Source organism: Ranitomeya variabilis, chromosome 2 (genome assembly GCF_051348905.1).
Source record: "Ranitomeya variabilis isolate aRanVar5 chromosome 2, aRanVar5.hap1, whole genome shotgun sequence".
Classification (NCBI taxonomy): domain Eukaryota; kingdom Metazoa; phylum Chordata; class Amphibia; order Anura; family Dendrobatidae; genus Ranitomeya; species Ranitomeya variabilis.
In genome coordinates, this window is record NC_135233.1 from 108,930,947 (window position 1) to 110,084,379 (window position 1,153,433).

The 1,153,433-nt window shown below is 43.5% G+C and overlaps 5 protein-coding genes and 3 long non-coding RNA genes across 17 annotated transcripts; 4 read left to right on the plus strand and 4 right to left on the minus strand.

Annotated features, from left to right (window-relative positions):
- Positions 1 to 1,943: 1,943 nt before the first annotated feature.
- LOC143804570 (uncharacterized) lies at positions 1,944 to 29,992 on the plus strand. Of its 3 annotated transcripts, none has more exons than XM_077282799.1 (7): positions 1,944 to 2,134; positions 7,899 to 8,016; positions 8,850 to 8,929; positions 11,589 to 11,750; positions 15,192 to 15,353; positions 18,280 to 18,391; positions 29,008 to 29,992. In XM_077282799.1, exons 1-7 carry the CDS (start codon positions 1,981 to 1,983, stop codon positions 29,135 to 29,137), a joined length of 918 nt encoding a protein of 305 aa, XP_077138914.1. In that variant the 5' UTR covers positions 1,944 to 1,980; the 3' UTR covers positions 29,138 to 29,992. The 3 variants fall into 3 exon arrangements, with proteins under 3 accessions (XP_077138914.1, XP_077138915.1, XP_077138916.1); XM_077282800.1 differs by lacking the exon at positions 29,008 to 29,992 and adding an exon at positions 19,353 to 19,797; XM_077282801.1 differs by lacking the exon at positions 11,589 to 11,750.
- A 25,245-nt stretch (positions 29,993 to 55,237) lies between these two features.
- Positions 55,238 to 254,494, minus strand: RIN2 (Ras and Rab interactor 2). Of its 6 annotated transcripts, none has more exons than XM_077282804.1 (12): positions 254,357 to 254,494; positions 167,249 to 167,341; positions 138,608 to 138,726; positions 110,475 to 110,661; positions 100,350 to 100,461; positions 94,131 to 94,203; positions 82,929 to 83,020; positions 73,979 to 75,076; positions 62,448 to 62,753; positions 60,093 to 60,224; positions 57,127 to 57,290; positions 55,238 to 56,917 (listed from the first exon to the last, which is right to left on the minus strand). In XM_077282804.1, exons 2-12 carry the CDS (start codon positions 167,294 to 167,296, stop codon positions 56,585 to 56,587), a joined length of 2,664 nt encoding a protein of 887 aa, XP_077138919.1. In that variant the 5' UTR covers positions 167,297 to 167,341; positions 254,357 to 254,494; the 3' UTR covers positions 55,238 to 56,584. The 6 variants fall into 6 exon arrangements, with proteins under 6 accessions (XP_077138919.1, XP_077138920.1, XP_077138923.1 ...); XM_077282805.1 differs by having other exon boundaries at positions 55,239 to 56,917; positions 138,608 to 138,708; XM_077282808.1 differs by lacking the exon at positions 138,608 to 138,726 and having other exon boundaries at positions 55,239 to 56,917.
- LOC143804573 (uncharacterized) lies at positions 77,418 to 148,810 on the plus strand. Its single transcript, XR_013221057.1, has 3 exons — positions 77,418 to 77,457; positions 106,483 to 106,606; positions 148,494 to 148,810. It is a non-coding gene; the product is annotated as an uncharacterized LOC143804573 (long non-coding RNA).
- Positions 186,479 to 189,187, plus strand: LOC143804571 (uncharacterized). Its single transcript, XM_077282802.1, has 6 exons — positions 186,479 to 186,564; positions 186,654 to 186,728; positions 186,836 to 186,922; positions 187,023 to 187,236; positions 187,330 to 187,489; positions 187,601 to 189,187. The coding sequence occupies exons 1-6, from the start codon at positions 186,520 to 186,522 to the stop codon at positions 188,616 to 188,618; spliced, it is 1,599 nt and encodes a 532-aa protein (XP_077138917.1). The 5' UTR covers positions 186,479 to 186,519; the 3' UTR covers positions 188,619 to 189,187.
- A 41,516-nt stretch (positions 254,495 to 296,010) lies between the features above and the next one.
- LOC143809156 (uncharacterized) lies at positions 296,011 to 298,739 on the minus strand. Of its 3 annotated transcripts, none has more exons than XR_013222107.1 (3): positions 297,829 to 298,739; positions 296,604 to 296,824; positions 296,011 to 296,321 (listed from the first exon to the last, which is right to left on the minus strand). XR_013222107.1 is itself a non-coding variant. In XM_077292296.1 (2 exons), exons 1-2 carry the CDS (start codon positions 298,533 to 298,535, stop codon positions 296,282 to 296,284), a joined length of 747 nt encoding a protein of 248 aa, XP_077148411.1. In that variant the 5' UTR covers positions 298,536 to 298,739; the 3' UTR covers positions 296,011 to 296,281. The 3 variants fall into 3 exon arrangements, 1 of the variants encoding a protein (XP_077148411.1); XR_013222106.1 differs by having other exon boundaries at positions 296,596 to 296,824; XM_077292296.1 differs by lacking the exon at positions 296,604 to 296,824.
- Positions 298,740 to 326,691: 27,952 nt separating this feature from the next.
- Positions 326,692 to 817,499, minus strand: SLC24A3 (solute carrier family 24 member 3). The gene is made up of 17 exons (XM_077282811.1): positions 816,853 to 817,499; positions 708,196 to 708,348; positions 527,911 to 527,987; positions 469,643 to 469,717; positions 453,878 to 453,962; positions 448,813 to 448,916; positions 413,432 to 413,506; positions 391,269 to 391,294; positions 391,107 to 391,160; positions 387,640 to 387,773; positions 385,128 to 385,288; positions 381,243 to 381,510; positions 378,119 to 378,285; positions 376,300 to 376,414; positions 370,344 to 370,456; positions 330,764 to 330,829; positions 326,692 to 328,400 (listed from the first exon to the last, which is right to left on the minus strand). The coding sequence occupies exons 1-17, from the start codon at positions 817,037 to 817,039 to the stop codon at positions 328,248 to 328,250; spliced, it is 2,013 nt and encodes a 670-aa protein (XP_077138926.1). The 5' UTR covers positions 817,040 to 817,499; the 3' UTR covers positions 326,692 to 328,247.
- Positions 445,000 to 474,170, plus strand: LOC143804576 (uncharacterized). Its single transcript, XR_013221059.1, has 3 exons — positions 445,000 to 445,074; positions 469,663 to 469,766; positions 474,034 to 474,170. It is a non-coding gene; the product is annotated as an uncharacterized LOC143804576 (long non-coding RNA).
- Positions 660,385 to 693,035, minus strand: LOC143804574 (uncharacterized). The gene is made up of 3 exons (XR_013221058.1): positions 692,663 to 693,035; positions 661,583 to 661,729; positions 660,385 to 660,423 (listed from the first exon to the last, which is right to left on the minus strand). It is a non-coding gene; the product is annotated as an uncharacterized LOC143804574 (long non-coding RNA).
- Positions 817,500 to 1,153,433: the final 335,934 nt, after the last annotated feature.

A 1,153,433-nucleotide genomic window follows, 5' to 3' on the forward strand; every position in this document is an offset into this window, starting at 1 on the left:
TGTGGACGCAAGAAAACTGTCACTAATCATCAATGTCTGTCCTAGCATCATTCAGCAAGAGCCCACAGGGTAGCACTCGCTGCATGTCATTGGAGAGTGGCATCATTCAAACATCCCTTCTGCGGATATTAGCTACTCACAAATGGCACCCTTACAAAATCCAGCTGCTGCAACATCTCAACGAGGATGACCCAGATCGGCGCGCTGAATTTGCAGAATGGGCAAAAAAAAAATTGGAACAGGACCCTCAATTTACACAGAACATTATATTCAGTGATGAGGCAATCTTTTTTGTGAATGGTGAAGTTAACAAACAAAACCATCGCTATTGGTCTGACACTAACCCACAGTGCATGTATGCTTCCAATAATGTTGTAACACAAATTATACTATAGAGTCTGCCTATGGGGGTGCTGCCTTATAGTACAGGGTCTGCCTATGGGGTGCTGTTTTATAGTACAAGGTTTGCCTATGGGGGTGCTGCCTTTGTGCTATAGAGTCTGCCTATGGGGGGTGCATTATACAATATAGAGTAGGCCTATGGGAAGTGCATTATACTATATTAAGGACTATCTGGTGCATTATACGATCTAAGGGGCCATCATACAGTGTGGAGATTACAGTGAGGGGCCGTCACACAGTGTGGAGATTACAGTGAGGGACCATCATACAGTGTGGGGATTACAGTGAAGGGGCCATAACACAGTGTGGAGATTACAGTGAGGAGGCCATCATACAGTGTTGGAACCATCAAACAGTTTGGGGGTTACTAAGGGGTCAGTATACTATGTGGGTGGTACTATACAATGAGTGGGCCTTATACTGTGTACTGTCTCCTCCATATATCTCTGAACTAATCTCCCGATATCTTCCCTCACGTAATCTCCGGTCCTCCCAAGACCTCCTTGTCTCCTCCACACTTATTCGCTCCTCATCCAATCGCCTCCAAGACTTCTCCCGAATATCTCCCATCCTCTGGAATTCTCTGCAGCAACACGTCAGACTATCAACCACATTCGGATCCTTCAGACGGAACCTGAAAACCCATCTCTTCAGGAAAGCCTACAGCCTGCACTGACCCCGCTGCCTCCTCATCACTACCGAAGCTACCGCCTCACCAACACCGGAGCTCGTGCAACCCTCAACCTACTGTCTCTTTCCTCATAATCCTGTAGAATGTAAGCCCGCAAGGGCAGGGTCCTCACCCTTCTGTATCAGTCTGTCATTGTTAGTTTGTTTACTGTAAATGATATCTGTAATTTGTATGTAACCTATTCTCATGTACAGCACCATGGAATCAATGGTGCTATATAAATAAATAATAATAATAATAATAATAATAAATAATACTGTGTATAAGAGCTGTACAGGGGGAGACTGGGGACATTATTAAATGTAAAGTGGGCACTTATGGTTATAGGGGAACTCAGGTTACTGTGACTATGAAAGGGGCACACAGGGCATTATTACTTTCTAGGGGGCAAAATAAGGGCTAGACAACCCCTTTAATAGTATTGAACACAGTGTACCAATACTACCACATACAAGAAACAAATTAAAAAAATAATAATGTCCCTTTATGTGCCCCTAATATATTAATCATTTCCTCCTATGTGACCCATATACAGTAATATTGTCCCCTTCTCTGGCCCCCATATAGTAATAATGTCCCACTTTGCTGCCCCATTACAATAATATTGGCCCCCATACAGTCATAATATGCTCTAACACGGCTTGGTCCTTATACACTAATATTATATTAATCATATATAGATTGATGGAGCTGCTCCATGTTTAGTGGTTGCAGTTATCTGACCCATTGTGACATCACTCGTGTTCCGCTCCTTGTGATGTCACATAGAGATCTCCATTGTGACATCACGGAATGTGTGGTTATAAGGCAGCGACGCTGCAGGAAGAGGCTTTGTCTGAAGAAGCTCACTGTGGATTACACATTAAGCGATATTTCTTCAGGCTGAAATGTTCTTTCGATTTCTTTTAATCGTGAGTGTGCTATTAGCACGTATGGAAGACGTGTCTGCCAACATGCGCCGCCTTGATTCCTGGCCAAACCATATGGCGCCTGTCAACATCAACTGCCAAGATTCCTGGCTAAAGTATCCCAGCTGGGATTGTAAGTACTTTTCCAAATATTCACATATTATGGGGTAAACACCATTAGGCTGGGTGACGGCTTATTTTTGTGCCCTGAGTTCACATTTTTACTGATACCATTTTGGGGTCCAGTCAATGTTTTGATCGCCTTTTATTGCAATGTTGCGGCTGCCAAAACATTTTATTCTGGCGATTTCGATTTTTAATCATTTCTTCCTATGTGACCCATATACAGTAATTTTGTCCCCTTATCTGGCCCTCATATAGTAATAATGTCCCCTATGCTGTCCCCATACATTAATATTGGCCCCTATATGGCACTCATCTGGTAAACCTGTCCCCCATGTGTTCATCATGAGTTAATACTGTCACCCTATGTTGCCCAGTAATAGTAATGTCTCCCTGTGCCCCAACACATGAATAATGTCTCTCTATGCGGCCCCCATACATTCATAATACCCTGTAACGCGGCTTGGTCCTTATACATTAATATTATATTAATCACATATAGATTGATGGAGCTGCTCCATGTTTAGTGGTTGCAGTTATCTGACCCATTGTGACATCACTCGTGTTCCGCTCCTCATGTTCCGCACATCATAATGTCACATTGAGATCTCCATTGACAAATGCAGCGATAACAAGTGTATTTAGAATTATTTTTTAAAATGTTTAATTTTTAATGAACTTTTTTCATTTTTTACTGTATTTTTACTGTACTTAACCCCTTCACCCCCGGAGCTTTTTCCGTTTTTCCGTTTTCGTTTTTCGCTCCCCTCCTTCCCAGAGCCATAACTTTTTTATTTTTCCGTCAATTTGGCCATGTGAGGGCTTATTTTTTGCGGGACGAGTTGTACTTTTGAACGACATCATTGGTTTTAGCATGTCGTGTACTAGAAAACGGGAAAAAAATTCCAAGTGCAGTGAAATTGCAAAAAAAGTGCAATCCCACACTTGTTTTTTGCTTGCCTATTTTGCTAGGTTCACTAAATGCTAAAACTGACCTGCCATTATGATTCTCCAGGTCACTACGAGTTCATAGACACCTAACATGACTAGGTTATTTTTCACCTAAGTGGTGAAAAAAAATTCCAAACTTTGCAAAAAACAAAACAAAACAAAATTGCGCCATTTTCCGATACTCGTAGCGTCTCCATTTTTCGTGATCTGGGGTCAGGTGAGGGCTTATTTTTTGCGTGCCGAGCTGGCGTTTTTAATGATAGCATTTTGGTGTAGATACGTTCTTTTGATCGCCCGTTATTGCATTTTAATGCAATGTCGTGGCGACCAAAAAAACGTAAATCTGGCGTTTCGAATTTTTTTCTCATTACGCCATTTAGCGATCAGGTTAATGCTTTTTTTTAATTGATAGATCGGGCGATTCTGAACGCGGCGATACCAAATATGTGTAGGTTTTTGTTTTTTTTTATTGATTTATTTTGATTGGGGCGAAAGGGGGGTGATTTAAACTTTTATGTTTTTTTTATTTTTTTCACATTTTTAAAAACTTTTTTTTTTTACTTTTGCCATGCTTCTATAGCCTCCATGGGAGGCTAGAAGCAGGCACAGCCCGATCGGCTCTGCTACATAACAGCGATCATCAGATCGCTGTTATGTAGCTAAAATGCAGGTGTGCTGTGAGCGCCGACCACAGGGGGGCGCTCACAGCCACCGGCAATCAGTAACCATAGAGGTCTCAAGGACCTCTATGGTTACAATGGAGGAGCATCGCCGACCCCCGATCATGTGACAGGGGTCGGCGATGCGCTCATATCCGGCCGCACGGCCGGATGCGGTAGTTAAATGCCGCTGTCTGCGTTTGACAGCGGCATTTAACTAGTTAATAGCGGCGGGTGATCGCGATTTCACCCGCCGCTATTGCGCGCACATGTCAGCTGTAAAAAACAGCTGACATGTCGCGACTTTGATGTGCGCTCACCGCCGGAGCGCACATCAAAGCGGGGGTCCCGACATGTGACGTACTATACCGTCACATGTCGGGAAGGGGTTAATAGTCCTCTTTAGGGACTTGAAGCTGTGATTGGTTGATTGTGCTATACATAACTGTGCATAAACACTGCTATGTATAGCTAAAGCCATGTTCTCCTATGAACGCCAGCTACAGGCTGACTTTCACAAGAGGATCCGCACAACAAGCATGGCATCTTCAGCAGACCCTCGGCTGTCATGGCAACCCATCGTCACCCCCCAACATGTCACGGGTACGCCGATCAGCTTCTCATATGACCCCCCGCGGCACGTGTTAAATGCAAATGTCAGAGATTCATAGCGGCATTAAACAGGTTAACACCCATCGGTGGAGCTCTACTCCACCCGCAACTGTTAAAATCACATGAATCAGACATTATCTTCCAGGAGACATGCAGGCTTGACATTAGAACGGCATTATACACAAGGACACAACCTTTGACGTACATGTACGTCAAACGTCATGAAGGATCTAATGCTAAATACATGACCAGGACTGATACAAGTGTTTAGTCAAATAATATATAGATAAGACATAGAAGTGTAATACTGCAGGCTGGATACAATAACTTCTATAGACATGTAACAGAAGGGAGGTATAGGAAATACCTAATTTTGCCACAAAAAAACTGAGAAAACTTAATAACTCGAGTATAAGCTTAGGGTGGAAAATGCAGCAGCTACCGGTAAATGTCAATAATAAAAATAGATACCAATAAAAGTAAAATTAATTGAGACATCAGTAGGTTAAGTGTTTTTGAATAGCCATATTGAATCAGGAGCCCCATACAATGCTCCATACAGTTTATGATGGGCCCCATAAGATGCTCCATATTAAAATATGCCCCATGTAATGCTGCACAAATGCGAATTATGACCCCATAAGATGCTCCATAGAGACATTTGCCCCATATAATGCTGCACAAATGCTGATTATGGCCCCATAAGATGCTCCATACAGACATTTGCCCCATATAATGCTGCACAAATGCTGATTATGGCCCCATAAGATGCTCCATACAAACATTTGCCCCATATAATGCTGTACAAATGCTGATTATGGCCTCATAAGATGCTCCATAGAGACATTTGCCCCATATGCTGTTGCTGCGATAAAAATAAAAGTCACATAGTCACCTCTCATCGCTCAGGCCCCCGGCACTTGCTATATTCACCTGTCCGCGTTCCACCGTCGGCGCCGCCGTGTCTTCCGCGTCCTCAGCACTGACTGCTCAGGCACACTAATCGCGTCATCGTGCCCTCTGACCTGAGCGTCACTGCAGAGGACGCGGAAGGCGGAGCGGCGGTGATGGTGGAACGTGGGACAGGTGAATATCGCACACTGCGTTATACTCACCTGCTCCTGGCACGGTCCCTGGTTCCCCGGCGTCGGCAGCTTCTTCCTGTAGTGAGCGGACACATGGTACCACTCATTACAGTAATGAATATGTGGCTCCACCCCTATGGGAGTGGAGTCGGGTCCATATTAATTACTGTAATGAGCGGTACCATTAATTTGAAGTAAACCCGATGTTCTGTAGCCAATGTGCCTTCCTAATAAATGCTGCAATTAGACTCCACTCCTGGATCAATCCCTCTTCTCCAGTAATCTAGAGCAGATATCTAGTAATATTATCTATTTATGGAAAAGCCTCCAGATGTCTTTTTTTCCTCTAGACACACAGGCCTTTTTTGATATGTTTACATACCTGGATATAGAAAGATAGATCCGGGGCCTAACGATCAAGGTCACAGTGAGTGCGACCAGGCCTGGGTAGGTGGGCCCTGCAGACATACATTGAGCTGAAATTCACTGCAGCACAAATATTCACCGAGTGGCGCATGCTAGCAATGTCATGCGCTTCCCGTCACTGGCTCGCTAAAGTCAGCTGCCGACTTCTGCTCCGGCTATGGAAGAAGATGTCACAAGTAGTGGGAGTGGGGGAAGTTGAATAGAATCATTTCATTTTTTTACTTTTGCTGTAGAACAGGGACATTATTACTGTAAAAATATACCGAGATGGGGGATATATATAACTGGAAGGAGCCAAGAATGGGGGGGCATTATACCAGGAAAGGGTCCAGGATGGAGGACATTATACCAGGAAGAGGCAAAGGAATGAGGACATTATACTGGGAAAGGGAGACATTATACCGAGGAAATTATACTGGGAAAGGGAGACTATACCAGGATGTAGGACATTATACCTAGAAGGGGCCAAGGATAAAGACTTTATATCAAGATGGTAGATATTATTACTGAATGAGGTCCAGGATAGGGAACATTATTACAGGAAGGGGCCAGGATGGGTGATATTATTATATGAAGGGCCAGAATTGGGGACTTTATTACAGGATGGGGACATTGTACATGAGGGGGCAAACACGTATGTCTTCACAGGATCTGGATTGCTGCAAGAGACCATACATCTGACAAATATGCAGGTGGGGACCCAGGTCAAATTTTTCATCGTGACACATCGGTCTCTACCTAAGCAACTGGATAGATCTCTATATTGTCCATTATATCTATTGTATATTAATATGGCATCATCCCTGAGACATAATTTTGCAAACTAAAGCCCCACAGTCCAATAGAAAATTGAATAGAGTCACAGATTTCTCTTCTGCAGATTGAGCAGCGCTCAGGTTTTGAGCTGTGTATAACCCCACCACAGCTTTGTGTTTACATTGTATATTGACAAAAAGCGGCTAATCAGTGCTGGAGGCCTGGCTGAACTAAAGGCCCCATCTCACATAGTGAGATCGCTAGCGAGATCGCTGCTGAGTCACAAGTTTTGTGACGCAACAGCGACCTCAGTAGCGATCTCGCTATGTGTGACACGTACCAGCAACCCGGCCCCTGCTGTGAGATCGCTGGTCGTGTCGGAATGGCCTGGACCTTTTTTTGGTCGTTGAGGTCCCGCTGACATCGCTGAATCGGTGTGTGTGACACGGATTCAGCGATGTCTTCGCTGGTAACAAGGGTAAACATCGGGTTACTAAGCGCAGGGCCGCGCTTAGTAACCCGATGTTTACCCTGGTTACCATCGTAAATGTAAAAAAAAACAAACACTACATACTCACCATCTGATGTCCGTCAGGTCCCTTGCCGTCCGCTTCCTGCTCTGACTGACTGCCGGCCGTACAGTGAGAGCAGAGCACAGCAGTGACGTCACTGCTGTGCTGTGATCTCACTGTACGGCGGCACTCAGTCAGAGCAGGAAGTAGACGGCAAGGGACCTGACGGACATCAGATGGTGAGTATGTAGTGTTTGTTTTTTTTGGTAACCAGGGTAAACATCGGGTTACTAAGCGCGGCCCTGCGCTTAGTAACCCGATGTTTACCCTGGTTACCCGGGTGCTGCAGGGGGACTTCGGCATCGTTGAAGACAGTTTCAACGATGCCGAAGTCGTTCCCCTGATCGTTGGTCACTGGAGAGAGCTGTCTGTGTGACAGCTTCCCAGCGACCACACAACGACTTACCAACGATCACGGCCAGATCGTATCGCTGCTCGTGATCGTTGGTAAATCGTTTTGTGAGACGGGGGCTTAGGAGGCGCAAGGCCAGTTGTCCTGTAGTGATGATCAATTGCTGGTAAAACAGTGATTCTATTGAAACAGTCCAGTAATTGACACATCGGTATAATATAGGTCTATGCTTCTACATTATGGCTGTCTCAGATAACATGGCAAAAGCCTGGTGACAGATTCCCTTTGATAATAATGGCATAGTGTATTACAGACAAGTTATTGAATATATATAATATACATATTATTTCTTCTTTTTCAGTGGATTGTATTGTTCCTGCAAAGATCCCGTGGAATGAATTCATAATTTATGGTGTACTTCTCATCACCGTAATCCTCTTTAGAATATTCATTGGATTCATCTATGACATCATATGGAGGTGAGTATTGTAAAGGATGATTTATATTGTACATGAGAGTCTGTAAAAAAAATGACATCTTTATTACAGATGAGAGGCTCTGACAAAATTCAGCCAAATCATGCAGGTTTGATTTAGAGATTCGATTCACAGCAAAATTATTCTTCACACATTGATTGTTCCTTATTATGCTCTGGGGTCTCCCCAGTCCCAGATCATAATAAATGGAGGAAAGAAGAAAATAAAGTTCATGCATCACCAAGCCCCTCTCCGGAAGCCCCACTGCTCTCTGCCCGCAGCTCCCGCACAATGTTGGCTCTTGGTTGGGGCTTACATGAGCAAAGACCTTTCAGGGCCCACTTGTAGCCAACGTTCCAATCCAAAGGGAACACTTGGCCAGAGGCGCGGTACAATGATAGTGTGGAAAACTGGCCATCGAGAATAAAGCAGCAGAAGTCGGTCAGAGAGGAGAGCTAAACTTTTTGCCAGCGCTCTACTGTTCCGCAAGCTGGAGGCTGCAGCTAGCTTCCACTTTGTCTTATTTGCATGGAGTGAATTACAATCTCCAAAATTCTGAGTTTTGTAAATATGAGCAAAATTAAATTCCACTCACATAAATCCACTCATGGCTAATCTTCATTATTACCTTACAATCCAGTATGATCCACACATATTGAACTTTCATGTACATGAAAAATGGTTGATAAATACCAAAATGTTACTTATTGCCAATGTTTCTACAGAATGTAAGAGACAAATGAATGAAGAAACATAAGAGTCTATATTTCATTCTGCAGAATACAGATATGTTACTCTGTAATTCACAATATACCTTATATTTTACTGTTTTAAAGACATCTGACAAAGGATAAATCCGGGAGAGATGATGGATCTGATGAAGACTACTACAGAGTGACTACTGCTAAACCTCTTGGTAAGTACAGCCTAACCAATCTGACACTAAAGCAGTTCTCCAGGATAAGAAAAACAGGGCTGCCATAAAAAGAACAAAAAAAAACCCCCTATGCTTTCAAACTCTTCAGCTTGTTCCTGGTATTGCAGCTCTGTACCATTCCCGTCACTGGAGCGGAGCTACAATACCAGGCACAACCTGTACACAGGGGTGCTCTTATTTTTCAAACAAACCAACTACATTTTTCTAACCCTGGACAAGACTATAAAATCTATATGCCAATAGTTATTGTTTTGCTTTTTTATAACTTGGTAACAGCTTTATGACGTCAATGATTTACTCTGGGGACATTTGATACGTAATTAATAGAACATCTTTTTCTAAATGGTCTCTTAACCCTTTCGTGCCAGAGCCTTTTTTCGCCTTCATAACCAGGCCAATATTGAAAGTTTTAACGGATCCCACCAATTCTGAGACAGTTTTTTCAATACATATTGTACTCCATTACAGTAGTAAAATTTGTTCAGTATAAATTGGGTTTATGTCTGAAAATATCGGAAAATTTTGCAGTTTTTAATTTTTTTATTTTATGTCCTTAAACCAGAGTGTTGTCACACAAAATAGTTAATAAATAACATTTCCCACATGTCTAGCTATCATCAGCACAATTTTTGAAACATAATTTTTTTTCTTAGGAAGTTAAAGGGGTTAAAAGTTGATCAGCAATAGCATTTTTCTCATTTTTCCAACTAAACTTGCAAAAACAATTTTGTTAGGGACCACTTCACATTTGAAGTTACTTTGAGGAGCATTTAATACAGAAAATACCCAAAAGTGACATGATTCTAAAAACTCCACCCCTCAAAGTGCTCAAAACCAAAGTTTTTGGTATTCCAAAGTCTGACTGCTCTAACTGTAAAGAACCCTTTCCTAATTAGCTGCAGTTATCGTCTTTCTTCCATCGGTAATGAGTGCCCCCTAGTCCTAAGTATGGTCCTTGTAAGGAATTAGTCATGTGCTAAACCTTTGTATTGTCCACGCATATATTTATATACACTCACCGGCCACTTTATTAGGTACACCATGCTAGTAACGGGTTGGACCCCCTTTTGCCTTCAGAACTGCCTCAATTCTTCGTGGCATAGATTCAACAAGGTGCTGGAAGCATTCCTCAGAGATTTTGGTCCATATTGACATGATGGCATCACACAGTTGCCGCAGATTTGTCGGCTGCACATCCCAAAGATGCTCCATACAAGGCAGGATGGATCCATGCTTTCATGTTGTTTACGCCAAATTCTGACCCTACCATCCGAATGTCGCAGCAGAAATCGAGACTCATCAGACCAAGCAACGTTTTTCCAATCTTCTACTGTCCAATTTCGATGAGCTTGTACAAATTGTAGCCTCAGTTTCCTGTTCTTAGCTGAAAGGAGTGGTACCCGGTGTGGTCTTCTGCTGCTGTAGCCCATCTGCCTCAAAGTTCGACGCACTGTGCGTTCAGAGATGCTCTTAGGCCTACCCTGGTTGTAACGGGTGGCGATTTGAGTCACTGTTGCCTTTCTATCAGCTCGAACCAGTCTGCCCATTCTCCTCTGACCTCTGGCATCAACAAGGCATTTCCGCCCACAGAACTGCCGCTCACTGGATTTTTTTTCATTTTCGGACCATTCTCTGTAAACCCTAGAGATGGTTGTGCGTGAAAATCCCAGTAGATCAGCAGTTTCTGAAATACTCAGACCAGCCCTTCTGGCACCAACAACCATGCCACGTTCAAAGGCACTCAAATCACCTTTCTTCCCCATACTGATGCTCGGTTTGAACTGCAGGAGATTGTCTTGACCATGTCTACATGCCTAAATGCACTGAGTTGCCGCCATGTGATTGGCTGATTAGAAATTAAGTGTTAACAAGAAGTTGGACAGGTGTACCTAATAAAGTGGCCGGTGAGTGTATATTAATGAGATCTCATGTAAGAAGCCCAACTTTTTCATCTCTCATCATATGAGAGGCCTTCCATCCCATGTAATAGTCTAATTTCCCACCTTCCAACTGACTCTAATTTCTGAATATCCTTTTTTAAATGTGCAGCCTAAAACTAGATCCCATATTCTAGATGTGGCCAGCATCACAGAGGGAAAAGAAGTACACCCCCACTGAAAACTCTCTGACAAATCCCACTCTGGTTTCACAAAAGTTCCCTTGTAACGACAAGTATTTTAATTATTAAAGGCTACTTAACTGAGGCAAATTTTTTAAAATGTTTTATTCCACTTCACTGCCCATATTACGTCATGTGTCCAGTTCAACAAGAAACATTTATGATGAACAGTCTTCATTACAGAGAACCTGTCATCAAGAAAATACAGTTTAAAATGCAGGTTCCATATTAGAGAGCTGAGGAAGCGGAGTACATTGAGATATAGTTTTGTGAGGAAAGATTCAGTAAAACCCATTTTTTAATCCCTTCACGACATTGAGGTTTTCCCTTTTTGCGTTTCTGTTTTTTCTCCCCTTCTGAAAACATATTAGAAACGCTATGAAAAGAAAAACAACCTTGTAAAAATCGTCTCTTAAAGGATCTTGTCGGTAAAAGATCTGTAGACGTAGAGGTAATAATCTATGGGAAACAGAGAAGTGTTTATTATCAAAATACTGATTTCTGTGGTTTCTGTTACAGGAAAACATGAGCATAAGCTAAATATTGGAAAGCATGAAGCTCCTCGCAGACCCTGGGCTGAAAAAAGTGACAAGCTGAAAAACATCAGAATCATTCCCGGTCGGGTTGGTAATGCAATCATCAGATTCAAGTCACATGAGAACGCGATCTTCAACTCTGACAGTAAGTACTCAGGACTTTTATGACAAATTTAGTGGAAAACACCCTTATAAAAAAAAGTCTCTTCAAGGAAAATATCAGTGAATAAACCCTAGACATAGAGGTAACTCTAGTGGTTTGGTCCATCTTTTTTTATACATCACTGCACCAATTAGAGGTTATAACATTTATATGATGTTTATTTTATATATTTATCTCACTTACAGTGGGGAATATAAGTATTTGATGCAATGACAAGTACATTTCAACTGTGAGAGACAGACTCCTACAATGTGATTTTTTGGATTTAGTTTATGATTTTTGCATCATTGATTTGCATTTTATTGCATGAAATAAGTATTTGATCACCTACCAATAGTGTTGAGCGATACCTTCCGATACTCAAAGGTATCGGTATCGGATGGTATCGGCTGATATCCGAAAAATATCGGATATCGCCGATACCGATACACGATACCAATGCAAGTCAATGGGACACAAGTATCGGAAGGTATCCTAGATGGTTCCCAGCGTCTGAAGGAGAGGAAACTCTCCTTCAGGCCCTGGGATCCATATTCATGTGTAAAATAAAGAATAAAAATAAAAGATAGGGATATACTCACCCTCGGACGGGCCCTGGAGCTTAGCGCTCTAACCGGCAGCCTCCGTTCCTAAGAATGAGGGCGTGAAGGACCTTCGATGAAGTCGCGGCTCACGCGACCAATCACAAGCCGCGATTTTCCCAAAAGCCACTTCTCATCGTGGCGTGGCCCCCCAAACCACACAGCCATTTGTCAACCATAGATTGCAAATTTAAATTAAAAATATCCAAACTGATGTCCGATAAATTAACCAGATCTTTCTTAAAGAGACCGGGTAAAAAACCTTCAAGATCATCATGCCGAAAAGAAAAACATTAACCAATGGCAAAAATTTATTCAAACTTCTATTCACTCTTTCCCGATTTTTATCCAAAGAAGGAAAACTTATTCTCAGACCATAAAAGTCTAGGAATGATCTCGGAAAAAACAAAACCAATAGAAGGAAATGCCTGTTTGAGACTGCAAATATCCGATCTCATAAAAGCCAACAAATCCAAGGTTTTTATTTTACCAAGATCATTCTCGGACAAATGAAAAATAACTAAATCTAGAAAAGGAAAAAGATTAAAACATTTTTTAAACTCAAATGAGAAGTTGGACCATCTCATGCCACGAATACTGTGCCAAAAGATTTGGACGTCAAACGTATTAAATGATAGGTTCTCTGAATAACATCTTTGACTGGCCCTCTTCTCAGCCCAAAAAATAAACGAATGTCAATGATCCATCCTATAATTGGACCTAAAAAGTAAATGAATAATTAATAATCATAAAGCTTATGACGAACATAAATTTTGAATCTGTTAGAATCCCATCTACCCAATTGCTTAATCAATGTAATCATCAAAACCAGCCCTAGATGCTTTGGTGGCAGCGCCAATTCTGAAAAAATGAGAAGTAATCTTTAGATGTTCAATTCTTAAAAAACAAACATTTTTTTAAAACAGCATTGAATTGAAAGATTGTAACAGGGGTATTATCCATGTGGATAAATTGAGCACCATCGATATTTGGTCTCCTTTGAAGCCAATGTTTCATGATGGCTACTGGACAGATCGCTGGATCAGAAAAAAAGTTGATTTTCAAACTGGACCGGACCCCCTGCCCATTTGATCTGTTTTGGATTTCCTGACGAATAAAGTGATATGATATATGAATCATGCACTTTCAAATCTGAAATTAATAGACCTGAAGGCTCAGATTTTTTAGAGGACACAAGTTCACCAACTCGTAAAAAATGACAAAACAAATGCTGCATAAAACAATAAACTTTCATCCGAATTACTACAAACATTTGACAGTGATACACACAGGTCTTTTAATAACTGAAAGGATATAGGGCGCCTGGAATCAGGTTTAAAGTTGGACCTTTTCAGGCCTTTTAAAAACGGTTTCACTGGGAAAAAAAACAGTTAGTGGAGCACTACCCATTAATTTAAGAAAAAATGAGACCCCCTGCAAGAGCTTTCGCTATTGCTGAATAAGAAAAACCTATTTCAGCTAATGACTCTGCAAATTTTAAGCCAGAGAAAGCATTAGAAACTGTTGAGCTGAAATGATGAAGCACGCAAAAATTCACCCATTTTAACCATGTGGCAGAATAATCGGCCCATGATCTTTCCGACAGGGAATTCCTAATAAGTAAGGTATCAGATTGGAATTATGTACCAGATCGACTGTGGGCAGGCAGTTGGTTCCAAATCCGCGTTGGGCACCTGTTGGCGAAAAATTGACCACTCATGCTTACAAAGAGAAATAGTAGCCAACTCCCATTTGCTTTTACCTAAGTTTGCTTTAATCCAAATATTACATTTTAAGCATATTAAAACCAAATGCCTCAAAATCCTTGAAGCCCATTTATTTTTTGAAGACAGAGTATTGATGGAAAAAATTACTCCTTGATCCATTGAAAGAACAATAATTCTAGAATTTAGAATCAGAGAATCCCATATGTAGAGTCCTAAAAAAAATGAAAAACGTTCCAAGACCATCCTGTTATCGGCAAATTGAGTTTCAACCCAATTAATTGGCCATTGATGGGAACACCAATTAGAAGCAAACATAATTCCGAAGCTGTAACAACAAAAGGAAAAGAATCAGCAGAAATAAAGGCAGATTGCCAGCAAGATTTCCCGTTAAAATTTGAAAGAAATGTGAGCCATATTTTAACATCTTCTTTCAAATCAGAGGAAACTCGAATATGAGATGTAGGAGATGTCAAACCCTTAGTTGCATCATATAATCGTCTAGAAAAAACTCGCCCTATAGGGATAATCAGCAGGGCAAAATTCAGCAATCCCAATAGAGATTGAAGTTCTTTCAGCGTCACCATTTTTAATCAAAAAATTGGATAAGGCATTATATAGCTTAAGAATTTTATCGCCAGGCAACCTAGATTCCATTTTAACAAAATCTAGCGTAATACCCAAAAATTATATTGAATTTGTTGGAAAAACTGTTTTCTCGTGTGCGATTGGCACACCAAAATTATCACACATTTTAAGGAAATTATTTAGTGCCTCTAAGCAATCCGGAGACGCCAGGGGACCGACAAAAAGAAAATCGCCTAAATAATGTAAAATATTAATATTGGAAAAACTGGATTCCAATACCCAATGCAAAAATGATGAAAAACTTTCAAAATAAAAAAAGGACAGGGAAAAAACCATGGGTAAGCATGCAAGCTGCGTTTTTGTTTGCTTCGTGCGTTGCGGCGCTGACGCTGCGGCGCACAACGCAAATGTGAACGTAGCCTTAAAGAATCTTGTCGGTAAAAGATCCGTAGACGTAGAGGTAATAATCTATGGGAAACATAGAGAAGTGTTTATTATCAAAATACTGATTTCTGTGGTTTCTGTTACAGGAAAACATGAGAATAAGCTAAATATTGGATATCATGAAGCTCCTCGCGGACCCTGGGCTGAAAAAAGGGACAAGCTCAAAAACATCAGAATCCCTCCCGGTCGGGTTAGAGATACGCTCGCCAATTTCAGGGCATATCAGAACGCGATCGTCAACTCTGACAGTAAGTACTCAGGACTTTTATGACAAATTTAATGGGAAAATGCCTTTATAAAAAAAGTCTCTTAAAGGAAAATGTCAGTGAATAAACCCTAGACATAGAGGTAACTCTAGTGGTTTGGTCCATCTTTTTTATTCATCACTGTACCAGTTAGAGGTTATAACATTTATATGATGTTTATTTTATATATTTATCTCACTTACAGTGGGGAATATAAGTATTTGATGCAATGCCAATTTTGCAGGTTTTCCCAACTACATCGAATGGAGAGGTCTGTAATTATTATCATAGGTACATTTCAACTGCTGTGAGAGACAGAATCTTACAATGTGATTTTCTAGATTTAGTTTATGATTTTCACATCATTGATTTGCATTTTATTGCATGAAATAAGTATTTGATCACCTACCAACCAGCAAGAATTCTGGCTCTCGGAGAACTGTTAGTTTTTCTTTAAGAATTTCTCCTACTCTACACTCATTACCTGTATTACTTGCACCTGTTTGAACTTGTTATCTGTATAAAAGACACCTGTCCACACACTCAATCAATCACATTCCAACCTCTCCACCATTGCCGAAACTTGGCAGATCTGGAGAAGATCTGTATGGAGGAGTGGGCCAACATCCCTGCTGCAGTGTGTGCAAACTTGGGAAAGAACTACTACATATGACCTCTGTAATTGCAAATAAAGGTTTCTGCAGAAAATATTAAGTTCTGTTCTTCTATTGTATCAAATACTTATTTCATACAATAAAATGCTAATTAATTATGCAAAAATCATACAATGTGATTTTCTGGATTTTTTTAAGATTCTCTCTCTCACGGTTGAAGTTTACTTACAATAAAAATTACAGAACTCTCCATTCTTTGCATGTGGGTAAACTTGCAGAATTGGCAGTGTGTCAAATACTTATTTTCCCCACTGTATGTAGCGCCATTATTTCCACAACGTTTTACTTACATTGTTATTACTGTCCCCATTGGGGCTTACAATCAAAATCCCCCCTCAGTATGTCTTTGGAGTGTGGGAGGAACCCGGAGGAAACCCACACAAACTCCTTGCAAATGTTGTCCTTAGTGAGATTTTAACCTAATTTCAATATTCTACATTACGGGAAAGCATGAGGGCAAAACAAATATTGTGACTGATGTCGCTCCTCACGGACCCATGGCGGAAAAGAGAGAAATCCTCAAAAACACCATGATCATACAGGTCCTGTATGACCATGCACCCTCGCACGTACCCACAGCCTATGAAGTGACGTCCTTAATCCATGTAATGGCGAAATTAAGGACTTTTATTGTAACACGATTTGGTGAGTGCCGCATCTTCCTCTTTCCCTGGTGTACGCATTTTTCAAAGACTATATATATGATGTCGAGCACCACAAGAAGCGTGTTGAACACCACCTGCTGAGTAACAATCGGACTAATTATAGTTTTGGTCGTTTGATCTATACTGTTGTATCTGGTGCCATTCTTCTTGCTTTTTTCTTTTTTGAATTTTTTTTTTTTTTACCATGTTCACTAAATGCTAAAACTGACCTGCCATTATGATTCTCCAGCTCATTATGAGTTCTCTTACACCAAATATGTCTAGGTTCTTTTTATTTACGGTAAGTGGTGAGAAAAAAATCGAAAGTTTGTAAAAAAAAGAAAAAAACCAATGGCACCATTTTCCTAGACACGTAATGTCCAATTTTTAGGATCTTGGGCTGGGTTAGGGCTTATTTTTTGCGCACCAAGCTGACGTTTTTATTGATGCCATATTGGTGCAGATACGATCTTTTGATTGCCTGTTATTGCAATGTTGCGGAGACCAAAGAAACTTAATTCTGAAATTTTTATTTTATTTTTTTTTCTCTCGTTACACCGGTTACTGATCAGATTAATTATTTTTATATTTTGATAGCTCGGGCGTTTCTGAATGCTTTGATACCAAATATGTGTCTATTTAATTTTTTTTGTTTTATCACTTTATTTTGAATGGGGCAAAAGCGAGTGATTTGAATTTTTATTTTTTTAATTCTCTTCATGTTTTTAAAAACATTTGTTTCCACTTTTTACTTGTTCCAATACTCTATTTAGGAGACTTGAAGCTGCAATCATCTGTTCGCTTCAGCCCTGCTGCCTGTAGCAGAAATGATCATTTACTATGAGCGCTGGGCTTAGGGTGGCGCTCATAGCAGATCAGCAATGACAACCACAGGGGTCTCTTGCAGACCCCGGGTTGTCATGCTATCCCATTGGCACCTCGTATTTATGTGACGGGCACGACGATGGGTGAGATTAGTGACGCGCTTCTGCCGTGAATATGATAAATGCAGCCGTTTTGTAAATTGACAGCAGCATTTAACAGGTTAACAGCTATGGGTGGATCATGATTACACTCACGGCTGTTAGGGGCACAGGACAGCTGATCAGATCAGCTCTCATGTGCCTAAAAACATGAGGGTTCAGAATAGTAGCCTGCATGTAATGCAGAGCACAAACTATGACGTGTATATATGTCACAAGTCATGTAGGAGTTAATCATTTAAACTTCTGCTCTTTCTGGGATTTGTGGTCCAGTGGGCAGTCCTATCCGTGGTTGACAGCTACCTCTGTATACATACATGGACAAAGAAATGTGTCAGTTAGTGATAGTACCGCCAACTGGTCCGAAAATCCAAGAAAAAGCAAAGGAAACAATGATTAAAACACAGGTAATACTGAATGTTTTCTCACACAACTACATTATATATGAATCTACTCATCCCCCAGATCTATTATATGATGTCTGCAGATAGAACAGTGTTTTCATGGTGACAGTTTCCCCTTAAGTCATTTCCTAGTATGCTGGGGGTCTCCAATCCCAGGATGGCTGTAGAGTAGAATCAATGTTCTTTTCATGATCAACTAGTCTCACTAACATTGTATTTTACAGAACATCAAGAGGACAAAAAACATGTTCCACCTTCTCTGCTTATTTTTCTTAAAGCATCTGAACGTCCTACTGGCTTCTCGGAAGATGAAGCCCGTCCCAGCCAAAACCGACAGTAAGTTCTTAAGACTTAAATATATGTTTAATGATATACAGTAGGTTATGTTCTAGCATTAACAAGCAGTGGGATAACTAGTTAGAAATTGATCACTTGAGACCTTAATGTTGATAGCGATATTTTTATTTGTGCAAGCTAAAGCTTCACACTGGGAGCCAAAACCGGTCTTTGTATGGAGTCTAGCTGGTACCAGCAACATATTATTATTATTTATTCATATAGCACCATTGATTCCATGGTGATGTACATGAGAAGGGGTTATACACAAATTACAGCTATCACTTACAGTAAGCAAAGTAACAGTGACAGAGTGATACAGAGGGGAGTTTCCATACTGGTTCTGTTAATGTTTCTAAAATCCATTTCCTTTCAATAAGAGACTAATCGATAATCTAGTAGTCAATCTGTCAGAGGATGGCCTGTAAGGCTAGGATCAGTTCATTGCCTGTAAAGACTGTAATATAATGTAAGAAGCCTCTTCAGAGAGGCAGAGGACATGAACAGTAGTGCCATCTATTCCAAGTAGCAATCTTAAAAGTCAATATCGACTTTTTAAAAAAATCTTGCCACATAACTTAGGAAAAGAAGCCAAAGCAGAAATTCCCATTGCAGATATGTGTTTCGGGGTGTTTGCTTCTCATCAGTGTAAAGCAGGAGATCTGATTTTCCTGCATGAGAGACGTCTGACATGGGGTTTAAGAGTTTAGTTTTCTTCGTGTAGACAATTCTTCCCTGGGAATTTGAGAGAGTTCACGTCCTCTTCCTCTCTGAAGAGGCTATTTACTTATTCAGATTCCCTGGGAAGCATTGCATTTCCTTTAAGTCTCCACAAGCAATATAATCTGGAAATAATGAATGACATATAAACGTTTCCAGCTGTCTTGCTCATTAAAATCCGTCTCCATATCCATATAGTCATCTTTACTGTTTTGCTAACATTGTGACATTTATTTTGCAGGTGAGGCAGGGCGGGGTCTCGCTGTGAACCCACAAAGAACATGGGATCCAGCTGGAGACGACTTTACATCAGCACTGGATGACATTACTGGACATTCTACACCACTGGATACGACATTACTAGACATTCAGCAGCTAGACGCACTCACAAAACGAGTGAGTTTCCTACTGCAGAACGAGGCAGATTCCGGGCTCGGTCTCTGTTCTCCACCCCTGGACACGACATTACTGGACATTCAGCAGCAAGCAGCTAGATACACTCACTGAATAAGTGAGTTTCCTACTGCAGAACGAGGCAGATTCCGGGCTCGGTCTCTGTTCTCCACCCCTGGACACGACATTACTGGACATTCAGCAGCAAGCAGCTAGATGCACTTACTGAATAAGTGAGTTTCCTACTGCAGACCGAGGCAGATTCCAGACTTGGTCTCTGTTCTCCACCCCTGGATGTACCATTACTGGACATTCAGCAGCAAGCAGCTAGATGCACTTACTGAATAAGTGAGTTTCCTACTGCAGAACGAGGCAGATTCCGGGCTCGGTCTCTGTTCTCCACCCCTGGATGTACCATTACTGGACATTCAGCAGCAAGCAGCTAGATGCACTTACTGAATAAGTGAGTTTCCTACTGCAGAACGAGGCAGATTCCAGACTTGGTCTCTGTCCTCCACCCCTGGATGTACCATTACGGGACATTCAGCAGCAAGCAGCTAGATGCACTTACTGAATAAGTGAGTTTCCTACTGCAGAACGAGGCAGATTCCAGACTTGGTCTCTGTTCTCCACCCCTGGATGTACCATTACTGGACATTCAGCAGCAAGCAGCTAGATGCACTTACTGAATAAGTGAGTTTCCTACTGCAGAACGAGGCAGATTCCAGACTTGGTTTCTGTTCTCCACCACTGGATATAACATTACTGGACATTCAGCAGCAAGCAGCTAGATGCACTCACTGAATAAGTGAGTTTCCTACTGCAGAACGAGGCAGATTCCAGACTTGGTCTCTGTTCTCCACCCCTGGATACGACATTACTGGACATTCAGCAGCAAGCAGCTAGATGCACTTACTGAATAAGTGAGTTTCCTACTGCAGAACGAGGCAGATTCCAGACTTGGTCTCTGTTCTCCACCCCTGGATGTACCATTACTGGACATTCAGCAGCAAGCAGCTAGATGCACTTACTGAATAAGTGAGTTTCCTACTGCAGAACGAGGCAGATTCCGGGCTCGGTCTCTGTTCTCCACCCCTGGATGTACCATTACTGGACATTCAGCAGCAAGCAGCTAGATGCACTTACTGAATAAGTGAGTTTCCTACTGCAGAACGAGGCAGATTCCAGACTTGGTCTCTGTCCTCCACCCCTGGATGTACCATTACGGGACATTCAGCAGCAAGCAGCTAGATGCACTTACTGAATAAGTGAGTTTCCTACTGCAGAACGAGGCAGATTCCAGACTTGGTCTCTGTTCTCCACCCCTGGATGTACCATTACTGGACATTCAGCAGCAAGCAGCTAGATGCACTTACTGAATAAGTGAGTTTCCTACTGCAGAACGAGGCAGATTCCAGACTTGGTTTCTGTTCTCCACCACTGGATATAACATTACTGGACATTCAGCAGCAAGCAGCTAGATGCACTCACTGAATAAGTGAGTTTCCTACTGCAGAACGAGGCAGATTCCAGACTTGGTCTCTGTTCTCCACCCCTGGATACGACATTACTGGACATTCAGCAGCAAGCAGCTAGATGCACTTACTGAATAAGTGAGTTTCCTACTGCAGAACGAGGCAGATTCCAGACTTGGTCTCTGTTCTCCACCCCTGGATGTACCATTACTGGACATTCAGCAGCAAGCAGCTAGATGCACTCACTGAATAAGTGAGTTTCCTACTGCAGAACGAGGCAGATTCCAGACTTGGTCTCTGTCCTCCACCCCTGGATGTAACATTACTGGACATTCAGCAGCAAGCAGCTAGATGCACTTACTGAATAAGTGAGTTTCCTACTGCAGAACGAGGCAGATTCCGGGCTCGGTCTCTGTTCTCCACCACTGGATATAACATTACGGGACATTCAGCAGCAAGCAGCTAGATGCACTTACTGAATAAGTGAGTTTCCTACTGCAGAACGAGGCAGATTCCAGACTTGGTCTCTGTTCTCTACCCCTGGATGTACCATTACTGGACATTCAGCAGCAAGCAGCTAGATGCACTCACTGAATAAGTGAGTGTCCTACTGCAGATCGAGGCAGATTCCAGACTTGGTCTCTGTTCTCCACCCCTGGATGTACCATTACTGGACATTCAGCAGCAAGCAGCTAGATGCACTTACTGAATAAGTGAGTTTCCTACTGCAGAACGAGGCAGATTCCAGACTTGGTCTCTGTTCTCCACCACTGGATATGACATTACTGGACATTCAGCAGCTAGACGCACTCACTGAATAAGTGAGTTTTCTACTGCACAATAAGGCAGATTCCGGGCTCGGTCTCTGTTGTCAGCAATGAACACCCAATGCCTAAGTGAAAGGCAGTCCTTCAGCCATGGTTTGCTAGAGAGATTTCCTCCACTGGGGGTTTTCCTTTCCTGACTGCTGAAGGTTGACTCTTCGTGAGTCAAAGGCCCCTTGTCATCATCATCATATGGGCAGCACGGTGGCGCAGTGGTTAGCACAGCAGCCTTGCAGCGCTGGAGTCCTGGGGATCAAACCCCACCAAGGACAACATCTGCAAAGAGTTTGTATGTTCTCTCCGTGTTTGCGTGGGTTTCCTCCGGGTTCTCCGGTTTCCTCCCACATTCCAAAGACATACTGATAGGGAATTTAGATTGTGAGTGCTATATAAAAATAAAGATTATTATCATCAGAGCCACATGTTAAACGTTTATTGCCTTGGCTTCTATGAGAACTTTTACATTAAACATCTAGAATAAAGTTAATAAAGAAGTTAGTGAATAATATGTAGCAGTGTATCTGAGCCTCTATGGATCTTTATAACACAGATTATACATTGCATTGTGAGGAAGGATTATTTCCTATAGTCATTGAACACCTGGCTGCTTATAAGCATATTTCCTTACAAAGATATAAATTGGGGTACATTTGTGTTGTTTTAAAAAATGAAGATGATTAAAGAAGATTTAAACGTGACACACAAAATGTGGAACTGGTTGTATATCAGTCTAGGTGGCATTATATACTTCAGTGTTGCTAGAACATAAATTGCACAGTATTCAAAGAGTAACTGTCATTTTAATTTTAAGTTTGTTAATCAATAATACTAATGAAAATGCAATATATATTATCAGAGAATTGTGCTTCTTCCTCTGGACTGACCTTTCAATCTCATTTCAATCAAAATTCTATCAAATCTGTATTCAGTTGTAAAGGGGAGGAAAATGGAAGATGCATTCAGTCAACATTGCACAGCACCTGCAAGTAAATGCCACCATCTGCTGGCTGCACTGTATAGGCAGGAACTGAAGGACGGAGAGAGTGTTCCCTAGATGAAATAATTTGAGGGGGACACCGGGTCAAGTGACATCTGTGACACAGTTGCTAACTATAAAAGGCCAGGACTGTGAAGCACAAGTCAGGGCAAAAGGACGGGCTCGTGGAAGATATTGTGCTCATTGTACCTTAGAGCGGTCTGATCCTGGGGACGTCTCGACTATGTAGTTCAAGCACCAAAGACTGACTTTTTAGGTAAAGCATTGAAGACCGACTTCACAGATCAAGCCATAAAAGTCAGATGTTGATCGGCGGCCAGAGAAAAACACCTGTCATTCCTAAAAGAAGACCCTGAGTGAACTGAGATGTTACTTCCAGTTTAGACATATGGTACAGGTTGTGAGCAGGGGGTTATAACTCTGGAACGCTTCAACGGATCCTGATGATTCTGACATTGTTTTCTCATGACATATTGTACGTCATGATAGTGGTAAAATTTCTTTGATATTACCTGCGTTTATTTGTGAACAAACGGAAATGTGGCGAAAATTTTGAAAATTTTGCAATTTTCCAACTTTGAATTTTTATGTCCTTAAATCACAGAGATATGTCACACAAAATACTTAATAAGTAACATTTCCCACATGTCTACTTTACATCAGCACAATTTTGGAACCAACATTTTTTTTTTTTGTTAGGGAGTTATAAGGGTTAAAAGGTGACCAGCAATTTCTCATTTTTACAACACCATTTTTTTAGGGATCACGTCACATTTGAAGTCACTTTGAGGGGTCTTTATCATAGAAAATACCCAAGTGTGACACCATTCTAAAAACTGCACATCTCAAGCTACTCAAAACTACATTTAAGAAGTTTTTTAACCCTTCAAGTGTTTCACAGGAATTTTTGGAATGTTTAAAAAAATGAACATTTAACTTTTTTTCACAAAAAACTTACTTCAGCTCCAATTTGTTTTATTTTACCAAGTGTAACAGGAGAAATTGGACCCCAACAGTTGTTGTGCAATTTGTCCTGAATACGCTGATATCCTATATGTGGGGTTAAACCACAGTTTGGGCGAATGGCAGAGCTCGGAAGGGAAGAAGTGCCATTTGACTTTTCAATGCAAAATTAACTGGAATTGAGATGGGATGCAATGTCGCGTTTGGAGAGCCCCTGATGTGCCTAAACATTGAAACCCCCCACAAGTGACACCATTTTGGAAAGTAGACCTCCTAAGGAACTTATCTAGATGTGTGGTGAGCACTTTGAACCACCAAGTGCTTCACAGAAGTTTATAATTTAGAGCCGTAAAAATAAAAAATCACATTTTTTCACAAAAATCTTTTTGCCCCCAATTTTATATTTTCCCAAGGGTAACAAAAGAAACATGACCCTAAAAGTTGTTGTGCAATTTGTCCTGAGTGCGCTGATACCCCATATGTGGGAGTAAACTTATCTAGATGTCTTGTGAAAACTTTGAACCTCCAAGTGTTTCAATACAGTTTATAACGCAAAGCCGTGAAAATAAAAATTATTTTTTTTTCCACAAAAATTATTTTTTAGCCCCCAGTTTTGTATTTTCCCAAGGGTAACAGGAGAAATTGGACCCCAAAAGTTGTCCAATTTGTCCTGAGTACGCTGATACCCCATATGTTGGGGTAAACCCCTGTTTGGGCGCATGGGTGAGCTCGGAAAGGAAGGAGCACTGTTTTACTTTTTCAATGCAGAATTGGCTGGAATTGAGATCGGACGCCATGTAGCATTTGGAGAGCCCCTGATGTGCCTAAACAGTGGAAACCCCCAATTCTAACTGAAACCCTAACCCAAACACACCCCTAACCCTAATCCCAACCATAACACTAACCACACCCCTAACCCTAATTCCAACCCTAATACCAACCATAAATGTAATCCAAACACTAACTTTAGCCCCAACCCTGACTTAAGCCCCAACCCTAACCCTAACTTTAGCCCCAACCCTAACTCGAACCCTAACCCTAACTTTAGCCCCAACCCTAACTCTAATTTTAGCCCCAACCCTAACCCCAACCCTAACTTTAGCCCCAACCCTAATCCTAACCCCAAACCTAACTTTAACCACAACCCTAACCCTAACTTTAGCCCCAACCCTAACCCCAACCCTAACTTTAGCTCCAACTCTAACCCTAATCGTAAAATGGAAATAAATACATTTTTTAAACATTTATTATTTTTCCCTAACTAAGGCGGTGATGAAGGGGGGTTTGATTTACTTTTATAGCGGGTTTTTTAGCGGATTTTTATGATTGGCAGCCGTAACACACTAAAAGACGCTTTTTATTGCAAAAAATAGTTTTTGCGTCTCCACATTTTGAGAACTATAATTTTTCCATATTTTGGTCCACAGAGTCATTTGAGGTCTTGTTTTTTGTGGGACGAATTGACGCTTTTATTGGTAACATTTTCGGGCACGGGAGATTTTTTGATCGCTTTTTTTTCCGATTTTTGTGAGGTAGAATGAACAAAAAGGAGCTATTCATGAATTTCTTTTGGGGAGGCGTTTATACCGTTCCGTGTTTGGTAAAATTAATAAAGCAGTTTTATTCTTCAGATCAGTACGATTACAGCGATACTTCATTTATATTATTTTTTATGTTTTGGCGCTTTTATATGATAAAAACTATTTTATATAAAAAATAATTATTTTTGCATCACTTTATTCTGAGGACTATAACTTTTTCATTTTTTCATTGATGATGCTGTGTGGTGGCTCGTTTTTTGCAGGACAAGATGACGTTTTCAGCGGTACCATGGTTATTTATATCCGTCTTTTTGGTCGCGTGTTATTCCACTTTTAGTTTGGCGGTATGATAATAAAGCGTCGTTTTTTTTATCGGTGTTCACTGAAGGGGTTAACTAGTGGGACAGTTTTATAGGTCAGGTCATTACGGACGCGGCGATACTAAATATGTGTACTTTTCTTTATTTATTTAGATAAAGAAACGTATTTATTGGAACAATATATATTTTTTTTCTTTATTTAGGGATTTTTTTATACACATGTAAATATATATATTTTTTAACTTTTTTACATTGCCCCAGGGGGGGCATTATGCTATAGTGTCAGATCGCGGATCTGACACTTTGCAGTGCTCTGTGTCAGATCAGCGATCACACAGGCACTGCAGGAGGCTTGCAGGCGCCTGCTCTGAGCAGGCGCTTGCAAGCCACCTCCCTGCAGGACCCGGAGGACCCCAAGTGGCCATTTTGGATCTGGGCCTGCAGGGAGGAGGTAGGAGACCCTCGGAGCATCACGATCACATCGCGTTGCTCCAAGGGTCTCAGAGAATCACGCAGGGAGCCCCCTCCCTGTACGCTGCTTCCCTGTGCCGCCGGAACGCTGCGATCATCTTTGCTCGCAGTGTGCTGGGTGTTAATGTGCCAGGAGAGGTCCGTGACCGCTCCTGGAACATAGTGCCGGATGTCAGCTGCGATAGTCAGCTGACACCCGGCCCTGATCGGTCGCGCTCCCCCCGTGAGGGTGGCTGATCAGTGATGACGTACTATCCCGTCGGTTGTCATACGGGTCCATACCACCTCGACGGAATAGTACGTCATATGTCAGAAAGGGGTTAATCACTGGTGTTTGTGCAGTGTGGCGGTCATTGTTGCTGTGGTGTTGTGCTTGTGGGATGTTGTGCCCTGCAGTCATGGGGACTCAGCCTCGCAGCATGGGTGCTGTCAGGCACCAGGGCGCCCACCATGGTGATATATCGTCGCTGCGATGATGGTTTGAACACCATGCTGCACTTTTTAGTTTAGGGACCAACTGAGAGGTTCACTGTGACATGGTAGTGGGCTTCATAAAGTCTGATCAGAATGTTAAACTAAGAACCTCATGTTCAGTTTTGTAAATCTATGCCTAGCGTAATTAAATGAACGTATGATTTTTGGATGTGTGGTGTATGTCTTTTTTTTCTACAGTTTTGGCACTCACATATTTAGGACTTGCGACCTAGTAGGAAATATCGGTGAACCCTATCCATTAGGGCCAGTGTAACATTCAAAGGTGCTTAAAGAGAATTCAGTGGTGACAGGGCTAGTATTGAGAGTGACGCACGTTAACCTCTTCATGACATACTGCAGGAGCCTGCCATGTACAGTGGGTACACAAAGTATTCAGACCCTTTTAAATTTTTCACTCTTTCTTTCATTGCAGCCATTTGGTAAATTCAAAAAAGTTATTTTTTTTCTCATTAATGTACACTCTGCACCCCATCTTAATGGAAAAAAACAGAAATGTAGAAATGTTGGCAAATTTATTAAAAAAGAAAAACCGAAATATCACATGGTTATAAGTGTTCAGACCTTTTGCTCAGACACTCATATTTAAGTCAGATGCTGTCCATTTCCTTGTGATCCTCCTTGAGATGATTCTACTCCTTCATTGGAGTAGAGCTGTGTTTAATTAAACTGATACGACTCAATTTGTGAGACCAAATGAGAATTATGAGGTCAAAGGAACTGGCCAAGGAGCTCAGAGATAGAATTGTGGCAAGTCAAAGATCTGACAAAGGTTACAAAAGAATTTCTGCAGTACTCAAAGCTCCTAAGAGCACAGTGGCCTCCATAATCCTTAAATGGAAAAATCCTTAAATAAAAGAAGTTTGGGACCACCAGAAGTCTTCCTAGACCTGGCCGTCCAGCCAAACTGAGCAATCGTGGGAGAAGAGCCTTGGTGAGAGAGGTAAAGAAGAACCCCAAGATCACTGTGGTTGTGCTCCAGAGATGCAGTAGGGAGATGGAAGAAAGTTCCACAAAGTCAACTATCACTGCAGCCCTCCACCAGTCGGGCCTTTATTGCAGAGTGACCCAACGGAAGCCTCTCCTCATTGCAAAACATTTGAAAGCCTGCATAGAGTTTGCTAAAACGCACATGAAGGACTCCCAGACTATGAGAAATAAGATTCTCTGGTGCAAGATGGTGCACCACCACATTATGGGTGTCAGGTCTGAGCATTCCTACATGAACAGTTTCCTGGAAAGCGGATTGGTCGTCCTGGGTCAGTTGAATGGCCACCAAGGTCTCCCGATCTGACCCCCTTAGACTTTTATCTTTGGGGTCATCTGAAGGCAATTGTCTATGCTGTGAAAATACGAGATGTGCAGCATCTGAAACAATCGATACTGGAAGCCTGTGCTAGCATTTCTTCTGCAGTGTTGCTATCTTTATTACTTGTAAATAACTAATGAAAGAATAAAGTTACGTTAAAACCAAGCATACCATTGTTTTTCTTGTGAAATTCTCAACAAGTTTGATATAGCACAGCCCCCTCAGTATATCACACAGCCCACGCAGTATATCACACTGCCCATGTAGTATATAGCACAGCCCTCGCAGTATTTCACACAGCCAACGCAGTATATCACACTGCCCATGTAGTATATAGCACAGCCCTCGCAGTATATCACACAGCCCTCGCAGTATATCGCACAGCCCCCGCAGTATATCACGCAGCCCACGCAGTATTTAGCAGTGTGGGCACCATATCCCTGTTAAAAAAAAATAATTAAAGTAAAAAATAGTGATATACTCACCCACCGGGATCCACCGAAGCTCTGGCGATGCGCGCGCGGCTGCCGCCATCTTCCGTTCCCAGGATGCATTGCAAAATTACCCAGAAGACTTAGTGGTCTCGCGACTACGGAGGGCGAGAATAGTATGTTTTTGTTTTTTTTAATTATTTTTAACATTACATTTTTTCACTATTGATGCTGCATAGGCAGCATCAATAGTAAAAAGTTGGGAACACACAGGGTTAATAGCAGCGGTAACAGAGCGCGTTACCCACGGCATAACGTGGTCTGTTACCGCTGCCATTAACCCTGTGTGAGCGCTGACTGGAGGGGAGTATGGAGCGGGCGCCGGGCACTGACTGCGGGGAGTGACTGCGGCACTATGAACGGTATTGTCTTGCGCTGGCTCTCTGGGCCCGTATAGCTTGCTGTTTGGCTTCCAGGTACCGTTCATAGTGCCGCATTTGGCACATAATAATTTTTTATGGGGACGACATTGCTATATAACAACCCGTAGCCAGGTCTATATGCATATGGTGATCCTTTCAGTAACATATAGGGGTGTGTGCCTACGCGTCTGTTGTGTTGTCAATATGTGGGATCAACAGCAGCGATGCTTTATTCATGTTGTCACATTTCTATTTCAGGTATTCACCCTGCACTTTTGTCTCTAGTACTTTGATTCCACGTCTTGCAAAATCACCTTTTATTCAATATCCTTCGGGGTGGCTAGGCTGTATTATAGACCGACAGTCCTTCTATAGGACCTGTGATTAATACCTTACAGTGTTCCCATTATTTTCCTTATACATGTTTCACAGTGCATATTGTCCTTTTTTGAAGTTCACGACTCACTGGGCACCAGTCCGGATCGGTTCAGACCGCCACAACTGTCATCTTTCACATAACATGTGATGTATTTTATCCTGAGCAGATCATATCATGTTTTGTTTTGTAGGTATTCAATGTGCATCATGTTTCTTTTTTGCTAAAAAATCTTCATGTTGTTTTTGTATATGTATTTCAGTACATCAAAAGTGTTTCTGATGAAGGTCTTGTGATTAGACCGAAAACGTTTAAACATTTGAACTGGATGCACAAAATAAACGAAATATTCAAATTCATCTTGCATAAAAACTTCTGAGTGCCAAGTGATTTATTGCTATTGACTGACGGGCTGGAAACCTGACTTGTGCACCTCCAAGGAGCCTTGAGTGCCGTGGCTACTAGTTCTAGACGATTCATTTGAGGGCAGTGACAGAAGCTGTGGGGTGGTGAAGGTGTCACTCACCTTTGCTTCTATCACTTTCCCATGATGTCATCTCGTTTCAGAGAAAAAACAACAGTATCAGAAGCAGGGACTGTGGCGTCAACTGAAGATGTAGGTGGTAAGAAGTGTGGCTGCAGCTACTGAAGATACGGGTTACAGGGACAGAACTGCTGATGAACTAGAGTATGAAAGAGGTTGAGATGAGTGACCGTAACGTTGTCTTCTAATGATGTCCAGTTTTAGGTGGGTGATAAAACTGAGTACTAAGAGCAAAGCGGTCCTCCTCTGATGTCCTGTTTGAGACTTTCCTCAAATTAAACATCACAGGAAAAAAAAAACTATATATTGTAGGAAATGGCAGAATAGGGAGAATGACGCAAAATCATTGATCAAAATTACAATCTGATTGTTGTAATGACAGATGTTCTGCGCCTGCCTTACTACAGAAGGAAGCAGTTGCTATGTCACCGCTAGTTGAGCCCATTGAAGCGCAGCTGCGTGAGATGGCCATTGTTCTCTATTTTTCTCCCTGCCCTCCACTTTGCCAATCTTTCTTCCAATGAACTGGAAATAAAGGATTTATGAATCACATACCCGGTGAGTGCCGCTTTTCACATTTTTTTTCGAGATGCATGATTCGAAATTGTAATGTGAGCACCACAGATAGACGTGATGGACGGCACATTGCTCTGCAAGAGAGCGTTTTGAAGACTATTCGTATCACCACATGCTGGGATTGGTGCCTTATCAGAATGACTTTGTAATCTTTTCTGAACAATCAGCATTTTATTTATTCATCTATGCACTGCCAGAAGTTATGAGACCATGAGGCTGCAAATTCCTCAGTATCTCCGCCCACCTCGCTTGACTGACAGTCTGCAACTGAAATCTTCATAAAGCCGCAGTCTCCAGAGCACAAAAAATAGCCTGTCTTCCAGGAGAACTTTCAGTGTGTAACCACAATCTGCTGCAATAACCAAGCTGACCAAGAGTAACGCTGCACATGTACATTAGGTCTATAGAACAACATGGTAGATTAGCTCAGACTTCAGGAAAGTCTTCCCTGTCAGTCACATTGTAGGCAGCAGAAGGAAGGAAATTAAATTACTGATGAAGTGTAAGAATACTGAACCACTCTCTTAAAATTATTTACATATTTGCTAGGAAAACAGGAAAAATAGTTTTTTGAAGGACGAAAGAGGTCTACTGTAGAAACATTCCCATGTGCACTGTGAGGATTGTTTAATGAATGTGACGCTATGGTGACCTTCAGTGATCATGGTTGTTCTACAGTAGTGCCAGATATGTGCCAGATATCTCTGGCCTCCCCTCTAGCACCACTCCAATCCATCCTACACTCTGCTGCCCGACTAATCCACCTGACTCCCCATGATTCCCCAGCCTCTCCTCTCTGTCAAGCCCTTTACTGGCTTCCTATTGTCCAGAGGCTCCAGTTCAAAACACTAACTATGACATACAAAGCCATCCACCACCTGTCTCCTCCATACATCTGTGACATGGTCTCCCGGTACTTACCCACACGCAACTGTCGATCCTCTCAAGATCTCCTTCTACTCCCCTCTTATCTCTTCTTCCCACAACCGCATACAAGACTTCTCCCGTGCTTCCCCCATACTCTGGAACTCTCTACCCAAACACATCAGACTCTCGCCTACCACGGAAACCTTCAAAAAGAACCTGAAGACCCACCTCTTCCGACAAGCCTACAACCTGCAGTGATCCTTAGTCTGCTGACTGCCGCATGACCAGCTCTACCCTCTCCTAGTATCTCCTCACCCATTACCGGTAGACTGTGAGCCCTCGCGGGCAGGGTCCTCTCTCCTTCTGTACTTGTATGTGCCTTGTTTTGCTCATGTTTATTGTGCTTGTCTATATTTGCCCCTTTCAGGTGTAAAGCACCATGGAATAAATGGCGCTATAAAAATGTACAATAATAATAATAATAATAATAAAGAACACCAGATGCCTATGGTATTTTTTCAAGAAAGAAATAAATTATTTTTTCTATCCATTTTGAAACTTTTGTAATATTTACACCTTTTTTCAATCAATGTGACCATCAACTGACCTTACTACTGATTTCAGCTGCGGTTGATCATGCATTGTAGTAGTAATGTAGCACAGCATGCTGCATATTGCCATGACCCGCCAAGGATCATTTAAATAGAGGAATGAGACCGGGCTAACAGAGAAAGTTCTGCTTGTTAGTAGCTCTTCATTTTAGTAGAAAAGGGGAAAATGCAGATAAATATCAATGCAGATGATAAGACACGAAAAAGAAAAATCTAATGTACAAGAAGCAGGGGCCCGCGTAACTACAATAGCTGCAGGGGTTGCAAGTACACCCAGTCCCTGGAGCATAGAGAGCCCAAAAGGCCCTCAGGCCTATATAAAAAAGACCAATACTAAAAGACTTGCAGTAATTGGGGGGCCCGATGGGGCTTCAACATTGGGGCCCATGAGCGTCAAGTTATACCACTGACAAGAAGTCCATGCCCCCTGTATATTTTAACTATCATCTATCATTTCAACAAATTTGTATTGGCAGTGCCATTGAAGGATTTAACAGCACAGACTACACAGTGGTGGAGCAGGGAGAGGTAAGTATTGCAAGTGGTAGAGCACTGTTCGAGCTGGAGGGGAACACTCTCTCGTGGGTGACGGCACTGGCACAGGGTCCCTCATAGCACAATGAAGTGTCTCTGACGGTGGTGGTGCACAACCAACGTCAAACACACCGTCGTAATATGAGAGGCCCTGTGCCAGTACTGCCGCCCACGAGAGAGTGTTCCCCCCAGCTCGAACAGTGCTCTACCACTTGCAATACTTACCTCTCCCTGCTCCACCACCGTGTAGTCTGTGCTGTTAAATCCTTCAATGGCACTGCCAATACAAATTTGTTGAAATGATAGATGATAGTTAAAATATACAGGGGCCCTGGCCTCCATTTAGACCAGTTAATACTTTGCGCCTACTACCACTGTCTGCTACTCAGCAGAGGAGCCCACCCCTGTACCTAGCTAGGCCACCTGTTTAGTTATGAACAATATTTTGGCAGACATTTAGCCCACTTTATTATTTGGGCCTACTAACTGTGTCTGCCACTCCTTACAGTTGTCCTCCGCTGAACAAAGCAATGCCGTCTGTTTAGTCCTGTTACCAATTTTGAACTGCATTTAGCCCACTTCATTATTTGGGCCTACTAACTGTGTCTGCCACTCCTTACAGTTGTCCTCTGCTGAACAAAGCAATGCCTCCTGTTTTAGTTATGTTACCATTTTTGAACTGCATTTAGGCCACTTTATTATTTGGGCCTACTAACTGTGTCTGCCACTCCTTACAGTTGTCCTCCGCTGAACAAAGCAATGTGTTTAGTCCTGTTACCAATTTTGATCTGCATTTAGCCCACTTCATTATTTGGGCCTACTAACTGTGTCTGCCACTCCTTACAGTTGTCCTCCGCTGAACAAAGCAATGCCGCCTGTTTAGTCCTGTTAACAATTTTGAACTGCATTTAGGCCACTTTATTATTTGGGCCTACTAACTGTGTCTGCCACTCCTTACAGTTGTCCTCCGCTGAACAAAGTAATGCCGCCTGTTTAGTCGTTACCAATTTTGAACTGCACTTAGCCCACTTCATTATTTGGGCCTACTAACTGTGTCTGCCACTCCTTACAGTTGTCCTCTGCTGAACAAAGCAATGCCTCCTGTTTAGTCTTGTTACCAATTTTGATCTGCATTTAGCCCACTTCATTATTTGGGCCTACTAACTGTGTCTGCCACTCCTTACAGTTGCCCTCCGCTGAACAAAGCAATGCCACCTGTTTAGTCCTGTTACCACATTTGAACTGCATTTAGCCCACTTTATTATTTGGGCCTATATCTGTGTTTCCTCCTCATCCTGCCCATTGCCCAGCCACTGCTAGATGAGTCTGCTGGTACATTGACCCAGACCACTACATTCCCCTTGTACTCTACACAGCCAGAATCTGACCCTGCTGAAAGTCAGGTTCCCCTTCCCGCATACTATACCACCTTACACGGGGACAAAGAGGAAGGTGCAGATGAAAGTGCAGGTTCCTTCATCAGGTGGGGGGGCATACTCGGCGACGTCACTGGTACAGGGCCCCTCATAGTACGCAAAAGTGTCTCTGCCGGTGGGAGGCGCCACCTACCGTCAAACACACCGCCGTACTATGAGGGGCCCTGTGCCAGTGCCAATGCCAACGAGTGGGCCACCCCTGCTTGCTCAGGATCACAGAACTTGCAAAGTTGAAATACTTACCTCTCCCTGCTCCACCGCCGTGACGTATTCCGTGTTTCCTGGGCCCACGAAAATCTTGAGCCAGCCCTACTACCCCACAACTTTAGCCAAATGACCCCCAGTTTTCAATGCCTAACTATTATTATAAAGTAAATTAAGATTGACAAGCTTCAGTAATAAGAATTGATGTTTTTTGGCATTAAAATGGGCACTGTAGGTGTTTTCCTGTCCTCCACTCACTGCCGACTTTGATTCCCCATTGACTTGCATTGGGTTTCGTGTTTTAGTCGGCCCCCGACTTTTCGCAATAATCGGCCGATTTTACCCAACCCGACTTTTCACAAAGTCGGGTTTCGCGAAACCCAACTCGATCCTAAAAAAGTAAAAGTCGCTCAACTCTACTGTCTACTCCTTCGTACAAATTGAGCAGGAAGAGGAAGCCAGGGATCAGCTGCAGCCTGGACCTCCTCTTCATGTTCGATTTGTCAGAAGGCAGGGACAGTGACACCAGCGCTAAATGGGCACCGGGGTCACGTGTCACAACACAGCATCAGAGCCCCGGGGACAGCAAGTGCCGACCCCACAGGAATGGTGCCGGCAAGGGAGTTGAGGCTTTATTATTTTAGCGGGGCCAAACATTTTGATCAAGAAGGGGTTATCCCAGTAGTGGACAACCCATTTAAGACCACGTTCACATATTCAGTAATTGGTCAGCATTTTACATCACTATTTGGAAGTCAAAATCAGTAGTGAGTGATAAATGCAGAAGTTATGATGTGTTGTTATTATACTTTTCCTGATTGTTCCACTCCTGGTTTTGGCTTACAAATACTGAGGTAAAAAACTGACTAAATGCTGAATGTGTGAACGTGGCCTTATACTACATATTGCTATCAGCTATAAATTCACAAAATATTGTTACACTTTAGTCGCAGCATGACTATGAGTACAAGACGTCTACAGATTGCAAACAGCAGTGCACTTATAATAATAACACTGTCCAAACAAAAATATAATTCAATCCAAATACACTGCTCAAAAAAATAAAGGGAACACTAAAATCCCACATCCTAGATATCACTGAATGAAATATTTCAGTTGCAAATCTTTATTCACTACATAGTAAAATGTGTTGAGAACAATAAAACATAAAACTTATCAATGTAAATCAAAAAGAATATCCCATGGAGGTCTGGATTTGGAATGATACTCAAAATCAAAGTGGAAAATCAAATTACAGGCTGATCCAACTTCAGTGGAAATGCCTCAAGACAAGGAGATGATGTTCTGTTGTGTGTGTGGCCTCCATGTGCCTGTATGATCTCCCTACAATGCCTGGGCATGCTCCTGATGAGGCAGCGGATGGTCTCCTGAGGGATCTCCTCCCAGACCTGGACTAAAGCATCCGCCAACTCCTGGACAGTCTGTGGTGCAATGTGACGTTGGTGGATGGTGCGAGACATATTGTCCCAGATGTGTTCAATCAGATTCAGGTCTGGGGAATGGGCGGGCCAGTCCATAGCTTCAATGCATTCATCTTGCAGCAACTGTTAACACACTCCAGCCACATGAGGTCTGTCATTGTCCTGCATTAGGAGGAACCCAGGGCTAACCGCACCAGCATATGGTCTCACAAGGGGTCTGAGGATCTCATCTCGGTACCTAATGGCAGTCAGGCTACCTCTGGTGAGCACATGTGGGGCTGTGCGGCCCTCCAAAGAAATGCCACCACACACCATTATTGACCCACTGCCAAACCAGTCATGCTGAAGGATGTTGCAGGCAGCAGATCGCTCTCCACGGCGTCTCCAGACTCTGTCACGTCTGTCACATGTGCTCAGTGTGAACCTGCTTTCATCTGTGAAGAGCACAGGGTGCCATTGGTGAATTTGCCAATCCTGATGTTCTGTGGCAAATGCCAAGCATCCTGCACGGTGTTGGGCTGTGAGCAGTACCCCCATCTGTGGATGTTGGGCACTCAGACCATCCTCATGGAGTCGGTTTCTAACCGTTTGTGTAGACACATGCATATCTGTGGCCTGCTGGAGGTCATTTTGCAGGGTTCTGGCACTGCTCCTCCTTGCACAAAGGCTGAGGTAGCGGTCCTGCTGCTGGGTTGCTGCCCTCCTATGGCCCCCTCCACATCTCCTGGTGTTCTGGCCTGTCTCCTGGTAGTGCCTCCAGCCTCTGGACACTACGCTGACAGACACAACAAACCTTCTTGCCACAGCTCGCATTGATGTGCCATCCTGGATGAGCTGCACTACCTGAGCCACTTGTGTGGGTTGTAGCTTCCGTATCATGCTACCACAAGTGTGAAAGCACAGCCAACATTCGAAAGTGACCAAAACATCAGCCAGAAAGCATTGGTACTGAGATGTGGTCTGTGGTCCCCACCTGCAGAACCTCTCCTTTATTGAGGGTGTCTTGATAATTGCCATTAATTTCCATCTGCTGTCTATTCCATTTGTACAACAGCATGTGAAATTGATTGTCAAACAGTGTTGCTTCCTAAGTGGACAGCTTGATTTCACAGAAGTTTGAATTATTTGGAGTTATATTCTGTTGTTTAACCCCTTTCTGACATTAGACGTACTATCCCGTCGAGGTGGGGTGGGCCTGTGTGACCACCGACGGGATAGTACGTCATGCGCGATCGGCCGCGCTCATGGGGGGAGCGCGGCCGATCGCGGCCGGGTGTCAGCTGCATATCGCAGCTGACATCCGGCACTATGTGCCAGGAGCGGTCACGGACCGCCCCCGGCACATTAACCCCCGGCACACCGCGATCAAACATGATCGCGGTGTACCGGCGGTATAGGGAAGCATCGCGCAGGGAGGGGGCTCCCTGCGGGCTTCCCTGAGACCCCCACAGCAACGCGATGTGATCGCGTTGCTCCAAGGGTCTCCTACCTCCCTCCTCGCCGCAGGTCCCGGATCCAAGATGGCCGCGGCATCCGGGTCCTGCAGGGAGGGAGGTGGCTTACCGAGTGCCTGCTCAGAGCAAGCGCTTGGTAAGCCTGCAGTCCTGCACAGCAGATCGCCGATCTGACAGAGTGCTGTGCACACTGTCAGATCACCGATCTGTAATGTCCCCCCCTGGGACAAAGTAAAAAAGTAAAAAAAAAATTCTCCACATGTGTGTAAAAAAAAAAAAAAAAATCCTAAATAAAGAAAAAAAAAATTTGTTATTATTCCCATAAATACATTTCTTTAGCTAAATAAAATAAAACAAACAATAAAAGTACACATATTTAGTATCGCCGCGTCTGTAACGACCCAACCTATAAAACTGCCCCACTAGTTAACCCCTTCAGTGAACACCGTAAGAAAAAAAAAAAAAAAACGAGGCAAAAAAACAACGCTTTATTATCATACCGCCGAACAAAAAGTGGAATAACACGCGATCAAAAAGACAGATAGAAATAGCCATGGTACCGCTGAAAACGTCATCTTGTCCCGCAAAAAACGAGCCGCCATACAGCATCAGCAGCAAAAAAATAAAAAAGTTATAGTCCTGAGAATAAAGCGATACCAAAATAATTATTTTTTCTATAAAATAGTTTTTATCGTATAAAAGCACCAAAACATAAAAAAATGATATAAATGAGATATCGCTGTAATCGTACTGACCCGACGAATAAAACTGCTTTATCAATTTTACCAAACGCGGAACGGTATAAACGCCTCCCCCAAAAGAATTTCATGAATAGCTGGTTTTTGATCACTGCCTCACAAAAATCGGAATAAAAAGCGATCAAAAAATGTCACGTGCCCGAAATTGTTACCAATAAAAACGTCAACTCGTCCCGCAAAAAACAAGACCTCACATGACTCTGTGGACCAAAATATGGAAAAATTATAGCTCTCAAAATGTGGTAACGCAAAAAATATTTTTTGCAATAAAAAGCGTCTTTCAGTGTGTGACGGCTGCCAATCATAAAAATCCGTTAAAAAACCCGCTATAAAAGTAAATCAAACCCCCCTTCATCACCCCCTTAGTTAGGGAAAAATAAAAAAATAAGAAAATGTATTTATTTCCATTTTCCCATTAGGGTTAGGGCTTGGGTTAGGGCTTGGGTTAGGGCTAGGGTTAGGGTTAGGGTTGGGGCTAGGGTTAGGGCTAGGGTTGGGGCTAGAGTTAGGGCTAGTGTTACGGCTAGTGTTAGGGCTAGTGTTAGGGCTAGGGTTATTGCTAGTGTTAAGGCTAGTGTTAGGGCTAGGGTTATTGCTAGGGTTAGGGCTAGGGTTATTGCTAGGGTTAGTGCTAGGGCTAGGGTTATTGCTAGGGTTAGGGCTAGGGTTATTGCTAGGGTTAGGGCTAGGGTTAAGGCTACAGTTAGGGTTAGGGTTTGGATTACATTTACGGTTGGGAATAGGGTTGGGATTAGGGTTAGGGGTGTGTCAGGGTTAGGGGTGTGGTTAGGGTTACCGTTTGGATTAGGGTAAGGGGTGTGTTTGGATTAGGGTTTCAGTTATAATTGGGGGGTTTCCATTGTTTAGGCATATCAGGGGCTCTCCAAATGGGACATGGCATCCGATCTCAATTCCAGCCAATTCTGCGTTGAAAAAGGAAAACAGTGCTCCTTCCCTTCAGAGCTCTCCCGTGTGCCCAAACAGGGGTTTACCCCAACATATGGGGTATCGGCGTACTCAGGACAAATTGGACATCATCTTTTGGGGTCCAATTTCTCCTGCTACCCTTGGGAAATACAAAACTGGGGGCCAAAAAATAAGTTTTGTTGAAAAAAAAATATTTTTTATTTTCACGGCTCTGCGTTGTAAACTGTAGTGAAACACTTGGGGGTTCAAAGTTCTCACAACACATCTAGATAAGTTCCTTGGGGGGTCTAGTTTCCAATATGGGGTCACTTGTGGGGGGTTTGTACTGTTTGGGTACATCAGGGGCTCTGCAAATGCAATGTGACGCCTGCAGACCAATCCATTTAAGTCTGCATTCCAAATGGTGCTCCTTCCCTTCCGAGCTCTGTCATGCGCCCAAACAGTGGTTCCTCCCCACATATGGGGTATCAGCGTACTCAGGACAAATTGGATAACAACTTTTGGAGTCCAATTTATCCTGATACCCTTGTGAAAATACAAAACTGGGGGCTAAATATAATTTTTGTGAAAAAAAAAAGGAATTTTTATTTTCACGGCTCTGCGTTATAAACTGTAGTGAAACACTTGGGGGTTCAAAGTTCTCACAACACATCTAGATAAGTTCCTTGGGGGGTCTAGTTTCCAATATGGGGTCACTTGTGGGGGGTTTGTACTGTTTGGGTACATCAGGGGCTCTTCAAATGCAACGTGACGCATGCAGACCAATTCATTTAAGTCTGCATTCCAAATGGCGCTCCTTCCCTTCCGAGCTCTGTCATGCGCCCAAACAGTGGTTCCCCCCCACATATGGGGTATCAGCGTACTCAGAACAAATTGGATAACAACTTGTAGGGTCCAATTTATCCTGATACCCTTGTGAAAATACAAAACTGGGGGCTAAATATCATTTTTGTGAAAAAAAAAGGAATTTTTATTTTCACGGCTCTGCGTTATAAACTGTAGTGAAACACTTGGGGGTTCAAAGTTCTCACAACACATCTAGATAAGTTCCTTGGGGGGTCTAGTTTCCAATATGGGGTCACTTGTGGGGGGTTTGTACTGTTTGGGTACATCAGGGGCTCTGCAAATGCAACATGACGCCTGCAGACCAATCCATTTTAGTCTGCATTCCAAATGGCGCTCCTTCCCTTCCGAGCTCTGTCATGCGCCCAAACAGTCGTTCCCCCCCCACATATGGGGTATCAGCGTACTCAGGACAAATTGGACAACAACTTTTGGGGTCCAATTTATCCTGATACCCTTGTGAAAATACAAAACTGTGGGCTAAAAAAATCATTTTTGTGAAAAAAAAAAAAGAATTTTTATTTTCACGGCTCTGCGTTATAAACTGTAGTGAAACACTTGGGGGTTCAAAGTTCTCAAAACACATCTCGATAAGTTCCTTAGGGGGTCTACTTTCCAAAATGGTGTCAATTGTGGGGGTTTTTAATGTTTAGGCACATCAGGGGCTCTCCAAACGCAACATGGCATCCCATCTTAATTACAGTCAATTTTGCATTGAAAAGTAAAATAGCGCTCCTTCCCTTCCGAGCTCTGCTATGCGCCCAAACAGCGGTTTACCCCCACATATGGGGTATCGCCGTACTCAGGACAAATTGCACAACAACTTTTGTGGTCTAATTTCTTCTCTTACCCTTAGGGAAATAAAAAAATGGGGGCGAAAAGATCATTTTTGTGAAATATATGATTTTTTATTTTTACGGCTCTGCATTATAAACTTCTGTGAAGCACTTGTTGGGTAAAAGTGCTCAACACACATCTAGATAAGTTCCTCAAGGGGTCTACTTTCCAAAATGGTGTCACTTGTGGGGGGTTTAAATGTTTAGGCACATCAGGGGCTCTCCAAACGCAACATGGCGTCCCATCTCAATTCCAGTGAATTTTGCATTGAAAAGTCAAATGGCGCTCCTTCCCTTCCGAGCTCTGCCCTGCACCCAAACAATGGTTTACTCCCACATATGGGGTATCAGCGTACTCAGGACAAATTGCACAACAATTTTTGGGGTCCAATTTCTTCTCCTACCCTTGGGAAAATAAAAAATTGGGGGCAAAAATATCATTTTTGTGAAAAAATATGATTTTTTATTTTTACGGCTCTGCATTATAAACTTCTGTGAAGCACTTGTTGGGTCAAAGTGCTCAACACACATCTAGATAAGTTCCTTAAGGGGTCTACTTTCCAAAATGGTGTCACTTGTGGGGGGTTTAAATGTTTAGGCACATCAGGGGCTCTCCAAACGCAACATGGCGTCCCATCTCAATTCCAGTCAATTTTGCATTGAAAAGTCAAATGGCGCTCCTTCCCTTCCGAGCTCTGCCCTGCGCCCAAACAATGGTTTACACCCACATATTGGGTATCAGCGTACTCAGGACAAATTGCACAACAATTTTTGGGGTCCGATTTCTTCTCCTACCCTTGGGAAAATAAAAAATTGGGGGCAAAAAGATCATTTTTGTGAAAAAATATGATTTTTTTATTTTTACGGCTCTGCTTTATAAACTTCTGTGAAGCACTTGTTGGGTCAAAGTGCTCAACACACATCTAGATAAGTTCCTTAAGGGGTCTACTTTCCAAAATGGTGTCACTTGTGGGGGGTTTAAATGTTTAGGCACATCAGGGGCTCTCCAAACACAACAAGGCGTCCCATCTCAATTCCAGTCAATTTTGCATTGAAAAGTCAAATGGCGCTCCTTCCCTTCCGAGCTCTGCCCTGCGCCCAAACAATGGTTTACACCCACATATTGGGTATCAGCGTACTCAGGACAAATTGTACAACAACTTTTGGGGTCTATTTTCCCCTGTTACCCTTGGTAAAATAAAACAAATTGGAGCTGAAATAAATTTTGTGTGAAAAAAAGTTAAATGTTCATTTTTATTTAAACATTCCAAAAATTCCTGTGAAAGACCTGAAGGGTTAATAAACTTCTTGAAAGTGGTTTTGAGTACCTTGAGGGGTGCAGTTTTTAGAATGGTGTCACACTTGGGTATTTTCTATCATATAGACCCCTCAAAATGACTTCAAATGTGATGTGGTACCTAAAAAAAAATGGTGTTGTAAAAATGAGAAATTGCTGGTCAACTTTTAACCCTTATAACTCACAAAATTCACAAAAAAAATTTTTGGTTCCAAAATTGTGCTGATGTAAAGTACACATGTGGGAAATGTTACTTATTAAGTATTTTGCGTGACATATGTCTGTGATTTAAGGGCATAAAAATTCAAAGTTGGTAATTTTCAAAATTTTCGCCAAATATTCGTTTTTTTCACAAATAAACGCAAGTTATATCGAATAAATTTTACCACTATCATGAAGTACAATATGTCACAAGAAAATAATGTCAGAATCGCCAAGATCCGTTGAAGCGTTCCAGAGTTATAACCTCATAAAGGGACAGTGGTCAGAATTGTAAAAATTGTCCCGGTCATTAACGTGCAAACCACCCTTGGGGGTGAAGGGGTTAAGGCTTCTTTCACACTTCTGTCTTCCAAATCTGCACAGGATCCGTCAAGACGTTGAAATGACGGATCCTGTGCAGATTGTGGAAAACGTGTGCACTGGGCCCATCTTTCTGACGGACCCGTCGAGGCTATGTGCACCTGTTGTGTATGTGTTTTCGCAGCGGTTTTCCGCTGCGAAAACGAATACACAACACAAACCAGGTTAAAAAAAATAAAAAATCGCAGTATTCTCACCTACCGTCGTCCCGCACAGCGATGCTCCCGACACCTAGCGTTCCTAGTAATACATTGTGAAATCTCGCGAGAAGTATTACTAGGAACGCTAGGTGTCGGGAGCATCGCTGCGCGGGACGACGGTAGGTGAGAATACTGCGATTTTTTATTTTTTAAATTATTTTTATCATTATATCGTGTTACTATTGATGCTGCATAGGCAGCATCAATAGTAAAACGAGAAAGAGAGCGAGCGAGAGAGAATTTCCCTGAAGGGAAATTCTTCCAAGCATGCTCAGTTTGAAAAGACGGGACCCGTCGCTGGATTCCTGCTTTTCACAGGCAGCGACGCATTCTGCGCCCATAGGCTTCCATTGTAGCCAGTGACGGGCAGCGTAGGATGCGTCGCTGACCGATTTTCCGACGTGCAGAAAAAACGTTCCTCTGAACTTTTTCTCTGCCCGACGGACTTTTTTTTTTTACGCAGGATCCAGTGCACGACGGATGAAACGGATGGCCATCCGTCACAATCCATCGCTAATACAAGTATATGAGAAAATGCGGGATCCTGCATTCTCAAAAATCGACGGATTGTGACGGGAGCTGAAAGACGGAAAAATGAAAGAGGCCTAAGTGTTCCCTTTATTTATTTGAGCAGTGTATATTAGTCAGTAATACATTTCCCATGCAGGGCCAAATAATAGTGCAGCAAGTCTTAAAAATGTGCCAATAAAGAATGGACAAAAATAGCTGCACACTAATTACAGTAAAAAGTATTGACACCCCCGCAATTTTGTCAGATAATACTCAGTTTCTTCCTGAAAATGATTGCAAACATAAATTCTTTGGTATTATTATCTTTATTTAATTTGTCTTAAATGAAAAAACACAAAAAGAATTGTCCTAAAGCCAAATTGGATATAATTCCACACCAAACATAAAAAAGGGGGTGGACAAAAGTATTGTCACTGTTCGAAAAATCATGTGATGCTTCTCTAATTTGTGTCATTAACAGCACCTGTAACTTACCTGTGGCACCTAACAGGTGTTGGCAATAACTAAATCACACCTGCAGCCAGTTGACATGGATTAAAGTTGACTCAACCTCTGTCCTGTGTCCTTGTGTGTACCACATTGAGCATGGAGAAAAGAAAGAAGACCAAAGAACTGTCTGAGGACTTGAGAAACCAAATTGTAAGGAAGCATGAGCAATCTCAAGGCTACAAGTCCATCTCCAAAGACCTGAATGTTCCTGTGTCTACCGTGCGCTGTGTCATCAAGAAGTTTAAAGCCCATGGCACTGTGGCTAACCTCCCTAGATGTGGACGGAAAAGAAAAATTGAGAAAAGATTTCAACGCAAGATTGTGCGGATGTTGGATAAAGAACCTCGACTAACATCCAAACAAGTTCAAGCTGCCCTGCAGTCCGAGGGTACAACAGTGTCAACCCGGACTATGCGTCTGAATGAAAAGGGACTGTATGGTAGGAGACCCAGGAAGACCCCACTTCTTACCCCGAGACATAAAAAAGCCAGGCTGGAGTTTGACAAAACTTACCTGAAAAAGCCTAAAACGTTTTGGAAGAATGTTCTCTGGTCAGATGAGACAAAAGTAGAGCTTTTTGGGCAAAGGCATCAACATAGAGTTTACATGAAAAAAAAGAGGCATTCAAAGAAAAGAACACGGTCCCTACAGTCAAACATGACGGAGGTTCCCTGATGTTTTGGGGTTGCTTTGCTGCCTCTGGCATCAGACTGCTTGACCATGTGATTGGCATTATGAAGTCTGAAGACTACCAACAAATTTTGCAGCATAATGTAGGGCCCAGTGTGAGAAAGCTGGGTCTCCCTCAGAGGTCATGGGTCTTCCAGCAGGACAATGACCCAAAACACATTTCAAAAAGCACTAGAAAATGGTTTGAGAGAAAGCACTGGAGACTTCTAAGGTCGCCAGCAATGAGTCCAGACCTGAATCCCATAGAACACCTGTGGAGAGATCTTAAAATGGCAGTTTGGAGAAGGCACCCTTCAAATATCAGGGACCTGGAGCAGTTTGCCAAAGAAGAGTGGTCTAAAATTCCAGCAGAGCATTGTAAGAAACTCATTGATGGTTACCAGAAGCGGTTGGTCGCAGTTATTTTGGCTAAAGGTTGTGCAACCAAGTATTAGGCTTAGGGTGCCAATACTTTTGTCTGGCCCATTTTTGGAGTTTTGTGTGAAATGATCAATGTTTTGCTTTTTGCTTCATTCTCTTTTGTGTTTTTTCATTTAGGACAAATTAAATGAAGATAATAATACAAAGAATTTGTGTTTGCAATCATTTTCAGGAAGAAACTGAGTATTATCTGACAGAATTGCAGGGGTGTCAATACTTTTGGCCATGACTGTACTTGCTCATGTTAATTTGCTTACTTATGGATATAGCACCTAGGTGCTTTTTATATGTTTACACTACTTATGCTGTCAACAAATTGTTTGACTGTTTGTTATTGTCATACTTTTCCTTCCCCCATCTTATCCTCCCCCCTCCTTTTCCTCCATCTCCTACCCACCTTTTAACTAACCTGTTTTAGTTGAAAAATCCAATAAATCTTTTGAAAAGGAAAAGAAGTGCAGAATTTTCGGCACAAAATCCGCATCTCGTGGCAGAATCCGCAGGCGCGGATTTGCCGGTTTTTATGCAGATTTTGTGCAGCTTTTATGTGGAATTGATACGGATTTTATGCGGTTTTTGCCACTGCGGATTTTTACCATGGAGGGGTGCAGAAACGCTGCAGATCCGCACAAAAGAAGTGACATGCACTTCTTTGAAATCCGCTGCAATTCCGCACTGATTTTTCCGCACCGTCTGCAGAGCTTTTTTTTTTATCCCATTGAATAACATTGTACTGTACATCACAGTGCGGATCTGCAGCGTTTCTGCACAGAAAAATCCACAGCGGATCCGCAGCAAATCCGTATCGTGTGCACATACCCTTAAAGATGACCTGTTATATTATTTTATTTCCACTGTTCCACTGACTCATTTATTGCTTTTTTTTCTCTTTTAAATCCGCTATACAGCTCCAGAGATGTGGGCCTTTTTATTTAGTGCAAATTTTTAAGGTCTTTACCGATGAGTATGGCAGAGACATTTGGCACATTAGCCTGAAGACATGTCCCCAGAGATTCCTGTGAGCAATGCCATTTTGGTAAAGACCATAAAAATTAGCGCTGAATATAACGGCCCATAGCTCAGGAACTGTATGGCGGTATAAAAAAAATGGAATACTTGTTAGCAGCGGGAATAAAATCAGATGAAAGACTGACAACCTCTGTCCCGGTGACACGTCTTATTTAATAGCTATAGGATTGATTTTGGAGATAGCAAGTATGGCGACAGGTCAGTGCCCTCAGTTTCCAGGGGCTCCCAAATATAGGAACCTGAAGTGCAAACCTGACCCGCACGGTATTATTTAGTGCTGTATGGGGGTATAAGTTGAGAGTCGAATTGTGAAATCCGTAGTAACCATGTGTTATTCTCTGGGCTCCTAAGTATTACTGGAATACGGCATTTTTATTTAAGCACCATATAGAAATATTTAGTAGGCTTTCTATGGCAATAACATATGGCACTATATGGCGATATTATCTGGGATATAAAACCCCCAAAAACCTGTCTGAAATAACAAACAGAGGGCTCTGACTATTTGTTGCCTATTTTTTTTTTTTAAATAAAACCTGTTTTGCATGGATTTTATAATATAATAATTTCATGATATCGGCACAATGAAACCATTACTCTGTGGTCAGTTCAGTCTAGGTTTTTCATGTTGCCATCTTGGGGCCAAGCAATAATTTTTTACTTTTTGGAGAATGGAAAGTGGATATAATTCAATTAGCACTTCTAGAATATGCAATAAGTTTGTTTTTCCCCTGCCGCAGTATACTCGCCAACATAAACTATACTAGTGATAAATATTCATTCACCCGTGACAGAGATTTCTAAGAATTCTGGCATGTACGCCGGCATACAAATACTTGAAGAAACAACATCTGACCTGAATTTGAGTATTGGTAACAGACCAGTATTTGTGATCCGATGATGTATTAAATGTCCCATTGGAGAAATGCCTAATCTTTAAAGCAGCTCTGCCAACATATTTCATAATACTGTGTACATTATTTAATAGATTTATAGACCTGATGAGACTGGTTTATTTACTAAAAAATCAATGACAGAATGTCTGTATGATCCGGATATTAAGATGAGTCCAGTTAAGGAATGAGAGCGCTCATGAGTCGGTGTATGCAGTCTCCACCCAGCCTCACTGACAATTGCAGCTTGTACTGAGCAGCGTGAGAGCTCAGCAGCAGGGAGGGACACTGAAAAGATGTCAATCAAGGTAAGTAGGCGAAGGAGTTAAACTTTCATAAAAGATTACCATTCTGACATGGGTTAATCAGCTAAATACAGCATCCTTATCAAGTGTAAGAAATCTGTTCAACAATGTTTGCAGTTTACATTGTGAAATCTAGTAACAAATTTGATCTAATAGTTAAAAAGTTATTAAAAAACAAACAAAAAACAACACATTATCCTCCATCTGCAGGGTAGGGGATCATTCACTGATTGCTGGTGAATGATCTCAAGACCGGGACTCTGGCTCAGTCGCATTCTGAATGAATGGTGGCTCAGTGGTTAGCACTGCAGCCTTGCAGCACTGGGGTCCTGGGGTCCAATCCCACCAAGGACAACATCTGCAAGGCGTTTGCATGTTCTCCCCGTGTTTGCGTGTGTTTCCTCCGGATTCTCTGGTTCCTCTCACACTCCTAAGACATACTGATAGGGAGTTTAGGAAAACATACCGGAACCAAAGAAGTACAAAATACATATTCCTAAATCAAGGGAACTCTCAAAAATTCAATCGAAAATCTATAGAGACCACAGAGAGTTTTAAATACCTAACGATAATATGGATACACTGCGGAGTGTACTTAGTTATTAATTAATCAACAAAGACAAATTCTGTAAAGTTACAAACTATATTAATGCCAAAAATCCAAACAACCCACGTGCAGAATAAAGAATTGAATCCATACTAGAAGTCAATTTATACGTCACACTAACAACGACTAATATGTATTTTTCCTGGGAAATTGTGCAACATTAAACAACATATGGACTTATTTATTCTGTTTTGTTGGATTTTTCTTATCTATGACATGTTTTTAGCATTATCTATCTTGCCCTTCCTGTTGCCCATAACCATTATGGCCATATATGTATCATATATCAGGTTCATTACGGTACTTTTCTACTACCGTGGGTAGCGTGTGCAGGCGGTCCTTCACTCAGTCTGCGTCTCAGATGGCATCTTCACGGGGCGGTGTGTAGTATTGACGTCAGATGGAACACTTGTTCCTTATACTCACCGCCTCCGTGATGCCGGATGTGACGTTCTGGACTGTTTGGAGCTCCGTCCCCCACACGCTCGTCAGACGCGGCCGGATGTGATTTTTCATTGTAACTATTGGCTGCTGGCAATTATCGTGGGATATTTAACATGGCGCTTGAGACATAATATGCACTGCCCCCGAGAAAGCAACAGCGAAACGCGCGTCGGAGCACCTGCGCACTGGTTGGGCATCAGTATGGGTAAGATGATTTGATGTTACTACTTTTAATGCATCATTAGCTGGGCTATTATTTTATGGCCATAGTTACATGACATTATATGTCTGGCCAATAGATTTTGCCTGGCATTACATAATTATTGTCTTTTGCCCTGCTTCTTTGTGGCCCTTCGTGGTACCTCAGTACATGCCCTTATATACTTGTTCATATGTTGCGCACTATGCACTTTATTAATGAATGGCATTTTGTTTTGCATGTCCGGAGTTCCCTCATATGTTCACACTAGACTGTGGCCCGATTCTAATGCATCGGGTATTCTAGAATATGCATGTCCCCGTAGTATATGGACAATGATGATTCCAGAATTCGCAGCAGACTGTGCCCGTCGCTGATTGGTCGAGGCAACCTTTATGACATCATTGTCGCCATGGCAACCATTATGACATCTACGTCGATACTGTGCCCATCGCTGATTGGTCGAGGCGAGTTCGCGGCAGACTGTGCCCGTCGCTGATTGGTCGAGGCAACCTTTATGACATCATCGTTGCCATGCTGTGCCCGTCGCTGATTGGTCGAGGCCTGGCGGGCTCGACCAATCAGAGACGCGGGATTTCCAGGACAGACAGACAGAAAGACAGACAGACAGACAGACGGAAAAACCCTTAGACAATTATATATATAGATTATATGCCTTCCATTGCTCTCATGGTTACATTGCTGCCCACTTGTTCTTTTAATATAAATTGACTTCTAATATAGATTCAATTCTTTATTCTGCACCTGGGTTGTTTGGATTTTTGGCATTAATATAGTTTGTAACTTTACAGAATTTGTCTTTGTTGATTAATTAATAACTAAGTACACTCTGCAGTGTATCCATATTATTGTTTTGTATTGGTATTTAAAACTCTCTGTGGTCTCTATGCATTTTTCTTTGATAAGGAATTTAGATTGTGAGCCCCAATGGGGACAGTGCCGATAATGTATGTAAAGTGCTGCGGAATAAGATAGTGCTATATAAGTAATGCAAAACAAATAAATAGAATGAACCCTAGATGCACATGTCCGACCTCAGCTTCAGTCATTATCAATGCGCTTGCTGGAATAAGCCAAGTACTGTGCTAAGCTTTCTTCAGCAGTCCCATAGGTAATCAATGGAGTGGAGATCAACCATGCGTATTCTATGGATAGGAGATAGTCGCTGAGCTCCATGATTGGCTGCAGCAGTGATGTGAGCTGTTGACAGAAGCAGCAGTGGGCAGCCGGCGCTGAAGCGGGGGAGTATGAGAACTATCGTCATTTGTTATTTTACAATATAAGAATCGTTTAGGCTTAAATGGCTATACTAACGGTCTGTGTGTTGTCTGCATAACTTTAAAAAAAAAACTAAAACAGAACTTAAGTCTAGTTGGTTCACTTTCCCAATGGTCTTTCCACTTTTAGTAGAGAAGTGCGTTGTGCCTCTGTGGCTATTTCACACTCACTTGTATGTTAATATTGCATCAGGAACCATGTGCTGGTGAATGGTCACAGAACAGGGGAATGGTGCCAACCTAAGCGGACACCCTCTGGATGTCACATGATGCTTAGAGAAAGTTTTTTTTCTTTTTCATTAAAGGCAATTATTAACTTGTCACATACCTTTCTCCAAATCAGCCTCAAATTGTAAAAGGTGTGACATACAGTCATGGCTGAAAGTGTTGCCACCCTTGGAATTAGTCCTGAAAATGAAGTATTTCGCCCAGGAAATTATTACAATTACATATGTTTTGTTATACATGTTTATTTCCTTTGTGTGTATTGGAAAAAAAACACACACAAAAATCAGAAATATGGGCAAATTGGACATAATTTCACACAACCCCCCCCCCCCCCCCCAAAAAAAAAAAAATGGTCCAGACAAAATTGTTGGCACATTTCCAAAGTTGTGGTTAACAACTTTGTTTCAAGCATGTGATGCTCGTTCAAGTTCACCTGCAGCAAGTAACAGGTGTAGGCAATATGAAAATCACACCTGAAACCAGATAAAAAGTGGAGAAGTTGCCTCAATCTTTGCATTGTGTGTCCAAGTGTGCCACACTAAGAATGGAGAACAGAAAGAGAAGAGAACCGTCTGAGGACTTGAGAACCAAAATTATTGAACAATAACAACAATCTCAAGGTTACAAGTCCATCTCCAGAGATCTTGCTGTTCTTTTGTCCACGGTGTGCAACATAATCAAGAAGTTTAGGGCAGCATGGTGGCTCAGTGGTTAGCACTGCAACCTTGCAGCGCTGGTATCCAGGGTTCAAATCCCCCAAAGGACAACATCTGCAAGGAGTTTGTATGTTCTCCCCGTGTTTTCGTGGGTTTCCTTTGGGTTCTCCGGTTTCCTCCCACATTCCTAAGACATACTGATAGGGAATTTAGATTGTGAGCTCCATCGGGGACAGTGATGATAATGTGAGCAAACTGTAAAGCGCTGCGGAATATGTTAGCGCTATATAAAGATTATAATTAAGTTTACAACCCATGGCACTGTAGCTAATGTCCCTATATGTGGACAGCAGAGAAAAATTAAGGTAAGATTGCAACTCAAGATAATTTTCTGGGAGAAATACTTCATTTTCTGGAACAATTTTAAGGGTTTCAACACTTTCGGCCATCACTGTACAAGTGGATGTTCATCATTACTAGTGGTGAGCGAATAGCATTATGCTCGGGTGATCTCCGAGTATTTTGTAGTGCTCGGACATTTAGTTTTCCTCGCCTCAGCAGCATGATTTACGGCTGCTGGACAGCCTGAATACATGTGGGAATTCCCTAACAAACAGGCATTCCTCACATTTTCAGCCTGGCTAGCAGCTGTAAATCATGCAGCTGTGGTGACGAAAACTAAATGTCCGAGCACTACAAAATAACCCTGATGTCACCGGAGCATGCTCGGGGAGACCGGAGCACAATGCTACTCGCTCATCACTAATCATTACCAAGAAAAGTTATTATATATAGATAATAGATACACTCCTTGACATAAGTTGTGTCGCTTATCCATGTTATGTAAATAAAAGCTTATAACCTGACGTTAAATTCATCCATTGGTTGTATAAATTATTCTTTGAGGAGGCATGTAAGACTGCATTCTTTGCTATTCCTGATGACTTCATTAATAAATTGTATGAATCATTGTTGAACCGCATGGATGCAATCCTTCAAGCTCATGGTAGTCACACAAAATATTAAATATGACTCTAATAGCACCACAACTTCATTCACCAATGTTATGCAACATATATTTGTATTTTACATTAATTATTTGTTTGAATATCCCATTACTTTCTGTGGGCGACAAAACTCTTGTCTTGCCAAAATCTGACCATTCTGTGTCCATTAACTGATCAATATTTCTGCATTGATGCCAATTTATTTTCTTAACCTAAACCACATTTCGGAGGGTTTCAGCTTTCAAAAGAATAATTTATACAACGAATGGATGAATTTAACGTCAGGTTATAAGCTTTTATTTACATAAAATGGATAAGCGACATAACTTCTTTCAGGGAGTGTAGATAGATAGATAGATATATAGATAGATAGATAGTGGTACTTGGCCCATCTTTCAATGAAGCCAAGGGGCTTTAAACTCCCTATCCGTGTTTCTAAATGTAAAACATAAGACCTCAGATTTTATCAAACCACATAACCATTTATTATGTGCAAAATACATACATTTCACAATACAAATAAATCCAGAGAAGACTAATGTACTAAGATGACCTTAAAAGAGCACATCGCCTTGTTCCGGCATACAGAATGAAAAAAACATTTCTTGTGTTTTTTTGCATTTTAATACATTTTTTGTTCCTTATTTTTTTAAAAACATTTTATTTTTAAAAGCAACCTACATAAAATGAAATAACTTTAAATAATTAGTGTTTACTTTCATGAAGTCATATATATAAGTATCTTGTACAACCTAACAGAATCACGGGGTTTGTACCTGCAAACCCAATTCAAGATTTCTCTCCATGACTCTGCCATTGTCTGGGCCAGCAGACTCGTACAGTACTGTTACATCGCAATATTACATCACCAATGCCATTCACTACGTTCTAGTGCTCGTCTCTACTCTCATCTGTCCAGTACATCCTAATACCTGGTCACTGCTGGCAATAAAGGACTTTGGTTGGGGAATTAAAGCAGATATATTCAGATTTTTTTCCTCCAAATTTCATTGCTACTGACTATTGCTGGTGCCTCTTCACTTTAGGAAGTTTTCTAGTTATGTGTGTATACCTTATTTATTATAAAATAAAAATATAAAACAATTCCTTAAACACTTGGTGCTTCGATGCCTCCATTTTAGCTGTTAGTGACCATAATCATTCTTGTTACAGTAAGCAGGCTCCGCTACAAATAACAGGATATTTTCAATCTTTGACATCAAGCAACGATCTTCAAAACTATATACTATATACTCAAAGTGTTCTAGACTGATTTTACTACACAGTTACACAAAGCTGGATAACCTCCTACACCTTTAATGCAGTGGTAGATATTCATTTTAGTCTTTTTTTAGTTCCTAAAACTGCAAGGTAAATCTCAATATACAGTATATACACACATGGTCTGGGTGTACTCATGTATGTAACTATTAGAATGATGGTTCACAATCTTAAAAAACTGTATTAACTTCTCACCGAAATATCACTTTTTAATAATGGCCCTCCTAATATAACCCTAATATCAATACAGTACGTATAACTTATGGTGGCTTGTTTCCATCTTTCCATATATTATCACTTTATCTACTATGAAGAGTTAGCCAGACTTGAAAAACGTCAGATATTTTTTTTTATGCCCAAGCTACTATTTTAATCAAGTTACAATACATAATTTTTTTCCTTTTAATTCACTTGGATTGGAAAACCTTTTTTCATTTCTTTGAACACATATTATCATACTTGGCTTTACAGCCTGACGTGTTCCATAACTTTAAACTGAAATCCACTCGAAAAAGTGGAAGTTTTTCATAAAGGCAACATGAGGAATGCAAACTAATATTTCATTTTAGATGGCGTCACTACTTATACAGGACCAGTCACTTGTCATAAATATAGACTGTATTTTCTTTACCTGGGGTAAATGCAGTTGTTTTCCTGAATCTGGGGTTGTTTTGTTCCTGCGTCTATATTCCTGGGATATGGCCCCTCTTCTCTGTAAGTAAATCTAGTTTTAATAACCAACTGTGTGTGATCCTCAAATCTTCTCTCTAGAAGTCTCCATGAGAATCACACTCACTTAGCTAATATGACTACATTTATATAAAAAAGGAGCCAAATTTCAGTAACAGAGAGGCACAGGAACAAAAGAAAAATAATGCCAAGTTACAGAGAACAGCAACATTTATACCAAGTAAAACAATTACATATTTATGCCAAGTGACGAGTCCTCCTTACATTCAGGTTCATCCATTAGTCCAGTAAACCATACATTAGAACTATTGATTGGAATATCTGCCCACTTTATGGGGGATGCAACGGGTTGCAAAAGAGGGTCACATTTGTTTCTAGAAACAGCATCACTTCATGAACACTGAGTAGTACTGCAGCTCAGCGTCACTGACTTAGATAAAGCCTAGCTGTTATACCAGACAATCCCCATGGATGAGAATAAAGGCCCCGTACACATCAGACTAATGTTGGCAGAACCTGCTGATATCCATGGATCGGCCAACACTGTAATGTGTATGGAGGCGTTGGCCACTTATAATCGGGGAAGATGTTGATAGAACATGTCCAACTTCAGACCGCCGATCGCTTTGTTTCTCCAGGATTGAGCCACAATGACTCCTGGTGGCTTTCTCACAAAGAACGCAGGCCTGATGAGCGCTCCTGTGTTTGGGAGAGACGGCCAAGATGACTGTCGGCCGAATGATCGTCTGAAGCATCGTTCGGTCGATAGCTGGATTAAGGCCAATCTTTTCTTTTTTTTTTTTACAATCTCATAAAACCGAGGGGTTGAAAGATCTGGAGCTTTGGAGACAAACTGAGGAAATGCAACCTACCACCTGGCAGCTTTACTTATATTTAATGGCCTGTGATGCTGCCGCAAAAGTGAAGGGTATGGAAGGGAATAGCTTACTGTGGGAAGGCCAAAGCATGGTATTACTGGTACGACACCAATAATACATATTCAGTTCACAGCTGAGATGATTTACTGTCTTAAAACTGGATTGTCCGCTTTCACCTGATCAACACCCCATGAGTATATTAGGATAAATGAGAAACATTGCATTAACACTTATTTTAGTAAGTTAGTCTTCTTCATAATGAGCTATTGGAGCGATACCTCTGACTTCCGCCAAATCAGCTCATACACAACCATCACTTCATTTACCAGTCGTATTTCACTTGCACGTAATCCCTCTGGAATATCTTCCCGGCAGCAGACGGGCCGCAATCTGTAACAGACTCCTACTGGCAGCCGAGACACAAGGAAGATGCAAAACTCACGTACATGAAACCCTTCATACACCTTAATAAAGGGACCACTGCCCATGACGGCTCGTGTTATATACCCATTACAACATATAGATGTGATGCTCTAGAGCCAGCAAGAGATAACATGTTCTAATATATTAAATGTTAACTACACATGCACATTAGCGCTTAGACCTAAAATACACAGTTTTCCTGAAACTGTCATATGAATTTCTAAGGAATATATCTAAAATGAAAAACTATAGAACTTTTTTTTTTATATTTTATATTAAGCTAGTAATCATACTGTGATGCGCTGCATCTAACAGTGTAGTCACACCACCGCTGGTGACAATGAGATACTTCCAGCAATGTTATACTCATTTTAGTGAGAACTGTATAAATCTTACTCCACATTAAAGTCGTGTTGGGCTGTTGTACAATAATACAGTTTTTATGCCGGTGTCTGAAAAGAACACTACAAGTAAAACACATATACATCCTGTTATGCCTGGTGCAGGGCTGAGGGTTTCGCAGGGCATGTATGTGCTTCGTCAGGGGATGCGCCGTCCATAACACAGTGTAGCAGTGACTCTTACACCTAACGTGATACTGACATCATATTATACCCATTGATTTTAAGCAATGGCAACACAACTGATTGTTCTTAAGAATATATATATATATATCTATATAATCTAGTACCATGGGAAGGGATTCCAGAAGCCCATCTGTTTTAGTAGATGTGACACCTACTTGCCAACTGTCCCCCAATACCAATGGCGCTTAAAAAGTAATGAAATGTAAAAACGTTTCCTTCCATGAGCGGCTGTTCATTTAACCATATTGGGCACAACTCATTATGGGGAATATGGTCTCCCATAGGTTCCTAATATATATACATATATATATATATATATATATATATATATATATACATATATATATATATATATATATATATATATATATATATATATATATATGAACTTATATTGCATGATCTACATTACGCCTCTGTAATAGCACAGTATGCTGTGGTGTTCGGTACAGTAAAAGAAAGGTATACAGACATGCCATATATATGGACTAAACAGAGGCCATTTGGACACTTTTGGCCTCAGTCAGGTGAACAGACACCTATAGATACAATGGACACATGAACAAGTAGCTTTCATAGCATATTAAGAACATCCCAAGCACAAGCTCTTTTTAGAAACATTTAAGGAGTTCATGGAGATGGCCCCATGCCGCTCACTATTTTGGTGTTTTTAGGGCACCGCCATCCTACCTCTACCGGTCACCATTTTCGTATATACATTATATTCACCGTTTATTGAAATATGACACTAAGAAGTATGTGTGATGTGTCAGATAAGAATATTAAAATATTTCAGATTTAGATTAACCGTCTACAGACATTATGATTGCTTCCATGTAATAGTGGTATGAGAAATCCTCTTGGCTTTGAATAATGTGCCATTGGTACTAAAGTGGATGCCGATGAGCGTTTCGCCATCTTATCTCCCAGTCGGAGCTGTAACCAGAGAGGCTTACATGGGATTGGAAGTGTCTGTATAAACCTTAATAACTAGTACTGCCTAGTGACATCACCAGTGATGCACGTGATCCAATTTACTAGTTCTTATTGACGTCTACGTTGGAAAATAGAAGTTAAAGTAAGTCACGCACACTATAATAGCTGCTTATAAAATAAGGAGTCACTGTCATAGAAAATATATACATCATACAAAAGACTCCACTGCGATATTATATTACAAAATAACAGTACAGCTGAGGACACGGCCTTGTTCCTCGGGACATTTACATGTATGAGAGGAGTTGTTGTGTGTATTTAATGGACAAACCCAAATTTCAGTGCCAACTAATTCTTTTGAACAAGACCATCCTCTTTCTATTCGCTTTTCTCCAGGACTGTAAAAAAAACCCGTTTAATAAAAATGGAAATATATACAGGCACAATGCTTCCGTCATTCCATAGACTACGGCAACATCACAGATGCAGAGAGACCATTCACTAAGGTCTTGAATATTGCCCGGCGCTCAACAAGTCCAACACTCCAAGCCTTTGTCAAAGCCCAGTGACATACTCGGTCCAGGATACTTGAATATTGAAAATCTACTTCCATCGAGATCTTCACGTGACCACATTTCGGCTACTAGAATACACTGCTTAAGTGTTCAGCAGCAGACAACGCCCAACAGAGCTAGAGTCCCCCTCTATAGGCCCAACCGAGTGCAAATCTAACCGTCGTGGAACTGACATACAGCTTCTAAAAATCGGCATCATCGTCATCGTCTTCATCATTGTCATAGCTGATGATCCCTTGGAGATCGTTATTGATGCGCTTGTACACAAAATGAAAGACTTGGAGGTTGGGTCGACTGTGCAGCTCGGCTTTGATTTTCTGGGGGTAGGTGTCCTCGCTCAGCTGCTGCCAGGTGTCTTCAATATAAAGGAACAGGCCGTAATTTTCTGGATCCTTTACGTTAAACCTCAGGGCACACATCTGGCACAGGTCTTCGGTGGTGGTATAGGGCTTAACAATAAGCGTCTTCCCAGTACATCCGCTGTCCACCTCCTGCAGGGCCACCCTCAGGTAGTTCTGTAAAACAGCACATGGATAATGACAATTACAAGAAATCACACTCATAATAACTTAATTTGGAATCATTCTTCTAAAAACAATTACTATGAGGAGTGATGGGCATTTATGACATGGTGGTGGATATGTCAGCCCTCTCTGAAATTCTACAAAGTTATCATTGGTTTATTGTTAAGATACATAAAGGACATGGTCTGCCAGGGTCATACCTGAAAGTCGTCAATGGTTGGAATGGTCCTATTTGCAGTCCTCCTCTTGTGCCATTGTTTTAATGTATCTCTGGTCTCAGAATTTAGTAATCGTGCTGCTTGTTCCTCCTGGAAATTCTTTATCAGGGATAGAGCTCCATACGCACTTGTCAGGTAGTAGCCTCCTAGAAGCAAATTGATACAGAAGTCACGTTAGAGATGTAAATTCACAGCCACATTGTCAGCTTGTAAAAGAATGTCACACTATGTATGTTACAAACTCATAATGAGCTCTTATTTACACAAGCCTTCTTAGATAAGACTTTACAACTTTTTCTGCTCCCCTGTTTCTAGGGGTTTCCTGGTCCCAACTTGTAATAAAAGTCCTTTGAGATAATGTGGTGAGATCTCCAGTGATCTGCTGCAATCGGTGGGAAAACTGGAAGGCAAATTTTTTATTTCACTGCAGCGTCACCACAAGGACAAGCATTACACATTTTCTATCAAATAATATAAGGCAAGTCTGGTCCTCCGGATTAAGGACTCATTCACATGTCAGTGATTTTTCTTGTTTTCAAAAAACAATCCAAGTTTCATAAGTGTTTTTGATCAGAGTGTCATCAGAGTTTGGTCAGTGTGTTGGATTTTACCAACAGAGTTTGGTCAGTGTGTTGGATTTTACCAACAGAGTTTGGTCAGTGTGTTGGATTTTACCAACAGAGTTTGGTCAGTGTGTCGGATTTTACCAACAGAGTTTGATCAGTGTGTTGGATTTTACCAACAGAATTTGGTCAGTGTGTCGGATTTTACCAACAGAGATTGGTCAGAGTTCATCAATTTTTCTCAGATAAAAAGAAAAAAATTGATGGAGGTTTCCCAATATTCTCATATCAGACAGCTGGTGAAAACCAGACATCACATGGATGTCATCCAAGTGCTGTTGGATTTTTTCATGGATCCATAGACTTGCATTGGCGAGTTTGACTCAACAATCGGATCAATATTAGACAAGTCTCCATGATTTTGTATGGCCGCTCGGACTGATGAAAAAGTCAGACCCCTGAACTACGCCATAGACTATCATGGGTATGAGTGATGTCTGTGAAAAAACACGCATAGTGCCAATATGAGAAAAACTGATATGTGAATGAACCCTACGAGACACTCTTGGTCACAACTCTCCACTTCAGCGTAGAAAACTTCAGATCCTTCTATTTCAACTCCCTAACAAGTGCCCCTGAAAATGGGTTTCCCAAACTGGACACCCCCTTTCTTTTCTGAAGTGCAGAGCAGTATGGGATGAAACCATCCTGTCCTGTTGTACCCAAAGCAGGTGATGTATGTATGTATGTATGTGGAAATAATTCACCTTTAATATTCCATGAGATCATAGGTGGGGTCAGCAAAACTGGTCCTACTAATAAGCAGCACTGCCTGCTTTCTACATTAGGCTACGTTCACATTTGCGGTCGGCGCCGCAGCGTCGCCGCATGCGTCATGCGCCCCTATATTTAACATGGGGGCGCATGGACATGCGTCGCACTTGCGTTTTGCGCCGCATGCGTCCCTGCGGCGCCCGCGTCCGGGCGCAGAGGACGCAGCAAGTTGCATTTTTGCTGCGTCCAAAATCAATCAAAAAAAGACGCATGCGGCGCAAAACGCAGCGTTGTGCATGCGTTTTGCTGCGTTTTTGTTTGCGTTGTGCGTTGCGGCGCCGACGCTGCGGCGCACAACGCAAATGTGAACGTAGCCTTACTGCTGCATTGCTGTCACCGAGCTCGTAGGTGTGGAAATCACCATGTCACATCACCATGTTATCTCAGCCCAGATACTAGGATAGGCCATAAATGGTAAAATTCTGAAAAAGCGTCTGTAAATCTAGTAGGAGAAGACAACACAGCACCGGCCTATTGGGACACATTAATAAAAAAGTGTCTTTTTGCCAATAGTTTATCACTGGTGGAAAGGACAGTTTTTATCACACGTGCCATATTCATAAGAAAAGCTGTGGCTGTTTTATTCCATATCTTTCTTGTTCTGACGAGCTATAGGTTTCTTGATCTATACTTGTGCCTAATGTCACTTTCCCCATGGCAGGGACTCTTTTTGCTATGGCTTTGATTAGACGCGTCCAGGAAGCAGGAGGAGCCCATCGGGTTATCTCAGACATACAACTACTCCGCAGCATGGAACAAGTTACTAGGACCTGACCATAATGACATCGGAATTCTGCAATGGAAAAACCATGCTGTACAAAAAGTATCACTGGCAGAGGAAAAACTGGTGCAGCACATTATTCCTCTGCCGGAAACTGGTGGAGACCAATAATAACATGATATATTATTATGACTATAACTAAACCACATTCTTAAATTTCATTTACACATTACACGGCATTTGGATGTAAAGTGACTTCACTCTTTATAAAGTACCAGATATCACACAGAGACTTCTGCATGACTCCATTCTTTCCCCATGCAGAAATGACCTCAGGAGAAATACATGGATACCTTTTAAAGGTTTGTTAGGCTATCCCTGCATGTGTTGTGGCTGTCAAACAACTGTAAGACGAATATATTTTTCGAGCACGCCAGAGTCACTCGGATAACACCTGAGCATGCCCAGATAACACCTTATCCGATCACGTTCGCGCGTCACTAATTGTGAGCCCCAATGGGGACAGCGATGACGATATCTGTAAAGTGCTATGGAATAAGATGGCGCTATGCAAGGAAGAATAATTCATAAATAATTTGACCAGGAAAAATAACCAAATCGACGAATGCATTGAATTGGAAGTAATTATATATATATATATATATATATATATATATATATATATATATATATATATATATACAAAAAGTTTAGCTACTCTTTATACAGTAGGTCGTTTTCTGATAACACATTCCTTTTTTAATATATGGTTATTATTATTACAGTCACGATTATTCTTTGTCCACCCTTACAGAACAGCCGTACTTTACCTTCTCCGTGTAGCAGAGTTGGGTCCAGCAGCTCCATCATATATTCAATTTCAGTGTCAATTTCGACCATGTCGCAGTGAGCGATGACGTAAGTCAGTACTGGCAAAAAGTCATCTGCGCCATACATCCTCCCTGCCAGGGACACAGAAACCAAGGATTACTACTTATAGAAGCGAAGACAATGGCACAGGAGTAGGATCTATAGTTTTACCAAAGTATATATATATATATATATATATATATATATATATATATATATATATACACACACACACACACCGTATACACTCGAGTATAAGTCGAGATTTTCAGCCCATTTTTTTTTAGGCTGAAAGTGCCCCTCTCGGCTTATACTTAAGTCATTGTCCCACGGGGTCGACAGGGGAGGGGGAGCGGCAGCTGTGTAATAATACTCACCTGCTCCCGGCGCGGTCTCTGCACGTCCCTGCTTCTCAGATGGTCTCGGCGCAGGCAGCTTGTTCCTGTGTTCAGCGGTCACGTGGTACCGCTCATTGAAGTAATGAATATGGATGCGACTCCACTCCCATAGCGCATATTCATTACTTTAATGAGCTGTACCATGTGATCACAGAACACAGGAACAAGCTGCCGGAGACCATCGGAGAAGCAGGGACTTGCAGAGACTGCGCCGGGAGGGTGAATATAAAGGGTGAGGGTGAGCCATGCGACATTCACCTGTCCCCGTTCCACCGTCGGGCTCCGTCTTCCGCGTCCTCTGGCTGTGACGTTCAGGTCAGAGGGCGCAATGACGTGTTTAGTGTGCGCTCTCTGCCTGAAGAGTCACTGCAGAGACCCGGAAGACACAGCGGCGCGCGGCGGTAGAACGGGGACAGGTGAATATCGCAAGTGCCGGTGTCCTGAACCAGTGGCGACTCCCGCACCTGGCCCCCCATAGCGCGCCGGTGTCCCCACCTGCTCAGGACCCCGACGCCTCTCCCCCAGCGACGAGAGGTGAGTATGTCATTTTATTTTTTTTTAAATTGCAGCAGCAGCAGCAGTATACGGGGCATATTATTCTATGAATCTTCTTATGGGGCCATCAACCTTTATGGAGCAGCATATGGGGCATATTATTCTATAGAGCATCTTATGGGGCCATCAACCTTTATGGAACAGCATATGGGGCATATTATTCTATGGAGCATCATATGGGGCCCATCATCAACCTTTATGGAGCAGCATATGGGGTTATATTATTTTATGGAGCATCTTATGGGGCCATCATTAACCTTTTATGCAGCATTAAATGGGGCATATTATTCTATGGAGCATCTTATGGGGCCATAATTAACCTTTTATGCAGCATTATACGGGGCATATTTTAATATGGAGCATCACGTGGGGCCATTATTAACCTTTGTGCAGCATTACATGGGGCATATTTTGTAGGGAGCATCTTATGGGGCCATCATTAACCTTTATGGAGCATTATATGAGGCATATTTTTGTATGGAGCATCTTATGGGGCCATAATTAACCTTTTATGCAGCATTATACGGGGCATATTTTAATATGGAGCATCACGTGGGGCCATTATTAACCTTTGTGCAGCATTACATGGGGCATATTTTGTAGGGAGCATCTTATGGGGTCATCATTAACCTTTATGGAGCATCTTTTGGGGCCCATCATGAACTTTATGGAGCATTACATGGGGTGTATTTTGTATGGAGCATTATATGGGGCTCCTGCTTCAATATTGATACTCACTAACATTTTTTGTGGCAAAATTAGGGGTCTCAGCTTATACTTGGGTCGGCTTATACTCGAGTATATACGGTATATACACAATATTTATATTTATTAGTGCCTTCTAACTAGTTCTTCCTGAAAAAATGTTACTACTAGCACCTCTATTATAGTAATGTGATCCAGTGCTGCAAAGTTAATTTAACCCTTTCTGACTTTAGGTTGGACCTGGGGCCTCACCCACACGTCCTTATTATGGCACCTCAACAACCTCCAAGTTCTGGGCAGCCATATGACAGTGCCCATAGAGGTGATGGGGCCGAACTGTACACCTGTCTGTGTCTGATTTCATACATGGTGTGCCCCATTGGATATAGTATGGTTGAGGCTCTATAGCCTTACCGTGGAGTCAGTGTGGCGACAGACTCTGCCGAGTGCATCATCCCCAGTACAGAAGAATATTTCTAATAAAACATGCCGTCCTCAGCAGATCAGCTGATTAACTCTGCCTGGGGACGACCAGATCAGGCCATCAGCCATAAGGGAAGCAAGGAAATATTAATGTCTGAGGAATTTCCTTCTTGCGCCTGTTTTACTTATCAACCCTACTAACGGGAAATAGGATCCAGTGAGGGAGATCTGTACCTGAGTTATTCTCCATACACGTGTAAATGAGCTTGCAGACTCTCAGTAACAGCATCACTTTCTTCTCTGGAGAATACATTTTCTGCATGGTAGAGAACTTGAATCTGATCTTTTCCACATCTACCGCCTCTGGCGTAGGGGTCAAAACCCCAAGTTCCTGAGGAGTCCTCTTCCTAACAAGCAAAAGGTTTTCCTTCAGCTGGCTCCAGGATCCATCTACTGTGCGGAAGTTCTTCAGCATGTTTTCTATATGGCCTTTAAGGGGCTTTAAGATACATTTGTGCATGGCTTTCTCCAGGACGGCATCTGAAAAAGTAATTGAAGCTGATCAATGATAATGAGAGAAACAGAGGCAAAATCAAAACTGAATATACAGAATCAAAGGAGCCTATGGGAATTACCAATATTCAAGACACTGATGACATCACGACATTTATCTATATCTATTTATCTATATCTATATCTATCTCTATCATCACTTTTGCAAGATACAATGTCAAAAACATTTCTCTTCCACCTTTGCACATGTCCAGCAGCCAAACCAGCTCTGTATCTGCATGATATTCTACTCTCCACAGAAAGTGTCCTAAATAGCTAAATCTGGTAACGCAACCCTCCCTTACATCATCTAACAACATGGCATGCTTCCAATATTAACACTCCAGAGGGAATGCTAGTACAGCTGTCATATCGGCTATCGGGAGTAATACCGGCCATCGGGAGTAATACCGGCCATCGGGAGTACTACCGGCCATCAGCAGTACTACCGGCCATCAGCAGTACTACCAGCCATCGGGAGTACTACCGGCCATCAGCAGTACTACCGGCCATCAGCAGTACTACCAGCCATCGGGAGTAATACCGGCCATCAGCAGTACTACCGGCCATCGGGAGTACTACCGGCCATCAGCAGTACTACCAGCCATCGGGAGTAATACCGGCCATCGGGAGTAATACCAGCCATCAGCAGTACTACCGGCCATCGGGAGTACTACCGGCCATCAGCAGTACTACCAGCCATCGGGAGTAATACCGGCCATCGGGAGTAATACCAGCCATCAGCAGTACTACCAGCCATCGGGAGTACTACCGGCCATCAGCAGTACTACCAGCCATTGGGAGTAATACCGGCCATCGGGAGTAATACCAGCCATCAGCAGTACTACCGGCCATCGGGAGTACTACCGGCCATCAGCAGTACTACCGGCCATAGGGAGTAATACCGGCCATCAGCAGTACTACCGGCCATTGGGAGTACTACCGGCCATCGGGAGTACTACTAGCCGGCCTTCTTGTGGATTATTTTTATTTATGGACATAAGCCAGCATTTGATGCCATTGATTAAACAGTGTGGTCTCCCCTGAACCCCAATTTTCAGCTTTTTGGTAGACATGATTCACATAACTAGTTGAGTAACTGCAAACATATTTCTATCATCATCTTGTTTTGGATTTGTGAATGAAGCAATTTATGTGCTGGCAAGATACAAACAATATAACCTTGAAGACTTCAGTTCAGAGGCCTGTAAAATAGGGTTTTTTTCATATTTTTTTTTAAATGTTGAATTTAAAAAAAAATGAAAAAGGGAACCAGGCAAAGAAGAAAAAAATACATATGAACATCCATTGCAGTACAGTTTGAAACCCAACACCCCCCCAAAAAAAGTCTCCTTCCTCCTTTATCCTGCAGCAACCAACATGTTCGAGTCCCCGCGGATGCATGTCTCACGGCTGTTAGACAGCCACCATACATGCAGGGATGGCCTGTTTATTAGACATGCAGCTGCGGGGACTCGAACATATTATTCCAACACACCGTAGACGCTGGGAGCACCTGAGTATGGTCGGATAACGCCTTATCCAAGCACGTTCGCTCATCACTAACCGCCTTACATGGCTTGTAGCTGGATGTCCACTCTGGCTTATAGGGTCCTGAGGGGAAGCCTTCTACGACAACCCCTTGCAGTAATATACCGTTTACAGACATCGACTTTTCTAATTGTTATTAAATAGTGTGCTACAAGGCAACATTGCTAACCACTTAGCCGACACTGTCAACATTTAACCATTGAGCCGCGACTGTCAACACAACCACTGAGACACCATTGGCAACATTTAACCACTGAGCCACAGCTGTCTCAACATTACAGGTGACTCATTTGTGGCTTTAGACAATGATTACATACCATAAATGCATGATAACAAGCCGTAATGTAACTTCTATTTGACAGACCCTATCATACAAACATTGTTAATAGTCTTGACCCCCACTGAGTTGCATTGAGATGACCCCCAGATCGTGTGCCCGGCTCATTTAAAGACGGCACTATGAATAGGTCCTGAGACTAAAGGCCCCGTCACACATAGCGACGCTGCAGCGATACAGACAACGATGCTGATCGCTGCAGCGTCGCTGTTTAGTCGCTGTGTGGTCGCTGGGGAGCTGTCACACAGACCGCTCTCCAGCGACCAACGATGCCGAGGTCCCCGGGTAACCAGGGTAAACATCGGGTTGCTAAGCGCAGGGCCGTGCTTAGTAACCCGATGTTTACCCTGGTTACCAGTGTAAAATAACAAACACTACATACTCACCTTCGCGTCCCCCGCCGTCCGCTTCCTGCACTGACTGAGCGCCGGCCCTTAACAGCAGAGCGGTGACGTCACCGCTGTGATCTGCTTTCACTTTACGGCCGGCAGTCAGTCAGTGCGGGAAGCGGACGGCAAGGGACCTGACGGACACCGTTATGTGAGTATGTACTGTTTTTTTTTTTTTACATTTACGATGGTAACCAGGGTAAACATCGGGTTACTAAGCGCGGCCCTGCGCTTAGTAACCCGATGTTTACCCTGGTTACCAGTGAAGACATCGCTGAATCCGTGTCACACACACCGATTCAGCGATGTCAGCGGGACCTCAACGACCAAAAAAAGGTCCAGGCCATTCCGACACGACCAGCGATCTCACAGCAGGGGCCTGATCGCTGGTACGTGTCAAACATAGCGAGATCGCTACTGAGGTCGCTGTTGCGTCACAAAACTTGTGACTCAGCAGCGATCTCGCTAGCGATCTCGCTATGTGAGACGGGGCCTTTAGCAATGCTCTGTGGCACTAACAGATAAGCAATACAGAAGGAAACGCTCTATCTCTGCATTCCTGGTGACGCGTGCACTACTCAGCTAGGATTATTCCGAAAATACACTCAGAATTACAATGTGGACTGTTCTGATTTCCCAAGAACTGCTGGTGATAAGTGACCGCATCCAATCAATCAGTTATACTAATGAGCCGGCCTGAGAAATGCGCGTCCGATTTACACGCTGCGGTTCGGCATGTAATTGCTTGTTCAGCTAAATGGTTTAAATTGGTTGCGACTCAATGTCTTAGTGCCCGTTATAAAGGAAACAGTGCGAATATCTGCTAGAGATGAATTATTTACCCTTTCTTCAAATGATGGCACTGAATTAACAGACAATAAAGCTGATAAAGCACAAAGGTGTAAGTAAGTAATATGGTGTTGGGGCCAACAATGGATTTAGCACAAGCGTTGAGTAATTTTTACAGCTTTATTAAGACAGTGTCTCCGTGTTTTATACTACTATGTGCCAATTTCTTGGTTAGTGGCATGTTAGATTCCAACATGTCTGACCCTATTGTTCCCGGGAGATCAGTGGCCACCAGAGATGTCTGGCAACAGCCGATTCCCTTTTCCATATTCAGAAGACAGGCACACTTGGCCGCACCGGTCTTGTATGTGTAGGTGGTGAGGAATGCTGTGGACAGCATTACTAAGTGTATGGGAGGGTTAGGACATAGTAGACGACTGGTGTCTGAATATTAGATTTATTTATTAGTTATGTTCCCATCCTTTCAGAAGAGGACATGTATATTTATCACACCCAGTAACATTCAGGCCCAGTGCCTACTCCCTCTCGGTATGTTATACACAAGGAGGAATTACAATATCTTCCACAGCAACTGAATAACAATGATATCACCGAACACGGAGATCTTTTATGGAGCAGCATTAGCATTAAATACACTGCGCAGAAATCGTCTGTCTTTTCACTATTGTTCTACAATGTCATAAATTATGCTGGCCATTGTGACTTATTTATTCCAACCCGGAATCAGGGTTTACAATGCACAAGACAAGATGAACTACAAAGATACTGTCCATGCTCTTTCCTTCAAGGGTTCTGGTATGACCGAAGGCAAGAATAGGAGAGTGTGCGACAGTATTCCTGCTCACAAATATACCCAAACCAGGTTGGAAACCTGACAGGCTCCATCATTTGTCAATGGGATCCTTCGGGATTTATTAGGATCTGTTTGAAAATTGATCTATTCTAGATATCATTGCTCGGATATGTAGGTAAATCTTACATTAGTGTGAGCAGATTATCAGGGACATAGATCTAAAAGATGAACATGGTTCCTGATATACATTATATATAAGCCGGCTAACCTGCCAATTTAGGCAGCAGATTAGCTGATGTCTATGGGCCTCCTGGCTTCTCTGACAGATGCTGTTGGGATAGAGAAGCATCCAGCATGTTGGAACATCAACTACCGATCCTTTTTGTATTCAGGGGAGTTAAGTTACTTCCAGAGGTGACTAGCGTTCCTGTTTATGGGGTAGAAGCAGCCTGCGAAACGAGCATTGGCCAACAGCTTACTCATGTGTATAGCCACCTCAACCTCTGTAGAGATTATATCGATAGCCAAGTATTTGCCCAACAACTAACGAGTGTATGGCCACCTTTACCTCTGTAGAGATTATATGGATAGCCACATATTTGGCCACGTGTATGGACACCTCAACCTCTGTAGAGATTATATCGATAGCCACGTATTTGGCCAACAGCTAACTCATGTGTATGGTCACCTCAATGTCTGTAGAGATTATATCGATAGCCAGGTATTTGGCCAACAGCTAACTCATGTGTATGGCCACCTCAACCTCTGTAGAGATTATATCAATAGCTAGGTTTTTGGCCAAAAGCTAATTCATGTGTATGGACACCTCAAACTCTGTAGAGATTATATGGATAGCCACGTATTTGGCCAACAACTAACATGTGTATGGACACCTCAACCTCTGTAGAGATTATATCGATAGCCAGGTATTTGGCCAACAGCTAACTCATGTGTTTGGCCACCTCAACCTCTGTAGAGATTATATCAATAGCTACGTATTTGGCCAACAGCTAACTCATGTGTATGGTCACCTCAATGTCTGTAGAGATTATATCGATAGCCACGTATTTGGCCAACAGCTAACTCATGTGTATGGCCACCTCAACCTCTGTAGAGATTATATCGATAGCCAGGTATTTGGCCAACAGCTAACTCATGTGTATGGCCACCTCAACCTCTGTAGAGATTATATCAATAGCTAGGTTTTTGGCCAAAAGCTAATTCATGTGTATGGCCACCTCAACCTCTGTAGAGATTATATCAATTGCCACGTACTTGGCCAACAACTAACATGTGTATGGACACCTCAACCTCTGTAGAGATTATATCGATAGCCAGGTATTTGGCCAACAGCTAACTCATGTGTTTGGCCACCTCAACCTCTGTAGAGATTATATCAATAGCTACGTATTTGGCCAACAGCTAACTCATGTGTATGGCCACCTCAACCTCTGTAGAGATTATATCGATAGCCAGGTATTTGGCCAACAGCTAACTCATGTGTATGGCCACCTCAACCTCTGTAGAGATTATATCAATAGCTAGGTTTTTGGCCAAAAGCTAATTCATGTGTATGGACACCTCAAACTCTGTAGAGATTATATGGATAGCCACGTATTTGGCCATGTGTATGGCCACCTCAACCTCTGTAGAGATTATATCAATTGCCACGTACTTGGCCAACAACTAACATGTGTATGGACACCTCAACCTCTGTAGAGATTATATCGATAGCCAGGTATTTGGCCAACAGCTAACTCATGTGTTTGGCCACCTCAACCTCTGTAGAGATTATATCAATAGCTACGTATTTGGCCAACAGCTAATTCATGTGTATGGCCACCTCAACCTCTGTAGAGATTATATTGATAGCCACGTATTTGGCCAACAGCTAACTAATGTGTATGGCCACCTCAACCTCTGTAGAGCTTGATTAATTGGAAAGCCACATATTTGGCCATATACAATGTAAACAGCTACATGCAGCTTCAGCACTGAAGATCTCTGATACCGCAGTTTTCATGTAACCCTAACCACACAAGAACTTTCCTGGAATCTGATTACCTCACCTGCAATACTTTAGGAGGACAACTAAGGGTCTCAGGTTATAAATAGTAACTACAAGGTATTATGTAGTCACATGCAGCTCCTGTAATGCTGACTAGCACAATGGCTTCCTATTAAGCTATTCTGCTGCCAAAACCACATGAGTTTCAAGCTTTAGTCACAAGTTTCTGTCTGGATGATTGAGCAATGCCGCTTTGTAATGCAGACACACAGATGATGCTCAGCAGGTTTCAGCACAAAAGCAAACATTGGATTTCACTCCTGGCTATACTTAATATTGGATTATATGGGCTGATGGGAAGTAACACAACATATGAACTAATAGGACTGTACACTCTGTACCAGAAGACTTTACCACAGTGACAGATAGCACTGGGCCGTACACACTGATAGCGTCCTAATACAAAATCCTGTCTGCAGTGCTAAGTTCTCATGACATAATCCTGGGCCAGTGGCAGACCCACACAGTAACACCAGTGGTCAGACTGACCACGATGATTACATATAATTTGGCCAAACACTCGTTGCCTAATAGCTTTCTTTCCCGACTCCATAGACATGCATGCTCAGCAATCAGTGGGAAGGGAGAGTATGCTGCTGCCAAACATCTCTGGCGGCAACTGATCTGTAGAACAATGGATCGGACATGTTAAAATCAAACTGCTCGATTCTTCTCTATCCCAAACAATTCTACGGGGGTTTGAAGTCCCTTGTATGTATTAGATTGTTGTCTGGTAGTGGCAAAAATCATCAGGTCCGGCCTTATTGATTTAATGTGTACGACCAGCTTTAGTAGTACTGGGACATCCATAGTATCTCCAGCTGCCAAAGAGGAGGGTACTACACATGTGGCATCCATACATTGTACATCATGTTGCTTTATATAGTATTCTATACTGTAGACGCTTATACACCAAAAATATATTACGAAGAAGAGTCACCAGCGGAAAAAACAGTAGTCACAATGCAATAACTTATATACTACAATGGAGGACGTCTCATGCTTAGTGTGCTGTGGCCCCAGGACATGAAAACCGGTCTGGTTTCTAGGACTCGTGGGTGGATAGATTAGGCAACAGTTCAGCTGAGACTCACGTAATAAATATGTTTTGTTGACAATGGTTAGGAAAGCATTGACTCTCTCAGGGAAAGGTTCCGACACTAAGTAAACACAGTTGGTAATTTTAGCAATTCCCAGAAAATATTATGTCATCCATGAGTTTTACTACATAGAGTTCCATCTCTATACAGACACAATATGTATGTAGCACAATGTATTAATCTATGTTATCAGCACTCAAACAGAATACAGACTACTGTAAATAGGGCAACTATCAAGGTGACAGAATTTACAATTTCCTTCGGCTTTAAAGTAGTTGTCTCAAGTTAATAAGTGAATAAAACTGATAAGTTTTTGTAAAAACAAGCAACTTTGCAAATTTACCCCATTTTGCAAAAATGGAAGGCTTTCTAACGTTATAGCGTACAGATTGTTCCTTAGGTTTCCGGCCACCTCTGCAGTCACAGGCTGGTTGGTAACCTAGGAAAGGAGCACGCTTTATGCTCTATATCCTGCTCGCACCGCTCTGAAACTGGCCAGACCGCTGGATCCGAACAGATTCAGTCCTCCTGTGCTGCCTCCATGCTGGATAGGAAAAGCTTCCTGGGAGAGTTCGAAACAGCAGCGCTCCTATGACGCCAGTCTGAAGGGTCAATCTTCAGAAGCGCAAGCAGGAAGCCGGAGGTGGTGCGTTACTGAAGACTCATCTTGAGAAAACCCCTTTAGAGTTTGTACCTGATCACTCCTACCGGTAAAGGGCAATAGTAATATGCTAAGATTCTTATTTCCCAATCCTCTACTAATTAATATAATTCAAAAGGTGGAGTGTTAATTTTAGTTCAAGAGATTTATATCTATTTATGACTTGGAACACACCCATTACAAGTACAGTCACATATAGAACATCTGTTATGGATAGTGATGGGTGAACACAAACGGTAAAGTTCGGCATCTGTGCCAAACACCTAACGTTTGGGTTCGGCACTCCGAACATTGGGTGTTTCCCATGCTGTCATCTGCATCACAGCGTGAGAAACATCGACGGCTCTGATCAGCGGTAAGGTCATTACCGCTGGTCAGAGTGCCAGCAGCTGTAACCGGCAGTAAAAAGATTACCTCCAGTCGGTCACAGAGGCGTCAGCTGATGAGAGAGTACTACTCCTATCAGCCTACGCCTGCTGCTGCAAATAACAGCGAGAGCAGGCGCGGCTGATGGGAGTATTCATCTGCTGGCGCTTGCACTATAAATAAATAATTTAAAAAAAAATGATGTTGGGGTCTTTCTATTTTTGATAACCAGCATGGCAAAACTGACAGCTGTGGGCTGGTTATCAAGAATAAAAGGGTCCCTACGCTGTTTTTTTTTAATTATTTAAATAAGTAATTAAAAAAACGGTGTGGGGCCACCCCATTTTTTGACAACCAGCCTAGCTAAAGCAGATAGCTGGGGGATGGTATTCCCAAGCTGGTAAGGGGCCATGGATATAGCCTTTCTCCCAGCCCAAAAATAGCAGCCCGCAACCGACCCATAAAAGGCACATCTATTCTGGCGGTGGCAAGCAGGGTTCATATTTGTTGGGTTGGGTCACATTTATATTTTCAGGTGACATCAAGCCCAGCAGTTAGTAATGGAGAGGCATCTACAAGACGCCTATCCATTACTAACCCCATAGTCATACTATCAGTAAAAACACCCAGAATAAAGTTCTTTATTTGAAATAAAAATACATACTATTTTGCAAATATTTTTAAAAATAACAAGCACAGTTATACCCATTCCATTGAAGCCATCGTCTCCAGTAAAAAAAACCTGAAAATAATAAACAATAAAAATACTCATCTAACGCCCATTCCATTAAAGCCCTGGTCTCCTGTAAATAAACAAAAATAAAAAACAACAATATCCCTCACCTGTCCGACATAATGTCCCACTCCATAATCCATGTTTGCTATAATTGCTTTTCAACCGTGATGGTGCAAACATGCAGTGGTGATGTCATTGAGCTTACTGCGGGTCACTGAAGCTGCATTCCCAGCTCACTTCACTGTGAGTTGGGCCGATGAACTGCGGTGACCTCAATGAGATCACCGCTAGCACCATGAGAAAAAGTTTCATGTGGTGCAGTGCTGAACTCAGTGAGTTCACTGTAAGAAATTTTTCACGCTTAACTGCGGTGAAGTCACTGCAGCAACTGCCGGCCATAGGTTGATGGAAGTAGTACTCTCTCATCAGCCGGTGCCTCTGTGACCGGAGGTGAACTTTTTATAGCTGGTCACAGCTGCTGGCTCACGCGATGACAGTGTGGGAACCGCAGTTCTCTGACCGGCGGTACTGTTTGTACCGCCGATCAGAGGCAGTGTTTGAACAATGGATGTTTGGGCCCCCCCATTCATTTCAAGCAGCATTAGCATTTGTAAAATGGTTCATCCAAACAAGTAGGATCTTTGGATGGCACATCGAAATATTACAAAATGCCACAATTTCGTATGTGAAGACAAAGGAAATTTGTGGAGTTATTTCTCACTGCTGATTATTGAAAATGTCAATTGCCAGAAATTTATTAGACATGCGGTTTTATTTGACACGTTTTGAAGTATAATACACTTCTTCCTCAGGAAAAACCATACATGATCAGGCAGAAGTGTATTCTTCGAAACGCGTCGAAATGTGGATCCGCAGCACGTGAAAAACATTCCAAAAAGCATAAATTCTATGGATCATGTTAGCCTAATCTGCTATTTTTTATTTACGTCGACCCTATTTGTGTAATTTTCTTTCCAGCCATTCCTATGATGTTCTATGAGAATCCCTCTGCTACCAACAAAACATTTCAGAAGTATACAAGAACAAAATGTATCATCACACATCATAGACAATAACCCTGAGCTACAGAAAAAAAATTTTGATCCTGAAACTTTGCTAGTGATGCATAAATGAAATCATATCTATAACTTCAAGGCCGATCCTATCGTTCCTTTCTGCTCATGTTGAACAGGACATTGGCTCTTGCTTAGTAATACATCCATAGTTATTAGCACATTTCATTTTCTGATTCCTTCCTTATAATCAGTGGAGTAACCTGAAGCTTGTGGGCCCCAAATGCAAAATCTCCAATAGGGCCCCAAACCAACGGAGGTCTTTTAACAGTAATAGTCTTTTCATATGGGCCAAAGGACCTTTCGGACCTCCCTATAATACAGGGGCCTTGTGACAGATCCTGCACCTATTATATAGTTCCGTCCCTGCTTATGATATAAAATGATACCAACATTGTAAATGACACATCAACTACCCCATATAAAAGGTAAATAACACACTAGATCGGGGGGCGCCAATGGTATCCACCGGATTACTCCCATCTCTTAAGTTATGGTGGGGGGATCCTTGGCACGTTATGGGTATGTAGCACGGCACACAATCCTTCTGGAGTAGGGTTATGTTTTGCAGAAGCACTAAATCTGGCATAGAAAGAGTTAAGTCATATGAAGACAAGCGGAGACCAGCAAAATAATAATCTAATTAGTATTGCTGGTGCCAAGCCTGGGAAGGTTATTTTCTCAGTTTTCATTTGCACTTGAATATGTGAATTGAAAGCAGTGAGTAGCTTGGCAAGAAACCTCCCTGGCACCAGCCGAGGAAAAAGGGGAAGAGCTAAGCAGAAGAAATTCCTAAGTGCAGCCAAGGGGTGCTGGTCCTGGCAGACATTAACCTCTGAATTGCAGATCTCTATTACATTAGAATATATATATCTAGGATTCCATATACAAGTTGTGGGTATAAGACCTTGAATATCTGTGAAACACATCACTTGTGACTGACACAAGGAAGCTATTGATAAAACTCCCAAGACAGATGCATTAGACATGCTGCAAGTGGTTTTTGTTACCGAATCCCTTTCATGTTCTCACCCCCCACCCTCGGCCCCACGTCCATATTACTTATGCTGAGCATTTAACGGATAAACAAAAACATCTGAAGGAACATCTCCTAGCATGCATGTAGAATTTGGGACGTATCATCTAGGCTACACATTGTGTGACACATTGATTGAATTCACCGCATCTGATATGGATCCTTGAGCCTCAGTCCTAACATATATGAAGAAATTGCAGGAGTGAGTAATTGGTGCCAGAACATGGCCACAATACGGGTTCTTATGCAATACAGGCATTGTGTTTTATCATGAAATAACTGATGTTTCTTACCGATTTGATCCTCTGGAATCAGGGATTCAATTGGAGGGTCCAGTTCTGAGCTCTGGGCCAAGTAGTTCTTAACTTGTGTCATAAATTGTCGTATGGTGTGCAGCATATCTGTGCTGGAGACGTGGCAGTCCTTATTCTCCTGCAGAAAACTGATGTAATCCTGTACGAGACACCCAAAATACGTACACTTGTCCCGAGACATGGCAACTATCTTCTTAATCATCTTCTTCTCTGGTGTCACCAAGGAACTGAAAACTCCGCTCATTTTGCGCAGGTGACTTTTCACAATTTTGGAGATTCCCAGAGACGTACCCCTTTTATTTTTGGACTTTACTGGTGGCGCGATGCTCTCCTGATCACTTTCTTCTTCACAATCCTCCAAGCTGTCACCTTCATAAAATGCGGGCACCATGCGGTCATACTCATAAGAGTCCGATGATGATGTAGAGATGCTCATATCACTCAGGCGCTGGATGCGTAAGGTGCCCTGCATAGGGGAATTGCTGATCTGGTTCACATTCATGTTCTGCATTGGTTTCTGGGGTGGTGATTCTTCAGGTTGAGAGTCAAAAGAAGATGTACAGGAGCTATTAAGTGATGGGGTCTGGTCGTTGTTTTGCCACCTGTTAATGGTAGCCTGTCTCTTCAAGCGAGGAGGGGGGACAGGAGCAGCAGTTTTAGAAGAGTCCAAGTTCCCGTGCCTTGTATTAATAAGTGTTTCTGGCATGCTTGGCTCTGACTGTACAGCTCTGGACAGCTGAAAGTTTGTGCGACGACTGTTAATAGTAGGGGGTGGGGGCCTGGGAGGTGGGGATCTCGCCCTCTCTAGGCCATTTGCTTCTAGGGTTCTTGTGCTGTCCCTCTTCAAGCTTCCCTCGGAGTCTTGGCTGTGCACTTTTAAGAAGAGAGGATTAATGAAACACAGAGCTCCGTTGGTCTGGCTACATTCCAGTTCTGAGGGCGTTCTGGTGCGGAGAGAATGCACTCCATTTATAAGAGGTAGATGATGTGACTGCCTCTTGACACTGCCTTGGGGGAGAGGCTTGGGAGAAGGTGGAGGATATTTTGGTCTGATGTTTGCAGAAGATTTCCAAAAGTCTTAAAAGAAAAAAAAAAGAATCACAAAACAACAATCATTGTGTGAAAGGAACATGTGCACAAATATGTATCTGGTACTAAATTAGTAGAATCCATAACTTTCACAAGTTTACAAGAAAATTAATCTAATCTATTACAGATGACACACGATCATCAGGGTGGCACAACAACATCGGAAAGTCAGTCAGTGCGGATTAGTCATTATGGCAATATTTCACACTCCTAAACAGCAATAGCACAAAAAGAGGATTCAGAGATCCTCTGAAAAATTCAGAAAAACAGCAAAAAGGCAGAGATGCTTACCTGCCTAGGCCTCCAAACAAATGCACTATCAGGATTGCAGTGGACCCATGTGGTTAAGATGGCGGCAACATAGATGCAGAATTACCGATGAGGCAACCACTCACAACCTACCAAACTAATGGAACAGCGCCACATGCAAGTCATTTATGTGCAGTAATGTGCCAGGCAGCCACCCTCTCCATTAGTTTGGTAGGTTGTGCCTTTGTTTGGAGGCCTAGACAGGTAAGCATCTCTGCCTTTTTGCTGTTTTTTCAATATTTCACACTACAAACTCACAGAGAAGGGAAGAGCAGACATTCATACTATGTAGTATCAGGATCTGTCACTGGATTATATTATTTAGTATCAGGACTTTCAGGTGGTGACATTATCTAATTTCAGGACCTATTGTGTAGTATCAGGACCTGTAGATGGGCCACATTGTGCAGTATCAGGACCTTTAGATGCGTCACATTATGCAGTATCAGGACCTTTAGATGCGTCACATTGTGTAGTATCAGGACCTGTAGATGGGTCACATTGTGCAGTATCAGGACCTGTAGATGGGCCACATTGTGCAGTATCAGGACCTGTAGATGGGTCACATTGTGTAATATCAGGACCTGTAGATGGGTCACATTGTGCAGTATCAGGACCTTTAGATGCGTCACATTGTGTAGTATCAGGACCTGTAGATGCGTCACATTGTGCAGTATCAGGACCTTTAGATGCGTCACATTGTGCAGTATCAAGACCTGTAGATGGGTCACATTGTGCAGTATCAGGACCTGTAGATGGGTCACATTGTGTAATATCAGGACCTGTAGATGGGTCACATTGTGCAGTATCAGGACCTTTAGATGCGTCACATTGTGTAGTATCAGGACCTGTAGATGCGTCACATTGTGCAGTATCAGGACCTGTAGATGCGTCACATTGTGCAGTATCAGGACCTTTAGATGGGTCACATTGTGCAGTATCAGGACCTGTAGATGGGTCACATTGTGCAGTATCAGGACCTGTAGATGCGTCACATTGTGTAGTATCAGGACCTTTAGATGCATCACATTGTGCAGTATCAGGACCTGTAGATGGGCCACATTGTGTAATATCAGGACCTGTAGATGCGTCACATTGTGCAGTATCAGGACCTGTAGATGGGCCACATTGTGCAGTATCAGGACCTGTAGATGCGTCACATTGTGCAGTATCAGGACCTTTAGATGCATCACATTGTGCAGTTTCAGGGCCTGTAGATGCGTCACATTGTGCAGTATCAGGACCTGTAGATGCGTCACATTATGTAGTATCAAGACTTGTTATTGGGTCACACTGTGCAGTATCAGGACCTTTAGAAGGTCACATTGTGCAGTATCAAGACCTGTAGATGGGTCACATTGTGCAGTATCAAGACCTGTAGATGGGTCACATTGTGTAGTATCGGGACCTGTAGATGCGTCACATTATGCAGTATCAGGACCTGTAGATGGGTCACATTGTGTAGTATCAGGACCTGTAGATGGGTCACATTGTGCAGTATCAGGACCTGTAGATGGGTCACATATGCAGTATAAGGACTTGTATATGGGTCACATTGTGCAGTATCAAGACCTGTCATTGGGTCAGTCACAAAAATTAACAAACAATCCATAATACACGTGATCCAGGTATTATAGACATACCATTATGGAGATTCCTATATATTTTACATGTAATAACATTTTATTTCATCATTTTAACACATGTGTAGTCATGCAACTAAGTGACTTTTCTGCACTAGTAGTATGTACTATTTCATCATTTCACTATAACCTAGAGCGATCCTAGATATTCAGATAGTACCAGTGACTTTAGCTTTGCAGGTAAAGTGATGTGACTTCATGTCTTGGAGGCACACATCGTGTCACACCTTATTTACAATGAAAGTCATTGTTGAAAAAATCTTAATAAACACAATTTTTCATTGACGTACATGGGAAATTCCCTTGGGTTTTTTTCAGTTAAACTCTCAGAATATATTATCACCAACAAACCAACTAGAAGAAAGCCGGCATCGAAGTGAGAAAGAAAACTTGGGCTACCCATTCCTGGACGTAAAGGTAGAGACATTGAAAACTATAAACTGTGCATCGGACTTCTTTGAGACAGATGTTTTTTTACACTTTCTTATAATTAAAACTGATAACATGATTCTGGATGGGCTGGTTCTGGCTCCTTCCTGGTCAAGTCTAGGTTAAATTAGTCCGCCTCTCTCTGGTTCTGGGGCGGCTAATTAATGCTGGTAGTTCCTGGGTTCTGAGTCGGTTATTCTTTAGTCTACTCGGTTTGAGATAGCTGACCCAGGTTATTCCTCTGTAATCGTTGTGCGTGTGTGCCTTGCTGTGTATGACCCAGGTTGTCCCAACTACTGCCCGTTTTCTGCTTGGTACTTCTCTGTCTGTACTGGCTTTCTGACCCCTTGGCTTGTCTCTGACTAATCTGCTGTTTTGCCCCTTGGTACCTCGCTCCTGTCTGGCTCCCGACCCTTGGCTTGTCCTTTGACTACGTCTCTGTCTTAGTACTCCGTGTCCTGCTTTTTTTTGGTAGACCCTCCGTTCTCACGCGGTAGCTCTGCCCCCATCGTCCCTGCAGTTATCACGTGATCTGCCTAGTTCAGGTCCTGTGTGCACTGCGTGCCTCATTCCTCCCTCTCCCTGCGATCCCGCTAGCGCCCCCTTATGCTGCCTCTCTACAACACCAGGCAGCGTCATTCCAACTGACAGTCATCACCACGTAGGATCTAGTCTCTCCTAGACGGTCGTCTCCAAAATATTACATGCTCAGCAGACTATGTGTGCAACAGCAGCTAATACTTTCAGTTATCTGGGGTGGCTAAGGGCTGATGTCCTTAGCATGAAAGGGGGGCCAATATCGATGGCCCCTTCTCAGGCTATTAATATCAGCCCACAGCTGTCTGTTTATCCTTTGCTGGTTAGAATTTATAGGGGGACCTTAGATCATTTTTTTTCTAGGGTCCCCCTAAACCAATCAGTAAAGGCTAAGTGAACAGCTGTGAGATATTATTAGCCTGGGAACCTTTTGGGATATTGTCTCCTTTCTCAGATTATTAAAATAAACCCACAGTTGTGGGCTTTCCCTCTGCTGGTTATGAAAATTATGCGGGAACCCACGCCTTATTTATTTTACACACCTGTACACAGCTGGTGCTGAATACAACTCCCATCACTGTTGCATGGTCGTGCTTATCGCAGGGAGACCAAGCGACAATGATCCGAGCTGTCTTCAGCACCCGGTAACAGTGTGAACAGTACCGCTTTTTCCCAGGCGCCAATACATGACATACAGATGTAATCCACGTATCATCCTGTATTGCTAATAAAAAACTGACATGTCAGAGTGTTTTGCCCATGGACATACGGTTTGTGGAAACACACTCACATGTGCACTGACCCATTCATTTGAATGGGTCTACGTGTGTACAGTGCCATGCGAAAGTATTCGGCCCCCTGGAACTTTTCAACCTTTTCCCACATATCATGCTTCAAACATAAAGATACCAAATGTAATTTTTTTGTGAAGAATCAACAAGTGGAACACAATTGTGAAGTTGAACGAAATTTATTGGTTATTTTAAATTTTTGTGGAAATTCAAAAACTGAAAAGTGGGGCGTGCAATATTATTCGGCCCCTTTAACTTAATACTTTGTTGCGCCACCTTTTGCTGCGATTACAGCTGCAAGTCGCTTGGGGTATGCCTCTATCAGTTTTGTACATTGAGAGACTGAAATTCTTGCCCATTCTTCCTTGGCAAACAGCTCAAGCTCAGTGAGGTTTGATGGAGATCATTTGTGAACAGCAGTTTTCAGCTCTTTCCACAGATTCTCGATTGGATTGAGGTCTGGACTTCGACTTGGCCATTCTAACACCTGGATACATTTATTTGTGAACCATTCCATTGTAGATTTTGCTTTATGTTTGGGATCATTGTCCTGTTGGAAGACAAACCTCCATCCCAGTTTCAGGTCTTTTGCAGACTCCCAACAGGTTTTCTTCAAGAATGGTCCTGAATTTCACTCCATCCATCTTCCCATCAATTTTAACCATCTTCCCTGTCCCTGCTGAAGAAAAGCAGGCCCAAACCATGATGCTACCACCACCATGTTTGACAGTGGGGATGGTGTGTTCAGGGTGATGAGCTGTGTTGCCTTTACACCAAACATATAGTTTGGCATTGTTGCCAAAAAGTTTGATTTTGGTTTCATCTGACCAGAGCACCTTCTTCCACATGTTTGGTGTGTCTCCCAGGTGGCTTGTTGCAAACTTTAAACAACACTTTTTATGGATATCTTTGAAAAATGGCTTTCTTCTTGCCACTCTTCCATAAACGCCAGATTTGTGCAGTGTACGGCTGATTGTTGTCCTATTGACAGACTATCCCACCTCAGCTGTAGATCTCTGCAGTTCATCCAGAGTGATCATGGGTCCATTGGCTGCATCTCTGATCAGTCTTCTCCTAGTTTGAGATTAAACTTTAGAGGGACGGCCGGGTCTTGGTAGATTTGCAGTGGTACGATACTCCTTCCATTTCAACATGATCGCTTGCACAGTTCTCCTTGGGATGTTTAAAGTTTTGGAAATCACTTTGTATCCAAATCTGGCTTTAAACTTCTCCACAACAGTATCACGGACCTGCCTGTTGTGTTCCTTGGTATTCGTGCTGCTCTCTGTGCTTCAAACAGAACCCTGAGACTATCACAGAGCAGGTGCATTTATACGGAGACTTGATTACACACAGGTGATTATATTTTTCATCATTAGGCATTTAGGACAACATTGGATCATTCCGAGATCCACAATTAACTTCTGGAGTGAGTTTGCTGCACTGAAAGTAAAGAGGCTGAATAATATTGCACGCCACACTTTTCAGTTTTTGATTTTCCACAAAAATTTAAAATTTCATTCAGCTTCACAATTGTGTTCCACTTGTTATTGATTGTTCACCAAAAATTTACATTTGGTATCTTTGTTTGAAGCATGATATGTAGGAAAAGGTTGAAAAGTTCCAGGGGGCCGAATACTTTCGCAAGGCACTGTAAGTGTCTGCGGTATGTGTGAATACTGTCGCCACACGTATTGAAGACATTGACGTGTGAACGGGGCCTTAAGGAGATATTCTTCTCTAGAATCAATGGTTCTATTAGAGAATACCTCTGTAATGCTGGACTCTGATAAAGCATGGCACATCTGCACTTCTATATGCCTGCACATACTATGGGTGCTGGATTATGCCTGTGTACATCCAGGAGTTTGTAGGGAGCGCTAATACACTAGTGATCATAATACCTTAGATTGCACGCACATCACATTAGCACAATCTACAAATTACATATGCCAGGGACTATTACTATAGAGTGAATGCATACATACCAGACCAAGAACAGCTTTTATTAAGGCTCACTCACATTGATGTATAATACGGAGGAGTGCAATGAGAGAAAATCTTGCATTGCACTCTGACCAGTGTTATTCAATGAGGCAGAGAAGATCTGCGAATTTCTCATGCCGATTTGGGATGAGTAAAACATCACAGCATGCTAAGATTGGCAGCGTATGTCACATGGCACACACCCATTCAAATCAATGGGGCGATCAAAACATCAGACTGCACTTGGATGCCATCTTGGATGACAGCTTTCGGCAGAGGTTGAGCCGAGTGTCATTAGCACATCGCATCCGATGCTATACGCTAATGTGACCCCGGCCTAAGTAACATTTCAGGACAAGCGTATCGTCCTGGAAAGGAACAGAGAAAAGTACTTTGCAGGGCAGGCAAGGCAAAAGAAAGCTGAAAGCTCCTGTTTTTTCCAGCCTCAGCCCAGATCATCAGCTGCTTTTCCCCCCTCTCTCTGTGCCTGTAAACACACAGCTGCATGCGTGTGGATTGCAAGACTAGGAATTTAGTATAGTGCGTGGTCAGAAAGAAAAAAAAACATGCTGTGTGCTTTCATAGATTATAACCATGAGTAACAGGAAACTCTGCTAAGAAATCAAACATATGTCTGGCCTACTTGTAGGAGGCCCAAGACTGATGTAGAAGAGGAAAGACGAGAGCACTCAAATGTTTATCACATGCAGGCCAAGTAGGTTGTCAGAAAATCTGCTTTTTGTAAGTTTCTAAAGTTAGCTTCAGTATGGATATAGTTCCAGTTACAGAAAAGAAACTACAAATTATTAGTGAAGGAAGTAAAAACTGCATAGCTCTCCGTGCTACAATGTTTCTGGAACCCACCACTCACTTCTATGGTGGACCTGTCTAGTCTTACACAAGATTGATCTTCCTACACAGCGTTCATTCATCAAGTCGCCATGGCTTGAAGTCAAGCTGAAGGCCCCTAATAATAATAAATAATATAGTTTATTTATTACAGTGTTCTGCCTTATTACACATTTTACAAATTGGTGAGGTTTGATGTCCTGAGACTTCCACCGATCACTCAAGAAAGTGCACTGATGGGTGCTGTTCAGCGCCGCCTATTCAAGGGAATGGTGAGTGCAATAACACTGATTGCTAGAAGCATGAAAGAAAAACAGATAACATACAGATGGAAAAAATGGACATATGGACAACAAACTAATGAAAAATGGAGGAACCACACAGATCTAAAATGTTCAGCTATGAGAAAATAATAGTGTGAATTTGGTTTAGCTTGGCTTTTGAAGTGAGCTGCACGGCCAGGTACACACACAATGTATGGCGCTGTGCCGGGGTAAGCTTCATACTTAGCATTAACCGAAAAGTTACAATAATACAGTTAGAGGTGAACGCTGAAAGGGATAAAAGTCTGGTGGACTGGGTCTGTCCTGACCCACGCCCTGCTAGCTGAGGCAGGGGACTGATGGAGATTTGGTCACCCATATACTAGACTCTCTGCTTTCACATCTATAAGAGTTACAGAAAGTGCCGTTATTCAAAATATCTTAGTTTTAACATTAGGTGATAACTTGTTTTAATTGGAAAACCATTGTAAGAAATTCATAGTTAAACATTGACCGACTTGTAGATGTGATTTGTTTGCTTAGGTACCCAGGTCTAAGGGCTTGTTTTTATGCTGCTCAACCGGCCAATTGGCTACATAGAAGCCAATCAGTGGCCGTTTAATAGGCCGGATGCCTTCTCATGTGCGCAGATAGATCACAATAGCACATCCTATTTACACATGGGTATGTGCCGCTTAGAACGCGGGAACGAGGATTCTATAGCAAACTTTAAAAGTAATTTCTCTTGGCAGCCATGTTTTTGCTTGTTCGCTGAGTGATTGGCAGCCTACAAGACACTGGGCGATTATCAGAAAACTCGATCACAGAAATCACGCAGTGTAAATGCGCCCTAAGCTTAGGTCTCATACACATGGCATAGGTACTGTGCAGCAGAACTAAGGAGTTGGCAAAAACGCCTCGTGTCTCCATCACGTCCTGCCTTGAGTCATGTGCATCCCCATGAGTGTCCTCGTACAGCTCCGTACAGCATGGGACCTTACAGTGGGGAATAATAATGAATAAATTCACTCACCGATCCCCAGTTGAGAAATATCTTCAAGTTCAGCATCTGATTTGGCTTTGGCAATGGCGTGAGGCAACTTCAAAGTAAAGGGAAGGACATCCCTGGGGGGTAAAGACAAGTAAAATGGAGCATTACTACATATATTTTGAGCTTTTGTTTCATACAGCCACTTTACTGATCATGTGTTTATACAGTTTACACATGTGAATAGGTATTTAGTAGATGGGCCCAATAGATGGGCATGAATGAGGTTCACACTAGTGCAGTTTTGGTGTTTAACATTTTTGAGAAAGAAAATAGGACCAGCAGTGTGCAATGTACATACAATGCTGATCAGTGTTTCCTAAATTTGGTTAAGGGCTCTAATTTCTCACAAAAAAAAATGTCATACAATACTGTGACATGTCGGCTAAAGCCGTAACAGGCTGCAAAACACATCACAAGTTCTCGGTGGCCACAAATACCGTAGATACCTATGGTCCAAACATTCATGACAGAGTATCGCAAAAACCCATTCTATTTTTCTTTTTTAAAGCTTGCAAAGTTGTCCACATGCAACATAAATAAAAAAGGAAATATCTGTACAACATGCAGAATATACGAAGAACACCCATTGCGTGCACATACTGCCATGCATTGTTGTGTAGTACACAGGCACAGAACCAGGTAAAGTCATAAAACTGTAACATAGAGCCAACAAGCACCTACATAAGGCTATACGTGTGCCCACATATTGGCCAACAGCGCCCAGAGAATGCCTGCCCCCTTGACTAAATGTCACCAAAGTGCATACAAATGTTGCACCATAATTATGCATTGTGTGAACATCGTCAAAATTGTACATACAGTGGCATATAAAAGTTTGGGCACCCCTGGTCAAAATTACTGTTATTGTGAACAGTTAAGCAAGTTGAAGATGAAATGATCTCCAAAAGACCTAAAGTTAAAAAATGACTCATTTCCTTGGTATTTTAGGCAACAACAAAAAAATCATCTTTTACAATTTAAAAACTATAATAAAGAAATTTGGCCAATGCAAAAGTTAGTTTTCTATTTTGCAAGTATCGCAGCTTGTATACACTTTTTGTAGCCAGCCAGGAATCTTTCAATTCTTGTTTGAGGGATTTTTAGCCATTCTTCCCTGGAAACTTCTTCCAGTTTTGTGAGATTCCGGGGTTGTGTTGCATGCACTGCTATTTTGAGGTATAGACACAGATTTTCAATGATGTTCATATCAGGGGACTGTGAGGGCCATTGTAAAACCTCCAGCTTGCGCCTTTTGAGGTAGACTAATGTGCATTTTGAGGTGTGTTTAGAATCATTATCCATTTGTAGAAGCCATCCTCTTTTCAATTTCAGCTTTTTTACTGATGGTGTTATGTTAGTATCAAGAATTTGTTGGAATTTCATTGAATCTATTCTTCCCTCTACCCATTAAATGTTCCCCGTGCCATTGGCTGAAACACAACTCCAAAGCATGATTGATCCACCCCAATGCTTAATGGTTGGCAAGATGTTCTTTTCCTGATATTTTGTGCACTTTTTTCTCCACATATACTTTTGATCATTGTGGCCAAACAGTACTATTTTAGCCTCATCGGTCCACAGGACTTACTTCCAAAATGCATCAAGCTTGTTTAGATGTTCTTTTTCATACTTCTGATGCTGAATTTTATGATGAGGACACAGGAGAGGATTTCTTCTGATGACTCTTCCACAAAGGCCATATTTGTGCAGGTGTCTCTGAACAGTAGAACAATGAAGTAGAACTAAATCTTTTTGAAAGTCTTTTGCAGTCAAGCGGGGGTTGTGATTTGCCTCTCTAGCAATCATATGAGCAGCTCTCATTGAAATTTTGCTTAGTCTTCCAGACCTTATCTTGACCTCCACTGTTCCTGTTAGCTGCCATTTCTTAATTTACATTTCAAACTGAGTAAAGAGAAACTTAAAAACGCTTTGCCATCTTCTTATAGCCTTCTTCTGCTTTGTGGGCCTCCATCATTTTCATTTTCAGAGTGCTAGGCAGCTACTTAGAAGAACCCACAGCTGCTGTTTTTTGGCAGAAGGTTAGAGGAGGCTGGGTTTTTATGAAGCTGGGAAAATTTAATCACCTGTCCTTTCCTAATGATGAAAGTGAACAAGCCATAACCCTAACAGTCTCATTAAGGTCTGAAACCTTGGTAAGTTATCTGAGCACACATGTCATGATTAACTTTAGGCCTTTTAGAGATCATTTCATCTTCAACTTGCTAAACTGTTCACAATACCAGTCATTTTGACCAGGGGTGCCCAAACTTTAACATGCCACTGTAGCTGTCAAAGAGCTTTCGATACAGATCTGGATAGATCATTATTACGGCTATGGGAATTCAGTTGTAAATACTTGTTATTTAGGAAAATTTCTATTTCCAGAGGAAACGTTTTTGCTACTTGAATACAACACAGCAACAAATGAGGAGCAAGAAGCGAACCATAACCAAACTGCAAAAACTACTGTAAAATCTGCTTGAAAATACCAGCATTTTCAGTGAATTGGTGGGCTTCTTATACAGAATCAGATATCCCTAGAAAAATAATATAACATCACGATACAGTGGACTTCAATGCTCCAGTGTCCACATTCAATTAAGACAGAAATCCATAGCAAAACCGCAATAAATCCGTGACTAACGCGACACTCAGCAGTTTAATTAAAACTTCCACTGAAATACTTCCAGTAACGCTTTCCAAGAATGACTTCTTTATTAAAACCATGATGGCAATCACTTTAAAAATGGGGAAAAAAAATCAAGATTTATTTGCATGGAGATTTTGCACCCATAGAGTGAACTTAGCCTTTTAGCGGTCTTTGCACATGGAGAGTAGATTGCACAGGTTTATGCATGGCTGCACATAGGAGATGTTTAAAATATAAAATATATCATCCAACCTAAGACAACATGTGGAACTTAGTAGTTTTATGTATACTAAATAACGATGTGCGATAATAAGTTTATAAGCGCCTTATCCCTCAGTTATTGGCACGCATATACATTTCAGTAAAGCTTCATGGCTGCATTATGTCATTTCTCAATAAACACTGAGGTCAAGTAAGACGGAGCAAGCGCTGCGTGCTTCCAAAATGCTTTTTCTACCTACAGTACCAAGTCCTGCTTATACACAGCATGAAACGAAAAGTTTATTTGAGGTTACTTAGGATGTGCCGTCCAAAAACATTATTGTATAGAGGAGCCTGGAAGCAGTCCAAGAGGTTGGAACAAATGTGCATGAATGAAGAGTTTCTGAGGTCACATCTTAGTGTCAGGGAACTTGGTCACAAAGAGGAACTCTTCATACTGCTGGGGATATTTAGGATAACAATGATCTGATCCTGATAAATATCTCCGTTATATTCCGCACCGTAGAGAGATATCAGCAACCATTGCATGTTACATATGGAGGACACAAGAGACATTGATGTTGTAGCCTCTACGAATATACTTTTCCCTGTATGAGTTGCTCAAACATAAGCAGGCAGACACATCAGAAAAACAACATGCCCTCACAATAGTTTAGGTTTCTCACAGTGTGAGATGTAAGGACACAGTTCTGATCTGGTCTAACCTCCTGCATGATTAGGAATTGCTGGGAGGTTAGAGCACACAGATGGTACAGCACAGCTGAGTTTAGCAATGTCACATTACAAATCGTTCTATTAGCTCTCCTCTCATAGCATTGGCAGCTCTGCTGTACTGCCCCTCTCCCCACTCTGCCTTACCAGAGATAAATCACAACACGTTGTGCACAGACGTTGTGCTCAAATCAACTGATAAAAGTGTTTCTAATGTGACACTCCTAAACTCAGCTATGCTGCCCCTTCCTGCACCGGAACCCTATCTGAAAATTGTGAGTCATCTGTGCTTTTTAGTCATGCAGGAGGTTAGACCAGGAGATCAGGGCTGTCTGTCATTATACATCTCACACTCTGAAAATCCTAAACTATTGTTATTTTTCTGCTTTGTTGTTGCCCGCTTATGTTAAGGTACCGTCACACTCAGCGACGCTGCAGCGATATAGACAACGAGCCGATCGCTGCAGTGTCGCTGTTTAGGTCGCTGTAGAGACGTCAAACACTGCAGCTCCAGAACGATGCAGGAGTGATCCTGTGACGTAACGGCGACTCACTTATCGTTCTCACAGGTCGTTAGCTCCATGTTTAACATTGCTGACATCGTTGCTTTTGCTGTCAAACACGACGATACACACCGACCTGACGACCAAATAAAGTTCTGGACTTCTAGCTCCAACCAGCGATATCACAGTGGGATCCAGATCGCTGCTGCGTGTCAAACACAACGAGATCGCTATCCAGGACGCTGCAACGTCACGGATCGTTGTTGTTCTCGTTGTAAAGTTGTTTAGTGTGAAGGTACCTTTAAGAATCAAAAATGGAAAAGCAATACCGGCGGCACCATGTGAAAATTATTTAGCAACACCCACTTGGATTTACTGAAAATTAACTCAATTAAGGGCCAAAAACTTTGATGTTTTATTCTGCTCTGCAGCCACTATTATATTGTATGTACAGTTCAACATGAAAAAAATTGGTGAAAGGTCGTCTTTAAGAAGGTTTTTCTAATTGTCTAATTTCTAGCTAGAGGCCCAACTCCCCCAAAACAGAATCGCAAAGCGTCAATGTTATGTCAAAAAACCCAGAGCTCCCTGATGGCACTCACTGCTGCCATCTTTGTGCTCCTGCCACAGACTTGAGGTCAGCAATGTTGGCGCTGGGTCTTCCAGGGCTTGCATGATATTGTCATGCCACGTTTGTCCCCATCAACCAATCTATGGCCTCTTTTGGGCTGCGGCACTCTTACTTTCCACAAATGAATGCCAGACAAGAGGAATAGGGGAGAGCGCAGTAGCCCAATAGTGGATGATGATTGGCTGCAGGGCTCACTTGGCATAACAATGCAAACCTGGCGTCAACATTCCTGAAGTGAATCCAGTGCAGGAGGTATATTATTTTACTTTGTCTAGGTAGTGGACAACCCCTTTAAGTATAGCAATATATACAGTTTAAGTGATCAATCAAACCCTAGGAAATCTAAAAGATGAAATGAAATGAAGTAAAATTTAAGATAAAATGAAAATCTGAGAGTCCCATGATGTAGGGTGAGAGGCCTTGATTCCAGTTGTCTGTCACTTAGGCTACTTTCACACTAGCGTTGTTGGCTGTACCTCGCAATGCATCGTTTAGGAGAAAAATCGCATCCTGCAAAGTTGTCTGCAAGATGAGTTTTTTCCCCTAGACTAACATTAGCGACGCATTGCGACGTATGGCCACACGTCGCAACGGTTGTGTCGTGTTTTGGCGGACCGTCGGCACAAAAAAAGTTTCATGTAACTTTTTTTGAGCGTCGTGCCCGCCATTTTTAACCGCGCATGCGCAGCCGGAACTCCGCCCCCTCCTCCCCGGACCTTACAATGGGGCAGCGGAAGCGTTGTGAGACTGCTTCCGCTGCCCACGTCGGGCATTATTTTCACAACGCGCGTCGGCACGTCGGGCCGACGCATAGCGACGGCCCTGTGCCGACGCTAGTGTGAAAGCAGCATTACTGGGCTGCTTCCTGCAAATTTTATTAAATCAGTGTTTTATCTGCTGCAGATCTAGCAGAACTCTGAATACTGAGCTCTGTGTAACCCCGCCCACACCACTGATTGGCAGCTTTCTTCCTATGCACAATGTGCACAGAAAGCAGCCAATCAGTGGTGAGAGAGTGGATGTTATACTGAGCTCATGAATATGTAGGACTGCTTGGCAACAGGTTTACTAGTCCTCTCGTGATATAATCTGTTTATAAAACAGTGATTTTATCAAAACTACAGTAACCAGTCCACTAAGTGACGCATCACTGGAATCAGGGTCTCTGCCTCTACAACATGCTGCTCTTTAATTGGGTGGAAAAAACCTAGTGATAGATTCCTTTAAATTCTTAGGCTACGTTCTCACAATGAGCTTTTGATGTTACAGATTTTCAGCAATCATTAACCCTTTTCTGACCTTGGACGGGATAGTATGTCCGAGGTCATATCCCCTGCTTTGAAGTGGGCTCCGGTGGTGAGCCCGCATCAAAGCCGGGACATGTCAGCTGTTTTGTACAGCCGACATGTGCCCGCAATAGCGGAGGGTGGAATCGCGATCCACCCGCCACTATTAACTAGTTAAATGCCGCTACCAAACACTGACAGCGGCATTTAACTAGCTCTTCCGGCCATTGGGCCAGAAATAAGCGCATCGCTGACCCCCGTCACGTGATCGGGGGTCAGCGATGTGTCGGCATGACAACCAGAGGTCTATTGAAGACCTCTATGGTTGCTGATGCCGGCTTGCTGTGAGCGCCACCCTGTGGTCGGCACTCATAGCAAGCCTGTAACTCAGCTACATAGGGGCAATATGAGCATCGCTCCTATGTAGCAGAGCCGATCAGGCTATGCCAGCTTCTAGCCTCCCATGGAGGCTATTGAAGCATGGCAAAAGTAAAAAAAAAAATGTTTTAAAAAATATGAAAAAAAATATAAAAGTTTAAATCACCCCCCTTTTGCCCCATTCAAAAATAAACCTACACATATTTGGTATCGCCGCGTTCAGAATCACCCGATCTATCAATTGAAAAAAGATTAACCTGATCGCTAATCGGCGTAGCAAGCAAAAAATTAGATACACCAGAATTATTGGTCGCGCGACATTGCATTAAAATGCATTCACGGGCGATCAAATGAACGTATCTGCCCCAAAATGGCATCATTCAAAAGGCTAACTCAGCACGCAAAACATAAGCCCTCACCCAAACCCAGATCACGAAAAATGGAGAAGCTACGGGTATCGGAAAATTGCGCAAATTTTTTTTTTAGTTTGGAATTTGTTTTACCACTTAGATAAAAAATAACCTAGACATGTTTGCATTTTTGGTATCTATGAACTCGTAATGACCTGGAGAATGATGATAGCAGGTCAGTTTTAGCATTTAGTGAACCTAGCAAAAAAGCCAAACAAAAAACAAGTGTGGGATTGCAGTTTTTTTGCAATTTCACAGCACTTGGAATTTTTTTCCCGTTTTCTAGTACACGACATGCTAAAACCAATGATGTAATTCAAAAGAATAACTCGTCCCGCAAAAAATAAGCCCTCACATGGCCATACTGACGGAAAACTAAAAAAGTTATGGCTCTGGGAAGGAGGGGGGCAAAAAACGAAAACGCAAAATCGAAAAAAGCTGGGGTCATGAAGGGGTTAAGTAAAATAGGTTACCTTTTTAAAAAATAAAAAAAAAGCAGAGTAAAAAAAAAACTCATCATGGGAACGTAGCCTTATTATTAATGCATTGAAAGAAAAAAAATGTTATATGTATGAATGAAAAAAAGAAGGTTTGTAATACAAGGTGCAGTGAGTTCACAGCGTGATTCATTGTTCCGTCGGAATGCTACGCGCCATGACCGAGCTTCCTGGGTGCAGGAAAAGTCCCTTGTGAGGTGGAAACTTGGATCACATTTCCACCTCTGATGGCACGAACCCGTCATTAGCCGTCTCGGCCTAATGAACACAAGGGAGCATCGGGGGCAGATGACCCCATGTCACTTCCTTTCATAGGAGCTGATATTATTACATCTTTCCTTGGTCTACAGCCCAGACCAGCATTATCCTCTTGCGGCCGACCACGTGTGCTCATCGCAGCCATTCCTGAACAGCAGATTCCAGTCCAAGCTCATAATAAAGCTTTTACTTTACAGTATAAGCCTCAGATTGTTATCACAGCACATAAACTTACTAAGAATGAACAATAACATAAACAGCAGATATCAAATGGAGCACTGGGCAAACATCACAATAAACAGCCAATTCATCAAAATAAGCTCTAACTGAGCCATTAAATACTGCGGCCTTTATGGTCCTATTACCCGATAGTGAGGGAACTTTTCACACTAGATAACAAATGGCACTAGCACTTTACTACATTGTTCTTTTTCTATCTTTGAGGTTACATCACAGCTAGGAGACCATTCATACACAGATTCCTCCCCAGTTCTGCTGACTGCTCTTGGAAACACAAAGCACAAATACCCACACAGGACCCATGGAGCATCCAACTACTGATTTTTCAAGTTGAACTTGTCACAGGCTGTAATAGGCGCTGCAGAGCAAAATACAATGTTATTTATTTTATTTCACCTCTCCATTGTGGAGATATTGGCAATCAAATTAACTGTCATCTAAACAGTTAATTTTTTTAAAGACTAAGTGGGCGTTACCAGAGAGATTTCACTGGGGGCGTGTACTTCTCCCTCTTTCTGATGCTGACCAATTATAAGCCCCCACAATAGCTCAGAACAGGCTGCAGACATGAATTCACCACCAGTCTGCTCTCCTCAGTACAATGTGATGACAGGTGCTGGAGCACAGCAGATCTGAGTGTGATGAACTGACTGCTTTCATTTCTCATCTCTGGCAATCAGTTTGGAGGGAGGGGCAGAACAGGAGTGCTGAGTCTCATTACAAACACTTTAAAAAAGTTTTTTTAAAAAAAAAAATACAAAATATGAAATATACTGTATTTGCTAGGCTATCAAGCATTAAATTAAGATGGAGGTGTGAAATGGTGTAAAAGCTTGGCTTAGGCTGGTCATACACTTTAGATAACTTGTTTGATTGACAGCCATTCCACCCACCCCTTTCCTTCACACAGATGAATCTCAGTTCTTCCGGGTTATATCTTCAGGAGGGCTGGTCTTGTTGTAGATCCTATATCTTAGTGACTAGTGACTTTTGTGACCACCAGGAGGAAGGAGTGTGTCGACCATCTTTTGCTGAAACTGAGGTGTCACACACCCCCCTGGGCCATGCCACCTCTTTCCACCCACCAATCCTCATTTTGAATGATTATAATGCAGCCTAACACTGTATGCTTTAAAGAGAAGTTATCAGAAAATGAACTATTATTTAAATTAGGTTCTTGTGCTAAATATATATTTTTCAAATATTTTTTGGAAATTGTTTTTCATATCACAATCTGCATTAAAAATAAAAATGAGAAATCTTGCAATTTTCACACTGGCCTCTGGGGGTCAACTGTGAAATTGCATGTTGCGATTGGTGCATCGTGTGACAGGTGTTACCGGTCATTGTAATCTCGCCTCTGATGATGAGCTTGCTGAAAGCTATTTCTGAAAAGACAGGAAGTCTAAAAAAGTCCCAGCAGGCACTGTGAAAAGCGCAAGTTTACAAGTGTGTTTTTTTTTTCTAACAAAAATTGTGATCTAAAAAAAACAAACAATTGGCAATTATTTTTTTTTTAATTTTGTAACACCAAAAAAAAATCAGATTTAAACAATAGAACTTTATGTCATGATCATGAAATGGGTAGTTATATAAAATTTACTGGGCTTATTCAGAGAAGGAAATTGGGCCTAAAGTTGGATGTGGGCTCTCGGGTAAAATGTGAACACTTTGGCCATATTTTTGCATTGAACTATGTGTATTTTTCTCAGATATTAGTAAAATTAATGCTAAAGCTAAATGAGAAATCTAGTGCTGTATAATACATAGAACATGCACAAAACACTCCCAACGGGGCTCTCCAACAAGAGACTTGTTGACAACAGATGATTTCAATGGAGGAAGTTGCAGGCAGGCACACATTTCCACTGCAGTGGCCTGTAGAGGGGATCTGTGGTATTACATGGCCGCCATTTAAACGCATGGCCACCCTTGTACTACAAGAACGGATCAAGTCCTCCATAACTTATCTTACAGAGTAGTCCTCCTTTCCATCCTTTTAGATTAGAAATACTAAGTGTATTGTCTTCAAAATGAAAAGTAGCTGTCTTCTATATATATATATATATATATATATATATATATATATATATATATATATATATATATATATATATATATATATATATATAAATAAATGTCTAAGGTCCATTTACATCTGTTTGTAACGGAAATCCTGCGTCGCTGATTGGTCGCGCCAGGCCGGCCGCGACCAATCAGCGACAGGCTTTACTATTCGCGCCAGGCCGGCCGCGACCAATCAGCGACAGGCTTTACTATTCATGCTGCCTATGCAGCATCAATAGTAAAAAGATATAATGTTAAAAATAATTAAAAAAAAAAAAAAAAATCATGCTATTCTTACCTTCCGGCGGCCCCCGAAGGCTTCCCCATCCTCGCGATGCTCTCGGCAGCTCCGTTCCCAGTAATGCTTTGCGAAATGACCCCAGATGACGTAGGATCACGCAAGACTGCCACGTCATCACAGGTTATTGCAGCAAAGCATCACCGAGAACGGACCTGGCGAGAGCGTCACTAACTCCTGGGCTGGATCCGGGGGCCGCCGTAAGGCGAGTATATAACTATTTTTTATTTTAATTATTTTTTTTTTTAACAGGGATATGGTGCCCACACTGCTATATACTGCGTGGGCTGTGCTATATACTTCGTGGGCTGTGCTATATACTACGTGGGCTGTGTTATATACTCCGTGGCTGTGCTATATACTACGTGGCAGCTATATACTACGTGGCTGTGCTATACACTATATGCACTGTGCTATATACTACGTGGATTGTGCTATATACTACGTGACTGTGCTATATACTACGTGGACTGTACTATATACTACGTGGATTGTGCTATATACTACATGGACTGTGCTATATACTACGTGGACTGTGCTATATACTATGTGGGCTGTTATATGCTACGTGGCTGTGCTATATGGCTGTGTTATATACTACGTGGCTGTGCTATATGCTACGTGGGCTGTGTTGTATACTACGTGGACTGTGCTATATACTATGTGGGCTGTTATATGCTACGTGGCTGTGCTATATGGCTGTGTTATATACTACGTGGCTGTGCTATATGCTACGTGGGCTGTGTTGTATACTACGTGGCTGTGCGATATGCTACGTGGGCTGTTATATGCTACGTGGCTGTGCTATATGCTACGTGGGCTGTGTTATATGGTACATGGGCTGTGCTATATGCTATGTGGGCTGTGCTATATGCTACGTTTACTGAACAAGTTCTGTCATACATATTCTAGAATACCCGATGCGTAAGAATTGGGCCACCATCTAGTATTACAATAAATGAGACAAAATGGACTTGTTTGCCATGTATGTGGGTGTCTGAATATACCATAGGTAGACTCAAATGTTTCTTACCTGCTGATGCAGTAAAAAGCGACAAGCCTAAAAACATCCGCAAAGCTGATTCCAGATCCTTCCAAGGAAAAAGCTGGGGAGACAAAAGATAATGGACACCATATAAGACCACAAACAAGATGAGGTTAAATCAGATCCTGGTGTTTTTCCGCAGAGAGTAAGCAGTAATGTTTTGCAACTATCAAACAAAGCAGTGTTCTCTTAATTGAAAACAACTGTGCAGCGCGCATTTCTTTGCCAACAGAGTAATTCTGCTAAATATAAGGAGCCCGGAATTTATGTCCCTTTTCCTCATTCCTGGAACATTCACTCATCCTTGAAAAATGGGTCAAAACAGATCAGAGTTGCACAATGAAGAAGTTAGAAAACAAAACAAAGGGCTCACATGATCCTCAATTCAGTCTGACTGAGTCCATACAAAGTGGTGCTGGCAGAGGTCTGCAGTAGTATTGGGGCCACTTCACAAAGGATGTTTACTGGTTTGGCCACGGCAGACAGATGTGCCATATTAGCACATGGGAGGTTAGGAAATTTGCATTTAGACATCTAAATTTTTTCCGTTCTCTTGTTGTGTGGAAACCACTCTATCCTATTTCTTCATTAATTTCAATGGCAAAAAAAACTCAATCCAGATCATAACAAAAATAGATGTAAAAAGAAAAAAATAATCAAATATATTTATGCATAAGAATGCTCGCTCCATGCTCTCTCAGCTCAATCGAGTCTGATGGATCTTAGCATACAACATCATCCGATAATACACAGTACTGCATCTACAGGTCATACAAAGGGTTTAATCTCTACCATGGAAAGTGTCTACTTGCAAATGTGAAAAGATATGGGGCAGCACGGTGGCTCAGTGGTTAGCACTATGGCTTTACAGTGCTGGGGTCCACCGTTCAATCCCACCAAGGACAACATCTACAATGAGTTTGTATGTTCTCCGTGGGTTTCCTACAAGTTCTCAGGTTTCCTCCCACACTCCAAAGACATACTGATAGGGAATCTAGATAGTAACGAGACAGTGCCAATAATGCCTGTAAAGCGCTGTGGAATAGTGGATACTAATGGGGACAGCGATGATAATGTCTGTAAAGCGCTGAGGAATAGCGGATACTAATGGGCACAGCGATGATAATGACTGTAAAGCGCTGTGGAATAGAGGATACTAATGAGAACAGCGATGATAATGTCTGTAAAGCGCTGAGGAATAGCGGATACTAATGGGCACAGCGATGATAATGACTGTAAAGCGCTGTGGAATAGCGCATACTAATGGGCACAGCGATGATAATGACTGTAAAGCGCTGGGAAATAGTGGATACTAATGGGGACAGCGATGATAATGTCTGTAAAACGCTGTGGAATAGCGGATACTAATGGGCACAGCGATGATAATGACTGTAAAGCGCTGGGAAATAGTGGATACTAATGGGGACAGCGATGATAATGTCTGTAAAGCGCTGTGGAATAGCGGATACTAATGGGCACAGCGATGATAATGACTGTAAAGCGCTGGGAAATAGTGGATACTAATGGGGACAGCGATGATAATGTCTGTAAAACGCTGTGGAATAGCGGATACTAATGGGGACAGCGATGATGTCTGTATAGCGCTGTGGAATAGCGGATACTAATGGGGACAGCGATGATAATGTCTGTAAAGCTCTGGGAATAGTGGATATTAATGGGGACAGGGATGATAATGTCTGTAAAGCGCTGGGAATAGTGGATATTAATGGGGACAGCGATGATAATGTCTGTAAAGCTCTTGCAATAGTGGATACTAATGGGGACAGCGATGTAAAGCGCTGTGGAATAGTGGATACTAATGGGGACAGCGATAATAATGTCTGTAAAGCGCTGTGGAATAGTGGATACTAATGGGGACAGCAATGATAATGTCTGTAAAGCGCTGGGGAATTAATGGTGCTATATAAGTGGCTGGATACTGCAGGGCTGCAAACAAATCTTCTAATTAGAGATAGACTATTTCCGATGCTATCCCTTAATTGTTAGTCCTCTTTCTCTACCTTTGATTAATTTTATACTCTGTTATTTTGTAACTTCTCTGAAAATGAAAGTGGTCTTCTCTGGAATGTTGGGATTTGGGTTTAGGGTGTGCTAGGGTGCTGAAGTTGTGATACTTTGTCTATGTTTTATACTATGGAATTATGTAATTCATTTTATTTGAATGACAGAAAGTCTGTATTTGGAGTTTTTCAATAAAAGTGATTTGATTTAAAAAAAGAATACTCGTTCGCGATAATTCGACTTTGTACGCATGTCAACATATTTGTCTGATGAAAGGATTATTTATGCAGCCTACAAATCATTGCTGATGGCAGCCCATCACTCTGTGTTAGCACGGATTGCCTGATGACAATATGCATGAGGTATGGGGAATTATCATATTAGAGCCCATGGGGGTCTGAAAATCAAAAAGAAGATATTCACCTAACGGACCCCAACTCTACCTCCACACTCCTCGCTTCAACCAGTCAGTGGAAACTGACTGGCTACAGCACTGACACTGATCTGGAAGAGACAGTGTTCTAGGTCCATCTCTGGAATAATACTGCTATAGCCAATGAGTGGCTGCAATGCTCACGTTACATTCCCCAGCTGGACAACACGGTTCCAGTACATACCTGGGTTTTGTCTATGTTTTTCACCACTATGGGCAATTTATCAAATTAAAACCGAGTAACCAACCCTTTTTAACAATCATTTTGTCCCTTTATAATTTGTGTCATCCTGTGAGAAATGGGCCTTTATAAAAGTTGGGGCCCAAGTTTTGGTTTTCACAAAATTTGTTGCTGTGGTTTTTGTAGTGACAAATTACATTAAAGAAGCCTTCCCATTAACCTTTTTCCCTTAAACATGTGTATATGTGTATGTATATTAACATGATCACTACAGCTACATACCATGTTTAGGAAAAAAGTGCATGGCAGGACTTCTTTAACTCTAGATTGTTATGAAGAGTGATCACATGACATGCAAAAAATTGCAGTCATTCCTTGCTATAAAAATTAAATTACGGTAATCACAAAAATCCCATTTCCACTGACTTTCAGGCCAGCTACTAAATTACCTGCTTATATAATTTCAGCGATCTTCTTGTTAGTTCAGGGGAAAGTGTTAACAAGTACAAGGCAGCAGATATCACTCTGTCATGCTGATTAATTTATAGGAGCAGACTGGTTGCTTTACAAGGGGGCTGGTGATAGAAATCATTATCTTCTTTGTTAACCATGTTACCTCTAAGGAAATACATGCAGTCATCAGAGCTTTGCATCAAAAGGACTTTACAGGCAAGGACATTGCTGCTTGTAAGATTATCAGATCATCAACGACTTCAAAGAGGGAGGTTTAATTTACTGTGAAGAAGGCTTCAAAGTGCAAAGAAAGTACAGCAAGTGCAAGAACTGTCTACTAATGAGAAGTTATCAATTGTGCAGAGCTTGCTGAGGAATGGCAGCAGGCAGGTGTCATTGTATCTGCATGCACAGTGAGACAAAAGCTTTTGGGAGCAGTCTGGTATCAAGAATAACTCATACATATCCTCCGGTCCCGGCTCAGAATCCAGCGAATCCCTGCAGCGTACAGTGTGTGCGCAGTGGGGGGAATCATAAGTCTGCAGTCACACAGAGTGACACACAGAGTGACTGCAGACTTATCGATTTGGTCCGGACAACCCCTTTAAGCTGACAAATATTACATATCGCTTGCATAATCCATGGGTTGTACAAAAGTATTGAAGCTGCTTTATGTTGACGGAAAACAAAACCTTATATGATCTCACAGTGTCAGTCAGATAGGTACAATGCAAACTACAGTACATCAGTGTGTAGGCACCATTGTTATTTTACACTGTCCATACATTACTCTAGCCGGGGCACGTAAACCTAAGAATCACGGGTTTACTATGCCAGGTTTAGACATTCGCTGATGACTGTTCAACATTTAATTGTGTTTGGACAAAACCTAAAAGACACATCAGAGCAAATCTCATCTGAGGCATGCTCGGAGGCGGAACAACTGCTCTCGGCATAAAGAGTCAGACAGAAAAAGATGCCAGACAGTGAAAACCACACCCAACCTGTGCCAGCAAGGCTTAGTAAGAAAACTATTAATACTACGTTCACATATGCATAGTATTCTCTGCTGCACATTCAGGGTCAAAGGCACAAAACACGATACTTACACATTAGGAGAGAAAAGCTGTAAAAGTTAGCGATTTGGGATACTAATTACCAGGACGCGATGGCAACAGCTTTCATTAAAGGAAATCTGTCACCAGGTTTTACTATCTATTCTGAGAGCAGCATAATGTAGAGACAGAGACCCTGATTACAGCAATCTGTCACTTATTGGGTTGCTTTTTGCAGTGTTGATAAAATCACTGTTTTGTCAGCAGGACATTATCACTAAAGGACTAGTAAACCTACTGCCAGGTAGTCCTCTATATTCATGAGCTCTGCATAATCCCACCCCCACCACTGATTGGCAGCTACACAGAAATCTACCAATCAGTGGTGAGGGCGGGGTTATACACAGCTCAGCATTTAGAGCAGTGCTAGATCTGCTGCAGATAAAACAGTGATTGTATCAAACCTGCAACACTCAGCTAATTAACTGAAACATCGCTGGAATCAAGGTCTCTGTCCCTACAGTATGCTGCCCTCAGATGGGGTAGCAAAAACCTGGTTATAAATTCCCTTTAATATACCCATTATATAACTGTTCAGATTCACTCTTTACATGAAAAGGAATCTCAAAACATGGTTCTGCTTTGAAGACTCCATTAATGCAATTGTGCCTTATTGTACATATCAAATATGGTGCCACTAAAAGCAATGGCACCAATGTTCTTACCAGTACATGGCTGTATGGTCCCTATATGTACCAGAAGATCAGCCATGCCTCCCATCTCCTCCGCATTATTCTGTGTTTGACTATGAGACAACTGGCTGCACCAGGATCCTCCCCCCAATGCCTAATCTGCAGTACAGCACAGATCAAACCATGCCCCTATGTCAAGCCTCTCCTCCTGAATCATTCCCCAGCAGAAAATGGAACAGATCATAAAGGAATGTTTTCAGCTGAAGCAGATTTTTAACAGCAGACTAACACACATTGTGAGCAACTCCTTTTTATCATTTCTTGTGTGTATTACTTAGTTATGTACTTTTAACTGTGTGTTACATGTTTGGTGAAGAAAGCAGAGAACCCTGCCTCAACCATGGCGCAAAAATCTACTATGGTCTTATTTTATGCCTTATAACTTGTCATATACAAGTCTCCAGCATTTCAAGGGAACCTCTTGGATCATTTTGCCCCAATATACCACACCCATTGCCGAATAAGTAATGTAATGTGCATCCCCAACATGTTTCTGTAACGCTAAACGTCCGAGTATAACAGTTAAAAAACACTATTAAGTGTTTTCTATGTAAATGGATGGCACTGTATATTGGCTCAGTCATGCTCCTCTACCCGGTACTGACAGCCGCCACAGATTGATGGACTGGACTCCCCAACTGATGCCGCTCTTTGAGGAAATCCCGGCCTTGCGCGGTAACAGCCAGCTCCCCAGGTAAGAGCATTGAAGCTGGACAGAAAATGAAGCTGGGTGTACGGCTTCCACAACACGTGAAGATAGAAAATGAAGCTTGCCCGTAGAGATGTCAACGCTCAGGCAATGGATGTCCTCGGAGAGTGGCATAACATCAGGGCAATCCATAAATTGTGATGGGTGTAACTACTAGGAGGAGGGTTACTGAGACAATATCCTGTGCCACTCACACTACTAATAGCCAGGGATTTACATAGAAGGTGACTAATGAGTAAGAGTTGTTTCATCCATATATACTGGAACGTTTAGCTTTACAGAGATATGTTAGAAAAGCACAGCACATGGCTTATACGGCAATGGCGGCAGGTTAGTGAGGCACAATGGTGTGACAGGTTCCCTTTAAACGCTGCATTTGTGATACTAAAAGTTTTTAGAAAATCAACCAGTTTCAGTTTTTATGTTATGTTATGACACAGATTAAATATTTCATAGGTTTATATGTTTTTTCTCACTGTCCTAATTTGTAGAAAACTGATGACTCGTAAAAACATGCGGCATAACAAATAAAGAAAAGTTTGGATTAAAAAAACCCCATTAGTAATTGATAATTAGGAGGATAAATTAAAGGTTTCACTTACTGTATGAACTTTCCCTAATCACAAATTCTTGGAACCAAGACCCAAACTCTTCTGGAACCCGAAGTGAGATCACTTTCTTCTGGAGAGCTGAAGATTTCCGCACCAAAAAGGTCTGTAATGTACAATTACAAATGAAAAGATGTCAAACATCGAATATTCTGTAGATGTCTTAAAACTATTATTGAGAGACCGATGTGCATACTATTCTTTTACTCTACTTCCTTTCTCTGTCCTTCCTGACATCGGATCTTCAGCTCTTAGGATAAATACAACTACAGGGTGGGCCATGTATATGGATACACCTAAATAAAATGGGAATGGTTGGTGATATCAACTTCCTGTTTGTGGCACATTAGTATATGGGAGGGGGAAAACTTTTCAAGATGGGTGGTGACCATGGCGGACATTTTGAAGTCGGCCATTTTTGATCCAACTGTATTTTTCCATGGCGGACATGTTGAAGTCGGCCATTTTGGATCCAACATTATTTTTTCCAATGGGAAGAGGGTCATGTGACACATCAAACTTATTGAAATTTCACAAGAAAAACAATGGTGTGCTTGGTTTTAACGTAACTTTATTCTTTCATGAGTTATTTACAAGTTTCTCTTTTTTTACAGCAATTGACACTTGAGGAGCAGATAGAAATTGTGTTGATGTCTGGTGAACGCAGTACCCGCGTCATTGCAGCAGATTTCAATGCAAGACACCCTACGCAAGAAAACGGTCACCATTCCCATGTTATTTAGGTGTATCCATATAAATGGCCCAACCAAAAAGTTTGCCTCATCACTGAACATAATGTTCTGTGTAAACTGAGAGTCCTGTTCCAATTTTTGTTTTGCCCATTCTTCAAATTCAGAGAGCCGATCTGGGTCACCAACCATTCCCATTTCATTTAGGTGTATCCATATACCGTGTGGTGGAAGCAGGCCCCACGCGTATCGCTGACGAAGCTGCTGCGGCAGCGATACGCGTGGGGCCTGCTTCCACCACACTCCTCCATTTCTGGGCTATTCTGCCCGTCTCCCCGGTTCATTCATAGGGAGTCTATTTACTGGCTACTTTTGGACTTCTGCCTCATATTTTTCTGCATCATATTTTTCTGCAGCACATTTCAGGATCCATCTTATCCATGCACAGGTTGTATCCACAGGGTTGATGTATTTCATTGTCACCTTTACTTCAGGGGACTATATGTATGGGTCACCCTCTTGGGCTATTTGCTCTTCATACCTGGGATAGTGGGTATATACATAGTGCTGGTGTTGTCATATATATGGATTGCCATTCATTTTCAATGCATATGCAGGACAATATTTATAGGTGTTATGAGGAGTTTCTATCGTTTGGAGTGTGGTTTTTTCGTACTAATTCATGTACCATGTTTTAAATGTTTTTATGTGTATATCTTTTGAGGTGCAATAAAGGTGTTATATATATTTTCTATATTGATTGTGGTTGTGCATACTATACTAGTCTACCTTTTTCTCTTTGGTTTCATATGTCCATATACCGTATATACTCAAGTATAAGCCGAGATTTTCAGAGGGCGCGATGACGTATTAGTATGCGCGCCGCCCTCTGCTTGAACAGTCAGTGCGGAGAGATGGGACGCTGAGGAGCAGCAACGAGAGGTGAGTATGTCATTTTTTTTTTTTATTGCAGCAGCATTATATGTGGCACATTGTTATATGGAGCGTCTATGGGGCCATAATGAACTGCATGGAGAATTATATGGGGCATATTTTTATATGGAGCATCTATGGGACCATAATGAACTGTATGGAGCATTATATGGGGCGTATTTGTATATGGAGCATCTATGGAGCCATAATGAACTGTATGGAGCATTATATGGGGCATATTTGTATATGGAGCATCTATGGAGCCATAATGAACTGTATGGAGCATTATATGGGGCATCTATGGGACCATAATGAACTGTATGGAGCATTATATGGGGCATATTTGTATATGGAGCATCTATGGGGCCATAATGAACTGTATGGAGCATTATATGGGGCATCTATGGGACCATAATGAACTGTATGGAGCATTATATGGGGCGTATTTGTATATGGAGCATCTATGGAGCCATAATGAACTGTATGGAGCATTATATGGGCATATTTGTATATGGAGCATCTATGGGGCCATAATGAACTGTATGTAGCATTATATGGGGCATATTTGTATATGGAGCATCTATGGGGCCATAATGAACTGTATGGAGCATTATAGGGGGCATATTTGTATATGGAGCATCTATGGGGCCATAATGAACTGTATGGAGCATTATATGAGGCATATTTGTATATGGAGCATATTATGGGGCCATAATGAACTGCATGGAGCATTATATGTGGTACACTTGTATATGGAGCATCTTATGGGGCCATAATGAACTGTATGGAGCATTATATGGGGCATATTTGTATATGGATCATCTTATGGGGCCATAATGAACTGCATGGAGCATTATATGGGGCATATTTGTATATGGATCATCTTATGGGGCCATAATGAACTGCATGGAGCATTATTTGTGGCACATTTGTATATGGAGCATTATATAGGGTGTATTTTAATATGGAGCATCTTGTGGGGCCCATCATGAACTGTATGGAGCATTGTATGGGGCTCCTGATTCAATATGGATATTCAAAAACACTTAACCTACTGATGTCTCAATTAATTTTACTTTTATTGGTATCTATTTTTATTTTTGACATTTACCGGTAGCTACTGCATTTCCCACCCTAGGCTTATACTCGAGTCATTAAGTTTTCCCAGTTTTTTGGGGCAAAATTAGGGGGGTGGCTTATACTCGGGTCGGCTTATACTCGAGTATATAAGGTAATTACATTTTTACCACAAAAATTTAGTGTTAGCCCCAGATTTTACATTTTCACAAGGGTAAATGGGTAAAGATGGCATCAAAATTTCTCACTCAATTTCTGCTGAACTTAGAAATACCTCATATGTGACTGTGCAGTACTGTTATACAGTAAATGGCCCACCCTGTATTTTCTATCCATAATTAAACGGATATTCCCATTTGCAAGATCCTATCCCGATAAGTAGTAGGTGTAATAATAATAATATTGGCAAATACCTCCAATTAGAAATGCAGTATAGTTTTTCTGATTTGCTATGTCTCTTTCCTCATGTGCAGACATTACAGGACTTTAGGTATCCATAGTTACGACCACTAGCAAGTAGCTGTGACTATATAGGTGGTCGTAACCATGGATACGCAAGGTCCTGCAAATGAGGAAAGAGACAGTGAATCAGAAAAACTATACTACATTTCTAATTGGAGGTGTATACGAATATTGTAATCATTACACCTACTATATATTGGGTTAGCATCTTGGACATGGGAATACCCCTTTAAGCGTCGCACAGGTGCAAAAGATTCAGATAACGATGACATTTGGCAATATGTTGGGCTTAGAGAAGAGTTAAGGAATGACACATTAGGGTCATGACATAATGTTACTGGCGGACCAGCACCAATATCACTATCAAACATATTATAAGTTTATACAAAAAACAGCTTACTTAAAGGGAACCTGTCACCAGGTTTGACAGATACGAGCTACGGCCAACCCCTTTCAGGGCTTATCTACAGCATTCTATATTTCTGTATATAAGCCCCCGATCCGACCTCTAAGAGAAGAAAAATAACTTTTATTATACTTACCTGGGGGGCGGTCTGGTCCGATGGGTGTCACAGGTCCTGATCCGGCACCTCCCATCTTCTTGTGATGCCGCCCTCCTGCTTGCTTCATCTGCGTCATCCACACAGTCTCCCCGGCATCGCGCTCCTGCGCAGGCGTATTTGTCTGCCCTGTTGAGGGAAGAGAAAAGTACTGCAGTGCGTAGGTGCTGGGAAAGGTCAGAGAGGCCCAGCGTCTGCCACACTGCAGTACTTTGCTCTTCCCTCAACAGGACAGATAAGTACGCCTGCGCAGGAGCGCGATGCCGGGGAGACTGTGTGGATGACGAAGGGATGCGTCATCCACATGAAGTGGGAACACGGGGATCGTAAGAAGATGCGTGGTGCTGGACCAAGAAGAGCGACACCCCTTGGACCGGACCGCCCCACAGGTGAGAATAATAAAAAAAAATTTCAGGTCATATCGGGCTTATATACAGCAATATAGAATGCTGTAGATAATCCCTGAAAGGGGGTGGCCGTAGCTCTTATCGGCCAAACCTGGTGACAAGTTCCCTTTAAAGTAAAGAAGTTAGTCATCCTACATTTTGCATCCTTGATATCTGAAAGGTCACCAACAAATGTCGGGAGCACGATAAGGTTCACAACCCCCCACTGTGAGGCTAATCATAGAAGCCATGAGCTTTTACCATACTTTCTGCACATACTTACACTTAGGTATCTAAAAAATAAAATGCCCTTATTTCCTCCATATAAAGGATTGTAATATTAGTGACTTAAGCGTGGCTTCCGGCTGTCACTTAAAGTTGAATGTGGTTCAGAAGTTCTAAAAGGATTGGTATCTCTACTATATCTCATAGACAGAGTTTGGATTCTAGTTTGTACAAGAGTCATCATATTAATACATCAATGCAGAAATACCAGGAAAACACCCGCTGATAAAGTTGCTTTTTCCATACAGTCATGTACACTTGTGACTGTTGAGGCTGGAGCACCGCCAGACAGCTAGCTTGTGCATGCAAGATAAAGCAGCGCACGTACCGCAGTGACCCACATGCCAACATGTCTATTCACTACTGCAACAATTGGCATAGTTCTAGTTTATAATGAATCTGTCACCAGGTTTTACAGTATAAACTGCATTTACCATCAAACAGAATGTGTGGACTTCAAATACACCAGGCTGGTGTATTTACCTTGGAAATCCATGTCAGAACAGTTCTGAAAGTTTAACTTAATCTCTGCCACCTAGCCTGGTTGACAGCTCTACAATGTCCCTCCTCCCTGCTGCTGCGGAGATCTCACACTGCTCAGGACAAGATGCATTTGTCAGTCAGGCTGGGTGAGCAGAGACTGAATACACTCAGAGTTATGAGAGGTTTCATTCTGTACTCATCCTAAAATCAGGATTGCATTACCATTCTGATATGGATTTTTACAGTATTTACACCAGCATCCTCAGGTCTACTAGACTTATCCATAGAGATGAAGTTTGTGTTCCGGTCGGGTGAGGGATGGTCGTGTCCCGGTGGTGGCTATCAGGGGATCTGACACCCTGTGTAAAATTGGAATATTAATTCCACTTTTGAAAAATCAGAATACGAATAATCAGGACTTTGAGCGGCTGGACTTTTGCTGGGGAAATCAGAATACAGCTGATTCGAATCATCCATGGCGAGGATTTGATTATTATTTTATTATATGGGACCCAAGACTGATTTATTTTTATCTTCATGTTTATATTTTACTTTGTTATTTTACTTACAAATGTTTAACATTAGGTGTTAACTTTTTGCACACATATCCAATACAATCACATTTATCACTACCCCTGCGGGGTCATTATGAGCCACCGAATTTATTCATCTACTTATTGGACTAATAAAGTCTTTCATTTTGTATTATAATTTCACTATTAGTTATTCTCATATTATTAGTTGTCCATATTCACATTAATATCACTAGCTCAGCACCAGTATTTTCTCCCTTCACCCCTCTTATTTTTTCCTTAGTCTTTTTCTTTATAATATACACTCCAATTAGTCCATTTCTCATAAATTGCACTACAGCACTTTTTACAGCACATAGCACTTTGGCGATTTAGCACTTATGGTTTCGTCTGTACAGTCCCTTTTTAGCAAACCCATATGGAGTTTCATACATTAATATATCATTACCAATGGGAGCGGTGCGCATGCGCTGATCACAGACTTGGTTGGGTTATAGCGATGTGCCTACGTCATCTTACTAGATGACCTGGCTCTCCCACCCATGTGACCGCGAACTGTTCCCCTATTGGTGGCACGAGTCTGACTGAACGACGCATGCGCCGATGCACTCCATACCTCGCACTTGCTTTTGCATTACATCAGCACAGCGGGGATATTACTGCACCGGCGCACGCATCACTAATTAAGGAACTGCTTTTTCTTTTCCTTTTTCACATAGATCCCCTCGTCCTATCAGCACCGTAGCCCTCAGTATTTAAACCGGCATGCCCCCCAGAAGAAGCATAGCGAAACGCGCGTCGGGGCAGAGGGACGCCGGGGGATTTCCACGTGGCCAAAATCAGGTACATTATGCCATTTCGGTACTAACCAATTTAGGCAATGTTATTATATTGGTGCAGCTAATATGTGTATACAGTGGTAGCATTAGACTTATTAAGGAACATGACATTTGTCTCAGTTATCCACTTGCTGACAAGCACATCAGTATAGCCATTACTAAAATAGGCACATGATGTATTTTTAAGGATTTGTTCCCAATATTTAATTCATATTGTATGGATTACACACACTCAAGAACTGTTTTTTAGTACACTTTGCACTTTATACAAATTTATATATTGTCTTACTTCTACCTCATTTGTGGTCATTGAATTGGAACACCCCATGGCATTTATCGTAGTTCCCTCTTTCATTGGATCTAGCACTATTTCAATTTGCATGTTTTTTAATTGTCTAATCAATAAAAATTATATTTTAATCTTAAAGTACCACGTTTTGGGATCATTTTCTACTTTGGGTCGAGAACATAGTGAATTATCTATGCAATGTATAGAGTTTGCGAACTCTGAAATCTGGTGACAGATCAGATTTAAACTTAAAGAAAATCTTCCATGGAAGGGCGCTCAGTGCTATGTGACATTCACAGGATGGAGCAAGTCCTAGTCAAGCAAGGAACATAGAGATGAACCTTTTTACAGAAATACTGTAGAGAAATGCAGAGACACAAAGCACATAACAAAAGGTTTGTTTTATACCTGACACTTAGGGTGCAGTCAGACACCTGTATAAATCGGACCGAGGTTGGATCACAAAGCACGGACTCACCGGTGATTGTCCCGAGCGTGAGAGCGTCATATATTTCTCTACAGGTCGGGAGAGCCATGGCCAGCCGAGCACTGCGGTCTGATTTATACGGCGGTCTGACTGCCCCCTTACGGCCATAACAGTAAGTAGGTAACATTGATATGTTTTAGGAATTACCTGTGGGTATGGGAAAAGCTCAGTATACTCCTGATTAAATGAATAATAATGGAGCAAAACTTCTATCAAAAGGGTGGAAATTTCCTTGAGAGAAGAAATGTATGGCAGGAGTCCAGCCCAATCCAGAGCGCTCCAGGAGTAACGCGAGCCAAGCTCAATTCTACCCTCAACAGCTCAGCACAACTTCAGCCCACAACATCCATCCTCACAGGTTCGACCGAAGTTCACAAACAGGATCACCTTCTATGCCGAGGTCTCCGGGACTCTGGGCACGTTGGGAAGGTGCAGAGCCTCCGGGGAGACCCTTGCTTCTCTTATAAATAGAGCAGCCAGCTGATATTGTGCGTGCAGTGCAACGGCTGCAGCTGTCCAGGGCCGAAAATGTCATAAAGTCCATCCAGAGGGAATTCTCACTTTTAATAATGTTCCATTGTATTCTCCAAATTGCTAACATTCGCAAGTAGCAGGTGCAGAACCACAGAAGTTGGCTCTAGGAGGCGGCATATATGCTTAGCACAGAAACTGAACACGCTTCAACTGGAACAGAATACTCCGAAAACTCTTCAAAAGAGCAGAGAACTCCTCTATCCACACCGAGCTGTCTGTGATATGTTCCATCAGATTCTATGTACAATGGCTATCTCCTTTATCTCTTAAAGAGGACCTTCCAGCATACTTTTCATGTTGAACTGGACAGACGATGCAATAGTTACTGCAAAGTGGAATAAAATGTTTTTCTTTATAAATTTACCTCTCCATTGTGGAGATATGAGCAATCAAAGCATTAGGTACCTAATGAGTCAATTTTTTTTTAAGTCTAACTGGGTGTTATAGACACTTGATTCCAGCTCACCCAGTTGCTCTATGCTCATCCACCTGGGCCTCAGACACCAACCTCGCCCTGGCCTCACATCAAGGAAAATAGAAAAAATTGGAGTCCGGCTCAACAGGACTGGATTTTCCGTTTCTTTTTCAAAAGAAAATATAGTGCATATACTGTATGACTCATGAGTAAGAATGCCTAGTGTAGTCGAAACGCGTCGACTGGGCCATGTCGACCATGTACATTTTTCTTTTGTATGCACTATATTTTCTTTTGAAAAATAAAAAAATCCAGTCCTGTTGAGCCGGACTCCAATTTTTTCTATTTTCCTAAGTGGGTGTTATCATACAGTTTTCACTGGTGACGTGTACGTCTTCCCCTTGTATGATGTTGACCAATCATAAGCAGGCAACAACCCTCAAAGCAAAAAAGAAGAACACGGCCCCATCATAGCTGAGAGCCGGTTTCTCAGTGTGTTAGAAAGAAGTGTGATTACTGACCCACTCTATAATCAGGAGAGCTGATAGAAGAGTTTGAAATGTGACACAGCTAAACTCAGCTGTACTGCTCCTCCCCACACTGACTCATGCAGGCTAGACCAGGAGATCAGGGCTGTATTAAATCTCACACACTGAGAACGCTGTTGTGAGCTACAATGTGAAAGTGTTCTTTCCTTTGAATTTTGCTGTCCGCTTATGACTGGTCATCATACAGGGAGAAGAAGTACATGCCCCCAGTGAAAACTATCTAATAAGTCCACTTTGACTTACCGAAAATTAACTCATTACGACCAAATACTTTGATTGATATTATCTGCACAACAAAAAAGCAAAAAAAAACAATTTTATTATTTACCACTATTACAACCTATCAAATAAAGTTGCACTCTGTAACGCTATAGCATGTAAATATGGAAACCTATCCTAATGTGATTCCTCTGACCGGGCACTGCACTTATCAGCCCGTGGTGGTTTTAATCACAGCAGGATCCTACCTACCTATATAAATGTAGGCAATAAGCCCAGGAGAGGAATCACGTTAGGATAGGTTCCCAGCAAAAGAGGATCGCCTTGTCACTGGCTGCTGGGCATGCATGAATTGGCCAATTTATGCTCTAAGTGTCTTTTAATATTTTCTACAGCAGTAATGCAATGCACATGTCATATATTCCATGTTATAGCGCTACAGAGTGCAGCTTTATTTATTGGTTATGTATGGAGATGGCTACTCTTAGTATGCACCTGTATTGAAAGTGACGATCAGGCTTTTGATATTTATATAACTATTACCTCCTTTGTCCAGTTCAACATAAAAAATGTGGTAAAAGGTCCGGTTTGAGCACTTAAATGCTTTAAACCAGTCTTCTTGATTGCTCTACTCCTGGTATTTTATCAATGCACAGACTAGACTTCATGTTCCCACTATGAACAAGCTACATTTTGTATATCAGACTGGATTGCCATGTGGCTGCTTAGAGAACCCTAGGGGAACAAGGCCTACACTAAACAGCTTGCTGATGCACTCGATATGTTTTCCTGCTTTTGCCCCTAGGGGCCCCTATAAGCTCTTTACAGGTCCTTCTGAAATTAATACTAGTTGTATAAATCCACGTGCTGTTAGCTCCCCCTAGTGGTGCCAGCACACTGCCGAAAACCTATATATCACTCACACCCTTGTTTAGGAAAGCAAGAGATGTTTGCAATTGCTCTCTGTATCAGGCTAATAAAGCTCCAAGCACCTTTCAGATATATTATAAGATTAATCAACTCCCTTTTTAGGAAGTAAATCATAATGGTGGACATTATATAAGAAGTCCGGAAGTCTATCTAGCCATCAGTCACACATCACTCCCTTTCTTGGCCTGCAGAGGAGATCATTTTGGCAGAGTTCTTAGGAGGAAATAGATCCCATTTTTGTTTTGTTATGGTCGCTGATGATTTGTGAATACCCCCATCTCCATATACAGTGTTACAATCATGGGTCTGAACGTGGCACAAGAAAAGCTCTTCCCAGATGAATAAGAAGCCATTTGTAATAATAAATGTGATGATAAACCTCCTCATTGTGTCTCTAAGAGGTCTATAGTATAAGGATGATCAGCAGAATTACCATGGACCTGCACGTACCCCAGGAGGCTGATCTTGGAGGACGTCTTGGACCTTGTCATCGCTCAGACCAAGTTGAAGCCACACGGGATGAGTGTGGAGAAGTTTATCCAAGATGCTGGGCTTGTAGGCAACGCTTTCATACCCTGAGTCCCGGAGGAAAGCTTTCTTTTCGACCAGTACGTTCTTCTCCATCTCCTTTTCAATGCTGTGTAAAGAAATAGCACACATTCAAGTTTGTCTCTGGGGTTCTTCTTCTATGACTATTACACCCAGGTTTGTATTCCTGACTCCCCATCTAATCTAACCAGGGTGGGGTTCATCACAATGTATTACTGCAGGTCCGATGCCAGACAGAAAAAGGACTTGGCATTGGAGCAAATTCTGCGGTTTCCTACATTTGATCTGGACTTGATCTGCTGTCAGTTGGTGTTTTAATATTTTGGCAATGGAGAGCACGCTTTATTCCATCATTTTAGCTGAGTCCTTGACATTAATGTGCAGCAATGAGTTATTGGTTTGTAATGTCGGATTCACCCTGCTTGTGGTCCGGGCAGCACTAATCAGGTCTAAGGTTCGTTTTCATGGTCTTTAATGGATTTAGCTTTTACCCCTTTACCCCAGACTATTTGCATATGCGCCCAGTAAGCCTAATGTGTTCTTTATAGATGAATGTTTTATTTGGGTGTTGTTGTCTGAACAAGTGCACATTCCAGAGCACTGCCAAGATGTGATACCATAAGAGTGGGTGAGTGTCCTTAAAATAGGGAAAACATCCGCAGGCAGGAATCAGACAGAAAGGATTGAATCTTGTGCAGAAGCTGCCAACCCGGCTGCACAGAGCGCACTCACGGCTTGGCAGGCAATAACTTATCCGGCTGTCTACCTCCACCTAGTGGACACACTGATCATCTCCCTTGTGGAAATGGAATCATTTAAACTTTGTGTTTTTGCAAGTAAACTTTTGCACATCATCCATTTTTAAAAGATCACTGTGATTAAGGGCCAGTTAAGCCCTTCATGACACAACAATTTTCTATTTTTGTTTTTTGTTCCCCTTCTTCCAAGAGCCATAACGTGTTTTTTTATTTAAGGGTGGTTTTAGGCGGGAAAAGTTGCCGTTTTGAATGACACTGTTCACTTTACAATGTAAAAACTTCAAGTAGGGTAAATTATTGAAGAAAAAAAACAATTCCACCATTATTTTTTGGGTGTTTTTAAGGCATTCATTATATGGTAAAATGACCTGGCATTATGATTCTTCAGGTTAGTATGACTTTGTGGCTACCAAGCTACAAAACTTAAAAGTTTTTTAATTTTAATTTAGCGGTAAAAAACACTATGTAGAACTTTGTAAAAAAAAAATAAAAATGTGGGCTTGTGTCAGCATTTTCTAAGATGCCTTTAATTTTAAATAAATGGAGCTGCGTGTGAGTTTATTTTGTACATGCTGAGCTGACATTTTTATCAATAGCAGTTTGGGGTACACACGATGTTTTGATCACTTTTTATTGCATTCTTAGTGGAAGTGTGGCAACCAAAAACAGCAATTCTGGTGTATCAATTTTTATTTATTTTTGGAGTATAATTTTATATTTGGATAAATTGGACTTTTATGTACATGACAAATGATACCAAATATGCTTATTTTATTATTTTGTAACTGAGAAAAGAGGTGATTTAAATGATTATTTAAACTTTTTTTTATTCCTTGCAGGGGACTTGAGCCTATGATTATACTATACTCTGCATTATTTCAGCATTTGGTCAAATTACGCATCAGCAATCTCACCCTTTACGCTACTGTCAGTGACTGACAACTGCATTTAAATGATCTAAACAGCAGCAATCCGAGGTCGCTCCGATGCGGGCTTTGTAGCACAGCGTACATCAACCAGGTACGGTGCAGGCTCTGCTACTGAGCCTGCTAAATACACCCCCTATGCCAAGATGCACACTTACATTATGTGAATTAAAAGTGACTAATCTGATTTGATAGATAATGTGATACATAGGCAATCTGCAAATCACTTTGAAACTACCACAACTTAAACTTTTTTGACTCCTAAGTAGTGGCTACTAAAGGTATATGCAGACGACGTCTTCGAGACAGCTGCGTACTTGACAATTTTTTCAAGCAAAAGACACTTCAGGATCAGTGGCAGTTTTTTCCTGAAGCATCTTTTGCAGCTTCTTTTCGGTTGTCTTTTTGCATCTTTTCGGTTGTCTTTTTTTCCTGCTTCTGCAGATTTCCAGCTCATGGCAGAAACCTTAGGCTATTGGCTGGAGCTAGAAATTAAAGAAAAGTAAGTTCCAGCACCTATGGTGCTTGCAGAATGCTGAGGAGCAACCAACCATTCAAAAATAATGGCTGATTAGTTACAGAGCATCAGAATTGGAACAGTTGTTGAATATATTAGACGTGTATATGCACTAAAAGAAATTTTAATTGTTGGAGACGAGCAACAGGACTATTTTTTACAGGACAGGTGTACATTAAATAATGTTTAATGTCTTTCCAGAGGAGTCATTAGGCCTATTCCTGGTCTTTACCAATCCAATAAGTCTAGTATAGAAGTGGCATAAGAGCTTATTCACAAGTCAGTAATTGGTCAGTATTTTGCAGCAGTGTTTGTACGCCAAAATTCCTGGTTTTGGCATAAATATACTGAGGAAATACTGATCAGAAATACTGATGTGAATAAAGCCTAAATGGCAGCCTGCATTCTGCCATCAGACTCATGGAGTTCTGTTCGGAAATCTCATATCATAACATGTTTTTCTCTATTAGGCTACGTTCACATTTGCGTTGTGCGCCGCAGCGTCGTCGCCGCAACAAAACGCATGCGTCGTGCGGCCCTATCTTTAACATTGGGGCCGCATGGCGCCGCATGTACATGCGTTGTCATGCGTTTTGGTGCGTTGTACGCCGCATGCGGCGTTAGGGCGCACCTGTCAGGGCGCGGCAAACGCAACATGTTGCATTTTTTGGGCGGCGCAGACTTTTTAAAAAACGCATGCGTCGTGTTTGCGTCGTGTTTGCGTCGTCAATGCGCCTTTTTTCCCATTAACTTGTATTGACAACGCAGACGACGCAAGTAGTTGCGTCGTGGTGCGTTGTACGACGCATGCGTTTTCCAATAAAAAATGCAAAACATTGTCTAGACTTTGGGGGGGATGAAGAATGACTCAATGCAAAAAAAAACGCATGCGGCGCAAAACGCTGCGTTTTTTGTTCAAAACGCAACTGCGTTTTTGTGTGCGTTGTGCGTTGCGGCGACGACGCTGCGGCGCACAACGCAAATGTGAACGTAGCCATATCCATTTTTTCTTGCTTCTAAAGGACAATATTCAGAATAATAAATATGAACTGTATGAACTTGCAACATATATTTAAATCCCTAATAAGGGCAGTCTCACACGTCCAGATAAGTCCGGAACCGGAAAAAAACGGTACCGGAATTATCCGTGTCCGTGTGCCCCTGCGTTTCTGTGGCACATCAGTGTGGCACACGTGTGCCCACTGGGTACCACACGCACCGTGCAGGAGACAGCGCTAAAGTTTAGCGCTGTCCCCTGCATCGTGCTGAAGCCGCGATTCATATATTCTGTGCAGCAGCGTTTGCTGTAAAGAAGATATGAATACCGGTAATCCATTTTTTTAGTGGTATTTCGTGTTTAAAATAAAGCTCCATGTCCCCACCCCCTGTGCGCCCCCCCGCTGTTCTGAAAATACTCACCCGGCTCCCTCGTTGGCTGTCGCTGCTTCCTGTCCTGGCCGCACCTTCTACTGTATGCGGTCAAGTGGGGCCGCCGATTACAGTCATGAATATGCGGCTCCACCTCCCATAGGTGCACACAGTGCGTTTTTTATGTGTTTTCGCGGCGTTTTTTTCCACCCGGAAATGGTCCAAAGATGCAATGGAATCCTTATGCAAGGTAATTCAATGACAATCCTTAAGTGTTGTGCACATGATCAGTAAATTTCCGTGCGTATTTGCAGTGCGTTTTTTCTGCAGCATGTCAATTGTTTTTGCGTTTCTGCAGCATTTCCGCCCCCACTTACTCCAATTGAGTCAGTCAAATCCGCAGCAAAAACAAAGGTATAAAAATGTTTGCGGATTTGCTGAGCTTTTGTTTTGCGTTTTACCGTCTTTCTATGGTGCTTCCCACTGTCATCAGCTCCGGCACTGTCACTTACAGCACCACTGCGTGAGAATTTTTCCCACGCATCAGTGGTGCCATAAGGGATATCACTGGAGCTGATCAGCTGATGAACTCCGGTGACCTCTCTCACGGCAGCTCAGTGATACACTGCGGAGCGATTACCTCCTGTCAGTGTATCGCCGGCTGTCTTTGAGAGCAGTCACATCACTGATCTGACTGCTCTCAAAGTGATCAGGATCATCGTGGCGCATTATGGATTATCTTCTCAGTGGACAGGTGAGGAATTTTGTGGTTTACTATTTTATTTTTGTTGCAGGACTCGTTGGCTTCGGTGGATTAAGCGTCCGGTGAATATGGTTTAATTAAGATTATTAAAGGAGTCTGTGTCATTATTTCATATAAAGGACTTTAACCTGGGTGTATATGCTTTTATACAATTTCACTATGAGGTTACTAATGGATATTTATCTTATAGACACCTCTCCATTACTAACCTGTGGGCTTGATGTCACCTGACAATACAAAGGTGACATCAATCCCACAATATGAACCCCACTTGCCACCGCTACAGGGCAAGTGGGAAGAGTGAGGCTAAGCACCAAATATGGCGCATCTTATAGATGCGCCATTTCTGGAGTGGCTGAGAGCTGATGTTTTTAGTCTGGGAGTAAAGGCTAAGTTTACAGCTGTGAGCTAATATTAATAGCCTGGGAAGCCCCATTGGTATTACCCACTTCCCAGGCTATAAACATCTGCCCCCAGCCATTGGCTTTCCCTCTGCTGGTTATTAAAATTACGCGGGAGCACAGGCAATTTTTTTTTTCTTTAAAATTAACAGTTGCTGTCTGGATACAGCCTATGTATGTTCCTTCTGTTAAGGCTCCTACATAGGCTGGTGACAAAGTGTGTAGATTTGTGTATATTTGTGTGTTTGTGTTTACTTATCAGCTTAGTAATGAGGGTGTTGGGCTGACACCTTTTCAATACTGATCATGAGCACATACCCCAAGGGCTCCCTCACAGGGGCGTATACATTGGAGGAGTGCTATCCAATGTTTTATCGGATAGCACTTGAACCAATGTTATAATATGGAGTAGTGCAGATTTGCTATTTTTTTCCCATGCCGAATCACCATGAGAAAAAAAATATCACAACATACTGCGAGTGTCTCTGCAACTTGGAGTACAAGCACCCACACAACTCTATGGGTGAGTGTGAAACATCGGACTGCACTCGGATGTCATGTGAGTACAGTCCCATTCACAAGGACACAGACAATTGAGATTGAGAAATGATGTCGTTCATCTTCTCCATACCTGTGATACAAATGTCTTATGCAAGAGATTGTGATTACAGTAAAATGTCGAGTGTCATTTCTGTAATCGAGTCAATTATCTCACATTAGAGAACTATTGCTCTTATGACCCTGGTATAAGCGGCAGAGTAAAACAAAGAGACACAGGCACACAGACTGTTCCTGCATTGAAGTAGAGTTTTATCTAATCAGAGCTGGATTCTCAGCTACACAGCACAGTACTGCTTTATAAGAGTTCATATTGATGCCTCTTGTGAACATGTGCTACATTGATACAGAGAAGGATGCATGTCTATGAGTGCTATGTGTGGGGAACAGAATTAGCAGCTAGTTTCCAGCTGCTCTGAGACAACTACAAATTAAGAGATAGAGCCTGCAGAGGGGGGGGGGGGGGGAAGTGCAGGCTGCAAGGTATGTAATTGTTAGAAATTGTTCTACTTTTCACATACATACACGACAGCTTGTTCTGAACAAACACCTTACATGACAGGGGTGCTTTAAGTAATGATTTGAATTTACTGTATTATCGTTTTGTTTTTTTTTGCTACATTGCTTTTTCATAGAAATGTGTTCCCTATATATTATCTGTGTGTAAGGAAGATGAAAATGGCAGATGAAAGCACATATCACTGCAGAATCAGACTGCACTGGGTTTGTTTGTTGTCTGTTACCATAGAGACACATGGGTCTACATAGGAGCTGTAGGAACAAATTGCAAGGAGCACCTCTCTCCTCCTCCCCTCTCCATAGAATCTTAAGAGCACCAACTGTCATCTCCTATCTCACTAATGTTGCCTGACAGATAATGTCTCCTGATTTTCCGGATCCTTTTGTACTATATCTCTCACATAGAACAATGGAGCTCTTGACAAAGCCGAGCATTCATGTGTATAGGTGAGAGATAGAGGATCTTTCATCTGAAAGGGATCTGATGTGTATGGGAACAAAGTTAACAGTCCGACAGTTATCTGTTCCCCTCTTCGGTGATCCCAGGCATATGACACAATGACTTTTCTTCATGTTATCACCCTCCCACTACAGTACAGCCATACTAATAAGTGAGGATATGTTCACTATGCAGTCACTTTCATGGGAAGGGGTTTCTATTCCCCTGAATATATCAGAAGTACTGAATGCATTCCCAAGTGTGCAGAACATCACAAAATGACAAAAACAAACCTCCTCATCTCTAATTTGAGGTTGGGATTCCATTCAGTTAGCAGCGGAAAAGATCTGAGAATAGAAGCGGCCGGGCTGTGGCACCGCGAGTCCCTGCAAGCAGGATATTATATGTGTTTAGTGTCTTCCCACTTCTGGTTCCCATTCGCAGAGTATAGGATGTCATAAAGCTCCACTGCAGTGCCCGATGGATGCACAGGAGGATTAGACTGACCATGTCTACTAAACATACACAAACAGCCACACCAAGGTACTGTGCAGGAAGGAAACCGGAATCTCTGCCATGAAATATCCCAGATAGTCTATTCCACATCCAGAGGTTTGGAAAACCCCTTAAATCCAGTATTTAAGCAGATTCCGAAGGTGTACTGAATGCTCGATACCAATTAGGAAAGTCCCGCTATTCTGTCCTCGTTATCTGACACGTTTCCTGCCACTTACGTGAAGTGTACATATGGGAGGCATTTACCGTATAGAAGCCCTTGTATGAGGACTTGTATACACTGACATGTCCTGTACACTGCGCTCTGTGACGTGGAGCGTCACCATTGTGTCTGTAGAACGCTTCCTTTATCCCACAGACTGGCACATCCTGTATAACTTTACAATTAGAAATATGCAGCTTTGGCGACACAACTTCTGGGGAAAGAATTAGAACATCAGTGAGAATCTGGGAAACACATTAGAATGGAAAGCTCCGCTCTCACGTCATCGCCAGCTGGCCCGACCACAGCGACATGAAACCTGATTTTATGTATGGTAACGACGACGGCATGCCAGCTTCAAGCTATTGGTGGTTGGCGCTATAAAATGGATTTTTCTTAAAGTAGAAGGAGCCCAACAGCACTTTAAATATAAGTATTAACTTACCTCCATTGAGTATGAAAGACAGGAAGGGTTGCAAAAGTAGGTTGCCATTACCAGTGTCATTCACTGTAATGCTATGACCCGAGGCACAGCCAAAACAGAGGTACATGGGGTCCCTACTGCGCTGTACATGGGGTCCCTACTGCACTGTACATGGGGTCCCTACTGCGCTGTACATGGGGTCCCTACTGCGCTGTACATGGGGTCCCTACTGCGCCTTTGCCTGCTGTGATACTATTCTGAGTTGTGCACAGACTTTTTTGTCCCCTTTTGACAAACTTCCAACTATATATACACTGCTCAAAAAAATAAAGTATTAAAAAAATATAACTCCAAATAAATCAAACTTCTGTGAAATCAAACTGTCCACTTAGGAAGCAACACTGTTTGACAATCAATTTCACATGCTGTTGTGCAAATGGAATAGACAACAGATGGAAATTATTGGCAATTATCAAGACACTCAATAAAGGAGTGGTTCTGCAGGTGGGGACCACAGACCACATCTCAGTACCAATGCTTTCTGGCTGATGTTTTGGTCACTTTTGAATGTTGGTTGTGCTTTCTCACTCGTGGTAGCATGAGACGGGCTCTACAACTCACACAAGTGGCTCAGGTAGTGCAGCTCATCCAGGATGGCACATCAATGCGAACTGTGGCAAGAAGGTTTGCTGTGTGTCAGCGTAGTGTCCAGAGGCTGAAGGCGCTACCAAGAGACAGGCCAGTACAGGAGACGTGGAAGGGGCCATAGGAGGGCAACAACCCAGCAGCAGGACAGCTACCTCCGCCTTTGTGCAAGGAGGAACACGAGGAACACTGCCAGAGCCCTGCAAAATTACCTCCAGCAGGCCACAAATGTGCATGTGTCTGCACAAACTGTTAGAAACCAACTCCATGAGGACGGTCTGAGTGCCCGACGTCCACAGATGGGGGTTGTGCTCACAGCCCAACACCGTGCAGGATGCTTGGCATTTGCCACAGAACACCAGGATTGGCAAATTCACCACTAGCGCCCTGTGCTCTTCACAGATGAAAGCAGGCTCACACTGAGCACATGTGACAGACGTGACAGAGTCTGGAGACGCCGTGGAGAGAGATCTGCTGCCTGCAACATCCTTCAGCATGACCGGTTTGGCAGTGGGTCAGTAATGGTGTGGGGGTGGCATTTCTTTGGAGGGCCGCACAGCCCTCCATGTGCTCACCAGAGGTAGCCTGACTGCCATTAGGTACCGAGATGAGATCCTCACCCCTTGTGAGACCATATGCTGGTGCGGTTGGCCCTGGGTTCCTCCTAATGACCTCATGTGGCTGGATTGTGTCAGCAGTTCCTGCAAGATGAAGGATTGGAAGCTATGGACTGGCCTGCCCGTTCCCCAGACCTGAATCCGATTGAACACTTCTGGGACATCATGTCTCGCACCATCCACCGTCACTTTGCACCACAGACTGTCCAGGAGTTGGCAGATGCTTTAGTCCAGGTCTGGAAGGAGAGCCCTCAGGAGACCATCCACCACCTCATTTATTTTTTTGAGCAGTCATAGTTATTTATATTTTATATAATGTGAGAAAGCACCAAGAGCTATCATACATTTTTGGGAAGAATTTGTTAATTTCCCTTAAATATCTATGGCTGGAAAAAAGTTATTCCCATTGAACAGGATATCCCACAGGATATGCCTGTCCCACCTTATCAATTTTGGAACTCACAGACAGGTAAATGGACAGATCCACGCATGTGCAGCCAACTCCCAGTGGTGAAAAATGTGGCCCTGAGATAGATGCTGCCTCTAGGCCTGGGACCTATCAATCATTTCTGGCATATCCTTTGGACATGCCATAAAAATCCCGGGTATTCCTCTTTACTGGTCCATCAGAATTTATGGATGGGTACTTTAATCCTAGGAAGGACATGCATCAGTTTCTGAACTAAAGAAATATAAAGTTGTTCCCCACAATAACCATATAATATACGTATATGTTATATTTGTATATACAGTTGGGTCCAGAAATATTTGGACGGTGATATAAGTTTTGGCATTATAGCTGTTTTCTCAAACATATGCAAGATACAGTAATATAACCAGCTTTAATTTGAGGTTATTCACATCCTAATTGGAGAAAGGGTTTAGGAATTACAGCTCTTTAATATGTAGCTGCCTCTTTTTCAGGGGAACAAAAGTAATTGGACAATTGGTAATTGGACCTCTTTAATGGACTGAATGGGCTATTCCCTCATAAATCCATCAATTTAGAAGGTAAAAGTTTTGGAGCTGATTCCAGGTGTGTCATTTGCATTTGAAAGTTGCTGCTCTTAATCTACAACATGTGGATCTCAGTGGAAGAGAAACAGACCAGCAATTGGCTGAAAAAAAGAAGAGATCCATCAGAGAGGTCGCAGAAATCTTAGGAGTGGCCAAATCAACAGTTTGGTACATTCTGCAAAAGAAAGAGCTCACTGGTGAACTTGAAAAGGTCTGGATGTCCACAAAAGACAACAGTGATGGATGGTTGCATAATCCTTCCCATGGTGAAGAAAAACACATTCACCAGCCCTGCACACCACATCCACTAGTGGAGGCAGTGTGATGGTATGGGCGTACATGGCTTCCAATGGCACTGGGTGACTAGTGTATATTGATGATGTGACTGAAGACAGAAGCAGCCGGATGAATTCTGATGTGCACAGGGCGATACTTTGATGACATTTAACAAAATGCAACAAGGTTGATTGGACGACGCTTCACAGTACAGATGGACAATGACCCAAAACATACTGCAAAAGCTACCCAGGAGATATTAAGGCAAAGAAGGAGAATATTCTGCAATGGCCGAGTCAGTCACCAGATCTCAACCCCAGTGAGCAGCATTTTGCATACTTAAGACAAAACTTGAGTCAGAAAGACCCACAAACAAACAACAACAGAAGGCAGCAGCAGCAGTAAAGGCAAAGTATCTCATAGGAAGAAACCCAGCATTTGATGACATACATGGCTTCCAGACTTCATGCAGTCATTGCCTGCAAATGATTCTCTACAAAGTGTTACAAATGAACATTTAATTTATAGTAAAGTTAATTTGTCCAATTACTTCTGAGTCCCTGAAATGAGGAGGCTTTGTAGAAACATGGTTGTAATTCCTAAACATAGGATATTTTTGTTGAACCCCTTTAATTACCGTAATCCTGAAAATCTAGACTTCAATTACATATTGTTTCATCTTAAAATTTCCATTCTGGGAATACAATGGAAACATGATTAATACATGTTACTCTGTAATGTTGCACAGTTGCTGCAGAAGCTCTTTTGAGGTCACTAACTGACAAGGAGTTGCCCCTTCCTAATAAAGAGGTTCTGCAGAGGTTGTGTATGCTTTTGGACACACATGGACTGTATGATGTACATTACAGTAGATCTAAGCAGGCATTAAAGATAAGACAAGAGTAAGTAAATGCTTCTCTATTTTATGACCTCTTTACCCTAACATATCATCAGATGACAGTGATACAACCAGCGACAGTGTCATGAAGCCATCCTCTATCCGCCTAGACTGAGATAGTTACACCTACTATAAACCACACATGTATTTTTCCCATGTCTGTCTCATCAGTCTCCTATTCCTATTATTTACATGTTCAACGACCTACGTTGCACTTTGCTCTCTTATGTCATAGGAAATCAATAACTACATTTTTTCCACTTTACACACAGGAAAATGACCTGAACAGGCTAAACAAAGCTACAAAGTGACCAATGTTCAGATATTGAGGTTACAACAAGCTGCTTGGAGGCTCCTATATAAATTAGACTAAAGGGCACCCCAGACAAAGCAGTTGCGAAACGTGTGTGTGTGTTGGGTGAATATCACACTACTGTAGCATTTATTTCCTTCATTAACTCTTTGCAGGGCATTATAGTTTCTATCTTACCACTTTTTTGGTATTCAAAGTTAGACCACTCATCTATTACTTTTCAATTTGATACTTAGTCTGTACTTTTTGTGCGGTTTATCTGCATTTTTATGGGTTCTGCACCATATAGCTATTTTGTATGGGATCCCCTGTTGGCTCACTCATTAGCCAGTGTTTTATGTTCCTATTATGTTGGATATTTACACACCTTTTAAAGGGAATCTGCAATTTGATTCATGGTGCCCAAACTACAGGCAGAATGAATCTGAGCATGGCGTAATTGTCCCTGTAATGTGACATTTCAGAGAAAACATAGTTTGAAGAGGACTATAAGGAGGGACCTGACTAGTCTGGCATAACCTCTTGCCGACGTCTCCCCACACTGCTCTAGTTGATTGACAGGTCCCTACCTATGTATACAGTAGTAGTATAACAGAGACCTGGCAATCAATCAGAGCAACGCTGGAAGAAGCCGACCGGGGACTAGTCAGGTCCCTCCTTATAGTCCCTGGCTGACTTCTCAAAAAAACGCTCTAGTTGATTGACAGGTCCCTGCCATGTGTATACATAGAGACCACTGTCAATCAATTCATGGGGAGTAGGGGGCCGCAACGTTCCAGAGAAAGACATAACTAATGGCAATTGTGCAGCTCGACTCTATTCATGGAGCCAACAGGTTGGGCAACAGGAATCAAATGTCAGGCTCCCGTTAACCTATATTCAATCAAAGTTATTATCTAGTTTTTGTTATTTTGCTCCTGCACGGTTGCTGATCTGTTCTTGTACATTTGGATTACTTATTTTGTGACAGGTCACCGTCTTTTCTTTGGTTTTACATTACACTAAGGTCATGCTGGAGCTACTGATATCAGCGTGATCGGCCAACTTTCTAATACATACGGGGGTCTCCCAAGTCTCCACCAACAGATGATTTCAGGGTAAAAGGATCCGACCTGTGGAAATTCAGTGGCATATACTGTCACTGTCCTAAGGAGTAAAGCCCCACCAGAAAAATAATACAGCAGCTCTCCCATAGAGAAAGCCAAGTAGAGCGGTCCTGTATATGGGAAGTTGGGAAAGCTGTTGTTCCGCCAACAGCTGGCTAATGTGTATGGGGTCTTTACATGCACTGTTTATTTGATATTATCTGAAGATATGATCAGTTAGGCTATGTTTCCACGGTCAGGAAACCTTCAGGATTTGATGTGGATTGGACGCTGCGTACAGCTGCAGCGTCCAGATGTTACATCATAGTGGAGGGGATTTTATGAAATCCTGTCTCCACTATGTGTGCAGGGCCGCATCCAGCGGCCCTGCGTATCCGGACATGCGGCGCATCTTTCCAGACCGCAGCATGTCTATTTATCTTGCGGAGATGCTCTGTCTCCACAAGATAAATAACCCAGTCCATAAATACGATGCGGTGATTCCGGATGTGTTCAATGAACACATGTGGAATCACCGTGCTTACAACAGGGGGCGGCACTTTGGGCGGAGTGGGGTATCCGCTGCATCCAAAGTGCAGGGAATCCTGAACGTGGAGACACAGCCTTAGAAGCAAACTAAAAAAATGAAAATATAATCCGATGGTTTATTGTTTTGATATTCTGTTTTTGATTAATCATGGTCTACCAGATGCTGGATTGCCAATGGTGACAACAATGTATAGGAGCCATTAAAGTTCCTCTACATTTTGTCACCCAACTCTTCATACTTGCATTGCTATGCAGAGTTACGTCACTCTGGCTCCCTGCCTCTTCTTAGTTATATGTAATAATATTCAGAGAATTCTGCTTAGCAATTCTCATAGTTGCATAAGACGTGAAGAATCTGATCTACTAACTGTGGTTATAACAAATTATACACAGCCTCATACTGCAGCAGAACCTCACTTCTCTCATTTTCCCATCACGCCTCTCATTTTCCCACTCACATCTGTAATTTTCCCGCTCACATCTCCCCTCACACTTCTCATTTTGACCTCACATCTGTCATTTTCTGATCACTCCACTATTTTCCCCTCACTCCTCTCATTTTCCACTCACACTTATTCACTTTCACCTCACACCTCTCATTTACACCTCACACCTCTCATATTCCCCTCACTCCACTATTTTCCCATCATTCCAGTATTTTCCCCTCACTCCTCTCATTTTCCCCTCACACCTGCACAGCAACTTCCTGTTATGAGCATAGCGGTGTAATCCATGAGGCTCCTCCCTTTCCCTTGACATCATGCCTCACAGGAGCGACTCCATTTTAGACATGACGGAGCTAGATGTGGCCTGTGTCTGCCGCGCACTGATACTCTGAAGGAGGTGGCTCTGATTGTAGCTCGCAGTGGCTAGAACATTGCAGTCGGTGAGTTTTGCATCGTGGCTTTCGAAGTGAATGTGTCTCCACCCTTCTGCACCCATGGGCTGTGTGGATGGGGCTTTGCGTGTGGAGTGGGTGGGGCTATGTGTAGTGAGCGGGGCTTGATACACACACGTATACATACAGTCAGCTTTATATATATACAAGCTTTGTTATACTGAGAATGTCCTTTGTTTCCTATATTAACAAATCAGAGCTCAGATTAATTAACTGTAGCAAAATAGAAGCTGAGCTGTGATTGGTTGCTATTGGCAGCCTGATAAATCCCCAGCCAACAGGAAGCCCTCCCCCCCTGGCAGTATATATTAGCTCACACATACACATAATAGACAGGTCATGTGACTGACAGCTGCCGTATTTCCTATATGGTACATTTGTTGCTTTTGTAGTTTGTCTGCTTATTAATCAGATTTTTATTTTTGAAGGATAATACCAGACTTGTGTGTGTTTTAGGGCGAGTTTCATGTGTCACGTTGTGTCTGTTGAGTTGCTTGTGGTGACATGCATGTAGCGACTTTTGTGAGATCAGTTTTGTGTGGCGACATGCGTGTAGCAACTTTTTGTGTGTCGAGTTGCATGTGACAAGTCAGTGTAGCAAGTTGTGTGCAGCAAGTTTTGCGCATGGCGAGTTTTGCATGTGGCGAGTTTTATGTGTGGTGCGTTTTGAGTATGTGCAAATTTGTGGCAATTTTTCCGCGTGTGCAAGTTTTGCGTGTGGCGAGTTTCCCATGAAAGGAGTTTTGCACGTGAGCCTAGTTTTGCATGTGGCGAGATTTGCGCGTGGCGAGTTTTGAGTGGCGACTTTTGTGTTTCGACTTTTATGTGGCGAGGTTGGTGTATGTGTGGTGAAATGTGTGCTGAGGGTGGTATATGTGTTCAAGCACGTGGTAGTGTGTGGCGCATTTTGTGTGTGTGTTCATATCCCCGTGTGTGGTGAGTATCCCATGTCGGGGCCCCACCTTAGCAACTGTACGGTATATACTCTTTGGCGCCATCGCTCTCACTCTTTAAGTCCCCCTTGTTCACATCTGGCAGCTGTCAATTTGCCTCCAACACGTTTCCTTTCAGTTTTTCCCCATTATGTAGATAGGGGCAAAATTGTTTCGTGAATTGGAACGCGCAGGGTTAAAATTTCGCCTCACAACATAGCCTATGACGCTCTCGGGGTCCAGACATGTGACTGTGCAAAATTTTGTGGCTGTAGCTGCGACGATGCAGATGCCAATCCTGGACATATACACATACATACACACACATTCAGCTTTATATATTAGATATTCAGAGAATTCTGCTTAGCAATTCTAGTAGAAGTTGCATAAGATCTGAAGAATAAGCTAATTTCTTAAAAAAAAAGAAGAGCCATACCTGTCAAATGTAATGAAATGTAATGCAATCCATGCAGTACCAGATGCAACCCTGTGACAGGTGTGGCGCTCTCTCAACAAGACAGAAAGCAGCAATGTTTTTCTGATTCTAATACAGAGTGGTTAAAGGGTCCAAACGTAAATAAAGTAAGGCCCGGATTCCTAAACTTGGTAGCCACAAGACTTGCGGGCCCGTGGTATGTGGCTCAAAGTTGTCTGGCAATTGGGTATGTTTACACCAGGTCTAGCAAACAGCTATGAAGAGTGAGACTATAGATGGTGACTTAAGCAGCCTGCACTGAAGAGCACATCGGGATGTACATATACTGGCAGGGGGGAGATAGGCTGACACCGCCAGCCAGAAGGGGTGCCATACGGTGTGGGTGAAAACCCAGTAGGGGAAAGGTGGGATCCCTTGAATGTAAGTGTATTGTCTATAAGGGAGGCAGTATGATTTCTGTGGGTAAGCTTTGGCTACTATTATACTGGTAATATTGGGTTAGGGGATCACCACTATGGGTGGAGGCATCTTGATGTGGCATGCGATCATCTCTCAGATCTGAATGTGGCTCCCAGGGTAGAAAGGTTGGGGACCACTTCAGTAATAAGGCATCCAGGGGCTAAACAGGTCAACATAGAAGAAGTCAATCCAATACATCGTATCAGAGTAGTATGCTGTATACAATGTGTGATGGCAGCGCTGGTCATCAAACAGGCCGGGGGGCGCGCAGACCACCCAGTAACAGCCAGCTGCCGGTGGTGTCAGCTACCAGTGACTGGCGCAGAAGAAGGGACATGTAACCAAACTCTGGTATTGTATATCCCCTGCATTTGTGTCTGGTCCTGATACATTTACAGGGAGAACCTACAAGTGTACACTCATATTGGTACACTAAGCCTCAGAACACATACTGTATATGTATATATATGCTGACATTTTTTCAAAGAATTTTTGGAATGCACTCTGGGGATGGGATTTTTGACAGCTGTCAGAATAGCCCCGAGTCATTGAGTCACGGCTTTTTTCTAAGCATCTATCTACGTAAGACAATGCTACGTAAATCATGGGTCTGCGATATACTGACAATCCTACCAGTAGCAGAAGATGCTACGTGTCCCTAAAACATTCCGGCCCCGATTCTTCATCTGTGGGGGAGTTTAAGTCACTTTTCTTTTTTTCTTGTAGTATTAGTTGCTGTTTTTGGCGCCATTTCTCCAAATTCACCAAAATGGACAACATGATTCATAAATTTGTCTCAAAGTCAAAAATTGGCCTTTCTCTTGTCTTGAACTGCTAATGGGGCTTTGTACCCTGAAATTCACCAACTAGGGATTGGAGTGAAATTACGCCAAAGTTTGCGACTTTTTGAAAAGTTACAATTGATGAATCAAGTGAAAACATCTGGAATTGCTAGACTCGGTCACAAAATGGGAAAACACACAAAATTAGACAAAAAAAGGTGCAAAGGCAATGATGCATCCTGGCCATGGATTGTGGAGGAGTAAATATGGAGGACAACAAAGAGATTTCGATTTTCAGGTTTGGTTTTCATGGTGTTCGTATCTCTGCTGTTCTTATCGTTTGGTCCAGGCTTAATATACTCTGCTGCATTACATACCTGAAAATGAAACCATACTGAAAAGTAAAGATATAAGGCTCCAGGCCTCCACACCCTTCCTGTCTCCTCTCTCCTGCTGCTCAGTGTTAAAACAAAGGAAACAAGGAAAAGCGGCCAAATCCAGGGAAACTGAACAGTGTAGAGAATAGGTGATCATTAATGTATAATACCGTATCGACTGAATAATTGGCCGCATTTCTGAAGTCTGGCTGCTCCTGCCCTGATAGTTTCCAATGATCACAGTTCACATGTTAGTGAGTTACCCAGGCTCATTAGGCTTTTCATACAGCATAAGGAAAGCAGCCTAATGTGAGCAGCACTTGCTCTCATATTGCCGTACATGTACCAACTGCAGCACAATCGGCATGTGAGCCCCTGATAAAGCTGTAACATTAGGTGGTACCCACTGAGATTAGTAAGCAGCCATGTACCGTACAGATGAGCCCGGAGGAGAGGCTCGCTTTCTCAGGACTTTCTGCAGATGGTGCAGCCGGGCGTCTCGTGGTCTGGGCACGCACTGTACATGTCTGCTACAGCCATTGTTTCTGTGGCTCCCAAATCTACTAAACCTTTCCTGTAATGTGAGTGCTGATTGCAGTAGTAGCCATGCAGCTCAGGTACCTGGACTAAACATGGAAGCCTGGAAAAAGTCGAGACTCATCCTCCATCCAGATTTCTACAGTTTGCATGCAGAATTCACTGGGATAGTGCATGGGAGAGGGCTGCCTGACTGTATTGTATTTCCTTTTCACTGCATTTACTTTACTTTAATATACAGCTCTGGCAAAAAATAAGAGACCACTGCAAAATGTTCAGTTTGTCTGATTTTTCTCTTTATAGGTATATTTTTGAGTAAAATGTAAATTTATTCTATAAACTACTGACAACATGTCTCTGAAGCTCCAAGCAATACATTTTGTATTTTTTTCTGAAAAGGAGAAATGGTCAAAATTAAAATCCACAGTGCTTTCAGACCTCAAATAATGCAAAGAAAACAAGTTCATAATCATTTAGAAACAACAATACTAATGTTTTAACTCAGAAAGAGTTGTTCAGAAATCAATATTTTGAGGAATAACCATGATTTTTAATCACAGCTTTCATGCGTCTTGGCATGCTTTCCACCAGTCTTTCACACTGCTTCTGCGCCAAAATGTAAGCAGTTCTTCTTTGTTTGATGGCTTGTGACTATCCATCATCTTCTTGATTACATTCCAGAGGTTTTCAATGGGGTTCACGTCTGGAGATTGGGCTGCCTGTGAAAGGGTTTTGATGTGGTGGTCTCTTAATTTTTGCCAGAGCTGTATATTGGGCTTCATGCATACTACAGGGTTACTCCGAGCTGGGGGTTACTCTATGCAGGCATTGAAAGCCATATGGCTACTCTGTACAGCCTCAGAGCCACATGGCTACTCTGTACAGCCATTCGGAGCCACGGGGCTACTCTGTACAGCAAATCGGAGCCACGGGGCTACTCTGTACAGCCATTCGGAGCCACGGGGCTACTCTGTACAGCCATTCGGAGCCACGGGGCTACTCTGTACAGCCATTCGGAGCCACGAGGCTACTCTGTACAGCCATTCGGAGCCACGGGGCTACTCTGTACAGCCAATCGGAGCCACGGGGCTACTCTGTACAGCAAATCGGAGCCACGGGGCTACTCTGTACAGCCATTCAGAGCCACGGGGCTACTCTGTACAGTCATTCAGAGCCACGGGGCTACTCTGTACAGCCATTCGGAGCCACGGGGCTACTCTGTATAGCCATTCGGAGCCACGGGGCTACTCTGTGCAGCCATTCGGAGCCACGGGGCTACTCAGTACAGCCATTTGGAGCCACGGGGCTACTCTGTACAGCCATTTGGAGCCACGGGGCTACTCTGTACAGCCATTCGGAGCCACGGGGCTACTCTGTACAGCCATTCTGAACCATGGGGCTACTCTGTACAGCCATTCGGAGCCATGGGGCTACTCTGTACAGCCATTCGTGCCACGGGGCTACTCTGTACAGCCATTCGTGCCACGGGGCTACTCTGTACAGCCATTTGTGCCGCGGGGCTGCTCTGTACTGCCATTCGTGCCACAGGGCTGCTCTGTACAGCCATTCGGAGCCACGGGGCTACTCTGTACAGGTTCTGTGCGCACATCTCTGGCACATACATGAAGCATTACTGTAAATGTAACATTTTTTTGTAGCGTTTGACAAACCTCACACAATAAAAGTGTAATCTATGACCCAAAAGTGAGGTGTGATAAATGGTATCTTGACATCTGAAGAAGGTAAACTCTGTGCTTGTGCTTTCCTACATAACAGTCAGTATATGGCTGAGGTCAGCACTGGGAATATATACTATGTGCATCACTTGTCTCAAACTTACTTTACTTTTTAAAGGGAGAAACATTTAGGAGTAGTGCGACATACGAGCTGTGCCCTGTAACCCAGAATCATGTGCTCGCAGACAGCAAATATGTCCGCCTGTATATCTTCCACAGGGGCAATCGCCCAGCTCTCTTTGAATAAAATGTATATATTGTGTTATACCTGGTGCAGGGCCTGATGGATGGTCCATGATAATGGGATTCAAAAAACACCAAGAAGAGGAAATCCCCGTGATTGCACGGCCCCCTCAGTCCTCAGCATAAGATAATGTATTGGTTTTGACTAAAGTGCTCTTTTAAACATTTGTTGCCATCTTGGCATTCATGAGCATTATCCAGGACCCCCGTACTTCCAATAAGTAAGGGTCTGGTGGGTGGAACGTCACCTATCACACATCTTGCAGAGATGCCATACGAGCGCGAGATAAGAGTACCCCGTTCAGATTATATATTGGGACAACACAGATAACAAGCCTATAAGTCTGTACCCAAAGATATACAGTGGGTGAGGAAAGCATTCAGACCCCTTTAAACTTTTTCTCATTAATGTTCACAATGCACCCCATCTTGACTGAAAAAACAGAAATGTAGAAATTTTTGCATATTTAATAAAAAATAAAAAAGGAAATATCACATGGCTGCAATGAAACAGAGTGAAAAATGTGAAGGGGTCTGAATACTTTCCGTACCTATACATAAGTCATTATTTTTATATTTCGGAGGAACGATTTCCAAATCTTTCCAAGGCTCCTTGCACACATTTATCACACATGCTCTATCACTGATGGATCACATACCCATTATTATTTATAAGGCCACTTTTTTAAGGACTGTGCGTATGTGGAAAAAAAAACCTTCCTGGAAAATGAACACGTTTGTTTTTTATCCCAGTCACCATGGCCGTGGAGTTGGAGGTCTGGCTTACCCACTCCACAGCCCTGATGGTCACAGATGAATTCGAACTCTGCAACTCTTAAAGCCATGAAAAACACAGGCAGCTCCCTGATGGCATCCTCTTGCATCCCAGTGCTGTCTGTTTCTCACTGCGAGAAGCTTGAGAAACATCAGATTTTTACTGCATATGAGAAAATTGGATGGAGCACTGATAAAAATACTGAAACTGATCAAGAAAACTGACCAAACACTGATGAAAATCTGACTAAAAAAATAATTCAGGTTTTCATATATGGAGAAAAAAACAGATGTGTGAAACCGACTTAAATGGTCTGAAAACTTATCCCCTGCAGTAAACAGGCTAAAAATAATTGAATCTTCCTTTTCTCTTACATTTTTTTGCTCCAAAACAAATGTGATACCTGATCTAAGGTTAACGAGTGTTTTCTGCTCGAATGTCTAATAAAAAACCCTCTAAAGATATATGATTAAGACAGTGATGGGAACCCGTCCCCCCACTTAAAACTTTTTAGAACCTGTTTGTTAGGCAATCCCTGCATGTGTTGTGGCTGTCGAATAACCACGAGACATGCAGCGGCGGGGACGCGGACATATTATTAGGGCACGCCAAAGACACTCGGTTAGCACCTGAACATGCTCAGATAACACCTTATCCAAGCACGTTCGCTCATCACTAGCAGGGAGTGTAAAAACATACAAAATACACGCTAGCAAGCAGAAAAAGCAATACAAACTCTGAGATCCAATACTACTCCATCTGAGCAACAAACATGGATAAATAGTAATACTCACAGTGGTGGGAATCTGGTTAATCCATGCTTTCACTTGTATATTAAATAGGTGTAGCCTTGCCCAATGCACAAACCGAACAGCCAACAAGCAAAGAAAGCAGCGCACCAATGGTAATTATAGACCACAAGATGCAGAACAACCCTGGAGGACGTTTCACCTAGAGCTTCACCAGGAGGATGCTACAGGCGAAACGTATGTCAGGGTTGTGCGGCATTTGTGGCCTGTATTTACTGTAATTGCAGCACTGCTTTCTATGCTTATTGGCTACTTCATGAATACTTTGGGGCATTGCTACTCACTTTGCTGGGTTTTACGTCAAAGTGCCCTTCTATGCTTTACCTGTGTCAGTGTAGATTAATTACATATTCACTGAGTATTACTTCTTATCCATGTTGTTTGTAGGTCATGATTTGTGTGGATGTTCCCTTTATTATCGTGATCCATATAAAAAAACAAACGTGAATAATAATTATATAAAGTATCTATTTTACATTTACTATTGCACGGTCTGCAATAGAGGTTGGAGTTTATCGCTTACTTTTGGACCAAATTTTTTACATCAAAATGTAGGCGAACATTGGTACATATAAAGTAATAATAATATTAAAGGGAATCTGTCAGTAGGCTCATCCCTCCTAAGCCGTCTATATGGGCATGTAGGTTATAGGAAGCTGAATACAATTATACTTTTATATCTGTAATCCGATGTTTTATTCCTGGAAAATCAACATTTTTCGTATATGTAAATGAGCTGATAAGATCTATGGGCGGGACACTGATCTCCTGAGAATCTATCTCCAAGGTTATTATAAATGACAGGGAAGAGTTACCAGTGTGAGACATGTAATGACTGACAGGCTGCTCTCTTGATCTACATGTCTCACACTGGTAACTCTTCCCTTTCATTTATAATAGTCTCTGGAGGCAGATTCTCAGGGAGATCAGTGTCTGGCCCATAGATCTTATCAGGTCATTTACATATTAAGAAAAACATGGATCTCTCTGGAATAAAACATTTGAGTGCAGATATCAAGGCGTCATTTTATTCCATTTCCTATGACCTGTGTGCCCATATTGATGGTTTAGGAGGAGGGCTGATACTGCAGATAGAGTCCCTTTAAGTAGTAATAGATCTAAAACTAAATGCAACAATTTGTGCCATTTTCTGCCAGTGGGCTGACAATAGTAAGATGAAGGAAAGGTGCCTTCTTACTGTTGTGTCAGGGACCTCTCTGTGTTTGCACATAATACTTAACTACTGGCATGCTGAAGGGAATCTGTGCGTCCTAACGACCGTGCCAGTAACTAGCACATGTGCCCAGCGAGATCCTGTGTACTCGGTAAATAATCATTAACAGTTAGTCATCAGCGCATTTTCCATGTGCTCAGCAGCCTTTAGTAAATTCTCATATTTCCCAAGAAATAAGAATTCTGGAGCTTGGGTACAGGAACTGTGCCATGTGCCGCTCCTCTGTTATTCCTCTTGGAAATATATTAATAAACCGCCACGGTATTTCCATTGTGAGAAGGGTGTATCCCGGCACCATCTTACACTGTCAGCATGGATTAAATATTATTAGACTGAGCCAACTGGTAACACCGAGTTATGAATTAATTAGGAATTAGAAATTAATTAGGAACGTTAGAGGAAAAGTACAGCGTTATACAACTCTATTAAATGGATGGTGCCCAGGAACTAAAATAGGTACTACCCCAATGATTAGGAATCGGTGACCCACTACAATGCTTGATGGTGCTACTTTGGCCGTGACATGGGTTACGAGGCCGGAGATCACTCTATGCTCTGGTAATACCACGGGATAATGCAGATGAATGGGGTCTTATTGTGAAAGAAAGAAATGACGTCTCCAAAACAAATCTGTAGATGTGGAGCTTCCTAAATAAATAGGGCACCATGGTAAGAGCTGTGTCACCGGTACGATTCAGATTATTGACTCTCCTCATGCCAGAGCCACAGAGACTGCTTGAGCTACACTCGCTCTAGACAATCATGGCTCCTATAACTACAGAAGTGACAGAATAATATTTGCCATGAAAACATTGTAAGCAGTTATATTAGTGATGACAGCTCAGGCACAGTCCTCACTACTAGCGTTATACATTCTGCCTTCTGTTTTTCTCATCTAAAATTCGGAATGGATCACAGAGGGAACAAAGAAAAGATGTCCAAATTTTTCAATTGGGAAGATTTTCCTTGCGCTCTCGTCTGGAAACCATATTTGTTTTTGGTAGGAAAAAAAAAGGGAAGGGGAATGAATCCCTGTGATGCTAATGAAAAATAGACCTTGGATAAGAATTAGTGACTTCACAAAAGATCCGGATGTGATAGATAATGGGTCATGTATGTAGATTGTAAGCTCTTATGGGCAGGGTTTTCATTTTTGCTTTAATTATTGTATTATCTTTAACATTGTTACTTATGACTTGTATATGAATGTTGAATTGTAAATATGATGGCACTATATAAATAAAGATGATTATTATTATTAGTTGTATGATCGCGTCTGCTATTAATTACTTCTGTTGGGATACAATCGTTTTATGACATTACCTGATTCGTCTTTTAACCATGTTCAGATGTAATGTAACAAGCTACTAAATTGATTCTGGTAGATGTCTTTGGGCCCCCATACACATTAATGTGCATGGGGGGCACCATCCGACTGATGGTGGGGAGAGAAGTCAACAGCACATGTCTAAGTTTGGACTGCATATCACATTGTTCCTCTGGAAAAAAGCCGCTGGTCAACATGTAAGTCAGTGGATTATAATGTCACTGGTGATCACTGTATTACCTGTACAATATCTTATTCCTTCTATGTGGTATTATTCGGTCACGATGTGGTGGTGATATGTGGTCTGGTCATGGTGTGACAGCATTTGTCCCTTGTATGTGGCATTATATGGTCTCTATGTGGTGATAATATGTGGTCTGGTCATGGTGTGGCGGCATTTGTTCCCTGTACATGGTATTATTCGGTCACTATGTGGTGGTAATATGTGGTCTGATCATGGTGTGGTGGTATTTGTTCCTTGTACATTGTATTATTCGGTCACTATGCGGTGGTAATATGTGGTCCAGCCATGGTGTGACGGCATTTGTCCCTTGTATGTGGTATTATTGGTGATTTTAAAAAAATCTATGTGATATATTCCCTTAACCCCTTCCCGACATGTGACGGTATAGTACGTCACATGTCGGGACCCCCGCTTTGATGTGCGCTCCGGCGGTGAGCGCACATCAAAGTCGCGACATGTCAGCTGTTTTTTACAGCTGACATGTGCGCGCAATAGCGGCGGGTGAAATCGCGATCACCCGCCGCTATTAACTAGTTAAATGCCGCTGTCAAACTCAGACAGCGGCATTTAACTACCGCATCCGGCCGTGCGGCCGGATATGAGCGCATCGCCGACCCCCGTCACATGATCGGGGGTCGGCGATGTGTCAGGAAGGTAACCATAGAGGTCCTTGAGACCTCTATGGTTACTGATTGCCGGTGGCTGTGAGCGCCCCCCTGTGGTCGGCGCTCACAGCACACCTGCAAATCTGCTGTGTAGCAGCGATCTTATGATCACTGCTGCATAGCAGAGCCGATCGGGTTGTGCCTGCTTCTAGCCTCCCATGGAGGCTATAGAAGCATGGCAAAAGTAAAAAAAAAAAGTTTTTAAAAATGTGAAAAAAATAAAAAAAATATAAAAGTTTAAATCACCCCCCTTTCGCCCCAATCAAAATAAATCAATAAAAAAAAAACCCAACCTACACATATTTGGTATCGCCGCGTTCAGAATCGCCCGATCTATCAATAAAAAAAAAGCATTAACCTGATCGCTAAATGGCGTAATGAGAAAAAAAATCGAAACGCCAGATTTACGTTTTTTTGGTCGCCACGACATTGCATTAAAATGCAATAACGGGCGATCAAAAGAACGTATCTACACCAAAATGCTATCATTAAAAACGCCAGCTCGGCACGCAAAAAATAAGCCCTCACCTGACCCCAGATCACGAAAAATGGAGACGCTACGAGTATCGGAAAATGGCGCAATTTTGTTTTGTTTTGTTTTTTGCAAAGTTTGGAATTTTTTTTCACCACTTAGGTGAAAAATAACCTAGTCATGTTAGGTGTCTATAAACTCGTAGTGACCTGGAGAATCATAATGGCAGGTCAGTTTTAGCATTTAGTGAACCTAGCAAAATAGGCAAGCAAAAAACAAGTGTGGGATTGCACTTTTTTTGCAATTTCACTGCACTTGGAATTTTTTTCCCGTTTTCTAGTACACGACATGCTAAAACCAATGATGTCGTTCAAAAGTACAACTCGTCCCGCAAAAAATAAGCCCTCACATGGCCAAATTGACGGAAAAATAAAAAAGTTATGGCTCTGGGAAGGAGGGTAGCGAAAAACGAAAATGGAAAAACGGAAAAAGCTCCGGGGGTGAAGGGGTTAAAGAAAAACAAACAAAAATAAACCTAAAATAGTATGGGATATTTTAAGAAATGTCTAACAGGTTAGAGCAGAGTTGTTGTGTTGGCTTAAAAAATCTTTTGACCAAAACAAAAGCTGCTGGCTATGTATGTGATCTGGTGTTTGATGGAAACTGTTAGTATGTGATTCGTGAGGACGTGGTGCAGAATGGGGGCTTTTACAAGAGTGGGCAGTGGGACTGTGGAAGGTTCGATGGGAGGAGGCAGAGCAGGGGTGGAGCCTGGGTAGAGTCTCAATGGGGGCCGAACATTTTGGCTGTTGGGGCTCTGAAATTCCTGGTGGCAGCCCTGTTGCAACCCATCAGCACACTGCAATTGCTGTGTGCGAATGAATGGGAGGGTGATGGGTGTACCGGAATGGAATGCTTCAGGGATTGCGCATCTTAGATGCGAATGTCATAGATCGCCAGACACATTTTAGGGATCAACAACAGCGACTGAAGTTCGCCTCCAATTGCTGCTGTTACAGGCAGATGCCAGCAGTATAGCACAGCTGGCATCACCGGAGTATGGTACAGGTTCAGCTCATTCAATATACTTAGACCCAATATGCATTGTACATGCAAGGTATATGTTGTCAAGGGGTTAATCTAATATGTATGGGAACCTTTAAGTAACAACTTGATCTTATATTATAGAGAATGTGATAAATAGGCATACTGAAAATCACAGTCTTTAAAAATTATGTTGACTTACCCATGAAAATCACTCCAAAGTGTCAACCAGTAGGTGTTTCCCTGTCTGTTGTCAAGTGTGTAGTCCACCTCTAGCAGCAGATACACCACAATAAATTAGAGTATGTGGAAGTGGGTGTTTATTTCTCTATTTTCACTGCTTTCCTGTCAAACTCCATACAGGAACCAGATAAAGTTCGGGCCACAGCAGTAGGCGCATAGTATGCTGGGAAGTAAGGAAAGGAAGTTCCAGTACCTATAGTGCTGGCACATACTGACAAAGAGGAACTTCTGCCTCAGAAAGAGTGCATGTCAAAATACAGTAAATTTTGAATGTGGACAGTTCCAGGATATATTAGATTGGTAGGTGCAACAAAGCAGTTTTAAATTCTGGGGATGAAAGTTGAAAGACTGCTTTTCTCTAGGCTTTGTGTACATTTGTAAGTATTTTTTATGTATACAAATGTATCATTATTGATCTTTCCACCACAAGATATACTGTATATTAACGGTATTTAATATTATAAAATAAAGTAAGACCACACATATAGAAACAACTCACAATTACCATAATTGCCATACGCAAATTGTCTCTTCAGAGAGGAAGAGGACTAGAACTCTAGTGCCACCAATTGGAAGTAGCAATCCTAACAGTCAATGTCGACCCTTTAACGAGCCTTGTCACATGACTTAGGGTAAAAGCCAAACCTGAATCCCAATTTGCAGACACGGTGTTTCGGAGCACTGCCCCTCATCAGTGCAAAGTATGAGATATGGTCTGGCTGAGCTGCCATAGATATGAGACTAACTTCAGGCAAAATGTGCTATTTTCACCCAGCTGAAATCTCCTATCTATGACCTGCGTTAGGTCAATAACCAGCATTACGGGTCAGTGCGTATACAGTCATAAGGAGACGGCGCTACACATCCAGCTAACGGGATCTATGTCTTGTGTAATACAATCAACTCAGGAAATTCTGTCAAGTCAAATGTTTCTAAAATTGAAATGTTACGAAATCACAGCCCACAACTAGGGAATGGAGGTTTTAAGCTTACTTGATCTTATTCACATTTTTAACTTTTTGAATATATATTGTTATTATAAGACCAGGGAATATGAGGTGGTGATATTATGGATTCCGGTCTCACATTGTACAGTTATCGGAGATACTAAAAGTGTGTTGTTATATGTATCAACAGGAAATCAGCTCAAAAGGAAGAAATAAAACAATATTTAGTCTAAAAAAAACCTTATCATCTTAGCATATTATATGTACATTGCATGTAAAAAAGGAAAACACCTAACCAAGGAGATAAAAAGTTGAATATGAGACTACATTTGTAATATATATATATATATATATATATATATATATATATATATATATATATATATATAATAGTTTACAGATTTAGTAACATATTCAATATGTACACGCGAGTGTATATATATATAATTTCCCTTTAGTCCCCTCCTGTTGTACTTCTGAGTGTGCCTAAAATTTTGGTGCTTCCTTGGCGCCACAGTGTGACTTTTGGCGCCAAAGGTTGCTAAAAAATGTTAAAAAGAAAGCCCATTTTTGACTTTGCTACAAATTCATGAATCATGTAGATCACAAAACAAAACAAAAATGATACATTGAGGCCAGTATCTGTAGAGAGATAGCTATATATATATATGTATATATATATATATATATATATATATATATATAGATAGATAGATAGATCTACATATGTATGTGTGTGTATATATAAATATAGAAATATTCACTGACGACTTTCCTAATTAGTGGTAGGGCACATTTATAAATATATATACCGTACTTGATGCCGTCCATGTGTCTATGTATCAGTGTGTGACTGTTATTCCCCCTGGGGTCAGGATCTGATAGGTAGGAGTACCTGTGTTCTGTGTACAGCACCATGGCATATGTTGGTGTGAGAGATCTATTGACATACTGTATATTCCAGTGTAGAGATCACTGACCGCTACCGCCAGTGTGATATCTATATAACAGTGCCGTCATGTGTAAAAGCAAAGGACAACCCGTCCCGAGCCCCGGCTCTCGCAGTCCTGCACACAGCCTCACCTCAAGCACTCGATCAGCTCCTCTTCATGACGGACGCTGAATTCAGTCTGCACCATCTCCTGTTTCAATTCTCCAATCTCTGTGGCGATGGTGTCAATGAGCTGAGGAAGGACAAAACACTGACGTGAGAGGTTGGAGGGGCGTGCCGTGCACTCGAACTTCAGCAGGTTTAGTCACTTCATTGTGAAGCGGCAGTCGTGATTGTAAACCCGCACGCCCTGAACTTCCCCGAGTCCACGAGAAGCTGAATCAGAGGAGGACGATGCGGCACAGCACTGGGCATACACGCTGCCTCTCCCTCTACTAACAGCCACATGTATGACCAGCGCTGGCAATAACACACCACACAAAGGTAGAAATAAATGTCCGCCAGCACCATGGCATGATTATACATTATTATTATTATTATTATTATTATTATTGAGGGCATGTAAACACTACAAGTAAAGCAATCAAAGTGCTGGAATTCACCTGCAAAAAATACTCACAATTTAGAAAATTCAGTTGAGAAAATTGTCAGATTCTTCCAATATTTGATTATTAAGAGCTGGGAAATAATTGTCCTTGTATGATTTCTGGCCAAATTTAAAAAAAAAAAACCTCAGCCTTAAACCAGTTTCGCATGTGTGTTTTACGTCACCATGTTGAGCTTTCGGTGAATTTTTGATGTTGCAGATTTTCTGCACCATTTCGGCTCCCATTAAGTAAAATAGGTCACTTGTATTTCTTCGAAAATATGTAGCTCAAAAAACTCATCAATCTCTCATCATGGGAGGGTAGCCATACAGTCTGAGCATGGACCGCAATGTACGGACGGACTGCGGCTCTTCTCCTGACTTGAAACCAACACTCATAGGCCAGGGCAGGCCGTACATTGTGGTGTGAACTCACACCGTCAAACAGGTGTAAAACCTGCTGTAAAAAGGGTTGTCCTACAAACAAAGTACATTTTAATAGATGGATCTTGGAAGCATAATAATAATAAGCTTCACAATTGAATGTGTTAAAAAATGTTTATGTTGAACTCACTTTGGGGAAATTTGGGCTTACTGGACAGATTGCTAGAGCTGTTATGGCGTTGTACTCCAACCCCTGTGCGTCGGTTCGCTCGGCGGGTTTTAGCTCTCGGACGTTCCCTATTCGTAATGGTACGCGTCAGGGCTGCCCCCTTTCACCGATTATCTTCGCTTTGGTTATGGAACCCCTGGCCGCGAGAGTTAGACAGTCGTCGGATATAAAGGGAATTGTGGTGGGGGGGTCGGAACATAAAATCGGTCTTTATGCCGACGATGTAGTATTAACTTGCACTTCACCCCTAACCTCGTTGAATGCCATTACTTCTATTCTAACTGAATTTTCAGCGGTTTCGTATTATAAGCTTAATTTGACAAAATCCACTATTTTCCCTTTGTTTCTTCCAACCTCCCTTCAGGTCCAGATTCAATCGAAATATGCGTTCATTTGGGCCCCCCTGGGATTCACATACTTGGGCATCAAGATAACTAGGTTAGACAACATAGTCCGTGCGAACTGTGAGGAAACCCTTACAGAGGTCAGAAGAGGTATGGATCAGTTATCGAGTGCGACTCTATCATGGATGGCTCGTATTCAAACTGCGAAAATGTTATTTCTACCTAAAATTATGTACCTCTTCCGTTGCCTTCCCCTTTTTATTCCCTCGAAATTTATCTCTGCTTTCCAATCGCTGATTGATAGGTTCGTTTGGAACAAGAAACCGCATAGGGTCAAGCGTCGGATTATGTGTTTACCGTACTCATTGGGAGGTCTGGGTGTCCCGGCGGTTCAATCTTATTATAAAGCGGCGATCCTTGAGCCCCTTAAAATATGGTGGGAAGGGGGTTCACGTCTACCCTGGTTTCTTATCGAATCTCACTTTGCCCCCCAAAATTCGTTAAAATTGCTCTTGGAACTCCAGTTTCTCCGGATTCCCCTTGTGGGCAGGTGTCTCCGCTCTGTCAGGACTGCTACAAAACTGTGGTCGCTGCTCATTCCCTCTCTACTGGGGTTCATGCATGATCATGTCTCTCTAAGGGCTCTGGAATATGCCATTGGACACATATCTCTCTCCTCTTGGAGGAGGCGCGGGGTGCTTCGGGTGGCGGACCTATTCGGCTCAGATGGCCTTCTGTCATTTGAGGTGCTTTCGGGGAGGTTCTCCCTGACCGCCTCTGACTTTTTTCAATACTTCCAACTCCGTAGTTTCCTCAAGTCTCGTCCCTCATTCGGGGCCCCCCCGCCTTTGACAGAGGACTTGGTCCATAGATTTTTTAGACCTTCCACTATACTGTCCCATGGCATTTCCATTATTTACAAAGCCCTCCTATCCTGTGGCGTTGCTGACAAATTTCAATTCATGACCTCCTGGGAGTCCTCGTTGGGTTTTGAGGCTTCCCTGGAAGACTGGCGGTTTGCAATGATACATCCCGCTAAGTTCTCTTCATGCATTGGCCACTTGGAACAGGTAAAAAAGATACAATTACATTGGTATATTACTCCGTCCCGTCTGGCGAGGTTCTCCCCATCTTCCTCCCCCCTCTGTTGGAAGGGTTGTGGTGCTGTGGGGTCGGCTTCCCATGTCTGGTGGTCATGTCCGCGGGTTCGGGCTTTTTGGCGTGAGGTGGAGGCACTGATTTCTGAGCTGACGTGTCTCCCCCTTCTGCTGAGTGGGCAGCTTGCGGTTCTGGGTATTTCTCTCATCGACCTCCCCTCCTCTCTCCGGCCCGTAATCTCTAATGTTCTTGTGGCCGCCAGACAATGTATTGCAAAGTACTGGAAGTCCCCGGCCCTCCCCTCCAGAGCCGAGTTGATTGCGAAAATTGAACTGCATTTCTGTTATGAGGTGATTATGGCGCAGGATCTATCGCGGAGGTCCAGGGTTCTTTCGTGGTGGGACCCATGGATCTCCTCCACACACATATCTCAGTCGGCACTTGCCCTCATCTAGCATTTTAATTTAAAATTTTGTTTTTCATTTAAAGTTTAAAGTTTTATGCAAGGCCTCGCGTCTACTATTGTCGCTCGTCATGACTGACTCTATTATTGTGGATTTTATGTGTTTTGCTTTGTCTACATTATGGTCCTATTGTATTATGTACTGGGGTTTTTGTTGCCCTCCTTTCCTTGTTCTCTCCCCCTCCCTTACTCCTCTCCCCCTCCTGATGTTTCTTTTTGAAATGTTGTTTGATATACAATCTTTCAATAAAAATCTATTGGTTTAAAAAAAAAAATGTTTATGTGTTGAGACAATCTTATTAAATAATCTTACAAGACCTATTGGTGTACTTTGTTCATAGGACAACCTCTTTAAAGTAAAGCTTGACACCTGATAAACTCAGCATCATATTGTTAGATTGTCATATAAGTACTGTAATAGTTTTCTTTTAGAAATAATGACATTCTTATCTACAATCCATTTCTGGTATAGCAGCTGCTGTAAAGGAGAAGTCAGAGATTGGAGAAAATTCAGACAAAGGTAAACATGTAAAATAACAAAGTAAGGACATCCACAGTGATGGTCTGGAGCCCAAAAATAAACACTATCGTGGAGCAGTGGAGAGATGATACCGGAGTATTTCTAACTTTACCTTTATTTTGTCTGATCTCAGACAACCCCGTAAGTGAATAGCTGCAATCCCAAATACAGCCCAAGGACTAGCGTGGAAACCAGACCTGGCAAACAAACCACTTACCCAATGATACACAATATAAAGCACCCCGATTACTGCAATAGCTTTCATATTTTTGTCATCATGCTAAGAAATGACCATACCAACAGGAATTATCCCAGAGTTATTCTAATGATCTTGAGAAATAGTAAAATACCTTTTCAAGGTCAAATAGACCTTAGCAATGTAATAATTAACCTGTACCATAAACAGAGACTGCAGCGCATACACAGCTACATCATCTGCACAGGAGCACAGCGAGCGTCTGCGCTGCTCCATGTACAGGTTTTATTATACCGCTTTACACAAGGCACCTCGGAAAGGCACCTGCAAACGGAAAGTGAACAAGAAACAACACAAATGATTGCATCTAATAAACTGAAGATCGTAACATAATGTAATAGCGTCCAATACAGAAGAACAATAAGTATGAAACTCAAAATAAACTAATAAAACTGTAAGTTTCTACCTGTGCCCATTGGAAAAAAATACCACATTTTCCCAGTTAGGTAGCTGCAATAAATGAATAAAAGAATTAGCATTTTCTCCTATCCAGAAATAGTATCACTTCTGCTCATAGATTGTTAGATGTTACATTTCAGCCATTTTTATCTAAATAGGGATGGGCTGCAATACAAAATGCCTCCTGTAAAGAAGAGTGTCGCTGTTGAGCACAATCTAATACAAGCCAGCACCTTCCATTATGCCATATACCAGATGGAGGTTCACCCACTAAAGAGTATTCATCTGTTACTGATTCGGCACCCCAAATGAAACTGTGCCCAGTGATACTGTAAGCAACACAGCCTACCGTAAGTGTTTTTTCCCCAAATTGGTGGGTTTAGTAGCCCCTTCTCTGTGCTCTTATTATTCCTTGAATATTCCTATTTATTTCAAAATTTATCATATTTAATGGCTATACTTGTGTAACCCTAGTCGGTGGTCTGCCATATGTCACATCTCATCTGGTAGATAGGCATAGTACAGACACCAGGCCCGACTCATCAAGGACGGCATTGTTCACGAAGGTCTTGATGAGGGGACGTGCTAGAGTCAGATGTTCCTGATTCATGAAGAGGTGCATGGTTCTTTACAGAGTGAATCCTGAGCATCTGACGAGTGGCATGAGCCTCTGTGCGTTACGCCACAAATCTCAATCCAGTCAACTTGGCATAGGGAACGCCACATCTCATCATGAATTAGACAAGCTGTGGCATCACGCCCCCCGGCAGTGCACCTGTCCTGCTCCAACTCCACCCCTTGTGAAGGACCTTAGAGAAACTGACGTGAAAACGCCAAAGGTTGCAAAATTACTCACCTAAATTTTGCGACTTTTCAAAGTAGTCTGGTGCAGAAATGAACCAAGTTACTGAGTTCAAATCCCACCAAGGACATCATTTGCAAGGAGTTTGTATGTTCTCACTGTGTTATGACTGAGCCCTAATGCATGGGGATGAACAAACCAGGGGAAATGTTAAACCCACACACCACAGGTTCGTATACAGACTAGACAAATCCCTAACTTGCCCCTGATTTGTCCCTGCCTGACCACAGAGGTTGTCACCCTAAAATTACGCAATGGCGCCCCCACTCAACATCGGCTGACCCTGACCCCCAAAACAACAGAACAAAGTGCACACAGAGGGTGAGACACAGGGCTAAAGACGTGTTCACACAGTCATACATGAAAGACGGATGAATGTAACAAAATGGGAAGAGTGCTGGAAAGTGGAACACACAAACAAACCGCAGGAAGAGCAATACAGAAAACCTCAGCAAGCTTATCCTTGACTGGGGAGCTGGGACTCCAAACATCCATCTACCTTGGAATATAGCCACCAAAGACTGCATGTGCATGATAAGCATAAATAGCCCCTACCAAGATGTGATAGGACAAACCAAATGAGGATGTGGAAACATCTGCACAGAAGCAATACAGCAAAGACAAGAGCAGCAGTTGGACAGAGACAATACAGGCTGTGGTCCAACAGAGAGGGAAACCAACCCACAGCCAGAGATCACCGGATTGAGACCCGAAGTTGAGCCATGATACCCGGCCTTTGCATGGATTTCCTACAGTTTCCTATCACAGTCCAAAGATGTACTGATATGGAATTTACATCCTGAGCCCCAATGGGCAATATGTTGGTGCTGTGCTGGCAAGTATAATCTAATAATAAGTTTGCTATTTATCACAGATTTATCAAAGTCTCAAAAGGTTTTTCCACCTAAAAACACAATAATTTGTAAAAATTGGTAAAAATTGCAATGAACTAACTCACAAGTATCTGTCATGTCGGACGCTGTTCAGACCAGGTCGTCCGACAGACAGCGGTAATTCCGCTTTTGACCACTATTTGCTCATTGGCGTCTGCTAGATTTTATCTAGCTGTTCCGGGGTTAATTTACCTAATCCTTGGATTGGAAGCTGGGCCACGCCCACTGCCTTTAAATAGTTCTCCTGATCTTTGGGCGTCGCCGATTATAGCTTCTGTCTTGTGCGTTGTTATCTCGGTCTGGTGAGGAGAGCTGGTGGTTGGAGATTCGTTGCTGGTGGTGTATTTTCCTTTGTCTTATTTACTCCTTCCTATATTTGTATTTATTTTGCCCTGCACATTTATAGTGTATTCCTGAGTGACTGCGGCGTGGTGTATATTTTCCTTTATCCTTGTCTGTGCTAACTGTGGGTATTGGGGAATAACATCTTCACTGGGTGGTGGGCGGAGGTTTCAGCCTAGGGCTGAGCTCAGGAGACAGGGTGAGGTTCGAGGCCTGGACATGCACACCATCAGTGTAAACTCCAGGTAGAGGGTCAGTCAGGATTTCCCTAATCTGAGGGAAACTGCAGGGGCCCGGGTTATTAGCTCTCGCTCACCTAGTCTCTCCCTGACAGTATCATTTGTTTTGTGCAGTAATATTTCATCTGTGGCAGACAGACACTTCTTAACCTTATGTTTACATATAACATGAACCATGAACTGATGAACACAGATTAGAGCTTCCTGAATTTTGGTATTCTTTTCTCGTTCCCTTTTCCAAGGTAATTTCCTGACGTAAAATACTAGGAACTCAACTCGGAGATATCTAGAAAGTATGAATGAGTTCAACGGAAAAAAATTTACTACCCTTCTTATACAGAGAAAAGTCCCATAAATATGTTGCATAAGTGAACCGGTCATAGTATTTCAGGTCCTAGTAAAGGTAACTGTTCTAATGATGCACACAGCGCCACTCCTGGGCTATTACTAGGTACCACAATAACTTTCTAGGTGGCCCAGGATGATTGCACTGGATCCTCCAGGATTCTCTTAGTTTGACGCTGGTTAGACTGGTGTGCAGAGTGTCCTGAAGCAGGATTTTCAGGTTGTGGCCCCAGATTAGTCATGGTTCAGTGGAAGCAGCATTGGTGGAGCAGTGTTGTGGGCAGGAATGGAGCTAAGGGTCATCATCAAAAGATTAGTCAACACCCTGACAAGTGAGAGGAAGAACTAGAAGTATCAGTTACACATTCAAGAGATAAAGTAGGAGGAAGGTCAAGCTCAAAACCAATGCTGGGATCAGGATCAACACTTCATCACAAGAACTTCAGGCACAAAAGGATGAACCTCGCACATAAGGCAAAGCATGGCAGATAAATGCATCTACGATATAAGATGCCAGGACGATTCACCTATAACATGGCAGAAAAATTAATCTTTTAGTATGCGGTCAGACTTGACATTATCTTTGGACTCCACATACCTTAGCAATAAGGACCCTTTCACACATCAGTTTTTTGCCATCAGTCGCAATCTGTCGGCTCGACGGATCAGTCACAGATTGCAAAAAAAACTGATGCAACGGATCCGTTTTTTCGACGGATCTGACTAGGGGGGCTGGCTAAAGGATCCTAAAAAAATCGGAGCAAGCTCAGTTAAAAAAAACGGAATCCATTGCCGGATTCCGTCGTTTGACGGATCCGGCGCCTATAGGCTTCCATCTAACAAACGACGGACAGTGACGGATAAGTGGCTGTCCGTTTTTTCGACGGAGACAAAAAACGTTACTTTGTCTGTCGTCTCCGGCTGCCGGATCCACAATTTTCGATGGATCCGGCGAATGATAGATGAAACGTGAGGCCATCCGTCGCAATCCATCGCTAATACAAGTCTATGAGAAAAAAACAGATCCGGCGGCATCAGTCGCTGGATCTGTTCTTTTCAAAATTCGACGGATTGCGAATGAGAGCAAAAAAGTGAAGTGTGAAAGGGGCCTGAGACATTACAGAGAATATACAGCTGCTAGTCTATGGCCTGAACTAGCAAGGCCATGGGGAAAAGCAGAAACTGGAACGGGAGATGCCACCAGGAGCCACGACAACTCACCTGAACGTGGCACAGAAACTAGGCAAAATTTTGTTTTAGTTAATTTTGTGAGCAATTTGAAAAGCTGTCTGGATATCTTGCAAAAATGTTATTACATGTAATAAGAGCTAGATTGGTGATGACGGGTTGTTGATCCAGGGCATCTTCTGATTGCTAGATTTGGCACAGACAAGTAATTTATGTCTCTTAATGTCTCAAGAGGGTTGCTTTGCCTGCCTCTGGAGCAACGCTACAGAATAATGGGATTAACTAGATAAATTTGCAGCCTTATTAGGTATGTAAATCACTGGAGAAAGCTTGTGAAGAGGATTACTCTACAAAGGATGATGGATGATTTCAGCTCTGAACCCTTCAGAGTTTTAAAAGTCGCTATCTATAATGCGTGCTCAGAATACAAGATACTTATCTAAATTTGCCTCAAGTATTTGCTGATAACGTGCTACATTCATCTTTTCTTCAACTTTGACCAAGTTTCCTGTGCCTTTGTAGCTCACACATCCCCAAAACATCAGCGATCCACCTCCGTGCTTTATAGTAGGAATAGTGTTCCTTTCATCATAGGCCTTGTTGACCTCTTTCCAAATGTAACGTTTATGGTTGTGGCCAAAAAGTTAAATTTTGGTCTCATCACTCCAAATTACCTTGTTTCAGAAGTTTTGAGGCTTGTCTCTGTGCTGTTTTGCTTATTGTAGCCGAGATACTTTGTGGCATTTGCGCTCATCAGCCCGGAAGCTGCGCATGGGATGTACTTGGACGTTTCAACATGACGATTCAAAACACAAGGCCAAGTCAACCTGTCATTGGCTACAGCAGAACAAAGTGAAGGTTCTGGAGTGGCCATCTCAGTCTTCTGACCTCAATATCATTGAGCCACTCTGGGGAGTGGGGAGATCTCAAGAGCGCAGTTCATGCTAGACAACCCAGGAATTTACAGGAACTGGAGTTTTTTGCCAAGAAGAGTGGACAGCTTTACCATTTGAGAAAATAAAGAACCTCATCCGCAACTACCACAAAAGACTTCAAGCTGTCATTGATGTTAGAGGGGGCAATACAGGGTATTAAGAAATGGGGTATGTAAACTTTTGATCAGGGTCATTTGGATGTTTTGGGTTGCCATTATGATTTAAAAAGAGAAAACACAGAAGTTTGACAATAAATGTCTTCACCCATGAGTGGAGAAAAAGTTTTGGTGTTATCATTCATATTCTCTGAAAAAAGGCCAAGAAAGCAAAAATTCTGCCGGGGTATGTAAATTGTTTAGCACAACTGTAGAAACATAGCAAGGCATGAGAACCCGGGTTCTCCAGCTTCAGGAGTAATCCAGGGGACAGGGATAGACAAGGGCGCTCCTAGTTCTAGGAACGTGGTTAGCATCTAAAGTCAAAACACCTTTGTGATATCATAACTCTTCAGACTCTTGGGGTCACAAAAAGAACAGTATGACCCAGAAGTGACTTTTACAATTTAAGTCTAGGAGCATCAGAAAGAGCATCTATAGAGTGAGATGGATAGTCTGAAGAGCGGTGACATTACTCAGAAGAGGAGCGGAATGGCGCTGCATATAAAAGAAGATAGTGGTAGGTGAGTATATTAACGCACACACACTACTATACATACACATATACAGATTTTAAAAAAAAGTTCATGAAAGGGCTTCTTTAAAACAATGTATTTGCAAAGATACTCAACTTTTAATATTTGCTAGAAAGTATTGATCTGTTTCAAAAGAAAGTGGGATAGATTCCCATGAAAGCCTCCTATGAAGTTAGATTTACAGTATCTGGCTGAGCACAGCACTTTATCTTTTATGTCACGCTTTTTTTTTGTGTCCCTTAGGATTTTCCATGATGTGATGCCCTTTACTTTTATGTCATGGCTGTCTTTCCTAAGGAGTGTGATTTGCCGTGTGGCCGTCATCATTCTTCAACTAACGCTCCTACTAAGGGACGTCCAATCTTCCACTACTGCCTTATATGATAACTTTCTTGCTATTTGTGTAAGAGGTTCTTATAAAACATTCTGAGACATGGTGGAGTTCTGCTTTACATCCTTCCTGCTGCTTCCTGCTACTGTACAGATAAGTCTTTGGAAACAATCCAAATGACAAAAAAAAGAACATAATAAAAGTGGATGAATCAGCTCTGCTGCTTTCTTAAAATAATGAACGGATACAAAAACAAATGTTGCCAAAAGAAATTCTAAAGGAAACAGATATCAAAATCTACTTGTCAAAGAGAACACATAAGAAAAGCTACTTCCAAATTTAGCCTCTGGCCCAATGACACCAATATTAATGAAGAAATGCTATAATATAAAGTAACAGAATGGATCGTTCAATGACCATACAAGCTGGCTGAGTGCTATCCGTCATTTTTGATGGATTGGACTCGTTCCCATGTTATTCAATTAAGCTGTGCACATGTCCAATTTTTTTCCCACAGACCGAGTGGTTTGAGGAAAAAAATCACAGCATGTACAATTTGCCTCTAATCAGATCACATTCAGCCATTGAAGTCATTGGGTCTGTGGAAAACATCAGACCGCACTTGGAGGACATGCAAGTACGAAGCAATTTTCACGGCCAAAGTAAAAAGAGAAGATGGAGAAACTTTTTTAACTCTTCACATCCCAGAAAATTATATCCCACTCTGATCAAACTCTTATCGAAGTTTGATCAGAGTGTAATTAGCACAATGGGGACGATTTTCTTGACTGAGAGAAAAACAGTTGTGTGGCCGTAGCCTTGACTCCTGCATTGAGCAGAGGGTTGGACATGATGACTCTGGAGGTCTCTTCCAACTCTGAGATTCTAGGATTCTAACAGGTCTTTAGACTCCAAAGTAACATCATCTCAGTAAAGTACAGGTAATGATGATTACCTCCATACTTTATATTATATGTCTGTATCTTCATTATCATGTAATCGATAAGCTAATTCTTATGCAAATGAGCTTGCAAGTGCTGGGGCTCGACCTGCTCTTTCTCTGGAGTCCCTCTTTTTTTCTCCTTCTAGCACTGGCCTCCAGCCAGTGATTGACAGGTCACTCTTCTCCATGATCTGCTCCCACAACCTACATCTCCCATTGCACTGTCATTCTCGGAAGGCTGTGCATGCGCATTAACGTCCTAATAACATTGTAAGAGCTGTGCTATCCATCTACAGAGGTGCTACCCCTGGAAATGAGTGCGCCTGCACAAGATATCGAGTGGGAGAGCAGGTCACAGAGAAGAGTAACTTGACAATCACTGACAAAAGGCCGCTGCAGGGTGGAAGGAGAGAGCCATAGAGCTGGCAGTGCAGGCCAAGCCCTTCCACTTGCCAGCCCATTTGCATAAGAATTTGCCAAAGGATTAGAAGTTAACGGAGACAGGGACTTACAATATAAATATATGGAGATAATCATCATTACAAGTACGTTACCCCTTGGAACCCGGTCAGACAACTCATATCCAGACAAACCAGAGTTCTCACTTTGCACTGACGAGGGGCAGTACCCCAAAGCACAGTGTCAGCAAATTGAGATTCTGGTTTGGCTTTTATCCTAAGTCATGTGACAAGGCTCGGGTCGATATTGACTTTTAGGATTGCTACTTCCAATAGGTGGTACTAGAGTTCTAGCCCTTCTTCCTTTCTGAAGAGACAATTTGCATAGGTACTTTACTGTGAGGACTTTACTTTGGGGTCTAAACTCCTGCTGACAGGCTCCCTTTATAATGTGGAAAGAGGATCAGGAGATTCCCATATGTATAAGATAGTTATCCAATCTTATGGGATAGACTGACTTTTATCTAACCAGTATGGCCAGCGTTATAACTAATATTATGACCGTGTACCAAAGACCAGCTCACCACTAGTATAGTAAAGACTTTCAGGTTGCTCAGACATCTGCCTGAGTCTACAGCTTTTCTATCCTAAATATACAAAAAGTCCATATAAAACTGTTTGAACATACATTCATGATATTTTTGCAGTGTAAATGGACCTGAGTGTTATCTTCCCTTTTATCAAAGTGGTTCATGCCGGATAATAAATCTGGTTCATTTCAATCATGTCTATGTTTGCACTCGTTGACTTACTTTGCGTCAAAAATTTCAGATAAAACTTTGACATTGTTTTTAATAGTTAATAAAAGTGACTCCAATGTATGTACACATAGGAGTGTAAGTCCCTGAGGATGGGGTCACGTGTGATTGCACTCTATGTGGAATATGTCGGAAATAGATAAAAACAGGAAATAGATACTTAAATGAATAAGTACAGCCCAGCTCCATGTATCTGGGGACAGAAGTCATGCTCACACTATTTAGTGCAGCAACCTAATATCTTAGTTTCTTAGCCTGCACTTACATCCTATAAGGCACATTTTTATCGGACTACGATGTTTAGACTTTTTGGCCTTTAGTATCCTGTTTGCCTATGTCAGCGGTCCCAACCTTTCTTACCGTAAGAGCCTCATCCAGCTCTGGGTAGCGACATCCAGTTCTCCCACTCTCTCCCAGTAGTTGCACCCAGAGCCCCCCATTGCTGGGATAGTGATAGCCAAAGCTTCACCCTGAAAGCACACAGACCTTGTGCCGCCCTGCCTTATAAATAGCATACCTACATCCAGGTGTTCCAACCTTACTCCCATTCAGTATTTTTTCATCAAGCACTCTCGCTACATTATTGCGTCCAGCTTTAACCCCTCAGTGACAGACAATTTTGACTTTAATGACCAAGCCAATTTTTACAATTCTGACCACTGTCACTTTATGTGGTTATAGCTCTGGAACACTTCAACGGATCCCACTGATTCTGAGGTTGTTTTTTGTGACATATTGTACTTCATGTTAGTGTCAAAATTTCTTTGACATGACTTGCGTTTATTTATGAAAAAAATGGAAATTTGGCAAAAATTTAGAAAATTTAGCAATTTTCAAACTTTTAATTTTTGTACCCTTAAATCAGTGAGTTATGCCACACAAAATAATTCATAAATAACATTCCCAACATGTCTACTTTACATTAGCACAATTTTGGAAACATAATTTTTTTTTTGTTAGGACGTTATAAGGGTTAAAATTTGACCAGCGATTTCTCATTTTTCCAATAAAAATTTACAAAAAGGGTATCAGGAGAAAATGGACCACAAAATTTGTTGTGCTATTTCTCCGGAGTATGCCGATACCCCGTGTCTTCAAGGAAGATGATGCGGAGGGTTAGGGGACGGAGCAGGAGGGTCTGGGGATGCCAGAGGTACAGGGGGGAGGCTCGGGGGACCCCAATTCTCTCTCCTCTGGTATGCTACTTCATATCAGAGAAGATAGAAATGAATGGAAAATCTGACTTTTTTTTTATTACCATTATTCGGTGAATAACAGCAATGACGTGACTGAGGACGTTAAAAACCGACCCGAATTATGTTCTCCGATGAGGGACCCCGGAGATTTTCCGACGCTGTGAGGGCCCTATACAATTATTTCTCAGCGCCTTTAAAAAGCGCCGATGAGGAATTAGGCCCCTTAACTGCTGTCGTTAAAAGGCGTATCGGCCGTCGTTCAGGCCATGCGAATGTACGTGGACGCCTCCGCATGCGTCGTTTTGACGCTACGCCGAACGCAACATGTTGCATTTTGTTGCGGTCGGCGCAGCGTCAAAAATATGCATGCGGAGGCGTCCGTATGCATTCGCATGGCCTGCCTACCCAATGTTAAAGTAGGTACACAGGACGCATGCCGATGTAGGCGGAGCTGAATGTAAGAGGTGTGGCAGTGGGCGGGGCTTAATGGAGGAACTACGCAGCCCTCCGCAGCTCTGCCCAACTCACAGCCCTTTTACAATCAATGGTAACAAGTCAATCATCATACAGGTACCGTACATTTTTTAGGAAGGTTAACAAATTAGAATGTGGACACTGAATAACACATCCAGCTGTACCCTGGCAGTCTGAAGTTCATTCTCCTGGCTTTATCCTCAATAATGTTGTAATTAAATATAAAGGGCATGTCGCACAAGAAAAATTCTCATTTCTAAACTATGAAAAACATTAACCTTTAAAATAGAAATATTCCAAAATGCACCTGTGTCTAGATAACGCTGTTACATACTTGGCAAGGCGTCCCCTGTGTTCTCAAGCTTCCCTCTCAGTATATGCATCTTAGGAGTCCAGTGCCGATGAGAAGAAGCTGCTTTTAGTTTAATATTTTTTTACTGTCTGGTTACACCATAACAGGAATAGTGTACAAGAAAGTAAAACAACGATTTCACCAATCTTTTTTCGAGTTGATCTGGACTTATGATGTGATCGTAACTGCAGTGCGGAATAAAACTTTTTTTTTTTATATTGCATTTCTATTGCAGAAGTATTACGAATCAAATACTTGGCACCTAATGAGTTAACTTTAGTTAAGTCCATGCAGGTGTTATTAGATCGTTTTCACTGGGCGCGTGTACTTCTGCATCCTGTATGATGCTGGCCAATCATAAGCAGGTAGCAACATAGACATGCAGAAGGACCTGTGACAATGTCAACAAGGTCTGATCAGGTCCTGCCAGCTGGAGTGCACAGTCTAAATAAGCATGGAACATATATCACACAGCACAGAAGTGTGGAAATATTGGAAATATTAACTGGAGCTATTAGCTCCATACTTCTTTGCTGTGAAATATATCTTCAGTGCTTATTTAGGCTGCTCACTGTGGCTGGCAGAACCTGTGGACCATGTGACCCTGATGACATCATTACAGGTTCTTCTGCACTTCTATGATGATGCCGGTCTATGATTGGTCAGCATCATACAGAGAGAAGAAGCACACGCCCCCAATGAGAGCTCCGATAACTTGAGTTAAGTCCAAATGGATGTTAACTCATTAGGTGCCAAATATTTGATTGCGAATATCTTCACAACTAAGAGGCAAAAACCCCAAAAACGTTTTATTCCGCTCTGCAGGCACTATTACATCGTGTGTCCACTTCAACATTAACAATTTGGTCCTCTTTTAGTTGTCGTTCTAAAAAGAATCACAAGAACACAAGGTGGTACTATACCAATTATGTAACAGTAGCATATAAATACAATGACATTGTTTAAAAGTGTACAATAAACAAAAAACATTTGTGTGATGAAACGGACATATAAATTTAAATCACAGAACTGGGTAAAAAGAAAATAATAATAATAATACTGATAAATTATTAAATAATTGCTTACTGGAAATGTCTCTGAAATCCCCACTGTTAATTAAAGAAGCCAAGTTTACACAAATAACCAGAATGAAGTCTTTGTGCGACGTTGAGTTTGGCATGTTGTCTGTCTTGTTTTGCTACCTTTATATCCTTCTTGGCTTCTAATCCATAAATCTAAAGCAAATGACTTTTTGTTACGTAACTGTTTGCCTGATGCACTTTCTTTGCCAAATACAGACACCAAATTTCCAGGGGAAAATTATCAGCAGTGGGCAATTCCCTGTTAAAAGAAAAATCAGAAGACTGTTCCCTAAGCTTTAGACATTCTCTTTCCACATGCCCTTGGTTCTGTGTGCTTAATCTTTATATCCTTGGTTTAACATATAAACCTGGAATAAATGATGCCCACAATGGGGAATATTAGGACTTTCATCTATGGCAGAGTTTAAATCTGCAATACTGTGCTCCACCTCTGGGGGCACTACCATATATGCGCATTACAAGCCTAATTCCACAAAAGTTGGGAAGCCGCGTGAAAAGCTAAAGAATACAACAATGTAATGATTTGGAAATCTCTTATTGCCATATTCCATTCACAACAGAATATGGAACACAGATCAGAAGTGGAAAGTTAGACATTTTTCCATTTCATTTGAAGAAATAAACTCATTTACAAATTAATGGCAAAAACACATCTCAGAAAAGTTGGGCCTGAGCCATGTCTACCATTGTGTAGCATTACGGCTTTTTTTTTTACAACAGTCTGTAAGTGTCTGGGAAATAAAGAGACCGATTGCTGGAGTTTGAGAAAGGACTGTTGTCCCATTCCTGTCTGATGTCGGTTTCTTGCTGTTTTTGTTTCATCATGATGTTTCTATTGGTGAAAGTTCTGGACTGCAGGCGGCTAATTCATCACCCGATCTCTTCTCCTGTGGAGCCATGCTGTAGTGATGGATGCAGTATTGTCTTGCTGAAATATACACGGTTTTCCCGGCACTAGATGTTGTCTGGATGGGATCACGTTATTCTAAAACCTCCAGATAATGCGGAGCATTGATAGAGCCTTTCCAGATGTGTAATGTGCCCATGCCACGGGCACTAATGCATCCCATGCCACTGGAGATGCAGACTTCTGACCTGTGTGCTGATAACAAGCTGGATGGTCCCTTTCTTTTGAGTCTGCAGTACACGGAGTTTGTGATTTCCACAAAGAATTTTACAGTTTGATTCATCTGACTACAGAACAATTTTCCATTTTGTCTCAGTCCATTTTAAAAGAGCTTTGGCCCAGAGAGAACGGAAGCGTTTCCGGATTATGTGGATATACCACTTCTTCTTTACATGATAGAGCTTTAACATGCATTTGTGGATTGCATGGTGAATTGTGTGCACAGACAATGATTTCTAGAAGTTTTCTCGAACCCAGGAAAATTTCACCATCGATGTCTTAGGACCGGTAGATCATGAGCATTCAATATTGAGCACAACCTTGTGCACATAGATATATGAGAATCTCTGTATCTTTTGATAATATGTACTTTAGATGAGGAGATAGTCAAACTCTTTTCACTTGTATGTAGAGGAACATTTTACTGACATTTTTCCACATTTGTAGATGCAGTTATTCACAGATTGGTGAACCTCTGACCATCTTTGCTTTTTAGAGACTCTGCCTCTCTAACATGCTCTTTTTATACAGTCATGTGACTTAACTGCAAGTTGACCCTCCAGCTCTTTTTCATTACTACCACTCACTTTTCCAACCTTTTGGAAACCTTAACCTGACTTTTTTTTATACATGAAATGAGCTGCTCACATCAGTTTCTTAAAGGGAATCTGTCACCTACTTTTTTGTATATAAGCTTCAGCCACCGCTATCAGGGGCTTATCTACAGCATTCTGTAATGCTGTAGATAAGCCCCCGATGTATCCTGAAAGAAAAACAAGTTAGATTATACTCACCTTGGGGGACGGTCCGGTCCGATGGGCGTTGCAGTCCGGCGCCTCCCATCTTCATGCGATGACGTCCTCTTTCTTGCTTCCTGTTGCGGCTCCTGCGCAGGCGTACTTTATCTGTCCTGTTGAGGGCAGAGCAAAGTACTGCAGTGCGCAGGAGGCGGGAAAGGTCAGAGAGGCCCAGCACCTGCACACTGCAGTACTTTGCGCTGCCCTCAACAGAACAGACAAAGTACACCTGCGCCGGAGCCGCGACAGGAAGCAAGGAAGAGGACGTCATTACATGAAGATGGGAGGCACCGGACCCGGACCTGCGAAGCCCATCGGATCAGACCGCACCGGACCACTCCCCACAGGTGAGTATAATATAACCTGTTTTTCTTATCTTTCAGGATACATCGGGGGCTTATCTGCAGCATTACAGAGTGCTGTAGATAAGCCCCTGATGGCGGTGGCCGCAGTTTATATATGAAAAAGTAGGTGACAGATTCCCTTTAACAAATTACTGTTTTCAAATGAAATGGAAAAAAAGTCGTCTGATCTGTGTTGTCTTGTGAATAAAATATGGTTATAGGAGATTTCTAAATCATTGAATTCTTGTTTTCTTTAAATTAAATTTTTCACAATGTCCCAATCTTTTTGGAAATGGGGTTGTATATAAATAACAGCCCAATGATTTAATGACAACCTGTCTCCTCCAGAAACACTATTTACATGAAATTATAGTGGTAATCTGCAGATAAATATAATTTAAATCCTGTTTATCAGGCTTACTAAAGCAGCAGCTACAAGGAGAAAATGAAGTTTTATTCTCCCTGCAGCCGCTCGCTTCCAATCATCGGGGCGGTGCAGGGAGCTGTAACCATCACACAGTGAGCCCTGTTATCACTGACCCTGCAGCTGGATTCTCATGCTTTTCTGCAGGGTGTGTGCAGAGCACCTGTTCTTTATAACATTTTTTAGGACCATAACATAATAGCTGATAGAAGGAACTTTTCCTGCATTTCATTACAATATAAATCTGTCTTCCAGACCTCCAGAGTTTGCCATCCCGTTCTACCCAGATAGTTTCCCTTTAAAAAGAGATAATTACCATTCTGGGCACAGGATGTATTACAAGTGTCTCTGAACTTGATACGAGCAGGCAACACATGCAGAGCTCAACATAAGCACCCCCTGTGCACAGCGCTGTCCTTAGATGATCTGATGAACTTAGCGGCAGTGCTCAAAGCATTTCTCTGCATTTCCCTAATATTGAAGCTGAGAAACCTTCAAGCAAAATGCTTGAGAACTGAAACGCTGCAAATAATCCTGCAGGAAGTGATTAGATAAAATCTGGTTTTATTCAAGGAAATAGGCCTAAGCTGCAATACCAGACATGGCCTATGGGTAACAGTGGTGGTGATTCTGGAAAAAAGGACTGAAGACGTTGTGACTATCTCCATTTCAAAGGAATCTATAGATGAAGAGCCCAGCAAAAAGCTGCCCAGACTTGTAAAATAAGAGGTCAGTGGTAGGTGGCACGTATCAAAGTAACAACCACATGAATTGCCATGGAAAAGGTTTCCCAGCCCGACATTGCCCAGAGAATCTCATTATCTCTACCTATGTGTCTTCTTCTCATAGCGACTTCTCGTGCCATATGTTCCCCACGAACTGTGTATCCTGACATCCACCTATCATATCACCCAGCACCACACAATTACATTCGCCTACTCCATAGAACTCACCTAACTGAGGACACTTCCACATCACTGTAAAAATCTGTGTTTTGATGAAGGCCCATGTCTTGGGGCCGAAATGTCACTGAATTGCTGCTTGGATTGCCTAATAAAAATACCGCTGTATGTTTCATATTTTACCCATCTATCATAGCTAGCAGTAATATTTTCACATTAGGGATACAGTACCCATACTGTTGGATCAGACATGATGGACTCACTTCTCAGGCCCATCAGTCTTGGGCACCCATAATCCTTTCGCCAGTTTACCAGTTCTCCTTCTTTGGACACTTTTGGTAGTTACTAACCCCTGCATATCAGGAACATCCCAAAAGACTTGTCATTATGGATTTGATCTGACCCAGTTCTCCAGACATTAAACTATGGTCAGAGTGTCTCAGATCTTTACGCAACACTATTTTTTCAGCTTCCAACACCTCAATTTCAAGAACTCACTGTTCACTTGCTGCCTAAGGGTACCGTCACACATTGAAATTTTCATCGCTGCGACGGCACGATTCGTGACGTCGCAGCGTCGTATAATCATCGCTCCAGCGTCGTAGACTGCGGTCACACGTTGCAATCACGGCGCTGGAGCGATGCCGAAGTCCCCGGGTAACCAGGGTAAACATCGGGTAACTAAGCGCAGGGCCGCGCTTAGTAACCCGATGTTTACCCTGGTTACCAGCGTAAATGTAAAAAAACAAACCGTACATGCTCACCCGTCGGTGTCCTTCAGGTCCTTTGCCGTCTGCTTCCTGCTCTGAGTGCAGCCGTACAGTGAGAGCAGAGCGCAGCACCGCTGTGATCTGCTCTCACTTTCCGGCCGGCACTCAGAGCAGGAAGCAGACGGCAAGGGACCTGAAGGACACCGACGGGTGAGCATGTACGGTTTGTTTTTTTACGTTTACGCTTGTAACCAGGGTAAACATCGGGTTACTAAGCGCGGCCCTGCGCTTAGTTACCCGATGTTTACCCTGGTTACAAGCGAAGACATCGCTGGATCGCTGTCACACACAACGATCCAGCGATGTCAGCGGGTGATCAAGCGACGAAAGAAAGTTCCAAACGATGTGCTACGACGTACGATTCTCAGCAGGGTGTCTGATCGCAGTAGCGTGTCAGACACAGCGATATCGTAACGATATCGCTAGAACGTCACGAATCGTACCGTCGTAGCGATGGAAATTTCAATGTGTGACAGTACCCTAAGATATCCTGCCCCTTCACAGTGCCATTTGTAACCAGATAATAAATGTTATCCACTTTACCTGTCAGTGGTGACAATATTAGGGCAGATTGAGATTGATTACATATCATGGTACATAGGCACTTTTTACTCAAAGGGGTTTTCCCAAATACAAAAGTAAATTTTAATCAACAGATCTTGGAATAATTACTAGTTCCACAATTAGATGTGATTAAATAAAATGTTCCTGTGCTGAGATAATCTTATACATGTGTCCCTGCTGTGTGCTGTGTAATGGCCGTGTCTGACCGTGCAGGAACATGGTCTAATCATACCACAGCTCCTGGAAAGGGGAGGAAGCAAAAGAGTATACAGACATGACAGCATGTGATCACAGCTGATTCTTTCTGTGAGGTAAAACATTGTTTAGAAACAGGAAGGAAAATGTTTTACCTCACAGGAAGAATCAGCTGTGATCCCATTCTGTAATGTCTGTATTGTCAGGACTCTGAACATTTTTTACCTTTTGTGCATTACTGCCCTTTTCCAAGATGGCATCTTTGGTCTCATGTGCACTGTGTCTCCTGCTATAAAACTCCACCCCAGCCTTCAGTCTGTGCTAGAGTATTCTGCCTTGCATCCAGCTCCTGACCTCTGATTACTCCCTGGCTATACACCTGCTCCTGTGAACCTGTGTGGTGATCCTGCTACTCTGCTCTGAGTTCTTGCTGCATACACCAGTTTCCAGTAATCCTCCTTCATCTGCTGCTCGTGTTTTCTTCCATCTGCATTTGCTGGTCATGTAAGCTGTTGCTGCTTTGCAATAACCTGAGACTATTAACCAGGCCTCCCTGGTTGAGCTAAGATATGATTTGAACTGCCCAATAAGCATATCTATCTGTGCCTGGACTAAGACAAGGATTTATTCGTGTCAAGCATCCTCAAGAATAACTGTGCTTCATAGACTTTCTGCTTGATTGCATTTTCCTCTGAAGTTTCCTATAGACTGCTAAACGGCGTTTATTATTTGCACCAAGTGTTGTGGACTTGAGTTTCTCTCTGCACCTGTTTGAATCACCGTGTGATAATATAGACTTTACCACTTATAAAACTGTGTCCTGTAGTTGTCTTGTTCCACGCAAAGAGTCTCCTGAGTTATCCCCTATAATTATTACATGTATACTCTTTTGCTTCCTCCTCTGCCCAGGAGCTGTGGTATGAACAGACCATGTTCCTGTACGGTCAGACACAGCCATTACACAGTGCACAGCAGGGGCACATTTATAAGATTATCTCAGCACAGGGACATTTTAGTTAAACACATCCAATTGTGGAACTTATTATTATTCCAAGATCTATTGATTAAAATGAACTTTTGTCTGTGAGAAAACACCTTTAAATTATTATATTGATTACACGATCATAAATATTTATATCCGAAATACTTCCAATCAATGCCAGATACCCCCATCATGCAATACCGGAAAAATCACTAAATCCCCTTCTATACATGATGGCATCTTGTACAACTTGTTTACCTTTCTGGAAGGGCACGTCATTGTCATCTACATTCTTAGCTTCTTACCTGTGAACTCTGGGGATGTCTGTACCTAGAATGTACGTACCAGCAGACACGTCGATGTCATCTTCCTATGCTGAAAATGACATCAGTCCTACAGTCAGAATGAAAATGCTGCAGACACAAAAGAATTCCCCAGTTGGAAGTAACTTTGCATAATGGATGTGGTTTTTTGGTTGTTACAGATAATATAGGGGTAATTTGTACTGGAAACGTGATTAAAATCTGTGGTCAGATAAACAGAGAGCAAAATCTTTTTGAGTTATGAACGTTTTCCTAAATTAGATATAAAAGTTACAAAAGGATTATAATCTGATGACAAGGGGGAATAGTAACTGTGTCCCATTTATTATTTATCACATATTTATTATAACTTATTGGGGTCCTGGCTTTATGGGTCAACACATAGGAACACAGGGGTCTCCCCCTTTGGAGGATTCAACCCATTTGTATTCTTTGAATGGCCGCTATGTAGCACTAAAGAAGCCATGGCAGGAGGAATACCTCCTCACTTCCAGCTTTCACTAGCTCTCTGCAGAGGGTGAAAGTAGCGGACAGGGGGAATTAGATGATCAGCCAAGTTTTGACAAGGGTTGTCCAGCGCTTTTTTTTTTTTTAAATCTGAACCCATTGTGGGCCAAAAAATGATTGGCTGCAGCAGTCACAGCCCTCTGCGAAGAAATAGGAAACGATTTACTGGGGCAGTGTTTTGGAAGAGCAGTTGGAAAAAAGTAGATACGGTAAATATATAAAATATATAATATAATAATAGAAAAGTATATAATTTTCATATAGTTTTAAACAATCTTGCATCCAGTTGTAAAAAAAATGTGGAAAATAACTTGGGGCACTACATATAAAATCACCAGATTTCACAGTATGAACTGCACACATTATCAGATAGATCGTTTGGGCTTGAGGAGGCTTCTGTACTTCCTTTGAAAATCCGCTTAGAAACTACTGTATAATGCTTTCCATAAGTTTTCCTGCTTGATATTGAAATGAGAATTTTATGGGTACAGCTTTAGTACCAAGATTATGAAGCCAATTTCAGTTGGATTTACAAAGTAAGTACACTAGCCTCATCAGGTATGAGAGAACTATTTAGCGATGTGGGCCTTTTTGCATTGTGAAATCTGAAGAAAATATATTTTAGTAATAAAATCCACTTCCACTTCCACTTAACTGGAAAATCAGCCCTAAGCCGCCTGCATTCAATTCACTTTGTCCCTCTTGTTTAACACTTTGAATCTACTTGCTCATTCTGCTTTGTGTAATCACTCAACCTATATTAGTATTTTAAAAACAAATACAAAAAAAACAGAAAACCAAAAAAATTCTTATCCACGAATTGTGCAATACTCAAGGGATTTATAAAAATATATTTTAGCCACGTAAAATTGAAGGAAACTGATACAGTAATCATTACCTCAAAAGGACCGCACTAAATGTTGCTACACGTGATAGTAAATGATAGTTCAATTGAGGTACAAACCAGAGAGCCTCATATAATCAAATGTATAGATGTAAGCAATGTAGGTGATGAAATACAGTCCATACCCCGAGGTACGGATGATGGCTCCTCTGACAAAGCTAGAAGCGAAACGTGCGTCAGGGTGGGTTTGTATAGGTAAGCCAGAATCAATACCACTGAGTATGTACTGTATTACAATATGTTGGCCTCTTTCTGTTTTTCATTACTTCTTTGTCTGCATTGATTATTTTGGGCAATCTGGTTTTTCCCTCTTGTGAGCATCTGTCTTCACTGCTGTGATAGAAATTGAGCGATCATTTCATATCCTGTATATTAATAATTAGTGATTCATTTCCATACCCATTTACCACCCATATAGTCACAGTTAGTTAGCTGTTAGTGGTCGTAACCATGGATACCCAAGCTACTGCAATGCCCTGCACATGGGGTAAGCGACATAGTGAATCAGAAGAACTATACTAGATTTCTAATTGGAGGTATTTGCTAATATTATTATTATTATCACACCCAGTGTCGGACTGGAGAGACAAGGGCACACCAGTAATCAATTCCAGGGCTCCATTTTTCAGCACACAAATTTATTTAACAATGAACTGGGCAGATTGGGAAATTAATAAGATGCCGCCTCTGTCTACATGTAGTGAATCAAGTGTATAGTGCCAATGACTGCTCATGTAGGAGGGTGGTGGCCGGCCGGTGGATACTCCTGTTCTCCTTTGGGCCAGTCCGGCCCTGGTCACACCTACTACATATTGGGACAGGATCTTGGGCATGGAAATACCCCTGTAATGCAGTGCTGGGTGGGCACCGATTTTCCTTCTGGAGAAGTAATTGGTATAGGGAATCTTACACGAGACTTATCTCCACACTGAGGCCTGATCTATGGTGGACTCATCTATGGAGGGTTTCTACCACCGGCAGCGTTACTAAAAATTGATAGAGAATATGTGTGATAAATACCTAATCAATTACGGGCCACACAAATCTGTAAGAAGCTTTTCATATAGGAAGAAAGGGCGCATAGACTTCATTCACATACCTGCACTGTCGCCACTTTTCTGCTTTCTTCATATGGACAGGCACTGGAGAAAGAGCTGGATCACACCGTACCCCCATCATCCACACCAGGAACACACCCTACTGTTAGATGAATATTTACAGAATTTCCACATTTTCTGACCTGGCACAGCATAAATTGCAGGGTTTGTAGAAAAATGTAAAATTGGCAATGGTTTACACTATGCAAAATTCATTTAATAAGGGAGCGCTCCACCAGAGAGCCGGCTCCCCGGCCAAGCTCACAAGTCCGCATGTGGTTCTGCTTAGCACATCACAGCGGCAGGAGGAAAAGCTCAGGAGCCTCCAAGTGCAACTTGGAAAGTCTGAGGGAAAATTGTATCTGACCGAAATAGCAGGTGCTTGTAGAAAGGAATGGTGAAATGAGGATCCTTGTCCCCTAATAGTCCTTATATATGGGTTATAAAGTGGCGCATCTCCTCCACCACAATGACAACAGATGACACAACATAGCAGTAATCATGGCAGCAGATGTATTCTGTTCCTTCCGACACTACTAAAATGGCTGATAACAGAGACAATCAAATCCAACAGCATATCATCATCTGTGCATGATGGCACTTAGGGGCCTGCTAATACTCTCATCACTATTACACATCCTATTCTTTTTATGCTCAAATTCAGATTTTTCCAAAGCTAAAATCCATTAATCTAATAGCATAGGAAATGTTATCCCTTTATGATGAGTGGGAGTCTCATCTCTGGGCCCCCACAGATCCAGAGAACGATCCCCCACCGTGCACGGATCTGCTGAACAGCTACGTGGCCGAAGTGCCACTGACAAATGATAAAGCCCCTTAAGGCTTAGTTCAGACTTTGATTTTTTTTATTCTGTTTCCTAGATCTGATCTTACCTTTTTGTCCCATCAGTGCTTTATCTGTTTTTCTTTTATGCAACAAAAAAAAAATCCAAGTTTCTATTTCCCATCAATGTTCACACAGAATTTTTGGAAGTGTTTTTTGGTGCGAATTCTGGGCCAAACTTGACATTAAAAAATGCTTTGAATCTGCTTGCAATCAGATTCCCATTCATTTGAATGAGAAAATGTTTTTAGTACTTGTTAGAAAGTAACATAATGTCAATTCTTTAGCGCATTTTGCATGAGTAAATCGTAGCAAACTACACATTTATGCTTTTTTGGGGCGAGAGTTTTGCAGTAGAAATGTGCAAAACACAATCTGTTCCTGCACCTTATCATCAAAGGCGCAATGAAAACTAAGCTGAAGAAAAACATATAAAAAAAACCCTTTCAAAACAGTAAAAAGAAAGTGTGTTATGTTATGTGTCATGCCTTAATATCTTTTTTTTAGGTGTGGATTTTTCAGCAAGAAAATCATCCTCATCATAAAACTTAGTGTGAACATACCCTAGAAAATAGAAAGCCATCGGATGAAAGAAAACAAATGGCATCCGTGTGCTCTCCGTTTTTTCACAAATCCGCTGACCTGCTCTGGCGAGTTTAATCCATAACGTGGATCAATAACGGTTATGTCTCAGTCTGCAAAAAAGCATGGACGTGTGTAGCGCCCCATAGATTATAATGGAGGCACGTTCTATCCACGAAAAACACTGGTGGGAGACATAGAAAACACATGGATGCCTAATGTGGCCCAATTCTCCGCTTCGGTGGTCGGGGTCCCAGAGGTAAAACCCCCCAATCATAAACTGACAGCAAGTCAAAGTGATATCCCATCCTTTTTGTATTGAGATGGGGAAGGTCCAAGTGATTTGAGACCCCGGCTGCTATGTGGATGCTGTCCCACAGCTTTGTGCTGAATCATTTAAAGGGATATTTGAGTCTTCATAAATTATCACATGGATTTTTAGATCGGAGTGTGTCCATGCCAATCGCCAGGACAAGGCTTCTCCCCTGGCCACAAGAAAGGGGCACGGAGCAGTTGAATGGGGCGGCTGCAGCTCTGTGCAGAGATGAGCAGCCGGTCCTGGCTGCAGTCTGGTGGCCAGGGGAAACCGAAAACTTGTGACTGTGCTCCCCCAGCACTGGGACCCCACTACCATTAAACAACTAGAACTAGAGATTAGTGAATATGTTCGGAAAATGATCGCCGAATCCGAACGTGCCATATTTGTGCCAATTTTACGTTTGATGATCGTTTCTGAAAATATTCGCTCATCTGCACTCCCATTGACTCCAGTGGTGTTTGGCTATGTTTGGTGAATATTGCAAATACGGCAATCATTATCCGAACCGAATGTTGAAATATTCGCTCATCTCTAATTAGAACCTTTCCAGTGGAGAAATGATCATCTTTGTTTTGTACCCCAGCTGAGAGTAAATGTCCACATTGCACTACAAGTCCTATGCATAGACATAGATGTAAGAGAGAACATCCAGGCTGCCTGCAGCCACCACTAGAGGGCGCTCACTGAATACTTTATTTTAACATTGAGCTCAATGATGCAATGCAGTGTTCTGCAGACAGCCTGAGAGTTATGGTTTACCTCTATGTCTATGCACTGGGGTTGGATGTAGAGCAGGAAATTAATAAGTACAGGATTTTCAATATTTTGAGTCACAACTATGATAATCAGAGGCAGTCATTCACTTTAAAGGGCCACTGTCACCCCCCTCCAGCCATTATAAACTAAAAGAGCCACCTTGTGCAGCAGTAATGCTGCAGTCTAACAAGGTGGCTCTTTTAGTTTTTGATTCCGCAGTCAGGCACCCTGCATCTGACCTATGACGGACAATGAAGACTGCGCCTGTCCCAGGCAGGCACGCACAGCGCAGGCGCCGGATTTAAGAAGAAACAGCGCGAAGGGGGCGGCGACCACATCCCCAGAAGAGAAGAGTGACGGCCGTTGGGAGATTCACAGAGGAGGCTTCAGACCTGCCTCCAGGTCTAAGGACAGGTATTTAGGGCAAATTTTAAAACGCTTTATTGAGGGAATAACGGAATCAAAAACTAAAAGAGCCACCTTGTTAGACTGCAGCATTACTGCTGCACAAGGTGGCTCTTTTAGTTTATAACGGCTGGAGGGAGTGACAGTGGCCCTTTAAGGATTGGGAGACTTGACCATCCTTTAACCACATTCATCTAATCTTAGTTTTTAATTTTTTCTCCATATTACTCAGATTTTTTGGGATGAGGGATCCATTTTGAAAAGGATCCAAATGAATAGCACTGACTTACAGACCACCAGTTCTGGTGACTTTAAATGGAATCGGTCAGCAGGCTCTGTTATTAAATCTGAGAGCAGCATGATGTAGAGGCAGAGAGCCTGATTCCAGCCTGATTCCTGGTGCAGGTTTGATAAAATCCCTGTTTTCTCTGCTGTAGATGTAGCAGTGGTGATTAGGCTGAGCTGTGCATAACTCCGCCCACACCTCTGATTGGCAGCTTCCTGTGTACACTGTGCATTGTCAGCAAGCTGACAATCAGTGGTGGGGTTACACCGATCAGCCTGACTGCTGTGCATGTGACGCCTAGTCCTGCAGTGATGATCTCCTGCTGATAAATCACTGATTGTATTGAAAGTACAGTGCAGCCTAATAAATGGCACATCTCTGGAATCAGGTTCTCTGACCCTACATTATTCTGCTCTCAGATTAAATAGCAAAAAACCTACTGACCGAGTCCTTTTAAGAGCCCTGCTCTTGCTGTCAAGACAGAGAAATGCTAGCAGAGCGCATTATCGCATCAGTGTGAAGATTTATTGCATCTTAAGCACATAATATTAATTTCTTTTTCAGCCTGTAGTAATATTTTCAGGAGCTTCTCGCCCCAAAAAAGCTATTGCAGCGATTCGATGTAGCAGAGCTGAATGAGTTAATTAACTCTTTGGAACAGAAGTGTGTCTCAAATTAGCAATCTGAGCTCATATAATAAATGTGCCCCGATTGCAGTCCCATGCAAACAAAAACAACACACGGATGTGTATTTCCTCCGCTTTCTTGGCTGGCGATATCCCGAGGTGAGTGGACCATCTCAGCACATGAGCCACTAGGAAAGAGGTAAGAACGGCGTCCTCGGTACCGTGAGCTGTCCCAAAATACACATTCAGCTTTCCTACATGTAACTTACCGTCCTCTACATCTGTCCATTGTATGACGCCTGTTCCAGAGGATATACTGTAACAATGCAGAACTACATCCTGACATACACACGTCCAGACAGGATTCATCACAGATGTAGCAGAGCTGAGCTTACCAGACACTGCGCTGAATGATCTGTGACCTTACATGGGGCTGCAGGTGTCTCACTCAGAGAGGTGTCATGGTGCATGACACAGCTCTGCTACATCTGCACGCAAACAATTCTCTCTTTTATTTCTTCACCACGGAAACTTAGAAAATCAAATCGATCCTGATGGACTCTTAGGTTTACACATAAATCCTCTGAAAACATCCGATCCTGGAAATCTAAAAACATAAAAGTCCTTTACCTTAAAGTAGCTCTGTCTGTCCTCCGGCGGACGCACTGCCATTGTCATCTGGGAAGCCTTGCGCTGGACGGCCTCTGTGTTTTCCCAGCTTCTCTGAGAGGAAGGACATGGTAATGGTTAGGGCAGTCTGTCGGAAATTCCTCTGCAAGCCACAGAATCAGTCACAACACACAGTCTGCCAAATGCCCGGCTATTCCCTGCACAGCCCAGCTCCGAGGAGAAGGAAAGGAGGTGGGGATGGGATGATCCCATCACTGAGAGCACTGGTCAGTCACTGTCCTATGTATTTCTCCATTACAGCCACGCTCCAGCCTCATCGCGTGGATGAAAGCAGATTCCAGTAAGGGAAATAAGTGGTTAATGCAAACTGAAGGATGGGCTTTCACAACCCTACTAAGGTGGAAAAGCCACGAGTGTCTCCGCCACATGGACCGGCTAACGACTGACAGCGCACCTTACTAAGGATGTACAAGCCAGCACTACTGTAACCGGTCAGTGGGGTCTGAAGGTGCAAAACCTTCTCCATGAGAGAATCGGAGAACACTGTGAGGAAAAGATGGAAAACTACATTTCTCCATCTTCCCTATTCTGTGAGTCTGTGGAAATCAGACTGCACTCAGATGTCATCCGAGTGCAGTCTGATGTTTTTACGGCACCCATAGACTTAAATGGGAGAGTGGCATCCGATTTCATAGTGAAATTGCAGCATGCCGAGATTTTTTTATTCGGGTAGTGAAAAAAATCGGTCATCAGCACTGCCCCAATGAATATCATTGGTCTGAGTGCTATACGATAGAAAAATAGGATAGCACTCGTCTGATGTATACAGCGCTGTGAGGGAGCCCTTAAAGAGAATCTGTCATCTATAGTTTCTATTTCTGCAAATACGTGAATTCTTTGTGAAACAACAAGTGCTACACTTCTGCACTGTGCTACACTTCTGCGCTGTGCTACACTTCTGCGCTGTGCTACACTTCTGCTCTGTGCTACACTTCTGCACTGTGCTACACTTCTGCACTGTGCTACACTTCTGCGCCGTGCTACACTTCTGCGCCGTGCTACACTTCTGTGCTGTGCTACACTTCTGCACTGCGATACACTTCTGCACTGCGATACACTTCTGCACTGCGATACACTTCTGCACTGCGATACACTTCTGCACCGTGCTACACTTCTGCACCGTGCTACACTTCTGCACTGCGCTACACTTCTGCACTGCGCTACACTTCTGCACTGTGCTACACTTCCGCACCGTGCTACACTTCCGCACTGTGCTACACTTCGGCGCTGTGCTACACTTCTGCACTGTGCTACACTTGTGCACTGTGCTACACTTCTGCACTGTGCCGCTCTTCCCTTATTCCTCATACAAATGTACACATTCACCAGGCGTTACCAGCGGGGGGGTGTCCCTCCAAGGACCAATCAGTGCTGATGGCTCTGACCTAGGGAATGTTAACACCCAGATAATAAATTATTCATAATTTTCCAGGAGAAATAACATAGGGACAGAACAATGCAGAGCTGTAAGAAAAGTATCTCTTTAAGGAAAAAAAAATCCCGAGAAGTATTTACTAAACGAAACATTTTAAGGCTATGTTCTCATGTCCAATATCATCTGGTAGAACAGACCCAGTAACAAAGTGTTGACTTATAAGTCATGCAAACACAACTTTTTTTGTCCAGTTAAAAAAAACAACTAATTTTAACTAAATCTGTTTTTTTTTTTTAACATTGAATTCTATGGAAAATGGATATAGTCACCTATTTTGTCCCTTTTGTAACTGATGAAATAAGGGAAAAAATACTGATCCTTTTCAAATAAAAGAAAAACGGATGGCTATTTAACGGATCGGATCCATTTTTCCATAGACTTCAATGTAAAAAAAAAAAAAAAGGATCCAGTTGAATTAAGTTTTCTTTAGCTGCATAACTTTTTTTGTCAATGGATTGCTGCGTTCTAACAGATGATTACTGGATATGTGATCAAGGCCTAAGGCTATGTGCACACGTTGCGGATTTGACGCTGCGGATTCGTAGCAGTTTTCCATCACGTTTACAGTACCATGTAAACCTATGGAAAACAAAATCCGCAGTGCAAATGCTGCAGAAAAAAACACGCGGAAACGCAGCGCTGTACTTTCCACAGCATGTCAATTCTTTGTGCGGATTCCGCAGCGGTTTACACCTGCTCCTCAATAGAAATCCGCAGGTGTAAAACCGCATTTGGAATCCGCACAAAAACCTCAGTAAATCTGCGGCAAATCCGCGGGTAATGCGCAGTGCGGTTTACCTGCGGATTTTGCAAAAACAGTGCGGAAAAATCCGCACACCAGTCTGCAACGTGTGCACATAGCCTAAGAGAGGTGACAGGTCTTCTTCACCCACTTCATGACAAGTAACATCGGGTGTGTTCTAAGGATTGTGCTCAGGAGCGGAGCCCACTGCACACAGGGTGGGTGCCAACTGTCTTAGGTGGCCTTCACATGTCCGTATTGGCAGTATGAGTGTCATCTGTTTTTTTCACGGATACCACATGTACCTATTATAATCTATGTGTGTCTGCATGGTGTGTGTCGGTGCAAACCACACGGAGACATAACCACTTTTTACCAGCAGCACGGATGACAAGGGCCTGTGAAAGTCCATGGGTCCATGTAAAACACACAGCACATGGATGTCCTCCCTGTGTCATCTGTGTGTGTTGTACATGATTAACATTGTAAAGTATAGGAGAAGCTTTGAAATTGATTTTTCTTAAGACATTCTGAGAAAAATTGAATAGCACATGGATGGCACACTGACCCAAAACACTGATGACACCGGAACCATTATCTTTTCCGGTACCGGTGTAATACAGATGTGTGAAGGGTACCTTACACAATTGGCACCAATCTCTAAATGCAGCGACTGGAGCTAGCTCAGATTGCGGTTTCTACACTGGCCAAGAAAGGGTTAATACATTGAACTATCTGCAGGCTGTGAAAATAGTGTGGGTATTTTTTAATAACTCCTAATTACACTGTATTTGGGAGTTGTTATTGAGTTGGATGCAGCACAGATGTCCGTCTTATGATTTGGGAAGGAAAGACGACACGTGCAAGCCGTGCAGCTGCCTAGGGACTCGATGGGATAGGGGAGGCCACCACGACTTTCAACTACCCTGCAATTCCTACTCTCTATTAGGCATCATTCAGCTGTCCGTTTTTCATGTACATGTCTTGGTTGTGTTTTTCTAAGTCAGAACTCTTATTATAATCTACAGGGCTGCTCCCATGTCGGTGCATTTCTGTGGATCGTGTGTCGCAAAAAAAAAATTACAGAATCACATCTCCGCTTTTTATCCAAGTCACAGAGCAGAATTACTCAGGTTCTGTGAAAAAGCGCTGGCAGCACGCTCTGCCGTCTGTGTTTTGTCTGCTTTTAGCATTGTGATGAGCAGAAGCTTTGCAAGAATTCTTTTCTTTTTTGGCATATGAGAAAATCACCGCCGAAACATGGATGGTAAAAACTGACACACTGACCAACAACTAATCCAGACTGCTGATGCACAGGATAAATATTAGGCTGACTTCATAGCGCCCGCTATTTGATGGATTAGTAGACAGATATAAAGAGGTGCCCCATAATTACTTCTTGCCCATCTCTAGATTTGGGCAGTCAGCAGTTCTCCTATTGCTGTAGGGAATATTGCACTTTGGATTAGAGAATCAGCCATTTCCTTCCAGCTGTTACAAGTGTATTGTAGGAAGGCAGGACTCAAAAATTGGCCTCTTTATTACCCTGAAGCACAGCGGTGCACAGAACCCTGCCCTGCGCACATTACTTAATGTAACACGCCTAGACCTCAGTTGTAGAAAACACCCCCTAATGTAAACTGTGGCCAAGGCTTTGTTTGACTCTGCAGAATGTTAAGAATTCCCCCCTAAAGTCACTCTGACCTGGGCAAGATCTCATCCCATGTCCTTGCATTAAGTTACAGAACGCACGGCACCTGGTAGATCCTGAGAAGCAATGAAAGCGGACAAAGGCGTAAGAGCATACACCTAGCTAAGGTGCCCACCTCCCGCGGTGTAATAAGCTAGAGAAGGAAGATTAGCAAAAAGTCACACAAGTTCACAAATGAACTCATTCGGAAGAAAGCCAAGATATTCTGGTAGAGCAGAGTCATATGTTCTTATCCATGAAGTTATGTAATCAACTTCAAAATTCCAACCATAGCATTAATCTTTTGGAAAGTGCAAGTTCCAGTGAAGTGTAACATGAGAAGGTCTGTTCTGTGTCTACTGTTACCAACAAGAACGATGAATAGAAGGAAATAAAGAAGCCAGAAGGGAAAGGTGAGGTCGGCACCGCACAGTGCCCATTGAGAGCAGACGTGCCCATACACTTTAGATAGGAGTTGAACACTTCTTTGGCCAAGATTACCCCTCCTGACCCCTCCATGAATCTTTTGCGATTCAAAAGGTCCTTGTAGATGGTTGGCAGGTTCAACTGAAATTAGCGACGTTGGCCAACCACTATCCAATGTATGAGGGCCATAAACTTTTGACTAATGTTTGACGCAACTTCTCCATTTTTTAGTAGACTTTGGGATAAATAAATAAAAAGGATCAGGCTTGTTAACGGGAACCTGTTAGCTGTTTTTCCCGCTATAAGAAGTGGCCACCGCCTTTCAGGGCTTAGCTACAGCATTCTATAATGCTGTAGATAAGCCCTCGATCCGACCTGCAAGAGAAGAAAAATACGTTTTATTATACTCACCCGGGGAAAGCGGTCCGGTCCGATGGGTGTCGCAGGTCTGGGTCCTATGTCCCGCAAGTATTTCGCTGTGTTGTGGGACATAGTGTGCGGGGCGCATGTGCAGTAATGCTTTTCAGCTTTGACCGCAGTTGGGCAAAGCATACTGCGCGTGAGTGACCGAAGATTGCATTGCGCACGTGCCAACTATAGAGCGCAAGTACTCTAATTCACTAACATATTGCGGACAACAGGGACGGACGGGGTGGAGAAATGAAGATGAAACGCCGCCCATCAGACAGGTAAAAACACATTTAAATATCCCGCCAATTTGAGGTGACAGAGTCCCTTTAAAGCTGCATGGCCACCTTATAGGGATTACGCTTTATGAATGGATTTAAGGAGGTGAAAAAAAATTGATACTCTTCTCCAGACTGTTTTTCCATACTCAGAGCTGTGTCCCATGATGGACGCTGATTGGCTGCAGCGCTCTCGGGATATTCTAGCCAGATGTTGATGCCGGCAGACCTTCAGAGAACTCATTGCTGAGCACAAAGGAGTGACGCTGGTCTGGAGAGTATGAATTCTTTTCACCTGGGTGCACCCATCAATAATGAATTCCTGGCATCAGAGGAAAGCAGGGCTGTGTAGTCGGAGTCAAAATAGTGGCGTCTGTGTCCATTTTGGTGGAGTCGGAGTTGGTGTAAAATGGACCGACTCCAACTCCATACACTGCTCAAAAAAATAAAGGGAACACTTAAACAACAGAATATAACTCCAAGTAAATCAAACTTCTGTGAAATCAAACTGTCCACTTAGGAAGCAACACTGTTTAACAATCAATTTCACATGCTGTTGTGCAAGTGGAATAGACAACAGATGGAAATTATTGGCAATTATCAAGACACCCTCAATAAAGGAGTGGTTCTGCAGGTGGGGACCACAGACCACATCTTAGTACCAATGCTTTCTGGCTGCTGTTTTGGTCACTTTTGAATGTTGTTTGTGCTTTCACACTCATGATAGCATAAGACAGACTCTACAACCCACACAAGTGGCTCAGGTAGTGCAGCTCATCCAGGATGGCACATCAATGCGAGCTGTGGCAAGAAGGTTTGCTGTGTCTGTCAGCGTAGTGTCCAGAGGCTGGAGGTGCTACCAGGAGACAGGCCAGTACACCAGGAGATGTGGAGGGGGCCGTAGGAAGGCAACAACTCAGCAGCAGGACCGCTACGTCAGCCTTTGTGCAAGGAGGAACAGGAGGAGTACTGCCAGAGCCCTGCAAAATGACCTCCAGCAGGCCACAAATCTGCAAGTGTCTGCACAAACAGTTAGAAACTGACTCCCTGAGGATGGTGTGAGTGCCCGACATCCACAGATGGGAGTTGTGCTCACAGCCCAACACCGTGCAGGATGTTTGGCATTTGCCACAGAACACCAGGATTGGCAAACTCACCACTGGCACCCTGTGCTCTTCACAGATGAAAGCAGGTTCACCCTGAGCAAATGTGACAGACGTGACAGAGTCTGGAGATGCCGTGGAGAGCGATCTGCTGCCTGCAACATCCTTCAGCATGACTGGTTTGGCAGTGGGTCAGTAATGGTGTGGGGTGGCATTTCTTTGGAGTGATGCACAGCCCTCCATGTGCTTGCCAGAGGTAGCCTGACTGCCATTAGGCACCGAGAAGAGATCTTCAGACCCCTTGTGAGACCATATGCTGGTTCGGTTGGCCCTGGGTTTCTCCTAATGCAGGACAATGCCAGACCTCATGTGGCTGGAGTGTGTCAGCAGTTCCTGCAAGATGAAGACATTGAAGCTATGGACTGGCCCGCCCGTTCCCCAGACCTGAATCCGATTGAACACATCTGGGACATCATGTCTCACACCATCCACCAACGTCACGTTGCCCCACAGACTGTCCAGGAGTTGGCGGATGCTTTAGTCCAGGTCTGGGAGGAGATCCCTCAGGTGACCATCCGCCGCCTCATCGGGAGCATGCCCAGGCGTTGTAGGGAGGTCATACAGGCATGTGGAGGCAACACACTACAGAACATCATCTCCTTGTCTTCAGGCATTTCCACTGAAGTTGGACCAGCCTGTAATTTGATTTTCCACTTTGATTTTGAGTATAATTCCAAATCCAGACCTCCATGGGATATTCATTTTGATTTACATTGATCATTTTTATGTTTTATTGTTCTCACACATTTCACCATGTAATGAATAAAGATTTGCAACTTAAATATTTTTGTGTTCCCTTTATTTTTTTGAGCAGTGTATATATAATACATTGGGTACAGTATTACAATGCTGTATATGATGTTAATGTTTTCATAATAATTTAGGAAAGTTATGAAATGTCCTATAAATGTCTGTTCTGTTCCTGATCTAAGGATCTCGGCTGTTAGTGGAGATGAATCTGAGCTGCACTTTATGTACATGCTCAGTAGTGTCCAGGGCTGTGGGGTTGGGAAAAGTCAGGGAAACTGAGGAGTAGGAGTTGGAGGTTTATATTACCGACTGCACAGCCCTGGACTGGGAAATCTGTAGAATAGATTACACTAATCAGTGTGAGAAGACCCTTTGAAATGAGAAGACCCTTACAATTCTACAGATATCAGTAAAAGCGAGTGTGATGTTTAGTGGTACACATATATTGCTCATGATAAGGCTGGATTTACAATTCATGATAGTGACCATTTAATGGCTAAGTACGTGCCAATTGGTGGTCGTTTAATACTCGTTCTGTGCATACAGGATATCTGCAGCACATCACTTGTTTACACAGGATGATGTGCTGCAGAGAATGATGCTTTTTAAGCTTGCTTGTTTACAAAGGCCGATAATCGGGAAATGAGCGTTTCTAGGATCCTAATTCTCATACTTGAAAAAACCTTAAAGAAGCACTCCTCCTCCCATCAAAATGTGTATCCCCTTAATATATTGCAATCAGCATGTTATTAGAACTGTGTACTTAAAATGTCTAATTTTGACCTTCTTAATCATGTGATTAAAAACTGAGTAGTTGAATCCTTCTAAGCTGAATGTAGAAACAGGAGGTCAATTTTGTCTGCTCAAGTCATGAGTCACTGCAAAAGTCTATGGTGGGAAGAGGAGGGAGCAGCTGGGTCAGATAGTTGAAGAGGGGAATGATAAATGTAGGAACAAGAGACTTCCTGTTTCTACATAGAGCAGAGAAAATAGAAGAATTAACTGGGTAGAAAGGAAAAATGAGCAATTGTAAGTACACAGTGCTGTATATAATGATTGCAATATATTAAGATGATAAAAACTTTGAAGAGAGTGCTTCTTTAAGAATGTTAAAATTACATGGCCATATATAGCTGAGTAATATACTCTATTGATCCTGTTTAATGCAACTTTGCTTCACTGTATGTCAGTCAAAACATTAAAGGAAGGAAGCCTAGTGCTTCCGAAACGCGCGTCGGGGAGGGCTGAGGTCCACACGTGCTTGGTTCACATACCTCTGGGTAGGTAACGCTGACATGCGGTCACTATACTCTAGCTATACTGCGCATTTGCGCTTGTGATATGTTTTTAGCATATGCGGTTACCATACTTTAGCTATATTGCGCATTTGCGCTTGTGATGTGTTCGCAGCATATGTGGTCCCTCATCTGTGATGTGTTTTTTCACCACCTACTTCTGTCATGCCCCTGTTTTGTACTTTGGTATATGTGGTTTTAAACAATAAAGATATTCTGATTTTTCATTAGTTTGTGCTATTCATGGACTTTTTCCACCAATTTGTTTGTGGTTCTATTAGTGTTTTTCGGTGGGTCCGGATTTGTCCCATGATTTGGGTGTGAATGCCTTCTATTTACTACACTGGTAGTTATTTTATGGTACCATGTGGCATTCCTCCCATTGTGTGCGTTTATCTGTTTATTATGGGTCAGATAGTTGAAGAGGGGAATGATAAATGTAGGAACAAGAGACTTCCTGTTTCTACATAGAGCAGAGAAAATAGAAGAATTAACTGGGTAGAAAGGAAAAATGAGCAATTGTAAGTACACAGTGCTGTATATAATGATTGCAATATATTAAGATGATAAAAACTTTGAAGAGAGTGCTTCTTTAAGAATGTTAAAATTACATGGCCATATATAGCTGAGTAATATACTCTATTGATCCTGTTTAATGCAACTTTGCTTCACTGTATGTCAGTCAAAACATTAAAGGACCACTACTAGGACAACCCCTTCTTAAACCAAATGTTAGGCCCGGATAAAATAATAAAGCATAAACTCATGCCATTCACGCGTTGTCGGCACTCGTTCTCCCTGGGGCTGGAATGCGGTGTTGTGACATGTGACGCCATCGCCCAATCAGCACTGGCATCACTGTCTCCGCCTTCGGACAAACTCAACAATGGAGAGGAAGCCAGGGATCAGCAGTAGCCGAAGGCGGAGGCAGTGATGCCAGCCACCATTACATCCTGTGTTCACTTGAACAAAAATTTATGAAATATTCTCTTTCTATGTGATATTCTGGCATAGGGACTGGGTGCAAAGGGTTCCTGAGATATAGGAGCACTGGATACCACACTAAAATAGTTTTCAAGATAAGATCCTTGACACAAGGTAAGATTTGACCTCCGGCTACACTAAGGGTACCTTCACACTTAGCGACGCTGCAGCGATACAGACAACGATGCCGATCGCTGCAGCGTCGCTGTTTGGTCGCTGGAGAGCTGTCACACAGACCGCTCTCCAGCGACCAACGATGCCGAGGTCCCCGGGTAACCAGGGTAAACATCGGGTTGCTAAGCGCAGGGCCGCAAAATTTGTTGTGCTATTTCTCCTGAGTACGCTGATACCCCACATGTGGGGAAAAGCCACTGTTTGGGAGCACGGCATAGCTCAGAAGGGAGGGAGCACCGTTTGCATTTTTGAACACAAAATTGGCTGGAATCAATGGCAGCGCCATGTCACGGTTGGAGACCCCCTGATGCACTTAAACAGTGGAAACCCGCCAATTCTAACTCCAACCCTAACACAGCCCTAATCCCAGCCCTAACCCCAACACACCCCTAACCCTAATACCAACCCTAACCATAACCCTAACCACAACCATAACCCCAACACCACAAGCCTAACTCCAACACAACCCTGACCCCAACACAACCCTAGCCCCAACCCTAACCCAACCCCAACCCTAGCTCTAACCCTATCCCCAGCCCCATAACCCTAGCTATAACCCCAACTATAGCCTCAACCATAACCCAACACTAATCCTAGCTATAACCCCAACCATAACCCTAGCCCCAACCCTAACCCTAGCTATAACTCGAACCCTAACCCTAGCGGAAATTTTTTTTTTAAATATATTATTTTTACCTAAAGGGGTGATAAAGGGGGGTTTGATTTACTATTTTTTTTTATTTTGATCACTGTGATCAAAATTAACCATTAGGAGAAAACTCCTATTGCTGCCGGAAGCCGTACGGTAGATCTCGTGGGCGTCTTCTTTTACCTGGAAGAAGACACTGAGGGCCGGGGGACACAGCCAGGGGGACATCACAAGTACAGGGGGGCTCGGGGAATCCCATTTCTCTCTCCTCTGATGTGCTAGATCATATCAGTGGAGAGAAATAAATGGGAAACGGGACTTTTTTTTGCGGTCGCCGTTATTCCGTAAACAACGGTGATCGCAACACTGGGGTCAGTAAAAACAAAACTGAATCATGTTCTCTGGGGTTTCGGATACCACTGGTAGCCAAGACCCCAGAGATTTTCTGACGCTGGGAGGAGATATAACCTTATTTCTCAGCACCGTTAAAAAGAGGCGCTGATGAAAAAGTACCCTTAACTGCCGAAGTATCGATGGTCGTTAAGCCTCTTAAGGACTCCTCTGGTTTTGGCTTATCTCCCCGGTCAGCAAAAGAATAGGCTGCTCAAACTCAACATGCCTGATCCTTCTTTCCATCAACATCTCCTGACATGGGAGAGAAAGCAAGACCCCATACATTCTGAATGTTCAACCAGAAGGTCAAAAAGATTACCAAAGTCAAATCTATTGTGCATGGCAGCTTCAGGGATTTCAATGTCTTAAATACAGAAAGACATCCCTGATCTAAGGAGACACTGTAATTCTGTAATTGTCCACATCTGTTTATTTCGGCAAAGGTTTTAAAGGGTTATAGGATTATGTCATTCTAATTACCATAGAAAATAAAGTTACTGGAACTCATTTACTTTTTTTCCGATTATACACGTTAATTGTATTAAATAACATTTTGATTACAGAATAAGATTGTGATCTCTTGTGGTGAGAGGGTTAATACGATTCCGAACTATACACTGCACCCCTCCTGAACTCCTACAGCCTACTTCCTGCATAGACCAGAAGACGAGACGTTTTCTCATCCAATACATTGAATTAATGAGGGCAGTGATGAAAGGTAATAACAGAACCATAGCACCTCGAGCAACACAAATCGCCACAAAACCAGAAATGACAAATCCTGCTGCCCAGAGACATTAGCTAAGACATTAATGCATAATTGCATTTAATGCTACAGTGAATAATGTGATACTTAAGGGGAAAACATCTGCACTTATTATATCTCATACAGGCCAGCAAGTTGAAGAAATTGGATTTCTTCAAAGAAACACTAAATATAGAAATTTTTCAGCAATCCTTTATTAACCTTAGCAATAACCCTTTAATTGCAATGTGACACATATAAAATCAATGGAAATTATATGTTGTAAAAACAAGCAATTGTACTATGTACTTGTTATTAACAATCCTGTCTGTTTCCAAGAACAGAGACATTTTTCATTGTGTTGTTTGACAGCCACCTCTGCAGCAGCAAGTTGCTGATCAGGTGCAGCGCTTACAAACCCTTTCCAGTAGAGCTTGTAAATGCTGCTCTGAGTCTGTAGACGATCACTGGAGTGCACTTTTAGCTCCAGATCCTGGCCAGGTGTTGTGCGCTCCCCCAATACTGTACAGGTAAAGCTGCTTCATATAGCACCATTGGAGACTGCACAGCTATGGACAGCAGCACAGCCACACTGCTGGTCCGAATCTTCAGTCTAGCAGCGCCATTACCCCGGGCGAGTAGGACACCAATGTGCTCCTTGCCAAAGGGAACAAGACCATCCTTTCATAAATGAGCACCATTCAGGTATCTTTTATGTGTCCCAGGAGATCACAAACACTCATACTCTTATGTGCCATCTTTTGCCTGGCTGTAAGGGTAAGTTCACACAGGGCGTTTTTGCTGCGTTTTTTTTTTTTTTTGCTGCTTTTTTTATGCTCATTTTCTGCTGCTTTTTACAGTACCAGCAAAGCCTTTGAGATTTCAGAAATCTCATGCACACACATTGGGTTTTTGTTTGATCAGTATTTTGTACTTTGCTGCTGCTTTTTGGACATAGAGCATGGCACTTCTTTCAGCGTTTTTGCTGCGTTTTTTCAGCGTTTTTCACCCATTGACTTGAATGGGTGTTGAAAAACGCTGCAAAACCGCAGGTATCATATTTGCTGCTGAAAATTCAAGAACATTAGTATGGACAAAGAGAAAAAAAAACGCACCAAAAACGCACCTAAACCTGCATTTTTGATGCAGCTTCTTTCCTGCCAAGAAGATCAGGTTTTGCTGCAGAAAAAAAAGCAGCAAAAACGCCCTGTGTGAACTTACCCTTAGACAAATGGCTGCAGTAGAAGCCACCCTCATGGCTCTGTCTGCTGTAGGACACACACAAAGATTGTTAGACCCCACCCCATTGGCCAAGTTCTGCTTCTTAACCATCTACTTGCTGAAAAGAGAAGAGACAGCAGGATATTAGCCCCTGTGTGCTGGGAACATACTAATTTCCTCTTCTTCCTATATGTAATGTAGTTTTTCTGATATAAAGGAGGAATGAAAGCCTTGCCATGTCACCTTTATAACCACTTTATCATCTGTAAAGTTAAAATAGCCTTAAGATTGGTGGTTGGGCTTAAAGTCCTCATACAGATTAGATAAAAGTCAACTGAACCTAGTGATCTTGGTGGGATTGGCAGGCCGATCGATGCATACGAGAGTCTCTCAACATTCCTCCAACACGGCATGTCAGAAAAGACAAGGATCCGAACAAGTGAAAGATTTTGGAGGAATTACATGCCAGATTTTGCCATTTCTCTTTAAGCTAGATAATCCAGTCTCACTAGCCTCATATGTCCAACACTAGCCAGAGGCAAAGAAAGTGCCGACAGAGCTCGAGGCACAGACATAGGAGAGGGTATAAGAGACGGTATAAAGAGTAATAGAGATCTGGATTTGTTACGAGCCATATGATCAGGTTCCTCACAGTTTTCCATGGTTCATATGGTGATTAATTCACAGCCTACACCACATAAGAAAGTAATATTACAGGTCCACTCCCAGTATAAATCCTCTCACTAATAAAAAAAAAGCAGCAAAGAAATGACAAGAGACTAAAGAAGTGGGAATGATTCCGGATGTGAGGGGCTGTCCAGTTTCCTTGTGGGTACAGCTGCACTAACACAAAGCCGCACTTCAGCTGCTGGGTTATCAAACGCTGGCAGCGAATCACAGTTTTTAATGTTTTTGACTGGGGGCCTTCAGAAAAGAAGTTCATAAAAAATGTTCTTCAAAGCGCCTCTGCGTTCAATTTTCCCAATGTTGGACTAACACAAGACTTTCTATACGGCGAGGTGGTATTTGCCAAGTAGCAGCCTTGGTAGTGAGAGTAGGCTAACACGTGGACGAGCAGACATGGATAATCTTATTCTATAAGAGCATCAGTGGTAAGAATTATATAGAGAATGCAGTATTCCCTATCTGGGAAAATGAGGGGGTGTAATAATAACAGGAGGTGCGGAGGTCACAGTCTCACCTGGACCAGGAGCCTGCGGGGAACAACGGTCCCTCTGTAAATATACTATATGTACTAAGGGGAACAACGGTCCCTCTGTAAATATACTATATGTACTAAGGGGAACAACGGTCCTCTGTAAATATACTATATGTACTAAGGGGAACAACGGTCCTCTGTAAATATACTATATGTACTAAGGGGAACAACGGTCCCTCTGTAAATATACTATATGTACTAAGGGGAACAACGGTCCCTCTGTAAATATACTATATGTACTAAGGGGAACAACGGTCCCTCTGTAAATATACTATATGTACTAAGGGGAACAACGGTCCCTCTGTAAATATACTATATGTACTAAAGGGAACAACAGTCCCTCTGTAAATATACTATATGTACTAAGGAGAACAACGGTCCCTCTGTAAATATACTATATGTACTAAGGGGAACAACGGTCCCTCTGTAAATATACTATATGTACTAAGGGGAACAACGGTCCCTCTGTAAATATACTATATGTACTAAGGGGAACAACGGTCCCTCTGTAAATATACTATATGTACTAAGGGGAACAACGGTCCCTCTGTAAATATACTATATGTACTAAGGGGAACAACGGTCCCTCTGTAAATATACTATATGTACTAAGGAGAACAACGGTCCCTCTGTAAATATACTATATGCACTAAGGGGAACAACGGTCCCTCTGTAAATATACTATATGTACTAAAGGGAACAACGGTCCCTCTGTAAATATACTATATGTACTAAAGGGAACAACGGTCCCTCTGTAAATATACTATATGTACTAAGGGGAACAACGGTCCCTCTGTAAATATACTATATGTACTAAAGGGAACAACGGTCCCTCTGTAAATATACTATATGTACTAAGGGGAACAACGGTCCCTCTGTAAATATACTATATGTACTAAAGGGAACAACGGTCCCTCTGTAAATATACTATATGTACTAAGGGGAACAACGGTCCCTCTGTAAATATACTATATGTACTAAGGAGAACAACGGTCCCTCTGTAAATATACTATATGCACTAAGGGGAACAACGGTCCCTCTGTAAATATACTATATGTACTAAAGGGAACAACGGTCCCTCTGTAAATATACTATATGTACTAAAGGGAACAACGGTCCCTCTGTAAATATACTATATGTACTAAGGGGAACAACGGTCCCTCTGTAAATATACTATATGTACTAAAGGGAACAACGGTCCCTCTGTAAATATACTATATGTACTAAGGGGAACAACGGTCCCTCTGTAAATATACTATATGTACTAAGGGGAACAACGGTCCTTCTATAAATATACTATATGTACTAAGGAGAACAACGGTCCCTCTGTAAATATACTATATGTACTAAGGGGAACAACGGTCCCTCTGTAAATATACTATATGTACTAAGGGGAACAACGGTCCTTCTATAAATATACTATATGTACTAAGGAGAACAACGGTCCTTCTGTAAATATACTATATGTACTAAGGGGAACAACGGTCCTTCTGTAAATATACTATATGTACTAAGGGGAACAACGGTCCCTCTGTAAATATACTATATGTACTAAGGGGAACAACGGTCCCTCTGTAAATATACTATATGTACTAAGGGGAACAACGGTCCCTCTGTAAATATACTATATGTACTAAAGGGAACAACGGTCCTTCTGTAAATATACTATATGTACTAAGGGGAACAATGGTCCCTCTGTAAATATACTATATGTACTAAGGGGAACAACGGTCCTCTGTAAATATACTATATGTACTAAGGGGAACAACGGTCCCTCTGTAAATATACTATATGTACTAAGGGGAACAACGGTCCCTCTGTAAATATACTATATGTACTAAGGGGAACAACGGTCCCTCTGTAAATATACTATATGTACTAAGGGGAACAACGGTCCTCTGTAAATATACTATATGTACTAAGGGGAACAACGGTCCCTCTGTAAATATACTATATGTACTAAGGGGAACAACGGTCCTCTCTAAATATACTATATGTACTAAGGGGAACAACGGTCCTTCTGTAAATATACTATATGTACTAAGGGGAACAACGGTCCCTCTGTAAATATACTATATGTACTAAAGGGAACAACGGTCCCTCTGTAAATATACTATATGTACTAAAGGGAACAACGGTCCCTCTGTAAATATACTATATGTACTAAGGGGAACAATGGTCCTTCTGTAAATATACTATATGTACTAAAGGGATCAACGGTCCCTCTGTAAATATACTATATGTACTAAGGGGAACAACGGTCCTTCTGTAAATATACTATATGTACTAAGGGGAACAACGGTCCTTCTGTAAATATACTATATGTACTAAGGGAACAACGGTCCTTCTGTAAATATACTATATGTACTAAAGGGATCAACGGTCCCTCTGTAAATATACTATATGTACTAAGGGGAACAACGGTCCTTCTGTAAATATACTATATGTACTAAGGGGAACAACGGTTCGGCTACTTTCACACTAGCGTTAACTGCATTACGTTTCAAAACGTCTTTTTTCAGAAAAAACGCATCCAGCAAAACTTTTTGCTGGATGCGTTTTTTTCCCATAGACTTGTATTGGCGACGTATGGCGACGGATTGGCATACGTCGTGTACGTTTTACGACGGATGCGTCGAAATTTGGCGACACGTCGTCTCAAAAAAACGTAGATTGTAACGTTTTTTGTCTCCGCCTAAAAAACGTGTCGCGACGCATCCTGCGGCATACGTCGTTGGCTGCAATGGAAGCCTATGAGCGACGGATGCGTCGGGACACGTCGTACGACGCAATGCAGCGCTGCAATACGTTTTTTTTACACTGAGCATGCTCAGAAGAAGTATTTTGTTGCCAATTGGTCAGACACCCCCAAATCTATATAAACCTGGCCTGGGCCTTGAACCCCACATATGCCAGCAAGACACAGAGAAGCAAAGAAGCCTGCCAGCAAGAGCCAGCCTGCCACAAGACCCCAGCCAAGCACAAGACCCCAGCCAGCCTGTCACAAGACTGCAGCCAGCCTGCCACAAGACTCCAGCCATCCTGCCACAAGACTCCAGCCATCCTGCCACAAGACTCCAGACATCCTGCTACAAGACTCCAGCCACCATAGCCAGTGTGAGTATTGCAATTTTAGTGTGCATCTGTGTGCCTGTGCATTTCTGTGTGTATGAGGTACTACTGACTACAGCAAGAGCTTAAAACCTGAAGAGAACCTGAGGCCTGCCATCGTCCTGCACCAGCCAGTGCCATGCTAGAGTCCAGATCCACCATGATGCCAGCCACTGTGAAGACCTGCTGCTTCAGCCAAAGGATTGTCAGCCTTTTGTATGTGTGTGTGTGTATGCGTCTTCTGATTGGTTTCACCTTTCTGCCTTTGTTGTACATATGTGTATTTGCATAAAGCTATGTGCGTGCATGTGTATGTGTGCATTTTTGGACGGCTGTGTGCTTTTGTACCATGTGCCTGCACCATATTATGCCTTTGCCAATTTTATGCCTGTTCATGTGGGAGGGTATGTGTCCATGTGCAGGATTGCATCAGGATGTGGTCAGGATTTTCCATCAGTATTTGTACGCCAAAACCAGGAGTGGGTGATAAAAGCAAAAGTGTGCCTGTTTTCGTATTATACTTTACCTAATTTTTACACTCCTGGTTTTGGCTTACAAATACTGATGGGAAATCCTGCCCAAATTCTGATGCGATCCTGAATGTGGACACATACCATGCATGTTTTTTGGGTACGTCTTGTTGATGGCATGTGCATTTGTCCATGCTGTATAATTGGTTATTTGCCTTTTTCTGATGTATTGACTGTATAGTGGTCTGTGCAGCATGTGGTTTAAATTTTTTTTTTTTTTTTTTTTTTTTTTTTTAAATCTGATGTGTTTTTTAAAAAAGTCTAGCGGTGTGCAGCTTGTGGTTTGAATGTGTGAGTGTGGGGTTTTTCTATTTAATAAAAGTGTTGAATTTTTTTTTATTACAGTTATAACCATTTGCAGTTGAAGTACTTGTATTTAAAATAAAGAGCATGTCAGCTCCTTGTGATTTTTTAAAAAAAAAGTGCAAAAAAAAAATTATAATAAAATGTTTATTAAAAAAATGTCCGTAGTATTATTTCATAAAGGTAAATTTAAAACTGGTGTATGTACCAATGGTTACACATGCAATACAGGGTTGGTTGAGGGCTCATTTTTTTTAATAAAGGTTAACCTGTAAAGTATTTTTTTTTTTTTTTGGGGGGGGGAGAGGTTATTTATTTTAAATAAAATGTGTCAAATATATTTTTTCATGGTGTTAACATTAAAAAATTTTGTTTTTTGGGACATGGAAATGAATGGTATAACGTGCAACTTTTTGGGGGGGTTTTGGTGTTCACCTGTATGAACATTTCTGACATCATTTTAGTAGGGTGTTTATCATTGAACATTACCTAGTTCAGGGGGTGGTCTAACTATAGATCCATTATACATATAACAGATAAACCAGGACCGCAGCCGCTGCCCACCAGGACACAGCCGCTGCCCACCAGGACCACAGCTAAAGAGCTAGAAGTAAGTTTTGAAGACCCCAATCTGCTACTTCAATGTGTCGAGCAGATTGCAAGTGTGTCTTTAACTTACAGAACCACCAGGACACAGCCGCTGCCCACCAGGACACAGCCGCTGCCCACCAGGACACAGCCGCTGCCCACCAGGACCACAGCTAAAGAGCTAGAAGTAAGTTTTGAAGACCCCAATCTGCTACTTCAATGTGTCGAGCAGATTGCAAGTGTGTCTTTAACTTACAGAACCACCAGGACACAGCCGCTGCCCACCAGGACACAGCCGCTGCCCACCAGGACACAGCCACTGCCCACCAGGACACAGCCGCTGCCCACCAGGACCACAGCTAAAGAGCTAGAAGTAAGTTTTGAAGACCCCAATCTGCTACTTCAATGTGTCGAGCAGATTGCAAGTGTGTCTTTAACTTACAGAACCACCAGGACACAGCCGCTGCCCACCAGGACACAGCCGCTGCCCACCAGGACACAGCCACTGCCCACCAGGACACAGCCGCTGCCCACCAGGACCACAGCTAAAGAGCTAGAAGTAAGTTTTGAAGACCCCAATCTGCTACTTCAATGTATCGAGCAGATTGCAAGTGTGTCTTTAACTTACAGAACCACCAGGACACAGCCGCTGCCCACCAGGACACAGCCGCTGCCCACCAGGACACAGCCACTGCCCACCAGGACACAGCCGCTGCCCACCAGGACCACAGCTAAAGAGCTAGAAGTAAGTTTTGAAGACCCCAATCTGCTACTTCAATGTGTCGAGCAGATTGCAAGTGTGTCTCTAACTTACAGAACCACCAGGACACAGCCGCTGCCCACCAGGACACAGCCGCTGCCCACCAGGACACAGCCACTGCCCACCAGGACACAGCCGCTGCCCACCAGGACCACAGCTAAAGAGCTAGAAGTAAGTTTTGAAGACCCCAATCTGCTACTTCAATGTGTCGAGCAGATTGCAAGTGTGTCTTTAACTTACAGAACCACCAGGACACAGCCGCTGCCCACCAGGACACAGCCGCTGCCCACCAGGACACAGCCGCTGCCCACCAGGACACAGCCACTGCCCACCAGGACCACAAAACGATGTCCTCTTCTGACAGCCCTCCTCCACAGCAACAGCGTGTATCGGTAAGTTAACACAAAATTTTTTTTTTTTTTTAAATTTCTTTAAATTAAATTTTTATGGATAACTACATGCATACATTATGTTTCAACAGGAAGCTGAATCAGATGAGGAGCTGTCAGAAGGGGGCGAGACGGGTGGAGAGATGCAAGTGGAGGAGGAACCAAGTGTAAGTAGTGGTGAAACAGTTGCTTCGCACATCACACTGCACCATACACAAAACAGATTACTAAACACCTGCCTACCTTAACTGAGAATTTGTTTCCTTCATTTCAGGCTGCTGCTGCTGCTCCTGCTGCTGCCGCTGAAGGCTCTCCCAGACAGTCCCAGAGTCGGCGGACTCGTCGCCACGGTCGGCCATCAGTGAGTTTTTTTTTTGGGGGGGAGGGGGATTCTATTGGTACTTTAGTATTTCAGTGTACTAATTTGTTTGTTTTCCTTTTTTTTTTTTTTTTTGACACAGGCTTCACAGCGTGCTCCCGCAGAAGAGGAGGATGATGATGATGACATTGACATCGATTGTCTCATCGAGGAGGTTCGCGAGCGGGAGCCGCTGTGGAACATGGCTGACCGCAGGCATGCTGATACCGGTGTCACCCGTCGGCTCTGGGACGAAGTGTGTCGCAACCTGTTTCCAAGGCGGGAGAGCCTTCATCCTCAGCAGCAGAGCAAACTAGGTAAGTATTCACTTTCCAGTGATGTTTTGAGCTGACTGTAATGTATTGCATTTACCAATTTTTGGTTTTTTCTTTTGATTCTTGTCTTCACAGTTGGAAAGATTAGGAAGCGGTGGCGGTCACTGAGGGATCGCTTTAAGAGGGAATTCAATGATGAGATGAAGGCCCCGAGTGGCTCTGCAGGAAGGAAGAGGAGCAAATATAAATATGGCCAGGCCCTCTCCTTCCTGAGGCGAACAATGCTAAGCAGAGTGTAAGTATTCTACAGCCCACTAATAACCATGTTAACCTGTCTACTTAGTTTGCTTTCAGTCAGGGCTTTTTCATTCCAATGTATTAATTTCATTTGTTTTTTCTTTCACAGCACCTTCTCCAGCCACCGGGCGCCTGCATCTTCCTCTGCGCCCTCTGGAGCGATCCCTCCTGAGTCCGCCACTGAGGGCCACGTCGGTAGGCCCCACACCTCTGTCCCCTCCTCTGACCCCTCTGTCCTCTCCTCTGACCCCTCTGTCCCCTCCACTTCATCCGCCCCAAGCAGTGGAGCATTATTGCAGGCTTCATTGCTCGCATCTGATGCTGAACAGTTAGCGTTCCCTTTACCCCACCCCTCTGATCCTGCCACCTCGACACCACCATTAGGTTCGTGGCGGCAGCGCCAGAGGGGTCAGGAAAGGAGCTATGCTCCTGAGTTCTTACACCTGAATGCATCCTTCCAAGGCTCTTTCAAAATTTTGGGAGAGCAAGTGACTGCTGGTTTCAACATGGTGCAATCACGCATCAGTGAAACAAGCCAGGAAACCAGCAGTCGCTTGGATAGGCTGCATTCAGCTGTAAGTCCCGATCCGGCCAACCTTTTTTTCCAATCCATGCTCATGAGCATGGAGAAGCTTTCTTTTGAGCAACAGATGCGGGTAATGAATACCTGCCATAATGCTGCACTGCAGGCCATTAATGAATCGACCCACACACCTCACCGCACCTCCACTCCAATTCCACACCAGGCCCCATTTTCACACCATACCCCCCATTACCAAACCCAGCCCCAATACCCACACCAGCAGCATTACCAAACCCAGCTCCAATCCCCACACCAGCACCATTACCAAACCCCACGCCACTCCCACTACCCTACCCAGTCACAATACCCGACCCAGTCCCCACAACAATCCCGGCCCCTAGACCAAATTACTTCCCCAATGTTTTCCTTACTGAACTTTTCTCTTCCACCTACCCCAACACCACCCCCCTCTGGTCAGCCTCTTGGTTTAACCCCCACTTCCACTGCACCCCAAACAAGTAGGGTTTCCCCACCTATCGACGTGGTCCAACCTTCCGGCACATCCTCCTCTCATATCTCCACCCAACACTTTGAAAATTTGTAAAGTGTGTAAATAAGATTCTAAAAAATGTTCTAATTTTTCTATAAAAATGTTGGAAAATATATATATATTTTTTTTGCAAAACAAAAAAAAAAAAAAAAAAAAAGAGTTAAAATAAAATTCGGATTACAATTCTACTCTTTGTGTGTGTGTGGATTTATTAAGGTAATATAATAAAAAAAGGTTTAATAAAAACAAACACCAGACATGTAAAGGGTATAACATAATGGTTTTACTAGCAAGAAAACCACGCTTTTGGGCCTTTTTTTTGGGGGGGGGGGCAGAAACACTTTTTTTACATAACCAAAACACATGGGAAACAGGTTACACATGGGAAACAGGTTACACAATCATGTCTTGCCACGGGATCCGCCCGACAGGTGAGACAAAATAATCGGCAAACTGGTCCCTCATCCTTGTAACTGAACTTGTAGAGCGAACCGAGCTGCTGCGGTAGTCCCACAAGGTGGTCTCCAACTCTTCATCATCCAAAGAAACGGGCTCCTTTGACAGGACAAAGTTGTGGAGCACCACACAGGCTTTAACTACCTCGTCTATAGTTGTTGTTTTCAGCTTGATAGCCGTCAGCAGAACTCGCCACTTCGCCGTCAATATGCCAAAGGAACACTCCACTACTCTTCGTGCTCTAGTAAGCCGGTAATTAAAGACCCGCTTGGTATGGTTTAAGTTCCGGCTACTGTACGGTTTCAGTAGGTGCAGCGACAGTTGAAAGGCTTCATCACCTACAAAGACATATTCCAGGGCTGGGTCATTTGTTCCTGGCAGTGGTCTGGCTGGCGGGAAATCGTAGCTCTCTCCATAAAGGCAACGACCCATCGGAGAGTTTTTAAACACTTGCGAATCGTTGGACCGTCCATACGCTCCAATGTCCACGGCAAGGAACCTGCAGTTGGCGTCTGCAATAGCCATAAGGACGATGGAGAAATACTTCTTATAATTATAATACTCCGATCCTGTTCCTGCCGGTTTCGCAATCCTTATGTGTTTCCCGTCAACTGCACCCACACAATTAGGGAAATTGCAAATTTGCTGAAACTCTTCAGCACTTCGCAACCAGATTTCCGTGGATGGTTGGGGGATATACTCTGGTTGCAAAGTGGTCCAAACAGCCCGACATGTGTCCTTCACTATTCCAGAGATAGTTGAAATGCCCAGCCTGAACTGATAATGGAGCGAAGTCATAGATTCACCCGTAGCTAGGAAACTTTATAAAAAAAAAAAAAAAAAAAATGTTAAAAATTGTTTGTCTGTGCAATTTTTTATAATATGGCACTGTTAATTTTTTTTAAAATGACAGGAGACCCAATAAAACCAGCATGAATCCGGTGTAAAAAAACAGTGGAATGTCCGCCAAGAAAACCCAAATTACATGCTGCAGAAAATAGTGCGCAATATGTCAGCGCAGTATTGTCTGCAGCATGTAATATAACATTCAAAATGACCAATGACAGGAAAAAAGCAGTTGCATGTCATCAAACCCAAAAAACCCAAAAAAAAAAAAACTGCAGAAAATGCAACGCAATATTTCAGCGCAGTATTTTCTGCAGTCTGTTATCTAACATTCAATATGAGCAATGACATTTAAATAAAGCAGTTGAATGTCCGCCAAGAAAACACAAACTACATGCTGCAGAAAATAGTGCGCAATATGTCAGCGCAGTATTGTCTGCAGCATGTAATATAACATTCAAAATGACCAATGACAGGAAAAAAGCAGTTGCATGTCATCAAACCCAAAAAAACCAAAAAAAAAAAAAACTGCAGAAAATGCAACGCAATATTTCAGCACAGTATTTTCTGCAGTCTGTTAACATTCAATATCAGCAATGACATTTAAATAAAGCAGTTGAATGTCCGCCAAGAAAACCAAAACTACATGCTGCAGAAAATAGTGCGCAATATGCCAGCGCAGTATTTTCTGCAGCATGTAATATAACATTCAATATCAGCAATGAAATAAAAAAAAGAGGCTTACCGCAGGGTCACCATCAGCCGCTCCGCCGGTGTGATGGCAAGCCTCATCCTTGTATCCTGTCTTCGGATGACATCCTCCAGTTTTGCAAGCAAAAAATCAAAATGTTCAATCCTCATCCGCACGTAGTTGTGGAATTTGTGAGGATTGTGCCGCAACTCCAGGTACAGAGTGGACTGGACACCCCGGGTCATCCGTAGTTGATTAATCGGATGAATCCACATTCGTCTTCGTCTCCGTTGCTGCAGAAGCATCCTACGCCTTTCCGCTGCCGCCTCCTTCTCCCGCACTATGATATCCAGGCGATTTGTCTCAAAGATAACGTCGGTAACCAAACTAGCAATCCTCCCAAGAACACCTTCCATCGCTGCCACAAAACTAAAACCCACAAAGATGGGCTGTAAATACAGTACTATATAGTTTTTCAAATTTTCCAGTAGCCAATCAAATTTTGGGAGCCTCCCCTTTTAAAAACGGATCCGTCGGAAAAACGGATACAACGGATGGTAAAACGGATACAACGTATGCAACGCATCCAGTATTTTCGACGGAAACGTTTAGCGGATTTGCGACGGATCCGTCGAAATGCTGGATGCGTGGCATACGTTTGTCACCGTTTTTCAATTTTTTGACGCATCCGTTTTTTCGGCAAAAAAACGGATTTGCGACGTAATGCAGTAAACGCTAGTGTGAAACTAGCCTTCTTCTGTAAATATACTATATGTACTAAAGGGATCAACGGTCCTTCTGTAAATATACTATATGTACTAAGGGGAACAACGGTCCTTCTGTAAATATACTATATGTACTAAGGGGAACAACGGTCCTTCTGTAAATATACTATATGTACTAAAGGGATCAACGGTCCCTCTGTAAATATACTATATGTACTAAGGGGAACAACGGTCCTTCTGTAAATATACTATATGTACTAAGGGGAACAACGGTTCTTCTGTAAATATACTATATGTACTAAAGGGATCAACGGTCCTTCTGTAAATATACTATATGTACTAAGGGGAACAACGGTCCTTCTGTAAATATACTATATGTACTAAAGGGATCAACGGTCCCTCTGTAAATATACTACAGTTATATGAAAAAGTTTGGGCACCCCTATTAATCTTAAGCTTAATGTTTTATAAAAATAGTTTTTTTTGCAACAGCTATTTCAGTTTCATATATCTAATAACTGTTGGACACAGTAATGTTTCTGCCTTGAAATGAGGTTTATTGTACTGACAGAAAACGTGCAATCTGCATTCAAACAAAATTTGACAGGTGCATAAGTATGGGCACCCTTATCATTTTCTTGTTTTAAATACTCCTACCTACTTTTTACTGACTTACTAAAGCACTTTTTTTGGTTTTGTAACCTCATTGAGCCGTGAACTTCATAGCTAGGTGTATGCTATCATGAGAAAAGCTACTTAAAATGGCCACTTGCAAGTTGTTCTCCTGTTTGAATCTCCTCTGAAGAGTGGCATCATGGGCTCCTCAAAACAACTGTCAAATGATCTGAAAACAAAGATTATTCAACATAGTTGTTCAGAGGAAGGATACAAAAAGCTGTCTCAGAGATTTAACCTGTCAAATTCCACTGTGAGGAATATAGTAAGGAAATGGAAGAACACAGGTACAGTTCTTGTTAAGGCCAGAAGTGGCAGGCCAAGAAAAACATCAGAAAGGCAGAGAAGAAGAATGGTGAGATCAGTCAAGGACAATCCTCAGACCACCTCCAGAGAGCTGCAGCATCAACTTGCTGCAGATGGTGTCACTCTGCATTGGTCAACTATACAACGCACTTTGCACAAGGAGAAGCTGTATGGGAGAGTGATGCGAAAGAAGCCGCTTCTGCAAGCACGCCACAAACAGTCGGCTGAGGTATGCAAAAGCACATTTGGAGAAGCCAATTTCTTTTTGGAAGAAGGTCCTGTGGACTGATGAAACCAAGATTGAGTTGTTTGGTCATGCAAAAAGGCGTTATGCATGGCGGCCAAAAAGCACAGCATTCCAAGAAAAACACTTGCTACCCACAATAAAATTTGGTGGAGGTTCCATCATGCTTTGGGGCTGTGTGGCCAATGCCAGCACCGGCAATCTTGTTAAAGTTGAGGGACGCATGGATTCCTCTCAGTATCAGCAGATTCTTGACAAGAATGTTCATGAATGAGTGACAAAGTTGAAGTTATGCAGGGGATGGATCTTTCAGCAAGACAATGATCCAAAACACCGCTCCAAATCTACTCAGGCATTCATGCAGAGGAACAATTACACTGTTCTGGAATGGCCATCCCAGTCCCCAGACCTGAATATCATTGAACATCTGTGGGATCATTTGAAGAGGGCTGTCCATGCTCAGCGACCATCAAACTTAACTGAACTGGAATTGTTTTGTAAAGAGGAATGGTCAAAAATACCTTCATCCAGGATCCAGGAACTCATTAAAAGCTACAGGAAGCGACTAGAGGCTGTTATTTTTGCAAAAGGAGGATCTAATAAATATTAATGTCACTTTTCTGGTGAGGTGCCCATACTTATGCACCTGTCAAATTTTGTTTGAATGCAGATTGCACATTTTCTGTTAGTACAATAAACCTCATTTCAAGGCAGAAACATTACTGTGTCCAACAGTTATTAGATATATGAAACTGAAATAGCTGTTGCAAAAAAAACTATTTTTATAAAACATTAAGCTTAAGATTAATAGGGGTGCCCAAACTTTTTCATATAACTGTATATGTACTAAGGGGAACAACGGTCCCTCTGTAAATATACTATATGTACTAAGGGGAACAACGGTCCCTCTGTAAATATACTATATGTACTAAAGGGATCAACGGTCCCCCTGTAAATATACTATATGTACTAAAGGGAACAACGGTCCCTCTGTAAATATACTATATGTACTAAGGGGAACAAGGGTCCCTCTGTAAATATACTATATGTACTAAGGGGAACAACGGTCCCTCTGTAAATATACTATATGTACTAAGGGGAACAACGGTCCCTCTGTAAATATACTATATGTACTAAGGGGAACAACGGTCCCTCTGTAAATATGCTATATGTACTAAGGAGAACGGTCCCTCTGTAAATATACTATATGTACTAAAGGGATCAACGGTCCCTCTGTAAATATACTATATGTACTAAAGGGAACAACGGTCCTTCTGTAAATATACTATATGTACTAAGGAGAACAACGGTCCTTCTGTAAATATACTATATGTACTAAGGGGAACAACGGTCCCTCTGTAAATATACTATATGTACTAAGGAGAACAACGGTCCCTCTGTAAATATACTATATGTACTAAGGAGAACAACGGTCCCTCTGTAAATATAATATATGTACTAAGGAGAACAACGGTCCTTCTGTAAATATACTATATGTACTAAGAGGAACAACGGTCCCTCTGTAAATATACTATATGTACTAAGGGGAACAACTGTCCCTCTGTAAATATACTATATGTACTAAGGGGAACAACGGTCCCTCTGTAAATATACTATATGTACTAAGGAGAACAACGGTCCTTCTGTAAATATACTATATGTGCTAAGGAGAACAACGGTCCCTCTGTAAATATACTATATGTACTAAGGGGAACAACGGTCCCTCTGTAAATATACTATATGTACTAAGGAGAACAATGGTCCTTCTGTAAATATACTATATGTACTAAGGGGAACAACGGTCCTCTGTAAATATACTATATGTACTAAGGGGAACAACAGTCCTCTCTAAATATACTATATGTACTAAGGGGAACAACCGTCCCTCTGTAAATATACTATATGTGCTACAGTATAAAACCAATTACAAAACAAATGTCATCACCATGGCTCATAGTCAATGAATAAGCACAGACTCGGAGGCACGTGAGCTACCTTTTTGTACTACACGGACCAAGGCCACTCCTTGTTTAACCTACCAGTGCATTGCCAGTACTAGTTATACCTTTATTGCCTGAGCTGCCATAACAGATAACAACAAAGGTAGAAAGTTAATGATGAAATGTTCACGTCCAACTATGTTATCAATGTTTCCTATGTTCTGTGACTCCCGGAGAATGCTACAAAAGTCTGCTGTATGGCTGCGTCCCTATCCCATGTGGACTGGTGTGCACATGCAATGCCCCTTTAAGTGTTCTTGCACACAACAGTAAATAAATCAGACGAGTGCTATCCGTGGTTTAGCACTTGTACCAATGTTATTGTATAGGGCTGTGAGCCAAAAATTGGAACCATGAAAAACAAAATCAGACCGCACTCGGATGACGTTCGAGTGCAGTCTGATTTTCAAGGACTGACTGAATGGAGAAGGTGGAGAAACTTTTTTTCCACCTCTGAGAAAATTAGATCGCAATCTAATCATACTCTGATCAAAGTTTGATTGCCACAATTGGACCGGATTGAGAGAATTTAGCTGTCAGCACCTGCCTTTAGGGTGAGCCTTCCATTCTAAACTATCATATATGTAAGATTTACTTATTTGGATGACAGCTTCATGTGTACTGTAACGAGGAGGGGTCAGTGGGTTTTCTTTTGTGTGGACACGACCGAGTATCCTAAAATCCAACATGCCTCGTGACACTTGCCATTAGTGAGCAGTTAGCGTGCCTCTAAGTCGCACATTTTTTTCTCGAGTAAAAGCTTTGATGAATCAGCCCCACAGACTGTACATAGGGGAAAACTAATATTCTAAGCTCAGAGTAAAAAACAAATCTCCTTCCAATACTGCAGTTAATCCATTAGAAATACTAAAGTGGATGAGTCCGGAGGCAACAAAAAACTAAATCTAATCAGAGCTGTAACAAACAGTCTAGTATGCAATGCAACATCTGGCAATGATGGATGGTATGCTTACTAGCTTGCCAGATACATACAATAGCATGCCTTAGATTTAAAAACTATTTGGTTTCCAGTCTAGAACTCTTAAATGCCATTAATGTTACTATATAAAGTATATTACAATAGTAAAAGAAATCAATACAGCAACATACTATATATATACAGAATATATACTGTATGAAGGTAGCTGGACAAGTCCTGGATGGCAGGTATGTGTCACCGAGGTGCCTGGCCTCGGTAATCTAAGTCCCGGAAAAGAGTGCTCGGGTAACAATAAGTTACTGAGAGGATTTCTAAAGGGCCCAAATTGTTGAGTCTGTGTTTTAGGAGTGGCCAGAAAAGTTGGATGGGACTGGCCGTTCCCATACCTCCATATTTAAAGCAACTGAGCTGCGTCAGTGTGGTGTGTGTGGGAAGCTGCAAGTGTATTTCAATGGGTGACCCCCTACTACCAAGCGGACTGTTTACTACTTCTTATTTTATACCTTTTGTGATGGAAAAATACTTTTTTGTTTTTGTGAGTCATGACTGTTTATGGACTATCAATAAACCGCTCACTATTTGACCACAAGAACCGGATTCCTGTTTGAGCACTATCATCTACCAACCAGACAGCTGCACCCCTACAATTCATACATTTAAATTATCTTTGAATTTGGCACATCATACTCCAGTGAGCCCTTCATGAAGGTGCGCAACATCATTGTTTCCATATGTGTTCCTTAATTAAAGGAGTTGAGCAAAAATATCCAGTGAAACGTTTAGGAATTGCTTCCATTTTCTACAAAGCCTCCTCATTTCAGGGGCTCAAAGTAATTGGACAAATTACATTTATCATAAATAAAATGTTCATTTTTAATATTTTGCAGATAATCTTTTGCAGGCAATGACTGCCTGAAGTCTGGAAGCCATGGATGTCACTAAATGTTGAGTTTCCTCCTTTGTGATGCTTTGTCAGGCCTTTACTGCAGCTGACTTCAGTTGTTGCTTGTTTGTGAGTCTTTTAAGGGGAATCAGTCACCAGAAAAAATACTATTAACCTGCATATATGGGGTTAATCGGCACGTTAATAGCATTATTAACCTGCCAGAATCATTGATCTCAATTACTTTGCTTCTCATTTATTCCATAATTTCTGTGGCTCTTGACATGATATCTAGCTTTTGAGAAACTTTTGGTCTACTTCACTTTTTCAGGCAGGTCCTATTTAGCGTATATACTCTTGAATAAGCCAAGTTTTTCAGCACATTTTTGTGTGCTGAAAACTCCCCCCTCGGCTTATACACAAGTCATTGTCCCAGAAAGACGGCGGGGGAGGGGGAGCGGCGGAACAGGCAGGAGCTGTCAGCTGCAGCTAAAGCCGATGCTGGCAGTGAATATTCATTTCTCTTATAGCGCACAGTTACAGCCACAGCCGCCGGCTTCCTGCACACGTCCTACATACTTTCCCTGTGCGCCCTCACTGCATCTTGTTACGGCCGGCGCCAGCAGCTCTTCCAGCAATTTATTGTCAAACTACTGGGTTTTCTCTTTTTAAATCATAATGACAACCCAAAACATCCAAATGACCCTGATCAAAAGTTTGCATACCCCATTTTTTAATACCCTGTATTGCCCCCTCTAACATTAACGACAGCTTGAAGTATTTTGTGGTAGTTGTGGATGAGGTTCTTTATTTTCTCAGACGGTAAAGCTGCCCACTCTTCTTGGCCAATGCCTCCAGTTCCTGTAAATCCCTGGGCTGTCTAGCATGAACTGCGCGCTTGAAATCTCCCCAGAGTGGCTCAATGATATTGAGGTCAAGAGACGGAGATGGCCACTCCAGAACCTTCACTTTGTTCTGCTATAGCCAATGACAGGTCAACTTGGCCTTATGTTTTGGATTGTTGTCATGTTGGAACGTCCAAGTAGGTCCAGACTGATGAGTGCAAATTTGCCCCCAGTATTTGCTGATAACGTGCTACATTCATCTCTCCTTCAACTTTGACTAAGTTTCCTGTGCCTTTGTAGCTCACACATCCCCAAAACATCAACGATCCACCTCTGTGCTTTACAGTAGGAATGGTGTTCCTTTCATCATAGGCCTTGTTGACCTCTCTCCAAATTTAACATTTATGGTTGTAGCCAGAAAGTTCAATTTTGGTCTCATCGCTCCAAATTACCTTGTTCCAGAAGTTTTGAGGCTTCTCTCTCTGCTGTTTTGCGTATTGTAGGCAACATACTTTGCGGCATTTGCTCAGTAATGGCTTTCTTCTGGTGACTCGACCATGCAGCCCATTTTTCTTCAAGTGCATCCTTATTGTGCATCTTGAAACAGCCACACCGCTAGTTTTCAGAGAGTCCAGTGTTTCAGCTGATGTTATTTGTGGGTTTTTCTTTGCATCCTGAACAATTTTCCTGACAGTTGCGGATGACATTTTTGTTGGTCTACCTGACCATGGTTTTGTTTTTACAGAGCCCCTGATTTTCCATTTGTTAATCACAGTTGAACGCTGCTGACTGGCATTATCAATTCCTTGGATATCTTTTTGGATATCTTTCCTGTTTTTTACAGTTCATCTACCTTTACTTGTAGATCTGTTGAAAATTCTTTTGCTTTCACCATGACTCACAATCCAGAAATGTCAGTGGCTGGATGACAGATGCAAGAGTTTGCCTGGATCCCAGAAACTCACTCAGCTTTTATGCACACACACTGATTACAAGCAAACAGGTCACAGGTGAGGATGTTAAATTTAGTAGCCATTCAACCCATTTGTGTCAACTACTGTGCATGTTATCAGGCCAAAATCACCAGGGTATGTGAACTTCTGACCAGGGTCATTCGGATGTTTTGGGTTGTCATTATGATTTTAAAAAAGAAAACACAGTAGATTGACAATAAGTGGCTTCACCTAACCGCTAGCCATGAGTGGAGAAATTGGTTTGGTGTTATGATTCATATTCTCTGAAACAAAGCCAAGAAAGCAATATATATATATATACATACACACACACAGTACAGACCAAAAGTTTGGACACACCTTCTCATTTAAAGATTTTTCTGTATTTTCATGACTATGAAAATTGTACATTCACACTGAAGGCATCAAAACAATGAATTAACACATGTGGAATTATATACTTAACAGAAAAATGTGAAACTGAAAATATGTCTTATATTCTAGGTTCTTCAAAGTAGCCACCTTTTGCTTTGGTGACTGCTTTGCACACTCTTGGCATTCTCTTTATGAGCTTCAAGAGGTAGTCACCGGAAATGGTCTTCCAACAATCTTGAAGGAGTTCCCAGAGGTGCTTAGCACTTGTTGGCCCTTTTGCCTTCACTCTGCGGTCCAGCTCACCCCAAACCATCTCGATTGGGTTCAGGTCTGGTGACTGTGGAGGCCAGGTCATCTGGCGTAGCACTCCATCACTCTCCTTTTTGGTCAAATAGCCCTTACACAGTATGGAGGTGTGTTTGGGGTCATTGTCCTGTTGAACAATAAATGATGGTCCAACTAAACGCAAACCGGATGGAATAGCATGCCGCTGCAAGATGCTGTGGTAGCCATGCTGGTTCAGTATGCCTTCAATTTTGAATAAATCCCCAACAATGTCACCAGTAAAGCACCCCCACACCATCACACCTCCTCCTCTATGCTTCACGGTGGGAACGACGCATGTAGAGTCCATCCGTTCACCTTTGCTGCGTCGCACAAAGACACGGTGGTTGGAACCAAAGATCTTAATTTTGGACTCATGAGACCAAAGCACAGATTTCCACTGGTCTAATGTCCATTCCTTGTGTTCTTTAGCCCAAACAAGTCTCTTCTGCTTGTTGCCTGTCCTTAGCAGTGGTTTCCTAGCAGCTATTTTACCATGAAGGCCTGCTGCACAAAGTCTCCTATTAACAGTTGTTGTAGAGATGTGTCTGCTGCTAGAACTCTGTGGCATTGACCTGGTCTCTAATCTGAGCTGCTGTTAACCTGAGATTTCTGAGGCTGGTGACTCGGATAAACTTATCCTCAGAAGCAGAGGTGACTCTCGGTCTTCCTTTCCTGGGGCAGTCCTCATGTGAGCCAGTTTCTTTGTAGCGCTTGATGGTTTTTGCCACTGCACTTGGGGACACTTTCAAAGTTTTCCAAATTTTTCAGACTGACTGACCTTCATTTCTTAAAGTAATGATGGCCACTCGTTTTTCTTTACTTAGCTGCTTTTTTCTTGCCATAATACAAATTCTAACAGTCTATTCAGTAGAACTATCAGCTGTGTATCCAGCAGACTTCTGCACAACACAACTGATGGTCCCAACCCCATTTATAAGGCAAGAAATCCCACTTATTAAACCTGACATGGCACACCTGTGAAGTGAAAACCATTCCCGGTGACTACCTCTTGAAGCTCATCAAGAGAATGCCAAGAGTGTGCAAAGCAGTCATCAAAGCAAAAGGTGGCTACTTTGAAGAACCTAGAATATAAGACATATTTTCAGTTGTTTCACACTTTTTTGTTAAGTATATAATTCCACATGTGTTAATTCATAGTTTTGATGCCTTCAGTGTGAATGTACAATTTTCATAGTCATCAAAATACAGAAAAATCTTTAAATGAGGAGTGTCCAAACTTTTGGTCTGTACTGTACATAATTTTCTTATTTTAATAACAAAAAATGGAAAATGGAAAAAGATAAGTACCGTAGATATACAGCCGAAAATGAGGAAGACTTAAAGCTGTAGGAAAACCCCAGAGAAAACCTTCAGACTTCTGAATAAATGTGTCAGTTTCCTCCATCTGCTATAAGTAGCAGACTGAATACATGTTTGTTGCAAAAACATACCAAGATTGCAAAAGTTGGTGATCCTCCAGTTGCTCATCTCGTCAAGTGGCACAGAGGAGGCAATATGGCCACAGTATCCCCGTGCAGAAATTTAGAAAAACGAAAGATTGAAAAGTTTTTACTTCATTTTTAAGTTTTACTTAGAATATTTTTCAGATTTTGAGGTTTCTGGAGGAGATCCATGAAGACATTGTGTCCTCAATGTAGTTCTCCCTGTGTTTGCGTGGGTTTCCTCCAGGTTCTCCGGTTTCCTCCCACATTCCAAAGACATACTGATAGGGAGTTTAGAGTGTGAGCCCCATTGGGGACAGCGATGATAATGTGTGCAACCTGTAAAGCGCTGCGGAATATGCTAGAGCTATATAAAAAAATAAAGAAAGAAAGAAAAGATAAAGTCTGAAGGCGGGGAAGGTGATGCCAGAGCTGATTCGTCACACGTCACGGCAACAGCACCGGAACCCTGAGATTGTAGGAACGGTGCCGATATGGGAGGTGAGTATAAGGTTTATTGTTTTATGGGGGCAAAACATTTTGATCCAGAAGAGGTTGTCCTAGTAGTGGACAACAAATTTAATAAAAAACTTGGAGCATTTTCTGTGCAGAAAACATCTACTATATAATTGTCTAAGGGTCACTTCCATCTTTCTGTCTGTCCTTCTGTCTGTCTGTCTTTCTTTCTGTCTGTCACGGATATTCATTGGTCGCGGCCTCTGTCTGTCATGGAATCCAAGTCGCTGATTGGTCTCGCCAGCTGCCTGTCATGGCTGCCGTGACCAATCAGCGACTGCCACAGTCCGATTAGTCCCTCCCTACTCCCCTGCAGTCAATGCCCGCTCCATACTCCCCTGTTGTGAATTCTGCTCTTGGGCTCCCTCCGGTGGTTATAAGTGGTAGCGCTGCTGTCTTTGGATCGCAGCATTCATCAGGTGTGTCCACTTATTGCAATTCTGACTGGGCTATTTAGTCTTGCTTGACCCTTTAGTTAGTGCCAGTTGTCCATTGTTTCCTGGAGGATTCACTTCCCTGCCTGGTCTCTCTTGCTTGCTGTTCATTTCAACAAAGATAAGTTCTGGCTTTGTTTTTTGCAGTCCACATGCTGTGGGCCTGATCGTTCAAGTTGTTTTCCATGTTTTGTCTTGTCCAGCTTGGTCTGTATAAGGATTTGTTCAGCCAAGCTGGTATCTCTGGAGATGCAGATATACCCTCCATGCCTTTAGTTAGATGTGGAGATTTTGTATTTTCTGTGGTGGATATTTTCTAGTGTTTTAATACTGACCGCATAGTACTCTGTCCTATCCTTTCTATTTAGCTAGAAGTGGCCTCCTTTGCTAAATTCTGATTTCAGTCTGCGTATGTTATTTCCCTCTCCTCTCACAGTCAATATTTGTGGGGCCTGTCTATCCTTTGGGGATTTTCTCTGAGGCAAGATAGTTTTCCCTTTTCTATCTCTAGGGGTAATTAGTCCTCCGGCTGTGTCGAGATGTCTAGGGAGTGATAGGTACATTCCACGGCTACTTCTAGTTGCGTTGTTAAGTTCAGGGTCTGCGGTCAGTACAGGTACCACCTTCTCCAGAGTACGTCTCATGCTGCTCCTAGGCCACCAGATCATAACACTCCCCGCAGTCACCGCTCACACAGGGTTAATGCCAGCGGTAACTCACTCCATTACTGCTGCTATTAACCCAGTGTGACCAAGTTTTTACTATTGATGCTGCCTATGCAGCGTCAATAGTAAAAACATCTAATGTTAAAAATAATTAAAAAAATAAAAAATCATTATATACTCACCTTCCGCCGCCTTTCCCGCTCCTCGTGACGCTCCAGTGACCGCTCAATGCAAGCGGCAGGTTCCAGTGGCAAGGATGGTATGTGAGAAGGACCTGCCATGACGTCACTGTCATGTGACCGCGACGTCATCACAGGTCCTGCGCGCCTGCGCGAGAAGGACCTGCCATGATGTCACGGTCATGTGACCGCAACGTCATCACACCCTGGGCCCGGAAGCTGCCGCCTGCACCGCACACAGGCGACAGAACTACAAGGGGCCCTCGGAAGGTGAGTATATGTTTATTTTTTAACCTGTGACATACGTGGCTGGGCAATATACTACGTAGCTGGGCAATATACTACGTGACTGGCCAATATACTACGTGGCTGGGCAATATACTACGTTGCTCTGTGCTGTATACTACGTCACTGGGCAATATACTACTTAACTGTGCAATATACTACGTGGCTGTGCAATATACTACGTGGACTGTGCAATATACTACGTGGACATGCATATTCTAGAATACCCGACGCGTTAGAATCGGGCCACCATCTAGTGTAATTTATATTTATATTCAACCACTAAAGGTACCTTCACACTAAACGATATTGCTAGCGATCCGTGACGTTGCAGCGTCCTGGCTAGCGATATCGTTTAGTTTGACACGCAGCAGCGATCAGGATCCTGCTGTGATATCGCTGGTCGTTGCTGAAAGTTCAGAACTTTATTTGGTCGTCAGATCGCCGTGTATCGTTGTGTTTGACAGCAAAAGCAACGATACCAGCGATGTTTTACAATGGTAACCAGGGTAAATATCGGGTTACTAAGCGCAGGGCCGCGCTTAGTAACCCGATGTTTACCCTGGTTACCAGCGTAAAATGTAAAAAACAAACAGTACATACTCACATTCGCGTCCCCCGGCGTCCGCTTCCTGCACTGACTGAGCGCCGGCCATAAAGTGAAAGCACAGCACAGCGGTGACGTCACCGCTCTGCTGTTAGGGCCGGCACTCACAGTCAGTGCAGGAAGCGGACGCCAGGGGACGCGAAGGTGAGTATGTAGTGTTTGTTTTTTTACATTTTACACTGGTAACCAGGGTAAACATCGGGTTACTAAGCGCGGCCCTGCGCTTAGCAACCCGATGTTACCCAGGGACCTCGGCATCGTTGGTCTCTGGAGAGCTGTCTGTGTGACAGCTCTCCAGCGACCAAACAGCGACGCTGCAGCGATCGGCATCGTTGTCTGTATCGCTGCAGCGTCGCTTAGTGTCACGGTACCTTAAGATAAAATCACTTCAGTGACAAGTGCCGTATACAAAAAAGCTTCCAGAAATAAACCTGATGTCCACAGAAATCTTAGGCACTCTCTGCGTTTTGTTTAGTGCTAAAGTCATGGCACTCTTCTGTATCCGTCGTACACCTGATATAAATGGTGCCCAATGGACCACAAAGACTTAAAATGGGATCTGTCGTTCCGAAGGGAAAAAGAAAGCTGCATACCGCACTATTCTTACTGTCAGAATTAACAATGGAGCCTTCAAAGTAAATGTGATCACAGCTTGAAAATAAGCAAATAAGTGACCATGACAGCTAATCACCCACACTCAGAGGATCACGTCACATCATCAAGCTAATTTATATACAGAGAACAACAGACTGGAAAGAAGAGTTTATGAAGAAGTCAGTATGGTTCTGAATATGGAGCAAGCAGTAGTATAGCTGTATAAGCACGTGTCCCCCAATATACAGTGGCTTGCAAAAGTATTCACTCCCTTGGCTTTTGACCTATTTGCTTAAATATATTTGTAATCCGATTTGTGTGTGATGCATCAGCACTAAATAGTCTAAGTTGCTGAAGTGAGGTGAGAAAAATATAGGCATAAATTAAATTTATGGGATCAAGTAACTAAAACTTGTTATGTGCATATGTATTCACCCCTTTTGCTATGAAGACCATAAACATTTCTGGTGCAAGCAATTACCCTCATAAATGACATGCTCAGTGACAGGGAGTCCCCCTGTGTGCTATCTAAGTGTCACATGGTCTGTCAGTATATACACTTTACCTTTTCCGAAAGGCCACAGAGGCTGCAACACCATTAAGCAAGAGGCACCACTAACCAAACACCATGAAGACCAAGGAGATCTCCAAACAAGTCAGTGACAAAGTTGTTGAGAAGTACAAGTCAGGGTTGGGTTATAAAAATAAAAAAATCCCAATCTCTGCTGATCCCCGGAGCACCATCAAATCCACTATCATCAAGAATATGGAACCACAAGAAACCTGCCAAGAGAGGGCCGCCCACCAAACCTCTCAGCCCGGGCAAGGAGGGCATTAATCAAAGAGCAGGACAGAGACCAAAAATAACCCTGAAGGAGCTGCAGAGTTCCCAAGCAGAGACTGGAATATCTGTCCATACAACCACAATAAGGCCGGCCTCACACTGGGCGTAAGACAATACGCCACGTATTATACGTCCGTACTACGGCCGTAATACGGAGAAATGTTCCCAAAATATTGATCCGTAGTCAGGGTGTGTCAGCGTATTTTGCGCATGGCATCCTCCGTATGTAATCCGTATGGCATCCGTACTGCCAGATTTTCGCGCAGGCTTGCAAAACCGACATCTAATGGATTTATGTGCTCAAATGTTCGGGAAAACATATATACAGTATATATATATATATATATATATATGTCATTGAGACACATATATACATATTCTGTATTTAGATTTCATTCAGCGCGATATGTGTTAAAAGCCGGTAATTCAATTGCCGGCTTCTCATTTCTCCTGCACAAACCCGACAGGATATGAGACATCCACCAGAGGGCGCCTCACCGCGACTGAAGGAAATGTAGGTCAATGACCTACATTTCATTCATTCGCTGGGGAATTACAAGCACGGAGCACAGCTGCATTTAGCAGGGCTCCTGCCTGTAATATTAGTTAACCCCTTCAGATGGATTACTTCGTGGGACGAGACGGTTCACCAGAAGGTATGTATCTTGTGCGTTTATTATTTTTCCAAGCGAGGGTGTTCCTGATGGATTGAGAGAACAATAAATTATTACAACAACCGCTGTGTTTATTTCATTAAAATACTTTTAAATCATGTGTGTGTGTGTGTTTTTTAACCCTTTCGTACTATTGGATTAATAATGGATAGGTGACATAATTGACGCCTCTCCATTATTAATCTGGCTTAATGTCACCTTACAATAGCAAGGTGGCATTAACCCTTCATTACCCCATATCCCACCGCTACAGGGAGTGGGAAGAGAGTGGCCAAGTGCCAGAATAGGCGCATCTTCCAGATGTGCCTTTTCTGGGGTGGCTGGGGGCAGATGTTTTTAGCCACGGGGGGGCCAATAACCATGGACCCTCTCCTGGCTATTAATATCTGCCCTCAGTCACTGGCTTTACCATTCTGGCGGAGAAAATTGCGCGGGAGCCCACGCCAATTTTTTCTGCCATTTAACCCTTTATTTCAGCAGCTACAGCGCTGAAATTTTGCACATACACACTACTAACATTAGTAGTGTGGAATATGCAAAAAAAAAGGGGATATGAGATGGTTTACTGTATGTAAACCATGTCTCATATCCTGTCGGGTTTGTGCAGGAGAAATGAAAAGCCGGCAATTGAATTACCGACTTTTCACTAACACCGCTGCGTATTTCTCGCAAGTCACACTGCTGGTCCGTGTGGAATCCGTAGTTTTCTCGCCCCCATAGACTTTCATTGGCGATTTTTTTGTGCAATACGGTGACAAACGCAGCATGCTGCGATTTTGTACGGCCGTAGAAAGCCGTATAATACTGAACCGTAATATACGGCTAATAGGAGCAGCCCCATTGAGAATAATTGTGCCGTTTATTTTGCGAGTTTTACGCACGTAGTTTATGCGCTCATACGTCCGTAAAACTCGCTAGTGTGAGGCCGGCCTAAGACATACACTCCACAGAGTTGGCCTTTATGGAAGAGTGGGCAGAAAAAAAACTTTACAAAAATTGTAAGGCTCGTTTTGAGTTCAACAGAAGACAAATGGAAGACTTGTCAAATGTATGGAGAAAGGTGATGTAGTCAGATGAGACAAAAATTGAACCATTTGGCCACCAAAGTAAATGCTATATCTGGCACAAAACCATCACAGCCCATCACCCCAAGAACATCATCACCACAGGAAAACATGGTGGCGACAGCATCATGCTGTGGGTACATTTTTCGGCAGCAAGGACAGGGAAAATGGTCCGAGTTGAGGGGAAGATGGATGGTGTGAAATACAGGGATATTCTTGAACAAAACCTGTTTCAGCCTGTCAGTGATTTGAGACTGGGACGGAGGATCACCTTCCAACAAGACAATGACCCAAACCATACTGCTAAAGCAACACTCGGGCTGGTTTAAGGGGAAATGTGTAAACGTTTTGGAGAGGCCCAGTCAAAGCCCAGACCTGAATCCAATTGAGAATCTGTGGTCAGACTTGAAGATTGCTGCTCACCAGAGGAAACCATCTAACTTGAAGGAGCTGTAGCAGTTTTACCTTGAGGAATGGGCAAAATTCCCAGTGGCAAGATGTGGAAAGCTCAGAGACTTATCTAAAGTGACTTGCAGCTGTGATCACCGCAAAAGCAGGCTCAAAATAGTACTGACTTTAGGGGGTGAACAGTTATGCACACTGAAGTTATCAGTTATTATGTACTATTTGTTGTTTGCTTCGCAATAAAAAGAAAAACAAATACTCATGAACTGATGTAAACCCTAAAAAAACCTGAAATTTCAGATTGTGAGGTAGCAAACATGAAAAATATAAGTGCCTATACAGCCATACTATTACTTTACAGAGTAAAACGTGCTGATGGGATCCCTTTGGACCTTTCAAAAAACAGCAAAATCTTTTTACTATTTGTTACACCACAAATGTCTCTCAGCAAAATAAGACTGAAGACGCTTTTATTCCAATACAAAACCTAAGTATTCTGACCCTTGGAAGACACGCAGCAGTCTTGGAGCCACATAGTAGTTCATATTATTACTATTACTACTTTTTTTTAAGAAATACACAGGAAATGGCCAGAATTTGTAAGAAATGAAAAACTGTTATGTGGAAAATGTTACTGCCGTCCTATATTGTATGAAGGGAAGCAGTGAATATTCCATATCGCTGCGATATAAGAAGTTGTAGAATGCACAGGGCTATTCTAGAAGGCAGCGTTTCACAAGCAGGAAAATGCTGGTGAGGGAAATGAACAGAATTTTTAGTTTTGGTGTTTTTGTGGGATTTTTTAAAAACACAGCATGCCTTACAAACAGTGTGTGTGCTGGAGAGGGGGTTCTGCCAGTTTCGAGGAAAAATGGCAGAAAAATCATGTTACAAACTTGAAAAATGTAATCAAAATGCTTGTTAAAAAAACTGCAAAAAAGTGCTAAAAAATCTCAGCATTTTTTGGTAGCGTTGAAAAACGGTAAAAAAGCAAAGACTGTTCATAAGACATTAGTCCTGCAATGGGAGTATCCGTCCTGTTATAATGTGATTGTAAGAAGCAGACGTTCCCTGCCTTTTCATGCTTCCAGGCCATTATTAAATATGACACGTCTATCAGAAACACTAGGTATTTAACAAAAGGAAAGTCTATGAGAAATACAAATTATATGGTGTATATGGAGCTTACCCAAGCATTAATGCAAATCTGCCACCAATACAACATGTCTAATTATTAAATACATTGCTTACACCTGATGTGACTGGTGTACTTCCTTTGAAAATCCTCTTAAAAATATTAGCATTTTATGTTACAGCTAGACTCATAAAATAATTATTTTAACAATTAGGGGAAAAACTTTCAAAAAAGTAAAAAAAGATTATACAACAGTACAGACATGGATTTTCAAAGGGGTTTCTTGCTGGTTCTGTGTGTGAGTGCACAGGAGGTAACTATGACCTTATGGATTTACCGCAGGTGCGGTTGTTGTTGACCGTTTGATTACAACTAACAACTTTGATGCCAATAGGCAGTCTAGCACTTTATGGTTCTCTTGCACTGTAAATATATTAGAATTAAAAAGCCGTATAGGTAACTTTGGCTTGGTAGCTGTGCATATGTGCATGTTGGTATATTGAGTATATAGTCAGATCACTGGTGTAACAGACAAACCGGCATATATCGGCATACAAGTCTTATTGACTGTAGTAGCAAATTTATGCACATGTGTACAGATATATGAGCCGTGTAGGTAACCTCGGCGCAACAGCTATATGCATATGCACAGTGGCACTTTATTGTACAGCTAGACCATATATTTTTTCGATAGATTGATATATATTAGTATGCAAGCCTTATAGGTTGTTGGAGAAAATAGGGATATATATCTCATATTGGCATTTCTAGCATGGTCCATTTGGCCTTGTTTAGGTAAATTACATGCCATGGTACCCATCAATTAGGCCCACAATAAATTGAGGAATAAGTTAAGACTTATTTCACCATACACTATAATTGGTTATTGTGGTCTGCTGCACTTCACATGGAACTAGTTTTTGGATTGGAGGCATTCTGTATATCATCATAAAAAATGTTATATTATATAAATATTATGGGAAATGTATATGTTATGTAATGAGTTTTTATCTCAGGTATTTATAATAAATTATTGGTTTGAACTGAACAGTCTGTGGCCTGTTTATTTTCTCAATAGGCCTTTTTTTATGTCATGTATTTTCAAAGTTAGTACACCAGCCTCATTAGATCTAAGAGATAGATCTATCTAATAATGTATGCAGTTTGTAATGTGAAATTTGGTGACAGATATCCTTTAAGTTTTCTTTTCACCTTAGTTTCAGGAAAACTATGATATTTCTTGAGTCAATAGAATTAGCTAGACAAAAGGAACAATCCATTTAAGAAACACATATACACTGCCATAATTATTCTACTACTCTCCATAATGATATTAGTGAGAATATTATTATTTATATAGATGGTAGGATAGATAGATAGATAGATACTGTAGAATAGATCGATCGATAGATGACATTGTCTTCATCACTGTCCCCATTGGGGCTCACAATCTCAATTCCCTTTGGGTAAAAACTGAAGCACCGGTTGGAAACCTATGCAAACACAGGGAGAAAATATAATTTCCTTGCAGATTTTTAGCCTCCGCACACAGATTTCCCATAGAAGGCTGCTAACACTCCAACAGGCTGTTGGCCTTTGAACCCTGTTATGTCCTAATCATGGAAAAACTGTCCAACTGTTTACACCCTGATCACCCAAAATGCTAAAACCACCTGTCTACTGTTCTATAAGTCCCCTGGTGCCCCCAAACAGCTCTGGACCTATCAAGGTTTCCTGCATTATTTACCACCAAAACTTTAGCAGCAGATCCTTTAAAGAACCAAAAATGTCTAATACTTTTGACATGTCCTAGAGACATATCAGAAGCTTTGATAGGTGTCAAGACCCCCACTGAACCTATGTGCACAATAGTTTTTAGGCCCAGGTCTGTAGAGAAGTTGTTTCATGAAGGCAACCAAAATAGAAAATATGGATGTCATAAGAGAGGGCCACGTCTTCACCAGGTGAAATAAGATGTTTGTCGGTGAATGCCAGGAGTGGGACTAGGAGCTTCTTTAAAGGTGGCAAATTCATCACCAAGGAGGAACTCAAAATTACAGGGTGTTATAATTATAATAATACATAATAAAACTTAGGAACACGTCTTCCCGAGTACCAGATCATCTGAACAGGCTTGCAAGAACCCAACGAACTGGCAAAATGATTTTCAATTGTAAAGACTTTTAATCTATCTTTAGAGCCATTCGGCAGCACATCGGTCTGTATAAACAGGAGACGTGCCCCTGAGAACATGATATTCTAAGAACCCATCCCGACATCCACCATACATGCACGGCCCAAGTGAAAAGCAGGCTCGCCGGTTACACCTACACCATACCCGGCAGATAATGTTGGCGTGTCACAGCCAGGATCTGCCTCTAACAGCCACGGGTGACAACTGTAAAAGGGGTAGTCCACTTCAAGGACAACTGTTGTGAATTTGCTTTTTGCTCCCTCTAGTGGTTACTAGTTTTTTGACTCTGGTTTTTCTGTCATTCCTTTTATCCGCACCTGGGTCGTTAGTTAGGGGTGTTGCTATTTAAGCTCCCTGGACCTTCAGTTCAATGCCTGGCAACGTAGTTATCAGAGCTAGTCTGCTGTGCTCTTGTCTACTGATCCTGGTTCCGGTTATATCAGCTAAGTTTGCTTTTTGCTTTTTGCTATTTGTTTTGGTTTTGTATTTTTGTCCAGCTTGTTCCAAATCTATATCCTGACCTTTGCTGGAAGCTCTAGGGGGCTGGTGTTCTCCCCCCGGACCGTTAGACGGTTCGGGGGTTCTTGAATTTCCAGTGTGGATTTTGATAGGGTTTTTGTTGACCATATAAGTTACCTTTCTTTATTCTGCTATCAGTAAGCGGGCCTCTCTGTGCTAAACCTGGTTCATTTCTGTGTTTGTCATTTCCTCTTACCTCACCGTTATTATTTGTGGGGGGCTTCTATCCAGCTTTGGGGTCCCCTTCTCTGGAGGCAAGAAAGGTCTTTGTTTTCCTCTACTAGGGGTAGTTAGATTCTCCGGCTGGAGCGTGTCATCTAGAATCATCGTAGGAATGATCCCCGGCTACTTCTAGTGTTGGCGTTAGGAGTAGATATATGGTCAACCCAGTTACCACTGCCCTATGAGCTGGATTTTTGTATTCTGCAGACTTCCACGTTCCTCTGAGACCCTCGCCATTGGGGTCATAACAGTTTGCCAGGCCAGTATTAAATGTTTAATGCATTGCAGAAGAGGGATTATAAGAAAGAAGATTCTGAGTTTTTTTTTTTTTTTTTTTTTTCTTCTTCCCCTTTACCTCAGAGTGGCTATGCTTGCTGCAGACATGAATGTCCAGACCTTGATTACAAGTGTGGACCAGCTGGCTACTCGTGTGCAGGGCATACAAGACTATGTTATCAGAAATCCTAGGTCAGAACCTAAAATACCGATTCCTGAACTGTTTTCCGGAGACAGGTTTAAGTTTAGGAATTTCATGAATAATTGTAAATTGTTTTTGTCCCTGAGACCCTGTTCATCTGGAGACTCTGCTCAGCAAGTAAAAATTGTTATTTCGTTCTTACGGGGCGACCCTCAGGATTGGGCTTTTTCGCTGGCGCCAGGAGATCCGGCATTGGCTGATATTGATGCGTTTTTTCTGGCGCTCGGTTTACTTTATGAGGAACCCAATCTTGAGATTCAGGCAGAAAAGGCCTTGCTGGCTATGTCTCAGGGGCAGGACGAGGCTGAAGTATATTGCCAAAGATTTCGGAAATGGTCCGTGCTGACACATTGGAACGAGTGTGCACTGGCCGCTAATTTTAGAAATGGCCTTTCTGAAGCCATTAAGAATGTTATGGTGGGTTTTCCCATTCCCACAGGTCTGAATGATACTATGGCACTGGCTATTCAAATTGACCGGCGGTTGCGGGAGCGCAAAACCGCAAATTCCCTCATGGTGTTGTCTGAACAGACACCTAATTCGGTGCAATGTGATAGAAAAACCGCAGATTCCCTCATGGTGTTGTCTGAACAGACACCTGATTTAATGCAATGTGATAGAATCCTGACTAGAAATGAGCGGAAAATTCATAGACGCCAGAATGGCTTGTGCTACTACTGTGGTGATTCTACACATGTTATCTCAGCATGCTCTAAACGTATAGCTAAGGTTGTTAGTCCTGTCACCGTTGGTAATTTGCAACCTAAATTTATTCTGTCTGTAACTTTGATTTGCTCACTGTCGTCTTATCCTGTCATGGCGTTTGTAGATTCAGGTGCTGCCCTGAGTCTTATGGATCTGTCATTTGCTAAGCACTGTGGTTTTACTCTTGAACCATTAGAAAATCCTATTCCTCTTAGGGGTATTGATGCTACGCCATTGGCAGCAAATAAACCGCAGTATTGGACACAGGTTACCATGTGCATGACTCCTGAACACCGCGAGGTGATACGTTTCCTGGTTTTACATAAAATGCATGATTTGGTTGTTTTAGGGCTGCCATGGTTACAGACCCATAATCCAGTCCTGGACTGGAAGGCTATGTCAGTGTCAAGTTGGGGCTGTCGTGGTATTCATGGGGATTCCCTGGCTGTGTCTATTGCTTCTTCTACGCCTTCGGAAGTTCCGGAGTATTTGTCTGATTATCAGGATGTCTTCAGTGAGTCTGAGTCCAGTGCACTGCCTCCTCATAGGGACTGTGACTGTGCTATAGAATTGATCCCAGGCAGTAAATTTCCTAAGGGAAGACTGTTTAATCTGTCGGTACCTGAACATACCGCCATGCGTTCATATATCAAGGAGTCTCTGGAGAAAGGACATATTCGTCCGTCTTCTTCCCCTCTTGGTGCGGGATTCTTTTTTGTGGCAAAAAAGGACGGATCTTTGAGACCTTGTATTGATTATCGGCTTTTAAATAAGATCACTGTCAAATTTCAGTATCCTTTACCGCTGTTGTCTGACTTGTTTGCCCGGATTAAAGGTGCCAAGTGGTTCACCAAGATAGACCTTCGTGGTGCGTACAACCTTGTGCGCATTAAGCAAGGTGATGAATGGAAAACCGCATTCAATACGCCCGAAGGTCATTTTGAGTACTTGGTGATGCCTTTTGGGCTCTCCAATGCGCCTTCAGTTTTTCAGTCCTTTATGCATGACATTTTCCGGAAGTATCTGGATAAATTTTTGATTGTTTATCTGGATGATATTTTGGTTTTTTCTGATGATTGGGATTCGCATGTGGAGCAGGTCAGGTTGGTCTTTAAAATTTTGCGTGAAAATTCTTTGTTTGTCAAGGGCTCAAAGTGTCTCTTTGGTGTACAGAAGGTTCCCTTTTTGGGGTTCATTTTTTCCCCTTCTGCTGTGGAGATGGACCCAGTCAAGGTCCGAGCTATTCTTGATTGGACTCAGCCCTCGTCAGTTAAGAGTCTTCAGAAGTTCTTGGGTTTCGCTAACTTCTACCGTCGTTTTATCGCTAATTTTTCTAGCATTGTGAAACCTTTGACGGATATGACCAAGAAGGGCTCCGATGTAGCTAACTGGGCTCCTGCTGCCGTGGAGGCTTTCCAGGAGTTGAAACGCCGGTTTACTTCGGCGCCTGTTTTGTGCCAGCCCGATGTCTCAATTCCCTTTCAGGTTGAGGTGGATGCTTCAGAGATTGGAGCAGGGGCCGTTTTGTCGCAGAGAGGCCCTGGTTGCTCTGTTATGAAACCTTGTGCCTTTTTCTCTAGGAAGTTTTCGCCTGCCGAGCGAAATTATGATGTGGGCAATCGGGAGTTGTTGGCCATGAAATGGGCATTTGAGGAGTGGCGTCATTGGCTCGAGGGTGCTAAGCATCGTGTGGTGGTCTTGACTGATCACAAAAATCTGATGTATCTCGAGTCTGCTAAACGCCTTAATCCGAGACAGGCCCGCTGGTCATTGTTTTTCTCCCGCTTTGATTTTGTTGTCTCGTATTTACCAGGTTCAAAGAATGTGAAGGCCGATGCTCTTTCTAGGAGCTTTGTGCCTGATGCTCCTGGAGTCGCTGATCCTGTTGGTATTCTTAAAGATGGAGTTATCTTGTCAGCTATTTCTCCGGATCTGCGACGTGTGTTGCAGAGATTTCAGGCTGATAGGCCTGAGTCTTGTCCACCTGACAGACTGTTTGTCCCGGATAAGTGGACCAGCAGAGTCATTTCCGAGGTTCATTCCTCGGTGTTGGCAGGTCACCCGGGAATTTTTGGCACCAGAGATCTGGTGGCCAGGTCCTTTTGGTGGCCTTCCTTGTCAAGGGATGTGCGTGTTATGACCCCAATGGCGAGGGTCTCAGAGGAACGTGGAAGTCTGCAGAATACAAAAATCCAGCTCATAGGGCAGTGGTAACTGGGTTGACCATATATCTACTCCTAACGCCAACACTAGAAGTAGCCGGGGATCATTCCTACGTTGATTCTAGATGACACGCGCCAGCCGGAGAATCTAGCTACCCCTAGTAGAGGAAAACAAAGACCTTTCTTGCCTCCAGAGAAGGGGACCCCAAAGCTGGATAGAAGCCCCCCACAAATAATGACGGTGAGGTAAGAGGAAATGACAAACCTCGCCATTGGGGTCATAACAGACAACCCCTTCTTGAACTTAACGTTTGGCCCTGATTAAACAGCACAACCTATATTCACTTCCCATACCGGTGCCGTGGTGTTGGCACTTGCTCTCAGCACTCGCCGACACGGGAGGCGAGTATAGGTTTTTTATTTTATCAGGTCCAAACATTTAGTTCAAGAATGGGTTGTCTAGTAGTGGACAACCTCTTTAAGCTGTTACATGCTGCTGTCAATCTCTGACAGTGGCATTAATAAGGTACCAGCATGGGGGCACGTCATCCTCTGCGTCCATCTGTGCCAATGGGTTGCTATAATAGCCGGGGGTCTGTTGCAGACCTCTATGCCTGGCATGGATCCCCATTGAGAGCCGGCCTGTAGCTGGGCTTCAAAGGAGTCCATGAGTGTTACGATATACAGCAATAATGGTATTGCTGTATATAGAACATGCGATTGGACAATCGATTCAAGTCCCCTATAGGACATGTAAAAATCAAAATCACCCTACTTTTCTGCCATTAAAAGCAAAGCTACAAAAAAATGTTAAAAAATACACATATGTGGTATTGCCGCGTCCATAAAAGTCTGATCTATGAAAATATAAAAATAATTACCGATAACCACTTTAAACAGAAAAAAAGTGAAAAGTGCTTTTCTATTGTTCCTTACAATGATGCAAAATAATTGAGTGTGATGTCATCAAAATGTCATATCTATCCCAAAATATTAACAAAAATCAGCTTCCCCCAAAAAAAGCCCTCAGTCATCTTCATCGACTGATAAAATAAAAAAATGGCGACACAATAAAAAAAAATACTAATTTTTACTTCTTACCACACAATGTGGGCCGTAAAAACAATTACTAAAAGACAAATGTCAGAATTGCATTTTTTTTCTCCAATTTTCACAGCTTTTGGAATGTTTTTTTTCTCCAGTGTAATCTACATGGTAAAAGGAATTTCATCATTCAAAAAACAAGCCCTCATATACGTCTATGTGGACAGAAAAATAAAAAAAAGTAATGGCTCTTTGAAGAAGGGGTGAAAAAATGAAAATTGCCCATGTTGGGACGGGGTTAAGAATGGTTCTATGGGCACAGAACAGGCCACTAAATGAGAGAGCGTGCATCCGATCAGCGGTCAGCCAACAGGTGTAAACCCAGCAATACCTGAAATCACTCCGAAACCTGATATACAGCAGATAAGAGAAAACGTACCTGCTCGACAGGAAATCTGGAAGAAAAATACAACTGCTGCCTGCATACGTTAATGGGGTTTTACAAAATCATAAAAAATGCGACAAAAGTAAGGCAATAAGAAAAAATGAGGAAGAACTTACTTATTCCCAGCACCATCTCTCTGCTGCTCTCAGCAGTGTTTGGCTACTTGGTTCCAGGTATGACATGCGGTCTATGCACCTGACCACTGCAGACAATCACAACGGTCTCATGCTCTACAACTCCATGTAAACAAAGAGTGTGGGGGGCACCAGAGCAGCGGCCAAGGGCGGTGGGAGGAATAAGAGGAGTATACAGTTATTTGGTATTTCACCACATCGCATAGTTCTCAACAATTCTTTCCGTACACTGCAACAATAGTCTCTGCTTCTTAGCGCAGTATTGGGTGACGTTAATTCTGTCCTTGATTTCACAAGGAAGTGAAGAAAACACAGCGAAAAGGAAATTATGTTCTAAACCTTCAAAACAACCTTAGTGGAAGTGTCTGCATACATCAGCCATGACACGATGGTATGTGGAGAGATAAACAGAAACTAGGAATTTTGCTTTTCAACTATTTCCATTATTTATATTCACCTCCGTGTCATTACCAGAAACCTTCACATCCTGAAAGAACCTGTGCTCAGCCTGTATAACTATACAACTGGCCAGGGTACGTGTGCAAATCATATCCATAGGGTGCTTTCCCCTGATGGAGGCCAAAAAGTTGTCCTTTTAGCCTCCAACGGACTGGTATATCTCAGTGTACATATTTTAATGCAAAGAAATCCCACAAAAAAGGCATACATCAGGCAATGTATATCTGAGCCATAGTTTATGCGATCTTCACCCATGGTCATGGTGTTTAGGATGCTACATTCTGCCATAAAGAAAATGAGCCGAGCAGGGATGCAAGGTGTTAATCTGGGGTGGTATAAGAGCTAGAGGACCGGGAGCCTATTATCATATATGTTATTATTACCATATGTTCTATTATCGCGATGTATTTTAGATGACTTTTTGTAGCACTTTACTATCTGCAAGGCACCTTTTCCTCTGCACACTACTGCAAGTGGCGCATGCGATGTGCCCAATGTGTACAGTCCCCCGGAGGGGTATGTTCATGGGAACATCGGGGGAAACCGTAGTTGGCAGAATAAGCGTTCAGATGAAAGTGTTTCAGCAGTTTAAAGGGGTCGTCCAGGACTTAGTCATTGATGACCTATGAAAAAAGATAATAGCTATTATTGGGGTACAATTATTAACACTGGCATTTGATGGACTAGTATGGAAGTCTGAAAAAATGTCACCTGTTAAAGGGGCTGTCTATGACTTAGCTATTGATCACCTACCTGCCCACTATTAGATTAATTGGGGTCTGACACTCAACACTGAGTGATGACTCAAGCCGAGCTGGCCCCCCGCTATGATTGAAAGGCCGATCCTGCAAGGGCAAATAATGTTCATTTCCTTCTGGCAGTGGGGCTCTCAGTGCGGGTGCCGGGCAGCTTCAGAACAAACCTGCAGATTAATCCTATATCGGCAGGTTAATAGTTAATACTTGTCAACTCCTGACCTCAAGCGCCTATTCTGTTTCTGGCAGTAAATCGGCATTTAACCCTAGAGCCTGGAACATTCTGCAAGGGCCGAGGACCTGACGAAGATGCTGGCACAGGATGGGAAACACGTTGGTCCTTGTAGTCCATCTTACCCACTGTTGATTTTATTAATCCTGTAGTAAAGAAGTGACTTTCACCAACTGTAAAGTTCATCGTGGCTTTTATGACACAAGCACTATTAACGCTCCATGGCGTCTTCAGTTTCTGCACCGATCAGCTGTTGGCAGCTCCCCCAGCGGCTGGACACAGTGCCAAACGCTACAGCTCTGTGCACACTGTGGTTCTCCTCCTCAGGTACTGCAGCTCGGCTCGTAGTGAAGAGACTGGGAGCTGAGCTGCCCCTACACAGAAGAACAGTCACTACACAGCTTATGGAGCTGTGCTGTTCTGGCTCTGAGCCCATCCATCTGTCGGACAGTGGGGGTGAGGGGTCTCAGACCCTCACTGAGGCAATATTGATTTTTTTTACTTCATGATTATAGTCTACTAGATGGTGGCCCGATTCTAACGCATCGGGTATTCTAGAATATGTATGTATATATATAGCAGCCACACAGTATATAGCACAGGCCACGTAGTATATAGGAGCCATGTAGTGTATAGCAGACAAATACTACTTGGCCTGTGCTACATACTATGTGGCTGCTATATACATACATACATACATATTGTAGAATACCCGATGCGTTAATACAGCCCAAACAGGATATAACACAGCCCACGCAGAATATAGCAGCCACGCAGTATATAACACAGGCGACGTAGTATATAACACAGCCCACGCAGTATATAACACAGGGCACGTAGTATATAACACTGCCCAAACAGTATATAACACTGCCCACATAGTATGTAGCACAGGCCACGCAGTATAATGCAGCCCTCGCAGTATATAACACTGCCCATGTAGTATATAGCACAGCGCACGCAGTATATAACACTGCCCAAATAGTATGTAGCACAGCCCACACAGTATAACGCAGCCCACGCAGTATATAGCAGCCCACGCTGTATACAGCAGACATGTAGTATCTAACATTGCCCACATAGTATATAGCACAGCCCACGCAGTATCTAGCAGCCATGTAGTATATAACACAGCCCTCATAGTATTTAGCAGTGTGGGCACCATATCCCTGTTAAAAAAAATAATTAAAATAAAAAATAGTTATATACTCACCCCCTGAGATCCAGAGAAGTCCTGGCAATGCGCGCGTGGCTGCCATCTTCCGTTCCCAGGATGCATTGCGAAATTACCCAGAAGACTTAGCGGTCTCGCGAGAACGCTAAGTCTTCTGGGTAATTTCGCAATGCATCTCTGGGAACGGAAGATGGCGGCAGGCGCGAGCGCATCGTCCGACGACGGAAGGTGAGAATAGCCGGGTTTTTGTTTTTTTATTCTTTTTAACATGACATCTTTTTACTATTGATGCCGCATAGGGAGCATCAATAGTAAAAAGTTGGGGACACACAGGGTTAATAGCAGCGGTAATGGAGTGCATTACCCGTGCCATAACGCGGTCCGTTACCGCTGGTATTAACCCCGTGTTTGCGGTGACCGGAGGGGAGTATGCAGCGGGCGCCGGGCACTGACTGCAGGGGAGTAGGGAGGGACTAATCATTCTGTGCCCGCCGCTGATTGGTCGCGGCAGCCATGACAGGCAGCTGGCAAGACCAATCAGCGACGAGGGCTTTCCGTGACGGAAGTTGCAGACAGAAAGACGGAAGTACCCCTTAGACAATTATATATATAGATTGTAAATTGAGCCTTCTTCCAATGTTTGATTCCAATGTAGCACTTCTGCTAAAGCAATATACAAAAAAGCAACAAATTCAAATTTTCTGAGCCTGAAAATGCAGCACTGAGCAAGAATAATGAAATAAGACTGGGGCCCCATCATCTTAAAGGGAACCTGTCAACCCCAGGGTGTATTAAGGTAAAAGAGACCTTCAGCAGCACTAAGGCTGCATTCTGTGAAGGTGGCTCTTATGTTTTTGATCCCTAATAACGCTGAAATATTCACTTTTATAAATTGCGCGCCATACCTGTATTGAGTCAAGGGGGTACGTCTTCTCCCCCTGACTCAGCCGCCAATCATCCCCTCAGTGCGCCGCCTCCTCTGTCTCCTCACGTCACTGGCGCCTGCGCTGTGCTCTCATTTTTCGGGCATGCGCCGTGCGCGCTGCCCTGGAACTCACCTCCGCTGATGTACCGATATCGCGCCTGTGTGTAGCGGAGGCCCCAGATCCCGCTGCACAGTGTGTTATGATTTATTCACACTGCGGAGTGGGGAATCTGGCGCATGCGCAGTTGGTACCTGCGGCTGTCCCCATCTCCCTCCGCCTCTTTCCTCCAGCGTTATACGACTGTCTGCAGCTTGTGATCACTCTGAGTCCTTTAACCTTATCTAGTCCTACACTGTTCCTGTTAACTGCTATTTCTTAATTAATTTAGAACTGAGGAAAGGGCAATATCTCCTGCTTTGTGGGCCTCCACCATTTTCATTTTCAGAGTGCTAGGCAGCTGCATAGAAGAACCCACGGCTTATGTTTTTGGCACAAGGATAGAGGAGGCTGGGTTTTTATAAAGCTGGGAAGTTTGCATCACCTGGCCTTTCCTAACGATAATGGTGAACAAGCCATAACCCCGACAGGCTAATTAAGGTCTGAAACCTTGGTCAAAGTTACCTGAGCACACAAATCTCCAAGGGTGCCTAAAGTTTTGCGTTGGCCCATTTTTCTTTTTGAAATTTTTATAATGTAAAAAATCACAATATATACTTTTTTGCTTAATATAGAAAGGAAATGTGTCATCTTTAACTTTAGGCCTTTTAGAGAACATTTCATCTTCAACTTGCTTAACTGTTCACAATAACAGTAATTCTGACCAGGGGGGCCCAAACATTTACATGCCCCTGTATTGTACAGTGTAAGCCCAAAACCCGAATAGACGTTTGCACTTTCTCTTGCAAATTTTTCACTTCTTTTCAACCCATAATGTCAGATATTCCAGCACTTGCTGGGTCCTGTTGCCTCTGGTTTTATGGATTGTATAGTATATTTGTACACTAATCACACTATCATATACATGTCCACACTGTCAGGGGTTTTCATACAAGTGATCAGATGACCACAGTCTCTTCCACCTGTTTTTCCAACCATATGGCTAAGGAATGACAACTGTTTGTGCACAGAAGTAACAGGTGATAAAACAAGCGCATCTCCAGGGGGCCGCACTACAGACAAGACTGCAAATTCTGAGAGATTTATCAGTGCACATGGTCCATGCTGTGCTTTACCATGGGTGGAAAACAAACCAATATATAAATGCAAAAGGCTCTTGATGAAGGCAATTTATTAATTAAGAGGAACCTGTCAGCAGGATTGTGCACAGTAACCTACACACAGTGTCAGGTTGATATGCTCGTGCTCCGGGACGGCCTGTGGAGGGTCTTCATGTGGTGCTCTGCATAGGCATTCATCAGTATGGGCTTCTGACAGGTCACTGATCCGCAGCACGAGCATATCATTAACTCAAAACTTAGAAACAAAACATTGGGCTGCGATCCTCAGTTGACATCACAGTCCAGCTGGGATTTTCCATTGTTGAGCTCTATGATACAGCTCCATGCAATCATTTCAGCTGTTATGCTCTGAAAATGACTGATCTTTGCAAAATAATGCTGGAAAGTTCTAAAATTGGTGCTTTGTCTCATAGTTTGCGGGCATACATCATAAACAGAGCTAAGAAAAATGGGTTTAAATTACCGTAATAAAGGGTTTCTCCAACATAGGTCCGTTCTTATCACACGGGATTTTTTTTTAGCTAAAACCAGAGTTGTATCGAAGGGAACCCAGAAAATTGCACTAAAATGCTGCCACGTTATAGGAAGCGGGGACGGGTTCATACACTTCAGGTTTGATGCAGATTCTGGATGTTTTCATTACATAAGTATTTCTTTCATAATTTTCCTTTCTTTAATTCCCTCCTGACATCTGTCCGACTTTGCAAGTGTCTCTAATTTTCTATTGTGGAGTGATAATCCGTGTATGTAACGTAGTACAAGCTATAGTAGATACCACACAAAATGATCACCGATGGATAGAAAACCCCCGCAAAGGCACAGGTCTAACATATACCCTTATCACCCCTGGAACCGCCAGAAGAGGGAGCAACAGAAATGCCTCAAATTGCATGGTCTATATAAGGCCGGTTTCACATTTGCGGTTGTGTCCGCAGCGTTTCTTCCGCAATTTTCCGCATGCGTTGTGTTTTCCTATATTTAACATTAGGGAGTCTGCGATTGGTTGTGTTTTGCCGCGTTTGACGACGCATGCGTCGTTTCGTCGTCTGCGGTTTGGCGCGGTAAACGCAACATGTAGTAATTTTAGAGGCGTCAATTTGCCGCCTAGAAACATATGCGGTTGTTAGCGCAAGGAATGCGGCAAAAAAACACATTACTATCTATGGGAATGCATGCGTACACATGTCTTTGCGTACGCATGCGTTTAATGCGCTTGCGTACTTCGGACTGCGCATGTCCATTAAAGACACACCCTCCTGGAAATATCAAACGCATGCGCATAAAAAGCGCAAACACATGTAAAAACGCATGCAAACGCTGCGTTTTTTTTACCATCATGCGTAAGCTGATGCGGATAAAAAACGCTGCGTTATCAGACGTTTGCGTGCATTTTTGCATGCGTTTGCGGTTGCGGATGATACGCTGCGGATTCTAAAGCAAATGTGAAAGTAGCCTAACTGACGAAAAAAGCTGACCACTATACTCCGCTCTTTCCGACAGTCCCATAGAGAATACGTGCATGTGCATCACTGCTCCTTCCAAATAGACCACTTCAGAGACAAGTTTCCAGGATCGATGGGGGTTTCAGCTGTTAGACCCCTTTCAACTGCAACTCATGACTTATATTTTCAATTATAACTAATGCTAAGAATACTGAAGCCCCCCATACACATTAGATAGCCATCGGCTGAGCTCCTGTGTTCTCCACTAGAGCTGCTGCCAGATTCATCTGGCAGTGACTTATCTCATCTATAAACAAAACCATAAGACATTCCAACAGCCGACTCCTTTTCTCCCCAACATCACCTATCGGGGTAGACTCGGGAAACCTTCACGCACAATAGACCATCGGCCAATCACGCCAATATTGGCAGGTTCTGATAACTTTTATCAATGTGTATGGAGGCCTTTATCTGCTAAATCCCTGGCCATGCGGTATCGACACACCAGTCATTCCCACCAGTCTTTGTTTACTTTGTAGGTAGCGATGACGTACCATACATCCATATCAGGGCTGTGGATTCGGAGTCAGAGCCCATTTTGGTGGAGTCGGAGGCGGTATCATGGAAATTGAGGAGTCTGAGTTGAAGGTTTGGCTTACTGACTCCACAGCCCTGGCACGGCTGTGGAGTCTGAGTCCAAACCCTTTTTGGTGGAGTCGGAGGTTTGGCTTACCGACTCCACAGCCCTGTTCCATATGACCCCTGCAGCCAATCAGTGGCCTCAAAAATACCAGCATATGTGGCAGGCAATAACAGGCATTTTTTATTTTATTTTAACAGATCTCCAGATTATTTTTTAATTTCCCAGGCAAACCATTTAATAAACAAGGCAGAATATAGTGTGGGATGCTTACACCATTACATTGGTTTAGAATATGGAATATCGCATCTCCTCTCAACTAAATTATTTCAATGTAATATTAATTGTAATATTAATGCAGACTGTAAGATAAGACGACCATGCTGACATGCCGGATGTAGGGTCTCACCAGGAACTCTGTGCTTGCTGCATAATGAATGAACCTGGACTTTCATTATAAGCCAAAGCAAATAAACTCTCCAACTTCAAAACTCCAGTACAGAAAATCTGTATGCGGCAGGTTCAGTCATTTTAATGCCATTTATTACTGAAAGACAAACATGAGAATGATAATGACTATCAGATAACAATTGGTCAGATCAGTGGTGTACACTTTTGGAAGTTTCTCTTATCTACCGTATAAGAAAAGCAGAATTTTCCTCCCCATGTCTGTATGCAGAACAGAGTGAATATCTAATGGTTATAAATGGTCTACAATTATTGACCCCATACTTTCTGTATGAGCCATTATGTTACATATACAGTATATTACTCCCATCTTGCACTGTGCATGGAAATCGTTGATGTTTTGTGCTTCTTTATTAAGAAATCTCTCCTTATCTAAATATGGAGAGCAACCACCTGTCTTATCAAACACTCTAGGTGCTGATCTATCAGGTAAGGCTATGTTCACATTTCCAGTAATGATCCGTTAGAACGGATCCAGCTGCAATCCACTGGCAAAAAAGTTGTGCAGACAGAACTTTTTAGTCCGTTTTTCAAAAACTGATCTCTGGTGGATCTGTTTTTTGAACATTGAAGTCTATGGACAACAGATCCGTTAATAGACATCTGTTGTCTTCTAGCAAGCAAAAAACGGATCCATTAGAAATGGGAGACCAACGGATGGCCACTAACGGATCTGTAGTCCATAGACTTCAATGTTAAAAAAAAAAAACTTATCCAGCAGAGATGAGTTTTTTGAAAAACGGACTGAAGAGTAGTTTCTGCACAACCTTTTTGCCAACAGATTGCTGCTGGATTTGTTCTAATGGATGATTACTGGACATCTGAAAATAGCCTACCTGCTACAGAAGAAATTAACCTCCTTAAAGTGGTACCTGAATGTACAATTGAAATTACAATGCGTACAAACCCTAATCCTTGGGACCCCTAAGGGTCCATTTACACAAACGGACTGGTGGCACGAAACGACCACCGATTGGCTAAACGTTTTACCCAGGCAAACCAAAGAATACTAGCTGGCTCAGCGCGCACCGGCTGCTATTGTCCTTGGCACTGTGACTTCTGTTTGGGTTCGGTGATCTTTTATGCTGTATAAAAGATTATTTCACCTGACAAACGAGTGTTTTGCTGTTACATGGCAAGCAAATCGGAAAACGAGCATTTCTAATGATTATCTTGCACTGTAAATGCCTCTTCAGTCCGGGTTCACAGTGGACTCCAGTTATTGCATGAAATCTGCAATGGACCTAATGTCAGGTGCTTTATTTCCCTGAATCACAAGGAGTATGGAGCATTACAAGTCGCCCGCATGAACCTGCAGGCTGTGGGTGTAATGCAGCTTATTTGCGCATTTCGAACACTGTTTTCTAAACTGAACCTCCCGTTTACGAGTCCTTCTAATTTCTGCAGTTATGGAAAAATTTCTTCACTATCATGCTGACTTCTTTCCAGTGTTTACAATCTTTTATTCTGTATCATGCAGAAGACCTTTTGATGTGCTCTCCTTTGTCTCAGCGGGTTGTATTTCCTCGGGAAGTCGTCCTCGGTCATCCAGCAAACACAAATGACACCGGTGTGACGGCTTTTTGCATCTTTTCAGCACACAGACTAAGTGTGCGAACCCGCCCTGACGGGGAAGATCACAGGGCTCGTCTGGAAGATAACCGTCTCCCTTTCATCTTTAATCGGTTTAGTGTTTGGCTGATTACTTCTGACAGTTTTACCTCTCATCACTAAAGTTTGCTTTCCTGCCAAACACAATAAAAGGAATTATTGATCAAACAGCGTCTTCCCTCGGTCGGTCGTGTAGAGTTTGTCAGAAATGAAGCTTATTTATGTCTCACAGCTCATTCCACCTTAAATATTTATATGGTGGTTATTGATGCAGTTTAAAGTTATTGAAGCAATTCATTTTAAGTCATTTCCTTAAAGGTGTTGTCTCATTATGTGTCTTCAGGAGCGCACTGCTCCACTGCCTCTTGGCTTCCCTGTTGAGGGGTGGTGTGCTCCTGAAGATTGACAGTTCAGACCAACTTTATGATGCCTGTCATGATCCAGGCCTGGGGTTTGTTTCTTGTTATTCTCTCCCCGGTCTGGTCATGCGGGGGTTAACCTTCTCTGCCTCATTCTGGGTTCGGTGTGGCTATTTTATTCTGGCCTGAACTGTCTCCTCTCCTAGGCTGTAAGCAAGGACAGGTTCGCATCTGTAGCATTGGAGGGGAGAGAGGCTCACGAGATCCAGTGACTACACAGAATTATCAGTAATGAATCACTAGGTTGCCATTGTTTCCACAGGACGATGTGCTGCCTAGAATCCTGATTTTTAAACAATCTTAAAAATCATTTCAACTGACGAACCATCAGTTAGCTCGTTCGTCAGATGAGTGCCTGCCCGTTTACACTGACTGACGATAGAGAAACAAGCCTTTTTAGGAACACATGATCACAACAACTGTCCAGGGTAAATGTACCTTAAAAGTGTGACTTTTATAGGGGCTACATCACCTTCGAGGCTATAGTTTGAGCTGACAGCCTTGCTTTAATATAGAGACAACTGATTATACTTATGCCTATGATATATTAGAGACTCCTCTTCGATGAGAAGCAGAAGAACGTGGTGATCTAAGAGTTGCTTTAATTACACATTTAATTACAAGCATGGAGACTTATAAGGGGAAGGATTCAGCTAAATTTGGATGACATGTAAGAAGATACATATTCATAGATGCAAACCGACTGCAGGAATAAAAGGAGAGAAGCAATCGTGGGAACCAAAGAAAGGCTCATTTATGTGTAAAATGACAATAACTGAAACCGCCTTAGGGGCTTGTGTGAAAACAATCAGCGGCTGTGCCGTAAGTAAGATACCTGAGGCTCAAAGCAGCAATTTCCTAACTCCAGAGAATCAGCCATGGTGCCGGCCTTCTCTGCACATTCTAATTTGACATTTTTCTTTTGACATTTTTCTTTTATTCGTCAACTGCCAAAAATATGCAACGTAATTGCAATTTTCACTTCAATGGACATAGAAATAAGGGTTACCAAGGAGACTGCTTCTGTCAGAATAACATTAGCACCACGCGGCTGTCAAAAAAGAAATTGGTCTAAAAAAACGGCATTCACCAAAGTGCATCACCACTCAACCACTATGTATGGATAGATCTGTGTAATAATACACCACTCAACCAGTATGTATGGATAGATCTGTGTAATAATACACCACTCAACCAGTATGTATGGATAGATCTGTGTAATAATACACCACTCAACCAGTATGTATGGATAGATCTGTGTAATAATACACCACTCAACCAGTATGTATGGATAGATCTGTGTAATACACCAGGATCACCCAGTATGTATGGGTAGATCTATGTAATAATACACCAGGATCAACCAGTATGTATGGATAGATCTATGTAATAATACCAGGATCACCCAGTATGTATGGATAGATCTATGTAATAATAATAATATAATAATTTTTATTTATATAGCGCCAACATATTCCGCAGCGCTTTACAAATTATAGAGGGGATTTGTACAGACAATAGACATTACAGCATAACAGAAATCACAGTTCAAAACAGATACCAGTAGGAATGAGGGCCCTGTCACCGGTCTATGATTAAAAAGATCATCAGAAAGGTCTTTGTACTGTCCCCTCATATATTTATACATTAACATAAGATCACCCCTTAGTCTTCGTTTTTCCAAACTAAACAGCCCCAAGTGTAATAACCTATCTTGGTATTGCAGACCCCCCAGTCCTCTAATAACCTTGGTCGCTCTTCTCTGCACCCGCTCTAGTTCAGCTATGTCTTTCTTATACACCGGAGACCAGAACTGTATACAGTATTCTAAGTGTGGTCGCACTAGTAACTTGTATAGAGGTAAAATTATGTTCTCCTCATGAGCATCTATGCCTCTTTTAATACATCCCATTATTTTATTTGCCTTTGTAGCAGCTGCCTGACACTGGCCACTGAATATGAGTTTGTCATCCACCCATACACCCAGGTCCTTTTCATTGACAGTTTTACCCAGAGTTTTAGAATTAAGCACATAGTTATACATCTTATTACTTCTACCCAAGTGCATGACCTTACATTTATCCCCATTTGCCATTTATCAGCCCAAGCTTCTAGTTTACATAAATCATCCTGTAATACAAAATTGTCCTCCCCTGTATTGATTACCCTGCAGAGTTTAGTGTCATCTGCAAATATTGAAATTCTACTATGAATGCCCCCTACAAGGTCATTAATAAATATGTTAAAAAGAAGAGGGCCCAATACTGACCCCTGTGGTACCCCACTGCTAACCGCGACCCAGTCCGAGTGTGCTCCATTAATAACCACCCTTTGTTTCCTATCCCTGAGCAAGCTCTCAACCCACTTGCACATATTTTCCCCTATCCCCATTATTCTCATTTTATGTATCAACCTTTTGTGTGGCACCGTATCAAAAGCTTTTGAAAAGTCCATATACACTACATCTACTGGGCTCCCTTGGTCCAGTCCGGAACTTACCTCTTCATAGAAGCTGATCAAATTAGTCTGACATGAACGGTCCCTAGTAAACCCGTGCTGATACTGGGTCATGAGGTTATTCCTCTTCAGATACTCCAGTATAGTATCCCTTAGAATGCCCTCCAGGATTTTACCCACAGTAGAGGTTAAGCTTACTGGCCTATAATTTCCGAGTTCAGTTTTTGTCCCCTTTTTAAATATTGGCACCACATTTGCTATACGCCAGTCCTGTGGTACAGACCCTGTTATTATGGAGTCTTTAAAGATTAAAAATAACGGTCTATGAATGACTGTACTTAATTCCTGCAGTATTCGGGGGTGTATCCCATCCGGGCCCGGAGATTTGTCAATTTTAGTGATTTTTAGACGCCGCCGTACTTCCTGCTGGGTTAAGCAGGTAACATTTAATTGGGAATTTTTATCACTAGTCATATTGGCTGCAATGGGATTTTCTTTTGTAAATACTGATGAAAGAAAGTCATTTAGCATATTGGCTTTTTCCTCATCCTCATCCACCATTTCACCCAGACTATTTTTAAGGGGGCCAACACTATCATTTTTTAGTTTCTTACTATTTATGTAGTTAAAGAATATTTTGGGGTTATTTTTGCTCTCTCTGGCAATGAGTCTCTCTGTCTCAATCTTTGCTACCTTGATTTGCTTTTTACAGAATTTATTTAATTTTCTATATTTATTTAATGCCTCATCACTACCTACTTCCTTTAATTCTCTAAATGCTTTCTTTTTGTCCCTTATTGCGCTCCTTACAGCTCTATTTAGCCATATTGGTTTCCTCCTATTTCTAGTATGTTTATTCCCATACGGTATATACTGTGCACAGGTCCTATCCAGGATGCTAATATACGTCTCCCATTTTCTTTGTGTACTTTTATGTCTCAGGATATCGTCCCAGTTAATTGCACCAAGATCATCTCTCATCCGTTGGAAATGTGCCCTCCTGAAGTTTAGTGTCCTTGTCACCCCTCTACTACACATCTTATTAAAGGAGACCTGAAAACTTATTATTTTGTGATCACTATTCCCCAAGTGACCCCCAACCCTTATATTTGATATGCGGTCTGGCCTGTTGGTTAATATTAGGTCTAGCAGTGCCCCCCTCCTTGTTGGGTCCTGAACAAGTTGTGAAAGGTAATTGTCTCTCAGAGTTGTCAAAAACCGATTACCTTTACTGGAATTGCAGGTTTCTGTTCCCCAATCTATTTCAGGGTAGTTGAAGTCCCCCATAATAATGACTTCTCCTTGAGTCGCAGCTTCATCTATTTGCTTTACGAGGATATTCTCCATAGCTTCCATTATTTTTGGAGATTTATAACAAACCCCTATCAGTAATTTATTATTTTTTCCCCTCTCCCCTTATCTCCACCCACAGGGACTCTACATTTTCATTAGATTCACCTATATTATCACGCAGGATGGGTTTTAAGGTGGATTTTACATACAGACACACCCCTCCCCCTCGCTTATCTGTACGGTCATTTCTGAAAAGGCTATAGCCCTGCAAGTTAACAGTCCAGTCATGGCTCTCATCCAGCCATGTTTCAGATATTCCCACCATGTCATAATTATGTTCCAACATGTTCCATGTCATAATTATGTTCCTTGTTGGCGAGGCTTCTGGCATTAGTATACATGCACTTGATGTTCCTCTCTGTACCTCTATTCTTTCTTAAATTATTAGCTGTTCTAACCCCACCCCCCATGCCACCGCCATCCCCAACGTCCTTATTTGTGCCCAGGTCTCTATCTGCACTATCTTCCCCTCCTATAAAATGAATACCCTCCCCCCAATCCCTAGTTTAAACACTCCTCCAACCTTCTAGCCATTTTCTCCCCAGCACAGCTGCACCTTCCCCATTGATGTGCAGCCCGTCCTGTTGTGAAATTGGATTTTGGGCTCCCCCGGTGGCCACTGGTGGAATTGAACTGGTGTGCATCATCCCCTCTGTTCACCTGTTTCCATCAGGATGTGGGAGTCGCTATTTAACCTTGCTCCTCTGTCACTTCCATGCCGGTCAACATTGTAATCAGAAGCCTTTCTGTGCATGTTCCTGCTGCTAGACAACTCCCAGCTAAGTTGGACTTTAGTCCTCGTTTGTTTTTGCATTTTGTTCCAGTTCACTGCTGTAGTTTCGTTTCTGTGTCTGGAAAGCTCTTGTGATCTGAAATTGCCACTCTGATGTTATGAGTTAATACTAGAGTCTTAAAGTAATTTCAGGATGGTATTTTGATAGGGTTTTCAGCTGACCATGAGAGTGCCCTTTCTGTCTTCCTGCTATCTAGTAAGCGGACCTCAATTTTGCTAAACCTATTTTCATACTACGTTTGTCATTTCATCTAAAATCACCGCCAATATATGTGGGGGCCTCTGTCTGCCTATCGGGGAAACTTCTCTAGAGGTGAGCCAGGACTATATTTTCCTCTGCCAGGATTAGTTAGTCCTCCGGCCGGCGCTGGGCGTCTAGGGATAAAAAACGTAGGCAACGCTACCCGGCTACTGTTAGTTGTGCGGCAGGTTTAGTTCATGGTCAGTTTAGTTTCCATCCTTCCAAGAGCTAGTACCTATGTTTGCTGGGCTATGTTCTCTTGCCATTGAGAACCATAACACCGTCCCTAGCATAGAGCTTGCAGCCAACTGAGAAGTCGGCCCAGTTCTGCAGGAACCCAAACCCCTCCTTCCTACACCAATTCTTGAGCCACTTATTAACCTCCCTAATCTCCCGTTGCCTCTCTGGCGTGGCACGTGGTACAGGCAGTATTTTGGAAAATACCACGTTAGAGGTCCTTGCTTTCAGCTTGCAGCCTAATTCCCTGAAATCATCTTTAAGGACCTTCCACCTACCTCTAACGTTGTCATTTGTGCCAATGTGCACCATGACCGCTGGGTCCTCACCAGCCCCTCCCAGTAATCTGTCCACCCGATCAGCGATGTGTCGGACTCGAGCGCCAGGTAGGCAGCACACCGTTCGACGATCCCTGTTTTTGTGACAGATTACCCTATCTGTTCTCCTAATAATTGAGTCCCCCACTACCAGCACCTGTCTGGCCTGCCCTGCTCTCCTATTTCCCTCCTTACTGGAGCAGTCACTCCTCCGGCTTTCAGAGGACATGCCTGGATGCAGCAGTGCTACCCCTGTACTGGCACCCCCCTCATCTGCCAACTTAGCAAACTTATTGGGGTATGCCAGATCAGGACTAGCCTCCCTGGCACTCTTCCCTCTACCCCGCCTTCTATCTGTCACCCAGCTAACTGCCTTACTGTCCTGCAGCTCCATCCTACCATCCCCCTCCTCATCTATCCCACTGAGCGTCTGCTCTGTGAGCAGAAGACTCCTCTCCATATTGTCTATGGATCTCAGTGTTGCCAGCTGCACATTTAGATCCAGAATCTGGGATTCCAAATGCACAACGTGCTCACATCTCGCACAGCAGTATGCACCCTCGACCGGCTGATCAAGGACTGCATACATGAGGCAAGATGTGCACTGGATGGCATTAACAATTGTGGAGCACATTTCCTAATGGGGATTGCACCACAGAAACGTTATATAAAAAATAAATACAAAGTATTAATTAAAAACAGACAGCAATTCCTCCCTTGGAAACTCCCTGATTCCAAAGTCACTGAATCACAAGTCACACTTACCGCCGTCCACACTTACGCTCAGGTCACACTCAGCTCGCTCACACTCGCTATGCTGAAGATTTATAGATTTATTTTTTTTTCCTCTAGTTCCCTTCAACAACAAGCCACCTTGCTGTTCAAATGCACTTCCAAAATCCGCAACGTGAGCACATACCCTTAGCTTGCTGAGGTGTGAAATGTGAGCAGCAGCCTCATTTGGAAAAGAAAAAGTTTCATTTGAAATAAAGATTCAAATAAGTTGGTGGTGATCTCAGGACCCAGACGCCATCATTACCGATATCATAAGAAGGAGAAACTTCTAAAACTTGTTTCTGGAAAAATTCCTGCAGATTTAATTGCAAAAATGAAAGCAACTTTCTCTGATTCATAAGTCCTACTCTAACGAGTCTTCCTAAAAGAGGTTTTATGGGATTTTTTTTTCTACCATGGGCCCCACAAATAACAGGCAAATAGTTGCTAATTACCTGCCTGTTCAACTCAGCGCTGGCTCAGAACAGTCATGGACCGCTTCTACCAGCAACTCTGCTGCTCAACTTCATCTAGGTGGCTCTTCCTCTTCTGGTCTGCTCTGTCAACAGGGCATGACTGCAGGCATTATGCTGATTGACAGCCAGCATCCACAGTTTGGCAGCGGCAAGTCATCTATCAATCAGCATGACATCGGCAGGCATGCCCCGACACAAGAGACACAAATTCTCTGCGGATGATATGTCAGTGAAAGCCACAAAATCGCCGGCAGGAGTGTTCTGTGACTGCTCTGAGCAAGAAGAGATTGGTGAAAGACAAAACAAGCAGGTAGATAGCGATTACCTGTTTATTAGTTCTTAGGACCATAGGAATAATAATAAATTAGTCCCAAAAAACCCACTTAAATGCAGGGCTGTGGAGTCAGAGTCGTGGAGTCGGAGCCCATTTTGGTGGAGTCGGTGTCATGGAAATTGAGGAGTCGGAGTCGGAGGTTTGGCTTACCAACACCACAGCCCTGGCAGAGCTGTGGTGTTGGGAGTCAGAGCCCATTATGGTGGAGCTGCAGTCGGTGTCATGGAAATTGAGTAGTCGGAGGTTTGGCATACCGACTCCACAGCCCTGCTTAAAGGGGATAACCGGTTTAGAAAACTCACATCATATACACTATTAGAAAATTCTGAGTTAATACATTATTGTTCCCTGCTCAGGATCCTTATCTCACAGGCTACTTTCTTGCTGCATTCAGGCACCCGTTCAGTGGCTCCGTCAAGGCTTAAGTCCGAACCCCTCCACAAAACGGGATTCAGGCGTATGTGCCGACGGGTCCATAGACTATGATAGTTCCATCAGAATGAACATCGTTTTCAGGTGTATACACCTACTGGAGGCGGACTAAGAAATAGAACACTGCATCTGGGTGTCAGTCTCAATTAGGCGTACATGCCCGAAAATGGTGCACGACAGAACACACCAATATAGTCTATCGAGTAGAATCCCGTTTGTGGGGGGCTCAGACATAAGCCCGACGGAGCCATTGAAGGGATGCCTGAGAGCGGAGTGAAAGCGCCCTCAGAGTGGAGAGACCTTACACTGAGTGTTTCTCGCTGGAATTACCTGTCCTCTCTTGCATTACACAGTCCAGCCATTGATGTTAATAAGTACTGTGTAATTAAGTTATTTTACCTGCAGGGAAACTTACTGCCAGGCTTCCCCATACAGATAGCTGTGGCCCCCAAAGGGAGACACTTTATAATCAGCTTTATTGTCAAATAACCCTTCTTCAGGTAGGAAGACTTAAGTTGCATTTACACTGAAAGATAATGGTAAAAGAGGATTGATTAAAAGGTTTCACGATTATCTTCCCTTGTAAACATGCTGCCGATCACCCAATGAACAAGAAAAATGCTCATTCATTGGGTTTAATGATCTTCAGGGCAGCACAAAAGATAATAATAATTTTTATAATAATAATACTTTTTATTTATATAGCGCCAACATATTCCGCAGCGCTTTACAACTCGTTCTTGGCCGTGCATCCACCTGTAGTATTTGAAAAGAATGGGTAATATCAGTACCACAAAAGTGAAGCAATGTTTCTGTAAACTCTCAGAACTGGAGACATACAAAATAAACTGGAGCTACAAAAGGGACAGAAAGGTTTTTGGACTTCATGTGAAAAATCCCACTGTAGTCAGCCTCTTGGCGGCCTGAACAGCAGCTTAGGACAAACACAAGATTGTATTTCACTGCACAGGAAACGCAGGAAGGCTTGTTGTCCCATTAATGACTTTTATGTGTACTTTTATGTATTGTTGGTCAGTATAACACATTGTGTTATTGTTACACTTCACAAACAGATCACGGCTTTCTAAGGGCTTTGATCTGTCATATTAGTGCAATTGGTGCCTCTCCTAACTTCCTAAAGAAATCACTGTCCGGGCATGAGTACTAGAAAGAGTAATCCCAAGATTACGGCTCGTCATTACCACTATATTAGGAGACTAGTCATTTTCGAAACCTTCTTCACTAGCAGTTCAGACTCGACAAAGAAAACACCTTCCTCCCTTAACAGTAACCATCAGTTTAATGTTTATTGCATAAATCATTACTACAAGTGAAAATAAGCAACTCTGTATAATATCTTATCAGAGCAATCAGCTTCTCTTTCCACCTGGATTGATCTTTCACTCTCAGTTCTTGGGTAAAAGCTGTATTCAGTGGAGACAGATTTTCCTATTACTGAGATAGAAGAGGACAATTTGTACTTTTATAATTCTAAGGGTAGAATTTAGAGGCCGACAAAGACATTCTGCTGTAAGTTCTCTAAAAACGAGTTCTCCATAGAATTTTATAAGCACCAGCTGTCATCTCCTAACTCAGTAATGTAATAATCAGTCCTCACTGAATACAGATTTTACCCATGAATTGAATATTTTGAGAATGAATGATCAGTCAAAGAAGAGAAAGAAGGTGCTTATTTTCACGTGTACTCTTGATTAAGGCCAGGAACACACTAGCATACAGCATCCGATATATGTTAATGACACTCAGCTCCTGCTCTACTAGGAGTGTGAGCCGTGGATCAATGCTCCAAATCTCTCGCATGAGAGAATCGCAGCACAGGTGCGGAGGAGATGGAGTGCAGTCCAATGTTTCACACACACCCATAAACCTGTATGGGTAACTGCGATCCGATTCTCACTACAATTCGCAGCATGCTGAGATTGTTTTCTCATACCGAATGGGCATGAAGAAATAATCGCAGATGTGCACCGGTCACAGTATAACACTGGGCCGAGTGCAATCCGATTTTCTTATCAGATTGCACTCGTCTGAATTTTAAGCTGGTAGGTGTGAAATGGCAAAGGATCTAAGCGCATGTGCACAGAATCAGTAATCGCTGGTTGGACGCTGTGTGCTTGTGCAGCCGCCAGATGTTACAGCATAGTGAATGGGATTTCAAGAAATCCCATGCCCACTGTGCGTTCACAGATGCCTGCGGCCCATCCGCGGAGACGGACCTGCGGCGCGTCTTTATAGACTGCAGCATGTCAATTTCTCTTGCAAAGAATAGTACAACCCCTGGGAAAAATTATGGAATCACCGGCTTTGGAGGATGTTCATTCAGTTGTTTAATTTTGTGGGAAAAAAGCAGATCACAGACATGGCACAAAACTAAAGTCATTTCAAATGCCAACTTTCTAGCTTTAAAGGGAACCTGTCAGCCCCAAAATCGAAGGTGAGATAAGCCCACCAGCATCAGGGGCTTATCTACAGCATTCTGTAACCTGCAAAGCTGATCTGGCAACAGCAATCAGAGAAAGTAGGAGCCAGATTGATGAAGAGTACTGTTTGACACTCATTAAGTCCATGCCTCAGAGACTGCAAGCTGTTATAAAAGCCAGAGGTGGTGCAACAAAATACTAGTGATGTTTTGGAGTGTTTTTTTGTTTGTTTGTTTTTCATAATTCCATAATTTTTTCCCTATGCTTGGTTAAAAAAGTAACCATTACTGACTAGCACATTTTTTGTTCTTGATTTCTTTTAGTGTTTCTTAAAACAATAAAGTTGCCATTTGAAATGACTTTAGTTTTGTGCCATGTCTGTGATCTGCTTTTTATCTACAAAATTAAAGAATTGAATGAACATCCTCCAAGGCTGTTGATTCCATCATTTTTGCCAGGGGTTGTATATCCGCAAGAGACATTTCACCCATGGAATGTACTGTATATGGAGTGGTGAATCCACGCGGTTCAGTGAAAACATGGGAATCATCTGCGTTCAATAGATGCCAGTACTTTAGACCTAGGGAACATACGCTGCGCCCAAAGCGCTGCAGCTTCTGGATTGTGGACCCTTAAAGACACTGGCTTGGTTGTTCCGGTCTGCTTTGACAGGGAGCAGAGCTGAAAGGTTTCTGATACAGAAGGCTGCTTCCTAGACTCCAAGGCCTGGCCTGTCCCAGTCATACTATTTTACAAGTTGTATGCACTGGGAGTGAAGGATGGGGGGAATTAGATGAATCCTGGAGTTCGTTAGCATAAATGTATTTTCGCTTCAACTGTTCTCCTAATGGAAAACTGCACATAGGCTGCACATTGGACCAATGTTAGTCATCAACTAACTACAGCGCCCCCACAGGAGAAATCAAACATTGCATACTTTCATGAAATCAGTGTGTTGTCCATTTAATACACAGACATGATTGCTCCCCCAGAGTGGAGAAGAACCCTTCTCTGTATTGCTTGTGGCTTTGCATAGATGGGGGTAGTGTTTGGTTTATAAAGATACAGTCAGTAAGGTCAACCCTGCAGTGATCTGAGATCAAACCAGAGAACAGCTGATACCACTGCTGCATGAAAGTGAGAACAATAAGTAGAGACCCCCTCTCAATGATCACCCTTGCCAATAGAAAAGTCCCCTAATGCTTATCTAATAGGGGGGTTGGTATCCTATTCCATCAGGACCCCATCCCCCATACCACGCCTAGGCTGGTGACACACAGCACTAATGTCAGGTTTCTTTATAGATGACCCAATATTATAATTGCAAATTACTATAAAGAGAACTAATAGGAAGCACTGCACTAAAGACCAGGAAACAGAACCTTTTGGCAATGAGACCATTAATCCATCTTTTATAAATACGATTATCATCAAGTTCTCCAAAAAATTCTAAAATGTCAGTTCTGAGCTGGAGTTCTGCATGCAATGAATATATTACGCTTCAGTGTATTGTGTGGTGTTGGCAGACACTTGATAATATCCTAACAATGATCATTGCATTAGCTATGGTCAACATGTTATCCTTATTTATGCAAAGTGGCTTGCAAAAGTAATCACCCCTCTTGGCATTTTTCGTGCTTTTCTGCCTCAACCTGGAATTTTACTGTTTGTTGTGAGGGTTTGCATCAGGTCATGTAAAGAACACGCCTATAACTGTGAACATTTGGTTTTCTTTTTATTGTGAAGCTAACAACAAATAGGACAAAATAACTGAATACTTCAGTGTGCATAACTATTCATACCCCTAAAGTCAGTACTTTATAGAGCCTCCTTTTGAGGCAATTAATTACAGCTGTAAGTTGCTTTCGATAAGTCTCTATGAGCTTTCCACATCTTGCCACTGGGAATTTTTTACCCATTCCTCAAGCCAAAACTGCTCCAGCTCCTTCAAGGTACATGGTTTCCTCTGGTGAACAGCAATCTTCAAGTCTAACCACAGATTCTCAATTGGATTCAGGTCTGGGCTTTGATTAGGCCACAAAGCTATTACACATTTCCCCTGAAACCATTTGAGTGTTGCTTTAGCAGTATTCCTTGCGTCATTGTCTTGTTGGAAGGCGAACCTCCATCCCAGTCTCATATCACTGACAGACATGTTTTGCTGAAGAATATCCTTGTTTTTCGCACCATCCATCTTCTCCTCAACTTGGACCATTTTTCCTGTCCCTGCTGCCAAAAAACATCCCCACAGCATGATGCCACCACCATGTTTCACTGTGGGGATGGTGTTCTTGGGGTGATGAGCTGTGTTTGTTAGGCACCAGACATAGCATTTACCTTGGTGGCTAAAAAGTTCAATTTTGGTCTCATCTGACCACAGTACCTTCCTCCATACATTTGGAAAGTCTCCCACGTGTTTTTTGGCAAACTCAAAACAAGCCTTACAATTTTTGTGTGTAAGTAAAACTTTTTTTCTGTCCACTTCCATAAAGACCACCTCTACAGAGTGTAAGGCTTATTGTGGTCGTATGGACAGATACTACAGTCTCTGCTTGGGAACTCTGCAGCTTCTTCAGGGTTACCTTTGGTCTCTGTGCTGCCTCTTTGATTAATGCCCTCCTTTCTCACGCTGAGAGTTTTGGTTGGCGGCCATCTCTTGGCAGGTTTGTTGTGGTACCATATTCTTTTCATTTGATGACCATGGATTTGATGGTGCTCCAGGAGATCGTCAGAGATTGGGCTTTTTTATACCCAAACCCTGACTTGTACTTCTCAACAACTTTGTCCTTGACTTGTTTGGAGATCTCCTTGGTCTTCCTGGTGTTTGGCTAGTGGTGCCTTTGCCTGATTGCATTGCAGTCTCTATGGCCTTTCAGAAAAGGTAAAGTGTATATACTGACAGACCATGTGAAACTATTGCACACAGGGGTGACTTCCTTCAGCTAATCATGTGACTTATGTAGGTAACTGCTTACACCAGAAATTTTAAGGGACTTCATAGCAAAAGGGGTGAATAAATATGCACATGCCAATTTACTAGTTATTTGATACCATAAATTTAATTTATGCCTATATTTTTTTACTTCATTTCTGCAACTTAGGCTGCTTTTACACTTGCCGTGTTTTTGCGGGCCGTTTTTGCGGCCCCAATAGATTTCTATGGGGCTGCAAAAACAGCCCGCAAAAATACATCGTAGCGCCGTGTCCCGTATGGCCGTGAGGGCAGTACATACGGCAATTAGAAAATATCGAGCTTGCTCAATATTTTTCACGGCTCATGGACACGGCCTCCATTTAAAACAATGGTATAGCAAAAACAACAGTAGCTCGTTTTTGCGTTACACCGTATTTGCAGCTCGCCATTTTTTTTCCCTGCAATTTGTTACAACAGGAAAAAAAAGCAATCCGAAAAGGTTATTTGCGGGAGACCGCAAAAACATGGCAATATGGCCCTCAAAAACGGCCCGTAAAAATGGGCCGCAAAAAACCCGGCATGTGTAAAAGTAGCCTTAGACTATTTAGTGCTGAGGCACCACACAAAAATTGTATTAGGTTGTAATGTAACAAAATAGGTAAAAGCAAAGGGGTGAATAAGGACTGACGACAACGGGGAAAATTCCTGGGTCAACACCTAAATTCTGACATTAAAGGGATTGTCCAGGATTAACAAAAGGTCATCAGATCAGTGGAGGTGTCCCACTGATCAACTTCGGCGGCAGCCAGGTACTGCAAATCAGCTTCTATTCAAGTGAACGAGAGCTGGTGGACAGTAACCAGGAGCAGCCACAATACAGAGTACAGAGCTGTGGTGTCCTGGCTCCATTCACTGCCAGCAGAGCAGATAACAGCTGATCACTGTGGGTGCCTGAGCCCATCAATCTGATATTGATAACCCACCCTATGGAACGTTAGTCCATCTCAGGTAAATGGAGTGAATTTCCACATATCTCCTGATAATATCTGATAATAAAATTATACTAGGTCACAAAAGAGAGAACAGTTTCATAATTTATAGATATTGGAAGATATGACTGCAGAAAACTTTTTCCCCACGGATTTAGTAAAGTTTTTTTTTAACTATTGTTTAAGGTCATTTTTTTCACTCTATGGAATAATGGAGAAAATGCTTGAGTTTTATTAAAGGCAATCTGTCACCCCCTTTTCAAGCTATTAATATGGGCATACAGGTGATAGAATTGTTCAAATATTCCTACTTGTATGCCTCATAGCTGGCCTGTGACGTGTAGTGGCGGCCCCGGCATCCCGCGTCCTGCCATAGCGTGATTATACTTAACTTTTCTGCCCTGCTATGGGCATTGGTTTATTGCTCTTCCGGGCATACGCAGGCGAGTCACTGCCACTTCAGGTGCCGGATTCCAGGGCCACCACTAGACGTCAGAGGACACTGTGATGCTGATGGGAAGGGTGTGGTACGCAAATGGACACCGGAGGCAGAGTTTTCTTCCAGGCTCTGCACGACCCGGAGCCTGGAAGAACTCATTAAAGGGAACCTGTCACCTTGCTTTTAGCTATTAAACTGGTACCAGTGTGCCGTTAGGATCATTCAGTGTACTCTTGAAATTAGGCACGCCCGGAGCATTATATTTGATTGCCGTGACTAGCCCGAAGTCACGGCAACAATGTATCAACAAATCCCATAGGAGCGCACTGCCTGTCCGCTCCCTGGGCACATGCACTGACTCTGGGTGTACAGCCCCAGCTTCGTGTCAGATGAATGCATGCACCGGAGCTGCTCTTAGTCAGTGGCTACATGACGTGTGCCCGATGTGCGGGCCACTGTGTCCCCTTCCACTGTGCGCACATCTGACACGAAGCTGGGCCTGTACAGCCAGAGTCAGTGCATAGACCCGGGGAGCGGATGTTAAGTCGCACACGCGGGATTTGATATGTGTTTGCGGGCCGGTCACGGCAATCGAATGCAATCCTGTGGACATGAATAATTTCAAAAGTACACTGAATAATCCGTGCCTGAAAAGATAAAGTCACCAACCCTATGACTGACAGAAAAAGTATGTGAGGGAATCACCTAATGATATAAAGGGTTTTTTAAACCTAATACTTGGAGCTTTTCTTTGACAAAAACCTGTTAGTGATACACACTGCATCACTACCAACCCACTGGGACCAGTTTAAGGCTATGTGCGCACGTCAGGATTTCTGGCAGAAATTTTCCTGACAAAAACTGGACATTTCTGCCAGAAATCCGCATGCGTTTTTACCGCGATTTTACCGATTTTTTGCGTTTTTTTCCCAATGCATAGAATAGCGGGAAAAACGCGAAAAAAACGCAAAATTAATGAACATGATGCTTTTTTTACCGCGATGCATTTTTTTCGCAGAAAAAAAAGCATCATGTGCACAAAAATTGCAGAATGCATTCTAAATGATAAGATGCATAATGCATGCGTTTTTAATGAGTTTTTATAGCGTTTTTATCACGAAAAAACGCGAAAAAACCTGAACGTGTGCACATAGCCTAATAGCTAAAAACGAGGTGTCAGGTTCCCTTTAATATTGTCATCTGTGTGTTCATTTTTTATTCATCCTTGTGAAATTAGGATTTAACATCCGTGTGCGATCCATTTTTGTACATCAACCGTTTCAAATGTACAGGTCCAAATACAGTTTCCTGGGTTAATAACGGCAAGGTATCCATACAAATTGGATGCTATACAGATAATCTGTGTGGGATCTGATTTTTTTCTTGCGCTCCCGTAGCCTTGAAATGGCGATTCACATTCGTTATATGGAAGAGAATAGTTTGTGCTACGAACATGTCATCCGGCCAGCCCTATTCAATAACATTGGCCAGTGCTGTCTGATTGTAACCAGTACATATAATATACTGGTGTGAACGGGCCCTTAACACGTACGTCTCCATCACTACAATCCACACTAAAGAGATCACGCCATCACATTTCAGGCAGATGATTTCCGTCGCCGTTCTTCAGATATTGCTGCGGGCCAATGTGAATAGTAATTGTGCTTCATAAATGTTCTACACATAAGATACAAAAAAGAATGTACAACCTAATTCCTGCGTCACCAGTCCCTTCCCTCACCGTGCAACGCATTCATATTAACAATGTTCAGCTCTAAATTATTTTATGAATATCCAGGTAAAAGGGGGGATGGCGAATTTCAAGTACCATAATTCATATTTCCAGGAAATTGGTTTTAATGTTCCATGCTTAGTAAAATTAATATGTAATGAACTGAAATTAAACATTCCTTAAGGGGTGAACTGGTAGCAAGGTGCATAAATTAAATGAAAACTAGAAAAAAAAAATCCCTGGAGCTTGAAAGAACCAAGAGATGCACTGTTGTCTATGAAGCTTTTACTGTGGGAACAGTAAAATGCTAAGAATAACTCAATTCTTTCAATTGTCAAAAAACATAAGTGAAATGTTGGCCAAAATTGCCATGATCAACTATTTTGGCTGACCATCAATCGAAAATCATACACAATGGCAAACGGTGGACTGTAATTTACCAAAAATGACATCTGATAAGGTGGCCATCCATCGTAGATAGCTGCCGGGCGGGCAACGTACAGGAAACGGCCATCTCTGACGACTCCCCCATACAGAGGAACACTCAGCTCTGACGTGTTCCTCATTCTCCATTAGGGTATATAAAGTAGCTAAGATTCTCAGCTAGAAAAGCTGGAGAGTGTCAACGAGTGTCATGTGTTTTTTTTTCACCTAGCATCTGTAAGTCATGCAAGTGCTATGCGGGTATGTGTTTTTCCTCATCTAGTATCCGTATGACATGCCATCAGCTTTTACATACAATAATTCTCTATGTCATTTCAAGCTACTTTTCTAACTGATGAAACAATCTTATATACATAGAGAGATAGATAGATAGATAGATAGATAGATAGATAGATAGATAGATAGATAGATAGATAGATAGATAGATAGTGGTCATTGAGATATTTAATGAGTGCTATGTGTGTACTTTTCTGTACCTGTATTTAGCTACTAAATACGGTAAATAAAAGAAAGAAAAAAAAAAGCATGGGATCCCCCTTATTTTCATTAACCAGCTGACGGAAAGCAGACAGCTGATCTTAATAGTCTGGAAGGGGGCAGAAAACATGGAGCTTCCCAGTCTATTAATATCAGCTCACAACCGTCTGCATACCTTTTACTGATTATTAAAAAGGAGGACCTCCAGAAAAAATGAAGTGAGCCCCCCCCCCCTATTTTTAATAACCAGCAAAGGCTAAGCAGACAGCTGCAGGCTGATATTAATAGGCTCGGAAGGGGCCATGGTATTGGTCTCCTCCCAGACTAATAACACCATCCTTCAGCTGTCCCAGAAATGAAGTATCCATTAGATGCACCCATTCTGGAGGTTAGACTTGGCTCTTCTCACTTGCCCTGGTGCGTTGGCAAGTGGGGTAATAGTTTTGGAGTTGATGTTTGCTGTTTTATGTCCGCTGACATCAAGCCCAGGGGTTAGTAATGGAGAAGTGTCTGTAAGGCACCCTTATTTCTAACCCCAAAGTCAAAAGTAATAAAGACAAAATAATAAGGAGGCCCCACGACGATCCCCAACTCTACTACATCCGTATAGTATGGTGAGCGGTGACATCAGTAACGTGACCGCTCATCACGACAGCCAGAACACAGTGAAAACACTGTGAGAACTCGGCTGCAGTGACGAGTGGTGACGTAATTAAGTTTATCGCAGGTCACAGGCAGCTTTTATCACGGTAAGCTGTGTGAGCTGGCCTATAAACTGCTGTAAACTTACTGACGTCACCACTCGCAGTGAGAGGAATTTCTCACACTGCGAGCGGTGACATCAGTAAAGCAACCGGAGTTCATCAGCTATGAACTCCGGTCACCTTACTGATGTCAGCGCTCATCACTGCAGGCGCTACTGTCAGTGTGTTCCGGCTGTCATGCTGATAGGCTGCATCATGTCATCGCTCAACACACCATCCAGATGTAGCAGTGTTGGAGATCATTGAGGGACGTGGAAGGATTTAAAGCTTACCCCTTTGGAATATTTGATGTTTTAAAGGTAATAAATGGGTAAAAGAAAGTAGGGGAGTGTTTTGTTCAAATAAAGGACTTTTCTCTGTGTGTGTTTTTTGCTTTAAACTTAAGGGGTTAGTAATGGGGGTGTCTTATAGACACCTCTCCATTTCTAACCTCTGGACTTGATGTCAGCAGACTAAAAACAACTGACATCAACCCCAAAACTATTACCCCACTTGCCAACGCACCAGGGTAAGTGGGAAGAGCCGAGGCTAAGAGCCAGAATTGGCGTATTTAATCCATCTCTAGGGCAGTTGAGGGCTGATATTATTAGTCTGGTAGGGGTCCAATATCCATGGTCCCTTCCCAACCTATTAATATAAGTTCGCAGCCGTCTGTTTAGCCTTTGCTGGTTATTAAAAATAAGGGGGACCCCACTTCATTTTTTTGGAGTCTCCCTTTTTAAAAACCAGTAAAGTCTACGCAGACAGCTGATATTAATATGGGAATCTCCATGTTTATTGGCCCCTTCACAGACCATTAAGACCAGCTCACAGCTATCTGCTTTCCCTCAGCTGGTTGATAAAAATTAGGGGGGCCACACGCCATTTTAATTAATTTATTTTTTAGCTAAATACAAGTACAGAAAAGTATACATGCACTGCACTAATTATAAATCTCAATGAAAATATTTCTATCTGTTTATTCTATCTATCTATTCTGATGGTTAACGCTGAGAAGTTACTATACCCGGTTGATGAAATGTTGGGTTCCATGAGATGGATGTGTAAAAATCGCACGGCACCCTTGAATTGGTGAGTCTTGGCCGTTTTACATGGCCGTACACAGCAAGCTGCAATTTTTTCCTCACCCCAATTCTAAGTGAGGAAAAACTTGCAATTGAACACTACCTAATTGAATAAAATTGTGGCGATTTTATTCTCACATTGCACTAGATGATTTTATACGCAGATGTGAGTGAACCCTATTTCCACCCCAAACAAAAAGATCAGCTGATGAAACTCCAACAGCTAGATCTAACCTCATGGCCAGTTGTGTAAGAAGGCAGGTCATACAAACTAGATGGTCCATCGATCCCACAAAATCAAATCTAAACTTAATCTTAAGAGTCTACAGAATTTTAAGTTGGGAATTTTCACCTGTGCTCAGCCAAAAAATATTCAACCGATCATTCGCCAATTTGCACAATCCTTCATTTTTTAACTGATCCTCGGCCAGTGGCCAGTTCAATTTGGCATGTCGCTGGTGGGATTGTTCGTATTCTGGCCGCTTTATATACTATAAATCCTAGGTGCGATGCTTTGTAGATTAGTGAGAAGATGAGACAGGACTGCTGGTGGGATAATTTTTGTTCTGCAGTTAAATAAATGTCTGTGCCTGAATTTATCCTGCTGCTAGACGGTGACTTAAGCTTTTGGAGCCCAGACGTAGCATGACCTGATATCACACAATGCCAGTTATTCGTAGGCCATGATGTAACCATGCGATGGTTGTGCAGACAGACATATGGCCAAATGAATGTCTACCTTCAGTAAAAAGCTCCTGTATTTCTGATAAAGAAATGCATCCAACTGACCACCAAGGAGATCTGGATTTTGCTTGTTTCCGGTCCTACATATTAGCACTATGTTTCAGTATTACTGGATTAGGCCACGTTCACACATTGAGTATTTGGTCAGTATGTTATATCAGTATTTGTAAGCCCAAATTAGTAGTGGAAAAGTATAATAGAAACAAGTCATCACTTATTTATCACCCACTCCTGGTTTTGGCTTACAAATACTAATATAAAATACTGACCATGTGAACGTGACCTTACAATTCAGAACCACAATATCAAGTTTGTTAAAGACTTTAGGACAAAAATCAGGTACACACCTCCCTAAACTGTTGTTAAAGTGACAAAAACATAGAATGAGAAAATAGAGCATAAATAAAACTGACATACAGTGATCAAATGGTAGCGTCATACAATGGTCATACAAAACTACAATATCTCATAATACTTGTCCATTTCTATACATCTATGACTTTCCTGTGTCCTTATGACAGTTTCTTGGCTAATCGTCCTTGCTCAAGATGCAGAGGTCATTAAATAGTCATATATAGAATTATAGGGAATTATAGGGCAGTTTGTTGTGAATTTGGATTCTGGGCTCCCCCGGTGGCTACTGGTGGAATTGAACTGGTGTCTTCATCTTCTCTGTTCACCTGTTCCCATCAAGATGTGGGAGTCGCTATATAACCTTGCTGCTCTGTTAGTTTCTTGCCGGTCAACAATGTTATCAGAAGCCTCTCTGTGCTTGTTCCTGCTCCTAGACAACTACTAGATAAGTTGGACTCTTGTCCATGTTTGTTTTTGCATTTTTGTTCCAGTTCACAGCTGTAGTTTCGTTACTGTGTCTGGAAAGCTCTTGTGAACAGGAATTGCCACTCTGGTGTTATGAGTTAATGCCAGAGTTTTAAAGTAATTTCTGGATGGTGTTTTGATTAGGGTTTTTAGCTGACCATGAAAGTGTCCTTTCTGTCTTCTGCTATGTAGTAAGTGGACCTCAAATTTGCTAAACCTATTTTCATACTACGTTTGTTGTTTCATCTTAATTCACCGCCAATACATGTGGGGGGCCTCTGTCTCCTTTTGGGGTATTTCTCTAGAGGTGAGCTAGGACTAATATTTTCCTCTGCTAGCATTATTTAGTCCTCCGGCTGGTGCTGGGCATCTAGAATCAACGTAGGCATGCTACCCGGCCACTGCTAGTTGTGTGTTAGGTTTAGTTCATGGTCAGCTCAGTTCCCATCTTCCAAGAGCTAGTTCCTATATATGCTTATGCTATGGTCTCTTGCCATTGAGATCATGACAGTTTGACCGGCCCACTAAAGGGTTAAAATCCTTGGCTGAGAAAGGAGAGAAATAAGTAGTCTGCTGAAATTTTTTTTTTTTTTTTTCTCCCCTTTGAATGGCTCTGTGTCCACCTGTTTGTAATGGATCTTCAGAGGGTAACTGCAGGTTTGAATAATCTCGCCACGAAGGTACAAAATTTGCAAGATTTTGTTTGTCATGCACCTGTATCTGAGCCGAGAATTCCTTTGCCGGAATTTTTCTCGGGGAATAGATCTGGGTTTCAGAATTTTCGAAATAATTGCAAATTATTTTTGTCCCTGAAATCTCGCTCTGCCGGAGACCCTGCACAGCAGGTCAGGATTGTGATTTCCTTGCTCCGGGGCGACCCTCAAGACTGGGCTTTTTCATTGACACCAGGGGATCCTGCGTTGCTCAATGTGGATGCGTTTTTTCTGGCCTTGGGGTTGCTTTATGACGAACCTCATTTGGAGCTTCAGGCAGAAAAAACTTTGATGTCCCTATCTCAGGGGCAAGATGAAGCGGAAATCTACTGCCAAAGATTCCGTAAATGGTCTGTGCTTACTCAGTGGAATGAGTGCGCCCTGGCGGCGACTTTCAGAGAGGGTCTCTCTGATGCCATTAAGGATGTTATGGTGGGGTTCCCTGTGCCTGCGGGTCTGAATGAGTCCATGACAATGGCTATTCAGATCGATAGGCGTTTGCGGGAGCGCAAACCAGTGCACCATCTGGCGGTGTCCACTGAGAAATCGCCAGAGAGTATGCAGTGTGATAGAATTCTGTCCCGAAGCGAGCGGCAGAATTTTAGACGGAAAAATGGGTTGTGTTTCTATTGTGGTGATTCTACTCATGTTATATCAGCATGCTCTAAGCGCACTAAAAAACTTGGTAAATCTGTTTCCATTTGCACCTTACCGTCTAAGTTTATTCTATCTGTGACCCTGATTTGCTCTTTGTCATCTATTACCACGGACGCCTATGTCGACTCTGGCGCCGCTTTGAGTCTTATGGATTGGTCCTTTGCCAAACGCTGTGGGTATGATTTAGAGCCTTTGGAGACTCCTATTCCTCTGAAGGGGATTGACTCCACCCCATTGGCTAATAATAAACCACAATACTGGACACAAGTAACTATGCGTATTAATCCGGGTCACCAGGAGATTATTCGCTTTCTGGTGCTGTATAATCTACATGATGATTTGGTGCTAGGATTGCCTTGGCTGCAATCTCACAACCCAGTCCTCGACTGGAGAGCTATGTCTGTGTTGAGCTGGGGATGTAAGGGGGCTCATGGGGATGTACCTGTGGTTTCCATTTCATCATCTATTCCCTCTGAAATTCCTGAGTTCCTGTCTGACTATCGTGACGTCTTTGAAGAATCCAAGCTTGGTTCGTTACCTCCGCACCGAGAGTGCGATTGTGCCATAGATTTAATCCCGGGTAGTAAATACCCAAAGGGTCGTTTATTTAATCTGTCTGTGCCTGAACATGCTGCTATGCGTGAATATATAAAGGAGTCCTTGGAAAAGGGACATATTCGTCCATCGTCATCTCCCTTAGGAGCCGGTTTTTTCTTTGTGTCAAAAAAAGACGGCTCTTTGAGACCATGTATTGATTATCGGCTTTTGAATAAAATCACTGTTAAATATCAATACCCATTGCCGTTGCTGACTGATTTGTTTGCTCGCATAAAGGGGGCCAAGTGGTTCTCTAAGATTGACCTTCGTGGGGCGTATAATTTGGTGCGAATCAGGCAGGGGGATGAGTGGAAAACCGCATTTAATACGCCCGAGGGCCACTTTGAGTATTTAGTGATGCCTTTTGGTCTTTCTAATGCTCCGTCAGTTTTCCAGTCCTTTATGCATGATATTTTTCGCGATTATTTGGATAAATTTATGATTGTGTATCTGGATGATATTCTGATTTTTTCGGATGACTGGGACTCTCATGTCCAGCAAGTCAGGAGGGTTTTTCAGGTTTTGCGGTCTAATTCTTTGTGTGTGAAGGGTTCTAAGTGTGTTTTTGGGGTACAGAGGATTTCCTTTTTGGGATATATTTTTTCCCCCTCTTCCATTGAAATGGATCCTGTCAAGGTTCAAGCTATTTGTGATTGGACGCAGCCCTCTTCTCTTAAGAGTCTTCAGAAATTTTTGGGCTTTGCTAACTTTTATCGTCGATTTATTGCTGGTTTTTCGGATATTGCTAAGCCATTGACCGATTTGACTAAGAAGGGTGCTGATGTTGCTGATTGGTCCCCTGATGCTGTGGAGGCCTTTCGGGAGCTTAAGCGCCGTTTTTCCTCTGCCCCTGTGTTGCGTCAGCCTGATGTTGCTCTACCTTTTCAGGTTGAGGTCGACGCTTCTGAGATCGGAGCTGGGGCAGTGTTGTCGCAGAAAAGTTCTGACTGCTCCGTGATGAGGCCTTGTGCCTTCTTTTCCCGTAAATTTTCGCCCGCTGAGCGGAATTATGATGTTGGGAATCGGGAGCTTTTGGCCATGAAGTGGGCTTTTGAGGAGTGGCGCCATTGGCTTGAGGGGGCCAGACATCAGGTGGTGGTATTGACTGACCACAAAAATTTGATTTATCTTGAGACCGCCAGGCGCCTGAATCCTAGACAGGCGCGCTGGTCATTATTTTTCTCTCGGTTTAATTTTGTGGTGTCATACCTACCGGGTTCTAAGAATGTTAAGGCGGATGCCCTTTCTAGGAGTTTTGAGCCTGACTCACCTGGTAACTCTGAGCCCACAGGTATCCTTAAGGATGGAGTGGTATTGTCAGCCGTTTCTCCAGACCTGCGGCGGGCCTTGCAGGAGTTTCAGGCGGATAGACCTGATCGTTGCCCACCTGATAAACTGTTTGTTCCTGATGATTGGACCAGTAGAGTCATCTCTGAGGTTCATTCTTCTGCGTTGGCAGGTCATCCTGGCATTTTTGGTACCAGGGATTTGGTGGCAAGGTCCTTCTGGTGGCCTTCCCTGTCACGAGATGTGCGAGGCTTTGTGCAGTCTTGTGACGTTTGTGCTCGGGCCAAGCCTTGTTGTTCTCGGGCTAGTGGATTGTTGTTGCCCTTGCCTATTCCTAAGAGGCCTTGGACGCACATCTCGATGGATTTTATTTCAGATCTGCCTGTTTCTCAGAAGATGTCTGTCATCTGGGTGGTGTGTGACCGTTTCTCTAAGATGGTCCATTTGGTTCCTCTGCCCAAGTTGCCTTCTTCTTCCGAGTTGGTTCCTCTGTTTTTTCAAAATGTTGTTCGTTTGCATGGTATTCCTGAGAATATCGTTTCTGACAGAGGGACCCAATTCGTGTCTAGATTTTGGCGGGCATTCTGTGCTAGGATGGGCATAGATTTATCTTTTTCGTCCGCTTTCCATCCTCAGACGAATGGCCAGACCGAGCGGATTAATCAGACCCTGGAGACATATCTGAGGTGTTTTGTGTCTGCTGACCAGGATGATTGGGTTGCTTTTTTGCCATTGGCGGAGTTCGCTCTCAATAATCGGGCCAGCTCTGCCACTTTGGTGTCCCCGTTTTTCTGTAATTCGGGGTTTCATCCTCGATTTTCCTCTGGTCAGGTGGAATCTTCGGATTGTCCTGGAGTGGATGCTGTGGTGGAGAGATTGCATCAGATCTGGGGGCAGGTGGTGGACAATTTGAGGTTGTCCCAGGAGAAGACTCAGCTTTTTGCCAACCGCCACCGTCGTGTTGGTCCTCGGCTTTGTGTTGGGGATTTGGTGTGGTTGTCTTCTCGTTTTGTCCCTATGAGGGTCTCTTCTCCTAAGTTTAAGCCTCGGTTCATTGGCCCGTATAAGATATTGGAGATTCTTAACCCTGTTTCCTTCCGTTTGGACCTCCCTGCATCCTTTTCTATTCATAACGTTTTTCATCGGTCATTATTGCGCAGGTATGAGGTACCGGTTGTGCCTTCCGTTGAGCCTCCTGCTCCGGTGTTGGTTGAGGGTGAGTTGGAGTACGTTGTGGAGAAAATCTTAGACTCTCGTGTTTCCAGACGGAGACTCCAGTATCTGGTCAAGTGGAAGGGATACGGCCAGGAGGATAATTCTTGGGTGAATGCATCTGATGTTCATGCCTCTGATCTGGTTCGTGCCTTTCATAGGGCCCATCCTGATCGCCCTGGTGGTTCTGGTGAGGGTTCGGTGCCCCCTCCTTGAGGGGGGGGTACTGTTGTGAATTTGGATTCTGGGCTCCCCCGGTGGCTACTGGTGGAATTGAACTGGTGTCTTCATCTTCTCTGTTCACCTGTTCCCATCAAGATGTGGGAGTCGCTATATAACCTTGCTGCTCTGTTAGTTTCTTGCCGGTCAACAATGTTATCAGAAGCCTCTCTGTGCTTGTTCCTGCTCCTAGACAACTACTAGATAAGTTGGACTCTTGTCCATGTTTGTTTTTGCATTTTTGTTCCAGTTCACAGCTGTAGTTTCGTTACTGTGTCTGGAAAGCTCTTGTGAACAGGAATTGCCACTCTGGTGTTATGAGTTAATGCCAGAGTTTTAAAGTAATTTCTGGATGGTGTTTTGATTAGGGTTTTTAGCTGACCATGAAAGTGTCCTTTCTGTCTTCTGCTATGTAGTAAGTGGACCTCAAATTTGCTAAACCTATTTTCATACTACGTTTGTTGTTTCATCTTAATTCACCGCCAATACATGTTGGGGGCCTCTGTCTCCTTTTGGGGTATTTCTCTAGAGGTGAGCTAGGACTAATATTTTCCTCTGCTAGCATTATTTAGTCCTCCGGCTGGTGCTGGGCATCTAGAATCAACGTAGGCATGCTACCCGGCCACTGCTAGTTGTGTGTTAGGTTTAGTTCATGGTCAGCTCAGTTCCCATCTTCCAAGAGCTAGTTCCTATATATGCTTATGCTATGATCTCTTGCCATTGAGATCATGACAGCAGTTATTTCAAATAGGAGGCACTGGAAAAAGTGTTTTCCCCCATGTAAAATAACTGGTTTCCTTAAAAAGTTGGTTTGAAGCTTTCTTTTAAGGAGCGCTCTGTTGCCCAGCCTTCTGGCTTCCTTGCTGGGGGCGGTGCTGCAGCTTGATTGACAGTTCAGACCAGTGGCATAATTGCACTGCTGGCCTGTACTGTGCGCTCTACGATGCTGGTATAAGAGGCAGTCTTACCTCTGCAACATCGGACAAACACACTGACACTGAAGCTGGCAGGGATTGAAAGCTAGGAGTAGTTTCAGCTTGCTTCAGGGCAGTGCTTACAAGCTCAATAGGAAAGAGCATGTAAGCACTGAGCGTGTTCTTAAGCAATGAGCTGTAAGCAATATGAAAGTGTTAATATCAGGAGAACGATGCATAAAGTTATTAAGAAGTAAATTGGAAAGTTGATTACTTAGTACTTTCCAATTGTACCCATCTTTTAAAATGGGAATAGCCCCTTAAAGAGAGTCAGACCCCCAACCATAAAAATGAGAACGAACACAAGCAACTAGATATCTAGAACAAGGATACCAGTTTCTTCCTGTCCCTATTCCAATACTTCCATAAAGCTCAATTTACCTTTAAGTCATTTCTTCATTTCAGACACAATTACTGCATAAATGCCAAAAAAGTGACATCCATTGTAAACAGGACCTACGTAGCGAGGTGTCACCTTCTGAATACTGCCTGTCCTGTTCTGTTGGCTGGATCCCCAGTTCAGGGGATCAGCAACGAACTACGCATGAATCAGGCTATTATCTGACATCACCATTGCATGAAACGACATGATCAGGCAAGATCGCTTCCTCAGATGGGAACGTCGACTTTGCCAGAAAGCTGCGAGGCTTTCATCTCAGGGTTTCATAGCAATTCCACCTGTGACATTCATCCAGAGGGCGACTCGGAAATCATTCCAGGGCAGACAGCAGATTAATTCAGGAGCCCGATGGATTATGGATCCGGGAGTCAAAAAGCCATTCTTCTCTATGTCCCTGACGGTTTTAACCCTTACTAAACTATTTAAATAAAATCAGAACAGTTTTATAATTATGATGCAGATTATCCTCGCTTTTTTATAAGTCTGGACAACCTCGTTGGTGCACTATACAGACGCACTAGGTGCCCATAGGGGCCCTATGTGGTGCCATTCAGTGTCCTGCATGTGACATTTCCGCATACACAAGTGCTTGTATTACACAGGGTTTTTTTTTAGAATTCCCCTCTTTCTTGCTTTACGAGTTTTTAACCACGGTAGTTTCCTGTACTAATCACAACTTACTAGTGTGAGATGGCACCATGTACTGAAAGCCGCAATGATTACTAGATCTGCTACGGATCTGCAACTGTGCTGTAAAGCCGCTGGTACAAAAGCAACTGTGCCGTAAAGCCGCAGGTACAAAAGCAACTGTGCCGTAAAGCCGCAGGTACAAAAGCAACTGTGCCGTAAAGCCGCAGGTACAAAAGCAACTGTACCCTAAAGCCGCAGGTACAAAAGCAACTGTACCGTAAAGCCGCAGGTACAAAAGCAACTGTGCCGTAAAGCCGCAGGTACAAAAGCAACTGTGCCGTAAAGCGGCAGGTACAAAAGCAACTGTGACGTAAAGCCGCAGGTACAAAGCAACTGTGCCGTAAAGCCGCAGGTACAAAAGCAGCTGTACCGTAAAGCCTCAGGTACAAAAGCAACTGTGCTGTAAAGCCTCAGGTACAAAAGCAACTGTGACGTAAAGCCGCAGGTACAAAGCAACTGTGCCATAAAGCCGCAGGTACAAAGCAACTGTGCCGTAAAGCCGCAGGTACAAAAGCAACTGTACCGTAAAGCCTCAGGTACAAAAGCAACTGTGCTGTAAAGCCTCAGGTACAAAAGCAACTGTGACGTAAAGCCGCAGGTACAAAGCAACTGTGCCATAAAGCCGCAGGTGCAAAGCAACTGTGCCGTAAAGCCGCAGGTACAAAAGCAACTGTACCGTAAAGCCTCAGGTACAAAAGCAACTGTGCTGTAAAGCCGCAGGTACAAAAGCAACTGTGCCGTAAAGCGGCAGATACAAAAGCAACTGTGACGTAAAGCCGCAGGTACAAAGCAACTGTGCCATAAAGCCGCAGGTACAAAGCAACTGTGCCGTAAAGCCGCAGGTACAAAAGCAACTGTACCATAAAGCCTCAGGTACAAAAGCAACTGTGCTGTAAAGCCTCAGGTACAAAAGCAACTGTGCTGTAAAGCCTCAGGTACAAAAGCAACTGTACCATAAAGCCGCAGGTAGAAAGCAACTGTGCCGTAAAGCCGCAGGTACAAAGCAACTGTGCCGTAAAGCCGCAGGTACAAGGCAACTGTGCCATAAAGCCGCAGGTACAAAAGCAACTATGCTGTAAAGTGAGAATTGTTCTCTCTCAGTTTCTGTAGTTGGGGCTGCACCACATTGTGCAGTGTACTATGAGAACCGGTAAAACTCAGGATGTTGTTGGGCTGATCCACCAAGACTTGGTTCTTGTACACCAGTCTTGATGTTGAGTAAGTAAGACTAAGATACACCAAGTTTGGCACAACTTTTTACTGTGTGCCAGAAATGTACTCCAGTCCGGGACATTTTTCCAAGAGTCACAACTTATTGTTTTCCATAGATACAGCCGCCATGCCTGCCATAATTTACACCACCTTTTCACCCGTAATTATAATGAATTTGTTGGCTGGCGCTAGGTTAAGCCCTCTGCTGCTAGGCTTAGCTAACTTTTCCAAAAGTTGGTGCAAAAACAGTTGGCAGTATGAGCTACAGTGATAAATATGGACCGTTTACCAGAAACCTGTCCCATTATAGTAAAGGAGTCCGTCAGGCTTCAAAACTGTCCAGCATGTAAAGTGGCGACTGATTTTGTTTTTCTCCTCTTTCAGGGTTTTTTTTCCCCAAAAACGCTGAAACCAAAAGTTAGCGGGAAGACAATAATGGGATATAAAGCACCCTACGCTGCTTTTCTTCTCATTTGGTGCGTGTTTCTGGATTCAGCGTCGTTCTTCCACATATTTAGAATGCTCCCGGTGGGGTGACGTCTGTTATTTCAGGCGTTTCCCCCTTAGCTTTCTCTAAAGGAAAAACATCCCCCAAAAAATGCAAGTTAAAAACTGGATTAAAAAAATGTTTGCGATAAAACAACCAACCAATCAGTATTTGTGAGGAAACCCCGAGCGTTATCACTCAGTATACCGGACCACTGTAGGGCGACATCTATAGTACGGCATAACTGGGCAGATGTGGAGTTCGGGAAGACGGGCGATAACGGCGGGGAAGACGGGCGATAACGGCGGGGAAGACGGGCGATAACGGCGGGGAAGACGGGCGATAACGGCGGGGTGAACGGTACCAGCTATGGATGCCGGCTTTACCGGACAGAAGGACATTAGAGCCGGACTGGCCGGTCACTCTCAGAGCCTGGCACAAGACATGGTAAATCTGGCATGGGTGGCTGTGCCAAGCCGGTGGCATCATGTAACTGCTCAGGCACCTGCCGCAGACTGGCACATCATAGGCTATGGCAGGCAGAAGTTGCCATGTACATGGGGCACCATGATATGGGCGCTGCATTAGTATTACAAAGTTGTAGGGCAGAAAGAAACAAGATGAGACTGAGCCACAGCTGAGGATGACGGGCAGCTCCGAGAAGAGCACCCACTGCTGCCAGCCTGCCCACCAGCCGGGTACTGTGTGCCCAGCACAGCTTCCTACCTGCCAGGGTGCCCTGCACGGGTGGCGAGCGTCCTTCCCTGAGCCCAGCGCCCTCTCTATCTGCTACCACAGGAGCCGGCAGAATGAAGTGTCCTCTCCCCCCGAGACAGCCACAAGCAGCAAGTCTGAAGTACCGAGGCCAAGGCGCATGCGCGACTCTGCCGACCCTCCCCCTGCCTCTGTACTTACACACTGCTCTCACCCCGGGCAAGACAATGCCACTAGCCAGGGATGAGGAGGAGGCAGCGCACGGGACACCTTTGCCCTGTCCCAGTGTCCCCGTCACGTGGTGGGGGTTGTAGTCTTTCTGGAAGCACAAGGACGTTCTCCTCCAATCTGTGACCACTATTTTATACCAGAGGGCGAGCTACTATTGAAGAATGATGCAGGCGTGTGGCATACAAACATGTCCCCCTCAGCCCACCACAGCCAGCATGGTGTGCAGTCATGGCGCAGTCTCCTGCCCGTGCCAAAGTGTAGTCGAGCTTCCCCCTCATAAGCAGCTGCCTCATATAGTCTGTATGGTGCCTCCATAGGAAGCTGGGCTAGCCCCCGGCCCTCATATAGTCTGTATAGTGCCTCCATAGGAAGCTGGGCTAGCCCCCTCATATATTCTGTATAGTGCCTCCATAGGAAGCTGGGCTAGACCCCTTATATATTCTGTATAGTGCCTCCATAGGAAGCTGGGCTAGCCCCTGATATATTCTGTATAGTGCCTCCATAGGAAGCTGGGCTAGCCCCCTCATATAGTCTGTATAGTGCCTCCATAGGAAGCTGGGCTAGCCCCCTCATATATTCTGTATAGTGCCTCCATAGGAAGCTGGGCTAGACCCCTTATATATTCTGTATTGTGCCTCCATAGGAAGCTGGGCTAGCCCCCTCATATTCTGTATAGTGCCTCCATAGGAAGCTGGGCTAGACCCTCATATTCTGTATAGTGCCTCCATAGTAAGCTGGGCTAGCCCCTGATATACAGGTCCTTCTCAAAAAATTAGCATATAGTGTTAAATTTCATTATTTACCATAATGTAATGATTACAATTAAACTTTCATATATTATAGATTCATTATCCACCAACTGAAATTTGTCAGGTCTTTTATTGTTTTAATACTGATGATTTTGGCATACAACTCCTGATAACCCAAAAAACCTGTCTCAATAAATTAGCATATTTCACCCGTCCAATCAAATAAAAGTGTTTTTTAATAACAAACAAAAAAACCATCAAATAATAATGTTCAGTTATGCACTCAATACTTTGTCGGGAATCCTTTGGCAGAAATGACTGCTTCAATGCGGCGTGGCATGGAGGCAATCAGCCTGTGACACTGCTGAGATGTTATGGAGGCCCAGGATGCTTCAATAGCGGCCTTAAGCTCATCCAGAGTGTTGGGTCTTGCGTCTCTCAACTTTCTCTTCACAATATCCCACAGATTCTCTATGGGGTTCAGGTCAGGAGAGTTGGCAGGCCAATTGAGCACAGTAATGCCATGGTCAGTAAACCATTTACCAGTGGTTTTGGCACTGTGAGCAGGTGCCAGGTCGTGCTGAAAAATGAAATCTTCATCTCCATAAAGCATTTCAGCCGATGGAAGCATGAAGTGCTCCAAAATCTCCTGATAGCTAGCTGCATTGACCCTGCCCTAGATGAAACACAGTGGACCAACACCAGCAGCTGACATGGCACCCCACACCGTCACTGACTGTGGGTACTTGACACTGGACTTCAGGCATTTTGGCATTTCCTTCTCCCCAGTCTTCCTCCAGACTCTGGCACCTTGATTTCCGAATGACATGCAAAATTTGCTTTCATCAGAAAAAAGTACTTGGGACCACTTAGCAACAGTCCAGTGCTGCTTCTCTGTAGCCCAGGCCAGGCGCTTCTGCCGCTGTTTATGGTTCAAAAGTGGCTTTACCTGGGGAATGCGGCACCTGTAGCCCATTTCCTGCACACACCAGACTCAGTCCACTGCTTCCTCAGGTTCCCCAAGGTCTGGAATCGGTCCTTCTCCACAATCTTCCTCAGGGTCCGGTCACCTCTTCTCGTTGTACAGCGTTTTCTGCCACATTGTTTCCTTCCAACAGACTTACCATTGAGGTGCCTTGATACAGCACTCTGGGAACAGCCTATTTGTTGAGAAATTTCTTTCTGGGTCTTACCCTCTTGCTTGAGGGTGTCAATGATGGCCTTCTTGACATCTGTCAGGTCGCTAGTCTTACCCATGATGGGAGTTTTGAGTAATGAACCAGGCAGGGAGTTTTAAAAGCCTCAGGTATCTTTTGCATGTGTTTAGAGTTAATTAGTTGATTCAGAAGATTAGGGTAATAGGTCGTTTAGAGAACCTTTTCTTGATATGCTAATTTATTGAGACAGGTTTTTTGGGTTATCAGGAGTTGTATGCCAAAATCATCAGTATTAAAACAATAAAAGACCTGACAAATTTCAGTTGGTGGATAATGAATCTATAATATATGAAAGTTTAATTGTAATCATTACATTATGGTAAATAATGAAATTTAACACTATATGCTAATTTTTTGAGAAGGACCTGTATTCTGTATAGTGCCTCCATAGGAAGCTGGGCTAACCCCCTCATATAGTCTGTATAGTGCCTCCATAGGAAGCTGGGCTAACCCCCTCATATATTCTGTATAGTGCCTCCATAGGAAGCTGGGCTAGACCCCTTATATATTCTGTGTTGTGCCTCCATAGGAAGCTCGGCTAGCCCCCTTCATTTATTCTGTATAGTGCCTCCATAGGAAGCTGGGCTAGACCCTCATATTCTGTATAGTGCCTCCATAGGAAGCTGGGCTAGACCCCTTATATATTCTGTATTGTGCCTCCATAGGAAGCTGGGCTAGCCCCCTCATATATTCTGTATAGTGCCTCCATAGGAAGCTGGCCTAGCCCCCTTCATTTATTCTGTATAGTGCCTCCATAGGAACCTGGGCTAGACCCTCATATATTCTGTATAGTGCCTCCATAGGAAGCTGGGCTAGCGCCCTTATATATTCTGTATTGTGCCTCCATAGGAAGCTGGGCTAGCCCCCTCATATATTCTGTATAGTGCCTCCATGGGAAGCTGGGCTAGCCCCTCATATATTCTGTATAGTGCCTCCATAGGAAGCCGGGCTAGCCTCTCATATATTCTGTATAGTGCCTCCATAGAAAGCTGGGCTAGCCCTTCATTCTGTATAGTGCCTCCATAGGAAGCTGGGCTAGCCTCTCATATATTCTGTATAGTGCCTCCATAGAAAGCTGGGCTAGCCCCTCATATATTCTGTATAGTGCCTCCATAGGAAGCTGGGCTAGCTTCTCATATATGCTGTATAGTGCCTCTGTAGGGGACGGGGACCTGGCGAGCCGTACAGACGGGTGGAACCATTGTTGCCGGGAGTCGGGGTTCCGGGGGACGGATTTGAAGGGCGGAGGAGAAGCCAGGCAGAGGTGACAGGAGACAGAGTGACGCAGGGAGAGGGGTGGATAAAAGAAAAAGCGCGCGAAAGCAGGGGCAGAGAAGCGCGGGAGAACTCTGAGGAGAGGGAACTGCAGCGCAGTTGTCGTGTGTGTGTAGGCCGCAGTGAGACTTGCTGGAAACAGGGGGAGAACGTGCAGCAGACGCTGCGGACAATTACCAGAGCCCCCAGAAAGCGGCGCAACCGTTGTCAGCGACCCCCAAAGCAGAGGGGTAACGCTGATCATCTCAGGGACAGTATTACCGCGCTCCCCGGGAGTATCTTGCCAGAAAGTGTTCCGGTCCCTCCTGGGTTTGTCTCAGCTGTCACTGATACGGATTTCTCTGCTAATTCTCCTCGAAAAGACTCCTCTTTGGACTTGGAAACTGTTACCCCAGATCAACGACCGCCTGCAGGGGGTGACGCAGCACCGCAACAGACATTCTGGACTCGAATTTGCACCTGGGCTCGTCGACAGAGGACACCTCCTTCCCCCGCCATCAGGACTACGTCGCTGACGGAGCTTCACCATCAGGACTGCATCGCTGAAACAGCGCTGATAAGTGAACTTTGTTGACTTTTTCTTGTTAGGGGGTCACTAGTGAGGCGCTGTCGCGTTCCGCGGGTATAGTTCAGGGCGCCTATATAGTAGATAGGATTTACTGTGAAATTGTGATCTTGTATTTAAGTTCCCTGCGTGGAAAACTGTTGTTATCTTTGTTGGGTTGGAAGTTAAAGGAAAGTTAAAAACGTTACTTGCTTTCTGGCTCCTTTTTGTCCCTGCATCCTTCTTTACCTGCGGTCTCTTCATTTGGCGTAGTCGGCAGGATGCAGGATCCAAAGAGGGAGCCAGAAGATACGGAGGATGGGGCTGGGCCGAGAGCGTCTCTCTCATTGGGGGCCATGTTAAATAATCTGCCCAAGTTTAATGAGAGCAACATGTTGTTGTGGAGCTGGACTGAAAGGATGCGGGGGCTGCTGAGAATGCATCCTATGACCCCGGCCCTGGAAGCAGAGGTGGCCATTATGGCCTTAGACGGAGAGGCCCGGGATTCAGTGATGTTGAGACCCCCCACAGAGCGGAATACTTTTACCCGGGTGTTAAATGTGTTAGAGGGGACGCACGGGGATCCCACCGACGTGGGAGAGCTGCGGGCCCGGTTGTTTAGACGGCGACAAAAAGAGGGCGAGACTGTTACTCAGTACATGAATGCTCTGCAAGAGCTAAACATTGCAATCGTGCGGAAAGATGGTATGGGGATGGGACATGTGGACGTGACCCTGCGCGACCAGCTGGTGACGGGACTGAGAGATGAGTTGACCAAACAGGCTCTACGTGAACGAGTGCGGGTCGACCCGCGCCTGACTTTCTCCGACATAGGCAATGAGGCCCGCACCCGGGAGCAAGAGAGGGGGGTGACGGTCCCGACAGGAGAGACTCGGGTTATCCAGACCGCCGCCGCAGGAGAGGGTGAGCCGTCGTGGGTCCAAGAGATGCGGCAGGAGCTAAAACAAATCAGAGACGAACTGGCTGAAGTTAAAAAGAATGCGCGAAGCCCAAGGGAGTTACCCCGGGGGCAAGGGTCTGGGAGTCCAGCTCGTGGCGCTCGTCCAGGATATTATCCGGTCCCCGGTGTTTGCTATGGTTGCGGGGAGGCCGGACATTTCGCACGGGAGTGCCCCCGGAGAGGGAGGGCCTCGTCTCGTCGGGCGTTAAACTAGAGGGCTCCGAGCTTAGGGGACGACGCTCGGAGTCAGAGTCCCCGCGGATGGGTGGTGAAAGTCCCGGAAATTTGGTTGCCAGCTGCCCCCTGGTTTGGGCAGAGTTTGAAGGGCGGGCTGTACGTTGTCTGGTGGACACCGGGTCCCAAGTCACGACTATGCCCGAGGCTTATTTTAGAAAACACTTTCCTTTGACAGTCAGACCCCAATGGGGTCCCGTAATTCGGTTACAGGCCGCCAATCAGCTGCCCATCCCAGTGGAAGGGGTCACCTGGATGCAAATATCTTTATGTGGGAAGGACCTGGGCCGCCGGGGGGTTGTGTTAACACGGGGAGATCCCAGCCCACAACATACCGTGACCTTGGGGATGAACGTATTGAAAGATTTTGGCAGTTTTCTGTTAGGGGAGACTACGCAAGAGACACTCAATCAGTGGGGGACCAGTACACCTCAGGGCTCCGTGTTCAGACAGTTAGTGAGGGAAGTCCGGGTGCAAGAGACCTGTCAGGAGGGAGACATACTAGGGAGAGTAATTACTTCCCCGACAGCAAAGGTGACGTTCCCCCCAGGACAGACTGTTATATCCCTGCCCATACGAGCTCGCATCCCTCTAGAAGGAGTACAAGTACAGATTGAGCCCACCTTTACATCCCCATTGCCCACAGGACTGCTGGTGGCCCGATCTCTGGCTACTGTTAAAAATGGGGCCGTACCAGTGCGATGTGTGAATGTGGACGAACACGATGTCGTGCTACGGGTCCGAAGTGAGATGGCCAAAGTGTTACGACCTTTAGAAGTGATGCCTCCTCCAGATACTTTGCAGTTAAAGGTGGATTCCCCTGATCCCTGGATGGTCAGTGTCCGGTCTACGCAGGATCCTGAGCCGATAGCGTTTCGAAAGGGTCAAACTATTCTGGAGCACATGCGGACAGAATTATCGGGCCTGGATCCATCACAGATCTCACAAGTGCAGCGACTCCTTGGACATTATGCTAAAGTGTTCGCACAACATGAAGATGATTTTGGCTGTACCACGGCCATCGAACATGGAATTCTGACCGGGGATACAGTGCCCATCAGGGAGCGGTACAGACAGATTCCCCCGCAGATGTACCAGGAAGTAAAGACGTTGTTAGGCCAGATGCTACAAAAAGGAGTGATCCGCGAGAGTCAGAGCCCGTGGGCTGCCCCGATCGTGCTGGTGTGGAAAAAGGACGGCACGCTCCGGTTCTGTGTGGACTACCGTAAGCTAAATGCATGCACCGTCCGAGACTCTTATCCACTTCCCCGTATTGAGGAGTCTCTCTCCGTGCTGGGTCGGGCCAAATATTTTTCCACCTTAGACCTAGCCAGCGGATACTGGCAGGTCCCGATGTCAGAAGCAGATCGTCCTAAGACAGCGTTTATCCTGCCCATGGGACTATTCGAGTTCAATCGAATGCCGTTTGGGCTGGCCAACGCTCCAGGCACCTTCCAACGATTAATGGAGCGGTGTCTGGGGGATTTGAACTTCGAGGCCACTCTCATTTATCTGGATGACATCATCATCTATGCCCCAACATTCGAGGAACATCTGTGCCGACTGGAGCAGGTACTAGACCGGTTACTGAAATACGGGCTTAAGGTGAAGCCCCAGAAGTGTCACTTGTTCTGGGAACAGATCGAGTACCTGGGGCATGTGGTGTCCGCCGAAGGAGTCCGGCCATCACAGGAGAAGATTGCCGCAATCCAGGAGTGGCCCACACCGGAGACCGCCAAGGATGTACGGGCGTTCTTGGGCCTCGCTGGGTACTACCGGCGCTTCGTGAAGAACTTTGCTCGCCGCTCTCACGATCTACAAGTCCTGCTGAAAGGAAGCTCCCCCAAGGAACGGGGAAAGAAGATACAATGGCAGGAGCCACAAGAAGCAGCGTTCCGGGACTTGAAGACAGCTCTCATGGAGCCGCCGGTGTTGGCTTATGCGGACTTTTCGCAACCGTTCATCCTACACACCAACGGCAGCTCTCAGGGATTGGGGGCTGTGTTGTCTCAGGTTCAGGATGGGCGGGAGAGAGTGATCGCCTATGCGAGTCGGTCTCTTCATGACTCTGAGTTGAACCCGGACAATTACAGTTCTTTCAAGGTGGAGCTGCTGGCCGTGGTGTGGGCTATGACGGAGCGGTTCGCTGAGTACCTGGCCGGTTCTGAGGTGCTGATACGCACGGATAACAACCCATTGGCACATCTGGAAAATGCGAAATTGGGTGCCCTGGAACAGCGCTGGGTAGCCCGGATGGCCAAGTACAGATACCGTATCCTCTACAAGCGAGGAGCGGAGAATGTGCATGCTGACGCATTATCTCGTCTGCGGAGGAACACCCCAAGAACTAACCGAGATGAGGAGCTGGAGGGAGAAGAAATCCCCTACGCCATCGGGGGCGCTGCTCGGACGGCTGTGAGCCGGGAGCAGACCGGGAACGGAACGGCTACAGGACTGTTGGTTCAGAGTCGGGACGAATGGATACGGCTGCAACAGGAAGACCAGGAACTAGCTCCATTGCGACAGTGGGTAACGAATGGTCTATTGCCCGTGAGAACTCCTGGACAAACCCTCCTGTCAGACCTGAACCTTCTTCTGTGGCAATGGGAGCGCCTAACTCTTCAGGAAGGGCTCTTATGCCACTTAACCATGGCTCAGGCAGACTCCGGGCCGACGTGGCAGATGGTCTTACCAGGGCCCGTGGTGGCCGCAGTTGCTAAAGAAGCTCATGAGTCCGGGGCACACTTCGGAGTGAAGAGGACGTTTAAGTGGCTGCAAACTCGGTTCTATCATCCTCGGCTGCTTGCGGAAGTACAAACTGCCTGTAGGCAATGTCGACAATGTGAGTTAACCAGGTCACCGGAGGAAAGGGCGCCTGTGCAGAGCATCACGACGTCTGCCCCTTTTGAAGTATTAATGATAGACTACATTACCATTGGAGCAGCGCATCAAGGCTACGAACACTGCCTCGTTATGGTAGATCATTTTTCAAAATTCGCGGTAGTCACCCCTACCCGTGATCAGACAGCTGAGTCGGCGGCGAGCGCTATCTGTAAGAACTTTATTCAAGTTTACGGCTGTCCGAGGCGAATACATTCGGATCAAGGCGCCTGTTTCTTGGGCAAAGTCATGGATGAGCTGCATCGCCTCTACGGCATTGATAAGTCACGCACCACACCGTATCACCCCCAGGGAAATGGGGCTTGTGAGCGGTTTAACCGGACTCTGCTTCAAATGTTGCGTACGCTAGAACAAGATCAAAAGACCCGCTGGCCGGAGTATGTGTCTGACCTAGTGTGGATCTACAACAATAGAGTTCATCAAGTCACAGGACGCACCCCGTATGAAGTGGTCTTTGGGCGCCCAGGGAAAGGCATGACAGATCTGGAACTGTCTTCGGAGGAAGAAGGCCCCCGAGCAGGGATGGCCTCGTGGGTGCGTGATCATCGACATCGGCTGCAGACCTTACACCGGATGGTGCACACTCGAATTCGGGAAGTGGAGCATCGGAGCACCCCTACAGCAAAACCCCCAGAGTTCCGGCCAGGTGATCGAGTACTAGTTCGAGAGCAAAGACCACAAAACAAGTTAGACCACCGTTGGGAAAAAACACCCTATCGGGTACTTCGCCGTTTAGACCCGCATGGACCTGTATATGAAGTGCGGTCTGAAGTCCCCGGAAGTACAGGTACTCGCATACTCCATCGCAACATGCTCCGTTTGTGTCGCTCTGTTGACTCGGACACCCCAGAATCCGCAATCAGGGAAGAGCCACCTACGACTGAGTCCCCCAACAACCATTGGTGGGATGGAGAGGATGATGAAGAAGAAGAACGGCGTCAAAATACTCCCCCTATCTCGACTACTACACTACCCCTGATCAGTCGCCCCTCCGTTGACTGCATTCCCCCGACACTCCCTACACAAGGACCCGAGCTACGACGTTCTGAACGTTCTACTGCAGGTAGACCCCCAACTCGCTACAGTCCTGACTTACACGCTAGACAGACCCAAGTGTGGAACAATCCGTCAGGTGGGCGACCTGTCAGTTCGAAGGCCTCGCCCAGGGACTGGCGAGCATACAGGGTGGGGGAATGTAGGGGACGGGGACCTGGCGAGCCGTACAGACGGGTGGAACCATTGTTTCCGGGAGTCGGGGTTCCGGGGGACGGATTTGAAGGGCGGAGGAGAAGCCAGGCAGAGGTGACAGGAGACAGAGTGACGCAGGGAGAGGGGTGGATAAAAGAAAAAGCGCGCGAAAGCAGGGGCAGAGAAGCGCGGGAGAACTCTGAGGAGAGGGAACTGCAGCGCAGTTGTCGTGTGTGTGTAGGCCGCAGTGAGACTTGCTGGAAACAGGGGGAGAACGTGCAGCAGACGCTGCGGACAATTACCAGAGCCCCCAGAAAGCGGCGCAACCGTTGTCAGCGACCCCCAAAGCAGAGGGGTAGCGCTGATCATCTCAGGGACAGTATTACCGCGCTCCCCGGGAGTATCTTGCCAGAAAGTGTTCCGGTCCCTCCTGGGTTTGTCTCAGCTGTCACTGATACGGATTTCTCTGCTAATTCTCCTCGAAAAGACTCCCCTTTGGACTTGGAAACTGTTACCCCGGATCAACGCCCGCCTGCAGGAGGTGACGCAGCACCGCAACAGACATTCTGGACTCGAATTTGCACCTGGGCTCGTCGACAGAGGACACCTCCTTCCCCCGCCATCAGGACTACGTCGCTGACGGAGCTTCACCATCAGGACTGCATCGCTGAAACAGCGCTGATAAGTGAACTTTGTTGACTTTTTCTTGTTAGGGGGTCACTAGTGAGGCGCTGTCGCGTTCTGCGGGTATAGTTCAGGGCACCTATATAGTAGATAGGATTTACTGTGAAATTGTGATCTTGTATTTAAGTTCCCTGCGTGGAAAACTGTTGTTATCTTTGTTGGGTTGGAAGTTAAAGGAAAGTTAAAAACGTTACTTGCTTTCTGGCTCCTTTTTGTCCCTGCATCCTTCTTTACCTGCGGTCTCTTCACCTCCATAGAAAGCTGGGCTAGCCCCTCATATATTCTGTATAGGGCCTCCATAGGAAGCTGGGCTAGCCCCCTCATGTATTCTGTATAGTGCCTCAATAGAAAGCTGGGCTAGCCCCTCATATATTCTGTACAATGCCTCCATAGGAAGCCGGGCTAGCCCCCTCATATATTCTATATAGTGCCTCCATGGGAAGCCGGGCTAGCCCCTCATATTATTATTTATTATTATAGCGCCATTTATTCCATGGCGCTTTACATGTGAGGAGGTGTATACATAATAAAAACAGGTACAATAATCTTGAACAATACAAGTCACAACTGGTACAAGAGGAGAGAGGACTCTGCCCGCAAGGGCTCACGATCTACAAGGGATGGGTGAGGCTACAGTAGGTAAGGATAGAGCTGGTCGTGCAGTTGTTTGGTCGATCGGTGATTACTGCAGGTTGTAGGCTTGCCGGAAGAGGTAGGTCTTCAAGTACTTTTTGAAGGTTTCGATGGTAGGTGAGAGTCTGATATGTTGTGGTAGACAGTTCCAGAGCAGGGGTGATGCGCGAGAGAAATCTTGTATGCGATTGTGGGAAGAGGAGATAAAAGGGGAGTAGAGAAGGAGATCTTGTGAGGATCGGAGGTTGCATGCAGGAAAGTACCAGGAGACGAGGTCACAGATGTATGGAGGAGACAGGTTGTGGATGGCTTTGTATGTCATGGTTAGGCTTTTGGAGTCTCTGGGTAATGGGGAGCCAGTGAAGGGATTGACAGAGGGGAGAGGCCGGGGAATAGCGGGGGGACAGGTGGATTAGTCTGGCAGCTAAGTTTAGAATAGATTGGAGGGGTGCGAGAGTGTTCGACGGGAGGCCACAGCAGGAGGTTACAGTAGTCAAGGTGGGAGATGATGAGGGCATGGACTAGGGTTTTTGCAGATTCTTGGTTTAGGAATACTGTATATTCTGTATAGTGCCATCATAGTAAGCTGGGATAGCCCCTCATATTCTGTATAGTGCCTCCATAGGAAGCTGGGCTAGCCCCCTCATATAGTCTGTATAGTGCCTCCATGGGAGGCTGGGCTAGCCCCCTCATTCTGTATGGTGCCTCCATAGGAAGCTGGGCTAGCCCCTCATATATTCTGTATAGTGCCTTCATAGTAAGCTGGGATAGCCCCTCATATATTCTGTATAATGCCTCCATAGTAAGCTGGCTAGCCCCCTCATATATTCTGTATAGTGCCTCCATAGCCATGGACCTCCAAATATCGGAAAAACAATATTTATTAGGACGTAAAAAAATTACAAAACGTAAATATGAGGCCTAATCAGGAGGAAAAGAAACGTGAGGGAGGATTATCAATCAATAGCGTCACCCAGGGAAACCTGTCAATTGTGAAGGGTAAAATATACAAAGTGTCAGGAGATAGTTAATATACATACTACCAATAACATCGGAATATACCCATAGTTATACATTTACATACTACCAATAACATCAGAATAGACCCTTAGTTATATACATATACATACTACCAGCGTCAGACTAGAGCACCTTGGGCCCACCAGAGAAAATTATTCTTGGGACCCACTATGTAGCTACATAGAAATAAATAGAAAACCACCAATTGTGCTGTTAAGCATGCTAATATCAGGGTATAATATAAGGTATAATATAAGGTAGTACACGTCTTAATCATGTAGCAGGGATTGGGGGTAGCCCCCCTCATAGAATATAAAGTAGCCCCCTCATAGAATATAATGTAGCTCCCTCATAGAATATAATTTAGCCCCCTCATAGAATATAATGCAGCCCCTGTATACAATATAATGTAGCCCCCCTCATAGAATATAATGCAGCCCCCCCATAGAATATAATGAAGCCCCCTCATATGGTATAATGCAGCCGCCCCCACAGAATATAATGTAGCCCCCTCATAGGGTATAATGCAGCCCACCTCATAGGGTATAATGCAGCCCCATTACAGAATATAATGTGTTATGATCCTTAGTGGTTGAGGATCACAAATTACTCCAGCTAAGTAACAAACATAGGACAAGCTCTAGGGAGGTGGCAAACTGGACTGACCGCAAATCTGAACCTATCCAAACACACTAGAAGTAGCCGGTGAACGTGCCTAAAAATCCTAGACGTCTCGAGCCAGCCTGAGGAACTAACTACCCCTAGAGAGAAAGAAAGACCTCTCTTGCCTCCAGAGAAATAATCCCCAAAGATATAGAAGCCCCCAACAAATAATAACGGTGAGGTAAGAGGAAGGCACATACACAGGGGTGAAAGCAGATTCAGCAAATGAGGCCCACTAATACTAGATAGCAGAAAATAGAAAAGGGAATCTATGCGGTCAGTAAAAAACCTTACAAAATATCCACTCTGAGATTTCAAGAACCCCCACACCAACTAACGGTGTGGGGGGAGAAACTCAGTCCCTTAGAGCAACCAGCAAGCGAGGAAATCACATTTTAGCGAGCTGGACTAAAAACATAATGAACGCTGATAATCAAAAAATGATCAAACAAAAACTTAGCTTGTCTTGGAGAGACTGGGAGCAAGGTAGACACAAGGAATCTGAAGAGCACTGAATACATTGATAGCAGGCAAGGAACTGAGTATCCAGGTGGGCTAAATAGGAAACCAACCAAGGATAATGAACCAGCTGATGCTGCAACCTGCAGAAAGACAACACTACACAGTACCGCTTGTGACCACTAGAGGGAGCCCAAAAATAGAGTTCACAACAATAATGTAGCCCCCTCATATTTCATAATGAAGCCCCCATCATAGGTTATAATGCAGCCCCCTCACCCCTAATAGGGCATAATGCAGCCCCCTCATAGGATATAATGCAGCCCCCTCATAGGGTATAATGCAGCCCCCCTCATAGGGTATAATGCTGCCCCCTCATAGGGTATGATGCAGCCCCCTTATAGGGTATGATGCAGCCACTCTCATAGGGTATAATGCTGCCCCCTCATATGGTATAATGCAACCCCCTCAAAGGGTATAATTCTGGCCCCTCATAGGGTATAATGCAGCCCCTTCATAGGGTATAATGATGCCCCCTCATAGGATATAATGCACCCCACTCATAGGGTATAATGCAGCCCCCCCATAGGGTATAACGCAGCCCCCCTCATTGGGTATAATGCTGCCCCCTCATAGGGTATGACGCAGCCCCCTTATAGGGTATGATGCAGCCACTCTCATACGGTATATTGCTGCCCCCTCATAAGGTATAATGCAGCCCCCCCATAGGGTATAATTCTGGCCCCTCATAGGGTATAATGCAGCCCCTTCATAGGGTATAATGATGCCCCCTCATAGGGTATAATGCACCCCACTCATAGGGTATAATGCTGCCCCCTCATAGGATATAATGCAGCCCCCTCATAGGGTATAATGCAGCCCCCCTCATAGGGTATAATGCTGCCCCCTCATAGGGTATGATGCAGCCCCCTTATAGGGTATGATGCAGCCACTCTCATAGGGTATAATGCTGCCCCCTCATAGGGTATAATGCAGCCCCCTCAAAGGGTATAATTCTGGCCCCTCATAGGGTATAATGCAGCCCCTTCATAGGGTATAATGATGCCCCCTCATAGGGTATAATACACCCCCCTCATAGGTTATAATGCTGCCCCATCATAGGGTATAACGCAGTCCCCCTCATAGGGTATAATGCAGCCCTCCTCACAGGGTATAATGCAACCAGGATGCAATGATATATATATATATATATATATATATATACAGTGCCTACAAGTAGTATTCAACCCCCTGCAGATTTAGCAGGTTTACACATTTGGAATTAACTTGGCATTGTGACATTTGGACTGTAGATCAGCCTGGAAGTGTGAAATGCACTGCAGCAAAAAAGAATGTTATTTCTTTGTTTATTTTTTTTTTAAATTGGGAAAAGTCTTTTCAGAGGGTCATTTATTATTCAACCCCTCAACCCACCAGAATTCTGTTTGGTTCCCCTAAAGTATTAAGAAGTAGTTCAGGCACAAAGAACAATGAGCTTCACATGTTGGGATTAATTATCTCTTTTTCCAGCCTTTTCTGACTATTTAAGACCCTCCCCAAACTTGTGAACAGCACTCAAACATGGTCAACATGGGAAAGACAAAGGAGCATTCCAAGGCCATCAGAGACAAGATCGTGGAGGGTCACAAGGCTGGCAAGGGGTACAAAACCCTTTCCAAGGAGTTGGGCCTACCTGTCTCCACTGTTGGGAGCATTATCCGGAAGTGGAAGGCTTATGGAACTACTGTTAGCCTTCCACGGCCTGGACAGCCTTTGAAAGTTTCCTCCCGTGCCGAGGCCAGGCTTGTCCGAAGAGTCAAGGCTAACCCAAGGACAACAAGGAAGGAGCTCCGGGAAGATCTCATGGCAGTGGGGGCATTGGTTTCAGTCAATACCATAAGTAACGTACTCCACCGCAATGGTCTCCGTTCCAGACGAGCCCGTAAGGTACCTTTACTTTCAAAGCGTCATGTCAAGGCTCGTCTACAGTTTGCTCATGATCACTTGGAGGACTCTGAGACTAACTGGTTCAAGGTTCTCTGGTCTGATGAGACCAAGATCGAGATCTTTGGTGCCAACCACACACGTGACGTTTGGAGACTGGATGGCACTCCAAGAATACCATCCCTACAGTCAAGCATGGTGGTGGCAGCATCATGCTGTGGGGCTGTTTCTCAGCCAAGGGCCTGGCCATCTGGTCCGCATCCATGGGAAGATGGATAGCACGGCCTACCTGGAGATTTTGGCCAAGAACCTCCGCTCCTCCATCAAGGATCTTAGGATGGGTCGTCATTTCATCTTCCAACAAGACAATGACCCAAAGCACACAGCCAAGAAAACCAAGGCCTGGTTCAAGAGGCAAAAAATCAAGGTGTTGCAGTGGCCTAGTCAGTCTCCTGACCTTAACCCAATTGAAAACTTGTGGAAGGAGCTCAAGATTAAAGTCCACATGAGACACCCAAAGAACCTAGATAACTTGGAGAAGATCTGCATGGAGGAGTGGGCCAAGATAACTCCAGAGACCTGTGCCGGCCTGATCAGGTCTTATAAAAGACGATTATTAGCTGTAATTGCAAACAGAGGTTATTCCACAAAATATTAAACCTAGGGGTTGAATAATAATTGACCCACACTTTTATGTTTAAAATTTATAAAAATTTAACTGAGCAACAAAACTTTTTGGTATGTAAGATTTATGCATCTGTTAATAAATCCTGCTCTTGTTTGAAGTTTGAAGGCTCTATCTTATTTGCATCTTATTAAACCTGCTAAATCTGCAGGGGGTTGAATACTACTTGTAGGCACTGTATATATATATATATATATATAAATATAAAAACAAAACACAATACTCACCTCTCCTCCTCGTTCCCACACTGATTCTGGATTCTGCTCCATTATTGCTTTCAATTGTATCAGAATATATGATGCCGATACAGTTGAATCCGGCGCACAGCGGGGGGACGTGCTGGTGCTGGCCCCTCTGACTTACGGCCCCATAGCGGCGGTGTGGGTTGGGGGAGCGGGGGCTCTGGTCTGCCGGCCCTGATAGCGAGCAGTGTTAGCCGCAGCCTGCAGCAAACACTTCCCACTATTAAAGTGAAATGAATTTTCACCGCTCTCCACGCCCATGGGGGCGTGGGGAAGAGTGTATATTCATTTCTCTTTAACAGCGGGGTCAGGCTTTAGCGTCAGCAGCTGGATCCTGGATCCATTGCTTTCTCAAGGGGATTAGGAGGGTGGATGGCACCTTGCTGGATCCAAAGAACCCCAACGCGCGTTTTGCTTTTTAGTCCATTGCTTTTGAGAAAGCAATGGACTAAAAAAAGCGAAACGCGCGTTGGGGTTCTTTGGATCCAGCCCGGTGTCATCCACCCTCTGCATCTATTGGTAAGCGTTGTTCTCAGCAATAAGAATTTTCAGGCTATTATGTCACAATCACCTTAAATTGTTTACCTTATTGAACAAGCGCTTTTGCCTGTTTTTGTTGGGTGTATGCCTAAGGTGGTCCTATATTTCTATCCTTGTACACTTCATCCTATTTTCTTTAGTAATTGTTTTGTACCTATGTTCTATTATGCATAACTAATAAAAAAACACCTCTTTTAAACCAGAATACTCCTCTTTCTCCTCATCTTGCCATAGTTATACATATACAGCGGGTACGGAAAGTATTCAGACCCCTTTAAATTTTTCACTCTTTGATTCATTGCAGCCATTTGGTAAATTCCAAAAAGTTCATTTTTTTCTCATTAATGTACACTCTGCACCGCATCTAGACTGAAAAAAAACAGAAATGCAGAATTGTTTGCAAATGTATTAAAAAAGAAAAACTGAAATATTACATGGTCATAAGTGTTCAGACCCTTTGCTCAGTATTGAGTAGAAGCTCCTTTTGAGCTAGTACAGCCATGAGTCTTCTTGGGATTTGGGGATCCTCTGCCATTCTTCCTTGCAGATCCTCTCCACTTCCGTCAGGTTGGATGGTGAACGTTGGTGGACAGCCATTTTCAGGTCTCTCCAGAGATGCTCAATTGGGTTTAGGTCAGAGATGCTCAATTGGGTTTCTATATTTTATTTTGTATTTCTTATTAATATGCAATCTGTATGTAAATGTATTTTCCATGTAGATATACTACTATATGCCAGCAAGGACACTTTAGTAGATGAATATAATCGCCTTTTTGATCAATTTTCTGCATATATCTGACCCTATAATTCTCCCCTTTCTTATTGTACATTTGTGTATAGTATATAGTAAATAATTAAAAGTAATAGTGCATATAAATAGAATAGGTGACTTAGTAAACGCCATTTTTGATTAAGAAAAGAAAAGCTTAAAAGCCTGATTCCACCAGTGTACACAAATCGGGATGGTCCTAACCTCTAGTGTTAAAACCTTACCATGTGCCAAAGTGACGTCATTGTGAATAAGGGCTGAGCAGGACCAGGTGCCGAATATGAGAACCCAGCAATTCGAAGCTGTATAAATGTAATGTCCAGGTCAAAGAAAGGGAGGCCACACACTTCACTATCTTTACTTTCCATATCTAAAGTGAAATTACATTGTGGATGTTTCTGTATAAAAAGAAAAAGCACGATGAGGCTAATATCCAAACGACTAATATGTAAAATGTATGTCTTTCTAACAGGCTTCTTTTTCTATAGTCCTGAAAGTTTACATCCTATGCGTCATTTCCAAATTAAGTCACAAAATGCAGGGATGACCTCATGCTCATACAGTAAAGGACGCCCCTACTCAGTTTAATGCCAACCAAGCTTGTCGATTTTGTTAAGAGAAGTTGACCATCTGTTGTGTATAAGGGGCACTATATCTCCCCCAACAGACTATGTAGGGAGAATGAAGGACATATTGAATGTCAACACACCTGATCCTTTTGTTCTGCCTGGAGATAGCTGCAGCTATGAGGTTGAGGGAGATAAGTGATGAGAAGGAAATAGATAAATGGAATACAGAGAACATAGAATAGCTTGTTGTTAGATTTGAGGGGTAGAGGTGCACGTAGTGTTAAAATTATGGACACAACAATGGAACCCTAAGGAACCCTATTATGAGCCAAAAGGGTGCATTGATAGTCAGCAATATTCGTCACGTATGACAGATCTGGCACTGTGGACTTCATTATGCCATGAGGCAGCTGTCAACTGCTTGCAGTTAGTTACATTTATATTCTTGCAGTAATGAAAACCAACACTCCATGTGTTAGCTTCTTCTGAATGATAAGAGATGCATTATAAAGCATGATGGAGAAAAAAGCACTACCCTGCATCTGTAATGAGATGTAATAGCAGTAATCAGGTCAAGCGGCCACGACAGCAAATAAAAAAAATAGTATTTTGAGTTCTAGTAACATCTCCAGTATAAAATAATAATAATTTAAAATCAGAGGAATGCATTTGCTTTTAAATTCTACTATAGTCTAATTGTGAATAGTCTCCAGAATTTTAGTGGTTAAATGTAACAGCTTGTTTTGTATTCTAGATCTGTAAACTAACAAATCTACTTTAGCTGTAGGATACACAAATCTAAAGAACTATAGAGATTTTTTCTAAAAAAAATAGATAGTGAATAACATATACAAGAATTAATGAAATCAGTTACCATGAAAATGCAATCCAAGCTGCAGGTAGTATGTTATAGAGCAGGGGGAGCTGAGCAGATTGATATATAGTTGTGACGCTAGTCACTTCTCACAGACAGACCGTGAGGCAGAGAAGTCAGACAATATTTGGTCAGTACCAAGAGACCATGTAGAAAACCAAGGGAAAAGACTAAGGCGTAAGTCAGGTTACGATCTGGGGTCAAAATACCATGAGATAGTGGATTGAAGAAAAGGGACAAGACAAAGGGATAGTCAGAACACGGTCTAAGGATCCGGCAGTGGAAGATCAGCACTCTGAACAACAGAATCAGGCAAACACTCACCAGGAGACACAAACTGCATTGAGCAGGGATCAGCTGCAAATAGCTCAGTTAAATAGCTTTGGCAATCTCCAGAACAAAGAACACTTGGAGAAAGTCCTGCACTTCCCAGTCCCAGAATTTGACAGCCAAGCTGTCAATCAAAGTACCGAAAGCTCAGCACACTCATCCCAAGATTGGACAGCTGAGCTGTCAATCAAAACACTGACAATTCCGCACGACTCAGTTTCCATAGGACAGCAAACAATCACTGAGTGGAGGAATAGCGACAATAATATTGTGAGAAAAGGCTCAGTATAATCTATGTTTAAAATGAAACCTCTGCCCTTTCTGTGGTGTTTGGTCCCATGGGTGGTCCTATCAGTGATTGACAGCTGTCTGTGTAGCACACTTATACAAAGAAACACACGGTGGCTGAACACAGGATTGTTTTAATGCTCAGGGGTGTGGGCCTTAAATTGCCTAGTGAAATGACTGAAATTGCCTAGTGAAATGAAGTGATATAACAATGTCACTTTTTATTTTTCAAATTTCATCTTCAATTTCAGTAAAAAGTACAAAATAACTAGATGGTCAAAGGGCAATCTATAATTAAATCAGCACTTTCTTAAAGTGCAATATATGTACTTGGGGGATATGGGGTTCAATACTTCACTGATGGAAGGACTTAGGAACTACTAATGGTCTACGAGTTAAGAAGCAAAAAATACTTGCTGACAACCAACACTACATCACTGCACCCCTTGTAGGGTATCTCTGCTTTGAAACTAATCTGTCAGAATGTATTACACAAAGCGCCATCTTCTTTCTGTTGTTTTATTTACTTTATGAGACTGTTTCTTTTATTCTGTAATTGCCAAGCTCAGTCCTTCAGATCTGAAGTGCTACCTGAGCAATCCATGCCACAATATTGTTAAGTAAATTCTTCGACAATATGAGACTGTAACTGTGTCACTTGTCTTCCTCATTTCGAGTAAACATGAATGAGTTCTACTCTTCTGTCTTCGTATCAGTCACTGTGTCATCCCCGGGAGCCATGTCTGTGGATCTAGAGACACGCATAAGTCCTGCCCGTTGTACAAGTTTACAACAGACGTTCTGCAAAGATTTCAGTAGCCATTGACAGCTGCAGATTCTATTGTATAGCAAGACTACAGGGATGACATAATACTGCTGAAATGTGACACTAGGGTTAGAAACATACTACTAGCAGGTGACTCTATGGTAAGACCTACAGTAAATCACTGAGACTTGATTGCTAGGTCAGGATCATATAACACTTGGCACTGCAGCAGTGTCAATCTGGACTTTGCACCAACACAATATAATTTGTACTTGGCATTTTGAAACTTATTTCTCTTTAGGAACTTCAGTGGTTTTTGTTAGTAACTGTTATTTTTGCTATTTATAAAATAGTTTAACATCCATTTTACTTTTTATGCTAATTTTTAGCTACTTTTAACAGTACCAGCAAAGCCTATGAGATTTCAGAAATCTCATGCACACACATTGTTTTATTTGTCATCAGGATTTTGTGGTTTGAGGCTTTTTTTTACATAGAGCATGTCACTTCTTTCAGCATTTTTTCAGTTTTTTTCAGCGTTTTTCACCCATTGACTTGAATGGATTGTGAAACAATGCTGCAAAAACGCAGGTTGACTTTTTTGCAGCGTATTTGCTGCAGAAACTTCAAGGACTGCAGGATGTGACCTCAGTCAGCTCCACTATATCTAGCTGGCAGGCTGCATGGTTGCATGATTTGACCATACAGCCTGTCATCCAGTAGAGACACTGAGCAGCGGACCTGAACCCCATACACTTGAATGGGGGGCCCGAATATACCGTGTTTGCCCGACTGTCATGTGCATGACAGCGCTGCAAACACCGCTTCTGATCGGCAGTAAAATCATCTCCACTGGTCAGAGAGCTGCGGTTCTTACGCTGCCAAAAGACAGCGTGAGCGCTTAGCTGTGATCGGAGGTATAAAGTTTACCTACTGTCACTGGTGTCAGCTGATGGGACTACAGCTCCCATCATATGACGCTTGCTACCGCTAATAACAGTAAGAGCAGGAGCCGCTGATAGGAGTAAAGAAATAATAAAAAAAAAAAACCTGTGTGGGTTCCCCTGTAATTTTGATAAACCAGCCTTGCAAAACTCACAGCTGGGGTCTGCAACCTTCCGCTGTCAGCGTTAGCAAGGCTGGTTATCAAGAATAGAGGGGTCCCCACACCATATTTTTAAATGATTTAAATAAATAATTTTAAAAAACAGCATGGGGTCCCCCCATTTTTGACAACCAGCCATGCTAAAGCAGACAGCTGGGGGCTGGTATTCTCAGTATTCTGGTAAGGGGCCATGGATATTGGCTCCCCCCAGCCTAAAAATAGCAGCCGCCCAGAAAAGGCGCATCTATTATATGCGCTAATTCTGGCGCTTTGCCCAGCTCTTGCCACTTGCCCTGTAGCCATGGCAAGAGGGTTCATATCTGTGGGGTTGATGTCACCTTTGTATTGTGTAGTGACATGAGCCCATCGATTAATAATGGAGAGGCGTCTATAAGACACCCATCCATTACTAATCCTATAGTTGTATTGTAAATAAAGACATAGCCAGAAAAAGTATTTTAATTGAAGTAAAACAAAACACATTTTTACTTTTTTATTTAAAAATAACAAACACAGATATACTCACCTAACGCCTAATTTCACAGAATCCCTCGCCTCCTGTAATAAAACAAAAATAAAAAACAACAATATCCCTCACCTGTCTGTCATTCTGCCCCACGCCGTAATCCATGTCTGGGGGATAAACAGTTTTCAACCTGGACAGTGCCAAGATGTGACTGTCCAGGCTGAGAACCACTGGTGAATGAGCTGCTGCGAGCGCAGCCTCATTGACTAGCGGTGACGTCACTGAGGCTGCGTTCCCAGCCTGGCTGAACTGCCGTGACCTCAGTGAGATCCCCGCTAGCACCGTGAGAAAGTCGCATGGTGCAGAGGTGAGTTCACCGCAGTTCAAATTCACCATGGTGAACTCGCCTCTGAGCGTCGGCCAAAAAATAAAAATGTTACAGGTCTCGGAAAATGGCAAGTATGAGGCTCTCGTAGACTTACATTGATTAATGTGCTCCATGAAATACTAGAGCAGTCGGCAGGTCACAAACAGCAGAAGACAGATGAATATGCCGGAAGGTGAGTATCAAACAGGAGGCAGAGGACTTTATTCTAAGAATTCTAAGCTCCACTCCAGAGGTAAAATAAAAATAAAAAGCTGGAGTGGTGCTTGAAGCATGCATATGTTGTCAATGGAGGTAGAAGAGAAGCATCTGGCAGTGGCTTTTCTTCCAAATCAAAAAATTTACTTCAACAGCCCCAATTCACCTTGCCCTAATATCACCTGGTGGGGAAAAGTATGGAGATCCCAATCCAATATAATACAAAGTTGACTGGTCTCAGTGCATTCAACATACTTGTGTTTTTAGGAGAGCCTAAGTAAAGGAGGCAGTTAGAGTGATTTATGGTAAGACATGTTGCAGGTCTCCTAACAAATGTGATGCATTTTTAATGAACTAAAATTATGAAATAGACTTCTACTATGAGAAATAAGTGCCGTATAAATCAAGTCTAAAAACCATAATTTTGATCTCCTGAAATGAATGGCATACTTTTCTGGTTGTGTGTTTATGTTTCAGTACCCCACAAGATATATCCATATATTGCAGTCAGATATTTTTATGGAAACATAAAACTGCTGTTGTAAGGAATCCTGTATAATACAGATTACAAGATAATGTGACATATTCAACTGGGAATGTGTGGAGTAGCCCATTATTTTTCTATAAAAAAATCGGCCATTATTCTTCACCATCAGCGGATGCCCACCTTCTATCTGTATGGAATATGGTGAGGACCAAATAACACATAGGACATATCATCAATGAGATCTAATAAGTCATTTGTGAATCACCTGGTATCAAGGATTTGTCAATAACAGCCTGGGTTGTATTCATTTGAAACATTTGGGGTCTTGTGGTATTAGAGGTGGTCTTTATTGTGTAAGAGCACGTGGGCCAGTCTGACTCTGTAAACGTTACTGCTGCTATCATCAATACAATTGTCTGACGATTATGGCTAAAAAGTGCGTCTGTAAATGTTCTTCCAAAATAAAATCTAGACTATGCACTAAATGTTAACAAGATGGTATTTATGGGTGGGATCTGTACTGTAGACCCCAAATGCACCCTGTTGTGCCCTAATAGTGCCTCAGAACCAGCTCAGACAGATCCTTTACTTTTGCTTTATTATCCTGATTTTCCGCACTTATTAGTTTTCTGGGAACTCTGTAGCGTTATAGGAAATGCTTCTAGGTATTGGTGGCCTTCTCTAATAAACCTGTCCTAGAGGTCACTGGAGCTGACATCCATGCTGACTAGCAATGTAATTAACACTGCAGACACCCAATGGGCTAATAAATGTCATATATAATGATAATCCTCTCCTGAACCATACTACGGTACTAGACTTTTACATTTGCACTTTGCTGTGTAATTATGTTGAGAAATCTTTGAGGATGACCTCCGCATACCTAAGTGGTATATCATTACCATGCTTCTGGTAAGGTAAATACAATAAACTGCATTGATGAGCACTATAAACTCTTCAATGTTTTCTTTACTGTGAACTCAAAAAGTTACATAAAATTTGATAAAAAAGTTTCTGTCCATAAGGTCAATATTTACTTTACCCATGTTGAGACAAATTAATGTTTTCCTAGGTGACTATAGTGGTACCAGATGCCAGAAGCATGTTGTTAAATCCTTGGAAAGAGCCTTCCAAGAGCTTCCTTCACCACAAGTACTCTTATAACTCGTGTCCCTCCCAACTTTCATGTCTGAACCTTAACCATTACTTGCACCAAACAATATATACCAACCCTGCTGGGTGATGTAGTCTTGCAGATGAAATATAAAGAATACCGTTTCCTCGAAGAGTGTCTATAAGTACGGTAACTCTTCTGTGAAAACCACTATTTGTTGGCTTTGTTAAAGAATATGTGCATTTTTTTGCTTCTTTTGACACAGTATTATTTTTGGTGGGAGTCAATGTGCAGAAACCTAGTTTTTTATTTAGCATAAAAGAGTCTGCAGCTCTGTAGTGACCATAGTTTTATATCACATTTTTCATTGTCACCTGGCTATTTTTTCAGCGAATAAAGTCCCACTGGTTTCCAGCTATGGGTGTGACACGGAATCCCACAGATAACATCTGTTTTTTTTGTCCCAGCATCATGTTAGTTCATGTCAATATGTGTGCAGTGCATTGCTTCTTTAACCAGGGGCGGACACAGACAGCTTGGGGCCCCTGTGCAGGAAATGTGTCTGGGCCCCCCTCCTTTTAAGGCGACAAAGCTAAGGGACTGTGCTATACATAAGTGAGTACACTTTATACTAAGGGACTGTGTTAGACATAATAATCGATAATAATGTCTTCCTCCCCCTCCCCCTGTTCTTAAACCCATTATAAATCCTCTGCATCCCATTATTGCCCTCTCCCCCACCCCCATTATTGCTTTCTCCTCCACCACCCCATATCATTGCCCATTCCACCATCTCCATCATTGCCTCCTCCCCACCACCCCATCATTGTCCTTTCAACTGCCACCATCATTTCCTCCTGCCCCACCACCCCTATCATTGCCTTCTCCATCAACCCAATCATTGCCTTCGGCCCCATCACCCCCATCATTGCCCTCTTCTCCACCTACACACACAGCACCATTCACCTCTCTGCACACACACACCTCACCTCTGTTCGCACAGTATCCTGAAGCCGCACCATCGCCGGCAGCTTCCTGTCTCGCACAGCCGCGGTGCTGAATGATGATTTCATTCAGCCGCTGCTGTGTGACAGAAAGCGCGGTCAGGAAGCAGGATGGATCCATTCCCTGCAGCTCCACTCCGCTGCCTTTTTCTCTTGCAGGCAGCAGCGGAGCTGCAATCGCATGATGGCAATCTGGCCAGGGGCCCCCCCGGAGCCGGATAAACTGGCCAGTTTGCCCTCATTATTAGCCACCCTGCAGGCAGGGCTGGTTTTAGGCAAAGTGGGGCCCTAGGCAAAGTTTAAAATGGGGCCTCAAATGCTAACATATTGCACATTACACAGAAGCATTTCGGTTGTATTTACATTCCCTGAGTTCATTCCACTAAACGAGTGTGATCGACAATATTGAAATCGTTCAACGCTTGTTTCCCGGCCTCTTTCCACTGTTTGAGAAAGAATAATGGGGACAGAATGATCACTAATAGATCACTAACAGATCACCATACAGTATCATGTTACCAGCAGCACATCTACAGTTTACACCGGCGATGTGCTGCTGAGAACAATAATTTCTGTTCCGGCATAAACAATCCAATCACTCGATGAATAGACAGCATTTTGCTTGTTTAGTATAATACACCTCATAGTCCTCAATATATTATAATGTGCACCACAGTCCTCCATATTGTAAAATGCACACCGCATAGTCCTCCATATAATATAATGTGCCCTATAGTCCTCCATATAGTATAATACACTCTCCACAGTCCTCCATATAGTATAATACACTCTTCATAGTCCTCCATATATTAAAATACACTGCTCAGTCCTCCACATAATATAATACACTCATAGTGCTCCATATAGTATAATGCACGCCATAGTCATCCATGTAGTACAATTCACTTCCCATAGTATAATGCACCCCATAGTTCTTCATATAGTATAATGTATTCCCCATAGTCCTCGATACAGTATAATGCAGCCCACATATAGTGTAATGCAGCCACCCCATAGAGCATAATGCAGCCACCCCACAGAGTATGATGTAACCCCCATAGAATATAATGCTATAATGCAGCCCCCCTCATATAGTATAATGTAGCCCCCTGATAGAGTATGATGCAATCACCCCTCATAGAATATAAATATAATACAGCCCACCATAGAATATAATACAGCCCACCTCCCATAGAATATAATGTAGCCCCATCAAAGAGTATGATGCAATCCTCCCTCATAAAATCTAATACAGCCCCCCATAGAATATAATGTAGCCCCCATAGAATATAATGCACCCTCCATAGTATATAACACAGCCTCCCCCATAGAATATAACGTATAATGTACCCCCATAGTATACAACACAGCCCGCATAGTATACAGCTCACAGCCTCATAGTATACAGTGCAGCCTCATGGTATACAGCACACAGCCTTATAGTATACAGCACTGCCTCATGGTATACAGCGCAGCCTCCTGGTATACAGCACACAGCCTCATAGTATACAGCACACAGCCTCATAGTATGCAGCTCTGCCTCATAGTATACAGCGCAGCCTCATGGTATACAGCACACAGCCTCATAGCATACAGCTCAGCCTCATAGTATACAGCACACAGCCTCATAGTATACAGCACTGCCTCATGGTATACAGCACAGCCTCATGGTATACAGCACACAGCCTCATAGTATACAGCACACAGCCTCATAGTATACACCGCAGCCTCATAGTATACAGCACTGCCTCATGGTATACAGCGCAGCCTCATGGTATACAGCACACAGCCTCATAGTATAAAGCACACAGCCTCATAGTATACAGCGCAGCCTCATGGTATACAGCACACAACCTCATAGTATACAGCACTGCGTCATGGTATACAGCGCAGCCTCATGGTATACAGCCTCATAGTATACAGCACACAGCCTCATAGTATACAGTACACAGCATCATAGTATATAGCACACAGCCTCATGGTATACAGCACACAGCCTCATGGTATACAGCACACAGCCTCATGGTATACAGCACTGCCTCATAGTATACAGCGCAGCCTCATGGTATACAGCAAACAGCCTCATTGTATACAGCGCAGCCTCATAGTATACAGCGCGGCCTCATGGTATACAGCGCAGCATCATGGTATACAGCGCAGCCTCATGGTATACAGCACACAGCCTCATAGTATACAGCACAGCCTCATAGTATACAGCACTGCCTCATAGTATACAGCACTGCCTCATAGTATACAGCACTGCCTCACAGTATACAGCACTGCCTCACAGTATACAGCACTGCCTCACAGTATACAGCACAGCTCCCCCCAGAATGGACCCACAGTCCAGTAATCACTGTTATAGTTTAACCCCTTAGTGACAGAGCCAATTTGGAACTTAATGACCCAGCCAATTTTTACAATTCTGACCACTGTCACTTGAAGAGGTTAAAACTCTGGAACGCTTTATCGGATCCCGCTGATTCTGAGACTGTTTTTTCGTGACATATTGTACTTCAAGCTAGTGGTAACATTTCTTCGATATTACTTGCAATTATTTATGAAAAAAATGGAAATATGGCGAAAATTTTTAAAATTTTGCAATTTTCAAACTTTGTATTTTTATGCCCTTAAATCAGAGAGATATGTCACGAAAAATAGTTAATAAATAACATTTCCCACATGTCTACTTTACATCAGCACAATTTTGGAAACAAAATTTTTTTTTTTTAGGGAGTTATAAAAGTTGACCAGCAATTTCTCATTTTTACAACACCATCTTTTTTTTAGGGACCACATCACCTTTGAAGTCATTTTGAGGGGTCTATATGATAGAAAATAACCAAGTGTGACACCATTCTAAAAACGGCACCACTCAAGCTGCTCAAAACCACATTCAAGAAGTTTATTAACCCTTTACGTGGTTCACAGGAACTGAAACAATGTGTAAGAAAAAAATGAACATTTAACTTTTTTTTGCAAACATTTTACTTCAGAACCATTTTTTTTAATTTTAACAAGTGTAAAAACAGAAATTTAACTACAAATTGTGTTGTGCAATTTCTCCTGAGTACGCCAATACCCGATATGTGGAGGTAAACCACTGTTTGGGCGCACCGCAGAGCTTGGAAGAGAAGGAGTGTCATTTTACTTTTTCAATGTAGAATTGGCTGGAATTGAGATCGGACGCCATGTCACGTTTGGAGAGCCCCTGATGTGCCTAAACAGTGGAAACCCCCCACAAGTGACACCATTTTGGAAACTAGACCCCTTAAGGAACTTATCTAGATGTGTGGTGAGCACTTTAAACCCCCAGGTGCTTCACAAAAGTTTATAACGTAGAGCCGTGAAAATAAAAAAATCGCATTTTTTCTACAAAAATGATCTTTTTGCCTTCAAATTTTTATTTTACCAAGGGTAACAGGAGAAAATGGACTGCAGAAGTTGTTGTACAATTTGTCCTGAGTACGCCGACACCCCATATGTGGGGGTAAACCACTGTTTGGGCGCATGGCTGAGCTCGGAAGCAAAGGAGCGCCATTTGACTTTTCAATGCAAAATTAACTGGAATTGAGATCGGACGCCATGTCGCGTTTGGAGAGCCCCTGATGTGCCTAAACAGTAGAAACCCCCCACAAGTGACCCCATTTTGGAAACTAGACCCCCCCATGGAACTTATCTAGATATGTGGTGAGAACTTTGAATGCCCAAGTGCTTCACAGAAGTTTATAATGCAGAGTAGTGAAAATAGAAAATATTTTTTTTCCACAAAAAAGATATTTTAGCCCCCAAGTTTTTATTTTCACAAGGGTAACAAGAGAAATTGGACCACAAAAGTTGTTGTCCAATTTGTCCTGAGTATGCTGGTACCCCATATGTGGGGGTAAACCACTGTTTGGGCGCATGGCTGAGCTCGGAAGGAAAGGAGCGCCGTTTTGGAATGCAGACTGATAGAATTGTCTGCGGGCATTATGTTGCGTTTGCAGACCCCTAATGTACCTAAACAGTAGAAACCCCCCACAAGTGACCCCATTTTGGAAAATAGACCCCCCAAGGAACTTATCTAGATATGTGGTGAGAACTTTGAATGCCCATGTGCTTCACAGAAGTTTATAATGCAGAGTAGTGAAAATAAAAATATATTTTTTTCCCACAAAAAAGATTTTTTAGCCCCCAAATTTTTATTTTCACAAGGGTAACAAGAGAAATTGGACCCCAAACGTTGTTGTCCTATTTGTCCTGAGTATGCTGGTACCCCATATGTGGGGGTAAACCACTGTTTGGGTGCACGGCAGAGCTCGGAAGAGAAGGAGCGCCATTTTGGAATGCAATCTTTGATAGAATGGTCTGCGGGCGTTATGCTGCGTTTGCAGAGCCACTGATGTACCAAAACAGTAGAAACCCCCCCACAAGTGACCTCATTTTGGAAACTAGACCCCCCAAGGAACTTATCTAGATATGTGGTGAGAACTTTGAATGCCCAAGTGCTTCACAGAAGTTTATAATGCAGAGTAGTGAAAATAGAAAATATATTTTTTTTCCACAAAAAAGATTTTTTAGCCCCCAAGTTTCTATTTTCACAAGGGTAACAAGAGAAATTGGATGCCAATATTTGTTCTCCAATTTGTCCTGAGTATGCTGGTACCCCATATGTGGGGGTAAACCACTGTTTGGGCACACGGCAGAGCTCGGAAGAGAAGGAGCGCCATTTTGGAATGCAGACTTTGATAGAATTGTCTGTGGGTGTTATGTTGCGTTTGCAGAGCCCCTGATGTACCTAAACAGTAGAAACCCCCCACAAGTGACCAAATTTTGGAAACTAGACCCCCTAAGGAACTTATCTAGATATGTGGTGAGAACTTTGAATGCTCAAGTGCTTCACAGAAGTTTATAATGCAGAGTAGTGAAAATAAAAAAAAAATTTTTTTTCCACAAAAAAGAATTTTAGCCCGCAAGTTATTATTTTCACAAGGGTAACAGGAGAAATTGGACCCCATAAGTTGTTGTCCAATTTATCCCGAGTACGCTGATGCCCCATATGTGGGGGTAAACCACTGTTTGGGCGCACGGCAGAGCTCAGAAGGGAGGGAGCACCATTTGACTTTTTTAGCGCAAAATTGGCTGTCGTGTTTGGAGACCCCCTGATGTACCTAAACAGTGGAAACCCCCCAATTCTAACTCCAACCCTAACCCCAACACACCCCTAACCCTAATCTCAACCCGATCCATAATCCTAATCACAACCCTAACGATAATCACAACCCTAACCCCAAAACAGCCCTAATCTCAACCCTAAACATAACCCTAATCAAAACCCTAAATCCAACACACCCCTAATCCTAATCTCAAACCTAACCTCAAACCTAACCCTAATCCCAATACACCCCTAACCCTAATCCCAGACCTAACCTTAACCCTAATCCCAAACCTAACCTTAACCCTAATCCCAACCCTAACCCTAATCCCAACCCTAATCCCAAACGTAACCCTAATCCCAACCCTAATCCCAAACGTAACCCTAATACCAACCCTAATCCCAACCCTAACCCTAATCCCAACTCTAACCCTAACTTTAGCCCCAACCCTAACCCTAACTTTAGCCCCAACCCTAACCCTAACTTTAGCCCCAACCCTAACCCTAAATTTAGCCCCAACCCTAGCCCTAACTTTAGCCCTAACCCTAACCCTAAATTTAGCCCCAACCCTAACCCTAAATTTAACCCTAACCCTAGCCCTAACTTTAGCCCCAACCCTAACCCTAGCCCTAAGGCTACTTTCACAATTGCGTCGTGTGGCATCCGTCGCAATCCATTGTTTTGGACAAAAAACGGATCCAGCAAATGTGCCCACAGGATGCCTATTTTGCCCATAGACTTGTATTGCCGACGGATGGCCACACGTTGTGTCCATCGTGCACTGGATCCGTTGTGTTTTGGCAGACCGTCGTCACAAAAAAAGTTCAATGTAACCTTTTTTGTGTACGTCGCGTCCGCCATTTCCGCGCATGTGTGGCCGTAACTCTGCCCCCTCCTCCCCAGGACATAGACTGGGCAGCGGATGCGTTGAAAAACTGCATCCGCTGCCCACGTTGTGCACAATTTTCACAACGTGCATTGGACCGACGCATTGCGACCGCCCCATACCGACGCAAGTGTGAAAGAAGCCTAAGGCTACTTTCACACTAGCGTCGTAGTCAGCCCGTCGCAGTGTGTCGGGCCGACGTACCGACGCTAGCGTTGTAAGCACCGCACAACGGGTGCAGCGGATGCTGTTTTTCAACGCATCCGCTGCCCCATTGTGAGGTGCGGGGAGGCGGGGGCGGCGTTCCGGCCGCGCATGCGCGGTCGGAAACGGCGGACACGTCGCACAAAAAAACGTTACATGTAGCGTTTTTTGTGCCGACGGTCCGCCAAAGCACGACGCATCCGTCGCACGACGGATGTGACGTGTGGCAATCCGTCGCAATGTGTCGCTAATGCAAGTCAATGGAGAAAAAAACGCATCCTGCAAGCACTTTTGCAGGATGCGTTTTTTCTCCAAAACGGTGCATTGCGACGGAAGCCAAAAAACGCTAGTGTGAAAGTAGCCTAACCCTAGCCCTAACCCTAACCCTAGCCCTAACCCTAAATTTAGCCCCAACCCTAACCCTAGCCCTAACCCTAACCCTAATTTTAGCCCCAACTCGTCTCTCCTGCCCCCCGGCAGATGGCAGCAGATGGCGGGCGCACTGCGCATGCGCCCGCCATTTTCTTTCCCGAGGAAGAAGCCGGCCGGCAGGAGGAGACGCAGGAGGACCCAGGGACACCGGTAAGTATGATAGGGTCCCCGAATCCCCCTATTTCTCTGTCCTCTGATGTGCGATCACATCAGAGGACAGAGAATTACAGATCGCTTTTTTTTTTTTTTTTGCGGTCGCCGGTAAACAGTTAATTACCGGCGATCGCAAAATAGGGGTCGGTAAAAACCGACCCCGATCATGTTCTTTGGGGTCTCGGCTACCCCCGGCAGCCGAGAGCCCAAAGATCTTCCGGCGGCCGGGCGGCGGGCGCACTGCGCATGCGCCCGCCATTTTTTCCCCGGAAAAAGATGGCGGCGCCCATCGGGAGCCACGAGGAGCAGCGGGAGAGATAGGTGAGTATTGGGGGGCTATCGGGGGCCATCGGGGACCCTGTTTCTCTGTCCTCCAATGTGCGATCACATCGGAGGACAGAGAAATTAAATGGCAAAACAAAAACAACACACTCCTCACCTCTCCTGTTGTGATTTTGCTTTTTGCTCCCTCTAGTGGTCATTAGTGATTTGACTCTGGAGCGTCTGTCTTTTCCTATATCCTCACCTGGGCCGTTAGTTCAGGGGCGTTGCTATATAAGCTCCCTGGACCTTCAGTTCAATGCCTGGCATCGTTGAAATCAGAGCTAATCTGTTGTGCTCTTGTCCTCTGATCCTGGTTCCTGTTTTTCTAGCTAAGTCTGCTTCTTTGCTTTTTGCTTTTGTTTTGTTTGGTATTTTTGTCCAGCTTGTTCCTATCTGTATCCTGACCTTTGCTGGAAGCTCTAGGAGGCTGGTGTTCTCCCCCCGGACCGTTAGACGGTTCGGGGGTTCTTGAATCTCCAGCGTGGATTTTTATAGGGTTTTTGTTGACCAGATAAGTTATCTTGCTTTATTCTGCTATTAGTAAGCTGGCCTCTCTTTGCTGAACCTGGTTCATTTCTGTGTTTGTCATTTCCTCTTACCTCACCGTTATTATTTGTGGGGGGCTTGTATCTTGCTTTGGGGTCCCTTTCTCTGGAGGCAAGAGAGGTCTTTGTTTTCTTCTCCTAGGGGTAGTTAGATTCTCCGGCTGGCGCGAGTCATCTAGCGATCACCGTAGGCATGATCCCCGGCTACTTCTAGTGTTGGCGTTAGGAGTAGCTATTTGGTCAACCCAGTTACCACTGCCCTATGAGCTGGATTTTTGTATCTTGCAGACTTACACGTTCCTCTGAGACCCTGTCCACTGGGGTCATAACAGTATGCCAGGCCGGTATTAAATGTTTAATGCATTGCAGAAGTGGGATTATAAGAAAGAAAATTTTGAGGTTTTTTTTTCCCTCTCTCATTTTTTTTTTTTCTTTTCCCCTTTACCTCAGAGTGGCTTAAGCTTGCTGCAGACATGAATGTCCAGACCTTGATTACAAGTGTGGACCAGCTTGCCGCTCGTGTGCAGGGTATACAAGATTATGTTACCAGAAATCCTAGGTCTGAACCCAAGATTCCGATTCCTGAACTGTTTTCAGGAGACCGATTTAAGTTTAGGAATTTCAGGAATAATTGTAAATTATTTTTGTCCCTGAAACCTTGTTCGTCTGGAGACTCTGCTCAACAAGTAAAAATTGTTATTTCATTCTTACGGGGTGACCCTCAGGATTGGGCTTTTTCGTTGGCGCCAGGAGATCCGGCATTGGCTGATATTGATGCGTTTTTTCTGGCGCTCGGTTTACTTTATGAGGAACCCAATCTTGAGATTCAGGCAGAGAAAGCCTTGCTGGCTATGTCTCAGGGCCAGGACGAGGCAGAGGTGTATTGCCAAAAATTTCGGAAATGGTCCGTGCTGACACATTGGAACGAGTGTGCACTGGCCGCTAATTTTAGAAATGGCCTTTCTGAGGCCATTAAGAATGTTATGGTGGGTTTTCCCATTCCCACAGGTCTGAATGATACCATGTCCCTGGCTATTCAAATTGACCGGCGGTTGCGGGAGCGCAAAACCGCAAATTCCCTCATGTTGTTGTCTGAACAGACACCTGATGTGATGCAATGTGATAGAAAAACCGCAAATTCCCTCATGGTGTTGTCTGAACGGACACCTGATTTGATGCAATGTGATAGAATCCTGACTAGAAATGAGAGGAAAATTCATAGACGCCGGAATGGCTTGTGCTACTACTGTGGTGATTCTACACATGTTATCTCAGCATGCTCTAAACGTATATCTAAGGTTGTTAGTCCTGTCACCGTTGGTAATTTGCATCCTAAGTTTATTCTGTCTGTAACTTTGATTTGCTCACTGTCATCTTATCCTGTCATGGCGTTTGTAGATTCAGGTGCTGCCCTGAGTCTTATGGATCTCTCATTTGCTAAGCGCTGTGGTTTTATTCTTGAACCATTAGAAAATCCTATCCCTCTTAGGGGTATTGATGCTACGCCATTGGCAGAAAATAAGCCGCAGTATTGGACACAGGTTACCATGTGCATGACTCCTGAACACCGCGAGGTGATACGTTTTCTCGTTCTACATAAAATGCATGATTTGGTTGTTTTGGGGCTGCCATGGTTACAGACCCATAATCCAGTCCTTGACTGGAAGGCTATGTCAGTGTCTAGTTGGGGCTGTCGTGGTATTCATGAGGATTCCCTGCCTGTGTCTATTGCTTCTTCTACGCCTTCGGAAGTTCCGGAGTATTTGTCTGATTATCAGGATGTATTCAGTGAGTCCAGGTCCAGTGCATTGCCTCCTCATAGGGAATGTGACTGTGCAATAGATTTGATTCCAGGCAGTAAGTTTCCTAAGGGAAGACTGTTTAATCTGTCGATACCTGAACATACCGCTATGCGTTCATATATCAAGGAGTCTCTGGAGAAAGGACACATCCGTCCGTCTTCTTCCCCTCTTGGTGCGGGATTCTTTTTTGTGGCTAAAAAGGACGGATCTTTGAGGCCTTGTATTGACTATCGGCTTTTAAATAAGATCACTGTCAAATTTCAGTATCCTTTGCCGCTGTTGTCTGACTTGTTTGCCCGGATTAAAGGTGCCAAGTGGTTTACCAAGATAGACCTTCGTGGTGCGTACAACCTTGTGCGCATTAAGCAAGGGGATGAATGGAAAACCGCATTCAATACGCCCGAAGGCCATTTTGAGTACTTGGTGATGCCTTTTGGGCTCTCTAATGCCCCTTCAGTTTTTCAGTCCTTTATGCATGACATTTTCCGGAACTATCTGGATAAATTTCTGATCGTTTATCTGGATGATATTCTGGTTTTTTCTGATAATTGGGACTCGCATGTGGAGCAGGTCAGGATGGTCTTTAAAATTTTGCGTGAAAATTCTTTGTTTGTCAAGGGCTCAAAGTGTCTTTTTGGTGTACAGAAGGTTCCCTTTTTGGGGTTCATTTTTTCCCCTTCTGCTGTGGAGATGGACCCAGTCAAGGTCCGAGCTATTCTTGATTGGACTCAGCCCTCGTCAGTTAAGAGTCTTCAGAAGTTCTTGGGTTTCGCTAACTTCTACCGTCGTTTTATCGCTAACTTTTCTAGCATTGTGAAACCTTTGACGGATATGACCAAGAAGGGCTCCGATGTGGTTAATTGGGCTCCTGCTGCCGTGGAGGCTTTCCAGGAGTTGAAACGTCGGTTTACTTCGGCGCCTGTTTTGTGCCAGCCTGATGTCTCGCTTCCCTTTCAAGTTGAGGTGGATGCTTCAGAGATTGGAGCAGGGGCCGTTTTGTCGCAGAGAGGCCCTGGTTGCTCTGTTATGAGACCTTGCGCCTTTTTCTCTAGGAAGTTTTCGCCTGCGGAGCGAAATTATGATGTGGGCAATCGGGAGTTGTTGGCCATGAAATGGGCATTTGAGGAGTGGCGTCATTGGCTCGAGGGTGCTAAGCATCGTGTGGTGGTCTTGACTGATCACAAAAATCTGATGTATCTCGAGTCTGCTAAACGCCTGAATCCTAGACAGGCCCGCTGGTCATTGTTTTTCTCCCGTTTTGACTTTGTTGTCTCGTATTTACCAGGTTCAAAGAATGTGAAGGCCGATGCTCTTTCCAGGAGCTTTGTGCCTGATGCTCCTGGAGTCGCTGAACCTGTTGGTATTCTTAAGGATGGTATTATCTTGTCAGCTATTTCTCCAGATCTGCGACGTGTGTTGCAGAGATTTCAGGCTGATAGGCCTGATTCTTGTCCACCTGACAGACTGTTTGTGCCTGATAAGTGGACCAGCAGAGTCATTTCCGAGGTTCATTCCTCGGTGTTGGCAGGTCACCCAGGAATTTTTGGCACCAGAGATCTGGTGGCCAGATCCTTTTGGTGGCCTTCCTTGTCTAGGGATGTGCGGTCATTTGTACAGTCCTGTGGGACTTGTGCTCGAGCTAAGCCTTGCTGTTCTCGTGCCAGCGGGTTGCTCTTGCCCTTGCCTGTCCCTAAGAGACCTTGGACACATATCTCCATGGATTTCATTTCTGATCTTCCGGTGTCTCAGGGCATGTCTGTTATCTGGGTGATATGTGATCGCTTCTCCAAGATGGTCCATTTGGTTCCTTTGCCTAAACTGCCTTCCTCTTCCGATCTGGTTCCTGTGTTTTTCCAGAACGTGGTTCGTTTGCACGGCATCCCTGAGAATATTGTGTCAGACAGAGGATCCCAGTTCGTTTCCAGATTCTGGCGATCCTTTTGTAGTAGGATGGGCATTGACTTGTCGTTTTCGTCTGCTTTCCATCCTCAGACTAATGGACAGACGGAGCGAACTAATCAGACTTTGGAGGCTTATTTGAGGTGTTTTGTCTCTGCTGATCAGGACGATTGGGTGACCTTCTTGCCGTTAGCTGAGTTTGCCCTTAATAATCGGGCTAGTTCCGCCACCTTGGTTTCGCCGTTTTTCTGCAACTCTGGTTTCCACCCTCATTTTCTTCGGGTCATGTGGAACCTTCTGACTGCCCTGGGGTGGATTCTGTGGTGGATAGGTTGCAGCGGATCTGGAATCTTGTGGTGGACAACTTGAAGTTGTCACAGGAGAGGGCTCAGCGCTTTGCCAACCGCCGCCGCGGTGTGGGTCCCCGACTACGTGTTGGGGATTTGGTGTGGCTTTCTTCTCGCTTTGTTCCTATGAAGGTTTCCTCTCCCAAATTTAAACCTCGTTTTATTGGTCCTTACAAGATATTGGAAATTCTTAATCCTGTGTCCTTTCGCCTGGATCTTCCTGTGTCGTTTGCTATCCACAACGTGTTTCATAGGTCCTTGTTGCGGCGGTACGTTGTGCCTGTGGTTCCTTCTGCTGAGCCTCCTGCTCCGGTGTTGGTTGAGGGCGAGTTGGAGTACGTGGTGGAGAAGATCTTGGATTCTCGTCTCTCCAGGCGGAGGCTTCAGTACCTGGTCAAGTGGAAGGGCTATGGTCAGGAAGATAATTCCTGGGTGGTCGCCTCTGATGTTCATGCGGCCGATTTAGTTCGTGCCTTTCACGCCGCTCATCCTGATCGCCCTGGTGGTCGTGGTGAGGGTTCGGTGACCCCTCACTAAGGGGGGGGTACTGTTGTGATTTTGCTTTTTGCTCCCTCTAGTGGTCATTAGTGATTTGACTCTGGAGCGTCTGTCTTTTCCTATATCCTCACCTGGGCCGTTAGTTCAGGGGCGTTGCTATATAAGCTCCCTGGACCTTCAGTTCAATGCCTGGCATCGTTGAAATCAGAGCTAATCTGTTGTGCTCTTGTCCTCTGATCCTGGTTCCTGTTTTTCTAGCTAAGTCTGCTTCTTTGCTTTTTGCTTTTGTTTTGTTTGGTATTTTTGTCCAGCTTGTTCCTATCTGTATCCTGACCTTTGCTGGAAGCTCTAGGGGGCTGGTGTTCTCCCCCCGGACCGTTAGACGGTTCGGGGGTTCTTGAATCTCCAGCGTGGATTTTTATAGGGTTTTTGTTGACCAGATAAGTTATCTTGCTTTATTCTGCTATTAGTAAGCTGGCCTCTCTTTGCTGAACCTGGTTCATTTCTGTGTTTGTCATTTCCTCTTACCTCACCGTTATTATTTGTGGGGGGCTTGTATCTTGCTTTGGGGTCCCTTTCTCTGGAGGCAAGAGAGGTCTTTGTTTTCTTCTCCTAGGGGTAGTTAGATTCTCCGGCTGGCGCGAGTCATCTAGCGATCACCGTAGGCATGATCCCCGGCTACTTCTAGTGTTGGCGTTAGGAGTAGCTATTTGGTCAACCCAGTTACCACTGCCCTATGAGCTGGATTTTTGTATCTTGCAGACTTACACGTTCCTCTGAGACCCTGTCCACTGGGGTCATAACACTCTCCTGCCTGCGCTGCTTCCAGTTCCTGCTCCTGTCCGCATACAGTGAGTGCGCGGCAGTGTCTGTCAGATGCAGAGGGGGGAATGATGGGAGAGGGAGCGTCAGGTGACGCTCTCTCCTCCATCATTGCTTTGAACTGTACCCGCAGACACCGGTATAGTTAAATGCGGCGGGGGAGTCGGCGGTGGCGGCAGGCGGGCCCCCTGCCTCACAGGGGCTCCATAGCAGCTGCGTCATGTGCCGCTAGCTGTGGGCCCCTGCCCCTAACACCGGCCCTGCCTGCAGGAACCCCCTGGAGCCTCAGGGCCCCGATGCAGCCGCACAGGTTGAACCGGCGGTATGTCCGCCCATGTCTTTAAACCCTTAGTGACAGCCAATTTGGTACTTAATGACCGAGCCAATTTTTACAATTCTGACCACTGTCACTATATGAGGTTATAACGCTGGAACGCTTTAACGGATCCCGCTGATTCTGAGATTTTTTTTTCATGACATATTGCACTTCATGTTAGTGGTAGCATTTCTTCGATATTACTTGCGATTATTTATGAAAATAATAAATATGGTGAAAATTTTTACAATTTTGCAATTTTCAAACTTTGAATTTTTATGCCCTTAAATCAGAGAAATATGTCACACAAAATAGTTAATAAATAACATTACCCACATGTCTACTTTACAGCAGCACAATTTTGGAAACAAAATATTTTTTTTGCTAGGTAGTTATAAGGGTTAAAATTTGACCAGCGATTTCTCATTTTTACAGCAAAATTTACAAAACCAATTTTTTTAGGGACAACCTCACATTTGAAGTCACTTTGAGGGGTCTATATGGCTGAAAATACCCAAAAGTAACACCATTCTAAAAACTGCAGCCCTCAAGGTACTCAAAACCACATTCAAGAAGTTTATTAACCCTTCGGGTGCTTCACAGCAGCAGAAGCAACATGGAAGGAAAAAAATTAACATTTAACTTTTTAGTCACAAAAATTATCTTTTAGCAACAATTTTTTTATTTTTCCAAGGGTAGAAAGAGAAACTGGAACCCAAAAGTTATTGTACAATTTGTCCTGAGTACGCCAATACCCCATATGTGGGGGGGACCACTGTTTGGGCGCACGACAGGGCTCGGAAGGAGCGCCATTTGACTTTTTCAATGAAAAATTGGCTCCAATCTTTAGCGGACACCATGTCGCGTTTGGAGAGCCCCTGTGTGCCTAAACATTGGAGCTCACCCACAAGTGACCCCATTTTGGAAACTAGACCCCCAAAGGAGCTTATCTAGATGCATAGTGAGCACTTAGCACCCCCAGGTGCTTCACAAATTGATCCCTAAAAATGAAAAAGTACTTTTTTTTCACAAAAAAAATCTTTTATCCTCAATTTTTTCATTTTCACATGGACAACAGGATAAAATGGATCCTAAAATGTGTTGGGCAATTTCTCCTGAATACACCGTTACCTCATATGTGGTCACAAACCACTGCTTGTGCACACGGCAAGGCTCGGAAGGGAAGGAGCGCCATTTGACTTTTTGAATGAAAAATTAGCTCCAATCGTTAGCGGACACCATGTCGCGTTTGGAGAGCTCCTGTGTGCCTAAACATTGGAGCTCCCCCACATGTGACCCCATTTTGGAAACTAGACCTCCCATGGAACTAATCTAGATGTGCGGTGACCACTTTAAACCCCCAAGTGCTTCACAGAAGTTTATAACGCAGAGCCGTGAAAATAAAAAATCATTTTTCTTTCCTCAAAAATTATTTTTTAGCCCGCAATTTTTTATTTTCACAAGAGTAACAGGAGAAATTGGACCCGAAAAGTTGTTGACCAGTTTGTCCTGAGCACACTGATACCCCATATGTGGGGGTAAACCACTGTTTGGGCACACGTCAGGGCTCGAAAGGGAAGTAGTGACTTTTGAAATGCAGACTTTGATGGAATGGTCTGCGGGCGTCATGTTGCGTTTGCAGAGCCCCTGATGTGCCTAAACAGTAGAAACCCCCCACAAGTGACCCCATTTTGGAAACTAGACCCCCAAAGGAACTTATATAGATATGTGGTGAGCACTTTGAACCCCCAAGTGCTTCACAGAAGTTTACAACACAGAGCCGTGAAAATAAAAAATCATTTTTCTTTCCTCAAAAATGATGTTTTAGCAAGCAATTTTTTATTTTCACAAGGGTAACAGGAGAAATTGGACCCCAATAATTGTTGCCCAGTTTGTCCTGAGTACAGTGATACCCCATATGTGGGGCTAAACCACTGTTTGGGCACACGTCGGGGCTCGGAAGGTAAGTAGTAACTTTTGAAATGCAGACTTTGATGGAATGGTCTGTGGGCATCACGTTGCGTTTGCAGAGCCCCTAATGTGCCTAAACAGTAGAAACCCCCCACAAGTGACCCCATTTTGTAAACTAGACCCCCCATGTAACTTATCTAGATGTGTGGTGAGCACTTTGAACCCCCAACCCCCATGAAAATAAAAAATAATTTTTGAGGAATGAAAAATTATGTTTTAGCAAGCAATTTTTATTTTTGCAAGGGTAACAGGAAAAATTGGACCCCAATAATTGTTGCCCAGTTTGTCCTGAGTATGCTGGTACCCCATATGTGGGGGTAAACCACTGTTTGGGCGCACGTCGGGGCTCAGAAGGGAGGGAGCACCATTTGACTTTTTGAACGCAAGATTGGCTGGAATCAATGGTGGCGCCATGTTGCGTTTGGAGACCCCTGATGTGCCTAAAAAGTGGAAACCCCTCAATTCTAACGCCAACACTAACCCCAACACACCCCTAACCCTAATCTCAACTTTAGCCATAACCCTAATCACAACCCTAACCCCAACACACCCCTAACCACAACCCTAACAGCAAAACACAATCCCTAACCCTAATAGCAACCCTGTGCCATTACTATGTAATGGCACAGTGGTGACATTATTATGTGGGGCGGTAAGAGGAGCCGTTACTGTACCACACAGCAGGCGCTGTAAGACACATACGGCAGCAATGGCTCAGTATTGGGGTATCAGCAGGATGAGGAGTTTTGTGCCGGTTAGGGATAGCTATGGACGATGTTGGAAATGTGAGAAGTCAGATGTGGCTTTGTTGTACTCTCTGCAGACGAATCCTGCCTGAGAAGTTGTCATGTCGGTCTGGGCCAGATGGAAAAGATGACAAAAGTGAACAATTCCATCAGGAAGAACGTCAGCTGTAAGCCACCATATATAACTGTGATCTATTATATGGTCTGCAGGATTGGTATCTACCACTATATGGCCCCCATATAGTAAAATCAGTCTTTGTTTTTGTATATAGATTTATTTTCAATCACAGAGCGGTCATCTGGTGATGTTCCCCTATACTCACAAAGGGGCACTACGTAGGTGGAGTCAGGATTACCTGGTTAGGGGCACACTCAGATTTTTCACACCCACCCCCCCTTAGCTGAAACCCTAGCTATGCCTCTGACTGCAATGGATACTGTATTGCTGCTGCCAGGACTGTCTGAGCTGGCCCCACACTGTCAGACATAGCCTTGTCTGTCCCATCCTTGTCCACTGTATTATAAAGCTATACTGTACAATGCTGGGAACCGTTCCCTCTACAAGGTGCACAAACAGAAAACTGCTCCCAAAGTTGAGAAAACAATATAAAGGCTTAGTGACAGGCCATTGCTTCTTCACTCTGAAAACAGCTAGCCTGTTCCAACTGTCTAAATAAAGGGAACATTTTTGTCAACTTGATAAAAAGCCATTGGAATTGTTTAGTTCTATAACATCCTAGGAGACATCAGAGTTATACATATGTTTTCCAGGCAATTAGAGACCTTGCAATATTGCAAATAGCTGCAAATTGAATTTTCTGGAAAAGTTTTACAAAGTTGGCAAATTCAAATATTTAAAGACTTTTAATACCTGCAATAGAAAGTACAGAAAAAAATGAACCATATGTTCACCTATGTGGCCATCTATCCATCCATTACCATCTCTGTATATTCAGTTTGGCTTCATATTGCAGCAGCCATGGTTTGTAAAATTGAGAACTAACGTATAAAAACTATGAGAGCACTATGTAATATAAAGAAATTAGGAGGAGACAAATCAATGAATTTTAAACATATTTTATTAAATACAATCTCTATTTCTACCTAAAGCCATTGGTCCAGAAGAAGGCAAAAAACCTGGACACATTGAGCCAATCTGTGTCACAGGGAAAAAATTCCTTCTCGACCCCGAGAAAAGGCAATCAGTTCAAGAACCCTGGACCAAGGCCATATCACAACTAACTGATGTATATGTATAGCAATGATGATAAGTGTAGTTTCCTGAAACCAGATCTTCTTTATTATGTCGTAGCAGCACGCCACACATCTTCTTCACCGATGGGAGGTCATAGTGTGGTTACGTTCATCTTCACTGCAAAAAGAGAGAACAAACACTTACCCCTACAAACACTGCCCCCCTACAAACACTGCCCCCTACAAACACTACCCCCTACAAACACTGCCCCCTACAAACACTGCCCCCTACAAACACTACCCCCTGCAAACACTGCCCCCTACAAACACTACCCCCTACAAACACTACCCCCTACAAACACTGCCCCCTACAAACACTGCCCCCTACAAACACTGCCCCCTACAAACACTAAACCCCACAAACATTACATCCTAGGTTACAGACTTAGTACCATTATACCATAACAGATTCCTTAAGTGGCATAAATCAACTGGTCAATAATAGAACCAGTATTGGGCTTTTTCCTGTAGCTCTGCAGATGTTGTAAACCACGAAGTCATTTCTGATGACATCAGAATGCATCAAATATAATGTACAGGCATATGAAACGATTAAGACTAAACAATCTCATGGATAATGTTATGTTCTTCAGTATTCATTCCAGCATCCAGATACTGTCCCTGGAAAGAAAAAGTAATAAGTGTCATGCATTGGTCTAGAAATCTGAAGCCTAATGTAAAAAGAAATGATGCTTTTTGATTGTTTGAGTTTATTACATGTGCTCCGTGGTATTTAAACTAGATTGTTACTAGGTTCCCTGTTATTTGCACATAAGTGAGAACATAATGTATAATATATAACAATCCCTATATGCAAAGTCATTCGTAAACTCCACATTTATCAAATGCCTTACCTTAATGATATAGTTTGGGCACATTACACTAGTTAAACTTTTTAAGCATGGTAGAACACTTCCAAATGTTAGATGAGAGCAATGTATCAAATGTTACAATTCACAGCAAACATTGTTAAGCAAATAGAAATGTTTTATGCATATTAAAAATGACTGCAACATAAATGTATTTATTCTAGCCATTAACTGTCTAGAATATGTGACTCATATGTAGATGTGCAGTCATACATATATTGTACTTCATGTCAAAAGTATTATGCCCCCTTCATGTTATTTTTATGTTTTAACATATACAGTTAAAAATAGTTTAATACATGAAACATTGAAAAAAGCCTTTAAGACAGTGAAATTTGCAATTTGCTAAAAAAAATTGCGCAAATACAATATATATATCCACAATGTATTTATTCAATGCCCTCATTGATGTGGTGAAATAATGGCAGCTTTTCACCCCAATAACTATCTGTATCAACCACAATTGCCACTTGAAGTGTCAATGACGGAATAACCCACTGTGGTGTCTCCATCCTAGTTGCCATCTTTGTGCTGACCTCTCTGATAACCCCATGGGTGACCTCACATTTGCTACATGGAAATCTGAGTGCTCAACATTCCGCCTTATGATCTCACTTTGAACCTCATATCCAAAGTCTAGAGATTCTGACAGCAGACTAAAGAAATGAAGTACTTTACAACCATAGACTTGGAGAGTAGACGTTTATGTTGGTACAAGGTTCACTATCTGAACACCCTGTAAAGTTTCTAATCTACCTGTATCCTTGATCCTGGTTCTCCTCGTCTGCATCTCCTAAAATGAGAATCTGTGTCCTCGATCCTGGTTCCTCCGTTTCCTCGTCTTCACTTCCTGAAAAGAGAATCTGTATCCTCGATCCTGGGTCCTCCGCTTCCTCGTCTTCACCTCCTGAAAAGAGAATCGGTATCCTCGATCCTGGGTCCTCCGTTTCCTCGTCTTCACCTCCTGAAAAGAGAATCTGTATCCGCGATCCTGGGTCATCCGTTTCTTTCTCTTCACCTCCTGAAAAGAGAATCTGTATCCTCGATCCTGGGTCCTCCGTTTCCTCGTCTTCACTTCCTGAAAAGATAATCTGTATCCTCAATCCTGGGTCCTCCGTTTCCTCGTCTTCACCTCCTGAAAAGAGAATCTGTATCCGCGATCCTGGGTCCTCCGTTTCTTTCTCTTCACCTCCTGAAAAGAGAATCTGTATCCTCGATCCTGGGTCCTCCGTTTCCTCGTCTTCACTTCCTGAAAAGATAATCTGTATCCTCGATCCTGGGTCCTCCGTTTCCTCGTCTTCACCTCCTGAAAAGAGAATCTGTATCCTCGATCCTGGGTCCTCCTTCTCGTCTTCACCTCCTGAAAAGAGAATCTGTATCCTCGATCCTGGGTTCTCCGTTTCCTCGTCTTCACCTCCTGAAAGGAGAATCTGTATCCTCGATCCTTGGTCCTCTGTTCTCATTGTCTTCACCTTCTGAAATGAGCATTTTCCCCGGAACACCAGTTTACACAGACCACAATCATTGTGACATCACGCTGTGAGGTAACAATGGCTGTCTATATCACATGATGTCACAAAAATGACCATGCGTGACATCTGCTGGCATTAACATCGGTAACAAGTAGTTATACTATGGCAGAGCACATTGGTTAGTATGACCATACTTTCCACCCTTTGATAGCAGTTTGTGTCCAGCGCATGGCAGTGACTTCATGTGCTGCTTAAAGGGAACCTGTCAGCAGGATTGTGCACAATAACCTACGGACAGTGTCAGGTCGGCGCCGTTATACTGAATAAAATGATATCTTGGTTAATGAAATCCGTCTTATGGTTGTTTCTTAATCTTTATTTTCAGTTTATAGTTAATGATATGCTCGTGTCCTAAGGCGGGGCTGGTGTATGTGGTGCTCTGATTAGATATTCATAATGCAGACTGCTGGCAGGTCACTGATTCCTCACTGACCTGTCCCCTAGTTTGTATAATGAATACCTAACATACTAATACCTAACATGCTGCCTATGGGATCTGATTCATGCTTCCCGTGGAATTTGATTCACACTGCCTGTGGGATCTGATTCATGCTGCCCAGGGGATCTGATACATCTTGCCTGTGGGATCTGATTCATGCTGCCTAGGGGATCTGATACATCTTGCCTGTGGGATCTGATTCATGCTGCTTGTGGGATCCGATTCATGCTGCCTGTGGGATCTGATACGTGCTACCTGTGGGATCTGATTCATACTGCCTGTGGGATCTGATTCATGCTGCCTGTGGGATCTGATTCATGCCGCCCAGGGGATCTGATTCATGCTGCCTGTGAGATCTGATTCATACTGCCTGTGGGATCTGATACATTCTGTCTGTGGGATCTGAGTTCATGCTGACTGTGGGATCTGATTCATATTGTCTGTGGGATCTGATTGATATTTTCTGTGGAATTTGATTCATGCTGCCTGTGGGATCTGATTAACGCTGCCTGTGGGATCTGAATCATATTGTCTGTGGGATCTGATTCATGCTGCCTGTGTGATCTGATTCATAGTGTCTGTTTGATCAGATTCATGCTGCCTGTGGTATCTGATTCATAGTGTCTGTTTAATCTGATTCATGCTGCCTGTGGGATCTGATTCATAGTGTCTGTTTAATCTGATTCATGCTGCCTGTGGGATCTGATTCATAGTGTCTGTTGGATCTGATACATGCTTCCTGTGGGATTTGATTCATGCCTCCTAGGGGATCTGATACATGCTGCCTGTGGGATCCGATTCATGCTGTCTGAGGGATCTGATTCATGCCGCCTAGGGGATGTGATTCATGCCGCCTAGGGGATCTGATTCATACTGGCTGTGGGATCTGATACATTCTGTCTTTGGGATATGAGTTCATGCTGACTGTGGGATCTGGTTCATATTGTCTGTGGGATCTGATTCATATTGTCTGTGGGATCTGTTTGATGCTGCTTGTGGGATCTGATTCTTGCTGCCTGTGGGATTTGATTCATATTGTCTCTGGGATCTGATTCATGCTGTCTGTGGGATCTGATTTGCGCTGCCTGTGGGATCTGAATCATATTGTCTGTGGGATCTGATTCATAGTGTATTGTTTGATCTGATTCATGCTGCCTGTGGGATGTGATTCATAGTGTCTGTGGGATCTGATTCATATTGTCTGTGGGATCTAATTAATACTGTCTGTGCGATCTGATCCATACTGTCTGTGGGATCGATCTGATTCATACTGTCTGTGGGATCTGATTCATGCTTCCCGTGGTTCAGCAGCATGAATCTGATGACAGACTCCATTTAAAACATCACCCCCAGCAGCGTGTTTATAGAATAGTGAAGGAGGATTTAATGCATCAAAAATATCACTGGTGTCTCCACAAAATGGTGGCGCTATTGGTGACCAGTTCAGGATTAGTCCTTGAGACAAAGAGAGACGTCGTGTGACATTGGTGCTGTCCTTTGCTCTTTATTATATAGTATGGCTTCTTATTCCAGAAGGCTCAGAAGCAAAAAAAAATAGAATTTCCAGAGGGAACGAGTGGTCACAGTGGGGTCCCTGTCTCTGTGTTTGGTAGGATAAGGCCCTGTTTGGCCGGGTCACTATGTATCTACGTTTTCTAGCATAAATACATTGGAAGCCATGTTGTACGGGGTCACCATGTTTATGAAGCCCCTGCATCCCCTTTTCTGATCCTTCCCAGCCATTAACTCATTGCCCCTGTGCCAGGTCTGTGTCACGGCTGCAGTGGACATTAGCGTTCTCTATATGGAGACAGACAAAACCAAAACAGCACAAATTCCAGCTCCAATTGTCATCGAACCTGCTGTGCGTGCAGCGCCATATTCATTGTGGCAAATTTTATCTTCACTGGACTGTTTTGGTCAGTCGCGGGGTGATGTGATACACAGGTCTGTCACATATGCCATGGCCTGGCCTGTACAGGAGTCAGAGGTGCAGCTAGGGGTTCAAGGGGGGGGGGGGTGCGAAACTTCTGAGTGGGCCCCTAACCTCTGATTGCAGCTACGGTGGCGCACTCTAATCGTGGGTATAGGAGAACCTCAGCAGACGATCCAGCTGTAACAAAAAAAAAACATCTCCACAAAGACCAACAATGATATTACTGCCATATTGTGACCATATAGTGGTAGATACCAGTCCCACAAAGCACACAAGTGATTACAGTACAGTTACAGAGAGTGGCTTACAGAGGACGTTCTTTATGATGGAGTTGTTCACTTTTCCCGTCTTTTCCATCTGGCCCAGACTAACATGACAACTTCTCCCACCAGGACTTGTCTGCAGAGATTACAACAAAGACATACAGTATATGACTTCTCACATTTCCTGCACAGTTTCCATCTATCCAGTAGCGTAGCGTAGCTACCGGGGGGCAGAAGGGGCATCACCCTGGGCCCCGTACTCTGAGGGGGCCCACCCCGAGCTAGGCTACTGTAACTGTATCGGCGTGTGCACAGTGCACCGATACAGTTACATTCTGTGGCAGAGCAGGGAGAATCGATCTCACTGCTCTGCCGCCTGGCCGCTATGGGGCCCCTGAGCAGGCGGGGGGCCCGGTGTCAGCAGTGGGCCCCCCGCCTGACATCGCAGGTTCAGCTGTATCAGCTGGATGCAGATACAGCTGACCACATTAATGAGAGGAGCGCTACGCTCTTTCTCCCATCAACCCCCTGTCAGTGTCTGACGTCACCGACGCCAACACTGACAGCAGGCGTGATGATGTCACTACCCGACACCCGCTGTCCGGAGATGAGCGTGTGCTCGGAGCAGCGGAGAAGCCAGGAAGAGAGGTATTTATTTTTCGGGGGGGCTGCCTTATACTACAGTGGCTGTCTATGGGGGGCTTCCTTATACTACAGAGTCTGCCTATGGGGGTCTGCCTTATACTACAGAGTCTGCCTATGGGGGTCTACCTTATACTACAGAGTCTGCCTATGGGGGGCTGCCTTATAACAGAGTCTGCCTATGGGGGGCTGCCTTATTAGAGAGTCTGCCTATGGGGGGGTCTGTCTTATACTACAGAGTCTGCCTATGGGGTGTCTGCCTTATACTAGAGTCTGCCTATGGGGGGCTGCCTTATACTACAGAGTCTGCCTACGGGAGCCTGCCTTATTACAGAGTCTGCCTATGGGGCGGCTGCCTTATTACAGAGTCTGCCTATGGGGGGGCTGCCTTGTACTACATAGTATGCCTATGCGGGCTGCCTTTTTACAGAGTCTGCCTATGGGGGCTGCCTTATTAGAGTCTGCCTATGGGGGGGTTTGCTTTATACTACAGAGTCTGCCTATGAGGGGCTGCCTTATATTACAGATTGTGCCTATGGGGGGCTGCCTTTTTACAGAGTCTGCCTATGGATGCTGCTTTATTACAGTCTGCCTATGGGGGCTGCCTTATACTACAGAGTCTGCTTATGGAGGCTGCCTTATACTAAAGAGTCTGCCTACGGGGGCTGCCTTATATTACAGAGTCTGCCTATAGGGGCTTTATTATACTACAGAGTGTGCCTATGGGGGGCTGCCTTATACTACAGAGTGTGCCTATGGGGGGCTGCCTTATACTACAGAGTGTGCCCATGGGGGGCTGCCTTATACTACAAAGTCTGTCTATGGGGTGCTGCCTAGTACTACAGAGCCTGCCTATGGGGGGGCTACTTTAAACTACAGAATCTGCCTATGGGGGATTTCTTATACTACAGAATCTGGCTATGGGTGCTGCCTTGTGCGATAGAGTCTGCCTATGGGGGCTGCCTTATGCTGTAGTCTGCTTATGGGGGCTGCCTCATGCTATAGATAATGCATATGGGGGCTGCTTTATACTACAGTTTGCCTATGGTGGCTGCCTTTTACTACAGAGTCTGCCTATGGGGACTGCCTTATATTACAGAGTCTGCCTATAGGGCTTCCTTATACTACAGAGTCTGCCTATGGGGGCTGCCTTATAATACAAAGTCTGCCTGTGGGGTGCAGCCTAATACTACAGAGCCTGCCTACGGGGGGGCTACCTTATACTACATAGTCTGCCTTTGGGGGCTTCCTTATACTACAGAATCTGCCTATGGGTGCTGCCTTGTGCTGTAGTCTGCCTATGGGGGCTGCATTGTGCTAGAGAGTCTGCTTATGGGGGCTGCCTTATGCTGACTGAGTCTGCCAATGGGGGCTGCATTATGCTATAGAGTCTGCGTATGGGGGCTGCCTTTTACTGCATAGTCTGCCTATGGGGTTGCCTTATACTACAGAGTCTGCCTATGGGGGCTGCCTTATATTACAGAGTCTGCATATAGGGGCTTCCTTATACTACAGAGTCTGCCTATGGGGGGCTGCCTTATACTAAAGTCTGCCTATGTTGGCTTCCTTATACTACAGAATCTGCCTGTGGGTGCTGCCTTGTGCTATAGAGTCTGCCTATGGGGGCTGCCTTGTGCTATAGAGTCTGCTTATAGGGGCTGCCTTGTGCTGTAGAGTCTGCCTGTGTGGGTTGCCTTATGCTATAGAGTCTGCGTATGGTAACTGTCTTATGCCATAGAGTCTGCCTATGGGCGTGCATTATGCAATATAGAGTAGGCCTATAGGGAGTGCATTATACTATAAGAAGGCCTATGGAGAGTGCATTACACTATATGAAGTCCTATGGGGAGTGCATTATACTATATTGAGGACTATCTGGTGCGTTATACTATATGGAGGCTATCTAGGGGGCCATCATACAGTGTGGATATTACAGTGACGGGGTCATCTTACAGTGTTGGAGCCTTCAAACAGTTTGGGGGCTAATAAGGGGTCAGTATACTGTGTGGGTGGTACTATACAGTGAGGGAGCATTATACTGTGTATAAGAGAGCATCATACTGTGTGTAGATGAGCTGTACAGGGGGGAGTCTCGGAACATTCTTAAATATAAAGTGGGCACTTATTGTTATAGGGGAACACAGGTTACTGTGACTATCAAAGGGGCACACAGAGGGCATTATTACTTTCTAGGGGGCAAAATATTGGCACAGTTTTTAGGGCACTTGCACCCGGCACTACTATATTATAGAGGGGTGCTTTAGAATTTAGAAGGCACAGAGAACCACACCGCAGGTGCAGTAATAGCGACACATATGGCAGCAGCGGCTCAGTATTGGGATATCAGCAAGATGAGGAGTTTGTGCAGGTTGGGAATAGATGGTGATGGGACTGGAATATGAGAAGTGAAATATGTCTTTGTTGTAATCTCTGCAGCCGAGTCATGTCTGGAAGAAGTTGTCATGTCGGTCTGGGCCAGATGGAAAAGACGGGAAAAATGAATGATTCCATCGTAAAGAACGTCAGCGGTAAGACATTATCTGTAACTGTGCTGTAATCTCTTATATGTTCTGTAGGACTGGTATCTACCACTGACCATATTGCGGTAATATCCATGTTGGTCTTTGTACAGAGATTATTTTCAGTAATAGCGCGGTCATCTGCTGAGGTCCTCCTCCACTATTAGGATGCGTCACCGAGTTGTAATCAAGGTTACCTGGTTAGGGGCCCACTCAAAAGCTTCACCCCCCTGAACCAAAACCCTAGCTACGCCTCTGCTTCTATCCCCAACCTGCACAAACTTCTCATCCTGATGATAACCAAGGATACCCCAATACTGACCCTCTGCTGTATGTCTCTCTATTACTGCACTTGCTGCATGGTACAAAAGCAACACTTCTCATACTGATTCACATAATACCACCACTATGCCCTTACATAGTAAAATGTCTCCTCTGTGTCCTCACATTAACTACAAACTCTTTACAGGCCCCCACAGTAGTCCCCACACTGTATATAGGACTCTCAACTGTATGATGGCCTGACAGCAGCCTTCAAACTGTATAACGGCCCTCGCATTTTCTCCCACACTGTATAATGACCCCCACATTAGCTCCCACACTGTATAATGGACCCCGCAATGGCTCACACACCTTAGATTCTGGTCTCTGTCCCTTTTTGTAGGCTGCTACTTGTATAGCCCTGATATATATGACAAAGCGCTAAATAGAGGAAAATAGAAACAGCAAGTGGGTGCATATAGAGGCAGCATATGTGTCTAGCCCCCTGAATGTATCCAGGTAGCCCTACAAGAAATACTCTTGTCTGGACAAGTCCCCAAAGAGGGAAACAAACGAGGAAACCAGAAGAAAGAGAGGGAGGTAGAATATCTAAAGAAGAAAGTGTAGCAGACCCCAGACGCAGGGCAGCGTGGTACCCGGTACCGGGTCTCTCGGTTTTAGGGATGTCACGGTGGCCCGACCCGGTCCGTGGCCCTGCTAAGGGGTGCCCAATAAAAGGTGTAGGTGATGGTGTAGGTTGCGGTAAATGACGAGGACACAGGGTTGCAGTCTCTTTACCTCTTTACTGAAGGCTTCGGTATCCGCAATCCAGATCACTGCTAACAGGGTGGCTGAGGCCGGCCGGTCCGAAGGCACATCCAGAGTTCCCTTTGCAGGTGGAAAACAGTAGCCTACCTACTAGCGCCTGGGTGTTGTAGTACCTCCCTGCTGAGCACCACGGGATAGTCCTCACAACTGTCGTGTATGTTTCTGTTCTTTCTCTCCGTCCCCCAGATGATATGGATAGGACGTACCCGTATGACGGGGTAGGCCTGGAGTTATTTTATAGGGACCCTAGAGACGCCCCTCTCCCACAATTGCCTCCGTTGTCTTCATTAGGTGTAAAAGATGAGACAGCCAACCTAAAGTTAACTGTCCTGCCGTAGTTCGAAGTAATGCGTAGAGCCTATTACTTCCTCGGCGTTCCGGCCGCCGGCTATGCGCCTCAGTAGGATGTTGCCGATCTCGGGGCACGACTCCTACTGGTTCTATCGCCTTTGTGCTGTGATCTCGTTTCTCACTTCTCCACAATATCTGCAATGAGGTGCAGGCACGGCTCCGTAACGATCCGTCCTTTGCTAGGCCTCTGTCAGGATCCCACCACTGACAGGGACCCCCCTGAATCTTCCCAAGTAACGCTCTCCTCTCACTAGATGTTATTTGGGCAAAACCCAGTCAGCTTCTCTCCAACTTCCTATCCAACCCCCAGTTTTACCAGAGTGTGAGGAGTGGCCTAATACATAGAACCCTTTGCTCCCCCTGGTGGCCAGAGTGTGAAGTGTAATGTGTGACTGTGATACCTGGTCAGGTGAACTCTTTTAGTGCAATCAGACGTACCATCACTCCCCTTAGTGGCAGAGCGACGTTACTGCAACGACCAGGACTCTGGGGCGCTGCACTCCCCCCGGTTAAATCTAGTACTCCGGACTGGGAAAGAAGAACAACAATACATGTTAGCAAAAGACATACAAAATTTTGAAATGCAATAAACAAGTAAATTTAACAGTGCTTCCCTTTATGGGAGGTGAGGACACTTGAACGTTACAAACAGAAACATATTTACATAGCGCTTAAAATTTTAAATAACATTTATTAAATAACTGACTATAAATAACCATTATTACCCAGCCGGGCATTCTATCTACTAAGTGCAAATTCTGAACAATAATTTGACTTTTTCCTTTAAGGGCGTAAGGGCAGGTACCCACTAAAGGCATACTATAAAACACTATAGTACAAATTAACTTTTCTTTATTTTCCTAAGTACAAATTCACCAACCTTCTTCTTATGGCTTTCCGGAGGACTCACTAACCCCTACGGGTTCACTTTATTGAAACTCAGTTTTCAACTTTCCTTCGTCCTCAATCTCTAAAGAACATCATTAAACATTTTCCTATTACTATCTATCCAACTACATACTATTCCTATGTAACATTATCTCTAGTTAACTCTCTTAAGGCAACATTATATTTTGGCTAAGTGCAACAGTAAACATTCCCTTTAAGAGGGACATCTCAAGTCTCTTTGAGGTAGTGCAAACTATCGATTTGCAAGTCTGATAAAGCAAGAACTTCTGCGCTGTAATCCGGAACAGTCTCTTCAAAAAGCTCTTCTTTTTGTAAAACCAGTAGGGGGCACCTTTAAGAAGGTGCAAACTATATACAACATCAGTTTGTGAATCATTCACCGTCCATGATTCGGCAGTCTTTTAAAACAGTGATGAACTTTGTGCAAAACATAAAACTTCAGGGATCCTGGGTCAATTAAGGGATCCCTTTAAGAATAACCCTGGTCGGGTCTTAGCAGCGAAAACAGGAAAACAGTTTTAAAGAACTATTTACAGTTTCATGGCTCCGAGGTTTACTTGGGTAACAGCAAAGGTCTTACCCTGCACACCATCCTCCCTGGCCGGGAAAGGGAGGAGTCCGGGTTCTGTTCAGGGGTCTGCACAGCTTGATCAGGGGCAGCGGTCGTTTCCGTTGCAGGCCCGATCTCCTGGGCTTCTGGCGCTGCTAGGAGAGCAACGCACCGCTGAACATTCCGGGCCCACCAGGTGGTCTCCCTCTGATACCGATCATAAGTCACGGCGTCTCCTGGGCGCAGATCGCGGTCAGCATCCTCCTGTCCGTAGCAGGGTTCCACCTCACCCCTGTCAACTCGGACCCATCTCTTGCACCAATCCCTCTCCTTCCCGGGGGTTGAAGGCCACATCGACTCCCCATTGTGGCGGGGAATCGTCGACATCGTCCTTCAGATCAATCGTGGCCACGGGTCGGGTCTCTTTCCTCCACGCAACCACCTGGCGCCGCCGGTGTTCCATCCAGGGCAGGATCTTCAGGTCGGAGCGGGTGAGGAGGGCTACACGGGGGACAGGCGGATCTCCGCAGGGTGGCCAAGCCGGGCACTCACATGAGAGTGGGCCTCTCGGCAGCGCGCCAGCTGTCGGGCTTCGGCCGCGGCCACCCAGTCATCTGGCGACTGGCTGCTGGGCCTCCCCAAGGGCAGCTCCGCGATGGCCAATTCCCGCAGCAACGGTGGATCCGGGCTTGCTTCTGGTGATGAGGCCCTGCACCGCGCCAGGGTGTCCCCACGTGGCAGCCTGGAAGTCGCCATGTCCGTCCCCTCTTCTGGGTCTTCTTCCCGCGCTCTCTTTCGGGGGTGGCCCCGTCGCCATGGTCTCCACCCTCCATAGAGAATTAGGAGGGGGATCTCAGCTGCTGACGGACACGTCCTCAGGACACAGAAATATTTAGACTTGGCGGCCATTGTTCTTCGCGCTCTTCAGTTTGTCCACGCCCACAAATCCACGCCCTTCTTCTTCCCCTGCGCTCAACGTTGCGCTGTAATGGCGGCGGTTTTGGCGGGAATTAGCAATACACAGTCTTTGCAATAAATCACGGTTCAAGCACAATTCAATCACAGTTCCAAGGCACACATGACCTGATTCTTCAGGCTTAAGTAGATCCTGTTCGTGACGCCAAGTTTGTAGCAGCCACCAGACGCAGGGCAGCGGGGTACCCGGTACCGGGTCTCTCTGTTCTAGGGATGTCACGGTGGCCCGACACGGTCCGTGGCCCTGCTAAGGGGCGCCCAATAAAAGGTGTAGGTGATGGTGTAGGTTGCGGTAAATGACAAGGACACAGGGTTGCAGTCTCTTTACCTCTTTACTGAAGGCTTTGGCATCCGCAATCCAGAGCACTGCTAACAGGGCTGGCTGAGACCGCCGGTCCGAAGGCACATCCAGAGTTCCCTTTGCAGGTGGAAATCAGTAGCCTACCTACTAGCGCCTGGGTGATGTAGTACCTCCCTGCTGAGCACCAAGGGATAGTCCTCACAACTGTCGTGTATGTTTCTGTTCTTTCTCTCCGTCCCCCAGATGATATGGATAGGATGCACCCGTATGACGGGGTAGGCCTGGAGTTATTTTATAGGGACCCTAGAGACGCCCCTCTCCCACAATTGCCTCCATTGTCTTCATTAGGTGTAAAAGGTGAGACAGCCAACCTAAAGTTAACTGCCCTGCCGTTGGTTCGAAGTAATGCGTAGAGCCTATTACTTCCTCGGCGTTCCGGCCGCCGGCTACGCGCCTCAGTAGGATGTTGCAGATCTTGGGGCACGACTCCTACTGGTTCTATCGCCTTTGTGCTGTGATCTCGTTTCTCACTTCTCCACAATATCATTCGCTTCGTGTCCTTTCTTAAGATTCCGCTGCAATGAGGTGCAGGCACGGCTCCGTAACGATCCGTCCTTTGCTAGGCCTCTGTCAGCATCCCACCCCTGACAGGGACCCCCCTGAATCTTCCCAAGTAACGCTCTCCTCTCACTAGATGTTACCTGGGCAAAACCCAGTCAGCTTCTCTCCAACTTCCTATCCAACCCCCAGTTTTACCAGAGTGTGAGGAGTGGCCTAATACATAGAACCCTTTGCTCCCCCTGGTGGCCGGAGTGTGAAGTGTAATGTGTGACTGTGATACCTGGTCAGGTGAACTCTTTTAGTGCAATCAGACGTAGCATTACTCACCTTAGTGGCAGAGCGACGTTACTGCAACAACCAGGACTCTGGGGCGCTGCAAAAGTGCGCCCCTTGGCTCGTCTATTCCTCTCTTTTTCTCTTCTCCCCCTTTGGGGGTTTTGTTGTCTAGACTGAATATATGTTCAGGGACCTACACCCATATGTGATTTTCTATATGCACCTACTTTATGAGATTATGCAGACACTGGTCTGATAGGACCCTGACCCCGACTATAGGAGATATATATTCTATAGCTGGGGTCAGGGTCCCATCAGACCAGTGTTTGTATCTCAGTAAATCCAAGGTATATATGTATATACTAGATTGTGGCCCGATTCTAACGCATCGGGTATTCTAGAATATGCATGTCCCCGTAGTATATGGACAATGATGATTCCAGAATTTGCGGCAGACTGTGCCCGTCGCTGATTGGTCAAGGCAACCTTTATGACATCATCGTCGACATGGCAACCATTATGACATCTACGTCGATACTGTGCCCGTCGCTGATTGGTCGAAGGCCCAGGCGGCCTCGACCAATCAGAGACGCGGGATTTCCAGGACAGACAGAAAAACCCTTAGACAATTATATATATAGATACTGACAAGACTGCACAGTAATGTGCACCGATAGATGTGACCCTGGCTGCCGGACCCCACAGATGAGGCTAGATGTTTCTTTCCCATATATATATTTCCTCATCTGTGGGGTCCGGCAGTCCAGGTCACGTCTACCAGTGCACATTACGTAGCAGTCTTGTCAGTGTCTATCTGAGGCACCATGAGATTTATGGCAGCTGCTTTCAAGTATTTTACTGACAGTGACCCGATCTGTTTGAAAAGTTCAAGCAGCTGCCATAAATCTACTGTGCCTCAGAGACTGCAGATACAGCACAAGAAGCCGGCAGGGACTTACCAGGAGAGGAGCAGCATCCTGACATCTCACTGCACAGTGTAGACACCTCCGGCAGGTACCGGAAGAAGTCTGAGCTGTTACTTACAGCACCACTGTTTCCTGTGTCCTGCTCCTCTCTGGATAGAAGCAGCAGACACAACCACACAGCGTACAATGTAGGCGTGTGCTGTATACTGGAGGCATCTGTCGCAGGTACAGTGCCGGCACCTCGCAACCTGGGAGGCATATGCTCCTCTGCCTCTCCCCAGCCACTGGTGTCTCCCTGCTCTGCCTCAAAGCTTAACTATATCGGTGGGCTGTGCATGCTGATCTAATTAAGGGCAGCGTAGCTTCGGGTGGACCCCTTGCGAGCGGTGGGCCCTGGGCGACCACACCATCTGCCCCGCTGGTAGCTACGCTACTGATCCTGACAAATCACAACATTTCTTTCTTATCAAGGCCGCAGCTTACTCAAATTATGGGGGATGTTCTTCTTTATGTTTCCTAGATAAAAAACAATTTTGGATCAGCTTTATCAATGTATTTACAGCAACTCAGATATCTAGTTTTTGCTTTCAGAGAAAAATCAACTTGTTGTTTAAGACAACAGACAGCCCTTTTTATAATTATGGCAAAGGACGCGATAGGGGAACTGGGAGACTTGTCTAATTGTTCCACCAGTATTAATGAGTCCCCCCTAGTGTTGAGTTTACTCATTAGAAATTGACAGGTACAACATAAAACATTTGCTGCTCAACCTTTACCCCCTCTGTGTGTTTGTTAAAGGGATTTTCTCACGCACAAAGGTCATTTTAATCAACATTTAAATCAATAGATCTTTGAATAATATTAAGTTACACAATTGGATGTATTAAAAAAAATGTTCCTGTGCTTAGATAATCTTATAAATGTGTCATTGGTGTGTACTGTGTAATGGCTGTTTCTGACTGTGCAGGATCAAGATCTATTGATTGAAATTAACTTTTTTTGTGGGAAAACCCCTTTAAGATGTTATTATTAATGTGATTTTCTGTAAAGGACATTTAAAAAAAAAATGTTCAGATTAGTTTGAACAAATTAACTGTCTCTGCAGTAGTAAGAAGAGATCGTCAGGGAACCAAGCAGCATTAGAATGTAAATTGTGGGGAATCAGCGGGGCAAGGATTACTTATTTAATTTTGTAAAGCAATATGAGCATGTAAAAGAAAGTAACCTGCAGACAACCATTTTAAATAGTTAAAACATCATGGATCAACGCCATACATTGATAGCATAGGACACATTCACTGAGTCTCCACTAACAGGATGAATATGTCTCTCTAAAATTTATTGCACTATTTACATACACTGCATATGTATTTATAAATGTATATAATTTTATAGATAGATTTTCTAATAAAAGAAACACATGATATTAGCACACAAGATAACTAGACATTTTGGTTTTCCATTTTACTTTACAGCCTATAACAGGTATCAAAATCTATTATTTCTTGTGCATGTTATCACAATGTAAATTCATTACTAATAGTTTACACAGTTTATGATCATTCAGTCTTTAAACAACTTTTATTGTCTCATCGTCAGTCACCTAAAAGCAAGTCTTTAATATAATGCAGGCATCAATTTCACAATTGTGTGGCTGAGGAGTAAAGGATGTACAAAATAATCAATACGAGGGTGTCCAAGTCCAACACACACACGCACACACCTCATGTATAAATGTGGAGGTGGTTTAACCATAGTAACCAGATCCTGTAATTTTTCTCAGAGAAGAATAAAGGAATTTGATTGGTCAGATTGTTACGGTCATTTTGTTCAGTGTATGTAATGTTTACTTGTAGTACAATCTCATGCTATTACTATACCATTGGAAAAAAATGCCTAAAAATATAAATTAATTACATGCATTTTTTGCCATGTCCTTGGGTTAAAATGCCTTAAAGGGGTTGCTCAGGATTTGAGAGAAGGACAGCATTTTTACTAGAAACAATGTAAACCAAGTCCTCTCTTAGGGTACTTTCACTTTGTGTTTAGGGACACGCTCAGTGGCCTTGTCGGGGCATATGTCTGAATCCCAGGTTTTGGACGTATGCTCGGACAGGGCCATAGACTGTAATGGTGCTGGCAGAGCAAACGTGTGCTCTGACGTGCAGCATTTTCAGGAGTGTATGCCTTTTGGAGGTGGGCAACCAGAATCATTCTACTATGTCTGAGTGTTCCAGCAGGCATACACTCCCCAATATGATGCACGTCAGAGCGCACATCCACTCTGCTGGCACCATTACAATCTATGGCTCCGCTGGTGCATACAACCCAATCCTGTTTCGCGGGGGCTACAGACGTATGCCCCGATGAGGCCACCAAGCGTGTCCCTAAACACAATGTCAAAGCACTCTTATAGGAAAAAAAGACATCATTTACCATCCAGAAATGTCCAGCAGTTCTCACAGAGCAGGCACATAAAAAATAGGCTTTTTACGTATAATAGGCATCAAAATGCATCAATGTTAAAGAGAATCTGTCAGCATGTTTTTGCTACCTCATCTCAGAGCAGCATGATGTAGACAGAGACCCTGAATCCAACAATGTATCACTTAGTTTACTGGGTGCAACCATTCTGACACAATCAATCAGATTTTCGATTTAGCAACGCAGCAGAGCAGAGAAAGTCCAGTCTCTGTGTATACAATGTCTATAGACAGTGAGCTGCTTATCACAGAAGGGACGGAGTCAAACTACCAGGCAAGAGCTGCTCTAGTCCAGCAATGATAAGCTCCTGGTGCTAAAGCAATCATTGCAAATAAACAAAACCACTGAGCTTGATCAGGAAGGCATCACTAAAATCTGTGCTGTAATCGCAACATCATGCTGTCTTCAGATTACATAGCGAAAACCTGCTGACAGATTCCCATTAAGAACCCAGCAGGTCACTGTTTTATTTTCAAAGCCAGTCTGTAAAAATGATAGGTGAATTCCGATTGGTTAATATGGGCATTACTATTTATGCATGAGGATTTGTGTATAGGGGTTGACTATTAGATGACTAATGGTTGACTATTGGATGACTAGTGGCTGACTATTGGATGACTAATGGTTGACTATTGGATGACTAGTGGCTGACTATTGGATGACTAATGTTTGACTATTGGATGACTAATGGTTGACTATTGGAGGTCTAGTGGCTGACTATTGGATGACTAATGGTTGACTATTGGATGACTAATGGTTGACTATTGGATGACTAATGGTTGACTATTGGATGACTAATGGTTGACTATTGGAGGTCTAGTGGCTGACTATTGGATGACTAATGGTTGACTATTGGATGACTAGTGGCTGACTATTGGGTGACTCCTTATTAATTGTCCCCATATGCTAAATAATATTTTTTAAAAGCACTTACCCCCAAGAGTGGCAATACTCCTCCGTTCAGAGCGCCGTGTTCCTCACTGGTCTCCTGCTATACACAATGACTCATTTCCCAATTACATGGAAGAACAGCGTCTGTTCCTCTTGGATGTAATTGTAAAGGCTGCAGCCAATCATTAAGGAAAAGAGCAGGAGAGAAGCTGATGCCAACCAAGTGCCAATGTGTATTGCTCCAAACACACAGAACACCAGTGACTGTACAAACATGGCTGCAGCGATCATGTGACATTGCTTGTGTCAGGAGACCAGTGCGGGACAGAGGGCTCAGAACACAGGAGCAGGGAGATTAGCATCATTTTTTAAAATGTATGCAGCACATTAATAAGGAATTGTCCAGTAGTGAGGAGCCCCCTCAATATGGAGAAGGAACAAAACCAATCTGATCCGTTGCTCTGGTAAAACACCTTTTTCTATCTGCATTTGTTTGAAATAAATGTATAAAAAATTGTGCAAAGTAAAAGTAAAGCTAATTCTTAGAAAATAAAAAAAAAGATTTCTGCTTTCATTTTGTAATGCCCTGTAAAAACTGAATCTGGCGGCTATGGACAATGTCTCCTCTTTTTCCTTGTACTAGGTTTGGTGAATCTCACAAATGAAAGAACTGTCTTGGAAAAAAATGGACAATGGTGATAACAACCAATCAGGTTACAGCTAACATTTACATTAAGAGTCAGAAACTGAGAGCAAGTATCTGACTGGCCGTCAGTGTCAACAAACCTTCTACACTATTTAATAATCTCAAATGTCTGTGTCAGCTACAAAGTGACCACTTTGGTTCACAAGGACAACACAACTTGTCATTTATTACAGCTCTGTGCATACTGGCATCCTGACCCAATGACTTGTAATGAGGTCTGCTGGGGATCAGCCGAGGTTTTACCTTTTTGACACTATTATTGCCACCACAAGTAATGTGAACCTGATGAAAGCTATAAATACTTATGCAGAATTACATACTAAATACCTACTTGCCAACAGTCCTTATTTTGCTAGAACAGTCATGTAAATCCCTCCTAATAGTTGGTATTTGGGCGGGTTTGCATTCCAGCGGCTGGGCTTAACAGTTAGAATTTTGGCTACTGGAATTGATAAATTGAAATTAGTATGTAAATAGCAAACATGAAAGTGCAGCGATGCCACAAAGCTATTAGGTCAAGGCTCTTCTGCAGGATTCCTTTTGGTGCAGTGGGTAGCACCGTCCTTCAGGCCTATGCCGGTTTTTAACAGTGAGGCTTTGTGCAGTAGTCGGCCGCGTGGATATAAAGTACGTATTGAGTACTAATTGTACGGAATACATGGATAATTATCAAAGTGCAAAGCATTGTTTTAGGAATACTCGACAACCAGCCCGACAAGTTTGTTTCCAAATTTTACAATCATGACCAATCTTAAATTTTTGTGTTTTCATAAAAAAAATGCACTAGTTATTTCATATCCTATGTGGCCCTACATAGCTCAATGTACGTAAATCACAGCACAAATCTTACGAATAATGAAAAGCAGAGTTCTATTGACGAGCGAGTATGTTCATATTGTAGCTATGTACCATAGTGGGACTGCAACTGTAAGATAAAGGAGGTATTCAGATTATAGATTTTTCATGTTAGTAAGGAACATGAGCCCTAATTTAAAGGGTTTCTCGGTAGACTATTGTCCCCAGGCGCAGTTCAGTGTGACACAACAAACCTGCTTTACTCACCCTCTCCAGGTCCAGCACTGTGCCTCCATTGCTGCCTCAGTCCCTGTTGTTTGTTTACAGCACTATCACCTTGATAACGCTGAAGCCAACCACTGACTTCGACGGCTCTGCCAATATGCATGGCATGGACCAATGATCTCGGTGATTGGATGCAGGGCCGTTAACATTACGTCAATGCCAGGGGTGGACATTAGTGATGAGCAAGCATACTTGTTACTCGGCTATTTGCGGCTGCTAGACAGCTTGAATACATGTGGGGTTGCTTAACAACATGTATTCAAGCTGTCTAGCAGCCGCAAATCAGGCAACTGCGTCGACATAAAGTAAATCTACGAGCACGCCAAAATACTCGAAGACCACCCGAGCATGTTCGGGAAAACCTGAGCAATCAGCATACTCGCTCATCACTAGTGGACATATCATTGGTGCAACCTATGCTGCTCGAGAGGTAAAGGGCCCATTTTCTACTTTCAAATCAGCAAGCAGCTTGTATCAAAGACACAAAGAAGGGCCCATATACTGTTTTTGGACATGTGGCCCTCTTCCATCTGGGTCCGTCATTGGTTAGCGCAGCAAACAAACAGAGAAGGTAAGTAAAGCGCAGTTAGTTTTGTCACACTGAACTGCGCCTGCGTACAATAGTTTACTGGAAACAGAAAACTCCATTATTGAAATTTCCATATATGCCTAAGGATCATTTTATACATCTATGTTTCATGGTCAGAGTACAGACTACAATGTATGGATCGGATCGGCTGAGGATCTCCTTGCCCTAGCGCCCCAGCGTCATATATCCCTACAATGATGTTTGGATGGGGTCAGGTCTTTGCCTCCCTGAGACACTTGCGCACAAGTAACCTTCTGAAATCACTAATTTTCTTACAGAATTCAGCAGAGCAGAGGGATAATTGATGATTTTTCGGTCTCACCTTTTTCTAGAGGCCTCCTGTTTTGGGAGAGTTGGCAAGTATGCGCACACGGGAATTCCCTGTGCCTGAACCCTGGCAAAGGAAAACAATCTTGTTGGTTTTTTTGTACTGTAAGTCTTAGCTCACACCGGGAACTTTACGATTAACAATTGGTGGCCCCAGCTGAAGCACCCCACCTATGTTACCCTTCTGCGATTGACATGTTAGATAGGTCTATCATTGGAATAGCTTCTTAAGTTTTATTGTAAACGCTTCGATTGATTAAAAATCATCAGGTTCCACTGCAGCCCATTTTTGAGTCTGTAATTTTCTAATAGTATTCCTCATCCTGACTAATAATGTTTTATTTCTTTATTTGACATTATCAGGCAGAAGTAGTGAGATTTTAACTCAAGTCTTTACAAAAAATAGTAAACTGCACAGGTTGTAACCACCGAGGGCCTCGTTATAATTTATTGTAATTGTAGTAAGTGATTTTCCAACAATAGGATGGGACAGATGTCCCACAATGAAAAATAACCTTTCAGACTCCATTTCTCTGCTGACGGCCTCTATGGATTTCACTACTGCAGTGTTTCTATTATAATAGAAGTCATTAATAATACCGTCATAGCTGCCAACTACTACCGCCAGGCATTGCCACACCATGGAAACTAAGAATGGCTATTACAATTACATTTTCGATGAGGACTGTTTTCTCTTTCTTTTCTTATTAATGGAAAACCCCTTAATCAAAGTATATATATTTGACATACAGGGGTGCAGCAGACAAGTTCCTTAAAACCTATGAAAATGCAGCCAATCAGTTCAGTGGAGACCGGTGCCTCATGTATATACCATAAGTCATGCAGCAATTTACCAGTAATAATGACGGTTCCTTCTAGTTAAATCATAGGCTGCTTTCTAATTGATAACATGCCGGCCACATAAAAGAAATACAAGTGAATTTGTGCCTATTCTGACCACAGATTGCCGCATGACAGCAGGCTTAACTTCTATGATGCTGCTGAATGAGTTCATTAGACCTGTGGTGTTGCCAGCTTTTGGAAGACGTAATGTGAGAGGAACAGTGTACCCGTATTACACTTTTATTAAACCAGCTGAAGCTGAGTATCATATAATCATATAATGTTAGAGTTGGAAGGGACCTCCAGGGTCATTGTGTCCAACCCCCTGCTCAATGCAGGATCCACTAAACCATCTCAGTCAGATGTCTGGCCAGCCTCTGTTTGAAGACTTCCATTGAAGGAGAACTCACTAACTCTCGTGGCAGCCTGTTCCTCTCATTGATCACCCTCACTGTCAAAGAGAATATATAGCTCTGGCAAAAATTATGAGACAACCACATCAAAACTCTGTCATGGGCAGCCCAATCTCCAGACCTGAACCCCACTGAAAACCTCTGGAATGTAATCAAGAGGATGATGGATAGTCACAAGGCATCAAACATAGAACTGCTTACATTTTTTGCGCCAGAAGCAGTGTGAAAAACTGGTGGAAAGCATGCCAAGACGCACGAAAGCTGTGATTAAAAATCATGGTTATTCCACAAAATATTGATTTCTGAACTCTTCCTGAGTTAAAACATTAGTATTGTTGTTTCTAAATTATTATGAACTTGTTTTCTTTGCATTATTTGAGGTCTGAAAGCACTGGGTTTTTTTTCATTTTGACCAATTTTCTTTGTCAGAAAAAAAAAATACAAAATTTATTGCTTGGAAATATGTTGTCAGAAGTTTATAGAATAAAAGAACAATTTACATTTTACTCAAAAATTTACCTATAAAGGGAAAAATCAGACAAACTGAACATTAGACAAACTGAACATTTTGCAGTGGTCTCTTAATTTTTGCCAGAGCTGTACATTTCTCTTTAATGTGATAAAAGGGTTGTCCAGTCTAAAAAAGCCTCCCCCAACTAGCAGTAAATAAAATAATACATGACTCTATACTCACCAGGCAGCATTACAAAATCAGCCAAGGTGCTATGGTGTCTTTTTCCAGTGGCGCCTGACGACTGGAATGACTGGAATGGGACACCATTAGCTATACATCTGATATCCCGTTCCAGTCACATGACAGCTGCAGTCAATCAGAAGCCTCAGCAGTCAGATGACTGAGGAAGGCGGCATCATCACTTCCGATCCGGCAGAGTGCAACAAGACAGCCTACACTGGAATCACAAGGAATTAACCTGATGAATTGGATCACTTAATGTTTTAAACCATTAACTACTAGTCATGGAATTTTTATGTAAGGCCGGGGTCATACTTGCGGGTTCAATGCGAGAAACTCTTTCATCAAGTCCCGGCACTGCCGCCGGCACTCGGGACCGGAGCTTGCGGTTGCATGTATTTCTATGCAGCTGTACACTCGGGTCCCGAATGCCAGCGGCAGTGCCAGGACTTGATGTGAGAGACTCGCACGAGTTTCTCCCATTTGAACTCGCAAGTGTGACTCGGCCTAACTTGGACAATCCCTTTAACTAAATGTATGTTTACTTAGCAATAAAATGCAGAAATCCACAATTAAATGTTTCCTCGTACACCACATTATCATTCCAATAATAAGATACTTCCTGTAGATTATTATCAAAATGTTCCAGCAAACGATGAGTTAAAATTCTAACACCTCGCAGTATGGAATTATTATTTTTTTTATTATTTTTTTTTAATACATTCTTTAAAGCAGACGCAAGGTGTAGTGTAAGAGCGTAAGTCTCAATATTCCGATTTTCACTACTCCTCACTGGGCTGCTCTGTGGAACATCAAGATAATCAGGATGTACTTTTAGGGTAATATATTTCAATCACATATTAATGATATGGATAAAAAATGAAAAATGATTCCCAAAAAGCTATAAACAATTTCACATCACACAGGATAATGAAGAAAAATAAAAATTCCTAAAAAAAAAAAAATCTAACAAAAATTGTGCAATATCAATAAGGTTTCATTACATCCCTTTTTCCTCCATTTCAGCAATTATTTACAAAAATCTAAAACAACAGTTTAAATTATAACATTGATCCATAAATTAAGTGAACAAACCCATAATAACAATTAAAAATCCTTACAAAAAAAAAATCAGTGAAAATGGGTTCAAATATCAGTCTGGTAAAATCCAGTGACACATACTGTATATTGAGTTAAAGCAGCCGTATTTGCCTTTAAATGCAACCTGAAAGAGTAACACCAATATATTTGATATTTTATGATAACACTCTTTATAGGTTGATAGCTAATTGATTACCCTATTAAAAGGAATATGTTACCAGGATTTTGATACCAAATAAGAGAGCTGCATAATGTAGAGACAGAGACCCTGATTCCAGCAATGTATCACTTAATGGAATGCTTGTAGTTTTTATAAAATCACTGTTTTATCAACAGGGGGTTATCATTAGAGGACTAGTAAACCTGCTCCACCCCCACCTCTGATTGGTAACTTTCTACCTATGCACAGTGTACACAGGAAGCTGCCAATCAGTGGTGTGGGTGGGGTTATGCAGAGCTCATTATTCAGAGAACTGCTAGATCTGCAGCAGAGAAAACAGTTTTTAAGGGCAGCAAGCAGCACGGCAAGTGATATATCACTGGTGGCAGGATCTCTGACCCTACATAAAGCAGATGGGGTAGCAAAAACCTGTGTAGAAATAGGAAGTATCTTATCCTTGCAGAAATCATTCCCCTCTTCAACTCCTGTCTTAGTTGTTCCACCCCTCCGCCATGCCACTGACTTTTGCAGTGACTCATGAGTCATACAGGGAAAATCAACCTCCTGTTTCTACATAGAACTTAGAAGGATTCAGCTAGTCAGTTTTTAATTCACATGATGTCATAGACCTAATGGAAAACAGAATAACTAACTGGGTAGAAAGGCAAAATGAGCAATTGTAAGTACACAGTGCTGTACAATATGATGACTGCAATATAATAAGAGGATACCGAGTGCTTTATTAACTTAAAAGTAGCAACAACAAAAAATATATGACCTGAAGTAGCTTTTACAGGAAGAACAAGTGCTGTTACTGACTATGTACCAATAGATCACAACTAACAAAATATATGATAAATCAAACCATATAACAATCTATACTAAAACAGCACCCAACAAAGGTACATTCTAATAGGTTGGGGATGGATTTTGAGCAACTGAAAGCTGCATTAAATCCACTGGGGTAAAATCCACATCCAAGTTTACTATGGACTTCTGTATTACAAATGGTAACATTGGCTGTAAAAATCTGCAGCAATGGAAAGGCTGTAGATGTTAATTTCACAGTACCACTAATTTTTTTCCTAAATATGCTGGTTATGTACAATATATTCCCTCTGAAAATCCGTTGTGTATCTGCTATGCATATGATAAATCAGGTAAAAATATCCTTTAACTCTATATAAATAAATTTTTTACAGTACATTTATGGCCCAATTCATTAGCGGATTTGCGCCTATTTTTTTATTTTTTAGTGCTTTGCGTTTCTTTGCACCATAAACCATTTGCATCTATTTTAGATGTGTATTTCTTAGCCTGACACTGCGGGAGGTGTTTAGGGTTTTCACCTGACTTATCATTTGTAAGTTTTCGAAAAGTAGCAAAATTTGTCACAAATATACTCCCTTTTGGAGTGGTTTCCTGTACTCAGGATATTTGGAACAATTTATATGCCATTTTGAAATACGTGCAACTTTTTTGTCAACTAAAAAGCCACAAAAACAGTTACAGACGGATAAAAAGACCATTTTGGACTTTGCGGAAAATTTAGTAACCGCGTGCGCCAGTTTGAAGAAATTGTCATAAAAAAGTCAACAAATACCACAAGGCAACAAAGGTAAAGTGACTTAAAAAAAACCCTACAAAAGATGAATCAAACCCTATATTTTATAAAGATTTTTTTTAGAAATCTGACTTTCCTTATATTTTTCCTAGAACTCACTAATGCAACAATCTTTTATGTTAAATTAGATTTTTATACACCTTAGATACGGAGCCAACATACGTACATTATTACTCCATAATGCAACGTCCAATGGAGCATGCTAGTCTGGAGCCATAATATAGGCGCGCCAGTGCGTGGATGATTCCTAAATAAACTTGTTTTGCATTTGTTTTCATGATTGTTAACCCATTACTCGCCAAATTAAAATTTTTACAAGTACGGATTTTTAAGAAAAGGGCGTCCCAATATTCAATTAAAAATGACAATGACATGATTTCCTATTTTGAAAACATTCATTTTACAAACACAACACAAAAAATTGGACCTATTTATAAAAATTATAAAATCTTAGTTGCTAGAAGCTAAAGATTAGGCATCCCAAAAAAAGGACATTGGTAGATAATGGGTTAAATATTTTACATTACTTATTTTTTATCAATAAATTTCTAATATGAAAGTTTAATTTAGTTAAAAATATTCTTTTGTAGACACTTATATTGAAAAATATCAACTATGCTTTTAATACAATTGGGCCGTAGAATCTTGACATATTCCAATTAAACATATGTAAAACACCCCACCCATTTAGCAACATTTGCTCACTATATACTATGGTCATGTCAGGAAATACCAGCAGTACACCGTGAACCACGACAATGAATTGTGAAAAATTACTGTGACATACGCAAAAAATTCTAAAAGTATTACTAGAAATCCTAATAGCTGTTTCACTGCCAGTAGAGCAGCCAATACATTTATTTTTGAAACACTAATCTTTATAGGTTACTAATTAAAACATTTTTTATCGCATCTCTGTAAAAAAATAAAGACAAAAACCCCTGAAAATTGCAGCGTATATATTTTTCAATAGTTTTACCACAATTATACACTTAATTTTCAGAAGTTACCATTGAAAATATTTATTGAGAAGAAAAACTAAACTTTGCACTTAAAACAATTGCACTTTCATTTTTTTCTCTCTCAAAAGAATGCATTTATAAAAAAATATAATTAAAGAAAGAAGTAAAGTATTGCATAAGTATTTAATTATTATTGAAATTATTTCGTTATTAAAACCCTTATTTTTAAAATGTCTCTTCCAGGGAAATATATGGATATATTGACAATGCTTGTGTTAGGCCTCTTTCACACGTCAGTGTCTCCGGTACGTGTAGTGACAGTTTTCTCACGTAGCGGAGACACTGACACACGTAGACACATTAGAATCTATGTGTTTCTGCACATGTGCGTGTTTTCGCAAAGACCGTATGTCCGTGTGCAAAACACGTAGACATGTCCGTTTTTTTCCGGCAGCACGTACAGCAATACGTCCTGCACACGTGCACACGGAGAACAGTGTGCACTCTCCTCCGTGTGCACGTACCGCCCGCAGGAGAGACAGCGCTACAGTAAGTGCTGTCCCCCCCGCTGTGGTGCTGAAGGCGGCATTCATCTCTTCTCCCCTCTTCTGCAAGGGGCCGGGCGGCGCACTGGGGGTGGGAGGCGGGGGTCACATGCAAACTTTATTTTTCACAAAAAATAACAAAAACTTGATCTTTCATCTCTTCTCTCCTGCGGGGGAGAAGAGATGAATGCCGCCTTCAGCACCACACAGGGGGGACAGCGCTTAGTGTAGCGCTGTCTCTCCTGCACGGTCCATGTGGTCCTCAGGCGGCACACGGATGCCGCACGTCTGCCACACTGATGTGCCACGTGAGCACACGGACACACATATACAGATAACTCCGGTACCGATTTTTCCGGTACCGGAATTATCTGGACGTGTGAAAGAGGCCTTAGTAAGTGTTGTGTTAATTAGTTAATATTTAAATGGTGTTTCTAATACTGCTGCTTTAACTCATAGTTGCCTAAATGAAAAACAGATGTTAATAAAATAATGTACGGAGCCAGACAGACAAATCTCGAAGTGAATTTAGATTTGCAACATTTTCAATTAATGCTCACCTGTAATAAAAAAAAAGATTATTCCAAGGTTTTATGATTCATGGTGGGGTATTGACCATCTACTTATGTTATTGCTACAGGCAGTAATTAGGATTAGATGTCACTATCCTAGCATTTTCTTCCTCTGACTTGGTAACACTGTGGCTACCGTGTAAAGGTCCCCTTACACAAGTGAGTGTCAGTAAGAACGCTCGTCCACTATGGTGTAAACATGGCGCGATCATCCAATGAACAAGCAAGACCTCGTTGATTGATTTGATGGCCTACAAATAAAGCACTACTGACAATATCCACACTGTACCGGGATTGAACGGTTGTATTACCTATCGATAGTCCCCATAATGTTTTCCTCGGCCTCTGTAAAAGGGCCTCACTATCCATTATTGAGGTTAGAAATCCTGTGTTTAGCTGGACCGACAGAGCCAACTAGGGGAAGAGGAGCCCAATTTTCATACATTATTAAAGTACATTTTAGTAACACTGGCTCCCGATTCCTGGAGTTTTTCATGTATAATATGTTTTATGCACAGGAAAATGAGGTAACAATAAGCACCTTAATTTATTGACTTCAAATAATGGATATGTTCCACACGAAGCAGCTTTTTTAGGTAGTGTCACCGGTGGAAGAATAATTAAGGAGTCGCAATTCAGTATAATTAGTTCCTCATAAAGAAAACTTACTATATAAAACACACAATTTATTAGTTATGCGTTAAATATCTAAGTAGACCAAAGTATACTATATATAAGATCTGGATATCCATCCAGGTATGTCTCAAACCACTTTTAAAGTCAAAAGTTGTGGAAATATACAACCTACAGTGCCCTAATGGGAAACTGTACTCTGCCTTGCCATCCTAAGATGCAAGTGGCGCCCCTACTCAACGGAGACTGGCCCTAATCTGACCCTTGAAATAAACCATGAACACACCTGGGAGTCGCAAAATAGAAGGGAGGCAATTGAAAGCCAGAAAATAGAAATAATTATGGCCAGAATTTGGTTACTGACAATATACCTTAGCTAAGAATTATTATATATGCTTGTTAACGCCTGATGAACCTATGAAAAACAACAAAGGGGAAATGCATTGAGTTTTCAATACATACTACATTTATCCACTACACAGTGTGGGGTTCTGAGCATTTAACCATTTATCATTGATAAATCTGGAGTAATGTTACAGGCTTCTATTATATATTGATATATAAGGTTACTTGGATACCAACTTTTGTTTTTCTGGTTCTAAACAAATTATTTTCTGGCTTTTTTTTCCCTCTTAATAAATATAAATAAGAAATGTGTGAAATAATTGTCACCAAAACGTGTCAATAAAAAGTACCACTAAGTATGTTAAATTAGTGTACTATATGCAAATAACACTAATGGATAAACTTCAGGACAGTGGCAGTAGTCCAGTGTCCAAATGTCTAAGACCAAGGAACCTGGTTAAGTGCAAAAAACAGCATACACCAATGGTACTTGTAAAGTACCCAAATCAATAATAAGGTGCCCTGGTTGCATTAATATTAGCAGTCAATCATATACTGGCAAGGAAGGGGTACAAAATAATGGGAGATTAAATAATTATGGAACAATCTCACCAATTGTTGTCGAGGATAGGAGAGCCAGAACCCCAGTGGTGCTTCTATGACAAGTCCGTTGTGTCGCACGACTTCAGGAGACAATTCCCTGTCAATCCCTATGGGGCTGTAATTGACCTCAATCCCCGAACTCCTGCCCTTACAAGGACAGTCCACAACTACCCCTACAAAGTAACATGCCCTGCACTCTCCCTAGAAGGTCCTTAGGGACCCTTAGGAGGGTCAGCCACTGTTGAGCGGAGGAACCACTTATGCTTTAGGGTGCCAACCTCCGTGGGAAGGCAGGGTCCAGTTTCCCATTAGAGCACTTTAGGTTGTATATTTCCACACCTTTTGTCTCTAAAAGGAGTTTGGGACATACTTGGACGGATATCCAGATATGATATATACTTTGGTCTAATTAGTAAATTTTTAACATGTACAGTAATTTAACTTTTTGCTGCCAACACTGGTAAATGTAATAACTTGACGTAATAAAATACCATAGTCCACCAAGTGATGTAAAAAGCCAATGGAGAGGCTTATAAAGCAAGTGGAAATGAAAAGATTGTGGCTCCCCATACCAAGAAATTCCAACTACAACTGTAGACAAACTAAGAAACCAACGGTGGAATCTGGTTCCCCGGAATGTGTCGTCCATTTTACTTACAAATTTACCATATCAATGTAGACAATGCAACAAAATAACAAGACGCCAATCTCTTAGAGTGAAGAAATACAGCTCCCACATAGCTCTCACACTTCATTTTGAACCTTTCATCCTATAGGTTAAATTTACAATCAGATCACAATTTCCTAATCAGACGCAGAAGACTAACGGGGTTGATTGAGATTAAAATAAAAAAATAAAATGTTAGTTTTTTTTCTAGAAACATCTCATTTTTGTCCATGGGCGGTGTATGGTGTTGCAGCTCATCTCCATTCAAGTTAAAGCTTTAAAGGGAACCTGTCACCTGAATTTGGTGGGCCCTTTTTTCGGTCCAATGGGCGGTGTTTTCGAGTCTTTTATTCACCCCTTCCTTTCCCGATGGCCACGATATTGTCTTGAAGTTGATTCGCTTTCTTCAGTAGAACACGCCTACGCAAAGCAATCTTGCTTTGCGCACGCGCAGTATGCTTTGCCCAACTGCGAGCAAAGCCGAAAAGCATTAGTGTGCATGCGCCATGTCCCAGAAGTATTTCGCTGTGTTCCGGGACCTAGTGCGCTGGCGCATGCGCACTAATGCTTTTCGGCTTTGCTGGCAGTTGGGCAAAGCATACTGCACGTTCGCAAAGCAAGATTGCCTTGCGCAGGCGTGTTCTACTGAGGAAAGCAAATCAACTTCAAGACAATATCGCGGCCAGCGGGAAAGGAAGGGGTGAATAAAAGACCAGAAAACACCGCCCATCGGACTGAAAAAAGGGCCCGCCAAATTCAGGTGACAGGTTCCCTTTAATAAGGCTCTGCTCACTTCTCCATGGGGCAGATCGGGGCCGGTAATGTCACTCCTACAGATACCGGACTACTTGTATGATTGAGAGACAGGTGTCGTGTACCAGTCCTAAACATAGGACAATTGAGGGATGCCAGAAGCTCAATCGCGCCAACCAGCAGATATCGGTAGACGTGATGTCATCAGCTCCGCTCCACTCATACAGAAGTGAGCAGAGCCAGATTACCCCTTTAATAGGACTGAGTTGCAATATCAGATGCAAACCATGGACTAAATGGTCACTGTTTTTGAAAGGAAAGAAAAAATCTCTATTTAGACAACCCCTTGAAAGCTGGATGAATTCTGAAGCCTTTAATTTTGTATCAAACACTTTCTTTCTGAAGGAAGATCATTAATAAATATTCTAGAGTGCACAGTGACATCAATATTTGCTATGTACAATAAACATTCATTTTAGCTGGTTGGAAGGAATGATAAAGGATTCTGGAAGAGTATCATTGAATGGTGCTTTCAGAAAACCGCATGGTTCTCGACCAATAAACTGTTACAGTTGCTATATTAAATATACAGGACACAGCACCACAATGAAATTACTGTATATATATATATTATATGTTTACAAAAATAAGCATTGCAGTGCGTATGTCCTCCACTAAAATCCCTGAATTATCGGCAGCTTTCATGACTTATAGAAACTACTTCTAGTATTCTTCAAATAGTTTTCCTCTCTGTACATGCATAATAAATTAAAACTTTATACTACAAAAATGGCTGGTCTGTGAAAGCTAGAATTGGTTTTTTTTGGATGCCTTTCCCCTGCCCTGGTTGATCCCATACTATGAGGTCTTTTGCTAAAACTGTAAATACAATATGGCCACATCCAGTGTACATTTCAAAACCTTTTATGTTGTATCGTCTTCAAAAAGCATTTGTGCAAAATATGCCTTTTTTTTTAAGAAACCAGTGTCCATAACTGAATTAGCAAATTATTTATGACTTCTGTACATAGTAGACGTTACCTACTATGAAGCTATGTATATAAAAATACTGTACCAGGCAGACTAACTAGAGCAGATAGCGGACCTTCAAGTGCCAACATGGGTAAAGAAAGAACCATTAATAGTACTGAACAATTACCCTATTGCATTGACTTTCATTCTTCAGCACCCCAGCACTAGAAACACACAACTACAGAGCAACCAACTGACTACATCACTGGCTGCAGTAATGACGAGAACAATTATTGATTTCTACCGTCTTAAGAAAGAGATTTGTTCATGGTATAAAAAGTTCTTTTCCGTGGTCTTTCTTTAGCTAAAATGCGTGAACACGCTCGGTTTTCTGGAAATGTTCTTTCGTCAGCCTGTGTCCTTCCTGCAGATGTGCACTGTTGTCCACTTGGTTCATCAAAGTTTGTTCCATCCAACGAGGGAAATGGTTTCACCTATCTGATCCCTTGATATTCCTCATAATTAATCCCTGGTAATGAATCGTTCCCATTCTTCTGCAATGTTTCAACAATCTTTAGTTATAAATTACATTAAGTTCTTCACCAAATAACTTAAATAGAAGAATTTCTAGCAGACATGAATGGGGCTGGCTCTGGGCCAGTTAGCAGCCTTTTATCTAAAACCCTGGTCACTGTTATAAAGGATAACTTTTCAGCAAATAGTGGAATCTTAGACAATAAAAAAAAAACACACAAAAAAGACTATGAAGAAAATATCCCCACAGGATAGAAAGGGGAACAACAGGAAGAAGTAATTCCCCTGAACAGTGACCGGGACATACTTGACGACCTCAAGGTGCATCACCATTTTACGGTGAAGGTCGCGTCTTTGTATTGCACCAAAAAGTAGGATGAAGTCTCTCTGACATGTCTGCATTGTAGATCAGATTCCTCCTCTGCACATGGGCAAGTTCACAAAGGTGAAAACATTGAATTCGGTGAGAATGGAGATACACAGGAAGACGCCATACAACATTAGGCATATAATTCCTAACTTCTTGTCCAGTTTCCATTTGTTCAGGTGAACACCACAGACCTATAATAAAGACAGGAAGGTGTTAACACATCTAAAAAAAAGGGGAACACGGAGAATCTACATAGAAAAGCTTATGATCTAGAAACCAAACTTTTAAAGTGTAACTAAAATGTGTACAGAGCATAAATTATGGTATGTAGTATATTCACTATTGACTAGAATAATTGTTTTCTATTAGTGATGATGAACGAATATCCTCGTTACTTGAGATTTCCCGAGCACACTTGGGTGACCTCCGAGTGTATTTTAGTGCTCGGAGATTTAGTTTTCATCGCTGCAGCTGAATGATTTACATCTGTTAGCCAGCATAAGTACATGTGGGGGTTGCCTGGTTGCTAGGGAATCCCCACATGTAATCAAGCAGGCTAGTAGCTGTAAATCATCCAGCTGCGGCGATGAAAACTAAATCTCCGAGCACTAAAAAATACTCGGAGGACCCCCGAGCGTGCTCAGGAAATCTCGAGTAACGAGTATATTCGCTCATCACTATTTTCTATATTCTGAAATGCCTATCTTCGCCTATGGTGGCGCTGCAGGGAGATAGAACACTTACCACTGATTACAGCTGATTGCTAGGTACTTCAGTTAAGGGAAAGTTTATGATCACCTTGTTGGATCACCAAAGTGGATTGTACAAAGCAGACAACTTTTTTCAAGGGTATGACCAATTTATAAAGTGATGACATATCAAAAGAATATGGGGGGGTCTGACCATGGGACTCCCACTAGAATGAAAGGGCGACTATGCTGGTGATATGCTGCAGTCCATAAACTTATGATTTTTTTTTTTAACCTGCACAAAGAATCAGCATTACAAAAGCATTGGACCCCAGAGGACAGACCCCTAAAGATCATAAAAGTGACTGTAAATATTATCAGTATGCCACCAATATTTAAGATGACAATATCCTTTTAAAGGGGTTGTCCACTATTAGGGATTTTTTTTCTTACTGCATTTTTGGGGGCTAAAAATGAATTTTGTTGTTGGGTTTTTGCTAACAATTTAGCACCATTTTACTTCCATAGCCTCTGTGCTGCACTGTCTATTGTGGGCTTCACAATGGGTTAACTGAGACCCCATCACTGATCTCATTCCGACATCCAATGAGAGCGTTTGTAACTCTTATCTGCCCTATTTGTGATCCCACCTGTTGAGTCTGTAAGTGCAGACTACATCAAAGTAAAATGTGCAGGGAAACAAAGCCTGTAAAAGCTAAACAGTGCAAGACTTTTAATGAAACCGAATTGCAATTTTTTTTTTAGCCCCAAATAGTATTATATTTTCTCTATTACATTAACCATTATCATTTCCTATGAATAATAACGAAATTGTAACCATGAAGAAGACTATTACAATCAGAATATAAAACAGCTGTAGGCTTATGCTAGAGGGACTGTATTAAGCAGACAGCAGATGGCACTGCATTAAAAAGAGTCTACTATCAGAAAATGACCTTTTTTAAAATCAATCATTTGTGTTACACGTTTATTTTTCATTTTTGACAATGTTTTCTTTTTCATATGACAAACTTTAATAATTATTGTTTTTTAATAAACTTGTAGTTTTTACACTGGCCACTGGCGCAATTTTAGATTCTAACTTTTGGTTGTTTTAGTCCACAATGAACAGATTCCTACTATCCAATGAGCATGTGCAACAGTGATTGTGAAGGAAGGGGAGTGGCAGGTTTAGCAGTAGTGACCTCTTCTATTGTGATTGATCATGTGTTATTAGCTTTGTAGGTGTTACGTGTCATTGTTATTTTGCCTTTTCGCTGAGAAGGAGCCTGCTGAAGGGACAATCTGTATGAGTCTAAAATAGTCTCGGGGGCCTCTTTGAAAATTACAAGATTACTTTTTTTTTTTTTTTTTTAATAAAGATTGTGATATGAAAAAGAAAACAAACAAACAAAAAAAGTCAAATATTGTAAAAATACTTAAAACACGAACCGTGATTTAAACAACTGGTCATTTTCTGATGATAGCGTCCCTTTAACTATTACAGCTTATCAATTTATAAGTGTATTTTCCCTCTAGACCAGAGGTGTCAAACTGCATTCCTCCAGGGCCGCAAACAGTTCATGTTTTCAGGATTTCCTTGTATTGCACAGGTGATAATTTCATCACCTGCACAGAATGATTCCAGCACCTTGTGGAATGAGAAGGAAATCTTGAAAACACGCATGGTTTGAGGCCATCGAGGAATGCAGTTTGACACCTCTGCTCTAGACTGCATTGTGTGGTCTTTCAGTAATCGTTTGTGTCTCTTCCTGTAATGTTTGCCCTAAGCAAAATAGTTTACTCTTCCTTTATATCTATTTTCTGACTGATTCTGCTGAAAGCTAAAATCCACAACTACATACCGTAACAAACAAGGAAGCAAGGAGCAAAGCCACAGAATATATGAGGCCCCTACTGTTAAGATGTATCTGTAATAAAAGAATAGTACATTATTAAACATAAATACAAGCCATGATTAAATTATATTTTTCTTTACACTTAAACTAAATACATATATTTTCTACTAAATAATACGGATCCCCTCATTACCTGTACAGTAAATGTAGCGTATGATACAGATTCAAAAGACCCCAAAGAAATACAGCATTATTCACACTTCCTGTCTTTTAGTGAACATTACATGGTTACATAGTTACATAGTTACATAGCTATTAAGGTTGAAGGAAGACTGTATGTCCATCTAGTTCAACCCATAGCCTAACCTAACATGCCCTAACATGTTGATCCAGAGAAAGGCAAAAAAAACCCATGTGGCAAAGAGTAACTCCACCATGGGGAAAAAAATTCCTTCCCGACTCCACATACGGCAATCAGACTAGTTCCCTGGATCACCGCCCTATCAAGGAATCTAGTGTATATACCCTGTAACATTATACTTTTCCAGAAAGGTATCCAGTCCCCTCTTAAATTTAATTAATGAATCACTCATTACAACATCATACGGCAGAGAGTTCCATAGTCTCACTGCTCTTACAGTAAAGAATCCGCGTCTGTTATTATGCTTAAACCTTCTTTCCTCCAGACGTAGAGGATGCCCCCTTGTCCCTGTCTCAGGTCTATGATTAAAAAGATCATCAGAAAGGTCTTTGTACTGTCCCCTCATATATTTATACATTAAAATAAGATCACCCCTTAGTCTTCGTTTTTCCAAACTAAATAGCCCCAAGTGTAATAACCTATCTTGGTATTGCAGACCCCCCAGTCCTCTAATAACCTTGGTCGCTCTTCTCTGCACCCGCTCCAGTTCAGCTATGTCTTTCTTATACACCGGAGACCAGTACTGTGCACAGTATTCTAAGTGTGGTCGAACTAGTGACTTGTATAGAGGTAAAATTATATTCTCCTCATGAGCATCTATGCCTCTTTTAATACATCCCATTATTTTATTTGCCTTTGTAGCAGCTGCCTGACACTGGCCACTGAATATGAGTTTGTCATCCACCCATATACCCAGGTCTTTTTCATTGACGGTTTTGCCCAGAGTTTTAGAATTAAGCACATAGTTATACATCTTATTACTTCTACCCAAGTGCATGACCTTACATTTATCCCCATTAAAGCTCATTTGCCATTTATCAGCCCAAGCTTCTAGTTTACATAAATCATCCTGTAATATAAAATTGTCCTCCCCTGTATTGATTACCCTGCAGAGTTTAGTGTCATCTGCAAATATTGAAATTCTACTCTGAATGCCCCCTACAAGGTCATTAATAAATATGTTAAAAAGAAGAGGGCCCAATACTGACCCCTCTGGTACCCCACTGCTAACCGCAACCCAGTCCGAGTGTGCTCCATTAATAACCACCCTTTGTTTCCTATCCCTGAGCCAGCTCTCAACCCACTTACACATATTTTCCCCTATCCCCATTACTCTCATTTTATGTAACAACCTTTTGTGTGGCACCGTATCAAAAGCTTTGGAAAAGTCCATATACACTACGTCCACTGGGTTCCCTTGGTCCAGTCCGGAACTTACCTCTTCATAGAAGCTGATCAAATTAGTCTGACATGAACATTCCCTAGTAAACCCGTGCTTATACTGGGTCATGAGGTTATTCCTCTTCAGATACTCCAGTATAGCATCCCTTAGAATGCCCTCCAGGATTTTACCCACAGTAGAGGTTAAGCTTACTGGCCTATAATTACCGAGTTCAGTTTTTGCCCCTTTTTTGAATATTGGCACCACATTTGCTATACGCCAGTCCTGTGGTACAGACCCTGTTATTATGGAGTCTTTAAAGATTAAAAATAATGGTCTATCAATGACTGTACTTAGTTCCTGCAGTACTCGGGGGTGTATCCCATCCGGGCCCGGAGATTTGTCAATTTTAGTTATTTTTAGACGCCGCTGTACTTCCTGCTGGGTTAAGCAGGTGACATTTAATGGGGAATTTTTATCACTAGTCATTTTGTCTGCCATGGGATTTTCTTTTGTAAATACTGATGAAAAAAAGTCATTTAGCATATTGGCTTTTTCCTCATCCTCATCCACCATTTCACCCAGACTATTTTTAAGGGGGCCAACACTGTCATTTTTTAGTTTCTTACTATTTATATAGTTAAAGAATATTTTGGGATTATTTTTACTCTCTCTGGCAATGAGTCTCTCTGTCTCAATCTTTGCTGCCTTGATTTGCTTTTTACAGAATTTATTTAATTTTCTGTATTTATTTAATGCCTCCTCACTACCTACTTCCTTTAATTCTCTAAATGCTTTCTTTTTGTCACTTATTGCGCCCCTTACAGCTCTATTTAGCCATATTGGTTTCCTCCTATTTCTAGTATGTTTATTCCCATACGGTATATACTGTGCACAGGTCCTATCCAGGATGCTAATAAACGTCTCCCATTTTCTTTGTGTATTTTTGTGTCTCAGGATATCGTCCCAGTTAATTGCACCAAGATCCTCTCTCATCCGTTGGAAATTTGCCCTCCTGAAGTTTAGTGTCCTTGTCACCCCTCTACTACACATCTTATTAAAGGATACATGAAAACGTATTATTTTGTGATCACTATTCCCCAAGTGACCCCCAACCCTTATATTTGATATGCGGTCTGGCCTGTTGGTTAATATTAGGTCTAGCAGTGCCCCCCTCCTTGTTGGGTCCTGAACCAGTTGTGAAAGGTAATTGTCTCTCATAGTTGTCAAAAACCGATTACCTTTGCTGGAACTGCAGGTTTCTGTTCCCCAATTTATTTCAGGGTAGTTGAAGTCCCCCATAATAATGACTTCTCCTTGAGTCGCAGCTTCATCTATTTGCTTTACGAGGATATTGTCCATTGCTTCCATTATTTTTGGAGATTTATAACAAATCCCTATCAGTAATTTATTATTTTTTCCCCCTCCCCTTATCTCCACCCACAGGGACTCTACATTTTCATTAAATTCACCTATATTATCACGCAGGATGGGTTTTAAGGAAGATTTTACATATAGACACACCCCTCCCCCTCGCTTATCTGTACGGTCATTTCTGAAAAGGCTATAGCCCTGCAAGTTAACAGCCCAGTCATGGCTCTCATCCAGCCACGTCTCAGATATCCCCACCATGTAATAATTATGCTCCAACAACATTAGTTCTAATTCATCCATTTTGTTGGCGAGGCTTCTGGCATTAGTATACATGCACTTGATGTTACTCTCTGTACCTCTATTCTTTCTTAAATTACTAACTGTTCTAACCCCACCCCCATGCCACCTCCACCCCCAACTTCCTTATTTGTGCCCAGGTCTCTATCTGTACTATCTTCCCCTCCTATAAAATGAATACCCTCCCCCCCAATCCCTAGTTTAAACACTCCTCCAACCTTCTAACCATTTTCTCCCCCAGCACAGCTGCCCCTTCCCCATTGAGGTGCAGCCCGTCCCTAGCGTAGAGCCTGTAGCCCACTGAGAAGTCGGCCCAGTTCTGCAGGAACCCAAACCCCTCCTTCCTACACCAATTCTTGAGCCACTTATTAACCTCCCTAATCTCCCGTTGCCTCTCTGGCGTGGCACGTGGTACAGGCAGTATTTCGGAAAATACCACGTTGGAGGTCCTTGCTTTCAGCTTGCAGCCTAATTCCCTGAAATCATCTTTAAGGACCTTCCACCTACCTCTAACTTTGTCATTTGTGCCAATGTGCACCATGACCGCTGGGTCCTCACCAGCCCCTCCCAGTAATCTGTCCACCCGATCAGCGATGTGTCGGACTCGAGCGCCAGGTAGGCAGCACACCGTCCGACGATCTCTGTCTTTGTGACAGATTGCCCTATCTGTTCCCCTAATAATTGAGTCCCCCACTACCAGCACCTGTCTGGCCTGCCCTGCTCTCCTTTCCCTCCTTACTGGAGCAGTCACTCCTCCGGCTTTCAGAGGACATGCCTGGCTGCAGCAGTGCTACCCCTGTACTGGCACCCCCCTCATCTGCCAACTTAGCGAACTTATTGGGGTGTGCCAGATCAGGACTAGCCTCCCTGGCACTCTTCCCTCTACCCCGCCTTCTATCTGTCACCCAGCTAACTGCCACACTGTCCTGCAGCTCCATCCTACCATCCCCCTCCTCATCTATCCCATTGAGCGTCTGCTCTGTGAGCAGAAGACTCCTCTCCATATTGTCTATGGATCTCAGTGTTGCCAGCTGCACATTTAGATCCAGTATCTGGGTTTCCAAATGCACAATGTGCTCACATCTCGCACAGCAGTATGCACCCTCGACCGGCTGATCAAGGACTGCATACATGAGGCAAGATGTGCACTGGATGGCATTAACAATTGTGGAGCACATTTCCTAATGGGGATTGCACCACACAGAAACGTTAATTAAAAATAAATACAAAGTATTAATTAAAAAAAAAAAAAAAAAAAAAAAAACAGAAGCAATTCCTCCCTTGGAAACTCCCTGATTCCAAAGTCACTGAATCACAAGTCACACTTACCGCCGTCCACACTTACGCTCAGGTCACACTCAGCTCGCTCACACTCGCTGTGCTGAAGATTTATAGATTTTTTTTTTTTTCTCTCTATCTCCCCTCAACAGCAATCCACCTTGCTGTTCAGATGCACTTCCAAAAAGGTAGTTGGTGGTTCAGGTTTCTGCTAACCTTGCCATATACTGCACACAATAATTAAATCAATATAACATAGTTGCCTCATGTCAAAATATTATTTCTTCCTATAATTCACAGAATCTAAAATGTGATCTCCATCAATTCATGTCATAAAACACAGTTTCTTCTGGACAACAAATCAAGAGGGAAACACTGTGTTCTAGGGAATTAGTGAAATTGAGTCTAAGAAGGATAATTTTCAGGAATTATGATACAACAGCCTCAGAGAAGTATTTTTCCATTGTATACAACGCATTACTAATGGAATGAGTCAGTTTTTCCACATGAAGGTCATTCCAAAGTTATTTGCATATCTTAGTTTTGGGATTAATTTATAAATCATTCTTGCTTATTTTGTCTGGACTGCTAGTATTATCATAATGCTGTATATAAAGAGTATGAGTAGCTACTGTATTTTCTACAGTGCATGCATGAATAGTTATTTAGATAACGGGCTATTGCTTATACTGGGCTCAGCTGCAATTATCAGAGAGGATTTTCCAGGGCTTACCCCCTTCACCCTCGGGCAATTTTCCATTCTTTTGTTTTATTTTTTCTTCCAAGAGCCATAACTTTTTTATTTTTCCACCAACATAGTCATATGAGGATATTTTATACTTTTGAATTGCATCATTCAATTTATCATGTGATGGACTGGAAAGCGGAAAAAAAAAATCTTAGTACGTTCAAATAGCAAAAAAGTGCAATTTCACAATTTTGCTTTTTTTTTTTATTTAAATTTACCATGTTCTTTATACATTAACCCTTTCGTGCCAGAGCCTGTTTTTGCCTTTGTGACCAGGCATATTTTTTCAATTGTGACCAGTGTCAATTTAAGCAGATCATGTGCGGATGGTACCCAGGGTGGAGGAGAGGAGACTCTCTTCCACGGACTGGGCACCATATAATTGTCAAAAAAAAAAAAGGATTAAAATAAAAAATAGTGATATACTCACCTTCCGATGGCCCCCGAAGTCCTCCCGCCTCTCAGCAGTGCACACGGCGGCTTCCGTTCCCAGGGATGCGTTGCGTGAAGGACCTGGGATGACATCGCAGTCACATGACCGTGTCGTCACAAAGGTCCTTCACGCAAAGCATCCATGGGAACAGAAGCTGCAGCGTGTACCGCTGAGGTGATCGGGGGCCGTCGGAAGGTGAGAATAACCATTTTTTTTAAATTATTTTTAACATTATATCTTTTTACTATTGATGCTGCATAGGAAGCATCAATAGTAAAAAGTTGGTCACACTTGTCAAGCACTATGTTTGGCAAGTGTGACCAACCTGTCAATCAGTTTTCCAAGCGATGCTACAGATCGCTTGGAAAACGCTAGCATTCTGCAAGCTAATTACGCTTGCAAAACACTAGTGTTTAGCGGGAAAACGCATGCTAATTCCGCATGCGTTTTTCCCACGACAGGGAGTTCCGGAATTGCCGCTGAAATTTCCGTGGCAATTCCAGACATGTGCACATAGCCTAAATGTGGTTTAGGCATACTGGAGCTCAAAAGGGAGATGGGCATTTAAATTTGGGAGTGCAAAATTTGCTGAATTTCTTTTGGGGGCAAGGAGCCATGTGGGCTTTTCCAGACCCTTTGTGCTACTAGTAATGTGGAAGCCCCCTATATTTCCATTAACAGATGATGGACCTGAGTGGCAACTTGCTTTTTTATGGATTGAGTTGAAGCTTTAGGCTGGGATCACACATACGTGAGATACAGCTGAGTCTCGCAAGTGAAATCCCTCCTCTGGCGCCGGCACTTGGGAGCGAAGCATGCAGCTCCATGTGTTGCTGTGCGGCTGCACGCTCTGTTCCGCAGTGCCGGCGCCAGAGGAGGGATTTCACCTGCGAGACTCGGCCGTATCTCGCGTATGTGTGATTTCGACATTAGTTGGGAATATTTTACATAACATTTTGGATCATATTTATCCTGTGCTCTATGCTGAGCATTTACATCAGGGTTTCCAGCTAAATCTAACAATGATGTGCTTCAGATGAAACTCCCAAGGGAGCTATTCACTATAATGAGGCAGCAGAGTTACTCTGGATTCCATCTGGACTCTGTTAAGCGGTGTTCTTTTCAGAGGTGCACAAAACTGACTGCACTTTTATGCATGCCTAAAAAGAGGGACACCGCCAGATCATAGAACAGAGGCGTCCACAGTGCCTCCATCGTCCTCATTAAAAGAAATGATCCTTCAGAAGTTCTGTCTGAATCAAGTATTTCAAAGATTTACAAGGAAACCCCAGTGTAAGTGCTCAGTGCAGAACGAAGGATATATGTGAGCAGAGCCTTTCTGCGATCTTTGAGGGGCAGAATGAACAAATCAAAGGCAGGTCAAGAATTGGTTTTATTTATTTTTTATGCCGTTCCTCGTGCAGTATAAGTAATTAGACAACTTTATTCTTCAGGTCCATGCGATTACAGGGATACCAAATTTATATAGTTTTTATTTTGGCAGCTGTCACACACTAAAGATGCTTTTTATACAAAAAGAAAAGTTTTTGCATTGCCCCATTTTGAGAGCTATAATTTTTTTATATTTCTGCTGACAGAGTCGTGTGAGGGCTTGTTTTTTTGCAGGACGAGTTAAAGTTTTTATTTGTACCATTTTCGGGCACATAACATTTTTTGATTGCTTTCCACTCAGAATAATCAAAAACCAGCAATTTAGGATTTGTTTTTTTTCATGTGTGTACGATTACAGCAATGCTTTTATGCTTTGTCACAATAAAAACCGTTTTATAGAAAAAAAAGTTTTTGAATTCGTATATTCTGAGAGCTACTTTTATTTCTCTGCTGACTGAGCTACATGGCATCTTGTTTTTTTGTCGAACAAGATGACGTTTTCAGAGATACCATTTTTATTTTCATTTGACTTTTTAATTGCTTTTTATTCCACTTTTTGTTTGGTGGTATGATGAAAAAGCCCCTTTTTTTCTTTTGTGCACTGAAGGGGTTAACTAATGTGACGGTTTTGTAGGTTGGGTCGTTTTGACCGTGGCGATACCAAATATGTGTACTTTTTTATTTTTTGCCTAAAAATATATGTATTTATTGGTTCACTGTTTTTTATTTACTTTGCAATTTTTTTTAATAGTGTTAAAAAAAATTTTTACTTTTTTTTTACTTTTTTGTTTAGTCCCTGGATGGGACTTCCATTTTTATTTTTCTAATCACTGGTCTCATGCATTGCAATACGCATGCATTGCAATACGCATGCGTTGTGATGCATGAGACCTGTCAGTTTTGCATTGCCAGATTGCCAGTTAGACCCTGCTGCTGGCTGAGTCTAACAGGCCACAGTACCTGGCAGACATGGAAGTCATCATGTGACCTCCGGATGCCATGTCAACCCTTGTCTCTCCCGTGATTATATCACAGGGGGGCGCCAGAGAGGTAAGTCAAGGAGCGCTCTCCCTCTCACTATGTTCTAAACGCCACAATTGCTATTGATTGCGGCATCTAGAAGATAGCAACAGGTTAACATCATTGGGACCTGATCCAATAATACTAGGCTTTATTCACACATCAATATATTGGATCATTATTTCATCAGTATTTGTCAGTGTCTCCAAATCAGAGAACAGTTGTCAAGGTTTTAATGATAGTTCTTCTTCTGGTGTTGGCATTTAAACCCTGATACATAATACTGACAAAATACTCATGCGTGATAAATTCAGTGATTGTGTGAATTTAGCATTAGACCCTGTACACATGTCCAGTTATCATCCATTTGTAACAGATCTAGTAAGTAAAAACAATCTAGTTTTGGTACAAACGAAGCAAAGACAGTTACAAATTGGAAACCAAGGTCTCCATTTTTTAAAGGGGTTAACTGTAATTATTATATAATTATTTAATTAACTAGATGGTGGCCCGATTCTAACGCATCGGTATTCTAGAATATGTATGAATGTATGTATGTATATAGCAGCCACATAGTATATAGCACAGGCCACGTAGTATATAGGAGCCACGTAGTATATAGCAGCCACGCAGTATATAACACAGCCCACGTAATGTATAGCACAGGCCACGCAGTATATAACACAGGCCATGCAGTATATAACACAGGCCACAAAGTATATAACACAGCCCATGCAGTATATAACACAGCCCACGTAATATATAACACAACCCATGTAATATATAACACAGCCCACGCAGTATATAATACAGCCCACGTAATATATAGCACAGCCCACGCAGTATATAACACTGCCCACGTAATATATAGCACAGCCCACACAGTATAAAACACAGCACACGCAGTATATAACACAGCCCACGCAGTATATAACACAGCCCACGTGATATGTGGCACAGCCCACGCAGTACATAACACAGCCCACGCAATATATAACACTGCCCACATAGTATATAGCAGAGCACACGTAGTATATAACACAGCCCATGTAGTATAGTGTTGTGAATTCTGTTCTTGGGCTCCCTCCGGTGGTTATTAGTGGTAGTGCTGCTGTCTGTTCTTCACAGCAGTTATCAGGTGTGTCCACTCTGGACTGGGCTATTTAGTCTGGCTTCACCCTTTAGTGAGTGCCAGTTGTCCATTGTATCTGGAGGATTCACATCTCTTCATGGTCTCTCCTGCTTCCTGGTCTTTTCACCAAGATAAGTCCTGCTTGTTTTGCAGCCCACATTTTGTGGGCCTTATTGTTCAGTGCATTTCATGTTTTTTCTTGTCCAGCTTAATCTGTGTAAGGATTTATGCAGTCAAGCTGGAATCTCTGGAGAGGCAGATATACCCTCCATGTCTTTAGTTAGATGTGGAGTTTTTGTATTTTCTGTGGTGGATATTTCCTAGTATTTTAATACTGACCGCATAGTACTCTGTCCTATCTTTCCTATCTAGCTAGATTGGCCTCCTTTGCTAAATCCTGTTTTCAGCCTGTGTATGTTTTTTCCTCTCCTCTCACAGTCATTATTTGTGGGGGGCTGCCTATCCTTTGGGAATTTTCTCTGAGGCGAGATAGCTTTCCCTTTTCTATCTATAGGGTTAATTAGTCCTCCGGCTGTGTCGAGGTGTCTAGGATCAGTAGGTACATCCCACGGCTACTTCTAGTTGTGGTGTTAAGTTCAGGGTCCGCGGTCAGTACAGATACCACCTTCTCCAGAGTACGTCTCATGCTGCTCCTAGGCCACCAGTTCATAACAGTATATAGCAGTGTGGGCACCATATCCCTGTTAAAAAAATTAATTAAAATAAAAAATAGTTATATACTCACCCTCCGGCGTCCAGTGAACCTGTCCCCATGCGCGCTCTGCTGCCGCCAGCTTCTGTTCCCAGAGATGCATTGCGAAATTACCCAGATGACTTAGCGGTATCGCGAGACCGCTAAGTCTTCTGGGTAATTTCGCAATGCATCTCTGGGAACAGAAGCTGGCGGCAGCCGCCCGCGCATCGGCGGACGACGGAAGGTGAGAATAGCAGGTTTTTTTTTTATTATTATTATTTTTAACATTAGATTTTTTTTACTATTGATGCTGCATAGGCATCAATAGTAAAAAGTTGGTCACACAGGGTTAATAGCAGTGTTAACAGAGTGCGTTACACCGCGGCATAACGCAGTCCGTTAACGCTGCCATTAACCCTGTGTGAGAGCTGACTGGAGGGGAGTATGGAGCGGGCGCCGGGCACTGACTGGACGGAAGTAGGGAGGGATTAATTCTCGGACGGGCTGTGCCCGTCGCTGATTGGTCACGGCCTGGCAGTCGCGACCAATCAGCGACGCGGGATTTCCGTTACAGACAGACAGACGGAAGTGCCCCTTAGACAATTATATACAGTGCCTACAAGTAGTATTCAACCCCCTGCAGATTTATCAGGTTTACACATTTGGAATTAACTTGGCATTGTGACATTTGGACTGTAGATCAGCCTGGAAGTGTGAAATGCACTGCAGCAAAAAAGAATGTTATTTAGTAACATAGTAACATAGTTAGTAAGGCCGAAAAAAGACATTTGTCCATCCAGTTCAGCCTATATTCCATCATAATAAATCCCCAGATCTACGTCCTTCTACAGAACCTAATAATTGTATGATACAATATTGTTCTGCTCCAGGAAGACATCCAGGCCTCTCTTGAACCCCTCGACTGAGTTCGCCATCACCACCTCCTCAGGCAAGCAATTCCAGATTCTCACTGCCCTAACAGTAAAGAATCCTCTTCTATGTTTGTGGAAAAACCTTCTCTCCTCCAGACGCAAAGAATGCCCCCTTGTGCCCGTCACCTTCCTTGGTATAAACAGATCCTCAGCGAGATATTTGTATTGTCCCCTTATATACTTATACATGGTTATTAGATCGCCCCTCAGTCGTCTTTTTTCTAGACTAAATAATCCTAATTTCGCTAATCTATCTGGGTATTGTAGTTCTCCCATCCCCTTTATTAATTTTGTTGCCCTCCTTTGTACTCTCTCTAGTTCCATTATATCCTTCCTGAGCACCGGTGCCCAAAACTGGACACAGTACTCCATGTGCGGTCTAACTAGGGATTTGTACAGAGGCAGTATAATGCTCTCATCATGTGTATCCAGACCTCTTTTAATGCACCCCATGATCCTGTTTGCCTTGGCAGCTGCTGCCTGGCACTGGCTGCTCCAGGTAAGTTTATCATTAACTAGGATCCCCAAGTCCTTCTCCCTGTCAGATTTACCCAGTGGTTTCCCGTTCAGTGTGTAATGGTGATATTGATTCCTTCTTCCCATGTGTATAACCTTACATTTATCATTGTTAAACCTCATCTGCCACCTTTCAGCCCAAGTTTCCAACTTATCCAGATCCATCTGTAGCAGAATACTATCTTCTCTTGTATTAACTGCTTTACATAGTTTTGTATCATCTGAAAATATCAATATTTTACTGTGTAAACCTTCTAACAGATCATTAATGAATATGTTGAAGAGAACAGGTCCCAATACCGACCCCTGCGGTACCCCACTGGTCACAGCGACCCAGTTAGAGACTATACCATTTATAACCACCCTCTGCTTTCTATCACTAAGCCAGTTACTAACCCATTTACACACATTTTCCCCCAGACCAAGCATTCTCATTTTGTGTACCAACCTCTTGTGCGGTACGGTATCAAACGCTTTGGAAAAATTGAGATATACCATGTCCAATGACTCACCGTGGTCCAGCCTATAGCTTACCTCTTCATAAAAACTGATTAGATTGGTTTGACAGGAGCGATTTCTCATAAACCCATGCTGATATGGAGTTAAACAGTTATTCTCATTGAGATAATCCAGAATAACATCCTTCAGAAACCCTTCAAATATTTTACCAACAGTAGAGGTTAGACTTACTGGCCTATAATTTCCAGGTTCACTTTTTGAGCCCTTTTTGAATATTGGCACCACATTTGCTATGCGCCAGTCCTGCGGAACAGACCCCGTCGCTATAGAGTCCCTAAAAATAAGAAATAATGGTTTATCTATTACATTACTTAGTTCTCTTCGTACTCGTGGGTGTATGCCATCCGGACCCGGAGATTTATCTATTTTAATCTTATTTAGCCGGTTTCGCACCTCTTCTTGGGTTAGATTGGTGACCCTTAATATAGGGTTTTCATTGTTTCTTGGGATTTCACCTAGCATTTCATTTTCCACCGTGAATACCGTGGAGAAGAAGGTGTTTAATATGTTAGCCTTTTCCTCGTCATCTACAACCATTCTTTCCTCACTATTTTTTAAGGGGCCTACATTTTCAGTTTTTATTCTTTTACTATTGATATAGTTGAAGAACAGTTTGGGATTAGTTTTGCTCTCCTTAGCAATATGCTTCTCTGTTTCCTTTTTGGCAGCTTTAATTAGTTTTTTAGATAAAGTATTTTTCTCCCTATAGTTTTTTAGAGCTTCAATGGTGCCATCCTGCTTTAGTAGTGCAAATGCTTTCTTTTTACTGTTAATTGCCTGTCTTACTTCTTTGTTTAGCCACATTGGGTTTTTCCTATTTCTAGTCCTTTTATTCCCACAAGGTATAAACCGCTTACAGTGCCTATTTAGGATGTTCTTAAACATTTCCCATTTCTTATCTGTATTCTTATTTCTGAGGATATTGTCCCAGTCTACCAGATTAAGGGCATCTCTAAGCTGGTCAAACTTTGCCTTCCTAAAGTTCAGTGTTTTTGTGACTCCCTGACAAGTCCCCCTAGTGAAAGACAGGTGAAACTGTACAATATTGTGGTCACTATTTCCTAGATGCCCGACCACCTGCAGATTTGTTATTCTGTCAGGTCTATTAGATAGTATTAGGTCTAAAAGTGCTGCTCCTCTGGTTGGATTCTGCACCAATTGTGAAAGATAATTTTTCTTGGTTATTAGCAGAAACCTGTTGCCTTTATGGGTTTCACAGGTTTCTGTTTCCCAGTTAATATCCGGGTAGTTAAAGTCCCCCATAACCAGGACCTCATTATGGGTTGCAGCTTCATCTATCTGCTTTAGAAGTAGACTTTCCATGATTTCTGTTATATTTGGGGGTTTGTAACAGACCCCAATGAGAATTTTGTTACCATTTTTCCCTCCATGAATTTCGACCCATATGGACTCGACATCCTCATTCCCTTCGCTAATATCCTCCCTTAAAGTGGACTTTAGACAAGACTTTACATAGAGACAAACCCCTCCTCCTCTTCGATTTTTACGATCCTTTCTAAACAGACTGTAACCCTGTAAGTTAACTGCCCAGTCATAGCTTTCATCTAACCATGTCTCGGTTATTCCCACTATGTCAAAGTTACCTGTAGATATTTCTGCTTCTAGTTCTTCCATCTTGTTTGTCAGGCTTCTGGCGTTTGCGAGCATGCAGTTTAGAGGATTTTGTTTTGTTCCAATCTCCTCGCTGTGGATTGTTTTAGAAATGTTCTTACCTCCCTTCTGAGTATGTTTTCCTGGGTCTTCTTTGTTCGAGTCTAATGTTTTTCTTCCCGTCCCCTCTTCTTCTAGTTTAACGCCCTCCTGATGAGTGTAGCGAGTCTTCTGGCGAATGTGTGTTTCCCAGGTTTGTTGAGGTGTAGTCCGTCTCTGGCGAGGAGTCCATCGTACAAGTAGTTCACACCGTGGTCCAGGAATCCGAATCCTTGTTGTCTGCACCATCGTCTTAGCCAGTTGTTCGCATCAAGGATCCTGTTCCATCTCCTGGTGCCATGCCCGTCTACTGGAAGGATAGAAGAAAAAACTACCTGTGCATCCAGCTCCTTTACTTTCTTCCTCAACTCTTCAAAGTCCTTGCAGATTGTCGGTAGGTCCTTCCTTGCCGTGTCATTGGTGCCAACATGTATCAGAAGAAATGGGTGGACGTCCTTGGAGCTGAAGAGCTTTGGTATCCTATCAGTCACATCCTTGATCATCGCACCTGGAAGGCAGCATACTTCTCTTGCGGTTATGTCCGGTCTGCAGATGGCTGCTTCTGTGCCTCTCAGTAGTGAGTCTCCCACCACCACCACTCTTCGTTGCTTCTTGGCTGTACTTTTTGCTGTCACTTGTTGCTGTGTACCCTTTTCTTTTTTGCTTTCTGGTATTGCTTCGTCCTTAGGTGTGCCATCTTCATCCTCTACAAAGATTTGATATCGGTTCTTCAGTTGTGTGGTTGGTGATTTCTCCATGGTCTTCTTGCTTCTTTTGGTCACATGCTTCCACTCATCTGCTTTTGGAGGTTCTCTGACACTTTTTTCACCTTCTGTGACCAGTAGAGATGCTTCTGTTTCTTTGTTTATTTTTTTTTTTAAATTGGGAAAAGTTTTTTCAGAGGGTCATTTATTATTCAACCCCTCAACCCACCAGAATTCTGTTTGGTTCCCCTAAAGTATTAAGAAGTAGTTCAGGCACAAAGAACAATGAGCCTCACATGTTTGGATTAATTATCTCTTTTTCCAGCCTTTTCTGAATATTTAAGACCCTCCCCAAACTTGTGAACAGCACTCAAACATGGTCAACATGGGAAAGACAAAGGAGCATTCCAAGGCCATCAGAGACAAGATCGTGGAGGGTCACAAGGCTGGCAAGGGGTACAAAACCCTTTCCAAGGAGTTGGGCCTACCTGTCTCCACTGTTGGGAGCATCATCCGGAAGTGGAAGGCTTATGGAACTACTGTTAGCCTTCCACGGCCTGGACAGCTTTTGAAAGTTTCCTCCCGTGCCGAGGCCAGGCTTGTCCGAAGAGTCAAGGCTAACCCAAGGGCAACAAGGAAGGAGCTCCGGGAAGATCTCATGGCAGTGGGGACATTGGTTTCAGTTAATACCATAAGTAACGTACTCCACCGCAATGGTCTCCGTTCCAGACGAGCCCGTAAGGTACCTTTACTTTCAAAGCGTCATGTCAAGGCTCGTCTACAGTTTGCTCATGATCACTTGGAGGACTCTGAGACTGACTGGTTCAAGGTTCTCTGGTCTGATGAGACCAAGATCGAGATCTTTGGTGCCAACCACACACGTGACGTTTGGAGACTGGATGGCACTGCATACGACCCCAAGAATACCATCCCTACAGTCAAGCATGGTGGTGGCAGCAGCAAGCTGTGGGGCTGTTTCTCAGCCAAGGGGCCTGGCCATCTGGTCCGCATCCATGGGAAGATGGATAGCACGGCCTACCTGGAGATTTTGGCCAAGAACCTCCGCTCCTCCATCAAGGATCTTAAGATGGGTCGTCATTTCATCTTCCAACAAGACAACGACCCAAAGCACACAGCCAAGAAAACCAAGGCCTGGTTCAAGAGGCAAAAAATCAAGGTGTTGCAGTGGCCTAGTCAGTCTCCTGACCTTAACCCAATTGAAAACTTGTGGAAGGAGCTCAAGATTAAAGTCCACATGAGACACCCAAAGAACCTAGATAACTTGGAGAAGATCTGCATGGAGGAGTGGGCTAAGATAACTCCAGAGACCTGTGCCGGCCTGATCAGGTCTTATAAAAGACGATTATTAGCTGTAATTGCAAACAAAGGTTATTCCACAAAATATTAAACCTAGGGGTTGAATAATAATTGACCCACACTTTTATGTTTAAAATTTATAAAAATTTAACTGAGCAACAAAACTTTTTGGTTTGTAAGATTTATGGATCTGTTAATAAATCCTGCTCTTGTTTGAAGTTTGAAGGCTCTAACTTATTTGCATCTTATTAAACCTGCTAAATCTGCAGGGGGTTGAATACTACTTTTAGGCACTGTATATAGATTTGGAGTTGTTCCTTATGGGGCTAATAACTTACAGGAAGGTAGTCCTTAACTACCTGCCTGTTCTGCTTGTTGCCTGTCACGATTCAGTCCGGAGTTTGTTTTCTGCTCTCCTCTCTCTGGACTGGTCATGCTGGGAACAATACCCTCTGCCTCGTTTTGGAGCTGGCTGGGCTTTTTCAGTCCTCAGCAGTCTGCTAGCCAGCGTCAATGATAGTTCATGCTTCCAGGCTAGAGCAGCTGACCCGTATACCCTGGTGATCCTTCTGCCTCTGACTCCCCGTATTTGTGCGAGACCTGTTCCCTATTCCTGACTTAGTGTTCGTCTGGTAGTTTTCATTACAGTGTATTACTTGGCCTGATCTCGGTACCCCGCTTCTTGCTTTCTGTCTCTGATACCTCACTACCCGACCGGCTTTGACTTCTGGCTTGTACCCCGGCTCCGTCTTACGTCTCTCGTTTTGTATACCGCGCTCCCATTTAGCTCTGACTTCTGGCTTGTGTCTGACTTCATTCATTGCTCCTACCTCTGGTACTTCTGCTCCTGACAGTTCCTGACTCTGCTCTTCTGACCACTCTTTCGTTACCTGTGACACATGTGGAGCTGTTCAGTGTTGCTACACTGTAAGTGTGCAACCTCTCTTGCCTCACCAGCACCTCTGGTGGAGGTTGCACTAAACTGCACTGCAGCCGCATCACATTGCTGATCTCTGCTGGCTCAGAGCCAGTCACGGATCGCTCCTGTGGCGAGTCTCCTGCTTCATTTGACTTCATGTCAATAAAGAAACTCATCCTCTTCCCGTCTGCTCTGTCGACAGGATGTTGCCATCAGTTAAACGTCATTTGTGCACACTGGATTGCAATAACAATTATTTCTGTTATTGAGCATATAAGGAGTGCCGCGGTTCTTTCTAACCCAAGGATCCTAGGAGTGGTATCCTACCCGTGCACTTTTGCCACATTACAAGTGGAGTGACTTGCATCTTAGATTAGCACTAAAAACAATCCATTAAAGGGAACCTGTCACCTGAATTTGGTGGGCCCTTTTTTTGGTCCGATGGGCTGTGTTTTCGGGTCTTTTATTCACCCCTTCCTTTCCCGCTGGCCGCACGCTGGCCACAATATTGTCTTGAAGTTGATTCGCTTTCATCTGTAGAACACGCCTGCGCAAGGCATTCTTGCCTTGCGCACGCGCAGTATGCTTTGCCCAACTGCGGGCAAAGTCGAAAAGCATTAGAGCGCATGCACCAGCGCACTGTCCCAGAAGTATTTTGCTGTGTTCCGGGACAGTGCGCCGGCGCATGCACACTAATTGCTTTTCGGCTTTGCCCGCAGTTGGGCAAAGCATACTGCGCGTGCGCAAGGCAAGATTACCTTGCGCAGGCATGTTCTATGGAGGAAAGCGAATCAACTTCAAGACAATATTGCGGCCAGCGTGCGGCCAGCGGGAAAGGAAGGGGTGAATAAAAGACCCGAAAACACCGCCCATCGGACCGAAAAAAGGGCCCGCCAAATTGAGGTGACAGGTTCCCTTTAAGGGATGACATAGTGATAACCATGTAATCGTGGGGGCCCGATAGTTGCCATGGTGACCCAATGTCGTTATGACGACATCCAGGTCACCAGGGCAAGTAAGCTAGTTAGATCATGCGCAGTGCATTGTCTAACTAGCTTCTTTCAGTGCAGCACTGACAATTATAAAGCATAGCATTGCTCCTGCATTGCTATGCTTTATAACTGTAATCAAAGCTGTAAAAGTGAAACTCCCATAAAGGGACTAAATAAAAAAGTTTAAAAAAAATTGTAAATATTTTTTTTTTTTTAAATCACAAAATATTTAAAAAAAATTTTTATTTATGAGTACAATATATTTTAATGAAAAAACTAACAAAAAAGTACACGTATTTGGTATTGCCGAGTCTGAAAAGACCCACCCTATAAAAATGATCCAGTTAACCCCTTCAATGAACTCCGTAAAAAAAAAAAAAGACGAGGCAAAAAACGATGCTTTAAATGGCACCTGTCACCCCGTTTTTTCAGTATGAGATAAAAATACTGTTAAATAGGGCCTGAGCTGTGCATTACAACAGTGTATTTTGTGGACCCCGATTCCCCACCTATGCTGCCAAAATACGTTACCAAAGTAGCCGTTTTCGCCTGTCAATCAGGCTGGTCTGGTCAAAAGGGCGTGGTGTCTTCCCCCAGATCTTGCTTAGTTTTCCGTTGGTGGCGTAGTGGTTTGCGCATGCCCAAGGTCCCGAATCCACTGCACAGGGGAGTGAAAAGAGCGCGATGTGCACTATTTCATTGGTGATCGGTGGGGGCGGCCATCTTCCTTTGGCCGCGCGTGCGCAGAAGCGGCGCTCTGCTGGCCGCGGCTTCAGGAAAATGGCCGCGGGATGCCGCGCGTGCGCAGATGGAGATCGCGGCGGCCATTTTCCTGAAGCAGAGTTCGCATCTCGGCTTCAGGAAAATGGCTGCCGCGATCTCCATCTGCACACGCGCGGCATCCCGTGGCCATTTTCCTGAAGCCGCGGCCAGCAGAGCGCCGCTTCTGCGCACACGTGGCCAAAGGAAGATGGCCGCCCCCACCGATCACCAATGAAATAGTGCACATCGCGCTCTTTTAACTCCCCTGTGCAGTGGATTCGGGACCTTGGACATGCGCAAACCACTACGCCACCAACAGAAAACTAAGCAAGATCTGGGGGAAGACACCACGCCCTTTTGACCAGACCAGCCTGATTGACAGGCGAAAACGGCTACTTTGGTAACGTATTTTGGCAGCATAGGTGGGGAATCGGGGTCCACAAAATACACTATTGTAATGCACAGCTCAGGCCCTATTTAACAGTATTTTTATCTCATGCGGAAAAAACGGGGTGACAGGTGCCCTTTAACTTCATACTGCCGAACAAAAAGTGGATGCAATAAAGAAGATGAATGTAAATAAACATTGTATAGCTGAAAACATAATCTTATCTTGCAAAAAACAAGCCACCACATTCAATGGACATACAGCTCTATCGGCGGAAAAATTTAAAAAATATAGCTCTCAGAATAAAGTGATGCAAAAATAATTATTTTTTCTATAAAAAAGCTTTTATTGTGTAAAAGCATCAGAACTTAAAAAAACTAAATAAATGGGGTATCGTTGAAATCGTACTGACCCGAAGAATAAAGCTGCCTTGTCAATTTTACCACATGTGGAACAGCATAAACCACTCCAACAAAAATTCCTGAATTGCTGGTGTTTGTTCATTCTGCCTCACAAAAATCGGAATAGAAAGCGATAAAAAAATGTCATGTCCCAAAAATGGCACCAATAAAAATATCAACTCGTCCCACAAAAAACAAGTTTTCACAAGACTGTCGGCAGTGCAAAAAAGAGCGTCTTTTAGTGTGTAACAGCAGCAAAACAAAAAACTATATCAATTTGGTATCGCTGTAATCGCACCAAAGAATAAAGTAATTGAATCACTTATACTGCTTGAGGAACGGTGTATAAAAGAAATAAAACCAATATTTCATCTGCTGTTGATTTTTCCATTCTGCCTCCGAAAGATCGCAGTGTGGCTCGGCGCATATTTATCCTGCACTCTGCTCTTCCACTGGTGTTTGTGTAAATCTCTGAAATACGTGATTCAGACTGAACCCCTGGCCTGGTGGAAGATTTCCTATAATGAGGGAGATGGAGGCACTGTGGATGCTCTCTGGCCTGTGATCCGGCGGTGTCCGTCTTTTTAGGCGTGCATAAAAGTGAGGTCGACCACAGTTTTGTGCACCTCTGAAGAGAAGGACTGAACTCTGAACAGAGGCCAGACAAAGTCCAGAGTACTGCCTCATTATAGTGAATGGATCCCTCGGGGGTTTCATCTGAATCACGCCACTCTGAGATTTACATGGAAACCCTGATATAAGTGCTCAGCGTAGAGCACCGGATAAATGTGATCCCAAACGATATGTAAAATGTTCCCAATAAAAGCTTAAAGCTTCAACTCGATCCACAAAATAAGCAAGTCCCCACTCAGGTCCGTCGCCTGTTAATGAAAATATACGGGGATTCCATGTTACTGGTAGTACAAAGGCTCTGGAAAAGCACTATGGCTCCTCACCCCCCAAAAGAAATCCAGCAAATTCTGTGCTCCCAAATCCAAATCCTCCCCTACCTTCTTAGCCCCACAGTGTACCTAAACTACATTTAGCGTCCACATGTTTGGCATTTCTGCAGCGATGAGAGCCTGCCTAATTTACGGATGGGTATCTCCAGAAGCATGAGCTGGGCATAACGTACTGGGCACTACAATGCATGGCAGTACAATGGCAGATTTGCAATAGTCATTCAGCAACATCCACTGCTGCCTGTTTCTGGAAAACACCCATGGAGTCAAAATCGTCACTACACTTGTGTTGTGAATTCTGTTGTGGGTCCTGCTCTTGGGCTCCCTCCGGTGGTTATAAGTGGTAGTGCTGCTGTTTGTCCTTCACAGCAGTCATCAGGTGCTTCCACTTTGGACGGGGCTATTTAGTCTGGCTTCACCCTTTAGTGAGTGCCAGTTGTCCATTGTTTTTCTGGAGGATTCACATCTCTGCTTGGTTTCTCCTGCTGGATTGTCCAAATCATCAAAGATAAGTCCTGGCTTTGTTTTTGCAGTCCACATGCGGTGGACTTTATAGTTCAGTGAATTGCTATGTTTTTTCTTGTCCAGCTTTGTCTGTGTAAAGATTTATTCAGCCAAGATGGAAGCTCTGGAGTCGCAGAGTTACCCTCCATGCCTTTAGTTAGGTGTGGAGATTTTTGTATTCTCTGTGGTGGATTTTTGTAGTAATTTAATACTGACCGCACAGTACTCTGTCCTGTCTTTTCTTTCTAGGTAGCGTGGCCTCCTTTGCTAAATTCTGTTTTCAGTCTGCGTTTGTAATTTCCCTCTCCTCTCACAGTCAATATTTGTGGGGGGCTGTCTTTCTTTTCGGGATTTTCTCTGAGGCAAGATAGTTTTCCTGTTTCTTTCTTTAGGGGTAATAATTAGTCCTCCGGCTGTGACGAGGTGTTGAGGGAGTGACAGGAACATCCCACGGCTACTTATAGTTGCGGTGTTAAGTTCAGGGTCTGCGGTCAGTATAGAGGCCACCTACTCCAGAGCTCGTCCATGCTGCTCCTAGGCCACCAGATCATAACACACTTGTAGGTAAATTCCCAAAGGAGTATAATTTCCAAAATGGGGTAACTTGGGGGTGGTATTGTGCTGTTCTAGCACTTAGGGGTCCTGTATATGGAGTTCGCAAACTATTCTAGGAAAATCTGTGCTCCAGAAGGCAATACCGCTCTGTTCCTCCTGAGTCTCGCCGTATGGCTAAACAGTACTGCACAGTCACATATGAGGTATTTCTAAGTTCAGCAGAAATTGAGTGACAGATTTTAATGCCATCTTTACCCATTAACCCTTGTAAAAATGTAAGATCTGGGGCTAACACTAAATTTTTGTGGTAAAAATTTAATTATTTTTTCTTCACCACCCAATGGTACAAATTTCAGTGAGGCACATGAGGTGTCAACATGATCACTGCACCCCTAGATTAATTCATTGAGAGATGTAGCTTGTAAAATTACATTACTTATGGGGGATTTCTTCTGTTCTGGCACCTCACTCAGGGTCTCTGCCAATGTGATACAGCATCCTTAGACCATTCCAGCAAATGGGAACTCCAATATGGCATTTCTTCCCTTCTGAGCTTTGTACTGTGCCTCAAAAGTAGTTTTTGACCACAAATGGTATCTGTGTACTCAGTCAGGAGAAATTGTTCAACAAACTGTATGGTACATTTTCTCCTCGGGGTTGAAGGTGCTCACCACATGCCTAGATAAGTTCCTTGATGGAGTCTAGTTTCCAAAATGGGGTCACTTGTGAGGAGTTTCCACTGTTTAGGCACATCAGGGGCTCTCCAAATGCAACATGGCATCTGCTCACGATTCAAGACAATTTTGAGATAAAAAAAATCAAGCAGTGCGCCTTCCCTTCCGAACCTTGCTATGCACTCAAACAGTAGATTTCTCCCACATATGGGATATCGGCGTGCTCAGGAGAAATTGCACAACAAATTTTGGGGTCCATTTTCTCCTGTTCCTATTCTGAAAAAAATAAATAAATTTGGGGTGTAAATTAAAATTGTTGTGAAAAAAGTAACATTCATTTTTTCCTTCCACATTGCTTCAGTTCTTGTGAATCACCTGAAGGGCTAATAAACTTCTTGAATGTGGTTTTGAGCACCTTGAGGGGTTTAGTTTTTAGAATGGGGTCAATTTGGGGTATTTTCTGTTATATAGATTCATCAAAATCACTTCAAATGTGATGTGGGCCCTAAAAAAAATAGTTTTGCAAATTTTGTTGAAAAATGAGAAATCGCTGATCAACACTTTAACTCTTCTAACTTCCTAACAAAAACAAATTATGTTTCAAGAATTGTGCTGATGTAAAGTAGACATGTGGGAAATGTTATTTATTATCTATTTTGTGTGATCTAACTTTCTGGCTTAAGGGCATAAAAATTTGAAAATTGCACTATTTGTCACAAATATACACAAATCATAGAATAAATGTTACCACTATCATGAAGTACAATATGTTACGAGAAAACCATCTCAGATTCAGTGGAATCTGTTGAAGTATTTCAGCGTTATTACCACATAAAGTGACACTGGTCAGAATTGTAAGATTTGGCCTGGTCATGAAGGTGAAAACAGTACTCTTCATCAATCTGGCTCCAACTTTCTCTGATTGCTGTTGCCAGATCCGCTTTGCAGGTTGGAGCCTTGTCATGGACCATTTTCTTCAACTTCCACCAAAGATTTTCAATTGGATTGAGATCCGGACTATTTGCAGGACATGACATTGACTGTCTTTTTTCAAGGAAAGTTTTCACGGTTTTTGCTCTATGGCAGGATGCATTATCATCTTGAAAAATGATTTCATCATCCCCAAACATTCTTTCAATTGATGGGATAAGAAGTGTCCAAAATATCAACATAAACTTGTGCATTTATTGAAGATGTAATGACAGCCATCTCCCCAGTGCCTTTACCTGACATGCAGCCCTATATCATCAATGACTGGGAAAATTTGCAGGTGTTACTTTTGGGAATGAAAATTTAGAGGGTGATTCCATAATTTTTTCATCAGAATTGAGTGATTCCATAATTTTTTCCCTCTGCTTGTTCTAAATAAATAACCATTACTGACGACAACATTTTTTGTTCTTGATTTCTTTCAGCGTTTGTTTATTAAAGCCAGAAAGTTGTCATTTGAAATGACTTCAGTTTTGTGCCATGTCTGTGATCTGCTTTTTTTCTACAAAATTAAACAAATGAATGAACATCCTCCAAGGCCGGTGATTCCATAATTTTTGCCAGGGGTTGTAGAAGAGGTTAAAATTTCCAAACCCTCCAGTGCATTTCAGATCTGTTCACAAACTAAGGATTATTTATTACCCATGGTTTACTCATTAGTTTTTTGGATGAAATTCCCCCACAATATAAAGTATCACAATTTTGACCATACTTTTGCTTTGTACTTGTGGATGTTTATGGTGACAATATACTATAACTTATACCATTCTGTTAATTTAAATTGGAAAATAATTGCTGATGTATCTAAATTGGATAAACAGCAACATATTATATACTAAAATGGAACATAGACATTAAAAGAGGAAAATCATCTGGAACTAAGTGTGCAAACTTTTTTTGGCACATTAACAGTAGGATCTTTGACAGTCTCTGGTGTTGTTGGTGTTACAACAAAATAAAAAGCATGCAGTTCTAAATTATTATATTAAATGTGTTTTCTATTAAATATTGCTAGAATATTAGAATTTTAATTTTAGGAGAAACCTAAATTAAAATAAAAAATCACCAGTTAGTATACCGTAATCCCTTGTATTCCATTAACTAATTTCTTCACTCATTACTTAAAGTGGACCTGTCACCAGATTGAAGTGCCCAGTTCCTGCTCTTATTTTAATCCTGCTGCTTCCCTCAGTAATCAAATATATATATATATATATATATATTTCTATATTTTTAAATCTACTATATGGTTTCATAGATATGGACCTTTTTTATTTCATGTTCATTTTTATGGACTTTTATCAATGCGGCATGGCTCACACAATTCTCTGGGATGTGTCTTTATGCTGTTCACATTATTACACTTTGAGCACCACCCCATTAATAATAATAATAATAATAATAATTTTATTTATATAGCGCCAACATATTCCGCAGCGCTTTACAACTTATAGAGGGGACTTATACAGACAATAGACATTACAGCATAACAGAAATCACAGTTCAAAACAGATACCAGTAGGAATGAGGGCCCTGCTCGCAAGCTTACAATCTATGAGGAAAAGGGGAGACACGAGAGGTGGATGGTAACAATTGCTGGAAAACATCATAAAAATTAACACTAAATAATAAGGCTAATATATCTGGAACCATAAAGCAGATTTCAAAACAGAGCAAAAAAAGCCTCAAAAACAAAAATTTGCAGAGGATCAGCAGGGATAAAATAAGGGCTAAAAATGCACACTTTTGACTTGGTGCCAGGTCCATGAAATTAACTGAACTTGGAATATTTTCTTCCATATGTCACATGCGATTCGGCCACAAGACTATGTTCATGCGTTGCCTTATTGCGGCTTTTTTTCTGCAGCCAAAACCTGATCTCCTGGCAGAAAGACGATTTTGCTGGCTTTTTTGCTACGTTTTTGCTGTGTTTTTTTTTTTTTAGGATCCCAAAGCTCAGGTTTGCTTCCACCATACAAGCATGAACAATGCAAAGTGTTAGGCCACCAATACAAGACATATGTGAAGCCATAAAACATTTTTTGAAGAAAGGGCAATTTCTTCAAATTATTTAGTGGAAAAAGCTTTTTCTGTCTGAAAAAATAGTGACTATTCTAAATAAGTAAAGTTCATATGAGATCATGTGAAAACAGCAGGGGAGCGAAATGGTCGGGTATAGTTTACCTAAGGGTACCGTCACACATTGAAATTTCCATCGCTACGACGTTACGATTCGTGACGTTCTAGCGATATCGTTACGATATCGCTGTGTCTGACACGCTACTGCGATCAGACACCCTGCTGAGAATCGTACGTCGTAGCAGATCGTTTGGAACTTTCTTTCGTCGCTTGATCACCCGCTGACATCGCTGGATCGTTGTGTGTGACAGCGATCCAGCGATGTCTTCGCTTGTAACCAGGGTAAACATCGGGTAACTAAGCGCAGGGCCGCGCTTAGTAACCCGATGTTTACCCTGGTTACAAGCGTAAACGTAAAAAAACAAACCGTACATACTCACCCGTCGGTGTCCTTCAGGTCCCTTGCCGTCTGCTTCCTGCTCTGAATGCCGGCCGGAAAGTGAGAGCAGAGCGCAGCGGTGCTGCGCTCTGCTCTCACTGTACGGCTGCACTCAGAGCAGGAAGCAGACGGCAAGGGACCTGAAGGACACCGACGGGTGAGTATGTACTGTTTGTTTTTTTACGTTTACGCTGGTAACCAGGGTAAACATCGGGTTACTAAGCGCGGCCCTGCGCTTAGTTACCCGATGTTTACCCTGGTTACCCGGGGACTTCGGCATCGCTCCAGCGCCGTGATTGCAACGTGTGACCGCAGTCTACGACGCTGGAGCGATGATTATACGACGCTGCGACGTCGCGAATCGTGCCGTCGCAGCGATGAAAATTTCAATGTGTGACGGTACACTAACAGTCTGACAGTGTTTTGAGATGCTCAGGCTTTGTTTACTTATTGAACAATGGGTATTGGAGGGCGCTAGTGTGATATAAAGCATTTAGCTGCAAATAGAACACCACAAGGTTGTCAAAAATATACCAGAAATAAATCAATATTTGCGCTAGAAATAAATTTAGGGCATTTTGTTACCTCATATTGATAAGTGACTCACAGTGCACTGCATCCCATATCTGGTGCCGATAGGGTATCTTGGGTTCACTTCTCAATTTTTTTTACCTACATGTATTTATTAAACCTCCATTCACTTTATTGGAAGGAAGGTATTTAGAGCGCGAATATTGATTTATTTTTGTTTACTTTTTACTGTTACACAGAAGACTTATTAACCTGTACTAATGCTGACTGCCATTCTCAGGTGAGGAGAACAAGACATTATGGTTTAACCCCTTTCTGACATTAGACGTACTATCCCGTCGAGGGGATAGTACGTCATAGCGATCGGCTGCGCTCACGGCCAAAAATGTTGCCAATAAAAACGTCAACTCGTCCCGCAAAAAAACAAGACCTCACATGACTCTGTGGACCAAAATATGGAAAAATTATAGCTCTCAAAATGTGGTAACGCAAAAAATATTTTTTGCAATAAAAAGCGTCTTTTAGTGTGTGACGGCTGCCAGTCATAAAAATCCGCTAAAAAACCTGCTATAAAAGTAAATCAAACCCCCCTTCATCACTCTCTTAGGGAAAAAAAAAATGTATTTATTTCCATTTTCCCATTAGGGTTAGGGCTAGGGTTAGTGTTTGGGTTAGGGTTAGGGTTGGGGCTAGGGTTAGGGTTACATTTACGGTTGGGATTAGGGTTAGGGGTGTGTCAGGATTAGGGGTGTGGTTAGGGTTGGGGTTAGGGGTGTGGTTGGGATTAGGGATGTGTTTGGGATAAGGTTTCTGTTAGAATTGGGGGTTTCCACTGTTCAGGCACATCAGGGCTCTCCAAAGGCGACATGGCGTCCGATCTCAATTCCAGCCAATTCTGCGTTGAAAAAGTAAAACAGTGCTCCTTCCCTTCCAAGCTGTCCCGTGTGCCCAAACAGGGGTTTACTCCAACATATGGGGTATCAGCATACTCAGGACAAATTGGACAACAACTTCTGGGGTCCAATTTCTCTTGTTACCCTTGGGAAAATAAAAATTTGGGGGGCTAAAAAAAAACATTTTTGTGGGACAAAAATGAATTTTTATTTTCACGGCTCTGCATTATTAACTGTAGTGAAACACTTGGGGGTTCAAAGTTCTCACAACACATCTAGATAAGTTCCTTGGGGGGTCTAGTTTCCAATATAGGGTCACTTGTGGGGTTTCTACTGTTTAGGTACATCAGGGGCTCTGCAAATGCAACGTGACGCCTGCAGACCAATCCATCTAAGTCTGCATTCCAAATGGCGCTCCTTCCCTTCCGAGCTCTGCCATGCGCCCAAACGGTGGTTCCCCCCACATATGGGAAATCAGCGTACTCAGGACAAATTGAGCAACAACTTTTGGGGACCAATTTCTCCTGTTACCCTTGGGAAAATACAAAAGCGGGTGTTAAAGGTCTTTTTTTTTTCCACAAAAATTAATTTTTATTTTCACAGCTCTGCGTTATAAACTGTAGTGAAACACTTGGGGGGTCAAAGCTCTCACAACAATCTAGATAAGATCCTTAGGGGGTCTACTTTCCAAAATGGTGTCACTTGTGGGGGGTTTCAATGTTTAGGCACATCAGGGACTCCCCAACGCAACATGGCGTCCCGTCTCAATTCCAGCCAATTTTGCATTGAAAAGTCAAACGGCGCTCCTTCCCTTCTGAGCTCTGCCATGCACCCAAACAGTGGTTTACCCCACATATGGGGTATCTGGGTACTCAGGACAAATTGTACAACTTTTGGGGTCCATTTTCTTCTGTTACCCTTGGTAAAATAAAACAAATTGGAGCTGAACTAAATTTTTTGTGAAAAAAAAATTAAATGTTCATTTTTTTTTTAAACATTCCAAAAATTCCTGTGAAACACCTGAAGGGTTAATAAACTTCTTGAATGTGGTTTTGAGCACCTTAAGGGGTGCAGCTTTTAGAATGGTGTCACACTTGGGTATTTTCTATCATATAGACCCCTCAAAATGACTTCAAATGTGATGTGGTCCCTAAAAAATGAGAAATTGCTGGTCAACTTTTAACCCTTGTAACTCCCTAAAAAAAATATTTTGTTTCCAAAATTGTGCTGATGTAAAATAGACATGTGGGAAATGTTACTTAAGTATTTTGTGTGACATACCTCTGTGATTTAAGGGCATAAAAATTCAAATTTGCAAAATTTTAAAAATTTTCGCCAAATTTTCGTTTTTTTCACAAATAAACGCAGGTAATATCAAATAAATTTTACCACTATCATGAAGTACAATATGTCACGAGAAAACAATGTCAGAATAACCGGGATCCGTTGAAGCGTTCCAGAGTTATAACCTCATAAAGGGACAGTGGTCAGAAATGTAAAAATTGGCCCGGTCATTAACGTGCAAACCACCCTTGGGGGTAAAGGGGTTAAACTTGGGAAAATCACCAAAATAAATGGGTTTCACATCCTGATGTACCTGGGTTTTTTTTTTTCACTAAAAACACTCTAAAAATTGATGGCAACCTTTTTTGGACTTACTTATTGCTATCTATACATGAAAAAACATTGCAAAAAGGCTGAAACAATTAATGTGATGCAGTTTTAGAAAAAATCAGCAGTTTTCCAATTTAGTCAGGAAAAAAAACTCAAAGTGTGTGCATGAGATTTCTTAAATCTCATAACTTTTACTTTTGGTAATAGAAAAAGCAATTTTTAATTTGGGTTTTCCATATTGCATTTGATTTTAACAGGTAAATTTCCATTACGAACATAGGAAACTGGGAAAGCTAGGAAACTAACTAAGGTCACCAACGACCTCTTAACCGCCAAGAGCAAGCGACACTACTCTGTCCTCCTCCTCCTCGACCTGTCAGCTGCCTTTGACACAGTGGACCATTCCCTATTATTACAGACCCTCTCATCCCTTGGCATCACAGACTTGGCCCTATCCTGGATCTCATCATACCTAACAGACCGGACATTCAGCGTCTCCCACTCACACACCACCTCCTCACCTCGCCCCCTATCTGTCGGAGTCCCAGAAGGTTCAGTCCTTGGGCCCCTGCTCTTCTCCATTTACACCTTTGGCCTGGGACAGCTCATAGAATCTCATGGCTTTCAGTATCACCTCTATGCTGATGACACACAGATCTACATCTCTGGACCAGATATCACCTCCCTACTAACCAGAATCCCTCAATGTCTGTCCGCTATTTCATCCTTCTTCTCCGCTAGATTTCTGAAACTTAACATGGACAAAACAGAATTCATCATCTTTCCCCCATCTCATGCGACCCCCCCAACGAACCTAACCATTACAGTAAATGGCTGCCCACTCTCCCCAGTCCCACAAGCTCGCTGCCTCGGAGTAATCCTTGACGCTGATCTCTCCTTCAAACCACATATCCAAGCCCTTTCCACTTCCTGTCGACTTCAACTCAAAAATATTTCACGAATCCGTTCATTCCTCAACCAAGAATCTGCAAAAACCCTAGTCCATGCCCTCATCATCTCTCGCCTTGACTACTGCAACCTCCTGCTCTGTGGCCTCCCCTCGAACACTCTCGCACCCCTCCAATCTATTCTAAACTCTGCTGCCCGACTAATCCACCTGTCCCCCCGCTATTCCCCGGCCTCTCCCCTCTGTCAATCCCTTCACTGTCTCCCCATTGCCCAGAGACGGCAGTACAAAACCCTAACCGTGACGTACAAAGCCATCCACAACCTGTCTCCTCCGTACATCTGTGACCTCGTCTCCCGGTACTTACCTACACGCAACCTCCAATCCTCACAAGATCTCCTTCTCTACTCCCCTCTTATCTCCTCTTCCCACAATCGTATACAAGATTTCTCTCGCGTATCACCCCTACTCTGGAACTCTCTACCACAACACATCAGACTCTCGCCTACCATTGAACTCTTCAAAAAGAACCTGAAGACTCACCTCTTCCGACAAGCCTACAACCTGCAGTAACCACCGATCGACCAAACCGCTGCATGACCAGCTCTATCCTCACCTACTGTATTCTCACCCATCCCTTGTAGATTGTGAGCCTTCGCGGGCAGGGTCCTCTCTCCTCCTGTACCAGTTATGACTTGTATTGTTTAAGATTATTGTACTTGTTTTTATTATGTATACCCCTCCTCACATGTAAAGCGCCATGGAATAAATGGCGCTATAACAATAAATAATAATAATAATAATAATAATAGGAAACTGTATTTGATCATGTACATATGAAACAGTTGATATATAAATATGGATGAAATACAGATGTGACACGGATGTAAAAAAAGAATCTGTGAATAATAATGTGAATGACAATATGGATAAAAATTGTGAATAGGTGAAAATCAGATTTTAATATACTCAAATTAACTCGGCCAAACTTGGTTTCTTGAAAAGTTGGCTGACAAGCAAATTGGCTGATATATACCTGACATATATTTTTTTCTCATTTACGGTATTTAATTTACCATACCCATACAGTGAATGAGAATCAATGTAGATCAGTTATCACAGTTGGCTCTGATGTTGGAAACAAGAAAGATACAGAAAATGATGAGGATGAAGGTTCATGAGTCAAAGAGACGGGTTCTGATCAAACTATAATCTCTATACTATAGACTGAATAGAAGCTGAGCTTCAGCTTCTGGCAGCGACCACTACACTGTGTACGGAGCTGGCGCGTTCCGGCTCCGTTCACATGTTACATCCAGTCACCATCCGCTGTGAGAACACTTGATCCTCACCAATATGATACTGATAACCTATCCGATTATTAATATTAAAGGCACAGACAACGCCTTTAGTTATCTTTGACAAACAGGGATGCAAGCATTTGTGGAATATTATCATCTTAAACATGGCAATCCAACAAGATACCTTATTTTTCGGACTATAAGACGCAACGGACCATAAGATGCACCCCAAATTTGGGGTGAAAATTGCAGAATTTTTTTTTTTTTATAAGATGGGGGTCCGTCTTATTGTCTGAATTTACAGTATCTTACCTGAGGGCTGGCAGTGGCAGAGCAGGGTCACAGGAGGCATGGTGTCGGCAGAGGTGGGGTGATGCGGTACGGTGTGCACCTGAGCAGGGTCCCTTCCTGCTTAGGTGGGCGACGCCACGGCCTGGTGTCCATGGGGGGGTTGCAGTAGTGGTGTGGCGGCGGCAGAGGTGCGGTATGGCGTGAGCAGGGTCCCTTCCACAGGTGAGGTGACGCAGTGGCCTGGTGTCCATAGGGGGGTTGCAGCAGTGGTGTGACGACTGCAGAGGTGCGGCGGCAGAGGTGATGGCCGCGGGAGGCCGCGCGTGCGCAGATGGAGATCGCGGCGGCCATTTTCCTGAAGCCGAGATCTAAATCCGCATCCCGCGGCCATTTTCCTGAAGCCCCGAGAAGCAGAGCACTCCATCTACGCACGCGCGGCCTCAGGAAGATGGCCGCCACCACCAATAACAACATGATTCACCCGGCTCTGCTGCTTACCGGGCTGCTGCATCACCTCACCTGTGAAAGGGACCCTGCGTACGCCATACCTCACCTCTACCACCGCCACCACACCACTGCGGGTATGCCTGCATTACGACTATAAGACACACCCCCTATTTTCCCCCCTTTTTTTGGGGGGAAAAGTGCATCTTGTAGTCCAAAAAATACGGGTATGCCATAAATGTCTGGTTGATATGTGTCCCACATCTGGAACCTTCTGAATAGACACATTTACTAAATTATGATCACTTATTTTTTTTGTATAACTGAAAGGTCAGAACTGTATAAACAGCTGGAAATGTCCATGGTGCAAGTTTATATTCCTATCTAATTGGCAATTCCCATTAAAAGTCTTGTGTGGTGAAGTCATTCTCACAGGAAGTACTGTCATGGGTCTTAGAGATAGCGTGTGGATTCTGGGCTTTGATTGCACTACAAGCTGTTGTTCTGTTTGTTGTTAATGTCACGGAGTACAAAAATCTACCATTACCTTCATCAGACTATGAATAAGCAGCATCCACACTGGATGTCCAGTACAGAGAATATAGGAGACAGTGCTTCCCACCGTGGGGTATAAATGTGATGCATGTTTTGGGTCTGTGCATCTGACAGATACAGGTCAAGGTAAAAATCTGCTCACGGATCCAGGACCATAAATGACAGGAAGCACAACTGTGACTTTGGAGAGCCTTTTCTCTAATCACGGAGGACTTAAAGAGTAACCATTATTTACATTTGTATTTCTATTTCAGAAATCAATATTGCACATGAAAATAAACAACTTTATAATATATCTTATCATAGAAATCTGCTTCTTTCTCCCCCTGGACAGATCTTTCACTCTCAATTCTTGGGGAAAAAACTGTAAAATCTGTCTGCAATGAAAACAGATTATCCCACTACTGAGATAGGAGATGGCAGTTGGTGCTTCTAAAATTCTACAGAGAGCAGAGAAGACATTCTGCTGCAAGTTCTCCTGAAATGATAGTTATAGTTCTCCATGGAACTTTATGAGCGCTAATTGTCTTCTCGTATCTCAGTAATGGGAAAATCTATAGTGACTGAAGACACGTTTTACTCATGAATAGAGAATTTGGAGAATGAATGATTAGGCCTGGAGGAAAAAGAAGCAGGTTTATCTGATAAGATGTAGTGAAAAGTTTATTTTCACGCTTACTATTGAAAAAAATGACAGTTACTGTGCATTGCATATACTGTCATAAAGGCAGCACGGTGGCTCAGTGGTTAGCATTGCTGCGCCGGGGTCCTGGGTTCAAAACCCACCAAGGACATCATCTGCAAGGAGTTTGTATGTTCTCCCCGAGTTTATGTGGGTCTCCTCTCCTCTGGTTTCCACCCACATTCCAAAGACATACTGATAGGGAATCTAGATTGGGAGCTCCATCAGGGACAGCGATGATAATAACGTATGTACATCGCTGTGGAATTAATGGCACCATATAAGGGAATAAAATAAAATAATCCTAATAAGCTGTTTGATAAAAAGGCAGCATATTACAGCTACTGGTCGGTACTTCTAGTAGACAAAATGGCACATAAACATTTTGTGCCATCTAGCTATAAAGATTAGAACAAACTTGTCATTACAGCACTTTCTAGTCTCTCCATACCGCTTTTGCCTCCCCAACATGTTTCACCATTACTGGTGTCTTCTGGGGTAATGAGAGTCCAATCTTGTAGTCTCATTACTCCTGAAGGCGCCAGTAATGGTGAAACATGTTGGGGAGGCCACTGTTTTTTTATTTCAACAAATAATAATGTGCTGGTCAATGTATAACGTAATGCAGTGATAGACTGAGAATAGTCCCATTTCTGTAACAGTGAGATACATAGGCGTAGTCAGCAATCAGAATACAGGGGGAAATTAGAACAGATCTAGGTATACATTTGAGCAAGTAGCTCTCTGAGCATGTTCAGATAGGTAGCAGTGAGCGCTAATCCTTAATTTGGAATGATATTCTGGTTAAATAACCTCTGAGTTATATGAGATTACATATACTACCAATAATTGTAGATTGTGAGCCTTCGCGGGCAGGGTCCTCTCTCCTCCTGTACCAGTTGTGACTTGTATTGCTCAAGATTATTGTACCTGTTTTTATTATGTATACCCCTCCTCACATGTAAAGCGCCATGGAATAAATGGCGCTATTATAATAATAAATAATAATAATAATAATAAGGGTTAGCTACTGTTTTTTATGAAGTCATCTGAAAATTATACCCCGTTCATAAATTTCTGAGCGCCCAAAGAGGACATGTACATTATACTTTAATCGTATTAGCTGCCAACTCCTCCGTTTGTAAGATTTGCTGAATGACTATATAGTCATTTGATATGTATCTCCTTCATTAAGGGAGAAAGTGACCATCCCACTATATGTGATTTTAATTGAGCACTTTTTTTCCATATATATTAACCCCTTCAGAGTGAAGCCTGTTTTTTCCTTCCTGACCAGGCCAATTTTTTCAATTCTGACCACTGTCACCTTATGAGGTAATAACTCTGGAACCCTTCAATGGATCCCACTGATTCTGGTAACATTTCATTGATATGGCTTAAGTTTATTTGTTTATTTGTGAAAAAAGGGAAATTTGGGAAAATGTAGCAATTTTCAAACTTTTAATTTTTATGCACTTAAACCAGAGGAATGGCACAGAAAATAGTTAATACATAACATTTTCCACATGTCTACTTTACATCAGCACAATTTTGAAACATAATCTTTTTTGTTAGGAAGTTATAAGGGTTAAAAGTTGACCAGCGATTTCTCATTTTTACAACAACATTTACAAAACCATTTTTTTAGGGACCACATTAAATTTGAAGTGACTTTGTGGGGTCTACATGACAGAAAATACCCCAAAGTGACAAAATTCTAACACTCCTCAAGGTGCTCAAAACCACATTCAAGAAGCTTATTAACCCTTCAGGTGCTTCACAGGAATTAATGGAATGTGGAAGGAAAAATTAAAATAATAAACATAACTTTTTTTCACAAAAATGTTTTTTTTTTTTTTTTTTTTTTTACTTTCACAAGGGTAAGAGTAACGGACCATGCAATTTGTTATGAAATTTCTCCTGAGAACCCGATATGTGGAGGAAAACTACTCTTTGGGGGTAAAGCAGGGTTCGGAAGGGAAGGAGCATCATTTGACTTTTTGAATGTAAAATATGCTGGAATAATTAGTGGACGCCATGTCACAATTGTAGAGCCCCTAATGTGCCTGAACAGTAGAAATCCCCCCATAAGTGACATGATTTTGGAAACTAGACCCCTCAGGGAACATACCTAGATGTTCTTCTCAGAAGTTTATAACGTTGAGCCGTGGAAATAAAAAAAATCATATTTTTCCCACAAAAGTGGGTTTTTTAGCTCCAAATAATGCATGTTCGCAAAGGTAACAAGAGAAAATGGACCCCAAAATTTGTTCTGCAATTTTTCCTGAGTACACCGATACCCCATATGTTTTCAAAAACTACTTTTGAGAGTGCCATGTCACATTGGCAGAGCCTCTGTGGTGCCAGAACAGTAATAACCCACCATAAGTAACCTCATTTTACAAAGTACACTCCCAAATGAATTCACCTAGGGGTGCAGTGAGCATATTGACACCACATGTGCCACATGAAATTTATACCATTGGGCGATGTAGAGAAAATAATTATATTTTTACCGCTAGAATCTTGTTTTAGCCCCAAATTATAAATTTTTATAACAGCTAATAGGAAAAAATGGACCTCACCGTTTCTTGTGCAATTTCCCCTGAGTGTGCCAATACCTTACATGTAATCGGGAACTACTTTTGAGGCACAGTGCATTTTTCCTGCGCTCTACACTAAGTACTTACTTTGGGGTTTCCATCTAAATTTCTGAGTGAAGTGATTCAGATGAAACCCCGGAGGGATCCATCCACTATAATGAGGCAGCAGAGTTACTCTGAACAAGGGCGGAGGGCACCACTCCGGTGAACAAGGATCACCCTTAGTATGCTAAGTATAATGGGCAACACACAGAAAGAGAAAAAGAGGCATACTAATATCAGGGATCACTCAAAAATATTAAGAATAAAATGATTGTACCTTTATTGACATTTAGGACATACTCCAATTATAAAAACATTAAAAAGCCAAAAGGCTACAACCTCTAATAAGCCTCTAATAAGGCTACAACCATCACCCCACACTCATGGACTTGACCCAGCAATTAAAGTGCATATACGTACATAGACTCGTTACACCATATCTTACTACAATCCACTGATTACAGTATGCTGTACAAAATAATGAATTGTTGCCCGATTTGGAACAATGTTTTTAGATTCATAAATACCCAGCAAGTTTGTCAACCAAACAACACATATAATAGATAGGGATAGGTGTCCAGGTCAAGCGACAAAATCTAAGTGCATGTGCACAAAAGATACATAATGGACCAGCAGCCCTTAATGGACACGATCAAAGAAAATTTGATCACAAAAATGTAGACAATATGAACAGAATCACCATAAGTCCATTGTTGCTGCTACGCCCTCAGATGCGCCTACCGTGTACAAGTAGATAAACGTGGATGCTTATCTAGATGAAGCTGGGAAAAAAAAAAAGACACAGAGGAAGGGAGGGGTGGACGGATACGAAACCTGCCCGACGCATGTCGCCAGTAAACTGGCTTCCTCAGGGGCCGTGAAGTGAGACAGGAGCACGACCTTATCTTGATGAATAAGGTATTTATGTTTATAGGTATTAATGTTCTGTGAATACCCTGTTCTCTCCGTATTACCATGTTCTTATTGTGCTATAATTTACTTTATTGCCACTCTTCGTCTTACCCTTGATACTGTGCCATAGACACTAAATATACAGTACAGACCAAAAGTTTGGACACCTTCTCATTTATAGATTTTTCTGTATTTTCATGACTATGAAAATTGTACATTCACACTGAAGGCATCAAAACTATTAATTAACACATGTGGAATTATATACTTAACAAAAAGGTGTGAAACAACAGAAAATATGTGTCACGCCGTTACCGGCAATAAAGGGGCAGGACGGCGTACTGGGACCCGCACCTGTCCCTACCACTAAAATGGGGCCCTGGCTTTCCCTTATCTCAGGGGTACCTATGATGGTTAGGAGGCCTGAGCCGCCAGCGTATCCCTGTCTCCTGTGCAGGCCCTATCAGTGGCCCCCTCTCCCCCCCAAGGGAGGTGGACTGCACCAGTGTATAAATACAACCGTTAACAGGGTATACAGAAAAGGTAAAGGAAAACCACACTTAGCTTAATGCTGCAGGACACAGCACAGCAGGAAGAAACACCAGATTCACTGGACACAGCAGTAGAACAACAGTTCCCAGAAAGCTCCTACTCCCAGCTTGGTCGCTGAAGAATGAACTAACACCGACAGTCAGCTGATGAACCAGGTGACCTCTTAAAGGATGGAGGGAGTGGTCACCACAAACATCAGCTGACCCAGCAGCAATGCAATAACACCAGCGGCCACCGGGGGGGAAACTGCATTAACCCCCGATGACCAGAAAGGAAAAAAGGTCTTAAACTGAGGTAAACCAGATCTGCCACAAATCCAAAATTGGATTGTGACAATATGTCTTATATTCTAGGTTCTTCAAAGTAGCCACCTTTTGCTTTGATGACTGCTTTGCACGCTCTTGGCATTCTCTTGATGAGCTTCATAGTTAATTCATAGTTTTGATGCCTTCAGTGTGAATGTACAATTTTCATAGTCATGAAAATACAGAAAAATCTTTAAATGAGAAGGTGTGTCAAACGTTTGGTCTGTACTGTATATATTAACTTGTCTTAATCAAATAAATAGTCATTGGTTAAGCACCACTGTCACCTCATTCTCAGTGCTGTTGCATCCGTGTACCTGTTAACAGTACTACAACAAAAAACTTGGCAAATTGCCCAACATAAGATGAAGTCAACATGGCGTAACGGAAACACAATGCACAATGTTAGAGCAGATGGTCCGGTTCATCAGGTTGGCACTGTAACTAGTAAGAGGGAAAACAAACGCTTTCTTACAAGTTGTCAGTTAAAGAGCCCCCATGAGCACCTATATTAGGTTCAGTAAGAACAGAAGGAATTTTAGGAATGGTGGAATACTATAAAGCTAATGGGAGAGCTCAGCTGGGTCAGCATGTAGACAGAGGGTGACAGACGTCAAGAAGTCAAATACATGCGGACTCATTATTTCGGTAAATTCAATGTACCTAATATCCTAAACCTTTGCTGACAGTAAGGCCGGCCTCACACTCAGCGTTGTGAAATACGGTCCGTTTTTTACGGCCGTAATACGCAGAAATGTTCCCAAAATAGTGATCCGTATGTCATCCGTAGGCAGGGTGTGGCAGCGTATTTTGCGCATGTCATCCTCCGTATGTAATCCGTATGGCATCCGTACTGCGAGATTTTCTCGCAGGCTTGCAAAACCGACATCTAATGGATTTATGGGCTCAAATGTTCGTTAAAACATATATACAGTCATTGAGACACATATATATATATACTGTATTTATATTTAATTCAGCACGAGATAGCACAGAAGCCGCTAATTCAATTGCCGGCTTTTGCAATCTCCTTCCCAAACCCGACAGGATATGAGACATGGTTTACATACAGTAAACCATCTCATATCCCTTTTTTTTTTTGCATATTCCACACTACTAATGTTAGTAGTGTGTATGTGCAAAATTTGGGTGCTGTAGCTGCTAAAATAAAGGGTTAAATGGCGGAAAAAATTGGCGTGGGCTCCCGCGCAATTTTCTCCGCCAGAGTGGTAAAGCCAGTGACTGAGGGCAGATACTAATAGCCAGGAGAGGGTCCATGGTTATTGGCCCCCCCTGGCTACAAACATCTGCCCCCAGCCACCCCAGAAAAGGCACATCTGGAAGATGCGCCTATTCTGGCACTTGGCCTCTCTCTTCCCACTCCCGTGTAGCAGTAGGAAATAACTTAGCTATGCCCGTATGACTATTTTTCACAATGTTGGAAACATTAAAGGAAAAATAAAACTTAAATTTTTTTTTTAAAAATTCTGTCTCTACAGTGCCACTCATTGGCGGTGGCTACTCTATAAATTATTATCCTAATCCTTTAAATTGAGCACAAGCAGATGTAGTGCGTGGTAGGACAGTACAAAATGTTATGAAAGATGACTCCATGACAACGCTATCTGCTGTGCTGAAAATTGGCTTTTATTGGTCTGTAGAATAGGTCCACAAGTGCCGTGAGGCGTATCAGTGCACTTGTAGCCTATGTCTCCTTCTCCACACTGGTGGTGGCTCCTCTTCTTGACTGACAGTGGAGACAAGAGGTGACATTATGCAACTGATTCTCTGTCTCCGCTGTCAACCAAGTTGTGAGGACAGAGCTGGCTAGCAGAACAGAAAAGGACCTATGACAGTAAATGTACTAATAGGCCCTATGTGCACTTGAAGACCTGCAAATCAATAAAACCCGAGTTTTGGTGCAGTGGCACAGTGTACGGCATCTTTCCTAATATTTATTACTACACTATCTCTGCGTGTACAGAGGTACTGTTACTGACACATAACCACTTAATTGCATATTAAGCCTTAAGTGCCAATTACCCTGTGCCTGTGGCTGATTCATACTAATCACTGTAAACTGGGAACAAAGCAAAAGACCTGCCGTTCTGACGATGCTCTAATCCAGTCATCAAAATCTTTCATTTGTCAAAGCTGCTCAAATTCCTAAACTTGCCCATTTTTCCGACCTCCAACCCATCCACTGACAATTGAATTATGCTTAGTATATCCCACGCCCTGATGGGTGCCATTGTAATAAGATAATCAATGTTATTCATTAGTTACATTAGTTTTTATTCATTTGCTTTAATATTGTAGCTGATCAGTGTACTGTACTCAAATGAAGAAGCAACGCTAGAAATATGATTGCACTTAAAACAAGTGCTCTGTGACACTGATCTCTCTAAATTGTGGTTGATCCCTTCAGGATTTGTAATTTTACAGGAGGCGCTATGGTATAATGAGTCAGAGTTCACAAGAGTCCAGCTCCTCAATCTCCGGGATTTAGCGGCATCACATTTAGCAGCACATTAATCTCCAAAAACATAAATATGACATTTCCTGTGTTATAAATGTTATGTAATTTACTTTAAACTGTCCCAGAAAATGTGTATAGGATGATAAGGGCAAGTAACTTACATATGAGCCATAGTCCACGGCCAGAGTCTGTAACGTCCATGGGAGCCCCAGCCCTATAAGGATATCAAATACATTGCTTCCGATCGAGTTTGATACAGCCATATCTCCCAAACCTGAGGAAAGAAAATATTGAGCTAAGATCTATTTATGTATAACCATTCCTTAACATTGAAATTACAACACAAAGATTGAAAAGTTGTGGAATTATGGAAATCACAGGATGGATAGACATGTTAATGAGGTGCAAATTATGAACAAATGGAAACTAAATTTTAATTTATTCAGTATTGAGTATAAGTGCTACGGGCAGAAGTATATGCACTTACACGCATTGGCTGCTATCAATGAGGTTATTAATGGCTTTCTGAGAATCTTGGGCACACAAATTATTTGTAATTACTGACCAATGACATCCCAGATGTGCTGGATGAGAAACAAGTCCGTAGAAACTGCAGGACATGGTAGCACGCTTAGGTCATGCAGGCCATGGTAACAGGCCATGCATGCTACTAACAGTGACACAAACAAAATGCAGCCTAGAGCTGTCATTTTGAAAAATGGCTCTTGGGCACTGGACAAATGGCGTACAACAGGTTCTATGACAAAATCAACATAACACCAAGCTATTAGAGTATCTGGACTGAAAACTTGAGGGATCCGGCAGTAATACATTATTATTCCTGTGAAGTCCTCTTCATAGCGTTGCCTATGTGGTCTCGTCAGATTCGTAGAATGGCGCTTAGTGAGTCATTCTGTATTGCAAGTTAAATCAGACTTCACATACTGAGACTAAGACAACTTGGTCTACACAAACAATCAGAAGGTGTTTTTACAACATACATCCCGCTACAGGTGTCTATTGACCTCACGCCACCGCTTTCAAAGGCTATCGAAGTGCATATCATGATAGCAATGGAGGCTGAAATAGGGGTTTATCCTCTTCAGCGATGAGTTCCAGTTTTGTCTTAGACACAATAATAGCTGAAGATTGGTCTGGAGACCACATGGCCATTGCCATGGAGAGGCCTTTACGAGGGAACGTGAAAGTATTCCAGGAGCTGTTTTTCAACACGATGTCCGTGTGCAAGTGACTTTCATAATTCCTTGACTTCTCCATCTAGATTTTGCAATGTTGAGTATATTTATGTTTGCAAGTCATTAAAGTTTCATTGCTTTTAATATTTATATTTTGAGTGTATTTCTGAAAACTATTATATTTGCTACTCATCGTAATAATGTGACAATACCCTGTAAATACTGCATATGAGCTAGAATAAATATCCAATATTCGTTATAATTGATTTCTTCTTGCAATAAGACTATTATTCTAGTCAACCATTGCTTTATATTATACTAGTAGACTAGAACAATACATTTTATGTATGGAAATTGTACGTTTTTATGCTAAGGCCTATATCCACATCCGAGCCTCATGTATATGAACATAAGCTACGAGCCCATTATAAACTTTGTCCTTCAAATTTGAACTAAATTTTACATGGGGATTTTGCTTTCCTATGCCTTAGGCCTCTTTTGCATATCCCGATATTTCCGGTACTGGAAAAACCAGTGTGGCATCTCGTGTGCCATCCGTGTTCCTTATCCGTGTGACATGTACCGACGCCTAGGAAAAAGCAGTACATTTAATTCCGTTTCTAGGCACCGGCAATTCTACTGTAATCATTGTTCCCTGATCGCAGGGAGACCAGGCCATGATGACAGTTGTAGTCAGAGGCTGACGTCTTTGTTTAGTGCGTATTACATAAACAATAATAAAGAAAAAAGCTTGGGGTGCCTCATAAATTTCCTAACCAGCAGAGGAAAAGCTGACAGCTGGGGTCTGATGTTAATATTCTGGGAAGGGGCCAATAGCCATAAAGTTTCCCAGGCTATTAATAACAGCTCACAGCTGTTTGCTTAGCCTTTACTGGTTAGTAAAAGTAGTACCCTCCAAAAAAATGCATCCAGGATACACTGAGTTGAGAGTGATAGTGCGGCTACGTGTGACTGGCGGTAACCTCAATGACCTCACCGCTGGTCCCTGAAGCTGAATTCTCACGCTCATTTCATTTTATTCTGGATGCAGAGATGGAAGCACCACAACAAGCCACACAGACTTAATAACATTCCACCATACAGACTGCTTCATTACCTATTTGTGGTCCGTTTTCAGTTACTCACAATCTACAACCATAAAACATCACAAAATTGCCCACTTTCAAGCTCAGTTGACTGTTTTATGTGACAATCCCAAGGATAAATGGGAAAGTTGCTTGAAGAGAATATATTATTAGAAAATTTCTTACTCTTTAAATTAGGTTTGAATGTTAAATATATTTTTTAATTTTCACTCTGCCGATTGGGGCTATTCTACACTGCAAGACTATTAGACAATTTGTTTTTTTTGATGATTAATTTTATTATTGAACAACTAAAGAGCTGTCAGTCTGTCCAAAATGTTAATAAACCTAAAATCTGAATATTTAAAAAAGCAAAACAGATGTTTTGTCTTTTTTGTGTGTGCAGAATTATTGTGTAACTATTAGTGTGCAGAATTATTATGCAACTAATTGAAAAATGTAAATTTTTCCATCTCAATTGTTTATTTTCATCTTTTAAAGAGAGAATAAAAACCAAACAACTAAAAATGTACAAAACTACAATTCTGGCTTTTTTGAAAGATACAGACTTCTTCCTGTACCACTGCTTGAAAAAAGTGTCTTCTAAAAACTGTCAGTAAGTTTGGGAGTTGATTTTGTGTCAATCTTCAACTTGGAAAGGTCCAACCAGCTCATCTTTAATAATACCAGACCATAGCAATAACCCACCTCCACCACGCTGGCGTCTGAGTCAAAGTGGAGGTCTATGCCCATTACTGATCCAGACATGAACCCATCTATCTGGTCCATCAAGAGTCAATGTCATCTCCAGGGCCGTATTTGCCACTAGGCACTGGAGGGCACATGCCTAGGGCACTGGCCTGCAGGGGGCGCCAACAAGACAGAGAAGAACTTTTTGTTTTCCAACCTCCTTTCCCCTCCGTTAGACTATCCAGGAAATCTGTTGTCTTTTCTCAGGGGGCGGGGGGAGGATCAGAGTCAGGAGGAGTGTATACTGGTGACAGGAGGCTACTGCTGTATACTGGTAATAGGAGACTGGTGACGGGAGGCTGCTGCTGTATACTGGTGATAGGAGGCTGGTGACGGGAGGCAGCTGTATACTGGTGAGAGGAGGCTGGTGACGGGAGGCTGCTGCTGTATACTGGTGAGAGGAGGCTGGTGACGGAAGGCTGCTGCTGTATACTAGTGAGAGGAGGCTGGTGATGGGAGGTTACTGCTGTATACTGGTGAGAGGAGGCTGGTGACGGGTGGCTGTTGCTGTATACTGGTGAGAGGAGGCTGGTGACGGGAGGCTGTTGCTGTATACTGGAGAACAGAGGAGGTTGGTGACGGGAGGCTGTGCTGTATACTGGTGAGAGGAGGCTGGTGACGGGAGGCTGCTGCTGTATACTGGTGAGAGGAGGCTGGTGACGGAAGGCTGCTGCTGTATACTAGTGAGAGGAGGCTGGTGATGGGAGGTTACTGCTGTATACTGGTGAGAGGAGGCTGGTGACAGGCGGCTGTTGCTGTATACCGGTGAGAGGAGGCTGGTGACGGGAGGCTGTTGCTATATACTGGTGAACAGAGGAGGTTGGTGACGGGAGGCTGTGCTGTATACTGGTGAACAGAGGAGGCTGGTGACGGGAGGCTGTGCTGTATACTGGTGAACAGAGGAGGCTGGTGACGGGAGGCTGTGCTGTATACTGATAGTTGGAGGCTGGTAACGGGAGGCTACTGCTGTATACTGGTGAGAGGAGGCTGGTGATGGGAGGTTACTGCTGTATACTGGTGAGAGGAGGCTGGTGACGGGCGGCTGTTGCTGTATATTAGTGAACAGGGGAGGCTGTGGCTATGCAAGCTGGGGATTTGGGGAGGTTGACGCTTTAGAATGGGGATTAGGGGGCATATTCCTACAGAATAGTTTTTATTGGTGCTAAAAAGTTAAATCTACTTTATTTAATATGCAAATGACGGTGTTTCACAGCACTCTTGTATTTGTATACTAAAGCTTGTCTTTATTGTCAGCGCTCCGTTAGTAAAAGTGAGTGCTGTCTAAAATCAGCTTGCAAGTCTGCGCTTACTCACTGAGGCTGATTTCACACTTGTGTTTTTTTCAAGTCAGGCAAAATCAGGTTTTTCAGCCAAAGCCTGATCCTTTCAGGATCCATTTTTTGTCCATTCACTTTAATGGTGTCAGGAAGCAACCTGAAGTAACTGGATTCTACCTGACACCATTAAAGTGAAAGGGCTACAACTGGATCCTGAACGGATCAGGATTTGGCTGAAAAAACTGATTTTGCGTGATTTGAAAAAAAAAACGCAATATGTGAAACCAGCAACACTGGATGAGTGCATCAGTGCGCTCCAAGTGTCAGTGTGGGTGCACACAATGTGGCTGCAGGCTCGCTCTGACACCTGCTACCTGGCTGCTCTTGGCTTCCCTTTGAACACCTTCAAGAGGAGGGTGAATGAGCAGACAGCATGTCTCTATATCACTAGGCCTCTCTTCACTGAAGCAATGGTTAGGTCGCCTATTTTAATCTCTTGATGACTTTGAAAAGCTGAAGGTGTTAAAAAAACGCTCAAAAGACTGAACCTGTGCACAGCAAGTGCAGACGTTCATTCTTTCAATGTTTCATTAGCACTTTTTAAAGCGTTTTACAGAGTAGATCTGCCTTATATAGATGTCGTGTGCACAGACTCGGTGTGTGACGTCAGTAAGAGGCACGACCACGAAAGGTGCCTAGGGCAGCATAAAGGCCAAATACGGCCCTGCTCATCTCACCGGTCCACAAAACATTTGAAAAATCTGTCTTCAGATATTTCTTGGCCAAGTCTTGATGTTTCACCTTCTGTGTCTTGTTCAATGATGATCTGGTTTCAGTCTTCCTTATCTTGGCCATGTCTTTGAGCACTGAACATCTTGTACTTCTGAGCTCTCCAGTGAGGTTGCAGTTGTGGAATATGATAGCACTGGAGGATAGTGGCTTCCTGGTCACTTCACATTTGTTTCTTCTCAAAACTTTGGCAGTTAATGTGCGTCTTTTTTCCTCAATATTTTTGTGACCTTGTTGACTATTCAAAACAAAACTTTTGATGGTTCTGTGATCACGCACCAATATCCCAGCTATATTACACTCGCCCCAGTGGCAAGTGTAAAAATTGAAAGAAATCACAGATTGTGATATGAAAAATAAAAACATTGACAAAAATGAAAATAAATGCATACAAAAACCTGTTTTAAACAATTGGCATTTTTCTGATGACCTATTCGCGTTCCCTTTGACAGGGTTGCCAAAATCACAACTTATCACCAAGTGACCGACAGGTGATGGGTTACTAATCACTGGATGCCTAATGGATTATGAGAATGGAGATCCCAAGTTCCCCTTTTGAATAAAGTGAAAGTCGTATATGCGCCTGAATGGCCATATAAAGTCCTCAGCCCTTTTCATCAGTCCCATAGACAATCGATAGAGAGGTTCATATGTGATGAATGATCCACCCAAGTGGAGTATCTAAAGCAGTAGGATGACCAGCAATCAGACACTTATAACCTTTGGACAGATAAGTTATTTATTGTGGGCCAACACCTTGAAAAGGGTCATCGACTAAAGTCATGCAGCTGGAATCTTTCAGGTTCTCATGTGATACTTGGTACTTGGGCACACATATGTTGCACTTATCTAGAGAAGGCTGATTTTTTATATTTCTGAAATAGCAATAGCGGAAACATTTTTTGACCAACCCAACAAAACACCCTTATTCTATAAGAAAACATAAAATAAGGCAAAAAAATAAGGCATAGCTCAAGGATAATGATAGAAGAGGTGCCGTAGTTCATCAGGGATACAAACCTTGTCTTGCAACTATGAGGCTGGCCATACAGTCCGGGACACTGGTGCCAGCAGCCAGGAAGGTAATGCCCATAATTACATCTGGTATTCCCAAGGTGAACCCGATTATAGTTACCTGCAAATCAAAAATGGGATCAGCTGATGCTCAAAACGCCAAGATTTTCAATACAAAAAGAAACGTGGAAAGCCAATACCCCTGTAGGTAAAGAAGCCTAATTACTGTACCAAACCCTTCTTTATTGTATTCCATTATTTTAGGCGGCAATTTACTACCATATGTGGTATATTGTGATATGGTGACAGAGGAAGTTTCTTGTCTTAGTTGGGTCATGGATTATTCTTTTTTCAGGCGCTGGGTCTTACAATTGTAATTTCAGTTTGCACATAGGTGCAGCAACCAGTACTGATCATTTCATCTACGGAGTTAGTCAAGTAAAGTTTTAGGTCCTGAATCTTCATTGCCTTTGCGCCTATTTTTCAACTAGTTTTGTACCTTGTTTTGTTTGTACCCAATTTATTATTCTATTTGTTGCATTTTTTCAGGCTATATTTTATGCGCTCGCCTGGTTTTTTAGATTTTCCACTTTGTGGACAGAGTTTGGCAATTTCAGATATCAGGATGTCCTGGGGGAGCCCCTCCGCCCCAACGCGCGTTTCGGAGAAGCACCTTCGTCGTTGGGGCGGAGGCGCACCCCCAGGACATCCTGATCACAGTTATTAGAAGGTGATTATACTGACTACTATAATCTATGTAAATAGATCTCGGTATAGTAACAACTCCGAGAAGTGATCATGGCAGATAGTGGGCTTTGTACTTAGTTACACATAGGCTGTCTCTGCGTATTTTGATGGTATGGGATTATATATTAGAGAGGCTAATTATTACTATATGCCCACTACTAGATGCCTGGGGAGACGCACCTCCCTTTTGCACAGCGTTTCTTTGGGATTATGGTCTGTGCTCCATTCCTCTTCACTTGTGTCTGTAATTTTTATAAATTAGAGTTTGGTATTTTTTTAATAATTAGGACCAAAATATCATCTTTTTTTGTGTGTTGGGTTTGCAAATGATAGTGATGATAGGTCACACAGTCCTTTACATGTATAGGCATCTGTTGATAAAATCATGAGATTGTGTAATATGCAGATACGTCTTATGAGCTGTTATTTAAGGAAAAAATAAGCAGCATGTGCAGGAAATTTCAGAAATCTCAATCATTTTCCTGGCAGTGTATACTGCAACGTTTTTTAGCCTTGCGGGAAAAAAACGCAACGTGTGAACAAACCCTTTTAAACAATAAACTGGATTAGAAAGATTGCGAAGTTTTGCACAATGCAATCTATGGGATAATTTGTGCAAACATTTTACGATTTGCCGTTTTTGAAAAGTCGGTGGAATTTTGTGAAAGTAGTGTTGCAAATTCACTACAATTCATGCCACAAAGATGTCTCAAATAATCACCCTGTGACTATTGTACAATTCTTATGTTGCTGCACAATAGCTAAGGCCCCATTCACACATTTAGTATTTGGTCAGGATTTTCCATCAGTATTTGTAAGCCAAAATCAGGAGAGGAACAATCAGAGAAAAGTATAACAGAAACATATGCACCACTTCTGTACCACTTCTGTATTTATCACCCACTCCTGGTTTTGGCTTACAAATACTGATGTAAAATACTGATCAGATACTAAACGTGTGACCGTGGCCTGAGATCGGCTCTTAGTCAGATTGGGGCGTCTTATTCCAGTGCACTGTGGATGAAGACAAGATTGGCGTATGTAATCGCTCTGTCTCTCTTCTTCTCCCTTAACTTACCATCCAGACCATGACATAAGAGAAAGCTGCGATCCACATGGAGGATGAGATGAAAGTAATCATGAACCATTTCTCCCATCGAGGTTTAGAACAGTTGGGTACGGTGAAGTACATCAGGAAACACAGCGGCCAGGTGATCACCCATTTAGCTTTATTGGCCTTGCCAGCTGTCGGGGACAGAACAGATAAATTATTGTGAACAAGCAAAGAACTTGATCGCCCACCCGTGGATGTGTACAGAAAGTAAGGCGTTACTACCTCTCATATACAGTGCCATTCGGTAGCTGGCAATGCATCATTTTGACACTGCTAATTCAGATCATTTGGGGACAATTAGCACTTTACTTTTATTAATAATTAGATACAATTTAAGAAAAAGTAAAATTTTATACATCACTTAATGTATCTAACATAGCAGAATGGAAATTAAGCATTGTTTGCCACATCTGCGATTTGTTACAAACAGTACACATGTGTTTGTCCACCACCTACTGCTGGGGTCTCTAATCTGTACTTATTGATCCTACATAGGTAGTGGATATACAGTGGGGAAAATAAATATTTGATACACTGACCATTTTACAAGTTTTCCCACCTACAAAGAATGGAAAGGTCTGTAATTTTTATCTTCAATGCTCTGACTGAGGGAAAGCGGTTGTTGGCCAAAATGTTGTGAATACATGACCACCTCTATCCTCCCTTCAATATGGTGCAGGTGTCCTGTCCCCTTTACAGAAAAGTGCCCCCAAAGTATGATCTTTCCCCCACCATGCTTCATGGTTGGGAAGGTGTTTCTTGGGATTGTGCTCATCCTTCTTCTTCCTCCAAACATGGCGAGTGGAGATGATAACAAAAAGGTCTATTTTGATCTCATCTGACCACATGACCTTCTTCTATACTTCTTGTGGACATGCGCTGGTGTAAGCGGGGGGGATTCTTGTGCCCTGCAGGATTTTAATCCATGAAGGTGTAGTGTGTTACTAAGGAAATGTTTGAGACTGTGGTTCCAGCTCTCTTCAAGTCATTGACCAGGTTCTCCCGTGTAGTTCTAGGCTGATGTCTGACCTTTCTCCGAAATCAGCCTTACCCCATTAGGCGACATCTTGCATAGAGCCTCAGACCGAGGAAGATTGACAGTCATCTTGTGTTTCTTCCATTTTCTAATAATTGTGACAACAGCTGTTGCCTTCTCACCAAGCTGCTTGCTAATTGCCCTGTAGTCCATCCCAGCCTTGTGCAGGTCTACAATTTGTCCCTGGTGTCCTTAGACAGCTCTTTGGTCTTGGCCATGGTGGAAAGGTTGGAGTGTGATTGAGTGTGTGGAATGGTGTCTTTTATACAGGTAACAAGTTCAACCAGGTGCAATTAATATGTGTAATGAGTGCAGACTAGGGGGGGCTTCTTAAAGAAAAACTAATAGCTCTGTCAGAGTAGGAATCTTGCTGGTTGGTGATCAAATAATTATGCAATAAAATGCAATATAATTATTTAAAAATCATACAATGTGTTTTTCTGTTTTAATTCTGTCTCTCACAGGTGAAGTGTACCTACAGTAAAAAATTACAGACCTCTCCATTCTTTGTTGGTGGGAAAACTTGCAAAATTGGCATTGCATCAAATACTTATTTTCCCCACTATTTATTTCAGACTTTTTTAAACACAGATGAAACTACATACTAATGCTCTAGCTTCTAGTGCCACCTACTGGTATTCATCATGCGTTACATGGTGGAGAAAAATAGAAATCTATAACATCCACAATGTTGGTTCTAATTTGCTAATATGGAGTTGCAATCTGCTCATATATACTGTAGTAAGGTATGCTCACATGTGGAATCTGAATAAAATAAAAGCCAGATAAAAAAATCCTTACAAAACCAAGTTTTTTGGCATGTGTTTTTACAAAGTTTTGTGTACGAGTGTCAGTGCTTAAGTTTGGAGTGTTTTTTTCATCCAGAAGTGCCTGAAGAATTGCTTCTTTTTTACGTGTGCTTAGTCAAAGAGTATTGAAAAGTAACTCCATGTGAACAAACTCCACGAAACAACACTTTTATGGCACTTTCACATAAGCTCAACAATGGACCCCTTTTTACATAAAAGTTGATATAAAGTCAAATATATAAATGATAGATATGTAATGCAGTGTATATACAAAGTTGATGATGTGTAATATCTATACGAAGACTGTAAAGTGATGTTCTAAGCTGTATATTATATTCATCATTCACATGGTGGATTAAAGGGACACTGTCACCCCCTCCAGCCGTTAGAAACTAAAAGAGCCACCTTGTGCAGCAGTAATACTGCATTCTAACAAGGTGGCTCTTTTAGTTTGTGGTGCAGTTATAGCCAAAATAAAGCGTTTTATAATTTCGCCAAAATACCTGTCTTTAGCCCTGGAGGCAGGTCTTAACCCCCCTGCTGCACACGCCACACTGCCGTCACTCAAGGCTTCTTCGGCGCCGAGCGCCACCCCCTCCGCTCTGTTTTCCACTCAAATCTGGCGCCTGCGCTTTTAGTACTGGCTGGGGCAGGCGCAGTGAGCGCTGCCCGTCTGACCTCAGATGCAGTCTCGCAGACTGCGCCTGTGTGGCCACCCAGCTTGTGAATCCCAGCCCCGCTGTGTGTTATGCATTATGCACAGTGCGGGGCTGGGATTCACAAGCTGGGTTGCCGCACAGGCGCAGTCTGCAAGACTGCATGTGAGGTCAGACGGCCTGAGCTCACTGCGCCTGCCCCAGCCAGTACTAAACAGCGCAGGCGCCGGATTTGAGTGGAAAACAGCGCGGAGGGGGTGGCGCCCGGCGCCGAAGAAGATTTGAGTGACGGCAGTGTGGCGGTTGCAGCAGAGGGGTTAAGACCTGCCTCCAGGGCTAAAGACAGGTATTTTGGCGAAATTATAAAACGCTTTATTTTGGCTATAACTGCACCACAAACTAAAAGAGCCACCTTGTCAGAATGCAGCATTACTGCTGCACAAGGTGGCTCTTTTAGTTTATAACGGCTGAAGGGGGGTGACAGGTTCCCTTTAAATCAGTGGGCTCAGCATCAGAAACATTTTACATGTCAGATATACAAACGTGTTGGGTAACATGATTGAATTAAAGAGGCCACGGAGACTTACTGGGAACCTCAAAAGGTGTGAAAGGTCCATCATTATCATCATCGTCTTCTTCATCTTCATCATTTTCATTATTTTCATTGTCTTCATTTTCATTCTCGGTTTCATTGCCAGCTTCAGCAACATCTTCATCTTTCCGTGTGCCATTAGCACTTCTTTCTGTAGAGATCCCAGGGCCTGTTCCATTCTCAACAGCATGTTTAATTGGGATTTTAATGGAAACCTCGGATTCTCCATTCGCATAAGCTCGGCTGTTTATTAACCTCTGTCGCTGTAGAGAATTACCAAAGGTAGAAAATATAGAGAAAATGCAGATGTGGAGACTGCAGATCTGAATTATACTCAGTTCACATTTTTCTGCAGCAAACAGCAGCTCTCATGTAGTGTCAAAATTCCTGTTTCTTCATATCAGTCAGAAGCTAAAATGTATACAGTGTATATACACAGTACAGACCAAAAGTTTGGACACACCTTCTCATTTAAAGATTTTTCTGTATTTTCATGACTATGAAAATTGTACATTCACACTGAAGGCATCAAAACTATGAATTAACACATGTGGAATTATATACTTAACAAAAAGTTTGAAACAACTGAAATTATGACCTATATTCTAGGTTCTACAAAGTAGCCACCTTTTGCTTTGATGACTGCCTTGCACACTCTTGGCATTCTCTTGATGAGCTTCAAGAGGTAGTCACCAGGAATGGTCTTCCAACAATTTTGAAGGAGTTCCCAGAGATGCTTAGCACTTGTTGGCCCTTTCGCCTTCACTCTGCGGTCCAGCTCACCCCAAACCATCTCGATTGGGTTCAGGTCTGGTGACTGTGGAGGCCAGGTCATCTGGCGTAGTACCCCATCACTCTCCTTCTTGGTCAAATAGCCCTTACACAGCCTGGAGGTGTGTTTGGGGTCATTGTCCTGTTGAAAAATAAATGATGGTCCAACTAAATGCAAACCGGATGGAATAGCATGCCGCTGCCAGATGCTGTGGTAGCCATGCTGGTTCAGTATGCCTTCAATTTTGAATAAATCCCCAACAGTGTCACCAGCAAAGCACCCCCACACCATCACACCTCCTCCTCCATGCTTCATGGTGGGAACGACGCATGTAGAGTCCATCCGTTCACCTTTTCTGCGTCGCACAAAGACACGGTGGTTGGAACCAAAGATCTCTAATTTGGACTCATGAGACCAAAGCACAGATTTCCACTGGTCTAATGTCCATTCCTTGTGTTCTTTAGCCCAAACAAGTCTCTTCTGCTTGTTTCCTGTCCTTAGCAGTGGTTTCCTAGCAGCTATTTTACCATGAAGGCCTGCTGCACAAGGTCTCCTCTTAACAGTTGTTGTAGAGATGTGTCTGCTGCTAGAACTCTGTGTGGCATTGGCCTGGTCTCTAATCAGAGCTGCTGTTAACCTGCGATTTCTGAGGCTGGCGACTCATATAAACTTATCCTCAGAAGCAGAGGTGACTCTTGGTCTTCCTTTCCTGGGGCGGTCCTCATGTGAGCCAGTTTCTTTGTAGCGCTTGATGGCTTTTGCAACTACACTTGGGGACACTTTCAAAGTTTTCCCAATTTTGACCTTCATCTCTTAAAGTAATGATGGCCACTCGTTTTTCTTTACTTAGTTGCTTTTTTCTTGCCATAATACAAATTCTAAGAGTCTATTCAGTAGGACTATCAGCTGTGTATCCAGCAGACTTCTGCACAACACAACTGATGGTCCCAACCCCATTTATAAGGCAAGAAATCCCACTTATTAAACCTGACAGGGCACACCTGTGAAGTGAAAACCATTTACGGTGACTACCTCTTGAAGCTCATCAAGAGAATGCCAAGAGTGTGCAAAGCAGTCATCAAAGCAAAAGGTGGCTACTTTGAAGAACCTAGAATATAAGACATATTTCAGTTGTTTCACACTTTTTTGTTAAAGGGAACCTGTCACCTGAATTTGGCGGGACCAGTTTTGGGTCATATGGGCGGGGTTTTCGGGTGTTTGATTCCACCCTACCCGAAAACCCCGCCCATATGACCCAAAACTGGTCCCGCCAAATTCAGGTGACAGGTTCCCTTTAAGTATATAATTTCACATGTGTTAATTCATAGTTTTGATGCCTTCAGTGTGAATGTACAATTTTCATAGTCATGAAAATACAGAAAAATCTTTAAATGAGAAGGTGTGTCCAAAGTTTTGGTCTGTACTGTGTGTATATATATATATATATATATATATATATATATATATATATATATATATATATATATATATATATATATATATATATATACATACACACACACACGGTCATGGCCAAAAGTACTGGCACCTTTAAAATTGTTTCAGAAAATTAAATATTTCTTCCGGAAAATTATTGCATTTCCATATGTTTTGTTACACACGTGTTTTTTTCCTTTGCATGTAATGGACCAACACAAAAAAATCTGAGAAAAAAAAGACAAATTGGACAACACATCTCACAAAAGTCCCAAAATGAGGAGGACACAATTGTTGGCACACTCAACATAATATTTGGTTGCACACCCTTTGTAATAAATAACTGCAATCTATCACTTCCTATTACCATCAACAAGCTTCTTACATCTCTCCACTGGAATTTTGGACCACTCTTCTTTTTTTGTGTTGATCCAATACACACAAAAGAAATAAACATGTATGTAACAAAACACGTGTGATTGTAATAATTTTCTGGGAGAAATACTTCATTTTGTGGAACAATTTCAAGGGTGCCAACACTTTTGGCAATGACTATATACAGTATATACCACACGCTGCAGAGACCATAGTAGCGTGGGAATGGGGAGAGGTATTTTTTTTAATCCATGAGTAAATTGTGGGGCCATTATACTATTTGCAGGGCTATGTGGGGCCATTATACTATTTGCAGGGCTATGTGGGGCCATTATACTATTTGCAGGGCTATGTGGGGCCATTATACTATTTGCAGGGCTATGTGGTTGTCCATCATACTGGGTGGTAGGCTGTGTGGTAGCAATTATACTGGTAGCAAGGCTGCATGGGAGCCAAATAATGCTGTTTGGAAGACTGTGTGGGAGCCATTATACCATTTGGGGGGTAATTTGGGGACCAATTACACTGTTTAGAGGGCTATATGGGGTCATTATACTGCTTGGAGGGCTAATGGGGGCCATTATACTGTGTATGTGCCATTATAAAATGTATAGGGTAATGTGGAATCCATAATACTGTGTGGATCGGTGTTTGGGTCATTATATTGTGTGGCGGGCCATCATGTTGTATTGAAAGCTGTGTGGGGGCCATCATACTGCATGGAGGCTTTATACTGTAAGGAGGGCTATCATATTGTATGAAGGGCTGTGAGGGGGTTATCAAATTGTGTGGAGGGATGTGGGAGGGCTCATACTGTGTGGAAGGACTGTGTCAGGGCCATCCTACTGTGCATGGGCGTCTGTGGGTGCCATCATACTGTTTTGAGGTCACTGTGGTGGCATCACATTGTGTTGAGGTCACTGTGGGGGTATCATACTTTGTAAGGGGGGTACTACAGGGTCATCATACTGTGCTTGTGGAGGAATTCAGTGTGGCGCTATCATACTGTGGTTTTGGGGCAGTTTTGTTGGCATCATACTTTATAGGGGGGCCAAGAAAAGAGTATCTTAGTGTGTGGGAACACTAAGGGGCTTCAAAAGTTGCTAAATTACTTAGTCAGGGCCGCAAAGTTGTGTGATATGCTCTTCTGTCATCTAACTGAAAATTAGGATTTCTGCTCTGGGGCCCCATGATTTCTATGTTACAGGGGATGGTATATTTAAAGGGTGATAAAATGGTGGTTAGACTGTAATAAGCAGAGAAGACAACTTAAGTCCCAGAATTCAATCCACTAACCTCATTAATCAACATACGACTAGCCATGGAGAGACGAGTTTTGGGGGGAAAGTGACTGGTTATCATGATCCTCAATCCAGCCTCTGAGAATGATAGTTGATGTGGATATGCTGAAAGTATCTCATCCACCATTATCACTGACGTTTTACGGTGAAAATTTCCTATGGATAAAAATAAAGATGTGATGATATTTGGAAATATGTAATGGATGCCAGTCAAAAGAACACCAATAAGCATTCCACTTGCACTTATTTATAATGTGTGATCAATAGTAGAAAGCTCTTTAAGTGAATCTCATAGCAGGTCTTTGCTACCCCATTTGAGAACTGAGAACAGAATGTTCCTGATTCCAGCGAATTGTCACTTACTAGGCTGTATGCTGTAATTTCTGTAAAATCCGTGTTTTATCTGCTGCAGATCTAGCAGCTTTCTAAATGCTGCACTCAATCCCTCACACTCTATTGATTGACTGCTTTCAGTGTACACTGTTCATAGGCAGAAAGATGTCAATGAGTGGTGGGGGTGGAGTTACACAAAGCTCATGAATATGGAGGACTAAATGGTATTTGGCCAATGCCCACCACAGATCGTGTTTTTGGGACTCCTTAGTGTTACACAGGTGATAAATCCATCATGCAAAACTAAGGGAGCCCTGAAAACATGATCTGTTGGTGGGCCTTGAGGAATGGAGTTGAGGAACACTGCTGTAATGATAATCTCCTGCTGATAAAACTGATTTTATCAAGTCTACAGGAAGAAGTCCAGTAAGATACACATTGCTGTAATCAGGATTTCTACACTAAATTGCTAAAAAAGGCAAAAACACAACTGACCAGCACCTTGTAACAGAATAAAGCAAGTGTGAACATTATCAAACCCAAGACTCTGGTAACACACTGTAAGCGCTAATAAATATGCAAACATTGAATATATGACATTTGAACTGCATTACTGCTATATGGAATATACTCATAAAATGAAGATGCTTAGTGCACAAATTGGCTAATTTATGTGAGCCCAGGCTACTTTCTCTGGTAAGACCCTAAACCCTAAACCTAATATTTATCAAACATGGCTCTCCCAGGCTAAACGCCTACAAATTTAAAGGGCTGCTAGGATGCAGCACTAAATAAATAAAAAACAGCCTTAAGGCTCATCCAGATGTAGTTTTTTTCATGTGCAAGTTCTATCCAAGCTTTTCATGGATAGAACTCGTACCTAATGTGGTCTATGGGGCTCATCACATGTCCAGCTTTTTTCTTGGGCCAAGTGGTCAACGTAAAATCACGACACGTCCACGACATGTCCGATACTGATCCAAGTGTTGGATCAAAATTAGCAATGCAAGTCAGAACAACACTCGGATGCCATCTGATTGCGCTCTGCTTTTCAGGAACTGCTAGATAGGAGAAGGTAGAGACCCTTTTTTTTCATCTCAAGAAAAGTTGATGAAACTTGGACCAAACCTGGATTAAACTTGGGTGACGCTCAGATGACAATGTGGTTAAATTGAACAAAACGACTGATGAAACTATGAAAGTTTTTATTGTATGTGAAAAAAATTGATATCTGAATGAGCCCTTAGACTGATTGGAGAAGTGATGAGTCAAATACAGAGGTAGTCAACACAATCAATAGTATACTACAAAACACTGACCAGCACCACCTAACAGTATAAAGCAAGTGTCAACAGGTGCATGCTGTTTTGACTGTCGTGGGACTAACGCTGTTTTTAATTAGTGTTCGATTCCACCTCCAAATCACATACTTGTGGTCACATGAAGGCCGGCTCTAGCGCCGGCCCCGGTAACCCTCACAGCTCACGGTGCTCACACTGCGAGGATTCACAAGTCTGCAGTCATGTAGAGCGACAGCAGGGTTGTACCCTAAACCTGGACAACCCTTTTAAATACTTGCATTCCCCACTGAATATTAACTCTGGATTATTAAACTCTGAATTGTTCCGTTCCTCCATTATTCCTCCTAGACATTTGTGAATAAATTAACAACTAGGCGTTACCATTCTGCAAGCCAAAGAGGTGTGTCCTAGATATTGTGACACCAGTATCAAACTGTGTAGGGTCACACCCCACCAGTCATAAATTTCCAGTAGGTGTAACAGAGGAATGGCGCAGGGTAGAGCTTCTCCACAATTGTTTTCTCAAGGGTTATACAAGTAAATCATAAAAATGAACATACTGTAGAATACAGCATGATATTCATAACTGATTAGTATACTTGTGACATCTATTGTCAATACAGCATCTTATAGTCCCTTTATTAATTTGATAATCCAGGGGTTTGTATGACAATAAGTTGGGATGTTCTAAATAATTAAAATAAAGCGAATAGTGTTATGACTTGTCTTAGTTTACACTACGTCGACGTAAAAACAAACTAAAAAGGTGCTAACCAGTACCAGAGTTCCATTTTATGATAATCACCACGACCAATAAAGTTGGAGAAGTAAGATCTGTATGTAAATTGTAGATAAAACTGCAGGTAAATTCACCTTTTTTCAGTAACACCACGGTGGCATCACAGTTGACGTTGTCATCTATTTCGGCATTACTTGCCAGCCCATTTGCCAGGTTTCCGGCTCCTTTTTTCCTCTTTTCAAAGCACTGGTGTATAGATGAGTTGAATCTGGATTAAGAGAGTTTCTGGATTACTCACAGTAGTTAGTGGCAATAATACACAGGTCCTAAGTGCTTAAATAGTGACAATTTCTCGTATTGAGCTATGCATGTTTTGAAGTTCAGCTGTAAAACGAAAACTTTGACCTATTAAGTACAAGGCCAAGATGGCCTGATGGTAATCATTTGTCATCTTTATGCCTCCTACCTGCCAATGAGGACTCATTTTTAGCACTGATTTTTATAGCCTAATCAGTTTTGTAACACTGGGGATGTGCTACTATAAAGAGCAGTTTGTGTTTATAATCTGGAAACTTAGAAAGTTTGTTTTAATGGTTGTCTACCATAGCAAAGTCATGCTATATACTAACCATATTTGCTATTTTTCAGGGATAGGCATCAGATGGAAGAACAGCACTGAAGCTACTCCTGCTTAGGGGGAGTCTGTCCCTGGGTAGACACCTCAACCTTTCCTTTTAATGGTCAGTCACAACGCTCATGAATGGCCTACCAATTACAGAGAGAGAGAACTGTGCTACTATATTACTATAGCTGCGCTGTCCTCTCTAGCCGCGCTCTGTACTCATGTCCATCCTCAGTGCAGGGAGGGAATAGGATACCAAAAGAACAAGGCCGGAGCCATGACCATTAAGTAATCACTGGACCCCAGATATAAAAGAGTAATCTCTTTTGTGCCCTCCATCAGGGATCCTAAAATCAACCCACTACTGTCCAAAATCATCAGGTATTCTGAGATTACACCTTGACTGTCAAAAACGTTATGTATATTGACATTAACTAATCACTAACCACTCTACTGCTCTAGACCATTAGCGAAACAGGCATAAACCCCTTCATCAAGCTACCAAGTGTTATGTGCCAACAGGTATAACACAATTTGGGCAATTGGTGCCATTTTCCGAGGATATATATATATATATACAAAAATATACAATGGCTGACAAAAGAATTTAACGTGTCACCAATTTTCTAATTAAATATATTTCTAAAGGTGCTATTGACATGAAATTCCTACCAGATGTCAGTAACAACCCATCCAATCCATATAGGCAAATAAATCAAACCATAGATGTCCAAACATTACGTTATGTGTAATAATGACACACAAAAAAAGTATTGAACTCACTTAATGCTTGGTCGAAAATCCAGTGTTGGTAATGACCGCTTTAAGACGCCTCCTACATGGAGAAACTAGTCACATGCATTGCTCACGTGTGATTTTGTCCCATTCTTCCACATAAACACTTCAAATTCTGAAAGTTCCGTGGGCTCCTTCTATGAACTCTGAGCTTTAGTTCCTTACATACATTTTCTGTTGGATTCAGGTCAGGTGATTGGCTGGGCCAATCTAACAACTTTATTTTCTTTCTTTTAATCCAACTGAGGGTTTATTTGGCTGTTTGGGATCATTGTCTTGATGAAATATCCACCCTCATTTCATCATCATTCTGGTAGATGGCAGAGGATTTTTGTCAAGAATATCTCTGTACATTTGGTCATTCATCCTTTCAATTCTATGAAGTTTGCCAGTGTCATATGCTGAAAAACAGCCCCCCATGACGTTTCCACCTCCAAACTTCACTGTTGGTATGGTGTTTTAATAAGGTGTGTATTATGGCAACCAAAGAGTTCAATTTTGGTCTCATCTGACCAGACTATATTCTCACAGTATTTCACAGGCTTGCCTAAGTGTTGTTAAGCAAACCTTAAACATGCTTGAAAATGTTTTTACTTCAGCAATGAAGTCTTGCGTGGTGAGCGGCAAACAGGCCAAGTAGGCTGAATGGTGAGCGTGCATACAGGCCATGTAGGCTGCATGGTGAGCGTGCATACAGGCCATGGATGTTGAATGCATTTCTTATACTTTTCTTTAAAACGATTGTATCTGCTGATTCCAGGTTTTTCTGTGGCTCTCTACAGGTGGTCTTTGGCTCTTGGACAACATTTCTTATAATTATTTTACTCCTCTGTCTGAAATATCGCAGGGAACATCTGGTCATGGCCGGATTATGGTGAAATGATGTTCTTTCCACTTCCTGATTATCGTCCCAACAGTGTGCAAATTGCCTCTTCAGAGAAAAAGAGGACTTAAACTCTATAGTGCCACCTGTTGGAAGTAGCGATCCTACAAGTCACAATCAACCCTTTAACGAGTCTTGCAATATGACTTAGGATAAAAACCAAATCAGTATCTCAATTCGCTGACACGGTGTTTCGGGCTGTTGGCCCTCGTCAGTGGGAAGCAAGAGAACTGATTTGGCTAGGTGAACCTTCAGTAGTTAAGAAATTCTTCTGTAACCAAAGACATTGGTATATTTTGCAACATTAAGGTTGCAAAGGTATTGAGGCGGCTCACGCATTTTACCCATCATGAAATGTTTCTTGTGTGGCACCTTGGTAATGAAACACTATTTATAGGCCATCAGTTGGACCAACTGATATTATTTTTCACAAAGTGATTGCTTTCTAATGACTGATAGATTTCAGCTGATGCCACAACTTTCTATGGCTTTGCACCTCTCTTGCTTAACGTGCTCAATACTGTTTCCCTGTGTAATTTCTCATTATTAAATATAACTTCATTTATGGACATCTTCGGCTTGATCTCTTTGGCTGTGTGAATTGGATGGGTTCTTCCTGACATTTGTTGAGAATTTCTTGTCAAGAGAACGTTTAGAAATATATTTACTGGTGATGTGTTCAATACCTATTTCACTATATATAAAAATATAATATATATATATATATATATATATATATATATATATATATATATATATATATATATATATATATACACACACACATACTTTTTTTCAGTGTGTGATGCTCACAATTTTAGCTGCCACTTTTGTTTAACGAGCAAGACAACTGAGCACATATTAAAGGGGTTGTCTTTTACGATGGATACAACAGCAAAGCAACTTTGTAATTTATCTCTTATTAAAAATCCTTTCTATTATCAAGAGAAGAGGGATTTTTAATTCCATAATTTATAGCTCCTTGTATAGATTACCGGCCACGTTTGGAGTCTGAGAGGGCTTTATCGCCGTAAAAAGGCACTCTGAAGCTGGTTTAATCATTGAAAGTGACCAACCTCAGGCCCCCAACGTTTTTTCCATGCACCAAAGGCAAAGCTGCTTTTGCTAGTAGTCCTGGAGAGTGCTCAGTTCAGACCAGCAGAACAACCATGCCTCTGGACCAAACTGTCCCCCTCCAGGAGTGTACTGCCCTTGGCAAAGCATCAAGCCGGGAGGCAGAGGAGCGCTGTGTTCCTGAAGACAGAAGATTAGAACGCTCCTTCGACATTTAACTAACTTACTTCATTATAAGAATGTAAATGGCATACATGGTGACCAGAATGACGGACTCCCACCTATAAAGAGAAACAATGAGACACTGCAGATTGCTGATGGTAAAGGCAGAATAATAATCATGTAACAAAGTGTGTTACATAACAATACATCTGTTGTGCTTTACTTACCAGGATACTTTTTCATCATATATAAACTGTGAAAAACAGAGAGAATTTAATCAGTGCAAACAATAACGATGTTTTGCGTTTTTCTGGGAGATTTCTTTATGCTCCCGTATTATTTAAATTGTAATGCTGTGTAATCTGTAGTAAGTTATTACAGTGACCTGTACGAGAGCTTGGTCTCCTTAAGCTTTTGTATCTGGAGGTGACAACACCTCTGGTGACATTCAATTCCATATATCCAGGTTGTAGCTTATTGTTCTTCACATATAGAAGTCAATGGAAAAGCAGAGTTCTTACCTAAGTGATAAACTTCCATATGTTTGGAGCTTCTTAAGGATAATGAAACTATCATCTGATATAAGGCCCTGGGAGAAAAGAGACCCAGCCCTGGTTGGTCTCAACCCCTACTACTAAGTAGATAGAGTCTGTAGAGAAAAAGAGACTATCCTCCAGCAGGAGCCAAGAATATAAAAAATATAGTTTATTAATCATATAAAAAATTACAGTTTTCAATGTGATTAATAAACTATATTTGTAATATTTTTGGCTACAGCTGGAGGATATTCTCTTTTTTTTCTGCTATTTATCGCCACGTCTGAGACTGGGACGGCCCCGTGTGCTGCCTAACAGATGAAGACTGCTAATCAAAGTTTGGTGAGCTGACTGTTCCTGCACCCCATATTTCCCTCTGTTTCTAAGTAGAGTCTGTAGAGGACCTTTGTCTCCAGATACTGCTTTGTAGCCCACGAAAAGGTGGTAAAGGAAGAAACAAACACCGGATCCCTATCAGAAACCATTATGGGGGCCCATTTTGATATTTTATTTTATATATGCCACCTAACATTGGCTTTGTGTATGGGTATGACATTTAGATAACTGAGATATGTTTTTCAGGTTACATTGATTTGCGTGCCGATCTTTGCACTGGTTGCTCATCCGCTACAGAATACAACATAAACTTATCAAACTCATCCACAAAACTCTCCAGAGTTTTTCACGCTTTCCTTACCTCTGTCTACCACTTATGTTCTCCATTCTGCTCTTCCTCCATAATACAAACCTCCCACTCCTGCCCTGTCAAGACTTTTCTCGTGCTGCACCAGTTCTCTGGAATGCACTACCCCAGACAATCCCAGTAATTCCAAGTGTTCCCTAAAAATACATCTCTTTAGACTGTCCTATCACGTCATCTCACTAATCTAACTGCTCTCTGTTTCTGTTCCTACACTTTCCATAGAATTTCATCCTTTCCTTCATCTGTTTCCACATCCTCCATACACTCAGTAGGACTTTAGGAAGGAAAATCACTATGATGGCAGGCGGCATAAAACATGTCAGCTAAAAGTTCTGATGATAAACGGCAGAATAATAACGTTACTTTGTTTCCCTACATGGCACTGCAAATGGTGCCTAGTATAGGGATTGTTGCTTTCCCCCTCCCCGAATATAATAACAGAAGGGGTCACATGGGAAGTTTTATGAATCATTTAGAGTTGGACACCAACACTGTATTTCACATTGATGCTGGTCTATTCAAAAATACATTTTTTTTCTTCTTCCTTTTCTTTCATTTGTGCTAGATTTCACTTTTAGTTTCCAAGCTCCTAAATAAATCCCCTTATTTATGCTATGATGTTCTAGGGAGGATGTGAATATTTCTGCTGAATATATGAAAATATCCCTATGACCACTAGGTGGCGCTTTACCACTATTTATTGATGCACTGCTCACCCCATGTTCCCGCTCAATCCTGGTTGGTTATTATAGTATGAGAAGTGCAAAGGTAGTTTTCCCACTATGTCAAGAAAGAACAAAATGATGTTATTAATGTATTGCCATAAATCAGGATCACTCTTTAAAGACCTTTTTGGGGTCAGGACGCCCCATAGGTATTTTTAAATGAATTAATTTCTATCATAACCGTTGGAAAATGAATAACAGATGAGCCTCTCACATGGGACAACTTTCACGAACTCTAGATGCATCAGCTTGTAAAGAGATCCCAAATGTAAATACCTATTAGTTCTAGACACAAATAATTTATGGCCGAAATGCGCCAGTATAGGTTATCTAAACTGTTCATTTAAAGGAAGATTTATAAGAAATTTTAGTCAGACGAAATGTGTTTGAAATGACGGCTGAATGTGGGCTCTGGACACGACTTAACACCCTGAAGGGGCAATAAAGCGAAGTTTATTCGCACAAATCATGCCTTAGGCTTGCAAGCAGCAATAACCTATACTTGTGTGCAATGTAGCATCTGTTCTCAGTTTACTGTTGAACGGAAAAAGGAAAATGTATGGACATATGTTCTCACTTAAAGGGAATCTGTCAGCAGGGTTTTGCTATGTAAACTGAGGACAGCATGAGGTAGGGGTTAAAACACTGAATTCAATGACGTGTGTCACATGTCTGTCTGTGTGGTGTTGTTTACTTAGACTGAAGCTTTAATTACCTTTTCATTATTATTGCTGTGATTAGCTGGTCACATCCTTGCACGTCTGACCACGCCCCCTCTTGTGATAAGCAGCTCACTGTCTATAGACTATGTACATACAGAGCCTGGTGTGGGCGTGGTTAGCTTTCTCAGCTCTGCTGCATTGCTAAATCTAAAAACTCGGATTAAGTCAGAACGGCTGCACCCAATAAACTAAGTGATTTGTCACTGGAATCGTGGCCTCTTTGCCTTCATTTTGCTGCTCTCAGATGAGGTAGCAAAAACCTGCTGACAGATTCCCTTTAACTCATTCTGCAGCCAGAAATAGATAGAGCAACACAGAAGCCATAGAAGGGAAACAGCGCAAAATTTTTAATACAATCCAGTGGCAGAAATTAATTTTAGCCCCCAATACATGCAGTTAGGTAAAAAAATGTTTTTCTTAAAGATGGACACCTTTATTAATTGAGTGTAATGCCTTCGATGCTAAGTAGAGAAAGTATCTGCTGCACCACTCAGCGATAGTGTATGGGTAATGTAGAATGCCATTTATATACAGCAGCTCACAGACAACAGTATATAGTAGTATGTGCTTAACTGAAAAATCAACCAGATTCAGATAAAAAAGCATTATTTTTGCACACTGAAAAAACGTAAAGTGCTACAAGTCTCAAGTATAGTTCCTGCAAACGTCTCCTACATCCTGTGGTCGTTTAGCTTTATAAATATGTAAGGGCACTAACAAAACAGTAGGGATGGAATGGACAAGCCTGAATTCACACGGCTGTTCAGGCAGTAAGTCTTTTAGATTTACTCTACGAAATGTAAAAAGGATGCATCTGTTTTATACTAGTAATATAGGAGATGTCCTACATATGCCCAAACCCATAGAAAGTTTATATTTTAGAAAAATTGGAACTCATTTATTTTATTGGCATTCTGGGAAGCTTTGGGTAACAGTGATCTAACCTACATTCTGTACATGGAAATTCAGAATGGCCAAGCATGTTTTCCATCTTTATATGAAACTCTGTGATATTACCATACATAAATCTTGACATTGGTTGGAGCTCCATTATTTCTGATACATACTTGCATAGATTTAAAGTTAAAACATAATAATCTATCTGCCATCTGTGACCACTGGAGGGATTAGGAGCTCACTACATAGCGTCTAATTCATTCCTTGACACAGGAGGTACACAGGAGTGGTCACATTTAGCAACGAGCCCATATACAAGAGCAGTATATGGACCCCTATCACATAGCTGATCATAATGAACCAAATTTATCTTTAAAGGGAATCTGTCAGGGGGTTCTTGCTACCTCATCTGAGGGCAGCATGATGTAGACAACGAGACCCTAAATCCAACAAGGTGTCACTCTATTTACTGGGTGCAGCAGTTCTGACACAGAGTTTCTAGAGTTAGCAAGAAGCAGAGCTGAAAAAGCTAACCCACACCAGGCTCTACATGTACACAGTCCATCCCCTCTCCCTCAGAGTAGCAGTCATATACCATCCCCCAGGCTCACCCACCTACGTCCTGGACCACTTCTCAGCCTGGCTGCCGCACTTCATGTCCTCAGAATTACCAACCCTTATCCTGGGAGACTTCAACATCCCCATTAATAATCCCACTTCCCCATCTGCATCCCAGCTTCTATCACTAACCACTTCTCTAGGCCTTTCACACCTCTCAACCTCTGAGACATACAAAGACGGTAACACCAGGGGCGTAACTATATCGGTCTCAGCTGCGACGGGGCCCGGACTGCTTAGGGGCCCCTCCGTCCACCCGTCTAGCAATAGTGAAGGAGAAGGACCCAACCATTGTGACCAGCAGCAGAGAGGCGTCACCGCAGGTCCTCCAGTTACATGGGGGAAGATGGATTGAATGCGGTCACGTGATCCAACCTTGTGACCGGAGAGAGGCATGTCCACAGGTCCTTCAGCAGCACCGAAGGTGTGAGTGTGAGTGGCTCAGTGCTGCAACTTGTGATTTTTAAGCCTAAAAAGCTGCAAACCCTTGCTGCATCCTCCTCCTCCTGCTGCCGAAGGGTCCCTCAGGCCTCAAATCTGCACCTGTCCTCCTGTTATTAGCAGCCAATCGGCGTCGGGAGCTGTGCACAGACATTGTAGGTGAGTAGTGGCGGGAAGCTTCCTCATCGCTTTCAGTCATTCCCTGCTCCTGACTACGTGGTCTGCGGGACTGGCTGCTCGGAGGTAATAGACTCTCGTCAACTTGTGAGTGTATGTGGCGCAGTGTATACAAGTGGCGGCAGGACGAACACAGTTAATGTACATATCCACAACTGCAAGTCCCAGCAGGAACGTAGACAAGAACCACCGATTTCTACATAGGGCAGCGTGGAAAATACTACAGGGCTCTTTATGGGACTATGCAGCCAATCATAGTACTACTTTTAAAGTCAGTTTTTCTTTAGTCCTATGAGAGCTGGGAGCTGATTGATTGCTTAAGTCACTGCCACTGTAACGTGAGGTATTAGGCTATGCGCACATGTTGCGGATTTTGATACGTTTCCGAGGTGTTGTTTGGATTCGCAGAATTGCATCAAATCCGTACTGTAGTGCACAGCCAATGTTAGTCTATGTGAAATTGATATTTATTGTGCACATGAAGTGGAAAAAAACAAGCTGAATCATTGCTTTTTTCCCCCGCAGCATGTAAATTCTTTTTGCGGATCTGCAGCGTTTCTGCACCCATTGACTTCCATTCAGTCAGGCACATCCGCAGCAAACCCGCAGATGTAAAATAGGGGTGCATTGTACTGTACTGGCTGCCTAATGGGGGTGCATTTTACTATATAGACTGCCTAATGGGGGTGCATTATACTATACAGGCTGCCTAATGGGGGTGCATTATACTATACATGCTGCCTAATGGGGGTGCATTATACAGTACCGGCTGCCTAATGGGGAGCATTATACTGTACTGGCGTATGGGGAGTGCATTATACTTCTTATATGGATCCCCATGACTTCTATGTAAGCCTCTGATGAGTATAATGGTTTATTTTCTTTTATACATTACAGAACAATGGCAGTACGGGAGATAAATATATACCAGGATGGGGCACTGGATAGTTACCCTCATTCACTTACAGGCACCCTAAACTCATCACTGTCCCAAATATCCTATTTTTCCTGTCCTGATCTGGCTGTATACCACTACAATGACACTCTCAGAAGCACCTTTGACCAAGTAGCATCCCTCACCCTAAGAACTTCCGTCTTTCATTCCCCGTCATAATGCGTCGTTTTGTGAAAAAAAGTATCCTGTGAATTTGCCCGCAGGATGTTTTTTTTCTCATAGACTTGTATTAGCGACGTATTGCGACACATGGCCACGAGTTTCGTCCGTCATGCACTGGATCCGTCAGAATTTGGCGACACGTCATCTGGAAAAAACGTACAATGAAACGTTTTTTGTCCGCGTCGAGAAAACGTGCCACGAAGGATCCTGCGGCATACGTCGTTGGCTAGAATGGAAGCCTATGGATGCAGAATCCATCGTGGTACGTCGCATGACGGATTCCAGCACTGGAATCCGTTTTTTTACACTGAGCATGCTCCAAATCAGTATTTAGTAGCCAATTGGCCAGACAGCCCCAAATCTATATAAACCTGCCATGTGGCTTCATTCCTCAATGTGCCAGCAAGAAGAATACAAGCAAGAAGCCTGCCAGCAACCTGCCTGATGGATAGATGCATAGATGGTCACAATATTTGCTATAACTCCTTCCATTTCTGCCACTTGCTCTAAACCCTCTCAAAGATGGGGTGTTAAAACACTCAATATATAGGTTTCCATTATTTTCCAATAGCCAATTACATTTGGGAGCCTCCCATTTGGAGGTATGGAAAACGGATCCGTCAAAAAAACAGATGAATCGGATGGGAAAAATGGATAAAATGGATGCAACGGATCCAGTTTTTCGATGGAACAGTCTAGCGAATCCGTCGAAAAACTGGATGCGTTGCATCCGTTTTACACTATTTTTGATGCATCCGTCGATACGTCACGTCAACGCATTATGACGGCCGCCTGCCGACGGAAGTGTGAAAGAAGCCTAACTCTGCCCTTCACCTAGCCAAACAGACCTTCTACACCACCCTGATCTCTTCACTATCTAACAACCCCAAAAAACTTTTTGACACCTTTCATTCCCTCCTCAGTCCAGAAGCACAGGCCCCTATCACAGACATTTGTGCTGATCACCTGGCCTCCCACTTTATAGGGAAAATAGAGAATATCCGTCAGAAAATCCGCTCCCAGCCACCAAGTGCTGTGACTCCCATCTCTCCCCACATCTCCTCTGGCTCACTCTCCACATTTATTAACATAGTAACATAGTTTTTAAGGTTGAAGGAAGACTTTAAGTCCATCTAGTTCAGACTCTATCCTAACCTAACATGCCCTAACATGTTGATCCAGAGGAAACAAAAAAAAACCATGTGGCAAACAGTAAGCTCCACATTGGGGAAAAAAATTCCTTCCCGACTCCACATACGGCAATCAGACTAGTTCCCTGGATCATTGCCCTATCAAGGAATCTAGTGTATATACCCTGTAACATTATACTCTTCAAGAAAGGTATCCAGTCCCCTCTTAAAATTTAGTAATGAATCACTCATTACAACATCATACGGCAGAGAGTTCCATAGTCTCACTGCTCTTACAGTCTATTATGATTAAATCTTCTTTCCTCCAGACGTAGAGGATGCCCCCTTGTCTCTGTCTCAGGTCTACAAGTAAAAGATCATTATAAAGGTCTTTATACTGTCCCCTCATGTATTTATACATTGGAATAAGATCACCCCTTAGCCTTTATTTTTCCAAACTAAAATAACCCCAAGTATTTGATCTCATCACAGAAGAAGAAGTCTCCAGGCTCCTCTCTTCTTCTTGTCCGACTACATGCACTACCGACCCCATTCCCTCACATCACCTCCAGTCTCTCTCCAGTCGTCACTATTCACCTAACTACAATCTTTAATCTCTCCCTCTCCTTGGGCATTTTCCCCTCCTCCTTCAAACACTCGATCATTACTCCATTATTAAACAAACCTTCTCTTGATCTATCTTGCACAAATAACTACAGACCAGTCTCCAACCTCCCCTTCATCTCTAAACTCCTGGAGCACCTAGACTACTCCCGCCTTACCTGTTACCTCTCCACTCACTCCCTCCTAGACCCTTCACAGTCCGGTTTCCGCCCCTACACTTAACAGAAATTGCGCTCATCAAAGTGACCAATGACCTTCTGACAGCAAAACGTAATAGTGACCACTGTCTGCTCATTCTTCTTGACCTTTCTGCAGCTTTTGACACTGTTGACCACCATCTCCTACTCTCTATGATCCAATCAATCAATAGGAATTAAGGACACTGCTCTCCTGGTTCTCTTCCTATCTTTTTGATCGCTCCTTCAGTGTATCGTTCGCTGGCTCCACTTCATCTCCTCTTCCTCTCACTGTTGTGGTCCCTCAGGGCTCAGTCCTTGGCTCCCTTCTCTTCTCTCTCTACACGGCCCCAATTGGATGGACCATCAGCAGATTTGGCTTTCAGTACTATCTTTATGCTGATGACATGCAACCATACACGTCAGCCCCTGACCTTACCCCTGCTGTATTACAAGAATACCAGTGACTGTCTGTCTGCAGTCTCCAACATCATGTCCGCTCTCTAGCTGAAACTCAACCTTTCCAAAACTGAACTTTTTTTTGCTCCCCACATCTACTAACCTCCCTAAAGCTGACATCTCCCTCTCCATGGGTGGCACCATAATAACACCCCGGCAGCAGGCACGCTGTCTGGGTGTTATGTTTGACACCAATCTTTCCTTAAATTCCCATATACAATGTCTTGCCCGCTCTTGGTGCTTACACCTAAAGAACATCTCTAGAATCAGCCCCTTTCTTACCATGGAAACAACAAAACCAATCACTGTTACCCTGATCCACTCCTACCTGGACTACTGTAATGCTCTATTAATTGGCCTCACCCCCACTCGACTTTCCCCTCTCCAGTCCATCCTTAATGCAGCAGCCAGGGTCGTCTTCCTGGCTAATCGATACTCGGATGCGTCCGCTCTGTGCGAGTCACTGCACATGCTGCCCATTCATTATAGAATCCAACTCAACTGCTTGTCTTCACCCACAAAGCTCTCCACAGTGTATCACCCCCTACATCTCCTCCCTCATTTCAAGCCTACCCGCTTGTTATGCTCTGCAAACAACTTTCGACTAACGTCTGCACTAATCCGTACCTCCCACTCCCGGCTCCAAGCCATCTCCCACGTTGCGCCAATCCTCTGGAATGCTCTAGCCTAAGAAATTAGGACCATCCACAATTTACACAGCTTTAGGCGCTCCCTCAAAACACATCTGTTCAGAGCGGCCTATCACGTTCTTTAATCAAAGTCCTTTTATGTGTGCGTGTAGCCCATTCACTATCTATCTGAGAAAAGCCCTCCATCAAACTCCACGGCATCCAACAGCACCACAATAACTGGCTGGTGACTACCTCATGCAGCCTTTATCCATTCCTTTTCCCTCAATATGGTTGGACCATCATTGTAAATAAGTCCCTGTACTTTATGTCTCCCCCACCTCATTGTAGATTGTAAGCTCTTACCTGCAGGGTCATCATTATTTTGCTTTAATTATTGTATTACTTTGAATGTTGTAACTCATGACTTGTATATGAACTGTTGAATTGTAAAGCGCTGTGGAATATGTTGGTGCTTTATAAATAAACATTATTATTATTATTATAGACAGTGAGGTGCTTATCACAGAAAGGGGTGGGTCAGACTACCAGGCACAAGCTGCTCTAGGCCAGCAATGCTAAGCTTCTGGTGCTAAATCAATCATTGCACGTAAACAAAACCACAGAGCTTGGTAAGGGGCATCACTGAAATCTGTGTTTTAATCCCTACAGCATTCTGTGTTCAGATTACATCACCGGTAATTGTGAGCTATGAAGTTTATTAGCTCAAGTTCTTACGTGTAATCTAATTGATAGAGTAAGACTGCTTATAAGATGACAGTGGGCCCCCTAAACTATTGGCCCTTATGCAGTTGCACGGGTTGCACCAATAGTATGGCAAACTCCGGAACTGGCCTTATACAGCTGGCACCTGCCTCTAATAGCAGCGAGCAGAGCTTGCTCCGATTGCTGCTGTTTAATCTCATAAATGTCAGTTTTTAACAGAGGAATTGTTTTGATCAGCACAGGCATTTGTTTGGGCACCTGTACCCCATCACAATGAGGTCATGGGGGCCAGTTGGTCACCATGGCAGTCGGGACCCTGCTGAAGACCTCAATTTCTGTTATCTTTACACTACTATGAAAATATGATAGGAGATCCTTAATTTCAATACATCCTGCAGTACTAAAATGCTATTGTGAATTCTATAAGTCAGGGGTCTCCAGCATGCAGCCAGGATGGGAGACATTACTACAAGATGGGGGGCAACAAGTGAACCATTACTATAAGATGCAGACCATTAATACAGGAAGGGGCAATTATTAAACTATGGGGGACATTATTGCAGTATGAGCAACATTATTACAGAAAGGGGGCCATTGTTACAAGATGGGGTAGAGATCCATTATTACAGGAAGGGGGGACATTAATACAGGAAAGGGCTAATATATATATATATACTGTATATATATATATATATATATATATATATATATATATATATATATCTATTTAGTAAAGTCATAAATTTCTTGATCTTCAAAGTTACAATTTCACTAATATCCCACCTTGAGTACTTTTAAAACAAACCCCCCCAAAACAATAACAAAATTGTCAAATTGTTGTCCCCCCATCCTCCAAAAAAATAGTTTTTCAACTACATATATTTACTAGTCCTTCAAAATACAAGTCCTCTGTGGCTACTTCCATGGAGATATGAAAGAGTCATGACTCTAGAAAAAAGTCGCCAATATCTGGGTACTTAAGTCTCTAGAATATCTCTCTAACATTTTTTTGGGGTATATTTTTTCATGTTTTTTTGGGCACTTTTTGGGCACTATACCCATTGATCTGTTTATTCCAGTAAATCATTTTTCACGTTGATGCATTCATATTTATAATTCATTTTCATTATTTCCCATGCTATAAATGGGATTCGTGATTACTACAGTTTTGTAGCATTTTCTTTGAATTCTTTCGTGTGGTTTGGAGAAGGTCCATGTTAGACCAAAGCGAGTGCAGACAAGGGAATACAAACACTTGACTCATCTAGTGATGCTTTTGTCTCTTTGTGTATTAGATAATTCAGGTCAATGTGTATGACTGATGATATAAAAGATGCAATATGAATGGTGTTCGCATTCTCAAATGAGGGGAAAGATGGCACATCACAGGAGGTATCACATTGAGGAACGCAGAATAATATATATAATCCACTATTACAGAGAGAAATTGGAGGCGAGCTAAAAGCTGCTGTCCTTCCCTCATCTGTAACAAAAGGATTTGACTCAATTATGTATCTGTATTGTTTACAATCAATTATCTCCACATCATTTCCCATATGTAATGCACAGCCATTATGTATCATTCATTCAGAATCTCCTCCAAATCCCGTTCATAGAAACTTATTGGTCGCTTGCCAAATCATTTCAGCTGCAACTGCTCGATAAGAATATTTTGCAGTCAACATTTTCCTTATCTAGCAGACAGACTAAAAAAGAAAATATGCCGCGTTTTCATGCAGCTGTTGGACTGACTGTATAATGAGCCCGAGATTATGTTAATTATGGTAATGCCAACTGCACTTAAGTTTCAATCAGCTAGGCAAGTTAAGATGGCAGAAAATGTTCTGATGACACAGGATGGGCTGCAGTCAGTTCATCGTTAGGGTGAACATGTGTACACCACTGACTTGGCTTGTTTCTGGCCAGTACATTGCTGATATAAGGGAAAATGTGCATTATTGAGGCCATAATGGTCATACATATTTGCAGTGTACCCTTTGCCTGTGAACATACATTTAAGGGAAATTGTACCACAAACTCATCAATAATTCCAATATCTGCTCTACATATGGGGCTGAAAAGTTATCCAACTTAAAGGAAATCTGTTAACAGGTTTTTGCTACCCCATCTTACAGTAGCATGATGTAGAGGTAAAGACCCCAATTCTACCAGAATATAACTTACTAGGCTGCTTTCTGCACTTTTGATAAAATTCCTATTTTACCTGCAGACCTAGCAGATCTCTGAATGCTGAGCTCTGTATAACCCCTCCCATGCCACTGATTGGTTGGCAGTTTTCTATGTGCACTGTGCATAGGCATGAAGCTACCAATCCATAGTGGGGGTGTGGTTATATAGACTTCATGAATATGTAGGACTTCATGGCTGCAGGTTTACTAGTCCTCTAAAAAAATGAAAATCTATGTACAGCCAAAAAATGGGTGGCACTTCCAATGATCAGAATATCCAAATGAAAATAGAAGCAAAAAAGCCCAGATAAAGATAAAATGACAACCTTTATTAATTATACAAAAAGACATTCATGATCAGATAGATTGAAATCATGAAGGGAGAATAGGCCACAGATATCCCTTCTGCACAGGAACCAGGTAAATAAATGTACTGTGCACTGAAGCTAAGAATATACGTATCAACAGAGGAACTAGTGGACCAAAGTCCATCTACAATGTGGATGAAGGTAAGCATACATGATAGTAATGTCCTATAGTGACAACGTAATATAAATAGGGCACATAACAAAAAGTGAAGAAGCAATAATAACCTGTAAAAACCTGGAAGGAATGGGACCTGAACACTAAAGCGCGATTCGTTTTAAGGTCTTCCCAGGAATGCTGGACCTCCACTCCAATAATGTTCAAACTAAATATAATAGGCTAAAAAAAGGTATGTCTACTACAAGGACAATCCCTTCTCAATCTGAATGTTTGCCCTCATTAAAATAAAAAAACTTATACTCACCTTCTGTGCCTGTGCCGTTCCAGCAGTGTCGGTACTCGCATTCCCGGGGCTCACGTGAGGTTGTTACATCACATGAGCCCTGTGCCCAATCATCGCCGGATTCACTGTCCGCACCTTAGAACGTATAAATCCGAAGGTGAAGACAGTGAAGCCAGTGCCAACTGGGCGCCAGGTTCATGTGACATAACATTATGATTTGAGCCTTGGGAACGAGAGTTCCTACACCATTGGAATGGCGCCAGAAAGGGAGGTGAGTATAAGAGTTTTTGTTTAAATTAGGGCAAACATTCAGATATAGAAGGGGTTGCCCGAGTAGTGGACAACAGCCTTTAAAGCAGAGTGAAGCTGATGGTGCTCGAAGCATGTTTTCTAATGTAATTGTAGCTCTGGCTCAAAACTGTTGCTTCTTTGCATAATTAACAATCAAATAATCCTATTAGTAAGATTTGCTCATAGCTTGGAAATCTATAAGATTATTCAGATATCTAAGAATGTTTTGCTTCCCATGGATGTCATACAATATTTCCTAATGGCTTATTCTCCGACTTCCAAGACCACACAAATCTACACAATGAAGGACCTTTTACTCTGTCACTGGAACTGCACAGTCACTCTTACAGACAAGATGTCAATCATATGTCACAACGAGGGCACATGGCTTTTAGAAACACCACAGCCCATTCATTATGTTGATTGGTGACAGTCCTGGAAGTCACACTCCTAGTATCAGAGGTACAGGCCCCTGAGAACCATTTTATTTCTTGTCTAAATTATTGTTAGGTCTTGTTCACACAAAGTATAACCTTCCAAGCAGATATAATATATAATCAGTATACTTTCCCCGATGCCCTGTGTACTTTGAAGGGTTATAATTATTTTCAAAATTCATGAATCATTATTGGGATGTCCCAATAAGGAAATGATCCAGAGTTGTGAAACCAGACGTAATGTATGGATGAGAGCGGCACTGTGTCTGTGTCTGCGAAAACTTTGGAAGATATTTTTTGGGGAATGGTGGAGGTGAAATACCAAGGCATAGGGAGCTTTCCTACATCCATGATTTTTTTGTTACTACCAAACTTTCATTCCTCGCCATCACCGAAACCTGGCTCACTCCTTCTGACACAGCCTCCCCTGCTGCACTCTCTTACAGTGGCTTCCACCTTTCTTACACACCCCACCCCAGCAGCAAACATGGCGGAGGAGTTGGTTTTCTCCTGTCAGATAACTGCTCCTTCACCCCAATCCCACTGCCACCCTCTGTTACCCTCCCTTCCTTTCAGGTGCACTCTATGCGCCTCTACTCCCCCTCCAACCTCCAACTGGCTGTCATTTACCGCCCCCCAGGGCCAGCCACCACCTTCTTTGACCAATTCACCACCTGGCTACTTCATTTCCTTTCCGCGGACATCCCCACTATCATCATGGGCAACTTCAACATCCCCATTGACACTTCCCTCTCAGCTGCCACTAAACTTCTATCTCTCACTTCCTCCTTCGGCCTCATTCAATGGTCTTCTGCAGCCACTCACAAAGATGGTCACACACTGGACCTCATCTTCACCCGCCTCTGCTCCCTATCTAACCTCTCTAACTCACCTCTTCCTCTCTCTGACCACAACCTACTCACATTCTCTTCCCTGTCCACTCCATGTCTACAATCCCCACCCCACAAACTTTCACACCCTTGCAGAAATCTTAAACATCTTGACCTACATTAATTCTCTGAATCCCTCCTCCCTCTCACAGACATAAGCTCCTTACACAATGCGGATGACGCTGCCGCTCTATATAACACCACAATAGCTGTAGCTTTGGAATCTGCTGCCCCACTTACACATACCAAAGCCCACAAAATCAACAGACAACCCTGGCACACCAGCCTGACCAAAGAACTGAGGCGAGCTTCCAGGGCTGCTGAGCGCAGATGGAAAAGATCCCACTCCAACTCGCCACAGCTAAACAAACCTACTTCTCATCTCTCATATCCTCCCTGTCTCACAACCCTAAACAGTTATTCAACACCTTCAATTCTCTCCTCATCCCACAGCACCTCCTCCCTCCCCACTTATCTCAGCTGAAGACTTTGCCTCATTTTTCAAGCAGAAGATTGATAACATCAGAGACAGTTTTGGTCAACAACCCCCAGAGCCCTTCCTCCCGACTTCCCAGCCCTCCACCTTCAAAACCAACTTCTCCACCATTACAGAAGATCAACTCTCCACTCTACTCTCAAAATCGCATCTCACCACCTGTGCACTTGACCCGCTCCCATCCCACTTCATCCTAAACCTCACCACAGTCTTCATCCCAACACTAACCCATCTCTTCAACCTATCACTAACAACTGTTTTCCCCTCAAGCTTTAAACATGCCTCCATCACACCTATCCTCAAAAAGCCCTCTCTTGACCCATCCTCTGTATCTAGCTATCGCCCTATATCACTTCTCCCTTATGCCTCCAAACTACTGGAACAACACATCTACCTTGAACTGTCCTCCCATCTCTCTTCTTGCTCCCTCTTTGTCCGCTTACAATCTGGCTTCCGGTCACACAATTCCACTGAAACTGCCCTAACTAAGCTCACCAATGACCTCTTAACCGCCAAGAGCAAGCGACACTACTCTGTCCTCCTCCTCCTCAACCTGTCGGCTGCCTTTGACACAGTGGACCATTCCCTATTATTACAGACCCTCTCATCCCTTGGCATCACAGACTTGGCCCTATCCTGGATCTCATCATACCTAACAGACCGGACATTCAGCGTCTCCCACTCACACACCACCCCCTCACCTCGCCCCTATCTGTCGGAGTCCCAGAAGGTTCAGTCCTTGGGCCCCTGCTCTTCTCCATTTACACCTTTGGCCTGGGACAGCTCATAGAATCTCATGGCTTTCAGTATCACCTCTATGCTGATGACACACAGATCTACATCTCTGGACCAGATATCACCTCCCTACTAACCAGAATCCCTCAATGTCTGTCCACTATTTCATCCTTCTTCTCCGCTAGATTTCTGAAACTTAACATGGACAAAACAGAATTCATCATCTTTCCCACATCTCACGCGACCCCCCCAACGAACCTATCCATTACAGTACATGGCTGCCCACTCTCCCCAGTCCCACAAGCTTGCTGCCTCGGGGTAATCCTTGACGCTGATCTCTCCTTCAAACCACATATCCAAGCCCTTTCCACTTCCTGCCGACTTCAACTCAAAAATATTTCACGAATCCGTACATTTCTCAACCAAGAATCTGCAAAAACCCTAGTCCATGCCCTCATCATCTCTCGCCTTGACTACTGCAACCTCCTGCTCTGTGGCCTCCCCTCAAACACTCTCGCACCCCTCCAATCTATTCTAAACTCTGCTGCCCGACTAATCCACCTGTCCCCACGCTATTCCCCGGCCTCTCCCCTCTGTCAATCCCTTCACTGGCTCCCCATTGCCCAGAGACTCCACTACAAAACCCTAACCATGACGTACAAAGCCATCCACAACCTGTCTCCTCCATACATCTGTGACCTCGTCTCCCGGTACTTACCTACACGCAACCTCCGATCCTCACAAGATCTCCTTCTCTACTCCTCTCTTATCTCCTCTTCCCACAATCGTATACAAGATTTCTCTCTCGTATCACCCCTACTCTGGAACCCTCTACCACAACACATCAGACTCTCGCCTACCATCGAAACCTTCAAAAAGAGCCTGAAGACCCACCTCTTCTGACAAGCCTACAACCTGCAGTAACCACCGATCAGCCAAACCGCTGCATGACCAGCTCTATCCTCACCTACTGTATTCTCACCCATCCCTTGTAGATTGTGAGCCTTCGCGGGCAGGGTCCTCTCTCCTCCTGTACCAGTTATGACTTGTATTGTTTAAGATTATTGTACTTGTTTTTATTATGTATACCCCTCCTCACATGTAAAGCGCCATGGAATAAATGGCGCTATAACAATAAATAATAATAATAATAATAATAATAATAATAATATGCCATCATTCTTAAAGTACTCATCCCCTCTTATTTTAGCCAATACCTGTCTTACAGTCCAGGAATGACAATAAACAGAGCTCATGAGTATTCATGGAGATTTGCATGCAGCACAAGAGAAATGAATTAAGATCCCTTTGTAAATATAGAACAGCTGATAAATAATTTTGGAGACAGCAAATAAATACCTTCAAATGGAAACAAAAACCAGCGCAGGTGCTCAGAAGAAAGCCCATAGCAAAAATGAATTATTTATGAAGAGATATTCGGACTTTTACAATTACAAAATGTAACCATTGAATGCAGCTGTAATATAGAAATACAATAAAACGTAATCCTGTGAAATTATCCTTCATGTGTAATCCCCGCTTCTTTTATCTTTTCCTTGAGTTTGATCACTGGGTCTAACATCTTTTTTTCTCATAAATGTATAATAAAATTTCAATTTTAAAAGGAACCAGTCACATTGAACATACTGTCTGAGCTGCAGGCAGCTTAACACATTCATACATACAGTCATGACTGGAAGTGTTAGCAGTGCACCCTTGAAATTGCTCCAGAAAATGAAGTATTTCTCCCAGAAAATTATTGCAATTACACATGTTATGTTATACAAATGTTTATTTTCTTTGTGTGCATTAAAACACAAAAAAAAACAGAGGAAAAAAAAGACAAATTGGATATAATTTCACACAAAATTCCCAAAATGGGCCAGAATAAATTATTGTCGCCTTTCCAAAATTGTAGGTAAACAACTTTGTTTCCAGCATGTGATGCTCATTCAAACTCACCTGTGGCAAGTAACAGGTGTGGGTAGTATGAAAATCACACCTGAAACCAGATAAAAAGGGAAGAAGTTGACTCAATATTTGCATTGTGTTTCTGTGTGTGTCACATTAAGCATGGAGAACTGAAAGAGAAGAGAACTGTCTGAGGACTTGAGAAGCAAAATTGTTGAAAAATATCAACAATCTCAAGGTTACATGTCTATCTCCAGAGGTCTTGATGTTCCTTTATCCCTGGTGCGCAACATAATTAAGAAGTTTACAACCCATGTCACTCTAGCTAATTTCTTTGGACGTGGACAGCAGAGAAAAATTGATGAAAGGTTGCAATGCAGGTTAGTCTGGATGGTGGGTAAGTAGCCTCAATAAAATTCCAAAGAAATTCAAGCTGTCCTGCAGGCTCCAAGTGCATCAGTGTCAGCACAAACTATCCATTGACATTTGAATAAAATGAAACGCTAAGGCAGGAGACCCAGGAGGACTCTACTGCTGACACGGAGACATAAACAAGCTAGACTACAGTTTTCCAAAATGTACGAGAGTAAGCCAACATCCTTCTGGGAAAGTGTCTTGTGAACAGATGAGACCAAAATATAGCTTTTTGGTAAAGTACATTTTACTGCTTACTGAAAACAGAATGAGGCCTGCAAAGAAAAGAACACAGTACCTACAGTCAAATATGGTAGAGGTTTAAATATGTTTTGGGACTGTTTTGCTGCCTCTGGCACTGGGTGCCTTGATTGTGTGCAAGACATCATAAAATCTGAAGATTACTAACAGATTTTTGACTGCAATGTAGTACCCAGTGTCAGAAAGCTGGGTATGCGTCCTAGGTCATGGGTCTTCCAGCAAGACAATGACCTGAAACATATTTAAGGTAGCACCCAGAAATTAATGGAGACAAAGCTCTGAAGAGTTCTGAAGTGGCCAAGAAAAGTCTGGATCTCAATCCCATCTTACACCTGTGGAGAGATCTTAAAATTGCCATTGGGAGAAGGCAGCCTTCAAATATGAGAGACCTAGAGCAGTTTGAAAAAGAAGAGTGGTCAAAAATTCCAGTTGAGAGGTGTAAGCTTGATGAAGGTTTTCGTAAAAGATTGATTGCAGTTAAGTATTCCAAAGGGTGTGCAACCAAATTTGAAGCTGAAGGTGCCAACAATTTTGTTCGCTCATTTTGGGGGTTTGTGTGCCTTTTATTTCCTCTTTTTTTTCTGTTGTTCCAATACTCACAAAGGAAATAAATATGTGTATAACAAAACATGTAATAGTAGGACAAAATGGGTGCTCAACTGTGCGTGTGGTGCTCAGAAGTAAATAGATATAACATATAGAGAGTAGAAACTTCGGCACTCAAAAGTATCTTGCAGAAAAGTTTATTGAAAAAAGAACAAAAAGACCCAATGGATTTCAGATAAATAAATAAACGTTTCGGCCTGTTATGCCCTTTTGAAGACATAGCTGTAAGTAACGGGGTCACAAGGTGCAGGAGAATGATGGCTAAAGCACCTTAAAGCAGTCTGTAATAAGAAGATCTCATAGAAGCAGGGAATGAATGAGCATCTGCAGGGATGCAAAGGTGTTGATTTATTTATTTGAAATTCATTGGATCTTTTTCTTTTTTTCAATAAACTTTCCTGCAAGATATTTTTGAGTGCCGAAATTTCTACTCTATATATAACAAAACGTGTAATGGCAAAGTTCTTTTGTGAGAGATACTGTATTTTTCATATTATAAGACACTTTTTGTCCTCCAAATTTAGGAGGAAAATTAGCGTGCATTTTATAATCCGAAGGTAGCTTACCGGAGGGGTAGGTGGCGGTAGAGGGGGTTACAGGAGGCCAGGTCGCTGCTTCAGGAGGCCAGCGGCAGGTGTGGGGTGTTGCTGAGGTGCCTGGGCAATCATTAAATGTCGACATCGGTGAACGGAGATCCCTTTCCCACTCAGTTACCTGTGGTATGGTGGGCTTTGGGAAAATGGCTGCAGAGGCGGCGCATGTGCAGATTGAGATCTCGGGAGACTTCCTGCAGACGCCGGCCTCCTGAAGTAGTGACCCTGCCTCCTGTGACCTCACTTCTGCCAACAACGATCCACCTCAGTAAGCAACCATTAAATCAGACCATAAGATGCACCATTTTATTTTAAAAAAATGTTTTTCACCCCAAAATTTGCGGCACATCTCATATTCCACAAAATATGGTATTTGATTTTCTGGAACAATTTCAAGGGTGCCCAAAATTACGGCCATGACTGTAGGTCTGTGGGATTCAATGTAATTCTATTCAATTCAATTGAATTCAATGTAAATTGTGTAAAATACATTGTAAGCTGAATCTTTTCCCACAAACCTAAAATTCATTTGTTTATCTGCTCTATAACATGTTCCCCATTCATTGCACACCATTTCCAAGCTCACATGATAACATTAAAGGGGTTGTCCACTACTTGGACAACCCCTTCTGAATCTCTGTTTTCTTCCAATAACATAATAACATTCACCTCCGATGCAGTCTCACTGGCTCTCCCAGGAGACTGTTATGCCATGCAATTCCTCTGGTCGATCAATGCTGATTTCACTCGCCTCACCTAGGGATGTAATTGGCATCCAGAGGAAATGAGAGCTTTGGTTGCTCTCAGGAATCGTCATGAGTTCCCCAGGAGAGCCAGTGCCAACACTGCTGGAACAGCACCAGAGGTGAATTATTTTACTGGGGATTTAGACTGAGAGGGCTGTCCACTATTCGTTCACTAGGTCTCCTACGCACTAGGTCCACTACTAGGTCCACTACCCCTTTACTCAGATTTGTTTTTATCATATTGAACATATGAGTTCATGGGTGGTCTAACTAAATAGCTTACCTAGCAAGAAGACCATCCGCCAGACATTGTAAATAAATGTAATATATTAAACAGTATTTTTCCTGCAAACTTGTATATGTCTGCTCATGTCGTTCTGTTTTATAGTAAGTTTTCAATGAAACAATGATGTACAATAACAAATTGTATTGTGGTACCGTGTTAGCCAGAAAAATCGATGTGAATACTTTTCTGCCCAATGAGGACAGAAGTATTCTAGGCGTGATACCTTTATTGGCTAACCAGAAAATAATATGTATGCAAGCTTTCAGAGCACAGTGGCCCCTTCTTCAGGCAAGATTACAAATATTGCCTGAAGAAGGGGCCACTGTGCTCTGAAAGCTTGCAAACATGTTATTTTCTGGTTAGCCAATAAAGGTATCACTCCTAGAATACTTCTGTCATCATTGGGCAGAAAAGTATTCACACCAATGAAACAATAAAATATATTAGACAAATAATTGCAATGTGTGTCCAAAGAGGGGGGACTCATTGCAAACATATTAGACCTTTATTAGGTTGCTCAGTTTTGTTATGGAGAATATACCTTTACCATCACACTTTGGACCATTCCTCACGAATGCATTTCTCAGGGTAGGATGGTTATAAAGAGATCCATGGAACCCAGTAGCAAATATAAGTGACCATTGTTGGGCCTGTTCATACCAAGATCCCAATAGAGGAGCAGCAGCTACTGTATGGCCTTGGATGTGTCTACATGAATCTGCGGCGCCCCAGGGTCCTGGTCGCCGCAGTGGTATTGCTTTCCTCTCGGGGAGAGTGATATTACGTTTGGAGGCAAAGAAGGATAACTGCATCCAGGTATCACAAACATGCAAGACATTTCACACTCCAGGCACCAGGGGGAGCTTCTGCTCCAATTTATTAGGTCACTCCCCACATAGGTAAAACTGGTCGCCTGTAGGGAAAGCTAGTTAGTTGCTGGCTGAGCTCAGCTCAGTTAGTTGGTCCCTGACAGGGGTGGGATCCTGTCAGTGAATGAAGGAGAAAGGACACAGAGATATGCATGCCCTCAGAGCTGCAGCTCCCAGAAAGAGACATTCAGAAGGAGAACTGTATTGCAGCGAGCGTGAATGAAGTCGCAGCAAAGGAGAGAATACCAGAAGGGGACCAGCCCTACACAGGCTGCCTCCTTCTGAGGCGCAGAAGCCTGGTAGACGGAACACCGAGGGAGTAAGGACCTTTATGCTTTGCCCCAGAGACCGGCAGGACAGCTAATTGCAAGTTACCTGTCCGCCCTACACCCAGGAGGCACGGTGGCAACCTTTGGAGGCCAGGGCGTGCTAGAGTCCCTATAAACAGTCTCAAGCCACCAGTCATACGGGTTTGTCCTACCCTATATGGGGGACAGAGAGAGAGGCATTACATCTATGAGTACCTTATGTGAAGCCTTAGGCAGTAAGGAACTACATCACTGCAGCGCAAGGGAAAGGCTACTGATTTCCACCTGGACAAGGGGACTCTAGACTTGCCTCGAAAGCGGCCGGACTCTTCCTGCCCTGTGATCTGGTGCCCTGGACTGTGGATGCTAAAGTCTTCAGTAAAGGTAAAGAGACTGCAACCTTGTGTCCTCGCTCTTCTCTGCGCCTCTCACCATCCACCATCTACACACCAGGAAGCCCTGGGGACATACTTTACCTGTGGGAAGGTATACCATCTAGCTGCCATAACATCACCCCAGCGGACCCCTTAAAGCAGCATCGGTCACCCTGACCGAATACCACAGGTGGCGTCACGAACACAAACTTTATCCCTTTAAAGACCTTTCCCTTTTACACGGATGTCCCAGGGCCATGGACCGGGTCAGCCACCGTGACATCCCCCTGTAAACCGCAGGACCCGGACCGAGTACCCCACGGCCCCATGGGGCGATCCAAATCATGATTAGCACTCTGTTGCTAGACCCTTTTTTTTATCTATATATAAGCATGCATCTATCATTTATTTTTCACTTTTTGTACATTTCTACTGGTACAGACTTCCCTCAGAAAATCTGTGCATTACATATTGATCAGAGGAGTCATAAGAGAATAATTACTGAGCTATCGTTTCCAGAAATAAATGTACTTACTACAATTAGTGCAATAACAGACAGGGTGTAGTAGGAAGCATCTCGTAGCAAACACCATGATGAGAGGACAACCACCTGGAAAAAAAAAAAAGAAAGTTTGGAAGCTTTATAAATGTAGGTCATTATTAACAGTTATCCACTGTTTCAGCCTGTAAGACACCCCAAAACTGTTCTCCAAATTCAGCTGGTGGCTACTAAGCAATGTGCACACGATGCGTTTTTGCAGAGTTTTTTTATACGCGCGTAAATGATCCAAAAACACTATGGGATACTAAAGCAAGGTAATTCAATGACAATCCTGAAGTGTTGTGCACATGATCCATAAATTTCCATTCGTATTTGCAGCGTTTTATTTTCTGCAGCATGTCAATTCTTTCTGCGTTTCTGCAGCGTTTTTGACTCACTTACTTCAACTTAGTCAGTCAAATCTGCAGCAAAAATGCAGGTGTAAAAAGGTGTGCATATTTGCTGCAGATTTGCTGCCAAAAATGCTACGAATTGTCAAAGGGAAATTATGTCAGAAGGAGGAAGAGTGTGTGGGAGGAGATTATGTGCATGTGTCTCTGTGTGTGGGCGGAGAATATGTGCGTGTGTTCCTGTGTGTGGGCGGAGAATATGTGCATGTGTCTCTGTGTGGGCGGAGATTATGTGCATGTGTCTCTGTGTGTGGGCGGAGATTATGTGCATGTGTTCCTGTGTGTGGGCGGAGATTATGTGCATGTGTCTGTGTGTGGGCGGAGAATATGTGCATATGTCTCTGTGTGTGGGCGGAGAATATGTGCATGTGTCTCTGTGTGTGGGCGGAGAATATGTGCGTGTGTTCCTGTGTGTGGGCAGAGAATATGTGCATGTGTCTCTGTGTGTGGGCGGAGAATATGTGCATGTGTCTCTGTGTGGGCGGAGATTATGTGCATGTGTCTCTGTGTGTGGGCGGAGAATATGTGCATGTGTCTCTGTGTGTGGGCAGAGAATATGTGCATGTGTCTCTGTGTGTGGGCGGAGAATATGTGCGTGTGTCTCTGTGTGTGGGCGGAGAATATGTGCGTGTGTTCCTGTGTGTGGGCGGAGAATATGTGCATGTGTCTCTGTGTGTGGGTGGAGAATATGTGCATGTGTCTCTGTGTGTGGGCGGAGAATATGTGCATGTGTCTCTGTGTGTGGGCAGAGAATATGTGCATGTGTTCCTGTGTGTGGGCGGAGAATATGTGCATGTCTCTGTCTGTGTGTCTGTGTATCTGTCTGTGTGAACCAATGAGACGTGTGTACCCAGGCGTCGTCTAATGGGACAACTACTCCCATCCGGCTACGTCTTTTGTCACATATAACAGAGACAGCATGAGCCGATGATGGGAGAATAGTCTCATCATCCATCACCTGTGTTCAATAGTAAAAAAAATCAAAACATTTACATATTCACATACAAAATACATACTCACCGAATGCCTAATCCTCGATGACGGTGTCTCCTGCAAACAATCAAAAATAATAAACCAACATATACTCACCTTTCTACCATAGTCCATTTAATACCGAGTGTCCCACGTTGATCTCACCTGGCCGCCGGCGATACATTGACAGGAGGTGATCGCTCCTGCAGTGTATCACGGAGCTGCCATGAGAGTTCACCGGAGTTCATCAGCTGATGAACTCCGGTGAACTCTCACGGCAGCTCCGTGATATACTGCGGGAGCGATTACCTCCTGTCAGTGTATCACCGGCTGCCAGGTAGAGCAGTCACATCTCCCGATGTGACTGTTCTACATGTGAGATCGCTGTGGGACACTCATTATTAAGTGGACTATGTCGGGTAGGATAGTATTATATGTTGGTTTATTATTTTTTTATTGCTTGCAGGAGACGAGGGCATCGGGATTAGGCGTTCAGTAAGTATGGTATATTTAGATTCAATAAAGGAGTCTGTGTGATTATTTAAAAAAAAAGGACTTTATTCTGGGTGTCTGTGTTTTATACAATATCACTATGGTGTTAGCAATGGATAGGTGTCTTATAGATGCCTCTCCATTACTAACCTGTGGGCTTGATATCATCTGACAATACAAAGGTGACATCAACCCCACAAATATGAACCCGACTTGCCACCGCTACAGGGCAAGTGGGAAGTGTGAGGCTAAGTGCCAGAATTGGCACATCTATAAGAAGCACCATTTCTGGGGCAGCTGAGAGCTGATGTTTTTAGCCTGGGGGGATGACAATATTCATGGCCCCTTCCCAGTCTATTAATGTCAGCCCGCAGCTGTCTGCCTAGCCTTTGCTGGTTTCATTTTATAGGGGAACCCGTTGTCAATTTTTTTCTGGGGTTCCCCAGTAACTAGCCAGTAAAGGATAAGCAAACAGCTGTTAGCTGATATTAATAGCCTGGGACCTTATGGCTATTGGCTCCTTTCCAGAATATTACCAGCAGCCCTCAGCCGTTGGCTTTCCCTCTTGTGGCTATGACAATTATTTGGGAGCCCACGCAATTTTTTTTAATTTTTTTAAAATAAATAGATATTGCATTTCATGCAGATTTCTGGCAGTTGCTTTTTTGTTACAGCATATGTAGGTTAATTATGTTAATGCTCCTACATAGGTGTGTGTGTGTCTTTATTTAATATTAATGGGGGTGTCTGGCTGAAGAGGTTGAACAAGGAAATAACATCACAATTCTTTTTTTAATAATATATCTTTATTTAGCTCTATGGATTTACAAAAATGCATGGAAAAAGTCTGAAAAAATGAATGAAAAACGCATAAAAAACGCATAAAAAAACACAAAAACTGCATATTTTCAGCTGCGTTTTTCTGCCAACAGATGAAGAAACCTTGCAGAAATTTCTGCAAGCAAATACTCAACGTGCGCACATAGCCTTACAGTCAACGGTCTTCTAGCTTGGCTGAGCTCCGACAATGCAAAAACATTTTTTTTCTGCTGTAATTGCCAGCAGACATTGATCCAGCAGGAGATGCCGTCAGTTTTTAGCCTCAAAACTGTGAACACAGCTATAGATTAGAATGGATAAAATAGTATAACTATGCACACAATCTGTGTAATATACAAAATGCTGATTATTTGCATATGTAATCCTATTTATATGTGGATTATATTTTCATACCAGTGAATGCATTTTTAATTTAGATGTCCAGTATTTTGCAGAAAGTTTTTTCTTTTCTTACCAAACAATCTGCTCAGGTAGTAGCAGCAAAGTAACTGAAATGTGTTGCTTTTTTCCTTGACAGGTGCCATCGCATCCCATCTATACTGTATCATACATATATACTGTATACTGTAGCATACAACTTTAAAAGAAAAAAATTGTATGTAAGGATCCGAATGATGAAGTCGAAATCCTAAATTTGGTACAACTTTGGTGCCATAATGAATAGGGCCTTCTGACACATCCCAACAGATGATGCTGGTGGAGAGAAGGATTGGGCGATTTAGGCTACAATCACATAATGAGCTTTAGTTGAGTTTTTGATGTTGAAAATGTCTGCATCTACGGTATTATGTAAACTAGGTAACTTGCGATTTTTTTTATTGCGCTTTTGTGCGCTTTTTTTTTTAACATGAGTTTTTATCGAGTTTTTGACTCTTGTTGGTGTGTCATTCTTTAAATAAAGCTGCTTTGCTTTTGATACTTCCTGGTATTTGGCTTTGACAAAACTTTATTAATATTTTTTACCTGCAAAATTTCCGCATCTAATGTAAGTCTATAGGGAAATTCCACACAGAAAACTCTGTGTACCCGCAAGAGATACTGACATGCTGCAAATTTGAAACCCGCACGGCAGGTCTATTTCTGCTGCATATGAAAGAAGAACAGTGGGCAGGACATTTCTATAAATCCCATCCACTTTACTGGCACTGTAAGATGCTGCGTTTTTCAAACAGCAAAAATATGCAGCGTCACAAATGCACCAAAAGCTCATTGTGGGACAAATCCTTCAAGCGATCCTGTAACCAGGTTTGACCGATATGTGTTATGGCCACCACCTTTCAGGCCTGATATACAGCATTCTATAATGCGATATATCTGCCCCCAACTGCAAGATAAGAAAAAGAGCTTTTATTATACTCACTTGGGGCGGTCTGATTCGATGGGTGTCGCTCTACTTGGTCCGAGGCATCCCATCTTCTTAGGATGCCGTCCTCCTTCTTCTTCTTCTTGCTTCATGTGGATGATGCGTCCCTGCGTTATCCACAAAGTCTCCCTAGTATCGCGCTCCTGTATAGGTGCTGGGAAAGGTCAAAGAGCCTTGCGCATGTGCACTGCAGTGCTTTAATCTGCTCTAGTCATAGAAGAATGCCTGCCCAGGAGCGCGATTCCGGGAAGAGTGTGTGGATGACAGAATCAAGAAGGAGGACGGCATTGCAAGAAGATGGGAGGCGCCGGACCAAGACCAGAAACACCCCTAGGACAGGACCGCCAAGCATGTGAGTATAATCAAAGCTTTTTTTTCTTCTATTTCAGGTTGGGCTGGGGTCATATACACAGCATTATGGAATTCTGTACATGAGGGCTTAAAGGTGGTGGCCTCATGTCCGTCAAACCTGGTGACAGGTTCCATTTGAAGTTAAACACCCAATCTTTGTGTTCTGCCAAGACATAAGCTGATTTCAGAGATGACTGCAAGAGACTTTATCTCCTCTCTCGATATAGAGCACATACCTGAGCTGAGTGTGCATGTGTATGGGTTGGCATGGGGTTGTCAGCCATCAAATAAGCATTGGGCTGACAGCTATCTGATGTATGTGGTCAGCTTTAGTTTAGTACTCCATCCCTTTCTGGAAACTGTATTAGTCTATGGTCACTTTTCTGATCATTGCCTTCATTTATTGCTGCTGCTGTAAAGCATAGCCCCCTACTGTCATAGCAGGCAATATATAAAGTGTGCCTCTAATGTGAGAGCTTTGGGATATTTTTAAAATAAAAAATATATAAAATTCAATTCATGTAATTGTTTTAGGTTGGTTTGTTTTTGCAACAATTTTTAGCATTACCCACAGGACAGGAGAAGGGTTGCGCAAAAAACAAATATTGCCAATTTATCAAAATTTTTGATTGCTATTTAGTACTTTAAGAGTATTATGTAAGTCTTGCAGTAGCTCTATACATTCTAGATGTGACCTACTGACTGAGAACATTTACCTATAGCATTTATAGTACATGGCTCTAATCCCAAGAGCAGTACTTGTAGAGGTGGATAACTGCTAATTCCATGTAATCGCCCAAGAAAAGGGGCCGAAAAAAGAACTGTGGGCAGCTACTGCCGGTAAGTCTTACATAATGGCTCTTTACACCTGATGTTTGATGAATGAGCGGAGCAGTGGGCACTGCTGTACTTAATTTGTTATCGCAGTGGGTAAATGTTCCCTATGTAAAGTGTGGGAGGTAAAACATTCAGTTCTGTTTGTTAACAATTTCTCCAATGTAACATAAAAGAAAATGTAACCCACAAGAACAGAAGGATTATTAAAAGGACTCGACTGAGTGCAAAAGGGCATTGCCTGAATATACATTAAACAATTCATAAGAACATCTCATGGTGCGATACCTAAAATACAGACTAGAATTATCTCTATATATAGAAATCTATGTGTGGATTTAATATAAAAAACCAGTCGATCGGAGCAGCTACATTACTACTGCCATCTGATTTAAAGTGGTTGTCAAGTCATAAATTACCTTTCCTTAGGATAGCTCATCTATATCAGATCAGTGCGGATATGACAACTGCCAACCCCTCCAATCAACTGTTATTAGCTTTGTAGCTACCAGTTCTAAACAATGAGCAGAGCTGCACAGCACATATCCACTGAATATGTAGCGTCTTCTGCCAGGTACTACAGATCAGCTTTTATTTTAGAAAAGATCTGATCTGCAGGAATCGGCAGTGGCAGCTACATATTGAACGGGACTATGCAGCTTCCTTCATTGTTTACATTGGCCCACTTCTGGAGCAACATCAGTGGGAGTGCCGATCTGATCCTGTTGACTCGTCCTAAGGTTAGGTGCAGGTGACCATATTCTTGGTCCGAGTGGGATCCAACAATATATCGGATTGCACCTGAACCAATGTTGGTCTATGAGGCCGTGCACATGTCTAATTTTTTTTCCTTGGACAGAGCTGGTTCTGGGAGAAATATGGCAGCATGCTCGAGTTTGATCCAATGTTCGGACAGCACTCGGCATTGCAACTCAATTAGTTAGTCAAAACCTTCAAACATCTGAGGCAGTCCGATTTCCACGAACTGACAGAATGGAGAAGATGACATTTTTTTCTCCATCTTCTCCTCGTCCAAGTGAATCAGATCACACTATGCTCACACTCTGATGTAGCTCTGATCAAAGTGTGATTTGCATAACCAACCCGATTCCCTCAGATGAGAAAACATACGGTCGTCTGCACATGCTGTAAGGATAGGTCATCAATATCATATGATTGGACACCCTTAACATTTGTTTTTTCCTGGACTAATGGAATATTAATGGAATAACAAATAGGAAGAGATTGAAATGAGGGCATCTCTACCTTCCCTTATGCGACATGTAGGCATATTAGTCTTATTATTTACCCACATAAAAACATGCGCACAGGATAGGCAAGTATGGATAGTGAGGAAGAGCGAGAGTTAAGACTCGTATACCGGATCACAAGGCAATTTACCTTCATAACCTTAAATTGCAGATGATGATTCCACTGTCCTAGGTGCCGATACAACTAGTAATGCAAACTACTGTGCAGACCAAGAAAATATTAAAATGTCCAGGATATAGTTATTTGTATGCACTCAGAGCCATGTGTTACATTTGCCTAAAAAACACAAATCTCAATGGATAACTGTTTACTGTAGAAGCATGCCAGATGATTGCATATAAATCCCTAAGAGGCGGCAGCCCTGACGATAAATGCAGCTGAGACCTGACCTGATGAGTTGGGTAGATTATAATGCGATGAAGAAGGTGGAGTAAAGATGAAAGGCTTTTCTCTACACCAAAGGATCGGAAATCCAAATCCAGGTCCATGAAGTTGATTTTCATCCTACTTAGGTCACCTTTAAAAGACTGTATTCCTGGTCAACGTTTTGCATACTAAAATTAGTAGTGGGTCCAATGCAGCTGCACATTTTTCCATTACAGTTCTCTTCTGTAGACTCCACTTCTAGTTTTAGAATAGGCTCGGTGCAAATCTGCATTGGAGCCTTCAAACATTTTTTAATTGTGGCCATTTTTTTTAACGAGTGTTAGACCTCCTCTAGCTTGCTGGCTCTACATCTCACTGAGAATTGATGGAATTGTATCAAGTGAAGAAAATTCTCTGACTAAATAGCCTGGACTCTGGACTGATACTAACGCAAAGTAGCGAGATACTGTACGTGCTGCTACTGAGATGTTTGCCTATCACGGTATTGCCTAGATTGGATACCATTGCATTCTGACAAGAAATTTATAAATGTTTGTTAGAAATCTTGTGTAACAACTCTGCTGGCATCACGGCATGGCCTCTCATCTCTCACACTATCTTACCCACTGCTCCAGCTCATGATGTGGTTTCTGTTTCATACCCGCTCCATGTTCTGTGTCTCTGCTCTCTGCATGCTTCATGGCTGTGTGTATAGGGGGGCGGCGCCTGAACTCTCTGGTTCTTATAGCAATCAGGTGCATCTGTCTAATCTGTTCCTGACCAATTACCAAGAGGCCTCCAGTATATAGTGCAGCTCCACCCAGTGGTCTGGGCGTGTGCAGTGTGTTAGCTCAGTTTGTGTTTAGCTTCTGAGTTTGCCAGGCCTTGCTCTGAGTTACTCCCTCTCTGGAGGCTTTTCTCTGTGCTATTGCCTTGATCTTGTTGTCCGCCCTCCAGGAGGCAGAATATCCTGGTCCCTGTGTCTTTGTCCTTGTTTTTTGTCTTGTTCCATTACCTTGTCTGAACTTAGTCTTATCTCGGTCTCCTTGTCTGTGGCTTCCTTCCCTGCTGTGTCTTTCCTCATGTTCTCAGTCTGCTTACACTCCACACTCTTGCGGCTCTGCCTGCTCTGTACCTTTGTGGCTTTACATCTGCTCCGCACTCCTGCGGTTCTGCTCCTTTCTACTCTGCTTATCTTCTGCTGCTGCAGTTATCCCTTGCTGCAGCTCCTCTCCACATTCCTTGTGGCTCCGCTCTGCTTTGCTGCAGAAACCTCTCGCTGCAGCTCCTCTCCGTATTCCTTGCGGTTCTGCTCTGCTTAGCTTTTGTTGCTACACTATCTCTTGCTGCTCTACCATTCCTGTCATGATTCCCCAATGGCATGGGAACATCAGAAACACAAAATAACAGACTAGCTCTCGGGTGATGGAAACTCAAGCTTACCGTGACCTAAATCTACCACACAACTAACAGTAGCCAGGGAGCATTCCTACGGCTGCCTAAATGCCACGCGCCAGCCGGAGAACTAACTACGCCTGGAAGAGGAAGAAACAGACCTGGCTTACCTCCAGTGAAATTCCCCAAAGATGATAGTAGCCCCCACATATATTAACGGTGAGTTCAGAGGAAAAGACATACACAGTATGAAGGTAGATTTAGCAAAGCGAGGTCCACTTACTAGATAGAGGAAGGATACAAAAGAGGACTTCACGGTCAGCTGAAAAACCCTTTCAAAAACCCATCCTGAAATTACTTTAAGACTCCTGTGTCAACTCATGACACAGGAGTGGCAATTTCAGTCCACAAGAGCTTCCAGTAACAGGAAATGACAAACTGTAAACTGGACAAAAAATACAAAACAAAAAGGACAAGAGTCCACTTAGCTGATCAGCAGACTAGTAGCAGGAACATGCAACTGAATGACTCAGGTTACAATGATGACCGGCAAGGAAGTGACTGGAGAGCAAGGCTAAATAGGGAACTCCCAAAACTGATGGAAGCAGGTGAGCTGAGGCAGAAAAGTACACACAAGTCTCCAGTACCACCAGCCACCACCAGGGGAGCCCAAAAAGCGGATCACAACAGTACCCCCCCCCCTTAAGGAGGGGGCACCGAACCCTCACAAGAACCGCCAGGGCGACCTGGATGAGCCCTATGAAAGGCACGAACCAAATCCGAGGCATGAACATCAGAGGCAGTTACCCAAGAATTATCTTCCTGACCATAGCCCTTCCACTTAACCAGATACTGGAGTCTCCGCCTGGAAATACGGGAGTCCAAGATCTTCTCTATAACGTACTCCAATTCACCCTCAACCAGCACAGGAGCAGGAGGCTCAGCAGAAGGAACCACCGGCACCTCGTATCTCCGCAACAACGACCGATGGAACACATTATGGATAGCGAAAGATGCCGGGAGGTCCAAACGAAAGGAAACAGGGTTAATAATCTCCAAAATCCTATAGGGACCGATGAACCGAGGCTTAAATTTAGGAGAAGAAACCCTCATTGGGACAAAACGGGAAGACAACCACACCAAGTCCCCAACACGAAGGCGAGGACCAACCCGACGCTGGCGGTTAGCAAACCGCTGAGTCCTCTCCTGGGACAAATTCAAATTGTCCACCACTTGTCCCCAAATCCGATACAACCGATCCACCACAGCATCTACTCCAGGACAATCCGAAGACTCCACCTGACCAGAAGAAAAACGGGGATGAAACCCCGAATTGCAAAAGAAAGGGGAAACCAAAGTGGCAGAACTAGCCCGATTATTAAGAGCAAACTCCGCCAACGGCAAAAAGGCAACCCAATCATCCTGATCCGCAGACACAAAACACCTCAAATACGTCTCCAAAGTTTGATTAGTTTGCTCCGTCTGGCCATTAGTCTGAGGATGGAAGGCAGACGAAAAAGACAAATCAATGCCCAACCTGGCACAAAATGCCCGCCAAAATCTAGAAACGAACTGGGTACCCCTATCAGAAACGATATTTTCAGGAATACCATGCAAGCGAACCACATTTTGAAAAAACAAAGGAACCAACTCAGACGAGGAAGGCAACTTCGGTAATGGCACCAAATGAACCATCTTAGAAAAACGGTCACACACCACCCAGATAACAGACATCCTCTGAGAGACAGGAAGATCAGAAATAAAGTCCATAGAGATGTGCGTCCAAGGCCTCTTCGGAATAGGCAAGGGCAACAACAACCCACTAGCCCTAGAACAACAAGGCTTGGCCCGAGCACACACATCACAAGACTGCACAAAAACACGCACATCTCGAGACAGAGATGGCCACCAGAAGGATCTAGCCACCAAATCCCTGGTACCAAAAATTCCAGGATGACCCGCCAGCGTAGAAGAATGAACCTCCAAGATGACTCTACTGGTCCAATCATCAGGAACAAACAGTCTACCAGGTGGACAGCGATCAGGTCTATCCGCCTGAAACTCTTGCAAAGCACGTCGCAGATCTGGGGAAATAGCGGATAATATCACCCCATCCTTAAGGATACCTGTAGGTTCCGAATCACCAGGGGAATCAGGCTCAAAACTCCTAGAAAGGGCATCCGCCTTCACATTCTTAGAACCTGGTAGATATGAGACCACAAAATTAAACCGAGAGAAAAACAACGACCAGCGCGCCTGTCTAGGATTCAGGCGCCTGGCAGACTCAAGGTAAATCAGATTCTTGTGATCAGTCAAAACCACCACCTGATGTCTAGCACCCTCAAGCCAATGACGCCACTCCTCAAATGCCCACTTCATGGCCAAAAGCTCCCGATTACCGACATCATAATTTCTTTCGGCGGCAGAAAATTTTCGAGAAAAGAACGCACAAGGTCTCATCACTGAGCAATCGGAACTTTTCTGCGACAAAACCGCCCCCGCTCCGATCTCGGAAGCATCGATCTCAACCTGAAAGGGGAGAGAGACATCGGGCTGGCGCAACACAGGGGCAGACGAAAAGCGGCGCTTAAGTTCCCGAAAGGCCTCCACAGCGGCAGAGGACCAATTGGCAACATCAGCACCCTTCTTAGTCAAATCCGTAAGAGGCTTAGCAACACCAGAAAAAACAGTTATAAATCGACGATAAAAATTAGCAAAGCCCAAGAATTTCTGAAGACCCTTTAGAGAAGTAGGCTGCGTCCAGTCACAAATAGCCCGAACCTTGACAGGGTCCATCTCAACAGAAGAAGGGGAAAAAATGTACCCCAAAAAAGAAATCTTTTGAACCCCAAAAACACACTTAGAACCCTTTACACACAGAGAATTCTCCCGCAAGACCTGAAAAACCCTCCTGACCTGTTGAACATGAGACTCCCAGTCATCAGAAAAAATCAAAATATCATCCAAATACACAATCATAAATTTATCCAAATATTCACGGAAAATATCATCATATCATGGAGTCCCTGTACACGTCGATAGGCCATAGCCACGGGATGCGGGCTGCAAATTTCTTTTTAAGCATGACTAATTTAGGACCGGACTTAACTACTTTTATTTTACAGCTTTTGCAGTTTATTCTAACTCACAATTTTTTTGTGTTCAAGGACCGCCCCTTCCTACAGCTCCAGGGCACTGCAATGGGGGCGTCTTGTGCGCCCTCGTACGCAAACCTGTTCCTGGGGCTGTGGGAGAGGGATGTGGTCCTTGACACTCCCGGTCACAGTTCCGTCATCTCGTGGCTACGCTATATCGACGACATTTTGTTTATCTGGCAGGGCTCCACGTCGCAACTTGACACTTTTTTGAATCACCTTAATATGAATACGCTGAACATTAGATTGACCTGGAGGTATAGCCAGGATTCCATTGATTTCTTGGACCTGGCTATCTCCAGGTCACCTGACGGTACACTTGTAACCGATGTCTTCCGCAAGAGCACGGCCACCAATGCATTATTACATTTTACATCGTCCCACCCACCCAGACTAAAAAGCTCGATACCGGTGGGACAATTTTTACGAGCACGTCGAATCTGCTCTAATGATGGTGCCTTTCACAAACAAGCGAGAGATTTGACGCGTCGGTTTAGAGATAGAGGCTACAGATATGCGGATATCCATAGGGGTTACTCACGAGCATTATATTCTGACAGACCCTCTCTCCTAGCCGGATCGACCAGGAGCTCTACGGCCAGCACCAACTTAACCCCACGATTCATTACAGAGTTTAATTCAAACTGGTCTGAGATTAACCACATATTCAGAAAGCACTGGCCGGTCCTACTGGCAGACAGAGATCTGTCAAAACAATTATCCCCATATCCACTCATCACTTGGCGTAGATCTCGTACATTGGGAGACATACTTTGTAATAGTCACTATGTCCCCCCGAAAAGTAATCCTTTCGGCATTCGCCAGAAGGGCCCTCCATGGGGGAGTTACCCTTGTGGAAAATGTTCTGCATGTAAATATGTTCCAAGGAAAAAGGAATTTACGAATTCCAATGGGGATAAAACATACAAAATCGTGCACCATATCACGTGTGACACGGAGGCAATTGTATACTATGCCCAATGTCCGTGTAAACGCATCTACATCGGCATGACAACTAGAACTTTAAAAGTCCGTGTTCAAGAACACATCAGAGACATTAGAAATTCGGCCAATTGTATTGAGCCCCATTTATTAAAATCTATCCCTAAGCATTTCTATGAGGACCACAACAGCAATCCTAAGGGCCTGCAATTCTGCGGAATCGATCATGTCTACATGGGCATCCGAGGTGGAAATATTAAACGTAAGCTCCTTCAAAAAGAAACACGCTGGATGGTCACATTAGATACTCTCTCACCGTTAGGCCTCAACGAGGCTATTAGTTTCAAGTGTTTCCTATAAAATCCATTATTTTAACTTGACACAATGGGGTTAATTTTAGTCGCTTCTATATAATTGTTTTTCACTGTTCTTATTGTTTTGTTTTTATGTCCTTATCTAGTTGTCATCCTACCCTTTCTTCCACTGTGGGGGACTTGCGAAGGCCTACTAATATTAGAAGACATCAATCGGGACAACAATACACTTGTGGCCTCCTTTATACTGCTTTATGGCTATATGTACCATCCACCATTACTGTATTTATTAATATATACATTTATATAACTATTTATGGTATTTCTGTTCAAGGAGTGTTAGCATCTATAATATATCTATATTTATATATACTTAATTAACTATATAAATGTTATGTCTGTTTTTTGTGATTATAGGCTATTTATTTGTGAGCACATAGCTGCGCGAATATGTTTAATCACGATTGAGGGACTAATATGGCTCTTCTGCTTTGCCGATATTATTTTATACATCTGTACCTGTTGTTCCTACAGATATTAATATATTCCCTTGAATAGCATTTACCTACTTTAGACCCCAAGCGTATATATTCTTACTGCCATTTTTTTCATACTTACTGTAGCTCTGTCCCTCGTATCCGCTCAGGTCTGTGCGCACCGCGCGCATGCGCTGTGTCACTTGCGGCCGGGCTGGGCGCCGGCCGCGTTGCCGTGGTGATGGGCGGAGATGACGTCGGTCCTCCCGCCCATGTAACCTCGGGCGCGGCGGCGTCCGCTGGCCGCGAGTGTTCCCATCATGCGGCAGTGTGCGCCGATTGGCCTAATGAGCCCCCCCAAGCCCTATTTATACCCCATTCGTTCCCTAGCACAAACCACGCCTCCTGACGAAGCCACCGACGGCGAAACGCGCGTCGAGGCCCACTTCCCCTGTCTGCAGCCTCGCAGCATCTTGCTACTTCCTCAGCATGTCTCAAGGTAATTATATAACAACAACGAGTACCTCTCGGTGATATATATTTGATAGACACTTGGGCTGCTTAGGTAGCTGTATTATGCTCCTGATCATTACTCACACCAGAACTTCCCACTGGAAGCTCTGGCTAACATTGGGGTAAAATTCTCCCTATGAAACTGTTAGACCTTATGCTAGGACATACTGTTACCCACTTTGTGATATTTTGTAGCATCTGCCGGCCTGTAGCTGCAACAGGGGGGGTTCATGGATTTCCCTATGTGTTTCTATCAGTACCTCATTTCCATCTTATGATACTGATTCTTTTTGGCTGTCACTTTTTATCCATCGCCTGCTTGTCCCTTTGTATACTTTGTATAATATGAATACGTCAATAAATTTGTACTTTTTTTGATACCTCTAATACTCTTGGGTGGAATTTTGATTGATTATCTAATCATTCATTTATTTACTAGTTAGTCCGTGACATTTGTCACTGCTCTACCACCCAGCGTGTATTTTGATAGGTTTTTTTTTCTGAAAAACCCTCCTGACCTGCTGAACATGAGACTCCCAGTCCTCAGAAAAAATCAAAATATCGTCCAAATACACAATCATAAATTTATCCAGATATTCACGGAAAATATCATGCATAAAGGACTGAAAAACTGAAGGTGCATTAGAAAGGCCGAAAGGCATTACTAAATACTCAAAGTGGCCCTCAGGCGTATTAAATGCGGTTTTCCACTCATCCCCTTGCTTAATTCGCACCAAATTATACGCCCCACGGAGATCGATCTTGGAGAACCACTTAGCCCCCCTTATGCGAGCAAACAAATCAGTAAGCAGCGGCAACGGATACTGATATTTGACTGTAATTTTATTCAGGAGTCGATAATCAATACAAGGCCTCAGCGAGCCATCCTTTTTAGAGACAAAGAAAAACCCAGCTCCTAAAGGTGACGAAGAAGGACAAATATGTCCCTTTTCCAGGGACTTCTTAACATACTCTCGCATGGCAGCATGCTCAGGTACAGATAGGTTAAACAAACGACCCTTTGGAAATTTACTGCCTGGAATCAGATCTATGGCGCAATCACACTCTCTGTGGGGAGGGAGAGAACCAATTTTAGGCTCTTCAAAAATATCCCCAAAATCCGACAAAAATGCCGGAATCTCAGAGGGAATAGATGACGAGATAGAAACCAAAGGTATGTCCCCATGAGCCCCCCGACATCCCCAGCTTAACACAGACATAGTTTTCCAGTCCAGTACTGGGTTATGAGATTGTAACCATGGTAATCCAAGCACTAAGACATCATGTAAATTATGCAACACGAGGAAGCGAATCATCTCCTGATGGTCTGGAGTCATACGCATAGTCACTTGTGTCCAGAACTGTGGTCTATTACAAGCCAGAGGTGTAGAATCTATACCCTTCAGAGGTATAGGAACTTCCAGAGGCTCCAAATCAAACCCACAGCGCCTGGCGAAGGACCAATCCATGAGACTCAGAGCGGCGCCAGAGTCCACATAGGCATCCACGGTAATAACTGATAATGAACAAATCAGAGTTACAGACAGAAGAAATTTAGACTGTAAAGTACAAATAGAAACAGACTTGTCAACCTTCCTAGTACGTTTAGAGCATGCTGATATAACATGCGCGGAATCACCACAGTAGAAGCACAAGCCATTTTTGCGCCTATAATTCTGCCGCTCGCTTCTTGACAGAATTCTGTCACATTGCATTTTCTCTGGCGTCCCTTCAGAAGATACCGCCAAATGGTGCACGGGTTTGCGCTCCCGCAAACGCCGATCAATCTGAATCGCCATTGTCATGGACTCATTCAGACCTGTGGGCGTAGGAAACCCCACCATGACATCCTTAACGGCATCAGAAAGGCCCTCTCTGAAATTTGCCGCTAGGGCACACTCATTCCACTGAGTAAGCACAGACCATTTACGAAATTTTTTGCAGTATATCTCAGCTTCATCTTGCCCTTGAGACAGGGCTATTAAAGCTTTTTCAGCTTGAATCTCCAAATTAGGTTCCTCATACAGCAACCCTAAAGCCAGAAAAAACGCATCCACATTGAGCAACGCAGGATCCCCTGGTGTCAATGAAAATGCCCAATTTTGAGGGTCACCTCGCAGCAAAGAAATCACAATCTTAACCTGCTGAACAGGATCTCCAGAGGAGTGAGGTCTGAGAGAAAGGAATAATTTACAATTACATTTGAAATTCAGAAACCGAGATCTATCTCCGGAAAATACCTCTGGTGTAGGAATCTTAGGTTCAGAAATAGGAGTACGTATAACATAATCTTGTAAATTCTGAACCTTCGTAGCAAGATTATTAAAACCTGCAGCCAAACTCTGAGGGTCCATCCTTAAACCGGAGAGATCAGAGCCATTCAAGGATTAGAAGGAGAGAAAGGCAAGGCTGTAAATAGAGCAGAAATACAACTGAGCCAACTAAGTAGCAAACATGAGAGGGAAAAAAAAAAAAAAAACTACAGACTTCTTTTACTCTCCTTTCTTCTGCCAATTACTTTAACAGTGGCCGGTCATACTGTCATGATTCCCCAATGGCATGGGAACATCAGAAACACAAAATAACAGACTAGCTCTCGGGTGATGGAAACTCAAGCTTACCGTGACCTAAATCTACCACACAACTAACAGTAGCCAGGGAGCATTCCTACGGCTGCCTAAATGCCACGCGCCAGCCGGAGAACTAACTACGCCTGGAAGAGGAAGAAACAGACCTGGCTTACCTCCAGTGAAATTCCCCAAAGATGATAGTAGCCCCCACATATATTAACGGTGAGTTCAGAGGAAAAGACATACACAGTATGAAGGTAGATTTAGCAAAGCGAGGTCCACTTACTAGATAGAGGAAGGATACAAAAGAGGACTTCACGGTCAGCTGAAAAACCCTTTCAAAAACCCATCCTGAAATTACTTTAAGACTCCTGTGTCAACTCATGACACAGGAGTGGCAATTTCAGTCCACAAGAGCTTCCAGTAACAGGAAATGACAAACTGTAAACTGGACAAAAAATACAAAACAAAAAGGACAAGAGTCCACTTAGCTGATCAGCAGACTAGTAGCAGGAACATGCAACTGAATGACTCAGGTTACAATGATGACCGGCAAGGAAGTGACTGGAGAGCAAGGCTAAATAGGGAACTCCCAAAACTGATGGAAGCAGGTGAGCTGAGGCAGAAAAGTACACACAAGTCTCCAGTACCACCAGCCACCACCAGGGGAGCCCAAAAAGCGGATCACAACACATTCCTATCCGCAGCCTTGCGGTTCTCCTCCTGTGTGAACAGGTCCCAACCTGTTCCTTCATACCTCATTCCTTTCTGCTTGTTTCCTTTCCTGCACCTCCTGTGTGAACAGGTCCCTACCTGTTCCTTCATAAACCACATCAACCAGTCCTGTCATGCCTTCCAGTCCTGTGTTCCTGTCGTCCCTGCCAGTTGTGTTTCCTGCTGTCCCTGCCAGTCCTGTGTTCCTGCCAGCCCTGTGTTCTCTGCTGTGTCTCTGCAAGCCCTGTGTTCTCTGCCGTGTCTCTGCCAGCCCTGTGTTCTCTGCCATGTCTCTGCCAGCCCTGTGTTCTCTGCTGTGTCTCTGCCAGCCCTGTGTCTCAGCCGTGCCAGCCTACTCGTCTGAGTTTCAGCCATGCTCTTCTGCCAGTCCTGCCTGATGCCAGCACCAATCCTGGTGTTCCTGTCTCCCAAGTGGGATCAGCAGCCACAGCCAGACACCGCCCTGGAGTAGCACCTGGCAGCTGCCTGCTGCACAAGCCTGACCTCACCATCAGGGGCTCCAATGAAAACCCAGGCATCTGTCATAGTCACGCCCCTTCCAGGGTAGTCTGGTTTGTGGCACAGTGGGGCCACAAACCCCTCGATCTCACGCCCACCAGTCAGGGCATGAGCGTGACATCTTGCCTGTTATTTCTATTTTTTGGGTTTGGAGATGTCATGGTCATGAAACTAGAGTTATGACAGTTAGATACCCTTGAAACCTGGAACGTCACCAATAGTGGTTGATACAAGGACAAAAAACAAAAGGACATTAGCAAGGACCATGACGTCATGACGTCCATCTAAAGTGTTAATATTAATGCCAGAATTATAAATCCAAAGATGGAACAACATCAAAACTTTACTGGTACTATGGTTGAGGCTGGTTGAACACAGTTATGAATTATGGACACCTGTAGCTAACAAAAAGGGCAACAAGACGAGAGCCCATGATCTGGAACTAGCAGCGCTTTGGGTGCAGCCAATGCTCACTGCAACCAAAGCTCTGCCGGCATTTGAATGCAGGTGAATCCGCATGTGTTCACTGAACCTCGTGAATTCACGGCGTTCAATACATTCTATTGATGTAATTTCCCTTGCGGAGATGCTAGTCTCCATAAGAGAAATTGACATGCTGCAGTCCGGAAAGATGCGTTATGCTTTACATGGTCTCTATGACCACACAACTTCATTGTTCCATTCATTACTCCATCGACTTAAATAGAATCTATCACCAGGTTTTGCTACCTCATCTAAGAGCAGCTTAATGTGAGACAGAGACCCTGAGTCTAGCTTTGTATCACTTACTTTGCTGGTTGTTGTAGTTTTGATTAAAAACGGTTGTATCAGATCTACCAGTTCTCTGAATGCTGAGCTCTGTATAACTCCCCCCCCCCCATACCCGATTGGCAGCTTTCTGTGTACACTGTGCAGAAGGCTGGCAATCATTGGATGAACTATCAGGCTGTAGGTCAGTAGGTCAAGTAGTAATTTTATTGAACTTACAGCAAGCAGCCCAGTAAGTGATACATAGATGGAATCAGGGTATCTGACCCTATATTATACTGCTGTTAGATTAGGTAGAAGAAACCTGGTGACAGATTTCCTTTAGTGATTTCATGAGTGTGAGTTCCACAATGAAATATACATCGTTACTTATAGCTTTATCTTGTGAATTGATGTCTCTAAGTAACTAAGGCAGCTCTGTCGAAGCCAAGTCTTTAGAAGTAGGAGGAACTAGTTGGTCAGTTGGGATTCATTAACAGTGATCTTAAATTCCCTTGTCATAGCCAGTAATGTTTCCTGTATGGAAAACAATTCTAACAGCTGGTAATACCATGTGTGAACTAAGCAAGGGCACTTAAATACTGTATTATCTATTTCTTAAGATGAAAAATGATTATAGAGATATATACAGTGGGGACAAAAAGTATTTATTCAGCCACCAATTGTGCAAGTTCTCTCACTTAAAACGATGAGAGAGGCCTGTAGTTGACATCATAGGTAGACCACAACTATGAGAGTCAAAATGACAAAAAGTAAATCCAGAAAATCACCTTGTCTGATTTGGCAAGATTTACTTTGCAAATTATGGTGGAAAATAAGTATTTGGTCACCTACAATATGCAAGATTTCTGGCTCTCACAAATCTGTAACTTCTTCTTTAAGAGACTCCTCTGTCCTCCACTCATTACCTGTAGTAATGGCACCTGTTTGTCAATGTCACCAGTACGTTATGTCTAACCCATGCTTCTTGAGGCATGCATTAGGCGGGCTCTCATTGCTTCAGAAATGCCAAACCTGGACGCAATATGTGGTTTAGGTTCACTGTGGTTAGAAGGGAGGGTGGACATTTGAATTTGGGAGTGCAGAATTTGCTGAATTTCTTTTGGTGGGTGAGGAGCCATTTCTCTTTTCCAGAGCCTTTGTGATACCAGTAACGTGGAAGCCCCCTATATTTCCATCAACAGATGACAGATCTGAGTCAGGATTTGCTTTCTTTGTGGATTGAGTTGAAGCTTTTATTGGGAACATTTTACATAAAGTTTGGGATCACATTTATGCTGTGCTCTGCGCTGAGCACTTACTGTGAGGTTTCCATCTAAATCTCTGAGTGATGCGATTTAGAGGAAACCTCCCAGGAATCCATTCATTATAATGAGGCAGCAAAGTTACTCTGGACTCCGTCTGGCCTCCGTTCAGCGGTGTCCTCCTTTTCAGAAGTGCACAAAACTGTGGGCGACGGCTCTTTTATGTATGACTAAAAAGATGGACACCACTGGATCACAGGTCAGACGGCATCCACAGTGCCTCAATCTGCCTCATTATGCGGAATCTTCTGCTGGAGGTTCTGTCTAATTCACATGCTTCAGAGATTTACATGGAAACCCGATGTAAGCGCTCAGCGCAGAGCACAGCATAAATGTGCGCCGAGCCTTACTGCAATCTTTCGGAGGCAGAATGAAAAAATCAACAGCATGTGAAGAAGTGGTTTTATTTATTTTTTATGCCATTCCGTGTGCGGTATAAGTGATTAGATGACTTTATTCTTCGGGTCGGTGCGATGACAGCGATACCAGATTTGTATTGGGTTTTTATATTTGGCTTCTGTCACACAGTAAAAGTCGCATTTTATTACAAAAATCAGTTTTTGAATCACCACATTTTGAGAGCTATAATTTTTCCATATTTTGGCCCACAGAATCATGTGAGGGCTCGTTTTTCGGGGGACAAGTTGACACTTTTATTGGTACCATTTTCGGGCACATGACATTCTTTGATTGCTTTCTATTTCAATTTTTGAGAGGCAAAATGAACAAAAACCAGCAATTCATAAATTTCTTTTTTTTGGGGGTGGGGGTTATGCCATTTTGTGTGTGGTAAAATTGATAAGGCAGTTTTATTCTTCGGGTCAGTATGATTACAGCGATACCTCATTTATATCTTTTTTATGATGTAGCTGTATGACAGCTTGTTTTCAGCGGTACCATGTTTATTTTTATTCGTCTTTTTGATTGCATTTTATTCCACTTTTTGTTCAGCAGTATGATGATAAAGCATTGTTTTTTGCCTCATTTTTTATTTTATTTTTTATGGTTTTCACTAAAGGGATTAACTAGTGGGACAGTTTTATAGGTCGGGTTATTGCGGATACAGCAATTGAGAATCGGTGGTCAGACTGGAAGATTGCTGTTCACTAGCGGAAACCATCTAATTTGAAGGAGCTGGAGCAGTTTTGCTTTGAGGTATGGGCAAAAAAACCCGTGACAAGATGTGGAAAGTGCATAAAGACATATTCAAAGCCACTTGCATCTGTAGTTGCTACAAAAGGAGGCTCTACATAGTACTGACTTTACGGGTGAATAAAAAGATCAAATGATCACAGTTTTAGCCATGTTCTTTAATTGAACTGAAATCCTAAAAAAACAGTGAAATTCCAGGTTGTGAGGTAGCAAAACACAAAAAAATGCCAAGGGGGTGAATACTTTTCAAGCCATTGTACTTAGCCATTACCAGGAGCACTCTCTCATTGTGGAAAATAAGGAATTCAAATTCATTATCACAGTCATGAAAATCTTTGCACCAGGGCCGGATTGAAGTGGTGTGTGGCCCAGGGCCCATTTTGGAGGGAGGCCCATTTTTCAAGGTGTTACAATATGTAATAAAAAACACAAAATGAAACGAACGAAAGTTTATTTACAAAAATCACTTACGCAGAGTAATTCAGGTAAAATCATTCATTTTTTACAATCCAGGCACTTTCCTTGATTTTCGTGCTGCAAAATCATTAATGATGTCACTAAAATCCAATTTGATGCTCATGATAGCCAAATTTACAAGTCGTCCCTGCTTCATGGATGTCCTTAATCGGTTTTCAACTAACTTGACTTTCGGGAAGGAACGCTCACCACTGCAGTTTACCATCAAAATTAGATATATCCTTAGAGCTATCTCAATATTTGGGAAAGTGTCCTACACACCCTTTTCCATGATAAGCTTGTACATGAAAAGTTCAGTGCTGATATCTTTTGGCTCCTCGTCTGTGAATAAATTGGCAAATGTTACAAACTGACACAGTTCATCGATAAATGTAATGTCCAAGTCATCTGAATAAGACCTGACGAGTTGCTCTGCTGTGGCCTTAAGCTCGTCTGAAGACAGTTCTTTCAGATCGCTAAAAAACCTAAATTTGCTTGATACATCTTAATATGCTTGAAGACGTTGGTCAAGAGAAGCGATAAACGAATGATAGGCAAGAAAGTTTCTGTTTTGTATTTTTCAGAAGGGCTGAGTTGTACGTCTTCCATATGACCATAATCCAATGGATTGAGACACACGTTTCGGCGCCTGTGACGAGTTATCGTCTGAACATACTCAGATGAACCAGACAGCTCTTTGCCTTGTTCTCATAAATTTTGAAGGAGTCACTCTTTGATGCGACATAGTTTTTTAAGCTGGTCAGTGACGCCACAGCAGTGTTTTGATCGAGATTTGCGTGTTGTAGATTTTTACTAGTAGCATCTGTTCTTTGCAGGATATCACTCCAGAAGGTGGTGTTAATACCAATTTCAAGCTGATTAATTTGTCTTAACAGTCCTTCTGATTCACACCGCTGGGCTGTATATATATGAGGGGCTGCTGCTGTGCTGTATATATATATATATGGGGCGGCTGCTGGGCTGTATATATTAGAAGCTGCTGCTGGGCTGTATATATACGAGGGGCTTCTGCTGGGCTGTATATATATGAGGGGCTGCTGCCAGGCTGTATTTTTCAGAGGCTGTATACAGTATATCAGAGGCTGTTGCTGTGCTGGCTGTATATAGAATAGAGGCTGAGGGGCTGTATAAAGTGTATACACAGCACTGTACTGTAAACAGGTCCACACTATATACATACAGTATACACAGACACACTGCAATGCAGGATAAAGTGTGGACCTGTATATACAGTATGGTACTGTGTAGGACAGGAGCTGCAAGAAAGATACACAGACAGACACACACAGACAGACAGACATCATACTAACCCACCGCGACACTGTGTGAAGACTGAACCACTTCACCTCTGGATCTTCAGTCCTGCCGCACTCCGCGGTGGAGAATCCTCTTCTCGCGCTGACATCATGGCTCCACCTCCTTCCTCGAAGGTCACTGAATAAACTCTCATCTGATCTAATCCGATAGCTGAATAGGTAGCGCCTAGAAGCTTCTGTTGGGATCGGAGAAGGTTGCTGCATGCCATACGCTAAGCATTACAGGGAGGGTACTAAGTCAGTGGATGCTGACACAGGTCAGGTGCCAGCTCTCTGCCGCTCTGCGCCAGCCACTGAGATGTAGGGCCATAGCCAGGTCCCTACACTTTTAATAGTTTCTCTTTTGTTAAATGTTCCTTATCATTAGAAACGGTTCACAGCAAAGAGACGTGCATTTTACATGTTTTGAGATATTTATTCCTATATTGGTGGGAGATCCCCACTTGGTGGGTGGCCCACGTCCCTTGGGCCCCCCCTAAATCCGGGCCTGCTTTGCACCCTGTCTCTACTGATATAAGGCATCACGATAAAACTTCTACCTGTGAATTGGGACATTGCTCTTGATTTAATTCCAATTGCACATGCTGGCTCCTTTAACAGCATGTAAAGCTACATTTAGTTCATAGTAAGCCTGTCTAGTGAATACATGGCTCATGTAGCATTAGACACTTGATATAATTGGAAATTAGATAAAGCCATACAGCAAAAGGAATGGTAAGAATCTAACTTTTACTAATGTGATGAACTCTTTTCTCAAGTTTGAGGCTATTGCTATATGCCATCACCTTTTTTGTTCTGTATAGACATACAGTACAACACACCCCACAGAAATAATGCAGCGCTGTGGGGGAGAGTAATCAAGGAGAAATGATGCAAGTATTTAAGGACAGCATTAAGGACACACTGATATCCTGATGCCCTTTAATATGACTCATTTGTTTGGTCATTATTTGCATTTTGCCAAAAGGGTTTAAAGCAATTAGGAAAAGACGAATTGATCTTAAGCTGCTTGATCGTCCATTGCAAGAGGTCATTTTACAGAACCACAAGCAGTGATATAACATTATCATGAAATAGAGGGTAATCAGTTACATAACATTCCCTCCATCCATGGCACTGACATAAGATTAGCAAACTGCTACCATGGTAAGTTTTATACACTATTACAATCTAAAAAAAAATGACATACGCCGTCTGTTTCTATACAATGTATTTACCCTTGTGTGAGGCTAGGTGTACACAATTATTTTAGCACATGGCAGAATATAATAGACTAGATGGTAGCCCGATTCTAACGCATCGGGTATTCTAGAATATGTATGTAGGTTATTTATGAAGATTTTAGAATAATACATTGAATACACAGGATTTGTCCGGCCGCGACCAATTAGCGAAGCGTGGTTCAAATCCCGTGCCAATTTGCGGTCGGACTGCGCCTGTCGCTGATTGTTTGCGGCTGGCCATGTAGTATATAACAGCCCACGTACTAAATAGCACAGCCACGTAGTATATTGCACAGCCACGTAGTATATAGCACAGCCACGTAGTATATAGCACAGCCACGTAGTATATAGCACAGCCCACGGAGTGTAAAACAGCCCACATAGCATATAACACAGCCACGTAGTTTATAACAGCCCACGTAGCATATAACACAGCTCACGTAGTATATAACAGCCCACGCACGCAGTATATAACACAGCCCACGTAGTGTATAACACAGCCCACGTAGTGTATAACACAGGCCACGTAGTGTATAACACAAGCCATGTAGTGTATAACACAGCCCACGTAGTATATAGCACAGCCCATGTAGTGTATAACACAAGCCATATAGTGTATAACACAGCCCACGTAGTATATAGCACAGCCCACACAGTATATTGCACAGCCCATGTAGTACATTGCACAGCCCACGTAGTATATTGCACAGCCCACGTAGTATATAGCACAGCCCACGTAGTATATTGCACAGCCCACGTAATATATTGCACAGCCCACATAGTATATTGCACAGCCCACGTAGTATATTGCACAGCCCACGTAGTATATTGCACGGCCTACGCAGTACATTGCATGGCCCACGTAGTATATAGCACAGCCAACGTAGTAGATTGCACAGCCCACGTAGTGCACTGCACAGCCCACGTAGTATATTGCCCAGCCCACGTATTATATTGCACAGCCCATGTATTATATTGCACAGCCCACGTAGTATATTGCACAGCCCACGTATTATATTGCACAGCCCACATATTATATTGCACAGCCCATGTAGTACATTGCACAGTCCACGTATTATATTGCACAGCCCACGTAGTATATTGCACAGCCCACGTAGTATATTGCACAGCCCACGTAGTATATTGCACAACCCACATATTATATTGCACAGCCCACGTAGTATATAGCACAGACCACGTATTATATTGCACAGCCCACGTAGTTTCAGCACTCTTGGAGATTTTTGTGCTCAGATAACTTTGACCAAGGTCTCAGACCTTAATTAGCCTGTCAGGGTAATGGTTTGTTCACTATCATCATTAGGAAAGGCCAGGTGATGCAAATTTCCCAGCTTTATAAAAACCCAGCCTCCTTTAACCTTGTGCCAAAACAGTGCAGCCATGGGTTCTTCCAAGCAGCTGACAAGCACTCTGAAAATAAAAATGGTAGAGGCCCACAAAGCAGGTGAAAGCTATAAGAAGATAGCAAAGCGTTTTAAAGCTGACCTTTCCTCAGTTCAAAATGTAAATAAGAAATGGCAGTTAACAGGAACAGTGGAGGACAAGATAAGGTCTTGAGGACCAAGCACAATTTCAGTGAGAGCTGCTCATAAGATTGCTAGAGAGGCAAATTAAAACCCCCGCTTGACTGCAAAAGAACTTCAGAAAGATTTAAAAGACTTCTGGAGTTGTGGTACACTGTTCTGCTGTTCAGGGATACCTGCACAAATATGGCCTTCATGGAAGAGTCATGTGAAGAAAACCTCTCCTGCGTCTTTATCATAAAATTCAGGTCAGAGGTATGCAAAAGAACATCTAAGGGGTCATTCCATGGTAACTTACATTACATTCACAAGCCAAAAACTGGCTACAGACTGTTCTTTGAAGGCAGGCACAAAAAGGAGTGAATAAATAAGTAATAATAATAATAATAATAATAATAATGTATATTGTACATTAAACTATTCTCAATAGATTTCAACAGTTTGATTTTTCAACAATAAAATTAAATACAAAATACAGTGTTATTACTTGGTAACTTGCGTTACAAAAAAAGGTAAGGCAATTGTCCTTCATGAGTCTGTCAAATTTTCTGTTCTGGTAAACAGGGGAGAAGCACTATTTTTATTGTATTAAAACACCATAGTCCCAGTAACTTTAAAAAATGTATTTTAACCTCTCAAGTTAAAATCAACAGTTTTTATTACAAGAAATATAGATAACTTACGTTACCGCACAGTATAGTAACATTCATTACTAAGCTGATGGTAACTTACATTACAATATGTTACCATCCACCATTACTTATTGTAAGGTAAGTTACCATCATCTTTGTAACGTAAGCTACCATGGAATGACCCTAAACAAGACTGATGCACCTTAGAAACATGTCCTGTGGACCGATGAGGTTAAAATATAACTCTTTGCAATGATGAAAGATATGTGTGGAGAAAAAAGGGCACAGAATTTCAGGAAAAAAACATCTCGCCAACCTTTAAGCATGTGGGTGGATCAATTAGGGTTGTGTTGCAGACAATGGCATGGGAAGATTTCATGGGTAGAGGGAAGAATGGATTCAATTAAATTTCAACAAATTCTTGATGCAAACTAACACCATCTGTAAAAATGCTGATGTTGAAAAGAGGATGATTTCTACAAATGGATAATGATCCTAAACATACATCAAAATTCACAGTAGACAACCTCAAAAGGCGCAAGCTGAAGATTTGAAAATGGCCCTTATAGTCCCCTGATCTGAACACATTGAAAATCAGTGGCTAGACCTCAAAATAGCAGTGTATGCAAGACGACCCAGGAATCTCATAAAACTGGAAGAATGTTCCAAGGAAGAATGGATGAAAATTCCTTCAAATAAGGATTGAATGACTCTTGGCTGGCTACAAAAAGTGTTTACAAGCTGTGATACTTTCAAAAGGCGGTGGTACTAGGTACTAACCATTCCAGGTGCCCAACCTTTTGCATTGGCTAATTTTCCTTTTTGTAATTTTTAAAATGTAAAAGATGACAATATATACTGTACATTTTGCCTAAAATACAAAGGAAATGTGTCATCTTTAACTTTAGACCCTTTAGAGATAATTTCATCTTCAACTATTCACAATAACAGTAATTTTGATCTGGGGTGCCCAAACTTTTACATGCCCCTGTATGCTTGTACATTTATTGGGTTTTATTGGGTTTTATATTTTAAAACAAGACTATTTCATGTCCACTAGACCATAACAAGAATCCTAGTCTGTACATAAACTACACTATAAACTACCACTTTCTGTGGCTTATGAAGGACAGCGTTATATAACCTTTTCCATGAAACTTTTGGGACTTTGCATAAAGAGGTTCCAATTGTGGAGATGTCTACCTATCATGAAAACAAAGGTGGAGACACGGTCAGATTTATCCAAAAATTGCATCACGATAAAAGGTGGAGATTTATTTTCACCATAATACATTTCCAAAAAGTACTTCGTACTGGAGCTAGTACTTGAAGCTAGAAGACATGCACTATGGCTATGGTTCTCATCACGCTCCTTCACACAATAAACTGTCCAGTCATAAAAGATAGCAATTTACTCAGTTGCCTCCTGCCCAGAAGCAGCTTTGGCAGAACTTAATGCCTTCTGTTCCTCACTCATCCTTGGTTTGATCATGGATTATACTGTTACATCGGTCATAATTGGAATTTATTTTACACTACTGAGCAGAGCCTGGAAAATCCTTCTTCTGTTAGTTTGATGAAATGAGCCGTCATTGATTTTAATGGGGAGGAAGCAATAAGACATATTTTTGTGCCAAGTCTGAAAACCAAAGCATGCATATTAATACTCTATTAGGATTAACATCTGGGCAGAGTGCACTACGAACCTTAGTCTACAATTGTTAATAAAGGGAAAAGAAAAGATGGAAAATGACCTGTTGGGAATTCCTGTTGTCTCACAGTATACAGTAGTATTAAATATGTACATTTAAAGGGAATCTGACACTAGATTTTTGTTACCCCATCACAAAGCAACATACTGTAGTGTCAGAGACCCTGATTCCAGTCAGTTATCACTTACTTGGTTGCTTGCTGTAATTTTGATAAAATCACGGTTTTATCTGCAGCAGATCTAACATTAAACACCTTCTGAGGAAGCCATGTGAAACGCGCGTCAAGGGGTTCCATGAGGCATATTCGTATGGTAACAACCCTCCTTCTTTGTTTACTGATGTATAAAAGGTAATAAATAAGTGTTATGTGTGCTTGTTATTTGTTTTTTTGCACCTTGGTCCGCTCATTTCTTTGCGTAGGCTTAGTTCTTCCTTTGTGAGACTAGTTATCTTATGCATCAATCCACCATCCTCTAATTTAATTTAATTTTATGCATGTTTATTTAATTTTACATTTATAATCATTGGTGAAGGGAGTCTCTTTTATCTATTGAATTTCCAGATGATCTATAAATGTTGAGCTGTATATAACCCCGCCCACTTCACTGATCGGCAGCTTTCTGCTCATTTCCAGTGTACACAGAAATCTGCCAATCATTGGTGGGGACGGGGTTTTAATGAGATCCTGAATATTTTTGACCTCCTGGCAGTAGATTTACTGGTGACAATGTTCTGCTGATAAAATAGTGATTTTAAGAAAATTATAATGTGCAGTCCAGTAAGGTACACATAGTTGGAATCACAGTATGTGTCTCTACATTATGCTGCTAACAGATTAGGTTTCAAAAACTGGGTGACAGATTTCCTTTAAAAGGGGTGTCCAAGACATATACCGTACTTTTCAGACTATAAGATGCACTTTTTTCCTCCCAAAATGTGGAGGGAAATGGGGGTGCGTCTTATAGTCCAGATGTATGGGCTCTTGCTGTGGTGGGGAGCAGTTTCGGTGGAGCATCGGGTCACAGAAGGCTGGAGCCAGCGGCTCCAATTAATTCCTGTGCCCGCTGCTAAAGAGAAATGAATATGCACTGCATTCCACACCCATGGGCATGGAGGGCAATGCATATTCATTTTTCTGGCATCCCTGGCACATGTGACCACCAACTGCTGCAGGAAACAGTGCGCGCTACTGAAGAGGAATGGATACTCACCACTCTCTGCAATGAATGGTCCCGGTGAGTATTCTCACAGCTGTGCTCTGCTTGTGAGCAGCGCATGATGTCCCTGTCACGCGCTGCTTGCAAGCATTAAGCAGTTGCTGGCAACGGAGCAGGATGCTGCGAGGCAGCGCAGAGTAGGTGACTGTAATTTTTTTTTCAATCTTTCCTGATGGGGCCATGGATACCAAGAACGGGATGGGGTCATGAATACCAGGAACGGGATGGGGCTATTTATACCAGAAAAAGGATGGGGCCAATCATATCAGGACCATGATGAGGCCAAACATACCAGGACTGGGATGGTGCCAGTCATTCCAGGATAAGAATGAGGGGGCCATGCACACCAGTATAGGCGTGAGAGGAACCATGCACACCAGAATAGGGATGAGGGGGCCATGCATACCAGGATAGGGATGAGGGGCCATGTGTATCAGAATGGGGATGAGGGGACCATATATACCAGGATAGGGGATATTACAATACAGAATTGACCATTTTTTTGCTCCTAATTTCCTCCTCTAAAACCTAGGTGCGTCTTATGGTATGGTGCGTCCTATTGTCTGAAAAATACGGTGTGTGTATATATATATATATATATATATATATATATATATATATATATATATATATATATATATTATGAACTGTTCTTAGCATAGGTCATCTGTATCAGATTAGTTGGGCTCTGGCACCCAACCCCTACACGGATCAGTTGTTTGCCCACGTAATTACAGATAAACATTTTGGTTGGGCTACCAAAACCTGATATATTCAGCTATTAAAGAGTTTTTATAATTTTATTTTTCTTAAATAAGTACTACGTGTGAATATATAAAACATTAAAATATATATATTTTTAGGTGTAAGGGCCATCGTCGTCACCAAATAAATAAATCTAAATCAGAACTATGGAAGAAAGGGGGTGCAACAATGCGATGGGAACAGCTTGTGAAGACTGCTGATTGGTCAACTCATACCTTACGCCCCTCACCTCACACCACAAAAAAGGCTATTCTAATAGTCTAAAGAGGGAAAACACTACTTAGTATTTGGCAGGCTCGGACTAGCCTGATGGGGAGCCTTTAAATTCTCTGGTGGGCCCCCTGTAGGCACCGATATGCAAATCCTGACTCATCTCCAAGCCTATATGTAGCATAAGCACAGATGTGCCAACAAGCCCCCCAAATTAACTCAAGAGTACACATATGTACCAATGAACAACACTACCTTCCCACTATATTAACTCAATTTACAATGCAATGTGTGTGAAACTTATGTATAATAACTATAGCTTGCCACTTTTATCAGAAATGTGGACTTATGTAATATTGCAGCATTTATTTCAATGCTTTTGTCTTCTTTTACAAATAAAGCGGGTTACGGTCTAAAATAAAAAAAATCTCTAAAATGTAATCACACAACCAGTGGACAGTGACGGTACAAGTCTGATTTACTTTCTGTCAGTGAAATTAAAGCTTAAAAGATTAGGCCTCATGCAAGATAGCCTTATGGAAGCACTAAACAGCGAACAAAATAAATAAATAAATCGTAATCTCTCCAATAAACAATTCTAGAGCAATATTAATTTCATTTTTTTCCTGAAATTCATGTAAGCAGTGCTAAATGATACATGAAATTATATCAAAATATGGTGAACAGAATTAATTATTTTTCTGATTTAATATCCAATACTTTAAGATGTATTATTATTATTAATATTATTTATGATTGTATTGATTTTTATCAAGAAGTTAGTTGAAAATGTTATCTCCTGTTTCTTTTTTTGAACCCCCTCCAAGATCTAGAAAGGTGACACACGCTGTACTAATTTCCCCTTTATAAGACATTTATGACATAACAAAAGAGATCTGAAAACTGGCAAGCATGATCGATCATCAAATTTCGAAACTCCCAAACAAGTAATGTAGAGAGCCTTGCATGTTCAGCAGCTTTCTCTTCCCAGCAATGTCTGACGAGGGGGGCCTCATTCTTGAGACACATGTTAATGTATTATGGCACATGGGAGTAACTCCTTAAAAGCTGATTCTAGAAGCTAGAGCCAAATAACAGTTTTAGGGTACGTTCACACAGGACTTTTTTGCTGCGTATTTTTGCTGCGTTTTTTTATGCTAATTTTCAGCTGCTTTTTACAGTACCAGCAAAGCCTATGAGATTTCAGAAATCTCATGCACACACATTGGGTTTTTGTTTGATCAGTATTTTCTGCTTTGCTGCATTTTTTGGACATAGGGCATGTCACTTCTTTCAGCGTTTTTGCTGCGTTTTTGCAGTGTTTTTTCACCCATTGACTTGAATGGGTGATGGAAAAAACGCTGCAAAAACACTACAAAAACGCATGTACCATTATTTGCTGCGTTTTTTGTGCAGAAAAATCATGGCCAGCCGGAAGTGATCTCACAACCAAGAGCTTAGGGGTGTGGTTAATGAGGTGTGAAGAGCCATTGTGAGCCATTGTGAGGTGTGAAGAGCCATTGTGAGGTGTCCTGATTGTGATCTATTGTGAGGGAGTTTCTGGTAGTGAGGTGTGAAGATCCATTGTGAGCCATTGTGAGGTGTGAAGAGCCATTGTGAGGTGTCCTGATTGTGATCTATTGTGAGGGAGTTCCTGGTAGTGAGGTGTGAAGAGCCATTGTGAGCCATTGTGAGGTGTGAAGAGCCATTGTGAGGTGTCCTGATTGTGATCTATTGTGAGGGAGTTTCTGGTAGTGAGGTGTTAGCCATGTCTTGGTGTAGGAGGATGAGCATTAATGTTTCCCAACTAATCATGGAGGTAATATTTTTTTTAATTTGTGATATATCTATCTATCCGATTGTTTGCAATGGTACACTTTGCGATGCTCATGTGCTGTTATGTACATGTTCATGTGTTCTGCATGTGTATGTTTGTATCTTCCTTGTCATGAATGTTGGCTTCATTTCATCTTGCATTTGGTAATTACTTTTTCATTTATTTTTCCAAGGTGGAAGCAATGCCTGTAATTTGGGATGTAGCTTGCCCAAACTACAGTGATCGTCAAAAAAAGGCCAATGCATGGCATGTAATTCGCCATAAATTGTTCCCCCGCTGGGATGAAGGCGATGCTAAGCTCCACTGGGGTCACTCAACTTTATTATCATGCACAAATAGACAAAAAAACGCACCAAAACCGCACAAAAAACGCATCTGTAAGCAGCTGAAAATTGGCATAAAATACGCAGCAAAAATACGCAGCAAAAATACGCAGCAAAAAAGTCCTGTGTGAACTTACCCAAAAAAAGCACCTAAATTAGCATAAAAATACGCAGCAAAAATACGCAGCAAAAAAGTCCTGTGTGAACTTACCTGTCTTATACAGAAAAAAGACTTATGAGGGTGTCACGTCACCCTGGAAGACCTGGAGTTAGACGATGAAGTCAGCTATTGAATTGCAGGTCTTCTTTAGAAATGGTGTGACTTGTATCCCATATTAAATGGATTTAGTTTCCTCTGGAGCTGAAGAGGTTAACAACCCTTCTATGCTGGTCAAAAACATGCAGCTCCATTTCAGCTGCTTCTGACCTGGTCATTACCTCTCCTTATAAAAACTGGTCAGACCTTCATGTCCCTGCTAGTGAAAGATTTGTTTTCCTGTGCTGTGTGCTAAAGTTAAGTGGTGGAAATAGAGTTGTTGTGGTAATGTTCTGTGGTTTGTGATAGTACGTGTGTGTTTATTTCCTGGTCGCTGTTCCCATTTAGTTTATTCCTCCCTGTCTCTATCCTCCTCCCTATTCTTGGTTAGTGCTTTTGTATGATAAATGTTCTCTGTTATCCCTATTTTGTCTGTGTCTTGTTTACCTTACATTTTGGTCACATTCCTCATGGGGTGGGGGAGGGGACAGATCAGGGTATAACAGGAGCATAGTAAGGTCGGAGATTCTGGCCTCTCTACCTTCAAGAGTACGCCCGGGACAGGGATAGCTAGGGTCTCATTTCCAGGGACAATTTGAGGCCCCCCTTCCTTACCGAAGACCGTCACACCGTGACATAAACATTACACACTACCTATCACCAGTCTGGGGTTACCCTTCTTATTTAAAGCACCACTCCAGTGTTTTTTTTTTATTTCAGAGGTAGAGTGATGTCACTAATATAAGTTTCCTGCCCCAAAATTATATTCACCAGCCACCGTCTTTATCTGTTATTGGGGCCGCTGCAGTCGCTGCAGTTTGTGACCTGCTGGATCTCTCCAGTATTTGCTGGTCGATCCATAGGTTTCTTCTCAATCTAAGTCTATAAGAGCCCGAACGAGGCAGAAATAGACTTACATTGACAGCTTGTGACCATTACCTTTGACTTCCAGTCAGTCAGAAGTTGCGATCACAACATGGTGCCTTGGGAATGGAGAGGCACTGGGAACAGCTGAAGACAGTGGCGGGTAAGTATATTACTAGGGGCAGACAATTTACATTAGATGCACCTCTCCAGCACTGAAATAAATAAAAAAAACACTGGAGTAATGCTTTAAGAAATCAGTGGATAGCCACAAGCAATAAATAACATTCATAAAAAAAAATCCCAGAAGTATCCCCAAAGAACCCAGAGCAAAAATTGTCTCAGAACTTTTGGTTTGTGAGATCCCAACATGCAGAGCAGGATCCAACAACTCTCCGTGGCGCCGTGAGATTTTGCAGCTCTGCTGCATCATGTACACAGCAGATCGATAACATATACAATGTGTTACGGCATGTTACTATAATATGTTACTGGTTTTGCTGTATACATAATGCAGTAGCGCTGTTTTAGTTAAAAGCGGAAAATCTGGTGATAACTTGTGAGTAAGGGGGAAGCAGAATAGTTCCTACTTTTTGCTAGAAAGTCATATCCTCTAGGTTGGAATCACCTGTCTGTAGCTGTTCTGACAACTAGGAAGTGAGTACACCGGTCTCATCAGGTCTAAGAGATATATTTAATAATGTGTACAGTTTGTATTATAATATCTGGAGATTTATTTACTTTACCTATTGCTCATGGCTGTACAATTAATATCTAATTTTTACAAATAAGAGATTTCAAACCATTTTGAGTGCCTAATAAAATGTTATGCCGACTTCACACACAATGTAAAAACGAAACAATAGAACAGAATCTGCTGCAGATGTCTATCGGGTTATTAAACCACACTGACATACATTGTATTTGATTTTGATGCTGTATTTTGTGTTATTTGTGCAGCCATAATTTTGCAACAACTAAGTTGTAGCGTACATTGCAGCTGAAACCTATGCCAGCTCACGGCACATGGGCAACCCAAGGATGAGCCAAATTTATTAGGAGCCATGCTAATAAATGTGCTGCACTTGTCTCCAGCAGACTAGAGGTTCACGACTGGCAAATTAAACACCAGTCCTGATAAATTTTCCCCGAGCGTAACCATTGCTCACAGCACTAATATACCCAATGAAGAAATTAAACAGATTTGTACTTTAATCACTTGCTAATGGGTGGATATTAAATAATCAACTAGTAAATCTTATAATCCAAGTTCACGAATAAAAGGAAATGCTTGGTATTGTGATTATAAGTAAAAAGAGACTAAATGATCTTCCTTTACATAGAATAACAGAAAAGGTAAGACAATATATAGGTCAGAAATAAAGCAGAAGCTATCAGACCCCGGCACCACGGAGCTGATTTATGATAGAAACCCATCACAGCTTTGGGGCTTAGATGTAAAATATGAAAATGGCATAGAAAGCAATTGGAGAATAAAGGAGATAAAAAGACCGAGCATAGAAAAGAAGCACAACAATGAAGGACAAACATGAAAGTCAAAACCCATTCAGCCCGTTTCAAAGCAAATGACACTTATTGATGGGTGGAAGTTATAAAGAAACAAAAAGTAATCCAAGTTTATCTTCAGAAACTGAAGAATATTATACACTGTATATTACCATTGAATGCATTGCTTCAAAACTTTACATTAAAGGGGTTTTCCAGGCACACAGATTATTAAAACATTGGAAAGCCTGTGAGAAATGAAGAAACTTCATAATATACTTGATGCTAAGCTTCTGCTCTGTTTCTGAGCTGTCGTGTGGCCACCAGCTCCTTATTTTTCTACTACAGTACATTCAAAGCACAGAGCACAGAGATCTCCTGTCTGTGCTTTGAGGAACCTTACCCGGTCAGTAAAGCCCTGCATGCAGGGCACGGGGCTCAGCGCCAGCAGCTCTCAGAGGAGTATGATCCTGTGATGTCATGGGGGGCTGTGATCATTGGTAAGTTTCACAGAGAGGGAGAATAGACCCCACAAGGGCAGTACAGGCTCCACAGAGAAGACTAGTAAGCTGATCAACTAGAGACTTTAGCCAGAAGGGATCTGAACCACAAAGTGTTCCAATTTGTGAGGGCCTGGAAATTTGAGGGAATAAGATGATCCTCTGTGGATCAATCCGCTCATCTCTAGTATTAATGTATTTTTTAGACCGGTTTAAAAAAAAAAATAATATGAAAAAATGTAAAGTACAATATAATGTAATGAGGTCTTACCTGTCCTGCAAACAGGCCACAGACTCCAATTATACATAGGATGTTGAATACAGCCGAACCAACGATGGTTCCAACTCCCACATCTCCCTTTGTGATGAACACTCCTGTAAGAAGGATTCTTAATTAACTGGAAATCCAACAAATCTTTGTGATAGTGTCAAAGATGAAACAATAAAGAAGCACTCGTTCTCCCATCAAAATTTGTATCCACTTAAATGCATCCTGTCAACAGGATTGTGCTCAGTAACCTACACACAGTGTCAGATCTGCACCCTTATACTGATTACAATGATACCTTGGTTGATGAAATCTGTCTAGTGGTTGTTAATCTTTATTTTCAGTTTTTAGTTAATGATATGCCTGTGTGTGTGGGGGGAGGGGGGTCTTCATGAGATGCTCTGCTTAGGTATTCATCAGTATGGCTTCTGACAGGTCACTGATCCCTCACTGACCTGCCCCCTAGATTACATAATAAATATTATATACGTATATATCGTGAAAAAAAATTCCCCTTCTGCAGGCAGGCGCCATTGGTGGACCCTGTGTTGCAGCATGCTGGCATCTACTATATAATTGTCTAAGGGTCACTTCTGTCTTTCTGTCTGTCCTTCTGTCTTTCTTTCTTGCTGTCTGTCACGGATATTCATTGGTCGCGGCCTCTGTCTGTCATGGAAATCCAAGTCGCTGATTGGTTGTGGCAAAACGCCCACGACCATTGCCACGACCAATCAGCGATGGGCACAGTCCGGTGGCAAAATGGCCGTTCCTTCCTCCCCGCAGTCAGTGCCCGCTCCATAATCCCCTCCAATCAGCCCTCACACAGGGTTAATGGCAGCGTTAACAGACTGCGTTATGCCGCGGTGTAATGCATTCCGTTAACGCAGCTATTAACCCTGTGTGACCAACTTTTTACTATTGATGCTACATATACAGCATCAATAGTAAAAAGATCTAATGTTAAAAATAATAATAATAATAAAAAAAACCCGTTATTCTCACCCTCCGACATGGCGCGCTGTCCTCGGCAGTGCAAGTGGCAGGTTCTGGTGCCAAGGATGCTATGCGAGAAGGACCTGCCATGACGTCACAGTCATGTGACCACGATGTCATCACAGGTCCTGCGCTCATACCAACCCTGGGACCGGAAGCTGCCGCGTGCACCGCACACAGGCGCCAGGACTTCAAGGGGCCTTCGGAAGGTGAGTATATGTTTATTTTTTTATTTTAAGTCTTTTTTAACCACGCATATAGTGCCCACATTGCTATATACTACGTGGGCCTACGTAGCTGTGCAATACACTACGTGACTGTTATATACTACGTGGCTGTGCAATATACTACGTGGCTCTGTGCTATATACTCCATGGCCTGTGCTATATACTCCGTGGGCTGTGCAATATACTCCATGGGCTGTGCAATATACTACGTGGGCTGTGCAATATACTCCGTGGCTGGGCTATATACTGCATGGGCTGTGCAATACACTACGAGGGCTGTGCAATATACTATGTGGCTGGGCTATATACTGCATGGGCTGTGCACTATACTACGTGGCTGGGCAATATATACATGACTGGGCAATATACTACGTGGGCTGTGCAATATACTACGTGGCTGGGCAATATACTACGTGGCTGGGCTATATACTGCATGGGCTGTGCAATATACTACGTGGCTGGGCAATATACTACGTGGCTGGGCTATATACTGCATGGGCTGTGCAATATTCTACGTGGCTGGGCAATATACTACGTGGCTGGGCAATATACTACGTGGCTGGGCAATATACTACGTGGCTGGGCAATATACTGCATGGGCTGTGCAATATTCTACGTGGCTGGGCAATATACTACGTGGCTGGGCAATATACTACGTGGCTGGGCAATATACTACGTGGACATGCATATTCTAGAATACCCGATGCGTTAGAATCGGGCCACCATCTAGTATATAATGTCAATGTAATCGTTTTCATTTATTCATAAATTCCTAAAAAAAAAAAAATCAGTTTGAAAATGGCGCTGGCTTCTCCTGCGCAGTAGCAGCTATTGGCGATCCGATAGTTGTTACTGTGCAGGCGCCAGCAGCGCCATCTTGGAGGACTAATTTTTTGTTTTCTCTAGCAAGATGGCGCCACCAGTGCCTGCGCAGTGGCAGCTAACGGTGATCGCCGATCGCTGCTACTGCGCAAGCACCAGCATTGCCATCTTGGAGGAGGATTTTGTTTCTTTAGCAAGATGGCATTGGCGGCACCTGCACAGTAGCATCTATCGGATCGCCAATAGCTGCTACTGCGCAGGAACGGCTGGCGCCATCTTAGTGGAGACAATTTTTTTTCTTTAGCAAGATGGGTTATTTTTTATGAGGGTACTTGCGGGATTATTACTTTATTAGGGGCATACAGGGCATTATTAATTTTAAATAAGGCACTTGTGGCTTTATTACTTTTTAAGGGGGTACTCATGGAATTACTGGACACAAGAAATTTTATAAGCGAGCTTAGCCCATTATCACGTTATAAGTAAGCACTTGGGGCATTATTACTTTACAAAGGGGCATTTGAAGTATTATTACTTTACAAGAGGGTACTGGGGGAATTATTACTTTCAGAGTCACACAGAGGCTTCTATGATTTCTTTGCACATACAGTGGCTCGTAAACATCTTTCAGAGCTGAATATGGCTCTCAAAGTAAGAAATATTGGGGACCCCTATCTTAACATATGCAAGGCATATCGTTGGTTTAATTAGCATTTTTTATAGACTGCTTGTTGGTTAGATCACTGTACCGTTGTGTCCGATCTCCTTTTTATGACCATCCTAGATAGAAAAAGCCATTAACAGCAATCTATAAAATATGGTTTACTCTCCATTGAACAAGTCTGGATCTAATCATATTCCCATGGAGGTTCTCAGACAAAGGACAAATCTCTTATACAATAGAAGTTCCAAAAGGCAAAATGTGTTTATTTTCTATTGTGTGCATAATGATATTTTGGAACATTTCTGCACGCTCTCATTCAGCTGGGCCCATCTCTTCAGAATAGTTTTTATGGGACCGAATGAAAAGAATTCTTTCCAATTAGACAGTGAATGGTATGAACTGACATTGTGTTTTTGTGGTCTCTGAATTGTTTTATGGCTTGAATGAACTTACAGTGTCTAATATATGTCTGACAAAGCCTATGACAAGTATGTGTAAAGAATTAAATGCACGATTATAAATCAGCTGGAATTGGTGCAATTTATGGTGGGTTGTATCCTAGATGAGTTTCAAGCTATGAAAAGACACTGGCGGCCATTTATGACCAAGCAGAGCTCTAGACATGGATACCTCTGTTATGTACCTGTCCAATCTCTATATTCCTATGTCTGGTGAATCACCAACGCCATGCAGCAATTTTCAGGATAGATCCATTTTACTGCTGGATCCTGTGATATCTATATGTGCACAATATGTATATATGTTACAGTATATATTACAACAGACTAAAGATGTTCATTGGCTTCTATGGGAGAACTATCTAGGTAGGATCTGTGATCAGCCCTGAGGTCATTGTGTATTATGAATGGTGAATCTTGCGTTCTATACATCTATACATACTGTATACAAATAATACAGAATCTATTAATATATGTGCATAGATAACACAGGATACATAAGACCTTACAAAGACTTCTGCACAGATCACAGAGCATGCCTAGAAAACTGTGCCATAGAAGTGGATGATCATCTCCAGTTGATTGTTTATTATGGTTTGTGCATCAAAGTACATCTCTATATGTTGCCAAGCGCAGCTGTAGCAGGATGGCACAATTATATGCACAAATAGCATAAAAAATAGTTGATATGTAATGCAGTTGGCATATATCACCTGCCTTATATTTTAATAAGTCTATACGAGGATATAGAAAATCACTCTAGCTTCATCCAGAAAAAAACTACCTACTGATCCTCCTGAGTTCTCCAGCCTGTTCCTTCCAAGTGTCGGTCTGTATCAGAGCACGGTCCCTTTTGCCGTTGCATGGTTTTCATGTTGGTGCCTAGGGACTTCTTTGTTACCATGCTATATGGGTATTTTTGTGGCTACTGGTTCTTAGTACCCCACTAATTTATCATGCCCTACATGTGTTCTCAGATACCCCATGAGCCGTTAGGAAGGGTGGTGCTATTTCATATATTGTGCATATTATTGCTCTTATATAACAGGCTGTATATGGAGTTTTTTGGGGATTTATATTATGTACCCAGGATGCTCATTGTAGTATGGTGATTTTAATTATGCTTTAACATGTGTGCCAATAAAGTGGATATTTTGTTATACTAACATTGGGTGGTGTGCATATTGTAGTAGTGCCTTTTTCTTTGCCCAGTTACTCATCCAGAAAAAAAGTCAATTTTCATCTCAATTGTCATCTGGATGGCATACATTTTTATACAGCAGCAGTTATTAAATTTTACAGACTCAAATAGTGTCCTATGCTAAGAATGCAACGTATCTGTTGTGCATCCATAGACTTTAATAGGTGAGCCTTATTGTGGTCAGCCAGTGATAAAAATTAAAAGGGTTGTTCAAGCTTGGGACGCAAGCCTGCAGTCAATCTATCTGACTGCAGACTTGTGAATCTTCACAGTGTGCACAATGTGCACTGCCAGGATTTGCTGTCTGGTCATATGACCGCAAGTATGAGGTCTACATACTTCTGGTCACATTCCAACTAGATGTGTCTGGCCTTGCTCAATTCAATAGGATTGAGCAAGGCCAAACACGTCTAGTCTGCATGTGACTGCGTTTTTGCAAATAACATACTTGTGGTAACATGTCTCCTTGCTCCTGGTGCCCGCACCAGAAAATCCTGGACAACTGGAAATGTCAGCCTATAATTATTTTTAACGGACATTGTGGAAACTGTAACATTTTAGGCTTTTTAATATAAATACTAAATTAGAAAAAAAAAACACTAAAAGTTCTGAACAAATCTGATAACATAAAAAAAACATTTTTTAAACAATAGGTCATTTTATTGGAACATATATATTTTTTTAATTAGGCGTTTCAGCATACCTATCACGGATGTGAACAGCTCTGGAGCGGAGCTGCCAGCCGCCATGAATGTAGCGCCAGCCACATCTTCACTGAGCTGCAATCTCTGTAGAGAGAAGGAGACATGAGATCTGCAACCGAGAAGCTTCACTCTATAAGACACTGTAATTATTAGTGTATATGAGTACAATACAATCACTATACATTTTATTGCTCATTTTTCCATAACCATCTTTTTTCCTGATACTCAGACTGATGTATTGCCCTTCTCCAACATGAAAATTATACATATTTATAGTAAAGGACAAATTATAGGAATGCGATGCACATCGGAATAAGGTCATTTTTTACATACATTAATTCAATTTCACTTCGATGTTTAACCAACCCACAGGCTAATATTTCATGTTGTATTTTCTCGATGCTCCATCTTGATTATACAGATGTAAAGCTCATTTTTGTTTGTGTTTAAGGCATCTATCCTCTGCATGAATTGCCCAGAAACCAACATTGTAAAAAAATATATATTAGACATTGTACATTTGTAAAGGTGACTGTTGGGAACCACAAAAAAATAGTAACAACATACAGTTGAAACCAGAAGTTTACATACACTATATGAAAAGACACATATGCATGTTTTTCTCAATAGCTGACATGAAATCAGAATAAACCTTTCCCGTGTTAGATCAATTAGGATTACCGTAATTAATAATATTTGCCAAATGCCAGAATAATGAGAGAGAGAATGTTTTAGGGCATTTTTATTACTTACTGCAAAGTCAAAAGTTCACATACATTTCATAAGGATTTTGTACCATTGCCCTTAAACTGAATGACTTGGGTCACATGTTTTAGATATCCTTCCAGAAGCTTCTCACAATAGTTGGTCGGAATTTGGGCACATTCCCCCTGACAAAACAAGTGTAACTGAACCAGGTTTGTAGGTCGCCTTGCTCACACCGGCCTTTTCATCTTCGCCCATACATTTTCAATAGGACTGAGATCAGGGCTTTGTGATGGCCACTCCAAAACATTGACTTTGTTATCTTTAATGATTCAGGTCATTATCCATTTGGAAGACCCATTTCAGCCCAAGCTTTAACTTCCTGGCTGCTGTCTTGAGATGTTGCTTCAGCATTGCTGAAACGTAACAATGGTCATTATGCCCAAAAAGTTCAATTTTAGTTTCATCAGACCATAGGACATGTCCCCAAAATTAAGGTCTTTGTTCCTGTGTACATTTGTAAACATTAATCTGGCTTTTCTTTGCTTCTTTGGGAGCAATGGCTACTTCCTGGCAGAGTGGTCTTGCAGCCCATGTTGATAGAGTACTCATTTCACTGTGGATATTGCCACAGTCTTACCAGCTTCCGCCATCATCTTCACAAGGTCTTTTGCTTTTGTCCTTGGACTGATATGCACATGTTGGACCAAAGCACGTTTATCTCTGGGACACAGAAGTCATCTCCTTCCTGAGCAGTATGATGGCTAGACATTCCCATCTTGCTTGTACTTGCGTATAATTGTTTGTACAGATGAACGAGGCACCTTCAGGTATCTTGAAATTGTACCCAAGGATGAGCCTGACTTGTGCAAGTCCACAATTCTCTTTCTGATATCTTGGCTGATTTATTGAGACTTTCGCATGATGCTACACAAAGAAGCAGTGTGTTTCAGGGGTGCACTAAAATACATCCACAGGTGTTTCTCTAATTAACTCACATGTTGCCAAAAAAACTATCAGAAGCTTCCAAACACATGATGTCATCATATGAGCAGTCCAGAATTGTTAAAGGCATAGTAATCTTGACCCCCATTGAGGAAGCATTATGCGAAACGGCGCTGTCGGGGTGAGAGGACGTGGCATTTGGAACCCTTGCACTTAGCACTTTTAGAGGTATTTTATCACCTTTTACCTTCATCATTTAAACAATTGTACACCAACATGACCATAGCAAAACTTTTATCACAAGATATACACGGGTCCATTGAAGTCATGTGGTTTTTCCATGTATTTGTTTAATGGTATCCACTTTATACCTTGTTCAATTTAATATGAATATTTATGGTTTGCACTAGGCACTTTATAGATTATCCATTTATAAATTGATATGAGTATGTTTTTTGTATACATATATACCACTTTTGGTTGAAGGTTGCTATTTCTCTTATGAGTATTTTATCAGCATGCCCTACTCTTTACATTTTGGTGGTTCCATGCTTTCGTCCTCTTTCAATTTCTATTGCTTGATTCATGCATTTCATTTTTCATTTTATGCTTAAAATGTAATAAAGATTTCTTTTTAAACTTTATATTTTGCGATTCATCGTCTTTCCTCAAATTGGTCATTGTGGATGTGTATAGTAAGCTATAGTAATCTTAGTGTAGGTAAACTTTTGACTTTAAAGTAAGTAATAAAAATGAGATACTCAGAATATACACCGGCGCTAAAATGAAACTGTGACCCCCCCCAAAAGCTGCAGGCACCTATGCAGGTGGTGTGTGTACACCTGCTATTACTGAATAAAGGCTATTAACAACAAACTTAGATGCCGCGCTACCAGGGGATGCTACTACTTTGTAGAGCAACACAAATAATGCAATAAGCAAATCCTAAGTTGAGTTACCTTGTGGCCGTCAATGATGTGTCCCCGTAAAGGCCGTGGGCTACTGTGGTAACCGTGTTCTCCGTGCTGATGAAAGCAGCGTTCCTCAGACTATACAGACAAGGGAGCGTCCTCCCGGTCTGTAGAAACCCCTGCGCGCACGCTGCTGATAGTGCCGGCAAACGTTCCCGGCCGATAACGCCGCCGTGCAGTAGCGTGGTGTGCGGGGGGCGTGGCTATAGCGGTGACGTCACCTGTCCAGTAGACGGACATACACAAAGGGCCAATCCCGACGCGTTTCGAGGGTACCGTCCCTCTTTCTCAAGGTGTGGCCACTCTGCTCACCTTCCCTGCTATATAGCCACGTTCTCAAGTTCTATGTATGGCAATGGAACGCCCCTTAATATCCAACACCGCCCACAATATCACACACAGTGCAACCCACGCCTATGGACCTTGATATTACTACACAACTAGTTATTATAACTCTTTCCCAAATTTCCTCTCAATATTCACCTAAGATATCCACCCCAAGGAATTTGATAAAATCCTTAATATTTTATTTATGAACAATATAACAAATTAAAAATCTATGCAAAAAACTTTTATTAAATACTATAAAAATATATTACAAAAATCCCTAAAAATTCTCAAACTATATTAAAAAACTGAATATTATCCGTTAACCACCCTATTAATACACAGTATATTCTCTATATTCCCTAGATATTTTTAAAAACTAAGAATAAACTCTACCCCATAAAATGTAAATTGAATAATATAATCTTGCAAAAAGGAAAATTGCCTAAAAAATTTTTTTTTTTTTTTTTTTTTTTTTTTTCTTAATACCAAATTTAAAACCACGTCTGTTCAAATAGTATTTAAAATGTTATTCATATTCTATGATCTACAAGGCATACAACTCAATTTCGTGATTCAGTCCCTTTGGGGCAAGGCTGTCCAATGTGAATATCCATTTGGACTCAACCTTTGACATAATTTTCAAATAGTCGCCCCCTCTTGGATGTTCCTTAACCCTTTGGATCCCGCAGAAGGATGTATGATCACATGACCGGTTGTGTTTGTCAGCATAATGACGTGACAAAGGGTGTCCCAAAAAACCTTTTTTGATATTATCAAGGTGTTCTTTTATTCTCTCTTTGAGTCTCCTTTTAGTGCGACCAACGTAAAGTTTGTCACAAGGGCATCTCACTGTATATATGACCCCTCTGGAATGACAGGAAATACTATCTCGAATAGTGAATGATACTGTCCTATCCGCATTCCAAAACAGAGTTTGGACTGATCGTTTACTTTTAGTGCGTATGCAGCACGAGCAGCTCCCACAGCTAGAAAATCCACCATTTTTGGAAAGTTGATGCCTAGATGTAGACACATTGCCCATTCCCATTTTAATGGTCGGGGCTATGATGTTACCAATGTTCTGAACCTTTCTATAAATAAATCTTGGGTGGTCGGGCAGTAATTCTCCCACACTCTTGTCCTCTTTTAGGATTGACCAGTATTTCTCAATGATATTAGTAAATCCCCTTCTATTTGCATGATATTGCATGATAAAAGGCAAATCGATAATCTCTTGTGTTATATTCGAAATTTTACACTCAGGTTCTTTACTTTGAAAAAGATCCGCTCTCACCAGGGATTTCGCATTATTTCTTGCTTCTTCCAGGAGTGGTAATTGGTATCCCTTTTCTGTAAACTGAGATACCAAATGACTAGATTCCTCTTCATAATCCTGGTCCTTGGTACAGTTCCGTCTAATGCGTGTGAATTTGCTTTTTGGAATATTTAATAGCCATGTTGGTAAATGGCAACTATCCGTATGGATGTAGCTATTGCAATCCACCTCTTTGCGATAGCATTTAGTTCAATTGAATTTACTCCCATCACGAGCAATACCAATGTCAATTTTTTGGATTTGAACATTTATGTGGATATGGACAGGCTTTCAACTAAATCTTTGCAAGATTATATTATTCAATTTACATTTTATGGGGTAGAGTTTATTCTTAGTTTTTAAAAATATCTAGGGAATATAGAGAATATACTGTGTATTAATAGGGTGGTTAACGGATAATATTCAGTTTTTTAATATAGTTTGAGAATTTTTAGGGATTTTTGTAATATATTTTTATAGTATTTAATAAAAGTTTTTTGCATAGATTTTTAATTTGTTATATTGTTCATAAATAAAATATTAAGGATTTTATCAAATTCCTTGGGGTGGATATCTTAGGTGAATATTGAGAGGAAATTTGGGAAAGAGTTATAATAACTAGTTGTGTAGTAATATCAAGGTCCATAGGCGTGGGTTGCACTGTGTGTGATATTGTGGGCGGTGTTGGATATTAAGGGGCGTTCCATTGCCATACATAGAACTTGAGAACGTGGCTATATAGCAGGGAAGGTGAGCAGAGTGGCCACACCTTGAGAAAGAGGGACGGTACCCTCGAAACGCGTCGGGATTGGCCCTTTGTGTATGTCCGTCTACTGGACAGGTGACGTCACCGCTATAGCCACGCCCCCCACACACCACGCTACTGCACGGCGGCGTTATCGGCCGGGAACGTTTGCCGGCACTATCAGCAGCGTGCGCGCAGGGGTTTCTACAGACCGGGAGGACGCTCCCTTGTCTGTATAGTCTGAGGAACGCTGCTTTCATCAGCACGGAGAACACGGTTACCACAGTAGCCCACGGCCTTTACGGGGACACATCAGTGACGGCCACAAGGTAACTCAACTTAGGATTTGCTTATTGCATTATTTGTGTTGCTCTACAAAGCAGTAGCATCCCCTGGTAGCGCGGCATCTAAGTTTGTTGTTAATAGCAAGTAATAAAAATGCCTTAAAACATTCTCTCTCTCATTATTCTGGCATTTGGCAAATATTAATAATTATGATAATCTTAATTGACCTAAAACGGGAAAGGTATATTCTGATTTCATGTCAGATATTGAGAAAAACATGCATGTGTCTTTTTATATAGTGTATGTGTAAACTTCTGGTTTCAACTGTATACGACCTTGTTCAGCTTATAATGAAGGAGGGAGAGTATACCCTTCTCAGCATTGTATTGTGATCTAATGCTCTGTGTTTTTATATACATTCTCCATTGTCTTCGGATCTACCATAGTTCTTCAGCCTTTGCATGTCAACTCAAACATTGATTTCTCAGTAACGGAGGAATGGGCCATGTAAAGGTATTACTGTACTTGTCTTTGAAAGAGCTACATGCACATACAACGTATATACTCAAGTATAAGCCGAGATTTTCAGCCCATTTTTTTTAGGCTGAACGTGCCCCTCTCGGCTTATACTCCAGTCATTCCCAGGGGGTCGGCGGGGAAGGGGGAGAGGCGTCTGTCACATCATACTCATCTACTGCCGGCGCGGTCCCTGGCAGCTTCTCTGATGCAATGGTCTCCGGGTGCTGGCAGTTCTTCCTGTGTTCAGCGGTCACGTGGTACCACTCATTAAAGTAATGAATATGGACGCAACTCCACTCCCATAGGGGTGGACTGCATATTCATTACTTTAATGAGCGGCACCAGTGACCGTTGAACACAGGAACAAGCCGCCGACCCGGGACAACAAGCAGGGACTGCGCCAGGAGGGTAAGTATAAAGGGAGAGGGTGAGCATTGCGATATTCACCTGTCCCCGTTCCACCGCCGGGCTCCATCTTCCACGTCCTCTGGCTGTGATGTACAAGTCAGAGGGCTGTAAGAGTCATGTAGGCCTGGTAGTCGGGGGCAGGTATATCTCGCCCAGGTATTTGTCCTATGTGAATTAGGCCGCTCAGTATCTTCAGGATACCGAGGGGTTAATAACTGCAGGAATAAAGGCTGACCAGCTGGAGGTTTCAGGTGTCAGCCTGGGGCACACAGAACGCCTGTCTGTGTGAGACAATGTGAGTAAGAGCTGTGCTCATAATCTGTGTTATGTTTGCTGGGTGGGAGTAGCCCCCCAGTTGTTAGATAGGAACGTATCTGTATAGTTAGCGCCGGACAGGCAAGGATTTCTTTTTATGATTTGTTTTCTGTATTTGCTTTCACTTTAATAAATCTGACCCGAGGTCAGTCTACTTGGAAACCTGCTGTCGCCTCAGAGTTTAATGCCCAAACCACGTGACCTTTGACCCCAGCAAAGGCGATCCCGGAGTGTTTTGTTACATTGTGGTGGAGAACGCGGGCATTCCGTGGCACAGGCGACAGTATGGAAGACGTGGTGAAAGCCCTAGTACAGTCCACTGCCATACAGCAGCAGGCCACTGCCCCACAGCAGGAAGCTAACCGCTTGATGGCCGCACAGCTGAAGGAGTTGGTAGACGTGACGACTGCAGACCGCCAGCTTCTCCAACAGGTGGCGCAGCGCTTGGTGAGCATGCCTGAGGCTAACCCGGAAGCAGAGTCCAGGAGAATCCATGTGAGTCGGTACTGGCAAAAGCTGACTGCAGAAGATGACGTCGAGGCGTACCTGACAACGTTTGAGCGGACAGCGTTGAGAGAGAAGTGGCCGAAGGAACGATGGGCCGATCTAATTGCTCCGTTTCTCTCCGGTGAGGCCCAAAAAGCTTACCATGACTTAGACCCGGAAGTCGCTCAGGACTTTGAGAGGCTGAAAGCTGAGGTCCTGGCCCGGCTGGGTGTGACGACGGCTGTCCGTGCACAGAGGGTACATCAGTGGACCTATCAGCCTGATAAACCGCCGCGATCGCAGATGTTTGACCTGATCTACTTGATAAAGAAATGGCTGCAACCCGAGGTGCTGACAACTCCAGAGATAATCCAGCGGATCGTTCTGGACAAGTACCTGAGAGTATTACCACCGGCGCTGAAAAAGTGGGTGAGCCAAGGAAATCCCGCGACAGCGGATCAACTTGTGGAATTGGTGGAGCGTTATTCCGTGGCGGAAGGACTTCCTGACGATACCTCCACCACCCGGTCTGTGCCTCCTCCTCGTGGAACCGGTAAGACTGTTCCAGGGACTGCGGGTGAAGGAAAATTACCTAAAACTGTGGGGGAGGTACCCGGGACTGCTCGCGCTCCGAGACCGAGAGTGTCGGACTATGGTCTCAATAGGGGGCCTGTTAGGTGTTTCCGCTGCCATGAGAAGGGCCATGTTTCTGCGAACTGTCCTGTTACCGCTGAACCCATGCAATGCGATGTTACAGACTCTAAAAAACGCATGTCTTTGGTTACACGGCTAGTGAGTGTGAATGCGGGTCAAAATGATGCAGCAAAACATCTGTGTGAATTATCTGTTGATGGGAAAAGTGTTGTGGCGTTACTAGACTCTGGAAGTGTGGTGACTCTGGTGAAAGCTAGTCTGGTGGCACTTCCGTCTGGTTCGTCTGACAAATTCTCTGTAACGTGTGTGCATGGTGACACCTGCTCGTACCTAACAGCGGTCATACTGATTTCCACTCCCTATGGGTCTGTGCAACACAAAGTGGGACTCGTTCCCGCACTGTTACATGATATAATCCTGGGCAGGGATTTTCCTCATTTCTGGCAGTTGTGGGAGAATCAGTTGCTCCTTCACGGTAGCTGTAACCGTGAATCTTCCCCCATGCCATCTGGAGGTCCCGAGTTCCTAGACGAGACCCCACAGGAAGATGTTGCTGGGGAGGTTATTGAATCTAACCTTCAGTTCCCCTTCTCAGTTATGGCGGGGGAAACTGAGGAAACTGAGGAAACTCAGCGAGAGGCGGAGGCAGACAGTCATCCAGCACCCTGCCTACCCGATTTGGGAGTTCAGTTGGATGACTTCCACAGCGAACAAATGAAAGATCCTACCCTGACTCAGGCTAGGAAAAATGTAAAAGTGATAGATAGCGTACCCGTGGAACCTGACACTAGGCTAGCGTACCCGTACATGGTTCTTGAGAATGATTTACTCTACCAGGTAGAGAAAAAAGGGGAAGACACTGTGCAACAGTTAGTGGTACCCAAACCTTATCGGCGGAAGGTACTGGACCTGGCCCACGGACATATAATGGGGGGACACCTGGGGGTACAAAAAACCATAGAAAGGATATTGCATTGTTTTGTGTGGCCCGGAATACACAATGATGTGCGTAACTATTGTGAGTCCTGTCCAGAGTGCCAAATCTCGGCACCTAAACCTCGGTTCCGTAGCCCTTTGGTACCCCTCCCTGTTATTGGGGTCCCGTTTGAGAGAATTGGGATGATTTGGTTGGGCCCCTTCCCCGGTCCGCACGTGGGCATCAACATATCCTCGTCATCATGGACTATGCCACTCGTTATCCCGAAGCCATCCCTTTGCGTAACACTGCTACCAAAACGATCGCCAAAGAGTTGGTACACGTGTTTAGTCGGGTGGGAATTCCAAAACAGATACTCACCGACCAGGGGACTCCCTTTATGTCAAGGGTGATGAAGGAGCTCTGCAGGCTCTTACAAATAGACCAGTTGCGTACGTCTGTCTATCACCCTCAAACAGATGGCCTGGTTGAGCGGTTCAATAAAACCTTAAAACAGATGCTCCGGAAGGCGATAGACAAAGATGGGAAGAACTGGGATTGCTTGTTACCCTATTTGCTGTTTGCCATTAGGGAAGTTCCCCAGTCTTCCACAGGATTCTCGCCTTTCGAGCTATTATATGCCCGTCGTCCCCGTGGACTGTTGGACGTCGCAAAAGAAACCTGGGAAGGTCAAGTCACTCCCTTTAAAACGGTAATAGACCATGTAACGCAAATGCAGGACCGGATTGCTGCTGTCATGCCCCTTGTTAGGGAACATATGTTACAGGCCCAGGGAGCCCAGAGGCAAAGTTATGATAGAGGCGCCAAGGTCCGTACGTTTGCACCCGGGGATAGGGTGTTGGTCCTAATCCCTACGGTGGATAGTAAATTTCTGGCAAAATGGCAGGGCCCCTTTGAGGTCATGGAACGAGTTGGAGAAGTGAACTATAAAGTGCACCAGCCTGGTAAGAGAAAACCAGAGCAGATTTATCATGTGAATCTGATAAAACCCTGGAAAGACCGCGCTGCCCTAACAGCGGATCTGCCCCGTCCGGTTTGCTCACCTACCATACCGGAGGTGCAGATTGCCGAGACTCTGTCTGAACGACAAAAATCTGAGGTTAAGCAGTTTTTGTTACAGAACCAACAGTTTTTCTCGGAAAAACCTGGCCAGACTAGGCTAGTGAAACATGAGATTGTCACAGAGCCTGGTGTCACAGTTCATGTGAAGCCATACCGGATTCCGGAAGCACGCCGTGAAGCCGTCTCCCGGGAGGTGAAGGCCATGTTGGACTTAGGAGTCATTGAAGAGTCGCACAGCGCCTGGTCCAGTCCAATCGTGTTGATACCTAAGCCGGATGGCTCTATACGGTTTTGCAATGACTTTCGGAAACTGAATGCGGTTTCTAAATTTGATGCCTACCCTATGCCCCGGGTCGATGAGTTGATCGATCGGCTGGGTAAAGCCCGATATATTACGACCCTGGATCTAACAAAGGGGTACTGGCAGATCCCTCTGGCCGAGGCGGCCAGAGAGAAGACGGCATTTGCTACACCGGAAGGGCTGTTCCAGTATATCTACATGCCGTTAGGACTTCACGGAGCACCAGCAACGTTCCAGAGATTGATGGATCGAGTCTTGAGGCCCCACAGGCAGTACGCCTCTGCCTACCTAGACGACATCATAATTTACAGCGTGGACTGGGAAACTCACCTCCGGAAGGTACAGGCGGTGATTGATGACCTGAGAGATGCAGGCTTAACGGCGAATCCCAAGAAATGTCACATCGGCCTTGAAGAAGCCCGATACTTGGGCTATGTGATTGGCAGAGGAGTGGTTAAACCCCAGATCGACAAAATACAGGCAATTCAGGGCTGGCCGCAACCAGTGAACAAGAAACAAGTTCAAGCTTTCCTGGGCATTGCCGGCTATTATCGCCGGTTCATACCCAACTTTGCGGCCATGGCTACCCCCTTGACGGATCTTACCAAAGGGAGGGATTCCGTCATGGTAAAATGGACCTCAGCGGCTGAAGAGGCCTTCCACAGCCTGAAACGGGCTTTGTGCTCTCAGCCCGTACTAGTGACTCCTGATTTCAGCAGCGAGTTTGTGGTGCAAACGGATGCTTCTGATACTGGTGTTGGAGCTGTACTTTCCCAGGTCAGGGACGGAGTCGAACACCCGGTCCTCTACCTCAGTCGGAAACTGAATGTGCATGAGCAGAGGTATGCCGTGGTTGAAAAAGAGTGCCTAGCCATCAAATGGGCTCTCGACTCCCTCAAATATTACCTGGCAGGTAGGAAGTTTAGGCTGGTCACGGACCATGCCCCTCTCAAATGGATGCACCTCCACAAGGACCATAATAGTCGGGTAACCCGGTGGTTCCTTGCCCTGCAGGCTTACTCGTTCACGGTGGAGCACCGCCCCGGGGTACAGATGGGGAATGCTGATGCCCTGTCCCGAGTGCACTGTTTCAGGAGTGTCTTTGCTCGACCGGAGTGGTCTGAGCAGGGGGGGAGGATATGTAAGAGTCATGTAGGCCTGGTAGTCGGGGGCAGGTATATCTCGCCCAGGTATTTGTCCTATGTGAATTAGGCCGCTCAGTATCTTCAGGATACCGAGGGGTTAATAACTGCAGGAATAAAGGCTGACCAGCTGGAGGTTTCAGGTGTCAGCCTGGGGCACACAGAACGCCTGTCTGTGTGAGACAATGTGAGTAAGAGCTGTGCTCATGATCTGTGTTATGTTTGCTGGGTGGGAGTAGCCTCCCAGTTGTTAGATAGGAACGTATCTGTATAGTTAGCGCCGGACAGGCAAGGATTTCTTTTTATGATTTGTTTTCTGTATTTGCTTTCACTTTAATAAATCTGACCCGAGGTCAGTCTACTTGGAAACCTGCTGTCGCCTCAGAGTTTAATGCACAAACCACGTGACCTTTGACCCCAGCAAAGGCGATCCCGGAGTGTTTTGTTACATTGCGCAATGACGTGGTTAGTGCGCGCCCTCTGCCTGAACAGTCAGAGAGCCGGAAGACAGAGCGGCACATGGCGGTGGAATGGGGACAGGTGAATATCGCAAGTGTCGGGGGCCTGTGTGATGAGAGGTGAGTATGTCAATTTTTTTTTCCCATCAGCAGCATATGGGGCATAATCTATGGAGCATCTTATGGGGCCATAAACATTTGTGCAGCAGCATATGGGGCATAATCTATGGAGCATCTTATGAGGCCATCAACCTTTGTGCAGCATTATATGGGGCATAATCTATGGATCATCTTATGTGGCCATCAACCATTGTGCAGCATTATATGGGGCATAATATTCTATGGCGCATCTTAAGGGGCCATCATTAACCTTTTCTGTAGCATTATATGGGGCATATTTTAATATGGAGCATCTTATGAGGCCCATCATGAACTTTATGGAGCATTATATGGGGCGTATTTTGTATGGAGCATCTTATGGGGCCCATCATGAACTGTATGAAGCATTATATGGGGCTCCTGATTCAATATGGATATTCAAATACACTTAACCTACTGATGTCTCAATCAATTTTACTTTTATTGGTATCTATTTTTATTTTTGAAATTTACCAGTAGCTGCTGCATTTCCCACCTTAGGCTTATATTCGAGTCAATAAGTTTTCCCAGTTTTTTTGTGGCAAAATTAGGGGTCTCAGCTTATACTCGGGTCGGCTTATACTCAAGAATATATGGTAAATAGTTTTGAGGGTGAAATCCTGCTGACAGATTACCTTTAGAATCTGAATAAATAGAAAATACGTGTGATTGTTCTCCACAATAGCAAAGTGATCTGCATGCTTAAGCGACTTCTTTGGCATTGCTTGGTTGAGGTTGGGGCTACAGATCAATATTAGTGAAAATACAGCTCACATAACTAAAAATTGCTCTATGTCCCTTGTACATCATAGTGTTATGCAGGTGAATAGGGTTGCTTTGCGACCCACAAGGTACTGCGACGAGTGCTCTGTTAACCTGCATTATTCTGTGATAAAGCAGCAGCATAGGGCAATTGTTGTGCTGCAGACAAAATCTCAGTGTAACCCCAGCCTTAAGTATAAGATTGATGGGAGAAGCTGCAGTTCAGAAGTAACCAAACTGGCATCCTAATTTTCACTTTGGGATTAATGACTGTTGTGAACAAAACAAATTTTCCTTACAATCATTACACTAATTAATGTTAAATTATCCAGGACTTTTTGTTTTTGCAATGTGGCTAAGAATCTACAAGCAGGTAATTGCCAACTACCTGCTTGATGTGCCCGGCGCTAATCTCTGCTGGCACTGAGTGGTCACAGACTGCTCATACTGGTGATTCAGCAGCTTCCGCTGACATGTCAAAAGGGAAGCAGGTTCTCTTGCGCTCTGTTCTGTTGAGGAGATGTGACTGCCGACGTCATGCTGATTGACAGCTGGCTCCCAGCGGCCTAACTGCATGAAGCCTGCTGGCAAATAGAACAATACTGGAAATCACACCCTTTGACAGAGCAGACCAGAAGAAGAAGAGCTGCTCTGTTGCCATGGATCAGCTGAATCGCCGGCAGTACCGGTCAGTGGCCGCTCTCAACTAGCACCAACTATAATAGGCTGCTTGTTAGCAACTATTGCCTTTTTAGTTTTTAGACCCATAGTAAAAAAAAGAAGAAAAAGTCCTGGACAATCTATTTATATACATCTATTTAGAAATTTTACTACCTGAGAGAATGTTAAATTGAAGATGGCGATTCTTTGGCCTCAATGGGTTGTTTTGAAGGCAAAGACATCCATAACAGTGCTAACAACAGCAATGGTAACAGATGTAGACCCCCTCATAACAGTAATTATCAGAGGCTTCCTTAACAGTGACAACTGCAGGTCTCATTGACATTGACAGGCACAGACATCCATAATAGACCCTGACAGAAAGTAGCAATTGACAACCCATCAAGCATGTGTCATCAGTTCTGATTTTGGTGACTGACCACCCAAGCCCAATTGACTTCAGCTCAAATGAGAGGCTCACCAGAACTAATGGAAGACAACTTGGGAGATGTGGGAATTGTGGAAGGTTAATGAAAAGAGCCACATTCAGAGATGCGACACCGCGGACAGCCTTTGTAAATGACTGTGAGAATATTGCCAACAAAGAGTAGACAACTGAAGTTGAGTGTTATAGACAACACAAGAGGAAGAACATGAGATGACCCATCACAGAGCAAGAAATGCCAGCCCCATTAGTTCTCCATTACAGGAGTAGTCCAATCGTAAAGGTTTATTCCCTTCTTCATCGATGGGAATTGTATAGTGCTTGAACAAAACACTTTTGCAATTTACTGTCTTGAAAAATTTTCAGCTGTTCTTGAGATTTTAACAGCATTCTTTTGCCTAAAGCTTGACGTCTAGGAGACTTATCACGGAATATGTACAGTGCTTACATGTCCTTTTCTACTGAGCATGTAAAGGCTGCTCAGAAGCTTTCTGGGATCGCTTGATTATCTGCCATTTTCAGAAAGCTTCAGCACAGTTCTTACAAGCTACAAAGCAGCAGTGGTGGAACTCCTAGGTCTGTAAAAAAAAACACAGAAAAAAAGTGCTAATATCTTAAGAATAGCTGGAAATGTTTAATAATGTGTGAAGTACAAGCACTACCTAACAAAACCCATGTGTGAAGAAGGGAATAACCCTTTTATTTCACACTTCATTTATAAAACGAATACCTTCATGTTTTCCACTATTCTCAATTTTTTAAAATGTAACTTGCCTTCTTTTAGGATAAATCTTAGGAGAAAAACAGACACACAGGAAATAAAAACAGAAAACAAAATTGATGTACTAAGTCAATGAGTAGGTCTGGAACTATGGGGAGTAGCTGGAAATGAAATGTTAGCAAAACTAAATGCCTGGATTAGAATAGAACTAGGAACCAGTCCTGGAAAATACACTCAATTGTGTTATATTTTTCCATGTACATGTATTTTAAGTCACATGGTGCTTTGGAAAGCAAGACTGAAAAGTTCCTAAGAATGAGCAGAGTAAAGATAACAACTTGCTGTTTATACTTTTGGTCACTGGTGCTCTATCTGGCACCACAATTCCACAATTCTAAATCGGGAAATCTGAGCCCTTCACAGGGATGTTTAGGAGCTTGGTATGTGAATTGCTACGCTTTCAAGCAGGAAACTTAATGGTAGACATTAAAAATATTATTTAACTAACTGTTTGGGATCCATGCAAACAATTCTACCAATGATCATAGAAGACCTGGATAGCACCAAGGACTATTGGATATGGCTAGAATAAAAGTAATTGGTGGATGGTGCCATGGTCAATGGTTAGAAGACTATCTGAAGGTGAAAGCTCTTTGTTACATTTCCTCCTCATGTCAGTGTATTGTTGGCCCCATCCCTTATGGGAAATATGCAAATGCATGTAGGATAGCTGCGGAGACACCATCACGTGTTTCTCAACGCAAGCAGTGAATAGCCAGACCTTTCCCCGGGAAGGAACAACCACGGGAAGGGCAGCATGGTATCCATCCACAGACAGCTGTTTCGGGGTGTGGATCACTGCGTTGAGAAACACGTGATGGTGTCTCCGCGGTGTTGGATGTTCTGGTCTCCCCGAGGCCAATCATCTGTTCCTTCACAGCCTTTTACTAGGCACTGCTCCTAATAGCCAGATTCCTACTCCACACTGATGAGGGGCAAACACCCCGAAACAGCTTTCTGTGGATGGATACCATGCTTGGCATAGGTGGTTTTCCTGTATTGGATGTTTTCCTTTATTGGATGCTGCCCTTCCCATGGTTGTTCCTTCCCGGGGAAAGGTCTGGCTATTTACTGCTTGCATTGAGAAACACGTGATGGTGTCTCCGCAGCTATCCTACATGCAAGTGTATTGTTGGTTGACATAAAGAAAACAGAGAACAATGACTGGACCGTCAACCACCATGGTTATGACTACGTATTCCAGGTTTTAGAATGAATGACCTATCTAGACCATGATTTCCGAGTGATCTTCTGAAATGCTGTTTGGTTACTATATTAGCAGCTTTTAACTATGATGTTTTGTTCTTGCTGATGACTTGAAGATTTAGTATTCTTAGTAGCTTTGAGTTAGCCTAAATGAAATGTTTTCTCTTGGAACACATCCATTAACTCATACTTACTTCACAAATTTTCTCCAAAGAAGGGACAAAGAAGTCATCACAGACAATTGCCAGTGCATAGAACATGTACATCGCCTGTGGGAATGAGAAAAAGGCAGATATAAACTCAGACATAGTGGATGTGGTACGTAGTCACTCTAAGTCTGCCAATGCTTACACAATTCATGTCATACATCAATTGTTGGTTGCCGAGAACAGATTGATCATAAATCTATAAACAGTTACTAGAGGATGTAGATATCTTGCATTTTCTCACTCAGCATAGTGATACTGAAATGTTATTATCGTATTTGAGTATAATTAGCTGCCTAGTCTCAATGAATAAATTTATTGGCTAAAAATAAACTGTTATTTCAAGTCATTTAGGTGAGATGCTAAATAACAATATTAATGAAAATTGCACCTATGACATTTGGAAAGTTCAAGTTAAGGTTCCTTTCACATATTAAAAGGGTTTTAAAATTTCAAATTTATTATTTGATGTATAAGTTATAAAAGTAATAAAATAATCTGCTACATAGCCTTCCCAGGTCCAGCGCTGAGTCTCCGCTAATTGTGTACAGGCTGCAGTGGTAATATCAAATCAACAACACTGCAGCCAATCACTAGGCTCGACAGTAGACGACTGGAGACACTGAGCCCAATGATTGGCTGAAGCGCTGCAGACTTGACATTACCACTGCAGCCGCGGCACCTTCTCTGGAGCAGTGGTAGAGGCACAGAGCTGTTGCTGGAGAATTATGAGTAACAGCTGATTTTATTATTTTTAACATGGCTAGAACAATAGAATAAAATAAAGTTTTGAGGCCTAAGAGAGGAAAAATCAAAAAAGTACTTGCAACTGAAAAAAAGTGTGAAATCCATTGCTTAAATGGGTAATCTAATTAGTAAGAGACACATCATAGTTAAATACACCTTCTACAGCAATTATGTCAAACTCAAATACACAAATCTTGTGCTAAGAATCTCATGTGTTTTTTCATAAATTTCCCAAGCCATTATGCTATTCACATTTCATGTATTGCACATTTCCTTGCCTTAGCACAGTAAATTTTGAGTGCAGCCATTGATCTATTTGCTATATGACTTTTCTGGTTATGCACCAGTTCAGACTATATTGCTGTTCAGTCAGTTTTCTTATATTTACTATGTATTGCTTTTTCTGACTTGAACGCCTCGCCCTTCACCATGCTGTGATTTTAATTACATCCAGACACAGTTGGTTCTGACCTTCCTATAAATGCAGGTTTTACCATGTTATTAGCCATAGGTAAGTGTTCACACTAGGCAGTCAGCTCAGGTACCCATCCGTTTTGAGATTACCTTGACGTTTGGTGGATGGGCTCACAACTTTTGGCCAAATCTTGTGCTAAGAATCTCGTGTTTTTTCATAAATTTCCCAAGCCATTATGCTATTCACATTTCATGTATTGCACATTTCCTTGCCTTAGCACAGTAAATTTTGAGTGCAGTCATTGATCTATTTGCTATATGACTTTTCTGGTTATGCACCAGTTCAGACTATATTGCTGTTCAGTCAGTTTTCTTATATAAACTCAAATACACAGAGGCCAAAATGAAAAAACTTGGCCAACATCGCGGGTCGACTTTGATATTTATTAAAACAATGCCTGCACTTTCTCATATCAAATATAATGATGAACCTTTTTATATGGAAACAAACTTAAAGATCTTGTCCCACAAACAAAGTACATTTTAATTAATAGCTCTTAGAATACAATAAGTTACACAATTGGATGTGTTAAAAAATGTTCTTTTCCCAAGATAATCTTATACATGTGTCCCTGCTGTGTACTGTGTAATGGCTGTGTCTGACTGTACAGGAACATGGTCTGATCATACCGCAGCTCCTGGATCGGGAGGAAACAAGAGTATACAGACAGGACAGCAGGGGATCACAGCTGCTTTTTTTGGTGATGTAAAACAAGTTTTTAACCCAACAGGGAAATGTTATCCTTACAGAAACTAGCAGCAGCGAATCTACACTCACCGGCCACTTTATTAGGTACACCTGTCCAACTTCTTGTTAACACTTAATTTCTAATCAGCCAATCACATGGCGGCAACGCAGTGCATTTAGGCATGTAGACATGGTCAAGACAATCTCCTGCAGTTCAAACCGAGCATCAGTATGGGGAAGAAAGGTGATTTGAGTGCCTTTGAACGTGGCATGGTTGTTGGTGCCAGAAGGGCTGGTCTGAGTATTTCAGAAACTGCTGATCTACTGGGATTTTCACGCACAACCATCTCTAGGGTTTACAGAGAATGGTCCGAAAAAGAAAAAAAATCCAGTGAGCGGCAGTTCTGTGGGCGGAAATGCCTTGTTGATGCCAGAGGTCAGAGGAGAATGGGCAGACTGGTTCGAGCTGATAGAAAGGCAACAGTGACTCAAATCGCCACCCGTTACAACCAAGGTAGGCCTAAGAGCATCTCTGAACGCACAGTGCGTCGAACTTTGAGGCAGATGGGCTACAGCAGCAGAAGACCACACCGGGTACCACTCCTTTCAGCTAAGAACAGGAAACTGAGGCTACAATTTGTACAAGCTCATCGAAATTGGACAGTAGAAGATTGGAAAAACGTTGCTTGGTCTGATGAGTCTCGATTTCTGCTGCGACATTCGGATGGTAGGGTCAGAATTTGGCGTAAACAACATGAAAGCATGGATCCATCCTGCCTTGTATGGAGCATCTTTGGGATGTGCAGCCGACAAATCTGCGGCAACTGTGTGATGCCATCATGTCAATATGGACCAAAATCTCTGAGGAATGCTTCCAGCACCTTGTTGAATCTATGCCACGAAGAATTGAGGCAGTTCTGAAGGCAAAAGGGGGTCCAACCCGTTACTAGCATGGTGTACCTAATAAAGTGGCCGGTGAGTGTATGTTGTAATGTCTTTACACTCTCTTTTGCGTTGTCCCTGCATGGTCATACACAACCATTACAATTAGGCCGGGGTCACACTTGCGAGTGAAATGCGAGAAACTCACATGAGTCTCTCGCCTCAATACCCGGCACTCGGGACCGGAGTGTTCAGCTGCATAGAAATACATGCAGCCGCATGCTCCGCTCCCGAGTGCCGGTGCCAGTGCCGGGTATTGAGGCGAGAGACTCATGTGAGTTTCTCACATTGCACTCGCAAGTGTGACCCCGGCCTTGGAAAGATTAAAGCCTGTTATGACCCCGTGCCACCTCACCAACACCGAACCTGCTGAAACCCCTCAACCTACCATCACTTTTCCCATTATCCTGTAGACTGTAAGCCCACAAGGCAGGACCCTCTCCCCCTCTGTTCCAGCCTGTCAGTGCTAGTTTGTTCATTGCAATTTATATTTGTATTTTGTATGTATTTAAGTATGGAATCAATGGTACTCAAAAAATCTATAATAATTTCATTATTAGTATAGATACAAAGTATTAGCCTGGAGTCCAGACTATTGGATCTATGAGGTTATATCCTCCTGGACTAGGCCTTAAAGGAAACCTGTCATATGATTCGTACTGCCTAAACCACAAGCAATATGAATCTCAGCCTGGCTCCATGATTGCATCCAAGTATATCTATCTCTGAAATGCTCCAGACAGGAACCATAGACGGAGGCAAGACTAGTCCGCTATGTGCTGGAGATGATTGACAGTCTTTTCCATAGTGATAGACATATCAGTCACCTGACATGATAAAGCCGGACTAGTCTTGTCTCTGGATATGGTCCCTGGCCAGATCTTTAAAGTATATTTTCTCTGAAATGACGGAAAATCTCAGAGGAAAATATGCCAGGCAGCAATCCGTGCAGCCAGGCTCTGATCTGATTTATACTGCCTGAGCTTTGGGCAGCATGAATCAGGTGACAGGTTCCCTTTAAATCGCATTTCAAGAGGAATGCTTCTTTTCACTAAAAGACGAGGAATATAAATACAAAGTTTATCAGAGAGCCGCAGAATTTCTTATTGTAGAAAGAATAGGCCTCATTTACATAAAACTGGAAAACCCCTTTAACCTAGATTTGCTTCCATCCCTTAGCTTTATTTGGAAAGACTATAAAAGAAACGTCTGTACATAAAAGTGACTTCAATGCATAATATTAATTGGGATTAATGTGACAGAATATTAAATATGTGCCCTTAAGTAAACTTCAGTTTCACTGAAGATATGCAAAAAAAAAAACAAGTCTTCTCGGTAAGTTCTTGCAGTGAAAACAATCAATTGTCCATGCATGAAAGGTTCCCACCAGTCTTTATACTCGGGACCATTGTGTTCAGAATCTCCAGAAAATATGAAAGATTTATACTCTTTTCTCCCGGCATTGTGTGTATGAAGAGGGATAAATTCCGCATGTGCTGAAAGCTGTTTAATGTCCTTGTGTCCTTAGATGTCATGAAAATGATCAGAGTGAAAGAATGCACAATGAAAGTCGCCAATCTCCGATGATCCAACGCAGCCGTTCTGCCTTTTTTATTGTCTTTTTATAGTACAGTATGCTGCTGGGACCTTTGTGTGCTCTCTAACCCACCACTGATAGAGAGAAAGGAACAGATCATCCATCGATGCACTTGTCACCTCAGAACTCTGTCGTTTTTGCCTCTGGGAAGACTGTGAAGTAAAGATTGTTTTCCACCGACACTGAAAATTATTTTTTCTCTATTGTCCCAATGACCTGGGTGATAATTTTAAACTGTAATGCTTCCAGCAACAGAAGAACCTAATGTTGTGGTACACTGAACGGTCATTGCGCCATCAGATTAGAAAAACGAAATTTGGATGATAAAATGGGTAAAAAGTCAAAATGTATAACACCATGGATAAAATGTTAGTATTGCCTGAATAATATCAATGTGTATAAAGCATAAATGTACAAGCACAAAATGTGAAGGAAAAAAGATGGCTATAGGGTGGTGTCCTGTCTCCGACAGCTAATCTGTTATATCTGATTATTTGCTTACATAATTTTGCAGTTATTTATTAGTATGAGTTCAGACAAACTCACATAGTCATAAACTTCATTTGTCTGTACTGTTTTGGCTCCTTCTAGCGGCCAGAGTTATGTTTGCGGTCCTATTTTCTGTTTTCTCCTATTTCTTATGTCTGAATCTCCTCCCATTTTTGCAATGCATTATGGTAGCTCAGCCTCCATCTCCCTCCATTTTCCTTACCTAGACTCCTCCATTACATCCCCCTTGCGATTACATTGCTGGTATGTATTCATGCTTTCTATAGGCAATCTCTGCTCTAATATTAACCTAGCTGAGTCAATTGTATCCCTAGGTCAGTTATTAGCTTTGTAAATGTTCATGCACAATGTACAACATGTGTAGTATGTATTTCTGCTATACCATGCACTGATTGTATGTATATGATTGTTTACAGTTTCACCACATCAATATACTACTACCTTCAATAAAAGCACAGACTCAACCACAGTCTCCTTATTGGACTCCGTTATAGCGGTTTAGCTGCTTGTATAGCTACATGAGCCTGCCTCATTTAGTGAGGACAAAACAGGTGGGAACATCCAAGACTAGGCGGAATTTCGAATTTAGGGATTTAGAACAAAATGTCGACTCTATAAATACATACATGGATCTAATAAGCAAATCAATCCTCAAAGTTCATGACCTTATTTTCGGTCCGAGTATGATCCGACAAAACATTGTATCGCACTCGGACCAATGTTATTCTATGGGGCCATGCATATGTTTGATTTTTTTCTTTGGACCTAGGCGGTTGGAGGAAAAAAATCGCAGCAACCCCGAGTTGGATCAGATTATTGGATCGCACTTGTCCATGCCAAGTCTGTGGAAAACATTGGATTGTCTCAGATTTTCGGTGACTGACAAAATGGAGAAGATGGAGATTTTTTTTCCCAACTTCTCCTTATCAAAATAATTAGATCATCACACTGTGGTCAAACTCTGATCGAACTCGAAACTTGTGATTAGCATAATCAGCCCAATTCTCTTGAATGAGTGAAAATACGGTGATGTCACCGTAGACTCAATAGGATATATTACTTTTTTCTCACCGCCACAGCATGCAATATATACATATGCAATTTGGACAATGAGACTAGGTTTTTTGTTCAGAGACAGATGAAGCAGCGCCAACTTGACAGATGTGTGCCACTGCGGTGATGTGGCCACTGCGCTGATGTAGCCACTACGGTGATAGTAGTCACACATTCAAGATGAAAAAAAACAACAGTGAATAACGTAGAACAATGGGGCAGGTCATCGTTTGTGGAGTGTTGTGAATTTGGATTCTGGGCTCCCCCGGTGGCTACTGGTGGAATTGAACTGGTGTCTTCATCTTCTCTGTTCACCTGTTCCCATCAAGATGTGGGAGTCGCTATATAACCTTGCTGCTCTGTTAGTTGCTTGCCGGTCTACAATGTTATCAGGGGCCTCTCTGTGCTTGTTCCTGCTCCTGGACAACTGCTAGATGGGTTGGACTCTTGTCCATGTTTGTTTTTTGCATTTTTGTTCCAGTTCACAGCTGTAGTTTCGTTACTGTGTCTGGAGAGCTCTTGTGAGCAGGAATTGCCACTCTGGTGTTATGAGTTGATGCCAGAGTTTTAAGGTAATTTCTGGATGGTGTTTGATGGGGTTTTCAGCTGACCATGAAAGTGTCCTTTCTGTCTTCTGCTATGTAGTAAGTGGACCTCAAATTTGCTAAACCTATTTTCATACTACGTTTGTTATTTCATCTTAACTCACCGCCAATACATGTGGGGGGCCTCTGTCTCCTTTCGGGGTATTTCTCTGGAGGTGAGCTGGGACTAATATTTTTCTCTGCTAGCTTTGTTTAGTCCTCCGGCTGGTGCTGGGCATCTAGAATCAGCGTAGGCATGCTGCCCGGCCACTGCTAGTTCTGCGTTAGGTTTAGTTCATGGTCAGCTTAGTTCCCATCTTCCAAGAGCTGGTTTCTATATATGCTGATGCTATGTTCTCTTGCCATTGAGAACATGAAAGTTTGACCGGCCCACTAAAGGGTTAAAATCCTTGGCTGAGTAAGGAGAGAAATAAGTAGTCTGCTGAAATTTTTTTTTTTTTTTTTTCTCTCCTTTGAATGGCTCTGTGTCCACCTGTTTGTAATGGATCTTCAGAGTGTAACTGCAGGTTTGAATAATCTCGCCACGAAGGTACAAAATTTGCAAGACTTTGTTTGTCATGCACCTGTATCTGAGCCGAGAATTCCTTTGCCGGAATTTTTCTCGGGGAATAGATCTGGGTTTCAGAATTTTCGAAATAATTGCAAATTATTTTTGTCCTTGAAATTTCGCTCTGCCGGAGACCCTGCACAGCAGGTCAGGATTGTGATTTCCTTGCTCCGGGGCGACCCTCAAGACTGGGCTTTTTCATTGACACCAGGGGATCCTGCGTTGCTCAATGTGGATGCGTTTTTTCTGGCCTTGGGGTTGCTTTATGACGAACCTCATTTGGAGCTTCAGGCAGAAAAAACTTTGATGTCCCTATCTCAGGGGCAAGATGAAGCGGAAATTTACTGCCAAAGATTCCGTAAATGGTCTGTGCTTACTCAGTGGAATGAGTGCGCCCTGGCGGCGACTTTCAGAGAGGGTCTCTCTGATGCCATTAAGGATGTTATGGTGGGGTTCCCTGTGCCTGCGGGTCTGAATGAGTCCATGACAATGGCTATTCAGATCGATAGGCGTTTGCGGGAGCGCAAACCAGTGCACCATCTGGCGGTGGCCACTGAGAAGTCGCCAGAGAGTATGCAGTGTGATAGAATTCTGTCCCGAAGCGAGCGGCAGAATTTTAGACGGAAAAATGGGTTGTGTTTCTATTGTGGTGATTCTACTCATGTTATATCAGCATGCTCTAAGCGCACTAAAAAGCTTGATAAATCTGTTTCCATTTGCACCTTACCGTCTAAGTTTATTCTATCTGTGACCCTGATTTGCTCTTTGTCATCTATTACCACGGACGCCTATGTCGACTCTGGCGCCGCTTTGAGTCTTATGGATTGGTCCTTTGCCAAACGCTGTGGGTATGATTTAGAGCCTTTGGAGACTTCTATTCCTCTGAAGGGGATTGACTCCACCCCATTGGCTAATAATAAACCACAATACTGGACACAAGTAACTATGCGTATTAATCCGGATCACCAGGAGATTATTCGCTTTCTGGTGTTGTATAATCTACATGATGATTTGGTGCTAGGATTGCCTTGGCTGCAATCTCACAACCCAGTCCTCGACTGGAGAGCTATGTCTGTGTTGAGCTGGGGATGTAAGGGGACTCATGGGGATGTACCTGTGGTTTCCATTTCATCATCTATTCCCTCTGAAATTCCTGAGTTCCTGTCTGACTATTGTGACGTCTTTGAAGAATCCAAGCTTGGTTCGTTACCTCCGCACCGAGAGTGCGATTGTGCCATAGATTTAATCCCGGGTAGTAAATACCCAAAGGGTCGTTTATTTAATTTGTCTGTGCCTGAACATGCTGCTATGCGAGAATATATAAAGGAGTCCTTGGAAAAGGGACATATTCGTCCATCGTCATCTCCCTTAGGAGCCGGTTTTTTCTTTGTGTCAAAAAAAGACGGCTCTTTGAGACCATGTATTGATTATCGGCTTTTGAATAAGATCACTGTTAAATATCAATACCCATTGCCGTTGCTGACTGATTTGTTTGCTCGCATAAAGGGGGCCAAGTGGTTCTCTAAGATTGACCTTCGTGGGGCGTATAATTTGGTGCGAATCAGGCAGGGGGATGAGTGGAAAACCGCATTTAATACGCCCGAGGGCCACTTTGAGTATTTAGTGATGCCTTTTGGTCTTTCAAATGCTCCGTCAGTTTTCCAGTCCTTTATGCATGATATTTTTCGCGATTATTTGGATAAATTTATGATTGTGTATCTGGATGATATTCTGATTTTTTCGGATGACTGGGACTCTCATGTCCAGCAAGTCAGGAGGGTTTTTCAGGTTTTGCGGTCTAATTCTTTGTGTGTGAAGGGTTCTAAGTGTGTTTTTGGGGTACAGAGGATTTCCTTTTTGGGATATATTTTTTCCCCCTCTTCCATTGAAATGGATCCTGTCAAGGTTCAAGCTATTTGTGATTGGACGCAGCCCTCTTCTCTTAAGAGTCTTCAGAAATTTTTGGGCTTTGCTAACTTTTATCGTCGATTTATTGCTGGTTTTTCGGATATTGCTAAGCCATTGACCGATTTGACTAAGAAGGGTGCTGATGTTGCTGATTGGTCCCCTGATGCTGTGGAGGCCTTTCGGGAGCTTAAGCGCCGTTTTTCCTCTGCCCCTGTGTTGCGTCAGCCTGATGTTGCTCTACCTTTTCAGGTTGAGGTCGACGCTTCTGAGATCGGAGCTGGGGCAGTGTTGTCGCAGAAAAGTTCTGACTGCTCCGTGATGAGGCCTTGTGCCTTCTTTTCCCGTAAATTTTCGCCCGCTGAGCGGAATTATGATGTTGGGAATCGGGAGCTTTTGGCCATGAAGTGGGCTTTTGAGGAGTGGCGCCATTGGCTTGAGGGGGCCAGACATCAGGTGGTGGTATTGACTGACCACAAAAATTTGATTTATCTTGAGACCGCCAGGCGCCTGAATCCTAGACAGGCGCGCTGGTCATTATTTTTCTCTCGGTTTAATTTTGTGGTGTCATACCTACCGGGTTCTAAGAATGTTAAGGCGGATGCCCTTTCTAGGAGTTTTGAGCCTGACTCGCCTGGTAACTCTGAGCCCACAGGTATCCTTAAGGATGGAGTGGTATTGTCAGCCGTTTCTCCAGACCTGCGGCGGGCCTTGCAGGAGTTTCAGGCGGATAGACCTGATCGTTGCCCACCTGATAAACTGTTTGTTCCTGATGATTGGACCAGTAGAGTCATCTCTGAGGTTCATTCTTCTGCGTTGGCAGGTCATCCTGGCATTTTTGGTACCAGGGATTTGGTGGCAAGGTCCTTCTGGTGGCCTTCCCTGTCACGAGATGTGCGAGGCTTTGTGCAGTCTTGTGACGTTTGTGCTCGGGCCAAGCCTTGTTGTTCTCGGGCTAGTGGATTATTGTTGCCCTTGCCTATTCCTAAGAGGCCTTGGACGCACATCTCGATGGATTTTATTTCAGATCTGCCTGTTTCTCAGAAGATGTCTGTCATCTGGGTGGTGTGTGACCGTTTTTCTAAGATGGTCCATTTGGTTCCTCTGCCCAAGTTGCCTTCTTCTTCCGAGTTGGTTCCTCTGTTTTTTCAAAATGTTGTTCGTTTGCATGGTATTCCTGAGAATATCGTTTCTGACAGAGGGACCCAATTCGTGTCTAGATTTTGGCGGGCATTCTGTGCTAGGATGGGCATAGATTTATCTTTTTCGTCCGCTTTCCATCCTCAGACTAATGGCCAGACCGAGCGGATTAATCAGACCCTGGAGACATATCTGAGGTGTTTTGTGTCTGCTGACCAGGATGATTGGGTTGCTTTTTTGCCATTGGCGGAGTTCGCTCTCAATAATCGGGCCAGCTCTGCCACTTTGGTGTCCCCGTTTTTCTGTAATTCGGGGTTTCATCCTCGATTTTCCTCTGGTCAGGTGGAATCTTCGGATTGTCCTGGAGTGGATGCTGTGGTGGAGAGATTGCATCAGATCTGGGGGCAGGTGGTGGACAATTTGAGGTTGTCCCAGGAGAAGACTCAGCTTTTTGCCAACCGCCACCGTCGTGTTGGTCCTCGGCTTTGTGTTGGGGATTTGGTGTGGTTGTCTTCTCGTTTTGTCCCTATGAGGGTCTCTTCTCCTAAGTTTAAGCCTCGGTTCATCGGCCCGTATAAGATATTGGAGATTCTTAACCCTGTTTCCTTCTGTTTGGACCTCCCTGCATCCTTTTCTATTCATAACGTTTTTCATCGGTCATTATTGCGCAGGTATGAGGTACCGGTTGTGCCTTCCGTTGAGCCTCCTGCTCCGGTGTTGGTTGAGGGTGAGTTGGAGTACGTTGTGGAGAAAATCTTAGACTCTCGTGTTTCCAGACGGAGACTCCAGTATCTGGTCAAGTGGAAGGGATACGGCCAGGAGGATAATTCTTGGGTGAATGCATCTGATGTTCATGCCTCTGATCTGGTTCGTGCCTTTCATAGGGCCCATCCTGATCGCCCTGGTGGTTCTGGTGAGGGTTCGGTGCCCCCTCCTTGAGGGGGGGGTACTGTTGTGAATTTGGATTCTGGGCTCCCCCGGTGGCTACTGGTGGAATTGAACTGGTGTCTTCATCTTCTCTGTTCACCTGTTCCCATCAAGATGTGGGAGTCGCTATATAACCTTGCTGCTCTGTTAGTTGCTTGCCGGTCTACAATGTTATCAGGGGCCTCTCTGTGCTTGTTCCTGCTCCTGGACAACTGCTAGATGGGTTGGACTCTTGTCCATGTTTGTTTTTTGCATTTTTGTTCCAGTTCACAGCTGTAGTTTCGTTACTGTGTCTGGAGAGCTCTTGTGAGCAGGAATTGCCACTCTGGTGTTATGAGTTGATGCCAGAGTTTTAAGGTAATTTCTGGATGGTGTTTGATGGGGTTTTCAGCTGACCATGAAAGTGTCCTTTCTGTCTTCTGCTATGTAGTAAGTGGACCTCAAATTTGCTAAACCTATTTTCATACTACGTTTGTTATTTCATCTTAACTCACCGCCAATACATGTGGGGGGCCTCTGTCTCCTTTCGGGGTATTTCTCTGGAGGTGAGCTGGGACTAATATTTTTCTCTGCTAGCTTTGTTTAGTCCTCCGGCTGGTGCTGGGCATCTAGAATCAGCGTAGGCATGCTGCCCGGCCACTGCTAGTTGTGCGTTAGGTTTAGTTCATGGTCAGCTTAGTTCCCATCTTCCAAGAGCTGGTTTCTATATATGCTGATGCTATGTTCTCTTGCCATTGAGAACATGACAGTGGAGGTCAATCCATATTGATTGGTGTATATGACTCCAGTCTCAGTTTTTCCCCTTTAACAAAATATCCTCGGATGGCTTAGATAAATGTCATGGTACATTTTGATTTCTTTCTTGGTATGCTTGTGATTTGTGGGGAGAGGTGTTAGTAGTCGAGTTTCCGCCGCTGCACAGGGGGAATCTCGAACCAGGTCTGCTGCGGTCTCTCATTCTGCATCAGCCGCAGTGGAGCCTGCTCAGTGGAGACGTCGGTCCCAGCGTCTTGCTCAGTCTGATTCTGTGCAAAGAGTTACTGCTGCCTTTCCAGGCTCTGCCATTATAGCCTGTACTGATCAGCGGCAAACAGACGTCTCTGGGACTAAGTCCTGCATTTCCCCTTCTGAGCATGCCCAAAGGAAGACCTCTCAGTGTAGGTCTGGGGTCACATGCTCAGGTACTGCAGCAGCTCCTATTGGTCCTCTAGGAAGGTCCTGAAGCTGCTCAGTTACTGTAGCAATTCTCATTGGTCCTCTAGGAAGGTCCTGAACTTTCTGCAGCTATAAAAGGTTCGCATGGCCGCACGGCCATGTGCTAGTATACACTTGTTTATGTGTGTGTGTTGTGAGTGAAAGTCGCTCTTTAATCATCCCCTCCCTTGTGTTTGAATTCTCGCGTAAGGAGGATGATTGTAATCTAGCGCCCGACTTGTAACCAACACTGGTACACAAACAGCATCTATTACTGTGACCGCCAGTGCGGCGCCGTGCGCTATCCCTGCGCTTTCCAAACCCAAGTCTGGGTGGTTAGTGGCGTCCGCCAGAGCGGCACCGCATGCACTCTCGTGCTATTTAATTATTATTTCTGTTACGTGCGGTACTGCGGCCCTGTGACGCAACAGGGTTCGCTTCTCTCACACAGGGTGAAGCTAACCGTGTGTGTATTCTCATTGTACCACCATATAGTCTGTCATTGCTTAGCAGCAGGTTTCATCTCTGCACGGTGGACCCCGGGCTGCGAACGCACCTTATTCCTTTTCTCTAATTATTTGGTGCGTTCCGCTAGCCCTAACATGAGGTTATCATAAAGGTACATAGCTGGAGTGAAACCTCTTTTAGCTAACTACCCAAAAGCATTGAAAAGCGGTCCCCTAAGGAGGTGGTCTCCAAAAAGATGGCCAAGACGTATAAAACATTATAGAACTAAAATCTATCACACAAATATTGTCTGGGTAAGGAGTTGGTGTTGTGAATGAGGTCTTTTGGAAGGTTTCACCTCATAGTGGTTTTTATTGGTTTGTTTAGGTATTGGTTAACTGGTTGGTTGGTTGGTTTTTTTAAATAACCAAAACTGGCAAGTATTGACCTAAATGAATCATTGTCATAACTGAAGGGTGGCGTCTAGTTGGTGGATGCATATAGGACTGGATTTGCAGATCTAGTTTGTTATTCCTATGTTTTTCCTAAGTCTTTCCAAGTATATGTAACATATAAAGTATTAAAAATGGGAGAAGTAATTTGCTAATTACAAGTTGTGTCCTCAACCCAATTTTGGATCTCCATGCCTCATTTTTTGAGATATTAGGAGCTTACTAGTAACGGAAGTGGTATAATGCCTCTGGAAAATAAAAGCTCTGTATTACACTCCCCTCTGACTGAATGATGTACAGCATGCAATGCTCCCGGCCATTACTCCCATCTTGTACATTTTTTTTAATACTTTCAATTATTTATCCTTCACAATGTAGAGGGAACGATTTTATGATTCTAATGCAGCCACTCGGATAGAATTTAATGTGATATCCTGTTGTTTGCAACTGTTTCTAAAACTGAATGTATTTCCAGTTGATTGAGCCAAGGATAAGAGGTAGAAAAAGAGAATACAAGATATATACACACTGGGACGTCCGCTGGAAATCGTGTGGCGAGGCTACAACTGGAGATTTGGAACCCTGATCACACAGATCTAGGTGTATTAGTATATATGTCTGAGGCATCTTTTAAATGGGGTTCTCCACTACAGGCCAGTCATTTATTAATTGCCCAAGGGGGCAGCATGAACTGAATCTATACTTACTGCTCTCAGCCCTGTGTCCCCTGCCTGTCTCCTGACATTACAATGTCATGTGACGATTGCAGACAATCAGTGGATTCACATTCTGTATCCATGTACAGACCACAAGCATAAATAGCCACCCCTAACTCATATACTCCTTGCCAAACGGTGGTCAAGGGGGACACACAGTGCACCCGGGGGTGTAACCATAATAGATGCAGGGGTTTCAATCGCACCCAAGCCCTGGACCCTTATCAGGCTCAAATAGTCTCCTTGGCTCATATGAAAAGACAATTACTAGTAAAGATCTGTGATAATTGAAGGCCCGTTGGAGGTTTTGCATTGGGGCCCATGAGCTTCAAATTACACCATTGAGTACACCATTATCCTATCCCTGCACCTATGAAAAGCCATAAATAGACATGCATCTCTGGGGATCCCATGGTTGGAGGCGCACAGAATAACAGTAAAGGCCCAGGTTGTGTACCCCTTCTATAGGAGAAAAAAGACTCACTGGTGGCTACTCCCTGAGACAGGGGGAGGCGGAGGAAGACGTTATTATCTATTATTATGTCTAACACAGTCACTTAAAAGGAGGGGGCCCAGACACATGTCCTGCACAGGGGCCCCAAGCTGTCTGTGTGCTGTTTAGCGCCTGGTAAGCATGTGGCCAAATCACCTGACCACTGCCCTTTTTGTTCCAATTACTGTGATGCTACACTGCTTACATAGCTCATTTGTGGGCAGCCTGCGGCTTCTACAAGCGGCGGGGCTAAAGGATGAGGAGGAATTTTTTTCTAAGATTATTTGACATGGTGTTCTCTAGAATTTTGGCTGTGGCAGATCACCACTGAGGCTAATGATTGCCTGCAGTGGTACCATGTCTCTGGGTCAGGACGTAATCGCTACATCAGTGGAGACCAGCAAGGGACTTTAACCCTTTCTAAACATTTTGTAAAAACTGTTTACTCAACCATGAAACCCTAAAAATACCCAATTATATGGGAGTATTTTTGTAAAGTATGGTTATATTTTACACACACAAACACTGATACACACAGACCCTCTAGATGCAGTTTTACTCTGTTAAGTGACTTGTAATGCTCTCAGGGGTCGCACAGACAAACGTCAAATACAAATGTCAATGGGATTCTCCATCAAAACAAAACAATAAACCTAGAATAAGAAAACTATAAATAATCCGTTTAAAATCCCATCCAACAAAACTAATCCGATGTGAAAATGCTGTAACTCAGGGGAATTTCAATGTAAAACAATTACATGTTTGACGTGCCAGCAAAAAGCTGTCCTGTTTATGCTTTACACTGTAACAGGAATTGAAAAGATCTCCACTGAATTATCTCCAGCGAAACACAGTATTGAAAATACCACAAATATGAGCTGCTCAGAGACGCCATCCGCTTTGATAATCTGAGTCACCAGCTGTAGCTGAAGAGCAGATGTCTACATATTGCTAACCTTACTGTTTTGACGTCTGAATCTACAGTCCCTTGCTGATTTTCACTCTTTAGCATGTATCTGACAGAGAGCTGTATTTTTGCCATATTTCAGTTTTCTGCACTCGGCTGCTGTCAGTAACTTTGCCAATTTTTCTTTTGTGAATTTTATCCACTTTTTTTCTGCCAGAGTGAAAAATGAACCTACACTTAGGAATAAAGATCTTGTGCTATCAGCATTGAGCAGATAGCAGATGAATCCTTGCTCTACTAGTGATAGCGATCACTAACTCTGACCAAAAATAACCAGTCATATTTTATGACTGAGAATATGTCAAATTGTAGAACTATGCCATTTTGGTGTCAATGTCAAACATGCAGCCGTCATCACTATGTTTGATATCAGTTAAGTCGGTAGTATGCGGCAACCTTGACCCTAGTTTTATGAAATGTGGCTGAAGCATCAAAAGGACTTTTTCAAAACAAACACCGATGGAATATTAATTGATTGTGCCACCTTTGTCTGATCTGTCATATCAAATTGTTTAGAAAGAAATGAACCCCTTGCTGGAAGAAACACCAATGCCACTTGTGGAGCATTGCGTGACTTTGTTTTGACTACGCTCAACTTTTTTTAGTGGCCACATTGATTATTACAGTGGGCTGGTCTTCTAGAACTTCTTCCACTATGTCGTAATAGTCATTGAGGTCTCTATCGTCAGACCCATAGCAAATGATGACAGTTTAAGGTGTAAACCATACATGCCTTTACTAAGAGTGTTTCATGTACTGCATGGACACTCAACACACACTATCAGACTACTTTATAAATCGCTGGGGAAGATAGGGATAACACACCTTATGATGAGGTTACTGTCAGGGCAGGGAGAACAGTCCTTTTAAATTAACAAATGACATAAAAACACCATGTAACTTTTGTTGGTGTAATAGCAACAGCTACAGACTTATGCGGGAGAACGGTGTTGAGCAGACAGCAGATGTCTATTACAGTTTGCTGATATGTGTAGTAATTCCTCTAGATTGTAATGAAGTCACCCACACCAAGACTTTGACGTCATGCACGTGGGTCAACGCCTTGGCCATCCTGTAAACCGCAGAATTTATTTATTTTACTCATTTATATAGCGCCATTAATTCCACAGCGCTTTACAGACATTATTGCCACTGTCCCCAATGGGGCTCACAATCTAGATTTCCTATCAGTATGTCTTTGGAATGTGGGAGGAAACCGGAGATCCCAGAGGAAACCCACGCAAACACGAGGAGAACATACAAACTCCTTGCAGATGTTGTCCTTGGTGGGATTTGAACCCAGGACCCCAGTGCTGCAAGGCTGCCACTATGCCGCCCGCTGCTTTAAGTGTTACAGAACAGAGAGCAGTAGTACAGGGAGACCATGTCTCCCTGCTCTACGGCGGGGCTTAACTGTATCGGCGTGTTTCACATGCCGATACACTTAAGGATATTGTAGATCCAGGGCGACCACACACTCTGCCCCCTCCTGATAGTTATGCTACTGAGCTGAATGCTTCTAAGTTCTATACAGAAAATAGGAAGCCTCTTTTCGGTGTGCAAGTCATCACTGCAAAAGTCCCTGGCAGGGAGGAGGAGTGGAGCAACTGGGTCAGGAGATGAAGAGGGGGATGATAAATGAAGGGACAAGAAAATTCCTGTTTCTAGATAGAGCATAGGAAAAAGAGAAGAACTAACTTCGTAGAAGGGCAAAATGAGCAATTGCAAGTATGCATTGGAATATAATACAGGGTGGGCCATTCATAAAGTTACATCCAAAATGTCCGACTTCAAAATGGCCACCATGGTCACCACCCATCTTAAAAAGTTTTCACCCCCCATACACTAATGTGCCAGAAACAGGAAGTTGATATCACCAACCCATTTTATTTAGGTGTATCCATATACATTTGTCAGAGCCTGCACACTCCTATCTTCACACCCCCGAGCTATGAAGGTTTTATATTGTGATTGAATAAAGGACAAACCATTTTCAGGATCGGTGAGTGCTGCCTATCTCTTCTTTGTTATATGGACTGTATCCATATACATGGCCCACAAAGGTGTATCCATATACATGGCCCACCCTGTATATTCCATATAAATGGCCCACCCTGTATAATGATTGCAACATGCCAAGATGATAAAAAATTTGATGGGAGTGCTTCTGTAAAGAGGTCCACATTTCCTGTATACAAGTAAAAAACTTCATATATACTGTGACAGGGTCACTGGCAATGTCTGTGAGGGGAGATATGAGACACATATCACAAAGATTGCTATCTTCTGTGATGTGAAAACCCAGAAGTTTCTATATCTCCTCCCCAAGGGTGTGGTTCGACAAGTTAAATGTCTGACCACTGAGTTTTTTTTCTCTGTGTATCTAGAGGTAGGGTGCTCCAGATAAGTGTTTATGTGCAACTGTGCTGGACTGCTATATGTTATCTTTTGTTCCAAAGCGGAATTTGGAAGGAAAAAAATGTAACTTTTTCCCACAAAAATATTGCTTTAGCCCCAAATTTTGCATTTTCAAAAGGGTAAATGGACCATACAATTTGCTGTGCAGTTGCTCCTGAGTACACCAATACTCCATATGTGGTGCAAAATTAATGTTTGAGCTTGGAAGAGAAGGAGTACAATTTGACTTTTGGAGAGCAAATTGGCTGGCATAGATAGTGGACACATTGTGATGTTTGCAGAGCCCCTGATCTGCCTGACCAGTGGAACCCCCCCCCCAAGTGACCCCATTTTGGAAAGTACACCCATCAACGATCTTATCTAGAGGTGTGGTGAGCACCTTGATCCCACACATATTTCTCAGAATTTTATAAATTTCAGACGTGAAAATTAAATAAATACATTTTTTCCGTCAAAAATGTGCTTCAGACCCAAATTTTTCATTTCCACAAGGGCAACATGAAAATCTGTTGTGCTATTTCTTTTGAGTACACAGATACCCTATATCTGGCGGAAAACTACTGTTTGGGCACATGGCAGGGCTCGGAAGGGAAGAAGCGCCAATCAATTTCTGGATTGCAATTTTGGCTGGAATAAATTGAAGATGCTTTGTCACGCATGAAGAACCCTTGACATGCCAAAACAGCAGAAACCCCCTCAAGTGACCCTATTTTGGAAACTACACTTCTTGAGGAATTCATCTAGGGGCGTTGTGAGCATTTTTACCCTCAGAATTTTTACCATTTTTATTTCAATTTGTCTTTTTGATCTCGTTTTATGCCACTTGTTGTTCAGCAGTATGATGAAAAAGGATCATTTTTTGCCATGTCTTTTAATTTATTTTTTTATGGAGTTCACTGAAGGGGTTAACTAGTGTGATAGTTTTATATGTCGGGCCGTTCTGAATTTGGTGATACCAAATATGTATACTTTTTTAATTTTTATTTTCACATTCAATATACACTCACCGGCCACTTTATTAGGTACACCATGCTAGTAACGGGTTGGACCCCCTTTTGCCTTCAGAACTGCCTCAATTCTTCGTGGCATAGATTCAACAAGGTGCTGGAAGCATTACTCAGAGATTTTGGTCCATATTGACATGATGGCATCACACAGTTGCCGCAGATTTGTCGGCTGCACATCCCAAAGATGCTCCATACAAGGCAGGATGGATCCATGCTTTCATGTTGTTTACGCCAAATTCTGACCCTACCATCCGAATGTCGCAGCAGAAATCGAGACTCATCAGACCAAGCAACGTTTTTCCAATCTTCTACTGTCCAATTTCGATGAGCTTGTGCAAATTGTAGCCTCAGTTTCCTGTTCTTAGCTGAAAGGAGTGGTACCCGGTGTGGTCTTCTGCTGCTGTAGCCCATCTGCCTCAAAGTTCGACGCACTGTGCGTTCAGAGATGCTCTTAGGCCTACCTTGGTTGTAACGGGTGGCGATTTGAGTCACTGTTGCCTTTCTATCAGCTCGAACCAGTCTGCCCATTCTCCTCTGACCTCTGGCATCAACAAGGCATTTCCGCCCACAGAACTGCCGCTCACTGGATTTTTTTTCTTTTTCGGACCATTCTCTGTAAACCCTAGAGATGGTTGTGCGTGAAAATCCCAGTAGATCAGCAGTTTCTGAAATACTCAGACCAGCCCTTCTGGCACCAACAACCATGCCACGTTCAAAGGCACTCAAATCACCTTTCTTCCCCATACTGATGCTTGGTTTGAACTGCAGGAGATTGTCTTGACCATGTCTACATGCCTAAATGCACTGAGTTGCCGCCATGTGATTGGCTGATTAGAAATTAAGTGTTAACAAGAAGTTGGACAGGTGTACCTAATAAAGTGGCCGGTGAGTGTATCTATTTATTGTTATAATATTATTTTCGTAATTTTTATTTATTGCTTTTAACAATTCTTTTTCACTTTTTTACCTAGTCCCTCTATGGGACTTTAAATTTTATTAGTCTGATCACTGGTATAATGCTTTGCAATGATTTATACCTGTTAGGATTACACTGACAGAAGCCTCTTAGACCATGCTCCTGGTACGGTCTAACAGGCTTGTCATAGCTGGCTGAACCGGTTTCCATGACAATGATCGGGCCCTTGCAATGGCATCATGGGGGCACTGATTGGACCTCTCCCTTTCCTAGCCTCCCAAATGCTGTGATCGATATCAAATGCACCATTTAGGGGGTTAAACATCCGGGGTTGGTGTGGGCACAGCTCGAGTGCTGCTCATGATTGCAATGACTTACCCATAAGTCAAAGGTCGGGAACCCCTATCCGACCATGACGTATGGGTACGTCAAAGGACGTGAAGGAGTCAAATTTCAGAGACATTTCCACTGCAAAATAATCATGAACGGGCATTGTTAACAACAATTATTTCCTGATCTGTCCATGGAAACAGGCTGACGATCAACCAATAATTAAGCAAAACACTTGTTCATCATGTGAAATTATCTTTTTTGCAGCATAAAAGATCATTGTTGTTGGTTGTTCATCAGTATGTGTAAACAGTGCAGTCTATGCCGTATAGTGCCAGTGGTCAGTCTGTGTAAACAGACCCTTGCAGGGCCAAACTGAATACTAACAATGGCCAATGGCCACCTATGGAAGTATAAAGTGGAAATGTTACTGCCCAAAGATGACTTGATGGAGTTTTATAATACCCAGATGACAGATTAATCAATAATGTAATGAGAAAATAGAGACAAGAGCAACTGTTAGTTCATTAGTGGATGATGATCCACATAAGATATATAGACACTGCTAAAGTTATTTCTGAGTAGGTAACTACAAAATGAGACTTAGCACAAAAAAAATTGATATGCAGGAGCACAGAAATGCAATCCTGGAAGTGATCACACAACTGAGATCAGTCATATTTCAAATGACACAACAAAAACACTTCTAGAATAACTTTACAATATGGAGAGCATAACAACAGGAACAATTTTTAAAAAGGCCTAAAGAAAAGGTCAAAACTGCAAAACCTGATCCATGTGCCAAAAATTGGAATAGCACCTTTAAAGTGACGAATAATCAGACATTACGATGTTGGTTCATTATATGATAAGTAATAGAAGCTTTTTCACAAAACTTAACTTACAAAATAAGTAAACAATCTTTCTTGCCGATGGAAGCAGAATAAGTGTACTGTCATGGAATTCTCATGTGAATGTGTAAAGTGACAAAATGTAGCCATAGTAGTAAAAAACGTGCTGTATTTTCCCAGTCTAGAAGGAGAACTATTGTCTGTAAAATATATGACTGCCAAAGGATTCACTATAAAATTCCGGGAGACAAGTGTACAATCCAGGAAGAAAAGTGGGTGAAAGAATTTAAAGAGGACTTTTCACCAAAGTTTCCATGTTGAACTGGACATAGGATGTAATATTGGCTGCTGAAAGGAATACAACTTTGTTTTTTATTTATTTTGCCTTTCCATTGTGAGATATTAGGAAAGTATTGGCACATAACGAGTTTAACTTTTGTTAAGTCCAAATGGGGTGCTATCAGATAGTAACTCATAGAGAGAGAAAAAGTACACTTCACAGTGAAAAGAATCTCATAACACCCACTTGGGCTTAACAAAAGTTAACTCATTAGGTGCCAAATATTTTGATTGCTAATATCTCCGCAGAGGGGATTTGAAATTAAAAAAAAAAAGACAATGTTTTATTCCACTGTTACACTATTACATTTGATGTAAATTTCGTGAAAGGTTCTCTGTAGAATAAAACAGGTGAGACTCAACACAAATGGACACAATAACTACATTCATCATTCATACATGGCATAGATGTTTGGGACACAGAAATCGAGAAAGCATTAAGGAAATGCAAAAACAGAACCTGACAAAGGATATAATGACGTCCACAAACTGTAATATGTGACTGCTGCATTAAATCCAAGGCTTCAAGGGTACAACTCCATAAAAATATGTCAGACCAGAGCTTCACAACCACCTGTACTAATGTACAGTAGTGATGAGCAAGTATACTCGTTGCTTGGGTTTTCCCGCACACGCTTGGGTGACCTCCGAGTATTTGTAACTGCTCAGAGATTTAGTTTTCGTTGCCTCAGCTGCATGATTTACAGCTGCTAGACAGCTTGAATACATGTGTGGATTCCCTAGCAACCAGGCAACCCCCACATGTACTCAGGCTGGCTAGCAGCTGTAAATCATGCAGCTGCGTCCACAAAAACTAAATCTCCGAGCACTTACAAATATTCGGAGACCACTCAGCATGCTCGGGAAAACCTGAGCAACAAGTACACTCGCTCATCACTAATGTACAGTGATGTGTAGTCCAATGAAACTGCCTACACCCCAAGGTAACAGAAAAATATGGAACTTTATAGATGATTATTTAAGATACAACATCACTTATCTAAAAAAAAAATAATGAAATTAAGTATCAACTAAAAGACTTTAGAATAAATAAGTAACAAGTTTCAGTGAAGCCCCTTATACTTTGAAGTGATATTGGAGCATTCGCTACACCAAATTGAAGACTATCTAAAACAACATGGGATAGTGCTTCAGAGAGAGAGAGACGAAATTCTGTTGAAACATGAAGCAACTTTCAAGTCCCACATTTAATGCTTTTTTGTTGTATAATATGTTATATTTATGTAATTGATTATATTATTCAAATATATTATTTTATGTGTTTAATAAATAAATGTATCTATCTATCTATCCCATATCTATCTATCTATCTATCTATCTATCTATCTATCTATCTATCTATCTATCTATATTCTTATATTTACACACTGTAAAGAGTGTTAGTATTTTATAATTGAGCTCAATGTGTAAGTTGCAAGCACAGGACTTCTTGTCTTTTGATGTGCAGCAAATGTTTGCATTGAATTTTCAATTAGAACTTATTTTTTTAATGTATTTTTGGCATTTCTCTGTCATCTTCGTATCTGTAAGGCATGCACTGTTGGCTGTGCTTTAATGTTATGTCATTCATGTTTCCAGATAAGTTTGGCAGAAGCAATCTAGAAGATATTTATCCATTACAGTTTGTTTTACTGACAACAAAAATGGCTTGCTGCATGTGTATACACCAAGGAAAATTATATTTTCCTTTGATACATATTTTCCATCAGTTTTAAAACAGAGACTTTGATCCACAACCCTCGATGGGTCATTTGCAGGATTACAGATGTTTTATCCTCTAGGGCTTCACTCTCCTTTGACAGATAGAAAATAGCTTAATCAGCATACTAAATGAAATCTGATGTATGTTTTAACATCTTTCTTTCTGCCTCATCTCCCTGGGATATTGTTGTTTGATCAGTGCAAAAAGGCCTTGCATCAAAGGATCTGTAAAATTGTCTCCGCACATAACAAGTATGATGGTGGTAGCCCTGTGTGATAATAGCCCACGCAGTAAAAAAGTTCTTCCTTTCCCTCTATATAACACCAGCATGGACTCTTTTTTATATACTTGTTAAATGTTAACCAAGCAGCATAAACAGACACACAAATAAAAACAATGACATATAAGCCAAACTACTTATAGTTTCTAATGAAGACAACCCTTGAACATATGCTCTAGTAAGAAACATGAACTTCTTGAGAGACCACCTTTTAATCCACGCCGATACTCACTTGCTATTAGGCAGAAGGGAAGGAGACATACAAATATTTTCAGAGTGCTCCTGTCACCCTTTGTTATTGAAGCTCCCCTGATGAAGCTATTGACTGCGTAGGAAACGCGTCAGGATGTGATAGAGGAAAAAGCTATACCTTGATGTCCAGATTAGTAACTTCTATATTGGGGCCTTGTATATTTTGATGTGTGACATTTGTGTGCAACCGTTTTAATCTGATTTCTTTCCTATGGATTGACATAGAGGTGTGATGTATCACAAGTATATGTTGTGGCAAAGTATTCATCCATGATAGAGACTCATTAGGATTTATGTAGGGGAAAGCCCATGATTAGTGTAGGCATCACATCATCACTCCTTGATCCCAACCTCTGCATCCAGAAAGTGAAGGAATAGGAGTAAAAGCATTTTTCCTCTTCCTACTAGCCCTCTACTAGTTTCTACAGTTCTTCCTCTTTACCCGGCTTTCTGCATTGTGGTATTTTGTGCAGTCCTCTGCAACAATCTATATGTGGGGTGTTATCTGTATGTATGTGCATTTTTCTATTACTAATGGTGCCTACAATTTTTAATATTTACCTTATAAATGCTATATTTTAGTGTTTTTTCCTCTTCTTCTGTCTATATTGGCCCCCTATTTATATAGAGCTATTTTTTGTTTTGTTGTTGAGACCACCTTTTATGAGCAAGAACAGCGAGACCCTCTGTAAGAGCAGCATTATTTCTGGTGGGCTCAAGCTTCTTGTATTACTAAGACGACCATTCACTTACATGGCAGGTGAAATTTTTGGCCAGAGAATCCTTTTGGACTTTGTGAAAGGGGTACTATTTGGTGAGGCAATCCCTTTACGTACTTCTTAACTATGTTTGCAAGGGCACAAGGATTCATCTTCCACACTGGACTCTGTATATTTGTGTAGAATAAAATGGTATAAATTACATTTTGTGTCTCTATAAACATTTTAATTAGCAGGATATTTAGTGGATGCACTTGGCTCCTGCTCTTTAAACTGAATTAAATTAATGAAAAATGATGCTTCAACTTTTGCCAATTTTCAGTATGAATGTCCAAACTTCTGTGCTGATGCTGGGGGTGGGGAAGCTGAAGCTCCGTCTAATAAGGAACGCGATGATCTTCTTGTGTCTGATGCTCTTCACACAGTTGAAGAGGACCTGTCAGCTCTCCAGACATGTCAGCCTTCGTAAATAATTGCTCTTACCATGAAATCATAAAACTGAAACATCTTAACTCTGTGTTATGCTGTTCCTATGTTATATTTTTATGAATAAATTGACAACTGGGTATTACCATACAATCTGTTAAAGGGATGTTTCCTCAAACTATCTGGAACTTTGAGCACTGATTGGACAATGTGAGATTGTGTAGAGACTAGTGTTGAGCATTCCGATGCTGCAAGTATCGGGTATCGGCCGATACTTGCTGTATCGGAATTCCGATACCGGGATTCCGATACTCTTGTGGTATCGGGTATCGGGTATCGCAACAACATTAATGTTAAAATGTGTAAAAGAGAGAATTAAAATAAAAAATATCGCTATACTCACCTGTCCGACGCAGCCTGGACCTCAGCGAGGGAACCGGCAGCGTTGTTTGTTTAAAATTCGCGCTTTTACTTGGTTACGTGAAGTCCCGGCTTGTGATTGGTCAGGGCGGCCATGTTGCCGGGACGCGGACCAATCACAGCAAGCCGTGACGAAAATACGTCACGGCTTGCTGTGATTGGTCCGCGTCCCGGCAACATGGCCGCCATTAACCAATCACAAGCCGTGACGTCACGGGAGGCTGGACACGCGCTCATTTTAAAAAGGGCGCGTGTCCAGCCTCCCGTGACATCACGGCTTGTGATTGGTTGCGTCGCGGTCAACCAATCACAAGCCGGGAGGCTGGACACGCGCCCATTTCAAAATGAGCGCGTCCAGCCTCCCGGCTTGTGATTGGTTGACCGCGGCGCAACCAATCACAAGCCGTGACGTCACGGGAGGCTGGACACGCGCCCATTTCAAAATGAGCGCGTCCAGCCTCCCGGCTTGTGATTGGTTGACCGCGGCGCAACCAATCACAAGCCGTGACGTCACGGGAGGCTGGACACGCGCCCATTTCAAAATGAGCGCGTCCAGCCTCCCGGCTTGTGATTGGTTGACCGCGGCGCAACCAATCACAAGCCGTGACGTCACGGGAGGCTGGACACGCGCCCATTTCAAAATGAGCGCGTCCAGCCTCCCGGCTTGTGATTGGTTGACCGCGGCGCAACCAATCACAAGCCGTGACGTCACGGGAGGCTGGACACGCGCCCATTTTAAAATGAGCGCGTGTCCAGCCTCCCGTGACGTCACGGCTTGTGATTGGTCAGGGCGGCCATATTGCCGGGTCGCGGACCAATCACAGCAAGCCGTGACGTAATTTCGTCACGGCTTGCTGTGATTGGTCCGCGTCCCGGCAACATGGCCGACCTGACCAATCACAAGCCGGGAATTCACGTAACCAAGTAATAGCGCGAATTTTAAACAAACAACGCTGCCGGTTCCCTCGCTGAAGTCCCGGCTGCGTCGGACAGGTGAGTATAGCGATATTTTTTATTTTAATTCTTTCTTTTACACATTTATATGGTTCCCAGGGCCTGAAGGAGAGTTTCCTCTCCTTCAGACCCTGGGAACCATCAGGGATACCGTCCGATACATGAGTCCCATTGACTTGTATTGGTATCGGGTATCGGTATCGGATTGGATCCGATATTTTGCCGGTATCGGCCGATACTTTCCGATACCGATACTTTCAAGTATCGGACGGTATCGCTCAACACTAGTAGAGACACAACCCCTAGAGGCAATTTCTTCATAACTTTCTAGGTAGAATAACAGAGGAATATCACAATTTATAATGCTAAGAAAAGTTAAGTGAGAATTGCTATATTACATGTAATACAATTATTTACTAATAGACATGTCAGGAGAGTTGACTAGTTCTCTTTAAAGGAGTTGTCCACTACTAGGGCAACCCATTCTTGAACTAAATGTTTGGCCCCGATAAAATAAAAAAAAGCTTATACTCACCTCCCATGCCGGCGCCATTCCCACGGTGTCGGCACTCGCTCTCCCTGGGGCTTTCGTGCGGTGTTGTGACATGTGACCCCAACAACCAATCAGCGCTGGCGTCACTGTCCCTGCCTACATACGGGTTGAACATGAAGAGGAAGTCTGGGCTGCAGCTGATCCCTGGCTTTCTCTTCTTGCTTAATCTGTGCGTAGGAGGAGAAAGTGAAGCCAGGGCTGATGGGTCCTCGAGGTCACATGTCACAACACCGCACGAGAGACCCAGGAAGAGCGAGTGTCGACACCACTGGGACAGTGCCAGCACGGGAGGAGAGTATGGTATAAGGTTTTTTATTTTATCAGGGCCAAAAGAGGAACATTTTTGTAACCCATGCACATGGTATAAAGAGCTGTAAACAATTATCTTGTTCAGATATTTAAATAAATTTTACCACTTCTTTTTGTGATACATGAAACCTAATTTTTTTGCCGATATCTGTGGGAAAATAAAGAATATATATTTCTCTTTTTCACATTTTCACATTTTTTTCAGTTTTTTTTTAAATAAAAAAGGACCACTAAAATACATTTTAAATATTATTCTACGTTCAGTAAGAATTATTTTTATGTATTGAATGCTTTTTTTAGCGACAGAGCTAGTAAGAGCAATTTGTATTGGCCTTGGCTTTTTTTTTTAAAATTCATTCATTTTTTTCCTTCTTTTTCCGTTCTGTGCAGAGACGGTAATAAACTGCCTGTGCTTTCTCTATGGGAAATCCAATTGTGTTAGAATGTCACTACAGAGTAGAATACACACCACCCAGAAATTTATAGTTTATGGGCAGTCTGGAAGTAGTTTAATTGCAATACAGTACAGACCAAAAGTTTGGACACGCCTTCTCATTTAAAGATTTTTCTGTATTTTCATGACTATGAAAATTGTAAATTCACACTGAAGGCATCAAAACTATGAATTAGCACATGTGGAATTATATACTTAACAAAAAAGTGTGAAACAACTGAAATTATGTCTTATATTCTAAGTTCTTCAAAGCAGCCACCTTTGCTTTGATGACTGCTTTGCACACTCTTGGCATTCTCTTGATGAGCTTCAAGAGGTAGTCACCGGGAATGGTTTTCACTTCACAGGTGTGCCATGTCAGGTTTAATAAGTGGGATTTCTAGCCATATAAATGGGGTTGGGACCATCAGTTGTGTTGAGCCGACGTCTGGTGGATAAACAGCTGATAGTCCTACTGAATAGACTGTTAGAATTTCTATTATGGAAAGAAAAAAGCAGCTAAGTAAAGAAAAACGAGTGCCCATCATTACTTTAAGAAATGAAGGTCAGTCAGTCCGAAAAATTGGGAAAACTTTGAAAGTGTCCCCAAGTGCAGTGGCAAAAACCATCAAGCGCTACAAAGAAACTGGCTCACATGAGGACCGCCCCAGGAAAGGAAGACCAAGAGTCACCTCTGCTTCTGAGGATATGTTTATCCGAGTCACCAGCCTCAGAAATCGCAGGTTAACAGCAGCTCAGATTAGAGACCAGGTCAATGCCACACAGAGTTCTAGCAGCAGACACATCTCTACAACAACTGTTAAGAGGAGACTTTGTGAAGCAGGCCTTCATGGTAAAATAGCTGCTAGGAAACCACTGCTAAGGACAGGCAACAAGCAGAAGAGACTTGTTTGGGCTAAAGAACACAAGGAATGGATATTAGACCAGTGTAAATCTGTGCTTTGGTCTGATGAGTCCAAATTTGAGATCTTTGGTTCCAACCACCGTGTCTTTGTGCGACGCAGAAAAGGTGAACGGATGGACTCTACAATGCCTGGTTCCCACCGTGAAGCATGGAGGAGGAGGTGTGATGGTGTGGGGGAGCTTTGCTGGTGACACTGTTGGGGATTTATTCAAAATTGAAGACATACTGAAACAGCATGGCTACCACAGCATCTTGCAGCGGCATGCTATTCCATCCGGTTTGCGTTTAGTTGGACCATCATTTATTTTTCAACAGGACAATGACCCCAAACACACCTCCAGGCTATGTAAGGGCTACTTGTCCAAGAAGGAGAGTGATGGGGTGCTAAGCCAGATGACCTGGCCTCCACAGTCACCAGACCTGAACCCAATCGAGATGGTTTGGGGTGAGCTGGACCGCAGAGTGAAGGCAAAAGGGCCAACAAGTGCTAAGCATCTCTGGGAACTCCTTCAAGATTGTTGGAAGACCATTTCCGATGACTACCTCTTGAAGCTCATCAAGAGAATGCCAAGAGTGTGCAAAGCAGTCATCAAAGCAAAAGGTGGCTACTTTGAAGAACCTAGAATATAAGACATATTTTCAGTTGTTTCACACTTTTTTGTTAAGTATATAATTCCACATATGTTAATTCATAATTTTGATGCCTTCATTGTGAATTTACAATTTTCATAGTCATGACATTACAGAAAAATCTTTAAATGAGAAGGTGTGTCCAAACTTTTGGTCTGTACTGTATATTGTCTACCCACAGCCAACACTAGGAGGAGCTTAGTGTATAAAGATGCATATAGATCCCCTTGAATTCAATAATAAATCATTCTTTAGTAAGTTTATAATATTTCCCAGGTTGGGACTGCAGCCAGCCAGAGATTTATCTGTTAAAGGGAACCTAACAGCTGATATATGCTGACCGATTCAGGGGCAGATTGTATCAGACAGTGGCTGTATGAACTCAGCCAGGTATGTCTAACACTGAAACAGTCCGGCATTGGAGATCTGTCCGACCCATGCTGGAGACTAGTTGGACAGATGGGTCCCCAGCAGCTTCTCTCTACCTTCTGCCCTGGATTGACAGGTCTTGCATACATGCAAATATAGGCGGATTTTAAAGTATGTTTCTCTCTATAACACTGCAGTATTTCAGAGTCAAACATCCCTGGCTAAGATCATACTGCCAGTGTCTGATACATGCTGTCCGTGGACTGGGAAGCATGATCAGCTGTCAGGTTACCTTTAAGTCTATGGGTAGAGTAAAGTAAAAGCAGGTAAAAAAGTAAAGTAAAGCAGGTAGGTCATTAAAAAAATAAGAAATGCCGACCCTTGAAATGATATATTGTGAAATTTCAAAGCAACATTGTTCTGAAAGGTTGACATTCACTTGAAGTAAAGGCTATACTTATATGTAATAAAAATAAAGATTATTGTATGTTATATGTATGCTCATGTTTCCCTTTTCCCCATTCATAGGAAAATATGTCCTATTAGATGGCAACTGAAGTGGGGAGGGGATGGTTTTTCACATAAATAGCATTTTAAAATATAATCATATTTCAGTAGACTGTATTGCATAAGGACGAACAATATATAAATGCGATGGCAGCTTTAACCTTTACTTTGAAAGGTTAGAAGTCATTCATACAAGTATCTACAGAATTTCATTTACTGGGATGTATCCCTTTGTCTGGAAAATAGAGACTAGAATTAAGAGTCTATTTTGTGGCAAACAAAGAAGAATCTTGTATTGTTGTATTAGCATCTTCTGACATTGTATCATCTCCTTATACTGAAGATTTGTGGCAGTCATCTTGGTTATTTTGACTATAGAAAAGTTTGCCTTTCTTTTATCTACAGCTTCCTACAATATAGCGTATTGGTTCTAACATTTGTTATTTGAAGGACACATTCAACACTTTGGAGGGAATCAGAATATTGGTATTTGCATATAGTGCTAGTGTAAGATACAATAAAAAAACGCTTTAATTTTGTATATGATCAGCTGAGCATTGGAGGACGCAAACGGCAAATTCATGGATCCATGCTTCCTTTAAGGGCACCTTGCAAACGAAAACCATTGATTGATTTGTTTGTCAAAATACTGCTGAGGAGAGCATGAGAGATCATATAATGGCTTATGCAGAAATAGATTTGCTATATTTAGGTCACATTCAAGGAAGGTTAGCGAATTCTGAGGTATTAGAGAAACAAAGGCTTTGTATCCCGCTGCCATCTTACCAACATTATCCTGATGTTCAGTTAGCAGGCCAGGTATGTAATGAATAGCAAGTGATACATAATTAAGTACCCCTATATTTTCACAGAAATAGATGATACGAGCCTTGGGAACAGTCTTTTCAACAGTTTTGAGGATACAAAAGCAATGATGACTGAGTGGGAGCTTTCATGTCCTTTACAAATATTTTCATCTATAGCCTATATTTCCCAAATAGCTAAAGAGGAACTTTAAATATTTCCAAAATTATCACAAAAAAGAATTATAATTTAAAGTGAATCCTTCAGTAGGATAAACCTTCCTAAGTCATCTATTTGGACATTTAGGGCATAGGAAGTTGAATAAAATGATACTATGATATCTGGGATCTGATGTCTTATTCCAGAGAAATCCATGTTTTATTGTATGTAAATAGTTTTACATATAAAAAATCTTCAGCGTTGAAAATAAGATGAATGAAAGTAAAACTTTGCCTTTATTTCTTCAATTAAAAAGCATCATAGCTTGCACATTGCAGAGAACTGAAAACCTACTCAAAAGTGAATATTCAGAATCCAAATCCGGAGACTTAAAATAATTTTATTGAATAATATTAAAAGCAAGGAGAAACTGACAACAAGGATCATAGACAAATATCATAATACAAAGATATATTAAATACATATTTGGAGGCACAGATCCCATGGCAGATGCATATATAAATAAATGGATAATATACCACCCCAAATAGTCCTCATAAAGTGCAAGTATATAAACAGACTATAAAGACTGAATAAAGTGCATAAGTGATATATAAAGGAGGGTATAAGTACCAGTATATCAGTGGTCCGTGACTCCCCAGGACTAAAGCTGCATCCAGGTCCGCAAGACGGAATCGCATGGACCAGGGATCTTCTGCATAACGCCCGCTCTCCTGTTAACGTGGGCATAACGCTACTCAGACAACACAGGGTGAGGGTAAAACAGTGTGGCAATGCTTTTTTGAACCATAAAACAGGCAGATAACACATAGAACAGTCCTAGCAAAATTTCCCCAAGATGGTGCACATTGCAGAGTCTCACCCTTCCGCAACCCGCAGATATTACGTCAGAGCTCCCAGGGTCGGCTACCCCACCTGTGGTACACACACAGAGAGGAGGTAATGACAAGAGTAGGAAGATGACAGTCAATTGAGTCCATATGAGGTACAAGGCCAGTTGACACAAGAGTCACAACCTGGCCTCTTCGAACATCTGCATGGAGACAGGCGACCAGCGTGTCCCAATCCTGGCTTTCTCCAAATATATCCATGGTCCAGCAATGGTCAATGGAGCAGATCTGTATTCCAACCGGAATCGAAAACCCCTAGGTTGTTTCCTGTAGAATGATAGATCCATGTCCCTCATGATGGTTCCATGATATTGGCTGCTGTCCTGTCACTGGTCTTTTATGTCTTGAAAATCATATAAAAACTAAACACCACAAAAAATACTAAAGGTAGCAAAAAGTTTATTGAAAATAATACAAACAACAAGAGGATAAAATAGGGATATGACAAAGTACACCAGTGGTGGATGGCTCCACAGAAACCAGACCAACAGTCAGACATATATAATAGTCAAAAAAAGAAGAAAGACACTCCCAGGCTCTAAGTAGTAAAGCATGTACATAATTAATGAAAGTATAAGGGAAGGCTGTAAACCGCCCCTAAAAATGAAAACCAACTAGAACCGTAGAGGTCTGAAGTGAAGGTAGAAATAATACCTGACTGAATGCTGGAGTTCTGTGATGGGGGACGGTGGCATCACAGAACTCCAGCATTCAGTCAGGTATTATTTCTACCTTCACTTCAGACCTCTACGGTTCTAGTTGGTTTTCATTTTTAGGGGCGGTTTACAGCCTTCCCTTATACTTTCATTAATTATGTACATGCTTTACTACTTAGAGCCTGGGAGTGTCTTTCTTCTTTTTTTGACTATTATATATGTCTGACTGTTGGTCTGGTTTCTGTGGAGCCATCCACCACTGGTGTACTTTGTCATATCCCTATTTTATCCTCTTGTTGTTTGTATTATTTTCAATAAACTTTTTGCTACCTTTAGTATTTTTTGTGGTGTTTAGTTTTTATATGATTTTCTACTAAATCCTGGCACTGTCAGTGACTCTTTCTGCACTATCCTTTTACATTGGTTTAGGGTGCAGGCCTTGTACTTTTTGATTGTCTTTTATGTCTTGGCAGAATCTCTGGCTGTCTCTCTCCCCCAGTCTCTTTATACAGAGGCATGTAACCTATTTTTAGATTTACCCAGTGTCCTTCAGTCCAGCATCAAGATAAAGGGAACAATGATGATGAGATCAAGTAGTATTACTTGATTATTTAATTTATTTGCACAGTTTTTCCCTCTCTGCTTTCGAAGTCAACAAACTGGCTCCATAATACAATGCATAATTAGCATATCAGCAAACATCACTAGTCATCAAAGATAAGCTCACACTATGTTATATGAAATATCAGCTTACAAGTCACTATTACAGGCTTACACAAGCAAAAGTATAGATAACAGCATATTCTTCTTGGTTTGCTAAAAATAGTCATCTGGGTAATTGAGATATAATCTGGTTTCTTCACAACATCACTCAGGACTCCTTCTGGCCTCTGCTTAGCGGTGTTCTAAGGTGTTATCCAAGCATACTCATGTGCCAACCAAGTGTCTTCAGCGTGCTCAAAAATATTTTGAGTCTCCGAGCCTGCATGCCTCGTTGCTATTCGACCCCCACAACACATGCAGGGATTAAGCAATTCTTGCAGGCACGGGGACTCAAACATATTTTTCAAGTACGACAAAGACACTCGGTTAGCACACAAGCATGTTCGGATGCCTTATCAGAGCACATTCGCTCATCACTAAAGCCGAGCCTTACTGCGATCTTTGGGAGGCAGAATGAACAAATCAACAGCAGGCTGAGAATTGCTTTATTTATGTTTCATGCCATTCACCATGGGATACAAGTGATTAGGTGACTTTATTCTTCGGGCTGGTGTGACTACCGCGATACTAGATTTATTTATTTTTTTTAGGTCTGGCTGCTGCCACATCCTAAAAAATACTTTTTTTGCATCATCATATTTTGAGAGCTAAAATATTTCTATATTTCTGTTGACAGATTCATGTGACAGGTTGTTTTTTTGAAGGACGAGTTAACGTTTTTATTGGTACCATTTTCGGGCACATAATATTTTTTGATCGTTTTTATTCAGATTTTTAGGAGGCAGAATGAACAAAAACCAACAATTCAGGAATTGTTTTTTTTGTTTTTTTAAATATCATATACTGTGTGGTATAATTGATAAAGCAGTTTTATTCTTCGGGTCAGTTCGAATACAGTGATACCACATTTATATCATTTTTCATGTTTTGCCAATTTATACAATTTAAACAATTTTATAAAAGAAAGAATTGTTATTTTTCTGCTGAGGGAGCTGTATAGTGGCTTGGTTTTTTGTGGGAGAAGATGACGTCTTCAGTGATACCATTTACAACAATCGCGTTGTGCCGATCGGCACAGAGAGCGAGCTTCCTCTGCTAAGCTTATCAATGTCGCTGTCACTATTAAGAAAGATCTTGGTTGAAATCTAAATGTGACATACATGTTACATAAATGTTAATGCATCATGCCAGTGTTTTTTTTAAATAAGTTTACCGCTGGAGTGGTGCTTCTAATCTAAGGTCCTCCTAAACCCTACTGATATACTCACCTGTCGCCGACTTGACCATTTATCACCATTGCTCCCATCAGTCTCAGACAGGTTGTGATCTGTCGGATCGCTCCAGTGTTTGCTGGCGCGAGCCGGAGATCACTCTTCAATGTAAGTTCATGAGAGCCTCGTTCTGGTTCTCATAAACTTTCATTGAGAGCTTGCGATGTAACTTGTGACAGTCAGATCTGCAGTCACAAGATGGCGCTGTGGGATCAGGATGGTGCTGAAAAATGAAGACGCTGCAGGGTGAGTGTAAGGTAAATCATACAACACGGCACTTCCGGTGGGTGCTCAAGTAGGATCCTATCCCATAAATATTCTATCGGTGCCACTCCGCCGCCTAATAAGATGACTCCTGATTGTATACCATTTGTCCATGCCTTTCATTTATGAGTATATAAAATCCATAGATCTACACGTGTATTCTGGACTGTTTTTAAGTGATTTTTTTCATCTACTGAATTTGCATGAGTCCCGGATATCTCCTGTTTTTTTTTCACACCATTGTAATACTGCCGGCCATTCTGTGGCTCAATTAAAATATCAGATCATTGAACAGATCAATCAACCCAAATGGTGAGGAGATTTCTTTCCTCTGGACAGTGGACAAAAAAAGTTTTGTCTTTGAGTTCCTTCTGTTGAGTATAACGGTCAGTGGAAGTTCTGATGTGATCCGACCATGGAAAATAAACAGTATATGTTATTACAGCAGAAAATGGGTTACTTATGACATAGACCTGTTCTGACAACTCAGGAAAGGTGAAGACGTTCAGTTCAGTCTGTTCTAAAATTCTAGTTATTTAAACCCTAAGTGACAGCTAAATGGCTTTGATCACTTCCCTAATTTATAATTGTCCTTTTCTATTGTTAAGTACACCTCATGGATGTTATTAGTCTGTCTGTCTCTTTGATGTTCATATCTCCGACATTTCAGCAAGTTCCAAGTGTTGAATGTTCTTTTCAAGTGTTTATATTGTGAAAAACCTACTATTGGTCATCGGATTGACAGATCGATACTGCATATGCCAGATATTTATTCCTTCTGAATTAATTCAATCAGCTAATTTAAGCAGATATGTCACCAGATTTCACAATACAAACAGCCACTAACTAAATTTCTCAGCCCCAAAGAGGCTGGTGTACTTACATTGAAAATTCATATCAGAATGGCTATATATTTTTTACCTGATATTAAAAAGAGAGAGTCTTTGGGCTCCCTGGGATTATTTTGGGGTTCAATATAATAGTTAATCTATATACACTCACCGGCCACTTTATTAGGTACACCATGCTAGTAACGGGTTGGACCCCCTTTTGCCTTCAGAACTGCCTCAATTCTTCGTGGCATAGATTCAACAAGGTGCTGGAAGCATTCCTCAGAGATTTTGGTCCATATTGACATGATGGCATCACACAGTTGCCGCAGATTTGTCGGCTGCACATCCCAAAGATGCTCCATACAAGGCAGGATGGATCCATGCTTTCATGTTGTTTACGCCAAATTCTGACCCTACCATCCGAATGTCGCAGCAGAAATCGAGACTCATCAGACCAAGCAACGTTTTTCCAATCTTCTACTGTCCAATTTCGATGAGCTTGTACAAATTGTAGCCTCAGTTTCCTGTTCTTAGCTGAAAGGAGTGGTACCCGGTGTGGTCTTCTGCTGCTGTAGCCCATCTGCCTCAAAGTTCGACGCACTGTGCGTTCAGAGATGCTCTTAGGCCTACCTTGGTTGTAACGGGTGGCGATTTGAGTCACTGTTGCCTTTCTATCAGCTCGAACCAGTCTGCCCATTCTCCTCTGACCTCTGGCATCAACAAGGCATTTCCGCCCACAGAACTGCCGCTCACTGGATTTTTTTTCTTTTTCGGACCATTCTCTGTAAACCCTAGAGATGGTTGTGCGTGAAAATCCCAGTAGATCAGCAGTCTCTGAAATACTCAGACCAGCCCTTCTGGCACCAACAACCATGCCACGTTCAAAGGCACTCAAATCACCTTTCTTCCCCATACTGATGCTCGGTTTGAACTGCAGGAGATTGTCTTGACCATGTCTACATGCCTAAATGCACTGAGTTGCCGCCATGTGATTGGCTGATTAGAAATTAAGTGTTAACAAGAAGTTGGTCAGGTGTACCTAATAAAGTGGCCAGTGAGTGTATATAATTGTCTAAGGGGTACTTCCGTCTTTCTGTCTGTCCTTCTGTCTGCAACTTCTGTCACGGAAATCCCGCGTCACTGATTGGTCTCGCCAGCTGCCTGTCATGGCTGCCGCGACCAATCAGCGATGGGCACAGTCAGATTAGTCCCTCCCTACTCCCCTGCAGTCAGTGCCCGGCGCCCGCATACTCCCCTCCAGTCACCGCTCACACAGGGTTAATGCCAGCGGTAATGGACCGCATTATGCCGCGGGTAATGCACTCCGTTACCGCTACTATTAACCCTGTGTGTCCCCAACTTTTTACTATTGATGGTGTGTATGCAGCATCAATAGTAAAAAGATCTAATGTTGCAAATAATAATAATTAAAAAAAAAGGTTATTCTCACCTTCTGACGTCGCGGCTGTCCTTGGCAGTGCAAGCGGCAGGTTCCGGTGTCAAGGATGTGAGAAGGACCTGCCATGATGTCCCGGTCATGTGACCACGATGTCATCACAGGTCCTGCTCTCATACCAACCCTGGGACCGGAAGCTACCGCGTGCACTGAACACAGGCGCCAGGACATCAAGGGGCCTTCGGAAGGTGAGTATATGTTTATTTTTTATTTTAAGTCTTTTTAATCACGCATATAGTGCCCACATTGCTATATACTATGTGGGCTGTGTTACATACTGCGTGGGCTCTGTTATATACTACATCTCTGCCATATACTATGTAGCTGGGCAATATACAATGTGACTGTCCAATATACTACGTGGCTGTGCAATATACTACATGGCTGTGCAATATACTACGTGCTCTGTGTTATATACTACGTAGCTGTGCAATATACTATGTGGCTGTGTCGGTTCTGTTATACACTACGTTGACTGTGCAATATACTACATGGCTCTGTTATATACTACGTGGCTGTGCAATATACTACATAGCTATGCAATATACTATGTGCCTCTACAATATACTATGTGGCTATGTTATATACTACGTGGCTCTGCTATATACTACGTCACTGACCAATATACTACATAGCTGTGCAATACACTACGTAGCTGTGCAATACACTACGTGACTGTGTGACTGTGTTATATACTACGTGGCTGTGCAATATACAACGTGCCTGTGCAATATACTACGTGGCTATGTTATATACTACGTGGCTCTGCTATATACTACGTCACTGACCAATATACTACATAGCTGTGCAATACACTACGTAGCTGTGCAATACACTACGTGACTGTGTAATATACTACGTGGCTGTGCAATATACTATGTGCCTGTGCAATATACTACGTGGCTCTACAATATACTACGTGGCTCTGCTATATACTACGTGGCCGACCAATATACTACATACCTGTGCAATACACTACGTGGCTCTGCTATATACTACGTACGCTGTGTTACATACTACGTAGCTTTGTTATATACTACGTAGCTATGTTATATACCATGTCCGTTGTGTTTTATACTATGTCACTGTGAAATATAGTACGTAGCCTGTGCTATATACTACCTACATATTCTAGAATACCCGATACGTTAGAATCGGGCCACCATCTAGTTTACTCATAATTCTCATCATTCTTCTATCCGATGTCCTGTCCTATGTCTCTAGTCTGTATTTGTCTTCGGCCTAGATGTTGTGGCAATAGTCTTCCAATTATTAGACCTTATGGGTTGCTTTTACTTAGTGTAATGTACAGTATATTGGACCTTCCAATAATATATTGGTATAGTATGCTGCTATGTTCAATTATTGAAGCAAAAAGAAAAAAAAAAGAAAAAAGTGAAAAATTAAGGGACTTGAATGTATAAGGTCAAACATTTTATAGCACTGTAAAGAAGTAATTTGTCATACTATTCGTATGTGTATGTTTTGTAAGATTATTTTCTGGTAATTATCTTTAAAAACTTTTCAATAAAAATTATAGTTGAAAAAAGAGAGTCTGTTTAATTTCATATCAGGCAGAAAAACTGTTAAAGGATTATACAGCCATCCACCAGGTCTAATGCTGCGTTCATATGCAATGGTCATGCTGCGGCTTTAACCTACAGCAGCCCTGTGCCGCTTGGGTCTGTCCACTGTTTCCCTGTACAATTACCTACAGTAATCTTCTAATCTTGCAGGGAAACAGCAGTTACATTTGCAAAACAATTGCTTCCCTGCAAGATTAAGCAATTGTGCAGGAAAACAGTAGAAAGACTATAGCAGTAAATGCTTCACCTTGATCACTGAGTGTGAAAGCAGTGGGGAGTTCTATTTATTATTTATTTACGGAGTTTGTAAAGTCTAGTGATAGATACGCTTTAATTCTTTAAAGGGAATGTGTCATCAGAAAATGACAAATTGCATAACTCAAGTTGTTGTGTTAAGGCCCCGTCTCACTTAGCGACGCTAAAGCGATCCCGACAACGATACGACCTGTCAGGGATCGTTGCTGCATCGCTATGGGTCACTGGTGAGATGTCAAACAGTGAGATCTCCAACGATCGCAGCTGCGATCTCACTGTTTGACATCTCACCAGCGACCTGTAGCGACCTGTACAACGATGTCACATGGGAGCTATTATGACGATTCAGTGTCTGAGTCGTCAACGAGGTCCTTGGTAAGGTGTCAAACACAGCGATGTGTGCTACCCAGCGGGACCTCAACGATCAAAAAAAGGTCCAGGCCATTCCGACACGACCAGCGATCTCACAGCAGGGGCCTGGTCGCTGCTACGTGTCACACATAGCGAGATCGCTACTGAGGTCGCTGTTGCGTCACAAAACTTGTGACTCAGCAGCGATCTCGCTAGCGATCTCGCTTAGTGAGACGGGGGCTTTAAACGTATTTTTTATTTTTTCCAACATTTTCTTTTTAGCAATCTGTATTAATGATAAAAAGAAAGACATCTTAGAATGTTAACTGGGATCACTGGGGCTTTTTAGACTTGAAGGCGAACCTGTCAGCTGGATTGTGCTCAGTAAACTACACACAGTGTCAGGTTGGCGAGGTTATACTGATTAAAATGATACCTGGGTGATGAAATCCGTCTTGTGGTTGTTGTTTAATCTTTATTTGCAATTTCAGATAATGAGATTCTCGTGCTTCGGGGCGGCCTGTGGGTGGGGGGCTTTATGTGGTGCTCTGCTTACATATGCATGTTTATGGGCTTATGACAGGTCACTGATCCTTCAGTGACCTGCACCCTATTTTACATACTGCATAGTAAATTGCATGAAAAAAAAAAGTTGACATTCATTACACACACAGCGGCGCCTGCGCTGTAGCATGATCAAATGGATAATATGCCTATATGCATTTATTATTTAGGCATATAGTATTGTGGAGAGAAAAAATATAGATTTTCATCTAAATTGCGCAGACGGCCATGTCTGCACGGTAGCATCTAATGCATCCCAATAGATGCTACTGTGCAGGCACCGCCGCCGGTGACATATTGATGGAGCCTATTTTTTTTCCCCCTAGCAAAATGGCACTGACGCCTGAGCAGTAGCATCTATCGGAACACGGCGCCATTTTGATTAAAGTATATATATATATTTTTCTGACCACAATACTATATGACTAAATAATAAATGCATATAGGCATATTACCCATTGTATCATACTACAGCGCAGGCGCCACCGCCTACGTAATGAATGTTAACTTTTTTTTCACATAATATTCTATGCAGCATGTAAAATAGGGGGCAGGTCACTGAAGGATCACTGACCTGTCATAAGCCCATAAACGTGCATATGTAAGCAGGGCACCACAAAAAGCCCCCACTCACAGGCTGCCCCGAAGCACGAGATTTCAATAACCCAGGTGTCATTTGAATCAGTATAACATCGCCAACCTGACTGTCTCTGTGGTTTACTGAGCACAATCCTGCTGACAGGTTCCCTTTAACTTCCTATAGTTTCAGGAAATAATATATGTACATGGCCACAATGGTCAGAAGCCTCAAATGAGCCTATGCAAAGGTGATTGTAAAGGGAGGGGGAGAAAGGAGAGCTGTGACAATGTCTATAGTGATTGGTGTATCCTGTTATCAGCTGTGTATAGAGGTGTTACCAGGCATTGCAATCCTGCCTGTGATATGGAACCTTGCTGTAAACTCTTCCTAAAAGAACAGGAAGTATGAATAAAAAAAGAACTAGTGGCTTGTGTGAAAATTGCAGGATTAATTATTTATTTATTCATTTTTTAACCCCTTAACCCCACGGAGCTTTTTTCGGTTTTGCGTTTTCGTTTTTCGCTCCCCTTCTTCCCAGAGCCATAACTTTTTTATTTTTCTGCAATTTGGCTATGTGAGGGCTTGTTTGTTGTGGGACGAGTTGTACTTTTGAACGGCACCATTCGTTTTACCATGTCGTGTACTAGAAAATGGGAAAAAAATTCCAAGTGCGGTGAAATTGCAAAAAAAGTGCAATTCACACTTGTTTTTTGTTTGGCTTTTTTTTTACTAGGTTCACTAAATGCTAAAACTGACCTGCAATTATGATTCTCCAGGTCATTTCGAGTTCATAGACACCAAGCATGCCTAGCTTCTTTTTTATCTAATTGGTGAAAAAAAATTCCAAAGTTTGTAAAAAAAAAAAAAAAAAAGCGCCATTTTCCAATATCCTTAGCTTCTCCATTTTTCGGGATCTCGGGTCTGGTGAGATCGCCCATTATTGCATTTTAATGCAATGTCGCAGCAACCAAAAAAATGTAATTTGGGCATTTTAACTTTTTTTTCTCGCTACGCAGTTTACAATCAGGCTAATTCTTTTTTTATTGATAGACCGGGCGATTCTGAACGCGGCAATACCAAATATGTGTATGTTTTATTTTTATCGCAGGTATGCAGGTTAAAACAGATATATTAATTGTGTTCAATTGTTTTTGTTTCTCGTTTGGTTATTGAAATTATTTTTGGCTTTTTTTTCATGGTACATGGAACCTAATTTTTATGTCACTTTTATATTCAGTTTTTTGTCACTATTCTGCCTTTCACATTTTTTCAGACTAAAAAGGGCCACTAAAATACATTTTAATTGTATTGCCCTTTCTGTTACAATTATATTTATATATTTTATATATATATTTATAAACAGGACATATGCTTTTTTCATCAAGTGCGGGCGCTAATACAGCAGTTTAGAATTCCAGTGAATGTTTTATTTTTTTATTTAACTTTTTTCAATTACCGTATTTTTCTTTTATTTCTTTACTTTTCATTTAACTTTTACATTGGGCCCCCCAAGATCATAAACGGCTTTGAGGGGCAATAAAACATTAAAATACAATGAATTTAATTGATTATTTCCCCTGTAATATGGCAAGTGTATTAGGCCCAGTTACAAGACACATTAAGCCTCTCGTCTGCCTATGACGGGAGAAGGAAGCACTGTAAGTGCGCTGTGTATTCAACAATCTGTAAGACAAAGATGATACTAATAGAAATGAGTGAAACAATTTAACGCAAATAAACTTTGTGGTGAATTTGAAAGAGTCAATTGAACTTGGTGAATTTGAATAAATTACGATTCAGTTCAGCCATTTTACGCACTGCATCAGTCAGACAAGCTTCATATGAACTTGGGCGCAGTGAGGTGGGATTCCAACAATGTTTTGGAGGTTGTAGATGACATGGAATAGCACAACCAATCAGGATCAAAACCTGTATACTGTAAATGCAGAAGTAAGAAATGTAGCAGCGATTTTATGGTGAATCTGGATAGTGAGAGGACATCACAGCTCACAGCTAAGCCATAGAGATAGGGAGAGAAAACCATAAAATATTGAATAAACTGTGCAGATAGTATGTGACAACACAACAGTGAACCATCCATTTACCCATAGCCAAATATGTTAACCCCTTCCCGACCTGTGATGCCACGTAGGCATCATGAAAGTCGGTGCCAATCCGTCCTGTGACGCCTATGTGGTGTCATGGCAGGATTGCGTTCCTGCAGGTCGGGTGAACGGGTAAACTGAAATGTCAGCTGACCTGCAGGTACAGGGGGACTTGTACTTGAGACCAGGGAGGGTGACTTTGCCCCCCCATGGCTATGATGGCTTCTGGTGATCTTTTTGTCACCCCCCCAGATCTGATTGGAGCTAGCGCCCATGTGTCTGCTTGCTGCCTTGCCACCTACTCACCGTGATCGCCTCCGCCATCGCCGCTGCCAGGTACTCCCCTCTGCTGCCCTCCGCTACCCCACCATTCGATTCCACGCCTCCGACCTCTACTCCCTCCCCCCTGCCCTGGTAATCACCCCCTGATCACCCCCCTGCTGCTGCTGCTGGCTTCAACTCCTCCATCTCCATCTGCTGCTGCATCTCCTCAGCCCCCTGCGCCTGACATCCCCCTCCTGCCCCCGGTGATCACCTCCTGCCCCTGTGATCACCCCAATCACTCCCTGCCCCCCTGATCACCCCCTGCCCCCCTGATTCTCCCTTGCCCCCTTGATCACCCCCTGCCCCGTTGATCTCACCCCTGCCATGCTGATCTCCCCCTGCCCCGCTGATCTCCCCCTGCCCTGCTGAACTCCCCGCTGCGCCACTGATCTTCCCCTTGCCCCACAGATCACCCCCTGCCTCACTGATCTCTCCCCTGCCCCGCTTAATTCCCCCTGCCCTTATGATCTCCCCCTGCCCTGCGGATCACCCCCTGCCCCACAGATCGCCCGCCTGCCCCGATGATCTCCCCCCTGCCCCACTGATCTCTCCCCTGCCCCACTGATCTCCCCCCGCCTCACAGATCGCTCCCTGCCCTGCGGATCTCCCCCTGCCCTGTGGATCGCCCCCTACCCTGTGAATCGCCCTCTGCCCTGCTGATCTCCTCCCTGCCCTGCAGATCTCCCCCCTGTCCTGCTGATCTCCCCCCTGCCCTACGGATTGCCCTCTGCCCTGCAGATCCACCCTCCTGCCCCGCAGATCTCCCCCCTGTCCTGCTGATCTCTCCCCTGCCCTGTGGATCACCCCCTGCCCTGTGGATCGCCCCCCTGCCCTGCTGATCTCCCCCCTGCCCCGATGATCTGCCCCTACCCTGCGGAGAGCCCTCTGCTTCGCTGATCTCCCCCCTGCCCCGCAGATCTCCCTCCTGTCCTGCTGATCTCCCCGCTGCCCTGCGGATCACCCCCTGCCCTGTGGATCTCCACCCTGTCTTGCTGATCTTCCCCCTGCCCTGCGGATCACCCCCTGCCCTGCGGAACGCCCCCCCTGCCCTGCTGATCTCCCCCCTGCCCCGATGATCTACCCCCTACCCCGGTGATCGCCCCCTGCCCTGCGGATCTCTCCTCACCCCACTGATCTTCCCCCTGCCCCGGTGATCTCCCCCTACCCTGTTGATCACCCTCCTGCCCCAGTGATCACCCCCTCCCACCCCAATTTTCCCATTAGGGTTAGAGTTGGGCTAAAGTGAGTTGGGCTAAAGTTAGGGTTGGGTTTAGGGTTAGGGTTGGGTTTAGGGTTGGAGTTAGGGTTATATTTGTGGTTAGGGTTGAGATTAGGGTTAGGGGTGTGTTGGGGTTAGGGTTGGAGTTAGAATTGGGAGGTTTCCACTGTTTAGGCACATCCGGGGCTCTCCAAACACGACATGATGCCCGCAGACCATTCCATCAAAGTCTGAATTCTAAAACATCACTACTTCCCTTCCTAGCCCTGATGTGTGCCCAAACAGTGGTTCCCAGCCACATATGGGGTACCAGCATATTCAGGACAAACTGGACAACAACTTTTGGGGTCCAATTTCTCCTGTTGCCCTTGTGAAAATAAAAAAATTGCGAGCTAAAAAATTATTTTTGAGGAAATTTTTTTTTTATTTTCACGGCTCTGCGTTATAAACTTCTGTGAAGCACTTGGGGGTTCAAAGTGCTCACCACACATCTAAATAAGTTCCTTGGGGGGTCTAGTTTCCAAAATGGGGTCACTTGTGGGGGAGCTCCAATGTTTAGGCGAGCAGGGACTCTCCAAACTCAACATGGTGTCCGCTAACGACTGGAGCTAATTTTTCATTCAAAAAGTCAAATGGCGCTCCTTCCCTTCCGAGTCCTGCCGTGCGCCTAAACAGTGGTATATGACCACATTTGAGGTATCGGTGTACTCAGGTGAAATTGCCCAACAAATTTTAGGATCCATTTTATGCTGTTGCCCATGTGAAAATAAAAAAAATTGAGGCTAAATGAAAATTTTTGTGAAAAAAAATTACTTTTTCATTTTTACGGATCAATTTGTGAAGAACCTGAGGGTTCCAAGTGCTCACTATGCATCTAGATAAGTTCCTTGGGGGGTCTAGTTTCCAAAATGGGGTCTCTTGTGGGTGGTTCCAATGTTTAGGCACACAGGGGCTCTCCAAATGCGACATGGTGTCCACTAACGATCGGAGCTAATTTTTTATTCAAAAAGTCAAATGGCGCTCCTTCCCTTCCGATCCCTGCTGTGCGCCCACACAGTGGTTTATGACCACATATGAGGTATTGATGTACTCAGGAGAAATTGGCCGTGCGCCCAAACTGAGGTTCCCACCCACATATGGGGCATCAGCTTACTCAGGACAAATTGGACAACAACTTTTGGGGTCCACTTTCTCATTTTACCCTTAGGAAAATAAAAAAAATTGTTGCTAAAAGATCATTTTTGTGACTAAAAAGTTAAATGTTAATTTTTTCCTTCCATGTTGCTTCTGCTGCTGTGAAACACCTGAAGGGTTAATAAACTTTTTGAATGTGGTTTTGAGCACCTTGAGGGGTGCAGTTTTTAGCATGGTGTCACTTTTGGGTATTTTCAGCCAGATAGAACCCTCAAACTGACTTCAAATGTGAGGTGGTCCCTAAAAAAATGGTTTTGTAAATTTTGTTGTAAAAATGAGAAATTGCGGGTCAATTTTTAACCCTTATAACTTCCTAAAAAGAAAAAAATGGTTTCCACAATTGTGCTGATGTAAAGTAAACATGTGGGAAATGTTATTTATTAACTATTTTGTGTCACATAACTCTCTGGTTTAACAGAATAAAAATTCAAAATTTGAAAATTGCAAAATTTTTGCCAAATTTCCAATTTTTTCACAAATAAACGCAAAAATTATCGACCTAAATTTACCACTAACATGAAGCTCAACATGTCACGTAAAAGTAATCTCAAAATCGCTAGGATCCGTTGAAGCATTCCTGAGTTATTACCTCATAAAGGGACACTGATCAGAATTGCAAAAAATGGCCAGGTCATTATGGTCATGAGGCTGGGTCATGAAGGGGTTAAAGTCACATTATTCATGTTAAATAGTCTTAAGGCGCTGACAGACATTAAAGTGTTCTACACATCTTTCAGGGCAATATGAAGCTTTGCCGTAGTAACATTTTTGTGGATAATCATTTTTTTTTTTAAATAAGGTAAAGCTGTAAAATTTGAATTTTAATCATCTCTAGTAACAAGCCGTCTCTGCCTTCTCTCTGCTCCTGCAGCCGCATGATCTCTGTCCAACTGCTGGCAATGCAAGAAGGTTCTAAAATTACTTTGCATAGTCATATGAAGGCCAGACCAATGGTTAAAGGGAATCTGTCAGGAGTTGTTGCTATGTAATCTGAAGTCAGCAGGAGACAGAGGCTGAGACACAGAATTCAGGGATGTGTCACTTAACCTGCGTGCTGTTGTTTACTAACTGTGAAGGATTTATCACTGGGAGATTTACATTGATGGACTAGTTGGACAATACCCCCTCCTGTGACAAACACCTCATTGTGTATGGGTTTTGTATACTGAGAGCCTGGTGTGGGCGGGGTCAGCTTTCTCAGCTCTGCTTCATTCTAAATCTAAAAGCTTTGATTGTGTCAGAACGGCTGCACCCAGTAAACTAAGCGATAAGTAGATCATTGGATTCAGCTTCTCTATCTACATTACGCTGATCTCAGATGAGGTGGCAAAAACCTGCTGACAGATTCCCTTTAAGATGTTGGGCGGTCTTATAGTAGTTAAAACACCTATCACTTTTTTTTTACGAATAGCACTGTAGTCAAGATTGTGATAAGACCAATAACAATTTTGTAGTTAAAAGCTAGTGATGAGTAGTGTTGAGCGATACCGTCCGATACTCGAAAGTATCGGTATCGGAAAGTATCGGCCGATACCGGCAAAGTATCGGATCCAATCCGATACCGATACCCGATACCAATACAAGTCAATGGGACTCATGTATCGGACGGTATTCCTGATGGTTCCCAGGGTCTGAAGGAGAGGAAACTCTCCTTCAGGCCCTGGGAACCATATAAATGTGTAAAAGAAAGAATTAAAATAAAAAATATCGCTATACTCACCTCTCCGACGCAGCCGGGACTTCAGCGAGGGAACCGGCAGCGTTGTTTGTTTAAAATTCGCGCTTTTACTTGGTTACGTGAAGTCCCGGCTTGTGATTGGTCAGGTCGGCCATGTTGCCAGGACGCGGACCAATCACAGCAAGCCGTGACGTAATTTCGTCACGGCTTGCTGTGATTGGTCCGCGTCCCGGCAACATGGCGCCGTGACCAATCATAAGCCGGGACGTCACTGGAGGCTGGACACGCGAGCTTTTTAAAAAGCGCGCAAGTCCAGCCTCCCGTGACGTCACGGCTTGTGATTGGTTAATGGCGGCCATGTTGCCGGGACGCGGACCAATCACAGCAAGCCGTGACGTAATTTCGTCACGGCTTGCTGTGATTGGTCCGCGTCCCGGCAACATGGCCGACCTGACCAATCACAAGCCGGGACTTCACGTAACCAAGTAAAAGCGCGAATTTTAAACAAACAACGCTGCCGGTTCCCTCGCTGAAGTCCCGGCTGCGTCGGAGAGGTGAGTATAGCGATATTTTTTATTTTAATTCTTTCTTTTACACATTTTTACACACATTTTTACATTAATGTTGTTTCGATACCGATACCCGATACCACAAAAATATCGGATCTCGGTATCGGAATTCCGATACAGCAAGTATCGGCCGATACCCGATACTTGCAGTATCGGAATGCTCAACACTAGTGATGAGTGAATATACTCGTTACTCGAGATTTCCCGAGCACGCTCGGGTGTCCTCCAAGTATTTTTTGGTGCTCGGAGATTTCGTTTTCAACGCCTCAGCCGAATGATTTAAAGCTATTAGCCAGGCTAAGTACATGTGGGGGTTGCCTGGTTGCTAGGGAATCCCCACATGTAATCAAGCTGGCTAGTAGCTGTACATCATCCAGCTGCGGCAAAAAACCCTAAATCTCTGAGCACTAAAAAATACTCGGAGGTCACCCGAGCATGCTCAGGAAATCTCGAGTAACGAGTATATTCACTCATCACTATTAAAAGCAACTGTACTTTCAACAAATTTTTAATATATCAATTGCACAGGCAAATACAGTATAAGGAACTTTGTAGTACCGTATAGCTTATCAGATAATTTTGCATCATTCTCCATTTATGAACCACTTTTTTCCTATCCCAATCTTCTGAACTTGTCCTCCACTCCCCAAAACAGGTTAATTTAATCTTGCTCAACATGAGATGGACTGCCAGTACAATGAAGTATTATTTTACACAACCTATTATAATCTATGGAGAGGGGAGAGGGGAGGAGAAGTAAAAGCAGAGTGAAGAAGGAGATGCAGAAAGATCATTCTGGGCTTTTTACCTTACCCCAAAGCTAGATTCACATGCACACTGCTCAGTACTGCTGTATAATACCCTCTATGTTGCAGCTGCTTCTCTCTGTGTGTTAATAAGAACCAAATGTGGCTACCTCTTTTGAAAAAATACACACTGGCTTTATTAAATAGGTTTGATTGTGTAAGACAGTGTTCCTCAACTCCGGTCCTCAAGAGCCACTAACAGGTCATGTTTCCAGTATTTCCTTAGTATTGCACAGGTGAACCCTGAAAACATGACCTGTTGGTGGCTCTTGACTACCGGAGTTGGGGACCTCTGGTTTAAGACAACATTTTTATATGTGTTTAAACCTAAAGTAAACTGATAAATCAAGCAAATATTTCATTTAGATCACTTATAGAAGCCATGCTTAAGTTGTAATATGGCATGTCATGAAATGCTTTATTAAAGAAGAACTTCCATCAAAAATATTATCCACGTAATATATTGCAATCATCATACTATACAGCACTGTGTACTTACAATTGCTTATTTTGCCTTTCTACCCAGATAGACCTATTGGAAAACAGAAAAACTATGACACCACGTGATTAAAAACTGATGAGCTGAATCCTTCTAAGCTCTTTGTAGAAACAGGAGGTCAATGTCTCCTTATGAATCATAAGTTACTGCAAGGCTACATCCCCCCAGTCAGTAATCGGCAGCGCTTTGGACGCAGTATATGTCCGCAGCATCCAAAGAGCTGCCGGCTTTTGAAGAAGGCAGGTGATTCTGCATGTGTTCACTCAACCATGTGGAATCACCGTGTTCCAATACATTGGACAAGTGAAATTTATCTTGCGGAGACTCGCGTCTCCGCAAAATAATTTGAAATGCTGTGGTCCGGAAAGATGCGCCGCTTGTCCATCTCTGCAGGTGATTCACGGATGGCCGTGCACGCATAATGAGCATGGGATTTCTTGAAATCCAATCCACTATGCTGTAACATCTGGACGCTGAGAGTTGGACGTTGCGGATATACGCAGCGTCCAAACCGCAGCGTTTACTGACCGTGGGATCATACCCCATGAAGACAAGGGTGACTCATGCAGGGAAAAGAGACTTCCTGTTTCTACATAGAGCAGAGAAAAGAGAAGAATTAACTAGGCAGAAGGGCAAAATGAGCAATTGTAAGTACACAGTGCTATGAAATATGATGATCAAAATATATTAAGAGGATAAAATCTATGATGGGAGTGCCTCTCTAAGGGGGTATGAAGAGCTACAGTAGTATCCGATAGATGGGTACTGTAGTGTGGTCCTATATTTCTCACAGATTGTGAGGATCCATAGTACAGCAGTGTTTTTTTCTATAACTCCACCATACCTACCAGCAAACTGTATGCTTGTAACTAGTTTCCTTGCACATTTTCAAAAAAAGAATATATTAAATACCTATATCTCGAAAGCTTCCTAAAAGCCAGATGACATTCAGAGGAAACTTTCTCCTGCTGCAATAAAAGCATGATTCATCTACAATCAAATGCACCAAGTCTACAATGACTCACATCTTTTGTCCATTGCCTTTTAAATAGATTTCCTGGTGAGAAATCACAACACAAAGTTGTGCGAGGATTCCTGCGGTGATGGTATTTTGGAAGAAAGGCTGGTTATAATTGATAGCAAACGCCATCAAAACCCTGTAGCTATTACATCAATAAATCTACTCACTCCGGCTTTTAACTGTAAAAAAATAATAATAAAATAAAGATAAACTAAAAGGCTTTTATAACCAAACACTGTTACTCTGCAGGGACGCTCATGCAAAATGGGGTAAATCTGCTTTTTTCCTAATCCAGTGAGTTATTCTAAGATTGTTCTCCAGCTATGAAGCATACAGCTGGCCAAAAACAACAATTCTAGCTCTCCGGATATATAAAACTATATTCTCAGTTTCAGCAACTTTATTCTTCATTTAACCTACAGACCTAAGATGTGTTCTTTCCAGTATAAACAGGTTGTATTTTCTACCGCTATTTATTTAGATTTGGGAAACCAGCTCTGAATACTTGAAACAGCATATAAAGGCTTATAAAATGCCGAGGCGATAATATGGGAAAAGGGCAATAGTATCCGGAAAATAAAGCTAAGCGAAGGGGAGATTAATAAACAGAAGTCGTATAATGCAGGTATAAATGGAAATCCTTTCCAATGTCTTGGTGGGAATGACATCCATTCCAGAATTACAGGATACTATGGAATCACTTTGGTAGTAATAATATTTGCTTTTTGCAGCAATCTGACACTTTTCAGCATGCATCATGTACATTGGGAGTAATGTCAGGGGTCATCTCATTATTGCCAAAGGGCTTGGGGCAGATAAGATTGCACCATAAATGATCTACACAGCGCAGGTGTCTGCAGAAAGACATCCGCACAAGGCCCAGAGCAAACCCAACAGTATTCCATAATACTCAACTGATAGATTTCTGAAATTTCAGGGAAAAAATAGTTTTAAAAGCCAAAGAGAGGGAGTTAGGGAGAGACCTGACTATTCCAATAACATCTCCAGCTGGACCCTCCCCATCATGCATCAGATGATTGACAGATCTCTTCCACATGTGTACATAACCAGGAACCTGTCAAACACCTGGTTTGGGCATCATAAATCTAATGAAAGGTTTTCTTTCAAAATGCTTAAAGAGGTTGTCCACTACGTTAACAATGATGGCCTATTAGGTTAGGTCATCAATGTCTGATCAGTGGAGGAGAGACACCTGATGCCCCCGCCGATTAGCTGTTCCCGGTGATGGTGGTGCTGGAACTACTCAATAAGGGAACTGTACAGCGCAACTCCGTCGACCAAATATTGGCCTCGGCTGGGTATTACACATCCATTCCCTAATGATTTGAATAGGTGGCGGGTGTGCAGTACCTGGCCACAGACACTACAGAGTTGATGAAGCGGTGCTGTGCAGATTTGTAACTGAGCAATTCAGGCTGCCACCAACACAGGCAATAGCGGATTGGCAAAGGTGCCGGGTGTGTCATCCAGACCCCACCGATCAGACATTGATGGCCTGTCTTAAGGATAGGCCATCAATGTTAAAATAGTGGACAACCTCTTTAATCATTAACATCAATTCCTGTCCCTACTGGGGCTCACAACCTGATTTCACTTTTTACATACACACACACTGGGACCAATTTTATAGAAAGCTGAATAACTCATTAGTGTGTTTTCGAACAAGACCCACAAAACACAGAGAGAACATATAGACTCCTTTGTCAGATTCAAACACGTAAAACCTGTGGTACATGAAAACTTCAATTCATTGATCTTAAGGGTTGTGGATTTGAAATTCCAGTAAGAAGACCGTTCACAGGTTTAAAGGTAACCTGCCACCCCCCCTGGCGTTTTTAACTAAAAGAGCCATCTTGTGCAGCACTAATGCTGCATTTTGTCACGGTGGCTCTTTTATTTGGGGTCCCTTCCAACGCTGAAATATTCGTTTTTATAATTTGTAGTCTGTCCGGGGGCATGTCTTTTCCCCCCGGACACAAACACCTCCCAGCCATCACTCATTTCCTCCGTGCGCCGGGTGCTGCCTCCTCTGCATTCATTTACGTCCCCAGCACCTGCGCTGTAAGTTTCTTTTTCGGGCATGCACAGTTTGCGCTGCCCTTCGACTCCCATCACATGATGGGAACTTACAGCGCAGGCACCGGGGACCATGCAGACGCCCCAGGACAGAAACTGAAGCAGCGCCCACTGTTACTGACCCTATGCCTAGCATTTTTTTTAGTACCAAACTGCCCTTCATAACATTCTAACTGGACCGCTTTAGATGCAGTAGAAATGACGACGTTTTGAGGCTTCCTCCTTCACAAAGGAAGTGAAGAAGCCAGAAATTCAACAATATTGGAGTGCTTATGTTTTATACAACACTCCACTGTTCAAATGGCTATGACCCATAAATGATTTGAGTTAATCCAAATATTTTAGCATTACAATGATAATGCACAATGTCCTGCACAAGATGACCCCAACTTTGACAGTTTTTTCAAGTTCAGATGGTCACTGAGCACTTTAGCAACAAGTTTCCTGAGGTTCCCTAAAGGGACATCTGCATGGATGAGTCCCTAATACATTTCAAGGGGAGGCTCAAATTCTGGCAATACCTGCCCAGCAAGAGAGCCAGGTACGAAATTAAACTCTACAAGCTGTGTGAGACTACCTCAGGGTATACCCACAGGTTTAGAGTTTATGAAGGAAAGGACACCTGGATTAAATGCACCCTTGTCCTGGGAATGAATGGCAAAATTGTGTGGGATTTGGTGCTCCCACTGCTGGATCAAAGATAGAGTCCTGCTCATCATTATTGGCACCCATGAAGTTTGAGTACATAATGTGGAATATCTCCTAAAAAAAATGGATCAAGTGAAAAAGTTGTTTTTGTATAGAGCACTGGTGTGAAATACAAAAGGGCAAATGATAAATAATTAAAAACAAAAAACAATGGGAGGGAAAAATAGAAAAACCTATAGCTTGCTGTGACACTGGTATTGGCACCCTTTACATTAAATTATTTTGGAAACACTAGGTAAATCACAAATGAGAATCATCTATGATTAATTGTTGGTGCCTATGTGACATGGATTAGTCAATGAATGATAACTTCAGTATTTTATAAAGCCACATGGTAGACCCTGTTTCTTTGTCACAATGGTGAAGACAAATGAGCTGTCTGAGGACATCAGAACTGGAAATGTTGTGTTTGCTAAAAATAGCAAAGGGTTCAAGGCATCTCCAAAGACGTTGGTATCCCAGTTTTAACAGTGCATAATGTATTTAAGAAGTTTGCCAAGCGTGGAACTGTCAAGAACATGGAGGAAAGTGGAAAATTGACAAGATATGTCTTCGAAGGTTGGTGCGAATGGTGGAAAAGAACATCATGTCAAACATGCAAAGACTTGAAGGCCAACCTGGAACAGTCTGGGGTCATGGTTTCAACAAGTACGATATGCTGCACACTAAACCAAGCAAAGCTTTATGGGCGAAGACCAAGGAAGAAACCATTGCTGAAGAAAATACAAAAAATAAGGAGCTACAGATCTTTGCCAAAGAGTACCTTGACAAACCACAATCCTTCTGGGAAAATGCTCTGTGGACATATGAAATAAACAGAACTTTTTGGCAATGCAAAGCAACAGTTTGTGTACAGACAGTGCAATAAAGCTTTTAAGGAGAACACCCTACCAACAGTTAAGCATGGTGGAGGATCCAGAATGCTGTGGGGTTGCTTTGCTGTGTCTGGTAATGGAGGCCTTGCTCTTGGCCACAGGAATCAGGAAATCAGAGAATTATCAAGAGATTTTAGAGTCAAATGTCCTACCCAGTGTCAGAAAACTTGGATTGAGTTGAAGATCATGGGTCCTCTAGCAAGGCAATTACCCAAGCACACATCCAAAACTACACAGGAATGGTTGAAAAAGAAAAAATGGACTGTTTTAAAATGGCCAGCAATGAGTACTGACCTCAATCCTATTAAAAATATTCAGGGTGTGAGCTGAAATCTGCAATTGTAAGAAAGACCCCAGCAAACATTCAAGAGCATGAACAAACTGCAAAGGAATGCAAAGGAAGAGAGTGAGAATACCAGCTGAGAAGTGCAAGAAGCTTATAGATGGCTACAAGAAACTTTGGAGGTTCACTCTTTCCCTTCTGAGCCCTGCCATGCTCCCAAACAGTAGTTTTCCTCCACATATAGGGTATCAGTGTATTCAGAAGAAATTGCAAAACAGATTCTGGGAATCCACTTTCTCCTGTTACCCTTGTGAAAATAAAAAATTTGGGGCTAAAACAACATTTTTGTGGAAAAAAATTAGTTTTTTTAATTTTATGATTCAACTTTATAACTTTCTGAGAAGCACCTGTGGTATCATGGTGCTCACCACACATCTAGATAAATTTCTATGGGGTCTAGTCCCAAAATGGGGTCACTTGTGGGGGTTTCCACTGTTTAGGTGCATCAGGGGCTCTCCAAACCTGACATGGCATCCGCTCTCGATTATAACCAATTTTGCGTTCAAAAAGTCAAATGTTGCATCTTCCCTTCTGAGGCCTGCCGTGCGCTCAAACAGTAGTTTTCCCCCACATATACTCAGAAAAAATTATACAACTTTCTTGGTCCATTATCTCCTCATATCTTTGTGAAAATAAAAAAAATGGGCTAAAAGATCATTTTTTTGGAAGTGGAAAACATTTTATTTAATTTTTTCACAGCTCTATGTTAGAGACTACAGTAGATAAGTTTCTTGATGAGTATAGTTTTCAAAATGGGGACACTTGTGCGGAGATTTCCACTGTTTCGGCACATCAGGGGCTTTCCAAACGTGACATGGCGTCTGCTCTCCATTCCAGCCAATTTTGCGTTCAAAAAGTCAAACAATGCTCCTTCCCTTCCGAGCCTTGCCATTTGCCCAAACAGTGGTTTTCCTCCACATATCGTTGTACTCAGGAAAAATTGCACAACAAATATTGTGTCTATTTTCTCCTTTTACCCTTCTAAAAATAAAAAAAATGTCGTCTAAAGTAAAATTTGGGAAAAAAAGTTAATTGTTCATTTTTTTCCTTCCACATTGCTTCAGGTCCTGTGAAGCACCTGCAGTGTTAATAAACGTCTTGAATGTGGTTTTGAGCACCTTAATGGGTGTAGTTTTTTAAATGGTATCACTTTTGGTTATTTCCTGTCATGTAGGCCACTCAAAGTCACTTCAAATGTTATGTGGTTCCTAAAAAAATGGTTTAAAAAAATTTGTTGGAAAAACTAGAAATCGCTGGTCATCTTTTAACCCTTTTAACTTCCTAACAAAGAAATATCTTTAAAAAATTCTGCTGATGTAAAGCAGATATGTGGGAAGTGTTATTTATTAACTATTCTGGGTGATGTATTGCTTTGATTTAAAGGCATAAAAAATCAAAGTTTGAAAATTGCAAAATGTTTCAGATTTTCACACAATTTCCTTTTTTTTCACAAATAAACGCAAGTCATATTGAAGAAATGTTACCACTATCATGAAGTACAACATGTCACAAAATAACATTCTCAGAATCAGTGTGATCCATTTAAGCATACCAGAGTTATTACACCATAAAGTGACACTGGTCAGAATTGTAAAATTCAGCATGGTCATGAAGGTGAAAAAACACTTTATTATACTTCACACACATATAAGTAATGGTCCAGGTATATTAAGTCTGGCAATGTTTCTTGATGATGGGGCGTACTGGACTCAGATGCTCCTAATTCAATAAGAGGCAAATAAATAAATATGAAGCGTCTGAAAAGTGTTATGCGCCTTCAAACACTATCAGGGATTGGAGTAATATTTATGGCGAAAAATATGTGACAGCGTGACAGGAGTTTGATGAGCTGTGGCTTTATGCCCTCATTCTACCCCTTTCCCCCCCCACGTCCCACCCCAGTTCTGCCCAATTTGACAGAGCTTGTTGAGACGCGTGGAAATGTCAAAAGTCACAAAATCTTTCTGCAATTCCAAGTAGCGTAAAAATTGAGAACTTTCAAAGTGTTTAAAGACAGAATTTTGACATAATTGCTTTGATAAATCACGGACAATATGTTACAACATCCGGCACCCTGACCGATCAGCTAATTTAATCTCTGGTGGCTGCCGAATGTAAACAGTGGAGCCGAACAGCAAAGCTCCATTTATTGACTGATGGCCATTCTACTGAAGTGAATAGGAGCTGAACTGCAGTGCCATTGAATGCCTACTACATAGTGAATGGAGCTGTGCTGTTCATCAGGCAACCACCAGAGAAGAAAACAGCTGATCGATGATTGCCAATATTTTAAGTTTGCGAAACCCTCTATCAGCTGATAAACTATGATTTAAAAACAGGACATTTTGCTTGCTCTTTTATAATTGATACTTTAGTACCATTAGTTTATTCCTTTATTAGATTAGTACAGTCTTTCATAGCTAAGCAATTGATTTTCTTGGAAACTCCCACCCAGATTTTTAATGCAAACATCACTGGGGTTGTCCGGTCCAAATCGATAAAGTCTGCAGTCACTATTTATGACTGCAGACTTTGAAATCCCCCCAGGATGTGCACTGCGGGGATTTGTCGGTTTTTGAGTACCGGAGGGTATGTATGAGGTATACATACTCCCGGCCAGTGGACGAGGCCTCGCTTTCATACATTTGTTGGCCATGCCCACTGCATGGTGGGGCCACTAGCTGGGGCGCGGCCTTGCTCAATTAAAGTGTATGGAGCAAGGCCATGCCTATTAGATGGCTTCTGCTTGGACAACCCCTTTAAAATGTTGCCTAAAATTTAGTCTGAAATCGGGAACTGTATAGAGGTTACTAGTTTGGTTAATCTTTATAACAACATCAGTCGAGACGGAATACATTAAGGATACAGACAATATTGTATGTTTAGGTAGAGCACACTGAAGAAAAGAAGTATCATCCAAATTACAACTGTAATCAGTGTGCTGTAAAAATGACCTGTGCTGTGGTGATAAATAACATATTTTTATTGTATTTTACTGGTTTCTAAAATGCCAAAACTTTGTAAAAAAATTTAGTGTGTTACCATTTTCACCATAACTGTTTAACTCTTTCACTAATGGAGCTGTATGAGGAATTGCTTTTTACATTGCCACATGTTACACACCAGCAAGTCCACCTCTGAATGGCTTAAGAGAGCAAAATTAAGACTTTGGAGTGGCCTAGTAAAAGTCCCGACCTGAGATGCTGTGGCATGATTTTAAAAATACAGTTTATAATCAGAAACCCTCCAGTATGGCTCAATTACAACAATTCTGCAAAGATGAGTGGGCCTAAATTCGAGTCCAGAGCATTGTAAATGACTCATTGCCAGCTATCAGAAACACTAGATTGCAGTTGTTGCTGCTAAGGGTAGCCCAACCAGTTATTAGGTTTAGGGGGAAATCACTTTGTCGAACAGGGCCCTGAAGGTAAAGATTTATTTTTCCTTTAATAATAAAGACCTTCATTTAAAAACTGTATTTTGTGGTTACTTGTGCTATCTAATATTTAAATTTGTTTGGTGATCAGAAACATTTAAGTGTGACAATCTTCAAAAGAAAAGGAAATCAGGAAGGAGGAAAACACTTTGAACACTTATTCACACAACTGTATCTAAATATTTACAAATAAGCATTTTGATTAAAGGGATTGTCCAGTCCAGATCAATAAGTATGCAGTCGCTCTGTGTGTCTGCAGACTTATGAACCCCCCAGCGGACGCATTGTGTGCTGTGGAGATCGTCGGTTTCTGAGCTGGGACTGGAGGGTATGTATGTGTTATACATACTCCCAGCCAGAGCCCGGCCAGTGGACGCCAGCTTGCTCCATACAATTGCATTGCATTACAAGTGTATGGAGCAAGGCCGCGTCAACTGGACGGACTCTGGCTGGGAGTATGTATAATTCATACATACCCTACAGTCCCAGGTCAGAAACCGGCGAATACAGTGCATGCGCTGGGGGGAATTTCATAAGTCTGTAGTCTGTATAAATCAGTTAAAGCACAGCACGCAGTTGGGTAGTTTACAGAAAAATAGATTTCTTTCCAGATATTGTAATCAAATTGCTATTCTTTTGGGCTACGTTGCCATGGTGAATAGTTGCTGACTTTTTGATATTGCAGATTTTGTGCAGCATTTCTGAACCAATTATGTAAATTAGATTTTACATGCATGCATTTTTTGTCTCTTATTGATATGTCATGTACTAAAGCTGCCTCGTTTTTGTTACTTCCCGGTTTTGGCTTTGACAAAACTTTAATGATCCAGTCATATGCGGATTGTATGCGGTTTTTAGTGCTCTTCTGGAGCGAAAATGCACTACAAACGCACGTGTTTTCCTTACCTGGTGATTTTCAGATTCTAGTGCAATTCTATAGGAAAACAATCTACATATAAAACTCAGCATGCCAAGAGAAATTGGCTGGGTGAGGACTTTAAGCAAGCACCACAGGTCAGTTTACGTAGCGTGAAAAACAGCATGCGATTTCTATAAATTCCATCCACTTTGCTGGAACTGTAAGACACTTTGTCGTTTGTGTAGCAAAAATACTCAGCGTCAAAAACTAATCAAAAACTCATTGTGGGAACTTAACCTTTATGGCTGACTAGTTTTGAAAGTTAGAAAAAGATTATTAACTTACACACAGAACATGCAGAATGATGGCTCCATGCCGCCGGTCCTCATGTGAGAAGATATCACTGGGAAATTCATGTAGAGCTAAAACACAAACAAAAATAAGGCAGTCAACATAATCGTTCAATATACTGATAAGAGGACATTGTAACCAAATATAAAATATTACACAAAGTTATACAATGTTATCGAGACAATAATTCTGCACACAAGACTGAGAAGACTGAGAAGATCTGTGGTCTGCAGTCTTCAAAAATTGTATAGTCTATCTGTATATTGTCAATTTATAGAAAAAATCATGAGCAAAAGGAGTTGTCTACTGTTTGGACAACCTGTTCTTAAAGGCTGATCTCCCATACTGTCGACCCTCCCATGAGCGCTGCAGCCAATCAGCAGCCATTAATGGGATACTTCGCTCACACTTCCCTCGACATCTGGGGGAGGTTTGATCACTGCAGCTCTTTAGAGGCTACTAAATTCAACGATGTCATGCGAGGGCCATGGGGACAAATTAATGTTGTAGTCCCCTGAGTAAAATAAAAAAAATTATACTCATCTCCAGAACCAGTACCATTACAGTAATGGATGAAATGCAGAAGACTGGGGGAGGTTTGAGTATTGCAGCTGATAAGTTGCTGCTGATTGGCTGCAGCGCTCTTGTGACATAAAGTCTCGTGAGTCGTGAGTGCTGGAGACCTGGTGCCAATATTGCTGGAACAATGTCGGTATGGGTGGTAAGTAAAAGATTATTTTTATGTCACTTGAGAGAGACTTCACAATTTATGAAGGTGTTGTCCAAATATTGAACAACCCTTTTAAGGACACATTTCGCCAGAAGTTGGGTGAATAAAAAAATCTGCTTTTATCTACAACCTGCAGAACTTTTGTCCATGAAGTGGTACTGCTGCTCAGCCTCATTCCATTTCAGTAACAGAAAAACTTAAACCATCATATGATGCTAAGACACATTAAGGTAGAAGAAACAGAAGGCAAAGAGCAAAATGAAGGATGGATAATATTACATTAATCATATCATGCCATTTATAAGCCTAACCCCTTTCCACTATGGCCAATATCCATCTCTGCATTCATTTTTTATCCCCTTCTTCCATTACCCAAAATTTTTTATTTTTCCGTCAACATTTTTCGTGGGTTGTGTTGTAGTTTTGTACCATACAATGTACTGGAAACAGTATTGGAAAAGTATTTCAGTATGTAGCTGAAATCACGGGCTTCTATGGCTGTGCTTCAGAGGTAGACAAATATGGCAGGACTGGGGGACCTTCAGGTGATATGGCAACCCACAAACAGTCATGTCACAGGGACAATGGGCATCCGAAATAGCACACCCTGCTGAATGCTGCTGTCAAAGATGGAGCTAGAATCAGATGCTGGGTGTGGCGCAGGCTTAGCTTCTGAAGCTGATCCATAGACTTGTGCCTGATGTGTGCCATACATCGCCACACATATCAGGAAGGAGTTAGGCTGGTTTCACATTTGCGGTTGTGTCCGCAGCGTTTGTGCCGCAATTTTCCGCATGCGTCGTGTATTCCTATCTTTAACATTAGGGACGCAGGTGCCTGCGATAGATTGCGTATTGCCGCGTTTGACAACGCATGCATCGTTTCGTCGTCTGCGGCTTGGTGCGGTAAACGCTACATGTAGTGATTTCAGAGGCGTCAATTTGTCGCCTAGGAATGTATGTGGTTGTTAGCGGAAGGAATGCGGCAAAAAATTGCAATACGGTCTATGTGAACGCATGCATTAGCAAGCACATGCGTTTGCTTGCGTTTGTGAGCGTATGCGTTGTACCACAGGAAAATATGTCTAGACACTGATTAGCCACCCCCCACATACAAACTGATAAAAGGAGGGAGTGGGCATTGGCAGGTCACTACACAGCAGACTGGGAAGCAGACCAGACGCAGGAAAGCACCTTGGAGGAAACAAGACTCTGAACAATGTGAGTATATCAAAGCCAATGTCTGTATTTTCTATTTTCTGCCTCTATTTGTCCTAATTTCTGTCATTTTTTTCTTTCTGCATGCATCAGAATGTCATCTTCTTCTAAGGAGCAGGTGGAAATGTCAGTGAAATGAGTACACACCTCTTCAGATTGGTTAGTATTCACTGTCACATCTACACATGTGACACATTTTTTTTCCCTTTTTTTAGAGCAGTTCTTCCACTGTGGCAGAGGCTGAGCAGGAGCAGCGTGGAGACGCTTGGGTGGCAAGGCGGCAGCGTATAAGTATACCTGGCTGACTGTTTATTGTATCCTGACTTTACTATTCTTGAATGTTCATTTATTTACTTTCCTCTTTCTTTACCTTTTTCTTCTTGACTCCTTTTTTTTCTTGACTTTGAATATTCATGCCAGTTTTCTGTCTCTGTTTTCTTTCTTTTCCTTATGTTAATGTCTCCAACATTAATGTCTTTATTTATTTTTTAGGTTCCAGAATGGGATGAGGACCTAATTGAAAATGACCTCCTAATCTCCCTGGTCCATGAGCGAGTCCCATTGTGGGACACCCGGGTTCCGCAGCACTTGGACAACGTGACGATCCGGCGGCTATGGATTGAGGTGGCCAAAGCGATGTGGGATGGCTGGGACAACGCGCCGACTCGGGTCCGAAATGCATTTTGTAAGTATTGCAATGCAGTGTGATGCAGCAGTGACCTTGGCCGTGATCACACAACTGTGTGTGATGAGGGAAACTCTCAGGAGTTTCTCTCATCACACACAGTTGTGCAATCACGGTCAAAAGTGCATTGTCTAACCATTATTTATATTTTTTAACAGTGCTCAAAGTCAAAACATGTTGGCGTTCGATGAAGGATCGCCTCAACAAGGACCTTCGTCAAGAGAGCCGGGTTCCTAGTGGTTCTGGAGCAAGGATCCGCATTACAAATATCACCGCATCCTTGCATTTTTGAGACCGGCCCTTGCCCAGAGAATGTAAGTATTTATTGCGGTGTAATGGGTTGTGTTGGATTGCCTAATCTGTATTTTTCTATCCCACAGGAGTTGGCGCTTTACTATTGTAAATGTTTTGTATTAATGTATTTTTTTCTTCTTTTTTCACAGCACATGGAGCAGCACTCTTGACCCTGGTTCTGGAGCGGTCCTTCATCAAACAGCTACGGACCTGTCCCAGCCTTCCAGTAGCGCTGCAGCAAGAGAGCGTGCCACACAGACTGGAGACCAGAAAGCTGGTCCATCAGGTTTTCCCCTGTCCCAGTCCGCTGCCTCTTTTTTTTGGGGCTCTTCCCGGCAGCGGCAGAGGGCCTCGGACAGGTCACTCATGCCCGAGTTTTTGCACTTGAGCTCGGTATTTCATGATGGACTCAAGGCGATGGGTGACTGGATAGTGCCATAAACCATATGAATACACTTATCCAGGAGGTCACCAAAAGCCTTGACCAAGTGAAAGGCGACCTCCAGAGGCCAGCACATAATTTTTTCAATCAAATAGAGAAGGGCATGTTGGAACACCTTACTCCTGATCTCCAGCTTAGTGTCATGCAGGCCTGCAATGCTGCTTACGTGCAGGCTATTCAGCAGAGTCGGTATTTTCAGCAGACAGTGGCGGCATTCCCACCTGTGCCCACACGGTCATGCTTGACCTCAATGCCGAGCTCTGCTGCATACCACTGCACGGCCACCTCCATTCCAAGTACTGCTGGACACCACTACAGCACCACCACCATGCCGAGTGCTGTAGTACAGCCCACTGCCACCACAATGACAACTGCTGCTCCTGCTTGGACTTCCTTCACTGCCACCACCATGCAGCAGCAGGACCCTGGCATGGCCTTCCGCTCCACCACCATGATGCAGCAGGACCCAGGTATGGCCTTCCCCACAACCATGCAGCAGCAAGACCCTAGCATGGCCTTCCGATCCACCACCACGATGAAGCAGGACCCAGGCATGGCCTTTCCCACAACCATGCAGCAGCAGGACCCTGGCATGGCCTTCCGCTCCACCACCACAATGCAGCACCAGCAGGACCCAGGCATGGCCTTCCGCTCCACCACCACGATGTTGCATCAGCAGCAGGACACTGGCATGGCTGTCCACTCTACGAGCACAATGCAGCAGCAGCAGGACTCTGGCATGGCTGTCCGCTCTACGAGCACAATGCAGCAGCAGGACCCTGACAGGTCGCCCACCACCACCAGGCCGCAACAAATGAGCCCACCGAGGCTCCCCAGACTTACACGTAGATCCCAAAAAGGGAAAAAAAATAAAAAAACAGCGTAATATCTGTATTCCTCCCCCCTCACCTCCCAATGTGTCTGTAATGTCAGGTTTGTCTCACCCTTCCAGTGTGTCTAAGTCCTCTCATGCGTCAATCCCCATCCCCGAACTCCCAGACCCCACTACTTTAATTGCCCCTTCTCCTGCCACCCCTGCATCATCCACACTTAGCCAGGCCTCACAGCTACACACCCCACAGTTCCGTCACTCTACCCCAAGCAGGCGCAGTTAAATTTTGTTATTTGTTAAAAATAAATAATGTTTTTTGCCCCCAATACTGTTTGGTTATTTTTGTATTTCGCTGCCGTCATCACACACCGTGCACCGAATAAAACACTGCGCCGCACACTTTATTTTTTTGCTAACTCATAGCTCCAGTATTTAGTAAGTACAACACTGCAGCATTGTGTGTTTGGTATAGAGCTATGAGGTGGCAAAAAAAAATATAATTTGTATTTTCTCCATAATCTCTTCAGTCTGCTTAATCTGTGTCGCAGACTGAAGAGAAAATGGCGGTAATACAAAGCAGAACTATACTCAACAGGTCATGTTTCAAAAAACACATTAGTTATGACACCTGACCTGGTGAGTAGAGAACTGCCTTGTATAACCTCCATTTTTTCTTCAGTGTACGTAATCTATTTCACACAAACTGAAGAGACGATGGAGGTCATACAAGGCATATCTATACTCACCTGGTCAGGTGTCAGAAATAATGAATTCATGTGGCTGCGTTTTATGCTCATGAAGTCATTATTTGTGACACATGACCTGATGAGTATAGATCTGCTTTGTATTCTACCTCCATCTTCTCTTCAGTCTGCGTCCAATAGATACTGCAGAACAGAATCAGGACGTAATGACGTCAACTACTTTTATCACTAGCAACCTAAGTGGTTTTTAGAGGAAATACATTGGAGACTCGGTCAAGATATAAAAAAAGTAGTTTATTAACAAAAAATATTAGTAACATTTAAAACATAACTGGTACAGACCCAAACCCAACAGGACATTATACACAATATTGTCTTGCCATGCCACACGTCCAATATCAGAATCAAAATAGGCAGCAAATTGGTCCCGCATGTGGCCAACTTCAAGAGTTGACCGCAGCGGGTGATGCTGGTAATCTGGCAATGGGTTTGCAACTGGTTCATCCAGTTCAATGTTGGGTCGCTCCTTAGCCATTATGTAATTGTTGAGAACCACACAGGCTTTCACCACCTCATCGACTGTCTCCATTTTTAGATTAATGGCTGTCCCAAGAATGCACCATTTTGAGACAAGAATCCCAAATGTACACTCTACTGTTCTTCGAGCCCTGGTCTGTCTGTAGTTATAAATCCTTTTAGTGTGGTTCAAGTCCTGACTGGAATATGGCTTCAGTAGGTTTTCACATATCTGAAAGGCCTCATCCCCAACCATAACAAATGGCATCGGTTGGCCTTGAGTGTTGGGGAGAGGTCATGGCAGGGGAAAATTAAAATTTTTGCCATACACACGTCGGCCCATATCCGAGTTCTTGAAAGTCTGGGAGTCACTGCCACGGCCAAAAGCTCCAATGTCCACGGCGATAAAGCGACAGTCCGCATCTGCTATTGCCATCAGCACTACAGAAAAATATTTCTTGTAGTTGAAGTACTCCGATCCAGTTCTGGTGGGTTTGATAATGCATATGTGCTTTCCATCCACCGCTCCCAAACAGTTGGGGAAATCACACACTCCAGAATTTTTCTGCAATTTCCATCCACATGTCCGCTGTGGGTAGGGGTATAAATTCCTCCCGGAGAACGTTCCACAAAGCCGCAACTATTCCAGACAAGGTGGAAATTCCAAGCTGGTACTAAGTGGAGGGATGATAAGCTCTCTCTGGTTACCAGAAATCTGAAATAAAATAAAAAAATTAAATTACAATCAATTTGATTTATGGTGGTGTTTAGCTAAAGACATAGGAAAATACAAATAATACATGGCATACCAACAATAATTATGACTGGCATTTGTTTAGAATTATTACGTACCTTAATGTAACCAGGAGACGTTCCTGTGCAGGAATCACTTTACGGAGCTGGGTGTCCTATCTCCAGATGGCTCCTTGGACACGACCAAGCAAATCCAGAAAAGGAGTCTTGAGACATCCTGGTATATTCCGGGAATTTGTCCGGGTTGGCATTAAGCTCGCCATATAGCGTGTAGCATTTTAGAGAGATAACATGTGTAGCTGTTTTCAAGGATTCCTGCTGTACTGACTAATACGGGTGACATTAAAGATCTCTGTTTTACTAAGCTGTGTCCGCAGCTTTATTGGTAATGGTTGTTGAGGCAGGTTGGAAGTTGGAGAGGTTTGACCAAAAAGTCTTGGCAGGGGGCCACATGTGCCAGCAATTAAGTGATTAGGAAAGCGCATTACTTTTGTGCTTCTAAAAAAGCTAGACTAGGTCACATCATTTCTTGCACTTACCTGATCCCAAAATTTTGTTTTGAGAAATTGTTTGAATCTTTCTGGACACGAAAGTCCTGTCCGACAGAAGCCCTATTGTTTGTGTGCCACTTTATTGAAGAAAAAAATAATTTGTACCTTGTATAATTTTACCAATACAAAATTCACACAGGAATTTTCAGATGCAAAATTCTCTTCCAGTACCAAAGGATTGGGGAAGACCACTCCTATTTGGAGTTTAAGCAAGGAGTTTGTATGTTCTCCCCATGCTTGCGTGGGTTTCCTCTGGGTTCTCCAGTTTCCTCCCACACTCCAAAAACATACTGATAGAGAGTCTATATTGTGAGCCCCAATGGAGACAGCGATGATAAAGTGCTGCGGAATATGATAGCGCTATATAAACAAAGCATATTAAATAATAATACATAAGCCAAATAATTTAAACTTTCCCAAAATTTTCCTGTGGGGTTTCTCATGAGCTTGACTACTAGAGATCACAATTTCTCTTTGAGTATAGTTTGTCACTACCCTGAATTTCACTGTGACAGTTACCAGCTATGATCATGTTTGAATGGTGCAATTAAAATATGTTGTCAAGACCACATGTTCTTCACCTGATACATCTCTACTTTGACAAAGCTGCATCTTAAAAATCCATCATTATCAGGGTAAGAACGGATGTAGTTTTGGTCAGTCCAAATCAGCGTGCAGTTGGCTGTATTTCCAAGAATAAATTTGACAGGCCGTTTTTTAATTGCATTTTGTTTAGCAGACGTCTTTTACGCTTTTCTGTCAAGTACAGAGAGTGATTAAAAGAAGTGATATAAGATAGACCCTGTGCGCTTCCTCTGCCACAGTAAGGATGCAAAACTTTTTTCACACAAATTTCATAATAGGATTTTCTAGTACATCACCAGAAGCACTTGTTAACTTTGACCGTGCAGACCAATTCAGTAATGTAATACCGTTCTGTATAAATTTTCACAAGATTTACCAGCAGCTTCCTTTATATACCAAAACTGTAGCTTGGTGAAACCGGGTGTATATGTTCAACTCTGCGCTGCTGATAAAGATGAATGTTGGACGATATGCTTCACAGCTGTATTTCAAACAGGTTAATAGTCAACGCATTTCGAGGTCATGCAGGTCCTCATCCTCAGGACAAAACCTTACAAGTGGATTGTCAGATCTGCACGTTCTTATATGCTGTCTCAATTTTTTTCTTTTTTCAAAAAGAAAACCCATGTTGACTATTAACCTGTTTGAGATAAAGCTTTGAAGAATATTGTTTGCCAATGCCATCCATCTTTATCAACAGCGCAGATGTGGACACATACACCCGGTTTCACCATTATCCTCGGTCTCTGGACTCGTGTCCTGCAGCAGCTGAACCATGCTTTTTACATGTTTCTGAGTTTCAACAAAACAAGGTGAGCATACCTCTCCCCGATGCACCCCATGTTTTTAACCAGTTAATACCCTATTGACGCTTTATTTGCTCTCCAGATTTTCAACTTCAAAAACTGTGGCTAGTCATTTCTTTATGAAGGTTTGAGATGAGGTGGACCCCAGGGTGAAGGCAAAGGAGCTAACAAGTGGTCAGCACCTTTGGTAACATAGTCAAGACTATTAGAAAGCCATTCCAGGTGACTACCTGATAGAGCTGCATGAGAGTAGAGATGAGCGAATATGTTCGGGTCCCCGCTTATTCAGCAAGCTATAGCACTTACCGAATAAGCTGTAGATGGAACCCGGATACATGGATCGCTCCTGCTGATCAGCTGATGCATGTGTCACGGCTGTTTCACTGTCACAACACATGCATGGAGAGCCTGTGTGTTGGTGAAACAGCCGCAACACATGCAGCCGCGGCGCCGAACAGCTGATCATCGAGCGCGCTTCAGGTATCCGGGTTCTCTCTGCAGCTTATTCGGTAAGCGCTACAGCTTGCCGAATAAGGAGGGACCCGAACATATTCCTTCATCACGACTTGAGAGACTGACAAGGGGGTGTAAACGGTCATCAGAAGAAGAATAGGTACACATATTTAAATACTCTTTGTTTCCATATGTGTTCCTTAGTTGTTTTACTATTTTCAGGCTGAATCTACAATGTGCACATTATAGTAAGAACAAGAAAATCCACTGCAGGTACAGGTGTATCCAAACTTGTGACTGGCGTTACACATAGCACACACATTGCTAGTACTTCATAGCACTTCATGGTACTTCTATATCTCACACCAGCAGAGAAGAGGAAATGCTGAAGAGAGGAAACAGCTACACTGCAGACTGTGCCTCTTGTCTCTTCTGTCTGCATCTATAGAGCTGATGCTTGGATCAGGCTACAACAGCCAGCAAAATGTTCTGGCTGTTGTAACTTGAAGGAACACAGACAGAAGAAAAAGGGGAAAGGCAAGATCACCAGGCACGTGTGCATCCTGTGCTCTCTTCCATATCAATAGCCACTTGAGCATGAGGCCATCTTCTCCACCTCCCTGAGCTATACCATTCATATGGTTCAAATGGTTTAAAATCTGTCCTTGTCACATCATACAGGTGAATGGTTAGTTACAACATAACTGAATCACAAAGAACCATTCACCTGATTGTCCTTCACAGATGTTTATCCACTGGTAAGTGAACAATGAAAGTTCTTATTTAATGGCAGCGAGCAGAAATCTTCAAAATTGAAAGTCCCTTGTTGCACTGGAGTAATGGTGCACATGTGTGATCATCGCTCCGTCTCCATATTACAGCTATATCAGTCCAATAAATATGACTGGGGCAGTGGTGGAGCAGGCATACCCTTGCTCTATTCACACAGGGGGCTTTGGGGGTGTTAGGGGTCAGAATCTCAGCAATCATACATTTATCATGTATCATATGCAGGAAAAGCCCTTCAGAGGATTCCATACTTCTTATTTATTTACTATACAATCAGATATTTGTTTAATTTGTACCCAGGGCTTCCTTTCCACTTTCCTCTATCATTAAATCACAAGACCATTTATATTCTAAGGTTGGAGCTTAAAATATTCCTTTCTATATATCTGGAGAAATATCTTGTTAAAGAAATTACACTTGAAGTGTGACCTCCGCTGTATTTCAATTAACTTCTAGTCCGCAGGTGATGTATCAAGCTGAACTCGTAGCATCGATTCTTCCTCAAAGGACATTGCAGACGCTTTTCAATATCAGCCTGGATACAAGCGTATTATTTACTATATTCCTGTGCGTGTCGTTCCATACAAGGTCTATGTTGCACTCTATGATGACGAACTTTCCTAGCATGACAATGACATCACTGTTTCCATAGCAACATGAGCCGCAGAACAAAAGACACCACTAATAAAGGACCGTGAAGCAATAAATCTGTATACAGCTGCTTGATATTTAAAGATGTATTTTACTTTTATATTTCTTTCATACATAAGAAATCATATAATTTTTTTAATTTACTGCATATGAATATAAAATACTACTAGTGTTATATGACCTTGCAGACGTATTTCATTTGTCCTTCTTGCAAATAGTGGGTTTACATGACCAATAACGTGTTGATCTATTTAGTCCATGGATGCATTACATGCATTATTGGTGCAGTTTATTATATATATATCTATATATATATATATATATATATATATATATTAGGGTGCCAAGGAAAAATGAACTTTGCAAATTGGTAAGTCTTGCCCCTCAAATTTGTTCCTTTTGGCATGAGGATTCACCATGTAAAATATGTTTACATTAAATTTAGATTTACCACTTGCTCAAGGTATATATATATATATATATATATATATATATATATATATATATATATATATATATATATATATATATATATATATATATATATATACTAGATGGTAGGTTCAAATCCCGTGCCAATTCGCTGCCAGCCTGCGCTTGTCACTGATTGTTCGCGGCCGGCCATGTAGTATATAACAGCCCACGTAGTAGATAGCACAGCCACGTAGAATATTGCACAGCCACGTAGTATTTTGCACAGCCACGTAGTATATAGCACAGCCATGTAGTATATAGCACAGCCACATAGTATATAGCACTGCCCACGTAGTATATAGCACAGCCCACGGAGCATATAGCACAGCCCACTGAGTATATAGCACAGCCATGTAGTATATAGCACAGCCCACGGAGTGTATAACAGCCCACATAGCATATAACACAGCCACGTAGTTTATAAAAGCCCACATAGCATATAACACAGCTCACGTAGTATATAACAGCCCAAGCACGCAGTATATAAATGTTATAAGTATATAAATGTAATATAAATGTATATAAATGTTAAATATATGTTTGCTAAATGTCTCATATTTGAAATACCGTTAGAATTTAGTTTGTGCATGTGCACTTTAATTTTTGCGTTCTGACCATAAGCAGTGCTGGCTTCTCCCCTTTTTTTTTCTGCTGTTGCATTGGTAAGTGGCTGACCACCACTGTTGCCGAGCACGCTGGGTTATGTACGCTATTCTTTCTGTGTTCACTGTGATTGACAGGCTGCTGTGCACACACACAGCAGCCCTGCCCTGCCTCAGGCTTTAGTTAATTGTGCACCTGTGTCTCAGCCTGTCTCACCCTTTAACTTTGGTGCTGGTTTGGGAGTGTGGAAGCCAGATCTGAAATGTCTGCATAGGACCTGATCGGCCTTTACCCACGCTTGCCTTTCCTGGCACCAAGGGAGTGATTCTGAAATGCTCCAGGTACAGTTTGCATGTAATGTGGTCTTTCTTTTTATACTCTTAATACATTTAGGAGGCCGTAATGGCACAACGCAAATAAAATACGTAGAGTAGGACTGCCCCATTATGAGAATGCCGTGAAGTGGCGGGGTAGCTCAAAGAATTGATCAATTGTTTGCTAAATGTCTCATATTTGAAATACAGTTAGAATTTAGTTTGTGCATGTGCACTTTAATTGTTGCTGACCATAAGCAGTTCTGGCTTCTCCCCTTTTTTTTTCTGCAGTATATAACACAGCCCACGTAGTGTATAACTCAGGCCACGTAGTGTATAACACAGGCCACGTAGTGTATAACACAGCCCATGTATTGTATAACACAGGCCACGTAGTATATTGCACAGCCCACGTAGTATATAGCACAGCCCATGCAGTATATTGCACAGCCCACGTAGTACATTGCACAGCCCACGTAGTATATACCACAGCCCACGTAGTATATAGCACAGCCCACGTAGTGTATAGCACAGCCCATATAGTATATTGCCCAGCCACGTAGTATATTGCCCAGCCACATAGTATATTGCCCAGCCACGTAGTATATTGCCCAGTCACGTAATATATAGCCCAGTCACGTAGTATACTGCCCAGCCACGTAGTATATTGCCCAGTCACGTAGTATATTGCCCAGTCACGTAGTATATTGCCCAGCCACGTAGTATATTGCCCAGCCACGTAGTATATTGCCCTGCCATGTAGCATACTGCCCAGTGACGTAGCATATTGCCCAGTGACGTAGTATATTGCCCAGCAACGTAGTATATTGTCCAGCCATGTAGTATATTGCCCAGCCACGTAGTATATTGCCCAGTCACGTAGTATATTGCACATTCCACGTAGTATATTGCCCAGTCACGTAGTATATTGCACAGCCAACGTAGTATATTTCCCAGTCACGTAGTATATTGCACAGCCCATGTAGTATTATTGCCCAGCCACGTAGTATATTGCCTAGCCACGTAGTATATTGCCCAGCCACGAAGTATATTGCCCAGTGACATAGTATATTGCCCAGCCACGTAGAATATTGCCCAGTCACGTAGTACATTGCTCAGCCACATAGTATATTGCCCAGTAACGTAGTATATTGCCCAGCGACGTAGTATATTGCCCAGCAATGTAGTATATTGCCCAGTAACGTAGTATATTGCCCAGTGACGTAAAATAAAAAATAAACATATACTCACCTTCCGAAGTGCCGTTGAAGTCCTGGCGCCTGTGTACGGTGCACGTGGCAGCTTCCGGTCCCAGGGTTGGTGTGAGCGCAGGACCTGTGATGACATCGCGGTCACATGACCGTGACGTCATGGCAGGTCATTCTAGCTCAGGCGCGCAGGACCTGTGATGATGTCGCGGTCACATGACTGTGACGTCATGGCAGGTCCTTCTCGCGCAGGCACGCAGGACCTGTGATGACGTCACGGTCACATGACCGTGACCTCAGGGCAGGTCCTTCTCGCATAGCATCCTTGGCACCGAAACCTGCCGCTTGCACTGCCAAGGACACCGCGCCACGTCGGAGGGTGAGAATAACCTTTTTTTTTATTATTATTTGTAACAGATCTTTTTACTATTGACGCTACATAGGCCGCATCAATAGTAAAAAGTTGGTCACACAGGGTTAATAGCTGCGCTAATGGAGTGTGTTACACCGCGGTCCATTAATGCTGGAATTAACCCTGTGTGAGCGCTGACTGGAGGGGAGTATGGAGCGGGCACTGACTGCAGGGAGGAAGGAGCGGCCATGTTGCCGCCGGACTGTGCCAGTCGCTGATTGGTCGTGGCAATGGTCGTGGGCATGTTGCCGCGACCAATCAGTGACTTGGATTTCCATGACTGACAGAGGCCGCGACCAATGAATATCCGTGACAGACAGACAGACAGACGGAAGTGACCCTTAGACAATTATATAGTATGCTAGCTGTTTCCTGCCAGCTAACGCTCAGCATGCTCATTGCTATCTAATTAACGCTGCTAGTGATTAAACTAAAGTAAATAAAGACAACATTCAACAGCGCTTACGCAGGTGGTAAATTAACTTAAAATGAAGTTAAAAACTATAATAATAACTAAGAATCAGAATAATACTAATACATTTTATTCACAGTGTAAAATAAAAAGCAAACTGGATTCGTGTGGTAATGTGTGGGGACAGAGCCTCGTATGGTAATGTGTGGGGATGCAGCTTCATCTGGTAATGTGTGAGGACGGAGCCTCATATGGTAATGTGTGGGGACAGAGCCTCGTGTGGTATCGTGTGAGGACGGAGCCTGGTGTGGTAATGTGGGGGAGACGGAGCCTCATGTGGTAATGTGTGGAGACGGAACCTCGTGTGGTAATGTGTGGGTACGGAGCCTCGTGTGGTAATGTGTGGGTACGGAGCCTCGTGTAGTAATGTGGGGGGAGGGATTATGTGTGGTAATATGGTGGGGGCAGGATTATATGTGGTCAGGGCGGGATTATGTGTGGTAATGTGGCGGGGGGTGGGATTATGTGTGGTAATATGGTGGGGGCAGGATTATATGTGGTGGGGGGAGGGATTATGTGTGGTAATGTGGTGGGGGGTGGGATTTTTTGTGGTAATGTGGTGGGGGGGCGGGATTATGTGTGGTAATGTGGTGGGGGGCAGGATTATATGTGGTAATGTGGTGGGGGCGGGATTATGTGTGGTAATGTGGTGGGGGGCGGGATTATGGGTGGTAATGTGGTGGGGAGGTGGGATTACGTGTGGTAATGTGGTGGGGGGCGGGATTGTGTGTGGTAATGTGGTGGGGGGGTGGGATTATGTGTGGTAATGTGGTGGGGGGGCGGGATTATGTGTAGTAATGTGGTGGGGCGCGGGATTATGTGTAGTAATGTGGTGGGGCGCGGGATTGTGTGTGGTAATGTGGTCGGGGGCGGGATTATGTGTGGTGATGTGTGGTGGGGGGCGGAGCTACTGTGCCGGTGGCGGGATTAGCGAGTAATCACGATGCCTCTTATATATATAGATTATATATATATATATATATATATATATATATATATATATATATATATATATATATATATATATATATATATATATATATATATATATATATATATATATATATATATACTAACAACATCTTTTCTCTTTGTATCCAGCCTTGTCCGGGGCGTAAAAAATTAATTAACGTCATGTATTTCAATTCTGGGAAAATCCAAGATAATCAACTGAAAATTATTATAAACATTGTAAATGGAGGGATCATATGTCCAGCAAAATCCACCAATGTGTATGAGTCAACTCCTTTCAGGTTAAAGGGGTAGTCCCATCTCCAAGATCTTATCCCAATATTTGCAAGGTGTAATAATTCTACTTAAGCTACTGCAATGCCCTGCACATTGGGTAAGGGTACCGTCACACATTGAAATTTTCATCGCTGCGACGGCACGATCCGTGACGTCGCAGCGATCGTATGATCATCGCTCCAGCGTCGTAGACTGCGGTCACACGTTGCAATCACGGCGCTGGAGCGATGCCGAAGTCCCCGGGTAACCAGGGTAAACATCGGGTAACTAAGCGCAGGGCCGCGCTTAGTAACCCGATGTTTACCCTGGTTACAAGCGTAAACGTAAAAAAACAAACCGTACATACTCACCCGTCGGTGTCCTTCAGGTCCCTTGCAGTCTGCTTCCTGCTCTGAGTGCAGCCGTACAGTGAGAGCAGATCGCAGCACCGCTGTGATCTGCTCTCACTTTCCGGCCGGCACTCAGAGCAGGAAGCAGACGGCAAGGGACCTGAAGGACACCGACGGGTGAGTATGTACGGTTTGTTTTTTTACGTTTACGCTTGTAACCAGGGTAAACATCGGGTTACTAAGCGCGGCCCTGCGCTTAGTTACCCGATGTTTACCCTGGTTACAAGCGAACACATCGCTGGATCGCTGTCACACACAACGATCCAGCGATGTCAGCGGGTGATCAAGCGACGAAAGAAAGTTCCATACGATCTGCTACGACGTACGATTCTCAGCAGGATCCCTGATCGCTGCTGCGTGTCAGACACTGCGATATCGTAACGATATCGCTAGAACGTCACGAATCGTAACGTCGTAGCGATGGAAATTTCAATGTGTGACAGTACCCTAAGTGACATTGCAAATCAGAACTATACTACGTTTCTAATTGGAAGTAATTGATAATATATTATTAGTATTACACCTACTACATATTGGGATAGGATGTTAGATGGCAATAAGTTATAATAAATAATCTTTTAAGTTCTCAGAATGATTTTTTTGTGAGTTATAGACACTGCGTGTTTTTACTGCACAAAGAAACGCACAGCATCAGCAAAGTGGATGGGATTTATAGAAATCTCATGCTCACTGTGCTCTTTTACGATGTGTAAACTGACCTGTGGTGCATGTTTGAAACCCACAACATGTCTTCTGTACACTAAGTTGTACGTGCAGATTTTCGTCATTGAATTCCATTAGACGCGTAGAATCCACAGGTATAAACGCAGTTTGTCCGAACATGACAGTATCAATAAAGTTTTATCAAAGCCAAATATCATAACGCATCAAAAACAAAACAGCTTTATTTAAAACATGATATACCAACAAGAGACAAAAACAGCAGCATTAAAAATATGAAAAAACACTCAAACGCAGGTAACAATTTACCTAACAGGTGCAGAAATGCTGCAGAAAATCTGCAACATCAAAAACTCACCAAATGCTCATAGTTGGAATGTAGCCTAATAAGGCTTTTTTATTCAGCTATTCACACACATTGCTCTATTTGCCACTGCAGACAGATATCAGCATGCGCCGTCTATGGCGCTGATTAGTATCCTGACGATATATAAACATCTGAGTTACACACAACGTTACGGCCCCCCAAGGAAGCTCATGTGAAACGTACGTCGGAGTTGCACTGGGCATCACACCACGCAGGCATTTATATGGGTAAGCTGGCTGGATACATTTAGGTCTCTGACTTCCATAGTCCAACCTGTGCTTTACTGTTTCATTCCACATATAGCTATATGAAGGGTATGAGTCTGAGCCTTTGCTTTTCTGTTTCTGTGACTTGTATTGTCTACATTTCTTGTGACATATTTATGCCTGATTAATTATTTAATACATTTTTGAATTACTACTTTTTGGACTACAACTCCGTGTTTTTTGTAGGATCTATTGTATAGGGAATGTCCATTAACATTTTATGCTGCTCTTATAGTTTGGCATTGGCCAGTCTATTTGGATTTATAGCATGTTTCAGTGGATTTTTAATCCTACAAATATCAGCTGTAAGTCTATAGTGAAACTTAAATGTGTGATTTTTTTTCCTAGTTTTAATTCTATATTTATTTATTTTATTCACATTAATTCCACAGCGGTTTACAGACATCATCACTGTCCCTATTCGGGATCCCAATCTAAATCTCTCTATCAATATGTTTTTGGAGTGGGGAGAGCCTGGAGGAAACTCAAGCAAACACAAGAAGAACATAGAAACTCCGTCAAGATGTTGTCCATGGCATGAGAGCCCAGAACCCCACCACCGCAAAGAAACAATGCTACCAACTGAGCCACCATGCTGCCACTATCTATGGTATATTCAGTTTTTCTGACCCTGGCTGATGAGTTGCCCATCACAATGTGCATGCCTCCATCTTATTCACATGTGACTTTATTTTGCCCCTTCCGACAATGTAGCCCAAGTATTTTGCCTCCTCTTTCCCCATGGCAAACTTCTTTGGGTTTATGGTGAACCCTGCCATCCTGAATGCATCTAGTACCACCTGTACATTCTGCAGATGTCTTCCTCAATCCGTGCTGAAGATCACAATGTCATCCAGGTAAGCTGTGGTGTACTTTTTGTGATGGGCTAGAATCCAGTCCATGGCCCTCTGGAAGGTGGCTGGGGCTCCTTGCGGCCCAAACTGCATTCTGGTATACTGTGCTGGAATCCCCCATTAGGTGTAGAGAATGCCATCTTTTCCTTGGCACTTTGGGAGAGGAGGATTTGCCAATACTCTTTCATTAGATCCAGGGAGGTGATATTTCTGACTGACCCTAGCGTCTCAATGAGTTCATCGATGTGGGGCACTGAATATGAGTAGAATTTGGATACCTCATTGAGTTTCCTGTAGTCGTTAAAGAAACCCTACCTACTCTCTAACAGGCATCGGCACAAGGACAACGGGACTGGATCAGCCGCTCTTTGACTCCTTGATGATGTCTAGACTCAACATTCTCCTTACCTTCTTCAAAATCATCTTTCGGTGGGCTTCAGGGATTCTATTCGGCTTTTCGTTCACCCAAAATTATGGTTCCGTCATGCTCAAAAACCTGCGTAAGTCCTGACAACTCTGAAAACAGGTCTCAGTTTTGCTGAAGCAGTTCTCGGCACTGTTGTTTCTGGGCCAGTGACAGTGTCTCTGCCACTTTGATTGTTTACGGAAACAAATGGTCACAGTAGCGCTGGAAGGAGACTCTGACACAGGGATAGGGTTTAGCCACAATGTGTTTTGACGGAGGATGAAGTTCCACCTGATGAAGACAGAGCCTCTGTCGAAACACGTTTTGGCTAAACCCTATCCCTGTGTCAGAGTCTCCTTCCAGCATTCCTGTGACCATTTTTCCCCGTAAATCATTGCTCCTATCCTCCCTCGGAGGTTCTCAGTTGGAGCTGCGGTGGGACCTGGCATCTTAATCATTCTCCGGGCTGCTTCCTGAGCGCTCCTCTATGAACGCTTTTTATTGACTTTCACTCTGCCACTGTGATGTCCTTAATCTTGGCTTCAGCATTGGCCCCCAGGCATGTAGCTTCCATGGGCTCCCTGTCTCGCCACAGTTTAAGCAGGTTGATGTGGTACACCTGATATGGCTTTCTACTCCCAGGCTGGTGGACATTGCAGTTGATGTCACTCAGCTTCTTGACCACCTCGTCTGGCCCCTGCCACTTGGCCAGAAATTTACTTTTGAACATGGGGATCAACACCAACTCTCGGTCTCCAGGGTTAAATTGTCTCAGCCTCGCTGACCAATTGTACACCCTTGCCTTGTTTGAATCATGTTCTCCTTCATAATCATCACCCTCGCGATCCTGTCCTGCATCTGGGCCACATGCTCGATGATACTTTGGTGGGGTGTAACCTCTGCTTCCCAGGTCTTCTTCACAATATCCAGAAGTCTCTAAGGGTCCTATCCGTATAACAACTCAAACAGTCAGAAGAGGCCTGTGGAACTTCCCTAATAGAAAACAGCAGATACTGGAGTAGGCAATCCCAGTCTCTGCCATCCTTTTCCACAACCTTCTTAAGCATGGACTTCAAAGTCCTATTGAACCTCTCCACCAGGCTGTCCATCTGCAGATGGTAAACTGATGTCCTGAGTTGTGTAATCTGGAGAGCATTACATAACTCTGTCATTACCTTAGAAATGAATGGCATTCCTTGGTCTCCTTTGGCAGGCATGTTTGGGAGAAAATATGAACTAGCTCTCGGACTGGCAGAGGTGTTTGTCAGTGGTACAGCCTCCGGGTACCATGTTGCATAGTCCATGACTATCAGAATATTTTGGTGCCCTCTGGTGGAATTAACTAGGGGCCTGACAAGGTCCTTGGCAATCCTGTCAAATGGGACCTGTATAATGCATAGCAACACTAGGGGACTGCGGAAGTGGGAGATGGGAGCAGTTAGCTGACAGATAGGACAAGACTGGCAATTAGGGTTGAGCGACCTTTAGTTTTTTAGGGTCGAGTCGGGTTTTGTGAAACCCGACTGTCTTAAAAGTCGAGTCGAGTGTAATCGGCCGACCACCGTGAAAAGTCGGGTTTCGGCCGAAACATGAAACCCAATGAAGACATTTTTTTAATATTATTTTTTAAATCTCTCTCTCTCTCTCTCCCCCCCAAACCCTGATTTTCCACATCGCTCCCAGAACGCTCATTTTACACTTTGCACATCGCGGTAATGCACGCGAAAAAAATGCCTGTTGTTGTGTACGCCCCCTAACACCTACGTCAGCACTCTACCGCTCCTTCATTGGCTGCAAAAATGGCGCTAAACGCGTCATATGAAACGCGACTTTCGCGCCTAGATCGCGTACCGCATGGCCGACCCCACACAGGGATCGCGTCGGGTTTCATGAGACCCCGACTTTGCCAAAAGTCGGCGACTTATGAAAATGAACGACCCGTTTCGCTCAACCCTACTGGCAATAATTAACAATTTGTGTCACCTGGGTCAGTAGGACCTTTGAAGTACCCGCTCTTGAGTTTTGTCTAAACCCAGATGCCCACCCAAGACATGAGAATGTGCCAAGTCTAGTAGCCTTCACCTATAGGATCCTTGTGCTAACAGCTGCTCTATTGCTTCCCCTGTTAGTTTAATGGTCCGATATAGCAAATCCTCATTTACTACAAAATATGGAAACCTGGTGTCGGACCCCAGGTTTTAGGCAACTCCATTTATACAGGAACATTGTCCCATGCCCCTTTTAACATAAGATCCGGCATTTCAGCAGTACACCTCTCTGGAGCTTGGGTCTCCAGGTACACCAAACATTGAATGACTCAGAAGGCTTACTATTTACCTCCTAAATCACACCCCCTGGGGAGGAAATATGGTGAACAGCCTCCCTCCCACTCTTCAGCTGTTCACTAAACCTAGCCCTTACCATGGCCGATTAACCCTTCTCAGTACTTTTTGCGCAGGAGCATTTTTCTAGGTTCATATCAATGAAACTAATAACCTTAATGATACATGTCTCCCCTCCAGTACTTTGCCAGTGACTTTGTCACATTCTGAAGAAAGGTGACAGTAATGCCAGTGCTGACTGGGCACAAGGCTCACGTGACATAACCACACATGAACCCCAGGAACGCGAGTGCTGACAGCGCTAAAACGGTGTCAGCACCATAGGTAAGTATAATCTTTTTTATTTTAATGGGGTCAAACATGGGGAACAATAAGGGATTGTCCTAGTAGTGGACAACCCATTTAACATAAAACTAAACAGAAAATGTACTAAAAATAAGAGCAATCCCAGGAATTCCTCACTTAATCTATTAATTTTTAAAATTAAAAACTTAGAAATATATGAAGAATTATTCTAACCATATTCCAAAAAGCATGAGCCATTTATTCTACCCTCAGTCGTATTGTACGGCTGCAGCAGGATCCTCCCCCCACTGCTCTGACTCAAGTAGGACACTGTTTATTAGAGCCTCACCTTTGCTAAGTTATGCCTTGCATCTGTTTACAAGCCGAAAATGTGAGAGATCAACAGGAAAAGAACTCGTTTTCTATGCAAGAATATCTGTTCACCCTTATGATGCATTTCAGGGTTTGGTGTTCTTTAAACATATCCAATGTATGGAACAAACATGGCATAAAATAACCTGCCATATAGTATATCTTCTACAAATGCACAACATGAAGAAATTTGTTTTGGTGAAGGAGAATTTGGTTCCTAAATATTTCTGCAGTAACTGATAGGATAAGTAGTAAAATATCCATGCTTGAGCTAAATATAAGAGGTCTGGAAACAGATGTTTTCATTTTCTCCTGCTTAATCTGTAAAATGAGTCACTGCGTTTTTGATTCCTTACATTCAACTTGGAGGGATAAGCGATGGTAAATGAAGCAAGAACTGGATGTTTCCATGCTTTAGTGCACATGGAGCAATTCAAATAGGAAGCAAATGATGCTTCAAAAGTTTTCAGATTATGACATTTAAATTGTATTAATTGGTTGAATTTTAACATTTAGTAGCGGGACTCTGTTTGAACTCTTGAGTTACAGCATTTACTGATTTTCCAGAGCATGGATACAGTAGTTGCTTATGCGATAAGAAGCAAAATTGTTATGTGAAGCTAATTTCTTTACAAGGAACACTCTTAGGATTATATAGGAGCTGAAAGGACTTTCTCTTTTAAGAGGACTCCTTAAAAAGGACCCTATAAGACCACATAAACAAGGTTGTTTTTGACGAAACAGCACCACACTTGTTTATAGAGTTAAGAGTTTGGTGTTGCAAGAAGATGAGCTGAAAGACTAAACAGAGCCCACAATAATGGGCATGTCTCTTTCTACCAATTTCCAAGTGCTGTGTGTAATATTTGGGCTCAGGACTGTTCACTTAAATGGAATCTGTCACCAGGTTTCTGCCACCCATCTGAGAGCGGCATAATGTAGGGGCAAATACCCAGATTGCAGCAGTGTATTACTTACTGGGCTGCTTTTTGGAATTTGGCTAAAATACCTGTTTTATCTGTCGCAGGTCTACTAATTCTCTGAATGCTGAGCTCTATATAACTCCGCCCACACCACTGATTGACATATTTCTGTGTGCGCTGTGCATAGGCATGAAACGGCTAATCAGTGTTGGGGTGGGCTTACATGGAGCTCATGAATATGGAGAACTGCATGATAATATGGCTTCCTAGTCCTCTATTGAAAACTTTCTGCTGGTAAAACAGTGATTTTATCAAAACTGTAACAAGCAGCCCAGTAAGTGACATAATGCTGGAATCAGGGTATTTGTTTCTACAATATGCTGCTCTCAGATCAAGTGGAAAAAACCTGGTGACTGATTTTCTTTATATTTTGTCTCTGCTCTTGTCTGCATTGAGGAATGAATGGGGCAGGGCATGTCACGTCATTAGGTGTACGATACCTGTTGTTCATGCAGATCACCTGGATCACCTGGTTTGAGTCTGTGCTTCATGGTGAGATTCTCTATGAGCCACAGCAATTTCACCTTTTCCTGTGTTTATTGTCTGTTATCCATGCTTTAGTCTTTTTAGGCTAACAGGTGTTTTCATTAAATCATTTGCCTGCTCTATCACCTTTTGGGTGCGGCTTTATATACTTTCCCTCTGCAGGTATCTCCTGCTGGTGATAGTCTCTTTTGGATGTTCAGCCAGTGTGCTTTCAGCTAGGGTTTTTGTCCTGGCTGTTTCTGTTCTTTATTATGCACTTACCTCTTGTTTCATTTTAGGAAGTAAGGAAGCATATAATCTAACAGTACATACTTTATACTTTATTTTGTACATCAGTCCTGACCGAGACAGCTGAAGGGCTGAACACAGTGGCCCACGGGCTGCACTATGCCATTGCCCATCTGCCAAGCTCACTTCCCGGTGTCATCACTATTCACATCCTCAGGATGCAGACAGAGGTAAATACATTGGTGGAGGACGGAATCGTCAGCTCCTTCTTCCACCAATCAATGCGTGCACCTGAGACAGCAGATATGATGACGTCATTACATCGTGTCTGCTGTGCGGCGAGGCAGTGCATAGGAGACAGGAGCAGAAAGCCGGGGGAACAGGAGCGTGGTATGTTTTTTTCACATGGGATGTGTGCATGCATTTACTAGGGTATATGGGGGCTCATACTGTATTTAGGGAGTTATGTGGGGGCTCATACTGTATATAGGGGGCTATATGAGGGCTCATATTATATCTATAGAGAAGCTGTGTGGGGACTCTACTGTATTTAGGTAGTTATGTGGGGGCTCATACTGTATATAGGGGGCTATATGAGGGCTCATATTATATCTATAGAGAAGCTGTGTGGGGACTCTACTGTATTTAGGTAGTTATGTGGGGGCTCATACTGTATATAGGGGGCTATATGAGGGCTCATATTATATATAGAGAGGCTGTGTGGGGATTCTACTGTATATAGGAGGCTATGTGGGAGCTCATATTGTATTTAGTGGGCTATGTGGGTGCTCATACTGTATATAAGGAGGCTATTTGAGGGCTCATAATATATAAATATATATATATATATATAGGCTATGCTGGAGCTCATATTCTATATAGAGAGGCTTTGTTTGGGCTCATGCTGTATATAGGGGAGCTGTGTAAGAGCTCATATGGTATATAAGGGGGCTGTATGTAGGCTCATACAGGGGGTATCAGAATACTTAATTCTGCCTAATATTAAGTGATACAATACAAATTATTATAAAATAATAATTAGAATTAATATGTTAACATTAATATTGAGCAAAATTAATTTCAGCCTATTGGATCGGCCCTCCACAACAGTCACCGTCTCTCATGTGACCCCTCGGGAAAATTATTGCCCATCCCTGGCCTAAATAATTTAACATACACATCCTTAAATGAAACATATGTCCAAAAAACATGATGTAAACGTAGTCTAGGCAAATAAAACAGAAAAAGACACGAGATCTTTTACATAATGTTTCTTTTCCTCCAGTTGCCGCCTACCTCTTGTGTACTAATGACACTCCGGTTAACAGATCTGTTCCATGTCATAATCGTCATTTGGTATTTTACACTGTAATTCACAGCTCACTTGTTAAGCTGTCGGCTTTCTTCATAATTATAGGATGTTACACATAAAAAATAGATGAATGAATATTTCACTGAATCAAACCTGACAATTTACTTTCATGTTCACGCCAATATCTTGAAGTCATTTTTTTTTTCCAACAGAATTGTATTTGCTGAAATTTCAACCAGTCCATTGACAGTATAAAACATTGGTCTTGTAAACATTTCTGTTTTTGATTCTCACATTTTTCTAAATTATTATTATTTTTTTGCTTTCAGTACATAGAACACACATGCTGTGATATAATACATACAGTACAAATATGGTTAAAACTCAGGGGAAGGTGGAAAGATGGTTCTTTGCAAACACTTCATCCTGAGCCTTGCGCCTATAATGCCAATTAATCTTTCAGTGTAGCTTCTATCTTTTTCACATAAACTGGTCATCACTAGGGTTGAACGACCTTGACTTTTTTAGGGTCGAGGCATGTTTCGTGAAACCCGACTTTTGGAAAAGTCGAGTCGGGCGAAATCGGCCGATTACTGCGCAAAGTCGAGGATCGGCCGGAACACGAAACCCCATGCACGTCAATGGGGATATATATATTATTATTTTTTATTTTTTTTGTTTTTTTCTCTCTCTCTCTCTCTCTCTCTCTCTCTCTCTCTCTCTCTCACAGCCGTGCACGCCCCTAACCCCTATGTCATCACTCTGCCCGCACTCCTTCATTGGTTTAAAAAATGGCGCTAAACGCGTCATACGAAACGCGACTTTGCCGCCAAGATCGCGTACCACATGGCCGACCCCCACAGGGATCGGGTCGGGTTTCATGAGACGCCGACTTTGGCAAAAGTCGGCGACTTTTGAAAATGAACGACCCGTTTCGCTCAACCCTAGTCATCACTTTCTTATTTAAGATGCTGTGATAGTGACACGTTCTTTTGACACGGGGAATGCCAATACCTTGTTATATATTAGGCCTGGGATGCATGGAAACTTTTGACAGCTTCTCTATAAATCTAGTGACTAAGGCTCGCTTTCCTTTTCTTCACCATCCAGCCCAGATCACTATAACATTTCCTGATGACAGCAGATAACTTTGGCCCCTTTCTTCTGCAGCCTTCTCCAGCCTCTACAGTGGCATATAAATGTTTGGGCACTCCTGGTCAAAATGACTGCTATTGTGAACAGTTAAGCAAGTTAAAGATTAAATGATCTCTAAAAGGGCCCCGATTTCCCCACACATACCTTTGATCAATGTTGCCAAAGAGTTCTAGTTTAACCTCATCAGTCCACAGGACTTGCTTTTTTAGATGTTAATTTGCATAAATCTGATGCTGAATTTTACGGTGAGGATGCAGGAGCAGTTTTCTTCTGATCACTCATCAATGAAGGCCCAAGAAGGCCATATTTTTGTAGGTATCTCTGAATAGTAGAACAATGTACCACAAATCCAGAGTATGCTAAATCTTTCTGGCGGTCTTTAAAGTGAAGCGGGGTTCTCATTTGCCTCTCTAGCAATCCTACAAGCAGCTCTCACTGAAATTTTGCTTGTTCTTCCAGACCTTATTTTGATCTCCAGTGTTCTTGTTACCTGACATTTCTTAATTACATGAGGAAAGGGTAGCTTGAAAATGCTTTGCTATCTTTTTATAGCCTTCTCCTACTTTGTGGGCCTCCACCATTTTCATTTTCAGAATGCTAGGCAGCTTCTTAGAAGAACCCATAGCTGCTGTTTTTTGGCACTAGGTTACAGGAGGCTGGGTTTTTATGAAGCTGGGAAATTTGGTCTGAAACATTAGTCAAAGTTATCTGAGCACACAAATCTCCAAGGGTGCCCAACTTTTGCATCGGCCCATTTTCTGTTTTTTTTTAATTTTTAAAATGTAAAAGATGAATATATTTTTTTTGACTAAAATACAAAAGAAATGTGTTATCTTTGTCTTTAGGCATTTTAGAGATAATTCCATCTTCAACTTGCTCAACTGATCAAAATCACAATAATTTTGACGAGGGGAGCTCAAACTTTTACATACCACTGTATAGCAGCACAAATGAAATAAAATCCAGACCAGATGCATACATTTAGGTTATGTGCCCATGCTGCGTTTTTCAAGTGTTTTTTTCCGTGTTTTTCTGCTGCGGAAATGCTTAAAAAATGCTTACAAAACGCATCACATTATTTTTAATGGAATTCCACATTGTTATGCCCATGTTATGCATTTTCCGCAGCGGAAACGCATCGCAGAAAAAAATGCAGCATGTTCATTAATTTTGCAGAATTGTGGCGATTTTGCCGCTATATAATTGTATTGGGACGCATAGAATAAAACGCATGAAAAATGCGACAAATACGCGACAAAAACTAACAAAAAATGCGAAAAAAACGCTAGAAAAATGCGAGCGGATTTCCTGGCAAGGGAGTCCGGTTTTATGAGGAAAATTCTGCTTACATCCTGCAATGTGGTCACATAGCCTAATTCAGACCCAGACCCCAAATCTCCTAAATAAATACAAACCTCACAGCAGACACTCTAAATGCAGATCCAGACTAGACCCAGAAATATATTAAGACTTTATGTAAGAACTCCTAAATAAATATAGACTACAGACCAAACCTCCTAAGTAACACAAGACTAGATTCCCTAAACTAATACAGACCCCCGACCACATGCCCTGAAGTGCTACAGACCACAAACCAGACCTCTTAAAGGGAACATGTCACCCCGTTTATTCCGTATGAAATAAAAATACCATTAAATAGGGCCTGAGCTGTGCATTACAATAGTGTATTTTGTGTACCCTGATTCCCCACCTATGCTGCCGAAATACGTTACCAAAGTCGCCGTTTTTGCCTGTCAATCAGGCTGGTCTGGTCAAATGGGCGTGGTGACATCGCTGTTTCTTCCCCCAGATCTTGCTTATTTTTCCGTTGGTGGCGTAGTGGTTTGCACATGCCCAACTGCCGAATCCACTGCACAGGTGAGGAAAAAGAGCGCGATCTGTGCTATTCCCCTGGTGATCAGTGGGGGCGGCCATCTTCCTGAGGCCGCGCATGCGCAGATGGAGCGCTCTGCTGCCCGGGGCTTCAGGAAAATGGCCACGGGATGCCACGCGTGAGCAGATGGAGATCGCGGCGGCCATTTTCCTGAAGCCGAGATGCGAACTCGGCCTCAGGAAAATGGCCGCTGCGCAAAAAATTAAAAATAATAAACCGTATACTCCCTGTCCGACGCAGTCCAATTAATAACGAGTGTCCCACGACGATCTCCCATATAGAAAGAACAGTGACATCGGGTGATGTCACTGCTCTTTAGGGCCTCCCAGTGATGAACTGACAGGAGACAATGGCTCCTGCAGTGCATCACTGAGGTTACCATAGTTCAGGGTCTCACTTTATGGCAATGCTGCGTGGGAACTTTCTCACACAGCAGTGCCACAAGTGAGACTAGGGACTATTTTTTACAGTGGCGGAGGAATACAGTGTGGAAGGATACCTTCCGTCATTGTATTCCTGGAGCCCCTGGAGAGTGGTCGCATCAGCTGATGCTGCTGCTCTCCACGGGAGATCATCGTGGGACACTCGTTTTAATTGGATTTCTGCGGATCAGGGAGTATATTGTTTGTTTATTATTTTAATATTTTTTACAGGTGACACTGGCTTCGGAGATCAAGGTGACTGTAATGTGCTGCTGCAGTGTAGTATAGTTCAACCTCCACCAGGGGGAGCTGGTTCAGGAAAAGAGGTTGTACACACAGCACAGCAATACTGAACAACAACACAGGTGTCACAGGTAATGCAAGAGAAGTCAGACAAGCCAAAGGTCATACACATAGAGGTAAGCGCAGTACACAGGGGAAGTCAGAAGAATGGTCAGGGACAAACAAGAAGTCAGAGCCTACCGGGAACGTGGTAACAAAATGTGAGACGTAAGACGAAGTCGGGATACAAGCCAAGGGTCAGAACAAGTCATAAACGGGTACAGGCAGTCAGAGGCAGAACACTAGTACAAGTGAACAGGTCAGGTGCTCAAGCCGTGCAGCATGAACTATTGCAGACACTGGGCCACAGGCTGCAGTGGACTTAAATAGCTCAGCCAGCTTTAAAGTGAGGCAGAGGGAATTAACTCCCACATGACCAGTCCAGAGACAAGACAGCTGAACATAAACACAGAACTGGATCATGACAGTACCCCCCTCTCAATGGGGGGCCACTGGACCCCCAGGCTTCCCTGGATAACGAGCATGAAAGGCCCGGACCAGCCGATCTGCTTGGACCGAACGCGCCGGCACCCACAACCGGTCCTCAGGACCGTAACCCCTCCAATGGACCAAGTACTGCAGTGAACAGAGGAGCATACGAGAATCCACCACCCGTTCCACCTCATACTCAGTCTGGCCATCAACCATACGGATGAGGTTGTATGCCCCTCTGAGGTCCAACTTAGAGAACCACCTGGCCCCCGACAATTGATTATACAAATCGGGTGTCAGTGAGAGAGGATAAGTATTTCTTATGGTGACTTTATTAAGTTCTCAAAAATCGAGGCATGGGCGTAAACCACCATCCTTTTTCTTCACGAAAAAGAACCCCGCAGCCACAGGAGAGACAGATGGCCGAATGTGCCCTTTGCAGAGACTCTCGGAGATATACTCCTTCATGGCAGCCCGCTCAGGGGCAGAAAGATTGTACAAACGGGCTTTGGGCAATTTGGCACCGGGAACCAGATCAACCGAACAATCAAATGAGCGGTGTGGTGGCAGAACCTCAGCCTCTTTTTCGGAGAACACATCCTCAAAGTCCTTCAGGTACTCCGGAATACCCTCCAGACTGACGGATGACACAGATACAGAAGCAAGACATCTCTTAGAACAATTGGGACCCCATTTAACAATGTCCTGAGATTCCCAGTTAATAACAGGATTATGTAATTGCAACCAGGGAAGTCCCAATACCAGTCCCGCAGGCAGATTGTCCATAACGAAACATGAAATGCGTTCCTGGTGTAAGGCACTCACTTTAAGGAGAAACTCTTCTGAAACCTGTCATGATCTCAATGGCAAGAGAACATAGCATCAGCATATACAGGAACTAGCTCTTGGAAGATGGGAACTGAGCTGACCATGAACTAAACCTACCGCACAACTAGCAGTGGCCGGGTAGCATGCCTACGTTGATTCTAGATGCCCAGCACCAGCCGGAGGACTAAATAAAGCTAGCAGAGGAAAATATTAGTCCTAGCTCACCTCTAGAGAAATACCCCGAAAGGAGACAGAGGCCCCCCACATGTATTGGCGGTGAGTTAAGATGAAACAACAAACGTAGTATGAAAATAGGTTTAGCAAATTTGAGGTCCACTTACTACATAGCAGAAGACAGAAAGGACACTTTCATGGTCAGCTGAAAACCCTATCAAAACACCATCCAGAAATTACTTTAAAACTCTGGCATTAACTCATAACACCAGAGTGGCAATTCCTGTTCGCAAGAGCTTTCCAGACACAGTAACGAAACTACAGCTGTGAACCGGAACAAAAATGCAAAAACAAACATGGACAAGAGTCCAACTTATCTAGTAGTTGTCTAGGAGCAGGAACAAGCACAGAGAGGCTTCTGATAACATTGTTGACCGGCAAGCAACTAACAGAGCAGCAAGGTTATATAGCGACTCCCACAACTTGATGGGAACAGGTGAACAGAGAAGATGAGGACACCAGTTCAATTCCACCAGTAGCCACCGGGGGAGCCCAGAATCCAAATTCACAACAGTACCCCCCCCTCAAGGAGGGGGCACCGAACCCTCACCAGAACCACCAGGGCGATCAGGATGGGCCCTATGAAAGGCACGAACCAGATCAGAGGCATGAACATCAGATGCATTCACCCAAGAATTATCCTCCTGGCCGTATCCCTTCCACTTGACCAGATACTGGAGTCTCCGTCTGGAAACACGAGAGTCTAAGATTTTCTCCACAACGTACTCCAACTCACCCTCAACCAACACCGGAGCAGGAGGCTCAACGGAAGGCACAACCGGTACCTCATACCTGCGCAATAATGACCGATGAAAAACGTTATGAATAGAAAAGGATGCAGGGAGGTCCAAACGGAAGGAAACAGGGTTAAGAATCTCCAATATCTTATACGGGTCGATGAACCGAGGCTTAAACTTAGGAGAAGAGACCCTCATAGGGACAAAACGAGAAGACAACCACACCAAATCCCCAACACAAAGCCGAGGACCAACACGACGGTGGCGGTTGGCAAAAAGCTGAGTCTTCTCCTGGGACAACCTCAAATTGTCCACCACCTGCCCCCAGATCTGATGCAATCTCTCCACCACAGCATCCACTCCAGGACAATCCGAAGATTCCACCTGACCAGAGGAAAATCGAGGATGAAACCCCGAATTACAGAAAAACGGGGACACCAAAGTGGCAGAGCTGGCCCGATTATTGAGAGCGAACTCCGCCAATGGCAAAAAAGCAACCCAATCATCCTGGTCAGCAGACACAAAACACCTCAGATATGTCTCCAGGGTCTGATTAATCCGCTCGGTCTGGCCATTCGTCTGAGGATGGAAAGCGGACGAAAAAGACAAATCTATGCCCATCCTAGCACAGAATGCCCGCCAAAATCTAGACACGAATTGGGTCCCTCTGTCAGAAACGATATTCTCAGGAATACCATGCAAACGAACAACATTTTGAAAAAACAGAGGAACCAACTCGGAAGAAGAAGGCAACTTGGGCAGAGGAACCAAATGGACCATCTTAGAAAAACGGTCACACACCACCCAGATGACAGACATCTTCTGTGAAACAGGCAGATCTGAAATAAAATCCATCGAGATGTGCGTCCAAGGCCTCTTAGGAATAGGCAAGGGCAACAATAATCCACTAGCCCGAGAACAACAAGGCTTGGCCCGAGCACAAACGTCACAAGACTGCACAAAGCCTCGCACATCTCGTGACAGGGAAGGCCACCAGAAGGACCTTGCCACCAAATCCCTGGTACCAAAAATGCCAGGATGACCTGCCAACGCAGAAGAATGAACCTCAGAGATGACTCTACTGGTCCAATCATCAGGAACAAACAGTTTATCAGGTGGGCAACGATCAGGTCTATCCGCCTGAAACTCCTGCAAGGCCCGCCGCAGGTCTGGAGAAACGGCTGACAATACCACTCCATCCTTAAGGATACCTGTGGGCTCAGAGTTACCAGGCGAGTCAGGCTCAAAACTCCTAGAAAGGGCATCCGCCTTAACATTCTTAGAACCCGGTAGGTATGACACCACAAAATTAAACCGAGAGAAAAATAATGACCAGCGCGCCTGTCTAGGATTCAGGCGCCTGGCGGTCTCAAGATAAATCAAATTTTTGTGGTCAGTCAATACCAACACCTGATGTCTGGCCCCCTCAAGCCAATGGCGCCACTCCTCAAAAGCCCACTTCATGGCCAAAAGCTCCCGATTCCCAACATCATAATTCCGCTCAGCGGGCGAAAATTTACGGGAAAAGAAGGCACAAGGCCTCATCACGGAGCAGTCAGAACTTTTCTGCGACAACACTGCCCCAGCTCCAATCTCAGAAGCGTCGACCTCAACCTGAAAAGGTAGAGCAACATCAGGCTGACGCAACACAGGGGCAGAGGAAAAACGGCGCTTAAGCTCCCGAAAGGCCTCCACAGCATCAGGGGACCAATCAGCAACATCAGCACCCTTCTTAGTCAAATCGGTCAATGGCTTAGCAATATCCGAAAAACCAGCAATAAATCAACGATAAAAGTTAGCAAAGCCCAAAAATTTCTGAAGACTCTTAAGAGAAGAGGGCTGCGTCCAATCACATATAGCTTGAACCTTGACAGGATCCATTTCAATGGAAGAGGGGGAAAAAATATATCCCAAAAAGGAAATCCTCTGTACCCCAAAAACACACTTAGAACCCTTCACACACAAAGAATTAGACCGCAAAACCTGAAAAACCCTCCTGACTTGCTGGACATGAGAGTCCCAGTCATCCGAAAAAATCAGAATATCATCCAGATACACAATCATAAATTTATCCAAATAATCGCGAAAAATATCATGCATAAAGGACTGGAAAACTGACGGAGCATTTGAAAGACCAAAAGGCATCACTAAATACTCAAAGTGGCCCTCGGGCGTATTAAATGCGGTCTTCCACTCATCCCCCTGCCTGATTCGCACCAAATTATACGCCCCACGAAGGTCAATCTTAGAGAACCACTTGGCCCCCTTTATGCAAGCAAACAAATCAGTCAGCAACGGCAATGGGTATTGATATTTAACAGTGATTTTATTCAAAAGCCGATAATCAATACATGGTCTCAAAGAGCCGTCTTTTTTTGACACAAAGAAAAAACCGGCTCCTAAGGGAGATGACGATGGACGAATATGTCCCTTTTCCAAGGACTCCTTTATATATTCTCGCATAGCAGAATGTTCAGGCACAGACAGATTAAATAAACGACCCTTTGGGTATTTACTACCTGGGATTAAATCTATGGCACAATCGCACTCTCGGTGCGGAGGTAACGAACCAAGCTTGGATTCTTCAAAGACGTCACGATAGTCAGACAGGAACTCAGGAATTTCAGAGGGAATAGATGATGAAATGGAAACCACAGGTACATCCCCATGAGCCCCCTTACATCCCCAGCTCAACACCGACATAGCTCTCCAGTCGAGGACTGGGTTGTGAGATTGCAGCCAAGGCAATCCTAGCACCAAATCATCATGTAGATTATACAGCACCAGAAAGCGAATAATCTCCTGGTGATCCGGATTAATACGCATAGTTACTTGTGTCCAGTATTGTGGTTTATTATTAGCCAATGGGGTGGAGTCAATCCCCTTCAGAGGAATAGGAGTCTCCAAAGGCTCTAAATCATACCCACAGCGTTTGGCAAAGGACCAATCCATAAGACTCAAAGCGGCGCCAGAGTCGACATAGGCGTCCGTGGTAATAGATGACAAGGAGCAAATCAGGGTCACAGATAGAATAAACTTAGACGGTAAGGTGCAAATGGAAACAGATTTACCAAGCTTTTTAGTGCGCTTAGAGCATGCTGATATAACATGAGTAGAATCACCACAATAGAAACACAACCCATTTTTCCGTCTAAAATTCTGCCGCTCGCTTCGGGACAGAATTCTATCACACTGCATACTCTCTGGCGACTTCTCAGTGGACACCGCCAGATGGTGCACTGGTTTGCGCTCCCGCAAACGCCTATCGATCTGAATAGCCATTGTCATGGACTCATTCAGACCCGCAGGCACAGGGAACCCCACCATAACATCCTTAATGGCATCAGAGAGACCCTCTCTGAAAGTCGCTGCCAGGGCGCACTCATTCCACTGAGTAAGCACAGACCATTTACGGAATCTTTGGCAGTAAATTTCCGATTCATCTTGCCCCTGAGATAGGGACATCAAAGTTTTTTCTGCCTGAAGCTCCAAATGAGGTTCGTCATAAAGCAACCCCAAGGCCAGAAAAAACGCATCCACATTGAGCAACGCAGGATCCCCTGGTGCCAATGCAAAAGCCCAATCTTGAGGGTCGCCCCGGAGCAAGGAAATCACAATCCTAACCTGCTGTGCAGGGTCTCCGGCAGAGCGAGATTTCAGGGACAAAAATAATTTGCAATTATTTCGAAAATTCTGAAACCCGGATCTATTCCCCGAGAAAAATTCCGGCAAGGGAATTCTCGGCTCAGATACAGGTGCATGACAAACAAAATCCTGCAAATTTTGTACTTTCGTGGCGAGATTATTCAAACCTGCAGTTACACTCTGAAGATCCATTACAAACAGGTGGACACAGAGCCATTCAAAGATTTAGAAGGAGAGAAAGAAAAAAAAAGGCTGCAGCATAGACAGACTGGCAAGAGGTCCAATTAAGAGCACACTCAAGAGGAAAAAAAAAATAAAATCTCAGCAGACTTCTTATTTCTCTCCTTTCTCAGCCAAGGATTTTAACCCTTTAGTGGGCCGGTCAAACTGTCATGATCTCAATGGCAAGAGAACATAGCATCAGCATATACAGGAACTAGCTCTTGGAAGATGGGAACTGAGCTGACCATGAACTAAACCTACCGCACAACTAGCAGTGGCCGGGTAGCATGCCTACGTTGATTCTAGATGCCCAGCACCAGCCGGAGGACTAAATAAAGCTAGCAGAGGAAAATATTAGTCCTAGCTCACCTCTAGAGAAATACCCCGAAAGGAGACAGAGGCCCCCCACATGTATTGGCGGTGAGTTAAGATGAAACAACAAACGTAGTATGAAAATAGGTTTAGCAAATTTGAGGTCCACTTACTACATAGCAGAAGACAGAAAGGACACTTTCATGGTCAGCTGAAAACCCTATCAAAACACCATCCAGAAATTACTTTAAAACTCTGGCATTAACTCATAACACCAGAGTGGCAATTCCTGTTCGCAAGAGCTTTCCAGACACAGTAACGAAACTACAGCTGTGAACCGGAACAAAAATGCAAAAACAAACATGGACAAGAGTCCAACTTATCTAGTAGTTGTCTAGGAGCAGGAACAAGCACAGAGAGGCTTCTGATAACATTGTTGACCGGCAAGCAACTAACAGAGCAGCAAGGTTATATAGCGACTCCCACAACTTGATGGGAACAGGTGAACAGAGAAGATGAGGACACCAGTTCAATTCCACCAGTAGCCACCGGGGGAGCCCAGAATCCAAATTCACAACAGAAACCATTTTGATGACATTCTTAGCCAGTGGTGTTTTGTCAATGGCAACAACATGAATAGGAGTCTCCAGCCTAACTGTCCCTAACTTACACCTGGACACCAAGTCAGAGTTAATAAAGTTCATGGACGACCCAAAATCCACGAAGGCAGAAGTAGATACCGAGCCACTCCCACAACAAAGTTCCACTTCCAACAAAATTTTTGAAAATGCAAAAAAAGGTACCTGAGAGTTGGGGTGACTACCATGACAATCACCCGGACTCAGACGTTTGTAGGTTGGTGGACAGGAGGAGCAGTCTTTTTTCCAATGTCCAGGATCTCCACAGTAAAAACACAACTTTGCTTCAAACCGTCGTCTCCTCTCCTCCTTGAGATTGGCGACTCCCACCTCCATAGGTTCAGACGGGAGTGAAACAACAGGACCAGCAGAAAAAAGTGGACCCTTTCGCTGAGCAATACCTCTCTCCCTCAGCCTTCGATCCATGCGGATAGCCTGAGTCATGGTCTCCTCCAATGAGCTGGGAGGTGGATGGAGAGCCAGAGCGTCCTTCAGGTAATCCGCCAGTCCACTCCTGAACAGACATCTAAGCGCGGAATTATCCCAGGACACCTCAGTGGACCATCGGCGGAACTCAGTGCTGTACCACATGGCTGAGCGTTCCCCCTGAACCAGACCCATAATAGTGTCCTCTGCCAACCTGACACGGTCCGGTTCGTCATAGATAAGTCCTAGGGCCTCAAAGAACCTATCTACAGACATCCGTTCAGGAGCAGTGGGGGGCAGTGATAAAGCCCACGATTGGGGACCCTGCCTAAGTAAGGATATAATAATCCCTACCCGCTGAGTCTCATTCCCAGATGATCGAGGTCTAAGGGAAAACAATAACTTACAGCTTTCCCTGAACAAGCTAAATTTATCTTTATCACCAGAAAAGGTGTCAGGAAGCTGAACCAAGAGTTCAGCAGAATGCAAAACAACATCTACAGGCTCACCAGGTTGACTAACAGCATTGGGGGTGGTTCCCTGCATGGTCTGAACAGTCTCTGTCAGTTCTTTTTGTAAGAGAGTATGAGACGTGTCAAGGGAACAATGTTCCACCAAAAAATCCCGCACCATCTGTGTCAAACTGGCCACTAATCCGCCAGGTTGCAAAGCGGATCCATGACCAGAGGGGAAAAAAAAATAAAAAATGGCAAAATCCCCTTTAAATGTATTTTGGTCTGCTATAATGTAATGTGCTGCTGCAGTGTAGTATAGTTCAACCTCCACCAGGGGGAGCTGGTTCAGGAAAAGAGGTTGTACACACAGCACAGCAATACTGAACAACAACACAGGTGTCACAGGTAATGCAAGAGAAGTCAGACAAGCCAAAGGTCATACACATAGAGGTAAGCGCAGTACACAGGGGAAGTCAGAAGAATGGTCGGGGACAAACAAGAAGTCAGAGCCTACCGGGAACGTGGTAACAAAACGTGAGATGTAAGACAAAGTCGGGATACAAGCCAAGGGTCAGAACAAGTCATAAACGGGTACAGGCAGTCAGAGGCAAAAAGGAACACTAGTACAAGTGAACAGGTCAGGTGCTCAAGCCGTGCAGCATGAACTATAACAGACACTGGGCCACAGGCTGCAGAGGACTTAAATAGCTCAGCCAGCTTTAAAGTGAGGCAGAGGGAATTAACTCCCACATGACCAGTCCAGAGACAAGACAGCTGAACATAAACATAGAACTGAATCATGACAGTGACAAGGTGATGCTGAGTATGTACTCTATGTTATATGTACTGTATGTCTATATGTATGTACTGTATGTATGTACAGTATGTGGCATGTTGCATGTTGTATGTTGTGTGTTGTATGTTGCATGTTGTGTGTTGTATGTTGCATGTTGTATTGTATGTTGCATGTTGTATGCTGTGTATTGCATGTTGTGTGTTGCATGTTGTGTGTTGTATGTTGCATCATGTATGTTGAATGTTGCATGTTGTGCGTTGCATGTTGCGTGTTGTATATTGCATGCTGTATGTTGTGTGTTGCATGTTGTATGTACTGTACATGTGTATGTTTTGAGTTTTTTTCACATTCAACACATTAGCCGGATGATGGGACTACTACTGTCCCATCATTGGCTAATGAGTCACTCACTGTCACTGTAGCAGGCATAGCCGGATGGGACTTGTAGTCCCAGCGGACGGTGCCTGCACACACACATACACACCAAGGACCCCTGCACACACCCGAACAGCGCCGCACACACCCGGACAGCCCCACACACACCTGGACAGCCCCGCACACACCCAGACAGCCCCGCACACACCCCCGCACAGTCCCGCACACTCCCAGACAGCCCCACACACATCCAGACAGCCACACACCCGGACTGATCTTTTTTACATCTGCGGTTTTGCTGCGGATGTGCCCGACTCAATGCAAGTCTATGGGTGCAGAAACGCTGCAGTTCGGGACAAAAGAAGTGACATGCTGCGGGGAAAAAAAAGCTGCGTTTCGGTGCGGCTTTTTCCGCAGCATGTGCACAACAAGTCTGCGGCTCCCATAGACTTACAATGGTTGTGCACTACACTGCGGATTTGATGCAATTCCGTGCGGCAAAAAAAAAAAGCGGAACTGCAATCAAATCTGCAACGTGTGCACACAGCCTTAGACTTCTGCACTGTCAGTTCCATCAGTGTACATGCATACTAAATGTAATGCTCTCTAAGCTTCCCAGAATTTCGGAGGCTTAAGGCTATTAAAAACTTCTTTCTTATTTTACATTACAGATTCTGGTAACGACGTTAATGTTATTTAATCAGCATTTTGTAAACCAACTACCTTTTGTGTTATTGTAGGATTAATTCCAAGCATTGCTTCAGATTTTAGAACTAATAGTCTGGTATGCGGAGAGACTGCCTGATCACTTGCTGGAACGGCCCTGCCTACTCAGATTATTCACTCCAGGCAGTAAAGCACGGTGAACGCTCTCGACAGCTGTTCCTTATTTTCTGACATCTCTGATTTGCAAGACTATTTGCTCAGCAGCATTAACGGCAATCAGAATTGGGTATGTCAAAGTAGATCTCCATTTATCAGGTGCAAAGTGGAGTGAAAAACTGTAATAAAAAGTGAACGAAGGCGAAAAGCATTCTATGAACTTGTGAAATAACTGAACAATCCAGAAAGGAAAACTACGTTATCTAGTCACAATGAAACGGATATTCCTGAGTTATATAATTAAAGGAGCAGGTCCAAACTGATAAGTCTGCAGTCGCTATGTCTCAGAGTAACTGCAAAATTATCAATTTGGACCAGATAACCTCTTTAAAGCAGAATAATGGCCACCCCCATTCAACCCCACGTAACAACATTTTATAATGCTGTACATATTACTCCCATTGGCCCTGCAAGGTAAAAAAAAGACCTTTCATTATACTCACCTACAGGGCGGTACGGTCCGATGGGTATCATCTATCTTTGTCATTCGCCTCGTCTCTTCTTGTGATGCCGTCCTCCTTCTGTACTTCGTGTGGATGACACGTCCTACGTCATCCACACAGTGTTTCCTTTTGCATTTCTGCACAAGCACACTTTTCCCTGCCTTGCCAAGAGCAAAGTTTTGCAGTACGCATGCAGCCAAAAAAGTACTGCAGCACTTCACACTGCCCTCGGCAGGGCAGAGAAGTATGCTGGAGCAGAAGTGTGAAGGACTAAGACCAGCAACGCCCAACGGACCTTAACGCCCCATAGGTGAGTATAATAAAAGGTCTTTTTTTTGCCTTGCAGGGCGAGTTGGAGTCATATGTGCAGCATTATAGTAAGTTGTCACATGGGGATGAAAGGTTCTGGCCGTAGGTTATATCAGAAAAAGCTGGTGATAGGTTCCTTTAATAGACATTATTCGCAATCTTATAATTTCCGCACTGGCCTCTGAGGCTTTTTAGACTCTAATTTCCTTATTTTCAGGAAAACAAAACACGAACATTAGCCACTATAAACAGACGCTGATCCTATCTTATATATCGAAGCATCTAATGAGCATGTGAAAAGGTAATTGTAAGGGGATGGTGAGAAGAGTCAGTTGTGACATCAACTATTAAGAATGGTGGATCCTGCTCTCTCCTCTTTTGTTTGCTCTGGCTGTGGAACCATTGGCTGCCAAAATTCGACAGTCTGATGAGGTGTCTGGGTTTAAATATGGGACAATTGAAGAGAAAGTAGCACTATATGCGGACGATATTCTACTGTTTCTGGCTGACCTGGCCGCTTCCTTGGGGGTGCCATTGGGCTTATTGAAAGATTTGGCTCTTTGTCGGGACTGACGATAAATTGAATTAAGAAAATTCTGTTTAGAGTGGATGACGTGGGGGTGGATGGGAGTGAGCTTCTGGAGGATGGGCGCCTTAAGGTGGTAAGTCAATTTAAATACTTGGGGATATGGATCTCTATGCCTGTTACGGACTACATCTGACTCCGGTTTTAGGTGTTCTTAAGGCAAAGGTGGATGCTTGGATTAAGTTACATTTATCTGTGGTGGGCAGGGTTAATCTCATTAAAATGATTTTGATGCCGAAAATACTATATGTTCTTCACAATGCGCCAGTTTGGATACCGCGTGGGAAATTTAGGCAGATTAATTCCGTGTTTAGGAGTCTGGTATGGTGGAGACATTTTCCACGTATCAGACTGGAGACGCTTTAGCGACCCAAGGAAGATGGGGGCTTGGTTCTGCCCAACCCTGAAGTATATTTTCTTGCAGCCCAGAGTCAGCATTTAAAGGGCTGGGCACATGAATGGTCGTCCAGTGCGGTACAGCAATTGATGGAAAAGGTGATGAAAAGAAGGCCAGTAATACAGTGTCTGGAGGATGGTTCCCTGGGGGCATTGGGGAAATTGTATCCAACTATATTTTTGATATGTAAGCTGTGGGGTAGATTGAAACAAATTTGTGGGATTACGGGTCTGACCAGGTTCTCCCCGTTATGGCATAATAATAATTTACCGGAGTTTGTGGCACTGGGGGTACTACCAGAATGGCAGGCCAAGGGAATTCAATATGTGTATCAAATAATTGAGCAGTGAGAGCTGAAATCCTTTTCCCAATTGCAGGTGGAGTTTGGTCTCGGACACCCGGGGGGGAATATCAGTATTTGCAGATGAGGCACGCATTTGGAGCTCAAAATAGGGATGAATGTATTAGAATCCAAGGAGATATAGTGTTGGAACATGTGTGTGGTGAAGGGACTACTAGGGGGGTTATTTCTACCCTTTATTAAGATTTACTGCATACATACCTTTTGGGATTTCCGATAAATGCGAGAGCTAAGTGGGAGAGGGATCTGGGCCCACTGGAGAATGAAACCTGGGAGTCTGTGCTGGAGTGGGTTCCACGGCTGTCACTAAGTGAACCGTATAGGCTGTCACAGCTCTATATAATACACAGAGTTTACAAATCTCCGGAAGTATTGTATAAAGCAGGTTTGCGTGCTGATTCTGAGTGCCCGTGGTGTAAGTCTGCAGATGCTGGCATATTTCATATGATGTGGACGCGTCTGAGACTGGCTGCTTTGTGGTTGGTGGTTTTGAGTCGTGTGGAAGGAGCGTATAGATGCACGGTGCCAAGGGATCCGATGGTGTGTCTGCTGGGATATGTGGATGAGATTGGAGTGGATAACACCCTAAAGATAGCAATTGCCAGATTGTTGTATATGGCCCGAAAGGTAATCGCACGAAATTGGATTAAGGATGAACCGCCTACAAGAAGAGAATTTCTCCAATATGTGAAACAGGGTCTGACATTGGAAAAAGGGATTTATAAGAAAAGAGGGAAAATAGAAATGTTTGATAAGCTGTGGTCTCCGTGGCTTGAAATGGGTTAGAGGTTAGGTATAGGGGACGGGAGAGTCAAGGGCCTGACTCGGTGAGAACAAAATATGGTGTATGCAGTCCTAAATGGGATAATTCAGTATTATTGATGGTCGTGTTATTAAAAAGAGGTGAGCTGTCTTATTGGGATGGGGAGGGATAAGTTGGGAATGCTGGGGTTTGGTTATTGGGAAAATTTTGTATTGAAAACAAGACTATAATATGTAAAATGCAATGGTATTAATAAAAATCTATTTGAGATAAAAAAAAAGAATGGTGGATCCTGTGTTATCAGCTGAAAATCAGCTGTGTTATCAGCTGTCATTGAAAACCTGCCTCTGCTGATAATAAGCCTGCAGAAATAATTATGCAACTGCTGATAATAAGCCCTACAATAGATTCTGTTGATGAGTCTAAAGAAGTCACAGTGGCCAGTATGAAAATTGAAGGGTTATTAATTTTATTTTTTTAAATAAAGATGATGATGGGGCAGCAGGGTGGCTCAGTGGTTAGCACAGCAGCCTTGCAGCGCTGGAGTCCTGGGTTCTAATCCCACCTTGGACAACATCTGCAAGGAGTTTGTATGTTCTCCCCGTGATTGTGTGGGTTTCCTCCGGGTTCTCCGGTTTCCTTGCACATTCCAAAGACATACTGATAGGGAATTTAGATTATGAGCCCCATCAGGGACAGTGATGATAATGTGTGCAAACTGTAAAGCGCTGCAGAATATGTTAGCGCTATATAAAAATAAAGATTATTATTATTTATTATTAATAGGAAAAAAATCATTGCCAAAATTTTCCATGTAACACAAAAAAAAAACAATTTTAGTATTAGGTGATTTTGTGATGATAGTTTCTCTTTAAAGGAATATATATATATTTTAATATTCACCTATATACATATATACATTGTCTACCAGTGAATGCACATAGAACTGTAACTTCATAGGATATTCTGGTGATGTCAGACTGTCCTTGGCATGTCATCAGCCACATTGGGAGTGACTGCAGCCCAGACAGCATGACTGTTTAGAGGAGTGGCTTACTCAGATGGCCATTCATGAATAATTAGCATATTACCAAAATATTATACAGTGAGGAAAAAAAGTATTTAGTCAGCCACCAATTGTGTAAGTTCTCCCTCTTAAAACGATGAGAGAGGCCTGTAATTGGCATCATAGGTAGACTACAACTATCAGAGTCAAAACTGAGAAAACAAATCCAGAAAATCACCTTTTTTGCAAATTGTGATGAAAAATAAGTATTTGGTCACCTAAAAATATGCAAGATTTCTGTCTCTGACAGACCTGTATCTTCTTCTTTAAGAGGCTCCTCTGTCCTCCACTCATTACCTGTAGTAATGGCACCTGTTTGAACTTGTTATCAGTATAAAAGGCACCTGTCCAAAACCTCAAACAGTCACACTCCAAACTCCACTATGGTGAAGACCAAAGAGCTGTTGAAGGACACCAGAAACAAAATTGTAGCCCTGCACCAGGCTGGGAAGACTGAATCTGCAATAGGCAAGCAGCTTGGTGTGATGAAATCAACTGTTGGAGCAATAATAAGAAAATGGAAGACATAGAAGACCACTGATAATCTCCCTCAATCTGGGGCTCCACGCAAGATCTCACCCCATGGGGTCAAAATGATCACAAGAACGGTGAGCAAAAATCCTAGAACCACACGGCTGGACCTAGTGAATGACCTGCATAGAGCTGGGACCACCATAACAAAGGCTGCCATCAGTAACACACTACGCCGCCAGGGACTCAGATACTGCAGTGCCAGATGTGTCTCCCTGCTTAAGCCAGTACATGTCCGGGCCTGTCTGAAGTTTGCTAGAGAGTATTTGGATTATCCAGAAGAGTATTGGGAGAATGTCATATGGTCTGATGAAACCAAAGTAGAACTGTTTGGTAGAAACAAAACTCGTCGGGTTTGGAGGAGACAGAATGCTGAGCTGCATTGAAAGAACACCATACCTACTGTGAAGCATGGGGGTGGCAACATCATGCTTTGGGGCTGTTTCTCTACAAAGAGACCAGGACGACTGATCCGTGTACATGAAACAATGAATGGTGCCATGCATTGTGAGATTTTGAGTGCAAACCTTCTTCCATCAGCAAGGGCATTGAAGATGAAATGTGAATGGGTCTTTCAGCATGATAATGATCCCAAGCACACCACCAGGTCAATAAAGGAGTGGCTTTGTAAGAAGCATATGAAGGTCCTGGAGTGGCCTAGCCAGTCTCCAGATCTCAACCCCATAGAAAACCTTTGTGGGGAGTTGAAAGTCCGTGTTGCCCAGTGACAGGCCCAAAACATCACTGCTCTAGAGATCTGCATGGAAGAATGGGCCAACATACCACCAACAGTGTGTGCCAACCTTGTGAAGACTTCAGAGAACGTTTGACCTCTGTCATTGCCAACAAAGGATATATAACAAAATATTAAGATGAACTTTTGTTAATGACCAAATACTTATTTTCCACCATTATTTGCAAAATAAATCTTGCCAAATCAGACAAGGTGATTTTCTGGATTTGTTTTCTCATTTTGTCTCTCATAGTTGTGATCTACCTAGAATGTCAATTACAGGCCTCTCTCATCTTTTTAAGTGGGAGAACTTGCATAATTAGTGGCTGACTAAATACTTTTTTCCCACTGTATATGTAGCTTGATATGGTTGTTTAATGTGACAAATCTATGTCACGGGTTCTAAAGGGATTCTGCCAGCAGGTTTTTTTCTATTTAATCTGAGAGCAGCATAAAATAGGGCAAGTGAGCCTGATAACAAGGATGTGTCCCTTACTAGGCTGTGTCTTGTAGTTTCAATACAATCAGCAGGAGATTGTCACTGCTGGACTAGTTGTCCTGTGCCAGGCTGTCCAGCTAATGTGAATAACCCCACCTTCACAACTGGTTGGCAGCTTGCTGACAAGGCACAGTGTTCAGAGGAAGCTGCCAATCAGGGGTGTGGGCGGGGTTATACACAGCTCAGCATTCTGAGCACTGCTGGATATACAGCTGAGAAATCAGGGATTCTATCAAAACTGCACCAAGCAGCCCAGTAAGCGACACATCGATGGAATCAGGGTCTCTTTCCCTATATTATGCTGATCTCAGATTACATAGCACAAACCTGTTGATGGATTCACTGTAAAAGATGTAATTAATGTGCTGCAGTTATCATTCTAAATGCTCTCATTGCTTCCAGGATACTAAAGTTACTGCAATTATACTTAGGCTTTATTCACACATCAGTGATTTTTGATCAGTATTTCATCAGTATTTGTATGCCAAAACCAGGAGTGTCTCCAAAACACAGAAAATGTGTTAGTCTTTCAATTATAGTATTTCTCTGTAAGTTCCACTAATGGTTTTGCCATGCAAAAACTGATGCAAAATACTGGCCAAGTACTGAATGTGTGAATGTGGAGCTAACAAGGGGCTATTAGCACCTGCCTCCACGGGTTTTTACCTTTTTCTGGATCAACATAGATGTTAGGCTATTGGTTGTACATATGTTTACCTTTAACCTAAAAAAAGCTGTATAAAATGTCACCTTCGCAAACCATGTTTGAAGAATGTTCTCCCTTTCTGTCAAAAATTTCAAATCTGATATTAAGAATAGGAAAATGAATTTTTCCATATTTTAATGTTCACCATAGAATCAGATGAAGCTTTTTTGCATCTTAAACATTGTCAGTAGATGGTCCGATCGATCTGCCGGATCCAGGTTTTGCAGCAACCGGGCTGATTTCCAGACAATCGATGAAGCAGAAAACTTGTAAAGATTCACTCATCTCTATTTGTTAGCTGGGGCCAGAGAAAGCGAGAAAGTAATAGCAAGAAATCACGTCCCAGATAATCAGCAATGACGCCTCTCTTCCCCTTGATATCTCAGCAGCTTTACAAAAACTCCAGTATTTAGGATTTATAACATGAAATCTTGTATCTTCTTCCATTATTATATTATGCTGCTGTCAAATTGTCAATACTTTTCTGGAGTGCTTTTTTCTTTTTTTATAGTGCTCTGCTGATATAGCATTTTACATGTGGCAACACTGCTATTCCTAGTTCAGTGATAACAAAACAACATGATGCTGAGATCGACAGAAAAAAAAACTTACTGCTAAAGATGAAAAGATACAATTAGCTGACTCGATGGATAGTTTTAGAGCTTTTTAGAGGTCTTTTTAGCTCTATATACAAGGTCATAAGTGTATGGTGGGGATTCTGACATCGCACATAACATGGGGCTGATGACTGTAAATGGTCTAATTTGGTTCTAATATTCGCCATTAGTCGTTTTTCTAACTTTACAGAAACAAATTACATTGTGCCCAAATCATATGTGGCAGGAAACAGGGAGAGAATCTTTTTTTTAATTTTTTTTACAAACAGCCATGTCTTAGGCTAGGGTCACACAACAGTATTTTCACTCATCCTAGAGAATAGGGCCAATTAGGCTAATCACACTCTGATCACAGTTAAATCAGAACGTGATCATAGTGTGATACTTTTTTCTTTGATGAGGAGAAGATGGCAGTTACTATCAGAAATATATTGTATAAGATCAAACGTCATCAAACATCAATAACACCTTCAAAACATTCAATTTTATTAGCTATATTTAAAATGGAAATAAATCAAAAGAGAACGCACAAAAAAAAAGCAAGTTATAGATAATAACTAATTAGTACCCTAAAGATGCCCTAAGTAGCCCCATATTCTGGCTCTACCTTGCAGCGGAGGTTGGAACATCATTACTTTTGGGCACGAAGAGGACATTATTTGTTTTAAGTAAGCACTTAGGGGGTATTATTACTGGTTAGTGAGTGCAGTACTTCAAAAATTACGAGAATAGAAGAAAAATGAGTGGCGCTCTTCACTGGCACATTATTTAGTGATTGTTTTATTCCAAGGTCATATGGGAGAAGACAGAGTGAAGACATGCAAAATGGGATACAGCCGTTTCGCATCTAATTACGCTTCATCTGGCCCTGTCCTGGGCCCATTAAATAATTCTGGCTGTGGTTTTTATATACTTAATTTTATACACTGAAGTCAATAGGAAAGCCTGCGACAAAACTGTAAGAAAATGAAGCTCAAGCAAAACCAATAGAGCATTGTTTATTTTCCTACAACAGCAGGTCCTGAGAGAAAGGAGTTTTTAACTGCACTGTTAGAATGGGAATTCATAAAATGCCTTTTCCTACAGTCTATGGATTGTTAAATGTAAGTTACAGCAAGGCCAGATCCACTGCTAATCCATGTCAAGTAAATGCACCATTATTTCGGCTACATTCGCACAGTTTAGCTACATTTTTAGCTAACAAAAGACAGTGAAAAAAGCAGCATATAGGGAATAAATAGTCAATGATGCATAAAATCAGTATATGTACATTACTTGTATAAATACCAAACAGCTTCACAAAGCTTACATAAAACATTAAGACATGTAATAAGGACACAACAGAAAATCTGAGGTTTCTTTGAAGACCAGGAGAAAAATATGTTTCATGCAAATCTTGCTTTTGAGCCAGTAATAATTATCATGGTAATCTGCCATTTCTAAAGCTTTCATCTGCATTTCATTACCAGCTTTGGTGATGTACGCCATTGAATTTGTAGATCAGGATATGCTTCATTAAATTTCATTGTTTTGTAGTTGATGCCTATTGGACGGATATCTATTCTGCTCAGAAAAGAAGATCCTTGCTGGCAGTGTTTGCAGATATAAACCCATGTATTCACAGTTCTCACACAGAAATAGTAGAAGGCTGTTATAAATGACTATAGATATACATATCACTTGTGATTTTTGTTATAATTCGCACAAAACCCCCACTCCAATGTGATCAGAAAGGGTATTGCTAAATTCATTCTAGCTATATTATGTTGCAGGGGGTTTTAGAGAGTCTGTTAAACTATTATGGCCCCCATACACATTAGACTAACATTGGCCGAACTCACGGATATCTGTGGCAGGGCCGACAGTCTAATGTATATGGGGACCTCCTGACTCTACCCTGACATCCTGACACATGATATCGAGGAGAGAAGTACATAGCATGTAAAATTTTAGACTGCCAATCCTTTCGTTTTTGGCAGGATAAGCCATAACCAGAAGAGACTGGCAGCCGCTCTCTCATAGAAAACATAGGAGTGCTAGACAGAGTGAGAGCTCCTGTGTGTGGCAAAGTCAGAAGAAACAGCTGCCAGACAAACAATCGGCCCAACCATCGATGGACTGGCTCTCTCATACACAGAAGCTATCATTATGCTTGGCTTAGTAGTCCTGTGTTTTCTATGAGAAAGACATCTTTGCCGGTGGCTTATCTCCAGGAGAACAAAGCGGTTGGCAGTCCGAAATCAGATATGACCAATTGACATCTCCTCCAGCAATCAGTTGGTTGGCGCATGACCAATAAATTATCAATAAATAAGATCTGGACAACTCCTTTATCTCATTACCTACAGGTACTTCATATGCTGGCTCCCTGACTTTGATGTGGGTTTAGTTAATGAGCCTGCATTTTTTCCAGCAAATGATGGCTGAGATATTCAGCCATCATCAGCCTCTAACAGCTGCACATGGAGCTGAGCTCCACCCGTGGCTGTTAACCTATAAAATGCCGGTGATTTTTGCTATATACAGCACTACTGTGGACTTGCTGTACATAGCACAAGTAATCGGATGATTGCAGGTTACAAATACCATTAGAAGCAAAAAAAAGTTTTTAAAACTATAAAAAAAAATATATATATATATATATATGTATAAAAGTTCAAAGGTTTTGCCCCATTAAAAATAAAGAACTAAAAAAATACACATATGTGGTATCGTTACGTCCATAAAAGTTCGGTCTATCAAAATATAAAATTAATGAACCTGATCAGTAAGTGCATAATGAGAAAAAAAATTCATAGCAGGATTACATTTGTTTTTGTTTCCACAAGAGTGTAATAAATTGCAATAAATCAAAACATTGTACCTACCTCAAAATCTGGTATCAATTAAAAGTTAGGCCAGTTTCACATGTCCGTTTATTTGGAAAAACGGTACCGGAGATATCTGTGTCGGTATATCCATGTGTGTAATACTTGCAGCACACGTGTGACAACCGTGTGCCACCTGTGTGCCGCATCAGTACCACATGGACGGACGGTAGTGAAGAAGTGCTACAGTAAGGGCTGTTCCCCGGAAGCGGGTGCTGAAGATGGCTCTCAACACTCTCCCCTGCTCTGCCGGCTATCGGCACGAGCAGAGGAGAATGATGAGAGTTATATTAAAGTCAGAACAATGACAACAAGTGGGGGCTTTTAGGACTATTACTTCCATCAACCTACACCTGCTGCCGCTAAGAACAGTGACAGCAGGAGCTGCGCTATAACTAAATAAATAAATGAAAAACCCGGTGTTGGTTTTTCTATAACCAGCCTGGCAAAACTCACAGGGGCTTCAACACTCATCTGTCAGCTTCAGCAAGGTTGGTTATCAAGAATAGAGGGGTCCCCATGCTGTTTTTTTAATTACTTAAATAAATAGTTGAAAAAAACGGTGTGGGGTCCCCCCATTTTTGACAACCAGCCTTTCTAAAGCTCACAGCTGGGGGCTGGTATTCTCAGGCTGGTAAGGGGCCACTGATATAGCCCCCCAGCCTAAAAATAGCAGCCCGCAGTTGCCCAGAAAAGGCACATCTATTAGATGTGCCAATTCTGGCGCTTTGCCTGGCTCTTCCCACTTGCCCTGTAGAGGTGGCAAGTGGGGTTCATATTTGTGGAGTTGATGTCACCTTTGTATTGTCAGGTGACATCAAGCCCATGGCTTAGTAATGCAGAGGTGTCTATAAGACACCCATTACTGATCCTATAATTACATGGTAAATAAAGACACAGCCAGAATAAAGTCTTTTATTAGAAATAAAACAAAACACAGTTTTACTTTTTTATTTAAAAATAACAAACACAGTTATACTCACCTAACACCTATTTCCACCAAAGCCCTCGATCTCCAGTGATAAAAATAAAATAAAAAATATACCATACCTGTCGGTCGTTCTGTCCCATGCCGTAATCCATGTTAGGGGCTAAATAGTTTTCTACCTGGACGGTGCCAAGATGCGACCATCCAGGCTGAGAACCACTGGTGGATGAGCTGCTGCGAGCGCAGCATTAGTGACCAGGGGTGACATCATCGAGGTTCCCAGCCGGGCTGAACTGCAGTGACCTGAGGACCATGGGAAAATGCCCGTGATGAGGTCACCGCAGTTCAAGCTCAGTGTCTTCACAGTAGATCATTGAGAATTTTTCAAATCTGTGGTTGCGCAAAAAAACTCTTAAATGTTGATATATAAAAATAGGTACCCTTTCAGGTGGATTTAAAAAAAAAAAAAAACATACATACGGATGACACACGAATGTAATATGGATGAAAACTGTACTTTTTTCTGGATTAAAATAAAAAAATTTGTATTCTCGTCTAACCCCATCCTTAATCCCAACAGCTAGACTATGCCTGTGATCGTCTGGTCCAATAGAAGCATCGACACTTCAAATTGTGGATGTTGGCACCGTGTGCAGCTTGATGTGCTCATCTGTGTAGAGATGTGGACTGTCTTACTCGGTTTCTCCCTCGGAAGACAACAGACGCGCTATGTGAATACCGTTGTGCGGTTTTATGTCAAAGTACCGTGTGTCTAAAGTAATGTAATGTAATATATTATGGTGATGTTCAGTATATTATGTGTTAATGCATAATGTGAGTATAGCATAAGGATAAGCTTAGGATAGCATAGGATATAGAATAAGGATAAGTAGGTTTAGCATGAAAGATAGGAAACGGTTAAGAATAAGATTAGCTCAGTGAATGGGCAATAGTGCTGATAAGAAGGGGGCACTTCCTGGTTAGAGAGAGTTCAGCCAGTGAAGTGTATAATGGAGCTCAAGTTCAGGTGGGGTGGTGGGTTGCTAGGGGCAGCTTGTGCCAAATGTTCAGGGCAGTGGGCGGCCAAATGGAGATCCCTGATGCACATTGCAACAGCCTCTGGAGCCTATGGCTTGGGCTACGTACCACAGAGCGGGCCTGGTCTTCTAACAAGGTTGGTGGACTTGGAATTACGTGGGGGCCGGTGGTCAGTTCCGGGTGCACTTCCGATGTGGACAACAAATCCCTGAGGCTGATGGAGACAGCTGGCTTGGGGTTAGTCCAGGACGAACAGGTGGCAGGACCAAAGAAGAGTTGCACTAAGGAGGAAGGAAGCGCAAATTGCTGTGTCCTATCCCACCTGAACCCACTTGATGAATTTGGACTGTTTTAGTAAAAGTTTGACTGTTGCAAAGAACCTGGTTTCCCATGCATTGTGTGTGGCGGCTCCTGAGGATGGAAGCTTGTAGGAAGTGGAGGCCTGCGGCCTACAAGTGTGTGTGATGCACCCCACACCATACAGCACACTGGACCTGGGACACCCCTTGTTTGTAAAGTGCCAGAGCGCAACCAGACAGCAGATCAGTCGTCACTAACGCTCTCGGACACTTTATATCTGCATAGTGCAAGGTTGCCGGAACTGCTTTTATATCACTCACATTATTCTGGTCCATATTACACACCAGAATTGAGCACACTGTAATCTTTTCCATGCCATGTACACTCTATTGGGCCCATGAGCTCTCTGTGTGGTCTACATTCTGCAATGGATGTGGACCAAAGTAATGTAATGTGATATATTATGGTGATGTACAGTATATTATGTGTTAATGCATAATGTGAGTATAGCATAATGATAAGCTTAGGATAGCATAGGATATAGAATAAGGAGTAGGTTTAGCATGAAAGATAGGAAACGGTTAAGAATAAGATTAGCTCAGTGAATGGGCAATAGTGCTGATAAGAAGGGGGGCACTTCCTGGTTAGAGAGAGTTCAGCCAGTGAAGTGTATAATGGAGCTCAAGTTCAGGTGGGGTGGTGGGTTGCTAGGGGCAGCTTGTGCCAAATTTTCAGGGCAGTGGGCGGCCAAATGGAGATCCCTGTTGCACATTGCAACAGCGTCTGGAGCCTATGGCTTGGGCTACGTACCACAGAGCGGGCCTGGTCTTCTAACAAGGTTGGTAGACTTGGAATTATATGGGGGCCGGTGGTCAGTCCCGGGTGCACTTCCGATGTGGACAACAAATCCCTGAGGCTGATGGAGACAGCTGGCTTGGGGTTAGTCCAGGACGAACAGGTGGCAGGACCAAAGAAGAGTTGAACTAAGGAGAAAGAAGCGCAAATTGCTGTGTCCTATCCCACCTGTACCCAGCTGATGAACTTGGACTGTTTTAGTAAAAGTTTGATTGTTGCAAAGAACCTGGTTTCCCATGCATTGTGTGTGGCGGCTCCTGAGGATGGAAGCTTGTAGGAAGTGGAGGCCTGTGGCCTACAAGTGTGTGTGATGCAGCCCACACCATACAGCACACTGGGCCTGGGACACCCCTTGTTTGTAAAGTGCCAGAGCGCAACCATACAACAGGTCAGTCATCACTACCGCTCTCGGACACTTTACATCTGCATAGTGCAAGGCTGTCGTAACTGCTTTTATATCACTCACATTATTATGGTCCATATTACAAACCAGAATTGTGCACACTGTAATCTTTTCCATGCCATGTACACTCTATTGGGCCATGAGCTCTCTGTGCAGCCTACATTCCGCAATGGATGTGGACCAATTATTCGCTTGTGTGAACTAGCTCTAAGATCACTCTTGCTTAAAATGTGTCAGCGTTATTGCTACAAACTACAGTTTTTTTTAAGTAGTATTAAATAAGTATTGACATTTTAAAGGGGTTATCTGGGATTTTAACATTGATAGCCTACCCTTAGGATAGGCCATCAGTGTCTGATCAGTAGAGGTGTGACTCCCGACAGTCTGATCAGCTGTTCCTGGTATCAGATGGAATGGCTCAGCTGCGGAGCTCCAGAGCACAGCTCCTTCGACAGAATAGTGGTACTGCACATCTGCCCCCTATTGATTTGATAAGGATAGGCCATCAATGTTAAAGTCCCGGACAACCCCTTTAAACTACCTCTCGTGCTGGACACTGCTATCCTTGGATATTATAATCAATTTGGTAATTGATAAGGAAACCACGAACCTTCAACTCCATGCAGTGTCCCAGATGAATCGACGTGTGTCTATCCTGCTTATCACAAACATTCTTTTTTCGATGCTAGGCCGGGGTCACACTTGCGAGTTCAATGCGAGAAACTTGAGCGAGTCTCTCGCATCAAGTCCCACCACTGCCACTCGGGACTGGAGCGTGCGGCTGCATGTACTTCTATGCAGCTGAATGCTCCGGTCCCGAGTGCCGGCGGCAGTGACAGGACTTGATGCGCGAGTTTCTCGCATTGAACTCGCAAGTGTGACCCCGGCCCTAGTATAGTCATAAGCATAGCTTTTAAAAGGCTTCATTATATTTTAAATACAGTATATGAGGTCAGTTATTTTGGAAATTTTATTACTATTCCTATAAAATAACAAATTCCTGGCAAAAAAAGCTTTTCTGTTTTTAGCTATTAGCTCCGTTGTGTCAATCACCTTCTGGATAGGTTTTGAGAAAACATTACAGCTTTGAGCAACATTAAAGCCCCATAAAAAATATAATAAAGTCAAATCCACATTTTCTTCTCATTGCGAGCGCCGTTTAACACTCAGATAGCCCATGGCCTAATTTCATTTCTTATAATGTTTTGCTTTGTGTTGGACACTGCACGTTCCAGGTCTGCTCCTCGGTGCAGCCAAATAAACCCAGCTGTACTTTCTCTTCTTTGGCATCGCTGTGCGATGGCTGGGGACATCAAGGAAATATTATGCGTTAATAGAGACTCTGGTTGCAGAATCTGTATTTTCCTACGATGGCTGAACTATTACAGCTGCTCTTGATTATAAAGCCAAACAACAGCAAAGATTATTCTGACCTGAAGAAGGAAGCGCAGCTCATGATTCTGCACGTGCTGCAATGATAGATCCCATCTACAGCTCAGAATCTGATAGACAATTTATCTGACAGTATCTATGGGGAAAATGCATGAAATTACTTGAAACCAAATGCTAATGAAAAGATGTCTTCAATATTTTAAACTCCTTAAACACAGGGAATTTTTAATTTTTGTGCTAACATTTTTTCCTCCCAAAAAACATAACTTTTTTTTCTTGTCAACATAGCAGTATAAGTAAATATTATTTTTTGCATGACAAGTTGCAGTTTTGAATGACACCATCCGTTTTACCATACAGTGTAGTGGAAAATGGAAAAAAATCATAGTGTGGGGAAATTGTAAAAATAACACTCCAGTTTTACCATTCTTTTCTGAGGTTTGTTTTTACAACATTTATTCTTTGAAAAAAATGTCCTGGCAACACCAGGTCAGTATGATTACAGCTATATCAAACCAAACCTAACCATTTTTTTTACTTTTTCATTTTTCCGTTGATGGGACTGTGCGAAGGCTTGTTTTTTGCATCCTGAGCTGACGTTTAGTTATTACATTTATTTTGGTATATTTGACATTTTTATTGCTTTTTAATCCTTTTTTAGGAATTGCAGAGTCCAAAAAAAAATTGCAATTCTAATTTTTGGATTTTTTTTTTATATTAAACATACAGTTTAAATAATTTTATTTTCAATACTGTAGAATGGACTTTTATGGACAGGAAAATAAAAAAATGTTCTTCTAATTTATTTATTTTTAAAGGTTGCAAAAGGGGGAAATTTAGGCTACGTTCACACATTCAGTATTTGGTCAGTATTTTACCTCAGTATTTGTAAGCCAAAATAAGGAGTGGAACAATCAGAGAAAAAGTATAATAGAAACATATGCACCACTTCTGCATTTATCACCCACTCCTGGTTTTCGCTTCCAAATATTGATTCAAAATACTGAAAGTGTGAACATGGCCTGCAACTTTTATATTTTTTAATATTTTTTTTTAAATACTTTTTTATATTTTTACTTTAGTTTTGGTCCCTTTTTGGAGGACTTGAACCTGCAATCATACTTTATACAGCCATACTACTGTATTACAATATTATTATTTATTATTATTATTATTATTTATTATTATAGCGCCATTTATTCCATGGCGCTTTACATATGAGGAGGGGATATATATAGAGAAGTCACTTGTGAAGCTCAGACTTTGGATGTGGAAAAATCAGGAGCAAATAATGAAAGTCAAATTTTAAAAATAGCTGCATCTCAAAGGCGTTAAAAAGAAAAAAAAAATGATTGTCAACTCTAGGGACAAAGCTACGAGAAGTAAAACCAGTATAGTTACTGCAGAGTTTAATAATATTAATGACATGAAATGATATGTCTGTAGCTACTGTCATGCAGTTATGACTATAGGTTGTAGTGTGTAAGGGATAATGGAGATTATATATAACGAGGTGATGCTCTATGCCAAGCTTCACCTTATTGTAGTTTGCATTGTCATTATTCCTTACAACTTCCTAACTTTTAATAAATAATATTTTATCCAGAAAGCAGTAAGGAAGGTGATCAAGTTCTACGAGCAGATTCTTCTTTACTCAAGCAAAGTTCATATAAAGGAAATAGGAAAATATGAAGGCAAATAGATTAACGCTGACAACACACTGGCATCTACGTGTTTCGTGATCAAAGTTGTGCTCACACCTGAAACGCGTCGATTCCAGCGCCATGTCAGCACTGATCTGTTCGTGGAGCTGGATCTCCATCCTTACTACTTGTACTTCCAGGCCGTGGCACGGATTGGGTTAATATCAACGTTGAGCTGAAACCAACGCATTTTATCTACAAAGAACCAACATTTTCCACAGTTCTGTACAATAAGTTACAATTACTATATTCATATTTTGGAAACAGGTAGGCCCAAATCAGAAAAATTACAAACGTGATAAAGTTTATTCATTCATTTCAGCATTAACCCAAAATCAATGTTTCTAGATAGTTACATATGTAAAGTAATAGATTACACTGCATCGTGCGCTCCCCCCAAAAAAATGTTTCCCCTTAATTGCACCCCATTTTCAGGTCACACCCCTCCACACTAAATTTCCTAGCATTTATTGTGCGTATGGTCATCGGGCTTATTTTAATGATGAAGTGTTACACTTAAAATTTCTACCTTTTTCACCAAAAATACCTGCCAAAGTAATTTTCAAGGAGTGCAGTGTACTTTTACACTTACACATAAGAAGTATTTATTGTCAAGACATTTTTAGCCATTTTATACAGTCATAGCCATCAGTGTTCGCACCCTTGAAATTCTTTTTTTTTTTTTTAAATATTTCTACCAGAAAATTAGTGCAATGACATATGGTTTGTTGCACTTATCTTATTTCATTTGTGTATTGGAACAACACAAAATAAACAGAATAAATGGCAAATTGGACATAATTTCACACTAAGCCCCAAAACTGGGCCAGACAATATTGTTGGCACCCTCAACTTAATATTTGGTTGCACACTTTTTGGAATAAATAACTGCAATCATTCACTTCCTATAAACATCAACAAGCTTCTTATACTTCTCAGCTGGAACTTTTGGACCACTCTTCTTTTGCAAACTTTTCCAGGTCTCTCATATTTGAAGGTGGCTTTTAATTTTAAGATATCTCCACAAGTGTTCAATGGGATATAGATCTGGACTCCTTGCTGGCAATTTCAGAACTCTGCAGCGCTTTGTTTCACTCCATTTCTGGATGCTTCTTGAAGTATGCTTGGGGTCATTGTCCTGCTGGAAGACCTATGACCTAGGAGGCATACCCAGCTTTCTGACACTGGGCACTACATTGTGACCCAAAATCCTTTAGTAATCTTTAGTAATCTTCAGATTTCATGATGCCATGCACACAGTCAAGGCACAAAGTGCCGGATGCAGAAAAACAACCCCAAAACATATTTAAACCTCCACCATTTTTGACTGTAGGCACTGTGTTCTTTTTTTGTAGGCCTCTTTCCAGTTTAGGTAAGCAATAGAATGATGTGCTTTACCAAAAAGTTCTATCTTGGTCTCACCTGTCCACATGACACTTTCCCTGAAGGATTTTATGCCTGTGTGTCAGCTGTGTGGTCCCCCTGAGTCTCTTTCCATAGCATTTAATTTCATTCAAATGTCAACGAATAGTTTGCACTGACTCTTATACACCCTGCATGACAGCTTGAATGTCTATGGAACCTGATTGGGGCTGCTTAGCCACCATCCGGACTATCATGCGTTGCAACCGTTCATCAATTTTTCTCTGCCATCCACTTCCAGGGAGATTAGCTCCAGAACATCAAGATCTCTCGTGATGGACATGTAACTTTGAAATTGTTAACATTTTAAAAACAATTTTGGTTCTCAAGTCCTCAGACAGTTCGCTTTCTGTTCTCCATGCTTAGTGTGGCACACTTCTCCTAGCTTTTTCCTTGTTTTAAGTGTGATTATCATATTACTCACACCTGTTACTTGCCACAGGCGAGTTGAATGAGCATCACATGCTTGAAACAAAGTTGTTTACCCACAATTTTGATAAGGTGCCAACAATTTTGTCTGGCCCATTTTTGGGTTTTAGCATGAAATTATGTCCAATTTACCTTTTTTCTCTTTTTTTAATGTTGTTTTCATATACACAAAGGAAATTAACATGTGTATAACAAAACATGTATAATTGCAATAATTTTCTGGGAGAAAGACTTCATTTTCTGGAACAATTTAAAGGGTGCCAACACTTTTGATAATGATGGTATATTGGGTTGCTATCTATTACTTCTAAGAATACCATCCAAGTTTTGGGTGATTTACACATGTTGCTTTTTTCTATTTTTTTTTTAAATTTTGCAGCTATTTTATGAAAATTATGCAAAAATATCCCACTACAAATAGGATTAAAGGACTTTTTACTGGATAAATCTTTGAAGAATAGTTCAGTAGACTGTTCTATTCCATACATTATTAAACAGGTACATCAATGTACACTGACGTAACAAAAGCCAAAATGATGTTTATAGCAAATGACATCACAAAGCATAGCCTGAAAGCATTGGAGTAAACTCCTCTGTTTTCTATTCACAAGACTGCGTTGGCAGGCAGTGTGCTGTCACTAGCTCTCTGCTGCAACCTTCATTATTCCAATTGCCCACTGGTGCCAATTCCACATTTGACAAGGTCCCGACACTGCTGGCATTCATGGGGATGGGGACCTGGGAAAGGACCAGTATTCAATTCCAATAGGAAGTAACTTAACTGAAAATGCTTTGACTTGAAAATACCGATACTTGATATTGGCATTAAAAATATGTTACTTTTACCAGCGTCTATGTATAACTGATGACCATGTCAGTGATTTACTGGTCAGCTGTTACACAAAGAAATTCTGGAAGTGTTGCTTCTGGGAGTTTTCATAATGTGACCTGCGGATTTGTCAACCTCTCCAAAATCTAGGAGGTCACTCCTTTAACCGGGAGCCTACTGGACGCTTTGGGAGAGTTGGCAAGTACAAGTATGGTTTGAAGTGATCACTTGCCAGGGTTAGGCAGTTGTCAAAGTTAGTAATTGCTTTGCTTTTACCAAAGGTAATCTTAGGAATATGTATCAATATGGGTGCGGATTTTCTGGATGAAAGAACGTCATGAATACCTTGGACCTAAAGAGAGAAGGAAAACCCAGACAGCGGACCAGTGGATTCCTGACTGGAAATGGTTGCAGTGTCACAGCATATGCAGATTAGTTAGGTCTTGAAAGCCTAAGTTATCTGCTGAGACTATTTTTAGTGTTAGGTGCCTCCTAACAAAACATTAATACGAGCAATGAGCACTGAGAACTTCCATCAGTCTGAATGTCACATTTTTCACGATCAATGATTTGCAATTCACTGCACAATCACCTCACTGTGCTCTTATGCATATGAGCAGAATATTACTAACAAGGGAATGGTCCTCCATAATTTTTCTGCAGCTTAAGATCCAAATCACGCTAGGGCTGCAAAAGTCAGTCTTCAGTGAAGCATCTAGTTAATTAGGGCTATATCAAACTTTCTACTAGATCTTTGACATGATAGAATAATTGGAGACATTGCTCCATGGATAGAGTACTTTAAAATTTCAAAAGCAAATTTGGAAGAGATCAGGATGGTCTCAGAATGTAAAGGCTTTTTTTTTTATAAACTAGTTCATTTATTAATTAAGAACAGCATATAGTTACACCATTTCTAAATACAACCAAAGAAGTAGTTTTCATTATAGTGGTACAGACCATAGTGATACTGTTAAGAGTTTTTCAAAATATCAAGACAATGTGTTAACGTCAAATCACATATCAGAATACCCCATTCTTTTAAGAAACGTTTGATATATTAAAAAATTGTTCATTAACTTCTTGCAATCAAATTGGGCTTTGTCAAACCTAACAAAGGAAAGAAAATAACTTTTAGTAGGAAATTATAACAAAATAGAAAAGTCAAGAAGAGATCCTGACCTAAAGGGAGTGGAAGAGATGAGCAAGGTTTATGAATCCACCCAGATTCAGGTATGTACAAGTACAATATATGGAGTCTTCATCCCGACAGAAGGATTGAGGAGTACTCTGGGGAATCTCTGAATAAAATCCATCCTTGCCAAGTATGGAAAAAGTTGTCTTGAGCTAATTTTATTATGAGCAGAGAGTCTTTCCATTCTACACAAAAAAAATCAATTTCAAGAGACCATTCTTGGATAGATGGAGTGATTCTAGTATGCCAGTGTCTGGGAATGACTGTTCTAGTGGTGGATAAACAGTGTCTCAGCAATCCTCTTTTGATAGATTTACACACTTAGGTAGGAAAAAAGGATCATCCCAGCGCTGCCGCAAGAACAATTCCAAAAATTGTAGAGGTTTCAACGTGGTTTATTCTACGCGTTTCAGGGTTCAGGTGACCCCTTCATCAGGACATACCACAAATATTGTACAAAAGTCATAGGAATACAGGGTTTAAGTACACGTCAGCATTTGGAAGCGACGCCCAATGGATCAGATAACACCCAGTGTCAGAGTTCAGGCTCATCAGGAAGTTCACATGACAAGATTAAAAATCATCAGAGAAATACAAATTGATATTTTACACATTTAGCCTTATTTTTGTTTATAGGATAAAGAGAAAAAAAAAAAAAGAAGAGAAACACGATCTCACTGAGAGTGAACCGAACTCACATCAGAAAAATGAAACAAATTCAGAGGTGAAGACATTTACTTTGAGCTACTGAGCTGGAAGGATAGACTCTTGGAGAACACAGGTTGCCAGTGTTGAACCATAGTTAAAATACTTTTTTATTAATAAATATAAAAAAAAAAAAAAAAAAAAAATTATATTAAAAGTGGAAATGTGTTTGTCAAATTATTTGGGAGTATGTCATACCACAAAAAGAAATAATTAAGAAACAGGGAGTTAAAATGCTGGAGCATACACCAAATGAGGATTCTCGTTTCTTAATTATTTCTTTTTGTGGTATGACATACTCCCAAATAATTTGACAAACACATTTCCACTTTTAATATATATATAAAAAAAATAAAAATTATTTTAATATTTATTAATAAAAAAGTATTTTAACTATGGTTCAACACTGGCAACCTGTGTTCTCCAAGAGTCTATCCTTGCAGCTCAGTAGCTCAAAGTAAATGCCTTCACCTCTGAATTTGTTTCATTTTTCCGATGTTCGGTTCCACTCTCAGTGAGACCGTGTTTCTCTTGTTTTCTTTTTTTTCTCTTTTCAATTTTTGTTATCCTATAAACAAAAATAAGGCTAAATGTGTAAAATATCAATTCGTATTTCTCTGATGATTTTTAATCTTGTCATGTGAACTTCTTGATGAGCCTGAACTCTGACACTGGGTATTATCTGATCCATTGGGTGTCGCTTCCAAATGCTGACGTGTACTTAAACCCTGTATACCTATGACCCTTGTACAATATTTGTGGTATGTCCTGATGAAGGGGTCATCTGAACCCTGAAAGGCGTAGAATAAACCACGTTGAAACCGCTACAATTTTTGGAATTCTTCTTGCGGCAGCGCGGGGATGATCCTTTTTTCCTACCTAACGTGTGTTTCAATCGGGTCCTGCACTGACCTGTGGATCTGCAGCAGCCACCATTAATATATGTCCTTCCTTCAATCTCACCAGGTGAGTAGTTCTCTTGATGGGCAACTTTGTGTAACGTTTGATAAGACCCTATTTGCGCTTTTGAGTCTCCCTCTTTTCTCTGACTTTTGATAGATTTAAAAGACCATGATATCATAGAAAGAAGTCCAATCTGGGGAGTTATAGTTGATGATTCCCCTGTAATGTGTTTGTGAACATCAAAGACTTAAAGAGGGAAATATCTTATGAAGATCTGCTGGGAAATGGTACCATCTAGATATGATTTTGTAATTTTTTTCTTGAGCTTTGCAAGCCAATGGAAGTCTGTGTGTGCCAAAGGAAGTTTTGTTCCATTGCTCCTCCAAGAAGGTCATCCCAATCTCTCTCTCCCACTCTTTCTTGAACCATAGGAGCTCTGTATTAGTATGAGATGACAAAATATAATATATTTGAGAGATCGTATGCTTGGGTACAGCTTCTTTGATCAGCAATGAATCAAACTGAGAAGGATCAGACTTGAGCACTGAGTATGGCTGAAGCGAATTAATGAATGAACGGAACTGGAGGTATGAGTATCGGGGTAGAGAGCTTTAAGCTCATTTAGGTATGGTAGATTAATGAAATTTGCAAGGACCTGTTGGAGTCTAGTTTTATAGTTGAAGACCATGAATTTACTCACTCCAACTCCAGGGGGAATTCTGTATTGTCAATGATTGGTGTCATAGGTCCTGGAAGCTTAGAAATCTTATGTTTCTTTACCAATTGGTCCCAAACTCTGAGAAGACCAATTGTTAATGGGGGAGTGTTCCCTTTGAAGAACGAAAGTGCTTAGAAATCCATGGTAGAGAAGTTAAGTCTAGGCACGATAAGAATGACTCTATTGTGACCCAACGCTTCTCATTCGCACCATGAAACCAGTCCACCATCTGCCCCAGCACAGCCGCAGCATGATAGAGTTGAAACTATGGGGGGCCAGACCCCCTTGAGATTTAGATCTAGCCAAAAATATAATGGCCAATTTCGATCTTTTTGCTCTCCAAATGAAATTGTTACAGACTGTATTTAGTTGCATAAAAAAGGAACAATGGAATGCAATTGGAACTGCTTGAAGTATATAAAGCAGTTTTGGAAGAATGTCTATCTTTAATACGTTAATTCTACCAAACCAAGTTAATCGTGTTTTATCATAAGCCTTGAGTTCAGCAGGAATTGATGGAGGAGCAGGGACAAGTCTGAGTGCAATTGGACCCCAAGATATTTTATAGAACCATTACACCAACGGAAAGGAAAGGACCCCTTCCACAATTGTGCCTCCCCCTGTGAGATATTGATGTTCAAAATCTCTGACTTGGAAAGATTTACCGTAAAATTACTCAGTCGACTATATGTCTCAAATTCTTTCAAAATAGAGAGCAGTGATGGTTTAGGATTAGTGATGTACAATAGGAGGTCACCAGCGTATAGTGCCAATTTATGAGATTTGTGCCTGGCTGGGATTCCTTGAATATTGGAGTTTTTCCTGAGGGCCATTGTCAGATGTTCAATCACAATAATGTACAATAACAGAGAGAATGGACACCCCTGTATTGTTCCATTTGACTCTCTAAAGTATTCTAAGAGTAAAGGCTTTTTTACAGTGGGGGAAAAAAGTATTTAGTCAGCCACCAATTGTGTAAGTGCTCCCACTTATAAAGATGAGAGAGGCCTGTAATAGACATCATAGGTAGACCACAACTATGAGAGTCAAAAAGAGAAAACAAATCCAGAAAATCAACTTCTCTGATTTGGCAAGATTATTTTTTTTGCAAATTATGGTGGAAAATAAGTATTTGGTCACCTAAAAACATGCAAGATTTCTGGCTCTCACAGACCTGTAACTTCTTCTTTAAGAGGCTTCTCTGTCCTCCACTCATTACCTGTAGTAATGGCACTTGTTTGAACTTGTTAATATAAAAGACACCTGTCCACAACCTCAAACAGTCATACGCCAAACTCCACTATGGTGATGATTAGTGTTGAGCGATACCGTCCGATACTTGAAAGTATCGGTATCGGAAAGTATCGGCCGATACCGGCAAAATATCGGATCCAATCCGATACCGATACCCGATACCAATACAAGTCAATGGGACTCAGGTATCGGACGGTATTCCTGATGGTTCCCAGGGTCTGAAGGAGAGGAAACTCTCCTTCAGGCCCTGGGAACCATATAAATGTGTAAAATAAAGAATTAAAATAAAAAATATCGCTATACTCACCTGTCCGACGCAGCCGGGACCTCGGCGATTGTAAGCGGCAGCGTTGTTTCTTTAAAATTCGCGCTTTTACTTGCTTACGTGAATTCCCGGCTTCTGATTGGTCAGGGCGGCCATGTTCCTGGGACGCGGACCAATCACAGCAAGCCGTGACGTAATTTCGTCACGGCTTGCTGTGATTGGTCCGCATCCCGGCAATATGGCGCCGTGACCAATCACAAGCCGTGACGTCACGGGAGGCTGGACACGCGCGCTTTTCAAAATAAGCGCGTGTCCAGCCTCCCGTGACGTCACGGCTTGTGATTGGTTAATGGCGGCCATGTTGCCGGGACGCGGACCAATCACAGCAAGCCGTGACGTAATTTCGTCACGGCTTGCTGTGATTGGTCCGAGTCCCGGCAACATGGCCGCCCTGACCAATCAGAAGCCGGGAATTCACGTAAGCAAGTAAAAGCGCGAATTTTAAAGAAACAACGCTGCCGCTTACAATCGCCGAGGTCCCGGCTGCGTCGGACAGGTGAGTATAGCGATTTTTTTTATTTTAATTCTTTCTTTTACACCTTTTTACATTAATGTTGTTTCGATACCGATATCCGATATTACAAAAATATCGGATCTCGGTATCGGAAATTCCGATACAGCAAGTATCGGCCGATACCCGATACTTGCAGCATCGGAATGCTCAACACTAGTGATGATGAAAGAGCTGTCGAAGGATACCAGAAACAAAATTGTAGCCCTGCACCAGGCTGGGAAGACTGAATCTGCATTGGGCATGCAGCTTGCTGTGATGAAATCAACTGTGAGAGCAATAATAAGAAAATGGAAGACATACAAGACCACTGATAATCTCCCTAGATCTGGGGTTCCACGCAAGATCTCACCCCGTGGGGTCAAAATGATCACAAAAATGTTGGGCAAAAATCCCAGAACCACACGGGGGGACCTAGTGAATGACCTGCATAGAGCTGGGACCACCGTAACAAAGGCTACCATCAGTAACACACTACGCCACCAGGGACTCAGATCCTGCAGTGCCAGATGTGTCCCCCTGCTTAAGCCAGAACATGTCCGGGCAAGTCTGAGGTTTGCTAGAGACCATTGGGATTATGCAGTAGAGTAATGGGAGAATGTCATATGGTCTGATGAAGCTAGAGTAGAACTGTTTGGTAGAAACAAAACTCGTCTTGTTTGGAGGAGACAGAATGCTGAGTTGCATACAAAGAACACCATACCTACTGTGAAGCAAAGGTTTACTATCTGAGAAAATAAAGAACCTCATCCACAACTACCACAAAAGACATCAAGCTGTCATAGATGTTAGAGGGGGCAATAGACGGTATTAAGTAATGGGGTATGTGAACTTTTGATCGGGGTCATTTGGATGTTTTGGGTTGTCATTATGATTTAAAAAGAGAAAACACAGTAGTTTGACAATAAATGGCTTCACCCAACCACTAACCATGAGTGGAGAAAAAGTTTTGGTGTTATTGTTCATATTCTCTGAAAAAGACCAAGAAAGCAAAAATTCTGCCGGGGTATGTAAACTTTTGAGCACAACTGTATTTATATACATGTAACAACCCTGCCGGCATCACTGCATGGCCTTCCATTCCCCACCTGCCTGTTACATCACTCACTCACCCAGTGCCATGCTGTGAGATCTGTCTGCTGCCAGCTCCATGTCATGTGCTTCATGGCCGCTTGCTCTGTGTACACTTCCTGGCTGTGTGCATAGGGGGGCGGTGCCAGCCACTCCGGATTCTTATTGAGACTGTGTGTACCTCCCTAAGGTGTTCCTGGCCAATGGCCTAGAGGACTCTGATATTTAAGGCGCCTCACCCATTGGAGGATGCCTGAGCAAACTATTTCCCTCAGTTAGCACTTGCTACTGAGCTGCCAGGTCGTGTCTGTTTCCTGTCTCAGAGGGCTGCAATTTGCAGGCCTTCATCTGTGTTCTGTTTGTGTATCCGTGTCCGTTCCTGTCTGTACTCTGGTCTATGTCCGTTCCTGTTCCTTCTTTGTCATTGGTCATTTTCCACTCTGCTGTGTGTACCACCGCCTTATCTTTCTGCTCTGCTTGCCACTATCAGTGGCTCTGCGCTACTCTGCTCAGTTCCACCACAACCTTTGGTTCTGTGCCTCTCAGCTTTCCTCGCCACAACCTGTGGTTCTACACTCTTTGGCTCTTGACGTTACCTCCTGCGGTTCTCGCTCTTGGCTCCGCCTCCAGCGCCTCCGCTCTTGGCTCCGCCTCCAGCATCTCCGCTCTTGGCTCCACCTCCAGCGTCTCCGCTCTTGGCTCCACCCCCTGCGGCTCCGTTCTTGGCTCTGCCTTCTCCTTCTCTACTCTTAGTTCCACCTTCTGCCTCTCTGCTCTACCTTCTCCTTCTCTGCACTTAGTTCCACCTTCTCCCTCTCTGCTCCGCCTTCTCCTTCTCTTCTCTTGCTCCGCCTCCTGTGGTTCTGCTTAGCACCCGCTCTTGCTTTACCTCTCTTCCCGTACAGGTCTCTACCTGTTTGTTTATATTCACCAGTCTGAACAGGTTCTTACCTGTTTCCATACATCCACCTGTATACCTGTTCCTACCAAAGTATCAGCCCAGTCTGCCAGTGCCAGTCGTGCCCGTCTGCCTGCCTGTATCTCCGTCAACCAGTGTCACAGCCGTGCCTGCCTGCCTGTGTCTTGTCCCCGGTGGGATCATCATCCACAGTCCGACTCCACCCTGGAGTGGTACCTGGTAGCTTCCTATTGCACAAGTCTGACCTCACCATCAGAGGCTCCAGCGAACACCTAGGAAGCTACTTAGTTGCGCCCCTTCCAGGGAAGTTCGGTCTGTGGTCCAGTGGGGCCACATCCCCAGATGCCCGCGCCAACCAGTCTCAGCGCGAGCGTTACAATACATCTGTTGTGTATTGTCTCTGTCTTATAACTAAGCCCAATAAGATTTTGCATAGCCAATGTTAGATGGTTTAATTCTTGTCTTGCACTGAGACTGAGAACATTTTAAGGTTGTTTTGTTTCTTGTTGACCCTTGCAAGTAAGCCAGGGGAAAGAAATCTGCAATTTTCTGCATGAATCCACAGGAACACTGTGCCTTGCCCTGCTGTTCATTAGAATGTGCAGAGGAGAAATCCAGCCGGCCACAAGTGCTGACAGCCACATCCAATGTTTCAAAGTGCTTTGGGAGCACACATAAGATGACAGCTCCATCCATTCCAATTATTTTTGCACCCTATTGAGCTCAAGAGAGTGTAATGTGTAGAGATTTACCAGCTATTCTACACATGGATTTCTGGAATAAAAAACTTTCACAGACGCATTAATCATTCACTGTTTGGTGAATGGGAAATGGAGTCTTCCCGGAGATATTGAAAACCTGCCTTAAAGCACAAGAGACATCAATTACACCTAATACCACACATTAACTGAATATAGCAACCAGAGTCCTAAATATAAAACTCTTGAGTACACATAATCGATCCACTGCTGTAACAGAAGCTACTTTGTAGTTTCCTAGCTGATTTATTTTTGTAAATGATATAAAATTTGCCATGTTCTGTCAATTCTCTGTTAATTTTGGGGTAAATGGCACATTTTAACGTGATTTTTTAAGAATTATATGTGGAGGATGTGCAGGAATGTTTAGATTATCAGCAAAGGCATTTTCAGAAAGTCTAGTCTTGAGACAGAACTGCATCTGGTCTTCTCACCTAGCCACCAGTGATGTCACATACATGACATCACAGTGTATGTGGTCTATATATAAGGAGGCCTCATAAAATCTAAAGTAAAACAATCTAATAATCTCACCTTAGCAATTGGTCTCAATTTACTACACATTCACAGCATGTAGGATAACCTCAATCGCAAAAGGTGGGAAAGTAAACTGGTTGCATAACAGCTGATAATATTATATGAATGGAAGATTATAGTAAAAAAATGGTTTGCGCAGAATAAACGGACATAATGAGCGGCAAATGAACATTTGTTTTAACAAATAATTGTAGTTCTTTGTATTGTAGCAGTCAAGCAATGCAAATGGCATAACACCACAGTGCAAAATGCAAAGCTACATGCTCTTGTGGCACCCCAGAGGTTTGGGTACCACAGTGGTAATGCCTTCCTCTCGGGGAGGGTGATGCCATGCCTGGAAGCGAGGAGGATCCCTTTAACAGGTAGCACATACATGCAATATGTTCTGACTCCAGGCCAGAAGGGGGAGCTCTAGACCCGGTTTCAGAGGAACGTCCCTATATATGTTCTGGCTTGGAGGAGGAGTGAGATTAGTCTGTAGATAGTGTTAAGAAAGAAGGAGCACAGGAGATGTGAGGAGCTGGAGGGGAGCTGCGACTCGGTTCCCTCAACTCTGAAACGCTGAAACCGGACACCTGGAGTCCGAGGCTGTGTGGGACTCTATGCCCCACAACACAAATCGGAGGGCATTAGATTAAAAGTTGCTTGTCCACAACTACACCCGAAGGCACAGCAGCATATAGAGCCTGGAGTCGCCGCAAATAGGGACACCTGTAAAAAGGCTCGTGCTGCCTGCCATGCGGGTACTGTCCTAGGACAGAGAGAGAGAGGACCTTGTAGGAAGCCTCAGGCAGCAAGGCACGCATATTACAGCGCAATAAGGAAGGCTCCCAATTCCACCTGGCTAAGGGGATTCCTAATCGTTTCCAGGCTGCCCGGATCTCACCATCATCTGTGATCCATACCCTGCACTGCGGCTGTATACCACCAGTAAAAGGTAAAGAGACTGCAACCTTGTGTCCTCTAATTCTTTCTGGCACTACACTGTCATCTTTACCCACTACATCGGGAGCCCTGGGGATTCAAGCTTCACCTGTGGGAAGCTGTACCATCCCTGCTGCAGCGCCATCATTCCCAGTGGACCCCTTTAAGCAGCGTCGGTCACCCCTGATCGAATACCACAGGTGGCGTCATGAACATTCTTTATTCCAAAACAACCCCTTAAAAGACTTTCCCTTTAACTTGGACACCCAGGGCCATGGACCTGGTCACTGCCACCGTGACTACCCCTTTAACGACCACTGGACCCGGTACCGAGTATCCCCTAAGGCCCAAGCGGGGGCTCCACTCTGCTCAAAACTTGTCAAAATCAAAGTTATGCAAATTTAAGGTGCACAGCAAGGAGGCACTTTGAAAAGATTAAAAGATCTTGTTCCCAGGTGCTCTAGTTCTTACACGTCTTTGCATTTTTTAAGGCGTTATTCACAAACCTATCTCAAGAAAGTAAAATATGACACTACCCAATATACTATTTTTTTTTTAAATGATCCAAATCACCTGGCCACAACTTGGTCATGTTGGGTCAGACGTACAGCAGTTTTTTGGTACTTGGTCATGCTTCAACACAATCCCATTTAATGGATGACTGCCACTTGCACTGAACGTTTATGTTAAGAGGTGAAAAAGTCTCAAAGGATCGGTTGGAAATCATCTCCAGAGAAGAGAGAAGGGGACCTGGAACTAGTAATTTATCAGTGGTGCATTAAACAAACTTAAACAACCCAAGTGGAAGTGAAGGACAGTGTTTGGTACAAAAAAAATAGAAAAAGTGTTAATTCTGTTCACCACTAATGTGTTAGAGAGAACGCAGGAGACTTCCAGGGTAGACAATCTGTGGTCTGAATGTAGTGCATGCAGTATGCACTCCTCTGACTTCCAGGTCAAATAGCTCTCAATGGTCCAAAAGGGGATGTTCTCCAGCAGAAAAGGAAAGTTGTTAAAATGTAGCCTTTAATCATATAGGATAAAAATTGGGATAATTTAAGAAAGAAAACCCATAATTGTTATCTGTTTCGGGTAGAAAAGACCCTCAATCAGTTATGTGGATATTCTCACATGAAAAAGTCTGCACCAGTGAGCTAGGATCCATTGACTGGTTGGCTCAATGCAGGCTTGCATCATGGGATGCTTACAGAGAGCCACTCAGCTCTCCTGATATGTCTGTCTTTTAGTACTTGTATTTCTAAGGAAATAACAATGAATGAACATCTTACAGCTTTGTTATTCTCCTTAGAACAGTATGAATAAAGTGACAACTAAGCAGTACTGGTAAAAACATGAGTAGCTTCTTGTTCTTAGACACATACGCCCATTTGTCTTTCGTGGTCTTTGTGGAGAAGCTGCAGGTCCAAATAAGACCACGCGCCCCGGTCTTGGAAATACAGACCATGAAACACAGATGTGTGAATCTGGTCGTACACTGTATGCAGTTATTGGGATGTATAGGACTTACTCCTCAACAAGGTGAATAGTAATGCACACTTGTACATTTACAGAAGTATCAAAAGACTATTGGTCCAATGCAGAGATCTAATAAAAGAAAGCGGAAAGCTATATGATGATGTAATTTAAGTAATATATCAAAACGCAGCTAAAAAGATGCATAAATGGGGCTATAAATCAATAAAATACAACAGTTTCTTTGAACATGTACAGAAGACTAATGGGTATAAACAAATATTTGTATTCCAAGCCTTTCGTTTTGAAAAGGGAGAACATATCGCTATGTTTGACACATTATATCTTTGTATTACAATTAATGAGGAAATTAGTGGACTTATTAACAAGTAATACCTAATCAAGAATTGAATTACAACCCTTGTCCCCCCGGCTCCATTGCTAATTATTATTCAGAGGTTTAAATGAAGGGGAAAAAAAAAGAAAACCATTAAATCAAGATTATGATTATGCATGTGTGCCTTGAGTGTGCTACAGGAAGACTCTACATAGTGCTTTCATTTGCATACATTACTTGCAATGAGCACTCGAAACACAAGGATTTTGCTTGCAGCATGTAAGAAATGAATATTTATCGGCAGACAGACGATCAGTTCTTCATTCCGACCCAACATAATATGTTTTACCTGTTTTTACTGTCCAATTAGAGAAAGATGAGCAATATAATTATATGAAATTCACCACCCACTGCCTGCTATGTTTAGAGTCTCTTTGATTATACGAGGCTTCCTACAGATGTTATCTTACCAGTATATTTCACATCAGACCAGCTTTTCTATTTATATCAAATATATGTATTTATTCTATTTGAAGGCGACCTAAAGTCAACATATTAAATCATAGAATAGCTACAAGTATAACCGATAACTGAACAAGTTACTTTGATTCTTGGCTAATAATTTTTTTTGCTTTTTTTTTTTTTTTAAATAAACTTGCAACTTTAAGCATATGTGGACACAATGTCAAATGGATGCCGCCAGAAACCTGCCTGAAAAAGGGATAAAAAACACCAAAAAGAACAAACCTCACTCTTGAATGTCAAAACGGCTTGCTATGCATATGTTCTGTCTTTTTAACTACTTTTAACTGCTTTAGGCTTTGAAAGTTGTGAAAAGGCTAAAAGAAATGACTTGACCATTCTCCAGGCAGCTTCTGCTCAATAGTTTAGATGCTTAATGAAAGAAAAAGTTGCTGGTGAAAACATGCCAAGGAAGACGCTCCAGAAAAAAACACAACTGACACTTTCCTGAAGTGTCTTCTGCTTCAAAGACTCTGTGTACACTGGAGACGAAAAAACACTCTGTGCACATACCCTTATAGTGGACCTGTCACCAGGCCAAAAGTGACCAGACTTTGCTCTTGCTTAGAGGATCGGAGTGGTGATCTGCGCTTGTTGTGAATTTTCCAATGGGATCCAACAGACGGGATGCCAAATAGATAGTCGAGAACCACAATAACCATGTGGTTCTCCTGATGATGAAGTTACTCCAACCACTTTTAACTCTATTTGGCATCACATTTGTTGGATACCATTGGAATATTCCCAGCAAGTGCAGATCAAGACTTCCATCCTCCAAGCATTATTTTACATGACAGTTCTTCATTGCTGTGGGTGCTGCTAGTAGCTTAGTTCACCTTGATACTTCAGTTGTGAGTTTCACAACCCTAAAATGTGAACAGTTATCGGTCATCTAACCCTTTCTTTATCTACCAGATAAGACCCTATTCGCAAATTGGAAATATATTTATGGCATATACTTTCAATATGTCTCAAGTGGAAACATCCCTTTAAAAAGCTTATTATGCCTTTTACAACTGATGGCCCATCCTTAGAATAGACTACCTGCTGATCAGCTGATGAAGGTGCCATGGCAGTTATGTAAGCGGTGCAGTCTCTTCAATATTCACAATGCTGTAAGCTGTCAAGAACTGCTGCTCAGGGGTCTAATATTGATGGCCTACTCTTAACATAACTTAGTGTTGACAACAGCTTTAAAAGTGTTGTCCACTTTATCTTCAACAAATATGTTGGGGGCATAATTTTAGCATTACAGGTTCTCCTCCAGCATATGTTAGTGCTGCCTTCCTGACAGGATGTTATAGCCGCCATTCACACACACAACTCAATAAATAAAGACAGATAACATTATTGTGGAATAAAATTGTCCAAGGTCATTTATAGGGGGATTACCGCAAATTAAATAATCATACAAAATAGTTGATCAAACCTTTCAAATAAAAGAGTTGGCTACTTTCTCTTGTTAGCACAGCTTTCTTCACTAACTGACCAGACCAACCATTCTGTCCATGAGATGGCTACTGATGGAGGGTCATATGGCCAGACCTGTTCATCAGCCTAGTCCAATTGTAAAACATCTCACATGGGAAAGCTGTTTTTCTCTTGGAGGAGGCTGATGGACTGGTCTGGTCACATACTCCTAAATGAGCAGCCATTTTATGGATTGAAGTGGTGGTCAGTTTGTGAGGAAAAGTGAAGCCTTCTGCAACTGTAAACCACTTTACCTGGGAAAGCTGTTTTTCAGTTGGAGGAGACTGGTGGACCAGTGTGCTCAAAGGAGATCTGTGCAGTCTGTGAGGAAGTCTGTACTAACAAGTGCAGCGGGAGAACCAGTAATACTTAAATTAATAAGTGCCACAAAATCATGTCCATAAGACAATTTGCTAAAATAAAAAGGACAACCCTTTTAAGTTATACTGAGGCCAATGTGTGTGGCCTAGCCCAGCAAAGTGGCCCTCAAAGCAGAAAAGTTTATGCACCCCTGATAAACACTGTTCTTTTGGATTGTTATAGCATACCAGTCATGTTGATCCATAAGAAGGTAAACTGGAATTAGAAACCCTTAGGTCGGGTTCACATCATGTTACAGCAACACATCAATGGCTCTGTTGGGGAAACCCTTAAAAATGTGATTGGGGCATATCCACTAACGAGGCCATTGACTTTATCGCAAAGTCGGACCTAATTTTCAGCAGTTTACTTTTTTAGGCATAAAAACATTATCTGTACAAGGGGGTTTGTCTGTCAGGATTCTCTGAGTGCGAATCTTTAGACTTCTTTGCATTATTACCCTTTACGCAACGACCTCTTAGTAAAGACACTAATCAAAAAAGCTCTAATCTCTGGAACCGTATAGTGGATTTAAAAGAAAAACCAATAAGAAAAAAACCCAAAATACTCAGTGGGAATATAGTGAGAGAAAGAACTGGCCACAGTTTAGACCTGGACATAAAATACACATAACATAATTAACAACTATTACAGACACATTAGGGTATTTCCATTTTGTAATGCATTTATTGCAGGATAAAGCAAAAGCTGCTAGTAAGAATCAGATACTTGCTTTCTAGGATATGTCACCAACACTGTAAAATAGATGTGAGGTTTACAAGCGTTTAATGCAGCCACAGACAATTTATTGCTCCTGTGGGCACTGCTATCATTGATCTCTATTTTGTTCATTTGTCTAAAGGTTTGGAACAAAATCAAGAGAGAATTTTAGAAATGATTTTATACTGAGCTGGAAATAACTGCAGGCTTCAGCTGAATCTGTAATCTGAGTGTGTGATGTTTGCCATTTTGCTATGTGAGTAAATTTCAATGCCCACATTAACAGCCCAGCAGCGGGGAAACTTGCAATGGCCATTTGGCACAAATTTGTGCAGATATTTGTGTAGATGTTGCAGAGGAATCACTGATTATACCATGTTAACACTAGTCTTGTGCCTGGCCAACATCAGTACATTTGCTTCCTGCGATGTCGTTATCACCGACGGTTGGGTGAGCTCATCGGAAGCGATATGAATCTTTTAGTGAGCTACTGATGGTTGGAAGTAACTAAAATTATCTATTTTTATTTAATTTTTTATTCTTTTTTTTGTTAACATGCATTAATATTTGTTTCCACATATCCATAGTAGGCAGATCAATCTAATTTTTTAGGAATGCATTTTTTTAACAAAAAAATCAATTTCCCAGCCTCATTTCTTCTTCTTTTTACATAAATTGTTTACCCGCCCTAAAATACAAATTATTGGATCTGGTTACAATTTAATCCTATATAAAGAATTGATTATCTCAATTACTTCAACCCATAAAAACTTGACAGAAGGAGATTCCCAAAAGAGATGAGCATCATCTGCATCATGGAGTTCACACTTAGGACACTGAGCACTTCTTCCCAGATGCAGATCAATGCAGTATAATAAAATACACAACATTAAATATTGAGCAACTATTTGGGCTGGAATGAATGATATCAAATTAATATTTCCTATAATTGTTGCCATGTGATCTAACTGATTAATAGGGCCAAATCTCTCAAACCATGTTTCAAAAATTGTTAAATGGCACATTAATAAATTTTGTGTTCGTTGTTTCTGTGTAAAGCTTAGAAGTCAACCCCTACTTTGTGAGGACAAAATACTGTACAATTTAACATTTTTAAACACTTAGAAAATATTAGGCTTCTACATTTTTTTAAAAATAACCTCAATTATTAAAAAGCCTATATAAATTGAAAATGTTTAAAAGTAGCACGAAGGCCCTTTATAACCTGACCAATATTAAGAAAACCTTTCCTCTCCCATTTCAAGAGACCCATTAATTTATAGGTCTCCTTTTAATATTGCTTCCTTTATAAAGGGGTAAATGGACAATAGCCCCCTATTTTCCATGAATCTCAGATCTTAACCGCTTCCTGACCAGGCGATTTTTCCATTTTACACTTTCGTTTTTTCATCTCCATCTTAAGAGAGCTATAATTTTTTTCCACCAAAGGTAAAATAGAGGCCAAGTTTTCCTTAAAAATTAAATGCTCTCTAATAATTACCGCACCTCCCGCTCTTGTGTCATTTTAAGCCAAAATGGACTAAATTTAAATCTATTCAATACAATCCTCGCCCCATTGTTATTTATAAGTAAAAGGTACTGTATATGGTCAGATTGATCCCTTATTACGGTTTTGATTTTTTACATAATGTGTAGCTAAATAATTTCTATCAGGTAGATCAAAGTGTGAAAAAGACATGTGAGTTGCCAAGAAGCAGAAAACACTTGTGCGAAAGATCTCCATCTCCATAAATCTACCCACTCGAATTAAGTAAACAAATGTGCTAATTTAATAGCATTACCTTGTACTGAGGAGATACATTTATTTTTTATGTAAAGTGGGATTCAAAAAACTTTTAACCCCTTAATGACCGCCAATACGTATTTTAACTGACCTGAGATATAAGAGAATAGCCTCCCCATACAGGAGACAATCCAGCAGCTGTCGGCTGTACACTATAGCTGACAACTTGCTGTATCAGCCATGATCAGTGTTTGCACCTTCCAAATCTGTTTAACCCCTTAGATGCTGCTGTCAGTAGTGACTACATCATTATAAATGGTTAACAGAGTGTGAGGGCTTCCTCTTTATCCAAATTGGTGCCCTCAGATCATGATTCTGTGGTCCTGATGTTTGCCATGGCAATTCACGTCCAAATAGTGGCCTTAGGGTACTGTCACACAGTGGCACTTTGGTCGCTACGACGGTACGATCCGTGACGTTCCAGCGATATCCATACGATATCGCTGTGTCTGACACGCAGCAGCGATCAGGGACCCTGCTGAGAATCGTACGTCGTAGCAGATCGTTTGGAACTTTCTTTCGTCGCTGGATCTCCCGCTGTCATCGCTGGATCGTTGTGTGTGACAGCGATCCAGCGATGCGTTCGCTTGTAACCAGGGTAAACATCGGGTTACTAAGCGCAGGGCCGCGCTTAGTAACCCGATGTTTACCCTGGTTACCAGCGTAAAAGTAAAAAACAAAACAAAAACGTACATACTCACATTCCGGTGTCCGTCAGGTCCCTTGCCGTCTGCTTCCCGCTCTGACTGACTCCCGGCCGTAAGGCAGTACAGAGCACAGCGGTGACGTCACCGCTGTGATCTGCTTTCACTTTACGGCGGCACTCAGTCAGTGCGGGAAGCAGACAGCAAGGGACCTGAAGGACACCGGAATGTGAGTATGTACTGTTTTTTTTTTTTTTACTTTTACGCTGGTAACCAGGGTAAACATCGGGTTACTAAGCGCGGCCCTGCACTTAGTAACCCAATGTTTACCCTGGTTACCCGGGACCTCGGCATCGTTGGTCGCTGGAGAGCTGTCTGTGTGACAGCTCCCCAGCGACCACACAACGACTTTCCAACGATCACGGCCAGGTCGTATCGCTGGTCGTGATCGTTGGAAAGTTGCAGAGTGTGACAGTACCCTTAGAGTCAGACGGCTGTAGTAATCTGTTCAGAAGTTAGAGGCATTTAGGTGGTAAAAATAGACATTTTCATTTCTGTCATGCCACTTTGCATTAATTCCTGTAAAGCACCTGAATGGTTATTAAACTAACTGACTGCAGTTTTCAATATGTCAGGGGTGCTGTAAAATGGTATCACTTTTGGGGTTTTTCTAATATATAGGACCTCTAAAGTCACTTCAAACATCGATAAGTCCTTAAAAAAATAAATTGTGTAAATTTCCTTGAAAATATGAAAAATTAATGCTACATTTTTAAACCTCGTAAAATGCTAACAAAACAAAATAACATTTTACAAATGGTGCTGATGTAAAGCCGACATGTGGGAAATGTTATTTATTAATGGTTCGCTGTGGTGTGACCTTCTGGATTAAAGAGATAATCATTCAAATTTAGAAAAGTGCAAATTTTTTAACATTTTACTAAAATTTTTGATACTTTTTATAAATAAACACAAAACATATTGACCTAGATTTACCATTATCCTAAAGTATAATGTGTCATGAAAAAAACAGTCTCAAAATCACTGGGATTTGTTGAAGCGTTGCAGATTTATTACCACATAAATTGAAACTGGTCAGATTTCAAAAATGTGGCTCCATCACTAGGAGGTTAAAATCCTCAAATCTGTGCAAAATCTCTCTTATCCAACATGAATTCCCCAGAAAAGTGGTGGTGGAAACATTATGAACCAAACTACAAACAATCAAAACCCTGCTTCATCTCTAATTATCTGAATTATCTCCATATTGACAGTCTAATGTACAAATATACTGTACAAAGGCCCCTAAGCCAAAGAAAACAGGAATGAAATGCATGGCTTTCCTATTTCCTACTTAACCAAACTGCTTTCTCCTCAACCATATGTGTCTCCTCAAGGTCAAACAATTCCGAGAAGGTGTTGATAAGTTAAATAGAACACAGCACATCTCCTAATATAGGATTCCAAGCCCATAACATTCTATAAAAAATATGTTACTACAGTAGATATTTTAGTATACCTATTAAAAAGAGAAGTACAAAAACAAGAAAGAAAACCAAGGAAACGGGAGAGTGAGAAAGAATAAAAAAAAAAATCCCAATCCAGGTACCGCACCCCTTTACTAAACACATGTAGTTTGTGCAACAGATAATATCAAGCCCCTTCTCCTAGCATCTAGTCCCCTGTACAGAATCATAGGGTTGAATACACATACCAGACAAGCATCTGCCCAAAACGAGCCCCCAGGAGATTCCACCAGATATGACTCTAATGGACGCCTACAGGACTCTCCAAACCCTGCCCCACATGATTGAATTCAACGTGATTGAATTCAATCAACACCTAGACACCAAATACGTTCTAACATTTTATACCACCATAATCATATTACTAAACAGAATCCACAGATTTCACCAAATTCCAAACCAGGCCTCCTGAATGTGTATCCACCCACCCTGTATCTTCACCAGGATTATAAAAGGGGTAACATGAATCTTTCCAAATTACTTTCTGTTTAGCACGAAAAATCATTGCATAATGTACACTATGTAAGCTAAGGGACATTTTACCCAAATTTAACTCTATCATTTTAAGTTTCAGAGGCATAGTTACCAAACAGCATAGTGTTTTTCCATTAAATAACGTGTTTATATCCCTGTCTTTTGAAAGCAACATTTTCACTAAGATAGGTCTATGCCAGTTCCCATATTAATAGGCTTATGTACAAATAAGAAAACTTCCCTAGCATGACAAGAAAAACTGGAATGATATATGTTGCTTTCCTACTTAGCACTTTCAGCCACACCCAGCACCAGGATCAGATGATTGGTGTTGGTTGCCGAGTGTTGCGCTCCCACCAATCTGATATTGAGACATTGAGTGTCTCTCCATTGTGGTCACAAACAAAGCCTCACAATGATAGGGTTGAAAGCAGGGTGTCACAGTGGGGACACGGGAAACCTAAGCACTCCACCCGTACTTCTCCATCAGCAATGGAAATACAGAAACTGCCATTACACGTCCTCCACCATGGTGAAAACTGGAGTGCCACAGGCAAAGGCAACTGGGGCTGGGTACTGGGTGCTGAGATTAGACACAGGTAGGACACCAGGCATGTCCACTCACATGCTCCTTCTCGGACACCAGAAACCATTTGTCTGAAATTATCACGATTAAACTCTATGGCTGTGTGTGGAGAAGGTGGAGATTTGGGTCTCCACAAAAAATAAATATACACTCCAATGAGATTTGACAAGCAGGATTTTGCTTTTCTCTGGACAACTTATCCATAAAAATCACAGGAAGCCAATATATTTGACAGGCAAAATGGGACAACTTGATGAAAGGTAATAATGGGCAATTCCTGCCAATACGTACAACACATGTCTAATTGCCTATAGCTGAAGATGCTGACTAGTTACCAGAATTTACCAAAATTATGATAATTACAATTGCAATGGCGTACTCAAGAACAACTGGTCTCTAAAATAAATCACACGCAACCTTCTTCACAGACACTGGAAATAAATTCTCCAATGTTTACATAGTGGCCAGGAAATTCTGGATGGATGGAAACCTTGTCTTTAACATCTATAAAGATATATTATGGCAATAATCAGCAGAGAATTTTGACCCTATTTCATTAGAAAGATGCCAGAGACGAAAATGAACTATATGGATCATTCCTCACAACCATGGTTTATTCTTCCACTGTTCCCATTCCCTGCTAATCATTAGTCTGTGTGATACCTTTAACATTTGTCATGAGACTCCTCGCTCCACTGGTTTGGAATTGGTTTATCAGCTGTCAGCTTGTACTCACACCAATTGATACCATTAGCTCCTTAAGTATTATGATGGAGAACAGATGGTCAATGAAATTCATATCCCATGAACTGCACATCACAAACTCCTTTTTTCTTGATCGAATATAATTTTTAATCATATATGTAACAATTCAATATGTAACATGGTGATATACAAGCATATTACAGACGTGTACACCCTTACCTTTGCACAAATTTAGTTAAGGGCTCTATTTTCTCATGAAACAAATGTAGTATATGATACAAACAAGCTGCAAGATACATCACAAACAATGGCTGGACACTAGGACACTTCTCGTGACACAGTACTGGAAAAATCATGTTTTTTCTATTAAAGTATTGCATGCTTCCAAATTTTATTTTGACATTTCACACATATCAGTATTACTTTAATAGTTGAATAGATATAAAGTTATATTTGACACAGTAAACACAAGAATCCATATGAAGTGGTGCTTGAACATTTGTGAACTTCTTCAGAATTGTCTATATTTCTACATAAATGTGACCTAAAACGACATTAGATTTTCAAACAAGTCCTAAAAAGTAGATAAAGAAAACCAAATGAAACAAATGAGTCAAAAATACAAAAGTTTGTCATTTTAAATTAGTAATAATAATAATCTTAATTTATATAGCGCCAACATATTCCACAGCGCTTTACAGTTTAACAGTTTCAAACACAACAGTCATAAGTAACAACGTTAACAATACAATAATTAAAGCACAATAAGACGACCCTGCTCGTGAGCGCTTACAATCTACAATGAGGTGGGGGAGATACAAAGTACAGGTGTGTATTTACAATGATGGTCCAGCCATCTTCAGGGGGTGGGGGATAGATGGAGATAGTGAATGGGCTACACACACACACACACACACACACAAACATAAAATTACTTTGATTAGGGAACGTGATAGGCCGCTCTGAACAAATGTGTTTTGATTAGTAAATTAGTAAAATAATCCAGTATTATATATCATTGAGTAGCAAAAGTATGTGAACCTTTGGTTTGACCCCCTTGTGCAGCAACAACTGCATCTACACTTTTCCAGTATTTGTCGATTAGTCCTGTACATCATCTTGGAAGAATTTTAACCCATTCCTCCCTAGAAAACAGCTACAACTCTGTCATGTTGGTGGGTTTTCTTCCTGAAATGCTCACTTCAGGCCCTTGCACAACATTTCTATAAGGTTAAGGTCATGATTATGACTTGGCCATTTCAAAACTTTAACTTTATTTTTCTCTAACCATTCTTTTTGTAGAGTGATTTTGGGTTGATGTCAATGTCATTCTCTTTCAGTTTCAGATTGGACATGGGGTTGCCTCTTTACTTAATAAAAGAGTTGGCAACCCCGGACTGGTGATTTTTCAAAATATTAGTTGTTGACAAAAGTGCACAGAACACTTCATAATGTCATCAAAAGGACCCAACTTTCTAGCAAAATTCAGGCCCGATCTTCCTGTATAATAATAATAATAATCTTTATTTTTATATAGCGCTAACATATTCCACAGCGCTTTACAGTTTGCACACATTATCATCGCTGTCCCCGATGGGGATCACAATCTAAATTCCCTATCAGTATGTCTTTGGAATGTGGGTGGAAACCGGAGTACCCGGAGGAAACCCTCATAAACACAGGTAGAACATACAAACTCTTGCAGATGTTGTCCTGGGTGGGATTTGAACCCAGGACTCCAGAGCTGCAAGCCTGCAGTGCTAACCATTGAGCCACCGTGCTGTCCAACCTGGCATCCCACAACTCTTAAAGACAATTCTTGCAGTGAAAATGTGAGATCTTGCGTCTTATCCTGAGACCTCACTCTCTGCACTAATCCAGTACTGCCGCATCATTTTCTAAGTTGTAACTGAATGGTAACATCCATGGAGGGGTTACCCATTAGGGAGTGTCCTGTATACTTTCACCAGTCAGGTACTGCCAACACTTATTAAGCATAAAGGGCAGCCTTAGACTGGTGAAGACTGAAAAATGTCTCTAAAGGGCTGACTTCTAGGTGTCTCCTTTCTGTCCAAATAGTCGTCAACTGCCTGTCGTCATGTGTAATTTATACCAAGCAGCTGAACCGGAATAAAGAAAGAAGAGATGGCTCTTTGTTTCTCTGAGACAGGCTTTAAGTTTGTGGCAAGTTAAGCCATTGATCATTTGCATGATGAGGAGTGAGGGAAAGAAAGTCCTGGCATCTACAGTGCTGACGGAAAACTGCCTGTGGAAAGCTAAGTAAACAATATGTACAGTCCAAAGGGGAGTGTAACCCTTCCTTCAAATAGGGGTCACTCCCCTTTGGACTGGGCATCTTGTCCATTTAGCTTTCCATGGGCAGCACACAACACAGTAAGGTCGTGCTGTGTCCCCTCGTCTATTTTGAGGCCCGCTATCATATAGCGAGGTGAGTCACTAGAGATGAGGATCATCTTGATTGGGGTACACCTTGTTGAGGCGGGATGGCTTCTATACTTTTTGATAGAAACAGTGTTAACCAAGTACCCTATGTTATTTGCATGTACTATTACTATTTAATCATTTACTTACTATAAGGCATTTGTTCGTTTTCTGCTTTCTTGGATTTTGTCTGTGAAACGGCCACAGTGTGAACATGCTCTTACACATTGTACATATTCCAACTTACGCTCCGGCTCATTTCTTTGGTTTTGCTATATTAACATACATATATTAACATACAGTCTGGCATAAACATTTTTAGGAAGAAAATAAAAAAAGCATTTACATCTGTAACCAAAGGGATATGAGGAATTAAAAAAAGAAGCTATATGAATGCTCTGTTCAGTCATTTTGGTAACAGGTGGTGAGTTATCTGACCATTTTCGATGATATGTTTAATTAATGAAATGACACATTTTTTGACTGGCACATCTGGCCACATGGCAGGGCTAGACAAATATTTTGATATCCATGACTTTTCTGAAAATCTGTACGGCGATGTGTAAATTCCTGTTTGATAGTGTAAAGTCCAAGTAACAGCGAATAACATGGAATATTATTACATTTACTGCAATAGTAATATCTAAAGGAATGGGCAACATGAACACCGAAAACTAAATATTATACAGACATAGGGAAATCCACTGTAATTCTGGTAAAGCCGTGTGCACTGATTAGATTCAATTCACTTCCTAACCTCCTTCAAGTTATGTAATGCTTCAAATCCAAATGCCCCAAAGGGCTTAAGTTATAAATCAGCCGTGATGTCATACCGCCAAACAGTTGCTAGGGAAACAGTTTCCACTGCTGCCATATGTCAATGACACAGAATGTTAGCATCCCATATCATCCCCACAAGGGGACAACACTCCGCCGAGACCATGCAGATGACAATAGCTGCAATTATAGTGGAATGTACTGCATGAATGTAAGTGTATTCCCAATTTCTAACATCTCCTTGGGTTTGAAGATTTATTCCTGGAAGTTTAGCCTGATGGGTAATAGTGGCTGGGCCTCTTTATGTGCAGAGTTACATATACTGGATTGCTTTTGTGATGCCGCGATCACTAATGGGTTGGGGAATACTCTCTTGGCAACAGGAAAAACATAGATAGGCACGGGTTTTTCACATAAACAGTCTCTTTTGGTTTATTCAAGCATCATCTGTAGGCCATGTAATCCATCACAGACCTCACATAGACCTTAGCACTTCATGGTATACGGCTTTGAGACGCGGTCACTAAACACGCCGGACCTCTTTGTCCAGTTACCATGGATGACCGCACGCCGAACAGTTCATTAATGTCCATGGAACACAACAGGCACCAACACATGACATTAGGTTGCAGTCTCTAAACATGGTGGACCTTACTCTGTCCAGTTACCATGGGTGACCACACAGTTCATTAACCCCTTCCCGACCTTTGACGCATACGCTGCGTCATGAAAGTCGGTGCCTTCCCGACCTGTGACGCAGCGTATGCGTCATGGAGGGATCGCGCTCCTGCAGATCGGGTGAAAGGGTTAACTCCAATTTCACCCGATCTCCAGGAACAGGGGGAGTGGTGCTTCAGCCCAGGGGGGGTGGCTTCACCCCCCCGTGGCTACGATCGCTCTGATTGGCTGTTGAAAGTGAAACTGCCAATCAGAGCGATTTGTAATATTTCACCCAAAAAAACGGTGAAATATTACAATCCAGCCATGGCCGATGCTGCAATATCATCGGCCATGGCTGGAAAACCTAATCTGCCCCCACCCCACCCCACCCCACCGATCGCCCCCCCAGTGCTCCGGTGCGCGGTCCGCCCCTTTAATTCGTTCTGTCCGCTCCTCCGTCCTCCTGTCCCTTAGGGTTGGAATTAGGGCTAGGGTTGGAAATAGGGTTAAGATTAGGCTTGTGGTTAGGGTTAAGGATAGGGTTAGGGTTGTATTGGGGTTACAGTTGTGGGTAGGGTTGGGATTAGGGTTAGGATTAGGGTTGGATTTAGGGTTACGGGTGTGTTGGGGTTAGGGTTGTGGTTAGGTGTTGTGAATTTACCTTTTGGCTCCCTCTAGTGGTTACTAGTGATTTGACTCTGGGTATGTCATTCATCCCTTGTATGCTCACCTGGGTCGTTAGGTCAGGGGTGTTGCTATATAAGCTCCCTGGACCTTCAGTTCAATGCCTGGCAACGTTGTAATCAGAGCTAATCTGTTGTGCTCTTGTCTACTGATCCTGGTTCCTGCTAAATTAAGCTAAGTCTGCTTTCTTGCTTTTTGCTATTTGTTTTTGTTTGCATTTTTGTCCAGCTTGTACATAATCTGTATCCTAACCTTGCTGGAAGCTCTAGGGAGGCTGGAGTTCTCCCCCCGGGCCGTTAGACGGTTCGGGGGTTCTTGTATCTCCAGTGTGGAATTTTGTTAGGGTTTTTGTTGACCATATAAGTTATCTTACTACATTCTGCTATTAGTAAGTGGGCCTCTCTTTGCTAAACCTAGTTCATCTCTGTGTTTGTCATTTCCTCTTACCTCACCGTTATTATTTGTGGGGGGCTTGTATCCGACTTTTGGGGTCTATTCTCTGGAGGCAAGAGAGGTCTTTGTTTTCCTCTTCTAGGGGTAGTTAGTCCTCCGGCTGGCGCGAGACATCTAGCGACCAACGTAGGCATGTTCCCCGGCTACTTCTAGTGTTGGCGTTAGGAGTAGTTATATGGTCAACCCAGTTACCACTGCCCTATGAGCTGGATTTTTGTACGTCGCAGACTTACTTGTTCCTCTGAGACCCTCGCCATTGGGGTCATAACAGTTTGCCAGGCCAGTATTAAATGTTAAATGCATTGCAGAAGCGGGATTATAAGAAAGAAAGTTCTGAGTTTTTTTTTTTCTCTCTCTCATTTTTTTTTCATGTCCCCTTTACCTCTGAGTGGCTTGTGTTTGCTGCAGACATGAATGTCCAGACCTTGATTACAAGTGTGGATCAGCTTGCTGCTCGTGTGCAGGGCATACAAGATTATGTTATCAGAAATCCTATGTCAGAACCTAAGATACCGATTCCTGAACCGTTTTCCGGAGACCGATTTAAATTTAGAAATTTCAGGAATAATTGTAAATTGTTTTTGTCCCTGAAACCCTGTTCATCTGGAGACTCCGCTCAGCAAGTAAAAATTGTTATTTCTTTTTTACGGGGCGACCCTCAGGATTGGGCTTTCTCGCTGGCGCCAGGAGATCCGGCATTGGCTGACATTGATGCGTTTTTTCTGGCGCTTGGTTTGCTTTATGAGGAACCCAATCTTGAGATTCAGGCAGAAAAAGCCTTGCTGGCGATGTCTCAGGGCCAGGACGAGGCTGAAGTGTATTGCCAAAAATTTCGGAAATGGTCCGTGCTGACCCAGTGGAACGAGTGTGCATTGGCTGCAAATTTTAGAAATGGCCTTTCTGAAGCCATTAAGAATGTGATGGTGGGTTTTCCCATTCCCACAGGTCTGAATGATTCTATGGCCCTGGCTATTCAAATCGACCGGCGGTTGCGGGAGCGCAAGACCGCAAATTCCCTCATGGTGTTGTCTGAACAGGCACCTGATTTAATGCAATGTGATAGAATCCTGACTAGAAATGAGCGGAAAATTCATAGACGCCAGAATGGCTTGTGTTACTACTGTGGTGATCCTACACATGTTATCTCAGCATGCTCTAAACGTCTTACTAAGGTTGTTAGTCCGGTCGCCATTGGTAATTTGCAACCTAAGTTTATTCTATCTGTAACTTTGATTTGCTCACTGTCATCGTATCCTGTCATGGCGTTTGTGGACTCAGGTGCTGCCCTGAGCCTTATGGATCTGTCATTTGCCAAGCGCTGCGGATTTGTTCTTGAGCCATTGGAAAATCCTATCCCTCTTAGGGGTATTGATTCTACGCCATTGGCAAAAAATAAACCGCAGTTTTGGACACAGGTTACCATGTGCATGACTCCCGAACATCGGGAGGTAATACGTTTTCTTGTTCTGCATAAAATGCATGATTTGGTTGTTTTGGGTTTGCCATGGTTACAGACCCATAATCCAGTCTTGGACTGGAAGGCTATGTCAGTGTCAAGTTGGGGCTGCCATGGAATTCATGGAGATTCCCTGCCCTTGTCTATTGCTTCTTCTACTCCTTCGGAAGTTCCGGCGTATTTGTCTGATTATCAGGATGTCTTCAGCGAGTCTAAGTCCAGTGCACTGCCTCCTCATAGGGAATGTGACTGTGCAATAGATTTGATTCCTGGCAGTAAGTTTCCTAAGGGGAGACTGTTTAATCTGTCGGTACCTGAACATACCGCGATGCGTTCATATATCAAGGAGTCTCTTGAGAAGGGGCATATCCGTCCTTCTTCTTCCCCTCTTGGTGCGGGATTCTTTTTTGTGGCCAAAAAGGACGGATCTTTGAGGCCTTGTATTGACTATCGGCTTTTAAATAAGATCACTGTCAAATTTCAGTATCCTTTGCCGCTGTTGTCAGATTTGTTTGCCCGGATTAAAGGTGCCAAGTGGTTCACCAAGATAGACCTTCGTGGTGCGTACAACCTTGTGCGCATTAGGCAGGGCGATGAATGGAAAACCGCATTCAATACGCCCGAAGGTCATTTTGAGTACTTGGTGATGCCATTTGGGCTCTCTAATGCCCCTTCAGTTTTTCAGTCCTTCATGCATGACATTTTCCGGAAGTATCTGGATAAATTTTTGATTGTTTATCTGGATGATATTCTGGTTTTTTCTGATGATTGGGACTCGCATGTGGAGCAGGTCAGGATGGTTTTTGAGATTCTGCGTGAAAATTCTTTGTTTGTAAAAGGCTCAAAGTGTCTCTTTGGTGTACAGAAGGTTCCCTTTTTGGGGTTCATTTTTTCCCCTTCTGCTGTGGAGATGGATCCAGTCAAGGTCCGAGCTATTCATGATTGGACTCAACCCTCGTCAGTTAAGAGTCTTCAGAAGTTCTTGGGTTTTGCTAACTTCTACCGTCGTTTTATCGCAAATTTCTCTAGCGTTGTTAAACCGCTGACGGATATGACCAAGAAAGGCTCTGATGTAGCTAACTGGGCTCCTGCTGCCGTGGAGGCTTTCCAGGAGTTGAAACGCCGATTTACTTCGGCGCCTGTTTTGTGCCAGCTAGACGTCTCACTTCCCTTTCAGGTTGAGGTGGATGCTTCGGAGATTGGGGCAGGGGCCGTTTTGTCGCAGAGAGGCCCTGGTTGCTCTACTATGAGGCCTTGTGCCTTTTTCTCTAGGAAGTTTTCGCCGGCAGAGCGAAATTATGATGTGGGCAATCGGGAGTTGTTGGCCATGAAGTGGGCATTTGAGGAGTGGCGTCATTGGCTCGAGGGTGCTAAGCATCGTGTGGTGGTCTTGACTGATCACAAAAATCTGATGTATCTCGAGTCTGCTAAACGCCTGAATCCTAGACAGGCCCGCTGGTCATTGTTTTTCTCCCGTTTTGACTTTGTGGTCTCGTATTTACCAGGTTCTAAGAATGTGAAGGCCGATGCACTGTCTAGGAGCTTTGTGCCTGATGCTCCTGGAGTCGCTGAACCTGTGGGTATTCTTAAGGAAGGAGTTATCGTGTCTGCTATTTCTCCAGATCTGCGACGTGTGTTGCAGAGATTTCAGGCTGGTAGGCCTGACTCTTGTCCACCTGACAGATTGTTTGTGCCTGCTAGATGGACCAGCAGAGTCATTTCCGAGGTTCATTCCTCGGTGTTGGCAGGGCACCCGGGAATTTTTGGCACCAGAGATCTGGTGGCCAGGTCCTTTTGGTGGCCTTCCTTGTCAAGGGATGTGCGGTCATTTGTGCAGTCCTGTGGTACTTGTGCCCGAGCTAAGCCTTGTTGCTCTCGTGCCAGCGGGTTGCTCTTGCCCTTGCCTGTCCCGAAGAGACCTTGGACACACATCTCTATGGATTTCATTTCGGATCTTCCGGTGTCTCAGGGCATGTCTGTCATCTGGGTGATATGTGATCGTTTCTCCAAGATGGTCCATCTGGTTCCTTTGCCTAAGCTGCCTTCCTCTTCTGATCTGGTTCCTGTGTTCTTCCAGAACGTGGTTCGTTTGCACGGCATTCCTGAGAATATTGTGTCGGACAGAGGATCCCAGTTTGTTTCCAGGTTCTGGCGATCCTTTTGTGGTAGGATGGGCATTGATTTGTCGTTTTCGTCCGCTTTCCATCCCCAGACTAACGGACAAACGGAGCGAACTAATCAGACTCTGGAGGCTTATTTGAGGTGTTTTGTCTCTTCTGATCAGGATGATTGGGTGACCTTCTTGCCTTTGGCTGAATTTGCCCTTAATAATCGGGCTAGTTCCGCCACCTTGGTTTCGCCATTTTTCTGCAACTCTGGTTTCCATCCTCGTTTTTCCTCGGGACATGTGGAGCCTTCTGACTGTCCTGGGGTGGATTCCGTGGTGGATAGGTTGCAGCGGATCTGGAGTCATGTGGTGGACAACTTGAAGTTGTCACAGGAGAAGGCTCAGCGTTTTGCCAACCGCCGCCGCGGTGTGGGTCCCCGACTTCGCGTTGGGGATTTGGTATGGCTGTCTTCTCGATTTGTTCCTATGAAGGTCTCCTCTCCCAAATTTAAGCCTCGCTTCATTGGTCCTTACAAGATATTGGAAATCATTAATCCTGTATCCTTTCGCCTGGATCTTCCGGTGTCGTTTGCCATTCACAACGTATTTCATAGGTCCTTGTTGCGGCGGTACGTTGTGCCTGTGGTTCCTTCTGCTGAGCCTCCTGCTCCGGTGTTGGTTGAGGGCGAGTTGGAGTACGTGGTGGAGAAGATCTTAGATTCTCGTCTCTCCAGGCGGAGGCTTCAGTACCTGGTCAAGTGGAAGGGCTATGGTCAGGAGGATAATTCCTGGGTGGTCGCCTCTGATGTACATGCGGCCGATTTAGTTCGTGCCTTTCACGCCGCTCATCCTGATCGCCCTGGTGGTCTTGGTGAGGGTTCGGTGACCCCTCACTAAGGGGGGGGTACTGTTGTGAATTTACCTTTTGGCTCCCTCTAGTGGTTACTAGTGATTTGACTCTGGGTATGTCATTCATCCCTTGTATGCTCACCTGGGTCGTTAGGTCAGGGGTGTTGCTATATAAGCTCCCTGGACCTTCAGTTCAATGCCTGGCAACGTTGTAATCAGAGCTAATCTGTTGTGCTCTTGTCTACTGATCCTGGTTCCTGCTAAATTAAGCTAAGTCTGCTTTCTTGCTTTTTGCTATTTGTTTTTGTTTGCATTTTTGTCCAGCTTGTACATAATCTGTATCCTAACCTTGCTGGAAGCTCTAGGGAGGCTGGAGTTCTCCCCCCGGGCCGTTAGACGGTTCGGGGGTTCTTGTATCTCCAGTGTGGAATTTTGTTAGGGTTTTTGTTGACCATATAAGTTATCTTACTACATTCTGCTATTAGTAAGTGGGCCTCTCTTTGCTAAACCTAGTTCATCTCTGTGTTTGTCATTTCCTCTTACCTCACCGTTATTATTTGTGGGGGGCTTGTATCCGACTTTTGGGGTCTATTCTCTGGAGGCAAGAGAGGTCTTTGTTTTCCTCTTCTAGGGGTAGTTAGTCCTCCGGCTGGCGCGAGACATCTAGCGACCAACGTAGGCATGTTCCCCGGCTACTTCTAGTGTTGGCGTTAGGAGTAGTTATATGGTCAACCCAGTTACCACTGCCCTATGAGCTGGATTTTTGTACGTCGCAGACTTACTTGTTCCTCGGAGACCCTCGCCATTGGGGTCATAACAGTTAGGGGTGTGTTGGGGTTAGGGTTGTGATTAGGGTTATGGCTACAGTTGGGATTAGGGTTAGGGGTGTGTTGGGGTTAGTGTTGAAGTTAGAATTGAGGGGTTTTCACTGTTTAGGCACATCAGGGGTCTCCAAACGCAACATGGCGCCACCAATGATTCCAGCCAATGTTGCGTTCAAAAAGTCAAATGGTGCGCCCTCCCTTCCAAGCCCCGACGTGCGCCCAAACAGTGGTTTACCCCCACATATGGGATACCAGCGTACTCAGGACAAACTGGGCAACAACTATTGGGGTCCAATTTCTCCTGTTACCCTTGCAAAAATAAAAAATTACTTGCTAAAACATAATTTTGAGGAAAGAACTATTATTTTTTATTTTCACGGCTCTACGTTATAAACTTATGTGAAACACTTGGGGGTTGAAAGTGCTCACCACACATCTAGATAAGATCCTTTTGGGATCTAGTTTCCAAAATGGGGTCACTTGTGGGGTGTTTCTACTGTTTAGGCACATCAGGGGCTCTGCAAATGCAACGTGACGCCCGCAGACCATTCCATCAAAGTCTGCATTTCAAATGTCACTACTTCCCTTCCGAGCCCTGACGTGCGCCCAAACAGTGGTTTACCCCCACATATGGGGTACCAGCGTACTCACAACAAACTGGGCAACAAATATTGGGGTCCAATTTCTCCTGTTACCCTTGTGAAAATAAACAATTGCTTGCTAAAACATCTTTTTTGAGGAAAGAAAAATGATTTTTTATTTTCACGGCTCTGCGTTGTAAACTTCTGTGAAAGCACTTGGGGGTTGAACGTGCTCACCACACATCTAGATAAGTTCCTTGGGGGGTCTAGTTTCCAAAATGGGGTCACTTGTGGGGGGTTTCTACTGTTTAGGCACATCAGGGGCTCTGCAAACATAACATGATTCCCGCAGACCATTCCATCAAAGTCTGCATTCCAAATCGTCACTACTTCCCTTCCGAGCCCCGCCATGTGCCCAAACAGTCTTTTACCCCCACATATGGGGTATCAGCGTACTCAGGAGAAACTGGACAACAACTTTTGGGGTCAAATTTTTCCTGTTACCCTTGGGAAAATTAAAAAATTCTGGGCTAAAAAAATATTTTTGAGGAAAGAAAACACATTTTTTATTTTCACGTCTCTGCGTTATAAACTTCTGTGAAGCACTTGGGGGTTCAAAGTGCTCACCACACATCTAGATAAGTTCCCTTGGGGGTCTAGTTTCCAAAGTGGGGTTAATTGTGGGGAGTTCCTACTGTTTAGGCACATCAGGGGCTCTGCAAACGCAACGTGACGCCCGCAGAGAATTCCATTAAAGTCTGCATTTCAAAACGTCACTACTTCCCTTCCGCTCCCCGACGTGTGCCAAAACAGTGGTTTACCCCCACATATGGGGTATCAGCGTACTCAGGAGAAACTGCACAACGACTTTTGGGGTCCAATTTCTCCTGTTACCCTTGGGAAAATAAAAAATTGTGGGTTAAAAAATAATTTTTGAGGAAAGAAAAATAATTTTATATTTTCATGGCTCTGCGTTATAAACTTCTGTGAAGCACTTGAGGGTTCAAAGTGCTCACCACACATCTAGATTAGTTCCTTGGGAGGTCTAGTTTCCAAAATGGGGTCACTTGTGTGGGAGCTCCAATGTTTAGGCACACAGGGGCTCTCCAAACGCGACATGGTGTCCGCTAATGATTGGAGCTAATTTTCCATTCAAAAAGCCAAATGGCGTACCTTCCCTTCCGAGCCCTGCCGTGCGCCCAAACAGTGGTTTACCCCCACATATGGGGTATCATCGTACTCAGGACAAACTGGACAACAACATTTGGGGTCCAATTTCTCCTATTATCCTTGGGAAGATAAAAAACTCCGGGCTAAAAATCATTTTTGAGGAAAGAAAAATATTTTTTTATTTTCATGGCTCTGCGTTATAAACTTCTGTGAAGCACCTGGGGGTTTTAAGTGCTCACTATACATCTAGATTAGTTCCTTGGGGGGTCTAGTTTCCAAAATGGGGTCACTTGTAGGGGAGCTCTAATGTTTAGGCACACAGGGGCTCTCCGAACGCAACATGGTGTCCACTAACGATTGGAGCTAATTTTCCATTGAAAAAGTCAAATGGCGCGCCTTCCCTTCCAAGCCTTGCCGTGCACCCAAACAGTGGTTTACCCCCACATATGAGGTATCGGCGTACTCAAGAGAAATTGCCCAACAAATTTTAGGATCCATTTTATCCTGTTGCCCATGTGAAAATGAAAAAATTGAGGCTAAAAAAATTTTTTTGTGAAAAAAAAGTACTTTTTCATTTTTTACGGATCAATTTGTGAAGCACCTGAGAGTTTAAAGTGCTCACTATGCATCTAGATAAGTTCCTTGGGGGGTCTAGTTTCCAAAATGGGGTCACATGTGGGGGAGCTTCAATGTTTAGGCACACAGGGTCTCTCCAAACGCGACATGGTGTCCGCTAACGATGGAGATAATTTTTCATTCAAAAAGTCAAATGGCGCGCCTTCCCTTCCGAGCCTTGCCGTGCACCCAAACAGTGGTTTACCCCCACATATGAGGTATCGGCGTACTCAGGAGAAATTGCCCAACAAATTTTAGGATCCATTTTATCCTGTTGCCCATGTGAAAATGAAAAAATTGAGGCTAAAAAATTTTTTTGTGAAAAAAAAGTACTTTTTCATTTTTACGGATCAATTTGTGAAGCACCTGGGGGATTAAAGTGCTCACTATGCATCTAGATAAGTTCCTTGGGGCGTCTAGTTTCCAAAATGGGGTCACTTGTGGGGGAGCTCCAATGTTTAGGCACACGGGGGCTCTCCAAACGCGACATGGTGTCCGCTAAAGATTGGAGCCAATTTTTCATTGAAAAAGTCAAATGGCGCTCCTTCGCTTCCGAGCCCTGCCGTGCCCACAAACAGTGGTTTACCCTCACATATGAGGTATCAACGTACTCAGGACAAATTGGACAACAACTTTTGTGGTCCAGTTTCTCCTTTTACCCTTGGGAAAATAAAAAAATTGTTGCTAAAATATCATTTTTGTGACTAAAAAGTTAAATGTTCACTTTTTCCTTCCATGTTGCTTCTGCTGTTGTGAAACACCTGAAGGGTTAATAAACTTCTTGAATGTGGTTTTGAGCACCTTGAGGGGTGCAGTTTTTAGAATGGTGTCACTTTTGGGTATTTTCAGCCATATAGAACCCTCAAACTGACTTCAAATGTGAGGTGGTCCCTAAAAAAAATGGTTTTGTAACTTTTGTTGTAAAAATGAGAAATCACTGGTCAAATTTTAACCCTTATAACTTCCTAGCAAAAAAAAAATTTCTTTCCAAAATTGTGCTGATGTAAAGTAGACATGTGGGAAATGTTATTTATTAACTATTTTGTGTCACATAACTCTCTGGTTTAACAGAATAAAAATTCAAAATGTGAAAATTGCGAAATTTTCAAAATTTTCGCCAAATTTCCGTTTTTTTCACAAATAAACTCAGAAATTATCGACCTAAATTTACCACTAACATGAAGCCCAATATGTCACGAAAAAACAATCTCAGAACCGCAAGGATCCGTTGAAGCGTTCCTGAGTTATTACCTCATAAAGGGACACTGGTCAGAATTGCAAAAAATGGCAAGGTCATTAAGGCCAAAATAGGCTGGGTCATGAAGGGGTTAACTGACCTCCTGTCAGTGCACACAGTTCCCCATACTCTGGGTTACCTTCCAGGAGCTCCTGCTCCACACGCTGACTCCTGTCAGTACTCTCTCCCAGAGAAGCTGTCTTACTGGGATCACCGTACTTGTGACCAGGGCCCTCATGACAGTCCAGACCTGCAGAAGAAACGGTAGCTTCCTCAGACACTGCACTTGCGGCCTCTCCATGTTCTATTCAGGAAGTCCTACTCCCAGGATCTTCCAACACATAGGTCTCCAGATCCAAGGCCTCACTATGTGCTCTTCAGGAACTCCGTCCCCACCTGGGACCTTCCAACACATAGACCTTCCAGGACCTTACACACTCTCCCCTATGTGCTTCCCAGGAATCCGGTCCACACACAGGACCTTCCAAGCAGAGAGAGACCATGTGTCACATTATATACTTGTAACCACTCACATAGAAGGGAGGTGTGTGTTTAGTCAGACCAGCCCAGCTCTCTGACTAAGCCTGTAAGCTTCCCTTTAAAGCTACACAAACACAACTCTTATGGAACTACAAATTCCAGAACAACAATACTGGCTTACAGAGCAGACTCAATCTGCAACACATACCGGCCATTTACAATCATGCCGGACCCTGTTTCACAAACCCAGTTACGCCTCCATGCGTATCCTGAGGAGCCCACACAGCGCCCCCTAGCTGCAGCATGGGTCACTGCATCACACTTTGAACGAGTTGCTAATGGCTGCAGGGGCGGACATATCATTGGTGCAATCAACGCTGCCACACGGGCCAAAGCGGCACAAACGTGAAGTTGTGCATTATGATGACCTATTGGACTGCAAAAGACCCATATACTGTGCTTGCACAGAGGCCCTCTTCTGTCTGTAAGAGGTGGAACGCCATCCTCTCACCCTCACATTCCCTGTTAATAGATTTAATATTTAAATTCTTCTTTTTATTTGGTTTCAATAAAATCTATGATATTTTATCACTTTCTTTGCATATGTTTCTATGTATCCTGGGATATCCTCGTGCTCCTAGGTACTGTTATGATGCGCTTTATTGAAGTGGTATGCACTTTACATGACGTCTAGGAATATTTGATAAATTTTCAAATACTGAACAAATACTGAACGTGTGAACATGGCGTTAATATAAGTGAAATCTGCATCAAAAACACTGAGAGAATTGACATTCTACAGATTTAAATCTGCAAGGAAAAAATTAGCAAAGTGTGCATGAGACTTCAGGAATCTTATTTACTTTGTTGATATTAGGAAATCCTAAAAAGTTTTGTGATAAAACTGCACAGAAAAAAAGGGTAAAGAGAATGGAACATGTGCACATACCCTTAATCCTGCAGGGAAACGGCTCTTTCACCTGCCTGACCGCTCATAATGGCCACATAGTTATGCAAGTTAAATAGCTGTTTACCTGCAAGATTAAGTGATTGTACAGGGAAACATAGAAAGACCTACAGTAAGGGTACTGTCACACAGTACCATTTTGATCGCTACGACGGTACGATTCGTGACGTTCTAGCGATATCGTTACGATATCGCAGTGTCTGACACGCAGCAGCGATCAGGGATCCTGCTGAGAATCGTACGTCGTAGCAGATCGTGTGGAACTTTCTTTCGTCGCTTGATCACCCGCTGACATCGCTGGATCGTTGTGTGTGACAGCGATCCAGCGATGTGTTCGCTTGTAACCAGGGTAAACATCGGGTAACTAAGCGCAGGGCCGCGCTTAGTAACCCGATGTTTACCGTGGTTACCAGCGTAAACGTAAAAAAACAAACAGTACATACTTACATTCCGGTGTCTGTCCTCCAGCGTCTCAGCTTCTCTCCACTGTGTGAGCGTCTGCCGGCCGGAAAGCGAGCACAGCTGTGCTTGCCGGCTATGGCGCTTACACAGTGGAAAGAAGCTGAGACGCTGGAGGACAGACACCGGAATGTAAGTATGTACTGTTTGTTTTTTTACGTTTACGCTGGTAACCACGGTAAACATCGGGTTACTAAGCGCGGCCCTGCGCTTAGTTACCCGATGTTTACCCTGGTTACCGGGGACTTCGGCATCGCTCCAGCGCCGTGATTGCAACGTGTGACCGCAGTCTACGACGCTGGAGCGATAATCATACGATCGCTGCGACGTCACGGATCGTGCCGTCGTAGCGATCAAAATGGTACTGTGTGACAGTACCCTAAGTGGCACAGGGTGTGAACACAGCCTAATATGCCACGCTCCCCAGGTTGCATTATTATAAGATAATACGTTTCATTCACGTCATTTGTTGGGTTTTAAAGTTATGGCTGATTGGATCATATATTTATATTGATGGTGCAAGACCATGATGTCATTGACCCAGACAAGAAATTCAGCACACGTATAGGAAGTGGATTTTATTCTACATTCATACATATACTTTGAGTATGTATTAATGGAGACGCTAATGGCCTGCAGATGCATTATAACAAGCTCATAAGGTAATAAACGAGTCCGTGAAATGACAGGTAGCTAAACAGAGACCTATATACTGGATTCAGGTTATCGGTAATGGCTTTCTATAAATAAAGTCTCCACTGAGACTCCATTCTGGGATTCTACTGCCGAAGGGTAAACATCTCGGATTTCTTGTAATAATTCTAGCAAAGGAATTTAGAATTTACACAAAAGGCAAATCTTGTCTTCTTTAGTCTTTTATAGTATAGCGTTAACCCTGTACTCCACATTTGATAAATATTTTGTCCATTCACATCATTTATCAGTCTTTGTATATTTGGGCCAGCAACCATAACTAGGTGGATACCTGACCAACACCAGCCGTCGGTCAGACACTGGTCAGTAATACAATGGTGGTGTTGATGCACGGCCAAGCAATACATTGATGACCTGCGGTAATGCTATCATGGATCCTTTCCATTGTAGGGATTTTGGACGCAGTAAGGGTATGTGTCCACGTTCAGGATTGCCTCAGGATTTGGTCAGGATTTTATGCAGGTAAAATCCTGACCAAATCTGCACCTGAGGTCACTGGCAGGTCACCTGTGTTGTCCTTGCGTTGTTTCAGCAATGCAAGGACATGCTGCGTTCTTAAAAGACGCGCCGCATGTCCGTTTCCGCATAGTGGAGACGGGATTTCATGAAATCCCCTCCACTATGCTGTAACATCTGGACGCTGCGTTTTTGACGCTGCGGCTCAACGCAGCGTCAAAAACGCAGCGTTTCCTGAACGTGGAAACATACCCTTAGGGTATGTTTCCACGGTCAGGAAACGCTGCTTTTTTGACGCTGCGCAGAGCTGCAGCGTCAAACAAGCAGCGTCCAGATGTTCCAGCATAGTGGAGGGGATTTTATGAAATCCCGTCTCCACTATGCATGGAAACCCGCACGCGGCGGCCCTGCGACTCCGGACATGCTGCGCGTCTTTTCAGATCGCAGCATGTCCGTACACCTTGCGGGGACGCAGCGTCCCCGCAAGGCATATCACAGGGCCCTATGGGAGAGAGCGATCATCCCGGATGTGAAGAGTTAACACATCCGGCATGATCGCGTCCCAGAAAAGGCGATACCGCCGGCCATCCTGACAGTGGAAACATACCCTAACAGTAAAATTACGGTAAGTCATAAGTGGCCATACAAAAATAAATAGAAAATCAAAAAAGTCTCTCCTGAATTTTGGCCTGGAATTCTGGATTATGGAGCTGTAGCCTGTTAAAGTAGGAGGCACTATGATCTATAATACATGATTTATATCAAAAACTTATATATCTTGGAAAAGCAAAATTATAAATTGCATTACAAAACTGAAAATTCAACCAATGTTTACTATGAACCAAAATTAGTAACCAATGGTTCCACTTTGGTATGCTAAGGGCACATTCACACGTTGAGTATTTGGTCAGTATTTTCCATAATTATCTGTCTGCCAAAACCAGGAGTGGGTGAAAAATAGCAGAAATGGGGATGTGTTTCTATTAGGCCGGCCTCACACTAGCGAGTTTTACGGACGTATGAGCACAGAAACTACGTCCGTAAAATTCGCATAACACACAGCCCAATGATTCCCTATGTCCCAGCTCCTATCAGCCGTATTTTACTGATCCGTATTATACGGTCTTGTACGGCCGTACAAAATCACAGCATGCTGCGTTTGTCACCGTATTGCGCAAAAAAAATCGCCAATGAAAGTCTATGGGGGCGAGAAAAATACGGATTACACACGGACCAGCAGTGTGACCTGCGAGAAATACGCACCGGTGTTAGAGAGAAAAGCCGGTAATTCAATTGCCGGCTTTTCATTTCTCCTTCCCAAACAGACAGGATATGAGACATGGTTTACATACAGTAAACCATCTCATATCCCTTTTTTTTTGCATATTCCACACTACTAATGTTAGTAGTGTGTATGTGCAAAATTTTGGCGCTGTAGCTGCTAAAATAAAGGGTTAAATGGCGGAAAAATTTGGCGTGGGCTCCCGCGCAATTTTCTCCGCCAGAGTGGTAAAGCCAGTGACTGAGGGCAGATATTAATAGCCTAGAGAGGGTCCATGGTTATTGGCCCCCCCGGCTACAAACATCTGCCCCCAGCCACCCCAGAAAAGGCACATCTGGAAGATGCACCTATTCTGGCACTTGGCCACTCTCTTCCCACTCCCGTGTAGCGGTGGGATATGGGGTAATGAAGGGTTAATGTCACCTTGCTATTGTAAGGTGACATTAAGCCAGAATAATAATGGAGAGGCGTCAATTATGACACCTATCCATTATTAATCCAATAGTACGAAATGGTTAATAAAACACACACACATTATTACAAAGTCCTTTAGGGTATGTTTCCACGTTCAGTTTTGCTTCAGGCTTTGGTCAGGATTTTATGCAGGTAAAATCCTGACCAAAACTGCACCTGAGGTCACTGGCAGGTCACCTGCGGTGTACCTGCGTGTTTTGCTCATAGTAGCAACATGCTGCGTTTCAAAAAAACGCACCACGCATGCGTTTTCGCGGCAAAAACGTATGCGTTTTTTAACGCATAGTGGAGTCTGGATTTCATGAAATCCCCTCCACTATGCTGTAACATCTGGACGCTGCGTTTTTGACGCTGCGGAAAAACGCAGCGTCAAAAACGCAGCGTTTCCTGAACGTGGAAACATACCCTTAATGAAATGAAGACACAGGTTGTTGTAATATTTTATTATTCTCTTAATCCAGCTGAAGACCCTCGTTCTGTGAAAAAGTAAAAATAACAAATCAACAATATCTCATACCTTCCGATGATCAGTCACGTCCCATGAAGTAAATCCATCTGAAGGGGTTAAATCATTTTACAGCCAGGAGCTGGGTTAAATCATTTTACAGCCAGGAGCTGTGCTAAAGCACTCGCTCCTGCCTGTAAAACCCCAGGTACTGAATGGAAAGCAGGGTGATCTGTAGTTACCTTGAGTGGCGGTGATGCGCCCTCTGCTGGATGTCCTCATGAATTGGAGCCTTGGAAAAGTTCCCATGCTCGAGTTCATATGAGGACATCCAGCAGAGGGCGCATCACCGCGACTCAAGGTAACTACAGATCAAACTGCTTTCCATTCAGTAGCCGGGGTTTTACAGGCAGAATCGAGTGCATTAGCACAGCTCCTGGCTGTAAAATGATTTAACCCCTTCAGATGGATTTACATCGTGGGACATAACAACGGATGGTATGGAATATTGTTGTTTGTTTTTTTAACTTTGTTTCAGGACGATGGTCTTCAGGTGGTTTAAGAGTCTAATAAAATATTACAACAACATGTGTCTTTATTTCATTAAAATACTTTGTAATAATGTGTGTGTGTGTTTTATTAACCATTTAGTACTATTGGATTAATAATGGATAGGTGTCATAATTGACACCTCTCCATTATTAATCTGGCTTAATGTCACCTTACAATTGCAAGGTGACATTAACCCTTCATTACCCCATATCCCACCGCTACACGGGAGTGGGAAGAGAGTGGCCAAGTGCCAGAATAGGCGCATCTTACAGATGTGCCTTTTCTGGGGTGCCTGGGGGCAGATGTTTGTAGCCAGGGGGGGCCAATAACCATGGACCCTCTCTAGGCTATTAATATCGGCCCTCAGTCACTGGCTTTACCACTCTGGCGGAGAAAATTGCGCTGGAGCCCACGCCAATTTTTTCCGCAATTTAACCCTTTATTTTACAACTACAGTGCCCAAATTTTGCACATACACACGTCAGGATTTCTTGCAGAAATTTCCTGAAGGAAACCGGAAATTTTCAGCAAGAAATCCACATTTTTTTTTTTGCCTTTTTTTCCCGTTTTTTTTCGCGTTTTTTAGCATTTTGCAAGCGTAATTAGCTTGCAGAATGCTAAAGTTTTCCAAGCGATCTGTAGCATCGCTTGGAAAACTGATTGACAGGTTGGTCAACTTGGTCAACTTTTTACTATAGATGCAGCCTATGCAGCATCAATAGTAAGATAGAATGTTTAAAAATAAAAAAAAATAAATAAAAAAATGGTTATACTCACCTGCAGACAGCCGATCTCCTCAGCGGCTTCCGTTCCTATAGATGGTGTGTGTGTGCAGGACCTTCGATGACGTCACGGTCACGTGACCGCGACGTCATCGCGGTCATGTGACCGCGACTTCATCGCAGGTCCTTCACACACACACCATCTATAGGAACGGAAGCGGCGGCATGCACCGATGAGAGGCGGGAAGAATCCGGGGGCCATCGAAGGTGAGTATATGACTATTTTTTATTTTAATTCTTTTTTTTTACCAATTATATGGTACCCAGTCCGTGGAGGAGAGTCTCCTCTCCTCCACCCTGGGTACCAACCGCACATGATCTGCTTACTTTCCGCATGGTGTGCACAGCCCCATGCGGAAAGTAAGCAGATCAATGCATTCCTAGGTGTGCGGAATCCCCGCAATTCCGCAAATTTAATGAACATGTTGCTTTTTTTTCCACAATGTGATTTTTTCGCAGAAAAAAATGCAACATCTGCACAAGAAATGCGGAATACACTGAAAATAATGGGAGGCATATGTAAGCGTTTTTTTCGCGTTTTTATCACGTTTTTATAGCGAAAAAACGCGAAAAAAACGCGAAAAATACTGAACGTGTGCACATGGCCTCAGGCTGCCCTATACAAGGAAGATAGCAGCAGTCAGCTAAAAACTCATTCAGCTGTTGGCTGTATCTCCCGAATTCCCTATACACAGGCACAACTGTGCAGCAGAAAAGTGTGACGTTCCTTACAATGGGAAGGAGAGGTCATAGAGATCGGACCTCCATTAATCATGATATTAGGGATAACTTGATGATGAAATATAGACATCATTAAGAGGTTCAGTAAAAGAATTATTTTCTTACTATGTCCACTGTCGTGTTTTAGCAACACTTTGTAAAAAAAAAATTATATTTTTTATTTATTATATCTGATCTTTAAAACTTGTGAAGTGTCACTGCTGCGTATTTCTATGAGATGGGTAGGTATAAAAAAGGCAAATAAGCAATCATTAATTACATTAGTTTCTTAGATACTAAGCAGCGCTCCTACACAGTGAGTTTTAGGGCGTCACTGCAGTATAGTAGCAGGACCACCCAAACATGTAAGTTATTGTGCGGTCTTGACGCTGTTAAATAGTGTGCAAAACAGCTCTCTACCAGAATAAAGAAAACAGCCTCTCTAGCACTACCTATAGATGTAAGGGTTCGCTCACAAACGTCGCATAGCACTTGGACCTGTGTATGGGGCAGATCACATCTGATTCGGCATGCGAGAACAATTGCAGCATGCTTCGATTTCACCGAGAATCGGATCGCACTCACTCATGCAAGTCTATGGGTGCGTGCAAATCATCAGATGCACTCGGATGTTATCCGAGTGCAGTCTAACTACCGCAGGTACCGGCAATGGTAGAGAATAAATGCCTTTATCTCCTCCACATTATGTGAGAAAATCAGAGCAGAGAACACTGACACTCACGTACACGGGCTCACGCTCACAGCAGAGTTTGAGCAGAGTATCATTAGCACATACTATACACTAGTGTGACTCCAGCCTAAGTCAATGTCTGACCAATTAAAGGATAGGAAAATAGGAAAGCCAATTTGCATTCTTTTTCTATGGAACACTTCCTGTAAAACACTTTACAGTACATTAGATATGGTAAGAATGATATAACAAAGAAGAAATAATAAGGATACGATCCTTATTATATATATATATATATGTATAGCTATCCTAAAGGCTAGGGTTACACAACAGTATTGTCTGTCATCTGAGAAAATTGGTCCAATTATGCTAATCACACTAATCTGAGTCTGTTCAGTGTTTAATCAGTATGTGATCATACCATGATCTGATTTTTCAAATGTGGAGAAGATGGAAAAAAAATTTCTCCATCCTCCACCATTTTCATTTTCAGAGTGCTAGGCAGCTGCTTAGAAGAACCCATGGCTGCTGCTTTTTGGCACAAGGATAGAGGAGGCTGGGTTTCTATAAAGCTGGGAAATTTGCATCACCTGGCCTTTCCTAATGATGATAGTGAACAAGCCACAACCTTAACAGTCCAATTAAGGTCTGAAACCTCAGTCAAGGTTATCTGAGAGCACAAATCTCCAAGGGTGTTCAAACTTTTGCATCGGCCCATTTTCCTTTTTTGTAAATTTGGAAATGTAAAAAATCACTATATATATATATTTTTTTCTTTGTTGTCAAAAATAAAAAGTAAATGGGTCACCTTTAATGTTGCCCTTTTAGAGATCATTTCATCTTCAACTTGCGTTACTGTTGACAATACCAGTAATTTGGCCAGGGGTGCCTAAACTTTTGCATGCCACTGTATATGTATAATTAAAATCTCTTAAAACACATCCTCTGCACTCTTTACATTCACCTGCATCACACAATATATTGCGACATGTAAATATAAAAACGGCCATGTGTATTACACTGGGCGCTGATACATTTACTCTGCACCACGCTGTATAAACAGTGCCCCCTGGCCTACATTATAACACCTTAAATCAATGCAGGTGGTGGAACATTCCATCCGAATGTCCAAATATTTACCTGCCTATACACACTGGTGAAATGTGTGATCTAGGTTACTACAAACACAGTGTACTTTTTCCAGTAGCTCGCAGGGAACGTTGTCTAACAAGGCTCCCGATTAGCGTTAGACCCATAGAGGTATATTTCAGGCCCCTTTCTGTAAATATTTGCTTAAGATATATTAACTTCCCCAATCATTCTATACTTCATTAAAAGCTTAAGAATTTAAGTCCTGGCTGAAAACTGCAGAGTGATTTACGATTTAGTGCTTGAATAATATATAAGAAAAGAGAACAAACTCTTTTCTTCTTTCCATTAAAAGCCCTGTTTAATTTCAAAACACCATCACGGGTTGCCCTGCTTATCTTTCATGTCATCTGCTTTAATGATTAAGCTAGAGACTAGCATTCAAAGCCAGCACTATCAAACCTAATCTTGCAGTGTATATCATTTTCCTACATCCCATCCAGTGCCAGAAAAAGCAGTCAAATATTTAAAAATGAAAATACAACCTCACAACGCGTTTATACGCCGATCTCACTAGGGCGGATTGGTCTCTTGACAGGAGGGTTAGAGCTAATTGGAGGATAAGCCATGGAGGACATATCTGATCCAATTACTATATCCTTATTTCAGCTGTACATACTTGGACAGAATTTTTTTTGGGGTGGAGTATGTACCAGACACAGATTCAACCAATTGTTAAAAGGGTTGTGTATTTTAGAAAAAACATAGAAACAAAACATTTTCATAACCTAATTAGAGAATTTGGAGTTAATAAAGAGGGCACCCCATTTACACTGTGTTCCAAATTATTATGCACATAGAGTTTAGGAGTGATAAGGTTAGAATTTTTTTGTTTGTCATTTAAACTCATCGATGGTGATGTGTGTCAGGGCTCTTTATATCACTGAAAGCAATTGCAGATACCTGTGCAAATTAGTTTGGCAGGTGTGTCCAAATAAAGGCAAGACTACTTAAGAAGGCTGTTCCACATTATTAAGCAGCCTACATTTTTGGCCAAAATGGGAAAGAAAAAGGATGTGTCGGCTGCTGAGAAGCAACAAATTGTGGAGTATTTAGGTCAAGGCATGACTACAATCAACATTGCCAAGACACTTCATCGTGATCATCGAACAATCAAGAAGTATGTAGCTGATTCCCAGCACACACGTGTGCGTGCTGATAAGGAAAAATTGAGGACTCTTTCCAACAGGCAATTGCGTAAGGTTAAAAGAGCAGCTGCAAAAATGCCTTGTCATAGCAGCAGACAAGTTTTTGAAGCTGCTGGTGCCTCCAACGTCCCCAGAACAACAAGATGCAGGGTCCTTCAGAGGTTTGCAGCTGTGCGTAAGCCATCCTGTCGACCACCTCTATCCACTGCACACAAGCAGAAACGGCTCCAGTGGGCCAAACGATACATGAAGACTGACTTCCAAACTGTTTTGTTCACCGATGAGTGCCGTGCAACGCTCGATGGTTCAGATGGATGGAGTGGAGGATGGACACCCCATGAAAACATGGCTAAGGCGCCAACAAGGAGGAGGTGGAGTAATGTTTTGGGCTGGAATCATGAGGAGAGAGATTGTCGGCCCCTTTATGATCCCTGAAGGGGTAAAGATGAACTCCATAATCTATGTGGAGTTTCTAAAACAACACTTCCTGCCATGGTTCAAGAGGAAGAACCGTGCTTTCCACAGCAAGATCATTTTCATGCATGATAATGCACCGTCTCATGCTGCAAAAAACACATCTGCATCTCTGGCTGCTATGGGCATAAAAGAGGACAAACTTATGGTGTGGCCACCATCTTCCCCTGACCTCAACCCCATTGAGAACCTCTGGAGCATCATCAAAAGGAGTGTCTATGATGGCGGGAGGCAGCTCACATCTAAGCAACAGCTCTGGGAGGGTATTCTGTCCACATGCAAAACAATTGAAGCAGAAACCATCCAAAAAACTGACAAATTCAATGGACGAGAGAGTTCAGAAGCTTCTTTGAAACAAGGGGTCCTATGTGCAAATGTAACATCACCTAGAATAAAGTTTTCACTTGAAAACTGTTTGATTTCATTTTGTAATAAGCTGATAATGCTTATAACTTCACAATCGACCATTTTTTTGTTCAAAATAAAAAAAAAAAAGGTTGAAAACTCTGCTGTGCATAATAATTTCGAACATGCATTTTGAGTGTTTATTTTTTTAAAAAGAGATAATGTTTTCATAGGCAGTTTTTTCCAAAACATTGCAATTATACTAGAATAGTAGATGACTGAAAAATAACAATGACTGCAATTCAGATAGGTAATTTAGAGAAAATATGAGGAAATATTATTTGCATAATAATTTGGAACACAGTGTAGAGTCCTTATTTTTTGGACATAGTAGAAAACAATTACAAGTAGTGCTTTTTTTATGTTGAGGACCTGTCCCATTCACAGATGATACGTTAATTTTAATAGCTACTGTGTATGCTGAATTTGTAGTGCTACGGGGAAATTTAATGCAGCGCCCCAGAGTCCTGGTCGTTGCAGTAATGTCATTCTTCCACCAGGGGGAGTGATATTACGTCTGAAGGTAATAAAGGAGTCCATCCTTCCAGGTATCACCAAACATACACCACACTTCACACTCCAATCCACCAGGGGGAGCCATGTTCCTATCTAGTAGGGCACTCCTCACAGAAGGGTAAAACTGGTGGTTTGGATAGGAAGTTAGACAGACGCTGCCTGGGTTTGACCCAGAGAGTACCTGTCAGGCAGACAGGGGGAAAAGGAGGAACATCTGAGCTGCAGACAGAGGGTCCCTGTCAGGGGTGGGATCCTGACAGAGGCCTAGCGGGATAGAAAGCTACGGAGCTGAGCCTGCCCCATGTGCGGCAGCATCCTAAGAAAGGACACGAAGAGAACTGTGTTGTAGAGAGTGAGAAACGAAGTCATAGCACAAGGAGAAAACACCGGGAGGAGTTCTGCCCTGAGATCGGCAGCCTCCTTCTGAGACGCGTAGCCGGTGGCCGGAACACCGAGGGAGTAATTGACTCTACGCATTACTTCAGAGACCGGCAGGACAGTCAATTCCAAGTTGGCTGCCCGACCTTAATACCTCTGAAGACACAGTGGCAAATTGTGGGGGTCGGGGCGTCTCTAGGGTCCCTATAAACAAAGCCTCAGGCCATCAGTCAAATGGGTTTGTCCTATCCATACCATCTGGGGGACAGAGAGGAAGAAACAACATCTGGAACATCCACGAAAGTTGTGAGGACCTTACCGAGTTGCTCAGCAGGGAGGTACTACCACACACAGGCGCTAGTAGGAAGGCTACGGATTTCCACCTGGATAAGGGGACTCTGGATGTGCCTTAGGACCGGCCGGACTCTGCCTACCCTGTGGTCCGTACCCTGGACTGTGGACGCTGAAGCTTCCAGTAAAAGGTAAAGAGACTGCAACCTTGTGTCCTCGTTATTCACTGCGCCTTACATCGTCCACCATCACCACCTACACTTCTGGGAAGCCCTGGGGACATACTTCACCTGTGGGAAGGTATACCATCTAGCTGCCATACCATCATCCCAGCGGACCCCTAAGCAACGTCGGTCACCCTGACCGAATACCACAGGTGGCGTCACGATCACCGTACAAACTATCCCATTTATTGGGCGCCCCTCAAAGGGCCACGGCCCGGGTCGGGCCACCGTGACATCCCAAGAACCGAAGGACCCAGTGCCAAGTACCCCATTGCCCTGACGTGGGGGCGCTACATTAACATATAATGGAAGGCTATTTTACTGATTGCAACAGATAGACACTTTTAACTGTCTATTCGCATGGAGCTGCAGTGTAAAATTCATGGTACTTAAAGGGTTTGTCCTGGATTTGATTTTTTTCCAAAACACCAGTTCCTGCTATAAAATAATAATAATAATAATAATAATAATAATAATAACAAATCCAATAAAATAGTACTAACCTATTTGTCCTCGATGGTCTCTGCTTGCTTTGCTGTATGTTACGCACGTGGTTGTGGAACCATTGTGCTGCAGTCTGGGGAGAGCCTGGTGCGGCGTAACTAAGCAAACACCTGGTTATTCACTAGATCCCCTGATCATGTGGTTAGACTTGAACCCAGGTGGACACCAAGTGCTACTCTAGGACAGCCCCCCTAGCCATGGCAGATGACCCCCAAAAGGACGAGGACACATGACCGGCCAAGAACTGGTAAGCTGGATGTATGTGGCTGGTAGACAGATGTGGAATCAGGCACAAGCAGGACTGTTACAGGAACATGGGATGGCCACAGGTATGGGATCACTGGTACAGGTACACAGCAGTTGGTACAGACAGATCAGGAACAAGACTAAGCACAGATAGGACAGGTTTGGGTATAGTTACAGCAGGTTGGGCAGGATCAGGTGAAGACAGGACAGACAGAATCAGGTGAGTGAGGCGGATAGGATCAGATACAGAGAGCACATGTATGGGCAACTAGGTAGCAGGATATAAACTCAGTAGTGAAATTGCTAAGGCACCTACCAATAGGGGAAGGTGCCTTAAACACCAGATGTCTCCCAGCCATCGGAAGCCAGCAGCACGCGCCCTAAGCACACTCCCAGGAGATCTGTGTACTGTGCACAGGACCTGTGAGGCAACAGGTGCTGATGTAGCAAGGATGGGTAAGTGAGCAGGGCAGTGAAGGGAAGCCGCCGGCGGGGGACGTGACAGACATCAGAAGGTGAGTATGTAGTGTTTTTTTTAACTTTTACAATGGTAACCAGGGTAAATATCGGGTTATTAAGCGCGGCCCTGCGCTTAGTAACCCGATATTTACCCTGGTTACAAGTGAACACATCGCTGGATCGGTGTCACACACACCGATCCAGCGATGACAGCGGGTGATCAGCGACGAAATAAAGTTCTGGACTTCTAGCTCCGACCAGCGATATCACAGCGGGATCCAGATCGCTGCTGCGTGTCAAACACAACGAGATCGCTATCCAGGACGCTGCAACGTCACGGATTGTTGTCGTTCTCGCTGCAAAGTCGCTTAGTGTGACGGTACCTTTAAACTACTCAATCAGACCAAGACAAGCTACAAATGGGCTAGAGATACAGTATGTTGAAAAAGCTTCATCCTCTTTTACATTGTAATTTATAACAGATAGCTTGCTGTGACATCAGGGGTCGGGATGGGGGTGGTAGTGGGACTCATTAAACTTGTGACCCCCGTCATCACATTTATTGCAGACAAAAAAACAGTTACCTAAATAAAATTCTAAATAAGACAAGCATTGAGGATTTAGCACAATGTCTGTCTTTTCTTGTGAATAGGAGAGAAAGGTCTCTTCTCTCTGATTTTCATCAGCTCATCTCTCCCACAAACCTGATAGTGCTACAGGAACAATAGGCGCTAATCCTCATTTTCCAATCTTACAAAGGCTTTTACTTATTGAGGGCTCACGAAACTCTAGAACCATTATCCATAGTTGTATCAGTCCTCAGCAGATATGCCAAACCAGACAAAACTCTTTAAAGGGCTATTCCAATATCACAAACTGATGTTATATCGCTAGGAAATGTCATCATTTTATGATTGGTTCAGATCCTCGCAGGCAAAATCTGTGAAGCGGATACAGTGCTATTGCATTGTAAGCACCAGTATAGGCCTACTGAACATAAAATGATGGCCTATCTTAGTAATATGCTATGACTTTCTATTAATTCTCTCTTACTTTAGGGCACATAAAGGGGTTATCCAAAGTTTTTGGTTATGGGGCTAAGAACCTACGAGCAGGCAGTTCTGCCCTGCGACAATCTCTTCTGGCTCAGGCTCCCAGGTTATTTGACCTCATGTTAACAGTGAATCTCTTTCTCTTCCAGTCTGCTTTTGTGGACGGGGCATCACTGAAAATGTCATGCTCATTGACCCCGGGATCCCCGCAGTTAGGTAGCGGGGAGCAGGCTGTCAATCAGTATGACATCGAATGTGACGTCCTGTCTACAGAGCAGACCAAAAAAGAAGAAGCTGCTCTGTCAAGGAGAATACACCAGAAGCAGAAGAATCTCTGGTAGGAGTGGTCAGTGAACGCTCTGAGCTGGAACAGATCGTCACAGGGCAGAACAAGCAGGCAGTTAGCAACTACTTGTTGGTAAATTCTAATCCCCATAGCCCAAAAAAACACAAGGTCCCGAAGAACCCCTTTAAATAATGACCCAATAATGCTAATCTAAAGTTTACAGCAGCACCTATGAAATAGCTCCTTGAAGTCTCAATTAGCTTGTTTAATGGCCAGTCAGGTGATCAAAGCCATTTCAAACCTGGGATTCTGGAAACTAATCTGCATTTAACCTGTGTATTTCTCAATCCCCTCAAATTTAAAGAAGCATCAATATTTTTATCATTTTAATATATTGCAATTATGATATTATATAGCACTGTGTACTTACAATTGCTCATTTTGCCTTTCTACCCAGCTAATTCTTCTCTTTTCTCTCCTCTATGTAGAAACAGTAAGTGTCTTGTTCCCTTTATTCAACTCCTGACCCAGCTGCTCTGCCTCTGCCCGTCCCCCGTCACTGACTTATGCTTTGATTTGTGAGTCATGCAGGGAAAATTAACCTCCTATTTCTACATAGAGCTTAGAAAGATTCCGTTTTTAATCACATGATGTCATAGACCTAATGGAAAAAAGAAGAATTATCTGGGTAGAAGGGCAAAATGAGCAATTGTAAGTACACAGTGCTGTATAATATGATGACTGCAATATAATTAGAGGATACAAATTTTGATGGGAAGAAGAGTGCTTCTTTAATTGCATAACATTTGTAGTAGATTTTTGTTTTACCTACATAGAACCTCGGTGCACTTTTCTAAGTGGTTATTCAAAATAGTTCCTGCAAGTGGACTCTTGAATTCAGAGGACTATTTTCATCCTATGATGCACATGATACCATGTGATGATTATGAATCCATAGGAATCATCTTTTGATATCATTTGCCCATCACAAACCTAAAGCTGTCCATTCTCTTTAGAATAATCTAGCAAAAAAAAAAATCTTACTTTTAGGAACATACAACAAATTAGTCCAAATTCATATTTTAAGCAAGAATTGAAAATCAAGGCCACATGGGTGCATCTATAAGGAGCTCAGGCAAATTTTCTACTGCTTTATGCTTGATAGCAGTAGTATAGACAATCTCCATCCACCATTTTCATGCAGAGAAGAAGTGAAAAAGAAATTGCATTGTAATGATATGTAAACTCGACTGCGAGATGCTCACCACATAGATCGCAGTACATGAACCAAAACCGAATTTCAAACATCTCATTGCAGTTCCTCACAGGACTTAATTGTGAAAGTTCTGGCATCTATAATTTGGAAAGTACAAAATAATTAAACCCTCCCACAAGGCCTACACAAATCAGTCCCTATGAACTTTAATTGAGCAAAGTTCTGCAGTTTTTAATAACCGTTTTTGGAATTACAGACAATTTCTTTGAAACTATTGTAAAGGGACCTTGAGACATTTCTCAGCAATTCTTTAATTATGTCTTTCTCCAAAGTACTCGCGATCATTTGTAATTGCTACGCAGGAACCATCATTAATTCTTATTATATGTTAAATTCGTTGGCTCTTTTTAATTGCTACAAGCCCAAGTTGTCATAATAGGAACTGAACAGGGCCATAATTAACTTTTTAGAGCACATACTTACAAAGGAAGATAATAAATAGATTGGAGACTTATAACATGGACTAAAACATATGTAGCATAATATCACTGACATCATTGGGTAAATTAGGGAATAAGGGAATCTGTCACCCCATTTTAGGCCTATAAGCTAAGGCCACCGCCATCAGGGGCTTATCTACTGCATCCTACAATGCTGTAGATAAGCCCCCGATGTAACCTGAAAGATAAGAAAAACAAGTTAGATTATACTCACCCAGGGGAGGAAGTTCCCGCCACCTGCGCACTACAGTACTTCCCTCTGCCCTCAATAGGGCAGATAAAGTATGCCTGCGCAGGAGCTGTGACAGGAAGCAAAGAAGAGGACGTCATCGTATGAAAATAGGAGGTGCCGGACCTGGACTGCGACACCCATCGGACCGGACCGCACCGGGACCATCACTGAGTAAGTATAATCTAACTTGTTTTTCTTATCTTTCAGGTTATTATAGAATGCTGTAGATAAGCCCCTGATGGCGGTGGCCTTAGCTGATAAGCCTCAAAAATGGAAAATCCCAAGGTGGCGAATGGGTTACAGTATGTTTGTACATTTCTACATGGTAGAAATGATGACGCCAGTGCTTTATACATGTATCATGCAGCATGTATCATCTGTCAGGTTAACTTTAAGTGTGGAATACCTATATCAAATTCATGATTGCTCCAAAACTAATATTCCTCCAGCACATACATTTACAACAATAATGGGATAAAAGATCAACTTCTGTTTTTTAGTAAATTGTTAAAATCTAATATATTGTGTTCAAAGTGTAATAATAAATCTTACATATTAATATACTGATTCACAATATGTCGTAATAATAAACCTTTCAGAGTAATGTAATATTGCACAATGTAATAACCTTTTGTAAAATGCACACTTATAATTACCAATTGTCAGGATTGGTTGTAAAATCAAAGTATTACAAAAGTCTACTTTGACAGAATACCCACATAATTACATTGTAGAGTTTTATGTTGCTAGAGTGATTGAGCGCTTACCTTAATCTATTTGTCTTGTATTTGCTGGGGAAATCTGATTTATTACACAATGTATGGAATTAGGTTTTTATTAAACTGATCCTCTTGGGAACTATGTGTGGGTTTGAGAAATAGACTATCAAAAGGAACAACTAAGCAAGCTTCTGAGCATGATGGGATAGTGGGGACACCTGATTGTACATTGCAGAAGGTACTTTATATAACACCGTAATCGCAGGGGCACAAAAAGTCATTAAATTCTTTTTTCAGTATATTATTTTAAGAATGGAAGACTCAAATGCATCTGACTGGTATTATACTCATGCATTTTCATAAAGAACTTGTTAAAGAAAAGTTAACTATATGAAAGTGTTCAACTAGATCGTTAATTTTATTTTATTTTGTGCACCGCAGTAAGTGTTGGGGAATAGCTCAGATACGCCATATCTTCACTGAACATTGACTATTGGGACCTGATGGTCCATAATAAAGAAAATTAGCCCCTTTATTGGATATTCTACACAGGCAGCATAAAAAATGCCCAAAAGTCAAACAAACTAATAACAAGATCCAATTACTTCTTATGTGTTTAAGATGCATAATAACCTTGCGTTCACATTCCATGTGTTAAAGGGAACCTGTCACCAGGTTTGGCCGATACGAGTTACGGCCACCGCCTTTCACGGCTTATCTACAGCATTCTATATTGCTGTATATAAGCCCCCGATCTGACCTGCAAGAGAAGAAAAATAAGTTTTATTATACTCACCGGGGTCGGTCCGTTCCGATGGGTGTTGCAGGTCCTGGTCCGGTGCCTCGAATCTTCTTGCGATGCCGCCCTCCTGCTTGCTTCATGGCTCCCCGGCATCCCGCTCCTGCGCAGGCATAATTATCTGCCCCTGTTGAGGGCAGAGCAAAGTGCTGCAGTGCGCAGGTGCCGGGAAAGGTCAGAGAGGCCCGGCGCCTGCGCCCTGCAGTACTTTGCTCTGCCCTCAATTAAGATTTAGTTTTACATTTGACATAGTAGAAAGATTCACATTAATTGAAATCAGAAATCCCTTCACTGCAAGGAAGTTTATAGCTCATCGTTATTATTAATATATTTATCTACAGCATAGAGTGTGCAAGAATTAAATGGGTTATTTGGGACATTTTTTTTTGTGTATGGGGCTAAGAACGAACAAGCAGGTAGTTGTTAAAGTCAACCTGTCAACAGGATTTTGCGTAGTAAACTACAGAAACTGTCAGGTTGACAGTATTACACTGATTAACATGATACCTGGGGTAAAGTAATGCTTCTTGTGGTTGTTGCTTAATCTTTGTTTTCAGTTTTTAGTTAATGATATGCTCGTGCTTTGTGGCGGCCTGTGGGTGGGTATTTCTTTGGTGCTCTGGCTTCATCTTCATTATTGTGGCTTAAATGGCAGATCACCGATCCTTCAGTAACTTGCATCTTATTTTAAATATTGCAGTTATTATTGTGGGTGTTCAAAAAAAAATTACCTCCAGCAAAATGGCGGCGACATCGACGGTGCCTACGCAGAAGCATCAATTGCTTAACGATAGATGCTACTGAGCATGCGCTGTCATGATCTTGCTGAATGGCTGCACTCAACTGTACTAAAGCAAGGGAATGTGTAATACATGAAATATGAATAGCATAATGGCTTGTGAAATTCTTGAAAAAACACAAAATGCTTAGCACAAAATTTGGCCAAAAAATGTGAGCACATCCACCAACGTTAAGGTAATCTCATGGATCGGATGGGTCACTGACCTGACTGCCTGCATGAGATTACCTTGACATTGGTGGATGGGCTCACATTTTTTGGCCAAATTTTGTGCTAAGCATCTCGTGTTTTTTCATAGATTTCACAAGCCATTATGCTATTCACATTTCATGTATTACACATTCCCTTGCTTTATTACAATTGTGTGCAGCCATTTATCTATTTGCTAAGTAAGTTGTTTTTGGTTATGCACCAGGTCAGACTAGTTCTCTGTTCAGTCAGTTTACCATTACTTGCTATCATCTTGCTGAAGGTACTTTTTTTTTTTTTTTTTTAGAAAACCCACACTATTAACAGCAATAATTGAAATAGGAGGCAGGTTACTGAAGGATCAATGATCTGTCATTTAAGCCACAATAATGAAGATAAAGCCAGAGCTCCAAACAAATACCCGCCCACAGGCCACCACGAAGCACGAGCATATCATTAATTGAAAGCAAAGATTAAACAACAATCACAAGACGGATTTCTTCAATCCAGGTATCATTTTATCCAGTGTAACAGCTTCAACCTGACACTGTCTGTAGTTTACTTAGCAAAATCCTGCTGACAGGTTCACTTTAAGTACCTGGATATTCTGTCTAATGCAATGTCTGCTGGGTCAGAGCCATCATAGACCACTACTGTCGTTGACTGCGGCTTCCGGCGATGTCTCATTGTCGGAGCAGAGCAGCTTCTTCTCTTCCACTCTGCTCTGTGGATGGGGTATCTCTGCTGATATCATTGCTAATTGACAGTCAGCTCCCCGCTACCTAACTGTGGGGATATGGTGGCAACTAGCATTATATCTGCAGAGAAGGTGCTGCTCTGTTGACAACAGATGAACTGACATGATTTGATGACTGATCCCGCAGAAATTGTTCCCCTGAAGAAGAGGCAGGTAGGTAGCAATTGACTGCCTGTCAGTTCTTAGCCCCATATACAAAAACAATGAAAGTCCTGGATAACCCCATTTAACTGTTCTTCCTGTCTACCTGTCCATTGGTGGCCAAACAACAGATAGATGTCGTCCAAATGGTTATTTGGCTGAGATCTCTCTCTCCCGATCCCTCACACACAGTCATTCTCAGCTTGGCAGGTAGAGGGGCAGCAGTGACTTGTCTACCCTGAAAACTAAAGTCACTGAAGTTCAATAGCCTAATCCTCGTTTTCTCTGACTGAATCTGTCAGGGGAGGCGAGTCCCCCATTTACATTAGGTGAATGGCTGGTCGTCTAAAAATAATAGGTAAGGCTGACATAAATCTACCATGCATGGCCTGATGATATCTCTCCTTCTACAAGCCACAAGACAAGAAATAAAATGTATTTATCAGGTTGTTTAAGCTTTTACATAGATTATTTTAAATAAAAGCTGCCAGTAATGTTTTGGAATTTCCATTTAAATACTGGGCAATCAGTCTGACTCTTTCATGCATTACTATTATTTTCCTCACTTATATAGCGCCATTGCCATTAATTCCACAGCATTTTACAGGCATTATCATCACTGTCCCCATTGGGGATCACAATATAAATTCCCTATCAGTATGTCTTTGGAGTTGGGGAGGAAATCGGAGAACACGGAAGAAATGCACGCAAACACGGGGAGAACATACAAACTCCTGGCAGATGTTGTCCTTTTAAGGATTTGAACCCAGAACCCCAGCGCTGCAAGGCTGCAGTGCTAACCACTGAGCCACCGTGCTTCCCCAATGTCATGAGTTACATCTTAAAGAGAAATTCCTATGTTATAAAGTTATTGCAATTTTAAGTATATGTCACCAATTCCGGGAGTTAAGAAGATGCAGAGCTGGTTTAACATTACATTCCCATCTAAGATTTTTCTGCACGGCAGTGTTCCCAGCTATCTAACAACCTTTACAGCCTAAGATGGCCCTGTGCATAAAATAAAAACCTGTGGGGATGTAGTGCTACACCAACACTACGTCACTTTTATTCTGGGGATTGGGTCCAAGAAATCCCCACTAAAATAATAGCGAATCCTAGGAATATGTCATCACTTTATTAGAAGTTAAAACCCATAGTATGCTGTTTAATAAATTAATAATTATGTAGGAAAATGAAAGCAGCGAGCATCAAGCTGATCTGTGTAAGCAGTATGGACAAAGAATAAGAATAGTGCTAGCCAAACTGATGGGAACCACAGCACTCACTGCCTAAATATACCAGGCACAAAAGTACAGTATAAGTTTACTGTGGGCACATAAGAAATCTTATCTGGGTAGTCTGACGAATTTTGTAATAAATTAATAGTATAGATTTCTCCTTTAAAGGCAACCTGTCATGTTGACAACGATATCTGATCTACAGGCAGGATGTAAAGCAGGAGGAGCTGATCACAGTTGTATACACGCTTATAGGAATAGTTTCAGTAATACTTATATTTTATTCATTAAATTCCCTGGTGTTTGCAGAGTGGGCCGTCCTATTCAGTGATTGACAGCCTACCCATGTGCATGCAGAGAGAGCTGTCATTCACTAAGTAGGACCGCCCACTGGACTCATGTGCTACCAAACACCAGGGATTTCAATGAATAAAATACAAATTATACTGAATCTTGTGCAACAAACCAATACAGTGTGTCCGTAAAGTCATGGCGCACTTTTATGGTTTACATTTTGGAGCCCTTTCTCTGGCCCAATCATATCAGACCTGTTCATGAGGAGAGATAACAAGAATCAATCAAACACAAACTCATTTAAGCTTTTGCTGAGGCCCCCAGTCAGATTAACCCCTGATAAACTGAACTCTGATTAATACACTGCCAGGTCTGTGACATCATGCAGCCACAAGCTTATGCCATCATTTGGATGTGTGTAAGGCAACAAATGGAGCCCACATCGAACTGCACTGAATAGGTATGAAACTGGGAGAGTTTTTATTTTATTTAGAGCAGATTTCACATTTCTATCGTTTTTTGTCGCTTTCCAGTGACTGGTTAAAAGTGCACCATGACTTTACGGACACACTGTATATAACTCTGCTTACTGCTCAGCCTCCCCTTCTCTATACCATGCTCTCCATAGATCGGATGACTTGTACAACGTGACAGGATCCCTTAAAATGTAATTTTTTCTTTAAAAGGGTTGTATCAATGCTTTTTTTTCAAGAAAAGCTTTACTCTTATTCATGCAATTCTACACAAAACTTATGGCGAAAAGTAGAGCCGTTAGAGAAAAAAAGGGGTATGTGCATGAACCCTAAACTTGCCAATACTCAAGGGATAATGGCAGCTTTCTCTCCTTGCTTCTCCATATATATGAACATTTGTCTTGGGGTGAAAAACGCTCCTGGAGACCACTGATGATGGTTAGTCTTCTCGGTGAGCAAAAGAATTTGGGGTAGCCCAATACTTCTCACCACTGAAATAATCAGTCTCCCAAGTCAACATTAGAAGGATGGCCAGTCCTGTTGAAATCAGCAGATGCAGAACATTTTAAGGTGTGTGAGGGTCAAAAGACTTTGGAAAAATATTCCTTTATTTTGCCTTTTCCATGCCATCTTTTGCTGTAACCATATATTCTCAGCAAATAGTGAAATGTGCTTAAATGTAAAGCGCTAATTATTCAAATGTTAATGTGGGAACGACTAATGAATATTATGTGCCTGCTAAAAGCCATTAATGTGATGTCTACAGGCCTCCAGATTTGCAGCAGAATTTAAATACACATTCAGTGATGAGCCGCTCATCCCATCATTACCTCCAATTGCTGGAAGGGTCTTGATTAAAGCAATTATTTGTCCTGTAATGGTTGTGCATCCACGTGGCTTTATGGGAACTCGTACAGAAAATAACCATGACATTGTATATATAAATATGTATTTGCAAGCATCTGGAATCCTTAAATTACAAATAAAGAAATATTAAAAATTCTATTTTTTTTATCTCTAATATTTCATTCACACCAGTTTTAGTTTAATTAAAAAATTAAATTAAAATTCATACTTTTATGCTAAAAAGTTTTTAAAACCTTTTAAAGATCATTTGTGTTTTAACTTCTTATCTTTTTTAAGATATTAGCTTGCTGTTAGCAATTGGAAACATTAATTATATTTTTTACTCTCGTCTGGGACAAAATGTGAATACCGTAACCAATTAGTGGTCACTGATTGGCTGCAATGCTCACATGACACCACTGCGGATGTTGACCCTAGAAGAAAGATGGGGAACACTGTACTGAGTGCAGAGGAGCGGCACTGGTCCAAGAGGGAGGTAATTTATTATTTTTCTCATCTCTCTAGGCCCATTAATTAAAGGTTCACCTATGGTGGACAACCCCTTTAACACAAAAAATACCTGCTAAAAAGTTGCTTTACTTTCTTACAATAGCACAACTAAGCTTTTTTTTTTTTTACAATAAACTGGAAACTGCTTTAAAGTAAAATTCTACCTCCTCCTCCCCCTCATTCTGTCTTATCTTAAAGAAGTTGTCCACTACTTTAACATTGGTGCCCTATTCTTAGGATTGGGCAGCAATATCTGACTGGTCGGGGTCCGGCACTCGGCACCACCGCCGATCAGCTGTTATTGGTGCTGGCGGCAGCTAACACCGGACAGAAGTACTTGCTTGCGAATCTTGTCCGTCTACTTGTAGTGGTTGGGACTTGTTACTGCATATCTGCTTCCTATTGAATTGAGCAGGAGGCAGATGTGTGTTACCCCATGGCAGCCACTACAAGTAGATGGCGAAGCTCCGCAAGTAAGGACTTCCGGCTGGACCCCGGCCGATCAGGCATTGATACCCTATCCCGATCAGGCATTGATACCCTATCCCGAGGATAGGGCATCATTGTAAAAGTAGTGGACAACCACTTTTTCTATATTATTGAAGATGAAAGTTTTAAAAACTATTAGAACTTGATACAAAAAGTATATTGGAAATATGTAAATTTTCATTTTACAAGTAATCTTTATCTGCAGAAACTGGAAAACCTCTTTAAAAAAAAGTGATAACTAAATGCCATAAAAATGCTGGAAAACAATGTGGAGGAATAAAATACTAAATGATGAGAATAAAACACACACACATACACATATACAGTGGGGCAAAAAAGTATTTAGTCATTCAGCAATAGTGCAAGTTCCACCACTTAAAAAGATGAGAGGCGTCTGTAATTTACATCATAGGTAGACCTCAACTATGGGAGACAAACTGAGAAAAAAAAATCCAGAAAATCACATTGTCTGTTTTTTTTAATCATTTTATTTGCATATTATGGTGGAAAATAAGTATTTGGTCAGAAACAAAATTTCATCTCAATACTTTGTAATATATCCTTTGTTGGCAATGACAGAGGTCAAATGTTTTCTGTAAGTCTTCACAAGGTTGCCACACACTGTTGTTGGTATGTTGGCCCATTCCTCCATGCAGATCTCCTCTAGAGCAGTGATGTTTTTGGCTTTTCGCTTGGCAACACGGACTTTCAACTCCCTCCAAAGGTTTTCTATAGGGTTGAGATCTGGAGACTGGCTAGGCCACTCCAGGACCTTGAAATGCTTCTTACGAAGCCACTCCTTCGTTGCCCTGGCGGTGTGCTTTGGATCATTGCCATGCTGAAAGACCCAGCCACATTTCATCTTCAATGCCCTTGCTGATGGAAGGAGGTTTGCACTCAAAATCTCACGATACATGGCCCCATTCATTCTTTCATGTACCCGGATCAGTCGTCCTGGCCCCTTTGCAGAGAAACAGCCCCAAAGCATGATGCTTCCACCACCATGCTTTACAGTAGGTATGGTGTTTGATGGATGCAACTCAGTATTCTTTTTCCTCCAAACACGACAAGTTGTGTTTCTACCAAACAGTTCCAGTTTGGTTTCATCAGACCATAGGACATTCTCCCAAAACTCCTCTGGATCATCCAAATGCTCTCTAGCAAACTTCAGACGGGCCCGGACATGTACTGGCTTAAGCAGTGGGACACGTCTGGCACTGCAGGATCTGAGTCCATGGTGGCGTAGTGTGTTACTTATGGTAGGCCTTGTTACATTGGTCCCAGCTCTCTGCAGTTCATTCACTAGGTCCCCCCGCGTGGTTCTGGGATTTTTGCTCACCGTTCTTGTGATCATTCTGACCCCACGGGGTGGGATTTTGCGTGGAGCCCCAGATCGAGGGAGATTATCAGTGGTCTTGAATGTCTTCCATTTTCTAATTATTGCTCCCACTGTTGATTTCTTCACTCCAAGCTGGTTGGCTATTGCAGATTCAGTCTTCCCAGCCTGGTGCAGGGCTACAATTTTGTTTCTGGTGTAATTTGACAGCTCTTTGGTCTTCACCATAGTGGAGTTTGGAATCAGACTGTTTGAGGGTGTGCACAGGTGTCTTTTTATACTGATAACAAGTTTAAACAGGTGCCATTACTACAGGTAATGAGTGGAGGAAAGAGGAGACTCTTAAAGAAGAAGTTACAGGTCTGTGAGAGCCAGAAATCTTGATTGTTTGTTTCTGACTAAATACTTATTTTCCACCATAATATGCAAATAAAATGATAACAAAACAGACAATGTGATTTTCTGGATTTTTATTTCTCAGTTTGTCTCCCATAGTTGAGGTCTAACTATGATGTAAATTACAGACGCCTCTCATCTTTTTAAGTGGTGGAACTTGCACTATTGCTGACTGACTAAATACTTTTTTGCCCCACTGTACATACACACACAGAAGGACACACATACATACACGCACAGCACGGGCACAATACAGACACATACAAACACACACGCATGCTTGGACACACACGTACATATACAGACACATGCACAGACACACAGAAATACATGCAAACACAAACACATGCATTGGCACATTCAAACAGACACGGACATACACACCCATATAGAGACACACACGAACAAACATACAAACACATAAAACACACATACAGATACACATTCAGGGACGACACACAAACACACACGCAATAGACCCAAATAAACACACATATACAGACACACAAATGGACGACATGCAAACACATACAAATACGGACACATACCAACACACACATGACTATGGACACTAAATACATTGCTGTGTAAATTAAATTTGATCTAAATGAGATCTAAATGTCAACCTTGTATTCATTATAGGTAAAGCATTTGCTCTCAGCTTATAAATGCTGAATAGCATATTGCTCAGCATGAAATACTATGAAGTGGCAAGAAAGAAACTGTTTAAAGCGCTGAAATGGAATTGTTAATTTCAATCTCGGAAACTTTGAATGATGTGTGTAGGTGGTAAAAAGACTTTAAATTCAGCTTTTATGCTCCCAGATGTCAAGTTCCAGATCAGTATTTAATGACAAAGACGTTATTTTATTGCCTGATGATAAATTTGAGCGATTATACTGTCGAAAGAAGGTATTAAAGTCACAAATGCTGCAGATTTCCTCCGGTCTTCCTGCACTGTACAAATTCATACAGCGCCTAACAGTTTTCTAATTATTTTGGTGACCCAGTTGTATGTTGACATGAACATTGTCAAATTCATCAGATGGGCTTCTACTAAACCTGTATGATACAAAAGGTGTTAACACCACATTTGTCAGGAAATGGAGCATTTCCGAAACGCATAGGAATTAGTCCCTATCGTGCCTCTTACTCCAATGAGTCACGAGACCACTTACATCACGCAGGTCCTGTTGGCTCTGAAGACGCCGCTGACTCCATCGCGGGTTACAGGTGCCCGCGCACTGCAGAAGAATAGGCTGGAGTGCCACATTGTCACGGGCCGGGACAGTGCTCCGGAAGGTACTCTATACAGCTGCCGCAAGCCTCTACCTCGTGGGCTATACCCACCAACGACCCTCCATATTCTTTAATCCGAAATGGAACTGCACCCGTAGCCGATAAGAGAAAGGTAAAATTATGTTACCGAAAACAATCAGGCTGTCTATGAGCCTATATTGACTATTTGCTGTTATTATTGACTAATTTGAACTGTACTTTCAATACACTATTAATCCCAAGTGACCTTCATTCGAACTATATGTCATTTTATTGTTGTACTGTTTTGGATTTTTGGGATATATCTGCCTGATTATCCCATCGCACTTCACATATTAAATCACTAGTCACTCCACCTTACAAGGAAGGTATACATTATATATTGTAGGTGAACTACAAGAAGGAAAAGTCATTGAATTATTAAATTATGGAAATCACAAAATCAAGAAACATGGTAATGATAAGCAAATTCAGAAAAAATGGAAACAAAATTTTCAAAACATCTGTATTTATTTCGTATCAAGTATGAGCGCCACGTGCAGAAATCCCCGCACTTATACACCTTGGCTGCTATCAATGAAACTATTAACCCCTTTCTGACATCGGGCGTAATAGTATACCGATGTCTGACTCCCCCTGTTTGGTGGGGGCTCAGGCGCTGAGCCCACACCTTTCTGGGCACATGACAGCTGATCTGTACAGCTGACATGTGCCTGCAAAAGATCCACCCGCGGCTGTTAACTAGTTAAATGCTGCTATCAATCTTTGACAGTGGCATTTAACTCGCGCTTACCTGAAAACACATTGTTAATCCCGCCCATCACATTGTAAATCCTGCCCATCAGTGACCTCGTCACATGATCGCGGGTCACCGATGGGTTGGCACGACAGCTGGATGCCTCCAACAGACCTTCATGCTTGCCAATGCCAGACTGCTATGAGCACCGCCCCACGGTTGGCCCTCATAGCAAATGAGCATTTCTGCTACACACAGGGCTGTGTGTAGCAGAGGAGATCAGAGTACTGCAGCTTCTACTATTGAAGACTATTGAAGCATGCAAAAAGTAAAAAAAAAAAAGTTTTTAAAAATATTTTAAAAAGTAGAAAAATATAAAAGTTATAAAAGTTCAAATCACCCCCCTTTCACCCCATTCAAAATAAAACAATAAAAAAATCAAATATATACATATTTGGTATCGCCGCATTCAGAATTGCCTGATCTATCAATATAAAAAAATTAACCTGATCGCTAAACAGCGTAACAAGAAAAAAATTTAAAATGTCAGAATTACGTTTTTTGGGTCGCTGCTATGTTGCAATAAAATGCAATAATGGGCAATCAAAAGATCGTATCTACACAAAAATTGTATCAAGAAAAAAGTCAGCTCGATACGTGAAAAATAAGCCCTCACCCTGCCCCAGATTACTCAAAATGGAGACGCTATAGGTCTCGGAAAATGACGCAATTTTTTTTTTTTTTTTACCAAAGTTTGTATTTTTTTTCCACCACTTAAATAAAAAAGAACCTAAACATGTTTGGTGTCTATGAACTCGTAGTGACATAGAGAATCATAATGACAGGCCAGTTTTAGCATTTAGTGAACATGGTAAAAAAAAAAATATATATATAACTGTGGAATTGCATTTTTTTGCAATTTCACTGCACTTGGAATTTTTTTCCCGCTTTCCAGTACACTATATGTTAAAACCACTGTGCAGCAGAAGGAGGTATGGGAGCTTCAACAGGATTCACATGCAACACCAAATGGGTAGAGCCAAATCAGAAGGCAGGTGGGTGCTCGCAAGGCTAGTGAGCACAGCCAAACAGGAAAAATTGAGAAGATAGCGGCACACCACTAATGAAAAAAACTTTATTCAGGCATAGCAAACCATATTAAAAAAATGAAAACCCTTACGCGTTTCAGCTGCATGCAGCATCCTTAGTCAAAACCAATGGTGTCATTCAAAAGTACAACTTGTCCAGCAAAAACAAGAGCTCACATGGCCATTTTGACTGAAAAATAAAACAGTTATGGCTCTGGGAAGAAGGGGAGCAAAAAAACGAAAACGCAAAAATGGAAATACCTCTGGTTGTGAAGGGGTTAATGGTTGTCTGAGGAATGTTCTACCATGCTGAATGCACTTGGGGAAATCATCAAGATCTGCTGCTGGCAGCTCCCTTTGTAACTGCTAACCAATGATGTCCCAGATGTGCTCGATGGGCGACAAGTTCCAGAGACATTGCAGGCCGTGGTAGAATATTTAGGTCATGTACTCTGCTCACACTAACACAAAAAACGTGCTGCTTGGTGCGGTGTTGAAAAACGACTCCTGAGACACTTTGGAGACGCTCCTGACACTCTTCCCCCTAATATAACAGTTCTCAAGTATCTTGATGTAAAATTCTACACTGTGCCATTTCTCTGTTTCCTACCAGAACTGTATAAATAAATTGATAACTGGGTGTTTTTAGTTAGAGGCTTGTACGTACTTCATTCTGATACTGTCCAATCAATGCTGTCAAAGCGACACGAACCCTTTGAAAAGTAGAATGGTAAAAACCAGTTGTCAATTTATTCATACATTTCTAGAAGGAATAACAGAGGAACGTGCTATTAAAGAGATATCAGAATCTAGTCCATTATCCATATTTTTTACTGATGGAAAAATGAACAAAAACTATTAAAAGGTTATTTTGCATTGCAATGATTTATTGATTTGCATTAGTAAATTTGAACTGGAGACTGAAAACAAAGAAGAGTGATAAGAACAAGAATAAATATAATAATAATTATACCAATAAAAGTATAATTCTATTTAAGCGAACCTTTCACATTGAAAATGTCATCGAATCTGCAAAACACCTCTATAATTGACAACTACACTCACCGGCCACTTTATTAGGTACACCATGCTAGTAACGGGTTGGACCCCCTTTTGCCTTCAGAACTGCCTCAATTCTTCGTGGCATAGATTCAACAAGGTGCTGGAAGCATTCCTCAGAGATTTTGGTCCATATTGACATGATGGCGTCACACAGTTGCCGCAGATTTGTCGGCTGCACATCCCAAAGATGCTCCATACAAGGCAGGATGGATCCATGCTTTCATGTTGTTTACGCCAAATTCTGACCCTACCATCCGAATGTCGCAGCAGAAATCGAGACTCATCAGACCAAGCAACGTTTTTCCAATCTTCTACTGTCCAATTTCGATGAGCTTGTACAAATTGTAGCCTCAGTTTCCTGTTCTTAGCTGAAAGGAGTGGTACCCGGTGTGGTCTTCTGCTGCTGTAGCCCATCTGCCTCAAAGTTCGACGCACTGTGCGTTCAGAGATGCTCTTAGGCCTACCTTGGTTGTAACGGGTGGCGATTTGAGTCACTGTTGCCTTTCTATCAGCTCGAACCAGTCTGCCCATTCTCCTCTGACCTCTGGCATCAACAAGGCATTTCCGCCCACAGAACTGCCGCTCACTGGATTTTTTTTCTTTTTCGGACCATTCTCTGTAAACCCTAGAGATGGTTGTGCGTGAAAATCCCAGTAGATCAGCAGTTTCTGAAATACTCAGACCAGCCCTTCTGGCACCAACAACCATGCCACGTTCAAAGGCACTCAAATCACCTTTCTTCCCCATACTGATGCTTGGTTTGAACTGCAGGAGATTGTCTTGACCATGTCTACATGCCTAAATGCACTGAGTTGTTGCCATGTGATTGGCTGATTAGAAATTAAGTGTTAACAAGAAGTTGGACAGGTGTACCTAATAAAGTGGCCGGTGAGTGTATGTCTGTGTGCACTCTTATACAAGGAAGGTTGTCAATCACTGATTAGGACTAACCACTTGACTGAAAAGCCAAGAATGATCAGGAGCTATATAACAATAAGACTCAGGGTTGCACTGAATATTATATGTGTTTTGGAACAACACAAAAAGAACAGAGATACAAAAAGGCAAATTGGACACAATTTCACACAAGACCTAAAAAAGAGCAGGCAAAATTGTTGGCACCTTTCCAAAATTGTGGGTAAACAACTTTGTTTCAAGCATGTCATGCTTGTTCAAACTCACCAAAAATGGAATGAGGCATATAAAGAAAAGAACACAGTACCTACAGTCAAATATGGTGGAGGTTCAAAGCTGTTTTGAGGCTGAAGATTACCAAAGGATTTTGGGTCACAATGTATTGCCCAGTGTCAGATAGCTGGGTTTGCAGCCTAGGTCATGAGTCTTCCAGCAGGACATACTTCAAGAAGCATCAAGAAATGGTGGAAACAAAGTTCTGGAGAGTTTTGAAGTGACCGGCAGTCTGGATTCTAAATTCCATTGGACACCTGTGGAGAGATCTTAAAATTGCTGTTGGGAAAAGGCAGCCTTCAAATATGAGAGACCTGGAGTAGTTTGCAAAAGAAGAGTGGTCCAAAATTCCAATTGAGAGGTGTAAGAAGCTTGTTTTGATGGTTATAGGAAGTGATTGATTGAAGTTATTTATTCCAAAGGGTGTGCAACCAAATTACAAGTTGAGGATGCCAACAATTTTGTCCAGCCTAATTTGGGTGTTTTGCGTGAATTTTTTTTTTATTTTTCTGTGTCGTTTCAATACACATAATGTAAACATGTACATAACAAAACATGTGTAACTGCAACAATTTCATGGGAGAAATAGTTCAGAATTTTCTGGAATAATATCAAGGATGCCAACAATTTTAGTTATGACAGTATATATATATATATATATATATATTTGATACACTGTCGATTTTGCAAGATTTCCCACTTACAAAGAATAGAGAGGTCTGCAATTTTTATCGTAGGTACACTTAAACTGTCAGAGACAGGCTCTAAAAATAAAAACCAGAAAATCACATTGTATGATTTTTAAATAATTAAAAGTAGCATGAATTCTTGCTCTCACAGACCTGTTAATTTTTCTTTAACCCCTTAATCCCCGGAGGTATTTTCGTTTTGCGTTTTTGTTTTTCGCTCCCCTTATTCCCAGAGCTATAACTTTTACACACACACATATCTCAATGTTCATAGCGCATCCAACTCTATAACACAATGCCTGCCAACTGGACTGGTTTTTTTTTACACTGTAACATGTTCCCTTTAACACTGTTGCTGTTACTGGTACATTTCACTATCACAGCTAGTAAAAATAAAAGTTTAATACATTTCATTGAGGTTCAGATTCCTTTTTTCCTTTCTTGAAATTTTATAAATCGATTGCCAGCACATGTTTACAGCCTCCTGTGTTGTTTTCATAGAAGTAGCCAGCACTACAGAATAGTATTAGATCCATTCCACTGTATTCAAGTATCTAGAAAATATTGATTGATTTATTTTTAACCAAGGTCTAAATTTGCATTAATTTTGCCTCCACTAGTAGTTGCTAACTGAAATAATAAATGTGCATGAAGTAAAGTCCTATTCTCCTTGTGAATGGAAGTACCCAAAATTGTATTATTTAAAGGGACTCTGTCACCTGAATTTGGAGGGAACAATTTTCAGCCATAGGGGCGGGGTTTTCGGGTGTTTGATTCACCTCCTCCATAGTACACGCCTGCGTAAGGCAAGATTGCCTTGTGCAGGCATGTACTACGGAGGACAGAGAATGAACTTCAATCCCATATTGCAGCCAGCGGGTAAGGAAAGGGTGAATCAAACACCCGAAAACCCCGCCCCTATGGCTGAAAATTGTTCCCTCCAAATTCAGGTGACAGAGTGCCTTTAAAGGGAAAGCAGAAAATGGCCCAATGTTTAAATGAGGCTTTTATATGAAATTTATTTAAAAACAATTAGATTTTTTAAAATCTAAACTAGATATCTTGCAGCTTTCACACTGGCCATAGGGGATGTTTTACACAGACCCAGTGGCCAGTGTGAAAATTGCAAGATTTCAATTTTTTGTAATTATTTTACCGCAATATGAAACAACAAAAAATTGCCAAAAAATAAAAACAAAATACGAAAACCTAATTTAAACAAAGTCATTTTCTGATGATAAATTTCCTTGAACATTTTGATTGTTCTACAATTGTAATCAAATATAGAAAAAAACAAAATCGTTACCTGCCTCAACAAGAAAAAGTGAATTTTATATAAACTGTTAAGCTAATGCTTCTGACAAAGACTAGTTTTCTTGATTATAGACGCTGCATCCAAATTTTAATGCAAACCATATTATTCCAGAATCTGCCCAGAAGATTTCTATTAAAATAAAAGAGTGTGAGAACATTTAACTGTTATTAAAGCAGAAATAAGAGCATTGAAAGTCTTTCACTAAGGTAGCAGTAATATTATGCAATATTGATGCTTATACATAAAATGTCATAGGGTTGTCCACATTTATCCACAGATTAGGGGATAACTGTTCATTGCTTGGGGTCTGTCTGCTGGGACCCTTACTCATTCCAGAAACAGGGCTCTGAAATCCAGTACAATGGAGTGATGGCTATACATGATGACAAAACTCCAATTATTACCTATAAAACTAACGGAAGACGGCTAAGAGCTGTACTTCACTACCTCTGGTATCTGGTATAACGGGTCATTTCAGAGCTCTATCTTTTGGATCAGTGAAGGTCCCAATAGCTGCACCCTCTGTGATCAGCAAATTACCACCTAGCTTGTGAATATGTGAAAACTTTCCCAGTTTGGAATATCACTTTAAGAAGATAAATAATAGCTGGCGAACAGCCACGATTGTAGACTATGGCAAGTTTCCTGATGATATATGTGCAAGGCTTATTTAAAAGTCATGGCGGCAGGCGAGTTTTCCAAGATTTGTTAGTTTTTTTTTGTAGAGCTACCAGAAATATCCAAGCATTGCACTTTGGCTGTTCAGGGAACCTCACGGACAATCAGTAGAGCAGAAGGTGAGCATGAGCACCTCCGCTTCATTCAAGACATGGCTGTGCAATGCCTAGTTTACAAGTTCAAGAGCCTCGATTTTGGAATCGATGGTGGTCTGTGGTAAAAACAGTGAGATCCAAGTGATCAGTGATTTATCCCCAATACTGAGAGAAGAGAATAACTTAGTGTTTTGGTAATAACCCTTTAGAGAGGACCTACCACCAGGTCAAAAGTGGCCATTTTTTGCACTTATTTTATTCCTGCTGTTCCCCTGTGTATTCATTTTTTTTTACATACAGTTCCAGTCATATGGGCCTTTTTATTTAGTGTTAATTTGTATGGTCGTTACCAGGGGGGCGTTGCTCACACGATATTATTGCAGATAAGTTTAAATACATGACCACAGACGATCCTGTGAGCCATGCTTCCTTGTAAAGACCATAAAAATTGACACTAAATAAATTGGCCCATATATCTGGAACTGTATGGTGGATTTTAAAAAAAGAAAGAAATGAATATTAAGGGGCACAGCAGGCATAAAATAAAAGCAAAAATTGGCCACTTTTGACCCTAGTGACAGGTGCTCTTTAAAACCTCATTTTATTTTGAAGGCATAAAATCCAAAAATAGACAGATCACAAGAAGCCTCTAATGCATCTCAGGTGCCCTTAGTTATAATCCTAAGTTTTAAAATACATTTTTTTTATTCCAGTATGACCACAAATTATATAGCTAGACGTAGGTTTCGTATTTGGATTTGTAAAATCACATTTTTGCAAAAACAGGATTTGTTGGTAGGCAAAAAATAAAAGAAATTCACATGAATTTATAAAAAGTTTATAATAGACTAAATACTGTAAAATGTTCACACTTACCATACAACTACAATGTTTTTATATTAGAACTACTATTTTCATCAACTTTTCAGTAGAGCATTCACAAAATGCAGATTATTTCTGGAAATTGGAACACTTGATTAAACACCGAACTAAATAATGTAGCCAATATTGACCTGAATTTTCCTTATTTCTCGTGATCTGAGGGATGTATGTGATTCTCTTTATTGTGGCAATAAACCAGTACAGACCACACAAGTTAATTACAAACCCTGTCATGAAGCTGGCCATGACTCATTAGTTATCAGTCAATACTCTATTCATGCTAGATTACTAGTCAATAAGATGAGCCCATCAAAACAGCTCATATCATGCAGACGCAAACCCAAGAGGTCTTGTAATTAACCTGATAATTAGGGTCAAATCCATACATTTTAACAGCTACTGAAAACTAAACTACTCTATATTTGCAGAGTCCTGTCCATGCAGCCTGTAGAACAGGGTATGAATCTTTATAAATCGTTAGGACAGGGCTGTAGAAACTCCATTCCTTTGAACTATAATGATGGGGCAACTGTTTACCAGACTCATGCGTATATTTGGTAAGGCTTCTTTTACACATACTGCTTTTTGAGGCCCGTTATTGTGGGTCTTTTTTGCGGGCTGTATTGCCACAATTTTCAAGGTCTGCTGCAATAACGGACCACAAAAAACTGGCGGATCGCCGTTTTGCAGGTCCCCAATACTATAGCAAAAGTATTGGGAAAAAAACAAAAAACGTCGGTCCGCAAAACTGCACAAACCTTCCGTTGTTTTAACGACCCCATTGATTTACAATGGGGGCCGTGTCTGTAAGTCGTGAAAAAGATCGAACAAGCTAGATCTTTTTTCACAGCAGTATATACATCCCTCACGGCCATACGGCGCACGGCGCGCCATGGAATTATTGCGGCCCGGGCTGCAAAATCACGGCAAGTGTAAAAGAAGCCTAACAAAGATCACAAAGTCTCCATTGCTGTAGGATTTTACAGACTGAGTGTAATGCCTCTACTCTAAGTAACAAAAAAGACTACATGCCTCTGAATGAATTTGGAGGAATACAGAATTTCAGTGGAGTCCTTATGGACTTTTAGGGAAACCATATTATGGCTCATAAAGGGCTATTGAATGCAGGCATCTTATAGTTTTTTGTCATCTACCTCTACTGGGGATGGCATTTCCCCCTATTTCGGATGGAATGGATACATCCATCGTTATCTCTGTACAGATCTTGCCCGTAAGGTTAATCTACTATGAAGGGTTCAATGGAGCTTAATAATAATATTTAAGATCACACCATCGATTAGATCTAATAGATTATCTGCATAACAAAAAAGAGGAAACAATGGATGTATTCAGCTCTTCGCTTTGAATTCGGTTGTCTGCTGTTGGACTTTATGGACCGTATTGTCATGTTAAGAGTTGGAAACCTAGAAGATCCTCCTTTTGGGTCAGTTCCAGCCAGGATTAGAGTCTACAATCTAACAGAAGTATAGGTGATTTGGAGCAGTAGATACATTTAGAAACTTTAAAGGGAACCTGTCACCCCCCCCAGGCGTTTGTAACTAAAAGAGCCACCTTGTGCTGCTCTAATGCTGCATTTGGACAAGGTGGCTCTTTTTGTTATGCTCCTTGCATACGCTGAAATAAACACTTATAAAATGTGCCCCCTCATACCATCGCCAGGGAGGCGGGACTTTCCTTCCTAATCAGACGCAGCACAGCCGTCATTCATACCCCCTTGGTGCTGGGCGCCGCCTGCTCAGCATTGTTTGAATATGTCCCGGAGCCTGTGCTGTAAAGTTATGCCTTGGGCATGCGCAGTTAGCGCTGCCCATCTTCTGACATCATTTGATGTCAGGCTGACTGCGCCTGTGCGGTCTCGCTGCCTGAGGTCCCGCCCCGCAGTGTTTTCAGATTTATTCATACTGCGGGGCTGAGATTCATGGGCATGCGCAGTGCATATCTTCGCCTCTCACTCATCTCCTTGCACCTTCTTCAGACTGTGCGGCATCAGTTGATCCCTAATCGCATGCCACGGTGATTAGGGATCAGCTAACGCCGCACAGTCTGAAGAAGGCAGAGAGAGATGAGTGAGAGGTGAAGATATGCACTGCGCATACCCATGAATCCCAGCCCTGCAGTATGAATAAATCAGAAGACACTGCGGGGCGGGATCTCGGGCAGCGCGGCCGCACAGGCGCAGTCAGTGATATCAAATGATGACAGAAGATGGGCAGCGCTAACTGCGCATGCCCAAGGGATAACATAACAGCGCAAGCCCCGGGACAGTTCAAAACAATGCTGAGGAGGCAGCGCCCGGCCCCAAGGGGGTATGAATGATGGCTGTGCTGCGTCTGATTAGGAAGGAAAGTCCTGCCTCCCTGGCGATTTCACGGTATGAGGGGGCACATTTTATAAGTGTTTATTTCAGTGTATGCAAGGAGCATAACTAAAAGAGCCTCCTTGTCCGAATGCAGCATTAGTGCTACACAAGGTGGCTCTTTTAGTTACAAATGCCTGGGGGGGGGGGTGACAGGTTCTCTTTAAAGAGGTTTCCCCGTTTTAGGCATTTTTGACATAGATATAAAATGGTAGAACCTTTGAGGCTTTTATCTAACAGAAGAAAGGGATTATTACAACAGAAGCATCCTCCTCAAAGACGTCCATGGAACAGTGGGTAAGTCTGGGCGCAGCTGTATCTGTTCCAGTCTGTGAGAGTTGGTCTTGCTTGGAGCTTAAGGTACCATTACACTAAGCGACGCTCCAGCGATATAGACAATGATCAGACCTAAACTAGATCGCTGGAGCGTCGCTGTTAGGTCGCTGTAGAGACGTCAAACACAGCAGCTCCAGAACGATGCAGGAGCGATCCAGTGACGTAACGGCGACTCACTTATCGTTCACGCTCCATGTAAAAACATTGCTGACATCATTGCTTTTGCTGTCAAACATGACGATACACACCGATCTAGCAACCAAATAAAGTTCTGGACTTCTAGCTCCGACCAGCGGTATAACAGTGGGATCCAGATCACTGCTGAGTGTCAAACTCAACGAGATCACTATCCAGGACGCTGCAACGTCACGGATCGTTGTCATTCTCGCTGGATAGTTGTTTAGTGTGAAGGTACCTTTATTTCAGAACTTTACAGAGACTGTGAAAAAGCGATCAAGAGGCACCTGAATCCCACTTGCTGATAGGTGATATATTCCATACATGCTCCTACTTAACCCTAAAACCTTGTATTTTTTCATTTCATGTTAATTCATGGTAATAATTTTATGTTTAATGGACATTTTAGATTTGTATATAACATTTCCATGTCACATATAAAAATAATTAAAGGCACAACTCATGCATGATATCTGACTTGTATTTGTTGATATACACTTAGTACCCATATATACAATTGTGTTTTTCTACAGGAATTGTATTTAATCAATGATACGGCCATGGTCACGTCAAACAGTATCATGGAAAGCTGTATAGACTGCGGTCACTATTGTTCTCTGCTGCCATTTGCACAAAGATAAGAAGAATTACTGTGTCATCCTCACAGTATCTTTTTTTAGCTTTCCTTTCAAAGAGAGATCATTTATGCCTTTCCTCAGTCTCTTCCCTTTGTCATATGCAATTGATAGCAGACCTCTTAAGAACTGGGATACTCTAACTTGAAGAAAATAAAGAAAAGAGAAATGCATCGTATACAGAGCTAATGCAAAAAGACATACAGTATGTGCAAATGTAGAAACTATCAAGAAGTAAAAAAAAAAAGAGTGAAGTTTGAGAGTAAAGTGATTATATGGGAAAAAGCTAAAAATCCAGCTTTTTCCGGTAGGGGAGGTGTCCATTCCCAATATTTCCTGTTATGACCCCAATGGCGAGGGTCTCAGAGGAACGTGGAAGTCTGCAGAATACAAAAATCCAGCTCATAGGGCAGTGGTAACTGGGTTGACCATATATCTACTCCTAACTCCAACACTAGAAGTAGCCGCGGATCATTCCTACGTTGATTCTAGATGACACGCGCCAGCCGGAGAATCTAGCTACCCCTAGTAGAGGAAAACAAAGACCTTTCTTGCCTCCAGAGAAGGGGACCCCAAAGCTGGATAGAAGCCCCCCACAAATAATGACGGTGAGGTAAGAGGAAATGACAAACACAGAAATGAATCAGGTTTAGCACAGAGAGGCCCGCTTACTGATAGCAGAATAAAGAAAGGTAACTTATATGGTCAACAAAAACCCTATCAAAATCCACACTGGAAATTCAAGAACCCCCGAACCGTCTAACGGTCCGGGGGGAGAACACCAGCCCCCTAGAGCTTCCAGCAAAGGTCAGGATATAGATTTGGAACAAGCTGGACAAAAATACAAAAACCAAAACAAATAGCAAAAAGCAAAAGGCAGACTTAGCTGATATAACTGGAACCAGGATCAGTAGACAAGAGCACAGAAGACTAGCTCTGATAACTACGTTGCCAGGCATTGAACTGAAGGTCCAGGGAGCTTATATAGCAACACCCCTAACTAACGACCCAGGTGCGGATAAAAGGAATGACAGAAAAACCAGAGTCAAAAAACTAGTAACCACTAGAGGGAGCAAAAAGCAAATTCACAACAATTTCCCCTATGAAATTTCCACTGACCAGGAGATCAATAGGTGGCACCTGGTGGGTCATTCCTGCAGTCTAGTGATCCCTATAGGTCTTTGCAGCAGTTCTCATGACCAATCTAAGAACTTATTTCAAGAATGACTCATTAAAGTTTCTGCTCTGCAACTAGTGAAAAATTACGAGATTATGGATGTAAATCTATTGCTGGAGTAATTGGAAATCACTGTAGTCCCATTCTTGTCTGATGTAGGATTCTAGCTGTTCAACAGTTCTAAGTCATATTTGCTGGATTTTTCATAATACTCTAAATGTTTCCTATCGGTGAAAAGTTTGGACTGAAGGCGGCAATTCAGTGATGGACATACCATTGGTGCAACCTGTGCAGCTGCACAGGGGTCCAAGAGGTGCATTATGATGAGCTATTGAACTGCAAAGGGCCCAAATACTGTTCTTACATAGGTTCTCTCTTCCGTCAGTGTCTGTTCCTAGAACAGCTCATCATCCAAAGTCTTCTTCTGTGAAGCCATGGTTTTGTGATGGATGAAGTATGTGATTTAGCATTGTCTTGCTGAAATATGCAAGGCATTCCCTGAAACAGACATTGTATAGATGGAAACACATGTTGTTGTAAATCTCTATATAATGCTCAGCATTCATAGTGCCTTTCTAGATGTGTAAGCTGCCCATGCCATAGGCACTAGTGAAATCCCATATCACCACACATGTAGTCTTCTGAACTTTGCACTGGTAACAAGCTGGATGGACCCTCTCCTCTTGATTCTGCAGGACACAGTGTCCTTGGTTTTCATAAAGAATTTCAAATTTTGATTCATCTGATCACAAAACAATTTTTTATTTTGCCTTCGTTTATTTTAAATGAGCTTTGGCCCAGAGAAGATGGCAGTCTTTCTGGATTGTGTTGATATATAACTTCTTTGCATGATAGAGCTTTTGTTTGCACTTGTGGTTTGTACGTCAAATTGTTTTTACAGATATTGATTTCTGGAAGTTTTCCTAAGCCAATGCAGTGATTTGCACAACTGAATCATGCTTGTTTTTGATACAGTGACACCTGACGTCCCATAGATCATGAGCATCCAACATTGATCATCGACTTTATCCCTTGTGCACATGGATTTCTCCACAATCTCTCAAATTTTTGTTGATATTATGTACTCTAGATGGTGGGATATTCAAAGTATTTAACATTTTACACTGAGGAGCATTTTTCTTTACATTTTCCAATGTGTCACAACTTTTTTGAAATTGGTGTTCTAATTGTTATTGTATACATTGACTTCATTATATAATAACTTCATTGAAGTTGAAGAATAACTTTCATTCTCCTGCAGGACTTGGCACCTGTCCACATTGCCATCTACAGTACTTGTCATGAAAATGCTCCTTCATAAGTAATGCTTTTGTCTTATACAGGTGCCTTTCACAAAATTAGAATATCACCAAAAAAGTAATTTATTTCAGCTCTTCAATACAAAAAGTGAAACTCATATATTATATAGACTAATTACAAACATTAGACTCATTACAAACAGAGTGATTTATTTCAAGTTTTTATTTCCGTTAATGTTGATGATTATGGCTTACAGCTAATGAAAACCCAAAAGTCATTATCTTAGTAAAGTAGAATACTTTATAACACCAGCTTGAAAAATGATTTTAAAACACGAAATGTTGGCCTACTGAAATATACGTTCAGTAAATGCACTCAATACTTAAAGCATCACAAAGGACGATACCCAACGTTTGATGACATCCATGGTTTCTAGACTTCAGCCAGTCATTGCCTGCACAGGATTCTCTACAAAGTATCACAAATGAACATTTTAATTATGGTAAAGTTAATTTGCCCAATTACTCTTGAGCCCCACAAATGAGGATGCTTTACAGAAAAATGGTTACAATTCCTAAAATGTTTCACAGGATATTTTTGTGTACACTTAAATTGCATCTCAGTTGTTTCATTTTAAATGAAAAATAGTGGCATGCAGGGCCAACATCACGAAGATTCAGTCACTGTCCAAGTATTTCTGGACCTAACTGTATATGCACACAAGTGTCACTGTTTTAGCAAAAAAGTAGTGATCGTTTTGTCATCTCATACAACTTGTATAAGTTAAGAAACAAATTCTGAAAAGTCTAGAGATAAAAGACTGCACTTGAAAATCTTTGTAGAAACTTTCTTCAGTTTAAGAGGTTTGTAGAAGAATGAAACACTCTGAAGTACATAGTTTCAACTCATTTACAAGAAACATTTGACCTTTGTGCTAAACTCCTCTCAGAAATTACTGTATGGCAAATTGACTGAAGCAATGAACGTCAACTGAAAACTTCAGTCTGCCAAAAAGTCATACCTCTACTTGAGAATTGCCTTGAAATGAATGTCTTATTTAAGAATTATGTATGGAGAGATAGCCCAGAAGCACATGTAATCTGGGTCACATTTTATTAATTTACCTACTTGAAAATAACTGGGACAAGCTGTTGGAGGTATGTAGCAATAAAACACATATCATGGTGCCCATGACGCGTGAGGAGCAGTGAAGCGTTTGGTACAGATGACACTAATACTTTCTACCATGTTGAGACTACAGGAAGTCAATCATTATATCACTTTATTTAAACCCACAGAAAACTGCACATATGCAATAATATGTGATCGCTAGCTATGATCACAATACTAAACCACGGTGCTTCCATCTGGGATATGCCAAGTCTAGCTTCACTTCTGCTAAGACACTTGTGTGTTAAAAGCTCCAAAGATGATTTGTGATTTGAGAAGAAATCTAAGAATTTGGACTAAAATAAATATTTTGGCTTGGTAGAGATAAAGTGCATCAAACAATTGTTCTAACAAAAAAAATAATATAATTATTTGTCACTGAAATAATTTGAAATTTGTAATTTTAACATTGAAACTATGCTGGAGTCTAATTGGAAAAGTGGAAAAAGGAGATTACCATGCTTGGATCACATAGAACAATGGGAGGGCTCAAGCCGATGGGTGCCATGTCTATAGCTGGTGCGACACAGCAACAATAAGTAGGAAAGGAGTGAACGGAACTTCCATGCAGTAAATAAAATTCAATAATCCTGTGTTCTTGAATCTATTAAAAAACGATAGAGAGGAGAATTAAAAAACTGACGCATTTCTGGCGTATTCCACACCCCTTCGTCATAGTATGACTATGTCATAGTCCAGTGATGTCCACTGATGCCCATTATCCTATGACTAAGGGTGTGTATACACCTGAAACGCGTTCGGTACGAAGCATCGCCTTTTAATGTTTTAACTACGTTTGAATAAAGAATCCATTTTATCCCTGGATGGTTGTGCCAAAATCTTTCCCCATTTTTCGTTGATGCCTCAAGAATGTTCCTCTTTATATCACAAATGCCATATTTACTTTTGAAGTAAGAAAGTTGTTTTTACTACAAACTACACTCCTGTGCTCCTCATTGCTTTCTATCATGGAGTCGCTATTAACTATCCAGCCACATGGAAAAAGTAACTGCTGGTGTTGACGCTGAGCATTTTTAACTATATGCTCACTACTGCATCAGAGTGCAAGGCATCAAGCACAGCCACCACCAGTGACAAATGGGTTCTGAACCATGCCCAATGTACTTGTTACTGCACGCTGCATTTGTGCTCAACAATAAGCACAAGATTGCAAAGGAGTCAAGTTCAATAAGTTCAGGATAAAACCTCACTTATTTTACAGCTATTTTTCTTGACTGCAAGGGCAAAATCAAAGCTGATTTATAGTCCACCTTTCCTTTGTGCCTCAGGCTACAAACAGCCAGGAAGAGCTATGAACATGACTTGACTAAAGAAGGAATCTGTGAATAATAATACAAAGCTTCAAGTGATAGGGAGGTTCTGTACCTGCAGAGTCAGTGTGACTGTGATATACTGCGTAACAGAACCTTAAAGGGAACCTGTCACCTGAATTTGGTGGGCCCTTTTTTCGGTCTGATGGGCGGTGTTTTCGGGTCTTTTATTCACCCCTTCCTTTCCCGCTGGCCGCAATATTGTCTTGAAGTTGATTCGCTTTCCTCCGTAGAACACGCATGCGCAAGGCAATCTTGCCTTGAGAGGTAGTATGCTTTGCCCAACTGCGGGCAAAGCCGAAAAGCATTAGTGCGCATGCGCCGGCGCACTATGTCCCGGAAGTATTTTGCGGTGTCAGACGGGCCGCCAAATTCAGGTGACAGGTTCCCTTTAATATCAGTGTTGTTTATTCACTATTCTTTACACACTGAAAACAAGGAGGGCAGTTTAACATTCCTCTTTCCAAAATTCTTGAAATTAAATACTACTCTTTCATAAATTCCTGAAATCAAAGCCTTTGTGTCAGAGAAAGCGTGCTTCCTGAGTTGACAGACGGGCTGCCATAATTTAAAAATACAAAAAAAACAAAAGAAAAATCTCCACATTCCAGAAATTTAAAAACAACTATTTTATTGTTAAAGAATACATTTTTGGACACTTTTAATAGTCAATATTCAAAGATTAGACCCCTATTTTCCCATAGCCAGATAGTAGAGATCACTTGGGCATTAATAAGGCTGTGTTTGCATTAAAGAGTTCAAAAAGCGCTTATTAAAGTCCTAGAAGTCCTACTAGTGTTATACATATAATTTTTGGACAATTAGAGGCTTTGCAGTGTTGAGATTTGCGGTGAATTTATTTGAAAGAAATCAAATGTTTTAAGAAAATTTAGCAAAGCCAACAAGTTTGAGTTTGAACTTCAAAAGATTTTCCAATCTCTAGTCTTGATACTACAACAGCAAGCACACTAAAGGTCCCCATAACCATTAAATTAAAGTTGGCCGAGCCTGAAAAAAATGTACTATTGGCCATTCAATTTTTGGGTTGTTTAGTGTTGATGTACAAGTATATAGAAATTCTAACACTGGCTCCTTACGAGGTATAGGTGGTTCCTACAATCCACAATAATCTGCTCTTCTCTGTCATTCACTGTTATTATTGTGATAATCAGTGCTTTATGTTAAATATGACTTGTTAAAGCATTAGTAGTTGGGTAGTTCACTACATTAGAAATGTATTACTACTTGGTCTATATTCAGTAGAGTGCCCTCCATGCACAGTTAAAATCCGCGGCAGATTACTGTACCAGACTAGACTTAACATTTTACTAGCGCTAAAATTGATGTGCGGGGTGCACTTTTTCAAATCAGTGTGTTCACTTGCTACTATACATACGCTATTGAGGGTGTGAGAGAAGAATAACATGGCGTAGACTCATAAAGCTCCAGTATATAATGATGACTATGATATAACTAGGCAGCTACAAATTGCAATCATTATGTAAGCGGTTGCTAACATATCAGAACCTATTTTGTCTATGAGACATAATTGCAATGACCCAGAAACTATTTAAACCTTACAAGAAGAGCATCTGGGTGTGGACACTTTCTTAGCTGGCATCTTTACTGTTGTGAATGGCTTGCTTTGTTATTAGTCTGTGCGAATTAATTATCAATTTACAGCGTCATCGGACAATTCAACATAGCCAAGGAAATGCTTATGTTTCATAAAATTAACTAGGGTCAAAAAGCAGATTTTTTCTGCGTTTTGTAAAACTGCCCATGAAATATTGCTGTGTCAGATATTACAGTATTAAAATATTTTTTAAATGTTGTAGCCCCTCAAGTGGTTCCCGAGACCCACACTGATCATTTACATCCTGGGGAAGAAACACTTAACTTGTGCACAAGCATGCGCAGAATAGTTTATGGGCTCAGTAGAAAGTCTATGGCCCCAATTCATCATTGTCTTCGTGCCTTTTATGTCTAGTTTTTGGCGTTTTTCGAATGTTTTTCATTTGTTACTTATTCGTTCTTGGTTTTCACCTTTTTTAACTCCTTAGTGACCTTGCGATATTCTATTTTTGCGCTTTCGTTTTTTCCACCCCTTTTTCCAAGAGCCTTAACTTTTTTCATTTTTCCATCAACACAGCCATATTAGGGCTTTTTTTTTGAGGGAGGAGTTGTATTTTTGAAAGACACCATTCATTTTACCATATGGCATAACATAGAACAGGAAAAAAAATTGCAAAAAAAAAGTGCAACTCCACAATTGTTTTTTTGGGTTAATTGTTTTTTGGGCTTTTTATTCACCATGTTCACTATATGGTAAAACTGGCGTCGTTATATGATTCTCTAGGTCAGTACGAGTACGCAATAACCAAACGTATAGACAGGCTGGAGCGAGCCGCCCGCCCCCCCCTCCCCCGGGCGGCGTACGTGGAGGCCGCCATGACAGGGGCTTTGGAGCAGGGGATAAGGGGTTGGGGGCGTGTTGCTCGTTCCAGGGGGAGGGGTTAGTGGTGGGGAAGGGGATGATGGGAGCGGGGGTGGAGCGGTTCACTTCCCGCTCTACAGGACCCGAAGCAGTCACGAACGCTGGTACCTGCGGTGAATATGTCCGACATCGACCGGATTCTGTCCCAGCTGCGGGCGGCGGCGGCAGCGCAGCCGCCCGGCTGGCTGGAAGGGCAGCTAGCATCCATCCTGGGAGGCCCGAGCGGCAGCGGAGCTGTTTCCCCCGATCCATCGGCGGCTGGGCCTGGTGAGCGGCGCTCTAGGCGCGTGCACCCCCCTCAGCGGCTGTCACCGGATGCTGCCCCGGCGCCCCAGCGGCGGCGCAGGAGCCCGTCACCGGACCCTCCGGGCCGCGTGCCTGCTTGCAGGCGCCCCAGCAGGCCGCGGTCCGGGAGGAATCCACCTGCCGCACTGGGGCATGCGGCGGCAGTTGGCCCCTCTCCCTCATCTGCCAGGGGGGGTGGGCCCATGCGCGCCAGAACAGCAGCAGTGCGCGGTGTGAGCACGGCGGGCCACGGCGGTTATGCCCGTCCCGGGCGGCCTGGTTCCGGCGGCAACACGAGACGGCGGGGGAGCATTCCAGCAGCAGGCGGCGCCCCAGACTCGGCGGGGCTGCCAGGCTCAGCCGGGGTACGCCATTCCCCTCATGCAACTGCGACCGGGCCTGCACCACTCCAGGGGACGGCGACAGATGGTGGCGCTGTGGTCGGCAGGTCCGGGTCGGGGCACGACAGATTCCTGGCGGCCTTCCAGAACGACGGAGTTGGCACGGTCCCCTCTGCTGGTGGCGGAGCAGCTGGATCGGTGAGGAGCGAGGTCCACATCCGGGTGGACGCTCAGACGGCTTCGCAGGCAAGAGACGGCGGGACGACGCCGGCGGCTGGGGGGACCGCTGCGCCCCTGCAGCCTGGTGAGAACCACTCTATGTTTTGTTTGTCCCCGGCGTGGTCGACGCCGATTATGACTTCGGTTGATCGGGTTGGGGGGGGTGTGGAGCGCGGCGAGGGAGTCACGGTACGCGCGGACGCGACGCAGGAAGGGGTGGGCGAATTGTTATCGGGGGTACGTGAGCTGTTGTCACGGTTGAGCAGCGGAAGGTTGGGGCCGTCCCCTTTGTCAGCTTGGGTTGGATCGGCCGAATCAGGGTTAACGTTGTCAGGTAGCGGTTTGGGTGATCAGGGTAGGTCGGCTGAGCCGGTCTCGGTGTCCGTACAAACGGAAAAGGAGAAGGAAGGGGGTGTTCGGCTAGATGATAAGGCACGTGGTGAGGTATATGTGTGCTTTGAGGGACCGTTGGGGGCGCACTTGAAGAAGGAAGTGCGCGAGAAGATCTGGAAAGATGAGTATGTGGAGATATTTTCACTGTTACCATTGGAGAAATTTAACTTGGACAAGAATAAGAAAGAGGATAGTAAGAAGGAAGATGAGGAGAAGCGGCGTTGGCGACTTATTCCTCAGACGTTTATGAACTGGCTTCAGGCATTTGCGATTTTGGCAAGTGTTATTGGCGAAAAGGCTCCTGAGAATTGCTCAGCCTTGTTTTGCTACATGGATTCCATAGGGGAGGCGCATAGGGCCTATGGTGGTCAAGCGTGGTTACGATACGATGAGCAGTTCCGGCAGCGGAAGGCGGTTCGTCCAGTGATCAGATGGGATCAGAATGACATTGGTTTGTGGTTACGTGTAATGGCGCCGACGAAGTTCGGTCAATCCTTTCAAGGGGGGGCCGGATCTTCCGGCCAAGGCTTTGGACAGGGCTCCTCTGCGGGAGCCGGGGGTCAGGCGGGTCAATCCGGAAGCCAGAAGCATGGCGTATGTTGGCAGTTCAACGAGGGCCAATGTAAGTTCGGGGCGACTTGCAAGTTCAAGCATCTGTGCTCGCACTGCAATGGTGCCTCCCACGGAGCCTCCAAATATTTCAAGAAGAAAGGGAGGCCAGAGGGTAATCCCAAAGGGGGCGACTCCGGTGAAGTTGGACGCGATGGCCCCCTATCTAAATAGGTATCCTGATAGGGAGGGGGCGGAGTTGCTTCGGGCCGGGTTTGATGTGGGTTTTTCCATACCGGCTCCGGGTTTCGTGATACCGCCTACGCTGAAGAACCTAAAATCGGCAGGGTTGCACGCTTCGGTGGTGTCTGAAAAGTTAGGCAAAGAGGTGGCGTTAGGTAGGATGTCTGGTCCGTTTTTTACTCCCCCTTTGGATGATTTGGTTGTGTCCCCCCTGGGCGTTGTGCCCAAGAAGGAGCCGAATAAGTTCCGGCTCATTCAGCATTTGTCATACCCGAAGGGGAGGTCGGTTAACGATGGGATTGATCCGGAGCTCTGTTCGGTAGCTTATACTTCGTTTGATGAAGCAGCCAGGTGGGTGCGCATTTGCGGTAAGGGAGCGTTGTTGGCTAAGACTGATATCGAGTCGGCCTTTCGTTTGTTGCCCGTTCATCCCGATAGCGTGAGGCTGTTAGGCTGTTACTGGGACGGTGCGTTTTACGTTGATCGATGTTTGCCGATGGGCTGTTCGCTGTCGTGTGCTTATTTTGAGGCTTTCAGTTCCTTTCTGGAGTGGGCGGTGCGGGATGTGTCCGGTTTAGACTCAATAATTCATTATTTGGATGACTTCTTGTGTATAGGCCCGGAGCAGTCTCAATGTTGTGAGGTCCTGTTAAGGACAGTTGTTTGGGTAGCGGAGCGCTTCGGGGTCCCGTTGGCACCGGGCAAGACTGAGGGCCCGTGTACGAGCTTGTCTTTTTTGGGCATTGTCATCGATTCTGAGAAGTGGGAGTTTAGGTTGCCAGTGGACAAAGTGCTGGGATTGAGAGATGAAGTAGCGCGAGCTCGGCGTGTGAAAAAATTGCCACTGCGTGACGTGCAGTCGCTTTTGGGAAAGTTGAACTTTGCGTGTCGAATTATTCCCATGGGGAGAATTTTTTCACGTAGATTGGCCAGTGCTACGGCCGGGGTCACCGCCCCGCATCATTTTGTGCGTTTGTCAGCTGAGCACAAGGCTGACTTGGAGGTTTGGGACCGTTTTTTGTCTTGTTACAACGGGCGTTCATTGATGATCGAGGAGGCAGTGGCCAATGCTGATTTAGACTTGTTTACTGACGCTTCAGGCGGTATTGGTTTTGGGGCCTTTTTTGGGGGCCGTTGGTGTGCGGCCAGGTGGCCAGAAGCCTGGGTTGAAACGGGTTTGGTGCGGAACATCACGTTGTTGGAAATCTTTCCGATCTTAGTGGCGGTGCAGATTTGGGGCGACGAATTTCGGAACAAAAAGGTGCGATTTCACTGTGATAATATGGCGGTGGTGTGCGCCATTAACAGTTTGACGACGGCGTCTCCCCCGGTGGTCAGAGTGCTTCGGCAGTTGGTTTTGTCTTGTTTGCACTTAAATGCTTATTTCACAGCTTCGCATGTGCCTGGTGTTACTAATTGCATTGCCGATTCTTTGTCTCATTTCCAGTGGGAGCGTTTCCGGTCGCTGGCGCCGTATGCCGAGGAGACGGGCCTGGAATGCCCGGCGGAACTCTGGAACGTGGTGTCCGGGCTGCAGAGCCTTTAATCCAAGCATCCTTAGCCCCGAGTACGTGGTCGGTTTATCAGGCGGTATGGAACAGTTGGGAAAGTTGGCTGACGGCTTGTGGTGTCGGGAGTTCGGGTTTGGATCAGGTGGGGGCGTTGTTACTGTGGTTGAGATATGGGGCGGATCAGGGATGGTCGGCAGCGAAGGTGGATAGGACGATTGCGGCTTTAGCCTTTGGTTTCAGGCTTCGGGGTTTTCAGGACGTGACAAAGTCCTTTCTGGTAAAGCAGGCCGCGAAGGGGCTGAGAAGATCAGGCAGCCGAGGAGATTGTAGGCGCCCGGTGTCCTTTGAAATGTTGGAGCGGTTGGGGGCTTGTTTGTGTGATGTATGCGTTTCCAATTTTGAGGTTGCGCTGTTTCGCTTAGCCTTTTCGTTGGCTTTTTATGGAGCGTTGAGGATTGGGGAATTGGTGTCGCCCACTACGGTTCGTCAAGGGGGCCTGTGGGCGGTGGACGTTTTTGTTTCCGAGGGGTCAATGCAGTTTTGGATTCGGAAATCTAAGACAGATCAGATGGGGCGGGGTAAAAAAGTTGTGTTGGGCGCAGTTCCTGGTTCTGTGATGTGTCCTATTCGTTGCTGGCAGGCTTTTGTTAGGTTGCATCCGCGTGGTGATGGGCCTTTGTTGTGTCACGAGGATGGGTCTTTCCTGTCCAAGTATCAGTTTGTAGCGGTTTTTAGGCAGTGTTTAAAGGCCATCGGGGTGGATGCGGCCAGGTTCGCCTCCCATTCTTTTCGGATTGGGGCTGCCACCGAGGCGGCGCGAAATGGTTTAGCTCCGGACGTGGTGCGGAGGATTGGGCGGTGGGAATCTGGCCGCTATCGGAGTTATGTGAGGCCTTGAGTATCGGGGAACGGTCGATAATTTGTGTGCGTGGACTTTTGTCTAAGTTGTTTTTGTTTTTCAGGTTCATCCTCGTTGTTGGTGTGGATCGTCGGCCACTCATATGTGTACTGGGGCGCGAGACGGGCCGACGTCAGGCAGGATGGAAGACAGCTTGGGTTTTCCAGGGACGTGGCCGTCCTCAGATGGTTGGGGTTTCGGGGTTTAAGTTGGAACAGAGTCCTGGAGGAGGTACACAAAGGCATTCAGCTGGATAGGCCTCCGGACATTTTGGTTCTGCATGTTGGGGGAAACGACTTGGGAATTCGCCCTTGTCGGGAGTTGATACGGGACATAAAGCACGACATGCTCCGGTTATGGGCTTCGTTTCGGGAGATGTCGATTGTGTGGTCCGAGATTGTTCCTCGTACAGTTTGGCGGCATGCCAGGTCGGTGGACAAGATAAATAGAGCCCGTATTAAGGTGAACCGGGCCGTGTCGGGTTTTATTGTGCGAAACGGAGGAATGGCCGTGCGCCATTTTGAGTTGGAGCGTGGCGGTGACCAATTTCTTTTGGGAGATGGGGTTCATCTAAACGCAGTAGGCATGGATTTGTGGGCTTTGGGGTTGCAGTCAGGAATCGAACGGGCCATAGCGGTTAAGGTTGGTGGGGTTTCGGTTACTTGAGGGGATCAAGTATCCTCATGGTGGCGGGGGGAGGGGTCCTTGGAGTTGGTGCTGAATTGGCCTGGGGGGTCCGTCGGGATACGGACTCTCCAGTTGGTTTAAGTTTTGGTTGCGGGTCTGGTGATCTGGGGGAATCTTGGTAATGGTGGGCCAGATTCCTAAGTTGGAGGTGGACAATGGTAACCCTTCGGGGTATTTTGGTGCTCTCGAGCCTGTGGGGTAACGGCTGAGAGTAATCTACGGTTGATCTCTTGTCCACCTGTTCATACTATGGGTGACACCAGATTTTAGCTTCAAGGACCCCTTCCCAGCTGTTTATGGTTATATGTTTTGTTTGTAATAATAAAGGCCGCTGTGGCCAATTATATCCAACTTGAGACTCATGTCGTTATTCGGAGGTTGGAAGGAAAAGGGGTCGGTGATCCCTTGGGAAGGTACTTAATAAAAAGGGGGGTAGTCGACAATACCAATGTCAAGGTTTTTTTAGGACTTTTTGATCACCTCTCTTTGCATTTTATTGCAATGTTGCAGTGGCCAATAAAAAGTAATTCTGGCGTTTAGATTTTTTTCTCCTTAATCCATTTACCGATCTGATTACCGCATATACTCGAGTATAAACCGACCCCAGTATAAGCCGAGACCCCTAATATTGCCACAAAAAACTGGGAAAACTTAATGACTCGAGTATAAGCCTAGGATGGGAAATGCAGCAGCTACCAGTAAATGTCAAAAATAAAAATAGATATCAATAAAAGTAAAATTAATTGAGACATCAGTAGGTTAAGTGTTTTTGAATATCCATATTGAATCAGGAGCCCCTTATAATGCTCCATACAGTTCATGATGGGCCCCATAAGATGCTCCATACAAAATACGCCCCATATAATGCTCCATAAAGTTCATGATGGGCCCCATAAGATGCTCCATATTAAAATATGCCCCGTATAATGCTGCACAAATGTTGATTATGACCCCATAAGATGCTCCACAGACACATTTGCCCCATGTAATGCTGCACAAATGCTGACTATGGCCCCATAAGATGCTCCATAGAAATATTTGCCCCATATAATGCTGCAAATGGCCACATAAGATGCTCCATAGAGATATTTGCCCCATATAATGCTGCACATGGCCACATAAGATGCTCCATAGAGATATTTGCCCCATATAATGCTGCACATGGCCCCATAAGATGCTCCATAGAGATATTTGCCCCCATATAACGCTGTACATGGCCCCATAAGATGCTCCATAGACTATTATTCCCCATATGCTGTTGCTGCGATTTAAAAAAAAAAAAATGACAAACTCACCTCTCGTTGCTCAGGCCCCCGGCACTTGCTATATTCACCTGTCCTCCGTTCCACCGCCGAGCGTCGCTGTGTCTTCCCCGTCCTCTGCACTGACGCTCAGGCAGAGGCCGGCGCGCACACTAATTGTGTCATCGCGCCCTCTGACCTGAGCGTCACTGCAGAGGAAGCAGAAGACACAGTGGCGCCGATGGTGGAATGAGGAACAGGTGAATATAGCACACTGCTCCCGCCATACTCACCTGCTCCTGGCGCGATCCCTGGACGTCCCTGGTTCTCCATGCGCCGGCAGCTTCTTCCTGTATTGAGTGGTCACATGGTACCGCTCATTACAGTAATGAATATGCGGCTCCACCCCTATGGGAGTGGAGTGGGGTCCGTATTCATTGTTGTAATGAGCGGTACCATGTGACCGCTCAATACAGGAAGAAGCTGTCAGCCCCCAGAGAACGAGGGACATCCAGGGACCGGGAGCAGGTGAGTATTATTAGACAGCTGCCGCTCCCCCTCCCCTGCCGACCTCTGGGAATGACTCGAGTATAAGCCGAGAGGGGCAATTTCAGCCTTAAAAAATGGGCTGAAATTCTCGGCTTATACTAAAGTACATACGGTAATTGTTTTTATATTTTGATAGATGGGACATTTCTGAACGCAGTGATACCAATTATGTGCATTTTTTTTTCAATGAGGCAAAAAGGGGAGATTTGAACTTTTGTGCTTTTGAAAGGGAATCTGTCACCTCATTTTGGCCCATAAACTGTGGCCACCGCCATCAGGGGCTTAACTACAGCATTCTGTAATGCTGTAGATAAGCCCCCGATGTAACCTGAAAGATAAGAAAACAAGTTAGATTATACACACCCAGGGGCGGTCCCGCTTCAGTTCCGATGGGTGTCGCAGGTCCGGGTCCAGCGCCTCCCATCTTCTTACGGTGTCATCATTCTCCTTGCTTCTGTTGCAGCTCCTGCACAGGTGTACTGACTTGCCCTGTTGAAGGCAGCATAAATTACTGCAGTGCGCAGGCATCGGGCCTCTCTGACCTTTCCCGGTGCGGGCAGATAAAGTACGCCTGCGCAGGAGCTGCGACAGTAAGCAAAAAAGAGAACGTCATCGCATGAAGATTGGAGGCGCCGGACCCAGACCTGTGATGCCCATCGGACCCCGACTGCAGCGGACCGCCCCCCCAGGTGAGTATAATATAACTTGTTTTTCTTATCTTTCAGGTTACATCGGGGGCTTATCAACAGCTTCTCCTATGTGATGTATATACTTCAGTCCTAGCATCTCCTGTGTCATGTATATACAGCAGTCCCATCGTTTCCTGTGTGATGTATAAACAGTAGTCCCAGTGTATCCTGTGTGATGTATATACAGCAGTCCCTGCATCTCCTATGTGATGTATATACAACAGTCACTGTGTCTCCTATGTGATGTATAAACAGCTATCTCAGCATCCTCTATGTGATATAGATATAGTAGTCTCAGAGTCTCCTGTGTGATGTATATACAGCAGTCCCAGTGTCTCCTATGTGGTGTATATACAGCTGTCTCAGCTCTCAGTGACTACTCTCATGGCCGACACAAACCTGGAAAAGCAGCTGTGAGAAGCAACATGATCAGTATCACCTAACATCACAGCTGCACCAAAGAGAAGCAGCTCCAGCCATCACATTAAGGGTGGGTTACCGTAATTGTTTGACTAAATATACCGGGATAATTTTCAAGGTGATCATTTTTGTGTGGCCCCCAAATGATGGATAGAAATAGCAAAAGGTTGAAAGCCAACCAAACTTAAAGAAAAAAAGGGGGGGGGGGTTACCCAAAAAATGTTTATGTAAATAGCAAGAAGGGAACCTAAAACATAATATTTATTACATCTATTAAAATAACAAGACACAACATGTAAAAACAAACATGTGTATTAACCAATCGTTAATCAAACAATGGACCGATTATTAAAAGAGATCCAAACAACAATATTCAGGACAGGCTGGTTTCCTATATTTCTAAAGCAATTATAAGCCCAACAAAGGTTCAGCAAGGAAACCAGATGCACAAATCTACATAGATATCAGTGCTACAGTCCGTGCCGGCATACCCATACTCAAAAGCGTGAAAAAAATCAGTACCACTGATGATCACCCTTAGTATGCCTACACATCTGAATGGAGGTGCATAACAAAGTAATATGGAACAATCTCACCAAATGATGAAGACACCACACGAAGGATGCACCCTCCTATTCAATCAGTCAGAAATCCAGTGGATCATTACACGACTCCATAGACCATTCCTGTTCAGGACCACCTCCCTACGAGTTTCATCCCAGAGGGGAATCATCAGGGGACAAGGCAGTCAAATAGTAGTCATGATAATAAGATGCTCCGCCATCACTAACATTCATTTAGGCAATTATGAATTGGGCCCTGTGGGACTATACACTGCTCAAGTTGAACCTTCTGCTTTACTATCTATCTATATACATATACACAGATATGCTCCACAGAGCTGAAACATTATTGATTTGGTTGACAAAAAGGATCCTACTTTTTTCACTTTATTTCATGCGCTGCCATTTTTGGAGTACTTTTATATACATATAAATATCCTTGTGTTTCTTTGCCTAAACAAGTCTCTTCTTATTTACGTCTTGAGTATTGGCTTCTTTGCAGCAATTCGATCATACAGGCCTACTTTCTCAATTCCATCTAACAGTTGATGTTGAGATGTGACTACGGTTTGATGTCTGTGCATGATTTATGAGGGCTGTTTTCTGAGGTGCTGTCAATTTGAATTTTTTGAGGCTAGTAATTCTGATGAACTTATCATCTACAGCAAATGTAAGGTTTTCATGGCTGCACTTGAGCGTATGTACTGTACGTATGTTCAAGGTTCTAGAAATGTATTGGATTGACTAACCTTCACGTCTTAAAGTAATGATGGCCTGTCATTTCTTTTCTTAGTTGAGTGTTTATTGCCATATGCTGACCTAGAACAGTCGCGGAAAAGGGCTCCGGACTATATGGACCTTTGTACCAACACTGCCTCTGGAAAACATACATAATGATCACAAACACTTTCTGAAGGCCGGTGATTTGACAAATGAACTCTTGACGAGGCATATTTGTTCAGCAGAAGTCATTCCATGTCATACCTGAAGACTCTGCTTAAAAGAATACCAAAGGGGTGTAAAGCTGTCATCAGAGTAAAAGTGAGGAATCTAATCTAAAACACATGTTCTAGTTTGTTTTCTATGTGTTGCTGTACTCCATGTTACCATATGTAACTGTTCATGGTTTGGCTGTCTTCAGTCTGAATCTATAGTATCCATGTTCCAATATGAATAATAAAAACACATCAGTTTCACAGTTAGGGCTACCTGTACTTTTCTGTCTGCTGGGTCAGTTGTAGAGTTGGTATGAATTTATTCGCATGTCCCATTTCATTGGCCAGAACAGTGATCTGTGGCCAGGACAAGGATTACGTGACCAGGACAAGGATTGACATTACAGAATGCTGTAGATAAGCCCCTGATGCCGATGGTCTTAGCTCATATACGATTTTTGGAGTGACAAATTCCCTTTAAAACTTGGTGGCAAAAACCTTTGCAAGCACAGCACAGCAGTCAGATGTTTTTTGTAGTTGATGATGAGGTTTGTGCACATGTCAGGAGGAATTTTGGTCCACTCCTCTTTGCAGATCATCTCTAAATCATTAAGATTTTGAGGCTGTCACTTGGCAACTCGGAGCTTCAACTGCTTCCATAAATTTCCTATGGGATTAAGGTCTAGAGACTGGCTAGGCCACTCCATGACCTTAATGTGCTTTTTTTTAGCCACTCTTTTGTTTCCTTGGCTGTATGTTTTAGGTCACTGTCTTGCTGGAAGACCCAGCCACAACCCACTTTTTAATGTCATGGCAGAGGGAAGAAGGTTGTCACTCAGGATTTTACGGGACATGGCTCCATCCATTCTACCATTGATACGGTGAAATAGTTCCGTGCCCTTAGCAGAGAAACACCCCCAAAACATAATGTTTCCACTTCCATGCTTGACAGTGGGGACGGTGTTCTTTAGGTTATAGGCAGCATTTCTCTTCCTCCAAACACGGCGAGTGGAGTTAATGTCAAAGACCTCAATTTTTGTATCATCTGACCACAGGACCTTCTCCCAATCACTCACAGAATCATCCAGGTGATCACTGGCAAATTTCAGATGGGTCTGCACATGTGCCTTCTTGAGCAGGGGAACCTTGTGGGCATTGAAGGATTGTAAACCTTTACAGCGTAATGTGTTACCAATAGTTTTCTTGGTGACTGTGGTCCCAGCTGCCTTGAGATCATTAACAAGTTCCCCCGTGTAGTTTTAGGCTGATCTCTCACTTTCCTCATGATCAAGGATACCCCACGAGGTGAGATTTTGCATGGTGACCCAGATTGATGTCGATTGACAGTCATTTTGTATTTCTTCCATTTTCTTACTATTGCACCAACAGTTGTCTCCTTCTCACCCAGAGTCTTACTTATGGTTTTGTAGCCCATTCCAGCTTTGTGCAGGTCTATGACCTTGTCCCTGACATCCTTATAAAGGTTGCCCATGTTGTAGAGGTTAGAGTCTGACTGATTAATTGAGTCTGTGGACAGGAGTCTTTTATAAAGGTGACTATGTAAAACAACTATCTTACTGCAGGCAACGAGCTGATTAAGAGCATCTATCTGGTCTGTAGGAGCCAGAACTCTTAATGGTTGGTAGGAGATCGCATATTTACTGTATTTTTCACTTCAAAATGCTAATAAATTTATATACTTTATACCATATGATTTTCTGGATTTTATTTTTGATATTCTATCTCTCAATGTTAAAATTAACCAATCCTTAAAATTATAGACTGTTCATGTCTTTGTCAGTGGGCAAACGTACAAAATCAGCAAGGGATCAAATAATTATTTCCTTCACTGTAAGAAAATCTTACAAAAAAAACTTGGAGACGCAACCCTATGTTTCATATAGTGTCTATGGTTTGTGTCACAAAATACTTGTGCAGTCTTAAAACATGAATGACGTGTCCGCATGTAAAAAATTCCCATGTTTCTGAATACAATACATGATGCTGAAATGTGTCATGTGATCATCATGGCAACAGCATCCTGGTCCTCTACCAAATGTTAAAACAGACATCTGGTGTGCATCATGAATAAGTCAGAAAGAACACTATTTGCAGATGTGTTCAATTAAACCCATATTACATTTCTTGCATATACATCTTAACTTTGAGGAATTCAATCCATTCTCCTGTGATCTGAGTACATAGTCCACTGTGAAGAAAATTATATTATGAGCCTGGTGTTTGAAGTAAATGACCTGAAATATGAACTTCAAAAGATGAGGGTATTCCCCCCAAGTCTACAATGGGTGGAAGTAATGAAGCAAAATATATCATGGTGCTATACATATACATGTATACATATATATATATATATATATATATATATATATATATATATATATATATATATATATATATATATATATATATATATACACTAGATGGTGGCCCGATTCTAACGCATCGGGTATTCTAGAATATGCATGTCCACGTAGTATATAGCACAGCCACGTAGTATATTGCCCAGCCACGTAGTATATTGCCCAGCCACGTAGTATATTGCCCAGTGACATAGTATATTGCTCAGCCACGTAGTATATTGCCCAGCCACGTAGTATACAGCACAGAGCCATGCCGTATATTGCCCAGCCACGTAGTATGTAGTATATTGCCCAGCCACGTAGTATATTGCCCAGTCACGTAGTATATTGCCCAGTCACATAGTATATAGCACAGCCCACGTAGTATATAGCACAGCCCATGTATTATATTGCACAGCCCATGTAGTATATTGCCCAGCCCACGTAGTATATAGCAATGTGGGCATCATATCCCTGTTAAAAAAAAGAATTAAAATAAAAAATAGTTATATACTCACCTTCCGGAGCCCCCGGATCCAAGCGAAGCAGTTACCGACGCTTCTCGCACGGTCCGGTCTCAAGAGTGCATTGCGGTCTCGCGAGATGATGACGTAGCAGTCTCGCGAGACCACTAAGTCATCATCTCGTAAGATCGCAGCATGGACCGGTTACCGGAGCGTCGCGAGCGGGAAAGGCCTGTTGTGGATCCGAGGGGCCGACGGACAGTGAGTATATAACGATTTTTTATTTTTTAAATTATTTTTAACATTAGATATTTTTACTATTGATGCCGCATAGGAGGCATCAATAGTAAAACGTTGGTCACACAGGGTTAATAGCAGCGTTTACCAAGTGCGTTACACCGCGGCATAGCGTGGTCGGTTAACGCTGCCATTAACCCTGTGTGAGCGCTGACTGGAGGGGAGTATGGAGGCGCCACTGACTGCGGGGAGGAATGAGCGGCCATGTTGCCGCCGGACTGTGCCCGTCACTGATTGGTCGTGGCAATGGTCGTGGGCGTTTTGCCACGACCAATCAGCGACTTGGATTTCCATGACAGACAGAGGCCGCGACCAATGAATATCCGGGACAGAGACAGACGGAAGTATCCCTTAGACAATTACATAGTAGAGATATATATATAGTATATATATGTACATATGTATGTATGTATATATATATATATATATATATATATACACTCACCGGCCACTTTATTAGGTACACCATGCTAGTAACGGGTTGGACCCCCTTTTGCCTTCAGAACTGCCTCAATTCTTCGTGGCATAGATTCAACAAGGTGCTGGAAGCATTCCTCAGAGATTTTGGTCCATATTGACATGATGGCATCACACAGTTGCCGCAGATTTGTCGGCTGCACATCCCAAAGATGCTCCATACAAGGCAGGATGGATCCATGCTTTCATGTTGTTTACACCAAATTCTGACCCTACCATCCGAATGTCGCAGCAGAAATCGAGACTCATCAGACCAAGCAACGTTTTTCCAATCTTCTACTGTCCAATTTCGATGAGCTTGTACAAATTGTAGCCTCAGTTTCCTGTTCTTAGCTGAAAGGAGTGGTACCCGGTGTGGTCTTCTGCTGCTGTAGCCCATCTGCCTCAAAGTTCGACGCACTGTGCGTTCAGAGATGCTCTTAGGCCTACCTTGGTTGTAACGGGTGGCGATTTGAGTCACTGTTGCCTTTCTATCAGCTCGAACCAGTCTGCCCATTCTCCTCTGACCTCTGGCATCAACAAGGCATTTCCGCCCACAGAACTGCCGCTCACTGGATTTTTTTTCTTTTTCGGGCCATTCTCTGTAAACCCTAGAGATGGTTGTGCGTGAAAATCCCAGTAGATCAGCAGTTTCTGAAATACTCAGACCAGCCCTTCTGGCACCAACAACCATGCCACGTTCAAAGGCACTCAAATCACCTTTCTTCCCCATACTGATGCTCGGTTTGAACTGCAGGAGATTGTCTTGACCATGTCTACATGCCTAAATGCACTGAGTTGCCGCCATGTGATTGGCTGATTAGAAATTAAGTGTTAACAAGAAGTTGGACAGGTGTACCTAATAAAGTGGCCGGTGAGTGTATATATATATATATATATATATATATATATATATATACACAGGGCCGGCGTCAGCACCCGGCGTACCCGGGCAAGTGCCGGGGCCCTGGTGAGACGGGGGGGCCCATTTATGGTAGTACACTCACTACATCTCTGCTGTGTGTGTGACTGTCTGTGACTCATCCGACATCACCCCCGGCGCTCGACGGTGCCTCGGCTGCAGGGGGCACAGTCAGAGCTCTGTCTGAGGCTGAGCCGTTTCGCCAGCGCCTGGCACTGCGCAGCTGCAATAGCAGCAGCAATACTCATCTCCGCCGGCCCCCCTCACCATGGATACACTCACAATACACTTCCGGGCGACGCTGGGTCATCTCCTGTTACTTCCGGTCGGCTCATCATCCTAACAGCAAGAAGACAGAGAGAGCCCCACGTCGTCCAGCTCCAACATCCACCATCCAGGACATGAGGACAGGTCCAGGCCAGCAGCGGCAGGCGGCAGCGCCAAGCAGGAGAAGACGAGCAGCAGCTGCAGTGAGGACAGTGTACCCTCTCCTGCTGTGTCCACAACGAGGGCGATGGACGGGCCGGCGAAGCAGTGCGTGAGTCAGTGACTCGTCTGCACTTTGCAGGGGGGAGGAATATGGGATGCAGCCTGCTGCTGAGCCTGTCTGCTGCGTGACGTGACCGAGCACTGACCCTTTTACTTTCAAAATCTGATCTCAGTCAGACAGCCAGTGTCACCCATTTTAGGTGTTGCCTTATTTTATATACTACGTCACGGGGCTGTGCTATTACTACGTGGGCTGTGTGTTATATACTGCGCGTGGGCTGTGTGTTATATACTGCACGTGGGCTGTGCGTTATATGCTGCGTCACGGGCTGTGCGTTATATGCTGCGTCACGGGCTGTGCGTTATATGCTGCGTCACGGGCTGTGCGTTATATGCTGCGTCACGGGCTGTGCGTTATATGCTGCGTCACGGGCTGTGCGTTATATGCTGCGTCACGGGCTGTGGGTTATATGCTGCATCACGTAAGAAGTTAAATCTGGCATTGTACTATACTTTATTATTTCTTATCTGTGCATCATGAATCGTGGTATGTGTTAAGGGGGGGGGGGGGGCCCACTGAGACTCGTTCGCCCGGGGCCCTCAAAAACCTGGAGCCGGCCCTGTATATATATATATACACACATACTATCTATACCTATATACTGTATATATACAGTACAGACCAAACGTTTGGACACACCTTCTCATTTAAAGATTTTTCTGTATCTTCATGACTATGAAAATTGTACATTCACACTAAAGGCATCAGAACTATGAATTAACACATGTGGAATTATATAATTAACAAAAAAGTGTGAAACAACTGATATTATGTCTTATATTCTAGGTCCTTCAAAGTAGCCACCTTTTGCTTTGATGACTGCTTTGTACACTCTTGGCATTCTCTTGATGAGCTTTTAGTCTGTACTGTACACTCACCGGCCACTTTATTAGGTACACCATGCTAGTAACGGGTTGGACCCCCTTTTGCCTTCAGAACTGCCTCAATTCTTCGTGGCATAGATTCAACAAGGTGCTGGAAGCATTCCTCAGAGATTTTGGTCCATATTGACATGATGGCATCACACAGTTGCCGCAGATTTGTCGGCTGCACATCCCAAAGATGCTCCATACAAGGCAGGATGGATCCATGCTTTCATGTTGTTTACGCCAAATTCTGACCCTACCATCCGAATGTCGCAGCAGAAATCGAGACTCATCTGACCAAGCAACGTTTTTCCAATCTTCTACTGTCCAATTTCGATGAGCTTGTACAAATTGTAGCCTCAGTTTCCTGTTCTTAGCTGAAAGGAGTGGTACCCGGTGTGGTCTTCTGCTGCTGTAGCCCATCTGCCTCAAAGTTCGACGCACTGTGCGTTCAGAGATGCTCTTAGGCCTACCTTGGTTGTAACGGGTGGCGATTTGAGTCACTGTTGCCTTTCTATCAGCTCGAACCAGTCTGCCCATTCTCCTCTGACCTCTGGCATCAACAAGGCATTTCCGCCCACAGAACTGCCGCTCACTGGATTTTTTTTCTTTTTCGGACCATTCTCTGTAAACCCTAGAGATGGTTGTGCGCGAAAATCCCAGTAGATCAGCAGTTTCTGAAATACTCAGACCAGCCCTTCTGGCACCAACAACCATGCCACGTTCAAAGGCACTCAAATCACCTTTCTTCCCCATACTGATGCTCAGTTTGAACTGCAGGAGATTGTCTTGACCATGTCTACATGCCTAAATGCACTGAGTTGCCGCCATGTGATTGGCTGATTAGAAATTAAGTGTTAACAAGAAGTTGGACAGGTGTACCTAATAAAGTGGCCAGTGAGTGTATATATATATATATATATATATATATATATATATATATATATACTTCACAAAAGCAGGCAGCACTCCATAGTCTTTTGAGACAATGTGTAGGTGTTTATTAGACCCACATCTCCATATGCAACGTTTCGGCTCAACTGAGCCTTTCTCAAGCCTATATATATATATATATATATATATATATATATATATATATATATATATGTATATATATATATATATATATATATATATATATATATATTTATATTTATACATGCTATACATATATATTTCTATACAGTCCCTTTGGAAAGTACTCATACCCATATGAACATTTCTACATTTTTTCTCATTTCCCCTACAAACTTCAGTGTATTTTATTAGGATTTTAAGAGACATACTAACACAAAGTAGCAAGTGTTTGTGCATTGGAAAGGAAATTATACATGGTTTTCTAATTATTTTAAAAATATAAATCTGAAAATGATGATGTGCATTTGTATTCAGTTCTCTGTAGCCTGATATCTGTAGATAAAATCCAGAGTGACTAATTACCCCGAAAAGTAACATAATTAGTAAATTGAGTCCACCTGTGTGTAATTTATTCTCAGCATAACAACATATGTTCTGTGAAGGCCTCATAGGCTTGTTTGAGAACATTAGGGATCAAACAACATCATGAAAACCAAGGAACTGTCATGCTATAACCATAAGAAAGACTGGGAGGAGGGACCCTATACTGATCCTTAATCTAGGGGGCCATAGTTTAACTCTAACCCCGGGGTTACACCTGAAGGTGGAGATGCCGGGTTCACATGCCTCTCTTTGCTCCTATGAAATCCTACACAACTCCCATCTCCCATCCTCCCCCAAGGAGGAAAGAGGCAGGAGAAAAAGGTTAACACTGGCTGGATAGACAGTGGGAAACCAAGGAACAATCAAACAACAGACACAAAGGATAAAATACAAAGGAAAGATAGGTACACGGTAAAGAGGCAGAAAAGCAACATGAAAGAACGCCAGAAGGGGAGAGTAGAGGTGTTCACAACAACTGCATGCAACAGTCTCAAGACAACTAGAGCGACTCTCCGGAACACTTTCTCCACTGAAGCCAAGAAGAGATTGAAGATTCTATTGCTCACATGGATGAAAGCCAGACACAGATTTATATAATGGAAGGGTGTGATTCCAATAAGCAGCACAGCCAATAGACCATGAGGAACTCTAAACCCTTTCCATGACACAAGAAACCTGTTAACTCATGAATGATCGTGTAGATTTAAAGAGGACCTGTGCTCAGCTAAACACTATGATCTTCTAATCTCCGATGTACCACAGGTCCCAGCAGTATGCAGCACATTCATGACAGGAACACATCAGACAGGTCAGGTATAAACTTGTAAGGACGAGTAAAGCAGAGATAGGCTATAAAAAGATACCCCAAGCTCTCATTGAGCTCTGTTCAATCCATCATTTGAAAATGGAAGGAGTATGGCACAACTGCAAACCTACCCCGACATGGCAGTCCACCTAAACTGACCTCCCAAGTATGGAAAAGACCAATTAGGGAAGGAGCCAAGAGACCCATGCTCACTCTGGAGGAGCTGCAGAGATCAGGTGGGAGAATCTGTCCACAGGACAACTATAAGTCTTATACGCCACAAATCTGGCTTTTATGGAACAATGGCAAGAAGAAAGCCATCTTTGAAAGCAAGGCAGAAGAAGTTCCTTTTGCAGGAGACACTACTAGAATGTGGAGGAAGGTGCTTTGGTCAGATGACATGAACGTAGAACTTTTTGGGCTAATTGCAAAATGTTAATTTTGGTGGAAAACTAACACTGCACATCACCCTGAAAACACCCTCCCTCACTCATGCATACGGTTGTATGCATGAGCCCCTAAAGTTTGAATTTCTGTAATGTTGCCCACTGAAGGCGGTGAAGGGTAATTTGTAAACCACATGCTATTGATTTTTTACTACTGTGTCCTTTACTCAGTAAGAAATCCATTGATGCTAAAAGACGTAACCGAATGGTTATTTTTAAAAAAGTACTTTTTTTGATTTTCTTAAAGTTGAGTTTCCCATTTTCTCATATACAGTGTCATAATCAGTGGAACAATATTTCATTTTTAGCAGTTTTTGAAATCTATTTTTAAATCTCTGGTTCTTCTGAATTAAGCTTTTTAGAGCTGAAGCAATGTTCCCAGCCATGGTACAGTGAGAAGCAGCAACTGAAAAGCTTCATCATTTCAACTACCAAATACATTTAAACTGGTTGTGTGCACATTTATGGCAGCTATTATATTTTCCTTTGCAGAAAATTGTCATTTCAGAATAAAATATTCTTTTGTAAAGACCATTTTTGCTGAGGCAACTACAACAAGTTTCCATACCACAATAGATCCGATATAACTTGCATACAGTGAAGTATTATTACGTAAGTAATTTAGTGTTATTTTTAAAGCACCAACCTATTTTGCAGCACAGGAAGATTTAACAAAGCTTGTATAAAGGAAATTGGAGCACTAGCCCCTGTGAACTTTAAAGGTCTTGTTTTTAAAAAATGTATCTACAAAAAACATTGACCATGTTTTGGTGCCTGCATCAAGTAAGTTGGTACTGCCGAAAATGATGTGCGACAGAGTACAAAGTTATTTTGTCTGCTTTATTAAAGTCAATGGCCCCATCAATGGATACTCCCGAAATCCATTTTTCAAGGCTCCAGATGTTAGCCCCGACAGAGCTGCTGATGTGTGGCTAAAATGTCAGGTCAACATAGTCTTAGTCTGTTAGAAGAGGACATGCCTGCTTCTAAAGCGTTGATCTGCAAGAGGAGAAAATAGCTGCTTGCAAAGTTTTAGTTTGCAACTGAAAAAATCAACTGCTTGTAGTCTGTGTCCCTGAACACAGATAGCCACAACCCATTGAGGAAAAGGCTGCGCAGGGATTCACCTCAGTTGCTGTTTCTATTCTCCTCCTGATTCGTTACACACCAGAATTCATCTTAGATCTCTTCTTACTAGTGTTGAGCATTCCGATACCGCAAGTATCGGGTATCGGCCGATACTTGCGGGTATCGGAATTCCGATACCGAGATCCGATACTTTTGTGGTATCGGGTATCGGTATCGAAACAACATTAATGTGTAAAATAAAGAATTAAAATAAAAAATATTGCTATACTCACCTCTCCGACGCAGCCTGGACCTCACCGAGGGAACCGGCAGCGTTCTTTGCTTAAAATGCGCGCGTTTACTTCCTTCCGTGATGTCACGGCTTGTGATTGGTTGCGTGCCGCCCATGTGACCGCGACGCGACCAATCACAGCAAGCCGTGACGTAATTTTCAGGTCCTGAATGCAGAATTAGGCATACAGGACCTGAAATTATGTCACGGCTTGCTGTGATTGGTCGTGTCGCGGTCACATGGGCGGCACGCAACCAATCACAAGCCGTGACATAATTTTAAAATGCGCACGTTTCCTGCCTCCCGTGACGTCACGGCTTGTGATTGGTCGCGTCGCCCATGTGACCGCGACGCGGCCAATCACAAGTCGGAACGTAATTTTAAAATCCTGAATGCCTAGAATTAGGCATTGAGGACCTGAAAATTACGTCACGGCTTGCTGTGATTGGTCGCGTCGCGGCCACATGGGCGGCACGCGACCAATCACAAGCCGTGACGTCACGGAAGGAAGTAAACGCGCGCATTTTAAGCAAAGAATGCGGCCGGTTCCCTCGGTGAGGTCCAGGCTGCGTCGGAGAGGTGAGTATAGCAATATTTTTTATTTTAATTCTTTATTTTACACATTAATATGGATCCCAGGGCCTGAAGGAGAGTTTCCTCTCCTTCAGACCCTGGGAACCATCAGGGATACCGTCCGATACTTGAGTCCCATTGACTTGTATTGGTATCGGGTATCGGTATCGGATTAGATCCGATACTTTGCCGGTATCGGCCGATACTTTCCGATACCGATACTTTCAAGTATCGGACGGTATCGCTCAACACTACTTCTTACATTACTACATTCAATATAAATTAACGCAGAAGCACAGATCTACCCTGTGTTTTCATGCTGCACACTCCCAGTCCCCACCTCTTCCACTCATTATCTCCCAGGTGAGAAGCGGAAAGTTTCATTAAGCTGTCAAAGCAGTAGGACATGAGATCAAGCCAACATCAGTCTCTCTTGCTTCAATGGCCATGGCTATCATAACTAAATTAGACAAGAATTTTTTAAGATTACCAGATAAAATATTTTAAAAAGCCATCATAATTTGGCCACATTTTATTTCACAAAGTCCTGTATAAGACAGTGACCTCTTCCCGCTCCGTAATAATTTCTCAACAGCGTACATTCCTCACCTACACTTGTCCTGTGAAAATAATCATAGATGTGATTTCCCACCCATATAACTGATTGAGACAATATGAAATGTTTTCTAATGTCATTGTATTCTCAAACACCACAGAAATGTAACACCATGGCTACTCAAGGTCTTTCTTAAGCTAATAGGGCATATATTGTTATTACCTTCTTGGATCAACATGAGGTTTGGCAGAAGGCATCTAGGACCATAGGATAAGATGAAGTGGTGCTCATGACTCTGATTATTTTGGATTGATAACCTCACAGATATAAAGATGATAATAGTTTAAAATAACCCAATAGATTCCAACATTAATAGGGTATGAGGTAAGAAATGTGAAGTCACAACATTAGCTCTGGCTGCAAATATATGACCCTCACATCTAGGATCCTCACTTTCAGGCCCTTCATTCTCAACACATACTGTATATAAAGTAGCTATGTTCATTTCACAGTCTAATTCATTCAACAGACTGCCATTTTGTTTCTTCTTTAAATGTCAAAAACCCCTTAAAAGTGAAATTCTGAAAAATTTAACAATTAGAAAAAGGAATTACTGAGATCAAGCAACATATCACAGCAGTTAATTATCTCACTTTGTTGTCTTCAATACAAATTCTAATGGTGCTTTGTATATTATAAGGTCTTAATAAAAAAAAATGCTGGCAATTTACTAGACTGTAGAGAACATACTGACAAAATGAAGCTCCCTTATCTGATATCACTTCCTGCTCTTCAGCTAGTGACTGAGGTCATACCTCCCAAACTTCCTGTTCTTCCCAATCCCTAAATTCACTCATGACATAAAACTGGTAATAATGGGAACTCTGCTTCTTCCTCCTGAAGTTTGAACCTGAAATGAAACTTAAAGAGCAGCAAAGAGCTCTCAGTGTTATGTGCAGGAGGCTGGCAGGTTAAGACATTTGTGAGGTGAAGCTTTAGCTAGAAGAAATAGAGCAGACATTGATATCGGAAAACGTGGTGCCATACTGGCAGCTTTGCAACTTGTAGATTTTTTTCGGTATTTTTGGTGTTAACCCCTTCACCCCCAAGGGTGGTTTGCACGTTAATGACCAGGCGAATTTTTACAATTCTGACCACTGTCCCTTTATGAGGTTATAACTCTGGAACGCTTCAACGGATCTTGGCGATTCTGACATTGTTTTCTCGTGACATATTGTACTTCATGATAGTGGTAAAATTTCTTCGATATAACTTGCGTTTACTTGTTAAAAAAATGGATATTTGGCGAAAATTTTGAAAATTTCGCAATTTTCCAACTTTTTATGCCCTTAAATCACAGACATATGTCACGCAAAATACTTAATAAGTAACATTTCCCACATGTCTACTTTACATCAGCACAATTTTGGAACCAAATTTTTTTTTGTTATTGAGTTATAAGGGTTAAAAATTGACCAGCAATTTCTCATTTTTACAACACCATTTTTTTTCAGGGACCACATCTCATTTGAAGTCATTTTGAAGGGTCTATATGACAGAAAATACCCAAGTGTGACACCATTCTAAAAACTGCACCCCTCAAGGTGCTCAAAACCACATTCAAGAAATTTATTAACCCTTCAGGTGTTTCACAGGAATTTTTGGAATGTTTGAAAAAAAGTTAAATGTTCATTTTTATTTACACAAAATTTATTTCAGCTCCAATTTGTTTTATTTTACCAAAGGTATCAGGAGAAAATGGACCCCAAAAGTTGTTGTACAATTTGTCCTGAGTATGCTAATACCCGATATGTGGGGGTAAACCACTGTTTGGGCGCATGGCAGAGCTCGGAAGGAAAGGAGCGCCATTTGACTTTTCAATGCAAAATTGACTGGAATTGACATGGGACGCCATGTTGCGTTTGGAGAGCCCCTGATGTGCCTAAACATTGAAACCCCCCACAACTGACACCATTTTGGAAAGTAGACCCCCTAAGGAACTTATCTAGATGTGTGGTGGACACTTTGACCCAACAAGTGCTTCACAGAAATTTATAATGCAGAGCCGTAAAAATAAAAAATCATATTTTTTCACAAAAATGATTTTTTCGCCCCCATTTTTTTATTTTCCCAAGGGTAAGAGAAGAAATTAGACCACAAAAGTTGTTGAGCAATTTGTCCTGAGTACAACGATACCCCATATGTGGGTGTAAACCATTGTTTGGGCGCAGGGCAGAGCTCGGAAGGGAAGGAGCGCCATTTGACTTTTCAATGCAAAATTGACTGGAATTGAGATGGGACGCCATGTTGCGTTTGGAGAGCCCCTGATGTGCCGAAACATTGAAACCCCCCACAAGTGACACCATTTTGGAAACTAGACCCCTTAAGGAACTTATCTAGATGTCTGTTGAGCACTTTGACCCAACAAGTGCTTCACAGAAGTTTATAATGCAGAGCCGTAAAAATAAAAAATCATATTTGTTCACAAAAATGATCTTTTCGCCCCCATTTTTCTATTTTCCCAAGGGTAAGAAAAGAAATTAGACCACAAAAGTTGTTGTGCAATTTGTCATGAGTACGACGATACCCCATATGTGGGGGTAAACCACTGTTTGGGCGCATAGCAGAGCTCGGAAGGGAAGGAGCGCTATTTTACTTTTCAATGCAAAATTTACTGGAATTAAGATGGGACGCCATGTTGCGTTTGGAGAGCCTCTGATGTGCCTAAACATTAAAACCCCCACAAGTGACGCCATTTTGGAAAGTAGACCACCTACGGAACTTATCTAGATGTGTTTTGAGAGCTTTGAACCCCCAAGTGTTTCACTACAGTTTATAACGCAGAGCCGTGAAAATAAAAATTCCTCTTTTTTTTCACAGAAATTATTTTTTAGCCCCCAGCTTTGTATTTTTACAAGGGTAACATAATAAATTGGACCCCAAAAGTTGTTGTCCAATTTGTCCTGAGTACGCTGATACCCCATATGTCTGGGGGAACCACTGTTTGGGCGCATGACAGAGCTCGGAAGGGAAGGAGCGCCGTTTGGAATGCAGACTTAGATGGATTGGTCTGCAGGCGTCACGTTGCATTTGCAGAGCCCCTGATGTACCTAAACAGTAGAAACCCCCCACAAGTGACCCCATATTGGAAACTAGACCCCCTAAGGAACTTATCTAGATGTGTTTTGAGAGCTTTGAACCCCCAAGTGTTTCACTACAGTTTACAACGCAGAGCCGTGAAAATAAAAAATCTTTTTTTCCCACAAAACTTATTTTTTAGCCCCCAGTTTTGTATTTTCCCAAGGGTAACAGGAGAAATTGGACCCCAAAAGATGTTTTCCAATTTGTCCTGAGTACGCCGATACCCCATATGTTGGGGTAAACCCCTGTTTGGGTACACGGGAGAGCTCTGAAGGGAAGGAGCACTGTTTTACTTTTTCAACGCAGAATTGTCTGGAATTGAGATCGGATGCCATGTCCCATTTGGAGAGCCCCTGATGTGCCTAAACAGTGGAAACCCCCCAATTATAACTGAAACCCTAATCCAAACACACCCCTTACCCTAATCCAAACAGTAACCCTAACCACACCCCTAACCATGACACACCCCTAACCCTAATCCCAACCCTATTCCCAACCGTAAAAGTAATCCAAACCCTAACCCTAACTTTAGCCCCAACCCTAACTGTAGCCTTAACCCTAGCCCTAACCCTAGCCCTAACCCTAGCAATAACCCTAGCAATAACCCTAACCCTAGCCCTAACCCAAGCAATAACCCTAGCCCTAACCCTAGCCCTAGCCCTAGCAATAACCCTAACCCTAGCCCTAACCCTAGCAATAACCCTAGCCCTAACCCTAGCCCTAACCCTAACCCTAGCCCTAACCCTAACCCTAATGGGAAAATGGAAATAAATACATTTTTTTTTATTTTTTTATTTTTCCCTAACTAAGGGGGTGATGAAGGGGGGTTTGATTTACTTTTATAGTGGGTTATTTAGCGGATTTTTATGATTGGCAGCCGTCACACACTGAAAGACGCTTTTTATTGCAAAAAATATTTTTTGCGTTACCACATTTTGAAAGCTATAATTTTTCCATATTTGAGTCCACAGAGTCATGTGAGGTCTTGTTTTTTGCGGGACGAGTTGACGTTTTTATTTGTAACATGTTCGGGCACATGACATTTTTTGATCGCTTTTTATTCCGATTTTTGTGAGGCAGAATGATCAAAAACCAGCTATTCATGAATTTCTTTTGGGGGAGGCGTTTATACCGTTCCGCGTTTGGTAAAATTGATAAAGCAGTTTTATTCTTCGGGTCAGTACGATTACAGCAATACCTCATTTATATCATTTTTTTATGTTTTGGCGCTTTTATACGATAAAAGCTATTTTATAGAAAAAATAATTATTTTGGTATCGCTTTATTCTCAGGACTATAACTTTTTTATTTTTTTGCTGATGATGCTGTATGGTGGCTCGTTTTTTGCGGGACAAGATGACGTTTTCAGCGGTACCATGGTTATTTATATCTGTCTTTTTGATCGCGTGTTATTCCACTTTTTGTTTGGCAGTATGGTAATAAAGCGTTGTTTTTTGCCTCTTTTTTTTTTTTTTCTCACGGTGTTTACTGAAGGGGCTAACTAGTGGGACAGTTTTATAGGTTGGGTCGTTACGGACGCGGCGATACTACATATGTGTACTTTTATTGTTTTTTTTATTTAGATAAAGAAATGTATTTATGGGAATAATATATTTTTTTTCTTTATTTAGGAATTTATTTTTTATTTATTTTTTTTACACATGTGGAAATTTTTTTTTTTTACTTTTTTACTTTGTCCCAGGGGGGGACATTACAGATCGGTGATCTGACAGTGTGCACAGCACTCTGTCAGATCGGCGATCTGCTGGGCAGGGCTGCAGGCTTACCAGTGCCTGCTCTGAGCAGGCACTCGGTAAGCCACCTCCCTCCCTGCAGGACCCGGATGCCGCGGCCATCTTGGATCCGGGACCTGCGGCGAGGAGGGAGGTAGGAGACCCTCGGAGCAACGCGATCACATCGCGTTGCTGCGGGGGTCTCAGGGAAGCCCGCAGGGAGCCCCCTCCCTGCGCAATGCTTCCCTATACCGCCGGTACACCGCGATCATGTTTGATCGCGGTGTGCCGGGGGTGAATGTGCCGGGGGCGGTCCGTGACCGCTCCTGGCACATAGTGCCGGATGTCAGCTGCGATATGCAGCTGACACCCGGCCGCTATCGGCCGCGCTCCCCCCGTGAGCACGGCTGATCGTGTATGACGTACTATCCCGTTGGTGGTCATACGGGCCCACCCCACCTCGACGGGATAGTACGTCAGATGTCAGAAAGGGGTTAAAGAGGACCTGTAATTTGCTAAAAGAATTGAGTTAAACACCTTGTAAAAATCCCTGCGTTGCGTTGCTCCCTTGCAGGGATATTCACATTTGTTGCTTTTGGGGAGAGCTATGTAAAATCTGTGCTTGTAGACCAACTGGGTGTTTCCTCAGAATCTTTGAAGGAGTGGGTTCTTCCACTCCTTCCTCCCAGGCTGTGCCAATCACAGCTCTGCAGCATCTGAGACTGCTAGATCAGCAACTGAGTTGTGATTGGAAATGTCTGGGAGGGAGGGATGAAAGCACCTCCCCTTCCCCAAGTGAAGACTCTAAAGAAACACCCAGTTGCACTACAAGCAGAGATTGCACATAGCGCTCTCAAAAAACAGCAAATGTAAATATCTCTGCAATAAATGATGTAAATGAAAAAAGAGCTGCAGAATCAGGGTATTTCCTTTAGAAGGTATTTAAATATTTTTTTTTAAGTGACAGGTCCCCTTTCTGTGAACAGAACAGCTTGGAATCTGTATTAGACAGACCAAAGTGTGGAAATTAAGCAAAATGACAACATTTTTTAAGTGATATAGTCCTAATCAGATAGCACATGTTAGAAGATGGCATGTGGCTTATGTGCATATATCTCAAATATGTTACATTACAACTAGATGATAACCCTACAGATGACCACTGCCAAGATTGCCATTACAAATATTTGCAATGAATTCTTACTGCAGCTGAAATTACGTTACTTTAAACTACTAATCATCTGAATGCCAAAATGGCTATCAATGCCCTGGCACCATGTTAAAAAGACTGAGGCTGAGGCTGGAAGACATCCATCCCATATAATAAAGAATTCAGTTGTCTGGCAACGGGGAGAGAAATGGAGAAGGAACATATTATGATTTCAATAGACCTCCTGTTACTATATATACTGTATATATTTCATTTATCTGAAAGTCTTCAGGGCACATGTTGGCTTATAAACAAGAGCAGGCAAGAGCCAAAACACCAAAAGGAGACCTGGTTTGATCAGGATTTAGTCTGCACAGTGACAGGAATAAACTGCTGTGCGCTTGTTTGAGTATTTCCTAAGTACATTTATAGTGTATTCATCATTAACTGGAAACTATAAAGAAGACGTTTAGTTCCTACTGATTGATGATGGGGATAATTAAAGAATTTGTAGTAAAATTACTGTCCACTCACGGCTATAACTTTTTTATATTTTGTCTTTCTAACACATATGTAAAACCATAAATGATTCATTCTAATTTAAGAAAAAAAATAATATGACGTATGGTTTCTAGAATGAAGACTAACTGGAGATGGGTGAATCTGAACAAAAATTTTCGCCATTCATATCGGACTGTGACTATTCGGGCATGAACGCCGAACACGGATTCTCTCTCACGTAGACTACATCATCCACATGAAGCGAGAAGAGAAGAGACACCAGATCAAGGACAGAGACGACAACTGGACCGGACCACCACATAGGAGAGCATTCCGCTTGGTTTTTGGAAACCTGAAGTGGTTGTTAGACCCTCAAAAACCCTGAACATATGAAAGGCAAGCATTTTTAAAATAGATATGAATAGGAAGGTTCTTTTAGTTTTCAGGGTGGACCTGCATTAGTTATACTAATTCAAGCAAAAGGTTCCTATTGAATACTATGAGGTATGTTTGGTGTCCGTTTTGTACAATAAAAAAAGTCATACCTGCAAAACTGTTTCAAATGGAAACCATACAAATTGTAAAATAATTAATGGGGCTCCTCTGTTTCTGTAGAGCTGATGTAATGGATCACTTATTCAATTTGTCTTCTCCTAAAATGAAAACAAATGAAATGTCCATACATGTGAACAGAGCCTAACCAGTCTCACCATGATTCCACAGGAACAACTGTCTAGAGCTGGATTTTCACATCTTCTGCAACAAAGCAGATCTTTAATATGAAGTCTCTTAGTACCCACAAGACCAGATCAGTATCATCATGTCTCCCACTGCCCTCTTGACCAGATCAGTAACATCATGTCCCTCAGTGCCCTCTTGACCAGATTGGTATCATCATGTCTTCTTGTGCCCTCTTGACCAGATCAGTATCATCATGTCCCCCACTGCCCTCTTGACCAGATCACTATCATCATGTCCCCCAGTGCCCTCTTGACCAGATCAGTATCATCATGTCTCCTTGTGCCCTCTTGACCAGATTAGTATCATGTCTTCTTGTGCCCTCATGACCAAATCAGTATCATCATGTCTCCCTGTATCCTCTTTACCAGATCAGTATCATCATGTCCCCCAGTGCCCTCTTGACCAGATCAGTATCATCATGTCCCCCAGTGCCCTCTTGACCGGATTAGTATCATCAGGTCTTCTTGTGCCCTCATGACCAAATCAGTATCATCATGTCTCCTTGTGCCCTCTTGACCAGATTAGTATCATCATGTCTCCTTGTGCCCTCTTGACCAGATCAGTGTCACCATGTCCACAGCCGTCGCCTGTTCTCTTTAATCATACACCCACTTATCTAACTCGTATCATATGTCCTGAAATATTGTGTGTGCTTGTAACTAAACATTTCTGAATGCTGCAGTATACATCTATTAATAAGATTAGTAAGAATAACAAATTACATTTTGTTTTTATGGATATTCTGTATTATGTCAAATCAGGAAGTAACCTAATGCTAATTCTTCTATGATAAAGCCATATTAAAGAGGAGACATCAAATGGTACAGGGAACAGCAGGAAGTTAACTACTTCTATTACAGGAGAGCATCATCATTATGGCAATTAATGGAGATTGAAACTTACAACACAAAGGAGGAGATGCAGAAATACATGAATAATCTATAATCAAGAGTATAACTCATATATAAAGACTAAATCCTTCTAAAACATGAACCATATATATATAGAAATATTTCTTGGTCATCACACTAACCCTATCCACATGCGTTATTTAGGGGTTTGGATGACATTGGTCACTAAGGTTACTTTCACACATCCGTCTTTCGCCGTCAGGCTCAATCCGGCAAATTTTGAAAAAAATGGATCCGGCGAAAGATGCCGCCGGATCCAAATTTTTCCCATAGGCTTGTATTAGCGCCGGATGACCTTACGTTTCTTCCAGTTTTTACCGGATCCGGCAAAAATGTCATTTCCGGCGTCTGGAAAAAACGTACACAGTAACGTTTTTTGTCTCCGGCAAAGCGAAGCACCGGATCCGGCTTTTTGCTAGAATGGAAGCCTATGGGAGCCGGAAGGTGCCAGATCCGGAAAATGATGGATTCCGGCTTTTTAAACTGAGCATGCTCCATTTTTTTTATTCCAATTATCTGGATATGCTAGTTGGATCCGTCGAAAAAAACGGATTAGTTGCATCAGTTTTTGACAATCTGCGACGGATCCGTTTTTTTCAACATTCGACGGATTGTGCCTGACGGCAAAAACCTGATGTGTGAAAGTAGCCTAATACAGATAAGATCTCTTTCGATCTGGTTGACTCAAGATGTCAATGTATTTCATGGTCTACCAATATTTTGCAATGGACAACATGGAATACCAAATGTGTCCTCAATAGTGTTGAGCATTCCGATACCGCAAGTATCGGGTATCGGCCGATATTTGCTGTATCGGAATTCCGATACCAAGTTCCGATATTTTTGTGATATCGGAAATCGGAATCTGAAGTTCCCAGTGTATGGTTCCCAGGGTCTGGAGGAGAGGAGACTCTCCTTCAGGCCCTGGGATCCATATTCATGTAAAAAATAAAGAATAAAAATAAAAAATATGGATATACTCACCCCTCCGGCGGACCCTGGACCTTAGCGGTGCAACCGGCAGCCTCCGTTCCTAAGAATGCAGTGAGTGTAGGACCTGCGATGACGTCGCGGCTTGTGATTGGTCGCGTGAGCGGTCACATGAGCGGTTACGCGACCAATCACAAGCCGCGACGTCATCGAAGGTCCTTCACTCTGCATTCTTAGGAACGGAGGCAGACGCTTGCAGCGGTGACAGCCAGGGCTCGTCCGAGGGTGAGTATATCCATATTTTTTATTTTTATTCTTTATTTTTTACATGAATATGGATCCCAGAGCCTGAAGGAGAGTTTCCTCTCCTTCAGACCCTGGGAACCATCCAGGATACCTTCCGATATTTGTGTCCCATTGACTTGTATTGGTATCGGGTATCGGTATCGGCGAGATCCGATATTTTGCCGGTATCGGCCAATCCAATCCGATACTGATACTTTTGAATATCGGAAGGTATCGCTCAACACTAGGGTTGAGCGACTTTTATTTTTATAGGATCGGGTCGGGTTTCACGAAACCCGACTTTCTCAAAAGTCGGGTCGAGTGAAATCGGCCGATCCTATAAAAAAGTCGGGGTTGGCCGAAACGCGAAACCCAATGCAGTGCAATGGGATACTATGGTTCCCAGGGTCTGAAAGAGAGGAAACTCTCCTTCAGGCCCTGAGATCCATATTTAAGTGTAAAATAAAGAATTAGAATAAAAAATATTGATATACTCACCCTCTGATGCGCCCTGGTAGTAATTGGCATCTTCCGTTCCTAAGAATGGCGCTTGAAAGACCTTTCGATGACGTCACGGCTTGTGATTGGTCGCGGCAGCCCACGTGACCGCTGAGCGACCAATCACAACAAGCCGTGACGTAATTCTCAGGTCCTAAATTCCTCATTCTAGGAATTTAGGCCATGAGAATTACGTCACGGCTTGTGATTGGTCGCTGAGCGGTCACGTGGGCCGCCGCGACCAATCACAAGCCGTGACGTCATCGAAAGGTCCTTCACGCGCTCATTCTTAAGAAGGAAGGCTGCCGGAAAGAAGCCGAGGGTGAGTATATTCCTATTAGGTATATACTCACCCTCGGACGCACCCTGCTTCTTTCCGGCAGCCTTCCTTCTTAAGAATCAGCGCGTGAAGGACCTTTCGATGACGTCACGGCTTGTGATTGGTCGCGGCGGCCCACGTGACCGCTCAGCGACCAATCACAAGCCGTGATGTAATTCTCATGGCCTAAATTCCTAGAATGAGGAATTTAGGACCTGAGAATTACGTCACGGCTTGTTGTGATTGGTCGCTCAGCGGTCACGTGGGCCGCCGCGACCAATCACAAGCCGTGACGTCATCGAAAGGTCTTTCAAGCGCCATTCTTAGGAACGGAAGATGCCGGTTACCAGCGGCGATGTCCAGGCTGCGTCGGAGAGGTGAGTATATCAATATTTTTTATTTGAATTCTTTATTTTACACTTAAATGTGGATTCCGATACCGAGTTCCGATATCGCAAACATATCGGAACTCGGTATCGGAATTCCGATACCAGATTCAGAAGATCGCCGACCTCATGGCCGACCCCACACAGGGGTCGGGTCGGGTTTCATGAAACCCGACTTTGCCAAAAGTCGGCGACTTCTGAAAATGGCCGACCCGTTTCGCTCAACCCTACTCAACACTAGTCCTCAATGCTCACTGTAAGAGAAATGTATTTAGCCAGCAAATCAGCACACTGTTGGGCTGGATTACATTAACTAGTGTTAGGGTCGTGACCGACCCATTTTAGGTTTTAAATGCATACAAATTCTACATACATTTGTTTATTGCATCAAGACTTTTTGACTTTTTCAGGAACTTATTTTTAAACAAAATACAATAAAATAAAACTATTTTACTAAATTGTAAAATGCTCTTATTAAAATTATAACATTTGTGTTGTTGGGGTCAATTTCGACCCAGGTCTAATATAAGAGTAAAAAAACAATAATAAGTCCCAAAACTGAACTCATAAACACAATATAAACCAACAGCCCACAGCCAGCTCTACCTCCAACAACTTGAGTTAGGGACATGTCCAGTCATGTATGGCCAAATCAGCTTAGAGTTGGTACTTTGCAGAGTATACATCTCCAGTTTACACATGCAACAATGAGGAGAAGATTTGATGTAAGCCAAATTCTGGATTATATCTTAGATGATAATGAATCAGAGGACACACAGCAGCAAACTGATACAGATGAACAGGTTTCTGAGGAGGAAGATGATGTGGAGTATCAACCGGAAGACACAGACAGTTCTGATCAGTCTGATGAGGAGGTCACTGGTGCTGAAGCTGCTCCCGCTGAAAGATTCAAATCCAAAAGTGGCAAGATCAGTTGGAGCTCAGTACCTCCAGATGTACATGGCAGGGCAGATGCTGCAAATGTCATAAAAATGACCCCTGGGATCACAAGGTTTGCTGTGACAAGAGTAAGTGACATCAAGACATGTTTTGATTAGTGTTGAGCATTCCGATACCGCAAGTATCGGGTATCGGCCGATATTTGCTGTATCGGAATTCCGATACCGAGATCCGATACTTTTGTGGTATCGGGTATCGGTATCGAAACAACATTAATGTGTAAAATAAAGAATTAAAATAAAAAATATTGCTATACTCACCTCTCCGATGCAGCCTGCACCTTACCGAGGGAACCGGCAGCGTTGTTTGCTTAAAATTCGCGCTTTAACTTCCTTACGCGAAGTCCCGGCTTGTGATTGGTCGCGCGCCGCCCATGTGACCGCGACGCAACCAATCACAGCAAGCCGTGACGTAATTTCAGGTCCTTCAGGATTTTAAAATTACGTTCCGGCGTTGTGATTGGTTGCGTCGCAGTCACATGGGCGACGCGACCAATCACAAGCCGTGACGTCACGGGAGGCTGGACACGCGCGCATTTTAAAATGCGCGCGTCTCCTGCCTCCCGTGACGTCACGGCTTGTGATTGGTCGCGTCGCCCATGTGACCGCGACGCAACCAATCACAGCAAGCCGTGACGTAATTTCAGGTCCTTCAGGATTTTAAAATTACGTTCCGGCGTTGTGATTGGTTGCGTCGCAGTCACATGGGCGACGCGACCAATCACAAGCCGTGACGTCACGGGAGGCAGGAGACGCACGCATTTTAAAATGCGCGCGTGTCCAGCCTCCCGTGACGTCACGGCTTGTGATTGGTCGCGTCGCCCATGTGACTGCGACGCAACCAATCACAACGCCGGAACGTAATTTTAAAATCCTGAAGGACCTGAAATTACGTCACGGCTTGCTGTGATTGGTTGCGTCGCGGTCACATGGGCGGCGCGCGACCAATCACAAGCCGGGACTTCGCGTAAGGAAGTTAAAGCGCGAATTTTAAGCAAACAACGCTGCCGGTTCCCTCGGTAAGGTGCAGGCTGCGTCGGAGAGGTGAGTATAGCAATATTTTTTATTTTAATTCTTTATTTTACACATTAATATGGTTCCCAGGGCCTGAAGGAGAGTTTCCTCTCCTTCAGACCCTGGGAACCATCAGGAATACCGTCCGATACATGAGTCCCATTGACTTGTATTGGTATCGGGTATCGGTATCGGATTAGATCCGATACTTTGCCGGTATCGGCCGATACTTTCCGATACCGATACTTTCAAGTATCGGACGGTATCGCTCAACACTAGTTTTGATCTGTTTATGCCATTGTCAATAAAAAAAGTCATTATTGCTATGACAAACCTTGAAGGAAAAAAGTCCACGGCAACATGTGGAATGACCTTCATGATGATGTCCTGGATGCCTACATTGGTGTTCTTCTCCTTGCTGGAGTATATAAATCCTGCAATGAGGCCACTGATAGTCTCTGGGACGCATCGACAGGCAGGAATATTTTCCGGGCAACAATGTCACTTCAAAAGTTTCAAATGATATCAAGAGTCCTCAGATTTGACAACAGAGACACCAGAACAAAATCTGACAAACTTGCTCCCATCAGGGATGTTTGGGAGAAATGGGTGCAGCTCCTTCCACTGATGTTCAACCCAGGGCCAGAGGTGACAGTAGACGAACGTTTTCTCCCTTTCCACGGAAAATGCCCCTTCCGGCAATACATGCCAAGTAAGCCAGGCAAATATGGCATAAAAATCTGGGCAGCCTGTGATGCAAAAACTAGCTATGCATGGAATCTACAGATTTACACAGGCAAGTCTGCAAGCGGCATCCCTGAAAGGAAAACGTGTAGTCCTCAATATGACTACTGGACTGCAGGGTCACAACATTACTTGTGACAATTTTTTTACCAGCTATGACCTTGGACAAGAACTTCTCAGGATGAAAATCACCATGGTGGGCACAGTGAAAAAAAACAAACCTGAGCTGCCCGCTGAATTGTTGCAGATGCAGGACAGGGCTCCACTTTCCTCAAAGTTTGTTTTTACAGACACCACCACTGCTGTTTCATACTGCCCCAAAAAACGACGGAATGTGGTACTGATGTCCACACTTCACAAAGATGCAGCTGTGTCATCAGGAAGTGTCAAAAAGCCCAGAATCATCCTGGACTATAAAAAAACAAAGGAGGAGTGGACAACCTGGACAAGCTGACTGCCACCTACACTTGCCAGCGAATGACTAGGAGATGGCCAATGGCTGTATTTTACAACATCCTTGATGTGTCAGCATGCAATTCATTTGTGTTGTGGACCTGTAGCCCCCCCACTGCCGCAGGGCCAAGGGGTACCCGGTACCGGGCCTCTGAGTCTCTGCTCTGGGGTTGTCACGGTGGCTAGACCCGGTCCGTGACCCTGCTGAGGGGTGTACAATGAAGGTGGAGGGGATGGTGATGATGTTGTGGTAGTGCGGTGCAGTGCTGGTCACAGTAAATAACGAGGACACCAGGTTGCAGTCTTTTTACCTCTTTACTGAAGGCTTCAGGATCCTCAGTCCGGAATACGGTTAACCAGGCTGCGCATGTCCGGCCGGTCCGATGGCACCTCCAGAGTTCCCTTTGCATGTGGAAATCTGTGCCTACCTTCTAGCGCTTGTGTGTTGCGGTCCTCCCCTGCTGTGCTCACGGGATAGTCCCCACAACTGTTGTGTCTGTTTCTCGTGTTCCCTCACAACTCGATTCTGATGTTCTTCTTCGTCCCCCAGATGATATGGCTAGGACGCACCCGTATGACGGGTAGGCTCGGAGCTCTTCCTGGACCCTAGTGTCGCCCTTCTCCTATTGTTGCCCCCTGTGTCTTCATAGGTGATTTGTGTGAGACAGCCCGCCTATAGCTGACTGTCCTGCCGTAGGTTTGAAGTATTGCTTGGAGCCTAATACTTCCTCGGCGTTCCGGCCACCGGCTACGCGCCTCAGTAGGATGATGCCTCGTCTTACAGCACGACTCCTACTGGTATTTCTCCTAGTTGCGTTGATCTCGTTTCTCACTCAGCACAATATACCTCGCTTCTTGTCCTTTCTTAGGGCACCGCCGCTATCTAGTGCAGGCGCGGTCCTGTAACATTCTCTCTGTTCGCTAGATCTCTGCCAGGATCCCACCCCTGACAGGGACCCCCCTGAGTCTCTCCCCGCAACACCCTCTGCCACTGGGTGTTGCCTGTTCGATTCCCAGTCAGCTTCTGTCTAACTTTCTGCCTAACCCCCAGTTTTACCAGATTGTGAGGAGTGGCCTAATACATAGCACCCTTAGCTCCCCCTGGAGGCCAGACTGTGAAGTGTATTGGTGACTGTGATACCTGGTCAGAAGAACTCCTTCAGTGCCATCAGATGTACCATAGCCCCCCTTAGCGGCGGAGCATCAGTACTGCAACGACCAGGACTCTGGGGCGCTGCAGACCCACATTCACCAAGGATGGAATTCAAAGAAAAAAACAAGCGGAGGATGTTTCTTGAGGAACTAGGATTATCCCTTTTCATGGTGCACATTGACCAAAGGGAACGAGTGCCCCGAGACCCAGCCGCTGCAGCCTTGGTCCGACAACTCCAGAGCTCAACAAGTGCTTCGTCCACACCCACAGCAACACAAAAAGCATCAGCACCAGCATCCTCCTCAACCAGCCCTGCCTCAACATCAACCACAACCCCCACAACCCCAGTGAGACCACCTGATTCTAAAAGAAAGAGGTGTCAGGTCTGCCCTTGCAATAAGGACAGAAAGACAAACACATCGTGCTTCGCCTGCAAAAAATACCTCTGCAAAGAACACACAAAAAGTGTCCCTTTTTGCCACACATGCATCTAAATACTAATGCATCTAAAAACTAGTACTTGATTTCTGTTGATTTGATTTGCTTGATTGAGGGTATGTGCACACCTCAGGATTTCTTGCAGAAATTTCCTGAAGAAAACCGGAAATTTTCTGCAAGAAATCCGCATTTTTTTTTTGCGTTTTTTTCCCATTTTTTTCGCGGTTTTTTTAGCATTTTGCAAGCGAAATTAGCTTGCAGAATGCTAAAGTTTTCCAAGCGATCTGTAGCATCGCTTGGAAAACTGACTGACAGGTTGGTCACACTTGTCAAACATACTGTTTGACAAGTGTGACCAACTTTTTACTATAGATGCTGCTTATGCAGCATCAATAGTAAAAAGTCCATTCCATAAAAGATAAAAAAGAAGCGCACTTACCCCGGTGAACAGGTCACAACTTTATTCGGACATATGAACAAAAGCAGGGAGGAATGGGAAAAAGTGAACGGACAACGGCCGTTTCGTGCTATGTAGCACTTCAACGGGTCCTTTTTGACGAAAGGAAGTGAGGAGTGTTCTTTTACCTCTGCAGATCATGCTGCTTCTCCCCCTTCACAATACGTCAGGTGAGCAAAACACCTATCTTCGAAATATAAGTGTAAGTGAACAACAATACAAAATTAAAAACAATTTAAAATACTAAGCCAAATCTGAAGATGACAAATAAATACAATATGTTACAAAAACTGCAATATTTTACAAAAAGACAGACATGTCTATCTTTTCATTTAAGCCCAATGGACCTAAGGCGCCTGCACGGAGTATCCATCTCCCTTCTCTCTGTAATAGGAGGCGGTTCAAATCCCCTCCCTGTTGTGGCGGGGAGACCTTTTCCAACCCTGCAAAACGCAATGTCTGCACATTACTTTCATGGTAAGTCCTCACATGTGTTTTGTTTTAAGTTCAGGCCCATGGACTCTGCCATTAGGTCCGCCATCAGGAAAAACTGGCAGATTTTGGGGCAAGATAGCGATCTCAAGGAGATGATTGAAAGAGGACCCCTTTTTGCATGTCGCCGTAGTAATAATGTCAGGGACCTCCTAGTACGAAATAGATTTGTGTCTAAACGGGATAATTGGTTGGGTAGTAATGTGCCAAAAGGAAATTTCAAGTGTGGTCAGTGCAACTTTTGCACATATCATATGACAGGTAATAGAATCAGAATTGGCCCTATCCAGCATGAGGTACGTGATTTTATAACATGTAGGTCCACATATATTGTTTATATAATTTTTCGCCCTTGTGGCTTTTTTTACATCGGTAAAACAATTCGGCCCCTCTTTGTCAGGATAAGAGAGCATTTCAACTCAGTTCGGACGGGAAAAGGTGTCCCTAAATTGATTAACCATGTGAGGACTTACCATGAAAGTCGAAGATAGGTGTTTTGCTCACCTGACGTATTGTGAAGGGGGAGAAGCAGCATGATCTGCAGAGGTAAAAGAACACTTCTCACTTCCTTTCGTCAAAAAGGACCCGTTGAAGTGCTACATAGCACGAAACGGCCGTTGTCCGTTCACTTTTTCACATTCCTCCCTGCTTTTGTTCATATGTCCGAATAAAGTTGTGACCTGTTCACCGGGGTAAGTGCACTTCTTTTTTATCTTTTATGGAATGGACTGTTATGTATCGTGTTGAAGCAGCACCCCATTGGTAACGGAGGGGATTCATGTTTACTGCATCTCACACGCAAAACTGCAGGGGTTGAAGATTTCAGGGTCAAGCGTATAGCAGCAGTGCGGTGGTATCTGTTTTCCTTTTTTTGGACTGTGTTCAATAGTAAAAAGATATCATATTAAAAATAATAAAAAAATAAAAAAATGGTTATACTCACCTGCAGACAGCCGATCTCCTCAGTGGCGTCCGTTCCAATAGATGGTGTGGTGCAGGACCTTCGATGACGTCACGGTCATGTGACCGCGACGTCATCGCAGGTCCTTCACCACACCATCTATAGGAACGGAAGCGGCAGCATGCACCGCTGAGAGGCGGGAAGACTCCGGGGGCCATCGAAGGTGAGTATATGACTATTTTTTATTTTAATTCTTTTTTTTTTTACCAATTATACGGTGCCCAGTCCGTGGAGGAGAGTCTCCTCTCCTCCACCCTGGGTACCAGCCGCACATGATCTGCTTACTTCCCGCATGGTGGGCACAGCCACATGCGGAAAGTAAGTAGATGAATGCATTCCTAGGTGTGCGGAATCCCCGCAATTCTGCAAATTTAATGAACATGTTGCTTTTTTTTCCGCGATGCGATTTTTTCGCGGAAAAAAATGCAACATTTGCACAAGAAATGCGGAATACACTGAAAATAATGGGAGGCATATGTAAGCGTTTTTTTCGCGTTTTTATAGCGAAAAACGCGACAAAAACGTGAAAAATACTGAACGTGTGCACATGGCCTGATTGTTGTTTGTTTGTTTGACCTAGAAAAGCTACTTTTTATTATTATTGCTATTAATGTTAATATAATTTTCATCTTTTATTTGTATTAAAGTTCTATAAAAAAAAAATCTGTTTTTTGCCTTTTTCATAAAGTAGTTAGATATGGGTCAAAATTGACCCGTAACACCATAGATGTTACCAGAGTTAATAATATAAAATATATATATGTATTTTTTTTTACATTTAAGAAATGTATTCTAAAACCCTTCAGTAATAGTCAGGTAATATAAAAAAAACTTTTTAAAGTTTATATTATTCTCTTGAGGTTCATTTGACAATATTTTTTAATTGAAAATGAAGGGTATGCTCTCAAATGAAAGGCCCAGGGGGCCACAACAAAAATATTATAATCAATCCTTCCATGGATGAGAAACCCTAACAAGGTAACTAAGAGGTAAGAAACAAAATGGATCATAAATAACTGTTTTTAGGGTATCCTGGGGTGATTTAAGACATGGGTCAAAACCGACCCGTTAACATAAGAAAGAGTAACAGAAAGCTAACACTAGAGGAAGGTTAAAAAAGGGGTTGTCTTCATGAGAAAATTCACTTACAAATATTTTGACATATTGAAAGCTGGGTCTATAACATTTCTTGAACTACAGAGTCTTGTTACTTGACTCTTGTGAACAATGGAATGTTATGAAAAATGCCAGCAACGTGGACTTTGTTTTGGCACACCCAGGGCTTACATCATGTGAGTTACAGATCTTTACAACTAATGTCTCTGCATTTTACACCATGTTTATTAAGATTTCTGCAAGTGTTAAAGTATATTATTCAGCAGTACAAGGGGAAAGATGGCAATTTCTACGAGAAAGATTCAAACGGAAGCTGTCACGTTGTACATACAGTCCTATCTCTTATACAGCAGGGTGATCTGAGCAATTGATATACTGTATAGTTTTGTGGGATAGATTCCATTTAAAGGGAACCTGTCACCAGATTTTTACTACATCATCTGAGAGTAGCATAATGCAGAAAAAGAGACCCTGATTCCAGTGATGTATCATTTAGTTTACTGGGTGCAGCAGTTGTGATACAACCAGAGTTCCTAGATGTAGCATGCAGCAGAGCTAAGAATGCTAACCCCGCCCACAACACAGCTTTCTGTGTACATACCATATTGACTGTAAAGGTACTTTCACACGAAACGACGCTGCAGCGATAGCGACAACGATGCCGATCGCTGCAGCGTCGCTGTTTGATCGCTGGAGAGCTGTCACACAGACCGCTCTCCAGCGACCAACGATGCCGAGGTCCCCGGGTAACCAGGGTAAACATCGGGTTGCTAAGCGCAGGGCCGCGCTTAGTAACCCGATGTTTACCCTGGTTACCAGCGTAAAATGTAAAAAAAACAAACAGTACATACTTACATTCGCGTCCCCCGGCGTCCGCTTCCTGCACTGACTGACTGACTGAGCGCCGGCAGTAGCAGGGCACAGCGGTGACGTCACCGCTGTGCTGTGCTTTCACTTTCACTTTGCGGCGCTCAGTCAGTGTGGGAAGCAGACGGCGGGGGATGCGAATGTAAGTATGTACTGTTTGTTTTTTTTTACATTTTACACTGGTAACCAGGGTAAACATCGGGTTACTAAGCGCGGCCCTGCGCTTAGTAACCCGATGTTTACCCTGGTTACCAGTGTAAAACATCGCTGGTATCGTTGCTTTTGCTGTCAAACACAACGATACACGGCGATCGGACGACCAAATAAAGTTCTGAACTTTATTCAGCGACCAGCGACATCACAGCAGGATCCTGATCGCTGCTGCGTGTCAAACTAAACGATATCGCTAGCGAGGACGCTGCAACGTCACGGATCGCTAGCGATATCGTTACAAAGTCGTTTCGTGTGAAGGTACCTTTAGATGCTAATTAGTGCTGGGGGCATGGTTGGACCAGGTTGCATGGGGGCAGCTAGTCCTGTAGTGATAATCTCCTGTCAATAAATCACTTATATTGAAACACACAGCCTAATAAGTGACACAGCTCTGAATTTAGTGTCTCAGCCCCTACCTCATGCTGCCCTCAGATGAAATAGCAAAAACCTGCTGTCAGATTCCCTATGATTTGTAAATTTATTTAAATTTACAGCCAGTGTCCTTTGCTGGTCTCCTCGCTTTCTCTACATGCTGGCTTGTCACATGAGCACTATCTATAGCCAATCATTGACCACTAGTTGACTGCAGCCTTCATATTCCATACAAGCCATTAAAAAAAGTCTTTTCCGCTTTGATCAAATATGAAAACTTGTAACTGGCACAGGCAAAGGTGGAGTGGAGGTCTTCCAGGTAGGTATCTGTTATTTGTTGCTTTCATACCCCAAAGACCCATTTTTAACATAAAAAAATTGAGTGGACATGCTCTTTAAACAAGAACGCTGATAATTTAGAGACCCGCCTACTGGACTCCTAAGCACAGTATGAGCAGGAAATTAAATGAATGAAATACAAGTTAAAACCAATCTTTTCCCACAAAATGAAACATCAATCTGGCTGGTTCTTCCTATTCACCAACAGGCTGCCTGCAGATCAGTCGCCATATTCAATGTGATAAATTTAATTTCAGCCTGGCAACCAGTGAATGAGCTTGTGATTGTCGGTAATTACTCGATGGCTTTGTTCAAGGTTGATGTAATATCTGATGGATAGAGTCTCTGGAAAAAAAAGTTTTAGTTTTTGGGCAGCATATGGCATCACACATAGCGCCTAACTCGCTGTAATACAGACTCGCAAGGACACTCATACAATATTTGTTTCATATTTTATCATTGCAACTTTTATATATACACACATGTAAGTTGTAGTTTAAATTGTATAACTCTTTGAATAACATTGCATATGTAACTTCCATAGGAACCATTGGCAATTTACCACATTGGCCAGGATTAAATCCAGCTGCAGAAATTGGGACAGACGGAGTTAATAAAGGACTATGCTCTAAATGCATTAAAGGTGTAGTTTCTGGGCATAATATAGAAAACAAGATATACATGTTTTACCGACAACATGTTTGTATGGTCATAAAAATGAATGCCATAAGCAGCTGCAGGATCTGACAACTTCCACAAAACAGAAACAGGAAACTTTGATTAAAAAACCCCTTCAATTTGGCAAAATGAGAGAAGTAAAGTTTGACATGTAAATGAACCGTCATACATATTAGTCAAGTCAAAGTTCGTACACATGAATTGCAGCCAGTTTATCAATTCCAGCGATGGTTTACTGGCATTTGTTCTGTGGTTTTGCAGCCAATGCTCAGAAAAGCGAAACCTTGTATAGCGCATTCCATACAGTCTTACATCCTATATTTGTCTGCAGCCCAGAATATATTATTACATCTTTATGCAAACTAACTTTGCTCAGCTGGTTCCTATTATTCCATATACTAGAATTTGCTCATGTCCTGAATGATTTATTTTATATTTTGCAAGAATAAAGATAAAACGGGCAAAATAGAAGAAAGATAGTTTTCAGTGTAGGACCGGGTTATGTATGTGATCATCTTATCACGCTCTTAATTATAACAAATACGTAGACACTGATAAAAATTTGCAGATATGGAATACTAGAGAAAACTTATAGCTAGGGATCACGCTTGGAAAATGCAACAGATTTATGAAAAAATAAGATTATTTCAACTGTAACAATATTCAGGATAGAGCTCACATACATTGGCCAATTTATGCTCGAAGTACCTTCATTTTTTCACAGCTATTTTTGAAGATAAATATTTCATGTGTTCATTATATAGCGCTTTTTTTCCTATTTTCTGTGGCAGGAATGCATTTTCAATGTTCTAGAGTAATTATTCTTGGTAAATTATGGTGCAGCCTTTATAGTTTTTCAACTTAAATGTTTTTTTGGTTGGCGACTGTTCACACTAGCTTGGAAGTGCTGGTCTTCTTCTCTATTAATATTCAGAATAGCCCAACACAATTAGGCAACTAAAGCTGTAAATTTAAAAAATAACTGCAGCACCCCTGGAGGTAAGAAAAAGTATTGCAGCCATTTTTTTTTTTTTTTTTTTTATTATTTTTGTATTACAAACCAACTAAGCTCGGTGAACTTCTATCTACTGCCATGGACATACTCTGGACTGAATGATTTGCAAGAAAAAGTGAGCTACACAGACTGTGTGTGAAAGTTGCCACATGCAGAATTGTTTTAGTATATTTCAGCAATCATCTAAAGTGATGCTATGCACAGAAATGAAGGTATAGACATCATGTATGGGAGACCTGCTCCCCCATACAAATTTTCAATTCATAAGAAGGATTAAATTAATTAAAGTGGTTTTGTGGGACTTTAACACTGATGACCTTTCCTTACGACAGAGCCACCAATATCAAATCAGTGGAGATCTAACTCCCTGCGCCCAACAAGACAGTGGATTGAAGAGACAGTGGTGCACACAGTGTATGCAGGTGCCGGTGGGCTGCAGCCTTTCAATCAACTGATTGGTGAGATGCCAGGAGTTGGACCTCCATTGTTCTGGTATTGATCATATTGATCCTAAAAATAAGTAATCAATATTAAAGCCTTGGAAAAAAAACTCTTCAAGTAACATAATAAAACTTAGAATCAATTCCACAACATAACGTAAATAATAATATCTAAATAAAACAGCAAAAAGTGGTGAACATGTTGATAAAAAATATAGATGGATTCAACATGGAGAGAAACCACCTCATAAAATAGATTTATCTAAAGTACAGCAATGGAAAATTGAAATTTCCTACCTGGTTCTGTGCAGTTCTTACGATGTCTGTGTTCACCTTGAATTTCAGTAAAATTTTCATCATCCGCCCAAAGCAGTCCTCGTCCATTACTATTGGCATTGATGTCTAATACATTTCTCTGGTTTCTATGTAACGAGTTGTTTTCTTCAATACCTATAACATGAACACAAAGCTGACTTAATCACATTGTCTACAGAGATCACTCACTCTTATTGTACTCCGTCTGACCTCTTATCTATTATTCAGCATGGCCTAAAGGTACCGTCACACTCAGCGACGCTGCGGCGATATAGACAACGAGCCGACCTAAACTAGATCGCTGGAGCGTCGCTGTTTAGGTGGCTGTAGAGACGTCAAACACAGCAACTCCAGAACGATGCAGGAGCGATCCAGTGACGTAACGGCGACTCACTTCTCGTTCTCGCTGGTTGTTAGCTCCATTACATCCATTGTTAGCGTCGTTGCTTTTGATGTCAAACATGACGATACACGCCGACCTGGCGACGAAATAAAGTTCTGGACTTCTAGCTCCGACCAGCGATGGCACAGCGGGATCCAGATCGCTGCTGCATGTCAAACACAACGAGATCGCTAACCAGGACGTTGCAACGTCACGGATTGTTGTCATTCTCTTTGCAAAGTTGCTGAGTGTGACTGTACCTTTAGTCTTCAAGCTGGTAGGAACTGAACAGCCATATTATCAATATATGAGGTCAGCTATCCTATCAATCTATACGATCAGCCATACTATCAATATATCAGGTCAGCAGCAATATTATCAATATATGACAATCTCATATCCATATAGAGCAATATCAGCCTAAGGGTATGTGCACAGATCATTTTCAGGGAGATCCACTCTGAAACCCACCTGAGGAAACACCTAGAAAATGCCTTATTATAATGAACATGTGCTTTTCTATATAAAAACGAATTCTTGGACATATTTTTTAGTCTGTTGAGCATTTTTTTATGTTTTTAATAAAGATGTCAAGTGGTTAAAAGATATAAGCAAACCATTATCCAGGCATTTTTTAGCTCTGAAGATTCTCTATACAATAAAAGGCAGTTAGACGGCTCAAAAAACACCAATGGACAAAAATGCCCAAGAAGCTCTCCGGCAATGACCAAACACAAAAAAGACCCTTCAGGACAGAAAAAATGCTGGCATTACCTGAAGCATCTATCTCTTGGAAAATTCTGTTGGTTGGCCTGCCTGAAAAAAATGTTGAGTGCACGTTCATAATTACAGAAGGCCTTCAGCATATCCCAATAACATACCAAGAAGATATTAGGCTAGGCTTTAATCAATCATAGAATATTAACCTTTCATGTTCTACTTGACACCACCACATCCCTAACCTAATGTGGTGATCGCATGTCATTTTCATGTATTAAGTACATTTTCCATTCCTTGTTTTAGAACATTGCAGTAAAATGGAGACAAATCATTGTTGGATTCTCACTATATATTCATACAATCTCTGAATGAAGACCTTACAAAAGTCCCACAGGAACCACTCGGGCAGTTTTTATTAGTTAATACACCCTTGAAGAAGATGTTTGTCAGTCAAAAACTGAAGTCTTTGAAGATTCTTCAAAACTCCCTTTTTCTTGACTGATCATTCTAAAAGTATCATTGATTGTTTGGGACATTTTTCCATTTTCATATTTAAGTTTTCTTCATTTATCACTATTAAGTATAGGTTGACAAAAGAGGAGACCTTAAGCTAAAACTCCCAGCTAACATTTAGAAAATAATCTCTCTCTAAATACAAAGTTCTCCTCCACGAGACAGTGTAGACTAAACATTTGATTCACAGATCCGCAAAGAACAATTGGAAAAAATTAAACATAGGAAACATTGCTTAAAGTGTAGAAATAATCTTGATGCCCTTAAGATAAAGCATCATAGCTTTTACAAATCAAAATGCCATTCACTGTCAATTACTACAAAATATAGATGAGCAAATCGATTTCATGCAAATAAAATACATGTAAAATTTTAGGACACTACTAGGGCTATGGCGAATTTGAACAATTTGCAATTTAATTCATGTGAAGTGCAAAAAATGCCCACCACTGTTTTATACAGAAGATTACATTAACTAGTAAAGGCTCAGGCACGACTAGGCAGGCTACCCAATAATATAACATAGTATAAAACAGCTTGTCATAGCCTGTTTAAAAGTCAAGGCAGGGAATGCAGCACAGCAACGATTTTGGGGTGAATCTATTTAGAGAGAGGATATCACAGCACGCAGCTTAAGAAGCACTCTCACCAAAATTTGTACCCTCTTAATATATTGCACTCTTCATATTACAGGTGCTTCTCACAAAATTAGAATATCATCAAAAAGTTAATTTATTTCAGTTCTTCAATGCAAAAAGTGAAACTCATATATTATATTGAGTCATTACAAACAGAGTGATCTATTTCAAGTGTTTATTTCTGTTAATGATGATTATGGCCTACAGCCAATGAAAACCTAAAAGTCATTATCTCAGTAAATTAGAATACTTTCAACGCCAGCCTGAAAAATTACTTTAAAATCCAAAATGTTGGTTTACTAAGATGTATGTTCAGTAAATCACTCAATACTTGGTTGGGGCTCCTTTTGCATCAGTTATTGCATCAATATGGCATGGCATGGATGCGGTGGTCCATCTTTAGCAGCAAGAACTGCAATCAAGCGTTTGTGATAACTGGCAATGAGTCTTTACAATGTTCGGGAGGAATTTTGGCCCACTGATCTTTCTAGAATTGTAATTCAGCCACATTGGAGAGTTTCTGAGCACGGACTGCCTTTTCACAGCATCTCAATCAGATTAAGGTCAGGACTTTGACTAGGCCATTCCAAAGTCTTAATTTTCTTTTTTTCAGCAAGGTGGACTTGCTGGTGTGTTTTGGATCATTCTCTTTCAGGATATTTTGGGAGACAGCAGAATTCATGCTTTCATTTACCACAGCAAGCCTTCCAGGTCCTGAAGCGGCTAAACAGCCTCAGACCATCACACTACCACCACATTTTACTGATGGTATTTCTGAAATGCTGTGTTACTTCTACGCCAAATGTAATGGGACATGATGTCTTGCTTTTAAGTATCTTTTAGTTTACTTCACTTTGGCAGACAGATCCATAAAAGTGACTTCTTGATTGAGAAAAGGTGTGGCAGTAATCAGGCCGGTATGTGGCTAGGGAATTTGAACTCAGCTGTCTAAAAATGTGATAAACCACAGTTAATTTAGATTTTAAGGGGGACAATCAATTTTTCACACAGGGCTCTGCAGGTTTGTATTTCTTTTTCCTTCAATAATAAAGACCTTAATTTAAAAACTGCATTTTGTGTTTACTTGCGGTTTTTTTGTCTAATATTTAAATTTGCTTGCTTCTCTGAAACATTTAAGTGTGTGAAACATGCAAAAGAATAGGAAATCAGGAAGGGGCAAACATTTTTTCACACAACTGTACATACCAGGAAGGGGAACATACATACCAGGTTGCGGGTCATATATACCAGGAAGAGGCCCAGGATGGGGGACATACAGTTGAAACCAGAAGTTTACATACACTATATAAAAAACAGATATGCATGGTTTTCTCAATATCTGACATGAAATCAGAATATACCTTTCCTGTTTTAGGTCAATTAGGATTACCACAACTATTAATATTTGCCAAATGCCAGAATAATGAGAGAATGTTTAAGGCATTTTTATTACTTACTGCAAAGTCAAAAGTTTACATACACTAAGATTACTAAGACTTTAAACAATTCTGGGCTGCCCATATGATGATGTCATGTGTTTAAAAGCTTCTGATACATTTTTGGCAACATCTGAGTTAATTAGAGACACCTGTGGATGTATTTTAATGAACACCTGAAACACACTGCTTCTTTGTGTAGCATAATGGGAAAGTCTCAAGAAATCAGCCAAGATATCAGGAAAAAAATTGGGGACTTGCACAAGTCAGGCTTATCCTTGGGTACAATTTCAAGATACCTGAAGGTGCCTCGTTCATCTGTAAAAATAAATATACACAAGTACAAACAAGATGGGAATGTCCAGCCATCATACTGCTCAGGAGAAGACTTCTGTGTCCCAGAGATGAATGTTCTTTGGTCCAACATGAGCATATCAACCCAAGGACAAAAGCAAAAGACCTTGTGAAGATGATGGCAGAAGCTGGTAATATTGTGTCAATATCCACAGTGAAATGAGTAGTGTGTCAACATGGGCTGCAAGGCCACTCTGCCAAGAATACATTACTCCAAAAGAATCATAAAAAAGCCAGATTAATGTTTGCAAATGCATACAGGAACAAAGACCTTGATTTTTGGAGACATGTCCTGTGGTCTGATGAAACTAAAATGTAACTTTTTGGGTATAATGACCATCATTACGTTTGGAGGTAAAAGTGAGAAGCTTGGAAGCCTAAGAACACCATCTCAACTGTGAAACACGTAGGTGGCAGCATCATGTTGTCACAAAATAGCTGGCATCATGAGAAAAGAAGATTATCTGGCAATACTGAAGCAATATCTCAAGACATCAGCCAGGAAGTTAAAGCTTGGGAGAAAATGGGTCTTCCAAATGGACAATGACCAGAAGCATACTGCCAAAATGGTAACAAAGTGGCTTAAGGATAACAAAGTCGATGCTTTGGAGTGGCCATCTCAAAGCTCTGATCTGAATCTTATCGAAAATTTATGGGCAAAGCTGAAAAGGCAGATGCGAGCAAGGTGACCTACATACCTGGATCAGTTTACACCAGGAGGAATAAGCCCAAATTCCGATCAACTATTGTGAGAAGCTTGTGGAAGGATATCTCAAATGCTTGACCCAAGTCATTCAGTTTAAGGGCAATGTTACCAAATACTAATGAAATGTATGTAAACTTTTACTTTGCAGTAAGTAATAAAAATGCCTTAAAACATTCTCTCTCAAATTTTTTATTTATCCTGATTTCATGTCAGATATTGAGCAGTCACATGTCTATGATGTTTGTGTGATATCGTTTGTATGCTGTTCCTTGTTCCATTTACACCATTTAACCCAAACCTGTTGGGTTGTTTTAATCTTATCTCTGGTGAATATACACAGATCATGGACAAGTGATTCCTGAGTCAACTCATGGCACAAGAGAAAGACTTTCCTGCATTCCCCTAGAGCTTCCAGTAAGATTCGGGTGTAGGCACTGCACCATAGTGAGAACTATTGGATACCCTGCTCATGGAGGCAGCTTAAATGGTTGTTACATATATAATCTTATGATTATGTTATGCATTGTTGTTTTTAATATTTAATAAAGATTTAGCTTTTACTATTTTGTGTTGTAACTCCCTTTTCATTGCTGATCACTAGTGTAGAGTTATAGGAAAGCTTTTTTTTTACTGTCAATCCCAGCAGACTTGCCGATCTGTACAAAAGTTCATCTTTTAATTACTAATCTTCACAGTTAGGGGCTGCAAGCTAGAAAGTGATTTTTTCACACAAGACTCCTTACAGCTCAAAATATTATTGCTTCCACAGCATACAGTAATTATATTGTGCTTAGATGAATTCCCTAACGAAGGGGCTTAGGCTTGGCCTCCAGGACCAAACTGATAATTATGGTTTTAAGCATAAATGTAAGTTATGGAGAAAGCCTTGATTCACACTTCTGGGATGATGTTTCATGAAGTCAATAAAGTCATTTGAAAGATATTGAGACTTGTGAAATGAATAATAATCACTGTCTGCGCAATTACTATTCTGATATGTTTTTCAGTCAGAAAATATGTTCTCCTATTTATAATGAATAATCATGATGAAAAGCAATCTGCAAACTCTTCAGAAATTATGATTAGCATAAAGTGAGGAAACTTTATTTTCTAGCAATAACTATATTAAGTTAATATTGGAAGTACTTATGAATGTGACGCTAGTCACTACTCACGGACAGACAGTGAGGCAAAGAAGTCAGACCTTCCATGGTTTGTACCAAGAGAGCACATAAAAACCAAGGGAGAAGACAAAGTCGTAAGTCAATTCAGGGCCCAAGGGTCAAAATACCAGAAGATAGCAGATAAAGGCAAAAGGACAAGACAAATAGTCAGAATACGGTCTAAGGGTCAGTCAGCGGAAGATCAGAAGTTAGAGCAATATAAACTGGCAAAAACTCACCAGGAAGCACAAACTACAGTTGGCACAGATCAGAGGCAAACAATTCAGTTAAACAGCTTGGGCCATTTTAAGAACAGAGAACACCTGGAAAAAATTCCACACCTCCCAGTCACAGATTGGCCAGCTGAGCTGTCAATGAAAACACTGACAACTTAGCATGACCCAGTTTCCATAGGACTGCAAAAGAATCACTCACTGGGCGCAGGAATCGTGACAACATAACCTCTTCTAGAGGGGGCCAATGGACCTTCTGGTTTACAAGGAAACCTGCCGTGGAAGGCCTTGACCAAATGATCGACGTTTACAGATCGAGCAGAGACTTGGGATCTCTCCTCTGGTCTGTAACCTCTCCAATGAATGACGTACTGAGGGGAATTCTAGACTTTCTGAGAATGAACAATCTTTTGCACTTCAAACTTCAAACTGTCATTGACAAAAATCAGCAGAGGCAGAGATAGACAAAACTGAAGGGCAAAACTCTTTTAACAGTAATTTATGGAATACATTTGAAATGTGAAAAGATGGAGGAAGTTTTAATCTGAAAGCCACGGGGTTAACTACCTTGAATATGGGGCCCCCTGAATGTTTCCTATCCACCTTTCGCCTCTGACGATGCTGAACCACCCCAATAGTCTTCTGAACCTCCCTCCAGACATTCTCAAGTTTTTGTATGGCAACCTCTACTCCATGACATGCAAGAACTCATCCTCAAGAAATCATCAACATGAGGATGAAAACCATAATTACAAAAAAAGTAGAGGTTACTGTGGACTGGTTAACCCAACTGTTAAAGGTGATCTTAGTAAGCGGTAAGAATGAGGACCAGTCCTGTTGCTAAGCCGCAATGAAACACCTTAGTGTTAGTTCCAACGACTGAAATGTACTCTCTTGTCCAATTTCTTACAAAATGCTTTTCAGAATTTGGACACAAACTGCACCCCTCTATCCGATGCAATATTCTATGGAATGTTATGCAAACTCACCCAGATCTCCTGAGGATGAGTCCCAGTGGGTGGGTATAATTATGTCTTTATTGTGTGGGTCCTCACACTTGGGCATTCTCTTTGTCCCCACTAGCCCAAGAACATTCTTCTGTTGACACATTTTTTGATGCCTTAGGTATGATTTATGACAAACCTGACTGTGTCTAGGTTGCGGAGGCTAAGATCATGGACCTGATGCAGGGAGGTGACACTGCTGAGGATTATAGTTTGGAGCTCCCAGCAATTGTCCTCTGAGGTACTGCAGAATGATGCTGCTCTCAGGTGTCCATTTTGTTGTGGCCTTATGGCTACTCATAGGTATGCTATGGCTTTGCATATTCCACCCTGATCTTTGGAGGAGGCCATGACTCAAGCCTGTCATTTGGATTGTAAAATTTGGGAGACGTGATGAGCGACAGGGGGCCAGACATAATGTGATGCTAGTCACAACTCGTGAACAGACTGTGAGGCACAGGAGTTAGACATTCCAGGGTTAGTACCACGATAGCACATTGAAAACCAAGGGTGAAGACAAAGATGTAAGTCAGGGCATGGTCCAAGGGTGAAAATACCAGGAGATAGTGGATAAAGGCAAAAGGACAAGACAAAGGGATAGTCAGAACACAGTCCAAGGGTAAGGCAGCAGAAGATCAGAACTCAGAGCAACAGAATCTGCAAACACCAGGAAACACTAACTACATCTGGCAGGGATTACAGGCTAACAGCTCAATTAAAAAGCTGGGCAATCTACAGAACAGAGAACACCTGGAGAAAGTCCCGCACCTCCCAATCACAGAATGGACAGCCGAGCTGTCAGTCAAAGCACCAACAACTCAGCACGCCCATCGCAAGATTAGCCAGCTGAGCTGTCAATCAAAACACTGACAACTCAATATGACCCAGTTTCCATAGGACAGCAAAACAATCACTTACTGAGCGGAGGAATCATGACAATGCATTCTTGGCAAAGGGAATCCAAATTTCTCACATTTTAAAAAGTACTCAATATTCTCAGTGTATTATGGTGTTATTAGTTATATGGGAGACTAATAATATATAGCAGAGGTTCACTGATTAAGGATCAGGGGAAATAATTTGTAATTAGGGTTGAGCGACTCATTTTTTTAAGATCGAGTCGGGTTTTGCGAAACCCGACTTTGTCCAAAGTCGAGTCGAGTGCAGTCGGCCGATTATCGCTAAAAGTCGGGGATCGACCGAAACATGAAACCCAATGCAAGTCAATGGGGAAGCGTAGTCGGCAGTGAGTGGAGGCCAGGAAAACACCTACAGTGCCCATTTTAATGCCAAAAACATCCATTCTTGTTTCTGAAGCTTGTGAATCTTAATTAACTTTATAATAATAGTTGGGCATTGGAAATTGGGGGTCATTTGGCAAAAGTTGTGGGGGGTAGGGCTGGTTGAAGGTTTTAGTGGGCCCAGGAAACGTGGACTACGTCACGGCGGTGGAGCAGTGAGAGGTAAGTATTTCAACTTTGCAAGTGCTGTGACCCTGAGCAAGCAGGGAGGCCCACTCGTTCGCATTGGCACTGGCACAGGGCCCCTCAAAGTACAGCGGTGTGCTTGCACGGCGGGGTGCCTCCCACCAGCAGCGACACTTTTGCGTACTCTGAGGGGCCCTGTGCCAGTGACGTCGCCAACGAGTATGCCCCCCCACCTGATGAAGGAACCTGCACTTTCATCTGCACCTTCCTCTTTGTCCCTGTGTAAGGTGGTATAACATGCGGGAAGGGGAACCTTACTTTCAGCAGGGTCAGATTCTGGCAGTGTAGAGTGCAAGGGGAATGTAGTGGTCTAGGTCAATGTACCAGCAGACTCATCTAGCAGTGGCTGGGCAATGGGCAGGATGAGGAGGAAACACAGATATAGGGCCAAAGAATAAAGTAGGCTAAATGCAGTTCAAAATTGGTAACAGGACTAAACAGGCGGCATTGCTTTGTTCAGTGGAGTAGCAAACCCAGGAGCAGCAGACACTGTTTTAAGGGCCCAACCACACTAGTAGGCCAAATGCAGTTTAATATCTGCTACTATAGGCCAAAAGCCTAAAGACTGAAGCTCAGCTTTATACAGTCGAGGACACCACCAGGGAGCGGCAGACACCGTTAGTAGGCACTAACCACCAATTTTTTCAAAAACAGCACTTAATGAGAGCCAGAAGGTTGAAGCTCAGATTTATACAGTTGAGGATAACACCAGGGAGCGGCAGACACCATTAGTAGGCCCTAACCACCATTTTTTTTTTTTTAAAGCACTTAATGAGAGCCAGAAGGTTGAAGCTCAGATTTATACAGTCGAGGACAACACCAGGGAGCGGCAGACACCGTTAGTAGGCCGTAACCACCATTTTTTTTTAAAAAGCACTTAATGAGAGCCAGAAGGTTGAAGCTCAGATTTATACAGTCGAGGACAACACCAGGGAGCGGCAGACACCGTTAGTAGGCCCTAACCACCAATTTTTTTTTTAAAACAGCACTTAATGAGAGCCAGAAGGTTGAAGCTCAGATTTCTACAGTCGAGGACAACACCAGGGAGCGGCAGACACCGTTAGTAGGCCCTAACCACCAATTTTTTTTAAAAACAGCACTTAATGAGAGCCAGAAGGTTGAAGCTCAGATTTAGACAGTGGAGGACAACACCAGGGAGCGGCAGACACCGTTAGTAGGCCCTAACCACCAATTTTTTTTTAAAAAGCACTTAATGAGAGCCAGAAGGTTGAATCTCAGCTTTATACAGTGGAGGACAACACCAGGGAGCGGCAGACACCGTTAGTAGGCCGTAACCAAAGTTGAAGGCCAAATGCAGTTTAATATCTGATACTATAGGCCAAAAGCCTAAAGACTGAAGCTCAGCTTTATACAGTCGAGGACAACACCAGGGAGCGGCAGACACCGTTAGTAGGCCCTAACCACCATTTTTTTTTTAAAAAGCACTTAATGAGAGCCAGAAGGTTGAAGCTCAGATTTCTACAGTCGAGGACAACACCAGGGAGCGGCAGACACCGTTAGTAGGCCCTAACCACCAATTTTTTAAAAAACAGCACTTAATGAGAGCCAGAAGGTTGAAGCTCAGATTTAGACAGTGGAGGACAATTTGAATTAGGAACTGCAGACAGACTTAGTAGGCTGTCCCCTGTGGACCATGCATCCAGCACATTAACCCATTGCGCCGTAATGGACACGTAACCTTCCGTGGCCATGCCTACAGGTCCATGCGTCTGTTGTCAGGTGCACCTTTGTACTCACAGATTGCCAGAGTGCATGGACAATGGTGGTGGTGCTGGTGGAGGTCTGGGATGGCTTTTCTTGCAAAAGAAGTGTCGACTGGGTAGCTCGTAGCATGGGACAGCGTAGTCCATCATGGCTTTTTTAATATTACATAAAATAAAGAAATAGGCTCTATGCACTTTAAAATAGGTTCCAGGGGTACACAGGCAGCATTGGTGTGGTCAGCGGAGGAGGAGGATTGCAAGGAGGGACCGCAGACAGGCTTACTAGGCCTAAAATAACTAAAAATAGGCTCAAGGCAGTTTTAAATCGGTTACATGGATACACAGGCAGCATTGTGGTCAGCGGAGGAGGATTGCTAGGAGGGACCTTAGACAGGCTTACTAGGCCTAATATAACTAAAAATAGGCTCAAGGCAGTTTTAAATTGGTTACATGGATACACAGGCAGCATTGTGGTCAGTGGAGGAGGATTGCTAGGAGGGACCGCAGACAGGCTTACTAGGCCTAAAATAACTAACAATAGGCTCAAGGCAGTTTTAAATCGGTTACATGGATACACAGGCAGCATTGTGGTCAGCGGAGGAGGATTGCTAGGAGGGACCGCAGACAGGCTTACTAGGCCTAAAGTAACTAAAAATAGGCTCAAGGCAGTTTTAAATCGGTTACATGGATACACAGGCAGCATTGTGGTCAGCGGAGGAGGATTGCAAGGAGGGACCGCAGACAGGCTTACTAGGCCTAAAATAACTAAAAATAGGCTCAAGGCACTTAGAGTTATCTCGCAGGGGTACACAGGCAGCATTGTTGTGGTCAGCAGAGGACGATTGCAAGGAGAGTCTGACACAGTTAGTACTCACAAAAAATAAATAGATGTTAATGTCTCGCAAAACAACAACAACAACAACAAAAAAGTGTGGCATACTTAGGTACAGGGGTGGGCTCATCTGCTGAGTTTCTGACATAGTAATTTGGCAGTAAGTATTTACTGGTATCAATATAGGACACTGACCCAGACTACTTTAACTAGCATCATAGATGTCAAGAAATTGGTATTGTCAGTGCCAGGCATTGAATGATGTCAGCGCATAGACTAAACATTGGTGGAGCTGTGAGAGATAATTTTGCACGTGGTAGAGCACAGTTTGAGCTGGGGGGGGTGAACTCTCTTGTGGCCGGCGGTACCGTCCCAGGGCCCCTCATGTTACAACGGTGTGTCTGACGTTGGGTGCGCGCCACCACCGCCAGAGACACTTTATTGTATTATGAGGGACCCAGTGGCAGTGCCGTCGACAAAAAGCGGGCACACCCACCTCTTCAGACAAACGGCACGGGTGCTTGCGCCAAGTGGCGAGACCACGGCCCCGTGGGGGGAGTTTTCCCATTGAGGGAGGTGTAAACATGTCGTATGCTGGACAAACAGCTGCTGCAAATTAAGAGATTGGAACACTCAGTAAGACCAGTCCACAAGCAAGACCTTTTTATAGGAAAGCTAGGTGTCAGCCGGGAAAGGTGGGGCAAAATAATTTGAAATCCAGGAGTGGTTCATTTTAATGAAGGTTAGATCATCCACATTTTGGGTAGCCAGACGAGTCCTTTTTTCGGTTAATATTGAACCAGCAGCACTGAATACTCTTTCTGATAGCACACTAGCTGCTGGGCAAGCAAGCTCCTGCAATGCATATTCTGCCAATTCAGGCCAGGTGTCTAACTTGGATGCCCAGTAATCAAATGGGAATGACGGTTGAGGGAGAACATCGATAAGGGATGAAAAATAGTTAGTAACCATACTGGACAAATGTTGTCTCCTGTCACTTTGAATAGATGCTGCAGTACCTGTCCTGTCTGCGGTCATTGCGAAATCACTCCACAACCTGGTCAGAAAACCCCTCTGTCCAACGCCACTTCTGATTTGTGCACCTCTAACACCTCTGCCCTGTAGCCCCCTGCAGCTCGTGTGAGGACCATCACCGGCGCTGTGTGCTGGGAATGCCTGAATCAAACGGTCTACAAGAGTAGCTTGTTTGGTTGCTAATATTTGTTCGAGGTTCTCATGTGGCATAATATTTTGCAATTTGCCTTTATAGCGAGGGTCAAGGATGCAGGCCAACCAGTAATCGTCATCGCTCATCATTTTAATAATGCGTGGGTCCCTTTTGAGGATACGTAAGGCATAATCCGCCATGTGGGCCAAAGTTCCAGTTGTGAAATCTGCGGTTGTGCTGGTTTGAGGGGCAGTTACAGGCAAATCTACGTCACTTGTCTCCCTTAAAAAAACAGAACCCGGCCTTGCAACGCCACTAATTTCTGTTGGCCCAGGAGAAGCTTCCTCATTAAAAAAGTACTCATCCCCATCATCCTCCTCGTCCTCCTCCTCCTCTTCGCCCGCTACCGCGTCCTCTACACGGCCCTGACCAGACAATGGCTGACTGTCATCAAGGCTTTCCTCTTCCTCGGCTGCAGACGCCTGCTCCTTTATGTGCGTCAAACTTTGCATCAGCAGACGCATTAGGGGGATGCTCATGCTTATTATTGCGTTGTCTGCACTAACCAGCCGTGTGCATTCCTCAAAACACTGAAGGACTTGACACAGGTCTTGTAGCTTCGACCACTGCACACCTGACAACTCCATGTCTGCCATCCAACTGCCTGCCCGTGTATGTGTATCCTCCCACAAAAACATAACAGCACGCCTCTGTTCGCACAGTCTCTGAAGCATGTGCAGTGTGGAGTTCCACCTTGTTGCAACGTCGATGATTAGGCGATGCTGGGGAAGTTTCAAAGACCGCTGATAGTTCTGCATACGGCTGAAGTGTACGGGCGAACGGCAGATATGCGAGCAAAGTCTGCGCACTTTGAGGAGCAGGTCGGGTAACCCCGGATAACTTTTCAGGAAGCACTGCACCACCAGGTTTAAGGTGTGAGCCAGGCAAGGAATGTGTTTCAGTTGGGAAAGGGCTATGGCAGCCATGAAATTCCTTCCGTTATCACTCACTACCTTGCCTGCCTCAAGATGTACAGTGCCCAGCCATGACTGAGTTTCATTCTGCAAGAACTCGGACAGAACTTCTGCGGTGTGTCTGTTGTCGCCCAAACACTTCATTGCCAATACAGCCTGCTGACGCTTGCCACTAGCTGTCCCATAATGGCACACCTTGTGTGCAACAGTGGCAGCTGCGGATGGAGTGGATGTGCGACTGAGGTCTGTGGACGAGCTTTCGCTTCTGCAGGAGGACGAGGAAGAGGAGGAGGGTGAGCGAACAGCCAACTCTTTCCTTGACCATGGGCTAGGCAGAACTGTCCCAATATTGCTGTCCCCTGTGGACCCTGCATCTACCACATTCACCCAGTGTGCCGTGATGGACATGAAACGTCCCTGGCCATGCCTACTGGTCCATGCATCTGTTGTCAGGTGCACCTTTGCAGTCACAGAGTGCCTGAGTGCATGGACGATGCGGTTTTTAACATGCTGTTGGAGGGCTGGGATGGCTTTTCTAGAAAAGAAGTGTCGACTGGGTAGCTCGTAGCGTGGTACAGCGTAGTCAATCAGCGCTTTGAAAGCTTCGCTTTCAACTAACCGGTAGGGCATCATCTCTAATGAGATTAGTCTAGCAATGTGGGTGTTCAAACCCTGTGTACGCGGATGCGAGGATGAGTATTTCCTTTTCCTAACAAGAGTCTCATGTAGGGTGAGCTGGACTGGAGAGCTGGAGATCGTGGAACTAGCGGTGGTGCCAGTGGACATGGCAGACTGAGAGGGTTGGAGATGGTATTCTTGCCGGTGCCCTAGATGCAGTGTTTCCTACTATGAACCTGGTGATTCCCTGACTGCTTTGGCCTGGAGACAAAAGCTGCACAGATACTGCAGGTGTTGCGGGAAATGGTGGGGTTACAGTGAGGGAAGGGATGTAGCGTTGCTGACTAGCTTCATTGGCCGAGGGTGCTGCAACCTTTAGGCACGTTTGGTACTTAGTCCAGGCTTGCAAATGCATGGTGGATAAATGTCTATGCATGCAAGTTGTATTTAGACTTTTAAGATTCTGACCTCTGCTTAAGGTAGTTGAACATTTTTGACAGATGACTTTGCGCTGATCATTTGGATGTTGTTTAAAAAAATGCCAGACTGCACTCTTTCTACTATCGGATACCTTTTCAGGCATTGCAGACTGAGCTTCTTTAACCGGATGGCCACGCTGTCCTCCAACTGGTTTTGGTTTTGCCAAGCGTTTTTGGCCAGATACGAGCCCGGCAGATGGAACCTGTTGGGATTTTGATGCCTGCTGTGGCTCCTCCTCCTCCGCTTCAGAACTACTGCTGCCTGCACCCTGTTCCCCCAATGGCTGCCAATCGGGGTCAACAACTGGGTCATCTATGACCTCCTCTTCTATGTCGTGTGCAACTTCGTCTGTGTCACCGTGTAAGCCGGTGGTATAGCGTTCGTGATGGGGCACCATAGTCTCCGCAGGGTTTGATTCTGCCTCAATACACTGCGAGGGCAATGTTCTGGTCTGAGTCAAAGGAACAGCATAGTAATCTGGCTGTGGCTGTGCATCTGTGCACTCCATGTCCGATTCAACTTCTAATGGGCATGGCCTGTTAACTGTTTCACTGTTTAACCCAGGAACGGTATGTGTAAAGAGCTCCATGGAGTAACCAGTTGTGTCAACTGACGCATCCTTCACTGTTGTTCTGGGTGAAGGACACAAGGAAGCGACTTGTTCCTGACCGGGAGCATCCACTGATGATGCACTGCTCTGACATTTGGCACTTTCCGAGGAGGAGGCGAAAGAGCTAGAGGCAGAGTCAGCAATGAAAGCCAATACTTGTTCCTCCTGCTCCGGCTTCAAAAGTGGTTTTCCTACTCCCAGAAAAGGGAGCGTTTGAGGCCTTGTGTAGCCAGACGACGAACCTGGCTCAACAACTCGAGACTTAGGTGCTGTACTTCTTTTACCACGACCACCTGATGCTCCACTACCATCATTACCAGCTGACAATGACCGCCCACGGCCACGACCTCTTCCACTAGACTTCCTCATTGTTTGCAAAACGTAACCAAAGTAACGGTATTTGTTACTGTAAAACAACTTATAAAGGTGAACTCAAGCTTCTGTAGGATTTATATATACCTTTATAGGTGCCTGACACTGAAAGGAAAATCAGGCCCAATGTTACACACTAGGTTTTCTGTGCCCCAATAATTTGAGACAGATGGCACACACAGGACCGGCACTCAAGCAGAAATGCCAATCTTAATCTCCCACTATTTTTTTTTTCAGGGAGAATTAAAAAACAAATAAATTAACAGTATGACACACTAGGTTTTCTGTGCCCAAATAATTTGAGACAGATGGCACACACAGGACCGGCACTCAAGCAGAAATGCCAATCTTAATCTCCCACTATTTATTTTTTTACAGGGAGAATTAAAAAAAAAAAAAAAAATGGCCCAGTATTACACACTGGTTTTCGGTGGCACACAATGAGAGACAGATGCCACACACAGCAATGGCACAGAGGCAGACTTGCCAATCTTTATCTCCCACTATTATTTTTTTTTTTTTTCAGGGAGAATTAAAAAAAAAAAAAGGCCCAGTATTACACACTGGTTTTCGGTGGCACACAATGAGAGACAGATGCCACAGACAGCAATGGCACAGAGGCAGACTTGCCAATCTTTATCTCCCACTATTTATTTTTTTTTTACAGGGAGAATTTACCCCCCCCAAAAAAAAGGCCCAGTGTTACACACTGGTTTTCGGTGGCACACAATGAGAGACAGATGCCACACACAGCAATGGCACAGAGGCAGACTTGCCAATCTTTATCTCCCACTATTTATTTATTTTGTTACAGGGAGAATTTACCCCCCCCCAAAAAAGGCCCAGTATTACACACTGGTTTTTGGTGGCACACAATGAGAGACAGATGCCACACACAGCAATGGCACAGAGGCAGACTTGCCAACCTTTATCTCCCACTATTAATTTTTTTTTTTTACAGAGAGAATTTACCCCCCCAAAAAAAGGCCCAGTATTACACACTGGTTTTCGGTGGCACACAATGAGAGACAGATGCCACACACAGCACTGGCACAGAGGCAGACTTGCCAATCTTTATCTCCCACTATTTATTTATTTTTTTACAGGGAGAATTTGAAAAAAACAAACAAATGGCCCAGTATTACACACTGGTTTTCGGTGGCACACAATGAGAGACAGATGCCACACACAGCAATGGCACAGAGGCAGACTTGCCAATCTTTATCTCCCACTATTTATTTATTTTTTTCAGGGAGAATTAAAAAAAAAAAAATTATAGCCCAGTATTACACACTGGTTTTCGGTGGCACACAATGAGAGACAGATGCCACACACAGCAATGGCACAGAGGCAGACTTGCCAATCTTTATCTCCCACTATTTATTTTTTTTTTTTCAGGGAGAATTAAAAAAAAAAAATTATGGCCCAGTATTACACACTGGTTTTCGGTGGCACACAATGAGAGACAGATGCCACACACAGCACTGGCACAGAGGCAGACTTGCCAATCTTTATCTCCCTGCAGTAATCTCAGAAAAGTATGGCAGGCAGCTATAAAAAGGACTGCTGCACACAAAAGTGTGGACAAACACACAAGATAGCTGTGCAGAAAGGAAGAAACAACAGGATTTGTGCTTTGAAAAAAGCAGTTGGTTTGCACAGCGGCGTACACACACAGCAACGCAGCTATCAGGGAGCCTTCTAGGGCAGCCCAATGAGCTACAGCGCTGAGGAAAAAAAAATGTAGCTTCCACTGTCCCTGCAAACAAAAGGTGGTGTTGGACAGTGGAAATCGCTACAGCATAAGCGGTTTGGGGGTGAATGTACCCTGCAAAACACTATCCCTGCTTCTGACGAAGCGGCACCTCTCCCTATGCTTAGATCAGCAGCAGTAAGATGGCGGTCGGCGGGACCGTCCCTTTATAGCCCCTGTGACGCGGCAGAAAGCAAGCCAATCACTGCAATGCCCTTCTCTAAGATGGTGGGGACTGAGATCTATGCCCACACTCTGCGTCCACCTTCATTGGCTGAGAAATGGCGCTTTTAGCGTCATTGAAACGCGACTTTGGCGCGAAAGTCGCGTACCGCATGGCCGACCCCACACAGGGATCGGGTCGGGTTTCATGAGACGCCGACTTTGCCAAAAGTCGGCGACTTATGAAAATGAACGATCCGTTTCGCTCAACCCTATTTGTAATCAATTGTCACAAACACAGAAATTTATATTTTCAATCTATTTCTTAAAAATGACTCCAGTTTTCTTATTTATTCAGACTAAAGTTATATTTTAATTTTAGGTAAAGTCTGACTTTACATAATGAGAGCTTTAACGCACGCAGTATTTTTCAACAGTATTCTTATAAAACTACCACACCAACTTCCTGAACGAGAACTGTAAAGCGGCCCTGACCCTCAGGGCTATAGGAATGGGCTTCTAAAAGCAATAAGATCATCTTGTTTATAGGTGTACTTACAATACATTAACTGTACTGGAGTTTTTGTCAGAGCTCAGCTGTGTAACTTAAGGTCTAACCATCATTTTATTTTATAAATCAATAATACTCAAGAAAATGAGCAACGTCGTAATAAATCTTGAAAGAGAAATTTGCTTTCTTCTAGTGAGTTCATCTTTCACTCTCAGTACATGGCTAAAATCTGTTTTCAGGGAAGACAGATTTTCTCATTACTGAGATGGCAATTGGTGTTTTCAAAATTCTATAGAGTGAGGAGGAGCTAGAGGCAGATGCAGACATTCCGCTACAAGGTCTCCTGAATTGACAGTTACAGTTCTCCAACGACGTTTATGATCACCAACTGCCATCTCCTCTCTCCTTGACAGTTACTCATTAGAAGAGTTCTCCAAAAATTTTGTAAAATGACCCCCATCATAAAATGCATAATCCTCTCAAGACCAGCTTGTTAATTGATAGGAGCTGTATCGTAAGCCCACAAACTTCCGTGAGCCAAGGAGAAGTGTGTGACAGAAAAAGAAATATATCTTCTCATCAGCTGACTGCACACAGAGAAGTGAGGCTGGATAAAGGGATCCTTTGTGCTCAGTCACCTGAGAATATTTATTTCTTCTCCTGTCAAACACTTGCCCTTGGCTGACTGAGGTATGTATGCTATCAATACAGCTTCTGTCAGTTGACAAAGAGGTCATGGGAGCAGAGGTTCTTCAGATTGTAGCCTGTCCTGACACATGACTAGGATTGGCTGCATTTGAATCATGTGACGGGGCCATTTTATGGCATTCCAGGATAAGGCTTTAAGTAGTATTTTATAATTTCCTACTGTTTAGTGTCATTCATACTCATTTGTATAAAATATGGAAAGGTGTAGAATCCTCGATTAAAGTATAGCCATTGATGTACTGAGTTGGTGGCTATTCACTGGGTCCCCCACTTTCTTGTAATGCTCACAAATCCTCATGGGAGAAAAGGTATAGGCAATCAATGCCCTGGATTAGGAATGCACATGCCACAAATCCTCAAAGGAGGACACACTGAACAGAATTATCCTGAGAGAAGAAGGTTATTGGCTGCCAAATTAACAGTGGGGAGGACAAGGGCCGCACAGCAGAAAGCTAGAGAGAGGAGACATGCATTGGTCCTCCATATAGTATTTCCATTGATTCTTCTGGCTGTTAATCTTATGCTGTATTCACATAATGTAGACCGGACCGTTTGTTCTTGTTTAGCAGTGATAGTCTCCATAGGAGAAAGGAGAAATCGACAGTAACCCCTTAAAGGACACCCATTTTAGTCCTTTAAGGCAAAACATTTTTTTTTCCATTTTTTCATTGTTACATCACAGGAGTCATAATATTCACATTTTTGTTCACCTATATAGCTAAACAATGGCTTGTTTTTTTGCAGGATGAATTGCATTTGTCAAGTTGCACCATTTTGGGTTATATGTAATTTATTGCCTAACTTTTATGAACTGCTCAAGAACTTTCAACAAGAATGTAGCATAAAAGGGCTTTTATTGGCGATGCATTCAGACCTATTGCTTAGAGATGCGTGATCTGTATAAATATTTTGTAGAAGAAATCAGTCCCAAAATGATCAAAAACGAAATGTTCAGTTTTAAAGTGGAGTTTCTCTTCAATCCATGAAATGTGCAGGTGGTAATAAATCTGTTTGTGCTACCAATACTACCAAACATGCCCAAATCTCTAGGATCCATACATTTTCTGGATCTAGCAGGCAAGCTGTCAATCAGAAAAAATAAGCGAAAAGCCAAAAGGAATCTCAGCTCTACAATGGGGAGACTGAAGGCAAAGCGTATCGACCTTCTCATGATGCAACTGAATAAATAAGATTCTAGCTGCAACAAAACGACATACTCAATAATAATCAATGCAAACATAAATGTAATGACTGCCCCTGCTGAGTGCAGCCAAATATACACATCTTTTTACAAAGGTATTAATAGGAATAAAAGACAAATCAGATGTGACAATTCCCAGTGAAGCTGATGATGAAGACAACAGGTAATGCTTTTGCTTTTTCCCTCCTTGGCTGCATGCTGTTTCGTTACTATTTTTGTTTGTTCCTAATTTCCATCTGATATAGATATTTATTATTCATTGTGAATCAGACAGCTACCTGGGGTCCTAATTGATGATCTTGAACTTATTTATACCTTTTGCTTGTGCTTTTCCTAGAAGAAAATATATATTCTATGTATAACAGTCATGTTCCAGCATTTGCATTCTGCACACACTGTACAAGAACGTGTTTTCTGTTCACTCACAACTTGAATACCTACAATACCAGAATCAGTAAGGCTTCTTTCACACTTCCGTTTTTACAATCTGCACAGGATCCATCAAAATGTTGAAATGACGGATCCTGTGCAGATTGTAAAAAATGGGTGCCCTGGGCCCGTTTTTCTGACGGACCCGTCGAGGCTATGTGCACCTGTTGTGTATGCGTCTTCGCAGCGGTTTTCCGCTGCGAGAACGCATACACAACACAACCCAGGTTAAAAATAATTAAAAAATCGCAATATTCTCACCTTCCGGTTTCTCGCGTAACGCTGCACAATATTTTGCACAATATTTAATGGCTACAAAGTACTTGTGCAGCATTTGCACTTTAGGTTGTGTCTATGTTTACCTATCTATCCAGGATCTGATGGGTATTTAGCCCAGCACATGCACTTGCACCTGTTTATAGATCTACCCGAAACATTTAGGGTTTAATAATGGGACAGTTTAGTATATACCTTTCTTTGAGATTTTGCAAATTAATGCATAACATTCATTTTCTTGGCATATGTGGATATTATTCTTATCAGTATGATGACATTTTTTTAATATATTTTTCTGCATAGTATTTTATTCACCAACTATGTACATGTTCATTCAATAATGCTCTTCATTTGATATTATTTATTCAATTGTTTGGACGTTGTGTGTATTTTGTATTTATTATTTTTGATTATTTTTTTTTCATCTGTATGGTCACACTGGCAGTTTCTCCTGTTTTTCATCTCCTCTATCATTAATTTTTGTGTATTTTTAAGGTATTTTTCTTGATTTTTATCTATTACCAATAAACATTATAGATTTTACTGTGGCTCAGCACTTCAATTTTACTGTGTAGATTTTTTCTTTTTTTGAATTTTGCCCTTATGCATTTGTAGCCTCACCCCCCTTTTTTATATGATTTATAGCTTCCGCCCCATGTAGTCTGAGTAAATCTTTCCCTGTAGCTTCCCAAGCGCCCTAGGCTCCCGATGGCCATATCGAAGTTCCCCAGGCCGGTAGATGGAAGGGTATTTTTGGCAATCCACTACCTTGAGTATTAGGCCCATGTTGTCCCTAGCAGCCCAATGCGTGAGACTGCTGCTGACACCTCACACTTCTGTCCTGCACTGAACTCTACTTCCTGTACTTGGCACTAAGGGTACTGTCACACAGTGCCATTTTGATCGCTACGACGGCACGATCCGTGACGTCGCAGCGATCGTATGATTATCGCTCCAGCGTCGTAGACTGCGGTCACACTTTGCAATCACGGCGCTGGAGCGATGCCGAAGTCCCCGGGTAACCAGGGTAAACATAGGGTTACTAAGTGCAGGGCCGCGCTTAGTAACCCGATGTTTACCGTGGTTACCAGCGTAAACGTAAAAAAAACAAACAGTACATACTCACATTCCGGTGTCTGTCCCCCGGCATCTCAGCTTCTCTGCACTGTGTAAGCACAGCTGCCGGAAAGCACAGCGGTGACGTCAGACGTCACCGCTGTGCTCGCTTTCCGTCCGGCAGGCGCTCACAGTGCAGAGAAGCTGAGACGCCGGAGGACAGACACCGGAATGTGAGTATGTACTGTTTGTTTTTTTTACGTTTACGCTGGTAACCACGGTAAACATCGGGTTACTAAGCGCGGCCCTGCGCTTAGTTACCCGATGTTTACCCTGGTTACAAGCGAACACATCGCTGGATCGCTGTCACACACAACGATCCAGCGATGTCAGCGGGTGATCAAGCGACGAAAGAAAGTTCCAAACGATCTGCTACGACGTACGATTCTCAGCAGGGTCCCTGATTGCTGCTGCGTGTCAGACACTGCGATATCGTAACGATATCGCTAGAACGTCACGAATTGTACCGTCGTAGCGATCAAAATGGCACTGTGTGACAGTACCCTAACTCTCAGTTCCCCCTCCACAATCTGGACGGCCCTACTCTCACACTGTCTCTGTGCCTGATGTGTTGCTAAGCAGAATTAACCTCTCACCTATATTCTAGACATGACAACTTGTGTCCGTTAGTTAGTACTGCAGCCACCAGGACACATATCAAGAACAAAACATTAATCACATCCTACATATTCTATACCACAGTAGCATTGATGTCTTCACGAGAGGACATGGCAGCTGGTCCATCTCCTTACAATTCCTCCACTTATTTTACTCTCTAGTAGGCTATTTTTTAGAATAGTCTTACATGAAGAAAGTGTGTTTAATAATAGCATTATGTAATACTATTAGTGTTAGTGTTTATGCATTTCTTAAATTGAATATGTGGTGCCAAACCAAAGCTTGAGTTTACCTGCGAGACCAGCAAGATAATGAGCCTATGAAAACACTGACAGCTTAGCCAACATTGCAAAGTTATAAAAACTGGCAAACTGACAAAGTTATGATAGCAGAGCTATTGAGGTTAAAGGGGTTGTCCAGGCTGAAATGAGAAGTCTGCAATTGCTCTATGAGCCTTCCGCATTGCATACTGTTATGGTTCCACTGTATCAAGTCAGAAAAGGGTTAAAGGGTATGTGCAATATTTATTGCTCTAAGCATTTAAAAACACAGAAAATATGGAAGCAAAGAAGATTAAAAGCATGTTACTGTTGTGTGTTTAGATCTATCATGAATACACAGTTCCATAGCTATACAGTTTGAAAATAGACACAGTTCCATCAAGTTCAACTTTTTCCACCATCTAGCCCTTTTTTAAATACTGTTATAGTATCTGCTATCACTACTTTTTACAGTCGGACATTCCACAGTTTGACTGCTCTAAGTGTAAAGAAGTCTTTCCTGTTTAGCTGCTGGAATTGCCTTTCTGCCACCTGTAATGTCCCTTGGTCCTCTGCAAGGTCTTTGGAAGGAATAAATCGTGTGCCAGTCCTTTGTATTGACCACATATGTATTTCTACATATACCATATATACTCGAGTATAAGCCGACCCGAGTATAAGCCGACCCCCCTAATTTTGCCACAAAAAAATGGGAAAACTTATTGACTCGAGTATAAGCCTAGGGTGGAAAATGCAGCAGCTACCGGTGAATTTCAAAAATAAATAAATATGCTCCATATAAAGCTGTGCCATATATAATGCTCCATACCATTGATTATTGCCCCATATATTATCCATATATAGCTGTGCCATATAGAATGCTCTGCACCGTTCATTATGGCCCCATAGATGCTCCATATAAAGCTGTGCCATATATGCTCTGCACCGTTCAGTTTGGCCCCATAGATGCTCCATATAAAGCTGTGCCCTATATGCTCTGCACCGTTCAGTTTGGCCCCATAGATGCTCATTATAAATCTGTTCCCTATATGCTCTGCACTGTTCAGTTTGGCCCCATAGATGCTCCTTATGAAGCTGTGCCCTATATGCTCTGCACCGTCCAGTTTGGCCCCATAGATGCTCCTTATATAGCTGTGCCCTATATGTTCTGCACCGTTCAGTTTGGCCCCATAGATGCTCCTTATAAAGCTGTGCCCTATATGCTCTGCACTGTTCTGTTTGGCCCCATAGATGCTCATTATAAAGCTGTGCCCTATATGCTCTGCACCGTTCAGTTTGGCCCCATAGATGCTCATTATAAAGCTGCCCCATATGGAATGCTCTGCACCGTTCAGTTTGGCCCCATAGATGCTCCACATAAATCTGTGCCATATATAACGCTGCTGCTGCAATAAAAAAAAAAACACATACTCACCTCTCTTGCTTGCAGCTCCCCAGCGTCCGGTCCCGGCGTCTCTCCGCACTGACTGATCAGGCAGAGGGCGCCGCGCACACTATATGCGTCATCGCGCCCTCTGACCTGAACAGTCAGAGCGGAGAGACACCGGGAAGACAGCGGCGCCCGGCGTGTGGATCGTGGACCGGTAAATATGCGATACTTACCTGCTCCCGGCATCCCGCTCCTTCCCCCGGACAGCTGGTCTCCGGGTGCCGCAGCCTCTTCCTCTATCAGCGGTCACCGGCACCGCTGATTAGAGAAATGAATATTAATTTCTCTAATGAGCGGTCCCACGTGACCGCTGTACAGGGGAAGAGCTGCGGCACCCGAAAACAGTGTGACGGGCAGGGGGAGCGTCAGGATCGCCGGGACTAGGTAAGTATGCCTCAGCACTCTCTCCCCCTCACCCGCCGACCCTGCCACAGACCGTGACTCGAGTATAAGCCGAGAGGGGCACTTTCAGCCAAAAAATTTGGGCTGAAAATCTCGGCTTATACTCGAGTATATACGGTAAATGAGATCTCCTCTGAGACGTCTTTTTTTCAAAGCTAAACAAGTCCCACTTTTCCAACCTCACATCATATGTGAGACCTTCCATCCCTTGAAACAATCTAGTTGCTGCCTTTGAAGTTGGTTAAACATGATGCACCCTAACCTATGAGGTTCTAATAGAGAAAAAGACTACCTTATAAATAACTTAGGAGCCTTTTACCAGGACCTGGTCATGGGATTACCTAAACCAATAAACAACTCTTGTTCCTGGTTATTGACTCATGGAAGCAAGGCAATAAACACATCTAACGGGCCTAAAGATGAACGTTTGACGGCAATCCCCTCGTATTGTTGAGCTGTCAATAAAAATGGAAACTGTATGGGAATAAACTATAGTGCTAACAATCTTTTGATCTTTTGACCCTGTACAGCCTGCACATTTACTTTCATGTGATGCATTTAGATGAAAGTCAGCAAGAGACGATCAACTTTCTGTATCATCAGTCATTCCTGGCAGAGAATTTACCCATTGTGATACAGTGACTGGCGTCATTGTGAATGGCCGGTATGTGTCGCAGAGACAGAGGTTGTCCTCTGCACTGTAAGCTCAAAATGTTGTTGTTCTGGGACTTGTAGTTCCACAAGTGCTTGTTTAGTTATAAGGGGGCTTACAGGGCTGGTTGGAGAGCTGGGTGGGACTGACTAACCACACACACCTCCCACCTATGAGGGTGGTTATAGCTACATAATGTGACCAGGGTTTGGGTCACATGTTCAGAGTGTATGGATGGGAATGGTCAGTGTGTAAGGTCCTGGATGGCCTGTGTGTTGGAATGTCCTGGAGTGGACTGGATTCCTGGAAGCACATGGTGAGGCCATGGACTGAAGGCCTGTGTGTTGGAAGTTCCTGGGACTGGTCTTCCTGAATAGCACATGGAGAGGCCGTATGTGCACAGTCTGTGACGGCACTGCATTTGGCAAGCTACCTTACTTTCTGCGGGTCTGGACTATCTGCAGTGCCCTGGTCAAAAGGACAGTGATCCCAGTTAGGCAGCTTGCTGGGAACCAGGACTGACAGGAGTCAGTATGTGGAGCAGGAGCTCCTGTAAGGTAACTCCAGATAAAGGGGGTTATGGGCAGTGAAGTATCTGCCATTGGAACAGACTGTTGGTGGCTATTATGTTCCATTGATACATATAATGAACTGTTCGTGGTGTGGTTTATGATGCCAAAATAAACCGGATAGGCTGTTTATGTGATAAACTGTGCCTGAGTGCTTTAATCCTGTTGCCAAGCGAGTGCCACACTCAGGCACTCAGGGAGTGCTATCTCACATCATGTAAAAGAATCTTATCACGTTGATTTATATTGCATGTATTACTATTTTTAATATGTCTTCAGAACAAAAGTGGAGTTGCTACAAATTGGACCAACACTTTACTAACAAATGAAACTTTCAAAAAATGAACATAATGTAGACACTGAAATGCTGCATTTATATTAATGCTGATCAAGTCTTAACTCCGTATTGAAAGGACCCACCAGGGTAAACAGAAATTTGGAGTCTATCCAGAGCAGGGAATTAAAAGCTGTGTATGCGCAGATCTCCATCTGTTTTTAAATCAATAATGATTCTTTTTCCAAGAGTTTTATTCGGTTAACCCACTTCCCTCATCTGCAGGGCTTTATTTGCACTATAAAAACAGATTGACTGATTGATTTTTTATCGTTATATTTAAAGACTTCCAAGATTTGCATCCCTAGTTGAAAACTTGCCTGGACGGACATCTACTCTCCAAAACTTGCATTTATTATTTTTATTTGACAACTGATTGGAGCATGTAATCATCATTACCAATTACATCATTTCACATCAGAATTAAAAATGTTATCTTAAATTGTTGATTCTATGAGCACTTACAAGACGCACATGCCAGCTAGATGGTTTGTATTTCATTTGTGTTCTTTTTTATGTTTTATAAGCTCCATTATTTTTCCAGCTGATCTTAATATTTGACAGGTTAAACTTCAGGATTTATGTGCAACCCAATGTTGCTCACGAGCTAACCATTTAGCAATGGCCAGACAAAAAGACACAGTTTTTAAAAGGAGTAAATCTTATGTGTTTTATAATCTGCCTTCAGAGCAAGTCTGGGACTGCCTAACCTCTAGTCACAGCTGATAACAGAGGACCAACAGCATACAATTTAGTATTGAGCAAAGAGCCAAGACTGAAGTCCACCAATACACCTATACATATTAGACCAATGTAAGCCGAACCCGCAGACAATGATGGGTTGGACCAACACTCTAATGTGCTTAGGTAGCCCTGGACTATTGATTTTAGAGGGAGTTAAAGTTCTGGCTTGACCAATTTCAGACTGCCAATCTTTTTGTTCTCCTAGAGATAAGTCACCAGATATGTCTGGTAGCAGCTTTCTCATGGATAACACAGAAGAGATTGACCAAGTGAGTGATGCTATCTATGGGAAAGGTTGCCACTATCAGCCTCAAGATTAGCCGACCCATCAGGCAACAGTAATCTTATGTGTAAGGGGGGCTCAATAGTCTGGACTACCAGCTATGCTGTAGTAACTGTAGGAACTATACTTCTCTCCATTCCAGGACATTTCTCTTTGTGTAGGTACACTTGTATGACTGTTCATTACCATTCTTAACTTTGGCAGTTTGTGATGCATCAAGAGCACCATTATGGAAGTTATGAGAGGCATAGAGCCCTTTACAGTAACTCAGAAGAAACTAGGGGCCCAGTATGCCTTTATAAGGATGAGAGGGAATCTCTCATATTGACTTAGGGTGGTCCATTGTCCCTTCATGGATAGTTGGCGAAAGACAGAGCCATTCATAGACAATAGAAGTTTCACAAGGGTCAATTATTCCTCTATGATAATTAGAAGATGACCAAGGATAAACTGTCTGTATTTTTTATACATAGACTGATGTACCATCATATGGAGCAGGTAAAATAAGTATTGAACATGTCACAAATTTTCTAAGTAAGGATATTTTTACAGGTGCTCTTGGCATGAAATTCTCACCAGATGTAAGTAACAACCAATCCAATCCACACAGGCAAAGTAATCAAACCATAGATGGCCATACATTAAGTTATGTGTAATAATGAGGAATGACATAGGGAAAAATTATTTAACACATGAGAGGTGCAAAAACCCATGGAAAATCATGACAGCAGCTGAACTCTATCAGCAATTAGAAAACAATCCTGCCACTTAGTGAAAAATAATAGAAGCTGGTTCAATGATGGCCTATAAAAAAGTGTCTAATTACCAAGGTGCCACACAAGAAACATCTCATGATGGGTAAAACCAATGACCTGTCTCAAGACCTTCACAACCTTATTGTTGCCAAACATACCAATGGCATTGGTTATAGATTTTTAAAACACTGAAGGTTCCAGTGAGCATTGTTGGAGGCATAATCCAGAAATGGAAATTATATCTTCACCATAAACCAGACACGACCAGGTGCCCCCACAAGATTTCAAAGGAATTAAAATAATTATCAGAAAAGTTGTCCTAGAGTCAAGGACCACCTGTGGAGAGCTACAGACGGACCTGGAATCAGTAGGTACAATTTTTCCCAAAAAAAATAAGCGATGTACTCAACGTCCATGGCCTGTAGGCATGCTTACCACCCAAGACTCCATTTCTGAACAAAAATCACGTTCAAGAGCGTTTAAAGTTTGCTCAACAACATTTAGACAAGCCTGTGAAATACTGGGAGAGTATAGTCTGGTCAAATGAGCCAAAAATTTATTTTTTTGGATGCCATAATACACACCATGTTTGGAGGCCAAAAGGCACTACATATCACTCCAAAAACACCATACTAACAGTGAAGGTTGGAAACATCATGGTGAGGGGCTGTTTTTCAGCATATGGCACTGGTAAACTTCATATAATTGAAGGAAGGATGAATGGACAAATGTACCTAGACATTCTAGATAAAAATCTCCTGCCATCTATCAGGATAATGAAGATGAAACGAGTGTGGACTACTTTTCAGCAAGACAATGATCCCAAACACAAAGCTAAATAGAACATTTATGGAAGGAACTAAAGTTCAGAGTTCATAGAAGGAAACAAAAGAGAGAGAAAGACACTGCTATAAAGAATGCACACCATAAATTTTATATGAACATACAAAACAACACTTTATTGGCAGAAACAATAAAAACAATTAAAATACGTAACTGCGGACCATCTGGACAACCAATATATATATATATATATGCACCCAATAGTATATAGCCTGTCAGCAAATCACATTTACTTAGGCAGTTACAATAATAGCATCCTACCTAGCGGCTCATGGGGAATCTAAATAACCACAAAAGCTCCCATGTGCATAGTGAGACATGAGTGGAGCTATAAGGGCATAATGCCCACAGCAAGATGCCACCCACCTATGTTGAAACAGGCTGAAGTGTCCAGGGGGCCGAGTGGACCGTGACCCCACGCGTATCGCCTCCCGAATGAGGCTTCGTCAGGGGAAGTTCCTGGCCTACCAATATAACAGTGCATATATACATGCATCTTTAATGCCTTAAGCACCTACCGGTGTGTCAAAAAATCGTAACACGGGGGCGGGGCTAGCGCGTCCCTCCCCGCCGGAAGTGACATGCCCCACAAGGCCTAGCGATGAGAGACGCAAAGCGTATATACATGTGGAAGTTTAGATTTGGTGCCAAGGCAGAAGTCACTTTCCTATAATTAGTAATGGAGATTAAACTATATATTGTAGTGCAGCACTCACTGTATGTGTTGGGGGACACTCACTTGGCAGCCATATTCAAATGCACAGCAGCCGTTTCTTCATTTAAACAAGTCCATGCGTTTTATTTTGCACTACATAAACCACTGTAGGTCCTGTTACACATCACAGACCTATCATACAGTCCACTTCAACTGCTGTTATGTCCGCACATTTCATTCACTGACACTTGTCAGTGCACAGTGTCCCCTGCTCTGGGTTACCGGCTGGCAGTGTTGCAGGCTTCACTGGCTGGCATCACATGGGTCCTGACTTCAAGGGAAGCTGCCTTACTGGGATCACTGACCAGTACTTGCTTTACAAGCTCACATCCATCAGTCCAGACCCACAGAAGGACGGTAGCTTCCCTCAACACAGATAGCTGTCACGGACTCTGCACACACATGCCTCTTCCATGTGCCTTCCAGGAAAACATGTACACTTCAGGACCTTCCAACCTAGAGACCATGTGACCACAAAACAGTCTCATGGCAACACAAGCCTCATTCATTCATAAATAAATACACGACAAAGATTTCATAGTGGAAAAATAAGGCCATGATGTTTATTTTGGGTAACTCATAGAAATGTCATAACAAACAAACCCAAATAAATAATCAAGTAATTGACCAATATTCAATAAACCACCAAACCATCCACCCAGAGACTGGGCGATTTTCCCAAGAGCCTCGACTCATTGAGGCGAGGCTCCCCCCACACCGCACAGCCACTTTTCCACTATGCTTTGCATATCAAGGTTAAAGATGTCAACACCAACGTTAGATAAATGAATTGAATCTTGCTTAAAAAGACCCGGTAAAAAACCTTCAAGTTCAAGGTGCCTGTAAGAAAAACCATTAATTAAAGGAAAAAAAATTTCCATGCTTTTATTCACCCTTTTGCGAATTTTATCCATAAATTTTGATTCGGGAGAATGCCATAACAACCTAGGTATGATCTCGGAAAATACGAAACCAGGCAGTGGAAAGGATAGCCTGAGATTAACCAAATCAGCTCGCATTTTAGCGAGCAAATCCAGAGTTCTGGACTTTCCGAGATCATTACCGCCTATGTGAAATATTACCAAATCAGGAAAAGGAAACAAAGCAATGCAGTTTTGAAACTCAAAATTTAAACTATACCAACTCAGTCCACGGACACCATGCCAAAAAATTTGTACCAAGGATGGGTCGAAGGACAGATTCTCCGTATAACACCTTTGGGAAGCTCGTCTCTGTGCCCAGAAAATAAAAGAGTGACCGATTATCCAAACTATTACAGGACCTGAAAAAAATCAAAAATTAGTATTCATATAAATTATGACGGACATAAAGCTTATAACTCCCTGATTCCCATCTCCCAATTTGCTTAATTTGTGAATCACAGAGGCCAGCCCTAGAAGCTTCCGTAGCAGCACCAATCCGAAATGAGTGAGAGGAGATTCTGAGATGACCTTTACCAATGGCCTTAAGGCATTTTTTCAAAATAAAGTTAAATTGGAAGACTGTAGCAGGTGAACCGTCTTTATGAATAAACAACGGTCCATCACCAAATGCTCTTGCATGTAGCCAAAGCCCAATGTGAAAAACAGGGCAAATAAATGGATCAGGAAAAGAGACAATTTTGATAGTTGTCCCCCTAGCTAGCTGATCCGTCTTAGATTTCCTAATAAAAAGAGTGAAAAAACCATCAAATAACCTTAAGTCGGACAACATAAGACCAGACGGATGAGATTTATTAGCAGAAACCAATTCGCCTATTCTAAGTGCCCCAAAAAATGCTAAACAAAAGGCTGTGTGGAACAATAATGCTTCATCAGAGTTTAAACAAACCTGGCTTAGGGCTGAGCATAATTCTTTGAGTAGAGGTAAAGAAATAGGTCGTCTGGTGTCAGGGTGAAAAGTACTTTTCTTAAGACCCTTTAAGAACTGTTTAACTGGAAAAAATTAGGTTAAAGGCAATTCCCCGAAAAGCTTTAGAAAAAAGGAAACACCCGCTAAATATTTAGATACTGCAGAGTAGGATAAACCTTGAACCACTAACGATTCAGAAAATTTTAAGCTGGCCATGGCGTCAGCCACTCTAGGATTAAAAGAATGTAATTTACAAAATTTCAGCCAAGCGAACCATGCGGCCGAGTAGCTGGCCCATGATCTAGTGGATAATGACTCTTTAATAAAATGCGGGATCAAACCGAGATCACATCCCAGATTAAATGTGGGCAAGGAGTTTCTTCTGCATCCGCCTCTGGAACCTGCAAACGAAAAGTTGACCAATGATGTGCACATAGGGCATCAGTTGCGGAATGAAATTTACTTCTGCCTGAGCTCGCCTTAAGCCAAATGTTCTGCTTAAGACAGGCCAGAACCAGATGTCTCAAAATAGTCGCTGCCCATTTGTTTCTGGATGACAATGTATTGACAGAGAAAATGACACCAGGGTCAAGAGATAGAATGACAATTCTGGAGTTTTGGAAAAAATGACCCCAAGTAAAGATACCTAAGAGAATGGCAAAGAGTTCCAAGACCATTAAGTTGTTGGTAATACCAGAAGAGATCCATGTCTGTGGCCAATCCTGAGCTATCCAATGCGATGAAAATAAAAGGCCACAGCCCGTGGGGGCCTGAACGGAGATCTCAAATGGCAAAGAATCTGCAGAAGTGAAGGGCGTTTGCCAGCAAGATCTACCATTATACTCCGAAAGGAATGACAGCCAGACCCTGGTGTCCTCCATCAAAGCAGAAACGATTCGTATATGCGAATTAGGAGTAGAAAAGCCTCTTGTGGCGTCATAAAGCCGGCGGGAAAATGCTCTGCCAATTGGAATGATTCTGGTGGCAAAATTCAGGAGGCCCAATAAAGATTGCAAATCCCTAAGGGTAGATTTTGGTTTGGAAATAAATTTGAATAGAGCAGAACGCAGTTTGGCTATTTTTTCATCAGGGAGTCTACATTCCATAGTAGAGGAGTCCCGTATTATGCCCAAAAATTCAATAGCTTTAGAAGGCAAAACGGTCTTTTCATGAGCAAGAGGCACACCAAAATGACCACAAAGTTCCACAAAAGAGTTCAACGTCTTGAGACACTCAGGGGAAGAAGAGGGACCTACAAAAAGGAAGTCGTCTAGATAATGTAAAATGCCTGCTCCAGGAGAATTTTGTTCCAAAACCCAATGTAAAAAAGAAGAAAAACTTTCAAAGTAAAAACAGGACAAAGAAAAACCCATCGGAAGACATTTATCAAAGAAAAAACAATCATGGAAATGAAAGCCCAATGATGAAAAACCATCAGGATGAACAGGAAGAAGCCGGAAAGCAGATTTAATGTCAGCTTTCGCTAATAAAGCGTCCTGACCAAATTGCTGTAACATGTCAATTGCTTTATCAAAAGAAGAGTAGGACACGGAACAGGATGAACTGTCAACTTCATCATTCAAAGAGGAACCCGCAGGAAAGGATAAATGATGAATAAGCCGAAAAGAACCAGGATCCCTTTTTGGCACGACACCTAATGGGGAAATTCTAAAATTGACGAATGGTGGGGAGGAAAAAGGACCAGCTACCCTGCCGAGATCCAACTCACTCCTGATTTTTTCTTCTACTACCTCAGGATATAGAGCAACAGAATGCAAATTTTCAACAATTTGGCATCCAGTCCCATTATAAGGGGGAATGAAGAAGCCAAACGAAAAGCCTTTAAAAAGCAGGCTACTGCTCATTCGGTCTGGGTATTGATTTAGCCATGAAACCATATTTTCCACCTTCACCGGTGTCCGTGCTCTTTCCGTTAGATTCTTTTGACACGGATTGAGCTGACTGCTTTTTAAAGCATTTGAAAGCGGGGTGTGTGTTCCCACAAAAGGAACACTCATGGCGAAATCGACAATTGGAGCATATGTACATACATCGTCCATACCGCAGGACACAGGAGTGTCAGCACCGGACTAATTGGGGAGCTCAGACGCCAGCGCCAGCGCATACCTAGACACGGCTGTGTCAGGATCTCTACACATCACCGCCAGACGTTGAGCAGACCCCAGAGGGCTTCTTCATGATGTCAGTAGCACACTGACAGGCCTTTCGTGGACACATATCGTTTTCACCAGGCAGGGGCGCCGCAACCTTTGGAGTACTTTTGAAAGCACTGCCAATCCTGGACTCCATACTTGTACAGGCTTTGGGTACGTGACCTTGACAGCCATCCACTGTATTACCTTAAGGAGCAATCCTTCAGCCCCAACCACTTGGGTTTCCATGGAAACTACATGGACATAACCTCTTATCAACACCTGTTCAACCCTGAATGGAGACTTTATTCTGCATACTAGCGACGTTGTGACCAAGGCTATGTATTAGCCGAAACGTTATTTACCAGTCGCTTGATTTCACAACCACTATAAATAAACTTTCACCTGCAAACATAATTTTTTCTTGTACGTGTGCAGTGATCTTTACAATTCAGTGACTTTGGAGCAATTTGTTCCCTTCACTAGCACCGTCATCTCCACTTCTGTTGAGTGCTAACCATCGCATTTTTTGGATTACCTGGCCATAAATATCCCAGCGACCACAAAGCAACGCACTGACATCCAATAGACAGCCGTTAAAAAAACGCCAAAACGGCTGATTGGGGCCGGATTTACCCAATAGAAAACTTAAATATGAGTACCAAAAATACCAATTTGGCTAGCAACCAGCATTAGCCAATAAGCATCAGAGGCTGTGTGGCCATGTGACCCCCCCTATATTCCCTACGTAAAGTAGGGGGGGGGCTTCCATGATATCCCATGAGGCACACCCACTGATGGGAGGTGAGTGGTTAGTCAGACCCGCCCAGCTCTCTAACTCTATAAGCCAAGCCCTTTATATACTAAACAAAGCTTGTGGAACTACAGGTCCCAGAGCAACTTTCAAGGCTTACAGCACAGAGGATCTCTGTCTTTGCGACACATACCAGCAATTCACAATGACACCGGTCACTGTCTCACTATATATATATATATATATATATATATATATATACTAGATGGTGGCCCGATTCTAACTCATTGGGTATTCTAGAATATGCATGTCCACGTAGTATATTGCCCAGTGATGTAGTATATTGCCCAGTGACGTAGTATATTGCCCAGTGATGCACTATATTGGCCAGTTACGTAGTATACAGCACAGAGCCACGTAGTATATTGCCCAGTTATGTAGTATATTGCCCAGCCACGCAGTATATTGCCCAGTGACGTAGTATATTGCCCAGTGATGTAGTATACAGCACAGAGCCACGTAGTATATAGCAGAGCCACGTAGTATATTGCCCACCCATGTATGTCACAGGTTAAAAAATAAAAAATAAACATATACTCACCTTCCGAGGGGCCCCTTGTAGTTCTGTCGCCTGTGTTCCATTCAGGCGGCAGCTTCTGGTCCGTGGGTGTGATGACTTCGCGGTCACATGACCGTGACGTCACGGCAGGTCATCGCGCAGGCGTGCAGGGCCTGCAATGACGTCGCGGTCACATGACTGTGACGTCACGGCAGGTCCTTCTCGCGCAGGCGCGCAGGGCCTGTGATGACGTCATGGTCACATGACTGTGACATCATGGCAGGTCCTTCTCGCACAGGGCCTGTGATGACATCGCGGTCACATGACTGTGACGTCATGGCAGGTCCTTGTTGCACACCAACCTTAGCACCGGAACCTGCCGCTTGCATGGACCGGTCACCGGGGCGTCGGAAAGGTGGCGGAAGGTGAGTATATAATTATTTGTTTTGTTTTTTTAATTATTTTTAACATTAGATGTTTTTACTATTGAGGCTGCATAGGCAGCCTCAATAGTAAAAACTTCGTCACACAGGGTTAATAGCGGCGGTAATGGAGTGAGTTACCCGCGGCATAATGCGGTCTGTTACCGCTGGCATTAACCCTGTGTGAGCCGTGACTGCGGGGAGTATGGAGCGGGCGCCGGGCAGTGACTGCAGCGGAGTAGTGAGGGACTAATCGGACTGTGCCTGTCGCTGATTGGTCGCGGCAGCCATGACAGGCAGCTGGCGAGACCAATCAGCGAATGAATATCCCTGACGGAAGTTGCCGACAGAAAGACAGAAGTACCCCTTAGACAATTATATATATATATATATATATATATATATATATATACATACATACATACATACATACATATAGTGGGTACGGAAATTATTCAAACCGCTTTAAAATTTTCACCTTTTGTTTCATTGCAGCCATTTGGTAAATTCAAAAAAAGTTCATTTTTTTCTCATGTACACTCTGCACCCCATCTTGACTGACAAAACCAGAAGTGTAAAAATTTTTGCAAATTTATTTAAAAAGAAAAACTGAAATATGACATGGTCATAAGTATTCAAACCCTTTGCTCAGTATTGAGTAGAAGCTCCCTTTTGAGCTAGTAAAGCCATGAGTCTTCTTGGGAATGATGCAACAAGTTTTTCACACCTGGATTTGGGGATCCTCTGACATTTTTCCTTGCAGATCCTCTCCGGTTCCGTCAGGTTGGATGGCGAACAGTGGTGGACAGCCATTTTCAGGTCTCTCCAGAGATGCTCAATTGGGTTTAGGTCAGGGCTCTGACTTGGGACAAGAATGGTCACAGAGTTATTCTGAAGCCACTCCTTTGTTATTTTAGCTGTGTACGTAGGGTCATTGTCTTGTTGGAAGGTGAACCTTCGGCCAAGTCTGAGGTTCAGAGCACTCTGGGAGAGGTTTTCATCTAGGATATCTCTGAACTTGGCCGCATTCATGTTTCCTTCAATGACAACCTGTCGCCCTGTCCCTGCAGCTGAAAAACACCCCCAGAGCATGATGCTGCCACCACCATGTTTCACTGTTGGGATAGTATTGGGCAGGTGATGAGCAGGCCTGGGTTTCTCCACACATACCACTTAGAATTTTTTGGTGATAATTCTATCTTCATCTCAGCGGACCAGAGAATCTTATTTCTCATAGTCTGGGAGTCCTTCATGTGTTTTTTTTTGCAAACTCTAAGTGGGCTTTCATATGTCTTGCACTGAGGAGAGGCTTCCGTCGGGCCACTCTGCCATAAAGGCCCGCCTAGTGGAGGGCTGCAGTGATGGTTGACTTTGTGGAACTTTCTCCCATCTCCCTAATGCATCTGTGGAGCTCAGCCACAGTTATATTGGGGTTCTTCTTTACCTCTCTCACCAAGGCTCTTCTCCCATGATTGCTCAGTTTGATTGGATGGCCAGGTCTAGGAAGACTTCTGGTGGTCCCAAACTTCTTCCATTTAAGGATTATGGAAGCCACTGTGCTCTTAGGCTTGAGTACTGCAGAAATTCTTTTGTAACCTTGGCAAGATCTGTGCCTTGCCACAAGTCTGTCTCTGAGCGCCTTGGCCAGTTCCTTTGACCTCATGATTCTCATTTGGTCTGACATGCACTGTGAGCTGTGAAGTCTTATATAGACAGGTGTGTGCTTTTCCAAATCAAGTCCTATCAGTTTAGTTAAACACAGCTGGACTCCAATGAAGGAGTAGAACCATCTCAAGGAGGAGCACAAGGAAATGGACAGCATGTGACATAAATATGAGTGTCTGAGCAATGGGTCTGAATACGTATGACCATATGATATTTCAGTTTTTCTTTTTTAATAAATTTGCAAATATTACTACATTTCTGTTTTTTTCAGTCAAGATGGGGTGTAGAGTGTACATTAATGAGAAAAAAATGAACTTTTTTGAATTTGCCAAATGGCTGCAATGAAACAAAAAGTGAAAAATTTAAAGGGGTCTGAATACTTTCTGTAACCACTGTACCCTTTTGTGTATATATATATATATATATATATATATATATATATATATATATATATATATACACACATATACACAGTATATATACACAGTTGTGCTCATAAGTTTACATACCCCAACATAATTTTTGCTTTTTTGGCCTTTTTTCACAGAATATAAATGATAACACCAAAACATTTTCTCCACTCACGGTTAGTGGTTGAGTGAAGTCATTTATTTTCAAACTACTGTGTTTTCTCTTTTTGAAATAATAATGACAACCCAAAACATCCAATTGACCCTGATCAAACGTTCACATACCCTGATGATTTTGACCCGATAACATGCACAGAAGTTGACACATATGGGTTTGAGTGGCTACTAAAAGTAACATCCTCACCTGTGACCTGTTTGCTTGCAATCAGTGTGTGTGCATAAAAGCTGAGTGAGTTTCTGGGATCCAGACAGACTCTTGCATCTTTCATCCAGTCACTGACATTTCTAGCTTGTGAATCATGGGGAAAGCAAAAGAATTGTCAACAAATCTACAGGAAAAGGTAATTGATCTGACCCTGCCCACAAGTGGAAGACATTGAGTGCACTGATGCTCAACCACTTGTTCTGTTTGAGGATGAGTACATGGGCAGCTCACCACTGCAGCACATCTCTGATGATGATGATGATGATGAAATAAAGGTGCCAACTGCTGCAGCTCTCTGCAGTGTATAGTCCATCAAGGTGATGACTTGGTGGAACATCATTCGGAGTATTATTAGAATTATTTTATTTAGAGCACCATGGAATTCCATGGTGCTGTACATGAGGGGATACATACAAAACACAAATAGAAATTACAATGAACAAACTAATAGTGACAGACAGGTACAGAGGGGAGAGGACCCTACCACTTCGGCCTTACATTTTTCAGGATAATAGGGAAGGACACAGTAGATTCGTGGATTGCAGCAGCTCTGGTGTTAGTGAGGTGGCAGTGGGGTCATTGCAGGTTGTAAGCTGTTCTGAAGACATAGGTTTTCAAAATCTGCCTGAAAGTTCCGAATATAGGGGATAATCTCATGTGCTGGGCCACAGAATTCTGCAGGATGGGGGATAATTGGGAGAAGTCTTGCAGGTGATTGGATGAGGAAGGTACGATTGTAGATGAGAGAAGTAGGTCTTGGTAGGACAAGAGATTACGTGGTGGGAAATATCGGGAGATTAGTTCAGAGCAATATGGGGGAGACAGATTATGGATGGCCTTGTAGTTCAGGGTTAGTAGCTTGAAGTGGATATGTTGTGGAATAGGGAGACAATGAAGGGATTTGCAGAGGGGAGAGGTGGAGGAGTTATTAGGACAGAAGTGGATTAGTAGGGCAGCAGAGTTACAGACAGGCTTGAGAGATTTTAAAATGAGATGGGGATGAGGTCCTAGACCCTACATGGAGTCAAGGCCATTCAAGTGATGTGGGAGTTGGTGGTGGTCATGCTGCCCCAGCTACACAGCCAAAGAGGGAGCAGGATGCAATAGCCTTTTCTCTGTGCATGTTGCCTCCTTCTCCTACTCTACTTTCTCCATCGTCTCCTTATCCGGTCAGAAAGAGTGGGCTATCTGTGCGCACTTTTGGCATTCTCACTCCGCTGCTGCTCATCTGTCTGCGGTGCAGCATCACTTCTGCCTTCATGCTCCCTCACCTCATGTGAGAAGGACCCACAAGGTGGAATTCTACATTGCATATGCTGGAGAGACTGTGCGAGCAGCAGAAAACGATAGTGAAGTTTCAGCTGCAGAACCCACAGGTGAGTCACTGTGCAGAACAACACCATTTCAAGACCAATATGTGTGCCTCCATGAGGGATATGTGCAGCGCCCCAGAGTCCTGGTCGTTGCAGTAATGTTGTTCTTCCACCAGGGGGAGCGACATTACATCTGGAGGCAATAAAGGAGATCTTCTGTCCAGGTATCACAACCACACTACACACTTCACACTCCAGCCACCAGGGGAAGCAAAGGTTCCATCTACTAGGCCACTCCTCACAGTTAGGTAAAACTGGTAGTTGGATGTAAAGTTAGAGAGTTCCTGGCTGGAGACTGAGAGAGAAAGGTCTCCAGACCGAGCTGGCTGGAGGGAGTTCCAGTCAGATCCAGACTGCAGTCTGAGGAAGACGAGGGTCCACGGAGCTGCGCCTGCCCCACGTGCGGCAGCATCCTAAGAAAGAGACATTGAAAGGAAGTGTATTGCAGTGAGTGAGAAATGAAGGCATAGCAACAAGTGGATACCAGAGAGGAGAGTGGCCGAGAGAAGCTGCATCCTTCTGGTGCGCGATGCGGTGGCCAGAATACCGAGGGAGTAAGGAGCTCTACGCTTTACTTCAGAGACTGGCAGGACAGTTAATTGTACGTTGGCTGCCCGACATTTATACACAGGAGACACGGTGGCAACTTGTGGGGGCCGGGGCGTCTCTAGGGTCCCTATAAAAAGCCTCAGGCCATCAGTCATATGTTTTGTTCTATCCGACCACGGGGAACAGTGAGAGGAGTAATAACAGTGTGGACTTTATTAGAACTTATGCAAGTGAGGGCCTACTGTGGTACTGTGCACATAGGAAGGCTATTGCATTCCACCTGGACAAGGGGACTTTGGATTTGCCTTCAGACCGGCCGGACTCTGCCTACCCTGTGATCTGGTGCTCTGGACTGAGGGCACTGAAGCCTTCCGTAAAGGTAAAGAGACTGCAACTTTGTGTCCTCGTTATTCACTGCGCCTCACACCATCCACCATCTACACTCTGGGAAGCCCTGGGGTTATACTTCACCTGTGGGAAGGTATACCATCAAGCTGCCATAATATCACCCCAGCGGACCCCTAAGCAGCGTCGGTCACCCTGACCGAATACCACAGGTGGCGTCACGAACACTTCCCCTTTAAAGACCTTTCCCAAAACCATAAAAACTGCTTTCTTTATTTGACGTCCCTCAAAGGGCCACGGACCGGGTCGGGCCACCGTGACATCCCCACTGAGAACTGAAGGACCCAGTACCGAGTACCCCATTGCCCTTACGTGGCAGCGATCCATATGTGTGCTGTGTTGTGCAGCTTTGAGTACTCCATGAACATGGCCAGCCCTGATGACGCCATCATCAGTGTTACTATCCCATTTCTATGCTTCCTTGAAAAAATGCTTTAAGCGATGATGGATCAGGTGGTGGCACAGGAGGAAGAGGAGTAAGATTAGTTTAGAGATATATGTGGGAGACAGATTATGGACGTACTCCCATTGGCAGGGGTGTACAGTACTCATAGCAGAGTAAAGGCACAGTACTTCCATAGGCGGGGGTGCAGAGAACACATATGCTTAAAGGTACAGTACTTAAACAGTTGGTGTTGCAGAGTATTCACAGAGGCTTAAAGGTACAATACTCTCACAGGTGGGGTGCAGAAAACACACAGTGCCTTTTTGGTGCAGGACTCCTACTGAGACACACGCAGAGTGCAGAAAGAGACTTTTTTGCAGAGTGCAAAGTCTAATTGTCTAATTCTATCCCTCACTCCAGCTGCATCCTGTTCCTACAATAATCAGAGCAGCATGGTGGCGGGACTCGTGATCTGGCATTTATAGAAGCCAGGTCACATGGGGCATCGGCCAATCACAGCCATGCCAATGCTTGGCATGGCTGTAATGGCTCCAGAAGTGCCCACAGCCTAAAAGCTTGTTGATTGGCTGTGCTGCAACCTTTCAGCAAACTCTATTTGGCATCTGAACCCGAACAGTAAACTGGACACCAGGTAAAAAGTCTGTGTTTGAGGAGCGGTAACAGACACTAGGTGTCTGGTGCGAACCCGAACTTTACAGTTGGGGTTCCCTCATCTACAGTATATACACAACTTATCCTGATGGTTTTAAAATGAGCAATAAATGAAACAATAGAATCAACTTTTCCTTATATGATATTTTCCTGTTGTACTGTACATAGAACAGTAAAAGCATTTCAAAAATTAATTGATGCCTACTGTAGGAAAGTGGTGAACTCCTTCACCTTTTCATGGTGATGGAACACATAGCCATAGGGAAAATGTATGTTTATGGAGTCATTTTCTAACATGTATAAATTTCCTGCTTCTGTAAATTCCCAAAGAGCAATTAACCCCTAATATTTACAAAACAGATTAACATTTCTGTATGTATTTTACACATTAGAGAAAATTCTCCTTGTCATTTTGTCCAAAATAAAGTAAAAAAACATAACTGCCAATTGCACATGTATGTGCAGGATTTACTTACTGACACTGTTCATGTATAGCTACTTGTATAATGCAAATCTGTGTCAAAGTTGCATATACTATGTACTATGATCCAGAAAGTATGAAGCTAAAACACAGCGTGACATACAGTATAGCCTGCAATTGCTGCCAAGCTCTTCTGTCACTTTTGTTATCTTGTAAAGAAAACATGTTTTTCTGTTTTTCGATGAAGCATATTCTGAGTACGCCGGTACCCCATATGAGGGAGAAAACTACTGTATGGGAACACGGCAGGGCAAAGAAGGGAAGGAGCGTCATTTGACTTTTTGAATGTAAAATTTCCTGGAATCATTAGCGGACATCATGTCCCATTTGGAGAGCCCATGATGTGCCCCCATTTTGGAAACTAGATCCTTCAAGGAATGTATTTAGATGTTCGGTGAGCACATTTAAGGTGCTTCATAGAAATTTATAACGTTGAGCCATGAAAATAAAAAAAATAAAAAAAAATCACATTTTCCCCACAAAAATGTTATTTTAGCCTCCAATTTTGCATTTTCATATGGGTAACAGGAGAAATAGCACCAAACAATTTGTTGTCCAATTTCTCCTGAGTACGCTGATACCCCATATGTGGGGGAATACTAGTTTTGAGGCACAGTGCAAAGCTCAGAAGTGAAGAGGCTCCATATTGGAATTCAGCTTTTGCTGGAATGGTTTGAGGATGCGATGTCACATTGGCAGAGCCCCTGAGGTGCCAGAATAGCAGACACCCCCTATGTGTGAGCTTATTTTACAAACTACACTCTGCAATAAATTCATCTGGGGTACAGTGATCATATTGACACATGTGCCTCACAGAATTTTATACTATTGAGCGGGGAAGAAAGAATAAATTACATTTTTTACCAATAAAATGTTGTTTTATCCCCAAGTTTTACATTTTTATAAGGACTAATAGGAATATTTTTTACAACAAACTGAGGGCCATTTTTTATCAACTGCGCCAACACCCTCCGTGTAATCGGGAAATATTTTTCAGGCATAATGCAAAGCTCAGAAGGCAAGGAGCACCAGATTTTACTGTTATGGGGTGCAGGTGCCATGACCTAATGGGAGAGCCCATGAGGTGCCAGAACAGCAGAAACACCCATTAGTGACCCCATTTTACAAACTAAAATCTCTCAAAATCATATAGGGGTGAAGTGATCATATGGATACCACGGGTGTATCACAGACTTTTATACCATTGGGCAGTGAAGAAAAAATAACTACATTTTTACCACCCAAATTTTGTTTTAGCTCCAGATTTTACATTTTCACACAAGAAGTGGGTAAAAATGGCACCAAAATTTGTCCCAGGAATTCTACTGAACGTGCCAATACCCCATAAATGGCTGTACAGTACTACTTAGTCACACGTAGAGACTCGGGAGGAATGGAGCGCTATTTGCCTCCTGGAGCGCAGATTTTCCTAGAACAGTTTGCAGACTCCATATAATGTACAATCCAAAATAATATTGCGGTACCGTGTTAGCCAGAAAAATCGATGTAAATACTTTAGTCCCAGAAAATTGAGAAAAATATTCAAGGAGTGATACCTTTATTGGCTAACCAGAGAAATTATATTTGCAAGCTTTCAGAGCTTAACCCCTTTCTGACCTCGGACGGGATAGTACATCCGAGGTCAGATCCCCTGCTTGATGTGGGCTCCGGCGGTAATTATTTTTACATCGCTTTATTCTGAGAGCTATAACTTTTTTATTTTTACACTGATGGAGCTATATGGCAACTTGTTTTTGCAAGACAAGATGACGTTTTCAGCGGTACCATATTTATTTATATTCTTTTTTTATTGCGTTTATTTCCACTTTTTGTTTGGCGATATGTTGAGAAATCATTGTTTTCTGCCTTCTTTTTTATTTTGTTATAGTGTTCACTAAAGGGTTTAACTAGTGGGACAATTTGATAGGTCGGGTCGTTTCGGAGATGGCGATACCAAATATGTCCATGGGAAGAAAAAATAAATGTAAGTGCACTCACCAGTCCTTCTGAATTATCATCCTTTAATCAGAACATATGCAGGTGACTTACGGGAGAACGTGGAAGAACGGACGACGGCCGTTTTGTGCGGCTGCACTTCTACGGGTCCGAAGTCACCTGAATATGTTCTGAATAAAGGATGATAATTCAGAAGGACTGGTGAGTGCACTTTCATTTATTTTTTCTTCCCATGGATTTATATACCTGACTGGCTTCTGGTGCACCCGATTGTCCTTTCGGCATTTATAGGCTCAGCAGCGGCACATAGCAGTGGCCTTATAGGGATACGAGTGGTAGCAGTGCCGTGTTTTCTCTTTCTACAATAGTGCGATACCAAATATGTACTTTTACTGTTTATGTTTTCATAAAAATATACATTTATGGGTACAATATCTCTTGATTTTTTTTATTAATATATATATATATATATATATATATATATATATATATATATATATATATATATATATATATATTTTAACTATTTTTACAATTATTTTAAATAAAGTTTTACTTATTTTTACTTTGTCCCACTATGGCACTATCATTTTTTGCAGGCTCATCACTTGTATAGGATGGTGATGCAGCAGCATCCCCACGCTATAGAACCTGTCAGCTCTGTACTGACAGATGAAGTTGCTGATTATGCTCTGCGCATGATCTAGCAAGTTTACTAGCTCTGGTGACACAGATGTCGTCATGACGAAATCAGGCTACCATGACAACGATCGGGACCCCGTGGTGATGCTGCGGAGTTTCCGATCCAAGGGCAGAGGGACTGTCTTCCCTCTGCCTGCTCCCAGAATGCTGCGATCGAGTTCGATCACAGCATTTAGAGGGATAAAGTGCCAGGAGTGGTGCAGGACCACTCCTGGCACTAAGTGCGCGCACGATCGTGAGGACATAATAATACGTCCTGCGTCAATAAGTACCAGGGCACAGAGATGTATTATTACTGACAGTGTCGGAAAGGGGTTAAAAGGGGTAGTTGAGTCAAAAGAAACTGATGATCTATCCAAAGGATAGGTCATCAGTATCAGACAGTGGTGATCTGACACCCAGAACACCACTAATCTAGAAGCTTCAGTAAAGACCAGATGTATTGTACACACATTTAATTGCGCTGCTATGAGCTGTTCTGCAGTGGCTGGCAGAAGACACTACACATTGAGCATAGCTGTTCTTTTCAACTTATACTTGGTGTCTTTACATTCAGAAATAATAACATCTTATCAGTGAGGGTGTCCGGTGTTGAAGCCCTATCAATCTGGTCTTGATAATAGGGTAGGTTATCACTATCTTGTGACCTTTAAACCTTTCTCCAATTACTACTTGAATAGACATGAGTGGATTGAGTCATGGATGATTGGGTTTCAGTTGAATTTTCTGAAATTTACGGATTCATACGAATTTGAATAATTTAAGATTCGATTTGTGGTTCACAAAAAAAACCCGAAAACTTGCCTGGCACTATTTACTATACTACTGAAGCATCAGGCAGCAGGCAATTGTCATTGTAATTTCCTGTGTGGGCCACCTCATAATGCCATGACATCTTACGGATACCTTGTACAGTGGTAGTCAGTTCCTAGGCCACCACAGATCAGCGGAGCACAGCTTGTACGACTGCGTCGTGTTTCGTCTCTAGAGTCACTGGCAGTGGCGTAACTACAAAGTTATGGGCCCCGATGCGAACTTCCAAATGGGGCCCCCCCCCCACCATAAAATTCAATGTAACCCCCATAGAATACAATGCAGCCCCCATCATAGTATAATGCAGCCCCTCCATTCAGGGGCAGTGAGAAAGACACGAGCAAATGGTGACGAGGGGGCAGGGGAGAGGGAACAAGGGGGCAAGGAAGACAGGCACAAGGGGACACATGGGGGCTAGGAGGCAGGGGAGAAGGTTACAAGGGGACTAGTGGGCAAGGGAGACTGACACAAGGGGACAATGGAGACTGACACAAGGGGCACACGGGGACAAGTGGGCAAGGGAGACTGACACAAAGGGCACACGGGGACTAGTGGACAAGGGAGACTGGCACACGGGGACACAGGGACTAGTGGGCAAGGGAGACTGACACACGGGGAATAGTGTGCAAGGGAGACTGATACAAGGGGACTAGTGGGCAATGGAGACTGACACAAGGGGACACACGGGGACAAGGGACAAGCACAAGGGGACAAGGGAGACAGGCACAAGGGGACACACAGGGACTAGTGGGCAAGAGACCGACACAAGGGGACAAGGGATACAAGCACAAGGGGACACACAGGGACAAGTGGGAAAGGGAGACTGACACACAGGGACTAGTGGGCAAAGGAGACTGACACAAGCACAAGGGGACAAAGGAGACTGACACAAGCACAAGGGGACATAGGAGACAGGCACATGGGGACACACAGTGACTAATGGGCAAGGGAGACTGGCACATGGGGACACAAGCATAAGGGAGACAGGCTCAAGGGGGCACACGGCCCCCTGACCTACCAGAGCCGCTTGCAGCTGCGACCGTGGTAGTTACGCTGCTGCCTCACACACACACATACTACAGATATCACACACACACTACAGATATCACACACACACACACACACACATCATACTACAGATATCACACACACATCAGTTATCACACACACTACAGATATCACACACACACATATACTACAGATATCACACACATACTACAGATATCTCACACACACTACAGATATCACACACATCATATTACAGATATCACACACACACTACAGATATCACACACACATCATACTACAGATATCACACACACATCAGTTATCACACACACTACAGATATCACACACACACATATACTACAGATATCACACACACACACACACTACAGATATCACACACATCATATTACAGATATCACACACACACACACATCATACTACAGATATCACACACACTACAGATATCACACACATACTACAGATATCACACACATACTACAGATATCTCACACACACACACACTACAGATATCACACACATCATATTACAGATATCACACACACACACACACATCATACTACAGATATCACACACACTACAGATATCACACACACACATATACTACAGATATCACACACATACTACAGATATCTCACACACACACACTACAGATATCACACACATCATATTACAGATATCACACACACACACTACAGATATCACACACACACACACAGACATACTACAGATATCACACACACACTACAGATATCACACACACACACATCATGCTACAGATATCACACACACATACTACAGTTATCACACACACACTACAGATATCACACACACACTACAGATATCACACACACACTACAGATATCACACACACACTACAGATATCACACACACACTACAGATATCACACACACACACACACACACACACACACACACACACACCAGAGATACCAGCTCATATACACAACTCACAATCTCCTCTCTGGTACAGGGGTGGCTGATGTAAACCGGCTGCAGCTCCTCAGCTTCTCCTGACTAAAGCGGCTCTGTCCCGCACCTCCCCCCTGCTCTCGCCTTCTGTCCCGGGGTTATTTTGGCTTTCTCTTAAATACGATCTCATTCAGACGTACATGAGATGTATGAGGGGGGAAAAATACAGACTGAGAAGCTGTCTCATCGTGATGACTGGAGCTGCTTCCTGTCTCTCACGTGCCCCGGTTGCCCCCTTCCCCTAGATACGCCTCGGACTGTTGCCGTGCAGGAGGAATCTCCTGCACTGCAACATGGTGTTGGGTGCCAGCACAGCCCGCACAGTGGTCTATCCAGCACGGCCCGCACAGTGGTCTATCCAGCACGGCCCGCACAGTGGTCTATCCAGCACGGCCCGCACAGTGGTCTATCCAGCACGGCCCGCACAGTGGTCTATCCAGCACGGCCCGCACAGTGGTCTATCCAGCACGGCCCGCACAGTGGTCTATCCAGCACGGCCCGCACAGTGGTCTATCCAGCACGGCCCGCACAGTGGTCTATCCAGCACGGCCCGCACAGTGGTCTATCCAGCACGGCCCGCACAGTGGTCTATCCAGCACGGCCCGCACAGTGGTCTATCCAGCACGGCCCGCACAGTGGTCTATCCAGCACGGCCCGCACAGTGGTCTATCCAGCACGGCCCGCACAGTGGTCTATCCAGCACGGCCCGCACAGTGGTCTATCCAGCACAGCCCGCACAGTGGTCTATCCAGCACAGCCCGCACAGTGGTCTATCCAGCACAGCCCGCACAGTGGTCTATCCAGCACAGCCCGCACAGTGGTCTATCCAGCACGGCCCGCACAGTGGTCTATCCAGCACGGCCCGCACAGTGGTCTATCCAGCACGGCCCGCACAGTGGTCTATCCAGCACGGCCCGCACAGTGGTCTATCCAGCACGGCCCGCACAGTGGTCTATCCAGCACGGCCCGCACAGTGGTCTATCCAGCACGGCCCGCACAGTGGTCTATCCAGCACGGCCCGCACAGTGGTCTATCCAGCACGGCCCGCACAGTGGTCTATCCAGCACGGCCCGCACAGTGGTCTATCCAGCACGGCCCGCACAGTGGTCTATCCAGCACAGCCCGCACAGTGGTCTATCCAGCACAGCCCGCACAGTGGTCTATCCAGCACAGCCCGCACAGTGGTCTATCCAGCACAGCCCGCACAGTGGTCTATCCAGCACAGCCCGCACAGTGGTCTATCCAGCACAGCCCGCATCTCTCGCCCCCCCCACCCACTCTCCTTACCTTTCCTCTTGCCAGCGTTGCTTCCTGCTCCAGTCTCAGGCTCGGCTGCAGTCTGCCCGGGATCGCGCACCCGCAGTGTCAGAGGCAGAGCGCGGAATGATAGGAGAGGGAGCGTCTGTAGACGCTCTCTCCTCCGTCATTGCATTCAACTGTACCGGAGTCATAGACGCCGGTATAGTTGAATGCGACGGCAGGGGGGGTGAGTCGACGGCGGCGGGGGGAGGCGGATCGAGCGGCCCATGACTGGCACCGGCTCTTCTGGCATTGGCCAGTCCGGCCCTGCTCTGACCTGCCGGCCCCGGGCCCCTGACCTGCTGGGCCCGGTTGCAATGGCGACCGCTGCAACCGTGGTAGTTACGCCCCTGTCCATACTGTACAATGGCCACACATAGTGCTCCATACTGTACAATGGCCACACATAGTGCTCCATACTGTACAATGGCCACACATAGTGCTCCATACTGTACAATGGCCACATATAGTGCTCCATACTGTACAATGGCCACACATGATGCTCCATACTGTACAATGGCCACACATGATATTGCCTACAGTATAATGGCCACACATAGTTACTCCTACACATGCGGCTGAGCTCCGTAGACATTGCACATGCGGCTCCCCTCCGTACACCTCGTACACACACGGCTCCGCTCCGTACACCTCGTACACACCCGGCTCTGCTCCGTACACCTCGTACACACACGGCTCCGCTCCGTACGCCTCGTACACACGGCTCCGCTCCGTACACCTCATACACACCCGGCTCCGCTCCGTACACCTCATACACACACTGCTCTGCTACATCCACACAAACCCCTCCTGACCTCACACAAAAGCTTACCCTCCTCCAGCACGATGACAACCAGCACTGCACTACTGTCCTGCACTACACGGAAGCCCTTGGTCATGTGACTCCGACTCCTCCCCTCCTGTGACCTCATCAAAGGTCCTGTGCGCACAGAGCAGTGGCAGCTATAGTTGTGGTGCGATTTTCACACTTAGTCATGTACCGACGAGCTCCTCTCCCTTAAGCTCCCAATGTTCAGTGAAAAACTGAGAGAAGCAGAAGAGAAGCTCATTGTTACAGGACCATGAGTATGAAAATCGCATATGAGTGACGTGTCCATGTGTCGACGACTGGAACCTGCAGAGCTGAATCCTGACATCGCAGCTTCTGAATTCTCACAACGCATGCACTGCACACTTTTAGGATTCTCCCTTGCCGGTGGACAGTCATGTCAGCACAAGCATGCGATTTGTATACTTCTGACCACATTCCGACTAGACGTGCCCGGCCTCGCTCAGTTCATTTTCATAGAGTGAGGCCACACATGTCTAGTCAGCACGTGACCGCATGTATGTAAATCGCCAGCACCAGAGAATCCTGACAGTGTGCAGGGCGCACTGTGAGAAGTCAGAAGTCTGCAGTCACAAAGAATGACTGCAGACTCATTACAAACCTGGACATCCCCTTTAATGCTCCTAACATAAATAAAAACATGAAAATTAGTATCACAAATAACATTTACATCCAGGTACCTTATAGATGACGTCGCCTCTGGAGGAGTTCTCCTTCATTTCTTCATCTTGTCCAGACCCCATGATGAGTTTTCTCATCCACAGCCGTCTCTGCAGACTTCCATCTTCTCCGTTCTTTTGCAGAAAATCTCCACATGATGCCCTTAAAGATACAAGTGTCATTAAAATGCTCCTGAATAAAACATTTCCCCTCACTATATTGTCTGCATAAAATATGACCCCCACACTGTCCGTCTTATGGTACTTGCTCTTCACACTGACCTCCCCTTTCTATACCGGACCCCTCTTCACACTGACCTCTCATACTGTGTCCCCCCTATAGGGCCCAGTATTTATACTGTACTCTCTCATCACACTCCCCCTCCTTGGTATACTGTCCCCTCCTGGCTGTGCCCTTACACTGTCCCCCATGCTACGCATGCACACATCCCAACACCCTCACTCCCCGTACTCTGTCCACATACGTTTTTCACATCGCTACTCATACTGTGTCCGCATACATTCCCCCGTTTGACCCCAAGCTGTCTGCACCCATCCCCCATACTGTTTCCTCATATATGCCCCCCATCTCCCCCTTTGCTCTTCATTTTGTGTCCTCAGATCTCCCCCACACATTAAATCCCCCCATCCCCATGACAAATCTCCCCCCACACACATTCAATCCCCCATCTCCACACACAATAATTACCCCATCTCCACTCATATTAAATATCCCCAATCCAATAATATATCCCACTATCCCCACTCACATTAAATCCCCCCACTCACATTAAATCCCCCCCACAATATATCCCCAATCCCCACTCACAGTAAATCCCCCCCCACAATATATGCCCCCCATCCCCACTCACAGTAAATCCCCCCCACAATATATGCCCCCCATCCCCACTCACATTAAATCTCCCCCACAATATATGCCCCCATCCCCACTCACAGTAAATCCCCCCCACAATATATGCCCCCCATCCCCACTCACAGTAAATCCCCCCCACAATATATCCCCCATCCCCACTCACAGTAAATCCCCCCCACAATATATGCCCCCCATCCCCACTCACAGTAAATCCCCCCCACAATATATGCCCCCATCCCCACTCACAGTAAATCCCCCCCACAATATATGCCCCCCATCCCCACTCACAGTAAATCCCCCCCACAATATATGCCCCCATCCCCACTCACAGTAAATCCCCCCCACAATATATGCCCCCCATCCCCACTCACAGTAAATCCCCCCCACAATATATGCCCCCATCCCCACTCACAGTAAATCCCCCCCTGCACCTTCGGTGTCTTCAGCTCCACTGGAGCACTTACCACCGCTCTGCATCTCCTGCTCTGCCGCGCAGGTGAGTGACGTCAGCAGCGTGATCACATGACCTGATCACGCTGCTGGCGTCGCTCTGACCCGGCAGTCAGAGCTTCAATTGTACTCGCATCACAGATACGAGTACAATTGAACACTGGGAGCCGGCGTGCCGCAGCTTCTCTGTGCCGGCTGTCAGCTTGACAGTCGGCACAGAGAACAGCCGACTCCCAGTGCGGGGGGTGACAGAATGCAGCCGCCGGGGGAGACACTGCGGACCGCCGCTTTAGGCGGCCCGACTGCGCCCCCCTGCCGGCTGCGCCCCCCTAGATACACCACTGACTCACCCCCGCATTGTGCCGCCCGGGGCGGCCCGCCCCCCCCCCGCACCCCCCTTCCTACGCCACTGGGTTTATTTAAAGGGCCGGCGGCCCATTTTGTAACTCAGAGTCGGGGCCCCTAAGCACTGCGGGCCCCGTCGCAATTGCGACCCCTGCGACCGCGGTAGTTACGCCCCTGGTCACTGGGTAAGTCTTTCTCACCTGTAGAGTGTAATAAGCCCTTGTGGTTAATGGGATGCTCTCTCTTCTGTACAGTGTAAGCTCTTATGATCAGTGGGGTCCTCGTTCTCTTTCCTATGCAGTATAATCTCGTATAGTCATTGGAGTCCTCTCTTGCATGTAAAGGGTCAGCTCTTATTATTAGCAGGATCCTTTCTCTCTCCTCTAGAGTTTAAACTTTACACTAACTTATTTGTTGCAAATCAAATTTTTGGTAACAATTGGGTGAAGTTGTCAAATTCAAATAAAAAAAACAAACGCTTATCTCTACTACTGAACCTTCAAGAGAGAAAATAAAATTCAGGTAAAATTACCACCATGTACTAACACCAATAAAAGTTTCATTTTGGAGTCTCCTGGTCACCCAGATACAGCCTGCAAACAATTTTGCACACACTTCTCCTTCTTTGCAATCTTCATACAATATCTGTCAACCTGGTGAGAGTTACTGTCATACTTTATGATGCTTTATGTGCCTATTGTGAGCCCCACTGGGAACTGTAATGTCTGTAGAGCACTCCAGAATATGTGGACGCTATATAGGTAAGCATAATGAATAAATTATATAAACTTGCCATTTGTACAGTGACAGCCCACATAACCCTCATTGTAATCACAAAATAGTTGGATCCAAGACAGTGATATCATAAAGTTGAATAATTTATATATCACACACATTCCCAGCTCTATCCTCACCTACTGTATCCTCACCCATCCCTTGTAGATTGTGAGCCCTCGCGGGCAGAGTCCTCTCTCCTACTGTACCAGTCGTGACTTGTATTGTTCAAGATTATTGTACCTGTTTTTATTGTGTATACCCCTCCTCACATGTAAAGTGCCATGGAATAAATGGCGCTATAATAATATATAATAATAATAATATCTCAGAAAAATGACCGTTTTAGATGAACGTTGTTGCATTGTATTGTCCTAATTGCAGTCTCACCATACGGACTTCCAGGCCTCTGCTGTAGGAAACTTGGATCATCAAAGACCCATATTGTGGTCTAAGCTTGGACCAATAACACTGTCTGGATCGACTGTCCATACTTTGACGTGGGATCAACTAATCGCCAACAGAATTTATGGCCACTCAAGGGGCATTTCAGGACACCTTGTATGGAAACAGTAGCTTATTGTTTTATCCTGTACGCTGAAGGAAATGATATGCGGAAGTATAACCTGTATCTCACCATGCAATCACAGCACATTGAAACTTGTCTCCAAGGAGTGATTGCCTAATATCTCCTACAGCATGATGTTGACACAGGAGAGACAAACACAGGACATTCATGGGAAATCTTCATGGATCAATATGACAAGCAGATGAACACAAATGCCAGTGTATTCTACTTCAACTAGTTATTCTACTACTAGTAATCCTGTTGTTACTCCTACTACAACTACTACTACTACTACTATAACCACATTCACTATGATTAACTACTGATTCTACTAGAACTACAAAAACTGTGACTGATATGACCCAAATATATGACAAAATTCCCATGTATAAATATACACCCCATAAATAACCTTAAAACAGATGTAGGTCGGTCACAGAATAAGAAGTATATCAATGTTAAGGAGCCTTTTAGCCTGGTATAATATTTTGGCAAAGTGTTTGCAAACAGTCGGACTCCCGGCGAACATCAGTCCTTCTCACAGGATAAAACATTATAAAACAATTACAAAACTGACCGCTACTGTGACTTAATAACATACTGAATGATAGAAATAACCAGTAACAAGGTGGGAAAACCAGTCTCCACATCCCACGCTGTGAGGAGAGACCAGAAGATGCTAGGATTGGGAGTTTTTTAGGGAAATAGGATGATAGGAGAACAGAAAACAGGGAACCATTGGCCAAGAGACAAGAGGAGGGAATATGGGAATAGAAAAATTGACCAATCGTAGCGGGGCACCGCAGTCAGGAACATCCTACTGAGTGTTAGAATACCCAACATTCTACTATTAAAAGTACTATTACTACTGCTACTACCACTACAATTACTACTACTAAAACTACTACTAAAACTATGTCTACAACTACTACTAAAAGTACTATTGTACTAAAACTATGTCTACAACTACTACTAAAAGTACTATTGTACTAAAACTATGTCTACAACTACAACTACTTTTACCACTTGCTACTACTACCACAACCCTTATGATTATTAATATTACTAAAGCTACATCTACTACTAAAACTACTTCTACTCCAACAACCACTATGATTACTAGAACTACTACCACAATCACTACGATCACTAGTGCTACTACTACTACCAAAACCACTACGATTACTACTACTATCACACCCACTACTACTATTCAGCTGGAGCTATACAACTTTGCTACTAGGAAAAGAAAGAACTGGGGAATGTTCTAGAGGCAGGGTAAATTTGTGATATTTAATTAGTAAAACTGTGGAGATGGTATTTCTGCAACCGAGAGCCTGGACATAGGTATATCATATGGACAGCCGGAAAACACACTGAATGAAGGCGGATTGCCAAAACATGCGTCAGGGTGGACACCATCGAGGAGAGGGAACCTTTCCTTTCAATCATAAGTACTGTACATTCATTACCACCAGTGGTACTCAATAACATGATGGGTTACTCCTTTTGAACACTACCAGTCGATGTACTCACTATGCGATAGTTAGAACATTTTCTACCACTTCACTCTCATGTCACCCATTAGTACTATGATTATATGTACTAGCATCTTGGATTTGTAGAGATACTTACCACAGCTTCTTCGCACTAGCACTTTACCGCTACTTCTACTACCTCAGATAAACCTTCATACAACTAATATGTGTGACAGATTTATTATCAATTAACTATATATTATTAAGCTCATTGATTTTACAGTCATCAAAGTACATTGTCCTTTGCTCCCTCTTGACTACGTTTTTTGTATACCTGGGTGTGCGGCCCTGCTTTTAACACAGTTTATAATAATTTCCATTTGCATTGCTTTGTATTCAGTTGTCATAACATTTCATTTTTCCATCAACATAGCCACACGAGGGCTTGTTTTTTGAGGGACAAGTTGTAGTTTTGAATGTCACCACATAACATACTAAAAAATGGGAACAAAATTCCACGTGAAGTGAAATAATAGAAAAATGCATTGTTATAAGATTTTTTAAAATGTTTTAGTGATTAAAAATATTTACAAGTTTGTAAAAAAAAAAAAATTGTACATGTTTTTGGGACCTGTGACTTGTGTGGGGGTTTGTTTTCTGCATGCCTAGTAGTAGTTTTATTGATACCAATATACATATGATCTTTTGTTAGCTTGTTAGGCTACTTTCACACTAGCGTCATGCACTGCACGTCGCTATGCGACGTTGCGGCGCACCGACGCTAGCTGTGAAAGCGCCGCACAACAGGGGCAGCGGATGCAGTTTTCCAACGCATCCGCTGCCCCATTGTGAGGTCCGGGGAGGCGGGGGCGGAGTTCCGGCCGCTCATGCGCGGTCGGAAATGCTGCACACGACGCACCAAAAAACGTTACATGCAACGTTTTTTGGTGGCGACGGTCCGACGCAACACGACGCAAGCGTCGCACGACGGTTGCGACATGTGGCAATGCGTCGCACTGCATCGCTAATAAAAGTCTATGGAGAAAAAAATCATCCTGCAAGCACTTTTGCAGGATGCGTTTTTTCTGCAAAACGACGCATAGCGACGTGCAGTGCACGACGCTAGTGTGAAAGAGGCCTTATTGCATATTTTGACAAACTTCAAATGTGGTACTTTATTTTATTTTTTCTTTAGGTAATGAAGTTTTTATTTTGATAGATCAGTCTTTAATGCACATGATACTATCAAAATGTTTATTTTTATTTCTTTAATTTTGGAATAGGAAAAGGAGGGTCATTTAATTTTTTTTGTTTTTTTAAATCTTTTTAAACACAATCTTAAAAATCTCATTTTGCTTTACTTTTAGTCCCCATAGTTCTGAAGACATCGGAAGAGTCTTGTTCTGATTTTTGTCAGTTTTAAGGCTCATTTCCACATGCGAGAAACACGTCCGTATCTCGCATGTGGAAACCAAGCTCTGGCGCCGGCACTTTGGAGCGGAGCTGTGCAGCTCCATGTGTTCCTATGCGGCCGCACGCTCCACTCCGGAGTGCCGGCTCCACAGCTTGGTTTCCACATGCGAGATACGGATGTGTGCCTCGCATGTGGAAATGAGCCCTTATTGTTATTCTCAAGGATCTTGTGGCAATTAAATCAACTACTTGAAGGTCTCACTTTAAACCATCCCTTTTTGTTACAATGGACCCTAATGATAAGTTTATTGCAGGCTTTATCAATGCTTAGATCATCAACTGTCAGTTGTAATCTACAGAGGAATCTGGCAAGTGTTCTATTTCTCTGCAGGCTCCTTAAAGGGTCCACATTGACTTGTAGGATTGCTACCTTCCAAAAGTTGGCACTAGAGTTCTAGTTCTCTTCCTCCCTGAAGAGACAATTTGCATAATTAGCATATTTCCCACAGGAGCATTGCGGCTTTAAGTCTCCTCATCTCGGCATGCTTAGCACGTCAATCTCTGCAAGTAGAAATGATACTTCTTGGATATCGGTCAGCGCCTCTCACTCAGCCAAACTAGATCTCCACTTTGCACTGATGAGGGGCAGTACCCCGAAATACAGTGTCTGCAAATTGAGATTCTGGTTTGGCTATTATCCTAAGTCATGTGACAAGGTTAAAAAAAGGGTCGACATTGACTTGTAGGATTGCTACCTTCCAATAGGTGGCACTAGAGTTCTAGTTCTCTTCCTCTCTGAAGAGACAATTTGAATAATTAGTACAATTTTCATTAAAATCCCTATCTGTGTAATGCATGAATGTGTTGAGTGCCAAGTCCAAAAGTTGGCATGAGTTCATGTAGTAAGAGACTGAAAGTCTGCATAACTTGAGGGAGCGCAGATGATATTCACTCTTAATCCCTCAGGCAATGTATATCTCCATTTAGTCAACACTACTTTAAAGGTGTGCATTTATTCCAGCTCCTTGTTGACACTATGACAGTTTATAGCAACAGGTTCCAGTCCAAATTGCTTGCAAGGATGCTTTTACACAAGGCGAGGTGCAGATGACTATGTTCTTCACCTGAGAAAAAAATGGTCAGATAATGCTGATCACACTCTGATCAGAGTTTGATCAGGGTGGGATCTGTTTCCCTTGGATGTTGACAATTAGGCTGGAGTCACACTTACAATATAAAAAAAATCAGTCCGATCAGCTGGCATTTCCCCACGCTCAAGAGTTCATCTGAGTTCAGGCTGTGAGGGAGCGCAGCTTCGGTGACGTCACCGCTAGTCTCTGAAGCTCCGCTCCCAGAATTTCATTCATTTCCCAGTAGTTTACAGCCAGGGTGGTTGCATTAGCACCGCTCCCGGTTGTAAATTTTATATACCCCAGATATGGATTACGGCATGGGACTGACTGAATGCCGGACAGGTATGGGTATATTTATATACGTAATCATAAAGCACCAATATATCTTGTGGCTGAGGGTATATATCCCTCCCTGAACACCCCAAGGATGTCAGATCGAAAGAACAACTCCAAATATGTAGAAATAATAATGTTTTTTCACTGCTCCATACAATTCATGGGGTGTTTAAGGCTTAATGTATACTTGTTTGTGTATTTTTGTCTTCCTAAACATGGTTGCGCTCTTGGGCTTCTCTAAAATGGCTGCTGGTGTAGCGCATGCACGCCTGTTGTTCCATTTGCTCATCTGCCTTGGCGGCTATCTATAGATGCAGGGCATGCATATTTTATGACGTCATATGGCGGTGTTCCACCCATATGTGCGCTCTGCAATGACGGTCCTTGATGGAGGCTCGCATGGTTTGCTGATGCGCATGCGCTGTTTACCGGCCAAACTTCCGGTTTTATCTGTATATAAACACATGGGATAGGTACATGATTAACCCCTGCTGAAAAAGCTACACTGCAAAACACGCATCGGGGCTGCCGGGTGAAGTGAGGGTTGCTCCCCTGTTTCTTACTATGGGTAAGTGTGCAATAGTATTGGTTAAATAGCGGACTTTGGACCCCCTTTTTTCATGGGGACACTATGACCCATATCTTGGTATAGGGCACAATATTCTGCTACTGTGCATATATGCATCTGTTTTTTACCCCAGGGATGAACTCTGCCACTCACATATAATTTGGTGTACCGTTATGTTTTCTCTGTGATACCTCTGTGTATGGTATATATTGCTTACAGCATATATACGTATAATTGTTATTTATACTGCTATTTGTATTCTTATTTGGATCACGTAATAAAGTTTGTATCTGATCTTTTTAATTATATTGTTTGGGACATCTTTACTCCTTTCTTTTTTGGTTCTATGTATGGGTATATTGTTGGTTTTTTATTTTTTATTTTTTACAGAAGATCAAGGGCATCGTTTGGTTTGGCAGAAGAATAAAGATGGCAAAACTGTGTGTTCTTTCATTTCATTAAAATACTTTATTCTGCATGTGTGTGTATTTAACCCTTTACAAGCTTTAGGATTAGTAATGGAGAGGTGTCTTATTGACACCTCTCCATTACTAATGGGCTTAATGTGACCTTACAATACAAAGGTGACATTAACACCTTATTACCCCATATGTCACCACTATAGGGCAGTGGGAAGAGAGAGGCTAAGTGCCAGAATTGGGGCATCTTACAGAAGCACCTTTTCTGGGGTGGCTGGGGGCAGATGTTTTTAGCCGGGGTGACACAATAACCATGGTCCCTTTCTAGGCTATTAATATCTGCCCTCAGTCACTGGCTTTCCCTCTCTGGTGCAGAAAATTGCACGGGAGCCCACACAAGTTTTTGGAGTGAATATATTCTTTTATTAAATACATACAGGTCCCAAATTTTACACTCATACTACTAACAGTATTACACTGACAGCTATAAATCTGACTGTTCTGCAATGGTTTACTGTATGTAAACCATGTCTCCTATCCTGTCGGCTTCTGCAATGATTGTACAGAAGCCGACAAATGAATTATCGGCTATTCTGCTATCTCTCTATGAAATATAAAGATATATATATACACATACACAACCCCTGGCAAAAATTATGGAATCACCGGCCTTGGAGGATGTTCATTCAGTTGTTTAATTTTGTAGAAAAAAAGCAGATCACAGACATGGCACAAAACTAAAGTCATTTCAAATGGCAACTTTCTGGCTTTAAGAAACACTAAAAGAAATCAAGAACAAAAAATGTGGTAGTCAGTAATGGTTACTTTTTTTAACCAAGCATAGGGAAAAAATTATGGAATCACTCAATTCTGAGGAAAAAATATTAGTTTTGTGCAATGTCTGTGATCTGCTTTTTTTCTACAAAATTAAACAACTGAATCAACATCCTCCAAGGCTGGTGATTCCATCATTTTTGCCAGGGGTTGTATATGTGTGTCACTGACACATATATAAAAAGAAGGCAGCACTCCAAATCCTTTTCAGGGTGAAAAAATGTGAAATTTATTCAGCCCACATCTCTGTGCGACGTTTCGGCTCACACTGAGCCTTTCTATCTATTCTATTGTAAACTGTCACTGTGATTTTACTGTACACCGCACTGAATTGACAGCTTTTCAAAGGACACCGGTGCATATTTCTCGCAAGTCACACTGATGGTTTTTCTCGCACCCATAGACTTTCATTGGCGAGTCTCGGATGATATATGGTGCAAATTGCAGCATGCTGCGATTTCACTCGCCAAGAAAAAAACGGATGATGGGAGCTGCCCCATAGATTAACATTGGTCTGAGTGCTATGCGACTTTTTCTCGCATAACAGTCGTCCATATTCCTCTCTAATGTGACTCCGGTGTTAAAAAGAATAAGATTCTCCAGCTTCTTTACAATGAAAATCAGACGACACTCAGGTATCATCCGAGTGCGGTCCAATCTGATTCTCATAGGCAAATCATGTATGCTGAAATTTTTCCTCGAACCTACTTGGCCCGAGGAAAAGATTGGAAATGTGCACGGCCTAATAGAATAACATGGTAGAGAGTGCTATCTGTGTGTCTTCTGCGTCCTCTGGCTATGACTTTCAGGTCAGAGGGCACGATGACATGTTTGGTGTGCGCGCCGTCCTCTGCCTGAACAGTCACTGCAGAGAGCCAGAAGACAGAGCCGCCCACGGTGGTGGAACGTGGACAGGTGAATATCGCAAGTACCGGTGTCACCGCCTGCTCAGGACAAGAGGTGAGTATGTCATTTTTTTTTAATCACAGCAGCAGCAGCATATGGGGCATAATATTCTATGGAGCATCTTATGGGGCCATAATCAACCTTTATGTAGTATTGTATGGGGCAAATTTTTCTATGGGGCATCTTATGGGGCCATAATCAACGTTTAATTAGCATTGTATGGGGCAAATGTTTCTATGGAGCATATTATGAGGCCATAATCAACCTTTGTGCAGCATTATATGGGGCATATTTTTGTATGAAGCATCTTATGAGGCCCATCATAAACTTTATGGAGCATTATATGGGGTGTATTTTGTATTGAGCATTATATGGGGCTCCTGATTCAATATGGATATTCAAAAACACTTCACCTGCTGATGTCTCAATTAATTTAACTTTTATTGGTACCTATTTTTATTTTTGAAATTTACCAGTAGCTGCTGCATTTCCCACCCTAGACTTATACTCGAGTCATTAAGTTTTCCCAGTTTTTTGTGGCAAAATTAGGGGTCTTGGCTTATACTCGTGTCGGCTTATACTCGAGTATATACAGTACTTTCATCTACACATTACAATTAACCACAGATTTTTCTAACCTGATACAATTTTTGTCCTCCCTTATACAGTTTTAGGAAGTATCCAGTAGGTGCAATCGCCCCAGTATGTTAAAGGGAGTCATTCAGCTCAAAATGACTGTTCAAACCAAGCACAAGTGCAACCTTGACCTTGTAGCAAACAGTTCAGTGTACCTTTCCACCAACTTATTCTCCATCCATCTTTAACCTCCTTGGGTTTTTGTAAAGCTAAAGCTGTTAATAAAAAAGGGGCTTCATAGATACAAAACATGTAGGCAAGAATGTGCACTATTTGACTAATATAGAAACTTGATTCCAGCTCATTCAGTTGCTCTATGCTCATCCACCTGGGGCTCAGACACCGGCCTCGCCCTGACCTCACATCAAGGAAAATGGAAAAAATTGGAGTCTGGCTCAACAGGACTGGATTTTCCTTTTCTTTTTCAAAACAAATTAGAGTGCATACAAAAGAAAAATGTACATGGTCGACATGACCCAGTCAACGAGTATCAACTGTACTAGGCAGTCTTACTCATGACTGAGTTATGAGTAAGACTGCCTAGTGCAGTCGAAACGCGTCAACTGGGTCATGTCGACCATGTACATTTTTCTTTTGTATGCAATATAATTTCTTTTGAAAAATAAAAGGAAAATCCAGTCCTGTCGAGACGGACTCCAATTTTTACTGTTTGGCTATGCACCGGTGTACCGCTTTGTGCTTGGTTTGAGCAGTCATTTTTTGCTGTCGAACTTCCTTGACTGTGAGGCTGTGTGCCAATTCTGGTTTCTAATACCAGAGGTCCAGAAATATTGTAATTCTATTAAGAAGGAACTGCACTACACGCTTTCTTGAGTTTACTACATGTGTTTTAGTTTATTGTCAGGGTTTTACACGCAAAGGTAGCACCATTTCTGAAAAAAGTCCTTGTTCAGGCTCTTCCGCGGAAAGTGGAGTTCATTATGAAGCCTGTGCTCCAGAAAAGCCTTTTGGCGCACGTTTAGATTTTGAACACTGACCACCACTATTCTTCTGACAATATTGTTTTTTTTCAACAAAGAGAATTAAAGCACAAATTCTTATTGTTTTATTTCAGTGAAAATCACAGTGTTTTGCTGTGAAGTGAAAGCTTATGGGATTTAGGCCTGCTGTTTTAGGAGTAGAACGATTCCACACATTTTTTTTTTCATCCAGAAGAATGCAGCCTAAAATGAAACCCAGCTGCTTTACATGGAAGTCAAATGTTTTATCCACTAAGCCATACGGCCTCTTCAATGTTTAATTTGACTTTTGGTTCTCAAGCTAAAGGTCAATGATTAACTCGCTAAGTCTTTTAGTAGAGCTGGTGCAGGTTTTTATTCTCTTTACGGATTCACGTCTAACATGCTTACTCCATGAAGGACACAGAGAACAGAGAAAACGCTCCAGTCATGATGGCACTGCAATATGATAGCCGACACAGAGAGCTTTGTGATGATGTTACTGGCAGCCAATGACATAACACAGAAAGAAGAAAATATTTCAGCTAAAAATAACGCCACACTTTTCTTTTGGTTTCCTAAGAGGTAATTGATAACATAAGACAACCACTCAAAAATATTCATTTCATTGGTCACATATGTTAGTATTTTTCTTGGTCCACTTTGAATTATGACATAATGTGGGTAACGTGGGTTAGGCTATATTCACACATCCATGTGAGAGTTATCAGCCAAGAAAAATGGACCAATTTTTTTCTCAGGTGTTTCCTTTTTTTTCCTCTTCTCTTTTTTCACTGAATATTTTGTTTTAATCATTGTCTACTAACAAATGTAGGGGTTTAGCTCTCTGTTAGGCTAGGGTCACATTGCGTTATGTGACCGCGTTTAACGGACTACGTTACACCGCGGCATAACGCGGTGTTAACGTAGTCCGTTAACGCCGCCATAGCCTGTAATAGTGAGCGCGTCGCTAGCGCCCGCCCACATTGGGCGGGCGCTAGCGATGTCGCGTCATTTGAGTGACGGACCTCGGACGCTGCTTGCAGCGTCCGCGGCGCGCCCGAGGTCCGTTCCTCGCTAGTGCAGATCGGGGATCTGCGCTAGCGGGGACGCCGAACACGGACCCTAGGGAAGCATTGCGTTAGCGCAACCCGCTAGCGCTATGCGCTTAATGGATTGCCCTAACGCAATGTGACCCTAGCCTTAGCCACTTGCATATGCACCGGCACAGGGTTTTTATATCAAAACAGCATAAAGTTTTTGTCCATCACAAACATTACAGCGCCAAAACAGCTTTCTCCCAATAAAAATAAAATAACAAACAGTCCTTTCTTCAGGCACAGTGAAACAAAGTAACTGTAGCAGCCTCACCAATCTTGGTATTCCAAGCATTATTAGCTCAAGCAGTTTAAACGTGTTCACCAGCATTTCTAGCATACAAATAAATTTTAACAAATTTGACGGCCACGTGGTCACACCCCTTCCTGGCTCCTCCCCAACTCCTCCCATTTTTACGGATGCTGATTCCAACTGATGTGAAAACACCAAGTCATATTTTTTTTGTGCAGATCTCCATGCGCAATAAAATTATGGATTTTCAAAGCTTTGATAACTCGGCTGTATTCAGGCCTGTGTGTGGCTGGGGAATTTGAACTCAGCATCCCAAAGATGTGCTCAACCACAGTTAATTTATGTTTTAAGGGAGGGAGGGCAGGCAATCACTTTTCCACACAGGACCCAGTAGGTTGGATTTCTTTGTCCCTTAATAATAAAGACCTTTGTTTAAAAACGGCATTTTGTGCTTACTTCTGTTATCTGTTTAATATTTAAATTTGGTGATCTGAAACATTAAAGGTGTGACAAACATGCAAAAGAATAGGAAATCAGGAAGGCGCAACTTAATTTCTACATTTATAGTTGTTCTTTGTAATGAGATTAAGAATGCAACATCTACACAAATTCAGCTTCTGTTAGGGGGAATAAACTATATCCTCTGAGGGTATAGCAAAATTATAACAATATGCAAAATCTGTTATAGCCAGTAACAATAATACCTAAATGACAATAGGAAGTTGCCCTGCAGCTAAACATGTCACTGGTTTTCTGGTTTGGAACAATCACTTTATTTCAGGTCACAAATTCACAATTGCCATAAAGACGCATCAAGAGGAGTACAGATTGTTGGTGTTACCTATAATTCTTAAAAGAGTTGTCCCAGGTTCATAAATGTTTACATTACATTACATAAAACTTTACAATTTAGGCAGCTTTCACACTAGGGTTAACTGTATTCCGTCACAATGCGTCGTTTTGCCGAAAAAACGCATCCTGCAAAAGTGTTTGCAGGATGCGTTTTTTCACCATTGATTAACATTAAGCGACGCATTGTGACGGATTGCCACACGTCGCACCCTGCGACGGATGCGTCGTGCAGTGGCGGACCGTCGGGAGCAAAAAACGCTACATGTAACGTTTTTTGTTCACGACGGTCCGCTTTTTCCGCCCCCACCTCCCCGAACTTCCCCGCACCTCACAATGGGGCAGCGGATGTGCTGGAAAAATGCATCTGCTGCCCCTGTTGTGCGGCGGAGACAACGCTAGCGTCGGGAACGTCAGCCCGATGCACAGCGACGGGCCGAGCCCGACGCTAGTGTGAAAGTAGCCTTACTCCTTATTAAAAATCCTATCTATTCCCAAGAGTGGAAGGATTCTGAATTCTATAGTGTACAGTTCTCATTGCATAGGTTACCGCCACCCTGCAGTCTTAGCCTGGAAAGTTACTTAGACATGGAGGAAGTAACGAGAGCAAGCTCTATGTTTTACAGCCAGGACGCACTGCTCTAAAGTGGATCTGGCCAGCGCCAATCCCCCTGCATCTCTCACAGAGAGCTCAATTTGGACCACTGGCACCACCATGCCGCTGGTATGAACTGTCAATGTTTAGGGGCACACCGCCCCCAGCATGTCATAAGTCAAGAACTGGGAGAAGTGTGCTCTTAAGGCTACCTTGTGAGAAAATCCCTTAATGGCAGATGAACAGAACTCAAGTCAGTTGGTTTTTATGTTTGTTTTTTTTTTTTTTACTTCAATCTGTATGTCCCATTTCGGTGAGAAGATAATTGGGAAATGAACATTCACAGGAATATTCATTGAAAACTATCGGCCCGTCAAAAACAGCTAATGAATGAGTAACGCTTGTTCATCAGTTACGATAGTTTGTAAGCTAGCTGAACAGGTGATGTGCTGCCGATAACATTATATTCCATGTGCCCATTATATTAAAGATTATACTGTGTACATAGAAGAGCGGTCGGCTGATCTAAGCATGTCCTTAAATGACCGCCGATCAGTGGGTGTAAACGCTGCCCTACGCTGTAAAATAAAATAAGCTGGAGTAAAATTCAGCTCTTTGCTTATCAAGAGCTTGCAGGGTATCGACAGGAAATCTGAAGTTTCCCACATCCTTGCATGTCTTTCACAGAAAAGTCCTGTGTATATAAGGAAATCACTAGATATAATTATGCAAGTTGCCTTTTCAGAGGATAAGGACTTGAACTCTATTGCGCCACCTGTTGGAAGCAACAATCCTTTAAGTCATTATCGACCTTTAAACGAGCCTTGAAATGCGACTTAGGATAAAAGCCAAATCAGAATCTCAATTTGAAGACATGGTGTTTCGAGATATAGCCACTCATCAGTGCAAAGTATGAGAACTGATTTGGCTAGGTGAGAGGCTCTGGACTGAGGTCTAAGGGGTAATGTTTCTCCTTGTGGAGAGTGACATACCGACTCTGGCATGCCAAGGTAAGGAGGCTTATTCACCATTCAATGCTTCTCAGGGAAATGTAATATGCAAATTGCCTCTTCAGAGAAAAAGAGGACTTGAACTTTATAGTGCTACCGGTTGGTCGCAGTAATCCTACAAGTCACTATTTACCCTATATATAATTATGTAATGTCTACCTGTAAGGTGGTGGTAGAAATGTACAGTATTTCTTCCATAAATGTAGGTGACCAGTATAAAGTGAGAAAACGCACATGCTCGCTGAATAACTAGATCTCATAAATGCTGAATTGTATGCAACAGAACATCAATTCACTCACCACCCATGTGCAGGATTAGTCCATGCATTGATGGCCATATACTGGTACACTGGATCATGTAAGTTACCGGTACATAGTTTAGTAATTTAAGCTTGCGGTATCCAAACTTTAAAACAAGTCTTAAAACAATTTCCTACAAGCCAGTCATAACGCACTCGTTAGCAGATAAGCAAACATAACCACAAAGAAAAAAAATTAACGTCCTGCCTGCTGTGTGTCACAGCAAAAAAGCCACAAAATTACACATAAGAAAATAAAGAAAGAGATAGCAAAATAGGAAAATCGCTTGTTATGGAAAAATATAGACGTTGTTATAGAATACAACTTGTTTTTCAGGGACTTGTATTCACAGATCATTACTAAATAAGTTTGGATATGAATACAGGTATACACAAATACTAAATATATTATTTGTAATCCTCAGACATAACCATTTGCACAGTTTGCCCATGAGTAAGACAACCTTTAGGCTGTGTGCACATGATGCGGATTTAGTGCGGATCCGCAGCGTTTTTTTCCACGCAGAAACGCTACAGATCCGCAAAGTGATTTACAGTACAATGTCAATCAATAGGAAAAAAAAATGCTGTGCTAATGGTGCGGGAAAATCCGCATGAAAAACGCTGCAGAACAAAAGAAGTAGCATGCTCCTTCTTTTGTGCGGAACTGCAGCGTTTCTGCACCCTTCCATTATAGAAATCCGCACAAAATCCGCAACAAAAACGCACAAAATCTGCATAAAAAACGCGTCAAATCTGCACATGTGTTTTCTGCCAGGAGATGTGGACTTTGTGCAGAAAATTCTGCACCCCAATCCGCAACGTGTGCCTATAGCCTAACAGTTTTTAAAGAAAAGTTAGCCAACTTTACTGAGGAACTGACACTTGCTATAAATATGTATTTTTTTACATTAAAAAACTGCCACTGTTTTCCTTAACCTGGCATTATTTATTTTTTGTTCCTGCACCTCTCCCTTCCTTTGTCCTGTATATAAATCTAGTATTTTTAGCCAACTGGGCGTGATCATCAAGACTCCTATAGAGAAGAGTTGAGGAGAACGTTCACTTATTCAAATAAACTAGATTTATACCTAAAAATACTGTATATATACATCTGTACCATGATTAATGATATACTCCGAAACGCATAGGTCCATCAGAACTAGCCCTGCAGAGGAGAAATAATAATGAATGGATTTGTATGTCTCACTCATTCTGGACACAAACTTTTTTTGGGTTGAACATACTGAAGCAAAATGCTTATCTAAATGCTGCCATGCGAGGGTACGTTCACCTGGGAGGGAATGTTATGGATTTTCTGGATAATCGCAGGGTATTACAGTAACAGCATTGTAGTTTATATTGTAACAAATCTCATCCACACGTAAAAAATCCTGCAGCATAAATTTACCTGCTGTGTTCTCCTGCTCAATCTGAAGCAAGTAATTTTACACTGCTGATTTTTGCCATGAAAAATATAAAAAATAACGAGGTCACCAACAAATGGTTGGGATTCATCCAGTATGTATGGAGTTCCTCTGCAGAAGACAATATTCACATTTAGAAAAAATACACATGTACTCCAACATGCTTATAAAACCTTGTTTCTTTATTGTAGCAGGTTTCCTCCTGTGACTCCACAAAAATGTAAAAGCCTGAACATGTTTCGAGAAGCCAAATCTTCAATAAAGATGTTATTAAACTGGTTGTCCACCTTGGGGGACATTTTATTTCATATTTACATACATGAAATTGGGGGTTTGCAATGAAATTAAACCCAACTGAAAAAAAATGATTTTTAGCCCTAATTGCATGCAATAAAGTAAGAAAAATTATTGTCCACAAAGGTGGACAACCCTTGTAAAAAATAAATAAGCTAATTTTTACCCTTGGAATTCTTCCTTTCGTTATGGATTTAGGCGACATTTGGACATCACTTCTTCTCATACAAGTACTACCTGCTATGATAGTGTTTGGGGCCATCTATGTGTCCGATTTGTTCCTCGGACTGAATGGTCCATTTTAAAAAGGGAGACATATTTGATTTTGATGGGTCCATAAAAAAATTGGACGGCACTCGTGTGACATTCAAGTGTGGTCTGATTTTCACAGGCTGACAGAAAAGAAATGGTGGATAAACTTTTTTTTCTCCATATATATGTATAAGAAAAGCTGATGACACTTGGACCACACTCTGATCAAACTCAGATCAAAATAGTCGGTCACTTTTTCTCGTACGTGAGAAAAACAGACGTCTGGATGAGTCCTGACACTACAGATTTTCTGCTGCAGTGAATCTACTATTGCATATGTGTGAAAGAATGGTTACAGAAACCTGTGAATTGTGTGAATTCTTCCTGAAACAAGAATAGAGCTTCCAGAACAGGAGGCACTCTTTGGTTATTTTGGTCACAGTCTTTCAAGATCTCTCTTTTTATGATAAGTGCACATATTGACTACCGTATTTGCCGTAGATATTTTTGCAATAAAAATCTGTGTTGTCAGGAAAACCGCTGTGCAAAATTTGCACGTTTTTTGACAAGTTTTTAAATTCCTTTTTAATTAGTTTTTTTCCCCATTCTTTTCATGACTGAATGAAATTCATTCAAATTTCATGAAATGGTGAAAAAAAATGCAAAAATGCTGAAAGAATTAACAAGCTGCAGATTTGAAAAAACACTTATGGTTGAAATCGACAAGGTCAAAATCAGCAGCAAGTGCATGAGATTTCAGAAATCTCATTAACTTTGCTGGTACTATAAAATACCATGTTTTTTCTCATGTAAAAATAAACTGAAAAAAATCGCGGCAAACAATGCAGCATTTGAACAATGATTTAGAGATTTTACTTTCCAAAAATATATTCTAATTTCATTTTTGAGTGATTGATCAAAATAAGATTTCGAAAGTTTTTTTTAAATAACTCGGAAAAAATATTTTAAACAATTTGGACTTTTGGATGTGAGAGTATAATAGTGTGAATGATACAGTACAAAAGTGCAGGAGAAGAGAGACTCATCCCCATTACCTGTAATCTGTCTCGGCTGTTAGGAACAGATGACACTTGACAACAGGCAGTGAATAGCAAAATAGATGAGATGGAGACAATTCGAGATTTTTTTTAAAGTGATTTGCAGATTCAGCATATTATCTAATCATATCAAGTTGTCTGAATGTGCAGTGACCACTAAACAAAATGGATATCAGAGAAGGAAATGTCATCAGAATCTCTAGGACTGTAGCCTGAGGAACAAAAGGACCTATAATATTTTAGAAGGTCTTCAATGAGTTGGCGTAGACTGCGATGTGATTGCCATTATTGCTATGAAATAAAAAACATGATAAATGTCTGAAGATTTGCCATTAAGTCATTATTATGCATCACTGTATATTTGTCATGCATTTATCTTGTTTTTAAAAGTACAGCGGCATGTAAAAGATTGAGCACCCCGGGTTAAAATGACTGTTATTGTGAACAGTTAAGCAAGTTGAAAATGAAATGATCTCTAAAAGGCGTACAGTTAAAGCCATTTCCTTTGCATTTTCGGAAAACAAAATAATGTCTTTTTTTTTTTCCATTTTAAAAATTACAAAAAGGAAAATGGGCTGATGCAAATGTATGGGCACCTTTGGAGAATTGTGTGCTCAGATAACTTTTAACAAGGTTTCAAACCTTAATTAGCATGATAAGGCTATTGCTTGTTCACCATTATCGTTAGGAAAGGCCAGGTGATTAAATTTCCTAGCTTTATAAAAACCCAGCCTCCACTAACCTTCTGCCAAAAAAACAGCAGCCATGGGTTTTTCTAAGCAGCTGCCTAGCACTCATAAGAATAATGGAGGCCCACAAAGCAGGAGATGGTTATGAGAAGATAGCAAAGTGTTTTCAAGTTTCCCTTTCATCAGTTCAAACTGTAACTAAGAAATGGCAGTTAACAGGAACAGTAGAGGTCAAGTTAAGGTCTGGAAGACCAAGCAAAATTTCAGTGAGATTTGCTTGTAGGATTGCTAGAGAGGCAAATCAAAACCCCTATTTGACCAAAAAAGACCTTCAGAAAGCTTTAGCAGACTCTGGAGGAGTGGTACATTGTTCTACTGTTCAGAGACAACTGTACAAATGGGGCCTTCATATAAAAGACAACAGAAGAAAACCTCTCCTGCCTCCTCACCATAAAATTCAGTGTCAGAAGAATGCAAAAGAACATCGAAACAAGCCTGAAGCATTTTTTAAACAATCCCTATGGACCGATGAGGTTAAAGGGAACTTGTCACCTGAATTTGGCGGAACCTTTTTTTGGTCCGATGGGCGGTGTTTTCGGGTGTTTTATTCACCCCTTCCTTTCCCGCTGGCTGCACGCTGGCCGCAATATTGGCTTGAAGTTGATTCGCTGTCCTCCGTAGAACATGCCTGCGCAAGGCAATCTTGCCTTGCGCACACGCAGTATGCTTTGCCCAACTGTGGGCAAAGCCGAAAAGCATTAGTGCACATGCACCGGCGCACTATGTCCCGGAAGTATTTCGCTGTGTTCCGGGACATAGTGTGCCGGCGCATGCGCACTAATGCTTTTCGGCTTTTTTCAACGCAGAATTGGCTGGAATTGAGATCGGACGCCATGTCGCGTTTGGAGAGCCACTGATGTGGCTAAACAGTGGAAACCCCCCAATTATAACTGAAACCCTAATCCAAACACACCCCTAACCCTAATCCCAACGGTAACCCTAACCACACCTCTAACCCAGACACACCCCTAACTCTAATCCCAACCCTATTCCCAACCGTAAATGTAATCCAAACCCCAACCCTAACTTTAGCCCCAACCCTAACCCTAATTTTAGCCCCAACCCTAACTGTAGCCTTAACCCTAGCCCCAACCCTAACCCTAACCCTAGCCCTAGCCCTAACCCTAGCCCTAACGGGAAAATGGAAATAAATACATTTTTTTAATTTTTTAATTTTTCCCTAAGCGGGTGATGAAGGGGGGTTTGATATACTTTTATAGCGGGTTTTTTAGCAGATTTTTATGATTGGCAGCCATCACACACTGAAAGACGCTTTTTATTGCAAAAAATATTTTTTGCGTTACCACATTTTGAGAGCTATAATTTTTACATATTTGAGTCCACAGAGTCATGTGAGGTCTTGTTTTTTGCGGGACGAGTTGACGTTTTTATTGGTAACATGCTCAGGCATGGGAGATTTTTGGATCACTTTTTATTCCGATTTTTGTGAGGCAGAATGACCAAAAACCAGCTATTCATGAATTTCTTTTGGGGGAGGCGTTTATACCGTTCCGCGTTTGGTAAAATTGATAAAGCAGTTTTATTCTTCGGGTCAGTACGATTACAGCGATACCTCATTTATATCATTTTTTTATGTTTTGGCGCTTTTATACGATATAAACTATTTTATAGAAAAAATAATTATTTTGGCATCGCTTTATTCTGAGGACTATAACTTTTTGGAGAGCCACTGATGTGCCTAAACAGTGGAAACCCCCCAATTATAACTGAAACCCTAATCCAAACACACCCCTAACCCTAATCCCAACGGTAACCCTAACCACACCTCTAACCCAGACACACCCCTAACTCTAATCCCAACCCTATTCCCAACCGTAAATGTAATCCAAACCCTAACCCTAACTTTAGCCCCAACCCTAACCCTAATTTTAGCCCCAACCCTAACTGTAGCCTTAACCCTAGTCCCAACCCTAACTCTAGCCCTAACCCTAACCCTAACCCTAGCCCTAGCGGGAAAATGGAAATAAATACATTTTTTTAATTTTTTAATTTTTCCCTAACTAAGCGGGTGATGAAGGGGGGTTTTATTTACTTTTATAGCGGGTTTTTAGCGGATTTTTATGATTGGCAGCCGTCACACACTGAAAGACGCATTTTATTGCAAAAAATATTTTTTGCGTTACCACTAGTGTTGAGCATTCCGATACCGCAAGTATCGGGTATCGGCCGATACTTGCGGTATCGGAATTCCGATACCGAGTTCCGATATTTTTGTGATATCGGAAATCGGAATCGGAAGTTCCCAGTGTATGGTTCCCAGGGTCTGGAGGAGAGGAGACTCTCCTTCAGGCCCTGGGATCCATATTCATGTAAAAAATAAAGAATTAAAATAAAAAATATGGATATACTCACGCCTCCGGAGGCCCCTGGACCTTACCGATGTAACCGGCAGCCTCCGTTCCTAAGAATGAGGAGTTTAGGACCTGCGATGACGTCGCGGCTTGTGATTGGTCGCGTGAGCGGTCACAAGAGCGGTCACGCGACCAATCACAAGCCGCCACGTCATCGAAGGTCCTAAACTCCTCATTCTTAGGAACGGAGGCTGCCGGTTACATCGGTAAGGTCCAGGGGCTGCCGGACGGGTGACTATATCCATATTTTTTATTTTAATTCTTTACATGAATATGGATCACAGGGCCTGAAGGAGAGTTTCCTCTCCTTCAGACCCTGGGAACCATCCAGGATAGCTTCCGATATTTGAGTCCCATTGACTTGTATTGGTATCGGGTATCGGTATCCGATATTTTTCGGGTATCGGCCGATACTATCCGATACCGATACTTTCAAGTATCGGAAGGTATCGCTCAGCACTAGTTACCACATTTTGAGAGCTATAATTTTTCCATATTTGAGTCCACAGAGTCATGTGAGGTCTTGTTTTTTGCGGGACGAGTTGACGTTTTTATTGGTAACATGTTCAGGCACGGGAGATTTTTTGATCGCTTTTTATTCCAATTTTTGTGAGGCAGAATGACCAAAAACCAGCTATTCATGAATTTCTTTTGGGGGAGGCGTTTATACCGTTCTGCGTTTGGTAAAATTGATAAAGCAGTTTTATTCTTCGGGTCAGTACGATTACAGCGATACCTCATTTACATCATTTTTTTATGTTTTGGCGCTTTTATACGATATAAACTATTTTATAGAAAAAATAATTATTTTGGCATCGCTTTATTCTGAGGACTATAACTTTTTTATTTTTTTGCTGATGATGCTGTATGGCAGCTCGTTTTTTGCAGGACAAGATGACTTTTTCAGCGGTACCATGGTTATTTATATCCGTCTTTTTGATCGCGTGTTATTCCACTTTTTGTTTGGCGGTATGAGAATAAAGTGTTGTTTTTTGCCTCGTTTTTTTTTTTTAGGGTGTTCACTGAAGGGGTTAACTAGTGATATAGTTTTATAGGTGGAGTCATTAAGGACGCGGCGATACTAAATATGTGTACTTTTATTGTTTGATTTTTTTTAATTTAGATAAAGAAATGTATTTATGGGAATAATATATTTTTTTTTCTTTATTTAGGAATTTTTTTTTCTTTTTTTTTTTTACACATGTGGAAATTTTTTTTTTTTGCTTTTTTACTTTGTCCCAGGGGGGGACATCACAGATCGCTGATCTGACAGTTTGCACAGCACTCTGTCAGATCACCGATCTGAGTTCCAGCGCTGCAGGCTTACCAGAGCCTGGTCTGCACCCGGAAGTAATCCCTGCAGGACCCGGATGCAGCCCCGCGGCCATTTTGGATCTGGGGCCTGCAGGGATAGGAGGTAAGAGACCCTCGCAGCAACGCGATCACATCGCGTTGCTCTGGGGGTCTCAGGGAAGCACGCAGGGAGCCCCCTCCCTGCGCGATGCTTCCCAGTACCACCGGCACACCGCGATAATGTTTGATCGTGGTGTGCCGGGGGTTAATGTGTCGGGGGCAGTCTGTGACCGCTCCTGGCACATTGTGACGGATGTCAGCTGCGATAGGCAGCTGACACCCGGCCGCGCTCCCCTCGTGAGCGCAGCCGATCGCGCTGGATGTACTATTCCGTCCTTGGGAATTAGGGCCCACCCCATATGGACGGAATAGTACGTCCAGTGGCAGAAAGGGGTTAAGCTTAGTCCTTTTAGAGATCATTTCATCTTCAACTTGCTTAACTGTTTACAATAACAATGATTTTGACCAGCGGTGCGCAAACTTTTATATGCCACTGTATATATATATATATATATATATATATATATATATACACCCACACACAGTATATATATATATATATATATATATACACACATACTGTAGGGATTGGCTCAGGTGAGCAATGGTAGGGCCGCAGTAATGAGGCAACACACAGGCTTCCAGTCGAAACTTCAGTGGTTTATTGTCACTTTAAACAGTCCGAGACAGAAAGTAAGAGAAAAAACCAAACATACTCCAGCTTGGAGAACCACTGGTCTCAGACTCACCCTTACACGGGACGGGCTTAACTAAGCGGCTGCCAAGTCAGCGGCTTCCGCCAGGTGCCATTCCCAGGGTGGCTAACAGTCATATCACCAACCTTTGTGACATGTGTGGGAGAGAAAAACAGTTCAGGCTCCTTCCAGCCTAGTTCCATCCCCAGAATAACATGTGCCAAACAAAAGAAACTCCATTACATAGTCTATAGCCACACCCACAGGTGAGGTACCCATCACATGGGCTGACCACATGATCGTGACATCACTGCAGGTCCTCAACCTTAGGAAAATAACAGACCAAAACTTATCCTGCTGGGAGAAATATATCTTCCGTCCAGCACTACACCTTTTACTGCACCACATACCTCCCCCTTTGTTCAACCCTATGGGGGTGGACACATGACATACAGTGAACTCTGGACAGGGCATCTGCATTCCCCTGTAGTCTGCCTGCCCGATGTTCTACTGAAAATGTAAAATTTTGCAGGGACAGAAACCATCTGGTGACTCGTGCATTTCTCTCCTTAGCTTGACTCATCCATGTAAGAGGGGAGTGATCTGTCACCAAGCGAAATTTTCTCCCCAGCAAATAATAGCGAAGAGACTTAAGTGCCCACTTAATGGCCAGGCACTCTCTCTCCACAATACTGTACCTGCTTTCAGCTGGGGTAAGCTTCCGGCTCAGAAAACTAACGGGATGCTCTTCTCTGTTAATTTCTTGAGACAACACGGCACCAAGACCTACCTCAGAGGCATCGGTTTGCACGATGAACTCTCTTTTGAAATCAGGTGTAATCAGAACAGGTGTACCACACAGTAGTGATTTTAACTTTACAAAGGCCTCTTCTAACTGATCATTCCATTGGACCATCACAGACTTCCTCCCTTTCAAGCAGTCTGTTAAAGGTGCGTACAACGTTGCAAAGTTGGGAACCGCCTGTAATATCCCACTAAGCCTAAAAAGGCTTTTACCTGCTTTGTTGTAAGGGGATGGGGCCAGTTCTGTATTGCCCCAACTTTGTTTATTTGAGGCTTAAGGACCCCTCTCCCAATGACATAACCCAAGTACCGAGCTTCCTCCAACCCTATGGAACACTTCTTTGGATTGGCTGTTAGCCCTGCTTGTCGGAGGGAATCTATCACCGCTTGTACCTTGGGTAAGTGACTTTCCCAGTCTGCACTGTACACAACAATATCATGCAGATAGGCTGAGGCATAACGGCAATGGGGGCGGAGGACAATATCCATTAACCGTTGAAACGTCGCCGGCGCACCATGCAAACCAAAAGGTAACACCTTATACTGAAAAAGCCCTTCGGGCGTTACAAAGGCCGTTTTTTCCTTAGCTGCCTTTGTTAGGGGCACCTGCCAATACCCTTTTGTAAGGTCAAGGGTTGTAAAATACCGTGCCTGCCCAAACCGTTCTATCAATTCATCCACCCGGGGCATGGGGTAAGCATCAAATTTTGAAACTTCATTACGTTTTCTGAAGTCATTACAGAATCTTAGGGTCCCATCAGGCTTAGGTATTAGGACTATTGGACTGGCCCAGTCACTTTGCGACTCTCCCATAACCCCTAATTGTAACATATTTTCCACCTCCCGGGATATGGCTTGTCGCCGAGCCTCAGGCACCCGATATGGCTTTAATCGGACTTTGGCCTGTGGCTCCGTAACAATGTCATGTTGGATTATGGAGGTACGTCCAGGGAGTTCAGAAAAAACGTCCGTATTTCGGCTAACAAACTCCCGGACCTCCTGAACCTGTTTAGGAGACAACGTATCTGGTATTTTGACTGCAGACAAGGCTTCTTCTGACTCACTCAGAGGTAATGGAGCCTTCTCTACAGAAAATGCAGGCAGTGGACTATCCCCCCCAAGGTGGTCTCTGTCTTTCCACAGTTTAAGCAAATTAACATGATAAACCTGCTCTGGCTTCCTACAGCCTGGTTGGTGTACCTTATAGTTTACCGGTCCCACCTTCTCCATAATCTCATAGGGCCCCTGCCACCTTGCTAGAAATTTGCTATCCACTGTGGGCACAAGTACCAACACGCGATCCCCAGGACTAAAGGTTCTTACCCGAGCCTCCCGGTTATAGACCCGACTCTGAGACTGTTGGGCCGCTTCCATATGTTCCCGTACCAATGGTAGGACTGTCTCCATCCTTTCCTGCATTTTTGCAACATGCTCTATTACACTCTTGTGGGGGGTTGGTTGGTTCTCCCAAGCCTCCTTGGCTATATCAAGTAAGCCCCGGGGATGTCTGCCATACAATAATTCAAAGGGCGAGAACCCCGTAGATGCCTGTGGCACCTCCCGTACTGCAAACAACAAATATGGGAGTAGAAGATCCCAATCCTTCCCATCTTTAGAAACGGTTTTTTTTAGCATGCTCTTTAGCGTTTTGTTGAATCTTTCTACCAGCCCATCTGTTTGGGGGTGATAGACTGAGGTGCGCAACTGTTTGACATTTAACAAGCGGCAGAGCTCTTTCATTATTTTTTACATAAAGGGGGTTCCTTGGTCTGTTAAAATCTCTTGCGGAATCCCCACCCTAGAAAACATTCCCATGAGTTCTTTTGCTATGAGCTTAGCTGACGTGTGGCGCAGCGGTACAGCCTCAGGATATCGGGTGGCATAATCTAGAACTACTAGGATGTGTTGGTGCCCCCTTGCTGACTTATTGACAGGACCGACCAGATCCATTGCCACTCTTTCGAAAGGCACCTCTATAATAGGTAAAGGCACTAAATGACTCCGAAAGTGTGGCTGGGGACTGTGTCATGGTTCCCAATGGCAAGGGAACGTAAAAAACACATAAGTAACGAACGAGCTCTCGGGTGATGGAAACTCGAGTTGACCGTGAGCTAAATCTACCACACAACTAACAGTAGCCAGGGAGCATACCTACGGCTTCCTATATGCCACGCGCCAGCCGGAGGACTAACTACGCCTGGTAGAGGAAGAAACAGACCTGGCTTACCTCTAGGGAAATACCCCAAAAGATGATAGCAGCCCCCCACATGTAATAACGGTGAATTAAGAGGAAAAGACATACACAGTATGAAAGTAGATTTAGCAAAGAGAGGTCCACTTACTAGATAGCAGAAGGATACAAAAGAGGACTTCACGGTCAACTGAAAACCCTTTCAAAAACCATCCTGAAATTACTTTAAGACTCCTGTGTCAACTCATGACACAGGAGTGGCAATTTCAGCCCGCAAGAGCTTCCAGCTACAGAGACTTACAAAAACTGCAAACTGGACAAAAGGTACAAAACAAAAGGACAAAGTCCACTTAGCTGATCAGCAGACTAGTAGCAGGAACATGCAACCGAAGGCTCTGGTTACAATGATGACCGGCAAGGAAATGACTGGAGAGCAAGGCTAAATAGGAAACTCCCAAACACTGATGGAAGCAGGTGAACAGAAGAAGCAAAGTGCAAACAAGTCACCAGTACCACCAGCAACCACCAGGGGAGCCCAAAAAGCGGATACACAACAGGACTGGTTACCTGGCACACAGGACAGGAATTACAATACCGTTTAACTTCTTCATGGACCCCCAGCCAGTAAAACCGCTGCAAAATTCGGTCTAGGGTTTTCTTTTGGCCCAAATGCCCCCCGAGTACATGCGCATGCGCTAGGTCCATTACCAGCCTACGATAGGCCTGAGGTACCAACAACTGTTCTACCATTTCCCCACGTACTTTCTCAACTCGATACAACAGGTCTCGGTTTAGCTCAAAGCGTGGCAATTCGGTGGCTGCCCCAGGTTGTTGGGGTTCCCCGTTAATAAACAGTACATTTTCCCTGGCCCGAGTCAAAGTAGGGTCTCGGAGTTGCGCTGTACCAAAATGATACATTTAAGTCTACTAATTCAGGTCCTGGCGGCAAGTCTTCCACAACCCCGGTCAACACTTCTATGGGAGAATTTTCCCCCTCCTCCACCGAAGGGGAGGTCACCCCTACCGCCAACTTTTCTTCCTCTGGGCTACCAGGTTCATGCCCCACCTCTGGAGAATGTAGCCTGGTTGTCACCGGTGTCGGCAGTTGTCCACTGGGTGAGACAACTGTGGGCCAAAGTACAGAAAACAAAGGAAAATCTCTACCAAGTATCAATTCATAATGTAAACTAACTACAACCCCCACCTTGTGGCACCGCCTCCCCGCTGGCGTGTTTATCACCACTAGGGCGGTAGGATAGTCTTTTAAGTCCCCATGTATACACAACACCCCAATTTTCCGACCACTGTACTCGCTGGACTGAACCAGACTGGCTCGTACTAGGGTCACAAGACTCCCTGAGTCCAGTAGGGCCACGGCTGGGGTACCCTCCACATCCACCTTACACAAATGTCCCATATTGGATCCCTCCTGGATACCTGTAGCGCAAATCAGTTTGGCATAATGGGATTGGCGATACCCAAAGTTTGTCTCCATAGGCTCAGTCAGGTGGGGGCATTCAGCCCTCATATGGCCAGGCTCCTGGCACCGCCAGCAGACTATGGGGCCTCTTTCTCCTCCAGATAAGTCTTGAGTGGCCTTCCTGGGCTCTGCTTGCTGAGCTAGGGGTGGAGATTTAGGGAAGCTTCCGGACACCTTCCGGGGAGTCCCTCCCTGGAGCTCTTTGGTGGCCCCATATCGTTCTATCAGATCCATCATCTGGAGCGCATTAGTAGGGGTCGCCTGCCCAACCCATGATTGGAGGGAGCGGGGCAAACCCCTCCAAAATTTATCAGTCACTATGCGGTCCAGTATGGCCACGGGAGACAGAACCTCAGGCTGCAACCATTTCTGAAATAAGTGCAATAGGTCATAATATTGGGAGCGAGCTGGCTTGGAGGGGTTAAACTCCCACTGATGAACCCGCTGGGCCCGGACCAACACATTTACCCCAAGATGTGCCAGTATCTCACCCTTGACGACTGCATAGTCCTCCCTCTGCTCAGGGGATAGATCTTGATAGGCCTTCAAAGGTCCTGGAGCCAGAAATGGAGCAATGACTTCTGCCCACTGGTCCCAGGGTAGTCTCTCCCGCTCAGCTACTACCTCAAACATCTCCAAATACGTCTCGACGTCATCAGATTTCTCCATTTTGGGGATCGCTGTACGAACCGCTTTCCAGACATCATGGATTCCCCGTGAAGTTCCTCTTGTCTGCGACGCCGTGATATGCTGAATCAACAGCTGGTTGGTTTCCTGCTGCTGCTGTGTAGCCTGCTGCTGTTGTCGCATAGTGTCCACAAGCACTTTTATTGTGGCCTCCATTTCTGCAGAGTTCCCCGACTGGGTCTGCGCCACTCCTTTCACCCAGGACATAAGCTGGAGTAAAAATAAGCAAAAATAGCCTGGCCTCACTGCGTATGCCCGCATTCGAACACCAACTGTAGGGATTGGCTCAGGTGAGCAATGGTAGGGCCGCAGTAATGAGGCAACACACAGGCTTCCAGTCCAAACTTCAGTGGTTTATTGTCACTTTAAACAGTCCGAGACAGAAAGTAAGAGAAAAAACCAAACATACTCCAGCTTGGAGAACCACTGGTCTCAGACTCACCCTTACACGGGACGGGCTTAACTAAGCGGCTGCCAAGTCAGCGGCTTCCGCCAGGTGCCATTCCCAGGGTGGCTAACAGTCATATCACCAACCTTTGTGACATGTGTGGGAGAGAAAAACAGTTCAGGCTCCTTCCAGCCTAGTTCCATCCCCAGAATAACATGTGCCAAACAAAAGAAACTCCATTACATAGTCTATAGCCACACCCACAGGTGAGGTATCCATCACATGGGCTGACCACATGATCGTGACATCACTGCAGGTCCTCAACCTTAGGCCGGGGTCACACTAGACCGTAATACGGACGAGTGCTATGCGATAAAAAATCGCATAGCACTCGGCCCAATGTTAATCTATGGTGCAGCTCCTATCATCCGATATTTTCTCCACCGTATTCAGGATCCGAGTGAAATCGCAGCATGCTGCGATTGTCAGCGTATCTCGGCTGAGACTCGCCAATGCAAGTCTATGGGTGCGAGAAAAAATCGGATTACACACGGACCATGCGTGTGCATTGCGAGAAATACGCAGCGGTGTTAGAGAAAAGCCGGTAATTCAATTGCCGGCTTCTCATTTCTCCTTCCCAAACCCGACAGGATATGAGACATGGTTTACATACAGTAAACCATCTCATATCCCCTTTTTTTTTGCATATTCCACACTACTAATGTTAGTAGTGTGTATGTGCAAAATTTCGGCGCTGTAGCTATTAAATTTAAAGGTTAAATCGCGGAAAAAATTGGCGTGGGCTCCCGCGCAATTTTGTCCGCCAGAGTAGTAAAGCCAGTGACTGAGGGCAGATATTAATAGCCAGGAGAGGGTCCATGGTTATTGGCCCCCCCTGGCTACAAACATCTGCCCCCAGCCACCCCAGAAAAGGCACATCTGGAAGATGAGCCAATTCTGGCACTTGGCCACTCTCTTCCCACTCCCGTGTAGCAGTGGGATATGGGGTAATGAAGGGTTAATGCCACCTTGCTATTGTAAGGTGACATTAAGCCAGATTAATAATGGAGAGGTGTCAATTATGACACCTATCCATTATTAATCCAATTGTATGAAAGGGTTAAAGAAACACACATTATTAAAAAGTATTTTAATGAAAAAAACACACAGGTTGTTTTAGTATTTTATTGTTCTCTCAATCCATCCGGAACACCCTCGCTTGGCAAAATAATAAACCCACAATATACATACCCTCTCTGATGAACTGTCAGGTCCCACGAGGTAATCCATCTGAAGGGGTTAATTATTTTACAGGCAGGAGCAGTGCTAAAGCACTCGCTCGTGCCTGTAAGCCCCGGTGATGAAAGGAAAGCTGAGTGATCTTTACTTACATTGAGTTGCGGTGAGGCGCCCTCTGGTGGATGTTCTCATGAACTGGAGCCTTGGAAAAGTTCCCACGCTCGAGTTCATATGAGTTCATCCACCAGAGGGCGCCTCACCGCAACTCAATGTAAGTACAGATCACCCAGTTTTCCTTTCATCACCCGGGGCTTACAGACACGAGCGAGTGCTTTAGCACTGCTCCTGCCTGTAAAATAATTAACCCCTTCAGATGGATTACCTCGTGGGACCTGACAGTTCATCAGAGAGGGTATGTATATTGTGGGTTTATTATTTTGCCAAGCGAGGGTGATCCGGATGGATTGAGAGAACAATAAAATACTAAAACAACCTGTGTGTTTATTTGATTAAAATACTTTTTAATAATGTGTGTGTTTCTTTAACCCTTTCATGCAATTAGATTAATAATGGATAGGTGTCATAATTGACGCCTCTCCATTATTAATCTGGCTTAATGTCACCTTACAATAGCAAGGTGGCATTAACCCTTCATTACCCCATATCCCACCGCTACACGGGAGTGGGAAGAGAGTGGCCAAGTGCCAGAATTGGCGCATCTTCCAGATGTGCCTTTTCTGGGGTGGCTGGGGGCAGATGTTTGTAGCCAGGGGGGGCCAATAACCATGGACCCTCTCCACTCTATTAATATCTGCCCTCAGTCACTGGCTTTACTACTCTGGCGGAGAAAATTGCGCAGGAGCCCACGCCAATTTTTTCCGCGATTTAACCCTTAAATTTAATAGCTACAGCGCCGAAATTTTGCACATATACACTACTAACATTAGTAGTGTGGAATATGCAAAAAAAAAGGGGATATGAGATGGTTTACTGTATGTAAACCATGTCTCATATCCTGTCGGGTTTGGGAAGGAGAAATGAGAAGCCGGCAATTGAATTACCGGCTTTTAACATATCTTGTGCTGAATTAAATATAAATACAGAATATATATATGTGTCTCAATGACATATATATATATATATATGTATACTGTATACATGTTTTAACGAACATTTGAGAACATAAATCCATTAGATGTCGGTTTTGCAAGCCTGCGCGAAAATCTCGGCATATGGATGCCATACGGATGTCACACGGATGTCAAAGGGATCATTTGATGCGAGGAAATCGCATCCTCGCACTGCACACGGATCACTGTTTTGGAAACATTTGTGCGATTCTCGTCCGTGAAAAACGGACCGTTTTTTTATACGTTGTGTGTGTCCCCGGCCTTAGGAAAATAACAGGCCAAAACTTATCCTTCTGAGAGAAATATATCTTCCGTCCAGCACTACACCTTTTACTGCACCACAATACATATATTATATATAGTGCGTATACAAATAGTACGGTATTTACTAGATGACCACACACCATGAATTACATATACACATCCACACACTGAAGAATAGAGTTTGGCAGCAATTCCAAATATGTCTGTGCTAATTCTACCTGTCTCCTTCCCTCAGTCCCCCTGTCTAATCCAGAAGCTCTCAATTCATTGCTATGATAAATGAGTTCACCGTAGGAGCAGTTTATCATCTTCACCTGCAACCTTTCCACTCTATCATGAGACTATTTTCGTCTTCACTGCCTTTCTTTCTCCAGCATTATTGAGTGTGACCATATCTATGGAGAATTATTGATGGCACAAAGCAATATGCTCTGATTTTAAATGAGGGCAATTTATATAGGTAATGCACATAAAGAAATCAAATATGAGATCATCATTATTACGATTTTCTAAATTAGGTTCTACTATAAATAAGTAATATTATCAACTAATTTACAGGGGTAGTGAACAGTCTCTCAGGCTATCATGTGCAATGCCCTCCTTGTAAGAGTATATATTTATTGCTATAAAAGAATAAGGGAAAGGAGGTGACTTAGATACAGCAGAGTCTTTCTTGCTATTTGAAATATTCGTATTCTTGCGTGGGTTTGCAGATTGATATGCAGTGTTATTTTATCTCAACTTATGGTATATCTCTGAGCTAAATATACTCTTACTGTGTATATATATATATATATATATATATATATATATATATATATATATACATACATATATATACACACACACAGTACTGTTAAAAAAGTGTTAATTTTTATAGATTACCAAGAGAGAAATCTAAATTGATATCTGGTGTGATGAGCCATTGCCTTCAAGAGGGCATCAATTATTTTCGGTGCAGTTGAACACAGTTTTTGAAGGAACTCGGCAGGCAGATAGTTCCAAACATCTTGGAGACCTAACCACAGATCTTCTGTGGTTGTAGACTTGGGCAAACCCTTCTGTCTTTTCATTTAGCCCCAAACAGACTTGATGACATTGAGATTATGGTTCTATGGGGTCATATAATTACCTCCAGGACTTCTTTACATTGAAGATAGTTTCTAATGATGCTGGATGTATGTTTGGTGTTGTTAACCTGCTGCCGATTAAAGTCACAGTCACACGCATCCCTGATGGTATTGCATGATGGATAAGTATCAGCCTGTATTTATCAGCGGCAAGGACACCATCGAGGTCCCATATGACCTGAAATGTCTTTAAAGAGAATGTATCATCAAAAATGGCCTATTGTTTAAATTAACTTTATATTAATTGTTTTTTTTTTTTAATGTTTGATGATGTGTTTTTTTTTTTTTTCACATCCTTCTGTATATTTAAAAATATGAAAAAAACTGAAATCTTACAATGTTCATGCTAGTGGCCAGGCCTAATATTAAATTCCTACTTCCTGTTACTTTTATATATCTGGGATTCATAACCACTCAATTTCTCTTCAAGGCATGCTGAGTCTGAGTATTATTTGTGGACTTTCTCCAAAAGATTGCATAATATAAGGAAAATCCACAGGTAAAAACACATGTGTTTTTAGTGCGTTTCCATTTTGTAAATGCACTAAAAACGCACGTAATTAGTGATGAGCGAATATACTCGGCACTCGAGATTTCCCAAGCATGCTCGGGTGTCCTCTGAGTATTTGTAAGTACTCGGAGATTTAGTTTTCATCTCCGCAGCTGAATGATTTACATCTGTTAGCCAGCATAAATACATGTGGGGGTTGCCTGGTTGGTAGGGAATCCCCACATGTAATCAAGCTGGCTAAGAGATGTAAATCATGCAGCTGCGGCACTGAAAACAAAATCTCCAAGTACTTACAAATACTCAGAGGTCACCCGAGCGTGCTCGGGAAATCTCAAGCACCGAGTATATTCGCTCATCACTACACGTAATCCGCACATGACTATATCAACAAAGTTTACCCAAAGCAAAATTCAATTTGAGAAAGAATAAAAAACAAAGCAGCTCATTTAAAGAATGACATACCATAAAGAGGCAAAAACAGAAGCATCACAAATGCTATAAAAACAGCTAAAAAAACCCACTCAAAAATACAATAAAAAAATCTAATTTACCGTATATACTCGAGTATAAGCCGAGATTTTCAGCCCACTTTTTTGGGCTGAAAGTCCCCCTCTCGGCTTATACTCGAGTCATACCCAGGGGTCGGCAGGAGAGGGGGAGCGGGGGCTGTCTAATTATACTCACCTGCTCCTGGCGCGGTCCCTGCAGGTCCCTGCTTCCCGGCGCTGGTTTCTTCCTGTACTGAGCGGTCACATGGTACCGCTCATTATAGTAATGAATATGTGGCTCCACCTCCCATAGGGGTGGAGCCGCATATTCATTACTGTAATGAGCGGTAACGGTGACCTCACTACGGGAAGAAAATGCGGCGCCGGGGAACAGATGTGCAGTGACGGCGCCAGGAGCACGTGAGTATGACGGGGGCAGTGCTCGATAGTCACCTGCTCCTCGTTCCACCGTCGGCTCCGCTGTCTTCCGCAGTGATGCTCAGGTCAGAGGGCGCGGTGACGCGATTAGTGTGCGCCGCCCTCTTCCTGAACGTCGGTGCAGAGATGCGGAAGACACAGCGGCGGTCAGCGGTGGAACGGGGAGCAGGTGACTATAGCAAGTGCCGGGGGCCGGACAGGTATGTTATTTTTTTTTATCGCAGCAACAGCATATGGGTGGGGCAAATATCTGTATGGAGAATCTTATGTAGCCATGTGCAGCATGATATGGGGGCAAATATCTGTATGGGGCATCTTATGTGGCCATGTGCAGCATGATATGGGGGCAAATATCTGTATGGGGCATCTTATGTGGCCATGTGCAGCATGATATGGGGGCAAATATCTGTATGGGGCATCTATATGGGGCCATGTGCAGCATGATATGGGGGCAAATATCTGTATTGGGCATCTATATGGGGCCATGTGCAGCATGATATGGGGGCAAATATCTGTATGGGGCATCTATATAGGGCCATGTGCAGCATGATATGGGGGCAAATATCTGTATGGGGCATCTATATGGGGCCATGTGCAGCATGATATGGGGGCAAATATATGTATGGGGCCATGTGCATTATATGGGGCCATGTGCAGCATGATATGGGGCAAATGTCTGTATGGAGCATCTTATGGGGTCATAATCAACATTTGTGCTACATTATATGGGGCATATTTTAATATGGAGCATCTTATGGGGCCCATCATAAACTGTATAGAGCATTATATGGGGCTCCTGATTCAATATGGATATTCAAAAACACTTAAACTACTGATGTCTCAATTAATTTTACTTTTATTAGTATCTTTTTTTATTTTTGAAATTTACCAGTAGCTGCTGCATTTTCCACCCTAGGCTTATACTCGAGTCATTACGTTTTCCCAGTTTTTTGTGGCAAAATTAGGGGGGTCGGCTTATACCCGGGTCGGCTTATACTCAAGTATATAGGGTACTTAATAGGTGCACAAATACTGCAGAAAATGTGCAACTTCAAAAACTCACCAAATACCCATTGTGGAAATGTAGCCATAGGAGGGTGACGGGGGAGGAAATACAGTAAAAAGAACGGATGGGCTGCATTTTTAAAATACTGGCACTAGGGCACTATGGATATCTCTTGGGGAAGACTATAGTCTGTATGGTATGGTGACAAACTATGACTGATGCTTACACTTCAGCTTCTGCAGAACTTCAATTCGAATAGAAATCAGTTCAAGTTCATAATTCAGTCAGTGAGTGATCTTAAAGAAGTTGTTCACTACTTGGACAATGTCTTGTCATACCCATCGCTTGGCCCCGGTAAAATAATAAAACTTATACACATCCCGTGGTGTTTGCACTCACTCTCCCTGGGGCTCTTGTGCGGTGTTGTGTCACATGACGCCAGCGCCCAATCAGCACTGGCATCACGGTCCCCGCCTCTTTTCGAACTGAGCAGGAAAAGGAAGTTTGAAATCAGCTGCAGCTCGGACTTCCTCTTTATGTTCGATTTGTCCAAAGGCGGGGACAGTGATGCCAGCGCTGATTGGTCGCCGGTATCATGTGTCCTAACACCGCACAACAGCCTCAGGGAGAGTGATTGCCAACACTGCGGGAACGCCGCCGACATGGGAGATGAGTATGAGCTTTATTATTTTATGGGGGCTAAACATTTTGAACAAGAAGTGGGTGTCCTAGTAGTGGACAACCCCTCTAAGCTCACATTTCGAGTGTTTTTGCACCAGTTGATTCTAAAGAAAAATGTATTCTTCTACAACAATTTCAAGCTCACCATCCAGGACACCCACAATCAGCAGATATCGAAGGAAATATCGAAGGAAATGGAAGGCTAATCTTATCTTAATACATTTCTAATCTTCAGAACCAAACAGATAAATAAAACGCTACAAGAAATAGGTTTTAAGCGATATTGGTGCAGATGAGAAGCGCATGGCTATTGTGAATGAGGCCTAAATCTGTTTTATATCCCATCCAGTTCCTCACATTCCTTAAAAATGACTTCATCCTTGAAGGACCAGGTTGCTTTGTTTGACCTGTGATTAATATTTATTTTATTGACTTAAATGCTTCCAGATCAACAGAGCTAAAGCCGACGGCTGGATGTGCACATGATAAATATTTACCTCCTCTGTGCGTCGCCCTGATATATCCCTCACTCAGCCACTTTCATATACTGTAATGTTTCCTTTGCTGCCTATAAAAAAACTCATTAAACAAGAAGATAACAGAAATGAATGTACTAAAAAAGAACATTTCTCATTTGCCTTGTGGGAGTTATAAAATACTTGGTAATCTGCCTGTGTTATTTAAAGAACAACAGGAAAAGCCTGTACATGTCGGGCAGGGGAAAGAAAAAGCACGAGACATAATCGCGTAGAAGAAAATAGTTGGGGCATGCGTTAGCCAAAAACCACCTGCTTATTAAACTGCTTAAAATGAATTAAACGAGAAAAATATAGTGCATTTCTTGTATGGAAAAAAAAATTACAGTTTATAAAAATAAATTAGAAATAGTTTTTTTTTTCTACAAAGCAGTAAAAACAGCAACGCTCCTCTGTGTGAGGTCCCTGACCGAGAATGAAAAGGAGCAGACTCTCTGCCTATAGGACTGCAAACACACCAAGCACTGCAGCAAATTGGTCTTATTTTTTCTCTATACATGCAGGTATGAGAATCGCTTCTGCAGGACGGTTCCAGCTTAGAGACACCAATAAAAGTGGTATTCTGATTGCAATACATAAATATCCATTATACAATGAATTATTAAATATACTTTAGTATCAATTCATTGGTTTTCAAGATTTATGCACGCTGTCTACAGGAACCTACCATTTTTCCGTTTTTGTTTTTTCCTCCTCTTCTTCCAAGAGCCATAACTTTTTTATATTTTCGTCAACATAGGCATATGAGAGTTTGTCTTTTTGTGGGATGTGTTGTACTTTTGAATGACACCATTGATTTTACCATACAGCGTACTGGAAAATTGGAGCAAAAATTCTAAGTGCAGTGAATCTGCAAAAAAAAGTGCAATTCCACAATTGTTTTTTTTTTTTAATTAACTTTGTTTACTATATGGTAAAACTGACCAGGAAATATGATTCCCCGGGTCAGTACGAGTAAGCTGATATCAAACATGTATAGTTTATTTTTTATTTACGGTAAATGGTGAAAAAAATGTCCTAAATTTGCAAGAAAACAGTTTTTACATTTGTCGCCATTTTCCGAGACCAGTAGCGTTTCCATTTTTGGGGATATGAGGCTGTGTGAGGGCTTATTTTTTGCACCCTGAGCTGATGTTTTATTTCCCATTTTTGGATACATACGACATTTTGATTGCCTCTTATTGCATTTTATTACAATGTTGGGGCGACCAAAAAAATATAATTCTGGCTTTTCTAATTTTTTTTGTCCTTGCGCCATTTACCGATCAGATTGATTTATTTTAGCATTTTATAGATTCCAAATGTGTATTTTTTATTATTTTATTTTTTAATGGGGCAGAAAGGGGGTGATTTGAACTTTAGTTTTTTAATTTTTTTTCATATTTCTAAAAACATTTTCTTCACATTTTACTGTATTTAATAGTCCCCTTAGGAGACTTAAAGCTGTGATTATCTGATTGCAAATGCTACACATAGCAGGGCTTCAGCTGCATAGCAGAAATCCCGATCGAGGTGGAATTCAAAGGATTGTAATGACAGGCATGGGGGTCTTCTGCAGACCCCATGGCTGTCATGACATCCCATCAACACCCCATGATCATGTGACAGTGGCACCGATGGGTGGTTGGAGTGTCACATCCGATCCACCCACGGCTGATAAAGTCACATGTATTTCTCATATCTCTCATCTTTACATGATCAAATCAATAATGCTGATCAGCAAGAATACAATTTCCTTTCATATTATAGTAACAATTCCATGGAAAATACAGACTGAATAACGCAAGATATTTTAAAAAAAATCTAATTTCTTTACACTGACATCATTTGCAATTCTAGGAATGGCGCAATGATGTTATATGAAAATGACTTATGGCTCTTATATACATTAAACTAATGAAATCAGTGGGACTGACTGATGATCTAATGTGTATGGAGGCTTCGGCCAACTGAAGGTTGGGGAGATGTCAATCACAATGTTTGATTTTGGACTGCTGATCGCATTGTTTTCCCGTAAATAGGCCAACAGTCGATGGGTTAATCGGCAGTTTACTCATAGGGATCAAAGGAGTGAGCGGTGAGTGCTCGTGTATGGGAGAGTTGTCTAAAATGGCTGACGGCCAAACAATCAGCCAAAGCATTATTTTACCAATAGCAGGTGTCAGCCGGAACTGCGCACTTGTGGAGCTGAACAGCATAGCTCCGTTGATTATATAGCAGCCGTGGCCAGGTACTGACTACCCCCTATTCGAATCAATAGGAAGTGGATGCGCAATGTGCGGCCGAGGCCAATATTCCGTTAAGTTGTGCTGTGCAACAAGCAGTTCTGGCTGATGCCAATATTGGGAACAGCTGATCGACGGGGGTGCCGTGTGTTGCACCGCCACCAATCAGACATTGATGACCTTTCTTAAGGACAGCTCATCAATGATAAAATCACGGACAACCCCTTTAAGTAAATGGGCCTTTCAATCAGCTGACTGGCAGAGATGCCTAGAGTCAGATCCCCAAGGATCTGATATTATGGTTCTACTGCAAGGTCAAGTCATCAATATTAAAAAAATGTACATGAAAACCCTTTTAATAACACATTTAAAAAAGGGCCAAATAATTTTCTCAACTTTCGTAAAGAAAAAATGAAATGTGATAATTGTCTAATTTAATCAATTCCATAAACAGCGAAGGAAGTACAGATCCTGACGTGCCTACTTTTGTAGGCAGCAGATAACCCTTCACTATGTGCTTAAAAAAAACAAATTTAAGACAGATGAAAAGTAGACACCCATGCAAAAAAATAAATAAATAAAAAAATTCAATGGGAACTAATGACATCATTGAGGAATTAGTTTCAGAATTATCTAATTAGAGATTGCATGTTTTTCAGTTTAGGATTTGATGCATTTGCTTTTTAAGAGGCTTAACTTCATCAGAATTTCTTTTAACTTTAATGAAGTACCATTTAGCTCTGCTTAATACTTCATGCCGGAGGGTCTCTTCTGGAGAGGCCTAAATTCAGAAAGTCCACAGTGAATTCTAATGTGGAGTCAAACATATCAAATCAAGTCATTTTGATGGTGGTGCTCTAGGCTTTTTGTTTTTTTAAATGCTTTCGCAGTCAGATAAAATAGTTACATATCGGTCCTGCTTATGTGTTTTGTCCTTAGGTGACCAAATCTTGAATAATTCTCCATCATTGTTAGGGTTATATTCAGGCCGATGAAAATTAATGAAGTCTTTATCAAAGAGTGTCGTCTTTGCGTTTATGCAAAAATCAGGAATAATCGCGTCACATTTGTAGTTATTTAATACATTTATTCAGTGGCTTTTCATTTAAACAGATGAGAACCAGTTATCTGACAGTAGAAGAAATCGCTTTGTGGCTCCTTTAAACGTCTAACTCGATACAAGTATAAATGTAAAATAATTCCGTGCACAAACTCTCTTTAGATGCCGCAAACCTACTTTGACACCGCAGTGTCCTCCAGGCTGAAAAGATAAGGACAGGTGAAGGACTTTATGTTGACTGGATTATGCATATTGCTGGCTCCTATGATTACACATATATGTCTTTGCACTATTAAAATGCTGCTATCGGCATGAAGTCATTTGGCTATGATTGACAGGAGCTTTAAAGATCTGCATTTAAAATCGGCATATCCATTTTATGCAAGTCATGAATGGTCCAAAATGTTCTCAGTATGGAAGCATTCTTATGATAACGCCAACAAAACGATTTGATTATTAATGAATTAAATAATAATTAATTTTCTTCTGTTTTGCTTACCATAAAATGATCCAAAACTAACCAAGGGCCAAAGAGTTGGAAGTCTTCTGATTCAGCCGTCATAAAAGAAACCTAATGGACTAGGAGGCATCAGACACCGACGCCAAGTCTTGCAGTGATAATCTCCTGCTGATAAACCACTGATTTTATTGAAGCAGCCTATTGAGTGACACATCACTGGAATCAGATTCCCAGCCTCTACAACAAGCTGCTGTAATGAGGGGCTGTGAGTAGTTGCTTGGCAGATCGAAAATGGCTATGATGGATGACTTAGTGCTAGCCATTCGCTTACCAGATCCCAGGGGATGCCCTGATCCTCACCTTTAAACCCCTGTACAGGGATCTGGACTTAAACAGGGGCTCCAGGGATGGAGCCATGTAGTAAGCAGCTGTTCAGTGGTGCAGACTGCCAGGAGTCATCAGGTGGCCAGGTCAGAACCAAGAAGGCAGGAAAAGCACAAAATCAGAACACATGAGACTAGTCAGTAAAACAAGCCAAGGTCAAAACAGGACACGATACTACAAAGGAGCTTTATGGACACGACTAAATCAGAAGGGCTCGAGGCTGTATCTGGCAGCTTCCAGCAGTAAGATGGGAGCTTAAATAGGGTGTGGTGCTCTCCAAATTGCTGGAGCAAGGAGCTGATAACACCAGCTGGACATATCACACACCCACAATGTCAGACTGGACGGCACTGCAGGTCCCATCCACCTTAATCTTAGTGGCTGCACAGAGCCTGCACCGTTCAGAGCTTCGGGTTCACTTATGTCACCAGCGCAGACATCACAGGAGCAGGTCCTGGTGGAGACTTGACAGCTGCTCTCAGATTACAGAGCCAAAACCTGCTGACAGATTCCCTTCAACGTCTAAACCGTGCAAATCATATCGGGCACTTTCCTTCTATGAGACGGCAAGTTTTGGGGTTTTTTTTTTACATATAAACCGATTTAGTAAAGAAGAAAAGAAACAAAATAAGAAAACAAAGAAAACAAAACAAAACTGCACAGTGTTATATATAATATCTTCCGATACAATACGAAATAAAAAAGTAATGCATTTTTTCAATTAAAAGACAGAAGTGGTGCAAACATGTCTTCTCCCGATCTTCGGCAGAAAAAAATAGAAAATAAAAGCAGAATAAAAAAATAAGAAGAAGCTAAATATATTTCAGTAACTGGCTTTAATTAGTACAAATAATCCTAGGTGGTACATTACAAGAAGCAGATACATGAAATGTTTGCAGATTTTCTGTCGCGTAAAAAAAAAAACCACTCGTAACAACTAGGGATGAATTGTTTGAAGAGGATTTGTGCGGTGGTTAGAGTTCAGCGAAGCCTGTATGTGTGATTGTTGGCTATGGATGAACATATTCACCTCCAAAACAGAACAGATATTGTATCTTTAACAACATTTAATCCCAGACAGTCTGGCTAATGGCTCCATGATTTTATATTTTCATGCCTTCATTCATTCTTTATTCATGTTAGGTAACAATGGAGACACTTGATGTCATTTTATGCTTTCCCTTTTTAGTTAAATAAATCAGAATCCATATACCAATACAACCAACCCCCTGGAAATCTGGGAAAATCTGGTCTGGAATGAAGCAAAAATCTCAAGAAGATTAGTGCAAGTTTCTGTCCATATCTTACAATGAAGAAACTTTGTGGAAAATGATCGCTTTATATGTCCCTGTAGGCGTATTTACTATGAATAGCGCAGCCACACTTACAAATACATTCATCTAACACATGACTTTTCAGGACTTCTACAGGAACAAAATCAGTCATTGGAGAATACATGTATGTACTGAGATTATCAAACCTGCTATTCATGAATGATAAATGTGATATTATGGGTCTATGTAACTAAAGCGGAAGATAAAAGATAAATAAAACATGCCGAAGTATTAGTGTGATGTCTGATAAGCAGATGTTACTGATTTGATATTTTGAAGCATGGTCACTGAATATTTTGTATCATCTTGGGATCAGGGGTTTAACTTGTAGCTCATAGGTCCCAAGGCAAAATCTTCTACCTAATATGTGTAATTTGTAATACTAATATCATTCTTTTTGGTAGAGGGGCTCTTATGTCCCGTCTGGCACTATGGCTTGGTGTCAATGCTTGTGTGAGCCTTAGGGTGCTCTCACTTTACGTTCTATGTCACCGTCGGAGCATATGTCCAAAAGCGCCAGCAAAACTGAGACCAGACGCATGCGCCAACAGCGCCATAGACAGAAATAGTGACGGCAGAATGCACATGCACTTTTTCGGGAGTATATGTCTACAGGATGCGGACACCCAGACACAGTCTGTACCCGTTTTGCAGGGGATTTCAGACATATGTCCCAACGGGGACACAGAATGCAATGTGAAACCACCTGTAAAGTGGTTGTTCACTTTGGACACTATCTTTTTTAGAAGAGTCACCTGATGTGGTATTAAGATGATCACAGGCGATCACTGCTGAGACCCCAGTGATCATCTTTAACTGTCTTGCAGTACCAATATGGGAGAAATAATAAAGTATTCCCATCCACAGTTCCCAATAAAATCATTGTGACATCTGTGCGAAATCTGGAGACTTGTGGCCCTCCAGAATGTAGGACATTCTATGTCACCACTTAATACTCTGACTAATAAAAGAGGATCCTGAATGCTGGACCAACCTCTATCAAGCCAGAATTTCGTAATATGAAATTTCATGCTGAGTTTACATACCGTATGTTGATCCTAATAACTTTATTGTAAGAAAATGAAGTATAAAACGCCAGTTTTAATACATTCACAATATAATCCATTTATGCTTATCCTACATTCTGACTTTTTCAAAATAATTTTTATATAATTTATATATACACTATGTTGCTGTTTTACATGTAGAGGACTATTGCTACATCAGGAAGTGTTTGCCAAGTGTAAAGCTCTTAAAGTCAAATTCCTGTGAAAAAGCAGAGCTGGGTGTTTAAAATGATACATCATGAATTTTCACAGTCTCATGTATAGTCTAAACTCTGTTCCTCATCATTGTCCAAAAGAGGATCAAAGAGGGTCTACTGTATTTAAGTACCGTTTATTAAATATTTGTTTCAGTCCTTAGAAATGAGAAAATTAAGAACTTTTTATTTCAGACTAATGACGTAATATATGGAGTACACCTTTATTATTTACGTGAGAATTTAAAGGGATATTTTCATATTGTTAAATTGCTTCAATTAGCAAGAAAATAAGAAAATTTGCAATTGACAAACTTTTTCTATCTGCTGTCATTCTACTGCAATGAGAGCTTTCATTTTACATACTGGATAGCTGGTTTCCATGGAACTCGGCCCCAAGTGCCTGTGGAAACTCTTGTCAAGAGTGTTCAGTAGTAACATTACAGGAGAGGGGTTAACTCCTAACATCCCAGTGAGCTTTCTCCAGCCCATTGATTTCTATTCAAGTTAACTGCTGACCTCTCTCGCCTTCCCTCTCAGCTCCTGACATGCTGCTGTTATTAATTTTGCAAAATCACCAACCCCCACCAAAGGCAGGTTTTTGATCATCTCCTAATCAGTGCTCTCACTGTCCCCAGCCAGGTGCTTATTCAAATGCCCTATTAGATCTATAAGCAAACATAGTGATAGTTGCATAGACTCCAGAACAAACCACTCACAGCTGAATATGTTAAAGGAAAATTTGTGCTGCGCTTTAAGGTACCTTCACACTAAGCGACGCTGCAGCGATATCGACAACGATGCTGATCGCTGCAGCGTCGCTGTGTGGTCGCTGGAGAGCTGTCACACAGACAGCTCTCCAGCGACCAACGATGCCGAAGTCCCTGGGTAACCAGGGTAAACATCGGGTTGCTAAGAGCAGGGCCGCGCTTAGTAACCCGATGTTTACCCTGGTTACCAGTGTAAATGTAAAAAAACAAACACTACATACTTACATTCGCGTCCCCCGGCGTCCGCTTCCCTGCACTGTGTAAGCGCCGGCAGTAGCAAGGCACAGCGGTGACGTCACCGCTGTGCTTTGCTTTCCGGCCGGCACTGACACATTCAGTGCAGGAAGCTCTGAGCAGCAGCGCGGACGCCGGGGTACGTGACAGACATCAGAGGGTGAGTATGTAGTGTTTTTTTTTTACTTTTACAATGGTAACCAGGGTAAATATCGGGTTACTAAGCACGGCCCTGCGCTTAGTAACCCGATATTTACCCTGGTTACCATTGTAAAACATCGCTGGCATCGTTGCTTTTGCTGTCAAACACAACGATACACGCCGATCTGACGACCAAATAAAGTTCTGAACTTTCAGCAACGACCAGCGATATCACAGCAGGATCCAGATTGCTGCTGCGTGTCAAACACAACGATATCGCTATCCGGGACGCTGCAACGTCACGGATCGCTGTCGTTATCGCTGCAAAGTTGTTTAGTGTGAAGGTACCTTTAGTTATACTAATACTACAGCTTTGCTACTCCCTAGGACTGTCACTCAAGGGGGAGAATCTGTCCTGCCAGAAACCAAGAAGTGAGAGAGACTGGAAAGCTGAATGCTGTTCAAGACACAATGTTATGACTTCTGCAGCACATTTACATGGGGAGCGAATAGTGATGGTGATGAGCGAATATACTCGTTACTCGAGATTTCCTGAGCATGCTCGGGTGACCTCCGAGTATTTTTTAGTGCTTGGAGATTTAGTTTTCTTCGCCGCAGCCGAATGATTTACATCTGTTAGCCAGCATAAGTACATGTGGTGGTTGCCTGGTTGCTAGGGAATCCCCACATGTAATCAAGCTGACTAACAGATGTAAATCATTCAGCTGCGGTGATGAAAACTAAATCTCTGAGCACTAAAAAATACTCAGAGGTCACCCGAGCGTGCTCGGGATATCTTGAGTAACGAGTATATTCGCTCATCACTCGTAGCAAACAAACCAGGGAGACAAAGAGACAAAAACCTGAATCTGACTGTGCCCTATTCAGACTAGGAAAAGCCCTTCTCTGATCCTGGTCTGTCCCTACCTTACGGCGGAGGTTGGCATCCTAAGATAACGCAATGGTGCCCCCACTCGACAGCGGCTTATCCTGAATGTCTTTTCCAGCTCCTAGTATTGCTAGAGTAGCAATTCCCTAAGGAATTACGGAATTACACATGAAACAACTGCAACCAAATTAACCTACAGCAAAGAGAATGAATCCAACAAAGACTATCACCAGCAGGAAACAGCAGCAGAGGAATGTATATAAAGCTGCACCCGAAAGATGAAAGTCCAGACAAATAGAGTACATGATAAACACCTGTTACCCAAAACCAACATAAAACAAGATAACAGAACTAAGACACCCAAAAAAAACAGTGCATCTGCTGTGGCTCAGCAGAAAGATGCCGAGTTGCCGACCACTGAACCAAATGCTCAAATCCAAACGCATAACACACAACTTGAGAATAACCCTTTAAGATGAAATTCCCTTAAATAAACAATTTATTATCCCACCAAAAATATGTATAAAGTATTTGTCCATAAATAACGTATTAAAGAATGGACGATAAACTTTAACCCAGTGTTAAGGTAGCCATACACATTACTCTAACATGAATGATTTAACCATAATGTCCATTGCTTAAGTTTCAATCAACTATGATTTTAGTCATCAAAAGACAGATCATTATCGCCTTGAATGAAGTTAGTCATATCTAACATTTTATCTAATTAATATTGACTAGTCAACTAATAATCTTTCTTTGAAAGAACACTTGCATCATTTGCCTTCTACATCAGTAATATAGTTCTAATGGTCTGACAGGAATTATATAAAAATTAAAATGATGGTTACTCCTTAACCCCTTCATGACGTGACGTGTATTTACGTAAAATGTTGTGTCCCAGACTTTGATGTGGGCTCCGGCGCTGAGGCCGAATCTTTCCCCACACGACAGCGGATTTAATCAGATGTCATGAGCCTTTAACAGCGGCAGGTGGATCGGAGCTCCAACTGTGGCAGTTATGTTAAATTCCACTGTTAAATGCTGGCAGTGGGATATAACACACGCCGGCCAGAAGTGCATCACAAATCTCACCCATCAGTGTCCCTGCCATGTGATCGGGGGACGCCAATGGGTTTTCATGAAAGCCAGGAGTCATGACAGCAGGCATTCATGGGAGATCATGATTTCTGTCATAGTGTTGAAGCACTGCTATGTATAGCACAGGTGATCGGAAGATTGTAGCTTCAAGTCTCCTTAGGGGACTATTAAAGACAGTAATAAGTGAAAAAAAAGTTAAGAATATGAAAAAAATAAAAAAACACAAGTTAAAATCACCCCCCTTTTAGCCTATAGAAAGTAAAACAAAAAAAAAAAACAACACATATTTGGTAACACTGTGTTCAGAAATGTCCCATCTATCCAAATCTCTGATCCAGTGTTGAACGGTTGAGAATAGGCAGAAATATAAGTGTTCAGACTTCATGAATGGTTGTTTCCTCTGGCAGAATGCATGCTCAACTGCAACTCCGCTCTGCCAACTGGTGGGGGTCATTGATCCATTCTATTCTGCAAGTGAATTTGGAGATCCCACACCAAGCCTAAGGTGTCAGTGTTACACAAACTATTGGAAGGCGTTTGCACGACACTGGGGTATGACTCAGACGCCCAGTTACGTGTTCCATTGACCCCATGTCACCGCTTTCAAAGGCTATCATGGTACAGAACAAGACGCTAATGGAGGCTGTAATGGAGGTCTATCTGCTGTAGCAATGAGTCTCACTTTTGTCTTGGGTGCACTGATAGACAGATATAGGTCTGGACATCATTTAGGTAACACCATGAAGAGGCCTTCACAAGAGAATGTCACCTTGGTCCTACTTATGGGATTATGGCGTGAGATCACATAATGTACAGGAGCCAGACCTGTATAGTATTTATTTAAGGTATAGTAACAGCTTGGCGACACATTGATTTGGACGTAGTACCAGTGGTAATGCCATTTCTTCAAAGTGTCCCAAGAGGCATTCGTCCACATGATCACTTCAGGTCTCATATTGCTCATGTTGCTGTGAGCATCCAGCATGGCCTAAACGTGCTACCATGGCCTGCAACATCCCCGGACTTGTTTCTCATCAAGCACATCTGGGACATCATTGCTTGGCAATTACAACAGGAGCTGCCAGAAGTGGAACTTTATGATTTGGCTGCCCACGTGCATTCAGCGTGCCAGAACATTCCTCAGATAAACATTATTAACCTCACTGATCCCATGCCATGGCGTATAAGTGTGCATATTTTTGATCATTGTGCTCATACCCAATACTGAATTAATCCAGATGATTTTAAAATTTTGTCTCCATTTTCCGTAATTTGCACATCACATCGAACATGTAATTACCGAAATTCCATTACTTTTCCTTCTTGGTGTTGCAATTTCGGTGTTGGGGAATATGTATAGATATATATTTGCTGTATCGTAAGGATGATTCAAGTAGAGACCGCTTTTGTTTAATTTTAAGATTGAAAGCAACATAATTATTATTTTAATGTTTGCTTGAAGTAAACTGTTTTAATGCAGCTACTATGACAATAGCTAAAACATCTGAGAGCATGTTTTAAAGCATACACGTGTCACGGCCGCAGCATGTCTGCATGACTCCTCTACATGATGTCTTCCAGATCAATAACATGGGTGGCTTTCCTTCCCTACCTGCGTAATATGGAGTCATCATCTCAGAGCAGACTTGACAGCTAAGATTCCTAGCCTGAAATCAAGACCTTTAAAGGGAATTGCAAAATAAGAATCCCCTGTATAAGTATCACAAACCTGCACTGAAATTGTGTTTGGCTCATACATAATGCAGCTTATACATCACATACCATTGGATTTCAGAATGGAAATCTTGGGGAGTAGTGTCACTAATATATTATTGTATTATGTAGTTCTGACAGAAATGATTTAACTTACATGAAGATCCAAACGTTTAAATATAGTATATGTAATTATTAAATGCATCTAAAAATCACGATATATACTATATAGTAAATGTGCAAATTAATTATTTGCAAAAATAACATATACTGCTTTATAGTTGTGACGGTATATTCATTTGTTTAAAGAATAACTAAACTATCGCATTTTTGCTAATTTTATCCAATGACTTCAGCATGCTCGAAAAATAAGTTAGAGTCCTCGAGCATGCATGTCTTGTGGCTGTTCGACAGCCTTAATACAAGCAGGGATTGCTTGTTTGTTAGGCAATCACTGCATGTATTAAGAATCTCGAATAGCCAAGAGACATGCAGGTGCGGGGGCTCAAAGATAATTTCTGTGCTCGCCGAAGTTACCCGGTTAGCACCTGAGCCTGCTCGGATAGCACCGTGAGAAATATCTTACTGTGAACTGCGGAGAACTCACTGAGCTCAGTGCTGCACCATGAGACTTTTTCTCACGGTATTAGCGGTGAGGTCACCACAGTTCATCGGCCTGGCTCATACTTAAGTGAGCTGGGAATGCATCCTCAGTGACCTGCAGTAACCATGGTGATGTCACTGCTAGTCATTGACGCTGCGATTGCAGCAGCTCATTCTCCATGTTTTTCAGCCTGGACAGAAGCTTCTTGGAACCGTCCAGGTTGAAAACCAATTATCGCAGACATGGATTATGGCATGGGACAGTATGTCTGACATGTGAAGGATATGTTATATGGACGTAAGGTGACTATAACTGTGTTCGTTATTTTTAAATAAATTTGAAAAATTGTATTTTTATTTCAAATAAAGAACTTTTTTCTGGGTGTTTTTTATTGACAATATCACTATGGGATTATTAATGGAGAGGGGTCTTATAGACGCCTCTCCATTACTAACTGCTGGGCTTGATGTCACCTGAAAATAGAAAGGTGACATCAACCCCACAAAAATGAACCCACTAGCCACCGACACAAGGCAAGTGGGAAAAGCCAGGCAAAGTGCTATAATTGCCATATCTAATAAATGAGCCTTTTCTGGGGTGGCTGCGAGCTGTTATTTTTAGGCAGGGGTGCCAATATCCATGGCACATTACCAGCCTGAGAATACCTGCTCCAAGCTATCTGCTTTAGCTTGGCTGGTTGTCAAAAATGTGGGGGAACCCACAGCGTTTTTTAAAATTATTTATACACAGTAAGAAAACACAGTAATAAAACAGTCCCCTCTCTGGGTAGACAAAAGATACATCTCAGTCTCACTCATGCAGCAATCCAGACACTGCTTCTTTCTCAGTTTGGTCAGCAACAATAAACACACTGCGGCTCCCACACATTAGACACAACTGAGCCACTTCAGCTGCCTTTTGTAGGACCTGCAAAGCAGAGACTGGAGTTATGGGAGTGATCTTTCCCACCCAGACTCTTTTGGTTGCGCCTAAATCGCAGACCCAAAATCCAAGTCCCAACAAAAACTTTCTCAACAACCTACTGTTGCTGGACCCTTCAATTCCAGGACTTACATCACTGAGGCCAGCCACCTCGGTGACAGATACCTGCCATCCAGGACATTTCCTCCTGCTCCATTAAAGCCCCCAAAGATATCTGTATATCAGAATATCTTGTGTATTATTATCCAGCTCATTATTACATAACATGTCAATGAACTAATCAATGACAGCTGATGCCTCTTACATTCAGACAAGTTTGTAGCTGCACTATTTTTCAGGGATTCATTGCTAGGTCAGGCAAAGTTTGTAGTTTATAGGATGAAGTCTGTAAATGTGTTCAGACTACGTTATAACTAAGTACTAGCTGTCAGGAGTGAACATGAAGCTATTAATATAGGATACTCACTAAACTATCACGATGTTAGAATAGAGGGTTGTACAGGAATAGACCACAAAGGAACATTCATAATGATTTAGAAACATTGATGAAGTTAAAATTATGACAATGTACAGTAAGTTAAAATATTTGGCTCAGAAAGATAGCCCTTTCTCTGGAAACAGCTGACGAACTACCTAGTTGCAAGTCCAATTTCAGGAACCCCCATATATTTACCATTTTAAATAAATTTGTACCCATGTAAGACATGAATGTATACAGTGACCAGAGTGAAATTCTCTTCGCTCTCACTTTCTCTGGTTCGTTAAAGAGGGTCTTGCATTCTTTGTGATGTCCATATGCCTTAATATTGATTATTTATGGGAGTTAAAAAAACAATTGTAGGTAAAAGAAAATAACCTTTGCTGTGCACAAATATAGTTATGACATCAATAAAAAACTGCAGAAAATAAAGAAAAACAGAATGTTGATGACAAAGATTCTAAATATATTCGATATGTTAGAGCCAAATTCTGATGTCACTTGTTGCTCTAAGTTTTTGTTCAATAGTTGGAGCAGAAGTGTTCAATGCGTTCCTTCCTCCTGATCACATACGTAGTGTAGTGTAGCAGGTTATTTCCATGTAACATTGTACTAAAGTGCAGACATACCAATTTTGGTCAATATAATTATACTATTGAACAGTTATGTTTTAAGTAGTGGCTCTGAAAATGCGTGCACACCTCCGACCTGACAGGGGTACGTCAGGAATAACTGACAGTGTTTTGTAAATAGCATTCGGCATTCCACAAGAACTTACTATCAATGACAGAGGTATGTAGGAAACAGAGCAATCATCGGCGTCACCCAGTCTTTATAAGATAATAAAGTATTTGTTCACTTTTCTCGGTTACTGTATAGTATACATTGTATAGTTTACATATATTAATCTACATACATTTTACAAAAACTTGTAACACTATGCTAGGGCTAGCTTTATATTTTGGGGAGTGTAACATTTACACTAAGAATTATACAGAGCTGAATTAGGCTCTATCCATATATGTAGTTTTGGATAAATAAAAAATAAAATAAAAACAAAGACAAAATACCCTGCACTAAGTAATAATTAAATATATAAATAATAATAGTATATGTAACTAACATGCGGTACCTATTTTGAACAAAAAAGTGTAAAAGCCATCGCACCGCGACAAGGTGTACCAAATCTGGATGCTCCCTAACTCTTGTAGTTTTGGACTTAGTTTTTTTTAATTACAGGAGTAGAAACCTCTCCAAACTACCAATCCAATAGTAATAGAACTAATGAATAGTAATACAGTAAATAGCACAGATAAACCGTACAATTAAAGACTATGTGGTTGTATCTACAACTATGAAGTTAAAAACCAACTTCCACTGGTGTTATCAAATATTATACATGATTTCAAACAAATGGTAAATATATTCATATTTTGCTGTATAGACTTATTTGGTCTGGCTATACAGAAAGTTTAGAGTTAATCAATAAAAGGCACAGAGTGTTATATTTTATACATACAGGTGCTTCTCACAAAATTTGAATATCACCAAAAAGTTAATTTATTTAAGTTCTTCTATACAAAAAGTGAAACTCATACATTATATAGAGTCATTACAAACAGAGTGACCTATTTCAAGTGTTTATTTCTGTTAATGTTGATGATTATGGCTTACAGCCAATGAAAACCCAAAAGTCATTATCTCAGTAAATTAGAATAATTAACAATACCTGCAAAGGCTTCCTAAGCATTTAAAAAGGTCCCCTAGTCTGTTTCAGTAGGCTCCACAATCATGGGAAAGACTGCTGACTTGACAGATGTCCAGAAGGCAGTCATTGACACACTCCACAATGGTGGCTGTTCACGAAATGATGTATCCAAGCATATTAATGGAAATTTGAGTGGAAGGAAAAAGTGTGGTAGAAAATGGTGCACAAGCAACTGGGATAACCGCAGCCTTGAAATGATTGGTAAGAAAAGGCCATTCAAAAATTTGGGGGAGATTCACCAGGAGTGGACTGCTGCTGGAGTTATTGCTTCAAGAGCCACCACACACAGATGTATCCAGGACATCGGCTACAAGTGTTGCATTCCTTGTGTCAAGCCACTCATGACCAATAGACAACACCAGAAGCATCTTACCTGGGCCAAGGAGAAAAAGAACTGGACTGTTGCTCAGTGGTCCAATGTGTTGATTTCAGAATAACGTAAATTTTGGATTTCATTTGGAAATCAAGGCCCCAGAGTCTGGAGGAAGAGTGGAGAGGCCACAATCCAAGCTGCTTGAGGTCTAGTGTGAAATTTTCACAATCAGTGATGGTTTGGGGAGCCATGTCATCTGCTGGTGTAGGTCCTCTGTGTTTTATCAAGACCAAAGTCAGTGCCGCCGTCTACCAGGAAATTTTAGAGCACTTCATGATTCCCTCTGTGGACAAGCTTTCTGGAGATGGAAATTTCATTCTCCAGCAGGACTTGGCACCTGCCCACACTGCCAAAAGTACCAATACCTGGTTTAAAAACAACAGTATCACTTTGCTTAATTGGCCAGCAAACTCCCCTAACCTTAACCCCATAGAGAATCTATGGGGTATTGTCAAAAGGAAGATGAGACACCATACCCAACAATGCAGATGAACTGTAGGCTGCTATCAAAGCAACCTGGGCTTCCATAACACCTCAGCAGTGCCACAGACTGATCGCCTCCATGCCACACCGCACTGATGTAGTAATTGATACAAAAGGAGCCCCGGACAAGTATTGAGTGCATTTACTGAACACATTTCAGTAGGCCAACATTTTGGATTTTAAAATCATTTTTCAAGCTGGTGTTATTCAAATTTACTGAGATAATGATTTTTTTGTTTTCAATAGCTGTAAATCATAATCATCAACATTAACAGAAATAAACACTTGAAATAGATCACTGTGTTTGTAATATATGAGTTTCACTTTTTGTATTGAAGAACTGAAATAAATTAACTTTTTGATGATATTCTAATTTTGTGAGAAGCACTTGCATCTGTGCCTATAAAAAGTCTGTCCAAAAAACAATACTAAAACACAAACAAAAAAATAGATCAACACTTTAGACACCTCAGGACATCACATGAGATCTCCATTGAGTGAACAGCACATCACTAGTGTGGATGGTGTGAGCCGCTATAGTAACCACTGTATCTGTAAGATCAATAAGAAGTAAACATGGTATAAAAAAGTGGTACACAGCAACATGTATTGCCCGACGTTGAGATAGCGGTGTCACATTTCATAGTTTTATGGTTGAAAGAAACCTGAAGAACATTGATTTTAATCTATAACTTAACATGTTTATATAGAAGAAGGCAAAAACACCATGATGTCAGAATCATTTGCCCCATGGTGGGGAAAAAAATATGATCTGGGCTCCAGATATTGCAATGAAACTAGTTTCTTGAATCAACATCCAATTTCCAGTTTCCAATAATCGTTACCTTGTAATGTTATATTTAAAAAAAAATATAGAGTTTCATAATTTCAATGTTCTAGAGTAAAAAATAATCACCATTTTGATCTTTGTTCTTTTCTGCACCCGCTTTAGGTCAGTTATGTCCTTATTGTGCAATGCATATTCTAAGTGTGGACGCACTAGTGAATTGTGTTCTTGCCGTTAGCATCAATCCCTATTTGAATGCAGCCACTGACTTTATTTGCCTTGGCAGCAGCTGCCTGGCACTGGTCACTAGAGTTTGTTATCAACCAATATACCCAAGCCTCTCTCAATGACAGTTGACCCTGTGTCTTACCATTTAGTAATGTACATTTATCACACTCCGGTCACTTGCCATATACCTCAATGTTACTTGTAATCAGCTACACAGAAGCCAATTGGCCGTCATTCAGATAGGCTTAACGATTGTTAATATGATCATTCTATGCACATTGAGTATCACTTTTTTCGGCAGCACATATCCTGTTTATAGCAACGATAAAAATCATTTCCCTCATTGGACGAGTGTTTTGTCCATTTGTCGGGTGATTGACAGTCTATTTAGACATTCCCAATAACCAACCAGTCTAAATGCACCTCTCAGCCTAATACAATTATCAGTGATTTTTCTTTTACACAAAAAAATGGACAAATTTTCATCAGTGTTTTTGATCCCATATTCATCAGTGTTTGGTCGGTGGTTCAAATTTTATCATCAATGCTTCATCAATGTATGTATTTTCCCATATGAAAAAATTACAAAGATTTTACAAAGATCTACTCATTTCAATGTTAATCACAGACATTACATGGATTGCACACGGATGCCATCCATGTGCTGCCAGTGATTTTCATGGATCCATAGACTTGTACGGTTTATTTTGACCCATGACTTGGATCGAAAACGAATATATCGCTAATTTTTCTATGGACATGTGGTCCACAAATAAAACACGGACAAGTGTGCAGCTCCACGTATTATAATGGCTATATGAAAAACACGGATAGAACAAGTATGTGAAAAATGGACGTCTGAATGAGGACTTAGTCTGTACGTTTTACAGATAATTTCAGGCACAAAATTAAATATCAAAGCTTTTCTCAACTATAAAAGTGTTATAACAGTAGGTAGGCAAACAAAGGATACGAAAGGTAAAAGTAGAAATATTTACAATATGTATTTCCTTCCTCCTCTCAAAAACGGCATGTGTGAATCTGGCCTTACAAGTGCAGCTCAACCTTTGGAGCTTGTTCACACAGGTGATAAAATGAACATAATTACTACATGAGACAAAAACATACAGAAATATTATTGCGAATTTCAACCATTACAAAGGATGAAATCTGTGGTCGAAATCCTGGGCTAAGGTTGAAATGCTGCATATTTAACATCCAGATTGGATGTAGATTTCCAAATGGGTGAATGAGATTTAGTGATCTTTGCGGCCAGTGCCAAGGGCCCACCAGTACCCAACTCCAGGGCCCCACTTTTCAGCTACATGCAAATGTGACATTATCCTCAATCACAAATGTATATAATAATGAACTGGGCAGCTTGTTACATGAATAAGATGCTGCCTTTGTACATAGCGATTCGAGTAAATTGGGCCAAGTAGTGCTCATATAAGAGAGTGGTGACGCACTCTTACACAGCGGCCCACCGGAGGATTCTCCTGATCTCCTCTTGGCCAGTCCAAGCTTGATTGCCGCTTTATCTTGCAAAATGGGAAATCTGCAGAATATTGAACCAATGTGAACATACTCTCAAGTCACTTCCACATACGTAGGCTGTAAATTGTAGAAGAAAACAATCTGTTGTACAGAATTTGCTGTGAAATCCACGCAAAATCCCCACATGTAGATTCTGAGTTTCCTGGGGATTTAACCCTGTGCATGGCAAAAGTTGTAATCCACTGAGAAAATCTGCAGTATAAATTGATACACTCCGGATTTTAAATCCATGCCGCAAAGCTACGAGGATTACTAGCAGATGTAAGTACAACACAATGATATGGCTTTACGAGACCTGTATTGAAAACCGGGGGGAAAAATCTGCAGATTTCAGGCCACTCTCTGTGCTTGTACATCTGAAGTAACAATTACTGTAACTCGGAATCAGTGCAAGAAAAGTAATGCAATTCTTACACTTGTATTTACAATATTACTAAACTTTTTATGTAGTTTATACCTGTGTAAAATAATAATAATAATAAAATGAGGAGATGCAGTGTTATATGCCATAATTATGGACAGGCTAGGTCTGCCAAACAGCAAGTAGAAGGACGTCCATATGCTATAATACGTCATATGAAAAGGATTGCCTCAGCAGACAGCTGCTTTAGTCATTTTACAAATGTGAGAAACAAAAAGAGCATCATTACAAAATATACAATATAATGAAATGTTCCTAAATTGTCATCTAGTGAGAAAGATTTTATTGTTTTCAGCCGTTTATACATTCTCTTATCACATTGTGTGCAAAGAACTAAAAAAAAAAAAAAAAAATGAAAACCCCACGCAAGGAAACTCCATGTTCATACAACTTTACTATCAAGGTTAATTGCTATTGTGCCACTGAATACATTGTGCACATATACTACAATATCTAAATGTGCATAGAAGCACAGATCTTCCCAGAAGGTAAGAAGAGAAAAATAGGTCACTCCGTCCATTCGTATTCTCAGTGTTACATGTCAGTGACAGCCACAGTTACCACCGTGGACCACTCCGCACTTTACAGCGACAGTGTAGGAGCAGAGACAAGCTGCAGCTTTACGTGATTCCACTCTTGTGTTCAGTGTAATCCTTGTATCTAAGGGTTTTTTTATACAATTTTATTCCAAGCCCAATGAATGTTTAAGGCTACGTTCACATTTGCGTTGTGCGCCGCAGCGTCGGCGCCGCAACGCACAACGCAAACAAAAACGCAGCAAAACGCATGCACAACGCTGCGTTTTGCGCCGCATGTGTCCTTTTTTTCATTGATTTTGGACGCAGCAAAAATGCAACTTGCTGCGTCCTCTGTGCCCGGACGCGGGCGCCGCAGGGACGCATGCGGCGCAAAACGCAAGTGCGACGCATGTCCATGCGCCCCCATGTTAAATATAGGGGCGCATGACGCATGCGGCGCCCGACGCAGCGGCGCCGACCGCAAATGTGAACGTAGCCTTATATAGGTCAGCAACTGGCAACCTGTGGTTTATTCAGCTGTCCAGCCAACACTCTATGATTCCTAGTCACTAGGAGCAGTGGACATCATAGCAGTTGGAAGGCCAGAGGTAACCTTCTCAGGGGTCATCAATGTTTGCACCCCCTGCACATTTCACCTTTATTGGCATATACATTTGGTCTGCTGCTCATGGACACCTGCCTTTCGTTCCATCAAGCGTCAGCCTCAGGATGACAAAGCTTTTACTACTAAACATTCTTACTAGGAAGTTCTCAGACCACCAGGAGGACAGCTGCTTTCAGCAAGTACAGTATCACTTTCCTTGGAGCAACTCATTTCACCTGTTCACAACACTCTTTTCCAGTCAATCCCCAAGTTCCTCCTCGGTTCTAGTCCTCAGAAAAGAGGGCATTTTTATGGTGTCCCAAAGGGTATAAACTCATATGACTGCAGATATGGCAGAATTTAGTTTGCTAGTAGAGCTCAGTTTGTCTGCTGTAGCAGTGCACAGTTTGTGAGACACAGCAGAGCTCAGTTCGTCAGTAACCCCCATCCTTGGTCATAGTCCATAGTGTCTTACAATATGATGCCTAAATAAAGGCATTTACAAATTTACGCTTATTTGTACATAACACTATTATGGCAACATTATTGCAAAAGCATGGCTATGCTATCAAAGTAATCTAATACAACATTGCAAAACCCTGGGAACCATAAGAAAAAATACTACAGACATGTTTTACAATTCTGACTTATCATTAATCATAATCTTCTATCTATGACACATAACTGACTTGTCAAGAACCAGAATTTGCTGGCAGGAAAGCTCAATTACCCGGAGGCTTGGATCCTCAGGAGATTCTCCGGCATGAATGAAACCATGTGCCTTGTTAGGAAGATATTATTGTGATTTGTGGATACATTCATGCGCTGATCAAAAATGGCCTTTAATCCTTCATCAATCATAACAATAATTGTCATCTATGGCTAGTTTTAACAAATGCAACATTGCAGCTTCCCTCCTAACTGCATTGCCTGGACTGTGAACATATGTAGGCAGGCTAAGCAACTTGTGTAGTCTCAGTGTACAGTCAGGATGAATGGGGATGCTGCTGAGTCACAGAAGAAATGGAAGAAATTCATCTTTCGGGTGATCTGATCTGAGTACAGAATCATCCAGTGACCCATGAGCAGTCGTGAAATAGTTAAATCTGGAGATCTGTAGTAAAATCGCCAACCAGTGGCTTTACCAGGTACAGGCAATTTACAGGCTTGTGGTTTGTTTTGGAAACTGAGTTGCATTGTTCTCCTGCAGTTACACTTTACTGGCACATATTTATTAATATCTAATAGTAATTACAATAATAATATCACTATTATAATAATTATTATTAATAATAGTAGTAATAATGACAATAATGAATGTAATGAGAATACTACAATATAATGGTAGAAATACTAGTAATAATAATAAATGTACTAATACACTATAATGGTAGAAATAATAATAATAAATAATAAATGTAACAATAATGCAATATAATGGTAGAAATAATAATAGATCCAAGCATCCCAATATAATCACCAGTCTATCATTAACTCTGTATCTCTCCTTTACAGTAGTTGCCATATGAAGGCAAGCTAGAGATTTTTGGGCAGCAGATGCAGAGTGGGCACCATGCTGCTTCCTGCCAAGCAGGACTCTGTACCACTTCATTATTCCATGCATTACCCATGTAACTGTGTGCAAGAATAAATGGCTACAACCTCTGACTCCCAAGTGGCAACGCTGGGGTTAGTGCCCCTATGTGAAAGCATCCATAAGCCCAGGCTCCTGGGGGCACCCAGGTCTCCCAGATAACAGCACACGGAAGGAGCACTCACCCAGGACTTGAGCCCAGTGGGACGCAGCGGAGGCCAGCAGCATGAGGCAGCCCATGAAGCACAGCTGCCCCAGCAGCAGCGCTTTCCTTTTCCTGCGGGTCCTGCTCTTCCTCTGCCGGGGCGCCAGCATCCCTGGCATGGCACAGACCTGGCACCGCTCTCCCTGTGTCAGTGCAAGCAGAGTCATGTCCACAGCCAGAAAATACTCTCACTGGATAGAATACCGGTGCTCCCCGGTGTGAGGTGAGGAGAGTGCAGGGACCGTGCGATGCAGCCAGGCGAAGACTTCTCCCAACTCCGGCTCCTTGTGCTGTGCTCCTAATCCATGTTACAGGCGTCTGGGCAGATCCCACACAGGAGGCAGCATGATGCAGGCAGCAGGGGAAGGACACTGGGCTGCTGGGAGCTGCTGCTGCTGATCATGGGCACAGAGCTGCTGATCATGGGCACAGAGCTGCTGATCATGGGCACAGAGCTGCTGCTCAGCACTGAGCCCATGGGAAGCTTCTTACATGGACGCACAGGCAGCTCCTACCAACCAAAGCAACTACCAGAAGGAACCTCTCTGCTCAAACTTTACAGTCAGCAGCACACAGGCTGCCAATTCCTCCCTCAGCTCCGCTCTCCGCCTTGTTCCTCATCCCCACCCCCTCCAAGTTTGATTTTTTTTTCTTATGCAGTTCATAGGCTGAAGTCAGATCCTCGTTCACTTCTTAGTTGAGCTCCAGCCTGCCTGTACAGCTACCCATAGACATAAGGGTACTGTGACTATGTTCACACTTGTCTGCTTTGTCATAGATGTGGGTTAGAATCTTGGGCAGAAATTTGAGGTTGAGTTCTGCCACATATTCCCAGTAGATCTGCACATGGAGTAACCTCATAGTAATTTAATGGGGATAATCTACGCTCTTTGTGTGTGGAATCCAAAGAAATAGCGAACACTGTGGACTTTTAAATCCGCTACGCACGGATTATTCTGCGCAGTAGTGGACAACCCCTTTAAACCTATGGTTTATTATTACTACCTGCTGTGCATCTATAATTTTGCGCAGACGGCCAAGGTACTTTTACAGCAGCCGGAAAGCCACAGTTTACAGACAATTGCTTTTTGGAAACTGCATTGTTCAGTGTACTTTAACCCCTTCATGACCCAGCCTATTTTGACCTTAATGACCTTGCCGTTTTTGTTGCAATTCTGACCAGTGTCCCTTTATGAGGTAATAACTCAGAAACGCTTCAACGGATCCTAGCGGTTCTGAGACTGTTTTTTCGTGACATATTGGGCTTCATGTTAGTGGTAAATTTGGGTCAATAATTTTTGCGTTTATTTGTGAAAAAAAATGGAAATTTGGCGAAAATTTTGAAATTTTCACAATTTTCTAATTTTGAATTTTTATTTTGTTAAACGAGAGAGTTATGTGACACAAAATAGTTAATAAATAACATTACCCACATGTCTACTTTACATCAGCACAATTTTGGAAACAACATTTTTTTTGCTAGGAAGTTATAAGGGTTAAAATTTGACCAGCGATTTCTCATTTTTACAACGAAATTTACAAAACCATTTTTTTAGGGACCACCTCACATTTGAAGTCAGTTTGAGGGGTCTATATGGCTGAAAATACCCAAAAGTGACACCATTCTAAAAACTGCACCCCTCAAGGTGCTCAAAACCACATTCAAGAAGTTTATTAACCCTTCAGGTGCTTCACAGCAGCAGAAGCAACATGGAAGGAAAAAATGAACATTTAACTTTTTGGTCACGAAAAAGATCTTTTAGCAACAATTTTTTTATTTTCCCAAGGGTAAAAAGAGAAACTGGACCACAAAAGTTATTGTACAATTTGTCCTGAGTACGCCGATATGCCATATGTGGGGGGAACCACTGTTTGGGCGCACGACAGGGCTCGGAAGGGAAGGAGCGCCATTTGACTTTTTCAATGAAAAATTGGCTCCAATCTTTAGCGGACACCATGTCGCGTTTGGAGAGCCCCTGTGTGTCTAAACATTGGAGCTCCCCCACAAGTGACCCCATTTTGGAAAATAGACCCCCCAAGGAGCTTATCTAGATGCAGAGTGAGCACTTTGAACCCCCAGTTGCTTCACAAATTGATCCATAAAAATGAAAAAGTACTTTTTTTCACCAAAACTTTCTTTTAGCCTCTATTTTTTCATTTTCACATGGGCAACAGGATAAAATGGATCCTAAAATGTGTTGGGCAATTTCTCCTGAGTACACCGATACCTCATATGTGGTCACAAACCACTGTTTGTGCACACGGCAGGCCTCGGAAGGGAAGGAGCGCCATTTGACTTTTTCAATGAAAAATTAGCTCCAATCGTTAGCGGACACATGCGCGTTTGGAGAGCCCCTGTGTACCTAAAGATTGGAGCTCCCCCACAAGTGACCCCATTTTGGAAACTAGACTCCCCAAGGAACTTATCTAGATGCATAGTGAGCACTTTGAACCCCCAGGTGCTTCACAAATTGATCCATAAAAATGAAAAAGTACTTTTTTTTCACAAAAAAATTATTTTAGCCTCAATTTGTTCATTTCCACATGGGCATCAGAATAAAATGGATCCTAAAACTTATTGGGCAATTTCTCCTGAGTACACTGATACCTTACATGTGGGGGTAAACCACTGTTTGGGCACACGGCAGGGCTCGGAAAGGAAGGAGCGCCATTTGACTTTTTGAATGAAAAATTAGCTCCAATCGTTAGCGGACACCATGTCACGTTTGGAGAGCTCCTGTATACCTAAAGATTGGAGCTCACCAAAAGTTACTCCATTTTGGAAACTAGACCCCCAAAGGAACTTATCTAGATGCATAGTGAGCACTTTGAACCCCCAGGTGCTTCACAAATTGATCCATAAAAATGAAAAAGTACTTTTTTTTCACAAAAAAATTATTTTAGCCTCAATTTGTTCATTTCCACATGGGCATCAGAATAAAATGGATCCTAAAACTTATTGGGCAATTTCTCCTGAGTACACTGATACCTTACATGTGGGGGTAAACCACTATTTGGGCACATGGCAGGGCTCGGAAGGGAAGGAGTGCGATTTGACTTTTTGAATGAAAAATTAGCTCCAATCGTTAGCGGACACCATGTCGTGTTTGGAGAGCCCCTGTGTGTCTAAACATTGGAGCTCCCCCACATTTGACCCCATTTTGGAAACTAGGTCTCCCATGGAACTAATCTAGATGTGCGGTGACCACTTTAAACCCCCAAGTGCTTCACAGAAGTTTATAACGCAGAGCCGTGAAAATAAAAAAATAATTTTCCTTTCCTCAAAAATTATCTTTTAGACCTCAATTTTTTATTTTCACAAGAGTAACAGGAGAAATTGGACCCCAAAAGTTGATGTCCAGTTTGTCCTGAATATGCTGATATCCTATATGTGGGGGGGACTACTGTTTGGGCACACTTCGGGGCTCAGAAGGTAAGTAGTGACGTTTTGAAATGCAGACTTTGATGGAATGGTCTGCGGGCATCATGTTACGTTTGCAGAGCCCCTGATATGCCTAAACAGTAGAAACCCCCCACAAGTGACCCCATTTTGGAAACTAGACCCCCCAAAGAAATTATCTAGATGTGTGGTGAGCACTTTGAACCCCCAAGTGCTTCACAGAAGTTTATAACGCAAAGCCGTGAAAATAAAAAATCATTTTTCTTTCCTCAAAAATTATCTTTTAGCCCTCAATTTTTTATTTTCACAAGCGTAACAGGAGAAATTGGACCCCTAAAGGTGCTGCCCAGTTTGTCCTGAGTATGCTGGTACCCCATATGTGGGGGTAAACCACTGTTTGGGCACACGTCGGGGCTCAGAAGGGAAGTAGTGACGTTTTGAAATGCAGACTTTGATGGAATGGTCTACGGGCATCATGTTACGTTTGCAGAGCCCCTGATGTGCCTAAACAGTAGAAACCCCCCCAAAAGTGACCCCATTTTGGAAATTAGTCCCCCCAAGGAACTTATCTAGATGTATGGTGAGCACTTTGAACTCCAAGTGCTTCACAGAAGTTTACAACGCAGAACCGTGAAAATAAAAAATGATTTTTTTTCCCTCAAAAATTATGTTTTAGTAAGCAATTTTTTATTTTCACAAGCGTAACAGGAGAAGTGGACCCCAATATTTGTTGCCCAGTTTGTCCTGAGTACGCTGATATCCCATATGTGGGGGTAAACCACTGATTGGGCACACGTCGTGGCTCGGAAGGGAAGTAGTGACGTTTTGAAATGCAGACTTTGGCTACTTTCACACTAGTCCGTCGGTACGGGCCGTCGCAAATCGTCGGCCCGACATACCGACAGACAGTGTGTTAATGTAGCACAACGTGGGCAGTGGATGCAGTTTTACAATGCATCTGCTGCCCATTGTGAGTTCCGGGAAGGAGGGGCGGAGTTTCAGCCGCGCATGCGCGGTCGAAAATGGCGGACATGGCGCACAAAAAAACGTTACATGGAACGTTTTTTTGTGCCGACGGTCCACCAAAACACGACGCATCTGTCGCACGACAGATGCGACGTGTGGCAATCTGTCGCAATGCGTCGCTAATGCAAGTGTATGGAGAAAACCGCATTCTGTGGGCAACTTTGCAGGATGCGTTTTTTCTCCAAAACGACGCTCCCGTTCCCAGGGATGCTTTGCGGCAATGACCTGTGATGACGCTGCGGTCTCGCTATCTGGGGTCATTGCCGCTAGGCATTATTGGAAACGGGAGCTTCGCGAGGAGCGGGAAGGCTGCGGGGGACGCCGGAAGGTGAGAATATCACGATTTATTATTTTTTAAATTATTTTTAACATTCTGTCTTTTACTATTGATGATGCATAGGCATCATCAATAGTAAAAAGTTGGTCACACTTGTCAAACACTATGTTTGACAAGTGTGACCAAACTGTCAATCAGTTTTCCAAGCGATGCTACAGATCGCTTGGAAAACGCTAGCATTCTGCAAGCTAATTACGCTTGCAAAACTCTAGTGTTTAGTGGGAAAATGCATGCCAATTCCGCATGCGTTTTATCTGCGGCACAGTTGTGGAATTGCCACGGAAATTTCCACCGCAATTGCGGACGTGTGCACATAGCTTCAAATGTAAAAGTCAGAACCGTGTACGCAAAATAGATTTTTCTCAACAAGAATCAATATTTTAACTTCAACCTTTTTGATCTTTTGGGGACACAATAGTTGTTACAAGCGCCCAGTAATATACAATTCAGAGCAATTGTTGTTATGTATAAACAGGCCTGTAAAGTAAACTGTCGTGAAACTAAAGGTACCTTCACACTAAGCGACTTTGCAGCCAGAACGACGACGATCTGTGATGTTGCAGCGTCCTGGATAGCGATCTCGTGTTTGACACGCAGCAGCGATCTGGATTCCGCTTTGATATCGCTGGTCGGAGCTAGAAGTCCAGAACTTTATTTCGTCGCTGATCACCCGCTGTCCATCGCTGGATCGGCGTGTGTGACGCCGATCCAGCGATGTGTTCACTTGTAATCAGGGTAAATATCGGGTTACTAAGCACAGGGCCGCGCTTAGTAACCCGATATTTACCCTGGTTACCATTGCAAAAGTAAAAAAAAAAACACTACATACTCACATTCTGATGTCTGTCACATCCCCCGGCGTCCACAGGGTTACGCGCTGCTGCTCAGAGCTTTCTGCACTGACTGTGTCAGCGCCGGCCGTAAAGCAGAGCACAGCGGTGACATCACCGCTTTACATCAGCATCAAATACCACCGTGAAGCTTAAAGGGATTGGTCACTACTCGGACAATCCCTACTGAATCCGTACGTTTTCCTCCTATTAAAATAATAACACTTATACTCCCCTCCAGTGCCAGCGCCGTTCCAGCTGTGTCAGTGCTAGCTCGACCGGGGCTCAACAATGTCATGCAATCTCTGCAGCCAATCAGCGTTGGCTTCATTCTCCTTTCCTACAGTTGACATCCAGATAGAGGGAGACGTCAGCCGCAGCTCTCACTTCCCTCAGATCTCTGACTTGTCCGAAGGAGGAGAGAGAGATAGCCCCAGGAAAACCGATGCTGACACCGCTGAAATGGCGCCGACACCAGAAGTATGTGTTATTATTTTACTGGGAGTACACATAGGAATTCAGAAGGGGTTGTCCACTTAAATATAACAGTATACAGGTCTGCATTTCTTTGGATGTTGTTCTGGGGCCTTTTGTGACCTATTGGATGAGTTGTCACTGGGTTCTTGGGTCACTCCTGGTAAGGTTCACCACTGTTCCATGTTTTCATCCTTTGTGGATAATGGCTCTCACTGTGGTTCACTGGAGTCCCATAGCTTTAGAAATGGCTTTATAACCTTTTCCAGACTGATAGATCTCAATTACTTTGTTTCTCATTTGTTCCACAATTTCTTTGGATCATGGCATTATGTCTAGCTTTTGAGGAACTTTTGGTCTACTTCACTATGTCAGGCAGGTCCTACTTAAGTGATTTTTTGATTGAGAACAGGTGTGTAAGTAATCAGACTTGGGTGTGGCTGAGGAATTTGAACTCAGCTTCCCAAAGATGTGATAGACCACAGTTAATTTGTGTTTTAAACGGGAAGGGGGCAATCACTTTTTCACACATGGCCCTGTAGGTTTAGATTTCTTTTTCCCTTAATAATAAAGACCTTCATTTAAAAACTGTATTTTGTGTTTACTTTTGTTATCTTTGTATAATATTTACATTTGTTTGGGGATCTGAAGCATTTAAGTGTGACAAACATGTAAAAGAATAGGAAATCAGGAAGGGGCAAACACTTTTTCACACCACTGTATTTTTAGAGGTGGTCAGGATATAACAGTGTACACATCTGCATTAGAGACTTTGTCTCTGCATCAGCTATGGAGAAGGGGTTGGCTTAGCAAAAAAAAAATTGAGGAAGACAACCAACCTCCTTCTAGAATGTCACTGAAAGGTCCATTCCCTGTGTTGGAATGAAACTTTCTAGTCCATGGAACCAGCACTGAAAACAGAGAATTGTTTTAGTTAACATGTTTAACCCCTTAGTGACAGAGCCAATTTGGTACTTAATGACGGAGCCAATTTTTACAATTCTGACCAATGTCACTTTATGAGGGTATAACTCTGGAACACTTTAACAGATCCCGCTGATTCTGAGATTTTTTTTTCATGACATATTGTACTTCATGTTAGTGGTAACATTTCTTCAATATTACTAGCGATTATTTATGAAAAAACTGGAAATATGGTGAAAATTTTTTAAATTTTGCAATTTTCAAACTTTTAATTTTTATGCCCTTAAATCAGAGAGATATGTTACACAAAATAGTTAATAAATAACATTTCCCACATGTCTACTTTACATCGGCACAATTTTCGAAACAATTTTTTTTTGTTAGGAAGTTATAAGGGTTAAAAGTTGACCAGCGATTTCTCATTTTTACAACAAAATGTCCAAAACCATTTTTTTAGGGACATTCAAGAAGTTTATTAACCCTTGACGTGCTTCACAGCAACTGAAGCAATGTGGAAGGAAAAAATGAACTTTTTTTTGCAAACATTTTACTTCAGAACCAATATTATTTATTTTCACAAGTGTAAAAAGAGAAAATGAACCACAAAATTTGTTGTGCAATTTCTCCTGAATACGCCGATATCCCATATGTGGGGGTAAACCACTGTTTGGGTGCACGGCAGGGCTTGGAAGAGAAGGAGTGCCGTTTGACTTTTTCAATGCAGAATTGGCTGGAATTGAGATCGGACGCCATGTCACGTTTGGAGAGCCCCTGATGTGCCTAAACAGTGGAAACCCCCCACAAGTGACACCATTTTGGAAACTAGACCCATTAAGGAAGTTATCTGGATGTTTGGTGAGCACTTTGAACCCCCAAGTGCTTCACAGAAGTTTATAACGAAGAGCCGTGAAAATAAAAAAATCACATTTTTTCTACAAAAATGATCTTTTCACCCCAAAATTTTTATTTTCCCAAGGGTAGAAGGAGAAATTAGACCCCAAAAGTTGTTGTGCAATTTGTCCTGAGTACGCCAATACCCCATATGTGGGGGTAAACCACAGATTGGGTGCATGGCAGAGCTTGGAAGAGAAGGAGTTCCGTTTGACTTTTTCAATGCAGAATTGGCTGGAATCGAGATCGGACGCCATGTTGTGTTTGGAGAGCCCCTGATGTGCCTAAACAGTGGAAACCCCCCACAAGTGACCCCATTTTGTAAACTAAACCCATTAAGGAACTTATCTAGATGTGTGGTGAGCACTTGGAACCCCCAAGTGCTTCACAGAAATTTGTAACGTAGAGCCGTAATTTAAAAAAAATCCTTTTTTTTCCTCAAAAATGATTTTTTAGCTCGCAATTTTTTTTTTTCAAGAGTAACAGGAGAAATTGGACACAATTTGTTGTCCAGTTTGTTCTGAGTACACTGAAACCCCATATGTGGGGGGGGGGGGAACCACTGTTTGGGCACACATAGGGGATCGGAAGGGAAGTAGTGACGTTTTAAAATGCAGACCTTGATGGAATGGTCTGCGGGCGTCATGTTGCATTTGCAGAGCTCCTGATGTACCTAAATAGTAGAAACCCCCAACAAGTGACCCCATTTTGGAAACTAGACCCCTCAAGGAACTTATCTACATCTGTGGTGAGCACTTTGAATGCCCAAGTGCTTCACAGAACTTTATAATGCAGAGTCGTGAAAATATATATATTTTTTTTTCCACAAAATGATTTTCTTAGCCCCCAATTTTTTATTTTCCCAAGGGTAACAAAAGAAATTGGACCCCAAAATTTGTTGTCCAATTTATTTTGAGTACGCTGATACCTCATATGTAGGGGGACCACTGTTTGGGCACACATCAGGGCTCGGAAGGGAAGTAGTGACGTTTTAAAATGCAGACTTTGATGGAATGGTCTGCGGGTGTCATGTTGCATTTTCAGAGTCCCTGATGTACCTAAACAGTAGAAACCCCCCACAAGTGACCCTATAGTGCAAACTAGACCCCCCAAGGAACTTATCTAGATAAGTGGTGAGCATTTTGAACTCCCAAGTGCTTCACAGAAGTTTGACGCAGAGCCATGAAAATAAAAAATCATTTTTTTCCCCGCAAAAATGATTTTTTAGCACCCATTTTTTTTTTTTTTTCGCAAGGGTAACAGGAGAAACTGGACCCCAAAAGTTGTTGTCCAATCAGTTCTGAGTACGCTGATACCACATAGGTGGGGGTAAACCACTGTTTGGGCGCAGAAGGGAAAGATCACCAATTGAATTTTTGAACGCAAAATTGGCTGTCGCGTTTGGAGACCCCCTGATTACCTAAACAGTGGAAACCCCCTAATTCTAACTCCAACCATAACCCCAACACACCCCTAACGCTGATCCCAACCCAATCCAGAACCTAACCAAAACCCTATCCCCAAAAACACCCCTAACCCTAATCCCAACCCTAACCATAACCCTAATCACAACCCTAACGCCAGAAAACCCCTAACCTTAATCCCAACCCTAACCCTAATCAAATCCCTAAGCCCAAACACACCTAATCAAAATCTCAAACCTAACCTCAAACCTAACCCCAACCCTAACCTTAACCCTAATCCCAAACCTAACTCTAATCCCAAACGTAACCCTAATGCCAACCTTAACCCTAATACCAGCTCTAACCCTAATCCAAACCCTAATCCCAACCCTAACCCCAACCCTAACCCTAACTTTAGCCCTAACTCTAAATTTAGCCCTAACCCTAGCCCTAACCCTAACTTTAGCACCAACCCTACCCCTAACCCAAACTTTAGCCCCAACCCTAACCCTAACTTTAGCACCAACCCTAACCCTAGCCCTAACTTTAGCCTCAACCCTAACCCTAACTTCAGCCCCAACCCTAACTTTAGCCCCAACCCTAACCCTAGCCCTAACCCTAACTTTAGCCCCAACCCTAACCCTAACTTTAACACCAACCCTAGCCCTAACTCTAACTTTAGCCCCAACCCTAGCCCTAACCCTAACTTTAGCCCCAACCCTAACCCTAGCCCTAACCCTAGCCCTAACCCCAACCCTAATTGGAAAATAGAAATACATACATTTTTTTTATTTTATCATTTTTTCCTAACTAAGGGGGAGATAAAAGGGGGGTTATTTACTATTTTTTTTTATTTTGATCACTGTGATAGGATCTCACAGTGACCAAAATAAAACAAGAGGAAGAATCTTCCTCTGCCAGCCGGCACATCACGGCAGGCGCACTGCGCATGCGCCCGCCATTTTCTTCCTGGAGGAAGAAGCCGGCGGCCAGGAGGGGATGCAGGAGGACCCAGGGACACCGGTAAGTATGACAGGGTCCCGGAATCTCCCTATTTCTCTGGCCTCTGATATGCGATCACATCAGAGGACAGAGAATGACACGCTGCTTTTTTTTTTCTTTTTGCGGTCGCCGGTAAACGGTTATTTACCGGCGATCACAAAACAGGGGTCGGTAAAAACCGACCCTGATCACGTTCTTTGGGGTCTCGGCTACCCCCGGCAGGCGAGACCCCAAAGATCTTCCGGCTGCTGGCCGGCGGGCGCACTGCGCATGCGCCCGCTATATTTTTCTCAGAAAAAGATGGCGGCGCCCATTGGGAGCCACGAGGAAAATCGGGGGAGATGGGTGAGTATCAGGGGTCTAACCGGGACCCCATTTCTCTGTCCTCTGATGTTCGATCACATCGGAGGACAGAGAAATTAAATGGGAAATTGCGTTGGGCTTTTTTTGCGGCCGCCGGAAAATGGTTATTTACCAGCGATTGCAACGCGGGGGTCGGTAAAAACCGACCTGAATCATGTTCTCTTGGGTCTCGGCTCTCCCTGGCAACCAAGACCCCAGAAAAATTCTGACTCTGGGGGGCGCTATACACTTTTTCCACAGCGCCGTTAATTAATGGCGCTGTGATTTAAGTACCCTTAACTGCTGCCGTTAGAAGGCGTATCGGCGGTTGTTAAGGGGTTAAAGTGTTTTTAATTTACTTGTGTCTGTCTCACAGGTGAACACGCCCTCCACCAAGAGTCCTATCCATCTGAAGGGAAAAGATACGATGGGACTCAATTCTTATACTGTTCTGGTAATATGCAAGCCAAGATCTCATTGCTGTGGGCAACAAAGAAAGTTGTACTATAAGGCAGTCCAGATGAATGAGGCCCGATAAGCATCAACCTGTACAAAACACACAAGAGAAACTGAATTCTATTTTTCATGGCCCATCTTGGGATGTAGGAAAAGAAAATGTAAGCTGCGCTGGAACTGTTAATGGCGGAGATGTGGAAGCAAGCGACGGATGGCCATGAACATCCTTGGCATAAAGACCAATGCAGTTCAGCTCCCATTTACTTTAAAGGGAATCTGTCTGCAGGTTTTTGCTAAGCAATCTTAGGATAGCATGAGTTAGGAATGAAAACGCAGAATACAGTGTTGTGTTGCTTATCAAGCTGTGTGATGTTGTTTACTTATGGTGCAGGTTTTATCACCAGGACATTATCATTGCTGTGACTAGCTGGCACACCAGCAGTTGTCCGACCACGCCCCCTCCTGGCAGCGTCGGACTGGAGCACCTTGGGCCCACCAGAGAAAATCATTCTTGGGGCCCACTATGTAGCTACATAGCAATAAATACAAGACCACCAATTGTACGGTAAAACACACTAATATCAGCGTATAATCTAAGGTAGTACACGTCTTAATTATGTAGCGGGGGTTGGGGTAGCCCCAGTGTCTAGGGCCCACCAATGGAACTGACTCCAGGGGCCCACTCTAAACTTCAATGCTCAGGCTAGGTACACCTTTGTTTTGTAGTATTTGTTAGGAGGCTCAGTAGTAAGGTTCATTATATTCATTAGAAAAACAGGTACAACATGCTGCACATTTTTTTTTCGCTAAAAAGATAGACACTAACGGAAAAAACAAAGACCTGATCACTGTATTTAAAGGGAACCTGTCACCCCCCCAGGGCGTTTTTAAGTAAAAGAGCCAATAAGCACTAAGGCTGCATTCTGTGAAGGTGGCTCTTATGCTTAGTATCCCTAGGAATGCTGAAATAATCACTTTTATAAATTTTGCGCCATACATGTATTGAGTCCCGGAGGTATGTCTTCTACCCCGGTGTCAACCGCCTCCGAGACGTCAATCATCTCCCTCTTGCGTCTGTGCGCCGCTTCCTGTGTTCAAAATACATGCCCAGCACCTGCATTCTGCCAACATTTCTCAGGCATGCGCACTGCCCGTGAACTTACAGCAGGCGAGTAACGTTGGCAGAGTGCAGGCGCTGGGCATGTACCGTATTTTGAACACAGGAGGCGGCAACATTTATAAAAGTGATTATTTCAGCATTCCTAGGGATACTAAGCATAAGAGCCACCTTCACAGAATGCAGCCTTGGTGCTGCTGAAGGTGGCTCTTTTACTTAACCCCTTTCTTACCTCGGACGGGATAGTACATCCGAGGTCAGAACCCTCGCTTTGATGCAGGGCTCCAGTGGTGAGCCCGCATCAAAGCCAGGACATGTCAGCTGTTTTGAACAGCTGACATGTGGCTGCAATAGCGGCCGGTGAAATCGCGATTCACCCGCCGCTATTAACTAGTTAAATGCCAAATGAGCGCATCGCTGACCCCCGTCACATGATCGGGGGTCAGCGATGCATCAGAATGGTAACCATAGAGGTCTCAAGGACCTTTATTGAGGTAAAATACTGACCAAATACTGAGCGTGTGATCATGGCCTTAGTTTAATTTTTCTGTCACTATAACAATACAAAGAAAAAAAACCTGAATACCAATGTGATCCTTAGCTACACCCGTTCACTTTTAAGCCATCAAGATTTACTATTTTTTTTAGTTTCCCAGAGATCAATCTTTTTTATTTTTAAGTTTGTATAAGGGTTTGATATTGACAATGCTGTCAACAGAGGATGCATATCATTTAAACGGGTGGTCCCATATAAAAGATTATTACTCTGTAGGCTTAGGGACACAAAAACAAATAAAACAAAAAAAATGAGCTCCTAGGTTGTGCATATGTCTTAGACGCCAGCCTGCACACATTGATTTTGTTATAGGAACTGTTTTCAGGAACATAACATAGCTGTTTTTCCTGAAGCATCTTTTAGAGTACGTGCACATGTCAGGATTTCTTGCAAAACATTCCTGAAGAAAACCAGACATTTTCTGCAAGAAATCCGAATGCGTTTTTTACGCGTTTTTTCGCAATGCATTATTATGAGTGTTAATAGTGAGCTTCTTGCTGCCTTCTTTCAGCCATTTTTCATCTTTGAAAACCTAAAGCTGTTAGAAGAAGCTGAAAAAGAGTGAACTTATGTACAAGTCATTTTTACACTGTGGATCATTTTTATTTTATTTTTTATCATTTTTTTTCAGGTGTTTTCCAAACAAACTACTGGTAATCCTGAAAAAGACACCGTGTGTACATAAGGTCACTATCGGGGTCCAGCGAAGGCTCTTTCCACTGTTCTCGCCTCTGATGAGACTCATGTCTACTGTGCTGTAATCTATCACCGAACTCAGTGGATTGTGACTAGTGTTGAGCGATACTTTCCGATATCGGAAAGTATCGGTATCGGAAAGTATCGGCCGATACCGTCACAGTATCGGAATCCAATCCGATACCGATACCCGATCCCAATGCAAGTCAATGGGACGAAAATATCGGAATTAAAATAAACCCTTTCTTTCCTTGTAGGTTAATTCTACATGAAGGAAAACAACTAAGAATAATGTAGGATGTATTGGGGGAGGTGGCGGAGACATTAAAGGCACAGGGGTTTATCCCAATCAAATAGAATAGCAGTATTTTTAATTTTTTTATGACGTTCGGCGTTAGAAAGAATTTGACTATGTTAATTTTTTATTTATTTTGTCAGATATTGATGTTTCACTACTTCCACGCCCTTCACCCTATTTTTTACTTCTCCCACACTTTCTTCTTCATTATCCTCATCATCAGCTTCTGTGACATCAACTTCTTCACCTTATTCATCTTCTTCTTTTCTACGTATATATATTTTTTTTTTTTTACATTGTTCATATTCTTTTTATTTAACTATTATCTTTTTTATATTCAACTTCTTCATCATATTCTTATTTGTGACAGGCATTCCCGTAGTTGTTATCTATAAAAGTTTGAAGATTACACCTTCCGTTCTGCCTGTCACAAAACAGTTACATTTGTCCGCGTTCAGTTTGGCCTGCAGCATCAGGCTTTATCCAGGGGCACCACGAGGAGGAACGGACTCACCCCCATACACTGCTTAGTCTTCTTCTGCTTATAATTTAGATAATATCTTTTGCTCTGATATTTAGTCTTATGCTTAATGTTCTTCTGCTCTTTGTTCTGCAGCCTCTTGTTCTTCTGCTTCTCGGTCTTCCAGGTTGTCGTCGTCATCTCCAGGGTCGTCATCTCCAGGGTCGTCGTCATCGGGGTCGTCGTCATCGGGGTCGTCGTCATCGGGGTCGTCTTCAGGGTCATCGTCTCCAGGGTCGTCGTCATCTCGGTGGTTGTCGTCTCTGGTGTCGTCATCATCTTAGGGGTGGTCTTCCGGGTCATCGTCTTTCGGGTCTTGAACTTGGAAATGTAGCAGAAGGTACAAGAAGGCTGAGAAAATGCCGAGAAACAGCTGATGGAACTGGAACTCGGATGGCTACCCGAAGGTCCAAGAGCCAATGGAACTACCGAGGACCAGCTGACGTTACTGGAACCCGGTTACTAAGCAGGAGGTACCCGTGCCTGAAAGCACTACCAAGGACCACCTGACGTTGGTGGAACTCGGATACCCAGAGGGAGGCACCTAAGCCAAAGGCTCTGCCCGGAACCAGCTGACGGTACTGGAACCAGGATGGGGAGCAGAAGGTACAAGAGCAAAAGACACTGCCGAGAACCAGCTGACGGTACTGGAACCCGGATGGGTAGCCGAAGGTCCAAGAGCCAATGGAACTACCGAGGACCAGCTGACGTTACTGGAACCCGGTTACTAAGCAGGAGGTACCCGTGCCTGAAAGCACTACCAAGGACCACCTGACGTTGGTGGAACTCGGATACCCAGAGGGAGGCACCTAAGCCAAAGGCTCTGCCCGGAACCAGCTGACGGTACTGGAACCAGGATGGGGAGCAGAAGGTACAAGAGCAAAAGACACTGCCGAGAACCAGCTGACGGTACTGGAACCCGGATGGGGACCTATTCAAGCTTGTCTTCCTAGGGCCCCAACTGGCGGTGTGTTAGAGCCCAGGGACAGCAGGAGGAGGAGCAGGGGGAGGGGAGTGTAGGCCGAAGCCTGCACTGGCGGCAGCTTTGGGTGTGTTGTGTCTGCGTGGCTTTTGCAGGACACGTTGCCGGCTACACAGCAGGGGAACAGCTGGCGGTGCTGGACCCCACTGACACATTGGCGAGGTGTTTGGCTCTGTGCAGCCAGCACTTCCGGACAGCAACTAGCGTTGTTGGAGCCCGGGCTCTGCAGGTGGAGCAGAGTGTAGGCCGAAGCCTAATTGAACCGATTTCAAAAGTCACCTTTAACCCCCCCTCAGGGGTTACAAAGTAGAAGAGCCACAGCTTATGCAGCAGCAGTGCTGCGCAAGTCAAAGGTTGCTCTTGTAATTTTTCTCCTTGCACACGCTGAATGGAACACGTATAACATTTAGCCCTTTATACAGTCAAACTGTGTAATGGAGGCGAGAGTTCCCTTTGTAATGAGACGCAGCACAGGTGTCAAGAATCCCACCTTGGTGCTGGGTGCAGCCTCCCGAGCGTTGTTATTTGCTGTACAGGAGTCTGCGCTGTCGTGTTATCCCCTGGCCTAGCGCCGTTAGCGCTGCCCATCTTCTGGCATCATGTAATGTCGGCCGGTGCGGTTCGCGATGACCATGAATCCCAGCCCCGCAGTGTCTTAACATTGTTAAAACACTGCGGGGCTGGGATTCAGGGCCTGGCGCAGCACATATGTTCGCCTCTCACACTCGGGTCCTTACACCCGCTTCAGACTGTGCGGCGTCATCTGATCCCTTATCGCATGCCACGGCCATGAAGCCGCACAGTCCGAAGAAGGCGGAAGGAGAGGAGGGACAGGCGAACTGATGCACTGATCCTGCCCATGAATCACACCCTCGCAGTCCCAATAAATAAGACACCGAGGGGCGTTGTGTGGGTCAGGGCGGCCGCAGAGGCGCAGCCAGCCAAACAATGATGCCAGAAGACGGGCAGCGCTACCAAGGGGGTTGCAGCGTGTCATTACAAAGGAAAGTCACACCACCGGGACGGTTAAATGGTCACACAGAGGACACATTTCAGACGTGTTTTCAGTTCCACATGTGCGAGGAGAATACGTTTCTGAGCCACCTTGCACACATGCAGCATTACCGCTGTACAAGGTGGCTGGATAACGTAAAAACGCCTGGGGGAGGGGGGACAGGTTCCCTTCAATTTCAGTTCTTGTGTCTGCGTGGCTTTTGCAGGACACGTTGCCGGCTGCACAGCAGGGGAACAGCTGGCGGTGCTGGACCCCACTGACACATTGGCTGGTGTTTTTCTCTGTGCAGCTAGCACATCTGGGCCCCAACTGGCGGTGTGTTAGAGCCCAGGGACAGCAGGAGGAGGAGCAGGAGGAGGAGGAGCAGGGGGAGGGGAGTGTAGGCCGAAGCCTGCACTGGCGGCAGCTTTGGGTGTGTTGTGTCTGCGTGGCTTTTGCAGGACACGTTGCCGGCTACACAGCAGGGGAACAGCTGGCGGTGCTGGACCCCACTGACACATTGGCGAGGTGTTTGGCTCTGTGCAGCCAGCACTTCCGGACAGCAACTAGCGTTGTTGGAGCCCGGGCTCTGCAGGTGGAGCAGAGTGTAGGCCGAAGCCTAATTGAACCGATTTCAAAAGTCACCTTTAACCCCCCCTCAGGGGTTACAAAGTAGAAGAGCCACAGCTTATGCAGCAGCAGTGCTGCGCAAGTCAAAGGTTGCTCTTGTAATTTTTCTCCTTGCACACGCTGAATGGAACACGTATAACATTTAGCCCTTTATACAGTCAAACTGTGTAATGGAGGCGAGAGTTCCCTTTGTAATGAGACGCAGCACAGGTGTCAAGAATCCCACCTTGGTGCTGGGTGCAGCCTCCCGAGCGTTGTTATTTGCTGTACAGGAGTCTGCGCTGTCGTGTTATCCCCTGGCCTAGCGCAGTTAGCGCTGCCCATCTTCTGGCATCATGTAATGTCGGCCGGTGCGGTTCGCGATGACCATGAATCCCAGCCCCGCAGTGTCTTAACATTGTTAAAACACTGCGGGGCTGGGATTCAGGGCCTGGCGCAGCACATATGTTCGCCTCTCACACTCGGGTCCTTACACCCGCTTCAGACTGTGCGGCGTCATCTGATCCCTTATCGCATGCCACGGCCATGAAGCCGCACAGTCCGAAGAAGGCGGAAGGAGAGGAGGGACAGGCGAACTGATGCACTGATCCTGCCCATGAATCACACCCTCGCAGTCCCAATAAATAAGACACCGAGGGGCGTTGTGTGGGTCAGGGCGGCCGCAGAGGCGCAGCCAGCCAAACAATGATGCCAGAAGACGGGCAGCGCTACCAAGGGGGTTGCAGCGTGTCATTACAAAGGAAAGTCACACCACCGGGACGGTTAAATGGTCACACAGAGGACACATTTCAGACGTGTTTTCAGTTCCACATGTGCGAGGAGAATACGTTTCTGAGCCACCTTGCACACATGCAGCATTACCGCTGTACAAGGTGGCTGGATAACGTAAAAACGCCTGGGGGAGGGGGGACAGGTTCCCTTCAATTTCAGTTCTTGTGTCTGCGTGGCTTTTGCAGGACACGTTGCCGGCTGCACAGCAGGGGAACAGCTGGCGGTGCTGGACCCCACTGACACATTGGCTGGTGTTTTTCTCTGTGCAGCTAGCACATCTGGGCCCCAACTGGCGGTGTGTTAGAGCCCAGGGACAGCAGGAGGAGGAGCAGGAGGAGGAGGAGCAGGGGGAGGGGAGTGTAGGCCGAAGCCTGCACTGGCGGCAGCTTTGGGTGTGTTGTGTCTGCGTGGCTTTTGCAGGACACGTTGCCGGCTACACAGCAGGGGAACAGCTGGCGGTGCTGGACCCCACTGACACATTGGCGAGGTGTTTGGCTCTGTGCAGCCAGCACTTCCGGACAGCAACTAGCGTTGTTGGAGCCCGGGCTCTGCAGGTGGAGCAGAGTGTAGGCCGAAGCCTAATTGAACCGATTTCAAAAGTCACCTTTAACCCCCCCTCAGGGGTTACAAAGTAGAAGAGCCACAGCTTATGCAGCAGCAGTGCTGCGCAAGTCAAAGGTTGCTCTTGTAATTTTTCTCCTTGCACACGCTGAATGGAACACGTATAACATTTAGCCCTTTATACAGTCAAACTGTGTAATGGAGGCGAGAGTTCCCTTTGTAATGAGACGCAGCACAGGTGTCAAGAATCCCACCTTGGTGCTGGGTGCAGCCTCCCGAGCGTTGTTATTTGCTGTACAGGAGTCTGCGCTGTCGTGTTATCCCCTGGCCTAGCGCCGTTAGCGCTGCCCATCTTCTGGCATCATGTAATGTCGGCCGGTGCGGTTCGCGATGACCATGAATCCCAGCCCCGCAGTGTCTTAACATTGTTAAAACACTGCGGGGCTGGGATTCAGGGCCTGGCGCAGCACATATGTTCGCCTCTCACACTCGGGTCCTTACACCCGCTTCAGACTGTGCGGCGTCATCTGATCCCTTATCGCATGCCACGGCCATGAAGCCGCACAGTCCGAAGAAGGCGGAAGGAGAGGAGGGACAGGCGAACTGATGCACTGATCCTGCCCATGAATCACACCCTCGCAGTCCCAATAAATAAGACACCGAGGGGCGTTGTGTGGGTCAGGGCGGCCGCAGAGGCGCAGCCAGCCAAACAATGATGCCAGAAGACGGGCAGCGCTACCAAGGGGGTTGCAGCGTGTCATTACAAAGGAAAGTCACACCACCGGGACGGTTAAATGGTCACACAGAGGACACATTTCAGACGTGTTTTCAGTTCCACATGTGCGAGGAGAATACGTTTATGAGCCACCTTGCACACATGCAGCATTACCGCTGTACAAGGTGGCTGGATAACGTAAAAACGCCTGGGGGAGGGGGGACAGGTTCCCTTCAATTTCAGTTCTTGTGTCTGCGTGGCTTTTGCAGGACACGTTGCCGGCTGCACAGCAGGGGAACAGCTGGCGGTGCTGGACCCCACTGACACATTGGCTGGTGTTTTTCTCTGTGCAGCTAGCACATCTGGGCCCCAACTGGCGGTGTGTTAGAGCCCAGGGACAGCAGGAGGAGGAGCAGGAGGAGGAGGAGCAGGGGGAGGGGAGTGTAGGCCGAAGCCTGCACTGGCGGCAGCTTTGGGTGTGTTGTGTCTGCGTGGCTTTTGCAGGACACGTTGCCGGCTACACAGCAGGGGAACAGCTGGCGGTGCTGGACCCCACTGACACATTGGCGAGGTGTTTGGCTCTGTGCAGCCAGCACTTCCGGACAGCAACTAGCGTTGTTGGAGCCCGGGCTCTGCAGGTGGAGCAGAGTGTAGGCCGAAGCCTAATTGAACCGATTTCAAAAGTCACCTTTAACCCCCCCTCAGGGGTTACAAAGTAGAAGAGCCACAGCTTATGCAGCAGCAGTGCTGCGCAAGTCAAAGGTTGCTCTTGTAATTTTTCTCCTTGCACACGCTGAATGGAACACGTATAACATTTAGCCCTTTATACAGTCAAACTGTGTAATGGAGGCGAGAGTTCCCTTTGTAATGAGACGCAGCACAGGTGTCAAGAATCCCACCTTGGTGCTGGGTGCAGCCTCCCGAGCGTTGTTATTTGCTGTACAGGAGTCTGCGCTGTCGTGTTATCCCCTGGCCTAGCGCCGTTAGCGCTGCCCATCTTCTGGCATCATGTAATGTCGGCCGGTGCGGTTCGCGATGACCATGAATCCCAGCCCCGCAGTGTCTTAACATTGTTAAAACACTGCGGGGCTGGGATTCAGGGCCTGGCGCAGCACATATGTTCGCCTCTCACACTCGGGTCCTTACACCCGCTTCAGACTGTGCGGCGTCATCTGATCCCTTATCGCATGCCACGGCCATGAAGCCGCACAGTCCGAAGAAGGCGGAAGGAGAGGAGGGACAGGCGAACTGATGCACTGATCCTGCCCATCAATCACACCCTCGCAGTCCCAATAAATAAGACACCGAGGGGCGTTGTGTGGGTCAGGGCGGCCGCAGAGGCGCAGCCAGCCAAACAATGATGCCAGAAGACGGGCAGCGCTACCAAGGGGGTTGCAGCGTGTCATTACAAAGGAAAGTCACACCACCGGGACGGTTAAATGGTCACACAGAGGACACATTTCAGACGTGTTTTCAGTTCCACATGTGCGAGGAGAATACGTTTCTGAGCCACCTTGCACACATGCAGCATTACCGCTGTACAAGGTGGCTGGATAACGTAAAAACGCCTGGGGGAGGGGGGACAGGTTCCCTTCAATTTCAGTTCTTGTGTCTGCGTGGGTTTTGCAGGACACGTTGCCGGCTGCACAGCAGGGGAACAGCTGGCGGTGCTGGACCCCACTGACACATTGGCTGGTGTTTTTCTCTGTGCAGCTAGCACATCTGGGCCCCAACTGGCGGTGTGTTAGAGCCCAGGGACAGCAGGAGGAGGAGCAGGAGGAGGAGGAGCAGGGGGAGGGGAGTGTAGGCCGAAGCCTGCACTGGCGGCAGCTTTGGGTGTGTTGTGTCTGCGTGGCTTTTGCAGGACACGTTGCCGGCTACACAGCAGGGGAACAGCTGGCGGTGCTGGACCCCACTGACACATTGGCGAGGTGTTTGGCTCTGTGCAGCCAGCACTTCCGGACAGCAACTAGCGTTGTTGGAGCCCGGGCTCTGCAGGTGGAGCAGAGTGTAGGCCGAAGCCTAATTGAACCGATTTCAAAAGTCACCTTTAACCCCCCCTCAGGGGTTACAAAGTAGAAGAGCCACAGCTTATGCAGCAGCAGTGCTGCGCAAGTCAAAGGTTGCTCTTGTAATTTTTCTCCTTGCACACGCTGAATGGAACACGTATAACATTTAGCCCTTTATACAGTCAAACTGTGTAATGGAGGCGAGAGTTCCCTTTGTAATGAGACGCAGCACAGGTGTCAAGAATCCCACCTTGGTGCTGGGTGCAGCCTCCCGAGCGTTGTTATTTGCTGTACAGGAGTCTGCGCTGTCGTGTTATCCCCTGGCCTAGCGCCGTTAGCGCTGCCCATCTTCTGGCATCATGTAATGTCGGCCGGTGCGGTTCGCGATGACCATGAATCCCAGCCCCGCAGTGTCTTAACATTGTTAAAACACTGCGGGGCTGGGATTCAGGGCCTGGCGCAGCACATATGTTCGCCTCTCACACTCGGGTCCTTACACCCGCTTCAGACTGTGCGGCGTCATCTGATCCCTTATCGCATGCCACGGCCATGAAGCCGCACAGTCCGAAGAAGGCGGAAGGAGAGGAGGGACAGGCGAACTGATGCACTGATCCTGCCCATCAATCACACCCTCGCAGTCCCATTAAATAAGACAACGAGGGCTGTTGTGTGGGTCAGGGCGGCCGCAGAGGCGCAGCCAGCCAAACAATGATGCCAGAAGACGGGCAGCGTTACCAAGGAGCTTGTTGCGTGTGTCAATACAAAGTCAAATCACACCTGAGGGACGTTTTAATGGTCACAGAGGACACATTTTAGACGTGTTCACTTCAACATGGGCAAGGAGAATAAGTTTCTGAGCCACCTTGAACACATGCAGCATTACTGCTGTTCAAGGTAGCTGTAAAACATAGAAACACCTGGGGGAGGGGGGACAGGTTCCCTTCAATTTCAGTTCTTGTGTCTGCGTGGCGGTCGCAGGACACGTTGCCGGCTACACAGCAGGGGAACAGCTGGCGGTGCTGAACCCCACTGACACATTGGCTGGTGTTTTTCTCTGTGCAGCTAGCACATCTGGGCAAAAACTGGCGGTGTTAGAGCCCAGGGTCAGCAGGAGGAGCAGGGGGAGCGGAGTGTAGGCCGAAGCCTGCACTCGAGCAAGTTGAAAGGAAACCTTTAACCCCCCCCCCCCCCCCAGGCGTTTGTAGCTGAAAGAGCCATTGTGTACAGCACTAATGCTGGAAAAGGTAAACTTAGCTCTTTTAATTATGGTCCTTGTACATGCGGAACCTAACATTTATGAAATGTGTCTCCTCACAGCGTTAAACCGTCCGGTAGGTGGAACTTTCCTTTGTCGTGTGACGCAGCACAGCCATCATTTTTACCCCCTTGGCGCCGTGCGCCGCCTCCTCAGCGTTGTTTGAATCTGTCCCGGAGCCTGCGCTGTTAGGTTAGCCCTTGGCCATGCACACATGTTGCGCTGCCCGTCTTCTGACCTCATTTGGTGTCAGGCTGGCTGCGCCTGTGCGGGTGCGCTGGCCGAGATCCCGCCTCGCAGTGTCGTCTAATGTAATCCCACCGCGGGCCTGTGATCCGTGCCCGTGCGCAGTGCATATCCTCTCCTCTCACTCCCCTCCCTACGGCTTTTTCAGACTGTGCGGTGTCACGGCTGTGGCATGCTATTAGGGACCAGCTGACATCGCACAGTCTGAAGGCGAGGCGGGATCTCGGCCAGCGCACCCGCACAGGCGCAGCCAGCCTGACACCAAATGAGGTCAGAAGACGGGCAGCGCAACATGTGTGCATGGCCAAGGGCTAACCTAACAGCGCAGGCTCCGGGACAGATTCAAACAACGCTGAGGAGGGGGCGCACGGCGCCAAGGGGGTAAAAATGATGGCTGTGCTGCGTCACACGACAAAGGAAAGTTCCACCTACCGGACGGTTTAACGCTGTGTGGGGACACATTTCATAAGTGTTTGGTTCAGCATGTGCAAGGAGCATCACGAAAAGAGGCACTTTTTCCCTTTGCATCATTACTGCTGCACAAGGTGGCTCCTTCAGTAACAAACGCCTGGGGGGGGGGGGGGGGGTCAGGTTCCCTTACATTTAACTTGTTGTGCCTGCGTGGCGGTCGCAGTACACGTTGCCGTATACACAGCAGGGGAACAGCTGGCGGTGCTGAACCCCACTAACACATTGGCGAGGTGTTTGGCTCTGTGCGTACAGCACTTCTGGACGGCAACTAGCGGTGTTGGAGCCCAGGGACAGGTGGAGGAGGAGGAGGTTGGAGGGATTGCCACACACACAGCAGGGGAACAGCTGACGTTACTGAACCCCAATAACAGAGGAGGGACTGTTGACTGTGCGTACAGCACTTCTGGACGGCAACTGGCGGTGTTGGAGCCCAGGGACAGGTGGAGGAGGAGGAGGTTGGAGGAGGTAGGAGGGATTGCCACACACACAGCAGGGGAACAGCTGACGTTACTGAACCCCAATAACAGAGGAGGGACTGTTGACTGTGCGTACAGCACTTCTGGACGGCAACTGGCGGTGTTGGAGCCCAGGGACAGGTGGAGGAGGAGGAGGTTGGAGGAGGTTGGAGGAGGTAGGAGGGATTGCCACACACACAGCAGGGGAACAGCTGACGTTACTGAACCCCAATAACAGAGGAGGGACTGTTGACTGTGCGTACAGCACTTCTGGACGGCAACTGGCGGTGTTGGAGCCCAGGGACAGGTGGAGGAGGAGGAGGTTGGAGGAGGTAGGAGGGATTGCCACACACACAGCAGGGGAACAGCTGACGTTACTGAACCCCAATAACAGAGGAGGGACTGTTGACTGTGCGTACAGCACTTCTGGACGGCAACTGGCGGTGTTGGAGCCCAGGGACAGGTGGAGGAGGAGGAGGTTGGAGGAGGTTGGAGGAGGTAGGAGGGATTGCCACACACACAGCAGGGGAACAGCTGACGTTACTGAACCCCAATAACAGAGGAGGGACTGTTGACTGTGCGTACAGCACTTCTGGACGGCAACTGGCGGTGTTGGAGCCCAGGGACAGGTGGAGGAGGAGGAGGTTGGAGGAGGTAGGAGGGATTGCCACACACACAGCAGGGGAACAGCTGACGTTACTGAACCCCAATAACAGAGGAGGGACTGTTGACTGTGCGTACAGCACTTCTGGACGGCAACTGGCGGTGTTGGAGCCCAGGGACAGGTGGAGGAGGAGGAGGTTGGAGGAGGTAGGAGGGATTGCCACACACACAGCAGGGGAACAGCTGACGTTACTGAACCCCAATAACAGAGGAGGGACTGTTGACTGTGCGTACAGCACTTCTGGACGGCAACTGGCGGTGTTGGAGCCCAGGGACAGGTGGAGGAGGAGGAGGTTGGAGGAGGTAGGAGGGATTGCCACACACACAGCAGGGGAACAGCTGACGTTACTGAACCCCAATAACAGAGGAGGGACTGTTGACTGTGCGTACAGCACTTCTGGACGGCAACTGGCGGTGTTGGAGCCCAGGGACAGGTGGAGGAGGAGGAGGTTGGAGGAGGTTGGAGGGATTGCCACACACACAGCAGGGGAACAGCTGACGTTACTGAACCCCAATAACAGAGGAGGGACTGTTGACTGTGCGTACAGCACTTCTGGACGGCAACTGGCGGTGTTGGAGCCCAGGGACAGGTGGAGGAGGAGGAGGTTGGAGGAGGTAGGAGGGATTGCCACACACACAGCAGGGGAACAGCTGACGTTACTGAACCCCAATAACAGAGGAGGGACTGTTGACTGTGCGTACAGCACTTCTGGACGGCAACTGGCGGTGTTGGAGCCCAGGGACAGGTGGAGGAGGAGGAGGTTGGAGGAGGTAGGAGGGATTGCCACACACACAGCAGGGGAACAGCTGACGTTACTGAACCCCAATAACAGAGGAGGGACTGTTGACTGTGCGTACAGCACTTCTGGACGGCAACTGGCGGTGTTGGAGCCCAGGGACAGGTGGAGGAGGAGGAGGTTGGAGGAGGTAGGAGTGATTGCCACACACACAGCAGGGGAACAGCTGACGTTACTGAACCCCAATAACAGAGGAGGGACTGTTGACTGTGCGTACAGCACTTCTGGACGGCAACTGGCGGTGTTGGAGCCCAGGGACAGGTGGAGGAGGAGGAGGTTGGAGGAGGTAGGAGGGATTGCCACACACACAGCAGGGGAACAGCTGACGTTACTGAACCCCAATAACAGAGGAGGGACTGTTGACTGTGCGTACAGCACTTCTGGACGGCAACTGGCGGTGTTGGAGCCCAGGGACAGGTGGAGGAGGAGGAGGTTGGAGGAGGTTGGAGGAGGTAGGAGGGATTGCCACACACACAGCAGGGGAACAGCTGACGTTACTGAACCCCAATAACAGAGGAGCGACTGTTGACTGTGCGTACAGCACTTCTGGACGGCAACTAGCGGTGTTGGAGCCCAGGGGCAGGTGGAAAAGCAGAGGAACACAATGTAGGCCGAAGCCTGAGAAAGTCGAAAGGGAACCTTTAACCCCCCCCCCAAGGCGTTTGTAGCTGAAAGAGCCAGCTTGTGCAGCACAAAAGATGCAAAAGGAAAAGGTGGCTCTTTTCATCATGCTCCTTGCAAACACAGAACTAAACACTTTTAAAATGTGTCCCCTGAAGCCGTGAAACCGTCCCGGAGGTGGGACTTTCCTTCGTAATATGACGCAGCACAGCCATCATTACTACCCCCCCGCCGCCGTGCCCCGGCTCCTCAGCGTTGTTTGATTCCGTCCCGGAGCCTGCGCTGTTATGTTATCCCGTGGCCAGGCACACTTAGCGCTGCCCATCTTCTGACATCATTTGGTGTCAGGCTGGCTGCGCCTGTGCGGCCGCGCTGGCCGAGAGCCCGCCTCGCAGTGTCTTCTGATGTAATCCCACTGGGGGCCTGGGATCCATGGCCATGCGCAGTGCATATCCTCGCCTCTCACTCCCCTCCCTACGGCTTCTTTTTCAGACTGTGCGGTGTCACGGCCGTGGCATGCTATTAGGGACCAGCTGACACCGAACAGTCTGAAGAAGCCATAGGGAGATGAGTGAGAGGTGGAGGTTCAGATATGCACTGCGCATGTCCATAGATCCCAGGCCCCCAGTGGGATTAAATCAGAAGACACTGCGAGGCGGGCTCTCGGCCAGCGTGGCCGCACAGGCGCAGCCAGCCTGACACCAAATGATGCCAGAAGACGGGCAGCGCTAAGTGTGCCTGGCCACGGGATAACATAACAGCGCAGGCTCCGGGCCGGAATCAAACAACGCTGAGGAGCCGGGGAGCGGCGCCGGGGGGGTAGGAATGACGGCTGTGCTGCGTCATATTACGAAGGAAAGTCCCACCTCCGGGACGGTTTTACGGTATCAGTGGACACATTTTATAAGTGTTAAGTTTTGCGTGTGCAAGGAGCAAAACCAAAATAGCTACCTTTTTCCTTGTGCAGCATTACTGCTGCACAAGGTGGCTCTTTCAGTAACAAACGCCTTGGGGGGGGGGGGGACAGATTCCCTTACATTTCAGTTGTTGTGTCAGCGTGGCGGTCGCATGACACATTGCCGGCTACACAGCTGGGGATCAGCTGACGTTACTGAAACCCAATAACACTGGGTCGTATGTTTTGACTGTGCAGACGGCACTTCTGAGCCTCAACTGGCGGTGTTGGAGCACAGGAATTTAAGTTCAGGTGGTAGAAAGATGAACACAACAGGAGACCTGGATAACGTATACAGTGACCTAATTATTTAATCAGGAGGAGGAGTGGCAAATTCCTGCGAGATCCAGGCCTTGTTCATTTTCAGGAAAGTAAGCCGGTCAACGTTATCGGAGGATAGTCGCATGCGACGGTCAGTTAGTACACCACCTGCAGCACTAAAGACACGTTCCGATAATACACTGGCCGCAGGGCAAGACAGCACCTCCAATGCATACTGGCTTAGCTCTGGCCATGTATCCAGCTTTGAGACCCAAAACTTGAAAGGGGAAGAGCCGTCTGGGAGTACAGCAAGAGGGCAAGACATGTAGTCTGTCACCATCTGACGGAACCGTTGCCTCCTGCTGACTGGAGCCGTCTGTGATGGTGTAGACTTTTGTGGGGGGCACAGAAAACTGTGCCACAGTTGGGCCATACTGGTCTTGCCTTGGGCAGAGGCACTGCTTCTGCTCCCTCTTTGTGCAGAGCCTCCACCACTGCCTGGACGCACTGAGCTGCTTTGGAATGCACTAGCAGCACTTCTCTCAGTTGGAATGGAGAAGATGATGGAACTGACCAGTGTGTCTTGGTACTCCCGCATTTTTCGCTCCCGGTTCAACGGTGTGATGAGGCTTTCTACGTTGTCCCGGTAGCGAGGATCGAGGAGGGTGAACACCCAATAATCAGACATGTTGAGAATGTGGTCGATGCGGCGGTCGTTTCTCAGGCACTGCAGCATGTAATCCACCATGTGCTGCAGACTGCCAACTGCCCAAGAAACGCTGTCCCCAGCTGGAGGCGTGATCTCTGCCCGCTCATCATCACCCCACCCTCGCTGTACACACTGAGTACTGGACAATTCGGGAACTCCCTCCTCTGGACGGATGTCTTCCTCCTCCATTGACTCCTCCTCATCCTCCTCACAAACTGTCCCCTGCCTACGCGTTTGTGAGGAACCACGTGGCGCTGACTGTCCAGAAGATGATGGAAGTGGTGAATCCTCATCCTCCACCTCTTCCACAACATCATCCCTTAGCGCTTGCAGTGATTTTTCAAGCAGGCAGATAAGGGGGACAGTCATGCTGACTAGTGCATCATCTGCACTCGCCATCCGCGTGGAATAATCAAAGGGACGCAAAACCTGGCAGACATCCTTCATAGTGGCCCACTCTGTGGTTGTGAAGTCTGTACGGCGCTGACTGCGACTTTTTTGCGCCTGATACAGCTGGTACTCCATTACAGCTTGCTGCTGCTCACACAACCGCTCCAACATATGTAACGTGGAATTCCACCTGGTAGGTAGGTCACATATGATGCGATGTTCCGGCAGGCGGTGTCGGCGCTGCAGAGCCGCAATGCGCGCTTTTGCCGTGCTGGAACGCCGCAAGTGAGCACACTCTAGGCGGACCTTGTGCAGCAGTGCATCAAGATCCGGATAGTCCCTCAAAAAACTCTGCACGACCAAATTGAGCACATGTGCCAGACATGGGATGTGAGTGAGGTTGCCGAGGCCCAGGGCTGCCACCAGATTTCGGCCATTATCACACACTACCATGCCTGGCTGGAGATTCGCTGGCTCAAACCACACATCGCTCTCCTGCTTGATGGCATTCCAGAGCTCCTGCGCTGTGTGGCTACGATTCCCCAAAAAAATTAATTTCAAGACGGCCTGTTGACGTTTGGCCACGGCTGTGCTCATGTCGGTCGTAACAGGTACACGTTCATCACGGGTCCATGTGGAGGTGGACTGTGACGGCTCCTGCAGCGATGATTCTGAGGAACTGGTGTAAGAGGAGGAGTCAATGCGTACAGAATGGATTCCTGCAATCCTTGGAGTGGGCAGGACACGTCCTGCGCCACTCGCACGGTCTGTACCCGGCTCAACTACATTAACCCAATGGGCAGTGAGGGAAAGGTATCGCCCCTGTCCATGTTGACTGGTCCACGCATCGGTGGTGAGGTGGACCTTGCTACTGACGGCGTTCAGTAGCGCGTGTTTTATGTGTCCCTCCACATGCTTGTGCAGGGCAGGGACGGCTTGCCTGCTGAAGTAAAAGCGGCTGGGCACACTGTACTGTGGGACTGCCAATGACATCAAGTCACGGAAGCTGTCAGTCTCCACCAGCCTGAATGACAGCATTTCCAGTGACAGAAGTTTGGCAATGCCTGCAGTCAGAGCCTGTGCTCGTGGGTGGTTTGACGAGAAAGGCCGCCTTTTCTCCCATGCCTGTACTACCGATGGCTGTAGACTGGGCTGGGAGTGTGTGGTTGACTGGGAAAGTGGTGCTGCGGGTGGAATGACAGCGGGTCTCTGGACAACAGGGCCAGAGGTTCTTCCACGGCGATCCTGGGAGGAAGCCGAACCAGCTGCGTGTGAGCTAGAGGAAGAGGCAACACGAGCTGAAGAGGTGGTAGCTGCCGCTGTTGGTTGGCCTAGCTCTTCAGTGTGTTTGTCTAACTCCGCCGGGTGCCTGTTGCGCACATGTTTCCACATGTTGGAGGTATTGAGGTTGGCGACTTTTTGACCTCTTTTGATTTTTTGATGACACACCTTGCATCTGACATAGCAAATGTCATCTGCAACTGTGTCAAAAAAGGACCAGGCACTGCAAGTCTTGGGAGCCCCCCTTTTGACTTTTGGAAGAGACATGCTCCTTACGGGTGCCAAAGCGGAGGCTGCAGGATCCGCAGTCTTCCCCCTCCCTCTCCCTCTTTGGGCCGTACGGGGAATCTCTTCCTCAGAGCTGCTCCCACCACCTTCCTGTCCCTGACGCCAAGATGGGTCAAGGACCTCATCATCTACACTACCCTCTGCCCCCAACTGCTCCTCCTGGGTAGTCTCAGCAGCAGAGCACGCACCAGTAAGTGGCACCTGAGTGTCATCATCAGCTGATGCGGCCTGCGAGGTGGTGACCGGAGCCACTGGCCCACCCGCCTCTTCAGAGGAAGACAGAAAAAGCTGTTGGGCATCACTGCACCCTGCCTCTTCTTCCATTTCTCCAATGCTGCTTGGCTGGCCCCCTGTTTCCAAGCCAAGAGATGATTCAGAGAACAGAAGTAGAGACTGCTCCTGTCCTGGGATCTCTGTCTGCCTGGGCAATTTTGCAGGTGGTGAAGAGACAGATGGCTGCTCTCCAGTGCTCTGTGTCTGAGAGGATGTGGCACTAATGGAAGTTGATGCATTAGCTGCCATCCATCCCACAACGGCTTCAATTTGGTCTTCACGCAGCAGCGGTGTACGGCGCTCGGCGACAAAGCTGCGCATGAACGACTGTTCCCTTGTGAAAGTGGGTGCTGATGACTCACCGGTGCCCGCAGCAGGCACAGAATCCCCACGTCCCCTCCCTGCTCCGCGCCCACGCCCACGCCCACGTGCCTTACTCACTGCCTTCTTCATCTTGGTTGACTGATAAAGATAAGCAGAAAAGTACTAACGGCTTTGTGTGCTTATTCCTGAGCAACTCCTCCTAACAGGTATAAGACACACTAATTTTCTAAAGTGTGGACTAGACTTGAATATGAGCTAATGTGGCCTACACAAATGTAAAGTGGTGTAACTGGTGTGTTTGGTGAACTTTATTATTTATTTATTTTTTTGGGGCTGAACTGACAACGGATAGAGCTGCAATCACACGGAGACCGTGCAGACAGCCGTAAACGGCGCTGCAAGGCCCAAAAACCCTCCTCTACTTTATCCTATGTAGTGTTTTTCCACAAATTAGCTGGAGACGGGTGGAAAGACACTAATAGGATTTTTTAAAATAAATTAGCAGCAGACTACACTACTTTGAAAAAAAAGAAAATTGATTTGGCGGTATGACGCAGTGAAAAACCCTGAGATGCAGACAACCAGGCTACGGCTGCTCACAGACTACAGGGCGAGCTGCAGTCACACGGAGACCGTGCAGACAGCCGTAAACGGCGCTGCAAGGCCCAAAAACCCTCCTCTACTTTATCCTATGTAGTGTTTTTCCACAAATTAGCTGGAGACGGGTGGAAAGACACTAATAGGATTTTTTAAAATAAATTAGCAGCAGACTACACTACTTTGAAAAAAAAGAAAATTGATTTGGCGGTATGACGCAGTGAAAAACCCTGAGCTGGAGACAACCAGGCTATAGCTGCTCACAGATTACAGGGCGAGCTGCAGTCACACGGAGACCGTGCAGACAGCCGTAAACGGCGCTGCAAGGCCCAAAAACCCTCCTCTACTTTATCCTATGTAGTGTTTTTCCACAAATTAGCTGGAGACGGGTGGAAAGACACTAATAGGAATTTTTGGAAAAAATGTGCAGCAGCCTGCACTACTTCAAAAAAAAAAAAAAAAAGGACAGTATGAGGCAATGAACCACCCTCCCTGAACTGAATACAACCAGCTATGGATGGCCTATGTGGCTGCACTCAGACTAGAGAGTGGGCTGCACTCACACACACACACAGAGAGACCTTGCAGATCGCTGTGAAAACAGCGCTACAAGGCAAAAGGAAGGTGAATAGTAGGTGAACACAGCGGTTGCTAAATTAGCCTTTGGAAAGCACAAAGAAGCAAATCGCTATCTCTAAACTGTCCCTCAGTCAGCAAACAGCGTCCTGTCACTAACTGAATTCACAGCAGAGTGATCGCAAAATGGCGCCAGCGACTTTTAAACTGCATCATGACATCATTTCAGCAGCCAATCACAGCCTTGCCAGTAGTTTCATGCCCTCCATGCTAAACAGGATGTGCCCACACTTGGAATCTTTCTCATTGGCTGAATTTCTGAATTTTGAATCATTGAACTTCCGATTCCGGTATCCGATACGCGCCAAGTATCGGAATCCCGGTATCGGAATTCCGATACCGCTAGTATCGGCCGATACCCGATACTTGCGGTATCGGAATGCTCAACACTAATTGTGACATCTTCATCAGACACTGAGTTCAGTGATTGACCTCAGCGCTGCAGACAACTTCACAGCTGCACCCAATCAACAAAGCTAAAAAGTTAGGCTATGTGCCCACGTTGCAGAAATGCTGCGCAGCATTTCCGCAACTCCCTGCTGTTTTCCCACAAAACACAAGCGTTTTTAGCTTGCAGAATGCTTGCGCTTTTCCAAGCGATTTGAAGCATCGCTTGGAAAAGTGATTGACCGGTTGGTCAGACTTGTCAAGCATAGTGCTTGACAAATGTGACCAACTTTTTATTATTGATGCTGCCTATGCAGCATCAATAGTAAAAGATAGAATGTTAAAAATAATTAAAAAAAATATGGTTATCCTCACCTTCTGACGGCCCCCGATCTCCTCAGCGGCGCTCCCAGTACGTTCTGTTCCCAGGCATGCTTTGCGCGAAGGACCTTTGTGACGTCACGGTCGTGTGACCACAACATCATCCCAGGTGATTCGCACACAGCATCCCTGGGAACGGAAGCCGCCGCGTGAACCGCTGAGAGCCGGGAGGACTCCGGGGGCCATCAGAAGATAAGTATATCATTATTTTTTATTTTAATTCTTTTTTTTTTTACATGAATATGGTACCCAGGGCCTGGAGGTGAGTCTCCTCTCCTCCAGACCTGGGTACCATCTGCACATGAAGCGCTCACTTTACGCATGGTGGGCATAGCCACATGCGTAAAGTGAGCATTTCAGTGCAATCCTATGGTGGCAGAATCGCCACGATTCCGCAGAAATAATGAACATGTTGTGGATTTTAGCGCTATGTGATTCCGCAGCGGGAAAATCCGCAGCATGGGCACAGCAACTGCGGAATCCCAAAGGATTGCATGGGAATGCATTTTTTAAGTGTTTCCGCTGCAGAAAAAACGAGGCAGAAATGTATAACGAACGCAACGTGGGCACACAGCCTAAAACTCAGTTGTTTTTTTACCTTTTTTTTTTTATACCCCGAAGATTATGAAGTAATTTTTAAAATGGGACAACCCTTGGTAATTTTTTTTTACTATTATATTTTTGCTATAAATAACATTATAGATATATTATTCATTCTGCATTTAAAGGGAACCTGTCACCACGTTTTTGGAAGATGGGATAAAAATAGCGTTAAATAGGGGCAGAGGTGGGCATTACATTAGTGTGTTTGTTATGTGTTTATTACCCACCTAAGTTGCCGAAATACCTTTGCAAAGTCTCCGTTTTCGCCTGTCAATCAGGCTGGTCTGGTCAAAAGGGCGTTGTCTTCCCCCAGAATTTGCGTAGTTTTCCGTTGGTGGCGTAGTGGTGTGCGCATGTCCAAGGTCCCGAATCCTCTGCCAGGGGATTTAAAAGAGCGCGCTGTTCGTTTTCATTGGTGATCGGTGGGCGCGGCCATCTTCCTTTGGCCGCGCGTGCGCAGAAGCGGCGCTCTGCTGGCCGCGGCTTCAGGAAAATGGCCGCCGCGATATCCATCTGCGCACGCGCGGCATCCCGCGGCCATTTTCCTGAAGCCGCGGCCAGCAGAGCGCCGCTTCTGCGCACGCGCGGCCAAAGGAAGATGGCCGCGCCCACCGATCACCAATGAAAACGAACAGCGCGCTCTTTTAAATCCCCTGGCAGAGGATTCAGGACTTTGGGCATGCGCACACCACTACGCCACCAACGGAAAACTACGCAAAATCTGGGGGAAGACAAGACGCCCTTTTGACCAGACCAGCCTGATTGACAGGCGAAAACGGAGACTTTGCAAAGGTATTTCGGCAACTTAGGTGGGTAATAAACGCATAACAAACACACTAATGTAATGCCCACCTCTGCCCCTATTTAACGCTATTTTTATCCCATCTTCCAAAAACGTGGTGACAGGTTCCCTTTAAAAGTGCAAGGTTTTTTTAAAGGTACATGAGCATTTTTTTTGGCGCATTTAACTAAAGCATATATGCTTTTTTATGTCTGAATCCATCACTAAAAATGGCAAATGTATTGTATACACATTCACTTAGGCCGGTTTCACATTTGCGGTTGTGTCTGCAGTGTTTCTTCCGCAAATATCTGCATGCGTTGTGTTTTCTTATATTTAACATTAGGGACGCATGTGTCTGCGATCGGCTGCATTTTGCCGCGTTTGACGACGCATGCGTCGTTTCGTCTGTGGCTTGGCGCGGTAAACGCAACATGTAGTAATTTTAGAGGCGTCAATTTGCCGCCTAGAAACGTATGCGGTTGTTAGCGCAAGGAAAGCGGCAAAAAAACACATTACTATCTATGGGAATGCATGCGTACACATGTCTTTTCGTACGCATGCGTTTGATGTGCTTGCGTACTTCGGACTGCGCATGCCCATTAAAGACACACCCTCCTGGAAATATCAAACGCATGCGCATAAAAAGCGCAAACACATGTAAAAACGCATGCAAATGCTGCGTTTTTTTTACCATCATGCGTAAGCTGATGCGGATAAAAAACGCTGCATTAACAGACGTTTGCATGCGTTTGCGTTTGCGGTTGCGGATGATACGCTGCGGACTTAACCGCAAATGTGAAAGTAGCCTTACATAAATGCATTGCAGACATGCACACTGTACTTATTTATATAGTGTATAGGTGTGCATTTGTGTATACACTTAGGGTATGTGCACACGTTGCAGAATGGCCTGTGGAATTTTCCGCACAGAATCTGCATCTCTTGCAGAAAATGTAGGCCAAAATGCTTGCGGAATTGATGTGGATTTGTTGCGGATTGTCATGCGTTTTTTGATGTGCGGATTTGCCTTAGGCTACTTTCACACTAGCTTTGCTTGGTGTAAGTCGCAATGCGTTGTTTTGGAGAAAAAAACGCATCCTGCAGAATTGTCTGCAGGATGCGTTTTTTCTCCATAGACTTTCATTAGCGAAGCATTGCGACGTATGGCCACACGTCGCATCCGTCGTGTGACGGATGCGTCGTGTTTTGGTGGACAGTCGGCACAAAAAAACGTTCCGTGTAACTTTTTTTGTGCGTCGCATCCGCCATTTTCGACTGCGCCCCCTCCTCCCCGGACCTTACAATGGGGCAGCGGATGCGTTGAAAAACTGCATCCACTGCCCCCGTTGTTCATTTCTTTCACAACGTGCGTCAGTACATCGGGCCGACGCATAGCGACGGCCCCGTACCGATGCTAGTGTGAAAGTAGCCTTACTCAGAGTCAATGGAAGCAGAAACGCTGCGGTTCAGCACAAAGAATTGACATGCTGCGGAAAAAAACCTGCAGCGATTCTGCATGTTTTTTCCACAGCATGTGTACAGCGTTTTTGTATTTCCCATTGATTAACATTGTGTGCACAACGCACTGCGGATTTGAGGCAATGCCACGCATCCAAAAACGCTGCGGAAACGCATCAAAATCAGCAATGTGTGCACATAGCCTTATACACACACAGAAATAAGAGATGGATCGCGGGCAGCAAGCGCTGTGAAGAAGATGGGGATCTCCTGTCACCATCACAGAACAGCAGTGGGGGAGACATTGTGATATCAGCAACTAGAAAGCAGAAAAGGTAGAGGGGGCAGGGAGAGCGCAGATGTATGGGGCAAACAGGAAAAACAGCTTTTGTTGGGGTGGAGGACAGAACGAAGTCAGGATAGAGACATAAGCAGGAAGCTCCAGTACTCAGTTCAGGTCGGCACTGTGTTCCTCTGGAGCTCCCCTCCCCCTCCTGACCGTGCCGACAGCAGAGCTTAGAGCTTGTCTGTAGTGATGGGCAGTCCGGCTCTTTTTGGTGATCCGACTCTCATGGCTCCGCTCACCAAAAAGAGCCGGCTCTTTCGGCTCGTGAATCGGCTCTTTTTGGATCCTAAATGGATCCCTATTGGATATCTATTCAGGCGTCTGAAGCTCCGCCCACCTACCTCAGAAACTCCGTCCACTTCCTTTTAGCCAAATAAATTGAAGCATGGGCGGGGTTTTGCTCAGGTGGGCGGAGTTACGCCTCCCGAAGTCCGGGATTTTACGCCCAGTGAGAGCCATTAAGGGATTTTAGTGGCTCTCACTGGTGTGCCGGCTCCCATCATTCACAGCAGGGAGCCGGCTCTTTGTGTCGGCTCGTTCACGAACGACACATCACTACTTGTCTGACAGCAGCGTGGGAGAGAGAGGCCATCTTCTGTTCACTTCACTTTCTTCAGCAGTGGCTGCACAGCTCTCCTGGCCCCACACTCCAGCAGCCTGACCTGGTCCGTGCTGGTGGGCGGGGCTAACTGCTGTGAGCGGCTCCAGCAGCATCTTAGCTAGTGTAGCTCAGGGAAATGGCTGTGCTGAGCCTCTCTCCCCCCATCCTAGCCAGAGACTCGGGGGAGGGAGAGAGAAGGTAGAGATCCTGCCCGCACACTGTTCTCCCCACCCTATGTTATACCAGGCAATGCAGGAGGCTCCTGCCAGAAGCTCAGCGGGGAGGGGCGGGGCTTAAATCATGCATGCAGTGCAGGGCTATACTGAGAAGAGAGAGACTGTCGGAGTCAGGGGCCCACCGGGGGATCCACCGGTTTCCCGGTGGGCCAGTCCGAGCCTGCCTCCTGGGATAAGCAGCTCACTGTCAATAGACAGACTATGTACATGCAATGCCTGGTATGGGCGGGGGCAGCTTTCTGAGCTGTGCATGTTACATCTAAGAACTCTGATTGTGTCACAACTGCTGCACCCAGTAAATACAGTGATACATCGTTGGATTCATTGTCTCTTTGGTTACATCATGCTGCTCCTATATGAGGTAGCAAAAACCTGTTTACAGATTCCCTTTAATTGCAGTCGAGCTGCGGTACTGACAGATGGCCCACTGTAGGGAGATGTGGTGTTTCTTCCCTTTACACAGTGCTCTCCCTGTGGGACTTACTAACAGCTGATCGGTGGGGGTGCAAAATGATGATCTCCTATTGATCCTATGAATAGGCCATTAGCATTGTAATCCTGGACAACCCCTTTAATCAAATCCACCAGCCCATGCATTATAATATGGAAATATATACACCATTATCCTTGATTTACCCAAAGCATCCTAACAGCAGGTGACTTGCAAGTCATTTGGCAAATAGACAAATCTCAAAATAAGCGAAGAATCTATTTAATTCCTTCACAGAGAGTTATCCAGAGGCAAAAGGATTAATTTAATGAAACATATTGAATTCTCCAATAACAAATCGAGATCTTCCAATAGCATCAGAAGCTTCGGTATGGGTGTAACTATACACGTGGGTTTGCACCTGTATGTTCAAATGGCAGATGCATTAATGCAGAAAAATATGCTGCGCTACAGAACAAGATGAGTGTCCTCATTTTCCAGCTCATAAATTACTTTGCTACATGTATAAAGAAGCCATTGTTTCATAGATTATCAACTGTATGGCTTTTCTGAATAATTTATCCCAGGAGAGTTATGGAAAGTTTTACAATAAAAGCTAATAAAACTGTTTTACTATGTATGAAGCTTTCCAGGAACAAGTGTTATCTGTGGGATTTACTGTACCATCTCAAAGTTTAATGCAAAGTGACAGAGTTTTCTTAAAATCTGAAATCATTTATTTTCAATACGTAAAAAAATTGAATAGTATAAGTATAGTCTACAACCACATAATAGACGTCAGTCTTGTAAGTCTAATAGGTGTATGATTTTTTTTTTAGATTCTTACAAAATGTAGTAAGAGCTGTTTTCCTATTAGACCATATGGACATGATATAGGTCAGTCCACTAGGGGGAGGGACACACAACTATCCAGTGGAATGGGCACCATGCAATATAAAGAGTGCAGTTTACTAATATTGATCGAATAGCTTTGGATAAGTGCTTATCCGAATATCTATAGTGCTTACCGAATAGCTGCATCGGTAACCTGGATACCTGAAGCGCTCCCGATAATCAGCTGTTCAGTGCCGTAGCTGCATGTGTCGCGGCTGTGTGATAGTCCAACAAACAGGCTCTCCATGCATGTGCTGTGAGTGTCACACAGCCGCGACACATGCAGCTGCGGCACTGAACAGCTGATTATCGGGAGCACTTCCTGTATCCAGGTTCCCGAGGCAGCTATTCAGTAAGCGCTATAGCTATTTGGATCAGTGCTTATCCAAAGGTTTTCAATCAACTCTACTGTTTACCTCTAGAGCACTGGTCTCAAACTTGGCTGGGTATATGGGCCGCATATAGAAAAAAATTGAACTTGGGGGGCCGCATTCTTTGATGGACAAAGTAACATTTTTAGTGATACCATTTTTTTCTATACACGTTTTGAACAATTTTGCCATGTTTTTAATTTTTTTTAGAGCTTGGGTCATTATGGATGTGGTGATAACAAATCTGAACTCATATTGTAGTTATGTCCCCATATTGTAGTTATGTCCCGATATCCAGGTCCTCATATTGTAATTATGTCCCCATAGTGTAGTTATGCCCCCATATTGTAGTTAAGTCCAGATATCCAGGTCCCCAAATTTTAGTTATGTCCCCATATTGTAGATATGTCCCCATATCTAGGTCCCCAAATTGTAGTTATGTCCCCATCCAGATCCCCATATTGTAGTTATGTCTCCATCCACGTCTCCATATTGTAGCCATGTCACCATAGCCAGGTCCCCATATTTTAGATATGTCCCCATCCAGGTCCCCATATTGTAGTTATGTCGCCATAATCAGGTCTCTATATTGTAGTCATGTCCCCATCCAGGTCCTCATATTATAGTTATGTCCTTAGGTTTGAGAGAAGGAAAATACAAAAAAAAGTGAAGCAAAAAATGTGGTCAATTCTGTACTAATATCCCCATCCCAATATATATATTTCTCCGTCTGTCTGTCTGTCTGTCTGTCTGTCTGTCTGTCCTGGAAATCCCGCGTCTCTGGTTGGTCGAGGCCGCCAGGCCTCGACCAATCAGCGACGGGCACAGCATATCGATGATGATGGCATAATGGAAATCCCGCGTCTCTGATTGGTTGAGGCCGCCAGTCCTCGACCAATCAGCGACGGGCACAGCATGGCGACGATGATGTCATAATGGAAATCCCGCGTCTCTGATTGCGGCCTCGACCAATCAGCGACGGGCACAGTATCGACGTAGATGTCATAATGGTTGCCATGGCAACGATGATGTCATAAAGGTTGCCTCGACCAATCAGCGACGGGCACAGTCTGCCGCGAATTCTGGAATCATCATTGTCCATATACTACGGGGACATGCATATTCTAGAATACCCGATGCATTAGAATCGGGCCACAGTCTAGTATATATATATATATATATATATATATATATATGTCCCCAATCCAGGTATACATGACCCCCTCATCCTTACCCTGGGCTGCATGGCCCCCTCATCCCTATCCTGGTATGCATGGCCCCCTCATCACTATTCTAGTATACATGGTGCCTATCCCCATCCCTATCCCTATCCTTGTATGCATGGTGCCCATCCTGGTATGCATGGCCCCCTTATCCCCATCCTGGTATGCATGGTCCCCTCATACTGGTATGCATGGCCCCCTCATCCCCATCTTGGTTTACATGGTCTCCTCATCCCCATTCTGGTATGCATGGTCTCCTCATCCCCATCCTGGTATACATGGTCTCCTCATCCCCATTCTGGTATGCATGGTCTCCTCATCCCCATCCTGGTATACATGGTCTCCTCATCCCCATTCTGGTATGCATGGTCTCCTCATCCCCATCCTGGTATGCATAGTCCCCTCATCTTGGTATGCATGGCCCCCTCATCCTCATCCTGGTATACCCCTCATCCCCATCCTGGTATGCATGGCCCTCTCATCCATATTCTGGTATGCATGGCCTCCTCATTCCTATCCTGGTAGGCATGGCGTCCAAATAGTACAATGCCACTCCACCTCATAGAGTAAAATGCAGCCCCCTAGAGTATAAAGCAGTGCCCCTTCATAGAGTATAATGCAACGCCCCCTCACAGAGTATAATACACACCTCTCATAGAGTATAATACAGCTCTCTCATAGAGTATAATACAGCACCCCATAGAGTATAATACAACCCCTCACACACATATACACACAGTATAATGCAGCCCCCATACAGTATAATGCAGCCCCCCCACACACAGTATAATGCAGCCCCTCCACACACTTACACAGTATAATGCAGCCCCCGTACACACACACACACACTAATGCAGCCCTACAGTCCAGCAGTATTACACACACTATAACGCAGACACACACTCAATACTTACCTCTACCCGTTCCCCCGATGCCCCAGCTTCTGCAGCATGTCTCATCAGCTCCACTGCTGGCACAGCATGGCACACGATGAAGTGATGTCATTGTGCGCTCGGTGAGTCAGAAGCAGAGGAGGAGTGATGGGAGAGGGAGTGTCATCTGACGCTCTCACCTCCATCACTGCTTTCATCTGTATCGGCATCTATGATGCCAATAAGTTGAATACGGGGGAGGCGGTGCAATGGTTGGCCCCATAGTGGCATGGTCTGTCAGCCACTAACGCCCATGAAGCAACCTCAGGGACGCTTGCGGCCCACAGGCCACGTGTTTGTGACCCCTGCTCTAGAGGGTGCCAGAGGAAAAAATGTGTGACCGTTTGTTACTTTGCAACAAACGTATGACTGTCCTAGTTATAGACTTGTGATGATGAAATAATTGGGTGGTTATCCCTGTGATTAGCACAATTATGGTGAAGAAGTTGTAGGAAATTTTGCTTGGTTTTGTCCATTTGTAAACTCTTTCCTTTGCCACATGAATTTTCCTCCCATTGAAAAACATTATGGTTTAAAGGTGTTATCTGGGCCTTTAGAGTATTTTTACTCTGGTGCTAAGAACCTGATGGCTATCTACCTGCCTACTCTGCATAGCGACAATCTATGCTGGCTCAGAATGGTCATGGGATGCTACTGTCGGCGATTCTACTGCTTCCTGTGGCATCTCATCTGCACAGCATCTCCTTCTCTTCCACTCTGTTGGGTCGATGAAGCATCACTGCCGATGTCATGCTGATTGACATTTGACCCCCAGTTGCGTAACTGCGAGTAGCCAGGTGTCAATCAGCATCATGTTGGTAATGAAGTCCTGTAAAAAGAGCATAATGGAAGTGAAAGAGCTGTTCTGTTCATGTGAATCAAAGGAAGCAGGAGAATTGCTGCCTGAGCCGTGAAAGATTGTCGCAGGACAGAACAGGCAGGTAGACACCAACTACCTGCTGGAAAGTTCTTAGCCCCATAGGAAAAAAACAGAATCTCGGATAACCCCTTTCATACAGTATTTCCTTAGGTTCTGAAAAAGCTAAGAAGCTGTCAGAGTTTTCTGGCAGTGGCATATCTGCACATGGATATGTATAGATGTCAAATACATTAATATTTTGCTAACAAGTATCTTATGTGTTTGGCTTTAAATGGAAAGATTTATTAAAATGACTCCATATTGCCCCCTGGCAGCTCAATGTGTTTTTTCAACATTTTTTTCTACATTTGGTTTTAAAAAAATTATCTCAGTGTTCATCCTTTTACCTCCCCAAGCCTGTTTTAAGCTTCATGACCAGGAAAAATTGTACAATTCTGACTATTGTTACTTTAAGAGGTAATAACTCTGGAATGCTTCAACAGATCCAACTGGTTCTTAGATTGTCATATTAAACTTCATGACAGTGGTAACATTTGTTTAATATAATTTGCGCTTATTTGTAATTCGTATTTTCGAAATTTTCAAACTTTCAATTTTTATACCCTTAAACCAGAGAGTTATGTGGCAAAAATAGTTAATAAATGACATTTCCCACATGTCTACTTTACATCGATACAATTTTTTAAATATTGTATGGTATAGTTTGAAGCATAAATTTAAACACTGGTCAGGATGGTCGGGGCAGATGTCGCACTGATAAGTGGTGTCCTTGCATGTTCTTTCTATAACACACTCAGCATCTCTTTTGTGACCTTCCTTTCTTTGTGGTTCAAGGGACCTCAATGGGGAAATGGTGGCATGGTGCGATACGAGCACCTTCAGTTCCGGAAGTACTGGCCCCAGCATCTTCCTCATCTCCAAAGATTAGGCCTTGATCACTACTTTCTGTAACTGAAGGTGCGTACCAGTTTGGCCTGCACATTGTGATAGCACAAAAGCATTTTACATTGCCATCTGTATGATGTGCACGGCCAGCTTCTTGTATCTTAGCTTTTCTAATGGCACTGTACGGCTGGAGGACTTGATCAGAGTGACCAACTCCCCCCATGTTCTTGTTGTACCCCTTAAAGCAGGTAGCGGGATGCAGTGACAGACAGGAGGCAGACCAAGGGTTAACAAGAGGTCTAATAAACAGTAGTTACTCCTCGCAGGGAGATATGTACACAAGGAGCAAGGTTATACCTAATACAGAGAGAACTAATAGGGGGAAGGTTTTTTTAACGGACAGGGGAGAATAATACAAATAATACTCTTAACACTTTGGGCATCAGCCACGGGTGTGTTCCTGCCCGTGACTGAGGAAGTTTAGATTACGTGACAAAAAAAAAGGATCTGTCACAGTTCTGTGAAAAAAATGGGGGAAACTTCCTTGGCTTTAACAGTGTCCTCCTGTGGTCCTGATGATGGCGGTGTCCTCTGGTGGTCCTGGCGGTGGCCATGTCCTCTGGTGAGCCTGGCAGTGGCGGTGATAGTCTGTGGTATTATCATGGGCACTGGCCCCAACGGATGAAGGGAGGAAGGAGGAACAGTCTCTTCCCTCAGCGGTGAGAGTCCCTACACTGCCAGACCCTGTGACACTGTCCCGACACACTCTATAATGGCCAGCTCGGTCCGCTGTGCCGTACCCAGACCTTGCCTCTCATGGTCAGTACTTCCAGCCGGGGCGGTCTTGTCAGCATCGTCGGCTGAGTCAGCAGTCTCTTAAAGGTCTGCAATGTAAGCGGGGACAGCAGTGTTAGCAAGGACAGCGTTATCTGTGGTGTGTCAGTGGGTCCCCGTCGGTTGTTTCCTGTCAGCGCATCCACTCATCCCTGGCTCCAGTTAGTGCGCCCCATTGCCTCACAGCTGATCTACTCTGACAGGACTCTCGTGAGTGTGCCGTTCCCGCCTGAACTGTTTGAATTTTTTCACATGCATAAACTGCCTGCTTAGCCACGCCCCCTTCTCTCAAGCACAAGGACACCCCAAGCTCTCCCCCCTGTTTCCTAGGTGACAGACCCGATGGTTCCGGACCCATTAGGGATGAGGCAAACCTGGATATTTTCTCCCCCTTACATTCCCCCTCTCTTTGTGCTCGCCATTTCATGGGGGAGAGGCGCTGACATTCTTTTATGTTTCGAAAAACTTGTTGCCGAACAAAATTTTTCTGGTCAAATTGGCTAGGGGTTTTTCCTGCTGTCGAATGTTCAGAACATCGTAAACTGGGAATTTCAGCTGGTTCTGCTTGAGTACTTGAATCAGGTTGCATAGACAAAGGTGTGGGTTCGATCTGCCCTGGAGAAGCAGCCCTTGTAGGAATTTCCGGAGTCTCTGGAGTCTCAGATTTATGATCTTTTTCTGATTCTATCCCTCTAGGTTCAGCGTACTCGTCATCTTCTTCATCACTTGCAATGGGTAGGGGATCCTCAAGGGCATTGTGCTTTTCTTTCTCTATTTGCATGGGATCTTTAGACACGCAGGGGTGTAACATGTTTCATCAACTTCAGGCTGGACTTCGTATACAGGTCCTTCACAATTGAGTCGTCGCTGTACATGGTATGGTGTCTTTTCCCATCGATGAGCTAATTTGTTTCAAGGACGCTTCTATTAGTGCTGGCGGAACGCACCGAATAATTATAAAGATAGTAATAAGGTGCGTTCTCAGCCCGGGGTCCACCGTGCAGAGATGGAACCTGCTGTTAGGTAATGGCGGCACTATATGGCGGTACTACGCAAGAATAAACATAGGTTCTATCACCCGGTATGACGCGAACTCTGTTGCTTCACAGAGACGCAGAGAAACAAAGGAAACGCTGTGCCCTGTTAGCAGTCACAGGATGCAGCAGATGGATGCTAGTGGGATATCTGAAATTCACCCCCACTAAGCTGGTGATTGATATTGCTCTGACCCTCGGTGGCTTTTGAGCCCGCGCCTGAGGATGCCCTGAGTCAGATGCTGAGGTCAAGCTGGAGTTCCCACCCTACACTGACCAGTAGTGTTAATGTAGCTTTGAAGCCATTATTAGGCACTGACTGCTTGCTCCACTCACCCTAATAACCAGACAACAACCAAAGGGATGGGGATCATTTAGGAGCACTCACCAATATCAATCTCTCAGCACACACATACATAGTTAAGTCTATACTAGCGCATGGCCGAGCGGCCTTGTAAACCTTTTATAGTCGCAGCCTTCCAGGACCTTCCTGGTCATCTGATCAGAGCTACTACAGGACCTGGGCATGTGACCTACGACCTCCAATGAGAGGTCGTCACACGGGCATGCTCAGTAGATGAAAAGCAGGACTTAATCCCTGGAATGTCTGCTCGCTGCTGATCAATGCAGGTTACAAAGGCTGAACCTGGGACAGCAGCTGTAACCAGATGCACAGTATCAGCTTGAGCCAGACGCTGGGACCGACGTCTCTGCTGAGCAGACTCCACTGCGGCTAGGGAAGAATGGGAGACCGCAGAGGACATGGTGCGAGATTCCCCCTGTACAGAACTGGGAACTCAACACCCAACAGCTTTTCTCTGATTAACACCCGGTCGCTGGCCTGTAGAGCTGTCCCCTGTAGAGGAGCCATTTCTGGATGTTCCAACTCTCGAAAATGGGTCTGCACCAGACAATGAAGAGTCTTTAGTCGATGACGATGCTCTTGCACCCAGCTTGACACCCCTGTCCTTGGGTAGTCCTCAGGGTCCAACTCAGTGATCTCTTTCCCTGCCTGCGGAAAAGCAGAGTATAGGGCGTGTATCCCGGTGGTGCGATGTACCTGATTATTATACATCCACACTAGTTCTGCCACATTGTCCGGCCAACGGGCCTTATGATCCCCTTCTAGGGTTCTCAACATTTTTATGAGGGTTAGATTGATTGCACGTTTCACATGCTCCATTGCCCTGAGGATGATAACGGGTCGTCCGAGATTTCTCAATTCCATACAATTGATGTAGTTCTTCCATAACTCGACCTAAGAAGCAAGCACCTTGGTCTGAGTGAATTCTCTTTGGGCAGCCATACACGTGAATGAAGTTTTTACAGATGGCGTAAGCTGTGGTCTCAGCGGTTTGGTCCTGAGTCGGGGTCACTACCGCGAACTTAGTGAAGTGGGCGACCATTACTAAACAATGTTCATACCCTTGATGAGCTAGGCCTATTGTTAAATAATCGATCATTAATACTTCCAACGGAGCGGAAGTTACGATGGTTTGTGTGGGGGCCCTCTGCTCCGGAGGTTTGACCAGCTCACAGTTCCTACAGAGTCAGCAGACTTCTTCCACCTTTATATTTAACAGTGTATTTTTAACAGTGGATGATACACTACTCTTTGCAGCCAATTAAAGTTTTTTTCTGGACCGAAGTGAGCCCCTTTTTCATGTGCCTCTGTGGCGACTTGATGTAATAGATTTTCAGATTTCACCACTTGCCAGGTGATAGATAGGGCCCATTGTAACTGTACTTTTCAACAATCCTTCTTTTAGGTGGAGCCTTTCCCATTGCCGGAGTATCTGTTTCATTCCAGGGGACAAGTTCTATCTCTCCTCCCGTGTAGGCAGTTGGTTGTGGGCCACCCATTGCAAAAGTCAGACGAGCTCTTCATCTTCCTGCTGAATCCGTATCCACTCATCATGAGGCTGCTTCAACACTCCCCCTGGAATTGCTGCCTGTTCTGGTTCCCTCGTAGCCACCAATGTCCTGGCAGATCAGTGGAACTTCGGGCATTTCATCAGCCTCCAGCTCTTCATCCCGGTTAGGTCTGGGTTGCCCACAGGGGACTCTGGATAATGCGTCAGCATTGGTCTTTTCAGCCCCCCATTTGTAAGCTATTCTGTACCGGTATTTGGCCATTCAAGTGACCCAGCCTTGTTCCAAGGCCCCTAATTGCATTTTTTAAATGGCCAGAGGGTTGTTATCCGTGCGCACCTGTACTTCTGATCCAGATAGGTGCTCCGCAAACTTTTCTCTCATGCCCCAGACTAGTGCTAACAGTTCTAGTTTGAATGAGCTGTAATTGTCTGGGTTCTGTTCAGTCATGAAGGTAGCGACACTTTGACCCTGACGTAAGTCAAGATTGGTGGTGGCCAGCATGATCACTTTCCTAACACCTTTCCTTCACAGGAGACCTCCTGTGCCTGGGCTGTCCAGATCAATTGCTGGAACACCTTCCTTTGTGGGGTATGCGGGATTCATTGTTTCAGGAATGTGTTCAGAGATTTGCTAATCAGAAGACTTCCAAACTCTCTGAGTACATTCATTGAAAGCCTAAAAGTATGTCCCTGCATGGGGTCTTCTGCGATCAACACCACTCCCTTACGGCCCAGGTCTTTACCATAGACTTTAATGTGCATCCATGCCACCCTTGCGACCGGGATGGGCAGTTGATTGGCGGCTGTCAACTTGATCACTGGCCCCCACTCTGGCCTCAAGGCTTCTGGAAAGTGTCTCTTAAAATATGTCTCAGGCATCGTGGTTACTTGAGAGCCTGTATCTACAAGGGACTCACTGACACTAAATTGGTGGGTCTATCGGTATTCTTGTCGGGCTGTTCTGGCTTCGGGAGGTGTCCCCCAGCCTCGGAGCCCGTTAGTTTAATGGGTGATGTCGTGGAGGCCATCTGCGTTGTGGGCAGTCCGGGCCATATGTCCTAATTCTCCACATAGATAACACTTTAAGGGTTCTCTCCGACGAGACCCTCTTTCTTCCCGATGTGGCATTGAGAGGGTTTTGCTTATGGGTGTACTTATCGTAGTCACTTTTCTTTTAGTCTCGGTCAGATCTTCCCTCATTGCAAGCGCAGATAAAGTTTGACCAGGTCCGGACATAGACATTTCAGGTCCAACCTCCACACTGCCTAACCAGCACCACAGATGAAGGGTGAGACAGGCTCAGACACAGGTGCACAATCAAGCAGAGCCTAGGGCAGAGCAGTCTCATGGTCAGTACTCCCGACTGGGGCGGTCTTGTCAGGGTCATCGGCTGAGTCAGCAGTCTCTTAAATGTCAGCGATGTAAGCGGAGACAGCGGTGACACCCTGCAGTATCGAGAGATGAGCGGCGGATACCGCGTCTCTTTGACACACATTAACCCCTGACCACCACTGCCCCTGGAGGACAGACATATATTTGTAGGTCGACTGTGCCCTCACCTTATTTCCACAGCAGAGACCCTTTATACGGAGCACATTAAGCCCCTGTGGCACCAGGACTGTGATCTTATTATAGGCACATTCTATGCCAGTACTAAGACTGCAACCCAATAAGGTCTACCATATGCTATCTTGCTACAGTTATACCTATTCTCTACACGTGAATTCTGATAGGAGTAACTCCTTTACCGAACTTCATAAACATTTTGAGGAGCTCATTACTCCAATTCTGTTTATACAATTTTACACCATAATCTTTCTGTGACAATCAGTCGGACTGATCAAGGTCTAGATAAGACCGAAACATTTACAGACTGCAAAAATATTTAAAAAATCCTTTTGCAATGACATACTAAGTTGAGTGCCAAGTTCTTTATTTTACCCTGCAGTATTGGACCCGGACGGTTTTGCAACCAATCGGGGCCAATTAACCCCTGGAAAAGCAACATGGCTTCCGCCACCTCAAATAAAATCCAGTGAATTCCGCCCTCCCAAATCCAAATGCACCCCATCCTTCTGAGCCCCACTGTGCCTAAATCACAGTAAGCAGCCACATAATTGTAATCGAGAGAAGGTATATAATTTATGTGTGTATCACCAAAAGCACAAGCTGGGCACAATGTATGGAGGCGCTACAATATATGGGGGCTCTACACTGTATGGGGTGTGAGGAAGTGACATCTGTTACAGCTAGGGGGCTCTGTTTATGCTCTCCAGAATGCGTATGGAGGTGTATTGCGGTCACAGGTATAGCTGTGATTAGAATGGTGAAGCAGCAACTGATTAAAAGCCCTGTAGTGCAGGGGGAGGTGTGTTAATGCCGGTCTGGGAAGCAGACAGATCAGTTGTCTGCAGATCATTGCCTGTGTGAGGCAGCACAGGGGTAAGAGGAATCAAAGGGACTGACACCTTGCGTCTCGGACTGTCTTTTGCTTTCCCGGTTGCGATCACTTGTGGGGAGTTTCCACTGTTTAGGTACATAATGGGTTCTTCAAATAAAACATGGTGTCCGTTCTCAATTCCAGCCATTTTTGTGTTCAAAAAGTAAAACGGTGCTAATTCTCTTCCGAGACTTGTTGTGCGCCCAAACAGTGAATTTCCCCCACATATGGGGTATCAACATACTCTGGAGAAATTGCAGAACAAACTTTAGAGTCCATTTTCTCCTGTTGTTCTTGTGAAAATAACAAATTTGAAGCTACAGCAACATTTTTGTGAAAAAAGTTAAATGTTCATTTTTTCCTTCACATTGCTTTAGTTCCTGTGAAACATCGAAACGGTTAATTAACTTCTTGAATGTGGTTTTGAATACTTTGAGAGGTGCAGTTTTTAGTACGATGTCACTTTTGGGTATTTTCTGTCATATAGGCCCCCCAAAGTCACTTCAAATGTGATGTGGTCCCTAAAAACATGGTTTTGTAAATTTTGTTAAAAAATGAGAAATTGCTGATCAACTTTTAACCCTTCTAACTTTCTAATAAAAAAATTATGCTTCAAAAATGGTGCAAATGTAAAGTAGACATGTGGGAAATGTTTTTATTAACTGTTTTATGTGACTTAACATTTTAATTTAAAGGGAACCTGTCACCCCCAAAATCGATGATGAGTAGTGTTGAGCGATACCGTCCGATAATAATAATAAAATTTTAAAATGCGCGCGTGTCCAGCCTCCCGGCTTGTGATTGGTTGACCGCGACGCAACCAATCACAAGCCGGGACGTCACGGGAGGCTGGACACGCGCCCATTTTAAAATGCGCGCGTGTCCAGCCTCCCGTGACGTCACGGCTTGTGATTGGTTGCGTCTCCCATGTGACTGCGACGCAACCAATCACAAAGCCGGGACGTAATTTTAAAATCCTTAAGGACCTGAAATTACGTCACGGCTTGCTGTAATTGGTTGCGTTGCCCATGTGACTGCGACGCAACCAATCACAACGCCGGAACGTAATTTTAAAATCCTGAAGGACCTGAAATTACATCACGGCTTGCTGTGATTGGTTGCGTCCCGGCCACATGGTCGGCACGCGACCAATCACAAGCCGGGACTTCAGTAAAGGAAAGAAAAGCGCGAATTTTAAACAAAGAACGCTGCCGCTTCCCTCGGTAAGGTGCAGGCTGCGTCGGAGAGGTGAGTATAGCAATATTTTTTATTTTAATTCTTTCTTTTACACATTTTTACATTAATGTTGTTTCGATAACGATACCCGATACCACAAAAATATCGGATCTCGGTATCGGAATTCCGATACAGCAAGTATCGGCCGATACCCGATACTTGCAGTATCGGAATGCTCAACACTAATGATGAGGTAAGCTCACCGTCATCAGGGGCTTATCTACAGCATTTTTTAATCCTGTAGATAAGCCCCCGATGTTACCTGAAAGAGGAGAAAAAGAGGTTAGATTATACTCACCCAGGGGTGGTCCCGCTGCGGTCCGGTCCGATGGGTGTCTCAGGTCCGCTCCGGTGCCTCCTATCTTCATTCCATGACGTCCTCTTCTGGTCTTCATGCCGCGGCTCCAGCGCAGGCGTACTTTGCCTGCCCTGTTGAGGGCAGAGCAAAGTACTTCAGTGCGCAGGCGCTGGGCCTCTCTGACCTTTCCGGCGCCTGCGCACTGCAGTACTTTGCTCTGCCCTCAACAGGGCAGACAAAATACACCTGCACCGGAGCCACGGAGTGAAGACCAGAAGAGGACATCATGGAATGAAGATGGGAGGCGCTGTTGCTGTACTGGACCTGAGACACCCATCAGAGCGGGACCGCCCCTGGGTGAGTATAATCTAACTTCTTTTTCTCCTCTTTCAGGCAACATCGGCGGCTTATCTACAGCATTACAGAATGCTGTAGAAAAGCTCCTGATGACGGTGAACTTACCTCACTATCGATTTTGGGGGTGACAGGTTCCCTTTAAGGACATAAGAATTAAAAGTTTCTGATATTTTCCCAAACAAGTCATATTGAACAAATGTTACAAGTATTATGAAGTACAATATGTCAAAAAAAATAATCTCAAAACCAGTGGGGTCCGTAGAAGCTTTCCAGAGTTATTACCACATAAATGACACTGGTCACATTTAAAAAATGTAACCTGGTCATTAAGGTCAAAATTGGCTTGGTAACAAAGTAGTTAAAGATATGACGTATTCATACGTCGTTCAAGGTTGGTAAGTTCTCACAAATGTTGACGTATGGATACGTCACAGATCGTGAAGGGATTAAGCCTCATACAGATGCGATTTTTATTGAACACAAAATAATAGACTCATTTCCATCAGTGTTTTATATCAGATTTTCATCAGTGTTTGCTCAGTGTGTCAGTTTTTTACCATCAGTGTTTCATTATTAATTTGTGTGTTGTGGTACATTGGCTCACTAGGCTGCCCATGGAGGTAGACACGGGTACACTGCAGCTTTAAGAACTTCCTTTAGTTTATTGCAGGCAGCATAAACCAAGGTGAACACACACTGTTCAGATCTACAAGTCCCAGACACACTTTCCTGGAATGCTCCATATCCAGACACACATTGAACATTGAAAGCTCAGGAATTCAGCCATTTAAGCCCAGATCTTGTGACTCTCCATCATGTGACTTGATCACATGATCTTGAGATCACACAGGTCCTGTCAGGACTCTGCATGTGGCGATACAGTGGACGCTTCACACCCATTCTATGGAGGTCCACTAAAACCAGGCCATAACAAAACTCATTTCATCCTCTCAACACGTAGTGCGCTGGAAGAAACTACTCTGGTTTTTTCATCACGCCATCATGCACAGTGACACGTATCTCCCCTCTATTACTTCACCAGTGACTCTGACACATTGTGTTCGCAAAGATCTTTCAAGCTTATCCTGGTCCATCAATGGTCTAACAAATTCAAATGCCTGTGTGAATGTAACTTATAAGTGGTATTTTAGATTCTGTTCACATTAGAGTCAAGTATTAATATAGAAACATGCCATAAAAAAATCCCCATTTCTATCCTCTTACCGACGCACTAAAATGTGAAGCAGAAAATGGCTAATGAAATCAATTCTTAAACCTTAAATAAGTCAGTTCAGATATGGTGTAGCAAGATGGCGATTGAGTCTTTGAAGCTGTCTTGGAGATGCTTGAAACTGTCCTGGAAGGAATCTTTGGAATGTAGGAGTGAAGGCACTGGAATACCCCACATTTGGAAATGAAGCTTGGACTGGACCAATTACAAAGTGACTATCTGATCAAAAGTTGTGCAACCCCCCTATTTCCTGCTCTTAGTATATTCTTTTGTTTTCAGAATAAAGTTCAGTTGGGCAACAATTTCGCTGAGAGAGGAGTATGTATCGTCTCTGTGTGCCTGATGCATTCTTAGCCTCTAAGCTAGCACTCAGCTTATATTTGGTCAGGTACAAGCAATCATATAGATCTCACTTTAAGAGATCACCCTCACATTTTTGGTGCCTCAACGTACGGCTCACTGAGGATGTACACTACCCAGACATTGACACCCGGAATGGATCGAGGCAGAACGTCCAGAGTGGTTCGACTAGGAGACTGATCACCTCCATTAAAACACGGTAAGTCTGCTGATTCGTTTATGAATCTGTAGTACTTGCCTGTGTTTCTCGAACCATTCTGTGTGTTCTGTACTCGTGTTTGCCGAGTGTCTGTGCCACCCTGACATGGTGGGTGTGGGATACGTACACCTGGTGGCCTAAAAGAACCCACGGCTACTGACTGTGAGGAACACACACCGTGATTTACTGCTTGTAACCTGCTGCATGTCTTGTCTCATACCAGCACTGTGCTGGGCTGTCTGAGTCTCTGCCTGTGTGTAGCAGGCAGGGGGAGAGGAGGTTATCTATGATACGGTGAGCGCAAAGTTGCTCCTAAAGTCTCGGGTGCTGAGCATGGCGTGATAGAATCGCGGGTGGTCGAACCACGTAGTGCAAAAAACGGTAGAAACCTCTTTGAACCCTAGCATTGTGCACAAGGTCTGAGATAGAAATCCCAGTTACAGAGGACGGTCAGTTTTTGTGTTTGTCCATCCATCTGGTTATGTGTGTCTCAGAGTGTTGTCCCTCTTCCAGAATTAGCCATCCTATCTGTGACCGCACGTGAGGAACGGCGAGATTAGTGTTGGTGCTGGGGTGAGCGCAAATTCTGTATGGTACCAGGTAACTCGGTCCGGTTCCGAGGGGAGACACGGTGTTAATACAGCAGACACGTCTCATCCTCTGTGCAGTTCATAGATTTGGGCTGGGACTTCTGGTGACTGGATAACACTCAGTTTTTTTTGTTTGTCTAAAGCCAGCAAAAAGTGGAGAGGTTTTTGCAGTTCCGTATGAGAGGAGGGAAATGTGATGATGGCAGATAAGACTGCTGTATGATAGTGTTTGCCAGAGAAGGGAAGAAGTATATACAGAATATGAATATGTTGATGAAAGTATGTGTATTCCCCGAGAAAGGCAGATTACAGTAGTTAGAATGGCAGGGACTTATTAAAGGAAAGAAAAGAAGTTGGAAGATGAGGAATTGCTGCAAGGAAGTTTAGCATGGTGCAGAACAACAGAAAATCTGTCTGTCTAAGGAAAGTTGAGTGACTGACTTAATGAGGGTTTTCTGGAACTGTATTGAAGTAAAAAAGAGGATCTTTAAATGATGCTGGCTTGTTAGATCAGGCTGAGATATTATGGAAAACAACCTGTGCAATTAGAGGTGATGTGCAGGAAGAAAAACATGGTGATAAGTTTTAGTATGAGAAAGTATGAAACAAAGATGCTGCTCCCAGTTTGTCTCCACCCCTTACATTATCCCTAGAGGATGGACATGTTGTGTATGTAGGAACTAGAATTTCGTTTGGGTGGAGACCTGTCCTGTATGTGATGCCCCCTGTTGGCACATAGGAACTATTAAACCTATTTCTAAGCTAGGATTGTATCCTTTGTTATGCCCCCCTACCATTCATGTGCATAGTGTGCCTCTTGTCCAGTGCCCCAAATGCTACGCCCCCATAAGTCTTGTCCATGCCCTCAATGAACATTATACCTGCACTGGATGGCACCAGCGCCCCCTTCAGGATCTGCCCTGCCCTCCAGATCTTTTCCTGATAGAATCCAAATGGATTCAGCAGTCACTAATATGTCTGTCTTTTGCTGCCATATGAGACTCAGCCAGGGTGGGCAGCCCACCTCAACCCCCTTCTGTTCTCTTGCAGTGCTCATCTGGGTTATAGGCACCAGACCTTACATCTCAGCCTAGGGGATCAGTTATGGTACAGTCCCAGGATGGTGTATGGCGTTCCTGGGATCCTAGTGAAATGCTGGCCATAATGAGTAGAATGAAAGACATTGGAATATTTTCCATGTCATTTGTTACAGAGGATAATAAAAAAAAAAAAAAAATATTAATGCTTTCTGCTGTTGCTGGTGAGATTTATAGGAACATATTAACCTCCAGAAAGTCATCCTTCATGTTATCCAACAGGATTCTACTGAATCAGGAGAGAATATTATACCCGGCTCTGGCAAAGTTAAAGGTTTAAAGTCTGTGATTATAGAGCCGCTAATAATGTCCCACTCAGAGTATTAAAGTCATATTCCCAGCTCTGATAAAGCAAAAACCTGGTCCAGAGCCCCTCTTACATAGACCAGGGAAGGGAAAAGAAATTTAATGTGTAAAGTAGAAAAATATTTAGAATTGAGAGTCCTCAGTGATTGATATATATCGTTCCTATATGTGTAAAGTATTCACACAGACGCTGCGCAGGGGGATAGCCCCCTTCTCCCCTCTTCAGTCTCTTAGGGTCATGAAGCTGTGCTGCTGGGATAGTCCCCCTCCCTCTCTCCCCCTTCTCTCAGTGCTGCTGACATCTCAGGTTTCACTGTGTCTGATAACATCAGCATTCATGGCGCACTACTGATTTCAGCCATCCTGCTGCCTATGGGGGGGAAGAGGAGGGAAGTGGGTGGTAGTGGAACCTGCCTGACCTGCTAGTTGAACTACAACAGGACTATGATTGTGTACAGATAATGTCCCACAGGGGGTTTCAGTCATGGTGCCGATGTCCCACCAGATAACCCAGACCATGAGTTCTTTGTGGATGGATTGCAGTATTGTGTGGATGACCAGTTCTACGCCAAATATGCTGTTGGTCCATTAAACCATAAATGTGGAACCGTTGTCCCCACACATGGCGGTCCAGGAAGAGTACTCTGACGTGACGCACGAACATGACTGCATAGATGAGTCAGGAGACCGTGGGTTTTGCACATGTCCATGATAAACCTGATCCTAATGCAGATTTTGAGTTTTTTCTTGTACATGGCTCCAGATATCCCCAGGATGTGCGATTCTACACTGGATATGCAGTAGTATCCTCACATGAGGTAATCTGAGCTGAACCACTCGCTCCTCACATGTCTGTGCAGGAGGCAAAATTGAAGGCACTCACTGAGGCGTGTAGAGCCGCTGCAGGTAAAGTCGCTAATATTTACAGATTTGAATTGTGCATGGAGAATATCCCATGATTATGGCCCTATCTGGAGAAGCAGAGCGTTTCTTACATCGGCCGGTAAGCCCATTAACAATGCAGAGCTGGTGGGACAATTAATGGAGGCATTGATGTTACCAGTCCAGGTTGGCATAATCAAGGTGAAAGCACACACAAACGGTGACTCCATGGAGGTAGAGGGCAACAGAAGGGCGGACGAGGCTGCTAAAGTAGCAGCAAGGTGGCCTAGGGAGCAGTGGACGGTGGCGAGGAGTCAACATATTTCAGCCGCACTGACCCTAGATGTCCTGAAATCCCTCCAGCTGCCCAAACAGAGAAGGAACACGGGGGAGAATGGGAGCTGAGCTGAACTCGAATGGAGTATGGGAGAATAAGGATGAATTGTGTTTACCAAGGTCCTTGTTCCCAATTATGGCGCAAGCAATAAATGGCCTCAGTCACACCTCAAAATGTCACATGTGTCCATGGTAGATGTCTGGATCGCTCCTGGTTTCAGTTACGTAGCAGAGAAACTCATACAGTCATGCCTCATCTGTGCACAGCACAACCCAGGAAAAACAGTAAAAATTCCTAAGAAAGCGACACTCAGGCCTCTCTACCCGTTTCAGAGACTGCAGACTGACTACATACAGCTACCCAAGGTAGGAGTGTATGAATATGTCCTAGTATGTGTAGATCTCTTCTCTGGTTGTCCGGAAGCCCATCCAGTAAAATGTGCTAATTAATGCTAAAATAACACTTAAACTTAAAAATTCAGAAGGCCATGACGGACACATGAAAGAATTGGGTAGAGTACTTGTCTCTTGCACTCTCTTCAGTCAGACGCACTTCAAATAGAAAGACAGGCTTATCTCCTTCTGAAGTCCTGCTTGGTAGTGCTTCAAAGACTGGTCTGTACTTCCCATAAGTACTACAGCCTATGTCCAGGCCTTGCAGAAAAAGACTTAATGTGATGCATAAACATGTGTTCTCATCCATTCCAGATCCTAATGAAAGTGCAGACGTGCATCAGCTGAATCCAGGTGATTGGTGGTCATATGCAGACACGTGAGAAGAAGTCTAGATCCACATTTTGAGTGGCTGTACCAAGTTCTCCTGACAACGCCTACCTTAGTGACACTCTAAGGGAGACCACCATGGATTCATGCCTCACATTAAAAAAAAAAAAAAGTGGACTAACCACCCGAGTAATACATATCCTTGCCATCATCTACCTAATACTGTTATGTATAGGAAATGGGCAACAGGTAGCTGTAACTAAAGAAAAGGGAATTATTACTTTTTGGTACAATTCCTCGAGTTCAGTGGTGGCTACATATGGGTTTGATGCCTGTGACATAATACAGGGAAGTGGGTGTGGGGAGCCAGGAGTGTCATGACTCTCGGGAAAGACAGAACAATTTGTATTCTTTATTTGTGGTAATTGGGAAAGAAGAAATAAAACTGGTGTACAGTACTGAGTATACAGATGTTAACACCTGGGTTGAGTGGATGAGGTACACTGCACAACAACAAAATAGTACCAATTGTTATGTGTGTGCAGCAGCCAGGCCCCATTTGGGATCTGTTCCCATATTAATCCCTGAATTGGAGGAGGAGTGTGTCCTTGCCCTCTTTACCAACACCTCCACTAATTATACACAATATGGGAGATGGAGGGATACATATCCTGTGTTGGATAAAACGCCGTCTCTTGGTCGAAGTATTACTATCTATCCTGGGAATTACTCCTGTATGCAAATACAAGGAGAGGGCCGTTTCTTGGGGAATTTTAGTAAGGGTTTTTATCACAATTACTCCTCAGCAACCCCTGAGAAGTTAACACAGCAGGTCTCCTCAGTAGCGGACATATTCTGGATATGTGGGGATATGAAGATAAGGTCTAAATTAGAGGGTAATTGGACGGGACAGTGTACTTTGGCCAAGGCCATCATGCCTTTTCATCTTATCCCTGAAGGTTCGCCTTTGACTAATCAGAAACAGCCCCAACCTATGAAAAGGGGAATTGCCCCCAAAGAAAGCTTTGACCCTCATGTATATATTGATGCTATAGGGGTACCAAGGGGGGTCCCTGATGAGATTAAAACAAGAGACCAGGTTGAAGCAGGATTTGAGTCTATAATCCCTATTGTAACTGTCAATAAAAACATAGATTGGATTAACTACATATATTATAGCCAACAAAGATTCATAAATTATACTAAGGATGCATTAAAGGGGATAGCTGAAAAGTTAGAAGCTACATCCACTATGGCTTTCCAAAACCGGATGGCTTTGGATATGTTACTAGCAGAGAAAGGAGGGGTATGTAAAATGATTGGAGAAACTTGTTGTACCTTTATCCCCGATAATACAGGTCCAAATGGAAAGGTCACCTTAGCTATAAAAAAGCTCGAATCCCTATCTGAGGAACTTAAGAAAAATTCAGGAATTGGTGATCTTTAGGATACTTGGTTTGGGTGGATGATGGGATGGATGGCAGAAATGGTTAGCACAGATTGGTACAATTATTATGGTAATCCTTATTTTCATGTCTGTGGTTTCTTGTTGTATATTTCCTTGTATTAAACAGAAGGTCACTAAGAGCGTGGACAGCCTAACCCCTACGCTGGTTTTCCAAGAAGATGGTGATGGCCATGATTCTACTATAAAAGCCCTGAAGACCAATTCGATTTATTAAACAGGGATAAATATATATCTGATTTCCACATGAATAAAGATTGCATCAAGGGGGGTAAAAGCTTAACATTGCCGTCTAATAAACAGCTCAGATGTCACAATCCATATACTGTGTTTTCTCCTTGTCTTTTTGTGTTTGTCACTGTCCCCTGTGTGTATTATCTGCAGTGGTGAGGCTAGCATCCTTGCCGGCCAGTGCACTAGTCAGGGCAGAGTTAGGTATCAGTGAGGGACGAGGTTCCTGGCGGCGGTGGGGGGAAGGACCCACTTAGGGCGTTAGGGCAGTGCAGGGACAGGTTCAGGTTAAATTCAGGTGGTGACCATTCCCCATTTCCCTATTGGTAAGGCCTTCCTTTCCCCATTTTCCATCCCTTTTTCTGTGTGTTGTGAATTCATTGACCGACCACCTATTGGATCATGTTACATTGTGACATCAGGTTAATAATTGATTTAGGGGGACTGTGAAGGGGAAAATGGCTAATGAAATCAATTATTAAACCTTATATAAGTCAGTTCAGATATAGCGATTGTGTCTTTGAAGCTGTCTTGGAGATCCTTGAAACTGTCCTGGAAGGAATCTTTGGAATGCAGGAGTGAAGGCACTGGAATACCCCACAGTTGGAAGTGAAGCTTGGACTGGACCAATTACAAAGTGACTATCTGTTCAAAAGTTGTGACCCCCTATTTCTTGCTCTTAGTATATTCTTTTGTTTTCAGAATAAAGTTCAGTTGGGCAACAACTTCACTGAGAGAGGAGTATGTATCGTCTCTGTGTACCTGATGCATTCTTAGCCTCTAAGCTAGCACTCAGCTTATATTTGGTCAGGTACAAGCAATCATATAGATCTCACTTTAAGAGATCACCCTCACAAAAACAGCAGTCATTAAGGGACATTATGTTGGTTTGTCATTTTAAAACGTTGGTCAGGAATAAATGAATAGCGTCCCCTTGTCATCCCTCAGATGACAGCTGTACATGACAGCTGACAACCTGCAGATACCCCGACCAGTGTGTAAAAAAGTAAAAAAAGCACAAAAATCACGAAAAACCATTTCACCACTAAAATGCAGCTTTTGTGATAAAACAAAGATAAACAAGAATAAAGTATACATAATTGGTATTGACACATCCAGAATGACCCAATCTATATAAAACATAACTGTAACATTATTTATTCCATTTGGAGAACACCGTAAAAATCAAACAAGTAAACACTTCAAAAATGTCTCTTTTTCATCAAACTGACACACAAAAAATTAAGACAAAGTGATCAAACATTCATATGTGAAAAAAATGATACAAATGAAAACACCAAATCATCCTGCAAAAAATGATCCCTAATCTGGCTCATTCTGCAAAACATAAATAAAAAAGTTACAGCTCTCAGAATATGATGACGAAAAATCAAAATTCACCTTTGTAAAATGTTTTTAATCTGTAAAAGCGCAAACCATTAAAAAGTTATAAATCTGGTATCGCTGTAATTATAATTACCCGAAGAACAAATCAGTCTTATCACTTTTACCGCATGTTGAACGGTGCAAGAAAAATTACATCAAAACAATTAAACAATAGCTGAATTGCTGGTTTATTTTATTTTGTGTCTGAAAAATCTGAATAACAACCAATCAAAAAACTTTATGTAACCCAAAGTGGTACCAACAAAATTTCCAGCTTGTCAGGCAAAAAATAAGCCCTCATATAGCTCTGTTTGCTAAAAAATAAAAAAAAATGCAGCTCTCAGAATGTTGGAATGAAATAACAATTTTGTTTTATTGAAATCATTTTTAACGTGCGATAGCAGTAAACCTAAAAAACCCACAAATTAAATCTGGTTTCGCTATAATCAGACGACATGAAGAATCACTTATACCGCATTGTGAACAGTGCAAAAAGAAAAATAAGAACTATTCTTGTACTTCTGTCTCTTTGTTCGTTCTGCCTAAAAATTGGAATAAGGCTCAGCTCACATATATACTGAGCTCTCCGCTGAGCGTTTACATAGGGGTTTCTGTGTAAATCCCAAAAACCATGATTCATACAAAAAACCCCAACAGAATCTCTCACTTATGAGGCACATGGAGTCCCTTTGGACTCCATGTTGTCTCTGTTTTGGTGGTGTCTAGTGTTGAGCGATACCGTCTGATACTTGAAAGTATCAGAATCGGAAAGTATCGGCCGATACCGGCAAAGTATCGGATCTGATCCGATACCGATACCCGATACCAATACAAGTCAATGGGACTCAAGTATCGGAAGGTATCCCTGATGGTTCCCAGGGTCTGAAGGAGAGGAAATTCTCCTTCAGGCCCTGGGATCCATATTAATGTGTAAAATAAAGAATTAAAATAAAAAATATTGATATACTCACCTCTCCGACGCAGCCTGGACCTTACCGCTGTGAACCGGCAACCTTCTTTGCTTAAAATGAGCGCGTTCAGCACCTTCCATGATGTCACGGCTTCTGATTGGTCGCGTGCCGCTCATGTGACCGCCACGCGACCAATCAGAAGCCGTGACGTCATCCCTCAGGTCCTAAATTCCTAGAAGGGAATTTGCCGGTTACCAGCGGTGATGTCCAGGGGCCTCCGGACAGGTGAGTATATCAATATTTTTTATTTTAATTCTTTATTTTACACATTCATATGGATCCCAGGGCCTGAAGGAGAGTTTCCTCTCCTTCAGACCCTGGGAACCATACACTGGAAACTTCCGATTCCGATTCCCGACACCACAAAAGTATCGGATCTCGGTATCGGAATTCCGATACCGCAAGTATCGGCCGATACCCGATACTTGCGGTATCAGAATGCTCAACACTAGTGGTGTCCCATCATTTTAGTGCAAAAGTGTGGTTGACGACAGTTCTGTGCATGCCTAAAATAGTGGATACCACTGGAGCAGATGCCAAAATGCATTTCAAAGTGTCTCCATCTTCCTCATTATAGAAAGTGGTTCCGTTGTAGGTCTGAGTCGCATTTTTATGGGATTTACAGTACATGGAAACCTCGGTGGAAGTGCTCAGTGTAGAACACAATTGTAGAACAAGATTGTGATCCTAGCTTTATACTTGAAGAAATCAAAACATGTTATGTACCCCAAAATGTAACCAATATAAACCTTAGTTTTTCCTGCACAAAACCATCCCCCACTCAGGTCCGTCATATAGGGGTTTCCATGTTACTGGTAGAAGAAAGACTCTGTAAAAGAGACATGGCTCCCTCCCTTCAAATAAAATCCAGTGAAATCTGTGCTTCCAAATCTAAATGTCCCCTTCTTCTGAGCCCCACTATGCTAAGCCACAGTAAGCTACCACATGTTGGCATTATTGTATAAGGGAAAACGCAATTTATTTGGTGCATGTCTCCAGAAGCACATTGTATGGGGTCACTACAATCAGGGCTGCCACCAGGAATTTCAGGGCCCCATACTGGCAAAATTTTCAGACCCCCTTGAGACTCTGCTCAGGCTCCATCCCAGAACCATCTCCACCCATTGAACCTTCCACAGTCCCTTCGCCCACTCTTGGAAAAACTCCAGTTTTGCACCACATCCTCACCAACCAGAAATTAACAATTCCCATTGAACACCATATTACATTCATAGCCATCAGCTTTTGCTTTGGCCAAAAGATTTAAGCCTGCCACCATGTCAATGTAGACTCTTTTGGCAGCGCGCTGCTGTCACGCTCGCACCCAGACTGGTTGGCGTGGGCATGCAGGGTGTGGCCCCAGTAGGCTGCAGACCAGACTACCCTGGAAGGGGCGTAACTAAGTAGCTTTCTTGGTCTTCCCTGGAGCCTCTGATTGTGAGGTCAGGCTTGTGTGGCAGGAAGCTACCAGGTACCAGTCCAGGATGGAGTCTGGCTGTGGCTTCTGATCCCACCGGAGGAAAGGAACATAGATAGGCAGGCGGGCACGGCTGGCACTCTGGCGGACAGGCGGGCACGGCTGAGACACAGGCAGGCAGACAGGTACAACAGAGACACTGGCAGGAAGGCGGGCATGGCTGGCTCTCTGGCAGGCAGGCAGGTATGGCTGGCTCTCAGGTAGGACAGGCGGACAAGGCTGGTACACTGGAAGAACTGGTAGGGACCAGTCTGCAGGCAGGTATGTAAAACAGGTAAGAACCTGTTCAGACAGGAGGACTTATGAATAGGTAGAGAAAGACCGCAAGAGCGGATGCAAAGCGGAAGCACAGGAGCTAGAGCCAAGAACAGAAATGCAGGTGGCGGAGCCAAGAGCAGGAGGTGGAGCCAAGCTCAGAAACGCAGGAGGCAGAGCCAAAAGTGGGAGGAGGAGCCAAGAGTGGAAACGCAGGAGGCGGAGCCAAGAGCAGGAGGCGGAGCCAAGTCCAGAAACACAGGAGGTGGAGCCAAGAGCAGGAGATGGAGCCAAGTGCAGAAATGCAGGAGGTGGCGCCAAGTGCAGAAATGCAGGAGGTGGCACCAAGTGCAGAAGCGCAGGAGGTGGAGCCAAGAGCAGGAGGCAGAACCAAGAGCAGAGCAGAAGGGGGCAGAGCCAAGAGCAGGAGGTGGAGCCAAGCTCAGAAACGCAGGAGGCAGAGCCAAAAGTGGGAGGAGGAGCCAAGAGTGGAAACGCAGGAGGCGGAGCCAAGAGCAGGAGGCGGAGACAAGAGCAGGAGGCGGAGCCAAGTCCAGAAACACAGGAGGTGGAGCCAAGAGCAGGAGATGGAGCCAAGTGCAGAAATGCAGGAGGTGGCGCCAAGTGCAGAAATGCAGGAGGTGGCACCAAGTGCAGAAGCGCAGGAGGTGGAGCCAAGAGCAGGAGGCAGAACCAAGAGCAGAGCAGAAGGGGGCAGAGCCAAGAGCAGGAGGTGGAGCCAAGAGCAGAGGTGCAGGAGCGGAGCAAGGTAGAACCGCAAAGAAGCGGAGCCAGGTAGAACTGCAAGGAGCGGAGCTGCAGAGCACAGAGCAGAGAAGGACCACAGAGTGCAGAGCTGAGAGCGGTGAAAAGCAAGACACCGAGTGCAGAGCTGAGAGCAGTGCAAAGCAAGACACCAAGTGCAGAGCAGAGAGGAGAGCAAAGTCAGAGTGCAGAGCTGAGTGCAGAGCAAAGCTACAGAGTGCAGAGCCGAGAGCAAAGCCACAGAGTGCAGAGCAAAGTCAGAGTGCAGAGCTGAGTTCAGAGCAGGACACAGCGTGCAGAGCCAAGAGCAAAACCACAGAGTGCAGAGTAAGGTAACAGAATGCAGAGCAAAGAGCAAAGCAAGGTCGCAGAGTACAGAGCCGAAAGGAGAACAAAGCAAGATGCAGAGTGCTGAGCTGAAAGCAGAGGAGCAAACCAAGACACAGAGTACGCACAGCAGAGAAAACAAACCAAGACAGGGATATAAATGGACACAGGAACAGGACTAGACTAAGACAGAGTCAGAAACGGGACAAGGCACAGAGACACAGACACAAGCCAGGGTACGACGCCCCATTGGGTGGCGGACACAAGCCAGGGTACGAAGCCCCACAGGGTGGCTACAGAAGGACACAGACCAGGGTTCAACGCCCCACTGGGTGGCGGAGACAAGAGTCACAGAGACAGGGCCTGGCACCTCAGCAGCTAAGAACTGACTGAGGGAGTAAGTTGCACAGGCCCCCACCAATGGGTGGGGATGTCGTAAATACAGGAAGCCTCATGGCAATTGGTCGGGGACACCTTAGCAAGGTGCACACAGTCTCAATAAGAAACAGGAGTTTCCGGCACCACCCCCCTATGCACACAGACAGAGCATGAACAGAGCAAGCAGCAGAAATGAAGCACACAGCATGGAGCTGGCAGCAGAGAGAAGTCACAACATGGCCCAGAGAAGTAAGTGAGTTTGAGTGTAATGTAGGTGGGGGATGGGAGGCCATGCAGTGATGCCAGCAGAGTTGTTACAGCTGCCCTACTCTAACCTATTAAACATTTTTTTAAATATCCACTACTCTTTTTAGGCATATTTTTATTTATTTTTCTTTAATTGAATGTGTCACATTCATCTTTTAAAAGGCCAATAATACCACATACCAGTAAGAAATACTGTCACACCATGATCAGAACACATATTACCACCAGATAGTGCCTGAATAATACCACATACAAGGAACAAATACTGCCACACCATTGCCAGATTACATATTACCACTACATTGTGACCAAATAATACCACATACAAGGAACATACACCGCCACACCATGACCAGAATACATATTACCCCCACATAGTGACCAAATAACACCACATATAAGGAACAAATACCACCACACCATGACCAGACCACATATTATTCCCATATAGTGAACAAATAATACGACATGCAAGGAACAAATACCACCACACCATGACCAGACCACATACAGGTGCTTCTCACAAAATTAGAATATCATGAAAAAGTTTATTTATTTCAGTTCTTCAATACAAAAAGTGAAACTCATATATTATATATATAGTCATTACAAACAGAGTGATCTATTTCAAGTGTTTATTTCTATTAATGTTAGTGATTATGGCTTACAGCCAATGAAAACAAAAAAGTCATTATCTCAGTAAATTAGAATACTTTATAACACCAGCTTGAAAAATGATTTCAAAATCCAAAATGTTGGCCTACTGAAATGTATCTTCAGTAAATCCACTCAATACTTGGTCAGGGCTCCTTTTGCATCAGTTACTGCATCAATGCGGCATATCATGGAGGTGATCAGCCTGTGGCACTGCTGAAGTGTAATGGAAGCCAAGCTTGCTTTCATAGCAGCCTTCAGCTCATCTGCATTGTTGGGTCTGATGTCTTTCATCTTCCTCTTGACAATACCCCATAGATTCTCTATGGGGCTAAGGTCAGGTGAAAGTTTATGGCCAAGCTAGCACAGTGATACAGTTGTTTTTAAACCAGGTATTGGTATTTTGACAGTGTGGACAGGTGCCAAGTCCTGCTGGAGAGTAAAATTTCCATCTCCAAAAAGATTGTTGGCAGAGGGAAGCATGAAGTGCACTAAAATGTCCTGGTAGACAGCTCCACTGACTTTGGTCTTGATAAAACACACTGGACCTACACCAGCAGATGAAATGGCTCCCCAAACCATCACTGATTGTGGAAACTTCACACTAGACTTCAAACAGTTTGGATTGTGTGCCTCTCCACTCTTCCTCCTCACCGTGGGAACTTGATTTCCAAGGTCTAGTGTGAAGTTTCCACAATCAGTGATGGTTTGGCAAACCATGTCATCCTCAAGTGTAGGTCCACTGTTTTTTATCAAGACCAAATTCAGCACAGCCGTCTACCAGGAAATATTAGTGCACTTCAAGCTTCCCTCTGCCGACAAGATTTTTGGAGATGCAAATTTGAGGGGTGGGGTGATTTGAACTTTTCTATTTATTTTATTTTTAATATTTTTAAAAACTTTTTTTTACTAGAACCAGCAATACTTTGATCGCCTCTGCTACACACAGGCGATGATCAGATCGCCTGTGTAACAGAAATGCTCCCTTGCTATGAGCGCCGACCATGGGATGGCCCTCATTGCAGTCTGGCAATGACAACCATAGAGGTCTGCTGCAGACCTCTGGTTGTCATGCTGACCCATCGGTTTCCCCTCGATCATGGGATTAGCGACAGTCTGTTTCCAACAGTACCATCTGTTCCTCCTGGACTATCACTATGTTGGCTATTCCTGCCTGACAAAGAAATTTCCGATCCAGTCCTGCAGTGCACCCAGGATCCCTTACCTTTGTTTCTTGCGGTTCCGCATCCATCATTCCCTGTACGCCAGAGGATAAGGCACTCCTCCTAGTATCTATATTGAGCTCTGAATTCAGAACATTGCAGGAATTTCCGCAAGGGATTCTAGTAACACCTCCCACTGCCATGAATGAAAGTACCTTGCTGCCGCCAGCAGCCCACTCATCTTAAACTTGACCTTGGTTACTGCACTTCCCTATCTGACTAACTATCACAAAGTAGTTTTCTGTATACTAGCATTAGCCCCATCCCATTGTGGGCTGGTCCCAAATATTAGCTGTACTTTATCCTATATCCTCAGCTAATTACATTTACTATCTTATTCCAGTATGTACTAAGACCAGTTGTCCTTATCTAATGTCCTAAATCCTAATCTACATCTTATCTTATGCTGTTCACTACCATATCACAGTCTATTCACAAAATATACTAAAACTATAGTACATAGTTCACATTTCCCAAGACAGTATAATTATGATGCTATTGGTGTCTTCAGGGGTAGAAACGTGACAGTACAGTCCACCATTCTAATAGGAGAAAGAATAGAAAGACAGGCTAACAGACTATATAATAGACTGAAATAGGAAAATATAGAGCAGTTCCAGGGTTCAATTTTTTTCTTTTTTTTTTACAAATGGGCACAATATTATTATAGATATACAATAATATCATCACATTCTATTTTATTGCTTAGGTTTATTATCTTATTGAAGTGGTCAGTTGTGCCATTGTTGATTGTCCTAAATTTATGCAGTGGCTCATTGGTAAACAATGGATATTTACATCTCTGGGGTCCTGGGCTCAAATTCCCCCAAGGATAACATCTGCAAGGAGTTGGTATGTTCTTCCCATGTTTGCCTCTTGGTAGTCCGGTTTCCTCCCACACTCTAAAGATATACTGATAGGGAATTTAGATTGTGAGTCCCAATGGGGACAGTAATGATAATGTCTGCAAAGTGCTGTGGAATTAATTGTGATATGTAAGTGGGTAAAATAAATCAATGTATAAATACTTGCTGTGGTTTTCCACAATGGAAGATTTTGGCATTACAAAAAGTTATATTTTTTCATTTGGTGCCACAAAGTATTTTTCTATGAAGAGCAAAAAGTTCTAGTAACATTCCTTGGAAGCAAAGAAAAATGTATGACACTTCCACCAGGGCAATGAGGTACTCGGAACCGGGTCGGACAGTTCTTTGGGGAAGTCACGAGGCCGTGACCCAACTCCGTGTCCCTGGCTGTGCCATAAAATGGGGAATATGTGTATGGGATTTAATGTGATGCCACCTGTGGTGTTCGGCAATGGATGGCCGACGCTGCTAAAGGAGACTGCCGGGGCCGATGGTGATGCAGCTGGGATGGTTCTGCTCCCCACAAGTGGAGCGGGGCCCCAGGACTACTGGTCCCGTTTATCTCAGGAATCAAGTACCTTGTGGTGCAGTACTCAGGGTACAAGAGATCACTGAATGACACAAGGGCTGTAGTTTTCTTTTCCTTTACTTGATGGTTGATAGTACAGACCGAGGTACTGCCTGGAAGCAATTTTTGGATACACCTTATCAGCAAGGTACAGAGGCCTTCCTTCTGCACTGTCCTCCCTTTTTCCTTGCTGCCTAACAGCTCACTCCCTGCTCCTAACTGTCTCTGTTTTTAAAAACTCACCATTGCCCGCATGACAGGCAGCTCGAGCCTATCACAGGTGCTGCTCCTTTGTGTTGACTCCAAGCTCTGGTATGCTGCTGTGCCGCCAGGTAAGGCTACTTTCACACTAGCGTCGGGAACAACCCGTCGCTGCGCGTCGGGCCGACGTTCCCGACGCTAGTGTGGTCTCCGCCGCACAACGGGGGCAGCGGATGCATATTTCCCACGCATCCGCTGCCCCATTGTGATGTGCGGGGAAGTGCGGGGAGGTGGGGGCGGAGTTCCGACTGCGCATGCGCGGTCGGAAAAAGCGGACCGTCGGGAGCAAAAAACGTTACATGTAACGTTTTTTTCTCCCGACGGACCGCTACCATACGCCCAAACGCCGCCAAACGCATTCACCGTTTGGAAATGCGTCGCAAATGCGTCGCAAATGCGTCGCTAATGTTACTCTATGACGAAACAACGTATCCAGCAAAAACTTTTGCTGGATGCGGCGTTTCGCAAAAACGACGCATTTGCGACGTATTGCAGTTAACGCTAGTGTGAAAGTAGCCTTATAGATCGGGCCAGGAGACCTGCAGTCCCCTGCCCTCCGAATTTAGCTGCTGGGACTTCAGTACCCACGCAACCATGGACTCCGGTATCCAGTTCCTAGCGCTCAGCTCTGGGGTGACTTTAATCACAGCTCCACTCCCTAGGTTCTGCTCTATTTCTCTTCTACTGACACCTGGTGAGGGGACCCCTCCTTGCTTCCAAGCATGACATTACTCCCTGTGATGAGGCAATGCCACATGTAGGTAAGACCAATATTTATATTCAGGTGATATATGTTGTGCGGCCATGTACATACTATTATGCAGAAGTCGATATAGAAGGTAGTAGGCTACATAGCAAAAATTAATTGGGCCTCTCCCCAGTGCTGGATGACATATCCTGTAAAAGAAGACTCTTCTACTTACAGTATTTCTTTGAATAAATTGTATTTTTCAAGCTGCTTCCTGTTAGGGTTGCAGAACGTACTAAGTAAAATATTAAATAAAGAGCGTTTGCAACCAGGGGTCCACCGTGCAGAGATGGAAAACTGCAGCTAGTGTAAACAATGGTGAACAGAAAGTAGCTGAATGGCCACAGCCGCACACGGTGTTAACAGTCACACAGTGTGCACAGCAAACATATAAGCCAGCTCTGGTACTCCACAGAGCTGTTGCCTCGCTGTATAAAACTGAGGACTGTATCCTGTTAAAGGTCACAGGCATACAACAGAAATAGATGCTAGTTGGGGTCCCTATGACTCACCCACTATGCTGGTGATTGAGCTTGCCAGGACACTCAACCTGCGAAAACGGCACTTACGACATCAGACACCCTGGTGCAGGTGCTAAGCTCAAGTGGGAGTTCCCACCCTACACTGCCTGAAGAAAACCAGACTCGCCATGCCAGGAGCAGAACATGTGCATACGGGGTTGTAACTGTCCCACCAACACACACAGCATCAAACGTGATCTTAGCGCACCCCCGGGCACCCCAAAGATCCTTTTTAAAGTCAGAAAGGACTTTGGCCGCTGACCAATCCGAAGTCAGCACAGGATCTGAGCAGCTGACGACTGACCACCAATGAGAGTTTGCCACCTCACGAGCATGCTCAGTAGAGCGAATCCTGGACTTAGCCTCAGGAAAGGCTGCTCGCCGCTGTCTTTTGTTAGCTACCATAGCTGTACCTGGAGAGGCAGCAGTAACAACATGCACAGCTCAAATCTGAGCAAGAAGCTGGCATAGATGTCTTTGCTAAGCAGCAGGTTGAGACTGAATGGGAGACCGCAGGGAAAGATAAGACTTGGGATCTATCCTGTGCAGAGGAAGAATCCCCTGACACCTAACACTTTCCACATTTGATATTTGTAAAAGTCCATGAAAAGTCCCTGGCAGACCAGATCCACCTCTTCAACTCCTTAGCCAGCTGCTCCGCTTTTTTACCTGTTAGCAACTTTGCAGTAATGTAGAACTGTAGTTCTACTGAGTACTCATGCAGGGAAATATTTACTGTTTCTACATAGGGCTTGTAAGGGTTCATCTAGGCTGTTATTAATGATGTGATGTCATAGATCTAATTGAAAGCTAAATAATTAACTGGGTAGAAAGAAAAAAATAGCAACTGAAAATACACAGTGCTATATACTGTATGTTATGACTGCAATATATTAAGCATATACAAATTTTGATGGGAGTGCTTCTTTAACCCCTTCACCCCCAAGGGTGGTTTGCACGTTAATGACCGGGCCAATTTTTACAATTCTGACCACTGTCCCTTTATGAGGCTATAACTCTGGAACGCTTTGACGGATCTTGGCGATTCTGACATTGTTTTCTCGTGACATATTGTACTTCATGTTAGTGGTAAAATTTATTCGATATAACTTGCGTTTATTTGTGAAAAAAATGGAAATTTGGCGAAAATTTTGAAAATTTCGCAATTTTCCAACTTTGAATTTTTATGCCCTTAAATCACAGACATATGTCACGCAAAATACTTAATAAGTAACATTTCCCACATGTCTACTTTACATCAGTACAATTTTTGAACCAAAATTTTTTTTTGTGACGGAGTTATAAGGGTTAAAAGTTGACCAGCAATTTCTCATTTTTACAACACCATTTTTTTTAGGGACCACATCTCATTTGAAGTCATTTTGAGGGGTCTATATGATAGAAAATACCCAAGTGTGACACCATTCTAAAAACTGCACCCCTCAAGGTGCTCAAAACCACATTCAAGAAGTTTATTAACCCTTCAGGTGTTTCACAGGAATTTTTGGAATGTTTAAATAAAAATGAACATTTAACTTTTTTTCACACAAAATTTATTTCAGCTCCAATTTGTTTTATTTTACCAAGGGTAACAGGAGAAAATGGACACCAAAAGTTGTTGTACAATTTGTCCTGAGTACGCTGATACCCCATATGTGGGGGTAAACCACTGTTTGGGCGCATGGCAGAGCTCGGAAGGAAAGGAGCGCCATTTGACTTTTCAATGCAAAATTGACTGGAATTGAGATGGGACGCCATGTTGCGTTTGGAGAGCCCCTAATGTGCCTAAACACTGAAACCCCCTACAAGTGACACCATTTTGGAAAGTAGACCCCCTAAGGAACTTATCTTGATGTGTGGTGAGCACTTTGACCCACCAAGTGCTTCACAGAAGTTTATAATGCAGAGCCGTAAAAAAAAAAATCATATTTTTTCACAAAAATGATCTTTTCGCCCCAAATTTTTTATTTTCCCAAGGGTAAGAGAAGAAATTGGACCCCAAAAAATGTTGTGCAATTTGTCCTGAGTACGCTGATACCCCATATGTGGGTGTAAACCATTGTTTGGGCGCATGGCAGAGCTTGGAAGGGAAGGAGCGCCATTTGACTTTTCAATGCAAAATTGACTGGAATTGAGATGGGACGCCATGTTGCGTTTGGAGAGCCCCTGATATGCCTAAACATTGAAACTCCCTACAAGTGACACCATTTTGGAAAGTAGACCCCCTAAGGAACTTATCTAGATGTGTGGTGAGCACTTTGACCCACCAAGTGCTTCACAGAAGTTTATAATGCAGAGCCGTAAAAATAAAAAATCATATTTTTTCACAAAAATGATCTTTTTGCCCCCAATTTTTTATTTTCCCAAGGGTAAGAGAAGAAATTGGACGCCAAAAAATGTTGTGCAATTTGTCCTGAGTACGCTGATACCCCATATGTGGGTGTAAACCATTGTTTGGGCGCATGGCAGAGCTTGGAAGGGAAGGAGCGCCATTTGACTTTTCAATGCAAAATTGACTGGAATTTAGATGGGACGCCATGTTGCGTTTGGAGAGCCCCTGATATGCCTAAACATTGAAACTCCCTACAAGCGACACCATTTTGGAAAGTAGACCCCCTAAGGAACTTATCTAGATGTGTGGTGAGCACTTTGACCCACCAAGTGCTTCACAGAAGTTTATAATGCAGAGCCGTAAAAATAAAAAATCATATTTTTTCACAAAAATGATCTTTTCGCCCCCAATTTTTTATTTTCCCAAGGGTAAGAGAAGAAATTGGACCCCCAAAAATGTTGTGCAATTTGTCCTGAGTACGCTGATACCCCATATGTGGGTGTAAACCATTGTTTGGGCGCATGGCAGAGCTTGGAAGGGAAGGAGCGCCATTTGACTTTTCAATGCAAAATTGACTGGAATTGAGATGGGACGCCATGTTGCGTTTGGAGAGCCCCTGATATGCCTAAACATTGAAACTCCCTACAAGTGACACCATTTTGGAAAGTAGACCCCCTAAGGAACTTATCTAGATGTGTGGTGAGCACTTTGACCCACCAAGTGCTTCACAGAAGTTTATAATGCAGAGCCGTAAAAATAAAAAATCATATTTTTTCACAAAAATGATCTTTTCGCCCCCAATTTTTTATTTTCCCAAGGGTAAGAGAAGAAATTGGACCCCAAAAAATGTTGTGCAATTTGTCCTGAGTACGCTGATACCCCATATGTGGGTGTAAACCATTGTTTGGGCGCATGGCAGAGCTTGGAAGGGAAGGAGCGCCATTTGACTTTTCAATGCAAAATTGACTGGAATTGAGATGGGACGCCATGTTGCGTTTGGAGAGCCCCTGATGTGCCTAAACATTGAAACCCCCCACAAGTGACACCATTTTGGAAAGTAGACCCCCTAAGGAACTTATCTAGATGTGTTTTGAGAGCTTTGAACCCCCAAGTGTTTCACTACAGATTATAACGCAGAGCCGTGAAAATAATTTTTTTTTTTTTCTCAAAAATGATTTTTTAGCCCCCAGCTTTGTATTTTTACAATGGTAACAGAATAAATTGGACCCCAAAATTTGTTTTCCAATTTGTCCTGAGTACGCTGATACCCCATATGTGGGGGGGAACCACTGTTTGGGCGCATGACAGAGCTCGGAAGGGAAGGAGCGCCATTTGGAATGCAGACTTAAATGGATTGGTCAGCAGCCGTCACGTTGCATTTGCAGAGCCCCTGATGTACCCAAACAGTACAAACCCCCCACAAGTGACCCCATATTGGAAACTAGACCTCCCAAGGAACTTATCTAGATGTGTTTTGAGAACTTTGAACTCCCAAGTGTTTCACTAAAGTTTATAGCGCAAAGCCGTGAAAATAAAAATTCTTTTTTTTTTCACAAAAATGATTTTTTAGCCCCCAGTTTTGTATTTTCACAAGGGTAACAGGATAAATTAGACCCCAAAAGTTGTTGTCCAATTTGTCCTGAGTACGCTGATACCCCATATGTGGGGGGGAACCACTGTTTGGGTGCATGACAGAGCTCGGAAGGGAAGGAGCGCCATTTGGAATGCAGCCTTAAATGGATTGGTCTGCAGGCGTCACGTTGCATTTGCAGAGCCCCTGATGTACCCAAACAGTACAAACCCCCCACAAGTGACCCCATATTGGAAACTAGACCTCCCAAGGTACTTATCTAGATGTGTTGTGAGAACTTTGAACCCCCAAGTGTTTCACTACAGTTTATAACGCAGAGCCGTGAAAATAAAACATCTTTTTTTTCCCACAAAAATGATTTTTAGCCCCCCAAATTTTTATTTTCCTAAGGATAACAAGAGAACTTGGACCCCAGAAGTTGTTGTTCAATTTGTCCCGAGTATGCTGATAACACATATGTTGGGGTAAACCCCTTTTTGGGCGCACGGGAGAGCTCGGAAGGGAAGGAGCACTGTTTTACTTTTTCAACGCAGAATTGGCTGGAATTGAGATTGGACGCCATGTCGCGCTTGGAGAGCCCCTGATGTGCCTGGACAGTGGAAACTCCCCAATTCTACCTGAAACCCTAATCCAAGCACACCCCTAACCCTAATCCCAACGGTAACCCTAACCACACCCCTAGCCCTGACACACCCATAATTCTAATCCCAACCCTAATCCAAACCGTAAATGTAATCCAAACCCTAACTTTAGCCCCAACCATAACTTTAGCCCCAACCCTAACCCTAACTTTACCTCCAACCCTAGCCCTAACCCTAACCCTACCCCTACCCCTAACCCTAAACGTGACTGAAATATGTGGCACTTAAATACGTGGCACTGAAATACGTGGCACTGAAATACGTGGCACTGAAATACGTGGCACTGAAATACGTGGCACTGAAATACGTGATACGTGGCACTTAAATACGTGGCACTGAACACGTGGCACTGAAATACGTGATACGTGGCACTGAAATACGTGGCACTGAAATACGTGCAACTGAAATACGTGCAACTGAAATACGTGGCACTTAAATACGTGGCACTTAAATATGTGGCACTGAAATACGTGATACGTGGCACTGAAATACGTGATATGTGGCACTTAAATACGTGGCACTGAAACACGTGGCACTGAAAACGTGATACGTGGCACTGAAATATGTGGCACTGAAATACGTGCCACTGAAATACGTGGCACTGAAATACGTGCAACTGAAATACGTGCAACTGAAATACGTGCAACTGAAATACGTGGCACTAAAATATGTGGCACTGAAATACGTGATACATGGCACTTAAACACGTGGCACTGAAACACGTGGCACTGAAATACGTGATACGTGGCACTGAAATACGTGGCACTGAAATACGTGGCACTGAAATACGTGGCACTGAAATACGTGGCACTCAAATACGTGGCACTATGACTGTCAGAAAATGTTCATTAAACGGTTAGGGGTGAGGTTAGGGGTAGAGTTAGGGTTAGGGTTTGGATCTCTTTATCACCTTGATGGTGGTGGGTGGCTTTTCAGTGTGTTTTCTGTTTTTTTTCGATAAAAACGCATGCGTTTTTAACGCAAACGCATGTGCTTAAAAACGCAAGAAAATACTGCAGGTTGTATTTCTGAAAATGAACGCATGCAGAAAAAAAACGCATGCGTTTGAAAACGCGACCAAACCCGTACAAAAAAACGCATGCGTTTTCAATGTTAAATATAGGGAAAAAACGCATGCGTTTTTTTGTGCAAAAAACGCTGCAGACAAAAACGCAAGTGTGAAACCAGCGACGCTTTTTATAGCAAAAAAGTTTTTGCGTCTCCACATTTTGAGACCTAGAATTTTTCCACATTTTGGTCTACAGAGTCATGTGAGGTCTTGTTTTTTGCGGGACGAGTTGACGTTTTTATTGGTAACATTTTCGGACACGTGACCGTTTTTTATCACTTTTTATTCCGATTTTTGTGAGGCAGAATGACCAAAAACCTGCTATTCATGAATTTCTTTTGGGGGAGGCGTTTATACTGTTCCACGTTTGGTAAAATTGATAAAGCAGTTTTATTCGACGGGTCAGTACGATTACAGCGATATCTCATTTATATCATTTTTTTATGTTTTGGCGCTTTTATACAATAAAAACTATTTTATAGAAAAAATAATTATTTTGGTATCGCTTTATTCTCAGGACTATAACTTTTTTATTTTTTTGCTGATGATGCTGTGTGGCGGCTTGTTTTTTGCGGGACAAGATGACGTTTTCAGCGGTACCAGGGATATTTATATCAGTCTTTTTGATCGCGTGTTATTCCACTTTTTGTTCGGCGGTATGGTAATAAAGCGTTGTTTTTTGCCTCGTTTTTTTTTTTTTTTTCTTACGGTGTTTACTGAAGGGGTTAACTAGTGGGGCAGTTTTATAGGTTGGGTCGTTACGGACGCGGCGATACTAAATATGTGTACTTTTATTGTTTTGTTTTTTTTATTTAGATAAAGAAATGTATTTATGGGAATAATATATATTTTTTTTTATTATTTATTTAGGAATTTTTTTTAATTTTTTTTACACATGTGGAAAAATTTTTTTTTTACTTTTTTACTTTGTCCCAGGGGGGGACATCACAGATCGATGATCTGATAGTGTGCACAGCACTCTATCAGATCACCAATCTCACTTACATCGGTGCAGGCTTACCAGTGTCTGCTCTGAGCAGACACTCGGTAAGCCACCTCCCTCCCTGCAGGACCCGGATGCCGCGGCCATCTTGGATCCGGGACCTGCAGCCAGGAAGGAGGTAGGAGACCCTCGCAGCAACGCGATCACATCGCGTTGCTCCGGGGGTCTCAGGGAAGCCCGCAGGGAGCCCCCTCCCTGCGCGATGCTTCCCTATACCGCCGGTGCACTGCGATCATGTTTGATCGCGGTGTGCCGGGGGTTAATGTGCCGGGGGCGGTCCGTGACCGCTGCTGGCACATAGTGCCGGATGTCAGCTGCGATATGCAGCTGACACCCGGCCGCGATCGGCCGCGCTCCCCCCGTGAGCGCCGCTGATCGGTGATGACGTACTATCCCGTCGGTGGTCATACGGGCCCACCCCACCTCGACGGGATAGTACGTCCGATGTCAGGAAGGGGTTAATATACTCTTAACAATGAAATTGCAAAACCCAGAAGGAAAAGTTGTATAATTATGAAAATCATGTAATCAATAGACATGTTAATGATATGCTAATGAAGAAGAAAAGTAAACAACATTTTTAAAACATCTTGATTTATTCAGAATGGATTATTAGTGCTGTGCACCGACATCTCTGCACTTAAACACCTTCGCATGCTGTCAATGAGGTTATTATTGCTCTTGGACAAGTAAGTCATCAATATCTACTTTCCTGCACGCAACCTCCGATCCTCACAAGATCTCCTTCTCTACTCACCTGTTATCTCCTCTTCCCGCAATCGCATACAAGATTTCTCTCGTGCATCCCCCCTTCTCTGGAACTCTCTACCACAACACATCAGACTCTCACCTACCATCGAAACCTTCAAAAAGAACCTGAAGACCCACCTCTTCCAACAAGACTACAACCTGCAGTAACCACCGATTGACCAAACTGCTGCACGACCAGCTCTATCCTCGCCTACTGTATCCTCACCCATCCCTTGTAGATTGTGAGCCCTCGTGGGCAGGGTCCTCTCTCCTCCCGTGCCAGTTGTGACTTGTATTGTTCAAGATTATTGTACTTGTTTTTATTATGTATACCCCTCCTCACATGTAAAGCGCCATGGAATAAATGTAAAAATATAATAATAAATAATAATAATAGTAAATAATAATATCTGCTGTTATCAGCTCCCTTTGCAGTTGCTAACCAATGATGTCCTAGAAGTACTCAATAGGAGACAAGTCGGAAGACACTGCTGGTCTTATGCCACGCAGGATGCTCACAGTAACAGAAGCAACATATGGCTTGGCATATTAAAAAATGGATCCTGAGACACTTTGGAAAAATGGCCATACCACTGGATTCACGACCAAATCAATGTAATGCCAAGCTGTTAACCTCTTCACGAAGGGTCCAATTTCTGTTTTTGCGTTTTATTTTTCCTCACCTTCTTTCCAGAATCATAACTATTTTATTTTTCTCACCACATAGACATATAAGGGCTTGTTTTTTATGCGATGAGTTTTACTTTTGAATGACACTATTCGTTTTACCACTTAATGTACTAGAAAACTGCAAAAAAGTTCAAGTGGGGAGACATTGTGAAAAAATGCAATTCTGACATTGTTTTTTGGAAATTGTTTTTACGGTGTACATTTTGTGGTAAAAATTACCATTCACTATGATTCTGCTCATCAGTACAATTACAGAGATACCAAACATTTCCAGTTGTGTCGCTATTTTCCAAGACCCATAACATTTTTATTTTTCAGTTGACGGAGTTATGTGATGGCTTATTTTCTGCAGGACGGGTCTCTTTTTATTGATACCATTGACGTTTTGATCACTTATTACAACGTTTTTTGTGGAATTGCAGTGTTAAAAAAAGGAGTTTTGGCGTAATTGATTTTTTTTCATTTATGGTGTTTACCAATTAATTATTTTTATATTTCAATAGAGCAGACTTTTCTGAATTCGGCAATACCACATATGTGTATCTTTTAAATAATATTTTAATTTTTAATGAATCAAAAGGGGGGTGATTTGAACTTTTAAGCATCTTTTTTTTTTAAATTGTCACTGTTTTTAATAGTCCCCTTAGCAGACTTGAAGCTGCGATTATCTGATTGCTTGTGCTATATGCAGCTATGCCACAACATCATGGTCTCCTTTGAAGCCTGGCCACAGGCACTGTCACTGTCAAAGCAACCCATCGGTGACCCATAATCACGCCGATGTGCGCATGGAATGACACGCACCCATGCTGGTGCATGTTAAATGTTGCTATCAGAGTTTGACAGTGACATTTAGCAGGTTCACCCTTCTATCGCTCCACTCTCGATTGTTAGAGACAGGTCCTGGCTGTAATACACAGCTGTGACCTGCCGGAGATGGGGCGGGCTACACCCATACACCTGCTACCAACTTGCGCCATACATGTACGGCGGATGTTGTGAAGGGGTTAATGTACCTGGAATTAAAACTAGAGGGGTCTAGCTACCATACAATATTCCACCCCACACACATGGTCTCATCAGATTCAAAGATTCCATTCTTTACAGCAAGTGAAATTAGGCATCACATATCAAGCTTAAGGTATGATACAGTGACTACACAAACCATCTGAAAGTATTTGCATAACACTGGGCTACAAGAAAGACATTCAGCTACAGGGGTTCCTATGATCTCATTCCAGTGCTCTCAAAGGCTATCATGGTGTAGACCAAGATGGTAATGAAGGCTAGAATGGAGGTCTATCCAGCAATGAGTCCCACTTTTGGTGAGATGTCATGTACATTTTCGTAATTCTATTCAAACTGTAAAGGAAGCTCCAAGTTTAATTTATCGCGTAAGAAAAGATTATTCTGACTCTTTATGGTGTGCTGATCTTTTAAAGGTTAAGTTAATGATTGAAATTAATTGAATGTTTTCTTATTTTGAATTTGCAGCTTTTTACTTTTTGTGATGAATTGTTATAAATATACTTGAAAGTGGGTAGTGTGGTCATATTATTAAAACTTGATTCCAGCTCAACTAGTAACTCTATGCTCATCCACCTGGGGCTCAGACACCGGCCTAGCCCTGGTCATTCTATGCATTGGATGATGCATCAGAGGTGTTGCGAAACGGTCATGGGAAAAGTTTAACTTGCTACGAAGTCCTAATTATACTTGTCATACGTTGACTAACTAAAAAGATTATGTTTAGAGATTGTTGTCTGCCATACTTTAAATTCTCTATTTACTAGCTATTTGGAAAATTGAAATCTGAAAAGCTAAAATCTTATAGTGATTATAGTAGACGCTCTTGTGGATTTTGTATGTTTAAAGAAGTATCTCAATATGTTGAAGATGAGATCTTTGAGAAAGAATGGAAGGAGGCACATTTACAAAATTCACAAAATTTAGTACGGCTGGCATTAAATCAAACAGAGAAATTATATCAAATAAATGTAATTCATGTGGAGAAATTGAGAAAATAATTAAGATAACATCTGACTGAAGTACATTCACATGTTTTTAAAAGATAGAAATGAAATTAATTCTAAAACAAACTGAACTAAAAGCATAATAGTGTGATGAATACGTGATAAAATGAGATAACATGGATTTTGAAATGAGTGTTCGAATGGACTATGTAAGAAGAGGCGTAAGTTTCAATCTAATAGGAAACATAAGATATGTAAAATATAGATTATTGGGCAGTGGAAAATGGGTTCAATTCAAGTTTTACAGAAGACACTAAAAAAATCTGAGATTAAAATACAAGGTCCCTCAGATAATCCTTTAGGAGAAAATCTAAAACATGGAGGACCTGGGCAGAATTAGGAAAATGTAAAGAAGTGAGGAGAGAGAGCAAAAAAGGGAAGCAAATATCCTGGATCAAAAACAATTAAGAATAATATCTGCTAGTGAAACTTGTGGTTTCAACTGAATGCATCCCTCAGTTACATAATACTTCCTCATATGTAAATATCTCTTGCACTCACGTTGTCTAAAAGCAATCATTATACAAATACTGTGATTAACCTACTGAATATTTTGCTTCCCAAAATTTCTTTCATTGTCATCTAAAGGTCTCAATTACCGTATTACTAGTACCTTTCATTCCTCTAGGTGTGAGATTAACTTCTATAATTCTTTGAGAAACATAAAAATATTTAAGAATTATGAGTAGTGTTGGGCGATACCTTCCGATACTTGAAAGTATCGGTATCGGATAGTATCGGCCGATACCCGAAAAATATCGGATATCGCCGATACCGATACCCGATACCAATACAAGTCAATGGGACACAAGTATCGGAAGCTATCCTGGATGGTTCCCAGGGTCTGAAGGAACTCCTCCTCATTGAGGAGTTTAGGACCTGCGATGACGTCGCGGCTTGTGATTGGTCGCGTGAGCGGTCACATGAGCGGCACGCGACCAATCACAAGCCACAACGTCATCGAGGGTCCTAAACTCCTCATTCTTAGGAACGGAGGCTGCCGGTTACAATCGGTAAGGTCCAGGGGCCGCCGGACGGGTGAGTATATCCATATTTTTTATTTTAATTCTTTATTTTTTACATGAATATGGATCCCAGGGCCTGAAGGAGAGTTTCCTCTCCTTCAGACCCTGGGAACCATACACTGGGAACTTCCGATTCCGATTTCCGATACCACAAAAATATCGGAACTCGGTATCGGAATTCCGATACCGCAAGTATCGGCCGATACCCGATACTTGCGGTATCGGAATGCTCAACACTAATTATGAGTAGAAATCAGAAAATAGTTTTCAAAAATTAGGAATTGAAGGCACCGGCAGGATACCTTGAATTTAAGTGATCATGAGAAGCAGGGTTTAAGGTAGATGAAAGGTCATCAGGACTTGGTGAACACACCTACTGTCAAAGTAGGATGACAAGATAATATTATAGCTTGGAATCCAATAGAAACTTGTCAGATAGGTGTCTGCATGAATTGCTGAATAGTAACCGAACAGTCCCCCGAGCATTAGTGCAAGGGAGAAAGAAGAGGATTATATCCTTTTCATCCCGAATACTCTATTATTTGTACTGAACTGACCCAACTGCTATGCCAAGCAATCGCTCCATATTACTGCTCCCGTTTGCTTCCAAACTCCTTGAGCAGCATGTCCATGCTCAAGTTTTCTCCCACCTCTCATCTAACTCTTTCCTTGACAACCTCCAATCTGGCTTCGGCCCTCACCACTCCACCGAAACTGCCCTGATCAAAATAACTAATGACTTACTCATAGCCAAAGCTAACAGACAGTTCTCCATCCTTCTCCTTCTCGACCTATTCTCTGCCTTCAACACAGTCGACCACTACCTACTGCTACCAATTCTTTCTTCCCTTGGCATCAAAGACTTTGCCCTGTCCTGGATTGCCTCATACCTTTCTGACTGCACATTTAGCATTTCCCACTCCCACACTACCTCCTCATCCCGCCCTCCCTCTGTTGGAGTCCCTCAAGGCTCTGTCCTGGGGCCCATATTTTTTTCCATCTATACCCTTGGCCTAGGACAACTCATAAAGTTCCATGGCTTCCAGTACCACCTGTATGCGGACAACACTCAGATCTACTTCTCTGGCCCAGATGTCACCTCTCTGCTGTCCAGAATGTCTATCAGCCATATCCTCCTTCTTCACCTCTCGCTTCCTAAAACTCAATGTAGACAAAACCGAACTCATCTTCTTTCCTACATCTTGTGTATCTCCCCTACCCGACCTATCTATTATGGTAAATGGCATCACTCTCTCTCCTGCATCTGAAATCCACCCTGCACTCTAGACTCTGCCCTGTCCTTCAAACCGCATGTCCAAACTCTTGCCAGCTCCAACTCAAAAATATTTTTAGAATCCGTCCCTTCCTGAGCCCTCAATCTACTAAAACTCTTGTGCATGCCCTCATCATCTCCCGCCTTGATTACTGCAACACCCTCCTCTGTGGCCTCCCCGCTAACTCTCTTGCACCACTCCAGTATGTCCTCAACTCTGCTGCCCAACTAATCCGCCTCTCTCCTCGCTACTCCCCTATTTGCCCCTCTGAAAATCCCTCCACTGGCTCCCAATTCCCCAATGAATCCAGTTCCAGTTCACACTACTAACACTGACCTACAAAGCCATCCCCAACCTTTCCCCCCCTATATCTCTGAACTAATCTCCCAATATCTTCCCTCACGTAATCTTCAATCCTCCCAAGACCTCCTACTCTCCTCCACACTTATTCATTCCTCACACAACTGCCTCCAAGATTTTTTTACTCCTTAACATGTCCCATTATCTACCACCCTCGGATCCTTCAGACGGAACCTGAAAACCCATCTCTTCAGGAAAGCTTACAGTCTGCAATAACGATTCTGCCACCTTAACACCACCACCACCAGAGCTGCTGCACCCCCGACGTTTTGTCTCTTCCCCATTATCCTGCAGAATGTAAGTCCGCAAGGACTACTGTAAACGATATCTATAACTTTGTATGTAAACCCTTCTCATGTACAGCACCAAGGAATTAATGGTGCTATATAAATAAATAATAATAAAAAATAATAATAACATCAATATAGGAGATAAGTGGGTAAAATTTGCTGCTGCTGAAAGCTAATTGAAGATTTCAGGAGACTGAAGATGTTTATATATGGTTTATTAACGTGTTTCAAAGTCATCTGACTTCTTCATCAGGACAAACCACTAACATCTGTGGTATGTCTGATGAAGAGAAATCAGTAGGTTTGAAAGATTGCTATTTGTTACCTGCTTATCAGTTAGCCATTAAAAGGTATCAACCACTTAGGACTATCAAATTTTAATATTTTTCTGAGACAAAGCACAACATTTAAGAAATGTTATAAGAGGACATTTGTGCATGGGGTAGATGGGGTGATGCCTCCATAATTTTTATTGTATATCATAATTGCTAGAGTTATAAAATATTCTTTTTAATATTAGGATTGAAAAGCTTTTCTGACATGAATTTGCAAAATAAAAACTTAATTAGGTCCAAGAGATCTATTTAAAATGTATACAGTTTTCTATTGTGAAATTTGGTAACAGTAAAGGTTTTTTTCCTAGGGATTATTGTGTAGGGTTCAAAGTCTATGCATTTGTGCAGCTAATCTGCCTGGAATCTAGCTTTAATTACCAGAATCCACCCCCACAATAGCAACAGTATTGGAAAAACAGTATACGAATCCTAGCATTTGCTTTCTCACATTTCAATCCATGATTTCTTTAGTTTGCATATTATATAAACTATTGGCAGGTAGAATTTGACAAGCTGAGACGTGTGCAGACAAGGACTGTGCATTGCAAAACACATGAAGTCAAAAATATTGTAAACAACACCAACAAATGTTTCATCCCAAACAGTAGCACAATCCAAGATTCGCTCAGATACCATTTACATGCAAATGATATAGTATTATTACACATACTGTAGCGCCCATGTCACACAATTGGAAGTAATCAAGGGCAAACATTACAGAGTGGAGGTCAATCAATAATGCCTTGTGTGTATTGCACCATAACATTTTGTTTGGAATGCAATTAGAGAGGATAGGTGATTGAATAAACCCTTTAGCCTGTCAGAAATACAATGACCATGTCTGTCAGCACTGCCAACAGCCTGAAGGAGGGTTAAATAACCTGAAACTTTCTTACCTAATGAAAGTAATCTGCTAGCAATGGCCAGTGGTATCATGAAGATCTTAAAATGAATTGTTATACAAAGTCTATTTGAAGAATACTCAAAATTTTGAGTGTGATTCCATCAAATTTAAATTTTTTAAAAGATTTAAAATAATAAACAACCATATCCCTCTCAGGTCTGATATGAAGATAGTCCTCCAATGCCCATGTCCCCTGTAAAAGAGTACACAAAATAAACAGCTATATTAATCACATCTCCAACGAGAACATAATCCATTTGTCCCTTGACGAGTAACTCATCTAGATACCAGCATGAATGCTGGCATGATGCAAGCATTGAGGCTATGTGCACACATAGCAGTTTTTACCGCGGGTCTGCAGCAGTTTTCATTGCGTTTACAGTTACATATAAACCCTATGGAAACCGCAATCCACTGTGCACATGCTGCGGGAAAAACCGCGTAGAAACGCAGCGGTTTACATTCCGCAGCATGTCACTTCTTTTGTGCAGAATCGCGGCGATTCTGCACACATAGGAAAGCATTGATCCGCTTACTTCCCGCATGGGGCTGTGCCCACGATGCGGGAAGTAAGCGGATAATGTGCAGATGGTACCAGGGGTGGAGGAGAGGAGACTCTCCTCCAGGCCCTGGGAACCATATTTGTGTAAAAAAAAAAGAATTAAAATAAAAAATAATGATATACTCACCTCTCAGCGCTGCACGCGGCCGTCCGGTCACAGGGTTGCTGTGCGAGCAGGGCCTGAGATGACGTCGTGGTCACATGACCGTGACGTCACGAAGGTCCTTCTCGCACAGCATCTTTGGAACCGGACCGCCGCGTGCAGCGCCGAGGAGATCGGGACGTCAGAGGGTGAGTATAACCATTTTTTATTATTTTTAACATTACTATTGATGCTGCATATTGCTGCATATGCAGCATCAATAGTATAGGAGTAAACCCGCAGCGGAAACCACAAAACAAACCGCGATATATCTGCAGGGATAACCGCAGCAGTTTTGCCCTGCAGATTTATCAAATCCGCTGTGGGAGAACCAGCAGAGGACCCCGCAAAGTGTGCACATAGCCTTAGCCTATCAAACAGTAGAGACACTGTGTTTTGCAGTGATGTGAATAAAGTGAGCTAAGTTCTTAGCCTGAGAGGGGGGCCGATTTCTCTGGTCCCTTCCCTGGCTATTAATATCAGTCCACAGCTGCATGTTTAGCCTTTGCTGGTTTGAATTTATGGTCCCCCATAAAATAACCAGTAAAGGCTAAGCAAACAGCTGTGAGCTGATATTAATTGCCTGGGAACCTTTAGGGATATTGTCCCCTTTTCCAGATTATTTACATCAGTCCTCTGCGGTCGGATTTCCCTCAACTATTTTTGAAAATAATGGGGTCCCCATGCCATTTTTTGGTAATTTTTATTTATTTATTAACAAGTCAAGTAAAATACACACCTACGATAACCTCTTTTCAAAGCCAAGGTTTCCAGGCTTTGTAGCTGCTAGGAGACCCGGTGGCTGTGAATTCTGGTAACCTGAAGTGTAGCTCCAGTGCCCTACTGTAGAATGCCAGAGTGCTGAGTGTCAGACTCGCAGGCATTCATCAGTCTGGCATTGGGACTTGCAAAGTAAGAGAAACAGCTGCTATGAACTCAGGTGTCCTACTCCTTACTGTTCTTGTTAATAAATAAAAAAAATATAAAAAAAATGCATGTGGGTCCACTGTAATTTTCATAATCAGCAGAGGGAAAGGCTATGGCTTGGGGCTTATTTTAATGTTATTCTGGGAAGAAGACAATATTCATAAATTTTCCCAGGCTATTAATATCAGCTCACAACTGTTTGCTTATCCTTTACTTGTTATTATAGGGGAGACCCCCCAAAATCATGTGCCCTCTATACTCAGTAATCAGCAAAGACTAAACAGACAGCTGCTGGCTAATATTAATAGCCTAAGATAGGGCCATGAATATTGGCCCCTGCCAGACTAAGGCTATGTGCACACGTCTGGAATTTCTGCAGAATTTTCCTGAACAAAGCTGGACTTTTTCTGCAGGAAATCCGCATGCTTTTTTTTTCCGCGGTTTTCTTGTGTTTTTTTTTTTGCTCGTTTTTGGTTTGTTTTTTTCTGGAGCTTCCCAATGCATTAAATAGCGGCAAAAACGCGAAAAACCCGCAAAATTAATGAACATGCTGCATTTTTTACTAAAAAATTTTTTCACAAAAATTGCAGAATGCATTAAAAATGATGGGATGCTTATGTATGCGTTTTTAAGCTTTTTTTCAGCTGAAAACGGCCGCAAAAATGCGAAAAAACGCAAACAATCCTGAATGTGTGCACATAGCCTTAAACATCAGCCATCTGCAATCCCAAAAATGGCGCATTCATAAGACGTGCCAAATCTGGCACTTGGCCTCACTCTTCCCATTTGTCCTGTTGTGGTGGCAAGTAGAATAATAGGGTTGGGGTTAATGTTAGCTTTGTATTGTCAGCTGACTTCAAGCATTTATAAGACACCCCCATTACTAGCCCCATAGTAAGTTTTGAAATAAACACACAGCAAGAATAAAATCCTTTATTTGAAATAAAGACATTCACTCCTTTATTTGAAGTAAAAATATAAAAGCTAAGTTATACTCACCTTTACGCCTAATCTACTGAAGCCCATGTCCCCGGTAAAAGACAGAAAATAATAAACCACCATATTTCTCACCTGCCCTATGGGAAGATAATCCATATCTATTCAATGAAGATCCAGATGATTTGGAGACTGCTCTCCACGCCAGCCGGCTCACATGCTCCTGCATTGTATAGCGCTGAGCTGCCGTGAGAAAGTTTTTGATGTCAGCAGCCATAAAACATTTGACATCAACCCCACAAATATTATCCTACTTGCCATTGCACCAGGGCAAATGGGAAGAGCTGGGCAAAGCACCAGAATTGGCGCATCTGTGGGCTCCTATTTTTGGGCTGGGAGGCCAATATCCATAACCCATTACCAGTCTGAGAATACCAGCCCCCAGTTGTCTGCTTTTGCTTGGCTGATTGCAAAAATGGGGGGACACCACGCCATTTTAAATAATTGTTTTTAAAAAAGGTGAGGGGAACCCTCTATTCTTGATAACCAGCCATGATAAAGCTGAAAGTTTAGGGTTGCAGCCAGCATTTGTCGGTTTTGCCTGCGCAGCTTATTAAAAATTGAACAGGCCCCAGGTCATTTTTTAAAAAATCTATTAGTTTACAGCACAGGTGCTGGCTGATGAACACGCTCATCAGCCCCGCGTGCTCTTGCTGTTATCAGCAACAGCAGCTGTAAGCTGATGAGAGTAGTACTCTCTCATCAGCCCATGCCTCGGACTGGTGGTAACCTTTTTACCGCCAGTCACAGCAACTGACTCACACGTTGTCATCTGCACGACAGCATGCAAACCATAACCCTCTGACCGACAGTAACGATCTTACTGCCGATCAGAGCCTGTGTTTGCCACATTGTCATGCAGATGACAGTGTGACAAACAAAGGATTCTTGGGCCCTCCATTGATCAGAATGGGGTCCGGGTTTGGACTCGAGTTTGGGTATTGTTCTTTTTTTTTTAAATGTTCAACAGAGCCCGCTGGACCCGAACATCCACTAGTTCACCCATCGCTAATAAAGAATTACAACATGCACAATTATGTGCAGAAATATTTGGACCATGCAAGTCTATATAACAATGATGAACAGGCAGGGCACTTGGCAAAAAATGTTGTCACGAAGCAGAAACAACTTAATAAGATGCAGTTTCTTACCACATGTCTTACCAAGTGTTTTAGTAAAATAAAATGTATAGATTTATAGAATGCTGAATGTCATAGAGAAAAATTGTAAAATCCATAAAGACATCTCTGGAGAGAGGACATATCACCCTCACATTGAACATACTGTATGAGATTAACTATACACTAACGAGCAAAAGGGTAACAATGTTTTGAACTTTTGACTTTTAGGCTCCATACCTCTCCATTCACTACTCAATTGAACATGAGACTACCATCATTTTATAGACAATCATCTTGGCTATCTCATACATAAATTTGAATTGCAGCTATTTAGCATAGGATTAGTTATTCTAATTCTTGTCATGTCACTGCAATGTTGCACTCTTGCTACCAAAACTCTGAATTTAAATTTTTATTATTTTGTTAGTATTTTGTAAATCTACCTTTGGCTTTCAACACTGCCTGAATCCTTCTGGGTATTCTCTCTATCAGATTTAAACATGTCTCATGGAGAAGCCCATCTCCAAGACCAAGATGGAGAGGGTATTGTGGGATCCAGGAAGGTTGTGCTGTGAGATAGGCTTGGGAGACAGACAACCTGTTAATCAGTCTCCCATGCACATCTAAATGGGGTAGGTGTCATAGAGAAAAATTGTAAAATCCATAAAGACATCTCCGGAGAGGGGACATATCATCCGTACATTGAACTTTAGGAATTAATTATAACTGGGTAAGTAAAAAACATCTCCATTGTAGTATGACCTCCTGCCATGAACAGGTTATTACAGCAAGCCAACCAGCAAGCCTAGGATTCGTTTACTCAGAGGTAGAGAAGTACACTTCCTGAGGCAGGGCCATCCTCTGGTCAAATGAATTATCTAAGACACTCTGGAGCCAGTGGTCAGTGATGAATATCGATGTTTGCATACACCCAATATTTATGGGAGATATATTTTCGGCATTGTGAACAAATGACAAACATAACACACTCACTCACATCAGATGGATGATGCTATCAATGCCATGTTTCATCTTTATAGAAAGGTAAAATGGTGATAGGAAATATGACAACAATATCTTCAGGGACCATCAGGGGCAAAGATACCCCCCATATGAGCTCATCAAAGGGAGGTATGTGGCCGTAACCTTGATCTAACAAACATCAGAGTTTGGTTTTTTGTCATTTGTCAGTTCTGAAATATACAGTGCTCTGTGGTTCTGTCTGTTGCTCTAAGGGGTTGCTCTAGGTAGTGATTCCCTCTGCTAAGCTCTGAGCAATTTCCATGAAACAGGTTTAGTACTTTTTCTTTTGTTATCCCTTTTATGTTATGTGATAATTAGTGTTGAGCATTCCGATACTGCAAGTATCGGGTATCGGCCGATATTTGCTGTATCGGAATTTCCGATACCGAGATCCGATACTTTTGTGGTATCGGGTATCGGGTATCGCAACAACATTAATGTAATAATGTGTAAAAGAGAGAATTAAAATAAAAAATATTGCTATACTCACCTCTCCGACGCAGCCTGGACCTCAGCGAGGGAACCGGCAGCGTTGTTTGTTTAAATTTCGCGCTTTTACTTGGTTACGTGAAGTCCCGGCTTGTGATTGGTCAGGGCGGCCATGTTGCCGGGACGCGGACCAATCACAGCAAGCCGTGACGAAATTACGTCACGGCTTGCTGTGATTGGTCCGCGTCCCGGCAACATGGCCGCCATTAACCAATCACAAGCCGTGACGTCACGGGAGGCTGGACATGCGCGTATTTTAAAAAGCGCGCGTGTCCAGCCTCCAGTGACGTCCCGGCTTATGATTGGTCACGGCGCCATGTTGCCGGGACGCGGACCAATCACAGCAAGCCGTGACAAAATTACGTCACGGCTTGCTGTGATTGGTCCGCGTCCCGGCAACATGGCCGCCATTAACCAATCACAAGCCGTGACGTCACGGGAGGCTGGACATGCGCGTATTTTAAAAAGCGCGCGTGGCCAACAGAATTTAAATGGTGGAGAGATGGTGGAGTACGGAGAACAGGACAAACTTCTAGTTTGTGAGTGAGGTGCAGGCAGAGATGTTATAGTGGATTGAAAAAGATGTGTTGTGCTAGGTGACACAAAAACAGCAGGCATGTCCTATTCTATAACAGCTGATGGGCACTCACTCACCCCAGCTGTAAGGGGTAAACAAGTGGAGTTTCTGGGGCTGCAGACCCGTCGGAGAAGACTTGGCACAGTGACAAATGAGGAAGAAGCTTCAGATGTGGTTGATGGAATGGCCGGTAGTTGGCGAGGCCCGCTAATCCACATTTTAACCCAGTGAGATTCCCACACTAAAGCATATTGATCGCGCATGTGCCAGTTCATGCAAATAGTTGTCCAATTATTGCAATTTTTGCCTCTACTGAGTATTTTTTTTGCAAATTTAACAGATAATTAGGGTTGAGCGACTTTCATTTTTTAAAGATCGAGTCGGGTTTTGTGAAACCCGACTTTGTCCAGAGTCGAGTCGAGGGCAGTCGGCCGATTATCGCTAAAAGTCGGGGATCGACCGAAACACGAAACCCAATGCAAGTCAATGGGGAAGCATAGTCGGCAGTGAGTGGAGGCCAGGAAAACACCTACAGTGCCCATTTTAATGCCAAAAACATCCATTCTTGTTTCTGAAGCTTGTCAATCTTAATTAACTTTATAATAATAGTTGTTTATTGGAACTTGGGGGTCATTTGGCAAAAGTTGTGGGGGGTAGGGCTGGTTCAAGGTTTTAGTGGGCCCAGGAATCGTGGACTACGTCACGGCGGTGGAGCAGGGAGAGGTAAGTATTTCAATGTTGCAAGTGCTGTGATCCTGAGCAAGCAGGGGGGCCCACTCGTTCGCATTGGCACTGGCACAGGGCCCCTCAAAGTACAGCGGTGTGTTTGCACGGCGGGGGCGCCTCCCACCAGCAGCGACACTTTTGCGTACTCTGAGGGGCCCTGTGCCAGTGACGTTGCCAACGAGTATGCCCCCCCCACCTGATGAAGGAACCTGCACTTTCATCTGCACCTTCCTCTTTGTCCCTGTGTAAGGTGGTATAACATGCGGGAAGGGGAACCTTACTTTCAGCAGGGTCAGATTCTGGCTGTGTAGAGTGCAAGGGGAATGTAGTGGTCTAGGTCAATGTACCAGCAGACTCATCTAGCAGTGGCTGGGCAATGGGCAGGATGAGGAGGAAACAGATATAGGGCCAAAGAATAAAGTAGGCTAAATGCAGTTCAAAATTGGTAACAGGACTAAACAGGCGGCATTGCTTTGTTCAGTGGAGTAGCAAACCCAGGAGCAGCAGACACTGTTTTAAGGGCCCAAACACACTAATAGGCCAAATGCAGTTTAATATCTGATACTTTAGGCCAAAAGCCTAAAGACTGAAGCTCAGCTTTATACAGTGGAGGACAACACCAGGGAGGGGCAGACACCGTTAGTAGGCTGTAACCAAAGTTGAAGGCCAAATGCAGTTTAATATCTGATACTATAGGCCGAAAGCCAGAAGGTGGAAGCTCAGCTTTATTCAGTTGAGGGCAAACACCAGGGAGGGGCAGACACCGTTAGTAGGCCGTAACCACCAAGTTTTTAAAAAACAGCACTTAATGAGAGCCAGAAGGTTGAAGCTCAGCTTTATTCAGTTGAGGGCAAACACCAGGGAGCGGCAGACACCGTTAGTAGGCCGTAACCAAAGTTGAAGGCCAAATGCAGTTTAATATCTGATACTATAGGCCGAAAGCCAGAAGGTGGAAGCTCAGCTTTATTCAGTTGAGGGCAAACACCAGGGAGCGGCAGACACCGTTAGTAGGCCGTAACCAAAGTTGAAGGCCAAATGCAGTTTAATATCTGATACTATAGGCCGAAAGCCAGAAGGTGGAAGCTCAGCTTTATTCAGTTGAGGGCAAACACCAGGGAGCGGCAGACACCGTTAGTAGGCCGTAACCAAAGTTGAAGGCCAAATGCAGTTTAATTTCTGATACTATAGGCCGAAAGCCAGAAGGTGGAAGCTCAGCTTTATTCAGTTGAGGGCAAACACCAGGGAGCGGCAGACACCGTTAGTAGGCCGTAACCAAAGTTGAAGGCCAAATGCAGTTTAATATCTGATACTATAGGCCGAAAGCCAGAAGGTGGAAGCTCAGCTTTATTCAGTTGAGGGCAAACACCAGGGAGCGGCAGACACCGTTAGTAGGCCGTAACCAAAGTTGAAGGCCAAATGCAGTTTAATTTCTGATACTATAGGCCGAAAGCCAGAAGGTTGAAGCTCCGATTTAGACAGTGGAGGACAATTTGAATTAGGGACTGCAGACAGACTTAGTAGGCTGTCCCCTGTGGACCATACATCCACCACATTAACCCATTGCGCCGTAATGGACACGTAATCTTCCGTGGCCATGCCTACAGGTCCATGCATCTGTTGTCAGGTGCACCTTTGTACCCACAGATTGCCAGAGTGCATGGACAATGCGGTCTTTTACATGCTGGTGGAGGGTTGGGATGGCTTTTCTCGCCAAAGAAGTGTCGACTGGTTAGCTTGTAGCGTGGTACAGCGTAGTCCATCATGGCCTTATTAATAGTAAATAAAATATATAACTAGGCTCTATGAACTTTTAAATAGGTTCCAGGGGTACACGGGCAGCATTGTTGTGGTCAGTGGAGGAGTATTGCAAGTAGGGGCCGCAGACAGGCTATCAAAGGCCTAAAATAACAAACAATAGGCTCATGGCAGTTTTAAATCGGTTACATGGATACACAGGCAGGCACTCCAGGCAGCATTGCGGTCAGTGGAGGAGTATTGCAAGTAGGGACCGCAGACAGGCTAACAAAGGCCTAAAATAACAAACAATAGGCTCATGGCAGTTTTAAATCGGTTACATGGATACACAGGCAGGCAGCACTGTGGTCAGTGGAGGAGTATTGCAAGAAGTGTCTGACACAGTTAGTACTCCCAAAAAATAAATAGATGTTAATGTCTCGCAAAACAACTATAAATAAAAAAAGGGTGGCATGCTTAGGTACAGGGGTGGGCTCATTTGCAGAGTTTATGACGAAGTAATTTGGCAGTAAATTAGTATTTACTGGTGTCAATATAGGATACTGACCCAGACTACTTTAACTAGCATCATAGATGTCAACAAATTGGTATTGTTTGTCAGTGCCAGGCATTGAATGATGTCAGCGCATAGACTAAACATTGGTGGAGCTGTGCGAGATAATTTTGCACGTGGTAGAGCACAGTTTGAGCTGGGGGGGGACTCTCTTGTGGCCGGCGGTACCGCCCCAGGGCCCCTCATGTTACAACGGTGTGTCTGACGTTGGGTGCGCACCACCACCGCCAGAGACACTACATTGGACTATGAGGGACCCAGTGGCAGTGCCGTCGACCAAAAGCGAGCACACCCACCTCTTCTGACAAACAGCACTGTAACTAACGGGTGCTTGCGCCAAGTGTAGAGAGTGAGACAACGGCCCCGTGGGGGGAGTTTTCCCATTGGGGGATGTGTAAACATGTCGTATGCTGTTCAAACAGCTGCTGCAAATTAAGAGATTTGAACACTCAGTAAGACCACTCCACAAGCAAGACCTTTTTATAGGAAAGCTAGGTGTCAGCCGGGAAAGGTGGGGCAAAATAATTTGAAATCCAGGAGTGGTTCATTTTAATGAAGGTGAGATCATCCACATTTTGGGTAGCCAGACGAGTCCTTTTTTCGGTTAATATTGAACCAGCAGCACTGAATACTCTTTCTGATAGCACACTAGCTGCTGGGCAAGCAAGCTCCTGCAACGCATATTCTGCCAATTCAGGCCAGGTGTCTAATTTGGATGCCCAGTAATCAAATGGGAATGACGGTTGAGGGAGAACATCAATGAGGGCTGAAAAATAGTTAGTAACCATACTGGACAAATGTTGTCTCCTGTCACTTTGAATAGATGCTGCAGTATCTGTCCTGTCTGCGGTCATTGCAAAATCACTCCACAACCTTGTCAGAAAACCCCTCTGTCCAACGCCACTTCTGATCTGTGCACCTCTAACACCTCTGCCATGTAGCCCCCTGCAGCTTGTGTGAGAACCATCACCGGCGCTGTGTGATGGGAATGCCTGAATCAAACGGTCTACAAGAGTAGCTTGTTTGGTTGCTAAGATTTGTTCGAGGTTCTCATGTGGCATAATATTTTACAATTTGCCTTTATAGCGAGGGTCAAGGATGCAGGCCAACCAGTAATCGTCATCGCTCATCATTTTAATAATACGTGTGTCCCTTTTGAGGATACGTAAGGCATAATCCGCCATGTGGGCCAAAGTTCCAGTTGTCAAATCTGCGGTTGTGCTTGTTGGAGGGGCAGTTACAGGCAAATCTACGTCACTTGTCTCCCTTAAAAAAACAGAACCCGGCCTTGCAACGCCACTAATTTCTGTTGGCCCAGGAGAAGCTTCCTCATTCAAAAAGTACTCATCCCCATCATCCTCCTCGTCCTCCTCCTCCTCTTCACCCGCTACAGCGTCCTCTACACGGCCCTGACCAGACAATGGCTGACTGTCATCAAGGCTTTCCTCTTCCTCGGCTGCAGACGCCTGCTCCTTTATGTGCATCAAACTTTGCATCAGCAGACGCATTAGGGGGATGCTCATGCTTATTATGGCGTTGTCTGCACTAACCAGCCGTGTGCATTCCTCAAAACACTGAAGGACTTGACACAGGTCTTGTAGCTTCGACCACTGCACACCTGACAACTCCATGTCTGCCATCCAACTGCCTGCCCGTGTATGTGTATCCTCCCACAAAAACATAACAGCACGCCTCTGTTCGCACAGTCTCTGAAGCATGTGCAGTGTGGAGTTCCACCTTGTTGCAACGTCGATGATTAGGCGATGCTGGGGAAGGTTCAAAGACTGCTGATAGTTCTGCATACGGCTGGAGTGTACGGGCGAACGGCGGATATGCGAGCAAAGTCTGCGCACTTTGAGGAGCAGGTCGGGTAGCCCCGGGTAACTTTTCAGGAAGCACTGCACCACCAGGTTTAAGGTGTGAGCCAGGCAAGGAATGTGTTTCAGTTGGGAAAGGGCTATGGCAGCCATGAAATTCCTTCCGTTATCACTCACTACCTTGCCTGCCTCAAGATGTACAGTGCCCAGCCATGACAAAGTTTCATTCTGCAAGAACTCGGACAGAACTTCCGCGGTGTGTCTGTTGTCGCCCAAACACTTCATTGCCAATACAGCCTGCTGACGCTTGCCACTAGCTGTCCCATAATGGCACACCTGGTGTGCAACAGTGGCAGCTGCGGATGGAGTGGATGTGCGACTGCGGTCTGTGGACGAGCTCTCGCTTCTGCATGAGGAGGAGGAAGAGGAGGAGGGGGGGCGAACGCCTACAGCCAACTCTTTCCTTGACCATGGGCTAGGCAGAACTGTCCCAATATTGCTGTCCCCTGTGGACCCTGCATCCACCACATTCACCCAGTGTGCCGTGATGGACACGTAATGTCCCTGGCCATGCCTACTGGTCCATGCATCTGTTGTCAGGTGCACCTTTGTAGTCACAGACTGCCTGAGTGCATGGACGATGCGGTCTTTAACATGCTGTTGGAGGGCTGGGATGGCTTTTCTAGAAAAGAAGTGTCGACTGGGTAGCTCGTAGCGTGGTACAGCGTAGTCCATCAGCGCTTTGAAAGCTTCGCTTTCAACTAACCGGTAGGGCATCATCTCTAATGAGATTAGTCTAGCAATGTGGGCGTTCAAACCCTGTGTACGCGGATGCGAGGATGAGTACTTCCTTTTCCTAACAAGAGTCTCATGTAGGGTGAGCTGGACTGGAGAGCTGGAGATCGTGGAACTAGCGGTGGTGCCGGTGGACATGGGTGACTGAGAGAGGGTTGGAGATGGTATTCTTGCCGGTGCCCTACATGCAGTGTTTCCTACTACTAACCTGGTGATTCCCTGACTGCTTTGGCCTGGCGACGAAAGCTGCACAGATGCTGCAGGTGGTGTGGGAAATGGTCGGCTTACAGGGAGGGAAGGGATGTAGCGTTGCTGACTAGCTTCATTGGCCGAGGGTGCTGCAACCTTTAGGGACGTTTGGTAGTTAGTCCAGGCTTGCAAATGCATTGTGGATAAATGTCTATGCATGCAACTTGTATTTAGACTTTTAAGATTCTGACCTCTGCTTAAGGTTGTTGAACATTTTTGACAGATGACTTTGCACTGATCATTTGGATGTTGTTTAAAAAAATGCCAGACTGCACTCTTTCTACTATCAGATACCTTTTCAGGCATTGCAGACTGAGCTTCTTTAACCCCTTCGTGCCATGCGCCGTACTAGTATGGCGCTGCCGGCACTGCATTAGTGCCAGCCGCAGTACTAGTACGGCGCCCCGATCAACGCGGTCTCCCGCTGAGCGCCGCGGTGATCGGGTGCGGTTGTCAGCTGTATATGACAGCTGACACCCCGCAGCAATGCCCACGATCGGCGCTGTCGCCGATCGCGGGCATTTAACCCCTCTGATGCCGCTGTCAATAGTGACAGCGGCATAGAGGGGGATCGTGCAGGAACGGGGGCTCCCTGCGCTCTCCCACCGGAGCAGCGCGATGAGATCGCACTGCTCCGGTGACCTGGAAGGAGTCCCCGGATCCAAGATGGCTGCGGGACTCCTTCCGGGTCATGAGATGACCCTGCTTGCCGGCGTCTGCTGAGAATTCCTCATAGCAGGCGCCGGCAAGCCTCTGCAATGTGCCTGTCAGATCGATGATCTGACAAAGTGCTGTGCACACTGTCAGATCACCGATCTGTGATGTCCCCCCCGGGACAAAGTAAAAAAGTTAAAAAAAAAATTTTCCACATGTGTAAAAAAAAAATAAAAAAAAATTCCTAAATAAAGAAAAAAAAAAAAATATTCCCATAAATACATTTCTTTATCTAAATAAAAAAATCACACAATAAAAGTACACATATTTAGTATCACCGCGTCCGTAACGACCCCACCTATAAAACTATATCACTAGTTAACCCCTTCAGTGAACACCGTAAAAAAAAAACAAAAAAAACGAGGCAAAAAACAACGCTTTATTCTCATACCGCCAAACAAAAAGTGTAATAACACGCGATCAAAAAGACGGATATAAATAACCATGGTACCGCTAAAAACTTCATCTTGTCCCGCAAAAAAAAAGCCACCATACAGCATCATCAGCAGAAAAATAAAAAAGTTATAGTCCTCAGAATAAAGCGATGCAAAAACAATTATTTTTTTATATAAAATAGTTTTTATTGTATAAAAGCGCCAAAACATAAAAAAATTACATAAATGAGGTATCGCTGTAATCGTACTGACCCGAAGAATAAAATTGCTTTATCCTTTTTACCAAACGCGGAACGGTATAAACGCCCCCCTAAAAGAATTTCAGGAATTGCTGGTTTTTGTTCATTCCGCCTCCCAAAAATCGGAAAAAAAAGCGATCAAAAAATGTTATGTACCCGAAAATGGTACCAGTAAAAACCTCAACTCGTCCTGCAAAAAACAAGATCTCACATGACTCTGTGGACCAAAATATGGAAAAATTATAGCTCTCAAAATGTGGTGATCAAAAACTATTTTTTGCAATAAAAAGCGTCTTTTAGTGTGATGGCTGCCAACCATAAAAATCCGCCCAAAAAACGCTATAAAAGTAAATCAAACCCTCCTTCATCACCCCCTTAGTTAGGGAAAAATAATAAAATGTAAAAAAATATATTTATTTCCATTTTCCCGTTAGGCTACTTTCACACTAGCGTCGGTACGGGGCCGTCGCGCTGCGTCGGCCCGACATACCGACGCATACTGTGCAAGCGCCGCACAACGGGGGCAGCAGATGCTGTTTTTCCACGCATCCGCTGCCCCATTGTGAGGTGCGGGGAGGAGGGGGCGGAGTTCCAGCTGCGCATGCGCGGTCGGAAATGGTGGACCGTCGGCACAAAAAAAGTTACATGTAACGTTTTTTGCTGCCGGCGGTCCGCCACAACACGACGCAACCGTCGCACGACGCTTGCGACATGTGTCAATACGTCGCTAATGTTAGTCTATGGGGAAAAAACGCATCCTGCAGATGACTTTGCAGGATGCGTTTTTTCGCCAAAACGACGCATTGCGACGTATGCAAAAAAACGCTAGTGTGAAAGTAGCGCTAGGGTTAGGACTAGGGTTAGGGTTATGGTTGGGGTTAGGGTTTCAGTTAGAATTGGGGAGTTTTCACTGTTTAGTCACATCAGGGGCTCTCCAAACGCGACATGGCGTCCGATCTCAACGCGTTTGTTTGCGTTAAGAACGCATGCGTTTTTATAGAAAAAAAACAGAACACACACTGAAAAGTCACCCACCACCATCAAGGTGATAAAGGGATCCAAACCCTAACCCTACCCCTAAACTCACCCCTAACCGTTTAATGAACATTTTCTGACAGTCATAGTGCCACGTATTTCAGTGCCACGTATTTCACTGCCACATATTTCAGTGCCACGTATTTCAGTGCCACGTATTTCAGTGCCACATCTTTCAGTGCCACGTCTTTCAGTGCCACGATATTTCAGTGCCACGTATTTCAGTGCCACGATATTTCAGTGCCACGATATTTCAGTGCCACGTCTTTCAGTGCCACGTCTTTCAGTGCCACGATATTTCAGTGCCACGTATTTAAGTGCCACGATATTTCAGTGAAATATGTGGCACTGAAATATCGTGGCATTTACGTGAAATACGTGGCACTTATATACGTGGCACTTATATACGTGGCACTTATATACGTGGCCACTGAAATATTGTGGCACTTATATACGTATATACGTATATACGTATATAAACGTATTTCAGTGCCACGTATTTCAGGTTAGGGGTAGGGGTAGGGTTAGGGGTAGGGTTAGGGTTTTTTGTTTTTTTCTTGTTTTCTTGTGTTTTTCTATAAAAACGCATGCATCTAAAAAACGCATGCGTTTTACCGCGTTTACATGCGTTTTTTCACACATGCGTTTTTTTAAAAAACGCATGCAGATAAAAACGCAAGTGTGAAACCAGTCTTACCCTTGGGAAAATAAAAACATGGGGGCTAAAATATAATTTTCGTGGAAAAATATATATTTTTTATTTTCGCGGCTCTGCGTTATAAACTGTAGTGAAGCACTTGGGGGTTCAAAGTTCTCACAACACATCTAGATAAGTTCCGTGGGAGGTCTAGTTTCCAATATGGGGTCACTTGTGGGGGGTTTCTACCGTTTAGGTACATCAGGGGCTCTGCAAATGCAACATGACACCTGCAGACCAATCCATCTAAGTCTGCATTTCAAACGGCCTTCCCTTCCGAGCTCTGCCGTGCGCCCAAACAGTGGATCCCCCCAATGTATGGGGTATCAGCGTACTCAGGACAAATTGGACAATAACTTTTGTGGTCCAATTTCTCCTGTTACCCTTGGGGAAAAAAAAATTGCGGGCTAAAACATCATTTTGTGGAAAGAAAAAATGATTTTTTAATTTTCACAGCGCTACATTCTAAACTTTAGTGAAACAACTGGGGGTTAAAAGTGCTCACCACACATCTAAATAAGTTCCTTAGGGGGTCTTCTTTCCAAAATGGTGTCACTTGTGGGGGTTTCCACTGTTTAGGCACGTCAGGGGCTCTCCAAACACGACATGGGTTCCGATCTCAATTCCAGCCAATTTTGCATTGAATAGTCAAATGGCGCTCCTTCCCTTCCGAGCTCTGCCATGCGCCCAAACAGTGGTTTACCCCCACATATGGGATATCGGCGTATTCAGGAGAAATTGCACAACAACTTTTGGGGTCCAATTTATCCTGCTACCCTTGGGAAAATAAAAAATTTGGGGCAAAAAGATCATTTTTTGTGAAAATTAATATTATTTTTTTTTTACGGCTCTACATTATAAACTTCTGTGAAGCACTTGGAGGTTCAAAGTGCTCACCACACATCTAGATTAGTTCTTTAGAGGGTCTACTTTCCAAAATGGTGTCACTTGTGGGGGTTTCCACTGTTTAGGCACGTCAGGGGCTCTCCAAACACGACATGGGTTCCGATCTCAATTCCAGCCAATTTTGCATTGAAAAGTCAAATGGCGCTCCTTCCCTTCCGAGCTCTGCCATGCGCCCAAACAGTGGTTTATCCCCATATATGAAGTATCAGCGTACTCAGGAAAAATTGCACAACAACTTTTGGGGTCCAATTTATCCTGCTACCCTTGGGAAAATAAAAAATTTGGGGCAAAAAGATCATTTTTTGTGAAAATTAATATTAATTTTTTTTACGGCTCTACATTATAAACTTCTGTGAAGCACTTGGAGGTTCAAAGTGCTCACCACACATCTAGATTAGTTCCTTAGAGGGTCTACTTTCCAAAATGGTGTCACTTGTGGGGGTTTCCACTGTTTAGGCACGTCAGGGGCTCTCCAAACACGACATGGGTTCCGATCTCAATTCCAGCCAATTTTGCATTGAAAAGTCAAATGGCGCTCCTTCCCTTCCGAGCTCTGCCATGTGCCCAATCAATGGTTTACCCCAACATGTGGGGTATCGGCGTACTCAGGACAAATTGTACAACAACTTTTTTGGTCCAATTTCTCCTGTCACCCTTGGTAAAATAAAACAAATTGGATCTGAAGTAAAAATTTTGTGAAAAAAAAGTTAAATGTTCAATTTTTTTTAAACATTCCTAAAATTCCTGTGAAGCACCTGAAGGGTTAATAAACTTTTTGAATGTGGTTTTGAGTACCTTGAGGGGTGCAGTTTTTAGAATGGTGTCACTTTGGGGCATTTTCTGTCATATAGACCCCTCAAAGTCACTTCAAGTGTGAGGTGGTCCGTAAAAAAAATGGTTTTGCAAATTTTGTTGCAAAAATGAGAAATCGCTGGTCAACTTTTAACCCTTATAACTCCCTAACAAAAAAAAATTATGTTTCCAAAATTGTGCTGATGTAAAGCAGACATGTGGGAAATGTTGTTTATTAACTATATTATGTGATATAACTCTCTAATTTAAGGGCATAAAAACGAAAAATTTGAAAATTGCTAAATTTTCATAATTTTCGACAAATTTCTGTTTTTTTCACAAATAAATGCAAGTCATATCGAAGAAGTTTTACCACTATCATAAAGTACAATATGTCACGAGAAAACAATCTCAGAATCACCAGGATCCGTTGAAGCGTTTCAGAGTTATGACCTCATAAAGTGACAGTGGTCAGAATTGTAAAAATTGGCCGTGTCACTTAGGTGAAAACAGGCTTTGGGGTGAAGGGGTTAACCGGATGGCCACGCTGTCCTCCAACTGGTTTTGTTTTTGCCACGCGTTTTTGGCCAGATACGGGCCCGGTAGATGGAACCTGTTGTGATGTTGATGCCTGCTGCAGCTCCTCCTCCTCCGCTTCAGAACTACTGCCGCCTGCACCCTGTTCCCCCAATGGCTGTCAATCGGGGTCCACAACTGGGTCATCTATGACCTCCTCTTCTATGTCGTGTGCAATTTCTTCTGTGTCACCGTGTAAGCCGGTGGTATAGCGTTCGTGACAGGGCACCATAGTCTCCGCTGGGTTTGATTCTGCCTCAGTACACTGCGAGGGCAATGTTCTGGTCTGAGTCAAAGGAACAGCATAGTAATCTGGCTGTGGCTGTGCATCTGTGCACTCCATGTCCGATTCAACTTCTAATGGGCATAGCTTGTTAACTGTTTCACTGTGTAACCCAGGAACGGTATGTGTAAAGAGCTCCATGGAGTAACCTGTTGTGTCGACTGACGCATCCTTAACTGTTGTTTTTAGTGAAGGACACAAGGAAGCGACTTGTTCCTGACCGGGAGCATCCACTGACGATGCACTGCTCTGACATTTGGCACTTTCCGAGGAGGAGGCGAAAGAGCTAGAGGCAGAGTCAGCAATGAAAGCCAATACTTGTTCCTCCTGCTCCGGCTTCAAAAGTGGTTTTCCTACTCCCAGAAAAGAGAGCGTTCGAGGCCTTGTGTAGCCAGACAACAAACCTGGCTCAACAACTCGAGACTTAGGTGCTGTACTGCTTTTACCACGACCACCTGATGCTCCACCACCACTACCATCATTACCAGCTGACAATGACCGCCCACGGCCACGACCTCTTCCACTAGACTTCCTCATTGTTTGCAAAACGTAACCAAAGTAACGCTATTTGTTACTGTAAAACAACTTATAAGGTGAACTCAAACTTCTGTAGGATTTATATATACCTTTATAGGTGCCTGACACTGAAATGAAAATCAGGCCCAATGTTACACACTAGGTTTTCTGTGTCCCAATAATTTGAGGCAGATGGCACACACAGGACCAGCACTCAAGCAGAAATGCCAATCTTAATCTCCCACTATTATTTTTTTTTTAAAAGGGAGAATTCACCCCCCCCCCAAAAAAAGGCCAAGTATTACACAGTGTTTTCGGTGGCACACAATGAGAGACAGATGCCACACACAGCAATGGCACGGAGGCACACTTGCCAATATTTATCTCCCACTATTTTTTTTTTTTGAAAAGGGAGAATGTACCCCCCCCAAAAAAAATGGTCAAGTATTACACAGTGTTTTCGGTGGCACACAATGAGAGACAGATGCCACACACAGCAATGGCACGGAGGCAAACTTGCCAATATTTATCTCCCACTAATTTTTTTTTTTTGAAAAGGGAGAATGTACCCCCAAAAAAAAAAATTGGCCAAGTATTACACAGTGTTTTCGGTGGCACACAATGAGAGACAGATGCCACACACAGCAATGGCACAGAGGCAGGCTTGCCAATATTTATCTCCCACTAATTTTTTTTTTTTGAAAAGGGAGAATGTACACCCCCCCCCCCCCAAAAAAAGGCCAAGTATTACACAGTGTTTTCGGTGCCACACAATGAGAGACAGATGCCACACACAGCAATGGCACGGAGGCAGACTTGCCAATATTTATCTCCCACTATTTTTTTTTTTGAAAAGGGAGAATGTACCCCCCCCCAAAAAATGGCCAAGTATTACACAGTGTTTTCGGTGGCACACAATGAGAGACAGATGCCACACACAGCAATGGCACAGAGGCAGACTTGCCAATATTTATCTCCCAGTAATTTTTTTTTTTGAAAAGGGAGAATGTACCCCAAAAAAAAAAAATGGCCAAGTATTACACAGTGTTTTCGGTGGCACACAATGAGAGACAGATGCCACACACAGCAATGGCACGGAGGCAGACTTGCCAATATTTATCTCCCACAATTTTTTTTTTTTTTTGTTGAAAAGGGAGAATGTACCCCCAAAAAAAATAAATGGCCAAGTATTACACAGTGTTTTCGGTGGCACACAATGAGAGACAGATGCCACACACAGCAATGGCACGGAGGCAGACTTGCCAATATTTATCTCCCACTAATTTTTATTTTTTGAAAAGGGAGAATGTACCCCCCCCCAAAAAAAAATGGCCAAGTATTACACAGTGTTTTCGGTGGCACACAATGAGAGACAGATGCCACACACAGCAATGGCACGGAGGCAGACTTGCCAATATTTATCTCCCACTATTTTTTTTTTTGAAAAGGGAGAATGTACCCCCCCCCAAAAAAATGGCCAAGTATTACACAGTGTTTTCGGTGGCACACAATGAGAGACAGATGCCACACACAGCAATGGCACGGAGGCAGACTTGCCAATATTTATCTCCCACTAATTTTTTTTTTTGAAAAGGGAGAATGTACCCCAAAAAAAAAAAAAATGGCCAAGTATTACACAGTGTTTTCGGTGGCACACAATGAGAGACAGATGCCACACACAGCAATGGCACGGAGGCAGACTTGCCAATATTTATCTCCCACTATTTTTTTTTTTGAAAAGGGAGAATGTACCCCCCAAAAAAAAATGGCCAAGTATTACACAGTGTTTTCGGTGGCACACAATGAGAGACAGATGCCACACACAGCAATGGCACAGAGGCAGACTTGCCAATATTTATCTCCCAGTAATTTTTTTTTTTGAAAAGGGAGAATGTACCCCAAAAAAAAAAAAAATGGCCAAGTATTACACAGTGTTTTCGGTGGCACACAATGAGAGACAGATGCCACACACAGCAATGGCACGGAGGCAGACTTGCCAATATTTATCTCCCACAATTTTTTTTTTTTTTTGTTGAAAAGGGAGAATGTACCCCCAAAAAAAATAAATGGCCAAGTATTACACAGTGTTTTCGGTGGCACACAATGAGAGACAGATGCCACACACAGCAATGGCACGGAGGCAGACTTGCCAATATTTATCTCCCACTAATTTTTATTTTTTGAAAAGGGAGAATGTACCCCCCCCCCCAAAAAAATGGCCAAGTATTACACAGTGTTTTCGGTGGCACACAATGAGAGACAGATGCCACACACAGCAATGGCACGGAGGCAGACTTGCCAATATTTATCTCCCACTAATTTTTTTTTTGAAAAGGGAGAATGTACCCCCCCCAAAAAAAATGGCCAAGTATTACACAGTGTTTTCGGTGGCACACAATGAGAGACAGATGCCACACACAGCAATGGCACGGAGGCAGACTTGCCAATATTTATCTCCCACTATTTTTTTTTTTGAAAAGGGAGAATGTACCCCCCCCAAAAAAAATGGCCAAGTATTACACAGTGTTTTCGGTGGCACACAATGAGAGACAGATGCCACACACAGCAATGGCACGGAGGCAGACTTGCCAATATTTATCTCCCACTAATTTTTTTTTTTGAAAAGGGAGAATGTACCCCCCAAAAAAAAAAAATGGCCAAGTATTACACAGTGTTTTCGGTGGCACACAATGAGAGACAGATGCCACACACAGCAATGGCACGGAGGCAGACTTGCCAATATTTATCTCCCACTATTTTTTTTTTTTGAAAAGGGAGAATGTACCCCAAAAAAAAAAAAATGGCCAAGTATTACACAGTGTTTTCGGTGGCACACAATGAGAGACAGATGCCACACACAGCAATGGCACGGAGGCAGACTTGCCAATATTTATCTCCCACTAATTTTTTTTTTTGAAAAGGGAGAATGTACCCCCTCAAAAAATAAAAATGGCCAAGTATTACACAGTGTTTTCGGTGGCACACAATGAGAGACAGATGCCACACACAGCAATGGCACGGAGGCAGACTTGCCAATATTTATCTCCCACTAATTTTTTTTTTTTTTGAAAAGGGAGAATGTACCCCCCCCAAAAAAAAAGGCCAAGTATTACACAGTGTTTTCGGTGGCACACAATGAGAGACAGATGCCACACACAGCAATGGCACGGAGGCAGACTTGCCAATATTTATCTCCCACTAATTTTTTTTTTTGAAAAGGGAGAATGTACCCAAAAAAAAATAAAAATGGCCAAGTATTACACAGTGTTTTCGGTGGCACACAATGAGAGACAGATGCCACACACAGCAATGGCACGGAGGCAGACTTGCCAATATTTATCTCCCACTAATTTTTTTTTTTTTGAAAAGGGAGAATGTACCCCCCCCCCCAAAAAAAAGGCCAAGTATTACACAGTGTTTTCGGTGGCACACAATGAGAGACAGATGCCACACACAGCAATGGCACGGAGGCAGACTTGCCAATATTTATCTCCCACTAATTTTTTTTTTTGAAAAGGGAGAATGTACCCAAAAAAAATAAAAATGGCCAAGTATTACACAGTGTTTTCGGTGGCACACAATGAGAGACAGATGCCACACACAGCAATGGCACGGAGGCAGACTTGCCAATATTTATCTCCCTGCAGTTATCTCAGAAAAGTATGGCAGGCAGCTATAAAAAGGACTGCTGCACACAAAAGTGTGGACAAACACACAAGATAGCTGTGCAGAAAGGAAGGAAAAACAGGATTTGTGCTTTGAAAAAAGCAGTTGGTTTGCACAGCGGCGTACACACACAAAGCAACGCAGCTATCAGGGAGCCTTCTAGGGCAGCCCAATGAGCTACAGCGCTGAGAAAAAAAAAATGTAGCTTCCACTGTCCCTGCAATCAAAAGGTGGTGTTGGACAGTGGAAATCGCTACAGCACAAGCTGTTTGTAGCTTTATGTACCCTGCCTATCACTATCCCTGCTTCTGAAGAAGCTGCAGCAACCTCTCCCTACGCTCAGATCAGCAGCAGTAAGATGGCGGTCGGCGGGAACGCCCCTTTATAGCCCCTGTGACGCCGCAGAAAGCAAGCCAATCACTGCAATGCCCTTCTCTAAGTCTACGTTCACATTAGCGTTCGGCGCCGCAGCGTCGGGCGCCGCAGCGTCGCCGCATGCGTCATGCGCCCCTATATTTAACATGGGGGCGCATGGACATGCGTTGTGCTGCGTTTTGCGACGCATGGCCGCAAGCGTTGGGCGCAGAGAACGCAACAAGTTGCATTTTTTTTGCGTCCAACTTTCGGCCAAAAAGGACGCATGCGTCGCAAAATGCAGCGTTTTAGCATGCGTTTTGTTGCGGTTTTGTTTGCGTTGTGCGTTGCGTCGCCGACGCTGCGGCGCACAACGCAAATGTGAACGTAGCCTAAGATGGTGGGGACTGAGATCTATGTCATCACGCTGCCCACACTCTGCGTCCACCTTCATTGGCTGAGAAATGGCGCTTTTAGCGTCATTGAAACGCGACTTTGGCGCGAAAGTCGCGTACCGCATGGCAGACCCCACACACGGATCTGATCGGTTTCATGAGACGCCGACTTTGCCAAAAGTCGGCGACTTATGAAAATGAACGATCCGTTTCGCTCAACCCCACAGATAATATGGGTCTTTCTTCACGGTCTCAAAAAAAGGCCCAGGCTAGGCAACCCTTGCTGCCCCTGCGAATGGCACACTCGCAACTGATGCTGGCCACAACCAGAGTTGGGGCTAAGGATGCAGTGCTTGTCGTTGCTGCATCACTTTGTGTCTGTGTGGGTAGCCGCAATGTAACTTCCTCGTCTTCCACCTCCCCCACCTCCTCTGCTCAGCTACCCAGCTGCGTACATCTGCATTCACACCAAGTGGCATCTATAACCTCATTGTCATTGTCTCTGTTCCCACACTCCTCACCCTGAGAATTACAGCTTTTCCTATGGCGCTCGCGCTGATTTCAGTGAGTAGAACTGAGTTAATTGGCTGTAAACTCCCACTTCCTCATGGTTGCGTTGGCGTCAGTCAGTTCATAGGAGTTCACCACGAGACACTGAGCAGTGGTGGCACTCGAGGCTCAGTGTCTCTGCAGGATGACAGTATAGTTGCATCATGCAACAATGCAGCCTGCCATCAAGATGTAGCAGAACACAGGACAAATGGATTATTATTTTCTCGGCAGACAGCTAAGGAATATTGTTGTTTATTATTTTAATTCTGCTACAAGAGATCATAGCTTCTGTGGAATGGGTGATGTATGTGAGTATGGTTTAATTTCGATTCACTAAAAGAGTCTGTGTCATTTTTTCAATTAACCCCTTTACCCCCAAGGGTGGTTTGCACGTTAATGACCAGGCCAATTTTTACAATTCTGACCACTGTCCCTTTATGAGGTTATAACTCTGGAATGCTTCAACGGATCCTGATGATTCTGACAATGTTTTCTCATGACACATTGTACTTCATGATAGTGGTAAAATTTCTTTGATATTACCTGCACTTATTTGTGAAAAAAAGCAGAAATTTGGCGAAAAGTTTGAAAATTTTGCAATTTTCCAAATTTGAATTTTTATGCAATTAAATCACAGAGATATGTCACACAAAATACTTAATAAGTAACATTTCCCACATGTCTACTTTACATCAGCACAATTTTGGAACCAAAATTTTTTTTGTTAGGGAGTTATAAGGGTTAAAAGTTGACCAGCAATTTCTCATTTTTACAACACCATTTTTTTTAGGGACCACATCTCATTTGAAGTCATTTTGAGGGGTCTAAATGATAGAAAATAACCAAGTGTGACACCATTCTAAAAGCTTCACCCCTCAAGGTTCTCAAAACCGCATTCAAGAAGTTTATTAACCCTTCAGGTGTTTCACAGGAATTTTTGGAATGTTTAAATAAAAATGAACATTTAACTTTTTTTCACAAAAAATTTACTTCAGCTCCAATTTGTTTTATTTTACCAAGGGTAACAGGAGAACATGGACCCCAAAACTTGTTGTACAATTTGTCCTGAGTATGCTGATACCCCATATGTGGGGGTAAACCACTGTTTGGGCGCATGGCAGAGCTCGGAAGCGAAGGAGCGCCATTTGATTTTTCAATGCAAAATTGACTGGAATTGAGATGGGACGCCATGTTGCGTTTGGAGAGCCCCTGATGTGCCTAAACAATGAAACCCCCCACGAATGACACCATTTTGGAAAGTAGACCCCCTAAGGAACTTATCTAGATGTGTGGTGAGCACTTTGACCCATTAAGTGATTCACAGAAGTTAATAATGCAGAGCCGCAAAAATAAAAAATCATATTTTTTCACAAAAATTATCTTTTCGCCCCCAATTTTTTATTTTTCCAAGGGTAAGAGAAGAAATTGGACCCTAAAAGTTGTTGTACAATTTGTCCTGAGTACGCTGATACCCCATATGTGGGGGTAAACCACTGTTTGGGCGCATGGGAGAGCTCGGAAGGGAAGGAGCGCCGTTTGACTTTTCAATGCAAAATTGACAGGAATTGAGATGGGACGCCATGTTGCGTTTGGAGAGCCACTGATGTGCCTAAACATTGAAACCCCCCACAAGTGACACCATTTTGGAAAGTAGACCCCCTAAGGAACTCATCTAGATGTATTGTGAGAGCTTTGAACCCCCAAGTGTTTCACTATAACGCAGAGCCATGAAAATAAAAATTCTTTTTTTTTTCCACAAAAATTATTTTTTAGCCCCCAGTTTTGTATTTTTCCAAGGGTAACAGTTGAAATTGGACCCCAAAAATTGTTTTCCAATTTGTCCTGAGTACGCTGATACCCCATATGTGGGGGGGGGAACCACTGTTTGAGCACATGGCAGAGCTCGGAAGGGAAGAAGCGTCATTTGGAATGCAGACTTAGATGGATTGGTCTGCAGGCGTCACATTGCATTTGCAGAGCCCTTAATGTACCTAAACAGTAGGAACCCCCACAAGTGACCCAATATTGGAAACTAGACCCCCAAGGAACTTATCTAGATGTGTTGTGAGAACTTTGAACCCCCAAGTGTTTCACTACAGTTTATAACGCAGAGCCATGAAAATAAAACATCTTTTTTTTCCACAAAAATTATTTTTTAGCCCCCAGTTTTGTATTTTCCCAAGGGTAACAGGAGAAATTGGACCCCAAAAGTTGTTGTCCAATGTGTCCTGAGTACGTTGATACCCCATATGTTGGGGTAAACCCCTGTTTGGGCGCACGGGAGAGCTCAGAATGGAAGGAACAGTGTTTTACTTTTTCAACGCAGAATTGGCTGGAATTGAGATCGGACGCCATGTCGCATTTTGAGAGCCCCTGATGTGCCTAAACAGTTGAAACCCCCCAATTATAACTGATACCCTAAGCCTGACACACCCCTAATCCTAATCCCAACCCTATTCCCAACCGTAAATGTAATCCAAACCCTAACCCTAACTTTAGCCCCAACCCTAACCCTAACTTTAGCCTCAACCCTAACTGTAGCCTTAACCCTAGCCCCAACCCTAACCCTAGCCCTAACCCTAACCCTAGCCCTAACCCTGACCCTAACCCTAACCCTAGCCCTAACCCTAGCCCTAACCCTAACCCTAATGGGAGAATAGAAATAAATACATTTTTTTAATTTTTTTATTTTTCGCTAACTAAGGGGGTGATGAAGAGGGGTTTGATTTACTTTTATAGCGGGTTTTTGTAGCGGATTTTTATGATTGGCAGCCGTCACACACTGAAAGACGCTTTTTATTGCAAAAAATATTTTTTGCGTTACCACATTTTGAGAGCTATAATTTTTCCATATTTTGGTTCACAGAGTCATGTGAGGTCTTTTTTTTGCGGGACGAGTTACCGTTTTTATTGGTAACATTTTCGGGCACGTGACATTTTTTGATCGCTTTTTATTCCGATTTTTGTGAGGCAGAATGACCAAAAACCAGCTATTCATGAATTTCTTTTGGGGGAGGCGTTTATACCGTTCCGCGTTTGGTAAAATGGATAAAGCTGTTTTATTTGGCAGTTTTCTTCGGGTCAGTACGATTACAGCGATACCTCATTTATATCATTTTTTTATGTTTTGGTGCTTTTATACGATAAAAACTATTTTATAGAAAAAATAATTATTTTTGCATCGCTTTATTCTGAGGACTATAACTTTTTTCTTTGATGATGCTGTATGGTGGCTCGTTTTTTGCGGGACAAGATGACGTTTTCAACGGTACCATGGTTATTTATATCCGTCTTTTTGATTGCGTGTTATTCCACTTTTTGATTGGCGGTATGATAATAAAGCGTTGTTTTTTGCCTCGTTTTTTTTTTGCGGTGTTCACTGAAGGGGTTAACTAGTGGGACAGTTTTATAGGTCTGGTCGTTACAGACGCGGCGATACTAAATATGTGTACTTTTATTGTTTTTTTTATTTAGATAAAGAAATGTATTTATAGGAACAATATATATTTTTGGGGGGGAATTTTTTTTTTTTTTTTTTTTACACATGTGAATATTTTTTTTTTTACACTATAACATTGCCCCAGGGGGGGGCATCATGTTATAGTGCAAGATCGCCGATCTGACACTTTGCTGGGCACTGTGTCAGATCGGCGATCTGAAGTGCACAGATTCAGGCTTCCCGGCGCCTGCTCTGAGCAGGCGCATTGAAGCCACCTTCCTGCAGGATCCGGATGCTGCGGCCATCTTGGATCTGGGCCTGCTGCAGGGAGGAGGAGGTAAGAGACCCTTGGAGCAACGCGATCACATCGCGTTGCTCCGGGGGTCTCAGGGAAGCACGCAGGGAGCCCCCTCCCTGTGCGATCCTTCCCTATACCGCCGGAACACTGCGATCATGTTTGATCGCAGTGTGCCGGGGGTTAATGTGCCAGGGGCGGTCCATGACTGCTCCTGGCACATAGTGCCGGATGTCAGCTGCGATAGTCAGCTGACACCCGGCCACGATCAGCCACGCTCCCCCCGTGAGCGCGGCCGATCGCATATGATGTACTATCCTGTCTGTGGTTATACGGGCCCACCCCACCTCGACGGGATAATACGTCAGATGTCAGAAATGGGTTAAAGGACTTTATTCTGTGTGTGTGTTTATTTATAATATAATTATAGGATTAGTAATGGAGAGGCATCTTATAGATGCCTCTCCATTATTAACCCTTGGGCTTGACGTCACCGGACAATATAAAGGTGAAATCAACCCCACAAATATGATCCCCACTTGCCACCACCATAGGGCAAGAGGGAAGAGCTAGACAAAGCACCAGAATTCTCGCATCTAATACATGTGCGTTTTCTGTAGCAGTTATGGGCTGCTATTTTTAGGGTGGCCAATATCCATGGCCCCTTACCAGCCTGAGAATACCAGCCCCTAACTGTCTGCTTTAGCTTGGCTGGTTGTCAAAAATGGGGGTAAATGCACACCAATTTTTAAATATATTTATTTAAATTATTAAAAAATACGGCGTTGTGACCCCTCTATTCTTGATAACCAGCCCTGCTGAAGCTGACAACTGAGGGTTGCAGCCCGCAGCTGTCAGTTTTGCCTGGCTGGTTATCAAAAATACAGGGGAACTCCACATCATTTTTTAAAAGTATATATTTATTTATTTTATATTCTTTATTTAAGGTTTCAAAAAAGCAAAACAAGTATTCATACTTTTTACAATGCTCAATGCAATCAAACACAGAAGACACAACGTGGATATCCGCATATGACAATCAATAGCATTGAGATCTACTAATCTGAGAATTGTAGAGTAAAATCAAACAAACATAACAACATCAAAACAAAACAATTTCAGGCCGAAAATTAACCACTAATCCAGCACAGTTGTCTCAAGAGGAAACAGCTGGATGACTTAAGTAAGGAGATGCGACTTTAGGACTTAATGTAAAATGTCAGCTAGTAAAGTAGGGCGAAAGGAAGGATGTTGATTTCTTATAAGAGACTAAGACGGGCTGTCAATCAGAGCGACGGGCTCAACCATCGCGGCTTATGCAAGGGGTTCAGGGGGCCAAACAACGCAACCAAGACATCAACCAGGAAGGAGTCCACCAGGAATTAAGGTGGGAAAGTTGAGATTACTAAAGGAGTTTATTGGAGGGCATGGGAGTATTTAATCCAAGGAAACCAGGAAGCTTGAAATTTCTCGTGTGTGCAAGTTTCCCAGATGGACAATTCTTCCAGACGATGTAAGTCATGAACCTTAGTGGTCCAGTCACTCAGAGTAGGAGGGATTGATTGCCTCCAATGAGCTGATATCAGATGTTTTGCAGCAGCCAATAGAGGAAGTAGATCATGTTTCTTTGGTATATAAGTTGCCAAGGGGAGTGATAGTAAAATATCTTGGGATGTAAGGTTTCGCTTCATTAAACCCATGTGACAAAGAGAGTTATTTATGTCTGTCCAGAATTTTAATATTCCTGGGCATTGCCAGAAAATATATGTTAGGGTTCCTATGGACTTAGAACATCCCCAACACAATGGAGAGGCCTAGATGGAACAGATGTTCCGGGATTCTGTACCACTGAGAGAGGATTTTAAAAGCATTTTCTTGTAACAAAATGCACCTGGAGAACCCGTGGGAGTTGGCAAGTGTTTATTGTGTTTCTTGAGGGGAAAGGAAACCTTTAACTCTGATTCCCATGAAAGGAGGTAAAGGGGTTTAAATTGAGCTGGGGGTTTGATGAAATTAGCATATAATTTAGAGACTAGTTTAGAAATTGGTGAGTTTAGTCTGACCAGAAATTCGAGCCAGAGCCATTCCAAGGAATGCCTCCGCTCAGATGTAAATTTTGTCATGCTATGCCTTACATGATGATTTTGAAGGAAATTAGAGGGTCCTTTTGCAGCAGCAGTCGGCCAATTGTCTATGCATGGGATCTGGTTGGAGAGAAGGCGGGAGATTGGGTTGTTCGGTAAGGAAGCCCATAGCCCAAAGGCATCTTCATAGTTAGGATCCGTTAGCCACGGAATAATTTTAAGCGGGATATTGTCCAGAAAAAAGAAATAGGTAAGGTGGTTTGGGATAAGGGCATGCCTAATGGATAAGGTGTTTAAAGTTATATCATCAAATTTTTGCTGTGGGGGAGTAATAGATGAACAAAGATAAAGATCGTTATCTTTCCCCATCAGGGAAAGTTCCAAGTTTGTGCATAAATTAATCGAGCTAGATTTAATCAAATTTATCCAGCGTGTGAGGTGAATAGCATTATAATATGTTTTGAGATCAGGGAGACCGAGGCCACCAGCGCCCTTGGGGAGTGAAAGGATTTTTAGGGGAAGTCTGGCTTTTTTATATTTAGAAAAGTATTTATTTATTTATAGTCCAGGTGGCAGCTGATGAATATTACCATCAGCTGCCACCTGCTCTTCCTGTTAAAAGTTGAATACAACTCTCAATATTGTTCCCTGCTAGTGCTGATCGCAGCACGAGCAGGAGACAGTGAAGTGAGCTGTCTTCACTTTAGGATCTGGTGCCGGGGAACAGCGCGAACAGTACCGCTGATTCCCAGGCAGACCCTGCGCCTTCTGTGATGTATATGTCCCCAGCCCCTGCTTGTCACACACAGTGTAGAAAAGGTTAAGTGCAACACAAAGGGATAAGGGAACCAAACACTTGGGAAAGGGGGAGTGGAGACCCCTAGGCAGATCTAACATCACACTGTCTACCCTATCATCCCTATATAAGTTTCGCACCTATCGCCTATCATTTTATGTGTGTGTAGCCCATTCACTATCTATCTGAGAATAACCCTCCATCAAACTCCGCCACACCCAATAGCACCACAAATACTGGCTGATGACCTGGTCATGCAGCCTTTATCTATCCCCCGCTCCCTCAAGATGGCTGGACCATCATTGTAAATACGCACCTGTACTTTGTGTCTCCCCACACCTCATTGTAGATTGTAAGCTCTTATGAGCAGGGTTGTCTTATTTTGCTTTAATTATTGTATTATCTGTAACGTTGTTAGTTATGACTGTTGTGTATGAACTGTAAAACTGTAAAGCGCTGTGGAATATGTTAGCACTATACAAATAAAGATTACTATTATTGCCAAGCAGAATATCTAATTCCTGCCTGACCCTGATGATAGGGGAGGATAGGATGCCTCTAGTCAATCCCCGCTACCAGTAAAGACAGGTGGGATACACAAACAAGGGGAATACTTAGCTTGAGTAGGCTCAGAGAAACCCAGACGTCCTCGAGCAACACCAAGAAGGAAGATAGCCAACTGCTATGGCTCCAAGCCTCAACAGGTGAATGGAAATTGAAATATCAATACGCAACTTCCAGCAGCAAGCTGGGAGTCATATACACCCCTGTTCAGGTGTGTCAACTAGAGCCGCGGGAGGTTGCCACTGGGTCCTAATGTCAAAAGGACTAGGAAGGAGCTTGTAAAGCCAACCACTGAGACCTTCTGCAGGTAGATGCAGTATGACTGTCTGCAGCCTTTGACACACCCATGACAGTATCCCCATTCTACAAGTGGCCTCCTAACAATCAGGACCAGGCTTCTCGGGACAAGACATGTGAAATGAACAAACCAGCCTGGGGGCATTCTCCTCTCCTGCCGAGACCCACATCCTTTCTTCTGGGCCATAACCAGTGCACCAAGTATTGTAGGGAAAAACATTGTAGGTGAGAATCAACAATCCTCAAAATCTGATACTCCAGATTTCCATCAACCATTATTGGGGGTGGCGGTAGGGGTGAGGGCTCAAGAGGTTCCACATGCTTCTTGAGCAAAGACCTATGGAAGATATTATGGGTCTTAATAGCCAGAGGTAGCTCAAGGTGAAACGCTGCTGGATTAATGACAGCGGTTATTTATTAGGGAACAATGAATCTAGGTCCCAACTTCCAGGAAGGAACCTTCAACCTGATATTCCTGGTAGGCAACCACACAAAGTCTTTCACACTCAGGCCCGGACCTGGCACACATTTTCTTTCAGCCATACGTTTGCACCTGTCTCTCATATTCTTCAAATTACTAAGAACTCCCACCATACTGTGGAGAGCAACGAAGCAAAACGTTCCTCTTCAGGAACTCCTGAAGCCCCTCCCCCGCTAAAAGAAAACAAACTGAGGATGGTAACCGTATGCACCAAAGAATGGTGACTGGTTGGTAGATTCCTGATGGTGATTATTAATAGCAAATTTTGCCAGCATCAAGTAGGATGCCCCAAAACACCAAGGGTAGGTCTGAAAATTCTGGTCTGTCCATTTGACTGGGGATGGAAGGCAGAAGAAAAGGACAGCTGCACCCCCAGTCGAGAACAGAAAGTCCTCAAGAACTTGGAAACAAATTGGGTCCCCTGATCTCACACCATATCAGAGGAAACCCCATGAAGCTTCACAATCTCATTTATAAACACCTGAGCAAGAGTCTTGGCATTCAGAAATGCCGGTAATGTGACGAAATTGACCATTTTACTGAACCTATCTACAACCACCAAAACCACATTCTTGCCTGCAGGCACCGGTAGGTCAGTAATAAAATCCATGGACAAGTGTGTCTATGGTCTGCTGGGAATAGGTAGTGGAAGAAGAGTACCAGACGGGTGGGTATGCAATACTTTGGAACATGAACAGACAGCTGGAGGGCAGGAGGCAGGGACATCCTCCAGGGCCTCCAACACTTTACCCTCTGGCCCAGGGTACAGTGCTGAAATGACTACCCACTTCTGCAAAATCGAGGCAGGGTCCTCATGGTCACCACCACCAGTGAAGCTCCTGGACAAAAGCATCAGCCTTGAGATTCTTGACCCCTGAACGGAAATTGACCACAAAATTGAACCTAGTAAAAAACAGGGACCATCTGACCTGCCTAGGATTGAGACATTTAGCCGATTGAAGATATGATAAGTTCTTATGGTCAGTGATAACAGTAATAAGATCAACAGCACCCTTCAATCAATGCCACTATTCTTCAAATGCCAACTTGATTGCCAAAAGCTCCCTAGTACCCATGTCATAATTTCTCTCAGCTGAAGAAAAGAAGGTGCATAGACGCCATTTACCAGGGGACGCACCCTGAGACAACACAGCCCTAACCCCTGCTTCCGACGCATCAACCTCTACAACAAAGGGTTGAGAAATCTTGGGTTGACTAAGTATAGGAGCCATGGTGAAACAGCTCTTTAGGGAGGAAAAAGCCTGCAGGGCAGCATTCGACCATTTGGCAAAGTCAGACCCCTTCTTTGTCATGTCAGTAAAGGGTTTCACAATAACTGAATAGTTCAAGATGTATTTACTGTAAAAATTAGTAAAACAAAGAAAACGTTGTAGGGCTTTCAGGTTCTTGGGAACGTCCCAATCAAGGACAGCATGAATCTTCTCAGGATCCATCCAAAAACCTGAAGAGGACCAAAATTACCCCAAAAGCTGCACCTCCTGGATGGCAAAAACACATTTTTCCAGTTTGGCATACAATTTGTTATTTCTTAATGTTTGCTGCATCTGTCTAATATGCCCCCGATGTGTCTTCAAATCAGTTGAGGAAACCAAAAGCCTCAACAGGGAAATGTAAATAGAAATATCAACCGCAAATTCCAGCAGCAGTCTGGGAGTTAAATACACCCCGGTTCAGGTCACTGGGTCCTAAAGTCAGAAGGACTTGGAAGGAGTCTGCAAAGCCGTCTGCTGAGACCTTCTGCTGGTAGATGCAGTGCGACTGTCTGCAGCCTCTGACACACCCGTGACACTTGTGTGATGTATTTGTCCCCAGCCCCTCCTGTGATGTATATGACACTAGCCTCGGCACCTCCTGTGATGTATATGTCACTAGACCCTCCTGTGATGTACTGTATATACCTGGGCACCTCTTGTGATGTATATGCTCCTAACCCCTCTTGTGATTTATATATCTCAAGCCCCTCCTGTGATGTATATGCTCCAGCCCATCCTATGACATTTGTGACCCCAGCCCCTCCTGTGATGTATATGGCAACAGTCCCTCCTGTGATGTATATTCCCCAAGCATCTCCTGTGATGTATATACCCCAACGTCTCCGGTGATATATAGGCCCTAGCCCCTGTGTATCCTATGCGATGTGTATGATCCAGCCCCATTGTTTCCTGTGTGATGTATATACAGCAGTCTCAGTGTCTCCTATGTGATGTATATACTGCAGACCAGCCATATCTCTGAGTTCTGTGAATGTAAACTGAGCAGTGATTGCCCCCTCTGTTAAGTCCTACAGTGTAATCTACATCTGTGTTTAGCACTTAAGGTACCTTCACACGAAACGACATTATAACGATATCGCTAGCAATCCGTGACGTTGCAGCGTCCTCGCTAGCGATATCGTTTCGTTTGACACGCAGCAGCGATCAGGATCCTGCTGTGATGTCGCTGGTCGCTGAATAAAGTCCAGAACTTTATTTGGTCGTCCGATCGCTGTGTATCGTTGTGTTTGAAAGCAAAAGCAACGATACCAGCGATATTTTACACTGGTAACCAGGGTAAACATCGGGTTACTAAGCGCAGGGCCGCGCTTAGTTACCCGATGTTTACCCTGGTTACTAGCGTAAAATGTAAAAAAAACAAACAGCACATACTCACATTGCGTCCCCTGCAGTCTGCTTCCTCCTCTGACTCAGCGCCGCAAAGTGAAAGTGAAAGCAGCACAGCGGTGACGTCACCGCTCTGCTCTCACTGTACGGCGCTCAGTCAGTCAGGAAGTGGACGCAGGGGGACGTGAATGTAAGTATGTGCTGTTTGTTTTTTTTAGATTTTACGCTGGTAACCAGGGTAAACATCGGGTTACTAAGCGCGGCCCTGCGCTTAGTTACCCGATGTTTACCCTGGTTACCAGGGGACCTCGGCATAGTTGATCGCTGGAGAGCGGTCTGTGTGACAGCTCTCCAGCGACCAAACAGCGACGCTGCAGCGATCGACATCGTTGTCGCTATCGCTGCAGCGTCGCTTCGTGTGAAGGTACCTATACTGGCGTGAGTTCTTTCCAAAATTCATTGCAAAATATCAACTGCACTCCAGACCAATGCAAATCTGAAAAAGCAGTTCCAAATAGCAGTATCATCAATATCACCTAACATTGTCGTGCCAAAGAGATGGAATTCCAGCCATCACATTAAGGGTGTATTAATTAAAATTTTGACCAAAAATAGCAGGACAAATTTCAAATTGATTATTTTGTACAGCCCCTGAGTGATGGTAGAAATATCCAAATGGCCCGAGGCAGAAAAAAGGTTTCCCACACCTGATCTAATGGATAGATAGTAACTTACAGATCTTAGAAGTTCCATTACTGGGACCCACACTGATATAAAAAAATGTGGTTCTTAATGGGACTGCTGGAGAATTGCCATATACAGCATTTAACTATATCCGGCAGTCCCACAGAGAATGAATGGAGGAGTTGGGGGACACCACTCTATTTAAGTGGAGTATTTCTGATTAGTGTCTCCCCACAGCAGTGACCCCACTGATAATGTTAGGAATAACCATTTAATCCAGTCAGACTATTAGGAACCCAGACTGTAAACATTTTGTCTGCTCCAGACCAGCAAGAATGCAAATATGAACCAATATCTACCATTAACTACCACATTTTGCATATTGGCTTCTTCACCTCCCTATACCAGCAGAAATTATGGGAGACACAAGAAAAAACTGCTTCCATTTATATATGCAAATTGCCTCTGCTGAAAAAAGAGGACTTAACTCTATAGCGCCACCTGTTGGAAGTAGCGATCCTACAAGTCACAATCAACCCTTTAACGAGTCGTGCAATATGACTTAGGATAAAAGCCAAATCAGTATCTCAATTCGCAGACACGGTGTTTCGGGCTGTTGGCCCTCGTCAGTGCGAAGCATGAGAACTGATTTGGCTTTTATCCTAAGTCATATTGCACGACTCGTTAAAGGGTTGATTGTGACTTGTAGGATCGCTACTTCCAATAGGTGGCGCTATAGAGTTAAGTCCTCTTTTTTCAGCAGAGGCAATTTGCATATTTAAATTCCCAGAGGAGCATTGCACAGCGAATAAGCCTCCTTACCTTGACAAGCCAGAGCTGGTATGTCACTCTCCATAAGGAGAAACGTTACCCCTTAGACCCCACTCCAGAGCCTCTCGCCTAGCCAAATCAGTTCTCATGCTTCGCACTGACGAGGGCCAACAGCCTGAAACACCGTGTCTGCGAATTGAGATACTGATTTGGCTTTTATCCTAAGTCATATTGCACGACTCATTAAAGGGTTGATTGTGACTTGTAGGATCGCTACTTCCAATAGGTGGCGCTATAGAGTTAAGTCCTCTTTTTTCAGCAGAGGCAATTTGCATATTTAAATTCCCAGAGGAGCATTGCACGGCGAATAAGCCTCCTTACCTTGACAAGCCAGCTGGTATGTCACTCTCCATAAGGAGAAACGTTACCCCTTAGACTCCATTTATATAGAAATATCTATATTTTGGCATATGCAGATGGCTGTAGATTTCCTTATCCAAGAAAATCGGGCCGATTATGCAAATTACACTGATCAGAGTCTAATCAGAGTTTGAGCATAGTGTGATCCAAATTGAGAGGAGAAGACGGAGAACAAATTTTTTCCATCTTTTCCATTGTGTCAGGGCTCAGAAATTGGACTGCACTCTGATGTCATCCAAGTGCAGTCGGATGGTTTCCATGCACTCACTAACTCATAGCCGATAGCATGATCATGAATAAGACGCAAGTTGAAACGCGTTGATCTTTCTCTATTAGTGTGATAAGTGCTGGACTTAATATGTTAGCCTAATAATTTTTATCTATCTGGAATAAAAGTTACTTTTTAGCAACCTCCACCCTTCGCTGGATTTTTTTCTTTTGGGCTGTTTGCTGTGGCTGGCTCACTCTCATCCTTGCGAGGCGTTGGTTTGCAATGGGGAGGAAACACACTTGTGCTGGTAAGCTGACTTTTTCTTTACCATTTTAATCATACTGACCCGAAGAATAAAGCTGCCTTATCAATTTCACCACATGCGGAATGACATAAACCCCCCACAAACAATTCCTGAATTGTTGTTTTTTGGTCACTGTGCCTCCCGGAAATCGGAATAGAAAGCGATTAAAAAATGTCATGTGTCTGGAAATGGTACCAATAAAAACATCAACTCGTCCTGCAAAATACAAGCCCTGACTCTGTGGGACAAAATATGGAAAAATTATAGCTCTCAAAATATGGTAATGCAAAATCTAGTTTTTACAACAAAAAGTATTTTTTAATATGTGACAGCAGCCAAACATAAAAAAAATTATATAAATCTGGTGTTGCTGTAATCGCACTGACCCAAAGAATAGTCTCCTAATCACCTATATGAGGAACAGAGTAAAAAATAGAATAAAATAAAATAAAATCAATTCACCATCTGCTTTTTTGTTCATTCTGCCTCCCAAAGATCGCAGTAAGGCTCGGAGCACATTTATCCTGCTCTCTGTGCTGAGTGCTTACACCTGGGTTTCCATGTAAATCTTTGAAATACGTGTTTCAGACGGAACCCCCAATGAAAGATTCTCTATAATAAGACAGATGAAGGCACTGTGGACACCATAAGACCTGTGATCCGGTGGTGTCCATCTTTTTAGAATTGCATAAAAGTGCCATCGGCCACAGTTTTGTGCACTTCTGAAAAGAATGACACAGCTGAACAGAGATTAGATGGAGTCCAGAGTAATTTTGCTGCCTCATTATAGTGAATGGATCCCTAGGGAGTCTCATCTGAATCTCGTTACTCGGAGATTTAGATGGAAACCCCAATGTAAGTGCTCAGCATAGAGTGCTGGATAAATGTGATCCCAAATGTTATGTAAAATGTTGCCAATAAATCTTCAACTCAATCCACAAAAAAAGCAAGACTCCACTCAGCTCTGTCATCTGTTAATGGAAATATAGGGGGCTTCCATGTCACTGGTAGTACAAAGGCTCTGGAAAAGTGAAATGGCTCCTTGCCCCTCAAAAGAAATTCAGCAAATTCTGAGCTCCCAAATCCAAATGCCCCCTTCCCTTCTAAGCCCCACAGTGTACCAAAACCACATACAGCATAACTTCCACATGTTTGGTATTTCTGAAGCAATGAGAGCCCACCTAACTTACGGGTGGATATCTCTCCAGAAGCACGGGCTGGGCATAATGTACAGGTGAATGCAATGTACCAGTCACTATAATGTACTGGTCACTACAGCATTCTGGTCACTACTATGCCAGTTTGCAATTTTCATTCGGCAACATTCATTGCTGCTTGTTTCTGGAAAACACTCATGCAGTCAAAATCATCACTACACCTGTAGATAAATTCCCAAAAGGATATAATTAAAAAAATGTGGTCACTTGAGGGGTGATTCTGCTCTTCTAGCAATTAAGAGCTCTGTATATGGAGTCCGCAAACTATTCTAGGAAATCCAGGAGGCAAATAGCGATTCATCCCTCCCAAACCTCTCTGTATGGCTAAGCAGTACTGTACAGCCACATATGGGGTATTGCTACGTTCAGTATAAATTGTGGGACAATTTTTGTTGCCATTTTTACCCACTTTTTGTGTGGTGTGAAAATGTAAAATCTGGGGCTATAATAAAATTTTGGTGTTAAAATGTAGTTATTTTTTATTTACTGCCCAATGGCATAAAATTCTGTGACACACCCGTGGTGTCAATATGATCATTGTACCTCTAGATGAATTCATGGAGTGGTGTAGTTTGTAAAATGGGTCACTTATGGGGGGTTCTGCTGTTCTGGCAACTCAGTGGCTCTCCCAGTTGGTCATGGTAACCGCAAACCATACGAGTAAAATCTGCCCTACAGAATGGCACTCCTTCCCTTCTGAGTTTTGCATTGTGCCTGAAAACTATTTCCCGATTACATGTATGGTATTGGTGCACTCAGGAAAAAATGGAACTCAGTTTGTTGCAAAAAAAAATTCTTATTAGCCCTTATAAAAATTAAAAACTTGGGGCTAAAACAACATTTTAGTGGAAAAATGTAATTTATTCTTTCTTCACCGCTCAATTGTATAAATTTCTGTGAGGCACATGTTGTGTCAATATAATCACTGCACCCCCAGGTGAATTAATTAGGGAGTGTAGTTTGTATAATTAGTTCACATATGGGGGGTTGCTTTTGTTCTGGCACCTCAGGGGCTCTGCTAATGTGAAATGGCACCCTCAAACCATTCCAGCAAAATTTGAACTCCAATATGGCGCCTCTTACCTTTTGAGTTTTGCACTGTGCCTCAAAAGTAGTATTCCCCTACATATTTTTATCAGATTACTCAGGAGAAATTGCACAACAAATTGTGTGGTGCAATATCTCATGTTACCCTTGTGAAAATAAATAAATAGGGGCTAAATTAACATTTTTTGTGGAGCAAAATGTGATTTTTTTTATTTTCACGGCACAATGTTATAATCTTCTGTGAAGCACCTGGGGGTTCAAGGTGCTCACCACACATCTGAATACATTCCTTGAGAGGTCTAGTATCCAAAATGAGGTCACTTGTTGGGGGTTTCCATTGTTTAGGAACATCAGGGGATCTCCAAATGTGACATGGCATCCGCTAATGATTCCAGCAAATTTTACATTCAAAATGTCAAATGACGCTATTTCAATTCCAAGCCCTGTCGTGCACCCAAACAGTAGTTTTCTCCCACATATGAGGTATCAGCGTACTCAGGAGAAATTGCACAACAAATTGTATGGTACAATTTCTCCAGGTACCCTTATGAAAATGCAAAAAATGGGGCTAAAATAACATCTTGGTGTGTAAAATGTGATTTTTTTATTTTCATGACTCAACGTTCTAAACTTCTGTGACCTGGGGGATCCAAGTGCTCACCACACATCTAAATACATTCCTTGAAGGGTCTAGGTTCCAAAATGGGGTCACTTGTGGGATGTTCCCACTGTTTAGGCACATCAGGGTCCTCCAAATGGGACATGGTGTCTGCTAATGATTCCAGAAAACTTTACATTCAAAAAGTCAAATCACGCTTCTTCCCTTCCAAGCCATGCCGTGTGCCCAAATAGTAGTTTTCTCCCACATATGAGGAAGAGTTCTCAGGAGAAATTGCACAACAAATTGTATAGTGTAATTTCTCCTGTTACCCTTATGAAAATGCAAAATTTGAGACTAAAATAACATTTTTGTAGGGAAAATGCGATTTTTTTATTTTCATGGCTCATCATTATAAACTTCTGTAAACACCTGGAGGTTCAAGGTGCTCACTGCACATCTAAATACATTCCTTGAAGGGTCTACTTTCCAAAATTGTGTCACTTGTGAGGGGGTTTCCACTTTTTAGGCACATGTGGGCCTCTCCAAACTGGACATGGTGTCCACTAATGATTCCAGGGAATTTTACTTTCAAAAGGTCAAAAGACACTCCTTCCCTTCCAAGCCCTGGAAACAGCAATTTTCTGCTGCGTACGTGGAAGAAATTGCACTACAAATTGTATGGTGCAATTTCTCCTGTTACCCTTAGGAAAATGCAAAATTTGAGACTAAAATGTGGTGAAAATGTAATTTTCTTTTACCCCTCAACATTATAAACTTCTATGAAGCACTTGATGGCTCAATGTGCTCATCACACATCTAGATCAGTTCCCTGAGGGATCTAGTTTCCAAAATTGTGTCACTTATGGGGGATTTTTACTGTTTAGGCACATCAGGGGCTCTCCAAATGTGACATGGTGCCCGCTAATTGCTGCAGCAATTCAAAAAGTCAAATGGTGCTCCTTCCCTTCCGAGCTGTTCCCAAACAGTGTTTTTTCTCCACATATGGGGTATTAGCATGATCAGGAGAAATTGTACAACAAATTTTGGGGTCCATTTTTTCCTGTCACACTTGTAAAAATAAAAAAAATAGGTCTAATGTAAATTGATTGTGAAAAAAAGTAAAAAGTTAATTTGTATTTCCACATTCCAAAAATTCCTGTCAAGCATGTGAAGGGTTAATATTCTTCTTGAATGTGGTTTTGAGCAGGTGCAGTTTTTTAAATGGTGTCACTTTTGGGTATTTTATATCATATAGACCCCTCAAAGTCACTTCAAATGTGAGGGGGTCCCTAAAAAAATGGTTTTGTAAATTCTGTTGAAAAAAGGAGAAATTGCTGGTCAAATTTTAACCCTTATAACTTCCTAATAAAAAAAAGTTTAAAAACTTATGCTGATGTAAAGTAGACATGTGGGAAATGTTATTTATTAACTATAATGTGTGACATACTGCTGTGTGGGGCCCGGTGAACAGCAGTACATAAAGGGGCCTGCAGGTCCGGGGCCCCGGTTATGTGCTACTGTTCATCGAGCCCCATCATGCAGCAAAGTGGTGCGCGCTACGGCGCACACATCGGCGCTGTTGCATGAAATCTCTCCCGGAGCTGTGCATGGCCGTCTTACCTTGACGGCTGTGCAGCTCCTGCTTCTTCCGTCTTCTGTGTATTTTGTCAGGTAACAGCGCGTATGCGATGATGTCATCGCGCACGTGCCGCCTGACATGTACCGGACGCTGGAGGCAGAGCCGAGCTGCTGGGGAGCGACTCTGAGGTAAGTATACAAAACTTTTTTGGTTTTTGTACAAAATGAATTAAATGGGCGAGGGGAGGAGGAGGAATTGCACGTGATGATGGGGGAAGGAGTAAGGGGGGACTGCACATGATGATGTGGGGAGGGGGGTTAAAGGGGGACTGCACATGATGATGTGGGGAAGGGGTTAAAGGGGGACTGCACATGGTGTTGCGGGGAGGGGGGGATAAAGGAGGACTGCACATGATGAATTGGGTGAGGGGGTTAAAGGTGGACTGCACATGAAGATGTGGAGAGGGGGTTAAAGGGGGACTGCTCATAATGATGTGGGGAAGAGGTTAAAGGGGGACTGCACATGATGATGTGGGGAGGGGCGTTAAAGGGGGACTGCGCATGATGTGGGGAGGAGGGTTAAAGATGGACTGCACATGATAATGTGGGGAGGGGGATTAAAGGTGGACTGTACATGATGTGGAGAGGGGGGGTTAAAGGGGGACTGCACATGATGTTATGGGGAGGGGGTTAAAGCGGGACTGCACATGATGTGGGGAGGGGGGTTAAAGGCGGACTGCACATGATGGTGTGGAGAGGGGGATTAAAGGTGGTTTCACATGATGATGTGCAGAGGGGGGTTAAAGGGGACTGCACATGTTGTGGGGAGGGGGTTAAAGGGGGACAGCACATGATGTGGGGAGGAGGTTAAAGGGGGACTGCATATGAAGTGGGGGTTAAAAGGAACTGCAAAGGATGACATGGGGTAAAGGGGACTGCACATGATGTGGGGGTTAAAGAGGGACTGCACATGATGATGTGGGGAGGGGGGTTAAAGGGGACTGCACATGATGATGTGGGGAGGGGGTTAAAGGGGGGTCTGCACATTAAGTGGGGGTTAAAAAGAACTGCAAAGGATGACATGAGGTAAAGGGGACTGATCATGTTGAAGTGGGGGTAAAGGGGACTGCACATGATGAAGTGGGGGAGGGGGAGTGCACATGGTGATGTGGGGGAGGGGACAGGAGACTGCAAATGAGCAAATAATGAATTGAGAGTGAGGAAAGAGGGACAGCAATTGAATTGAAGGTGGGGGTGGGGAGAGCAAATGATGATAGGGAGAGAGCAAATAATAATGAATTTTGAGGGTGAGGGAGTAAATGATGTATTGAATGTGGGGGTCGAGCTGTTGATAATGAATAGAGGGTGAGAGAGAGAAGACATGACAATGAATTGGGGCAGAAGGGGCATGTAAATATAATGAGTCGGGAGAGGGAAGTACATAGTGGGGAGCATTGAGAATGCAGTGACTGGTAATGAATTGGGGGAAAGAGTACAGGTGCTAATTAATTTATATATTTATTAGGTGGGGAAAGTGGGTATGTATAGCTAGAAGGGGCACAGTGGCATATTATAATTTATATTTGGAATGGTGGGTTGCATAATAACCAATTATGTATTAATGGTGGGTGCATAGCTATAATCAGATGTGTAGTGTGGAAGAAAGGGAAAAAGGGGGAATGTGCTCTGGAAGCCGTGCTCTAGGTAACTATGTTATTCTATGTTATTCTGTTATTATGCAGAGATGAGTCCTGGCTGAAAGAAGTGATGGCGGTCTGCGATGCATGAAAAAGAAAAGCAAAGATGAAGGACTTCAGCTAGAGACGTGACTGGTAAGTTAGTGTGTTACCTGTACACTGACACTATATACTGTATACTATATACAGAGCTCCTGTGTATAATGTCACCAGTGGTCACTACATTATCTGTACACTGACACTGTATACAGAGCTTCTGTGTATAATATCACCAGTGATCACTGTATTACCTGTACACTGACACTGTATACTATGTACAGAACTTCTGTGTATAATGTCACTGGTGGTCACTGTATTACCTGTACACTGACAGTAAATACAGAGTTCCTGTGTATAATGTCACTTAGTATTGTGTTTTAGTTTTTTTTAAATTAATGATCAGTAGGGTTGAGCGAAATGGATCGGACATTTTCAAAAGTCGCCGACTTTCAGCAAAGTCGGGTTTCATGAAACCCGACCCGATCCCAATGTGGGATCGGCCATGTGGTCGGCGATCTTTGCGCCAAAGTCGCATTTCATATGACGCTTTCCCCGCCATTTTTTCAGCCAATGAAGGAGTGTGGGCGCGTGATGACATAGGTTCCGGCTTGCTTTGTGCGGCGTCACAGGGGGTAAAACCGCCATCTTAACGTTTGGGACATAGCGATTTGCACAGTGAAACACAAAGTTTGCAGGGACGAGAGAGAGAGAGAGAGCGAGAGAGAGAGAGAGAGAGAACAAAAAAAAAAAATCCCCATTGACCTGCATTGGGTTTCGTGTTTCGGTTGGCCCCCGACTTTTCACAATAATCGGCCGATTTCACACGATCCGACTTTCAAGACAGTCGGGTTTCACGAGACCCGACTCGATCCTAAAAAAGCAAAAGTCGCTCAACCCTAATGATCAGTATTCTAGTATTCAGTCACTATATGGTGGTAATTTGTGGTCTGCTCATGGTGTAGTGGCATTTGTTCCTTGTATGTGGTATTATTTGGTCACTATGTGGTGGTAATATGTGGTCTGGTCATAGTGTGATGGTATTTGTCCCTTGTATGCTGTATTAATGGTCATTTTAAAAAAATATATGTGACTCATTCCCTTCAAGAAAAATACCTAAAAATATATTTATATTTATTGGTTAGAGTAGAGCAGGGTCCGGACAAAAGAGTCTACCGTGTTGTGGTGGTGGCTTAAAAATTCTTTTGGCCAGAACCAAAGCTGCAGGCTATGTATGTGTTCTGGTGTTTGATGGGAACTGATAATATCTGATTGATGGGGACGTGGTGGAGAAGTTGAGTTTTTCCAAGAGTGAGTGGTTGGACTGTGGAATGTTTGAAGGGTGGAGGCGGAGCTGGGGTGGAGCCTGGGCGGTTTCTCAAGGGGGCATGAAAATTTTGCCAGCATGGCAAGATTCCTAGTGGCAGCCCTGATTTAAGGGCATAAGAAGTCAAGGTTTGAAGATTGCAAAATTTTCCAAATTTCACCAAATTTCTGCTTTTTTCACAAGTAAACGCAAGTTATATCGAATAAATTTTACCACTATCATGAATTACAAAATGTCATGAAAAACATTCTCAGAATCAGTGGGATTTGTTAAAGCATTCTAGAGTTATTACTTCATAAATTTACAATGGTCAGAATTGTTAAAATTGGCTTGTTACTAACGTGCAAACCACCTTGGGGTTTAAAGGGGTTAATGATTAGTGGCAGAATGAAGCTTTTCACCATAACTTTCATTCAAGGAGGACCACCTGCCACCCAAGCAATCAGAAAGTAGAGACTCTGCTGAGTTATGCCCAGGAGACAACTTAAGAATACTGCTTTAAGTATTTCCTGAAGCTGCTTTGAAAAGGTTTTTTTAAGAGTTTTGCATGTTTGTTTGTTTTTGCTGAAAAGATTTTTGCAGCCTTTTTATTGGACAGTGCCTAGATTGGAGCTTAATCCATCCTAGCAAGCATTTTTCAAAACCAGAAGTGGAAAAAAAAACATTCAAAAGTCTGAACATACTGTATAAATAGCAAAATGGTTTTACAATAGAAATGAATAGGAAACATCTTTCAAGTGTTTTTTATAGGCGATTTTCTGGATTTTTTGTAGTGGACTTGCTCTAAAAGACTCCTTAAAAAATGACATGTACAAATACTCTGAGGATATATTCATAATAAGTATTTGTGGCGATTATGAAGAGGTTTTTAAAACTTTTTTCCACAAATTTTTATAGTTTTTCTCCTTGAAGTCACGTTTGTGCAAATTCCAAGAGAAATCCACCACAAAGAAGTGATATGTTCCTTTTTCCATAACAAAGTTCTCAAAACCCTGAATGAATAAGAGCTCAAAAAAATAATTTGAGCAAAAATGTAGATTATACATTAAAATTGATAACAAGTGTAGAATAGAATAAAAAGTATCCAAAGGAATTTTCATGCAGTTTTTGATCTACTTTTCGGAAAAGGTACGATTAAATATCCTCATTAAAAAGCTGTTTTTGAAAAGGGGTGTAAATATAGTAGCTGCAGAAGTTGCATTTGCCTTGTACAATGGAGCCAAGGGAGCCAATATTTCAGTTGTAATTTCTTCTACAGAAATTATGATGAATTTTTCTGGCATGCTTTGCCATCCCCTGTCCAACCTGAGCTCTGCCCACTTTTCAAATAGTTAATGGAGCTGGTTGGGATTATTACAAATTGTAAAAAATTCACATTTTTTTTTACGTGCATTTGAGTTTTGCAAAATTGTTACAGCATTTTTAGAAGTTTGGACGAATGGACGCACTTGTGATCAACTATTTGTCTAGGGAAACGCTAAATCAAATATAATAGTATGCCCCAAAAGACTGACCTTTTAACAATGACCATGCTGTTCATCACACATTGTAATTCATAGTCATTAAATCAAATATAGAAAAGTTTTTCTACTCTTGATCTATATTTTCAGGCATGGAGCAGCTAGGGGGCTTGACTTAGATATGGAGCGTAATTAAGCTTGCTTGGTCTATTTCAGTAAAAAGCAAAGTAGCTGCAGCCCATCACCTTTTCTAACATTGTTTCATATGTACTGCATGTGCAAGGTAAAGCAGCAGTCAAGCCCGTATTTCCTTCCGGGTAAATGATACATTTCACGGTGTCCATTGAAATCAACGAAAATTTGTTTCTCATTCATGTAACTCTCTGATATGGTCAAAGACACAAATAGATTTATTTCCCTTATCTTAAAATAAGGTGGAATGGTATAACATACTGTGAAACATTATTTGCTAACACAATTTAATAATCTTCACATTTATGTGTGACAGTTAACTAACAAACCTTTAAAAAGTAAGAAATCGGAAGGTGAAAAAACTTTTTCATGGGACGGATAATATGTAGCTTTATAAGCCTACAGCACTTTAAAGGGAACCTGTCACCTGAATTTGGCGGGACCAGTTTTGGGTCATATGGGCGGGGTTTTTGGGTGTTTGATTCACCCTTTCCTTACCCGCTGTCTGCATGCTGGCTGCAATATTGGATTGAAGTTTATTCTCTGTCCTCCAGAGTACACGCCTGCGCACGGCAATTGTTGTGAACTCCGTTTTCAGGCTCCCTCTTGTGGTCACAGATGGTATTGTGTGACTTTGGTTTTTTGGCTCCCCCTGGTGGTTTGGTTTATTATCCTGCGGGTCTGCTGGATCAGCTGCCTCGTTATTCACCAGGGAGGCTCCTATTTAGCTCTGCGTCACTTCCACTTGTTGCCATTGACGGATTTGACCAAGAAGGGTTCTGATGTGACTAATTGGTCTCCTGCGGCTGTGGAGGCCTTTCGGGAGCTGAAGCGCCGGTTTTCTTCGGCTCCGGTCTTATGTCAGCCAGACGTCTCCCTTCCTTTCCAGGTCGAGGTTGATGCTTCTGAGATTGGAGCGGGGGCTGTTTTGTCACAGAGAAGCTCTGATGGCTCTGTGATGAAGCCATGTGCTTTCTTTTCAAGAAAGTTTTCGCCTGCCGAGCGGAATTATGATGTTGGTAATCGGGAGTTGTTGGCTATGAAGTGGGCATTTGAGGAGTGGCGACATTGGCTCGAGGGAGCTAAGCATCATGTGGTGGTCTTGACTGATCACAAGAATTTGATTTATCTCGAGTCGGCCAAGCGGTTGAATCCTAGACAGGCTCGTTGGTCGTTGTTTTTCTCTCGTTTTGATTTCGTGGTCTCATACCTGCTTGGTTCGAAGAATGTGAAGGCTGATGCTCTTTCTAGGAGTTTTGTGCCTGACTCTCCTGGTGATTCAGAGCCAGCTGGTATCCTCAGAGAAGGGGTGATTTTGTCTGCCATCTCCCCAGATTTGCGACGAGTGCTGCAGGAGTTTCAGGCGGATAGACCTGACCGTTGTCCACCAGAGAGACTGTTTTTTCAAAATGTGGTTCGTTTGCACGGGATCCCTGAAAATATTGTTTCCGACCGAGGATCCCAGTTTGTGTCTAGATTTTGGCAGACCTTTTGTGCTAAGATGGGCATTAATTTGTCTTTTTCGTCGGCCTTCCATCCTCAGACGAATGGCCAAACCGAGCGCACTAATCAGACTTTGGAAACCTATTTAAGATGTTTTGTTTCTGCTGATCAGGACGACTGGGTGACTTTCTTGCCATTGGCCGAGTTTGCCCTTAATAATCGGGCTAGTTCTGCTACTTTGGTTTCGCCTTTTATTTGTAATTCAGGGTTTCATCCTCGTTTTTCCTCGGATCAGGTGGAGCCTTCTGACTGTCCTGGAGTGGATGTTGTGGTGGATAGGTTGCATCAGATTTGGAATCATGTGGTGGACAATTTGAATCTGTCACAAGAGAAGGCTCAGCGCTTTGCCAACCGCCGTAGCTGTGTGGGTCCCCGACTTCGCGTTGGGGATTTGGTGTGGTTGTCTTCTCGTTTTGTTCCTATGAAGGTCTCCTCTCCTAAGTTTAAGCCTCGGTTTATCGGTCCTTATAAGATTTTGGAAGTCCTTAACCCTGTGTCATTTCGTTTGGACCACCCGACATCGTTTGCTATTCATAATGTGTTCCATCGGTCGTTGTTGCGGAGGTATGTGGTGCCTGTGGTTCCTTCGGTTGAGCCTCCTGCCCCTGTGCTGGTTGAGGGAGAATTGGAGTACGTGGTGGAGAAGATCTTGGATTCTCGTATTTCTAGATGGAGGCTTCAGTATTTGGTTAAGTGGAAAGGCTATGGTCAGGAGGATAATTCCTGGGTTGTCGCCTCTGATGTTCATGCGGCCGATTTGGTTCGTGCCTTCCATGTGGCTCACCCTGATCGCCCTGGGGGTTTTGATGAGGGTTCGGTGACCCCTCCTCAAGGGGGGGGTACTGTTTTGAACTCCGTTTTCAGGCTCCCTCTTGTGGTCACAGATGGTATTGTGTGACTTTGGTTTTTTGGCTCCCCCTGGTGGTTTGGTTTATTATCCTGCGGGTCTGCTGGATCAGCTGCCTCGTTATTCACCAGGGAGGCTCCTATTTAGCTCTGCGTCACTTCCACTTGTTGCCGGCTGTCAATGTATTCAGTGCTATTCTGATTACTCCTGATTATCTCATTTTCTGCCTCTTCAGGATAAGCTAAGTTCTGTTTGAATATTTTTTGCTCATCTGCCTGCAATATGATTTCTGTGTATGATGAGTCTAGTCCAGCTTGCTAACATGTGATTTCTTTTTGCTGGTAAGCTCTGGGGTACGGAGTTGCTTCCCCCGCACTGTTAGTTGGTGCGGGGGCTCGAGCAATCTCTGCGTGGATATTTTGAATAGGGTTTTTTATTGACCGCACAGTTTCCTTCCTATTTTCTGCTATCTAGTATTAGCGGCCCTCATTTGCTAAATCTGATTTCATCTCTGCGTTTGTGCTTTCCCCTTAACTCACCGTTAATATTTGTGGGGGGCTATTCTATATCTTTGGGGTCTTCCACTGAGGCAAGTGAGGACTTACTTTCCCTCCAGGAATAGTCAGTTTCTCAGGCCGTGACGAGACGTCTAGGATTTTTTAGGTAACGTTCCACGGCTGCCTATAGTTGTTTGCGGATAGGATCAGGTTGCGGTCAATCTAGTTACCACTTCCCCAGAGCTAGTAGTCTGTTCAGTTACTTAGCTAGTCCGACCTGCGATCCTTGCCACTAGGATCATAACAGGCAATATTGCCTTGCGCTGGCGTGTACTCCAGAGGACAGAGAATGAACTTCAATCCAATATTGCAGCCAGCATGCAGCCAGCGGGTAAGGAAAGGGTGAATCAAACACCCAAAAACCCCGCCCATATGACCCAAAACTGGTCCCGCCAAATTCAGGTGACAGGTTCCCTTTAAGCAAAAAATAGTCATCTGTGTCACTGTATCCAGTCAACATATGATTGCAGTCTTTGTCCTGCCTCCTTCTATCATAATGTTTAGTATACAAAATATAGCACTTAAATCAACTGGTGACCAAATGGAAAATAAAAAGTAAACATGTTCACGATCATTTACTAAATGACAATCTATACAAGGGTTTGCCTCAGGCTTTTTCCTCCCTACTGTTTAGTGAGACAAATAATTTCAACATAGGCAATCTCGCTATATGTGTCAAGGCAAGTTTCATCTTGATTTGAACAGTTTGAAATAATTTAGGGGACTACTTTCAATTAAATAATTTAACATTTCACATTCTGGATTTTCTTTTCATACTTTGTTATTATATAAGTTCAATAAATGTACATTTTAAATGAAATTTCACAGTATACGGTCATGTTCACACAAGATCAGGTTCATGAAAAGAGCTGCTCATTCGGTTAACAGGTATTTTTAATCCCCCAAATGTTCTTCAAGGTTTGTGCCCAAAAAACATGTTATTCCCTATTCGTTTGAAAACATGTAACTTGATGAAGGGATCTAACTGCTGGCACCCTCAGTGGGGCTTTGGAATGGAGCAAACTCTGCCTATCAGACTGCCCATAAACAGATAGTCTCTTTCACCATAAATTCAGAGGGTCTAAGCAATGGGGCTACAGAGCCCCATTCATGGAGTTTCAGAGCCTGGATTTCAGGATCCTTGGGAGTCCTAGCAGTGGGACGTCCAGAAATCAGCAAGAGAGATAGGGTATGGAAAAAGAGAGAGAGGGAATAAAAGAGAGAGAGAGGGGTAAGGAAAGAGAGGGACTGAGATAGAGACCAAATTAGCACTCAAGGGTTTAATATTTTCCTTCTTTGCATTGTGTGAAGAATAAAAAAAAGTCTATTAAACTGTACCTGACAGCTGATGCATGCTGATCGATCCACAGGCAATACTAATACAGATTATGGTGATGCTAAACTTGTCCAGTTTTTTTTTAATTATTTTGGTGGTGAAGACAAATTCAGAAATTTTCTGAGTTCTGTAATATTTTAATTTTTCGGTCAATAGAGCTGTGTGTGGGCTTATTTTTTGCATGGAGAGATGACATTGTTATTTGTATCATTGTAGGTTAGATATGACATTTTGATCTTCTTCCAGAATTTTTTTGCAGCGTTGTGGGGATCACTTTTTATTGTTTTGAATTTTCTTCTGTTTCCAATGTTTACTGTGGCTGTGAGGAGCGGGTCCTGGCTGTTTTTTACAGCCACTATTTGCCAGTTCTAGGTAATGTCAATGTTGTGTCAAATTCAAGTCACTTCTCAATTGTCTTCACAGTGTTCCATATCTAATGCCTTAGAAATTTCTTTATACCCTTATCCTGACTATCCTGATTATTTTCCTCATTTTAAAGTCTTTCTCTCTTTTTATTTATGACAATGTCTCATTAACTTTACAGAAGCTGTACTGCTATAACAGGCACAGCCCATTGACCAAAAGTGGTGCTGTTTCTGGAAGAATAAAACAAAAATGGTTCATTTTTGCTATCACCTTAGTAATTGATTCCATGTACTTTAAACAGTGGGTATGGAAAGTATTCAGACAGCTTTAAATTTTTTACTCTTTGTTTCATTGCAGCCATTTGGTCCTTGTCTTGTTGGAAGCGCTACCACCATGTTTCATTGTTGGGATTGTACTGGGCAGGTGATGAAGAAGTGCCTGGATTTCTCCACACATACCGCTAAGAATTATCACCAGAAAGGTCTATCTTAGTCTCATCAGACCAGAGAATCTAATTTCTCATACTTTCCGTACCCACTGTATACTTTTCTGAATGTAAAATGTGTTAACTCCTATACAAATCAATACCACCATCTATTTTTTCCCAGAGCAGGTTAATGTTTGTATTTTACCACAACGTACCTGATTTACAATAATTAGTGCCCAGAAGCATCAATGAAGAATTATGTATTACTAATCCAAAGTAGCATTTTAGGAGTATGCTGTATAGACTGCCGTAATGAGCGTACCTTGTAATTAGACACATTTGGTTCCACTTCCACACTCAGAATTTAGAATTAAAGTATCACAATTGACTTAATTGATGTTATAATGAGATTTTTATACTGCACAGAATCCAAATGTCTGGATAACCAGTATCACATTATACACTGAATGCACAAATAATTGTATATGTGTTTAGGCAGCTGATAATCATTTTTTAGGAGACCATTTTCTTTCTATCTGGTTTCTCACACATTCATTTTAGTGTATATTCACTTAAAATGTTGGACTCCTGAAAAGTAAAGGGATTGTCCAGGTAAATTAAATTATACTTAAATTTGTTTCAGAATGTAGGCTATTCAGGTTCCTTCATAGACAGCATTGATGACATGTCAGCACAGGGAATACCCTCCATTGTATAGCCTAGTGACTGAAGTTAAGCTTCTGAATCTGAGACTTGATTTCCATTGCATTGCTCTGACTACAGAATTTCATATATTTTTCACTGTCCTGTACCACCAGCAAATGCAGGAGGCCACATTGAGAGAGGGGTTGTAGTCTGCAATGAGAAAAAATTCCTACTCAACTATAAAAGGTACACAAAGTTTTCATGATCCCTAGTACTGGCACCAAATGACTGCCAATTAGGGTATTAAGGTTGTCAATGAAGGTCCACAGGGGTGGACATATCATTGGTGCATCCTGTGCGGCCACACAGGGGGCCAAGAGATAAGGGGGCCATTCCTATTTCAAAGCATGAGGAATTTTGAATTTTTGGAGCTCTTGGGCACAAGGGCCCCTTTCTGTCTGCGTCCACCAGTGGTAGTGAGTATCTTAATAGCTGCAGCAAATCAATTAATTACAACTGCTCTATCACCAGTGTTATAAAAGGAAAACATTTGGTGCAGGCCCTACAACAAATTTCACTTTGGGTCCAAGAGCTGCAAATTATGTCTCTGTAAGGAGCCTGTTGTGAATTCCGCTCTTGGGCTCCCTCCAGTGGTTGTAAGTAGCACTTTTGTGAATTCTGCTCTTGGGCTCCCTCTTGTGGTTTTGCGTGGTATGGCTGCTTCTTGGATTTAGCATCAGCAGCTGCTTCCACTGATCTTCTTTCTGCTCGGCTATTTTAGTCTGGCCTTATCCCTCAATCAATGCCAGTTGTCAATTGTTCCTGCTTGGAGTCACGGCTCTTTTGGATTTCCCTGACACTCTGACCTGTTCAGCAAAGATAAGTCCTTGCTTGTCCTTTTGCAGTCCACTTGTTGTGGACTTTATTGTTCGGCACATTCTATGTTTTGCTCATTTGTCCAGCTTATCAGTATGGATCTATTCAGCTAAGCTGGAAGCTCTGGGCAGCAGATTTTGCCCTCCACACCTTTAGTCAGGTGTGGAGATTTTTGCATTTCTCTGCGGTGGACTTTTTCTAGTTTTTATTACTGACCGCACAGTGTTCTATCCTGTACTATCTATCTAGCTAGAAGTGGCCTCCTTTGCTAAATCTTGTTTCATTCTATGTATGTCATTTCCTTCTCCACTCACAGTCATTATTTGTGGGGGGCTGTCTATCCTTTGGGGATTTTTTCTGAGGCAAGATAGCTTTCCTGTTTCTACCTTTAGGGGTAGCTAGTTCTCCGGCTGTGATGAGGTGTCCAGGGAGTGACAGGAACATCCCACGGCTACTGCTAGTGTTGTGTTAAGATCAGGAACTGCGGTCAGTATAGTTACCACCTGCTCAGAGCTAGTCGCATGTTGCTCCAGAATCACCAGTCCATAACAGGAGCCTATACAGCACGTGTGGAACACAGTCCGATTGCATCCATGGTAAAATTTAAAGAAAAAGTCACTCCATACATAGGTTGTCCAATGGAACTTGCCTCAATTTCTATTCTGCCACTGTGTACCTCCATATAAAATTGGAGCCCAACAGGGTGACATGTGCTATTGCTGTCATTTTTTTCTCCGAAAACTGACTCATTGATTCATTTACAAATCCATTCTGTGGATCAGACTCGGCCATTGAAGTCTATTGGAATCCTTGAGGTACAGATGAAACTAGGAAGGCAGACTTCCTACTTTTTACATGCATCTTGTATCAGTTTTTTTTAATTTATACATTGTCAAGACTCACTGCCAGAGGGGTACATAGAAATCATGGGGCTCTACAGCAGAAGTCCCAATTGCAGCGGGCCATAGAAGAGCAGCTCTTCCAAAGTAATTTTCCTCCTATTGAATCCCCTTAGTGTTCCACACATTAAGATACCCCTTTCATGGCCCCCATAATGTATGATGTCAACAAAAGAGCCCTTCAAAACACAATTAATGGCCCCATATAGCCCTGTGTCAGGACTCTAAAATTTTTTACCTTTTGTGCATTACTGCCCTCTTCCAAGATGGCGTCTTTGGTCTCATGTGCACTGTGTCTTCCTGCTATAAAACTCCACCCCAGCCTTCAGTCTGTGCTAGAATATTCTGCCTTGCATCCAGCTCCTGACCTCTGATTACTCCCTGGCTATACACCTGCTCCTGTGAACCTGTGTGGTGATCCTGCTACTCTGCTCTGAGTTCCTGCTGCATACACAAGTTTCCAGTAATCCTCCTTCATCTGCTGCTCGTGTTTACTTCATCTGCATTTGCTGGACATGTAAGCTGCTGCTGCTTTGCTATAACCTGAGACTATTAACCTGGCCTCCCTGGTTGAGCTAAGATATGATTTGAACTGCCTATAAGCATTGTTATGATCTGGTGACCTTGGAGCCGCATGAAACTTTCTCTGGAGACGGTGGAACCTGTACTGACTGCAATCCTGAACTAACACCGCAACTAGAAGTAGCCGTGGGGTGTGCCTAACACTCCCTAGACACCTCGACACAGCCGGAGGACTAAATACCCCTATAGATGGAAATGGGAAAGCTATCTTGCCTCAGAGCAGACCCCCAAAGGATAGGCAGCCCCCCACAAATAATGACTGTGAGTAGGAGAAGAATAGACACACGCAGGTAGAAAACAGGATTTAGCAGAAGAGGCCACTCTAGCTAAATAGGAAAGGATAGGACAGATAACTAGGCAGTAAGTATTAAAACCCTTCCAAAAATATCCACTTCAGATAATACAAAAAGTTCCACAATCTAACTAAAGACATGGAATGTATATCTGCCACTCCAGAGAATCCAGCAAGACTGAGAAAATACTGACACAATCTAAGCTGGACAAGAAAACACAAAGAATAGCACTGAATTGTGAAGCACACAGCATGTGTGCCAGAGGGAAAAAGAACCAGACACTTATCTTTGCTGATTTGGCAGAAAGGCAGGAGGAACCAGGCAGAGGTCCTACACCTCCCAACAACAATTGACAACTGGCAAGGATTAATTAATCCTGCACGCCTAAATACCCCAGTCAGATCTGCAATCAGCAGATACACCTGACCAGGGCTGCAACTCAGGGGCAACTGCATTACCACCTACAACCACCGGAGGGAGCCCAAAAGCAGAATTCACAACAAAGCATATCTATCTGTGTCTGGACTAAGACAAGGATTTATTCGTGTCTAGTATCCTCAAGAATAACTGTGCTTCATAGACTTTCTGCTTGATTGCATTTTTCTCTGAAGACTGCTAAGCTGCGTTTATTATTTGCACCAAGTGTTGTGGACTTAAGTTTCTCTCTGCACCTGTTTGAATCACCGTGTGATAATATAGACTTTACCACTTATAAAACTGTGTCCTGTAGTTGTCTTGTTCCACGCAAAGAGTCTCCTGAGTTATCCCCTATAATTATTACAGGATACTCTAGCCTAAAAAAAAAAGGAGACTGCTGGAACAATGACTGCAGAAAGCAGATTAGAGCAGGTGTTTTCCATAATTAGATCACTGCAGAAAGATGTGGAAGGTCTGCAAAAGAAGTTTGGAAGCTTTGAAATCAATCAACAAGTGTTTGGACAGACTTTGCAGGACTTGAGCAACCGCATGGCAGCCCAGGAAAACAAACTTGCTGGCATAGAGTCCCAGTATAGATGGGCTTTTCAGGACATAAGCACGCAAATAGCTGCACAAGTGACTTTACCCTCTGGGCAACCGCCAACAGCTAGCCCACCTAATTTGCCGCCATTCAGATTTAATGGTGATCGCAACAAATTTCATGGCTTTGTGAATCAATGTATGCTATATTTTGATGTGCATGCTCACCATTTTCCTACTGATAGATCCAAAGTATTGTGTGTAATAATGCTACTGACCTCACGAGCACTCGCCTGGGCGAATCTGATGATTGAGTCTCATGACCCACGGTTAAATGACTTGGATGTTTTGTTGGCCACTATGGCATTAATGTTTGATTACCCTAATCGCCGTGCAACCGCTGAATCTGCTTTGTTGTCTTTACGCCAGGCTAAACATTCTGTTATTGAGTATGCCACTGAATTCAGGAGATTGGCGGTAGATACCAATTGGGACAGTTATGCACAATTGCCTATTTTTAAAAGGGGTCTGTCTAGTATTGTAAAAGATGAACTAGCCCGCTCTGAGTCACCACAAGAGCTAAAGACATTTATACAGCATTGTGTGTGCATAGACATTCGCCTTACTGAGTGTAGGCAGGAGAAATTTGCTGCATATAACCGTGTTTCTAACTTTTCCCTTCTTTCCAAAGAGCCTGCAGGTAAAACCTCTCGGGAGGTGGAGGAGGTGCCCATGCAAATTGATTCCGTTCAGAGGCGCGAGATCAATGAGACCCGGGAGCATCGCCTTCATGAAAGTCTATGTTTCTACTGCGGCCAGTCTGACCACTTCTTGATCAATTGTCCTAAGTGTCCTAGATGGCCTAACAAGGTGCTAGCAGCAATAGGGGAGTATGACAACTGTGATGATGAATCTGACATCTCTGAATGTAGCCTGCCTTTAAACGCTGTATTCCATTCACTTTCTAAGACTTCACCCCCCAAGGAGCTGAAGGAAAAGAACTCTCATTGTTCTCTCCCTATTAAGATCCTGTGTTCAGGACAGTCGATTTCCAGTTCAGCTATGATTGACTCTGGTGCAGGTGGCAATTTCATGGATATCGCATTTGCCAAGGAACATGGTATTAAAATTCAGCAAAGAGCCTATCCAATTACCATGGAAACAGTGGATGGGTCACCTTTAATCTCTGGGCCTGTGGATCAGGAGACCGTACCCCTTGAAATTTTGTTGGAGCCTAATCATCAGGAGCAACTTTCTTTCTTGCTAATTTCTTCTCCTCATTTTCCTGTGATTTTAGGCATTTCTTGGTTGTGTTCTCAGAACCCAATTATCAACTGGGAGACCCAGGAGATTATCTTCCCAACAAGGAGCAACTCAGCGATAACAGAAGCTGTCCCTTAGTCCACGACTGCGGAACCACATGTACAGGTATTTTCTTTACCTCCAGCTTATAAAGAGTTCCCTGACATCTGTGACAAGAAGAATGCAGATCAGCTTCCTCCACACAGGCATTATGACTGTCCCATTGAGCTGCTTCTCGGGGCAGCCATTCCTTTTGGTAACGTATACCCTTTGGCGGCACCTGAGCTTCAAGCCTTAAAAGAGTATATTGATGAAAATCTGGCCAAAGGTTTCATACGTCCTTCTTCCTCACCAACAGGGGCACCTATCTTTTTTTGTAAAGAAGGATGGGACCCTGAGACCCTGTGTTGACTATCGAGAACTCAATAGGGTAACCGTACAAAACCGTTACCCTTTGCCTCTGATTCCCGAATTACTGGAAAGAGTCCGCCATGCTAAGGTGTTCTCTAAACTGGATCTTTGTGGGGATTATAATTTGGTGCGTATTTGTCCAGGGGATGAGTGGAAGACAGCATTCAGATGCCGGTATGGACACTTTGAATCTCTTGTGATGCCCTTCGGGCTTTGTAATGCCCCTGCAACATTTCAACACCTTGCTAATGACATTTTCAGAGATTTGTTGGACCAGTTTGTATTGATCTATTTGGGCGATATACTAATCTTTTCTGACTCTCTACAGGAACATGAAGAACATGTCAAAACTGTTTTAAGACGTCTGAAAGAGAACCACCTGTATATTAAGCCAGAGAAATGCGAGTTCCATCGTTCTGAGATACAGTTCTTAGGTTATATCATCTCTCCCCAGGGGCTGAACATGGAATCTGGTAAGATTCAGGCTATCCTTGACTGGCCGGTACCCAAGAACGTTAAGGAGGTCCAACGTTTTATTGGTTTTGCAAATTTCTACAGACGCTTCATTCGAAATTTTTCTGATATTGTCCATCCCATTATTTCCTTGACAAAGAAGGAAAAGCCCTTTAAGTGGTCATCACAGGCTCAAGAAGCTTTTGATCGGCTTAAGATCTGTTTCACATCAGCACCACTGTTGTTACACCCAGATCCAACACAACCTTTTATTGTGGAGGTGGACGCTTCTGATAATGCTTTGGGGGCTAGTCTCTCCCAAAGAACTGGAGAGAAGGGTCTGCTACATCCTTGTGCTTTCTTTTCCCGTAGACTAACCTCAGCAGAGAAGAATTACGATGTGGGAGACAAGGAATTGCTGGCTATTATTGCGGATTTCAAAGAATGGAGGCATCATCTGCAAGGAGCTGCACAACAGATCATAGTACTAACTGACCATCGCAATTTAGAGCTCTTTAGATCCCCTAGATGTCTTTCTCCTCGTCAGGCTCGTTGGAACTTATTTTTAAATCAATTTAACTTTGTTATCTCGTACTGTCCAGGTTCTCATAATAGGAAGGCTGATGCTTTATCCCGAATCCATGCTGCGGATTCCGTACCTGGAGCGCCATCCAAGACCATTCTATCTGATGCCAATTTCATCGGAGTTATCCACGATCAGGACTTGTGGAAGGAGTGCAGGGAGGCCTATGAAGGTGATGTATTTCTGGCTAACCCACCTGTGGATATTAATCTTGTCTTTAAGGGTGGCATGTGGTTCAGAGATCGACGTATCTACGTCCCGGAGGTCATCCGTCTGCAGATCCTCAAGATGGTACATGACTCCAAGTTGGCTGGTCACAGGGGGGTACAGAAGACACAAGAGTTCCTGAGCCGATTCTTCTGGTGGCCAACTTGCCTGAAGGATACCAAGGACTATGTTCTCTCTTGCGAGGTATATGCCCGTTACAAGACTCCTCATGTGGCACCTACGGGCCTTCTACAACCATTACCTGTTCCGTCCTGCCCTTGGGGGTCTATATCAATGGACTTTATTGTGGAGCTGCCTACATCGGGGGGCATGAATACAATCATGGTGGTAGTTGATCGCCTGGCTAAAGCTGCTCATTTTGTTCCGTGCACCAGCCTCCCCTCAGCTAAAGATACAGTGAACTTGGTTATACAGAATGTCTTTTGGTTGCATGGGGTTCCGGATGAGATCATCTCTGACCGTGGAGTACAGTTCACTTCAAGATTCTGGAAGGGGTTTTGCTCTGCACTCAATATTAATGTCTGTCTCTCTTCTGCTTACCATCCCCAGACAAATGGTCAGACTGAGCGTACCAACCAGATGCTGGAACAATATCTAAGATGTTATGTCAGCCATCTCCAGGATGATTGGTTGGAGTTGTTGCCGTTAGCCGAATTTTCATATAATAATTCTCAGAGCGCCTCCACTAAATTTACACCTTTCTTTGCCAATCTGGGTTATCATCCGTGTATTTTGCCTAGGTCTCCAATTAATTCTCCAGTTCTGGCAGTGGAGGAAAGGCTGACTGCGATGAGACAAAATCTGGAGGTTCTGAAGGAATCCCTGACCACAGCTCAAGAACGTTATAAGAGATCGGCTGATAGATTCCGTAAATCTGCACCCATGTTCAAGGTAGGAGATTCCGTGTGGTTAGCAACTAAGAATCTGAAGTTAAACCTTCCTTCACAAAAACTTGGACAGAAATTCATTGGCCCTTTCAAGATCAACGGTATTGTGAGCTTTGTGGCCTGCCGGCTGAAGCTGCCTAGGACAATGAAAGTACACCCAGTTTTTCATGTATCTTTACTAAAGCCTGTATCTCCTAATACCTTCCAGGGACATGTTGTGCCACCTCCGCAGCCTGTGGTGATTGATGGGCAAGAACAATTCGTGGTGGAGGAAATTATTGATTTCCGGATTCGCAGGAATCGGCTCCAATATCTGATAAGATGGCAGGGATATCCCCCTGAGGAAGACTCTTGGGAACCTGTGGAAAACATCAATGCCCAACAGAAGATTTCTCGTTTTAATCAGAGATTCCCTGAGAAACCAGGTCCAGGATCATCCTGAGGCCGCTTCTAAGGAGGAGTAATGTCAGGACTCTGCACATTTTTTACCTTTTGTGCATTACTGCCATCTTCCAAGATGGTGTCTTTGGTCTCATGTGCACTGTGTCTTCCTGCTATAAAACTCCACCCCAGCCTTCAGTCTGTGCTAGAGTATTCTGCCTTGCATCCAGCTCCTGACCTCTGATTACTCCCTGGCTATACACCTGCTCCTGTGAAACTGTGTGGTGATCCTGCTACTCTGCTCTGAGTTCCTGCTGCATACACAAGTTTCCAGTAATCCTCCTTCATCTGCTGCTCGTGTTTACTTCATCTGCATTTGCTGGATATGTAAGCTGCTGTTGCTTTGCTATAACCTGTGACTATTAACCAGGCCTCCCTGGTTGAGCTAAGATATGATTTGAACTGCCTATAAGCATATCTATCTGTGTCTGGACTAAGACAAGGATTTATTCGTGTCTAGTATCCTCAAGAATAACTGTGCTTCATAGACTTTCTGCTTGATTGCGTTTTTCTCTGAAGACTGCTAAGCTGCGTTTATTATTTGCACCAAGTGTTGTGGACTTGAGTTTCTCTTTGCACCTGTTTGAATCACCGTGTGATAATATAGACTTTACCACTTATAAAACTGTGTCCTGTAGTTGTCTTGTTCCACGCAAAGAGTCTCCTGAGTTATCCCCTATAATTATTACACCCTGAAAACTGTTTTAGGGCCAACATACAGTTCTGCCAACTGTGTAATGGCCCTTACAGTGCCCATTAAACTGTATAATAGCCCTATACAGCCCTATAAATTGTACAATGGCCTCCAGGTAGCACTCCCTGTAAACTCTTTTAGGGCCCCCAAAAAAGCTCTCTAAACAGTATAATAACCCCCTTTCATTAAAAAAATAACCAAAAATACATCTTCTCTTTCCCCCTCTCTCTGGTCTCCTCAGCATGTAGTCTGCAGCTCTGCACTGCTCAGCACAGCGGGCGCTATGCAGTTACGTCATTGCGCCTGCTGAGCTGAGACTTCAGAGCAAGAATGATGGAGGAGGGAGCTGATGGCGTCTTGTTCCATCATTGGTTTCAACTGCATTAGCATTCAGGATGCTGATACAGTTGAAAGTATGATGCTGGGGCAGGGGGGTGACACCCGGTCCTCCCCAACTCATGGGCCTCATAGCGATAGTGGTCTGCGGTATGCCACTGGTCAATGGACAAAAAAGTTCAGACAGTCTGTCTGCTTCAGTGAAAAAAAGGGATGAGAAAAAAAACTGAAGCAACTAGGATCTGTGAAAAATATTGGTCTGTTTCTCTAGGAAGGTAACTCTCACATGGATGTGAGAATGTAGTTTTAGGTACAGATTAAATGGAATAGAGTTTCTCCTATATAAATTGCCAATAAATATGGAGCAGATTAATATATAGCAATAAACTGAATATTTTTTAACATGTAATGATTCTTTGGATAGTAATATATTTTACATGAGAAATGTCTGATTTCTTATTTTTCTTACTTGGCTGCTTTGCAGTTCAGCAGGTGTTCTGACAGCAGAAATTGGGACTCAGCATAGAACATCATGTTTTTACAGTATAGCTCCCAGGGGACCATCTCCAGAGACAGTTTCAAATTTAGTTAAAAATAACTTATAAACTTTGTCAGATGTTGCGTAGATTACATTTAATCATGCAATACAATCTCAATTACCAGAAATAATTCTTCGTTTTATAGACTTACAGATGGGATTATGTGAAGTGGTTTGGGGACTTTTCTGATGATCATTTTCATTACCAGCTTTACAATAATTAGCTCTTTACAGTACCTGCAGCTGTCAGTTGCTATTTTTACGATTTTAGACACTTTCATGAGTTCTTCATATTATTGTTAAAAGCATTAATACCTAAAATTTGATATTTCATTCTCAGAGATCAAAAAAGTTATGTCCCATAATAAATATATGCATTGAGACCTGAAAATCAATACCTAAAATGTGAAATATGCATTTTAACAGTATTGCAAATTGAGAGCCAGGCCCTCTTGGTACTTTTATTTTTTAAAGGATCTGTCAATTCCCTAAATGTTACTATTTTCGCAAATATCTATATGGCCAAAAAATAGAAATTCTGAAGTATCTTTAGTTATAACTTTGGTGCCATTGCCCTGTTATGCTTCATGGAAATGTATCAATAAGTTGACAACTAAGTCAACCTGACTTGACAATAGAGTGTCCTAGTCCAAAGAGATACACCATGCCATTTTAGCACAGCCCCATAATGAATAATCAAAGAGTCTGACAATTTAATTCAGAATTATTAAATGGATTGCTTATTGTATCAGCCTAGAATATGAGAATTTACTTGAATTTTGATGAGAATTTTCATTTGGATTGAATTTTTTTATTTGGAAATTGAATGTGCCTTATTATGTTTTGAAGTCTCTCCACACCCCAGAAGATTAAGAACAATAAATTGTACTCACCTAGCCCTCTCGTCTCTTGCCGCTCAGCCTCAATCTGGTCTGGAGATGCCTTAGATGATGCTTTTTTTGTGATCAGTGGTGGTTTCGATTGTTGGGGTCCCAATGATCATACATTTCTCAAGTATTCTAATCAGACTTCTTTCTAAGTGTTCGTTAGCACATTACTTGAAAAGATTTTATCCCCTGAGACTAAGGTAGCTGTCGGCAAGCAACAAATCTTGAAATTTGTGGGAAATTGATAGAGAAAGTAGATTGGAAGAGGTTTTCTTTTGTTCAGTATCTTCATCTCTTAGAGCGTAGAGCAGGTACAAAAAGCATTTCTCGATCTTTAGGTTCTAGAGCATCTCTCCTTTTTTGGTCCCATCATTGCATTACAATAAGAATACATTTATTTCAATGTACACTGTATAATGTTTAACTTCTCCACCGGTGCCACTGCAGTGAAGTACCTTGTTTTTGGCTTATTTTCAAGGGACAAGCATAGAAAAATCCATGGTGCTCATCAGATGCTATGTTCCTGCTTTTATGGGTTACTGATTAAATAAAGTGGATTAGACTCATGTGTGTCATGAGTTTCTTTGTATTTGTCTATGAATGTACCTTTATACACAGAGCAACATAAGAGGCTGAATAGTTATTTTCATTTACTTGGGACATTTTTTTTTTAAAAAAAGCAAAAGTGAGTAGTGCTAGCCTCTTACTCTTTGATGGCACCTTGTTCCCCATAGACCCTTGTAACAAATAGAGATAATGCAAAGCGGGCAATGGTACACTGGACTGTCTGGAATTAAATACAGTAATTTTCAGGTGGCAGATTAACAGAATCTGACTATAAGGAAATTGTTGGGATCCAAGTCCTAAGTGAATTATAATCCACACATAAAATTCTTTGTTCATGGCGGATGTTGTAGTTGGCCCTACCTGCATCTAAACATTACAATGGAGGAGGCAGATGTTGCATAATATCCCAAAAGGCATGAATGGATGGCTTCTGCCTATAAAAGTCTGTTCTATTAAACTGCTGAAAGCTAAATTTGTGACATCGGCATCATACTTCACTATTTGACAGTTTTCGCTTCCTCCTTTTATTGCCAAGAGATAAATCACTTCTGCCCTAATAATTTATAGTCTTCCTTCACTTCCCAGTTTATACAAAGGTGGCTGATTATAACCCTTAATCCTGAACTGCTATTAATCACGTTATTTTAAAGGTGCCAATGCTTGACACTTGCAGATTCGTCATGATGTAGCACCATTCTGCTGAAAGTTGATATTTTATTCAAATTCAAGGACTTCATGGAAGGAAGGTGAGCAAAATCTTCTGGACTGGTCTTGTGTCTGCACTATGTAGACCTTGCTGCCATTCGGTGACCTGTGTAAAACAAAGAATATTTCTTATTGGTGTAACTAGGGTTGAGCGAAACGGGTCGGCAATTTTCAGAAGTCGCCGACTTTTGGCAAAGTCGGGTTTCATGAAACCCGACCCGACCCCTGTGTGGGGTCGGCCATGAAGTCGGCGATCTTCTGAATCTGGAATCGGAATTCCGATACCGATTCCCGATATGTTTAAGATATCGGGAATTGGTATCGGAATTCAGATTTAAGTGTAAAATAAAGAATTAAAATAAAAAATATCGCTATACTTACCCTCTGACGGGCCCTGGTACTAACCGGGAACCTTCCTTCCTTAGAATCAGCCTTCCAGGACCCTGCGGTGACGTCACGGTGACGTCGCGGCTTGTCATTGGTCGCGCGGCCGCCCATGTGACCGCTCGTGCGACCAATCACAAGCCGCGACGTCACCGTGACGTCACCGAAGGTCCTGGAAGGGCTGATTCTTAGGAAGGAAGGCTGCCGGAACGAAGCCGAGGGTGAGTATATTCCTATTAATTATATACTCACCCTCGGACACGCCCTGCTTCTTTCCGGCAGCCTTCCTTCCTAAGAATCAGCCCTTCCAGGACCTTCGGTGACGTCACGGCTTGATTGGTCGCGCGAGCGGTCACATGGGCGGCCGCGCGACCAATCACAAGCCGCGACGTCACCGCAGGGTCCTGGAAGGCTGATTCAAAGGAAGGAAGGTTCCCGGTTAGTACCAGGGCCCGTCAGAGCGTAAGTATGGCGATATTTTTTATTTTAATTCTTTATTTTACACTTAAATATGGATCCCAGGGCCTGAAGGAGAGTTTCCGCTCCTTCAGACCCTGGGAACCATTGGAAACCCAATGCACTGCATTGGGTTTCGGCCGACCCCGACTTTTTTATAGGATCGGCCGATTACACTCGACCCGACTTTTGAAAAAGTCGGGTTTCGTGAAACCCGACCCGATCCTATAAAAGTAAAGATCGCTCAACCCTAGGTGTAACTATCATGGCTGTGGCATTTGGGACTAACATGAGTCACACTCAGGGCCATTTCTGTTCAGACCCTGGCAAGTATATTTTTTTTGTCTGATTTGATCTTAACTAGAGATGAGCGAACCCGAAATTAAAAGTTAATAATAATTTTGGCATTGAGTTATAAAGAACATTTTTATAAAAAAAAATCACCAAAAAGTAAAAAAAAGTTTAACATACTGTACATACTTAATTTAAACAATAGGGAATTTTTAAAGTTAAAGAAGTGAATTTTATATAAAAAGAAAAATGTCAGATGACAAAAAAAATAAAATGGATAAGGAGTAGTGTTGAGCATTCCGATACCGCAAGTATCGGGTATCGGCCGATATTTGCTGTATCGGAATTCCGATACCGAGATCCGATACTTTTGTGGTATCGGGTATCGGTATCGAAACAACATTAATGTAAAAATGTGTAAAAGAGAGAATTAAAATAAAAAATATTGCTATACTCACGTCTCCGACGCAGCCTGCACCTTACCGAGGGAAGCGGCAGCGTTCTTTGTTTAAAATTCGCGCTTTTCTTTCCTTACGTGAAGTCCCGGCTTTGTGATTGGTTGCGTCGCAGTCACATGGGCGACGCAACCAATCACAGCAAGCCGTGACGTAATTTCAGGTCCTTAAGGATTTTAAAATTACGTCCCGGCTTTGTGATTGGTTGCGTCGCAGTCACATGGGCGACGCAACCAATCACAAGCCGTGACGTCACGGGAGGCTGGACACGCGCGCATTTTAAAATGCGCGCTTGTCCAGCCTCCCATGACGTCCTGGCTTGTGATTGGTTGCGTCGCGATCAACCAATCACAAGCCGGGAGGCTGGACACGCGCGCATTTTAAAATGCGCGCTTGTCCAACCTCCCGTGACGTCCCGGCTTGTGATTGGTTGCTTCGCGATCAACCAATCACAAGCCGGGAGGCTGGACACGCGCGCATTTTAAAATGCGCGCGTGTCCAGCCTCCCGGCTTGTGATTGGTTGACTGCGAAGCAACCAATCACAAGCCGGGACGTCACGGGAGGTTGGACAAGCGCGCATTTTAAAATGCGCGCGTGTCCAGCCTCCCGGCTTGTGATTGGTTGACTGCGAAGCAACCAATCACAAGCCGGGACATCACGGGAGGTTGGACAAGCGCGCATTTTAAAATGCGCGCGTGTCCAGCCTCCCGGCTTGTGATTGGTTGATCGCGACGCAACCAATCACAAGCCGGGACGTCACGGGAGGTTGGACAAGCGCGCATTTTAAAATGCGCGCGTGTCCAGCCTCCCGGCTTGTGATTGGTTGATCGCGACGCAACCAATCACAAGCCGGGACGTCACGGGAGGCTGGACAAGCGTGTCCAGCCTCCCGTAACGTCACGGCTTGTGATTGGTTGCGTCGCCCATGTGACTGCGACGCAACCAATCACAAAGCCGGGACGTAATTTTAAAATCCTTGTATTGGTATCGGGTATCGGTAACGGATTGGATCCGATACTTTGCCGGTATCGGCCGATACTTTCCGATACCGATGCTTTCAAGTATCGGACGGTATCGCTCAACACTAATAAGGAGACATCTTTTGTGCGTGTTGCAAAGATTGTGTATCCTCAAATGGCAGACAATAAGTGACTATGCTGCGATATTAGGTGAATTCCTTTTGAGAATAATACAATTCTTTGTCCAATTCACGATGTACATTGAATGCACTGTTTTTATTGAATGCCCAAGACAGGAAAAAAAAGTTAATTCACAAAAGTTACATGATAATGCACTTCGTATGTTCAAAGCCAAAAGTTAGGAAAAGGGTCCTTCAAAATCAATTCCTCCCTGAGTTGGGAAAACAAATTTCCTGGGTCTATCACTATGCAATACTTGGTAGTTTGCCATAAGTATGGATGCCAAAGACTGTATGAACAAATGTTACCAACAGCTTGCTGCAGTATATCATACTATCAAGGAGATAGAAGATTAATGTACCACATCATGGAGGAAAGCATTGTGAATGTGGCTCATAATGATAGTATGAACGGATAATATTTTTGTGAACAGGTAAATTATTGAATGAATATCTGGCTGGCAATAATCAGAATAGATGCATTTCTAGTTTACAGTACATAGGGCTAGGAATAAGAGCATTGATCTACCTAGGGTGCCATTCAAAAGGGACTGTGATTTATGGGTTTAAAGGGGTAGTCCGAAATACAAAGTAACTTTCATTCTAAATCCCTATCTATTTAATGCCATAATCTAAACTATTTTTTAATATACTTGAATTAACTCCTTTCTGCCAGCTGACGGAATAGTACGTCAGCTGGCAGAACCCCCACTTTGAGGTGGGCTCCGGCGGTGGCCCACCTCAAAGCCGCGACATGTCAGCTGTTTTGTACAGCTGACATGTGTGTGCAATGAGCGCGAGCGGAATCGCGATCCATTCGTGACCATTAACTAGTTAAATGCCGCCGTCAAACACTGACAGCGGCATTTAACTAGCGCTCCCGGCCGTGCGACCGGAAGTACTCGCACCGCTGACCCCCGTCACATGATCGGGGGTCATTGGTGCATTGCCATAACAACCAGAGGTCTCCTTGAGACCTCTATGGTTGTCGATGGCCAATTGCTTTGAGCGCCACCCTGTGGTCGGCGTTCAAAGCAACCCTGCATTTCTGCTACATAGAGGTGATCTGTGCTTTAACTCTATGTAGCAGAGCCGATCGTGTAGTGCATGCTTCTAGCCTCCTATGGAGGCTATTGAAGCATGCCAAAAAAGTGTTTAAAAATATAAAAAAAAAATATATATATATAAAAGTTCAAATCACCCCCCTTTTGCCCCAATCAAAATAAAACAAACAAAAAATCAAACCTACACATATTTGGTATCACCACATTCAGAATCACCCGATCTATCAAAAAAGACAAAGGATTAACCTGATCGCTAAATGGCGCAGCGAGAAAAAAAATCAAAGCGCCAAAATTACATTTTTTTGGTCACCGCAACATTGCATTAAAATGCAATAACAGGCGATCAAAAGAACGTATCTGCACCAAAATGGTATCATTAAAAACCCCTGCTCAGCTCGCAAAAAATAAGCCCTCACCCGACCCCAGATCACAAAAATTGGAGACGCTACGTTTATTGGAATATGGCACAATTGTTTTTTTTTAGCAAACTTTGGAATTTTTTTTTTACCACTTAGATAAAAGAGAACCTAGACATGTTAGGTGTCTATGAACTCGTAATAACCTGGAGAATCATAATGGCAGGTCAGTTTTAGCATTTAGAGAACCTAGTAAAAAAGCCAAACAAAAAACAAGTGTGAGATTGCACTTTTTTTGCAATTTCATCGCACTTGGAATTTTTTTCCCGTTTTCTGTTACACGGCATGGTAAAACCAATGATGTCGATCAAAAGTACATCTCGTCCCGCAATAAATAAGCCCTCACATGGCCATATTGATGGAAAAATAAAAAAAGTTATGGCTCTGGGAAGGAGTGGAGCGGAAAACAAAAATGAAAAAATGGAAAAAGCTCCGGGGGTGAAGAGGTTAAAAATTCCTTATCCTTCCCTAACTACTTTTTTTTACTACTTCCTTTTGATGACACTTCATTTGAGAATCCCAGTGCATGCTGGGATATTCAAACAGCATCATCAGGGGGCAGAGGCTGTGGTCACTGCCACAGTATCTGCCCACTCTCTGACATGAAGAGTTATCAGTAACCTTTGTTTCATAGGGTGGGCTAACTCCTCCACAACATGCACAGGGCAATGTGCACAATGACAGCCCTCTTGCCAGCTCAGATGAGCAGTAGCGATCCGGTTGCGGAGCACACTGTCAGTGCACATTGGCAGAACACCTGACATGCAGAGTCACTTGCAGTGGCACCATTGGTTTCTGCACCCTGGGTATTTGTTTACATACACTGTTTCCTGACCGTTACTGCTGACCGGAACCGGTGAGAGAGCGCTGTCACTGTGCACATCACACAGGGACTAGCCCAAAAGATGCAACATTATGCAATGTGTAAAATGGTAGAAGCCACTTAGGCAAGTTACGTAAAGCAAATAGCAAAGTGTTTGAATTTGCAAAGTACAGCGAATTCCTAAAAATTCAACACAGTTTAATTTGTTCATCGCTATTTGCTGTTTCCATGCAAACTTACCAGTCAGGCTTAGGTAGTAATTACATTTTCCCAGTTTGTGCTATTTTTGGCACAATTTTGTATAAATCAAAGCATATCTAAAATGTGTAAATCTACCCTAACATTGGTAAAATTGTGTGTGGATTTGGGATATGGCTTTTTACTTAGGCCCAAATTCATACATTTTTAATGCTTTTTGGAAGTAAAGATTTGGATTTTAGGCATGTTTATATTTGTCCCAAATTCATTATGTGCAATTTTCACTCTAATCTTTTCAACACTCATCATTTTTTGAGGTAACTCGATAATGTGGGCATGGTCTTCATTATTTTGATGTTTTCAACTACTTATTTGAGTCTTTTCAAAATATTTCAGAATTGTTGTCCAATTGTAGTAATAGATACTGTATATAAAATGTGTCTATGTTTTTGGTGCAGTTGAAGATTAACATGCAAGATTTTAAGCTTTTTAGAAGGGTTATTTGACATTTAATTCAAAAAGACCCAAATTAAAAAAAAGATAAAATAGCTAATTTGTATTTGTACTAAATTAATTAAGCATCCTGCCCAATTTTGATGAATTTAGTGCAAAATCAGTCTGTGAAAAAAAGAGACAAGAATATAAAAAAGATAAAAACACCTTATAAGAAGGATTTGGCAGAAAACAAAAAAAAGCCTTAACCCCTTAAGCACCTGGGGTATTTCCGCGTTTTTGGGCTTCCATTTTTTGCTCCCCTTCTTTACAGAGCCATAACTTTTTTATTCTTCTCTCAATATGGCCATGTGAGGGCTTGTTTTTTGTTGGACGAGTTGTACTTTTGAACTACACCATTGATTTTACCATATCATGTACTGGAAAATGGGAAAAAATTCAAAATGTGGTGAAACTGCAAAAAAAAGTTAAATTCCACAATTGTAGTTTTTTTTTACCATGTTCACTAAATGCTAAAACTGACCTGCCATTATGATTCTCCATTTTATTGCAATGTTGTAGCAACCAAAAAAAACATAATTCTGGAGTTTTGATTTTTTTCTCGCTACACCATTTACCAATCGGATTAATTCTTTTTATATATTGATAGATCAGGCAATTTTGAATGTGGCGATACCAAATATGTGTATTTTTAAAAAAATTATTTTGAATTGGGAGAATGAGGGTTGAAATGCTCACTTGCTATGAGTGCCTACTGTACGTCGGGGGGTGCTCATAGCAACCCAGCAATGACAACCACAGGGGTCTCCTGCAGACCCCGAGTTGTCATGTCAACCCATCGGCGCACTTCTTGTGCGTGCATGTTAAATTCCGCTGTCGGGGTTTGACAATGGCATTTAACATGTTAACAGCTGCTGGTGTATTGCGATTCCAGCCGCGGCTGTTAGGGGCACATGACAGCTGATCAGATCACCTGTCATGTACCGGAAAAGGTGCGGGCTCATTGCTGGAGCCCGCACCAAACAGGGGGAGGCATCCAATGTCGAATATATCATTGGACATTAAGGGGTTAAACAGAAAAACTAGACAAAAAAGAGGCTCAAATGCAGTAAAAAACGACTGATAAAGCATGAAATGAACATCTCGATTTATCTGATAAAAGTTTTGCAGAAAGCTGTGAGATATTTTTCTTTAGATTAAGTCAAATTCTCACTGAATCTATTTTTATGTTGAACTGGAGGCCACAGATCAGTTTTCTACACCATACATAGACTGTATGCAGAATCATGCATTGCCCCAGGGAGACAGTCAGCAGGGTATATGTTCCAGTTTTTGTGCTTTATTCAGCTGTATTCATAAATAATTGTTTTAGCCTATTGTGTGTAATACACAGGCTTACTCTTTTTAGATAATTCTTTAACTCTTTTGTCAATCTATCTGATAACATGTCAGATAGATACATGCCAGGATTTTTTAGGATCACCAAACTAATTTCATTGCAGGGTAGAGAAGATAAAATATAGCTTTCTGGTGACAAATGGATTTACCAGCACTGACAAAATCAATTATGAGGACTTCTTGAGCCTGATTTATTATTGCTTTTACAATTTTTTTCCTCTAGTTTTTGGTGTGTTCTTTTGCCTGTTTTTAATTTGTGCCTTATGCTTAATTTATTTTGCCCTTTTTAAATTTATTTAATGTGTTCAATTATTTGGGACTTCCAAGTGTTTCCAACTATTTAATCAATTGGAACTTTTTAAAAAGTATTCAAAAAATTTCTGCACATATTCTCCAATTGCCCTTCAAGTGATTTCTTTTTGTGCAATTGAAATTTTTGTACAAATTCATGACATTTTAGCAAAACGTTGCTTTAGCTTTAAAAAGTTGCAAAAAAGTTAATGTCCAAGAGCATTTTTGATTATGCGCACAATTTGTGAGCTACATGCCCCATTTTGAAGAATTTGGGGCAAAAAAACAACTAATATCCCAAGGCACACAAATTAAAAGTGACTAAAAGAAGATGTAATTGATGAACTGGGCTCTATTTGTGCATTTGTCTGGAACATTCTGTTGTCCAGTCCAACAGTCCAGTTTGTGGGGATTGCGAAACCCATGAACCGAACAATTTAATTAAAGGTTAATTCTCATAATCTTAAAGGACTGTCAATTTTTAATATTTTTCTATTTACTGGCTAACACAAAGATATGTTTATCCTGTCTTAAAGCGAAACAAATGACATCCATGTTTAAACAAGCAACTTTTCAATTTACTTGATAGTAAATAATCCTCTACATTCTCAAGACAGGTGTGAATTTATTGTTTACTGCTCATTGCAACTTTTTGACACCAGAAAGTGGTCATAAATTGTATGATAAATCCCCCCTAATATTTTCAATAATGTATTGCAAGGAGAGGACATTTGTTTTCCCACTCTCATCTCATTGTTTTGAGATAGGCTTGAATATATCTAGTTTTGGTCAAATGTTTATTTTCCGATCAGGAAAATACAGTTTATAGTCTACAGCAGTGTTGGACTGGCCCACCAGAGAACCAGAGAATCATCCGATGGGCCCTGGCTTCTCCTGCAGGAGAGTTCATAGTGCAGACCTTGCAATTGCTATGTGGCTCTTCAGTGGGGAAGAAAGGTGGGCCCTCAGTATCAAATCCTCTGGTGGGCCCAATGCTCTTCCATCTAATCACTTGTGTTCGGGGCTTACGGACACAGTACGCCATTCGGCTGAGCACGTTGGGAGAGACACAGAGCAGGTAATATGTGTGGGGCATAGGGCATTCCACCAAATATGCTGGGATTGTGTAAATATTGCTGTTATTGGAGGATGCCGGGATTGTGCAAATATTGCTGTTATTAGAGTATAAACAGTGGAGGAGGCTGCATGGTATTGGCTTTAGCTAAGCCTCAATCAGTACTTGGAAAATTATATTACACAAATAATATGTAAGAGCACCTGCCAACTGTTTCTTGTAATTGGGGCATATGCAGTGGGAAGATTGCAATGGATTATATACATGACTTGATAATTCCAGACCCAGCCTCACTCTTGGTCCTGCTTCAAAAATGAAAAGTGTCCTGCTCATGCTGACTGTACTGATTTTTTGTTGGTTGTATTGAGGCACCTTATTGTCTGTTTATGTTTTGTTTGTATTTCAACCTATTTGTAAATAAAGTGAATTTCTTTTAAATATATTCTTGTTACACTTCTCTGAACACACTTTAAGTATCTGTGTTTTCAGTATGTTCTAGAGTTATGTGACGTGTTGCCCACTCCCCCTTTTGGGGAATATGGGCTTGGGTGTTATGCTTACATTTTAAATAACTTTTCAGAATAAGCTAGCCTGTGAGTACAAGACGTATAACATAGAATTTGGCAACTATGTGACTTCTAATCTGTATTCTCACCATTTTTACCATCTCCATGCTCTATCTATAACTCACAATACACTGGAAGCTGGGGGAAGAGATGAGCTGCAGTGATTTCCCCCATAGCCAGCACAGCACAGCAAAGAAGGGGGAATACCTACTTTCATTCACTTTCTAGCTCACAGAGACAAACTGCCGTAACATGGAGGACATTATACAGCAGAGCTGAGCTGTCTTGATCTGAACCAAGCTGTAATGTGAGATAAAACACTTGTTACAGAGCTCTGCACAATGTTTTTCTTTCTCTTTCTCCCTGTTCTGTCCCTCTTGTCACAACACGGCTGTCGGGTGACCCGGGACCAGGGGCTCCTTCCCTGTTTCTAACACTAGGGGGCACTCTAGCTTGCCCTACTCCACGGGATACTTCTGAAGGTGAAGATGCAGGGGCCTCCGCCCCTTGCTTTTTCTCCTGAGTTAGCCCTCTGCCTGTTCTCTTCCCCCGCACTGTAGTACACCAACCCAACAAACAAGGCAACACAAACAAAGGTTAACAGAAAACTCTAGACATACAAAATATTCACTCACATATAACAGAGGAATGCACCGAGGTGTGAAGGTAGGGGAATAAATCAAAATAGAGAAGGATAAGAAATTACCACATATACAAACCAAGCAACAGTCACTAATAACTCCTCCAACTCTCCTTCTCATAAGAACTCCTCTCTCTCTGTTAGCTATGCAGCAATTAAGCTAGCTCTGACAAGGATGTGTATCAGAGCCCAGATTATAAAGGGAAAAGGGGTGGCTTACCGAGCTCAGCTGTGATCACAGGCATTTCCAACATGGCCGATTAACCCTTGCTCTACTAGAAGAAATTAACATATTTAAAATGAAGGATAAGTGCTTCTCAGCGCCGGAGTAGGAGCAATCAGATGCTGCAGTCTTCTGGCTCCACACTGTCGCAGTAACCCCGTGACAGTACCCCCTCTTCTACAAGGGACCTCCAAAACCTCATGACCTATCGGGGTGAGCCACATGAACAGCCTGGACTAATCTGCCATATGAACATCAGATGCTGGTACTCACATCCTTTCCTCAGGACTACGGTTGAGCGAAACGGATCGGATAATTAAAAAAATTGCCGACTTTTGGCAAAGTCGGGTTTCATGAAACCCGACCCGATCCCAGTATGGGATCGGCCATGCTGTCGGCGATCTTCGCGCCAAAGTCGCGTTTCGTATGATGCGTTCAGCGCCATTTCTCAGCCAATGAAGGAGGACTCAGAGTGTGGGCAGCGTGATGACATAGGTCTCGGTCCCCACCATCTTAGAGAATGGCATGACAGTGATTGGCTTACTTTCTGTGGCGTCACAGAGGCTATAAAGGGGCATGCATGCCGACCACCATCTTACTTCTGCCGATCTGAGCATAGACAGAGGTTGCTGCAGCTTCATCAGAAGCAGGGATATTGTTAGGGAGGAAAGATTAACCCCCAAACCGCTTGTGCTGTAGCGATTTCCACTGTCCAACACCACCTTTTCTTTGCAGGGACAGTGGAGGCTAGATTTTTGTGCATCAGCTCTGTACCTTATAAGGCTCCCTGATAGCTGCATTGCTGTTTGTACGCCGCTGTGCAAACCAACTGCTTTTTTAAAAGCAAAAATCCTGTTGCTCCTTTCTGCACAGTTCTATTGTTTATTTGTCCACACTTTTGTGTGCAGCAGTCCTTTTTATTGCTGCCATACTTGTCCTGAGATCATTGTAGGGAGATTGTTATTGTAGTATGGTCCATTTTTTTTATATATCTTCCAGCCACGTTCTGCCACTTACATTGTGTAGTGTAATACAGTGGGCGTGGTTTTTGCAGCAGTCTCCCACACAAAGAAGGGAGATTTAAATTGCCCCTAAGTGGATCTGCATCAGTTCTGTTTGTCGTATATCTGCCAGCCACGTTCTGCCACTTACATTGTGTAGTGTGTTATGATCCGGTGACCTTGAAGCCGCATGAGAGACTTTCTCAGGAGTAGGTGGTACCTGTACTGACCGCAAACCCTAAACTAACACCGCAACTAGAAGTAGCCGTGGGATGTACCTAACACATCCTAGACACCTCGACACAGCCGGAGGACTAAATACCCCAATAGATGGAAATGGGAATTCTATCTTGCCTCAGAGCAGAACCCCAGAGGATAGGCAGCCCCCCACAAATATTGACTGTGAGTATAAGAGGAAAAACACACGCAGGCAGAAAAACAGGATTTAGCAAAAGAGGCACTTCTAGCTAACAGAAAAGGATAGGACAGAGTTCTAAGTGGTCAGTATTAAAATCCTAAAAATATCCACAGCAGATAATACAAATATACTACATCTAACTAAAGACATAGAAAGTATATCTGCATCTCCTGAGAATCCAGCATGACTGAAAAATCCAAACAAAGTCTAAGCTGGACAAAAACTCAATGAATTGCACTGAATTGCAAAGCACACTGCATGTGTGCACAGAGACAAAAACCAGACACTTATCTTAGGTGAATTGGCAGCAGGGCATGAGGAGCCAGAGAGAGATGCAATCCCTCCAAGTACAATGGACAACTGGCATTAACTCATGGATCCTGCACACCTAAATACCTAATAGAGCTGCAATCAGCAGAAACACCTGCCCTGGATTACAACCCCAAGACAACTGCACTACCACCAACAACCACCGGAGGGAGCCCAAGAGCAGAATTCACAACAGTACCCCCCCTTGAAGAGGGGTCACCGAACCCTCACCAGGGCCCCCAGGCCGATCAGGACGAGCCAGATGAAAGGCACGGACCAAATCAGCAGCATGGACATCAGAGGCAAAAACCCAAGAATTATCCTCCTGGCCATAACCCTTCCATTTGACAAGGTACTGAAGCCTCTGCCTCGAAAAGCGAGAATCCAAAATCTTCTCAACCACATACTCCAACTCCCCATCAACCAACACAGGAGCAGGAGGATCAACCGAGGGACTAACGGGCACCACATATTTCCGTAATAAAGATCTATGGAAAACATTATGGATGGCAAAAGAGGCCGGAAGGGCCAAACGAAAGGACACAGGATTGATAATCTCAGAAATCCTATAAGGACCAATAAACCGAGGCTTAAACTTAGGGGAAGAAACCTTCATAGGAACATGACGGGAAGACAACCAGACCAAATCCCCAACCTGAAGCCGGGAACCAACACACCGACGACGGTTAGCAAAACGCTGAGCCTCCTCCTGAGACAACACCAAATTGTCCACCACATGAGCCCAAATCTGCTGCAACCTGTCAACCACAGAATCCACACCAGGACAATCAGAAGGTTCAACTTGCCCCGAAGAAAAACGAGGATGAAAACCAAAATTACAAAAGAAGGGCGAAACCAAGGTAGCCGAAGTAGCCCGATTATTAAGGGCAAACTCGGCCAATGGCAAGAAAGCCACCCAATCATCCTGATCAGCAGACACAAAGCACCTCAAATAAGTTTCCAAAGTCTGATTAGTTCGCTCGGTCTGGCCATTTGTCTGAGGATGAAATGCGGAAGAAAAAGACAAATCAATGCCCAGCCTAGCACAAAAGGACCGCCAAAACCTAGAAACAAACTGGGAACCTCTGTCGGACACAATATTCTCCGGAATACCGTGCAAACGAACCACATACTGAAAAAACAACGGAACCAAATCAGAAGAGGAAGGCAATTTAGGCAAAGGCACCAAATGAACCATCTTAGAAAACCGGTCACAAACCACCCAGATAACCGACATCCTCTGGGAAACCGGAAGATCTGAAATAAAATCCATAGAAATATGCGTCCAGGGCCTCTCAGGGACCGGCAAAGGCAAAAGCAACCCACTAGCATGGGAACAACAAGGCTTGGCCCGCGCACAAGTGCCACAGGACTGCACAAAAGCGCACATCACGCGACAAAGAAGGCCACCAAAAGGACCTACCAACCAAATCTCTGGTACCAAAAATACCAGGATGGCCAGCCAACACAGAAAAATGAACCTCAGAAATCACCCTACTAGTCCATCTATCAGGAACAAACAGTTTCCCCACTGGACAGCGGTCAGGTTTGTCAGCCTGAAATTCCTGCAGAACTCGTCGCAAATCAGGGGAAATGGCAGGAAGGACCACCCCTTCCTTCAGAATGCCAACCGGCTCCAATACCTCAGGAGAATCAGGCAAAAAACTCCTAGAGAGGGCATCAGCCTTAACATTCTTAGAACCCGGAAGATACGAGACCACAAAATCAAAATGGGAGAAAAACAGGGACCATCGAGCCTGTCTAGGATTCAGCCATTTGGCAGATTCGAGGTAAATCAGATTTTTATGATCGGTCAAGACCACAATACGGTGCTTGGCTCCCTCAAGCCAATGTCGCCATTCCTCAAACACCCACTTCATAGCCAACAACTCCCGATTGCCGAAATCATAATTGCGTTCAGCAGGCGAAAACTTACGGGAAAAGAAGGCACACGGTTTCATCAAGGAACCATCAGAATTCCTCTGAGACAAAACGGCCCCTGCCCCAATCTCTGAAGTGTCAACCTCAACCTGAAACGGAAGAGAAACATCTGGCTGACGCAACACCGGGGCAGAAGTAAATCGGCGTTTAAGCTCCTGAAAGGCAGAGACAGCCACAGGGGACCAATTTGTTACATCAGCGCCTTTCTTCGTCAAATCGATCAGGGGTTTAACCACACTGGAGAAGTTAGCAATGAAACGGCGATAAAAATTAGCAAAGCCCAAAAATTTCTGAAGGCTCTTCACAGATGTGGGCTGAATCCAATCATGAATGGCCTGAACCTTAACTGGATCCATCTCTATAGATGAGGGAGAAAAAATGAAGCCCAAAAAAGAAACCTTCTGCACTCCAAAGAGACACTTGTACCCCTTCACAAACAAAGCATTATCACGAAGGATCTGAAATATCATCCTGACCTGTTTCACATGAGACTCCCAATCATCGGAAAAAATTAAGATGTCATCCAAATATACAATCATGGATTTATCAAGATAATTCCGGAAGATATCATGCATGAAGGACTGAAAAACAGATGGAGCATTAGAGAGCCCGAATGGCATCACAAGGTATTCAAAATGGCCTTCGGGCGTATTAAATGCAGTTTTCCATTAGTCACCCTGCTTAATACGAACAACCACCAACAACCACCGGTGGGAGCCCAAGAGCAGAATTCACAACAGTACCCCCCCTTGAAGAGGGGTCACCGAACCCTCACCAGGGCCCCCAGGCCGATCAGGCCGAGCCAAATTGGCCATTTTTATGCGCTAAACGCTCTCATTTTTCATATTTATAGTGCAGTAATGCAGTTCAGTTTTCATGTTTCATGTTTGCATGTTTCAGCGCTGCAGTGTGCTGCCTTATTTACTTGACTGTATATGAGTTGGTGACTCTAGGTTCAGCACCTGTTCACACTTAGTCTATGTTTGGATGTGACGGTCAGTTTTTTTAAATGTATTCTTTAGCCTTCTGACCGAGCACTCCGCCTCCTAGCCACAGGTGTTTTAATCGCAACAGGTCCATTGCCCCTCCACAGAGAGAGAGAATGTTAGTCTAAGAAGAGGTTTTCACAGGTACCCATTCAGATGGAGACGTTTATTCTCAGCGAGGAAAGGAAAGCATAGGACCTGGTATACGAGAGATGCCCTAAAGTGGCTACCAGGTACACATAAAATTGGCCATTTTTATGCACTAAACGCTCTCATTTTTCATATTTCTAGTGCAGTAATGCAGTTCAGTTTTTATGTTTCATGTTTGCATGCTTCATTGCTGCAGTGTGCTGCCTTATTAACTTGAGTGTATATGAGTTGGTGACTCTAGGTTCAGCACCTGTTCACACTTAGTCTATGTATTGGATGTAACGGTCAGTTTTTTTAAATGATTTTTGAAGCAGTCTCCCACACAATAAAAGGGGAGATTTAAATTGCCGCTAAGTGCATCTGCGTCAGTTCTGTTTGTCGTATATCTGCCAGCCATTTTCTGCCACTTACATTGCGTAGTGTCATACAGTGGGCATGATTTTTGCAGCAGTCTCCCACACAATAAAAAGGGAGATTTAAATTGCCATTAAGTGCATCTGCGTCAGTTCTGTTTGTCGTATATCTGCCAGCCACTTTCTGCCACTTACATTGCATAGTGTAACACAGTGGGCCTGATTTTTGCAGCAGTCTCCCACACAATAAAAAGGGAGATTTAAATTGCCACTAAGTGCATCTGCGTCAATTCTGTTTGTCATATATCTGCCAGCAACTTTCTGCCACTTACATTGCGTAGTGTAATACAGTGGGCCTGATTTTTGCAGCAGTCTCCCACACAATAAAAAGGGAGATTTAAATTGCCACTAAGTGCATGTGCATCAGTTCTGTTTGTCGTATATCTGGCAGCCACTTTCTGCCTCTTACATTGCGTAGTGTAATACAGTGGGCCTGATTTTTGCAGCAGTCTCCCACACAATAAAAAGGGAGATTTAAATTGCCACTAAGTGCATCTGTGTCAGTTCCGTTTGTCGTATATCTGCCAGCCACTTTCTGCCACTTACATTGCGTAGTGTAATACAGTGGGCCTGATTTTTGCAGCAGTCTCCCACACAATAAAAAGGGAGATTTAAATTGCCACTAAGTGCATCTGCGTCAGTTCTGTTTGTCGTATATCTGGCAGCCACTTTCTGCCACTTACATTGCGTAGTGTAATACAGTGGGCCTGATTTTTGCAGCAGTCTCCCACACAATAAAAAGGGAGATTTAAATTGCCACTAAGTGCATGTGCATCAGTTCTGTTTGTCGTATATCTGGCAGCCACTTTCTGCCTCTTACATTGCGTAGTGTAATACAGTGGGCCTGATTTTTGCAGCAGTCTCCCACACAATAAAAAGGAGATTTAAATTGCCACTAAGTGCATCTGCATCAGTTCTGTTTGTCGCATATCTGCCAGCCACTTTCTGCCACTTACATTGCGTAGTGTAATACAGTGGGCCTGATTTTTGCAGCAGTCTCCCACACAATTAAAAAGGAGATTTAAATTGGCACTAAGTGCATCTGCTTCAGTTCTGTTTGTCGTATATCTGGCAGCCACTTTCTGCCACTTACATTGCGTAGTGTAATACAGTGGGCCTGATTTTTGCAGCAGTCTCCCACACAATAAAAAGGGAGATTTAAATTGCCACTAAGTGCATGTGCATCAGTTCTGTTTGTCGTATATCTGGCAGCCACTTTCTGCCTCTTACATTGCGTAGTGTAATACAGTGGGCCTGATTTTTGCAGCAGTCTCCCACACAATAAAAAGGAGATTTAAATTGCCACTAAGTGCATCTGCATCAGTTCTGTTTGTCGCATATCTGCCAGCCACTTTCTGCCACTTACATTGCGTAGTGTAATACAGTGGGCCTGATTTTTGCAGCAGTCTCCCACACAATTAAAAAGGAGATTTAAATTGGCACTAAGTGCATCTGCTTCAGTTCTGTTTGTCGTATATCTGGCAGCCACTTTCTGCCTCTTACATTGCGTAGTATAATACAGTGGGCCTGATTTTTGCAGCAGTCTCCCACACAATAAAAAGGGAGATTTAAATTGCCACTAAGTGCATCTGTGTCAGTTCCGTTTGTCGTATATCTGCCAGCCACTTTCTGCCACTTACATTGCGTAGTGTAATACAGTGGGCCTGATTTTTGCAGCAGTCTCCCACACAATAAAAAGGAGATTTAAATTTTCAACAAGTTTACATACACCTTCTACCTTGTTTTACAGTACCATATAATGGTTGTTACTTTGGTTACATTTTCCAAAAAATGAGGAAGTCTGGTGGAAGAGGCCGTGGGCTGTCATTGCCAGCTGGTAATGATGGTGGTGGTGGTGGTGGTGGAGCATCTGGTGGTAGTGGGAAAAGCAAAATAGCACCTAAGGCTCAAGTTGTTGAGCCAGCATCATCGTCTGGCTACACAAGGCCTCGAAGGTTCCCTTTTCTGGGAGTAGGAAAACCGCTTTTAAAGCCGGAGCAGCAAGAAAAAGTTTTGGCTTTCTTTGCTGACTCAGCCTCTAGCTCTTTCGCCTCCTCTTCAGAAAGTTCAAAATTTAAAAGCAGCGAGTCGTCAGTGGATGCTCACGGTCAGGGACAAGTCGCTTCCTTGTGTCCTCCACCCAAAGCAAAAGTGAAGGATGTGGCAGGCGACACTACAGTTTACTCCATGGAGCTCTTTACACATACCGTGCCAGGGTTAGAAAGGGAAATAGTTCACAGCCCATTACAAGATGAATCGGACATGGAGTGCACAGATGCACAGCCACAGCTAGATTTTTATGCTGCTCCATTGACTCAGATCACAACATTGCCCTCGCAGTGTACTGAGCCAGAATCTGACCCTGATGAGACTATGGTGCCCCGTCCCGAACGCTATAGCACCTTACATGGTGACACAGAGGAAGGTGCACAGGACATTGAAGAGGAGGTGATAGATGACCCAGTTGTAGACCCAGATTGGCAGCCATTGGGGGAACAGGGTGCCGCTGGCAGTAGCTCTGAAGCGGAGGAGGATGAAACGCAGCAGGCATCAACATCGCAACAGCTTTCATCTGGCAGGCCCATATCAGGCCAAAAATGTGTGTCAAAAACAAAACCAGTTTTAGGACAGCGTGGCCATCCGGGGAAAGCAGCACAGCGTGCAATGCCTGAAAAGGTATTAGATAGTAGGAAGAGTGCAGTGTGGCAATTTTTTAACCAAGATCCGAATGATCAGTGCAAAGTTATCTGTAAGAAATGCTCAAAGACCTTTAGCAGAGGGCAGAATGTCAAAAATTTAAATACAACGTGCATGCATAGACATTTAACCAGCATGCACTTGCAAGCCTGGACTAACTACCAAACGTCCCTTAAACGTTGGTGCACCCGCTCAGAATGAAGGTAGTCAGCAACACTACATTGCTTCCCTTACTGTAAACCCACCGTTTAGGACACCACCTGCAGCAACTGTGGAGGTATCATCGCAAGGCCAAAGCAGTCAGGGAATCACCAGGTTCTTGGTAGGAAACACTGTAGGCCAACATCAAGAATACAATCACCAACCCTCTCTCAATCTGCCATATCCACCACCACCCCCGCTAGTTCCACCATATGCAGCTCTCCAGTCCAGCTCACCCTACAAGAGACTCTCATTAGGAAAAGGAAGTACTCATCCTCTCATCTGCGTACACAGGGTTTGAACGCCCACATTGGTAGACTAATCTCGTTAGAGATGATGCCCTACCGGTTGGTTGAAAGCGAAGCTTTCAAAGCCCTGATGGCCTACCCAGTCGACACTTCTTTGCGAGAAAAGCCATCCCAGCCCTCCACCAGCATGTCAAAGACAGCATTGTCCATGCACTCAGGCAATCAGTCAGTAGAAAGGTGCACCTCACAACAGATGCATGGGCCAGTAGGCATGGCCAGGGATGTTACGTGTCCATCACGGCGCACTGGGTTAATATGGTGGATGCAGGGTCCACAGGGGACAGCCATAGTGGGACAGTTCTGCCAGCCCACGGTCTAGGAAACAGTTGGCAGTAGGCGTTCGTCACCCCTCCTCCTCCTCCTACAGAAGCGAAAACTCGTCCACAGAGCGCAGTCGCATGACCACTCCATCCGCAGCTGCCAGTGTTGCACACGAGGTGTCCCATTATGGAACAGCTAGTGGTAAACGTCAGCAGGCTGTGTTGGAAATGAAGTGTTTGGGCGACAACAGACACACCTTGGAAGTTCTGGCCGATTTCATGCAGCAAGAAACTCAGTCATGGCTGGGCAGTGTACATCTTGAGGCAGGCAAGGTAGTCAGTGATAACGGAAGGAATTTTATGGCTGCTATAGCCCTTTCAGAACTGAAACACATACCTTGCCTGGCTCACACCTTGAACCTGGTGGTGCAGTGCTTCCTGAAAAGTTATCCGGGGTTACCAGCCCTGCTCCTGAAGGTGCGAAGACTTTGCTCGCACAACCGCCGGTCGCCCGTACACTACAGCCGTATGCAGAACCATCAGCGATCGTTGAAGCTTCCCCAGCACCACCTAATAATGGACGTTGCAACAAGGTGGAACTCCACACTGCACATGCTTCAGAGGCTGTGCAAACAGAGGCGTGCTGTAATGTATTTGTGGGAGGATACACATACAATGGGCAGGCAGTTCGATGGCAGACATGGAGTTGTCAGGTGTGCAGTGGTCGAAGCTACAAGACCTCTGTCAAGTCCTTCAGTGTTTTGAGGAATGCACACGGCTGGTAAGTGCAGACGACGCCATCATAAGCATGAGCATTCCACTAATGCGTCTGCTGATGCAAAGTTTGATGCACTTTAAGGAGCAGGCATCTGCAGCCGAGGAGGAGGGAAGCCTTGATGACAGTCAGCCATTGTCTGCCCAGGGAACTCTCCTGGACAAGATGGCAGACGAAGAGGAGGAGGAGGATGATGGGGATGAATATTTATGGGAGGAGGAAGCTTCTCAGGGGGCAATAGAAACTGGTAGCGTTGCAAGGTCAGGTACAGGGTTTTTGCGGGAGACAAGTGATGTTGATTTGCCAGAAAGTGCTCCTCAACCCAGCACAAGCAGTGAATTGACACCTGGAACATTGGCCCACATGGCTGATTATGCCTTGCGTATCCTAAAGAGGGACCCCCGCATTATCAAAATGATGACCGATGACGATTACTGGTTGGCCTGCCTCCTGGATCCACGCTATAAAGGGAAATTGCAAAATATCATGCCACATGAGAACCTTGAGCAAATATTGGCTACCAAACAAGCAAGTCTTGTAGACCGTTTGGTTCAGGCAATCCCAGCACACAGCGGCGGTGATGGTTCTCACACGACCTGTAGGCGGCAACATGGCAGAGGTGTTAGAGGTGCACAAATCAGAAGTGGCGTTGGACAGAGGGATTTTATGACCAGGTTGTGGAGTGATTTCGCAATGACCGCAGACACGACAGGTACTGCTGCATCAATTCAAATTTTTCCAGTATGGTTACAAACTATTTTTCCTCCCTTATCGATGTTCTCCCTCACACGTCATTCCCCTTTGATTACTGGGCATCTAAAATAGACACCTGGCCTGAATTGGCAGAATATGCATTACAGGAGCTTGCTTGCCCAGCTGCTAGTGTGCTATCAGAAAGAGTCTTCAGTGCTGCTGGTTCAATAGTGACTGAAAAAAGGACTCGTCTGGCTACTCAAAATGTTGATGATCTAACCTTCATTAAAATGAACAAATCATGGATTTCTAATTATTTTACCCCACCTTCCCCTGCTGATACGTAGCTTGCCTGAAAATTGTCTTGCTTTTGGTCTCCTCTTACTGACTGCTCCAATTCCTCCATTTGCAGCTGCTGAATGTCCACATAGGCCATTTATTTACCTCCCTAAATGGGCTGACTCCCCCCACAGGGCAATGGTCACCAACTAGCTCAAGCACCCATGCGAGTGCCGTTTGCCTGGACAGGTGGGTGTGCCCACTCTTGGGTGACGGTGAAGTGACCGAGGGCAAGTTCGCCCATGTATATCCATGATCTGGCCCAGCAAAACTTCCACACTCAGATTCCATCTTAACAAACGTATCTTTACTGTTAAACATTTTCTTAACACAGCGGAACACAATTGTAGACAATACAAAAAATGCCTATTCACAGAATTAACGTGTAATAACAAACTTTCCCTCACTGTCCCTATCCACACGTTACCAGTCTCTTTGCTCCAGGAGGTTATCTTCCCACGTCGCAGGCCTGTCTGTCTCTGCAGGGATTAAACAAAGCTCCGTCTCTCAGGTCCAGACTGTAGTCCTTGGGGTACGGCAGGTAGGGATGGAATATTCGGCCTCTCAACAGAGGACCCGCTTACAGTTCGTGGGTTCAGGATCTGTGGAGATGTCACCGCTGAGTGAATATTCGGCCTCTCAACAGAGGACCCGCTTACAGTTCGTGGGTTCAGGATCTGGAAGTCAGCTTTCAAGGGAGAGGGATCATCCAGACAATCTGTTATATCGCATTCACAGGAGGGCACCAGCATACACAGACTTCTCTCTGCACAGACTGATTTCCCGGGCTCTTCTTCCTCTCTCCCTCCTTCCTGGTCACATGACATAACAGGGGGGAGCTTAGCCAATACAGTTTGTTTCTCTGTAATCACATTCGGCGTAGGTATAACTTCTGGCCACACGGGGGCAGTGTCTGTCACAGATTCTTCTATGTCAATGATAACAGAACAGTCAGAGCCGGCCAGCTCATTACACGCCCCCCCACTTGAAGGTTGGCAGTCCCTGTCAACGACTGTCTCCAGGGCGGCGATGGCTGTGGAGGTTGTAGGACCCGGCTGTGAAAAGGGCCACACATATTGGTCTCTGTAGGACTGTCCCGGGGGCACTCCTGCGGTGGTCCTCGCTGTCCGCCTAACGGGTGCTAGTCTCTCTCCCCGATCAGTCACTCCACTCTCCGCCCCAGTCGGTAAGTCAGTCGAGGAGGTAAGGGGTTCAGACGTGTCAGTCAGGCGAGCCGGGGTAGGTATGTCTTCTACCTCTACATCCCCGGTGTCGGTGTCTCCCACAGTATTAGTGATATCCATCTCTCTAGGTATCACAGGAGAGGAGTCAGGCTGAGAACGACAGGGGCGCAACATGTTGCGGTGCTGTCTTGTCCTAGGTGGAACTCTTCTCTTCCAGCCGTACCATTCCCTCCAGGGGCGTCGTTCCTTCCAGTTAGCAGGACCCTCAGAGGGGTGAGCGGATCTCTGCCACCGCTCTTCTCGGGTAGGGCAATTTCTGGACATGTGTCCCACCTTTCTGCACGTCCAGCACTCACGTCTGCGTCTGTCTGGAGGGCGCTTCAGCCTGTATCGTCGACCTCGGTAGGGGACATCTGTCATCTGCGGTTGCTCTTCACCCCAGGATACGGAGTTACACTCTGGGGCCACCACCGAAACCTCCTTCATGCTGCGTACCTCTCCTTTAACTCTTTCTGGCGGCTTCCGCATGTTATCTTGGGATAGGCCGCTGGTCCCCAGAACGGCAGTAAGGGCTTTCCCCAGACTCTCAATCTCCTCCCAGATTCTTCTTATCAGCCGCTGGTTCTGTTTTTCTACACCCCGTTCTCTGTCCCCCCCTGCTGCTCGAACCTCAGCTGCAGGGGTGTCTAGTTTAACGGCGGCCATTGTGGTGAGACCTGGCGTGGTGGCTCTGCTCGTGGGTGTAGCTGATATTCGGTTCGTCGTGGTAATTGATGGTTTGTTCGTTGAGGACAATGATTCGCCCTGTGGCGAGGGTCACCACATGACCAACACGGTCCCGCGGGACGGCTAGGTCGTATCCGCTGGTCTCTCTGTCGTTCTAGTATTAACTGTGACACCTGTTGCTGTAAATCTGCTACCATCTGTTTCAGCTTCTCGGTGTCACTGTTGGGCTGTTTAATGTCTAATATGGATCTGCACGCAGTGCTCTGAGTCCCCACATCCATGACGGGTCCCCTAGAACGTTCTATGGCTTCCTGCTGGACTTCAGCGAAGGTGAGAGTCGGCGTCATCTGAATCAAGTCCTGTAGCGTACGGTTAAGATACTGGTCTCTCAGCCCTATAACGAATTGGTCTCTCAGTACCAGGTCACGAGGAGCTATAGTAGCCAGCTGTTCCCCTTTTGCACAGACTTGTTCAAGGAGTACCTGAAGGGCATTTGCATATTGGGGAATGTCTTCACATTCAAGCTGTGTCCGTCTGAAGAACAGGTATCGCAGTGTTCCCTGGTACGTAGTAGGTCCATAGGTCTTTTCCAGCACCCGCACCAAATCCTCTAACACACGCTGCCCCCTGACCATCTCCAGTCTGACTGTCGTCCATGCCTCCCCCTCTAGCGTCAGTACCGCCATTTCTGCCAAGGTCTTAGGGTCAATATTATACATTTCTCCCAGTATCCGCACTTGTTCCGCCCACTCTGGTACGGGGTAGTTTCGCCCGCCAAATTTCCTGACCTGGTTTACAATGGACACCGGCGGCGGTTTCTGACTGTACACTGGGCCTGGGTGGGAATCTTGCTGGGCACAGATCCTGTCGACTACGCCAGATGAAGTGACCGAGGGCAAGTTCGCCCATGTATATCCATGATCTGGCCCAGCAAAACTTCCACACTCAGATTCCATCTTAACAAACGTATCTTTACTGTTAAACATTTTCTTAACACAGCGGAACACAATTGTAGACAATACAAAAAATGCCTATTCACAGAATTAACGTGTAATAACAAACTTTCCCTCACTGTCCCTATCCACACGTTACCAGTCTCTTTGCTCCAGGAGGTTATCTTCCCACGTCGCAGGCCTGTCTGTCTCTGCAGGGATTAAACAAAGCTCCGTCTCTCAGGTCCAGACTGTAGTCCTTGGGGTACGGCAGGTAGGGATGGAATATTCGGCCTCTCAACAGAGGACCCGCTTACAGTTCGTGGGTTCAGGATCTGTGGAGATGTCACCGCTGAGTGAATATTCGGCCTCTCAACAGAGGACCCGCTTACAGTTCGTGGGTTCAGGATCTGGAAGTCAGCTTTCAAGGGAGAGGGATCATCCAGACAATCTGTTATATCGCATTCACAGGAGGGCACCAGCATACACAGACTTCTCTCTGCACAGACTGATTTCCCGGGCTCTTCTTCCTCTCTCCCTCCTTCCTGGTCACATGACATAACAGGGGGGAGCTTAGCCAATACAGTTTGTTTCTCTGTAATCACATTCGGCGTAGGTATAACTTCTGGCCACACGGGGGCAGTGTCTGTCACAGATTCTTCTATGTCAATGATAACAGAACAGTCAGAGCCGGCCAGCTCATTACAACGGCACTGGCACAGGGTCCCTCATAGTACAATGAAGTGTCTCTGATGGTGGTGGTGCACAACCAACATCAGACACACCGTTGTAATATGAGGGGCCCTGGGCCAGTGCCGCCGCCCACGAGAGAGTGTCCCCCCCAGCTCGAACAGCGCTCTACCACTTGCAAAACTTACCTCTCCCGGCTCCACCACTGTGTAGTCTGTGTTGTTAAATCCTTCAATGGCACTGACAATAAAAATGTGTTGAAATGATAGATGATAGTAAAAATATACAGGGGCCCTGGCCTCCATTTAGACCAGTTAATACTTTGCACCTACTACCACTGTCTGCTAATCAGCAGAGGAGCCCACCCCTGTATGTAGCTATGCCACCTGTTTATTTATGAAATTTTTTTTGGCATACATTTACCTCACTTTATGCCACCTGTGTACCCCTGTAACCTATTTTAAACAGCATTTAGCCTACTTTTTTATTTTAGGCATACTAAGTGTGTCTGTGCCACTCCTTACAATCGTCCTCCGCTGAACAAACCAATGCCGCCTGTGTACCCCTGTAACCTATTTTAAACTGCATTTAGCCTACTTTTTTTATTTTAGGCCTACTAAGTGTGTCTGCGCCACTCCTTACAATCGTCCTCCGCTGAACAAACCAATGCCGCCTGTGTACCCCTGTAACCTATTTTAAACTGCATTTAGCCTACTTTTTTATTTTAGGCCTACTAAGTGTGTCTGCGCCACTCCTTGCAATCGTCCTCCGCTGAACAAACCAATGCCGCCTGTGTACTCCTGTAACCTATTTTAAACAGCATTTAGCCTACTTTTTTATTTTAGGCCTACTAAGTGTGTCTGCGCCACTCCTTACAATCGTCCTCCGCTGAAAAAACCAATGCCGCCTGTGTACCCCTGTAACCTATTTTAAACTGCATTTAGCCTACTTTTTTTATTTTAGGCCTACTAAGTGTGTCTGCACCACTCCTTACAATCGTCCTCCGCTGAACAAACCAATGCCGCCTGTGTACCCCTGTAACCTATTTTAAACTGCATTTAGCCTACTTTTTTATTTTAGGCCTACTAAGTGTGTCTGCACCACTCCTTACAATCGTCCTCCGCTGAACAAACCAATGCCGCCTGTGTACCCCTGTAACCTATTTTAAACTGCATTTAGCCTACTTTTTTATTTTAGGCCTACTACCTGTGTCTGTCTGCGCCACTTAATACAGCTGTCCTCCACTGAACAAAGCTGTGCTTCAATTTTCAGGCTTTCAGCCTATATCAGATATGAAACTGCATTTGGCCTACTTGTTTGGTTGGGCCTACTGACGGTGTCTGCCACTGGTTGTTGTTCTCCACTGAACAAAGCTGTGCTTCAATTTTCAGGCTTTCAGCCTATATCAGATATGAAACTGCATTTGGCCTACTTGTTTAGTTGGGCCTACTAACGGTGTCTGCCGCTCCTTGCTTTTCACCTCCACTGAACAAAGCTGAGCTTCAATTTTCAGGCTTTCAGGCTTTATATCAGATATGAAACAGCATTTGGTCTACTTGTTTGGTTGGGCCTACTAACGGTGTCTACCGCTGCCTGCTTTTCTCCTCCACTGAGTAAAGCTGAGCTTCAATTTTCAGCATATATCAGATATTAAACTGCATTTGGCCTACTTGTTTGGTTGGGCCTACTGACGGTGTCTGCCACTGGTTGTTGTTCTCCTCCACTGAACAAAGCTGTGCTTCAATTTTCAGGCTTTCAGCCTTTATATCAGATATGAAACAGCATTTGGCCTACTTGTTTGGTTGGGCCTACTAACGGTGTCTCCCGCTCCTTGCTTTTTCCTCCACTGAACAAAGCTGAGCTTCAATTTTCAGGCTTTCAGCCTTTATATCAGATATGATACAGCATTTGGCCTACTTGTTTGGTTGGGCCTACTAACGGTGTCTGCCGCTGGTTGTTGTTCTCCTCCACTGAACAAAGCTGTGCTTTAATTTTCAGGCTTTCAGCCTTTATATCAGATATGAAACAACAATTGGCCTACTTGTTTGGTTGGGCCTACTAACGGTGTCTCCCGCTCCTTGCTTTTCTCCTCCACTGAACAAAGCTGAGCTTCAATTTTAAGGCTTTCAGCCTTTATATCAGATATGAAACAGCATTTGGCCTACTTGTTTGGTTGGGCCTACTAACGGTGTCTGCCGCTGCTTGCTTTTCTCCTCCACTGAATAAAGCTGAGCTTCAATTTTCAGCATATATCAGATATTAAGCTGCATTTGGCCTACTTGTTTGGTTGGGCCTACTGACGGTGTCTGCCGCTGGTTGTTGTTCTCCTCCACTGAACAAACCTGTGCTTCAATTTTCAGACTTTCAGCCTTTATATCAGATATGAAACAGCATTTGGCCTACTTGTTTGGTTGGGCCTACTAACGGTGTCTGCCGATCCTTGCTTTTTCCTCCACTGAACAAAGCTGAGCTTCAATTTTCAGGCTTTTAGCCTGTATTTCAGATATGAAACAGCATTTGGCCTACTTGTTTGGTTGGGCCTACTAACGGTGTCTGCCGCTGGTTGCTGTTCTCCTCCTCTGAACAAAGCTGTGCTTCAATTTTCAGGCTTTCAGCCTTTATATCAGATATGAAACAGCATTTGGCCTACTTGTTTGGTTGGGCCTACTAACGGTGTCTCCCGCTCCTTGCTTTTTCCTCCACTGAACAAAGCTGAGCTTCAATTTTCAGGCTTTCAGCCTTTATATCAGATATGATACAGCATTTGGCCTACTTGTTTGGTTGGGCCTACTAACGGTGTCTGCCGATCCTTGCTTTTTCCTCCACTGAACAAAGCTGAGCTTCAATTTTCAGGCTTTTAGCCTGTATTTCAGATATGAAACAGCATTTGGCCTACTTGTTTGGTTGGGCCTACTAACGGTGTCTGCCGCTGGTTGCTGTTCTCCTCCTCTGAACAAAGCTGTGCTTCAATTTTCAGGCTTTCAGCCTTTATATCAGATATGAAACAGCATTTGGCCTACTTGTTTGGTTGGGCCTACTAACGGTGTCTCCCGCTCCTTGCTTTTTCCTCCACTGAACAAAGCTGAGCTTCAATTTTCAGGCTTTCAGCCTTTATATCAGATATGATACAGCATTTGGCCTACTTGTTTGGTTGGGCCTACTGACGGCGTCTGCCGCTGGTTGTTGTTCTCCACTGAACAAAGCTGTGCTTTAATTTTCAGGCTTTCAGCCTTTATATCAGATATGAAACAATAATTGGCCTACTTGTTTGGTTGGGCCTACTAACGGTGTCTCCCGCTCCTTGCTTTTCTCCTCCACTGAACAAAGCTGAGCTTCAATTTTCAGGCTTTCAGCCTTTATATCAGATATGAAACAGCATTTGGCCTACTTGTTTGGTTGGGCCTACTAACGGTGTCTGCCGCTGCTTGCTTTTCTCCTCCACTGAATAAAGCTGAGCTTCAATTTTCAGCATATATCAGATAATAAACTGCATTTGGCCTACTTGTTTGGTTGGGCCTACTGACGGTGTCTGCCGCTGGTTGTTGTTCTCCTCCACTGAACAAACCTGTGCTTCAATTTTCAGGCTTTCAGCCTTTATATCAGATATGAAACAGCATTTGGCCTACTTGTTTGGTTGGGCCTACTAACGGTGTATGCCGATCCTTGCTTTTTCCTCCACTGAACAAAGCTGAGCTTCAATTTTCAGGCTTTTAGCCTGTATTTCAGATATGAAACAGCATTTGGCCTACTTGTTTGGTTGGGCCTACTAACGGTGTCTGCCGCTACTTGCTTTTCTCCTCCACTGAATAAAGCTGAGCTTCAATTTTCAGCATATATCAGATAATAAACTGCATTTGGCCTACTTGTTTGGTTGGGCCTACTGACGGTGTCTGCCGCTGGTTGTTGTTCTCCTCCACTGAAAAAACCTGTGCTTCAATTTTCAGGCTTTCAGCCTTCATATCAGATATGAAACAGCATTTGGCCTACTTGTTTGGTTGGGCCTACTAACGGTGTCTGCCGATCCTTGCTTTTTCCTCCACTGAACAAAGCTGAGCTTCAATTTTCAGGCTTTTAGCCTGTATTTCAGATATGAAACAGCATTTGGCCTACTTGTTTGGTTGGGCCTACTACCGGTGTCTGCCGCTGCTTGCTTTTCTCCTCCACTGAATAAAGCTGAGCTTCAATTTTCAGCATATATCAGATATTAAAATGCATTTGGCCTACTTGTTTGGTTGGGCCTACTGACGGTGTCTGCCGCTGGTTGTTGTTCTCCACTGAACAAAGCTGTGCTTCAATTTTCAGGCTTTCAGCCTTTATATCAGATATGAAACAGCATTTGGCCTACTTGTTTGGTTGGGTCTACTAACGGTGTCTGCCGCTGCTTGCTTTTCTCCTCCACTGAATAAAGCTGAGCTTCAATTTTCAGCATATATCAGATATTAAACTGCATTTGGCCTACTTGTTTGGTTGGGCCTACTGACGGTGTCTGCCGCTGGTTGTTGTTCTCCACTGAACAAAGCTGTGCTTCAATTTTCAGGCTTTCAGCCTTTATATCAGATATGAAACAGCATTTGGCCTACTTGTTTGGTTGGGTCTACTAACGGTGTCTGCCGCTGCTTGCTTTTCTCCTCCACTGAATAAAGCTGAGCTTCAATTTTCAGCATATATCAGATATTAAACTGCATTTGGCCTACTTGTTTGGTTGGGCCTACTGACGGTGTCTGCCGCTGGTTGTTGTTCTCCACTGAACAAAGCTGTGCTTCAATTTTCAGGCTTTCAGCCTTTATATCAGATATGAAACAGCATTTGGCCTACTTGTTTGGTTGGGCCTACTAACGGTGTCTGCCGCTGCTTGCTTTTCTCCTCCACTGAATAAAGCTGAGCTTCAATTTTCAGCATATATCAGATATGAAACAGCATTTGGCCTACTTGTTTGGTTGGGCCTACTAACGGTGTCTGCCACTGCTTGTTGTTCTCCTCCACTGAACAAAGCAGTGCCGCCTGTTTACTCCTGTTACCAATTTTGAAATTAATTTGGCCCACTTTATTACTTGGGCCTACTAACTGTGTCTGCCACTCATTACAGTTTTCCTCCACTGAACAAAGCAATGCCACCTGTTTAGTCCTGTTACCAATTTTGAACTGCATTTAGCCTACTTTATTCTTTGGGCCTATATCTGTGTTTCCTCCTCATCCTGCCCATTGCCCAGCCACTGCTAGATGAGTCTGCTGGTACATTGACCCAGACCACTACATTCCCCCTGCACTCAACACAGCCAGTATCTGACCCTGCTGAAAAGTCTGGTTCCCGTTCCCGCATGCTATACCACCTTACACGGGGACAAAGAGGAAGTTGCAGATGAAAGTGCAGGTTCCTTCATCAGGTGGGGGGCATACTCATTGGCGACGTCACTGGCACAGGGCCCTTCATAGTACGCAAAAGTGTCTCTGCCGGTGTGAAGCGCCCCTGCCGTCAAACACCGCCGTACTTTGAGGGGCCCTGTGCCAGTGCCAATGCGAACGAGTGTGCCCCCTGCTTGCTCAGGATCACAGCACTTGCAAAGTTGAAATACTTACCTTTCCCTGCTCCACCGCCGTGACATAGTCCGCGTTTCCTGGGCCCACGAAAAACTTGAGCCAGCCCTACCCCCCCACAACTTTAGCCAAATGACCCCCAATTTTCAATGCCTAACTATTATTATAAGGTAAATTAAGATTGACAAGCTTAACCCCTTAGTGACAGAGCCAATTTGGTACTTAAAGGGAACCTGTCACCCTGTTTTTTCCGTATGAGATAAAAATACTGTTAAATATGGCCTGAGCTGTGCATTACAATAGTGTATTTTGTGGACCCCGATTCCCCACCTATGCTGCCGAAATATGTTACCAAAGTAGTCGTTTTCGCCTGTCAATCAGGCTGGTCTGGTCAGATGGGCGTGGTGTCTTCCCCCATATCTTGCTTAGTTTTCCGTTGGTGGCGTAGTGGTGTGCGCATGCCCAAGTCCAGAATCCACTGCACAGGGGAGGGAAAATAGCGCGATCTGCGCTATTCCCCTGTGATCGGTGGGGGCGGCCATCTTCCTGTGGCCGCGCGTGCGCAGATCGAGCGCTCTGCTGCCCGGGGCTTCAGGAAAATTGCCGCGGGATGCCGTGCGTGCTAAGATGGAGATCGCGGCGGCCATTTTCCTGAAGCAGAGATGCGAACTCTGCTTCAGGAAAATGGCCGCCGCAATCTCCATCTGCGCACACGCGGCATCCCGCGGCAATTTTCCTGAAGCCCCGGGCAGCAGAGCGCTCGATCTGCGCACGCGCGGCCACAGGAAGATGGCCGCCCCCACCGATCACCAGGGGAATAGCGCAGATCGCGCTATTTTCCCTCCCCTGTGCAGTGGATTCTGGACTTGGGCATGCGCACACCACTACGCCACCAACAGAAAACTAAGCAAGATCTGGGGGAAGACACCACGCCCATCTGACCAGACCAGCCTGATTGACAGGCGAAAACGACTACTTTGGTAACGTATTTCGGCAGCATAGGTGGGGAATCGAGGTCCACAAAATACACTATTGTAATGCACAGCTCAGGCCCTATTTAACAGTATTTTTATCTCATACGGAAAAAACGGGGTGACAGGTTCCCTTTAATGACCAGGCCAATTTTTACAATTCTGACCACTGTCACTTTATGAGGTTATAACTCTGGAACGCTTCAACGGATCCTGCTGATTCTGAGATAGTTTTTTCGTGACATATTGTACTTCATGTTAGTGGTAACATTTCTTCGATATTACTTGCGATTACTTATGAAAAAAAATGGAAATATGGCAAAAAGAATTAAAATTTTGCAATTTTCAAACTTTGTATTTTTATGCCCTTAAATCAGAGAGATATGTCACAAAAAATAGTTAATAAATAACATTTCCCACATGTCTACTTTACATCAGCACAATTTTGGAAACAAATTTTTTTTTTTGTTAGGGAGTTATAAGGGTTAAAAGTTGACCAACAATTTCTCATTTTTACAACACCATTTTTTTTTAGGGACCACATCACATTTGAAGTCATTTTGAGGGGTCAATATTATAGAAAATAACCAAGTGTGACACCATTCTAAAAACTGCACCCCTCAAGGTGCTCAAAACCACATTCAAGAAGTTTATTAACCCTTTACGTGCTTCACAGGAACTGAAACAATGTGGAAGGCAAAAATGAACATGTAACTTTTTTTTGCAAACATTTTACTTCAGAACCATTTTTTTTATTTTCACAAGTGTAAAAACAGAAATTTAACCATAAATGTTGTTGTGCAGTTTCTCCTGAATACGCCGATACCCCATATGTGGGGGTAAACCACTGTTTGGGCGCACCGCAGAGCTTGGAAGAGAAGGAGCGCCGTTTGACTTTTTCAATGCAGAATTGGCTGGAATTGAGATCGGACACCATGTCGCGTTTGGAGAGCCCCTGATGTGCCTAAACAGTGGAAACCCCCCACAAGTGACCCCATTTTGGAAACTAGACCCCTTAAGGAACTTATCCAGATGTGTGGTGAGCACTTTTAGCCCCCAAGTGCTTCACAGAAGTTTATAAATTAGAGCCGTGAAAATAAAAAATCGCATTTGTTTACACAAAAATGATCTTTTCGCCCACAAATTCTTATTTTCACAAGGGTAACAGGAGAAATTAGACCACAAAAGTTGTTGTGCAATTTCTCCTGAGTATGTTGATACCCCATATGTGGGGGTAAACCACTGTTTGGGCGCACCGCAGAGCTTGGAAGAGAAAGAGTGCCGTTTTACTTTTTTAATGTAGAATTGGCTGGAATTGAGATCGGACACCATGTCGCGTTTGGAGAGCCCCTGATGTGCCTAAACAGTAGAAACCCCCCACAAGTGACCCCATTTTGGAAACTAGACCACTTAAGGAACTTATCTAGATGTGTGGTGAGCACTTTAAACCCCCAATTGCTTCACAGAAATGTATAAAGTAGAGCCGTGAAAATAAAAAAACCTTTTTTTTTCCTCAAAAATGATTTTTTAGCCTGCAATTTTTTATTTTCTCAGGGGTAACAGGAGAAATTGGACCCCAAAATTTATTGTGCAATTTATTCTGAGTAGGCTGATATCCCATATGTTGGGGTAAACCACTGTTTGGGCGCATGGCAGAGCTCGGAAGAGAAGGAGCGCCGTTTTGGAATGCAGACTTTGATAGAATGGTCTGCGGGCGTTATGTTGTGTTTGCAGAGCCCCCGATGTACCTAAATAGTAGAAACCCCATTTTGGAAACTAGACCCCCCAAGGAACTTAGCTAGATGTGTGGTGAGAACTTTGAATGCCCAAGTGCTTCACAGAAGTTTATAATGCAGAGTCGTGAAAATAAAAATAAAATTTTTTTTCCACAAAAAAGATTTTTGAGCCCACAAATTTTTATTTTGACAAGGGTAACGAGAAATTGGACCCCAAAAGTTGTTGTAAAATTTGTGCTGAGTACACTGATACCCCATGTGTGGTGGGGACCACTGTTTGAGCGCATGGCAGAGCTCAGAAGGGAAGGAACCCCATTTTGGAATGCAGACTTTGATAGAATGGTCTGCGGGCATTATGTTGCGTTTGCAGAGACCCTGATGTACCTAAACAGTAGAAAACCCCACAAGTGATCCCATTTTGGAAACTAGAGCCCCCAAGGAACTTATCTAGATGTGTAGTGAGAACTTTGAATGCCCAAGTGCTTCACAGACATTTATAATGCAGAGTTGTGAAAATAAAAAATATTTTTTTTTCCACAAAAAAGATTTTTTAGCCCCCAAGTTTTTATTTTCAGAAGGGTAACAGGAGAAATTGGACCCCAAAAGTTGTTGTCCAATTTATCCCGAGTACGCTGATGCCCCATATGTGGGGGTAAACCACTGTTTGGGTGCACAGCAGAGCTCGGGAGGGAGGGAGCACCATTTGACTTTTTGAGTGCAAAATTGGCTGTGGCGTTTAGAGACCTCCTGATGTACCTAAACAGTGGAAACCCCCCAAATCTAACTCCAACCCTAACCCCAACACACCCCTAAGGCTTCTTTCACACTTAAGTTGTTTGGCGTCAGTCAGCTCCGACATAGTGACGGATCGACGGATCCGTCACAATTGTTGAGAAAACGGTTCTAACGGATCCGTTTTTTTGACGGATCCGTTACTAGGGGGTTGTCTGGGAAAAGTATCTACTTTTTGGAGCATGCGCAATTGAAAAAGCGGATTGGGGCGACGGATCCGCCGAAATGACGGTAACGACGGATCCGTCGCCCATAGGCGGCCATTCTATGGAATGACGAATGCGACGAATCCGTCGCGAACCGCCATTTCGGCGCAGACAAAAAACTTTACAATGGCCATCAATGTCTTGATAACGTCCGCCAAATCTCGACGGATCCATCACATGGAACGGACGACCATCCGCCACAATCCGTCGCTAATGCATGTCTATGGGAAAATAGCGGAACCGCCCCAAAAAAATGGCGGATCCGCTATTTGACGAAAATGGCAGTTTCAGACTGACGCCAAAAGACTGAAGTGTGAAAGAGGCCTAACCCTAATGCCAACCCCATCCATAATCCTAATCACAACCCTAAGGATAATCGCAACCCTAACCTCAAAACAACCATAACCCTAATCAGAATCCTAAATCCAACACACCCCTAATCCTAATCTCAACCCTAACCTCAAACCTAACCCTAATCCCAATACACCCCTAATCCCAAACCTAACCTTAACCCTAATCCCAAACCTAACCCTAATCTCAAACGTAACCCTAATGCCAACCCTAATCCAAACCCTAATCCCAACCCTAACCCTAACTTTAGCCGCAACCCTAGTCCTAACTTTAGCCCCAACTCTAACTCTAACCCTAACTTTAGCCCCAACCCTAACCCTAACCCTAAATTTAGCCCCAGCCCTAACCCTAAATTTAGCCCCAACCCTAACCCTAAATTTAGCTCCAACCCTAACCCTAAATTTAGCCCCAACCCTAGCCCTAGCCCTAGCCCTAACCCTAACCCTAGCCCTAACCCTAGACCTAACCCTAACCCTAACCCTAACCCTAGCCCTAATCCTAGCCCTAACCCTAACCCTAGCCCTAGACCTAACCCTAACCCTAACCCTAATTTTAGCCCCAACTCCTCTCTCCTGCCGGCCGGCAGATGGCAGCAGAGAGCGGGTGCATTGCGCATGCGCCCGCCATTTTCTTTCCATAGGAAGAAGCCGGCTGCCAGAAGACACAGGAGGACCCAGGGACACCGGTAAGTATGATAGGGTCCCCGAATCCCCCTATTTCTCTGTCCTCTGATGTGCGATCACATCAGAGGACAGAGAATTACACATCACTTTTTTTTTTTTTTGCGGTCGCCGGTAAACAGTTAATTACCGGCGATCGCAAAACAGCAGCCGAGACCCCAAAGATCTCCCGGGTGCCGGCCGGCGGGTGCACTGCGCATGTGCCCGCCATTTTTAAGATGGCGGCGCCCATCGGGAGCCACGAGGAGCACCAGGGGAGACAGGTGAGTATCGGGGGGCATCGGGGGCGATCGGGGACCCAATTTCTCTGTCCTCCGATGTGCGATCACATCGGAGGACAGAGAAATTAAATGGGAAATCGCGTTTTTTGGGTTTTTTTTGCGACCGCCGGTAAACGGTTAATTACCGGCGATCGCAACTCGGGGGTTGGTAAAAACCCCCCGAATCATGTTCTCTGGGGTCTCGGCTACCCCTGGTAACCGAGACCCCAGAGAAAATCCGACTCTGGGGGGCGCTATTCACTTTTTCCACAGCGCCGTTAATTAACGGCGCTGTGGTTTAAGTACCCTTAGCGGCCGCCGTTAAAAGGCGTATCGGCGGTCGTTAAGGGGTTAAGTAACAAGAATGGATGTTTTTGGCATTAAAATGGGCACTGTAGGTGTTTTCCTGTCCTCCACTCACTGCCGACTTTGCTTCCCCATTGACTTGCATTGGGTTTCGTGTTTCAGTCGGATCCCCGACTTTTCGCAATAATCGGTTGATTTCACCCGACCCGACTTTTGACAAAGTCGGGTTTCGCGAAACCCGACTCGATCCTAAAAAAGTAAAAGTCGCTCAACTCTACTCAGGACCATACCCCCTCCAATGTATCATATACTGAAGTGACTGACGAACAAGATGAGAATCCAAGATCAGAGAGCAGAGTCGAGCCGCAGAGTGCTCTGCAGAGAGCTGAGCCGCTGGGGCTAAGAGAGAGCTGCAGGGTGCGGAGCAAGTAACAGAGCCGCAGGATGCAGAGCAAAGAGCAGAGCTGCAGGATGTGGAGCAAAGAGCAGAGCTGCAGGTGGCGAGATGGGAGTGAACACAAGGAAATACACAGTGGGATAGGCAAGGCTACAGATAGGGATACAAACAGACACAGGTCTAAGACTTAGTTCAGACAGGGTCAGGTACGGGACAAGGCACAGAAACAGGTATTCAGACCAGGGTACGAAGCCCCCTGGGTGGCAGACACGAGAGATAAGGTGCAGGAAGGTGCATACAGTCTGTATAAGAAATAGGAAGTGCTGGGGCCGGCACCCTAAGCATATAGCCAGGAAGTATGCAACAAGCAAGGACTAGTGTTGAGCGATACCGTCCGATACTTGAAAGTATCGGTATCGGAAAGTATCGGCCGATACCGGCAAAGTATCGGATCTAATCCGATACCAATACCCGATACCAATACAAGTCAATGGGACTCAAGTATCGGACGGTATCCCTGATGGTTCCCAGGGTCTGAAGGAGAGGAAACTCTCTTTCAGGCCCTGGGATCCATATTAATGTGTAAAAGAAAGAATTAAAATAAAAAATATTGCTATACTCACCTCTCCGACGCAGCCTGGACCTTACCAAGGGAACCGGCAGCGTTCTTTGCTTAAAATGCGCGCGTTTACTGCCTTCCGTGACGTCACGGCTTGTGATTGGTCACGTGCCGCCCATGTGGCCGCGACGTGACCAATCACAGCAAGCCGTGACGTAATTTTCAGGTCCTAAATGCCTAATTCTAGGCATTCAGGATTTGAAAATTACATTACGGCTTGTGATTGGTCGCGTCGCGGTCACATGGGCGGCGCGACCAATCACAAGCCGTGACGTCACGGGAGGCAGGAAACGCGCGCATTTTAAAATTACGTCACGGCTTGTGATTGGTTGCGTGCCGCCCATGTGACCGCGACGCGACCAATCACAGCAAGCCGTGACGTAATTTCAGGTCCTGAATGCCTAATTCTGCATTCAGGACCTGAAAATTACGTCACGGCTTGCTGTGATTGGTCATGTCGCGGTCACATGGGCGGCACGCAACCAATCACAAGCCGTGACGTAATTTTAAAATGCGCGCGTTTTCTGCCTCCCGTGACGTCACGGCTTGTGATTGGTCGCGTCGCTCATGTGACCGCGACGCGACCAATCACAAGCCGTAACGTAATTTTCAAATCCTGAATGCCTAGAATTAGGCATTCTGGACCTGAAAATTACGTCACGGCTTGCTGTGATTGGTCGCGTCGCGGCCACATGGGCGGCACGCGACCAATCACAAGCCGTGACGTCACGGAAGGCAGTAAACGCGCACATTTTAAGCAAAGAACGCTGCCGGTTCCCTCGGTAAGGTCCAGGCTGCGTCGGAGAGGTGAGTATAGCAATATTTTTTATTTTAATTCTTTCTTTTACACATTAATGTTGTTTCGATACCGATACCCGATACCACAAAAGTATCGGATCTCGGTATCGGAATTCCGATACCCGCAAGTATCGGCCAATACCCGATACTTGCGGTATCGGAATGCTCAACACTAGCAAGGACATGAGGCCCAGAGCATGGAGCCGGCAGGGGACAGAACTCACAGCATGGCCTGGAGTGGTTAGTAAGAGGGGAGATGGGAAGCCATGCAGTGATGCTGGCAGGGATGTTAGACAATGGTGGCTTTATTACCAGGATGTCCAGCCGACACTGAGTCATGATGTACCCTGAGCACTCTAAGATGGAGATTAACTGGAACAAACAGTTTATCAAGTAGACATGCAGCAGGGACATCCCCCTTAGCGTCAACAACTTGTCTTTCCAGATCAGAGCATATAGATGCCATAGCCACCCCTTTTTGAAGAATAGATACCGGTTCACACTTATCTCCTCTCCCAGGAAAGCAACAGAATAAGGCATCTGCCTTAGGCCAGGGTCACACTTGCTAGTGCAATGCGAGAAACTAGCACGAGTCTCTCACATCAATACCCGGCACATCCCTCGGCATTTGGGACCGGAGTGTTCAGCTGCATAGCAATACATGCAACCGCACGCTCCGGTCCTTAGTGCCGGCGGCAGTGCCAGCTATTGATGTGAGGGACTCGTGCGAGTTTCTCACATTGCACTGGCAAGTGTGACCCTGACCTTAATGTTTTTGTTCCCCGGCCCATATGTGACAAAAAAAGTTATACCAGATAGAGAACAATGCCCATCTTGCCTGTCGAGGTGTTTTGACGATTCCAAGTATACCAGATTCTTATGATCCATGATTACCATAACTGGGTGAACCGCTCCCTCCAAATATGTCACCAATCTTCAAAAGCCCATTTGATTGCTAAGAGTTCAATGTTACCAATGTCATAATTTTTCTCAGCTGGTAGCAGTTTTGTAGAAAAATAAGCACATGGTTGCCATTTACCAGGAGACGCACTCTGAAACAATACAGCCCCACACCAACCAACCACCAACGCATCGTCCTCAACGATAAAAGGCTGAGAGACGTCAGGCTGTATAAGAATTGGCTCATGAGAAAAACACCTTTTCAACGTATCAAATGCCTTCCTGGCAGGACTGGACCACATGGAGGAGTCTGTCCACTTCCTGGTCATATCCGTAAGAGGTTTTGCTATTACCAAAAAGTTTTTTTTATGAACTAACGGTAGTAGTTGGCCTTCAAATCCGCCGGACGATCCCAATCCAATACTGCCCGGACTTTCGCCGGATCCATGCTAAAATTGGTGGAAGACAACACATATCCTAGGAAAAGGATCTCCTCAACCGAGAACATACACTTCTGGGGTTTAACATGTAAGTTATTGTCTCGGAGTATATGTAAGACATGCCTGACACGTACCTGGCGTGACTCAAGGTCAGTTTAATAAATTAGTATGTCATCCAGATAGATAACCACGAATCTGGCTGATTAACCCCTGTTCTGCCAGAAGAAATAAACACATTTAGGCCATGTGCACATGTTCAGTATTTTTCACGTTTTTTTGCGTTTTTTCGCTATAAAAACGTGATAAAAACGCGAAAAAAACGCTAACATATGCCTCCTATTTTTTACAGTGTATTCCGCATTTTTTGTGCAAATGTTGCATTTTTTCCGCGAAAAAATCGCATCGCGGAAAAAAAAGCAACATGTTCATTAAAAATGCGGAATTGCGGGGATTCTGCACACCTAGGAGTGCATTGATCTGCTTACTTCCCGCACGGGGCTGTGCACACCATGCGGGAAGTAAGCAGATTATATGCGGTTGGTACCCAGGGTGGAGGAGAGGAGACTCTCCTCCACGGACTGGGCACCATATAATTGGTCAAAAAAAAAGAATTAAAATAAAAAATAGTCATATACTCACCTTTCGATGGCCCCCGGAGTGTTCCCGCCTCTCACCGCTGCATGCTGCCTCTTCGGTTCCTAAAGATGGTGTGGTTCAGGACCTGCGATGACGTCGCTGTCTTGTGATTGGTCGCGAGACCGGTCATGTGACCGCTCACGTGACCGCGACATCATCGAAGGTCCTGAACCACACCATCTATAGGAACGGACGCCGCTGAGGATATCGGCTGTCTGCAGAGGGTGAGTATAACCATTTTTTAATTTTTTTTATTATTTTTAAACATTCTTTCTTTTACTATAGATGCTGCATAGGCAGCATCTATAGTAAAAAGTTGGTCACACTTGTCAAACACCATGTTTGACAAGTGTGACCAACCTGTCAGTCAGTTTTCCAAGCGATGCTACAGATCGCCTGAAAAACTTTAGCATTCTGCAAGCTAATTACGCTTGCAAAATGCTAAAAAAACCGTGAAAAAAAACGGGAAAAAAACGCAAAAAAAAAAATGCGGATTTCTTGCAGAAAATTTCCGGTTTTCTTCAGGAAGTTTCTGCAAGAAATCCTGACGTGTGCACATACCCTTAAAATGAAGGAGAAGTGCTTCTTCTCAGCGCCAGTGTAGGATCAATCAGACGCTGTGGTCTTCTGGCTACACACTGTTGCAGTAACCCTGTGACACTTCTACGCCCTCCTCTCTCCATATAGGATAATGGGTAGTCTGACTTATCTGAGAAAGAAAGCATTGAGCTAATATTTCTCAGTGGGTGGGGAGTTCAAGGGGCAGGGGGAGAGTAAAAAAGGTCTGATAAGTGGGAAGTAAGCTGATTTCTCTGCTAAGGGTACCGTCTCACAGTGTCGCTGTGTCTGACACGCAGCAGTGATCAGGGACCCTGCTGAGAATCGTACGTCGTAGCAGATCGTTTGGAACTTTATTTCGTCGCTGGATCTCCCGCTGTCATCGTTGGATCGGTGTGTGTGACACCGATCCAATGATGCGTTCGCTTGTAACCAGGGTAAACATCGGGTTACTAAGCGCAGGGCCGCGCTTAGTAACCCGATGTTTACCCTGGTTACCGTCGTAAATGTAAAAAAAACCAAACAGTACATACTCACACCGCTGTGATCTGCTTTCACTTTACGGCCGGCAGTCAGTCAGTGCGGGAAGCAGACGGCAAGGGACCTGACGGACACCGGAATGTGAGTATGTACTGTTTGTTTTTTTTACATTTACGACGGTAACCAGGGTAAACATCAGGTTACTAAGCGCGGCCCTGCGCTTAGTAACCCGATGTTTACCCTGGTTACCCGGGGACTTCGGCATCGTTGGTCGCTGGAGAGCGGTCTGTGTGACAGCTCCCCAGCGACCACACAACGACTTACCAACGATCACGGCCAGGTCGTATCGCTGGTCGTGATCGTTGGTAAATCGTTTTGTGAGACGGTACCCTAAGATACATTATAAAGTTTATTTTATTTGTACTAATGATTTAAACAAAGTTTGTTTAATAAATACCAATAAGTTTGAGTATGCAAGTGAATATACTTTTTTTTTTCTTTTTGCACGCATGTAAAAAATTCCAGAACTTTTGCATGTTATTTCTGGTGATCTTGGACTTTCATTCATTTTTAAAGTGCATGCACTGTAGCATCGTTAGACAGCAATTCAGCACAGCGATATAGCAGTACAGTCCTGGTGATACATTAAAAGATCATTTTATTTCTGCTGTTCTACTGAAATTTTTGTTTTTTAATCCTCCATACGGTTCCAGAGATATGGGCTCTCAGATTCAGTACAAATTTTTATGAGTTTTATCACAGTGTAACTGTGCAGAGCAGTCTAAAGACATGCACATAGGGAATTCTATGAACCATACCCCTTGATATAGACCAGAAAAATGAGCACTAAATACAAAACTCTGAAACTGTATCATGGATTTAAAATAAAACAAAACAATAAACAATTACTCTAGTGAGCAGTGAAATAAAATAATAAAATAAGAGCAAAAACTATCCCCTTTTGAAATGTTGACAGGTTCTCTATAAAAGGGAATCTATCACCAGGTTTTTGCCACCGTATTTGAGAGCAGCATAATGTAGAGACAGAGACCATGATTTCAGCGATGTGTCACTTAGGCTGGAGTCACACTAGTGTATATGAACTGGCATTGTCTTATTGACACCTCTCCATTACTAAGCTGTGGGCTTGATGTCACCTTACAATGCAAAGGTGACATCAACCCCACAACTATTACCACACTTGCACCGCTACAAGGCAAGTGGGATGAGCAAGGCTAAGTGCCAGAATTGGTGTATCTTAGAGATCCCCCTCTTCTGGGGCAGCTGGGAGCTGATGTTTTTAGCCAGGGGAGCCAATAACCATGGTCCATTCCTACGCTATTAATATCCGCCCCCAGGCGCTGGCTTTCCCTCTGCTGGTTCTGAAAATTGTGCGAGAGCCCGCGCCATTTTTTTCCCCCAAAATAATCTTTTATTAGTTACATACATGTCCCATATAATTTGCACACACGTACTACTAATTGGATTGGTCACTGATGTCTACATATCTACATATCTACGTTTTCTGCTCTATTCTTCTATCCTGTTGGCTGCTGCAGTGATTTTACAGAAGCTGGCTATTCTTCTATCTATGTTTCTGTGCAAAATAAATACATGTATATATATGTGTCTGTGTCACTGGCATGTATATATATGCATTCTATGTGTATATTTCTATTCTAACCTGTCACTCTGTGATTATACTGTACGCAACAGATCATTTGCCGGCTTTTAATCCATCTATCTATCTATCTATCCATCTATCCATCTGTCCAAAAAAAACTTCCTTCTCACCCCCAATGGAGGTCATCTTTGTTGTCCTTTCTCATTCTCGGGTCCTCTACTAGAGGCCTGGGAGTTTGAGGGTTCTGTGTAGGATTGTAGTTGTTTCCTGCATTGCGCTATTCTGGACAGAGAGCTCAGATGTTGCTCCTGGGATCTGTTGTAGACATTCTTCCACCTTTGGGGTCACTGCTCCAAATGCTCCTATCACCACTGGAATCACTGTTGCCTTCATCTTCCACATCTTCTTCAGTTCTCCTTTGAGGCCCTGGTATTTCTCTTGCTTCTCATATTCCTTCTTTCTGATGTTGCTGTCACTTGGCACTGACACATCTATTATCATTGCTGTCTTCTGATCCTTGTCTACTATCATAATGTCAGGTTGGTTAGCCAACACCTGCTTATCTGTCTGGATCTTGAAGTCCCACAGGATTTTATCCCTTTCATTCTCCACCACTTTTTCTGGGGTCTCCCACCTGGACTTAGGGGGACTTAGCCCATATGCTGTGCAGATGTTCCTGTATACAATCTGCACTACTTGGTTGTGGCGTTGGGTATACGCTGTTCCTGCTTGCATTTTGCATCCTGCCACTATGTGTTGGACGGTTTCTGGGGTTTCTTTGCATAGTCTGCACCTTGGGTCTTGTCTTGTGTGGTAGAGTCCTGCTTCTATGGATCTGGTACTTAGTGCTTGCTCTTGTGCCGCTATGATTAGTGCCTCTGTGCTGTCTCGGAGTCCTGCTTTCTCCAGCCATTAGAAGGATTTCTAAATGTCAGCCACTTCCATTACCTGTCGATGGTGCATCCCATGCAGCGGCTTGTCTGGCCATGACGCTTCATGTTCCTGTTCTTCCTTCCAGACCTGTTGTTGTTGCTGCCTTAGGCTTTCTCTCAGCATCTCACCTTTTGGTGCCATTTTCCCAATGTATTCCTGGATACTTCTTGTTTCATCCGTGATGGTGGCTTGGATGCTTATCAAGCCTCGACCACCCTCCTTTCTGTTGGTATACAATCTTTGGGTGTTAGACTAAGGGTATGTGCACATGTTGCAGATTTCCTGCGGATCTGCAGCGTTTTTTTCCACGCAGAAACGCTGCAGATGCGCATGTGATTTACAGTACAATGTAAATCAATGGCAAAAAAATGCTGTGCTAATCGTGCGGAAAAATCTGCACGGAAAACGCAGCAGATTAAAAAAATAACCATGTCAATTCATTTTTCAGATCGGCTGCGTTTCTGCACCCACTCCATAATAGAAATCCGCAGGGGTAAAAAAGGAAGAAATCCACACAAAAAATCTGCAATGTGTGCACATACCAAAAAACCCTACAGATTCTGACCTGCGTTTTTTGCCAAGAAATGTAGAATCTGCACAGAAAATTCCACAGTCAAATCTGCAATGTGTGCATACAGGCTTAGGGTGGAGACCTCCATGCATTTTGAGGAGCTTTTGTGTCTTCACATCTGCAGCTTCCATCTCTTCTTTTGGCCAGCACACTATGTCTGCAGGGTATCTGATAACTGGCAGGGCAAATGTATTGATGTAGCAAATGTTATTCTTCCCATTGAGCTAGCTCTTCAGGACCTGTCTTATCCTTTGATGGTATTTGGATGTTGCTGCTTTCCTTGCCTCCTCATCATGGTTACCATATCCCTGTGGGATTCCAAGGTACTTGTAGCATGTCTTTACATCTGCTATGTGCCCTGCTGGTAATTCCACTCCATCAGTCTTGCTACCTTGACTCTCTTTATTACTAACCGGCCGCCCTTCTCCAGTCCGAAGGACATCCCGATGTCTTCACTGTAGACCCTTGTCAGGTGGGTCAATGAGTTGATGTCTCGTTCAATTTTCGCATACAGCTTGATGTCATCCATGTAGAGGAGGTGGCTGATGGTGCTTCCATTCTTGAACTTGTGTCCATAGCCAGACTCTGTAATTATCTGACTGAGGGGGTTCAAACCTATGCAGAACAGCAATGGGACAGTGCATCACCTTGGTATATGCTGCATTTGATGGTCACTTGTGCTGGTTGTCTTGAGTTCAATTCCAGTGTTGTTCTCCTTTGCCCCATTGAGTTTCTGAGGAAGGTTCTTAATTTCCTGTTGACATTGTAGAGAGCCAAGCATTCACAGATCCATGTGTGTGGCATTGAGTCATAGGCTTTCCTGTAGTCAATGCAGGCTGTGCTGAGATTGGTCTGTCTGGATCTTGAGTCTTGAGCGACTGCTCTATCTACTAGGAGCTGGTGCTTAGATCCTCTGGTGTCAGACCCGATGCCTTTCTGAGCTGAATTCATGTACTGGTTCATATGGTTCTGTAGCTTGGTGGCTATGATGCCTGACAGGAGTTTCCTTGTTGTTGTAAGGCAGGTTATGGGGCGGTAATTGGATGTAACTGTTCCTTTGTGAGGAGCCTTCATGATCAGCGCTGTTCTTCCTTGTGTTAGCCAAGCTGGGTGGTGGCCTGCTTCTAGCAGTTGGTTCATCTGCTTTGCTATGCTTTCATGTACCTGTTGTGAATTTGGATTTTGGGCTCCCCCGGTGGCCACTGGTGGAATTGAACTGGTGTGCATCATCCCCTCTGTTCACCTGTTTCCATCAGGATGTGGGAGTCGCTATTTAGCCTTGCTCCTCTGTCACTTCCATGCCGGTCAACATTGTAATCAGAAGCCTTTCTGTGCATGTTCCTGCTGCTAGACAACTCCCAGCTAAGTTGGACTTTAGTCCTCGTGTGTTTTTGCATTTTTGTTCCAGTTCACAGCTGTAGTTTCGTTTCTGTGTCTGGAAAGCTCTTGTGATCTGAAATTGCCACTCTGATGTTATGAGTTAATACTAGAGTCTTAAAGTAATTTCAGGATGGTGTTTTGATAGGGTTTTCAGCTGACCATGAAAGTGCCCTTTCTGTCTTCCTGCTATCTAGTAAGCGGACCTCAATTTTGCTAAACCTATTTTCATACTACGTTTGTCTTTTTCATCTAAAATCACCGCCAATATATGTGGGGGCCGCTGTCTGCCTTTCGGGGAAATTTCTCTAGAGGTGAGCCAGGACTATATTTTCCTCTGCCAGGATTAGTTAGTCTTCCGGCCGGCGCTGGGCGTCTAGGGATAAAACGTAGGCAACGCTACCCGGCTACTGTTAATTGTGCGCCAGGTTTAGTTCATGGTCAGTTTAGTTTCCATCCTTCCAAGAGCTAGTTCTTATGTTCGCTGGGCTATGTTCTCTTGCCATTGAGAACCATAACAGTTTGACCGGCCAGAAAAAGGGTTAAATTAATTGACAGAGAAAGGAGAGAAAAGAGAAGTCTGCTGAAGATTTATTATTTTTTTTTTTTTCCCTTCAGTTCTGAGTGTGCTTGTAATTCAATCTCTTGCTAGTCTGCCTATATTGCAGCCTTTCTCTCTCTCTCTCCTTCTAATCCTGGAATGGCTCTGTGTTCACCTGTTTAAAATGGATATTCAGAGTTTAGCTGCAGGTTTGAATAATCTCACCACGAAAGTTCAAAATTTACAAGATTTTGTTGTTCATGTTCCTATATCTGAACCTAGAATTCCTTTGCCTGAATTTTTCTCGGGGAATAGATCTTGCTTTCAAAATTTCAAAAATAATTGCAAGTTATTTTTGTCCCTGAAATCTCGCTCTGCGGGAGATCCTGCTCAGCAGGTCAGGATTGTGATTTCCTTGCTCCGGGGCGACCCTCAGGATTGGGCTTTTGCATTGGCTCCAGGGGATCCTGCGTTGCTCAATGTGGATGCGTTTTTTCTGGCCTTGGGGTTACTTTATGAGGAACCTCAGTTAGAGCTTCAGGCGGAAAAGGCCTTGATGTCCCTATCTCAGGGGCAAGACGAAGCTGAAATATACTGCCAGAAAATTCCGTAAATGGGCTGTGCTTACTCAGTGGAATGAGTGCGCCCTGGCGGCGAATTTCAGAGAGGGTCTCTCTGCTGCCATTAAGGATGTTATGGTGGGGTTCCCTGTGCCTGCGGGTCTGAATGAGTCCATGACAATGGCTATCCAGATCGATAGGCGTCTGCGGGAGCGCAAACCTGTGCACCATTTGGCGGTGTCTACTGAGAAGACGCCAGAGAATATGCAATGTGATAGAATTCTGTCCAGAAGTGAACGGCAGAATTTTAGACGAAAAAATGGGTTGTGCTTCTATTGCGGTGATTCAACTCATGTTATATCAGCATGCTCTAAGCGTACTAAGAAGCTTGATAAGTCTGTTTCAATTGGCACTTTACAGTCTAAGTTTATTCTATCTGTGACCCTGATTTGTTCTTTATCATCTATTACCGCGGATGCCTATGTCGACTCTGGCGCCGCTTTGAGTCTTATGGATTGGTCCTTTGCCAAACGCTGTGGGTATGATTTGGAGCCTCTTGAAACTCCTATACCCCTGAAGGGGATTGACTCCACCCCATTGGCTAGTAATAAACCACAATACTGGACACAAGTAACTATGCGGATTAATCCGGATCACCAGGAGATTATTCGCTTTCTTGTGCTGTATAACCTACATGATGTGTTGGTGCTTGGATTGCCATGGCTGCAATCTCATAACCCAGTCCTTGACTGGAAAGCTATGTCTGTGTTAAGCTGGGGATGTAAGGGGACGCATGGGGACGTACCTGTGGTTTCCATTTCATCATCTATTCCCTCTGAGATTCCTGAATTCTTGACTGAATATCGTGACGTCTTTGAAGAACCTAAGCTTGGTTCATTACCTCCGCACCGGGAGTGCGATTGTGCCATAGATTTGATTCCGGGTAGTAAATACCCTAAGGGTCGTTTATTTAATCTGTCTGTGCCTGAGCATGCTGCTATGCGAGAATATATAAAGGACTCCTTGGAAAAGGGACATATTCGTCCTTCGTCATCTCCCTTAGGAGCCGGTTTTTTCTTTGTGGCTAAGAAAGATGGCTCTTTGAGGCCGTGTATTGATTATCGGCTTTTGAATAAAATCACGGTTAAATATCAATATCCGTTGCCACTGCTGACTGATTTGTTTGCTCGCATAAAGGGGGCCAAGTGGTTCTCTAAGATAGATCTCCGTGGGGCGTATAATTTGGTGCGAATTAAGCAGGGGGATGAGTGGAAAACCGCATTTAATACGCCCGAGGGCCACTTTGAGTATTTGGTGATGCCTTTTGGTCTTTCAAATGCCCCTTCAGTCTTTCAGTCCTTTATGCATGACATTTTCCGTGATTATTTGGATAAATTTATGATTGTGTATCTGGATGATATTTTGATTTTTTCGGATGACTGGGACTCTCATGTCCAGCAGGTCAGGAGGGTTTTTCAGGTTTTGCGGTCTAATTCCTTGTGTGTGAAGGGTTCTAAGTGCGTTTTTGGGGTTCAAAAGATTTCCTTTTTGGGATATATTTTTTCCCCCTCTTCCATCGAGATGGATCCTGTCAAGGTTCAGGCTATTTGTGATTGGACGCAACCCTCTTCTCTTAAGAGTCTTCAGAAATTTTTGGGCTTTGCTAACTTTTATCGTCGATTTATTGCTGGTTTTTCTGATGTTGTTAAACCATTGACGGATTTGACTAAGAAGGGTGCTGATGTTGCTGATTGGTCCCCTGCTGCTGTGGAGGCCTTTCGGGAGCTTAAGCGCCGCTTTTCTTCCGCCCCTGTGTTGCGTCAGCCTGATGTTGCTCTTCCTTTTCAGGTTGAGGTCGACGCTTCTGAAATCGGAGCTGGGGCGGTTTTGTCGCAGAGAAGTTCCGATTGCTCCGTGATGAGACCTTGTGCCTTTTTCTCGCGTAAATTTTCGCCCGCCGAGCGGAATTATGATGTTGGGAATCGGGAGCTTTTGGCCATGAAGTGGGCTTTTGAGGAGTGGCGTCATTGGCTTGAGGGGGCTAGACATCAGGTGGTGGTATTGACTGACCACAAAAATCTAATTTATCTTGAGTCCGCCAGACGCCTGAATCCTAGACAGGCGCGCTGGTCGTTGTTTTTCTCTCGGTTTAATTTTGTGGTGTCCTACCTGCCGGGTTCTAAGAATGTTAAGGCGGATGCCCTTTCTAGGAGTTTTGAGCCTGACTCCCCTGGTAATTCTGAACCTACAGGTATCCTTAAGGATGGAGTGATATTGTCTGCCATTTCTCCAGACCTGCGGCGGGCCTTGCAGGAGTTTCAGGCGGATAGACCTGATCGTTGCCCACCTGGTAGACTGTTTGTTCCTGATGATTGGACCAGTAAAGTCATTTCTGAGGTTCATTCTTCTGCGTTGGCAGGTCATCCTGGAATCTTTGGTACCAGGGATTTGGTGGCAAGGTCCTTCTGGTGGCCTTCCCTGTCTCGAGATGTGCGAGGCTTTGTGCAGTCTTGTGACGTTTGTGCTCGGGCCAAGCCTTGTTGTTCTCGGGCTAGTGGATTGTTGTTGCCCTTGCCTATCCCGAAGAGGCCCTGGACGCACATCTCGATGGATTTTATTTCGGATCTTCCTGTTTCTCAGAAGATGTCTGTCATCTGGGTGGTGTGTGACCGTTTCTCTAAGATGGTCCATTTGGTTCCCCTGCCTAAGTTGCCTTCTTCTTCCGAGTTGGTTCCTCTGTTTTTTCAAAATGTGGTCTGTTTGCATGGTATTCCGGAGAATATCGTTTCTGACAGAGGAACCCAATTCGTGTCTAGATTTTGGCGAGCATTCTGTGCTAGGATGGGTGTCATGATCTCTGCAGGCAGAGATCATAGCAAGCCTATAGAGGGACAAGCTCTCGGAAGATGGAACTATACTGACCATGAACTAAGCCTGCCGCGCAACTAGAAATAGCCAGGTAGCATTTCCTATTTATTGCTAGATGCCCAGCTCTGGCCTAAGACCTAAATAGCTAGCAGAGGGAAAAATAAGACCTGGCTCACCTCTAGAGAAATATTCCAAAGAAGACAGTAGCCCCCCACATATAATGACGGTGAGTTCAGATGAAACAACAAACGCAGCAGGAAAATAGTCTTAGCAAATTTGAGGTCCGCTTACTAGATAGCAGAAGACAGATAGTATACTTTCATGGTCAGCAGAAAAACACTAACAAAACACCATCCAGAGATTACCTTAAACTCTGGCATTAACTCATAACGCCAGAGTAGCAATCCCTGATCAACGAGAGCTTTCCAGACACAGTAACAAAACTTCAGCTGTGAACTGGAACAAATAGGCAAAACGAAACATGGACAAAAGTCCAACTTATCTAGTAGTTGTCAGAAGCAGGAACAAGCACTGAGAGGCATCAGATAACATTGTTGACCGGCAAGAAACCACCAGAGAAATGAGCTTAAATAGCGACACCCACTACTGATGGAACCAGGTGAAACAGGAAAGAGGATGACAAGTCCAATTCCACAAGCGGCCACCGGGGGAGCCCAGAATCCAAATTCACAACAGTACCCCCCCCTCAAGGAGGGGGCACCGAACCCTCACCAGATCCACCAGGGCGACCAGGATGAGCCCTATGGAAGGCACGAACAAGATCAGAAGCATGAACATCAGATGCATTGACCCAAGAATTATCCTCCTGGCCGTAACCCTTCCAGTTGACCAGATACTGGAGTCTCCGTCTGGAAACACGAGAGTCCAAAATTTTCTCCACAACGTACTCCAACTCACCCTCAACCAACACCGGAGCAGGAGGCTCAACTGAAGGTACAACAGGTACCTCATACCTGCGCAATAACGACCGATGAAAAACGTTATGAATGGAAAAGGACGCAGGGAGGTCCAAACGGAAAGAAACAGGATTAAGAATCTCCAATATTCTATAAGGGCCGATGAACCGAGGTTTAAACTTAGGAGAAGAGACCCTCATAGGGACAAAACGAGAAGACAACCACACCAAATCTCCAACACAAAGCCGAGAACCAACACGACGATGACGGTTGGCAAAACGCTGAGTCTTCTCCTGGGACAACTTCAAATTGTCCATAACCTGCCCCCAGATGTGATGCAATCTCTCCACCACCGCATCCACTCCAGGACAATCCGAGGATTCCACCTGACCGGAGGAAAATCGAGGGTGAAACCCCGAATTACAGAAAAACGGGGACACCAAGGTGGAAGAGCTGGCCCGATTATTGAGGGCGAACTCTGCCAATGGCAAAAAAGCAACCCAATCATCCTGATCAGCAGAGACAAAACACCTCAGATATGTCTCCAGGGTCTGATTAGTCCGCTCGGTCTGGCCATTAGTCTGAGGGTGAAAAGCAGATGAAAAAGACAAATCTATGCCCATCCTAGCACAGAATGCCCGCCAAAATCTAGACACAAATTGGGTACCTCTGTCAGAAACAATATTCTCAGGAATACCGTGCAATCGGACAACATTCTGAAAAAACAGAGGAACCAACTCAGAAGAAGAAGGCAACTTGGGCAGAGGAACCAAATGGACCATTTTAGAGAAACGGTCACAGACCACCCAGATGACAGACATCTTCTGGGAAACAGGCAGATCTGAAATAAAATCCATCGAGATGTGTGTCCAAGGCCTCTTAGGAATAGGCAAGGGCAACAGCAGTCCGCTAGCCCGAGAACTACAAGACTTGGCCCGAGCACAAATGTCACATGACTGCACAAAGACTCGCACATCTCGTGACAGGGAAGGCCACCAGAAGGATCTTGCCACCAAATCCCTGGTACCAAAAATTCCGGGATGACCTGCCAATGCAGAAGAATGTACCTCAGAGATGACTCTACTGGTCCAATCATCCGGAACAAACAGTCTATCAGGCGGACAACGATCCGGTCTATCCGCCTGAAACTCTTGCAAGGACCGCCGCAGATCAGGAGAAACGGCCGACAAAATTACTCCCTCCCTAAGGATACCTGTGGGTTCAGCATTACCAGGAGAGTCCGGGTCAAAACTCCTAGAAAGGGCATCTGCCTTAACATTCTTAGAACCCGGTAGGTATGACACCACAAAATTAAAGCGAGAAAAAAATAAAGACCAGCGCGCCTGTCTAGGATTCAGGCGCCTGGCAGTCTCAAGATAAATCAAATTTTTGTGGTCAGTCAATACCACCACCTGATGCTTAGCCCCCTCTAGCCAATGGCGCCACTCCTCAAACGCCCACTTCATGGCCAAAAGCTCCCTATTCCCAACATCATAATTCCGCTCTGCGGGCGAAAATTTGCGAGAAAAGAAGGCACAAGGCCTAATGACGGAGCAGTCGGAACCTTTCTGCGACAACACTGCCCCAGCTCCGATCTCCGAAGCGTCAACCTCAACCTGAAAAGGCAGATTCACATCAGGCTGACGTAACACAGGGGCAGAGGCAAAACGGTGCTTAAGCTCCTGAAAGGCCTCTACAGCATGAGGGGACCAATTAGCAACATCAGCGCCATGTCTGGTCAAATCAGTCAGTGGTTTAACGACATCCGAAAAACCAGCAATAAATCGGCGGTAAAAGTTGGCAAAGCCCAAAAATCTCTGAAGACCCTTAAGAGAGGAGGGCTGAGTCCAGTCACAAATAGCTTGCACCTTGACGGGATCCATCTCAATGGAAGAGGGAGAAAAAATATACCCCAAAAAGGAAATTTTCTGGACCCCAAAAACGCACTTAGACCCCTTCACACATAAAGAATTAGACCGCAGAACCTGAAAAACTCTCCTGACCTGCTGGACATGAGAGTCCCAGTCATCAGAAAAAATCAGAATATCATCCAGATATATTATCATAAATTTATCCAGAAAATCGCGGAAAATATCATGCATAAAAGACTGGAAAACTGAAGGGGCATTAGAAAGACCAAAAGGCATGACCAAATACTCAAAGTGGCCCTCGGGCGTATTAAATGCGGTCTTCCACTCATCCCCCTGCCTGATCCGCACCAAATTATACGCCCCACGAAGATCAATTTTAGAGAACCACTTAGCACCCTCTATACGAGCAAACAAATCAGTAAGCAATGGCAATGGGTATTGGTACTTAACAGTGATCTTATTCAGAAGCCGATAATCAATACATGGTCTCAAAGAGCCGTCCTTTTTTGAGACAAAGAAAAACCCAGCTCCCAAGGGAGAAGAAGATGGACGAATATGTCCCTTTTCCAAAGACTCCTTTATATATTCCCGCATAGCAGCATGTTCCGGCACAGACAGATTAAACAAACGACCCTTTGGATATTTGCAACCCGGTATCAAATCTATGGCACAATCGCACTCACGGTGCGGAGGTAACGACCCAAGCTTGGGTTCGTCAAAGACGTCTTGATAATCAGAGAGGAACTCAGGGACTTCAGAGGGAATGGACGACGAAATAGAAACCAAAGGTAAGTCCCCATGAATACCCTTACATCCCCAGCTCAACACAGACATTGCTCTCCAGTCCAAGACTGGATTGTGAGACTGCAACCATGGCAATCCCAGTACCAAATCGTCATGTAAATTATACAGCACCAGGAAACGAATAATCTCCTGGTGATCCGGATTGATACGCATGGTTACTTGTGTCCAGTATTGTGGTTTATTATTAGCCAATGGGGTGGAGTCAATCCCCTTCAGAGGAATAAGAGTCTCCAAAGGCTCTAAATCAAAACCACAACGATTGGCAAAGGACCAATCCATAAGACTCAGAGCGGCGCCAGAGTCAACATAGGCGTCCGTAGCAATGGATGACAAAGAGCAAATCAGGGTTACAGACAAAATAAACTTAGACTGAATGGTGCCAATGGAAACAGACTTATCAAGCTTCTTTGTACGCCTAGAGCATGCTGATATAACATGAGTAGAATCCCCACAATAGAAGCACAATCCATTCTTCCGTCTAAAATTCTGTCGCTCGCTCCTGGACAGAATTCTATCACACTGCATACTTTCTGGCGTCTTTTCCATAGACACCGCCAGATGGTGCACAGGTTTGCGCTCCCGCAGACGCCTATCAATCTGAATAGCCATTGTCATGGACTCATTCAGACCTGCAGGCACAGGGAACCCCACCATAACATCCTTAACGGCATCAGAGAGACCTTCTCTGAAAGTTGCCGCCAAGGCGCACTCATTCCACTGAGTAAGCACAGACCATTTACGGAATTTTTGGCAGTAAACCTCAGCTTCGTCTTGCCCCTGAGATAGAGCCATCAAAGTTTTTTCTGCCTGAAGTTCCAAATGAGGTTCCTCATAAAGCAAGCCCAAGGCCAGAAAAAACGCATCCACATCGCGCAACGCAGGATCCCCTGCTGGCAATGAGAAGGCCCAATCTTGAGGGTCACCCCTGAGCAAGGAAATCACAATCCTAACCTGCTGAGCAGGGTCTCCAGCTGAACGAGACTTCAGGGACAAATAAAGCTTACAATTATTTCGGAAATTCTGGAAGCTAGCTCTATTCCCTGTGAAGAACTCCGGCAAAGGAATTCTCGGCTCAGATACTGGAGCATGTACCACAAAATCTTGTAAATTTTGTACTTTCGTGATGAGATTATTCAAACCCGCAGTTACACTCTGAAGATCCATTATTGTCAGGTGCACACAGAGCCATACAGAGATTAGGAGGAGAGAGAGAAAAAAAACTGCAGCAAGGCAAACTGGAGGAAAAAAAAAAAAATTCCAGCAGACTTCTTATAACTCTCCTTTCTCAACCTGGGTCTTTAACACTTTACGGGCCGGTCAAACTGTCATGATCTCTGCAGGCAGAGATCATAGCAAGCCTATAGAGGGACAAGCTCTCGGAAGATGGAACTATACTGACCATGAACTAAGCCTGCCGCGCAACTAGAAATAGCCAGGTAGCATTTCCTATTTATTGCTAGATGCCCAGCTCTGGCCTAAGACCTAAATAGCTAGCAGAGGGAAAAATAAGACCTGGCTCACCTCTAGAGAAATATTCCAAAGAAGACAGTAGCCCCCCACATATAATGACGGTGAGTTCAGATGAAACAACAAACGCAGCAGGAAAATAGTCTTAGCAAATTTGAGGTCCGCTTACTAGATAGCAGAAGACAGATAGTATACTTTCATGGTCAGCAGAAAAACACTAACAAAACACCATCCAGAGATTACCTTAAACTCTGGCATTAACTCATAACGCCAGAGTAGCAATCCCTGATCAACGAGAGCTTTCCAGACACAGTAACAAAACTTCAGCTGTGAACTGGAACAAATAGGCAAAACGAAACATGGACAAAAGTCCAACTTATCTAGTAGTTGTCAGAAGCAGGAACAAGCACTGAGAGGCATCAGATAACATTGTTGACCGGCAAGAAACCACCAGAGAAATGAGCTTAAATAGCGACACCCACTACTGATGGAACCAGGTGAAACAGGAAAGAGGATGACAAGTCCAATTCCACAAGCGGCCACCGGGGGAGCCCAGAATCCAAATTCACAACAGATGGGCATAGATTTGTCTTTCTCGTCTGCTTTCCATCCTCAGACTAATGGCCAGACCGAGCGGACGAATCAGACCTTGGAGACATATTTGAGGTGTTTTGTGTCTGCAGATCAGGATGATTGGGTTGCTTTTTTGCCTTTAGCGGAGTTTGCCCTCAATAATCGGGCCAGCTCTGCCACCTTGGTGTCTCCTTTTTTCTGTAATTCGGGGTTTCATCCTCGATTTTCTTCTGGTCAGTTGGAATCTTCGGATTGTCCTGGAGTGGATGCTGTGGTGGAGAGGTTGCATCAGATTTGGGGGCAGGTAGTGGACAATTTGAAGTTGTCCCAGGAGAAGACTCAGCTTTTTGCCAACCGCCGGCGTCGGGTTGGTCCTCGGCTTTGTGTTGGGGACTTGGTGTGGTTGTCTTCTCGTTTTGTCCCTATGAGGGTTTCTTCTCCTAAGTTTAAGCCTCGGTTCATCGGCCCGTACAAGATATTGGAGATTCTTAACCCTGTGTCCTTCCGTTTGGACCTCCCTGCATCTTTTTCTATTCATAATGTTTTTCATCGGTCATTATTGCGCAGGTATGAGGTACCGGTTGTGCCTTCCGTTGAGCCTCCTGCTCCGGTGTTGGTTGAGGGCGAGTTGGAGTACGTTGTGGAAAAAATCTTGGACTCCCGTGTTTCCAGACGGAAACTCCAGTATCTGGTCAAATGGAAGGGATACGGTCAGGAGGATAATTCTTGGGTGACTGCCTCTGATGTTCATGCCTCCGATCTGGTCCGTGCCTTTCATAGGGCTCATCCTGATCGCCCTGGTGGTTCTGGTGAGGGTTCGGTGCCCCCTCCTTGAGGGGGGGGGGTACTGTTGTGAATTTGGATTTTGGGCTCCCCCGGTGGCCACTGGTGGAATTGAACTGGTGTGCATCATCCCCTCTGTTCACCTGTTTCCATCAGGATGTGGGAGTCGCTATTTAGCCTTGCTCCTCTGTCACTTCCATGCCGGTCAACATTGTAATCAGAAGCCTTTCTGTGCATGTTCCTGCTGCTAGACAACTCCCAGCTAAGTTGGACTTTAGTCCTCGTGTGTTTTTGCATTTTTGTTCCAGTTCACAGCTGTAGTTTCGTTTCTGTGTCTGGAAAGCTCTTGTGATCTGAAATTGCAACTCTGATGTTATGAGTTAATACTAGAGTCTTAAAGTAATTTCAGGATGGTGTTTTGATAGGGTTTTCAGCTAACCATGAAAGTGCCCTTTCTGTCTTCCTGCTATCTAGTAAGCGGACCTCAATTTTGCTAAACCTATTTTCATACTACGTTTGTCTTTTTCATCTAAAATCACCGCCAATATATGTGGGGGCCGCTGTCTGCCTTTTGGGGAAATTTCTCTAGAGGTGAGCCAGGACTATATTTTCCTCTGCCAGGATTAGTTAGTCCTCCGGCCGGCGCTGGGCGTCTAGGGATAAAACGTAGGCAACGCTACCCGGCTACTGTTAATTGTGCGGCAGGTTTAGTTCATGGTCAGTTTAGTTTCCATCCTTCCAAGAGCTAGTTCTTATGTTCGCTGGGCTATGTTCTCTTGCCATTGAGAACCATAACATGTACCGCTGTTAATTTCTTTAGCCAGTAGGTGCGGATCATGTCTGGGCCAGGTGCTGTCCAGCTCTTCATGTTCTTCATGCGCTGCTGGATGTCTGCTTCTGTAATGGTGACTGGTTCTTTCTATAGGTGGTTGCTGTGTTTCATTCTCAGATCTTGCAGCCACATTGCATATATATATATATATATATATATATATATATATATATATATATATATATATACTGTATATACAGTATATGTGTGTGTGTGGGTGTTTTGAAGAATATTTAGTTTTAAAACGTTGTGTAAATGACAGAAAACTGCTGTATATAAGAGCTCATGTTAAAATCGGATTGCATACGGATGTCATACTGATACTGTACATAGATGCGAGGAAATCGCATGATAGCATTGCAAACAGATTACACATGGATAAGCATATGGAGAACATTCGTGTGACTCTTGGCCGAGAGAATCGCATCGATTTTTAATACGTGAAGTGTGACGCCTGCCTTACTGAGATGCTTAGTGTAGTTTTGGTAAAATACTTTTTTTTTATCAGCAGGAGATTATCATAAGAGGACTAGAAAACCTGCATACAGGTCATCATACATCATATTCATAAGCTCTGTATACCCCCCCACTGATTGCCTGCTTTGTGTGCACTGTGCATAGGCAGAAAGTAGCCAATCAGTGATGTGGGCGGGGATATTCAAAGCTCAAGATTAAGATACCTGCTAGATCTACAGCAGATAAAACATTGATTTTATGAAAATGACAGCAAGCAGCCCAGTAAGTGACACACCGCTGAAATCATGGTCTCTGCCCCTACATTAAGTTGCTCTCAGATGGATAATAAAAACCTTATGACAGTCATTATTAACTAGGTGACAACTATAGAGCTATGAGTCATTAATGCGCTCTGTGGCTAAGTTCACATGAGCCTATAAAAAATTGGCCCTGGGCGCCCATGTAAAAGGGGAAAGGTCTTTAAAGGGAATACAGTTTGTGTTTGTGACGCCACCTGTGGTATTCGGTCAGTGGGGACCGACGCTACTTTAAGGGGTCCTCTGGGGTGATGTTATGGCAGCTAGATGGTACACTTCCCACAGGTGAAGTGTATCCCCAGGGCTCCCGGTGTGTAGATGGGAGATGGTGAATGGCGCAGTAAAGAATGAGGACACTGGTTTTCAGTCTCTTTACCTGGTTTACTGAAGACTCCTGCAGCTCCAGTCCAGGGCACCAGATCGCAGGGCAGGCAGGGTCTGGCTGGCTTGGAGGCAAGTTAGGAGTCCCCTTGTCCAGGTGGAAATCAAAGCCTTCCTCTAGCGCTGTGGTGTTGTAGTCCCTTACTGCCTATGGCTTCAGATAAGGTCCTCACAGATGTTCTCTTTCTCACTGGCCCTGTATAGGATAGGACATAACCTATATGACTGGTGACTTGAGTCTGTTTATAGAGACTCTAGCATGCCCCAAGCTCTATAGGTGTCACCGTGCCTCCTGGGTTTTAGGGTGGACAGGTAACTTGGAGTTCCGCTGTCCTGCTGGTCTCTGATGTAAGTCGTAGAGGCCCTTACACCCTTGGTGTTCCAGCTACCGGTCTCTGCGCCTCAGAAGGAGGCAGACTGCTCGTGGCTGGTCTCCCACTGGTGTTCCTCTCCTGTGCTTTGCTCTCCTGCATGCTCACTGCAATATATTCGGCTTTCTGTGTGTCTCTTCCCAGGAGCTGCAGCACTGTGGCTACACAGCTCCGTAAACCCACTTCTGCCTCAGACTGCTCCAGTCTGTCTCCTGGCAAGAACTGACTGACTTTCCCTACAAACTACCATATATATGGGGAGTCACCTAGTAAATACGATCAAAAGCTCCCCCTGGTGGCCTGGAGTGTGAATGTGTTGCATGCTTGTGTTTACCTGGTTACAGTTATCCCTTCTTGCCTTCAAATGGTACATCACCTCCCCAATGAGGGAAGCAATGCCACTGTGACGACCAGGACCCTGGGGCACCACACTCCCCTCCGTTAAATCCAGTACTCCCGGACTGGGAAAAGAAGAACAACAATATTTTAGCAAAAAGACATACAATTTGTTTATAAACATGTAAAACAAGTTAATATTATAAACTAGAGCTTCCCTTTATGGGAGGTGTGGACACTTGAATGTTACAAGAACATATTTACATTGTGGGCCCACTTTTAATAATAGAGCAATTTAATAGAACAGTACAATAATTAACTATGAAAAGCTATTACCCACTATGGGTATACTATTTCTTAAGGCTTCAAGTGCAAAGCAAGCTTTATCTTTATTCAAAGTGCAGAACTTTCCTAGCAACAGAGACTACCCCTATGGGTATACTACATCAAGTCCATCTGATTCAAAAGTGCAACATTAGACATTTTCACTACTTCCTGCACATAACACTATCTAATTTCAAGTTTCAGTTTTATTTCTATTCAATATTTTAACTCAATAATATATTATCTAGCTGGCATATAAAGTATATTTCTAACTAACTTTGGATATTGGTTCAGCATGCATCAAATCAACATTCCCTTTAAGGGTGCAAACAATATTCAAATCTTTCAATGCTGAGCTAGTGCAATTTAATACTCAAGTCAATCATTAACTTTATAACAGCAGCAATGAAGCGAGGGACCCATCATTAACCCCCAACGTTGGCCTTGGGTGAGTTACAAGGCGTGTATCCAGACCCGGAATCCAGCCACGCCAAACGGGTTTTTGTTTATGTCTCTGTAAAACAAAGCAACTTTCACAGCAATGTTAGAAGCAGTCTTTTTAAAGCTTCTTTGTAAAACCAGTAGGAAGCACCTTTAAGAAGGTGCAAACTATTTACAAGACAGTTTGTGAATCATTCACCGTCCATGATCCAAATGTCCTTGAAACAAACAAACTCTGTAAACAGAGGATCCCTTTAACTGAGGGACCCCTTTAAATAGAAACCTGGTCAGGTTTATTAACCCTAGAACGCGTACCTGGGGCCTCGCAGGCCTGCTAGGTTACTTGTTTTCTATTATCTGTAAAACGACATTAGTTAGAATTTTGAAACTCAAGGTAATCCTCAGGTATATAGTTGTTAGTAATATCCAGTTGTTCATATATTTTTATGTTATAGGCATCTCGTATAGCAATGCTTTTTTTGTGACTACCCCAGATTCACGTACCTGGGGCCTTTGAGGCCTGCTTTGGTTTACATGTACTCCTCAGTCTTTTTGTCTGTACTGTTGTTGGGGAAGAACTTATGACTCAGTCTTTATGACTATTGCAATGTCTTTCTGCAATGACTTTCTGCAGTGAGGCAACAATGGTGTCCTATAAAGCCAAGAAAGAAAAATCTGTGATATTACTGAGCACAATGCATCACGATGAAAGTATTGACACCAATGACAGGAAACAAAAACCTGAAATTATACTTCATTATAATAAGACAAAAGGAGGTGTCGACAAGATGGACGAAATGATTACTGAATATTCGTGTAAAAGGCAGACTAAACGTTGGCCTGTTGCCCTTTTTTCCAATATCCTTGATGTGTCATCCCTCAATAGCTATATTGTTTATTGTCAAACTAATCCAGAATTCCATGCCAACAGGAAGGACAATAGACGTATATTTTTGACAGAACTTTGTTATGAACTTTTGATGCCTACTATGCTAGAGAGAAGCAGCACAAAATGCTTATCAAGGCAAATTACAGAGGCAATGATCCGATGTGGAATATGCTTTCAGGAACAGCCAGAGCAAAGAGAAAAAAAAAGAAAGCGCTGCTATATTTGTCCAGCAAAGAAAGAAAGAAAATCGGAGCGTTTCTGTTCTACTTGCGGACAAAATGTATGCAGGGAACATTCTGAAGAAAAAATAATATGCAAGAATTGTCGGGGGAATATGTAAAGTGGAAAATAAATATTCCTGCACCAAGTTTGCTACAGACTTTATGTAAAAACTTTTTATAAGAAAAAATGTATCCATCATAAAAAATTGTACTGAGTGAATATATTGGGCGTGCCCGTTTAGTTACATTTTTGTTGTTTTATGTACATAATTTTTTGGGGGAATTATACACATCTTAGGCTATGTTCCAAGTAGCGCTGGGGTTCACCAGAATGGGATCCATAATGGATCTGACCTCCTGGTAACTCCAGCTAAGGCTGATGGAATGCCGGGATTCCACCAGCCTTAGCTGAGGTCACCAGGAGGTCAGATCCATTACGGATCCCCTCCTGGTGGACCCCAGCGCTAGTGGGAATGCATCCTTACTTTGCAAATTTAAAATAAACTTTGAAAAGTATTTTTATTTGAGTTATTCCATGTTATTTGCACACAGGCCTAAAAGGCCCCAGGTACGTGAATATGGGGTAGTCACAAAAAAAGCGTTGCTATACGAAATGCCTATAACATAAAAATATACTAACAACTGGAAATTACTAACAACTATATAGCTGAGGAATACCTAGAGTTTCAAAATTGTAACTAAAGTAGTTTTACAGAAAATAATAAAAAAGTAACCTGACAGGCCTGCGAGGCCCCAGGTACGCGTTCTACCAGCCTTAGCCGGGGTCACCAGGAGGTCAGATCCATTACGAAATCCCGTCCAGGCGGACCCCAGTGCTAGTGGGAATGCATGCTTACTTTCAAATAACTTTGAAAAAAATTTTTTTTTTAGTTATTCCATGTTATTTGAAAACAGGCCTCAAAGGCCCCAGGTACGTAATAGTGTAGATTTCTATGGTCACGCATTCTAGGGTTAAACTTTTAAATGGTAGCAGTCATTTTTAAACATTTAGCATCAATGGACAAACTTTCAACTATTTACAGTCAGGTTTAAACTGTTTATTTACATCAGCAATTTCCAGGGTAATACTTGGTATTGAGCACTTCCTGGCCTGGGAAGAGTGGCATCCAAATTCACACCTGATGCCAGATCAATGTCATGGGTTTGGTTCTCATGTACAGTCAAATCATGGGCTGTAATTAGAGTTTGCGTTTCCTGAGTATGCATGTCTACTGGTGTAGCTGCCACGGTTGTTTCAGTGGTGGTGATTATGCACACAGTGGTAGTGGTGATGGTCTGAGGGGTTACTGGCTCTGTGACTGGAGGAGTAGTGATGGTGTCGACTGTGGCACTAGGTGGTGCTGCGGTGGGTGTGCATTTCTTAACGTACCAGCCTTTTTCACTCCAGTGACGGGTGTAGGTCACATGGTCCCCTCGGCACAGATCCCGGCCCGGGTGTCCCTCCCGGAGATGAGATTCCACGTCACGGTGGGCAACATAGACCTCTGCCAGCAGTTCCGGTTCCTTAATGAAACCTCCAACCCTTTTTTGGGTGGAAGGCCACTACCATACCCCGTTTTGCAGGGCTTTTGTTACATCATTTGGTTTTATGGGCCTGCACTTTGTGTTGGGCCTCACTCCCGCTTTCCTCCTTCCATTTTAGCACCAGACGTTGGTTCTATTCCTCCCAGGTGAGGGCTTCAATATAGGACCCCTCTGTTCGGGTCTCCCCAGGGGACCCAATTGGCTCTGCTCTTGGATTGTCCCATTGGAAGACCACCCCCTCGGGGCTCACCTCCAGTGGCGTGCCTATGGGTGTTGGGAGCGGGCCTGTCAGCGTCTTGTCAGTGGTGGTATTAGTTGCTGGAACAGGGCCTTCATCAGAGGCAGGAGCTGTTGCTGGAGCAAGGTCAGAGTCTGGGGGAGGAGCGGTTGCTGGAGCAGGATTGGTCACCGTTGCAGGGTCGCTTTCTATACTTGCGTTTGATGTGGTTCCACCGATGCCGGTCCGCTCCGCTGATGAGGCAGTTGGCGTCAAGTGCTGCATGGACTGCGACTCCTCCAGCGCAATCTTCTGGCACAGGGCTGACTTTCATTTCTTCACTGCGGTCAGCTTTGTGTCCAGGAGCAGGCGGCTCAGCTCTTGCACCTGCGTTCCCAGGAAGTCCGGATCCCCCGGCAATGGCAAGTCTGGGTCCTCCTCCGTTTGTCTGGGATAGTCCCGGATCGGGTACCCGCTGGTCACCATCTTCTCTCCCAGGACTTTGGCCACACGCACATGCTGCTCCTCTGTCTCCCGGGGGCAGGGCTTCTTCTCCTCCTTGTTCCCGCCATAGCATATCAGGAGGCGGACCTCTTTTGCAAACGGGCACATCCTCGTCATATAATAACATTCATAGGGGGCGCTCATCACTGTTCTCGCCACTCTGGTAGTCTCCTCCCATACTGGCACACCCTTCTTCTCCAGCGCTCCTCGTGGCACTGTAATGGCGGCGATTTTTGGTGGCAAATCACAATAAACAGTCTCTTAGGCGCACATGACCTGATTTGCTGGGTCAGTCTATCTTGTTCATGATGCCGAGATGAGTTGCCCGCCAGGGCCGTGGGGTACTCGGTACCAGGTCCTGCATTCACAGGGGGATGTCACGGTGGCTGCGACCCGGTCCATGGCCCTGGGCGCCCATGTAAAAGGGAAAAAGTCTTTAAAGGGTATAAACTTTATGTTCGTGATGCCACCTGTGGTATTCGGTCAGTAGAAACCAACATTGCTTTAAGGGGTCCTCTGGAGTGATGTTATGGCAGCTAGATGGTATAACTTCCCACAGGTGAAGTGTATCCCTAGGGCTCCCGTTGTGTAGATGGAAGATGGTGAATGGCACAGTAAAGAATGAGGACACAGGTTTGCAGTCTCTTTACCTGATTTACTGAAGACGTCAGCAGCCCCAGTCCAGGGCAACCAGGCAACCCCCACATGTACTTATGCTGGCTAACAGATGTAAACCATAGAGCTGCGGCAATAAAAACTAAATTTCCAAGCACTAAAAAATACTCGGAGGTCACCCGAGCTTGCTCGGGAAAACTCGAGTAACAAGTATATTCGCTTATCACTAGTATTTATATAATGCAGCATGAACCAGTCACCAGCCAGTAAGAGCATGAAAGGTGTGCAATACATGCTACAAGGGTCTTGATTTGGAAGAAAATTTTAAAAAGGCAAAATTATAGGCCAGTCTAAATAAATGCGTTTTTAGGCTTAAAACTGTACGTATTGGGAAGTAATCGAATTGTCCTGGGTAATGTATTCCAGAGAATTGGTGCAGTATGCAATAAATCTTAGAGATGGGAGTGGAAAGTTCAGATTATTGAGGATGTTAGCAATTGGATCATTAGCAGAATGAAGGGCACGGGTAAGTTGATAGACAGGGATGAGGGAGGAAATATAGGGTGGTGCTTAATAGTGGAGCACTTTGTGGTTGAGAGTGATAAGTTTATATTGGACCCTGTAGTGGATGGGCAACCAGTGCAATGACTGGCACAGGGTAGAGGCACCGGTGTAGCAGTTGGAAAGGAATATGATCCTGGCTGCTGCATTAAGGACGGATTGGAGAGGGGAGAGTTTAATAAGAGCGAGATCGATTAGTAGTCCAAACTAGAATGAATAAGAGCAAAAGTAAGAGTTTTTGCAGAGTCAGAGAAAAGAAAAGGTTGAATTCTAGAGATGTTTTGAGTTGTAGGTGGCATGAGCGAGTGAGTGATGGGATGTAGGGGGTGAATGAAAAATCTGAATCAAATATGACCCAAGGACAGTGGACATGTTGCTGGGGAGTAATGGTAGAACCACACACGGAAATGGCAATATTGAGTATAGGTAGGTTAATAGAGGGAGGAAACACAAGGAGCTCAGTTTTTGACATGTAAAAAAATGTGAACATCCCTTTTGAATAATATTGGTCTGAGTGCCTTTCAGGTTTTTTTTTACAAACGACATTTGGATCGAAAATATAGTAGTGTAAGCGTAGCCTAAAATACAGTTACGGTACATTTTATTTTTCAAAACTATAAAATCTTTTTCAGAACTCTTTCAGCTATTTCCTTAACATTTATCACATACCATTGGGAATATCCTAGGCTTTCTCATAAAAAATAATAATTTAAAATGAGGACAGTGGTGATTTAATATTAGTCGTACTTAGTAGGGTAAATTATGTAATACTGTACTTTAATTAGATGACTTAAATAATGTACTGACAAAATTACTCTAAAATCTGATTAAGTTACAATGGCTAATATGCTGTAAAATAATCCCCATTCAGTTATTTGGAATCCAATCCCTAACTACAAAATAATATAGAAGAAAGTAACGATATTCTGGCAACTTTGCCTCCCAATCAGCCATCTCACATAAATCACTGCTTCCCTGGCAGGTAGTAATTATTTCATTATGCCAGCCTAGGGATGCCACCTGTGAACCACAGCAACCATGGAGGAGCTAAGATAGCAGGACAAGGACGATAAATGAGCAAAGCGGGTTGTAAAAAAAGAAAATCAATGTCAAGGCGGTCATCTTACAAAGACTGATCTACTGTGATAAACCATATCTCTCAGACAATAATAATAGTAGTTGGACGTCCTTTGCAATCTCCGTAGCCTTCCATATTACTGACTGATGTTTTTATGAGATACAGTAGTTTATGTTGACAAAAAATATATTACTTCTTAGAGATTTTGTGCTGTTCACAGTAGCAATCAGTGTAATTCGGTTAGGAATCGGCATTGTGTGCACAGCTTGTCACCGGACACATTTTGTCAGGTAAAAAGGTAAAATATAAAATATTTGTTAGAATCCAGGGTGGATATAAATGTAACCTTACAAGGAAAAAGAATCTCTGACATTTATCATGAATCTATCACTGTGCCCAACTATTATATACCATTTTGCTAATCTTGAGCAAAGGTGGTGATGATTGGAGCTCCTAATGTTGTTTCTGTATATTGTGCCAACAGTTCACATTCTGTTAATTCAGAAATTGGGCAGCAGAGACGCAACACTGACTTCTTGCACTTTAGGGTCTTTCTTTTCGTCTTAAGACAAATGCTCCCCAACCAATAGACTAAAACATACAGATTTAAATACATATGTAGTTATTAAAGAAGCATTCCCATCTACATTTTTTTAATTAAATGTGTGTATAAATGCACATAATGTGGTGTGAGTGTATTAATGTACCAATCTACCGCTGTGCTTTCCAGTGTCCATCACCGTTCTGCTTCGCTTCTCAGTGACGTCACTGTGTGCTCTATGTGTGAGCCTGAAGTCTCTTTTTATAAGTCTATGGAGATATTAATACACTCACACTATATTACATGCTATATATACACACATTTAATTTAAAAAATATTTAAAAAATTAATTTTAAAAATGTATAGATGGGACTGCTTTCTTAAATAGTACCACAGTACCAAGAGTAAAATATTACCACTACAGTGGGGATGTGTATTTTCTCCATACTGTCATTGAACAAAATACACCATACAGAGACCATTATTAGCAAGGCCAAAATAATCCCACCACACAATTAGTGATGATCAAATAGTGAAATATTCGGATTCGGGAAAATCGGCACAAATAATTTCTAATATCCGTGTATTCGTACTGAATAACGAATCCAATGCAAGTCAATGGGAAAGCCGAATATGTTTCAGCTGGACGCAACAAACAGGTCTGGGGGCATAAGAAGAAAGCTAAAATTGATGGGAAAGAGTTAAACCAAATGGGAACAGCATGGAGAAGATGAATAATGTTGTCAGACTATTGCACCGGTTTTACAGATTTTTAAAAAGATCTACCAAACCAAATAATTTTTTTAAAAGGTAAAATGCTAAGAAACATTATTTACTTCATAATTACATGTATATAATGCAAAATAATAATAAAAAAAATTATACCTCCCCTGTAGCATATGTTCACATGGAGCGTTTTGGCTTTAGTGTTTTCTTTCACATTTGTGAGTGCTCTCACTCCTATATTTGAGAGGTCCCAATTATCATGCCAAATAGTTAGCAAGGTAGTGGAATCCATATGTCACATCCCTTTACAATGCCATTTCACACATGCAAATTTGAATTTTGGGCTTTGCCCACCACCACCATTTCCACCGCCATGTCATTATGCGGCCCTCACTGACAATTAGCAGAGTGCCACCATGTGCTGTGAAACCTGTATTTTGTAAGGTCAACAGTTTATTTTTGCCACCGGATCCCAATGGAACCACTGTCATATCTGTACGGTGAATATAATACAGGAGTTGCGTGAGCTGTATGATCAATATCAGTAAATTGGATTCTACCAGACACCAAAAACATTAGAATTAAATTCGGAATACAGTGTATGCAAGCAAGGGACTATATTTTCAGTCTGTCAGGCCTAAAAGCCATGTCAGGAGCATGTACAAGCCTCATTTTACTTGGAAGCAGGCTCCTCAAGGGTAAGAGACAGGAGTGCCATTGACCAATCTGCACAAGTCTATGCACTTCTTCTGGAAACTACCCAACCAGGCAGAATGTATCTTTTGCATGGCTTTGAGCAACAATGGAGTAATTACAGGATATGTCCCAGAGAGTGTCGAGATCTGTGGAGTGCATTGCTCAGGTGACAGGCCATGCTACAGAGTTCAGGTAAAGGCCTTAGCGTGGCAATGACCATGTTCCAATATGTGTAAGGCTGTGACCTGATTAGGTCTGGGGAGCGTATTAACCTAGCATCTTAGACGTGCTTAAAATGTGCAGACACTGGCCAATACCCCATCACCATTTTTTGTAAGGACCCAAATTTAGAAAATATAAGGGAAGCGACAGTTTAATAAAGAGACAAAAGTCTCATTTAGGAGCCTGGAAAAGTCAGCAATGGTTTTTGTCCAGCACCAGACAATGTAAATTGTTAACGAATATGTATGCCCTGTCTAACTAAAAATTTGTAAACAGACATATATGCTGACAAGGGACAACTAAAACTGCGCTGGGACAGCGAACTGGATGTGGTTGATAACTGTTGTGTCTGTGCAACTGCAGGTTGTGGACTGGAGGTATCATCGCCTGGACAGCAGAGTGGGAAGGATGTAACACAGGAGAAGGGCCAGAGGTTTCACCGTCACACACAGATTTTGTACCCGGGCATTCCGCCCACCTACAGGGGTGCTTCGTGTATGAGCAGGATATGGCAAATGCTATCAGAGGTATTATGTCAAATTTCTCTTTATAAAAGGATGTGTGGGTAAGATTTTCAAACTAGCAACATATATATAAATCATGTTTCATTACTCATATTATTATTCTGTGTAAGGCTAAAACATGAAGAACTGTGTGGAGCATATTAATGAATTTATGTTCCAAACTGTCCAAGTGCAGATCCAAAAAACAACATTAGGCTACCAGATACACACTTAAAGAGACCGTGAGATGGGCAACACAATAAAAAAACTGTAGTAATAGAATACATAGAGACTGAGAGTAGAAATTTGACCATTGCACAATGTACAAAGGTTTCCAAAAATTACCCCAAGGGGTTTGTATCATACACGCTGAAAGACACCGTGATGGGGACCTCACAGTACACTTTGCAGTTATTACAAGAGTTAGAGATAGAAGTTACAAGTTTCACCATTGTACAATGTGCAAAGGTTTCCAAAAATTACCCAAGGAGTCTATATCATACAGGCTAAAAGACACCGTCATGGGGGCATCACAATACACTTTGTAGTTATTACAAGAGGTAGAGATAGAGGTTACAATTTTCACCATTGCACAATGTGCAAAGGTTTAAAAAAATTACCCAAGGAGTCTGTATCATACACGCTGAAAGATACCGTCATGGGGGCATCACAATACACTTTGCAGTTATTACAAGACATAGAGAGTACAAGTTTCACCAATGCACAATATGCAAAGGTTTCAAAAAGTACAAAACAATACTCACGAGGGGTATGCATATATGAACAATAAGTACTTGTTGTAGAAACTGGAGGAGGAGGAGTTAATTTCCTGAACAAAATGATTTTGGATGGTAAGGGATGGATGTTAAGACAACTTAAAAAAAAAAAAATAGGCCTGCATTTACATAACTTTGCTGTTTCCGTCAGAGGAAATCCAGCCCTTGTTCAATTCTAGAAGAGTCAGCCTGTCTGCATTTTCTGTTGACAGGCATGTGTGCCTATCCATTATGATTGCACTTGCCAAACTAAAAACTTGCTTAGACAACACACTCGTGGCAGGGTATGGCAGCTCCTCCAAGGCGTACAAAGAGAGGTTGTGCCAAGTGTGCAGGTTGGACAACCAATAGTTAAAGGGCACTGAAGAACCAGGAAGGACGCTGGTATGGTCACTTAAGTAGTCCTTCACCATCTTGGTCAACTTCTCCCTCCTCATCATAGTTACTCCCACAGATCACCTTGCATGGTCTCATGAAAATGGCCCAGTTGGTGGACATTCCCCCCGAAGTTGCACCTGCTGTTTGTGGCCCTCCCCTGTAATCCTTGTGGTCGAAAAGAGCCAGTACCTCTGCCACCAGCGTTGTCTGAGGGTAATCTAGGTGGACCTTCCCTGTGACTGCGTTGGCCAGAGCACGGCTGATATTGTGTAACACGTGCTTATGAAACACAGGGACGGCACACCAGGAAACATAGCGTCAGTTGGATATCGAGTACCGTGAGGCTGCCACTGCCAAGAGGTCGTGGAAAGACTCAGTTCCCACAAGTCTAAATGGCAACATTTCCAGGGCTAGCAATGTGCCAATGTGGGTGTTTAATGGTTGGACCTGTGGATGGGTGGCTGGATATTTCTGCTTTCTAGTAAATGTCTGGGGCAGGGACAACTGAACGCTGCACTGGGACAATGAAGTGGATGTGGTTGCTGACTGTTGTGTGTGTGCAACCACCGGTTGTGGGCAGGAGACACCAGCGCCTGCTTCATGGTCAGCAAAAGCAAGGCTGTAACACAGTGGAAGGGGCAGTGGTTTCACCCTCAGACACAGATTTGGTACCTAGGCGCTCTGCCCACCTACTGTGGTACTTGGCTGCCATGTGCTTTTGCATGCTGGTGGTGCTCAGGTTGGCAGTGTTCTTGCCTCTTCTTAGCTTGATTTGGCAGATGCTGCAAATTACAGTTGTTTTATCTGAAGGACTTTCAGAAAAAAATGCCATACAGGGGAACAATGCACCCTTGGCCTGTCATCTAGCCGAGTGGGGGGTTCTGCGGAACAGTTGACCAAGTTCTACCTCTGGGCAAACCACTACCTTCTTGCCTATTTTTTTGCTACGGATCCATCCCTCTCTGCACTGCTGTGCTAGCTAGGTGTGTCACTGTGCCAGGTTGGATCAGTGGCCTCATCATCGACCACATTGTCTTCCAATTCCTCAACCTGATTCTCCTTCTGAGCCATGAATTAAGGCTGACCTGATGGCAACTGTGCCTCATGATTATCCTCCACATCTTCAGACATTAATTGACCTTCCCCAACGTGGCTTTCTCCTGGCCGTGGGTGCTCAAATGTTTGCTCCACCTCCTCATGACCCTCTTTATTGGTGCACGTTGAGAAACATGACAAATTACATGGGAAAGTAAACAGTTCCTCAGAGTGGCCAGCATTGGGGTCATATGTCTCCTGGGACTCTTGTAGTGGGAGGAAGAAGGACTAAGTTGAGGGTTCAGAGGCCCAGCCTCTTAGCTATTGAGACTGGACCGTGTGGAAGACTTTGTTGTGGGGCTGCTTGTCAACACACTGGAGCCTTTGTTTGCCATTGAACCCAACACGTCCTCGCACTTGTCTGGGTTTGTTAGTGGTGTAGCGAGCTGACCAAATTTCTCAAGAACGAGATACAGTCACCTTCAGATCTGTAACACGGCCTTGGCGGGCACCACCACATCCACGTCCCTTAATGTCACCCTTTCTCATTTTGAATGCGTTATGCTTATAAAACCAACAAATATTGGCTCTATTTTTCACAAGTACCCTTGCAAAGGTCTTATGTACAAATTCACTGCATCTAGCAATGTGTGGCTGTTTTTTTTTTAGATCGTCTTGCTAACACACTCCAAATGCAGAGTAATGATGATTATTGCCCCTGCTAAATTGTCACGTACAATTATCTCTACCCGGATTGCAACAGTCGCACAACTGCTAGATAAAGATACGCTATTTTTTAGAACAATAGAAAATTAGGATTTTTTAAAAATCGGCTTGGTGACACAGTGCAAATGCGGAGTAATGAAGATTATTGCCCCTGCTAAAATGTCACGTAAGATTATCTGTACCCGGATTGCGCCAGTCACACAACTGCTAGTCAAATATTAAGTATTTTAAGTAGAAAATAGCAAGAGAGCTGCAGCATGTACTTGAAATGATCAGAATACCTAGCTGCCTGCCTTTAATCCACCCACCCTCCCTCCCTCCCTCCTATTAAATCTCTCACTACTAAATCCTCACCTAACAAAGAAAATCAAGTAATCTTGACAATTCTCAGCTCCTAAAAAAGCTTTTTGGAATAAATTTTGCTCACTATAACTTTATACCACAGTCCCTACGCTCCTTTCACTCTCCCTACGCTCCCTACACTCACACTATGCTCTCATTATGCTATTTTCGGCTGCAAAGATAGCGCCGTCAGCATTTATATAGTCCCTATGATGCTAGAAGGCCAGCCAATCACAGTAATGCCACACCAAAGAAGGCCCCGGCATTACTGTGATTGGCAAGCCAGCCTGGCATGTTAATTGGCTGCAAATAAAGTGCTAAACATGCTGGCCGGGTCACTCGAATATACCGAAGCGAATACCTAATTTCTCGCCAAGTAATGAATAGACCAAATACCGTACTATTTCTGCGAGTAACAAATAGTCCCGAATGTATTCGCTCATCACTAATTACAATCACATAGTAATCGAAAAACAATATACAAAGACTAATAGTACCACTGTACAGTGACCTTATGGTTTAGAGGTAGACCATGTGTTTGTACAGTACGATACAGTTAAATTAAAGGACATTTTATATATTTTCAAATATATTTCATATATTTTTCATCACAGAGTAACTGTTGTTTAAATTTAGCTTCAAAAATCAATAGTGCACATGAAACTTGATTGATGTTTCATTTACAATTAAAGTGTAAAATCTGTAATATCTGGATTCAGTGGAGACAGATTTTCCCATTACTGAGATAGAAGATGACAGTTGGTGATTTTAAAATGTTATGGAGAGGGGAGGGAGAAGCTAGAGGCCGACACACACATTCTGCTGCAAGGTCTCCTGAAATGACAGTTATAGTTCTCCATAGAATTTTATGAGCACCAACTGCCATCTCCTATCCTAGTAATGGAAAAATCTGCATTGACTAAATACAAATTTTACCAATAAATTGAAAATGTTGAGAATGAATGATTAGTCCTGGATGAGAAAGAAGCAGATTACTCTAATAAGATATATTACAAAGTTTTTTTTATTTTTGTGTGCACTATCAATTTATGAAAAATAAATAACACAACAGATGCTCTTATGCTATGTGCACATGTTTCCTGCGGATCCGCAGCGTTTTTTTCCACGCAGAAACACTGCAGATCCGCAAGTGATTTACAGTACAATGTAAATCAATGGAAAAATAAGAATGCTGTGCTAATGGAGAGGAAAATTCCGCAGGGAAAACGCAGAGGATTAAAAAAATCCACACAGAATCCGCAAAAAAAAACACACAAAAAATGCGCAGATTCTGACCTGGGTTTTCTGCCAAGAAATGCAGAATCTGCACAGAAAATTCCACAGCCAAATCCGCAACGTGTGCGCATACCCTTATAGTTTTCTCTTTTTTCCCATCATATGCAGCAATTTTACTCAGTGGTTACTACTATTATTTTGCCCTGAGGTTCAAATCATACCAAGGACACTATCTTCATTAAGTTTGCATGAGTGTTCTCTAGGTATTCTGGTTTCCTTCCACACTCCAAATATACAGTGGCTTGCGAAAGTATTCGGCTCCCTGAAACTTTTCAACCTTTTCCCACATATCATGCTTTAACCATAAAGTTGCCAAATGTAAATTTTTGGTGAAGAATCAACAACAAGTGGAACACAATTGTGAAGTTGAACGAAATTTCTTGGTTATTTTATATATTTTGGGGAATTTCAAAAACCGAAAAGTGGGGCGTGCAATATTATTCGGCCCCTTTACTTTCAGTGCAGCAAACTCACTCCAGAAGTTCATTGTGGATCTTTGAATGATCCAATGTTGTCCTAAATGCCTAATGATGATAAATATAATCCACCTGTGTGTAATCAAGTCTCTGTATAAATGCACCTGCTCTGAGATAGTCTCAGGGTTCTGTTTGAAGCACAGAGAGCATCATGAAGACCAAGGAACGCAACAGGGAGGTCCGTGATACTGTTGTGGAGAAGTTTAAAGCTGGATTTGGATACAAAAGGATTTCCAAAACTTTAAACATCCCAAGGAGCACTGTGCAAGCGATCATATTGAAATGGAAGGAGTATCACATGACTGCAAATCTACCAATACCCGGCCGTCCCTCTAAACTTTCATCTCAAACAAGGAGAAGACTGATCAGAGATGCAGCCAAGAGGCCGATGATCACTCTGGATGAACTGCAGAGATCTACAGCTGAGGTAGGACAGTCTGTGCATAGGACAGTCATACACTGCACAAATCTGGCCTTTACGGAAGAGTGGCAAGAAGAAAGCGATTTCTCAAAGATATCCATAAAAAGTGTAGTTTAAAGTTTGCAACAAGGAAAAAAAAAAAAAAGAGCATGAACCGCACATCCCAAAATCATACGTTGATCTAAAGCCGCTAGGCAAAAATTTATATACTGAACATGAGGTTTTCAGTTTAACATTCTGATCAGACTGTATGAAGCCCACTGCCACTGCCACTTCACGGCAAACCTCGTAGTGGGTCCTAACGCCCTAATGGAGCGGAGCTCCATGATTTTGGGATTTGCGGTTCATGCTCTTTTTTTTTTTTTTTCTTTTTGCATAAAGTTTGCAACAAGCCAACTGGGAGACACACCAAACTTGTGGGAGAAGGTGCTCTGGTCAGATGAAACCAAAATCAAACTATTTGGCAACAATGCCAAACGATATGTTTGGCATAAAGGCAACACAGCTCATCTCCCTGAACACACCACCCCCACTGTCAAAGATGGTGGTGGAAGCATCATGGTTTTGGCCTGCTTTTCTTAAGCAGGGACAGGGAAGATGGTTAAAATTGATGGGAAGATGGATGGAGCCAATTACAGGACCATTCTTGAAGAAAACCTATTGGAGTCTGCAAAAAACCTGAGACTGGGATGGAGATTTGTCTTCCAACAAGACAATGATCCCAAACATAAAGCAAAATCTACAATGGAATGGTTCAGAAATAAAAGTATCCAGGTGTTAGAATGGCCAAGTCAAAGTCCAGACCTCAATACAATTGAGAATCTGTGGAAAGAGCTGAAAACTGCTGTTCACAAACGATCTCCATCAAACCTCACTGAGCTCGAGCTGTTTGCCAAGGACGAATGGGCAAGAATTTCAGTCTCTCGATATACGAAACTGATAGAGACATACCCCAAGCGACTTGCAGCTGTAATCACAGCAATAGGTGGCACATCAAAGTATAATAATATTGCACGCCCCACTTTTCAGTTTTTGAATTTCTACAAAAATTTAAAATAACCAATAAATTTTGTTCAACTTCACAACTGCGTTCCACTTGTTGTTGATTCTTCACCAAAAATTTACATTTGGTATCTTTATGTTTGAAGCATGATATATGGAAAAAGGTTGAAACGTTCCAGGGAGCGGAATACTTTCGCAATGCACTGTATATACAGAGCTACATACTAATAGGGAATTTAGGACAGTAAGTGATGACAAAATCTGTAAAGAGCTGTGGAATATGCATAATAATAATAATCTTTATTTTTATATAGCGCTAACATATTACGGAGCACTTTACAGTTTGCACACATTATCACCATTTTCCCAGATGGGACTTACAATCTAAATTCCCTATCAGTATGTCTTTGGAGTGCACTGCACTGTTTGTGCAGGCTGACTGCAATCATTGCATTCACCATTTATGCTGGCTGACTGCAATCACCATTTGTGCAGGCTGACTGCAATCACTGCGTTCACCGTTTGTGCTGGCTGACTGCGTTCATGGTTTGTATTGATTGACTGCGATCACTGTGTTGACTGCTTGTACTAGCTGATTGCGTTCATGGTTTGTGCTGACTGACTGCGATCACTGCATTAACCTTTTGTGCTGGATGACCGCGTTTACAGTTTATGCTGGTTGACTGCAATCACAGGTTCTTTATATACTGGAACAAAAATTGTACAAGCATCCTTTACAAGGGTAAAGGATGTGATTGGAGGCGGGGGAAAAGTCAAATGCAATAGAATGTAACAGGACAACTTATCAGTCTCTGTGGGCTGGAGGAAGGTGGCTGGAAGATCCCTCGGCAGCACCTCAGGCGGTGCAAGTTGTCTTCGATCCGGTCCCGCAGATGAGCGATGCACTTGTGACGACAAATCCTCCAGGTTCTTCGGCACGCGATCACCTGATCCATGCACACGGTGAGGCAGGGGTGATGGTAGACGGCACAGAAGATGAAGCAGAATATTCAGTGAGCAAGGCCGCAGTAGGAGCACACAGTCCAGCGGACACAGCCACACGCACGGGCCGGTCCTCAGCAGGCTCCACAAGGATGGGACTAAGCGGTGCCTCCGCAGTGGTGAGCGGAGCAAAGGTCCGTACACTATCCTGGTCACTACCCGGTGAGGAAGTCTCTCTGGGCTGAGGGTAGGAAGCGTCGGCAGTCTGGCTAGCTGGGGGTATAGGCACAGCTAGCGGGCGTGGATCCGTGAAAAGGGAGTTAACCGTCTTTCCACTCACAAGCTCAGTCCCCGCCAAGTGATCTGTCTTCCCGCTCAAACTGCTATATATATCAGACCCCCCCATCAGTCAGGTGCCCTGTACGGCTCCGGACAGCAATCTCTTCCCCCTGCAACACTGGTGACAGCCCTGACGGTTCCGGCCCAGCCACGCAGGAAAGACCATTATCTTGGCTCTCCTCTCTACACGTATACAACAAAAGCACTAAAACCATATCTCTTAACCATCCTGATTCCAGTAGGACAGTTCTGAATTTGGGGAGCTATGCTTCTGTCCTGGGAGGTTGGGGTATGTCCTGGTGGAGCAGGAAGATGTTAGATCCTTTCACCACACTTTTAGAAACCGAAGAAACCTCAGGTCATGTGACATTTTTAGGTCACGTAATTGGCAGCAGAGACTAGCTCAGCAAAAAAACATGACACAAAGATGGGTGGAATGCTTGTGTGGAGGCATCATACTGTGTGGGGGAGGAGGACTGTTGCGGACATCATGCTGTATTTGAGAATGTTTAAGGCATCATGCAGTGTGTGTGGGGGGGTGGGGGGCTGTGGGGATTTCATAATGTTAGAGGCATTACACTGCATGGTGGACACTAGACACATACGTGTGTCTGAGGGACTTTGGGGGTTGTGGTGACATTTAGTAAGGCAATGTACTGTGGGGGCATCATACTTTGTGTGGGGGCCTCATACTAAGTGTTTGAGACAGTGAACAATCATGCTATTGTGGGCGAATGTACGTAGGGCATCATACTGTATAGGGGGCACTGTAGAGGTATCATATTGTGTTTAAGAGTTGCAAAAAAGAAGTACCATGCTGCGTGGGAGCACAATTAGGAGCACTATGAGCATATAAAGAATTAGTTAAGGGTATGGTGCCTGCTTAGTATAAAATAAAAATTGCCATGGCGTGCTGCTATACGTGCCCTTTTTTCATTTTGAAAGGTATGCTAAAGCAATGGAATAATGCCTACTCCATTCCGAAGCTGAATTCAATCTACTCCCTGCCAGTATACCGAATACACTGACTGCAGACATCACAGCTTGTACACCACACATGATATCTCCAGCCAATCACTGGCCTCAGTGTTATACAGACTGAGACCACTGAGGCCAGTGATTGGTAGCAGACGTCACATTGGGTATTCGGGCTGTGACAAATGAAATCAACATAAACAGTATACCAACAGGGAGTAACAGGGACGCAGAGATGAAACCGAGCTTCAATAATTACTTCTTCATCACTTTAGTGGATCTGCTGTCTATGTGCAGAATTTTATGTATCTCAGGCAACTCCTTTAATTATAATGATTTTTTATAGTTTTCTTTTTTCACAAACGGCTCAGCAGTTTGTGGCACTGAATTTAGATACAGCCAGAGGTGAATACGTTCTCCCTTTGATTGCTTGCATTCTATTTTGACTAGTAGGTTAATTGGCTTCTTTAAAATATGACCTAATATGTTGGAAATAAGGAGGTAAGATTGTAAATTTGCCAATTGTGTTTGCTGTATGTACATGCCTAAGATATAAGCATATAGGTTCACTAACAATAAAGTCTCAATACTAAAGGAAAATCCATCAAAAATCTGTTTTCTGACGTGTCATAGTCATGTGTTAGATGTAGGTTCTACAAACATAGCACAAACAAGATCAATCAAGTCGAGGCAGCTGACCTGTCATGTCTCATGACATGTCTGTTTTAGTAAGTGTGTTCGCTGTGAAATATTAATTCAGGAGCATCTTTTCTCATATCTACTTTGTATGATGCCTCTAATTTTCCTCCAAGAAACTTACAGATCTAGCAAAGATTATCTTAATGCAGGTTATCAAGATAGTGCGTTTGTTTGTCAAGTTAAGCTTTGCAACATCTGTATACATAAGTTTAGCACTTATTATTTCAGGGGCCTAGGCATACACAGTCTGGTACCATCAGCATTGATTGGACTTCATGAGTCTGCGTAGAGACAGTTATGAAATTAACCATTTACCTCAGAAGTCTATTTTAATCTTCCTGACAGGACTACCATTTTTCAAATCAGACGTGTCGCTTTATGAGGTAATAACTAGAGATGAGTGGATCAATCCACAGAGGATCAACTTCATGTGACTTTCCTCAAATTCGCAGGTCCCTATGATTTCGAACACTCTGTGATTCGCTTAGTGAGGAATGTCCCCCCTCAAAAAAAATGCATGATACCATTTCACTTATTGCTGAAGGCACAGAGAATCGGCTAATCGCATCCAACGTGGCCAGGAAGGATTCCCTATATCAGATCACGTGGTCTAGTGCAGTAACTGGGGGGTGCGGGGTATCACAAAAAAGAATACAATTTGGGGCTGGCCAAGTAGCACCATTTTAGGATTTTACAGCCAAGCAATAGGAGGTCAGAGCGCACATCTCATTCCATCTAGGGATTGTAAAAGGCCTAATATGATTGTGGTGTGCTACTGCAGTGCTGAAGCAGAATAAAAATGGGAGTGCTAATCTTAGGCTATGAATGGTATTCCAAAAATTCAAGTGATTATAATTAGGTTCTGTAGCTGTGTAATGACTGAATTGCTTGATCTGAAATCAACTGTTCCTGATGTTGGCGCTGACCAGAACTGCCCAGTTACAGAGCTGCGCAGCACAGCTTCATCTACTGTATTGAAACTGGTGCAGGGTACCGCACATCTGCCCCCTATTCAAATTAATACGGGGTGGGTGTGTAGTACCTGGCCACAGGCATGATACTGTCGATGGAGATGTGCAGCTCCATAACTGAGCAGATCAGCAGCGGAGCCGGGTATTACATTCCCACTGATCAGACATTGGTGACCTATCCTAAGGATAGGCTATCAATATTAAGATCCCGGACAACCCCTTCAATAACAACCTTTTTAATTTATTTTTATTCCTCATGTGCTTCAAACAAGGAGGGCAGCATTAAACCCCTTGGTGCTAATTTGGACTCTCTCTACATTCTGTACAATTAGTTGCTTTTCTGTATTGCGATTTGTGTCAAATTTATTTGCCAATGCTGACAAATTTGAATTCCAAGCAATCTGTCCAACTCTACTAGAAGTAGTCGCATTCCTCGAGTCGTGAAGTATTTTCCATATCTTGAGAAATGGAATTAAAAATTGATTGAACACAAAGCATACGTTGCAAAGTGTAGATGACAGATGTTAGCTGGCTGTCAGCAACTTTTAGATGTTTTCTAATGCTAGCTTGCCATCCGAAATGAGTTAAGGTCCCACAATGAGTTTTTTGTTGATTTTTTAATGTGTATGTTTGCTGTGCAAAATACACAGCATATTACATTTCCTGCAAAGTGGATGGGATTTACAGAAATCTAATGTTCACGATGCTTTTTATGCTGCATAATCTGTGGAAACACCCTATAAACGCATATAATCAACACATTAAAACAAATGCTAGGAAGTATCCAAAGCAAAATAATTTAAAACATGACACATCAAAAAGAAACAAAAAATTCAAATTACAATTTTTTGCCAGATCTGCTCATCTCTACTGAAATATGCTTTCATTACCCTCTGCTCAGTGTAGAAGATGATCATCTGTTACTACATGGAAATTATCCACATGCAGCTTTGTTGGCATTCTGAGTTCCTACCATGCTCATACACAGTCCTTCTATAGGTGTCCGCCAGCCTCTCACCCTGTTCATTTTATTGTGCATTCTACAAAGAGTTAACATGACACATAAAACATTTGTGATTAAAGAGGTGTTTCCATATGTGACATTTATGGCATATCAACGAGCAGGACCTGCATTCATATGGAGAACCAGGCTGTCAGGAACACAAGCTCTAAAAATTGCTGAACATGAACATGCTTTCTTGTCAATTTTGTGCCAGTCCCATATAATTGATTGGATGGAGCTGTGCATGCATGGCCACTTCTTTATACCTGAAAGCCGACACCAGACCCTGTTCTTGAGATAGAGGCAGGTTTCAATATGTCATAAATGTCCCAGATGAGACAATACCTTAAATGTATCATTCTTATAAGTTTCGAGGGAGAAAAAAACACATGTCTAAGAATTTCTTCATTCAGCCTCCTTTTGGATACTCTCATTTGTGAGATGTTTATGTGTTGTAAAGGTGGCAAAGATAGACTGCTGATCTAGGTTGATGGTTGAACAACAGCTAAAAGAAAGATTGTCTGAAGAATGATAAAGCATCCATGCACATTTTAGTACATTTTAGCCATTACAGTTTTTTTAACTTCTTAGGTCCCTTTTACACAGTGTTTTTGCCCATGTCCATTGGTCCCATCGGGGCTTTTGTCGAGACCACCTGCAAAACGGGATTTTGGGTGTATGCGCCGAAAAGGGTCATACACTATAATAGTGCCAACAGAGTCAACGTGTGCTCTGACGTGCACCATTATCAGGCGTATACACCTACTGTAGGTGGACACTCAGGAGTAATATACTACTCCAGTAGATGCATACACCCAAAAATGATGCACGTCAGAGAACACGTTGAAACTGTTGCACTATTGTAGTCTATGGCCCTGTCGGCACATATTGAGGGGTGGGGGATGGTTCCAGACATAAGCCCCTACAGGACCAATGTGTATGTGTGCACAAATGCTGTGTGAAAGGGCCCCTGTACATGTTCACATCAGGTATCTGTCTGGTAACATTCTGGATACATTTTAGATCTTTCATAGACTAGCAACTATCGGAGAAACATCATAAACATGGCTGTTGTTGAAAGGCTGTTAATAGTCAGCTAACCTGACTGTTCAGCTTTAATTTTTACCCAATGAATTATTCCTTTGTTTAAAATACATAATTTTTAAAAACTTTAGAATAATGTGTATGGCTACCGTTATATTATAAAGTGTGGAATAACTTTGAAGTACACTCTTTTAGACATAAGAATAAATGTCAAACACACACCTTACAAATATGAGGCATGTGCTTACACCATTTTCAGCTCCATAATCACCATAAATGTGTCCTCGTATGATTGACTAATGAAATCAAACAACAATATGGTGAATATTTAGAGTAAGCAGATTATGGGCAAAGGCTGTACAACCACAACTGTTTTTTAGACACAACCATCCAAAATTGCTATTAAGATGTTTTATCTTTTTTTTCCCTCAGAAGAGAGGTTCTCTCAAATAAAATACCAATAAAAACATAAATATTTTCAATGTAAAAAATAAAATCTGATCTAGATGGGGATGCATTCCTCAAAGAAATACAGACGTTTTACTGCATTTATACTACATTTCAATTCTAATCTCTTGAGTCTTTCTAAAATAAAAATAAGTACCCAACTTATACCTGGTTTTAAATGAATGCCACTGGTAAAGTTCTCTGACTTTTATATATTTTTATTTTCATCATTTTACAGACTTCCAAATTCTAACCAAAAGAAGAAATTCGAAGCACTGTGCTTTTTCTAACTTTTTTTCCATTGGCATGTGCAGTGGAAAATCCCCAAGTGAGATTTGCTAAGTTAAGAAATTTTTGTTATGAAAGTGTTTAGCTAGTGATAATGAACCACCAGCACATTCTCCAAACAGTCTTGTGTCTTGTTTAGCAGAATCCTGTTTTCTTTAGTCATCTGGCCAGAAAAAAAGAATAAAAAGAGGAAAAGAAATCTCAATGACTTTTGATTCGTTATTTTCTCACTTGTTCTAACATGTAAAAAATGAAGCACACATTGGCAGCTTGGTCTATTATCTTTACCCAGTTGGAAAGCTTCTGATGGCCTTTTGTACAAATTTACAACTTGCAACAAATAACATACACCACTGAATACATTTGAATTAAATGCAATAGATTGTTTTGCATTAGAAAGAGAATATCTTTATGATTTAGAATACCATTTAAGACATATAGAATTAATTAGAAATTATTAATAATAATATATGAATTAATTGCTGTTGATGTGCCACATTATTGACTGAAGTTTTACAAACTTCTCTGCTGTCTTGTTTTTGTGTGTGTTTGCTTTGTGTGTGGAGGTGGGGGTGAATATAGGAGATGAGATCTGTTTTCGAGTAAGGCTACCTTAACACAGCAATTTTTCCAGTGAAATTTTTTAGGCTTTTTGTACTTTTGTATACAAAAGGTTGAGGTAGTAGAATATTGTGTAATGTTCTCCTACAGGCAAATAAAATAATGGGATGCATTAAAAGAAGCATAGATGCTCATGAGGAGAACATAATTTTACTAGCGCGACCACACTTAGAATACCTTGTACAGAAGGAGGATCAGGGTGAGGATTAAGTGATCCAGATTTTAGGATAGTGAGACTGGACTGTGTTGAAGACTGTGTGGTGCTGCCAAGCCGGCTGGCAGCATTATCTGCTATCCAGCTATCCAACTGACCACCTGTTTGCACTGCTTTAGCTTCAGAAATGGTGTACCCTGGCATACCTGCAAAGTGGGAAAGGAACCTATGTGTCGTGGATGGGTATATTGCGTGTGCTCCAGCACCAGGCATTGTCATGCTTGCCCCACATCCTGGCATCAGCGTGCACCATCACCAGCACTTCTACTTCCCTGTTCCTTAACGCACGCCTTACATAATTGCTAGGTCTCTTGAAACCAAGTTTTATTTTAATACAAGAAAAAAAATTGGATGACAATCATATTCAATCGAGAAAATTGTTTCAGTGCTTTTTCTCAGTTTTAGAAATCACAGAAATCTTCACAGCCCTCGTAACACTGTATGGTTGAGAGATGGAAGCTTTTCAAAGATTTTTAAAGCTTTTGTTCAGTTTTAGAGATCACAGCAATGTTTACAAACCACAATGTATGTCTGTGAAATAGAATACTACAAATTTTAAAAAGCTTTTGTTCAGTTTTAGAGATCACAGAAATTTTCACAGATCACTTAACAATGTATGTGTTGGAAGCCTACAACATTTTTTTAAAACTTTTTAGCAGTTTTAGAGATCACAGAAATGTTCAAAGACCATGGAACACTACACTGTATCTCTGAGAAATGGAAGCCTACACAATTTCAAAATGCTTTTTAGCAGTTTTACAGATCACAGAAATGTTCACAGACCACGGAACACTACATTGTATCTCTGAAAAATGGAAGGCCACAAAATTTTAAAATCTTTTTCTCAGTTTTAGGGAAATGTACTTGTCAGAGATTTAATTTGACAATACTTTCTTACTCCCACAAATTCCCAATATCACAGGCCGGGAAGGTCATGATTACCACCCACTGTGATCTTTTGAGCGAACAGCTCTCTGCTGCCTCCTATCATCCGGACAATTACTCTATTGGCTGACGATCAATGGAGAAGGCCGCAGCCTGTTCGCACCACTTGGCCGGTTATCGGAAAACAAACCATGAGCGTATGGTCTATACACCTCCGGATTCCAACACATGAAACATGTGTATACAGTTGTGCTCAAAAGTATACATACCATGGCAGAATTTTTGCTTTCTTGGCCTTTTTTCAGAGAATATGAATGATAACAACAAAACCTTTTCTACACTCATGATTAGTGGTTGGGTGAAGCCATTTATTGTCAAGCTACTGTGTTTTCTCTTTTTAAATCATAATGACAACCCAAAACATCCAAATGACCTTGATCAAAAGTTTACATACCCCATTTTTTAATATCGTGTATTGCCCCCTCTAACATCAGTGACAGCTTGAAGTCTTTTGTGGTAGTTGTGGTTGAGGTTCTTTATTTTCTCAGATGGTAAAGCTGCCCACTCTTCTTGGCAAAAAGCCTCCAGTTTCTGTAAATTCCTGGGCTGTCTAGCATGAACTACACTCTTGAGATCTCCCCAGAGTGGCTCAATGATATTGAGGTCAGAAGACTGAGATGGCCATTCCAGAACCTTCACTTTGTTCTGCTGTAATCAATGACAGGTTGACTTGGTCTTGTGCTTTGGATTTGTTGTCATGTTGGAACGTCGAAGTGCGTCCCATGCGCAGTTTCCGGGATGATTGCAAATTTACCTCCAGTATTTGCTGATAACATGCTGCATTCACCTTTCCTTCAACTTTGACCAATTTATCTGTGCCTTTGTAGCTCACACATCCCCAAAACATCAGCGATCGACCTCCGTGCTTACAGTAGGAATGGTATTCCTTTCATCGTAGGCCTTATTGACCTCTCTCCAAATGTAGCGTTTATGGTTGTGGCCAAAAAGTTCAATTTTGGTCTCATCACTCCAAATTACCTTGTTCCAGAAGTTTTGAGTCTTGTCTCTGTGCTGTTTTGCATATTGTAGGTGAGATACTTTGTGGCATTTGTGCAGTAATGGCTTTCGTCTGCGACTCAACCATGCAGCCCATTTTTCTTCAAGTGCTTCCTTATTGTGCCTCTTGAAACTCCTACACTGCTAGTTTTCAGAGAGTCTAGTATTTCAGCTGATGTTATTTGTGGGTTTTTTTGCATCCCAATCAATTCTCCTGGCAGTTTTGGATGATATTTTTGTTGGTCTACCTGACCGTGGTTTTGTTTTTACAGAGCCCCTAATTTTCCATTTGTTAATCACAGTTCGAACGCTGCTGACTGGCATTATCAATTCATTGGATATCTTTTTGTATTTCTTTCCTGTTTTATCCAGTTCAACTACCTTTTCCCGTGGATCAGTTGACAATTCTTTTGCTTTCCCCATGACTCACAATCCAAAAACATCAGTGGCTGGATGAAAGATGCAAGAGTCTGTCTGGATCCCAGAAACTCACTCAGCTTTTATGCACACACACTGATTACAAGCAAACATTTCACAGGTGCGGATTTTACCTTTAGTAGCCATTCAATCCCATTTGTGTCAACTTCTGTTCACGTTATCAGGTCAAAATCACCAGGGTTTGTGAACTTTTGATCAGGGTCATTTCGATGTTTTGGGTTGTCATTATGATTTAAAAAGAGAAAACACAGTAGTTTGACAATAAATGGCTTCACCTAACCACTAGCCATGAGTGGAGAAAAGGTTTTGGGGTTATCAATTATATTTTCTGAAAAAAAAAGGCCAAGAAAGCAAATATTCTGCTGGGTAATGTAAATTTTGGAGCACTACAGTACACAGTCACAGCTAACTCAGAGACAGCCCCAGACTACTCGCTGCCACTACCAATCCATCTTGGTTAATTGGACACCATTATAGTAGCTTATGACTAGTGTTGAGCGATACCGTCCGATACTTGAAAGTATCGGTATCGGAAAGTATCGGCCGATACCGGCAAAGTATCGGATCTAATCCGATACCGATACCCGATACCAATACAAGTCAATGGGACTCAAGTATCGGACGGTATCCCTGATGGTTCCCAGGGTCTGAAGGAGAGGAAACTCTCCTTCAGGCCCTGGGAACCATATTAATGTGTAAAATAAAGAATTAAAGTAAAAAATATTGCTATACTCACCTCTCCGACGCAGCCTGGACCTCACCGAGGGAACCGGCAGCGTTCTTTGCTTAAAATGCGCGCTTTTCCTTCCTTCCGTGACGTCACGGCTTCTGATTGGTCGCGTTCCGCCCATGTGGCCGCGACGCGACCAATCACAGCAAGCCGTGACGTAATTTTCAGGTCCTTCTAGGCATTCAGTATTTTAAAATTACGTTCCGGCTTTGTGATTGGTCGCGTCGCGGTCACATGGGCGACGCGACCAATCACAAGCCGTGACGTCACGGGAGGCTGGACACGCGCGCATTTTAAAATGCGCGCGTCTCCTGCCTCCCGTGACGTCACGGCTTGTGATTGGTCGCGTCGCCCATGTGACCGCGACGCGACCAATCACAAAGCCGGAACGTAATTTTAAAATACTGAATGCCTAGAAGGACCTGAAAATTACGTCACGGCTTGCTGTGATTGGTCGCGTCGCGGCCACATGGGCGGAACGCGACCAATCAGAAGCCGTGACGTCACGGAAGGAAGGAAAAGCGCGCATTTTAAGCAAAGAACGCTGCCGGTTCCCTCGGTGAGGTCCAGGTTGCGTCGGAGAGGTGAGTATAGCAATATTTTTTATTTTAATTCTTTCTTTTACACATTAATGTTGTTTCGATACCGATACCCGATACCACAAAAGTATCGGATCTCGATATCGGAATTCCGATACAGCAAATATCGGCCGATACCCGATACTTGCGGTATCGGAATGCTCAACACTACTTATGACTTCAAGGCGTAGTTTACAAAACAGAAGTAACAGAATTGTTAAATTTTATATACAAAAGATTTTACAAGGGGGACAAAACAATACACCATATACAGTTACAGAAAATAAAAGGGATTAACAGGAGAACTTACTACACCGATCGCAGAGACGATTCAGTTTAGCCGAAGGAGAGAGCTTTGATTTGGTCATCAATAAGCGATATGTATCTCTCTGCATGAACGCAGTCCATAATTGAGCTTGATCTTTTATCAGACCCTGCGTTCCACCCACAAACCCCCAGTGATGACCTCACATAGGCCAGGATATGGGCTAGCCTCAGCCATTCATGATTTTAGGAAATCCCAACTTATGCAATAACTCCTTATAGTGTGATTGCAGAAGTTTGAGACTTATGTTATCTTTTGTATCGGGATTTTATCTATGCTTAGAGACCAAACATTGCCTAGCTGCTAGCAGTTAATGGCCCCTATGGATTTGGGGCCTTTTTGGTGGGGGTTATACTTCTGAGAAAATATATATCTGTTTCCTTGGTTAACCCCGATGCTGACAATGTACGTCTCATTAATATCGGATGGATGGAAATTCTAATATTCTATGCTTTCTTACGGACACATACTGTCTGCACTGACTTATTGTAACTGCAGTGACCATGGCTATTTCTAAAGGGTGCAAGATCTTCCTTTAATCCACTCAAAACCTAATAAACCTTTTCCTGTCTCTCAGTATATGGACAATATACATTCTCTTCAGTCACCTGGGCATAAAAAGGACTCCATGCATGTTAATTAAGCTGCTTCACATCTCTTTATGTACTGCCATTTTACATAAAGGGACGTTGGAGTGCTAGCTCGTTTCCTTATGACAAATGGTAGAGGAAAGAAAAAAAAGGAGGGAGGGGGGATATGAGGGACTTCAAGGATTTTTAATATTTTCTATGACAGTACTCCACACTACGAAATAGTGAATGGCTGGGAAATGTAGCCCAAGAAAAAGTTTCACTGATTTTAGTGTGTGTTATATAACACAAAAAAGGACTTCAAAGCACTTAATACTCGATGGATGAAAAATATTCAATTTTTTCAGCCCCCGCAAAAAAAGTTGCAGCTATATATTTACCAATGGACTGCACAGGTCTAATCCCTTTCTACAGACTGGATTCTATCACTCTCCCTGCTCCTGTGACTCTCTCTCCCTCCCTAGGCTAAAAGCAGATTGTATGAGATAAAATTGATTAGCCCTTAGAAGAGCTCTTAAGGTACCGTCACACTCAGCGATGCTGCAGCGATATAGACAATGAGCCGATCGCTGGAGCGTCGCTGTTTAGGTCGCTGTAGAGACGTCAAACACAGCAGCTCCAGAACGATGCAGGAGCGATCCAGTGACGTAACGGTGACTCACTTATCATTGTAGCTGGTTGTTAGCTCCATGTAAAACATTGCTAGCATCGTTGCTTTTGCTGTCAAACACGACGATACACACCGACCTGACGACCAAATAAAGTTCTGGACTTCTAGCTCCGACCAGCGATATCACAGCGGGATCCAGATCGCTGCTGCGTGTCAAACTCAACGAGATCGCTATCCAGGACGCTGCAACGTCACGGATCGTTGTCGTTCTCGTTGTAAAGTTGCTGAGTGTGAAGGTACCTTTAGTGTGCTGGCTCAGCTTCAGCACCAGTATCAACACTACAGGCCTCTGATTCATTATACTGTGCACTAAAGCCTAGACAAGGACTTTCTCCCTCCAATACAAAGTGTCACAGAGCTGTGCAATGGAATCCTAGTGCCGAGCCGGGTGGCGCCTGTTCTTTTGTAATCCCTGATAATGTCAGATGGCCAGCCAATGACAGTAATGCCACAACCAAGATGGCTGTGTCATTACCGTGACTCACAGTCTATCCCTGCATGCTTATTGGCTGCGTAACAAGCACTAAAGATGCAAGGTGTGGATTTGAGTTTTACAAAAAAACTCATACATTATGCATCCCATCATCCGCAATTTTTGTGCACATGATGCGTTTTTTTTCGCGAAAAAAAACGCATTGCGGTAAAAAACGCAGCATGTTCATTAATTTTGCTGATTTTTTGTGGATTTCCCACTATATTATTGCATTGGGAACATCCAGAAAAATCCGCAAAAAAAAAGCACCAAAAATGCACCAAAAACGTGGTAAAAACGCGGTAAAAAACGCGAGAAAAACGCATGCAGATTTCTTGCAGAAAAAGTCCTGTTTTGCTCAGGAAATTTCTGCAAGAAATCCTGAACGTGTGCACATAGCTTTACACTGCTGCTCTACTTCTTTAAATTGACTGCTTTGTAATATCACAACCTCGCCGATAATCCATTGTTTTGAGCTGATTTCATAACAGAAAAATAAAAAGATTAAAAGTTATATATTAGCATCTGAACCAGGAGTTGGAAAATAAGAATATCCGGTAACTGTCACACATTTCCTGCAAAATCAGCATAATTGAAACAATAACTATTATGATGCGTTCATGTAATGTGTCAAAAGGATACAAATGGTCATACACACAGGAATATTTTCAAGAGGATGATATTATTGGCCTGACTACAATGTTTCACTGAAGTAAAATAATTTTTCACATGCACACTGGTCAGCGAGAACCAAGATATTTCCATAATTAGATAGAGAACAGATAAAGGACATATGAAGTATGACTAATCTGGAAAAGTCACTGGAGATATGGAAACAAATCAAACAAATGCCATAACTTGTTCAGATGTTAATTTTCAAACTTAAAACCATGTTTTCAAAAATTAATTGACATTTAATTAAAATACAGATTGTGCCTATGTTCAGCTCAGGGGAAGCATTTCTCTCACTGGAAGTTTTTTAATTAAGATGAGCTAATACTGTCATATTCCAACATCTTGCTGTGACTAAGTCACAGATTTGACCTTCATTTCAAAGTTATAGGAAAAAGTTTTTAAGGCATTTGTGTAAGAAGCAGTTGGTTAGTTTAGTTAATTCCTATGTACAGAAACCATTGTATCCTAGGAACACTGTCCACTTTTGTCAGTTTTTTTATTATTATCATCAGAGGCAGGATTACAATGACAGGTAATACCTCTATACACAGCTAATAACAAAGGATCCACCAATCACAATATGTGATGTCATAGCCCAACCTGCTCCCCTCCATTTGCAATGACCGTTGCACACGCTCAGTAGGCGCTTCAATACAAAACATAGGGTCTGGGGCATTTATTGCTGTTAATATACATCTATGATTCTATGATTCTACAGTATATGTGGATTTCCTGAAACAACAGGATGAGTCTATTAAAAATAATATTCTTAATATTTCTACAAATTGTGATGTATAAAAAAGGCATTGTCCATTTTTGTTTATAAAATACATTTAAGGCAAAAACTATGCTCTCCTATTCTCTAAAGACTTTCTCCTCTTAAATGGTATAACATATTGTTATGATACGTCATAATATTAACCCCTTAATGACCGGAGCTTTTTTTTTGGTTTCGCGTTTTCGTTTTTCGCTCCCCTCCTTCCCAGAGCCATAACTTTTTTATTTTTCCATCAATTTGGCCATGTGAGGGCTTATTTTTTGCAGGACAAGTTGTACTTTTGAAGACTCCATTGGTTTTACCATGTCGTGTACTAGAAAATGGGAAAAAATTTGGAGCCGTGAAATTGCAAAAAGGTGCAATCCCACACTGGTTTTTTGTTTGGCTTTTTTGCTAGGTTCACTAAATGCTAAAACTGACCTGCTATTATGATTCTCCAGGTCATTATGAGTTCATAGAAACCAAACATGTCTAGGTTATTTTTTACGTAAGTGGAAAAAAAAATTCCGAACTTTGAAAACAAAAATTGTGCAATACTCCAAGACCCAAAGCGTCTCCATTTTTCCTGATCTCAGGTCAGGTGAGGGCTTATATTTTGCCTGCCGAGCTGACGTTTTTAATGATACCATTTTGGTGCAGATATGTTCTTTTGATCGCCCATTATTGCATTTTAAAGCAATGTCACGGCGACCAAAAAAAACATAATTCGTAAAACGTAAAAACGTTTGGAATTTTTTTCTCGCTACGTCGTTTAGCGATCAGGTTAATTCTTTTTTTAAATTGATAGATCGGGCGATTCTGAACACGGCGATACCAAATATGTGTATGCTTGATTTTTTTAATGTTTTATTTTGAATGGGGCAAAAGGGGGGTGATTTGAACTTTTATATATATATATATATATATATATATATATATATATATATATATATATATTATTTTTTTTTTTTTCATATTTTTTAAAACTTTTTTTTAATTTGGCCATGCTTCAATAGCCTCCATGGGAGGCTAGAAACTGGCATAGCCTGATCGTCTCTGCTACATAGGAGCGATGCTCAGATCGCTCCTATGTAGTAGAATTACAGCATTGCTATGAGCGCCGACGACAGGGTTGCGCTCACAGCAATCTGGCATCAACAACCATAGAGGTCTTCAGGAGACCTCTGGTTGTTATGCCAATGCACCAATGACACCCGATCACGTGACGGGCATCACTGATGCATGCATTTCTGGCAGGATGGCCGGAAGCCCTTGTTAAATGCCGCTGTCAGCAGTTTGACAGCGGCATTTAACTAGTTAATAGCGGCGGGTGGATTGCGATTCCACCCGCCGCTATTGCGGGCATATGTCAGCTGTACAAAACAGCTGACATGTCCTGGCTTTGATGCGAGCTCACCGCCGGAGCCCACATCAAAGCAGGGGATCTGCCATCGGACATACTATCCCGTCCGAGGTCAGAAAGGGGTTAGTTGGTAGGGGGTCTCACCTCTGGGATCCTATAAACAATTCCGAGGTCTCTTTTATCCTTGCACCTCCAAAAAGTGGGGCGCCTGTCTATTGGTAGTGCAGGAAACTACAGCACAGAATTATAGCTTCTTTATTCTGAGAATCAGTAAAGTTTGTGAAAGTCAGATTACCCCAGGAAGTGAAGATGTATGAGTTATGCGGAAACATATTAGTACTAATAGTACTTCTGGGAGATCTTTTGGGTGTTCCTGGCGGTTTAGGCCATCAGGCTGCAAATTTTCTGTAAATGCAAATTCAAGTTTTGGGACGTATGATGTAACTATGTTGATATGTTTTCTTGTTTTTTGCATGCCACAGTATGCTTTTTTACCAATCTCTTCCAGTTATTATACCCACTCTCCTTCTTGCGGCTGGATCCAGCTAAGCTATGATTTTTTTCACAAATAAAACATGAATAGTTCTTGATTTCTTCTACAATTTCCCTTTCCTTCTCTTTACATAGTAAGGCCTTGTTCAAACAGCTATATTTTCTGTCCTTGTGCTGTCTGTGTGCCAAACGGATAGTATACAGACCAATATAAGCAAATGAGCTATTTAGATGAGCTTTTTTTCCCAACCTCCCCCATTTTCCAGATGAGAGTTGCCCAACTGAATGGGGGTTTAAAAAAATGGATGCCATACTGACACCATCAATGTGGCAACTGTTTTAACCCCTTCTGACATTGGCGTAATAGTACGCCCAGGCCAGAATCCCTCCCTTTGATGTGGGCTCCGGCACTGAGCCCACATCTTTCCCGGCACATGTCAGCTTTTTGGAACAGCCAACATGTGTCTCTAACAGCCATGGGTGGAATCGCGACCCACCTGTTAACCTGTTAAATGCCGCTGTCAATCTCTGACCTCGGCATTTAAATTGCGCTTTCGGAAAGCGCACCGAAAATCCCGCCCATCAGTGACCCTGTCACGTCATCGTGGGTCACCGATGGGTTGGCATGACAACCAGAGATCTCCAACAGACCTCTATGGTTGGCATAGCCACATTGCTATGAGCGCGTCTGGTGGTCGGCGCTCATAACAAATTAATATTTCTGCTACATAGTGGCGATTTGATCATCACCTGTATGTAGCAGAGCCAATCGGACAACTGCAGCTTCTAGTCTCCCATGGAGACCATTGACGCATGCAAAAAGTAAAAAAAATGTTTTTAAAAATATTTAAAAAATAAATAAATAAAATTGCACTTTTTTTGCAATTTCACCGCTCATGGAATTTTTTTCCCGTTTTCAGTGCACAATATGTTAACCCCTTCCCGACCCATGACGCCACGTAGGCATCATGAAAACCCGTGCCAATCCGACCCATGACGCCTAAGTGGCGTCATGGAATGATCGCGTCCCTGCAGATCGGGTGAAAGGGTTAACTCCAATTTCACCCGATCTGCAGGGACAGGGGGAGTGGTACTTCAGCCCAGGGGGGGTGGCTTCACCCCCCCGTGGCTACGATGGCTCTGATTGGCTGTTGAAAGTGAAACTGCCAATCAGAGCGATTTGTAATATTTCACCTAAAAAACTGGTGAAATATTACAATCCAGCCATGGCCGATGCTGCAATATCATCGGCCATGGCTGGAAACCCTGATGTGAGCCCCCCACCCCACCGATCGCCCCCCCAAGCCACGATCTGTCCCGTAGTCCCCTCCGTCCTGTGCTCCGCTCCCCCGTCCTCCTGTCCGTTCCCCCCGTGCTTCTATGCCACCCCCCTGTGCTCCGACGCCCCCCCGTGCCCCGATCTCCCCTCCCCTTATACTTACTGAGGCTCCCGGTGCCCGTCCGTCTTCTTCATGGGCGCCGCCATCTTCCAAAATGGCGGGCGCATGCGCAGTGCGCCCGCCGAATCTGCCGACCGGCAGATTCGTTACAAGTACATTTTGATCGCTGTGATAGGTTCTATCACAGCGATCAAAATAAAAAAATAATAAATAACCCCCCCCTTTATCACCCCCATAGGTAGGGACAATAATAAAAAAAGAAAATATTTTTTTTTCTTTTTCCACTAGGGTTAGGGTTAGAACTAGGGTTAGGGTTAGGGGTAGGGTTAGGGTTAGGGGTAGGGTTAGGGGTAGGGTTAGGGGTAGGGTTAGGGTTAGGGTTAGGGCATGTGCACACAGTGCGGATTTGGCTGCGGATCCGCAGCGGATTGGCCGCGGATGCGCAGCGGATTGGCCGCTGCGAATTCGTAGCAGTTATCCATGAGGTTTACAGTACCATGTAAACCTATGGAAAACCAAATCCGCTGTGCCCATGGTGCGGAAAATTCCGTGCGGAAACGCGTTGTATTTTCCGCAGCATGTCAATTCTTTGTGCGAATTCTGCAGCGTTTTACACCTGTTCCTCAATAGGAATCCGCAGGTGAAATCCGCACAAAAAAACACTGGAAATCCGCTGTAAATCCGCAGGTAAAACGCAGTGCCTTTTACCTGCAGATTTTTCAAAAATCGTGCGGAAAAATCTCACACGAATCCGCAACGTGGGCACATAGCCTTAGGGTTAGGGTTGGAATTAGAGTTAGGGTTGGAATTAGGGCTAGGGTTGGAAATAGGGTTAAGATTAGGCTTGTGGTTAGGGTTACGGATAGGGTTAGGGGTGTGTTGGGGTTACAGTTGTGGTTAGGGTTGGGATTAGGGTTAGGGTTGGGATTAGGGTTAGGATTAGGGTTAGGGTTGGGATTAGGGTTACGGCTGTGTTGGGGTTAGGGTTGTGGTTAGGGGTGTGTTGGGGTTAGGGTTGTGATTAGGGTTATGGCTACAGTTGGGATTAGGGTTAGGGGTGTGTTGGGGTTAGCGTTGAAGTTAGAATTGAGGGGTTTCCACTGTTTGGGCACATCAGGGGTCTACAAATGAAACATGGCGCCACCATTGATTCCAGCCAATCTTGCGTTCAAAAAGTCAAATGGTGCTCCCTCCCTTCCAAGCCCCGACGTGCGCCCAAACAGTGGTTTACCCCCACATATGGGGTACCATTGTACTCAGGACAAACTGGGCAACAACTATTGGGGTCCAATTTCTCCTGTTACCTTTGCAAAAATAAAAAATTACTTGCTAAAACATAATTTTTGAGGAAAGAACAATTATTTTTTATTTTCACGGCTCTGCGTTATAAACTTCTGTGAAGCACTTGGGGGTTCAAAGTGCTCACCACACATCTAGATAAGTTCCATTGGGGGTCTAGTTTCCAAAATGGGGTCACTTGTGGGGAGTTCCTACTGTTTAGGCACATCAGGGGCTCTGCAAACGCAACCTGATGCCCGCAGAGCATTCCATCAAAGTCTGCATTTCAAAACGTCACTACTTCACTTCCGAACCCCGACGTGTGCCAAAACATTGGTTTACCCCCACATATGGGGTATCAGCGTACTCAGGAGAAACTGGACAACAACTTTTGGTGTCCAATTTCTCCTGTTACCCTTGGGAAAATAAAAAAATGTGGGCTAAAAAATTAATTTTGAGAAAAGAAAAATTATTTTTTATTTTCATAGCTCTGCGTTATAAACTTCTGTGAAGCACTTGGGAGTTCAAAGTGCTCACAACACATCTAGATTAGTTCCTTGGGAGGTCTAGTTTCCAAAATGGGGTCACTTGTGGGGGAGCTCCAATGTTTAGGCACACAAGGGCTCTCCAAACGCGACATGGTGTCCGCTAATGATTGGAGCTAATTTTACATTCAAAAAGCCAAATGGCGTGCCTTCCCTTCCGAGCCCTGCCGTGCGCCCAAACAGTGGTTTACCCCCACATATGGGGTATCACCGTACTCAGGACAAACTGGACAATAACATTTGGAGTCCAATTTCTCCTATTACCCTTGGGAAAATAAAAAATTCCGGGCTAAAAATCATTTTTGAGGAAAGAAAAATTATTTTTTATTTTCATTGCTCTGCGTTATAAACTTCTGTGAAGCACCTGGGGGTTTTAAGTGCTCACTATGCATCTAGATAAGTTCCTTGGGTGTCTAGTTTCCAAAATAGGGTCACTTGTAGGGGAGCTCCAATGTTTAGGCACACAGGGGCTCTCCAAACGTGACATGGTGTCCGCTAACGATTGGAGCTAATTTTCCATTCAAAAAGTCAAATGGCGCTCCTTCCCTTCCGAGCCTTACCATGTGCCCAAACAGTGGTTTACCCCCACATGTGAGGTATCGGTGTACTCAGGAGAAATTGTCCAATAAATTTTAGGATCCATTTTATCCTGTTGCCCATGTGAAAATGAAAAAATTGAGGCTAAAATAATTTTTTTGTGAAAAAAAGTACTTTTTGATTTTTACGGATCAATTTGTGAAGCACTTGGGGGTTTAAAGTGCTAACTATGCTTCTAGATAAGTTCCTTGGGGGGTCTAGTTTCCAAAATGGGGTCACTTGTGGGGGAGCTCCAATGTTTAGGCACACGGGGGCTCTCCAAACGCGACATGGTGTCCGCTAAAGATCGGAGCCAATTTTTAATTGAAAAAGTCAAATGGCACTCCTTTCCTTCCAAGCCCTGCCGTGCGCCCAAAAAGTGGTTTACCCCCACATATGAGGTATCAGCGTACTCAGGAGAAATTGGACAACATCGCTCGTGGTCCAGTTTCTCCATTTACCCTTGGAAAAATAAAAAAATTGTTGCTAAAAGATCATTTTTGTGACTAAAAAGTTAAATGTTCATTTTTTACTTCCATGTTGCTTCTGCTGCTGTGAAACACCTGAAGGGTTAATAAACTTCTTGAATGTGGTTTTGAGCACCTTGAGGGGTGCAGTTTTTAGAATGGTGTCACTTTTGGGTATTTTCAGCCATATAGAACCCTCAAAAAGACTTCAAATGTGAGGTGGTCCCTAAAAAAAATGGTTTTGTAAATTTTGTTGTAAAAATGAGAAATCACTGGTCAAATTTTAACCCTTATAACTTCCTAGCAAAAAAAAAATTTGTTTCCAAAATTGTGCTGATGTAAAGTAGGTATGTCGGAAATGTTATTTATTAACTATTTTGTGTCACATAACTCTCTGGTTTAACAGAATAAAAATTCAAAATGTGAAAATTGCAAAATTTTCAAAATTTTCGCCAAATTTCCATTTTTTTCACAAATAAACTCAGAAATTATCGACCTGAATTTAACACTAACATGATGCCCAATATGTCACGAAAAAACAATCTCAGAATCGCTAGGATCCATTGAAGCGTTCCTGAGTTATTACCTCATAAAGGGACACTGGTCAGAATTGCAAAAAACGGCCAGGTCATTAAGGCCAAAATAGGCTGGGTCATGAAGGGGTTAAAGCCAATCATGTCATGCAAAAGTACAAATTATCCTGCAAAAACAAGCCCTCACATGGCTATTTTGACCAAAACATAAAAAAGTTATGGCTCTGGGAGGAAGGGAAGCAAAAAGCGAAAACGCAAAAATGGCCCAGTGGTTAAGAGGTTAAACAACAACTACATAGAAACTGTATGAGTATGTGCACAGGTTGCAGATTTGTCTGCAGAATTTTTTGCACTGAATCTACATCTCTTGGCAGAAAACGCAGGTAAAATCCATGCATTTTTGCTGCGCTTTTTATGCGTTTTTTGTGCTGATTTTCAAGCGTTTTTTTCATGCGGATTTGTATGCGTTTTTGTAACCTAAATAAAGATGTATTATTTAACAAAAGAAAATAGAATTGCGATGTCATTTCTTTGTACAACCTCTTATTTTACATACTCCATTGAAGAATAATGTTACACACACACACACAGATAGATAATAGTTAGATAGATAATAGATAGATAGCTAGATAGATAGATAGATACGAGATAGATAGATAGATAGATAGATAGATAGATAGATAATAGATAGATAGATAAATAATAGGTAGACAGATAAATATGAGATAGATGATAGATAGATAATAGATAGATGATAGATAGATAGATACAGTATATAGATAGATAAATAGAAAATATATAGATAGATGATAGATAGATAGATAGATAGATAGATAGATAGATAGATAGATAGATAGATAATATCAAGGCTGATGTTTAGTTATGAACCTAATAAAATGGTACATAAATAGTTAAATAAAGACACACACACACAAAATCAGCAAGCAATACCTTTAATTTAAAAAAAAAGGGAAAAAAATGGAGTGGACTCCTGCATAATTTTCTGCACCAGTGTTTCTAGTCTGGGAAGGGGTTAATACCCATGGAGCTTCCCAGGCTATGAATATCATCCCGCAGCTGTATATTTAGCCTTTACTGGCTTTTAAAATAGGGGACCCCCCCCAAAGAATGACGTGGAGTCCCCCTATAATTAATAGCCAAAAAAGGCTATGCAGACAGTTGCGGACTGATATTCATAGCCTAGAGAGGGGCCATGGATATTGCCCCCCCAGCTACAAATACCAGCCCCCAGCCACCCCAGAAATGGCGCATCTGTAAGATGCGCCAATTCTGGCACTTAGCCTCTCTCTCTCCACTGCCCTGTAGCGTTGGCATATGGGGTAATAAGGGATTAATGTCACCTTTGGTTCTAAGGTGACATTAAGCCCAGTTAGTAATGGAAAGGCATCAAAGACACCTATCCATTACTAATCCTATAGTAGAGAAAAAGTTAAATTAAGACATAGCCAGAAAAAAGTATTTTAATATTCTTAATTTCACCATACTTACAACCACACCTAATTCCTCGAAGCCATCGATGAGCAAAAAATAAGAAATAATAATCCAACAGTATACTCCCTGGTCCAATGCAGTCCAATTAATAACGAGTGTTCCACGACACTCTCCCCTATAGAGCTGTCAAATCAGGAGATGTGACAGCTCTATAGGCCTCCAGTGGCACACTGTCAGGAGACAATGGCTCCTGCAGTGTTATCACTGAGGGTTCAATGGCCTCTTACTTTACGGCACTGCTGCGTGAGAATTTTCCCAAGCAGCGGTGCCGCAACTGACAGTATGGACTATACTGTACTCACAGCGGCAGAGGGATACAGTATGGAAGGATACCTTCTGTCAATGTATCCCGGAGTCCCTTGAGAGCGGTCGCATCTGCTGATGTGACAGCTCTCCACTGGAGATCATCGTGGGACACTCGTTATTACATGGATTATATCAGATCAGGGAGTTTTTTTTACAGGTGATCAAGGGCTTCGGGGATTAGCTGTATCGTGAGTATATACTGTATGTTGTATGTACTGGATGTCTACATGTATGTACTGTATATGTGCGTATGTGTTGTTTTTTTATTACACTTGAACAAAGTAGCTGGATGATGGGACTACTGTTGTGATTCGGTTCGTGGGCTCCCCCGGTGGTCTCTTGTGGTACTGGTGTCCTGCAAGCTTTGCCTTCTCAGTTCACCTGTTCCTATCAGGATGTGGGAGTATCCTATTTAACCTTGCTCCTCAGTCATTCTAATGCTGGCCATCAATGTATCCAGAGTGATTCTGTTGCATGTTCCTGCTCCCAGTTTTCTGCTCAGCTAAGTTGGACACTTTAGTCCTTAAGTCTATTTTTGTATGTTTTGTCCAGTTTGCACTTATGTGAATCTCTGCAGCTGGAAGCTCTTGTTGGGCTGAAATTACCACTCCAGTGGCATGAGTTGTCACATGAGTTAAGGTAATTTCAGGATGGTGTTTTGAAGGGTTTTGCAGCTGACCGCAAAGTCCTCTGTTGTATCTTTCTGCTATTTAGTTAGCGGGCCTCTCTGTGCTAAATCTGCTTTCATACTACGTGTGTCTTTTCATCTGCTCTCACCGTTATTATATGTGGGGGGCTGCTATCTCCTGTAGGGACATTCTCTGGAGGCAAGCCAGGACTGTGTTTTCTTCTACCAGGGGTAGTTAGTTCTCCGGCTGGCGCGCGGCATCTAGAGACAACGCAGGAATGCCCCCTGGCTACTTCTAGTGTGGTGTGTAGGTTTAGCATCGCGGTCAGCTCTAGTTTCCATCACCCGAGAGCTTGTCCGTTTATTCTGTGCTTCTGATGTTTCCTTGCCATTGGAAACCATAACAGACTACCATTGTCCCATCATCCAGCTACCTGTCACTGTAGCAGGCATAGCCGGATGGGACTAGTAGTCCCATCGGACGGTGCCTAAAACACACACACAGATGCACATGCATACAGCCCCGCACACACACATACAGCCCTGCACACCCACGCACACACACACAGCCCCGCACACACACATACAGCCCTGCACAGCCCCGCACACCCACACCCTCAGATATACACACACAAACACCCGCACACAGCCCTGCACATCTTCTCCGCACACACACAGTCTCCGCCTACACACAGTATCCGCCCACACTCCGCCTACACACTCTTCCCCCTCCTGATCTTCAGCGTTTCTCGCAGGCACATCTGTAGCAAAACTGCAGATCCTTTTTAAACCTGCGGTTTTGCTGTGGATTGCCCTTACATAATGGAAGGCAATGGGAGCAGAAACACTGCAGATCTGGAAAAAGAATTGACATGCTGCAGAAAAAAATGCAGCGATTCCGTGCTTTTTTTTTCCGAAGCATGTGCACACCAAATGTAAATTGCTTGTGCAGTACACTGCTAGGTTCTATCACAGCGATCAAAATAAAAAAATAATAAATAACCCCCCCCTTTATCACCCCCATAGGTAGGGACAATAATAAAAAAAGAAAATATTTTTTTTTCTTTTTCCACTAGGGTTAGGGTTAGAACTAGGGTTAGGGTTAGGGGTAGGGTTAGGGTTAGGGGTAGGGTTAGGGGTAGGGTTAGGGTTAGGGTTAGGGCATGTGCACACAGTGCGGATTTGGCTGCGGATCCGCAGCGGATTGGCCGCGGATGCGCAGCGGATTGGCCGCGGATCCACAGCGGATTGGCCGCTGCAAATTCGTAGCAGTTATCCATGAGGTTTACAGTACCATGTAAACCTATGGAAAACCAAATCCGCTGTGCCCATGGTGCGGAAAATTCCGTGCGGAAACGCGTTTTATTTTCCGCAGCATGTCAATTCTTTGTGCGAATTCTGCAGCGTTTTACACCTGTTCCTCAATAGGAATCCGCAGGTGAAATCCGCACAAAAAAACACTGGAAATCCGCTGTAAATCCGCAGGTAAAACGCAGTGCCTTTTACCTGCAGATTTTTCAAAAATCGTGCGGAAAAATCTCACACGAATCCGCAACGTGGGCACATAGCCTTAGGGTTAGGGTTGGAATTAGAGTTAGGGTTGGAATTAGGGCTAGGGTTGGAAATAGGGTTAAGATTAGGCTTGTGGTTAGGGTTACGGATAGGGTTAGGGGTGTGTTGGGGTTACAGTTGTGGTTAGGGTTGGGATTAGGGTTAGGGTTGGGATTAGGGTTAGGATTAGGGTTAGGGTTGGGATTAGGGTTACGGCTGTGTTGGGGTTAGGGTTGTGGTTAGGGGTGTGTTGGGGTTAGGGTTGTGATTAGGGTTATGGCTACAGTTGGGATTAGGGTTAGGGGTGTGTTGGGGTTAGCGTTGAAGTTAGAATTGAGGGGTTTCCACTGTTTGGGCACATCAGGGGTCTACGAATGAAACATGGCGCCACCATTGATTCCAGCCAATCTTGCGTTCAAAAAGTCAAATGGTGCTCCCTCCCTTCCAAGCCCCGACGTGCGCCCAAACAGTGGTTTACCCCCACATATGGGGTACCATTGTACTCAGGACAAACTGGGCAACAACTATTGGGGTCCAATTTCTCCTGTTACCTTTGCAAAAATAAAAAATTACTTGCTAAAACATAATTTTTGAGGAAAGAACAATTATTTTTTATTTTCACGGCTCTGCGTTATAAACTTCTGTGAAACACTTGGGGGTTGAAAGTGCTCACCACACATCTAGATAAGTTCCTTGGGGGGTCTAGTTTCCAAAATGGGGTCACTTGTGGGGTGTTTCTACTGTTTAGGCACATCAGGGGCTCTGCAAATGCAACATGACGCCCGCAGACCATTCCATCAAAGTCTGCATTTCAAATGTCACTACTTCCCTTCCGAGCCCTGACGTGCGCCCAAACAGTGGTTTACCCCCACATATGGGGTATCAGCGTACTCAGGAGAAACTGGACAACAACGTTTGGGGTCAAATTTCTCCTGTTACCCTTGGGAAAATTAAAAAATTCTGGGCTAAAAAAATATTTTTGAGGAAAGGAAATACATTTATTATTTTCACGGCTCTGCGTTATAAACTTCTGTGAAGCACTTGGGGGTTCAAAGTGCTCACCACACATCTAGATAAGTTCCATTGGGGGTCTAGTTTCCAAAATGGGGTCACTTGTGGGGAGTTCCTACTGTTTAGGCACATCAGGGGCTCTGCAAACGCAACCTGATGCCCGCAGAGCATTCCATCAAAGTCTGCATTTCAAAACGTCACTACTTCCCTTCCGAACCCCGACGTGTGCCAATACATTGGTTTACCCCCACATATGGGGTATCAGCGTACTCAGGAGAAACTGGACAACAACTTTTGGTGTCCAATTTCTCCTGTTACCCTTGGGAAAATAAAAAAATGTGGGCTAAAAAATAAATTTTGAGAAAAGAAAAATTATTTTTTATTTTCATGGCTCTGCGTTATAAACTTCTGTGAAGCACTTGGGAGTTCAAAGTGCTCACAACACATCTAGATTAGTTCCTTGGGAGGTCTAGTTTCTAAAATGGGGTCACTTGTGGGGGAGCTCCAATGTTTAGGCACACAAGGGCTCTCCAAACGCGACATGGTGTCCGCTAATGATTGGAGCTAATTTTACATTCAAAAAGCCAAATGGTGTGCCTTCCCTTCCGAGCCCTGCCGTGTGCCCAAACAGTGGTTTACCCCCACATATGGGGTATCACCGTACTCAGGACAAACTGGACAACAACATTTGGGGTCCAATTTCTCCTATTACCCTTGGGAAAATAAAAAATTCCGGGCTAAAAATCATTTTTGAGGAAAGAAAAATTATTTTTTATTTTCATTGCTCTGCGTTATAAACTTCTGTGAAGCACCTGGGGGTTTTAAGTGCTCACTATGCATCTAGATAAGTTCCTTGGGTGTCTAGTTTCCAAAATAGGGTCACTTGTAGGGGAGCTCCAATGTTTAGGCACACAGGGGCTCTCCAAACGTGACATGGTGTCCGCTAACGATTGGAGCTAATTTTCCATTCAAAAAGTCAAATGGCGCTCCTTCCCTTCCGAGCCTTACCATGTGCCCAAACAGTGGTTTACCCCCACATGTGAGGTATCGGTGTACTCAGGAGAAATTGTCCAATAAATTTTAGGATCCATTTTATCCTGTTGCCCATGTGAAAATGAAAAAATTGAGGCTAAAATAATTTTTTTGTGAAAAAAAGTACTTTTTGATTTTTACGGATCAATTTGTGAAGCACTTGGGGGTTTAAAGTGCTCACTATGCTTCTAGATAAGTTCCTTGGGGGGTCTAGTTTCCAAAATGGGGTCACTTGTGGGGGAGCTCCAATGTTTAGGCACACGGGGGCTCTCCAAACGCGACATGGTGTCCGCTAAAGATCGGAGCCAATTTTTAATTGAAAAAGTCAAATGGCGCTCCTTTCCTTCCAAGCCCTGCCGTGCGCCCAAACAGTGGTTTACCCCCACATATGAGGTATCAGCGTACTCAGGAGAAATTGGACAACATCGCTCGTGGTCCAGTTTCTCCATTTACCCTTGGGAAAATAAAAAAATTGTTGCTAAAAGATCATTTTTGTGACTAAAAAGTTAAATGTTCATTTTTTACTTCCATGTTGCTTCTGCTGCTGTGAAACACCTGAAGGGTTAATAAACTTCTTGAATGTGGTTTTGAGCACCTTGAGGGGTGCAGTTTTTAGAATGGTGTCACTTTTGGGTATTTTCAGCCATATAGAACCATCAAAAAGACTTCAAATGTGAGGTGGTCCCTAAAAAAAAATGGTTTTGTAAATTTTGTTGTAAAAATGAGAAATCACTGGTCAAATTTTAACCCTTATAACTTCCTAGCAAAAAAAACATTTGTTTCCAAAATTGTGCTGATGTAAAGTAGGTATGTCGGAAATGTTATTTATTAACTATTTTGTGTCACATAACTCTCTGGTTTAACAGAATAAAAATTCAAAATGTGAAAATTGCAAAATTTTCAAAATTTTCGCCAAATTTCCATTTTTTTCACAAATAAACTCAGAAATTATCGACCTGAATTTAACACTAACATGATGCCCAATATGTCACGAAAAAACAATCTCAGAATCGCTAGGATCCATTGAAGCGTTCCTGAGTTATTACCTCATAAAGGGACACTGGTCAGAATTGCAAAAAACGGCCAGGTCATTAAGGCCAAAATAGGCTGGGTCATGAAGGGGTTAAAGCCAATCATGTCATGCAAAAGTACAAATTATCCTGCAAAAACAAGCCCTCACATGGCTATTTTGACCAAAACATAAAAAAGTTATGGCTCTGGGAGGAAGGGAAGCAAAAAGCGAAAACGCAAAAATGGCCCAGTGGTTAAGAGGTTAAACAACAACTACATAGAAACTGTATGAGTATGTGCACAGGTTGCAGATTTGTCTGCAGAATTTTTTGCACTGAATCTACATCTCTTGGCAGAAAACGCAGGTAAAATCCATGCATTTTTGCTGCGCTTTTTATGCGTTTTTTGTGCTGATTTTCAAGCGTTTTTTTCATGCGGATTTGTATGCGTTTTTGTAACCTAAATAAAGATGTATTATTTAACAAAAGAAAATAGAATTGCGATGTCATTTCTTTGTACAACCTCTTATTTTACATACTCCATTGAAGAATAATGTTACACACACACACACAGATAGATAATAGTTAGATAGATAATAGATAGATAGCTAGATAGATAGATAGATACGAGATAGATAGATAGATAGATAGATAGATAGATAGATAGATAGATAGATAGATAGATAATAGATAGATAGATAAATAATAGGTAGACAGATAAATATGAGATAGATGATAGATAGATAATAGATAGATGATAGATAGATAGATACAGTATATAGATAGATAAATAGAAAATATATAGATAGATGATAGATAGATAGATAGATAGATAGATAGATAGATAGATAGATAGATAATATCAAGGCTGATGTTTAGTTATGAACCTAATAAAATGGTACATAAATAGTTAAATAAAGACACACACACACAAAATCAGCAAGCAATACCTTTAATTTAAAAAAAAAGGGAAAAAAATGGAGTGGACTCCTGCATAATTTTCTGCACCAGTGTTTCTAGTCTGGGAAGGGGTTAATACCCATGGAGCTTCCCAGGCTATGAATATCATCCCGCAGCTGTATATTTAGCCTTTACTGGCTTTTAAAATAGGGGACCCCCCCAAAGAATGACGTGGAGTCCCCCTATAATTAATAGCCAAAAAAGGCTATGCAGACAGTTGCGGACTGATATTCATAGCCTAGAGAGGGGCCATGGATATTGCCCCCCCAGCTACAAATACCAGCCCCCAGCCACCCCAGAAATGGCGCATCTGTAAGATGCGCCAATTCTGGCACTTAGCCTCTCTGTCTCCACTGCCCTGTAGCGTTGGCATATGGGGTAATAAGGGATTAATGTCACCTTTGGTTCTAAGGTGACATTAAGCCCAGTTAGTAATGGAAAGGCATCAAAGACACCTATCCATTACTAATCCTATAGTAGAGAAAAAGTTAAATTAAGACATAGCCAGAAAAAAGTATTTTAATATTCTTAATTTCACCATACTTACAACCACACCTAATTCCTCGAAGCCATCGATGAGCAAAAAATAAGAAATAATAATCCAACAGTATACTCCCTGGTCCAATGCAGTCCAATTAATAACGAGTGTTCCACGACACTCTCCCCTATAGAGCTGTCAAATCAGGAGATGTGACAGCTCTATAGGCCTCCAGTGGCACACTGTCAGGAGACAATGGCTCCTGCAGTGTTATCACTGAGGGTTCAATGGCCTCTTACTTTACGGCACTGCTGCGTGAGAATTTTCCCAAGCAGCGGTGCCGCAACTGACAGTATGGACTATACTGTACTCACAGCGGCAGAGGGATACAGTATGGAAGGATACCTTCTGTCAATGTATCCCGGAGTCCCTTGAGAGCGGTCACATCTGCTGATGTGACAGCTCTCCACTGGAGATCATCGTGGGACACTCGTTATTACATGGATTATATCAGATCAGGGAGTTTTTTTACAGGTGATCAAGGGCTTCGGGGATTAGCTGTATCGTGAGTATATACTGTATGTTGTATGTACTGGATGTCTACATGTATGTACTGTATATGTGCGTATGTGTTGTTTTTTTATTACACTTGAACAAAGTAGCTGGATGATGGGACTACTGTTGTGATTCGGTTCGTGGGCTCCCCCGGTGGTCTCTTGTGGTACTGGTGTCCTGCAAGCTTTGCCTTCTCAGTTCACCTGTTCCTATCAGGATGTGGGAGTATCCTATTTAACCTTGCTCCTCAGTCATTCTAATGCTGGCCATCAATGTATCCAGAGTGATTCTGTTGCATGTTCCTGCTCCCAGTTTTCTGCTCAGCTAAGTTGGACACTTTAGTCCTTAAGTCTATTTTTGTATGTTTTGTCCAGTTTGCACTTATGTGAATCTCTGCAGCTGGAAGCTCTTGTTGGGCTGAAATTACCACTCCAGTGGCATGAGTTGTCACATGAGTTAAGGTAATTTCAGGATGGTGTTTTGAAGGGTTTTGCAGCTGACCGCGAAGTCCTCTGTTGTATCTTTCTGCTTTTTAGTTAGCGGGCCTCTCTGTGCTAAATCTGCTTTCATACTACGTGTGTCTTTTCATCTGCTCTCACCGTTATTATATGTGGGGGGCTGCTATCTCCTGTGGGGACATTCTCTGGAGGCAAGCCAGGACTGTGTTTTCTTCTACCAGGGGTAGTTAGTTCTCCGGCTGGCGCGCGGCATCTAGAGACAACGCAGGAATGCCCCCTGGCTACTTCTAGTGTGGTGTGTAGGTTTAGCATCGCGGTCAGCTCTAGTTTCCATCACCCGAGAGCTTGTCCGTTTATTCTATGCTTCTGATGTTTCCTTGCCATTGGAAACCATAACAGTATGGCCAGCCCAAATGTTTAATCTATAGGCTGAAGCAGGAGAGAAAAGGAACTGTGTGAAACCTTTTTTTTTTTTTTTTTTTTCCTTCCTCTGAAGTTGCACTCCAGCTCTAATTGCAGTCTCCTGTTTTCCTCTCCTCTTAACCCCTGAATGGCTCAGACTTTATCTGTTGAAATATGGATCCCCAGAGTCTGGCTACCAATTTGAATAATCTTGCCTCTAAAGTTCAGAATATACAAGATTTTTTGTTACATGCTCCTCGGTCTGAACCTAAAATTCCTATACCGGAGTTTTTTTCTGGAGATCGATCTTGTTTTCTAAATTTTAAATACAATTGTAAATTGTTTCTTTCGCTGAGATCTCATTCTGCTGGAGATCCTGCCCAGCAAGTAAAAATTGTTATTTCTTTACTGCGGGGTGACCCCCAAAATTGGGCATTTTCATTGGCACCAGGGGATCCTGCGTTGCTCAATGTGGATGCGTTTTTTCTGGCTTTGGGGTTGCTTTATGAGGAACCAAATTTGGAGATTCAGGCTGAGAAAGCCCTAATAGCCCTCTCTCAGGGGCAAGATGAAGCCGAAATATATTGCCAAAAATTTCGAAAATGGTCTGTGCTTACTCAGTGGAATGAGTGCGCTCTGGCGGCAATTTTCAGAGAAGGTCTCTGATGCTGTAAAAGACGTCATGGTGGGGTTTCCTGCGCCTACTGGTCTGAATGAGTCCATGACAATGGCAATTCAGATTGATCGGCGTTTACGGGAACGCAAACCTGTGCACCAGTTGGCGGTGTCTTCTGAAGAGGCACCACAGAGTATGCAATGTGATAGCTTTCTGTCCAGAAGCGAACGACAGATTTATAGGCGCAAAAATCATTTGTGCTTCTATTGTGGAAATTCTACTCATGTTATATCAGCATGCTCTAAACGAACAAAGAAAGTTGATAAATCCTCTGCTATTGGCACTTTGCAGTCCAAGTTTATTTTGTCTGTAACTCTAATTTGTTCGTTATCTTCTATTGTTGCGGATGCGTATGTGGATTCTGGCGCCGCTTTGAGTCTTATGGATTGGTCCTTTGCCAGGCGCTGTGGGTTTGATCTAGAGCCTCTGGAAGTTCCTATACCTTTAAAGGGTATTGATTCTACACCATTGGCTAGTAATAAACCACAATACTGGACACAAGTGACTATGCGTATGACTCCAGACCATCAAGAGGTGATTCGCTTCCTTGTACTGTATAATCTACATGATGTGTTGGTGCTGGGATTGCCATGGTTGCAAACTCATAACCCAGTCCTTGACTGGAAAACAATGTCTGTACTAAGCTGGGGATGTCAGGGAAATCATGGGGACACATCTTTGGTCTCCATTGCTTCATCTATTCCCTCTGAAATTCCTGAGTTTTTGTCTGATTATCGTGAGGTTTTTGAGGAATCTACTCTTAATTCTCTTCCTCCTCACAGAGATTGCGATTGCGCCATAGATTTGATCCCTGGCAGTAAATTTCCTAAGGGTCGTCTATTCAATCTGTCTGTACCTGAACATGCTGCCGTGCGAGAGTATATTAGGGAGTCCTTGGAAAAGGGACATATTCGTCCTTCTTCGTCTCCTCTTGGAGCCGGGTTCTTTTTCGTAGCTAAAAGCGATGGTTCTTTGAGACCTTGTATTGATTATAGACTCTTGAATAAGATCACAGTCAAGTATCAGTATCCTTTGCCATTGCTGACAGATTTATTTGCTCGCATTGAGGGGGCGAAGTGGTTCTCTAAGATTGATCTTCGCGGTGTGTATAATTTGGTGCGAATTAAGCAGGGGGATGAGTGGAAAACCGCATTTAATACGCCCGAGGGCCTTTTTGAGTATTTGGTGATGCCTTTTGGTCTGTCAAATGCCCCTTCGGTCTTTCAGTCTTTTATGCACAATATTTTCCGTGAATATCTGGATAAATTTATGATTGTGTATTTGGACGATATTTTGATTTTTTCGGATGACTGGGAATCTCATGTTCAACAAGTTAGGAGGGTTTTTCAGGTTTTGCAGACCAATTCTCTGTTTGTTAAAGGTTCAAAGTGTGTTTTTGGGGTTCAGAAGATTTCTTTTTTGGGGTACATTTTTTCCCCCTCTTCTATTGAGATGGATCCTGTGAAGGTTCGGGCTATTTGTGACTGGACGCAACCGACTTCTCTTAAGGGCCTTCAGAAATTTTTGGGCTTTGCTAACTTTTATCGTCGATTCATAACTGGTTTTTCTAGCGTTGTCAGGCCTTTGACTGATTTGACTAAAACGGGTGCTGATGTTGCAGATTGGTCTCCTGCTGCTGTGGAGGCCTTTCGGGAGCTTAAGCGCCGTTTTTCTTCTGCTCCGGTGTTGTGCCAGCCTGATGTTTCTCTTCCTTTTCAGGTGGAAGTTGATGCTTCCGAGATCGGAGCGGGGGCGGTTTTGTCGCAGAAAAGTTCAGATTGTTCAGTGATGAGACCTTGTGCGTTCTTTTCTCGAAAATTTTCGCCCGCCGAGCGAAATTATGACGTCGGTAATCGGGAGCTTTTGGCGATGAAGTGGGCATTCGAGGAGTGGCGTCATTGGCTTGAGGGTGCTAAACATCAGGTGGTGGTCTTGACTGATCACAAAAATTTGATTTATCTTGAGTCGGCCAGACGTCTGAATCCTAGACAGGCGCGCTGGTCGTTGTTTTTCTCCCGGTTTAATTTTGTGGTTTCGTATCTGCCAGGTACTAAGAATGTGAAGGCGGATGCCCTTTCTAGGAGTTTTGAACCTGATTCCCCTGGTGATTCTAAACCTACGGGTATACTTAAGGATGGGGTGATATTGTCTGCTGTCTTCCCAGACCTGCGACGTGCTTTACAAGAGTTTCAGGCGGATCGGCCTGATCATTGTCCGCCTGGTAGATTGTTTGTGCCGGATGAGTGGAACAATAGAGTCATCTCGGAGGTTCATTCTTCTGCGTTGGTAGGTCATCCGGGAAACCAGAGATTTGGTGGCTAGGTCCTTCTGGTGGCCTTCCCTGTCTCGGGACGTGCGTACTTTTGTGCAGTCTTGCGATGTTTGTGCTCGGGCCAAGCCTTGTTGTTCTCGGGCTAGTGGGTTGTTGTTGCCCTTGCCTGTTCCTAAGAGGCCTTGGACACACATCTCTATGGATTTTATTTCTGATCTCCCTGTTTCTCAAAAGATGTCCGTCATTTGGGTGGTGTGTGACCGCTTTTCTAAGATGGTTCATTTGGTGCCCTTGCCCAAGCTGCCTTCCTCATCTGAGTTGGTGCCCCTGTTTTTTCAGAATGTGGTTCGGCTGCATGGTATTCCGGAGAATATCGTTTCCGACAGGGGATCCCAGTTTGTGTCCAGATTTTGGCGGGCGTTTTGTGCCAGGATGGGCATTGATTTGTCTTTTTCGTCTGCATTTCATCCCCAGACAAATGGCCAGACGGAACGTACTAATCAGACCTTGGAGACTTATTTGAGGTGTTTCGTGTCTGCTGATCAGGATGACTGGGTCTCCTTTTTGCCGTTGGCTGAGTTTGCCCTTAATAATCGGGCCAGTTCTGCCACTTTGGTCTCCCCTTTCTTTTGCAATTCAGGGTTCCATCCTCGTTTTTCATCTGGTCAGGTGGAGTCTTCGGATTGTCCTGGAGTGGATACCATGGTGGATAGGTTGCATCGTATTTGGGGGCAGGTGGTGGACAATTTGGAGTTGTCCCAGGAGAAGACTCAACGTTTTGCTAATCGCCATCGTCGTGTTGGTCCTCGTCTTCGTGTTGGGGACTTGGTGTGGTTGTCCTCCCCTTTTGTCCCTATGAGGGTCTCTTCTCCTAAGTTTAAGCCTCGGTTCATTGGTCCTTATAAGATTTTGGAAATTCTTAACCCTGTGTCTTTTCGTTTGGACCTCTCAGCATCCTTTGCTATCCATAATGTCTTCCATCGGTCATTATTGCGGAGGTATGAGGTACCACTTGTGCCTTCTGTTGAGCCTCCTGCTCCTGTGCTGGTTGAGGGTGAATTGGAGTACGTGGTGGAGAAAATCTTGGACTCCCGTGTTTCCAGACGGAGACTTCAATATCTGGTGAAATGGAAGGGCTACGGTCAAGAGGATAATTCTTGGGTTACAGCTTCTGATGTTCATGCTTCTGATTTGGTCCGTGCCTTTCATAGGGCTCATCCAGATCGCCCTGGTGGTTCTTGTGAGGGTTCGGTGCCCCCTCCTTAAGGGGGGGGTACTGTTGTGATTCGGTTCGTGGGCTCCCCCGGTGGTCTCTTGTGGTACTGGTGTCCTGCAAGCTTTGCCTTCTCAGTTCACCTGTTCCTATCAGGATGTGGGAGTATCCTATTTAACCTTGCTCCTCAGTCATTCTAATGCTGGCCATCAATGTATCCAGAGTGATTCTGTTGCATGTTCCTGCTCCCAGTTTTCTGCTCAGCTAAGTTGGACACTTTAGTCCTTAAGTCTATTTTTGTATGTTTTGTCCAGTTTGCACTTATGTGAATCTCTGCAGCTGGAAGCTCTTGTTGGGCTGAAATTACCACTCCAGTGGCATGAGTTGTCACATGAGTTAAGGTAATTTCAGGATGGTGTTTTGAAGGGTTTTGCAGCTGACCGCGAAGTCCTCTGTTGTATCTTTCTGCTATTTAGTTAGCGGGCCTCTCTGTGCTAAATCTGCTTTCATACTACGTGTGTCTTTTCATCTGCTCTCACCGTTATTATATGTGGGGGGCTGCTATCTCCTGTGGGGACATTCTCTGGAGGCAAGCCAGGACTGTGTTTTCTTCTACCAGGGGTAGTTAGTTCTCCGGCTGGCGCGCGGCATCTAGAGACAACGCAGGAATGCCCCCTGGCTACTTCTAGTGTGGTGTGTAGGTTTAGCATCGCGGTCAGCTCTAGTTTCCATCACCCGAGAGCTTGTCCGTTTATTCTATGCTTCTGATGTTTCCTTGTCATTGGAAACCATAACAGACTACCATTGTCCCATCATCCAGCTACCTGTCACTGTAGCAGGCATAGCCGGATGGGACTAGTAGTCCCATCGGACGGTGCCTAAAACACACACACAGATGCACATGCATACAGCCCCGCACACACACATACAGCCCTGCACACCCACGCACACACACAGCCCCGCACACACACATACAGCCCTGCACAGCACCGCACACCCACACCCTCAGATATACACACACAAACACCCGCACACAGCCCTGCACATCTTCTCCACACACACACAGTCTCCGCCTACACACAGTATCCGCCCACACTCCGCCTACACACTCTTCCCCCTCCTGATCTTCAGCGTTTCTCGCAGGCACATCTGTAGCAAAACTGCAGATCCTTTTTAAACCTGCGGTTTTGCTGTGGATTGCCCTTACATAATGGAAGGCAATGGGAGCAGAAACACTGCAGATCTGGAAAAAGAATTGACATGCTGCAGAAAAAAATGCAGCGATTCCGTGCTTTTTTTTTCCGAAGCATGTGCACACCAAATGTAAATTGCTTGTGCACTACACTGCTGATTTGATGCAATTCCGTGCGTCGAAAAATGCTGCGGATCTGCATCAAAATCTGGAATGTGTGCACATACCCTAAATCCGCAATGTTTGCACATAGCCTTCTGGGCTTCCAATTAAAAAATTTTTGTGGATTTTAAAAACAGATGCAATTTATATGTCAAAAATGGACATATTGCTTACAGACTGATGTGAACAGCGAACACGCAAATGAAAAATCTTTTTTTTTTTCAGATTTTTCATTAAAAACAGACAGTTATTTAATTGCTTATCTGAACCAAGCATAAAGCATGTCCGTACATATTAAAGGGGTTTCTCACAACCAAAGTACATTTTAATCAATAGATCTTTGACTAATTACTTCCATAATTGGATGTTTTAAAATATAATGTTCATTTGCTATGTACTGTGTAATGGCTGTGTCTGACCGTGCAGGGACATGGTCTGATCATACCACAGCTTCTGGGCAGGGGAGGAAGCAAGAGTATACAGTCAGGACAGCATGGGATCGCAGTCACTGCTTTCTGTGAGGTAAAACATTTCCCTGCCTGTTTAACAAACATGTCTTACCTCACAGAAAGAATCAGCTGTGATCCTATACTGTCCAGTCTGTATACTTTTTTTGCTTCCCCCCCTGCCCAGGAAAAGTGGTAAGATCAGACCATGTCCCTGCATGGTCAGGCACAGTCATTAAACAGTAAATAGCAGCAGCAGATTTTAAAGGTTATCTCAGCACAGGAACATTTTTTTTAATACATCAAATTGCAGAACTTTTTGTTATTACAAGATCTCTTGGTTAAAATATACTTTTGTGGGAAAATCCCTTTAAAGAAAACAACCAATTTACTTATTGTTTTGTGGACATGCTCTGTAACTTTTTATGGGTCATTGTACAGGGAGAAGTAGGTGGTGAGCTGTGACTATCACTCATTATAAAGGGCATATACAGTATACCAGAGAGACGTCACTTGTAGCTACTATGGTTCCTTGGTAAATGGAAAAAGATTAAATGTTGGAATTGTTAATCATTTAATATATAGTAAAAATCTGCACACTGGTTTAGGAGCTGCGAACTCCTGCTCTATAGTTGTGGCCAAAAGTATTGACACCCCTGCAATTCTGTCAGATAATACTCAGTATCTTCCTGAAAATGATTGCAAACACAAATTCTTTGGTATTATCTTCATTTAATTTGTCTTAAATGAAAAAACACAAAAAGAATTGTCCTAAAGCCAAATTGGATATAATTCCACACCAAACATAAAAAAGGGGGTGGACAAAAGTATTGGCACTGTTGGAAAAATCATGTGATGCTTCTCTAATTTGTGTAATTGTGGCAATAACTAAATCACACTTGCAGCCAGTTGACATGGATTAAAGTTGACTCAACCTCTGTCCTGTGTCCTTGTGTGTACCACATTGAGCATGGAAAAAAGAAAGAAGACCAAAGAACTGTCTGAGGACTTGAGAAACCAAATTGTGAGGAAGCATGAGCAATCTCAAGGCTACAAGTCCATCTCCAAAGATCTGAATGTTCCTGTGTCTACCGTGCGCAGTGTCATCAAGAAGTTTAAAGCCCATGGCACTGTGGCTAACCTCCCTAGATGTGGACGGAAAAGAAAAATTGACAAGAGATTTCAACGCAAGATTGTGCGGATGTTGGATAAAGAACCTCGACTAACATCTAAACAAGTTCAAGCTGCCCTGCAGTCTGAGGGTACAACAGTGTCAACCCGTACTATCCGTCAGCGTCTGAATGAAAAGGGACTGTATGGTAGGAGACCCAGGAAGACCCCACTTCTTACCCTGAGACATAAAAAAGCAGCCAGGCTGGAGTTTGCCAAAACTTACCTGAAAAAGACTAAAACGTTTTGGAAGAATGTTCTCTGGTCAGATTAGACAAAAGTAGAGCTTTCTGGGCAAAGGCATCAACATAGAGTTTACTGGAGAAAAAAAGAGGCATTCAAAGAAAAGAACACGGTCCCTACAGTCAAACATGGTGGAGGTTTCCTGATGTTTTGGGGTTGCTTTGCTGCCTCTGGCACTGGACTGCTTGACCGTGTGCATGGCATTATGAAGTCTGCAGACTACCAACAAATTTTGCAGCATAATGTAGGGCCCAGTGTGAGAAAGCTGGGTCTCCCTCAGAGGTCATGGATCTTCCAGCAGGACAATGACCCAAAACACACTTCAAAAAGCACTAAAAAATGGTTTGAGAGAAAGCACTGGAGACCTCTAAGGTGGCCAGCAATGAGTCCAGACCTGAATCCCATAGAACACCTGTGGAGAGATCTAAAAATGCCAGTATGGAGAAGGCACCCTTCAAATATTAGGGACCTGGAGCAGTTTGCCAAAGAATGGTCTAAAATTCCAGCAGAACATTGTAGGAAACTCATTGATGGTTACCGGAAGCGGTTGGTCGCAGTTATTTAGGCTAAAGGTTGTGCAACCAAGTATTAGGCTGAGGGTGCCAATACTTTTGTCTGGCCCATTTTTGGAGTTTTGTGTGAAATGATCAATGGTTTGCTTTTTGCTTCATTCTCTTTTGTGCTTCTTCATTTAAGACAAATTAAATGAAGATAATAATACCAAAGAATTTGTGTTTGCAATCATTTTCAGGAAGAAACTGAATATTATCTGACAGAATTGCAGGGGTGTCAATACTTTTGGCCACAACTGTATGTGCTATGTTTTACATTTGCTATTGGTCCAACGTCTTATTCTGCATGCCACGGTTTATTATTCATTTTATCTGACAATAAGGAGATGACAGCCGAAAATTTTACAATTCTTTAAAATCAGTTTTGGGTGGAACTTCATTTATCATACGTCCCTCCCTTCTATACATGTATATTTCAGTATGTTGATAAAATGAAACAAGGAGCCAATTCCGCTATGCGTCATCTTTCTTATGGTTCCTTTAGCGTTAAAACTTTTACCCGGTTGTGTAATAATACATTTGTATTCAAGACTTTCCATCGGTATTCAACATGATGAGACAGAAGGCAGGTAACAAGTACTATTGATTGTCCCATCATCAAGGACTTCAGACAATCTTGTTCAAATGTAGAACAATTCATTGCAAAATTAAAAAGACTTTTACTTTTAGCCGGAGATTATTAAATTCCCAATTTTAAGGAAACACATGAATATTGATCCAGACAACCTCTGATCTGGCCTTTAAAATACTGTGTTTTTTCCTTTGTGAAGGCAAATAATTTACTGTAGTTTATCACTTGTTATAAAACACTCAGGAAGGTTCACCACAAACACAGACAAACCACAGAAATTCAAAGCAATATTTTCTTACTCTCCTCATATAAAATAACTTATAGGTCCAATCAGGAGTGTTTATGCTATGAACAGAAGTACTTTTATAAAGCAGAGATTTCTACAGATCTTTGCAATATCTTTTTCTTCTTTCTAATAAAATATAATTTTATGTTTGATGTTAAAATCTGAAAAATGCTCAGCAATTAAACTCTTTATTTGACACTAAAGATATATGTTAACCTCTAGTCACAATGTAACAGTAATTATCAATTAATGTTGTCTTTAGAAAATGTTTTCATATGCAAATAAATGATGAAATCTAAAAAACATTACATCCGAATAGCATAGAAACGACATGTAGCACTTTGAAAATATATTGCCCAGCACGTTAATGGACTCCTTCATGCATTTTTCAAGCATAATATTTTGCAAAAAAATGGATATGAATCAAAGTAATGTTTTTGGCAAAATATTTTGTCTTAAAAGCGAAAATTCAACATTCAAACCAAACTTGGCATCCAAAGAGTTAATTGTAAATGAAAAAAATGCCATTAAAATGGTTTGACCATAGTTACAGTATATTTTTGTCTTTCTTTGCACACCGTGAAATCTAGCACATATGACTTGCAATATCATGTTTAAAAAAAAAAAGTTTCAAACTACTTTTTCAATTCTTTCAACTACTCAGCCATCAGAAGAACATGTGTCACGGAGTTTCAGAATCTCACTGCTCTAACAGTAAAGAATCTTGTATGATTATATGTTGAAACCTTATTTCTTTTGAATGTAAAGGAAGTGCCTTGTAATAGTTACATGCATTATTAGAAATATCTCTTTGCTGTATAGTAATATACATTAGTTGCACATACTTGAGCCTAGCCCTCATGCGCCAAAAATATTGTATATACTGTATAAAGCCTCTTTTACACGCTCTATGTTGTCAGCATTTTTAAACACATCTAAGAATGCAATGTCATTTTTTTTTTTTACATGTTTTTGGTGGGGTGGTGGGGTGGTTTTTTAAACTTCATAAAAAAATGAATTTTTCTGTAGTTTTATCAATTCCTACAGGAAAAATGACTAACAAAATGCTATACCCGGAGCATCCTTCATGTGAAAAAACACCACTGACCCCCAAAATGTCACAAACACTCCCGATATGAAAATCTTTAGTATGTAGACTTTTCAATAATTGGTAATTGTTTTTCAGTATTCACCGCTAGAAGTTTAGTTTTAGTTCTAAATATTAGTTTTAGCCTCAGGACTCATTCAGACATCAGTGATTTCTCTGGTATATAAAAAATGATTCACGTTTCATTAGTGATGTTGATCAGACTTTCATCAGAGTTTGGTCAATGTAAGTTTTTATCATCACCGATTCACAGTGGAGCACAGTTTGTACGCCAGAGTCGTTTTCCATCCCAGAGTCATTGGGTGAGTCTCTCTTCTGTAGAGTGTAAGCTCTTATGGTCAGCAACATTGTTTCTCTCTCCTGTGGAGTGTTAGTTCTTATTGTCAGCTTGGTTATCTCTCCCTTCTCCCCCATGTGTATTTTACGGGCAATTACAAGATTTACACTATTGAGATTTGCGTGAATTTATTCTCTGTGAAACAGATTTTTGGGAAAAATTATGAGTTCGAATTTTAAAGATTTGCTCATCTCTATAGAGCACGATTAAGACTAATTAACTGAAAAGAAAGATGATGATTTGAAAATATTCGACAAGATGCATCAATGAATAGCAAGGTGGAAATGGTGCACATTGTTAATATATTTTCACATTTGCTAACTCTTCTTATCCATGCCACCCTAACCATATATTGTTCAATGCTGCCACTGAAGGCGGGGGAGTATCTAGAAAATATAAATTTAGAGCCCATCATAGATTACTTTTATGCTGCAATTTGCAACAGAAATATAGTGCATTTTTCTCAGTATATATCGCTCAATCTTTTGAACCCAATTTATTAAAAATAATAAGACTATTTCATCATATGTGTCTGAATAGTTGTGACATTGGTGTTCACGTGGGCTTAAATCTACAGCCAAGATACTGGAAATAAGGACAATCTTACCCAGCGTCGGACTGGAGCACCTTGGGCCCACCAGAGAAAATCATTCTTGGGGCCCACTATGTAGCTACATAGAAATAGATACAAGACCACCAATTGTGCAGTAAAAAGCGCTAATATCAGGGTATAATATAAGGTAATTCACATCTTAATTATGTAGCAAGGGTTGGGGTAGCCTCCTCACAGAATACAATTTAGCCCCCTCACAAAATATAATTTAGCCCCCTCATAAAATATAACACAGTCCCCTCTCATAGAATATAATGCAGTACCCCACAAAATATAATGTAACCCCCTCAGGTATAACGCAGTCCCCACCATAGAATATAATGTAGCACCCTCATAGGGTATAATGTAGCCCCCTCATATAGTATAATGCAGCCACCACAGATTATAATGTAGTCAACTGAGAGAATGCAGCCCCACCACAGAATATAATGCAGCCCCCCATAGAGTATACTGTAGCCCCCTCACATAGTATGATGTAGCCCCCCATAATATAATGCAGTCCCCTGAGAATAATGCAGTCCCCCCACAGAATATAATGTAGCCCCCTCATAAAGTATAATGCAGCCCCTCTCCACCCCCATCATTGTCCTCCTCACCACCTCCATCATTGCCTTCTCTCCCACCACTCCTATCATTCTCCCCACCACCTCCATCACTGCCCATTCCGCCACCTGCATCATTGCCTCCTCCCCCACCATCATTGTCCAATTCATCACCTCCATCATCACCTCCATCATTGCCTCCCCCACCACCATCATTGCCCATCACCTCCATCACTGCCTCCCACCACCACCATTGCCCATCACGTCCATCATTGCCTCTCCCCCACCACCATCATTGGCCATCACCTCCATCATTGCCTCCCCCCACCACCATTGCCCATTTCATCACCTCCATCATTGCCTCCCACCCCTACCATTGCTCATCACCTCCATCATTGCCTCCCCCACCACCATCATTGCCCATCACCTCCATCATTGCCTCCCCATCATTGCCTATCACCTCCATCATTGCCTCCCATACCATCATTACCTATCACCTCCATCATTGCCTCCTCACCATCATTGCCTCCCCTCACCCTCATTGCCCATCATCTCCATCATTCCCTCCCTCATCATGATTGCCCATCGCCTCCATCATTGTCTCCCCCACCATCATTGCCTCCCCTCACCTTCATTGCCTATCACCTCCATCATTGTCTTCCCCCACCACATCATTGCCCATCACCTCCATCATTGTCTCCAAACCATAATTGCCTATCACCTCCATCATTGCCTCCCATACCATCATTACCTATCACCTCCATCATTGCCTCCCCCACCATCATTGCCTCTCCTCACCCTCATTGCCCATCACCTCCATCATTCCCTCCCTCATCATGATTGCCCATCGCCTCTATCATTGTCTCCCCCACCATCATTGCCCATCACTCCCCACCACCACCATCACTGCCCATCACCTCCATCATTGCTTTCCCTCCCACCATCATTGCCCATCACCTCCATCATTGTCTCCCCCACCAATATCATTGTCCTTCACCACACACACAGCTCACCACAGCAGCTTATCACACACACACACACACACACACTCTCTCACACACACTCTCACACACACACACTCTCACACACACACACACACTCTCACACACACACACACGCAGGCACACAGCACAGCTCACCTCCCCGCAGCAGCAGCTCATCACACACACACACTCTCACACACACACTCTCACACACACTCTCACACACACACTCACACACTCTCACACACACACTCACACACTCACACACACACACTCTCACACACTCTCTCACACACACACACATGCAGGCACACAGCACAGCTCACCTCCCTGCAGCAGCAGCCTCTTCCTCGCTGGATTCCTGGAAGCTTTCTGACTGAGACAGCAGCACGCTGGATGATGACGTCATCCAGCTGGGCTGTCTCAGACAGGAAGCAGGACACCGGGAGGTGAGCTGCTCTGTGAGTCTGTGTGCCAGCGTGTGTATGTGTGCGGTGCTGTGCTGTGTGTGTGTGGGTGTGCGGTACTTTGTGAGTGTGTGTGTGTGGTGCAGCCTTACATGAGGGCAGTGTTAGCTGCACCTTGCAGCTAACGCTGCCCTCTATTAAAGAGAAATGGTATTCACGCCTCTCCACGCCCATAGGGGTGTGGGGAAGCGTGAATATTCATTTGGCTTTAGCAGCGGGGACAGGATCCTGTCTCCAGCTGCGGCTACTGGCACAGGGCGGGTCCCCTTGACTCAGGGGCCCTATAGCCACTTGCAAGGGGCCCCTGGAGCAGTGGGGGCCCTAGGCAGCTGCTGGCCAGTATGCCAGCAGGTGTCAGTGCCTGGGCCCACTGGAGAATCCTCCGGTTCTCCGGTGGGCCATTCCGAGCCTGATCTTACCATAGAGGAGGACTATGTTAGGGCTCCTTCACAGACCAGTGTCTCCAGTACCTGTGTTGACAGTTTTCACACGTACCGGAGACACGTACACACGTAGACCCATTCAAATTAATGGATCTGCACACATGTCAGCAGCAGGGGCTAAAAAATATTCTGCACACAGGCATACCGATGACACACGGATGACATTTGTGTATCATCAGTGTGACATGTGCCAGCACCTGGAAAAGCAGTACAGTTCGTGCTTTTCCCAGTTGCTGGGTACTGAAGACAGCTCAGATCATTGTCGCTTGCTCTCCCTGAGATCAGCGCAACCAGGCAGCACTTGCTTTGTACATCAAGTGTAAAATAAATATTTTTTTAAAAAATGGCATGTTCTCCCATGTGGTTTTCATAAACAGCTGAGGGAAAGCCCACAGCTGGGGCTGATGTTAATTATGTGGGAAGGGGGACAATATCCGAAAAGGTTCCCAGGTTATTAATAACAGCTCACAGCTGTTTGCTTAGTCTTTATTTGTTACTTTACAGGGAACTTCAGAAATAAAAATAACATAGAGTCCCTCTATAAATTCTAACCAGCAAAGGCTAAACAGACAGCTGTGCGCTGATATTAATAGCCTAGGAAGGAGCCATGAATATTACCGCACCCTCTCAGGCTAGCAATATCAGCCCTCAGCCGCTCTAGAAATCATCCATTAGATGCTAAGTCTCACTCTTCCCACTTGCCCTGGTGCAGTGGAAAGTGGGGTAATAGGGTGGGGTTGATGTTAGCTGCTTTATGGCCTCTAACATCAAGCCCAGGGTTTAGCAATGGAGAGGCGTCTCTAAGACACCCCCCTTTCTAATCCCCATTGTGTAATATTGAAATTTGTTTGGTGATCTGAAACATTTAAGTGTGACAAACATGCAAAAGAATAGAAAATGAGGAAGAGGGCAAATACTTTTTCACACAGCTCTATGATTCTCACAGGAAAGGATGTATTTCCTTGGGGCATAATATTTTATATTTCTAAACTAATAGACATTTCTTCTATGACTTTCTGGTTTCTCTATATATGACACAAAGTGCACACTATATATGCTTTTCATATTAATAAAAGGCTAAATTCATCTTGGAAATCATGGTTATTCAGATGATGTAATTAACAACTGGCATGTTCTTACCTGATGGACAATAACAAGTTTTTGATAATCCACTCTGGTAATATTTTCTACAGAGAAAGTGAAAATAAGTGTTAGATTTTTATTACCTGATCTTTCTCTGTCTACTGCTGCCAAGTACATCTAGAGATATGAGATGTTCACATTAATTTGTGTATCAATTACAAATCTGCTTTTTATATCTCATATTTATTTTATATCTAAGAATGAAAAAAGCTTTTATTGGTAAGAATAAAAAAATAAGCTAGCGTTGTCAAGGTATACAACATTTGTTAGGATGGGGACAATGGTTATAAGAGATGTCTAAAAGTGGAGACCAGGGATATTAATAGGGTAAGGGGTTTATAACTCTATGATTCTATGTCCTTTTTAATCTGTGGCATGTTTTCTTGTGCAGGTGCTTTGGTACTAGTTGAATATTATTATCTGATTTGTAGTGTGCATAAATTTGCATAAATGTGTATTTTCTAATGTTTCAAATGAATGAAAGGGTCTGTCCACTACTTTGATATTCAAGTGTACAGAGCAGAACAGCAGTGTTCCTGACACTGTTTAGTGGTCAAAGCAGAGAACTGCCAATAAGTGTGCTCCTGTTCCCGTCAGCAGGCACTAAACGTTCACTGTGCTGTTCTGTTCCATGCACTGCAAGCTTATAACAGCTGATCAGTGGGGGTGCCGAGAGCCAGACACCAATCAACGTATTTCCCAATTTTTACAGAACAGGAAGAGGGACAAACCAAATTTTTGCCACCACCTAGCCACTCCTCAAGCCACACACATTTACCATTTCTTTCAACCCTAGCAGAAGCAGATGTCACCGCCCCAGTGTCCAAGTTAGATACGTTGTGGAATTGGGAGACAATAAAGGGATTTGCAGGGGTAGTAGTGGAGGAGTAGCAAGGACAGAAGTGGATTAGTAGGGCAGCAGAGTTACAGACAGACTGAAGAGGTGTGATGATGTTATGGGGATGATGAGATTCTAGATCCCTCATGGAGTAAAGGCCAGTTTGGAGGAAGAGGTGGTGGTCACACTGCCCCAGCTGCACAGCAAACAAGGTAGCAGCTTGCAAAAGTGACGAGGCTGACCCTTAGCCATTAAGTTGGCTACTACTGTGCACTGGCCTTTACACTGTCCATGTTGCCTCCTCCTTCTACTCCACTCCTCCACCGTGTCATAATCCGGTCAGAAAGTGAAGGCAGTGTGTGTGCGCTTTTGGCATTCTCACACTGCTGTTGCCCGTCTGTCTGCGGGGCAGCCTCACTTCGTTCTTTCTGCTTCCCACAGCCACCTCATATTGAATGTATCCAAAAGGTGGAACTCCACCTTGCAGATGCTGGAGAGACTGTGCGAGCTGCAGCAGGCATTAGTGGAGCTTTTATCTGTTATTATCTGGTATTATCTGGTATTGCTTTGGGGAACAATATTGCACCTACACATTTTTTGAGTATTATCACCTGATTCAGAGAAAGATTTGAACATATCAATCCATTGTAGTTAAAACAAGTAGAAATGATTCATATGTTTCATGAGTGTGATTGGGTGATTGCTATTCCTATTACTTATAAATTGGAGAAATTGAAATTAGTACTGTCCAATCTCTGCAAGACTTGTTCTGTAAGTTAGTCTTGCAGAGTATAAATCAGATAAGTCATTAAACTGTTTCATAAGGGAAGTAATATCTCCTTACCTGACCACTGGGTAAATGTAGTGGTGGATGGACCTGAAGTGGAAAGCATTTTGGCGCTTGTCCTACCCAACACCTAGGATTGCTGAATGTTTCTCTGTCCATGTTGCCTCATCTTCCTCCATTATCTCCTCATCCGCCTCATCTTCTAGTCAATGTAACACCTGCAAGGCCAACTTCAGCACAGCGGGGGGGAAACTACAGCAGGCTGTTCTGAAAATAATCTTTTTGTGGGAAAAATCCCACCCTGCCCAGGAGCTGTGGATGGAGATCAAAGAACAGACATATGTGTGGTTAGTGCAGCTAAACCTCGAGCTGGGCCTGGTGGTGTGCGATAGCGGGCAAAATTTCATAGCAGCTCTAGGTCTAACTGGTGTGAAACACATCCGTTTCCTGGTGCATGTGATTAATTCGGTGGTGCAGATCTTCCTTAAAAATTACACACATATGTCAGAGCTGCTGCTGAAAGTGCGGGCCATCTGTGTGTGCCTTCGGTGTTCTCACCCTGATGCTGCTCATATACCTCCACTGAAGCTTCACTTCTGCCTTTCCACTCACCACCTCATATGCGATTTACCCACAAGGTGGAACTCTATCTTGCGTATGCTGGAAAGACTGTGTGAGCAGCAGCACATCATAGTGGATTTTGAGCTGCAGCACGCACGGGTGAGTAACTCTCACCACTAGTGTTGAGCATTCCGATACTGCAAATATCGGGTATTGGCCGATATTCGCTGTATCGGAATTCCGATACCGAGTTCCGATATTTTTGCGATATCGGAAATCGGAATCGGAAGTTCCTATAGTGAAATGATGCAGTATAATGAAGTGTGGGCAGTGCGTGGGTGGAAACTGCATGTCTGTGTGTGCGCGTGTGCAGGCGGTGTCTGTGCATGACCGTGGGGCTCTCTGCGTGTGTGCCGGGGCTCTATGCGGTGTGCTGGGGCTCTGTGCGGCGTGCAAGGTCTCTGTGCGGCGTGTCTCTGTGTGGCATGCGGGGTGTCTCTGTGCAGCGTGCGGGGTCTCTGTGCGGCGTGCGGGGTGTCACTGTGCGGGGTCTCTGTGCGGCGTGCGGGGTCTCTGTGTGGCGTGCAGGGTCTCTGTGCGGCATGCAGGGTGTCTCAGTGCAGGCATCGTCCGATGGGACTGCAAGTCCCATCGGACAATGCCTGCTACACTGACAGTGATTGACACATTAGCCAATGATGGGACAGTAGTAGTCCCATCATCCGGCTAATGTGTTGAATGAAAAAAAAAAACTCCATACATACTCCATACATACTCCATACATACTCCATACAGTACATACATACTACATACTGTACATTCATACATTACATACATGACATACATATAGACATACAGTACATATAACAGAGAGTACATACTCACCATTACTTGTCATTTTGATCCCCGAAGCCAGTGTCATCTGTAAAAAAGATGAAAAAAAACAAACAACCAATATACTCCCTGTCCGCAGAAATCCACGAGTGTCCCACTACGATCTCCTGTGGAGAACGGCAGCAACAGCTGATGCGACCGCTCACCAGGGGCCCCAGAAACAGGTATTCCTCCGCCGCTGTAAAAAAATAGTCCCTAGCCTCACTTATGGCATTGCTGGGTGAGAAATTTTCCCACGCAGCAATTGCCATAAAGTGAGCCTTTGTCCTAAGGTAACCTCTCAGTGATGCACTGCAGGAGCTATTGTCTCCTGTCAGTGTGTCACTGAAGGTCCTATAGAGCAGTGACATCACCCGATGTCACTGTTCTATAGGGGAGATCGTCGTGGGACACTCGTTATTAATTGGACTACGGCAGACAGGTAGTATACGGTTTATTATTTTACGTTTTTTGCAGGTGCTGAAGTATGGTAAGTATGGTTAAATGAAGAATATTAAAATACTTTTTTCCTAATGTGTGCGTGTTTTATTAACCCTTTCTTACTATTGGATTAATAATGGATAGGCGTCTTATTAACGCCTCTCCGTTATTAAGCCAGCTTAATGTCACCTTACAATAGCAAGGTGACATTAACCCCTTATTACCCCATATCCCACCGCTGGGAGACTCCGCACAGAGACCCCGCATGCCGCACAGAGACACCCCACACACCGCACAGAGACACCCCGCACGCCGCACAGAGACCCCGCACGCCACACAGAGACACCCCGCACGCTGCACAGAGACCCAGCACGCCGCACAGACTCCAGAGAGCCCCGGTAGGCCCGCACAGAGCCCCGGCAGGCAGGTACACATCCCTGGCAGGCCCACACAGACCCCGCCCGCACACACAGACACTCACAGTGTCCACCTACGCACCGCCCACACTCTTCCCCCCTCTGGAAGAGGATGTAGAAGGACAGAAAGGGCTTATTCACATTCCGATATTTGTGTCCCATTGACTTGCATTGGTATCGGATATCGGTATCAGCGATATCCGATATTTTTTGGATATCGGCCGATCCAATCTGATACCGATACTTCTGGATATCGGAAAGTATCGCTCAACACTACTCACCACTTAAAAACCAAGGAGTGGGCCTCCATGTGAGATGTCTGTGCTGTGTCGTGCTGCTTTGAGTACTGCATGAACATTGCCATCGCTGGTGACGCCATTATCACCATTACTATGCCACTTCTATGCCTCCTAGAAAAACAAAGCTTCACGCCATGAAGGAGGGATGGTGGCACAGGAAGAAGAGGAGGAACAGGAACCATTCACATCATTATCAGGTCAGGAGTCCACACCTGTCTTGGAGGATGGGTTCCTGTACCAAAAGTGGCCAGGTACACAATTGTCCTACCAGGGGACAGTTTTGGAGTATGAGGAACAACCATGTTCACAGCAGGGTGGCACTCAAACCAGCTCACTGGAATCATTGGAGAGTGGCTGCAGTGACAAAGAAGATACAGATGATACAGAGGAACCAGACGATACTCCTCCCACTGAAGACAGCTTGTCGTTGCCTCTGGGCAGCCTGGTACACATGAGGCTATACATGCTAGTGTGCCAGTGCAGCGACCGCCTAGTTGCCAGGATTGCTACAAGTGCTGATTATTGAGTGGCCACCCTGCTGTATCCTCATTACAAGAACAATGTGCCAGCCCTATTTCCATCACTAGAGCAAGATTGGAAAATGGGTTGTGGCTAAATCCAAGTCGGCTAAAGGACCTGGTCCCTCTGCCGACTTGGAAATAGCCCACTCTGTGTGAGAAAGCTAAATCCCAGTCGGCTAAAGGACCAGGTCCTTCTGTGCACTGGGATTTAGCTTTCTCACCCAGAGTCGGCTATTTCCAAGTCGGCAGAGGGACCAGGTCCTTTAGCCGACTTGGATTTAGCCTGCTCTATATAAGAATGCTAAATCCCAGTAGATAGAAGGACTCTCATTGTATATATATATATATATATATATATATATATATATATATATATATATATATATATACTGTCATGTGATTTTTTGCAGTAATATTGAGCCTCAGACTAGATATGACATCTGATTACACATTTATATGTGACAATTATACACACGAATTTTCCCCGTAATCCCAGTGTGTACAATATTCTGCGCCAATCTCATCCGCGTCCCGTTTTATTTACTGGTGATCATTTTTGTAGATCACACAACCACAGATTTTTTTCCATGCATGCACCTAGGAGTGTTTAACCCTCGGGCGATTTTCCGTTTTTTTTTTTGTTTTGTTTTTTTTTAATTTCCTTCCCATAACTTATTTTTCCATCCACATCGCCATTGGGATTTTTTTTTTATTTTGGCGGGACGTTCTTATTGATACCATTTTGGCGCGGATACCATGTTTTGATCACCTCTTATTTCATTTTATTGCAATGTTTCTGCGACCAAAAAAAACGTAATTATGGCGTTTCTAGTTTTTTCTCGTTATGCCGTTTACTGATCAGATTATTTTACATTTTGATTGGTCAGACCTTTCTGATCAAGTCAATTCCAATGGAGCAAAAGCGATATTTCTTTTTCTGATATTTTTATGATATATGACGTAACTGCATCATGCGTTGTGAAGGGGTTAATACTATAATTATTGGCCAAATGGACCAGGTCCTTCTGCTGACTTGGAAATAGCCTGCTCTCTGTGAGAAAGCTAAATCCAAGTGGGATAAAGGACCAGGACCTTCTGTGCACTGGGATTTAGCTTTCTCACACAGAGTCGGCTATTTCCAAGTCAGCAGAAGGACCTGGTCCTTTAGCCGACTTGGATTTAGCCTGCTCTATATAAGAATGCTAAATCCCAGTAGATAGAAGGACCCTCATTGTATATAGATATATATGAATCCTGTCATGTGATTTTTTTTGCAGTAATATTGAGCCGCAGACTAGATGTGACATCTGATTACACATTTATTTATATGTAAAAATTATACGCAAGAATTTTCCCCTTAATCCCAGTGTGTACAATATTCTGCGCCAATCTCATCCGCGTCCCGTTTTATTTACTGGTCATCATTTTTGTAGATCACACAACCACAGATTTTTTCCATGCATGCACCTAGGAGTGTTTTATCCCTCGGGCGATTTTTCCGTTTATTTTTTATTTTTTCCTTCCCATAACTTATTTATTTTTCCATCCACATCGCCGTTGTGAATTTTTTTTATTTTGGCGGGACGTTCTTATTGATACCATTTTGGCACGGATACCATGTTTTGATCACCTCTTATTTCATTTTATTGCAATGTTGCGGCGACCAAAAAAAAGTCATTATGGCGTTTCTAGTTTTTTTCTCGTTATGCCGTTTACCGATCAGATTATTTTACATTTTGTTTGGTCAGACCTTTCTGATCATGTCAATTCCAAATTTATTTTTTTTAAATGGAGCAAAAGCGATATTTCTTTTTCTGATATTTTTATGTTATTTGATGTAACTGCATCATGCGTTGTGAAGGGGTTAATACTATAATTATTGGCCAAATGGACCAGGTCCTTCTGCCAACTTGGATTTAGCCTGCTCTCTGTGAGAAAGCTAAATCCAAGTGGGATAAAGGACCAGGTCCCTTGCAGTGGTTTAATACCAGACTTAGTAAGCTAAAACACCAGGTCCTTCTGCCCACTTAGATTTAGCTTGCTGTATATAACAAAGTCTAGTGGGCAGCGCAGTCCACCAGTGATTCACCAATCTGATGCACTGTAATGATCCCACTGGTTCACTGTCGGACTTCCGTACTGTAGTGCTGATGTGTCACGCTGGGGGCAGTCCGGCAATCCAACCTACTACAATGTTTCCGCCAGGTTATGCATATTGCCGGTCACTGTGCTCCTTGAGTTCACCTCAAGTGACAGTTGACAGCTCAGAGGGTACTGTGATAAGCGCAAACTGTAATCTCCAGTGACCTCAGAGGTGGCGGCTTCCGTGCCGCCCTTAGTGTGTGTGCGGCGGACACGGGGAGGGGTCACGTTTTATGATGTCACTGTGGCTTCTGTATGTATTGGAGCAGGGGATCATCTTGGGACCTCGATGTGGATTACGCTGGACCTTGTGGATCTCATTGAACTTGCAGGTGTTTTTTTTTTTTTTGGTAAATGGGTGAAAGAGGGTGTCTGTTTTTATATTTTAATTACATATTTTTAATCTGTGTTTCTTTATTTTTACTTACAGTGTTAGTAAACGGGGTGTTTCATAGACACCTCTCTATCACGCTAGGTTCACATTGCGTTAGGGCAATCCGTTTAGCGCTAGCGCTAGCGGATTGCGCTAACGCAATGTTTATTTAGGGGCCGTGTTAGGGGTCGCGTTAACGTCCCCACTCTCGCAGATCCCCGATCTGCGAGAGCGGGGAACGGACCTCGGGCGCGCCGCGGACGCTGCAAGCAGCGTCCGAGGCGCGTCACAGAAGAACGGCACATCACTAGCGCGAGCCGAAAAAGGCACGCGCTAGGGATGCGCTGCAGGAGAAATTTACATTGCTGTCAATGGGCACGCTAACGGCCCCGTTGCACGGCGTTAATTGCGACATTTTCGCCGTGCAACGCTGTCCGTTAGCGTGCACACATTAACGCAATGTGAACCCAGCCTTACTAACCCTGGGCTTGATGTCAGCTGTGATTTTTGACAAATCACAGTTGTAATTATACTTACAGCCCTGGCAAAAATTAAGAGACCACTGCAAAATGTCCAGTTTGTCTGATTTTTCTCTTTCTAGGTATATTTTTGAGTAAAATGTAAATTGTTCTTTTATTCTATAAACTTCTGACATGTCTCAGAATTTTCAAGCAATAAATTTAGTATTTTTTTCTAACAAAGAAAAATGGTCAAAATTAAAAGAAACCCAGTGCTTTCAGACCTCAAATAATGCAAAGAAAACAAGTTCATAATCATTTAGAAACAACAGTACTAATTTTTTATCTCAGGAAGAGTTCAGAAATAGTGATGAGTGAACGTGCTCGCCACTACTCGTTACTCGCCCGAGTATCGGGGTACTCGGCGAGCAGCGAGCATTTCCGGTATTATTCGGCGGTAACTGCAGTCTCCACCCAGCAGTTTTGGCGGACTTTAGAGACCCAATCACGGTGCAGGGATTGTCTGCCAGGCCATGAAACACGGCAGCCATCTTTGTTGTGTCGTGCAGTGATTGGCTGGGCCATACAGCATCATCCCGAGTATAAGAGACCTGGCGAGGCCCTGCTCGCCGCATTCCGTTCCCGTTTCAGCGAGAATAGGGAGAGCTGCTGCCGAGATAGGGTCGGAATCGTGGTTTTAGAGTTAGTGTAGGTCTGCAACTCTTACATCCACAACTCCTCAGAAACCAAAAGTCCTTTTTAGGGCTAATTTGTGGGTCCCGATATTGCAGCGCTAGGTAGGCAGGGCATAGCATATCCACATCAGTGCAAGGCCTGCAGGCACTGTATGTGCGTCCATTGCTCCCACTGCATCCCTCCCAAAGCTCCATAACTGCCTGCTGCTGCAGCTTATTTACTGTCTATATACCTATTTTTCCTTCTTTTTTTTTCAAAAATTCCCCCCCCCAAAAAAAAAAAATACAGTCTGTTCTGTCAGACTGAGGCCTGTTGAAAAGTTATAGTTTGTCAGGCATACGTAGCATAGTTGTCTGTGCGACCCTTGTGCTCCCTTTTTTTGGTGTTTTAAATTCACTGAAAAAGGCCTCATATATCTGCGTGCTCCATGTTTGGTCATTGGAGGCCGGTGTACTTATTTTTTGACTGTGTGATAGTCATATTCTATACAGCACTATTTCGTATCAAAAAAATTCAAAGGCCACAGATTTGCCAGTGTGGTATTTCCGTTACAGCCGTCATATATCTCTGTGCTCCAAGTTTGGGCATTGGAGGCTGGTGTACTTATTTTTTGGCTGTGTGATACTCAAATTCTATACAGCACTATTTTGCATAAATTAACTTTAAAAAAAAAAAATTGAATACAGTCTGTTAGGTCAGGCTGAGGCCTGCCTGGTGTTTGGGTTTGAAAAATCATAGATTTGCAGGCATACTGATCAGATATTATTTTGCTACTAATAAAGACATTTGTGTTGAGCATTTGAAATAGTGCAGTAGTCCATTTAAAATGGTTAAGGCAAGGGACGGGGAAGTGGACATGATGCTGATGGTGCATCCAGAGGATGAGGCCGTGGGCAAGGTGAAAGTGGGCAACAACAAAGACCCACATCTTCTCGCTCGACATTCCTGTCCCAGTTTCTAGTGGACCGCAGCACACAACTATTGAAGCCAGAGCAGTGTGTAACGGTTGTTGGTTGGATAGCGGATAATGCTTCCAGTCACTTAGCCACCACCACCACCACCTTGTCTTCCGCACGGTCAAGTCTGAGTAGCCGTGAGTGAGGCCAGGATATTCCTCACCCTGATCCTCCTTCCTCCCACCATGCCGAGTGCCCTGAGACAACTGATCCCACACTTGGACACTCTGAAGAGCTGTTCAGTTTTCCATTTCAAGATTCAGAAATCTCTCCCAGTCAACTTGAAGTGGGCAAAGATGAGATCGGATGTAGAGCTGCCCAAAGCTTTGACCAGCCCCAGTCACACGAAGGCAATGGTGGGAAAGTGTCACAAAAGGTGGACCATGATGAGACACAATTTCTAGAAAGTCAGGAGGAGGAGCAGGGTGCAGATGTGGAAGACGAGGTACTGGATGACATAGTAACTGACCCAAGCTGGCAGGAGGACATGGGTAGCGAGGACAGCAGCACAAATGGGGAAGGAGGCATATCCCCCAACAGGCAGGAAGAAGCAGTATGGTGGCCACAGACTAGTGTAGAGTGAAGTTGCCATTCCACCTGTGAGATCTTCCCGAGTCTGGCTATTTTTTACAGACTCTGCCGATAACCCTAAACAGGCCATTTGCAGCACCTGCCATGCCTGCTTCAGCAGGGGTAGCAAAACAACCAGCCTGACCACCAGCATGATCAGGCACATGCAAGCAAAGCACCTGACTTTGTGGGCTGAACCCCAGGCTCGAGGACCACTGCCTGCTGGTCACACCACTGCTTCTTCCACTGTTTTGCATAGAAGCCAATCCCCAGTACACCGTGCATGTGAAGATGCCTCTAGCCCTGCACCTGTTGTGGCCCACAGTCAAGCAGCACCATCAGCAAGCCAGTCCACGTCCTTGACCCAGCACAGCGTTCAGTTGTCTATAACCCAGTCTTTGGAACGCAAGCAGAAATACCCAGCCAACGCCCCACAGACCACAGTCCTCAATTCTAATATTTCTCTTCTGCTTGTGCTAGAAATGCTGCCTTTTAGGCTTGTTGAGACGGAAGCATTCCGCAACCTGATGGGGGCGGTCATCCCAAGGTACTCGGTCCCCAGTCGCCACTATTTCTCCCGGTGTGCCGTACCGGCATTACACCAGCATGTGTCCCACAACATTACCCGTGCCCTCAACAATGCTGTTACCGGGAAAGTCCACCTAACCACGGACACGTGGACAAGTGCTTGTGGGTAGGGACGGTACATCTCAATGACGGCACACTGGGTTAACATAGTGGAAGCCGGGACCCAGTTGGACCTTGGGATGGAACACATCCTCCCCATGCTGAGGATTTCTGTCCCTATGTCAATCAGGGTTGCCCCCACAGTCTACAGCTCCTGCACCTCCTCCTCCTCCTCTTCATCCTCCATCTCTGACATCAACACATCAGTCAGAAGCTGGAAGCACTGCAGCACTGCCTCAGTCAAGCGGCAACAGGCTGTGCTGAAGCTAATCTGCATAGGTGACAAACCGCACAATGCAGAAGAGTTGTGGACAGCGCTGAAAAAGCAGTCAGATGTTTGGATGACACCACTGAACCTACAGCCAGGCATGGTCATGTGTGACAATGGCCATAACCTGATGGCTACTCTGAGGCAAGGTGAGCTCATACACACACCTTGCTTGGCCCATGTGCTTAACCTCTTGGTTCAACGATTTCTGAAAAGCTACCCGGAGCTGCCGGATCTGCTAGTGAAAGTATGCCGTCTGTCGTCTGACCTTTTTAGAAAGTCAGCTACAGCTTCAGCCGCCCTTGCCATGCTTCAGCAGCATTTTCAGATTCCAGCTCACCGACTATTGTGTGATGTCCCCATCCCCACGCGCTGGAACTCTACGCTGCTGTTATGATCTGGTGGCCCAGGAGCAGCATGGACGAGCTCTGGAGTAGGTGGCCTCTATACTGACCGCAGACCCTGAACTTAACACGCAACTAGAAGTAGCCGTGGGATGTTCCTGTCACTCCCTAGACACCTCGTCACAGCCGGAGGGCTAATTACCCTTAAAGAAAGAAACAGGAAAACTATCTTGCCTCAGAGAAAATCCCCAAAGGAAAGACAGCCCCCCACAAATATTGACTGTGAGAAGAGAGGGAAATTACATACGCAGACTGAAAACAGAATTTAGCAAAGGAGGCCACGCTAGCTAGAAAGAAAAGACAGGACAGAGTACTGTGCGGTCAGTATTAAAATACTACAAAAATCCACCACAGAGAATACGAAAATCTCCACACCCAACTAAAGGCATGGAGGGTAACTCTGCAACTCCAGAGCTTCCAGCTTGGCTGAATAAATCCTTACACAGACAAAGCTGGACAAGAAAAACATAGCAATTCACTGAGCTATAAAGTCCACCGCATGTGGACTGCAAAAATAAAGCCAGGACTTATCTTTGATGATTTGGACAATCCAGCAGGAGAAACCAAGCAGAGATGTGAATCCTCCAGAAAACAATGGACAACTGGCACTGACTAAAGGATCCAGCCAGAATAAGTAGCCCAGTCAGAATTGGTAGTAAGTGAAAGCACCTGATGACTGCTGAGATCAGGAGCAGTACCACTTACAACCACCGGAGGGAGCCCAAGAGCAGAATTCACAACACGCTGCATATGTTGGAAAGGATTTGTGAGCAGAAGAGGGCCGTTGTTGACTACCAACATCAACAAGGCCATCGAATTTCAGGTCAGACTCCACACATAAGACCTCAGGAGTGGACATGGATGTCAGACATATGTAACATCCTCCAAAACTTTGAGGACTGCACTAAGATGGTGAGTGGCGATTATGCCATAATTAGCATCACTATCCCGCTTCTCAGCATTCTGAAAAACTCTCTGCTCACAATCAGAGAGGATGCATTGCAGGCGGAGCACGAGGACATTGAGCAAGGAAACATACAGGGGGATTACACTCAGCCCAGCCTTATGTCTTCTCAACCTGGATTGGTAGGCAATGAGGAGGAGGAGGAAGAACAGGAGCTACTTTCATGTGCTATAGATGGTACTACAAACACATCTGTATTAGCTTCTGTTCAGTGGGGATGACCTGAGGACAGGATGGAGGAGGAGGACAGCATCGTCAGTCGTCCTGTTGATGTGGACACGGAAGTCTTGCCTGTTAGCAGTCTGGCACGCATGGCTGACTTTATGTTGCACTGTATTTCACGTGACCCTCGGATTATCAAAATTTTGGGTGACACTCATTACTGGTTGGTGACACTTCTAGACCCACGCTACCAGGAGAACTTTCAATCTCTTCTGCCTGAGGCAGAGAGGTGTACTAAAATGTTGCAGTACCACAGGGCCCTTGTAGCGGAATTACTTAGAAAATTCCCATGTGAGAACGCTGGCAGCAGACGTCAAGAGTTTGTTGTACAACCAAGGACTCCAAGCAAGAGAGAGACAGAAGTACAATCCAGCTCAGGCAGGGGAACAATGGCCAAGTTCTGGGACAGTTTTCTCAGACATTCCCATCGTGGCGGCACAGAGGCAAGGGGCGCTGTCACAAGAAGTGGAATGTTTGGGAAGATGGTGAGGGGGTACCTTGCAGATCGTACAAACATCCTCCGGGATTCCTATGTGCCTTTGAATTATTGGGTATCCAAGCTGGACACGTGACATGAACTGGCTCTCTACACCTTGGAGGTCCTGGCCTGCCCTGCTGCTAGCGTTCTGTCAGAGAGGGGTTTTAGTGCCGCTGGTGGAATTATAACAGAAAAGCGCATCCGCCTGTTAACTGAAAATGCTGACAGGCTGACTCTTATAAAAATGAACAAGGCCTGGATTGGGAAAGACTTCTGTACACCACCAAGTGAAAACAGCGAAACATAACCTCAAATACATTCTCTCTTTTGGGGAGGCGTATTCTCATGCACCTCTTCACAATCCCACATGGGTATACGCTTACAGATTTGGTCTGTTTGTTCTTATCCTCATCCTCCTCATCGAGAACCAATATATCACCAGGGTGAACGTGGTCTGTACGGTGCATTTTGGCCAAGGATGCTGTGATGGCACTTATTTTTTTTAAAAAAAGGACAACACATTGGGGAACTGGGCATGACATTACATTGGGCCTACTTCTTAACTCGGTCGCCTGCAATCTGTCCTGTATCTGCCAGTAGATCACCAGGGTGAACGTGCTCTGTACGGTGCATTTTGGCCAAGGGGGCTGTGATGGCACTCTCTTATTTTTTTTAAAAAGGATCCCACATTGGGGAATTGGGCATGACATTCCATTGGGCCGACTTCTTAACTCGGTCTCCTGCAATCTAAAATGTTCCTGCCACTAGATCACCAGGATAAACGTGCTCAGTACTGTTATAGGCCGTTGATATTTGGGCTAGGGGCATGCGATGGCACTAGTGCACTTTTAAAAAAGGTACCCCCATTGGGGAATTGTTTGGCAGATCATGCACTGCATTACAAGTCTCAGAGACCCACACCACTACATTGGCCCTAATTCTTAACTCTGTCTCCTGCAATGTCTCTTCCTTATCTCCGATGACATGACCTGGGTGAACATGCTTTGTATTGTTATAGGCCCGTAAAGTTTGGGCATGGGTGGCTGTGATGGCAATAGTATATTTTTAAAAAAGGTACCCCCCATTGGTGAAACCACATCCTTGATGGCAAACACTTCACATTTGTGTACCTTAAAGAGCTCACTGGAAAAGCTCCTTTTTGTGTTGCCTGGTTGCGCAAATTGGACACAAAACACTTCATATAAATTTGATAATGCAATGATGTTAGTTTGGCTCAGTAGTTTATTACAAATATTTCTTTGTCCACTATATTAGTTTCTCTCCTTGAGAGCCATAACTTTGGCTGCCTCAAATGTACAAATGGCGAATATACAAATGGCGATTTGTAAACAAGATTGAAATACTGTACACCAAATGCATTCAGACAATCACATAGCTGCATTTCTTGTAAAACATTTACAGATGTGACAGACAATGCTCATAGTGACACAATCTTGATAAATGTTTGTTTTCTCACTTCAGAAACAGTTCGAAGCCTCTATATGTTTGCTGTTTGTTATTGTAAAACATAAAGGTTTACTGAAAGTCTGCCTGTGGTGGTTTGATCTAAATCCTTGTGGCTTTTATATTCTAGTGGTTTATGGCCACTCGTCTGATGACTCCATGATATCTCAGTTTAACCCTAGAACGCATACCTGGGGCCTCGCAGGCCTGCCAGGTTACTTGTTTTCTATTTTCTGTAAAAGTACTTTAGTTAGAATTTTGAAACTCTAGGTATTCCTCAGGTATATAGTTGTTAGTAATTTCCAGTTAGTCATATATTTTTATGTTACAGACATATCGGTATAACAACCTTTGTGAAGGAAGCAATTAAGAAAGATTCTCCATTTTGTGTTTTTCGACTCCATTTTGTTGTTTTGATATAAATTTTGTTAGTAGGCTTAAGTTTTCAGCTGTTATGAGACTTTGATGAGACCTTGATTGTTGCAACCTCGGTAGAACGTGAGACTGAGGGTGTATTGTTCTAGAAGACTTTGACGCACAGATTGTTCCTGCATTCTTATAGGCTAAGAACTGTGAGCGTGTTCTTATGCTAATTGGTTGAAGTATAATTTCTATGACTATGATAAGTCATACACAATAAACGGGGGCTAGAGAGATCAGCTTGATCCCCCCCAAACAGAGACACACGTCTCTGTCTGGTCATTTTCAGTTGCCGGCAACACCTTGTATATTAATTTGGAAATCACTGAGTTAACCGTGAAGGATCACCTTAGATCCTCCCTCAACACCTTTTTTTGGGACTACCCCATATTCACGCACCTGGGGCCTTTTAGGCCTGTACTAGGTTTACATGTGATACTCAATCTTTTTGTCTGTATTGTTGCTGCGGAAGAACTTTTATGACTCTGCTATTGCTGGGAAGAGTGTGGATTCTGCATGACAGCGCTGCTATATTTGTCCAGCAAAGAAGGAAAGAAAATCGGAGCGTTTCTGTTCTACTTGCGGACAAAATGTATGCAAGGAACATTCGGCCGAAAAAATAATATGCGAGAATTGTCGGGGGAATATGTAAAGTTACAAATAAATATTCCTGCACCAAGTTTGCTACAACCAAAAAATGTTTTCATAAAAATATTGCATATAAAATGCCTATATTTGGCGTGCCCATTTACTGACTTTTTTGTTGTTTTATGCACATAATTATGTTTTGAAATATACACATATGTTTTGAAATATACACACTTAGGCTGTGTTCCCAGTAGCGCTGGGGTTCGCCAGAAGGGGATCCATAATGGATCTGACCTCCTGGTAACTCCAGCTAAGGCTGCCGGAATGGCGGGATTCCGCCAGCCTTAGCTGGGGTCACCAGGAGGTCAGATCCATTACGGATCCCCTCCTGGCAGACCCCAGCGCTAGTTGGAATGCATCCTTACCTTGCAATTGTAAAATAAATTTTGAAAAGTATTTTTGACATTTCCCAGTGAATGCATTTGTAGTGGTTGAAAGCAATGTTAAAGTTGAAAAACGCTTCAAAAACGCTGCGTCTGAACTAAGCCTAAGAGGGAGAGGAAATTTTCGGTCTGGGGTTAAATATTTGGCCTTACAGGCAAGTGATTAACCTACAAAGGATGTACCTTGACATATTTCGCAGCAAAACCCATTTTGGTTTCGTTTTAATGTGTTTTTTGTGGCACCGGGAAAAATGGCATGAATCTCGGAAAAAAATGATTAAGGCCGGTTTCACACTTGCGTTGGTAGCAGCAGCGGACTTCCTCCGTGAAGCCCTGCCCTCCGCCACTAGCTCTGCCTATTTCTGCATGCGGCCGGCATGCAGCCTGTGTACCTATATTTAACATTAGGTACGCAGGTCGTGCCGCAGTATGCAGACGATGCGGAGACCAGCGTAGGACGCAGCTTGTAGCAATTTTTTTTTTCTCCGAATCGTCAAAACGACGCATGCGGAAGCATCCGCATACTGCGGCACGACCTGCGTACCTAATGTTAAATATAGGTACACAGGCTGCATGCCGGCCGCATGCAGAAATAGGCGGAGCTAGCGGCGGAGGGCGGGGCTTCACGGAGGAAGTCCGCAGCTGCTACCAACGCAAGTGTGAAACCGACCTAAGGCTGTGAACTAGGAGTCAGGAATGCTTCTAGGGCTTATCCCCATGATGTTCCTTTGTCTTTTGAGCAGTGTTTCCATCATTTTCAGATGTTTTTAGAAATTAAAAGGACCCCCGGGGGGGATCGCAGTAAAAATACTCGGGTCTCCCGTAGACTTATATTGGGTTCGCTGTTCTGGCCGAGTACCTGAGTATTCCAATTTGCTCGACCCGAGCAACGAGCACCCGAGCATTTTAGTGCTCGCCCATCACTATTCAGAAATTAATATTTTGTGTAATAACCATAATTTCTAATCACAGCTTACATGCATCTTGGCATGCTTTCCAGCAGTGTTTCACACTGCTTCTGGCGCAAAAATGTAAGCAGTTCTTCTTTGTTTGATGGCTTGTGACTATCCATCATCCTCTTGATTACATTCCAAGTTTTCCAATTGGGTTCAGGTCTGGAGAATGGGCTGCCCATGACAGGGTTTTAATGTGGTGGGTTCTTAATTTTTTGCCAGAGCTGTATATATTACCCCAATTGCCACTCCACAAAAGCAATCAGGAACAGCTGAGTCGATGCTCAAGAATTAGCGCTTCTAATAGATGCTCCATTTCGCGTGCAGCTGAGGACTAGTCTTATTAGTGTTGGTAGGGGCCAATATCCATGGACCTTCACAGCTTTTTAACATCAGCCCTTAGCTGTCTGTTTTGCCTTAGCTGGTTATTAAAAATGGAGGGGGCCCCAATTAATTTTTTAATAACCAGCTACGAAAAAGCAGACAGCTGTTCACTGATTAATAGGCTGAAAAGGTAAATGTTTACTGGGCCCTTCCCAGCATAATGAGACCAGCTCACAGCCAATGTGGTCTCGAACTTTCGTGCTGTAAAATGGGGGTAGTAAGCGGTAAAGGTGAAAAATGGAACAAAAAGGGGGTAAGCAGGACAACAGCCCTGAAAACAAATATGGATAGTAAGATCATTTAAAATAACAGAGAATAAAAAGTAATAATAATAATCTTGAAAAAAGAGGCATAGGTCCAAATGTAGGAGGAGGTGTAGTAGGTGGATGAGCTTGAGGCAAATGTGGCGATGAAGGTGGAAGAGGCAGGGGATGAGGTATGCAACCGTTTTTTTTTTTTTTTTTTTTTAGGGACAGCACTTAGAAGAACATAATATAAAATAAAAAAGAACAATGTAGATACCGTAGTCGGATGTCCTAGTGGAGGAGGTGGTGGTGTAGGTGGACTAGCAGGAGGTGGACATTGCAGTGTAGGTGGAAGAGGCAGGTCTGATGGTATCCAACATTATTTTTGTGGATTTTATTTCTCTTCCTTTTTGGTAAGGCCCCAAAATAAAACAAATGGCAAATAAAATATAACAATGTCTTGGTGCAGATGGTACATTTGTCTGGTTTGCCAGAGGTACAGACAAGTCCTGTGGACTCCACTCCTGGTTTCTTTTAATGAATGCGAGAGTGCCCACGTTGACTTTGGACAGGTAGATGCGCCCACGTGTGATATCCCCTGCTGTGATAAACACATGTTCCAACATTACACTTGCCACGGGGCATGCCGGCACTTCCAAGTCAAAAAGTACAAGCCTAGGCCATGTGTCCAGTTTGGAAACCAAGAAGTTAAATGGGCAGACCCAACTTAGTACATGCAGATGTGTGGACATAGACATGTACTCTTCCACCATGTTGTTAACGCTGGCACCTGGTTGTATAGACCGTATCAGATGGTGGTGCTGGATGCTGTGTCATGCTGATTAATTTTTTTCACATTTTAGCCATGTTAACCCTCCCTTCTGAGGTGGTGCCCCAGCTGCGTTGGCGACTTCTTCCTCCTCTGCCTTGTGTTTCTTCTGTCAGGTGGGAATGCCATCAGTAGTGCCCCTACCAGCATGTGCTTGTATTCACACATTTTGCCATCCCGCTCCAGTGATGGAAGTAATAATGGTACTTTGTCTTTGCAGCAGGGATCCAGCAGGGTGGCCACCCAGTAATCAGTAGGGGTATGATCTGGGCAACTCTGCGGTCGTTGCGCAGGCTCAGCAGACTGTATTGGCTCATTCCGCCCTCTCTCTGTTGGAGTCCCTCAAGGCTCTGTCCTGGGGCCCCTAATTTTTTCCATCTATACCCTTGGCCTAGGATAACTCATAAAGTCCCATGGTTTCCAGTATCACCTGTATGCTGATGACACTCAGATCTACCTCTCTCGCCCAGATGTCACCTCTCTGCTGTCCAGAATCCCGAAGTGTCTATCAGCCATATCCTCCTTCTTCACCTCTCGCTTCCTAAAACTCAATGTAGACAATGCCGATCCTCCCTACCTGATTTATCTATTATGGTAAGCAGCATCACGCTCTCCCACACCTGAAATCCGCTGCCTCACGGTAACTCTCGACTCTGCCCTGTCCATCAAACCGCACGTCCAAACTCTTGCCACCTCCAACTCAAACATATTGCCAGAATCCGTCCCTTCCTCTGCCCTCAATCTACTAAAATGCTTGTGCATGCCCTCATCTCTCGCCTCGACTACTACAACACCCTCCTCTGTGGCCTCCCCGCTAACTTTCTTGCACCACTCCAGTCTGTCCTCAACTCTGCTGCCCGGCTAATCCACCTCTCTACTCCCGTTTCTCCCCTCTGCAAATCCCTCCACTGGCTCCCAATTCCACAACGAATCCAGTTCAAACTACTAACACTGATCTACAAAGCCATCCACAACCTGTCCCCTCCCTATATCTCTGAACTAATCTCCCAATATCTTCCCTCACGTAATCTTCGATCCTCCCAAGACCTCCTACTCTCCTCCACACTTTCTTGTTCCTCACACAACCGCCTCCAAGATTTCTCCCCAATATCCCCCATCCTCTTGAATTCCACGCCTCAACACGTCCGATTATCCACCACCCTTGGATCCTTCAGACGGAACCTGAAAACCCATCTCTTCAGGAAAGCCTACAGCCTACAATAACCATTCTGCCGCCTCACCACCACCCGAGCTGCTGCACCCCCGACCTTTTGTCTCTTCCCCATAGAATGTAAATCCGCAAGGAAATGAAATTTCAACTCATAGCTGTCAAACAAGTTTATTACAAGTCAAATAGTTAGAAATAAAAAAAAAAAGAGAAATATATAAGTATGCATACATACAAATCAATAATAAAGAGTTTTAGAAATCAAAACAATGAATTAAACATTAAAGACAGATTAATTACAAAAAAGAAAAAACACATTTTGTACCAAAGTCCCTGTGCTTTACCTGCAAAAATTGTATTGTGGTGCTTAAAGGCAACCTGTCACCCCCAAAATCGAGGGCGAGCTAATCCCACCAGCATCAGGGGCTTATCTACAGCATTCTTTAATGCATTCTGTAATGCTGTAGATAAGCCCCCAAAGTATCCTTAAAAATTAGAAAAAGAGGTTATATTATACTCACTCAGGGACAGTCCCGGTCCTGTCCGATGGACATCGCGGTCCGGTCTGGCGCCTCCTATCTTCATCGGATGACGTCCTCTTCGTGTCTTCACGCTGCAGCTCCAGCACAAAGTACTGCAGTGTGCAGGCCCCAGGCCTCTCTGACCTTTCCCGACGCCTGCGCACCGCAGTGTGAAGACAAGAAGAGGATGTCATCCTATCAAGATGGGAGGCCCAGGACCGGACCGCGACTTGGATCGGACCGCCCGCGTGAGTATAATATAACCTCTTTTTCACATCTTTTAGGATACATTGGAGGCTTAACTACAGCATTACAGAATGCTGTAGATAAGCCCCTGATGCTGGTGGGCTTAGCTCACCATCGATTTTGGGGGTGACAGGTTCGGAGGCAGGGGGAGAGCGGGGAGACAGGGGGAGAGCGGGGAGACAGGGGGAGAGCGGGGGGACAAGGGGGAGAGCGGGGGAGACAGGGGGAGAGCGGGGGAGACAGGGGGAGAGCGGGGGAGACAGGGGGAGAGCGGGGGAGACAGGGGGAGAGCGGGGGAGAGCGGGGGAGACAGGGGGAGAGCGGGGGAGACAGGGGGAGAGCGGGGGAGACAGAGGGAGAGCGGGGGAGACAGAGGGAGAGCGGGGGAGACAGAGGGAGAGCAAATCGAGAAAAAGGGTTTGTTTTTTTTAAGTAATTATACTCATCTATCTGACATTATCAGATGCACACGGTGTCATCCCTTTGGGTCCTCACATGGATTGTGGGGGCACCGCCATTCCACTTGGTGAAAAGAAGTCCAGTGATGCAATGACATCTGCAGGGAGGTCACTGCTCTGGGGGGCACAGGATGGGGAAAAGTCACAACACCTAGAATAAAACAGAAAAAAAAAAATCATGCAGAAAACTGGATACAAGTAGTGGCCGACACCAGTGGCCATCGGGCTAATACTGAGCAGCACAGAGTGCGAGGAGAGAATAAAGCCAGGGATCTGGAGACATTGTTGTAAAGCTGTTTCACTCCCAGAGGTCATAGGTCAGTCATCAACCTGACAGCAGGTGTCCCCAATAATAATAATATTAACAGGACCGACTCCTCACCATCAGGCAGAGATTCTCATGCCAAGTAATATCAATCCCTCAGATCTCCATCATCATTCATCCCCTCCCCTGTTCGCCCCCACACACAGCACTATACTTCCCTGCACCCCCCACCGCAAGTGACATCGCACACATTGACCTGCACAACACGTGACATCAGCCCCCCACACCACACAGACCCATGCGAGTAACATCAGCCCCATTCTGCAGGTAGACCCCCCTGCACGCAGATACCCCACGCATGCAACATGACCCCCTTCCCAACAGAGACTCCAGCACACAGCCCCCCCTTCCCAACAGACACCCAGCACCGCTAGCAAGGAACATGACCCCCTTCCCACTGAGACCCCAAGCATGCAGTCACCCTTCCCCAGGCAGGCCCCTCCAGCACGCAGTCCCATGCAAACAACATCTCTCCCTTCTCCCCAGGCAGACCCCCCGTCCAGCATGCACATGCAGCCCCATGCAAGCAACACCCCCCCATTCTCCCCAGGCAGCCCCATGCAAGCACCCCCCCCATTCTCCCCAGGCAGCCCCATGCAAGCACCACCACCCCATTCTCCCCAGGCAGCCCCATGCAAGCACCCCCCCATTCTCCCCAGGCAGCCCCATGCAAGCACCACCACCCCATTCTCCAAAGGCAGCCCCATGCAAGCACCCCCCCATTCTCCCCAGGCAGCTCCATGCAAGCAACACCACCCCATTCTCCCCAGGCAGCCCCATGCAAGCAACACCACCCCATTCTCCCCATGTAGACCCATGCAAGCATCACCACCCCATTCTCCCCAGGCAGCCCCATGCAAGCACCACCCCCCATTCTCCCCAGGCAGCCCCATGCAAGCAACACCACCCCCCATTCTCCCCAGGCAGCCCCATGCAAGCAACACCACCCCCCCATTCTCCCCAGGCAGCCCCATGCAAGCAACACCACCCCATTCTCCCCAGGCAGACCCATGCAAGCAACACCACCCCATTCTCCCCAGGCAGACCCATGCAAGCAACATCACCCCATTCTCCCCAGGCAGACCCCCCCACCAGCATGCACATGCAGCCCCATGCAAGCAACATCACCCCATTCTCCCCAGGCAGCCCCATGCAAGCAACATCACCCCATTCTCCCCAGGCAGCCTAATGCAAGCAACACCACCCCATTCTCCCCAGGCAGCCCCATGCAGGCAACACCCCCCCATTCTCCCCAGGCAGCTCCATGCAAGCACCACCCCCCCATTCTCCCCAGGCAGCCCCATGCAAGCACCACCCCCCCATTCTCCCCAGGCAGCCCCATGCAAGCACCCCCCCCCATTCTCCCCAGGCAGCCCCATGCAAGCAACACCACCCCATTCTCCCCAGGCAGCCCCATGCAAGCAACACCACCCCATTCTCCCCAGGCAGCCCCATGCAAGCAACACCACCCCATTCTCCCCAGGCAGACCCATGCAAGCATCACCACCCCATTCTCCCCAGGCAGACCCATGCAAGCAACATCACCCCATTCTCCCCAGGCAGACCCCCCCACCAGCATGCACATGCAGCCCCATGCGAGCAACATCACCCCATCCTCCCCAGGCAGCCCCATGCGAGCAACACCACCCCATCCTCCCCAGGCAGCTCCATGCGAGCACCCCCCCCCATCCTCCCCAGGCAGCCCCATGCGAGCAATACCCCCCCATCCTCCCCAGGCAGCCCCATGCGAGCAATACCCCCCCCATTCTCCCCAGGCAGCCCCATGCGAGCATCACCACCCCATTCTCCCCAGGCAGCCCCATGCGAGCAACACCACCCCATTCTCCCCAGGCAGCCCCATGCGAGCAACACCACCCCATTCTCCCCAGGCAGCCCCATGCGAGCAACACCACCCCATTCTCCCCAGGCAGCCCCATGCGAGCAACACCACCCCATTCTCCCCAGGCAGCCCCATGCGAGCAACACCACCCCCCCCCATTCTCCCCAGGCAGCCCCATGCGAGCAACACCCCCCCCCATTCTCCCCAGGCAGCCCCATGCGAGCAACACCCCCCCCCCATTCTCCCCAGGCAGCCCCATGCAAGCAACACCCCCCCCATTCTCCCCAGGCAGCCCCATGCAAGCAACACCCCCCCCATTCTCCCCAGGCAGCCCCATGCAAGCAACACCACCCCCCCATTCTCCCCAGGCAGCCCCATGCAAGCAACACCCCCCCCCCATTCTCCCCAGGCAGCCCCATGCAAGCAACACCACCCCCCCCATTCTCCCCAGGCAGCCCCATGCAAGCAACACCACCACCCCCATTCTCCCCAGGCAGCCCCATGCAAGCAACACCACCCCCCCATTCTCCCCAGGCAGCCCCATGCAAGCAACACCACCACCCCCATTCTCCCCAGGCAGCCCCATGCAAGCAACACCACCCCATTCTCCCCAGGCAGCCCCATGCAAGCAACACCACCCCATTCTCCCCAGGCAGACCCATGCAAGCATCACCACCCCATTCTCCCCAGGCAGACCCATGCAAGCAACATCACCCCATTCTCCCCAGGCAGACCCCCCCACCAGCATGCACATGCAGCCCCATGCGAGCAACATCACCCCATCCTCCCCAGGCAGCCCCATGCAAGCACCACCACCCCATTCTCCCCAGGCAGCCCCATGCAAGCACCACCCCCCATTCTCCCCAGGCAGCCCCATGCAAGCAACACCCCCCCCCCCCATTCTCCCCAGGCAGCCCCATGCAAGCAACACCACCCCATTCTCCCCAGGCAGACCCATGCAAGCAACACCACCCCATTCTCCCCAGGCAGACCCATGCAAGCAACATCACCCCATTCTCCCCAGGCAGACCCCCCCACCAGCATGCACATGCAGCCCCATGCAAGCAACATCACCCCATTCTCCCCAGGCAGCCCCATGCAAGCAACATCACCCCATTCTCCCCAGGCAGCCTCATGCAAGCAACACCCCCCCCATTCTCCCCAGGCAGCCCCATGCAGGCAACACCCCCCCATTCTCCCCAGGCAGCTCCATGCAAGCACCACCCCCCCATTCTCCCCAGGCAGCCCCATGCAAGCACCACCCCCCCATTCTCCCCAGGCAGCCCCATGCAAGCACCACCCCCCCCATTCTCCCCAGGCAGCCCCATGCAAGCAACACCACCCCATTCTCCCCAGGCAGCCCCATGCAAGCAACACCACCCCATTCTCCCCAGGCAGCCCCATGCAAGCAACACCACCCCATTCTCCCCAGGCAGACCCATGCAAGCATCACCACCCCATTCTCCCCAGGCAGACCCATGCAAGCAACATCACCCCATTCTCCCCAGGCAGACCCCCCCACCAGCATGCACATGCAGCCCCATGCGAGCAACATCACCCCATCCTCCCCAGGCAGCCCCATGCGAGCAACACCACCCCATCCTCCCCAGGCAGCTCCATGCGAGCACCCCCCCCCATCCTCCCCAGGCAGCCCCATGCGAGCAATACCCCCCCCCATTTTCCCCAGGCAGCCCCATGCGAGCATCACCACCCCATTCTCCCCAGGCAGCCCCATGCGAGCAACACCACCCCATTCTCCCCAGGCAGCCCCATGCGAGCAACACCACCCCATTCTCCCCAGGCAGCCCCATGCGAGCAACACCACCCCATTCTCCCCAGGCAGCCCCATGCGAGCAACACCACCCCCCCATTCTCCCCAGGCAGCCCCATGCGAGCAACACCACCCCCCCATTCTCCCCAGGCAGCCCCATGCGAGCAACACCACCCCCCCATTCTCCCCAGGCAGCCCCATGCGAGCACCACCACCACCCCCATTCTCCCCAGGCAGCCCCATGCGAGCAACACCACCCCCTCCCATTCTCCCCAGGCAGCCCCATGCAAGCAACACCCCCCCCATTCTCCCCAGGCAGCCCCATGCAAGCAACACCACCCCCCCATTCTCCCCAGGCAGCCCCATGCAAGCACCCCCCCCATTCTCCCCAGGCAGCCCCATGCAAGCACCACCACCCCATTCTCCCCAGGCAGCCCCATGCAAGCACCCCCCCCATTCTCCCCAGGCAGCCCCATGCAAGCACCACCACCCCATTCTCCAAAGGCAGCCCCATGCAAGCACCCCCCCTATTCTCCCCAGGCAGCTCCATGCAAGCAACACCACCCCATTCTCCCCAGGCAGCCCCATGCAAGCAACACCACCCCATTCTCCCCATGTAGACCCATGCAAGCATCACCACCCCATTCTCCCCAGGCAGCCCCATGCAAGCACCACCCCCCATTCTCCCCAGGCAGCCCCATGCAAGCAACACCACCCCCCCATTCTCCCCAGGCAGCCCCATGCAAGCAACACCACCCCCCCATTCTCCCCAGGCAGCCCCATGCAAGCAACACCACCCCATTCTCCCCAGGCAGACCCATGCAAGCAACACCACCCCATTCTCCCCAGGCAGACCCATGCAAGCAACATCACCCCATTCTCCCCAGGCAGACCCCCCCACCAGCATGCACATGCAGCCCCATGCAAGCAACATCACCCCATTCTCCCCAGGCAGCCCCATGCAAGCAACATCACCCCATTCTCCCCAGGCAGCCTCATGCAAGCAACACCACCCCATTCTCCCCAGGCAGCCCCATGCAGGCAACACCCCCCCATTCTCCCCAGGCAGCTCCATGCAAGCACCACCCCCCCATTCTCCCCAGGCAGCCCCATGCAAGCACCACCCCCCCATTCTCCCCAGGCAGCCCCATGCAAGCACCCCCCCCATTCTCCCCAGGCAGCCCCATGCAAGCAACACCACCCCATTCTCCCCAGGCAGCCCCATGCAAGCAACACCACCCCATTCTCCCCAGGCAGCCCCATGCAAGCAACACCACCCCATTCTCCCCAGGCAGACCCATGCAAGCATCACCACCCCATTCTCCCCAGGCAGACCCATGCAAGCAACATCACCCCATTCTCCCCAGGCAGACCCCCCCACCAGCATGCACATGCAGCCCCATGCGAGCAACATCACCCCATCCTCCCCAGGCAGCCCCATGCGAGCAACACCACCCCATCCTCCCCAGGCAGCTCCATGCGAGCACCCCCCCCCATCCTCCCCAGGCAGCCCCATGCGAGCAATACCCCCCCATCCTCCCCAGGCAGCCCCATGCGAGCAATACCCCCCCCATTCTCCCCAGGCAGCCCCATGCGAGCATCACCACCCCATTCTCCCCAGGCAGCCCCATGCGAGCAACACCACCCCATTCTCCCCAGGCAGCCCCATGCGAGCAACACCACCCCATTCTCCCCAGGCAGCCCCATGCGAGCAACACCACCCCATTCTCCCCAGGCAGCCCCATGCGAGCAACACCACCCCATTCTCCCCAGGCAGCCCCATGCGAGCAACACCACCCCCCCCCATTCTCCCCAGGCAGCCCCATGCGAGCAACACCCCCCCCCCCATTCTCCCCAGGCAGCCCCATGCGAGCAACACCACCCCCCCATTCTCCCCAGGCAGCCCCATGCAAGCAACACCCCCCCCATTCACCCCAGGCAGCCCCATGCAAGCAACACCCCCCCCCATTCTCCCCAGGCAGCCCCATGCAAGCAACACCCCCCCCCCATTCTCCCCAGGCAGCCCCATGCAAGCAACACCACCACCCCATTCTCCCCAGGCAGCCCCATGCAAGCAACACCCCCCCCCCATTCTCCCCAGGCAGCCCCATGCAAGCAACACCACCCCCCCCCATTCTCCCCAGGCAGCCCCATGCAAGCAACACCACCACCCCCATTCTCCCCAGGCAGCCCCATGCAAGCAACACCACCCCCCCATTCTCCCCAGGCAGCCCCATGCAAGCAACACCACCACCCCCATTCTCCCCAGGCAGCCCCATGCAAGCAACACCACCCCATTCTCCCCAGGCAGCCCCATGCAAGCAACACCACCCCATTCTCCCCAGGCAGCTCCATGCAAGCACCACCCCCCCATTCTCCCCAGGCAGCCCCATGCAAGCACCACCCCCCATTCTCCCCAGGCAGCCCCATGCAAGCACCCCCCCCCCCATTCTCCCCAGGCAGCCCCATGCAAGCAACACCACCCCATTCTCCCCAGGCAGCCCCATGCAAGCAACACCACCCCATTCTCCCCAGGCAGCCCCATGCAAGCAACACCACCCCATTCTCCCCAGGCAGACCCATGCAAGCATCACCACCCCATTCTCCCCAGGCAGACCCATGCAAGCAACATCACCCCATTCTCCCCAGGCAGACCCCCCCACCAGCATGCACATGCAGCCCCATGCGAGCAACATCACCCCATCCTCCCCAGGCAGCCCCATGCGAGCAACACCACCCCATCCTCCCCAGGCAGCTCCATGCGAGCACCCCCCCCATCCTCCCCAGGCAGCCCCATGCGAGCAATACCCCCCCATCCTCCCCAGGCAGCCCCATGCGAGCAATACCCCCCCCATTCTCCCCAGGCAGCCCCATGCGAGCATCACCACCCCATTCTCCCCAGGCAGCCCCATGCGAGCAACACCACCCCATTCTCCCCAGGCAGCCCCATGCGAGCAACACCACCCCATTCTCCCCAGGCAGCCCCATGCGAGCAACACCACCCCATTCTCCCCAGGCAGCCCCATGCGAGCAACACCACCCCATTCTCCCCAGGCAGCCCCATGCGAGCAACACCACCCCCCCCCATTCTCCCCAGGCAGCCCCATGCGAGCAACACCCCCCCCCCATTCTCCCCAGGCAGCCCCATGCGAGCAACACCACCCCCCCATTCTCCCCAGGCAGCCCCATGCAAGCAACACCCCCCCCATTCACCCCAGGCAGCCCCATGCAAGCAACACCCCCCCCCATTCTCCCCAGGCAGCCCCATGCAAGCAACACCCCCCCCCCATTCTCCCCAGGCAGCCCCATGCAAGCAACACCACCACCCCATTCTCCCCAGGCAGCCCCATGCAAGCAACACCCCCCCCCATTCTCCCCAGGCAGCCCCATGCAAGCAACACCACCCCCCCCCATTCTCCCCAGGCAGCCCCATGCAAGCAACACCACCACCCCCATTCTCCCCAGGCAGCCCCATGCAAGCAACACCACCCCCCCATTCTCCCCAGGCAGCCCCATGCAAGCAACACCACCACCCCCATTCTCCCCAGGCAGCCCCATGCAAGCAACACCACCCCATTCTCCCCAGGCAGCCCCATGCAAGCAACACCACCCCATTCTCCCCAGGCAGACCCATGCAAGCATCACCACCCCATTCTCCCCAGGCAGACCCATGCAAGCAACATCACCCCATTCTCCCCAGGCAGACCCCCCCACCAGCATGCACATGCAGCCCCATGCGAGCAACATCACCCCATCCTCCCCAGGCAGCCCCATGCAAGCACCACCACCCCATTCTCCCCAGGCAGCCCCATGCAAGCACCACCCCCCATTCTCCCCAGGCATCCCCATGCAAGCAACACCCCCCCCCATTCTCCCCAGGCAGCCCCATGCAAGCAACACCACCCCATTCTCCCCAGGCAGACCCATGCAAGCAACACCACCCCATTCTCCCCAGGCAGACCCATGCAAGCAACATCACCCCATTCTCCCCAGGCAGACCCCCCCCACCAGCATGCACATGCAGCCCCATGCAAGCAACATCACCCCATTCTCCCCAGGCAGCCCCATGCAAGCAACATCACCCCATTCTCCCCAGGCAGCCTCATGCAAGCAACACCCCCCCATTCTCCCCAGGCAGCCCCATGCAGGCAACACCCCCCCATTCTCCAAAGGCAGCTCCATGCAAGCACCACCCCCCCATTCTCCCCAGGCAGCCCCATGCAAGCACCACCCCCCCCATTCTCCCCAGGCAGCCCCATGCAAGCACCACCCCCCCATTCTCCCCAGGCAGCCCCATGCAAGCAACACCACCCCATTCTCCCCAGGCAGCCCCATGCAAGCAACACCACCCCATTCTCCCCAGGCAGCCCCATGCAAGCAACACCACCCCATTCTCCCCAGGCAGACCCATGCAAGCATCACCACCCCATTCTCCCCAGGCAGACCCATGCAAGCAACATCACCCCATTCTCCCCAGGCAGACCCCCCCACCAGCATGCACATGCAGCCCCATGCGAGCAACATCACCCCATCCTCCCCAGGCAGCCCCATGCGAGCAACACCACCCCATCCTCCCCAGGCAGCTCCATGCGAGCACCCCCCCCCATCCTCCCCAGGCAGCCCCATGCGAGCAATACCCCCCCCCATTTTCCCCAGGCAGCCCCATGCGAGCATCACCACCCCATTCTCCCCAGGCAGCCCCATGCGAGCAACACCACCCCATTCTCCCCAGGCAGCCCCATGCGAGCAACACCACCCCATTCTCCCCAGGCAGCCCCATGCGAGCAACACCACCCCATTCTCCCCAGGCAGCCCCATGCGAGCAACACCACCCCCCCATTCTCCCCAGGCAGCCCCATGCGAGCAACACCACCCCCCCATTCTCCCCAGGCAGCCCCATGCGAGCAACACCACCCCCCCATTCTCCCCAGGCAGCCCCATGCGAGCAACACCACCACCCCCATTCTCCCCAGGCAGCCCCATGCGAGCAACACCACCCCCTCCCATTCTCCCCAGGCAGCCCCATGCAAGCAACACCCCCCCCATTCTCCCCAGGCAGCCCCATGCAAGCAACACCACCCCCCCATTCTCCCCAGGCAGCCCCATGCAAGCAACACCACCCCCCCATTCTCCCCAGGCAGCCCCATGCAAGCAACACCACCCCCCCATTCTCCCCAGGCAGCCCCATGCAAGCAACACCACCCCCCCATTCTCCCCAGGCAGCCCCATGCAAGCAACACCACCCCATTCTCCCCAGGCAGCCCCATGCAAGCAACACCACCCCATTCTCCCCAGGCAGCCCCATGCAAGCAACACCACCCCATTCTCCCCAGGCAGCCCCATGCAAGCAACACCACCCCATTCTCCCCAGGCAGCCCCATGCAAGCAACACCACCCCATTCTCCCCAGGCAGCCCCATGCAAGCAACACCACCCCATTCTCCCCAGGCAGCCCCATGCAAGCAACACCACCCCATTCTCCCCAGGCAGCCCCTTGCAAGCACCCCCCCCCCATTCTCCCCAGGCAGCCCCATGCAAGCACCACCCCCCATTCTCCCCAGGCAGCCCCATGCAAGCAACACCACCCCCCATTCTCCCCAGGCAGCCCCATGCAAGCAACACCACCCCATTCTCCCCAGGCAGCCCCATGCAAGCAACATCACCCCATTCTCCCCAGGCAGACTCCCACTTACCTGATCTGTGACTTTAGAGAATGACCCAAAATCTTGCACAAAAATCCTCGAACTCCAGCCATGACATCCACAGCCTCCTCCTGTCTGCTCTGCTCTATGGAGGAAGAGGCAAATCCTGCACAAAACATTCCAAAACCAAATCCTGCACGAAATCCCACCATGATATCCACAGCTTCCTTGTGTCTGCTCTGTCTGTTCTATGGAGGAAGAGGCGCCGCCCCTTCCGGTCACATGGGCAGAGGTCCTTTAGCCGACTTGGATTTAGCCTCTACCTTGGAAAATGCGGGAACACAACTGCATGCTGGTAGATGCGCTACTGATGGCATCCTCATCTGAAAACAGAGGCTCAGTGTAAGTCAACAATGAAGCCATACCTCCCAACCGTCCCGATTTCAGCGGGACAGTCCCGCTTTGGCACCGGGGTCCCGCTGTCCCGCTTCGGGCATTTAAAATCCCGAATTTGCGGCCGCCAGTGAAGCCCCGCCCACTTCCGGGACGTAGAGAGAGCCCGATTACTGTACCCGCAGCTGTTCGTTCCGTTCCCTGCCTGGGACTGTCTGCGTTGTAGCCACGCCCCCTTGAGTTGCCTCACCGCCCGCCTCCGGCTTCCTCCTCAACGTGGGCGGACTCTGAGGACACTAGAGCGGCAGCGCCAGCACCCGGACTGGTTTCTCGTGACCGCGGGAGCAGCGAGCGGGGATCTGCAGACTGACTGTAAGTGAATGTGTCTCTCCCCCTCTCCATGCAGCGCTGCCCGTTACAGCAGAGACTCTGATCTGACAGCATTAGGAGGACTGACACAAACTTTGTCTCCCCATGCAGCGCACCCCGCTCCCACTCTCCCCCTGGTACCCATCCATCGGATTCTCCACCAACCTGGTGCAGCACCCCTCTCCCCATGGTTATCGTTAAAGGGGTATTGTCACCCAAAATGCTAAATACGGCAGCAGCATGCCGACCCCTCACCCCGTTACTCACCTCTGACTCCACCGCCTCAGGAATCTTCGGTCGCACTTCACGTATGCGCACTCCTGGGGTCAGGAGGACCTGGTGCCGGGCAGATGTGCTCCGTGGGTGTTACTATGTTTTTAGCCCTGTCGAACCCATAACACAAATTACATGAACACAAAATGGTGCTCGGTGTATATCAGGGAGATATATACAAAAGGGACTTGGCCCCTATAATAATTATACCAGTAAGGCCGGCGTCACGCTCGGCGTAAGACAATACGCCACGTATTATACGGCCGTACTACGGGCGTAATACGGAGAAATGTCCCCAAAATATTGATCCGTAGTCAGGGTGTGTCAGCGTATTTTATGCTATGGGGCATTTTATACGTGCCCCATCACGTGGGGCAAGTATACTGTACGCAGCATCATGTGGGGCCATTATACAGTATGGAGCATAATGTGGCCAATGGCCATTGTACAGTATGGAGCGTCGTGTGTGGCCATATTTTTTTGTTCATAATTATTGTTAACGAAACATTGTGATCAGAAGTGCTAAATGGGTGTGGCTGGGGCGTGGCTAGTTGTGAAATGGGTGTGGCCTAAAATTTGCCGCGGCACGCTACGCGCGCCGCTGACTTTGTCCCTCTTTCCCTTCCCCTAAAGTTGGGAGGTATGATGAAGCTAGGGCACTTGTAGTAACTCGGAAGGGATTGTTAGCATGGCAGAAATGTGGAAAACCTTTCCCAGCACATTGCAAAATCCAGCTCCATCTGATAAGGCACCTATTTTGGTACAATACAAAAAAATGTTTTTTCTTTAAGCATAAACAGAGGCTTCTTGGCACAGTACTCCAAGAGGCATTTTGGTGAAGTATAAACAAAGGCTTTTCGGCACAGTACACATACAGGCTTTTTAGTAACTTAGAAACAGAGGGTTTTTGGCACAGTCCACGCAGAGGCTTTTTGGCACAGTACTTCTAGAGGCTTTTGGTACAGCACAAACAAAGGCTTTATTTTTGGCTAACAAATGAAAAAGATACAGCTACATACTAGAATAGACACAGCGGTAAAATAAAATACATTTTTCTGCCCACAAATGATCAAAAGACAGCTGCAGGGCAGAATTTTTAAAACTTTTTTAGACACACTACTCCTAAAAACACAGCTGCAGAGTAGAAACATTTTTAGAAACACTGCTTGTGTAGGCGCAGCGGTACAGAAAAATTATTTGTTTGGCTTACAAATGGCAAAGTGACAGTTGCTGAGATTTATTTATTTGCTACACTACTAAAAAAGACAGTAGTACAGAAAAATTATTTCTTTGGCCTAGAAATGGCAACAAGATGGCTGATGTCAATTATTTGTTTCCCAGACTACTAGAAAACATACCAGTTTAGAAAAATTATTTCTTTGGCCTAGAAATGGCAAAAGATGGCTGATGTCAATTATTTATTTCCCAGGCTACTAGAAAACATACCAGTTTAGAAAAATTATTTCTTTGGCCTAGAAATTGTAACGAGACAGCTGATGCCAATGACTAATTTCCCAGACTAATAGAAAACACACACAAGTTTAGTAAAATTATTTCTTTGGCTTACAAATGGCAATAAGATGGCTGGTGCCAATAATTTATTTGCAACACTACTACTAGAAAGCAAACACTGGTCCAGAAAAATTATTTCTTTGGACTAGAAATGGCAATGAGACGGCTGATGCCAATTATGTATTCACCAGACTACTAGTAAACACATACTGGTTTAGAAAAAATATTTATTTGGCCCACAAATGGCAACAAGACAGCTGATGCCAATTATTTATTTTACAGACTACTAAAAAAACACACACCGGTCCATAAAAAATATTTCTTTGGCCTACAAATGGCAACGAGGTGTCTTATGCCAATTATTTATTTGCAACACTATTAGAAAACACACAGCGGTCCTGAAAAATTGTTTCTTTGGCCCATGACTGGCAATGAGATGGCTGATGCCATTGATTTATTTCCCAGACTACTATAAAGCACACACTGGTTTAGGAAAATTATTTATTTGGCCTTAAATGACAATAAGATGACTAATGCTGTAAGAGCAGTGAGACTATGGAACTCTCTGCCATATGATGTTGTAATGAGTGATTCACTACTAAAATTTAAGAAGGGACTGGACACCTTTCTTGAAAAGTATAATGTTACAGGTTATACATATTAGATTCCTTGATAGGGCGTTGATCCAGGGAACTAGTCAGATTGCCATATGTGGAGTCGGGAAGGATTTTTTTCCCCAATGTTGAGCTCAGTGTTTGCCGCATGTTTTTTTTTTTGCCTTCCTCTGGATCAACATGTTAGGCTACAGGTTGAACTAAATGGACTTAAAGTCTTCCTTCAACCTTAAATACTATGTTACTATGTTACTATGATGCCAATTATTTATTTCCCAGACAACTAAAAAACACATACCAGTCCAGAAACATTATTTCTTTGGCCTAGAAATGGCAACAAGATGGTTGATGCCAATTATTTATTTCCCAGACTACTAAAAACACACACTGGTTCAGAAAAATTATTTATTTGACCTAGAAATGGCAATGAGACAGCTGATCCCAATTATTTATTTGCAAAACTACCAAAAAACACACAATGGTCCATAAAAAATATTTCTTTGGACTAGAAATCGCAACAAGATGCCTGATGTCAATTATTTATTTCCCGAACTGCTAAAAGAAAAAATAAAATGGTCCAGAAAAAGTATTTCCTTGCTCTAGAAATGGCAATGAGACGAGTTAGGGCTGTCGGAACACACCGAGTATATATATATGTATTATTAGGTGCGTTCGCAACCCGGGGTCCACCGTGCAGGAGAGGAACCTGCTGCTGGCAAATGGCGGCGCTATATGGCGGTATAAGCAAACTCTGTTAACTCCACAGAGTCATTAGGAACAAGATGCTGTGCCATGTTAACCTCACAGAGGTACACAGCTTCCAACCAGAGCAAACTGTGGTCATGCAGTCAGTGAAAACAGACAAACAACTCCTCACCGGAGGTGCTGGTATTCTAGCGGCTTATTTCAGCCGAGGCCCTGAATACACTCATACAAACTCCTCACTGGAGGTGCCGGTATTCTAGGGGCTTATTTCAGCCAAACCCTAACCGCATCCAGACATGACCACACTGGTGCTGAGCTCATAGACATTGGTTTGATACTAGCACATGGCCGTGCAGCTATGTGAACCTTCTATAGCTGCAGCAGCTTCAGGACCTTCCTAGAGGACCAATGGGAGCTGCTGCAGTATCTGAGCATGTGACCCCCGACCTCCAATGAGAGGTCTTACCCTGGGCATGCTCAGAAGGGGAAAAGAAGGACTTAGTCCCAGAGACATCTGCTCACCGCTGACCAGTACTGGCAGAGCCTGGAAGAACAGTAGTAACCAGTCACCCAGTATCAGCCTGAGCCAGATGCTGGGACCGACGTCTCCGCTGAGCAGGCTCCACTGCGGCTGGAGAAGAATGGGAGACCGCAGGGGAGGTGGTTCGAGATTCCCCCTGTGCATAGGCGGGAACTCGACACCTAACATGATCTTGCTACGCTCGAAGGCAGCAATGAGCTGTGGAGCTTGAATGTGCTCAGCAGGCTCCCAGGACCTGTCCTCTGGGCGATAACCCTTCCAGTCCACCAAATAAAATTTTTTGCCACATACCACCTTGCACCCCAAAATAGCATTCACCTCGTAATCGTCCGAAGATGAACCCGATGTCCCGGCAGATGACTCGGAAAACCGTGACATGTACACGGGCTTCAGGAGGGACACATGAAAGGTGTCGGTGATACCTAGGTGTGAAGGACGGGCCAGATGGTAGACCACAGGGTTAACCTGTTCAAGGACCTTGAAGGGACCCAAGTAGCAAGGTGCAAACTTAGTGGACTCAACTCGCAGCCTGATGTTATGGGCAGAGAGCCATACTAAGTCGCCAGGAGCAAAGGTCGGAGCAGGGCGCTGATGTGCATCGGCAGAGGTCCTCATTCTCTCCTTGGAGGCCCAGATGGCATCCTGAGTGCGGTCCCAAATGTCCCGTGCTTTCACAGCCCAGTCTGCCTCCCTGGAGTTGGTGGAAGACTGGGGCATAGGCACAGGGACCCGTGGATGCTGGCCGTAATTAAGGAGGAAAGAAGTCTGACCGGTGGAGTTGGCTACAGCGTTGTTAAGCACAAACTCCACCCACGGTAGCAAGGATGCCCAGTCATCCTGCCTGGCAGAAACAAAATGTCATACAGTAGATATTTGCTCAGGGTCTGGTTGGCACTCTCTACCAACCCATTCGTCTCGGGATGATATGCTGAGGAGAGATTCAACTCAATGCTGAGTAGACGACAAACCTCTCTCCAGAATCGAGACACAAACTGGGGACCCCGGTCACTGACAATTTTGTCCGGCATACCATGTAGGCGAAATATGTGTTTGATAAACAACGCCACCAGAGCCCGTGCAGAAGGTAGCCGTGGAAGAGGCACCAAGTGCACCATTTTGGAAAAATGGTCGGTGATCACCAAAATAATGGTGCAGCTACGAGACTTGGGTAAGCCCACCACAAAATCCATCCCAACCATCTCCCAGGGCCTGTCTGCCACTGGCAGGGGGTGAAGCATCCCAGCTGGCCGTTGACGAGGAGACTTGTTCTTGGCACAGGAGACACATGCCCGAACATAGTCTGCGATGTCACAGGTCATATGCGGCCACCAATATGTCCTCGCCAGTAGCTCAGATGTCCTTTTGGTCCCAAAATGTCCACCCATCCTAGACGAGAGAGCCCATGAGAGAACCTCCGGACGCAAACTGGACGGTACAAAAGTCTTGCCCGGAGGCACAGACTCTAGCGAAACCGGGGCCACAGTTCTCAGGCTCTCGGAAGGGACAATAAGCCGAGGCTCCTCTTCCTCCTCCTCAGATGATACAATGGAGCGAGAGAGAGCATCGGCATGAATGTTCTTCTCCCCGGAAAGAAAATGGAGGGTGAAATGGAACCGAGAGAAGAACGAGGACCATCTGGCCTGGCGAGAATTTAGCCGCTGGGCGGTATGTAAATAAACCAAATTCTTGTGGTCTGTGAATATTTAGAAAGGAAAGCGAGCCCCCTCCAAGAGATGTCTCCACTCTGAGAAGGCCAACTTCATTGCTAGCAACTCCCTGTCCCCGATGGAGTAATTCCTCTCCACTGGTGTGAAGGTTTTAGAAAAGAAGAAGCAAGGATGCTTCCGACCTTGAGCATCCTTTTGGAAGAGGACTGCTCCAGCACCAACGGATGAGGCATCCACCATCATTATAAATGGCTTATCTACATCGGGGCGATATAGGATGGGAGCGCTAGCAAAATGAGATTTAATAGAAGTGAAGGCCTTGGAGACCTCCTCAGACCACAATTTGGGATTTGCTCCCTTCTTGTTGAGGGCTACCAAGGGAGCTACCAAAGTTGAAAAATGAGTCATGAACTGGCAATAATAGTTAATGAACCCCATAAAGCGCTGCACCACTTTAAGAGAATGGGGTTCTTGCCAGTCCATCACAGCCTGTAGTTTGGCAGGATCCATAGCCAATCCCTGGGTGGAGATGATATAGCCCAGGAAAGGTAAGGACTCCTGCTCAAACACACATTTCTCCAACTTGGCGTAGAGGGAGTTAGTTCATAAGAGGTCGAAGACTCTGCAAACATCTCTCCGGTGGGAGTCAATATCTGGAGAGTAGATGAGAACATCATCCAAGTCCAGTACTGGCTACAAAGGCAGAGCCTGGAAGAACAGTAGTAACCAGTCGCCGAGTATCAACCTGAGCCAGACGCTGGGACCGACGTCTCCACTGAGCAGGCTCCACTGTGGTTGGAGAAGAATGGGAGACCACAGCGGAGGGGGTTCGAGATTCCCCCTGTGCAGAGGCGGGAACTCGACATCTAACAGACGGCTGATGCCAATTATTTAATTCCCAGGCTGCTAGAAAACACACCCTGGTTTAGAAAAATCCTTTCTTTGTCATAAAAATGGCAACAAGATGGCTGATGCCAATTATTTATTTCCCATGCTACTAAAGAAAACACACCTGTCCAAAAAATTATTTCTTTGCTGTAGAAATGGCAATAAAATGGCCTATGCTGATTATTTATTTCCAAGACTGCTAGAAAACACACAGCGGCTTAAAGGCACAAGATTCCCACAGGCAGGGGGACAGAGTTAACACATTGGCTTAAAGGCACAGTACTCCCACAGGTGGAGGGTACAGAATACACACAGCAGTTTAAAGTCATAGTACTCCCCCAGATGGGGGGAAGAGGCAGAGTACACACAGCAGCTTAAACACACAGTACTCCCAAAGGCTGAGAGTGCAGAGTACACACAGCTGCTTAAAAGTCAAGTACTCCCACAGACGGGGAGTGCAGAGTACACACATCAGCTTAAAAGTACTGTACTCCTACAGGTGGGGGTTGTAGAGTACACACAGTAGCTTTTTGGCACAGTATTCCCACAGTTATGGGTTTCAACGTACACTCGGCAGCTTTTTGGCACAGTACTCCCACAGATATGGGTTACAGAGTACACACAGTGATTTTTTGGCACAGAACTCCCATAGATATGGTTTGCAGAGTATTTTGGCTCAATCAGTTCCAAAACTGGTTGGGGCTGATGTCACAGGGTGTCAGCTGTCTGACACCTGCGGGATTTCCGCCTCATGGGGGCACTATAGAATTAAAGCCTTTTAAAAACAGCTGTAAGAAGGTGAATCGAGGATTGTTACGGAATAAAGGACTGGTGTGTACACATATTACATGTTCTTCTGCCCATTACATATATATATACACTCACCGGCCACTTTATTAGGTACACCATGCTAGTAACGGGTTGGACCCCCTTTTGCCTTCAGAACTGCCTCAATTCTTCGTGGCATAGATTCAACAAGGTGCTGGAAGCATTCCTCAGAGATTTTGGTCCATATTGACATGATGGCATCACACAGTTGCCGCAGATTTGTCGGCTGCACATCCCAAAGATGCTCCATACAAGGCAGGATGGATCCATGCTTTCATGTTGTTTACGCCAAATTCTGACCCTACCATCCGAATGTCGCAGCAGAAATCGAGACTCATCAGACCAAGCAACGTTTTTCCAATCTTCTACTGTCCAATTTCGATGAGCTTGTACAAATTGTAGCCTCAGTTTCCTGTTCTTAGCTGAAAGGAGTGGTACCCGGTGTGGTCTTCTGCTGCTGTAGCCCATCTGCCTCAAAGTTCGACGCACTGTGCATTCAGAGATGCTCTTAGGCCTACCTTGGTTGTAACGGGTGGCGATTTGAGTCACTGTTGCCTTTCTATCAGCTCGAACCAGTCTGCCCATTCTCCTCTGACCTCTGGCATCAACAAGGCATTTCCGCCCACAGAACTGCCGCTCACTGGATTTTTTTTCTTTTTCGGACCATTCTCTGTAAACCCTAGAGATGGTTGTGCGTGAAAATCCCAGTAGATCAGCAGTTTCTGAAATACTCAGACCAGCCCTTCTGGCACCAACAACCATGCCACGTTCAAAGGCACTCAAATCACCTTTCTTCCCCATACTGATGCTCGGTTTGAACTGCAGGAGATTGTCTTGACCATGTCTACATGCCTAAATGCACTGAGTTGCCGCCATGTGATTGGCTGATTAGAAATTAAGTGTTAACAAGAAGTTGGACAGGTGTACCTAATAAAGTGGCCGGTGAGTGTATATATTCAGTCAAATATAGCTACATAAGTTTACAAAAGACATAGGTCCATCAAGTTCATCTTTTCTCCACCACTCATACATTTTGTCACTAAATTAATTATAACCCACAATATTATTTGTACTGAGGTAATCATAAAGCCCTTTTAAAAAACTGTTATAGTATCTGCCATTACTACCTCTTGCAGTAGGGCATTCCTCATTCTGCCAGGAAAGAAACCTTTCCTATTTAGCTGCCAGAATCACCTTTCTTACACCCGTAATGAGTGTCCCCTGCTCCTAAGTATGGTCTTTGGAAGTAATAAGTCATATGACAGTCCTTTGTATTGACTGCTCATATATTTAGATATATATCTAAATATATGGCATGTAAATGAGATCTCCCCGAGACATCTTTTTTGTAAGCTAAACAAGCCCAATTTTTCCAACCTCTCATCATATGAGAGGCCTTCCATCCCATGTAACAATCTAGTTGCCACTCTTTAAAATGACTTACTATCTAAATATCCTTTTTAAAATGTGGAGTTCAAAACTGGATCTCATATTCTAGATGTGAAACTCTGTTTTTATCTCTTATGCAACCTGATTCAGTGAAGAGGTATTTGGAAAGCCTTTAACAAATACCTGTGTGAATTTGTGTGAGTTGCTGAATTGGGAGTAGCTATATTCATAAGGAGTTAACTTAGGGTGGGGGCTCATAATTAAGGGGATATAAGGGGCAGCTGTTTGGGGCTCAAGTCCTTTTTGGAAGTGTATCTGAACAGCAAGGTGGATTGCTGTTGAGGGGAGATAGAGAGAAAAAAAAAAATCTATAAATCTTCAGCACAGCGAGTGTGAACGAGCTGAGTGTAAGTGTGAACGGCGGTAAGTGTGACTTGTGATTCAGTGACTTTGGAATCAGGGAGTTTCCAAGGGAGGAATTGCTTCTGTGTTTTTTTTTTTTTAAATTAATACTTTGTATTTATTTTTAATTAACGTTTCTGTGTGGTGCAATCCCCATTAGGAAATGTGCTCCACAATTGTTAATGCCATCCAGTGCACATCTTGCCACATGTATGCAGTCCTTGACCAGCTGGTCGAGGGTGCATACTGCTGTGCGAGATGTGAGCACATTGTGCATTTGGAAACCCAGATACTGGATCTAAATGTGCAGCTGGCAACACTGAGATCCATAGACAATATGGAGAGGAGTCTTCTGCTCACAGAGCAGACGCTCAATGGGATAGATGAGGAGGGGGATGGTAGGATGGAGCTGCAGGACAATGTGGCAGTTAGCTGGGTGACAGATAGAAGGCGGGGTAGAGGGAAGAGTGCCAGGGAGGCAAGTCCTGATCTGGCACACCCCAATAAGTTTGCTAAGTTGGCAGATGAGGGGGGTGCCAGTACAGGGGTAGCACTGCTGCAGCCAGGCATGTCCTCTGAAAGCCGGAGGAGTGACTGCTCCAGTAAGGAGGGAAATAGGAGAGCAGGGCAGGCCAGACAGGTGCTGGTAGTGGGGGACTCAATTATTAGGGGAACAGATAGGGCAATCTGTCACAAAGACAGGGCTCTTCGGACGATGTGCTGCCTACCTGGCGCTCGAGTCCGACACATGGCTGATCGGGTGGACAGATTACTGGGAGGGGCTGGTGAGGACCCAGTGGTCATGGTGCACATTGGCACAAATGACAAAGTTAGAGGTAGGTGGAAGGTCCTTAAAGATGATTTCAGGGAATTAGGCTGCAAGCTGAAAGCAAGGACCTCCAACGTGGTATTTTCCAAAATACTGCCTGTACCACGTGCCACGCCAGAGAGGCAACGGGAGATTAGGGAGGTTAATAAGTGGCTCAAGAATTGGTGTAGGAAGGAGGGGTTTGGGTTCCTGCAGAACTGGGCCGACTTCTCAGTTGGCTACACTCTCTACGCTATAGACGGGCTGCACCTCAATGGGGAAGGGGCAGCTGTGCTGGGGGAGAAAATGGCTAGAAGGTTGGAGGAGTGTTTAAACTAGGGATTGGGGGGGAGGGTATTCATTTTATAGGAGGGGAAGATAGTGCAGATAGAGACCTGGGCACAAATAAGGAAGTTGGGGGTGGCGGTGGCATGGGGGGTGGGGTTATAACAGTTAATAATTTAAGAAAGAATAGAGGTACAGAGAGTAACATCAAGTGCATGTATACTAATGCCAGAAGCCTCGCCAACAAAATGGATGAATTAGAACTAATGTTGTTGGAGCATAATTATGACATGGTGGGGATATCTGAGACGTGGCTGGATGAGAGCCATGACTGGGCTGTTAACTTGCAGGGCTATAGCCTGTTCAGAAATGACCGTACAGATAAGCGAGGGGGAGGGGTGTGTCTATATGTAAAATCTTCCTTAAAACCCATCCTGCGGGATAATATAGGTGAATTTAATGAAAATGTAGAGTCCCTGTGGGTGGAGATAAGGGGAGGGGGAAAAATAATAAATTACTGATAGGGGTTTGTTATAAATCTCCAAAACTAATGGAAGCAATGGAGAATATCCTCGTAAAGCAAATAGATGAAGCTGCGACTCAAGGAGAAGTCATTATTATGGGGGACTTCAACTACCCTGAAATAGATTGGGGAACAGAAACCTGCAGTTCCAGCAAAGGTAATCGGTTTTTGACAACTATGAGAGACAATTACCTTTCACAACTGGTTCAGGACCCAACAAGAAGGGGGGCACTGCTAGACCTAATATTAACCAACAGGCCAGACCGCATATCAAATATAAGGGTTGGGGGTCACTTGGGGAATAGTGATCACAAAATAATAAGTTTTCATGTAACCTTTAATAAGATGGGTAGTAGGGGGGTGACAAGGACACTAAACTTCAGGAGGGCAAATTTCCAACGGATGAGAGAGGATCTTGGTGCAATTAACTGGGATGATATCCTGAGACACAAAAATACACAAAGAAAATGGGAGACGTTTATTAGCATCCTGGATAGGACCTGTGCACAGTATATACCGTATGGGAATAAACATACTAGAAATAGGAGGAAACCAATATGGCTAAATAGAGCTGTAAGGGGCGCAATAAGGGACAAAAAGAAAGCATTTAGAGAATTAAAGGAAGTAGGTAGTGAGGAGGCATTAAATAAATACAGAAAATTAAATAAATTCTGTAAAAAGCAAATCAAGGCAGCAAAGATTGAGACAGAAAGACTCATTGCCAGAGAGAGTAAAAATAATGCCAAAATATTCTTTAACTATATAAATAGTAAGAAACTAAAAAATGACAGTGTTGGCCCCCTTAAAAATAGTCTGGGTGAAATGGTGGATGAGGATGAGGAAAAAGCCAATATGCTAAATGACTTTTTTTCATCAGTATTTACAAAAGAAAATCCCATGGCAGCCAATATGACTAGTGATAAAAATTCCCCATTAAATGTCACCTGCTTAACCCAGCAGGAAGTACGGCGGCATCTAAAAATAACTAAAATTGACAAATCTCCGGGCCCGGATGGGATACACCCCCGAGTACTGCAGGAATTAAGTACAGTCATTGATAGACCATTATTTTTAATCTTTAAAGACTCCATAATAACAGGGTCTGTACCACAGGACTGGCGTATAGCAAATGTGGTGCCAATATTCAAAAAAGGGGCAAAAACTGAACTCGGTAATTATAGGCCAGTAAGCTTAACCTCTACTGTGGGTAAAATCCTGGAGGGCATTCTAAGGGATACTATACTGGAGTATCTGAAGAGGAATAACCTTATGACCCAGTATCAGCACGGGTTTACTAGGGACCGTTCATGTCAGACTAATTTGATCAGCTTCTATGAAGAGGTAAGTTCCGGACTGGACCAAGGGAACCCAGTGGACGTAGTGTATATGAACTTTTCCAAAGCTTTTGATACGGTGCCACACAAAAGGTTGTTACATAAAATGAGAGTAATGGGGATAGGGGAAAATATGTGTAAGTGGGTTGAGAGCTGGCTCAGGGATAGGAAACAAAGGGTGGTTATGAATGGAGCACACTCGGACTGGGTCGCGGTTAGCAGTGGGGTACCACAGGGGTCAGTATTGGGCCCTCTTCTTTTTAACATATTTATTAATGACCTTGTAGGGGCATTCAGAGTAGAATTTCAATATTTGCAGATGACACTAAACTCTGCAGGGTAATCAATACAGGGGAGGACAATTTTATATTACAGGATGATTTATGTAAACTAGAAGCTTGGGCTGATAAATGGCAAATGAGCTTTAATGGGGATAAATTTAAGGTCATGCACTTGGGTAGAAGTAATAAGATGTATAACTATGTGCTTAATTCTAAAACTCTGGGCAAAACCGTCAATGAAAAAGACCTGGGTGTATGGGTGGATGACAAACTCATATTCAGTGGCCAGTGTCAGGCAGCTGCTACAAAGGCAAATAAAATAATGGGATGTATTAAAAGAGGCATAGATGCTCATGAGGAGAACATAATTTTACCTCTATACAAGTCACTAGTTCGACCACACTTAGAATACTGTGCACAGTTCTGGTCTCCGGTGTATAAGAAAGACATAGCTGAACTGGAGCGGGTGCAGAGAAGAGCGACCAAGGTTATTAGAGGACTGGGGGGTCTGCAATACCAAGATAGGTTATTACACTTGGGGCTATTTAGTTTGGAAAAACGAAGACTAAGGGGTGATCTTATTTTAATGTATAAATATATGAGGGGACAGTACAAAGACCTTTCTGATGATCTTTTTAATCATAGACCTGAGACAGGGACAAGGGGGCATCCTCTACGTCTGGAGGAAAAAAGGTTTATGCATAATAACAGACACGGATTCTTTACTGTAAGAGCAGTGAGACTATGGAACTCTCTGCCGTATGATGTTGTAATGAGTGATTCATTACTTAAATTTAAGAGGGGACTGGATACCTTTCTGGAAAAGTATAATGTTACAGGGTATATACACTAGATTCCTTGATAAGGCGTTGATCCAGGGAACTAGTCTGATTGCCGTATGTGGAGTCGGGAAGGAATTTTTTTCCCCATGATGGAGCTTACTCTTACCACATGGTTTTTTTTTGCCTTCCTCTGGATCAACATGTTAGGGCATGTTAGGTTAGGCTATGGGTTGAACTAGATGGACTTACAGTCTTCCTTCAACCTTAATAACTATGTAAAGTCTTGTTTGCGTTTACGTCTACTGCTTGACATTAAGTGCTGCTGCTTAGCTTTCTTGTAACCCAAGTCCTTTTCCTGTTCTGAAGTCCAGAGTATACCCTCATTTAATGTATATAGAGCAATAGTATTTCTTGGTCCTAGGTGTGTTACTCTACATTTATCAACATTAATTGTCACTTGCCAAATGTTTGCCCATTCAGACATGTTATCCAGATTGTTTTGCAATATTTTAATGTCAAGGTCAGATTTTAGTATCCTACATAGATTGGTGCCGTCATCAATATCTGACACTTTACTCTCAATCCCATCCACAAGCTCATTAATAAAGAGGTTAAAAAGAATTGTGGAGGGAAGACTGGCTTATGATCCTGTCAGGGAGAGACTAGGTGAGCGAGAGCTAATAACCCGGGCCCCTGCAGTTTCCCTCAGACTAGGGAAATCCTGACTGACCCTCTACCTGGAGTTTACACTGAAAGTGTGCATGTCCAGTGTTATGATCCCAATGGCAGAGGATCTCTGATATTCCGGCAAGATAGAAAAAATATAAATACTGCTCTAGGGAGGTGGAAACTGGGCTAACCGCATACCTGATCCTGACACAAACAACTAAAAGTAGCCGGTGAACGTGCCTACGTTGGTTCTAGACGTCTCGAGCCAGCCGGAGAACTGACTACCCCTAAAGGGAAAAAATAAGACCTCGCTTGCCTCCAGAGAAATTGAACCCCAAAGATATAGAAAGCCCCCAACAAATAATAACGGTGAGGCAAGAGGAAAACACAAACGTAGAGATGAACTAGATTCAGCAAAGTGAGGCCCAATAGTCTAGATAGCAGAAAATAGATAGTGGACTATGCGGTTAGCAGAAAACCCTACAAAACATCCACGCTGAACATTCAAGAACCCCCACACCGACTGACGGTGTGGAGGGAGAATATCAGCCCACTAGAGCTTCCAGCGAGTCAAAAATCAAATGTAAAGCAAGCTGGACAAAAACACTGAATAATGCAAACGATCCAAATTGTACAAAACAGACTTAGCTTTTCTTGCATGAGGCAGACTGAAAGGAATCCGGAGGAGACCAAATAGGTCTGGATACAACGATGCCAGGCAAGAGACTGAGTCCAGAGGAGACTTAAATAGGAAACACCCGCTGCCTAACGACACAGCTGGAGCTCAGGCCTGCAACAAGACATACCTAACACAATACCGTTAGTGACCACCAGAGGGGGCCCAGAAACACAGTTCACAACAGTCCAGGCCTCAAACCTCACCCTGTCTCCTGAGCTCAGCCCTAGGCTGAAACCTCCGCCCACCACCCAGTGAAGATGTTATTCCCCAATACCCACAGTTAGCACAGACAAGGATAAAGGAAAATATACACCATGCCGCAGTCACTCAGGAATACACTATAAATGTGCAGGGCAAAATAAATACAAATATAGGAAGGAGTAAATAAGACAAAGGAAAATACACCATCAGCAACGAATCTCCAACCACCAGCTCTCCTCACCAGACTGAGATAACAATGCACAAGACAGAAGCTATAATCGGTAACGCCCAAAGTCAGGAGAACTGTTGTGAACTCTGTTTTTGGGCTCCCTCTTGTGGTCACAAGTGGTACTGTGTGAGTGCTGTCTTTGGGCTCCCTCTGGTGGCTCTTTGTGTCATTCTACAGGTCTGAGGCTGGATTAGCTGTCTCGTTATCTGTTAGCTGGTTTCCTATTTAGCTCACCTGGACTATCAGTTGTTGCCTGCTGTCGATGTATTCAGTGCTATTTTTATCTCCCCTGAATTCCTTCGTTATCAGTCTCGCCAAGAGAAGCTAAGTTTCTGTTTGGTTATTTTTTGCTCGTCAGTGTTCAATATGTTTCTTGCTTATTTATTTGTCCTTGTCCAGCTTTCTAACAAGGCTATTAAGGGGTCCAGTTGGTTCACCAAGATAGATCTTCGTGGTGCATATAACCTTGTGCGTATTAAGCAGGGGGATGAATAGAAAACAGCATTTAATACGCCCGAAGGCCATTTTGAGTACTTGGTGATGCCTTTTGGACTCTCTAATGCTCCTTCTGTGTTCCAGTCCTCCATGCATGACATCTTCTGAGAATATCTGGATAAATTTATGATTGTGTATCTGGATGATATTTTGGTCTTTTTTGAGGACTGGGAGTCCCATGTGAAGCAGGTCAGGATGGTATTTCAGGTCCTGCGTGCTAATGCCTTATTTGTGAAGGGCTCAAAATGTCTCTTCGGAGTACAGAAGGTTTCCTTTTTGGGTTTTATTTTTTCTCCTTCTACTATTGAGATGGACCCAGTCAAGGTCCAGGCTATTCATGACTGGACTCAGCCTACATCTGTTAAGAGTCTTCAGAAGTTCTTGGGTTTTGCTAATTTTTACCGTCGCTTCATTGCTAATTTTTCTGGCGTGGTTAAACCCTTGACGGATTTGACCAAGAAGGGTTCTGATGTGACTAATTGGTCTCCTGCGGCCGTGGAAGCCTTTCGGGAGCTGAAGCGCCGGTTTTCTTCGGCTCCAGTTTTGTGTCAGCCTGATGTCTCTCTTCCTTTACAGGTCGAGGTTGATGCTTCTGAGATTGGAGCAGGGGCTGTTTTGTCACAGAGAAGCTCTGATTGCTCTGTGATGAAGCCTTGTGCTTTCTTTTCAAGAAAGTTTTCGCCTGCCGAGCGGAATTATGATGTTGGTAATCGGGAGTTGTTGGCCATGAAGTGGGCATTTGAGGAGTGGCAACATTGGCTCGAGGGAGCTAAGCATCGTGTGGTGGTCTTGACTGATCACAAAAATCTGATTTATCTCGAGTCTGCCAAGCGGCTGAATCCTAGACAGGCTCGTTGGTCGTTGTTTTTCTCCCGTTTCGATTTCGTGGTCTCGTACCTGCCTGGTTCGAAGAACGTGAAGGCTGATGCTCTTTCTAGGAGTTTTGTGCCTAACTCTCCGGGAGTTTCAGAGCCGGCTGGTATCCTCAGAGAGGGAGTGATTTTGTCTGCCATTTCCCCAGATTTGCGACGAGTGCTGCAGAAATTTCAGGCGGATAGACCTGACCGTTGCCCACCAGAGAGACTGTTTGTCCCAGATAGATGGACCAGCAGACTTATTTCCGAGGTTCATTCTTCGGTGTTGGCAGGCCATCCTGGGATTTTTGGTACCAGAGATTTGGTGGCTAGGTCCTTCTGGTGGCCTTCCTTGTCGCGGGATGTGCGTTCCTTTGTGCAGTCCTGTGGGATTTGTGCTCGGGCTAAGCCTTGCTGTTCTCGTGCCAGCGGTTTGCTTTTGCCTTTGCCTGTCCCGAAGAGGCCTTGGACGCACTTTTCCATGGATTTTATTTCAGATCTTCCAGTCTCTCAGAGAATGTCTGTCATCTGGGTGGTGTGTGATCGTTTTTCCAAAATGGTCCATTTGGTGCCCTTGCCTAAGTTGCCTTTCTCCTCCGATTTGGTTCCTCTATTTTTTCAGAATGTGGTTCGCTTGCACGTCATCCCTGAAAATATTGTGTCTGATAGAGGATCCCAGTTTGTGTCCAGATTTTGGCGGATCTTTTGTGCTAAGATGGGCATTGATTTGTCTTTTTCGTCGGCCTTCCATCCTCAGACGAATGGCCAAACCGAGCGAACTAATCAGACCTTGGAAACTTATTTAAGATGTTTTGTATCTGCTGATCAGGATGATTGGGTGACTTTTTTGCCATTGGCCGAGTTTGCCCTTAATAATCGGGCTAGTTCTGCTACTTTGGTTTCGCCTTTTTTCTGCAATTCTGGTTTTCATCCTCGTTTTTCCTCGGGTCAGGTTGAGCCTTCTGACTGTCCTGGGGTGGATTCTGTGGTGGATAGGTTGCAGCAGATTTGGAACCATGTGGTGGACAATTTGAAGTTGTCACAGGAGAAGGCTCAGCGCTTTGCCAACCGCCGTCGCGGTGTGGGTCCCCGACTTGGTGTTGGGGATTTGGTATGGCTGTCTTCGCGGTATGTTCCTATGAAGGTCTCCTCTCCTAAATTCAAGCCTCGCTTCATCGGTCCTTATAAGATTTTGGAAATCCTTAACCCGGTGTCATTTCATTTGGACCTCCCAGCGTCGTTTGCCATTCATAACGTGTTCCATAGGTCTTTGTTGTGGAGGTATGTGGTGCCTGTGGTTCCTTCTGTTGAGCCCCCTGCCCCGGTGCTGGTTGAGGGCGAATTGGAGTACGTGGTGGAGAAGATCTTGGATTCTCATATTTCTAGACGGAGGCTTCAGTATTTGGTTAAGTGGAAGGGCTATGGTCAGGAGGATAATTCCTGGGTTGTCGCCTCTGATGTTCATGCGGCCGATTTGGTTCATGCCTTCCATGTGGCTCATCCTGATCGCCCTGGGGGTTTTGATGAGGGTTCGGTGACCCCTCCTCAAGGGGGGGTACTGTTGTGAACTCTGTTTTTGGGCTCCCTCTTGTGGTCACAAGTGGTACTGTGTGAGTGCTGTCTTTGGGCTCCCTCTGGTGGCTGTTTGTGTCATTCTGCAGGTCTGAGGCTGGATTAGCTGTCTCGTTACCTGTTAGCTGGTTTCCTATTTAGCTCACCTGGACTATCAGTTGTTGCCTGCTGTCGATGTATTCAGTGCTATTTTTATCTCTCCTGAATTCCTTCGTTATCAGTCTCGCCAAGAGAAGCTAAGTTTCTGTTTGGTTATTTTTTGCTCGTCAGTGTTCAATATGTTTCTTGCTTATTTATTTGTCCTTGTCCAGCTTGCTAATATGTGATTTCCTTGCTTGCTGGTAGCTCTAGGGGGCTGAGTTTCTCCCCTCACACCGTTAGTTGGTGTGGGGGTTCTTGAATTCTCAGCGTGGATATTTTGTATAGGGTTTTTTACTGACCGTACAGTTCCCTGTCTGTCTTCTGCTATCTAGTATTAGTGGGCCTCATTTGCTGAATCTGTTTTCATTTCTGCGTTTGTATTTTCCCCTTACCTCACCGTTATTATTTGTTGGGGGCTTCCTATATCTTTGGGGTCATTTCTGTGAGGCAAGTGAGGTCTTACTTTCTCTATAGGGGTAGCAAGTTTCTCAGGCTGCGTCGAGACGTCCAGGAATTTAGGCACGTGCACCGGCTACCTTTAGTGTGTTTGGTTAGGATCAGGTTTTGCGGTCAGTCCAGTTACCACCTCCCTAGAGCTTGTTCTATGTTCAGTTACTTAGCTAGTCCATTCTGTGATCCTCAGCCACTAAGGATCATAACAGAGAACTATTTAAAGGCAGTGGGCATGGCCCAGCTTCCAATCCAAGGATTAGGTAAATTAACCCCGGAACAGCTAGATAAAATCTAGCAGACGCCAATGAGCAAATAGTGGTCAAAAGAGGAATTACCGCTGTCTGTCGGATGACCTGGTCTGAACAGCATCCGACATGACAGTACCCCGCCTTTTACGAGGGACCCCAGGGCCCTCACGGCTAATAGGACCTGGCTTGTCCGGATGACGGCGGTGAAACAACCTGACCAGTCGGTCAGCATGAACGTCCGAGGCTGGTACCCAGGACCTCTCCTCAGGCCCATAACCACGCCAATGTACCAAGTACTGTAAAGTGCGACGCACTACACGAGAGTCAACCACCTTGGAGACTTCAAACTCCAAATTACCATCCACCAAGACTGGAGGTGGCATAGGCGCCGCGTCCACAGAACCCACCACCTTCTTTAGAAGAGACCTGTGGAACACGTTGTGTATCTTATACACTGTAGGGAGCTCCAATCGGTACGCTACTGGGTTAATGACGGCGGTGACCCTAAATGGACCAATAAACCGTGGACCCAATTTAAGGGATGGTATTTTGAGTCTTATGTTTTTTGTGGATAACCACACCCAGTCATCCACGCTCAGGTCCGGACCTGGCACACGCCTACTGTCAGCCACACGTTTGTACCTAGCACCCACACTCAACAGGCGCTGTTTAACTCTCCTCCAGACTGATGACAATTGTGTTCCTAACTGGTCCTCCTCCGGAACGCCGAAAGAGCCCCTCTGACTCAAGGTACAAAATTGAGGATGTAGCCCGTAAACACAAAAAAAGGAGACTCCCCTGACGACTCCTGGCGGTGATTATTGATGGCAAACTCAGCCAAAGGAAGAAAGGTAGACCACTCCTCCTGGTTATCAGAGACAAAGCAGCATAAGTACTGTTCCAAATGTTGGTTCATACGCTCAGTCTGACCATTTGACTGAGGATGAAACGCCGAAGAATGAGAACTTGATTCCCAGCCGTGAGCAAAACGCTCTCCAAAATTTTGCCACAAACTGAGACCCCCTATCAGACACGATGTCAGACGGAACCCCATGAAGTCTGACCACCTCCTGCACAAATACTTGGGCCAGAGTCTTAGCGTTAGGCAACGCAGGCAAAGACACAAAGTGCGACATTTTAGAAAACCGATCAACAATCACCAAGATGACCGTGTTTCCAGCTGATGAGGGCAAATCAGTGATGAAATCCACGGAGATTTCCGTCCATGGCTTACTAGGTACCTCAAGAGGAAGTAGTGTGCCAACAGGACGGGAGCGAGGCGTCAGCCCTAGCGCACGTGGTACAAGCTGACACGTATGAGACCACGTCCTGTCGGATCTTGGGCCACCAAAACCGACGTGACACCAACTCCAAGGTACCTCTATCCCCTGGGTGACCAGCCAGGACAGCATCATGATGCTCCGCCAAAACCTTTAGGCAGAGATGAAGCGGTACAAAAGATTTGTTGACGGGAAGCTCAGATGGTACCTCCTCCTGAGCCTCGGCAATCTCAGCCTCAACCTCGGTAGTGAGAGCCGAAACCACAACACCCTTTTGGAGGATGGGTACTGGATCTTCCCGAGGTTCTCCCCCCGGAAAACACCTGGACAGAGCATCCGCCTTAGCGTTTTTAGACCCCGGTCTGTAAGTGACCACAAAATTGAACCGCGTGAAAAATAATGCCCAGCGAGCCTGCCTGGGGGACAGACGCTTGGCAGACTCCAAATACAGCAGATTCTTATGATCGGTAATAACAGTTACCTGATGTACCGACCCCTCCAAGAAGTGTCGCCATTCCTCAAAGGACAACTTAATTGCCAACAACTCCCTGTTGCCGATATCGTAGTTACGTTCGGCGGACGACAGTTTCTTGGAGAAATAGGCGCACGGACGTAAACCACTCAAAGATGAGCCTTGAGATAGTACCGCCCCCACACATACCTCAGACGCATCGACTTCCACAACAAAAGGTTTTGATACGTCTGGCTGCACAAGAATGGGGGCTGAAACAAAACTGTTCTTAAGAAATTCAATTGCGCGCACAGCAGCCTCAGGCCAAACGGAGAAATTGGTACCCTTTTTAGTTATGTCAGTTAGCGGTTTAGCAATGATGGAAAAATCCTTGATAAATTTCCTATAGTAGTTAGAAAACCCAAGGAACCGCTGAAGTGCTTTCAGGTTATCAGGACGTTCCCAATGCAGCACCGCTTGCACCTTAGCGGCGTCCATTTTAAAACCAGAAGCAGACACAATATAACCCAAGAAAGGCAACTCTTGAACAGAAAATACACATTTTTCAAGTTTAGCATACAGCTTATTCTCTCTGAGAAGCTGTAACACCTGCCTGACATGATCTAAATGAGTATCACGGTCGCAAGAATATATGAGAATGTCATCTAGGTACACGATAACGAATTTCCCCAAAACATGCGAGAACACATCATTGATGAAATGTTGGAACACTGCAGGTGCGTTAGTCAACCCAAACGGCATCACCAAATGTTCAAAATGACCCTCAGGGGTATTAAAAGCTGTCTTCCACTCATCACCTTGATGGACTCTTATGAGGTTGTACGCCCCCCTGAGGTCAAGCTTGGTAAACCACTTAGCACCTGCCACCTGGTTGAACAAATCTGGTATCAGAGGCATAAGGTATGGATCACGAACCATAATCTGGTTCAACTCCCTGAAATCCAAACACGGGCTTAATCCGCCATCTTTCTTCTTCACGAAGAAGAACCCTGCTGCCACCGGCGAGGATGACGGCCTGATGTGCCCTTTGCTCAAGCTTACAGCAATGTAATCTTTTAACGCTTGTCTCTCCGGACCGGAGATGTTAAACATCCTTGCTTTAGGCAATTTGGCCCCTGGTTTAAACCTGATAGAACAGTCATAAGGACGATGTGGCGGCAACTCTGAACAACCCTTCTCAGAGAACACATCCACAAAATCCTGAAGTGACTCCGGAATGCTTGAAGTCACCGCAGCCACACATGTGACCAGGCAATTCTCCTGGCAGAACTCGCTCCACCGAATTATGTCCTGAGTTTTCCAGTCAATTACCGGGTTGTGCATAGACAACCAAGGAAAACCCAAAACCACCTGAGCAGGAAGATTCCTGAGCACCTTACATGTAACCCGCTCGGAATGTAGAACTCCAATGTGGAGTTTCACCTCAGCCACAAATTCAGTAATCTCCCCCTGAGAGAGAGGAGCAGCATTGATGGTGACCACGCGGATAGGATGAGACAGTTTTTCAATCCTAAAACCTGCTGTGCGCGCAAACTCCTCATTAATGAGATTTGTGGCTGAACCACTATCCACAAAAACAGTAATTGGCAGCTCACTGCCAGCAACAAAAACCATAGCAGGGAGCATGCACTGAGAAACCACCATGGAGAATATACATAAGCTCAGACTGGTCTCCTCCACACCCTCTGAGCTTAGAAGTTTTCCGCCGTTGCGTTTTTCTTAGGCAGCAGAGGACTGATGTTAATAAAATGACCCGTTTTACCACAGTGAAAACATTCTCCCTGCTTCCTGAGCTCAGGGACTGGACGCTTCACATGTGACACCCCTGCGATTTGCATGGGCTCCGTGGGCTCACCTGCAGCAACCTCACGTGAACCTAAACCCTCTCCCATAGGCGGTGTCACATGCTCCCCTGACGCAAACGGCGATCAATGCGGACAACCAGACTCATGGCGGAATCTAGAGAAGCAGGAGTCTCGTACATCAGAAGGGCTTTTTTAACCCTTCCAGAAATCCCAGCAGCAGAATCAGATGGCAAAGAAAACGCCCATGCTTGGGGATCCCCACTCAACAATGACAACACCAGGCCCACACGCTGATCCTCATTACCTGAAGATATCGGGCGCATACGGAAATATAGTTTGCAAGCTTCACGAAAAGAAACAAATTTACTGCGTTCCCCAGCAAATTTTTCAGGCAAAGGAAACTTAGGCTCAGCAACTCTTCCTGTCGCTCCAGCTTGCACATTAGACACTGCTAGTCCCTGTTGCTGTACTGCCCCCTTAACTCCGTGACCTGTAGGGTCAGCGCCTCCAACTGGCGGGCTATGGAAGTCATGGGATCCATGACAAAACACAAAAAAAGAAACCCCTTTTTTTTTTATTTTGTGTTGTTGGGCCAATTAGAATGTCAGGGAGAGACTAGGTGAGCAAGAGCTAATAACCCGGGCCCCTGCAGTTTCCCTCAGACTAGGGAAATCCTGACTAACCCTCTACCTGGAGTTTACACTGAAGGTGTGCATGTCCAGGCCTCGAACCTCACCCTGTCTCCTGAGCTCAGCCCTAGGCTGAAACCTCCGCCCACCACCCAGCGAAGATGTTATTCCCCTATACCCACAGTTAGCACAGACAAGGATAAAGGAAAATATACACCACGCCGCAGTCACTCAGGAATACACTATAAATGTGCAGGGCAAAATAAATACAAATATAGGAAGGAGTAAATAAGACAAAGGGAAATACACCACCAGCAACGAATCTCCAACCACCAGCTCTCCTCACCAGACCGAGATAACAACGCACAAGACAGAAGCTATAATCGGCGACGCCCAAAGATCAGGAGAATTATTTAAAGGCAGTGGGCATGGCCCAGCTTCCAATCCAAGGATTAGGTAAATTAACCCCGGAACAGCTAGATAAAATCTAGCAGACGCCAATGAGCAAATGGTGGTCAAAAGAGGAATTACCGCTGTCTGTCGGACGACCTGGTCTGAACAGCGTCCGACATGACAGATCCAGCGTCAGACTGCATTTCAAGTAGGTAAAACTTAACATTTATTAGTTATGTTAAAAAGAACTGTGAAGGGCAATAAAGTACATGAGTGCATGTCAGTCTTACTGGATGGTAGTTGCCTGGATCCACCTTCTTTCCTTTCTTAAATATTGTACCACATCAGCCATCCTCCAATCCTGTGTCACCAACCTTGTTACAAGACAGTCTAAGAATATGAGATACATTGGCCTGTCAATTATCAAGCTTAATTCCCTCAATATTTGTGGTTGATTGCCATCTAGGCCAGGGGATTTGTCAATATTTAATTTGTTCAGATGCAGGCGTACTTCTTATTGTGTTAAACTAGCTTTATCGGGGTGAACTTTGAATTTTGCCTTGTTGAATGATCCGTGGAACAGTCTATTCATTGGTGAACACAGATGAAAAGTGCCTGTTTAATAACTCAGCCTTTTTTGTACTCTATAATTATCTTGTTATTATCATCTTTTAAGGGGCTGATACTATCCAATTTTTTCTTTGTGACATTAATGTATTTATAAAAATGTGGAGAATTTATTTTACTGTCGCTTGTGATTTGTGTTTTAGTAGTTACCTTTAGTAGCTTGATTTCTTTTTTACATTTCTTATTGAGATCTTTGTGGTCCTGAAATGCTATTTTTGTATTCTCGGACTTCAAGATTTTCAATGCTTCCTTCATAAATTACACATCATTTTCCAATTTTTAAATAAAATTTAAAATTTGATTTACTTAAATTATATATTTTTTAAAAATCCTGCTTAACTCCTTCCCAACATTTTCAGTACATATATGTCAAGAATTACTTCCCGACCATTGCAGTATATGCAGCGCAGGGGTTGCTATTGGCCTAACAGGGCCCGCTATGCCTGCTACCGCTGGTGTAGTGCACTGTCTTCTAGCTACACTTCTAGTGAGTCTGGGTAGCACTGGCAGGCTGGAGCTCTCAGAGCTGCTGTTACCAACAGTAGGTACGACAGGTTCGCCAATAGCAGAGGGAGGACTTGCCGGTTCAACGATTGGCATGGCATCTTCGGGCGGGATCTGCTGAGGTTGCGGGCCTGGACGATCCGGCACCGCCGTTAGTTTTAGTGGATTTGGTTGATGGAACGTTAGGACAGGTACCACGATGGCCTGATTTATCTGAGCCCAGGACTGGGGAAAATCGCCAAGAAGAGTGTGTATCATCTTCTCTTCTACAGGCGAGGAGGTTCCTGGATCCGTTTCCCTCTCTCTCAACTTATCAGGGCAGACTTTAAGGTGGTCCCTGGATATCGCCATCGAGGTCTCCCCTCCATCCTTGCTGATGAGACAAACCTTCCCATTGGTCGTCGAGTTTGTGTAGCCTCCTCTTTCGTTTGAGTACGTGCTCACCGGGTGACAAGGGAATCGCAGGAGCATGCTGGTTGTAGTCTCTTTCTTGTTTTTGTCTAGCCTGGGCGAGACTTCTTTCCACGCATTCCTGTACTTTGCGGTACTTTTGCTGCCTTTCTGCATCCCAATCTGCATCCTGCGAGGTATCTTCGGGGACTAGGACCCCCATGTCCAGGTCAACGGGTAACTTGCTAGATCTTCCTCGCATCAGGTACGCTGGAGTGCAGTTGGTGGAATTTACTGGGATATAATTGTATATGTCCACCAAGTCAGGCAACTTTGTTGGCCACAGGTTCCACTCCTCTACGGGTAAGGTCTTCAGTAAGTCGATCACCACTTGGTTCATCTTTTCACATATCCCGTTGGTTTGAGGATGGTACGGTGTGGTCCTGATCTTCTTACACCCGTACAGATGGCAGAACTCTTGGAACACCTCTGCTTCGAATGCTGGTCCCTGATCGGTCAGTACCTTCTCCGGGTACCCATGGGGCCTACAAAAGTACTGCTGGAAGGCCTTGGCAGCCGTCCTGGCCGTTAGATCCTTGACAGGTACAACCACCAAAAATCTGGAGTAGTGATCTACGATGATAAGAGCGTAGATATAGCCTGACCGGCTAGGTGTCAGCTTCACATGATCCAGCGCGACCAGTTCGAGCGGTCGTTTGGTGATGATGGGCTGCAAGGGAGCCCGTTGGCTGTCACGGTCCTTCCTACGTAGGCTACATGGACCGCACTCCCGACACCACTTCTCAATGGCTCCCTTCATGCCAATCCAATAGAACCTCCCTCGGAGTAGCCTCTCCAGCTTCTTCCATCCGAAGTGTCCGGCTCCATCGTGGTAGGCTCCCAGAACCATGGGCGCATCTCGCCTCGGCACCACTATCTGCCATACCAATTCATGAGTACGTGGGTCGATACTCCTCCGGCACAGCTTGCCATCATGGATAAACAGTTGGCTTCTCCCCTTTCACAGCTGTCGTGTCTCCTGTGGATCATCTGGGCTGGGATGCAACCCTGCCTGCGTAAAGAGCTCTTTCACCCGACGGACCACGGGGTCACCATCCTGGGTCTCCGCCCATCTGTGATGGGGCAGGGGATTCAGCATGGCATCCTGTTGGTTCTTGTACCGGTTCTTCACATGATGGGAGTACTGAGCGGCTTTGGGGCCTCCGGGTCCTCCCCCGTTTCTGGCAAATTGGGCATCCGGGACAAGGCATCGGCGTTCGCATTCTTGCGTCCTGCCCGGTACTTGATGGTGAAGTCATAGTTGGACAGCCGGGCCATCCACCGCTGTTCCAAGGCCCCGAGTTTGGCTGTACCCAAGTGCGTCAGCAGATTATTATCCGTGAAGACGGTGAATTTTGCCGAGGCCAGGTAGTGTTTGAACCTCTCTGTCACTGCCCAGACGATGGCAAGGAACTCCAGTTTAAAGGAACTGTAGTTGTCAGGGTTCCTTTCCGTGGGGTGGAGCTTCCTGCTGGCGTAAGCGATCACCCTCTCCTTGCCTTTCTGGACCTGGGATAGCACGGCTCCCAATCCCACATTGCTGGCATCTGTGTACAGCACAAACGGTTGGTCGTATTCGGGGTAGGCCAGCACCTCTTCTCCAGTCAGTGCCGACTTCAAACAAGTGAAGGATCCTTCCAGCCCCTCGTTCCAGTCAAATGGGGCGTTCTTCCCCTTGGTCTTCTTTGATTGGCCCACCAACAGGTCTTGCAAGGGCGCGGCCTTCTTGGTGAAGTCCTTGATGAACCTTCGGTAATAGCCGACCAGCCCGAGGAACTGCCGGACTTCGTGGAGGTTGCTGGGCTTTGGCCAGTCTTGGATCACCGTGACCTTGTCCTACTCCTTCAGCGCTCACCACATGGCCCAGGTACTGCACTTTGGGTTTCAGCAGATGACATTTGGACGGTTTCACCTTTAAGCCAAAGTTGGACAGGGCTTCAAACACCACAGCCAGGTGCTTCAGATGGTCTTCGTAGGTCTTGGAGAAGACAATGACATCATCCAAATACAGCAGTACGGTTTCAAAGTTCTTGTGCCCCAGACAGCACTCCATCATCCTCTGGAACGTCCCCGGGGCATTGCACAATCCGAAGGGCATGTAGTTGAATTCGCAGAGACCCATCGGTGTCGTGAAGGCCGTCTTCTCTTTGTCCGCCTCCGCCACGGGAACCTGCCAGTACCCACTGGTGAGATCTAAGGTAGAAAAGTAGTTAGCAGATTTTAAGGCAGCCAGAGACTCTTCTATCCTGGGCAGTGGGTATGCATCCTTATGTGTAATGCGATTCAACTGCCTGTAATCAACGCACATCCTCATTGTGCCATCTTTCTTTTTAACAAGGACTAATGGAGCTGCCCAGGGGCTACAACTGTCTCTCACCACCCCAGCCTCCTTCATTTCTTGCAACATGTCCTTGGCACACTGGTAATGAGCTGGGGGTACAGGGCGGTATCTCTCCTTTATGGGCCGGTGATTTCCCGTGGGGATATGATGTTGGATCCCTTTCACCTGTCCAAAATCTAAGGGGTGTTTGCTAAATACCCGCTCGTACTTGTGAACCACCCTGTAGGCCCCGTTTCTGATGGGATGGGGTGGAGTCAGTGCCCACATGCAATTCCCGACACCAATCTTTCGAGTGCCCTGCAGAACCGTTGTCCTCCGCCAGGTTAGACAGGGCAAAGGGTCCAGGTGTCTGTATCACACTATTATTGACAGCGAACAGTTTGGCAAGCGTGGCATACTTGGTGAGGTGGACCTCTTCCTCTCCACAATAAAGGACACATACGGGCATGCTCCCCTGGCGGACGTCGACCACCCCCCTGGCTGTCAGGAGAGTAGGCCTATTGTCTGAATACACGGGTTCTACCAGGGCCTGGTAGTCCTTACCCCTGAGGCCTATGGCTGCCCGACACCATATTAACATCTCACTCCTGGGGGGTATCGCGATAGGGTTTGAATCACTCACAGTGACATGACCAATTTCACCACCAGTCAGCTCTACCTGCTGTCTCTGCATCAGAGCTCTGATTTCTTTTTGCAGGGCGCGTTGTTCACTGTAGCCAGCGGTTTCTGCTACCTGTTGTAACAAGACAATAACTTCTGCAAGACAATTTTCTATAACATTGGTACTGATAGTCATCATAGGATTACATTCACGGCGGTCAATATCAACGATTACAATCCCTTGGGCCTTCAATTCCACCCGCCCCACCTTGATGGTGACCCCTTTATACCCCTTTATACCCCACTTGTGGCAACGGCTGACCATTACTGGCTATGATGGTGAAATCGTCATCGGGGCCACGAGTAATATCAGTGTCCTCCCAATACCGTTTATAAAGCACGTAAGGCATAGTCGTCACCTGAGAACCGGTGTCCAGCAGAGCGTTCATGGGGATACCGTCGATCACAACAGGAAGAACTGGCTGCCCTCCAACGTATTTGGCTCTCCAATGCTGCGGGCCTGATCGTCCTACTCCTGGGGGTTGGCCCTTTGCCCCAGGGGTTGCTCGTTTAAAGGACAGTACCTTGCCAAGTGGCCCACCTGGTGACAGCGGCGGCAAATGGGTCGTCCGTCCCGATGGAAGCAATCGTCATCCTGGCTTCTGGTCGGCGGAGTCCTCCTCTGTCGCATCCAGGGGACATCTTCTGGTCTGGAGGCCAGCTGGATCTTCTCCTTGGGGGCCTCCTGTAGGGACTGCACCGTCCGGCTAGGGCAGCAAAGCTCTTGGTCAGCTCCTGCATCTGGAAGCGGAGTCCTGCAGGGGAGTCGTCCTCTAGGCTCTGGGCGTTGGACTCAGCGGTGACTGGGACATCCGGTGCCACCTCCTGGTGGTATGTGAGAGCGGGACACCTGGGTGGTATTGCACGGCTGGGCTGTCGCTCCTGCAGTGCCTGGATAGCTTTATCCTTGAATTGCGCAAAAGTCAAGTCTGGATTCTGCATGGCCAAGAAGTGTAATTGGCCCCTTTGGTGACTGCACAGGAGCCCCTCAATGAACCGCTCTTTCAGGAGTTTATCCTCATCTTGCATGCTGCCGGGGTCACTCTGCTTAATGGCCCGCAGCGCCTCCTGGAGATTAAGGGCATAGTCCCGTAAGCTATCCTGCGGTCTCTGTTTGCATCCATAGAAAGTCAATTTAATTTCTGTAGCAGTACGGGTATCGAAGGTGGCTTTAAGCTTTGCAAAAACCTGCTGTGCCGTTCCCTTATCTGCGGCGGGCCAGGACTTCACTTCTCTCTGAGCCGCCCCAAAGAGTTGGCCGATTATCATATGAACCTTCTGAGGCTCTGTCAGGGGATAGAACTCAAGCAGGCTGCAGATCCCTTCTTTAAAGTCAGTGAACGTATGCGACTCCCCGGAGTATCGTGGGAGCCAGGCCGCTCTGGGCAGGTACGGCATAGAGAAGGGCATTATGGCCTTTGTGGTAGTGGCAGTTTCCGACTGGCTGATGGGGGCAGCGGGTTCTGCGGCAACCGGTGGTGGTATTAGGGCCGTGGCTATGTCCGCTGCGGGGACCGGAGCTGCCCCTGTGTCCACAGCTGCCACCGCCGCCTCCGCTCCTCCCGACTCGGACATGGCTGTCCCTTCCTCCCACTAACCTGCTGGAGGTCGGAGTTCCTCTTCCGGAGTTGGCACTTTACCGCGCTTCCTTGTTCCGTGCTTCTCTTGACCGGTTCCGCCCACGAAGCTAAGGCTAATCCCTCCATGCACGGCAATGGCGAATTGTGGCGGGAACTCTTGGCGGCAATTAGCAATTCACAGTCTTTGCAATAAGTCACAGTCCAAGCACAATAAATCACAGTTCCAAGGCACACATGACCTGAATCTTCAGGCTTAAGTAGATCCTGTTCGTGATGCCAAGTTGGAGCGCCCCCACTGCCGCAGGGCTGAGGGGCACCCGGTACTGGGCCTCTGTGTCTCAGTTCTGGGGTAGTCACGGTGGCTAGACCCGGTCCGTGACCCTGCTGAGGGGTGTCCAGCGAAGATAGAACGTGATGATGTTGGGGAGTGGGGTGCGATGATTAACAAGGACACAAAGTTGCAGTCTCTTTACCTCTTTACTGAAGGTCTCGAGGTACTCAATCCAGAGCACTGTTAACAGGGCTGTCTGAGACCGGCCAGTCTGAAGGCACATATGGAGTCCCCTTAACAGGTGGGAATCAGCGTCTACCTTCTAGCGCCTGTGTGTTGTAGTCCTTCCCTGCTGAGCACCCCGGGATAGTCCTCACAACTGATTCTGTCTGTCTCTGATGTTCGTTCTCTCCGTCCCCCAGATGATATGGTTAGGACGCACCCATATGACGGGGTAGGCCTGGAGTTCTTCCGGGACCCTAGAGTCGCCCCTCTCCCACAGCTGCCTCCGTTGTCTGCTTAGGTGATTTGGGTGAGACAGCCAACCTATAATTGGCTATCCTGCCGTGGTTTGCAGTAATGCTTAGAGTCTCTTACTTGCTCGGCGTTCCGGCCACCGACTGTTTGCGCCTCAGAAGGATGTTGCCTCGATCTTACAGCACGACTCCTTCTGGTCCTATCGCCTCTTTGCTGTATTCCCGTTTTCTCACTTTTTTGTCCTTTCTTAGGAATCTGTCAGGATCCCATCCCTGACAGGTCCTCTCTCTAGCTCTTCCCTGTTACTTCTCGCTGTCTTCCTGTCCAACCCCCAATTTTACCAGAGTGTGAGGAGTGGCCTACTAGATAGAACCACTCCCCCTGGTGGCCGGAGTGTGAAGTGTAGTGTGTGTGTTACCTGGTCAGGTGAACTCCTTTAGTGAAATCAGACGTAACATCACTCCCCTTAGTGGCAGAGCGACGTTACTGCAGCGACCAGGACTCTGGGGCGCTGCATATATGTACTTCATGGCGATTGCCCTGCACAGAGGGCTGTGTGTGGGCGATACCCGCCAGGTGTCAGCTGATTCTGACAGCTGACACACAGCTTTAAGTGCCAATAATGATTTTTTCTATAAAATAGATTTTATAGTGTAAAAATGCCTAAACATAAAGAAAAACTATATAAATGTTTATTATTATTATTGCTATAATCGACCTGACCCAAAGAATAAAGCTTTCTTATCAATTTTACCACATGCAGAACGGCTTTGAAAAAAAAACCAAATATAATACCTGCATTAAATAAATAAAGATAATTGGAGTGCTGACTTCAAAAATTAAACATGATTTTATTGATATAAAATCTTATACACAAAAATTAGTGAGGAAAGAAAAGATAGGATCAACAATAGAAGCCCTGGGAATAAGGGGTTGGGGTAAGAGGCAGTTCCACAAATTACCTAAGTATACAGCAATGGAAGATCATGTAGACATATACCCTCCTAGTGCAAATATAGTACTATTGCAACAATCATTAACTATAAACTGATAATGTGGAAAGCAGGGGCATAAAGTAAATGTGCTGCCCATACCCACGTTATAAGGGTTGCATACACTTACCCATGTTATAAAGTGCCGGTGCACAGACCACAGAATTCCCAGGGGTCATATCAAAGAAATTTTACCACTATCAAAAAGTACAATATCATGAAAAAACAATCTCAGAATCAGTGGGATCCGTTGAAGCATCCCAGAGTAATTACAACATAAATTGACACTAGTCAGAATTGTAAAATTTGGCCCTGTCATGAAGGTGAAAACAGGCTTGAGGATGAAGAGGTTAAATTTAGTCTTATGTACAAGTTATTATACAGGAAAAAATGTTTCTTAACATTTTTTCCTGGAAACTCCAAATTCCTGGTATTTTGAATGTTTTATTGTCAGTCCTTTAAGTGGATTAAAAGTGTGATAACATTGTTCTCAGCCACAATCTAGGAGTCAGAGATGCTTCCATGGGACTTCCTTATGCTGTTCTCCTTCCATTCAGCACTTTTCCTATCCATTTTAATATTTTCATTGCCTTCCAAACTCCTTTGTAGGATCTGAAAGGAAAATGCTCAGGTTTCCCATTGAATCCCATTATTCTCGTTACTTGAAACGAACACCCGAGTATTAGGAATTGCTCAGTTCGAGTGACGAGCTTCCAAGCATTTTATTCCTTACTCATGTCTACTTAGTAGTAAAAATCATTGGAATATCACTAGAACACCAAGTTCACCCAAAAATCACAGGAATGGAAACTTTGGCACCCAAGAAAATATTTTACTTTTAATCCAATGATTCTATCTCCTTCACATGAATATGAACCAATGCCTTGGCTCACATTTGTGCCACCGATGCCAACCAAAAATGACCTTAAGGTGAAATATATAAAATCTTGACAAAATTAATTTTAAGGAAAATGGAAAAAATTGGAGTTTGGCTCAAGAGCACTGGATTTTCCTTTTATTTTTATTTTTCAAAAGAAAATATAGTGCATACAAAAGAAAAATTTCCATGGTTGACATGACCCAGTCGACACGTCTCAACTGCACTAGGCAGTCTTACTCATGACTAACACGTCAACCATGTACATTTTTCTTTTGTATGCACCATATTTTCATTTGAAAAAGAAAAGGAAAATCCAGTCCTGTTGAGCCGGACTTTAATTTTTTCTATTTTCCTTGATATGAGGCCAGGGCGAGGCCAGTGTCTGAGCCCCAGGTGGATGAGCATAGAGCAACTGAGTGAGCTGGAATCAAGTTTCTATAAAAATTAATTTTATATGCTTTATTTTTTCAGATATTTTGAAAAACAGAACAACTACATACAATTTGATAACAAAGGATATCTCAACTGATAAATGCATACAGATTTCTATTGTCCAAATAGTGCTATATAATGGGAGAATAATTATTAGATTGGGTCACAGTAATAAGAACTATTATATTTGACTTTTTGGCTTAAAGTTTTTTGCATGAAGTATGACATTCCTGTTCTCAGTTACAAAAAAATATAAAATGAAGTATCTAGATGCAACTGAAATGTCAAAAACAGCATTTTTTATAAATGGAATATTGGGTATGTTTATTCAAAGCCTTATCTTTAAAGACACAAATGTAATCCTGTGCGTTTTAATCAGTCATATTTGCATAATAATTGCTTTTGCCTGAAACAAATCTAAAACTGCCTAGAGGATACCAAACCGGACGTGATATTCTGATAGCTTTACATGTACGATAGCAGAGAGGTACTGGTAACATTTTTGCTGCAATTTCTTTCAGAAAGTTTTGCATGAAATTAAAATGAAAGTTCATATGAATATATAAAATATGTAAATTTGCAGCTTAAAGGCTATGAACACATTTAAAATAAAAAAAAAAAATGTTTTGCATATGTTAGCGGGTAGTTTAAATTGATAGAATTACAATTAAGAGTTACCGTAAGTATGACATCTTCATTCTTACACGTGCAGCATGCACCCCGATCCAAATGTAAGAAATGGGTTTTTTTGTGGGAGTGTCTCTCCCAGTAATATAGGATTGATGTGAGGTCTGTGTGTTTCCAGGATACTAGTGTCTTCATTAGCTTACACATCAGCACATCTTTTATCCTGCACTTCATCTTCATGAAAAAAAGGAAGGTAATGCCAGCTCACCACTGAAGTAAATGAATATCCAGTGTACACAGAACCACAAGCTGACCACTCGTATTAGGAATGTAGAAAAAGGTAAAGGAGTTCCAGCTTCTGGTAAAATATCAAATGTTGTCTTTATTCCATCAAAATTTAAAAAATCAATGACAGGATGGTCAGCAAGCAACGCGTTTCAAACACGGTTGTTCTTTGTCAAGCTTCATCTTCATGTACTTACCTCCTTTTCAATAGCCTGTTGGTTCTGCCCTCTCTGAGATAGTACATGCCTTTCCCCCTCTCCACATTTTGGAAAAATGTCTACACTTCTCTCACATACCTGTTGCTAGCTATAAAACTCAAAGAAGGGAGGGAGCAGAGAGAGTCATCAGAACTGAGTAAGAGTAGATTTGTGACATTTTTATATAACATTTTTAATTAAGGCTGTTTAGATAGTTGCTTAACTTCACATGTAGCAAGCAAATGAACAACCTAACAATGTTGTGCAAAAGTGTACATAGTCTTGCATAATAATGAATATATACAGTATATTATTATTATTAAAGGGAACATGTCACCCCCAAAATCGAAGATGAGCTAAGCCCACCAGCATCAGGGGCTTATCTACAGCATTCTGGAATGCTGTAGATAAGTCCCCGATGTATTCCTGAAAGATGAGAAAAAGAGATTAGATTATACTCACCCAGGGGCGGTCCCACTGCGGTCTGGTCCGATGGGCGTCGCGGTCCGGTCCGGGGCCTCCCGTCTTCTTATGATGAAATCCTCTTCTTGTCTTCATGCTGCGGCTCCAGTGCAGGTGTACTTTGTCTGCCCTGTTGAGGGCAGAGCAAAGTACTGCAGTGCACAGGCGCTGGGAAAGGTCAGAGAGGCCCGGCACCTGCGCACTGCAGTACTTTGCTCTGCCCTCAACAGGGCAGAGAAAGTACACCTATGCCAGAGCCGCAGCGTGAAGACAAGAAGAGGACGTCATCGTAAGAAGATGGGAGGCCCCGGACCGGACCGCGACGCCTATTGGATCGGACTGCCCACCCAGGTGAGTATAATCTAACCTCTTTCTCTCATCTTTCAGGATACATCGGGGGCTTATCTACAGCATTACAGAATGCTGTAGATAAGCCCCTGATGCTGGTGGGCTTAGCTCATCTTTGATTTTGGGGGTGACAGGTTCCCTTTAAAGTATATGAAAAAAAGCGGTAATACCACTTGCAAGTATTTTTAAGACAAAATGGGTCTGATTGATCAAAGCTTTCCCACCAGAACTCAGAGCAGTGCCTAAATTTTGTGACGTTTGTCATCCACTTGTGTTTCTCTCAGTTCTGCCAAAATTATGGGCGTGTAACACCACAATCCATCTAATAATGATGAGCTGTAGTGTTCCCTACTCCAGAAATCCCACTTCAGTACCTGACTGGAGTGAGGTTTCTGGCATAGCACACGGAGTCACACAAGATTCTTCAGAAGTATGCACCTCTTCATTAATCAGGAGTGTCTGATTCCAGCATGTCCCCTCATCAAAATCGGCATGAACAATACTGGACTTGATGAATCGGGTGCAATGTTCGCATTTGGACTGGATTAAAACAGTGTTACACCCTGCATTCTCCGCTCTGCTTATCCTCATGTCAGGCCACCGTGCTGACTAGGGTTGAGCGAAACGGGTCGATCATTTTCAAAAGTCGCCGACTTTTGGCTAAGTCGGCGTCTCATGAAACCCGATCCGACCCCTGTGCTTGTCGGCCATGCGGTACGCGACTTTCGCGCCAAAGTCGCGTTTCAATGACGCGAAAAGCGCCATTTCTCAGCCAATGAAGGTGAACGCAGAGTGTGGGCAGCGTGATGACATAGGTCCTGGTCCCCACCATCTTAGAGAAGGGCATTGCAGTGATTGGCTTGCTGTCTGCGGCGTCACAGGGGCTATAAAGGGGCGTTCCCGCCGACCGCCATCTTACTGCTGCTGATCTGAGCTTAGGGAGAGGTTGCTGCCGCTTCGTCAGAATCAGGGAGAGCGTTAGGCAGGGTCCACTAACCACCAAACCGCTTGTGCTGCAGCGATTTCCACTGTCCAACACCACCTTCGGTGTGCAGGGACAGTGGAAGCTATTTTTTTTTTTTTTTCCCCTCAGCGCTGTAGCTCATTGGGCTGCCCTAGAAGGCTCCGTGATAGCTGTATTCCTGTGTGTACGCCACTGTGGAAACCAACTGCTTTTATCAAAGCACATATCCTCTTGTTCCTTCCTTTCTGCACAGCTATCTTTTTTGTTTGTCCACACTTTTTATTTAATTTGTGCATCAGTCCACTCCTATTGCTGCCTGCCATACCTGGCTGAGATTACTGCAGGGGAGATAGTAATTGTAGGACAGTCCCTGTTTTTTTTTTTTTTTTTTTTTTTTTTTTTGTGGGAGATTAAGATTGGCATTTCTGCTACAGTGCCATCCCTGTGTGTGCCATCTCTCACTGAGTGGGCCATAGAAAGCCTATTTATTTTTTCCTTCATTTGTGTTCTAAAATCTACCTCAACACAAAAACACTACATCAATCAGTGGGAGAAAAATATTGGCCTCAGTCAGGGCTTGTGTGCCACTGCTGTGTGTGCTATCTCTCATTCAGTGGGCTATAGAAAGCCTATTTATTTATTTTTTTTTTTTAAATATTATTTGGTTTCTAAAGTCTCCCTGAAACAAAAAAAATACCTAAAAAAACAGTGGGAGAGTAATATTGCCCTTTCAGCTTGTGTGCCAGTCTTGACTCCTGGGTGTGCCACCTCTGTCCCTCTCATTCAGTGGGCCATAGAAAGCCTTTTTTTTTTTTTTTTTTTTAATATTATTTGGTTTCTAAAGTCTCCCTGAAAATAAAAAAAAAATACATAAAAAAACAGTGGGAGAGTAATATTGCCATTTCAGCTTGTGTGCCAGTCTTGACTCCTGGGTGTGCCACCTCTGTCCCTCTCATTCAGTGGGCCATAGAAAGCCTTGTTTTTTTTGTTTTTTTTTAATATTATTTGGTTTCTAAAGTCTCCCTGAAAATAAAAAAAAAAAAAACATAAAAAAACAGTGGGAGAGTAATATTGCCCTTTCAGCTTGTGTGCCAGTCTTGACTCCTGGGTGTGCCACCTCTCTCTCTAATTGTGGGCCATAGAAAGCCTTTTTATTTTTTTCCTTCATTTGTGTTTTAAAATCAACCTCAACACAAAAACACTACATCAATCAGTGGGAGAAAAATATTGGCCTCAGTCAGGGCTTGTGTGCCACTCCTGTGCGTGCCATCTCTCATTCAGTGGGCCATAGAAAGCCTTGTTTTTTTTTTTTTTTTTTAATATTATTTGGTTTCTAAAGTCTCCCTGAAAATAAAAAAAAAAAAAAACATAAAAAAACAGTGGGAGAGTAATATTGCCCTTTCAGCTTGTGTGCCAGTCTTGACTCCTGGGTGTGCCACCTCTCTCTCTAATTGTGGGCCATAGAAAGCCTTTTTATTTTTTTCCTTCATTTGTGTTTTAAAATCAACCTCAACACAAAAACACTACATCAATCAGTGGGAGAAAAATATTGGCCTCAGTCAGGGCTTGTGTGCCACTCCTGTGCGTGCCATCTCTCATTCAGTGGGCCATAGAAAGCCTTGTTTTTTTTTTTTTTTTTTAATATTATTTGGTTTCTAAAGTCTCCCTGAAAATAAAAAAAAAAATACATAAAAAAACAGTGGGAGAGTAATATTGCCCTTTCAGCTTGTGTGCCAGTCTTCACTCCTGGGTGTGCCACCTCTGTCCCTCTCATTCAGTGGGCCATAGAAAGCCTTGTTTTTTTTTTTTTTTAATATTATTTGGTTTCTAAAGTCTCCCTGAAAATAAAAAAAAAAATACATAAAAAAACAGTGGGAGAGTAATATTGCCATTTCAGCTTGTGTGCCAGTCTTGACTCCTGGGTGTGCCACCTCTGTCCCTCTCATTCAGTGGGCCATAGAAAGCCTTGTTTTTTTTTTTTTTTAATATTATTTGGTTTCTAAAGTCTCCCTGAAAATAAAAAAAAAAAAAACATAAAAAAACAGTGGGAGAGTAATATTGCCCTTTCAGCTTGTGTGCCAGTCTTGACTCCTGGGTGTGCCACCTCTGTCCCTCTCATTCAGTGGGCCATAGAAAGCCTTGTGTTTTTTTTTTTTTTTTTAATATTATTTGGTTTCTAAAGTCTCCCTGAAAATAAAAAAAAAATACATAAAAAAACAGTGGGAGAGTAATATTGCCATTTCAGCTTGTGTGCCAGTCTTGACTCCTGGGTGTGCCACCTCTGTCCCTCTCATTCAGTGGGCCATAGAAAGCCTTGTTTTTTTGTTTTTTTTTTTATATTATTTGGTTTCTAAAGTCTCCCTGAAAATAAAAAAAAAATACATAAAAAAACAGTGGGAGAGTAATATTGCCATTTCAGCTTGTGTGCCAGTCTTGACTCCTGGGTGTGCCACCTCTCTCTCTAATTGTGGGCCATAGAAAGCCTTTTTATTTTTTTCCTTCATTTGTGTTTTAAAATCAACCTCAACACAAAAACACTACATCAATCAGTGGGAGAAAAATATTGGCCTCAGTCAGGGCTTGTGTGCCACTCCTGTGCGTGCCATCTCTCATTCAGTGGGCCATAGAAAGCCTTGTTTTTTGTTTTTTTTTTTATATTATTTGGTTTCTAAAGTCTCCCTGAAAATAAAAAAAAAAATACATAAAAAAACAGTGGGAGAGTAATATTGCCCTTTCAGCTTGTGTGCCAGTCTTCACTCCTGGGTGTGCCACCTCTGTCCCTCTCATTCAGTGGGCCATAGAAAGCCTTGTTTTTTTTTTTTTTAATATTATTTGGTTTCTAAAGTCTCCCTGAAAATAAAAAAAAAAATACATAAAAAAACAGTGGGAGAGTAATATTGCCATTTCAGCTTGTGTGCCAGTCTTGACTCCTGGGTGTGCCACCTCTGTCCCTCTCATTCAGTGGGCCATAGAAAGCCTATTTATTTTTTCCTTCATTTGTGTTCTAAAATCTACCTCAACACAAAAACACTACATCAATCAGTGGGAGAAAAATATTGGCCTCAGTCAGGGCTTGTGTGCCACTGCTGTGTGTGCTATCTCTCATTCAGTGGGCTATAGAAAGCCTATTTATTTATTTTTTTTTTTTAAATATTATTTGGTTTCTAAAGTCTCCCTGAAACAAAAAAAATACCTAAAAAAACAGTGGGAGAGTAATATTGCCCTTTCAGCTTGTGTGCCAGTCTTGACTCCTGGGTGTGCCACCTCTGTCCCTCTCATTCAGTGGGCCATAGAAAGCCTTTTTTTTTTTTTTTTTTTAATATTATTTGGTTTCTAAAGTCTCCCTGAAAATAAAAAAAAAAATACATAAAAAAACAGTGGGAGAGTAATATTGCCATTTCAGCTTGTGTGCCAGTCTTGACTCCTGGGTGTGCCACCTCTGTCCCTCTCATTCAGTGGGCCATAGAAAGCCTTGTTTTTTTTTTTTTTTTTTAATATTATTTGGTTTCTAAAGTCTCCCTGAAAATAAAAAAAAAATACATAAAAAAACAGTGGGAGAGTAATATTGCCATTTCAGCTTGTGTGCCAGTCTTGACTCCTGGGTGTGCCACCTCTGTCCCTCTCATTCAGTGGGCCATAGAAAGCCTTGTTTTTTTGTTTTTTTTTAATATTATTTGGTTTCTAAAGTCTCCCTGAAAATAAAAAAAAAATACATAAAAAAACAGTGGGAGAGTAATATTGCCATTTCAGCTTGTGTGCCAGTCTTGACTCCTGGGTGTGCCACCTCTCTCTCTAATTGTGGGCCATAGAAAGCCTTTTTATTTTTTTCCTTCATTTGTGTTTTAAAATCAACCTCAACACAAAAACACTACATCAATCAGTGGGAGAAAAATATTGGCCTCAGTCAGGGCTTGTGTGCCACTCCTGTGCGTGCCATCTCTCATTCAGTGGGCCATAGAAAGCCTTGTTTTTTTGTTTTTTTTTAAATATTATTTGGTTTCTAAAGTCTCACAGAGAAAAAAAAAAAATAAATTAGGTGGGAGATTAATATTGACATTAGTGCTTGAGTGACAGTCCTGCGTGTGTGTCATCTCTGTGATTTGGTGTCACAGAAAACAGAGTGTGTAACATTGTGCCTGATTTTCCTTGTGGTCTCACCAACCTGTTAAGGGATATTGAAATCATACTGAAGTTATAGCTCACCGTGTAAGTTGTTTGACAGCAACAAATAAAGTTAGTTTGGTTACGATTTTTAAACAATGAGGAAGTCTGGTGCAAGAGGTCGTCGTGGGCGTTCATTGTCAGCTGGTAATGATGGTAGTGGTAGTGGAGCATCAGGTGGTCGTGGGGATAAAAATATTCCACCTAAGTCTGGAGCTGTGGAGCCAGTTTCGTCGTCAGGCTACACAAGGCCTCGAACGCTCTCTTTTCTGGGAGTAGGAAAACCGCTTTTAAAGGCGGAGCAGCAACAGCAAGTTTTGGCTTACATTGCAGACTCAGCCTCTAGCTCTTTTGCCTCCTCTTCCGAAACTGGTAAATGTAAAAGCAGCGCGTCGCTTGTGGATGTTCACGGTCAGGGACAAGTCGCTTCCTTGTCCTCCTCAGCAAAAACTACAACAAGAGAGAAGGATGCAGCAGGCGACACAACGGGTCACTCCATGGAGCTCTTTACACATACCGTCCCTGGCTTAGAAAGTGAAACATTTAACAGGCCATGCCCATTACAAGTAGATTCTGACATGGAGTGCACTGATGCACAGCCACAGCCAGAGTACTATGCTGCTCCTTTGACTCAGACCACCACATTGCCCTCTCAGGGTACAGATCCACAATCAGACCCTGATGAGACTATGTTGCCCCGCCACGAACGCTATACCACCGACCGACACAGTGACACAGACGAAGTTGCACACGAGCTCGAAGAGGAGGTAATAGATGACCCAGTTATTGACCCCGATTGGCAGCCATTGGGGGAACAGGGTGCAGGCGGCAGTAGTTCAGAAGCGGAGGTGGAGGAGGGGCCGCAGCAGGCATCAACATCGCAACAGGTTCCATCTGCCGGGCCCGTATCTGGCCCAAAACGCGTGTCAAAGCCAAAACCTGTTGGAGGACAGCGTGGCCATCCGGTTAAAGCTCAGTCTGCAATCCCTGAAAAGGGATCCGAGTCTAGGAAGAGTGCAGTCTGGCATTTTTTTAAACAACATCCAACTGATCAGCGCAAAGTCATCTGTCAAAAATGTTCAACTAGCTTAAGCAGAGGTCAGAATCTGAAAAGTCTAAATACTAGTTGCATGCATAGACACTTAACCACCATGCATTTTCAAGCCTGGACTAACTACCAAACGTCCCTTAAGGTTGTAGCACCCTCGGCCAATGAAGCTAGTCAGCAACGCAACATCCCTTCCGTCACTGTAAGGCCACCATTTTCCGCACCACCGGCAGTATCTGTGCAGGTTTCTTTGCCAGCCAAAAGCAGTCAGGGTCAGGGAATCACCAGTTTAGTAGGAGGAAATATTGCATCTAGGGCACCGGCGGAAACAATACCGTCTCCAACCGTCTCTCAGTCTGCCATGTACACCGGCACACCCGAAAGTTCCACGATCTCCTGCTCTCCAGTCCAGCTCACCCTACATGAGACTCTGGTTAGAAAAAGGAAGTACTTATCCTCGCATCCGCGTACACAGGGTTTTAACGCCCACATAGCTAGACTAATCTCGTTAGAGATGATGCCCTACCGTTTAGTTGAAAGCGAAGCTTTTAAAGCCCTGATGGAGTACGCTGAACCACGATACGAGCTACCTAGTCGACACTTTTTTTCCAGAAAAGCCATCCCAGCCCTGCACCAGCATGTTAAACAGCGCATCGTCCATGCACTTAGGCAATCTGTGAGTACAAAGGTGCACCTGACTACAGATGCATGGACCAGTAGGCATGGCCAGGGACGTTATGTGTCCATCACGGCACACTGGGTGAATGTGGTGGATGCAGGGTCCACAGGCGACATCAATTTAGGGACAGTTGTGCCTAGCCCACGGTCTAGGAAACAGTTGGCTGTAGGCGTTCGCACCCCCTCCTCCTCCTCCTCGTCCTCCTGCAGAAGCTACAGCTCTTCCACAGAACGCAGTCGGCCAACCACTCCATCGGCAGATGACACTGTTGCACACCAGTTGTCCCATTATGGGCCAGCTACTGCCAAGCGTCAGCAGGCTGTATTGGCTATGAAGTGTTTGGGCGACAACAGACACACCGCGGAAGTTCTGTCCGAGTTCTTGCAACAAGAAACGCAGTCGTGGCTGGGCACAGTAGATCTTGAGGCAGGCAAGGTAGTGAGTGATAACGGAAGGAATTTCATGGCTGCCATCTCCCTTTCCCAACTGAAACACATTCCTTGCCTGGCTCACACCTTAAACCTGGTGGTGCAGTGCTTATTGAAAACTTATCCTGGGTTCTCCGACCTGCTCCTCAAAGTGCGTGCACTTTGCTCACATATCCGACGTTCGCCTGTACACGCCAGCCGTATGCAGACCTATCAGCGGTCTTTGAACCTTCCCCAGCATCGCCTAATCATAGACGTTGCAACAAGGTGGAACTCAACACTGCACATGCTTCAGAGACTGTGCGAACAGAGGCGTGCTGTTATTTATTTGTGGGAGGATACACGGGCAGGCAGTAGGATGGCAGACATGGAGTTGTCAGGTGTGCAGTGGTCGAAGATACAAGACATGTGTCAAGTCCTTCAGTGTTTTGAGGAATGCACACGGCTGGTTAGTGCAGACAACGCCGTAATAAGCATGAGCATCCCCCTAATGCGTCTGCTGATGCAAAGTTTGACGCACATAAAGGAGCAGGCGTCTGCACCAGAGGAAGAGGGAAGCCTTGATGACAGTCAGCCATTGTCTGGTCAGGGCAGTGTACAGGACGAGGTAGCGGGCGAAGAGGAGGTGGAGGACGAGGAGGATGATGGGGATGAGTATATTTTTAATGCGGAAACTTTCACGGGGGCACAGGAAATTGGTTGCGTGTCACGGCCGGGTTCTGGTTTTTTGAGGGACACAAGTGACGTAGATTTGCCTGCAACTGCCCCTCAACCAATCACAACCGGAGATTTGACAACTGGAACTTTGGCCCACATGGCGGATTATGCCTTACGTATCCTAAAAAGGGACACACGCATTACGAAAATGATGAACGATGACGATTACTGGTTGGCCTGCCTCCTTGATCCACGCTATAAAGGCAAATTGCAAAATATTATGCCACATGAGAACTTGGAACTAATATTAGCAACCAAACAATCAACTCTTGTTGACCGTTTGCTTCAGGCATTCCCAGCACACAGCGCACGTGATCGTTCTCACACGAGCTCCAGGGGGCAGCAGACTAGGAGTGTTAGGGGTGCACACATCAGAAGTGGCGTTGGACAGAGGGGTTTTCTGACCAGGTTGTGGAGTGATTTTGCTATGACCGCAGACAGGACAGGTACTGCTGCATCAATTGAAAGTGACAGGAGACAACATTTGTCCAGTATGGTTACTAACTATTTTTCATCCCTTATCGATGTTCTCCCTCAACCGTCATTCCCATTTGATTACTGGGCCTCCAAATTAGACACCTGGCCAGAATTGGCAGAATATGCATTGCAGGAGCTTGCTTGCCCGGCAGCAAGTGTCCTATCAGAAAGAGTATTCAGTGCTGCAGGGTCAATATTAACCGAAAAAAGGACTCGTCTGGCTACCCAAAATGTTGACGATCTAACATTCATTAAAATGAACCACAACTGGATTTCAAAA

Excerpts from the sequence above, each read along its gene's own strand:
- LOC143804570 (XM_077282799.1), top strand. The coding sequence starts at position 1,981 with ATGTTCTTTCGATTTCTTTTAATCGTGAGTGTGCTATTAGCACGTATG. Across the intron at positions 8,930-11,588 it reads GACTACTGCTAAACCTCTTG|GAAAACATGAGCATAAGCTA; the intron begins GTAAGTACAGCC and ends TTTCTGTTACAG. Across the intron at positions 11,751-15,191 it reads CGCGATCTTCAACTCTGACA|GAAAACATGAGAATAAGCTA; the intron begins GTAAGTACTCAG and ends TTTCTGTTACAG.
- LOC143809156 (XM_077292296.1), bottom strand. The coding sequence starts at position 298,535 with ATGAGAACAGAGGACCAAGGATCGAGGATACAGATTCTCCTTTCAGGA. Across the intron at positions 296,322-297,828 it reads AACCAGGATCAAGGATACAG|TGAAGATGAACGTAACCACA; the intron begins GTAGATTAGAAA and ends CTCTTTTTGCAG.
- RIN2 (XM_077282804.1), bottom strand. The coding sequence starts at position 167,296 with ATGACAATGGCAGTGCGTCCGCCGGAGGACAGACAGAGCTACTTTAAG. Across the intron at positions 57,291-60,092 it reads AACTCTGCTACACGGAGAAG|GAGGCTACTACCTGACAAGT; the intron begins GTAAAGTACGGC and ends ATTTGCTTCTAG. Across the intron at positions 56,918-57,126 it reads CAACCATTGACGACTTTCAG|AACTACCTGAGGGTGGCCCT; the intron begins GTATGACCCTGG and ends GCTGTTTTACAG.
- LOC143804571 (XM_077282802.1), top strand. The coding sequence starts at position 186,520 with ATGTCCTCTTCTGACAGCCCTCCTCCACAGCAACAGCGTGTATCG. Across the intron at positions 186,923-187,022 it reads GTCGCCACGGTCGGCCATCA|GCTTCACAGCGTGCTCCCGC; the intron begins GTGAGTTTTTTT and ends TTTTTGACACAG. Across the intron at positions 187,490-187,600 it reads CGAACAATGCTAAGCAGAGT|CACCTTCTCCAGCCACCGGG; the intron begins GTAAGTATTCTA and ends TTTCTTTCACAG.
- SLC24A3 (XM_077282811.1), bottom strand. The coding sequence starts at position 817,039 with ATGACTCTGCTTGCACTGACACAGGGAGAGCGGTGCCAGGTCTGTGCC. Across the intron at positions 413,507-448,812 it reads GTGGCCTGTTTGCAGGACAG|GTGGTTGTCCTCTCATCATG; the intron begins GTAAGACCTCAT and ends TTTTTTTTCCAG. Across the intron at positions 381,511-385,127 it reads GTCGTATGTTGATTAATGAG|CGACAGAGGTTAATAAACAG; the intron begins GTTAGTGGATTG and ends AATTCTCTACAG.